Source organism: Papio anubis, chromosome 6 (genome assembly GCF_008728515.1).
Source record: "Papio anubis isolate 15944 chromosome 6, Panubis1.0, whole genome shotgun sequence".
Classification (NCBI taxonomy): Eukaryota; Metazoa; Chordata; class Mammalia; order Primates; family Cercopithecidae; genus Papio; species Papio anubis.
The window spans coordinates 134,037,815-135,191,247 of record NC_044981.1 but is presented as its reverse complement, the minus strand read 5'-3'; the positions used below and the strand labels follow the sequence as shown (position 1 = coordinate 135,191,247).

Genomic DNA, 1,153,433 nt, shown 5'->3' with positions numbered 1-1,153,433 from the left:
AGGATACAAAATCAATGTGCAAAAATCACAAGCATTCCTATACACCAATAACAGACAGAGAGCCAAATCATGAGTGAACTCGCATTCACAATTGCTACAAAGAGAAAAAAATACCTAGGATTCCAACTTACAAGGGATGTGAAGGACCTCTTCAAGGAGAACTACAAACCACTGCTCAACGAAATAAAAGAGGACACAAACAAATGGAAGAACATACTGTGCTCCTGGATAGGAAGAATCAATATTGTGAAAATGGCCATACTGCCCAAGGTAATTTATAGATTCAGTGCTATCCTCATCAAGCTACCAATGACTTTCTTCACAGAATTGGAGAAAACTACTTTAAAGCTCATATGGAACCAAAAAAGAGCCCAAGACAATCCTAAGTCAAAAGAACAAAGCTGGAGGCATCACGCTACCTGACTTCAAAGTATACTACAAGGCTACAGTAACCAAAGCAGCATGGTACTGGTACCAGAACAGATATATAGATCAGGGAAACAGAACAGAGACCTCAGAAATAACACCACACATCTGCAACTATCTGATCTTTGACAAACCTGACAAAAACAAGAAATGGGGAAAGGATTCCCTATTTAATAAATGGTGCTGGGAAAACTGGCTAGCCGTATGTAGAAAGCTGAAACTGGATGCCTTTCTTACCCCATATACATAAATTAACTTAAGATGGATTAAAGACTTAAATGTGAGAGCTAACACGATAAAAACCCTGAAGAAAACCTAGGCAATACCATTCAGCACATAGGCATGGGCAAGGACTTCATGACTAAAACACCAAAAGCAATAGCAACAAAAGCCAAAATAGACAAGTGGGATCTAATTAAACTAAAGAGCTTCCGCACAACAAAATAAACTATCATCAGAGTGAACAGGCAACCTGCAGAATGGGAGAAAAGTTTTGCAATCTACCCATCTGACAAAGGGCTAATATCCAGAATGTATAAGGAATTTAAACAAATGTACAAGAAACAAACAAACAATGCCATCAAAAAGTGAGCAAAGGATATGAACTGACACCTTCTCAAAAGAAAACCTTTATGCAGCCAACAGACATATGAAAAAATGCTTATCATCACTGGTCATCAGAGAAATGCAAATCAAAACCACAATAAGGTATCGTCTCACACCAGTTAGAACTGTAGTCATTAAAAAGTCAGGAAACAACAGATGCTGGAGAGGATGTGGAAAAATAGGAAAGCTTTTGCACTATTGGTGGGAGTGTAAATTAGTTCAACCATTGTGGAAGAAATGTGGCCATTCTTCAAAGATCTAGAACTAGAAATACCATTTGACCCAGTGATCCCATTACTCGGTACATACCCAAATGATTATAAATCATGCTAGTATAAAGACACATGCACATGTATGTTCATGGTGGCATGATTCACAAGAGCAAATACTTGGAACCAATCCAAATGTCCATCAATTAAGAAAATATGGCACATATACACCATGGAATACTATGCAGTCATAAGAAAGGATGAGTTCATGTCCTTTGCAGGGATGTGGATGAAGCTGGAAACCATCATTCTAAGTAAACTATCCCAAGGAAAGAAAACCAAACACCGGATGTATTCACTCATAGGTGGGAGTTGAACAATGAGAATGCGTGGACACAGGGTGGGGAACATCACACACCAGGGCCTGTCGGGAGTTAAGGGGATAGAGGAGAGAGAGCATAGGAGAAATACCTAATATAAATGATGAGTTGATGGGTGCAGCAAACCAACATGGCACATTTATACGTATGTAACAAGCCTGTACATTGTGCACATGTATCCTAGAAATTAAAGTATAATAAAATAAATAAATAAAAACAGTTCTGCTACAAAAAAAAAAAAAAAGAAAGAAAGAAAGAAAATGAGACAATCAGTGTAGTGACAGAAGATTCTTTAGGAATATAAGTAATATCAAAACAATTATTGGTTTCTGCTTATACTGGACAAAGGCAGTCTATCAAAGTGATGGCTTAGATTGTGGGTGGGATGATTGAAACTCTCTCTTTACCCTAATGAAAAGGCCATCATTTTGGGACTGGCAGAGAGGACAGCTGGAGGTTGCATGGCACCCAGAAGGTTGTGGAGCCAAGAGTGATGGCTGATTTTCTACCTATGACTTTTACCTGACAGAGAGAAAAATCTTCTATCTTGTTTAAAACATTGTTATTTTGAATCCCTCTTAACAAACAACTAAACCAGTTTCCTCACTAATGTGTAATATATTCTGAAAGCACTAATATCCTTACTTTAAAAATCTATGTTTCATAGCTGACTAGGAAAACTGCTGAGCTCCTGACACACTCCACATGAAATATGTCAAGGGAATTCTAATGTTTTGAGTGTATCACAGTGTTTACCCAGTAACCTCCTATATATGAATTCAATTTCTCAGATATCTCAATCTAAAAGAAAGGGTTAGATAATGCTCTTATACTTTGAATCAAGAAAATAAATTTTCTGTTAATTCAGAAGTATATTTAAATCAGAATTTATATGAAGAGTTATCTGTTCTTTAGTTTAGCATTGATTTGGTGATACTAACCAGTTAAATTACATGAGATAAAACATTGGAATAAAACTGGAAGGAAGAGGTTAGGTTATCATTATTAATCCGTGATATGATTGTATGTATGGGATATCCAAGAAAAACAAATTAAAACTATCTCACCAACAAAGAAAATACAAGTAAATTATTTAGACTAAATCACTATGGAGAAATGAACACTTCCCCTATATAACATTAATGACCTATTAGGAAATATTAAGATAAAATGGAATTAAGCTTATAATACTAACACAAAAGTTAAAATATTGAGGAATAAACCTAAACAGAATATAAAAGTCAAAAATTACAACAAGCTCTTGATAGGGAGATATCATCAAAATATTACCACTCCCAGGAGTATATAAAATGTAATGAAGTCTCCATAAGTATACCAATGGAATTTTTTAGAGCATGATTTTTTTCAAGCAGATTTTACATTTTGTCTGGAAAAACAAGTAAGAATAGGAAAACTCTGAAGATGAAGGAAATGAGAAGTCTGATCTAACCTATTTTAAAGCATATTATAAAGCCTCACTATTTTCTGTGATGTGGTATTAGGAAAGAATACAAGTAGTAAAATAGAAGAAAACATTCAGGGGAAAAATCCAAATACATATGAACATTTAGTGCAATATGTAGGACTATTTCTTCTTAGTTTTCTTTGGAATCTCTATAAAAAAAATGGAAACATAACAGCTTAAATGTAAACTAAGATAATTAAGTTATCACAAATGTCAAAACTCAAAACACCAACACTGCATGTATTTCTGAATAGTTACTTAGGGTCATAAAGAAATAAATTAGAATTTCCAAAGCAATCTTTAAAAGAATAATTTAAAATAATTCACATGTCATACTCACTGTGGTATGATTTCTACCTACTTATCCTAATCTCTACCATCCCCTTCTTTCTTGGTAATCTCATTCTGAAGTTTTTAACATGCGTATGAAAGCCTGCAATAAAGATTATATTATTAAATTTAGTTTGCAGGTAACCAAGGTTACGATCTAAATGCTGTCCAATAAAATGTAAGCATAAGTCTTGGCTGGAAGCTTCTGAAACCTCCTTGGAAGGAACTCTTTGCTCTTCTTTGCTCCTTTTTTCTCCTTGTTCATTAGAAAGAAAACATTGTATGGAGAAATCCAACTGGTCCTATCTTGGATCATGAGTTGGCAAAAATAAATGTATCAGAGCAGCAAAATAGAAGTAACCTGAGCCCAAGAAATTTCTAGAGCTATGGACTGCCTACTTGGGAACTTATTTTAGTAATAGAAGATTCTATTTTGTTTAAAACAATATTTTTCAAACTCCTTTTAGCTGGTGAACCTTTTCCTAATTGATAAACAGGTCAAGTCACTGAACTTCATCGTGTTTCATTTTTTTCAAAGAAAAAGACACACGCACACACACACAGAGAGAGAGAGAGAGAGAGAGAGAGAGATATAAAGAGAGATAGAGAGAATGCATACTATGTTATGATTTTTTAATGTAGGCACAATTCTCTTTTCATTTCAAGTCGAATGTTGTTTGGGTTGAAGAGGATGGTGTTTGTATGTTTGGGACACAATATTAGATGCTTTACAAATAATTAATCTACTTTATGAAATGGACAATTATTGCTCTTGTTTATATAGGTAATGAAATTGAGGCTTATTGGGGGTATATTGATCAAAGCCAAACAACCAGTGAGTGGTAAAACCTGGTTTTGATTTTAGATACTTGATGTGGATGACAGTGCTTTCACTATGTACTTCACCACGTTCCAGAATGACAATGTGATCATATATTAGTCACAATTAACTAGACTGTTTATATTGAATTGTAAAAATCTGAGCATGTTTGTAGGCTTAAAGGAAAGAGGCAGGAGAAAAAGAGAGACTGAGGATGCACCAGTTTGTGATCAAGAGCCCTGAGATAACGAGCTACATCTCTTCCTCGAGGAGGAAGAAGGCAGAGGTGCTCTCTTGTGCCTTGGTGGTGGATGGGGACCAAATGAGGGTGCTTCCTTCTGATACTCTCTGTGTCTCCAGGTAGTTGGAATTGAAGGCATCTGATAAATGTGAGACAAACATGAGTGATTGAGATTGAAGAAAGACTGGAGCATTTACTGTAGACAATGCAAAAGGATGCTTATTCAAGGAACAGGGACCCAGGTAAGCAGAGGAGGGGAGCTGCTTTTGTGGTCAATGTCCTCTTTGTTCAAGCAATAGGTCTTTTAATGCATGTCTACACTCACAAACTCTTTATTTATCTTGAATTAATTGCCCAGTCAGAAAACATTTTTTCCCATTCAGTCTTTTGATCATACTTGTCCAAATTTACCACAACTATTTACTGAGTTTGATAGTCTTCATATGAAATTAAAGAATGAGTAGAGCCCAGAGAGCCTAAATTTATAGTGATTAATATTTTCACTTGCCAGAGGCCTGAAAGCATATCTTGTTTCAAGTAGATGTGTACTGGGAATTTCCTGGCTGAAGCTAATTGACGTCTATGAGTTAGGTTTGCATTCCTTAGCAATGTGCTCTGGTATTTCATTACTTTGACTTTCCTAGTGCTTTACCAGCTTTATGAATGATGGATGAGCATTCCTTTAAAGTCTTAACTAGCTTGTGTGTCCTCAACCTAACATTTTGTATCAATGGATACTTCAGCTTCTCCTTGATGGCGGGATTGATCATCACAACTCTTTTCTGACAGTTGACCTAGGAGCACAGAACGCAAAGAATAATTGATAGAAGGCATATAATTACAACCTAGACAGCCAACACTATTCTACAGAAGAAAGAGAAACAGGTAGGTCCAAGAATAATCCATGCCTAGGAGGAACCAGAAATGGTAGGCATAGATACATAGAAAAAGAGCCAACTAAAGAATTTTAGACGAAAAATAAGCATGTAGTTCAAAGGACAGTGGTCAGCTGAAAAATGATAAAGTGTATACAGTAAGTTACAAATCTTGGAAATATTATGTAAACTATTTGGAAAAGAAGTCAGAATCTTCCAAGAATCTGATAATGCAGAATAAGATAGCAGTTCAAAATTAGTTAAGCTCTTCAGATATACCAATATCAGAAACCTAAGGGACATTTATTGACTATTGATTACAGGATGACTTAATTGTTAGATAAACTTCTCCACCTGTGAGAATCATATTCTGAATTTCCTGTCTGAATGGGAAACAGATCTAGTACATGATTAATATTTGATCTGCAAGTAGATAGGTTTGTATGCTTCTGATATCAAACTTTGATATCAAACTTTGATGCGTGTGTATCTGCATCCAAACTACAGCCTTGATTTAGAAAAATTTCTGGCTCTCTTAATACTTTGTACTTTCCCAGATTTAATGTATTCAATTCACTTGCTTGAGGAATAAGTTAATTATACTTGCAGAATTCTTCATTTTACCCAGTCCTTTAATTTAAATAGTGAAAAAATGATCTTTGATAGCCCACTTCTAATTTTTAACTTTTATATAATGCTTTGATGTACTTGATTCTGTATTTTTCAGGAATTTCCTACTGAGACAATTTACCACCTTCAGAGTATAGACTTGTCTTCTATTAATCTATAGAGGAAAGCTATGCATCCCTCCAATAAACTATGAATATGTCCAAAAAGTGTTTTCAGGTAGAGCACTGTGATTATTTTAGATGACTGGAATGCACTAAAACATGAATTCCTCTGTATTGAATATTTAAAAACCCACTTAGAGGTGCTGTCTATGGCCTTTGTATATTTTCAATATCTGTGACTGTAAGCTATAATTTAGGTCCCTTAATTTCCAGCAATATTTGTACCGGGTACCCTTCAATGATTCTGACCAATGATTAACTTGTACAGTTAACTACTTATTGTGAATGTTGAGATGAGAAACAAATTATATCTCACCTCATAATTGCAAATTCTTTAACTCAAGCCTGATTAATTTGTAATGTGAATGTGTGAAGAAAAATTCCTTGTCAGGTGTCAAAACAAATATTTTAAGAATAAACTTATTTTTGGACAAGCAACCAAAATAATTATACACAATAATCTAAGGAATGGATAAGATTAACAACTACATATATTGTAATTTTATTCTGACATCTATTCTCAACATCATATTAGTTATACTTAGGTATTTGTAATTAAAAAGTTATCAATATTATAGACATGTCTGTGTACAAGCAGATGAGGATGCACACCTTTACTATACAAAAAACATGGAGCAAACATTGATGCTGGAATATCAAGGTTCAGTGACATGTAAGAAAATGTATCTCAAGTGTGAGATTAATTGTGCATTTCTCTCTGTCAGTTTCAGCTGTCGAATTTGGATGTGAATGATTTCTACAGTATTTCAGAAAATAACTTTTTCTTTTATTAATAAAGTATATTTGCAAAAATTTTCACTAAGGAATCTTCATAAGTATGGTAACCATCTATTCTGTCATCTTTTATCTTTGGAAATGAAGATCATAGCTTTGATTGATTAGTCTTCAAAAGGTTTGGCTCATGATTAACTATATTCTTAAATTGTATTACACAAGACTGATGTCAATTTTGCTAGTTGGAACATGAGATCACTTTTAAAATTCATTAAGGGTTTACTCTATTTTCCAGTTTATATCCTATTACAACCAGTAATTTTAGAGCTGCTGTCTATGGCCTACAGAAGAGCACTATTAATATTAATTTCTCCCTTTCAAGCTTATCTTTTCATCTTTTTTTTTATTACTCTTCTTTTCTACTTTTTCCCTTTATTCCTTCCTACAATTAATGACACATCCTCTTAGCCTACTACCCCTGGAAAGAAGCCCTTCAGCCGTTCAGTCTAACCTTTCCAGAAGGTATATTCACAAAGCCTGGTTGAAAATTCAGGCTTTACATCTGTGTTAGTCTGAATTCTTCAGAGAAAGAGAAGTCAGTAACTCTCACATGGAGAGCAAAAATTCCTAAATTTTTCTTTTTCAGAACATTTCTGACCTTAAGAAAAAGAGTATCTTAGGCAAAGTTGACATTCTGAAGCCTGCCTAAAAGAAGACGTGTGCTCATAAAGTGTATTCTAGATAGAGATTAAGTGGGTGATATGAAATCTCATATCATATTAAACCTGGATCAAATAATTTAACTACTTTTTTCAGAGATGTTACCCCAGTCCACAAATCTAAGAAAGGAGATAGGAGTTCAGAAGCAAACTAGATTGACTACCAGTGGAAAGTTTTTATCATTTGAATTACTGATAGGCACACTCTTAGAGCTTCAGATAGAGCCTCTTTAATGAATGGTCTCTTATTCCTGGAACACTAAATACTTGCCAGAAAAGTGTTAAAGAATGTCAAGGGAATTCTGCATAGGTCAGTAGAAAGTTTCTGGAGTGATACTAGGTGAGTTTTGAAATAACACCATTATTTATAACTGGGGATTCTATTTTATGCTTCCCTTTGATTTTTTTTACATAGTCTCTGGTGAGCTATCCTGGCCAATAAATCTGGAAATGATATAGTAGGTATAATAGGTTAGTGAATTTCAGCCTAGGGTACAATGTGGCCTTTGAATTCTTTTGCTTCATGTCTTGTTTGGACTCCTTTTAGAGCTTTCTGGGACTACACTTCCCAGCGATAGTCCTGGGGAAATGGGTTCAAGAAGATAGAAGCATAATGACCCTGATTGATCTTAGTCTCCTCCTCCAAGGATGCAATTCAAAGCCTCATTAAAATTAAGTAGAATTTTTAAGTCTCATGATTAAGTGAAAAACAAATAACGTTGTATTAGAATTATATAGTTATTATATTTATAGATGTTCACAATGTGTATTTATAAAATTATTTTCACAATGTATATTTATAAAAATATTCTATGTAGAAAATAGTTATTAGAGTAAAGCCACTTTTCCTTTTGATATTTCTCTATTGACTCATAAAGTATAAATATCCCCTTTTCTGAAGAGCAGCTTCTACTAGTCTCGCTAATTAGAGGTTTTCAATACCATCTTCACATTAGAATAATCTGAGGGACTTTAAAAACGTATTTTGCCTAGGCCTGACCAGAGACATTCATATCAATTTTTTCAAAAGCAGGGCCCTAGAAGCTGTATTTTAAAAAGAGCCCTTGATGCCACATTTGAGAATCACTGCTCAAAAGTGCTCACTCTTCCTCAAAAGAAGAGGAGTGACTTTTAGCGCTTTCCAAACTTTAAAGTGCATCACCTGGTGATCTTGTTAGAAAGGAAGACTCCAATACGGTGGATCTGGGGTAGGTCTTGGGATTCCGAATTTCTAGCCAATTCCCAGGTAATGTTGATGCTCTTGATCCTGGATTACCTTGCTGCTTTGAGTAAAAAGGACTTAACAGGTGAGATTAAAGTCGTGTGTACAAAAGTGAGATTTCAACTCTCTTTATTTCTTTCTTAGCTGGTAGTCTTCTTCTGAGGACATATATGTTTTCCTCTACGGTATAAGTGTCCTACTTTTTTTTTTTTTTTTTTTCCCTGAGACAGAGTCTCACTCTGTCTCCCAGGCTGGAGTGCAGTGGCACAATCTTGGCTCACTGCAACCTCCGCCTCCCGGGTTCAAGCGATTCTCCTGCCTCAGCCTCCTGAGTAGCTGGGATTGCAGGCATATACCACCACACCCGGCTAATTTTTATGTTTTTAGTAGAGACAGGGTTTCACCATGTTGGCCAGGCTGGTCTTGAAAGCCTGACCTCGTGATCCTCCCAACTCGGCCTCCCAAAGTGCTGGGATTACAGGCGTGAGCCACTGCACCCGGTCATAACTGTCCTACCTCTTTAGGGGAAGGCATGCTGTTGAACAGATGTGCCTATGATTGGCAGGAGAGGTAATCTTATGCACAGGTGAAGTATTCTTCATGTGTTTATCAATGAGTTTATAACACAGTGAGAGTTGTGAGCAGTGGTGGCATATTTGGACTTCCAAAGATCATACCAAAAACTTGAGTTTAATAGTTAAGCGTTTATTATAAAATACTATTAGTAAGAATGGCATGGTGCATTTCATGTATTAGTGTTCTGGTAAAAATCATTTGTCATTCTTCCCACAACCCACCGCATCCCAATCATATTTCACTTTCCTGATACTTCTTATCTTTTTTTTTTTTGTCTTCTACATACAGTTTGATTTTTTAGGATTTCTTGGTTTACACCAAGGGAATCATACATTCATGAAGCCAAACTATCCCTGTAAATCAGCTTCAAATTTATCTGCAAAGACTTAAGGGATAAAAGACTCAATTGTAAGAATAGCATTAGGTTAGTGAAACAAGAATATATACAATACCAGAATAGAACATGTATCGATATTTTTATGATGACAGTATCAATGATATTGGCTTCTTTGGTAGAATGACTATTATTTTATGAAAAACATAGAATAACTAGTGAATTCACTCTGATGTTAACCACAAGCAAAGGAATAACATACACTTACATTATCATTTGACCATTTTCATTTATTTCTCACCTTTTAGCTATATCAAATCGTGACTCCAAAATTTTCTGATAACCAATCTCTTCTCGCTCCAACTATATTTTCTCACTAGTTTGTACTGTTAAAGAAATCAATTTTCTGAGAAAGACTGTGTTATGACAAAATCCTTTCATTCACTTAATTATATTGCTTCATATTAAATCTCGGAGTTCAGCTCAATGGGCTAGGAGATGTACATTTCTTTGAAGCTGATCCTGGGATTACTTTGGCTGAGTTGGCTCCAAACCAGCATCAGTCTCAGGCAGGGAGCTGCCTACCCACCTCAGTAAGACAAGGGTCGTAAAAACATAGAAGGCTCTGAGATTCTGTAGAATAAAAATTATAATTGATGTCAGAGTTATTTTTGGAATACATAAGTACCCTGGAAAAAAAGACAGGTTTTTGTCCAAGTTTATATCAAATATAGGCAATATCTTTTGGGGATTTGTCTCATATTGGAATGACTTTCTAGGCCTGTGCAGTGGCTCACGCCTATAATCCCAGCACTTTGGGAGGCCGAGGTGGACAGATCACCTGAGGTTCGAGACCAGCCTAACCAAATGGCGAAACCGTGTCTCTACTAAAAATACAAAAATTAGCCAGGCGTTGTGGCCATGCCTGTGATCCCAGCTACTCCTCAGGAGACTGAGGAATGAGAATCACTTGAACCTGGGAGGTAGAGGTTGCAGTGAACGTAGATTGTGCCACTGCACTCCAACTTGGGTGACAGAGTGAGACTCTGTCTCAAAAAAAAAAAAAAAAAAAAAGAATATGTATGGAATTTTAATATCTTTAGCAGGAAATTCTTATTTCCCTTAATCTTGGAAATCTATAAAACATTGTAATAATGAAACTACAAATAATTTAATCATTATATGATCTGAATATTTTTATGAGCTAAGATTAGCTATTTCAACCTCAAAGTGCCATAGTACTGTAATTTATTTTCTAGCCAAGGTTTTCAGTATAAGAAATAAAACACTACATTTAGAAATGTTATGTATAATGAAAAGTACATCCTAAGAATTTTGTGAATTCTTAAATCTCTGTGTGTTTTTAGCAGAAATGTATGAATGCAAAATTTTCTGCTTTACTTTTTCGTTGTTTGGATTCAAAATCATTGGTAACAAAGAATCTATAGCATAATGAATATGTTTGTTTAGTTCAACAACTAGTTATTGGATACTTACTTTGGCCAGTATTTATAAATAAAACATAAAAGAACTCATGGTCAACTGGCTGTTACAGACAAGTAATAAGATAATCTTGATACAATATGGGGGTATTATGATATTACAGGGGAAGAATATATAAGGTAACAGAGGTATTAGAGAGGATTCTTGTAAAAAAAAAAACTGGCAAGAAAGAAGTTTAGAGAATGATAAATAGAAATCATTACATAAGAAGTAAATTTCAGATGTAGGTATCATCCAAAAAGGAAGAGAAAAAAATGTAAGATGCCTTGAAAGTGGAGGATAATAAAGATGGGTTGCTGGATGAAAGTCAAAGGCAATACTTTATGTCATAGATTTCACTTTATTATGCATACCCTAGAAACTAGCCTTAAAACGGCTTTAAATTCTAGAGACTTTTCAAGCTATCAACATTGTAGGAAATGGACTATGTTGAAAGGGAGCAGAGTGGCTAGTGAGGTGAGAGGTATTCTGAGAGATATGAAACACTACAGGTAGAGAAGAGAGGAGGAATATGAAAAAGAATTTACAGTAAAATTGGCAGTCCTGGATTTGTCAAATGAGAGAATAAAGATAAGGAGTACAGGGTTTCTGCCAAGTTTTTTGGCTTAGAAGTCTGGATTACTCAGATCAACACTACATATGAAACCAGGAAAATTACAAGCGAAAGAGGAAAATGAGCATGGAACAAGTGTGCTTTGAAATAATTCACTTCACTTTGGACATATGGGGTGTGATATATTCCGCAGACACCTAAATGGAGGTGTCCAGTAGGCTATGTGATCTAGAGCTCCACAAATGAATCACAGATTAAGTTACATATTTGGGAATCAATGAAATAGAGATGGTAACTAAAGCCATGAGAAAGAAATTGATCATTTAGCTAAAGAATGTTGGAGTGACAACAGCAGAAACCTGGTTCCTTGGGAATGGACCCTGAATAATGTCACCACTTAAGAGGAAGACAAATAGGAGCACATAAAAAGAATGTTAAGAAGTAATGGTCAGGTAGGTACAAGAAAAAGGAAATAGAGTATGACAATGGCTAAGGTAAAAAAGAATATCATGAAAAATGAGTATCATGAATTTATTCACAGTGAAACCTTTTTTAGAGGAATTAAGAAATGACTAAAAAACGATCCATTGGATTTTTTAAGAAACACTGGAGATTTTATGTGAGCAATGTCATCAAAGTGGTAGGATTCTGTGAATTAAGGAGTATAGGAAAAATGAATGAAGAAAACTACTGTAGATTTTACTATTATTACTAATTTTAGCATGGCTGGAGTTAGTGAAAGTATGGAAAAAATAGAAAGATTACTAGAAAAAATATATAAGAAGGGGAGGATTTTAGATAAGGAAGACATTTATACATCCTTGTACATTCAGACCTAGAGAAAGTGAAGATGAAAGAGTTAGATAAATATAGGAGACAGGAAAGAGTAATAGATGAATCAAGATCCTACACCGGTCTAAGGCAATAGAAAGATAACAACTTAGATACAAATGTTAGCTTTAAGGAATAGGCTGTTTTTTATCCTTAAGCAAGAGCAAATTATGGGAGATCATGGAAATTATACCATAGATGGAAAAGTGAAATATTTATGTATTCATTGAATAAATATTTATTGAACATGTGCTATATGTTAGGATTATGCTAGGTAACACTGAACTTTAGCAGTAAACAGGCTAACCACCATCCCTATTTTGGTCCAATTTATAGACTACTGTATACAAACGAATAACTAATTTCTATTATGAGACTTATGAAGGACAAGTGTTTCACCAAGGGAGCACCTAATGGTAACATGTGTTGGAGTCCCTGATAACACTCCTTGGCCACCTTGAAGACCAAAAGGGAAGAAACTACATGGCTTATCTAAGAACAATTTCCTACAATACAGGGTTTAGAAAATTTATGTATGATTCATTTCGGATGAATAGAGAAACAAGGTTGTTTTTGAGTATGAGGACAGGAACTGAGTAAGATACTTGAAGAAGGTAACAAAGATATGAAATAATTTTGAGAGATATTAGAAGAAAAGCAATGAAAATTATACTATTGAGAGGCACCTTGAAAATAGAAATTAAGATTTATGACGACACCAACTATAACTTTGTGCTATATTCTCTGGTAACTTATTGCTACTGGTATTTAGAGGTGGAAATATTTTGTAGAAATATTTTATAATAAAAAGCTGTAGGTTAATTTCACTGAAAAGTTAACATGCAATAAAGTGAAAAATACTGGTGGAAGTTTAATTCAAGGTCCAGAGTAGATAATAAAGAAAATGACACCACGAAAGCTTCCTAGATAGGTAATTAAGATTCAAAAGGCCTTGATGAGACTGAGGAGCAAGTTTATCAATGCAGAAATGAGACATGAAGAAAAAGGGCTGTCTAGAGAGGGGTTTTAGCATAGGGATTCATTAACAGAATTTTACTCTGAGATTTTCAAACAAGTAAGAATCTCTAAATTTAAAATGTTTTATTTGTGAAACTAGAATTGCAATTTGGGGCATACACAGAGACTGGCTGGTCTTTGGTATGCCCAAAGAAAAAGACAAGATTGAAGGTTTCACACAAAGGAGACATGTCACATATTGATTTGTAGTAAAGTTCATCGGCACTAGCTAAGTTTTGAGGAGCTGACAGTGGGTGGATAAAACTAGTCTTAGAGTCACAGAAGGTTGTTTCAGTAGCCGTCGGACAAAACTGATTTTAGGTTACAGCAGGCAGTTTCAAAAGCCAGGCTTGCAGAGAATTACATTCTTGAATCAATGTTATATACACTGAGTGCTTTTTTCCCTGGCCTCATGGCTATGATTAAATTGGGTATGCCAAAAAAGACCCAATTCGTATAATCAATTTTTATAGGGTATATATAGTTTCCAACATATCAGTAATATTGAGAACAGTTTATACACAGTGGTAGGCACTGAATACACACACACACACACACACACACACATATATGTATGGCATATATATGTGTGTATATATGTATATATAACCTGTGAATGGATAGCAACCTTGTTGGTAAAAGTGGGAAGCTGTCCAAATTAGCAAGCACATCTCTCTGGAGGGGAATATTTCTTCTTGCTTTAAATGTTTCCAGTTTTATTGAAGTGTAGTTGACAGAAATGATAAATATTTAAGGTGTACAAAATCACTATTTGATATGTGTTTATGTTGTGAAATACTTAGTTCAATGAAACTAATTATTATATCTATCACCTCACATAGTAATCATTTTCTCTTTTATTTCTTTGGTTTTTAATTAGTTTTTAAAATCACCATATATATTTACATTAAAACATCATGTTAGCACAGGTAAATACATACAATTTTATCTGTCAATTTAAAATTTCCAATTCACCTTTGAGGCAGGCTACTACTTTTTTTAAGGAAAATATTTAAATTGTACCTTTTAGTTACTTAAATATCAAACCTGGAACATACACATTGCTCTTCAGAAAACAACGGAGTTACTAACCTTCATGTGGAAGTTGTTTTGTTCTATGACTTTAAATCCTGAATCCATTTGTACCAAGCGTGTTTGAGGCAACATTTTTGTGTGTATGTTTTGTTTTGGTTTGCTAGTAGGGGATGAGACAGAGAGTAGGAGAGTAGAGTGATATCTTCTGGAGATGTAATGTTCAGTAAAAACAATACTTATGGTGGCTTTAACACCACTCTTCCTAGCATACGAAAGGGACTTGGTGGACTTGGGAACTGGATATGATATGTTAAGAGAAGAGTTAGCTAATTAACTTAGAGACAATACAGGGATTTCCTTCCAAGTAATCAGCAAGCAACTTTATTCCTAGAAAGATGATAAAGCCATAGGCAAATGGACTCTGCCCATTACTAAACTGATGAAGCATCATGATTATCACCAACTCTGTGCCAAGGCAAGGGTATTTGTTTCCTTCTGCTGCTGTAACAAATTATGACAAACCTAGTGACTTAAAATGCACAAATGTATTATCTTATAGTTCCAGACTTAGAAGTTTAAACACTGCTCTCACTGGGCTAAATTCAAGATGTCAGCAGACTGATTCCTTCTGCAGGTTCTGAAGGGATAATCTGTTTCCTTGTCTTTTACAATTTATAGAGATCACCTGACTTCCTTAGTTTGGGACCCTTCTTCATGCCACCCTAATCTCTGCTTCTGCCATCACAACAACTAGTATTGACTTTAATCCTTCCACATTCCTCTTATGAGGACTCTTGTGATTACATTGGGTCTACCTAGATAATTTAGAATAATTTTTCTATCTCAAGATTGTTAATTTATTACATCTGCTGAATACCTTATGTTATCAAAGTAATATATCTTCAGATTCTGGGTATTAGGATGTTGTATTTGGTGGTTAGAGGTGTCATAACAAAGTACCATAAACTGAGTGGTTTAAACAATGGAAATTTATTATTTCATTTTTCTGAAGCTTGAAGTCCAAGATCGAAGTCTTGGCAGGATTGGTTCTTTCTGGGAGTTGTGAGGAAGGTTCTCTTCCATGCCTCTCCCACGACCTGGTGGTTTGCTGACAATCCTTCACACTCCTTGGCTGGTAGAAACATCACTCAATCTTTGCCTTCATCTTCATGTGGCATTCTCCTTGGATGTGTGTTGTGTCTGTTCCAAATTTCCTTTATATAAAAAGACACCAGTTATATTGATTTACGGCACACCTTAATGACTTCACTGTAAAATATTTAAAAAATTTAATTGACACAATCATGCATGGTACATATTTATGGGGTACATAGTGATATTTCTATACATATAATGTATACTGATCACATTTATCATTTCTGTGCCCTGGTAATATTCAATATCTTTCTTTCCACTATTTAAAACTATATAATGTACTGTTGTTAACTATAGTCATTCTACAGTGTTATAGAACACTAGATCTTGACCTCAAGTGGCCTCTGAAAGTGCTGGAATTATAGGCCTGAGCCACCACACCCAGTCTATCTAGCTGTAATTTTTTGTCCTTTAACAAATCTTTTTCTATCCATTCCTTCCTTCTACCCATTAGATCCTCTAGTATACCCTATTTTACTTTTTGCTTTGATGGAATCAAGTACTTTTCAGCTTCCATATATAAATGAGATCATCTGGTGTTAACTTTCTATTCCTGGCTCATTTCACTTAGTATAATATCCTCCAGTTACATTCATGTTGTTGTGAGTGACAACATTTTATTCTTTTTTTTATGGCAGAATAGTATTCCATCATGTATATGTACCACATTTTGTATATCTGTTGGCTTATTGTGGAACACCTAGGTTGAGTTCATATCTTGGTTATAGCGAATATATCTCTAGTAAACGTGGGGGTGCAAATGTCTCTTTGATATACTGATTTTCCTTCCTTTAGATAAATGCCCAGTAAAGGGATTGATGGATCATGTGCTAGTTCTATTTGTATCTTTTTGTGGAACATTCATACCCTTCTCCCTAGTGACTATACTATTTTACATTACCACCCACAGTGTAAGCTTTCTCTTCATCCCCCCCAGAATTTATTTTTTTATCTCCTTGATAATGGCCAATTGGAACTGGGGTGAAATTGTACCTCATTGTGGTTTTGATTTTCATTTCCCTGATGATGAGTGACGTTGAGAATTTTTTATATATTTCTTGGCCATATGTATGTCTTCTTTTAAGAAATGTCTTTTCAAATCATTTGCCCATTTTAGATCAATTTTTATTTTTGCTATTGAGATGTTTGAGTTTTTGTATATTCTGAATATTAACCTTCTGTTGGATGACTAGTTTGCAAATATTTCCTTCCACTCATCAGGTTGTTTTTTTTACTTTGTTGGTTGTTTCCTTTGCTGTGCAGAAATTTTTTAGTTTGGTATAATCTTATCAGTTTTTCTTGGTTTTGTTGTCTCTGTTTTCGAGGTATTATTCACAAAATATTTTCTGAGATTAATGTATTGAGGCATTTCCTCTATATTATTGTTTTCTTCTAGTAGTGTTATAGTTTAGGATTTTACATTGATCAGTTTTCTTTGATCAATTTTGAGTTGAATTTTGTATAAGGCAAGAGATGGGGTCTAGTTTAATTCCTCTGTGTAGGATAATTTCTTGGTTCCCTATTCTGTTACACTGATCTTTGTGCCTCTTTTTGTACCAATATCATGTATGCTGTTTTGGTATTGTAGGTTTGTCGTATGTGCTGAAGTTGGTGGTGTGATGCCTCCAGCTTTGTTCTTTTTGCTTGGGATTGTTTTGGCTATTTAGGGCCTTTTGTGGTTCCATATGAATTTTATGGTTTTGGTTTTTTTTTCTATTTCTGTGAAGGATGTCACTGGTATTATGATAGGGGTGCATTAAATTGCTTTGTGAAGCTTTGTCATTTAAACAATATTAATTAATTCAATCCATGAGTTGTCCATGAGATGACTTTGTATTTGTTTGTATCCTCTTGAATTTCCTTTATCAGTGTTTTGTAGTTTTCTTTGTAGATATCTTTCAGTTTCTTGGTTAAATTTAATTCTAGATATTTTTTGTATCTTTTGTAAACGAATTGGCTTCTTGATTTCTTTTTTCAGCTAGTTCATTGTTTGTGTATAGAAATACAACTTGTTTTTGTATGTTGATTTTGTATCCTGTAACTTTACTGAATTTATTAGTTCTAAGAGTTTTTTTGATAAAGTCTTTACATTTTTCTCTATATAAGATCATGTTGTCAACAAACTGTGAGAATTTAACTTCCTCCTTTACAATTTGGATGCATTTTCTTTCTTTCTTTTTTGTAAGTTCTCTGGTTAGGACATTAAGTGGTGTTGAATAACAGTGGGAAGAGTGGACCTTCTTGTCTTGTTCAAGTTCTTAGAGAATAGGCTTTCTGCATTCTGTGTGATGTTAGCTGTGGATTTGTCATATACATCACTTAAAATGTTGAACTATGTTTCTTTTGTGCCTAGTTTGGTAAGGGTTTTTATCATGAAGAGATACTGAATTTTATGAAATGCTTTTTCTGTATCTAATGAGATAATCATATGGTTTTTTCCTTCATTCTATTGATGCGATGTATATTTATTGATTTGCATATGTTGAACCATCTTTGCATTCCTGGAATAAATCCCACTTGATCATGTTGTATCATCTTTTTGATGTGATGTTAGATGACTTTATCTTCATTACCTCTTTAAAGACCTTATCTTCATTTAAAGTCACAGTCTCAGGTACAGGGAATAAGAATTTCAATGTGTGAATTTAGGGGCTGGACAGAATCCAAACTCTGCCAGATGGCATTATTGAATTTTGGGGTTTTATACATTGTTATTTTTGCCAACCATTACCTTTTAATTTCAGCCATTATGGACATATCTTTTAATCTCGTCTTCTGGTTATATTTCTGATCTTATTGTTGATAATGCTAAGTATATTTGGCCAATGGTTTTATTATTTTATTTTAATTATTATTTTTGTAAAGACACTATCTCCAAAAAAAGTCACACTCTGAAGCACTGAGGGTTAAGATCTTAAAATATGAATTTTGAAGGGGATAATTCAACCCATAACAGATGTGAACATGTTTTGGAGGTCATTCTTCAGCTTACCACAGGATAAGCTCACATGGTAAAAGAACTTACTGACATTATAATTGCAATAGAATCTTTGATAGTTAAAGGACAGTGGCCAAATGTGTTGGAGAATCTGACTACAAGACTGCATTTTAGGGAACACTAGGGATGATTTAAATTTCATAAAATGTACCATTTTCCAATGATGCAAATGCCAGTGTAATGATACATTTGCCAGTATAACTACTGCTCCCTCATTTCCAAAGTACCTTATGTTTGAAAGGAACTTATATAACCTGTGGTAGCAGAAACACATTGTTCTGACCCAGAACTGGCATGTGTTGTCCCCATGAGCAACAAATGTGTGTTTCCCAATGACACAAAAGTAGCTATGTTGGTGAAAGTGTGTTTCTTAGTGGCTAGGGTATCAGTATACTCTTAGGCCGAATGAAAACAGAGTTTACTAAGCAGTAGTCTCAGGTGACTACCTTCTTAAGAGGAAACATATGGTATATTTGGAAAAAGTACGTTTTTGTGAAACATATAGGAAAATAGTATGATAATATTAACTGATACATGGTGTAATATAATAATTATATTAATTTGTCTGCTACTGCTATATGGTATAAAATAGAATTTATAATTTTACAAAATTAAACATGTAAAGACAAATAGATATTTTGGGAAAACAACCTAAAATAGCCAAACTGGCATAACAACAATAGACTAAGTAGAGAAAGAAGTAGACTTACTCTGGAAAAGTTAGATATGCAGTGTCTTTAACAGCACATTGAAAAAGGGCAATTAACCAGGGGTAATGGGCTCAAAAGAATAATTCAACTGGTAAACACATATAAGAATACTTATAAATGCTATGTTCATGCTCAATGGATTGTTTTAAGAAAATTTAAATTTCTTTTTGAATAATATAGATTTTCACAGCTGACAGTTACAGTAAGTCTGCTTTTGTGCCCCAAAGATTGTAGAGGTTGCTTTACTAGAATTATAATAATATGCCTGAGGAATATGTTGCAAGGGGGTATTAAAATATGATTAACAATAATATTAGACTATGATAATAAAATATAATCTCCCAGAAAATTTTGGAGAATCCTTTAATTCGAGTTGCAATGTTTGAGAGATCAAAAAGATAATATGTAAGATAAATGTGAGATTGAGAACTCTGTGATATACCATCTGTTGATTCACGTTTCAGGGATCTGGCAGGAATTCTTGACATACTTTCAGGCAAAGCCACAGAAAATTGCATGCTTTTTAGTATTTTTCAAAGTTATCTTCAATCATTCAATAAATACTTATAAAATGGCTTCTTATGCCAAGGACTGTGAGTCATCCTGTTGCTGTAGAGAAGTAATTGAGATTATGTTCTCAATATCCTTTCTCAGATAGATATGAGACTAAAGAATTTGCCCTGAAGCAATTTTGAAACTCTCACATTCTGATTCATTGTTTTTCCCAGCAAAAAGAATTACAAAGAGGCATAAGAATGTGAGTTTTTACCTACATTAAAAGGTTAAAAAAATTGTTTTGAAGGTTTAAGCAGGTTTTGAAACATTAATTGTAAAGAAAATTCTCTGTGTAAACATATTGGCTAAATAAAGGTAAAGGGGTATCATCCAGTTTTTCTGTAAACTGGACATTAAAATGAAAGCACAATGGGTTTTTTGTAAAGCACTAACCTGTTCTTTAACAAAAATTATAAAGGGTTAAAAAGAGTCTATAAAAATCTTACCTTATGGTCAGACGTTAATATTGGTTAAATATGTCTATAAGGTTTAATTAAAATTGAGTTTAACATTAATAGCACACTAATATGAAGGTGAAATTTAGTTTATCTGGCATAAAATCTTACAGGAAGCATTGTCAAATATAAAAGTGTTTGGTTTCTTTGGTCTAAAAACTAATAAAACTAAGTGCTAAAGAGAATTCAGAAGGAAAATGGATATTGCCTGACCAGACAGAAATGTTATCTAAACCCCGTATGTGGGAAATCTTGTTCCAACTGCATCAAGGGACCCACTGGGGACCCCAAGGCATGTGTGATGCAGTCCTCAGAGTTTATGGGTACATAAGAACTTATACCCTTGCCAAACAGGTTACTGACAGTTGCTTAGTAAAAGATTACCCCTTGGGGGAAGGAGTCCAGGCTTAAGGCCATTCCAAAGTATCCAGAGATAATTCTGCTGTGCATCCATCTGGTCCTTGACTTTTTTTATTGGTAATTTTAAAATTACCATCTCAATCTTGCTTTTTGTTATTGGTCTGTTCAGGGTACCTAATACTTCCTGATTTAAGCTAGGAGGGTTGTATGTTTCCAGGAATTTATCCATCTCCTCTAGGTTTTCTACTTTATGTATGTAAAGTTGTTTGTAAGTAGCCTTGATTGATCTTTTGTATTTCACTGGTGTCAGCTGTAATATCTCCTGTTTCATTTCTTAGTGAGGTAATTTGGATTTTCTCTCTTCTTTGCTTGGTTAATCTTGCTAATAGTCTGTCAATTTTATTTATCTTTTCAAAGAACAAGTTTTGGTTTCATTTATCTTTTGTATTTTTTCGTTGTCATTGTTCAATTCCATTTAGTTCTGCTCTGATCTTGGTTATTTCCTTTCTTCCACTGGGTTTGGGTTTGGTTTGTTCTTGTTTCTCTAGTTCCTTGAGGTGTGAACTTAGATTGTCTCTTTGTGCTTTTTCAGACTTTTGGATGTAGGCATTTACAGCTATGAGCTTTCTTCTTAGCACCACCTAGCTATATCCCAGAGGTTTTGACTGTGTCATTATTGTCATTCAATTCAAAGAATATTTAAATTTTCATCGTGATTTCATTTTTGACCCAGTGCTCCATGTATTTGCATGATTTTGAAGTTTCCTTTTGATTTTGAATTTTATTCCACTGTGGTCTGAGAGAATGCTTGATATAATTTCAATTTTCTTAAATTTCTTGAGGCTCGTTTTATGGCCTATTGTATGGTCTATCTTGGAGAAAGTTCCATGCACTGCTGAATAGAATGTGTATTCTGTGGTTGTTGGATGAAATGTTCAGTATATATCTGTTAAGTCCATTTGTTTGAAGGTATAGTTTAAATCCATTGTTTCTTTGTTAACTTTCTGTCTTGAAGACCTGTCTAGGGCTCTCAGTGGAGTATTGAAGTCCCCCACTATTATTGTGTTGCTGTCTATCTCATTTCTTAGATCTATTAGTTTTTTTTTTTTTTTTTTAATTTGAGAGCTCCAGTATTAGGTGCATATATGTTTAGGATTGTGATACTTTCCTGTTGGACAAGGCCTTTTACCAATATATAATGTCCCTCTTTGTCTCTTTTAACCACTCTTGCTTTAAAGTTTGGTTTGTCTGTTATAAGAATAGCTACCCCTGTTCGCTTTTGGTGTCCATTGGCATGAAATGCCTTTTTCCACCCCTTTACTTTAAGTTAATATGAGTCCTTATGTGTTAGGTGAGTCTCCTGAAGACAGAAGATAGTTGGTTGGTGAGTTCTTATCCATTCTGCTTTTCTATATCTTTTAAGTGGACCATTTAGGCCATTTACATTCAGTGTTAGTATTGAAATGTGAGGTATCATTGTATTCATCATGCTTTTTGTTGCCTGTGTACTTTGTTTTGTGTTTTTGTTTCACTTTTTAACTTGTATTTTTGTTTTATAGGTCCTGTGTGATATATGCTTTAAAGCAGTTTTGTTTTCATGTGTTTCCAGTATTTGTTTCAATGCTTAGAGCTCCTTTTAGCAGTTCTTGTAGTGGTGGCTTGGTAATGATGAATTCTCTCAACATTTGTTTGTCTGTAAATGACTGTATCATTCCTTCATATATGATGCTTAATTTTGCTGGATACACAATTCTTGACTGATAGTTGTTTTGAGAAGGTTGAAGATAGGGCCCCTATCCCTTCTAGCTTGTAGGGTTTCTGCTGAGAAATCCGCTGTTAATATGATAGGTTTTCCTTTGAGGGTTACCTGGTGCTTCTATCTGACAGCACTTAAGATTCTTTCCTTCATCTTATCTTTGGATAACCTGATGAAAATGTGACTAGGGGAAGATCTTTTTGTGATGAATATCCCAGGTGTTCTTTGTGCTTCTTGTATTTGCATGTCTAGGTCTCTAGCAAGGGTGGGGAAGTTTTCCTTGATTATTCCCTCGAATACGTTTTCCAAGCTTTTAGAATTGTCTTCTTCCTCAGGAACGTGGATTACTCTTAGTTTCGGTCATTTAACATAATCCCAGACTGCTTGGAGGCTTTGTTCATATGTTGTTGTTATTTTTTCTTTGTCTTTGTTGGATTGAGTTAATTTAAAAACCTTGTTTTTGAATTAACTCTGAATTTCTCTCTTCAATTTGTTCAATTCTATTGCTGAGACTTTCCAGAACATTTAGCATTTCTAAAAGTGTGTCCATAGTTTCCTGTATTCTTGATTGTTTTTTCTTTAAGCTATCTATTTCCTTGAATATTTCTCCCATCACTTCTTGTGTCTTTTTTTGGATTTCCTTGCATTGGGCTTTGCCTTTCTCTGGTCCCTCCCTGATTAGCTTAATAACTAACCTCCTGAATTATTTTTCAGGTAAATCAGGGATTTCTTCTTGGTTTGGATCCATTGCTGGTGAACTAGTGTGATTTTGAGGGGTGTTGAAGACTCTTGTTTTGTCATATTACCAGGGGTGGTTTTCTTGTTCCTTCTCATTTGGGTAGGCTCTGTCAGAGGGAAGGTCTAGGGTTGAAGGGTGTTGTTCAGACTTTTTTGTACCACAGGGTGTCCCCTTGATGTAGTACTCTTCCCCTTTTTCTGTGGATGTGACTTCCTGTGAGCTGAACTGCAGTGATTGCTGTCTCTTCTAGGTCTAGCCATCCAGCTTGTCTACTTAGCTTTGGGCTGGTACTGGGGGGTTGTCTGCACAGAGTTCTGTGATGTGAACCATCTGTGTGTCTTTCAGCCATGGATACCAGTGCCTGTTCTGGTGGAGGTGGCAGAGCATGCAATGGACTCTGTGAGGGTCTTTAGATTTGGTGGTTTATTTTTCTATTTCTGTACTGGTTGGCCTCCTGTGAGGAGGTGGTACATTCCAGAAAGAATCAGCTATAGTAATGTGGTGAGGGACCAGTGGTGGGTGGAGTCCTAGAACTTCCAAGATTATGTGCCCTTTGTCTTCTGCTACCAGGGTGTGTAGGGAAGGACTATCAGGTGGAGCCAGGACTACGTGTGTCTAAGCTCAGACTCTTCTTGGGCGGGTCTTGCTGTGGCTGTTCTAGGGGATGGGGGTGAGATTCCCTGGTCACCGGAGTTGTGTCCTAGAAGGATTACGGCTGCTTCTGCTGAGTCATGCAGATTGTCAGGGAAGTGGAGGAAAGCTGGCAGTCACAGGCCTCACCCAGCTCCCATGCAAACTGAAAGGCCTGTCTCATTCCCATGGTGCCCACCGCAATGGCCCCAAGTCTGTTTTCAGGCAGAGGGTGAGATGGGCTTGAAATTTTGCCAAAGAATTTCTGCCTCCCAGCTGCAAAAGAAAAGGGCTTTAGTTCTTCCCTTGCCTGTGAAGTCTGTAAGACAGATTTGCACCCTCCTGTGCGTTCTGGCCAGGAGGCTTCTTGCCCTGTTCAAATTGTTACAAAGCTCAGCTAGAGAATTTTTTCTCCCTGTGGAGGTTTCCTCCCTGCTCCTCTGGCCACCCTCCTGATGGATCCCTGTGGTGCCAGACAGGAATGGGCTGCTTGGGGACCGAGCAAGCTCCCCGGATATTTCTGCTGCTTCCTCTACCCTTGTATTTCACTCAGCTCAGCTCTGTAACTTGACTCAGTTGCCAGTAAAGTCAGAAACTTCTCCCTCAAATAGACCTTCAGCTTCTCTAGTGGGTGTATGTGTTCGGGAGACGAGGATCTCCCTTTCCCATTTCTGCAGTTGGGGCACTCTCGGTATTTAGGGTGTCTCCTGGGTCCTGCAGGAGCAGTGCACTTTCTTCAGAGAGTCTGTGAGTCCTCTCAGGATTGCTGGTTTGTTCTTGCAGTCAATCTGGACCTACAATTCACATTGCAAGCCTCTGCATGCTGCTCTGTCTGGAGCTGCAATGCTGCAATCTAGTCCTGCCTCCCATCTGCCATGATCCTGAAATTGCCTCCCCAATGTTGAGTTTTTTATAAACAATATGTTAACTGTTCATTTAACTCAATGAATACTTTTATTATTTTGTGAAAGCAATCTCCCTGCTAACATTAAATAGAAAAATAAAGAAACAGAAGGAAGGAAAGAGCAGAGAAGAAGAAAAAAAACAGTTTTTCTAGGGAAAAAATTAAAATATAGAACAAAATGTTTTCTATGTCTTCTTTGCTGGCTTGGCAATCTAGTAATAGAGTAAAAAGAGAACTAGCATTTTTTTTTTTTAACCTTTGTTTGCTGTCTAGGTACTTTTAAGGTATTATTTAATGTAATTTCACAGTAATTCTATAAGATATACATTATCATAACTACTTTAAAGAATATAAAAATGCAGAACTATGTGGTGCTTACACAGGGATATAAATTGTGTCTGTGCCTGAAATGCAGTATTGCAAACATCATAATTCAAAGAGCATTATGTATAGTGCACAGAAGGGTCTTGCCCTACAGTGAGTATTTGATTAACAAATCTTGGAAATGAAGGTTGACAATTTAAAATCATTTTAATTTTACTGCCTCCCATTAATAATATACATATGCATTATAATAAATACACATATATAATATTCACATATATATGTGTGTATATACACATATGTGTATGTATGTGTGTACATATATGTATATATATGTGTGTGTATATATATACACATGCACACACACACACAAATACCGAGCACTCAAAATTATAAAATTTACCTTGTCTACCATCCAATTAAAAATTTTCTATGTGGCAAGATAGTAAAATCTGATCCATATTAGAAAATCAATCAATCAACAAAAGACAACACAGAAATGAAAAATATGTTAGAATTAGCAGACAAGGACAGTGAAACATTTATAAAGACAATCTAGGTGTTCAATAAGTCAGAATGGACATGGTTGATTTTCTAAGGATGAAAAATAAAACTGTAGATGTAAAAAGTACAGTGCACTAACTGTAAAATGCTTAAAACAACATGGACAAAAGATTAGACATTGCAAAAATATGAATGAATTTGAAGACATAATCATAGAATGAAACACAGACAGAAGAAATCTTAAAGCTCTGAAATGATCTCCTTTGACTTCATGCCCCACATCCAGGGCATGCTGATGCAAAGGCTGGGGTCCTGAGGCCTTGGGAAGTTCTACCCAGGTGGCGGTGCAGGTTTCAGCCCCTGAGGCTGTCCTCATGGGTTGGCATTGATTGCCTGCAGCTTTTCCAGGTGCATGGTGCAAGCTATTGGTGGATCTACCATTCTGGCGTCTGGAGGATGGTGGCCCTCTTCTCACAGTTCCACTAGGCAGTGGCACAGTGGGGACTCTGTGTAGGGCCTCCAGCCCCACATTTAACTTCTGCACTGCCCTAGAAGGTTCTCCATGATGGTTTTGCCCCTGCAGCAGACTTTGGCCTGGATATCCAGGCATTTCCATACATCCTCTGAAATCTAGGCAGAAGATCCCAAAGCTCAATTCTTCTCTTCTGTGAACCCACATGAAAGCTATCAAGGCTTGGGCCTTGTGCCCTCTGAAGCAATGGCTGGAGCTGTACTTTAGCCCGTTTAAGCCAAGGCTGGAGCTAGAGTGGCTGGGATGCAGGGCACCAAGTCCTAAGGCTGCATAGAACAGTGGGGCTCTGGGCCTGGTCCAGGAAATGGTTTTTCCCTCCTAGGCCTTTGGGCCAGTGATGAGAGGGGCTACCCTGAAAATCTCTGGCTTTCTCTGGATACATTTTCCCCATTTTCATAGTGATTAATGTTCAGCTCCATTCCCAATGCAAATTTATGCAGCTGGCTTGAATGTCACCCTGGAAAATGCCTTTTTTTTTTTTCTTCCTCTTTTCTACCACATGTTCAGGGTGCAATTTTCCAAACTTTTATGCTGTGCTTCCCTTTTATACCTAAATTCTAATTTCAAATCATCTCTCTCAAGTTCAAAGTTCCACAGATCTGTAGGGCAGGGGCAAAATGATGCCAGTGTCTTTGCTAAAGCATAGAAAGAGTGATCTTTGCTCCAGTTTCCAATAAGTTCTTTTTTTTTTTTTTTTTTTTTGAGACAGAGTCTCACACTATCGCCCAGGTTGGAGTGCAGTGGCGTGATCTTGGCTCACTGGAGCTCTACCTCCCGGGTTCATGCCATTCTCCTGCCTCAGCCTCCCAAGTAGCTGGGACTACAGGTGCCAGCCACCACACCCGGCTAATCTTTTGTATTTTTAGTAGAGATGAGGTTTCACCATCTTAGCCAGGATGGTCTCGATTTCCTGATCTCGTGATCCGCCTGCCTCAGCCTCCCGAAGTGCTGAGATTACAGGCATGAGCCACCGCGCCTGGCCTCCAATAAGTTCTTTATCTCCATCTGAGAGTGTGTCAGCCTAGATTTCATTTCCCATATCACTATCTGAATTTTGGTCAAAATCTTTAATAAATCTCTAGGAAGTTCCAAACTTTCCCACATCTTCCCGTCTTCTTCTGATCCCTCCAAACAGTTACAACCTCTGCCCACTACTCATTCCAAAGTTGCTTGTACATTTTCAAGTAACTTTATAGCAGTGCCCCACTTTCTGCGGTACCAATGTACTGTATTAGTTCATTTTCATACTGCTATAAAGAAATACCCGAGACTGGGTAATTTATAAAGGAAAGAAGCTTAATTGACTTACAGTTCTGCATGACTGGGGATGCCTCAGGAAACTTACAATTATGGTGGAAGTGAAAGGAGGCACACCTTACAGGGCAGCAGGTGAGAGCATGAGCTAAGGAGGAACTGCCAAACATTTACACAACCAGTAGATCTCATGAGAATTCACTCACTATCATGAGAACAGCATAGGGCAAAACACCCCCATGATCAAATCACCTCTCCGTAGGTCCCTTGCTTGACGTGTGGGGATTACAATTTGAGAAGAGATTTGGGTGGGAACACAGAACCAAACCAGGCTTGGAAGAAACCTCTCCAGAGAATCACTGATCTCTAAGATTTTGGTTGAGGTCTAAAGTGTACTTTGCTGTACGACTCCTTGTTTTGGAGTTTTACTTACTTTCAATGAAAGGAAAGCAAGATTTTCCTGCATCCATAAAGATGCAAGGCAGGTAACTATTTTCCTTCTTTTCTTTTTTTTTTCTTTTCTTTTCTTTTTTTTTTTATTATTATTGAGACAGAGTCTCGCTCTGTCACCCAGGCTGGAGTGTACTGGTGTGGTCTCGGCTCACTGCCAACCTCTGTCCTCTGGGTTCAAGAAATTCTCATGCCTCAGCCTCCCCAGTAGCTGGGATTACAGGTGCCCACCACCGCACTCAGCTAATTTATTGTATTTTTAGTAGAGACGGGGTTTCACCATGTTAGCCAGGCTGTTCTTGAACTCTTGACCTCAGGTGATCCACCCGCCTTGGCCTCCCAAAGTGCTGGGATTACAGGTAGGAGCCACTGTGCCTGGCCGGCAGGTAACTCTTTCAGGGAGTTTGAGCTCACTTCCAACAGGGAAGATGAATTTGAGTTTTTTCCTGCTTCTAGGATGGTAGAGAGGAATCTTCAGCCTGAGACCCATCCCTGGGTAAGTAACTGAATTGGGGTTTGTCTTGGCTAAAGTTAAGATTAACAACCAGCTGGTCTTAATTTCTCCTTACCATTAGAGCACTCAGTAATCGTATAAGTTGTGCCATCATTTGTTTTCCTTACCTTTGTTGTTGATGTTTGTTTGTTTGTGTTTTTGTTGTTGTTTTGTTTTTTTCTCATTGGGTTTGATCAACTCTATCCACCTTGATCAAATATGAAGGAATGTTCCAAATTTGGGGGGAACAATGCCTCTGAAGTGGCTACATTCCCCCCCCCACACACACAAAATTAATTAATTAAGAAAAAAAAAAGGTGGTGTGGTTGGGAGAGAAAAATGTCCAGCAAAAGGAACATAAAAGAAAAGAGTTTTGATTTTGGCTACTTAAGGGGCTTTATTTACATAAAAAGGCCACCTTTTTGGTGACCAGGCCAAACTGAAACAGTAGCAGCTGTCACCCCACACTGCAATTCAATAACTAAGAGTTCTACTTTCTTTTTTTCTATGACAGCTTAGGTTTGGTTCCTAAATCAAGCCCTTTATAGTTTGATACTTGGTACTCCTGAAATAGCAGCAATTTGTTCTAGCTGAAATATGGCAGTGAAATTTAAAAAGTTTTTTTAAAGGAGCTCAATGGCTAAAAGTCAGTTTAATTAGACATTAACATCCCAGATGTGCTGTATATGCATGCATGTTTGTGTGTTTGTATTTAAAAGACCTTCATGGTTTTGTTTGTTTGTTTTTTCTCCTAGGAACTTGTTGGGTTGTTTGTTTGTTTGTTTGTTTTTGTAAAAGTTATTTTCTCTCAGTTGACTGAATTCTGTTTTCTTCATTTATTTCTCTTATCTCTCCTTTCTCTTATACCCTCTACTGAATGAGGGACCTAAAATAGTTTATAATAGCCTGGGATTCCTTAAACTAAATGGAGAAGTTGCCACCCTCCCTTAGGCAGAGAAACCTGTTTTTCCTTATGTAACCCCAAGAGTGTAAACAGACAAGTTCATATCAGCTCTTAAACTGCTTGCTTTTGTGTTGCGTTACCTGATTTATTGACTAAAATAGTTATTTCCACAGAGACTACTCTTAGGTTTCTAAGGAAGGGTGTAGTTTAAACACTTAGAAATGTCTTTGTCTTTGTTTAAAAATGTTTTTAAGTGCCCTGTGAAAGCATCATGTGGCCTAGCCTCATAAAAATTCTCCCCTTTTGGAGACTGAGGACCCAGTGTGTTTTCTTCCCAGAGCTCGGAAATCCAGTTAAAAAATAGGTAGTCCCTATCTAAATAATATTGGTGTCCTCATATGATCCTATGATAGATTTTTATAATTTTATGTTTGATTTGGCATCCATCTTTAATCTCCCTCTAGCACCACCAGATTTTTTTTCTCTATATAACTTGAGATGTAAATTTTGTATCTGATTTTTCATATAAGGGTTGTTTCCTTCAATATGCAGATTTAGGACTATTTAGCTGACAACTGCCAGGGTGATGAAACAGGTTATTAAGAGTTTGCAAGTCTAAGATAGGAAAAAAAGAGGTCTCAGGAATCTATAAGATGTACTTTTATCAGTTTGCCTAATATGTCTATGTATTTATGTATTGTATACACAGTGTTTCACTACAAAAAATGTATAAAAGAGCTCTAATTAATTGGCTTAAAGTCAAATAAAAGAACTTACATCAAATACCTTATCAGGAAAAAGAAAAGACTAGTGAAATGCTTTTTCAAGTTTATGTGACTTAAGTAAAATCTTTAATATATGAACTGGCTTTAAAAATATTGGTAAAGTATAATAATATTAGAAATGTCTTAATAATTGCCAGCATATGCTTTTGTTTGAATTTATTGGTCAAGCAATTTCATACTTATCCCTGCCAAATACTATAAGGTGTCAAAATTTAGCATAGGGGTTACAAAACTATAAAATCAGCCCAAAACAGGATGATCTTCGCTTGTGTAATCTTTAATAAGTAATACATTGATATTTCTATAATGAAAATAGCTAAATCTTGAATTATTTAGTAAAATTGCCATAACTTCTATTCTTGTGACTTTAGGCAGTCTAGTCCACAGCCAATAAGGAGGTTTGTTTTGGAAAAAGGACTGTTAACCCCTTTTAATAAAGGGGGCTTTTAAAAAAGCTTTGAATTAGACAAAAGCTGTTCACTTTTTTATAATGGACACTAAAAGAATATTTTCCTACAATATATTTTTATTGGAAAAAAACAAATAAAATATCTATTATTAAATTTAATATAACTTTAATCTAAATTATAACAAGTTTATCTATAAGTATTGATCACATTGCATTTACCTCATTATTTAATTTTAGTCATTTACCTAGATTATCTATGAAAAGTGCAATAGCATCATTTAAAGTTACCCCCTTTCAAGCACTCCATAGGTTTTATGGGAACTCTAGTAGCCAGAGATTATGTAAAATGGAAATAATATGGTTTTTGTGTGCCTTTATATTAGGGAAAAGTGCCTTAAGGTTGACCTGCAAACTATAGAGTTCTTAAGTTCTCTTTTTCTCCATTTTTATTTCCTTCCTGCTTTAAATCAGCTCTTATTTTTCTATTAAGATTAAAAACCACTGTTTGAATTCAACAGGTTCTTTTTGCAAGATGATAAGTTTGTATTTATCTCATGGCTAAAATTCTAAAGTAAAAGCTATAGGATCTTTGTGTGTACGTGTATATGTATTTAAAATGCCTCTATAATTTCTATAATTTACTATTTAATTGGCAATTGAATCCATTTTACTTTCCTCTAGCACATCAAACTTTTTCTCTCTGTACCTTATGATGTAAATTCTGCTATTTTATTTTTACCTGAGTTGTTTCCCTTAATATGCAAATTTAAGGCTATTTATCTGACCCTGTGTAGGGTCATAAAACAGGTTATCAAGAATTTGAAAGTCTAAGATAGAAAAAAAGGTCTTTATGAATCTATAAGTTGTACTTCTATTGGCATGCCTAATACATCTATGAATTTATGTGTAATGTATACAAGGTTTCACTACTAAAAATATATAAAATAGGTCTAGTTAATTTGCTTACAGAAAAATAAAAGCATTTGAATAGAATACTTTCTAACAAAAAGTAAAGTCAAATTCATTTTCAGGTTTACATAACTTAACTAAAATCTTTGATAAATAGACTAGCTTTAAAATTATTGGTAGAGTAAAATAATATTAGCAAAAATGCTTAAAGTAAAATAATTTTGACTGAGAAGGAATTTTATGTGGTAAATTTAGTCCTAGAATAAAATGACTGATTCTTTAAGAAAGAGGGATATTGAGGAAAAAACAGAAAGTCCAAGCATATCATGAATGGACTGTGTAAGTCACCATAAAAGGATTTGTAAAAACACACAACAATGAAAAAACTTTTATATGATCAAGTTGTGTATAATTAGAGGGAAATTATAATGTTCTTTTTAGAGATTGAGCTTGATGTAAAAAATACACTTACACACTAAAATATTTATTAGAACAATAAAATTTTCTTAGGGATTGATTTGCTTTTAATAAATTATAAGAGATTTTAATTTATTTAACCCAAAGTTTAACTTTCATTGCATCTTGCCATTTTCGATTTCTCTCCCCTTTTAAAAGGCATGAAATAGTAACACTCTTCCTAAACTCATTTTCAGTTCATATAAGTTTTTTCCTTGAATTCTGTCTGTTGTGGCCTGGTGCTAACGATGTTTTCTTAAAGGTCTAAAGGAAACATTATCTTTCAACATAATATTTTGTACAGTGCAGAAGGTCTTTCCTTTTGCCTTTTTGTAACTGGCCTAAGAGATTTTATGTTTTATCAAAACAAACCCTATGCCATTATTATTAAGTTTTTTTTTGCTTAGCAAAAAACTGAGATTAAAAAAATATTTTTAATTAAGGTTACTAACATCTTTGAAAGGAAGATAAATCTTAGGGCCCCAATATCACTAAGTTAAAGGGAAAAGTCAACCTGGGAACTGCTTAGGGCAAATCTGCCTCCCATTTTATTCTAAGTTACCCATCTGCTCACTAATATAAATGCGTATCTGATTGTTGCCTGTGGAAAGGCTAATCAGAAACTCAGAAGAATGCAACCGTTTGTCTATTATGTACCTATGACATTGAAGGCTCCTCCCCACTTTGAGTTGTCCTGCCTTTGCTTTGAGTTGTCCTGTCTTTTCTGGCCCAAACCAATGTTCATCTTACATATATTGATTGATGTTTCATGTCTCCCTAAAACATAAAATTCAAACTGTTCTCTGACCACCTTGGACACTTGTTGTCAGGGCCTCCTGAGGCTGTGTCATGGGTACATGTCATCAACTTTGAGAAAATTAACTTTCTAAATCAACTGAAAACAGTCTTTGACTTTCAAGGTTCACATTTTGGCAACCATGAAGGGATTCTGAGTGAAGGAACTCCTGACCTTAAACAAATCTCCTATCAGTGCTTGGTAGCAGCATGAAATAACTTTATGGCTCAAACCAATAGGATGATTTGCTGAGTACTGGGAGCCCTGCCTCCAGAGAATCTCTGATCTCCCAAAATTTTGTCAAGATCTAAAGTTTATTTTACTGTACAACTTTCTTTTTGGAGTTTTACTTGATATCAACAGGGAGGGTAAGATTTTCTGTTTCCATTACAATGGAAGGTAGGTACCAAATTTATGGAGTTTGAGCACACTCCCAGTAGGGAAGATGAGTTCAAATTTTCCTTTTCCTGTTTCTAGGATAGTGGAAAGCAGTTTTCAGCCTGAGACCCAACACTTTATAAGAGGCTGAATTGAGGTTTTGTCTTGGCTAAAGTTTAACAAACAGCTGGTCTTAATTTCTTCTTACCATGACAGTGCTCAATGATCATATTGTTGGAGGTTTTTTGTTGTTGTTTGGTCCCATCTTTCTGACATCTGATTTAACGAACGCTGCTTGACTTGATGAAATCCAGGGACAAATTCCAAATTGTGAGTAAAAAACACTCTCTATTTTGGCTAAAATTCCTCAAAGCTGCAAGGGGGAAAAAAACCCACTGCCCCCTCACCTCCAAAAAATCTGTGTGCTTGATTTCTGTGTTTGCCTCTTATCTTTAAAAAAAGGTTCCTTCATTTACTTTTCTTCCACTCTATACCTCCTTCTCCCTTTTCATCTCCAGTACAAAAAAAAATCTAGAGAATGCTTCTAATGACTTGAATCCCTTTAAAGTATGCAGAAAAAATGTGCCATTCACCTTTCTTAGGGTGTTCTGTTTTCTTTGTGTAGTTTTGAGATTAATGGGCAGATTCCTCTGAGGTCTAAAGCTCTGTTTTCCTGTATTGTATGACCTGACCTCTTTGGCTTTGGAGGTAACAAAAATGACATTGTTCTGTGAGAGGATTTGAATTTGGCATGTACAAAGATGGATGAGTGCTACAAAGTGTGGAGCACCGTTTATAGGAAGTGATCTTAACTGTTTTTTTTTTTCTACTAGAAAGATGTTGTTTAAGGATCCTAATTCTAGTTCAGAGATTCATTCTATATAGGGTTTTTTTATTGCCTTTTTTTCCCCAAAATTAATCTTGATTTGGCTTGTCTGAGGAACTGAACTGTTGTTTTCATAGGTAAATGAGAGACTGAGTTTTCTCAGCTTGAAGAAAATGAGAATTTGTTCATCCCAGTATAAAAGTATCCCTTGGTGACCAGGGACCTCATGGGAGTGTCTGGGAAGTTGAACACACATAGCATGCAGTGACCCTTCCTGTTGTGGACCTACAGGAAATCCACAACAAAAATTAATTTTAAAAAAGACTCATCCAGAAAATGTATATAAGAGCTGGTCACTCAGTATTTTGAGACCTCTCAGAGGTTGCAGACCTCTGGAGAGAGAAACTAAGACTTGTACGAGGGTGGAAATGACTGAGTGGTAACACACTGTGGAGTCCTGACAACAAGCAGGACACGTTGATCCATTACACAAAAACCCTAGGCTGCAGGTCAGTTCCTACTTCTAAGAAAAAAAAAAGTGGGGAAAAAAAGTGGGAATGAGGAGAAAACAAGGAGAATGACCTCCTTTCAAGCACCCTGTAGGTTTTATGGACAACTACTTGCCAGAGTTTATGTAAAATGGAAGTAATGTAGTCTTTGTGCACATATACATTAAGGAAAAAAAAACCCTAAGGTCAACCTGCAAACCATAGAGTTCCTAAGTTCTCTATTTCTCAATTTTTCTTTTCTGCCTGCTTTAAATCAGCTGTTATATTTCCATTAAGATTAAAATCCAGATGAGGTGCATGGCTTATGCCTGTAATCCCAGTACTTTGGGAGGCCAATGTGGGTGGACTATTTGAGGTCAATTCAAGACTAGCCTGATCAACATGGTGAAACCCTGTTTCTACTAAAAATACATAAATTAGCTGGGCGTGGTGGTGGTCACCTTCAGTCCTAGCTACTCAGAAGGCTGAGGCATGAGAATCGCTTGAACCCAGGAGGCAGAGGTTGCAGTGAGCTGAGATTGTGTCACTGCACTCTAGCCTGGGTGACAGAGTGAGACTCTGTTTCAAAAAAAAAAAAAAAACCAAGATTAAAAACTACCTTTTTGATCTAACAGGTTCTTTTTTCAAGCTGATGAATTTGTATTTATCTCATGGCTAAAATTCTGAAGTAAAAGCTATAGAATCTTTTTGTGTGTGTATACACGAGTGCTTATATATATTTACAAGGACTGTATACTTTCTATAACAGTCCTTTCCCAAAATAAACTTCCTTACTGCCTGTGGACTAAACTGCCTAAAGTCATAGGTTAGAAGTTATGGTAATTTTAGTATATAATTCAATATGAAGCTATTTTCATTAAACCAATATAAATGTCTTATTCATTAAAGATTACACAAGCAAAGGTCATTCTGTTTTGGCCTGGGTTTATAGTTGTGTAACCCCTATGCCAAATTTGACACTTTGTAGTATTTGGCAGTGATAAGTATGAAATTTCTTGATCAATAAATGCAAGGAAAAACGTAGGCTGGCAGTTCTTAAGACATAACTAATATTATACTTTGCCAATAATTTTAAAGCTAGCTTAGATATTAAATATTTTACTTAAGTCACATAAACTGAAAAAAGTATCTGACTAGTCCATTCTTTTTCCCTGATAAAGTTTTGACTCAAGCATTTATGTTTTCTTAAGCCAATTAATTAGAGCTGGTTTATATATTTTTAGTATTTAAACCTCGTGTACACAACATATAAATACATGGATGTAGTAGACATGCCAATAGAAGTACATCTTATAGATTCACAAATAACTTTTTTTTCTTACCTTAGACCTTCAAATTCTTGATAACCTGTTTTACTACCCCACACAGTGGTCAGCTAAATAGCCTTAAATTTGATATTAAAAAAATAACTCAGGTGAAAATCAAATAGCAAAATTTACATCATAAGGTATGGAGAGAAAATATCTGTTATGCTAGATGGAAAGTAAAATGAATTTAATTGTCAATTACATATAATTATTTAAAGGTTACATATAAATCAATGTAAAAAAAGATGTAAAGAAAGTTATAGCAATAGAGATTTTTTATTTTAAGAAAGCTTAAAGGGAAATAATTTTATATGAGAAAGAATATTGTATGGTAGATTTATTTCCAGATTAAAGTGACTGGTTGTTTAAGAAAGAGGGGTGTTCACGAAAAATGAGTAAGTCAGGGTACATGTGCACAGTGTGCAGGTTTGTTACATAGGTATACATGTGCCATCTTGGTTTGCTGCACCCATCAACCCATCATTTACATTAGGTATTTCTCCTAATGCTATCCCTCCCTCAGCCCCCCACCTCCCTACAGGCCCCGGTGTGTGATGTTCTTCACCTTACGTCCAAGTGTTCTCATTGTTCAGTTCCCACCTATGACTGAGAACATGCAGTGTTTGGTTTTCTGTCCTTGTGATAGTTTGCTGAGAATGATGGTTTCCACCTTTATCCATGTCCCTGCAGAAGACATGAACTCATCCTTTTTTATGACTACATAGTAATTCATGGTGTACATGTGCCACATTTTCTTAATTCAGTCTATCATTGATGGACATTTGAGTTGGTTCCAAGTCTTTGCTATTGTGAATAGTGCCACAATAAACATATGTGTGCATATGCCTTTATAGTAGCATGATTTATAATCCTGTGTGTATATACTTAGTCATGGGATCAGTGGGTCGAATGGTATTCTTAGTTCTAGATCCTTGAGGAATTGCCACACTGTCTTCCACAATGGTTGAACTAGTTTACACTCCCATCAACAGTGTAAAAGTGTTCCTATTTCCCCACATCCTCTCCAGGATCTGTTGTTTCCTGACTTTTTAATTATCACCATTCTAACAAGCCTGAGATGGTATCTCACTGTGGTTTTGATTTGCATTTCTCTGATGGCCAGTGATGATGAGCATTTTTTCATGTGTCTGTTGGCTACATAAATATTTTCTTTTGAGAAGCATCTGTTCCTATCCTTTGCCCACTTTTTGTTTGATTTTTTCTTGTAAATTTGTTTAACTTCCTTGTAGATTCTGGATATTAGCCCTTTGCCAGATGAGTAGATTGTGAAAATTTTCTCCCATTCTGTAGGTTGCCTCTTCACTCTGATGGTAATTTCTTTTGCTGTGCAGAATCTCATTAGTTTAATTAGATCCCATTTGTCAACTTTGGCTTTTGTTGCTGTTGCTTTTGGTGTTTTAGACACAAATTCCTTGCCAATGCCTATGTCCTGAATGGTATTACCTAGGTTTTCTTCTAGGGTTTTTATAGTATTAGGTCTAACATTTCAGTCTCTAGACCATCTTGAATTAATTTTCATACAAGAGGTAAGAAAAGGATCCAGTTTCAGCTTTCTACTTATGGCTAGCCAATTTTCCCAGCACCATTTATTAAATAGGGAATCCTTTCCCCATTTCTTGTTTTTGTCAGGTTTGTCAAAGTTCAGATGGTTGTAGATGTGTGGTATTATTACTGAGAACTCTGTTCTGTTCCATTGGTCTATATCTCTGTTTTGGTACCAGTACCATGCTGTTTTGGTTACTGTAGCCTTGTAGTATACTTTGAAGTCAGGTAGCATGATGCCTCTAGCTTTGTTCTTTTGACTTAGGATTGTCTTGGCAATGCGGGCTCTTTTTTGGTTCCATATGAACTTTAAAGCAGTTTTTTCCAATTCTATGAAGAAAGTCATTGGTAGCTTGATGGGGATGGCATTGACTCTATAAATTAGCTTGGGCAGTATGGCCATTTTCACGATATTGATTCTTCTTGTCCATGAGCATGGTATGTTCTTCCATTTCTTTGTGTCCTCTTTTATTTCACTGAGCAATGGTTTGTAGTTCTCCTTGAAGAGGTCCTTTACATCCCTCGTAAGTTGGATTCCTAGGTATTTTGTTATCTTTAAAGCTATTGTGAATGAAAGTTCAGTCATGATTTGGCTCTCTGTTTGTCTGTTACTGGTGTATAAGAATGCTTGTGACTTTTGCACATTAATTTTGTATCCTGAGACTTTGCTGAAGTTTCTTATCAGCTTAATGAGATTTTGGGCTGAGATGATGGGGTTTTCTAAATATACAATCATGTCATCTGCAAAAAAGGAACATTTGACTTCTTCGTCTCCTAACTGAATACCTTTATTTCTTTCTCTTGCCTGATTACCCTAGCCAGAACTTCCAACACTATGTTGAATAGGAGTGGTGAGAGAGGGCATCCCTGTCTTGTGCCAGTTTTCAAAGGGAATGCTTCCAGTTTTTGCCCATTCAGTATAATATTGGCTGTGGGTTTGTCATAAATAGCTCTTATTATTTTGAGATACGTTCCATCAATACGAAATTTATTGAGAGTTTTTAGCATGAAGGGCTGTTGAATTTTGTCAAAGGCCTTTTCTGCATCTATTGAGATAGTCATGTGGTTTTTGTCTTTGGTTCTGTTTATATGCTGGATTACATTTATTGATTTGCATATGTTGAACCAGCCTTGCATCCCAGGGATGAAGTTCACTTGATCATGGTGGATAAGCTTTTGGATGTGCTGCTGGATTCGGTTTGCCAGTATTTTATTGAAGATTTTTGCATCGATGTTCATCAGGGATATTGGTCTAAAATTCCCTTTTTTGTGTGTGTGTCTCTGCCAGGTTTTGGTATCAGGATGATGGCCTCATAAAATGAGTTAGGGAGGATTTCCTCTTTTTCTATTGATTGGAATAGTTTCAGGAGGAATGGTACCAGCTCCTCCTTGTATCTCTGGTAGAATTCAGCTGTGAATCCATCTGGTCCTGGACTTTTTTTGGTTGGCAGGCTATTAATTATTGCCTCAATTTCAGAGCCTGTTATTGGTCTATTCAGGTATTCAACTTCTTCCTAGTTTAGTCTTGGGATATTGTAAGTTTCCAGGAAATTCTCCATTTCTTCTAGGTTTTCTAGTTTATTTGCATAGAGATGTTTACAGTATTCTCTGATGGTAGTTTGTATTTCTGTGGGGTCAGTGGTGATATCCCCTTTATCATTTTTAATTGCGTCGATTTGATTCTTCTCTCTTTTCTTCTTTATTAGTCTTGCTAGTGGTCTCTCAATTTTGTTGATCTTTTCAAAAAACCAACTCCTGAATTCATTGATCTTTTGGAGGGTTTTTAAAATCTCTATCTCCTTCAGTTCTGCTCTGATCTTAGTTATTTCTTGCCTTCTGCTAGCTTTTGAATGTGTTTGCTCTTGCTTCTCTAGTTCTTTTAATTGTGATGTTAGGGTGTCAATTTTAGATCTTTCCAGCTTTCTCTTGTGGACATTTAGTGCTATAAATTTCCCTCTACACACTACTTTAAATGTGTCCCAGAGATTCTGGTATGTTGTATCTTTGTTCTCATTGGTTTCAAAGAACATCTTTATTTCTGCCTTCATTTCGTTATGTACCCAGTAGTCATTCAGGAGCCGGTGGTTCAGTTTCCATGTAGTTGAGTGGTTTTGATTGTGTTTCTTAGTCCTGAGTTCTAGTTTGATTGCACTGTGGTCTGACAGACAGTTTGTTATAATTTCTGTTCTTTTATTTTTGCTGAGTAGTGCTTTAGTTCCAACTATGTGGTCAATTTTGGAATAAGTGTGATGTGGTGCTGAGAAGAATGTATATTCTGTTGATTTGGGGTGGAGAGTTCTGTAGATGTCTATTAGGTTCGCTTGGTGCAGAGTTGAGTTCAATTCCTGGATATCCTTGTTAACTTTCTGTCTCATTGATCTGTGTAATGTTGACAGTGGGGTGTTGAAGTCTCCCATTATTATTGTATGGGAGTCTAAGTCTCTTTTTAAGTCTCTAAGGACTTACTTTATGAATCTGGGTGCTCCTATATTGGGTGCATATATATTTAGGATAGTTAGCTCTTCCTGTTGAATTGATCCCTTTACCATTATGTTATAGCCTTCTTTGTCTCTTTGGATCTTTGATGGTTTCAAGTCTGTTTTATTAGAGACTAGGATTGCAACCCCTGCTTTTTTTTGTTCTCTATTTGCTTGGTAGAGCTTCCTCCATCTGTTTATTTTGAACCTATGTGTGTCTCTGCACGTGAGGTGCGTCTCCTGAATACAACAAACTGATGGGTCTTAACTCTTTATCCAATTTGCCAGTCTGTGTCTTTTAATTGGACCATTTAGTCCATTTATATTTAAGGTTAATATTGTTATGTGTGATTTAGTCCTGTCATTGTGATATTAGCTGGTTATTTTGCTCGTTAGTTGATGCAGTTTTTTCCTAGTATCGATGATCTTTACATTTTGGCATGTTTTTGCAATGGCTGGTACCAGTTGTTCCTTTCCATGTTTAGCGCTTCCTTCAGGGTCTCTTGTAGGGCAGGCCTGGTGATGACAAAATCTCTAAGCATTTGCTTGTCTGTAAAGGATTTTATTTCTCCTTCACTTATGAAACTTAGTTTGGCTGGATATGACATTCTGGGTTTAAAATTCTTTTCTTTAAGAATGTTGAATATTGGCCCCCACTCTCTTCTGGCTTGGAGAGTTTCTGCCGAGAGATCTGCTGTTAGTCTGATGGGCTTCCCTTTGTGTGTAACCTGACCTTTCTCTCTGGCTGCCCTTAACATTTTTTCCTTCATTTCAACTTTGGTGAATCTGACAATTGTGTGTCTTGGAGTTGCTCTTCTCGAAGAATATCTTTGTGGCGTTCTCTGTATTTCCTGAATTTGAATGTTGGCCTGCCTTACTAGGTTGGGGAAGTTCTCCTGGATGATATCCTTAAGAGTGTTTTCCAACTTGGTTCTATTTTCCCCCTAACTTTCAGGCACACCAATCAGACATAGATTTGGTCTTTTCACATAATCCTATATTTCTTGGAGGCTTTGTTCATTTGTTTTTCCTCTTTTTTCTCTAGACTTCTCTTCTCGCTTTGTTTCATTATTTGATCTTCATTCATTGATACTCTTTCTTCCAGTTGATTGAGTCAGTTACTGTAGCTTGTGCATTTGTCATGTATTTCTCATGTCATGGTTTGTATCTCTGTCAGTTCGTTTATAGTCTTCTCTGCATTGATTATTCTAGTTATCCATTCTTCCATTATTTTTTCAAGATTTTAAGTTTCTTTGCACTGGTTACGTAGTTCCTCCTTTAGTTCTGAGAAGTTTGATGGACTGAAGCCTTCTTCTCTCAACTCATCAAAGTCATTCGCCGCCCAGCTTTGATCCATTGCTGGTGATGAGCTGTGACCTTTGGAGGGGAAATGTGCTGTGAATTTTTTAATTTCCAGCTTTTCTGCCCTGCTTTTTTCCCATCTTTGTGGTTTTATCTGCCTTTGGTCTTTGATGACGGTGATGAACTGAATGGGTTTTGGTGTGGGTGTCCTTTCTCTTTGTTAGTTTTCCTTCTAACAGTCAGCACCCTCAGCTGTAGGTCTGTTGGAGATTGCTTGAGGTCCACTCCAGACCCTGTTTGCCTGGGTATCAGCGGCAGGGGCTGCAAAAGATAGAATATTGCTGAACAGCGAGTGTTGCTGTCTGATTCTTGCTCTGGAAACTTCGTCTCAGGGTGTACCCCACCATGTGAGGTGTGAGGTGTCGGCCTGCACCTAGTGGGGGATGTTTCCCAGTTAGGCTACTCAGGGGTCAGGGACCCACTTGAGCAAGCAGTCTGTCTGTTCTCAGATCTCAACCTCTGTGCTGGGAGATCCACTGTTCTCTTCAAAGCTGTCAGACAGGGTCATTTACCTCTGTCAAGTTTTCTGTTGCTTTTTGTTTAGCTATGCCCTGTCCCCAGAGATGGAGTCTTCTTAAACACTTTTATACATGAATTACAAATTTTACAATCTCGCTGGTATAATATATTTATTTAAACTATAATAAAAATGCATTAAAATGACACTGGCCAGAAATTTGTGATGCCATCTTATTTTTTCTAAATGCTTATCTTATCAAAGATAATTTGTAAACATTAAAAAATACACAGAAGTGTAATTTTTAAATGTATATCATTACCAATTTTACCTGGAAAATCACACTCAATAAAAGTGTGCTTCTTGGGAACTATTTTTCATCAAAGAGAAAATAATATATAAAATTAATTATGTCTGATATAATAGGATTTCCAAATGACCATATCAGCTCTGTCTTCTCTTGGCTACAAATGACCAAAATGCCAAAGTCTTCCCCAACTAAGCATTCTGGTGTTAAAATCATTCAAATATTCTTGAGGAAATACTTCTGCACCAATATTGTTGGGCTCTAACATGTAAGAGACTGTTGGAGGAAAATGAAAGCATTTAGTAGAGCACCTCACATACTATTAGTGATGAAATAATTTTCGGTGATTTAGTAAACAACGTTGATAGTAAAAATTGTGATTGAAAATGTATCCTAAAACTCAATGGTAAAATTCACACATACCCAAATAACCCATTCTCTATTTGGTAAAATTATCTTAATAGAAAGTCTCACCACCTCAACACTATATAATATACAATTAATTATATACCCTATTCCAGAAATAAAAAGAAAACATTATAGTTGGATGGTTTTTGTGGTAACAAAAAAGAAACTATGCATAGAATATTAAAAAAATCAGTGTTTCTTATTCTGAATAAGCCAGAGAAATGTGATAATCTTCTTATTAAGGTATCTTTAAATAACCAATAACACTCAAACCTGAGCTGCATGACACAAGCCAGAAGCTCAATTTGCTTTTTCCAATTCTATGTTCATAGAAAAAAATTGGCTTTTGCAGTAGATTTCTTTACAAGCACAAAATGCCCTGTCCAGAAGACATGAGTGTACAGCCACATTGACTTCTCTATAGTAAATAAATAATTTGTTCTCTGTTTAAAATTAGGTGGCATTTTTATGTTTGTTTGTTTTTTGACTTCTCAATGTGAACCAGTTGCTCAAGTTCTATCAATACTGTGCACAAAAACACAACCATTTGTCATAAAGAATACCAGATCCTGGACATGATGAATTAGCTGGAAAGTCCTTGGTTGAGGAACTGGCAAATTTACCTCTATTGCATTGCCTTTTAAATGCCTCCACTTGCTTAATAATACTGTTTCAATAATTGAGCCAACATGTATTGATTGCTTATTATAAGATAGGTAGGCACTGTGTCAGATAACATAAAAATGAAAAATACATAGTACTACTAAGTGTGTTACCAAAACACCAGGGGTTTGGTCTAGGTCCTGCTGCTTACCGCACAGAAAGCTAATCACTGAGACACTGAGATGACAAATATTGCCAAAGAAGAACTCTTTAATCAGGTGCTGCAGCCAAGGAGATAGGAGCTGAGTCTCAAATCCATCTCCCTGACTGACTAAAACAAGGGGTTTATATGGCATGGAAGAAATGTAACAATGTGTAATAAAACTAGAACTATGGAGGGGCAAAAGGCATCTGGTGCTGTGATTTGGTGAGCTTCAGTTCTTTAATACTTTTTTTTTTTTGAGAGGCCTGAAGGTCTTTTCCTGAGGAAGGAACTCAGATAAAATAAATACAAGTTTCAAGCTTCAACAGCAGAAGGGTTAATGTCTATGTTTATCCAAAAGAACAGTCTATGGGAGTATTTGGTTGGTTTCAAGTAAAGCTCTATCCAGTTTAAGAAACTAAAATATAAGTGAACATGGCTTATGTGATAAATGCTTCCATGCAGGTGAATACAGGATAGTCTGGTAACACAATAAGAGTAGTAGGGGAGGAAAGTAAAGTAGCATTTTCCAGTTCAGATCCCACATAGGCTTGCAGAGAAGGGATGTTCTCTTAGAGTTCTGCTCTTCCATAGGATGAGACACCACTGATATTTAGTGTGGGGGTTAAGGTGAAAGATCCAGAGATACACAAAGAAGTCAGACAAATAAAATTGTCACATATTCATGTTCACCTAAGCACTCATGCAGGTGCAAATAGGTAATTATCTGAGTCTTATTTTTAATTCCATTAAACTAAAATTATCTTTTATACTTTTAATATTCATTTGATTTTGTATAAGTAACAATATGAGGTAATTTAAGGGAAGATCATTACAATGTTTTGTTGGATAATGAGTTTTTATCATTTTGGAAAAAAGATATCCCCAGTAGAAAAGCCATTGATGGCATTTTTAACTCCAGTAAAAGCATACTTTGTATATGATTTTCAGTAAAAGTATGCTTATATGATTCTGCATTTGCAGCTGTTAATAGTTATGTGACCTTATTTATTAGGCATAAATATGTCTTATCATGTCTTGGCCTGTGTGGTTGTGCTTCAGCAATAACATGTTAAAAATACACATTACATTTTGTTTCTGTTTTGATTTCTTTTCCATGTTTCCATTAAATGATTTTATTAATTTATTTTAAATTGTTATGTAGGTAGCTTATAAGAATTTTACTTCATGATAAAAGTAACTGTAATTTTTTTTTACTTATAGGGTCAAGAATACATGTGTGGGTTTGTTATTGGTAAACTGTGTGTCATGGGGTTTGGTGTGCAGATTATTTCACCATCCATGTAATAAACTTAGTACCAGATAGGTAGTTTTCCAATTCTCACCCTCACCCCTCATGCAACCTCAAGTAGCCCTTAGTGTCTGTTTTTCCCTTCTCTGTGCCCATGTGTACTCAGTGTTAGGCTCCCACTTATAAGTAAGAACATGCAGTATCTGCTTTTCTGTTCGTGTGTTAGTTCGCTTGGCCTGTAGCTCCATTCATGTTCCTGCAAAGAACATGATCTTGTTCTTTGTTATGGCTGTGTGGTATTCCATGGGGTAATAGACCACAATTTTTCAATGCAGTCTACTGTTGATAGCCATTTAGGTTAATTCCATGTCTTTGTTACTGTGAATAGAGTTTTGATGAACACATATGTGCATGTGTCTTTATGGCAGAATGATTTCTCTCTTTTGGGTATATATCCAATAATGTGATTGCTAAGTTGAATGGTAATTCTATTTTAAGTTCTTTGAGAAGTCACCACATCAGTTTACACAATGGCTGAAGTAATTTACATTCCCACCAGCAGTGTATAAGTATTCCATTTTCTCTGCAAACTCACCAACATCTGTCATTTTTTGACTTTGTTGATAGTCATTCTGACTGGGTGAGATGGTTTCTCACTGTGGTTTTGAGTCGCATTTCTCTAATGATTTTTGATGCTGAACACTTTCTTCGTATGCTTGTTAGCTGTGTGTAGCGTTCTTTTGAGAAGTGTCTGTTCATATCTTTTTTAATGGGGTTGTTGTTTTTTTGATTGTTAATTTGTTTAAGTTCCTAATAGATTCTGGATATCAGAACTTTGTTGGATGCATAGTTTGCAAATATTTTCTCCCATTCTATACATTGTACATTTACTCTGTTGATAGTTTCTTTTGCTGTGCAGAAACTCTTCAGTTGAATTAGGTCCCATTTGTCAATTTTTTTTTGTTGCAATTGCTTTTGGCAGTGGCATCATGAAATATTTGCCAGATCTTATGTCCAGAATGGTATATCCTAGGATATTTTCCAGGGTTCTTATAGTTTTGGGTTTCACATTTAATTTTTAAATTCATCTCGAGTTGATTTTTGTATATAGTGTAAGAGAGGGGTCCAGTTTCAATCTTCTGCATATGGCTAGCCAGTTTTCATTTACTGAATCATTAGCATCATTTATTGAATAGTGAGTCCTTTCCAAATTGCTTGTTTTTGTCTACTTTGTTGAAGATCAGATGATTGTAGGGGTGCAACAATATTTCTGGGCTCTCTACTTTGTTCCTTTGGCCTATGTGTCTGTTTTTGTACCAGTACCTTGCTGTTTTGGTTACTGTAACCTTGTAGTATAGTTTGAAGTCAGGTAATGTAATGCCTCTAGATTTGTTCATTTTGCTGAGGATTGTCATGGATATTTGAGCTCTTTTTCAGTTCCAGTGATTTTTAAATAGTTCATTCTAATTTTGTGAAGAATGTCATTGGTAGTTTGATAGTAATAGCATTTAATATGTAAATTGCTTCGGGTAGTATGGGCATTTTAATAATATTGATTCTTCCTATCCATAACATTGGAATATTTATATATATATTTTTTTCGTCTTTGATTTCTTTCGGCAGTGTTTTGTAATTCTCATTCTAGAGACCTTTCACTTCCCTGGTTATCGGTATTCCTAGGTATTTTATCCTTCCATGGCTATTGTGAATGGGATTGTGATCTTGATTCGGCTCTCAGCTTGGATGTTGTTGGTGTATAGGATTGCTACTGATTGTCATACATTTATTTTGTATCCCAAAAGTTTGCTAAAGTTAAATAGAAGCGGTACTATGTTAAATAGAAATGGTGAGACTGGACTTCCTGGTATTGTTCTAGTTCTCAAGGGGAATGCAGCCAGCTTTTGTCCATTCAGTATGATGGTGATAGGTTTATCATAGATGGCTCTTATTATTTTGAAGAATATTTCTTCAATGCTTAGTTTGTTGAAGGTTTTTAATATGAAGGAATATGGAATTGTATTAAAAACCTTTTCTGCATTCTTGACCAAGTCATTTTTTTTTGTTTGTTTGTTTTTTGTTTTGGTTCTATTTCTGTGACGTATCACATTTATTGATTGGTGTATGTTGAACCAACTTTGTTTCCCAGGGATAAAGGCTACTTGATCATTGTGGATTTTTTTACAGGCTGCTGGATTTGGTTTGCTAGTATTTTGTTGGGGTTTTTGCATCTATGTTCATCAATAATATTTGCCTGAAGTTTTCTGCTTTTGTTGTGTCTCTGTCAGGTTTTGCCGTCAGGATGATGCTAGCTTTATAGAATAAGTTACAGAGGAATTCTTCCCCCTCAATTTTTTCAAATAATTTCAGTAGGAATGATAGCAGCTCTTCTTTGTATAACTGATATAATTCAGCTGTGAATCTTTCTGGTTCTGGGGATTTTTTTTTTTTATTGCTTTTGGTTGGCAGGCTATTTATTATTAATTCAATTTCAGATCCCTGAAAATACCAATATCATTATTAGTCTTTTTGGGGATTTAATTTCTTCCTGGTTCCATCTTGGGAGGTTGTATGCTTCCAGGAATGTATCTATTTCTTTTAGGTTTTTTAGCTTATGTGCATAGAGTTGTTCCTAGTTGCCTCTGATGGATTTTTGTATTTCTGTGGGGTGAGTAGTAACATCTCCTTTGTCATTTCTGACTGTGTTTATTTGGATCTTCTCTCTTATTTTCTTTATTAGTCTAGCTATTAATCTATCTTATTAATTCTTTCAGAAAACCAACTCGTGGATTCATTGATCTTTTGTGTGGTTTTATTGTTTCTCAATGTCCTTCAATTCAGCTCTGACTTTGATTATTTCTTGTCTTCTGTTAGCTTTGGCATTGGTATGCTCTTGTTTCTCTAGTTCCTCTAGTTGTGATGTTAGGTTGTTGATTTGAGATCTTTTTAACCTTTGATATGAATGTTTAGTGCTATACATTTATCTCTTAATACCACTTTAGCTGTGTTACAGAGATTCTTATATGTTGTATCTTTGTTCTTATTTTTCCAAAATATCTCTTAATTTGTGCCTTAATTTCATTATTCACCCAGAAATCATTCAGGAGCAGGTTGTTTAGTTTCCATGTAACTGTATGACTTTGAGCAATTTTCTTATTATTGATCTCTATTTTACTGTGCTGTGGACCAAGAGTGTGGTTGGTATGATTTTAGTTTTTTGAATTTGCTGATGCTGAGGATTGTTTTGAGTTTGATTATGTGGTCAATTTTAGAGTATGATCCATGTGCAGATGAGAAGAATGTATATTCTGTTGTTTTGAGATGGAGAGTTCCATAGATAATTGTTAGGCCCATTTGGTCAAGTGTTGAGTTCCTAAATATCTTTGTTAGTTTTCTGCCCCAATGATCTGTCTAACATTCTCAAAGAGTTGTTGAAGTCTTCCACTATTATTGTGTATTTATCTAAGTCTCTTCATTGGTATGTAAGAACTCGCTTTATGAATCTGGGTGATCTTGTGTTGGGGGCATATATATTCAGGATAATGCGTATTTTCATTGAAGTGAACCATTTACCATTATGTAATGCCCTTCCTTGTCTTTTTTTATCTTTGCTGGTTTAAAGTCTGTTTTGTCTGAAATTAAAATAGCAATCCCTGTTTTTTTCTGATTTCTATTTGCTGGGTAGATTTCTCTTCATCTGTTTACATTGAGTACCTTCATTACTACTGCCCTGGTGAGCAGTAGCCCTGGGTGGGGTTCCTGCTTCCTCCTCTGTCAGCCCAGCATCTGTATCCTCTCTCCATCCACTCTTGGTGCCTTCTCTCCAAAAATTTGCTTGAATTGTGCCAGTCTTCCCGATGTCCCAGTCCCTCAGTGGGAGACGTAACTACTGGCTGCATCTAGTTGGCCATCTTGCCTCCCTTCACATTCCTAAAACTATTTGTTTTTACAAGAGACTTTTGTGTTGGTCAGAGGGTGGGACACTTGGGGAGGGATAATATTTGGAGAAATACCTAATGTAGGTGACGGGTTGATGGGTGCAGCAAACCACCATCTAACAAACCTGCACGTTCTGCACACGTATCCCAGAACTTAAAGTATAATTTTAAAAAAGAGACTTTTGTTTAATAGTGTTCACAACTATGTAATAAACAAACAAATTTGTAGGTCTAGGAAAGAGTTAGTACCTTTAGGGCAACTGAGAATTTATAAAATTTGATTGTAGAAAGGAAGTGGGAGTCAGATTACCAAGAGCTTTGTTACCAAGGAAAGAAAATTTCATTCTAATTCCATTTATCCTTCAGACCTGCTTTCTCCTGTGTCTGTCTCAATAATGATTTGAGATCTGGCTAGTTTAATTGAGTTCTTATTGCCAAACTTACGTTATCCTAGGATTTGTAACCTAATAGGTTCATATTTAAAGCAACTACACCTTTTGATTTGGAAGTATACTTCCAAAATATTACTTATGGTAAATATTTTATAAGACGCAGATTTTTATATAAGTAATTAGAAATTTTGGTTTGGGGGTACATCATCTGTTAAGTAGTTTGCTGCTTACTTTTTTTTTTTTTTTACCATTTGTTTTGTTTTCACTTTCTTTCATCTAAATATAAAAAATAATGATGTGAGTGTTTTTTGTTTTGCCCTAGATTGTTCTGTATTTGTTTTTCAACATATTAGCTGTCCATGGGAAAAAGATAGAAGCAGAGCCATGATAAGCAAATGACAAAGTTAAAACTATATATTTATGCTAACAAGGCCTAAATTGGGAAAATATCTGGTTTTCCAAAATGGACACAAGGGACTCTAGAAAAATAATGAAACACATTCAACAATAACAGTCAGCTGATGATGAGTTCAAAATAATCTCTCTAAAATCTGTCTATTTTATTCTAAATGTTTTTGAAAGGAAACCCTTTTCTATTTGCTCTTTATCTTCATAAGCAGTTTACACTCCTATTTTTTATGGTACTTTTCTTTGTCTCTCAAGAATTTATCTTATCCTCAAGATTTTATTAATAGTCATACAATTACAAATGTATAATTCAGGTCCAGAGAGGATGAATTTGAACCCTTCTCTAGAGCCAGGTTGACTGCTATAATTATTTTTCTAAACCTCAAAAAATGCAAACAGAAATTTGATTCAGAGTTCAGGAATGTGTTACATCCTTAGTTGTTCTAGATAACTTAGACAACCTAACAATCAACAGGTTCACTTAATCATGAGCTCCTCAGACAGGAGAACATGAATAAAATCAGGAGGCTAGAAAAGGGTAGGAAAAGATTAAAATATTTCTACTGTTTATAAATTTTTATGGCCTGGAGGAGGCAAAAATAAAATGGCAAATAACTGAAGGGTACTAATGAAATTTGGCATATGGAGGGATGAAATGATGCAATAAACGCAATACAAAGTCCTCTCCCATAAAACAAAAATAATTTTTCTACACACTCTGTGAGTTGCAAAAGAATACCTACTGGACATGCATAGTTTTTTAAAAAACCTGTATATGTATATATAATACTTTTGCATGTTAAATATGCAGTTAACCCTTGAAAAACATGGGTTTGAATGGAGTGGACTTACTTATATGATGATTTTTTTCATCCAAAGGTAATTGAAAATACATTATTCACAGAATGTGAATCTTCATATATGGAAGATCAGCTTTTTGTATACACAGATTTAACTGGTCAGACTGTGGGATTTGAGTAAGCATGGAGTTTGGTATATATGGGGGGTCCTGGAACCAATTCACCAAGCATACTGAAAGATTATTTTATTATTTAATTTTCTGTAAGTATAATTACCATCTACTTCAAAGAAAATTTCTGTATAATTTTGTTTAAAATTCTATTGTTTTTCATTATTTTGATAAATAATATCACCAAAGAAATGCTGTCCACATTATTTCTATTGGTAAGAAATAAGAATTTGTTAGAATTTATTTATAATTTTCAGTCATGGGATTTGACTTACAAGTGCAAGTATCTGCCTTAATATCATTTTTAAATTGTTGTGCCAAGCATTTTATGCATTGAAATACATATTTTATTATCAATTTTTTTCTTTTGGTTTATAGTTCCTGTTTCTGTTTCATTGAATTTGTTTATAAACTTATATGTGAAGATAGAATACATTATCTACAAAAATCACTAAAGGTTTTTTAAATTCTGATAAAGCATTTATCATAAAAGGAGAGCATGAAGAGTAACCAAGAAGTGACAACAGAAAGTCAGTGGAATAAAATATCCTGGGATCACTCAAACACAGAGATGTACAATTAACAACTATTAAAAGACAAGAATGGCATTCTGAATTCACTGTAACTTGGAGGAGAACACCCCTGGGCCCACAGAGTCAAGAAAAGCTGTGACCTCAAGAGGAAATGGTCATTTTAGACTCTGCCACTCCCTCCCTTAGAGCAGCAAAATACCACTCACAGAGAATTTTCTGAACCCAGGATTCCAAGGTGGGAGGAGGGAATTGGAGGTGAAAGTCTGGTCTCCTCCCCCTTGCTCTGGCAGTCTTCACAGAAAGCCCACTTTGGCCCTGTCCCATGGAAGAGCTGAACCACTTGGAGTAAAAATGAGACAAGGAATAGGATGCTGATCACAGTGACCATCCCACAGATCATGGTGGCTACTCTGTGCTCCAATTAGTGGAGCTGTCATGCAGAGGAGACTGGTCATGCCATAGCACTGTTAGGGCATTATCCATGGGAAGGCTTAAGTCTCTGGCCAGATTCCCCAATTAGCTCAGGTGCTCCTATGGAGCCTTTTCCTGACCAAGAAACATTTAAAATGTTACAATTAAGCTCTGGTGCTTGCTTAAGTCTTTCTCAGACCCAGAAACCACTGCAGCTTTGTGTTTAAGTTGCAATGCAGCAATTAACTTGTGGTGTGAACTGTACATTCTCCCCAGAACAGGCCAACAACAGGCCAGCAATTAAATTCTGATATTAAGTATTAAACGTCTAACACTCAAAGAACACCTGCAAAAGCTGAAGAGGTGGCCATGTCCTCAAATGCATAGATACCAATGTAAGGACACAGGATTGTGAAAAATCAGAAAAATGACACCACCAAAAGAAATCAATAAAGCTCCAGCAACCAACCCCCCAAAATTAAAGGTGACAAGATATATTGAGACAAGAAAATGAGAAATTGACAAAGAAATAAAAACAATTTTAAAAAACAAATATAAACCTCAGAAATAAATAATACAATAACTGTACTGAAAATGTAATATAAAGCTTCAAAAAAACAGACTTGATCAAACAGAACAAAGAATCAGTGAGGTCAAAGACAGAACATATGAAATTATTTAATCAAAGGAGCAAAAAGAATTTTAAAAAGTGAAGCAGGCTTATGGGACTTATTGGACACCATCAAGCAAACTAACCTTCACATAGTAAGAGTTCCCAAAAGATACAAGAAAGAAAAAGGCCTATAAAGCATATTTGAGAAGAAAAAACAGCTGAAAATTCTCAAATCTGGAAGAAGATGACAGCATCCAGGTACAAGATGCTCAGAAGTCACCAACAAAACTCAACCCAAAGAGAAATTCCCCAAGGCACATCATAATAAAATTATTAAAAATCAGAGACAAAAAAGAATACTGAAAGTGGCAAGAAAAAAGAAACATATTATATTCAACAGAGAACCAATGGAGTTTTCAGCAGATTTCTCAGCATAAATCCTCAGGGCCAGGAGAGAGTGGGACGATACATTCACAGTGCTGAAGGAAAATATTGCAAACTAAAATTGCACACTAAAATACCATGCCCAGCAAAGCTATTCTTCAAACACAAAGGAGAGATAAAGATATTTTCAGGCAAACAAATTTGAGGGAATTGATCAAAACCAGATCTGTCTTATAAGAAATCTCAAAAGGAGTTCCTCAGTTTGAAAGAAAAGGGTGCTAATATATAACAAGAAAACATCTGAAGGTCTAAAACTCACTAGTAAAAGTATAAGGACAAATTCAAATATTCTAATACTGAATTTGTGGTATGTAAACCACGTATGTCTTTAGTATGAAAACTAACAAAAAACTATTAATAACAATAATAACTGCAATTCATTAAGGGATAGGAAATATAAAATGATGATGAGATCTCAAAAAGTCAAAATGAGGGGGAGAAATGATGTTGAAGTGTAGAGTTTGTTTTTGTTTCTTTTCTTTTCTTGCAACTAAAGATGTCATTCAGCTTAAAATAACCTGTTCTAACTATAAGATGATTTTTGTAAGCCTCATGATAACAACAAAGCAAAAACCTAAAATAGATACACTAAAAATAAATAGCACAGAATCAAAGCATACTACTAGAGAAAATCACTTAACCACAAAGGAAAACTGTAAGAGAAGGAAAAAGGAAGGAAGGATCTACAAAACATCCAGAAAACAATTAACAAAATGACAGTAGGAAGTCCTTACTTATCAACAATAACTTTGAATGTAAACATATCAAAGTTAAAGTCTCCAATGAAAAGACATAAAGTGGTTGAATTGATTTAAAAGAAAAGACCCAACTATAGGCTCATTTACCTATAAAGACATGAATTGTGTTGACATCTCTCCTCTTTGTAAGGAGATTAGCTGTATTGGATTAAGGACTAATTGTGCTCCAGTGTGATCTCATCTTAACTAATTACATCTGCAAAGACTTCATTTCCAAATACAGTCACATTCAGAGGTATTAGGGACTAGGATTTCAAAGTATAAAATTTTGGGGGGTGCACACGATTCAACCCAAAACAATTGCTCTATCAGTTTGCATTCCTGCTGCTATGTATGAGAGTTCCAGATCTTCCACATCCTTGTTAACATTTGATATTGTCAATATTTTAGCCATTCTAACAGGTGTGCAGTGGTAGTCATAGTTTGTAGATACATTTTCTTAATGGAAAACTGAGATTTTCTGTGTAGACAGTCAGGTTGTCTGTGATTTCTGTTTCTCTGTAGGTCTTTTCACTACTGTATTCTGATTATAGGAGGAAACCATTCAGTCTTTCAACAGTAAGTATAATGTTAACTGTAGGGTTTTTATAATGCCTTCTAATCAAGTTGACAAAGTTTCCTTCTATTCCTAGTTTGCTGAAAGTTTCTACGTGATAAATAGAGTTTGCACTCATAAAATAGGTTGGTAAATGTTGGTAAATGTTTGCCTGTTTTCTGTTTTCTGAAAGAGATGTATAGCATTTTTGAGTTTTTCTTTCTATTTTTCATACGGATAATTTCTTTGCTCTTTCTTCAGTCAATTCCATTCTGCTATTAAGTTTATTCTTCAAGTATGTTACTTCTATCACTATATATATCCATTTTATAATTTCAATTTATATATTTTATTTTTATTTGTTAAAAATGTTCATGATTATGCATTTGAGCAATTTTAAAATAGCTGCTTTAATGTCCCTGTCAGATAATTCCAATATCTGTATCATCTGATTGTAGGCATCTGTTGATTGTATTTTCCCATCAAAGTTGACATTTTCATCTCCCTTTATATATATATTTTCTATTGTATCCTAGATATTTTGATTATTATGTTATAAGACTCTGGGTTTTACTTAAATCCTATGGAAAATGTTGATATTTTTGGTTTCGCGGCAATCTACTTGTTAAAACAAAAGTTCAGGCTGCAAATTTCTGCCCATCTTCTATAGGCTACAGTTACTAATTTAGTTCAGTTTCAGAGTTTTTGCAGTGGCTCAGTACTATTTGGAATTGTCCCTTGTGTACACTACTCAGTTGTCAGTCTGGGGCCTATATAAGAACCTATTCATTAGTTCAGTTCTCCAAAGTGTTTGGTATGCTAACTAGAACCAGATTCATGCATATGCAGGTTGAAGTCAGCCCAGAAGTTTATAAACAACTTTATGAGTGTTCTTTCTGAGTTCTCATTCCTTATAGCATCTCATTCCATAAAATAAAGTCCTGCTCTGGGCATGGCAGCACTGTTGATTTTATAAATTTGGAACAAGTAAATGGAATAATAAACAAAAACAGATTGGCTAACATCAGGTTACTTCAGGTTGCTTTTAAGGGTTAAAGCAAAGAGGACTTCTTAATTACACTGGCTTAGGTCAACTAGGCCCTTTCTAATTGGTTGTTGCAAATATGCTAATTTCAGGAAAGTATTATTTAGTATTCCATGACTAGGTTAACTTAAAACAGAGAGTGAGAACAAGTGGGTCTAGAATCTGATTCCATAAAAGGGACCAGTAGTGCAATTTGAGCAAACGATTTTGTTAGGAATGTTGCTAAAGTGAGCTGATGGGCGGACTAAAGGATCTCTTACATAATTTGGGTTTAGCATGAGAGATCCAACACTCCCTCAAGTTACCCACAGAAGCTACTAATTGTGAGATTCTAATGACAGTATTATACTTCCCTGCAAAAGAGGGAAACATAAGAAAGTCAAAAAATTAAGAAGGGTAAGAGTCTCATGATGATGAGTTTTATTCTTATGTCTTGGGAAAAGTCGTCCACAACTTGAAGTTGTCAACTTCTCATCCTGTTTGCAGTATGAAGGTCTCTGGTTATGGCATTTCACATTTCAGTGAACTCTCAAGGCACAAAGTTGCCCCTAGAAATTTATGTTGATTGGTCAGGCTCCAGATTATGGGGCTTCAAGAGCAGAACTGTTCTTGTCATTAGTGGAAGCCAGATATTGCAGGGAACAAGAAAAGTTTGAGGATCCAGTCCAATCTACAGGTAGATGATAAAAACTCAAAAACAGCTGGGCTTGGTGGCTCACGCCTGCCATCCCAGCACTTTGGGAGTCTGAGATGAGCAGATCACCTGAGCTCAGGAGTTTAAGACCAGCCTGGCCAACATGGCAACACTCCATCTCTACTAAAAATACAAAAACTAGCTGGGTGTGGTGGTGGGCACCTGTAATCCCAGCTACTCGGGGAGCTGAAGTAAGCAAATCGCTCGAATCCAGGAGGTGGAGGTTGCAGTGAGCTGAGATGGCACCACTCTACTCCAGCCTGGGCAACAGAGTGAGACTCCTTCTCAAAACAAACAAACAAACAAACAAACAAACACACAATGAATAGAGCTATAATCCAATAACAAGTATACTGTAGTGTTTTTCTGAAACATAATTTTTATCTCTACAGTCACCCCAATTTCTACCTAAGTTAATCAAAGTAAGACTAATTTGTTTACAAAAATAAATTTACTCTTATCATACTTTTCCTGATTATATAAGCACAGCAAAAATAGTGATTGACAATATAGGCCCCTTTTTCACGTTGAAAATTTCTAATATGACTACGAAGCAAATCCTTATTTTTCTTTAAAACTTATTTTAGGTTTAGGGGCACATGCTATATAAGTAAACTTGTGTCACAGGGGTTTGTTGTACAGATTATTTCATGAGCCAGGTATTAAGCCTAGTACCCAACAGTTACTTTTTCTGCTCCTCTCCCTCCTCCCACCTTCCACCCTCAAGTAGACCCCAGGGTCTGTTTTTCCCTTCTTTGTGTTCATGAGTTCTCATCATTCAGCTCCTACTTATAAGTGAGAATGTGTGTTGTTTGGTATCCTATTCCTGTGTTAACTTGCTAAAGATAATAGCCTCCCACTTCATCTATGCTCCTTCAAAACATGATCTTGTTCTTTTTTATGGCTGTGTAGTATTCCGTGGGGTATATGTACCACATTTTCTTTATCCAATCTGTCATTGATGGACATTTAAGTTGATTCCACGTCTTTGCAATTGTGAATAGTACTGCAGTGAGCATTCACGTGCATGTGCCTTTATGGTAGAATGATTTATATTCCTCTGGGTATATACCCAGTAAAGGGATTACTGGGTTTAATGGTAGTTCTGCTTGTAGCTCTTTGAAGAATCACATTCTCCTTTCCACAATGGTTGGAATTTACACTCCCATCATCAGTATGTAAGTGTTTCCTTCTCTCCACAACCTCACCAGCATCTGTTATTTTATGACTTTCTAATAATAGCCATTCTGACTGGTGTGAGATGGCATCTCACTGTGGCTTTGATTTGCATTTCTCTAATTCTCAGTGATATTGAGCTGTTTTTCATAAGCTTGTCAGCCACGTGTATGTCTTATTTTGAGAAATGTCTGTTCATGTCCTTTGCTCACTTTTTAATGGGGTTGCTTTTCTTGTAAATTCGATTACGGTTCTTATAAATGCCGGATATTAAACCTTTGTCAGATGCATAGTTTGCAAATATTTTATCCCATTTTGTAGATTAGCTGTTTACTCTCTTAATCATTTCTTTTGTTGTGTAGAAGCTCTTAAGTTTAATTAGATCCCATTTGTCAATTTTTGGTTTTGTTAAGACTGTTTTCAGTGCCTTTGTCATAAAATCTTTGCCCATTCCTATGTCCAGGATGGTATTGCCTTGGTTGTCTTCCAAGATTTTTATAATTTTGGGTTTTACATTTAAGTCTTTAATCCATCTTGATTTGATATTGTATATGGTTTAAGGAAGGGATACAGCTGTATGTTACCAATGTGCTATAGATAACTTAAGAGAAAAAAATTAAAAGTTTTCTTAGTTCAGGAAAATAAAACATTAAAGCAAAGAATCTCCAAAATTTTGAATAGAAAGTCAAAAAACATTATCCTCAGCAGAATTAAACATCATGCAATTCTTGTTTTGCTTGATCTTGTTATAGCTGTTGCATGAAGCCATTAGGTTTTTCATTAGAGTTTTAAAAATTCTTACCCAGTCCAATGATAAGATCACAAAGTTATCAGCAGAAATCTGTATTTCAGAGTACCTGTCAGAGTCTTTTTCATGAATATCCTTGAAGATAAGGCAATTTTGAACTGTAGCTGATTACAAACACTTTCAGAGAAGAATCAAAGTAAAACAATTAACTGTCTGTGAATGACAAGAGTTAAATTGCCCATTGTTAAAAAATCTGATGGCAGCTGATTATAATAATAATGTAATTACAAGAAGATTTGGTTATTTTTGTGACATAGCTATATTTTAGACTTGGATGTTACTACCTTTTAGGATGTAAAGAAAAAGAGATTGAGTGAAGTTAGAAGTATTTTTTTAACTTAAATATTACAAATGTTAACTTTCTATATTCTCCAACTTAACTGAACCTTAGAATTGAATTCTATATTGTGTTTAGAAAACACTGGTGAGAAAAAGGGAGAAGCAAGCTTTTGAGAAACGCAACTGCTTGGATTTATATACTAGACAACTAGCAACATCTAGTGGTCATGCTCATGATCAATCCCTGTCTTCACTTTCATTGTTGCTTGGAATTAACTTGCATTACAAGACTTGGCAGATATTTTGAATTAAGTAAAATCCACATGTGAAAAATAACAAAAAACTTAAACTAAGCATCAGTTTCAATGTATATGTGTTGTAAACATATAACACATAATATAGTGTTGTTTATAATTGTGTTCAGTTTCTGATAGAATTTAATACATTGAATAAAACTTATCTAAGAGAGTGTTCAGCTGCTTTATTTGTCTTAAGAAGGGTTGTGATCTTGCCACATTCAGGGGACTGGACTTAATTTTACCAATTTTAATACTAAATGTTCAGTTGATATTTTGGAACTCTTATGGAGAACTGTACTATTTTAACTTATAATATTGGCATGGATTTTGAACCATTATTTATTTTATTCATCTGTTTGAAATTGAGTTATAAGCACAATAGTTTTGCCTCCTTGAAAGCACATGACAGTGAGGTTTATACATATGTTTAAAAAATGATAATAGGTAATAATTACTTGGTGGCAAAAGAAAGGTAGCCAGGAGTTTTTATGATTCTCATGACCAATCTGCAAATAAATAATCAAAAGTTGAATACAGATTAAAAACTGTCAGGAAATGGGTGATTTCTACTAACATAATTCAAATGCTCTAAAAATTATTTATTTCACATACTAATAGTATGTTATATGGATGTTGAAAACACAAGGACTGTAAACGAAAAGGCAGGAGCGGAAATGGAAGAAAGAGACCAATGATGTTTATGCACCTTTCAAGTGCCAGGCACTGGGTTGTGCTTCATGTGCATCCATCATTATCCTTCATCTGCATGACAATTCTAGAGGCAGGCGTCTTTGTCCCCCATCTTATAGATAAAGGAATGGAGTCCTACTCCTGTTATCACACAAGAAGTAAGTGAGAACGGTAAATTTGAATTTGACCAAATCTGACTACAAAATTGATGTTCTCAGAGTTTATCAACTCATCATATACACAAAATCTATAGTCTGGGAAAAAAGTTTTTAATAGAGTGTCAGCATTTTTTTAGTCTCGATATTGTTTTGCAAGTCTTGAAAAAAAAGCACATAACTTCAGTGTAAAGCAGTGAACAATGTGTCATCCTCAAATATGCCTAATTGGTATATTGATTATTTTGAGTTAAAAACATTAGAGAAATAATTTCAGAAAGGCTGAGCTGATTTTTCTCTTTCTGCCTGCAGCAAATGATAGATTCCTCGGGAAGGGGTACTTTCTCCATATCAGGGTGGGAAAATAGCCCTTATCACCAGAGACTTGAAATTGAAGACTACAGTGAACCTAAATAACCGTAATTAATGAAGTAATCCTCATCCTTCACCTGTTTTACACTTTCCTATGTATTTCCTAGTCACTCCCCTAGAAAATTTTGCCACAGTAGCCAGATTTTCTTTGTCCTATCATTTCTTCTCAAATTTATCACTCTATGTCTACAAAGTATCAAGGCATCTTGCTTTGGCCACTTCTTTTGACTTCCCTCTCTTGTGAAGAACCCCATGTGCATGAATACTAATAACATTTGTATACCTTTCTCTTATCAACCTTCCTGGTATCAATCTGGTTTCTGCATCCAGCTGAAGAACCCATTAAGAGTTAAAAGGGGGGTTGGAGGTGACCTCTGGCTCCCTACAAGTGTCATCTGTTATCTTGAAAGATGCTCCACTGGTCAAGCATGACTCTTACGTGTCAGTGAACAAAACTTTTCATTTTAAACATTTATTCAACTATTTTCTCAGGTACTTGTAGGACTGGAGAACTAAACAGGTGGACATTGCTTTCATGGATCTTATGGTCTAGTTGGGAAAGATATAACAGGTTTCAAAGGTAATACAACTGTGCTAAACATGAAAGGAGCAAATACACAATGCTTGGAAAGTTTTGAAACCTCCACAATTAAAGATAAGGCTTAAGATACAAATCTAAGTTCGAAGTGGTATTACAAATTAAACATATATAGCATTAGAGATGTACTCATTCAAAAATCATAGATTGTGCACCTACTATGAGGCACTGTTGATACCAAACAGATGATACAAATAGCCTAAACACCAATAACTCAGTAAAAACATATGCAAACCATTATTCAGAATACTGAAGACACATTAGTGTATAATATATACTATAGTGGTAGAGGAGAAGAAGGAATGATGGTGTCTGCTTTGATGTAACTTGCAGAGTTTACAAAGGAGATGTTCAAACTCTGTCGTTTACTATCTATATTAAGGTGGAACAAAAGACAATGACAGAGGAGTCCACATAAAGGCAAGAAACAGATGGAGAGAAGTAGATGAATTTGAGAGATATTTAAAGGCAATAATACATTAAGGGTAGTAACTTATCATGATGATAGAATAATACATCCTCCCCAAATAGGTAAGATGAGAAGAAGTTGTTGACTGTGTCTGGCATACTAATTGATCTAAACTGACACATTCCCTTTCCTTGAAGCCTTCTCAGATGGTCAATAATTATGCATTTCCTATTTTGGCAATACTATTTAATATAGTTATAACATTATTCCCTAGTTCTTTCTGAAAGTGTATTTGTTGTCAACAAGTTAAAATATATACACCTCCATACTTTAGGCCCACAACAAGAAAGGGCACTTTTATACTTTTTGATACATAAGCTCACACACACACACACACACACACACATAGGCGCGCACACACACACACACACTTAATAAATGAGAACATACTACTCGCAACTCCACTGTCCCTCATTTATCCATCTGTCTCATGTTTGTGTGTCTGATAGTACCACATATTAATCGTTATTTAGGTTGTTTGCAATTCTGCACTATTTAAAACAGGGCCCATCTGTGTTTATTTTTCATGCCCTAATTTGTGATGATAGCCTAGAGTAAATTCCTGAAAATGAAATGGCTGAGTTAAAAGATAAATAATTTTTAATTGATATTGTCAGACTGCACTCAACAATTTTGTTTTACTTTATATTCTCACCAAAAAATACATTAAGTTCTTGTTTCTGCACACCCACACTCAGTTTAGGAAAGCTTTAAATCTGTGCTTCTATGATAGACAAAATATGGTACTTAAATGTCAATTTGATTAACTTTTATATTTTAACTATAATATTTTAAAACTTGACCATGTAGTTTAAATTTTAACCATCATTCATATATATGTATGCCGATATATCTGCATATCTACATCATGTAGCTTACAATACAGAGGAAGAATTGTCATACTCCTTTCTAAGTTTGTAGCAGCTGCCAACATTGTATCTTCCAATGATGTGAAGTATCTTAGAGAGTTTCTTTCAAGTGAAGTATTTGTGCTGTTACCACCTGCTCTTTAACATCTTTGTCCTTTTTGTCAGAACCACTTTCCTTATGCATGTCATTAAGTGGGACCTTCACTAAGTTCCTCGGGCTGTGTAATTAGAGTCTCTCAATGGCAGCCATTTTCCCATAACTCCATTCATGTTTGATTCACATTTCACTGCTGGTGTTATAACTTTTTTTTTTTGCTGCACTTTTATGTATGTTGACTTCTTTGATTCCCTCTTTGGATGATTCACTTTTATAAAATGTCAGGCGGGTTTATCAGTAGGAGACCAGGAAGCAACACAACAAAATGCTTTGCTCTCTGTGGGAACTGAATTACAGATGTGCAGTGAACAATCAGTAACAAACTTTAAAAGAAGTGACATCATTGGCCACTGGTCACAATGTATCCATGTTATTTACATAAGGATTTGCAGTCTGAAGAGCCAGCAGCAACATTTGTACTTTACTCCGTTACTCAGTTAATATACTGTGAAAACTAAAATTTGAACTGTGTTGTTGGGGAATTATTATTATTTGGTATTATTTAACTAAACCATGGTAATTGAAATCTGTACATATTGGAGCTGTGCAAGGCAAGGACTATCTGTACACACATACATACGTGTGTGTATTTATTTCAATATCATATGTACGTATACTTTGTATTAATTTATTAGTGCTGCCATAACAAAGTACACATACTGAATGGCTTAAACAACAGAAATTTATTTTCTCACAGTTCTGGAGACAAGAAGTTGAAATCAAGGTGTTGGCAGAGATGGTTTCTTTGAGGCCTTTCTTTTTGCTTCGTGGATGACCATCTTCTCCCTCTGTCTTCGCATGGATTTTCCTCTGTGTGCACATATTCCCATGACCAAATTTCCTCTTCTTATAAAGACACTAATCGTATTGGATTGTAGCCCTCCATATAACCTCACTTTGACTACCTCTTTAAAGGACGTTTCTCCAAATACAGTCACATTCTAAAGTACTGGAGTTTAGCACTTTAACCTGTTGATTTTGGATGGCCACAATTCAACACAAAACCCTCCAACTTTCATGTCCTCTTCACATGCAAAATATGAGTTCTTTCCCAATAGCTCAAAATATTTAACCCATTCCAGTATCGAATCCAAGTCTAAAATTCATCTAAAGATCATCTAAATCAGGCATAGTGAGACTCAAGGTATGATTATCCTCAGGCAAAATTCCTCTCCAGCCTGAAACTATAGAACTGCAAAAGTTGTCAACTTACTAAATGCAATGGTAGGGCTGACATACAATAAACATCCCATTTCCAAAAGGGATAAATCAGAAAGAAGAAAGGGGTCAGAGGTCCCAGGCCAGTCTAAAACCTACCAGGGCAAATTCCAGTATATTTTAAGGCTCAAGAATAATCCCTTTTGTCTCAATTCTTTGTCTTCAGGACCCACTGGGGAGGTGACCCTGCCTTCCAGGACCACTGGGGTGGGCTGTTTTGCTCCCTTGGCCCTGGATAATGGCAGCCTAGCCTGCTGAAACCAAGGAGGTGGCCCCACCCTCTGAAACTGGGGAAGAGACCTCCCTGCCATCCAGACCTGAGACTCTGAGCCCATAATAATAGTGGCAGTACCACTTTTGGAGTCATTTTTCTCTTTTCTCGAAAAATAACACAGATTTTTGGCTTGATACCCCAACTGGTTCATCCTATGGAATTTCAGAATTCTGATGGCTTTCCTTCACTCTCCCCCATCACAGTCCCTTTTATTCCAAGCTGGCAGTTTTTCTGCTGATATAAAATTCTCAAAAATAACTTTGTTGACTTCATAGGGATCCAAGCCATCAGACAAGAGCGCCCTCCACAGATCTTTTCTGGATGATCACATCTGTATTCTTGGCTTCTGCTGAGATCATTGATTCAATCCATGAGTCACATTCATAATTTCTTTATGAAATGAATGACCAGTCACACCCTTGTCTTCTGTTCAGAACGAGTTTTCTCATTTTTTGGCCATATGAATAAACTGATAATTTTCTAAATCTCAAGTTCTGACTCCTTTATTCTTAATGATCCTTTGATATATCTCTCTTCTCTTGTATTTTACTATAAGCATCAAAAAGAAACCTGGCCACACTTTCAAAAGTTTGCTTAGAAATCACCTCAGCTAAATCCCTGGGTTAATAATCACTTACATGTTGTACCTTCCATAAAACACTAGAGCACAATTCAGTCATGTTCTTTGCCACTCTATAATAGGTATTGCCTTTGCTCCAGTGTCCAAAACATATTTCTCATTTCCATCTAAGGTTTCACAGTAGCACTTTTTAAATTTTGTTTTTTGTCTTTTGTTTTTTGTTTTGTTTGTTTGTTTGTTTGTTTTTTGAGACAGAGTCTTGCTGTGTTGCCCAGGCTGGGGTACAGTGGTGTGATCTCAGCTCACTGCAACTTCTACCACTGCAAATTCTCCTGCCTCAAACTCCCGAGTAGCTGGGATTACAGGCATGCACCACTATGCCCAGCTAATTTTTGTATTTTTAGTAGAGACGGGATTTTGCCTTGTTGGTCAGGCTGGTCTTGAACTCTTGACCTCAAGAGAACCACCCACCTCGGCCTCTTAAAGTGCTGGGATTACAGGCGTGAGCCACTGCACCCGGCCCCACAGTAGCACTTTTAATGTCTATATTTCCACCAACAGTTTCTTCAAGGCAAGCTAAACTTTTTCTAACATGGCCTCATCAGTCTTCCAGCCTCTATTCGTTACCTATTTCCAAAGCCACTTCCACATTTATAGTTATTTTTACAGTTGGTATCCCACTCCCAGTATCCAAATCTGTATTAGATTGCTAGGGCTATCATAACAAAAAATAAATACCATTTACTGGAGGGTTAAATAATAGAAATTTATTTTCTCAGAGTTCTGGAGGCAAGGAGTCTGAGATCACAGTGTCAGCAAAGTTTTGTGATTTGTTTTGTTTTGTTCTGGTTTTTATTTTTTATTTTTAAGGCTGCCCTCCACAGACTGTAGATAGCTTTCTCTCTGTCTTTACATAGTCTTTCCTCTGTACATGTGTACGTCTAATGTCCAAATTTCCTCTTCTTATAAAGACTCCAATCTATTGGATTGGGCCCATCTGACCCTTTTTACCCTAATTACATCTATCCCAAATACAGTCACATTCTGAGGCACTGTGTGTGAAGGCTTCAGTGTATGATTTTTGGGGAGGCACAATTCAAATCAAAATATATGATAACACATACACATGTACATGTATACATATACTACTATAAAATTGGTGTCTACAGCCTGGAACCCTCTCCTGACTCATATATGCAATTGTGTGAGGGCTAAAAGGGGTACAAAAATTAATGTGCCCAAAACTGAGCCTCCGAGAATCATTCCCAAATCAGCACTTTCTGCACTATTCCTTATTATGGTCAATGGTAACTCCATTTGAATGGGCCAAAATTCTTCAGGTCATCCTTGACTCCTCTCTATTTCCCACAACTATATCCATGCTTTCCACAAATTCTAATAGCTCTACCTTTCCAAAATATGTACAAAATTTGATTCTCATTCTTACCACCTGGATTCCAGCAACTGTCATCTCTGGAGGACTGCTGCATTAGCCCACTTACTGATAACACTGCTTCTGCTCTTCCTCACATATATTGTACTCTCAAACAATAGGCATAACAGTTCTAGGGAAATAAGAAATCATCACTTTCTCAAAACCCTCCAGTGACTCCCATCTCATTCAATGAAAAGCTAAATTCCTTAATGTTACCTCCAAGGCTCTATATTTTCTGGTTTTCTTACTTTTCTTACTTCTTTCCCTAGCTATTCTCCAATTCAAGAACCCCTTGGTTACATTGAACATGTCATGTATGTTTTGACCTCAAGTCTTTTGCACTTGTTAATCTCAATGTCTTGGTGCTGTCTCTCCAGATGTTCATATGACCAGTGTGATCACTTCCTCAGGATTTTACTGAAATTTCCTTCTCCTTGAGGCTTTTACTGCATATCTGATTAGCACTGCCACTTCTAGAACCCCTTCCCTGTATTAATGTTTCTCCTTAAAAATTATCAATATCCATTCTACTATATATTCTATTTGTTTATTTTATAAGTTATCAAGAAACAGTAGATTTAAAACTAACTTTGTCAAAATCAAGTTAATCTTCCATGTTTAGTATCCTGGGCTTATGTATGTTTGGTGGAATGCTATTATCTGACCTTTTACAATTTAAATTAATGTTGCTTTTAAAACAAACAAATATGTGCTATCGCTTAAAGTTTTATAAAGAATTAAGAGTAACTGAATGACAGCTAAATTTCTCATGTATTTATTGACTGCCTGTTAGGTTCAAAGTTCTGTACTACATGCAGACATATCAAAATTTCTTATATCTTTGGATCACGAATGTCAGGGTCTTTCAGCTCCTGGTCAGAAAAAATACTACCATGTCAGAGTGAGGAATTCTTAGTATGACGTGGTGCTGGGGAGTACCAGTAGCTTCAGTTCAAAAATTCATTGCTCTGGGTCCCAACACACCGCTTCTTTTCCTAACACTTTAATTATCCACATTTTGCTCTGCTATTCCAAAAGTGTAGTCTCTAAGAATAACCTGAACACGCCAGGTTCTCTCCCTCCACAAATTCTGAGTGCATGATTTAACATAAAAACAATTCAAATAAGAGGTTTTTGTCTTTCTACATTTTGAAAAGCCCTTTCAGATACAGTTTTAAATACGTAATTGAAATGCAGCATTTTCTTGAGTATTCAATACATTTCTTGGATTTTTTTTTCGTAACTGCAGGAATACCATAAATAAAAATGCTCAGTTCCTGAAGCAGTTCTTTAAGCACAGCAAACACGAGTCAAATAGCTTTCACTCCAGCTTTATAAAAGGCAATGCCACCACCATAAGTTTCTCAATAATTCCTATCACCTTTAAGCATGTTCATGTATTAATCTCAATATATTTTAATAGCATGCACACGGTCTCTAAAAACCCTTTCCTGGGGTTTACTGTTGGCTTTTTATTCCCCCAGATCTTTTAAAAATCTTAGCCTATACATGACTTAGAGCATGTTTTCAACAAGTTATACGAAAATCTCCTTTTGTGCTCCACATTGACAGAGCCTGTCTGAATCCGGAGAAGGCAATCACATTCTGTTATGTTGTCAGCATGAGAGGCAAAAGCTCCAAAGTACTAAGTTCCTAGAGCTGTAAATCCATTGTGCTTCATGTTATAAATAAAGAAATTGCCCTGTGACAAAAAAAAAAAAAATTAATGTTGCTCTATACAACTTGCCAATTAATGATTTTGCTTTCATAATCAGTAATGACAGAGATTTTGTGAGATAATTATAAATTTCTGAGAAAATTTAAAAATAGCCATTCAACTTAATTGAATCATTTATGCTTGTTATTGATAACTTGATCTTATGAAATTTTTAATGATAGTCTTTGACAACTGCTGTGAATAGGCAAAATCTTTTAAAATAATGTTCAGGTGATTTTTAAACAATGTTTATGTTTTTAAAACTTTTAATATTGATATGGAAAATAGAGTACACCACCTGACTAACCAGACTTTTGTAACATTAGTTCATATAATTTTGAACTACATTATGGACAAGATAAGAATGTTGGTCCATACAGCTGTGAGGTCAAGGCCAGGTTTGCTATCTTTTAGGAAGAATGTAAGGACAATAGGAGAATATTCCCTCTTTTCTTAATATCCATTGTTTCAGAGGCCATATTAAAATTTTAGTATATTACCCAAGTCTATAAGGAAGGTTACTCTTTCTGGCTGAAAAAAATAGGTGTTTTCCCCTCCTGTTATAATGTCCGTCCTTAATTCAATTGACTATGAACAAGCAAGAGCACATTCACTCAGATGAAACAATCATACAGGGCCTATTCTCCTGTTGTGGGTATGGTCTGACATATCTCCCAGAAGCTACATACTACATATTGACTCAAAAGATACAACAAAATTCCTAATGGGTAAAGCTCCCTACCCAGGCCCAGAAAATAGAAAGAAATTTTTCTACTAAGTTATTAATTTGGAAATTTATTTCTTCATTTTGTGAGTTCCTAAATTATATGGCTTAAAATATCATGCCAGATAATTTTAAAAGTATTATGACTAGTTGCTATACTGTTAATTTTTCACTTTTATCTGAAGAATTAATTAAAATTTAAGGAGATAATTTTAGAGTCTAAAAATTCCACAACCTTAAGTTTTGCAGATGATACTTTAAAAAAAAAAAAAGGCCAAAGTTTGGTACAAACCTAGTATCTCCACTCTCTTCATATTTCTAGGATATTCCTTCCTTATTATAATCCAATAAAAAGAGTTAGACTTCTTATCTCACAGGATCAATAGGAAATCTAGTCTCTTTCAAGGTCTCTCTCCCCAAGTCTTTGGGAGGAGGGGTTGTCCTAAAAAGTGCCTGTGTGATCCACAGATTTATCTAATTTATTTCTCATCATAGTAAATCTGTCTACTACTTCATATCTTTTACTGGTCACATTTTGTAGTGTCATAACCAACTTTTTTGGCTGTGTGTTGTTGCTATGGTTGTATAACTTCTCACCAAGTGTGGGCCACTCTTCTTCCATACATTATTTAATTAAGTGACATCTCAGATGTAATATTTCAAAACACTTCATTGAACATTTTTGACAAAAGTAAATAATTAAAAGCTAGGGGGAAAAGTACATTGTACTTACTAGATGATGTGGCTCCTGAATTTCACAGGATATGTCCTTCCACTAAACATTCCCTACTCTCTTCACTCTTCTTAAGTCTAAAAAGTCTAAAAAGTTGCAAGAATTAGTCCACATGGCTAGAAAAGACATTGATAGAACAGAGATAGCAGAAATAGACTGAAATGTACATGATTAATTGGATTTCAAACAACTTGCAAAAGCCATTCAATAGAAAAAAGAAGTCTGTTTAACAAATAGTGGTGGAAAACTTAAGTATCTATTTGGGGAAAAAAGGAAGGAAGAAATAAAGGCAGGAAAGAAGGAGAAAAAAAGCATCTTTACAACCATCCCTCCTCATATCATATATAAATATTAACTCAAACAGATCACATACCTAAATGTAAAATCTAAAAATTCTAGAAGAATATACAGTAGAAACTCTTCATGACTTGTGTTAGGCAAATATTTTTTTAAATATGACACACAAACATGATCCATAAAATAAAATTATAAATCAAACCTCATTAAAATTAAGAACTGTGTTTTAACAGACTATTTTAAGAAAATGAAAAGATAAAACACAGATCAAGTAAAAATATTTGCAAATCACATTTCTGATGAAGAACTTGTATTTAATATTTACATACATGTTTATGACTCAAGTTTCAATCATAGTAAAAATGAAAACCTATTCTAAATGAGAATTATTTAGACAAAGTTAATTATTTTCATGTAATGGGAGAAGGAAAACATTAGAGTAGGCTTCCTCTAATAGTGTGCTATTTAGTCTAACTAGCCTATGAGCACTATAAATAAATATTTTTGCTAGTATTTCACTACTAATCTCTAACTTAGAAATAAGAACACTTCGTGTATCTTTCCATGAATTGGAAATATTCAGCCCAGCTTGAGGTTTCCTCAGAATGCACAAAAGCAAAAAAAAAATTTAATGTCAGGGTTATGTCTAAAAAAGTACAAATATCATATATATTAAGTACTTCAAGTACTTGATAACACGGACTAAAGAGTTCAGATTTTACTTTGAATACTACAGAAGATAAGAAATTGACATACAATGTAGAAAGCATTTATTTTTAACAAAATGATTTGGGACATTTCAAGGAACATGCTGAAGAAAATGTACCTCTTATCTTTTATTAGCACGTGAGATAAATATAAGAAAATATTTATGAGATCATCCCAATGGAAAAATGCATTCTAGCAAGATAGTAGAGCTAAAGTATGTGCCTAACAACATTACATTTGATGAAATAAACTGCACACAGGGGATTCTAATATGTATTTTATGGGAAGTTTGCTGAATATCTGCATTCTTTGTCGGCCAGATCAAATAGCAATGTTTCCCTTATTTCATTTTTTCCTCCATTTGTTTTTGTATATATAAAATATTTATATGTACAAAACATATACTACATATACAATAAGAAATATAACACTGTGAATACACTTTAAGTCCCTTAGGCTCTCATCCCTAATCTCTCCTCAACCTTTACCCCAGGGGTAAGTACTGTTCTGAAACTTGTGCTTACCATTCTGTTGCCTTATTACACATAGGCAGTGAAGTGCGTAATTCTACAGTGCAAACCTTCATTAATTTAAACCTATGTATATTTCAATGTAACCATAACACAGATTAATATATGGAACATTCTCAGCCCTCCGGAGACCTCTTGTGTGCCTCTCCAGCCAGTCTTAACCAAACCAAATGCAAACATCATACTTCTTTCTATTACTATAAAGCACTGTTGTCTTTTCTTAATATTTATATAAACAGAATCATACAGTAAAAACTATTTTGTGTCTAATTTTGATGATTCCTGTGGTAAATACTATTTTGTGTCTAATTTTGATGATTCATACAGTAAATACTATTTTGTGTCTAATTTCGATGACTCTGGTTTGTAAAAACATCCATGCTGTTGCATTTTTGTATAGTTTATCTTTTTTCATTGCTACATCAGTTTCCATTGCATGGTTACCCTACAATGTGTTTGCCTATTCTACTACTCCTGTGCACGGGTTGTTTCCAGTTTGAAACTACTTTGAATAAAGTCATTAGGAACATCATTGTACATGTCTTATTGGTAGCTAAATTAGTTTACATTTAGTTTTGTTGGATTTACACAAATAGGAATTCTGGGTCATAGGGTAGGTGTATGTTTAGCTTTAGGAGACAGTGCCAAACAGTTTTCCAAATAGATCTGTCAATTTAAACTCCTACCAGTAACATGTGAGAGTTCTGGCTGCTCCACATTTTCTTCAAAACTTGTTCTTTTCATTTTTTGAAAAAACTTTTAGCCATCTGGTAGGTTTATAATGATATATCTTGTTGTAGTTTTAATTTGCATTTGCCTAAAGATTGCTGTGATTTTGAGCAGATTTTTATGTTCATTATCCTTTCGAATATCCTCTTTTATGAAGTACCTGCTTAAGTTCTTTACCCTTTCTTAAAATTAGCTTGTCTGCATTTTACTTAATGATTTGAAGGAGGCTTTTATACATTCTGGATACCATTTTTTTATTGGACATATATATTGCAAATATCTTCCAGTCTGTAATTATTTTTTAATATCCTACTCATTACTGATTCTCAGATTTTTTTTTTCTGGACTTATTTTCTTTGAGTATACTCTTTAGATATCCTTTTACCAAGAATTCAATTGACTGTAAGCCCCCTGTTTTTGTTTATCTGTAAGAAATATGTTATTCTTATTTTTGAAAATATTTTAACTGGGCTAACAGTTCTCACTGGAGAGTTTTTTCCCTTGGCATCCCATCTTCCAACTGTTGTACTAGGCTTGGAAAAGTCAACTGTTTGTCCAATTGATGTCCCAGTTCTATTTTATATCCTCCTTCTGAAATTTCACTATGAGTTGTAAGGAAATTACTTCTTTATTTTTCTTGAAATACGCTGCTGTATTTCCTAAATCTGAAGTTTTGTATTATTTATTATTCCTGGAAAGTTCTCAGACATCATCTCTTTGAATATTACTTCACTTCTGCCTTGCATCACTCTCTGAATTTCTTGTGCTCTCACTCTAATTAAGTAAATATTCTGCCTTCTTAAACTCTTCTCAGTGTTTTTTAACACCTCTTTTCCACTGTCCTGTCTTTCCTTGCTGCATTCTGGGTAATTAATTAAAGTCTACCATCTCAACAACTTTCTCTTCTGTTGTGCCTAACCTGCATTTTTTTTTCTTTTTTTAGTTGTCATAATCATCATTGTATTTGTCTATTTTCACGCTGCTGATAAAGACATACCCAAGACTGGGCAATTTACAAAAGAAAGTGGTTTATTGGATTTACAGTTCTATGTGGCAGGGGAGACTTCACAATCATGGCAGAAGGAGAAAGGCACATCTCACATGGTGGCAGAGAAGAGAAGAGAGTTTGCGCAAGGGAACTCCACTTTTTAAAACCATCGGATATTGTGAGACTTATTCACTCTCATGAGAACAGCACGGGAAAGACCTGCCCCTATGATTCAACACACACAACACATGGGAATTCAAGATGAGATTTGGGTAGGGACAAATCTCCCTCACACAACACATGGGAATTCAAGATGAGATTTGGGTAGGGGCACAGCCAAACCATATTTATTATTTCTAGTATTTTATTTTTATTTTGTAATCTTGCAAAACCAAGACCATTAGAATGAGTTTTAATTTCATATTGTCAGTCAAAGATACAAGAAACAATAAGTACACCAAGCACTAAGTTTACTTAGCTTTAATAAAGGGTATGAAGCAGATAGCAAGTACTATGTGGGGCAAGAAAATCCTGGAGGGCTCGGACACTAAGCTGCAGCTTCCGATGTGCCCAACCATTGCACTGTTCTCAAGAAATGACAAGAATATGTTGAATGAGGGTCACATCAGCAAACACAAGCCACAGGGACTAGGGTCCCATAGCTTAAGTACCTTGCTAGTCACCTAAAAGGGTATGTATCTAGCTCCCATTCTTTAGTAACACCTTGGTCCATTAATAATAGAACAAACTAAACATTGCAAAAATTCAAGATGCTGCCATATGGATAAAAATTTTAGGATTCCCTTGAGCTAAGGAAGCTAGGATATCTCCTCAGACAAAGAACAGGTTCTGGCACTATCTTCATTTGTTCTGGGCCGCTATAACAAAATACCTTAGACTGGTTAATTTATAAAGAATAGAAATTTATTGCTCACCATTCTGTAGGCTAAGAAGTCTAAGATCAAGGTACCAGAAGATTTGAGGTCTGGTGAGGGCTTGCCTTGTTTCAAAGATGGCACCTCTTGCTGCATCCTTACATGGCAGAGGGGAGCAAGGACACTCCCTTCAGCTTCTTTCGTAAGAGAACAAATCCCATTCCTGAGAGTAGAACCATCATGACATAATTACTTCTTAAAAGACCCATCTTTTAATATTATCACACTGGGTATTGGTTTCCAACATATGAATTTTGGAAGACACCAACATTTAGACCATAGCATGTCCTTTACACCTCTTTCCACTAAGAAAGCATTTAGTAAGTCTTTGGGGGTTGGATAGGCAGTACATACCACACTTGAGTATGCTGCTCTGAATCATGTATGAGATGATGCAAATGACTGACAGTTTTGTATGTGGCCCAGAGGAAGGAGGGGTGATACAGCAGGTCAAGTCTGTGGTTACAGCAGACTTGCATCTCTGCCATATTATTTGAAAGATCTGTGGTACTGTGGGTATCTAGATATATAGCTGATGAGTATCTAATAGATATAGTGTATAAAATCGCTGGCAAGCTCTAATAGGAGAATTACTGTGCAATCCTTGGAACACGGCCATGACATTTTATCACAGACCTATACAACATTTGAAAAGCCGCTGTCACCATGCTACTTTACCAAATAGGAGACTGATATATGACAATAGAACATTGTATAATCATATCACTGAAACTGCCCTCTTGGGCTGGTTGCTCTCAGACAGAGGAATTCATAAGATTAAGTAAACCCAGCAGCAGCACTTTGCAAGACAGAAGCAGCACATACAGGACTGGGGTGAAGCAGGTCCAGATGATACAAATGAGACGTGCCAATGAGTGACTGATGAGACCCTCAAATCACTCATCCACATTGTTGTACCTGCACTTTTTATTCAGCTTACCCTTCCAGAGCTCAGGGTGTGGTTCTCTGTAAACAACTAATAAAATGAAGTGGATTCGTTCATGGATGGGTCAACTTGGTGTATTAGCAGAGGCCCAAATGGATTACTGTTGCACTAGAGCCCTACTTAGGAGTGGGTCTGAAAGACAATGGTGAAGTGAAATCCTCCCAGTGGACAGAGTTGCATGCATCTGGTTGTCCACATTGTGTGTCAACAGAAAACGGCCTGCAATCAGGATAAACATAAACTCCTTGGGAAGTGGCTTTAATAGCAAATGGCTTAGCTGATTAGTTCAATACTTGGATACAGATAGAGCTAAATATGGTGGATAAAAATATCTGAAGAAGAGGATGACTATGAAAATTGGGAAAAGGTGTGAAAATTTTGTATAGCAAATTAGTGTTCAACAGAGAGCATCTGTACTATAAAATCAATTAGATAGGTTAACTCAATCAGTAAATATCAACTAGCCTCTGTCCTTAGTCACCCTGGTACTTGCACAATGGATTCATGAGTGGAGTAACCATGATGGCACATATTACTGTAAGTCCTGGGCCAACAGCATGAACTGTTTCTCACAAAGGCTGACCTAGTTACTGTTACTGTTGAAGTTTCAACTTGCCTTCCACAAATACCAATGGTGTTTGTCCCTCTCCCTGATAAGTTACCATCCTTTGAAGAGACAACCTAGTCAGTTGGTAAGAATTTTATTACATTGAATCTCTTTCACCCAAGAAGAATCTATGCTTTCTCATAACTAAAATTGAAACATACTCCAAGTGTCAGTTTACTTTTCCTTTTCACAGTGCCTCAGCCAGCACTGCCACAGAGGGGTCACAGGATTTCTGTTCTCCCAACATGATACCCTGTGTAATATCATCTCAGATCAAGTGACACAATTTGTCACAAGGGAGACACAACGGTGGGATATACCTTTGGGACTCATTTGTCCTGTAGTATGGTACAGAATTTGGAACCTGCTGGCCTCTTGGATTGGAACAAATTTTTGAAGGTTCAGCAGAGGGATCAGCACAGTAGTATAATCCATGCTCTGGGGTACCCTTAGGATCAGGCTGGAAAGATTAGGTTGGAGTTCTTATGAAACCATGTATTTATCTAGATCATTCTCCTATCCTGGTTCTGCTTCTTCCACTTCCATACAGATTTCTCCTAAAAACACTCCAATAAACCACTGAACGAGTATCTTCCCCCTTAACCTGTGCTTCTAGGGAACCTGAGCTAAGATAATAAGGACTAGATAGGTATTTGTCATGGTACATAAGAGTGGAAGTGGGAAAGGAAGAAAACTCAAAGAAGAAAAGATGCAAAACTCCAAAACTAAAATTCCTTGATCTAACATTTTATATATAATTTAGAACATATACGTATTATAAAATAATAACAGATAAATGTATTGAGGACTTACTTTTTGCCAGACAAAGCTCTAAGCACTTTACATATATTCATTCATCAAATTATCACAACAACTCTACAATGTAGATTCTATTTTAGTCCTATTTTATATATATGTAGGAATTTGAAGCAGAAGGAGGCTCACACCCCTACCCAAGGCAACCCAGTAAACAGGGAATAAGTATTCAGACCTGGGCAGTCTGGCCCGAGTTTTCACATTCCTAACTTTAATCAGTTCATTCAGCAAACATATACTGAGTGCCAGATATATGCAGATACTATTCTAAGTGCCTGGGTGTAGTGCAGAAACCAACAAGAAATCTTGCCTTCAGGGGGTTTACAGTCTAGTGTAAAGGAGACAGAAAAGAAATAAGATATGTAAAAGACATTACTTGTTAGACAGAATAAACTATTATGGAGAAAATTAAGGCAGGGAAGGAGATAGAAAGACTAATAAGAGTTGAGACTGGAGTTTGAGATAGGGTGGCCAGAGCAGGCCACACTGAGAAGATAATATGTGGATAAAGCCTGAAGCAAGTAAGGGAGTGACCTCTGTGGAGAGGAGAGCAAACTATGTTCCAGGCAGGGAGAACAGCAAATGCAAAGGCCTCAGGGTAGGACTAGCCCTGGCACGGTTGATAAATAATGGTGTATTAGTCCATTCTCACACTGCTAATAAAGACATACCCAAGATTGGGTTATTTATAAAGGAAATAGGTTTAATTGACTCACAGTTCAGAATGGCTGGGGAGGCCTCAGAAAATTTATAATCATGGCAGAAGGGGAAGCAAACACATCCTTCTTCACATGGTGGCAGCAAGAAGTGCCAAGCAAAAGTGGAAAAAGCCTTTATAAAAGCCATCAGATCTCATGAGAACTCACTCACTATCAGGAGAACAGCATGGGGGAAACTGCCCCCATGACTCAATTACCTTCCACCGGGTCCCTCCCATGACATGTGGGGATTATGAGAACTACAATTCAAGACGAGATTTAGATGGGGACACAGCCAAATCACATCAAATGGGAAGATCAGTATGACTTGAGCAAAATGAATAGGAAGAGTCCAGAGAGAGAATGGGAATAGATTGGGTACACCTTTGTGGATCATTTTAGGAATTTTGGCTTTTAGTCTGAATGAGGTAGGACATGACTGTGGTGTGTAATAATAGCATATATTTTAATGAGATCATTCTGGTTCTCACAATCAGAATAGATTGATAGGTAGGAAGGGCAGGAACGGGAAGAATTGTTACAGGATTTTTGCAATAATCCAACAGAGATGACTGAGTTTGGACCACAGCAGTAGAAGTAGAAACAGTCAGAAGTTTTACAATTGTGGAAATATTTTCATGGTAAAATCAAAAGAATACTTTTATTCTATTGGATTTCATTTTTAGTATTCCAGCCTACCGGGGTTATAATTAGATCCTAATTCTGACTTCCCCCAGCGTTTTACACATTTTTTTCCTTTTAGAGGCAACTTGAACCAAGAACCATTGGATAAACACCTAAAATTCTCATTACATGTTGACTCTGATCTTAAAACAAACAGTTTTTATATTAAAATCCCGGACGCAAGAGTTGAACTAGCCTATCTCAACAATCACATTTTCCTCTTTCCATTTCTCACTCCTTTCTGACAGCCTTTTCCAAAATTGCTTGGCTGATTCAATTAGGAAGAAGCCAGTATTAACAATTCGTAGTCTTGGCCCCTGTCTATGCAACTTGACCATGCTGTGAAATTTGGTCATTATGATTGAGCTCAGCACTGTAAGTCCATAGGGGATGGAGAGGGCAGGAAGGAAATCTCTCTCCTCCTGGCTTTTTTTTTTTTTTTTTTTTAAGCACAAGCAATCCCCTCCTTAGTGAACAATTTATTTCAATTCTAGTTAAAGACTATTTTAACCTAATCGTTACAGGAAGATAGTTATCCTAGAGTTAAACATAGAAGAGAACACATACAAATAAAAATTAGGAAATTTATTTTCAACCTTCCCAAATCTCCAATAAGTGAGCATGAAGTTTATTACACTTTTCAATATCAAGACAACTGGAAACGCAGTATGTGAAAGGACTTATATTTAGAAATGTTATATATAATTTCCATTAGAAAGCCCTTGATAATTTACGGCCAAAGGAAGATATGCATTCTCTTAATTTTCTAATCAAAGAATGGTACCTATCAAAAGTACAAATTTAATCATTCTCATATTCCAAATGAAAATATTAATTATTCACTATTACTTGAAAGATAACAAATTATATGAGTCTAAAATTACCTAAGGTGCAGTTTGCCAAGGTTGTCGGGTTAAGATTTGCTGTGGCCTTCAATAACCAAATGTGGGGCTTAGAAAAGTTTCTGCTCTAATCTGCACAAACAGGCAAAATAAATAAAAGTAAAACTATCCCATAAAAGTTTAGACATTGTAGATAAGAAATGATATTACCACAATCAAATCACTAAGCAATATTTAGGACATTAGAAATCAGGATTAATTGTCACTTAGAAAAAAAGTAAGGTAAAGTGAGCTTAATCAGAATATAAACATTGAAAAAACTCTAACTGTAATTTTTTTTGTTCAAAAGCTGACTCACAATTTATTGTCTTCAGAAACACTTTGGTACAAAATCAACAAATTTCTCTAAGTAACATAAAATAATTATGAGATAGGATGTTAGCTAACAGATTTTGTACAGAGTATGATCTATGGATGAAGTTTAAGTGTTACTATTAAGTTCCTGTGTAACATTAACCAGATAGCCTGTCTCTTCATTTTGTTAAAGGAAAAATAATATTGCTCCTGTATACTTAATACATAATAAGATAAATTATCAAAATGTGAGAGCTCTTAAAGTAATTTTCATAGATGATGCAACTATAAGAGCATCATTCTAATGTACACTAATTAAGAATCACTTTGGTTTATTGTCAGCCAAATTTATTATATCTCATTACAATTTTATTGCCTTTTTCTTTACATCAAATATTATGATTAACTAGATAATTTTCCTACAATCCTAAGAAACATTCATCTAAAGAATTGTGTGGTACACAGTACATAAAATACTAAGGCATCTTCTCAGAAATCCGGTGAAATTTCAGTCATGAACTTGTTGTTGGGTCATAGAAGAGGTTATGGAAAACTCCTATGACTCTCAATGGCTTTGGCTGTTTAAATTCAAACATATTTATTACAAAGTGTATTTTGTAAATACACTGTGAATGTGAAGTCAAACTCCCTTTCACCCTTGATAGGTAGGGATCCCAGTTCCAAGGGATTTGGATAAGAAACCTGGACATTTTAAATCACTCAGATATAATTATTTTTCTGTAAGTTAGTCTTGTTAGGAATGATAATAGCACTAAAAAAATGGCAAAACAAATTCTGGGAAAAAAAGAAAATATTTGGTGAGCTTTTATCCTATTTCAGACTGGTTTTACTCAGAACCTGAAATACAAAATTATTTCTCAATTACTTAGTTGTTGGTAGTAGAAATAAGAACCTGAAAAAAATGTGCACGTTAAATAAATATGTCCTAAAGAACAACAAAACAATACATACAGATTTAGACACAACAGAATAGACTATACGAATTTTATATCTTAGGTTTCTCTAAGTTTTATCTGTTAAAAGTTTTAAGGTTGTTCTCTGCTTTGCAGCGATGAGTCAAGTTTCTTCTGGAGTCCATTGGGGAATATTTGTTTTTCAGCTAGAAGGCTAGCTTCTTTTTTCCCTCCAACATTTATGTTTGTGGCCTAAGTGGCTTCTGTCACATCTTGTTATTTTTGATGTTTTTCATTCTTGAATGTTTCTATAAATAAAAAAAAGAAGCATTTATCAGAAATATGTATTGAAAATAACCAGAAAGGAAACTGCCTGCTTTCAAATACTGTTGACACTCACATGCATGTATGGTTTTTGAGAAATGGTTGGAAGCAAAGCAGAAAGAGTCTACAAAATAAAATGAAAACAAAACAAACAAACAACAACAACAACAACAACAAAAACAGAAAAAGTAAGCTCTTCACTCTTCAGAAACAAGATAGATACTTGTATGAGGTAGGAGATAATAGCTTAGATGTATAAAGTGTTTTTCCATGGACAAAATGCTTTTCTTTGCCTTTCAGTTCATCCTTATAACAACTCTATCATATGGGTAATGTAAGGTAGAAAACTGAGACCTCAGTGAAGTTGAGACCTCCCCAGCAATCACACAGCTAGTAAGAAGATGAAGCTGATTATGTCTAAAAATGTCTGTTTCCAGACTCAACAGTCTTTGGCTGTGGCACTGTGCCTACAGAATAGAATACAAGTATAGTGGAGTTCTAAGAACTACAGAGGAGGAAAAGGGTGCCTAATAATTGTTAAACTGAAGAAAAATCAACAGGCTTCCAGCATAAGTTGTACTATCTAAAGTTCCTAGTTAACATATACACAGACCTGGCATTTAACACAAAATCATGTCAGGCTCTCAAATAAAGCAAGCTACGCTATGAATAGGAATTGTGCTTGTCTTCCAGTAAGACACTTTATTCCTTTTTACTATGGCTTTATGGAGCATGATGGATGGGTGATTAAAAGAAGCCCTAAAAGTAAGCACTACAAGTGGTCAAGAGGAAGAGAAAACCAGAAATCTCTGCGACCCTCCCCTGCCTCTATTGTACTAGAGGTTAGTTAAGTGCTAGCTGCCCGGACCTGGAGAGAAAGTCTCTGGTCTTTGTTGGTCTTCCTTCTGAGCACTCAATAGCCTATAATTGCCTCCCTCCCTGCCTTCCCTCCCTCCTTCTTTCCTTCCATTTGTTTTCCTTCCCTTCTTCCCCTCTCCCATTTCCCCTCACTTTCTTCTTTTTTTCTTCCTGCTTCCTCTCTTCTTTTCTTCTTTGAATTATTTTTCTGTCACACTAGCTGTATAACCTAAAGTAATTTACCCAACCTTTATATGTCTCATTTTCTCATTTTTTTAAGGAGAAGGAGAAGGGGGATAATAATGCCCATTGAATGGAATAGTTGCAAAGATAGAATATGTCAATAAATGTAAAAAGACTAAAATTATCTCACCATCTCTTAGTGATTTTCATGATGTGTGTGAAACACAGAAGCAAAATATGCAGTTTCGTGGCTCCTGAGGAGGTCACAGACTAATTGAGAAAGAAGAAAGGTAATGTCAAAGGAGAAGGAAGAGGAATTTCTCCACATACCGTGTTAATTCCCCTAATAGTCTGAATTTACTTTCGTCTGTCAACATTCCCATCAGTACTAACTGGGACTGGAGCTGGAGTGGTCAGTGGGTTGATGCAGAAGAGAACATGGAGTGCATGCTCTCCTAGATTTCCTTCCCTCTCCTCATGATCCACTGTCCTCAACGGCTGCCTTTACATTTTTAGATCTTTCTTATATGACAAACAGTAATAAAACCACACACTGTAGAATATACATTTTAGATATAAGAACACAAGATTTTTAGGCAGTATGCCCAGATTTAATTCCCAATTCTATCATTTACTATCTTTGTGACTTTATCTATAAAAAGGAATAACAGCAATATTTCTTCCTTACAGTGCTGCTTTTCTTAGGGAGCAGGGGGATGGGATGAAGGAAAATGCAGTAAATGAATTGTAGTACAGAGAACTGGAATCTGAAGACCTAGGTCTGATTCCTGCGTCTACAACTTAACTGGCTGTGTGTCTTGAGGACTCTCTGAATTCCATTTCCTTATCAGTGAATACGTTTTCATTATAATAACTGAATCAGCCGGGCGCGGTGGCTCACGCCTGTAATCCCAGCACTTTGGGAGGCCAAGGCGGGTGGATCACCAGGTCAAGAGATCGAGACCATCCTGGTTAACACTGTGAAACCCCGTCTCTACTAAAAAAAAAAAAATACAAAAAATTAGCCGGGCGAGGTGGCGGGCGCCTGTAGTCCCAGCCACTCAGGAGGCTGAGGCAGGAGAATGGCGTGAACCCGGGAGGCGGAGCTTGCAGTGAGCCGAGATCGCGCCACTGCACTCCAGCCTGGGCGACAGAGAGAGACTCCGTCTCAAAAAAAATAAAAAAAAATAAGAAAATAACTGAATCATAGAGAATTGAGGAAATATCAAATTAAATAATGAGCTTGCAAGTGCTTTGTAAACTGTAAAGTGCTACAGAAATATTACTTGCCATTGCCATCTCAGAGTCACATAAAACTATTATAAGCATGCAGTTTGAAAGTTCAATCTGTCATCTTGACAGTTATTAGTCTAACTTTCCCTTGTCAATAAGCGGATTTAAGATAGTACACAGTTAAGCAGAAAAATGGGAGTTGAGGTAATTAAAATAATTAGATTATTTCCAAATAAAAGACTGGGATTTAAACAATCTTAGTTTTAGAAGGGACCTTAGAGGTCAGCTCACCCTGCCTGATCTAAACCCAATCTTTACCCAGTGCAGTGGTCCTCTAAATTACATCTATGCTCTGGTGGCAAGCTCTAGTTGACAGAGCAGGAGATTCCACATTGAATAGAAATTGTTTCTTCCATACTAACTTTCAAGAAATCTCAAAATGTGCAATAACTGTTTTTTTTTTTTCTGACAATAATTTAGGTTTTAAAATCCAAAGCGATTTAAAGTCTTTATCTTTTTGGCATTCATCACCCATTCCTTTTGGAAATGTCACAAGTTCAATAAGGAGGTGATGATTCTCATGTTGAAATGAATATTCACTGAACCAGTTACTCAGTTGATCAGACTAACTGAGGTATTTGGAATCATGTAGACAAGTTTCCTTGTAGATCAAGTAAAGTATTTCATTCATAGACGAGTAGACATAGAATGGAGTTTCATTTTGCTTTTCTCTCTCAAAAATACAGGCTAAAGAAGTGTCCTTCAATGGTCAGAATTATATCTTTTTAAGAATAACCTACAAAATAAAGTTATAAGCATAAAATTACATGGGTAATTATAGGAATAAGAAGGTTAAAGTGAAAGAAAATTTCAATTTCCTCATACTTTGGAGGAATCAAGCTGAAGTATGTTTAAAAGTAATTTACATTCTCTTATAAACCTGATGTTTCCTAAAGTGTTAGTTTGAAGGAAAGATATTCCCTTTTCACTTTTCTTTTGGGGAACTTTGAGTGCCAGTCCCCTGAAATTGCTCAATGTGATGGTGAACACTCAAACCTGCCATGAACCATCTTTCTCTTTTAGGATTCAACTTGATTGTGGTTTTTTGGAGAATCTTCTGAAGAGTTTCAACTGGATTTTCATTCATGTTTTCATATTTGTACCCATAATTAACTCCCCTTTCCTTAGTATCTTTTGTAATCAAATTGTGGGCTGAGACTGAACAAACAATACAAGTTAATAGCTGCTTTATTTCCCCTCTCATTTGAAGTGATTGAGTATTGCATCTTGTTTCAGAGATAAGTCTTCTATTTGTACTCCTGGCAACTGTTTTTGAATACAGAAAATGTTTGATAGAATCCACACATAATCTGTCAAACACAAGATAGGAGTCTGGGGTTCATTTCTGTATTCAAGAAATACTTACTGTGAACCTCTTATGAGCCAGACACTTTTCTGTAACCTGAGGATAGAGCAAACTGATAAAAACCCCTGCCTTCGTAGTGACCTTATGTGGAGTAGGTGACCAATAACCAAAATAAAAAGGACACTGCAAAACATGTTAGAGAGCATAAAGGAGGCAGATAGTGCCAGACAGGAGGGTTATAGTTTTAAAATAAGGTGATCGCCAAGAAGGTAACCGTTGAATAAAGACCTAAAGGAAGCGAATCTGAAAGCCACATGGATCTCTGGGGAAAGATTATGCCATTTAGATAAAATAGTCTGTGACAGCCTGGAGGATGGAGCTCTCCTAGGGTTTTTGAGAAACAGCTATGAGGCCAACATATCCAGAGTAGTGAGAAAGGAGAAGTAGAGAGGCCACTGGAAGACATTGAGGAGAGGAGTTACACAATCTGACTTAAGATTATTATACTTACTCTGGCTGTTGTGTTGGGAATGGACACTATGGGCACGTGCAGGAGCAAATAGACTAGTTAGAAAACAAGTGCAAGAATCCGGATGAGAGACAGTGGTTGATAGCAGCAGATAGTTTAGACTTGGTTGGTAGTATTAGCCATGGGAAAAAAAAAAAAAAATGGGCGTATTCTAGATGTTGTTTGAAGATAAAGCCAACCAGGCTTTCTGGTAGAGTGGGCGTGATAAGTGAGAAGAAGTGAAGGTTGTTCACAATTCTTCTAGTGCATTATTTTTCAAAATGTGATCCATAGAACCCCTACAGCAGACTCACCTGAGATACACTGAAATACATCCCCGTGGTATACCTGAATCAGACTTTTTCTCTAAAGGGCCAGACAGTAAATATCTGTTACCATTACTTGACCGTGCTGATAGAGCACTAATGCAGTCATACACAATGTTTAAATAAATGTAGATGTGTTCCAATAAAACTTTATTCATAGACATTAAAATTTGAATTTTATAAAATTTTTACATGTCAAAAATATTATTTTTAAATATTCTTTAACATTTGAAAATGAAAAATTAAACATTCCTGGCTCCCCAGCCATAAAAATCGGGCAATGGGACCCATTAATATTTTATCCATAGGCCATGATGCTTTTCCAACTCTGCTCTAGAGAATAGATCCCAAGAATATACATTTTTAGCATACACATTAAGCGATATTTTAAAACACAAGAAATTCCGTGTAAGATAAGTATTTTTATTCTAATTTTAAAGATAAGAAAACAAAATCACAAGCAAATGTGACATTCTTTGAATTAGAGCTTAGTCTTGGGTCTGTCTCATTACAAAACTTGCACTCTCTACCATCCCCCAGCCCCTCGTGGAATATTTTCCCAGGGGTTAATATTTCTGTTCAACCATAGATGGAGCACAGAGTAGAGTAAAAAGAAAACAAAAAGATTGCTTTGCCTAGAGAACTGTTTTTCCCTCTCAATATGGTACACGGTTTTGTTTTATAATTAGCATTCTGCTGATGAGATCTCCCATTGGTGAAGGCTTACGAGTAAGATTTCCATGAAAAGCAAGCACTGCAGGAAATAAATTAATCTCTAGGGAAGAAGAGGGGCGAGGTTGTCAGTGCTCACACAACTTCCTAATAGGAAATGATATTTCAGAATTGTTCAAAGAATGAAATGGCTATGGGTTGTCCTTGCAGCACATTCTTAAACATTTAAATCGTCTGAGAAGAGGGAGATAGGTTGCTATAAAATGAAGAGCAATCTTATAACATTTTTCTTTAGGGTGTCAGTATTTCCAAACTAAAATAGCCTTATCTAGAAATGTAAAATAAATTCTACTAATATAATTATTTTGTTTATATTATTAAATATCTGCATTGATGTTAAATATAAAGATGAAGGGACAGATTTTTAAATCATTGGTTGAAAATCATACAATATTTTAAATAACAGATTTTCTAGACTTTGGAATAAAAGTAATTTTTGCACTTAGAACACTACTTAGAATAAACCTGAATCTGAGGTGTTTCTTCTTTAAAATTAAGAGACAACAATGTGTTTTATGATCTAAACTACCTACCTCTTGATCCCATATAATCAGCCTTTCAATTAAGGTCTTTAATATAGAACCCCCAACTTGTCTAATCCTCAAAATGGTCCCGATAGGAAACTACTTATGTTTTATTTTCCATGATACAAATAAGATCTGAAGTTTATGTTAAGCATTTATGTTAAACTAAAGCTACAGAATCATTCTTTATTCTCTAGCTTTGACCTTGGCCTAAGTGGAGAGCTTTCCCAGGGAGTTTGTTTTTTTCTGACCTGTTTAAATTTCCAAATTAAGTAAGATCTTAGATGTGGTGAATTACCTGTATGTGAGTCTCAGAGATAAGACCATTTGAGTCCAACAATTTCAATGCTCTAACTCAGAGTAAGCCATAGAATCACAGGCTTTTAGAACTGATAGGGCATACAGATTATCTAGTATACCCACTATCTTGATGGAGAAAGTCAAGCTCAGAGAAATGAAATGGCTTCTGAAAGGCTAAGAATCCAGGTTGTGGTAGAACTGGGACTCAAACTTGGAGTGCCTGGGTTTCATTTTGTAGCCCAGGGTTTGTCTTACTACCTGACTAGTCTAATTTATGAAGGACAAACAGTAGCACAGATTTAGTCTAAAGTTGTAGGGAAAATTCAAAGACCACAGTCGAAGTTACAAAAGGAAGAAAATCGCATTGGAAAATATGGATCAGGAGAGTGTAACATTTGCTTATTAGAAAACATTTATGTTTATGTAGGACAAAAACAAATAAGCATATTTAAAAGGTCATCCTTCCTGGCAATGATTTGAGTTTCTAGAGAGACATAAGGAGGAAAAAGGAAAATGGCCCCTTGTTTAGCCCGGAAGATAACCGGAAGCAATGGCAGCAATTAATGAGTGACCCACATAATAATCAGATCCTCCTCAGAACTGAATAATCATCCTCTTGTACCAAATGGCTGTGCCCTTGGCTGAAAAAAGCCACATTGCCCATAACCACAGACTCTCCTCAGGGACAGCTGCATCCAATGATTGTTTGATGCAGGGGGTATAAAAGTCTGTCCCCACCCGCTAATTCAGGACAACCCTGAAGAACCATGCCAACTCCAGAGCTCCCTATGGGATCAGTTGAGGTCTTTGTTGTGACTATATCATGATTCAATTTTTCCCTCTGCCCAAATCTGCTTCTGGGACCCTGCCTCAAGTGCTGTTCCTGAGAGCACTTCCCAACCAACTTTCCACATGTAAATCAGCCCAGGGAACTGGATACAGCAAATAGTACAATGAAAACATTTCCACTTAACACACTAAAAATAGACCTTAAGCTGAATAAACATTGAAGCCCTATGCTCCTCCTCCGCTATTGCTGCTGAAGTAAGATGGGGAAAGAGTCCATTAGGGAGAATCAGGGAATCCATGTCTCTACACAATTGGAGTGTTTCTTTTACTGTGAGGAATCAGTGACATTATCAAAGAGGGTTTCTCATCCCCTCCAATGTTCATAGAATTCACAAAGGCCATAACATCTCCAAGAGCATACTGTTCTCAAAGGCAAAAAATGCAGACAGAAACTCAGAGACTAAAAGATCCATAACATGAAGTGGCCACAGCCAGCAATTTACAGAGCATATCGTAGGAAAACAAAGTTTTCCTTAGCAATCAATTTGTAAAGATTCAGTAGTTAATTATTATAGCTTGACTTCATTGTAGTTTACTATGTACTATACTTTTACCTATTTGATCTAATATAATCTTCAAAAAAAAAAAAAAAAAAAAAAAAGCCCATGGTATAGCACTACTAGTAACTCAATTTTACAAATAAAGGAATAGTCTTAAATAACAAATTGCTCATGGTACATAGCTACCTAATAGGGAAACCAAAATGTTAACCCAGAAATCTCAGTTCAGCCTCTAAAGGTCTGTGCTCATTCTATCACTTAATCATCCTACTTTCAGATAACATATTTTAGTAATTTATGGATAAAATAACATGTAGAATTAATAGTAATGTTCTTAAAATAAGGCATGGGCATCACCAAGCAACCAGAGTGAATCAAGGACCCACAGAACAAGGTTATCTAGAATCTGGTGAAATGTTTTCATCAATTTCTTAGTGAAGATGTCAGTGGCTGGCAGAACTGCTCCTAAGTGAGGATTTACTGTACTCTTGGCTGGAATAGAGTCTTATTACACAATTCATGTTCAGTCATTCACAGTAAAATTTTAGTTGTTGACATTGAATACCAAGATAAATAATTTCCTTAGTACAATTATTAGATACATATTTGAAAAAGCTCCACCCCATTTAACTGAAAGAATTAGGTCTGGGTATCCCAAAAGAGCAACACTAGAAAAGCAAAGGAGCACCCCTATCTTAATTAGGCCTTTTTTTTTTTTTTTTTAAGTCTGTGATATGCTACAAAGTCTCTGCAACTGTTACTCTCATCAAAGATAATTTAGGAAATGACTGACTTATGTCTAAGCATTAGAAAGAGGAGAAAGCTCAGAAAAGGCCTAATCTACCCATCCTGAACTCAAAGAAGGCTACTACATATTCCATGAGCTATCCATGTGAAGTATGGTAAATGTTGAGTATGGCTCCAATGAGTCTTTTTTTTTTTTGGAAATGAAGAACATATACTATATGATATAAGATAAAAATAAAGTTTGAAAAATTATATTTTTGCTCTACTCTACTTTTGTATTTTTATATATAGAATTATCACACAATTATAATCCATAAGGAAGAAAGACTGTAATTATTGCATTTACAAATGGGAAAGCAAATAAAAATATTGCCAAGATGTTCATACTGGGTAATTTCTAAATAAATGGATGTTAAAATCAAATTTATCTAGGAAAGGAGATTCCATTTTACTCTCTTGAATGAAGTTAGGGAGTCCCACTTGCCTTGAACCACTGCTTTAATTCCAGGTCATTTTTGTCCCTAAAATCATCACTTACAAGTAATACGTTCAAAGTTGGTGCTTCTCTGGTCTGTAACATACGCTGTACTACTCACTCAGGGCACAAAGCTGGGACTACTGCTGTACCATCCCAGAAAGATTCACATACAAGAGATTAGATAACGTTTCCCTCTGATTGAAACAAAAACTTTGATCTCAGGAATTGTGTTATCTGGTACTCTTTAAAATCCACAATCTTAAAGAAAAAAAAAAAACGGGTTCCAATGAATTAATAATGGCTTGAGACTCAATGTGCTGCAGCAATTTTCACTGCCGTGGTTGTTTCTTTTATAGTCACGCTTGATTAGTATTAGAAATGTGGAGGAATTGCAATATGCATGGTTTTCAAAGCCCTTTACAGAATTTCATTTTTCTCACTAGGAGAGAGTCAATGAAAAGGTAATAAGAAAAGCTCTCTGGGACGTTTTTATAGGAGTGTCAGAAGCCAGTAAGCTAACTACATGAAAGAACCCAGATCGTGCAGACAGCGTTTGGAGCAGAAACACTTCAGAGACTTTATATCTAGTATTTTGACTTTTACATGTCCTTGGAGAAGAAAGCGTGCTAGCTACAAAACCAAATAAGGATGAGAAAGGAGGAAACCGTATGCTTAAGAATAATTACAGTTTCAATTTTCATAGGAAATACATGTGAAGTTTCAAAGATAAAGTGTAATAGAAATTGAGGGGGTTTGGTGTGTCTAAAATATTGGCAAGAAACAAACTTCTTATTTCCCTTGCTAGCTCATCCCAAATTTCCGCCATATGGAAGTTAGTCTGGGTAGCTTAATTGAATGCTATCAACTCCTCCACAAGTCCATTTGCTTTTGTTTTGCACTCAGTGGAGATGAAAAATATCAGATCACAATCCCTATAAACTGAACCATCATAATTCAAGCTTGCATTCAATGACTTATCTGACACTTCTTTAAATTTAAAACATCCCAATTATTTTAACCTCTTTTCAAGACAGTAATTCTTCTTGTTCATTGTTCTAGCAAAAATATCAAAATATTATTATCAAAAAAAGTACAAGCAATCTTAAAATATTTCATTGGCCATGAAAGCCATAAAGGAGGTGAAAAATCTAATAATGGAAAACAATAAACATGACTATTATTATTGTGAGTGTTCAACATCATGCTTCACATAAAACTTCATTTCAATGTGATCTGCAGAGCAGGGTGATTACTTTGGCTGAGTCATATATTCCAAACAAAATAACAGTAAGAATCTGTCCATTGCACCTTTGTCATGTGGACAGTCAAACTACCATGGTTTAACTGACCTATAGTCACATCAGTACCTGCTACTGCCGTGGCCCCACGGTTGCTCCTCTCTTTCTCTTCATCCACCAAATCATTCTGACTACCAACCGGTACTTTCGAATCCAGGCCAGCTTGATTTGGGTGAAGTTTCTTGGTTATGTCTACGTGATGACGCTGAAATGACACAAGTCAGAGTGACTGATTTCACAAGTAAATTGTCAGTCCAAAATAAATGCTTTGCAGAAATATGAAAGATTTATCACATGGCAATTCATTTCTGTATGTCTGAAACAGAACATTTGACATGTCGAAGCAAGTTACAAATTATATGTTCATCAAGATATTTTGGAAATCAAGGTGTACAATTTTTGAAGCAATCTAAGTAACTAGAATAAGAAATAATTTTTGGCATAGAAAACCATCTTCAAAGACCATTTGTGTATATTACTTTCTTCTTGTGAAGCTTTTAAAATATTTTTCATTTAGAACATTTTTATTTAGTTTTTATTCTTATAGTTAACTAACCCAGCACTTCATTATATATTACATAATTTCATATTATATGATCAAAAGCAGATTTCATTTATGTATCATCATACTCTTTATATAAAACAAATCATAACATCTACTATAACCCACATTTTTTATCAGCATTATGCAAATTTGACAAAGCTCCTCTAGTCAATTTCAGAGTAATAATTCATCATAACAATGAATTATTAAGGCACGGCATCAATGGTCCCCATAACTCATCTCACATGTAAGAGATGTCACAGCATTTGACATTATACTGACACACTGTATGCTTCAAAAGAATCATCAGATGGGAACAAAAAGTGAAAACTTCAATTGGAAATTAAACTTCCAGCACTTAATTAATTCATACCCAAGTCCAGATTGGAAGTTTATCAATTTGAATAAGATTACAGAATATGTGAAGATTCTTAGAGTCAATATTATCTTGTCAATTATGGCCATTCAGACTAGCCATGTTGGCTCACTAAAGGATAGTATAATGGACACTTTTCCTGCAAAGTTTCTCCTATAGACCGTATATTGCATGAAATTCATTGAAAGCTTGATTTTATAAAATCAGCCGCTCTTAAAGCTTGAGAAAGGCCAATAAGGAAATTAGGCTTTAGAATGATTAAGTAATTCACTTGAGTTAACAAAATGAACAGTGCTGAGCCTTATGATATGAATCCTGAACCTCGGACAGTGTTCTTCATGATTGATTTCTTGAGATTTTTAATGCAGTGGACTGGATGCCCAGGTAGCCCTCACTCTTCACTCCTCTCTATATCCATGTCCTTTCTACAGAATTTTGCAGTGCCCTCCTATTCTGACTTTTGGCCTATTAATGTGGCTTCTTCTGGCCCAACAGGATATTGACATAGAGGCTTGAAAGAGGCTTGCACAATTGTTTTTGCTCATTCCTTAACTTCCACTATGCCATGAGACTATGCCTAGACTAGCTGGCCACAGATTGAACATGAGATGGAGAGTTAGGTCACCCCAGTTGTCCAAGCTGAAGCAAACAACAGCCAGGGGAGCCCCAGACATTTGGGCGAAACCAGTCTAGATTATCTGAGACCAGCTCAAGTCAGCTGAATTCCACAGCTTCATGAGCAAAATGAATGTGATTTTGGTCGTATGCCATTATGTTTTTCTGGTGGTTATGCAGCATTGTATGCTGATAGACAACTGGTACATTCAACCACCATCTATCTATAGTATCCCAGATAATGGATGTGGTGTGAGAATACAAACATAACATGACATTCTCTCAGACTCCAAATTATTAAAACACAATTTCTTACATTGTTTATGCAGATAATTAAAATAGAGTGTGGTAAGTCATTTGCAGATATTTCTCAAATTCCTTTTCTAATGGCAAAGGAAGGGATCCTAGCGATACTACAAAAGACAGCTCACAAGATCAGTTTGGATGTTGGTATTGACTAGAACTAAACCATCCTGCTTGTTTATTTTTAGCTCCTCCACAGCCCACAGAAACATAAGTCCATCACTGTAATTTTTAAAATTTATTGTCAGGCCTCTATTATCACTTAGTTTTTGGAAAGAAGCAGATTTCAGTATCCAACTACTTTCCTGATTCTGAATTAGACACCTTTGAAAAGGTTATTATTATTTCAAGTTATGACATGAGTATTAAATCATAGTTTCTCAGAACTGAGCAATGCAATAGATTAAAGAAGGAATAAGCTTCATGTTTGTTCATACCAAATTCAATTGAAAATATTAAAACATTGAGGGAAAGTTAAGAATTCATGCAAGTTATGTATATTCTAATATATTCCAGACTGAAAATAAAAGAAATGCTGAGCTTATTTACTCATGAAAGGATTTTTGTGAAAGCCTGAGAGAGAAAACAACCCCTTGATCAGAATAGGTTCTGAATTGTAAAGGTCCTGTGCTTCCTGGTGCAAACCTCTGGCAGACTGGACATTTTATAAAGATATTAGTGTTTCAGTAATTAAGAGCCTCATTTTCCTGGAAACAGTTCCCACAGTGGAGTCTCTTCTTAAGTAAGCCCTGTCAGATTTTCCGACTTCTCTTTTACGTTACATAGTATAGCCAAGCTGCTGTTCCCAGGTCCTAATGTAAAGGGAGATAGGTGTCTCTTAAGTTATTGACCCTGCCACACTCCCTCTTCCTTGTTTACTTAGCCCCTCCATCTAGTTCCCTGGGTCTGCACATTATACCCTGGCATCTCTTTTCTGCTACAATAAAATTCCTACAGTGTTTCATTCTTAATTACCCAACTGCCCTCCACTAACCCTCAATTCTCTCTTCCCTCTCCCCTTTCCTATCTCTCAAATTCTTCCACCGTGCCTTGATAACTTTGCTTCATGGTTTGCAAACTTCACTACATATTCAACTTCTTTTCTGAACATTGTCTCTACCTTCTTACCCTGACTAAAATCTCATTCTTCTTTGAAGACACCACTTCCTCTGTGAATGATACCGGCTGCTTATTCTTCCTCATCCCCGTTACCCTTAAGTGGAGGATCCCCTTCCCTGAGTGTTGTCCATTGCACCTTACCTCCTTGCAAATGTGCCTGCTGCTTTGATATTCCTGGCGTCTAGCTATGCGCCATCTCTCTTCTTGTTGGTATCATCTATCTACTAATCTCTGTGCATCTTTCAAAAGAAGTCTTTGGCACCTGGACTGTTGTCCAGCATCTGATGTAGCCTCAGCATCGCCATGATCTTGGACAATATCCACATCTACATAAACATTCTATCTTATTCATCCCTGGATCTCCTTATTACAAATGAACTTCTCATTCTTTCTAACTCATGCTTTCAGTCCCAAGATCACATTTGAAGTCTATCATCAGCTGAAATGTTTCCACCTCCAATATTAAGTATGTTCCTCTTTCACTTCTTCTCCTATCCTCAAGTTTATTCCCTCCACTCCATCCAAATCACCTTCTCCACGACTGCTTTTTCCACAATTTCTGCCAAGGCTATTCGTGGACTTCACTGGCATCTGAGATCCACTAATCCCTTTACTTTCTCTATATCCATCACCCCCTTGCTCTTTTTCCTTTCTTCTCTACCCAGCATCCATTTCTGTTCAGAAACTTCAATCTGGCCAATAACCGGCCAGACTTCAACTTGTTTTACCTCTCAGCAGCATCTGACATGTCTGGTCACCTCCTTCTTTTGGCTTCTGATGTTCCTCCTACCACTCTGAGTGCTTATTCTTAGTCTCCTTTGCTGGAGTATCCTTCTTAACCAAACATTGAGTGTCAAGAGGTCTCAAGGTTCTGTTATTCTCCCAGTTTTCTTTTTACCATTCCTAGATAATTTCAGCAATCATGTGGCTTGACCTACCACCTGTACATTTATGACTCCAGTGGGGAGGTAGAGATTTATGAAATGAGATGAGGTGTAGAGAGGCAGGAGCTTGTATGCCTTAGTAAGCACTCTGGACTCTAATTCTAACATCCTTTCAGGTCCACAATCTCATCACACTTCCTTCCTGTCTGAAGGCTTGGCTATTCTGTTTGCCTAGGACATTCTTAGTAAAATTTCCCCCTTAATATTATGAAGGCTTGGGTTCCTGCAAGTATCACTCACTGTATAAACCTTAGCCAGTGCCCTATTTTCTAGTCTTTGTGCACCTTGTACTTCTACTGTAATGCAATTTTTATAATTACAATCAAATAATAGCTGTTTTCATGTTTAATGTCTATCCCCCTGGCTAAAATAAAACTCCCTGGAAGTAAAAACTATGCATGCCCTGTTCACTGTCCCGAGCTCTTATCTCAGGGTTTTAAATATAGTAGGCATTAAATAACTACACATTAAATAAATAGGCAAATTCATGAATAAAACATGACTTAATTTTTATGACTTTTTCTTTAGCCAGTTATCAATAGCCACTGTATAGTCTCACTCCCATGCATAAGCAAGTTTGTGTATATCATCACTCCTAACAGTACTGCTTATCATTATGTGTTGGTAGATAAAATGCAATTACATTTTACCTTGTTTTATCTATAAAAAACACATATTCCAAATCCTGTGCTTTTAAATAAACTCATTGCTGAAATCATGCAGAACTATATACAGTATTCCATATAGCTCTGAATCAAATTACATTGGTCAACCATCTATGGAAGTTATAAATCTGAGAATTGTTATGTTAGAGAAAGTGAAAATTGAGAACTAAGTATGTAAACACAGCAGCCTCTATTACCCTAGGTGTGTGAATGTGGTCTAACAACAACTGGAGAAATAAAACCCTCTGTCAGGTCCTGCTTCTGCGATGTCAAGTCTTCAACCTGAAGGTTGGGTCCAGAGGAAAATGAGAAAATTAAAATGTCTGCAAAGAATGGAGAGGAACATAGATAAATTTGAACTGCCATGCATCAGGCCTCTGTGACCACGCTGTAGTTGTACTTCAAAAATAAGGTTCTGTTTATTCTATGTAATTTCCATTTAACTTGTTATTCGAAATGAATCATTACAATCCTGTCTGCTAATTTGAAATGACTATTAAATTATTTTTATGTATTTCTTGGCTTGTAGTTTGCACGTTGTTTTTAATATTCCTGCTAAAGGTAATGATGCAATTATAAGGTACTGAATATTTGTCTCACAAAGAAAGGAACAAATAAATATTACCAAAAAGTTAACCAAGATGTCCACGAAAAAAAAAATGGAAAGAGCTCTTCAAATCTTTCATCTCATAACTAAGGCCATGCCGTTGAGTAAAATCATACTTTGTCAATTTATTGAGATTCCTAGTTCATGATTGTATTTATTTGTACCCCTTCTCCCCAAGGGCAAATGGTCATGTTTTTCCTTAGAGAGGTACAAAGGACCTGTCTTCACCAGGGACTGTACATCACTCATATTTAAAGCAACATGAAGTATCCTAGATAAAGTACTTTACTTTTTACTTTGTAAAAAAATCAATCCTCTGCTGACTATAAAAAGCAACCTCCCTCTCTGCTTATATAAACACTGCTACTTTCCACTGCCTGTACTTTTTCACTTCAGAAAGTACATTTAAGTGAAGAAATTTCAAGTGATATTTGAGAAGAAATCTCTCATTAACTAACTTTCTTCCAGAGAATTAAATTCTACTTAAAATAAGAACAATGGCAATAATTCAGAGACTATACATAAATAAAAGAGAATATAGGTTTGCTGGGGATATGCAAATGATCATTCTATAAAAGCATTCTGTATGTAATCTGTCTCCTACTGTGTATGTGTGTGTGTCTGTGTATGTATGTCTCTATGTGTGTTCTCTTCTGTTTATTACCTAGTTGAATCACCATAAATAATTTAGAAGATAATTAAGTGTTTTATATAAAAACTAATTAATTTCTCATTGTGTATTATAAAGGTCCATAATATAACAGAGACAATTTTTTTTTTAAAAAAAAGCAAGAATATAAACTGAAAAATAATCTAAAACTGACCATCTGACCTGACTGTCTGACCATATAGACAGTCATCTCTTTTGGGCAATATTCTGAGGTTTCCTACAATGATTCATATATACTCAAACTGCCCTTTCTGCACAGAATGTCTTCTTTACACCAATTCAGAGATCCTTCTGAGCTTGTTCAACCCTATCCCAAAGACATGCTATCTTTTGACCCTTTCCTGTCCCTTGCAACCTTATGTTGTTTACAGAGGGTTTGCTCAATCCTGTGTTTGGCAGGCCTTGGTTCATCAGCTCATCAGAAGCTCATTTCCCCTTTTCTGCTCCTCCTGGAGCTTTAGACTGCGACCTTCCCAGGTGAGATTCCTTGCTGACATCACTTACCCTCCTTGGCTAGTGATCCTCCTCCCTGGACCCTTCACACCTTCTTATTCAAATGTGACCTTGCTGGCTAAGTCTGGGCTGGCAGTTGATCAGGAACTTCACCAGCAGTCACAGGTGTTTGCATGTGGCTTGATGCTAAGACATCCTTGGGCCCAATAGTGGTTAACAAGAAGAACAGACTCTTCCTTCTGTGCTTATTCCAAGTACCTCCAGAAAGTCAGACATTTGATAGAGTTGGTATCTACCCTGACCTTTTCTTGGGTTGGAGGACAGACAGTAAGCCTACGGAAAAGAAAGATGCCTGAATCTATTTCCCTAGTTGCTCTAATAAGAGAAGACAGCACCCCATCTGAATCCTACAAAGACCTCTTCTTCTTGGACTGGCTGGGACCAGACCCAAGAAAAACCATCCTTGCTGTAACTGATTAGAAGTCGTCTCACATATCATACATCAAATATCTTACTGTATCCTCTGGGAAAGAAGTTCCTCATTACTCTTAAGATTATTTTATACTTCACTTTCAAAATATGTTTCAAGACTATATCAAGCATTAAAGTAAGAGATTAACAGTACTCATATGTCAGATATAGATTTCACTTGCATCATCCTCTATTTTCCCTGATGAAAACTGGGATCTAGGTAATTTGATATCTAGAAGTCCCACCATCTTGGTTTACGTTGATTTAATCACCCTCTTGGAAAAAATCAAATCCTAGTTCATGGATGCGGGAAGAACTCAATATAATCACATACTTTGATTGAAATGAGTTGAAGTATTTTCATCTACAATACTTAGGTGGAGAACCTCTTCACATACTTCCATCAAGCTCAAATCAATGTGCTTCTTGCTACTCTAACATTCTGTGAATTTAGCCAAAGATGAAATGAAGATTTGAAGCAAGGCTTAGCCAACACTTCTTACTTTAAAATGAGATCTGAGTAGACAGCTAATCTGTACAATTATTATTCTTAAGGAGATAAACAAAAATTCCTTCTACCCTCAAAGAGGTTAGCTTTGTCACTCCAGATATTGGACAATCATGCAAAAGAATTTGCTATTTTAGAGACTCTGTGGCAAGTCCCTCCTCTTCAAATTGCCAAAGTTGGCTTACTCAAAATGCTGATGTAATGCACCCTGGAGCAGCTCTTTGTGTAGTGATAAATCTTCTTCCTTATTTTGTCTTCCTGAAAATTTGGAAGTAATTAATTTGCATGATTATTGTCATAACTTTCAAAGCTCCTTTTTTAACGGGAAATCATAACTCTTAGAGTCTGTGAGTGTAATCTGTGGCCAAAGGGCAGGAAGATTAATCTTATTTTAAATTATGAAAATAGAAATTACAGTGGAATCAACGATGTGACACATTTTTTGTTAGATGAGATTTTGGTGAAATTAGTTTTGAATTAGTGGACATATGAATAGCATTTGAACAGTGTCCAGCAGGGTGACAGTTGCTGCAGATGGCAGATGGAAACTGTGGTATACTTTATAATAGGTCTGTCTGTATCTAGGAAAATTATTCTCAATTCATTTCTTAAAAATTACCTTTGAAATCATCTTAGCCTTCTGGGTATTAAAATGCAGGTTTTCACATGAGTCTTTAAAAGGTATATGTCCTGGCAATCTGATTTAAAACATTGTTGTATTATTATTTGAGCTAGAAATGATTTTGATGAATATGACTCATCTCACTATTTCTTCAAGCCTTCAAATTACTGTATATAAACTATTGAATGGCATTCTTGCTACCAAAGTGTTGCTAAAATACAAAGTGCATGTGCTGTTGTGAATAGGTGCCCTGTATAGGATGTGGTCCTTGGAGCCTGCTTTCTATCTCCTCAGCTCAACTTAAGCCTGGCAACATTTCTTTGAAATCTCTTCCCATAAAGGCTGCTCTTCCGACCTCCTCTAATTCACAAGCCCTATTTCTGATTCCCCTTTTAAGGCATTGTCTGGCACCACCACCCAACACTTTTTTGAAATTTCTATAGATTCCAGGCATGGCCCTTCATCTTCAGGATCCTTCTCCATTTTGTTCAGAATGGCTCATGTTTTCCTCTTTGCTCTCCCTCTCCAAACATGACATCAACAGACCTTAATGTTTGCACCACTGTTGAACTTCCTTTTAGTCTTTTTTAGACTCTTGTAAGTACATTCAGAACATGGACCTCATTGTTCATCAGAATATCTCCATCCTCACGATCTTGGATTCTAACACTCTCCTCTGTGCTCTCACTTGCTGCTACTAACACTGCTCTTCCGTCTTGGTCTTATTTTCTTTTTTCTGGCGTTGTTTTAGCTTTATTTTTCATCAAAGCAATACATTCACGTTGTAATCAATCAAACAGTGCAGAAGAGTTAGAAGGGAAAGCAAAAGCCTCCTATCCCAACATTTCCAATCCCTCAAAGCAACTTCTTTCTTATTTCTGCTTTTTAGTTTTGCTGGAGTCTACATCTGTAACATTTACTTTACACATTGTAACTTATCAGCTTAAATTACTAACTTTCAAATATTAACATAAAAGATAAAGATTTAGTTAATTTATACCAATTCATTCCCTTTCCATTGTTGTATGATCATTCATTCATTCAGCAAGTATATAATGAGCAACAACTATGCAAAGGTTTTGGGGATATAGTACTAAGAAAGAAGAGGCAAAGAATTCCCTGCCCTCCTTGTGTTTACATCCTGTGTATGTGAGTTCTGATTTGGGGTGAGGTGGCAGGGAGGAAGAGCCAATAACAAATACATCAGGAAAGTATATAGAATGAGTTCAATGGGAAAAAATGAAACAGAGAAGTGGATAGACAATGTAGAGTAGGGCAACAAGGTTGCAATTTTAGATAGCTTGACATTTGAGCAAAGATTTGAATGAGAGCTTTCATTATATTTGAGCAAAGATCTGAATTTAAAATATTTTTTCATTTGATTACATTTGTATCTTCAAATACCCTTGAACCCCCTATCACTCTTTCATTTATTTTTACCTATTGACTTCTTCCTTGATTCACTGTTTCCCTACCCAAGGGGCTTTAAAACCTTCATATTAAAAACTTTCTTACTGTGACTATCAGATATCACATCCTCAATTTCCATTCTACCCCCTTTGCCAATTTCTTCTCTCTCTCTCTCTCTTTCTCTCGCACTCATACCCAGAGGTAGCAAGCTCATTGCTGGTTTAAAAGAAAAAAAAACTTGAAATTTTCTATTTGTTTCTGACATGCATTCATGTTACCTGGTGACATGTGGGTTCTCAGTGTTGCTCAGTTTTTTGGAGGATCTCTGCTCCCTTCCTTTCGAGAGGTCTGTGGAAGATATTTCAAGCCTTTTTCTCTTCTATCAAAGTTCACAATGGAAATTCGGCATTCCTCATTTTAGAATGTTACTCAATCATTTAATTCGCTGATATGGTGGCCATCTGAAATCAATGCCCCTAGCTCTCCTTCTCTTTCCTTAGAAACAACACTTATTTCTTCTGTTTCTTACTGACTCACAAAATGTCCAGTCCTTTTTCCAACGTGCATGCCTTCTCCTCAGATTATGACCCTTTCTCTTCCCCTCTTCCCGTGACATACTTAATCAATCATTCTTCCAACCTCTCATGTATTTTCTGACTCTCCTCCTCCATTGCCTCATTCATTTTTCTGCCAAGCTTTAACAAGAGCAATCCGCTTACTGCTCCTTTTGTTCCCTCTCACTCACTTATCTGGGTATTTACAGAATAGAATCTGGTTTCTGTTCCTACGACTTGACCAACAATACTTTCACCAACCATTTTCTAGTCATAAGTCATAAATGCCAAAGTGCCTTTTCAGACCTTGTGGTTCCTAAGTTTTCTACTGCATATAACTCTGTTAACCAACTCACCGTTTTTTAAAGACATTCTCCCCTCAGCCTCCAGTATTCCATCTCCAGGATCCTTACACACTCATCTCTTTACTACCTTTTCTCTTCCCTAACAACTTCTAAATTAGTGTCTCTAAACCATTCTGATTGCATGTTATTAATAAAAATTTTAAGTGTAAAACATAAATATGATACATGTATATAAAGTTATACACATGTATTTAACATATGTAGTTGTATACATTTGCTGTACTAATATAGTATGTGTATTATAAAACAAACTCTAAGTAGAAATTTCAGAGAGGTAAAGTTGAAATAAAATATTTTGTTTAATGCAAATTTTTAAAAAAATATTTAAGGCAAAATTTTATTTCATTTACTAATAATATATTGAGAAAACAATGGAATGGTTTTAATACTTTTTAAAATTTTGATTTAACACTTTATGATACAGCGATTCAATTGTTTGCTTTATAATTAAGTTCATTTGTGTACTGAGTTATCATGGCTGTCACTACTGAAAATGAAGTGCTACAAAGCCATGTGGATCCAAGCAGGAAAAGTATATTGTTAATCACTCTAAGTCATGGTGAATATGTTTCAAAATTATCTACCAATTGTGCAAATATTTGTTAAAAATGGCTAATAAAGTTTTATCCACCTTGATGTCAAATTATTTTTAAACAATAAACTGGTTGAGCATGGTGGCTTATGTCTGTAATCCCTGCATTTTGGGAGGTTGAGGCAGGAGAATTACTTCAGGCTAGGAGTTTGAGACAAGACTGAGCAATATAGTGAGGACCTGTTTCTAATAAATAAATAAAAAGCCAGGAGTGGCGGTAGGTGACTGAAGTCCCAGCTACTCAGGAAGCTGAGGCCGGAGGATGGCTTTAGTCCAGGAGGTCAAGGCTATAGTGAGCTATGATTGTGCCACTGCACTCCAGGTCTGGGCAACAGAGAGAGACCCTGTCTCTATAGGAAAGAAAAAAGAAAAGAGAGAAAGAGAGAAAAAAAAGAAAAAAGAAAAGGAAAGAAAGAAAACAAAAGGAAGGAAAGAAGAAAGGGAGGGAGGGAGGGAGAGAAGAAAGAGAAAGAAAGAACGAACGAACGAAAGAAAGAACGAACGAAAGAAAGAAAGAAAAAAAAGAAAGAGATGAAGAGGAAGAAGAGGAAGGGAGGGAGGAAGGAAGGAAGGAAGGAAGGAAGGAAGGAAGGAAGGAAGGAAGGAAGGAAGGAAGGAAGGAAGGAAAGAAGGAAGGAAGATTTGAGATAATATATTTAATCATTTAATATTTTTATTATTGAGTTTAAAATCCACTGCAATTCTTTGGAAGATTGTATCAAAGATTAGAAAATTTCCTTCCATGTTTTTAAAGTTTACAATATGACAGGCTTTACAGGTTGCACATCGTTTTCAGCAGTGACAGCATATAACATCAAAAATATTCCCAAACAATCAATTTTCAAAATATTCTCCATAGAATGATTCTTTTATTAAAGTTACATTTTTATCTTTTAACTAAAGGGCCAGCTCAAGTGTGTACGTGTGTGTTCCTGGCACTTATCCTGGATGAGGTAGGCAAATTTGAATGCTCACCATTTTGTAAAATAAAACTTAATACTAATACGTCCTTAATTTTGTAAAAAGTGTTCTTTCATGAGATTATTGGCAAGTTTTTAGATGATGCAAAACAATGCCATAGTCATTCCCCTTCTCACAGAATATCATGAGGGTTCTACCATATTTTTAAACCTTTGCTTCTATAAATTAAACATATTTAGTACATCCGGCAGAATTTGGTAAACCACTGGTTATAATTTCTTTGCTGCAATAACATGTCTATAATGACACTGGGGATTTCATATGTGAATTTATTTCTCCAGGCTTTTTCATAAACACTTTAAAAATTCTGGACAATGCAGCTACTGTATCAGTGGTTGTACTTACTCAACTTATCCATAAAGAAATGCTTTCACTAAAGAAGTCATTAAGGGATAGAATAATGGATTCTCCAATGCATAAGAAATACTTCTTTGTGTATTTCATTATTGAAACACAATCATGTAAATATAATAAACAGATATGTCAGGGAAAAAAACAGAATTCTCATGCAACTTACAGAAAAATCTCCCTTAACTGGGTCATTTGTTCATACAAACTCTAATAACAGCTAACATTTATTTTGTGCTAAGTGTCAGGCATTATTCTAAACTGTTACGTGTATTAGCGTATTGAAATCTTCAGCATTTTTTTTCCTAAGCATTTGTCAAGGGCATTTTCAAAAAAAAAAAAAAAAAAAAAAAAAGGTTCTAATTTGTCACCATATTGTTTCTTTGTGTGATTTTCCCCATATTTAGGAAGAACCAATGTACTTCCATAATATGTAGCTTTTTCTTTATTGGTACTTTTTTTTCTTTTTTCTTTTTCTTTTTTTTTTTTTTTTTTTTGAGATGGAGTCTCGCTCTGTCACCCAGGCTGGAGTGCAGTGGCACGATCTTGGCTCACTACCACCTCCACCTCCCAGGTTCAAGCGATTCTCCTGCCTCAGGTTCCCAACTAGCTGGGATTACAGGTGCATGTCACCATGCCCGGCTAATTTTTTGTATTTTTTTTTTTTTAAGTAGAGATGGGGCTTCACCCTGTTAGCCAGGAGGGTCTCAATCTCCTGACCTCATGATTCACCCACCTCGGCCTCCTAAAGTGCTGGGATTACAAGCGTGAGCCACCTTGCCTGGCCATTTTTTTTTCTTTAAACTCATAAGAGTTAATATTAATTTTGGCGAATCTTAAATGTTATGCAGTATTGGGTTGAGTATACCATAATTTTATACAGTGCTGAAAAACTATAGGCAAGCATCTTCCAATACCTGTTTTCTGAGTTTTAAAAAGTATATTGTTAATCATTATGGTTTCATTTTCCCAGTGGCTAATATCACATAACATGGCGAAGTTTTTTGTCACTATCAGTGTTTATAAAAGTTCATTTCAATCATTTTTATGATTTCAATTTTTTGGCTTACATCTTGATGGGTATGGTTCGTTCATCTGCTTTTTATACCTCCTAATACTAGAAGTGTGAAAACTGTCAGGTTTTTTTAAACGATTCTCTTTAGCTCATAAGTACAATATTTTATTTACAATAGTATATAATACTTTCATGAAATGCACAAATAATAAGGACACAGCTCAATAACTTGATATAAATTGAATGTTCCATGTAACCATTACACAGATCTGGAAATAGAATATTAATAATCCCAGCAGCTCCTTCAAACCTCAACCTAGTCACATTTCCAGTGCTTTTCCCCCAAAGCTAATCCTTATCCTGACACCTAGTATCATAGTTTAATTTTCTCCCCTGTTTGGGAACTTTATATGCTTTGAATCATATAACATATTCTTTGGTGTCTGGTTTCCTTCTTTAGATTCATAGCATCATTCCATTGTATGGATAAACCAAAATGCATTTGCTTACTCTACTACTGAAGAATATTTGAGTAATTTCCAAGTATTAGTTGTTACAAATAATGCTGTTGTGAATATTCCTGTTCATGTCTTTTTGTGCACATGTCACACATTTCTATTGGGTGCACATATGAATATGTTGCTGTAGACAGGTCAGTGCTGGGTCACATGACAGTTTTAGTAGAGCCTGCAGACAGTTTCCCAGAGTAATACACTCTCTACATGGGTATGTGAAGTAGCAGTTTCTCCATATTCTTGCTAAGACTTGGTACTCTCAATCTATTTAACCATTCTAGTGGATTTGCTGGTGTTCGTGTTATCTCCACATTGGTTTGATTTGCATTTCCCAGATGAATGGTGAGATTAAATAACTTTTCAATGTTGTATTGCTCATTGGAAATACTTATTGTGAAATGCCTACTTTGTGAAGTCACTATTTGAGTTTTTGCCCACTTTGTCTATTGTGCTATTTGTATTTTTATATTGACTGATAACATGTCTTTATATATTCTGAATACAAAACCTTTTTGGTATCCCTTATCTATTTTGCAAATAGCTTCTCCTGCTTTGTAGCTTGCATTTTCACTTCATTAATGTTGTCTCTAGTAATCTTTAATCTGCAGGTTGTTTTCAGTAATTCTAAAAATTGCTTGTCCATCTTGTGAGATTTGGTTTCGTTTAAACTAGTTAATACAATGTTCAAAGAACTTAACCACGTTCCTTGAATCTGCAGCCTAACAATTCCCTGACATCAAGGGTGCCACTGTGCACCCGTAGGTGGGGGTTCCAGCCTCAGAGACACTCAGTCTCTGGAAACTAAAAACAAGATCCAGTGGCTACCACTGCCCATTAACTTTGAGTTAACAATGATTATAAACAACTACCAGCTTTACGAGAAAGAAAGAAACAACCAGACTTTAACTCCTGATGAAAGTACATCACACTGTCTACGGAGTAATCTTCCTAAAGTATCAAATCTGAATCTATCAAGCCTCAAGATTTAACTGTCAATTCTCAGGAAAATAAGGCAGAAGAACGTTTTGGGAGGAAGCCCACTCACAGACAAAACAATCCAAGAATATACAATGTCTAGAAAAGACTATGTCTAGTATATATGACACGTAGTAAACAGAAAAGAAACTGATATATAAGAAAATCCTGTAAAGTGTAAGGAATCTAGTAACAGGAGATGTTTGGAAAACAACAAAGGACATTAAAATATCACCAGTTGATTCCAGTTTCTGCGTGAGTGGCTATATGTAACTGGCAAAAAGAAAATCATTTCTACTTCTCTTCACTTGCATCCATAGGAATATACTCTGCAACACTCATGCTGTGGCAAACTCTACAAAACAAATCGTTTCTCCAACAAATTGAGAAAAAATAGGAGGAAACTTATAGATTAAAGAAGATTTTAAAAGATCAACAATTGCAACGTATGCACCTTATGTAGATCCTGATTGAAACTGTAAGAAAACATTTATGAGACAACCACACAAATTTGAATCTTTACTTGGTAAGTTTTCAGGTGTGACACTATATTGTTTTAAAGAATCCTTACATTTTAGAGTTATCTACTGAAGAATTTGCTGATTAAATTATGTGAAATGGTATCTGTTTTGTTTTATCTTGTTTTGCTTTTTCCGAAAAATCCAGCCAGGGTGAAGAATGAGGAATATGGATGAAGTAAAATTGATCTTGAGTTAATGGTTGATGAAGTCAGGTAATGGGTATCTGGAGGTTTATTATGCTATTCTCCTGCTTTTTGTGTATTCTTGGAATTTTTTGTAAGACAATGTTTGGTCTAAGGCTTGAAATCAAGACAATAATTTGCTTGTGTATGACGTAAGGGCGCATGTGGCTCATGCCTGTAATCCTAGTACTTTGGGAGACCAAGGCAGGCAGATCACAAGACCAGGAGATCAAGATCATCCTGGCTAACACAGTGAAAACCTGTCTCTACTAAAAATACAAAATTTAGCTAGGTGTGGTGGCACGCGCCTGTAGTCCCAGCTACTCAGGAGGCTGAGGCAGGAGTATCGCTTGAACCTGAGAGGCGGAGGTTGCAGTGAGCCAAGATCATGTCACTGCATTCCAGCCTGGGTGACAGAGCAAGACTCTGTCTCAAAAAAAAAAAAAAAAAAAAAAAAAAATATATATATATATATACACACACACACACACACACACAACACACACACAAAACACACATACACCACACACACACACACACACACTTATACTGGAGTTCAGGAATTAAGATATTGTTTCTTAAATAATCTCTCCCTTCTAAAGTCAAAATTGAAGATCATTACTAGATTAGGATGGTATTGTCAGATCTATAGTCTCAGCAGATGAGAATTTTAGAGACTTGAAGCTATAGTTCAGACATTATTGCAAGGAATAGACAAGGACTAAGGTCCCAATCTAACAACAAAACTGAGCAAATGAATGTGGGGCCTTTAACCTTTGTAACTTGCTCTCAGAAACATCTTGATAATTAAATACTAAATCTGTTACAAATAAGGGTGTGTGTGTGTGTGTGTGTGTGTGTGTGTGTGTGTGTTGAGAGAAAAGAAAGCATTAGTCTGTATCCTTTGTAGCAACTTCAGCTTTCCTGAACTTCATACTATATCTGAAGGGAGCAATGACTTTCAGTGAAAGGATAATCCATAGTTAGCAAATGATTTGGATACACATGATTTTTATTTAATAGTGATTGCATATTGGGGTTATATGTTTGGGATTTGTAGCCTTTAATTAGAGAATACATGGTGTTTTCAAAGTCAACATTGTGGATCATGAGAGGAACTTGGAAGAACAACTTCTGAATCAGCTGACACTGCCATCTAGAAGCCCGGGTACAATAGACCAGGAACAATCTGCCATGTATGTTTACAACTTCAGAAAGCCCTGGAATGACAGTTGCCAGGGCAGTTCTTCTGAATTTGCGGGTCAGCATTAGGGGGTGATGCATTTGTTTCACACATGGTCAACTCTGTGCCACTTGCTACAAGATACTGGAACAGGTATATTTATTTATTTAATGATGATCAATGATTCTGCCAAGGAACATCAGGGAAATCAGCTAGTATATGCTCTTCTTGAGAATTTTCAGCTCCAAATCCTAAAAGCATTCATGAAACTACATAAATTATTTTTGTTAAGCAAATCATCATAAGTAAATCCAGTCATATGAACCTGGAAGGATTTGCCGACGGGCACTAACACTGACCATGTGTTTCAGCGTGGCCACATTTACCATCCATCATGGATTTTGTGCTTGGTGAATTATAGGGAGTGACAGAGAGAAGGATGTTTGGCCCAGTTGTCTTTTTTACCTATATCTGAAATTCTCACTTAGTCAAGAACAAAACATTTAGACATTTCATTTCTCTTTTGGGGTTTTAGTGATACATGTTTAGAATTGCATATTGAGAGAAAATTCTTTTTATTATATATAATTTATAAATTCAGTAGAGAGACAAATTTACACTGAGAAAATATTTTATATGAAGTATAGTTGTCTCTCTCTCACACAGACAAACACAAACACATATATAGCATCTGCAACTCTTGCAGAAAATGTTTCAACCCACTCCCACATTCACTTTGAAGGGAGTGAAATTTAGTAAAATAGGGAATAAAATTGATGATAGGGGATATTTAAGAGATGAGAATTTATTGATATGGTTTTCTAACACCCAGATCTAGCCCCCAGATCACATAAGCACTTTAAGTACGTTAAAATCGCTATGCAAGTATGTGATCTAGCATTATCATTTGCCAAGGTGATACCCAGCTCACAGAGGAACTATAAATCTATCAAGTACAAGAGGATTAAACAATATCCTCAAATGCAAATCAAATTAGAGTCTAGGCTAAAGACTCATCATTTTCAGACCTATGTTTGGATTACTTTCGTTATTTGCCATTTAATTAATTTCTCCATATTCTTCTATCCCCTAATGTAGTCTGAGTTGTGTATCATATTGCCCTTTTCATAACAAGAGGGATTAACCCAGTTTTTGAAAACTATGATATAAGTAAAGAAAAACCAAATGATCCAAAAAAAAGAAAGAAAAATATTTGTCAGCCTCTCCTTGACATGGCATAGAAAAGATAAAATAACAAAAAATAGATAAAACTTCTAAAACAATAATAACTATTATTTATGGGTTAAAATGTTGTTCATTTGATGCCTGTAGTGTTTGGTTTAAATTTTCATTTCACTCTTGCCTTTGAAGTTAGGCTGTAAACAAATACCTTAACAAAGCAACCAGGAGGTTGTGACTTCTGTTTTGGTAGTAATTTTAAATTCCCACCAGATGGCAGTCTTCCCTGGCTCTTGGCAACTACCTTTCAGAGTGTAGCTATTCCTCGCTGAGGAAGCAGTGTCATATCTGTGCAGTGAGTTTGAATATGGGAAATCTGCCAGGAATCCATGGCTCTAGGATTAAATGTCTCTCATTTGAAAAGAGACTTCCATGGGCAGAGGTTTTTATTTTTTCAAGTCATACATATACCTTCAGGACAAAGGCTATTTACATAAACTCCAGGCTTAAGTTGAGCCTCTCAAGATCACAGTTGGCATCTTTTCTTGATGTTCAGGACTCCAAGAGACTGGTAAATGCACTAGTGAATGTTTCAGAGTATTGTGCTTCTTAAAGCAGAGCCAAGTAAGTATTCAAATGCCACCCATATCTCAAGTATTCTCATCTAATCTTAGCTCCTGGAATATTTACTTAAAACATTTTCATTTTCTTGGCAAAGAGCTATGTAAATACATTTAATTTTACCTTTCTTAATACATATTTCCCTGAGATCTTGCCTAATGTGTTAGATTCGAGGATTTTACTCACTAACTACATGGGCACAAATATATCATAAACTAATTCAAGTTTTTCTCTCGGCCTTAGCGCCATTTTTCTGGAAACCTCTGCACCATGAGAGCCAAGTGGAGGAAGAAGCGAATGCGCAGGCTGAAGCGCAAAAGAAGAAAGATGAGGCAGAGGTCCAAGTAAACCGCTAGCTTGTTGCATCGTAGAGGCCACAGGAGCAGAAACATGGAATGCCAGGCGCTGGGGATGCTGGTACAAGTTGTGGGACTGCATGCTACTGTCTAGAGCTTGTCTCAATGGATCTAGAACTTCATCGCCCTCTGATCACCGATCACCTCTGAGACCCACCTTGCTCATAAACAAAACTGTCCATGTTGGTCCTCTGCCCTGGACTTGTGACATTCTGGACTATTTCTGTGTTTATTTGTGGCCGAGTGTAACAACCCTAAAATAAATCACCTCTTCCGCTCTTTAAAAAAAAAAAAAAAACTAATTCGAGAATAAATGTCTTATCACAATGATCATTGACATTTGGATTCAGAAGTCATAAGCAACTGAGAATTAATCAACTCTCTTTACTGTTAGAGAGAACCTTAATGTGTTTTTTGAGTTACTTATTTGTAATATGTACTTCTAACAAATTCATACCCCTGACATGGATTAGTACTAGTGGATGGTGTTTTCAAGACAGGAATTCACACAATCTTAGATACTGTTTATACTTTATACAAGGTGCTTGTGCAGGGAAAAGGGTGGGGCTTTAGGGAAAGAGAATTCAAGGAAGGGCATGATGGTGACTCTGGGAGATACATCTGAGGTGAACCTCTATCCTTCTTACCTTGGTTTTGCTCTACTTACAACTAATAGAAACATAAGCTATTGAACAAAGCTACGGGTAAATCCTACTCTGTTCTAAGGTCTCACTCCCTTCACTCCCACTCAATAATATAGTATACTGTAATTCTAGAGGATATAAGCCATTTTAATATGCATAATATAAAGCAAGAATTCAGCATAAATTTAGGTAAAAAATGCTCATTACCTAGAACTAAATTCACTGTGATCCACAGAGAATCAGATTGTAATCCAATTGCCAAATAATGTAGCATACATGGATACAATCATGCATAGAAAATTTTCTATGGCTGGAGATTTTGAGGCCAAATTATTTAGGTAAACAAAGCAACATGGAAAGGCCTTAGTATGGTTTAGGGCAGTTGAAACTGAGAAAGTTCTATCTTATTTCAATAGCAAAGAGTTATAGGGTTTTTCATATACAATTAGAGTTGTCAATTTAACTTCTTTAACTCTTCTATAACTCCAATTCTATTGCCCACACTGTAAATTCCAGACTACTACCTATGACCTTGACAATTATTGTGCAACCACATTTCACACCTCCCTTTCTACGCTTTGCTTTGTAATTCCCTAAGTAAGCCCTGACTTTGCTTATTTTCAAGTCTGTCCTGCTAGATCCTGTGCTCTTGGAAGTCTTTCTACTTGTTCAACTTGGAAATTTCCATTGAGCCCTTGATACATATGTGGTGAATTAATTAGTTAAGTAACTCATTAAAGGTTTTCTAAGAAATTTCTGTAGAATTTCAAAATACTTGGAAAAAAATACATACACACATATATATATGTGTGTGTGTATATATACATATATTCATATTGATATGAACTGCTATGTTCACAGCTGATAATTCCAAGCTAATTTCTTGGTAAGTCCTGTGTATTATATTAATTTCCCAGGGCTGTTATAGCCAATTACCACAAATAGGGTGGCCTAATTAAAAATATATATATTCTCTAACAGTTCTGGAGGTCGGAAGTTTGGTATTCCTTTGCTAATGGCTGTACCATTGCAACCCCTGTCTTCATCTTCACATTGGCTTTTCTGTGCTTGTGTGTGTCTAACCTCCCTCATCCTCTCTCATAAGAACACTGTGATGGCATTTTACAGTCCACCCACCACTCCATGACAAACACCCCTTCTCAAGATCCTTAATCACATGTTTTACCATATAAGAGAATAATCAAGAAGAGTTAAAAGAGAAGCGTTTGGGAACTAGGTCAGAAGGTGAATAAGAAGTCCAAGATAAAAAATGAATTTCAATTCCAAGGAATAAAAGAGTTAAGAGAGAGACAGAGAGCAAGAGTGAACAAATTATGGGGGAAAAAATAAGAAATTATTTCCAGGCTGGGCGCGGTGGCTCACGCCTGTAATTTCAGCACTTTGGGAGGCCAAGGCAGGTGGATCACGAGGTCAGGAGATTGAGACCATCCTGGCTAAAGTAGACCATCTCTACTAAAAATACAAAAAAAAAAATTAGCTGGGCGCCGTGGTGGGCACCTGTAGTCCCAGCTACCCGGGAGGCTGAGGCAGGAGAATGGCGTGAACCCGGGAGGTGGAGCTTGTAGTGAGCCGAGATTGTGCCACCAAACCCCAGCCTGGGCGACAGAGCAAGACTCTGTCTCAAAAAAAAAAAAAAAAAAAAAAAAAAAAAAAGAAAAGAAAAAAAAAGAAAAAAGAAGAAAATAAATTATTTCCAGCTGCCTTTGAGGGCTCAGAATAAATGAAGAACCAACCAGTTGGGAGGAGGAGGTGATCATGTGAAACACAGGTGGCCTAGGTCGCCTATTTAATGCTGTTACCCTAACAAATCGTGGCAAGCATGTCACTTAAATGAGATTTGGTATGAATCAGCAATTTGCTACTTTTCTGATATTCCAGGACTCTAAGGTTCCATTATATGAATAGTCAAAACACAGAGTGGTTCTTAATAACATTAACTGCAGGGCTGACATTCGCTGGTGTGCACTGTTGCACAGCAGACATGCATCCATTCTCAATAACACGGGCTCTGATTGGCCAGTGCCCATGTCAATTTTCTCCAGAATCAGCTCCGGCTGTACCCATGGGCATGTAAGGACAGGGTTGGAAAAGAGCCATTGGAGAAGAGAGACCTGGACCTTGAGGTGGAAATAATTCTCCCCTGATTCCTCCAGGGAAATAAGTAGGAAATTAATTAGAGCAGTGGCAACAGGAACCTAATTGATTTTTTTTTTTTTTTCCTGCTTTGTAGGTCTTTTCTGGGCAGGTGGGAACAAAGGACATTTAAAATCATTTAAAATCCATGTGAAATTAAGTGCTGGAAACTCAAACACCTTCAGAACCCATGAGGCAGGACTCATGATAGAGAATGGAGAAAAAGTAAGGATCATATTTGTGACTGATTCTACAGCTGCAGTTACCAGTTTGTGACCCCTGGTAGATAGCCTCTAGTGGATTTGAATGTTGCTAAAAAAAAAAAAAAAAATTTATTGGATGTAAAATTCAAACTGTTCATAGTCATATCCCAGTGATTATTTTAAGAATGCAACAAATGTGATTTAATCAAACTCAACTGCATAGTCAGTCCAACTGGTTCTCCTGCAAGTGGTTCTTAACTGGCCTGAAACTTCCCAATGTCATCAAAAGGGGTGACCATATATAAGTCCAGGCTTGTTTTGCTGACCTGCTTTGGATGGCATGAGAACATAAATAATGGCCATTTTTTTCTTTAGCTATCTGAAAATAAAGCTAGTATGTGCCTACAAATGGCTGTGGAGAAGAAGAGAATTTATATATTGAAGCAATCTGTGATGAACATAGCATTATATCTCCAGAGAGCATTTATGAGTTACTAGAACTCCACTATTTAAACTATAAACCACTTACTACTATCTTTTCTTTTCTTAAGTAAAAATAAATAAAAATTTAGGGGACACTTTGTGACATATATTTTTTATATTACTAGCAAGTGCTCAAAAATTCAAAAAGCATTTTAAAAATTTTGTTTTTCTAACAATGTTTGAAAATATTTCCACTTCTTTCTTACCCTCCATCGTATGCAGAGAAACGTTTGCACATTTGCTTCCCCACACCTGAAAAGTACTTAAATTTTATAGATAACATCTATTAGAACCCAGTAAAACCCTACAAATACTGTAGCTCTGTGGGAAATTCTGTTTTAAATCTGCAAACATAGTATCCAACTTTACTATTTCTCAGCAAACATGTGGTTTATAGGCACAGAAGTAGCAAAAGCTAGCAGTTCACAACCCATGAGTTATAAACCTATGAGTAAGCTTACCATTTCTTTTAAACTTGCTGTTAAGTTTTCTGGTGCATTTTCAATACCTTTTAAGGGTCAAATAATGGTGTGTACATCATTTAAAATTAAATAATTATTTTTATTTTTCTTGATATCTTTTCTGATCTTGAAAATAGCTGATAGAACAGCATTGTTTGATGTTGCTTATCAAATTTTATTTGCAGTATTATAGACTTAGAATCATAGAAGGAGGAAAAATTCTCTAGATATATTATATCACAAACTCCATAACAAAATAAAGATGCAAAAATAAACTGAAGAAGGAGAATAAACCAACTAAGGTATATGACAACTTCAGAATGAATTATTAAGGTTTGAAGCACACAAAAATCCAGACGAACAGCAGAAAGTGTTCAACTAGGTATTTAGAAACTTTGATTTCTTCAGTTCTCTAAGTAATCTGTGGAAGTCATTTATGGTTACACTGCCTTTCAGTTAATCCTTTGCTGCACCAGCTCATTCTCTTAACGGGGATCGAATTAATTTCTTAATCTGCAATATAAGAGTAACAGCTACTGGCTGGCCAAAATAATGGGTCAAGGTTACATGAGGCTGCTCAGGCTAGATATAAAAGAAGGAACCATTAAAATCCATTAGGGGACAGTTGGTCCCAAGCAACTGGCAGTAGCCAAAATGATAAAAGATGTTGCTGCAGAACAAGTGGAGACAATTTAAACATGTTCTAGGCGGGACAGTCAAGAGGATCACATGAAATACAGGGAGAGTGGGCAAGGAGGATATGAGCCATTGTGGAAAACAGTATGAAGGTCTGTCAAGAAATTTAACACAGAATCACCAGGCTGAGCATGGTGGCTCACACCGGTAATCCCAGCAATTTGAGAGGTTGAGGTAGGCGGATCACCTGATGTCTGGCCAACATGGTGAAACCCTGTCTCTATCAAAAAATGCAAAAAAATTAGCAGGGCATGGTGGTGTGTGCCTGTAGTCCCAGCTACTTGGGAGGCTGAGGCAAGAGAATCACTTGAACCCAGGAGGCAGAGGTTGCAGTGAGCCAAGATCATGCCACTGTACTCCAGCCTGAGTGACAGAGCGAGACTCTATTTCAAAACAAACAAACAAACAAAGATAGAATCACCAAATGATGCAGTAACTCTGCTTCTGCTTATGTATTAAAAAAAAAAAAAAAAAAAAAAAAAAAAAAAAAAAACCTGAAAGCAGAGACTCTAACAGATATTTGTAACTAATGTTCACAGTAGTATTATTCACAACAGCTAAAATGGAGAAGCAACCCAAATGACCATCCATGGATGAATGGATAAACAAAATATTTTACATAGATACAATGGAATATTATTCACACTTAAAAAGGAAGGTAATTCTAGCACATGCTACAACATGAATGAACCCTAAAGACATTAGAGTAAGTGAAATACACCAGACACAAAAGGTCAAAGATTGTTATGATGTCCCTTACATGAGATACTAGAGTAGTCAAATTCATAGAGATGGAAGTAGAATGGTGGTTGTCAGGGGCTGCGGGTGGGGGAGAAATAAAAAGTTATTATTTAAGGGGTACAGATTTTAGTTTGGGAAGATAAAAATGTTCTGGAGATGGAGATGGTGGTGATGGTTCCATAACAATGTGAATGTCCTTAATACACTGAAACTGTACACATTTAAACATTGTTAAAATGGTAAAAAATTGTGTTATGTATATTTTACCATGAATAAAAAAGAATATGAAGATTATTTCTTCTTGGATTTTGAAAAAAATAATTTATTAAAAGACCGACATATAGAAGAAGAAATTATTTTAGAAATAGTATATAGCACGTAAAAGGTGATTCATTAAAGGAAAATGAGAGAGAAAATGGGTTATTCTCCTGAGGAGGGCAAGCAAGCTAATAAGTAGTGGGTCCAAGGAACACTAAAAGGCAAAAACATCACTAGGTGACTGCCTTCTTCTGGTTAAAATAATGATATCTCAGATCCAGTGATGGTTTTGTATTAGAGTCCCTTATTTTATCACTTGACTGCTACTCTTCTGGGCATAAATCATGCCGGATATGAAGCCTAAGCCTAGGAAAATGCCATCACCCTCAATTTGTCTCCCACCCAAAGCCAAGTTAAATGAAAATGTTGACTTGACATTTAGAAATGTATAGATGTGAATGAAATAAATGAAGGGAAAAAGCTCATTTAGAAATATGACTGGTGTTTAAGGGGAGTAAGAGAATGAGGTCTCTAGAAAAAGAGTAAGACAGAATGGTGATGTTCAGAGAATACACCATTCAGTCCTTAAATGTAATGGGAGTATAAAAGGTTCCTTAGGATAGAGTCTCTTAAGGAAAATGTACCAGTGTTTTTTTAGTTGCTATGGTATTAGCTTTGCAGGCAGATGCTGAATTCAGACAAAATTGTAGACATCTTATTGTGCCCCAGGCTGCTTCGCATATGTGTGATGATGAAAAGGATGACGATTAAAACAAATCATTTTACAAATCTTATCCCAAATTCCTCAGGTATACAATGCATCATAAATGCAAATCCTTTATTTAGAATTATTTCTGTTGAATACAATACATAAATAGTAAAAAGCAAGCCTGTTTTTCTACATTTTTCTAGTCATTTCTATATTATCACTACAGGTATTTCCTTAGGTTAAAGAGCAACTCACTAGATTTACTTTGAACAATAAAATATATTATCTTTTAAAATGTTTTTGGTCCAGAAAAAGTAGATAGTAAAGACAAAAACTGAAATCTGGAAATGACTTTTATTAAATATTAAAATTGACCAACTTTTCAACATCTCATATCAGGTACAAGGATCAGTGTTGACCCTAGGACAGACTGTTTATTGAGTGCACCAGGAAATTATTCTCCAACGAGTTGCAGCAACTTCTAGTGTCTTTATTGGGTTTACCAGAATCTGGTCATTTTGTCCAGGATGTTAAAGAGGGGTTTACTTTTTGGAAATTTTTGGTGGAAACAACATGTGTCTTTTATAGTCTCTTCTTGATCATTTTGTCTCTGTCAATTCCTCAGTCTCTCTTAATATTCTTATGTTACCCCCAGGCTCTTCATGATGCATCACCTTCAAGAAATGTACAATTGAAAAGAATGACAGTGAAGACTAACAGTGGACATCTGCACTTCCATGTTCATTGCAGCATTATTCACAATAGTCACATTGGGGGACAATCCATATATCCATCGACAGATGAATTAAGAAAGAAAATGTGATATATTCGTACAGTGAAATATTATTCAGCCTTTAAAAAGAAGCAAGTCGTATCATTTGTGACAACATGGATGGACCTGGAAGGGCATCATGCTTAATGAAATAAGTCAGTCACAGAAGGACAAATACTGCATGATTCCACTTACATGAGGTATCTAAAATGGTCAAACTTGTGAAAACAGGAAAAAGAATACTGATTGCAAGGGGATAAGAGGAGACATAAGGTGTTCTTGTTCAATTGATATAAAGTTACAGTCATAGTAGATGGGTAAGTTCTAGACATATGCTGTACAACATAGTGCCTATGGTTAACAATACAATGCTGTGCATTTACAGATTTAAAAGGGTAGATCTCATGTCAAGTGCTTTTAACCCACATGCACACACACGCACACACATGCACACATGCACATAATCAAAAAGATGCATGGAGACTTTTGGAGGTGAATAATATGTTTCTCACCTTGATTGAGGTATAATTACAATATCATGGGTGTTTATTTATCTAACCAGGCTCGTCAAATTATATATATTAAATATATACAGTTTGATTGTATATCAATTATGCCTCAAAAAAGCTGCCAAAAGAAAAAAGAAATGAAACAATGGAACTTATGTCAACATGGCTCCTGAGCTTAGAAATATTTAAATAATACTCTCTTTAATGCCACAAAACAATCAGCCATGCTGATACAAATCTAACTTTGAGGAGCTTAAATTATTTTCCAACACTCACGGAAAGCATTTTGAAAATGTGCCTCAAAGACTTTAATAGGACTGAACCCTTGACCAATAATTCTACTTGCGGAAAATATGCCTAAGTAACTAATCTTAAATTTAAAATGACTTATAGAGAAAAATTAGAAACAATCATTCAATTGACAACCAAAATACCCAAGTAATGCAGAATAACTAGGGAAATTGTGGTGAATTCATAAGGTAGATATTTAAAGTCATCAAAAAAGATGACATATGATGTTTATAAATATCTTTATGCTATGATTTTACATGTAAATATCTTTATGCTAAAATTTTACATGTAAAAAGCAAATAACAGTATGGGTATGGCTGTACAATGTACCTGTACTACTATATCAAACTACAAGTACTGGTCTGTTGCTATCAACATAATATATTAGTATGATGCCCTGTGGGTGAATTTGGGGTCCAGTTCTATTTCAACATATTCAACTATGTTCTCTTTAGGGCAATGGAAAAAAATTAGTGAGACTACAGGTTATTTCCTGACAGAAACATGAGTTAAATAACATCCACACCAGTTCAATCTTCTGTTGTTAGTCTTTATTTTTGTTTTTGTTTTAGTTCTATAGTTGTGGAACATAGATAATTAGCTAATTGCTATAGGTGTGCAAAAATTTGGTTACTCCACAGAACATGTACACTCAAAAAAGACCTGCTTGGTTTCTATTAAGGTGAGAATCTTACCTGTGAATTCTCTTGCATTGAAGAATTTAACACATTATGTTTAAAGGGAAAAGTTTTTAACTTATTGTTTAAACCTATTCTCCTTGATTTATAAATATGAGTACAATTCTCAAAGATTATTCATACTATTAGAATAAGCTTTAGAGGCATAAAATATTTGATATTAATATGCATGTTTAGAACATTGAAACTATTTGTTTCCAACTCAGTTTATACCCAGCTATTTCTCCATTTCTTCCCAAGTATTTCTTTGACTTGTTCTACTTTCAAGAAATAATTATGTATTAAATATCACTAAGTTTGAAAGAAAACACAAAATATTAAGGGCTTAATGAAGATATTCTATTTCTGTTTCACAGAAAAATACAATAGAGGAAGGTTGTCCAGGGTAGGCTACAAGGGATGCTGTGAAAGACAGTATTTACGCTAGAAGCCATATCCTAAAAATCAGGTATTCTATACTACTAAGGAGGAAGCAAAGAACAATTAGGAAACTATTAGCAATCTGCCACACAGACACTGCTTTTCACTATATTCCTATAGTATCTAGCACAGTGCTTTGCACTAAATAAGTGCACAAGAAATATTTAATTAATATTACCTTTAAAATTTAATTCAACTGAGTTAAGATTATTCAATCACAAATTTGGTAATATGATCTAGTTATTTATATTAACTAACAAATCAAAGATGACTGTACATTGTTATTGTTTTTAATACTAAAAAATTAAATTAGACACAATAAAAGACCGAGACTGATTATATATATTAAATATATTATAGATATATTATAGATTTACTATACATATATTTTATTATATATTGTAGAAATCTATAATTATATTATATATAATTATATATAGCTATTTATAATTAGATATCTATTATATCTGCATATTATATGCATACTATAGCTATCTATATGTTAGCGGTATATAATTATAAATATCTATATATCTATATATAATATATAGATACAATTATAGATACATAATATATATTATAGATGTAGATATAAATTATAGATATATTTACAGCATATCTAGGCAAATATATTATGCCTAGACAATGTTAAATTTATATTAAAATAATTGAAAAGAGTGAATTACAAATCAGATTGAGCAGAGGGAAAGAAACTGAAAGAAGATTCATCAAAATTACTAAGGTAATTAACCATCTGTTGAATTACAGGGAAGTTTATGTTCATGTTTGTTTATCCCTTTTAAAAAAATCTTTTCCCATGATAATCATTTTTGCACAAAAGACTACTCATATGATAAAGTTATTTTTAAAAATATATTGGGATAATATGTAATGTTAGCATCAAAAGAAGACAGCGTTCATAATTCACGCTAAATATTATTCACAGGCCAGCCAAAGGATACTTAACTGACATAATAAATCTGTATCTTACTTTCATTTATTATGTGTGTTTCCCTGATTTTCTCCCATTCTCTTTTAGACATTTCTTTTTTTCTGAACATCCTTACAACACACACATACACTTTTACACAAAAAGCAAGTTAACTGTAAATGAAGAAAGGAATAAAAAGAATAAACTTCCAAGGAAATCATAACAACTGTTGAAAATGAAAATGGTCTCAAAAAATGTTACATGTTATGAAGATAGCACATACAAGACAACACTCAATTTTTCCACTTTGTTTTTTGCAATTAGTAATGATGCTGAAGTAGAGCTAATGGCTGGCAGATCTGCTGCTGTTAGGACAATAGCTTGCCTCTGTTAGGTGGGTTACATCCATTTGGGTTTATTCACTTGAGGAATGCCATTTTCTGTTGCTATAACAGTACCTGAGACTGAATAATTTAGAAAGGAGAGAGTTTTATTCTGGCTTATGGTTCAGGAGTCTGGGAAGTCTAAAAATGAGGGGCTGCATCTGGTCAGCTTCTGGTGATGGTTTCATGCTGTGGCAAAACATGGAGAAGAAGTGAAAAGGGGGAAGTGGGCACGTGTAAAAAGGGGCAAAATACCAGGGGTAGTCTCACTTTCTAACAACCCACTCTCACAGTAACTAATCCAGTCCCATGACAGCAAGAACTCACTCACTCTTAAGAAAATTAACCCAGTCCTGCAAGAGCAGTGTTAATTCCTCTTAATGACCTAATCACCTCTTAAAGTCTCCACCTCCTAATATCATCACACCAGAGATGAAATTTCCAACACATGAATATTGGAGGAGACAGTCAAACAATAACAAAGGCTCTGCTTTACCAACACACATACTCAAGATCTGATAGCCAAACTGAGGTGTCATGGATACTGCAGCAAAATGGGAATAAAAAACCAAGACTTTAAAGTTTTTAATCTCAGTTCTGTTACCACTACTACAAAACCTTGAGAAAGTTACAATCTCTCAGAAACTCAATTTCCAGATTAACCTATAATAATATAATTATATACTATTTAGATGCTTTATTGAGTTAAAATCTGATATCCACACTTCAAATTATTTAATAGTGAAAGCAGCCCTGGATGTAAGCACCCATCTCAGTCCCACTCTGAACTTTTATTGATATTAGATTAGACAGTGTGTCAGGAATTCACAGTATATCTATAAATGAGGGAGTGGGATAAGACAAACTTAAGTAGGATAAGGTTCCATTCAGTTTAACTTCCCACAATTCTTCATGTATGGCCTCTATAACAATTTTGTATGCCAGAACATTGCCTTTGGCAAAAATCTCATAGTAAAACTTGACCCAGCCATGAGGATATTATGCCTTTTGGATCTAGAGCTCTTTGTATGGTGAAAGCTATTTTTCTTTTATTTTAAAAAGCCTCTTATTGTTATGGCTGTAGCCTTCAGAGTATAACTTCCTTTGTATACATTTTTCAAAGCTGACAAGAGCATAAAGATATGTGGTGATTAACTGAATGTAAGCAAAGCAACTGAGCTCAATGTTTATTAAAACTCCAGGATTGATGTTTTCTATGTCGAGTTAGTGGGGAAGGAAAGTCTTCATGAAACCAGATATGCAGTGTTGTACATCAGCAGCTTATTTTGAAAGAACATTTGGAGCAGAGAGGAATGGTCATATCTATTTTTTAAAATGTTCTATCGCATTTTCATTTCTCCCTTACCATTTTTGCTGTGTGTGCTATATGCCTTCATAGGATGTGGCATCCCTAATGTAACAGTAAACTTACAGGTAAGTCAGAAATAGATGCTATGACAGGGCCAGTGACTTTTTAAAGAATTTGTGAAAGGTGGTGAAGACCCCAATTAAATAATCTTATTCTACAAGACCCTGACAAAGCATTACTGGATCATAGGGTTAAGTGTTTCTGAACCCTACTAGATTGAAGATGAAGTTTAAGCCATAAAACAGGCCTTATACTCTGGACATATAGCTGAACTGAAAGTTTATTAGAGCAAAATACATCATACAGAATTACTGCTAGCTCCATTGACCACAAAAACACCACGTCATGAGTTTTATAGAATATAGGAGTAGATTTGGAGTTTTGAGTAGAACAAGGTATTAATAGGCAGGCACTTTGTTTAATCTTTTCTCAGGCATTAATGAAAAGTCATTCCTAACCACTGCTCATTTCTGTATAGAATGGGGATACTGCATCCTAGATCAATTAGAAAGGCTTATCAGACATGCTTTAACAGTTAATGTTAATGGATTCATTACAATCATTGTTATTATGGAGGTATTATCACACCTCTGTCCAGATCTCAATCAACTAAGTTTATTGGACCAAGGTTGTAATGAGAAGGCTATCCTTACAGAAGTGAGAAAAATTACTGATATTTCTACTCTAATTAATAACATATTCTGGTCATCTGTGGCTGAGAAAAGATATTTTCCCTTGAGTGCAAAAAAAAAAAAACAAAAAAAAAACAAAAAACAAGAAAATGATATGGCTTGTATTTCATTTTATTGAGTCAGGCATGTTTTCTTTCTTTTTTTTTTTTTTTTAATAGTCTTGGCCTATAAGTAAAGTGTCCCCTCATATAGACATTACAAGCACTGATTTTATTTATTTTTATACATACCTCATATAATATTTTATAAGATCAATTTGAAAAAGAAAAAAGAAAACACAAACCAACTTACTAATTATAGGCACAGTTTAATTCATGCCTGATCATAAATTTGAAGCCAGGAAGTCAATGCATTATCAATACAAGAGCTATTATTTTAGTAAAGCTATGTATTTGGATTTCCATAACAGTGGCACAAAACATAGTCAAACTAGATCTTTTTATCTGGTTTAAGACAGGAAAAATCTGCTTATTCTAACATTGACTACATAGTTGCTGATGCAATTTTAAGTTAATAAAATTTATGAGAACATTAAACTAGAATAAAGAAGCTGCTTAAACAAGAGAAAATCCTTGTGACATATAAAAGAACATTCATAAGACCATCAGTGGATTTCTTAGCAGAAACCCTACAGGCCAGGAGAATAAGATTACATATTCAAAGTGCTGAAAAAATTGTTAGCCAAGAATACTTCACCAGGCAAAGCTGCCCTTCAGGAAAAAAGGAAATACTTTCCCAGGCAAACAAAGTTGAAAGATCTTATTATCTCTCGAGCTTACAAGACGTACTGGAGGGAAGTATTCGAGGTGAAATGAAAGAATGCTAATTAGCAACATGAAAAGATGACAGTATGAAACTCACTGGTAAAGGTAAGGGTATAGTCAAGTCTAAAATACTTATGTTACAGTGGAGGTACATAAATAACTTTTAACTCTTGTATAAAAGTTAAAAAACAAAAGGATTGAAAGTAACTATAGCTATAATAAATTGTTAATAGAAACACAGAATGAAAGTCATAAACAGTGATACCAGCAACAAAATGTGTGTCAGGGCAAGAAGTAAAATTGTAGAGGTTTTCTTTGTGATCATAGTTCATTGTTATCAGCTTAAAATAGACTGTTATAACTACAAGATCTTTTATGTAAGTCTCACAGTAATAACAAAGAAAAACCTTTAGCAGATGCAAAAAAAATAAAGAGAAAGGAAGGAAAGCATCTCACTATAAAAATAATCACAAAGAAAGACAGATGAAAGGAACAGAAGAACTCACTTCAGCTTTAAGGACAAAGCGTAGTAATCAAAGAAAGATATTCCTTGCAAACAGTAACCAAAAGAATGTAGAAGTGGTGGCAATACTTTATATGAGACAAATTAGACTTCAGGTCAAAAATTATCACAGGAGACAAAGAAGACCATCAATAAAAATAAAAGTGTAAATTTATTGAGAGATTATAACAATTGTAAATATATATGCACCCAACATCTGAGCACCTAACTATATAAAACAAATACTAACAGAACTGAAGGGCTAAATACACAGCAATACACTAATGGTAGGGGACTCCAATACTACACCTTCAACAATGAATTTATTATCCAGCCAGAAAATCAATAAGAGAATAGTGAACTGAAACAACTATAGACCAAAAGGATCTAACAGTAATATTCAGAACCTTCCATCCAACAGCAGCAGAATGTGTATTTTTCACAATCATACATGTATCATTCTCCAAAACAGGTCATATCCTAGACCACAAAACAAGTCATAATAAATTTAAGAAGACTGACATCATATCAGGTATCTTTTTAAATCACAATGGTATGAAATTAGAAACAAGAAGAAAATTAAATGCACCACTATTGAATCACCAATAGGTAAGAAAATAAATTAAAAGGGATATCAAAACGTGTCTTGGGACAAACAAAAATGAAAATATAACATATCCAAACTTATAGGATGCAGCAAAAGTCGTTCTAAAAGGAAAAGTTACCACAGTAAATACCTATATTAAAAAAAGAGAGAAAGATTTGAGTATACAACCTAAATTTATACCTTGAGGAACCAGAAAAGAAGAATAAGATAAGCCCAAAATTAACAGAGGGGAGGAAATGAATTAGAACAGAAATAAATAAAATAGAGACTAAAAAAGTAGGAAAGAGTAATGAAGCTAAGAGGTTTTTTTGTTTTTGTTTTAGAAAAATAGTCAAAATTAGCAAACCTTTAGCTAGAGTAACTAAGAAAAAAGAAGACTCAAATAAAAATAAATATAAATTAAAGAGAGAGCATTACAAGTGATACCACAGAAATACAAAAGATCACAATGGACTATGATGAACAAATATACACCAACATATTGGTAAACCAAGAAGAAAGATTTATTCCTAGAAACAGCGAATGTATGGTTGCCCTCCTAGAAACATACAAACTACCAAGACCCAATCATGAAGAAAATAGAAAACTTGAGCCAACCAATTACGAGTAAGAACATTGAATTAGTAATCAAAACCTCTCAACAAAGAAAAGTCTAGGACCTGATGGCTTTACTGGTGAATTCTACCAAACATTTAAAGAAAAATTAACACCAATTTTTCCCAAACTCTTCTAAAAAATTAAAGAGGAATAAATATTTTCAAACTTATTTTACAAGACCAGTATTACTCTGTTACCAAAGTCAGACAAGGACCCAAAAAATAGAAAAGCACAGGCCAATATACCTGATAAATGCAAAATTCTCAACAAAATATTAGCAAACTGAATTCAATAACATTTTTAAAATCCTTCACTATGAGCAAGATTTTCCCCTGGAATGCAAGGATGGTTCAACATATGCAAATCAATAAATATGATATACCACATGAATGGAATGATGATTAACAATCACATAATCATCTCCATAGATTCAGAAAAGCATTTGCCAAAATCTAACTTCCCATCATGATAAAAAAAAAAAAACTAATTTATTAGGTGTAAAAGCAACATACCTCAATATAATACAGATCACATATGACAAGCCCACAGCCAACATCTGAGATACTCAAGGGTAAAAAGCTGAAAGCTTTTCTTCTAAGATCAAGAGCAGGGACTGTAAAGACTCCAGTAAAACATTGTTAGAAATAGTAAAAAAGTTCAGTAAATATGTGGATACAAAATCAACATACGAAAATCAGTCTCATTTCTATACACTAGCAATGAACTTTCTGAAATAGAAATTAATAAAACAATTCCTCTTACAATAGCACCAAAAATAATAAAAATACTTAAGAATAAAATTAATCAAGTATGTGAAAGATCTGTACACTAAAATCTATAAAGCATTATTGAAATAAATTGATGAAGACAAAAATAAATTAAAAGATGTCTACATTCATGTATTAGAAGAAATAGAAGAAAGTTGTCACAGAAATAGAAAAAAAAGCAATCCTAAAATTTATATGGAAGCACAAATGACCCTGAATAGCTAAATCAATCTTGAAAAAGAAAAACAAAGCTGTTAACAAAACATCTTAACATACATGTTTTGGAATATAATAGAATATAGACTATAATAGAATGTTGATTGCCAGGGGCTGATGGGAGGGTGAAGTGGGGAGGCAATGGTCAAAGGGTACAAAGGTTCATTTTGCAAGTTATGTTCTGAAGGTCTACTGTACAGCATAGTGTCTATAGCTAACAACACTGTATTCTTATACTTAAAAATTTCTAAAAGGATAGATCTTATAATAATAATAACAACAATAAATGATGATGATGATGATTATGATAATAATAATAAAGAGGCCAGAAGGAACTTTGGGAAGTGACAAATATATATCTATGGCCTTAATGGTGGTGATGGTTTTATGGTTTTATACTTATCCTCAACTCATTGAGTTGTATACATTGAATATGTGCAGATTTTTACATGTCAATCATACCTCGATAAATTGTTATCTCAAAAAAGTTGCTTAATATTTATCTCACGTTTTAAGTGCTTTGAAAAACATATGGTATACAAGTAGTCACAACTTACAAAAGGGTTGCATTTCTACATTTGGATAAAGGGCTTTTGGAGAATTTTTCTACAAAGCATTCTCAACCCAGCCTCTTCCACAACAGTTGCTTTAATGTAACTGAGTTTTAATACAAATATTATTTTCAAACTAACTCATATTTAGTACATAATCCTCATGGTAAAATTGTGAAATGTGTATACAGTTGAAACTCAGGCTGCTGTGGCCTGATGCTGCTGTGATGGACCCAGATTCTTACTCTCTCACCACTCTGCCATTCTTGGCATGCCAGTTTTGTCCATTGGTCAATTCCTCTCATCGTCACAAAACTGCTACCAGAAACAACTGAGCAAAATGCTTCTTTGTTCATATACACTGGAACACAGGGAAACTCTCTTTCGATGAAATAATACAATTTTCTCCATTCGGTCTCACAGGGCAAACTTGGATCATGTGCTCATCTTCAAACTAATAATAGTTGTTCAGGAATTGCCTTAAATTAATGAGAAAATAACCCTAAGAGTCATGATAGAGGTATAAAAAAGAGGAGTTTATATAAGGAAAAAGAGGGACAGCAAATGTATTCTGGGTATCAGACTACAAAGAGATTTGGGGAGAGCAATGGAGACAATAAAAACAGATGAGCAAAGCGTGAATGGTAGCAATGGTTCAAATTAGTTAACTGTCTATAAATTACCTGTTGATCATTTAATGGATATTCATAATATTCACACAGAATATGTATGGAAGGTGGAATTTCTAGAAATTATTGCAACTCATTGGAGAACCTTCCCAAGAAATCAGGCAAGAATTAGCATAAAGCTCTGTCACATTCATTCATTCTTTTTTTTTTGTTTTAAACCCTCCTTTAAAAACTATTTGGCATCTCATTATTAGGGTAAATTCTTTAAATAAAAATCTTGGTCTGCTGTATGCAAGACATCCTTTTTTGAAAACTGCCAGCATCTACAGAAACACGTGTTCCAAAATAATATAATGCTCTTGCACTATATCTAGCTTTAGTGTCATTATCATCGATTAGATTTGAAGACAAAATTGGTGGCTACACCCCTTTTTGGTATTGAATCCCTAAATTTAAAAAATACTTAAATACTTTTAAATTAGAAGTTCTTGTTGGGGACTGGTTAGTTTGGCTTCCCAACCTAAAGAAGCTTTGGATTTCTACTGAGAAAACAACAGAAAAGTCAATGAACAAGAATTGTGAAGCTTCCAATAAAATGCTTAACGTTTCACATTTTGATCCAAAATATACATTTTTTTAAATTACCCTACAGAATGCTTGAAGTAACCATCTGGCATATCAAGGCATCATTTTTAAAGATTCTTTTTAGTTTGCTATCGACTTACTATAAGTTTTAATTCAGTGTTTTATAAACATTTTGCACAATTAAAGTAACAGTAGAAAATAGCAACATTCTCATTCTCCATACTTTAGCAATTAATATTCAACCCTAATCCATTCAAGCACAAAAGAGGATCCATGTAATCTAAGTGTGTCATTAAGCAATCTTTTTGTTTTCATAAAAAAAGGTTTATCATCATGGTCTTTAAAAAATTAGGAATTACAGTTGAGCGCAGTGGCTCACACTTGTAATATCAGCACTTTGGGAGGCGGGCAGATCACTTGAGGTCAGGAGTTCAAGACCAGCCTGGCCAAAATTGTGAAACCCTGTCTCTACTAAAAATACAAAAATTAGCCTGGCATGGTGGTGCATGGCTGTAGTCCTAGCTACTCAGGAAACTGAGAAAGAAGAATTGCTTGAACCCGGGAGGTGGAAATGGCAGTTAGCTGAGAGCACACCACTGCACTCCAGCCTGGGCCACAGAGTGAGACTCCATCTAAAAAAAACAAAAACAAAAACAAAAACAAACAAACAAAAAAAACCCAGAAATTTTATTGTAGCACTGTTTAATTTTCTAAAAATCTACATGTAGAAGTATTGGTATGCAAGTAAGTACTCATTATATTACAAGTATAATTATACAAGGCTGTAGGATAAAAAAAGGTAGAACACAAACATCTCCTTAATCTGTAGATCAATGCCACAAATGCAACTATGAAATCACGGGTCAATTTTACTATACCTAATGTCATTTCTAATCAATTTCACTTTTTTTGCAGCAGCACAAAAGATGGAAACAATAGTTTGTATGATAGTCTCTAACAGAATGCTTCCATGACCAAATTCAGTTTTATTCAAGGTGGCTGTATACCTGTTTCCTCTAATGGCTACTTTTGATAAGATAATAATAAACATAAAGTGATGAAAATGATCAATGTAAAAAACCATTACAGAAACCATTTTGGCACTTTGAACTGAAGCTTTTGTTTCTTTCCTCTAAGTCCTCTGTCACTCAACTGCATCATCTATTACTTTTCACTAATTATTAGCTGTTTACAAATATGACAGCTACTGTACTTAGCTGAAGAAATACAGCCTAGAGAGATTACGTCTTTCTAGCATTTTAATATGCAGGTCAAATTAATTCCAAAAGTGAGTTTCATCAGAGTAGTTCATTGCTTAGCTTTTACGAGGCTGCAGTAATGTCAATTTGAACTCCAAAATGCAACTAGTTTGCCATCCAATTATTTATATCCTAATAAAAAAATGCTACCACAATTAATCTGGGATTTTTTTTCCGATCAATGGGCAACTTATGACTTTTCAATTTATGTATTTTCTCATTAGAACGTTTCTGTCAATTTGTGATTTTGTGGCAACAATAATAAATTAGTATCGTACATTAAAAAATCTCCTTATTTTAGAAAAAAAGTAGAAAAGCAAAAATATCTGCACTTCTGGTAAAAAAAAAAACAATTCTTTTATTCCATAATAAAGTTTTTCAATAGAACTTTCTCTGGTGATAAAAATGTTCTATATCTGTGTTCTCCATTACGCTAGCCACATGTGGTCATTAAACTCTTTAAATGTGACTAGGTCAAATAAGTAAATAAAATTTTAATTTTTGCTAATTTAAATTTTAAAAGCCCCGGGTGGCTCGTGGCGATATTAGTCATAATCTACAGTGTATTATGCCACGGATTTCTGCAAGTATTGTTGAAGTACTGACAATATATCTAAGCCATGGATAATATACAAATTTTTTCTTGAATAGACAAAAATGTACTTAAAATGTGATAATCTCTAGAGATACTAATATATTTAAGTACTTTATATGTAAAAAGAATTTAATTCACTCATGCATAGATAAATGGCAGATAGCTATAGATGTAGAAATATATTTACAAATATAAGTATGTAAGTGAAAGTGATATATGTAAAATATGTCATTTTTTTTTTTTTTTGAGACAATGTCTCTCTCTGTCACCCAGGATGGAGTGCAGTGGCTCTATCTCAGCTCACTGCAAGCTCCGCCTCCCAGGTTCACACCATTCTCCTGCCTCAGCTTCCCGACTAGCTGGGACTACAGGCGCCCGCCACCACGCCCGGCTAATTTTTTGTATTTTTTAGTAGTGACAGGGTTTCACCGTGTTAGCCAGGATGGTCTCAATCTCCTGACCTCATGATCCGCCTGCCTTGGCCTCCCAAAGTGCTGGGAGTACGGGCATGAGCCACCGTGCCCGGCCCATATGTCACATTTTATTGGCCAAGTCAAGTCATATAGACAAGTCTGATATCAGTATAGCTAAGAATATTATCTTCAGGAATTACCTGGTAGAGAGTGATCAGGTAATAAAGGGCAGTAAATATTTAGACAATAATTATTCTCTATAGATTGATAGGTACATACATACATACATAGATAAATTACATTCATCTACAAATATATATGTGTATATATACACACACATAGATATATACTATATATAAATACACATATATGTATATAACAGTATATATGTTTATATACTTATACATGTTCATAACAAAAGAGATTTGAACTGGTTAACAATTATACATAAAATTAACAGATTACAAAAATAAAGAATTAAGAATAAAATAAAAATAAGATGTAATTTAAAAGGAGGGAGCATACAAATAACAAATCATAAGATCTTTTACAGTTGATAGAGTTGGACTGTAAATTGGAGTCTGAACTTCCTAGTATCCCAAAAGAGGAAATATATAATCAATTTCCACACTTACATTAATCATAACTCACAAATAGACCAATTTCTTAGAGAAATATGGCTTAACTGGAAGAATTTATGAAAATACCTTGTAATAATGAAAAACTCATTCCTTAACAATTACCTTATAATAAATATATATTATATATGTAACATATGTTACATATGTATTAAATATATTATAAATATTTAATACTACAGTAAAAGAATAGCCCTAATGCCTCATAGGTGCCCAATGCCTATTTCTTGAATGAAATATATCTTGAATGAAAAAAAGAAAGGCAAAACGTCAAATTCCTATAGCAGAAAGATAAAAAAGTGATTTAATGTAAGCTAAAGGTGTAACCTTAAAGCTGAAAAAAGTAAAAGATCTTTTACAAGAAGGCAACTATATAAATATGTGTATGCCTATCAAGATTTCTAATTGTGTGAATTTAATACAAAAATGTTTAGAGTATATAGAAGAATGAATGAACTATAGGTGATACAGGTAATCACTCATGAAAGAAAGAATTATTGGATCATTTTGTGAAAAAGAATCTGTTTCTTTATTGGGCAAGTAACATAATCAGAATTATAATAAAAGTTTACAAGACTTTTGAATCCAAAATTGTGTAATTTAAGCCAGATACTTAGGTAATTGGTGCAGTATTATGTATAATTTATGAACTTACAAAATAATTAACCCACAAAAGAACTCAATGCTAGACATGTCAAGAAGTATGGAAAGAATTATACTACAAGACAGTCATATTAGGTATTCTATTTTGAAATGGCTGTGTATTACATACAGAAATTTGTTGTATTTTCAGAACTCAAGAAGAGTTCCTTTATTTTAATTAGTAAAGAGGAGGAGTTTGTTATTTAAGCATAAATTTATACAGGGAAATGAAGTAATACTTTTAAATAAAGAGGCTTGATTATAAGAAAATTTCATATACTAAACTTTTAGAACACAGCACAATGCTCTCAAAAATGTTAAGCAAATTAATCAAAGAATAGCACAGGTAAATTTTGAGGTTTGCTCGGTCCATAGTCACAAATATGTAGGCTGATGACACCAAAATCTACATCCCTAACTGTAACCTCTTCCCTAATCACTGGACTCATATAAATTGAATATATTCAACTACCCTCCAAGGGGTGAAACTGGGTGTTCAAAGGGTATGAACGTTTAATTTCAAATTTAATATTTCCAAAACTTAATTATTCACTTCTCCTCAAACATATTTCCATACCAGTCTTCCCCATCATAGTAAGTGGAAAATTTGTTCTTCCAGCTACACATGTTAATAACCTTGGAGTCAACCTTAACACTTTATCTCACATATGTTCATCACTGAATTATGTTGACTCTGTCTTCAAACACATCCAGCATGTAACCACATCTCATCACATCTATCCCTACATCCCTTGTCCAAGTCACCACTCCCTCTTCACAGCATTATTTAAAAGGTATTTTGTATGTTGTTTCTCTTCCTTCCCTCCCTTACTCTCTCCCTTTCCCTTCCTTCCTTCCTTCCTTCTTTCCTTCCTTCCTTCCTTCCCTCCCTCCTTCCCTCCCTCCTTCCCCTTCCTTCCTTCCTTCCTTCCTTCCTTCCAATCTCTTCATAATCTGTTGTTCATAAGGTAACCAAAGGGATGATTTTGAAATGTAAATTAGATTATGTAGCTTCCCAACTGAAAACCCTATGATTTTTTACAGTATCAAGTCTTTTGTCTAAGTTTCTCATTCGAGTCAATATTTATGTATAGTGTAAGCTAAATATCGAATCTCTCTCTCTTTTTTTTTTTTTTTTTTTTTTTTGCAGATGGCTTTCTAGTTTTCTCAACACTATTTTTTGAACAGATAATTCTTCCTTATTATGTATTCTTGTCATCCTTATCAAAGATATATTGACCATATATGTGTAGATTTACTTTTGGGCTTTGTATTCTGTTCCATGGGACTATATGTCTGCCTTTATAACAGTACCATACTGTTTCAATTATTGTAGTTTTGTAATATATTTTGAAATCAGGAAATATGGTGCCTCCAGCTTTATTATTTCTCAATAGTGATTTGCCTATTCATGGCCTTCATGGTTTCAAATGACTTTGAGAATTATTTTTTCTATTTCTGTACAAACTCCCATTGAAATTTTGATAGGTATTACATTAAATCTATATTTCATTTTTGGTAGTATGAATATTTTAACAATTTAAAATCTTCCAAGCTCAGCATAGTGGCTCTGTCTGTAATCCCAGCACTCTAGGAGGCTTGGGTGGGAGGATTACTTGAGGCTAGGAGTTCAAGAACAGCCAAGGAAACATAGCAATACTCTATTGCTACAAAAAATTAAAAACCAGCCAGGCATGGTGGTGCATCCCTATAGTCCTAGGTACTCTAGCGGCTGAGGCCCGGAGGATCGTTTGGACCCAGGAGTTAAAGGTTGCAGTGAGCTATGATCATGCCACTGCACTCCATCCTGTGTAACAGAGTGAGACCCTGTCTCTTAAAAGAGAGGGAGAAAAAAAAAAAAAGAAAGAAAATTCTTCTAGACATAAATGTAAGACCTGAGGTTGTAAAACTCCTAGAATAAAACATATTAGAAAAGCTTATTGACATTGGTCTTAGCAATTATTTCATGTATATGACACCAAAAGTACAGGCGACGAAAACAAAAATAAATGGGTCTACATCAAACTAAAAAAGCTTCTGCACAACAAAGGAAACAATTGACAAAATAATAAGATGAACTATGGAATGAGAGAAAATGTTTGCAAATCATAAACCTGATAAGGGTTAATATAAAAAAACTGATTAAAAATGGACTAAGGACTTAAGGAGACATTTCTCCCAATAAAACATACTAGGAAATGCAAATTATAACCACAATGAGATAACACCTCACACCTGTCAGGATGGTTATTACCAAAAAAATCAAAAGACAAGTGTTGGGAAGGATGTGAAGAAAAGGGAACACTAGAACACTCTTGGTGGAAATGTAAAGGTACAGCTGAGACAGGCAAGCTGGCAGGCTTCCGGTTTTGACGTGGTTTAGAGAAAAAGAAAAAATGCCTCTCAAGCTATAGCTGACCTAAGTTCCAGTCAATCATCAAATAAAGACCCAAGAAGCTATTCACTACAGGTTTCTGCTTTAGGGGGCTGGGGACTTCCCTTGGGTTCCACATGTGCCGATAGACTTGAACTTCAACTCACAGTTACCCCTTCCTCATTTTAATGCTGAAAATCATGCCCAGGGGTGGAGATTTAAAATGCCTATGTTCCATGCAATGTATTAAGAAGTACATAAGGCCACTGAACAAGCACTAGAGAAAACCCTGCTATATAGGACCTGATGAAACTGTTCCCTATAGAAAGGATCTATAAAACTAGCGCACATACTACTCTCAGGGAGCAGCCCACTCTTTTCTTTTTGCAGTGCTGACTTCCTTGTGCACAAGTGAAATAAATCTTTCTCTTTGCTGCTATGTCTGGTGACGTCTCTTCATTTCTATACTGGGAGATTACAAGAACCCAAGGTGCCAACAGCACAGCCATTATGGAAAACAGTATGGAGACTCTCAAAAATTAAAAATAGAATACCATATGATCCAGCAATCCTACTTGAGTTTTTTATCCAAAAGAACTGAAATCAGTATCTCAAATTGATAGAAGCACTTCCATATTCGTTGCAGTTGTAATCACAATAATCAAGATGTGGAAACACCCTAAATGTCTACTGATAAATGAATGGATAAAGAAAAGAAAATGTACTCTCTACATACAAGGGGATACTATTCAGATATTTTTTAAAAAGAAGGAAATTCTGCAATATGTGACAACATGTATGAATTGGGAGACATTATGCTAACTGAAATATGCCAGTTACAGAAAGATAAATATATCATGATTCTATTATATGACATATCTAAAACTAGGCAAATTCATAGAATTCAAGAATGGAATGGTGGTTGTCAGGTGGGAAGACAGTGAATTGAGGAGTGACGTATTAAGTTTCAGTCAAGGAAGATGAATAAGCCCTAAAGATATTCTATACAATATTGTACCTATATTCAACAATATTATATGGTACTGGCAAAAATTTGTTACAATGATAGATCTCATGTCTTCTTACCAGAACTGAAACAATAACAACAACAACAAAAAAAACGAATCCTCTATTGGCATCCTGTCTTACTCAGAAAAGAAATCTAAAGCGCTTATCATTCCTTATGCATTCTGGCTCTCTGCCAACTCTCAGATTAAAATATACTACCACTCATATCTATTCCAGCCATGACAAGAAACTTATTACATCAAGGCCTTTGCATTGTCAGTCCCCTCCACCTGGAAAGGTTCTTCTCTCAGAAGTAGACATGATTGTCTTGCTCACTTCATTCCCTGGCCACTCTAATTGATTAAAATAACTGTCACCATCCCCATTATTTCCTCTACTCAAACTAAACTGTTTTCAATACTCATAATGCACTGAAAACTATAATTAGCCTATGGAATTGGCATTGACTTTGCTTTAATTTCTCATTTCTATCATCTCCCCTGCATTACCTGTTGTTGTTGCCATTGTTCTAAGTATTTCTAGGCTACGTACACAGAAGTAATACATTCAGTGTTGTCTACCAAGTTACTAAATGTCATAAAAATCAAAGAAAGATTTAATCAGCTGTTTATCTGCACTGAAAAAAAGGTAGATAATTGGAGACCCATACAACCATCATATAAATATGAAATAATTGGATTGGGGAAATGAAAGGAAAGACAAATGGAATGCTTTTAAGTATTTCTTTTGGAAAATTCATCCCAACCAGGGTTTATTCTCTTACCTAGTAACTCGAGACCTAAGAGTTTAAGAAAGGAAAGAATGTGTCTGGTTTCCATGAGTAACTTGTACAGGGAAAGTCAATTTAGAAAGGAAAGGGAAAGCATTATATTTTAATTTAGGTGCACTTACCAATGAATTCTCTACATGATTAAAATAGTCTTGATCTTCACTATGCATTTATAGCGCTTTATAACTTACAGAATGCTTTTGTGTACATTATCTCATTGAATCATCAAAAATCAAGATTTGTATGGCGGCTATGACTGGATCAACTAACTAACATCATCCTAAACAAAAGTTAATTTTGAATACTCCAAAGAATTGATGGCTGTTTGAGACAGGTGTTTCTGCCCAACTCTAGACTTCTGTATAATAAAGTAGGTTATAATTAGAAACGATTTAAGACAAAAACAAACCAAAAAAAAGGTCTTTGTCCTAGCTTTGCTACTCTCCTTACTTATCATGATCCATGAAAAAAGTTACCTTATCCACTTGCAAATGATTGAAAATACATAACTAGAGATAATTTTCTTTACTGTAAACTTCATTTTCTCTTCATATGAATCTACACTGTCCAGGTAGCTATTGAATTATTGAAATGTGGGTAGTCTGAACTGAGATGCGTACAATATATGTACTAGATTTTCAAAATGTAAAAGGGTAAATTTTGTCTAATAATTTTACATTGATTACATGTAAGTCAATGAAACTGATGATATTTTGTAAATATCATGCTAAAGTATATCACTCAAATAAGTTTTTCCCTGTTTCTTTTTGCTTTTTTGATAGAGTTACTAGGAAAATTTTAATTACATATATGACTCAAAATTGTGGCTCACAATATATTATTATTTAATAGATCATTCAGAGAGGGCATATAACTTACAGATTCCTAAAATCTGGTTTAATTAGATGTAATTGAGGGAGGAACAAATGAGAGTATCATGAGATTTATCCCAAGTTTAGAAAGAAAGACACAGGAAATTGTGCAAGATATTTTGTATCAGAAAGTCGGTAATAGAAGGCTTTATGATTGGTAATATTTACTTAGTGTTTACTAGGTATCTGGCATTTCACATACTTTATCCCATTTAATACTTATAAAACCCCTATGAGATAGAGACTAAATAAGGTGAAACCCATTTTCTGTATTTTTTTCCACAGTCGTTTGTCAACATTTAGCCTCTCTTTCTCTCCATTTGGTTGAAGTCTATAATCTTGAGTGTTTTTTTTTTTAACTCTAGTAACTTCCATTTAATTTTGATATAGAATTAATACTAAAGAAATACTAAAACATTAAAAAGGAAAAGTGGCTATGAAATGCACATCTGCAGCAGACTGCTGTAATCAATAAGAATAAAATATAAAATAAAATGTTTCTTAAGTTTATACAGAGATATCACAGCCACAGAGAAGGCCTAAATGGGACACTAGGCCACAAACATGTCTCCTTATCCACTCCTTGACTATTTCAGGCCTTATTTTCTAAAATAATGCAGTTGGTAATAACACTGATCCAAGACAGGTGTTGCATGCTGGCATTACCCTAAAACAGCGGTAATCATTTGATAATTAGGCTGTGGCTCAAGAACAGTTTGTGTATTGTACTCCCATTACTTTTCCCTATCTATCATTAGATTTTGGAGTATCTTTATTTTCTTATCTATTACTTAAAATATCTAGAAGTTATTTTAACTCTGCTTTTCCTGAAGATTAATATAAATGTTGTTACATGTTTTGCTCTCTCTCTCTTTTTCCACATTATCATGAAATTAGACCCCTCCGCCCGCCCCAATTGCAATAGGAGTTTATGCTTCATTTTGTTCTGACATCTTCATTTGTATGGGCCACCACCAGGGAAACCTCATTAACTGTGAATTTGAAAGCTTCATATAAACTACAAGTGTCTCATAAATCTAATCTTGTTACAGGAGACCCTTATATTCTCCAGAGATACCTCTTGAGACTTTCAAGAATTCTCAAAGTCAAGAACACTATCATAGCACATAATTTCTTTCTTAAAAATTCAGTAATGCAGAATAAAAAATGTATAAGAGGTCTCCTCAGACTCTCAATGGTTCTAAAAACACAAAGCCAAAATTGTGTATAAAGTTATTTGAGAGACAAGAATTGTTACTTTCTTCCACCTCTTTAATGCTCACCAACTTTATTGGTTGACTATTGTCTAGGAAGTATTTCACAATGCGACAAAGTTTTCATCATGTCATGGATGTAGCTGTATGGAAGATGATAAAGAGAAAACAATAAAAGCCCAAATTGGGATGAATTTAAACTAGAAAAAATGGATGAGGAAGCTGACACCAGTCCACTGGCTGTGAAGCAGAGATTCAATTTCAGTTGTGGTAAATTATGAATTATTACAAGGTATTACAAATGAAGATTTTTTGTAAACAATGAAAAGAAGTTTGTAATGCCAAATGTAAGGAGCTACTACCCAAGCTATTTAATCAAAATTGAATTGCCTGAGTATACAGTCATGTGCCACATTACATTTCAAAGAATCACATATACAATGGTGATTCCATAAGATTATAATACTATATTTTTAATGTGCCTTTTTATGTTTAGATAAGTTTAGATACACAATACTTACCACTGTGTTACAATTGCCTCCAGTATTCAGTACAATAACATAATGTACAGGTTTGTAGCTTAGAAGCAATAGGTTATGCCATATAGCCTAGATGTGTAGTAGGCTATACGATCTTAAGTTTGCTTAAGTGCACTCTATAATATTTACACAATGAAACTGCCTAATGATGCATTTCTCAGAACATATCATAGTCAATAATTGGTGCATAGATGTATTTGAATGCTAGTTGATCAATACAACATTCCTTGGAAAAATGTTCAATTATTCTTAAATTTTTATTGATACTCAACCTAGAGCAAGACTTTATCGAGTGGCTAGTGACTACTGTAGAAGCAAACAGATCAAAATTTAGCACCCCAAATTCAAAGTGTTTGCTTGAAATTGCGGTCTAGTGGGCAGAACAAGATGGCCGAATAGGAACAGCTCCAGTCTCCAGCTCCCAGTGCGAGCGACACAGAAGACAGGTGATTTCTGCATTTTCAACTGAGGTACTGGGTTCATCTCACTAGGGAGTGCTGGACAATCGTTGCTGGTCAGATGCTGCAGCCTGACCAGTGAGAGCTGAAGCAGGGCAAGGCATTGCCTCACCTGGGAAGTGCAAAGGGGAAGGGAATCCCTTTTCCTAGCCAGGGGAACTGAGACACACAACACCTGGAAAATTGGGTAACTCCCACCCAATATTGCGCTTTACCAAGAGTCTTAGCAAATGGGCACACCAGGAGATTATATCTCACACCTGGCCGGGAGGGTCCCATGCCCACGGAGCCTCCCTCATTGCTAGCACAGCAGCCTGCAATCTAAGGGCAAGGTGGCAGCAAGGCTGGGGGAGGGGCACCCGCCATTGCTGAGGCTTAAGCAGGTAAACAAAGCCACTGGGAAGCTCGAACTGGATGGAGCTCACAGCAGCTCAAGAAGGCCTGCCTGTCTCTGCAGGCTCACCTCAGGGGACAGGGCACGAAACTAAGCAGCAGCAGCAGCAGCAGCAGCAGAAAGCAAGCTGAAGGCAGCACGAGCGACGACTCCTGACAGCTTTGGGGAAAGCAGTGGATCTCTTAACCTGCGGAGGTTTGAGATCTGAAACGGATGTGGAGCAGCTACGCCGAGTGGTCCCTTGACTGGTAGCTACTGGAGACATCCCCCACTAGGGGCAGACCAGCACCCCACACTTGCACGGTGGGAGTACACCTGAGAGGAAGCTTCCAAAGCAAGAATCAGACAGGTACCTTTCGCTGTTCCATGAAATATTCCTATCTTCTGCAGCCTCTGCTTGCCCAGCCCCTTGACAAACAGGGTCTAGGTGGACCTCAAGCAATCTCAACAGACCTACCAGCTGAGGGTCCTGACTGTTAAGAGAAAACTACAGCAAACAGGAGGACACCTACACCAAAAGCCCCATCAGTGCGTCACCATCATCCAAAGACCAGAGGCCGGTTGAGCCACAAAAGATACAGAGGAAAAAGCAGGGCCAGAAAGCTGGAAATTCAAAAGCTAGGCATCTCTCACTTGCAAAGGAATGCAATGAGCAACAGATCAAAGCTTCGACAGGAGAATTGGTAGGCAGACAGAGAGAGAGAGCACGATCCATCAAGCTGCCAAACTGGAGAAATTACATTTTGGCGAAAACTAAAAATCTTGAAAAAAGTGGAAAATTGATAACTAGAATAATTAATGCAGAGAAGGCCATAAGCAGACGGCAGGGATGAAGTGACGCAGAAATCATTGGCAAATGCAAGCTTCAGTAACCAGGCTGGAGTCATAGCTGGAGAAGAGTATGTATCGAAGTAGTGAGGATCAAATGAATGAAATGAAGCTGAGAGAAACTGAAAAGAAAAATAGAACAAAGCCTGCAGGAAGTATGGGATTATATAAAAGACCAAATCTATATGTCTGATTAGGGTGCCTGAAGTGAAATGGAGACAAGTTGGAAAGCATAGGATATCATCCAAGACTTCTAACCATTAGGGCAGATAGCAATTCAAAATTCAGGCCACAAGTACCACGAGATACTCCCCTTCAAGAGGCAACTACAGAACTGCAGTGTCAGATTCACAAGAAGAGGTTGAAATGGAGGAAAATGCAAGGGCAGCCAGAGAAAGGTCAGGTTGCACCCCGAGGAAGTCAATGGACTAAAAGCAGATCTCTTGTGAAACTCTACAAGCCAGAGGTGACCAATATTCAACATTCTTAAAGAAAAAGGTACAGGCGGAGAATTTCATATCAACCAGGCTAGGTTTCTGAAGGGAAAATAAAATCCTTTACAAGATAACCAAATGCTTAGAGATTTGTCTACTTCCAGGCCTGCCTTAAAAGAGACCTGAAGGGAAGCGCTCAACATGGAAAGAGACAACCCATTGACGTGCAAGCGTGCCCAAAATCTTAAAGACCAGTATTCAGGGGCTAGGAAGAGGCATCATATAAACCTAAAATATAAGTTGTATCCATAATGGCAGAGTTCAGTTCACACCTGCTCGATGTAGTATAAATGGACTAAATAGTCAATTAGAGGAAAGCACAGACTGTAAAACTGGATAAAAGAGTCAAGACCATCAGTTTGCTGTATTCAGGAGACCCATCTCCTGCACTTAGAGACATATATAGGCTCAAAATAATGTCAAAGGGATGGAGGAGGAGAAGATCTAACAAACAAATGGAGAACAAAAAGCCAGGGCTTACAGTACAGATCTCTGATAAAACAAACTTTAAAACTAATGAGATCGAAAAGAGACAAGAAGGCCATTTACATGGCTAGTAAAGGGATCAATTCAACAGGAAGAGCTGGCTATGTAATATATATGCACACCCAATACAGGAGCACCAGATTCATAAAGCAAGTCCTTGAGAGACTTACAAAGGGAACTTAGGCACCCCATGCAGCCGTTGGGAGACTAACCTCCTGTCAACAGTAGACAGATCCAGCAGGGCAGAAGGTGTGGGATATCCAGGAATTGAACTCCATCTCTGTAGAAAGCAGGCCTGTGGGCATGCAGGGCTCTCAGTCAACAGAATATACATTGCTTCTCAGCACCATCTTTTGCATTTAAAAATTTGGCCTGCTGAGCAGGAGTCGGCACTCCTCAGCAAATGTAAGAACAGAAGTGGCAGGACTGTCTCTCGGACACGGTGCAGTAAACTACAGAACTCAGGACACAGAAACTCGACAGCTCAACTTCGTGAAACTGAACAACCTACTATACTCCTATGAAAGACCAATACTGGGTACATAAATGAGAGAATAAAGATATTCTTTGAAACTAATGAGAACAAAGATGCAACATGCCAGAATCTCTGGGACATTTGTGTGTGAGGGAAATTTAGCAGCACTTCAGTACTAAAGAGAAGCTGGAAAGATCAAAGGGTGACTGCTCTGGCAATGCGATTAAAAGACTAGAAACAAGAGCAAACACATTCAAAGCTGGCAGAGGGCGAAATACTTGAAGATCAGAGGCAGAACTGAAGGAGATAGATAGAGACACAAAAACCCTCCAGGTAAGTGGTGGGTGGTTTTTAGAAAAAAGATCAACAAATTGATAGACCACTATAAGACTGTCGAGAAAAGAAAAAGGAAGAATGGCTCGTCTGGCCAAAATAGTAGGGATAATACCACCAGCCCCTGAGAGGCCCTAAACTACCATCAAGAGAATGCTACTCGGCATCCTCCTAACAAAGTAAGCTGATCTGATGGATGTTTCTGGACGCCCACCTCTCAAGACTAAACCAGGGCTGAGTCCTGAACAGAATAATAGGCTTTTTTTCTGGTGGTGGCAATAATTAACCAGCCTACCAACCAAAAGTCCAGGACAGATAGTTCCCACAGCCTAGATTCACCCAGAGAGTACAAAGTGGGAGCTGGTACCATTCCTTCTGAAACTATTCGATAAAATAGAAAAAGGGAATCCTCCCTAACTCATTTTATGAAGAGGCCAACATCATCCTGATACAAAAGCCTTGCAGAGACACAGCAAGAGAATTTTAAGCCAATATCCCTATTAGACATCAATGCAAAAATCCTCAATAATAAAATGCCTGGCAAAGGCTAGATCCAACCAGGACATCAAAAGCTTATCACCATGATCAAGTGGGCTTCATCCCACAGGATGCAGAACAGTTCAACATACATGATATTGGCGTAATCCCAGCATATAAACCAGTTGAACGAAACCGCAGTTTTGTCTCAATAGATGGAAAGGCCTTTGACAAAATTCAAGCAGTGTAGCTAATGCTGAGGAGTTACACGTGAAATTTAGGTAATTAGGACATATTTCCAAATCCTTAAAGGGCTATTTACTTGACAGAGCCCACAGCCAATATCCTTTGAGATGGGCAAAGGCTGGGAAAAATTCCATAGAAACTGGCTGGGGATGCCCTCTCTGCCTCCTATTACAAAGCGTGGTGGGACACTGGCTAAGGACATTGAGCCAAGAGAGAAATCAGGGAATTCCAGTTAGGAAAGAGAGTCAGTTGTCCCACATATTTGCTGATTGACATGATTATATATTTGAAAACCCCATTGTCACCATTTAAAATCTCAGTGATAAGAGCTTCCCAGCAAAGTCTCAGGATACAAAATCAGTATTACCAAAATCGCAGCATTCTTGTACAGTAACAGACAGTAAATCATGAATGAACTACATTTCCACGGCTACTTCAAAGGGAATAAAATACCTAGGAATCCAGCTGACAGGGATGTAAAGGACTCTTTAGGAGGCACACAGGCTATAGTGAAATAAAAGAGGACACAAACGAAATGGAAGAACATGGGTATATGGATAGGAAGAATCAATATTAGAGAAAATGGCCATACTACCCAAGGTAATATATGGATTAATACCATCTCCATCAGCTTCTAATGGAGTCTCTTGGGGGTGAACTGCCAGGGTTCATGGACAAAGGGGACTGCATTTGAGATGATACAGGTCGGAACAGGCTGGGCATGTGCCACCTGGGCACAGACTATACCGAGGGCCACAGTGGCAGGCTTGCTGTTGCCCAGGCAGGGCCACCAGACAGTGGACAGGAGCAGGTCTCAGTGTGCATCACGGTGTCTCTGATGTGTGCAGGAAAACAGCAGGAAGGTTCCCTATTTAATAAATGGTACTAGAGGCCAGTGTCCCTTATGTAGAACCACTAGAGCTGGGATCAGCACCCTTATGCCCTTATGAAGAATTAATTCGAGATGGATTCGAGGGAAGCACATCAATGGACCCTATTCCATAAGAGCCTAGAGAAAACCTAGGTGGCCACCACATTCAAGGACACTACTAGAATTATAGGCAAGGACTGTCAAACACAAAAGCAAGAGCAAACAAAATAAGGTGTGAAGCTGGATCAATTAAACTAAAGAAATACACAACAAAAAAAGAAACTACATCAAAGCGTGAACAAACAGCCTAAGAGAAAGGGAGAAAATTTTTACTTGTCTCTCTCTGTCCGGCTTGAGGCTGTATCCAGTCTCTAAAAGAATCAAACAAATTGCAAAAGAAAACAACTTTATCAAGAAGTGGGCAAAGGATATGGAGGAACGGACTATCAAGAGAACGTACACAATATGAACACATGAAAAAGTACTCATCACTGGCCATCGGAGAATAAGTCAAAAACCTAATGAGATGCCATCTACAGAAGTTAGAATAAAAATAATTAAAGTCGAAATATGAGGTGCAGGAGAGAGATGTGGAAATAAGGGAATTTTTTGCTGTTCCCGGTGGGACAAACCTAGTTCATATTAAGCGGGCTTGGTGTGGCGTTCTGGGATCTAGGAGCTTCTGGAGGAGGAAATTTCCCTTGTGACTGATCATTTCATTGCAAATTTTATTACAGGGGTTATAAATCATATACTATAAGGAGCACATGCTGCATCGAACAGACTGCAGCCTCTATTCTGTCCTTGAGGCTTGAGTCAGCCCAGTATCAGGTAGACTAGATTAAGAAAGATGGCTGCAAGCACCCTTAGGGCCACTGTCAGCTCCCTTAAAGGATGGGATTTGTATGGTCGCTGTTGGGAATGGATGCAACCTGGAGGCAATCATTATAAGCAACCCTATTGCCGGAACAGAAGCCAAAACCTGCTGTTCTCATGGGGTGAGGAACTAGACAAATGAAGGTCCTTGGACTGGGAGAACATCACCAGGAGCCTATCATGGGGGAGGGAGGGATCGTTGCTGGGAGTTATACTTGATGTAAACATGGTGAGGTGTTGGTTGGCGAGGTTAATTAGGTTTATTTTCAACCGCCAGCACCGTGTACGTATGGCCTACTTTATTATGCACATTTCCCTAGAACTTAAAGTATATAATAATAGTAATAAAGATATAAAGGGTCGATAAACTTCGTTGGTAAAACAGCAGCTTCGGCGATGTTTTTGAAATAAACGGTCAGAGTGTTAAAGTGCTTGGAATAAAACTAAATGTATAACGATAAAAAAAGAAATTAAGGGTCATCATTATAAACCGCGGTGGCCAGGCCTGATTCTAACTCGACTTTCAGAGTATTCATTCGGTGGTCGCTACGGCCTACGAGTCTTACTCATGCAATAGCGTTGCATGTATCCTTTTAATGCACATACGAAATCCAAAGTGAATTCGACGTCGCCTTGCATCTGTTTGGTCGAACGCCCGGCCAGTTTTGTTTGTTTTGTTTTGTTTGATTTGTTTATTCCATGTACTTCCGAGTTTACATGGGGTACATGCGCAACGTACCGGTTTTATTGCTCCTTCGCGTACGCGTATTCTTGCCGTTATCGGCGCCGATGTCGTTTACGTCGGGTGCTTGGCTCTGACCGTCCTCCTATACCGCCAGTAGGCCCGGTGTGTGATGTTCCCCTTCCTGGAGTCCAAGTGATCTCATTGTTCAGTTCCACCCATATGGTGAGAACATCTTTGATTGTTCTGAACCATATTCCTTGTGATGGTTTTGCTAAGAATGATGGTTTTCCAGCGCATCCATGTCTAAAGGGGCCTTAAACTCATCCACATGGCATAGTATTCCATGATTATATATACATTTTCTTGTCAATGTATGCAGGTGGACATTAGGTTGATTCCAGTCTTCTTCGATGGACGGTGCGTAAACATCTCACGATGTGCATGTCTTTATAAGCGGCGCCATTTATCGTCTTTGAACATGTCCCCGGTAAGTAAGGTTGGCTGAGACCATATGAGGTGCATTCAATTCCCAAATCAAAGGGGAGGAGGAGGAGGAGGGAGGAGGAGGAGGGAGGAGGAGGAGGAGGGAGGGAGGAGGAGGGAGGAGGAGGGAGGAGGGAGGGAGGAGGGAGCCACTGGCTGCTGTGAATTTTGAGCAGATTTGAAATCCCCTAGCAGTGCCAAAGTGAGCTCTTCTCCCATGCCTTTGTTGTTTTACAACTTTTAATGAAGTGGCAGGTCTAGCTGGTGTGAGATGAAGTATCTCATTATGGTGCATTTCCCTGCTGGAAGCCGGTGGAAGTGATGGTGGGAAATTTTCATATGCATTACCGCGTGAGGCCATCGCTGCGCAGGAAATGTCACATTTCATCATGCCCCGCTTTTGGGCCGGGATTTGTTTGTTTTCACGCCGGGAATTTGGTGCGGGTTCGCGCACCGTGGTTGCCGAGATATTAGCCCCTGTCGAATGATGGAGTGACCAGGTGCACCTCTGGCCGGATTTCGCCCTCATTCCGCTCTGGTGGTGAGTTTCTTTTTGCTCGGCTGCGGAAGCTCGCTTTAGTTCAATGAGATCCATTTATCAATTTAAGCTTTTTGCTGGGTGCTTTTGGTGTTTTACGAGCAGCCAGAGATCTTTACCCATCCCTATCCCTGAATGTCATTACTACACAGGGTTTCTCAGGGATTTTATGGTAATGGGTCTGGCACATTGAATCTACATCCATCTTGAATTAATTTTTCATATAAGGGTAAGGAAAAGATCAGTTCAAAAGCTTTCTACCACCATAGCTAGCCAATTTTCCCAGCTGTTTATTAAATGGGGAATCGCTTTTCCCCATTTCTTGTTTTCTCAGGATTTTGTCAAGATCGATGGCATATAGATGTGTGGTATTATTTCACGAGGACTCTACTCCTACATTTCATTCCCAGTCTCCTGTTTTTGATACCATTGCTTCTGTTTTAAATTTGCTATATATATAGTAGCAGTTTAAGAATCAGAGTATATAATTGCCTCAGCTTTGTTCGCTTTAACAGGTTATGCTTGAAATCTGGGCTCACGGTTCCATATGAACTTTTAAAAGCGGTTTTTCTTCCTGTGAAGAACTCGTGGCCAGGTGGAGTTGGCGTTGAATCTGCAAGTTGCGCCGGGGCGGTGTAATGTGCATTTTCACGATATTAGTTCTTCATTATGCCGCATGGAGCATAGGTATGTTCTTCCATTTTGTTTGTTATTCTCCTTTGATTTCTGACAGTGGTTTTGCCAGTTCTTTCCTCAGCAGAAGAGGTCCTTTACATCGCATGGTTTAGTTTACCAGAGTATTTGATTCTGCTTTGACTTAATTGTGAATGGAAGTTCATTCGCAGATTTGGCTCTCTGTTTGTCTGTACTGGTGTATAAAGATGGCGTTTTTTATTCATTTTTGTATCCTGAGGACTTTTGCTGGAAGTTGCTTATCGGCAAGGATTTTAGGCCAGGACAGTAGGTTTCTAAATGCTGATGTGGCTAATGTACGAGCAGGACAAATTCGGCTAACCTAACTTTTCCTAACCCGAATCCCCAGTTTCTTTCCTCTTGCCCTAAGCGTTATACCCTAATAGAACCTTTCGCCGTTGAATGGGGTGATGAGAGAGGGCATCCCTCATTGCGGTTTCAGGGGTGCCAGATTTTTGCCGTTCGTGTGATGTTGGCCGGGTTGTGTAGTATGTATTTTGGTGGGTTCATTCATTGCCGATTTATTGAAGCGTTTAGCATGAAGGGCTATTGAGTTTTGTAAAGGCGCGCTTCATCTATTGAATGTCCGTATGGACAGCAATGTTTCTGTTTGGGATTATATTTTATTGGTTCACAGATGTTGAACCAGCCTTGCATCAGGATGAAGCCCACTTGATCATAGTGGATAAGCTTTGGTGGTGAGCAGTCCGGTTTGCCCAGTATTATTTTATTGAGGATTTTTTGCATCTGAGTGTCAAATAGGGATATTGTTCAAGTTCTCACTTTGACATGTCTCACTGGGAGGCTTTGAGTATCAGGATGATGTGCAGCTCTATAGGCTGGACAGGGAAGTTACTCTTTTGTGGAGTTTGAATGGTTTAGGAAAGTCCGGTATGGCTCCTCCCTTATGCATAATTGGGAATTCAGCTGTGAGTCCCATCTAGTCCCCTGGACTTTTTTGGATTTAGTAGGCTAGCTGTTATTACCTCAATTTTCAGAACCTACTATTAGTTGTTAAAGGTTCAGCTTTGCTTACCTGGTTTAGTCTTGGGAAGAGTGTAAATTATTAAATTGTCCGTTTCTTCGGTTTTTCAGTTGTTGCGTAGAATTATTTCAAATGTTCTCTAGGTGGTAGTTTGTATTTTATTTCTACTGTAGAATTGGGTGGTGATGTCATATGAACAATTCAGCGTCGATTTGAGTTCCTTCTCCTTTTTCTTCTTTATTAGTCTTGCTAATTGGTCTATCTGGCGATTTTGTTTGGGTCTTTTCAAAACCAACTCCACCGGTTCCATTGGGTTGTTTGGAGGAGTTTTGTATTCTATCCTTCGTTCCTGCTCTGATCTTAAAATTGATTTCTTACCTTCACTAGCTTTCGAATGTGTTTATCTTGCTTCTCTAGTTCTTTCAATTGCGTCATTTAGGTGTGATTTTTGATCTTTTCTGCTTTCCTGTATGGGCGTTTAGAATTTATGAGTTTTCCTCTTCCACTTTGCTTTGATCGCTTGTTACAGAGATTCTGGTATATTGTATCTTTGTTCTAAATTGGGACACCAAGATCACCTGTTTCCTGCCTTCAATTTGAATTTAGCAACTTGGTAGTCGTTGGAGACAGGTTATTTCAGTTTCCATATGATTGTGGTTTGGTCAGTTTCAACCATTCTCACCAGTTCTAGTTTAGATTCTGCACTGTGGTCTGACGAACGTTTGTTATAAATTCTGTTAGCATACATTTGCTGAGAATTCTTTAAATTTAATTATATATAGTCCAATTTTGGAGTAATGCGATCTTCAATTTGAAAAGAATATGTCATTCACCATTGATTTAGTTGGAGTTCGATATTTAGTTGCTACTTGCTTTGGGAGGTTGGTTCAGTTCTGGATGTCTTGTTGACTTCTGTCTTGTTGATCTGTCTAGTAGTGGCGGTGGTGTTTAGTCTCCGTGTGGCGGAATTCGAGATCTCTCCAGCCGGGTCTCAGGACTTTGCCAGTCCGGGTGGTGCAGGTGCATTTCAGGATAGTTAAGCCTCTTCTTGTTGAGATTGATCCCTTCCTCCCATTCATGTAGGCGGCCTTCTTCATCTCTTTTTTACCACAGAGATCTTTGATGGTTTAGTCCGTTTTATCAGAGGACAGCTAGGATTGCAGCTTCTTTTTGTTCTCCATTTGGCACGATACCGTCTTCCTCCATCCCTTTATTTTGAGGCTATACCGTATCCTCCGTCATGAGATAGATCTCTCCTGAATACAGCAGACTTTGATACGGGTCTTGGCTCTTTATCAGTTTTGCCGTCTGTGTCCTTTTCCGTTGAACGTAAAGATAAATTTTGTTCGGGATTAAGATTGTTATGTAGTAATGAGCTTGGTCTGCCGTGCCGATATTAACTGGATTTATTTTTTGCTTTCGTTAGTTGATGCAGTTTACCTCTTCCCTATGGCTCAAATTAATTTTGTTTGTGTTTTACCAATGGCTGTTACCGGTTGTTCCCTTTCCATGTTAGGTGCTTCCCTTCAGGGGAGTCTCACTTGTAAAGGCAATTTCATCCGGCGGCATCGCCGAGGTTTCTTTCCTTCACTTATGGAGAACTTGGTTTGGCTGGATAGCAAATTCTGCGGTTTCAAGACTACTTTCTTTTAAAATCGTGAATATTATTATCCTCATTTAGGCTGGGGTTTCAGGGTCGCTGTGATCTGATGGGCTTCCGATGACTTGACCTTTCTTGGCTGCTTTCCAGATTTTTCCTTCAGTTTCCGGCTTTGGTGAATCACCATGAAGTGTCAGCAGGTTAACTCTCGAGGGCGTTTCTGCCATTTTCCTGGTTGAATCGTGGCCTGCCCTACTGGGTTGGGGAGTTCTCCTGGATGATATCCCGCAGAGTGTTTTCAACTTAGTTTGCGTTTTTCCCCAACGCCAGGCACCCCAATCAGGACGTTTGGTGCTTACATAAATCCATACTTCTTTTAGGTTTTTGTTGCCATTTCTTTTTTTCTTCTTTTTCTTTTGGTTTCTCTTCTCGCTTCATTTCATTGTTTGGTCCTCAATCGCTGATACTCTTTCTTCCAGTTGATGAATTAGGTTACACTGAAGCTTAATGCATTTGTCCACATATTTCTCGTGTGTGGTTTTATGCTGTTGGTTATGACCAACCTACTCTGCATTAAGTATTCTAGCAGATCAATTCTTCCGCTTTTTAAGATTTTTTAGAACTGCAAAGCAGTCGTAATTCCTCCAGCCCCAGCTCCTAGAGATTTTGGTGGATGAGGCCTTTACTTCTCTCACATCGTCAAGTGTTCCCTCGTCCCGAGCACGTCCGTTTGGCACGGTGAATGCGGCGGCAGCTCAGCAACTGCCGGGGAGATGGGCTCTTATTTTTTGAATTTCAGCTTTTCTGCCACCCCATCTTTGGTTTTGTATCTGCCTCTGGTCTTTGATATTGATGAATTTGTTGATGTACTGATGAGGAGGTTTTAGTGTGATGTCGCTGTTGCGAGGGTTTTCTTCATTCAGGACCCTCAGGCTGCTTAGGTCTGTTGGAATTGCTTGAGGTCCACTCCAGGGCCTGCCTGGAGTATCAGCAGCAGAGGCGCAGAAGGCAGAATGTTGCAGGCTGTGAGTGTACCTGTCGTTGTAGCAGAAGCTTCCTCTCAGGGTGTGGCCTCACTAGGAGTGTAGGGTGTCAGACTGCCCCTAGTGGGGGATGTCTCCCAGTTAGGCTACTCAGGGTCAGGGACATGGGCAGGCAGTCACAATGTCCCCTTCTCAGATCTCAGCCTCCGTGTTGGGAGATCCACTGCTCTCTTCAAAGGCATGGGCAGGTGTTTGCATCTGCAGAGGTTTCTGCTGCTTGTTGTTGTTGTTGGGCTGCATGAAAGCTGTTCTCCCTGTCCCCAGAGGTGGGTCCTGGTTGATGCAGAGAATGCTGGTCTTCTGTGTACTTTGGCTCTGGGAGTTGGAGACTGGAGGTGTTCCTATTCGGCCATCTTGCTCCGCCGCCCCCCAACAGTTTTGTTGAATGAAACATGAAGCATGAACTATTAAGTAGCATTTGAAAATCTTTGTTTTTTAAGCATGTTTAATTTGGTGATACTTTTGATACAAATAATGATTTATTAGAGTTAACCTCCTTTGTATTCTGCTTCTATACAACATAATTTTCTTCCTCAGGTAAGTAAAAATGTAAAATACAGTCACACATCACTGAATGACAGGAATACACTCCGAGAAATGCATTGTTAGTCAATTTTGTCATTGTGCAAGCACCACAGAGTGTACTTAGAGAAACACTGATGGTACAGCTTACTACACACCTTCGTTATATGGGATAGCCTATTGTTCCTGGGCTACAAACCTGTATGTATAGTATGTTCCTGTACTGAATACTGTAGGCAGTGGTAACACAATGGTAAGTATTTTTGTATCTAAACATATATAAACATAGAAAATATACAGTAAAAATATGATATAAAACATTAAAAATTGTACATCAATATAAGGCACTTACTATGAATGAAACTTGAAGGACTAGAAGTTGCTTTGCATGAGTCAGTGAGTGAATAGTGTGAGTGACTATGAAGGCCTAGGACATTACCATATTCTACTGTAGGCTTTATAAACACTGTAAACTTTGGCTATATTCAGTGTATTAAAAAATTTTCTTTCTTCAATAATAAATTAAACTTAGCTTACTGTAAAATTATTATTCTATAAATGTTTTAAGTTTTTGACTCTTGTTAATAACATAACTTAAAATACACTGTACAGACGTACAAAAATATTTTCTTTTTTTTTTTTTTTGACACGGAGTCTCACTTTGTCACCCAGGCTGGAGTGCAGTGGCACGATCTCGACTCACTGCAACCTCCACCTCCCAGGTTCAAGTGATTCTCCTGCCTCAACCTCCCAAGTAGCTGGGATTACAAGTGTGCACCACCACATCCGACTAATTTTTTGTATTTTAGTGAAGACATAGTTTCACCACTTTGGCCCGGCTGGTCTCAAACTCCTGACCTCAAGTGATCTGCCGGTCTTGGTCTCCCAAAGTACTGGGATTACAGACGTGAGCCACCATACCAGGCCAAATATATTCTTTATATCCTTGTTCTATAAGCTTTTTTTTCAATGTTTAAAATTTTTATTTTTACTTTTACTATTTAACTAAGGCACAAGAGCACACACAAACGTAGGCCTACACAGGGTCGTGGTCATCAGCATCACTGTCTTCTACCTCTACATCTTGTCATACTGGAAGGTCTTCAAGGGTAGTACAAATGAAGCTGTCAACTCCTTTGGTAACAATGCCTTTGTCTGGAATACTTCCAAAAGGACCTACCTGAGACTGTTTGACAGTTAACATTTTTTAATAAGTAGAAGGAATACACTCTAGAATAATGTGTATTCTAGAATTATAAACCAGTGATATTGTCATTTATTATCAAGTTTTATATACTGTACATACTTGTATGTACATACTTTTATACAACCACCAATGCAGTAGGTTTATTTACACCAGCACCACCACAAACAAAGTAATGTGTTGCACTACAAAGTTATGACAGCTACAACCTCACTAGGTGATACAAGTTTTTCAGCGTCATTATAATCTTATGAGACCATGAATATATGTGGTCCATAGTTGATCTAAAGTCCTTATGGGGCATGTTGACTATTTGTTCAGTGGGTCTGATACAATCTTTCGTGAGTAGCTATTGATGATTTCTGATAGAGACCCTCCAAAATATTCATTAATACATGTTCCCCTTTCTTCTTACAATCACTTTCTCTGAACTATACACCCACATGCACACAAACACACAATTTACTCTACTTCTGAGCCTATTTAATAATTTTAAATTCATACAGATTATCAATTAATGCACAATGCAATACTTCTTTAATTGAAGAAGTGTACTTTCAGAGTAAAATGAATATTAACTAACCTTATTTGTATTTCAGGGATTCAGCTTTCCTCCCTTCTAACTAACTGAAATGCCACGCTGTGTTTCTGGATTCGTTAACAACTCCAAGCACATTTCCCTCCCCTTGCCTCTGTCAACCCTGCAAGCTGTTCCTTCTGACTTCAAAGTGTAAATATTTTTGCTTCATCATCAGTTTTCTAGTCTGAAGGGAGAGTTGGCTTACCTAAAAAGAAACCATATTTTGCAACAAAAACAATAGAATAGAGATGCTAATCAATGCCTCCTTTTAAAATATGTATGCCTTTCCCTCCAAAAATAAAAAGGAAAGTTTCTTTTATAAAAGAATAAAGGCAACATGTGAAACAGACCTTCAAATATTATTAATTATATTTTTGAAATTCAAGTTATTGAAATCAGACAGTGCAATTAGCTGAATTACTTATGCATTCAGACAGTTATTTAGATCAGGTATTTAATATTTTCCAAAAATTAAAATGTTTGTAAACAGAAGTTCCCAAGTTCCTCTCATCATTTGTACAGTTACCTCGATGTAGCTGGATGATGTATGCAAAAGTATCACCTTTTAAATATTAGCTTTGCTTTCTATTAACAGGTTCTAATCCTTTTGGCATCCCTGTTCTTAGCTCTCAGTGCACATAATCAATCTTTCTTGTTTATCCTGAAGATCAACACTGAAGATCTTACAACCTGAGAAAACATAATGTTGAGCTTAATCTAAAATGCAAATGTTGCAGCGTTTCAAACACATCACCAAAAGACAATGTTCATTTCCTATTTACTTTGCAAACTTCCTTTGCTAGCTGGCTGTCTGGATTCTGGTTAACTTTAGACTCTGCAGGAATATGAAACATTAATTATACTTGGGTCCATTTTTTTGATTTCTTAAATCCACACTTCAAATGAAAGACGTGAAGAAGAAAGAAACAGACTACAATCAAACATTTTTAGGATGCCATTTAATTGGGTAAGTCATTTGAATTGGTTCTCCTTGGCTTTCTTCATATTGTTCTAGTCAGTCATCAAAGGAATTGCTTTAAACTTCTCAGATTGTTGTATTTATTGTGAACAAATGATAATAGACCAGTTTTGTTGTTGTTGTTGTTGTTGTTGTTTTTAGTATCTTGCTTGGCAGTGTATGAAGTATTGTCCTACAGTATGTTCTTTGCTTTTTCCCAGGAACTTACTAAATACATTTCATCCCTCATTTTACAAGTGAGGAGAGAGTGGCAGAGATGAAGCAACATGCTAAAAGTCACAAAGCTTAAGCAGTCAGGCACTTTCTCTACAGCCATTCATGCTTGTTGTTCTGTCTTATGAAAGTTTTATTTCTGCTCCATTAGACAAAGGCCCTTAAAAATTACCTTTATATTCTTTTCTTTTTAAAAAAAAAAAAATATATATATATATATATAATTATGCTTTAAGTTCTAGGGTACACGTGCACAACGTGCAGATTTGTTACATATGTATACATGTGCCATGGTGTTTTGCTGCACTCATTAACCTGTCATTTACATTAGGTATTTTTCCTAATGCTATCCCTCCCCCATCCCCCCACCCCACGACAGGCCCTGGTGTGTGATGTTCCCCGCCTTGTGTCCAAAGGTTCTCATTGTTCAATTCCCACCTATGAGTGAGAACATGCGGTGTTTGGTTTTCTGTCCTTGCGATAGTTTGCTCAGAATGATGGTTTCCAGCTCCATCCATGTCCCTACAAAGAACGTTAACTCATCCATTTTTACAGCCACAAAGTATTCCATGTTGTATATGTGCCACATTTTCTTAATCCAGTCTATCATTGATGGACATTTGTGTTGGTCTCAAGTCTTTGCTATTGTGAATAGTGCTACATTAAACATATGTGTGCATGTGTCTTTATAGCAGCATGATTTACAATCCTTTGGGTATACACGCAGTAATGGGATCACTGAATCAAATGGTATTTCTGGTTCTCGATCCTTGAGGAATCGCCACACTGTCTTCCACAATGGTTGAACTAGTTTATACTCAACAAACAGTGTAAAAAGCATTCCTATTTCTCCACATCCTCTCCAGCACCTGTTGTTTCCTGACATTTTAATGATCACCATTCTAACTGGTGTGAGATGGTATCTCACTGTGGTTTTGATTTGCAGTCTCTGATGACCAGTGATGATGAGCATTTTTTCATGTGTCTGTTGGCTACATAAATGTCTTTTTTTGGAAAGTATCTGTTCATATCCTTTGCCCACTTTTTGATGGGATTGTTTGATTTTTTCTTGTAAATTTGTTTGAGTTCTTTGTAGATTCTGGATATTAGCCCTTTGTCAGATGGGTAGATTGCAAAAATTTTCTCCCTTTCTGTAGGTTGCCTGTTCACTCTAATGATAGCTTATTTTGCTCTGCAGAAGCTCTTTAGTTTAATTAGATCCCACTTGTCAACTCTGGCTTTTGTGCCATTGCTTTTGGTATTTTACTCATGAAGTCCTTGCCCATGCCTATGTCCTGAATGGTGTTTCCCAGGTTTTCTTCTAGGGTTTTTATGGTTTTAGGTCTAACATTTAAGTCTCTAATCCATCTTGAATTAATTTTCGTATAAGGTGTAAGGAAGGGATCCAGTTTCAGCTTTCTACATATGGCTAGCCAGTTTTCCCAGCGCCATTTATTAAATAGGGAATCCTTTCCCCATTTCTTGTTTTAGTCAGGTTTGTCAAAGATCAGGGCAATCAGGCAAGAGAAAGAAACAAAGGGTATTCAATTAGGAAAAGAGGAAGTCAAATTGTACCTGTTTGCAGATGGCATTATTGTATATTTAAAATACCCCATCATTTCAGCCCAAAATCTCTTTAAGCTGATAAGCAACTTCAGCAAAGTCTCAGGATACAAAATCAATGTGCAAAAATCACAAGCATTCTTCTACACCAATAACAGACAAACAGAGAGCCAAATCATGAGTGAACTCCCATTCACAATTGCTACAAAGAGAATAAAATACCTAGGAATCCAACTTACAAGGGATGTGAAGGGCCTCTTCAAGGAAAACTACAAACCACTGCTCAACAAAATAAGAGGACACAAACAAATGGAAGAACATTCCATGCTCATGGATAGGAAGAATCAATATCATGAAAACGGCCATACTGTCCAAGGTAATTTATAGATTCAATGCCATCCCCATCAAGCTACCAACGACTTTCTCCACAGAATTGGAAAAAACTAAAGTTCATATGGAACAAAAAAAGAGCCTGAGTTGCCAAGACAATCCTAAGCAAAAAGAACAAAGCTGGAGGCATCACTCTACCTGACATCAAAGTATACTACAAGGCTACAGTAACCAAAACAGCTTGATACTTGTACCAAAACAGAGATATAGACCAATGGAACAGAACAGAGGCCTCAAAAATAACACCACACATCTACAACATTCTGATCTTTGAAAAATTATCTTTATATTCTATAGCAAATACCAATGTCAAGTTGGAAGTTAGAACTGTGAAAACAATTAATTAAAATTCACTTAAGCATTGATTGTTTAAAACCAACGATGGAATTATTTCAAGTTACACCGTGAAATTTCCCCCATCTTTTTACTTCTCCATAATTACAAAGTTAGTATATGTATAGCTCTTACTCCGCTATATCTTCCTCTTCCTTCCCCAAGGGTTACTGCAATCAGTATGGTACATGTGCATCACCCCATATACATGTATCATAAGGCATATATGATCATATGGAAATGTATGATTTAGTTTTATGTTTTTAAAAAAATGGAAGAAGACTGCATTTTGTTTTGCAACTTGCTTTTTTATTTAATAATATATCTTGGGCACCTTTATTTCAGTATATGTAAATCTGTCTTTGCCACAACCTCTAAAATGCTTTATAATATTGATTTTTCTGATTTATTTAATCATCCTCCTATTAATAGAGATCTAGATTGCTTCCATGTGCTCATTATGTTAGGTAGCACAACAATGATTATTCTCATGAGTGCACATATGTTTGTTTTTTTAATAAGACAGATAATGTTAAGTGGAATTGCTAGGTCAAAAAGTACACAAACAAGGTACAAGACAATTTTTTCTCACACTCTCTGCTTGATTAAAAAATTTTTTTCATTTTTGTCCCTGGTGAATTAAAATGTCTTACTTTAAATTTTGAATATTCTTGAATTTTATGAGATTAGGTAGGGCTTTGTGTATTTATTGGTCAGATTTCTATAAATTTTCCATTTGTTGTATATTTCTCCTCAACATACGATGGGGAAACAGGATCATTTGTCCACTTTTCAGAATCTTCATCTGTTCACCAAGAATGTTTAAGGAAAATTTCTAGTATCTGAGCTAAAAAAAGCATTTCCTTTCAAGTTTAATTGCTTAAAAATCAAGGTCTTGGTGTTATCCTCTAGGAAGAATTTGGATGTGATGCTTCATTTTGGTACAGCCAGAATCACTCATATATCTTCTTGTTTCTGTCTTGCCAAGGACTACACACACACTCAACCTATTTAATAGGTATGCTTGCAAACAGATTCTAATTCTGATGGCTCTTCCCTTAAAAGAAAAGTAATACCTTTCAAATCTGATATTATTATGATGTTTATACTCCCAGAGAAGTCTGAAAATGTAAGAAATTCTGGTGGATAATTTAGAGGTTTATTCTTCTCATTTTGAGGGCGTTTGCGGGGGCAGCTCAGTCTTGAAATAATTCTTACTCTATAGAAAGTTAACGTTTGTTTATTAGACTTCTCTTGGCTCTGCCAGTCATGACCTACTTAGCATAAAAATGAAGTTATGTTAAATCAACTTGATAGCACTGGATAAGTTCCAGAATGCAATGTCTGTATGCATACAAAGATATGCTGACTCAAACTAAGTACCTAAAGCTTCTAAGTAACTTTTTGCATGATTTTGAGGATAGAAAAATAATTAAGAAGCAAGAGATAATCCCAAGATTTTGCTGATAAGAGAATAGAATTATGCCCTGGAATGTACTTCCTTTGGGAGTAAGACAAAGAATGTAGCTCTTTATAATAGTCTCATATAATTAAACTGATATGGAAGCATTGAGACCTATCAGAAAGTTTTTAGAGTACCAGCTTATTAAAGAATCACTCTTTTTGATCATCACAAAGACTCCAGATATATTTCAGCATGGCTAATATGCCAAATTTTAATGCTGGAAACTTCCAAAAGAAGAATTTACATTTTTAGAGAGTATTTGAATCTTTTTATCCAATTTTCACCATTAAAATTAGAACACTGTTAAAAATGTTTAGAAATCTTAAAAATGCTTTATGTATTTTAAAAATTATCTGTTTTCCTATGACTGATAAACCACTACATATCTAAACTTCCGCTGAAGGATTTTAAAAATATATTTTCATGACAACAAGAAGATTGTGGATATTTTCATCACATATGTGACATCTGGTATCTTCTTTCTTGCCAAGATCTATAAATGGCTTAAACTATCACTTAACTTTGAAAAAAGCAACCTGAATAAAGAAGCCAAAAAACCTAAAGAATAATAATCAATATAACAACAACTGTACGAAACTCTACTATTGGTGGCTACCGATAATAAATTTATGTCAGAGAAAAAAATTTAAGGTTAGCTAAAATTCAAAGTGAGAAAATCAAAATTAGCAAATTTACTCATTTGTATTTAGCATAATCTTATGGTCTCATACAGTTAATGGCTTATATTAGGGGCCCGGTTATCTATTGCTGAATAAAAAATCACCACAAAACTTAGTAGCTTAAAAATACATCATTTTATTATCTCCACTATTCTGTGAATCAACTAGGCCCAGCTCCATGTGATGCCAACTGGTTCTGCTATATCCAAGATGGCTCACTACACGCCTGGCACTTTGGTGAAGAAAGCTGAGTATCTCAGCTCAGCTGTTGGGGTGCTGTGACAACTGCATCTCCAAATCGACTCTCCAACAAAATAGCCAACATTTTTACATGGTGGCATGGAACTATCCTGAAAAGCAAAGCAGAACCTACAAGGCCTTCTTAATGTTTTAATTTTTATTATTATTATTTTTTGAGACAGAGTCTCACTCTCTCGCCCAGGCTGGAGTGCAGTGGTGCACCAGGTTCATGTCATTCTCCTGCCTCAGCCTCCCAAGTAGCTGGGACTACAGGCGCCCACCACACCTGGCTAATTTTTTGTGGTTTTAGTAGAGACAGGGTTTCACCATGTTAGCCAGGATGGTCTCGATCTCCTGACCTCGTAATCCACCCATCTTGGCCTCCCAAAGTGCTGAGATTACAGGTGTCAGCCACTGCGCCAAGCCAGAATCTGCCAGGTCTTCTTATGGCTTACACCAGAAACTGGTCCAGAGACACTTGTACTACATCTAATTGCTTAAAGCAAATCACAAAGATAGCACATATGTACTATGGTAGAACTTAGACCAGGAGAGCTGGTCCACTGGGGTCATTTTGGGAGAGTAGCTATCACACTTAGTCCTCTGGCCAAGGATGATGCGTTTTCTTCTCACTTTCAAAATACACTTACCAATCTCCCTAAACCCCCAAAGTCTCATCACCATCATACACTTTAAGTTCAGAATCTCATCATGTAAATCAAGTCAAGCTGCTGTATTTAGCAACTGGCTTCTAAAGCAAATAGAATGAGGCTAGTAGGGTGAGGGTGGAACTTCCTCTTGATCAGAAGACCATGAAATAAGGAAACCAACTATACGCCCCCACATTTCCACCTTACAATGAGGAGACATGATCAAGAGAACCACAATACATACCATCACTTAAAAAGAGGCAGGACAATCTGAGTGACATTGCGGTCACTGGGATGAGAAAATTCTGAGATCCAGTAAGAACGAGCTACCATTTCACCTTGCTCAGGAGGCAGGGCATATGTTGATTAGAATCCATATATGTTTCCTGGGGTGGTTCTTCTTGACTCCTGGCCGCACACCATGAACTCTTTAATGACACATGTTTGCAGCTGCATAATATTCTTAGCCTGCTTCCTGCCCATAGGGAGTTGGAGACACAAAATCGTTTTTATGTTTTGAGCAGTGTCTGTTCCTTTCAGTCCAAGCTACTAAAATTCCTTTTAAAATATGTGGGCTTGTTGTGTACAAATTATAATCAAATTCATTAGACAACAGTGGCATCCACCTATTTCTCTGAATGGAGTCTTCCTCTATTTGGGGTTACTTGTGAAGACCCTCACAGCAGAAGGGGTCAAAGAGTCTTGTCCTTAAAATTCTTAGAAGCAATTTTTACTGAGGAAAATGAGACACTCTTCCACAATTTCCTGAAATCTCAATCAAATTACAACCATAGCTTTGGTTTGATTGTGAGCCTGAGGCCACAGATTTTACTGGCAGCACCCTGGGTTTGACCTCATTCCCTGAATGTTTTCCCATCACCCCCAAAAATTATTTCATGCCTTTTTTTGCAGTTAATGATCCCCACCCCTGGCAACAAATGATCTGTTTTGCCTTTCTATAATTTAATATAAATGAAATGACACAGTATTTACTCTTTAATATCTGGCTTCTTTGGCTAAGCATAATGCTTTTCAGAGTCATTTATGCTTTTTTTGTAAAATGGTTGGTCAAACCTTTCTCTCTATTTTTAATCATTTGTCTTATTGTCAAGCTGTCAAGGGTTTTTTTAGTGTATTACAAATACAAGCACTTTGCCAGATATATGTATCTCTAACATTTTCTCTCAGATTGGCACCTTTGTTTTCATTTTCAATAGAATATTGTGTTTTTCAATTGGTTTAAATTATTTTCTAATTTTCCTTGTGATTTTTGTCTTTGACCCATGTATTCTTTAAAAGTGTATTGAACAAATGCCAAATAATGGGGGATTTTTCTGTATAACTTTCTGTTATTTATTTCTAATCAATTCATTCGTCAATGAGTGTACCTCCATAATTTGTCTACGCTTCTAAATTTGTCAAGACTTTTTTTATGCTCCAGGATATATTCTGTGGTAGGCAACTTTTAAGATAATCCACCCATAATCACTGGCTCCTGCATCCAGGTCCTTGTGTAACCCCTGACTTCGATCGTAGGCGGATTTAGCGACTAGCTTCTAGGAAATAGAATAAGGCAGATGTGATGAAATCTCACCTCTGAAATTAGGTTATAAAATGACTACAGTTTCTGTCTTAGATACTGTTTCTTGGACCTCTCATTCTGGCGGGAAGCCAGCTGTCATTTTGAGAGACAGTTCTGGCAGAGGCTCATGTGACTGACCCTGGATCAGAGAATCTGGGGTCTGCCCCAAGGCAGATGAATTACCTTGAAAGCAGAACCCCTCCGAGTCAGCAATTTTGATGAACGTAGCCCCAGCTGACACATTGACTGCAGTAGCACCATAAAAGACCCATAGCCAGAACCACCGAGCTAAGCTGCTCCCAGATTCTGGACTCAGAACCTGTGCCATAATGAATGTTTGTTGTTTATACTTATTAAGTTTCGGTAAAATTTGTTATGCAACAATAGATAACTAACATAGATATTGGTTATACCTCTTGGTGAATGTTCTGTTACTTGTAAGGAATGTGTTTTTTTCATTCTTTTTGAGTGCAGTGTTCCGTAAAATCAATTAGGTCAATTCAGATGAGAGTTTGTTCAATTATTCTATATGCTAACTTCTTTTTTCTTACTTTCTTTTTCTGTTAATTACTGTCAGAGGAATGTTGAAATTTTCAACTGTAATTGTGAATTTCCCTGTTTTTTTTTACATTAATAGGTTTTTATTTCATATATTTTAATATTCTCTTATTAGTTGCATGCATATATAAGAAATGTGATATCTTCTTGATAAATTGATCATCATTGTTATAAAATTTCCACCTTTATATCTGGTAATATTCCTTGCCCTAAAGTCCATTTTATATAGCCTCTCCAGCTTTCTTTTGAATAATATTACAATTATATATATATATTTTCCCATTCTTTTACTTTTAACCTTTCTGCATTTTTATATTTGCAATACATTTTCTGTAGACAGCATATAGTTGAATACTTTTTATTTACATTGAAAATTTCTGCTTTTAAATTGGAGTACTTACCCATTTACATTAAAGTGGTTATTGATGTGTTTGAGTTTAAATTTAACACCTTGGGTATTTTTTACGTTTGTTTCATTTTTACTTTTCTGTTGATTTCCTGCCTTACATTAATTGCAAATATTTTCAGATTTTGTTTTATCTATACAACTAACTTATTAGCTTTACCTCATTTATCTACTTTTGGAGGTTGCTTTAGGTTTATAATATTGATTTGTAATTTGTGGCAGAGATGTTTCAAATAATATTATGCTACTTTGATATATAGGCCATTCTTCATAATAATACCTGAGACATTACATTCAGGAAAGCACATTTTTCAATGAAAATATCCAGGGCTGAAAATATAAGACAGAGAAAACGTTTGTCATATGACTACATAGCCTAATAAGGACTAAGTCTTTATTCAAACAATTATATTGTTAATTAAAAAGACAATTTTGGCTATCTGGGAATAGCATGCTAATTACTCTTTTAGACTATGAAAACTGTTTTTAGTGCTGGACTGAGAGCTGGAAAGAAAGGGCTGCTTACCAGATAATGGACAAACACCACTGTGCTCCATTACCTTTACATTCTTCCAGGCTTCCATATTTAATTAAGAATTATTTATATGATTAAATAACCAATAAGAGTGGTTATTTATTATTTTTAAAACACCATTTGGGTTCTCTGAATAGAATGATTTGCTAAAGATTGCTTTTTCAGCTTAGAGTACATGTGGAAAGGCCACAGACATCCAGAGTTCTATAATTGTTTCCAGAGGAGTGACTAGGTTCCCCAATATATGAATCACAAGAATCTACTCTTTGCGCAATCAAGAGTGTAGGAGTGCTGTTCTACTTACTATTATAAAGGCTGGAACTTGACAAATGTACAAATGCAAAAACACTACAGGGTTGGTTTCCAGAATTTGGTTAATTGAGGATATACCTGAGTGTAGAAATCTCAATGCAGTCTCAGTGCTGAAGGAATTTTTGAGCAAATGCTGGAGGAATTACTCAGTGAAGAAATAATTATACGTATGTGTATGTATATTTCAAAACCAATGCTCAGAAGTAGCAAATCAGTCAGTACTATCTAACAAACAGAAGCAAATATAAAAAGAAAGATGCCTTCTGACAATCTTCCCTATAGCACAGAATATAGGAAATGAATTTGGAACTGAATTGGATTTTTTAAATGAGCCAGTTTTCCTCGTTCTCAATGGTAGATTTATATATAATCAACGAACATCTGTTTCCATTCTTTTACTATCAACATGTGTGTTTATAATTAAAATACATTATCTGTAGACAACATGTAGTTGGGTCTTAATTCCTTTTATTCAGTCTAACAATTTCTGCCTTTTATTGAAGTGCTTACCCATTTACATTTAATGTGATTATAGACGCCACCTCTTTCAGGGAATCTACTTATTGGATACACTCGAACATTTCTCATGTTTAACTCTTTTAAATTTGCCAGCCCATTTGGAGCAGGCAGACATCCTAAGGTTTACCATAACAGTGATCTTTTTTTGTCATATATAAGCCATGTGTTCATTAAAAGGAAGTTCCCAGGGCATAATGTTTCATTTTCCTTATGTGTGTAGTTTTGTATTTTATTTTTAGTAAGTTATATATGCCAGTACTTCATCCAGTTCGACTATATTGAAGAGTTTATTAAAGTTTAGTCCTAAAAGTCATTCAAGTGGAATTTTTTTTTTTTTTTTTTTTTTGCTAAAAATGTTGAAGTAATTGGAGAATAAAGAAATAATACCTATTGGGTTGCTTGAACCCAAGTTTTCATTTTATGATGCTAATTTTATTATACTGCACAGAAGCAGATTCATCTAATTCAGGAGCAACTTCATATGTTATATCTGCAGGATGTACATACTGAGTTATTATAACATTCTCTGTCTCCTGAGAAACATAGGCAAAGATCCCATGAAGGAAAATTTCTGCAGAAGACTGAAACTACAGACTGTCTACATGTGATGATCAGTCAATCTGGTCAAAAACATAGTTATTGAGCACGTTCAGGGTTCAACATATTCCTCTAAGTGGCTGATCTCACTTACTTTTGACTTTATCATCTTTCAGACGGAGTTAAAAGCCTTCTCCCTGACTGATCCTTTCTTAGGCATTAAGCAATGATAAGCTGTATCTTTAGAGTTTAACTTCAGATACATTCCCTTTAACATCACACCCTTCTCAGATCTGTAGTGACTTAATGTCAAGTTTGAATTTATGCATTATTTTCCAGAGACAGAGACATACAAGTAGCTTTTTCAAGTCAATATTGGAGAAGAGATAATTAGATTAACATAGTCTTCTGGATTTTCCAATCATATATATAGGGTTAATCATCACTCATTACTTCACTCATTTTATTTTGCTCATTCATTTACCAAACAAAATTTTAAGCCACTGAAAAATATACTATATTGCACAGAATAAAATACTCTCCCTGAATTGAAGAGCTCCAATGAAAAGTAGTATTTCTAATGTGGTGTAGTAAGTGCTATAATATTGGTATGAATTGAAGCTCAAAATTCATTTTTATCAAAAATAGTGGAGCTTATCAATCTGCAAATCAAATGAGTTAAAGCTGTGAAATATAGGAAAAATTTCATAACCTCTCTGGCCTTTAGTTGCTCCACCAGTAAGAGACATTTAGAAGAGATCACCTGTAAAGCTTAATGTACTAATTATACTGTTTTATATAGCTTCAATTTTCCTAATAGTTCAAAAATTTCTGTTTCATAAAGAACAGCTCTAAAGGGATATTTACTCCATAACTTTTCTATCAAAAATTTATCTCCCCTGCATATTCTTGTTAATTTTCTGTCTTGTAGATCTGTCTAATATTGACAGTGGGGTGTTAAAGTCTCCCAATATTATTGTGTGGGAGTCTAAGTCTCTTTGTAGGTCTCTGAGAACTTGCTTTATGAATCTGGGTGCTCCTGTATTGGGTGCATATATATTTAGGATAGTAGCTCTTTTTGTTGCATTGATTGCTTTACCATTAAGTAATGCCTTTCTTTGTCTTTTTTGATCTTTGTTGGTTTAAATTCTGTTTTATCAGAGATTATGATAGCAGCCCCTGCTTCTTTTTTTTTTTTCTTTCTCTTTGTTAGGTAAATATTCCGCCTTCCCTTTATTTTGAGCCTATCTGTGTCTTTGCAAGTGAGATGGGTCTCCTGAATACAGCACACCGATGGGTCTTGACTCTACCCAATTGGCCAGTCTGTGTCTTTTAATTGCGGCATTTAGCCCATTTATATTTAAGATTAATATTGTTATGTGCAAATTTCATCCTGTAATTATGATGCTAGCTGGTTATTTTGCCCATTAGTTGATGCAGTTTCTTCACAGTGTCAACGGTCTTTACAATTTGGTATGTTTTTGCAGTGGCTGGTACCAGTTTTTCCTTCCCATATTTAGTACTTCTGTCAGGAGCTCTTGTAAGGCAAGCCTGGTGGTGACAAAATCTCTCAGCATTTGCTTGTCTGTAAAGGATTTTATTTCTCAATCACTTATGAAGCCTAGTTTGGCTGGATGTGAAATTATGGGTTGAAAATTATTTTCTTTAAGAATGTTGAATATTGACCCCCACTCTCCTCTGGCTTGTAGGGTTTCTGCAGAGAAATCCACTGTTAGTCTGATGGGCTTCTCTTTATGGGTAATCCAACCTTTCTTTCTGGTTGCCCTTAACATTTTTTTCTTCATTTCAACCTTGGTGAGTCTGGCAATTATGTGTCTTGGGGTTGCTCTTCTCAAGGACTATCTTTGTGGTGTTCTCTGTATTTCCTGAATTTGAATGTTGGCCTATCTTGCTTGGTTAGGGAAGTTCTCCTGAATAATGTCCTGAAGAGTGTTTTCCAACTTGGTTCCCTTCTCCCCATCACTTTCAGATACACCAATCAAATGTAGGTTTGGTCTTTTCACATAGTCCCATATTTCTTGGAGGTTTTGTTTGGTCCCTTTCATTCTTTTTCTCTAATCTTATCTTCATGATTTATTTCATTAAGTTAATCTTCAATATCTGATATCCTTACTTCTGCTTGATTGATTCAGTTATTGATACTTGTGTATGCTTCACAAAGTTCTCGTGCTGTGTTTTTCAGCTCTATTAGGTCATCATGTTCTTCTCTAAACTGGTTATTCTAGTTAGCAATCCATCTTACCTTTTTTCAAGGTTCTTAGCTTCCTTGCATTGGGTCAGAACACACTCCTTTAGCGCAGAAGAGTTTATTACCCACCTTCTGAAGCCTAGTTCTGTCAATTTGTCAAACTCATTATCCGTCCAGTTTTGTTCCCTTGCTGGTGAGGAATTGTGATCCTTTCGAGAAGAGGTGTTCTGGTTTTTGGAATTTTCCGCCTTTTTGTGCTGATTTCTCCCCATCTTTGTGGATTTATTTACTTTTGGTCTTTGATGTTGATGACCTTTGGATGGGGTTTCTGTGTCTGGATGTCCTTTTTGTTGATGTTGATGCTATGCCTTTCTGTTTGTTACTTGTCCTTCTAACAGTCAGGCCCCTCTGCTGCAGCTCTGCTAGAGTTTGTTGGAGGTCCCCTCTAGACCCTGTTTGCCTAGGTATCACCAGTAGAGGCTTCAGAACAGCAAAGATTGCTGCCTATTCTTCCTCTGGAAGCTTCGTCCCAGAGGGGCACCAGCCGGATGCCAACTGGAGCTCTCCTGTATGAGGTGTCTGTCGACCCCTCCTGGGAGCTGTTTCCAAGTCAGGTGGCACCAGGATCAGGGACCCACTTGAGGAGGCAGTCTGTCCCTTAGTAGAGCTCAAGAGATGTGTTGGGAGATCTGCTACTCTCTTCAGAGCCAGCAGGCAGGAACGTTTAAGTCTGCTGAAGCTCTGCCAAGAGAGAAAGAATCTAGAAAGGCAGTCTGGATACAGCAGCTTTGCCAAGCTGCAGTGGGCTCCACCCAATTCGAACTTCCCTGTGGCTTTGTTTAACTGTGAGGGGAACATTGCCACTAAAGCCTTAGTAATGGCGGACACCCTTCCCCACACCAAGCACAAGCGTCCCAAGTCAACTTTAGACTGCTGTGCTGGTAGCAAGAATTTCAAGTCAGTGGATATTAGCTTGTTGGGCTCCATGAGGGTGGAATCCGCTGAGCTAGACCACTTGGCTTCCTGGCTTCAGCCTTCATTCCAGGGGAGCGAACAGTTCTGTCTCACTGGCATTCCAGGTGCCACTGGGGTATGAAAAAAAATTCCTGCAGCTAGCTTAGTGTCTGCCCAAATGGCTGCCCAGTTTTGTGCTTGAAACCCAGGGCCCTAGTGGTGTAGGCACCTAAGGGAATAGTCTGGTCTGTGGGTTGCGAAGACCATGGGAAAAGCATAGTATCTGGGCTGGAATGTATCATTCCTCATGACACAGTCCCTCACAGCTTCCCTTGGCTATAGGAAGGAGTTCCCTGACCCCTTGTGCTTCCCTGGTGAGGCGATGCCACACCTTTCTTTGGCTTGCCCTCCATGGGCTGCACCCACTGTCTAACCAGTCTCAATGAGATGAGCAGGTACCTCAGTTGGAAATGCAGAAATCACCCACCTTCTGCGTTGATTTCCTTGGGAGCTGCACACTTGAGCTGTTCCTATATAGCCATACTACACCTCCTCTTCCATGCTCATGGATAGGAAGAATCAATATCGTACAAATGGCCATACTGCCCAAAGTGATTTATAGACCCAATGCTACTCTCATCAAGCTACCATGGACTTTCTTCACAGAATTAGAAAAAACTACTTTAAATTTCATATGGAACCAAAAAAGAGCCTGCATAGCCAAAACAATCCTAAGCAAAAAGAACAAAGCTGGAGGTATGATGCTACCTGACTTCAAAGTGTAGTACAAGGCTACAGTAACCAAAAGAGCATGGTACTAGGACCAAAACAAATATATAGACCAATGGAACAGAACAGAGGCCTCAGAAATAATGCCACACATCTGCAACCATCTGATCTTTGACAAAGCTTACAAAAATAAGCAATGGGGAATAACCTATTTAATAAACCTATTTAATAAATGGTGTTGGGAAAATTGGCTAGCCATATGCAGAAAATTGAAACTGGACCCCTTCCTTACACTTTATACAAAAATTAACTCAAGATGGATTACAGACTTAAACATAAGACCTAAAACCATAAAAACACTAGAAGAAAAGCTAGGCATTACCATTGAGGAAATAAGCATGGACAAAGACTTCATGACTAAAATACCAAAAGCAATGGCAACAAAAGCCAAAATTGACAAATGGGATCTAATTAAACTAAAGAGCTTCTGCAGAGCAAAAGAAACTATCATTAGAGTGAGAAGTTAACCTACAGAATGGGAGAAAATTGTTGCAATCTATCCATCTGACAAAGGGCTAATATCCAGAATCTACAAGGAACTTAAACAAATTTACAAGAAAAATCAAACAACCCCATCAAGAAGTGGGCACAGGATATGAACAGACACTTCTCAAAAGAAGACATTTATGCGGCCACAAAAACATATGAATAAAAGCTCATCATCACTGGTCATTAGAGAAATGCAAATCAAAACCACAATGAGATACCATCTCATGCCAGTTAGAATGGCAATTATTAAAAAGTGAGGAAACAGCAGATGCTGCAGAGGATGTGGAGAAATAGGAACACTGTTACATAGTTGTTGAGAATGTAAATTAGTTCAACCATTGTGGAAGACAGTGTGGCGATTCCTCAAGGATCTAGAACCTGAAATACAATCCCATTACTGGGTATATACCCAAAGGATTATAAATCATTCTGCTATAAAGACACATACACATGTATGTTTATTGAAGCACTATTCACAACAACAAAGACTTGGAACCAACCCAAATGCCCATCGATGGTAGACTGGATAAAGAAAATGTGGCACATATACACCGTGGAATACTATGCAGCCATACAAAAGGATGAGTTCATGTCCTTTGCAGGGACATGGATGAAGCTGGAAACCATCATTCTCAGCAAACTAATACAGGAAAAGAAAACCAAACACCGCATATTGTCACTCATAAGTGGGAGCTGAACAATGAGGACACATGGACACAGGGAGGGGAACATCATACACCGGGGCCTGTTTTGGGGTGGAGGGCTAGGGGAGGGATAGCATTAAGAGAATACCTACTGTAGATGATGGGCTGACAGGTGCAGCAGACCACCACAGCACGTGTATACTTATGTAACAAACCTGCATGTTCTGCAGATGTATCCCAGAACTTAAAGTATATGTAAAAAAAAGTTTATCTCCCCAAAATCCATTTCCCTTTCTTCCAGCAAAGTCCAGGCTCTCATTTAGGCTATATCCCTCTTGCTTCTCAGTCCACCTGAACTTAATGAAATACACACCTATCTCCAGAGCAGAATGTGTAATCTTGACTGGTCCATCAGCACCTTAAATTCTCTCACACACACACAATTCAGGGATTCATCCATGACCCAAAACAGGCCAATCAGGGGAACAAAACTCAGTTCTGTGGCTTCTGTTTGAGTCACTGCTGAAGCAGAAATGTTTCTTTTGTTTTTTAATGTCATGGCTCTGAAGATACTGAGTACTGTAATGGAACTGTGAATGGAACTACCCAGATGAGGTAGAGCTGAGATGGAGTCTGTGATGAGCTCTTTAATCCAGCACTTCTGAAAGAGCTCAACCCCTGGACTTCTCAGATTATATGTACACATATGTACCTTTTTAAAAATCCTAGGCCTGTTTGAGAGGATATTTCTATCTCTAACAACTGAAAGAGATCTAACTTTCATAAGGTTTATCTATACAGTCATTCTAATTCCAAATCTTCAGATAGCAAAGGCAGTCACTCTGTCTGTCTATCTATCTGTCTATCTATCTACCTACCTACTTACCTACCTACTTATCTATATATATCTACCTGTCTGTCATCTATTTATCTACCTACCTACCTATCATCTATCTACCTATCTATTATCTACCTACCTAACCTATTCTCTACCTACCTAGCTATTATCTATGCATCTATCTATCTATCCATCCATATCCATCCATATCTCTATCTATCTATCTATCTATCTATCTACCTACCTACCTACCTATCATCTATCTAATTATCATCTATCTACCTGTCATCTATCTATCTGTCTATCTTTATATCTATCTGATATCCATGGTATACAGGAACAATTGCATAAAATTGAATTGAAATTTTGGTCCTTAAGAAAGAATACTTTCTCCAGATTGATACATTTAACTAGAGAGTTTTGCATGGAGTATATTTCTCTTCTTTAGACCTTATTTGGTTTAATCTTTACCATATAAAAGGATTATAAAAATATAATCATTAAAATATCTCAGTTCACTTTTAAAGTTAAAGAACAACTCGTGAACCAGGTTAGCCATCTTTTCCTGCTTATTCAAAAGTCAGAGTCTTAAGAATATTACAAATATAGACCAAAAAACCTAAGAATATCTTTAAGGAAGTGACTCATTATATGAGTACCATGCTTAATGTTATCAAAAAAAATATTAATATCCTTTAGAAGAGAGGGCAAAAAACTACTTATTTCTCATAATTAACTATTGTTAAATATTTTGAATTGGCCATTGTAACTACATATTATACCAATTTATGAAATTCTCATTTTCTTTTTCTGACAGGCTCAAGTTTGCTGATATTTAAGGCACTGAAAGAACCTCATCTTCTCATATGTACTCTCTTTTAGTATGAGATCGTTTTAGGAAGAAGCTTTATTTATTATTAAAAGCTTAAATATTTTATAAAACATTAATGATTTTGATAGCTCTAAGTATTTAATAAGATATTTTGCACTATTTGCACCCTGGGACAATCCTCTCAAAAAGTGAAATTTTATAAACCACATGGATAAAAGTACATAAATAAATGTGGCATTCTTATTTTTCTCAGGTAACAGAAAACAAAATTACCCTGTTCGAGCCTACATATTTGAACAGTAAGTAAAATCATAATATCTTCAACAGCTTGGCCATCTGCTATTGTTCCAAAAAGCTTGAGGGAATATTCTGTGTAATGGAATGTAAAACATTATCAACTGCTATGGTCTGAAATGCTGTGGAATAGAATCTGTAAAACTTTGTAACCAGATAAACCAATTCAAAAAAATAAAAAGTGAATATAAAACCAAAATTTGGGGGAAATAAAGGGTAGGTTTGTTTATATCTAAACTTAAGTATTTAAAATGAATATACTGATACTGACAGCCAGTGTTGTTTGAATATTCATTATGTACCCGGTACTATTCTAAGTGCTTTTCTTGAATGAGCTTTCTTAAGCCTCAAACAATTCTCTGAGGCACGTTACTATGCTTGTTTTATGAATTAGAAAATTGAGAAAAAGGGAGATTAAATAATTTGCCCAAGATCAACCGTTAGAAATGGCAGGCTAAGGACTTCTGACAATCTATTTCAGCATAAAAGCAATGACCACTAGCAAAATTTGTCAGAATCAACTTGTGCAGAACTCTAGAAATTAACTAAAAAGAAATCTTTTTTAAAGAAAAGTGACTAAATCTTGATAAGAATGTGAGCTTTGTGATGTTTTGAATTGTCCTATAGCAATTCTTCTTAGCTCCATGACAGCCTTGAAAACCAGCAGCCTTATAATCACAGTAGCTGTGAGAAAAAACAACTTTGCAACCAGCAAAGAGGGGACACTGGGTTTGGAGCTCCTCAAAAAAACTTGATTCCAAGAGCATTGCCACTATGTTAACTGTTAGGAATCTCCCCGAAAAAGCACCCTTTCTAGGACTTGTCTTTACTTGAGCTGACTCCATACTGTCCCCAGGAAAAGCCATATCAAAGAATGAGCAGCAATTATTAACCATTGCATCTTCCAGAGGCTGTGATATAATTGTGGCAAACAAGAATATAAGTTATTTTTTCATGTCCAAAATTTTCCCAACTTTCCTGTTTATCTTTGTCTTTTTCCAAAACCCTTGCCTGCACATGTGCATGCACACGCGCGCGTGCACACACACACACACATACACAAACACATGCACACACAACCTTCTTCCTTTAGCCGGAAAACTTGCATAGATCTACTCATGCACATAAAAGGCATCAGAGATCACTAGTCCACTAGGTCTGCCAAGATGAATCTAGTTTGCTCCTAGCTGACACCCTGCTGCACCCATGTCACCATGTTCTTTGCATGACATCACCTTATCTTGATATGTTTCAAAGAAATTCAAACCTACCACTGCCACCAAGGAAATGCTTCTCTCTCTCTATCTCAACTGTCCTGCAAGTATGTGTGTGTAAAGAACTCTTTACTGTACACATATTATTACTGTGATCTGTTTTTTGAATATATCATAGAGAACACATGATATACAGAATATTTTGACAATGGATACCATAAAATGATTCTCATTTCTCATCATTACAAACATCAGCATGGCATGAGGTTAATAAAGGAATGACATCTGTATTATCTAAAATTAAGTCTAAATACCAACTCTACAAGCTAAAAGTCAGCCTGCTACAGTGATAGATAGGTAGATAGGTAGACAGATAGATGATAGATAGATAGATAGATAGATAGATAGATAGATAGATAGATAGATAATATTCTGGCAATAAACACAAAGTCTCTAGATTAGAAAACAGGTGAATATTCACAGAGCATCTTAGCACTGAGGAAGCTACGACAGCCTAATGTTATCCTGCACAAAAAGAGTAAGCATACCACCATGGACCCACAAAACTATGACACTTGGAGTTTGGCTGGCACATTGACCCGTCCTCTCCTCAGGTGAGGGAGAGTCCTTTATTCTGAGATGTTAGCAAATGTTGACAGGAGAGATGTCTCTAAACCTCTCTGAAGTAACCTACTATCTCTATCTTCCAAGACATATTTGCTATTCAACCATACTTTAACCAAGTTTGCCAGTGGTCTTTCTTCAAAAAGATTGGACTATGTGGTAATCTGAAAGTATTCATGGAAAATTGCCTCTCAATAATCAGATCCAGGGGTTGACACCAGCCTAGTGACTTTTCCTGATTTATTCTACAGCTTTTGGTTATTGAATAATGGAAGGTTAAAGGACTAACACAAAGAAAGCTTCCCATCCCACAGGAAAAAATTAAAATGCTTTATTTCCCAATATTGACATTTTCATTAAACAAATCATAATTATTACCTTAATTCAAACTACCAGAATTTTTGAGGGTATTCAATTCCTGACAGTAAGAGGATACTCAATTATATTTTCAGATTATAGTACTCTAATTGAAAACAAGTTATTTTAACATTTTAGTCCCACATATTTTCTTGAAAATGCACAACAAAAATGATCGCATCAGCAGAAATTATTTCTTTTATCATTAAAGAGGCAATACATTATTATAGTGTATAAATTCTACTCAGACAAGGCTATTTCACTTAATCCTCACTAACCCCTCCCTATTCTCTAAGAAGACAAAATATTACAGAAATACAATTAACTTATTTACCTTAATATAGTAAAAACATACTGTAATCTCTGGGACACAGCTAAAGTAGTGTTTAGAGGGAAATTTATAGTACTAAATGCCCATAGGAGAAACATGAAAGATGTAAAATCGACACCATAATATCACAATTAAAAGAACTAGAGAAGCACGAGCAAACAAGTTCAAAAGCTAGCATAAGACAAGAAATAACTAAGATCAGAGCAGAGTTGAAGGAGATAGAGACATGAAAAACCCTTAAAAAAATCAATGAATCCAGGAGCTGATTTTTTGAAAAAGATTAACAGGATAGACCACTAGCCAGACTAATAAACAAGAAAATAGAGAAGAATCAAATAGACACAATAAAAAATGATAAAAGGGATATCTCCACTCATCCCATAAAAATATAAACTACCATCAGAGAATACTATAAGCACCTCCATGGAAATAAACTAGAAAATCTAGAAGAAATGGATAAATTCCTGTACACATACACCCTCCCAAGACTAAACCAGGAAGAAGATGAATCCCTGAATAGACCAATAACAGGTTCTGAAATAAGGCAGTAATTAATAGCCTAGCAACCAAAAAAAAAAAAAAAAAAAAAAAAAAAAAAAGGCCAGCACCAGACAGATTCACAGCTGAATTTTACTAGAGGTACAAAGAGGAGCTGGTACCATTCTTTCTGAAACTATTCCAAACAATAGAAAAAGAAGGACTCCTTCCTAACTCATTTTAAGAGACCAACATCATCCTGATACCAAAACCTGTCAGAGACACAACAAAAAAAGAAAATTTTAGGCTAATATTCCTGATGAACATCGATGCAAAAATCCTCAATAAAATACTGGCAAACTGAATCCAGTAGCACATCGAAAACCTTATCCACCACAATCAAGTCGGCTTCATCCCTGGGATGCAAGGCTGGTTCAACATACGCAAATCAATAAATGTAATCCATCGCATAAATGGAACCAATGACAAAAACTACACGATTATCTCAGCAGATGTAAAAAAGGCCTTTGATATAATTCAATGCAACTTCATGCTAAAAACTCTCAATAAACGAGGTATTGATGGAACATATCTCAAAATCATAAGAGCTATTTATGACAAACCCAGAGCCAATATCATACTGAATGGGCAAAAGCTAGAAGCATTCCCTTTGAAAACCAGTACAAGACAAGGATGCCCTCTCTCACCACTCCTGTTCAATATAGTATTGGAAGTTCTGGCCAGGGCAATCAGGCAAGAGAAAGAAATAAAGCGTATTCAAAAAGGAAGAGAGGAAGTCAGAAGGTCTCTGACTGCAGATGACATGACTGTATATTTAGAAAATCCCATCATCTCAGCCCAAAGTCTCTTTAAGCTCATAAGCAACTTCAGCAAAGTCTCAGGATACAAAATCAATGTGCAAAAATCATAAGCATTCCTATATACCAATTATAGACAGATAGAGAGTCAAATCATGAATGAACTCCCATTCAAAATTGCTACAAAGAGAATAAAATACCTAGGAATAAAACCTGCAAGTGATGTGAAAGACCTCTTCAAGAACTACAACCCACTGTTCAAGGAAATGAGAGGACACAAACAAATGGAAAAGCATTCCATGCTCCTGGATAGGAAGACTCAATATCATGAAAATGGCCATACTGTCCAAAGTAATTTATAGATTCAATGCTACCCCGATCAAGCTACCATTAACTTTCTTCACAGAATTAGAAAAAAAACTACTTTAAATTTTGTAGAACCAAAAAAGAGCCCATTTAGCCCCGATCAAGCTACCATTAACTTTCTTCACAGAATTAGAAAAAAAACTACTTTAAATTTTGTAGAACCAAAAAAGAGCCCATTTAGCCAAGACAATACTAACCAAAAATAACAAAGCTAGAGGCATCACACTATCTGACTTCAAAGTATACTACAGGGCTACAATAACCAAAACAGGATGGTACTAGGACCAAAACAGATTATACAGACCAATGGAACAGAACAGAGGCCTATAGGGAAAGGATTACCTATTTAATAAATGGTGTCGAGAAAACTGGCTAGCCATATGCAGCAACTGAAACTTGACCCCTTCCTTATACTTTATACAAAAATTAACTCAAGATGGATTAAAGACTTAAATGTAAGACCTAAAACTATAAAAACCCTAGAGGAAAACCTAGGCAATACCATTGAGGACATAGGCATGGACAAAGACTTCATGACTAAAACACTAAAAGCAATGGCAACAAAAGCCAAAATTGACAAATGGGATCTAATTAAACTAAAGAGCTTTTGCACAGCAAAAGACACTATCATTAGAGTGAACAGGCAACCTACAGAATGGGAGAAAATTGTTGCAATCTATCCATCTGGCAAAGAGCTAATATCCAGAATCTACAAGGAACTTAAACAAATTGACAAGAAAAAAACAACCCCATCAAAAAACGGGTAAAGGATACAAACAGATACTTCCAAAAGAAGACATGAGGCCAACAAACATATGAAAAAAAGCTCATCATCACTGGTCATTAGAGAAATGCAAATCAAAACCACAATGAGATACCATTTCATGCCAGTTAGAATGGTGATCATTAAAAAGTCAGGAAACAACAGATGCTGGAGAGAATGTGGGGAAATAGGAACACTTTTACACTGCTGATGGGAGTGTAAATTAGTTCAACCATTGTGGAAGACAGTGTGGCGATTCCTCAAGGATCCAGAAATACCATTTGACCCAGCAATCCCATTACTGGGTATATACCCAAAGGATTATAAATCATTCTACTATAAAGGCACATGCACATGTATGTTTATTGCAGCACTGTTCGCAATAGCAAAGACTTGGAACTAACCCAAATGCCCATCAACGATAGACTGGATAAAGAAAATGTGGCACATATACATGGTGGAACACTATGCAGCCATAAAAAAAGGATTAATTAATGTGCTTTGTAGGGCCATGGATGAAGCTGGAAACTATCATTCTCAGCAAACTAACTCTGCATGTTCTTACTCATAAGTGGGAGTTGAGCAAAGAGAACACATGGACACAGGGAGGGGAACATCACACACTGGGACCTGTTGTGGGGTGGGGAGGTAGGGGATGGACAGCATCAGGAGAAATACGTAATGTAGATGACGGGTTGATGGGTGCAGCAAACCACCATGGCAGGTGTATACCTATGTAACAAACCTGTACATTCTGCACATGTATCCCAGAACTTAAAGTACAATGAAAATATATACATACATGTTCAAGTAAATTTCAAAATCAAAACAAAATGGCCTGAATATTTAGATCACATTGTAGGAACAAAGCTTCAGTATCCCAACCAACACGGATCTTAATCCTTTAGGACCCTCTTGGAGCCACAGTGATGCTTTTAAAATATAAATCATATCCTGTCACATTTACGCCCCAAGTCCTTTGATGGTTTTCCATATGTATCTAGAAAAAAATCAGAGTCTTTTCCGTGTCCTATAGTATCCTACATGGCTTACCTGTCCTGGGTAACAATTGGTGTTTTTGATGGTTTTGTTTTGTTACATCTACATATTCCAACCAACTGAAAGATCATTTGATAAACAATTGAGTACAATTAGCATGCAGCTTAGAAGTCTTAAAGCTTTTTAGCTTTGCACTGAAACTGGATGAATTCTATATATAATTCAAATGTTTTCACTGGGAGATTTTTCAAGTGTGAAAATGTGTTATCTTGTTCAACACTAGACAAAGACTATTTAAGGATAGACTTAAAGACTATCTTCAAAATCCTTTGAAGATAGTCAGGCATGCATGAGCAAGGTAAAGACGTGCTTTATTGAGCAACAGAATAGCTCGGAGGAGACCCACAGTGGTTATCTCCTCTCCATAGGCAGATCATCCCAACGTCTGTTCAGCTCTCAGCAGAAAGGAGACCCATAGTGGGTAGCTCCTTTCCGCAGGCTGATTGCCCATTGTCCACTCAGCTCTCAGCAGAGAGGAGACCCACAATAGGTATTTCCTTTCTGCAGGCAGGTCATCCCATCATCTGCCCAAGTTTGGCTGAGTCCAAGGTTTTTATGGGCTTAAGAGGGGCAAAAGTAGGTGCTGATTGGCCCATGAGCAGTCATGGGAGGCCCCAGAGAAATCTCTGTTAAGTTCTCACTCTGTGGCAACCCTCCCGCAGGGTTCAGCAAATCCCTGGCCTGAAGGTGGGGCTTTACTGGGGACCCATTCCTTTCTGCCCAGGAGCCTGTTTGCATCCTACCACCATTAACCTGCTGTCCGTGGTGCCTATGGCACTCTGGCTGTTTGTGCCAAGGGGTGCCTGCAGGACTGCACCGAGCCATCCTTAGTCCCCACTTCACCCTCCCTCCCATGCTTGTGGGCACCCAAAATCTGGAGGGGGCCAAGGTGATAGGGGGCTGGTGTTTCAGTGCTGCCCCTAGCATGCACACACCTGGCTGGGTCATGACAGTGCCCAGGCTTGGCCACAACTTTGCTCTGAAATTGGAGTGGGCACTGGGAGTGGGGAGAGGCCAGGCAGCGACAGCAGGCACTTTCCAGCCTGCAGGGGCAAGGGTGTTTCCTGGGGCCCTGAGAGTGCAGAGTTGCCTGGGTCCACAGCTGGCTGCTCTGCTACAGCTGCGCCTGGGAGGGCAGGGCTCCAGCCCCTCCAACTTGGAAGGGGGCATGGCTTTCACCTGTTCCCAGCTCCCACCAGTTTTATAGAGCACTCAGCCCTGGCTGTGCCTCCCCCATTGTAGCCAGTGTCATGGCAGCGGCCACTCCAGGTGGACCGCTGCTGCCATCAGTATTGCTCTGTCAATGACAGAAACAATAAACATAGTGTTCACATAAGGAACAAAAGCAGAGTGAAGTTGAAAAAGACACTCTTAAACAGCTTTTACAGTAGGCATCATGGGACCATAAGTACCCGTGTTCTGTTGGCAGGAGACCAGAGAGACAGGATGGCCATGACACTGTAAACCTTGGAATCTTGGGCGAGTTTCCTCGCTATAAAAATGATGATAATGATACCTATCTCACAGGTTATGTTACATGGGTCAAATAAGAAATACATAAAACCACTATGTTTTATTATTATAGTTTCTGGGAAAGACATGATTTTAAAATTTTGTAATATAGTTTACCAATAACTTGATGTTAGGAAAATTCTGAGAATCATCATTTTGGATTGTGTTTCTGGCCTTCAAAATGCTCCTTATTTTTAACCATTCCCTGAAAAACTCATGTTGCCAATCAAATCTGAATTACTGCCTGCCTATACAGGCTACTCTCCCTAAAACCGATTACCTTTTAACCATGATTCGAGATTTAGTTTTCATAATAGGAAATAACAGTTTTGCAGCATGGTCTGACGGGGCTTTAAAGAACAGCTTCAATCAGGCTGACATGTGCTTTTACTAACCATATTTCCTATAGCTGCACAGACAATGAGAAAGCACTTCTGTGAGCAGAACCAATTATAAGTGAACAGGTACACTTTTTCCCAAGCCTGCTCATGATGTCAAATGCTTGATTAGAAAAGTGTTGTGCTTTTAGCTAAATGAGGGTAGATTTCTTTCCATTTACAAAAATAAGCCATTTCCGCCTTTCATTCCACAGCCTCTCAACATCTAAATTTTCATTTCTCAATGGCAAATAGAGTCACAAATGTAACCCCTTGAGATAGGGGAAACAGTATTGTGATATTTGTTTGAAAACAAATTGAGTTAGTTTCAGGAAGGAATAGCCTGCACTATTGCACAAAATCAAAAGCATTGTGTGATCCTGGAGAGAACAGGGACAAGCTACACGCAGACAATGAGTCCCCGTTGGGGAAACATTGGGATGGATTTGGCAGCCATGAAGAGGAATCTCAACAAGAGTGACAAACAAGGGAAAACTTTAAGATCACATGGATTAAAAAGCTGGTGGGGAACCTCCATGTGCATATCTAATAGAATAACACAACCACAGTAAATCAGGTTTTGGAAATGCAGGACTAAAGTGGAGGAGTTGTGATTCTGAACAGAGGCAGTTCCTGGGAAAATCCTCCCAGAGAAGGTAAGAAAAGATGAAAACAGGAACCAAGTTTCTACTATATGCAGGATTAAGAAGCAAAAGCAGGCCCCATTAAATCAAGCATTACAGATAAGGCTCCTATTTGGGTGCCAAGGACAAAGAAACTTACAGGGAATGTCACCAAGAAGACTACCATTCCCCAAAATACCACAGGCTCACTTGGGGTCCTTCCTGTTTCTTGTCTTTAAAAATTTTCAGCTATGAAAAAGCAACCTGTTGATATTTCAAGGATCTCAACTGAAATTTTTTGTTTAAAATGTATTATTCAACTTTTAACTGGCCAGTGCATAAGTACAGAATCACAGATTGGTAGAATATTTAGCTAGAAGAAATAGTACTGATCATTTACTCTAAACTCATTTTATAAGCAAGGACACTAAGATTATCCCAGACCACAGAGCAAACTATTTACAGAGCCAGGACGAGAACTGTATTCTCCAAATTTCCAGATAAAGTTGTTGGCTTTCCCACTATAGTTATCTAATTCCAGATTAAACTTTCAACGTTTTCCCCCCAAAAAGGTATCACATTTAAAGCCCAAAAGAGGATAATTCTGTTAATAACAGGACCCAGGTAGAAATAAGCTAAATTTTAAGTCAGAGTTGGAGAAGTTATAAAATGAAGATTACTTAAGGAGAATAAGAGGGAAAATGCAACCAGAAAGAAACACTTTTGGCTTTGCACTCAAAGCAGATGTAGAATTAACCATTTCTTATTATCTCCATTGCTATCCTCCTAGCCCATGGCAGTATCAACATGGCAATGTCCTTCTAACTGGTCTTTCTGTTTCCATTCTTGCTCCACTAGTGCCTAACCTCAACACAAAAGCCAAGATGAGCCCTCTAAGATGTAAGTCAGTTTCTGTCATTTCTCCACTCAATTCTCCTAATTGTTTCATCTTTCATGAACAATTAAGCCAAGATTACTACAACAACCTCAAGACCTAAACAATCTGCTTCCCCAATTTCCTCTCTGGTGTCATCTCCTTTGATCCATTTCAGTCACAACATTTCAGCCTTCTGACCTGCTGGCTGAATCATTTTTATTTAATACAGGGTCTTAGTATGTTGTCCATGCTGGTCTTCTACTTCAGCACCCTGAGTAGCTGGGACTGTGCCACTATGCCTGGCTCTGCCTGTCTTGAACACATTAGACACAGTCCTGCCTTAATGTGTTTATTATCTCTTTCCTCTGTCTGGAACATTTCCTCTCACTATGCATATTTCATCTTACCCATTCATGTCTTTGTACAAATGTCATCTTCTCAGTAAGGTACACCTTGACATTCTTTCAGAAATTATTCTACACCCCTCAAACTCTTAGTCCTTCTCCTTTTGCTCTATTTTTATAGTACTCTTAATGCTCTAACATTTACCTGATCATTTACCTGTATCATTTACTTCCAAGTAAAGGTAAACATTAAGAGGAGTATCAAACCATTTACTGAGGAGTTTTGTTACTGATGACAATGTAACACAAAAAAACAGTATGTAAAATATAATAAACAACAGATATTTGCAGGAAGAAAGACTTGACTGAAAGCAGATTCTCATCATGTTATAATACATAATATTTGGTTTTATTCAGATGTGAGAATATAAATTCTGTACCATAGACAGTTCCACAGCATTGAAAGTTCCTAATGCTCAAGAAAATGACCTGATATCTCCAACATGCATTTATAGATATGTCACAAGTATACCAGAAATTGTTAGAAAACATACACATGGCTTTCTATTTAGATTTAGCTAAATAGAATACAAAACCATTTGCAAAGATGGGAAAACCAAATATCATAAAAGTTCAAATTCTCCCAAATTAATATGCTTAATATAATTTCAATCAAATATCTCACCAGATTTTTTTAGAAGTTAATAAAGTGTTTTACAGGCTCATTTGAAAGAACAGGAAGCTGAGAATCTAAGTAATTACTGATAAAAAAGATTAATACCAAGGAGAAGAAGAAAAAAATTAAGTAAGTTGGTGCAAAAGTAATTGCAGTTCTTGACATTGAAATTGCTTTTGCGCCAACCTAATACATATGCATATTAGGATGTACTAGAAAGTCCTACATTGTAAGTAACTGATATCGGTTTAGGACAATTAGGTAAATCAAAGGCACAGAGTAAAAAGTTGAGAAACTGCTTCCAGAAAAGACAGGTAAAGAATTGTTGTTGTTGTTTTTTTTTTTTTAATTCTTTTTTTTTTAAATTTATTTATTATTATTATACTGTAAGTTGTAGGGTACATGTGCATAACGTGCAGGTTTGTTACATATGTATACTTGTGCCTTGTTGGTGTGCTGCACCCATCAACTCGTCATTTACATCAGGTATAACTCCCAATGCAATCCTTCCCCCCTCCCCCTCCCCCCTCCCCATGATAGGCCCCAGTGTGTGATGTGGTACTGGGGAAATATATTAACCATTTGTGAAAACAGTTTGATCCTCACCTCATACGATATGCAAAATAAACTTTTTCACAGATAAAAAGTTAAAGAAGAAAATAAAAATTTAGAATACATTATAGTGGATCTGATTTCAAGGCAAGTAAAGCTTTCTAAGATTAGAAGTATAGAACTAAATATGAGAATGAGCATTTCAATGCATTTGTTTTATTAGTATTATCATCATTATTAAACAAAAAACCAATGTGGGTTGATCCTGGGTGGAAAAGCATTGATTTTGTGAGATGAAAAACCTTGAAGAAGGTTAAGGATTAGAGTTAAGGGCCATCAGTCATTAGGGATTAGAACTTCTACTTCCTGTTCCTAGCTATTATCACCAAACCTTCACCAAATTTATGTTCACCTACAAGTGCATTTTTAGTGGTTCCTTAAAAAATAAAAAGGACAAATTTAATTGACAGTTTGAGGTACTAAAGACCAGAGCAACCTTACGCAGTTGGAATGCCTGTATTGAAATGATCACAGGTGACTGAAAACTAGAGAAGAGTAAACAGCAAGAAAGCAAATGAGACAAAAAGAGAAAACATAAAGATCCTACATAACTTTTTGGAAATAATAGAAGAAGCATTGCCAAAATTATATGAAAGCTTATTTGATTTTATTTAGACACTAAAGCAAAATTTGACATTCAAAGAATGACTGGAGATAACTGCATCGCATATACATACACATAAACACTAATATATATAGATACACATAAATACATGGGTATATATAGTATATACCCATGTTTGGTGTGCAGAACACATATGCATGCATACTCATCAGCAACTTATTGAGTAAGCTGAACTTGATAATGTATATACAAAAGCCACCTTGATTCTTACTCTTTTATATCCCTTCAAATCTCTGTGAACTAGTGTTTATTCTAACTCTGCATAAAATCATGGGGAAATCCCATAGTCTTTAGTGAGCACATGGTTCATAAAAATCCACTTGACTCCAGCTCAGTTTAGCATGCTAACAAAGCTCAGAATCCTTCTCTAAGTCAAGACATCTTCCTGCTGTAGCTTAATCTCACTTGAGATTTTTAAGTCTACAGAAGAGAAGCAAGTATGTTTGGCTGCTTAATGATGCGCTCTCTTCAACTCCTGCATCCACGCACTAACTTTTCTTTTTTGATTTCTCTAGCTTAGGGCCTTGGGAGAAAGTGGAATAAGAAGAAAGGATACACACTCTTGAATCACTAACATCTTTGTAATGTTGAAACAGCAGGAGTCAAAACCTAACCCTTTTATTCATAGGCCACTTCTTCAGATTAATGGGAAACCATCCCATTGGGAACCACACAAGTTTCTTTGACTAAGGCTAAGAATGTACCACTACCACCTTCAGTGCTTCTATTTCAGGAAATATATCCACTAGTCAAGGTCCCTTTCCATCTCTCAAGTTCACACCTTGTCTTCGGAGAACCCACACCTTCATTCTGCTATTGACAGAAGTGCAGTTTTCTTTCAATATAACTTACCCCAGGCAAAAGGAAGCTCTAGTCACAGCCTCTCACCCTTATATTTTGCAGATATGGGTCAACGGCCAGCTCCTATTTTCTTCCAACTCCCACAGCCCATTGTCAAGACCTCCAAATGGATCACTTGAAGATCCCATCACATAACTTGAAGTGAGGGAGAGGAACCCAACTTCTCTAACCCATAATGCCAGGGACTAAAAATTCACACGATATGGTTAACAACCATCTGTCAAACAATCTTCTCTCTCCATTTTGCTAACTTCTCAATGTTTCTCTTATTTGACCTGAGGTGAAAGAAAAGCCCTAGCACTTAAAGAACACTCACTCCTTGCTTCCAAGATGGGAAACTAGCTAATACTGCTGGCATCGATTATAGGACCTTCACCTTCCAAGTCCTGCATACACAATTCTGCAGCTCACTTTAAAATGTGGGGATTCACAGGCCTGCATTTTTGTTCTCAGGCTTTGGGTTCTCAGGCTTTGGGCTCCCAGGATGAAGAGTCAATGAAACAATCTGTTATACTACACACATGTGTACATATGGAAATGTGTTCATATGTCACTTTATCACAGACACAGATGAATACAGAATCATGCACATATGTGTGTCTGAGTATATATGTGTATGAATAATGGAAATATAATATTGATAGTACAAAATATTAATAAGATGAAATTGCTCCTGATTTTATTTTCTTCTTTCATTTTTTTCTCTTTTCTAAAATAGCATGCCTTACTCTTAAAACCACAAAAGTGTATATTTATATACAAACATATAACAGTGGATCTTATTTTAAAGTTATGATATTAGTTTAAAAAAAATAAAAGATCTCTGGAAATGACTAAGTAGTTAAGAAACAGACTTTTATATAAAGAAGTTTTTTATGTGATTAAAAAAGCATCCGAAAATTGAGAAGAATCATTTAATAAGTGATATTGAGATATTTTGGAATCACTTTCATAAATACCAGATGAGTTCAACAGTGTATAATGGTACACACATATACATACATGCTCTATATGAATGTGTATGTGTGTGTATATATATACACAAACACATATATATGTGTATATATGCATGTGTATGCCTATGGTCTGCATATGTATATATATGTGTGTGTGTGTGCATATATAGATAAATTATTTGAAAACCAGAAATAAATATATGTGATGCACATGTTATTCACTGGAATGAAGATAAGTTTAAAAGCAATTTAGAAGCAAGCACGAGTGAAAAGGTGCACAAAAATTTAATACTTCCATGTGACTAAGTGGAAAAGATCAAGTTTTCTGGAAATATCCCAAAATGTGACAAATTTTCAGACTCTTTTTAATATATGTCCTGTGAAAGAATTGAATTGGAAAAAAATAAAAGAAATTATAACGTTATCTCTTCTTCCTACAAACATTTACTGAGTGACTGCTACGTACCAGAAACTTTACAAAACACCGAGGAAGGAAATGCAAATACAGCCATGTGCTTCATGAAAACATTTCCATCAAGGACAGATTACATATACAACTATGGTTCCATAAGGTTATAAAGAAGCTGAAAAATTCCTATATTAATGATGTCATAGCTGTCATAATGTTGTCATGTAACTAACGCATTACTTACTGTTTTGTAGTAATGCTGGTGTAAACGAACCTACTGTACTGCCAGTCATATAAAAGTATAGCACATACAAGTATGTATAATATTTGATCATGATAATAAATGACCGTTATTGGTTTATGTATTTACTCTACTATACTTTTTAATCACATGTAAGTGTACTTCTACTTATTGGAAAAAAAAAAAGTTAACTGTAAAACAGCCTCAGGCAGGTCCTTGAGAATGTCTTCCAGAAGAAGGCATTGTTATCACAGGAGACAGTGTCATGGTGATTTTGCCCCTGAAGACCTTCCAGTGGGACAAGGTATGGAGGTGGAAGACAGTGATATTGATGATCTTGACCCTGTGTAGGCTTAGGCTAATGTGTGTGCGTTTGTGTCTTAGTTTTAGCCTAAAAAGCAAAAAATTAAAAAACAACCTTAAAATAGAAAAAAGTTTATAGAATTAAAAAAAGAAAAATTATTTTTATTTATATCTGTGCAAGGGTTTGTTTTAAGCTAAGTGTTATCAAAAGCATCAAAACAAAAAGTTTAAAAAATTAAAAAGTTTATAAAGTAAAAATGTTACAGTAAACAAAGGTCAAGTTATTATTGAAGAAAGAACAAGTTTTTTATAAATTGAGTGTAGGCTAAGAGTATAGTATTTATAAAGTCTTCAGTAGCATACAGTAATGTCCTCGGCCTTCACCTTCACTCACCACTCACTCACTGACTCACTCAGAGCAAATTCCAGTCCTGCAAGCTCCATTCATGATAAGTGCCCTATACAGGTGTGTATTTTTACTGTATGTTTTCTATTTTTAGATACACAAGTACTACTATTGTGTTACAATTGCCTATAATTGTACCATGTAACACTATTTAGTGTAGGAACATGCTGTACAGGTTTGTAGCCTATAAGCCACATGCTATGCCTTATAGCCTGGGTGTAGTGCAGGTTATACTATCGAGGTTTTTGTAAGTACACTACATTCTATAATGTTCAAATAACACCTAAAGATGCATATCTCTGAGGTATTCCCATCGTTAAGCAATGTGTGACTGTTTTGAATAGCCCACTATAACATTTTATAGTAAGAGCTATGGTAGTAATTCGTAAGGCCTGGAATGAAAACCTACATTAAGAACACCAAAATCAGACTTGCAAGCCGTGGGTTGAGAGGCAGATGAACACCTGGGAAATTTTCTAGAACAAGTAACAACAAAGAGTGGTCTAAATAAAGGATGGTTTTGAATTCTAGCTCGCACTCTGAGTAGTAGTTCTCTTTCCTCAGATCTTTCATGAACTAAAATCACACATTTAAAATAAGATTCATAATTACTCTCTGAGCTTGAGTGTTCATGTCTTGGGAATATTAATAACACTCATAGGGATATGGAAAGAATTGAATGAGAATTATTTAGTTACTTAAATATTAGTGAGCCCTCAATAAATGGTTATTTAAAGAAGTAACAAAATTTCAATTGAAAAATTAAGGACTCAGAAGAGAATAAAATATTTGCAGGCTGCAAATGTTTAATATAGCCAAATACTAAATGTATAAACGTGAGGCAAGGTATGGAGGCAGAAAAGCTTGAGAATTAAATAATAGATGGATGATAAACTATTGAAAAGAAAGCCACAACAGGTTCTCAGCAAGAGAGATACATGGTAAGATTTTCTTTTTAGAATAATCAAATTGTCTGTAATGTGGATAATAAATTTAAGAGTGGTGATCAAAAACAAAAAGACTAGTTAAGAGATGGTCTCAAAAATCCAGACAAGAAATCATGAAGATCTGAAGTAAGTAGGTATATATATTCAAGTGATATCAAAGAAATGGAATCTACAGGATTTGATGATTGACAAATGGAAACAGGAACAAAAAAGGAAGGATTGTTCCTAAATATTTGGTTTAGGCAAGTCAATAGATGGTGGTGGCATTTGGAAAGATAAGAAATAAGAGAAGGAAGATTACCATTCCATTGTTAATCTTTTTTGTTTGTTTGTTTTTTGTTTTCTTTTTCTTTCTTTTTTCTTTTTTTTGGACTGTGTAATAGTTCTTATATTGTTCAATAGTACCCAGTTTCCCTCTACTTTCAGGCTTAAGGGAAGGTTACACTTTCACACTCGAGCATAGACATGGACTCTGAATTTCTCTGGCCAATTAAATAAGTGCAATTGATAGAGACAGAGATCTCACATTTGTGCATTATTAGTAGTTTGTGATTCTCCACCGTCCTTTACCCATACCATGATAACAAGTCAATTCCGGAAGAAGGAGCTAATTGAGGACGATGTATTTCAGAAAATTTTTCTTTGACAAGTTACAGATCCATGAAATCTTAAGTGACCAATTTAGTCATAATGATGTCCATAATTTTTATTAGGGGAAAAAAAGCATCAATTAGCCATGACTTGAATTTTGATTCTAAAGTCACAAATCTTCTTCATAGTACTGAGTCCCTTAAAATGTTCATTATTTATATCTGAAAAGCAATGGTACATTGCATATGGTCTTGGAAAGTTATCCATTGTTGATGAGCTTTGTCTCACCTGTAAAATTGGGATAATAATAATTATGGAATTAATTTCACTAGTTTTGTATGAGGACTAAATGAGCTGATGCATATAGAAAACAGAATAGTGACTGATTCATTGTTAGCACTCAGCTAATAAAGCCCTCTGGTTCTTACCAGAGGGTTAAGAACCTCTGGTTCTTAAATTTTTTAGTGTATTTCCTTTGTTCCTTATATTTTGGACTTTCTCAGAAAAAAAAATTCCATCTTCTTCTCTCATGGGCCACCCACTCTAGCTTCATCTCACCTTCTCAAAGAACATTATTTATCACATATTTGTTGACACTTGAATCATCGTCCTTAGTTTAGCTTTCTTTCCTAAAGTACAGACCCATGGTAAACATCCTACTAGGCATCTCAGCTCAGAAATTTCAAACTAAACTAAACTGTAACCTTGCTTCTGTAAAACCATCTGTGATGGGTAATACTGAGTGTTAACTTGATTGGATTGAAGGATACAAAGTGTTGATTTTGGGTGTGTCTGTGAGGGTGCTGCCAAAGGAGATTAACATTGGAGTCAGTGGGCTGGGAAAGGCATACACACCCTTAATCTAGGTGGCACAATTTAATCAGCTTAGAGCGCAGCAGAATACAAGGAGGCAGAAAAATGGGAAAGGGGAGACTGACCTAGCCTCTGAGCCTACATCTTTCTCCTGTGCTGGATACTTCCTGCCCTTTGAACATCAGACTCCAAGTTCTTCAGTTTTTGGAATTGGACTGGCTCTCCTTGCTCCTCAGCCTGAAGATGGCCTATTGTGGGACTTACATTCCATTAGTTCTGTCCCTCTAAAGAACTCTGGCTAATACAGATTTTGGTACCAGGAGTGGTTCTAGGGGAAGAGGAACAGAATATTAAGGATGGAGTTCTTCCATTGGTTTTGGGGTTTCAGGAGTTGACTGCATAATATGATTAGATCCAAAAATGCTAAGGACTCTACTTCTAACAGTGTGGAGAACACTGATAGTCCTTGGCATGAACTGTTTCGAGAGTTATGCAAAATAAATGCATTTGACATTCCTGATACACACTCATGAGAGGCAAAGAGTTTAGTGACTCTGTGCATAATACCTTTGACCACATGTGGAGAACCAAGGAACCTTTGACCATATGTAGAGAATATAATGAAGCTCCTTGGTTGCTCCTCAGTTCAGTGAGCAAAGTGACTAATGAAATCTAAGATTCTATCTCCTGGCCTCAGAAGTACATGCTAAGCCTCAAATCTGCTAACATTGCCCTGAGTCTCCTGTACAGAAAGAGCTGAAATTGTGGAAAACCAGACACAAGATCTTGTCATGTGAGTGGCTGACCTGCAACGAAAAGTACATGCACAGCCTTGCCAGGAGTCTACTGTTAAAGTGAGGGCATTGATTGGAAAAGAATGGGACCCTGCAACTTGGAATAAGGACAAGTGGGAGGACCCTGAAAAAGCTGGAGACACTGAGTTTGTAAACTCTCATGAATCTTTTTTGCTTTTTTGCCAGGAGAAATAGCTTCCCCATCCCCAGTAGTGACAATATCCCCTCCTCCACCCATGCTGCCATGAGCCTTTCCACCTTTGTCTAAGAAGACAAACCCTGCGCTGCCTGAGGCAACAGTGATGCCCTCCCCTGAGGCAATTGCCAGGCAAGATAATGTTGATTCTCCTCAGAAGCCACGCCCAACACCTCCGTTTGCTTCCAGACCTATAACGAGACTAAATTACCAGCGGACCCTAGAGGTGAAGTTGAGAGTGTGACCCATGAGGAGGTGCACTACACTTGAAAAGAAGTGCTTGAGCTCTCTAATTTATATAAGCAGAAATCTGGAGAACAGGCATGGGAATGGATATTAAGGGTGTGGGATAACTGTGGAAGGACATAGAATTGGATAAGGCATAATTTGTTGATTTGGGCCCACTAAGTAGGAACTCTGCATTTAATGTTCCAGCTCGGGGAGTTAAAAAAAGGTTCTAATAGTTTATTTGCTTGGTTAGCTGAAATATAGATTAAAAGATAGCCCACTGTGAGCAAGTTGGAAATGCCTGATCTCCCTTGGTTTAATGTAAAGGAAAGGATCAAAAGGCCTAGGGAGATTGGGATGGTGGAGTAGATTGGTCACTTGAGAACTACTCATCCCAGCTGGGAGAGTCCAGAAGATATACTCTTGACCAATGCCTTGCAAAATAGATTTATGAGGGCAGCACCTGCATATTTGAAGAGCCCTGTAATTGTTCTTCTCTGTATGTCAGATCTAATGGGGGAACCACAGTCACTCAACTACAAAATTTAAATATAGTGGGAATAATTGGATCCTGAGGTGGTAGGGGCCAAGAGGCAGCACTCAATCATCAAAGGAAAGGTGAGTGTAGCATTATGCTGGCATAATGGACAGCAGAGGCAAAGAGACAATCAGAATAGTCAGACTTGTATAGAGCACTGGCATGGCTAATCACAGTGTTCCTAGAAGTGAAATTGATAGGAAGCCTACTGCATTCCTACTTAAATTATACAAACAGAAAATTTATAGGTCGAATGGGAAAAAGACTAACTTGAATTATAAAAAATGGAGAATCACAGCCCCTCAATAAATTTCCAGACTTGAGCCAGTTTACAGAGCCAGAACCCCTTGAATGAAAGGGAGGTAGGATCCCTTGAGGAAGGACCCTACTACATTACTGACAATTTATGCAGTGAATTTTTCTCCCATCCTTCCCCAAGGAGACCTCTAGCCTTTAACCTGGGTAACTGTGCATTGTGGAAAGGGAAATGTTCTGTCCCTCTAGAGAACCCTGAATAATACGCTATTCTTCTACCTATGTTCTGTGTTTTTTATTTTAATGAATTTTCTGAATGTGTTTTAATCAATTTCACCACCAGCCATTCTGATGCTTATGTTAGAAATCTGGATACTTTCCTTATCTCATACCTTTTTATTTTCTACCATTTATCAACCATACATCCTACACCTACCGTATGCTAACATTTTCTTGCATATGGGTCTTCCATTCAGAGGCAGGCATCCTCTCTCTTATCTTATTGTTTTAGTTTCCTAACTTATCTCTCTGCCTCTGTTTGAATTGATTATCTGTGCTATAATTAGAGTATTTTAATAGCTGCATTCAGGTATGATTGATAATTTTAAGTGTATAATGCAATGATTTTAATACATCTATAGATCTGTGCAACCATTACCATAATCCAGTTTTAAAACCTTTTCATCACCCAAAAGACATTCCTCATGTCTGTTTGTCGTTAAGTAAGCAGTGTTATGCCTACTTATCTCTCTAGGAAAACACTGATCTGTTTTCTGTCTATACTAACTACCTCAGTATTTTACTGTAATTACATAGTTCTAGTTTTCCTCTATGTAACCACCATCACTGGATGTAAAACTAGAACCCTATAATTGCAGTAAAATAAAAATTTTCTAAATTTTTCTTTGCTTATTATGAAAGTGTTCATTATTCTGTACTCCTGAACACATTAACCCTTTATTAACTTTTTCCTGTTATACATCCCTGTCTACCTTAATGAAGAGAAGACTTCATATTCTCTCTGGATCTTATATTATCACCTACTCAATATGGTATTCAAATGAATAGTCCTAAGTTCTACTCCTGTTCTTAGTTCTACTTGCTGAAGCTTATTTCAGCTAAATCCTGAATTGTTACTAAAGAGTTTTTGTGATGCCAAAGTTCATCAGCTAAAATTGTAATGTCTCTTAGAGAGTTCAAGATATTCTCAACTTTCTTCTCATCACTGGATCAGGAAAGAAAAGTCCTAAGCATGATAAGCCTACATTCAAAAGAATAGCATGTCAGTAGGAAGTCTCTTTCCTTACTTGATCATTTTCCCTGACCTTTGATCTCTTCCAAAGGTATAGTCAAACTGCTAGAGAACAGACATAGTGATACAGCTAGTATCCCCCAGGAGCTGAACTCTCCTTAAAAAAAATGACATTTACACATATTTAAGCAGATTTTAACAGGAAAATATGACACCATTTCTGGTTGCTTTCCTTAATGAATCCATATACATAAATAATTCTACTGATGGCCATTTTATACACATAAAATAAGAAATTTGTGAGTGTGGATAGGAATTTTAAAAGTAGGCATAGATAGAAACGAGACCAAAGACTGAGCTCAAAGGCACTTGAACATTAAGAGTTAACGGAGATTGGAGAAGAGCCACCAAAAAAGACGAGAGAAAAATACAACCACTGCAGTATAAAAATATCAGGAAGGCATAATATTCCAGAATTCTATGAAAGGATTTTAAAAAGTAGGTAGTGTTCAACTGTGCCACATACTACCTAGTATTCATATAATATGAGGACTGAGGATTGACCATAAAATCTGGCAACCTGAGTATCATCGGTAACCATGACACACCTTATATACTCCTCAGCCTAAATTACCTTATCTGCAAAATAGAGATAATCACAGCATCCATCTCATGGAGGAATATGGAAGATTAAATAAGAGATTAATCCATGTAAACACCTGGTATAGTGCCAGCTCAGTAATGAGCAGCTGGTGTTTTTATTGCAGAAGATTGAGATCAGTCTGGATCACAGACCTTCAGATATTTTATTATTGAACACAGGATGTCTGACAACCTTGTGAGAATTTGGTTGGAGCAGAGTCTAGTATGACTGGAAAATACAGAAATGATTTTACCTCAGGAGAAAAGCCGAAACCAGAACCAATGAAGAGAACAATAGCTTGGATAGGGTAGTTCTCAGCCTTGGATAACAATTGAGAAAACACATCTTACATGACTTTGTGTTTTATCCTATTTCACAACTGATAATTGCACACTTTTAAGACATTAATTACATTTTTTAAAAGCATTTGATAACAACAACAAACTTTTATTAAGGACGAATGGTATGTAAAGTTTAGTGATCTGAATGAGCATAAAGTCACAAGTCAGAATAATATTTGTATCTTTTCAGCTATACTAAAATAACAAGCATTTATTCGTTTTGTATATTGTATGACTTCATAATTTTATAATCAGTCCTTTTCAATTTTGTGTGTGCCTTCATAAATAACAGTGGATTTATTATACATTTCTTGTGGTCTTTAATGTAAAATTTGATTCTTGTTTGGCTAATTTTGTAGTCAATCGCCTTCTGATTTTACAGAATTCCCTCTTATTTTGTTCTCATCAGATCTAAAATCATCTGTGTAATTGGCTCATGGTAAATATCTCAAAGGAGAGCATTGGAGATATTTTAGCCTCTTACAAAGAGGCTAAAAGCAATTTGTCCTATTAGAAGTGTATCTTAATTAAGTATTGCTTAGAAAGTTTCTAAGACATCATGATTATATTGAAGTTAGATTCTGGACAAAGTACATGAAAAAGTTTAGGGCTATAAAATGTTTGCTGAGAGTTCTTCCTTAAATAATGCATGCACAAATATTTTCTTTGTCTATGAATTTTTAGAGTATCTATGGGCCCTCTGGTCTCTTAAACTTAAAGTTCATTTTCACTTTCCACTCTCTTCTATTTCTAAGACAAATTTTTTTCTTCTTATGTTTTTTTACTTTTCAAAATTTGGAAAAAAATACTGATTTTTGGAAGCCTATTTTTATGCATTCTTCCATAGCCATCTTGTGCTCATTTTCTGTCCTAATATTTATCCAGCAAAATTTGGTTTGGGAAGCAAACCTAAAATATATTTGCTGATGTAGGTCTGATATCAATGAAAACATCACCAAAGATTAAAAGTAATGGTTAGCTTGCAAGAAACTGGGGAGTTGTAGCAAAACTTATTTGCTCAAATATATAGCTTATGTCTTATCAATTTATTTTTAGGCAAGGCTTTTATTCTAAAATAAATTCACAACTGACAAATATAGTAATGGAAAATTCAGATAAATCTGTTTCAAAACTGCGTAGCCAACTGGAACTTATCTCCTCCACTTTTCTTCAACTGCTCTTTTGATTTTTTTTAAAAGAAAAACTGAAGGTAATAAGCTCAAAGAAAGGAACATAAATATCTAGTGAGCCCACACTCAACTTAGTGATTACAGGCAGTAAAATTTCTATAGAGATTATAGGAAGTTGGCAATTCAAATGCCCTCACTTAATACATACTATGTAATGAACTGATCATTTTTTCTGTTATTGCTACCATTTCAAAAAGGAATTTCCATGTAGTGGGCATTTAAGTAAGTGAAAACTATTCTAATTTTCTTAAAGGCCAGAAATCTAATGCAAAGTAATTTAGTCCAAATTTTGCTCAAGCCTTTTGCTAATCTATTGAGAAAATAAATTTTATAAATTCAAATTTTTTTCCTGCTAAAAAAGTAATGTTCAGTAACACTGAAAATATGACATCACATATTTGGTGGTATTTTTGTTCCTGACACTATAGGTAAGGAGTGGGGGAACAGTATTAACTAATGTTTTTCATCATTGCCCCCAGGTGAGAACATTTTCAGTTGTTAGAAAGTTCAGAGAGGGCAAAAATGTTAGTTTATTCAAATATTTCCCATTGGAAGTGTACTTCAATTATGCCATAACGAAAATCATGTTCTTTAGCCATAAATCATCCAGAGAAAATCAGTATTTTATTATTAGTCTGATGACTTGTTTATTGTTTCTTGAAATTTCCCTAAAATCAGGTGATATTTGCAAATATTTTAGTTTAACCAATTCTTTTTCATTTAAAACTCAATTATACCAATTCAGCTATCCAGATGGAAGTATCAACACACTACATGTCACGACCAGAGCAAAACTAAAATTCAGATCACTCCTCTCCCATTCCAGAGGCACAAAAAAGCTTATAAATATTCTGCATATGCCATTGGGCACAGATATGTACCTTCGAGGTTTCAGCTGTAACTCAAGTTTGCCTAACTTTCAACCCAGCACTTTATTCATTCTTTGCCCTCTTCTCCCGTCTTTTTCACTTCCTTAGTTGTCTGTTTATAGCCCATGCCATTTACTAGACAACAGACCTCAGGCCACTCAAAAATCATGATTTATTAACTGTACATGTCTCGCCTTAAGGAAAGCTCAAATAGCTACTAAAAAAATGCTAAAATTGGCTGGGTGCAGTGGCTCATGCCTGTAAGCCCAGCACTTTGGAAGGCCCAGGTGGGCAGATCACAAGGTCAGGAGTTCAAGACCTGCCTGGCCAAGATGGTGAAACCCCATCTCTACTAAAATTACAAAAATTACCTGGACATGGTGGCAGGTACCTGTAATCCCAGCTACTTGGGAGGCTGAGGCAGAGAATTGTTTACACCTGGGAGGCAGAGGTTGCAGTGAGCCAAGATCGCAGCATTGCACTCCAGCCTGGGCAACAGAGTGAGACTTTAAATAAAAAAAAAAAAAAAAAAAAAAGCTAAAATTGTATCTCATAGTCAAAATTTGTCAATTTTTAAAGGAAGTTCAAAAGTTTCCTGTATTTTTCCTATTTTCAGATTCAAAAACCCAATATTTAAATATGTCCATATTCCATCTTCATTGTGTTGGGTCTTTGAAAAACGTTATAACAGTAATTTACCCTATTCAGAGGGAAATCAGAATTACAGCTTCTATGTTACACGAAAAGGACCTACCATGAGTAGAAAGGTGGGAGTGTTCAGAAGCTCAGTGTCAGCTACAAATTCAAACACTCTTAATGTATTTATACTACATCAGGTTAACAAAAACAAAAACAAGTCACATCGTTTGTGACCAAACCCTGTTGATAACAAACAAGTGGGTATAATACTGCTCTCTAATGATCTAGATTTAGTCCAGTAACGTGGGTTTCTCTAACATATTTCAGCCACTGTAACTGTCACACCACATCAGAAGTGACAATTTAGCACCAGCAGCAGCTGCTGAAGTGTTCTCTCTGCACTCCCCAGGAACCACTGCTTTCCTTCTGCCTTTTTCAGCCCTCACTCTAATTCTAGTGCAGGATATTTTTCTGCTCATTTCACAGTACCTTGCCATTACTGCCTCCCTTGCTCTTTGTCTTAATGTCTCCTATGGGTGTTCTTGTCCGACAGAAATCTAGAAATTCAGGCAGCAAAGCGGACACTTGGGCATTAAATGGCCAAACAGAGTTAGTGAAATACAAGATTTCTGGTCCCAGCTGCAGTCTCTGAAGACTTGGACTCTCTCATCTTTCAACCAAAGGTTTGTTTTTCTGTCTGGTTATAGGCCCTTTCATCAGAATACAGAAGTTACATTTCTCCTATGTGGCACTCAGAAGTCATAGCTATATATATCCATGACAGGCAAAACCCCAGTGAGTATATGTTCTTCTAAACTATCTGAAACCACTTCTAACATAGAAACCAACCTTCAAGGAAGGAGAATCTACCTGACAACATTTCTATTTAGAACACAATTTCAGGTCCAGCTTCATTTATTTAGTCATTTTATAATGTTGTTTCCATCGGATTAAAAATTCAGATGCACAGATCCTAATGACATTATTTCCGCATTATGTCAAAAACCTAAAGGAAATGTTAAGGATTCCCCTGGCCTATTCCCACTCCTTTGTTTAGATCCCATACATTATTCTTATAAACAGTTAACTAGCACATTTAAAGAACAACTATATTATTATTTCACGTAAAACCTCATAGGTCTTGAAATAGGCTGTAATCCTGTTTGTAACCATCCCCCCACTCTTGTCCCTGCCCAAACTGAATTATAATTCTAAAGTTTCTACACCAATCTACTTTTTTTTTCCTTTTAGGTATTGCTAAAGCTGGAGAACTGTTGCCAATCTTACTTTGGAAAATAATTCTATTTCTCCTAGTTTCTGTAAACTGTCCTCATGTATTCTTAATTTTCAAACATTTTAGATGAGCTTGTAGTGTTCATAACCAACAACAGATACCTGCTGTAGGTTAATTTGGCTAATGCAGAGTGAATTTTAGATTCTTTCTCTTAGACTGCCCATACATCTGTCTGTTACTTAACAATGCAAGAAATGATTTAGCAAAGTTAATGATCCATTGGGAAGGCAAAAGTAAATTCATATAATGAAGCATCTAGGACTCTTCTCTGTGCATGTAAAACAGCATTTTAATGAGCTAAATGAGTTTGAATATTTAAACTCTGAATAACCCTTACTATTTGTTATCCAAATTTAAAGCAATATTTCATATGTAATCCATAATCTTAGAGGCTGGTTTTCAATGGCTGCTTTCTACCTATGAAGTATAAAAAATGTTCCTCAAAAACACACATGATAGAACAGGCTTAATGTAAATATCAGAAGAAACATAAAAGGAATATATGAAAGGATGACTTTGTGAGAATAAGAAATAGTACTAATATTACTATTTTTGGAGTAGATTATGGAGAAACTAAGAGAGCTTCTGTTTACATTCTATAAACAATGTACTAAACAGATTCCTGCCTTCATGGTGAAAAATAATTGCTGAAAATAAGGAGGTCAGTAGGTCTAAATACAGGTAGATTATAGCATCCTCTGACATTTTAAAGTGATTTCAGAGAAAATATAATGTTTTATCTATCACATTAGAATTAAAGGAACTATTCATAAACAAAGAATTGTAGACTCTTCTCAACTGTCTGATAAATTCTCAACCAGAGCAGGGATTCCCTGACAACATCACTGACATGATTTTCTATCTTCTGCTATAAACATTTTTGGGAGAAGAAATGTGTTCCAACATATTCCACCAAATTTGTCCTTCCTTTAACTTTCATCCAGTGTTGAAGATGTTGTAATGGAATATAAGTCTGCACTCTGCCACAAAGCAACTATTTAAATGTATAAAATAACTAATATCATCTAGTATCAAGTCTTCCAATTTTAGATTATCACTCAATGTCTTCAACTATTCATCAATGAAAATGGCTCCAGAACATCTTAACATCTTTAATGGCTCTTTACAAACTCCAGTTAATAGTCTCTAGAGTGAGACTCAGAATTGGAACACCAAGAATCCATGTGGGGTCTGACCAGTAAAAAATAGTTAGGAATTATTAAGTATCTGGAATCCTACATGTACGGGTTTAGTCAAAGATTGCATTCACTTCAGTTTAGTAGTCTAGGCATAATGTTGCTCTGTGAGTTTCTCTCTTAATAAAACACTTAGATCATTTTCATCTAATGTCTGGTAAATAACAATTTTTTAAAATTTTAACCTTTTATTTTTCCTATGAGTGCTTTTTTTGTGATTTGGTATTTTTTCTTAATCCTTTCTTTCTGATGGTAGTGGACATCTATTATTTGTATCTCCATGTCTTCACATCCTGCAATTCTATATTGCTAGATACTAGAGGCAACCACACCTCATTCTCCTCCCAACTGCTATGGTTTAAATTGTTTTATTTCCTCCAAAATTCACATGCTGAAAACTTAATCACCAACACAACATTGTTGGAAGGTGTGTCCTAATGAGATGTGTTTTTATTATGTGGGCAGAGCCCTCATTAATGGATTAATGCTGCTAAGAAAAGGGCTTGTGGAAAGGGTTCCCCCACTTTTGCTATGTGACAACACAACATTCCTTCTCTCCCGTCAATGCAACAATAAGAAGCCATCTTGGAACCAGAGACAGAGCCTACTGGCATTTTGATCTTGGACTTTCCAGCCTCCAGAACTCCAAAACAATAAATGGCTGTTCTTTATGAATTACGGAGTCTGTGGTATTATGTTGTAATAGCACAAACAGATACCCTCCAATCATGCCTCTAGTTGGAGTAAGTAATAAATTGGTTGAGTCAGGAGATGGCATTAATCCAACCAAGGCCCTTTCGATTTTAAATTTTGAGCCAAAGAGATTATCTTCTTCTCTAGAGATGAAACAATGAGATGTGAGATGCAGGAACTCTTAGCAGTAGGCTGGAAAAAAAACCCTGAAACAGTTAGCCTGGAAAAAGAAAGCCAATATGTAACGAAAAGTAAAAACAACTTAGGCCGTTTTCAAGATTCCGGTTCCAACTATTCCTGAAGCTTAGCTATACCCTTAGGTTGTCCATGGGTACATGAGCTAATAAATTCATTTAAAGAAAAAAAAAAACACAACAACAAAAAAAAAACAAAAACACTTTTCCAGCAAAACAAGTAGTGACTTGCATACACATTTTACTGTCTATGGTTTTTAAGTATTCCTCTTTCTCAACTTGATGTCTTGTATTATCTTTCTATTGTTACTATAATAAATTATCATCAACTTAGTGGCTTAAATAATACAAATTTATTATTTTACAGTTCTATAGGTTAGTAGCTGATGTGGGTCCCACTAGCTAAAACCAGTGTTGTCAACTGCACTCCTTCCTGGAGACTCTGGAAAAGAATCTGATTCCTTGTCTTCTCTGGCTTCTAGAGGCCATTTGTGTTCCTTAGTTCATGATTCCCTTCCTCCATCTTCAAATTCAGTAATGTTGGATCTCTGACCATTCTTATGTAGTTACATGTCCCTCTAACCCTGATCTTACTTGGAAAGGTTGTTGTAAGAACTCTCGTGATTAAATTGGACCCACCTGGATAATCCAGAATAATCTCATCTCGATGTCCTTAATTTTAAGCACATATGCAAAGTCTCTTTTGCCACGCAAAGTAACATATTCATAGGTTCTGGGAATTTAGGTATATAAATATTTAAGTGAGGGGGGAATTATTCTGCCTGCCACTAAGAAACAAAGATGACATTTCATTTCTCATTATTCAGTTCAGTAATAAAAATATGTTAAATAGGAGAAGCCAAAGATACCTTTCAAAATAATAACAACACGTTAATCAACATTATTTGGAAACCATTGTATTATATATCAAATGTCTCTTTCAAAATTGTTTTTCTGGGAAGAAAATTTCTGCTGGTTTTATCTTTTTCTAAAGATGCTTTTGGAGATCCTTACTGGATTTCCCCAGCTATCATCAGAATGCAATCTCTGAGATGTAGAAATAAAAGTATTTCCATATCCATGTACTTGAAGCCTAAGGCTGCTATTATTTCTAAGCATAGAGAGTGAACACAGCATCTCTTTGTTTTACTAATTGCTTTGTTTCCCTAAGCTGCAAGTACAACATCTGCCAGACCAGAATGCACTCCTTCCACACACCAAAGAACCACGGCTGGATAAACGACCTACACATCATGGTGTAAGGGCAAGCGCTTTGCAGGCAGCCAGAAGGCAGTTTTCAAGAGGCAAAGACTTCAAGTGGAAATGAAGCTGAATCACCCTCCAAAATCTTTAGAGTGGTTATGGAGTTGTTGATTCTGTAATGAATTCATAGTGTCTGCAATTTTATTGATTTTGTTTTTCAATAGAACTGTTAAAGATTACGATTCTAAGATAAGCAGAATGTGGGCAGATGCTCACAATCTCACTCACTGTTCTGCCAAGATATTTTTACATCTTTCTGCACATAAAACAAAATGAAGACATGTGCTATAGATGCATGCTACCAGTAATCCCCCATCCCCATAAGAAGGGAGTTTACTCTATGTTAATATCCTAGATGAGGTATTAAATTTTACTTAGAAAAAAATTAACAGAACTTCTAAAATAAAAGGGGTTTGCTTCCAAGGCAGTTTATGAAATATTCTTAATTACCCAAACCCATTGAAAAGGCAATTTGGGTCATCATTTCCAAATGTCATCTCTGTTATTTCCACTTCAGTATTAAACTTCATGCCACATCAGAATATAAAATGCTGCAACAGCTTACGCACTGTTGATGTTCATTCATCTACTGCACATCAGAAAAGCTCATTGCAAATATGGCATGAAAGAAAGAAAAGTAAGCAAAACACACTCAGAAAAGACTTGAAACAAACTGCCTCAAGGAACACACTCCAGAGGAAAGATTGCAAAACCATAGCCTTACCTTGGGAGACTTGGGCAGGTCCACCTTCCTTTCTTCTGCTAAGGTTAGCAGGGTTAACTTTGTTTCCTCTACTGAAGGGTGTTTGGGAGGGCGAGGTGGGGGGTGTGAGGCTGAGCTTTCATATCTCCGCATCATGTAATACTGCTCTTCAGTGATCTCTTCTACCAGAGTCCTGACTAGAAATGGTCCTGCATCCCTAGAGAAATTACTAACTAACTGAACAGTCATATTCAAGCGACCCACAGGAATTTCCCAGCACTCCGTGGGGTTGGCAAAGTCACTTATGAGTAGGTAAGAGTCTGTGATGTCTTCCTCCAACTGCAGTCCTGGTGTGGCAGCCAACACATCCTCTTCAATGGAAAGATCCCTGACAGACACCTTCACATTGAAGGGCAAGCGGAACTGTTTACAGAGCTCAGAAATCGGGTACTGTTTCTTATCATGAATCACCTCTACAAAACCTCCTTCCATGTACAAAGGGAGCAGTGCTGCCTCATAGGACTTTTTGAGGATTTTTTCACAGGCCAGAACATTCACTACTTTTTTTATTCCCTCACAGAGGACTTCAGTTGTCTCTGAGTGATGCACCAGAAACTGGTCCCCAACAGATACAGATGACAGCTTGTTATGAGGGGAATGAAAGGCTTTGGTGGCCACCACGTGAAGAGGCTCCTTTTCACTCTTAGCGATCTCTAGGTCATAGGCCGTTGGGAACTCCCTCGGTCGCCGCTTGAACTTGCCTTTATAACTAGTGGGGATCAAGAAGTGTCTTTTAGGAAAATTGCTTCTAATTTCTGAAGCTAAGATTCTTGATGCCTGGTACTTTTTGTGGATCACAATTGTTTTCCCAGGCTGTAAAATGCTTTGGGGCAGGTGATTTCCTTGAGGTGCTTCTATGACTTCAGTTACTATGGGGAACTCTTTACTGGTCATTTCAAAAAGATCTTCTGTTGATAACAGCTGAAGAAACCAGTTAGCATCATAAGAATCAGTGATGTCTTTGACTTCGACATCTAGACTGGGGAGGATGCGGACTATATCCTTTCGAACTGAAAAGAAAAAAAAAATCACTATGGTATTTTGTACTTCAAAATGTTTGCTGCAAGATACTCTCCTGATGCCATAAATAAACTTATTTTACAAAATAAAGAACTCAGATGATCATCATATATCATTTCTTATGTGTGATTTTCCTTTTTTCAAATTTTAAGATGAAAGAGATTGAATATAAAACCAACACTCATAAGCCCATACTCAGTTTAAGAAGTGGACATTAGCCAGTACCTTGGAGCTCTAGGGAACTTCCTCAGAATCACATCCTCACTTCTACTGACGTACAATCACTCTCCTGATTCTCATGCTAAATATTCCTGTGTTTATATTTATACTTTTATCATTCATAACATACATGAATATAGCTATGTGTGTGAATATGTATGTAAATGTGTTCATAAATTTTATACGAAGGTTTATAAATTATTAGGTCATTTTAAGTCACATTCTTGAGGGCCAGACTTTATATATCAAATTATCATAGAAGAAAGTTTTGACCCAAAACATACATTCTTTATACCAAATCTTATCCTGTGAGATGAAACAATATTGCAAAATCATGAGATACAAGCTACTTGAGATTAATATGTGAAAATAAATACCAAGATGCAGTATTTTTCCAATGTCAAAATTATTTCTTTCTCCACTGGTGTTATATTATACCTACCTAGCAAAGGAGTGGTGCAGAGTGGGTCACAATCAGAGTAGCCATTCAGGAGCCCTAGGTATGCTGGTGGGTGCTCAGCAACGTATTAATTGCCTCATGCGCCACTGGGGTTAATGGATATCTGTATTTTTTCCAACTACCCACTGTCTCATGAGTCTTCCTTTGAGACTGCAGAGATGCTTAGAATATTGTCCTGCATTTATTTACCTGTTCCTCATACACTACCCAACATAGTATCATTATAAATGGTCCTGAATAAACGTACGTATTGGCCAGGAACTGTATCTCATTCCTATAATTCCAGCATTTTGGGAGGCTCAGGTGAGAGGACTGCTTCAGCCCAGGAGTTCAAGGCTAGCCTGGGCAATATAGTGAGACCTTGTCTCTGTACAAAAATTAGAAAAAAATTAGCTGAACCTGGTGGCATGTCCCAGCTACTCAGGAGACTGAGGTGGGAATATCACTTGACCCTGAGAAGCAAAGGTTGCAGTGAGTCATGATCACACCCACTGCATTTCAGCTTGGGTGACAAAGTGAGACCCTGTCTCAAAACATAAAAATAAAAAAAAAATAAAGTTATGTGTTAATATTAGCAGGGTATTATAATAGTCTATATTTTCTTGATAACTTACTAACATAAATTTTACAGCATTTTCATGATATGGCATTGATTTTCAATATCTCCAGCCACCCTTCTGTCATTTTTTTCTTCCTTCCATGCTTTTGAAAATGAACAATTTGGAAGATTTGGAAGACAGAATATCCTCTTATAAAACATTACATATATATTACTTTTTATATTATTAACTGCATCAAAAAACCTGTGTGATTTATGTAATATTATTTATATACCCTGTGTAATTATAGAGTTTCTGAAGATGCAGCAATGAAAAAGTATTATCTTCTTGTAAAAAAACAAAAAATCAGTGGTTGCCTATAGGCTGAAGGTCTGCAAAATTGCAAAGATTTTTAATTTTTAGAAAAAAAAGGAGGGTTTAAAGAGCACTTCTTACATTAATAAGTTATTTTATAAAGTTTAGCACACACTAACTTTTGACATTATACCTACTGGCTTCTCTGAACCTCAAGGTAAGTTTAGAAACTAAAATTCTGGTGGTTTGACTCAAAATGAGCTAGGTTTAAGAATCCTAGAGCTAGCTCTAGATAGGCTCATGCTATTCCTCAAGTCTAGGGAACAGCTAGAGATTAGTAGAATAGATGCCATCAAGGACTTCCTAAGAACTCAGAACATCAGTTTCAATGCAGGCTAGATCCCAGTCTTTCTTTGTACATGGTGGGTGCTGTGGGCTAGGAATAGCTTTAATGCATTGGAGGACGGCATTGCTGCTGGAGAAAGTCTATGGGCCATGTTATCTAAACTCTTAATTTTTTTTGTATTCAATTACTGACCTATCTTCAGTACTTTTGTGCCTAAATCCACTGAAATAATGTTAGCCTATCTTATTTTACTTAAGCTCTCAGCAGCATTTGACAAAGTAGATTAGACTCCCTCCTCTTTGATACATTTTTCTCACTTACTTTCCTCTTATCTCACTTGTGATTCCTCTCAGTTTTGCTGGTTCCTTCTCCCTATACACCACCCACCCCTCACACACACCTTTTAGAGTGTCTTGGTTCTCTTTTTCCCTCTATCTACACTCACGCCTACTCTGATCTTAAATGGTCTCATGTCTTTAAATATCATCTTTATGCTGATGACTACCCAAAGTATAGCTCTAGCCAAAACATCTTCCTGAATGCTGTATGTCTACTTCAGATCTCCACTTGGACATCTAATAGATGTCTCAAAATTAACATGCTTAAACTGAAATCTAATCTTCCCCCAAAACCTAAGCTACATGCTGTCTTCCCAAACTCAGCTATTGGAAACTCTTTTCTTTCAGTGCAGTCCATAAATCTCAGGGACATCCTTAGCTTTTCTCTTTCTTAACACCTGACATCTCTTACATCAGGACTATCCTGATCTGAGCCACATTATCTCTTGCCTGGCTTGTTGCAATGGCTTTCTAACCAGTATCCTTGCAGTCAAATCTCAATAGGGAAGCTAAATATTATTTTTAGATGCTAAATAAATTATGTCTGTCTTCTGTTTATAAGCCTACAGTGTCACTCCTTTCACTCAATATAAAAACCAAAGTCTTTACTTGGCCCCTGGCACCACGTGGGTCTCATCTGCTACTCCTTTGTCTCACTCTAACTCCCCACTGTCTCCCGGACCTCCTCATTGTCAGTCAGATCTTTGCACAGCCAGTTTCCTCTGCCTGTTACATTCTTCAGCCAGATATGTTCACAGCCAACTTCTCTTTTTCTTCAAGACTGCTTAAATATCATCTTGGCAGTGAGATCTACTCTAAATGCTCTATTTAAAATTGCAAGCTTCTCTTCCATTTGCCCTTTTCTGTTTCTCTCTTTCATATCACCCTTCACCTTCTATCATTCCATATCACTTGCTTATTTATATTATGATCATTTTCTAGTGTTTGTTTCCCTAAACTGAAACATATGCCTTCCCAGAGGCAGTAGTCTTTCATTGTTTTCTTCATCAATGTCTAGAATGTCTAGAATGGCTCCTGGCACATAGTAGATACTCAATAAATGAATTAATGAATAAAAAATAATTGCCAGAACAAAGTACATGAGTGAGTACTAAAGGAAGCAAATCATTAAATAAATTCTATATAAAATTTCACTGTAGAAAAAAAGTTTTCAATGTTAAAATTCCTGCTACTATTCATAGCAGCTATTGTATATTTTATTTAAGACATGTCTCTTAAGGTTACAGTTTAACTTAATCAATGGCCTGTTCAATGCAGTAAATACTTGGTTTTTTTTTTTGTTTTTTTGTTTTTTTGTTTTTTGAGACGGAGTCTCGCTCTGTCGCCCAGGCTGGAGTGCAGTGGCCGGATCTCAGCTCACTGCAAGCTCTGCCTCCCGGGTTTACGCCATTCTCCTGCCTCAGCCTCCCAAGTAGCTGGGACTACAGGCGCCCGCCACCTCGCCCGGCTAGTTTTTTTTTTGTATATTTTTAGTAGAGACGGGGTTTCACCGGGTTAGCCAGGATGGTCTCGATCTCCTGACTTCGTGATCCGCCCGTCTCGGCCTCCCAAAGTGCTGGGATTACAGGCTTGAGCCACCGCGCCCGGCCAATACTTGTTTTTAATGTCTTCAATACAATAGAGAGATTGAAGTATAAATAGATGAGCAAAGTAAAATACTTTCATCCAAGTTTTTTTAATTAAAAAGATTAGGCAAAATCATGATGTATATGCCTAAAGAGAAGATTCAGTACAAGGAAATAGCACAAGCAGTGAAAATCAACAACTCTTCTTAGATTCACCAGAGAATTGAGGTCACAGGGCAAACCACAACCCCAAAAACTAGACAGGTAGGCGAATACAAACAGTCATAGCTCACTGGGGGCAAAAACCACTGCTGGAGCCAGCACCTGGAAGAATACAAGGGTAACTGGGGACCAAGAGTAGAATCGTTTAAGAGATAAAACTCCCAGGGTCGGGAGAGCATGTTTAGGAGGACCTCCCACACTTTTCTGAGTCTTACTTTCAGGGGCCCATCCAGGTTCTCGGGATGAAGATGAAAAAAATTTCCTTGTGCTTCTGGCAGGGTGAGAGAAGAAGCAACCATTCTGAAATATATCCAGAGCATTCTGTTCTCCTTTAAAAATGCCTGTCCTCAAGGAAAACTATTTTAGCACAGCCCAACCAACTTGTGCTTTACCAGATCCTAACTGTTATGGGGGAAGGGAATTACCCAACCAAACCACCTCTAATATTCTATGTAGGGAAAAAGCAATACCCAACTCCAACCTCCTCTGTACTTCCACATAAAGGAAGGGAAATACCCAACTCAAGCCTCCACTAGCCATTCTGTCTCTCCCAAAGCGTACAAAAAAGCTGAGAAACATTTGTGAAGGTCACAGCCTAGAGACACAGGCTCACTAATAACTGAAACCTAATCATAAAATTATAGAAATCCCCCCTCCATACCATAGGACCACATCAACAGTGCTACTGTATAATAACAGGAAACTACAACTCAAAGAATGGCATTTAAGACTGTATCTAAGAAGGAGTCTCTAGAGACTAAAATCAACAGGGCAGACAAAAGCAAGAGCACTACACGACAATGTAGTCTCTGACACCTACCTTTATAGTAAACTATAAACACAGCCTAACTTCTAGATAGATAAACAGAAAATATCACATTAAAAGACAATTTATCAGTTTCTTTTAACTGAAACATCATGTCTGGCTTTCAAAAAAAAAAAAATCTGCAACATATATTATAAGGCAAAAAAGCACACTCTGAAGAGACAAATCAAGCATCAAAGCCAGATTCAGATATAGCACATATTTGGGAATTATCAAACCAGGAACTTAAAATTTAATAATAACGCTAAGGAGTATAATGGAAAAAGGGGACAACATGCAGGGAAAGATGGGTGATGTAAGCAGAGAAATGGAAACTCTAGGGGAAAACCGAAAGGCAATGACAGAAATTGAAGACACAAGGCCAGGCACGGTGGCTCACGCCTGTAATCCCAGGACTTTGGGAGGCTGAGGCAGGCGGATCACGAAGTCAGGAGATCGAGACCATCCTGGCTAACACAGTGAAACCCTGTCTCTACTAAAAATACAAAAAATTAACCTGGCATGGAGGCATGTGCCTGTAGTTCCAGGTGCTACAAAGGCTGAGGCAGGAGAATCGCCTGAACCCGGGAGGCAGAGGTTGGAGTGATGTGAGATCATGCCACTGCACTCTAGCCTGGGTGGCACAGCGAGACTCTGTCGAATGAAAGAAAGGAGAAGAGAGAGAGAGAGAGAGAGAGAGAAAGAGAAAGAAAGAAATTAAAAACACAGAAACAGAAATAAAGTCTTTAGTGGGTTTCTAATTATACTGGACACTGCTGAGGAAAGAATCAATGGGCTTGAATATATGTCAATTAAAAACTTCCCAAACCAAAAAGAAAGAGAAACGAAAAAAAAACCAGAACATAATATAATACCCAAGAAATGTGAGACAACTGCAGAAGATGTAACATGTATGTCCTGGGTATACCAGAAGGAGGATACAGTGGTCATGAAACAGAAGAAATATTTGCAGTAACCAGACTTAGAATTTTCCAAAATTAATGCAGTTTCAAAACACTGAGCAGGATAAATACCAAAAAAAAAAAAAAAAAAAATCCACATTGAGTAGTATCATAATCAGACTTCATCAAATCAAAGACAAAGCAAAAACTTGAACCAGAGGGGTAAAAACACCTTACCAACAGAGGAAAAAGGAAGAGATTTACAATGGGCTTTTCTTTGGAAACCATGTAAGCAAGAAGAGAATAGAGGGACAAATTTAAAGAGTTGGAAAAAACTCACCAACCTAGAATTCTGTATCCAGTGAAATCATCCTTCAAAAGTAAAGGAGAAATAAAGACTTACTAATATGAGTAACAATTCAGGGGATTTGTCACCAGTTCACCTGCCTTGTAAGATGAAGAATTTTTAATTCTTCAGAGAAAAGAAAAATGATAAAGGTCAGAAATTCAGACATACACACAGAAAGGACGAGTGCTGGAGAAGAAATAATTGAAGGCAAAATAAAATGTTTTATTTTTCTTATTCTTAATTGATCTAACAGAAAGCAGTCTGTTAAAAATAATAATTGTAGCAATAGTTTGGATGATTATAGCTCATAGATAAGTGAAATGAATGACAGTACTGTTTTAAGAGACAGGAAGGAGGAATGAGGAATACTTTCATATAAGGTAACTGCAGTACTCATGAAGTTATTTGTGTTATTTGAAAGTGACATATATTAGTTGTAAATATATATTACAAACTCTAGGGTAACAACTAAAAATGTTTTTTACAGTATAATTTATATGCTAAGAGAAAAGAGAAAGTGGAATCATATAAAAGCCTCAATTAAAACTATAGTAGGCAGGCAAAGAAGGGGAAAAATAGCACATTTAATTTGAGGATGAGGATAAAGACATTTTATGAAAGGCATGGCCACAACACGAGACTTTAAGAATGAAAAGAAATTACAGGCTAAGATAGAATAGGAGAGGGTATAATCCAGATGGCAAGGACACCATGATCAATGATAAGAAGGGAACTTGAGAATTGTTAGTAATTAACAAGATATCCAGCATCTCAGGATTTTAAATTAGAGCACAGGGACTGGACAGGAGACTCACTGAAAGAAACACCATGAAAATGAATTGACACTTTGAATGCCAGGCTGAGGAATGTATAACTACTTCAGGAGGAAATCCAAAATATTTCAGATCAAGAAAGATGAAATTACAATTAGCAATTTGGCAGATTATCTGATAAATCAATGGGAGGGGAGACTGAAACCAGGGAGTCTACCTTTCTTTCTATACTAAGTGCCATGAATCCCATAGACATACAATTTACTGGCAACTCAGTCAGCCTCATTACTTTTGCATGAACTTTGAATTTTTATATTATTCTCTCATGTCTGTTAAAACAAAATGAAACCTTTATTATATACTGTTCTGTTGATTTTTGCATATGTTTTAAGTTTTCCATAGTCAAAAGTTAAAATAAAAACTCATTATTTGCTTAAGGTTACCTAGAATTTGGCAATGACATCCTCAAGTTTTTAAACTGAAATAGGTTTCATTAATTTTTATGGCAAATATTATATCTACAAATCTCTCCTAGAGAAAGATAAAGACACCAACACTTATAGTGTTGCTCTCTTATAAAACAAAAAGTTGCATGTTTTTACAGAAATATTATGAAATATAAGACAGGAAAAACAATTAGAATCTTTTACAGATTTATAAAATTTTAGATTACCATTGCTTATGTTGTGGTATATATAGCTCTAATCGTGTGTGTGTGTGTGTCCGTGTGCGTGTGTGTGAGAGAGACAGAGAGAATTTTTTTAAAGAAGCATTTGTTATTTTGCAATTGGGAAAATGGAATTTTCTCCCCCCAAAAAGACCAAACAGTACAAGCTAAATTAGAAAATGTCATTTTCCAAAAAAGTTCTTTTTGACTCTAAAATGATAGATAAGAAGGCAACACCTGAGAGCATGAGAATGAGAAACATTCCTGGAGGTTTATATTACAAGTTTTTCTGTTCCAAACTAAACCGAAGTGAAAACGTTTTGTACTTATCAAACTTTAGTTTAGACTTCCCAGAATTTCTTCCTGAGTGAACATGAATTATCCTTGCTGGGTATGTTTTCTTGCTATCCAAAGCAAGCTCCTGTGAAAAACAATTTCCATTCCATTTTTTTCTGAAAGGGTAACAGGTTACTTCTGTTATGTTGCTGAGTAGTTTCACTAAGTTCTTTCCAGAAAAGTCCCTTCACAGGGTGAATGCTAATCATAATGTGGTGCTTTTCTATATTCCCCACTGTAACAACCCTCTTAACTAAGTTTGAATTTCGGGGATGCCACTAAAATTGACTTTAAAGAGAAAATAAAGAGTTACCCTTAAACTTGGTTGGTGATGGGCAACATATGTTTCCTTGGATATTTAATATTCAATTCTAGAATACTCTTGGTCTCAACTCACGAAGTGAGAACCAAACCTTTGCGATTGGACCTAAATTAGTACAGGGATGGAAATCCGCTGAGACACTCTTATTCAAGACTTGAAGACAAGATGATTGTTTCTACATATTTTTCTCCAAAGAAATTTTATAAATCCTAGCGCTACAGTTTCTCCCAACTTCTAGTTCCTCCTATATCATTATTTAATGATAATAACCTGTATATTTGTTAGACATTTTTACTGTCTAATCTTTGTCATTTACTTTCTGAGACTACAGTTGTTTTTCTCAAAAGTATGAACTTCATCTTCATCTCTCATCCACTCAATGAACTGTTTAGTTACATATTTGCATTGCATTCCAATCTTTATTATAGGGCAATTATTAGGTTTACTAATAATTTCTGAGCTCTGCCTTGTTCCAGACTTTTAAATTAAAATTTGCTTTACAGTTCATTCATTTGATCTCAATTTTCTTTATGGATATTCTGTGAATTAATTTTTTAAATTTATTTAACTTCATTTCAACTTAAGAGAAGCTATACTATGAATTTCTATTTTCTTACCTGGTTCTCCTCTGGTTCATCTGTTGTCCATATTTCTAAACAAAGAGAGCCTTTTGAATGGTTCTGTAACTTTTGTATTAGAAAAAATTATCATAAACCTCACTGAGAAATTGAGAGTTATTTAAAATGAATACACTTGCATTTTATATGAGTTTATTCGTAACACTACTTTGCCTTTTACATTTTAATTTAGTCCATAAAATCTAAGAAAAGCAAATAAACACTTTTTTAGATACTTTTAACATGTATTCCATTGATGTTTGTAATGGTTAGTTTTACGTATCAACTTGATTAGGCTATATTACCTAGTTATTTAATCAAACACTAACCTAGGTGAGGCTGTGAAGGTATTTCGTACATTCAGCTGTCATCTACACTCAGTTGACTTTAAAGGATGTTACCCTCCATGATTCAGGTGGGCCCTGACTAATCAGTTGGAGGTCTTAAGAGCAAAAACTGAGATTTCCCAGAGAAAAGGAAATTCTGCCTCAAGACTGCAGCATTAACTCATGCCTGAGTTTTGAGCCTCTGCAGCTTGTCCTACAGGTTTAGATCTTATCAACTCCCATACTCGCATGAACCAATTCCTTAAAATAAATAACACTGTATATATTAATGTATAATTAGGTATATTTAGCACACATATATATTCTGTTTCTCTGGAAAATCCTAATAAGGCATTAATAGTTAGTAATGTAAAAATAAATATATACCTAATACAAAATAGGTACCTTTCTCTGCTTGCTGCATGATATTTCTATTAGCAATAAGACTGCACCCTAAAGGAACAAAATGAAATGGGAGCTGACTAGAGTATCCACTGGTTCTAAATATCACATCATAGTATTTTCATGGACACATTATGAAAAGCATCACTAACAAAAATTGAACCTGTTATACAAATATAGATGATATAAACTTTGGTACCATGAAGTTCATATTTTCCTTAGCTAGTGAACCCATAAACATGTCATCATAATAAATCAAATCTGGATATGGTTAGTGAGAAAACCCCCTTGTTACCTAAAGAGGAGCTTTGTACTGTGAAACATAAATATACATGCATAAACAATGTGTTAGTCTCTTAATTCATTCTTTCATTCACTTGATTTACTGAATGCTTATGGAACATTTGCTCTATCTCAAGCACTGAGAAAATACAAATACATACATAAGAAATTAATGTGATATTTTTATAAATTACTGAAAATGGCATTTTACTAAATATATTAAATTTATAAATTATACTTGTTATCATTTAGCAGGAGTAGCAATCAGTCCTTTGAGAGATTATAATAGATCCAGGCAAAACTCTGGGCTAGAACTAATTTAATTAGGTAGTGAGATTTATGGCTAAAATTATACCTTTTCAATCCTTTCTCCCATCAAATTTACCACAGGGGTAAAAAGTCAAAAAAGGAAGTTTTTTTTAAAAAAAGTTCAATGAATCTAAAAGATATGTGTAATCCTTAATCTAAATGAAGACAGAAATCAGAGGGAAGAATGATAAATGACTTGACAGAAAAGAAAAAGAAATGCCTATGCACCTGAGGAGGCAAAATCCAAAGAAAAGTGAACCATTGTTGTCCCATGAGACCTCCAAAGACAGAATTTGGAGACATAAGGCTCCTGGAAAGCAAAGTGAAGCCAGGGGCCTAAAAACACAGGGATTATTCAGATGTCTGAAAAATGGTTAAACCCAGGTCTCCACTCTACTTTAGGGAAGATAGGTGACCACCCCTTCCACCTCTCTCTCTGCAGTAAAAAGTATATACAGGATCTCAGAACCTCAGAAACCAGACATAGGTGAGCAGGAGGGAAGCGTGGGACTGAAAGTGAAGTAGTTAATTATAAATCTGTAAGTGGGAGTGGTGAGATTGTTAGCTCCGTCCCCACTTAGCTCCAAGTCTCATAATCCCCAGACGACACCACAAAGATTCTTCTCAGGTGAAACTGAACTCAAAAAGGAAAGACTCACAAAACCTAAATTTGAGGACCGCTGCAGTGAAAAAGCTGGCATGATAATATCTAAAATTCATAAACATAGAGCTTATATAGAAACAGTGCCTTACTTGTACATTTTTGTTTCAACTGACCCCTGTAAATATGAACACATGACAAGAAATCACAAAGCATTTGATAAAAACATTTAACAAGAAACGATACACCAAAACTTTAAAAAAAAAAGGGGGGGAGGGGCAAAAGGAGGGAGATAAAATGCAGTGAACTATTGAAAACTTAAAAAAACTATCTAAAATATTTTTAGTAGAGATGGGGTTTCACCGTGTTAGCCAGGATAGTCTCGATTTCCCGACCTCGTGATCCGCCTGCCTCGGCCTCCCAAAGTGCTGGGATTATAGGCGTGAGTCACCGGGTGGCGGGCGCCTGTAGTCCCAGTTACTTGGGGGGCTGAGGCAGGAAAATGGCGTGAACCTGGGAGGCGGAGCTTGCAGTGAGCCGAGATCGCGCCACTGCACTCCAGCCTGAGCTACAGAGGGAGACTCCGTACAAAAAAAAAAAAAAATTATCTAAAATATTCTCAGAGAGATAAAATGTTGTATTTTAAAAACAAGAACAGAGTAAAATATGTACAATGATGTAAGAAATAACTCTTGGAAATTAAAATTATAACTCTTGGAAATTAAAAATATAACTAAAATTAAAAATTCATTAAAACAGTTGGAAATGTAGTTAAGAAAATTTTCCCTGAAGATAAACAAAAGACAAAAAGATATAAAATAGAAAAAGAAAAAAGGCCCTAGAAGATCGGTATGGGAATTTCAGCATGAGATTTGAAATTAAAGACAGAGAGAAGAGAAAATATAATTGAGCGGACATTATGAGAGAAATTATTCCAGACATAAAGCACCTAAATATTCAGATTGAAAACTGTCATCACAAAGAAAGAACAGACCCACCAGAAGTCACATTACTGTGAAACTTCAGAATACCACATATAATCTCTCCAAGACGATATGGGATAGTGGAAGATAAGGGAGTAAAGTTTTCAAAATTCTGAGGCGAATTTATTTTCAACCTGGAATTCTGTAAGTAGCCAAACTATCAGTCTTATATGTGTATAGAATATTTTTCAAACATTCAGGCTTTCTAAATACTTGATATTCCATGCACCGTTCTCAGGAAGCAAGTGAAGGTTGGTCTCCATCAAAATTGGAAGAAAGTCAAGAAGGAGTTCGTTATTTGATTTCAGAAACAGTTAGTCAACAGAAACACAAGTCAACAGTCAATCACCAGGATGATTTTAAATGGAATTCCCAGGACAGCACCTGTGCAGTTGGTCTCAAGAATAAGCAATTCCAATTGGAACATGAGAATGAAGAGTTACAAAGGAATACATTCAGGAAAACTAATAGAAAAGGTAGCCTTCCTGACAGTTTGGGCTCTTTGGAAAATTACACTGAGTGGCCTTTTTTGATAGAGTTGAAGAATGCTCTAAGACTTAGGATAAAATTGAAGAAAATCAAGCAAAGAAAACGATAAGGTCATCATCACAGAAAAACAGTGATGGAGAAATGGAATTATACTCATTATACGCCACTTGGTTGAGCAGTGAATTGTCACAATAATGAAAATATTAATGTTTAGCCATAACTTGTACTGAAAATATACGGAAGGGGAAGTAAGAATATAAGAGAATTAAGTCTTCATTGTCATATGTGAAAGTCAATAGTTACTATCTTAAAGTTGATGACTTGAAAAAGAGCAATATTCCTTTATTATTTAGAAGTGTGCCAGAAAGTAGAGGAAAAATATTTAAAGGCACTACCTGAGAGGAACAGAATATGAGGAAAATTTGGCCCTCGTGTCAAGGGCACAAAGTTTTGCTGATAACGTTGTTATAATTCCTTTTACTGTTTGACTTTTTCGACTTTGATAAACATTAAAATTATTTTAAAAAATTAAATGAGAGAAAGAAGAAGTCTTAGTATTCTAAAGACCAAAGTGTTATTTTTCTGCTATTCACGTGTCACTGATTATACAATATGTAGACACAACCTTTCTGATACCACTTTTCACTTGTGTGATTTCAGCCCTCTGCTCCTAAAATGAATTAACTTTTTTCATATCTGGGCTAAAACCATTCCCCCCAAATTTGACAGGTATTGAGGTTTTTCCATAAAAGAAAGTTATACAACTCTGAAATTTTCACTTAGGGAAGAAATAATTATCAATCTATATGTCAAAACACGACACTATTTTAAAAGTTTTAATGGTCAAGACCTCTCTCTTTCAGAGGCAAATTTAAATAGCTCACTCAATTTTTCCATTTGCAAATATTATGTATTCCATTTAATATGCTAATATGAATTTCATCTTCCTGAGAAAGGCACAATACACATCGTGAAGTGACTTATATAAGACTAGTAGTTTGAAGTTTGCACTGTTATGTGTATCTATTTTCCGAAGAAGGATAATTTTTTCTAAATCATTAAATGTGTGATGAGGGTTAGGGAGTTTCAGATCTATAACAGATTTTGGCCAAGTTTCCAGAAACAAACACTTTATTTAAACAGTTTTTTTTTTAATGAAACTCAAAATTTCACATTAATAATAAAAAACTAGCAATAAGAGTAGAATATCTTATATTTTCTCTTATCTCTACATACTTGTTATGTTCTCTTTTCAGCAAATCAGTATTTCATGGCTCCCTGTAGTTCTCACTATTTTTCATCTTGCTCTTTCCCCTAAGGTTTCTGTAAAACTTCGAATTCCCTGCTCACACCTACTCTTTTTCTTGTCACTTTGGAAAGGAAGCATTCTAGCCAAGAAGGGTTTGGACTGACACTCAAGGCCTGTGGAAAGCAATTTAGTAACATTCCTTGACCTCAAGGAAAGTTTGAATCTTCAAGTTAAGAAAGAATCATGTAAAACAAAACCACAATGGATTCAAAACATGGTCTATATTTTATATTCAGGGCAAAAATGCCTACAACAATAAAAACATTTTAAATTAGGTATTTGTGATAAGACACCCATCCTCTATTTCCAGGAAATATTCTGCAGTCAATACACATGCAATCCAGTCTCATGCAGTTTTTGTGCTGAAATTGCTATACAATAAGAACTAATGTTTAAAATAATCCCTATGAAATTAAATATCCAGTATAATTAAAATGAGAATTTAGTTTAAATAGTGTTAAATAATGGGAATTAGACTAAAACAATTTGTAAACAGTATTATTTCAACCAAGGGCTTTCTTCTGGGTCTTAGTTAGCATAAATTCACAGTTAAGTCCTACCTAAACAAATACGTTAATATCCCCTGATCTTCTGATGATGACATTCAATAGACTGCACTTCCATCCAGTGCATCAAGACAAGAAGCTGGGAAGAAGTTTGGCGTCTTTCTCCTTCCAACAGACCTTCACATTTTGCTCATTGTACTTCTTAAATACCCATAAAGCCCAACTATGATTCTCTGTCTTTCCCACTGTTGTCTCTGTTGTATAAATTTCCTGTACCCTGGCACTCAACTGGCCTCACTACTCTCCTGTTCTTGTCTTTCCCTGCTTAAAGCCTTTTACTGATTTGCCCTTATGACACATTTTAGCCTCTTAGTATATACTTCAAGACCCTCCATGATTGATTCCACTCCCCATTGCATGTGTTCATATTTGTTTCAACCTGCCCTCTCTGTTTTTTTCTCACACCAGCTACACTAGTGCTCCCATCCCTTTCTCATCTGCTGCCCCCATACCACTGCTTGTCCACTTAATGACAAGGTTGGAATTCTCCAACCTTGTCCCCTTCTTCTTTGCCTGATTACCTCCTATGCATCTTTTGAGCCTTCATTTAAATGCCATTTCTGCAGAGTAGGCTTTCTTGCTTCCTAATTTAATAAATGTTGTAATCACTTTATCCATGTGCTGCTTAGGTTGTAGGTTTACCCTCATTTGTAACTATGCAATAGGCAGGAGATGCCAATAGTTTTAGAAAGTAACACATTTTAAAATGGGAAAACACTGTTATTGATAAAAATCAAAGAAATCTCAATTACTCATCTCAACTGCACATTTAGGGATCGCTAACAGAACATTAATGTGGGGTCTACAATTTGCCGTTGCCTCAATTTTTTGTAATACTGAAAATACTCATTTTTAGCATTCATTAAGTGGAATTCCTTGCCTATACCTTCAGTTCAACTTGAATTGATTAATTTCTGATTAAATATTTGTTTGTGACAGAATTTAGGAACAATTCTAATACTTGCCAAAAGATTCATATTGATTTTTCAATAATTGTATGTGGCCAACAGTATTAATGAGTCCAGAGAAAAATATATTTTTTAAAAGATACCTAAGGAGGACATTTTGAACAAATGTTTTTACATACTGTTTTTTGTTCTCAAGTGTATAGTATAATAGTACCTTAATAAAACCTTAATTTCTCTCTCAACACTACTTTAAAAGGTAGGCAAAAGAGTATCACCATTTTCTTTGCATAAACAGGGAGTCTAAATGGTGCGCTGAAAACCAACACCTATTACGTTACTGACCCAGAATTAGAATCTAGGACTCCAAGTTCAGAACTCTTTATTATCCATCCTACTCATGTGTCATAATCCTGAAAACTCAAGGTATTAACACCTTTGAAGTAACAATGCTCTCTCCAGATATTCCTATTTCAAAATGCAAATAATTCTATGAAGATTGCATATTAAAACACGCTGGGCCGGGTGTGGTGGCTCACACCTGTAATCCCAGCACTTTGGGAGGCTGAGGTGGGTCAATCACAAGGTCAAGAGATCGAGACCATCCTGGTTAACATGGTGAAACCCCATCTCTACTAAAAATACAAAAAAATTAGCTGAACGTGGTGGCGGCACCTGTAGTCCCAGCTACTTGGGAGGCTGAGGCAGGAGAATCATTGCACTCCAGCCTGGCAACAAAGCGAGACTCTGTCACAAAAAAAAAAAAAAAAAAACCACCATGCCTATATGTGAATTAATTTATCATATCATTTTCCCTCAAGACAGAGAAGCTCTGGGATAGTAGAGATTTATAGTCAATAATGGATGGATGGAACAAAAAAAAAAGACTGTCAGAAAAATAGAAGTAAGGGATGCATTAAGGAAACTTTCCATATTTACTCTTTTGTTGACCACCTCCATACAAGAAAGCCTCATTCTCACTAAATATGTTCTATCTTTTAAAAGTAGCTCTTTTCTAGTCATATTTAACTGACAGTACCAAAAATAAATTAGTAGTTTGATCTGTCTGTTCCTGATAGTTATAGCACCTCACATGTGAATAGTACCGTACAATTTACAATATACTTGTATATTCATTATTCAATTTGATCCTTGGAATGGATATATGGTTTGCTTATTGGTCGATGAGGAATCTAACTCTCAGAGGCTTAATAGTTGAAATAAAGACAGACTCTCATTTTTCAGCCTTTAAAACCTTACTTTCCCAAACTCCACAATGTTCATGCTCATAGAACACCATTCTCAGTGGATACTCACATTTCATCACACCTTGAATTTCATAAACAGGCTTGAGAATCAGGGTACCATAAAAGTCTTTAGGAAACGGATTCGTTGAGTCCCACTTATTTGAAAAATCTGTAAGTTTTACAGTTCTTGTTCTGTTCTTAGGAATCTTCCATTCAACAATCTCCTTTAAAGTATAAATACGTTCATCTTCACATTCGTAGAATTTTCCTTCTTGTGACAAAGGCAAATTAAATGAGTGATTTTGATGATTCCTTACTACTGTACAGCTTACCATTATTTCTCCATCAATCTCTTCAACTGAGTTGAGCATGATTTGCTCACCCTGCTCTATGATGAAGTTCTCTAGTTTTATATCCTTCTGATGATAGAAGCAAGGATGCCCTAGTCTACTTGGTCCAATATGAATGGTCCTTGTGATTTCTTCCATAGTAAGGTACGGAGTTTTATCAGCCATGATCTTAAAAAGACCTAAGAACAGAATTATGTGAATTAAAAAGAGACTTCTTACAATGAAAATTCTCACAAGAAAATCGCAATGAGAGAGTTATAACACAAATACTGTGTACATTTTTAAAGTGATACCTTTTTAAAGATAAAAGATGCTTGTTTTTATCCAGAGTTCTTCTAGGTAAAATTATAAAGTATTGCTTTTAGATCACTAGATCATTAGACCAGACAATACAAATGGAGATAAGGGGAAAATACCTTGAAATAGAAAAGACCCTATTCTTGGAAATGGGAAATCTGGATGACACTGGCTCTGTTCCAACTACTTTGTGATCTCAAGCAAGACATCTTACTTCTCAGTCATATTTTAAATTTTTTATTTTTAAAATGAGAAGATTGGATTTGGTCAGCTTTTTTATGAATATATGCTCTAGACACACTAAAATTAAAAGATATTCCCAAAGGGATGGATTTGTAGTCATATTAATGATTTAAAAACTATATATCTGGGCCTGTAATCCCAGCACTTTGGGAGGCTGAGGTGAGAGGATCACTTGAGGCCAGGAGTTTGAGACCAACCTCGGCAACATGGCAAATCCCCATCTCTACAAAAAATACAAAAATTAGCTGGGCATAGTGGCATGCACCTTTAGTCCCAGTTACTTGGGAGGCTGAGGTGAGAGGATTGGTTGAGCTCGGGAGGTAGAGGTTGTAGGGAGCCACGATCACTCCACTGCACTCCAGCCTAGGCAACAGAGTGAGACTCTGTCTCTCAAAAAATAAAATAAAATAAAATAAAATAAAGCTATATAACTTGGACTAGATAGATAGCAGTGATGGTTGCACAATATTCCAAATGTACTTAAAGCCACTAAACTGTACACTTTAAAATGGTAAAGTTCATGTTATGTGTATTTTACCACAATGAAAAGTATCTGCACAGGTCCAAATAATGTAAGACTTCTTAGAAACTTTAAATACACTGTGACTCTCAAGAGAAGAATATGAGATGCAGAATTTCCCGAATTTCTTTGATTATAAAACCCTTGTGGAAAACACACATTAATAAATCACAACATACTACATCACATAACCCTCCTTGAAAACACCAGGTTCTGTAGTTGTTCTGGACTGACTGCTCTTGACTATATTTCAATTGTTCTTCTCATTTTCTCTCATTACTTCTCTAATTTTTCCATTAGAAAATTGCACTATTTTCACTATTTCATTGATCTCTATTTCACCAATTTCAGTATTTAAAATGTTATCTCTATCAGGATAACCAACTACTACAATAAAATTTTACTGCTTAAGATACAGCTTTTTGTATAATGTATGTCTAAGTGGTTCCATTTGATTTATTTTATTTTTATTTTATGGGCACATCTGCTTTGTATCACTTTCAGAAATGCATTTATTGAATAGATTTTAATAAATTCCAGAGAAAATGAGAACAAAGCAGAAATTAGTTAATTGCTTTCTTAACCAAAAGTAATTAAGAATATTGTATACTAGCATGCTCTAAGAAGATAGTATATTTTTAAAAACTTAGTAAAATTATATAGCTTCAAAAAATCTTTTATTATTTCATCAACAAGTGTATTCCAATGAAATTCATCTATATATCAAATCATTTTTAGCCAGATTATAGTGTCATTTTTGTATATTTTTGGTTACTGTTCAAAGATTATTTTAATCCGTTATTTTTGAAGTCGTTTTTACTCATACAAACAAAAGGAATTTTGGTGATTTTTAGACATAAACTTCCTGAAAAACTGTGACTGATGGAATCTTGGCAGGAATGAGCAAGGTAGCAAATGCAACCTATCCTAAAAACTTAGAAATGGAACAGTGTTCATTCACTGCATGGTATGCTTGACTGAAGTAAGGGAAAGACACATTTACTTTGAAGGAATTTCTCATTTTATTACATCTTGTATCAGGGAGAATTCAATAAAATCGTGCTCTTGAATTCACCACAGTAAATGAATTTGTGTGTGTGTCTGTGCCTGAGTGTGTTTAATCTCATTTGTCTGTGTGTGAAGATTTATTTCTAAGAGTCCACAATCATCATCAGGGTATAGAAAATTCAGCAGTTTTTGTGAAATAAGTTTTAAAAAAATACTTACCTAAAATCTCATAAAGGATAGAGACACATAGTTTTATTTTTATCCTAGCTGTATCGATGACATAAGTCACAGAGAATTAATTTGGCGTCATCTTTCTTGGGGAATAGAGCTCACCTAAGGTAATAACACACCTAAAATATTATGAAGTAGGAAAAGACTAAAACCCTAAGGGCCACCATTATTTCAGTTAATCACGCTATTCAGAGCTGTCTTGCTGGATGTTTCTATTGCAAGAAAAATGTGTCTGTGAATCTGTGTGCTTTTCCTTAAAAGATGATGAAGTACACAGTTTAGCATATTAAAGTGGCACAATATAGGAAAAATATTTGATTAACTTATCTCTTCATATACTGTTGCAGCCAATCCAAGTAATTCTTTTTAATAACAGCCATTGAAAGCCATAAAACTAGGGCATGTTGTTGTTGTTGTCTTAATATGATGCCATATTGGAACTTCAGTTTCACAATGAAGAAAGTTAAATAAAAAGTTAAATAAAAAGCACCATTGGGACTTATTAGATCTAAATGTGACCCATTTTTTTCCATTTTTTTTCTCAAAGTGTACAATAGTTTTATACTGGGAAAAATATGCTTTGTTATTCTTCCAAATAAAGACAAGACACATTCTAAGAGTTAAGTAATCAAGTTATTAAAATAAGCCAACATGCAACCTTTATAAAACAAGTTAACAGATGAAAATAGATGTCTATTTCCACCTTGGATTGTCAAATCTCTCTCTCTCTCTCTCTTTTTTTTTTTTTTTTTTTTTTGTTGTTGTTGTTGTTGTTGAGATGGAGTCTTGCTCTGTCTCCCAGGCTAGAGTGCAATGGCACGATCTCAGCTCACTGCAACCTCCACCTCCCGGGTTCAAGCGATTCTTCTGCCTCAGCCTCCCGAGTAGTTGGGATTACAGGTGTGCACCACCATACCCAGTTAATTTTTGTATTTTTAATAGAGGCAGGGTTTAGCCATGTTGGCCAGGCTGGTCTTGAACTCCTGACCTCAGGTAATCTGCCCACCTCAGCCTCCCAAAGTGCTGGGATTACAGGTGTGAGCCACTGCACCTGGCCTGTTAGTTCTTAAAAGGAATTTTATTGTTATTTTTGAATTAGGAGACATTGCTCTTAAAAAACATGTAACTTAACTAACAAAATCATGGGAAATGCAATAGATTGAGCGGTTAAAAATTAATTAATAAATGAAGGTAGTCTTTCAAGTCTTTTCCTTGAATCTTAGGTTTTGAGGGAGTTTATATTTTTAACCCATTCTTAATGATTTGCAGTTGTTATTAACAGTAATTACAACAATTGAAATTTGTTTAGAAATTTACAAGTTTGAAAACTTTTTCTTATGCATCATTTATCCTTACAATAATCTTTTGAGGACAATGAAAGAAATATTATTACTATAGGGGGATATGAAAATAGCTGCAATTTTTACAACTGGTAGTCATAGCTCTGGAATCTCAATCTGAACTTTGACATCCAAGTTTTGCATCCTGCCACAAGCCAGGCTTGCCTCCCTGTTGCATGTATGACTTACAAGGACATTGCTCATGAGAAGAACATGTTTATAGGTCTTACCAGCCAGCCCTCTCTTTACATGGATCAGCCTTCCCCAGATGCCACAGTGTGAGAAGAACAATAATGATCTCCTCGTCCTACTGTGAAGGCTTTGATGGGTTATTTCATGCACACCATTTCAATCTAAAGATGAATAGAGATACTTGAGCTAGAACTTCTAATGGAAACACTGGATTTGGGATAATCTTGAAAAAGATACATTTGTAGAATATACCAACCTAAAAATTGTCTTGGGAATGTAACACAATGATAGAAAAGCCACAGAAACATGTGAAATGAGAATTATATATGACAAATATATAATAACAAGGATGTTCAGGTCGGTATATTCCACAAATCCATCAAAGCAAAACGTTCAAAACCCTCAAAGTATTGGAATATAAAATAACAATGTCTGAACTGAGAAGAGTCTCCAGATTTTGGTGTCAATTATAGATCATTGAACATCATCAGCTAATGAGTGACTACAACTGTTTTCATAGAAGAGTCTTCAAGAACAGAAATAAGCAGTGTGGGGGAAGTCAAAGTTTGTGATAAAGAAATGATACACAGTAACTTAACTGAGTATTTGGGAGGGCAGAACATATGTCAAACATGGTGATGAAGTTTCTTAAAATGTTGAGGGAAACTAAGTGAAACTATAGAATGCTTATATTCACATGTCTTTACATTAATAACTGATTTGGGGCCAGGCGTGGTGGGTCTCACCTGTAATCCCAGCACTTTGGGAGACCAAGGGGGGCAAATAATTTCAGGTCAAGAGTTCAAGGCCAGCCTGGCCAACATGGTGAAACCCCGTCTCCACTAAAAATACCAAAAAAAAAAAAAAATAGCTGGGTGTTGTGGTGCGTGCCTGTAGTCCCAGCTGCTAGGGAGGCTGAGGCAGGAGAATTGCTTGAACCTAGGAGACAAAGGTTGCTGTGAGCTGAGATCATGTCACTGCACTCCAGCCTGGGCAACAGAGTGAGACTCCATCTCAAAATAAGAATAGTAATAATGATAATAATTGAATTAAAACTATCTGCAATAGCTATTAATAGGTTTTCAGATTTATTTTACCTGCAGAGGTAAAAGAATATATCGTAAAATCTTTCAATTCATTTTTACCTCTTTGGTTCAACCATTGCATGGGGAAAACAAACAAATTTTCCTAGTAACATTTAAACTCCTTAAAAGGAATGACTGCAAAACCTAACACATTTGGGATGCTTAACAAATAACACATTAATAATGTTAGCTCTTAAGATCAAATGATATAATCTGATATCTAGGCCTAAAGCTTTATTATAATCATAGCTTATTAATAAATGTGCCACACATCATGCACACACTTGTTCATGTTAAAACTTCCTCTCTCCCAGGCAGAGAGAGTAATAGACCTAGGATGAGGAGAGAGAATGTGAGAAATTGTTATTTTCATAACCTTGCTGGCAACACAGCTCCCTGGATGCTCATTAGTTCTGCAGAGCACTGCTCCTCGGGTTTTGAGAAGACACATAGAGGTATGAGGGCTAGAAAGAAACTCCACAGACCTTAGGCACCCCCAAACCTCTCACAAAGCATTGTTAAGAAGATTTTCAGAATACCACATATTTGCTGTTTCTAGCCCTAGGTGATTTTAGGTAGTAGAATTTTCAGGATTCCTGGCCCTAGGTGCTTTTGGGCAGTGTAGAACTTTCAGGATAAAGGAACATAACTAGAGTGGGGTGGTTAAGATTATGGCTTTCCAATTCCTATTAGCCTGGGTTTTAATTCTGGCCTCAGTCCCTTCCTTCATGTGTAAATTTTAGAATTCAAAGTCTCATGGCTACAATTTCCTTTTTCATAAAATGAGAAAAATTCTATCACTTACCACATAAGGTCATTGTGGTGATTAAATAAGCTAATACAGGTAACATGATTAGATAGTACTTAACACCTAGTAAGCACCAAATGATTAAAAACACAGTGCTTATTAAATCTCCTCATTTGCCTTTACTCTTGGATTCTAAGCCATTGTAGGATGGTTATAAGGTCAGAAAAATTAGTACCTATGGAAGTTCAATGCCAACGAGGACAAATGAGATATTCTAGTCTGGATCAAAATCGAGATAACAAAATATATGGAATCTACAGCTCAGCATCTGGCACAGATTGAGCAAAAATTTCCAGCAATGATAATTTTCACAGATTTCACCAGCATGTTTGAATATGGAAATGAGCTTCAGGTGACCACTTTAGGTGGACTGCCTTTGGAGAAATATTTCCAGGTTGCTTTGAGGAGCTTGTCTGACCCCATGCTTTGATAAATTACTTAGGATTTAACCATCATAATTTTATGCCCATAATGAGCAGATTATAGGGAGAATAAAAGATGTAAGCACATTTTAAATGCAAATATTATGCTGCTTGTTGTTATTCACAAAGTATACATTATACACAGTTACTGAAGTTCCCTTGAACAAAGGAAACAGCAAAATGCCAAGGCATTTTTGAAAATGTGTTTTATCCATGACTCTGAAAGGTAGCTGAAGCCAACTAAGGGAGTACTATACCCTCCCTCTATTTTAATGATCTTAATTTTGTTAATGGAATGTTAGTAGAAAGAGTTTGGGAGCCATGTGGAGCTGATTGTGTTGTTCAGTATTGATGTTGCCTGCAAATTAAATGTACCTAAGTAGCCACCTGTTTATGCTCATGATTATGTAAAGCCCCATATGTTTCTCTCTCTACACATGGGAGGTAAATATTGAAAAAATTATTCTGGTGTGAAGGGTGAAAACAGCAGCAATTCTTCTATAACTGTCAACATATGCTGTGGTGTTTCCTTGTAACATTGTGCTTTGTCTGACATATTTGCTGATTTTTACCATGCAGTGTTCAAAAAATCTGTTACCCATGGTTATAAAAACAATTAAAAATCAGTTTACATTAAATTCAAATTAGGAAAAGGTATAATTTCCCGATGTAACCATAAGTATTAAATGAACATCAGGGCTTAGGATTTAAATAGATTTTGATTTGCACAATAAAGAAAACTGAATTTTTGTTATTCTAAATTCACCAGCATAATAAGAAGGAACATTTTCTCTCTAAGCACATTACTTTGGTTCCATATTACTAGGCAATAAAAACTAATTTCAATAGCATGAATTTGAAAATCCCACCTAAAATCGGCAGTGTGCTCCTGAACTGGCTAACCCACCACTATCCCAGTGGATTCGACTTGGAAAGGAGCTCACTGGCCCCTGACAGTCCTCTCTGGAAGCTTTGACCTGGTACCTGGTCCGCAGGAACTCCTGAATAGCTCTGAGATGAATTTCTTCAGAGCACTGGGGGATCTCGTGCGGGTAACTCCTATGGAACTGCCTCAAAACTATTCAGAGATCGGCCCGGACAGTCGCTTCTAGGAAAAATCATAGCGTTTGGAGCTGCTATTGTTGATCATGTTAGACACTGAAGATAAACAAATTGGGGTTTTCCAAGGTTTGTGTTTGATTAAGAGGGGTTTAAATGCTGGCTGTCTAGCAGCCCTGGACATGGCCGTCCCTGACTTTCCAGTATAAAGTATACACAAAAAGACACCAAAAATGATAGAAAATGATGAAAACTTACCACATCATCAAAAACTAAGAATAATAGACCAACTACTGCAAAATGCCAGAAGGAAGTTACTTCCTAATAAGGAGAATAGAGCTGCAATGAGAAAATTCAAGGCCTACCCATGCTGAGGCTCATGAAAAGAGGAGCTCCTCCAAATTTTTAAAAGATTATAATAATGAGAAAAACAATGTTAACACTGTTATTGTGTTATGTGCCATGGTCTGTAGTAAGCTAATCTCCTCATTTAATTTATTTGATCCTCTGAAGAATTTTGTGAGGTAAATACTATTAATGTTTTCCCTACTTTATAAATGAGAAAATTGTTAAATCAAAGCACCGAAACACACCAAGGAACCCAGCCCAAATTTTTATTTGTGTGTTTGTGTTTCTCTGTGTGTATGTGTGTGTAGTATGTGTATATATGTATGCATATATTTACATATATTCTGAAAAAAATTTAACAAATTTAAAATAAAATTAAAATCACTCATTCTCACTGGACTGAAACAGCTGCTTTTAAAATTCTGACCTTTTTAACTTGATATATATAGAGAGAGAGATAAAAATGTTTTAAACAATGTCAAAAACTTTACTATAGACACTTCATTTGAATCTTACTTGTCTCATTTAATACTGAACCCCAAATAAACCCCATGCTTTAGAATATTTTTCACAAATATAGTTGTTAATAGATGAATATGTTGTAAGGAATGTATCATAATTTACCCGATTCCTCACTGTTGGGCATATAAGTTGATTCTATTGTTTTACTATTACAAATAATTCTAAAATGATTATTTCTTTGTAGTTAATTCTGACAAGTTGAAGCACTGAGTTAAAGCTTTAGACATTATAAAGGCTCTTTTCTCAGCAGAGTACTGGTTCCAGGATGGCAGAACCAAGACTAAGTGTACCTGTGTCATTAATCATTATTTCTGTACATACTTAAGATGTAGATGGAATTCAAAATATATTACATGTATTTTCAAAGAAGCTACTCAATCTATTATCAAATTTATTTTCAGGAAGGATACACTCCTCAGTTAGGTTTAAGAGTGACCCTTTGATAATATTTTTCCCAACTTCATTATTGCAAAAGCTTAGCTAGCTATATAGGTGGAAAAGTTGTTATTGTGTTAGTACAAACTGATTTCTACATAATTATAAACCATCTGAATTTCTTCTAAGCTTTGTCCATTTTCCTATTAGTGTTCTACCAGAATTTTTATTGATTTTTGTTTTTCATTTTAGTGACATTTAGTCTTAAAAATTGAGTTATTTTCCTTCGCTATTAAACATTTCTTCCTTTACGACAGAAAATTTCATTTTATGTATTCAAATATATTGTTACTTTATGGTTTTATATTTGCAACTTGAAAGTTGTTTCAAATATAGACATAAGATAGTTTTCCTCAAAATTTAATGTTTTCATCTATTTCAAATTTCTTTTGCTATCTGGTATAATGTTGATGATCCAATTTGATCTACTGTTGGTTACATTATTAACTGTACCAAAACAATGTAATAAATAATTCTTCCTTTAAACCCAACTGTGTGGTAAAAACTTTATCAAACAGAAAATAATACTCTACATTAAAGTCTGTTTCTGGGCTATAAACAAATGCTTAAGTGCATGGTACTGGAGTCAAATTAAAAACATTGCTATGACACTTCTATAACTACTAGTACAACTGTTGTTAAAGTAATTTATTAATGCGGTTTTTGATTTTCTTAACCAACATATAGTACCATTTATTTTAACTTTCTATCAGGCATTAATGTTGGCAGGACAAGTACTCCCTCATTATCTTATTTTTAAAATATTTGCTTGAATATCTTCACTTGTTTATTCGCCCAAGTGATTTTTACAATTACTCTCTCAAGAGGCAACATAATAATAATGATGATTATAATATGGAAAGTTTATTCTGCAATATGTTGAATATAAATTAATTCACATGCAGTTGATATATTTATAATATTCAGTTTTCTGATTCAAGCACATAAGTCTGTTTATTTTTAATAAATAAACTTGCATAATACTTTTTAAATAAATAAATGAGTTAAAGTTATAAAATATGTTACCCCTATATATTCTAAGTGCTTATAAATGGAAAATTATAACTATATGTATTCTTATAAGGAAGAATATATTCCTTTACGTACCTACAGTTGTTTTACGTATTTGTTCATCAAGTCATCTTACCAAGTTTCAATATTTTGTCTCATTTGATACTCTGTTTTCCTGGGTAATGTTACTATTTGCAAATAATTATTATCACCTCTTCTTTTAAATTTTCAATTTGTTTGAGGGAGAGTCTTGCTTTCACCCAGGCTGGAGTGTAGTGGTGGAGTCATAGATCACTGCAGCCTCAAACTCCTGGGTTCATGCCATCCTCCCACCTAAGCCTTTCAAAGAGCTGGGATTACAGGCATGAGCCACTATGCCCAACCAATTAACAACTCATTTCTAAAAGTTTTTAAATTCATTCATTTCTGGCCATATTTACTTACAATTCTAGAAAGAAGTTACATAGGTCAAAACAAACACCTTTATAAGAACAACTCTTCCCTTTCATCACTCACCTAAGCACTGCACATCTTGGTTCCCCTACCTGACTACAGGGCATCGTTGACAGTGTGACCCTCTGCTAGGTCTGTCAGGCCCTGTCATTTTAAAGGATGCTGAAGATTTAAAATTTCATTTTTCCAAAAAAATGGAGACAGGGATACTAAAGGCCATTGAATTGTATATTTTAAACAGGTGAATGTTGTTATGTGGAAATTGTTATAATGCTATTAACTCAAAAAAATGAGATGGGAAACACAAACAATTAAGTCACACCCTCAAAAAAGTAGTTAGATTGGCCCTCTCGAAAGTTCCTGGTTGGAATGCAAATTAGCAGAGCCTTTATGAAATGTGATTGACAATATGTATCAGATCTTTAAAAGCATTTTTCCTTCTATGTATATAAGATTATTGTAATAGTCAGAAATGCAGACAAAGTTTTAGTTTAAAAGGCTGTTCATCACAGTACAAATTGTATAAACGGCCATGTTCAGGATGGATTGAATAAATTACAGAATATGCATATGAGGGACTATTATCTAGAAAATAAAAATTATGCTTTGAAGAATATTTAATGACACAGGCAAGTCCTCAGAATAAGATTCTTTTCCCCATTATACTAAAAAGTGTCTATATGTATGCACGTGTACAATGCACTGGAAAACAACAGAAATAAATGTATCTAACAGTACTGCTGGATGACTCTGGTGATGATATTATAGTGAGTTTTATATACTTCCCTGCATTTTCTCCCATTTTCTAATTGTCTACAAGATGCACGTGTTACTCGTAAAACAGAAAAACAAATACATCTTATAGCTTTAGAACTTGGGTTCTTTATCTTCACACAAAATCCTGCACATGAATGTTTATAGCAGCCTTATTCATAATTGCCAAAGCTTGGAAGTAATCACGATGTCCTTCAGTAGGTGAATGGATAAACTGTGTCATATCCAGACAATGAAATATTACTTGACGCTAAAAAGAAATGACTTATTACATCATGAAAAGCCATGTAAGAACCTTAAATACATATTAGTAAGTGAAAGAAATCAATCTTTAAAGGCTACATACTATATGATTCCAACTATATGATGCTCTGAAAAAGGCAAAATATGGAGACAGGAAAAGCATCAGTAGTTACCAGGGGTTTGAGAAGAGAGGGGAATGAGTAGGCAAAGCACAAAGGATTTTTAGGGTGGGTTCTATCAAAGTAGATACGTGTCATTCTACGTTTATCAAAACCCATCGAATGTACACCACCAAAAGTGAACCCAAATATAAAACTTTGATATGTCAATGAAGGTTCACACTTGCAACAAGTGTACCACTCTAGTGTTGCGTGTTGGTGGTGGGGGAGGCTGCCATGCATGGTGTGTTGGGGGTCAGGAAGTACAGGGAAACTCTGCTTACATTCCAATGGCAGAAACTCTAAATATCCAAAATATGACTGCGTATAGTTATAGAAATGTGCTCTACCAATGTTCAGTTAAGATGCAAGAAACAGAAGATCCAATTGTTTAAGGGCAATCTGGTTCCTCTCATGAGAGTCCTTCCCTGCTGGTACAGTTACGGTAACATCATAAAAAGCTTTTAGAATTGTGCCTGTAAGAAAGAGGGATGGTAAGGACCAGGAGAGATGAGACAGATTTTAGAAGATGGAAATAAAACATTAATACAAGGAAAACTTATAGGACAGCACCAGCTGTGGAACAGTCTCCTTTAAAATGATCTTTCTGACAGAATTCTGATCTGATATTAAAATGCACATAGGTGGGTAACAGAATAATTTTAACCTAGAACTGCAAAATCTGTTTGTCTTTTGGCTAATACATATGGTAGTTATCCAAAGACCAAGGATGCAGAGAAATAATCTGATCATATACTAAAAAGCAAGATAAAAAATATTAGGCCAAGAAACAGATCTTAAAATTACTTTAAAAACCTGAACTTCTTTTGCACACTGATTAATTCATTTTCTTGCATAGTTTATACAAAATACCCCTTTTGTCAAGGAAAAGATGTTGTAAGGTAGACACAGCTGAGTTTACTTTGCTTAAGTGAGCACAGTGGGAAATAGGTACCTTGAGGGAACTTGACCCAGAAAATTTGGAAAAACAGCCCCTGATTCCTTGGATAGTGAATTATCTAAAAGGCAGGGAGCTTTATTTAGAGCTGCTCTGAGTCATGTTTTATCATAACATCCAGATGGAAAAACAGTAGCAACTTCTGACTTACATTCCCTGCTTCTTTTAACAAAAGTCCCTAAAAAACAGAAGATTGAAAGGTTATTTAGAGCTAGCAAATGTATGTTTTTTTAACATAATAATTTTCCTATCAGGTCCTTTGAAACTTATGTTTTAGTCAAATAAAAAAATCAGCTACAGTCATAAAATAGTTAAGGATGAAAGATTGATCATTTCAATAGTAGATGAAAATACAATGAATGATGATTCAATGTAATACATATTTTCTGTTAATGCAGTATATAATTCTCCAAATGAAACAATGGTCATTGTTAACATGTTACAATTAACCATGTTAATATATTACATATTACCTGGGCATAAGGAACAGACTTTATAAATTTTAGCCATTTATCCTTAATTAATTTCTTACAGAAACAATTCTATTAATTCAATTTCTGTCATAAGTTATTTTAATACTTTTCTGAATTTTTCACATGTATAATAAAGGTATTTTTTTTTTAAGTCTTACGGCTTAAGGGATATAGTCATGTTGGAAGAGAATTCTCCGTGGCATTTCTATACGCCTCGGGAGCTAGAGGAGCAGATTTCTTTTCAACTAGTATAAAAATGAAAGAGACTGTCTCCCTCCCCAGAGACATTCTAGGATAGTAAAGTCTTTCTCCTCGCCTCAAAGGAATTATTTTACATTCCAGGGTAATAAATATAATTTTTCATGGAGGGCAAAGGTTGGTAGTTTGCCAGCAACCCCTTGTATGTTTGGGGCTTGTAAGTTCAGGGTTCCCCAATTACATGTTCAGCAATCCCCTGTGTCACCTTGGGGGTCTTGGGGGTCAAAGACAACCTCTGAGACATGAAGCTTATGCTGCCTTCTGTGCACCTCGGGCTCACTGTCTCCTTAGTGGTGTAATTCGTGGAAGAGTGGTATTAGTCTAGTAGCTGCCTAGCTGCTTAAGAGTTTCTTGACAACTTGATAGATAAAATCCTTGTATCTGGTAGAAATTAATTTAAGTAGGAAGCATGGCCCAAAGCTTGTTTTTAATACATGGTTTAAATCCATGAAACATATGAAAGAAATTTTATATTTAGTGAATTTAGTAAATTTTCTAACATTCATCTAAAAATTTCTGTATCCTCTTGTTCTAGCAGTGATATTAATTCAAATCTTTTTAACATTACAATGCTACTATATACAGCAGAAAAATTCCTTATCATGGCGTTGATGTTGATTGACAAAAATATCACCTCTTTTGTTTCTATGATTAAGCAAGAAGTGCTTCAGAACACAAACTTGGACCTATACATACTGTTCAGATCTGTTATTTCCAATAGAGTACCGTTAATGTAGCCATTGTGCTGAGTATTTGAAATGTGGCTACTTGAATTAGGACAGTCTAAATTGAGATGTACTATAAGTGGAAAATATATATTAGATTTTAAAGGGTTAGCATGAAAAGAATATAAAATATCTCATTTTTATATGAATAAGTTGTTGAAACTATAATATCCTAGATACACATTTTTAAATAAAACATATTAAATTTAATGCCACCTTTCTTTTTTAACTTTTAAAGATATCAGTGCTAGGTAGCCTCCGAGATGGTGCCCAGTTATTTCTCCCTCCTGGTAGTCACACCCTTGTTCAGTCCCCTCCCAGACTGTGCTAGCATTGAACTGTCTGATCAAAAGAGTATAGTAGAAGTGATGGTATGTCACTTGTGAGATTAGGCCATAGAAGACTGGTTTCAGTCTTGGGCTTGCTCTCACTCTTAGAACACTAAGTCAGTGAGAACCGTATGGAGAGGACCATGTGGTAAAAACTGAAGCCTCCGAGAACAGTCATGTGAATGAACTTGGAAATGGATCTTCAAATCACAGTCAAGTTTTCAGAGACTCCATTCCCTGCCTACAGCTTCACTACAACTTCATGAAAGACCCTGAGGCAGAACTATAGCATCTAAAGCACTCCCGATTCCTCACCCTCATAAATTTTGTGAGATAATAAACGTTCATTGTTTTAAGTTTCTGAATTTAGACACAACTTACTATGAACATATATATAAGTAGTAAATGTGGATATTGAACATTTAAAATCACATATGAGGTTCATATTATATTTTTATTAGACAGTGCTAGGGCAGACTCAGCATAACCACTTGCTATGTGATTTTGGGCAAATAACTTGGTGATTCTGTTTTCTCATCTGTAAAGTCTGAATTCAATTAGTATTTATATATACATAAAAGTGTTTAGAAAAGTTTTATATGTAAAAGTATTAAGGACAATGTCTGGCACATCATTTATATCTTCATTTGAGTGTGTATTATGGACAGGATAGGATAAAGGGTAGTAGAGGATGTTCCATCTCAAGTATTTCTTCATGTCTGCTACCTCCTGAAACAAAATTCCTACACAGCAACAAAATTCATAGAGTATGGTCTAAATATTAAAACAGAAAAATGTCTTTATCTGGCCTTGTAATTTTAAGGGTGGTTTTATAGATGCAACTACAGTCTTCCTTGACCAAATCATTTAGAGACAAAGTGAACTTGCTCTTTGGGGGAAAAAAAAAAAAAATCCGTGCTCATCATAAAAATAGTATTGAAACACTCTCAGGCTATTTCTCATAACTAAGAGAATACATGTATTATTCATGCTTCATAACACTCTGAAAGGGGGACAAGTCTTTCCAGGAGGTAATCCAGAAATTTGGAACTTCACTGTAAACCACACATGACATGATTTACCAATCTATGCAGGTAATGCAATCAACTACCGAATAGGATATATTTTTGTTGTTTTTGGCCAGATTGGCATGTTTTCCAGCTCATAAAATGAACAGCTAGAAGGGCTGTTTTCTAAAAGAACAAGTTGTGCTTCTAAAACAGTATGTTTTGTTTCGTTCATTACTGAAATGATTGCTTATTATTTCTTTTAAAATATTTGAACATTTTTGAGGTGACAAAAGAGACATATGGAAATAAAATATTAATATAGGATGCAACCAGTGGTGTATATATTTGGAGTGTAGTTCCCCATTCGCATTTTAGTAAAAAAAAAAAAAAAAGGCTCCAGTTTGTCCCCTAAAAGGGTGCTTGTCAAACTCTGAAAACCTTTACCTTCTTGACTTTTTCTCGAGCTTTCATTTGCTGAAACTGCATCTACAAAGCTATGTTTATTGGTCAAAGGCTGGGTATCTTTCCTCAGTAGATTTTCTTTTTTTACAAAGAAGTAATTCTGTGCACTCTTGCCAAAGTATTTTCATCTTCAATACTTTTAAATTATCATAAAATTGAGGATATATGAGTTTATGTACTTTAATACAGAAGAGCAGGTCAATCTTTTTCAAAACTCTAAAAACTAACCCAAGAATTGGAGCAATCTGGGAAGCATTTATTGAAGAAAAATGGCTGAATCTTGGTAAGAACAGCAAAGTTTGTGGCACTTTAACTTGTATTCTCATTCTCTCCTCCCCCACACTCAGGGCCACAGTAACCTTGAAAACTAACAACCTATAATCATGAAAAAATCATCATCCTGACAGTCACAGGAGAAAACAGTAAGAGGCTGAAGTATCTTCAAAGCTCAATCCCAGAGAATTTTTATTATTCGACATATCTGGTGGCTCTCTGGAAGATCATACTTGCATTGTTGTCTCTTTGATCTCAGTTTGAACTCATTATTGGGGAAAGGCTTTTCCTCAGAGCAGTTGCCAAAAATAATAAAAGAAAATTGTTTAACTTTTGTGGCTACCTGCACTGGTGGGGAAAAAAAATAATAGGCTAACCCAAAAGCTTAAAAAGAAAATCTGGGAAATGAGATGTCCATAAGGACATTGAAAATTTCCAACATACTCCTAAGAAGTCACATCAGTAATTTTAAACACATGCCCAGGACTGTTTGCATACTCAAGAAAGACCCACGCAAGCCCTTACCTCTCAATTCTGGCTGACTGCAGCTCTTCCTGAGCCCAAATTCAAGGCTAAGCTAGAATTTTCAATTGCCTGACTGAATGCTGACAGAATGGTCCCAAATGAACAACAGAGTTCTTCAACACATACTGAAAACATTGTTTCAATTGTGTAAGTTAATCTCTGTTCAGACATTAGTTGTCCACTAAGCTAACTAAGCAGGGACTTCTGTGGCCACACATGATGGAGAATGCAGACTTTACAGATTTAGTTAAGAAAATTCACTAAACAAACAACTACTAATAGCAACAAGTCCTGGGAAAAGGAAACAATTTGATTATACAATTGCCACATTATATCATTTAAAATATCCAGTTTCAAACAAAAATTATGAGAATGCAAAGGAACAAGAAAGTATGACCTGTACACAGTGGGGGAGGGCAAGTAATCAATAGAAGCTGTCCCTGCAGAGCGAGATTCACCAAGAAAAGAAGAGAGAAGATTTAAATAAGCTGAATTAGAAATGAAATTGGAGATATTACAACCGATACCACATAAATACAAAAGATCATTCAAAGCTACTATGAACACCTTTACATGCACGAACTAGACAAATCCAGAGGAATTGGATAAATACCTGGAAATATACAATCCTCTTAGATTAAATCACAAAGAAATAGAAACCCTGAGCAGATCAATAACAAGCAGTGAGATTGAACCTGTAATTTAAAAATTGCCAACCCAAAAAAGTCCAGGGCCAGAGAGATTCACAGCTGAATTCTACCAGATGTTCCAAGAAGAATTACAACCGATCCTACTGAAACTACTCCAAAAAAAATAGAGAAAGATGGAATCCTCCCTAAGCATTCTATGAAATCAGTATCACCCCAACATCAAAACCAGGAAAGGCCATAACAAAAAAAGAAAACTATAGATAAAAATCCCTGAATATAGATGCAAAAATTCTCAACTAAATATTAGCTAACCAAATCTAATAGCATATCAAAAAGATAATACATCATTATCATGTGGGTTTCATCCCAGGGATACAGAGATAGTTTAACATACAAAAGTAAACAAATGTGACACATCACATAGACAGAATTAAAAACATAAATCACATAATCGTCTCAATAGATGTGGAAAAAGCATTTGATAAAATTCAGCATCCCTTTATGATAAAAACCCTCAATAAAATAGGCATAGAAGGGACTTAACTGAATATAATAAAAGCCGTATATGACAAACTCACAGCCAACATCACACTGAATGGGGAAAAGTTGAAAGTACTCCCACTGAGAACTGGAACAAGACAAGGTTGCCAACTTTCACCACTTCTCTTTAACATAGTACTGGAAGTCCTAGCCAGAACAATTAGACAAGAGAAAGAAATAAAGGGCATCCAAATTGGAAAAGAGGAAGGCAAACTGTTGCTATTTGCCAATGATATGATTGCACATCCAGAAAAACCTAAAGACTCATCCAAAAAGCTCTTAGATCTGATAAACAAATTTAGCAAAGTCTCAGGTTACAAAATTAATGTATACAAGTCAGTAGCACTGCTTTATACCATCAATGACCAAGCTGAGAATCAAACCAAGAGCTCCATCCCTTTACAATGGCTGCAAAAGAAACCAAAACAAAAACAAAAACCAACCTTACATTTTAACCAAGGAGGTGAAAGAACTGTACAAGGAAAACTAAAACACACTGTTAAAAGAAATCATAGATAACACAAACAAATGGAAACACAGCCCATGTTCACAGATGGGAAGAGTCAATATTGTGAAAATGACCAAACTGCCCAAAGGAATCTACAGATTCAATGCAATTCCCAACAAAATACTAGTATCGTTCTTCACAGAACTAGAAAAAGCAATCCTAAAATTAATATGGAACCCAAAAAGAGCCCACATAGCCAAAGCAATACTAACCAAAAATAACAAATATGGAGGCATCACATTACTCAATTTCAAATTATACTACAAGACTATAGTCACCAAAACAACATGGTACTTGTATGAAAATATGCACATAGACCAATGGAACAGAATACAGAATCCAAAAATAAAGCCACTCACAGTCAGGTGATCATCAACAAAGCATACAAAAACATAAGTTAGGGAAAGGACACCCTATTCAATAAATGGTGCTGGAAATACTGGCAATCCATATGTATGAGAATGAAACTGGATCCCCATTTCTCACATTATACAAAAATCAACTCAAGATGGATCAAAGATTTAAATCTAAGATCTGGAACCATAAAAATTCTAGAAGATAACATCAGAAAAATTCTTCTGGACATGAGCGTAGGCAAAGAATTCATGACTAAGACACCAAAAGAAAATGCCACAAAAATAAATAAATGGGACCAAATTAAACTGAAGAACTTCCACACAGCAAAAGAAATAAGCAGCAGAGTAAACAGACAACCCCCAGAGTGGGAGAAAATATTTGCAAACTATGCATCCAACCAAGGACTAATATCTAGAATCTACAAGGAACTCAAACAAATAAGCAAGAAGTAAACTAATAACCCCTCCAAAAAGTAGGCAAATGACATGAATAGACATTTCTCAAAAGACAATAGACATGTGAACAACAAACATATGAAAATGCCCAACATAACTAATAATCAAGGAAATGCAAATTAAAACCACAATGAAATACCACCTTACTCCTGAAAGAAAGGCCCTAATTAAAAAATTTTAAAAAATGATAGATTTGGGCATAAATCTAGTGAAAAGGGAACACTTTTACACTGCTGGTGAGAATGTAAATTAGTACAATCACTGTGGATAATAGTATGGAGATTCCTTAAAGAACTAAAAGTAGAACAATCCAGCAATTCCATTACTGCGTATCTACTCAAAGGAAGAAAGTCATTATATGAAAAAGACACATGCATACACATGCTTATAACAGCACAATTCACAATTGCAAAGATATGGAACTGACCTAACTGTCCATCAACCAACAAGTGGATTTAAAAATGTAGTATATACCCACCATGGAATACTACTCATCCTTAAAAAGAAATGAAATAATGTCTTTTGCAGCAACTTGGATGGAGTTGGATGCAATTAGTCTAACTGCAATAACTCAGGAATGAAAAACCAAATATCATATGTTCTCACTTATAAGTAGGAGCTAAGCTACGAGGACACAAAGGCATAAGAGTGATAAATGAACTTTGGGGACTTAGCAGGGAAGGTTGGGAGGGGGTGAAGGATTAAAAGACTACATATTGGGTACAGTGTTCACTGCTTTGTTGATGGGTGCACTAAAATCTCAGAAGTCACCACTAAAGAACTTCTCCATGTTATCAAAAACTACTTGTACCCCCAAATCTATGGAAATAATAATAATAATAATAACATAAACCATCTCTAAGGAAGCCCAGATATCAGACTTACTAGAGAAAAAAACTTAAATTAGCTATTTTAAATATATGCAAAGAACTAAAGAAAATCACGTCTACATAACTAGAACAAAAGTATGAGAATAATGTCTTACCAAATAGTTAATCTAAATCAAATGTGAAGAAAATTCAATTGAGATTATACCTTCAGAGGCAGAGGAAAAAAGTATAAAGAAAAGAACAGAGTCTCAAAGACCTATGGATCACCATAAAGCATAAGAATATATGAATAATAGGATTCCTAAAAGGCGAGAGGAGAGAGAGTGGTATAGAAAGAATATATAAAAAAAACTAATGACAAAAATTTTCAAAATTTGATGAAAAACAATCTACACGTTCAAGAAACTTAATATACTTCAAGTAGACTAAACCCAGAGATTCATGCCTAGACCACATGATGATCAAATGGTTGAAAATCAAAGACAGCCTTGGAATCAACCCAAATGCCCACCAATGATAGACTGAATAAAGAAAATGTGGTACATACATACCATGGAATACTATGCAGTCATAAAAATTAACAAGATCACTTTGCAGGGTCATAGATAGAGCTGGAAGCCATTATCCTTAACAAACTAACACAGGAACAGAAAACCAAACACCAGATGTTCTCGCTTATAAGTGGGAACCGAGCAATGAGACCACATGGACACAGAGAGGGCAGCAACACACACTGGGGCCTTTTGGGGGTATTGGGGGTATTGGGGGTATTGGCGGAGGAAAAACATCAGGATAAATAGCTAATGCATGTTGGGCTTAATACCTAGGTGATGGGTTGATAGATGCAGCAAACTGCCATGGAACATGTTTACCTATGTAACAAACCTACATGTCCCGCACATGTATACTAGAACTTAAAAAAAAAAAAAATTAAATTTTAAAAAAAGGAAAACAAAAATCAAATGCAAATGAAAAACTCTGAATATAGCAAAATAGAAACCATTCATCATGTACAAGATATCCTCAATAAGATTAAAAGCTAATTTTTACTCAGAAACTATGGAGGCCAAAAGCAGTAGGATGAGATATTTAGAATGCTGAAAGAAAAAGCCTATCAACCAAGAATTCTCTATTCAAGAAAACTGTGCTCTAAAACTTAAGGAGAAATTAAGAAATTTCTAGATAAATAAAAACTGAGAAAGTGTGACACTGTCAAACCTTCCCTACAAGAAATAGTAAAGCAAATCATTCAGGCTGAAATAAAAGGACACAAGACAGAACTCTCTTCCATATGAAGAAATAAAGAGTATTAATAAAGATAACTACAGAGGTAAATATAAAAGACAGTTTAAATACATAGTCTTGTTTGAAAATCTTTCGTCCTACCTGATTTAAAATTGCATAAATAACAATTACAAATCTATGTTTATGGGCACAACACATCTGTCAATAGAACAAAAACTTAGAGAACAGTAAAGAGAAATACGTGAATCCACTATTGTAACTGGAGACTTTAACATCCTGTTATAGACATGAAAAGATCCAGCAGGCAGAAAAACTAAGGGTACAGTTGAACTCAACAGAAACACCAATGAACTGGATATAATGGACATCTATAGATGACATCATCCATCCAACCACACCAGATTACACTTTCTTCTCAGGCTCACCTGGATATTCACCAAGATAGACCACATTCTAAGCCATAAAACACATTTATAGTTGGAAATTTTAAACAACATACTTCTCAATAAACCATTGATTAAAGACAAAATCTCAAGAGGAATGTTTTTTATTTATTTATTTATTTATTTATTTATTTTTTTTTAAATTTATTTATTATTATTATACTTTTAAGTTGTAGGGTACATGTCCATAGCGATGCAGGTTTGTTACATATGTATACTTGTGCCATGTTGGTCTGCTGCACCCATCAGCTTTCGTCATTTACATCAGGTATAACTCCCAATGCAATCCCTCCCCCTCCCCACCTCCCCGTGGGCCCGGTGTGTGATGTTCCCCTTCCTGGAGTCAGTGATCTCGTGTTCAGTTCCCACCTATGAGTGAGAACATGCGATTGTTTGGTTTTCTGTTCTTGTGATGGATTTTGCTAAGAATGATGGTTTCCAGCTGCATCCATGTCCCTACAAAGGGCCTTGACTCATCACCTTTTTTGGCTGCATAGTATTCCATGGTGTATATGTGCCACATTTTCTTAATCAATCTGTCACTGATGGACATTTGGGTTGATTCAAGTCTTTGCTATTGTGAATGGTGCATAATAAACATGTCGTGTGCATGTGTCTTTATAGCAGCATAATTTTTAATCCATACAGGTATATACCCAGTATTAATGGGATGGCTGGGTCATATAATTTTTTATCTAGTTCACAGAATCTTGGGAATGCAGCCATGTACTGTTTTCATAATGGTTGAACCTGGTTTTACAATCCACCAACAGTATAAAAGTGTTCCTATTTCATCCTCTCCAGCACCACTGTTGTTTTCCTGACTTTTTGAATGATATGCATTCTAACTGGTGTGAGATGGTATCTGTTAATGGTTTTTTGATTTGCATTTCTCCTGATAGCCAGTGATGGTGACATTTTTTCATATGTCTGTTGGCTGTATGAATGTCTTCTTTTAGAAATGTGTACATCCATTTTGCCACTTTTGGTGGGTTTGTTTGTTTTTTCTTGTAAATTTGTTTTGAGTTCTTTGTAGGTTCTGGATATTAGCCCTTTGTCAGATGAGTAGATTGCAAAGGTACATACATTCTGTAGGTTGCCTGTTACTCTGATGGTAGTTTCTTTTGCTGCTATTGCAGGCTCTTTAGTTTAATGAGGATCCCATTGTCAATTTAGCTGCTGCCGTTGCTTTTTGGTGTTTTGGAACATAGAAGTCTTTGCCCACATGCCTATGTCCTGAATGGTACTACCTAGGTTTTCCTCTAGGATTTTTAATAATTGTCAGTTAACATTTAAGTCTCTAATCCATCTTAGATTAATTTTCATTATAAGGAGTAAGGAAAGGATCAGTTTCAGCTTTCTACTTATGCGTATGAATTTTCCACAGCACCATTTATTAAATAGGGAATCCTTTCCCCATTTCTTGTTTTCTCAGGTTTGTCAAGATCAAGATGGCTGTAGATGTGTGATATTTCCTGAGGGACTCTGTTCTGTTCCCATTGGTCTATATCTCTGTTTGGTACCAGTACCATGCTGTTTTAGTTACTGTAGCGTTTGAAGTCAGGTAAGCGTGATATGGCACGTGCGCGACTTGGGATTGTCTTGGAGATCACGGGCTCTTTTGGTTCCATATGAGCTTTAAAGCAGTTTTCCAATTCTGTGAAGAAACTCATTGGTAGCTTGATGGGGATGGCATTTGAATCTATAAAATTACCTTGGGCAGTATGTTGTTTCCGCGATAATGATTCTTCTGTCCATGAGCGTAGACGCGTTCCATTTGTTTGTGTCCTCTTGTTTCGCGACGGTGGTTTGTAGTTCTCCTTGAAGGGTCCTTTACATCCGCATAAGTTGGATTCCTAGGTATTTTATTCTCTTTGAAGCAATTTGTAGATGGAAGTTCATTCATGATTTGGCTCTGTGTTTGTCTGTATTAGTGTGAATGCTTGTGATTTTGCACATTAATTTGTATCCTGGGGCTTGCTGAAGTTGCTTATCAGCTTAGGAGATTTTGGGCTGAGACAATGGGGTTTTCTAAATATACAATCATGTCATCTGCAAACAGGGACAATTTGACTTCTTCTTTTCCTAACTGAATGTTTTAAACTCGCTGAGAATAAAAATATACCATCAAAATGTGTGGAAAACAGAGAAGGCTGTGCTTAGAGGGAAATCTATAGCATCAAATGTATATACTAGAAAAGAAAAAAATATGTAAAAATCAATAATCTAAACTTCCACCTTAAGAAACTTGAAAAACAAGAGCAAATTACATCCTAAGTAAGCAGAAAAAATAAAAATAAAAATTAGAGCAGTAATAATGCAACTGAAAGCAGCGAACCAACAAAGAAAATCAACAAAACTTCAAGCTGTTTATTTGAAAAGATCAATAAAATAGATGTGCTTCTTGCCAGGCTAACTAAGCTAAAAGGAGCGTAGACACAAATTTTTAAATCAAAAATGAAAAGGGGCATCATTACAAATCCAGTGGACATTAAAAGGATAATAAAGGAATACCAGGGGCAACTCTATGCCCGCAAGTTTGATAACCTGTATGAAATAAGCCAACTCCTCAAAAGATACAATCTGCTAAAACTCACACAAGAAGAAATACACAATTTGAATAGGACTATTCCTATTAAATAAATTGAATTAATAATTAATAACCTCCCACAACAAAACACACCAGGCCTATATGGATTCACTGGTAAATTCTAACAAATATTTAGGGAAGAAATTACACACATTTTTACAATGTCTTCTGGAAAATATTAACAGAGGGAATAGTCCCTAACTCATTCTATGAGGCCAGCATTATTCTAATACCAAAACCAGGCACATGTGTTATAAGAAAACATCTCTCATTAACATAAATGGAAAAACTCTCAACCAAGTAGTATCAAATCAAAGCCAAGGATACATAGAAAAAATTATACACCACAGTTAAGTGGGTTTTATCCATATTTGTGTAAGGATGGCTTAACATTCAAAAATTAATTAATGTAATTCATCACATCAACAGGCAAAAGAAAAAATAATCACCCGATCATATCAATATATGCACAAAAATTATTTGACAAAATTCAACATGCATTCATGATTTTAAAAAAACCTCTCAGCAAATTAGAAATAAAAGTTTCCTCAATTTGATAAATAATATCTTTAAAAAATATCATATAGTTGACATCTTACTTCATGTTGAGAAGTTAGAACTTTTCAGCTAAGATCAGGAGCAAAGCTAGCATGGCACCTCTTACCACTCCTTTTTAATATTGTACTAGAAGTCCTAACAAATGGAATAAGACAAGAAAAGGAAATAAAAGGGATATTGATTGGGAAGGATAAAATAAAATTGTCTTTGTTCACAGGTAAAATGATTGTCTATGTAGAAAATCTAAAAAAAATCATAAAAAGCCTCCTAGAAGTAATAAGTAATTATAGCAAAGTTACACTTGGAATAAATGATAAATTAAAGCAAGTTTACAAGACATAAGTTTGATACAAAAGTCATTTTCCTATATGCCAGCAATAAACAAGAAAATTTGAAATTTAAAATGCAATACTGCCGGGCATCATGATTCACGCCTATAATCCCAACACTTTGGGAGGCCAAGGCGGGTGGATCACGAAGTCAGGAGTTCGAGATCAGCCTGGCCAACATGGTGAAACCTCATCTTTACTAAACATACAAAAATTAGTTGGTTGTGGTGGCAGGCACTGGTAGTCCCAGCTACTCAGGAGGCTGAGGCAGGAGAATTACTTGAACCCAGGAGGTGGAGGTTGCAGTGAACGAGATTGCAGCACTGCATTCCAGCCTGGGCAACAGAGCGAGGCTCTGTCTCAAAAAAGAAAAAAACAACAATACCATTTACATTATCATCCTCCCCAATAAAATACTTAGATATAAATCTAGCAAAATATGTACAAGTTCAACATGAGGAAGACTGTAACATTCTGATGAGAAACATCGAAAACTGAAATAATGAAGAGATATTTTATGTTCATCCATAGAAAGACTCAACATTGTCAAGATGTCAGTTATTCCAAACTAGATCTATAGATTAAATACAATCTCAATAAAAATCCCAGCAAATTATTTTGTGGATATTAACTAATTCTCTAATTTATATGGAGATGCAAAAGCCACAGAATAGCCAACACCATTTTGAAGGAGAAAAACAAGTTTAAAGGACTGGCACTACCTGATGTCAAGACTTACTACTAAGCAACAGTGATCAAGGCAGTGTGGTATTGGTGAAAGAATAAACAAATAGATCAATGCAACAGAATGGAGAGCCCAGGAGTAGTCTCATGCAAATATGGTTAACTGGTTTATGACAAAGGAAAAGGAAATACAATAGAAGTAAAGATACTCCTTTGAACAGAAGATGCTAGAACAAGTGGATGCCCATATGCAAAGAAATGCATCCAGGCACATACCTTATGCCCTTAATTAAAATTAACTCAAAATGAATCACAGTCCTAAATGTAAAATGCAGAATTCTTAGACAATAACATAGGAGAAAACTTAGCTAACCTTGGATTTAGTGGTGACTTTTAGATTCAACACCAAAGGCACAATCCATGAAAGAAAGAATTGATAACCTAGACTTCATTAAAACTAAAAACTTCTCTGCTAATGATACTCTCAAAAGCATGAGAAGACAAGCCACAGAATGGGAGAAAATATTTGCAAGAGGCAAATCTGATAAAGACTGTTACCCAAAATATGCAAAGAATTATTGAAACATAACAAGAAAAACAAGAACCCAATTAAAAAAAAAAAAAAAAAAAAAAAAAAAGAAAAAAGAACAAAAAAAAAAAAAAAAAAAAAAAAAAGGAGCAAAAGACTTGAACACCAAAGATGTACTGATAGCAAACAAGCATATGAAAAGCACATCCTGAATACATGCCATCAGGGCATTGCAAATTAAAACAATGATATACCATAAGTGTCTCCTTATAAAATGTCCAAAATCCAAAATATTGACAAAGTCAAATAGTGGTGAGGATGTGGAACAAAATAAACTCTCATTTATTTTTGGGGGGGATGCAAAATAGTACAGCTACTTTGGAATACAATTTGGCAGTTTCTTTAAACTAAACATACTCTTACTATACAGTCCAGCAATCACACTCCTTGGTATTTACCCAAAGGAGTTCAAAACATAACCTACCTTAAATGTGCTCAGAACACTTACATTAGCCTGCAGTTAGTAAAAGCAAAATTCAAAATTTGATGTATGCTTTCTATGGAATGCATATTGCTTTTGCATCATTGTAAACTTGAAAAAATATAATCATGTCATCATAAGTCGGGGACTATCTGTAGTTTGAAAGTAAAAGAATAAAAGATGAGAGACCTTGCAAATATTAACTGGAAGAAAACTGGAGTGACTGTATTAATACCAGACAAAATAGACTTTAAAACAAAAATTGCTGCTAGAGTCAAAAGATATTATATAATGGTAAAAGGATCACTCTATCAAGAAGAGATAACAATTACAAATACATATACCCCTACCATCAGAGCCCCCAAATACATGAAGCAAAAGCTGACAGAATTGAAGGGAAAATAAACAATTTAACAATAGTAGATGGAAACGTCAACACTTCACTTTCAATAACGACTAAAACTAGATAGAAGATACACAAAGAAATAGAAGACTTGAACAACACACATAAACCAACAGACATCTGTAGAACACTTACCCAACAAAAAAGAATATACTTTCTTCTCGAGTGAATACAGAACATTCTCTAGATCATATATTAGTCTAAAAAAAAAAGTCTCACTAAATTTAAAAGGACTGAGTCATACAAAATATGTCATCTGACCATAACACAATAAAATTAGAAATCAGTATCAAAAGGAAATTTGGGAAATTCACAAATAAGGAAGAATGTTTTAAAATACTATTTGACTTTTTAAGTTGAAAATCTAATTGGGAACTTAAATAGTTTTAAATATAGCATAAATAAAGATATGCAGCTATTAAAATTTTTGAATAACATTAGTGTCCTTGATTTCTATCTTTCTCACTAGTGCCGATGTAGAAGAATTATCCCTGTATCTGGGATCCCTTTCGTCATTATCTAGGAGCTCTCTTTGAAAAAAGAAACTATACCCTAATCAGTGCCAATCATTTTACCCTCCCATTTTCACCCTATTCTTTTCAATAAAATTGTTTTATAAACATCATTTTCAAATTGTTACTTAATAGATGCAAGATTATCATGCCAATTGGAAGTTCAAAAGAATATTCTAAATGGCAACTCCCCAAGTTAAACTGTTAGCCAAAAACTAAGTGTTTGCACCATTCTAATAAGAAAAAACTTTCTACCAAAAGATTCTAGTCATTTTAACTTACTATTTATTATGTTCATCTTTTTCTAAATACCTTGGGGATTATTGCAATAAATAAGATTCAGATTCTGCCCGCAGCAACCTTGTGATCTATTAGACAAATGGTGGTAGTCAGACAAGTACACAAATAACCTCAATTACATGCAAAATGTGACAAATGCAATGATTAAGGCACGAAAGACTATAGTGATTTAAAAAGGGAATTGTTACATCTAATTAGAGTACTTAAGAGAAGCATCTTATAAAGTAATGGTTCTCAACACTGGCTGCTCATTAGTATCACACTGGGAGCTTTAAGAAACCTTGATGACCAGACTTTGCCACAGAGCAAACAAATCAGAATATCTCATGTAAGTGGCCTGAACATCAGAATTTTTTAAAGCTCCCTGGGTAATTCTAATGTGCAGCCAAATTTGAGAATCATTGTTATAAAAGACAAGTAAGAAAGACATAGAATTGAACAACGTGTAAAGTTTCACTTGAAAGGGAACTGGATACTAGAGCACTTGAAAAAATCCTCACTTCAATATAACTAATATATTTTCATTCTTCCAACTACAGCTCAATTAAAACATCCCTAAAAAGCTTTTCCTGACTCCTCCAATGATAGTCATAATATCTTAAAAATGGTAATAAAAGCTGACACTTTTTAATGCACCTTGCAGTATGTCACGTACCATTCTAAGCACTAAATATATTTCAATACGTAGCCCTCCCAATAATGCTAGGAGATAGATAGTATTATTATTCCCATTTTACATGAAAGGAAGGTAAATAACTTGTCAAAGTTATCCAGCTAAGAAGTAGCAGAGCTGGGATTCAAGTACAATGGCTCCAGAATCCCCGTTCTGAAACACAACCAACTATAGTCTGATATTCCTTTTCAAGCCCCACAAAGGACACAGTATACTTCCATCACACCATGAAACATATTATATTGTAAAGGTTTGTGAGATTTTTCTCTTCTACTAGTCATTCATTCATTCATCCAGTTAACAATTACTGAGCACACACTCAATTGTGCCAAAAATTGTGCTTGGTTTTTGAATCAGAAATACAAAATCACATGTTCATATTTCATGTCAAGGAGTTTTAGTCTAGAGCAGAGTTCAGCAAACTACAGTTGATGAGTCAAATCCTGCTTGCCACTTGTTTTTGTAAATAGAGATTTATTGAGCCATAGCTATGCTCATTGGTTTATGTATTATCCAGAGCTGCTTTCGTGCTACAACATAAATAGCATAGTGAAATAGGTGTGACAGAGACCCTCTGGCCACAAAGCCTAAAAGATTTACTATCTGGCTCTTTATAGAAAAAGTTTGCCAACTCCTAGTGTAAAAAATATGACAAATGAGGAAGTCATCAATGACTATCCAATGAGGTGTATGCTATGAGGCCCAAGATACTGTGGGAACATAAAAGAGAAATCTAGATTAGGTTAGAGGGTCAGCAAAAGTCTTCTAGATGGCATGATACTTGAGTTAGTTTTGGAAGGCTGAGTAGAGTCAATTAGATAAAAAAAAACCAGGGAGACTTTTCAGTAATATTACATAGGCAAGGTCAACGGTGATCCAAGAAGCCAGAGTAATGACAGTAAGAATAGCAAACAGGGTGGATATGCTTAAATTATATTACTTAGTTCTACAGAATTTATGAAAATATATCTTTGATTTCTTGGTTCTCATTATTTAGCACAACTAGCGGTGTGTATAGAGTTGGAACTCACTAAATGTTTGTTAACCAAAAAGATTACTTCTTAAGTACAAGATAAACATCTTTCACTTTAAAAAAGGAGAAAATAGTTGCCTCCCATTTGTTCTTAAAATGATCAAACTATAACAATTCTGGATTTTTTTTCACCCATTGTCCTAGAGTGAAAAAAAGACCATTTTTTTCTCGTTTTCAGTTGTGTATATATACATCATATTAACGATATAGTTGTACAAATGATAAGTGGTTGCAATACACTGTACCTGGAAAATTCATAGGCAGTTCAAATGGCTGTAGAGACTCACAACCTTCCATCTGCTCACAAATTTCAGCTATGATCTTCTTAATTTTGAGACCAGTAATTTTAATCACTTCTCCTGTTGAAAAACAGCATTCATTTCCAAACATTTCATAAATAGAGCCTAAAAGGAAAGAAAAGTTAAAACAGCTTTTTAAAAAGAAAACAGTGAAAAACAAAGTAGACTCAAAAGCTTAATATAAAGTGTTTTAATTCAGTTCCTGTCTTAGCTACCTACTAAACAGGAATTTAATCAAGCTTGACAAAATGGACAGCATAGACCAGAAAAATATTAGATTTTCACTTTTTCCACTGGGCCAAGTATAAATAATCTTATTTTCTTTATTTTTGTAAATTGAATTTATGGTTTCCTCAGCACCCTTAGCTCATCTTACCATGGTCAAACTACAAACATATCTCCCACTACTGAGATTTATGATCTGTTTTTGCTGGGTCACAAAATTAAGCTTACATGACTCAACAATGATCTAAGTAACAACTGCAAACAAGGTTGTCATACAATTGGATATGAAAAGACAGAGGGTTGCACACTAGGGCTTCATATTAACAGGATCATATTTATTTATTAGATCTGGTTCTCTTCATTAGCATGAAAGTAAAACTTTTTGCCCATATTTATCTGTTGGTTTTTGACAAGCTAGAAACCATTCTGAATATCTTTATGGCGATAGGGGGCAGACCAACCCAGATAAACTGAAAAGCTTCATTTTAGGATTTCAGTCTTCTTCTTGACAAAATTTTTATCATAGGTGCTACAGCTAAGTTTTCATTCACTTATTTTCCTTTAATATTCCCTGACGGAAGGACAGTGAGTAGTAAAATAACCAGCAGATGAGCAACAGGCAAGAGCAGAGGCAAAAATTCTGGATAATCTACCCCCAGTGAAAAGGAAACAACCTAAAAATGACATCTCTGGCATATTATTGCTTTACAATTCAACACTAAACTTAAGGCTGGTATATAGAGCTGTGAGCTTTTATATATATCAATTGTTCCTGACCTCCAAGATGGTTTGCATTGCCTTTGCCATACTAAATGTAAAGTATATGAGCACAGCATTTTAGGTTTGCTAATTTGTTTTCTGAATTTTTCTGTATTGAACCACCTCCTCATAGAATTGTTCCTGATATACAGCATGCACCTCAAATGTTTTTATGGCATTAATGGTTGTCAGAAAAGTCATTAAGCCTGACATCCAATGTAGCTCTAAGCAACAACTCTGAGGTCATACCAGAGTCCTAGTAGGTGACAGGGCACACTCAAATTAGAATAATTTCAGGAGGTTTATCATAGGGACCATCTTTAAAAAGGTGGCACAGACAGTTCTAAGCAACCAAAGAAAACAAATGTCCTGACCTCAGTCTTCTCCAAAGGCATCCCATTAACCAAATTCTGCCAGAAGCCAGAGGACAAGCGAGCTGCTAATGTCCCCACAGAAGTCAGTCTCCCAGGCAGAGTGGGTATGAAAATCCAGCACACCCACATTACTGTCCATATCTTAGCAAGAAGCACTTTTGCAGACAAGAAGAATACATCTAAAGAATACATCTTAAAGATAATCTATCCATTCCTCAAGCTTTGAGTACATATTTCCATAACCCTCTCCTTGTCTCATACTATTCCCTTAACTACACATGTGCTCATAGTTTCATTAACTTTAATACATAGTGTTATCAGCAGGCTCAAGTCCTTTGTGGAACAAATTGAGATATTAAAAATACTAATAAATCCACAGTAACATTTTCCTCCAATTGACTCTGAATGGTTATTTGCTATGATCCTCATTTGGCAATTAATCACATACTAACATTTTATATCTTTAGTATTATCTCAGCCTGTACTTAACTTTTTATGTTTGTTTTTATGACTCCCAATTCAATTTTAAACTTCATGAGATGAAATATCACATTACATTCTTGTATGACTACAACACATCAACTTCCCCTCTTCATTCATTCAGCAAACTTTGATTTAAAAAAAAAAAAAAAAAAACCTACTATGTTGTTTATTGGCAAAAGGAATCAGAGATAAAAATTGCTTCCCCCCAGAAGCATTGTCTTGAAGGGAAAGAACAATTAAGGAGACAATTGCGACAGATTATGAGAAAGGTGTAATAAAGGAAATACAGGGCATTGTGGGAGTATACTGAAGGCATTTAATCATGCAATTACATGAAAAAGAGATTAAAGAAGGATTCATGGAGGAGATGGAGGCAGATTTGAGTTTTAAAGGAAGAGTCAGAGGACACCAGGACAGGCAGAGGAAATAGTATTTGAAAAGGTACTGACGTGTGAAAGAGCCTGATACATTCTGGAAACTTCAAGTACTTTGTTATGTCTAAAATGTAAAGTAAGAAAGAGGAAGTGGTAAAAACAGAGACTAGAGAAGTAGAGGGAGTCCAGATGGTTCAGAGCATTCATTATTGATTCATTATCAATAAATAAAAAAGCAATTCAAAGTCTGAAGCAACCTCAAAGTCAGATAATCTACATTTCCAGTTATCATGGTCCAAGAACACATTTAAAGACAGGTCATTTGTACTCTAAGTGTTTGCTATACAAACCTTGGTCCACTGCATCACCTGAGAGCTTGTTAGAATCTTAGACCCCAGACCTGCTGAATCAGAACCTGTGTTTTTAACAAGATCCCTAGATGATTTATAAGTACATTAAGGTTTGCAAACGTTGGCCTAGGCAACAAATGGATAACAAAATAGTCTCTGTTTTGAAATTGTTGCAAAACTAACAGAGAGGGGAGAATGTGTTAAGCAGAGAAAACACTGGGCGTCATTGAGTTACAGGATGTTATAAGTGGAGAGAGGGAAAGGGAAGGATTTTAAGTAAAGGAGCAAGAAGTAAAATTTTTCTTTGTCACATTAAATGGAACATAATTTAACCTAGCCCATCTCAGCTGAAGTCTGTCGGGCTTAATTTCAGTGCAATGGTTATCTAATTGTAAATGTAATGTATATCAAATTGGCTGAGTTGGAATGTCATCTTTCTTTTAAAGGTTCAATTGTAATTCAAAATAAAAAGATAAATTTGTGTGAGATTTCATACCAATTCACATGGAACAGAAGCCAGAGAATTCTATAAAAACAAATTTCATGAGTCTTGGTCACCACAAGAAAAGCTTTTGACTCTGCAGGTCTTTTTCCAAGCAAGTCTTTCCTTTTGGAAGAAAAAAGGTCACTTATTTCAGTCACATAAGGAAAAGAACATCTTGTAAATGCTAATCTTTTATAATTTCTCTTTAATATTTTGTGACTTCCAATTTTCTTCAACCAAGAAAGCTGTTAACTCATTTTTAATAAAGAAAGTGTTCAGAGACATCCGGCACTAGAAAGTTGTGTCTATGAGAGGTGACAGGGACATATAGCAAAGCTCAAGTCCCTAAAACTGGAAATCTTATACTTTGTTAACACTAATATAATGTGTCTTAAAATATATTTTTTCCTTCATGATAAATTAAAATGGTGAGTTTAAAAATAGCCAACTTTCATTATCTCAAAGCAAACACATAATATGTGTAATTGCTTTTAAAAAATTGCTGAGATGTGTTTCTGAAATATATCTGTGTATATATAGACATACATATTAAAATGGCTTTCATTTCATTTTAACCATAAAACATGTATTTTGAATATGCAAATCTCAAATCTATTAAATCTTTACAGACTGATTCTTTCCAAGTCAGAGCATATGTATTCAGGATAATGCCAAACATCAGAGAAAGCTGGAACAAAGCAGCCTGTTTTCAGTGATCAAACATTGCCCCTGAAGGCTGTAATGAAAGAGCCATGTGCCTTTGAAATCACCTTTTCTGTAATGCTACTTTGCTCAATAAAAACGACACATTAATATCCTTTTATGAGCTCATCCCTTGTTTGACAATCCATATAAGCAATGTTGTGATCACATCAGAGCAGCCAAAACAATTGGTTCAATAGATTTTCTTCCATCTTCCCTCCAAAGTTAAAAATGTATGACAGTCAGCAAAGAGGAAACTACATTGGATGTTTCTCCCCTTTACTCAAATGCATTCTCCCTCCACTACTGCCTGCCCTCCCACCCCCTGCCACTATACCAGGCCACCCATCCCTTTACATCCTCATCAACTTTTCAAAGTCCAACCAATTCCAAAGTTTCAGCCCATATTCATCATTTTCTTCAAAGCCTTCCATGATTCCTACACGTAAGTAAGAATTAATTCTGTCCTCTGTGCTCTGATAGCACTTCATGCATATCTCCATTATAGCCGTTATGTGATAATTATCACTGCTACAATTAGAGTGTTATGTATATTTTGGAATTATTATGATTTCCTAGAGAAGAGACATTATCTTACCTATATGTATACCTTCCCCACAGCTAGTAAAACAGTTTTTATCACTTATTAGATCATTAGTGAATGTTGTTATAATTTTGTTTCACTGTAAAATGACAATTTTTGTGAATATAATAGTGGTCCTTCTACATAAGCAGTTTAAAGCATGGTCAAGTCAAAGGTTTTTGAATGAGTTATATCTTTATTTGGTATGTTTGATATCTAATATACAAGCAAAGTATAAACAAGCTGGCCACATTGTGAATTCCCTAGACAAGGAGTAATGAGGGTAGTGGTTCTATAATATGAATCTCTACTTGTTAAGTTTGCATAAAGAGGGAGCTCATGTGATCATCTGAGATATGTTTTTATAAGTTAGGAAATTATAACTGCAAAGTATGGCTGATAGTGTCTGACAGAACCATATCCAGTGGGGTTGCCGGTGGAGATGCATCGTTGCTCATTATAAATAGATGTGATTATTTTTTGCTTCAAGATAGCACAAATTATCAAGAAGGAGCATCCCTCTAAAGGAAATGTTTAAGTGTAAAACTATTTTATTGGCAATTGTGTACCTAGACATGGAAGTTGATATGACATTGCGACCATTATAGTGATAAATTCAGTTTTCCAAATGAACCTCTAGATAAGCAGCCACAGGAATTAAGTTCAAAAGAGGCCATGGTTGCAATAGACATTTATGTGGCCAGTCTTCCATAAAGAGATGGTCTGCATTTTCTGTAAGGCAGAGACAATGTCATTCCCACTCTATGAAGAATGCGTCTAAAAATAAGTGAGCATGATATTTTAATGCAATGTACATATAAGTAGACATGAAAAAGCAAGCTTTCAGCTTTACTAAGGGTGGATTCTTCTAGTTGGACACTAGATATACCACTAAGAGGTACATCTGAGTAATGCTAGGGAATGATCCTTCCAGGCCATAGAGATTCTCTCATCCCCAAAACATCAGTATTAAGATGGCAAAACATTGGGATTACATAATAAGAAAAGTTATGGCTGTGCTAAGAACTAAGGTAAAATCTCTCTAACCTCTAAGAATACAGGATTTTTCTTGTGAATTGGGGGTTTAAGTATTATCCAGGAAGTCAAACCTAAAGACTGAAATATGCAAAAGACTATAGTAAATGTCGGTGAGTCTTACTTAAAACATCTCAACACGGGGAAGCAATAAAAGTTCCTACAAATTGGAAATGCTGGGGCTTGAGAGCCAAAAATAAATAAATAAATAAATAAATAAATAAAATCAGATTAAAATAGTACTAGGGTCAAAACCCAGAAAAGCACAACATTTCAATCACTCTGAGTGATGTGCAAGAAATTCAAATGACTAAGTTTCAGTGATAGAAGAATAATAAATCACTGTTTCATGCACTAGCTAAAAATGTGTTTGTTTAATGGCAAATTTATTAATTTAATAGATTAAATAAAACTGTACTAAGAGGGCTTACAAGTGGTTGTCATGATAGAAGTCATCATTGTGGCTCATTGAGTCAATATTATCAGAGCAAAGGGATTTGAGGGTATGTGTATGAAATAAATATCCCTCCTGTGTATTCACAAAACATTTGTCTATGATTGTGGAACAAATCAGTGATTGTACATCTTCTGACACTATTATTGATCAAATATTTCCCATATTTCACCCAAATTTTAAGCCTCAAAATGACATAAATAATATCATAATTTTATATATAAACAGTATTGCATTGGGAGTTGGCTTATTGTTTTAGGAAGGACTTGGTTTCAAGTACATTTTATACACATCAACATCTCTGCCTACATTTTATATCTTAAGTGTTAAATAAATTTAATATAGACATCTATAGTCATTTAAAATTATAAACTTCTTCTGTATTTCCATTTAATGAATACAAATGTACTGATTGCATTGATTACACAGGGACCCTAATGGGGTATAGTGTGTTCGCACAATACATACAAAATAAAGCTTCATGCTATTATATATTTCCCTAACTTTGTTAGCATTAATTAAACACTCCATTAACTATTCTGCTTGCAAATTTTAGTTTAGAAATTGAGAATAAAGACTGGGCACAGTGGTTCACACCTGTAAGCCCAGCACTTTGGGAGGCCGAGGTGGGTGGATCACCTGAGTTTAGGAGTTCAAGACCAGCCTAGTCAATGTGGCGAAACCTATCTCTACTAAAAATACAAAAATTAGCTGGGCATGGTGGACTCCAGCCTGGGCAACAGAGCCAAAAAAAAAAAAAAAAAAAAAAAGAATTTACTTCCTAGGAGATTTCACCTGCTTATGGCTTTAGAACTGAGCTGTGTAGGTCCAGCAACTCAAAGCATCCATGGTCAATTAGGATCAGCATTAACTCATACAACTCAGAAGAATATAAGGTAGAAATCAGAATGCCAGTCCAATAACTTGCAATTAGAATTATTACTGTCCAATTGATTAAAATTCCTGTGTCTTTTAGCTAGGACACTCAGGCTGCTGTGTCATTGAGATAGATGAGTTAATAACACTGATTAAGACTTTATGTATTAGGTTATAACTTTCCTTTTTCAGGATATTGAAATTTACTCTAACTTTCTAACTCGTTGAGACTACATCCTTATTTCCTGCCTTGACTGTGGTCATATGTTTGCACTTAACTCCTTCTGGAAGCGTTTCCAAAACTATCTGTGGTGAAGACCTAATTCATTTTCCTTTTCTGATCCATCATGAATTAGTACTTTGATAAAATGCAATAAAATGAGTTATAAAAATAAAATTAAATAATGCAAAATATAAGCACAATTTCAATGAATGACCTCCAAAATTTATTTAAAAATTTAAGCCTTTACTGTTTCTCTTTTCTTTTCCTTTCCTTTCCTTTCCTTTCCTTTCCTTTCCTTTCCTTTCCTTTCCTTTCCTTTCCTTTCCTTTCCTTTCCTTTCCTTTCCTTTCCTTTCCTTCTTTAGAGTCTTACTCTATCATGCAGGCTGGAGTGCAGTGGTACAATCTCAGCTCACTGCAACCTTCACCTCCTGGGTTCCAGTGATTCTCCTGCCTCAGCCTCCCAGGTAGCTGGGATTACAGGCGCTCACCATCATGCCCAGATAATTTTTGTATTTTCAGTAGAGACAGGGTTTCACCATGTTGGCCAGGCTAGTCTTGAACTCCTGACTTCAAGTGATCCACCCACCTCGGCCTCCCAAAGTGCTAGGATTACAGGTGTCAACCACCCTGCCCAGCCCCAGGAGATGAATTCTATGCCTTCTACCTAAATAACAGGCCAAGTAGTCTCCATGAGAGAGACAGCAAATATGTGCAGTATATTCTACCATTTGTCCCTCCCATCACTAATCATCCAAGGTATATTTTGAGCTGACTCTAGATATGACCTAATAATCCTCAACATCAAGTTCTAGGTGACTATCCATCAGTTGAAGATGGCATGCCAGGTATTAATTATGCACAGCCCAGTCCTGCACTATGACTCATCTTGCTTTCTTTAAGCCCCTTGGCTAATATTTTTAAAGACTTTAATCCTCAAATTGGGCTAATTTACTCCCAAAGGCTTGGTCTAATGAAATCTGGCAGAAGAATACAGAACTCTTCATTCAATCATTTATTCCAGGTCAGTTGTCTGAATTGAGGCATAAAACTCTAACTTGATAATAATCATAGTTGTATACAACCCAATGGCAGTTGTAGAATGAGTTTAAATTTCATTTACATTTCTGAGTGCTAGCAGCTTTAATGATCTCGCGAATCATTGCATCTCAGACAGGAAAATTTAAATATTCTTTTATCCTGTTAATGTATTATGATAACTGAGTCCCTATACAGTATCTGTACCAGGCAGGTGTCCAGATTTTATCTGAACATCTTCAGTGATGGAATTCCATTATTTTAAGGTGATCTGCTTTACTTTTGAGCAGCTCTTACTGTTAAAAATTTCTTCATTTTATTAACCTTTATCTGTGCTTATCTGGGATATACACACTCAAACAGGTTTTTAGCCTTTGAAATCATACAGAAAACAATTATCTTAACTCTTCTACGTAGAAGCCTTAACATATTTGAAGACAGCTGTTCTTTCTAACAAACAAAGCCGTCAAACAATTGGAGTATATTCAGGGCCACTGCTTACTGCATAGGTTGCCCATTATTAAACTGCTTGAACCACAACTTACATGGATGTGAATGGCATCCTTGGAGTTGTGGAGCATGGAATCCTACTTCTCAAAAATATATGTACTTAAGTGTTCCAGGAAAGACTAAATAGTAGTACTCAGAGATGTCCAAAGGAAGTTTCCTGCCAGAAAACTAAAAATATTTGTGTGAGGAAAAACCAGCCATTTCATACTAGCAACATTTGACTTTGCCAACCAATGGTCAAAGTAATACCTACAGTAGAAAAAGTACAAATGTCTTAAAGCTGAGCAGCAAATGTAGGGAAATAATACCTCATCGATAGCTAGATTCTTCCCCTGTGTCCCTTCTACCATTAAAGCCAAGACATAAGGATTATTTCCCCAGGGAAGAAAGGAAGTTTTAGTCATTGTTTAGCTCTGAGATTCAAAGACATTTTGAATACTTAGGGAGATAATTGTCTTGACAAGATAGGCTTTATTAAAATTGAACAATATTTTTCACAATTGTCAAAATCTTTTCACATGAATATAAGAGTCAAATAATGAAAGATGATCTATAGTAGATCATAGACCAAGGGGGGCACAGTGCATGACATAAAGGAATTTATCACCCTGCTGAAAAAAATTTGGGATTTTTTTTTAGTACAAAGAGAAAAAATAAAGAATACTATGTTTTATTTCCAAAATCTACTCTTTGTGCCAGATCAGAAAAAAAAAGACTTTTAAAATCAAAGCTTTTGATTTACAAGAGCTGTTTCTTATTGAGAGAAGTAAAAGTCAGGTCTTGAGGAAGGTCATAGAATTTATGCTTTGCAGTTAGTTTGAAAGGGAATAAAAGAATCTTAGACTATCTTCTGGGAGAGTACCAGGGAAGCAGAGAGGTGATTTCAATTGAGAGGCATCTTGGAGAAGATGAGCTGGGTCTGATTTGAAGACATCATGTGCAAAAGTCCAGAGATTTCTATAAATACCCTACTCAGCATCCCCTGTGATCAGATTCAGGAAGCTGTCACTGTGGATTTTGACAAATTACCATCCTAACAAATACTAAATCAACCTGAAGAAACAAGATCAGTGTCTCAGCCTCTCAGTTCTGTTTGTTGAAGGCCTCCATCAACACTTACTTGAACGTCCAGCAAATTTATGTTTATCCATATGTATCATGTACATATAGATGTCTGCATATATGGATGTCTGCATATCATATGGATGTCTGCATATACACTCTCAGGTTAATGATTGATTAGGACTCATAGAAGTCAGAAAAGCTGTTATACTCATGGTTACAATTTATTCAGAGAAAGAACACAGATTAAAATGAGCCAATGGAAAAGGTGCATGGGGCAGAGCCCAAGAAAAACCAGGCACAGGTTTCCAATTGTCCTCTCCAGGTGGAGTCACATGCACAGAGCATCATTCTCCCAGCAATGATGAGTGACAACATCTACAAACAGTTGCTAACAAGGAAAGTTTACCTGATCCTTGGAGTCCTGGGATTTTACTGGAGGTCGATCACAGAAGCATGGAGTGCACACACAACTGACCTTAACTACTAAATATGCAGCACTCCCTCAGAAGTGAAACTCAAACAGTGTGGCCAAGGACCTCAGGTGAAAACCAAAACAAACAAAACTAAAAAAACCAGATATTCATCAAAAATCACCTTGTTAGTATGAGCTATCCATGCTAACAGATGTTAGAGTGGTCAAACGTCCAAAGTATACAAAACACTCATCGTGCAGGATGATCCAAAGGTTTATAAGGTATCTCTAAGGAGCCAGTCAAGACCAGTCCTTTCTTTGGAATGTACATAAAGTTTGAACACCCAAAGCCTGCTGAGTTAACCCTTTACTAAATACCATGTTTCAAGACTTTGTTAAAGCTTTTCAGGAAAAAAGTTGTCCAAGACTTGAAAAGTACAAAAAAGATTACTACATATCCTCTCAGTGCAGAGCTAGATATTGTCCAGCAGACCTTTTTGGGAATTATCTGATTCTACAGAGGTATACAGCTTGTACTGTCTTGTAGAAAATTGATAGAAATGTAAATTATTCTTATCCATAGTAACATAAATGATTATTTTCCACTGCAATAAAATGATTTTTTTTCCAGTAAATATGTAATTGATCTATGCCTTGTAGAAAAGATACACGAACGTTCCATGTTTAAGATTGATAATCAGGTTTGACTATACTGTAATTCATTTTGGCATTTCTGATTTTATTTTTGCTTGTGTGTATGTGTGTTTGAACTGGATTTAACATCTCACTGATTCCCTCATTTAATGAGTTAAAATTATTTGCACATTCATTTTACGTTTATTTGGCAGTGAGGTTTTTAATTAAGTGAAAAAATTTTATCAGTCTCATATTAGTTGCACAGCATTTGAATGTTCTTTTCAATAAGTTTAGTTATTTGTAACAGAGTGGGATCCTTGAGTCCCAGAAATGCATTGATAATATAAGGAAAATCTCCAATATTTACATTTGAGTGGAAATGCAGTGATGTAACTCACACTCCTGTTATTTGTAGAATATTGTACTTGACTTATACTTTAGATTTTCTTCCTCATATCTTTTTTAGCTCTGCTTTTTCTTCCCTAGTTTTCTGATTTATTGAAGATTCTTTAATTGAAAGAATAAAGATAGATTAATAATTTAGCTTGTTTTTAAAAATACATTAAATTTTACCATATTCATTTATAAAGTGCACTATTCACTATAAGCTACCTACACATAGTGTCTATAGTTTTATTCAATAACTAAAAATTCTAAAACAAATAGTGATGAACATAATTTTATAGTTATGTTACTTAGTTTATTTTTGCAGTCAAATTTTCTCTTTGAATGTTTTTCTTAGCAGATCAAGTGGAAAACAGATAGAATTTCATTATCATTTACTTTGAAGAAAGACAAATATTTTAAAATGTTTTACTCAAAAGAGTCACTGAGAAATTTTAAAATAAGTAAATTCTAAAGATTCTAAAAAATTAAATTGCCCTTTGGTGGATGAGCTCTCTCTCCCCATATTTCTGTACGTTTGAAACCAATGCATAAAGTTTCATAACAAATTGAACTGAGAGATATAATATTTAAAAATACTCAATACTCCCTCTTAATTGAACAATTTTTATCATCTATGGAGGATCTAATATCATCCAGTTAAGAGCACAAAACCAGATAATCAAAAGATACACACACAAAGAAATAACCTATAAAAGCCAAAAGATCCCTTTTCTTGAGAAACTTACATTCTAGGTAGCTGGAGAAAGAAGACACGCACAAATATATGAAGAACAAAAACAAATAAGCTAGTAGACACTAATGTCAGGCACAAAGAGCTTTGGCTAAGGCTACTAAGATTTTTATGTTTATTTTATGTATTTATTTATTTTTTTTTTACTTTTGATAGAACTCAGTAGCCAAGAAAGAAAAAAAAGTTTTCTGTGCTATAGAAAAGGAGATATAGGTACTCTTTTCTAAAGACTGTTCCTTTCTTTCTTCTAGAGGGAAAATCCTAAAGATTTATAGGAAAGGAACATCCTATACAACAACAGAAAACCTGTTAAACAACAACCATTCTACTCTACCCAAACATCACAGGAAAAAAAAAGAGAAAAACATTGTCTCTATGCTCACCCACACCAATAAGGGCTGAATAGAGAAGTGAGGCTTCGCTCTTTGACAGGCTGTAACAAGGCACTCCCCCATTTTTTCTTGGGTGGTGTCAGAAAAGGCAGAGTAGAGAGCTGGGTCTTACATCTTTTCAAGGCAATAACAGTTCCTCAACCACTGTCAGGGAAACCAGGAGGAGAGCCTGGACTTTCACTCCCACTCAGAAGCACTGATACATCCTTTCTCCTTCCCACTGAGGTGATGTCAGAGGATGTCTACTGAAAAATCAGGGCCTTGTGCCCAGCACAATCAGCAGCTTCCCTACCGCATGATGTAAGGGGTGGCCAAGTGCCGAGTAATAAGGCAATGCTCGTACCCCTCCCAACATGAGTCGTGTCAATGAAGCCATAGTGGGGGGTCAGCACTCCCACTCCACATAATAATGAGGATCCTGTCTTCCTAAGGTGTCACAGAGCTGAAGGAGAAACCTGGGATTTCTACCCCACTTGGCAATAATAAGACACTGCTTCCTGCTGTAAGAGTGTCAAAGAAACAAAAAACAGAGAACAAACAGAAAATTAAAAATAAAACAGGAGATGTAAGCATTGCCATATCAATAGTTACATTAAATGTACACAACTTAAATCCTTTTTTTAAAAAATAGAGATTGGTAGAATGAATTAAAAAACATAACCCAAAGACATACTATGACTCGCTCCAAATGAAATAGGCAGATTGAAAGAAGATGGATGGAAAATGAATATCATGTGAATATCTATCAACAGAAAGCAGAAGCAGCAATATTAATACCAAAAAAAGTAAAATTTAGAAAAAATGAAATTACTAGAGACAAAGAAAAACATTACATAATGATAAAAGTGTCAATCTACCAGGAAGATAAAGAATCCCAAATACATATACACCAACCAAAGAACAGGGCTGAAAAATATGTAAAAGAGAAACTGTTCTAACTAAAAGGAGAAATAGACAAATCCACAATTACAGTGGGATCCTTCAACACTCCTCTTTCAATAATTGATAGAAAAACTAGACAGATTACCTGTAAGGATATAGAAGAACTCCACAACATCATCAAACAAGAGAATCAAATCTTCATTTATAGAACAGTTTACCTAACAACAGTAAAATACACATTGGTTTCAAATACCCACAATAACATATACTGAGATATCCTGTGCCATAAAACAAATCTCAACAAATTTAAAAAATTTAAAATAATTGAACCATAATATTCTATGACCACAATGAATTAAACTAAAAATCAGTAACAGAAAGATACCAAGAAATTCCCCAAACACTTGAAAACTAAACACAACACCTTCAAATAATCCATGAGGGAAAAAGAAACTTTAAGAAAAAAAAAATTTATATATGCATATAATGCATATTTATATCTATATGCATATACATACACATACATATATTTATATACACACACTGAACTTAATAAAAATGAAAATACAACATATCAAAATTGTGGGAAATAGCTAAGGCAGTACTGAGAGGATAATTTTTAGCACTGAATAGTTATATTGGAAAAGAGCAATAGCCTCAAATGAGCAATCTAAGCTCATAATTCAAGAATATGGAAAAAGAAACAGAAAAAAAAATAAAATCAATGAAGCAAAGAGAAGATTCTTTGAAAATATCAATAAAATTGACAAAACACTAGCAATTCTGAAAAAGAAAAAAATGAGAAAAGACACAAGTTATCAATAAGAGAGTATCACTACAAAACCTTCAGACATCAAAAATGTAATAAGGGAATCAACTTTACCACATCATTTGACAATTTAGTTGAAATAAACCAGTTCCTCAAAAAAAAAAAAAAAACCAACAAAATATACTACCTCTCATCCAGTATGAAATAGATAACTTGTTCAGTCCAATAACTATTAAGGAAATTTAATTCATATTATAAAACTCCCAAAAAAGAAATCTCCAGGCCCTGACTGTTTCAGTGGAGACAATCGGCCAAATTTCTAAGGAAATATTTTCAACAATTCTAGATGGGAGAATACTCACCAATTTAGCTAATGAAGCTAGTATTGCCATTATACCCAAACCAGACAGACAGCACTCATCAAAAAGAAAAAGAAAAAAAAAAATCCTATAAACCAATTCATTAATATCGACAAAAATTCTTCAGAGAAATTTAGTAAATTCAATCTAGCAATATATAAAAAGAATTATACACCATGACCAAGTATGGTTAATGCCAGGAATACAAGGCTTGCTCAATATCAACAAAGCAATCAATGTAATCTACTATATTAACAGGCTAAAAAAAGTGTGGTGGGGGAGCACAAATGATAATTTCAGTTGATGCAGAAAAATCATTAGACAAAATTTTACACCTATTTATTTAAAAAACAAAACTCTCACGCCAGGAGTGGTGACTCATGCCTGTAATCCCAGCACTTTGGGAGACTGAAGCGGGTGGATCGCTTGAAGCCAGGAGTCTGAGACCAGCCTTGCCAACATGGTGAAACTCCATCTCTACTAAAAAGACAAAAATTAGCCAGACACGGTGGCAGACACCTGTAATCCCAGTTACTTGGGAGGCTGAGGCAGGAAAACCCAGGAGACGGAGCTTGCAGTGAGCCGAGTTTGCGCTACTGCACTCCAGCCTGGGTGACAGAGTGAGAATTTGAAAAAAAAAAAAAAAAAAAAAAAAAAAACTCTCAGAAAAACTAGGAGTACAGAGAAATTGCTCTAATTGGTAACAAGAATCTATAAAACAGACAAATAAAACAAAAACAAAAACCTTATCGATAAAATTATACTTGGTGGTCAAAACCTGAATGTTTTCTCCCTAAGATCAGAAACAAGTCCAGGCTATCTGCTCTACCCATTCTTACGCAAACAGTCCTAGAAATTTTAGCCAGTGCAATCAAGCAAGAAAATAAAATAAAAGTCATACACCTTGGAAAGGAAAAAATAAAACAGTCCCTATTTCCAAATGACATAATTATCTACACAGAAAATCCGAAGGAATCTAAAAACAACAAACACTATTAGAACAATTAAGTGAGTTCACCAAAGTTGTAGGATACTAGAATAACATTCAAAAATCAGTTTTATTTCTAAAACTAGCTATGAACATGTGGACAATGAAATTCAAAATAAAATATTTGTGATTGCTCAAAAAATGAAATACTTAGTCGTGGATGTAATAAAACATGTACAGAACTTGTATGCTGAAAACTAAAAAAATGTTGATGTGAGAAATTAACGATCTTAACAAATGGAGAGACATACTGTTTTCATTCATTGAAAGTCTCAACAATGTAAATATGTCAATTTTCCTCAAATTGATATACAGGTTAATACAATTATTATCAACATTTTTGTAAATTTTTTGTAAATGTAGATGAGATCATTCTGAATTGAATATGGAAAGACAAAGGAACTAGACAATTAAAACAATTTTGTAAAAGAAAAATAAAGGAGGTAGGAATTCAACTACCCAAGTCAAGACTTATATTTAACTATAGTAATCAGAACTGTATAGTTAGTGGCAGAGAATAGATACACGTATTAAGGGAACAAAATGTACTCCCCCAAAAACAGCACCACAGAAATAAGCCCATCTGATTTTTGACAAAGTTACAAAAGCAATTCAAAAGCAAGCTTTTTAAAGAACAACAACAAAGTGGTGGAAAAACTGGATATCCATAAAATTAAAATAACCTAGTACAGGTTACCCTTAAACAATGTATGGAGTTAAGGGCCCTGGCCTTGTGCAGTCAAAAATCCATGTTACAACGTTTGACTTTCCCAAAACTTAACTACTAATAGGCTACTGGAAGCATTCCCAGTAATGTAAAGTCAATTAACACATATTTTGTATGTTACATGTATTACATAAGGCATTTTTACAATAAAATAAGCTAGCAAAAAGAAAATGTCACTAAGAAAATCATAAGGAATAGAAAATGCATTCATAATATTGCATTTATTGATATCATAAGTTTACATCTTTTGTTTATAACATCTGTCTGAAATGGTGGGCAGCCACGACTGCAGACCTCAATCTATGGTACATATCAAGGAGTTCAACTTTTTCTTTCAATGTTACGACTTTTCTCTACTTTTTGGGAGTACCAATAGCATCACTAATAGCACTTTGTAGGTGTCATGCTGTTTTTCAAGGTTTACGGTATAGCACTATGATGGAACGTACACGAGAATGAGCTCAATTTTTACTGCAATTCACAATTTGTAAGAGAGAATGAGTACTCAAAAGGAGATGATTAGAGTGACAGGGTGTTTTAATCGGACACTTCCAACGCTTGAGCTCACCACAACAGCAACAGAACAGGGCTACAAAGTTATTATGGTAGAACAATATTACTATAGTTAATTTTATGTAGTTGTGATTTAACACTGCATCTGTTACATGTGTTTACCTTTGTCTCAACTGTGACTAGCACCATATATGGTCTGTAAAGGCATGTGCAAGTTGTGAAAAACTGTTATCTTTTTATAATAGATTTGTGTGTATTTTATGGTAGTATATGATAAAATAAATTAGTAGCTACATATATTGTATGGATTCATGACATACCTAATTTTCTTAGTTTTTTATCTTAGGTATTTCCAGGCTACGTGGTTTGTGAGTTCTTTTCGAATTGTTTCAAATCTCCAGAAAAATCTCCTATATATATATATTTTTAAATCTGCATATAAATGGACCCACGAATTTCAAACCTCTTTGTTCAAGAGTTAAGTGTACTGAACTTCACATTATACACACACAAATATTGACTCAAAATGGATTATGAACTTAAATTTGAAAGGAGTTAAGAAGAAGGTGGGAAAGTGGGAAAGAAGTAGATATGGCTATAAAAAAGCAACGAGTGATGCGATGATATAAATATTGTGTCTCTTGACTGTAACAATGTCAATATCCTAGTCATAATATCGTATTATAGTTTTGTAAGACCTTACCATTGAGGGAAGTTGAGTAAAGCAGGGGTCCGCAACCCCTGGGCCACAGACTGGTGCTGGCCGCGCAGCAGGAGGTGAGCAGCTAAAGAGCCAGCAAAGCTGAGCTTCACCTTTTGTCGGATCAGTAGGCATTAGATTCTCTTAGGAGCAGAAACCCTGTTGTGAACTGTGCATGCAAGGGATCTAGGTTGTGTACTCCTTATGAGAATCTAATCATCTGATGATAAACATAGTGTGTACTTGAAACATCCCAAAAACCTCTGCCCCTGCAATCCACGGAAAATTTGTCTTCCATGAAACCAGTCCCGGGTGCCAAAAAATTTGGGAACCACTGGAGTCATGAATACATGGGATCTCTTTGTATTATTTCTTACAGCTGCATATGAATCTGCATTCATCTCAAAATAAAGAATTTATTTTATTTGTTTAAATTAAATAGATGTGTGTATGTGTGCAACTTTTGACACTAGTGATAGAGAAAGTCTTAGTCAAACACAGAAGCATGAGCATATAAGGTGAAGTAGTAGAAGAAGCCTCAGCACAATGTAGAAACCCCAAAACTGCAGAAAGCCATTAGGGAAGTCAACACAGCAGCAAGAGAGGCAAATAGGTTTTATTGATATTGGAAATGTGAGCCTCTTCCCACCTTGAGACTTCTAGAGGGACTCCACAATGGAACTGTCCAGTAAAACTTTCTGCAATGTTGGAAATATAATCTGAGCTGCCCAATACTGCAGCTAATAGCCACATGAGGCTCTTGAGCACTTAAATGTAACTAATGTAATGGAGGAACTCAAGTTTTAAATGCATTTGCTTTCACTTAATTTAAACTTAAACAACCACATATGACTAGCGACTACTGTAGTGAACAGCCCAGTGCTATGAAAAGATAAAAAACAAAAATGAGAGCTGCAGTTTTGCAATTGGTAGACTGTTTCAGAGCTTTGGTAATTTGGTCATCTATGTGTCATGTGTCACCTTGATTGTCCTCTCATGCCAATGAAGTTAGCAACAAACAAATCGAAGTATAATCCTCTACATAGTTGACATGTGATTTTAGCTAAATGAGGTCAGTCTGGATGTTTGCCTATTAATATTGATAGAAAGGGCATTCCAGAAGGTAAAAATACCACTTTTAAGATTTGTACAAATTAATGTGCTAAAATATCATTTGACATCCAATGTTTTCCTACATGATCTGATTACAAAATAAAAATTCAGTGGTTGGAGAAAACCCAAGAAGAATATATTGGAAATGCAGGCAACACAGCATTATTGTTGTAAGAAATTTTTCCTGAGTTGTCACAGAGTACAAGAGACACTAGAGGCAATGAGATGTATTACAGAGTGAACCAGGCATGCACAGTGTCTAAATAAGATGACAGCTGCAAATATCAAAATGATCCACCACCAGGCACTGGTGAATTTCAAGTGAAAAAAATTAGATCAAACTGACTTCCAGATCGAGGTGCTGGGGTATTAGGAGAATGATAGGGCACTAAGAATCATTGATGCAGAAAAATAGGGAAGGAAGCAAAGAGTTCAGTTCTTGATATATTGTTTCTTATATCAAATGGTCATTCTTAAGCAGAGATGGTCCTGTCTAGTTCCTTTTCAACAATTGTTTGCATACAGACTGCCTTGGAATCAATTGGAGAAAGTTTTAAAATACGGATTCTTGGGTTATCTTCCAAAATTCTCAACCAGATTCTCCATGGGGAAACCCACGAATATGTAATATTTTAAAGTTCCTTTGTAAATTGCGAAGTTTGGTTAGGTTTGCAAATATTGTAGCACATTAAGCAGGTAAAGGAGTCAGGAGACAACATAAATCAACTTGGAATAGCATATGGATTTAGGACTTAGTTAAAGCTATAGTGTGAAAACAAAACTAAATGAAAGCAATTAACTATGGCTAGATCTGCCTCCACTCACATCGACAATAGAGCATCTTGGACATATGTGGAAATAAATATTTAAGATTATTATAATATCCTTATAATTTACTTAAAACACTTCAGCTAGATAATGAGATACATTCAGGCATATCTCAGAGATATTGCAGATTTGGTTCTAGACCACTGCAATAAATGAGTATTACAATAAGGCAAGTCACACAGATTTTTTTGGTTTCTCAGTGCATATAAAAGTTATATTTACAGTATACTGTAGTCTATTAAGTATCCAGTAGAATTGTGTCTAAAAAATAATGTATATACCTTAATTTGAAAACAATGTATTGCTAAAAACTGCTAACAATTTCTAACAATCCTCTGAGTCTTCAGAGAGTAATAATCTTTTTGCTGATAGAGGGTCTTGCCTTAATGTTGAGGGCCTTGATCTGAATTAGGATTTGGCTAAGAGAATGCTGTGACTGATGTGATCTTCTATTCATACCACTAAAACTTTCTTCATATCAGCAATAAGGCTGTTTTTCTTTCTTATCATTCATGTATTCACTGGAGTAGTACCTTTAATTTCCTTCAAGAACTTTTCCTTTACAATAACAGCATGGCTAACTGCTTAGCACAAAAAGCCCTGCCTTCAGCCTAGATTGGCTTTTGACGTTCCTTCCACACTAAGCTTAATCATTTCTAGCTTTTGATTGAAAGTGAGAGAGTATGACTCTTCCTTTCACTTGAACATTTAAGAGGCCAGCTTAGGGTTATTAATTTGCCTAATTTTTATATTGTTGTGTCTCAGGGAATAGGCAGACACAAGGAGAGCAAGAGATGGGGAACAAATGGCTGGTCGAGGGAGCAGTCAGACACACAACATTTATTAAGTTTGCCATCTTATATGCTCATGGCTTGTGGTGCCCCAAAACAATAACAATATGAATATCAAAGATCATTGATTACAGATCATTACAACAAATATAATAATGATAAAGTTTGAAATATTGCAAGAATTACCAAAATGTGACACAGAGACACAAAAGGAGAACACATTGTTGGAAAAATGGTGCCAGTAGAATTGCTTAATACAGGTTTGCCACAATCCTTCAACTTGTTTATATATATTTGTGAAGCACAAAAAAGTGAAGTATGCCTGTATGTATCTGTTCAAGAGTTTTAACCACAGGGAAAGGATCAGGAAAATGCTAGTTCACATCTGAGATACACCAATCAGAAATAAAATCCAGGGTGGCTAGACAACATGCAAAGACTAATCAGAGTTCCATGCTCTTAAAACAACTAGTGCAGATATCACATGCTTTTGTTTCCTATTAATACAGGCTTTGTTAATTAGAATAATGGTTTTTAGTAAGGCTGCTTCATGGGTGAAATCAATGGTGTTCAAAATGTGTTCATTAGTTGCAAATATAACACAGGCATTCCTGTTCTTGCAAAGAGGTGTAAGAATCTTGTGAATCCAACATGGGCCCTATGTGCTACAGTTTCAGCTCAGCAGCTGATTCAAAACAGTTTCCTTACCTGATTCTAACTAGAAGGGTGACTGAATCCTGCTGCTGAAACACAGTCGCAGAAGTCTCTTATGAACTTTTTAGGCAAGGTACTGTCAGAGAGCTTCAAAAGACAGCTGGGACTATATCAAGCTGACACATGGCCATATAGCTGTTATTAAGTCTATTTGCAAAAAAGAAAAAAATGCTTTTTACATTTGACAAAATTTGATGTTAGGCATTTTTTTTTTTTTTTTTTTGGTTTCAAAAAAACCAAAGCCTTCAAGTTTATGGGATAAGAGACTGATAGCTATCATCTACTTTCAAGAACTGAAGGCTATCGGTATCGACCAAAAATAACCAAATTAGGGTGAATGACAAAATTGATTCTGGTCAATTTGCACCAAAAGTCATTTTCTCCAGAAAGTCTGGCATGAATTTTTTTCTAGTGACTCTTAATAAATAAGATGAGATTAATACTTCTCAATAAATTACTTTAATAAATGGAAATTTCTGAATACTACTGAGCAGCAAGCCTGTGGTTTTATAAAAACATGATGATTTTGGAACAATTCTGCTTTGTCTTTCAAAGGGATCTGAATTAGAAAAGCAACTAGCATGAAGCCCAGCAGTAAAAATACAATGCTGTAGGTCACTTGTCAGATGAATGGCATCTATCAGTAGTTAATCTGCACTGTCAGGTTTTTAATGAATTGCTTCTTTTTCCCAGTCAGAAGAAGAGAACATTCTGAACAGCAGAAATTAAAAATTGTATTCTTGTTTATATCTTTGTGAATTAAAATACTCATTTAAACGTAAAGCCTCTGTTACAATAAGAAGTAATTTGCTACATGTCAACTTAGGAAAAAAAATCTTTTTCAAAAGAATACTATTTCTAATGCACAGAGGAAAATGTTCTCTGAGGTATATTACATAAAAATTTAGGTGACCTAATTATTGTTGACAGAAACAATATCAATTCAGGAACGACTCTCTAACCTGTTGAGCATAGGTTAACAAAGAGCATATCTTAAAATGCCTTTATATCTCTTATGTCTAACTCTACAATGGAGGCTTGGACTTTTTGAGAGTTAGGGCCATGATGATTGTGTGGTCTTTATTGCTCCAAATTCAGCATCCTGACAGGTATTAGGTAGCCACTCAAAGAGTGTCAGCTGGATCAATGAATATTCTTGGACACTCATTTACTCAGTGATTATCTGTTTCCTCAGATTGAAGTATCATGAAGAAAGATAATTGTCGATCCTGTTAATATGAAAAGAAAGTTTTAATCTTCTCTTTATTGATAATGGCTGAATGGAATAATTTTCTAAAAATGTGTGTAAATGCCTTTGTAAAATGAGATTAGTTTCAGTGATCTAGAATGCTGTGTCGCTCTGAAAAAAAAAAAAAAAAAAACAGATTTACTAGAAATGTAGAACATTACTTTTTTAAAAAATGAGCAAATTATTCACGGGCAGGGTGTAGAGAAAGAAAGAAAAAGAAAACGAAGACAGTGCAGTTGGGGAAGAAGGGTGGAGAAGTTGCTTCTGGTCTTCCGCCAGCTGGAGATGCTGGACTGGATCCTAACCCGAGGTCTCACTGAGCTAGTCTTCAACTATTTACAACCCGGCCTTGCCTAGGCCACTTCTACAGTTTGGTATTTTCCCATTAACCCTCCTCGGGCACCTGACTTCCTCCCAGCTGCGGAGCCCACCATTAACCCCCATTAACCCTCTTCCTGCACCTGACTTCCTCCCACCTGCGGAGCCCACCCTGCCCAGACTCCTCCACCCGGTGTAGCCCAGTCACGCGGGTCACAGCCACCTAGTTTTCCTCAATTTTTAAGGCATGCAATGCAGGTACAGTTGATCTGCCATTTTTAGGTACCATCTCTATTATCCTCTTAATTTTATTATGTGTCTTTTCTCTGAATGAAAAATTTGATGGCTGGGAGTTTTATTTTATATGTTCCCCTTTTCCATGTATCATGTTTCACCACAGCACACAGCAGGTACTCAAAGTAAATCTGCGTCAGAATACGTTAAAATTATCCATTCTCATTTGTCTAAAGTAAAAAGGAGGACGGAAGGGAGGGAGAAAAGGAGGGCAAGACTGTATCTGATCTAAGATTAGTTCAGATTACCATTATTTAAAAATTCCATAAACTCTTTGAGGAAGCCAAATAGATGCTGATTTTTATGTAAAATACTGGAACAAATACATACGCTGTGTTTAGGTAGAAGGGTTAGGACAACTGTCAGTAATTTTAAAAATCAAGGTGGTTTCTGCTCATGAACGGTTATTTCTGAACTCACATGATTTGATTTCAGGAGTCCCGAGGGAAAAAAAAAAAAATACTTTTCTGAATATGTTTTAAGCTTTTCCTGATGCCAAAAGACAAGTTTCTTTTTTTAAAAAAAAAAAAAAAAAAAAAAAGCACTTGGTCTGTGGTTAGAAGATTAGAATTCACACATAGCTGATGGGGCAGGTGTTCTTTCCTTAACTGACATAAATGCTGAATCACTAAAACCAACCCTTCTAATATAGGCAAAAACCCTCTGGAGTCCTATTTATTTTTTGTAAGAACCAGGAAATCAGAGAGCTAATCTGTTTATATAGAGTAGTTGAAAATTGCCTCCCATAAAAACTTGTTCTAGTAAGTTATTTTTAAAAATAATAACAAAATGTATTTTTAAATAATGACTGACCATTTCCATGTAAAAAGTTTTATTTCCCGTGAAAAAGTATTTCATCTAAAGACATTTCATTTCACAACTTTTCTTAAAATTTTGGTTTTAAAAAATGCAATGATTCCAAGTACTTATTGAGCGTGAAACAAATTAGATGTTCCAACTAAAATGTAAAGTTTTTAAATTCAAGAGCTTAAATATTGCATCAAAGCAGACATTTCTAAACCCCAGATTTTATCATCTTTTTTTTGCACGCTAACTTGAAGTCATTTTCTTTCCCATCTCAACACTTATTCACTAGTCATTTAGCAATGCCTAACAAAATCTACCAGTATCATAATATAGAAAACCATAAAACTACGAATCTTAAAGCAAGTCTTGCTTTTGATTTCTCTTTAGTAAATGTTTTAATGTTAAATAATTGACCAATAATTTGTACTTGTTAAAAATGAACCAAAATTTTCATTTCACAGCATTTGAAAGTCTAGCAGAAAATAAAAAATAAAATTTTACTTAATCTTTTCCTCATTATTTGTTTATACTTACAAAATGAAGGATGCACATATATAATCTATATTTATAGGATTACAGGAGAAAACATTTTCCAGTACTCCAATTTGTAGCTTTGTATTGCATGGTCAAAGTTGGTGCTTAACAACAAAGAACTTAGGTATCTTTAAGTATGAACACTCTATTATAAATGTACGTCATATACTCCATTGTACAAAAATGTTCACATTTTGGCACATCTTCACTTAAGTAAATAACACAAAAAGTATTTTCCTCTACAGCTTTTGAAAATAATACAACTGGAATTGCTTTTATCTAAGCTTATTTGCTTGTTTGCTTGTTTTTAAAGCACCTGTTTTAGGGCTTTTCTCTACAATAAGGCCTGCTTAAGCTTAAGCTAAATTTTAGGGAGAAATGTGTTCCATTCAAGCACATACACAAAAATGCACTAAACTTTTAAACTTCAAATTTACATTCTTAAACTTCACATTTTTTATTTTTATTTTTAAAATACAATGTCCACACTAAAAGGTTAACTTTTTATTGACTTCTAGTATATATTGCTTGAAGGGATTCCAGTACACAAGTTATACAATAGCTGAAGTGTCCTCTTATACAGCAAAAAAAGTGGTCTCAAAGTTTTTAAAGGAAAAAAGTCCCTTGAAACAAGATTATCTTTTTAAGTATGTAGCTAAAATTACTATTTTTGCATGTAACTGAAATTGAACATTTAAGGTTTCCAAATTCTATTCTGACAGTCATTTTAGTGTCCAACCATACGAAATTGACACAAATAGAGCAAATTTAAAATTATTTAATAAAGTGTTGTAAGTTTCAGGATATAATAAATTTTATGTACTTTACAAGCTTAGATATAAAAAGTTTACAGTTTCCAACATGTGTGAGTTTAGGTCGTCCTGCCTATCTTAAACAAGTAAAAAAAAAATTCTACTTTAGAAATGTAATGTTTGTCTTCAATGAATCTTTACAAATACTAGCTCATGTAGAAAAATACTGGTGCTCTCTTTTCATTTAGTTGAAATTAATTTTTTAAATATGATAGACCAGATTTCATTAGACTCTATATAATTTCATTCCACTTGAATCTATATGAAACAATATCAATGTTGTAAATTTTAAGAAGTTTTTAAAAAAGCTTTTGTTTTGTCTAAGTATTTAAAACCTGTGAAATATGAATACATGCGAGTAGAATATAATACTGTGATTTTCAAATTTGCCGTGATTTTACTACAGCATCACTGCTTGGTTTAATTGAGCCCGAAAACATTAAATTCATTTAGCCATAAAATAAGTATATGAGCATTAAAGTAGGCATGATTTTTGCTGCATAAACTCTCAGATGCATCAGATCCATAAAAGTCATGTTCATATAATTCATAATTCACTAAGTATCATTATTCAATATACTTATTCAATCAGTTGTAGAGTTAATTCCTCAATGTCATATTTATCAAATTGCAGTTAGTAATGTTATTAAAAGACAAGACAAATGTAGTTACTACTAGTTATTTCTTATGCGTGTTTACTTCAGCAACTAAATTTGTGTAGCCGAATTGCCATCAATAAATTGTCCTAAAATATCTTAGAAAACATTTTTGGTTCTATGATGATAGCATTTCCTATAGGATTTCTCATTCAAACTCTTCAGTAGAGCAGAGCAATAATGAACTTTACTGTAAGTTTTATCCCTATGGCAGAGGTAGGTGATATGAAAAACAGGAGACCCTAAAAAAATGCAAATAATAATAATCTCACAAGAGATCTTCAAGGGCTAAATATATTTATAAACATATAAATTAACTAACTTAAATAAGAGTAAATATATATGTATACATATATATATGAACACTAAATTTACATGCAGACAAACATATACATTATTTAATTACATATGTTGCATTATATAGATTCACATATTTATGTATAGGCATACACATATAAAATATATATACAGGCACTCCCATACTTGGTTTGACTTACCAATTTTTTGACTTTATGATGATTTGAAAGTAGTACATATTCAGTAGAAACCATACTTCAAGTACCCAATAGAACCATTCTGTTTTTCATTTTCAGTACAGTATCAATGCGTTACATGAGATATTCAACTTTTTATTATAAAATAAGGTTTGTGCTCAATTATTTTGCCCAACTGTAAGCTAATATGAGGGTTCTGAGCACATTTAAGGTAGGCTAGGCTAAGTTATAATGTTTAGTAGGTTAGGTGTGTTCAATGCAGGTTTGATTTATGATATTTTCAGTTTACAATATTTTCAGTTTACCGTTACAGGACGTAACACCATCATAAATTGAGGAGCATCTGTGTTATATATATATATATATATAAAATATGTGCTTACACACCCAAATGTATATTAACAAAGACAATGGCACACTGCCTGGCCCATAGTAAGCCTTCAATATATACAGCTTTAATTATCATTAATACCTTACTACAAATCACCTGCTAAAACCAAACATTTATTCCTGACATTCTCTCTATCTGGTGCTCTCTGCCATTTCTTTTCATCAACAAACTACCCTACTCTCTGCTGCCTCTCTTCCAACACAGAGACCGATTGTTTGGTTTGTTCGTTTTGCGTTACAGGCTGCACTTTATCCACACCTCCCATGTCAGTGTTCTTTGGGACCCAAGTATTTCTTCTGATGTGGCACATGGACAATGGGACAATTCGTAAAGTCACAAGACTTCTTTCACTCATTTACAAATCCACAATGTCAGCCCTGACAACTCTACATTCCTTTTACTTTAGATGAGCATTTTCAGCTAAGGTTCATTTGCATGTGAATGTCATATAAAGGCCTCAAACTCATTGGAATACAACTGAATTATGCACCCCCTCTTTTAGTTACTCTTTCAATTAATGTTTTTATCATCTGCCATACTACTAGTCTAGACTCTTCAACTCCCCCTCTTGCTCACTGCCTTTCATAAACTGTCAAGTTCAGAATATTCTACCCAAAGGGAACATGGTTTCTGTCTCCACAGCTGCTATTAACTCCTTGCTATCATCTCTTTCTCATACCCTTCTAGTAAACGTCTACTACAGTGGATGTCTAACATACTCATCTGAGATGATTTTTTGCCTTGTGCTGCCATAACAAAATACCATAGACTAGGTAGTTTAAATAACAGGAATTTATTTTCTCATAATTTTGGAGACCAGAAGTCCAAGATCAAGGTTCTCATTGGTTCAGTTTCTGGTGAGGCCTCTCTTCTTGGCATGCATACTGGCTGCCTTCTGTCTGTGCTCACGTGACCTCACATGGCTTTTCCTCATTGGCTGTGTGTGTGTGTCTGTGTGTGTGTGCACATGCATGTGTGCATGTTTACAGAGAACTTTCTGTGTCTCTTCTTATAAGGACACTAATCCTATCAGATCAGGGCCTCACCTGTGTTACCTCCTTTAACCTAATCATTTCCTTAGAGACCCCATCTCCTAATGTAGTCACACTAGGGTTTCAACATATAAATTGGAGTGGAAGAGAATACATTCAGTCTGTAACATATATTATAGAAATAATGTATTTTTGTAGTTGCCCATTGATTAAAAATTCAAAATCCTCATTATTATTCAAGGGCCATTTAAAATATGACCATAAATGACCTGATTTTCTACTATTCCCTGAGAAGTTTTTGAACCCCCTTTTGAACTTTAAAACTTGCATAACCTTCTAAACAATTTTCTCTCATTCTGAAAGTTTCTTAGTTACCAGGTTATCTTCTATTTGGGCTTCAAGTCCTAGCAAAATTATCACCACTTCTTGTTAAGCTTTCTCTGACTTTTCTGAGTGGTGAGTTATACTCTCCCCAGTGTTCTCAAACAGTTTATGACAGAGCACCTTTCACATTGTATTATTAATACTGATAAAAAATAAAAAACAACTATCTACTTTCATTAGTCATTGGAATTTTTAAGGGTAAAGATCTTGCTTTATTCATTTTCTAGAAGAAATTAAAGAGGGAAAGAAGAAGAAAGAAAAGAAGGAGGAAACGAAGGGAGACAAACAGTATTAGGGAATAATTTCCAAGATTTTAACATTTTTTTTGCAGAAACAAGAAATAGTTAACGTTTAATACATGCAAAATACAGTACTTAAAAATCTTAACTCTGAAGAGGGAAATGACAACTTCTTGGCATTCACAAATTGTTACAAGAAACACTTTGGAGTATCATACTTTTGGGCTGAGTTAAACACAACTATGCTTTGACTTTTACAAATGTGTGTATGGCTTCATCAACATTTTTCTTTTTAATAAACAGTAAAAATAAGTGGCTTATGCTCTCTAAATTCATAGTTAAGAAAAGAGTTCTACCACTGGATTAGGTGGTTTTGGCTGATTTACTTTGGTATCTACAGCTTCCCCATTGAACATTACAGTGTCCAAAAGAGCCATATGTGCTTCTCCAACATTTCGTCTCTCATATCATTTCTGATCACTCTCCCCCTCCTTCCAGGCTCATTGGTTTCTCACTTTTCCTATAACATCCCAACACCTTCCTACCATAAGGTTTTGCTAAAGATGTTTCCCTCAACTTGAAACACCATCCACCCAGATATTTCTTTAGTTAACTCCGTCACTTCTCCCAATTAGAGATAGCCTTTTCTTCCTGAGTCATTCCCAGCATGCTTTGTAAATGGATTCATAGTTGGGTTAGTTTTTCCATCAGTTGGATTTACAGATGAAGAAAATTCAGGCTAACTCAAAATGGATTATAGACCCAAAGATAAGAGATAAAACGCTCTCAAAATAAAACCATGTAGCAAAGGGTTAACTCCATGGACTTGGAGTACTCAACCCCCATATATTCCAAAGAAAGAATTAGCTCTTGACAGTCCTTGGAGCATAAAAGTGTTTTTGTGTATCTGGAACATTGAGCCACACCGGAAAGTTTATGCTAACCACGTGACTTCTGATAAATTCCTGTTTTTGTTCACTTGGGGTTCTGGACCACACTGTATAAGTCTGACCTTTGTAGGGGCTGAAGACCGAGTAGCTGAGGTCAGTCCCGTGGGCACTCCATGTTTATGAGACTTTCCACACAAAAATCCTTGGACATGAAAGTACAGATGAAGTTCTCTGGTTGGAACTACTTTGTAGATGTTGTCATGCATCATCATTAAGAGAATTAAGCACTGTCCATATGTCTCCACTGGGAGAGGATAACTGACAGCTCATGTTTGGTTTCTCCTGAACTCTGCCCTATACTGCCGTTTTCCTTTGTTGACTATCTTTTCCCTGTAATAAACCATAACCATGAGTGTAATAGCTTATGTAGTTCGAGTCCTTCTAGAGAGTTAGTGAGGGTCATCTTGGGCACCCCCAACAGAAAAACAGAGGAGAAAAGTTTTGTGCTCTTAGGTTAGGTAATGTGATACCAAAATCATGCCCCCCAACCCCCCCAAAAATAAATTGGATTTCATCAAAATGTAAAACTTTTTGCTTCAAAAGGCAACATAAACAAAATGAAACCACAAGCCACCAAGGAAAGAAAATAAGTGCAAATTGTATATCTAATATATTTGCAAATCAGATATCCAGAATACAAAAAGAATTCTTATAACTCAATAAAAGGAAGACAATGCAATTAAAAATGGGTGAATGATTTGAAGAGACATTTGATCAAAGACGACAAATAAACTGCTAATAAGCATAAGAAAAAGTGCTCAACATTAGTTGTCATTAAGGAAATACAAATTAAAACTACAATGAGATACCACTGGCTGTAAAAGGAGAAAATACCAAGTCTTAGTGTGGATATTGAGAAACTGAGATCCTTATACATTAATAGTAGAAATGTAAAATGACATATTATTCATAATACTTCCAATCATGAAACAATCTGAGTGTCCATCAACTGGTGTTAGATAAACAAAATGTGGTATATCCAAACAATAAAATACTCTTTACCAATAAAAAGGAACAAAATACTGATGTATGATACAATATAGATGAACCACAAACACATACTAAGTGAGAGAAGCCAGATTTAAAAAAAACCTGCATATTGTATGACTTACTTTATATGAAATGTCTATAGAAGGCAAATTTATAGAAAGAAAGCAGATCAGTGGTTGCCTGGAGATGGAAATGCCCATAGAGATTAATGGCAAAGAACCCAGGCTAATTCTTTAAGATGATGAAAATGATCTTAAATTGATGATGATTATACAACTCTATCAATTTACTTAAAACCATTCAGTTGTATACTTATAGTGGTTGAATTTTGTGGTATATAAATTATACCTCGATAAAACTGTAAGAAAAATCTAATAAGAAAATACATAAAAACATGCTATACATAACTTACACGTAAGAAAGAGCCAGGTGCTTCAGTACAGAAGAAAATGAAGACCAGAATATAGAAGACAGGGAATCCAGGGAAAGGGGATTAGAAAAATTGCAAGAATAAAGAGGTAGCTGGGGTAAACCTCATAGAGAAGGGAGTTAGTCAAGTCAATATCCTGAAGAAGAATTTTCCAGATGAAGAGTGTGAACAAAGCTTTAAGGCAGGAGAATATCTCCAAATTTGAGGAACAGTGAAGTGGCTAGTGTGGCTAGGAGGAGAAGCAGATTAATAAGCAACAAACTCAGATAAATAATGCAACATAGAGACAATGTAGAGCCTTATTACCCATATAAGGTTTTTATTTTGAGAAAAAATAGAGGGTTTTTAACAGAGGAGTGACACAATCTGACATCCATGACTATAGATGCTATGTTGAGAATAGATTTTAGACATGAAAGAAAGAAGAGCATTTAGGAGATTTTGATAATCCTAGCAGTAAATTATGATGGCTTGAACTAAGGGGATAAATGGAAGTTGTGGGAAATGATGAGGTTCCCTATAAAGCACAGGGAAAAGGGATTTGGGCATCAATTTTCTTTTCTTGAGAGTTAATTCATATTTTTATAAAAATTACAAGAGAATACATCAAAATGTTAACCATATTTCTCTCTGTTAGGTGGCATTATGGGTAATTTTGCATTTTTGCATTTATAAAATTACCAACCATGCACATGTGTTTTTCTAAAGCAAAAAAAAAAAAAAATTAATATCCAACTCATCAAAAAAGTTCATAATGCAAACCAATTTTGTTTTTTGCCAAATTTTTAAATCAACACCAAAATGGGTGCATGTACAAAGTCAACAGTGGTAAATGGTAATGTTTGCAATATGAAGAGTAGTTAAAGAAGCAACAGATGCTTCCTGAATAGAGTGATAAAATCACTTTCTTATGAACATGTGGTAGCATTATTACCCAAGTAACTTCCCTGACATTATATGACTCTCTTTAAAATATGCTTAGTTTCTAATTTTTTGAAATTGATAATAACTTCAGTTCCAGTCATAATAAAAATAGTTTATTGTATCAGTGAGAGAAGTGTAGCTTATATTAAGATAACAACCTCAAAATCTTAGAGATTAAACAATAAAGTGTATTTCTTATTTCACTACATGTCCAATACAGGTGGGTGAGGACATGATCTCTGCTAATTGCAGTCACTTAGCAACACAGGCTATTGAAGATTTCATTTTGACATAGTCTACCATGATGAAATATATTTAATTATGAACTGGTTCTTAAAGCATCTGTGCCAAATTATGCATATTATTTTTGTTCTCAGTACATTCACCAGTACAAGTCATGTGATCATGTGACCACAAAAGGGTTGGGAAGTACAAGCATACCATGTACTCAAAAGAGGTGGAAAAGTGGAATCGATGAACACCATTTTTTTCCTCAAATTTGTTCTTTGGTTATAAACTGCTCGCTTAAAGAACTGAAGAGGACAAGATAGCACAAGTCAATTTATCTGTGACATAGGTCATATATAATTACCCAGAGTTTTAATCTGAGAGGGACTCATGATAGCAATTGTGTTAGCTCCTTGCAGGGATCTCTAAATTGGGCCACATATTCCATAGAGTATTACAAGATGTGAGGTTAAAGTAGAAAATATTAGAACTTCGTATTCATTTCTACATAAAAGAAATAAGAAAACTAAACTATACTAATATTTAACAGAAAGATTTACTATTACTTAATTTCAAAGTTGCTAGTATTTGATATTAAAAATCCTAATTTATCTTTGCATCAGATAGTCATATGACATGTATGGTAAGTCACATACTGAGACAGATTGGGAATTTCAAAAAATGAGTTAAAAGAAATGTTTTATTTCACTCATTTACTTTCAATATACTACAACATAATGCAGTTGAAGTTAAGTTGATTTAAGAATTGTTATAACCTAATTTTATCTATACTCACTCTCACAAAATAGACATAACGTCACAAGATGCCAACACAGATATTTGAGAATTGAAGATTGCAGGCCCTATCAAGAAGAAAATGACAGAGTGACACGTCTTCTATTAGCACAGTCTTGTTGTTATCTGTGTCCAATTGCTATCTAACGAAACTGCCAAAATCAGATTTAGGAAGATTATTTCATAACATGAAATTTATAAAGATAATTTCACATATAGAGTGATAGCCACAAATATTAATGAAAAACCTGCTCTATGAGTAGATTACATATAATGTATATTGGACCTTGATGAGGTATCTTCAATAGCTGTCATTCAAAACAAAAACTAAAATAAATTAATTAGAACCATTTGAATCACTGTGTCACAAGCTAATCAGCCTTTTCCAAAACAATATTCAGCAATAAAAATATGTAACATTTTCAATAATATGACTTCCACTAAAGATAGATTAATGGTTAATATGTTTTATTCTCATTCATGTATGGCAGCTAAAAATATTGATCTCATGGAGGGAAGAGAGTAGAATGGTGGTTACCAAAGGCTAGAAAACATAGAGAGGAGAAGGGGGTGAAGTGAGGTTGGTTAATGGATACAAAAATACAGTTAGATAGAAGGAATGAAGCCTAGTGTTCAGTAGCACAGTAGGGTGACTATAGTGAATAATAACTTATTGTCTATTTCAAAATAACAGTAAGAAAAAATTTGGAATACTCCCAACACAAAGAAATGATCAATGTTTAAGGTGAACGGTATCCTAACTATCCTAATTTGATCACATTGTATGCATGAATCAAAATATTAAGTGTACCCCATAAATATGTACAATTATTATATATTAATTTTAAAACTAGTTAATTGTTACAACAGAGTTAATAGCTTTTGTGAGAAAAACAGTGTATATTATTAACAAAAATTAAAATTGTATAAGATATTATCAATTTTATCTTTTTTATAATTGTATTACTATGTATGCTTTGGAACGAATATGAATATCAATAGAGAAATACACATATGGAAAGCTGCATCCTCTTTTTTTAAATTGATGAGGTTTTTGATCAAATAAAGTCCTGATCAATTAAGTAATGGATGGGGCATTCCAACCACAAGCATCCTCTGTGCCCAAACCGGATTTTTAATTGCCTAACTTGAAATATCCACTTAGCTGAGTAATATATATTTATATTTAATATGTCCAAAACAGAACTTTTGTTTTTCTCACTAAAACCTCATCTTCCCCTGGTCTTCATGACTCTTTCAAATACACAAACATTTACCCAGTGGTTAAAGTCAAAATCTTGAATTCATCCTTTAGTCTTTTTATGTTCTCACCTCAATTTCAAATCCATTGGAAAATCCTGACATTTCAGCCGGGCGCGGTGGCTCACACCTGTAATCCCAGCAGTTTGGGAGGCCAAGGTAGATAGATCCCTCCAGGTTAGGAGTTCAAGACCAGCCTGATCAATATAGTGAAACCCCGTCCCTACTAAAAATACAAAATAATAATTAGCCAGGCCTAGTGGCGGGCACCTGTAGTCCCAGCTAGTCGCAAGGCTGAGACAGGAGAATTGCTTGAATCCGGGAGGCAGAGGTTGCAGTGAGCTGAGATTGCGCCACTACACTCCAGCCTGTGTGATAGACAGACTCCATCTTAAAAAGAAAAAAAAAAAAAAGAAAAGAAAAAGAAAGTTCTGACATTTCTACCTCCAAAGCATCTCTTGAGCTGTTCCTTTCTCTTCACACTAAATCAAGGCACCATCACCTCTCCTCTAGATTATTGCAGTCTCCTAATATGTCATTCCACTTTTGCCTACCTATTGCCTGTTCTCCCCAAAGTAGCCAATGATCTTCCTCAAATGGCAAACAGGTCTTGTCAGGCTGCTGCCTCAAACTGGTCATTACCATCTCATAAAACCCAAACTCCTTGAAATGCTCTTGCCCACTCCTTAAACTTCTTCTCATATGATCTTCTCCCTGCTTTATACATGCTCAAGGTACAGGGATATGTTTTCTCTTCCTCAAACAGACGAAGCTCCTTTTAGTCCCCAGAGGTCTGCACTGTCTGTTTACTCTGGAACACTCCAGAACCTAGATCTTTCCTTGGCTGATTCCTTCTCAATATTCAAGTCTCTGCTCCAAAATCATTTCTTCAGAGTGGCCTTCCCTGACCACATTATCTTACGGGTCCTACCTGTTTCCCAGCCCCACTGTGCACCACATTCAGTGTTACTCTAGCCTTCAAGGCCTACAAGGTCTGGGCCTGCCCACACCTCAGTCTTTCTCCTACCAGCCTTCCCCCAAGTCCTTGCCTTCAGCACCACTTGGCTGCTCCTTGTTTCTTATTCAGACAAAGCAAGCTCTTCAGTAGTTTGCACTTGTTCTGTCCTCAGCAGGGAATTCTTCCAGATGTGGGCAAGGTTTATTTTCTCAGTTTATTCAGGTCCCTGCTCAAATTTCATCTCATCAGAGATAATCTGCCCTGGTCACCCTATCAAAAGATCACCTTTCACCTCACCTTACTTTACTCTCCAGTCGGTGCTTCATGACACTTGTATATATTCTAAATCTATCATCGGTTTGTCATTTGTCCCATTCACTAGAATATAAGCTCCAAGAGGGGAGGGCTTTACTTTTTTTCCCAACTATAATTCTAGACCCTTGACAATGCCTGATATTGCATTATTAGAATGTATGTAAGCTATTCCATTCTAGGCTTGCTTAATGTTTTTCTATAAAACATGCTTCTATGAGCATTGTAATATAATCATTATTTTGCTTTTTGTAATTATATTTAAAATTAATTTCTAAAGGTTGGATGTTTATAAACATTTTTCTCTGTAGATACATATTACCCAGTTGCAACCTAGAAAGTCTGTAACTGTTTACACTTTACCAAGTGTGCCTTGGCTCCTTTTCACACATTCATGCCTACAATGACTTTTGTGAATCTTTTAATACCTGTGACCTGAAAAAGAAATAATGATTTATTGTTTCATTGCATTTTTGATAGCAAATTTGAATTTTTTAATATTAGTGTGTTATGTGAACTACCTTTTACATCTTTATATTCACTTTTGTTTATTGTTAGTAATTCCTTATACATTTAGGATATTTATAGTCTGTCTGCTCTATATTACGTAAATATTCCCCTAGTGTAGAGTTAGTCTTTCTTCCACATTTATGTATTTTGGGTTGTTTTTTTTTTTTTTGGAATAAGGAAGTTTTTTATTTTATAAATTTAATTTTTTCACTTTTTAAAGTTTCAGTTTCACATTTTTATGTGGTTTCTTTAATTGGTTTCATTGTTATTGTTTTACTTTTTACTATTTTTCTTCATATTTAATTTATGTTGGTGTATGCAGCAGTAGACAAATTCAAATCAGTTTTGTTTTAATTTTTGAAATAATTACCCAGTTTCTTTACAATATGCCAGCATTAAGGTAATAATAATAATAGTTACGATTTACTGGAAGATTACTCTGGGCCAGTCATTTTGCTAAATTCTTTATATACCATGGTTCAATTAATCTTCACATCCTACCTCAGGGTTATGATAAAACCCATTTTTGGTAACAGAGGACAAATGTTCAATGTTTTAAGTTGACCATGGAATCACCTCTCATTTATAACTTATCCAGGAGGCAGAGTCCTGAGTTTATAACCCACAATTCTGTGCTTCACATCAATAGGGCATAAATGCTTAACATCAATAGTGCTCTTAAAATAATAAATGCTTGAGCAACATGTTCTTGAGAAGAACATTCTCCCTATTACCACCGTGGTTGTCAATGGGGAGTATTCAATCCAATACCAGAGAACCTCACATGATTTGACATCAGCCTTTTTCAAATTCCCTCAAACCTCCCATCCCCCAAAATGTGTCACAGAGTCACCATCACCACAGGATGGTTGGAACCTGGCTCCATTGCGTGAACTGACACAAAAGGCAGAAAGAGGACAAATAATATGTTTCTTTGCACATAAAACAAAAAATAAAACCCCAAAATATTGGAAACAAATGCTTAGAAAATGATATACCAAAAGATAGTTGAAGTAGTAACGTTGTCTAACAAAATAGAACCTAAAGAAAAAAAAATCATCAAGGAAAAAGGATGATAATGTAGTAAAAAGATGTAACTCTCTAACACATGGAACAACTGAACCTCAAAAAAAATCTGATGAAATAAAAGACAGAAATGAAGAGTGAACTAGATAGATGTACAACTGATAAAGTAAATGACAGACTAAGCATATGAAAACTAAGCAGGGAGAGAAATGATCTGAACAAAACAAATAAAAACTCAAGCTATTTGGCATATAAAGAGGGGTGTTATACCAAAAAACAAATCATACTATTTTTGAGCACACAGGAAGTATTTCCAAAGTAGAACATGTTTCATACCACAAAGTAAAGGAAACCACAATCAATTCCAAAGAAAGACTATCCATCTCCAACAAAATACAATAAAATTATTAATTAAAAGCAAAAGGATAGCAAACAAAATCTTATCTGATCACTAAATAAGCAAAATTCATAGCTATTGGATTTTAAAAAAATACATTATAATTAGAACTGAGGAATAATGAAAATGCTACATGGCAAAATTTATAGGAAACAGTTTAAAAATACTTAGAGAAAAATTATAGATGTAAACATACTTATCAAGAGGCAAACAAGGTATTAAACATGGCTGCCGATTCAACATAGGAGGCTGGAAAAGGAGCAAGAGAGAAAACAAACAAACAAGAAAACAAATGAGACTGAATCAGAAATAATAAAAGATACAAGACATAGAGAGTATTAACAAAACCAAATTCTGGCTTCTTTCCAAAAATATTCCATGTTTAGTAGGTCATCCAGGAGCACTCTAACAAATTTTTAAGAAGATTGTTAAACTTATTTTTAGAAAATTATCTCAGAAAATAGAAATTACAAAATTTATGTAACTCATTTTTGGAAGCTAATATTATCTTAAAATCTAAAATGAATAAGTCTATGGGCTCATTTTAATTATGATTAAATGTAAAAATCCTAAATATAATGTCAAATTCCTACATTGTATTTCAAAAAGTATATGGTTTTTGAAAATATATATATTTATATGAAAATATATGGATATTCATATATTATATATTTATATGAAAATATATATTCAAATATATATTTATATGAAAATATATATTTATATGAATATATATTCATATATTATACATTTATATGAATATATATTTATACATTATATATTTATATGAATATATATATTTATATGAAAGGATCCTCCAACATTTGAAAAATCTTTCAAGTTAACTCACATAAACACACTAAAGAAAGTAAATCACATTATTATCTTAATCAATGATGGAATAGCATTGATTAAGTTCAATACCTATTTATTATGAAAACACCTAGAAAGCAAAGAATAGTTGGGAACTTCCTTAATTGAGTAAAGGTTAAACACCAAAATTTAGTACATAATATATTAACAAGAAACTTTAGATGATTTTCTTTATGACTAGGAAAAAGACAAAGATTTCCACTATTGCTTGATATAATACTGAAGGCTCTAGTCTATAATAAAAAGGTAAGAAAAAACATTTGTGGTATGAAAGAGACACAACTTGATGTTTCTGATATTAATATCTATTTAAGAAAACCAGTGGAAAAAAATATAGACTGATAGAATTAACAAGGGAATTTATAAATATTACGAATCATATTGAACTGCACTTCTTCATTTTAGTGACAACCAATGGGAAAACAGACAAAATATGATCTTAATATAGTAATATATATACACACATGATATAAGTATGTGTGTGTGCATTCTAGGAACTAGCCTAGCATACATAAGAACTCTATAGAGACAATTTTTTAAACTGTGATAAATTACGTAGAAGATATTTTATTCTCTTTTTTAAATAAGAGATAAACTATGCTCATGGACGAAAATACTTTACTATTAAAAAATTGAAGTGATAATTAAAAACATTTCTATATTAGAAATCTCAGCTCAGGAGGCTTTCATTGAAAATTCTGCTAAATATTTAAATAAGAAATAACACCAAAGTTACATAAAATCTTTAGGAAAATAACAAAACACTAACCAAGAAGTTCCATAAGTTCAACTAACTTGATAATAAAGCCTGGCTAGGATATTACAAAAAAATCAAACCTATAAGCCAATATCATTCCCTAAAAGAGATACAAACATTCTAACAACAGCAACAACAACAAAAAAAATAGTAAGCCAAATTCAGTGAAATATGACCCAATTGGTTGTATTCCACAATTAAAAGCTTGTTTAACACTTTTTTAATGTAAAAAATCCATGTGATTATCATAAAAGTTACAAAGACAATATTTGATAAATGTCAAACATATATTCAAGTTTTTAAAACCTGTTAGAAAACTAGAACTAATGTAACCTAAAACAAACATATTTAATGGCAAATTACTGAAAATTGCTCTCAGTGGTCATGAATGAAATACAGAGATCTTTTTTTTATCATTACCTCTATTCAGTATTATACTAGAAGCAAAATCCATCAGTATTCACAGACAACACAAATGTACACATAATATATCCAAAATAAGTTAAAGATATATTCTTAAAATTCGATAAGTACAACAAAGAGAAAATGAATGATTTTAAAGATATCATTTAAAATGGCATGAAAAAATCAAATTACTAAGAATAAATCTGAAAAAAATACAAGATCTGCACAAAAATTATAAAATGTTATCGACAGAAATGAAATAGCCTTAAATAACTAGAAAGCTGTGCCAGATTAGTGGGGCAGAAGACTTAATTTAAAATGATGCCAATTTTCTCCAAACCAATGAACAGCTAATCAAAATTCCAGGAGGACTTTTGAGGAAGTTGATAACTTAATTTTAAAATGTATGTGAAAATTCAAAGTGCCAAACTTAAAAGGGAATAATAAATCAGGAGAACTTATTCTAAAGTAGTAGTTATCAAATTTGACTGTGGGTTATAATCATCAGGAAGATTTTCAAAAACCTGATGGTGATGCCTTACCTTTTACACAATTAAATCTTTATCTCTTGAGGAGAAACCTAGGCATTTATATTTTAAAATCAATCCAGGTATTTTTAATGCAAAACCAAGTTTCAGAACCATGGCTCTGTAGCATATTATTATATACAATCTAATAGAAAATATATATTAGATATTGCATATTCACATTACTTAAGACAGGAAAAAATTGATGTAAGGATAGCAGTAGATGAATAGAACAGCATAAAAGGGAAAAGACCCAGTCGTGTACGGACACTATTTCTGAGTAAGTTTAACAGAGTAAGATGATAGAAAAAAGGCAGCTTTTCAATAAATATCACTGCACCAATTGACTCTATTGAAGAGAAAAATAAATATTGCTCTCAACTTCAAACCATATACAAAAACATAAACCCAGGTAGACTGCAGATCTAAAGGTGAGGGTAAGCAATAGGATTTCTAGAAGATAATAGATATTTTCATGAACTCAGGGTAAAGAAAAAAATTGTTGACAACACAGAAAAAGGAAAATACAAATTGACTACACTAACACTAAAGTGGAAAACTTTCATCCATTAAAAGACACAATTTTGAAAATAAAAGATGAAGCTATAGACTCAGAAAGTAATTTGCAACACAGAAAACTGACAAAGATTGAGCGTCCCAAATATATATACACATAAACTTCATCAAATCAATAACAAAAATGTATAAAATTCAACAGAAAAATGAGCAAGAGATATAAACCACCTCTGCAAAAAAGAGTATCTCCAAAAATCCGAGAAATATATGAAAAGGTGCTCAATCTTATTAGTCATCTGGGAGACGAAAACTAAAACCATAAGCTACCACTATACTCTTGCCAGAATGACTAAAATTAAGAAGACGGATAACGTCGTGTTACTAAGCATATGAGTTCATTGGAACACACATATACCGCTTGTAGGAAAGTAAATTGGATTACTTAAGAAACTTGTTTTTCATTACCTTCCAAGGCTGAATGTACACATACAATATGACATAGCAATCCCACTTACTTTTATGCCCTATTTAATACATATACATGTAGGCACACATGTACAAGAATTTTCATGACAAAATTACTGGAAACTCCAAGCCAGAAATAATCCAAATGCCTATGAGCAGTAGAATTAATATATAAACTGTAGTATATTCATCCAACGGAATAACATACATACTGAAAATGAATGAACTATATAAAACAGCATGGATTAGTTTCACAAATACAATGTTAAATAGATATACCAACCAGAAAAGAATACATACTGTAATTTTCCATTTGACAAAAGTCATGATGATGGTTACCCTTGAGGGAGATAGTAGATAGTGACTGAGAAAGAGCACAGGATAGGGCTTCTGGAATACTTTGAATTTTCTATTTCTGGACCAGGGTGGTGGTTACATGAATGTGTTTACATTGTGAGAATGATCAAGGTATTTACTTTTTTTCCCCTCTTAATTGAAGTACAACATAGTAGTAAAATAATAAGGTATGAAGAAGACAGTCTGGACACACAGAAGGACATACTATGTTTTTCTCAAAACAACATAAAACGTCAATTCCTTCCAACTTAATCTACCAAATCAATAAATCCAATAAAGATCTCATTTAGATTTCTTACAGAAACAATTGATTTAATAAAAAACTTATTTACAAAGTCATGAGATGTTATTTCACTTCAGTTAAAACGGCTTTTATCAAAAAGATAAAAAATAATGGATGTTGGAGAGGATGTGGAGAAAAGGGAACATTTATACCCGATGTTGGGAATGTAAATCAGTACAGTCACTATGAGAAACAGTGTGAAGTTTTCACAAAAAAAAAAAAAAAAAAAAAAAAAAAAAAAAAATAGAACTACACACAACTCAATAATCCCACTGCTGGGTATATTTCTAAAAGAAAAGACATCAGTATATTAAAGAGACATCTGTATTCACATGTTTTCACAATAGCCAAAATATGAAATCAACTGAAATGTCCATCAACAGATGAATAGACAAAGAAAATGTGGAATATTATTCAGCCATAAAAAAGAAGGAAATCCTCTCATTTGCAGCAACATGGATAGAAGGACATTAGGTTAAGTGAAATAAGCCAGGCACGGAAAGACAAATATCACATGTTCTCATTCATTTGTGGGAGCTAAAAACAAACAAACAAACAAAAAAACTGCTGTCATGGAGACAGAGAGTAGAATGATGGCTACCAAGTGCTGGGAAGGGTAGTGGGAGGGGGATAGAGATGGGTTGGTTGATTAATGGGAACAAAAACACAGTTAAAAGGAATAAGATCTTGTGTTTGGTAGTACAATAAGGTGACTATAGCTAAAAATAATTTACTATATATTTTAAAATAACTAGAGTAGTAGAATTGGAATGTTCCTAACATGAAGAAATGGTAAATGTTTGAGGTGATGAGTAATATCCCCATTACTCTGACTTGATCATTATACACTGTATCAAAATATCACATGTATCCCATAAAAATGTATATATATTATGTATCTATAAAAACATTTTTAAAGTCTATGAATATCTAAGCCAATTTAGGAAAAAAGGATTGAAAACAGGGATTGGTCTATACATCATTTCTATATTAACACGTATTCCAAGGCCATAGTTACAAAAATAGTGTGTTTGGGGGCAATTAAGAAAAAAATACACTAAAGGAATAGAAGAGATATTTTAGAGACAGACTGATACACAGGTGAACATATAATATGATTTAAAGGAGGCAACAAAAATCGATGGCGGAAAGATTGTCAGCTTAGCAAATGGTACCTGGAAATCAGGTGAACTGTATAAAGAAAACTAAAATTTGATCCCCGTACAATTCATAGGTGTCCTCCAAATAGACTGAAAACTAAATGCAAAATACAAAATTGTAAAGTTGATAAAAACAATATAGGAAAATATCTTTTTAAAGTAGACGTAAAGAAAGACTTTTTAAATAAAGCCTAAAAAACACAAACCATGAGACAAAAAATGATTTGGGGCTGGCTTAGAAATAGAGACACTGAAAATATGATTACACATGGCAAAACATAGTCTGATTCCAAAAATCAACTTACAAATTAGTTAAATAAAACTGTATGCTAAGCTGGTAACAGCCCATATCAATTCATCACCTGCAAGTATATGTGTGTGTGTGTGTGTGTATATGTGTGTGTGTGTGTGTGTGTGTGTGTGTGTATTTAAACTGGAGCTGACATGTTAATCTTTCTTTTACTTTGCAACATAATATGTAATACATTATTTTGTCTATGAACAGGAAAGGCCTGCCTACCAAAACTATTTTCCTGGTAGTTTTGTCTTGATCTGATCCTACAATTACTTCAATTGTACCACTCTTGAGGCCAGAAATACACCTACAAATTATTCATTGTATTCTGTGTATTCAAACTAACCATGTAAAGATTTGGGTTGTATATTGGAGATTTTAATGTTCTTTTACCTGAATTAACATAGTAAGTTACACCAAAACTCACTATCTTATTCAATAAGTTAATTGAACTCTGAGTTTTCAACATCAATTTTTTAAAAATTATCTTGTAGCAATAATTTCTATACCTTCAAATTAAAATGTTCATTATTTAAGGAATTTGGAGTTAGGCCACTACAGAGTGAGAAAAACATTGGTATAAGCAACATTTAGAAGCTAAAAGTTTGGGAAATACTTCTTCTGAAACACTGTGCCTTTGATAGTTGCTTTTGTTTTAGCAAGCTCAATTTTATTTTTTATATTGTAGAAACATAAATATTGATAACTAAATTTATTATTCTTGATTACAACCAATTTCAAAGCAAACGCAGAAATAGTTCACCATTCAAGGCCTACAGAAAGCTCAAGAAGCTTCACTCAGTTTCTTATTTCTGTCTATCCCACAGTCCTGTCTAGTTTCTCCCCTCTCCAACACCATTGGCTTTTGACCATTCATTGGTCAGTTCATTACTTTCTCTCTTTTGTGATCACCTTTCCTTTACCAGAACTCAACATATTTGCTGTTAAAACTCCCCCCCTCCAATTTTCAAGAGTGTATACTTTACAAGAATGTTCTAGCCAGTAAAGGTATTGAAGAGTGCTTACCTTCAAAATAGATGCCTGCCTGGATTTCTAGAACCCTGGGTAGGGTCCTGGGGTCAAGAGAGTGGACGAATTCTTCCAGTGATAATGCCATTGCTATGCCTTGGGTAGTTTGTAGACCTGGTGCTCACAGAAACTTGTGGCTTCTGGGTGACACTTGTCTGCAATTACAGCCCCTGCTCACCATTTCTTCCTCAGGCAGGCAGGAATGTCACACTACAGCCAGCGTGGGGTGGAGTAGCTCTATATAGGGAGGACAGTGAGGAGGGAGGGAGGAGGCAGGAGACAAAAAATGTTACAGCTCTTTTTGTTCACATTGTGGCTTCATTTCCTTCTGACATTGAAGTTGAACAGGATGGGGGTGGGGTGAACAGACACTGCCCAAAAAATGAGACGTGCTAAGTAACTCATTCTGTCCGTTGTTAATCCAGGTGCGCATCTACTATGGCAGCAAAACTGAGGTCAGAGTTACTTGTGACTTGCCCACCAACAAAGAACAGGAACATAGGACTAAAGTCTAATCTTAAAAATGGCACCATGTGAATTCATTATCTCTCTAGTTCATTTCTAAAGCTTGGCTTTGTGCCTTATTTGCATACTGTCGGTGCCTTTACATTAAAATTGGTAATAAAAGTGCTTTGTGTCAGCTCTTTTTAGAATTCTGATAGTATACTCTGGAGAGAGTATCGAAACCACTTTTTATTCTTCCACATTAAAAATTTTGCTGAATCTTAAAGGAGGGTAGGGTAGGGATAGAATATGCAAAGTGATACAGTAAGTTAACAAAGTATGTTAAAATGAGTTTTCTAATCTCTACACTATAGTAGAAAGTATTAAAATTACTTGTCAGGAAACCTGAGTTTTCTGGGTTTAGTTCTGCTTTTGATTTACAGGCTAACTTCAGCCTTGTCTTCTCTGATTTTCATTTGTTTTATTTACTAAATGGAAATGAAGTAGAAGAGTCCAATCCATTTTGTAATTTCTTCCAAGTTCACAATTCCACAATTCTGATCTTGTTGAAATTTAGGAGGAGAAATTAGCAGCATCAAAGGAAGCAGGAGAAACCTCATGAACATCGATCTCTTCAAAATCCTGTTCCTCTCTATTTTTTGCATGTAACTGAAACAATATTTAGAATATGTACAATTAAAGGTGGTAGTTCCTAAGTCTCTTTAAGGTAAAGTCAAAGAATATTGGTTGAGGCTGGGTACAGTGGTTCATACCTGTAGTCTCAGCACTTTAGGAGGCTGAGGTAGGAGAATTGCTTGAGCCCAAGAGTTCAAAACCAGCCTGGGCAACATAGCGAGACTTTGTCTCTATGAAAAAATTTAAAAAATTAGCCAGGCATGGTGGCACATGCCTGTAGTCCTAGCTGTGAGGAGGATGAGGAAGGAGGATCACTTGAACCCAGGAGTTTGAGGCTACAGTGAGCTGTAAACATGCCACTATATTCCAGGCTAAATGACAGAGCAAGACCCTATCTCAAAAAAAAAAAAAAAGAATACTGGTTGGTATGTATACACTTGAAAGATGTCAGGAAGCTACACATTCTCTTTAGTAACTAAACTCCAGGCTCTTGTCTATAAACTGTTTTGGCCTTAGGCTGCAGAGAGCATAGCCAGATACAGAGGGTCAGGGGACATCTCAGTTCTACCATGGCCATCATGTAAATGACCTAGAAAGATAAATACTGCCTAGTTTTGATATGGAGCTTATAAAGCTGTTTCAACTCTTCATAATCCTATTTGACATTTTCAATAATCTGTCCAGTTTTATTTCTTTCTTTATAAAAGTAGAATGTACGATTGACCACATCAACAGGCTTACTATCGTTAGATTCAAATTCCTCACTTGCAACCTTTTTGTCCAAAAATTTCCTACCCTTGATCTGTCTGCCTTCCATACCCCTCCCCACAGTTTACAGCCTAGTAGTGTATTTCATGTGGATGAATATATGAAAGAGGCTTCTGTGGACTGCTCCTTAAAAATCATGAATCTGTTAGAATTGATACCACAATAAATTTCATTTGATATCTAATGCAAGCTGGATTTCACTTTTTTTTTTTAATATTCCCAAGTCAAATTTCTATCCTACTAGCCAAACAGCCATTTCGTATCAGCAATCTCTTACAATTACCTAGGCTCCATCTGCTTCTGCTCTCGCAACAGATGACACTCCCTCTGTGATAATCATCTTCTTTGTATTCTCGATCTTAATTAATGACATTACTATTCTCTTAGTTTCCCAATCCGGAAGGCTTAGAATCATGTGAGATGCCATTTTTTTTCTCTACCCGTTAAGTCCATCAGGTCCTATAGATGACAATACTCAGTACCACTCACTCTGTCTTTGCTCTATATCCCCACTGCTACTGCTTTAGACCAGATCGTAATCACTTCTGACACTCAGGCAAAAAAATCCTGATTTGAGCAGCCAAGACAAGGTTGACAAAGAAGAGCAATGAGAAGGTACTTGAAGCATCAGGTAGTAAAATGAATTATTGAAGTTCCGTCATTAGAACAGCACATTATAGGTATAATAATAGATTAATGAGAATTCAAAAAAAAAAAAAAACCAGACTGTATATAATAATTTACTATTTGAAAAAGGTAAAATTCCAACGCAGTGGGGAAGAATGTTTTCTTCAACAAAAGGTTGTTAAATAATTGGGGGAAAATTTTTTCCTAACTTTCCATGCAGCAAAATTAAAGTTAGATAAATTTTAAAATTAAATTTAAATAAAAATAAACCAGAGGGGAAAAATAGGAAAATGGCTGGAAAAGGGTAAGAAAATAACTATTTTTGAGTACTAATTGAAGTCTTCAAGGAAAAAACTAATAATATATTTGAAAACTAACTTATGAAATACTCCTGTAAATAAAAAAGGAGTTTGAACAAAATAGAAAAAAAAGCATATACTTCAAATAAACAACGGTTTAGGTGTGTAAAGGTCACTTATTAGTCAATATGCAAAATAAAAATATTCAAAGACTTCTACTTCTGGCTATGAGCTTGTATCTGACCACGTTTCCTACTAAAGGCACCTGGAAGAGCTGTATACTTTTTTAAAAAGCTGTTTTAAGAAACAAGAGAGCTGTCAGGGTGCAGAACATGAGAGGCCAAGATCCTGTAAAGCAGAGCAGAACCATTAGAGGAACTCCATATTCTGCACTTCTTTTCCCTCAAGGCTTTTATGAGTTAGTAATTGGCACCGAGAGAGTCTGAGAAGCAGAGCAAAAACTGGTGGCTCAGGAGGAGAGAACCTGAGTTGAGTTTTTGGCAGTTTCACACAGCAAAAGAGACCAAAATAAATTGGACTTTGGGACTTAGCAAGTCCTCCAGGCAAAGTCAGAGAAATGTGTTGCTTAGCACCACTTTTCCCCTTAAAAAATTTTTGCCCATTGAAAGCACTACAGGGTTGATTGTGTGAGACACAAACAAGAGCATGATTGGTATGAAGTTGAAGAAGCCAAGGAATGCTTTCAGCAGTCTTGCAGAACTGGGAAGCCAGGGCCAGCCAAGGAGGGAACAGTATAAGTAGGAGAATGCTTATGTTCTCCATTGGGGCTCCTGAAGGCTGCTTCCTAAGAGAAAGGGTTGCCTATAAATAGAACAAGCTTTACAAAAACTGAAGCTTAGACTAAAATTAGCTCAATCCCTCATTGGATTAAAGTGGTCTGCCCCTATTCTCACTGCCAGATAGAAGCAAATGTAAATCCTCCTGTTGAAGAAAAGCAGCCAGAACTTCTATAATATTTAAAAATACAACATCTATAATTAAGTATGAAATGAATAGAAATGCCAAAAGATAGGACAAAGAAAGACAGAGAGAAGGGAGACCACAGAGACAAACTCATGGGGTGATTCTGATATTGGAATTATTAGTCCTGCAATTTAAGATACTTTTGATAAACATGTTCAAAACTAGAAGACAAGAAAGAGAAAAGAACTGCCATCTATAAAAAGTATCAGATGAAAATTCTAGAGTTAAAAAATACAGTAACTGAAATTAAAAATTCAATAATTGGTTTTAACAGCAAAAGGGACATACAGTAAGAGAGGATTGTTGAACTGGAAACGGGAGCATAGGAAAGACCTGCTCTCTCTCTCTCTCTCTTTCTCTCTCTCTCTCTCTCCAGAGAGATATTTCAGCCATAGTGGAAAGATCTTACATGTAAACTGAGTCCCAACATGAGAGGAGAAATAATAGTGGGAGAAGAAATATTTTAAGATATAATTGCTGAAGATCTTCCAAAGCTGAAAAGGCATCAATCCGCAGATTCAAGACCTGCCAACACCACCAAGGAGGATAAATGCAAAAGAAGGCACACTAAGGAACATCATACTAAAAACGTTAAAAAGCCAAAGTCAAAGAGAATATCTTAAATGCACTCTGAAGAAAAGAAATCATCACTTTCAAAGGATCACCAATAAGATGATAGCTGACTTACTAACAAAAACCAATAAGGGTAGAAAACAGTGGAATAGCATCATTAAAATGCTGAAAGAAAACAACTACCAACTCGATATTCTAAATCCAGAGGAGCATGAAAGCAACAGCAAAATAAAGACATTTTCAGACAAACAAAAACTAAGAAAATTCATCACCAGTAAACTCTCACTAAAAGCGATGCTATAAAGGGTGTTCTTCACGCGAAAGTAAAATGATCTCAGATAGAAAGTCAAGACCACAGGAAGGAATGAAGAGGGTGAATATGTCCATGAATTGAATATATTGAGTTCCCAAAACAATAATTAATGGCTTGTGGAGTTCGGATATATTTGCACTATATATAATTCATGCAATATATTGTAAAACATAGCAGTAGTGCAAAAGCAAAACTGATAATGAAGTTAAAATGTTCTAAAGCACTAGACTTCTAGAGAAATTGCAAAAGTACTGTTTAATACCAGAGTTAAATGAATAAAAACACATGTAATTTCTAGGAAAGCCACTAAAATGTAGTAAATGGATGATAAAATTAATCCAAAAAAGACGAGAAAGAAAAGAAAAAGAACCTCAAAATTGCTAGCAGATAGTATGATGGTATACATAAACTCAACTATACTCTTAAAATAATTGAAATGAAATAAATATACAAATAAAAAGTAAATAGTTTAATAGTTCAAGTAATAAACTAATGTTGGCAGATAACATTTAAACACATAAATTTACTTAAAATATACAATTTAATTACAGGTTTATAGAAAGTCTAAAGATGAAAAATGGGAAAATATATACCATAAAACATTAAGTAAAAGAAAGCTCGTGAAACTACATCAATATTAGATAAATTAGATTTAAAGAAAAGGATTATAAAAGATAATAAGGTTATTTGTTTAATAATGAAAAGCTGACCAATTCTTGAAGAAAATTTACAGCTTTAAATAATATAGCTTCAAAATATCTAAAGCAAAATTAACCAAATGAATGGAATCAGAGTAAAAAACAACCTGACAGAAAAAGCAAATATTTAATTCATAAAATTCATACTGTTAATAGTGCAATATTTAGTCACTCATATGTACTACAAACTGTTGTGATCTATCTTGAAATCAATTTGATGTAGCAATTTCACATTTAGATATAATCAGATACACACAAAGATTTATTTATACCATGAACTGAAGCATTTATTACTTTAATGACCAAAAAAAGGAGGAGAAAAGAAAAGAAAATGCATTTCACATTACCCTAATAATTCAAACAGGGAAGTTCCTATTGAAAAAAAAATCTTGTCCTCACACCAGGCTTGCTACAACTTAATGCACCTTCTTAAAATTTCTGCTAAAGAATAGAGATGGACTTGACTATCAAATGATGATTAAGTTATGGTTAGCATCATTAGTGCCAATGATTTCTATCCCAAGAGAAGTATTGTTGAAAGTATTGCTCAAAGCAAACTTTACATAAGATACCAATTCCTTTGCTAAATTATCTATAGCTGCTTTCCTAAAAAGTAAGCAGAACTGGCTGAATGTCAAAAAAAAAAAAAAAAAAAAAAGAAATCACAAGCAGAGAAATAAACTTCAACAGTAGAGGCTTAAAACTGTATTATAATATCTGAGTGTAATGTAATATTTCTCTGAGTAAAGAATAAACCCTTATCTCCAAGTAGATAGTATCAGAAAAAAAAAAGAAAAAGAAAGAAGAAGAAACGTTAGAGGTTATTCTAACGGGTATCTAAATCACTCATTCTCTGAAACTTTCTTTTCATTGTTTATTTCTAAAGAAGAAAAAAATAGGCTTATAGGAATCATTCCTGTGATTTTGGATTAACCAAAATGTGCCATTTATTGGTTCATCATTGAAAGGTTTACAGCATTTCTACCTACAGAATAAACTTGTTCTGGGCAAACATACAATATCATTAGGGCATTAGGCTCGGCTTTGTTTTTGCATGAGCAACATTTTGGGGAGATCCTGCTGTTGTGTGACACCTGGCAGCTCAAGATTTGTATCTCATAAATTCAAGTGTAATGGAAGAGACTACTTTCTCCTAGTCATACTGGGAAAAGTCCCAGGATAAGCTCTGATTGATCCAACTTGGCTCACAGGTATATGTCTCAGCCAATCATCATGACTAGAAAATGAAATACACTAATTTGCCATAATTTCAGGTTCATAGGCTCTACTTTGGATTTTATTAGGCAGTTATCTCAGCTAAATCACAAAAAGAGTTGGAAGAGGAAATATCTCAAAGAAAATAAGTGAGCTAATTACCCCAAAGAGAAGGAAAGGGTGTGTGATTAACGAAATCATAGTACACCCACCATCAATGTTCCCAATGCCATAAATGGCTTCCATTTGAAATACCTTGATCACTATTCTCTTCTGTCTCCAACCATCTGTACATTCTTCTTTTTTTTTGACATGGAATCTTGCTCTGGTGCCACATCCAGCTAATTTTTTTATATTTTTAGTAAAGACAGGGTTTCATTCTTAATTTATAAGAATGAATATGAATGATTTTCATAACCTTGAAAAAAATAAAATCCTACAATAACACAACAGTTTGTTTTGTCAAAATGCAACAGCCTATGAGTGTGTTCATTCATCACCACCTGGTTTTCAAAGAAGCTCCTGCCTCCCAGCACTTTTAGTTTCCTTTTGAATGAAACTCAATATAGGATTCATGTTTCTTCCCATGTCAGTTTATTTTTCTGATCATCCTTTTGTCTAAATTAATGTTTAATTGTTCTTTCAGTAAACCACTGAACTCTTCCTCTACACTTGTCATTATACAAGGCCCTGAGAATATAAATAAGCCCTTAGAGGCATTACATTTTAGCCGACCATGCCCACAAGTTAAGAATCACAATCCAATGTATACTGTTCAGGAACTTCAAGAATTAGGAAGCAGTCTCCCCAGGAAGAGTGTTCCTCAGATGAATCTTAAAGGGTAAAAAGCAGTCAGGTAGATGAGCCTGCTCACCATGAGAAGACTTTACTCAAATGAGTGGATCTGTGTATTTTTTACACTAGGTTCTGCCTATTGCTTGGTGCCACGGAACAGGAGCACAGGTTGAAATATCTTGCAAAGTGCAATGTGAATGTTGGTGTTACCGTATGAATTCTGCCCTGACATTTTCCCTTGCTGTAGGACTCAACCTTTCCTCAGAACCATGAAATAAAAAATGAATCCCTTATATTCATAAGAGATTTTCTAGTTTTTCTCTTTAAATGGTGGAGGTCCTGTGATATAACTCTAACATTTTCCTCTGACTTTTATACAGCATTTGTGAAAAACTTAACTGCAATATGCCTGTAGTAAGGGTATGCCCACTTTAACAGCTCTTTTCTCTCTTTTTTTTTTTTTTTTCAAGTTTGTTATCTCTTATAACCGAGAGAAACTTAAAGATGTCATTTGCGTTTTGATGTGATAACATTTTAGAACCTCACAGAAACAATTCAGTCCTGCATTATTAAAAATAGAGTTTAAAATATTTAAAATAGTTATCTATTATAAATTAAGCACTGATAAGTTGCCAAATGTTTACAAAAAAATCAAGTTTTCCTTTTAGATTTCAGATCTAAAAATTAAATAATATATTAAGTATATATTATAAAAATAAAATATTAAAATATACATTAAATACAAATTATCTAGTTTAGTAAATTCAACTTAGGATATGTATTTCTTTAATCATTTAGTTTATTGGGCAACAGACCATTTGCTTAACCTGACAAATGTATACATGAAACTGTGAGTTATAAATAACTTTTTTTCACCTGGTGCCACTAGACTGAGTCAGGGAAGTTACTAGGTGATATGGTTTGATTCTGTGTCCCCACCTAAATCTCACCTTGAACTGTAATAATACCCACATATCAAAGGTGGGACCAGGTAGAGACAGTTGAATCATGGGGGCAGTTTCATCATGCTGTTCTCGTGATAGTGAGTGAGTTCTCACGAGATCTGATGGTTTTATAAGGGGCTTCCCCCTTCACTTGGCACTCATTCTCCTTCCTGCTGCCATGTGAAGAAAGACATGTTTGCTTTGCCTTCCACCATGATTGTAAGTTTCCCAAGGCTTCCTCAGTCCTGCAGAACTGTGAGTCAATTAAACCTCTTTCCTTTATAAATTACCCAGTCTTGGGTATCCTTATAGTGGCATGAGAGCAGACTAATGCACTAGGTAATCAAAGCTTTGTAATATTAATGACATATTTAACTGTCCCAGTCAAATGGATTATGGGGAAAAGTTACAGAGATGACAACAAAAACAAACACACAAACATTAAACAACAACTACACACACAAGGGAGAATGGTGATGGATGCAGGTTGGTCAGGATTCTTATTTCCAAGGTGTTTTAAAAACCTGAAGAATCTACTTTGTTCACTTGATAGGTCAGCAATACATGGTTGAGGACATTTTGTTTCTCAAAAGTTCTCCTCTTTTACAAACTAAGATAAAGATACACAATTTGCCTAAGATAATTTTCAAAGTTGGAAAAGTCATAGATCCAGTAACAGAAAAATCTGAGCAGGGACTATTACACTTACCCACAAAATTTAATATCTTGAGAAACTCTCAGTAAAAAAACAAAAACAAAAAAACTCAAAGGTATTGGAAAGGTAACAACAGAAGAGATTTATAGATTCACTTTATAGAAAAATAATAGCTTTAGCTTTCATTACTTTCTAGTGCATCTAATTTCCTTTTTTAAATATATAAACTAGCTAAGACTAAATTAAGTAAAAGGCTTGTTATAGATAATGATTTTTTTATAAAGAATTATAGTCATAGTTCTGACTACCTTCTCAGTGTCTCTGTTTTCCAATTAAACTCTGAGAGCCTTGCAATAAGCCTCATCATTTTGTAAGCTCATTGTCTTAGAAGATGTATTTATTTCATTCTTAGGAATTACATATTTATCCTCAAGAATTTGTTATTAGGGAAGAAAATTCTTGCTATAAACAGTTACAATCTTATTACGTAGGTATTGTTTTCTGATAGCACATATTCAAAAGTAATTGAATATTTTTATCCATTCCCACAATGTTATTTGCAGAATAAAGCTGTCTGAATAGAGCAAGGAATTGGAGAATCTGTTTCTACTATCACCATGCCTTAGGGAAGATAATTAGATGACTGTACATTTGAAATGGAGTTTATAAAATACAGCAACCATAATTTTTTAAGATAATTATTTAATTTGAGAATAGGTTATAGAATCATAAAAAAGTTGTAGAGATAGTACAGAGATTTCCTGTATACCCATACAAACAACTGTCGCCTTTGTTTTAACACTTTAGATTATGATGATGCATTTGTCACAACATAGAAGCCAACATTGAGATATTATTATTAGCTAAACTTCATACTTCACTAAAATTTTATTAGTTTTTTGCTAATGTCATTTTTCCTTTTTAGGATCCCATTCAGTATATCCCATTGCCTTTGGCCATTATGTCTCCCTAGGCTCTTGGGAGCTGTGGCAGTTTCTCAAACATTCCTTGTTTCTGATGACCTTCACAATTTGAGGGATACTGGTCAGGCATTTTGTAGAATGTGCCTCAATTTCAGTTTGTCTGATGTTTTTCTCATGGTTCACCTTGGGTTATGGGTTTGGGGAGGAAGACCACAGAGGTAAATTACAGTTCTCATTCTGTCATATCAAAGTTATAGACTCTCAACATAATTTATTACTGATAATGTTAACGTTATCTGACTAAGTTAGTGTTTACCAAGTTTCTCCACAGTGTTTTTACCTTTCCCCTCTTTTCACACTGTTCTCCATGAAAGCAAGTCATTAAGTGTAGCCTACACTTAAAGGGTAGGAGCTTACACTGTAGCTCCTTGAGGGAGGAATATCTACATAAATAATTTGGAGAATTTTACAGGAGATTTTTCTGTCTTCTCCTTCATTTATGTATTTATTTAATCATGATTTTATTTATATCAGCATGGGTTCATGGATATATATTTTATACTTTAAGTTATAATCTAACACAACTTTTAAAACTTATTTTGTGCTCAAATTGTTTCAGCTTTGATCACTGTATACACATATAAAATATTTCTACATGTCTTCGTCTGTATTTGTATAAAAATGTAAACATAAGTTCACACTGATATTGCCTACTCTTATCCAATACTTCATGGTTCATTCTAGCCTTCCTCCTTTGCTTATTTCTATCCTTCCACTCCAGTTGTGGGGTTTGGGAACCTCTGCCTACATTTCAAAGGATGTATGGAAATGCCTGGATGTTCAGGCAGAAGTTAACCGTGGAGGCAGAAGCCTTATGGAGAACCTTTGCTAGGGCAATGTAGAAGGCAAATGTGGGGTCGGAGCCCCCACACAGAGTTCCCACTGGGGCACTGCCTAGTGGAATTATAAGAAGGGGGCCATCGTCCTTCAGACCCCAGAATGGTAGATCCACCGATAGCTTGCACCACACACCTGGAAAAGCCACAGACACTCAATGGTAGCTGGTGAAAGCAGCCAGAAGATGGGCAGTACCCTGCAAAGCCAAGGGGCAGAGCTACCCAAAGCTATAGGAACCCACCTCTTGCGTCAGCATGACCTGGATGTGAGACATGGTGTCAAAGGAAATCATTTTGGAACTTTAAGGTTTAATGACTGCCTTATTGGATTTCAGACTTGCATGAGGTCTGTAACCCCTTTGTTTTGGCCAATTTCTCCCATTTAAAATAGGTGTATTTACCCAATGTTTCTACTCCCATTGTTTCTAGGAAGTAACTAAATTGCTTTAGATTTTACAGGCTCATAAGTGGAGGGAACTTGTCTTGTTTCAGATGAGGCTGAAATTGCCATTGCAAAATTGTAACTGAGACAGTGAAAGAGATTTCACCAACTCTATCTTGCTTCTAACCTCCAAGCTGTCATTGTTCATTCCTGGGAATAGGCTGAGTTAACTTTGGGAGGAACTTTTGGAAGTCAATCTGCATCTTACTCAAGTTCTGAGTCACATACATAGGCTGAGATAATTGAAGAGCTGTGTAAGTTACCTTGTTATTTCCAAGCTTCCATATTATCTTAGACCCAGGGATGCCTTGTATCCAGAATTGGTCTGAGAAGTGCCACCAGAAACCCAAACCTGTCTTTGAGAATTCTCAAACCTCTTAATCTGGAATATGACCTACTTCTATGGCCTAACTTAAATTATTAATACACATAATACACAACTGAAAAAAGTTTTAATGTGTTAAGCAAATATAAGAGGAAAATCTATAATCTTCCTGTAAATATGACAGATTTTATATACCTGTTTGTATTTTATAATAGTGCCTGTAGGCCAAATGCTGTTTGTTTTGCCGTACAAAGTCCAACTGCTTTAATGTTGAAGTTAAAACCTCCAGATCTTAGTCTGAATTCCAATGCTTCTATCATGAATCTTCTTGTCTAAGCAAAGTGGATGACTTGCTCTTCCAGATCTGTATCCCTAATGCAGTGAGAAAAGATTGTTATTAATTACTTTTCTCAGGGGTCTGACTAGGATATTTTTCCATGCCTGAATGATATCAGTGGCCAAGTGAATGTAACGCTCTGCTGGCCAGATTAGGTCACAGGACCATTATGACATTGGACATGAAATGCTTAGACACAGAGCGGCGCATCAAGTAATTCCTCATAAAAGGGGAAATAGATACTGGATGGAAAAAAAAAGTCTCTTATACTCATCGTTTAAGTTCTAGTTCCTTTACCTACATGAAGCCTTTTCTAATCTTTATTTTCAAAATTCTCTCTTCTTTTTCAGAGTTTCCATTTGCTGAATGTTTATTATGTGTCCATTTGCACGCTTTATCCTCAGTTCCTGAATTCTACATTTAGGTGAAGGAGATTTGGGTCTACTTCGGTTGGATGCACTCAATAGCTCCAAATACCTTCACCAGCACTATGCTAACAAATGTGGGGGGTTTTTTTGTTTTTTTTTAAACAACAACAACAACAACAACAACAAAAAAAAACAACAAATGAATGGCCTTCACATATTTGTTGTATTTAATTGAATAATGTGAAACCAAACCAGGTTAAATTCTACCTACATTCTTACCTTCTCCTCCCCAAGATGACAGAATAGAATCATGACCAGACCTGGACACAGGCCAGTGCTAGAGTGTTTGTCTCACTGAGAGATTTCTCTGTTGAAGTAAACTGTAAATTCAGGCTTTTAATCACCACAGCATTATTTAATCTGTATTTGAAGTAAATATCGACCTCATAAATAAGCTGAATATTTTTCTCCTGTGTAACATTTTATAGTTCATGCATTAGAATTCAATCACAAGTACTGTATTTCAGAATACCAGTATTGATTGGTAATGATGATCAAGGACTGTGTGTTTGCTAGAACTTAATCGGAAGAAAATATTGCTCCTAAACTCCTTAGCAAACAGCGCATAAAATGGTGGAGGCCAAGTCTTATACAGGTTGAAAATTTATCTGATATGCTTGGGACAAAAAGTGTTTCAGATTCTTTTCAGATTTGGGAATATTTCCATATACATAATAAAATATCTTGGGGATGGGGTCCAAGTTTAAAAACAAAGTTTATTTGTGTTTTATAGACACCTTACACATATAACCTGAATGTAATTTTATACAATATTTTTATTTTTATTATTTATTTATTTATTTATTTATTTTTTTGAGACGGAGTCTGGCTCTGTCGCCCAGGCTGGAGTGCAGTGGCCGGATCTCAGCTCACTGCAAGCTCCGCCTCCCGGGTTCACGCCATTCTCCCGCCTCAGCCTCCCGAGTAGCTGGGACCACAGGCGCCCGCCACCTCGCCCGGCTAATTTTTTGTATTTTTTAGTAGAGACGGGGTTTCACCGTGTTAGCCAGCATGGTCTCGATCTCCTGACCTCGTGATCCGCCTGTCTCGGCCTCCCAAAGTGCTGGGATTACAGGCTTGAGCCACCGCGCCCGGCCTACAATATTTTTAATAATTTTGTGCATGAAACAAAGTTTTGACTGAGTTTTGACTGCAGCATGAGGCTAGACGTGTAATTTTCCACTGTTTTATCATGTTGATGCTCAAAAAGTTTCAGATTTTGGAGCATTTTGGATTTTTGGATTTCCAGATCAGAAATGCTCAACCTGTATAGCTCTCCTGGAAAGGCATGTCTATGAAGATACTAAGAAAAACATAGATTTTTTTTCTTGCCACTTTGTAAATTCCTAAGGGATGAATTCATTATGAAACATAGTCATGTGTCACTTAACGAAGAGATATGTTCTGAGAAATGCAGCCTCAGGTAATTTCATTGTTGTGTGAATCACAGAGTGTGCTTACACAAACCTAGGTGTGTACTTTTACTACACACCTAGGCCATCAGGTACAGCCTATTGCTCCTAGGCTACAAACCTGTATAGTGCGTTACTGTCTGAATGCTGTAGGCAACTGTAACACAGTGGTATTTGTGTGTCTAGACATATCAAAACATAGAAAAAAGCACAGTATAAACATGGTATTATAATCTTAAGGGACTACCATCACATATGTAGTCCGTTGTTGACCAAAACATTAATATAAGGAATGAAAGGAACTTTCAAATGTATGTAAATTCCATTTGCCTCCTTTGTTCCCACTTTATAGTAAAGTTACATACTTTTCTACAGTAGAGCCAGGAGGTAACTATATAATCTTCATAAAGTTCTCTTTTGTTTGAAACAAAGTAATATTACAGATAAAGTGCCAAGTAAAATATTTTATGTGTACATGCTATGGTTATCACAAGAGTAATCGAATAGAAACACACTTTGACCTGATTTTACATATTACTAGTGAATCTGAAAAGCTGCTAATTATTGATATTGAACCTTTTTTAGAATCAAGTTTATATAATTTTAATCTTATACAGACTGAGGTCCCATTGTAACTGTTCTTCATTGATGACCCTTTTTGTCCTATTTTTAGTAAATTTACTTTTAAAAGAACCACAGAAAACACTTTTGAAGCTTTTACTGGGGTGTGGAAGGAGGTTTATCATACTTCCCCTTTGGAAAAAAACAAAATTGAAAACAGATATAAAAGCAAAACGATTACAGTATAGTATCATTTTGTTGTTGTTTGTTTGTTTGGGTACAACTACGCTAAAGGACATACATGTAATCATGGGCTAAAGACCATATGTGTAATCATGGGCTAAAATTGGAGCTTCCAACCACTATCCCCTAAGTCTGTGGCTTGGTATGGACAGCAGAAAGAGATGAAGTTCCAGATTCTACACTTAGGAACATTCACAGACTTCACAGGCCTTTTTTGGGCCTATTGCTATTGGGCCCTGATTTGGTCATGCTTACTAGGTAAAGGCAGGGCAAATAAAGATGATGGGCTCTATACTCTGCTTGGGGCAGGAGGGAGTTAGGGGTGGGGAGAGAGAGGGTCAGAGAGAAAGAGAGGAGAGAGAGAGAGAAAAAGAGAGAGAGAGAGAGAGAGAGAGACTTGAGCTACACATAAACCTTTATAGCAATTGTGCCAGAAAAGAAACTTCTCAGGTAGAAGCACACGAGAAAACAGAATGAGCAGCTGGGTGCAGTGGCTCATGCCTGTAATCCCAGCCCTTTGGGAGGCCAAGGTGGGTGGATTACCTGAGGTCAGGAGTTCACGACCAGCCTGGCCAACATGGTGAAACCCCATCTCTACTAAAAATACAAAAACTAGCCGGGCGTGGTGGCACATGCCTGTAATCCCAGCTACTCAGGAGGCTGAGGCAGGAGAATTGTTTGAACCTAGGAGGCAGAGGTTGCAGTGAGCTGAGATTGTGCCACTGCACTCCAGCCTGGGTGACAGAGCAATACACCATCTCAAAAGTAATAATAAAAGAAAAAAGAATGAGCAAATTTGGTTTTTCCCCTTAAAACTAGATGTCAGAACTTTCTATTTTTTGGGTAATGCAAGTCTACCCAAAGTTATACAATTAGCCCTATATTTGTTTAACTAAAAATATGATTTTATGTTATGAAATCTAGAGAGTTAGAAAAAATTTAATTTTTTTATATTATAATTAAATACCTCTATAAAAATTAAACCTAGAGAATGAGTTAGAAATAATTATGTAGATATGTATATATATGCATATATACACATATATATTTATAATAAAATACTTATATTGAAAACAATTATGGTTATATTACAATAAAAAATCACTGCCTACCCAGTCCCCACCACTGTCCTCCATCAAACCCCAATTTCTGTTTGTGGTTCCTCGTGTCATGGCAGAGAGGCAACTGGAATTCTGCCTGGGATAAGGTGAAGACGATTAATGGTACCTTCCTATCTCAACCTCTGTTCACTGCAGTGGTTGATACAGAGGTCCTTCCGCCTGGCTTAAGAGGGGTGTGATCAAAGCTAGAACTGTATCCTCTCTGTGGGAAACTTAAATATTGAGTACAGTAAGACAAAGAGAGTAAGAAAAATGAAATGGATAGAATTTATTCATTTCAGTGGCTGACAATGATCAGACAAAATAGTGAATTACTGCTTGCTGTGCTGTTAGATTCTAAATTTCATACTTCCACATTCTGGCAGAGCCAGTGAACTCTCTAATATCCATAAAATAAATTTCCTTTTGCTTAAGCCAGAGTCGGTTTCCGTTGCTCGCAGCCAAGGACCTCAAATAATGTACTACCGGGGAATTATTTCTTATTGCTTTGAGTCATAGGACAAGCTATTAGGCTGGTTCAAAAGTTATTGTAGTTTTTAAAACACATTAACAGTAATGGCAAAACCGCAATTACTTTTGCACCAACCTAATAGAAACTATTATATTAATGGACAGTACACTTAGGCTCACGTCCACTGAGAAGCATCAGAAACCTCAAGACAAGGACTAGAATCAAAGAGTTTGCTTCTGCAAAAGCATTGATGTTAAAATTCAGTATATAGGGTCTAGAAAAAGAGAATGGAGAAAAACAAACCAAAAAAGTTTTTAAGAGTTGTATTTCCACAGAAAACTAACCTTGACAAAGTACTAGATTTTCAGTTGCTAAGGTCTTCCCAAGTCTCACAAACTATAAGAGAAAGATTATAAAATGGGTTGGTCTTCAACACTATCTGAGATGTAGGTGGAAGTCAAAGAGAGCAGAATGGAGTCAGTCCCCCAGTTACATTTTGGGTCTGTAGGCAGGCAATAAGTGCTTCTAGTACCAACTTCTATATCAGTTAGGATCCTTTGGTTGCAAGCAACATAAACCAACAATAATTAAAGAAATATGGGGAATTTATTGGAAGAATAAGATATACAGAATTGATAGGATGCTGAAAACAGGACAGGAACCAGGGCAGTAGAATCTGGAATGTGTGAGTACTGAACCTAGTCTTCCACATTAACCCCAAAATCAGCAGTGAGAAGTGCTTCCCTGTGTCAAAGTTTCTCTTTATGACCTTTGTTTTAGGTACTTTTAATCTATCTGCCCAGCTCCTAGTCTATGAGAATTCTCCTTCTCTTGGAGTAATCAGCAGGGATGTCCCTTTCAGCCACATTTATATCATCTGATCACTTTCAAGACCATGGTTAGTTGAATAGAGACCAACACCTGAAACAAGCTGGGCCAATCACATTCTCTTTCCCAGGAATTTAGAATTTGAACTAAAAGATATACTGGAAATCATCAATTGTGTCATTAAAGATAAAACTAGCCACAAATTCCTGCTTCTGAGGAAGCTGCTACTTTCCCTGACTTCCTCATTCTAAGAGTCTAGTGGTTCAGCATTTCCTTGGATTCCATGAGATATTATAATAGGTTTCTAATGCATTTCTCCTTTCTACTACTTACATTTGCATGTGTCAGCTTATTTCACTCTTACTTGAGAGACCCCTAATCAATACACTAGTGAAAGTCCTCATTGCAAGGATAAGTATTGATTTTTGAGAATCATGTACAATTAAAGTAAATTTGGAAGCCATTTTTCTTTAGGTATATTCTTGGATAGGTCCTAATCCCAGCATAGAGAGTGGCCCGTTAATAACTAAACACTGAAGGCTCCAAGGCACAGACTTGCAACATTAAAAATAAACAAACCCAGGTATAACGCATGCCTGCAATTAGCATTCTAATCCTAAAGAAAGATAATTTAAGGATTATCAACTTGACCCTGCCGGTAACTAATATTTTTCAGAGAAATTTTCTTCTAGACTAGGTCTTTACAACTGACCATTTAAAGCAAGAAAACCCTGAGAGTATATACATAATTAGTGATAACCGTGGCCCATAAAATCTTATGCAAGAGGTATTATCCCACAAAGAGCTGTACCTTTGATCAGAGAGGCTGAAGTTAATGATCATTATCTGCGTAAGAGCATTGGAGCATCCCAGGTGTTTTCCTCCTCTCCTGTAGAAAATAAGGAATCCAGGAAGAGCCTCTCACCCCCACCCACCAGCCAAAGAGACTGATGTAAATATAAGTCTCGTAAATGTAAGTATAAACCTTGAGTCTGCAGAACACTTTATTTGTGAACCTGTTGTGTCTACAAAGTGGGTGGAGCTTCTAAATTTTGATGTGGTTAAACCCATATTGTACCAGATTCAGTATTTCCTGCTGTGCTAGCTGGAAATAACAGCAACCAATTCCAGTTAGATTAACCGAAAGATTAAAATTATTACAAAGAGCTTCTGCACAGCAAAAGAAACTATCATCAGAGTAAACAGGCAACCTACAGAATGGGAGAAAATTTTGGCAATCTACTCATCAGACAAAGGGCTAATGTCCAGAACCTACAAAGAACTCAAACAAATTTACAAGAAAAAAACAAACAACCCCATCAAAAAGTGGGCAAAGGATGTGAACAGGCACTTCTCAAAATAAGACATTCATACAGCCAACAAACACATGAAAAAATGCTCATCATCACTGGCCATCAGAGAAATGCAAATCAAAACCACAATGAGATACCATCTCACACCAGTTAGAATGGCAATCATTAAAAAGTCAGGAAACAACAGGTGCTGGAGAGGATGTGGAGAAATAGGAACACTTTTACACTGTTGGTGGGATTGTAAACTAGTTCAACCATTATGGAAAACAGTATGGCGATTCCTCAAGGATCTAGAACTAGAAGTACCATATGACCCAGTCATCCCATTACTGGGTATATACCCAAAGGATTATAAATCATGCTGCTATAAAGACACATGCACACGTATGTTTATTGCGGCACTATTCACAATAGCAAAGACTTGGAATCAACCCAAATGTCCATCAGTGACAGACTGGATTAAGAAAATGTGGCACATATGCACCATGGAACACTATGCAGCCATAAAAAAGGATGAGTTTGTGTCCTTTGTAGGGACATGGATGCAGCTGGAAACCATCATTCTTAGCAAACTGTCGCAAGAACAGAAAACCAAACACCGCATGTTCTCACTCATAGGTGGGAACTGAACAATGAGATCACTTGGATTCGGGAAGGGGAACATCACACACCGGGGCCTATCACGGGGAGGGGGGAGGGGGGAGGGATTGCATTAGGAGTTATACCTGATGTAAATGACGAGTTGATGGGTGCTGACGAGTTGATGAGTGCAGCACACCAACATGGCACAAGTATACATATGTAACAAACCTGCATATTATGCATATGTACCCTAGAACTTAAAGTATAATAATAATTTAAAAAAAGATTATCAGACAATTAAAAAAAAAGAGTTCAGAATAGGTTAAAGGCAAGTATGCTGTTGTGGATCAGGTAAAAACTGGAACCACAAATTGAAAGCCTTCTGGAACTTGAAGTATGCTGTCTCCATCTTTCTTTTTTGTTTTCTCTGTGTGTCATGAAAGAGCCTAAGTAGCTCACCCACGTTCACTTAACTAGCTTGTAATAGAGCTGAAACTGAAATCCAAACCTTTGGACTTTAGTGTTGAGCAATTTCTACTTTCCTTTACTCTCCACCTTGGGGGGCAACTATATAAAATCAGCTATGCAAATCTAACTCCTTCCATGTTTTACTAAATGGTAAATTGCTCCAAATAAATAGGTACTAAATAAGGTTGATGAGTAGCTGCACGAAAGCTCACCAATTCCATTATCCCTCCTATCTGCTTGTTTTACAACATGATATGTTGTAGTAGGTAGAGTCCTAGACGATGAAGCCATATAGTCCCAGCTCTGCACCTCACTAGGCAGAGCTTCAGCAAGTCATTTAAACTCTCCAAGTCAGAATATTGTGCTAAGATAAATAAAGCAGGCACAGAAAAGCAAATACTGCATGATCTCATTCATATGTGGAATCTAGAAAAGTTGCTTTCAGAATTAGAGGGTAGAAGATGCTTCCCAGAGTTATGGGTGGCTAAAAGGCAGCAGGGATGGGGTTGGTCAAAAGATATATAATTACAGTTAAGTAGGAGGAATATTTTAAAATGTGTCCAGAATAGGCAAATTTATAGAGGTAAGAAGTAGATAAGTGATTGCCTGGGGTGAGTGTGTAGGATGGGGTAGGGAGAAGAGGATAGATGGGGAGGGAGGGATCACTACTAATGGTTATGGTGTTTCTTTTTCCTGTGATGAAAATGTTCTCAAATTGATCATGGTGATGCTTGCACAGCTCTGCGAACCTAAGAAGAATCATTGATTATACACTTTAGATGGATGAATTGTGTGATACATTAATTATGTCTCAATAAAGCTGTTTTTCAAAAGAATAAAACAATACTAATAAATTCTCCAAGTCTTGGCTTTCTCATCTTTAAAAAAAAAAAAGATAGTAATTGTTTGTCCCCCAGGGGAGATGCAATTTACGAATGAAAATTTACAAATGCTTGTGAATGCTGTGAGAGTTAAATGAGATAGCATACATCCAAAGTGCACCAGTCCATGGTAAACCTTTGCAGGGTAGTAGCTATCAGTATCACTATTCTCATGTCAGTCCTCTAAACAACTCTGCCATCCCATCTCCAGTTCAAAACACATACACTACAGCTTTGAGGATTCTCAAAGCAGGGATCTTTATATTGATAAAAACAATCTTTTAGTGTTTTTGTGGAGGACGAGGTGAGGTAAACAGACAAATTGACATTCATTTTGCCTTAATCCAAGTGTCAAAGTCTGGCTTCCCAAAGAGAACGGCCAGTATTCTAGGGGCAGCTGTCAAATCTTCCCAATTTACACAGATGCAACAGCACCTGCTGAATTAACCTATGGCATTTACCAAAGCCAACCCCTGCCAAAAACAAATCTCTCTCCTCCTGGTATACTGAATAAGAGACAGGGATGCATTAAACATTTACGAAGACACTTCAAGAGAGTCTCAGGTAACAAGAACTGTTCTGAGATTGATTTGCCACGCTTTGAGTGCACAGAAGACAGAGGGAGACACACAGGGAATGTTCCTGAGACTTTTTCTTTTCAATCATCCTCCTCTGTGACTTCCACCCTATAATTTATTTTTAAAGAGGCATCATAGTTTTCTGGGTGCCATAACAAAATCTAAAATAAATGTTTTCACCGAGATAAGCACTATTAAAAGGAAAGGATACTGAATTCATTTGAATACATTTGCGGAAGATTGATTTTCCCAAGGGAATGTACCTATCCTATTTCTTTAATTATTCTTGAAGTTTTGCCTATCAACTGACAATTTCTTACAGAAAGGAAGCAAAACAGCCTGGCTTTCCTGACAGCAAATAATTATAATAATACTAGAATAAAAACCGGTTTGTCACTTTCCTTATCTCTTCTAATGTCTGAGTTACTGGGAGTCAGAAATGTAATAACCCCATCCCAGTAACACAGTTATTCAGAATATGTTAAATTGAAAGGTAAATTCAAAGTCAAATTTCTCTAGTTTTTGAAGATCAGTATACTCATTCCTAACTACAAGCACCCAGTATGATTAGTTATACAACATTAGAGAAAATGTGGTCATATTCACTTTATTTTTTCAACTGATCATCACTTGATTAGAGAGAAGCCTGTTTTGTTTCATACGACTTAGTCTCAGCAACAAAACTGTTTACTTAAGCATAGGAAGGCCAACCTTTGTACTCAAAGAGAACTGAGAAGTTTAAACAGCCCATGATCTTCATTGTTTTGGCTTCTGCTGTAAAGCGTCACTGTGAAAAATTGGTCCTGATCCCAGCAATCGATGCTTTCCCACTGCATAGGGATGGCCTGGCGTTATCGTGCCATTGTGGCTGCTAAGGGCAGGGTTCCTTATCAATGCATAATGGCCAGAACAAGCCCTCCCAAACCCTGCACTAAGGGCAGGCCCCCAGTCCCAAATCGTTTCCCCATCTTATTCCAGTTCCTCTATGGGAGCTGTGGTTTCTTTCTGTGGTTGAATATGGTTCAGCTCTTCCTGAACCTGGTCCTCCCCCAAAATAATTAACTGTTGGAGAGTGGTGGTCGTTGGACAACATTGTGAATATAAAATACCACTGAATTGTACATTTAAATGGGAAATGTTATGCTATCTATATTTTACTACAGAAATTATCTCTGATGTGTATTCCCAGGTAGCAGAGAGGTTGTCTTCTCAGAGGACCCTGAGCTGCCCTTTTCAGCAGCTCCACCACCTCTGTATCTTTGCATGCTAACAAAGACTTTTTTTTTTTTTGAGACGGAGTCTTGCTCTGTCGCCCAGGCTGAAGTGCAGTGGCGCGATCTTGGCTCACTGCATAGGAAGGCCATAGGAAGCATAGGAACCTCCACCTCCCAGGTTCAGGCAACTCTCCAGCCCAGCCTCCCAAGTAGCTGAGATTATAGGTATGCGTCAACACGCCCAGCTAAGTTTTGTATTTTTAGTAGGTACAGGGTTTTGACATGTTGGCCAGGCTTGTCTTGAACTCCTGACCTTAGGTGATCCGCCCGCCTCAGCCTCCCAAAGTGCCAGGATTACAGGCACGAGCCACCATGCCTGGCCAACAAAGACTTCTTGTGCTAATCACAGATGTACCAAATGAAATTGTCCCTTTATGCCCTTTCCCTTCTCCGTCAAGGGATGAAATATAATTTTCCTCTCCTTGAATCTATGTAGACTTATGACACACTTGACATCAATCAAATGTAGCAGATATGATGCTAGACAACTTCTGAGGCTCAATGATTACAAGCAATTAATTCATCTTCTTTCTCACTTGCTTGAACTCCCACATTGGATCTCTGAACTGCAATTGCAGCAGTTCAACTGCCCTGCAGTCACCACGCTGCAAGAAAGCCCAGACTAAAGCACACAAGGAGACCAATAGAGAAACACTAAGACTGCATGAAGAGCCAGAGAGAGGTGCAGCCCTCTGTTCCACCTTCTGTCGCCGTCTAACTGCAACTTATGAAACCCACAGCTAGAACTACATAGTCAAATTCTTCCCCAGTTCCAGAGTGGCTGAAACCACGAGGTAATAAAATAATTATTATCGTTTTTGATGCATAAATTGTTATGTAGATATAGATAACTGGAACTGAATGTGGAGTGCCATAATATATATCAGAAATATGTGACTTTGGGTTTGGGATCAGACAAAAGCTGGAAGAACCCTGTGAACTATTAACAAAAGCCTAAAGGGCCTGGAGAAAAACTTAACGGAATTTTAAAAGGTCTCAAGGAGGCTGTCAATCAAAACCCGGAGGAAAGTGAGAACATTATCAGAAGGTTAAGGAAAAGATATCCTTTCATGCAGTGACCGAAACCGAAGCACAACTGTCATCTGAGGTAACATGGAAAATAAAAAATGTATGTAATGAACTGAGTGATCTATCTAAGGAGATTTCCAGGCAATGTTGAGATGGCTGCCTAGTTTCTTCCAGCCACTTATAATAAAATGAAGAGAAAGACATGAACTAAAAAACAAATTATTCAGAGTTTGAATTGAAATTTGAGTAATTTGCAAAGATCCCAAAAGTAGTCTCTTCAGCTCACAAAAGTTTCCAAAATAAGAATGTGTCTCAGGCCAAAGATCAAATCCAAAATGTGACTATGAGATTATCAGAAAGAGTTAAGGCGTACCCTCAAGACACTTTTCAGACAGACAAAAAGGATCTAAAGGGCCTTAAGGGTATGCCTCATGGATCTTTTCAATTAAACAAAAGAGTTTCTAAGAATCATAAAAGCATTGCCCCTCAGCAGCCTCACAGGTAAACCCAAAACAGAAAAGGGTGTATCTGAAAGAGATATGTGGGTATGGCTTTTGTCAAATGAGGTAAATCGTAAATTAATGCACAAAAAACCTACACAATTTTAAGAATTGTATTAGAGAAAATTCAAAATTAAAAGAGGTCATTGGACTCTGAAACTTCTAAAGGCAGAAAGCAGGAAGAGAAAACTAATCAACAGCAAACACAAGAGACTTTAATTAGAAGAGGAAAGATGACTCCAAAGATAGAAAACAGGAGCCTAGGGAGAGGACCAAGCCACATAGAGAACAACTCACAGGAGGTAGAAATAAAATCTAGTCAAAGAGCTATAATTGTGTGTCTGGCTAGATTCCAGAATTGCCACAGATCTGTGACAGTTGTGTGCCTCCCTTTTGCCCCCTTTTTGAGTGGGAGTGTCCATTGCAGCTCTTGTACACCTGTTCCACCACTGTACATTGGGTCTACGTGGGGAAGAGAAGACCTCTCTTTGGCTCATTTGTTTTCAGGCGGAGAGCAGTATTTAAGGGACCAAATCCAAACACCTGACAACCTTTAATTGCCAGTGGACCTGATTTAAATGAAGAGATCCTGACCTTTGAACCGAAGCCTGATGCTGTAATGGGATGAGAATTTTGGCAGGTCTTGGGAGGGAGGATGAGTGTATTTTGCATGTAGGAGAGATGTAAATAGAGGTCAGAGGTCACTCTGTGGCAGACTATATTTCCAAAGATGACTGCAAGGATATATTTCATTCTATTTGCTCTTATACAATCCTACCACTCTTCCATCAAGAGGGGAGGTCTGATGTCTCTTCTTGTGAATCTAGGTGGGCTTGTGACTCACAAACTCACTTAAAATCAATAGAATGATGTAGAAATGTCATTGAGTGACTTCTGACACTACACTCAGTGTATTACTACACTCAGAACCTTGTAGTAATACAACGTTTTTAGCTTCAATCCTGTTCATTGAAGCCATAAACTCTTCTATGAAGCAGGTTGACTATACTTGGGTTGCCATACGGGGAGGAAGTCCAAACTAGCCCACACAGAGAGATCACATGGAGAATTCCTAAGGCCTTATGGAAAGAGAGAGAGAGAGAGAGCTAGTTGGTCTCAACTGCTTTAGCTCCAGCCACCATTTGACCGCATACAACTACATGAAAGACCCTGAGCCAGGACATACCCTTCAAGGCCTTCATGAATATCTGTCCCACAGAAACAATGTGATATAATAAAGTAGTAGTTGAAAGACACACTTTTTGGTAGCAACAGATACCCGACTACCTAGCCTTCTTTATCTCAATAACATTACCCACCAAGTTTTTTTCTTACTCCACATGCAAAGCATTAGAAAATACAGCCCATTCAACTTCTAAAACATAAACTGAAGCCCAATAGTTCTCATTTTCTTTCCTACTTCCTTAGTCCACATCACTATGATCTTTTCTCTGGCAAACTCCTATCTATTCCCCCAGCTTCCATGCTTGCCTCCATAAAATCTATTCTTCATACAGTCCACAGAGTAATCATTTAGAATGTAAATTATGTCACTTATCTTGCTGCCTAAAACTTTCTAATTTTTTGCCTTGCAGTTGAAATAAAATCTTAATTCTTTTTCATGGTCTAAAGTTGTTACATGATCTGGCTCTGAGTCACACTGTAACCCCAACTCATCTGGTTCTCTTCCTTGTTCACGCTTATCTAGCTTTATTCAACTAGTTTCTGTTTTTTGAATCAGCCAAATGCTTCCCTAGCTTGGGGGTTTTCATTAATTTTCCCTTTGGAATGGAAATGTCTTCATGTAGATTCTCCTGTTGTTGACTTCTCCTTATCATTCAGTACTAAATTCAAAGGGTATCTTCTTAAAAAGACCTTCTCTGACCACTCTTTAACGCCATCTGCTCATATCTCACATCCACCTCAGTCACTGTTTCATTACTGCATTTTGTTTTCTTCGTAGTATGCATGACAATTTGAAATTATTAATTTGTTCACTTCATTTTTGGTCTCCTCCTAAATTGGATTATATGTGTCATGAAAGAAGATTTTCTCTTCTACATGCCACTTAGAATATTGCCTAACATATAGCTGAGACACATTATTTGTTAAGTGAAGGAAGGAGTGAATGTTATTCCCATGACCTCCATTCTTTTAGAGTAACTGTAGCAGACACTGCTAATTGGCTGACCCTAAACCAATTAAGAAAATCTTACTTCCTGCCTATTTCTCAACGATTGCTCTGCAGGTAGCCACATGACCCAACTCTAGACAATGTGAGGTAAGTGGATAATATCACATGCAATTCTTAGAAAACGTTTTTAAAGATAAAATTTCTGTGACAAAAACTTTCTAGTTTTTCACTCCTTGTTCTTGACAAGAATAAGTAACGTAAGACCAGGAAATGGAACAACCATCCTGCAGCCATAAATACACACTCACACACTAAGGATGGCAAAAAGGAATAATGATACAAAACAACCCTCACTGAAGGGAGCAAATGTGTTGACTTAAATAACTTTGGAAATGAGTGGATTCTGTAAGACTAAAAGCAAAAGGAACTGCATATAAGCACTGTACTCTTGAAGGTCAAGTTGTTTCTCATAGAGGTATTGCTTAACAAATCTGTTATTGTTACACATGTACACTGGTATTGAACAATTAAGTAAATAGATGGCAGATGGTAGGAACCCGGTTTCTCAATGTTAGAGTAGGAAGCTAGAGATAAGCAAGGGGAGAAAACTATAATGCTTCATGTGGTAATATCCTTATGGACTCATGTTTAGCTTAATATATGCAGATATACATAAAAATATTTATAAATGTGTTTGGGCATATGGGATGCTATATATGCATATATATTTTTTTGCCCTGACATCTGAAAAGGCCTACAAGCAAGAACACCCCAATAACAATGAGCACATATAGGACTCAGATCTTGATTACACCATTCTCCAAAAGAACAAGGGTTCCTTGGAGAAATGGTTGTTTTTAGAACTAGGATAAAAAATGTACAAGAAACCGGGAGTATTCTGTAATGCCAGAAAGGAAATATTTGAAAAAACAAATAAAACAAAGCACACACAAACATTGATTGGGTATGTGAACAGGACATAGGACCCAACTGAAAGAGTGTCAGTGGCCAAATCTGGAAAAATTTGGGCAAAAACTTAATAACGTAGTATTAGATTATAACCCTACATGCAAAATATTCATGAGTCCATACTAATATAAAGAAATAACTGAATAAATAAATGAGGGAAAATAGACAAATATCCTAGGCAGGAGAATTTCAAATATTTTACATAGATATTGACTCCTTCAAGGAGATGGACCATAATTCCTCAGACTTTACATGTGACATGTGCATAATGACTTCCTTCCAAAGAGTACAGTATGGAAAGGTGGGAAAAGTTTAGCTTTCCAGTTGAGAAGCTTAGCAAACACTACCTTAATCAGGTAATCAAAGTCAACATCAAAAAGTGATAAGTCACGTGGATAGCATGTACCCTCAATATTGACACAGGATTTTTCTTGGCCACTTTCCCTTCTGCAGACCTCCAGCCAGCAACACCTCTGCCCAGGCCCTCCTCGGACCCAGTTTCATTGCTGGAGACGCCTGGTCTACTCAGGTCACTGGGCTGCACCTGGCTTGCACTCTAGTGCAAATCCCGTGGCCACTGTAACTGCACACTCATCCTCCTGCATTTGACTGGTCCCAAGTTCTTGTCCGGTGTCTAAGAAGAATAAGGTTACACTAACAATTAAAGGGTGAGGAAGATGGAGAATAGTTTTATTGAGGACCAAAATAGCTCTCAGTAGAGAGAGGACATGAGGGTGGCCCCAACCCGAAGTTGGGTGGTCTCACTCTCCTTGTGCCTGGGCCAGGGCTTTTGTGGGCTCAGATGGGAAGTGTATGCTGATTGGTTTGTGAGTATGCAAAAAAGGCTAAAGCAAAGGTGTCATTCAAAAGTAGCCATGACAGTGTAAAAAACTAATTAGGGGAAAGTAGATACATATAAAATAAGTGAAGGGTGAAGATCAATCAGAGGAAAGCAAGCTGAATGGGAAGAGAGGCTCTCAATCTGGTCTGTGGATTTGACTCATGGCTTGACTTTCAGGCTTTAAACTGTCTTCAGCTTGAAGGTCAAGGTTCACTGGGGACCCACCCCTATCTGCCTACACATTTGTCTGCCTCCTGCCATATGATGTGAATAGCACTTTACCTCTGTAGTCTTCCTCCCAAAATTCCATAACTCCAGTCTAATAACAAGAAGAACATCAAACAAATCAGCTTTGTATATTGAGGAACAATCTACAAAATTCCTGACCAGTGCTCCTCAAAACTTTCAAGATCATCAAAAATAAGGTAAATCTAAGAAAGCATAACAAAGTAAGTAAAATATGGTATCCTGGAACTCTAATAGGACATTAGGAAACAACTAAGATAATCTGAATAAAAAATAATAATGTATCAATATTTTTGTTAGTTGTGACAAATGTGCACACTAACATAATACATTAACAACAGGAGGAATTGGATGTGAAGTATATGAGCATCCTCTGTACTATCTTTGCAATTTTTCTGCAAAACTAAATCTATTCTAAAATTAAAAATGTATTTAATAGAAAAGCAATTATGGAAGGAACGTGGTCCTATTGATATCATAGAGTTGCTATACCAGTTGCATCATGTGAATTCCTATGTTGTTAAATTATTTTGATATAATATTCTAATTCTCCCTATCAGAGCAAAGCAATGATAAATGAATATACTGAGTCTCAGAGGTGTGAGAAGAGAATGGCAGGATTGCAAAAAAGGAAGAGGCATAGAAAAGACTAAGTTTATTCAGAAGTAAGGCCATTGTCTCATTTACCCAGATTCTAATATGATAATTATGAGAGCAGGTATGCTTTTTTTTAAACTGAAGGAAGTAGTCACTTTCCACAGTTAAAGAAAAACTCTAATTGTTGTGTGTTGTATTATTAAACATGATATGAAAAAACATGAAGATTAGAATCTAGAGATATTTGGAGGTAGCAAATGGGGTTTGCTGAATTATTCTTGTTTGTCAAGCTTAAAGCCCTTACTATCTGCAGGGCAAAAGGAGGTGATGAATCCTGCTGTTTGTTTGTCTTTGAGATACTATGCATCTCTAAACAGGAGCTACAGAGGCCCAGTTCGTGTGTCGATGTCTCATGAGTCTCCCCAGAAAGGGTCTAGGCTCCTCTCGCTAACTGTTTGGGTGGTTCAGCCAAGGTCAAGAATGCCACATTCAAATCATCACTTAAAGAAGCAAAGAAATGGGCTTAAGTTAGAAACAAAATACCTCTATCTGAAGGGAAGTATAATCAGTAAAGGAGAAACACAATAAGATCAGAAGTAGAAAAGCAGAATGTGGTAACCAAGTGAAGCTCGAGGTAACCCCAGCAGTGAGGGTGTGGTGAAGCAGAGGGATCATGATTTTTGTTTCCGGGCAAGTAAGGAAGAACACCCAAAACCAGACCCCTGCAAAGAGTTAGTATCTGTTTGCTTTCGGTTATACTTCACCTTCTAGAAGCCTGTGAAGATCATCCCCACATCATCCCCATAAGATTTTAAAGGGGTGGCTATGGAGGGGCAATTGTGGTACAAAACTTTGATACCCTAGGAATGGAAGGGGTTCTAGAGACAAACTTTGTATTTTACTTCCTTTCTCAGAAAGCCCCATGGTTCATGTCATAAATTATAATCTTGGCATTATATATTTAATTGTAATTTCTTCCTCGGCCTATGTAAAGTTCAATCTGAAACAATTTCAGAGTGTTTCATTTTAATGACTGAAATGTGTATTCAATTCCTATAAAAATCCAAAGCTCCATTCCAAATGTAGTTGACATTCTCCAGCACATCATTTAAATTTCTCTTAGTAATTTTGTGCCTTCTGTGAGACAGTGATATTACATTGCCTCAAGGCATTTTGCATATTTTGTTGATTTTAACATTTAAAGTCCTGGTGGTTTCTATACTCTCATTATGCCCCTGTTCATGTCCCAAATTTCCCTCCACTCCTCACTAGGAAGCAGTGAGAAGGTTTAAATAATTTGTGTGATTTTTAAAAAGTAATTTCTCTGGGATGGGGACAAGTGAGAGTCTGAGACGGAAGCATTGATGAAGATATCAGAATTCAGGGAAACTTGTTCTGGTTATGATGGCTAAGAGGAAAAATAATGGGATCATTCTACCTATGATGTAGATGTCCTAAAAATAAAATGGAAGCCGAGGACTGCAATCACTTTCAGCATTTAGGGAAAGGAAAAAATTAAAAATTAATTTACACTTTTCAAAGGTAAACCCTGTTGAATGGAGAATAAATATTTGGATGACAACAGCTAACAAGAATATGCTAATTTGGCCCAAAGGCAGTGCCAAGAGCCATTATGTCTATCAAATTTTTCTAGAGAGCTCTTTTCCAATGTATTAGTCTGAAAAGCGAGGCCCTAGCTCATGTCTGCTTATTACTTACATATATTTTATATTATAATATCTAGACTATGACTATAGTTATCTGGTCTATAATATGTAACATATATATAGCATATCTGGTCTATAATATGTAGACTATGTTTCTAAATAGTATGTAGAGGGAGACATTATGAGTGGGTTCAAATCCTATCCCATCTTCAATGAATAAAATATTTATCTAACTTAAGAAGTCATAGTGAGAATGAAATGGATAATACATTTACACTACTTAAGATGCAGTGTTAAATAAATGTTAGTCATTATTATCATCATTAATGATTATTACCACTGACCAGTAGAAGTCATACAGTTCAGGAAACATGCTGGTCATTTTTATATATTATTAATAAGCCATTTCAACCACCATCAAGTGTAATCGTTACCATTTGTATAAAAAAAAAATGAGCTTCAGAGACAGTTAAATTACTTTTCCATTGCCACCTGGCAAATAACTGATAAAGTCAGATTTAACTCATATCTGGTTCATTCCAAACCTCATTCCTTTTCTACTGTGTCATTGCTGCTTCAAAAACAATACAATTTAACATAAACAGAAAATAGCACACACATTCACCTTATTAGGGTGGGCAAATTTGGTAAGTAAAAATAAAAATTGTTGTCTGGGTTCCGTGGCTCATGCCTGTAATCTAGCACTTTGGGAGGCCAAGGCAGGTGGATCACTTGAGGTCAGGAGTTCAACACCAACCAGGGCAACTGGGTGAAACCCCATTTCTATTAAAAATACAAAACTTAGCTGGGTGTGGTGGTGCATGCCTGTAGGTGCAGTTACTTGGGAAGCTGAGGCAGGAGAATGGCTTGAACCCAGGAGGCAGAGGTTGCAGTGAGCCGAGATCATGCCATTGCACTCCAGTCTGGGCACCAGAGTGAGACTGTCTCAAAAACAAAATAAAATAAAGTAAAATAAAAATTGTTCATTGTTTATATGAAATTCAAATTTAACTAGATATCTTGTATTTATTTGGCAACTCTACATCTCAAAATTTTTTTAGCTATTAAACCTAGATGCATTTTTGCGAACTATTGAAAATCAAGGATCTCACTTTTTGGTATGTATGTCTTCATTTGTTAGATGAAATTTAGTTAAGGAAGGGATCTTGTTCTTTATTAGACATCTCCCACCCACAGACTCACAGACTAATACCCAGACAGATCAAAAGTGCTCCTTGGAGACTCTGCTTTATTCACGTTTGTGTCTCCCAACACTATATATAACACACAGGGGCACTCAAAAAATGCCCATGGAATGAAAACAACCGCCAAGTGTTCTTAGGAGTACTTGAGCAGGGAAGATTTGTGTGGCAAGAAAACATTTAACACATGGTGTGTGCAGCAAATATGAAGCAACAAGAGCTTTGTGTAGCTCTTTGGTAACTTAAAAATTAACACTCTTCTTTCTTCTACAACCAGAATAAACTTCAAATTCATCTATCCAAGCTCCATGTAATTATGTTTACTACTATTTTATTGAGTTACAGCTCAAAACAGAGAGCAGAGACTGATACTATTATATCTGGAATGTTAAATACTATGAATTGGTTCAAAATTCTATTGTAGCAGAAATCATCATCAACATCACCATCACCACCATCATCATCATCCCTGTCATCATCATCATCACCATCATCATCATCATCATCATTATCATGTTACATCTAGTTGCTCACTGCATCATCTTTTGAATTTCATTCAGTGAGAAAATTATAAAATAAGAAAAACTTTTGGAAAAGGCAAAGGAAGCCCTGCTTAAGGTTTTGTCACAGGGAAGGGCAATCGAGTCTCTAAAATAAAATAATCACAAGAAACAGAAGCAGTGGTTTAGCCTGGAGGAAAAGAAAATAGTTTTTGATCTGTGAACTGGAAAAACTGGAACAAGAGCTGACCAAGAACAGACTCGCATTCTGGGAGAGTAAATGCACCTAAAGAGCTCACAGCCCTGGCCAGTTTTTGCATGGAGTTCTTTGACAGACTGTCTCTGGAGGGGTGGACTTATCTCTTCTCATGATGCTGGAAATATCTGCACTAGCAGCCATCAGAATAGCAGAAATTGGTTAATCCAACCACTCTCTGAACTTGACCATCAGTAATGGTAATTATTTACTATGAGCAATTCTTCTGCCTTCTATGATCTTACACAATTTACTTAACATCTCTGTGTCCCCATTTTCTCATCTGTAAAATGGGGTTAATAATGATTCCTATGTCATGTCTGTTGTACAAGCTAAGGCACTCAAATGCTCACTGTTACTATCACCTATTTTTCACTGTACACCACATATTATGCAATGACAGTGCGTTAGTATTATAATTTAAAAAATGCTTTAGCCTTTTGAGTCTAAAACAGTTTTGGCCTTGGAACTTCCCTGATTCCATACTGAGGAAGTTGGAGGGCATTTCTCTTTTTGAAGACCCATCTCTCCTGGGATGTAGGAGGAAAGCCTTCCCTCTGTTTCTGATACCAGTTCTCAGGCCTAGTGATCTAAAAAGTGCCAGAGCGCCTCAGAAACTGACAATGTGGTAGGTACAGGTCATTCCCCAACTTCAGAATATGCACTTGGGTCTAAGTATCAGCTCTGAGATCTGGGGGTGCACAGGATGGCTACACACAAAGATTCCTGGGCACATAAAGAGAGTTCTTGGCAAGGGTAGGCACCTGTTAATCATTAAGCTTTAATCACATCCCCATGTGTGACAGATACTCCTCACCCAATGATGCAGGCACAGAAAAATAAATAGTAGCATTAAATATTTGTTCCATAAGGAGCAGAGGTACTTTTTTTATGAAGGGCAAAAAGAGGAGCATTGCCAGGGTCAAGAGAGGGGAACAATTTTCCTATGGACCACTAATAATGAATGTCTCCTGTATGTAACATTTTGATCAAGTAAAAAAGGACAAAACCCCTACAAGTTCTTTTGCAGTATCAGATCCTTTTTTTTTTTCTTACATTGTGAAACCTATAGATTATTTTATGTTTTAGCATAGTATGTTTTAAATTTTCAGCAACTTCTAATTATGGTTAGAGACAGAAATTTAATAATAGAATAGCAATGTGTGACATTTGATATTTTTAAGAGATATAGAAGATATCTTTACCCTTTGAGTACATTTTATTTGTTTAAATTCCAAAGTATTTGGAAAAATGTAAAACTAGAAAAACAAAAAGTATCCTATATCTGTTCATTATTTCCTTCCTCCTGATGAGTCATCTTGTTTTCATTTTGCTGACTCACTATTTCTATGAGTGTTGTGATCCTAAGGCAACTAACTCTCATGGTTTTTGGGTTTGGCTTTTTTTTTTTTTTTTTTTTTTTTTACCCCACAGCCTCCTGGTTAAAGCACATTTACAGCTGTTTATTTTCTTCTTTTCCCCCATCAGCTTTCAACACAAATACAGTAGTTACAATTCATAAAATTACAGTGTGCTCTGCTCTTTTCAACACCTTCAGAAATACATTTAGTGATATGCTTGTGGATGGCAAAACAATGTCAAAGCATTTATCCATCTGCCTTTCTACTAAATTGTAGATGGACTCAGAGTGTTTGATATATACTGTAGATCATAAGTGAGGTTCTCAACTCTTCTGAGAATGGGTTATACCAAAAGCTACAAGTATGAATTCATCATACTTTATTTAGACTGGGAAATATATACATCTTGGAATACCTTAATTCTATATTGATTCTACTTTAGAGGAAGTATAATCTTTGGAGATTATTATGGTTAGAATTTTCTCTCTAAAAAACAAAGCAAACAAGATCATAGTAACCTCTTTCTTTCAGAAAAGCCATTGTAAGTTTTCCTAGGAATAAATAAATAAAAGCTCATCAAATAAGACTTCCGTGTTCACTTCTGTCACATACACAAGCTGTGTGATAGCTCAGCTTAGGGCAGACCAGTTCTTCCACTGAGAACAACTACAATCATCTGCATTAAATAAATAAGTAACATATTTTTTGAAGGCTCTGGAGAACTGCTAAGACACATAGAATCTGAGATACTGGAAAGAAAGACAACAGATATTTCCTTCAGGGCATTTGCCAAATTTTAGAGCACAATGAGAGGCCAACTGGGAGGAGGCAGAGAACCTAAAACACTTTTGAAAATATCAAAGTGCAGAGAGACAAAATTTGGAGTTCAGGACTGCCCATAACTAACACTTACAATTAACAGATAGGTTTTTAATTGTGTTAACTGCTTTTTCCACATCACAATGGCTAAACTGAAAAAGACACAACACTGAGTATTGGTGAGTGCGCAGGTGACTGAAACTCACATGCTGCTCAGGGGTGTTTGAAGTATTACAGCCACTTTGCAATTCTGTTTGGCCCTCATTATTTACTAATGGCCAGCATGTATATACCACTCCTAGGTATATACTCAGTATAACCCTTAGCAGAAACAACTACACACGCTTATGAAAAGACCTGTATTCTAGTGCATAGCAATACTATTCTTAATAGACAAAAAACTAAAAACGATCCAAATGTTCATCACAATAGAATGGACAAATTACATTGTATTTATCCAATGAAATCCTATGCAGTAATGAGGAGGAATGAACTATTTCAAGATGCAACAGTACAGGTTACTTTCACCAACATTATGTTGATTGAAAGAAGCCAACAAAAAGGAATTTCTCCTATTTGATTTTATTTATATAAAGCTCAAAACAGGCAAAAGTAAGCTATGCTGTTAGAAATTAGGATAATAGTTAACTTGGAGAGGGTAATGACTAGAAGTGGTCGTGAATGAAGTTCTGGGATGTTGCAAACATTCTACTTTTTCATCACATTGCTCGTTACACGGTTTTTTGTTTTTTGTTTTTTTCATGAAATTTATTGAGGTATACATTTACGATTTCTGAATATCTATATGTAAACTATACTTTAAGTAATAATTACTTTACAACTAAGATCTTGCCCCTATAGTTTAATGGGTTTTACCTCCAGAAACCTTATTGGGTTTCTACAGTGAAGAGCCAAAAAGTATTCCATCCTGGTTCTGATATGGGGAGGAAAAAATGTAGCCATTAGAAATAAACATAGGGGCCGGGTGCAGTGGCTCACACCTGTAATCTCAGCACTTTGGGAGGCCGAGGTGGGCGGATCATGAGGTCAGGAGGTCGAGACCATCCTGGCTAACACGGTGAAACCCCATCTCTACTAAAAATACAAAAAGTTAGCCGGGCGTGGTGGAGGCTGAGGCAGGAGAATGGCGTGAACCTGGGAGGCGGAGGTTGCAGTGAGCCGAGATCGCGCCACTGCACTGCAGCCTGGGAAACATAGCGAGACTCTGTCTCAAAAAACATTAAAAAAATTTAAAAATACACTTAGGCTATTCTTTTTAACAAAGACATACTCCCCACCAAGGGAAAAGACTTTACCAGAGCCTTATCCCAGCTAAGAGAAAGGGAATTCATCTGACTCTAGCTCCTTCTAGTCTTCCTGTTCCACGTCAGTGGAAAAGAAGAAAGCCAAGAAACATTTGCGAAGGTCAAAGCCCAGGGACACAGTTTGAAAAACTGAGATTTAATCGTAAGATTATAGTCCACCTCCCCTCGCTCACACCTTACTGCCACACCAACAGAACTTCGGTATAGTCACAACAGATAACAGCAGACAGAGCTGCAATGTGCAGCTTCTGTCTGAGGAAGAGCTCTTAGGGAGGCTCAGAAACAACAGAAATATGAAAACAAGGACACGGGAGGAATCTAAAGGTGTGGCACCTATAACTAGAGCAAACATTAAACACAGCTCAACTCCTAGCCAGATTAACAGAGAGTCTCACATTAAAGTCCTATTTCCCTCAGTTTCTATTACGTCATATTTGACTTTCAACAAAATATCACAAAGCATGCTAAGAAGCATGAAAATTATGTTATGTATTGTTATGTTATGTGTTAAGTTATGTATATAGTATAAACCATCTCCTGAAACAGTGAATTAATTTACCCAACTTAAGATAAGTTTTCTTCATTGGGTATAAGGCTTAGTTACCTGTTTGACTTATAAATAGTACTTAACTTTTGGAGGCTGTACTACTGAATTTAATGAATATGTTTTCTGCTGATGTGCTGAATAATATTCTGTACCTCCCATCTCTGCACAAATGTCACCTCATCAGTGAGTTATTCCATCACTTAAAATAGCAGCACTTCTCCAAACTTTTGACTCACGCTCCCTGCTTTACTTTTCTCCGTAGCCTGTGTCTTTGTTTGATATATCATATTCTAACATTATGGTTTATTAATTGACTCTCTCCTCTAAAATGTAAGCTTCACGGAACTCTCTCTTTAAATTCATTACTCCTCCCAAAGTTCTTACAACAGTTAGTTTTGTAAATCTGTGTTAACTAGATGAATTAATATATATGTATATTTATCAAAGTTATGTTTGGATATACGATATTATATAATGGTAGCTAACATTGAATTCTTACTGTGTTGTAAAACTGTGCTGAAAAACTATAGGTTTTGCATGGATTACTTTGTTTAAGCTTCAAAACAACTGTAGGGACTACTAGTGTTCCTTTTTTAAAAAATGAGAAAGTTAAAGAAAAAGGTTAAATTATCCAATGTCCTCTACAGATAAACTGGACCTTTCTTGGTTTCTCATAATTATGGCTAAATTTCCAATACAATTATCAAAGTTATAACTATAAATGATAGGAACCCACTCATTCTCAAGCAAGGCCAATATACACATCTCTGTAAAACTTTTTGGAAAGTGTATCAGTCTTACCATCTTTATTAGTCCGTTTCCACACTGCTGACAAAGACATACCTGGGACTGGGAAGTTTACAAAAGAAAGAGTGTCAATGGACTTACAGTTCAACGTGACTGGGGAGGCCTCATGATCACGGTGGAAGGCAAGGAGGAGCAAAAGTCACGTCTTACATGGATGGAAACAGGCAAAGAGAGAGAGCTTGTGCAGGGAAACTCCCCTTTTTAAAACTATCAGATCTCGTGAGACTCATCACTATCACAAGAACAGCATGGAAAAGACTTGACCCCATGATTCAATTACCTCCCACCTGGCCCCTCCCATAACAAGTGAGAATTCAAGATGAGATTTGGGTGGGGACACAGCCAAACCATATCACCGTCATCAGACCATCACCTAAATCCAAAGTATATAAAGGGAAGCTAGGAATTTGGGCAGTAAAGTGCTGTGTTGTCTTTTCAGGTAGTCATTAGTAGATTGGTAAAGGTGACTGTGGCTTTTGCCTTTTCCCATCTTCCCTATTCCTTCCCCCAATCCCCTTCCAAGAGTCATGCTGCCCAAGAGAACAATCCAGAGATGACCCATCTGTCTCCTATACTTGCTGAGCTTCAGAAACTCGCAGACAAGCTCTGGCTCACTGCACTAAGATGAAGTGCACTGAGAGAATTCTCAGTAGCTTCACTGGTATCCTGTGAAGCTTGGGAGCATGCATGACCATAGAATGAGACATCTGCCTTGTACTGCATAATGCTGGAGTTAAACTGATAGCTGAAGCGGCCCCTGATGGCAGAACTTGAAGACAGGGAGCCATACTTGGCTACCACTTTCAACAATTTGCCATGACAGAGCCAGGGTTAATCCATTTTGAAGGCCTCTGTTTATTAAGGTGGACTGCTGGGTCAATGGAAGGTCAGCAGGTAGAGACCATGGGAAAAACTCACAGGTGCTGGATCTGAGTTAGGCATGACCAGAAGTCAGTCAGAGAAGAAATCATCAATATCAGAAAACTGTGCTGTGTAGAAGTCCCCACAAGTCCTCCAAGGATCTAAATGTGATACAAGCTGGCATCTGGATGTCTGCCCCAAAGCAGGCATCGACAGTCTATTGGATGTTGGTAGCCAAAGGAAAATAAAAAAGCAAGACCAAAGAAGTAAAAGTAAATAAAACATTTACACGCTTGTTTCTAATCTCTTCTCTCCATTGTGCTGCTTCAGATTTCCTTTAAGTCAGGTAGGAAGGAGGGAAGATAAATGAATGAGTCCTCCACCGGTGCAAGGCCACAAGCCCCACAGTCAGCATGAGGTGGGATAGAGAAGATAGTTGCTTTTAACTAAATTAATATTTAAATCATGTTTTTGCAGTCTCTTCTGAAAGGTATACAGCTCTTTTAAAAAATTCTTTTAATTGAAAGTTATCAGAAATCCAAGCTGTTTGGTCCAGATATTATATAATCAAGGGATGAAGAAGGCAAGATCAAAACAAACATGTTAAAAGCAAGCAGAAAATTTTTCTCACTTTTACCCTAAGATTAAATCACTCTATAAACAAGTTATAATGATGATGTTAATACTATATAGACTTTAATGCATTATGCAATAAATAATTACAAAGGAATATAAAATAATCCTCATGATCTTTAAAAACACCAAGATATTGCAAAATCTGAGCTGGGAAGTCCAGTTTTCTAGCTTGATACCAAGGGTCTAGATTTCTGGTGTCAGTCCTGGCACAAATGAACTATTTTGGACACAGACTCCACACTTAATCTCAATTTTATATCTGCTTCAATAGTTATATGTGAAATCCGAAATATACAGTAAAGAACAACTTAGCAGAGAAGACGCAGTTAATATCATATGTATCTGCTAAGAGACCATAAGATTACCAAGATTGTATATGAAGGTACAGTGAAACATCTCCATAAATACAAAATAATGACCACTATCATTGACAGAGTTATGCCAGTCTAGTAAAAAAATATTGTGTTTAACTTTTTAATTCTCACAACAAACTCATGAGGTAGGTTCATCATTAATCCTATTTTACAGAAGAGGAAACTGAGGAAGGAAGAGATTAAGAAAATTATCAGCTAGTAGGTGGCAGACAGGATTTAGTCTATGCTTCCTCTTATATTTATGTAAATGAGATGTCTTAAGTGGCAAAACAAAACTAGCCCAAATTCTTCAAAAGTTGAGATGAAATTATAAGAGAGTTACTCCCTTGTGTTACCGTAAGAGCCCAAGACTCCCAATGCCAGAGGTGTCAGTTTTGAAAAATTTCCTCTGCCCAAAGTTGATTATAACATTATTATAAAATTCTCAATGCCTGTCTCTTCTGGGTTTTCAAACACAGTATGGTGGGCAGGGATTCCTTTAAAGTCAAATTTAGCTGCAGGGAAAATATTAATCATTAAAGTTGGACTGGCCCCAAAGGTTTGGTGTTTCTGTTCTTTTATCTTTACACTTACTTCTAGTAATACCAATTTTACAAGAATACATGTTTCTGCGTATTTTTCTTATCTAAAACCTTGAATATACATTGTGTCATGTTTTTGATGATTACTTTAGTAACACACCAATTGATATAAATGTTAAGTGTTCAGAACTAATGCATTAGTTCCCTAAGCTGCTAGGACAGCTAGTGCCAATGGCTCCCAGTTGAGTTTATCTCTAGGAATTGTCCTTGGTTGAAAGAAGTTGCCTCAGTCAAGATTAAGACAGTTCCTTGAAGGCTGCTTGAATTTAATGAGTAGTCAGAGTTGTGGTACAAAGATCTTGATCCCCTGACTCAACAGAGACAATCACGAAGGGATATCCCAGTTACAGGAAGCTCCACAGGATTGGTTGAAGCCTCTGGTGCAATTCATTGCAGTTCAATTTTATCTTCTGCCCAATCTTGCCTCCCTCATCCCTTACTTGTGTTAGTCTCTAGTAAATGCACTGAAAATAAATCTGCACTTAAATCCCAGAGTCGTGGAGTCTGTTTTCTGGGGAATCCAACATAAGAGAGTTGGTTCTGGGAATGTTCATAGGAAGCAAACCCCATAAATGTGATTTTAGAGCTAGATTCACTGTGGGTCATATGGTAATAAGGATACCATAACTGGAGGTAGATGAAGCACTCACAGCCCCTGGCACATATTTTCAGTACAATTAAAACTTATACCAGTGATGAAAGGGGATGAGATACTTGTGAAATGTAATGCACTGGCAGGTGTAATAGCTTAGGATTTTTAGATGTTTGGGGGAAGTAATAATTATAAGAATGATAGGATCAGACAGTTTCTGATGAGACAAATGACATATTGGAAAAACAGTGGAAAGATGAAGGTGATTAATCGCCAACAGAGGGTAAAATGGTAAAGTCCAAGAGTTTCCTTGATATCACATAGAGGATCTCATTTCCATCAGCTACAGAGTAGAAAAGGCTGAGCACGAGACCCAGGAATTAATTATAAGAGAACCTACTCCAAAGTAGGTTGCATTCTCAACCCTGTCAGGTCTGATATGCCAAGGTCAGAGCACTGATTGAGAAACAGGAGGACCCTGAAACTTGGAATGTGAAATCCTGGGACAATATACTAAAGGATCCTGAATTTCAGTAATTCTCTGAACCCATAGAAGGCAGAAATGTCTCACTTCTCACCCTTAATAACCATCACTCTCCCCGTATTTTGAAGACAATGCATAGATTTTTAATTGAAAGCCCAGTTTCTCTACTCAAGATATAGCACCACTTATTCTACTGACTGCTAGAAAATAACTGGGATTGGGTTATAACCCAAGCCATAATCCCTAGCCATAACTAGGCCAGGAAAGTGCAAGGCCTTCTAAAGGAAGAAAGTCATTATATACCAAAGGTACCAAAGGACCTAGGCAACATGTATGGGTTGTAGTTGGGAGATTACATATGAGCCTGAATCTTGACAGTGCTATAACAAGAGGGATGGAATGCAAAACTGGGCAAGGACACATTTATCATATGGGATCACTCTCCAACATAAGATTTAATACACTGGCAGGAACCCTGGAAGATGGTACTGTTATACTGCTAGACTGGCCCTAGGATGCTTGGATGCTTGGAAAAAGTGATGACTCACACTAAGTGAAATGGAAACTGTCAGAATGAATGGTGAATGAAAGAATTAAAGAGCTGAAAAGTACCATGTTAGAGTTCATAGTCTACCCTGATAGTAAGTCACAATTCACTACTCAGTTTCCAGACCTGAGCTAGTTCTTAGGTCTGAAACCACTGACTGAAGGAGAGACTGATTGACCATAAGAAAGGAACCTGCAGCACCATGGCAGGTATATAGATAATAGTTTCCCTGGTCCCTCTCCAAAAGGAACCACTACCATTTACTCAAGTACCTGTACATCAGAAAAATGAGAATACTCAAAATAATTAGAGGACTGTAGGAAGTATCCACATTCCCTACCCTCACCAGATTGATGGATATGGGTGTTAAGTGTAGTCCTGTCCCGGATCCAACTCACAGTGAGATCACTTATTCCATGGACACATCCTGTAGTCATTTCTCTAGTCTCCAAATGTCTGATTCAATGGATATTTTGGTGGCTGGAAAAAGCTCCACATTGGTTTCTTGATCTGTGAGATGAGAACTATGTGTAGTGGGGGAAATCAAGGGGATTTCTCTGAAACTTCCTCACAAGAGAGTAAGTCAAGACTAATGTTGCCCAACTCAATGAGCGTACTAAAACGCATTAAATTATGCAGTTTAAATAGGTGAATAGTATGATATGTTAATTATATCTCATTAAAATGTTGAAAATTGCAATTTGGGGAAATGGCATACAGTAATGTTACCTTTAGACACCTAGAAGATGCACCTTATCATATCTCTATTTCATTTACCAATCTGGCACCTAGAGAAACCAGATGTATCCTCTAGGTAACAGTGGTTACTGCAAACTCAATTAAGTAGCAACCTCAATTAAAATTGGCATTTCAGATATATTATCTTTACTAGCACAAATTAACATGGACTTGGGAACATGGTATATAGCCATTGACCTAGCAAATTTGTTATTTTCATGTCTATCAGGGAAGAGGACCTAAAGTAGTTCATATTCACTTGAGATAAGCAATAGCATATATTTGTGATCTTGCCCTAGAGCTGCAGTATTTCTGACACTCTGTTGTAATATAGCTGGAAGCAACCTGCACATTTGGACATTTCAAAAAAAAAAAAAAATTTGTTCAATTCAATTTAATGAAAAAATACTAATTAGACCTGATGAACAAGAAATGGCAAATACATTGCAGGCTTTGATAAGAAACAATCACTTCTGATGGCAGCAGAGAAACTCTACAAAGATTCAGTGACATGCCACATCAGTAAAGATTTTAAGAGTTTAAGAGGCAGGCCAGGCGCAGTGGCTCATGCCTGTAATCCCAGCAATTTGAGAGGCCAAGGCAGGTGGATTATGAGGTCAAGAGATAGAGACCATCCTGGCCAACGTGGTGAAACCCCGTCTCTACTAATAATACAAAAATTAGCCAGATGTGGTGGCTGGTGCCTGTATTCCCAGCTACTCAGGAGGCTGATCAGGCAGGAGAATCACTTGAACCTGGGAGGTGGAGGTTGCAATGAGCCAAGATTGGGCCACTGTACTCCAGCCTGGCGACAGAGCCAGACGCCGTCTCAAAGAAAAAAAGAGGCAGGGATTGGTTGGAATCCTGTCATGACCATCACTTTGAAGAAAAAGAAAAAAGAGTTTAGTAGTAGGTCAGACTGAGACATACAAATATAAAGAACAAAGAACTGTCCAAATTAGAGAACTAAGAATTGCATTTTGAGCCGCTAAAGTAGAAGGACGTGTAATGCCTAGCAGAACTCTCCCAATTCTGGAGGCAATATATATGCCATGCTTGGGAAAACTATATCATCCCGTTTACCAATGAGGAAGGTTGCTGACTTTAAATGGGGTCCAGAGCAGGAAAGGGCACTGCAATAGTTCCAAGCTGCAGTGCATACAAGCATTCCTGCTGCTTGGGCCCTGCGATCTGGCAGATGCTCTTATATTAAAGTTATCTGTGGTGGGAAAGATGCCATATGGCATTTAGGGTACCTCCAAATAGAAGAGTAACAGTATGGGTTCTGGAGCAATTCCGTATTGTCTGATGTTTAGATGATTGAGCATCGTTCTAAAAATAGATGGTGGTTTTTGACTGGGTCTTGGTAGAAATGGAGCACCTGAACCTGGATGCACAGTGACAGAGCTACCCACCTTGAGTTGGGTTATTTCAGACCCACCAAGTCATAGAGTCAAGCAGACCTAGCAGTAATCTATCCATTGTAAAATGAAATTGGTATCACTTGGAGCGAGCAATAGTAGTGAAGTCAACTGCACAATCAGATAGTTCAGAAATCTGTGCCATCCAAAACTGTTGCACCAGTACCCTTCTCTCATTAAACAGCTATAGTAAATGAAAAGTCTCTTATGGCCAGCTGACACAGGAGGCAGAGGGCCAAGCAAAGTTCATAAATTGGTTGGTTCAGCACATGAGTGCACGTTGACAATAGACTGCTCTTCTACTGCAGGCCAGCTTAGTGGCAGCCTTGAAAGACAGTGGCTAGAGGAAATTATAGCACTCAGTAAAGTTTTGGGCAGTGCCTCTGGTCATGTACTTCGCATGAAAATATAAGTAGCCATATATGCATGGATTCAAGGATAATGACCAGTGGCTGGGATCTCTGTTTGAGGCCTTGGAATGAAAAAAATTGTAAGATTGCAGACAAGGAGATTTGGGGAATATATCTGTGGGTAGAATTATCAGAGAAAGCGTAGAGTGTGACAATCCTTATATTGTGTATTAATGCTAGAGGATGTCCAGTGAAACCAAGTGGACAGAATTATATAGCTAATTGATGGTTACACAGCTTTTGTTCTTAGCCACTGCTAAATGGCTGGGGTGACAGCCACTGACAGGTGGTTGCAAATTGAGTACACTGGATTTCATCTGTGCTGGAATAACCAGTGATTTATGCTGATTGGAATCAACAGTTATTCTGGATATGGGTTACCTTTTCTGCTTGAGGGGCTTTAACCAGTACCATTCTCCAAAGGTTTATAGAGTTTTGATCCACCAATATGGATCCCACATAACAGTAAATAAAACCAAAGGAACCATTTCAAAGCAAAGGAAGTTCATCAGTAAGCTCATGGTCATGGGATTCACTGGTCCTCTTACCTTCTATACTACCCAGAAACCACCAGCTTAATGGAGTGATAGAGTAACTTATTAAAAGTACAGATGCAACACCAGTTTGGTTGTACAAACGAAGCATCAGCTTGGATAATAGGGAACTATCTTTCATGTTGTGACACTTAACACATTGATATTCATTATATTGTGTTGTGCTCCCAATATGTAAATACACTGCAACAGGAACCAAGGGGTGGAAGTAAGAGTGGCCTCAATGATATCAAGCGGAGTGACTTACTTGGAAGTTTGCATTCTGTACCTTTAACTCTAGGCTCTTTTGGCTTTAGAGATTTAGGAACACTCCCTCCCACCAAAGGACACAGTGAGAGTCCCATTAAATATTAAGTCAAAGTTGACCTCAGGTCACTTTAGTCTCTTTATACCTAGAGCTTGGTGGGGAAAGAATGGTGTCAACATCCTTGCAGGTATAATTGATCCTGATCTTCAGGGGGAGACAAGGCTGACGGTATACAATCCGGGCAGGGAAGGATTCACTGGGCATCCAAGTGATGCACTGGGGTATCTGTTGGTGCCCACTATTAACAGGAAATACTCAAGTAGAGCAGCCGTGCTTGAGAAATACATGGGGATTAGGAGCTCTCACTCCTCGTGGATGAAGGTCTGCATCACTCAACCACAGGAGCCGTCAAGACAAGCAGAGGAGCTAGTTAAGGGTGAAGCAAATTTAAAATGATAAATATCCTTGAAATTAGCCACAGCACTGGAGTTTGTAGTTTGTACTGTTAATCTTCCTCTTGTATATTTCCCTGGGGGTAGAGACCAACCATAATCTTGTAGGAGCTACCTCCAGACAGGGTGAATTCACTACATTATATGAAGTAAAAGGATCCAGAGACACACAGGAGTGAACTCTAGTGAATACTATAGCATTATACCCAGAACTTTCTTTAAGGCCATGCACCCATCACTCAGCTGCCAGAATTGTTGACTATTGACCACACTTAGCTGAACGCCCCTCCAGATATCACCTATGGTTTGTGGAAGCTTCCTCACTTAAGGTTCTGTCCTTTGCCTCTGGGTAGCCCTGCAGCCAATGACCAGTTCATGGAGCGATACAAAGGCCTGGCCTCTGCCCCAGTGGCGGCAACCCTGAAGAGGCATCCAAGCCCTGTTAGAACTGCCTGGTGATTAAACTCCTTCTGCTCAATCCCGCTTCCCTCAACCGGCATATGTGTAGTTCTCAGGAACATTACCCAATACACCGCCTGCATGCTAATCTCTGTTTCCGGGTCTCTTTTTGGGGAAACTAACCTGCAATATTCACCAAGTCTGCTAGAATAATACTTCCTTTTTTTCTTACCTAGTCATTATAAGTGTATACGTGATGTTATTCTTTCTCGGACAATAAATAGTACTTTTAAACTCATATTTAAATGATTCTTTGATGTCTCCTGAAGGCCTGGTGTCAAATTCCACTGAGCCTTCTTTCCTTTGCCTTTTTCCTAAGATTGCCAGACCTGGGTACCTGCAGGCACAGCTGAGGAGACTTGGCATTTTCTCATCTACTGTTCAAAAGTGCCATGATCTAGTTCCTCTATTGCTACAGTAATGGCATAAAGACAAACCTTGCGATGGCCCCTTTTAATATGAAACAACTCAGTTTTTACTTCACCAAAGCCACCAATTTCCTGTACTTTTAAGCCTTTGTCTCACTTCAAGAACCACAAAACACAATCATTAACAAACGCCAACAGTATTTCTCAACCTTAATTCAAATTTGATGTTTCAGTTTAAGTTCTACCAGAGAAAAACGTCTCCAGAAAAGTGCCCTTTTTGGTTGCCTGGATAACTTTTCATTGACAACAAAATAAAATCCAAACTCCTGTCAATGTTAGGTCCTTTGTGCTTTGTTTTTAAAGGAATCCCCACGCCGATCCTGCTAAACGGATTTGTATACAATTTCTATCTTGTGCCTTTTTTGTAGTACTCTCCTCTCTCACAACTCTTCCACCCATTAGTCAAGCCCCGTCTCTCATATCATCTGTGATGAAGTTTTGTGTGACCAACAGAGAGAAAAACAGAGTGGTGGGCCCCCGTTGCTTATGGGAGAAAGACCATAATCCCTCCTACAGCTTGGAAGGTCCTGTATGGGACAGCTTCTCTGTCTAGCTCCAGCTTTCTCTGGCACGTTGCTTTCTGAGTTTCAGTCCCATTCACATTTTTCTCTTTGTAGAACCGACGTTCTTCCTGCCAAAGCGTTATTTGCATGCCTTTCCTCATACTTCTAACATTGCTTCTGTCCTGGAAGCGCTAGTCTTTTGCAAGAGCTTCCTCATATTCTTTCAGATCTAATATCAGTTTTCACTTCCTCAGGGGAACTTTACCTTATTTCCCAGAATAGGTAAGAATTCCATTATGTGCTCTCACAGAACACACAGTTCTTCTTATAGCTGTAGCTACGTACTAGTTACCCTGTATTTCTTATTTAGTGCTTTTCTTATTGACTTAGTCAAGGTTTGGGTAGAAAATCAGAAATAGGCACTTTAGGCCAGTCATGGTGGCTCACACCTGTAATCCCAGCACTTTAGGAGGCCGAGGCAGGTGGATCGCTTGAACCCAGGAGTGTGAGGCCAACCTGGGCAACATGGCGAAACCCCATCTCTACAAATAATACAAAAAATTAGTGGGGCATGGTGGCCTGCGCCTGTGGTCCCAGTTACTCAGGAGGCTGAGGTGGGAGGATTGTTTGAGCACAGGAGGTCGATGCTGTAGTGAGCCATGTTCATGCCACTGCACTCCAGCCTGGACAACAGAGTGAGACCATATCTCAAAAATAAATAAATAAATAAATAAGACACACCCACTTTAGGCCGGGCGTGGTGGCTCACGCCTGTAATCCCAGCACTTTGGGAGGCCAAGGCGGGTGGATCATGAGGCCAGGAGATTGAGACCATTCTGGCCAACATGGGAAAACCCCGTCTCTACTGAAATACAAAAAATTAACTGGACGTGGTGGCATGGGTCAGTAGTCCCAGCTACTCAGGAGGCTGAGGCAGGGGAATTGCTTGAACCCAGGAAGTGGAGGTTGCAGTGAGCCGAGATCACGTTACTGCACTCTAGCTTGGCAACAGAGCAAGACTCCATCTCAAAAACAGAACAAAACAAAAAAAGACATAGCCACTTTAGATATGTCGAGGAGGAAGGGACTAAATATAGGAATGTGAGGCTTACACAAGACTTTGGAAGGCGGGAAGAGCAAAGCCTGGGAGGAAACTGATATTAGAATTCAGGAGCCCATAAAGTGCAGGAGTCACTTGTGATCTGGGCTGAACTTCTGTGGTGAATTTGCAAGCTAATACCTAGAAGCTGCTGGCAAAACCTCCTATGAGCCATCTGCCAAAGCCCATGCAGTTCTCTTACACGCCATAGGAGATAACTACCTTCTGCTTCTTTTCTCCCTTCTAAATCTCTTGCAATCCCCTCTCATTACCAGAATCTAATCTGCTGGTAAGCATTTTAGGCAATGTAGTTCGGAGGCTTCAAGAACAGATTTGACAAACATTTCTATAAAAAGCCAGATAGTCAATATTTTAGGCTTTAGCTATTGTAGTATAGAAAGCAACCAAAAAAAAATTTGAGTTTTGGATAATGATTACACATTACAAACTCCTATTTTTCATTTGATTCTTCCCCAAAATCATTTTTTTTTTTTTTTGAGACGGAGTCTTGCTCTGATACCCAGGCTGGAGTGCAGTGGCATGATCTCGGCTTACTGCAACCTCCACCTCTCAGGCTCAAGCAATTCTCAGCCTCCTGAATAGCTAAGATTACAGGTGCCTGCCATCATGCCTAGCTATTTTTTTGTACTTTCAGTAGAGACAGGGTTTCACCATGTTGGCCAGATAGGTCTTGAACTCCTGATCTCAGGCAATCCACCTGCCTTGGCCTCCCAAAGTACTGGGATTACAGGTGTGAGCTACCACGCCTGGCCCTGCTAAACCATTTTAAAATGTAAACATTATTCTTAACTTTTGAGCAGGACAAACAGGTGGCAGGTTAGATTTGGCCCATGGGGAGTTATTTACCAACCACTGGTCTAGACCCTGCAAAACAAGAAGGGTGGAAGTGGTACTGACATGTCGCTCATCTTGTAGCTAACAAAACTACAATTGTTTTAGCATCTCAGCGATGTCATAGATATGAGTTCAGGAAGAGAAGGTGAAGAGCAGGAGCAGATGCTAGAGAATTCTGAGCTACCAATCTTGAAATTTCCTTGTGGTTTCTTGACCTTCTTAGACTCAGTCTTATATTAATATATATCAATTACATTTAATCATGAAAAACTGCTGCACACATCCCACTTTATAATTCTGTGGGTCAGATAGCACTCAGTTCTTGATGGTAGCTCTGTTCCTATAGTCACTGGTGTTCCATATCATAGTCAGCTGCTCCTTTTCTACCATGGCCAAGTAGCAAATTAAAAGCAGCCTTACTAATAGAGGATAGTAGTTTGCAAAAGAGGAATTAGCCTTATTCTAAAACCTCAGGGGTCTACATTGTGATGTCATTGTTGCTGGCAACAGATTTTATCCCTTTCTGCCACAAATACTTCAAGTACAATTCACTCTTCTAGGTCACAGGTCTAAGTGATGGGTCAGCTTGCGCAGAAGCCTGGACCTGCTGCATAACCCCACCTTGCTCTAAATATCCCTTGGAACAGGTTACCTGGTGTAGTATACCCAAATATGGAATTTGTTGTGTCCCAATTTCAATGAAACATACTGAATGCTAGAGCTCTTTCTTCTGTGGGTTGTGCAAAGTGAGACAACTTGTCCCTCATTTGAAAAGGAATATTCTGTCATTTTCACAGCATTGTCACACTAGAAACCTCATATGCTCACAAGTCTATGAAATTTCACATGGTTTGTCTCCCTTCCCTGGTCATGTGTTTGTCTTCCTAAGGCATCAGGTTGTTAGTTTCTTCCTGATGACATGGTAAAATTAATATGCTCCAACATGGTATTCTATTGGATATTGAGACAATCAAGATCCCTCTAGACCAAATTACGTGCCTGCAACAATGAGGTAAGGAGCTTCCACCAGAATATAAATCAATGCACTACTCCTTCATCAAAAAAATCTTTGTAAGAAAAAAATTGTCAGCTGAGCCAGTGTGCTTAGTGGTATAGTTCACATTCTGGTGCAAACTTCCTAATTCATTGGGGACAAATAAGAAACATGGACCAGAAACCAGTTCACAGATGACACTTTAAGGATCACTGCTCTAGTCTAGACCTCAACATGACAGAGATCAGATATTGTCTTGATAAAAGACAGCAAAGCTATACTGCTGACCCTCTGGGCAAAGGTGAGATGTTCTGGGTTATATTTGCTGATGGAAACTAAAAAGAAAGCATTTGCTAGGTCGGTAGGTTCACATTGCATGCCAGAGGCTGATGTGTTTTAGTAAAGGTACCAGCCATTTCTTGCCTCAGATTTCCAGGTTTCAATTTCCCCAGGGCAAAAAGTCTGTCTATGCAACTCATCCAATATATAAGTGACTCAACTCCATATACGATTTGATGAACTGTGTTTTAGGGGAACTTCTGGAACCAATTACAGTATAAGTCAAGAGTTCAGCAGGAAATTGATGGCATACTCAAATAGTTAATTGAGGGATATGTTTTTTTTTTTTTTAAAAAGACCATTTACAGTAGTACTAGAAAGGCTGGGGCACCAATAAGGGTTGGTAAAACAACCAGGAAGTAACAAAAGCTATAAGCTATTATCATCCCTGGGCCTGAATGGAGACAAGAATAAAGCAGTGTTACTGGAACCTAGAAAGCTGAGGCTATGTAGCAAATGACTGACTCCCAGGACATTGGTAGAGGAATTGCAGCCATTATAAAAAAAAATATGGACCAGTATGAAGAATGTACCATGTCTCTTTCCCCCCACCAGTTGATCTTTTGTTGGTGCCTTGCCTTGGCCAAACCAACTCCTCTAAGGCAGAGAGCAAGGGACCCCAGGTGATGCAGATCCAAGAAGTTAGCCTCTTATGACAGAAAGCAAAGTAGAGAAGGGCAGAGACTGATGCTTACAAGGCAAATAGAGAATTCATCCATAAGAGAAAGTTTTGATAAAACAGGTTATATCGCTACAATCAAATATTATACATTAATTTTTAAAATGAACTAGATTTCCAATGTAAATAAATCTCAAAAACATATTAAGAGAAAAACAGCAAGCAGCATCAGGATACCCACAGTCTAACATTTATATAACATTTACAATCCAATAAAACCATATTTTATGGATATTTAAATATGGAGGAAAAAGATATTCTTGCAGCTGGGAATGCGGTTCTGTATACATTAGTGTTATGGGTTGAATATGTCTGAAAATATCCCCATTCTATTCTCACAACTTGAATAATTTGGCTGGGTGTGTTTTATATTGCTGTATTTTGTGGGTTGGGCTGTGTCCTCCAAAAATATAAGTTGTCTGAATCCTCAATACCTTAGAAGGTGACCTTATTTGGAAATAGAGTCATTCCATATACTATTAGTTAAGTTAAAACAAGGTGATACTATGTATGACTTATGTCAGTATCCAGTATGACTAATATCATAAGAGGAGAAGAGACATTGGGAGAACAGCATGTAAAGATGGGAGCAGAGATTGGAGTGACGTGGCTACAAGCCAGGAATGCCAAGGATTGGAAGCTAGGAAGAGGCAAGGAAAGATTCTTCCCCTACAGGTTTCGGAGGGAAAATGGCCTTGCCAATGCCTTGATTTCAAACTTCTAGCCTCTAAGAACTGAAAAAATAAATTTCTGTTGTTTTAAGCCACGTACTCTGGAATACGTTGTAATGGCAGTGCTGGAAGTCTAGTAAACTTTCAGGACTCTTAACGCAAGATGAGTGACATGCTTCGAGGCTATCTGGCTCTGATGGGTACAGATGGATGACTCAGTCCATCTTGATCTTTCAGTCAAGGGCATCTATTTCTTTCCTGGCTGGTGTGCTTCAGGCCCCAGCTGTGCAGACGCAGTTTGGCTCTATTCTCTCCCATCTTCTCTGGCACCCCCTAGGTCACACAGTTTCAGCCCCTGCTCACTGCTATGGCTTTCTCCATTTTTCTTTTTGGAAAAGCCTCTCTATTTCTGATTTATGAGATTTATCTTTCTAGTTTTCACAGTGGGCTCTATATTTATAAAATATGTTTGTGTGTTGCTATCATTTATGAGTTTGGACTGGAATGGAAGAAGATTTTGTTTATGTTCAATCCGTGATATTGAACTGGATACATGCCATAGTCTCCTTAGGCCCAGATTTATTTTTTGTTTCTCATGGTCCTGAGTCAATTTACTTACTACAGAACTCATTGAATTCAGAAATACTATAAATGAAGTGCCAAAGTACTTAGGGGAATGAGCTATCCAGTGTACTCAAAGGATAATCCTGGAAAGTTCCCAGGAGCCGATGCCTTGGGGTTTCATTTATTTGTCTGATTTTTTAGAAGTAGAAACACTGTATGATGTAGTAGGGAAAACACAGGAGAAGAAGGAAGCCTGGATTCTAGGCCTGGCTTAAATTATATCTAATAAACATTTATTGAAACTTTGCAATGCAATGCAAATGCAATACCATTTGCAATGCAATAAATTAAGCTCTGGATTATGCAGTGTGAGGATGTAGAGAATGGAAGACAGTGATGAATAATATATTCAAAATCCTGTCTTTGGCTTGCAAAGCTCCGGGCACTGTGGACCACTTTCACTGACCTCATGTACTGCTGTCAGTGTGCACCAGCCTTACTAGCCACTTGCTCTTTCTTGTACACATCCAACCTATTCCTATTTTAGGGCTGTGGATTGAAAGGATCCTTTCCCTTATTCTTTTTGGAGATCCAGGTTACTTGTCGAAACATCACCCTTTTTGAAATCACTCTGCTTAGCACATACCACTATCCAACACTTGTCTTGTTTATTTGATGTATATATTTTGTTGGTCTTTCTGCTTTCCTTCTCTGGTTTTATTTCCATGGGCATTGTTTTAGACAGCACAAGATTTTGATTTAAACACTGTTTCATATTCCTTTTCCTTTGCATACTTCTGTTAGGTTGATGCAAACATAATGAGGTTTTTGCATTGTTGGAATTTGCCATTTGATACTGGAATACATTCTTAAATAAATGTGGTTATGCCATATATCATTTTAATGGGTATTTCTGGCTTTATGTGCTTTTTTTGCTAATGACTTGTTACTTGCTGTTTATTTTAGACTATGTAAATGATGTTAGACAAAAAGCAAATTTGAGCGATTTTCTTATTCGGGTTCAATACCGGTCATAAAGCAGCAGAGACAACTTGCAGCATCCACAACGTATTTGGTTCAGGCACTGCTAATGAACGTACAGTGCAGTGGGGGTTCAAGAAGTTTTGCCAAGGAGAAGAGAGCCTTGAAGGTGAGGAGTGTAGTAGCTGGCCGTTGGAAGTTGACATCCACCAATTGGGAGAAATCACTGAAGCAGATCCTTTTACGACTACATGGGAAGTTGCTGAATAACTCAATATTGGCCATTCTACAGTCGTTTGGCATTTGAAGCAAATTGGAAAGGTGAAAAAGCTTAATAAGTGGGTGCCTCATGAGCTGAGTGAAAAAAAGAAAATCATCATTTTGAAGTGTCATCTTCTCTTAAAAAATCATCGTTTTGAAGTGTCATCTTCTCGTATTCTATGCAACAACAATGAACCATTTCTTGATTGGATTGTGACATGTGATAAAAAGTGGATTGTACGTGACAACCGGAGAAGCCCAGCTCAGTGGTTGGACCAAAAAGAAACTCCAAAACTTCTTGCACCAAAAAAAGGTCATGGGCACTGTTTGGTGGCCTGCTGCCAATCTGATCCACTATAGCTTTTGGAGTCCCAGCAAAACCATTACATCTGAGAAGTATGCTCAGCAAATCAATTAGATGCACCGAAAACTGCAATGCCTGCAGTTGGCATTGGTCAACAGAAAGGGCCAAATTCTCACGACAATGCCCGACTGCACGTTACACAACCAGTGCTTCCAAAGTTGAATGAATTGGGCTATGAAGTTTTGCCTCATCTGCCGTATTCACCTGACCTTTGCCAACTGACTACCTCTTCTTCAAATATCTCAACAACATCATGCAGGGAAAACACTTCCACAACCAACAGGATGCAGAAAATGCTTTACACTACAAATTTTTACACTACAGGAATAAACAAACTTATCGTTGGCAAAAATGTGTTGATTATAATGGTTCTGATTTTGACTAATAAAGATGTATTTGAGCCTGGTTTAAAATTCATGGTCCAAAACCACAATTACTTTTGCACTAACTTAATACCCCAACAGTAAGAAAAGGACTATATGCAAAAGGGTACTTTTTCCATTTGAAAAAGAGATTATGGACTCAGGGATTAAAGGTTACATAATATTTTTTTCTCTAGATTCAATACATGGGATTTGTTTATTTGGATCATCTACTATTGGAGGGTGGTCCAAAAATTTTGTGATTTTATATTGGATATCGTTGGATGATCTGGTAGGTCATAAATGTTGTAGGGCATATCTTTGGAAACATGTTAGAAGCGTGTATCCGAACATACACACACTTGTGCACGTGTATCCCTGGCCTCCTAGAAATGGTGGCTTCCTGAATCCAGATTGGTCCCTCACATGGCTGTGCCTGTGCTTCCTGGCCCTGTTAGACTGGATCAGTGATACAGGCAGCTGAAACAAGGAATGAAAGTAGAAGAGGTTATTCTCAATATTGCAACCAATGAAGCAATCACAGTTTTCTGCTTTCCATCTTTGACATTTTGGCTTTATTGATCTTGGAATTTTATTTCTCAGAGGACCTAATAATGGTTTCATTGAGCTGGAAGTTGACCCTGCTGCCTGGGCTTCAAGGCTCCTTTTGAGTTAAACAATAGACATGGGAGTGGACAGGGCTGTCGGGTTTTTGTACTGATTGGGTGATTGATACTAATTGTCAAGTATATGGTTCCTGGGGCCAGGATGACTGTTTAGAATTTAAGGGCTTTTCTGGAGCACCTCTGTTGTGGCTTGAATGGTGCTCCCCACCCCCTACCCCGAAAAGGTATGGCTATCTAGACTTGTGAATGTAATATTATTTGGAAAAGGAGTTTTTTATGTTTTTGTTTTGTTTTGTTTTGTTTTTCACTTTTAATTAAGGTAAGGATCTTGAAATGAGATCATCCTGAATAACCAGGGTGAGCCCTAAATCTGATGACAGGTGTCCTTGAAGAAGACATGGATCAGAAGAGGAGAAATGCAGAGAAGTAGTCCATGAGAAGCTGGAGGCAGAGATTAGAGTTATATGTCTACAAGTCAAGAATGTTAAAGATCCTAGGAATGTCCAAGGCCACCGGCAGCCAAAAAGTCTTGGAGAGAAACATGGGACAGATTTTCCCTAGGAGCTTCAAAAAGGAATCAACTATGCCAATACCGTGATGTCTGATTTCTGGCCTCCAGAACTGTGAGAGGATAAAGTTTCATTGTTTGAAGCCACCAAGTTTGTGGTAACTTGTTATAGTAACCACAGGAAACTGAAGACACGTCTCTGTATTTTCATGTCCAGCACTAATGGTTAACAGGATATAAAAGCAGCCCAATAAAAGCAGTTCTAGATGCTTCAGATATTAAGATTTGGGTTACCCCCACCCTCACGTGCTAGTTGAGGGCAATGGGGCAATGGGCCTGTATCCCATAAAAGGGAAACCATAAATACTAACCATGGGTTCATGGCCCATTACAGAAATGAGGATTATAGGAGCTATGTGTATTTCTTTCATTGTTTGTAGTGTATATTTTTATATATATTAATTATATTTTTTTCTGCTTTCGCTTCCTCTTGTATTAGTTTTCCATGCAATGTAATGAATTACCACAGACTCAAAGACTTAAAAAACAATATACATATATGATCTCACAGTTTCTGCGGATAGGAAGTCTAGGCATGCCTTAACTGGGTCCTCTGCAAAGCTGTAATCTGTGTGCTTTCCTGTCCAGATCTTGGAAATTCAAAAGTGTTTTCTCCTCTTCTGTTTTCTTGGAAAAGATTGTGTAGAATTAGTGCTAATTCTTTACATGTTTATTAGAAATTTCCAATGAAACAGTCTAAGCTCAGGTATTTCTTTTTTGAGATTTGTAAATGATAAACTCAATTTCTTTAATGGTACTGCTTTTATTGGGTTGCTTTTATTTTATATATTTTCCAGAATATCAGTTTTATCTTAGTTGAGTTTTAACAGTTAGCAGTGTTTCAGAAATTTGCCCATTTTTTTGGTAAATTGTCCAATTTGTTAATATAAAGTTTTTTTTTTTCAGTATTCTCTTTTTTTAAATTTCAACTTTTATTTTAGATACAGTAGGTATATGTGCAGGTTTATTAAGTGGGAATATTATGTGGTGCTGAAGTTTGGAGTACAGCTCCTGTCACCCCAAAAGTGAGCATAGTACCTGATAGTTTTGTAATGCCCTGCCCATTCTATAGTACTCCACAGTGTCTATTGTTCTCATATTTATGTCCATGTGTACTCTATGTTTAGCTCCCATTTATGAGTGAGAACATGTGGTATTTGGTCTTCTGTTCCTGCATTAATTTACTTAGAATTATGGCCTTCAGCTCCATTCATGTTGCTGCAAAGGACATAATTTCATCCTTTTTTTTATGGCTGCATGGTATTCCATCGTGTGTATCTACCACATTTTCTTTATCCAAGCTATCATTGATGGACCCCTCGGTTGATTTCATGTCTTTGCTATTGTGAACAGCATATGGATGAACATACAAGTGCATGTGTCTTTTTGGCAGAATGATTTATTCTCTTTTGGGTATAATGGGATTGCTGTAATGGGATTGCTGACTCAACTATCTTTTTTTTTTTTCTTTTTGAGATGGAGTCTCGTTCTGTTGCCCAGGCTGGAGTGCAGTGTCGCGATCTCGGCTCACTGCAAGCTGCGCTGCCTCGCAGGTTCACGCCATTTTCCTGCTTCAGCTTCCCCAGAAGCTGGGACTACAGGCGTCCGCCACTACGCCCGGCTAATTTTTTTTTGTATTTTTAGTAGAGACGGGGTTTCACCATGTTAGCCAGGATGGTCTCGATCTCTTGACCTCGTGATCCGCCTGCCTCGGCCTCCCAAAGTGCTGAGATTACAGGCGTGAGCCACTGCGCCCGACCTCAACTATCTTTTTAATGTGTGCAGTATCTGTAATGATGTTCTGTTTCAATCTTGATACTTATTTTTTCATTTTAATTTTTGTCTGTCTTGTTAGAGATTTATCAATTTCATCAATATTTTTGGAATATTTTTTTATTGATATTCTTTAATGTTTTATTATTTTCATTGCCATTGATTTCTGCTCTTATCTTTATTATTTCCTTCCTTCTGTTTGCTTTTGTTTTCCTTCTTTTTGTGTTTTCTTGAGATAGGTTCTTAGGTAATTGATTTGAGAGCTTCCATCATTTCAAACGTAAGCATTTAATGCTATAAATTTCCTGCTCAGGACTACTTCAGCTGTCTCTCAGAAATTTTGATACTTACAGTTCTTCCAGTTCTGTCCTTAAAAAGTTTTCTTTGAAACTTTTTCCTTAACTCATGAATTACTTAGGAGAGTATAGCTTAATTACCATGTATTTAGAGACTTTCCTACTGTCTTTCTGTTATTTAATTCTAGTTTGATACCTTTACGGCCAAAGACCATACTCTATAGAATTATTTTAAAAATATTTTGTTGGGGTTTATGTTATGGTCCATGATATAATTTATCTTGTTAAATGTTCCATAGGAACTTGAATAAAGTGTATTTTGCTGTTGCTGAGTATTCTATATTTCATCAATTAGATCTGGTGATTGATTGTACTGTAGACTTCTGTATTTTAATTGATTTTCTGTCTAGTAATTCTACCAGTTGCAGAAAGCAGGCATTTGAAGTTTCCAACTATAATTGTAGATTTCTCTAATTTCCTCTCTATCAGTTTTTGATTCATTTGGGGACTCGGTGTTTTGGTGTGTATAGTTAGCACCATTGTGTCTTCCTTGTGGATTGATCCTTTTCTCATTAATCACCCTCTACGTTTGTAGTAATGTTATTTTTGCATGAGTCTACTTTAACAGATGTTACTATAGTCACTCATGATTTTTTAAATTCACTGTTTGCATGGTGTACACCATTTTCCTTCCCTTTACTCTCAAACTACCCATTTCATTGAATATGAACTGAGATTCTTGTACATATTATATAGGTGGGTCATGTTCTTTGTAGTTGGCTTTTATCCAGTCTGTCAAATTATATGTTTTATTGGCTTTTAAAGGAAAATTAAAGTAATTATTGATACTTTAACAATTGTCATTTATTTGTTTTCTGTTTATTTTCTCTGGTTCTTATTCATCTGTTTCTCTTTCCTTACCTTCCTGTGGGTTATGTGAACATTTAGGGGATTCCGTCTTGATTCATTTATAGTGCATTTGAGCATATTTTTTCATATACTTTTGTCAGTGTTTTTTTGTTTTTGATGATTATACTGTAACATGTGATGTATTACAATCTAGTGGTATCAATATTTTACCATGTCCAATGAAGTATAAAAACCTTACTTCTACTTAGATGTCTTTCCTTTCCCACTTTTAACTATCATTTTATTGAGTCTCAGATGGTGTTGGAATTTTTTTGTTTCAATCATCAAAAATGACCTATGAGATAAATAAATGTAAATAATGTTTTTGTAGGTACCCATAATTCTACTATCCATTGTTCTTTCTCCTTTCCTGATACTTGAAAACTCCTTCTTCTATCATTTACTTCCTGTTTGAAGAACTTCTTCAGCAAATCTTCAAGGGAAAGTCTCCTGGCAACAAGGTAACATAAGCCAATAGCCTGCAAAGCTTAAACTATTTATTAGATGGCTCTCTTTAGATAGACATATGACTTCACCAGGTTTTAATTTCTTAACCTTAACAACAAGGGCATGGAATTAGATAATTTCTAAATACCCTCTGATGTTCTACAATGTCATGAGAAAAAAAGCCAATCCTCTAATTTCTTATGAGAAAATGAGATTCTTTTTCCTCAATGACCACATTTGATCACAGGCAATAAAAAACTTGACATTGAAAAATAAGTAATTAATGAATACATACTCACTTTATCATTCCAAGAATATAACATGAAGGTGAAGAGAAATCAATTTCGGTCTGCTGACTGTGCTTCAGGTAATTAGATTTATAGAACTAGAGTTCAGGTTCCCATTGTGAGCTGGCAAGAGCCCACACTGCTTTACACCTGCCATGGAAGTCAGCAGGCATCATCACAATCTGGAAATGCGATGCTTCTACAGATGCTATTCTGCACTTGTGACTAAAATGGTTCTGGCCATCCCACGGCTCACAGAACAACTGCTCCCCTTTTGAGTTCTCAGTATTATTATTTCCAGAAGAATTATCTCCTACTCATCATTTTGGGGAGTGCTTACTAGGTAAAATGTGTGAATTATTTTCTGAAATACGCTTTTCTGAGGTTAGTCCAGGTACAAAGAAGCAGAAAGAGAAGCTGATCTTGTTTTTGTTGTTGTTTTGTTTTTATCTTAGGAGTCAAGATTCATCTACATGCATTTTTAAAACAGAAAAATAAGTGAGGAAACGAAGCAAATAGGAAAAAAGAACATGTATGGAAAACAGTTATGATAGCTATTTTAAGACAGCTAAAACTCATATTTCTTTTAAATGTTTTAAAAAGGTCAAAACAGTAAAACCAGTTATTCCATGACGGAGCTCACAGACTGGGAGCATGAAGCTCTTACACAACCACAGCAAGTGTAGCCTTCAGACAGGGTTTGTTTGTTCTACACAGAATTGGACCAGAGGTTTGTTTTCATCTATATTTCTAAACTTAATTGGTTACCAACATTCGAGAACTTTCTAAATTAATCTAAACATTTTGATTTCTACATTCTCTTGGGAACTGGGCCATGCTTGGGTCCATATCCCTGTGCAGCAAAGGCTGCTGGAAGGTAGTGCTGGTGCAGGTGTTCAATGTGCTTTTGAGTCCCAGTGGGGGAAGCCCTCCCCACATTGCTCCCTTTTGTCCCCATGTCAAACAGCAGGTACCATTTACCATCACTCACATTTTTTGTGTTTCTTACAGTACAGCTGAATGTGGCAGAATATCTAGTATCCATTTAGTGGGAAAATGCAAGAGTAATCAATAGGAACATGTGTTTTAATAAAACCAGGAGGCAGAATATTTTGTAGAGATGAAAAATATTCCTATTAGGAAACACACAAGCTAAGGACGTCCATTGTAATAATATGACCTAAGTGACCATTCTTAAATATACATGGCCCACTTCCCGCACTCACTGTCCCTGCTGGTCTTGCAGGCATGAATTTCCCACTGCTTTCTCAACAAATAGTAGGTGAATGCCATGACATCCATATTTTTCTCTACTTTCTCAGTTACATTTTGTCTCCTCAACCATGCAGTATCGTCTAAATGCATGGCCTTTGCCTATCTGTACATTCTAATTTCTATTTAAGAAAAGAGGCCAGGCATGGTGGCTCACGCCTGTAATCCCAGCACTTTGGGAGGCCAAGGCGGGCGGATCATGAGGTCAGGAGTTTGAGACCAGGCTGGCCAACAAGGTGAAACCCCGTCTCTACTAAAAATACAAAAATTAGCCAGGCATGGTGGTGTTCACCTGTAATCCCAGCTACTTGGGAGGCTGAGGCAGGAGAATCACTTGAACTCAGGAGGCAGAGGTTGCAGGGAGCCAAGATCATGCCACTGCACTCCAGCCTGGGAGATGGAGTGAGACTTCATCTCAAGAAATAAAATGAAATAAAATAAAATAAATATAAAAACAAAATAAGAAGTCATTGGTGACTCAATTTAGATATTCCTGTTCTTCATATTCTATATGTGAATAGACTGCATAGATTACATCTAAATACCAAGGGTTTGATTCTTATGGCCTAAGTGCTACATATTCCTGACTGAATCAAGACTAATATAACCTAAAAGACGAATCAAATCTGCCCAAAAAACATGAGGTGGAAGGCATTTTATGACAGATAATATCTCATGATGATGGACTTGCCAATCGTATTAAATGATTGACAATACTTAACATCTAACACAGAAAATTGAGTGCTGATTTATTCGGATGTAGTTGATTAGTTTCAACATAGTCTTAACATTAAAGAGGGAGCTTTCAGATATTCCATAGTGACCTATGTTTTCTTCCGTGGTTTAGAAACTCTCTATTGGTGTCTTTCTGGATTTGGTAACAACAGGGTCTCTGTGTTGTTCGTTATCTTCCAGGTTAGCCTTTCAATTCACTTTGGAGGAAGCTGGAAGTTCAGAAGTGTCATATATATCTACCACATTTCCATTGATTTTTGGAGAATTTATATTCCAAAAGCCACTTATAGCTTACTTAAAGTAGATCCCAAGACAGAGCTTTTCCTTTTAGTTTCAGAGAGATATAATAATACTCAAATACTCTGCAGACTGCTTGAATAGACAGGAGGTGTGAACAAATTCAGATATGTCTTTTACTCCAAACCTCCCTAACCTGTGAGACTATGAAATAATATGTAAGTAGAAATGATTAAGGGAGGCACAGCCGGTTGCCTTCTATCTTCACTTAGTGTTGAATGAAATGGCACACAAGACTCTACATTAAATAGGGGTGCTTACTAAAACACTGAAATAAGTCTAGGAAGGATGTGGAGTCTCTGCCTATGGAAACATTTTATAGGGTAAATATTACATATTATACCCAGGATATGTGATGGATTATTGATTTCTGGCTATTTTGTTATTATAAAGAACGCTTGCCAAAGTGCACAGAAATTAAATATAAATGCTCAATTGTCACTCCCCTATGAAAGTTAGGCAAATCTCTGGGCATGGTGGCTCATGCCTGTAATCCCAGCACTTTGGGAGGTTGAGGCGGGTGGATCCCCTGATGTCAGGAGTTCGAGACCAGCCTGGCCAACATGGCAAACCCCCGTCTCCGCTAAAAATACAAAAATTAGTGGGGCGTGGTAGCAGGTGCCTGTAATCCCGGCTACTTGGGAGGCTGGGGCAGGAGAATCACCTGAACATGGGAGGTTGAGGTTGCAGTGAGCCAAGATTGCACCATTGCACTCCATCCTGGGCGACAAGAGCAAAACTTCATCTCAAAAAAAAAAAAAAAAAAAAGGCAAATGTCAAAAGTGGTCTTCCAAAGCTAGTAGACTACCCATCTCATATTTTCAGTTGAGCTACAACCAGCCGCTGCTCTTCTGCATTTTAGTATTTACTGGTATCTATTAAATTCAGATGCCAAGAACTTCTTCTTTTACACCACTTTCTGGGAACAGAGTAGATATGAGAAGGAACAGCTGTTGGTGTCTGAATTCCAAGTTTACGACATGTATGCCTGGAACTCAAGAGATTCTTGTGGTAAGATGAAGACTGAATGAGCACATCAGCACATCAGTGTGGAGATAAACAGGTGGCCTCTCCATGTCCAGGCAAAAAATATCTCCCGTTTTGTTTATCTTTAAATGTGAGATCATTTGGCTGCAACACAGCAACACCTTTATCTAAAGACTCTGATGGTTAATACTGAGTGTCAACTTGATTGGATTGAAGGATACAAAGTATTAATCCTGGGTGTGTCTGTGAGGGTGTTACCAAAAGAGATTAACATTTGAGTCAGTGGGCTGGGGAAGGCAGATCCACCCTTAACCTGGTGGGGACAATCTAATCAGCTACCAGCAAATATAAAGCAGGCAGAAAAACGTGAAAAGACAAGACTGGCCTAACCTCCCAGTCTACATCTTTATCCTGTGCTGGATGCTTCCTGCCCTTGAACATCGGACTCCAAGTTCTTCTGTTTTGAGACTCAGACTGGCTCTTCTGCTCCTCAAGCTTGCAGTCTATTGTGGGACCTTGTGATCATGTAAGCTTATATTTAATAAACTCCTTTATATATTTATCCTATTAGTTGTGTCTCTCTAGAGAACCCTAATACAGACTCCAAAGCCTAAGTATTAGAAAAGGCTAGGAGACAGCTCTAAGAGAGCTAACACTTATTTTCAAGAATGGTTTTAAAACTCAAAAATTCCCAGTTGCTGGTGTGTGTGTCTCTGGCCCAAACACTTCCAACATTTCCTTAGTAATAATTATAGATGGGGGTCTCTAAAATTAAATGACATGACAGTCATTTAAGGAATAACTAAAGTAGGACTAGGAAGCCCTAAACTATGAAAAGCATGTAGAGCTCTGCCAGTGGAAGGGGACCCCATCCCCAGCCAGCACCAGGACATCTGCCCAGAGGGACACAGCCAGGGGTGTCGGAGAACATAGTTATGCACAAGACTATTTACAGAGCCCCTTAGGGGTATAAGATATGAACTTTTGAATATGAGTTTTGAGAGCAACAGGCAACCCCTCTCCCACTGTCTCCTGATAAAGCGGCTTCTGTGGTGCCCAAACAATAGCAAGCATGATATTTCAACTTCCTGTTACAAAGAAAGAGAACTCTTGTTCTTTGAATTTCAGAGGCCGCATAGACCTCTGAGCTTTGTGGACAGTTGTGCTCATGATAATTCTGCTGGTGTGTGGTGCAATCATGAGTAGAAATGAAGTCAGGGTCACACAGTGAAACAGAATCTTCTATAGGATAACATAATAAACATTACTGGGTGTAAAAAAAAAAATCTTGGGCGAGTTTGTGGATTTTTTTGTTCAATGTCTCCATGTTTAAATGAAAATCAGCTTTCCTAGGAAAAGGTTGCTTTACCTGAATTGTTTTAAAAGTCACACATTTTCTTTTTTTTTTGTCTATCTTTGTGACAGTTGGGAAACAATGTGTTTAGCAGTAAAGACATAGCTGTTAAGTAAGAATGAATCTGTTGACAAATCATGTACCTTCTCATTAGCTTCCATTTCATCATCTGTAAAATAGGGATGATAAGTACCATTTGTCAAGTTGGTTATAAGAAAAAAGTAAGATGTGTATTACATAAATGGATAGTGACATACATAAATGGAAAATGTGTGTTACATACATGGATAAATATAGAAACAAACAAACAAAAAATGATGTCAATCTCCCTGCCTTTTCCACCTCCAGCTACTGGACATTTTGGCATTCAATTAAGAAAATAAAAATAAAAGAAACTAGAGGTTGGAAATTAGTTTTACTTTGAGTAGAGTTTTTGTGGCCTATTCGTATCAACGAGTGTAGGAATAAGCTACTCATTTAGTAGTGAATGCATGAACATTAAGAGGCAAAAATGATGTGCAAACAATAACTGTTATAATTATAAAAACTTTATTTCATTCTTACTTTAATTAAATCTTTATAAGCACCATGTCATGAGCTGGCAATCTAGAAAGAGGACACTGGAATGCTTTAGTCAATTACAAACTGCAAGCTGATGACGTGAAGTTACGGCTACATGGAGCATGTGAACAAGACCACATTTAGAAATGTTCACTTAAGAATCCCATGACAATGCGCAAAACAGGAATCTGGCATTGATTTGTTCACACTTTTTATAGTCAGAATCCAAAGCTTGTGCATGTAAACATCAAGAGAAACATTTTATCACCCTAACAGTTTACAGTTTGCTAAAATTTGACCCTGAAAGCATATATGTTGCCATCTTGTTTTCCTGACCAGTGCTGGGCCACAGGCTGAAAAAATCAATTCCTTTAAAATTTAAACGATGCTTAAAGCCTGTGTTCAACATTGTGTAAGTTGTCAGCAAGGCCTTTTAATGTGTACATTTCTCATGTATGATCACCAAACCATTATTTACCTAATGAAATTGTGAAAAACTATACATTTTCAGTAAAATGTTTTAATTTGGTCCTATATTAAAAGACCCAATTGCCAAGGGATTTTACACAAATTTAATTCACAAGCATGTACACAAGAGAATCACTATAAAGAACATTGCTTCCTGGTTTATGAATAAAAAGTTTATCCTCTACTTACACTAAAACATACAAAAAATAATCTACAAAAATCGTTTACAATTGATTTTAGCTAAAGAAAAAGCTTTCTTCAGGAAAAAAAAGATGATTGTGTGGTGGTAGTATTTTAGCCATCAAAAAAGGAATGTAAGTAACCAATAAATATAATGTGCTTTCTCCATATAGACATATTTACACTTGAGTCTTTGGCTTATGTTATTTTCTAAAAAGAACTTTAAATGATCCAGCCATCATTGCACATTAAAAGAAAATAAGCCAGTTATATATATTTATATATTTATATAGAGATCTGCTACACTGGAAACATATAAAAAATGAACTTTACTATGAATTTGCACAGCTTTTCTTTTCTTCTTCCTTTTGAGATTCATCAGCTTTCATTTTAGAAAGGGAGAAAAACGCCACGTAGAAAGTATGAACTCATGCAACATATGGTAGCTGTTCTACTGAAACCATGAGAAAAAAGGTGGCATGTTCACTGTACAAACACCAATAAGTTCTCATTTCAATCTGGTTCTTATTAAATATAATTTATGTGGCATGAAATGTTGATGCTTTAATATAGTAATAAAAACTAATTCAGTCCTTTTTATTAAGATACACAACTTCATAAGAAAAATACTTTTACCTCTCAAATGTAAAAGTCTCCCACCCCCCACATTAAAATCTTTCTGCACAAGTGTAACAGGTACAACAGTTGCTGGCTCAATAGATGAACAGGTTTCTTCATAGATGCACGTTAAAGAGTCTCACCCAACTAAGATGATTCCAGGTACTCCAAAGCTACATCATAGCAGAAACGGTATTGCTCCTGAAAGATGTCAAAACACAGTGAGAACAGTTAAGAAAGAGACTAACATTAAATAACAGTTACCAAATGAAACTTGACAACCAATTTAGATAACTCAAGGATTACAATTTATTTTTTCTATATATGAGATTAATATCTAGGCATACATATTTTATACTTGAGTCTAATGATCCATTTAAGAAAAAGGAAATTTATATTAAAAAGACATTTTATCTTAGACTCATATTTTCCATCAATTTTTTAAATGTCTAAAATTTTTTATCTGATTATAATAGTAATACTTGATCATTACAGAACAATTCTGTACAAATCTAAAGAATATACAAATTCTGAACAAATATAAAGAATGAGAAAAAGAGTTATAATTCTATCATCAGAAGAAATTGTTAAAATATCACCTTAGTTTGCCTCAGTTCTTTTTGTGCATGGTTGAAATAATTATCTTAGAATAAATATAACTATGTATACTTCAAAATATAATTTTAAATGTAACTTTTAAAATTTAACACTGTTGCAATTCTTTTTCCACGTTATTTAACATCTTTTAATACCACATAAAAATCAAACATATGTATTGTTTGACTATTAAGTTGCTTTTCTTATTTTCTCTATTTTATAATGCTATAGTGATCAACTGCAAATGTTTTTCTCCATATATTTCCGATGATTTCCTTGAGAAAAAAAGAGTCAGCCATTTTAAACAGCCATTTATGCAATTTCAAATTCTTAATTTTTGACACTGTTTTTGTCCATCAGAGTATTTAAGCAAATTTTTCAAGAATGGTTAGTGGTCCTTAAATTTTGAGCCTACTTATACCTGAACATTTATTTCTGCTGCCTTTATATGTTTAAGACAACATATTGGCAATAACATTTTAGAGTTAAAACAGCCTTTCCTCTAAGCCCATCTATGGACTTGCTCCATAATAAGAATTTAGAAAAATTCAGAGACTATATAATAAACTATTACTTATAATATGCAATTCATTTAAAAATTCCCAACTCAGTTCATTCAAGTGGGAAAAAATTCAGGCTGGATAACAGTCTAAAAGGCATATTATTTTGGAAGAGAAGTTCCAGGTGTCTCCAGCAATAAACTAGGGTAATAAAACTTTCCTTAAGAGGTCTTTATCATTCCAACACTATTTACCAAGTAGGTATGATTCAAATTCACCTACCACTGTGGCGAGTGCATTCAAGGAACCAAAATGTGCCTAGAAATAGTTATGTCTCTTTAAGCAGTTTCCAGCAATTTTGCCTACACTCTAAATCTCCTCACCAAACTTGTCAGCTCAGCTCCATAGCCCACTAAACTAATCATCAACACTGATTAAACACAAATCAGAGGGCGAGTGTTCAGGATTCATGAGACACAAATGTAAAGGAAAACAGTAACTTTTTGGAAGGCTCCAGAATGGCAGAGTTTAACCATAGATTTTTACATTTTTATTAAAAAAGGGTGGGAAGTCAGTTAAATTTGAAGGTAAAAGTTGAATTCTGAAGTCAGAAGTGATCCCACTGATGACTTTAAGACTTGATCTGAAAAATGGAGGCAGTTTACATCAAGAAATCTTCAAACTGCAAAGAGTTTAAAGACACAACCACTATTCATTCAGTTGCTAAGACAATCTGAGAGTTCCCCCTCAAAAATCTCTCCGATTCATCCCCCTTTCTCATCTCCACAGCCAGCACCCCAATCAAAATCAATGTAATCTTGTGTAGACAGCTGCAACAACCCAGGGAAATGAGGCGGTGTTGAGAAGGAGTTTGAGGGCACCTGTAGAAAGGGTGGAAGTCTAGTACCTCTTGCAAAAGTGAAACAGTATAAACCTAAGCCTTCAGATTTTGTCTCAGGAAGTAACACAACTCTTGTGTGAGCAATCCACGAGCAGGAAGTGGTGAAATACTTTAAAGGTTTATTGAATTGCTCATTCTAGTTATCTGATCATCTTGATAAATGTAGGGCAAGCAACAATGATGCCTTGGTTTTTCTGGTTTACTTCTCTGTGAGCATACACTACACAGCTGCTCCCAACCTGATCCCATCATGCACATACATACGTGTAACCCACAGATACCTCTCGTTAGAAGTAAAATGTGTTAGATAAGTGTTGCTTTCTTTCTTACTCTGCATACAGCTTCACCTAGATGAACTGTCACACACACACACCCCTATCAGCTCTTATTTTGTAAGCTATGTTCCGACTTCATGAGCCTTGACAAGCTCAAGTAGCATGATATGAACTGCCCTCTACAGTTGGTAAAAGCTGAAAACTTAATAATGATAGTTTAACCATTTATAATTTGATCAGAAAATGAATAATTATAGATATTGACAAAACTAAATTTCAGTTGCCCTTTAAAAATACTGGCTGTCTAAGGTACTTATGAAATCTATATCCCTTAGACATACAGCCTTAATACAGGATTTATTCTTACAGGACCATTTACCAAAGTTTACTGCAGCAAATATTTTTTGGCTATAACAGAAAAAAAAAATCCTACAAATTTCCAAATGAAATGAAAATAGTTTCACTTATGTGATATGTGATTAAGTGTCTGTGGGTAGAGGGGCGTGCTCAGCAATCTATTAATTAGGCAGGAAAGTCCCCACAACGTCTCATTTTCACATCTGATTCCCTATGTGTGTATGAAGTCAAATCAATAAGTAGGTATATGACTAACTAATCTCTAAGATGCCTTCCAAGTCTAAGATGCTGTGACTCACCGGGGCTTCCACCATGTTTGGCTTGCTGTTCCTTAGCGTCTTTACCGCATGGAAAACATCGACAACGTTTTGCCGTTTCACCATTTCAACAACGATGCCTATCGCACAGAACATGCCACTTCGCCCGCCACCATTTCTGAAAGCAAAGAAAGCACAAGCATTTTAGATAGCAGCACCAAGTGACCACAGGTCACACTATCAATATGTTTGAGAAAATAAGACATTGTAGTTTTAATTGTTTTCCATTTGTGTCTTAATTTTGCTTTATATGTGTACGAGGCAGAGAGGAGGAAACTTGAGGATGAAATTAGATCAGTAACTTATACTTAGGAATATGCTATAGACATAGATTGCTGCATTCTAGACTTTGAGATTCTGATATATTTGTAAACTGTGTAAATCTGAAGTTGTTAAGAGTGGTGTTCCAAAGAGTTTAAATAATATAACTACATAATAATCAATATTTAGAAAATATACAAAATAAACTTAGTAGTTAATTATAGACTCATGAGACAGGAAGACTGTTTAAAAATAACATCTATGGGAGGTCCATAAGATGCAAGTCGGATAGTCTTCAATATTGAAAATGAGAAAATAAGCACCAAGGCCCTATGAATGACGGGCTGCACTGCCCTACTCACAGGCAGTGGATAATCGTCCGGCCTTCCCCTTCCTCGCATTCCTCCTGCCACTTTTCCACCTGCAGTATCAGTTTCAAGAATGACCTTTTGGATCCAGGCACTTCTCGATGAGAAGCCCATCCTAGGTACTGAAACTGTTGCACCATCAGATAACCTTCCTGTGGCTGTAGAGGGAAAAGTGTTTTTATGTAAATAAGCTGGGACTACAATTTTTACAAAAAAGTAAAAGGTGCATACAATTTACAATACAAATAGCATCTACACTGGATTGAGTCTAGCTGATATAAATCCTCAATTTGTACATGCTACTACAAAAACATTAAAAGTGATAATAGCAGGAAACATGGCAATCATCCTTTATACCTGTTGCTCCCTCACACTATGTATCCAGTAATTCATTACTATGATAACATTTCCTAAATAACTTTCAGATTCGTTGCTTTCTCTTTATCACCACTGACATCAATACACTACCAGTCACAGGCTCTGATAATTACCTCCTAGTAGAGCTCCCTGAATAAACTTTGATCTCCTTCCAGTCCATTCTTACTATAGGCATCATGATTATTTTGAACTGCAAATACAATCTTGTCATATCCTGCTTTAATGACTTTCAAATGATCTTAGCATAAAATCCAAATTGTTGTCATGTCTTAAAACAACTGATGTGATCTGGCTCCACCCCCTTCTTCAATTTTCTGTTGGTCTTCTTTTAATCCATTTATCAAGTCACTTCTTGCCTTGGGGACTTTGGATATACTGTACCCTTTGCCTTGAATACTTCTTTCTTGCTTGCTCCTCTCAATCCCAAATAGAACGACCAACTTGTCCCAGGTTGGCCTGGGATTTCTCTGGTCTTAGCACTGAAGCCTGTGTGTCTTGGGAAAGCTCCTGCCCTGGACAAACCAGGATGGTGGGTTACTTCGACCCCCAAGTAATTTCTATTGATTCATTAAATTTTGGCTTAAATACTCTCTCAAAGAGGTCATCTCTGATCACACAGTTATGTCGGATCGCTCAGTTAAACACTCTATATTCTTTACTCTTTCGCTGTAAAATGCATCACTTTTATACAAAAAGGATTATACAATTTTCATGTAATGCTTTTCTTCCCGAAAAAAATAAAGATTCCTTAAGTACACGGAAATCTTTTTTTCCTACACTCTGTATCAGTAGAACTTTGCATAATACTTCCCCAAAAGTAGTATTGTTGAAAGAATGAATCAAAACCTTAAACCTTGAAATAAAAATATTGGGAAGAACAAGTAATATATGAGTAAATCATATCAGATTGCCAAGGACCCATGAATCTTTTGGTAGCTGACAAGCCCTACTTGGTACTCTACAAACTTCTTGTTGGTACATATTAAATATTTGATGCAGTGCAATATATTAAATATACTAAATGCTGACAGTGAGAACAGAAAAAAAAATCATGTACTAATAAGGACCAGAATACCAAATACAGAGGCAGTTCAATAAGTGAGCAAACAAATAAATAAATATGCTGACAAAAATATAACATTTCAGTTCCTGTTCCCAGAATATATTTCACATAAACCGCTCAATTAACAGACAAGCCTTACTGTCTTCAGCAGTTCTGTTTTTTTCAACTAAAATATTACTAGAACCATAATGTAACAGATGTGCAGACATAATGAGATTCCATTTAAATTAACATCTAAGATATGCATGAATATTATGAAATGATTTAAGTTACCCTTTTTTCCTCCACTGAAATGAGCAATAGGAGTCAATATGATTCCATTCCCTGCTCACAGTTATATACATATAGACTTATTAACCAGACACACACGTAGTCATTTTGATATGAGAGACACTGAAACATGACAATCCTAATCACACACTTAAAATAATACACACCCACAGAGCTGGTGCTTTAAAAAACAGAGTAATCTTTCTCTCTAAAAAGAGCTTAATTCCATGAAAGTTATTAATATTTTCTTTTCCAATTCTTTTTTTTTTTTTTTTGAGATGAAGTCTTGCTCTGTCGCCAGGCTGGAATACAGTGGCATGATCTCGGCTCACTGCAACCTCTACCTCCTGGGTTCAAATGATTCTGCTGCCCTAGCCTCCAGAGTAGCTGGGACTACAGGCACGCACCATCACGCCCAGCTAATTTTTGTATTTTTAGTAGAGACGGGGTTTCACCACATTGGCCGGGCTGGTCTTGAACTCCTGACCTTGTGATCTGCTCGCCTTGGCCTCCCAAAGTGCTGGCATTACAGGCGTGAGTCACTGCACCCGGCCTTTATTAGCACTTTTTTTTTTGAAGATCCTCCCCACCCAGATTTAATTTGTCATGTAGTGGAAAGCAGACGAGGAGTGAGGGAAAGATGATACAATTACTACTTTGCTGCTGGGAAAAGGCATGGCGGTAGCAGCACTGATTCTACCTTTAGATCTGCGTAGAGCCAGAGGTTGGGACATTTAGGGAGATGAAACTGCAGGTAGGAGAATCAATAATGAACTTGGAACAGTGACATGGAACCCTTCTACAATGGTTGATCCAACATGTCTCTTTCCTCCTGCAGTACGTCTTCTCTGTCATTATCGTTTTTGCAATGTTCTCATTTTTCTTATCACATGCCATTTCTGGGCTGGATGTCAATACTAATAAAACACGCAGTCATCCTTAAGATAAGTCTACATACACTCAGAGGCCAGGCCTAGGCTATCCAACTTGACTGAGCCAGTGCATCTGTATTTCCAGAGGGAATATGTTACTCTAGTGACTGACCAAAAAACCTAGCTTCCAGCATTTCTGCTTTCTTATGTTTTTATTCGAGTACTAAGGCATAAGATGGTTGCTAGCTTTGAGGTGGAAGATATAGTGCTTATTAATTCTAGTCTCCCTGTTATCTGAATAAAATCATACCACATCTTAGTTATGATCAACCTATTCTAGATCAGCTCAAAGGATCCAATAGTGACTCACTCTTGTTAGATTGCATATCCTAAAAATCCGGTTGATCACATCACAATCCATTGAACAAGACATGCATTCCACTTGGATGGGGCCATATCGTAGCATCCCTTCCTCTGGCCAGTACTGAGGGCAGCCCTGAATGATGAATGTTTTGAAAGACAAAAAAAAAAGCATTATTTTTTCTAATTAGGATAGTATAAAGCAGATTTTAGCATTTCATTACTACTCTATTAAGTTGTATGTAAGTACACAAAAGCAACCCATAGCCATTAACCTGGGACAAGTCGACTTCGTTTAACATCACAATGGAGGTACAGCCATAATCATACACTAATCTCCAGAAGTCTTTCACAGTGTTTGGCAGAGGGTATTGTGTGACGATGAAAGCAGCTGGTTGCCTGTAGCTCTGTGAAGAAACAAGGTAGACAGAGAAACATAAGAACTTAAAATGTATGATCAGTTGTACAAACAGATACAATACACTTCAATGTAGGACCAGTATGATGTAATAGCTTCACATGCAGAGGGAGCCAGAGTGATGCTTCAGCCATGAATAAAGAGATTCAGACCACTGGAATGAACTGAACTTGTACGGTAATGAATCAATTTGGTGGAAGACTTCAATGCCTCCAAAGCAATTTAAGTCAATACCTGAATTTTTGCTTTACTGAAAGATGTAAATACAGGACAAACACAAAAGAAGAAACTAAAGAGCTTCTGAGGTTAACATCCTCTGTAAGGTACCTGTTGGGCTATTTCAATTTTCTAAACGCAATCAGTCTTTGAGAGGCTGAAGGCAAAGTAAGAACAAAACCCCTGGTATGTCTATCAATCATCTGGGTATGTGGATAGTATGTGTGCGTGCAAGTAAAATCACTCCAAATAAGAAAAATAGCTCAAACACTTGTGCTTTTACATTATGTGGACACTACCAGGATATTCTGCACATCTCGCAGGCAATCCACCTTCCACAGCTTCCTGGGCATTTCTAACATATATCAAAGGTCATAATGACAGTTTCAACCATTTAAGATACTGAAGCACCAAAGAGTAACAACAATATACTTACTGTTCCCATATAAGCAGGGAGATAGCTCCTTGTTTACCAAGTGCTCCTTGATTAGAACACAATATATTTTCTGTTTCCAAAGGGAGAAGTAGTAAAAACAATATTTATCTGACCTGGACAATGTCATTTGATTAAACTAATTATTTGAATTAAACTAATTATGCAATAGTAATAGTAATAATTAGTAGATTATAGAGTTCCCTAATGCTGACAAAAAATTTCAATGATCTTATAGCTCATTTGTATCACATTACTATTTAAGTGCTTCAAGAATCTTAACATCAGAACAGGAACTGGTTCTTGGACTTCACTGATGCTACCACCATTTGGGAAATGCTGCTAACCATGGCATTCAGCACTGGCTGAAGACTGCAGGATAAATCTGAGTAGATGACAATAATAATTTACCTGGCTACTTCCAAATGACCTTAAAACCTTATGAAGTTACACATGCAGCTGGGATGAGGGTCTCCTAAGAAAGGTATGAAGGTTCATGAGTGATATTTTTTGGCTCTGTGTCCCCATCCAAATCTCACCTAGAATTGTAATAAACCCCACGTGTCAAGGGCAGGAACAGGTGGAGATAATTGAATCATGGGGGGCAGTTTCCCCTATGCTATTCTCCAGATAGTGAATGAGTTCTCATGAGATCTGATGGTTTTGTAAGGGACTTCCCCCTTTGCTTGGCACTTCTTCCCCTTCCTGCCACCACGAGAAGAAGGACGGGTTTGCTTCCCGTTCTGCCATACTTGCAGGGTTCCTGAGGTCTCCCCAGCCCTGTGGAACTGTGAGTCAATGAAACCTCTTTCCTTTATAAATTACCCAGTCTCAAGTATGCTTTTATTAGCAGTGTGAGAATGAACTAATACAATGAGAAAAGTTAAGAAAAAGTAAGCTCTCTTTCCAATCAAATGTCTGCTCCACGGAAAGGTAAGTCTAAAAAGTAGACCGATGAGCCACAGGGGAGGGGACATGCATGAGGAGGAGCTGAAAAGAGAGAAGACGACCGAAAATTTCCTTTTCTTTTTCTCTCTAAATGCAGGAACATATGTAAGGCTTTGAAATTACAGAATCCTTGGCCTTACCTCCTAATCCCTCATAGGCCTGGCAAAAAGGTATCACACTAATGATGGGAATAAAGGGTAGGGAGAAAGAGGAAGTGTTGAACAATAAACCCTATTCTTGTAAATCAAACCAGCTTTACTTCTCCGAAGGTACAGCTGGGCTTCTCTGAAGGTTCATTTGCACCACTAAATCCCTAGAACATCTTTAATTATGAAATGTCTTTTTTGAATCACAGGGGATTAACCAGACAGTAAGAGCAGGTGGATTACAAGGTTCAACCTTCATACAGAAAAGAAGACAAGCTTGGACAAGAAAGCAAGAAAAAAATAAAAAATAAAAATTAGCTGGGCATGGTGGCATGCACCTATAGTTCTAGCTACTTTGTAGGCTGAGGAGAGAGGATCACTTGAGCCCAGGAGATTGAGGCTGCAGTCAGCTGTGATCATGCATGACACTCCAGCCTGTGCTACAGAGTGAGACCTTGTCTCAAAAAGAACAAAAACAAAGAAAAGGAGACAATCTGGAAATTGAGAAAAATTTGATAAAGAGGCCAATGGCAAAAAATTCAAAGGCATTAATGCTTTTCTAAATATTATTATTTTCTCCTTTTCTTGTTCAGACATCCTTTTTTTCATTCCATATTTAGATGCAGAAATGAAAAAGTATTGTATGCCATCTCTGTATTTAGTATATTTGCCTTTCCAGACACCTAATATAAAAATAAAAGGTATAATTAGGATTTAATGTGATTTCAGTGGGTGTGATTAATGGCCAGGCAAGACTCTGATCACAGCAAGGATGACAGCTTTTCACAGGCAAGAGCAATCACAACAAGGATGAGAGCCTGCCTTTAGACTATTCCACTTTGCGGCACCAAAAAGAGGAAAGTAACTGGTGAAGACTGCTCATAGAAATAGAATTTGGGCTTAATAGGAACAACAACTTAGAAAGCCTGATTATAGTCAGAAAGAAATGAACCGTGGCTTCTAATTTCTCCTTGCTATTGTTTCATAGGAGAAAGGGCAAAAGCTAGAAATGAAGGCAGTAAACTGTTTAAAAAGATTCTAAACCTTGATAGCTTTCTTGCTTCTTTCTAAGGTAATCAAAGTAAAGTGGCCAAAGTCATAATTTAAAACTTTCTTTCCTTGAGAGGCCGAGGTGGGCGGATCATGAGGTCAGGAGTTCGAGAGCAGCCTAGACAATATGATGAAACCTCCTCTCTACTAAAAATACAAAAAAGGCCGGGTGCGGTGGCTTACGCCTGTAATCCCAACACTTCGGGAGGCCGAGGCAGGTGGATCACCTGAGGTCAGGAGTTCAAGACCAGTCTCACCAATATGGTGAAACCCCGTCTCTACCATATGCAAAAAATTAGCCAGGTGTGGTGGTGCATGCCTGTAGTCCCAACTACTTAGGAGGGAAAGGCAGGAGAATAGCTTGAACATGGGAAGCGGAGGTTGCAGTGAGCAGTGATCGTGCCATTGCACTCTAACCTGGGCAACAAGAGTGAAACTCTGTCTCAAAAACAACAACAAACAAAAAAAATTAGCCAGGTGTGGTGGCACACTCCTGTAGTCCAAGTTACTCAAGAGTCTGAGGCAGGAGAATTGCTTGAACCTGGGAGGCGGAGGTTGCAGTGAGCTGAGATCATGCCACTGCACTCCAGCCTGGGTGACAGAGTGAGACTCTCTCAAAAACAACAACAACAACAACATAAAAAACTAAAACAAAAAACTTTCTTTCCATATTTTTTTTGTCTATGGGCTACAACACTCTGCAGTTTAAGATTTTGAATGGGGCAAGATCGTTCTTTCATTATGATGGATGTGTTAACCTAATACCATCCATCTCTTCTCTAGTTACTTATAATAGTCTTTATTGATTAATGGCCAACAAATTAATTGTAAATTACTGAAACATTAAATGTCAAAAATAAAAATTTCCCAAATTAACACAATTTTTGTACGATTTGGCATGCTGTGATTTAAAACATTCATTTCTAATTATATTCAAAATAGATAAGGCATGATTTTCTTTTCTGAAAATAATTAAGATGACATTTATAATCTGCAGTATTTACTATATGAATATAATAACTGACAATTAAGCTCCAAATCTACAATAAGGCTATAAAAATGACAGTTCTTAAGAATCCCTATAGGGAAAATCTAAAATCATTTTCCAAAAAAATATATTTCAATAAAAGTTTCCACTTCTCCTTTTTAGGTTATTTTAATTTCCTCGAAAAGAAAACTAGCCAGTGTTCAGTTGCATTATGTAGCTTTTCACACAGCACTCTACACTAACAAAGAGGGCAGTCTCTTACGTCCATAAGAGCAGCATTGATGTAGTTACTGCTCTCCCCATCAATTGTAATTAAAAAAGGCAGACATCTGTCAGGTGGCAGCATGTCCATGAAACGATTCTTGTCATGGTTCCTTGGCAGGCACGCTATACTGCAGTCTTCAGCTTGTAGTCGAGGGGTGACTGAATTCAGAGTCTAAAAAGAAAAGAGAACCCAGGTTAAAAGATAGTGTGACCCATTTAGCAGTGTAACACAGATCCATCAGGCTTTTAGAAGGCCAAGTAGAAAGTTAAGGATTTGTGCAAGGCAATGGCATTTGCTACTATGACAGGCTGATAGACTTTGTAGTTAAAGCTAATGAAGCCTGAGAAGTGACAAAGAAACAAGACACACATTGTTCTGTGCTCCGCTTCTTAAAAGGAAAAGGGATGCTAAACAACACTGCTACCTTCAAAATGCATTGCCTTAACCAAAGAAAACACAATTGGGAAGTCCATGATGATGATGATCCTTCATCACAGTGGGAAACGGTATCATTTGTAGTAACATCTGGGCTTGCCATATTTGAAGATAAGCTATGGTATGTTGGAAAGAGCACTGGACCAACAATCAAATAATTTGGTTTCTGCTCTTGATTTTATTTTCACCCACCTTCAGACATGTTTTAAGGGCAGTGAAAACATTTAGGGCTGTTTTGAAATAGTATTTACTGCAAACTTCATTATTTATTATTATTATTATTATTAAGACAGGGTCTTGCTCTATTGCCCAGGTTGGTGTGCAGTGGTGATATCTTAGCTCACCACAGCCTTCCAGGGTGAAGTAATCTTCCAGAGTCAAGCAATCTTCCCATCTCAACCTCCTGAGTAGCTGGGACTACAGGCATGCACCACTATGCCCAGCTATTTTTTGTACTCTTTGTAGAGATGAGCTTTTGCCATGTTGGCCAGGCTGGTCTTGAACTGCTGACCTCAAGATCCGCCTGCCTTGGCTTCCCAAAGTGCTGGTATTATAGGTGTGAGCCGTCACTGAACCCAGACTCAGTAGTAATTAATGTGCTTGATCTCATCACACTGTGAGTGACCAGGTCAAAATCTGTATGGCTGCATGAAAAAAGGCTATAAATACACACAAATCACCACTAATTTTGATTTTTTTTTTTTCTTTTGAGACAGAGTCTCGCTCTGTCACTGATGCTAGAGTGCAGTGATGTGATCTCGGCTCACCGCAAGCTCTGCCTCCTGGGTTCATGCCATTCTCCTGCCTCAGCCTCCCAAGTAGCTGGGACTACAGGCGCCCGCCACCACGCCCGGCTACTTTTTTTTGTATTTTTAGTAGAGATGGGGTTTCACTGTGTTAGCCAGGATGGTCTCGATCGCCTGACCTCCTGATCCACCCGCCTCGGCCTCCCAAAGTGCTGAGATTACAGGCGTGAGCCACGTTGCCTGCCCTAATTTTGACTTTTATAATACCTTTCCCCTTTGCTCTTCCCTAAGTCTGAACTTATTTGTCACTTTGGATATAGTAGATACAAATTCATTAATAGAAAAATGACTATATAATATGTATAATGAAAGAGATATGTATTGTATTTAAAACAGGATCAAAGGGACTTGAAAGACCTTCTTTAAAAGGATTCCTAGTGCCCAGAACAAATTGTAGTAAGTCATAAAAGAGGTTTTAGAAACAGTTAATACCTGAAATTCATCCTTGAGATGTGAAGAGTTAGTCTGGGAGTCTATTCTAATCATATCAAAATATGCAGCTTTAAATTCACAGACAGGTATGGCAGTTTCTCCACATAAGCAGGCTTCTAAAATGGCATCATGAATAAAAATGTACTGTTCCTACCAAAAGAATGAAAAAGAAAATTTTGTACTAGTTTTAGTATCACTTCTCTGTCATCGAAGTTAGGGAATACAGAAAATTTTCTTTATGTGTAAATATGAATTAAAACACCAATATTTTTCTATATGACTGAGCTAATATTGATTACATATGAAAAACATCTACTCTTTCGGTTGAGTAGAGTACATATGAGAGACATCTACTCTTTGTTTGCAAAAAAAGAAAAAAAAAAAGTCCATACAGGTAAATCTACATACCTCTGTCTGGACCATATTAATACGTCGAGATCTTAAGGCTTTGACACAATTGTAGATATCAACAACACCCTCTCTTTCAGCCATGTCCAGCATGATGTCAATCACAATGTAGCAGCCAGTTCGTCCAGCACCAGCACTGAAAAAAATTAACAAATTGCAAGATGCATGTTAGTCTTCATAACCTTAAAGAAGGACCTTTTCCACTGTCAGATAGGTAGAATCAAATTGATTTAACAAAGTGCAAGGCATAGCACTTGTCCATGCTGTGTAAAAGCTTGTGAATGTACAAATAACTTCATGCAGAGTATCTGCTTTGGTATAAACTAAAGATTGGAACAAAAGTTCGAAATTATTTTCAAATTGAAAATAACGTTATTTAAATTCCATACCTCTCTCACAATTTTCATTTTATGTAAATTTAACACACATAATTTCAAGTTCATAGAATTGATCAAGTGGCAGATTCATGCTTCAGAATTTAACTCCAGATTGAATATTTTTAGATTCATCTAGCTGTGTGTCCTCTGGCAACAATGTGAGAATGTTGGCTCACTCACTGTGTTCGCCTCTTGTAAATACCGAGGCAAAAGAAAATTAATTCCCAAACCTTTAAATGGGAAATCTGAGGAGCCATGATTCACAGGAAATGCAAATGGTGGGGATGGGCAAGAGAATGACGGTTACATAAAGAGAGGAGAGTAACAGTATAAAGACTATTTGAATCATGATCTGAAGAGAAAGGAAAATGAATTATTAAGTGTAGAATATGATTCCCAGCAAGTCACAAGGCTAGCCACTATCTTACTATACTTAATTCTAAGGTATTTTTAAAAATTATATTTTATTCTTGAATTGGCAAACAATAATGTACATATTCTTCGGTACATAGTGATATTTCAATACATATAATGTATAGTGATCAGAAAAGGGTGATGGGCATATGAATCCTCTCAAACATGTATCATATGTGTTGTGAACATTCAGTATCCTCCTTCTAGCTCTCTCCAACTAAACATTATCATTTACCGGACTTATCCTACAGTGGTATAGAACACTAAAATGTATTCCTCTATCTTACTGTATTTTGTATCCTTTAATCATAATATAGTGTGATTATTTTGCCCCTGGGGAATGTTTCTCCAATTTTATATATAGAAGTCAATGGAGAAAACAAAATAAAGATTTTTTTGAGGGAGTGGGGAATTCACTTTGTAGTCCAGAGATACTTCAGTGTAAGTGGAAAATGACACTTCTGTTTCAAGAGAGTATCTGAGACTCTTAGAGCACTTCTGAAGCAAGCAATTCATAAGAAAGTAAACCTCTCTGATAAATCAAGAAATCCTTAAATTGAAAACCCATTTATCTCATTTTCTAAGTGCTTAGATAGGCTAGTAACATTATTTCATTGTTATCCAGATTTGGTCACTTCTCTTAAACTCACTGTTCTTTTAGAAATTTAAGCAAAAGATATTGTGGCTATCTCTATTTATTTTTGTCCCCTACCATCTTCTCAATCACTGTTCCCAGAGTTAGAGACAGGAATGTAATTTAAGAGTACATCAGATTTCATGAGGAGGATTGAAAGGAAGATTATTTTTTTGTTTTCAGGGTACATAGTATCTGATCCTATGGGATGTTTTACCTTTACTTCATTCTCGCTTTTTTTCCCCTCTTTTACACACGGTTATTTAAACCCTGACTAGGTTGGATTTTCAGATAGCAAAAAATAATTAGGTACAACCTATTATGTAGCTTGGAGGGAAGAGCATTTGAGAATGGTATGCAGCATCATTTAGGAAACGCTTTTCAGATTCAGTACTTATTTTTCTGGTCACACCTCAAAATGAGGCCATGTAATTTGCTTTTAGTATCTATAAATGCTTGTTTTAAGAGAAGTTTCTAATCAGAAGAAAGTCTGGATATAATGTTCGTGTTTTTTGGCACATATTTGCTGAATCTCACTGATGTAGTTTTCAAGGTCCTCTAATGTGAAGTCTTTAGTTTTTTTTTTTTTAAATAGCTGTTTTGCAGCACAAATCCTTGCAATTTAGGCCATTTAGTAACTCTGTATGTCTGAAATTTAGTTTTAAAAGCTGGAATTCTATTGGGAATTTTCTAGATTGGCAAGAAATGTCTATTTCAACCTAGCATTCTATACGATATGGGATTTGCAAAAGTGATAAAAACAAAAAACACAGATGTTGCCACTAAAAGGCAGAGTTTCTATACTTTAAATTGTGGATAACACTACACACATTAGGATGAATATATGTATTTCTTAAATTCCTGTTTTATAGACTACTTACAGACAACTTTTATTTTATTGCTGTTTTACTTTATCTATAATACAAGCAAGCTGGAACTTTGTAAGCACACATTAGCTTTTGTGCTCAAAAGCCTTGTCTTGACACTCTAAAATAAGCTGATTGCATAAAGTCAACACCATTTGGACCACCACTCACCTGCAATGTACAACGATGGGGCCCGCACTGGGAGGGTTGGATAACTTGACTCGCCGGATAAAGGAAAGCAGCCCTGTAGCATGGTAGGGCACTCCATGGTCAGGCCAGCCCGTGAAATGGAACTGTTTAACTTCACGGATTTCATTGTAGCCCCTCTGTGCAAAGATGGAAATAAATGTTTTCAAAAGACATTTTAATGGCCAAAATAAAGCCATTAAACACAATTGTGGGTACAGACCCAACTGACAATGATAACAATAAAAACTTTACCAAAGATTATGCCTTTTCTTAAAATTAAAAAAAAAAAAAAAAAGTGAAGGCCTAACATGGACTAGGAGCTTACCTTTATTGTCAGACAACTGCCAAAGAAAGAAAATTAGAAGTCTTGCTCAGTTCTAAAAGTCTAGGTAAATTTTATTTACTTTGACAGCTTGTTTCTGCTGGAAATGACAACACATTAAATTATTAGGGGAAAAGAAGGAAATGGGAAAGCTAAAATGCAGCCCTATTGACCCAACGCATTGAGTTCTCAAGTGGTGTATAAAAGCAACTTTCCAGCTTCTCACCTCACAAAGAGATTTTAATGCCTTGCTTATCCATGTTGAAAATGGTTTTGAAGCATAGCATGTAGGGATTTTCCAGGACAGTGCTGCTCTAGATTGGCTTGTGAAAATATACAGGCAGCTAAACTGTTCTTTGGGCAAACTATTTTTCTTAGCTCTGTGAAATAATTCAGCACAGTATTATAGTAACACAAATACAAAATGAAAGAAGTGAAGCATCTGCTGTTGTGCTGCTCTCCCATTGGGTTGATTTAAGAGAATGCTACATAAATGCACATTTCAAAGCTTTCTCCTTCCTTTGTGTTAGGAGAAGGCTGTAGATTGAGGTAGCACAGCTTGGAAGGTATAGATTAAATACTGCAGAATTTATTTTTAAGAACTCACATTTGTAGCAAAAGGAAACAAAATCCCACTCTAATCTATATAATTCAAATTCTATTGTGAACTATCTGTAAACTCTCAGTCTCACTTGTTCAATCAGAAAAGGTAGACATATTACATGGAATAAACAAAATTGAGGAAAAGTTTATCTTTAGATTCAATCTTATACAGACCAGTATCACCAAAACCTTGGAAGTTAGTGATCATTTCTTAAAGGTTTTCTTAATTCCAATTCCTAGCACAATGCCCTACACAAAGCAGGGATGAACAAACAATTGTAACAATCACAATGATAAGCATCACCATGGAATCACCCCAATGGAAAATCACCTTTTGCTACTTTTCAACTCTAGTGAAGAAGGTCAAAAATTGTTTCAAGGCCTGATTTTAGGTATTACTTGACTCCTTCTATATTAATTCTTTTATTAGAGTTGCTGGATGGGCCTTGCTCCCTTTATCTTTCTATTACATTTATAGGATTTGCTCTTTTTAGTACATTTTCATATGTCAGCGCCTATTTCCCTAATGTTTTTTTTTTAATTTTTCTGAGTGATTTTCAAATATATGGTTAAACCCCCGCCCCCTTTTCTTGTTCTAAATAATAAGAAAACAAAATCCAATGATTTTCCAAATAGGATTGCATTATATCCATACAGTGTTATTAATATCAACTACTCCTATATTCTGGAACACGGTGCATGTCTGCACTCATTCACATATTATGTGTATCCATAAGTATACGGTTGTGTTTTTATTCAACCAGGAACTGTATCATTCTTATTAAATATATTCTGAGATAGTTTGGCACTTTTTATTTTTAAAGATTATTTAGTAATATTTTCTTATTTCTGCTTATTGCTAATATAAAGATAAGCTATAACTTATGACTATTTATGCAGATTTAATCATTTAAATAAACGTTTATACATCCCATTTAAAAATATTATCTGTAGTTTTCTTGGTATAAATCCTTTCATCTTAAAATAATTTGTCTTTTCTAGTAGTTACACAGTTTATTCCTTTTGCTGCCTTATTTCATTTGCTAAAACTTCCAAAAACGTTTAATATTAACGACACTGATTATCCACATAACATTCTTGATTGTAGAAGTAGTAATATAATCTTTATACTAGTTTTTTATGATAAACGAATAGTCTTTAGTTCTTCATTCCTTAACATGGTTGCTACTAGGTATTGTTGAATCACCTTTACCATGGTTTAGGATGTCTCTTAACTTCCCTAATTAGAGTATTACTATAAATATTTTGAAAATAAAATTAAATGCATTTATCTATTAATAAAGTCATTCAGTTTTGGTCCTTTAATGTACTGACATAATAAAATATCCTGTTAGATTTCCCACTACAGTTGCAATCTTCTTGCATTCTTAGGGAAAAAACAATAGCTCATGTAGTGATATTTTCTTAATTCACTCCTAGATCCGAATTTTCAGTATTTTATTTTGAATGTTTTCATGTTCTTGAATGAAACTGGTCTGCAATGTGTGTGTGCATGGGGAAGAGAGAGAAGAAAGAGATTGTGAAAGAGAGAATGAGTGCTCCAGGGAATGCTATCGTTATCGGATTCTGTTATCACCATTATGCTAACCTTCTTTTTTTTTTTTTTTTTCTTTTTTTGGAGACAGTGTCTCCCTCTGTTGCCCAGGCTGGAGAGCAGTGGCGCCATCTTGGCTCACTGCAACCTCTGCCTTCTGGGCTCGGATGATTCTGTTGCCTAGGATTCCAAGTACGTTATGCTAACTTTTAAAACATAGACATAGACATTAGCTATTCCTTAAAGGATGAAGGAACTTTAACTTTAAAATCACAGTGCAATTTTAATGATAAAGTTTAACAATCATTCTATTTTCTTTTACCATCTATTTGTGCTTCTAACTCTTCATGATCTAATTTTTGAGAATTAGCATTTGCTAGAAAATCAGTGTCCTAGACTAAAAGTTATATTTTTAGGTTTATACATAATATTTTCTATAGCTTTTCTAATAGCAGGTATAACGGCTATGTCCCTCTGTGTTTCCTAATATTGCGTATTTTGTTTTCATTGTACCTCATTTAGAATTGATAGTGGTTTAATTACTTTATTGATCTTTTCAATAAACAAGCTTTTTATTTATTTTTTCTCATTTGTTTCTTTTTTATATTTAATTTTTCCTTTGTTCTATTCTACTTTTCCTGATTTTTCAATGTTACAACTTTTCACGTGATTTCAGAGCACATTTCAAAACAGAAATCACTTACGGGTGTAAATTTTTCTTACAGAATAATGAGGTAAATTTTGATGTAAAACTGTTGATCTATACAATGTAATTGTAGTTTTGAGGAAATCATTCAAGGATTATTCAGAAGAGGATTTGGTAACTTCTAATAGGCTAATTTCTGGGGTCATTGGTCAGTGGTTTGTTATTGCTTTCTCTTGGATTTTGGAAATATCTCAACTTTTTGTTACGTCTTCAGATTTTCCTTATTACTAAGATCATCATTGATTTTCATAAGACTTGTATGAACTTAAGAGACTGTATATTCTACATCTTCTTTTTAATAATATGATCTAGTTATTCATTAAATCAAGCTTAATGGTTCTCTGTGAAATCTCCCATATCAATTGCTTATTTTATTCTACTTGATTTATCTAAGAAATTTTCATACATATTTTATAGTTACAATAATCATGATTATGTTGTTCTGTATAATGCTAGTTTCAACTTAATATTTTGCCTAATTTTTTCGTGTTGGTAGGATAACTCACAAATATTTTTATAAAATACTATTCAACTATTTCTCTATTGTTGGCCATTTATGGTTATCTATAGGTTTGAAATGCTATAAATGAATTCATTATATTTTAAATAAACTCCTTAGGAAAGATTCATGAAAGTTAACTTCTCAAAGGACATAAATATTTTAAAGCTCTGGAGATACATTGTTTTATTGATTTAAAGAAGGTTTGTAGCAATTTAACTATGATCAGTAATGTATAAAAATATGTTTCAACACATTCTAACACTCAATGAGGATTATTTTTTAAAGTTCTAGCTGATTTGAAAGGACAAAATGGTATATCAGTACACTAGGTTAAACATTTTTAATAGGCATGTTAACAATTGTGTTTCTTCAGAGATTCTAGTGTTTTTTTCTTCTACCGGTATTAACATTATAAATTAAGGACATTAATAAATAATCACCAGGTTCTTTTGTGTGTATGTACCTTTGATAAAATTTTGTGCCACAGGTAATTTCACAGTTTTATGTGGTCAAATCTACCAAGCTTTACCACAAAATGTATTTCACTGTTACTATATTCCACTTCAGTCTACTACACCAGCCACCTCACATTATTCTTTGCAATGTAACACTTGGAGTGATCCTTTTAGAAATAAAAATCAGACCATGTTATCCCTGGGCTCACAAACCCTACAATGGCAGCCTAACTCAGTTTTAGTATGAACTAAAATCATCATGGCCTACAAAGCACCACTTATCCAATTTTGTGATTTCTCTGCCTTCATTTTGTATTCCTTTCCCCTTCACTTATGGATCTCTGAACATCTTGGCCTGCTGACTGTCTGGCATTCTAACATCTTTACACATGCCTCCAGGCTTCTGAAATGACTCTCCCTTCTGTCAGAAACATTACTGCCCTGGACATAACCTGTCACTCCCTCACTTACTTCAGGTCTCTACTCATATTACATCCTTAACAATGAGTTCTTCTTTGATCATCCTTTCAAAATTGTAAACCATTTCTTCCCCCTGCCTCAATAATATTCCCTACTTCCTTTCCTAACATTATTTTTCTCTATAGCACTTGTCATGATGTATATTAGTTGATTTATTTATTTTTATTGCTGTCTTAATTCAATCGGCTATAAGATCGACAAGAGGAGATTTTAACATGTGTCCCAAGATTTAGAAACATGTCTGGCACATAGTAAACTCTTAAATAAACATTTGTGGAATGAATACATGAATGAATGGATTTTATAGCATCACGAAAACAGAACTTGACAAAGGTTTTAAGAGAAAAAGCAGTTTTGATATAACTTTTTAAAATAGAATTTTAGAGTACTTACCCTTTCCAGGGTGAATGTCCTAACTACATATTCAGCAAGTGGTTCCATTTCTACACAAGTTACTTTGAAGTCACCATAAACTTCAGTATCATCAGGCCAATATTTATAGCATTTAACCTAAGTGACAAAAAGAATACATAGATAGACCTGAATATATACTACTAATTAGCCAAGGTGATTTAATTCCAGCAATAACTCTTTAGGTCACAATTAAAACTCAGTTAAAAATCTATAAATGAGAAAAAAAAAACTATTATACTATAAACAGAGTTCATATAGTCTCACAAAAAATATACAAGCCTGATAATGCAATTAGATTCTAGTACAAAATTAAAGCTTATATTGTTACTCAATGAGAAATCAAATAATTTCTCAGCCATTCAAGGTCTATTTAGAGGTACTCAATTAAAATGCTGTGCCTATAATTTTTTTAAACAATTGGATGATATTCTATTTTGAGTATCTTATATGCTGCCTCTCAACTAGATTCATTTTTATGACAAAAAAATTCTTTTTATTCCTCTTACCCGGCCAACCTCAACTAAATTTGTAACCATCACAATGCAAGCAGATTGTTCTTGCCAAATCATCCTCCAGAAATCATATACTGTTTCATGAACGGGACCTATGAAGAAATTAATTAGAATATTATGTTATCAAAGGAATTTTGTAGTTAGTAAGAAGTTTAGTAAGATAAGAAACAGAGTAAATGAAATAATTCCAAAAAAAATGTCCAGCGCAAAATGTCACTGAAAATACTTAAATCCAGTTCATATCTAAATTCTCACAACAGGCAAAACCATAGGCATATGTAAGTTTTTTTTTTCTTCTTCTTTTTTTTTTTTTTTAATTTGCCCTCTATACTTCCCAATTTAGAAGACACTATCACTAGTTTCTTGGGTATTTATATCGGTCACTAAGTCATTTTAACACATCTTCAAATATATGTAAAAACTAGAACTCTTATACCACCATCAACCAGACGGCATATATTACCAATTAAATAAGTGCCCACTATTTATAAATAGTACATGTTTAGGGATCAATAAAAAACATATCCTTACACGTAAGGACATACTCTAATCTTATCATTATATAATCTCCAAACTGCAAAAGCATGTGCTGGGCTATTCTCTACTGAATACCATAAAACTGAATATTGTTCACACTATGGTTGATCTTTCTAACTTTAAAGAGTATACAACTGAACTCAATTACTCCAAACATATGTGAAAACATAGAAAAATGACCCTTGTCAAATGAGTAAACCTAGCTTTTGTTTTACTTTCCTTTTATATAAAATAGATGTACAGGTTTCTCTTCTGAGGGCCAGTAGTCAATTTAGAGAGATAACTACAGATGCTTTTTGTTTGTTTGGATACTTTTACTCCCCAGTGTACCACTATAACCAGATCTCTCTACTTTCTTATTATTTTCCATGAAGAATTAACTTGACTAAATTCCATCTCTTTGTTTTGTCTTAGTCTTGACTTGTCAAAAAATTGCTCAGTATAATAGCTCATTATAACAATATTGGTCTTGGGTACTATTAACAAACTTGCTGCAAGAAGACAGGCCTCTTATATGAGACTTCTTTTTCCTTTTCTCAAAAATGAGTAATTCCTCTGGCTGGCACTATGGACTAGTGCTCTGACCTATCTGTATAACAAGGATCAAATCATAATAACCACTACCAGCTTTTCTTTTACTTTTAATTAAAAGTAAATCAAGCTTGAATTTATATAAGCTTTACACACATAACAAATTTGTACTGTACAAAAGAGTAAGGAGCAGTGTTAATCAGAAGGGCTGATTTTTTTGTTACTAAGATAAAATTTAAAAAAATAAAAACCACTATATAGATGAATAAGCAAGTTTTTTTTTCTATAACATTTAACAAGGCAAAGTTTTACCTTGGGTTGCAATGTAATGACTTGGTCTCTGGTAGCCCTAAAATAGGAGAACAAATTAGTTATCATTTTACATCAATATCAGAAATAAATGAATGAAGGCATAAAAAGATGAAGACAACCACCTGTTAAGATTAAGTTATAATAAAAAGTCCAGAAATGAGTAGTGAACACATAGTTCACTTCTCAAACCTATGTTATCTGAAAGGTAAACATAAAACAAAAATTAAATATTTTAAAGGCTCTGATTGGAATATATATTGTATAATTTATTTTTGTTTGCCATGGAATATAACCTCATAGATTTTGTTTGGTTTCACTAAAATGTTTATGCCTTCATGTAAATGTTTAGTCATTCATTCCTGGTAAAATAGTGTTTAAAAATATTAATTCTCATTTTATCATCCAAAAGTACAACACACTGCATTACAAATGGACGAGGACATATTAGAACCATAAAAAAATAACAGAACATTCCAATGTTAGAGCTGGACAATGCATGTGTGCATCCAATCAAAGTCCTGCTGAGATTTTTAGAGAATATTCCTTTTCAATAATACATTCAGGGATATGCAAAAACTATTTTGTGCGTGCTCACAATGTTAATTTACACACACATAATTATAGGTACACACACATATATATATATAGGGAAAGAAGAGTTTTTAAAAATGCATCTTATCTTGAGTAAAAATTTAGTATTTTTTTTCAGTGTGCTAAAAGTTCTGTTGAGGAGGAATAGATTGTTAGTCGCTCTCAATTGGTTTGAATACCAACAGAGCATAAGTTGCAAAAATGTTGATGATATGATCCTAAGTTCTGAATTTGTTGCATATTTACAAATGAGCCTTAGTGAAAGTCTGTGGTACAATTTGTCCACTTATTGGTGTGGGCAACTCAATACACATATAAATACATGTGAACTGAGATCTCCAACCTAAAATTTAATAGCAGGAGTATGACGTTGCAAATTTGGAAGATTTCAACTTTTTAATATACCACAATGTTTTATGGAAAATAGCACAATGTTTTATGGAAAAATTTTTCCAAGCTTTATATGTATTTGCAGTTCTTAAAAAAATACCAATTGCCGAAGTATATACTTATATCTTTTACATATAATGAACTAATGGGAGAGGGAAAATTATGAAATTGTATAGAAATAGACCAAAATACACTGGGGTCTTAACAGAAAGACTGGATAACAAGTCTTATTTAAAATACAGTCCTACAGTATGAACCATGAAATAGTTTTATAACAAGGCTCCAGTGTAAATGTCCTGGCAGAAAACCCAGGTTAAAGTAAATAGGTAAGAACAATTACAAATTTTTCATAGAACTGTTGATTATTTTATTCTAAAAATTAGACCATTAGCTTAGTTTTACATAATGACATGTTTGATAAATTTAATGAATAAGAGTAAGATTATGATCAGAAATTGAACCCATATACTCATATACTATGCTTTATAAAATATATTAATTCAACTAAATACATACAATTCATAACATAAACTCTAAAATGTGAACTTAATAAATGTAAAGAAAATTATTTCCTATTTATGGAAATTAGAAAATGTTGGGTCCTAGGTTTCATATCTTTTATGTCTATAAAAGTATACATATGCTGCCATACTTAACACCCCCACCTTTTGTTTTATAATTACACATATTATGAATCAATTTAATTACAGCACACCTAGATTTTAATTGTAAAAAGAAAAAAGTTGAAGTTTAATGAGTGCTAGGCATTGGGCAAAATGCTCAACATGCATGACTTCATTTAATTCTCGCAACAAAGTGATGAGGTTAGTACTATTATTATTATCCCCACTGCAAAGATAAGGAAACTGAGGTACAGAGAGAGAAGTAACATTCCCAAGCTCTCCAGTGTGATTATGAACCAGGTGGTATCACAAAGAGCCTGTCCTCCTTATAGGTAATGTAATATATTGCCCTTTAAGAATGTTTTATATTTTGTTTGATAATTACTTCCTTTAAATAAAGAATTTGCATGTAGATATATATGCAATCAAAATTTAACAGTGAAATATATGATAGAAGCAAACTTTTTCATTTTGGTGATTTGATATATATGTGTGATATGTGTATTTTACAATTGAAATTTAGTAATTATTTTGCCTGAGTAATTTTCTTACTTTAGAAGCCAATACAACACATCACAAAATAGTCTCCCTACTCATTTTAACATCAGAAGTCAAATGTAAAAAGTAAAATTTCAGTCACACTAATACACATCATACTATCCAGCTTCTCACATATGTTTAGGGAAGGGTAAGAATAAAAGCCAGAAACAGAAATCATCAACAAATAAAACTCGAGTACATAATAAATTGTCAAAGCTAAAAATGGTCCTGTTTTTCTACACAAGAAAAGGGAAGGAGGTAAAATAGATCTTTACGCATGTGAAAGAATTACAAAAAAACGAACAGAGATACATTGTATGAAGCTAATTAGGTGAAGCATGCAGAAATAACTAGTAGTAAGAGAGCATTAGTAATAACTGTAATTAAGAACGTTTGTATTTATAATAGGGTGCTGTTATTTACATATAGTGGTACTTACATCCCTGTACAGCCAAATCTACAGCCCAAACCAAAGTCAGGTGTGAAAGAAAGCACAACAACGTCAGTAAGTACTAGGACGTAGAACAAGGAAAAGTGTACAGTTTGTACTTTTAAATTTTAAAAAGCTAGCAATCGCTTTATAGGTAATGGGCAAAAAGGTTCATATATATAAGTCAATAAAGTAGACATACTTAACTATAAAAATACTTACATCAATATAGTTGGCATTAATATAATCTGAGGAAGGATCATCCTCTACAGGTTGCAAAATTACTCTGGAGTGATCATCTAAAAATTTTAAATAATAAATATAAGCTGTTAAATTTTCTCCCTGTTCTGAGGCAATGTCATTGGTTGAGACCAAAGAATTCAGTGGTTGCCCATAGTCTATCCATAGTATATTACTACCAAATCAGTCCTTTGAAGAAGTATAAGAACTTTAGTGAGCCTTGCTATTACATTTATAATACTCTGTGACTCAAGCTTCACTGACTTGAACCTTCATAGTTAGTGTTTAGGATACATGAAATTGTCTGGTAAGTAATCATTTGAGTCATATAATTGTCCACATAACTGAACTAGACTTAACTTCTAATTTTGCTTCTTAGTCATGACTTTAAATGGGTTGGATCCTTTTCTTCTGCACTTTACAGCAAATGAGCTACAGAATTAAAAAGTGAATTTTGAATTCCTGCTCTCAGTTTCTTACTCCCTGAAAATCAAGGTTAGATTTTGAGCTATTCATAAGATACTTTAAAATAATTTAAATTCAGAATAGAGTGGTCTAGGTAAATCAGCAGCTAGTTACAAGTTAAACTACCTGCTACTTTCCTTACTGATCTGTGGTTTTGTCTGATAATGACTTTATTATCCCGTGTATATCTTGAGGACTTACTCAGGAGGAAGTCCCTAATGATAAATAATACCGAACAACTGGAGTTTAGATAGTGCCTCCAAGTAAGAATTAAAGGCATGTGGAAAGAATAACACCCCAATCTTGAATATGTTTGATGGGGGTGTTAAAACAGTTTATAACTGAAAGTATCTTATTTTTTTCATTATCCTGATAGTCTTAGCTGTTCAGTAACACCCTATGCATTTATGTACAAACATGAAATCAAACAGCAAGTTATCTCCACAGGGTGAAGTAGCTGAGTCAATTTGATTAATGAGGATGATGACAATTTCAGAATCACTGCTAATAGCCAATGTTGTTTTTGTTTGTTGTTGTTTTTTGAGATGGAGTCTTGCTTTGTCGCCCAGGCTGGAGTGCAGTAACAATCTCTGTTCATTGCAACCTCCATCTCCTGGGTTCAAGCAATTCTATTTCCTAAGCATCCTGAGTAGCTAGGATTACAGGCACGTGCCACCAAGCTGGGTAATTTTGTATTTTTAGCAGAAATAGGGTTTTGCCATGTTGGCCAGGTTGGTCTCAAACTCCTGACCTCAGGTGATATGTCCGCCTTGGCCTCCCAAAGTGCTGGGATTGCAGGCGTGAGCCCCTGAGCCTGACTGTAAATGCTGTCTTAATATGAAATAGATTACTTCATAAACAGACACACCACTCTCTGGGATTTTTATTAAGGTTTAAAACCATATAAGCATATAATATTTACATTCACCAAGAATTGTATGGGAACTTACATGCTATAATGTTTCCATATCGGTTTTTTGCTCTATTTTGATCTTTTTTAGCTACATCCCAAGATGCTGACTGTCCTTCAAAAAAGCTCTGGAAAAACAAAATGAATAAGCAGACTGAATTTAATTCCTTTTTAAAAATCAGGTTATCTGTTCGGAAGCCCCAAATAGTAAAAACCACTTTCTCAGAGAGGAAAGGAATCCCACAGTAGTAAACAAGTTTCATTCTCAGACCTCAAAGCCGCTTTGTTGGATTCATACTTGTTCATCTTAAATTGGATTGAGGTCAAATTAAAGACAAAATAATAACTTTAGAGAAAAAAAAATGGACCTTGAAAGTATTTTAAATTTAAGATCACTATAACGAGAGGTAGAAGTAGAAAAGTAGCATTCTTTTCAAAACGTATTGAATGATAATGCATCAAAACTGCAAAAAAACTTTTAATGAGTATCTTTCAAATGTGCATCATTTAGCATTTATAACAGTAGAAAGAAAACCTGCTTCCCTCCATAATTATTCATTAAATTGTGTGCAATACATCACATTTGAGTTTCTTTGAAGATCATGAAAAGGACTGAGTCTTTACAACAAAGGACCATATAAAAATTAAAATAGAGTCCTCTTTTTCAAGAATCTGGGAACAGATGAATTTGTTGACTAGTTTAATTACCACACACAGCAATTTAAAATGGGTGTAAATTTCATTTTGCAAAAGAACTTAAACTTTGCTCAACACAGGAAATGGGGTCTTCAAAGGGCCAATGGTCTTTGAAGCAAGGTACACAGGAATACACATGAAATGAACAAAAAGAACCAGCTCTGACAGAATAGTCTAATTCCTTGTACTTATTTTGTTACCATGGCATAGTGTTTCTGGCATATATCTAAAATCAACTTTCAAAATTCAGAGATAATTAACACTCCTAATTTAAGGTATTCAAGTAATCCATAGATAAAATATGGAGTTTAAAAGATTCTTCATGAAATTGGATGTGTTTTGGATGGTCTTTTCAAAGCCAAATATTACTTGGATTCTTTCACTTTAAATGTGTGCGTACTGTGATGTGTTCATGGGGAGTGGGCTGGCTTCCTTCCATGCCCCAGATTGGTATTTCTCAGTAAGTGAAGAGTGGCAAAGGAACTATTTCCCTTTTGCTATATTACATTAGTTGGAATGTTTGGTTTTAAATCACTGCCTTTGTAAGATAAGTCCTGGTATTTTGGTTTGAGTAGGAAGGGGAAATAAGGTTGGAAGAAATATTTCCCACTGCCTTCTTTCAGCTTCTCAGTGTTGTTTACCAGATTTGCAGTGCTCTATTTTTTTCTCAGCCACCCTCAACCAATAATCCATAAAATTAAACTGAGAGTGGCAAGTAGTACATTTAGAGCACAAAGCTTCATTTGATTTCTCAATCATAAGGTCAACAAACGAAGAGGCAGAGAAGTACCTGCTACTTGATTCATTCAAATGATAGAATCTGTAATGGAACAATGGGAACCAAAGTGTATTGCTACTTGATTTTTGCATGAGAAGATACACAAAGTATTTTTTAATACCATAGTAAAATAAATTATGGAATCCAACATTAAAGATTCTTGTAATAAATTTAGACTCAGATATATCTCCGAGAAGTGCTTTTTCCCCATTCCCTTCCCATTCCCATGATAAACACTAGATTAGAGAGCCTACAGAGCAATCCCCTCCTTGTTGTGTTAAAGACGGGAAAAAAGTTTAAATTCCACTGAGTATCCTAGTTAAAAATCAAATTCAACACAGTATCGAAACTTATTCACCTCATATTCCTCTTTGAACCCATAGCTGTCTGATGTCTTCATGAGATTAATGTGTTGCAGTAAATCAGCTACCCTGATGGCTGGATGCAGCTGTCCTGTCTGGTAAGGGGATTCCGTCCCCTCACAGAGGTAGCGAGGTACGTCTAGAAGGCGACTGGACTCTGCTGTAGCACTGTGGTTCTCATCTGGCATTTTTCAGATTTCAGAAGTTAAAAAAGAAACAAAGTTATCTTGTTTAATATATATATCTATGCAATGAGGATTTTAAGACCTTAAGATCTTTTTGATAATAAGAGGAATTCTGGGAAAGAAATATCATACATATAGGCCTAGGCAGTATCCCCAAAGACAAAACTCAAGGTTTGAGGTGAGAGTATATTATGTGTGGATCAGCAAGAAAACAGATCCTGTGAGATGCAGGGAGACATCTGATAGACCTTCTTTTAAAAGCTTAAGTGGGAAATTTTGCTGAGTTCTTTTTCTTGTATCTGCAGTCATAGCAGTATAGAGTGGGACCAGAGGACCCAGCTGTCAAGTGGAGGGGTATTTTCATGGTCGATTAAGTTGACCAAACTCCTTCCCACCCATATCCCAACCTCCCTCAGAGACACCCGATCTAGGTAGCCCATCCCCAAAGGGCTGCTCTTCTTGTTCTTGTGGCCCTATTCTCTGAGGCTTCTTACCATAGCACACTCTGCACTAGGAAACATGAGCATTCCACATGATCACCCCCTGATGCCACTCTGTCTGCTAGCCAGACGACACGTGCAATTATATTCAACCTCTGCCACCTTGACTTATTACTATTATTGTTTTTATTGCAAATATATTCTGAGTCTCCTGGCCACGCTGTGAGAGAAAGCAGGGTGTGCTTCTGGAGCAAAATGTGGGTTCCTCCCCGGAAGTCTTTTCTGGCCCCTCCAGGTTGAGTTACAATGCTCCTTCTTTATGTTCCCATGACCTCTTATTCATTTTTACATGTCATTTCACTTAATCTATATTTTGATCATTTATTTACTTGGCTATTTTCCTCACTAAATTCCAAACACAGAGTACAGAGACAGAATATTTTTCTTTCTATTCCTAGTGCCTGATGCATAAGTCACTCAATAAACATTCCAATGAATGAATTAAAAAGTCAACTGAATCCCTGACCACCCACAATTAAGTGTAAGTCCCTTCCCAATTGTGTCATTAGCTTTAAAAGAAAAGAAACTTTAAATTCTTTTTCTGTCATAAGAAAAGAACAAGAACATTTTTGCCTATGAAGAATAAACAGTATTTTAATGACCAAAGTACTAAACATTACAATGAGAAGCATGCTCATATTTATCACATTTAAACTTACCAATTAAAAAAAAAAAAAAAACAAATGTTTTAAGGGATGTTACTTTGAAAAGCATTATACCGTCATACTCATTAACAGAAGAGAAAATACACTCTTAGGGGAACTTTTTTTTTTTTTTTAACGATAATGCATACTGTAGAGAACGATATTTAATTAACAGATAAACATATTTCAAGTGCTAGTACATTTGCCTGTTCTATCACCAACTCTACAAATAGGATATGGCAAAAAATGAATTGTTGTCCCCATGATAAACATTTTTTCTTCCTGGAGAAGGGAAAAACAAAAAAAAAGAACCCTACAATCAGATTTGTGTGCCTCTGTAATTTAGCTTGATTGCATTTATCTTTACTCCCTCTTATTAAGCTGAATGCTTATTTTTTGCATTCATTCCTAAAAATACCACATTGAATCAAAAAATCCCTGATAGATTCTGTTGTGACCTAACCACCTAAGTGAATTCATGTCTTTTACTCAGATTTTTCCCACCCCTCTACACAAAAACATTGGCTAATAAACATGATTCATGAGTTTCCTATTCTCAATATGAGACCGAAGTCAATGGATCTACTTCTATTAAAATATTACAATCAACAGACCGACATAAAGAATAAATACATCTCCCCAGAAAAATTAAATTCAGAAGCAACTGATTTGGGCACTGCTGCAGAATATACAGTTAAGGATAAAAAGTAAAGAGAACAGATAACGTCAGAGAGGCAAAATGCAATCACTCAAGCTGGAGGAAGGTAGCCAGGGCTCAGTGGAGCAGCCCCAGAGCTCACTTTTACCTGCTGGAGTAGCAGAATATTTACAATTGAAAAAGGCTTAGTGAGAAACACAGAATTCACCCATATTCCAAATCTTACAGATGATTGTGTCCTAATATAAAATAGACAGTGCCTTTTGTTTTGCATTAAACTTTAATACAGTAGTACAATGAGCAGTAAGGTCTTTAAAATCATCACATATGCATTATTAATCTCAATACATTTCCACCTCATTAAACCACCTAATAATGTGACTAGTAGTGATGGTACATGTACTAATCATTATCCTTATTATACATTTAAGAATAATAACTTGAAATACATCCTTGATTGAAAGGTTTTCTAGAGTTCTTTGCAATACACTTACCTGTTATAGGAACTTAAACCCAATGAAGCAGTAAAACACAAAAAACAAAAATATTAGTCAATATGAAAAGTTTCTAAGCCCTTTTAAATCAGTAAGCATTAGCATTAAACAATATTTGAAGTGATTTCAGAAACTGCATTATAAATACAAAAACGATTGGATGCAAAACTCTAAAGACCACAATCCTAAGAATGATGAAAAATACAACATATCATTTCTACATCTAATATGATTAATGAGATAGTTAGCTTTTCAAGAATGCCAATATATTTTTAAAACCAGCTTGACTTTCAAAATTAAATAAAATGTATAATGAATGTTTATATAACTAGACTTCATGACTCTATTGTGTTAAATCTGACTTTCCTTAAACATGAAAATCCTTTTTCACAGGAAAAATTATTATAATAATTATTTATAGTTTATAAAACTCATACACATGATCTAATTTTCTCTTTATAATAAAATCCTGCGAAAAAGGTATGGTAGGAATTATTATACTGTTTTACAGATGGGAAAACAAAGATGTAGGTATTTTTATGAGTTCATATTGTAAATCTACAGGAGGAATGAGACTTGGACTTTACATATGTGTAGAAAATTATTGTAATGAAACTTAGCATTGAAGCAACTAATTTTTTCCAATTAGTTATCAATATTTTTAATTGAAATTTATTAACTTTATACTGACAGCATTCTACAGTGCTTAGCAGAAGATGACATTTTCGGAGGCATCTGATGTCTCCTTAATGATCCCCAGTGATCATCATTTATGGCTCCTCCCTGTGTGATCAGATCACTCCCTGGGGCAAATCCCCAGTTCACTTCTTAACCATTATTGGTGGACATCAAAGGGAGAGTGCAAGTAGAGATGAAGAACATTGACTTTTCAGATTATTTAAGAATATATATCCTTCATAGTAATTATAAAGTTATAATTTTAAATATTTATTTTAGTGAATGAGAGGTATATTCTACCTGAGTTAGTTGTGTTGTTCCAAAATATTTTAAAAATTCAATTTAACATTGATTGTATGGATAACAAAAATACAAGCATAAAATATGAGTTAAAGTTTTATGTTCACAAGAAATATTAAATAACAAACATGACATTTGGGAATTTACAAGATATATTTATCTGATAATTTCCCTATTTCTTTGGTTAAAGCTTAACTAGAAACACTGGTAAAATTGATATGGAACCTGTGAACATATAGGCAAGCTGGTTACTAATCATTGGTGTATAATTAGTCAAGGAATAGGGTACAAAGTGGAATGAAACCTATTCCATTCTTAAATATATAGGTAGATTTAAAAAATAATATAATTTTACATCTGTAAAAGCCTTAATTGTCATTAGCAATAGCAGTTGTATTAGATGTTATACAGTGGTAACCCAAGTAGCTTGTTCTAAATTTCTTGAAAGGTAACACTACTTATCAGATAAAGTTCATGTAGAATGTCAAACCCCACATCAAGATTTTAGCAATTTTACCTACATTATAATAGTCTTAATAAAGACAAAAGCTAAAGCAAATGCACATAATCCTAATGTTCACTTGTAAATTTGTTCTTTTGTGGTTATAAATTAGGAGGATTTAGAAACATTCCTTTCCATTAGGTAGACTTTTACATATAAACTAGTTATTCAAGCAACACTGGACCCTGAGATGTATGCATTTGGCTTCATTCTGCTAATTTTGACATGTTAATATGAGTTATACATTAAGGGCCATTGTACTACTGCTCCAAATCTAACAATCAAGAATTAAAGAATACATTAAATAGCATGCTTTGCTAATTTGAAATCCACTAGATCTGATATTGAGTTGAACACAGTTGCTCTCTTTGATAATACTATGGCTATTTTCAAAATCAAGCTGCCTCCTGCACTGTAAATAATCTGTATGTGGGCAAACCCATGCAAGGAGGTGTCATCCATGCAATGAAAAGATGATAAAGATTTAGGGCCTCACCTAACACAGCAGTCGGTACAAGTGGATCATTGGGCACTGCAGGAAAACAAAGCTCATGAAGGAATATATTGCTCTAAAATTGTTTTTTAAAATCTTTTTTCTTTAAAATAGATTTATGCTTTTTTAAGAAATATAATCATTAAATTTTCTCAGATTACTGTATTCTGCAAATGTAAAATTTTCTCTCCCAGCTTGCGTTATATCTAAACATCAAGAGAGGTGTATCTATAATTATAGTTCAGAACTCTGTTTAATTTAAAAAGCCAGAAGATCCAACCTGACATTACAAAAATTAAGGAAAAAAAAAAAAACATGTATTTTAGATCTATCAAGTGTAAGGTATTTAAAGAAATAATTATCTCATATTCATTCCAAATAATTTTTTTTCAGTTAGCTGTGGGAAATAGATTTAATCCTTTCTCTAAGTTCGTAGTGGATATTTATAGTTACACTGCGGAATTCAAACTTTCAAATAAGGTCCTAACATAGGCAATAGATAGACAAGTTTGGGAAGCATGAATGCTTTCAAACCCTTAAGTGATTAAGTATTAAATGAAGTAGTTAAGGAGATGATACATCTTTATTTTCAGCAAAACTTACTTTCAACAGTAATAGTATTTTACGTTTTTCTCCATCATTTATCTATAGTGAAATAAAAATAGATCTGAAAGGCCCTTTCATGATTATAACTAAATTCCAAAATGACTCATGTACAGCATTCCTAACTACTAATTTGGTATACATATATACATAGAAAATGATGGGCTTCATTTTAGATCCAATAGTTACCGAAAAATTTCACCAAGCTGAACAATTCAGAAAAAAAACCTTCCCTCTCTGAAAAGACATACAAGCATACAACCTACAAATACTTTGTTTTCAATCTTACTACTACATATGTTCATAGTTTGTATAGGAGATAATACTTCTATTGTTTCTTTGCTTATACCCATGTTTTCCAAATTGGGGTGTGCATATCTCTGAGATCTGAGCCAAATGTCATAAGGCCCAAGTTATACAAGGCCAGTATACTCAAGAGATATACCTGATTTGCCTGCTTCAAGCATCAATTTTACTAGAGGATTTGAAGAAACAAAGTTAGGCAATTTCACTTAAACTTAATTAACTTAAACAGATGCACTATAGAACAGAATATAACATTCATATGAAATTTGAAAATAAACAGTAATATTGATTCTGGGGTAATTATTAAAGTCATCTGCTTTTAAACGGTACTTCAGTGGAAATATTTTAAAAGCCTTGCCTTCATAGACCAACATTAGGAATTTTCAAGACAGATGGATGGATGAATTTCACTGTTCCTTGCAAATCCCCCAATTCAAGTATACTTTTGGACTTCACAGCAGATACTTAAGAGCATGTAGACTAACGTTTCCCTGAGTTAACTTTTCAGTATTGCAATTCTCCAGGAGTCTACAATATACTACTTTAATGGCATGATTTTACCTATGTCAATAATTCCCAGAATTACCGTTTCCTCTTATTTCAAAAGAGACTTTCATCTTACACAAAGGAAGATGCAAATGGAAAAAGAATTACAAATTCTGACATGAACTAACTTTTTGTAGGCAATCATGTATTTTCACTTAAAGCAATGACATGTGCTATGGACTGAGTGGAATATGTTTGGAATATCTCTTGTGATACAGTAATAAAATTCATAGAGTTTGAAGTTAAACTAAATCCAGTATCAATCCTCATGAGAACCCTTCTTGTAAATTCCATAATATCCTCCATCTCTTTCTCTTCTTTCTAGCTGCTTCTCCCCTCACTTCCTTACTCTCTCTCATTATTCAAAAGGTAATGTGCAGAATTCAAAGTGAACTTAATGAGCCGTAACATCATTTATTAAAACTTTAATGAAAAACTTACATCTTGGACTAAAGTTATGTTGGTCCATGAAGGTGATGGAAAGAGGATCTTCTGCATGTAGAGTGCTCTGATCAGCATAACTTCGATCCATTGCATTCACCATGTGAGTCATCTCCTGCCGGGTATTCCCCATGGCATCCTTGCGTTTTTTAGCAAGTTTGCTGCCAAGGCAAATGCAAAACGGAATCCTTAGTGTTTGAGGCTTGAAGGAGAGTTAACACCAGCAATAAGTAGTTCAGGTGAGCCCGAGGATAATGTTACAAACATGGTTTAGAAACCCCAAGCACTGGTCAAAATTTCAGGAATTAAGTTTGACATTCAAACAATTATATTTGTTCCTTGCTATAAAAGTATTTTTGTAAGATGCATATTTCAATATTCAAGCTGTCAACCCAAATCTCTCATCATTTCCTATATTTTATTCTCTTAAATATCATAAAATATAATTATATTTATTAAAAGCAAAATAAATACCTCCTTACTAGAGTAATTCAATAAATATTTAAGCTAAAGCCAAGTTTTGATATTCCTCCTGGGTAATTAATTCTTTTGATCAACTTTTAGTTCCTTTTAGAAATAACACGACTAACTTTTCAAATCTGTTTTACTGTAGCCACCAAATTAAAACAAAGACATGTCCCATTCTTCATTCTCTGTGCTATTATTAAAAATGCGATATGTAGCATTAATATATTTAGCAATATATTTACAGCATTAATCAGAAGCTAATCTGAAGACTTTTAGAATAAACCACTGCTAGAAAATTTCAAGTACACATGAATATATGGGATTAAATAATATACTGTGTAAGAAAAGTACTGAGAAAAGTTTTAAAAAATGGTATGGAAAGATACGCAAATTATCATCTTGGAATATTCACATGGTCAAATATTAAAAATGTGTTTTCTAATTAGAACCACATGACATACTATCAACTAACTACAGCAATGCTTTATAAATGCAGAAAGGCATATGATTTAAGAGATTGGCTAATAACAGCATTAGAATTACGAACTACTCAAATATTGGCATGTTCATCTTACATGTCATGGATGTAAAATATATTTTAGTTCTTTGTGAATGTTACACATGAAACATCCAAGAAAAAGGGCTATTAAAGGCACATAAAATATTTAAATCACACTAACAAGAAAATTTATATATAAATAAAGGTACTCTAAAAGCCTGTAATAGGCAAATTGTGTTACTAAGTTTATGGCAGCAATTTATATTGCCTTGGAAATATTCTTTAGTTGTTTTAAGAACACCAGTCCTCCACTAGATTATAAGCTAAGCCATTTTCTTCTGATCCTCATATTAATATCCAAACCAGAGTAAATGTACTACAAATACTACAAAGGCTCATTTAATAGACTGAGTTTATGTATAAAGGTTTCTCCTTTAAAACATAAATCTAGCAATTGGAGGACTGTTCCAGTGTAGGATATTTTTCTCTGAGAATTATAGTACTTGACCTCAGGGCAGTACATACACAACACACATGATACGTGTACACAGCAAATCTGACACTATGTTGTTTAAGATTGTCATAAGCTAAGATTTGAGGATGGAGATGGCTATTTTAGAAATAATAAATAACGATAATCACAGAATCACAGTGTTGGTAATAAGAAAACAACGACAAAGTATAACAAGAACTATCACCACCACCAATATAACTACCACTACACCATCACCACCATCATTTATTAGCAACATTTGCGCTATACATTCAAAGAGCTATTAATCTTTTTCTAGGTTTGAGGGTAAAAATCCTTTATGAATATGTAGGTTTCAGACAGGTAATATAAATGAGTGCTGCTGTCAGTGGCAAGATACCGTAAGGAAGGGTAATGAAGAACCGGAAAGCAGTTTAGGGGCAACTTGCCTAAGTGACTACTGGTATTTGATCCCAGTGTTGAACTTCTGGCTTATTTATTTATTTATTTTTTAAGACAAGTCATGATGAATCTGATTGTTGATGTTAATTTTCTTGATTTTTTCGAGTGGTTTTATTTTTTGAAACAGTGTATGGGCCACATGAAACATCATAAGGTCACATTTAGCCTATGGATTTTCACTTTCCAAACTTCCCGCTAGGCCATCATACAGGATGTTTGTTCTTTAACCTGCAACATTTTTTTGACTGTAATATCTGGCTAACTCCTATCTGTTCTGTCTCAGTGTAACAGACACTTCATCAGGGAGGTTTTGCATGACTGACTCTAAAACAGCCTTTCTCAAGTTAGGCTAGGTATTTTCTATACTACCACATTCTTCCCCTGTAATGAGTGTTATTGATTGAAAAGTGCGAATATCTTTCAATTGTTTTCCCCACTATGTGCTCCACAAAGAGAAGGATGATCTGCATAGCCTTGGCACTTGACTCTGTGTCTGGCATGTAACAGGCTTCAGTAAATACTTGTTGAATTGATGAATTAGGCCTGTTATATACTTGGCACTTTTCATTTGTTAACTCAATTCTCAGATCAATCTGCTGAAAAAGGCACAAGGATTCTAATTGTATAGATAAGTTCAATGAGGCTCAGGGGAGTTAAATAACTTGCCCAAGGTTATTTATCTAATAAGCAATGAAGAATGACTTGGTTCTAAAGCCTGAGCTCTTACACTGTATCTGGTTGCTTACACTTTTTAAATTGCCACATTGCAAAGTGGCACTACTTACTCTAGCAGTTGAACACTAGTTAATATACACCACTACTTACTCTAGCAGTTGAACACTAGTTAATATACACCACTACTTACTCTAGCAGTTGAACACTAGTTGTTATAAATTTCAGCAAAATATATAGAAAAAATATTTTGCCATTTGTAAATTTTAAAACAGCAAAAATTGCCTTAGGAAATAACTTCCAATCTTTGTTTCTAGGATAAGAATAAATTCATTTCTCAAAAAATATGAGAGACTGAATTGAATAAAAATAGCACTGAAATAAAAAACAAACTGACATTTAGATTCAAAATAATGTTAAAATTTTGAAGATGGGCAGTTCAAAGTCAATAGAAAAGACAAATTTAAACCCTGAGGCTTTACTTTAAAATATGTGTAATTTATATGTATTTCATGATTGGAGAGAAACAAGAAGTAATGAATTTGTTAAATACATGACAGGTTTAAATTTTCATGCAATGAAGGACTTTAACTTCTCAGATTCACAAACCTAGATTAGTTGACAAATTATGGGGGAATATAACCTTTGTTAATATCTGCCAGCCATGAATTATCAGCTTGGTTTTTATACCTTAATCCTCACAACAACCCTGTGAGGTAGGCTTTCATTCAGGCTCTTCTAAAACAAAGAAAAATTAACATCAGTGTTAAGTGTTTTGATCAAAAACAGATAGTTACTATGACAATGCCAATGAATATTAGCTCAAAGATCACATCTGGTTTTCTTTTAAGCTCTACTCTGATTTTTATTTATTTTTATCTTTAAACACCCCTCTAATCCAGATAAGCATCACTAGGTATGGTTAAGCAGCCTTTAAAAGCATATCTCTGTGATAATCTCTGTAGTTATGATTAAAATTGCCAGTAACCCTATATACTACAATAATATTAGTATAACCTGTTACATTGTCTGGAACACAGAAATGTTGTCTATCCATCAAAAAAGGGAATCCCATTTTAACATCAGAGCTGCATCAATGCTTAATGTTAAGCTATTGACAGTCTCATAATGAAATACTTATTGATTCCAGTATGTTTGATGCTTTGTCTCCTCCTGAGCAACTAGCATATATAATGTGCACTTCAGAACAGTTAAGCAATTCATTTTGCAACTACTTTGAGTTTGACAGATGTGCAAATGACTTTCATTATAAAAGCAGCCAACAGCATAAACTTCTGCAGGTGGATGTATGGGTGGGCCATAAAGGGGGAAAGTGCTCCATCATTGTATGAAACGGTACAGTTGATTATCTCTGGCTTCATCAAACATAATTTAACAAGGATATTATGATTCATCACAATAAGTTAGGAGCACTGTTAGTGTACAGCTGCTTGGTTTAGCAGATTTTAGGAAGCAAAACTTTTATAATATTTAAAATGTTGGCAGAACTGTGTTATAGTCATGGAGAATGGAGACTGTTACAAAGGTTTTGTTGTAAAGCTAGCTTAAATTTACCTAGTGATTTAAATGCTGTGGGATATGTGCCCCAAACATACTTAATTTCAATCTTTAAACCTTGAAAGGTGGTGGATCAAATACTGGTCAAGCAAAGTCCAAGAATGCCTTGCTGTAATGTTCCCTTGATTTGGATGAAAAACTACTCCAGCATATTAGGTGATAAGCTGAAAATGACTCAGGAAATAGAATGGACCATCTTCTCCATCCTTATCCAAATGAACAAACCATGCTTGAGTCTCGGAAGAGCTACAGACTTTGGAAGAGAAAAGGAACAATGTGGTGCCTATATCTGTTCCTAGTTTCTAGTTGACAAAGGTTTTTTTTGGCTCTAGTTTTAGGAAACATTTGTCCTACTTAAGTTACAATAAACTCATTTTTTTTCCTCTAAAAATAATTTTTATTTCTTTGTTGCTGCAACACCATGATTTTTCTACTATTTTTTTCTTTAACAAAAGCTCAGTGATTGCCTTAATGGCCCGACCAAAGATGTTCTGAAGTTATAACCCATCCTGGATTCCTAGAAATACAGAGAGAGATGTTATCACATGCAGACCTGAACTAATTTGCATCCTATGAAGGCATTTTGAGTGTTCCATAAATACACCACTTGGCTCATTTTGTCAGACATAACGATGCTACATAAAGATAGTGATTTGTGAGTTACAACCACTATCTCTTCTTTACAAGATGAGTGAAGTGTCATATTGCTAAGATAAGGTACAGGTTTAACTTTAGTAAATAAATGATGTTTTGGCTCTAGACTAAAGCTACTTATGGAAAATTATAAATAAATTAAAAGTAGCTGGACAAACAGAAATACAATATCCCTTTTTAAAAAGATTGGCAAAATAGGTAATAAAGTTTATAGTTTTAGAGTCTGAAAAAACTTTTTTTTAAATGTCACCAAAATTGCAAACATTCTGTTTTGTTTTTGAAAAGGGATACTGCATCCTTAACACATGTAAAGTTGTACATCACCCATTTTCTACTTACAGGTAGTAGGAGTAAGAATAGTAGCTCCTCCTGGCAAGCAAATCACAGACAGTGGAAAAAGAGAAGCAATGGTGAATGAAAAGCGTGACTCTGTCACATTCAATAAAGCAGAAAAATGTGCGTTAAAAAATAAAAGAAAATAAAATAAAATTCATGTTTTTTTTGCTTTGCATTTCAATTTGCTCATGCATTGTTAGATTGTTTTTTTGCCATGCAATTAAACAGACAGATATGCAATTAAAAATAAAATTTAAAATACATAATTTGGAAAAAATAACATGCTGATATTTCTTATTGCCAAAAAATTGAAAAATTAAATGGATTGTGTATTTTCAACATGCAGTTAAGCATAATATCCATTACCATCTAAATATGTGACAGATGGAACAGCTGTGCATAGAACTTGTGTACTATATAGATTATTTTTCTTTAGATACAAAACATAAAGATTTATCATATTAATATATCATATATACAGAATAATACCTAAATTTCTACAAACAAGTTATTATATCTTAATGGTACATAGGTATATACATATGTTATGTGAATATACATATATACCATATACTATATATACACAAAGATACTTCTACAGTAGATGCATGTGAACATAATATACACAAACATTTACTGTATTGAAACATAATTTCAAATTTATGTCTGAGTTATTAATGTGTTCATGCTGTGCATGTAAAATATAATACACAACCAATGAAAAATGGCATACATTTGGAAATAATTGAATAGCGATTAAATTAAAAAAATGACATTGCGTTTTGAAAGATGCAATATCCCTTTTCTTAGCCTAAAAACTTACTTTATATATATCCTTAGCTGTAAAACTTTACTCAATTGAATTACACACCATCCTTTTGCAAAACAACCAAAAAGACATGGAACTGTTTTCCCCACAAGAAATATATCTACATATATTCATCCCAGTGAGGGATAAAGTCAAACTTAACACTAGCCCACTAAAATGTAGATAAGAGACTAAAGTAACTTGTTTTTCCATTATTTTTATTATAAATTTATATATTAAAAGGGAAACATTTTATATTAATAGTTTTAAGCTATACTTGATGATAATATCCAATGCAATGCTGCTATATCTATACTTTTTTATATGTATGATAAACATACTTGTAATTAAAGCATACATGTTACATGTGTGACACTGTACATATGAGTAAAAGTCATTACAAAGTTGCTTTGGTAAGTAAGAAATTCAAGTAATGTAGATATAAAAACTATATATTAGAAGGTAACATATCTAAATAATGAAACCTGATCTCTCTATAAAAGTGTAGGTTTTCCTGGATATAAAGGTGATGGTGAGGAACAGAAGCAAAAGCCCTAGCATACTTTCTATCAAAAGACAATCAAAGCATAATTACGAAAGCTCAAATGTTAAATATTTTAATAGAGAGGCTCATTAACTTAACCATTTAATATATGAACCAGAAAATCAAGTTGTCATATTATACAATTTTAGAGAGCTGTCAGAGCATTTTACCTTCCCCCAAAATCTTGCTTAGTGATGGTTTTAGTATACTTTAGGAAGTTTATTTTTCAATTTTTTTTTTTCATTATTGCTAAATCAGAGGCCTGGATAGGGAGGTTTATCAAGACAAATGAATGCTTTCAAATAAAACTGAATAGTTTAGCCCAATTCTAACTGAATATGAGGACATAATTAGAAGTCACTTTCATGTTTATATCCAATCTGAAGAACATTGTTAAGCAACGTTTAGTTAAATTTGCTCTCTAAACTGTTTACTTAAGTCTCCAAATACAAATTTAAACTAAACAGAGACATAAGGTCTGAAGGTTACATTTGGTGATTTTTATTGATCTTTACTGGCAAATTTTTATTGCTAAAATACTTAAAACTTTTGCCTCACATATGATGTATTTTCCAACCACAGAGGGAGACAACAGCAAGAGAAAGCACTATTTGGGGAAAGCACGTATGTAGCTAATTTAACACAAAACACTATAATGCATACCTAATGTTTCTAATGCAGATGTGTCTTCTCCAACATATATATCTCCAGGGGATAATCGTAAAGAGGCAATATATTAAAATAAACTCTGATGGAATCATTAAAACATGTAGTATGAGTCTTATCTATAATGTTAATGCTTTATTTCAAGTATAAAATAACTATAATAGTAAACTGGATAATTTAATGTAATATAAGCAACATCATTTATTATATTTTTCAATAGAATTCATTGATTACAACCACTTCTATACACCAAACTATTTTAGGACTGTACTTTTGCTTATAAAGATTTTTTTAGTCTTTCCAAATTGTAGCATTATCCCAAATACACAATGGGAAAGATTAGAGTGCTATATTAGTTTCCAAGACAATGCCTTACAGATTTATGACATTTTATATAATGTAAAACAGCTGAAATTACAAAAACTGTGTACTTTGAAAGGCTTTTCATCAGGAATATACTTTGGTCTCCAGAGCAAAGCTCAGTTTAAATTCCAGTAGGTCTTAATATCTTCAAGTAATTCCAGAAGATGGTGATATTGGTTGATATAGTATAAAAAATTAATGTTCAATTAAAACAATTTACTATTTTAAAAGGCTAAAATTTTTAGTCAATGAATATTTAATGTACAATTTTACTAAATAATGTTTATATTCTTCTCATATCTTATTTGTAGCCAAGATGTAGAAAAATACATTAAAAGAGCACAAAATAATTCCTAGACCACAGCCCAAGTATCACAATAAATCCATATTTTGCCACTGTTAATAATAACACTTCAAATACAAGATAGATTATCTCAAGTACCTTTGCATTTGAGAAATTTAAATTCAGATACTAATTTCTAGATCAACTTAACAAAAAGCATATGTTTTATATCCAGAATTAAATTACGAATAACCAAATAAGAATTTATTAGACAGCATGTCCAATAGACTCAGGTGCTGACAACATTGTTAAAATTAAAAGTTTCTTCTTGTTGTTTGTTCTAATTTAAAGGATCTTGAAAAAAACAGATTTTTAAAACCAGTGACATAAATGGTAAGTGAGCAGGACCGGACAATATTAGGCCTTACCTCTTTTTTACAATTAATATGACAACTAGGAGAAGGAGGATGAACACCAAAATTCCAGCACTAATTCCTGCTATTTTCACCACTCTGTCTGTCTGCTTGGCGGGATCTGGGATCACTTCTGGTTCTTCTGTTGCTGCTGCTAAATGAATAAAAAAAAATCAGTTACTGAAAGAAGCTAACAATCACAGAAAAAAAATTATTCCCAGTAATCACCCCCAATAAACACAACTTGTTTACTGTATATTAATAAAAATAATTTCACAATGTAAATACAGAAGCATGCTAAAATACAATATGAGATTTAGGGTCGAGGTAAGGAAATCTTTCTGACAAGAGGTTTTGTTAATACAAAAAATAAAACAAACCTCCAAAATAAATATCAAAGAGAATGATGAACTAGTTTTCCCCAAGTGTCCTTGAAAGTCAAAACATAAGGTTTTCTAGCAACTAGTACATTGGAAAGAAATGGGGTCAGATTTAGAGGTTTATCAGTCAATTCAGCAAATGCTTCTTGACTCAAAGGCCTGGTGGTATGCTTGGAGCTTTAAGGCAGTATTAATGACACTTGTCTGGGACAGAAGGGTTAGGTTTAATAAATGTCTAGTGTAACTGCTAGAAGCATGAGTTTATGAATTAATATATATAATTTGAGATGAATAGTTGAGTTGGCACAAGAGAAGAATAGGCAAAGAAAAACAGACACATCAAGGAATATTTCAAATTATTTTATTAAATAAAACCCAGATAATAAACTTGGGAAACAACTTGGAGAAGATGATTATTTTTAAAAACTTCTTTGTATGCCCTAACTTCCTTTCTTCCTCAAAACCATCTGACTACTCATCATACACACAATCAATTAAAATTATAAACTTTAACTCCTTTACAAGCCCCAGTAACTCTCTGAGGACATTTTCCTTTTACCTCATTTACCTTGAAAATTGACAAGGAAAGTATTACTACCTACACTTTATCGATAAAGAAACTGAGGCTTAGAAAGATAAGGATAGTTTATAAATTGCTCAAGAGCAAAGAAAAAATCTAATATATCTTCTGTCTTTTAACACACAGTTTCTCAATGTTTCCAGATTCATGGCTCCTACTGCTAAAAATTGGTGTAACAAGAGTCCAGGTGATTTGCAGGATTAGAAACATTTGGGAAACTGCCTTGAAGCACCCAGCACAGCGCCTTACACTTGGAGTCAAGAGATGGCGTCCACATGAACAGACACACAAAGAAATCTCTAAACCTAACCTCGTATCTTTCCAATGGACAATTTGTTAACTAGCTCTTAAAAATGAACCATTTGTCTACATTCTGATCCTTTCTTCTTTACCTTCTCCTCTTGGCTTCTCTACACTCCCCCAACCCATAGTTCTATACATCCAAGTATCTGCTCCACTTTTCCCACCAGCCACAGATTCTGCCAAAAGGAGACTGTTGAGGTTAACTATTAATTTCTCAAAGTAAGAAATCTAACAGAATAAATAGATCTAATGTAAATATTGTTATATAAAATGGTAATTTAAAGCTAAACCGGTGAGAAAGACATAGTTCAAATAAAAGCATCAGAACTGTTAACTTTGTAAAACAATTCACTATAACTGTCTTAATTTATCTTATTTCAATTGCATGAAAACTTCTCCATAGACTAGATTTGGTAACTATTATTCTCAAGCTGAAAAAGCAACCCTTTGGCTGGTATATTTTGGGAAACTAAGGAAGATTCCCTTTCTGACTTGACACTTTCCATATATTCTGGCTGTAGGGAATTTCTAACCTCATAATTATGAACAGAGGTACTTCAAGGCTTTCAAATTATTTTATGGTTCAGTTTACCAAAACATGTAGTAAATATGTTAGAGATCTTTTCCTTTCCAGGGCAACTTTAGAAATAAATACATATATCTATATCTCTATATATGTAGCTATTGAAAACAGGTGGAATATGTTACAAAGTTGAATGAAAAAACCTAAAAGGAACATAGTCATTGCTTGTAACTCTTAAATTACATTGGTTTGGCAGAGATACTACTTCAAATAGGAAGAGAAACAGAATGTTTGATGTAGAAATCCCTAGAAAAAAAGTCTTAGTCCATGCAACAAATCATCATTATTCACTAATCAAAGACTACTTTCTTCAGGTTCTGTGAGACACTTGGCTTTCAGGGGCTAATGATAATGATCCCTTAGTGATTTTCCGACATATCTGAGTTATAGAATCAAATGTTTCTGAAAATTCTCTGGAAGAGCAGTTCTTGCTTAATGAGGTCAGCATTTTTCATAACAGTTAAAATAAAATACATGCTATTATGGTACAATTTTCTAAATACATTATACTATGAGTGGCATATGCTACATTTTACAAAAATCTTCAGAGATGCTTCTTCCCCACCAGAAGCAGAAAATGTATATGGGTACAAATATAATATATGCAATTATGTAGGTGCAAATATAAACTATCATCATGAAGTAAGAACAGCAGCTTTAATACTACTACCTAGATTTAGTAATAAAATAACAAAACTGACATGAGGGTGATGGGTCAAACAATTTCAAAGTAAGGGGAAGAAGAAATTTTTAAGGTCTTACAAGTAATACAGATAGGTTAATGAATTCATGTAAACATATTTCCAGAAATAAAAAGCCAAATCTGAAAGTAACTTTTTTAACATAGATACTAAAACGCTTGCAAGTGTACCAAGAGTACAAAGCATTGAGACTTTCATAATCTATTATGCAAATCAGAGATATTACTTTAAAGTCATAGTCTATAGGTCTTTGTTAAAGACCGGACTTCAATTCACATTTACCATGTGGTTAATGAAGGAAAAAAAGCCCATTAAGTTATTTATTTGAGTTGGGTAAGGCTGCCTGTCTGTCATGATGACAATTCTTGTGCCAAGAGTTGTTCACTAATCTTCAACATAATTATTAAACTGAAGTATAGAAGTCTAATCAAATTCTCCAAGTACATGTGATTTGGTGGTTGTTTTCCTTAATTGTGAGTTCTCCTCAAAGTCTTTAGCGGTGGCATTTATTATTATCATTACTATTACTACCATGAACAGTAGTTTTCACTAAATATGTCTGTATAGATTTATTAGTTTGGATATTTTAATCACATGTATCTTTTAAAGTTTTTGGCCTGCTATAATCGGGTAACATAAATATCCTATTTAAAATCATTCAAGCTTAGAAGATTCATTAAAGGAAATACAACCAGTAGCCCCTAAGTGAGCATTTTCCATTTTCTTCAAAGAGAGCAAAAAGCTATTAATAGTGGTGGGGCCCCTGATTTCTGTTTGTAACTTATGCACATACACAAAGACAATGTGGAGCACCTTTTTCACGTTTTCCTTGACCATAAATCTTTACCTTTTTTTAATCTGTCACAGAACATATAAGGAATCCCCAGGGTTCAGAAGCCAAGAGCAGCCTAATTCTTCGTACAGTGAGAAAAAAAACTAAGGCACAATTTTATTTTCATTGAACAAATTTCTAGAATGCATTTTGGGGGGCAAAAATAGCTAAAGTGACTTCATCAATTGTGTCCTTGCTCCCAGTACTTAAAAATGAAATAGCTTTAAAGTCACACAAATTTACCTTAAAAATTATAACTATTTTAATAGCTGTGATTAGACAAATTCATTCTTCTACTTTCATAATGGACATTAGAGATAGAAGCCTCTAAGTACAATGTATTAAGTAATCTTATGGTGTCTTCGGATATATTATTGTCACTCAAATTCTGCAAATACTCCTGGTATTTCATTAGTGCTTTCTTCCTTTCTCAGTTATAGATCTGAGAAACTGTTCCCACTCATGTCCCAATCATTCTTTAAAATCCTACCAGCAGGCTATGTCCCCATCCACACCAAACCACCACAACCAATGTTTCTAATGACTTGCTAGTTTCTGAATTCAATGTGTACTTTTCTATTCTTATTTTATGTGACCTCTTAATAGCATGTGACATTCCTGTCTACTCCCTCTTTCATGGAATACCCTTTTTCTGGGACTTCCATGAACTTGGGTACCTCCTAGTTTTCTTGGACTCTAGTCTCTCCTCTCCAGATTTTTGTTTGCTCATCCCTTAAAAATAGGTGCCCCTTTGAGTTCCTCAGGGACCTATGCCTCTTGACACTGTGTTCCATACTTTTTGGCTTGGTGATCTTATCCATTTTCGTCTCTTTAGTTACCGTCCTGATACCTAATCACTCTCTAATCGATGTATCTCTGACTGAAAGTTGCAACCCAAATTCCTGACCCAAGGTGTCATGTGATTAATATGTCTTCAGGTCAATGTATGACAGTCACCTTAAGCACACCATGTCCAACCTGAACTCATAATCTTATCTCATGCCAGTTTTTTTTCAAGTGTATCCACTTTCAGTAAATGGCAAAACTATTCATACAGTTCTTCAAGCCAGAAATGTATGCATCATTCTTGAATCCTCCACTTTGCTTATCTCTAGGATTAACATTTATCATTCAAATTGGGATGTTTTTGAAGGAAAAAAAAAACTGGAATTATCTTGGGCAAACTGGAATGCACAGTCACTTTCTTACACAATTAGTTACAAAATTACTACTTCCTAAATATTCTTTGTCTTCACTTTTCCCATCCCCACTGCTACTACCTTCACTCAGATCAGTATCATCTCTCAGCCAGATCACACAGCAGCCACCTATGTTTAATCTCTGAATACACTGTTTGCCTATTCCACCTCAAAACCCACATTGTAGCACAAGTATTTTCTAGGATTTCAACTGTATCATATCACTGCACTGATTAGAGTCCTCCAATAGCTTCCCATTGCTGTTAAGGTAAAGCCCATGAAAGCAGAAACCATATTTATTTTTCTCACCATTGAATTTCTAGTAGGACCTAAAAAGAAGCAATACAACAGAAAATATTAGTTGAATAAATGAAAGAATGCCAGTAAGCCTGCCTAAGGTAGGTTGTATTGGCATATAGAAAATCAGTTATCTCCTTAAAAAACACAAGGATGTCTCTGATCAGACAAATCTCTTACTGTTGTGGATATTAACATAAGGTGAACTTGACACAAACATTTTTGAGTTGTCTCTGGAAATTTCAAGGCCCTTTGTTACATTCCTTTATAGAGCTAACCGTTTCCACCATCTGTCACCACCTATCACCAAACCAATGTGCAAGAAAAGTCCAGTGTCACTGAAAGCACAAGGATTGGATCAGCAAGACCCTGTTTTGATTCTTATCTCGTTCTCTTATCTGTTGTGTGACAATGAGCAAGTGAGAATCTTTTAGAGTGAATGCCTTCATCTATAAAATAAAATTAATAACATTACCCATCTTGTGTAGCTTTTAGGAATATCAAGTAACATAATGGTGTGAAAGGTTTCTGTAAACTAAAACACATGGGATAGTAGAAATAGGAGTAGATGCTGCTGCTCTAGGTAGAGATAACCTAGATGTCAGTTCTTTGGGTCTATTATATAGAAATGAAAAACTATGAATAGGAAAAATGAAATTATCGAAAAACAGCTTTTAAAAAAATCTTAGCTCCCTATTATATAAATATACAATGACAGGTTGTGTAAAGCACGTGTTATTTATATCACAGGCTGCCACAGTGGAAGCCTAAACCTTATGGGCATCTTGAAGTATGTATTATTTAACTCAATGATCCTTTTAAGTAATCTGGCTTCCTCATCGCATGTGATCTTATGAAACTTGCCCAGTATTAGATCACTGACTAAAACAGGGTCTACCAGAGATTTTATTGGTGAGAAAAGAGAGCAGCTAAATGCCGTGTGCTTTAACAGTAAATTGGAAAATAATTTATTCTCCTTTAATAATGATATGGATGCGACCCAAATATTTCCGATGTGGAAAATAGTGCAAAAGTCTATGAAGACTTTAAACAACTAAGAAATAAAATTACAGATTAATATTGAAGATATTGGAAATTAATTTTACACTGCTAAAGGCATCTTCTAGTCTTAAGAGTCTCTAAATTAGTTTTGGTTTTAAAAACACAGCTCAAAATGCTATATAAAATTCTGAAGTGACAGAAATATGTTTTAAGAAAGCAATAAAATAAGTACGTTTTAGGAATGTATATAATGGTAAAAAACATGTAAAATATTATTGTTTCATAGTAATGAAGAAGAAATATTTTAATGTGCATATTAATTTTTCATGAAGTTTCCCATTAAATTCATTCAATTAGGTAAAATACAGCGTTAGTGTACTGTCTTACTTCTTAAACACAGTTGATTCTATCTCCTTAGTTCTCTCTGAAACTGGTTCTGAATTCTCCACCCCACCTTCGACTACCTTCAGGACCCAATATTGTTTTTTCACTAGTCCTCCTGCTTCCCATGTTGACTACCTCAGATTTGTCCTATATATTGCTAGTTGGATGAGTTTTCTAAAATGTAAATGTGAAGAAATGACTACATTGCTTTACATTCAAGAGGAAAAGGCAAAAGTTATGACACATAAGGCCTTTCACAAGCAGGCTCCAATCAACATTTTCAACCTCGTCTTCTGAGACACTTCCATTCATATACTCTTATCATTAAAATCCTTCCACCATTTCTCAAATACTGTTTACTCCATTTTAGGAGTCGGCAAACTATGGTCCTTGGGTTGTATCCAGCTCATTTTGATGAAACAAAGATTGTAAATATTAAGCTTTACAAGATAATACACCAAACTGTTACCAATTTATATACCCACCAGCATTGTATGCCAACCCCATTTAAATTATATCTTACCACAGTAGTGTATGCCAACCCCATTTAAATTATATTAAATTATATCTTACCACTTTGTATTCTCAGCCTTCTTGATTTTCTACTTGAGCAGTAGAAAATGATATGTAATACATATTTGATTACTACTAAAATGACTTTTTGAGATACTTGAAATATCTCTACCTGTTTTTTTTCTCTGAAATGTTCAGTATATAGCTTTGACTGAAATTTGTATTACAAATATCTTCTCCTATCAGACGGCATAAGGGATGAAAACCATCTTTTCCTTTCAAGACGTTAAGAGTTCATGGCTAGGACCTCTATTACAAAAGACAGATTAAGAAGAGAAAAATACAAATTTATTAATATAAGTTTTACAAGATATGGTAGACTTCATAAGGAAATGAAGAACTAATGCAACAGTTAAACCCGAGTGTTTTTCTAGTAGGTTTGATGAAGGTTGACGTTATAAAGGACGATGACAGGGTAAAGAGTATGAGCTAGTACAGTAAACCGCAGAAAACTTAGCAAGGCCTGTTTGTTCAGATTCTTCTCTGTGTCCCTTATCTTTGGAAAGAAGGGTGCTTTTTTTTTTTTTTTTTTTTTTCCTGTAGTTATAAGGAGGACACTTCTCATATGAGGGTCTTATGATCTGTTTCAAGGGAACGTCAGAGAGATCTTCCTGTTTCTGTCACTTTTTCAAATTTTTTTCAGGTTAAAATATTCAGTATGCTAAGATGCCATATTTTGGGGTAATGTGTCCTGAAAGCCATCAGTTGCTTTTCTTCCCACTTTACTTATGGTATGAATAACAGTTATTAATTTTAATGAAGTCAAATATATCAATCTTTTTTATGGTTAGGGTCTATTCTTTAAGAAGTCCCCTTCAAACCTGAGTTTTCAAAAAATCCTCTTTTTTATTTGAAAGTTTTAAAAGAGTCCAAGATGTATAGTAGAAAGCTGTTTCAGGTCCTCCTCCCTCCCTACATACATATCCAGTTACCTGTGCATAACTTTTGAATTGATCCAATGATCTACACAGCCACTTCTGTCCTATATCAAAATTACATAAGTATATGAGTCATTTTCTGGATTTTCCATTATATTCTTAGAGGAAATAAACTATTCTGTGCTGAAGTACATGATTTCAATTACTATAGTTCTGTAATATATTGTATATATGATGGAGATATCCCCAGGCCTAGTTCTCTTCTTCTTGAGCATCTTAGCCCTTTTTTCTGTTTTGTTCTGGGTAACTTCTTCAGATTTAAACTCTAGCTAATAAATTCTCTCTTCATTTTGCCCAATCTGCTATTAAGTCTATCCAAAGAGTTATTTTTAAATTTGAACAATTATGCTTTCCCTTCCTACAAGTTCCATTTGGTTCTTGTTAAGCAGTTCTGTGTTTAGTTATTCCTGGTAGCACCTTGTTAATCTTTATGATTTGCACTTTATTTCTTTAGAGGTTTTGTACAAGGCTATTTGTATTTGACAATCTCAATACCTGCAGTTTTTTTGAGGATTTACATCTGTTGTTTCTGCTAACTCTCACAGTGAGTTACTTTCAAGAATGCTTGGTGACCTTTGATTGTGAGTTAATTGCTTTATGTTAGTCTGTGGGAACCCTGCAGGCCTAAATTGATCATGCTTTCATCTCAAAGATAATTTACATCTCCTACCAGTAGCCATGAGGTGTCCCATACCTCAGACCAACTCTGCCAGCTCCATATGGGAGTCCCAGGCTGGGCAACACTCTTACTATCAGTCTGAAGATAAAAGTCTCAAGGGCAATATAGTTTTAGCATCCCCCTTCAGGGATTACCAACCTCTCTTTCTGCCTGTTGCTCACTGTTTTCAGCTCTCTCTCTCTCCTTCTCTCTCTCTTTCTCTCTCTCTCTCTCTGTCTCTCTACATATATATATATACTACTGCTCAAGTGACAAAAATCAAGAAGGCTGAGAATACAAAGTGGTAAGATATAATTTAAATGAGGTTGGCGCATATATATATAATATATATAATTATATATATATATATAATATATATATAAACATAATATATATATATTTTCTCTCTCTCTCTCTATATATATATATATATGAGAGAGAGAGAGAGAGGGAGAGAGCAGAATAGTGGGTCCTGAGATATCTCCACCAGCCACTGTAAGTCCAGTAATGTATCCAAAGATGTGTCCTATCCAGGGTAGGACTGTTCTGCTGAGGTCCTCTGAGAACTTAATTTGCCAGACTTCCAAAATGGGAAGACGGATCATGGGCTTTTATGTTCTTTAGTTTTCCTAACACCTTTCCCTTAACTACCCTCTCACCTCTAAACACCAGTCAATTATTTTCCCGTAACCCAAATAAAAATTGTATTGCAAGTATTTCTCAGCAAGTCTACAACTCACACTAAGTCTGGAGCAAATCGAGGGCAAAGATATAATCTCATTCATGTCTTTATGGCTAATGATTTTTACATAATTACCAATATATTATTAACTTTTAATATGTATTTGTCCAATGAGTAGGTAAAATATGAAAAATGCTCATAATTTGTCAAGGTATGTTACTTATATAAGAGCATCTATCAACTATAATATACTGTTTAAAGTTTAAAAATTTTTTTGAAACAAATACATTAATGCTAGGGTTAACTGAACTAATTTATAAAATCTACAGCATTCTTTAAGAGAAAAATTCTGCTCTTCGTAGCATCAATTGGTAAAGAGCTTCAATCATCTCTGGAAAAACACTAATAGTGAACATTCTCGTCAGGTGGCCTTAAATTTTTTTTTGATAAAATAAAACCATCAATCAGAGTTTGAATTCCAGCTTTGTCACAAGTTGACCTTAGGTAAGTTAGCCACTGCTCCTCACTTTTCTTATTGGTAAAATGGAGATTGAGTCTACCTTCTAGATTGACTCAAAGATTAAATGTACTGAAACATGTAAAGTGCTAAGGACAATATCTGGTAGTTTCTAAAGTCTCAGTAAGTATTAGGGAATGTATAAACAGATTCGGATAAAGTTCTCTTTCTAAATCTGGATTTCTGCACCATAAATATTATAGCATCACAGAAGCAGCATTAGATGGAGGGAAGTGTACTTTCTAAAAATACAGAGACAAGAATCTGTTATTATTTATCATTTAATAGGTATTTGTTGAATATCTGATGGGTATAAAACACTGTACTAGGCCAAAAAACCAGAAAGATGAACAAGTGTTCTTACTTTAGAGATTGTATAAACTAGAAGAACATGGTAATTACTCAAATGACTGTACTTATTAGCAGAATACTGCAATACATACCATGGCTACTAGTATTACAGAAGAGGCACAGATAAGGCTAATCCATAGGGGGATGAATTTGTATCTGATTTGTTGACATCCTAAGACATTTCTTAGAACCATTCAACAAAAAAGTCCAACTGTGGTTTTCAAATAAAGAAAGACAAACTCAGGAGAGGGATGTGGTTTTTTCATAACTCTAGCATTAACTTCTGACACAATTAAAAATACAGCCCATGCTTCCTGACTCCCATCTGGCACTTTCACTTGGGAGAAATGTGATTAGCTACCTATATTAGGAGTAATTTTTAACACTGCCTTTTCAAAACACGGGGGTGAAGTAGAGGATACAATAGAGGTGTCAACCTCAACTACTACCTAAGAAAAAGAAAGGAAAGGTTGGGGAGATATAAATACACATAAATTGGCAGTCAGTCACATCAAATCCTTTTGGGGAGAAATAAAAGCAGACTTAAATGGATAGACGAATGAATGGAATCTGGGAGGGTTCTCAGAGGAAGCCTTAGAAGCAAAAAGAAAAAAAAAATAAATGTTCCATGCCCCATCTTAAACCCACAAAGAAAACATTTACTTTTTTTGTTTCCTTCCTTTCGTTAATTAAATAAATTATTTGGTGTCCCTGGCATGTGCCTGGCACACTTCTAGGGTTTAAAGAATCATCGCTGAACAAAACAGAGAATATTTCCACTCTTGTGCAGTTTACATGTCTGTGTTGTCTAGTAAATGACAGAAAAGTAAACAAGGATCACCTGATAGTGAGGAGTTCTATACTGAGGATTAAAATAGAAGGATAAGGTAGAGTGCCTTGGTGACTGTGTTAGATTTGGAGCTGAGAGAAGACCTTTCTGAAGAAGACGTGGAGGTAGGTGGTGTGTGTTTTTTGTTTTTTTACTAAGTTGAGGAACTGTATCATCTCAAAAGCAAAAATGCTTTAAGTGCCTTGTCTATGTAGTAGGTGCTAAAGGGAGTTCAGTGATTATGGAGTTGTTTAATTGACAAATAAGAATTTTTTGCCCACCTGAAATAACAAAAGTCAGAGAATAACAATAGGATGAAAATAAAATTTTATTTGGGGAAGTAAAAAAGAAATACCTTGGAAAATAATGAGCTGGTTCACATTTATGCCAAACGTAAAGGAAGGAAAGGAGTGTAAATCACAAGAAACTACACCTCTACATACTGATTATTACATGTGTGACATCCAAGTAGTAATGGCCTATTAAGAGTAAAACAAGCTGAGCTGAACATTAATGGGAATTAAGAGAAAAAAGTTCAAACAGTGCGGAATTATATATCTAAACATAGTGTTTATAGGAAAGTAGGCTACGGAACAACTAAACCTGACCCAAAGTGAAATTGTTCTGAAATGATAAATGTGGATATATGGAGATGTTAGGGGAAAAAAGCTTCATAATAATGTCAGTGATATTTTTTCCCTTCCACAAACTACAGGACCAGAAAAGTCTCTTCTTTAGGGAAAAATCTAAAATATTAAAATCCAGGCACTGTATGTAATTAAAAGGCAAATGCACTTGACATTTTTGTTGGCACAAACTCAGAATGCCAGATCTGGGCCAGTCATCCAAACATGCCATTCAAAGCACAAACAGGAACAAAATCACATTTGAATATTAGAGAAAGAAATAGAAAGCAAATAAAACCTTTACTAGTGCTCAAATTATAAGAATGTGATGTGATCTAAAATAGCAAAGATGGTCTACTTTTTAACCTATTCCCACTGATCTTATTTACAAAATGAAGGGTTAAGACTAGCTGTTTTTTGGGATGCTTTTAGTTATGAATTCCATTTTCATTTTGAGCAGGTCATTTTCCACCAAGGCTTCGATAATTCATTAATCTGGCATATCTCAGGAAAACATACAACATGGTTTAAATCACATTAATAGAGGTTGCACTGCAATTTTCAGAGGTGTTTATTTACTAAATTAGAGACTGCCTTAATATTAAACAGATGAACCAGATTTAAAAAAATGATTTTAGTTGAGCTCTAGCTTTTCCAAGATAATTTAGTATAAAGTCTAAATTATTAATAAATATTTTAGAGTTTGAGATTGGTTTTTAATCCTAAAATGTTTTTTGGCCTTGAGTGAATGAAAAGATGGGAGCCTTATTTTTAAATGATTCTTGGTTGTCTAAAATTATCTAATAACTACATTTCACAATTTCTAATTCTCAAAGTATCTAACAAACGCTTACATCCAAAATACTTCAATGGGCTGTAGGTTGTCCAATTCTAGATAATCAACCTTTTTATACGCAACATCTTCCCCTTGTCTAAATTGGACCCTTTTAATAAGAAAGTTTCATCTCTTCCACAAAGCCTTTTCCAGCCCTCAATCCCCCAAGGGTCTTCGGAATTTCTATGCACTTGTTGGCTGTATTTCTCATTTGAACTCTAAATCACAGCCTAATAGAGGTAGGCTGGAGTTTTAGAAGGAGCAAGGCTTTCTGAAGTCACCATTCACCAATGTATAGACTTGGGGAAGTTACATAACTTGAATATCAGTTTCTTTGTCTATAAAATGGAGTAGTAATATTCTTTCATATATATTCTAAGGATTATATGAGATCATGTTGAAGAAAGCTTATAAAGGTTTGTTTCCTTTGTGTTTTCCATTTATTTCCTCTCGGAGGGTACATACCAGCACCTATCTTGACTCTCTAGCAAAGAGTAAGAATTCAGAAAATATTTAATCCCCAAATCCCTCGCTTACATTAGAGATTGGACCACCAACATTCTGTACGCCACTGTTTGGAAAACAGAGTTTTACAACGTAAATGCAAATTGGCTTTTGCCTGCTATTTCAAAAGCTAGAGTAGTTGGTATAAATTAGTTCTCAGAAGAAATTAAGTGCCTGTTAGTGGCACAGTTGGATCTCTCATCCTTCTTTCTTTTTTATGGCTGCTTCAGATTCTCCTGTGACCACTTCATAAAACACTGTGTGTGTTGGTAGCGTGGCTGGAAGGTGGGGGGACAGAGTGGTGCTTGTTTTGTCTTTTTGCCATGAAAACTTTTGTTCCCCTACATTTCTTCTCTTAAAATCTAATACTCAGCAACCTTTAAGCAAGTGACTTCATTTTTCTTTGACTTTTAGTGTATTTACTTTTTCGATTATTTTCAAATGCACTGAATCCAAGTGGTTCACATATTCCACGTAGAGTTTTGAATTCCTAAAAGCCAGTTTCTATGCACCTCACTCCAGATGAATCCAACTACTGTCAATGACCCCTAGCTTACGGAGTAAAGGAAAAATCTTCATTGATTTTGAAGAGATCACTGAGGCACTGTCCTCCAGTATTGCCAGAGCACACAGCTGCCTGGGGCTCCTCAGTATTTCCTGGAACACCTAACCCACCTGGATGATCCGAGTTATTCCTCTTCCATCTGCCTCACTCTGAGTTTGCTCTTTCCATGGATATCACTGAAATTATATTTTATGAACATATTTCTTTTACAATCTGCCCCCAATATGTTTTCACAATTTGGGAGACTAGAGAGCTAAGATATTTAAAGGAAAATTGTGTTCTCTATCAAGTTTACACATACTTAGTAGGTTAAGATACTGCAGCCTGGCTCACCTCAGCTACTTGGGATCACTGCATGAACCAAAATGCTCAGATACAGAGATTAAAAACCTAAATTACAAAATCCCATCCTCACCGCATTTTCTGATTTAAAAATATTGAACACTTCTTTGACCTGTAGTGAACTCAGCAGTGGAGCTGGAGCAGCCAAGAAAAATGGGGCAAAAGAAGAGCCAACCCAAAGGCTAAAATCTGTAAAACCAAGTATAATTTGAGAAACAGGATCCATAAAGCTATCCAATAAATTGTTTATAACATCACATGTGACTATTAATAGTTTTCCCCAAATCTTAGCTGAAGAGTGATTTCTAATTTTCTTGAAATTAGAAACTTCAAGCTGAAGTTACAAGAATCAGGTGAAATGACAGACCTTACTCTGTTTTTCTTATTAGTTTTTTGCAAGATAATAATTCCTTCAGATTTGCAAGCATAAAGATTAGTCTTCTAGGCAACATGCCTCAGAAATAATAAAAGTTTCTGCTCATTCGGCACAGCTGAGTGAAAAGACCCAGTTCTGGGCAAGAGCAAAATGGGTGCCTAGCCATATTCGTGTTACAATTTAGGAATGGAAAGAAGGCAAAGCACCTCTATCTGAGATCAGTGGTCACCAGTCTGTTGGGAATTTGGGTGGCCTAAATGAGATGCGGTAACCAACACTCTTTTTTAGAGGGCAGCAGACCTTAAATACCACTCCTCTGTTTTTTTGATGTAAAATCCTGTTCTACGCATAACTCACTTCTGACCTTCAATTCACAACTCCTTAAAGTCAAATTTTCTTCATCAAACCTCTCTGGATGCTACACTGGCAGTGTCAGCCCCTCCTAATTTTTTCAACTCTCCTTTTGCCCTGGAGCTGGTGTTGCCTGGTTTTTCTTCTTAATGTTCAGATTCTCTTCACCACTTAATTTGCCCCCAGCATGTTCTTTATTTTGGTATAGTTTCCCAATAAAACTCTACTGGGAAGTATTCTTTTAAACAATATGATTAAAACAAAAAAACAAACAATCATTTCTCACCTAGCCTATTTTAAAACGGGACTATTCGATCCCTTATTTTATTTTATTTTTTTGAGACAGGGTCTCACTCTGTCTCCCGGGCTAGAGTTCAGTGAAATTATCTTGGCTCGGTGCAGCCTCACCCTCCTGGGCTCAAGCGATCCTCCCAGCTCAGCTGATGGAGTAGCTGGGACTATAGGGACATTCCGCTATGCCTGGCTAATGTTTTCTTTCTCTTTCTCTTTCTTTTCTTTTCATTATTTTTCTTTTTTCTTTCTTTCTTCTTTTTTTTTTTTGGTAGAGATGAGGTTTCTCCATGTTGTCCAGGTTGGTCTTGAACTCCTGGGTTCAAGCAATCCACCTGCCTTGACCTCCCCAAGTGCTGGGATTACAGGCGTCAGTCACCACACCCAGCCAATCTCTTATTTTTAACTCAAATAGAGACATCTCTAGGGCAATCAGATAATTCACAAATTTTAATCTCTGTTCACTCATACTATTTTTCTTTCCCAAACAGGTATTTAACATACCCGCACAATTCAAAGCTACTTAAATATTCCAAGTCATCACAGTAACTCAATCCTTTAAGCACATAACATTTCAATCCAGATGAACACACTAAAATAATTTAGAAACAGACTAAAATAATTCCTTGTAAGAGCTTTGTAAACATCTGGAGAAATCTTATTCTATCATACCACAATGTACTTTAATAACTAAGTCTATTCTAAGCACATGGCCACAACTACTTGCACTGTAACAGATGATGTTCTCAATATAAGATTATGTTGCAATGGCATCAACAAACCATGATCTTACGAATCAATTATCTTATTTACCAGGACCATTTTTAAGGAAAATAAAAAATTACTGGTTGCCTATTACATGTTTACATTTAAGATAAATGTAAATTTAGCACTAAGCATGAAAATTAGTAATTTGATATTTTCTTAGAGTACAAAACCAGACCTATGGCCAGGCGCAGTGGTTCATGCTTGTAATCCCAGTACTTTGAGAGGCTGAGGTGGGCAGATCACTTGAGGTCAGAATTTAAAGACCAGCCTGGCCAACCCCCATTTCTACTAAAAATACAAAAAAATTAGCTGGGCATGGTGGCAGGCACCTATAATCCCAGCTACCTGGGAGGCTGAGACAGAAGAATTGCAATCTCGCAGGAGGCGGAGGTTGCAGTGAGCCGACATCGTGCCACTGCACACCAGCCTGGGCAACAAACCAAGATTCCATCTCAACAACAACAACAACAACAACAACAACAAAAACAAACTAGGCCTATATTTTAATCACTGATAATTCCTAGAATTTATCATTAGATTTTTCAGGATCAGCAATACAGTTTTGCAATTTATTAACATGTGCCAAAAGAATGAATATGAGAGAATAGAATGTAAATTGTAATGTTTACCTTTTCAACTAAGATCACACACTACTAGTTTAATTTGCAGTACAAGAAGTGTGTCTTTGACATATGTGGAATAAATTCTACAAAGCTGAAAGAATTTGCCAGTCCTTTTAAATTAAGATTATCTCAAGCTATTTCCAAATCCTCAACAAAGTGAAACATGGCTTTTGCATTCTGCATGTTGGAATGCAGCTGACAACAAAGATTTGCATAAGACACTCTACTTTCTCTCTATGAGGCCAAGTTTTGTATTCCTTCATTAGTTTGTATGAATTCATATTCCAAAGTCTCTGGTTCAGACAGATTGTTTTCTCTAACTTTTGTTATATCAAGATTTTTTAGGCTGAACCTGAAAGGAGACAACACATTCTTATACGTCTTTTGCAAAATTGTCCTACCTTATAGAGGAGGAATAAGTAAACACATTTAAATCAAGATGAAAATCAATGGTTTGTAGATTAGAAAACCCTGGTTCTATCTAGCTCTAATAAGATCAAATGCTGACTAAACAACTGCATGTAAGAGAAAAAGTCATAAAATAATTTTCTATGTCTGTATTAGTTTCTCATGGCCACTGCAGAAAACTGCCACAACTTGATGGCTAAAAACCACACACATTTATTCTCTTACAGTTCTGGGAACTAGAGGGGCCCAAAGCAGTATCACTGGGCCAAAATCAAGGTGTCAGTAGGGTTACTCTTGCCGCTGAGACTCTAGAAGAGAACTCATTCCTTGCCTTTTCCAGTTACCAGTGCTGCTGGCATTCCTTGACTTGGGGTTACATGACTCCAGTCTCTGCCTCCGTGGTCACACTGATTTCTCCTCCTGTGTGTGTCAAATCTTCCTCTGCTTTGCTCTTGTAAGGATACATGGAACTGGATTTAGGGCACACACTGTTAATCCAGTATAATCTACCTCATCAAGATCCTTTACTTAATCACATTTGCAAAGACCACTTTTCCCTAAAAGGTAACATTTACAGCTTATTGGGATTAGGACATGGTATCTTCCAGTAGCCATTATTCAGCCTACTAAAATCCATATGCTTTCCAATGTATTTTTAAACAGAATTTTTCAAGGTATAGGTTTTAAAAATTAAGAGAATCCCAAGAGATCTGAATGGTAAGAGAGACAGAGGCCTAAGTGATGATAGTGAGGGGGACTGAACAAAATAAGACAAAGATGATCATCTGCCATATTTGACAGATGTTGGTAGACAACATCTTCTCTTCATGTTCCCTTGTTTGTTATTTGTTTTTACTGCTATCAGAACCTCTTACAATTCTCTACTCACTCATGTAAACACTAGCTGCAGAAGGCCTGGCAACTTGGTTCAAACATTACTTTTCTCCTATTTGTATATGTGTAAAGTGGTCTTTCCCTTACATTAAGTTAAAAAAAAAATACAGTTGTGATAGCTACTTCCTAATGGCCAAAGGGTTGCATTTGAAAGAGGGATGAAAATCACTCCAGGTACCAAGAAAAAGTACTGTGTGATCTGGGAGAAGTTATCTGCTTCTTTTGAGACCAACTTTTCTCACCTTTACACTGAAATAACTAAATTCTGTTCTCTAGGCTTGCTCTGAAGTTTACTGAATACACATTTAAAGTACCTAGAAGTATTTGGCATATAGCAGGAACTTAATATACAATTACTGGTATTGCTATTAGGGATTAAGAAAGTACTAGCATGTAACATATTATATATTTGACAAGATTACATCATCTTGAAAATATATAAGAAGCATTCTTTTTGTATAGTACTTTAAGGAGGCTATTATTCATTTTATATCATTTTCCTTCTCACTGTGATACATAGAATATATCATACCGAAATTGTGGTTGACCCAACACTCCCAATCAGAGTCCTATTTTACTCACTCTGTATTTCTTAATCCATTTAATAAATATTACTAAATCCACTTCTTGTGCTAGATGCTGAGGGAGGTGTGTGACACAGCCTGTAGTCTAGAAGGAGAGGTAGACATTAAACAAATAATTAACTCCAGTCAATTTCAGTGCTATATATGAAAAAGACAATTCACTATTTTTTATGACTTGACTTATAGCTCACAGTGCCCAGAAAACTGGGATTCTTGATAGACCGAACCACACATCTCCTAATTAGCAACAATCACTAGTTTGGCCCCATAATGTACATAGCTAACGCACACTTTCACTGGCCAGAGAAGAAAATACCTATCACCATATTATGATCAAAGTATTTTTTAATTCCTCATTATTTCTTAGTGCATTCAGCAATTCCTTTAAAAGCAGACTCTACTAGCATGTTTCCCACTGAACAGAATTGTTTGTCCATTTAACAAAAAGGTATTTATTGCCTGGGAATTCATTAGTTCATTATTTGAAGAAATATGTATATTGGGCAAGAATGTAAGTCAGGCAGTTAGTTATCACATGAAAATGCATAAAACAGTACCCACATTCAAAGAGTTCAAAGAGTCCTTCAGGAAATCAGGTGCCTAAAAGTCAAACTGACCCTTTAAAAAAAAAAAAGTTCATAGCTTCCTCTGTTAAATGAATGATCATTTCAGAGTTTTGTAAATGCCAAACTCTTTTAATATATTATTTCAATTAGCTTTCACAAGCACCTATGAGGCTTGCTGTATTTTTATTTATTTGTTTATTTTGAGACAGAGTCTCGCTCTGTCACCGAGGCTGTGGTGCAGTGGAGCAATCTCAGGTTACTGCAACCTTCTCCTGGGTTCAAGCAATTCTCCTACCTCAGCCACCCAAGTAGCTGGGACTACAGGTGTGTGCCACCATGCCTGGCTAATTTTTGATTTCAATAGAGATGGAGTTTCACCCTGTTGGCCAAGCTCGTGTTGTACTCCTGGCCTCAAGTGATCTACCCACCTTGGCCTCCCAGAGTGCTGGGATTACAGGCATGAGCCAATGCACCCAGCTGTATCTTCTTTTACAGATGAGGACACTGACAGGTTGGTATCACCCCTTTCCTAGTCTATATTGCAGCCATTCCCTTATTGAAGTTTCTGACTCCAAGTCCTACTCATCCTAATCTACCTGCAGCTTTTAAGGTGTCATTTTTCTAAAACTTCGATATGTTCCTATCATTGTTCTGCTTAATAGCCTACAAAGATTTCAGAGAAAATGAAAATGAGGAATGTAAATTATAGTGCACACACTATTTATAATAATATTTAGCCACTTAAAATTAAAACACATAAAAATGTGGGTAAAGCTCATGGTAAAATAGTAACTACAAATAATTACAAGTCACAATCATTGCAATAATGAGAAATATTTAAGTAAGCACTTGATAAAAGGAAAAGCAAAAGTGATAACAGTTGTTTAGAATATTGTTTCAGAACACCTTTTAAGGTTACTATCCTGTTTTAATTTTTAAAATAGAAGAGAAAGTGCATTAGCACTGTTGATAGCTGCCACCCTGCTCTCAAGATAAAGTCAATCTTGAGTTTTACAGCCCTTTCTCATATCTGTATCCACATACATTTTAGCCTAATTTCTTACTAACTCCTCAATATATTCTTGAACACTGCATTAATTTTCATGTCTAACTGCACACCTCTGCCCATGCTGTTACCAGTGTGGATATGGTCTCCAGTTCTTCTATCCATTTAAATGTCACTTTGTATGGAATTCTATTTCATGTTTAGGCACACTGCATGAAGTTATTACTTCATCTATCAGGTTCTTTCACTATTCACAACTTCTTGAGAGTATAGAACATATCCTACATATTTTTAATATTTTCTCAATGTCTAGCCTAGGCAGAGAGTAAGTGTGCAACAAAATTATGTTGATTTAATATTCATATTTTTCATAAGTGAAAACAATGTTTTTTGTTTGATATGATGCTTTGATGGTTTCTGATGTAAGGTTACGATGTTAAACGGACTCCATTTTTACATGACCATAATTCTACTCCCCAATTCTGCCATGTTCCTAAGTCTTTAGTGAGCTAAGAATTCAGATTCATGGTAAGGTTAGAATTGTGCTGGACTGCTTGTGACTTCAACTATCCATCATCCATGATCAGCTCTTGGTCAACGGATATAGTTTGGATGTTTGTCCCCTCCAAATCTCATGTTGAGATGTATTCCACGATGCTGGAGATGGGACTTGGTGGGAGGTTTTTGGTTTTGGGGGTTGGCTCTCTCATGAAGGCCTTGGTGCCATCCTCACAGTAATGAGTGTTCTTGTGAGATCTGGTTGTTTAAAGAGTGGGGACCTTCCCCCTCCTGTCTCCCTCTCTTGCCATGTGATACATGGCTCCCCTTCACCTTCTGCCATGATTGTAAGCTCCCTGAGGTCCTCACCAAAAGCAGATGCCAGCACTACACTTCCTCACAGCCTGCAGAACCATGAGCCATTTGAACCTCTTTTCTTTATAAATTACCCAGTCTCTGACTGGGTGCAGCAGCTCACCCCTGTAATCCCAGTACTCTGGGAGGCCGAGGCAGGTGGATCACTTGAGGTCAGGAGTTCAAGACCAGCTTGGCTAACAAGGTGAAACCCGATCTCTACTAAAAACACAAAAATTAGCTGGGCGTGGTGGCGGGCACCTGTAATCCCAGCTAGTGGGGAGGCGAGGCAGAAGAATCACTTGAACCTAAGAGGCAGAGGTTGTAGTTCCACTACACTCCAGCCTGGGTGACAGAGTGAGATTCCATCTCAAAATAATAATAATAATAATAATTATTATCCAGCCTCACATATTGCTTTATAGCAATGCAAGGACCAACTAACACACCAAATGAAAGCCAAATTTCCTACTTTGCTTACTCTTCAAAATACTTGTAAAGGATCATGATCCAGATGTGCTGGAGACTGAAGATGAAAGATAAAAGAAGGAAGAATCTATTCTCAAAAAATTCTCATGTGTTAGGTTAGGTTTCCTAGAAGCAGAGCCTGAGACAAGGATTTGGATGCACATGATTTATTAAGGAAGTGTTGTCAGGTGAAAAGGAGAGAGGAAAGTAGGGTAGGAAAGGGAAAGCAGCTAAGTGAGAATGTGGTATTAGTGTAAGTCTAACTTCAGCCTGATGTCATGGGGAGCTCTAGAGCATGAATTGCCCCAGAGTTGACCTAATCATGAAGTGAGGGCCTTGGCCTTTTGTATTCTCCATGTCAGTTAGTCATCAGATATGAGCTGATAGTGTTGGGAGGTGCGCGCATAAGGTTTGGGCAAAGTAAATGTTTTTCAGCCACAAGCGATTCTGAAGAGAAGTGGGGGCTATGAGCCATTAGCAGCTAACACTGACGGAAACTGGGGGTTTTACAGACTTGGTAAAAGGGATCTGGACAGGGCACCAAAGGTGACTAAAGTCACAGGAAAGCACAACCTCTAAGTGACAACATAAACATCTCTTTAAAAAAATATAAAGTGGCAAGGAAAGAGGCATTTTGAAGGGTAAAAATCACAAGATTTGTAACTTAACCAGCAGTGCTTCTAGCTCAATCAGCAGTTGCTCATATTTATCTGTACATCTTGACATTATCTGTAGATGGTCCTTAAAACCTGATTCTTCCCTTAGCTGTGTCCTGTAAGATACGGATATTTCTTAGTTCCTGTTTCTAGCTGTGCATCTTGAAATTGCTTTCTTGGATTATTTTAATCTTATCAAAGCCTTTATATGCGTGACTCTGACAGAAAAAGGAGGCCTTCTTCATTTCCACAGAACAAGCCCTACCTGGCTGATCAGATTGCAGCTGGATTATTCTTTTAAAAGCAGTTGATTCTCTGTATAAAGCTTGTGCACATCAGGCTTGCTTTTTTGCCCCCAAGTCAGAAATCAAGTTCAAGAAGAATTTCAAGCTGACATAAAAATAATTCTCCTCAAAAGCCTAAAATGTCATTCTCTACAGCCTATACTAAACTTTTCACATGGAAGTGGTTATGCACATCTGAATATTGCATGATTGAACCATAGCATTCATTTTTTCCCCAACAAATATTTATTAGACACTTACTACATTCAAAAAAATACACTAAATGACATGATAGACAAAATGATTAAATCAAATGAAACATCATATCTGTGAAACTTTTATTAGCAGTAGAAATTTTTTAAAAAAAGATACACATAGGAACCTGATATATGAAACACTGAGAGCACAGACACAGTAGCTGAAAAAGAAATAAGACACCCCAGCCTTGAATGCTCTGACTTCATTTCGCCTCATATTCTTGAAAATCACTCATTCAAGTGTATTTATAGTTTGGGCAACCTAGAATTGAACAGGTGATTTGGCTAAGGGTACACAACTGCTTTGTAGAACCTAGGTCATCCGACACCAAGCTTGGTACATTTTCATTCAAACTGCAGCTAAAGATATATTTCCCATCCTCTGGCACTTCACACTCTGTTTGAAAAGAAAATAAATGTTCAATAATGATACAAATTGTGTGACACTAATGCTATATAAATGCTGCAGAGTGATTTACATAAGACTGGGAAATGTGAAATGAATCATTCACAGAAGAAACTGATGAAGTAATTTCAATGTCTACATAAAATTTCTCAGTGTTCCATGTAAGAACAGACTAGGGTAATTATCTTTTGTTGTTATTGTTGGGGAGGAAAGTAACTAATGAGTAAATGACAAATAACTAAACTCCAAATCCATTTTTTAAAATTAACTATGCTCCTTTCCCCTAACAACCCAAATACCTCCAAATATTTCTACAGTCAAAACTGCTTGAGCTGGACTTTATTTATCCCCCTTCTTTAGCTTTCAATTTGTAGATCTTGAACTAATTTAGAACAGTTTAAAGAACACTAAAATTTAAGTGACAAAGACAAAGAGATGCATTGCCTTCTATACTCTTTCCCTGTAAGAAAAACACTGGAACGGTCCAGTGACCTGTCTGAGTCAGCATCCTCAATCTCATGTCCTGTCTTTCCTACACCCTCACCCGGTGTCAGGGTCCTCCGGCTGTCATAAGCTCCGAAGCTGCAAGTGTCACAGGTTTCAGTGGACCAGTGTAGTCGCAGTCACAACAGCAAGGACTTCCTGTGGAAGGCCGGTACTATTTGAACAGTTCAAGTGCTTCTGGTTTGCTGTGTCTGCTCTGATCTCAAAAATCTATCTGATTTTGACCTGCGACCTATCTCTAATGTCCAGCTTCTTGTACAATGCAGACTCCTGAGGCATCCTCCGGCTGCCGCCTCTCACCTTCAGATGCCCTCAGAGCCCTGCCTCCTGACTTAATCTTCCCTTCCAATCACTGCTGGTTGGTTTCCACCTTACCCTCTTGCTGCTGGGCTCTGTGCTGTATTTTTCAGCCCCTTTGTCGTTTTCTTCTTTCTGGCGTCTGGTTCTGTGTGAAGAATCATGCTGCCTGCACTAGTTTTGCCAGTTACACGATCCAGATTGACAACAGGAGATGGGTTATTCTGTCAAAGGATTGTAAAGGCCACAGCTCTAATAGCTTCAGCTTGACACACTTCTAGGAGTGTGTCTAAACTCTGATTTTAGATAATCCAGGAAATTTTAAATCAAATATATGAGTCAGTATTTATTATGTGTTAACAGCCTGATTGTAACTAGATATATAAAGTCAAGTAAACATTGCATATGAACAGTCAACTTAACCGTAAGGGTGAAAAATTCCCCTCTTTAAGAAGGATGAAAAGATGCAGTAATTCCAGCTTCCAAGGATGAAAGGCCTCCAAGGTTTTGTAGATTCTACATTTTAAAAAATATTTTAGATCAATAACATGAAGAAAGGAGTCAGTAGCACCTGTCACAGACATAGACATGGTTACTGAAGCAATATCAGCTTAGTGCATATTATATCATATGTTACTGCGGGAACATCAGCCACGTGAAGAAGAAAAGCACCCTCAGGACAACACTGCCTGGACCAGACCCCAGATCTTATTTTCTTGAATGACAGATACTTTTTAAAAATCATTTTTGGTAACCCAGAGGTATACTCCAAGCCAGTTCTAAATTATGTAATCTTCCCAGGAAGAAAGCAGCTGTTTTTATGTCTGAATAGCTGATAGGAAGGTAGGTGAAGGGCTCTTTGGGAATTTGATAGGGATAGATGTGGGAAATCTAGGAGAACATGCTTCTAGTATTTCTAATTTTTTTTTCTAGTTGGTTATACTCCCTGAGTAATAACTTGGAAAAAGCATTACTGATTTTGGAATATAAGAGTGGCACAAATGACAGATCTAAGTTTTTTTTTTTTTTTTTTTTTTTTTTTTTTTTTTGAGACAGAGTCTTACTCTGTTGCCCAGTCTAGAGTGCAGTGGCGCAATCTCTGCTCACTGCAAGCTCTGCCTCCTGGGTTCACACCATTCTCCTGCCCCAGCCTCCCATATAGCCGGGACTACAGGAGCCCCCCACCGCCCCTGGCTAATTTTTTGTATTTTCAGTAGAAATGGGGTTTCACTGTGTTAGCCAGGATGGTCTTGATCTCCTGACCTCATGATCCATCCACGTGACAGTGGATTTTGTTAGGGAATATCAGGAGATACTGAGGTATAAAGGATACATCTTGGCAGAAAGTGAAAGTTGTTGAAGTCAGATTTAGAGCATGAAAATTCAGCTGACAAATCTATCATTCCAAAGAGTTTAGCACTATATTCAAACTTCATGAGATCATAACTATCTTCACAGTTTTCACTGCCAGATTTCTGAGGATTTTAGAACAGCATATGTCTGCTATTACTGCATTCAAATAAATTTTTGTTTTACTGACACATGGATTTGGAAGTCAAATGAAATGGTGGCTTTACATTTAATGAAAGCTTTTGTGTTTAAAATGTAAAACTGGCATAGCTGAGCACAGTGGCGCATGCCTGTGATCCCAGCACTTTGAGGGGCCAAGATGAGAGGATTGCTTGAGCCCAGGAGTTTGAGACCAGCCTGGGCTAAGTGGAGAGATCTAGTTTCTACAAAAAATAAAATTATTTAATTAGCTGAGTGTGGTGGCTTGTGTCTGTGGTTCCAGCTACCTGAGAGATCGAGGGGGGAGGATTGCTTGAGCCCAGGTGGAAGCTGTAGTGAGCTATAACAGTGCCACTGCACTCTAGCCTGGGTAACAGAATGAGACCTTGTCTCAAGAAAAAAAAAAAAAACAAACAGGGGATAAAAGATGAATTTCACAAGTCGGGAATAGTTTAGTACTGGTTTACAACACTGGGTTTGATTAGAGTCCTCTGAGTGCCAAAGAGGATGTAGACACCTCAGGTATCACTCATATTTCTATTCTTTATATCTTCATATGAAAAGATACACTTCTGTACACTTAGGACCATCTTCTTGAATCCAAGCTGGTCCTCCAGTACAAGCTGTGTCTGTTGTCATTAACTGTGTAGACTAAACCATTCTCAAACTTACATTATTATGTTTTTTATACAAAGGGCAGTACATTCTTTTCACCAGAAACATCTACGTGCACAGTTAGAGGGATTAAAGTCTACATGCCTCTCACTATAGAAAAAGGCAGCTAACGCAGCCCAATCAACTTCTCCCTTGGGTTTTCAGAAATAAAGCAACAACATAATGGAAAAACTATAAGATGTATTCAAATCGATGACCAATTTTTGATTAGTAGCATTTCAACCATCACAAGGTTTAATGCAACTTCCCTTTGCTAAGGAAAAAGAATCTGTAAAATATTCTTTGAAGAAATATACTTTCATCTTTAACAAGCTGTATTCATTCACACATTTATATCTTCATGCAGTCAGTACAAAATTATTAAATATACACAGTGCTGTAAAACTTTTGGTTTAGGGAATGATACAGGGGAAAGAAAAATCAAAAGCAAGCACTCCAAGGTTGTAAACCTATAGTCCCTTTAGATTTATTAAGTAGGCCATCAAAGAAAAAATAAGACTGTTAAAGTTTTATAATTTACAACTTCTCTTTGGAGAATGTAGTAGTTGTATGGGACAGTCGTTTTGGTTTGTTTTGTTGTTAATTTGAAGAAGAAGTGGGCCGGGCGCGGTGGCTCAAGCCTGTAATCCCAGCACTTTGGGAGGCCGAGACGGGTGGATCACGAGGTCAGGAGATCGAGACCATCCTGGCTAACACGGTGAAACCCCGTCTCTACTAAGAAATACAAAAAAAGCTAGCCGGGCGAGGGCGGGCGCCTGTAGACCCCCCTACTCGGGAGGCTCAGGCCGGAGAATGGCGTGAACCCGGGAGGCGGAGCTTGCAGTGAGCGGAGACCGGCCACTGCACTCCAGCCGGGGGAACAGGGGGAGACCCCGTCTCAAAAAAAAAAAAAAAAAAGAAGAAGTGTTAGGAGGCAATCAGAAGTAGGTGTTCAAGATTTGATGATTGAAACAACAAATGGTGTTATGTGAAATATGTAAGTCCTCAGTAAATACTTGTGGATTGAGTGAAATGTTTAAACTGAAAAGTGAAAAATCTGTTAAAGATACACATTTAAGTCATATTAAATGTTTCGCAGCAATGTCAGAAAACATATTATCAAGGAGAAAGATGAAAGTGAGACAGACATGAAAATTTGCAAGCTACTTAGTTTACATCCATTTATGCTGGTTAAAGAAAATTTAGGGAGTGGTCGTTTTCTGATGTTTAAAATGTTTTTCTATTCAAAAGATGTTGCGTGTTAAAAACAATTATACTGGCTGGGCATGGTGGCTCATGCCTGACAGCACTTTGACAGGCCAAGGTGGGCAGATCACCTGAGGTCAGGAGTTCAAGATCAGCCTGGCCAATATGTTGAAACCCCGGCTCTACAAAAAGTACAAAATTATCTAGGCGTGGTAGTGTGTGCCTGTAATCCCAGCTACCGGGGAGGCTGAGGTGGGAGAATCACTTGAAACTAGGAGGCAGGGGTTGCAGTGAGTAGAGAATGCACTATTGCACTCCAGCCTGGGCGACCAGAGCAAAACTCCATCTCAAAAATAAAATATAAAATAAAATAAAAAATTACATTAATACTCTTTTTATCAAAACAATACTGAATCCTTCATTGCTTACTGCCAATGTCATCTGGACACAAAACGACAACATGGTAATGATACAACATGAGGCAAGTTGGGATTTCATGTTATGATCTGCCACTTGAAGATATACTCATAAAAATATATCATATTCCCAAGTGTGGACATATCTATGTTCTATTTTAGGAAACAGAAAAAATATTCCAAGTTTCTATGTGCTCATGGAAGACTGAGGGCAAAATCTTCTTCAGAGCTACCAGGGACAGATGTTACAAATAAGAAGAGATATGGAAGGTAAAGTTCTATAGCAATGGTTCTCAGTATAGCAGATAGTGCCTTCTGGAGTCATGTAGGAAATGTGTAGGAACACGTAGGTCTCCCAATTAGAGTAAGTCTCTATAATGTTTATTGGGAAAGAGCAGGGCTGATAGACATCCTGAGATCTGCAGGACAGTCTGCATAATTAGGAGTTTCATTCTGTGATTCTCAGAATAGCAGCAAACATCAGAGTATTCTTTATATCTTCTAACGTGGTTGTGTTCAGTAGTTTAGGCAATAAGCATATATTTTATTTCCTTTGACTCTTTTTAATATTAAAAGTTAGGTAAATTTGGTTATCTTTTGAAATGATGTATGTTGGTAAATGGAATGCAAAGGATTTTTGCTTTTTCATAGTACAGAGGGTCTTACAAACAGTTGTTGTATTTGGGATCTGATAGGGTTGGGAAACCTCTGTTCCCAACCTCAAAATATGAGATATTTCATATAATATAAGCATGCCTCAAAGTATGAGAAAGAGACACAGGCAACCAAAGCCTCTCCCACGTCTGTGAGAGAATGAGCCCAATAAACTACTGAGTTTTATATGGTTTCATACTTCACTGTGGCTATGTCATCTTCATGGGAGCAGCTACACCCAGGAGATGTTTTAGAAACCAAATTTGGTCTTACGGATGAGATACAACCGAATTATAAGATGGTTGCTAGCAACAGAGTTGTACAGAGAATAGTAACTATGTAGGCAAGAAAAGATAACAACAACAATGAAATAATTTTAAGAGAAAGAGTGAAAATTACTAGCCATGAGTAAGAGAGAAGATAACCTTCATCAATGGAAAAGGCAAAAAAAAGGAACATAGAAAAGTACTAGGATGTGAGTGCCCTAAAATTAATACACGTATCTTACTCATATTTCTATTCTTCAGTCTCTCTATGTTTAATAACATTGCAAGTATTTAATAAACTAAAATACTGAAATAAATGTAGAAAATAAAGAGTTGGTAAAATATAGATACATCAAAAATTCTAAAGGAACCTACCACTCACTCATCCTTGATCATTTTGAAAATAAATGAACCGATTTCTTTCCATCTCCTCTCTAACTCGTTTTTATTTATTTATTTTTTTATTTATTTATTTTTTTGAGATGGAGTCTCGCTCTGTCGCCCAGGCTGGAGTGCAGTGGCCGGATCTCAGCTCACTGCAAGCTCTGCCTCCCGGGTTCACGCCATTCTCCTGCCTCAGCCTCCCGAGTAGCTGGGATTACTGGCACGCACCACCATGCCCAGCTAATTTTTGTATCTTTAGTACAGACAGAGTTTCACCACCTTGGCCAGAATGCTCTCGAACTCCTGAACTCAGGTGATCTGACTGCCTTGGCCTCCCAAAGTACTGGGACCCCACACCCAGCCCTCCTTAACTCATTCTTTTAGTTGTGCTTGAGTGCAAATCTTGTTCACTGTGCTGCCACCTCCCTCGCCTTTCTCCTTTGGGTTAATCAGATTTTTCTGCCTCTTCTCAGTCAACAGGACTATATACTTGATCTCTAGACTTAGGCCTCTGTCATTGATAGACTCTCTTTTAGAGAAACAAGAGACATTATATACTAAGTCATTTAAGTCATCCCAGATTAAGACTGAATTAATTTAAGTCCCAGGGGGAATTTAAAACTGGATTCTCCTCTCCTGAGATTCCTCTACTTCCTGCAGAAAAGTTAATTTAGGTCATTTTGTGATACCCTGCATGATGGGCAACTGTGCCCGTGAAAGAAACCAAACAAAAGCATGATGCAAATACGGAGCAAGTCAGTCCTCTGAGAGAGTTACCCAATTGAGCTCTCTTGGAGCCTCCTAGAACATCTGCCTATCAAGATTTAAGAATGCATATCTTAAAATAATATTTACAAAATCAGATTTGGAGTTTATTATTCACTTAACATCAAGACATTTGGGAAATGACTCTAGCATTATTAGAATTTTACTATGTATTTATTTCAATGAAGTCTTGATTAGCAAAAGAAAAATGGAGCAAAACCCAGTCAGATTTGGAATATCTGTAGAAAACCTCTTAGCATCATGTCAGTAAATAAATTTCGTGCTCATGACAACAGATCAGGGAGCTGTACACATTACTGGTTATTTGGTTTAATCTAAAACTGAATTCTTCTAAAACTAAAAAAAGGAAGTAATCCTGAGTTGAGCAATGTATAACATTCTTCTGTTTGTCTCTGTAATAAACTTCTTAGACAGTTGTATATATCATAGTGAAATTTAACATTATTTTTTAAAGATTTTTAAAACAATTATTATATTGAGGGTAAAACTTAATTTTTTCACTTTAAAAATTTTTGTGCGGTTTTAACACTGATTTTCAAAACCATGTGTTATTTATCAACAAACAGAATATAGAGCTTAGATGTTTCACAGCAATGTGAGAAACACGCATCATATTGAACACTGAAAAAGACTTTTCTATCAAAACATCTGGTAAGCAGAAGTACAGCTGAACTTAACTGGTAATATGCATATTTATCTAACTTGTTTTTCTAACTTGGTTATATATCTTGGAAGAGATGTGGCGATTTTTTTTTCCAGGAGAAATTTAAAATACTAATGTACTTTATATACATTTTTTATGATTATAATGACATTTGTCTTACTGTCATTCAAAGCATTATGCAAATTTTAAAAACAGCAACTTTAAGTTAACATTTTTTAAAAAATTTATCTTAGCAGTGAATTTAAAAATATTCTTCACATTTGCCTCTACCAACTAGCTTATCTAATGAATCTCAATTTATCTGTATGGCTACTCATGCTTTCTTCCACTTTGATTATTTTGACATACTTTACTTTTATTAAGAGTAAAAAAGTACAGTTCTTATAACTTCTAGAGATACCGCTCCACTCAATGACAATGTCTGAAGAAATCTGAAATCAGAGACTGTCAGTGATTACAAAAAAGCCTATCTTAAATCAAGATGATTTAGAATCTACTGTAGCTCAGGAAATGCGACAGAACCACTATGCACTTAAAGACATTCCAAAGCAAACTAAAGTATTTCCAGGCTTTTCTTAAGGAGCAACTATCAATAAAAAAAACTTTAAATGTTTGATTTTTTTCATTTTTCAAAGTGCAACAAAATGCACCACACAAGTTGAATAGTTAACTGTGTTTGTCTCTTAATTCTTCATACAACAATTTTATGACTGTCTCTTCATTCTTCATGCAACAATTTTACAATAGGCAGTGTTATCATTAACTGAATAATGTTACGATGAAACATCACAAAATGTTAATCATATCTGCCCATCACATAAGCAAAACTTTTAAAGATTGGCAGTAATTAGTAGTGATAAGGATATGGAGAAATAAGTATTCTAACATATTGTTTGGAATGTAAATGTGCATAATTATTTTGAGGCTGTAATTATTTACAATATATACATATCATATAACCTGACAATATTGCTTCTAGAAATTTATCCCATAACAGAGAATGTAAAGATCTTAGCCAAGGATATTTATTGCATCATTGAATGTAATCCCAAGAAATTTGAATAAACTAAATATTCATCAACATAAGAAGGATTAAACATACACTCATGCTATGGAATGCTCATAATTTCATACTTGAAAATAAGTTAAAGACACTATTTTAAGTTCAAAAATGCAAGCTTCAGACCACTATTTTAGGATGATAACAATTTTAAAAACAGTGTATTTTTCTATATTCAGGTAGATGTAGAAATATAGATAGGGTCTACGACCATAAATAAGTCTGAAAAGAGATGCCCACATTAAGTAAATATATAATGAATGCCAACTGAAATTACAAACAGAAAAGTTTCTATTTAAAACACAACATTGGATTAGTGATTTGTTTTATAAAACTGGAATCAAAACAGCCTAGATACATTTTGGATAATCATATACTTGTTTAAAGGAAGTGTTAGTAAATTCTAAGTTATAGGGAATCTATAACTTGGACTGTATATATTCTACCCAAACGAAAAGTGAAGCAACTTCTTCCAAAGAACATATCTTGGCAGAGCTGGGGAACTGTCACAAGAAGGGTCACAGCTCATGATTTAACAAAGATGTGGCCAATGTCTATTTTTATCCCAAACCTGCTCTGCGTAGTAACTGCATACAGGTGGGATGCCTTCCCTCCTACGACCCTCTTATTTGGAGCACAATATCTGATTTAGTGCCTTACAGACAGGAAGCACATAATACTTTCTGAATGCATGACCAAGTGTCCCAATATTTAGCAGCTGGTGGAAGAGTTAGGTGTAGGAAATTAAGCAACTAACAAAGATATATTCAAGGGATTGCTGTTGTTACCATGATGATGTGAACTCTAAATTTAAAAAAAGCAAATTAATAAGGTGGTTGTTGTTATTACCATTGCTAAGAAGTGTTGTGCTGGCAAAGTCAAGAGAAAATTGCCTCAATTAGATAAGGCGAAATTTTAGCTACATACTTCTTAGGAACTTTAATTTTTATCCTCTGTTTTCCTTCTCTTTACTAACATTTTATTTGCTCTAGTCTTTAGACATTGCTAGACCACCAACAATGAGTCACATTTACTTCACACTGTCTCCACAGTGGCTGAACTTGTCAGAAAAATGATAGCTGCATAATACAAAGCAGTCTTTTTTTTTTTTAAATAAAAGAGTCGAAACCAAGATGATGGTCATCAGGGTGAACAGAGGAAAGATTTACTAGGACACTGAAACTATCCCTACCTTAGAAGCATAGCCCAGTTGGGTTTTCACCTGGGAAATAGCAGCAAATAGCAGGAGGTATACAAGAACTGGGAATTATCCTCAAACAAAGGGCAAGATTGGAATTGTAAGAGGCACAGATGCAAAGCCAGGTGCTGTAAATAACAGCTGCAGTCAGCAATTACAACATTGTCTGAATTGAAAATATGGAAGGCACACCTGCACACATGAACATCGCTCAGGAAGAGTAACATTGTTAACTAAAAGATAATCTGTATTTGTCCATAAGGGTTAGTAATACTCATACTGTAAACCTCTTACTGCCATTACTAACGATATACAAAATGTGATGAGGATCACTTTGTCACCTCTACCATCATATTTGCAAGCACCTGAATCTCTACATTTTGTTAAACAATGAAGAATATAGAGTGTCTATATAAACCAAGCCGAAATGATAACCTCTTTACCAGTTAATACAGAATGAGCTCTTGAATACTGAACAGGAAATACAAGAACTGGAGCAAGATTCCAAAATTAGAAGCTCAGTTGAGATCTGTGTCAAAAACAGTAGGTGACAAATCTAGAACTATGCAGATGTTTGGAGTAAAATTCATTTTCTCTGCCTGCAAACTAAAAACACAATAAACTAAACATGTGTTCCAGTATGTGGCATTTTTTATAACCCATTTTTACAAAATTTAAGATATTTTTATTTTAAAATGAATTAAAATTTATCCATGATTTTTGTAACTTCAATAGGAGTTACATAATTTTTTTGAGAAAACTGATCACACAAAAATTAATTTTCTAATCTAAAAGTTTTAAACACATAAAACAAACTCAAAGAATATAATATTCTATCTTTCACTCCCATCAATCACACATGGTGGTCACCATTCATTCAAGAAAGATCCAATTAACTTTCTACTCTAATGCATTTATTAAATCAGATAGATAATCTTTGAAGTAATCCACATTTCATTAAAAACTGAATAGAATTCATAATTTCAGTCACTAAACTGATAGAGGATAAAGAATACTTTGTCTATTATATGGCAATAATCATAAACCAATGCTCTATAACACTCTGCAAATGTGCTTCAGTGAGGCCAAACTGGATTTTAATACTTTTTCCTGCAACTGGATAAATATAGAAAAAAGAGAGGCAGAAATCATGTCACCATAATATTGCAATAAAACTAATGTAATCCTTTTCATATAGAGATTCAGTATACAGGCCTGTTTTTAATTGCTAAGGATAGAAATACTTAAGACTTTTCTGTAGCATTTGCCTGCTTCATAATCAAAGTGAAGGTTGAACTGCCACTACATAAAGATAGTATCAACAAATTATATATAATATATATGTGTGTATATATGTGTGTGTATATGTGTGAATGTGTATGTGTATATATACAGTTTTATATGTCTATAGTTTTATAAAAGTGGGTATATATGTAATACACATTTGTGTATTAATGTCTGTGTGTATATAGCTATATATATAGTTTTATAAAAGTATGTATATGTAATATACATTTGTGTGTGTGTCTGGAAAGTTTACACCTTCAACATTGCTTGGAAATCGCCTTACCTCATATACAAATTCATAATTTATAAATTTGGCTTTCCCCAGAACTGCACAATTCAGCTAAATTTCTGCCACCTAACAAGAATACCCTCTCCTCAGGTTTCAATATGTTCTTTATTTTCTTCTGCATCTTTGCCACACAGACTTTAACATTCATATTTCTAACATTCTGTTGAAGGCAACCTAGGCTGTGTATCATGTGCCTCAAAATTTTTCCAAGCTTCTGCCCACTGTCTGATTCCAAAGTCATTTTCATGTTTTTAGATATCAATTACAGTAAGACCACATTTGCAGGTGCCAGAATTTGTATTCATTAGGCATAAGTGCTATGACAAGTTACAGCAAATTTATGGGTTAAAACAACACAAATTCATCATTTTATATATCTGAGAGATACATAAAGAGAAGTCGTAAATGAGTCTTATGGGACTAAAATCAAGGTGTTGGCAGGGCTTTGTTTTTCTACAGACTCAAGGGAGAAAATCTGTTGTCTTGATTTTTCCACTTTCTAGAAGCTGCCTGCATTCCTTGGCTTATGGCCCCAATCTTCTTCAAAGCAGGTCATTCCCACTTTTGCTTCTGTCATCACATCTCTTCTCTGCTGTTGATTCTGCTACCTCACATGTATCAGCACTCTTGTGATTACACTCATTCTACCTGGAAAATGCAGAATAACTTTTCCATCTCAAGATCCTTAACTTAATCACAACTGGGAATTCTCTTTTTCCATGGAACTTAACATCTTTACAGCATCTGAGGATTAGATGTAGACATCTTTGTGGTAGGACATTATTTAGCCTATCACAGAAGCCCCAACCAAGAATTATCATTATTACAAATAACTTATCTATTTGATACAATATGATTCTGTAGAAATGTTAACTGGCTTAGTTTTGATTGACAGCATTAAAATAAAGGTTGTGATGGAGGATAATCTCATCAAGTATTTTGCCATCTTTGCTCTGACATAAATGTATATGAAGATCTTACATGGGTAGTAGTTATTTCTGTTTCATTAGTCACTCAATGCAACATTCCTAGAATTAAAGGCAATAAGTAATTCAGACTTTACCGTTGATATTATTTGAACAAAACTCTAAATTATAAAATTCTCCCTAATAAACAAATGACATCCTCAGTTCGATGCTATCAGTATACTCTATCAAATAAAAATATCTGGCTTGTTCTTTAATCACATTAGAGAAATTATTATGATAGACCTCTGGTACTTAGATACTCATATTACTCTTGATACGAAAATAGAGGTTGAACATATATGAGTTTTAACTGATGATTCTACATGGACAATGTGAAATAAATGTAGTGCACTGAAAAAAGTACAGGGAATTGATTTCTGTTCCTATACTTTCAACTGTCTGTCCTGCCTCAGAAATCAAATCATCAATAAACATCAGTCTTCTCATCCATAGCAAGAGGGCATTGACTTAGGTCAGGGAATCCAAACTTTTAGTATGAAATCATTTTGAAAAATAAATACTAAATGGAGTATAACTATTTTATTAATAAGTTTATAAGTTTAAACTTACTTATGACCAATGCCATTTGCATTTCCTACTATAAAGCCAATCAGTGAAAAGAAGTGTTCTAAATTTGAAACCAAGGGTTAAGAAAGATGCTTGCATAGGGTTAAAAATAACACATTTTGTTGCTTGAGGGGGCAAAAAAAGAGAACGATAGCTGTGATATTATAGAAACTATTTAATATTTGATTTGGTTGCATGTTATCAATATATGGAATCTAAATATATTACATACTATCATCTTAGTAACTGACATTGTAGTTTCAAGTTATATGTATAACAGAGTGAGAAGAAAAAAAAACTTTTTTTTTTTTTTTTTTTTTTTTTACATCTGTTTAGGAATAAAGAAACTTTATGGCAAAATTTAAGGGAACATATTTGTTAGTATTCTGTATATGACACATTTGTATATTTAAGCATTGTTTTTAATTTTAAAAATAGTTTATTACAAAAGTAGGGCAAATGCTCTTGAAGTCCATGAAACGCCTGCAAAAGACACTAGGAAAATATTTGGAATATATAATGCTAAGTAACTCAAATTTGAAAATTCAATAATTCTATTTTCTAATGACTATTGATTTTGATACTATATCAAATCCAACATTTTCAATCCTCATCCTATCCATGAAAGAACTCATAGATTTCAACTTACTTAGATTTCAAACAGCTTATTTTTTGCACAATGTCACAAAACCAAATGAAATAGCAAACGCATCCACTGAGTCGTACATGAGAAAAACCTATCATTCTTCATTTTACTTTCCTTCCTACATTACATTTAATCTATCAACAAGTACTATGTATCTGTATCTAAAAGTATTAAATACGCCCATTTCTCTCTCACGCCACTGCCACTCCCTTAGTCCTAGCCACCATTGTAGTAGTATGTGCTCTAAATACACTCTGACGAGCTTACAATCTCTTCTCCGTGGAGTATCCAGAGTGATCCTTAAAAGCACAAATCAAATCATGATTCCCTGTTTATATGCTCCAGTGGCTCTCCTTCACACTTAAAATATAAGTTCTCTATCATGGTTTACCAGGCCTTCATGATCCTCTTTATTCCTTGAATATCCAAAGTTTGTTCCTATATCAAGTCCTTTGCATCTGCTGTTCCTTCTCCTTGGTAAGCTCTTCTGGCAACTTATATGACAGGCTAATTTTTTTTTTTTTTTTTCTCATTTAAGTCTCAGCTGAAACATCAACTCAGTGAAGATTTATCTGAAATCCTTTCAAAATTAGTTTTACTCAGGAAACTCACTAAAAATCACATTATACTGCTCTTTTTTTCTTCACTGAATTATGTATCAAAATTTCAAAACTATCTTGATTACTTAATTTGTATTTGTGGGTGTGTGGGCGTGTGTGTGTGTGTGTGTGTATACATATATATGTAGTTGGTTTCCCCATCTGAAATATAGGCTCCTCGAAGCGATACGTCTTGTTTACCATTTTAATGCTGTCATCTAGAATCGTGTCTGGTACACAGGGAGTGTTTAAAAATTTTTGTTGAATAAATGAATAAATTTGTTGGGGGAAATCCTCATACAGCCTGTTTGTTAAAACCTTTCTGCCTCTGCTTATGCCCAGTCCCAGTTGAAAGTTCAACTGACCTCGTAAGATGTAGATGAGATTTAATGACTTCCCAGAAATTTTCCACAAGTCATCATCGCTGTTCTTGAAAACTTCCTATCTCTTTAGTAGACTACTTACATATAGTATACATACTTATATTACATACACACATTTTTGAGTTGTTTTTTTTTTCTAGACTAGTTTTTTTTCAGATCTATTTATATGTCATGAGTTGGACCATGAGCTTCCTGAAGTCATGGGCTTCTATATCATTTCTTTCCTCTATTTACAGTAATCACACTACTCTTTATCCAGTAGGTAGAGGCAAGGTAAAAAATCAACTACTTTTTAAATCTATTTTTCTCACAAAAAAGGTGAAAATTAATATAAGATGTAATGAAATTAAGAACTCAGGCAAAAGGTTTCTTTCTGTATTTTGTCCATTCTAAGAGGGTATGGGGGTGCAGAAGCAAAAGCAAAGGCAGAACTTCTTTCTATTCATAAACATTTTCTCTTTTTCTGTATTAGATTAAAAGAAAAATGATCACTCCACATTGTTTCTAAATTATGTCAATAAAATTAAAACATAGCAGAAAAAAACACTGATACATCTTCAGGGCACTGAAAAGAATAATTATGAATTATTGTAGTAAATAATATTCTGAATAACAATATTAATTAATTAAGCCAGTCCAAAGAGATGAATACATATCTTAAATATCAGGCACAGACAATTATAAGGAGGTTGATACCTTCATGAACTTTACAGTCCATCCAGACAGTTCTTCATTTCAGTAAGAAATTCCTGAATAATTAACAATTTGACCACTCATCAGCCTTTGAATCCATTGTGGCAATACAACATTTTTATTCTACTCCAGTTTTTCAAAGGCAAAGAGAGAATTTAGCCTTGCAAACAGGTTGAAAAAAATCTATTAGCTATTAGCTTTTTAGTACCTTTATATTTAAACAAAAAAGAATTTATAATGATAAGGATGTTGACAGAAAAGCAGGAAATATTAGTGCCTAACAAAAGTCAGTTCTAATTCATGAACATTGATTTAAATGTCATTAAAATTGTACTTTTTCCTGGCTTGGCTTTGCTTAGATATGCTTTCATTTCCCTCAGGCTGTAGTCTATTACTAATATACTTTTCTGTAATTTCCTCCCTTCTGAGTTCAAGAAAAGAAAAACTTTAAATCAGATTAATTTTTGACAACTTGTGCATAGATCCAACAGGCAGGAAGAATGATACACACTTGTTCCCTTGCAGGAGAAAAGTGTGTGATTGTCAGCAAGAGTGCTCAGGCACTCAGAGGAAAAACTACAAAATTCTGCTCATTGATTACAAGTTTTCAGAAGGGCTAGCAGCTTTTCCCAAGCTAATTCCACCCTAGGGACCAAGAAAAGCCACACACCTGCCCAAAGTTTCTGAATGGCTAGGCTAACCTACCACAGTTAATCCTAACTTCCATCCCTTTTAAAAAAAAGAGGTAAAAAAGTGTCTGAAAATTTATTGTTAATGCTTTCCTATTTCCTTCAACATGCAGTAGTCTAAAAATAAAGCATCTTAGTACAATTTAAGAAATTAAGACTAGGATTTCAGACCCTGAAGCCCATTTAAATACGTATTATTATTACTTTTTAACCCTTGCTTTTAAACCGCCCTCCACTTTTGTAAATTCTGTGAAGGATGAAACACAGCAGTACAATTTAAGAGTGGAGATTGTGGAGTTTCTCAAGTTCACCAGTGGTGACTATGATGGGAATGAATTCAGTCAAACAATTTCTAAACACACGGAGTACAACCAAATGGAGCTTCCACAGTTTTACTGTAACTTCTTGACAGATAAACTGTTCTTTTTCTTCTCAGGTTTGTTATTTTTGAATGTCTGTCACTTATAAAAGCATTTCATCCATCTGCACAGAGAAAAGGGCACCAGTGAAAGATTTGACAGAAGCAGCATCAGACAAAATTAAGATTATGAAGAAAATGCTTTTGAAAAAACAAATTCTTCATCAAGTAATTAGTGAATAGACCACAAAAGAAAGAAGAATGGATAAATTAGACAAAACATGATCAGTGCTGGTATGTCTTATGTATTTGGATAAAATCTTCCATGTACTACTACTCTTTTGTAACAAGTGATTTTTTTCTTAATATTGGAATACATGTTTAAAATGCAAGCTAGCACTGAAGTCAAAGATTTTTAGAGGGAGTGAGGAAGGACTTATCATCATTGCTTACCATAAGTAATATTCTGAATAAATAATAATCTGACTTAGACAGTCCCAGGATATAAATATACAAAACGAAGAGGTAAACTCCAGACTATATGAATCTTTAGTAATTATACATCAACTTTAGGTTTATCAAATGAATGAATAAACTGATATTAAATGAAAAATGAATGCACACATGTATGCCTTAGCTTTTGGAATTTTTTCTTTCCATGCCTTCTAGGGGTACTGTCTGTGTTACTGATTTCCAGCTATATCTGGTGCCAGTGAGGATAAGTTCTACCAAAGTACCTATGGCAAGGCAGCCAAAGTGTTTCTGGTATTCTAGACTGACGCCAAGAAGGAGATTCACTATTTAAAAAATATCATGGTAATGATTAGGTTACAAGAACTGTAAGTGCTTTCTTGATATCATTTGTGAAATACCTGAATCTTTACACTTCATATTGGAAACGAGCCACTATTTTTACTAAAATTCCTAATATCAGTTCAGACATTATATGCTGCAAATAACAGATTACCTACTAGCAGTGATTTCCATAATGATTTTTTTTTTTTTTAAATACAGATATATAAAGTTAAGGAAGTCCAGCAATGGAGATCTCAGAACTTCATGGTTGTTAGGGCTCTGAGTTGGCTAATTTGTTTAGACAATTTGGCTCAACTTTCTGAACACCATATCCTGATAAACAATGCCCCTAGGTAAAAAGGATAAGTTAGGGGCTGTCCTTACCACCTCTCTGTTTATAAATTAGGAAGCAAAACATTTCTTTGAAGGCTTACATTCTAAGAAGATGTAGCCTTAGATCTCTCATGCCAAGACTGGATTACATCTACAACGCTAAACCCATCACTGGCAGTGGGTGAATGGGACTTGCTTAGACCAGCTGTTGACCTGACCAGCAGTGTTGGGGTAAACTTGTTAGAAATGCAAATGGGCCTCTTCACAGGCCCAGTGATTTAGAAACTGTGGAGCTGAGGCCCAGCAATCTGCTTAACAAGCCCCCAAGTGATTCTGACTTAAGCTTAACTTTAAGAAGAGCTGATTTAGAACATTCTAGCTCATATCCTGGGTTTGACCCACCTTCTCTGAGCAGATAAGGAAAAATTCTCCTCAAGGTTCTGCGTATGTTCCCTCTGCCTCCAGTGTTCCTCCCCCACATGGGTGATGCCCTCATTCCCTTCAGGCAAACACTATGCTTTTTCATATCAGGGACTTGAGCATCCCTGATTTTGGTATCCTCAAGGTCCCAGAACCAGTTCTCTTTGGATACTAAGGAATGACTGTACTTACTTGTTTGTGTTTGGTCTACTTCCTTCAACTAGAATTTCAATTCCATAAGAGCAAAGGCTTTACTCTACTTATTCACTTTTCTATCCCCAGGGCCTACAACATTGTCTGGTATACTATAGACATAAAATAAATATCTGCTATAGAAATATTGATATCCAAATGAAATAAGAAATTTAAAAAAGGCTCATGAATAGACAAGCAACATTATTAAATTTTTAAAAAGCATCTTTCACCATAAACACTATGTTCAAATAAATTTACCTATATTAGAAGTTTTGCCATTCTATCAGATTTCATAGCTTTTATCTATGGAAATGTCAGGTTTTTTAAGAAATAGATTTGACTAACATACAAACTTCTTCCAAAAGTAAATGCTAAGTAACAAGGTTTGTTCTAAAAAATCCAGAAATTCACAGGATGGAGAAATTAGGTACAACCAAAGTAGTTTCGAAATGTAAACTACTTACATAAACAGATTACAAGTCTTGCAATTTCCCATACCGTTGGTTTTGTTTCTTAGTTTTAGTCTAAGTATTATTCAGCATCTTGATTTCTTATCAATGCCCGCTTGCTTTACTTTAAGAATAATTTTATGTAAATAAGTACATGTGCCCACAAATAACTATTTATATATTGAGAAAATTTTAAATGACATAATATGCTAAATATTATCACACAATATAAAATAAAAATTCAACCGAAATGCCTCTTTTGTTAGTCTAATATGGATAAAGCGTATTTCTAGTGACATACTTTTGAAGATCCTTTAAGTAAATTTTAATATAATTTATATATTTGCATGATTCAGCACATTTAAATCCAGCCACAAAAATGTTACTTGTTAAGATCGTTTGCTTAAGAAAAAAATAATTGCAGTATAAATTCTTGATGGCATCATGCAAAAAATCCTTAGCTGCTAATTTACAAATAATTGTGTGTGTGCATGAGTGTGTAATGAATTAGGGCACCATATAAATTACATATACAAAGATAGGCTGGGTACGGTGGCTCACGCCTGTAATCCCAGCACTTTGGGAGGCCAAAGCGGGTGGGTCACCTGAGGTCGGGAGTTCAAGACCAGTCTGACCAACATGGAGAAACCCCATCTCTACTAAAAATACAAAATTAGCCGGGAATCGTGGCGCATGCCTGTAATCCCAGCTACTTCAGAGGCTGAGGCAGGAGAATCGCTTGAACCCGGGAGGCGGAGGTTGCGCTGAGCTGAGAACATGCCATTGCACTCCAGCCTGGGCAACAAGAGTGAAACTCCATCTCAAGAAAAAAAAAAAAAGATAGAGCAAATCAACATCAAACAATCTCAAACAGTATTTTTTCAGTAGAGAGAACTGAACCTAAAGACAATGAGCATGCAAGTTGCACAATGATCCTGTCTCATTGTACAAGTGACTCTCTAGTGTTGCTCCATGTTCTTAATGTATCACAAACACTTTTCCTGAGACTTCTCCTCCTTTTTGCGTTCAAATATACAGCTAACCAAATTCCCTTTCACATGTTAAAACAATCCTGGTTTTGAACAGACTATGTTATAAATGGAAAGCCTTTCTTGATTTTTAGTACAATTTAGATAAGCCCTTCTACTCCATTCTTGAAGCATATCTTCTCAGTGACTTCTTGCCTAAAAGAATAACAGGCAGAACCACTTGTCTCAACTGCAATGAACATAACTCCCAAAATATCTCTTCTCTTGCATCAAAATATGTAACCACATGACTATTTATTTTAAACATTATGATACTGATTATTTAATTAACATGCTTCTTTAATAGTCAAGCCAATGTCTTTATTCTCTTTATGTACTGGCTGCCACCAGAGATACAAATTTCAAGAAGGCAGGAAACAAACTATTACACAAAGCATTTTTAATTTTTAATTTAATTTTTTTATAGAAATGGGTCTTGCTATATTGCCCACGCTGGTCTTGAACTCCTGGGCTCAAGCAATCCTCCTGCCTCCACCTCCCAAAGTGTTGGGATTACAGGCATGAGTCACGGCATACAGCCTATACTGGGAATTTTTTAGAATGATTCTCACATGCTCAAAATTTTCAAAATGATGTTATTTCAGGATGTATGCTAATTGTTCTTAGATTTAAATTCTTTCACATTGTCCTTCAAGAATTTTCGAACTTTTAAACACTTCGTGGTCTCTTGTTCCACATCTGATACTTGTATTCTCTGCACAGGACCTCATTTAATTTGTTTAAATGGATCATCCAATACACTTCTCAATTTTTTCTGTTGGTGTCACTTGTCCATTTGCCCTCACAGGTTCAATAATTCCCAATTGTTTTAAAAGGTATGTTTCTGCATTCGTCCAATTCTATCACTGCTTACTTCGTCTAGAAAGTTATTCTTTCTTACATATATTCAATAATTTTTGCTCCATTGGTAGGTTTCCTCTGATAAATAAAATATGCTCAAGTCTCTACCATATAATTCTTTTCTAAATTAAAGAATCTCCTTTCTATCAGTAATGCATTTCTGGAAAGGAAAGTCTCCCCAACCACTTTATTTTCTCAGCTCCTATTCACGCTAAAGTCTTGCTTCTATCCGCTATCTTTTCGCCCAGTCACTCTAATTGAATGCTCCCTTTTCTAAACTCAACCATAGACATCACAATTTGCAAACCCAGTTGCCTCTTCTCATCCTATTTTATTTGAGCTTTCTATGCTGCTTAAAACTATTAACTACCGTTTATAAGCCTCTTCTTGGGAATATCTTCCTTTCCTCAGTGTTGTGACAAGGCACTCCACTGTTTATGCACCTTTCAATCCGGTCACTTCTATTCTAGCTTCTCTCCTACCTCATTTTCTTCCTCCTACTGTCTCAACATAGGTGTCCTCCAAGGAGCTCTCCTCGTCTTTCTATATTATCTTGTTTATATGTTTTTACTACTCCCAAAGCTCCTAGTCTGAGTTCTCTAGTTCCAGACATTGTCCAAACTTTTATTTCTGTTTTTCTAATTGCATTTATCTTAGCTGTTTTTTGGTACTCTACACTTGGCTTTTCCAAAATGGAATAAATGATTTTTTCTTTTAAATCTCAGCCCTTGTTTCTAGTCTTTTCTGTCTCTGTGACGGACATCACATCTTCCTAGTGTGGTTGGTTCAGGACAGAAGTTCAGCATCTTATTTAAGTCTTCAGCTTCCTTGTTCCAACAGATACACACTGAGACATGTTAACTTGTACTCCACCATCACCTCCTCCATAGCCTTATTTCTTATTTTTTAACGAAATCACTCATCTCCTCTCCATATTTTAGTGCAACAGCTTTAAAATTCCAACTTTTTGTTGGAAAAACTCACAAACTTACAGAAAATTTGCAAATACACTACTTTTTATTTTCACTTTACTAAACACGAAGAGTAAGTTACTGCGCTGATGCCTCCATTATCCTGAATACTTTAGTATTTCTCATAAACAAAAACATTTTCCTACAGAGCACAAAATGATGTTCGAACTTAAGAAAAATTACTCTCTAAACTTCAGATCCTATTCAAATTTTGCAACTGTCTTAATGATGTCCTTTGTATCTAAATGATCTAATCAGAATCACGTGTTATATTTAGTTACTATATCTCTTTGGTCCCACTCAGCCTTCACAGTTCAGCCTTCCCTTCACTTTTGAGGCTTTACATTTTTGAAAATTATAGCTCAGTTATGTTGTAGAATGTCCTAAATTTGGATTTGTCTGTTTTTTTAATGTTTAGATTAAGGATATGCATCTTTGCCCTGAATATCACAAAAGTGATGCTGTACTTTTCTTGCATCCTAGTGGGAAACCACAATTAGTTTCCCAACATGGATACTGTTCACCTTCATCATTTGGTCAAAGCATCTGCTAGGCTCTTCCAATGTGAGGTTAATCTGTTCCCTTTTATAAATATTAAGTTTTTGGGAGCTACTTTGAAACTATGTAAATACCTGGTTTCTCATCCATCTTTCTCTATATATTTATTTATATCAGTAAGAACTTGTGCTTTCCTGTTTTATTCAGTGTTATAATCAATCACAATCTTCATTTTGATTCTCAAGTAATAGGCCTCTGGTTCAGCCAACGAGGGGGCACCTTGAGGTTGGCAATTGTGTCCCCTTGATATGCCCTCATTTTTTTTTTAGCGCTTTATGGGAAAAAAAAATAATCTAGTTTTATGTTGTACTTTTCTTGTTCCAGTCCTGGAATGAGCCGTTTATCCAAAGAGCCCCAGTTACTTTTATTGGATAATGGTATTCAGACACCAAAATCTGGATGTTAGGCATATTTACCACCAATATGTTGTTGCTCCCAGGCTCTCTCAGTGGACTATGTGTATGGAACACACACAAACACACATAGACACCTATACACACAGTTTCACCTGTGTTTTTTGTTGAACATTCTCCCTCCCACCCCTGCCCTGCCACACACATAATCTCTGCCATCTCTGCTTTCACCTCCTTCCCTGTGTGGCTGTGCTCCTCACTGCATGCAGACTCAGGCACCCTGCACATGACCAACCTCTGCCTGGAAGTTCACACACCTAGACCGAGAAGGCTCTGATATGCTGCATGGGCCACCCTCTTGCGTGGTCACCCTCTTAACCTCCCGCAGAGTCTGCCTCCCCACCCCCAAGCTTTTCATCTTGTTTGGACTCTGACACCTCACACCATGCCATGTGTCCCCGACAGGTCCCCTTTTCACTCCACTTGGGCTCTCATTTCCCAAGGTGGATTGCCTAGTGTGTTGATATTTCACTCGCCCTAGTTGGGCTCCAAAACCCCAGCAGTTCACCTCCACACGTGGACACTCTTCTCCCTGCTCAAGCTCTTACTTCCCACACGGGGTCGTGCCACCCACCGTCCCCATGAAGACAAGCTTCTGAATCTGATTGATTTCTGAGATGCCACACGAGGCTGATACTTTGTGAGACTGCCTCCTCCATCCAGCTCAGGCTCTGACAAGGTCTGTGGGGCCACTGCTGCTTCTCCCCTCTCCCACTGGTGTGGGTCCTACCATGCTCTGACCCACCACAATAGTTATGAGATGAATTCTCAAGGGAAAAAGAGAAGAAAAGAGAAAAGGCTGAGAAAAAAGAGCTACACCAGGCTTTCAGTTTGTTTCTTTACCTCTACTATTTCACTGCATCAATCTAACATATATGCCATTGAGATTTTTTTAACCCAAAATGTTACATATAGCTGGGATTAAACTGCTTTCACTTCAAAAGCTTTCAGTCATTTACTGTTGCCTTTGCAATGCAATTTGAATTCAAGGTGCTGTCCAATATGAACATAAACTTTCCAGCTTTTATTTCCCTGCATTGATATGAATGAGACAGAAAACTTTTATTCTTTAGATGTAAAGCATGTTTTCTAGTCCTATAGCTTTTGTTCTACCTAATTACTGCTCATTGGATTATCTTCCCTTTCATTTCCATCTGTCAAAATAACGTCCATCTTGGAAAGTAAGATTTAATGTTACTTCCTCCATAAAATTCTTCTCTTAGCTTCTCCATCAAAAGCAATTATGAATAATAGTAATAATAGCAATGAGTTGTATTAAAAATGTCTCACATGTTCTTTACTAGAAATTTCACGTCTATTATTCCTGCTCTTTTGTTAGTTCTGAAAATTAATAATTTTCAACTCCAATTTTATTTTATATACAATAACAAAACATCAGCACAGAGAGTTCAGATGACTTGTTCAAATCTTAACAGTCAATAAATAGCAGAGGGGGGATTTGAATCTAGATTCTAGTCTGAATCCAAGGCTAATGCTATTTTCAGTGGGACACAAGCATTGCTCACTACACTTTTCCAGGCACTTTGTCTTTTTCATTTTGAACATAGCACATTTGCCTCATACTTTACTTGTTTCGCATATTACTTAAAAGAATAAAAGCTCCTTGAGGACAGGTTCATTCATGTTTAATTTCATATCCCTACCATCAGAGAGCCTTGACCATGGAAAACCCTTAGCACAGAGAAGAATGAACCATGGACTAGGGGGTCAGGAGGACCAGCCTATAATCCTGCTTTGCCACAGGTCACAGGGATATGAAATGATACTTTAAATAGACACTTAACTTCCCTGATCCTAGGATTCTATGTTTCTAAAAGGCTGTGGTGGTAAGACTGTATGACTTTTATCTCTATCCAAATTAAATCCCTGAGTTGTTTGATTTAATAAATAATAACTTTAAACATAAGAGAGTAAAAAAAAAAATCCTATCACATCCATCTTTATCTTTCCATATATTTAAAAGTTTTTTGGCACTTTCAATTTTAATAAACTATTTCATTAAAAGTAAAATTTGATCATTATCTTTAGAGAACTGAAAGGGTACAAAGTTTATTTTGACAAAGAACAATTTGAATTCACTTTTTCCGGTAAACAGCCCTGAAAGCACTTTCTATAGGACTCAAAGAATAAGAAAAACATACTAAAATAATAGCAACTATTAAAAAGGGGTATTTTAACCTGAAAATGATCTACAATTAATATATATAAATGAACTGGCCCTGTGATACTTGGTTTCATATTTATAATTTAAATATGGCTTAAGTAATGGGTATAGAGTTGGATATATTTTTTCTATTGGATTATAACCGTTCATGAATTTGGGGTTACTAAATTCCTTAGCAGTGTCCTTTTCCATTTATACATGGTTTTTTTTCCTATCTCCTCTTCATTTTCGTAACGTCTTTGTATTTGCCATGATTGTTGCCTAAACATTTCCTGCATTTTTGTTTTTTGCTTTGTTTTGTTTTGTTTTTAGAGACAGGGTCTTGCTCTGTTGCCCAAGCTGGAGTGCAGTGGAGTGATCATGGCTCACTGCTGCCTCAAACTCCCGGGCTCAAGTGATCATCCTGCTTCAGCCTCCCAAGTAGTTGTGACTATAGGTGTGTGCCACCATGCCCGGCTAATTTTAAACGTTATTTTGTAGAGATTGGGTCTCACTGTGTTGCACAGGTTGATCTCAAACTCCTGGCCTGAAGGGATCTCTTGCCTCAGCTTCCCAAAGCACTGGGATTACAGGCATGAGCCACCACATCTGGCCATGCTTAAAGTGTCTTTAAAGTTTTTCTGGCTCCTTTACCAGAAGTGTCCATTATTCAGGACACAAGCCCCCCGCCTTTTTTTTTTTTTAAATCTTGGAATTAGACTTGTGTAAGCCCCAGCAATGTGGTCTTTCTTTTCCTTTCTTCTCTTTTTCTTCATTTAGACTGTCACTAATAGTGAGCATAATACTGCAGTTTTGGAACGACCAGTGGATGCCTCTGTGATGTTTCCACTTTGTTTTTCCCTCCCTCTTTCCTCTTTAATTTCTCTGGTTTCCCAGCTTTTTTTCAGCACATAGCTCATGGTTAAGGAGTAGTCAATGAGAAGGGCCTAAGGTCAGGTTTTCAAGGGGCCTAAGGTCAGATTTCTACACTTCCTTAAAATTCTGTTCAATGCTATATCTACTTACCACCACAATTCACAGACTTTATGTCATCATGTATTTTTATTCCTTAATCTTTGTTGTTTTCTTTATCCATACCTGAACATACCTGAAATACGTTTTTTTTTTTGTTTTTTTTGTTTTTTTTTTTTTTGAGATGGAGTCTCACACTATTGCCTGGGCTGGAGTGTAGTGGCACAATCTTGGCTCAATGCAACTTCTGTCTCCTGGGTTCAAGTGATTCTCCTGTCTCTGCCTCATAAGTAGCTGGGATTACAGGTGCCCACTACCACACCCAGCTAATTTTTTGTATTTTTAGTAGAGACGGGGTTTCACTATGTTGGCCAGGCTGGTCTCGAACTCCTGACCTTGTGATCCGCCCGCCTCGGCCTCCCAAAGTCCTGGGATTACAGGTGTGAGCCATGGCACCTGGCCAGAAATATGCTTTTAAATACCTGTTCTTATTTACTCAAGTAAGAGTTTGAAAACCTGAACTGCATACATATTGGGTGTAGAAAGATAGTAAAATTATGAATGGATAAACATAATTTTTAGGATTGTTCAGCAAATAATGAATGAATCAAGGTATTATATAAGCTGGTATACAATCTGAACGGCAAATGACTAAATGAGCTGTCATTTTTTAGAAGGTTCTAAAGATTGTTTTCAAGAAATCCTATTCAGAAGTGTTCAAATAAAGTAGGCCCATATTCTCTACTTAGAGAAAGATTTGGGGGAGATACAGGCTATGGGTGACTTTATCCTATGTTATAACTCTTTATCTAAAGGAGGTCCTTAAATCATCACTCAGATTTCTCTCTTAGTGTCAATAATTAATTTTCTAATTATTTTTCATACATCCAAATTTTCTACTTCCTTAATTATATGTATAATTTTTGGGATTTTCTCTAATTTCTTCAAATATTCTTTTAACTAGCCCTTGAGACGCTTGATATAGATATTGTACAGAAAAGAGTTAACGTAGCAGGACTAAGACCGAAATTCTTGGAAAGGGCTGCTTGCAAAGTTGACCTTGGCCTGATGTCCGGGAACTCGGATTTGGGAGGGTTCCCATCATTCCCTGAGAAGAGTGGTTCATTGTGCCTAAATTGTGCCTTATGCTAAAAGTCTAGTTTCCTTCTGGGAGTAGGGAATCTTGGCAGATGCTAGCAGGAAGGGGTTCATGTGACTAGTCCCCACTAAAAACCTTAGGAACTGAGTCTCTAATAAGCTTCCTTGATAGACAACATTTCACATGTGCTGTCCCAATTCCGTCCTGGAGAAATTAAGCATGTCGTGTATGATTCCATAGGAAGAGGCTTCCTCTGAACTTTGTCCATGTGACTTCTCCCTGTCCTTATTCTGCTTTGTATCCTTTCCCTGTAATAAGTCATAGCCATGAGAACAGGACAACTCACAGGATGACCGAGTCCTCCTTGTGAATCACCAAATCTGAGGGTAGTCTCGGGAACCCCTGAGACAGATGCCTTTCTAGATAATATAATATTTAAATCATAATACATCTATATAGTTACTGCATATACCTTTTAACTTTTATTAGTTATTTTATCTCTTTTTTACAAATTAAACAATACAGTTTATATTCTTTGTTGTCTGGCTTTCACTCAAATAATGTTTGTTATACTTACATATATTATTTTGTGTAGTCATAGTTTGTATTCTTTGCTTTAGAGCATGGCATTATGTGAATATACCCAACTTACTTATCTTGTCTACTAATGGTTGTTGCTGGGCTGTTTCTAGTTTGTTGCTTTTATAAATAGTGCTGCTATAAATTTTGTACTACATGTTTTTGGGTGTATTGACATACATATTTCTTTGGTGAGTATCCCAGGAATGGAATTGTTAGGACATAGGTTAGTTTACTTTCAGTCCGTTTTGCTAGACAGTTTTCCAAAGTGGTTGTACAAATTTATACCCCCACCAGCAGGATGGTATGATATTTCCAGTTATTTTACATCCTTCTTAAGGCTTGGTATTTTCTACAATTTTTGATTTTACTAATTTTAGTATAGGTGTACTGGAATCACATTGTGGTTCCAATTTGTATTTTCTTGTTGAACACCATCTCATAGGTTAATTGATCATTTTGTATTTCCTTTTCTCTTAAGTGTCTGCTCAAGTGTTTTCTCCATTTTCTACTGGGTTGTCTCTTGTCTCGCACTAGTTTTAATACTTTTTCAATACGTTTTTGATATGCCCTATTTCAGATATATTTATTATAAGTATATTTTCTCCTCTGTAAATTCTGTTTTACTCTCACAATGGTATCTTTAGACAAGAAAGAGGTCTTAAGTAGAATTTATCATTTATTCCTTTTGTTCAGCATATTTCTGTCTTCTATCTAAGAAATCTTTGCCTATTATGTTTTTAAAAAAATTGTTGAAATTTTTATTTTTTTTTTTTGGTGGAGGATGCAGGCATCAATCTTTGCCTGTTGTAACATCATAAAAGATGTTCTCCTATATTCTTCTAAAGGCTATATTGTTATAACTCTTACATGTAGCTGTATATTTTTTATATAGTGTGAGTTAGGGGTCAAGATATAATGTCTTCCATAAAGATATGGAAAAAGTACCATTTATTGAAAAGAGTATCCTTTCCCCTCTTCCCTACAGTTTTACCTTTGCCATAAAAAATGGTGAACGTGTGTGTGTGCATCTATTACTGGAGTTTCTCTTTCACTGGTCAGAATTTTTATTCCTATGCTATTACTACACTGTCTTAATTACTATAACTTTATCATAGGCCTTGATAACATCCAGGAACTGTATTTAGATTTAAGAGTAGCCTTGCATATTCTTATTCCTTTGCATTTTCATATTGTCTTTAGAATCAGATTGTCAATTTTTTTTTAACAAAATTGGGATTTTGAATGCTTTAAATCTACACATTAATGTAGGAGAACTGACATTTTGCCAATATTGAATCTTCTAATCCATGAACAGGGTGTGTCTTCCCATTAATTTAGGTATTGTTTAATTTCTCTCAATAAGGTTTTGTAGTGTTCAGTGCAGAGGTGTAACCTATCTTTCACCAGACATATTCCTACTCTAATTTTTAAAGATATATTATAAATGGCATCATCTTAAAATACTGTTTTGTTGCTGCTTCGCTACTGATTTTTGAATATTGATGATATAACCACCCACCTTAGTGAATTTTTCTTCTGAAATGGATTATAAATTATTTCCTTTAGGTTGTACCAATTTATGTTTTTCCAGTCTCTTCTAAGTATGTGATTACAGCATTATAAATTAGGTTAGAAACTCTATCCTTTCCACAGTTAACAGTGACAGTCTGATCAGTTTATGAATGAATGTCATCACTTCTCTCCTGTAGACGTGGCCATAAATGTAAGGTACCTGCAACAGGCTTCTCAGGAAAGAGAGGGTAATAGGTCAGAAATCTCATAAAACAGTTTAATTTCTATAATAGCAAAATGCTTGAATCATCTTCAGGTCAGTTCTATTTTTTTCCATTTCTCTCTTTATCCTAGCATCCCAGTTACTATCATTCTGTCAAAAATAATTAGACTAATAATATTTCATATGCAAACAATAATAGTTTGCTACTTTTAAAGCAAAGAAATATTTAACTTCCATCTAACTTGGGGTTGGGATGAAAATAGTGATCATGAACCTTTGAAGGTCCTCATCTCATACATTTTCTGTTTCGGTGACTTGGCTATTTCTCTAAGAACATGGTGGAGAAGAGTCTACTTATACTAGCAATGAGAGCAGAAAGAGAAGTTCCAGGGTCCAACTTGAAGTGAATTAAGATGAAACCAGTCAGACACAGTGTATTCCAGATATACAGTAGTAATGGGCGGACTGTCACCAACTTTGAGAATTCAAAATGTTGGCCAGGCGCGGTGGCTCACTCCTGTAATCCCAGCACTTTGGGAGGCTTGTGAGGCAGTTCCATGAGGTCAGAGGTCAGACCATCCTGGCTTCTAACACGGTGAAACCCTGTCTCAACTAAAAATGGGATACATTAGTGCAGAGGTGGCCTTTTTTTCCTGTAGTCCCAGCTACTGGGAGGCTGAGGCAGGAGAATATAGAAACCTGGGAGGCGGAGGCACGAGGCAGGCTGAGGATCACCAGCCACCACACTCCCAGCCTATAGGCGGCATTGAACTCCATCTCAAAAAAAAAAAAAAAAGAAAAAAAGAATTCAAAATGTTGGGAAAAGATGAATGTTGAAAATTGTATGTGTTACTCCTTTTAAATTTCTAGTTCTGATCTTCGCTTGAGAACTATAAAGTATTCCAGATAATAGCCTTAGATTGTAAAATTTAAAGACATCCACAATGCAAGTCAGGGTTCCTCATTAGCAAAACATGGTACATTCTTATGCTACTTAGTTACCTTCCATCCTTATGACTACTTTTAATTTATGGTAATCTTCTCTCACATCATAATATTCCTGCATCCCAATTTAAATAAAGTAATAATAGCTAGATTCCCTTTGGACTCTATTTGTTATTTAAAGTCAGGGTTGAATGAAGGACCGTGGAGCTCGCGACCACGACGGTACATGGTGCGAAGACTTCATGGACAACACCAGTTCCCCCACTTTCATAATTTCTCACGCCTGTCTTGCTTTCCATCTCTTTAATCCTGTTACCCATCTTCATAAGCTGAGATGTGTCGTCACCTCAAATTTTCCTATGATAATTGGTAACTATAAAATTGATTGTAAGCGTGTGTTTGAGACAGCCATGAAATCAGTGCTGAGAAAGAACAATGATGAGCAGATTTTTTGAGGGAACAAGGGAAACCTGCTTCCTGCAGGTCTGACTGCCTGGGGTGGGAAAATGATGCAGCACTGCTGTTGGAGACAGCCTATAAATGGATGTGCAAGTAGGGAAGACATCACTAAATTCTTTTCCTAGCAAGGATTAATGCTCTGGGAAAGGCATGCATTCCTAGGGGGAGGTCTATAAACGGCCGCTCTGGGAGTGTTTGTCCTATGCAGTTGAGATAAGGACTGAAATATGCCCTGATCTCCTGCAGTACCCTCAGGCTTACTAGGATGGGGTAAAACCCTGCCCTGGTAAATTTGACGTCAGACCAGTTCCCTGCTCTTGAACCCTATTTTCTGTTGTCTAAGATGTTTATCAAGACAATAGGTGCACCGCTGAACACAGACACTTATCAGTAATTCTGCTTCTGCCCTTTGTCTTGTGATCTTTGCTTTTGCCCCTTGCCTTGTGATCTTTGTTGGACCCTTATCAGGAGTTTGAGATTTTGCCCTTAGAAGCATGCGATCTTTGTTCTCCTTTTTGTCCTTTGAAGCATGTGATCTTGTGACCTACTCCCTGTTCTTGCACTCTCTCCCCTTTTGAAATCCTTAATAAAACTTGCTGGCTTTAAGGCTCAGGTGGGCAACATGGTCCTATCAATATGTGATGTCACCCTGGAGGCCCAGCTGTAAAATTCCTCTCTTTGTATTCTTTCTCTCTTTTGTTTTTTGAGATGGAGTCTCGCTCTATAGCCCAGGCTGGAGTGCAGCTGTGCGATCTCAGCTCACTGCAAGCTTCGCCTCCCGGGTTCACGCCATTCTGCCTCAGCCTCCCAAGTAGCTGGGACTATAGGCACCCCCCACCATGCCCAGCTAATTTTTTTGTCTTTTTAGTAGAGATGGGGTTTCACTGGGTTAGCCAGGATGGTCTCAATCTCCTGATCTCATGATCCACCTGCCTCAGCCTCCCAAAGTGCTGAGATTACAGGTGTGAGCCACCATGTCCAGTCTGTACTCTTTCTCTTTATTTCTCAGCTAGCCAACACTTATGGGAAATAGAAAGAACCTACATTGAAATATTAGGGGCGGGTTCCCCTGATACTCTGTGCTCTAATACATCAACTCATTCATTCTGGTTAACTCACTTGAAAAGGTCCTTCACACTGAAATGTGAGTACCAGGAAAGCAAAGAAGCTATAGAATATAGTCATAAGAATAGCAGTGATTACAATGAAAAGACAATTTGAGCTAAACTGTCTTCCTATCACAGAATTCAGCAGAAGAAAACTCATTTGAATAAAACCGATATAGACACAGACTAGGACTCAATTTCATTTAATTCACATTAGTTTATAGAAAATATTTTTAACTGCTTTGTTACTAAAATAAAGTCTTAGCTTTGGCAAAAGTATTCTATATTAGAATATGACATATATATCACAATATAAATTCACAGTTAAAGAAATAAAAACAACTCTAGTTAGTTAATAAATTTGTCTTAACTCACATATAAACACTTTTCATAATTGCAGACAGTACTGTAACTTGTTTGATTAAACATGAAAGCTGAAGCATCTACCTTACATTTTGTTCAAATTCAATTATCAACTCAACAAATATTTATTGTATCTAATACGACTCTCACTCTGTACTTGTCCCTGGCATATAGTGATGTATACATACGTATATATAGAGAGAGTTTCAAACTTGACTAAATAAGCATTTTCTTTTTGTTTTAGTAAAATGTTTTATTTTCTATAAAGATGATACGAATATGTAACAATGAACTCTGGTTTCTCCATATAAAATACAACTTTTTCTAAATAAAGGGGTTAGAAAAACAATTTCCAGAGAAAGACAGAGTGAGCAAGAGAGACACACATTTCGTTCAAGGTACTTTGTCCCAGACTACATTTGGAATGTTTATAACTATTCATTTTAAGTTTTCAAAAAAATGAGAAAAAAGCAACAGACTATTGCATATGGCCTGAACAGAAAATTTGTGTGGTAAAAGGTCACACTGCAAACTGGAATGTCTTATGGAGGGACACCAGAACTAAGTTCTTTTCAGCAAAACTGATCTAAATACAAAGAATATTAGGAAAGGAAGGTTCCAGCTCTTCAGTATGCACAACTGACACTGGAAAGAGGGTCAGGGCAGGGCAGGAGAGGGTCTGACTGTAGGACAGGTAGAACACAAGACTTGCCCGTAGGAGTCATCCAGGATGAAGAAAGGTCCTTTCTACGCCCTTTCCATTCAGCCCAGGGATTCCTGGGCAGGGTTGTCCTTCTCATTGAAAGTGGCTTATGTACTGAAAATGCACCTTGTCCCATAGAAGGAAACTTTCACCGAAGCTAGCAAGGGGAGCCTTTCAAACTCCAGACTCCCCTATAATATACTCAGTGCTGTTTCTAACTCTGGTCATGCAATTTTTAATGTTTAATTCATTTTTTAACACTGAGAAATACCTTACCTATCTACTTACATATCCACACACAAATTTATAAGAGTAAAGTGCACACATTTTAAACATACAGTTCAACAGATTTTTACCTACATATGCACCTGTGAAATACTGAATCTTTCTTTCACCAGAAGGTTCTTTCATGCCTCTTCCCAGTCATATGATTATGCTATTTTGACTCTTAAATGTGTCTTGAAAATGCCCTGTCAGAAAACTTTTTATTTTCATATTGAAAAATTTCACACCAAAGCTGACCATACTTGCATGTTAGTTTAAAATGTAGTCAGGCAATAAGTTGATGCTACTTTAATAAATGCAGTAGTTTTCCATTTTCATTTCATTTCATTTCTTTTTGTTTGTTTGTTTTCTTTTGAGACAGAGTCTCACACTGTCACCCAGACTGGAGGGCAATGGTGCAATCATAGCTCACTGAAGCCTCAAACTCCTAGGCTGAAGCAATCCTCCCATCTTCCAAGTAGCTGGAGCTACAGGTGCATGTCACCATGCCTGGCTAATTTTTTTTTTTTTTTAGTTTTTGTAGAAACAGGGATGGCTTTTCATATGTGGAAAAAATGCTAACTGTTCAGAGAAGAAAATATATTAGATCTGGTCAGAAACATTAAAAAACAAACCAACAAAAAAACCCTTAGTTTCTCCCCTGTTCTCGCAATCTCAGTCATGAACATTTAGTTTTGTTTTTATACATATTTCATTCATAACTGTCTAACCTAAATTATGTCCCTCTTAAGTATAAAATTATTAGTATAATGATAAGATAGTTAACACATGTACTATTTATAATATGCTAAGCACTATTTAAGCACTTCATATATATTTTATTTTATTATTTTAGAGACAGGGTCTCACTCTGTCACCCAGGTTGGAGTACAGTGGCACGGTCATAGCTCACCACACACTGAAACTTCTGGGCTTAAGCGATGCTCCCGCTGCAGCCTTCCAAGTACCTGGGACCACAGGCGAGCTCCAGCAAGCCCGGCTAGTATTTATTTTATTTTATTTTCAGTAGAAACAGGGTCTTGCTATGTTGCCCACGCTGGTATCAAACTCTTGGCCTCAAGCTATCCTCCCACTTTGGTGTTGCAAAGTGCCAGGAGCCACCGTGTCTGGCCTATATATGTTATTTTAATCCTCACAACAATAAGAAGGTGTAGGTACTCTAATATTTAATTTTTGGAATGAAGGTTTACATCATTTTCTCAATACTAAAAAACTCCTAAGGGACACAGTCAATATTTGAAATCAGATAGTACAAGGCCAGAGTCCTTTCTCTTACTCAGTACATCACACTGCATTACTGAGACCCAGAAGTGTAGTAGAACTAGATTATTAGACAAATAATGAACTATGTTTTTTACCACTTCAAAGTTTCTGGCAATTATTTTATGCCACATGGTAAGACGTTTCCAGGATCTCAATCCTCCTGTAGTTTAAATATCATGTGGTATTTGTCATTTTTTAAATTTGTATTGAGAGAGAGAAAAGAACACAGACATCTCAGGCAAGAGCAAATAATGAAATAACTGAATAAAAAAGTTATGTTAGGATAATATATAGCTATCATTTCTCAGTTACAGAAACATAGCATGACATGTCTAAAGAACTTCAGAGGTCAATGTGGGACCCTTTTACAATTTTGGTTCTACTTTAAATCTGGAAAAACACAGGTGATATAGACCTAAATGCCTTTTTCTATTATCTTTCAAAAATTTCAACTCTCGTTCCTAATCCATAAGCTAAAGTAAAATCCTTATACATCATAAGTATCTGTGTATATTCTCTTTAATAATTGCTTTTAAAAATAAAACTATCAAAAGGAATCTTCATATGTGAATTGAAAAAAGTATATATTTTCTCTTCCACAAAGCTTCTTTATTACTCACAAGAGTTAAGGAGAAAGTCTTTCTTTATTGCCTTACAAATCAGGAGTAAAGCACAAATGCTGATTGAGCAGACTGATGATTAGATGGAGAAAAATAATGAAAGGAAAGTTGCCAGTACAAACAGAATATTGCCATTCATTTTTACCCCAAATGAATCAACTACTGGTCACAAATGTGGATGTGCTACTAATTCCGGCAACAAACACCCAAAGAACCAACCCTCTGAGGAGGCCCACGTCTGCATGCAGACAACTTTTTCATGTTTCTCTTGCTAGAACACACCAAGTAGCAATTTCTCCTTTGTTGGCATAATCAGGTAACTCTTAAATGAAGAATCAAAAACACAGAGAATGCAGGAGACTTTCCCCGACTTGGAACTCTAAATACTCATTCAAAGATGCAAATGTTTTCTCTTGTCAAAGAAACTAAACAGCTAAGTCATAATATGCCTGGTCAGGAGGAATTGCCCTGACTATTAGCTAGCCATCACAGATCTGATTTCTCACAGTAAGTTTCAAAAAAAAGTAAATGATCTTCAATCTAACTGCACTATTGATGAAGATATGGACCAGTCTCTATCCCTATAATCTTATATAAGCATGAATTAGCTTGGTTTTACATTTGATTGCCTACGATGGAAAGTAATAGAGGTTTTTAAACAAGTGACTTGCTATTTTCATCTGCTATTCCTGACCTTTTCCTAAGATATTGGTTGATCAGCAGCACAAGACCATTCAGACACTAAATGGCAGAAATAAGTCCTTCTAAGGTTTTCTAGATCTTTCCTATTATCATAACAAGATTCCTTCAGTCAAGTACTAGAGGATGGGAAGTAGCACGCCAATACTTGTTAAAGACACCCAAGTGAGTCACAGAACTAACTGTAATAGAAATGCCATATTTAATTAGCCCTGAAGCAGGGAACAAAGTCCTTCCATTTTAGAAAGGTGGTGAGTGTAGTTAAAACAAGCAAAAAACGCAAACCTCTTACCTTTTGTAGCAATGCGTACACACTGGGTTTTAGTTTCCTGATAGAGGAAAAATGAAAAAAAAAAAGAGTCAATGTATAGATAATGTTTCCTGTTTCATAAACTATAATTATTATAAAGATCCATCTGGGGTCATAAAAAGGGATTATAAACAACAGAATTTTAATATTAAGAAAACTTTTAAAAATATGCCTCCCTAGGGATACTTAAAAATATAAAATAAGAACTTTGAAAAATATTTTAGTTTCTATAGAGATGTAAATATCTGTTTTTGCCTCGCAATGAAACAGGTTAGTTTGTGACAAGTAGTATAGCATTCTATTTTCATATACAGTACTTTGTAAACTATCAGAAAGAAAAATGTATTTGCAAAAGTAATAAAAATCAGGTCCAAATATAAATTTAATTTTCATCTGAGAACTGTAGACTCAGACCAAAGCTGAACATTATATACTTTCATTTGGATCTCAGCATGACTAAAGAGCTAAATGATAGCAGTTAGAAAGATTATCAAAACATTGCATCATAGTTGCGGTGTAATTTATCTCTTCTTTCTTCCTTTTAATTTAGCTATTAGGAGTTAAACGTTTCTCAGCATAGAAAATTTTCCTCCTCTTGCTAGACAGAGCGGATATACAAAGTAGAAGCAGTAGGAAAGGACAAGAAAAAATGTCATTATTATTTTTAATGCTGTAGGGTGACAGTAGGAGACACATGTCCCCACCAGCTACTTTTGGCCCCACTCTTCCTCCTTTAGGACTTAGTTGAGTCAGTGTACATCCTTGAATATACAAGAGGTGAGAAAAGGTAACGAAGCCAGTAAACAAAACAGAGGTGATCTGTTTGCAAGATGCATTTATAACTCCATCTTGAGTAGTTCTATATGTTGATAATTTATAAAAGAGTTTACAATTTCCACTTAAGCATTTTTTAAAATTATTTTTAAATTAAAATAAAGCAGTGATGGGGGAGTTAGTAATTAAAAATAAAATTTTGCACTTCTATTACTTGTGGCCTGAGACCTTCATGGTAACCTACAAGAGATTATTTCACATTCCCATAAAGGCCCAAAAGGATTTTTCATTTCCTAAAAGCAATTGCTGTTAACTTTCTGTTGGCATTACCAATCTCTGTTGGTAGAAGCCACATCAACTTTAAAACTCTTTGCTGCTGGACTCGGTGGCTTACGCCTGTAATCCCAGCACTTTGGGAGGCCGAGGCAGGTGGATCACAGGTCAGGAGGTCGAGACCATCCTGGTTAACATGGTGAAACCCCATCTCTACTAAAAATACAAGAAAAGTAGCCGGTCGTGATGGCGGGCGCCTGTAGTCCCAGCCCCTCGGGAGGCTGAAGCAGGAGAATGGTGAGAACCTGGGAGGCAGCTGCAGTCAGCTGAGATCGCACCACTGTACTCCAGCCTCGGCGACAGAGTCAGACTCCGTCTCAAAAAAAAAAAAAAAACTATTTGCCAAGATAACTGTGAAATATATTGTTGCTATTCTGTACTTTGACTAAACCACAATGTAGATATATTAACAATTGGAAGAGAAAATTCATATCAAGAAGCTTTTAAAGAATGCAGACATTCATTAACACTCCTCTGGTATAACAGACCAAATAACCAAAGTTAATTTGGAAGCTCTCTAAAGATGAAAACCCTCAGACAAAACTATACTTCCTGCTCAATGCTACATTATACCCAGAATAGACTAATAACTTCCGTAGTGTTCTGTTTTTAGAGCAGCTCAGTTGTAACAGTGGTATGGAATGATGCGTGGGCAGGAAGTGGACACTGGACTACTCTCTAAAGACCCCTGTTCTTTAGAGGTAAACCAGAAGAGGAGAAGAGTATCTTCAACCGTGAGCAGCCTCTGACTTTGGAGAACATCTTAGAAGATGCTGTGACCTTTTTCTTTGCTACCTACAAGCCAACCATATAGGCAAGCAAACAACAAAGCTTTCATTCAAAAGCAGTTAATCAATACCCAAAGCTCTCACGGCCCCTGCATAAATGCAAACGGATTGTTATGTCTTCCAATTAAACTCTTCCAAGATATAATATACTGATGCAATTGTATATCATGTAGCACTCCCAGGTGCTCACCTTAGGGACTCAATTACATAAACCCAGCAGTTTCCTATATGCCTTCAAGTCCATTAAAATGTCATCATTCTATTGGATTTTGAATTGTGAATATTTCTATCCTCAACATTTGTTTTCCCTCTACTTCTGTCTGCCAATAAATAAATAAATAAATAAATAAATAAATAAATAACAGTAAGTTTTAGGAAAGAAAATTTTCCAAAGAGAACAGCATGAGGTATGAAAGGCCAGGTTGTTTTCTCACATACGGAACTGCTGGTCATTTCTAACGTCCTGTTGTGTTTTCCTCTTCAATATTCATTTGGGATCAGCGGCAGTGTTCAAAAACAACTGTGTCCAAAATGGGAAAAGGAGGGGCAACCAGGGAAACAGAGAGAAGCCTTCTGTAATGGCTCAGCAGCCAGTCATCGCCAGGCTGCCTTTTGTTTAGGTTCCGTCAGATATACCACAGGCGCCCTATTACTTTGTAATCAGATGATTGTTACTTGTTATTTACTATTTGGCTTGAAAACCCTGAAAAAGTTTATAAGGTTTTATTAGCCTGCTGTGGAACACGCATTCTGTTTATCCTGCAGTAAATTTAATCTCTTGAAGTGTGCCACCACTGAGCAAGGAAGACAGAACAATGCCGGATCGTTACTGGGGCTGGAGTCCCGGCAGCAGCACATCCACCTTTTCAAATCATTTTACTCTCAATTGCTATTGTGGGCTTTCCTGAGGAAGCCTCCAGTAGAAGCAGTTACTAGGAAACAGGAACCCTGTGAAATGGAACTGGCCTGCGTCCTCAGCCCTACAGGAGGCCCCAAACTGTGCATACTGTGGAGAACAAAACCCCCTACATGCAAATTTTCTTTTTCTTTCTTTCTTTTTTTTTCTTGACAGATGCTACTGAGTATTTATAAAATTTGACTTCAGCTTTTCTTCAAAGCAGGGAAAAAGCAAATCCTGGAGGAAGCTCACCTTCTCCACACTGCTCATTGCCTGGAAATAGATGTTGTATCCTTTGCGTGGAGCCAAAGGAGGGTTCCAAAAGCCTTGGTAGGTCCGATTGTCACCCACAGTGAATGGGGCAGGCTCAGGCAGGTTTCCTGGGGGAAGTTCTGCAGCAAAGTAATAGGGTGCACCCCCACTCATGGCATTTTGGTATGTGACAGGAACCTGGTAGCATTCCATGGCTCCTGCTTCTCTCTTGGTTCGGTGTGGGTGCAGTTCTTCCACAACAATCTGATAAGCACTTTGGGGAAAAGAAAAAAAAACGATAACACATCAACACATATATACACACATATTTAGAGATTTGAGATACTAAGTTTTTTTTTTTTTTTTTTTTTAAAGGAACAAGGGGTTTAAGGGGTTGACTATTAACAGACAACATTTCAAAGTATTTAAAGTCAGTCTTAACCTGCTACACTCTTTTCAGCTATTTCGCAATAAAATAAAGAATTCACATAGATGCTGCTGTCCCTAACATCACCGTAGTTACAAAGAAACTGATAAAAATAAGAACAATCACCTTAGGACTTTCAACATTTTTAAATGTTGAGGAATGAGCCACCCTAATAAGGATTCTGACATTAACCAGAGACACATCATAGATTCAGTTCTTTGTCTGATATTTTTAAATGTTTAAAGTTAACATTTTCCCTTGAAATGAGAGTACAGAAAGTCCAGCTCCAAGGTCTAACAGAATGACTGCCTCAGGGCGGTGCTAGAAGCACCCATTTGTGGTTGTCACAGCCATAGAGACAGAATGTACTGACAGGCTTCTCCACCTCTTGACCTTGCCATGGCATCTACATTGGCTCAGAGCTATGTAGATCTAAAATACAAGTGACATGCGGCAATACGGGCACAGATGGACAGAAATCTGTCCTCACAACCGAAATAGACCGCCTCCTTCTTCTGGAGTTGTTAATAATAAAATGTTACAAATTGTAGAAACAGATGGCATTTGGCCTATTAAAGCTCTAACCTAAACCTTCTGATATCTTTAAGTCTTAAAACTTTTCTATAATTGCAATTACTTTACAGAGGAGAGAGAAAACAAAACAAAACAAAACAAAACAAAAACACAACAACAACAACAACCAAAAGGCAAATTTAAAATAAAGATCCCCCTGATCTCTACCAATATTTTTTAACAACTCTGAAACTGGTATATTAATAATATTCTTTTTTAGTAGAAAATTCTTTAGGTTAAAATTTTTTCAGGTAAAATATTACCATGAAAGTTGACATAATTATATTTTATATATTATAAATATATTTTAAAATGTTTTAAAATTCCTAAAATTCTGGAAAAGTATATGTGGTATCTCATGTAAGTTGAACATAAATTGTATGTAGGGCTGCATATTGATATTCAGTGGATCTCCAGGAGGAATAGAATATATTCTTTAAAAGATTTCCATGAAAAAGAAAGAGGTGGGTAGGTAGAGGGGAGTGGGAAGGAGAGGGGAATGGAGAAATATTTATATATATATATATATATAGAGAGAGAGATACACTGAACATGTGTCTATGAAAATTAAAACAGTTTAGACTCTGGTATAAAATTCTAATTCAATATAAACTCTTATACCTACAAATAAAAGATCTTCATAGATTAAACAAAAGGACATCAAAAGAAAGAGTTAAATCATAATTTAATTGATAAAGATTTTCTTTTCTTCCTAATTATTCAAGCTCCCATTTTCCATTAAAATATTGCTAATAAATCAGTAGGTTGGTATCCATCTCGTTTCCTATAAAAAGTGAACAGAACTTGTATTAGTGTCAGAAATTCAGATTTGAGCAAGCAAGGCAGAAGTCTATGTTATTTCAAATTATATGTGCTGCATCATTCCCTATACCTCTGCCAAGTTGGGTTGCTAAGCTTCTAAGTATGCTACTGACAAGATGCATGGTCTCTGAGGCATCCATGGAGCAGGCACTTGTCAATTTTAAGATATAGAAAATACATAAGCATAGCCCTGGAGAAAGAAGAGAATGATCATAGCTGACATATGCTATGTTTTATTTTAAATTTATAATTCATATTTGTATATTATACATTTGCCTGTCCTGTGGATGTATCCACATATGCATATAAACTGCCTCATACATGCTCTCCAAACAAATGTAACCTTATATTCTTGCCCTAAAGAATAATAATGATAATTACCTATCCTTGTTAATCATTAATCTAATCCTTAAAAATAGACTCCTCATTAATTATCCCATACCTTTAGAAAAAAAAACACAGAAAATCTAGTGAATGTTCAATCTTAACTAATTCTATTACATTGACAGAGATTCTACATAACAAATTAAGGATACTTCATGCAAGACAGCTTGTCTATTCAGATCTATAAGGAGCAAAGTAAACTGCCAGTGTTGGAGAAGAGTGAAGGAAGAAACGGTGCAATAGGTTCCTTGGGAAAGAGCCTTAAGTATGGTGCCATAGAAAATAAAGATCAACGCCTTGGGTTGAACTTTCAGATTTGGCCCTATTCTCAATGAAATGAAAGATAAATTATTTCAGTTTTATAAGTTCTAAAATACAAGTGACATGCTTGTTTCATAAAGAATAAATTAAGAAAACGATTTCCACATATATACAAATATAAATTACAGTGCAATGCACTTTAATCTTATGTATCTTTTCTCTACCAATATTATGCATTTATTTTTTGAATGGTCATTACGGAAATGAAGTATTATATTTTTGTTACTATTGAAACTGAAGCAGAGAAATTGAGCTCCATTAAAACTTAAACCAGGAGCCTCACTTTGTTCATTCTCTACTTTATACTATAGTGTTACCAACTGAATATTTGTGCCCCATTCCCCCAGAATTCATGTTAAAACCCTAGTTCTCAAAGTGATAGTATTTGGAGATGGGGCCTTTGGAAAATAATTAGATTTAGAAGAGGGACCCTCATCAAGAACCAGATCCGAGAGCACCTAGATCTTGGACTTCCCAGCCTCCAGAACTCTGAGAAATATTTCTTGTTTAAGCCACCTAATACTTTGTAATAGCAGCCTCAGCAGATTAAGACATATACATACAAAAAGACTTCTGAGAATTGGCTTCCAAGCATACTTTCTAAAACATTCTTTGCATGATGAGTGACATTAGATGGAAAGCTAGTTGGAGATAACCTGATCATCCCACTCTACCTCTTCCACTCTACCACCACCTATACCAGGAGGAACGTCTTCATGATATAACATTCACCTCAGTTTCTAGATATTTTTTAACCTCAGATATGTTTAACTCCAAAAGCTGATACAATAGCCATTACATTTTCACATGTTATACTTACTCAAATGCCCATTATCCTATTTGAAACTACACTTGAATATATGGTTTCAAATAGGATAATAGGTATTTAAGTGTTTGTGAAATGAATATAATGCTTTTGCCTTTTCTGTTGATACTTTTGCTTAGGACATTTCCAATATATTTTTTTTCTTTCTTCATGAAAGTACATTTTTCACCTGAAAAATCCTGAACATTATTTGAAGAGTAAGAATTTTCTCAATTACCTTTCTTCCTGTGACATTGTATCCATTAATTCATTTTCATTCAACAATTATATATTTAATAGTTATCACGCAGGCTCTGAGGACAGAGAGGTTAAAAAAAAAAACAAAAAAATCTGGCTTTCACGGACCTTATATTCACTTTTATTTATTGAAATTTCTAGTGTTCTACCATTTTTAGAATGCTTTCTGCCCCTCTCAAGTTTGATACAGTTTAAAACAACAACAAAACTAAAATATATACTTTCTTTTAAACTCTGTCCACTTACGAACCTGTGACTGTCCATGGTAAGCTTTTAAAATGACTGAGACAGCTACCCAGAAGTAGATCTTCAGAGTCTTTTAAAGTCATCTCTCATACTCTCTTTTGCTATTATACCCAAACCAAACTAAAATTGTACTACTTTTCTATAACATCACCCAGAAATAGCCCTTTCAGTTTAAAATCTTGATACACACCTGTCTGCTGTACTGCTATCTTTCTGTTCTGGACCTCCTCATCATGCTACCTTTTCAGGATACTGAAAATATGAAAAGTACCTTTCCTTGTACCAGTATCCCTCAAAATCCTCTATTGGCATTTTACTGTCCTTAGTTGAGCTCAGTCTTTAGTAGGTGTCTTTCTGAATGCATCACTTTGTGTATCTATTTCTACCTTTTTTCATGCCCATTGAAGAGGCATTTTTATAACTCATACAGAGATCAATTGTAATCATGGTGAATCTTTAAGAAGTATTTACATTTAGTGAAAAACAGCTATAAAAATAACAAAAAGTCACAATAGTCCATGTTTAAAAGAAACTATCTTTACTTCATTGTTCAATCTGAGAGGTTGTTCTCTAATCACATTTCCAATTTTTAAATCTGTTTCTGTCCTTGTTATTTTCTTATTTATCAATACAAATTTATTCAAAGACAGAAATAAGAAATGAGAAATCGCATTAGAAGTGAGTTGACTAATTACATGAAATGGGCTTGTGCTTCTTCATTCTTCTGGTTGTCTAATTACCTAATGGTACTAAACTCTAGCTAGATCTAAATATTATGTGAGCTCAGTACTTTAGTAATTAAAAATATTCCAAAGTCATCGTAATATTTTTAATCACTCTATGCATAGTTCATATATTCCCCATTCCTTTTAATAAACTTCAAAAATATTTCTGTTAAATTTAAATTATGTTAAATCAATATATGGGTTCATGAATCTTCATTCAATACACAAAATATGACTTCCTTATTTTTTTTAAATTAAAATGACGTATTTTACTACATTAAATGGATGTTTCTCAACTTATGATGGGGTTATGTCCCAATAAACCCATTACGAGTTGAAAATATTGTAAATTGAAATGCATATAATACACCTAACCTACTGAACATCATAGCTTAGCCTAGCCTACCTTAAATGTGCTCAGAACATTTACATTACCTTACAGTTGGCAAAATCATCTAATACAAAACCTGTTTTATAATAAAGTGTTTGATATCTCATGTATTACATATCACTAGCCCAGTATAATATCAACATTCAAAATTTGAAGTACATTCAAATTTCAATGGTTTTGCATCATCATTTTAAAGAAAAATCATAGATTGAACCATCAAAAGTTGAGGATCATTTGTAATCTAATTTGATTAAACATTGGTATGTAGTCTTTTTTTTTTTTTTTTTTTTTTTTTTAGAGAGGCCAAATAATGACTTCTCATCATATAATTTCCCCTTAGTTGTAAGACTAAGAAAGAAAATGGATAAGGGGATTTTGCTGTTAACTCAAAAAGAGACTATGTAATACATACGGTAGACAGTATTCTTAATTTAATGCTTACAAAGTATGAGGCTGAACCCCAAATTACCTATAATGGCCTGCCATAGATTTTTTTAAAAACCCATTACTAAGTAAATACTCTGTGAACATGGTTATAGTTTTAGCTTGCACAACCTCTTGGTGATAGCAAAATAACAAGTTATACAGTGGTATATAAACAACCTCAAATTTAATCTAAAATGTCTTCTTAAGGCTTTAGGAGAAATTATCTAGCTCCAGTATTTTACTTTTTCTCTTACAAACAATCTTCTCAATGTCCCAAAGCTATGGTTGCTTCTACTGCCAAGATTTTAGTGCCCCAGGGGGTAAAGATTTAACTGTCATCCCTGATTGTCTTTCCAATCCCTGTTTTTTACCTTTACACACCTGAAACACATAAGTCACTTCTCTCATGACTAATCTCCCTGTAAAAGGAACTAACAGTTACCAAATAAACACAGCTCAAAATCCCGGCATTAACTTTAATAATTCCTATCTTTAACCAAGTTCTATCTCCCTGTAATTTTTCTTAATAATGCCTTTTAATATACTATTTCTCTCTTTCATAAGTCAAACTGTACTTTTTACACTGGGGTTGATAAATTACCACATTCCTTACCTTATATCTCCATTCTTGTTTTATCTCTTGATATTTATTTTCCATTTGAAGCTGGTATGACCATTGTTACCCAAATATACTAAACATACAGTCAAGAATTTCTAACTTTCTTGTCTAGTTTTTCTACTTCTGCCATGAAGCCTTCTTGAACTATCTCATTCCTCAGTACTCTGTCTTCTAAAGACAATGGAGTAATTTTTGAAGTGAGGATGATTGAAGGGTGACATGGGGGTAGAAGTCATAATCACATGTATGCATGTTTAATCTTGTTCCTAACACAATGACAACAATTATAATGAAAAAGATCCATTGATCAGAACCATAAATGGTATTCTCAAAAACTCTGGGGTGGAAAAAACAAAAGGCCTAGCATTGCCGTCTTATAATATTTATTGCTTATGTGATACATCAGTATGTGAATGTGGCACATTACAAGTACCAACATGGTACATTACAAATATGTTTGATATTATACTGTTATAAATAGTTTTTTAGGTATATGTCTTTTCTTTAGCAGATTATAAGCTTACTACATAATGTAGCTGTTACATTTTTAGCTCCAGTTCATTCGTTCACCAAATATTTACTGAGTATCTGTTACATGTCATGCATTATTTTAAGTACTGAGGTTAAAATAATGAAGATAGTAGTGAAAGTCTCTGTTCTCATGAAGTTTACATGCTAGTGGGGAGATACAAATAAAAAATTAAATTCAGAAAACCAACACATATCAAGAAGGGATAAGTGCTCTAAAGAAAGATACATCAGGCTAAAGGAAAGAGGAAATGATGGGAATGCAGAGTGCTACTTTATATGGGTTGGTCAAGAAATCCCTATGTGATAAAGTATCCATTGGGCAGAAATCTGAAGAAAGAAAATATTTATACTACGTGGGTACATGTATTATCTCTTCCTGCATAACATATTACTATAAAATTCTGTAGCTCAAAGCAATGAACATTTATTCTCTCACAGCTTCAGTGGGTCAGGAATTCAAGAGTTGCTAAGCTAGGATGGGTCTGGCCCAGGGCTTCTCATAAGGTCATAAGCAAGCTGTGGGTTGGGACTATGGAATTCTAGAGACAGGAAAGAAGATTTAACAAGAAGGGCATACTTACTCCTATTTTTGGTTAGAAAAATTCTAACGATTCTACCTACTATGATTCTAGAGAATAAACATAAAATTAAAATAACATCTATTTGATGTAAGGACCATATGACCTTTATGCCCATAAAAGAGGGCAAAAAGATTATTTCAATCTTTGGTTAAATTTCAAGATGGTTTTATTTGGAATTCAAGTAAGCTCTAGGTTAGGATAGTGGTTAGGAAAATCAGAACTATTTGATATATTTAAATGTATGTAATGAAACAGACTATTCTGCAGGTGGATGAGGATGGCCCCAAATTTTAAAGCTATGTGACCCAAGGAAGACATACAACCCTAACATACATTTGTCTGTTAAGCTGTCAGTGAACTTAGAATATCAGACAATTTCTTTTCCTAATTTAACTGTGGAAAAAATGGTGGTTTTGACTTTATTTCATGACTATATTTTAATTATCAAACTAAATAGTGCTTAATGTTATGAAATGCAAATTAGATGTTCTCCATAAATCAAAGTAACCCTAGAATGGGTAGCTTCCTGCAGCTCAAAATGGGTAGCGTTTCTATTTGGAAAATGCTGAAATACAATACATATTCATTTATTAACTTTACAATGAACAACCTCAACACAGAGAAACTGTGTTTTTACAATATGCTGTTGTTATTTTCATTCTTTGAAAACACAGCTACATTGAGTCAATCTTTTAATAAATGGGACGTTCTATGCATTATAATTTGTAATTATATTTCCCCAGGTTAGAATTTTAATTCATTTTTGAACAAACCTTTTAGAAAAAAAGAAAAAGAATTATGTATTCTAGGGAATTGATTCTAAATGTAGACAATATTCATTTTGAATACAGTGATGATTGTCAAGTGATGACAGTTGTAAGGATAGATCTCAAAAAGTTGGTAAGGAGATTCAAAGTTCTACTTAAGTCAGGCAACAATGTTCAGTTTTTAGAAGGATTATAAAATCAAAAATTAATTTCGTCAAAGAACCATACTTGCCAGCACTGCATTGCACATGTTCTACATTAGCATAGGGAGGCAGTAATGGGTAACAGAAGGACAACGTGGTTGGTGAAACTTAGTGCTGCATTTTGCAGAATGGGATTTTTCACTGTGGTCATTACTTCTTATGTAAACACCATGATCTCTTAGAGATTAAAACTTGGTGAAAATATTGGTGAGGTAGACAAAATTTACGAAATAACCCCTCTTTTCATAGAGACCATTACTTTTTTTGATTTGGGTAGCAATACTAAAGTATTTGTTACCACTTAATAACCTCAAAAAACAAAACCTTGAATTCTGAGATGTCTTTTTGCTCTGCTATCACTTCAAATATAAAAGCTACCATCTTCTCTCACCTAAAGTCTCCACTTAAACTCTCTTCCCACAAAGTTTTTCACATTCTACTGATCTGAAACCTTATGTAGGAGGCACAGCCTTTCCTGCATTTCCATTGCTACTTTCTTGATACGGCCCATTAGCACTTCTCACAGGGACTACTCCAGGCTTCTGGATTATCCCCAGTCCATTCTCTATGTTTCTATCAGAGTGGGCTTTCTAAAAATGTAAAACTGTCCATGGTCATTTCTGCTTACGGTCCTTCTGTGCCTAACTTCAGTTTTGGAGCTGGCACTAAACAGCCTCTCCCTTTGCTCCCTGTTCACCTCTCCAGCTTCAGCTGCTGTCAATTCTCCCACAGACCCTTCACTCTCAATGACCTAAGCTATTTGCAATTCATAAATGCATCAAGTGACCCTTGGCCATGCTCATTTCTTCCTCTCCTCACAAATTCAGCTCTAGCACCACATTTTCTAGCTCCTATGATTGCACTTACCATACATCATTGTTACCAGTCATTAATTTAGGAGTCTACCACTCACATGGTTGCACATACTATTTGCTGTAAGATTTCTATTTCAAGTATGCAGCTCAGCTCCTGGCACATATAGAATGCTATTAAATCAACAAATTTATAGAAACCATTGCCGATTTCAGCTTTCCTAATAAAACTAACTCTGTATACCAAGATTTCCTAGTTGCTATGTCAGAGGATTGTAGAACTGGAGTTTGTTTGATATTAGGAAGACCAAGCAGAAGGAATACATATTTCCACTGGAGGTAGGATGAATAGATGGTGAAATGCAAAATGGCAGAGGCTAGTAATGCTATAATTAGGGAAGGAAAGTATTTAGGTTCTATGACAGCCAGTAAGCTAACTCCTGGATGCTCTCAGAAGATTTAGTTGGGTAATATGTAGTTCTGGTTTATTTGGGAAGGCAACAGGGGTGGCAGGGGGAAGGGTCACAGAGTAGAATAGCATCGAGCATTAGCGGAGAAGAAATTTTGATAGACTGACATAAATAAAGAAAAAATTGACTGGAAAGTAAAATTGCTTCAAGTACACTTGAAGTGAGTGATGGGAATCCAATCAAAGATTTGAGATACCAGACCATAAATTCAATGGTAGGAAAATTGATTATATCAAATTGAATCCTCATTTTCAAAAAATTAAGGCACTGGATTAGATAAGCCTCACGATAAGGTTACAGTTGCTGATAGGGAGACTGAAAGTAGGAATGTGGTCAGAGGAAAGGAAGACAGCACTACCTGACTGAAGGATTCAGAGGGTAAAGGAGGCAGGGCTCATCTGAAGTCAGATTACTTGACTAGACCTGTCTGGTCCCATCACCTGGCACCCACCTGTGGGTGAACTGGGCAAGTCATTACAAAAACTAAAGATGGACTTGGTGGGATTAGCATATCAGTTAGAAAGCAGATTTTATTTTCCTGGTGGTAAAATTCACTTCAAAAAAATCTGTTGTTTGTTTATATATGATTAAATTACTACTTCTTGTAATATTCCAGGATTTAAATTTATTTTTCTGAGCACTAATCTCCAACAATGTATAATTTGAAGTTCTCAGCCACTGGCTCATTTCCAGAAAATTTCAAAAATCTTACCAACAAATACAAAGAGGAGTGTTTCTAATTGGTCATTAGAAATTATATAAAGGTAATAAAGTAAAAGACTTTAAATTTACAAACATGTATCGATAACATATTGAGTTCACTAAATTCTTGAACATGAGCTATGAGCAAAGGATTTACAAGGCTGCAGTCACATCTGATAGTCTATGACAAACCTGGGCAAAGATTCTGTGTTTTGCTGTGGTCATTTTATTTTTGATTTACAATACCTTGCACAGTGACTGGCATAATAAATGATCATCAATGTTTGTGAAAAAAATTGATTAAATGAATAAATAGTTAATGTAAGTTACACTATATCGTACAGTTATGCAAAAATAATAAAAAATATGCTGTGTTTGCAACTTAAGCAAAACAAAGTTGAATTCACCCAAATATCTAACTTTTAAAAGATAAATGCAAATAGCTGGTAGCTGATTTAAGCACCAGTAACAGAATTGAACACCTAAAAAGTAAATTTTGTCCCAGGTAAGAACATGTGAATGACCCTGATTACTTGTCAATAGAAAAAGATAAGTGCAGGCATTTTCTCTTTCTACTTTGGATCAGCAATCAGATTCACTCACAGATCACTGATTCATGAACAGCACTATATACTTACTTTGAATTTTCAAGTAGCCAGTGTTTCATAAGTGTTTATATTACAAGTACACCCTCAGCCATCTCTTTTTCTCTGGTATAGTGTTCTCATGATTTTTAGCCAGATAAGACTCAAGAGTTTCCTTTATGACTTGTATTATTTTATCAATACATTATTTCAAACTAAGAAAAAATATTTATTCATTTCCAGCGACATAGGATTGTTTTTAGTTATTTGAATGGCTAATATGTGCTCATGAAGTCAAATGTATACCTTTTACACAAAGAACAAAGATTAGTTTTATTTTCAAGTGAATGTGCAAATGACTTGATATAAACCAATTATGAAGTGCCTACATGAATTTCTGTGCCTTTATTTATTTCTCATTAGAAGTTTGATAATGAAATGTCCACAAAATCACATGTTTCTAATGGAAACTTGTTTAAGTTTTGGATATTCATCTAATCACAAATGTGCAGAAATTAAAATGGTTGAAACAATTTGACTCAGTTCCTAAAAAGCACATGGCTCACAATTCTCTGAAAGATGGGGATGTTAGATAGTATGAGTCTTTACTGTTGAAAAGATAAAGAAAATGGCAAACTGAACATTCAGTTTACTATGGAATGCTTGATAAGGAACAATTCAGGAATTAAAAGGTCCCATAGGCTTCATGTGTTATATCTATTTTGCTTTTATTTCCTCAAAGCTTCTTATTTTTCAGTCATTCATATGAAATTATTCATAACTGATTTACTGCATTGGACAGGAGTTATTTTCTCATCCTATTTCTGACAAATATCTTCAAAGCTCTTACAACACAGATACCAAGAGAGGAAGTGAAATGAAATGGGACTAGACGGGGGAAAAAGGGCAATGCTCTTAAGTCAAACTGCACAGAGAGGTGAATGGTTCAGTGCATGAATATCTCAAAAATGCCCTTAGAATTTTGCTCTTAACTACAGGTCTATCAGCAGGCTTTGTCCAAATGAAAAACTAACAAACCAAAGCAAACCAAACTAAACTAAACAAAAATAAAACTTTCTGACAGAAATTCTCCAGTGAATGTCTCTTAGAAATGAGCCACTTTATTAGCTGCTCAGCAACCTTGAGAAAACATTTCTCCCCCTGGCTCCTTTTTCTTTAACTCTTACAGAAAAAGAAAAATCCCTCCCCGCCCCACCCAGTTTCTTATATCTCAGTTTCAGTTACCTGTGTTTCAATTACCTACAGTCAAACTCATCCAAAGATAGGTAAGTACAATAAGATATTTTGAGAGAGAGAGAACACAATCACCTAACTTTTATTATATAGTTGTTTTATTTTATTATTATTGGTTGTTGTGAATCTCTTATTGTGTCGAATTTATAAATTAAATTTTATCACAGGTTTGCACATATAGAAGAAAACATAGTACAGTCTGTATAGGGTTTGTTATTTTCTCTGGTTTTAGGCATACTTGGGCATCTTGCGATGTATATACCTGTGGATAAGGCAGAACTATTGCAGTTTTCTCCTCTTACCTGATAGGAGCACCTTTGGCTTGTGCTGGTCTCAACAATACAGTTATTGTGGTGGCAGTTTCATTGAGAGAGGCATCAACTCCTTCATAGTCAGGTAAAGTTGGAGCTGATGAGTGATGAAGAGACAAAAAAAGGTTCAATTAATTTACAGTAATATATTATAGGTCAGAATGAAGAGACGATCTTAAGTTAGGAAAAAAAAAAAAATTCACCTAATTATATATAATGTATCTTGTTTTATAGCGTAACATCTCCAAATAAATTTCAACTCTGGGAACTTAAAACATCAAAAGGTAGAAAATCAAGATTTGTTGTGGAAATTTAAATAATAATCTGGCAATTTATGACACACATTCCAAACATTTTGTGAAGATGCTCTCCTTTTAGTTTCCTGAGACCTTCAAGTGAGTAATGATGGGAGGGAGGGAAGGTAGTAACCGAGAAGACTCGGCAGCAGTGATTATGGAGTCACATAATGGAGATCAGGAGCTATGAACAGCAGGAGCTGAGGTCAAGGGCTGCCTGGTGAAACAGTGTCATTTATGATCTTATAGTGTAGAAAGACCCAGTATTCTTATCCTAATGTTTTTCACAACTCTGGTCACAAGAGAAATATATCAAGAAGGGTGGTGAATGAGAATGGAAATCTCAGTTTTTGTTCATCGGAGATATTAGGTGCCAGATTCTTGAAAAGAATAAATTTATAAATTTTTACAATATTTGATAATGCTTAATTGGGGACTGGGATCTTGAGGGGGAGAGTTACTTCAAATAGCTTTGGATGGCTTCCATGTAGAAAGCTGTTTAAGGAGTATATACTCAATGAAATGTATGCATTATCTCTATCCATTCATTGAACATTTACTGAATACATACTATGTGCCAAGTTTTATGAGAAATGCTATGAATATAAAGACAAAGCATGTCTCTGATATTTATAGAATTAAAAGTAGGAATTCACATTTTATGAAAAGAGTCTTAAAACCAAAAAATTACAGCAAAATGTTAGGGGCCAAAAGTGGAAGACCATTTGCCAAAACAGTGGTTCTCAAACTTGTAAGATCAGAAGCACCTAGAGGGCTTCCTAACACACAGATTATAGCCCGTCTCTCCTAGAGTTTCTGATTCAGTATTTCTGGGGAGGGACCTGACAATGTTTGTTTATAGACACTTCTCAGGTGATGTTGATGATGATGGTCTGGGGGTGGGGGGTAGGGGGTCACACTTTTTACATTAGTATTGGCAGTGGGATGATGAAACCAGAAGGCTCAGGGTGTCTAATGATGTTTAAGCCAAATATTAAAAAGAAGGGTAAAAACTCATCAGGAAGAGAAAGGATGAACTAAAATTCTGAGAGAGGAAACAGAATAGCTGAAGATAACAAAATATGAAAGGGCATGGTATGTTTAAACAGCTATAAGCTGTTGGCTGTGCTGGGAACTTTGGGTTCATGGGGAGAAGTGGAGGATGGGAGGAGTCATGCAAAGAAGGACCCTGAATGCCAACACCGAGTGGATCATTAGACTTCGTCCCGCTGATTATAAGATACAAGACTGTGAAAATATTTAAGAAGGAAATATCTGTGGATTAAAGATAGATATAGAAATACAGTGAAGATGGATACGTCTGAAGGTAGGGATACCACTTAGAAAGATATTTCAATAATCTGTTTAAAATACTGTCCAGAAGGAAGAAAAGGAGCAGTGACATTAGAAAGAGATTGATTATTATCTGACAGCTTTTTTAGGAAGCAAAACCAACAAATATTAATTTAATACATGCACAATATGTAGTATGTATGTGTGTATATATGTGTATGTGAATGTATGTGTGTATATCAATAATTCCCCCAACCACTATGCCTCCAATAACTTGATTTCACTGTCATTTAAATTACTTTTTTTAAAATACTGAGCAATGTAATTACTGGACTCAGGGAATAAATTTAACAATAAATTATCTGAAACGTTCAAGTAATGCTGAGAATCACACTAACCATAAATTTTATTAATCTTAATGTGATTAATAATTGTTCTCAACATAACGTGATTGCAACCAAGTTTTTAAAGTACAATCAAGTACTTATTGCACTTAGGTTAATACAAGTGAAACTGAAGTTGAATAATTAAATGAAAAAACTAGATGGATGTTCTGGTCCTTTTTATAAACTTTATGTTCAACACAAACACAGTATCTGAGTCTTGAGAGACATACATATACACACACAAACACATTCATGGTTCTCAAAAATTTACATTTATTCTCAGTTTTATAAGTTTATGCAAATTTTGTAGCTGTCTCTCTTGAAAGATCTTACTCAATTATAGCACTACTGCTAATTCCAGAGGGTAGAAAACCTATCTCAGTACATCGTAACATCACCAAGTCCTATTTTCTGGTAAAGTGATTCAATACACACTTTAAATTCATGATTTGTAATTGTTCTCAGGAAAGAAAATTGCAATTTTAAAACATTATTATTTTATAATATAATGGATGATATTTTAAATGTTTTTTATTGGAATATTAAGATAAACAAAATGTTCTTCCAAGGAATTATAACTCATAATGGAATAGCTAATTTTATTCATGATATAAATTTTTAAAGTTTGTATTATATTCAACACATCTGCAAATAACATTTTAGACTCAAAATAATTTGGAAAGTACATGTCTTCTTTTTGATGCAAATGGTATAGATTTAAAAATTTAAAGACATATTTTATGGGTATTAATGATGTATCATTAATATTTGCCATGTAGAACTATAATAAAAATGAACATAAATGAACAAAAAAAATTTACAAAGTCAAAAATTTGTGCTTTTCTACATTGTGTGGCTAACCTTTAAATAGTTTATTTTTCAATTTTAACTCTTCAGTTACATATACAATATGTATTTTAGTAATCTTAAATAAGAAAAAACATTATATAAGCTTTAGTAGATTTAGGCCATATTACAAAGCTAATTCCTTGCAAGAATTTAATCAGGTTTAACTGATGATCGGACTGAAGGAGAAATAAGCTCTGTAAACAATCTAGTCAAATACAAACTATGCAACTGTGAATACAATAGAATGTAAAGTTTAATTTGTTTATCAACCTAAAATTCTCCTGTATGTTCCCATTCTGAAACTTACATGTATTTATGTAAGATTTCTAAGTGTGAAAGAAAAGCCCATATTTGTTTAAAATTATCATAGTGTCAGGGAAAATGAAACAGAAACAAGGTATATAGTACTATAATGCTAGAGAAAGGATCTTCTACCATTTCTTTGATAACATTCATTTAGAGTAAAGGTCTGACACCATAATAATTATCAACTCCTCAAAAGTATCATAAGATCTATTAGGATTTATAATGAATTTTAAAAGATTTTTAATACAGATTTAGCATAATTTTTTTAAGACCACTGTCAATCAAAAGTGACTATTTCAGATGCGTTTTGGTTTGGACACATAATTCATATTCAAATAATTCTTTCCAGTGCTTTAAATTATGCATAACTATATTAAAGGTTTGACAAGCAAGATGGACTACACTTGGTTTGTATGTGATTCTCCAGGATGTGCCATTACAAACCAATGCCATAATCAATCCTATTTGTAATTTATTCATTTGCATACCTGAGATATTGGTGGTGACATTGATGGCTGTGGCTGGTCCAAAGCCTTTCACTGTGCTGGCTCTTATGAAAAACTGGTACGTGGTTCCAGGGTGGAGATGCATAAAGACATGATGTGTACTGTTCCATAAATTTGATACAGTCTGGGGAGGTCCAGCCACTGGAACTGCAGGATCAAACGATCTTATACTGCTATAGCTGATCTGTTTTAAGAAATACATGTATTACCGATCTGGTATCCATCATAAGAAATTGTAAATAAACTCTTTATAAATAAGGCAGTATGCAAGGGCATCCATGTGGAGTCAATGGTAATTTTTTCTTTTCTTTCTCATGTTGATATTGTTATTTCTGTCATGCTGAAGTTCTATCTATATATCAATCAATCGTCTACCTATCTACAGATACACCTGGAGTTATATCTGACCAAACCAATATACAACTATTTTCTTCCACCAAAAAAAAACCACAATAAGTTATGCGTACATAAAAAATCTTATAGTTATATACTTGAATGCATATGAAACACAGAAAGTGTTCAACAAATTTTTATTATTAATACATTCTATACTTTGTTCAAGTTATATAACAAATTTCATGTAAACAGTACTCAAATATGCGAACACAGTTGCAAAATATAACATTGCACTAGTGATTCTCATTTCCATAATTCACTCTGTAGCCATTAGAAATTTAAGCATTTATGCTCTAATCAACGCTATGTAGGAACGGAACTACATATTTGTGTAATTTAAATGATTCTTTCATTTCTTCTTTTTTAGTTTCTCATATTTGAAAAGATAATGATTTATATTCACAGCTGAAATGAAGCTCTGGAAAAGTCAGCTTTAATATCTATTTTGCTTTTTGGAGATTATTCCTTACTTTGAAACAAGTGAAAATCAATGGCTTCTCCTAAATCACAGTATGATAGGAGTTTCTTAATTTTATAAAAAGGAAAATGAGGGTTTTTTAATATGTGATTATTTATTACTATAACCATCATATCTGATAATGACTATCCTGCTTCCCTCAATCAACAAAACAGCAACAAAAAACATGCATTTTTTAAGAATTTGAAAATTCTAGATGCCATACAAAATATTTATTTATTTTGATGCTTAATTTTGGAATCAAAGAATTTGTAAATTAAAACAAAGGAGAATAATGATTTTAATCCCCTAATCCTCATTTACGTCTTTTCCATATTTCCCTCTAGCTTTTCCTTTCTTTCTCCCTTTTATTCCTTCAATTCACATTTCAATTAACTTCCTTGTTCTCCCAATACCTCATATTGAGTGATGATTCCATTTGGATCCAAAGGTTCTTTCCAGTTCAAGAAGATCTTATTTTCAAAGGATGTTCCTTGAAGAGATTTTACCGGTACGGGGCCAGGCACTACAAAACACATGAATTTTTTGTTATGAAAATGCTTACATGAGAAACAGAAAAAGTAAATCAAATAAGCTAGATAAACAGGATTAAAAATAATTATAAAGAAAAATAAATTAAAATGTGTCCTTAGAAACAAACTATATGACTAGTTCTCTGATTTTACTTTGATATATGGGAATTTAAAGCAAATCTATAAGGTTCTGATGCAGAAAATGTAGAAATGCAAAGTTATTTTTATTCAAAAGAATATTCTATCACCTTAGAGAGCTGCATAAATTATGTAGTCTAATTTTCTCTGTTGTATACCTCTAATGACATGAAGATCTTATTTGTAATTTGTTTCAAGAACAGAGCTGTATTTCCCTGAAAGATTTTTTTGAAAATTATGTGAATGCCCCAAAGAATCTCCATAAACAAAGTTGATAAAATAAAAAACTATGATAAAATTAGCACTCTTTGGTCTGGAAAGCCGAATCACATAGCAATGAATTGAAATGTCCATTAATAGCCAACCTTACTTTTATAGCTATACTTATTAAATGTTCTGCAATTTTAAAAAGGCAGTGTTGATTATTACCATATTTAAAGCGTTATTACAGATTGATAGGTTCAAATGTCACTGCTTTATCCTTTTAAAGGAAACTCACTTTTTCAAAGCTAAGAATTAACTAGTTTATGTCAGACTTGTTTAGAACTCAACAATCTGCACAACTACTTTTGAAGTGTCCCCAGCTATGACCATATTTGCAGAACCTTCGCTTCAGTCCTTATTTGCAAATGTCATATAACTGGCCATACCCAACGGCAACACTGAATGATGCACCAGCATCTATTGACAAAATACCAGATAAAAAATTCTTTGTTATCATGTTGTTTTCTTTTATATATTTTATTTAAATACTTAGCTGCTATTTATTCACATGAATATCCCATTTCTAGTTCTGATGTTTTAAAATATATACTGTCTATCCTACTTGGCTCAAAAATGTGTTTCTTTTTGAAAATGTCAACTGAATGTTGGGCAAGCAAAGCATACTTTTTAATTAATATTTTCTCTTAATCTAACGTTTCAGTGAACATCACACATGACATTATCTAGAAATGTGGTTTCAAAGTATATAGCAATTTTGTGAGGATTGAAATAAATTAAAAATCACTGGATCAAGGGAAATACATTGCATTGTGGCTACGAGCATCAAGAAATTCTGAATGATATATCATGAGAGCAGGATTTATTTCAATCTACAAGGAGACTATGAATGATATTATGACCTCTGAGACAGGCAACATAATTTGATACATTGAGGAAAGGAACCCACAGTAAACAGAAAAGATGCCAGCACTAAACTTCAGAGGATATGTTCAAGCCATTGTCAGCTGAAGGCTCAGAAGTTAACAGAAGGTGGCATCCGTTCCCTCCCTGTTCCACAGTATCAGCAAGGCTGTGCTGCTGATCCAGGCAGAGGGTCAGTGAGAGCCCCTCTGCACATCTGTGGCTACTGCTAAGGCTGCCATGGGTATTGGTTTGTCTTGCAGGAGTACCTGTTGTTTCCATTATATGCAAATGACATACACTTATGATTATATTGAAGGAAAAGATATTTCTTCATCCTTACATATCTCTCACAGAAGGTGGCTAATGGAGGGAAAAAGGAGTAAAATATCCAATTAATGAGTAAATGTTGATTTGATGGCATTGTAATTATAATAACTGCCTATGTTTAACTAACACAATTTAGCCTACAAATACTATAAAATGGCATGGATTTATTTTACTGAACAATGTTCAATAATAGGGATGGTTTAAAATATTTGTATAATTCTGCATTGAAAAAGGGGTAGAATTGGAAAGTATCTTCCCTAGAAGTTTTGTATTTCTATGCTCTTACACTTTTTCTGTTTTGACAATAGAATTCACTACAAGTACCTATAGGTTGCATTTGTAAGAGAAAAGTTTCTGGGAAAGTTGTGGACAAGAGAGTGTCATACTACTTGTTGTGTACTTGGATGAGCATAGTAGATGAGAGAAGGAACTACACTTAGATGAACAAAAAAACACACATAAACAGGTGAGGTGAGGTGTGAGCACAAACAAATTAGATTCAGTAACTTTCTACATTTGAAGGAAGACCATGTGTACAATTATAGACAGAAAATGTCTGTCTGTAGCTATGATTTGTGTAAATACTATATGAAGTTACTAAAACCATTATCATGGCAGTCTACTGATTGCAGGGAATGTCACTTCACATTTCCACATCAACAACTTTTAATGGAAACAGAATGCTGACTTTTGTTTCCCTGCCTGAGAGATTTATGACAGCTGTTTCAGCTACTTTTTTTGGAAGTCTTTTATGATATAACTCTCAAAATGGAAAAATGAGGGGGAAATAAAATATGGGTGGGGCAAGATTATATTAGATAAGCATTATAGCCTTTAACATGTAATAAATATACGTTTAAAAATAGCTTTGTAGTCTCAAAAAAATGTCCCCAAACCAGGCTTTTCTGCTGAGCTAACTTCATAATATTGATTTTTATGAATGCTGAAATAAAAAATGAAAACAAAAACTTGTACAGAAAATTCTGTTCATGCATTAAAAAATGTATGCAATAAATTAAATATAAATTCTACCTTAGGGCTCTGGTGGGAAATGGTTCTAGTTTTGCTCTCATGATTTATGGATGTCCCTAGAATTCTTTTTATAAAATTATGTCCTCTTATTAGTTGGTTGATAATTTATTCTATTTCTATGTATATAGGGCAGTAATAATTTAGTAACATTGACTTAATCAGATCATCATAATCCATCGATCTTTGCAACAACAGATTATGATTTAGGTTTTCTTTCCCCGCTCAGGAACATTAAGACACGTCAAGTCAACTATTCTATGTAGAAAGTGAAGCTCACGCGCTGATTCGAAGACGGAGTTACTTGCAAATACTTCATGGAAGAGTTTACATATCAATCATTAAATATTGTATACAAAACAAAAAGAAAACATTACGCTCATAGTAGAAGGGACTAGTTTGTGACAATACTATGAAATAACAATATGAAACTTAATATCATTAAAACTGGTAAAAAATTCTTCAAATCAGAGATTAAAATAAAACTAGGATTGAAAATGATATTAAAATTAGAATTCAAAATATTTTGAAAAATAGTTAATGCCATTGCATTTTTACAAAACTATTTCAGATAAAATAAATAGTACAGTCATGAGTTTGATCAATGTAGGGCAAAATTTAAAATTCCAAAGCAACTCATTCCGTGATTATTAGTCTAGTCATATGCATACTGAAAAATGCATTTAAAAATTTAATGCAATATGCAAAAGATTATATAAGCCTGGCTGCATTCTTTTGTTTGTGGGAAAGAAGGGCAAACTAACAAACCATATCAAAAAATACCATCAAAATGAATTGTATTACTAGAGAGTGACTGGCTAAAGCAGCACAAAACTATGTAACTGAGTCTACCATTACCAATTAGGACATGCTTTTTTTTTAAGGGTAGGCAATAAAACAAGTGAACATACTTTACTAACTGAAAACATGGACTACAAAGTGCCTAGTGTGACAGAGACCTTGTAACATTTATCTCATTTTAAAAGAAAAGATAGAGATTTTTTGGAGCTTTCGAAACTACTTAGACTTCTCATTTTTATCATGTGCCTATGAAACAATTACCCCTAACCATTCTTTCTTGCATAAATACACATTGAGTTGTGTCCGTGTGGCAGGGGTAAGATACAAGGATGTTTGTGTGTTTATAAATTAGGAAAGGGGTGTTGTTTAAATGCTGTTGCTGCTTCAATTAGGTGCCAGTTCAAACATGATGTCTAAAGTAATTATGTTTGGTTACCTCAAACATGACAAAAGTACATTCATCATAAGTAAGTCTTAGGTTTATTCTCAGAAATTTTAGGAACATGAGTAACTCCATTTATAATTTCCGAACTATATTGTTTCCTTCAAATTTTGAGCTAAATGTTGTTAAAGGGCTCTCACTTCTCTTATTGCAACAAAAACAGCAAGGCAAATGAAATGATGGTAATTTCCACTTTCAGAGTGGGAGAGTTTGAAATTATAAGTATTTGTAGAAACTATAGCATAATAACCTATTTTATGGAAAGCTAAAAAGACACACCTGATCTAAAATTCAGAACTTGAGGGACCTTGGGAATACGTGGTTATAAAATACATCCTGTTTTATGAAACCCAAATAAAAATGTAGTCCAGCCGGACACGTTGGCTCACGCCTGTAATCCCAGCACTTTGGGAGACCGAGGCGGGTGGATCTCTTGAGGTCGGGAGTTCAAGACCAGCCTGGCCAAGATGGTGAAACCCCATCTCTACTAAAAATACAAAAGTTAACTGGGCATGGTGGCGGGTGCCTGTAATCCCAGTTACTTGGGAGGCTGAAGCTGGAGAATTGCTTGAACCTGGGAGGTGGAGACTGCAGTGAGCCTAGTCAAGTCACTGCACTCTAGCCTGGGGGACAGAGTGAGACTATCTCCCAAAAACAAAAACAAACAAACAAACAACAACAAATATATATATATATATAGATATATATATATATATATATATATATATCTATATATATATATATATCTCCCTAATGTCAAGCTACTTAAGGAGAAGTTTAGAGTTTAGAAGGGGGTGGAACCTCAGATATCACTTAAAGCCCTTCATTTAAAGATGAGAACCGACACCTAATTTAGCTTTTCCTTAGTTTACCATATGGCACACTTTTATTTCTACATGCCTTAATTCTTAAAAGGAAATTTTGAAAGGAAATAGCTTACATCTAAAGAGTGACTTATTGTTATTATTAGATTATCATTTGCAGAATTTCTATATGTTTTTGCTAAATTAGGAAATATATTCTCATTCAAATTATAATATACTGTAGTGCTATAACAGGTATGTGAACATTGAAATACTAATATAAATATTTGCTCATATTTATTTATTAAGAAGTAACACACAGAAATTAGACAAAGTACAGTTTAGTTACTTGGATGGCAAGAAGATATATAAAGAACAGCCTGCTAATGTCTAATAAAGGCCATTATATTAGACTTACAGATATGAACTGTTGCTTTCTTTTATATTTATACTCACATAAAACCATCTAAAATGAATAGAAAGGGTAAACAGTATAAACAGTGTTTTCTTTTTCTTTTTTCTTTTTTTCTTTGAGATGGAGTTTTGCTCTTGTTGCCCAGGCTGGAGTGCAATGGTGCAATCTCAGCTCTCTGCAACCTCTGCCCCCGGGTTCAAGTGATTCTCCTGCCTTGGCCTCCTGAGTAGCTGGGATTGCAGGCACCCACCACCACACCCAGTAATTTTTTGTATTTTTAGTAGAGACGAGGTTCCTTCATGTTGGCCAGGCTGGTCTTGAACTCTTGACCTCAGGTGATTCACCTGCCTCGGCCTCCCAAAGTGCTTGGATTACAGGTGTGAGCCACTACGCCCAGCCCAACAGTGTTGTTTTCAAATATGAGAAAAATAAAAACAGCTACTATTGGTTTATAAAATACAAAAACCTTAAGTTTTTTAGCAAGTGCATTTTACCAATAGGCAATTGATATAGTGCCATGGATAGTAAAAGTTATTTTTGAACATTTGATTTAAAAAAACTCCTTCATTTAAGTTTTTACTGTAGTTGCCACTTCTGTATAAGAAGAGAGGACGACAGAAGTACATTTCATTGAGTATTTGGATGCTTGTCTGAAGAATATTAGGTTTTGTAAAAGGCAATTTTTTTCCAAAGTTGACCTCATTAATAACATTTACATGATTTCAGAAACCAATTCAGTATTGGGCAATCTTAGGTAAATCGTAAGCAATCACATCATTCTTGTTAGAGAATTCCCCCCTTTTAAACAGCAAAGTATGTGCATACCATCTTCATCAGTTTGAATAATTGTCTCTTCACTCTCCTTCCTTCCCTCTGGATTGGTTAGGATCATCTTGAGGCTGACATTTGTATAAGGTGGCAGATGGTTCACAACATGCTGAGGGGCTTTGGGGTCCATGTCCAAACAGTCTGCCTTGCTCTCGTTGTGACCACGGAAGTAATGGTAGCAGATAGTGACATTAAAAGTGTGGCAACGCGTAATGTTGTAACCCAAGGATTCCCAGTCCACAGCAATCCGTCTTGCCTGTATTTCAGCAATCTTTAATGTCTTTGGGGTTCGCATAGGTTCTGAAAAATAAATCAAAGTTGCAGACAGCTGTCAATTATATCATGAATAATCTTGGAAAAGTAAAACACCAAGTATAATATAGCACATGCAAATCTACAAAATGTGAAAGTCATGTTTGATTTTCACTTGCTTTATTTATTCATGATCCTATTCTTGAAGGTTTCAATCAGGGATTAAGATTTAACAACAGGAAAAGAAAAGAAATATAAAACGTCAACAACCCACAGTACTCAAGAACTTGTCAGAAAAATAAAAACCTGAAAATGTAGCCACCATGCCTTTATAGTTGTTTCTGTTGTTACTACACAATTCTCTGCCTTTCTTTTGTCTTTATTGAGCAAGTGAATTAGCTAATATATCAAAATGGATAAGAGTCAACACATTCTACTTTGTGATTTATCATGTCACTAAGCTATGCTGTATACTAATTATTCTAATTGTAGCAATAATATACCACCATTTACAAGAAATGACACACATATTAATTAACATTAATTATTTCCATAGTGATGTTATTCATCAAAGCAAAAAACAATGGAGAAAAATTACAAGAACATATGTAGATATTCACATTGTCTTCTTTCCTTATTGATCTCTTTCTTTTTCTAGAAAATATTCAGGTCTGACAATGCATTCACTGTCACCCAAACCAAACTGGGAGGTGAATTTTCCATTCAGCTGGAAAATACTGGCAGAACTGAACACTCCAAAGACTAGAATCCATCCTTCACTGCTTCCCAAGTGTATTCTTTCCTCATTCAAGACTAATTTTAATCATCTAACTTAATGAACATAATTACTCTATGAAAGTCATGGCCATGGCAACATCTACACAGTAAAGAAACTAATGCATAACAAAAACTTTAATTCATTGATTTAACAAAAGGAAAAAAGTCAAGGCATTTCCGATGCCTCTCTTAACTCATTAAAGATAGTCAAATTCTTGCTAAATGGAAATCAGTAGGGAAAATAACAAAAAAAGTCTGACTTGGGGGCTTTTATAAATTTTTGTTTTTGAGATTAAAATCACAGTTCTGTAAAAATAATCAGCATGCTACACAGATGGCAAGCCCAAACTGGGATTCTAGTTCAATGTATTTAATGTGCAATCTGAAATGAACTCTGGTGGCCATTTAATTTAAAATCGTAGATTACAAAAATCTACATATATGCAAATTAATCTTTGGTAGAATCTAATGCTTAGGTTTTAAATGTTATTTGCCAGTCTTATGACTATTCACAGTATCCAGCCTCCCAACTTTACCACTTTCATTTCAGACATTACCTGAAATTTCATTTCAGACGTTTCCACAGCCTGGAAGAAAGACGTGGCTTTCTAATTATTTTAAAAATCGTTTTATATGTTTAGCTCTATGCTAAGATTTTCCCCACAAGACACAGGAGTAAAGTGATGATACTTTCAATTTAGTCTAGTTAGACTGAAAACACAGTCTTTGCTATGACTGCCCACCAGCTAACCAGGCAATGAGAACTAGGATCACCCTAAATTTCCCAGATAAACTGACATCTTGCTCCTCCTAGGCAGCAACTAGATACTATTTAGTAGCGATGGCCAGATTCAGCCATACCTTGTTGTAAAATTATACAGAATGAGAAAGTAAGATTTCCCATGAAAATACCCAGAGTATATGAACAAATAATGCCTATACAGCAATGAGAGAAAACACCACTAATTTTTAATCCCCTAGTTTTTTAATTTTTTATTTTTTTAGGTCTAGCACTTATACACTTGTTTTAACACATCCCTCATTTTAAATCTGACATTTTCCCCTTTTATAAATTTCTCTGTTTCTAAGTCATCACTCTCTCTCGTCAGTTCTTTTTATTTTGTCTATTTAGTCTGCACTTACTCTGCATTTTAATACCATTTTGAAAGCATACCTAGACATCTTACATACTGTAAAGAAGACAGAGTAGCTCTGCATCCTCAATTCTTACATATCTAAGAGTCAGCAAATGATTTATTTATTGTGTGCTATGCAGAAAATGCATAGGATTTACTTTAAGTGAGAATTTTATTTTGGTGTCTTTAAATGCTGCTTACTTTGGCACTCATTTTATTAAAAACTCATTTAAAATCGGGATAGAGTAGCTTTATTAGTCCTACACGATGTATATAAAGCACAATCATAATTTCAGTGACCAATACTTTATTAACTGATATAGAAAAACAAAGAGTTGTGGAAAGAAATAGCTTTCTAAGAAGTGACAAAGTCAATATGTTATTTGAAATTGACATTTTTTCCCGCAGTTTGAATGTATGCTTTAAAGGGCCCTGTTGTTGATAAAATAGTGACTTAGACATAATTCTGCACTCACTTTAGGATAGTTTTCAGAAACATATACACAACCAAAGTAAACACACACAAACACAGACTGAAAATCAAAACTTGATTGTTTTGAGCTGTGTGGAATTAATAACTCAGAGGGAGTTATTGAATAACTGTATTTTTTTCTTAATTGGCATGCACCTTAAATTTTTTCAGTTTTTATTGTGTTGGAAACTTCTCAGGGTTTTGTGTATACATACACACATATAAATATACACATATGCAGAACATACATGTATATCTCTATGTGTGTGTATACACATACATATGAAATGTGTATACCACACAAACTTCTCTGAATACTATTTACTTAGACATGGGTTGATAACTATATGCATATGCATTTTTATATTAGAATATTTATAAACAGCAGTGACTTGAGATGGTTCTAGTACTATAAAATCCATTCAAAGAAATTTTTCTCAAAGAATCCAACAATAAAATTGCCTAAATTATTGACCTTAATCCATTATTTCTCATGCTTAACCAACAACTGCATTGTATTTCTGAGGTATAAATACATAAATAAAAATTTAACATTTAAAATCAAAATAATTACTTGAATTGCCATAGAATAACTGAAAGCAAAAAGATATTGTTTGGAAACCACTGATATTTACGAGCTGGCCATAAGGGCTAATATAAGTATTATATAACTTCAAGATATGACCTAGCAGGATCAGTCACTCATAGAGGTACTAGAGTAAATCGTATTTATAACAAATAAAAAACCATAATGGTGGTGAAACAATGGAGAACACAGTCATAAATTCATTATCTGTCAATTGTTTTGGAATATGCTACATGTTCTTCCTCCTCCTCAATTTTTTGACTTTCTTTTTTCAAATCTTTATTGGGGACTCCACATATTGTAATTTTATATATTTCTTTTTTTAAAATTAATTAATTATTATTATTATTATTATTATTATTATTTTGCATTTCTAGTAAAAACAAAGAACTGGAAAAGGCTGTAGGACAAAATTTTATCTAAAACTTGGAAAGAAACAAAGCAATGCTGGGCGTGGTGGCTCACCCCATAATGCTAGCACTTTGGGAGGCCGAGGTGGGCAGATGGCCTGAGCTCAGGAGTTCGAGACCACCCTGAGCAACATGGTGAAACCTCGTCTCTACTAAAAATACAAAAAATTAGCCAGGTATGGTGGTGCATGCCTGTAGTCCTGGTTACTCGGGAGGCTGGGGCATAAGAATCACTTGAACCCTGGAGGCAGAGTTTGCAGTGAGCCGAGATCACACCACTGCACTCCAGCCTGGGTGACAGAGCAAGAGACTCCTTCTCAAAAAAAAAAAAAAAAAAAAAGGAAAAAAGAACACAGTAATAGAGTGATCTTCATGCAATGAGTGGTTACATTTAAATGTTTAGATCAAGTCATCCGTCTATAAGGAAACATGAGACTTTATTAGTATATACAGTGTACTAACCTAAGTATTAAGTATTCTGGAAGGTACTAAAGTAAATAAAGCACAATATTAGACCTCAAGGAGCTTCCATTTGTTTATTAAAATAAGCTAAGGAAAAAAAAGATAAACAGTGTATTTATAAGTGGCATATAAGTAGAATAAAATGCTGTAGGAATTCAAGAGGGATAAATAACTTCCACCTTTCAAATGGAGTAGACATTTGTGTTAGGTCTCAATGGATAGAAGCAAGATCTTTAGACCTCATTTGGCTAAATAATACAAAAAATGGAAGAAACGAGATGAATAACAATGTAGAACACAGTTGGAGAAAATTTGTAATCCCACTTGGTTGCTGTACAAGTATCATATAGGAGATAATGCAGGAAAGGTTGGTTGGGAAAAGAAGGGGTAAACTTTGGATGTCATGGTAAGAGGCGAACTTAGCTAACAGACCATGAGAAGTCACTAGGGCTTCTGAGCAGGAAGTTAACATAGTAAAATAACATTAACAAGATAAATTTGGAAGCTGTGTCAACTGTGGAGACATTGAATGTAGAGAAATCAAAAGAATGTGATGTGTTAGCAGAGAGACTGGGGCTAAGCAAGGAGGTGGACAGCAGGAACACTCAGGATAGGGGCTATTGATGTGGAAGGACAACTGAAAAACTTGGTGCTTACTTGGATTTGAGTTATATGAATGGATACAATATAGCTAATGTGTTCATACCAAATGACAAAGAAAATTAAGGTTCTCTTAAATGAACAGAGAAAGTTCAAGAAGAGACACAGATTGGGGGGTAAAATGATCCAACAATTTCTTACTGCTTATTTATTACTTTCTGTTGGCCAAAAAGTATACTAGAAACTAAGGAGGCAAAGATCAATTTGACAATGTCCCTGACTGGGAAGCAAGGCATACAAGCAATACTTGAACTGATACATGTGTTTTAGATAATTTGGAGAGCATTAAAAAGAGAAAGAGGTCTAAGTGGAGGCATCAGTTCACCTAAGTCAGGAGTTAGGGTACTCCTATCCTTTCAGAGATAAGAGGAAGAACAAGAGAGAAGGTAACAGATAAGGATAGGGCGAGCGAAAAGAGAGAAGAAAAAGGAGAGGGCAGAGGAGAAATGGAGAGAAGAGGATGCTCTGAAAGAGAGGGAGAAAGAAGGAAACAGAACAGATAAAGAGATGAGCATGTGCTAGTGAGCATGACAGGGGGCAGGTGAGCTTGAAGGGAAGGTGGTGGTAAGCACATATGTTACAAATTCATTCACAACAGAGACCAAAGAGAATTGCATAAAATCTAGTGTCTGCCCCCATTTTTTCAGGGAAAAAAAAAAAAAAAAAGAATTGGAATGAAGGTAAGTTGACTTTTCTAAAAAGACCCACTAAGTCAAAAGCAGAGGTGAGTACCAGAAACCAGATCTCACCACACAAAATATTAAGTGTTTGAGGTGATGGATAAGTAGCTTGACTTTGCTATTCCTGTTGTATTCGTAAATTTTAACACACTTTGTATCCCATACATTTACACATTTATAAATTGTCAACTTATAACTTTATTTTTTATTTATTTATTTATTTTTGAGATGGAGTCTCGCTCTGTCGCCCAGGCTGGAGTGCAGTGGCCGGATCTCGGCTCACTGAAAGCTCCGCCTCCTGGGTTTACGCCATTCTCCTGCCTCAGCCTCCTGAGTAGCTGGGCCCGCCACCTTGCCTGGCTAGTTTTTTTGTATTTTTTAGTAAAGACGGGGTTTCACCGTGTTAGCCAGGATGGTCTCGATCTTCTGACCTCGTGATCCGCCCGTCTCAGCCTCCCAAAGTGCTGGGATTACAGGCTTGAGCCACCGCGCCCGGCCTGACTTATAACTTTAAAATAGAAACATCATGATGTCACTTTTTCAGGTCATTCTACATTTCATTTTTTGAAATTTGTGTTCAGTGTACTCAAGTTTGTCTAACCTGCCTCATTTTGTTGTTATTGTTCTGTTCTGTTTTGCTATAGGCTTTTGGCAGCCTGAAGCCATGGTTTTTAGTTTCTATTTCTAGTGATAAGTGGAAAAGAGGGAAGAGGAAGGGGTTTATTGGCCCAACCAGAAACAGAAACTAAGAACTCATGACATGATTGTTTATTTCCCTTGGACACCCCATCAATCATGGAGTGAAGACTGGGTAAAAGCTATGACACAGGACTGAGCAGAGGAATTAAGAAGGCTGAAGGTCCTGTGTGTTTTCATATACTTGAAGAACAAAATCAGGGGCTAGGGGGAGTGCAGATAGGACATTAAGAAGCTGGTAAAAGGACTGGAACTAGAAGTAAAATCCAGTGCTCTTCCCATTATACTCTTTAGCTGATGAATCTTGACTTATTTTATTATGTGCTCTTATCTACAAACAAAAGGCATAAGGCTCTCTTCCAAGGAAAACAGTCAACTATTAAATTAAAAATACATATATTCAATAGGAACTGTCAACATTACCTGGTTTTCTTTATCTTCCCTGTCAAATGTTGATCAGCAAGGTTTACTAACCTTTCCCACTTCGTTTTCACCTTTTATTATCCAACTATTTCTTAATTGTTACAGTGAGAAAGGCTATAGGAAATCAAGATGAAATATAAAGAAATGGCAGAAAATTTATATATTGAGTCTTTGACCAGTATTACATAATTAGCAAGTAAATAAAGAAGTAACATATCACTGCCCTCACTTAAATTCTTAATAGATCAAGTATGGTATTTATGCCTGTAATAATTTATGTGTTAAATGTTTAACTCAACTTGATAGGCTAAAATGAAGAACTACCTAATAATTCTCTAAAGGTTAATAAAAGTAAAGACAACATGAAGAAACAGAACTTGTTGACTTTGAGTCACCTCTCAAGAGCAAGATGATTTAATACATGGCTCTAGATAACAGATAAAAGGGAATTTAATTTTGTTTTTGGCACGTGCTAAACAACTCAGGACATGTCAGGTCAATATCCCTGTCCTTTTGTAGCGATAATTTCTAGTTATTCTGAAAGAGTTGTGAAAACAAAAGCTTTAGCATCTGTAAGAGAATGGAAGGCAGGGATCATATTTTCCTAGAATCAGTTTTTAATGATAAAACTTATTATGCAGCTGTCAGTCAGAGAAAAATAGAAGATGTCCCAAAGCTCAAGCCAAGGAAAAAAAAAAGAGAAAGATCTTGTCAAAGATGTACACAAACTAAGAACGCTGAAGCATGACAGGAGCTTCGTGCTCCTGGCTGCCTTTTCATCAGAAATCTTAGAAGCTGACTGCAAAATACAACTTTCATTCCATTTATCAAAACAAATACAAGAAAAGTGAATTTTCTGACTGCCAGAGAAAATATTTGTTAGTGTAGATAAAAAAGAATTGAGATGAAATTTCTGGACAAAGGTGAAATTTAAAAAAAGTGAAAATAAAAGCAAAGAAAACAGTGCTGCACCTTGGGGAAGGAAAACTTAAGGTCTTCAAAAGACAATGTGTTTTACTCTTACCTTTAGGTGCTTTGCAATTTTTATTCTTTTCCTCATGGTAAGGGTTGAGGATAATCAAGGTTTTACATTTCACATCTTTTCAATGTTACAGCAACATTAGTCTTGCCAAAAAGATTTCATCTCTGCTCCCATGGGTCAAATTGAGTTAATGATAAGTCGGTGAGATGACTTGATTAGTACTGTAACATGAGGGAGCCTCAGGTCCAGGAATAATCACAAGCCAACTGTCAGCTTTTTAGGCTTTCTGGCTGTGTTGCTGAAATGACATGCTTGGACTCGAGGGATATAAAGCGACAGAGGGTGGATGGCTCACTCAGCTTTCCTGCAGAATCACAGTAATATTTACCCAGTGCCATCAGAACTACACTAAGCACATCATCAATTTAAAACAAAACAGGACATCACCACTGCTCTCAACACTCTTACTGAAGTTTATCAGATAATTCTAATAAAATTAACACTTGGATTCTCTCTGCATTAATGCCAAGGAAATTGTTTGATTTTAAAGGACAGTATTACCCAAGTGACAAGGAAAAAAAGGAAAAGATAATTCTTTTACCAATAGACAGATAAATTCCACTAAATATCTTATCATCAGACCTAATTCCCAAAATGAGGGTTACTGAAAATTTGGAGACCCTTTTATGTTTTTCACTTAACATTTTTTGGTAATGTTATTAGACTGTGGAAAAATATGTAACTACAACCACTTTGATTCATCTCTGATATTGCACATAACATTCATATGTTATTTAAATAAATCTTAAAAATAGGTTTGGAGAAAATATAAAATAAAAAATATATTTTCTTAGTTTATAGAAGAAAATAAGAAGAGAATAATCTACTTCTGTAAGATCAAGCTTTATTTTTCACAAATTTTTTAGCAACAGTATAAATCATAGACATAAAAAGATAGAGTGATTTGTGTACAACCCTAAAAAAATGTAATATGGAAAACACTGCTTCATAATACACAGTGTAAAAAGTAAGGTGACTTTAGAGGAGCTGTACATAGCAATGACAAAATTCTAAGAGGGATTTTCAATGCTTCCTTTATCCCTAAAAAAACATAAATTTACCTATCTCATAGGTTATTCTGAAAAATGAGGTAATATTTTGCATGCCAAATATAGTGGTTGATCCATAGTATATGGTTGGAAATTTTTATTTTCCAAACAATAAAGCGGGTAATTTCAATATGTTTCAAACTTAAAAGCTAATGAAAATGAAACCTAAAAACCCAGTTCTCTGTGGCAGTTGAAATAACTCCAATTATTAATTTCTTCTTGTAGTCACACTGTTTGCCATGTGACTTTGCAACTGCTCACACCAAATGGGGTCTGCTTCCCCATGCTTTGATTTTGGCCTTGCTGTGTGACTTATTTTGGTAAGCAGAATAAGACAAAAGTGTGGGTGTGCTAGCTGTCAGCCTATATCTCAAAAAGTCCCCTGTTCTCCTGCTTGCTCATACCTCTTCTAGAATATGAGATACATGTGGAACAGAGTCAAGTTGCCCGAGTCGTACCAGCATAAGTCAACCTATATCAGCCAATAGCCAGTCCATCAGTGGATACGTAAGCCAGTCAAGATCATCAGAGGCTACTAGCCAACCATCCCATAAGTATAATTAATACATGCGTGCTCTGTGCCACTGATAATAGTTTGTGGTTAGTTGTTACTCAGCATTTTAATACAGGCATTATTTCTAATATCTTTATTTGGTAAATTACCTTAATATTTATGTGAAGATTCTATCAGTGGTATCTACAATAAAACAGTACAGTAATTTAAGAATTGCATTTCTCTACTAATGTGTTGTGCTCAACTTAAATAGTATCCTGTTTTTAATAATATAAAACACTTATTACGTGCTTAAATGTCCCAGATACCATGGTAGTATGGTATATGCCTTAAAACGACTTTTAATGAATATATTTTTGTCTTTGTTTGCTGTATGCTCTTTGAGGAGGGTTTAATTTCCTCACTATGCTCCCACAGAGAATAATAAACTAAATATTGGAATAATAATAATCCTATAAATAATAAGACATATCAATACTTTATTACAAACTGTAGTAGGTTACCAGTAACTTACTCTTCCAGCACTACAACATAACATTTATTAAATTTTTAAATTTTTTACGTCAATATGATTTTGTAGGTATACATAAGAGAATCTGTAATATAATTGGAATTTCTTCACTCTTGAATAGGACAGAATACATATATATATATCTCCAAATCCCTCTAATACTGCTGAGGTACAGAAATAGTACATGTTTTTTTCAACTACATAATTCCCTTGTAAATATTTTATATCTCCCCTTGAATTGGTCAGTCAATTCAGTCTAGGAAAATCATCATGAAGTATATTAGTTAATAAAATGCTAAGAGGGCCCAGTTTTAAGTGAGACTATCTTGTGACATGGAGCTCCTCTCCTCGCCCCCAAATAAACCATTAAAATTACATTATAATGATATTCCAAGTATGTACTTCTCATTTTGTTCCTAAGATTATGATTTTAATATGTCAACTTAGGTCCTTCTTTCCTTCTAGAAACTTATTAAAAAGACTGATTTGCTTTTGATTACACATCTGGAAGATAAAGAGGACAACTGTAAATTATAACAGAAACAGGATATAGTATACAAAAGTCAGCATGACTATGGATACACACTTTTACACCTCATTTGATTTTATAAAATGTAAGTGGTAACATGCTTGCTTCAGGGAATAGAAAGGCAGATAAGGACTGCAGGGTTGATGATTATTTGTCCATTTCCTTTTCTGAAGTCACCATTTATTCTATGCCTTCATGCATGATTAACAGCTTGTGGATCCTTCACCTATAATCAATAGTTGTGAAGTCTTATATTAGGTTTAGAGATTAGACAGCCTTGATTATAAATTTTATTGATTTGTACAGCTTAGCTGCAGAAATCCCTGTACATTTTTCAGAGATTAAATTAAAAGGAGATATATGGCCTGCACATACTAGAAATGTTAGTGTGATTATAAGGTGTGACCTCTTTATACTCATTCCTCTAGATGAATAAAACCTATCTAGTGCACTAAAACATGAATCAGCATGTCAACAAGCATCAAGCTGAGATAGTAAACACAGTGAAAATGTGACAAAAAGAATTACAAAACTGCAAATAAACCTGCCTTAGACTATAATTAATACAGGCGACTTGCAAGGATTAATTGCTTCAGCTCATTTGTAAATTAGGAAATTGACAGAGATAAGAATAATGAACTCCTTAACTTCTACCTGGAAAATCTGAGCACATATTAAAATGGAAGATTCATGATCTTTTTTGAGATAATGGAATGAAGACAAATTTTTTTTAATTACTAGAATAAATATGGTCATTTGAAAGTTAGCAAATAACTTAGGGACTATTTACAATCATAGCAAACTCAGCCTTATGAATATTCTCACTTTAAAAGCTATTATAGTACTGCTATATATTTTATGTCCAGTAATTTTAAGGTCTGAGGTTGTCCAGAAAAATTTTAATAAACATTTTAATAAACATCCATACACTGAAACATTAGAGGAGCCTAATATTTTCCAGTGTCAAAATCTCACCTTTCCCTTTTCATGTTTGTAATTTTTTGAACATTAGTTGACCTTTGTTCCTTATGAAATCTCTTTCATTATTCTAATTGATTATATGTCAGAGCTGAATAACTCCTATATATGATGACATATAAAATATAAATAAATAAAAGGAAATTCCTCTTGATATATACCTAAATAATTCGTTTCTTTACTTTTGAAAAGGTATTCAAAAATAAATGTTAGAGCATGGACTGGCTCAAGCCAGTCTATAGAATTAGTCAAATGTTCCAGTGTGTTTTATACTGGCCTTAAAAGAAAATAAAATACCCTTAAATTATAAAAGTAAACAAGCAATTTATGTATCAAATACTTTATACAAGGTATTTAATGAAGATATTTTCTATTAAAATGTACTACTGTCTTCAAAGGGTTCCATTCCACAGGAAATCATAAAATGTTAACAACACATAGAAATGACAGCCTAGAAGACTGGTTTCCTTTGTTTCCATAAATATGTCCTGGTAGGACTACATTTTGAAGTGTTATGTAGAAGGTTCTAATCTGTATAAATATTCACAGAAGAACAGTAAACAAAGATGGAAGTGTGTAAAAGTGTAAAAGAACTGGGGATTATTTCATGTTTGTTCTATGAATATACATAGTATTCACATTTTTTTCTATATCCAAATCTATATTACCAGTTCCAACCTAGCTCTTGAATTCTGGCTCTCAATTTCAAACTGCCTGTGGATTTCCATCTGGATGCTAGCATACTGTTTAAAACAAGATTCATCATCATCTTTCACAAGCACCTCATTCTAAGCTTCCTGCTTCTATTAAGGATGTTAGTTTCCAGACTAAAACCTTAAAGACACCATTGGCTCCTCTATTTCCCACATAGTCCCTCATCTGTTACCAAATCTACTTAATACATCCTTTAATAGAATAACTGGCAATTCTATGTCTTTTTCTTTAATTCAGGTCCTAACTTTCTCTCACCTGAACTATTAGGAAATCTTGCTACTATCAATATTTGTAGTGTATTCTTCATCTAGACCTTTGAAAGTACAGTTCTAATAACCTGTGCACATCCAAACAATTGTTACAGATTTCCCACGATGAACAAAATACCGTAAAGTTCCTTTGCCCTAGAGCCCAAAGATCTTCTAACACACAGCACCACTTTATCTCATGTATTCTCCCAGTGCCCTGCACTCCTGCCAATGTATTCATCTGCTACCAAACTAACGTAGCACTGTCCAACATATACCATTATCTATTTCATTCCATCTAATAGGAATACATTCCCCACTATTGATCTCCCTATTGAAAGACTTCAGTGTCCAGCTAGAATATACTATTCTTTCAGTGAAAGCTTGGTCAGGAAGTCTGACAAAGTAACAATGTGATAAACAATGTTTTAATCTGTACCTCTATTAAAGCATTTAATGCATCATGTCTTCCATTCATTTGGGTGTTTGGGTCTCCTATATTAACAGGTATGCCCTATCTAGAGATAAATGGTTTATGTAAACTGAATCTTGAAGAAATAGAGCTCAGTAAATGTTAAAATAAGCAGCTAATATGCTTGCAATATACAGCAGATTTTAAAAAATAGAACAAACTCCAAGATCAGTTGCCTAGTAGCCATATAATGTCAAGAACAAGTATCTTTATCAAATAATTAGCAAGAAATTACAGAGACCAGATCATTTGCTTAGGATTCAAAGACGAATAAGACATGACTCCTTTTCTTATGTAACTCCCTATGTGATAAAAGTGAAGGCTCACAGGCAGGTAAATTGTATTTTTATGTAATAAAGTCAAGACACTATTGGAAAAAAGAAGTAAATAAAAATTTAAAAGACAGGAAAAACAGGGCGTTTCCCCACAGGAGTTACCAATCAGCTCTTTTCCAAAACATGACTACATGTTTTCATTGTAAAGTGAGGGGGTATGAAGGACCTTCAGAAATAATAAGGTTGCAGAAAATCCTCCCGGCCATTTTAGACAGGAAAGAACTTCTATTCAAATTGCCATATTTCTCTACTACTATATTCATTCATTCCAGGTGGAAGAAAGTGTGCATGGGGAAGGAAAATACTTTTTAATGTTAACCTCCAGCTAAACCTCTTCCTGAACTCCAGACTCATGTATTTGATTACCTACCAAATATTTCAACTTATTTGTCTAATGAGTATCTCAAACAAAATCTCTAAATCCCAGCTAATGTGATTCCATAGCATGTTCCCTGGCCAGGCTTTCCTATCTGAGTAAAATCACTCCAGTTTTTCAGTTCAAAAACCTGAGAATCATCCAAAGGCCTTCCCTCATCTTGATATAGAAAAGAGGCAGGGAAATACTGGGTAGAAGAGGGCAGTTCCCCAGCAAAGGCCCCACCCTCAGGCCTGGAAACATGTGGCCCTAAATGTTAACAGGTATTCCTGGTTTTGCACCGAAATGTTGCCTTTTGGCCTGCCCTGCCCCCCTATCCTGTTCCCATATTAACCCCAAACCCCAGGTTCCTTGAGCAGATGAGCAGATGAACAGATGAGCAGAAGAACAGAGGAACAGTAGAGTGGAGCAGCAGAGAAGGAGAGAAGACAAGGAGTGTCTGAACATTGAGGAGTTTGGCTGTGGAAGGCTGGAGTGGAGATCAGCCATGAAACAGCCAAACTCCAGGGGACGATCATCTTCCCACTCCATCCCCTTTTCAGCTCCCCATACATCCCACTGAGAGCCACTACCACTCAATAAAACCCCCTCATTCACCATACTTCAAGTCCTTGTGTGACCTGATTCTTCCTGGACACCAGACAAACACCCGGGTATCAAGAAGGCACTGAGCTGGTTAACACTTAAGCTGTCTGCAGATGGCAGAGCTAAAGGAGCATAGTAACATACCCACTGGGGCTTCAGGAGTCACAGGCACACACCCCTAGCTGCTACTGTGGGGCTGGAGCCCAAAAGTGCTCGCCCTGGTTCCTGCACCTCCCCATCTGCACGTTCCCCCTCCTGTAAGGGGTTTCAGCTGAACAGCTGAGCCACACCCCTGTTGCACATCCTGCAATAGGGGTCAGAGAGCTCTCCCATTTCAATCTGACACATCACATCCATTTCATCAGTCAATTCTTTTTTTCCCCTTTGCATCATGTTTAGATTACAATCTGTCCACTTGATCATGACTTCCACCAATGCTATTTATTTCATTTTAGCCATTATCACCTGGGGCTGCAATCAGTGAAACTCTCCATACCATATCAAATGAACCCTGCTTCCTCTTTGACCTGTCTTCCCACAATTTTTTTACAGGGATCCTGAAAAAGCCCCCAGTGACTTCCCATCTGAATCGCAGTAAGAGTGGAAGGCTAGGTCCTGCAGATTGTTTCTCCCCACCCCATCTCACCTTCACTGACCTCATCACCTACTACTCAGCCTTGTTTGCTCCATTCAAACATGCCAGCTATGCTTCTTGCCCCAAGTAGGACCTTTGCACATGCTTTTCTCTCTGCCTAGAATGTTACTCTACCAGATATTCATGTGTCTCCTTTCCTCGCCTCCTGTAGGGCTTTATTCAAATGTCATCTTCTTAATGAAGCTTTCCTCGATATCCATTTACTTCTTCATTTTTCTCCCAAGCACTTATCTCCATCTAAAATCATTTATATTTTACTTACCTTCATTATATTCTGTCTTTATTTTTCTTGTTTCTTTTCGAGACAGAGTCTTGCTCTGTCGCCCAGGATAGAGTGCAGTGGCGCGATCTCAGCTCACTGCAAACTCCGCCTCCCAGGTTCACGCCATTCTCCTGCCTCAGCCTCCCGAGTAGCTGGGACTACAGGCATCCACCACCTCACCCGGGTAATTTTTTGTATTTTTAGTAAAGATGGGGTTTCACCATGTTAACCAGGATGGTCTCGATCTCCTGACCTCGTGATCCGCCTGCCTTGGCCGCCCGAAGTGCTGGGATTACATGTGTGAGCCACCACGCCAGGCCTATATTCTGTCTTTCCACACTAAAATACTTGGTACAAAACCATTGCTCAATATATATTTGGGCTGATAAATAACTGACTGAATAAATAGAACAGATCATTGTATATTCTTCAGTTAGTAAGTTCCTGGCGTATAAGTGACCTATACGTTTTTATTGATTGAAGGTTACTTTTTGGTAACAGAAAAGCCATCAAAAAAAGCTTATGTCTCAATGTCATTATAAAATGAGATTTAAACAACTGACCAGGGTAATGCTCTAGAAAAAGCCTTAACATGTTTTAATGTTAAAGAAGCAAAGTAAAAATATTAATTAGAATAACAAAAATGTCAAATTACTTGGTGAGATCAACTGAGAGAAGAGGAAAAGGTCATCGAAAAACTTTGAAATTTTTCAAAGGTGAAAAATATTGGACAGAAGAAAGTTTACACATAAAGATGAAAATTTGAAGAGTACTTAAAACATTTTATTTATCATGAATATTAGACTAGTTTAATGATATTCGTTTTTAACTGCCTTTTATTGTTTCTTGATCTTTCAAATACTTTTCTTGTTTTCTCAACTAGAGAGCAAGTTTCTCCAGAGCAAGACACATATTTATTACCTCACTTATTTCTTATTCAGTGCTAAGCGTAGAGTAAGAAAGCAATGAATATATTAACTTTAAACAATTTTACCCTAAAGGAGGTGTTATGAAATCTAAGGGCTTTGAGCATAAAATATCAAAATAAACCTCATGAAGACTGAGAAAGAAAATTCTTGAAGTCAATGGATGTTACTTTCATAGCATAGGAAGAACAGATCTTTGGTGTCTTAGATTACTTGATATTCCCATTTAAAAATCAGATGCCCTGCATAAATTAAGTTTAATTCATAAACAACTGATTTTGTTTCAGGTTACACTGTAGAACAGATGCTGCCATTAAATGCACATTAAACATCTTTTTCATTCACACGGAGACCTAAGGAGTTAGTTCTTTAGAGCCTGAGTCATTACTATTTACCTTGAGTTTAATGTCACTTAAGTTCTATCATTCCGGAGATCAAGTCCCATTGTACACTGCTTTTAATTTTACCAACCTGATTATGATAATAGCCCAGAACAAGTTTCACAAGAGTATTTCCTGGCTTCTATGTGTTTTCCTCCATTGCTGAAAAGGTCATACATGTTTATGAAATGCCTTAGTGAGTAGGCTGTGGAATCAGACTACAGGTAACTTAGTGCAAGTTACTTAACATCCAGACATCCTTCCCAAATCTATGAAATGAGAAAAACAAAAACCAAAAAACTAGTGTCTACCTTATAGAGTTGAATTAAGGATAAAATAAGATGCTACAATGCAGAGTACATAGAAAATTATCCGTCAAACTTTATGAATAAAATGTGGTTATTAACTTTATTGTAGTTGTATATTAGTGGTCTACAGCATTATCACTTATAAGAATAAAACCCTGGAGAGTTTTGGGAAGAATTGTTTAGTTTTTCGTTGTTGTTTCTTTTTCTTTCTCCAAACCCAATTAAGTGTCTGGATGTTTATCCATCTTCTATTCCCTCTGTAGAAAATAAAAGCATAGAGTTTTAATTTTCAAAATGTCAAGCTAAATAATTTTGGGAAAAAAGCATGATTTCTGGATTACTTTGCCCATTTTCAGGTGGTTGAAAAAATGTGTGTGTAAGGTGGTAGGAAAAACATCTAACTTGAAAAAAAAAACAAAACACTAAAATCTAACAGAAATCTGACATATAGAAAACCATACAAAAGAATAGACAATGCTGCTAAACACAAAGCTTTTCCTCTAAACCAAATCCCTTGGGCCTACCCACTCATTTTCATACATGAATGCAAACTGTCTTTTTATCTACAAGTGAAATTTTCAATATATCATTAAACATTAGTACTGAATATTTCAATAATTCTTTTGAATGTAAAACTATAGGGAGAATTGTTTTAAAAATTTAGTTGCTTATTTATCTTCAATATAAATGAGAGCTCAAGAACATTTCTAGCACCCAAATGTCATGATCAAACTGTAGCTGTTTATAACATTCCAATATACTTTAATTCTTTCTTGGAATATTTTAGTATTTTTTTGTAAAGGTAAATAAAAAAGAATTTGGTAAGTATAAATGATCTGAGGGTCTAATAGAGGTACTTTACTATAAATTCTTCAAAACTGGGTTTAAAGACATATCCATATGGCTAATTTTTGGATTGTTTTGAAATTGTAATGATTTGTCTTAAATACAGGACAACATAGCTAGACATTTACTAATACATTCTGATAAATAACCCAAATTAAGCAGTCCATGTAATTATACTTCAACGACTGAGGTTACTCATAATTCGTTAGTACATATGTTTATCTCATATAGTATTATATCATATATAAGTATATAAATTGTCTGTTTTTAGAAAAATTTTATGGCATAAATGGAGGGCCTTAAGAAAATCATGAAAATGTAATACTCAGCAATTACAGTATGACAGTTTCATCTCTTTTCCTTTTCTTCTTTTACATGCTTTGAGAATACATTTTTGTATACATTTTCTAAGGAAAACTGTAATTCAATTCTCTGACTCACCAAGGAATAATGTATAGCAGAAATACATATTTTAAAAATATTTTTAAACACTTCCCCTAAAGCAGAAGAATGTATTAATTCCTCTAGCCCAAAGCTGTAAAATGTAAAAAGTGATGGAGAAATAAATTGTGTTTCTTCAAGATCTTTAAAATTATTTGTATATGAGTAAAACAATATAATTTTAAGTAGAAGAATGATCAGTTATTTCATCAAAGTTAAAATAAAGAAAAAGTGCTTGTATATCAATTTGTCTTAAGTTACATACACACTATTTCATCAAACTTCTTTTAAAAATGTAACAAAAATATCTGTATTAAATCATAATACTTGTGATACTTTGAGAGATGAGGATTTTCAGGTGTCTCCAATAGAAAACCTGATTCTCTCAGTGTGTATCTGCATCACTGGACAAGGATTCACATGGAGAGGCATAATTGAGATGGCACCTCCTGATGAGCAGGACAGCAGTCCCCTACATGGGGACATGCCAAGGACTGTGTCACGAGAGGCCTCTATTTTCTCCTTGACATAATCATATTTCTTTTCATTTGTCAACCATCTCATCATTGCAATTTGCTTTTAATTTTACATGGATCAGAAAGTGATCTCTCAACCATTTGATTATGTCCCAGGTCATGCCAAAAACAAACCAAATCCGTAAATAGCAAACACACACACACACACACACACACACACACACACAAAATTTTACTCAGAATTAGTTATTTCTAAAGCACATTCTTTAAGTGCCAACATTGTTTTAGTGTCCGTATTGACTTTTTAAAAATCATACTAAGTTTAGTGTTTCCCTCATATGAAGCTAAAATAACAAGCTAATACAGTTATTTTAATGAATAAAAAATAGGTAAGACATTGTCAATAAAAATGCAATAAAATAACAAAAGAAGAAAAAAATTGACTTTTGATTATACCTAGTGCAGAAAAAGAGAGTAGAGGCAACAAGGTACGTACTATGTGCCATGGAAAACGCTTTATATATATATATTATTTCATTTAATTCCCATAAGAATTCTAAATGGCAGATTTCCCTTGCTAAATTTTACAAAAGAGGAAATTGAGTAACTTACTGATAGGGGATTGAATAATTTCTTGATAGTACCTTTGGTGAGGTACCTTGCCATAACCTGTCCTCACCTGGCCAGAATTCAAATTCAATTCTGACAGATGCAAAAACAATATTCTCTTTAACACTGTACAGAGTTTACATTTAAAAATCTGGAAAATGTAAGTAATGATATATGAAGAATTTTCCAGTGTCTTCATCTGCTTGGGCTTACATAAACTATCGTAGTCTGGGTGGTTTTCAGAGCAGAAATGTATATCTCACAGTTCTGGAGGCTGGGAATCTGAGATTGGGGTGATAGCAAGGCGGGTTCTGGTGAGGTACCTCTTCCAGGTTACAGTCAGCTACCTTCTATTTTTATCCTTACATGACAGAAAATGAGCTAGTTCACATCTCTTTCTCTGAGAAGGACACTAATATCACAGGTGCTGCATCCTTATACTACATTTAAACCTAATTGCTTCCCCAAACCCTGACCTCCAAATGCCATCTCAATGGGGTAGAGGGTTTCAACATATGGATTTTGGGAGAACATAAACATTTACCTCATAATACACAGAACAGAATTATAATTTCCAAAAATATTTCAAATAACAACTACTATGTGTCAATGATTATATTTAATTTATATTGTTAAAACAATAGCTTTTAAAACAATACTAGAGTAACAAAATACAAATGAACAGCCTAATCAGCCTTCTAAATGAGCCCCATGCTTGCCATACTTGCCCTTTTACACGTTTCAAAAGTTTGAAGTGTAAGATTAATTATGATTTTCAATGTAACCCACATACATTATTAATAACTGTTACATTATTAATGGCTCACACCTGCCACAAGGATTGTTCTGGTCCAGTTGTCTTATCTATCTTATTTTTAAGTTGTATTCATTATTTACATACACTAAATGTCTTTTTAAACTTATTACTCTTTTCTTGCTATATGACAATTTAAAAAGGTATCAGTGTCTCAGAATTGGTTCATCAGAGACTAACAATGGTAATGAACATAAGCTAGCTCCTTACTATAACGACAGAGTCAAGTGTCAAAATATAATGTGAATCTCTTTGTGCTACAACAAGCAGCGATAGACAGGAAAGGAAGCACAACTTAAATACTTGAAAACTTGGATTTTCTTATACTGGTGATCCATTCATACCTGCAGCTCAGTGAACTGTTTGTAATAAAATATTTTGAAATAATGGGTTAAATCTATTGACTTTTTCACCATTTTCAAAACAAGCCCAGTAACCTCTGTAGTAAAGCAAACAACTGTTTATAGAACAAGAACAAAAAATTTTCCATGATATAATGGATAATTTTAGTCCCCCAAAATGAGAAAGGATGAAAAACAGAGACTTCAATTGATTCTCTCATAAGTAAAGCAAGTGTATACACTATATAGATAGATAGATAGATAGATAGATAGATAGATAGATAGATAGATAGATATTTTTTTTTTTTTGGAGAGACAGGGTCTTGCGCTGTTGCCCTAGCTGGAAAGCAGTGGCTCAATCACAGCTCACCTTAATCTAGAACTACTGGGCTTGAACAATCCTCCTGCTTCAGCCTCCTGAGTATCTAATACTACAGGCATGCATCGCCATGCCAATTTTGTTTTTATTTTATTTTTTCAGGCAACTTATTTTTATTTTTTTGTGGAGACAGGGCTTCACTATATTGTTCAGACTGGTCTTAAACTTCTGGCCTCGAGCAATCCTCCCATCTTGGCCTCCCAAAATGCTAGGATTACAGGTGTGAGCCACCATGCCCAACCTATCAACACTACTTTTGAGTTGGCCCCTGAGAAAATTAATGATAAGCATTTATTTCAGCACTTACTTTGAATCACACTGAAGAGAAATTTAGTAAAGAGAATGGAAAAAAATAAGTAAAAATATGTAAAAACTGCATGCATGGCTAGTACATATGATAGAGTTTCTTTAAGTGAATATTATAACTTTCTTGGATGGAAACACATTAAAAAGAAAAATGAGGTATTGAATCATTAGGACTTTTTATGTGAATATGAGATCTCAGTATTTGATTTTAGGATGGAGAGAACATAATTTAGTAAATTATGATGAATTCTTACTGGCTCAGCAAAGGGAACACACTTCTGAAAACTGTGGTACACTAAAAGCATGTGACAGAGGAAACATAAATCTGAGTATCACAGGTTCAGATGTCTGGAAGAGCTCTTGACAGGTTATCTGGGCTGGCAATTGCCCTGCCTTGGCAAGTTCATTTTCAAAACAGCAGACAAAAATGCTTGTGTGTACTTACAAAATATCTCCAGGGGAAGAGGAATCATAATCCTCCTTAATAATTCACTAAGCTTTCCTAACATGGAAGCTAAATATAGTTTAGCACATAGAGTTCAGAGGCCATATTCTTTTGCTTTCACTTCGTTGGTGAATTAGAATAGCCTGATTAACTGGGTAAATGCAGTTTGATTTCTTACAGGCAACTCAAACTCATGTCAGCAACTGAAGTCATCTTTCCTATCTCTTTTTCCAAAGGATTCTTCCTTCTACAGTCACCTACTCACTCAAACCTGAAAGTCATCCTGCATATGCTAGTTGTTCCCCTCTCCCAAACATTTACATCAAATAAAACACCAAATCTTGCCATTTGTTACTCTGAAATCATCCATCCTCACAATTCTGAGATCTCATGAAGAGGAATGAAATAGCCTCCTAACTAATCTCTTCACCTCCAGTTCTATCAGCCTTCCCTTTGTTTCTAATTACACCAGAAAATACTTAGCATATTAGTTACATAAAGCTGGACACAAAATGTATCTATGGTATTGTGCCAAGTAACTATATACAGATAGAATACACATATGTACACAGACAGAAGAAAAAACCTTGAAAGAATTATACCAGTGTTAACAGTGTTAGCTGTTGCTTTGTGCACATACATAATTTCTAGTATTATAAATTACATAAATATATATAAGTAATTATATATATATATATAAAATAACATATATATAGTCAGCTCTCAATATCTGCAGGTTCTGCATCTACAGATTCAACCAACCATGGATTGAAAACATTTGGAACAAAATTTAAAAAATACAAATAAAAATACAGTATAACAACTATTTACATAGCATTTACATTTTATAAGTATTATAAATAATCTAGACAAAATTTAAAGTATATAGGAAGATATGTTCAGGTTATATGAAAATATTACATCATTTTGTGTAACAGACTTGAGCATCTGCAGATTTTGTTATCCATGGGGGTCCTAGAACGAATTCCTTGTGTATATTGAAAGACAGTTATAAATATAAATACCAATTCTCCTGCCTTGGCAAGATGATTTTCAAATCTCAGTAAACAAGTGCTTCTGTGTACTTAAAAAATACCTCACAGGGAAGAAGTCACAGTCCTCTAAGTACATACAAACTATACACACATGCACACATGTATACATAAGTGCACACACACATATATAACAGAATGTATCTTTATGGTGTCCAACAGTGTTTGAGTAAAATTGTGATTAATGTTATTAAAGAAAACTGTAAGAAACTATGACGACATATAACAAGAAAATCTTTATTGATAATAAGGCATCAAGAAAGGCTTCCTTGAAGAAAGATCATTTGAGTTGCATTTTGAAGTCTGAGAGGCAGGAGTTGATTACTTAGAGGTTTGTGGGGTGTGTTCCAGGTTGTATTAGTGCTTTTCCACACAGCTATAAAGAACTACTTGAGGCTGGGTAGTTTACGAAGAAAAAAGGTCTAATTGACTCATAATTCTGCATAGGTGGTAAGGCCTCAGGAAACTGACAATTATGGCGGAAGGGAAAGAGGAGTCAAGGCATGTCTTACATGGCAGCAGGAGAGAGCAAGTGAGGGGGGAAGTGCCACAATTTAAAACCATCAGCTCGGCTGGGCGTGGTAGCTCATGCCTATAATCCCAGCACTTTCAGAGGCCGAGGTGGGTGGATGACCTAAGGTCAGGAGTTCAAAACCAGCCTAGCCAACATGGTGAAATCCTGTTTCTAGTAAAAATACAAAACAATTAGCCAGGCATGTTGGCTGTTGGCATGCACTTGTAATCCCAGCTACTTGGAAGGATGAGGCAGGACAATCACTTGAACCCGGCAGGAGGTGGAGGTTGCAATGTGCCAAGGTCACGCCACAGAACTCCAGCCTGGGTGACTAAGACTCAGTCTCAAAGGAAAAAAAAAATAGCTCTAGCGAGAACTCACTCACTATGACAAAAACAGCCTAGGGGAAACCACCCCCATGAACCAATCACCTCCCACCAGGTCCCTCCCTCGACATGTGAGGATTACGATTCAAGATGAGATTTGGGTGGGGACACAGAGCAAAACATATCATAGGTATATAGCTCAGAGTAAAGACCCAGAGGCAGAGCAGACCCAGAGGGGCCACTGAAATAAAGGCATGCCAGGAGCAAAAAGAAAGGCAGGTACAAGTAGCATTTATGTCAACTTGTGCCACATATGTAAGTATCACAGACTTTGTTTATCTTCAGTCATTCCTCTGTTTATACATGTGTCTTAATCTGTGATTAAAAAAAAGTAAACCAAAACACAGTCCTGCAGAATGATATTCCTAAAATGCAATCCCATTATGTCACTTCTCTACTCTCTGTCACATTCAAGATAATGTCAATCATCCCAGGACGTATACCAAGCACTCAGCATTCTGGCCAACTTCCAGCTACTGGACTGCACCTGCACCATACCCTACAATCATACAGGTCTCCAGCCAGCCTGAACAGCTCAGCGTCCCTGACTGGACACAGTCATTTAGTCTTGGTTTCTAAGTCAAACACACTTGTCCCCTAGGATCCTCTGGCTCAAACATGTAGGACATTCAGAACCAAGGTCCCACTTCCTGTAGCAAGCGTTCTAGGAAATGTACCTTCTATAGTCACATATAAAATTGGAAGTGCTCACCCTTTCTCCACTTTCCCACATGTCTCCTTGGTACAACTGAAACACACACTTAGGTAAAAATGTACAGAATGCCAAAAACATACAGACAGGTATACAGCTACAAGAGTAATGATTTTATTTTAAAAAGCTGATCATAAAAATAAAATTAGGAAGCACCTGGTATATAATAAAAGCCATATACGAGTAATTAAGAGAGTGAAGAGATAAATTTCACACTAAAGTTTTATAGATGCTTTTTACCATCAATAAAATGGGAATGCTAATCCCTATATTATAAGCTTTCAAGGTTAAAATGAGTATGACTTAGAATAACAGATATAAAAGAGATTTCAAAAAGTAACGTATGATACACAGTTTATTATTAGTCTATAACTTATAATTAAAATCTGAATGTTAATGTTCACATAGTATTATAGTGAACAAGTCTTATTTTAAGATAGTCAGATACAGATGGGAAATAAGTGAATTTCCTATTAAATACATCCTTCTTTTACTCTCCCATATTTAATGCATACGAGTCACTAACTTGAAAATGTGTTTCTTATCTGCAAAATCAACACACAGAGTGGTATACAGTCACAAGTAAACACCTCTTCACTTCACCCTGAATCCTCACTAAAGCCCTCCTCAACATTCCTCCCCAAAACGAATCACAGACTATTGCTAATATATGTGAAAATCACAGCTTGTCTCAATCATTTATCACATTTTACAAGATTTCTTCTACTTCTGTTACACTTGATGCTCCTAATTGTATCTTCTATACTTGATGGTCTAATCTGTCTTTTATTTACAATATCAGTTACTGGTCAGGGATGGATTAAGGTTAACAGGGACACAGTATTATCTAAATTTAGATTTACGACGTACAACCTCTTTGAAATGAATTTTCTATGCTTCTTATCTTTTTTTAATTTAGAATTAATTAGTTTTATCTATACTTAATCTTTGAAATGTAGTACAGATATAATCTGACCCTTATCTGAAATATCAGGCCATTTGATTTATTCTTGGATTATGAAAAGGTCATGCTACAGATACATGTGAATGTACTGATAACTATATATCTCTGGAAAAATCAGATGTCTTCACAAAATCTTTTAAACAGATAAGATGTGTCACAACCAAAGAGGGACAGATAAGAATTGGCAGATAAGATATGGTGCAACCAAAGAAGCAAGAATCCAAAGCTTGGGTAAAAATAATTTATTCTTTCTAAGACTGCAAAGGAAATCCACATCCCTATACCTATACCAACAATCAACTGTATGGTGCAATGGATAAGAGAAGAGTTGTGGAATTTGTCGGATTCCAATCTGGATCCACGAATAAACCAGGTGAACATTGGCAAGATATGTCATCTTTCCAAGCCTCAATTCATTTGTCTGTAAAATGCAGCTAGAGAAAAGATCTTGTGTTGAGCAATCATTTATGAAGAGATAAAATTCTCATTACTGAACCCTAATTTCAAAATATTCCCATTAATATATAAACTAATTAATGGGAATAGCAAAGCTATGTTGATGAACAAAGATATGCCAATTCCAGATTTATGGATTACAGCATTCAATATCCCCTAAAGCTCCTCTAAGAAGAAATAAGTTCTGTAAAATCCATTTTGAAAACCATTTTCCTATGTTAGTGTTAGAGAGATTATAATTTGGAGAGCTAACCAACATATATTCAATAACAATGGGGCAAATCAAATTGATTAGGTAATGCTTCCACAAGGAGTATAACATTTACAATTGCATGACATAAACTTTAGAAGAATCTCAAATTAGTAAGTTTGAATCCATTGGCAACAGAAATAGTTGTTCCCCTAATACAACATTTTATAATCTGCTATATTTAAATGCTAGAGTTTTCTGTATTTTTTAGTTTGCAGCTTAATTCATTTTTATCAATTAAGATTTACACAGCTTTTGTTTTATGCAATCTAGTTTTCAGAATATAAATATTCATTTTATTTATTTATTTATTTATTTATTTGACAGAGTCCTACTCTGTCGCTCAGGCTGGAGTGCAAGTGGCATGATCTCAGCTCACTACAACCTCTGCCTTCTGGGTTCAAGTGATTCTCCTGCCTCAGCCTCCCGAGTAGCTGGGATTACAGGCGCCCACCACCATGCCCAGCTAATTTTTGCATTTTTAGCAGAGATGGGGTTCTGCCATGTTGGTCAGGCTGGTCTCGAACTCCTGAGGTCGATCCACCCACATTGGCCAAAGTGTTGGGATTATAGGCTTCAGCCACCGCACTCGGCCCATATTATGTTAAAAATTCTTGTATTTTATAATTTATTTATTTGTGACAGGGTAATACGATCCAAGAACCAATAAATGCACAAACTCAACAAGAAGTCATCCGCATTATGGAAGACACAAGAAATCCACTCATTATCCAAAGATTATTTGATTATGAAATGCTCATAGGCAAACAACAAAAATACCAATACATAATAGTCATAGTGACCTATGATTCAAAACTTCATTTGCTCTTCTATCCATCAGAGTTTTTGGTAAAGGGATCTATAGCATGATTTGCACCTAATGGGAACAAAGCTAGGTCACCGTGGACTTACACGGTGGTGTGTCTGTGTTGCACAAATACCCTGGCACCTGCCTTAGCCATTCAGTCCCAATTTTGGAAGAAACTACGCATGCATATAGTTTTTCTCTAATATGGCCACTTCCGCTTGACAAATACAGGACATAGAATTCAGAAAAGCAGGAAGAATGCTGAGTTTTACACCACTTTTTATATTAACAGTAAAGCTAAAGAAGTTTTCCCTTATCAATTTCCTTTGAACTATGCACAAGGAAAGCCACATGTTTGGAAAGGACTGTTGTGAGTTTGATGTTTATAATGACCTCTGAACTTAAAAAAAATATGGTTTTTCTTTTAGCCATGTTCTTAATCTATCTTTGTTATTGGTATGAGAGACAAAATGATGACATCAGCAAAATATCTCGTTTGTCTTCTGACTCATTAATAGATTTCATGCTACCAGTATTAAAATTCATCCTGAGAAGACCCCCAACATTAACCTTTTTCCACTTGAGAAATCTGCCACATATTCCTCAGCTGCTTCCTATTTATTCTATTGTCTTAATCTGAGAAGAACGTTTTCCTCTTAATCCTTGGTTATCGGCTTTCCTTAGCTTTATCTTGTAAAAACCTGTTTCGGAAGTTCTGAACACTGGAAGTCTGAACTGCAATAGAATTTTCTTTCCCATAGAACATCTGCCAATTGACTTCATTTAATGGATTTCTCTCAAGTGAGGTTATATTTAGTCTTGAAAAGAACAGTCAGAAACATTATTTAAATACTCTAATAGCATAAATCAGCTGTTTCTAAAAAGCCAGGTGACTATATTAAGTGACATGCGGAAATTTAAATTTCACCTATTGGCTAGACTAACATAATTAAACGAAATCTAAGCTAAAGTATATTCACAGGGTCTTGAATCTCTTCAGTAATAAAAACATACTTAAAAAACTTAAATGTAACTAAACAACAAACAACACAAGCCATGGAAGTGTTAAAAAAACAAACAAACAAACAAACAACCAAAAAAAAAAAACCCTTACATTCCTTTGATTCCTGTTTCTTTACATTAAATTTCAAAGATCAAAATGAATTGTTTTAGATATTGTTACTTATGCCTTAACTTTACTCTCCAATGAAGAATGCAAACATCTCCTAAAATATAAAAGGTTTTGAATATTAACCTTCTTGCTAAAATATATTTCACAAACTACTTTAGGTATAATGAAAAATTCAAAACTATGTAATAGAAACTTGAAAATATTTTCTCAAAGGATTTATTTGTAATAGAGCTGCTGACTTTGACAGTTATTTCCAGGAGTAAGCTAAAACTGTGTCTGATAAAATAATAGCTAAAAAAATAAATTTACTCAAGGACCAAATTGACTTTATCGCAAAAGAGAAAGATTTCTGTTTTATATAGTTTTCTCCTTCCACATTAACTCCAGGATATCATGATGAGATTAAGTGTAACAGTAAACCAGTAACTGCAATGCTTATGAGAACAGCTTCTAAAATATTTATGCTAGATATTCTGCATTTTCAAATGAACCAATGGGCATATTTTAAAAATTAAGTTTGGATGTATTCAGCAACAGCTATATACCAGGCAATTATTTAGGTGCTTTATGTGTCATTTTCTTTGGTTCCTACAACAATCACACAAAATAGTTCCTATCCTCTTTGTATTAAAAATAAGGTTAGATATTTTTTCCAGTCTCAGTGTTTCAGGAAGAAGTCTGATTCTTCAGTATTCCTTTGTAATCCAATGACATCTGAAAAAAAGTTAACTGAAATAAACATTGTTAACTAATTTTCCTGTAACTTTTCAATTTGATAATATTTTGTCATTATATAATTTTAAACTTAATCCTACTTTTAAGCATGACTAATATTAATTTTTTGCATGTCAATTCTAGTTTTTCCTATGCAAATCTATTCTTATAGACATGGTTAGAATTGATACTATATTACTAACATTAATTTTGATGTTTCAAATAATATGTAAAAATTTTTTCTTAAAGGTATTCTATGTAGAAGGACAACTTTTTTCTTTTCTTTAACAATTCCCACCTCAGAAACTTCTGAATGTTTCCAATCTAAAATGAGAGTATCATGAAACATAAATCTTTATCTCAATTTGAGGCTCTTTATTTATTTTGAATATAGTAATCCCACTACTGGAAATCTATCAAAAAGACAATGCATACACACTGCCATGTGGCAATTTGTGACACACATTAAATGGTAAGGAATTACCAAACTCATAAGCCAGAAACCAGGGAAGATTAAAAGTGTTTGCTGATGGTTGTATTTTATGTATGTATTGTTTATGGAAAAATTTCTTTACTTATTGAATATTAATCATGATAAAGGCAGAAAAGCATAATATTCTTAACTGCACAAGAAAAAGAAGAAAATGAAACATCAAGTTTGTTGGAGAATATCTCAAAGAAGTTAAAACTTACATTCCAGTTTACATTTTTTTAAGAAAGTATTTTAACATGTACTTAATTTCAATTATTTTAGGGAATATAATGCTAAAGGAAAATGATGGCATATTTCACTAAAATGACATTTCTACTACTAAAAACCTAACTTTTCATTACAGGGGAAAAGAGGACTATAGCACAATAAACATGTTTCCCCATAACAATCCGCTTATGTGTATTATCTTTTATTTCCTTCAGAATTGGAAGAGAAAAAAAAAATTTAGAAAATAGTTATTTGAAATATATTTTTATTAATCAATCAAAATATTTATTGAGTAATAACTACTATTCAGCAATAAATAAGGTATTTGAGAAGAGGCATGCTTGTTTTCAAGAACTTTACAAAATAGTTGTAAAACTATTACTATGTAAAACAATAAAATCAAAAACTTTGAAAACATAACTTAAAAAAATAAAGGTAACATACATAAGCCTTAAATTATAGTGCTGTGCATAGCTCAAATTCAGAGATTTAGAGATGACTCCAATGTAGAATAGAAGGGAGGAAATTTACAGTTTTAATCAGACAATATCATTCCCAGTAGGGACTGAGAGTCATTTAACATTTCCCTGGACAGATAGCTGCAAGTGATACAAATGTTAAACGGAAGTAACAAATATTTACTGTTCACAGTAGGAAATAAACACCTGATAAAATAAAATGACAACACCTGAATGACATAATTTGTGTATGTGTGTGGGTGGCTATCTAGGTTTTCAAATATTTCTGGTCAAATGATTGAAACATTATAAACAGTAACATTAAAATTATATTTATCTTCATTCTAGTATAATAATCTAAAGGCTATAAAGAAACATAAGTACAAATTTATCTGCACAGAAAACTTTTTGTTTTTGAAAAAAGCATGGTAATACTCTTTTGCATATGAAACTAAGGTAATTTAAAGAAACTCAAAGGAGTAAGTCATAACAGCTGCTTCCTTCTCCCTAAATGATTGCCTTTTTGGACTTCGCACCTTCCAAATGTTGAGTGAATTTTAAATGTCTTTTAATGTGCGGGTTTTTTTTTTTTTTTTTTCTCATCCCAGCAATCAACTTGAAGATTACACCACACCTGCTCTCCTGTTTAAGTTTTACTTTTTCTGAACTTAGCACTATACTCCATAAACTGAATTTAGCTTTCTGATTCTTGTCTAAAAAATGAGTCAATAGAAGTTTTACTAATTTGTGACCATAAGTCATTTAACTGTGTTTCTCTAGTGTTCAGAGATGTCTCATTCCATAAAGGGCAGTTAACACCTGTAAGGTAATTATATCTACCAAATGCTGTTGGCCAGGAATATGAACATATAATTGTTGCTGCCATCTGTTAATTGTTCTATTTGAATCACTTACTTCATCATATATATTTACCTGACATCTACATATTTTTAATAGCCTCTAGAAATGCTACATCTGCTTGTAGCAGAGTTTGTAAGTTTTTACATTATTAAGAAGGAATTTTTAAGTCTTTGGGGGAAGACACAAGTTAAATGAATAAAATAGCACATCTGTGCATGTATAGCGGTGGGGTAGAGTTTGGGGTTATGCTACTGAGGAGGAAGCCTGAATAAGAAAGTAACCATTTTCAGAGAGAAACATTTAATAGAGAAGATAAGAGTATATTAGAAGATAGCTGGATAACAAAAGTGGAATCTTACCTGAAATCCTAAAAATTAAAAAGGCACTATTGAGTTCTATCATAAGAACCCCTCAGCAAAAGAGACTGACAAAACTTCATACCAAAAGCTGAAAAATCTCTTTCATGACTCTAAACCTTCAAGTAGAATCCTCAGTTTCCACAGAAGGATTCTGAATTTCTGCAAATGTTTGATATACATTTTATTTGCAGTTTTAATGACAATAAATGCTGTTAACACTGGGAGGAAATTTACCAGCTGTATGACTTTAGGCTAGTTTGTTCACTATTCAGTGCTTTGGTTTTATCACCTACAAATGAAGGATAACTGCAGTATGAAAATTAAAAGAGAATATACATAGAGCATGCTTATCAGTGAATACCATATAGTAAGAGTTCAAAAATTACTACCTATTATTATAATCATTTTAAGAAAATTCTAACACTATTATTATTCTAACACCAATAATACACTCAATTGCACTGTAGATTATTTTTCTGCAGGCTTCTTTTGCCCAGTTTATGCAGAGTTGAACACTTTATAGATATGGCATTGTGTGAGTGGGTGGAATAGTGGGTCCCGAAACAGATGTCGACACCTGGAACTTCAGAATGGGACTTTATTTGGAATAAGGCTCTTTGCAGAGGTAATTAAGGATCTTAAGATAAGATCATACTAGATTTGGATGGGCCCTAAATTCAATGATGAACATCCTTTTAAGAATCTGAAAAGGAGAAAACAGAAATACAGGAAAGATGAACATGAGAAGATGAAAGTAGAGATTAGAGTGATGCATCTGGAAGCCCAAAAATGCCCAGGAAAGCCAGGAGTCACCAGAGGCTGAAAAAGGCAAGGAAGCATTGTCCCTGGAACCTTTAGAGAGAGCATGGCACTGCAGACACATTGATTTTTGAGCTTCTGGTCTCTAGAACTGTGAGAGAACAAGCTTAGGTTATTTCAATTCACTCAGTTTGTGGTACTTTGATAAACAGTTGTAGGAAACTAATACACAGCTTAGGAGGAAATTTGTAGTTTTTTTTTTTTTTTTTTTTTTTAAGGTCAGGCCTGCATGTACACTCCAATAACATTGCTCAAGGAAGAACATTACTTTCGTAAAAATAAATTTTTAGAATAGTCACACATTTACAGGAAATTTCCAAAAATAGTACAAAGTTCCCATATATCCATACAGCATTTCCTCTTACTAGCATTTTACATTAACATGGTACCTTTGTCAAAATTAATGAACCAATATTGGTACATCATTACTAACTAAACTCCTCATTTTATTCAGACTTATATAGATTTACTTAGTTTTTACTTAATGTCCTTCTTCTGTTCCAGGTTCCCAACCAAGAAAATTAATTACATCGTATCTCCTTCATCTTCTCAGTTCTGTGAGTTTCCCAGACTTTCCATGTTTATAAGACCTTAACAGTTTTGATAAGAAATAGTCATTAGGTATTCTGCAGAATGTCCCTCTATTGGAATTTGTCTGAATTTTTTTCGTGATTATAAACTGAGTCTATGAATTTTGGGGAGAGAAACCAGAGAGGTAAAGTGCCATTTTCATCATACCACAGCAAGAGCATATACTAACAACATACCTTATCACTGTGGATGCTGACCTTCATTACCTGGCTGAATTAGTCCTTCAGAGCCCACCCAGATAGTTTCAAATAACCCCTTCATTAAAACTTTTCTTCCCCCCTTGAGACAGAGTATCACTCTGTCGCCCAGGCTGAAGTTCAATGGTGCCATCTCGGCTCACTGCAACCTCCGCCTCCCAGGTTCAAGCGATTCTCCTGTCTCAGCTTCCTGAGTAGTTAATTTTTGTATTTTTAGTAGAGACAGGGTTTCGCCACGTTAACCAGGCTGGTCTCAAACACCTGACCTACTTCAGGTGATCCACCCACGCATGGCCTCCCAAAGTGCTGGGATTACAGGCGTGAGCCACCACGTCAGGTCTTCTTCATTAATTCTTAATCACATCTGTCCTTAGTCCTTAATCATATAAACATATCCATCTAACACATTAGATATTACATAAGGTGATATTCACACTTCTGCCATGTAACATAATCACATTATCTAGGAATTAGGATGTGGACATATCCTTTTGGGGGGTCATCAGTCAATCCACTACACCACAATTACAGTATCATTGTTTCATGGTCCTTAAAAATCCCTCGGTGCCTCACCTATTCAAACCTCTTCTCCTCCACAAACCTCAGGCAACCACTGATCCCTTTACCTTCTGGGATGGTTATTATTTTTTTTTTCTGTCAACTTAAAAGTTTAAAAGTTGTTTGTGGATGATACTAACATTTAAAATATGCTTAAGTAATCATTTTGCCCTCCATAATGTGGATAGGCCTTATCCAATCAGCTGGAGACCTGAATAGAACAAAAAGACCAGCCTCCTGCAACAAAAAGAAATTCTCCAGCAGACTGCCTTCAGATTTTATCTGCAACTTTTGCCCTTAAAAATTCATTTGCAACACTGGCTCCTCCATGAGTCATGAGCCTGCTGGCCTTTGAACTGAAACTGCACCATCAGCTCTCCTGGGTCTCCAGGTTGCCAGCCTTCTAACTAGAGCCACCATTGACTCCCCTGGTTCTCAAACCTGCTAAACTGCAGATTTTGGATTTACCAGCAGACATAATTTCATGAGCCGCTTTCTATAATTAATCCCTTTCCACAAATAGAAACATTCTATTGTTTCAATTTTTCTGTACAATCCTAACTCACACATTGTCTCTATAGTTTTACCATTTAAAAAATGTCATATGATTCTTCAGACTTGGTGATATAGCTTGAATTTGTGTCCCCACTCAAATCTCATGTTAAACGGTAATCCTCAATGTTGGAGGCGGGACCTGGTGGGAGGGGACTGGATCATGGTGGTGGTTTCTCAGGAATAGTTTAGCACCATAACCTGTGATATTGTCATGATAGTAAGTTCTCATGAGATCTGGTTGTTTAAATGTATATAGCACCTTCCCCTAACCTGCTCCTGCCGTGTAAGACACCTGCTTCCCCTTTGCCTTCTGCCATGATTGGAACCTTCCTGAAGCCTCCCCCAAAGCAGAAGTCACTATACTTCCAGTACAGCCCGTGGAACTGTGAGCCAGTTAAACCATTTTTCGTTATAAATTACCCAGTCTCGAGTACTTCTTTATAGCAATGCAAAAACAGACGAATACACTTGCCTTTGGGTTTTTGTTTTTTTTTTTTTTTGAGGTGAAGTCTCACTCTGTCCTCTAGGCTGGAGTGCAGTGGCTCAATCTTGGCTCACTGCAACCTCCGTCTCCCGGGTTCAAGCGATTCTTCTGCCTCGTCCTCCTGTGATCACTCGGATGCACCACCATCCCAGGCTAACTTTTCTATTTTTAGTAGAGATGGGGTTTCAACATGTTGGCCAGACTGGTCTCGAACGCCTGACCTTGTGATCCACCCACTTCGGCCTCCCAAAGTGCTGGGATTACAAGCGTGAGCCAATGTGCCTGTCCGCATTTGGGGTTTTAATAAATAGTTACATAATTTGAATCATACAATATTTAGTGTTTTCAGACTGACTCCTTTCACTGAGCCACATATATTTAAGACTCAACCATGCTTATGTATAGCGTGATAGCTCATTTCTTTTTTTCCTATTTTAAGGCCTTTTTTTTTTCACTTTAAGTTCTGGGATACATGTGCAGAACATGCAGGTTTGTTACATAGGTATACACGTGCCATGGCGGTTGGCTGCACCCATCAACTCGTCATCTAGGTTTTAAGTCCCACATGCATGAGGTATTTGTCCTAGTGCTCTCCCTCCCGTTGCCCCCCAACCCTCCAATAGGCCCCGGCATGTGATGTTCCCCTCCCTATGTCCATGTGTTTTCATTGTTCACATATGAGTGAGACAAGCAACAGCTCATTTCTTTTTATTCCTTTTTATTACTGAATAGTATTCCACTGTGTGCATATACCACCATTTCTGTCTTCATTTGCCTACCAAAGGGCGTTTGGGTTGCTTCCAGTTTTTGGTGATTTTGTATAAAGCTGCTTATACATATTTGTATGCAGGTTTTTCTGCAGAAATAAGTGCTTTTGTTTCTGGTTTTCTTAATATGGAGTCTCCCTCTGTGGCCTAGGTTAGAGTGCAGTGGCATGATAATGGCTCACTGTAGCCTCGACCACCCAGGTTCAAGCGATTCTCCCACCTCAGCCTCCCAAGTAGCTGGAATCACATGTGTGCAGCTCCACACTTGGCTAATTAAAAAAAAAAAATCTGGAGAGTCAGTGTCTCATCATATTGCCCAAGCTGGTCTCAAACTTCTGGGCTCAAGCAATGCTCCCATCTTGGCCTCCCAAAGTGCTGAGGTTACATGGGTGACCCGTGGCACTCGGCCCAGAAATAAGATTTTGAATCAATTAGGTAAGAATGTGATTGCTAGATAGTATCTTAAGACTACGTTTAATTTTGTAAGAAATGTCAAAGTAACTGTACGAACTTGCATTGCCACTAGCAATAAATGAAAATTCCTGTTTGTGTCACATCCATGTTAGCAACTGGTACTTTCATTTTTTTTTTTTTTTTGGTGGATATTCGTCATTCTAATAGGTTTAGAGTGGTATGATGTTTTGCTAATTTGCAATGTTGAAAAGACACTACCTTCTTCATTGGATCATCTTTATGTCTTTGTCACAGAGCAGTAAACTATAGTTGTATGCGTCTATTCTGGGTTTTCTGATACATTTCATTGGTCTATATGTCTAGTATTTCTCCAATACCACATTATCCTAACTACTGTAGTCTAACAGTTATTCCTGAAATTGGCTAGTTGTAGTATTCCAACTTATTGTTTTCCTTCTTCAGTACTACTATGTTGGTTATTATAGGTCTTTTGCCTTTCTATATAAACTTTAGAATCGGTTTATTGATTATCTACAAAATAGACACTGGGACTTAGACTGAGATTTTGTTGAATCTAAGATGAAGTTAGGAAGAACTTATGTCTTAACAACATTGAATCTTCTATTCCATGAACACAGAATATCTCTTCTTCATTTATTTAAGTGTGTTCTTATTTCTTTCATCAATGTTTTATAGTTTTCCCCATACAGACTGGATATGTACTATATTAGCTTTATACCTAAACAACTACAACAGGGATGCAATGTCTTGGCCTGCTTATGACCTAGGATTTTATGTAGACGAACAAGCTCACTTTCTTGATGCAAGGTCACAATGTTACCTGTAGGGAAAGTGTTGTTGATGAAACTAGAACTTGCATTTCAGACTCAGCATGCAAACTAAAGGAAAAATGGCTGTTTACAAACTCTGAATGTCTGAGCAGAATATTGAAATATCTGAGATTACTTCAAAATATTATCTTTTAATAATGATTGGCATACTCCATCTAAATTAAACTCTTTGCCTGGTAAGCATGGTAAGCAGCAGTTAAATTTTCTTAATGACTCAGCATTAAAATAATTTCCAATTATTCCTCTTTCAAGCCTGTGGATCAGCTTACTAAGAGACTGTCCTGTGATTTCAAAATAAACTATTAATATACCCTGTTAAAATTATGTGTATTATTTATACTAAGGATTTTCCAGACACCATGAAACCAAAACAAAATGTAGAAATTAATGAGAAGTTGAGGCCAATATATGATGGCTGCTGTCATCTAAAACCAATGAGATTTAGTTTTTGCTTTTATCAAAATACTCTTTCACTTATTGGCTTATAAGGAAATTTTATAAACTTTTAAGATAATTATATATTTATAAAGTATTTATTCAACTTTCATACTAATTTCATTTTTTAAAGCAGCTTTCAATGTTAAAGAATCAGTAATGTAATACATGAGGATCAAAATCTATAGTTTGCATAGCAGGTCAGACAAGGTGATCTCGAGTTATCTTTCCATCTTCTTCTTTAGAATTTCACCCCACCCTCCAGCTCACTGCTTATACAAGCACAGGCACTGTGGTTCAGCTTAGAAGATCCTCCTCTTTTTCCTCCTTGGTTTACCAAAACCACTCCTATCCAAATTGCCCTTCAAATGCACACAAGCACAGCATCAATTCTCTTCCCTTGATTCCCAGAATACTTTGGGTGAACATCATTTTGGCACCTCATGGTGAATTCATTGCGAGCAAAATCTGCAAAATACTGTGCTTCTAAAAGAAAGTACTTGTGTATTCAGAGGAGAAAGGAGAAACCACAAGAAAACTTTGCTGAACCTCTTCTGGATTCTAAACAGTTAAGGCAGAAATAACAATAAGATGCTAGAAGAAAGAATACAGAATTCCAACAACATTTTAAGATACAGTAAATACTTTTGAAAGGATTTTTCTGTTACAGATGAAGAAATCAAGCTATACACTCAACTCTCCAGAGGCAGTCATTCTTTTCTAATGCTAGAGTTACTTGATGGGAAGGATACTTTTGTATGTTCACAAGCTAATATGAAGTACCAAAAAGATGTATTTGAAATAGATGATAAATGAGTGCTGCACAGAAATGACATGAGCCAATACTTCAATGTACTGCAACAAGAATTCTTTCTATCAAAGATGTTACTAGTGCCCATTTTGAAAAGTAAGGCCAAAAGGGGCTTATTGATTTCATCAGGACATATTTCCACTAATTGCACATACTGCTTATGTGAACCATGATTTGTACAGATAGGGATCTTGACGTATTCTAGGTCTTCTTTCTTGCTTTGAATATTATACAATTTGCCTTGACTTATCAATTACCTGTTTAAGTTGGCTTGTAATTCTGACTACATGTATTTATTTCTTTTCAGTCTGACTATTACATACTTAAACTCAATAATCTCCTCAATTGATTTTTCTGTACCTCTCAGAATAAGCCATCTATCTCATCACTGCTATTCAAGAAAGAGGTAATATTCACCAATGTTTTTCATGTGTGGTGCATGTTTTCATTAATAATGTGACTTGTCTAAAAAATAAAACTATGTCTTGCTTTATTACATCAGATTCTACTGTTATTCCATGATAGTGCTAGACTTTTTTTTTTTTTTTTTTATCAGATCACCAATTAGCTTTGATCACCAGGAATTAAGTATTCACCTAAATTTCATTGATGTTCTTAGGTTCTTTCTGTTACATTCGTATTAGAAACATATTGCACAGTACCTTCAACAACAACAACAAAATACTCAGTAAACGTCTGCTAAATAGAACTGAAGAGAATAAGAAATGCCATCACTTTTCTGAGATATGGGAGGCAAGCAAAAGTGAGATGATATATCACTCCTAATAAAAACAGTGTATACACACAAATGTATAAACACAATGGCATATGCAACACATTTACAAGTTGAACATCATTACCTTCAGAACGATCTCAAACTAATAGTATTTAGAAAAAAATTAAGGTATTGTATTTTATTAAGCATGTCCCTACTCCCATTTTGTATATACTTTATTGTCATTTCACAGCTAGATATGTCATCATGTCAGTTAAGAACATTAATCTTGTTTAGGCTGAAAGGAAAAAATGCCATCCAAGGAAAGCAATGAAGCATTTCTCTATATCTTTTATGTTTAAAGGCTTTCTGAGTGCCATCAGATAATGTCACATTCAGACAATCATCTTGCCAGTTCTGAATGTACTACTCTGCTTGTATTGCTTGGCAAAAAGATATAAGAATACAGTTAGAGTTACGATATGGTATATTTTCTCTAAGTTATAGAATGATTTCTGATAACAATATTGCAGACATTAAATAATTGCTTAAGTCTAAAAAGTAAGGCATCTTGATGTGGAATGTAATTTGTTCTAATTATTCTGGTTATAATTTTTCTATCTCATATTTTAAAGTTTCATTTCCTTACATGGCTAGAATATCAAATATATTTCTGCAAATATTATATTTTCTCAAAGGATAGGCCCTCAATAATACATCTTGCAATGAACAGAAAGCCTGTCGTTCTTCAAATCAAGAATACGAGACATACTTTGTTGCCAGGGCATATATGAAAGTCCTAAAAACATACGCCAGTGTTTCATCTCAGTGAATGAGCCCACTGAGTTACAAGCTAGAAACCTAGAAGCCTTGCTCACCTAACCCTATATTCCTCTCTCACCGAGTCCAACAATTTTTTCCCTTTATTTTTGAATATGTACAATCCTCTATCTATATATTAATCCAAGGTAGTGAGATAAAAATAGGTATTATGGAGTAAAAGGGTTTTATTTAGGAAATGCTGGTTAAACAAATAAATCCTGATCACCGTAAGACTTGTGAGCCTTGAACATGTTTTATTGTAAATCTTCAAGGCACATTTTGAACATTCATTTGGCAATCACATTAAACACTCAGGGACTATTTGTCCAAAAAATGGAATCGTTTTGGAATAGAAATGGAGAGATTTCACCTCTGATTTAGATACCCAAGGCTCTGAAAACAGACACATTAAGGAATAAGGAAGTACCGATATAAAAAAAGTTGAACAACTGAGTTATAGTCTAAGGAATTTGGTCTGAATGCTGCAAAGTTCTGGGCTAGTGCCTCCTCTCTAGAATTATATAATTTATTGTTGCATGAATGAGTAATGTTTGTCTTGTGTCTTATACTTTCCATCCATTTCATATCCTTATGGATTTACGCATGTCTACTTTTTGCTTTACTTCTCAGACGCCTTGTGCACCATTTTCTTTCTCTTTTCCATTTTACGGAGAGAGAATTGAAAGGGGTGTGGTACATTGAAAAGAAAAATCAATTCCCAAGAAGCAGGAAAAAGCATAGCTGAAATAAAGGACTACAGATTGTGCAGGGAAAGAGCTTTGAGCATTCTATTCATGCCATGGCTTTCTTTCAAAGTCACTGGAAGATAAAGAAGCAATTGTGACTTTGGAAATCTTCCAAATACAAGCTGTGTGTTGCTTGAAAAACTACTTCTCTGGTAGCAAAACATGAGAGGGGTGGGGAGGGCTACAAAAACCATGCCTGACTCAATAAAAATCTATGGGAAGCCACATCAGATGAGCGACCACTATGAATGCTCTAGTCTGCATCTACTTGGGGTGGTGGTGGTGGTCGGGGATGGCAAGTGCATATTTGGAAACAGGTAGCCTATTAACTACTTTTCAACAGTAAGATTAGTTCTTTCCTATTTCCAGGCATCTGAGCATCTCAGCATATAACAAAAATTCATCTCCCACTGCAGTTCTGGCTGAAAATCTTCCAGTGTCCCTCTGACCAGAAATAAAATTAGGACGCCTGCAGAACAATATGCCCTCCTTCAAGTACAGTTGTATCATTGTGCTTGTTTTAAATTAACAAGGCTCAGTTTTAAAAGGGGTATCTCCAAACCACCATCTCTCTGTTTATAAGAAAGCATGAATAACTTTTCAAAGATTGTTTTTTTCACTGTTTCTTTAATGTCAAATTAGAGCCAATGAATGCTGTGATAATGTTTTGTAACATAAATTGGAAGCTGAAAAATGAGTCATCACTTTTTTGTTATTGTTCTTGGCTCTGATCTCTTTAAGAAAAACATCATACTAGTTAATAATTTGTTTATAAATTATTTAAACAATAGTCCCATTGATGCACAAAAACTATGTCTTTAAAGGTCAAATCATTTTTTTTCCAGACAAATAATTACAAACTGCTTTGCTCCTAAAATTTTCACATTTGTACTTAGAGCTATGAAATAAAATGCTCAGTAAAATGAAATAAAATAAAATGAAATAAAAGCACACTGAAATACTATATAACACAAATGGTCAAATAGTTACAGGCTGCGCGTTTTAAAAATGAAAACTAGTGCCATCAGTAATAGTCTCTTCCTTTGATTCTCCCTTTCCCCAACCGGGGCCCACACTAGAGAACAGTAGTCATGTTGGGCTGTACTGTAAATCTTTCCTGTATTACACAAATGACACCACTACTGTGTGAAGAAAACATAAGCTGCATTAGTTAAATTTATGGCATACTTGACTTTCATTTAGCATGTGAATATCATACTCAAAATATCCTCCACAAACTATTCCCACCACATACAACCTGTGTTCTACATATGCTACTGCAAGTCTAATAGATAAAACGGCAAAAACTAATGGATATGACAAGCCATCTTTCATGTCCTTTTATAATGCCCTGTTGCCATGTAAAATACAAAATTGTCCTGATTTTTTTTCCATCAGCCCCATTTAAACATCTAGGTGTCAACATCTTCCATTCTAGTAAGAGAGCAACTTTCTACAGAAAGACACTCAAAAATTACTGATACTGACTCACATGAACACCTCAACTATAAAAAGAAGTAGAACTGCTACATTTCTAACAAAAACTCATTAGTCAAAAATTCCACCAGAAAAAAGATACATGCATGCTGACAATTTCTGCTCAGGGTATTTATAGAGAAAGAGATAAATAACATCTATTTAAAATTGTATGTTGAAAAACAAACAGAACTTTGACATGTAATTTATACTTTGATTTTTTTCTTGTGTTATGCTATATAATAATATTAGTCTAGACAAGATGAATAGAATGATGTAACTTATAAGATATAATCCTGACAATGGATCTCTAAGATTTATTCCAGCTTTAAAATTTGTATCAGTTTGATATCTAAAGTAAATATCAAAACGAACACATCTTCATATACGACATATATAAATGATGAAATAAATTTGAGAATATAAGGAATCTTGGTATTTCTCATTTTTATGGACAAAATTTTAAAAGTGTACAGATATTTTAGATTTCATTTTTTACCTTGAAACATGCATAAGAAATGGTTACATTCAACTTAAGTTTACATGTTAATCATTTATGATCAAAATTACATCTGAGCTAATATTTTTAAATTTTTTGGAAGATAAGAAATATGACTTATGTTTTGGTAAAACACATTTCACAAAGCCAAAATTAAAATTGGGTTTTTTTGTGTGGTAGAAAACAGAAAAGCTACAAGCAAGTAAAAACCAAAAATACTTTCATAACTATCTGAATGAAATAATAACTAAAGAAAGACTTTTTTCTCTCTCTTTCTGAGAAGGGGTCTTGCTATGTTGCTCAGGCTGGTCTTGAACTCCTGGACTCAAATGATCTTCTCATCTTGCTTTCCAAAGTGCTAGGATTACAGGCATCAGCCACCACACCTACCCTAAAGAAAGATTTTAAACAACAACAAGAAATACATTGATGTTGTGGGCCCTCAAATATTTATGCCAACTCCTTATCTTTTATTTCCCCCAAATTTATAAGAACAATATAAAATTCCAACATTTTAAGATTAAAATTCTGCCCCTTGCAACCAAAGTGACAAAACAGTTTTGACAACCTATGAGATTTTTTTCTTTTAATTGGCCCTAAGTGGGTCTAATAATACTGTTATTGCAATATCAAATAAATATATTTACCAATAATTAGCAATAGAGGAAATATTTGTGAGGAAGGATATATTTCTATTTCCATAGTCAAATGCATCTACATAATACAAAACAAACATACTTGTATATTTATAGCTTTTCTTAGGACATGCATATATTTAAAAATTATTCGTTTGCTTGAACTGCTCCTTGGTCTGTCTTATCTCTTGTCTCAGAGCCTGTATTTTTTGAATTCTACTGATGATATAAAAATGATCTTTTCTAGAGAGATTTGTTAAACATCTTGTTCTACTCTGCTTTGTGATAACTGTATTTTTCAAAACTTAAATTTCAGAACATTTTATAGTCACCTGTGATAGTTAGTTTTATGTGTCAACTTGACTAGGCCATGGTGACCAGGGTTTGGTCAAACATTAGACTAGGTGTGCAATGAAGGTATTTCATAGATGTGATTAACACTTAAGCAGAGCCAGGCACAGTGGCTCATCATGTCTGTAATCCCAGCACTTAGGGAGGCTAAGGCAGGCCGACCACTTGAACTCAGGGGTTCAAGACCAGCCTGGGCAATATGACAAAATCCCATCCCTACAAAATATATCACCATTAGCCAGGCACAGTGGTGCACACCTATAGTCGCAGCTATTCAAGAGGCTGAAGTAGGTGAGCCCAAGAGGTTGAGGCTGCAGTGAGCTGTGACTATACCACTGCACTCCAGCCTGGGTGACAAAGTAAGACCCTATCTTAAAACCAACCAACAAATAAACAAATCAACCACTTAATCAGTAGACTTTGAGTTAACAGATTCCCCTCCATAACATGGGTGAACCTCATCCAATAAGTTGAAGGCCTTAAGAGAAAAGACAAGGTCCCCAGTAGAGGAAGAAATCTGCCTCTAGACTGCCTTCAGACTCAAGTTTGCAACATCCACTATTGTAAGAATTTCTGGCACGCCCTGCAGATTTCAGATTTACCAGCTTTCACAATCTTGTGAACCAATTTAAAATTAATCATTCAATCACACACACACACACACGCACACACACATACATCCCTCCTAATAATTTAGTTCTATTTCTCTGGAGGACCCTAATATATCACCATATTTTGTTTTCTTCTCTGTTAATCTCAGATAAGGCAAGGTCTAACCATGATTGATGTGTGTTCACAAAAAAAATAGTGAATATGTGGGGGGTTTCCTTTTTTCCACTCTCACTGTTCCTTGAACTACTGTTGAACTCTGTTTCTTGACCAGCTGGAGGACTGGCTGAAGGAGAGGGCTGGACCCAAGAGCAGGGGTGCTCTTCCCTGTTGGTTTGGTAAAGCCACTGTGTCATGATCCACCTTTCACTTTGGCTCCCTTAGATATAAGGAGTTGCTGTGTCTAAGCAACTTTATGCTGCCTGTACAACAGAAATGCCTGTTCACTGTTGGCTTGTTATCACAGGTACATGAAACTTGGGGATTCCCAGAACTGTTTTTCATTATGGTTGGGATTCAGCCTAGGGAGTGAGCCTGAAAGGTGTATAGCCAGGCTGCTCCATTGCATTCTCATGCACTTTGCTCCATTCACTCTGTTTTAGAAACAAGGCCTTCTTAGCTAAATCCTGCACTACGATATCCCTGTGTCCTCTGAGCCTCAAAGTGCTGCTAATTCCAAATGCTGTTGATTTATAACAGTGAAACTAAGACTATGAGATGTGCACTGGATTTACCCTGAGTGCCACAATCACGTTTACATTTAGAGGTTGGGCTATTGTAATCAAGTACTCAAAAAAAAAAAAAAAAAAAAAAAAAAAAAAAAAACAGCATCTGGTAGAGTTTTAAGAAGTCATCTGATATACCAATGAATATGATGTTACGAGCTGAACTATGTCTCCCCAAAATTCATATGTTGAAGCCGTAACCTAACTCCTAGTACCTCTGAATGTGACTTCATTTGGAGATATTAAAGTTAAATGAGGATTTGAGGGTGGGGTCCTATTCCAATATTGCTAGTGTCCCATAAGAAGAGAAAGAGATATCTGGGATGTGAATACGCTTAGCAAAGAACGCTGTGAGGACACAGTGATAAAGTGGCCATCTGCAAGCCAAGGAGAGAGGCCTAAGAGGAACCATACAGACTTCCAGCCTCCAGAACTATGGTGTTTAAGCCACCCAGTTTGTACTATTTTGTTATGGCATCCTGGGTAGACAAATACATATGACATCAAAAAATGAAGAAATAAAACATCTAAGAAAAGCATTACATACAGGGATTAAGGTGCTTCCTTGAGCTGCACTATCTACTGATCAAACACACATCCCATCTAAGTTTTTGTGATCTAGGATCAGAATGTGTAAGGGAAGATGCACAATTCACTTAATAAAATGGCATCCTTAGGCTCTTACTTTTGATTCAAGTATTTTTTTATGAAGTTGCATAAGGGTATATTTCCTCAACTTTAGCTTTTTAAAAAATGCCTTTTTGTTGCCTTCTCATGTGAAGACTTATTTAATGTGGTATAAAATTCCTGGCTAGGTATCTGACTGCAAAACACTGTAGATGCAGTTGTATTTTCTTTAGGATTTTACTGTGGTAGCATAATTCTGAAGTATTTGTATTTTTTAAAAACCCCTATATTATTTCTTTCTGTTTCTGTATTTCTAGATAAGGGTGGAGCTATACTGAACTTGGGTGATAGTCAACAAAGAAAATGCATTCTTTGCTCTTTGCCCCACTTCATATGCCCTTCTGTGATGTCTGAATCCATTGCTCAGAGCTGGATGGCTAGTCCTCGTACATGGTTTCTATCCAAACCCCAGAATCTATCCTCTAGGGATCATCCACAGTTCTAAAGTGGACCTTACTGTTCTCCAGTAGTCCAGTGCACTAATGTTCAGAACTGCTGGAATGCGTACAAAACTAGATACTGCTGCATAAACCACTACCTAGCCTCTTCCTATATGTTTTGTTTGTAGGGTTCCACTTGTGAGAGCTATGCTCTGCAGGGGACAAAATATAACCATGTTCTCTCCTCCCTATTTATCATTTAATTACTTTCTGAATACATATGAAAACAGATAGGTACTTGCAGAAGGGGTTTGCTTTGAAAAGTAAAATTTATACAATATATGAGTAGCTTCCAGTTCCCAGTTTAAATAAACCTTTTATTTTGAGCCATGCAGCATTTTACAGCATTTTAGGGCAAACTTAGTTCTATTTCCAAAAGCGTACATCGGTAAGCTATCAATTGCACTTGAAAATCTAGTTCCATCAATGGAGTGGGAGACAAGCATGTAGAATAAAATGATAATAGTAACGTACAGGTGGTGGGTATGCAAGTGTCCACTACAAGATTATCTTAATTGCTATAGTTTTGAAATTTTATGTAACTAAATGTAGGAAAACAATTTCAGAATTCCTCCCAAATTCTGGCAGTAAGCCGACAATCAGTCTATATTTTCCATACTATGAACAGATACTTCTTTGTGTGTCTTTATAGTCAATTTACTGGAAATTTTTGGAAGGCTGTGTCCAGGGCTGCTATCCAGACACCACTTAAAATAGAAATCTCAGTACACCTTTGCAGCAATACATAGTTATTTACTGAACCCAAACAGCATCCAAGATAGTCTTTTAGAAGTAATGGGAGGCTCATAATCTAATAAAGAATAGCCAAAGTAATTATACTAAATGTTCCCACCAGCTAAAATAATATAGTAATACAAAATTTAGTAGGTCATATGAAACATTCCAAGCAGTAAAGGTAGAGCTTATATAGCTGTTATGAATTATTTCAAATAATAGCAAGTATTAATAAAAATAAATAAATGAAGATCATCCCACAAAACAGGTATATCCCACATCAAGTATTTTTCTTGCCCATTTGAAATATAAACACCTGGCACATATTTAGAAAGATACAGATATTTGATTTATAAAACATACAGCTTTATAAAACCAAAGGCTTATTATTATCAAGGGAGGATGTGTATTTGGACCTGTGCCAAATGACATTTCCTTAAAAGAGGTAATATATACCTGGTCCCCAAATTAAAGATGGAAATAATCCACATGTTCTTGTTTAGACATTATGAAACAAAAGAGATATTGAACATGTATTTTCACTATAAATACTGGAGAATTGTCAGAATAATTTCATGATGTCTAGTAGAGATGTTTTTCTGGCCAGCCCCAGATGAATATAAAGTAGTTATACAAACCATATTAAGTTACAAATCTGATTATTTCTCTTTTTAATTATTTCCTGCCTCACAACAGGAAAACACAGATGTGCAACCTGGCTTACTGAGCAGTGATCAACAAGGATGGGGTAATTCTCATGAACTCTGATTTATGTGTGTGACAATTCCATAATTTTATTCCTTATTCAAGAAGGTTCAATGTTTCTGCTACACCTTAAAGATTATTGTCCTATGGACTTATCTAAATCTTCCTCTGAAATTCTCCTTGGTGTGTTCACCATATTGATTTTTTAGTCTTATTTTTTTTTAAAAAAAAAACAGCTCTGATTTTTCTGATCTCTTCTTCAATTAAGTTAAATCACCCTCACTTGTCTTTATTTCTATCTCATTTGCCAATCAATTTCACTTTTTTATTCAAAAACTATTTCTATCAATCATCTGGGACTTCAAGCAACTAGGTGTCCTGTCTTTATAGCATCAGCAATACTGAGCCTTTCACAACCTCTGTTTAGTTTTCAGAGTGGCCGCATAATAGGATATGAAGAGTCTTCTATTTGGGAAACTTAATGGACATGTTCTATAATCACTTGAGTGCTCTCTCAGCAGACAGTACTCCCCACTATACAAGTCACATGGGAAATACAAAGAAAAATCACGAGGCCTACGCACCCCCTAGAGGGGTGAATAAAATGAGGTATGGTGTATAGGCAATTAAGGAATACACACAGTGGAATCTATCAGTGAAAGTTCAGAGAAGGGGGGAACAATGTGAGCTAAAGCATCCTGGAGAAAAATAGCATGAGGTCAGAGGACAGTGAGGAATGAAAGAGAATGTGTCTAGCAGGAGTTTATGATCTGGTCAGAAAACAATGGGAGGTAAAATTAGATGGACAGAGGACAACAACATTATGGAGAATCTTAAACACTGGATGAAGAATTTGAACTTCCTGCAAGCAGTGGTAAACCTCTGCAGGTTTAGAGTATGGGAATCAAGAATGTTAAAAACAGTATGTAAAAAGTAGCTGCAATAGTCCATTTGTGAAGTGATGAGAGCCCAATAGCTAAAAGCTATCTCAGACATTTTAAGAATAAAATGTCACACACACAAAGTCACTAATATAAAATGAGTGAAATTTCATGAAACTATAGTTTAAAGGGCTCCTCTCTTCTTTTTGCTTAAAGGTACCCTACTGAGAACCTAGATACAAAAACAGGTTTTAACACGAACAAAGAAGTGTGAAACTTTGAGGAAGTTCTTTTGAATGATCAGGGTTCCTTTTAATTAGAGTCAATGAAGTCAATAAATCTCTTCTCTCCTTTTCCCTTTTCTCACCATCAATGTCTGCCTCTCTTTAACACTAATCTGAATGTACAAACATATCTAAATCCAGGTTGTCCTTCATTGCCAGTTTTTGATGAGTTCTCTGGACTTCAGAATCAACATCCAGGAGCTCTGAGTAAACCACGCAGTACTGAAGAGTCCATGAGAATAGACTCTATTCTACTTCTCCAAATCTAAACAGTGTCAGATACTAATAACTTGGTTTCAATTCTATACTTAACAGTGCCAAAGTTTTGCTTTTACTTCGCTAGCAACATTTTTTTAAATCCAAATCACTGGCATTGATTAATTAAAAAGAAAATTGAGACACCAGAAAGCAGGGTGCCAACAAATGCTGGGAACACTGTTGGACTACTCAGACGCTGTCATCCAATCTCCTCCTTTGCAATGGAGAAAGATGTTTGCCCATCTCCAGTATAAAATGCTATTGCACCCCTATCTTGCATCCAGATACACAAGTTGCAACATTGTTTCCAGACTCCTTAGCACTCACATTGTTTAGAATTCATTCTATACCTGGCAACCTATATGGATAACATTTATGACAGCTAAACATGTTATTTTACATTTCTCTGAAGAATAACCCTAAGCCTAAGGCATTATTTACAGTCAGATCAACAAATTGAGGAGAATATATTTAAAATCCTATAGGGGTAAAAGAGAATTTGTACAAGTGGCCTTTGAAAATTAAAGAATATATAAACAATAATTTTTACCTTTACTCTGAAGCATTACCTTTAAAATAAATACCTCAAAGTATGCTTTTTTAGTAGTCAAATATCTCATAATAAATGTCAGGAACTTGTCTACAACGCCTCCACTTTACCAGGCCCATCCCTAGTTTGAATTGCTGTTATAGTGACTTTAGTTCCCTTATTCTTGCAACAAAATTGATTTGAATACATTAACCACTGATTTATACATAGGTAATTCCCAAACAATTTATAGAAAAATATTTTTTTCAAGAAAGGGTGAATTATTTGAGCTATTGGATTTATGCTCAGAATTATCGTCATCATCATTGCCGTCATCAGGATGCCCATTTTATAGATAAACATTTTCAGAAGAAAAGGCCAGATCAAAATAAAGAAGGTAGATATATGCAGTTGACTTTTCAGACTTAATTTTTCCTCAGTTTTCACACTAGACAATACTTTTAAATTCACACAACGGCCTAGTTTTCATTTTAGATAAATTGTTTTATATTGGCAGGATATCCCTTATCCTTAATATCCTTAATATCCCTTAAATGTGGAAGACTAGTTATCCAAAGATGGAGGACTACAGTATTTTGCTTTTACCCAAAAGCAGAAGACTTTGTTCAGTACCACGTATAAGGAAGAATTATTTCTATGGCTTCAAGACTATCTCTATGTCTCTCTTTTCTTCTGGTAAACCTAATAACTTGTACCTTTATACATAATGAATTTTGATTACCTATTAAACACAACTTGATTTCTTCATTGGTGAGAAAAATTTATGCACAGCAAGAGTTGATTCTTGATGGAACTGAAGTACAAAGGAAGATCTAGATTATTTTATTTTACTTGATATTTTATTAAAGTGTTCAGAATTATTGTACTGTAAATGAAACCTTGTAAATGTATAACTAAAAATTTATTCTGTTATAGTAATACAAATTTCCTTAAAGGTCAGGGGAACCGTCTTGACCAAGAAACATAAAATTTCAGTACAAATTATTGACAAATAATAATATCTTTTAACAAACATTGGAAAAAATATATATTATAGATTAACGCGGAACAAATTGTTATATCCCTACCTTCATAAAAGTTACAAAGAACACTGTGAAATAAGCTCTTCTAAAAGACATAAATATGTGAGGAGATTTTAGAATACTTTAGTCATTCACATATAACTTGGAAAGAAAAATAAAAGCATAAACAAAACAAAACAAAACTCCTCACCTAAAATCCTGTTGAGATTTGGAGTATGGAGTCCTCCAACAGCAAAAGGAATATAAAAAAATATTGATCTGAGTGCAAACCTGAGGAATAGCATTTTGACTATCTTTTAAACAGCTTCACTATATGTTAAAGCAACTGTTTTGAGCAGCTAGAGATGTATTAACTCAATTTTGATAGCAAAAGCATTTTATATTTATTTGCTTTGTTCATAGAATTGTTCCATTTCATCTTGAGCTTGGGTTTCTCAAACTGCCCTTTTGACCCGCTGGGATGAATTTAGCAATGTGTTCAATCCTCACATCATATAGAAGCCAGAAGAATATTTAAATTATTTTCTGGTTTTGCTTTCAATTTTATAAGACTGTTCGTTTTTAAAGAGCAGATGGTACAATATATTGCCCCATCTAAATTAAGATAAATCTTTCTTCCTTCCAAACATCAAATTATTTCTGATAATCAACAACCAACTCTCCTCTCTTACTCCGTAAACACATATTATACTTTAATGTAAATGTGTATTTAGTTATATATTATCATTATGTGCATATATGTATATATACTTTATATATGCATATATATGTATATATACACAGACCACATAGATACAATACAGCCATTGTAAATGACAATCTATGACCTTGCTTTTTCTAGTTATCACCCTAGAACCAGAGAGCAGAATTCTTTCAGAACAAAGTATAAACAAGCAACACAAATTTATTCATTTTTACTTTAAAATTCAAACTGAGAGGCCTGCAAAGAAACTGATAAGCTGTCTTGTAGAGTATAAAGTCTACCACAGGCCGTAAGATTTTGCACAGATAGATTAAGTGTGATGAAGCAAAGGGAATACATATCATCTAGGATGAAGAAATCCATCATAGCTTTCAGCTAGACAAGTCAAACATTGGAAGTACCCTATAGCCTTCCATTGGAAGTTAAGAAAATAACTGAAAGTGTGTGTGTGTGTGTGCGTGTGTGTGTATAAAATATATATATTTTATATATAAAGATTAATTTTAATAAGGAATGATTGTCCTTCTAGTCATGCAATATCTTATCATCTAAGTATCCTGGTGTCATGTATATAAAATGCATTTCTACACACAAAAGAAAACTTTGGTACTATCACATATAGGGCATGCTATATTTTAAACCAAAATCAAGTAGAGACAATTTGGTACATTGCTTCTTCACATAATTTCAAATTATTGTAATATAACTAAGATATTTATGGTATTTGATCTAAAATATTGACTTATTTCTCAAATACTTTTCAAAATTCATCCATGTTAAAGGAACTGAAATATTCAACAGTTTGTCTAAAGTTGATTGGTCCTGAGACTTATTACACTTCTCCCCTTTCTCTTCTATAATGTAGATCTCTCCATAAATGCCTTCTTTTCACCTTCCAGGCAGAAGAGAGGTTAAAGGCAACAGCAAGAGATTGACACTGAACTGCAAGATAGCAGACACTAATATAATAACTCAGCAAATCCCCACCCTTTCCATTCTCCCAGTACTTTGACTCATCTCCACATATTCCTCTCCAAATAAGTTCACCTCTCAACATATACAGAAAAGGAAGGGAACTATACATTCACTTAAGAAAAAGACTTGATGAAAACCTTTGTAATTATCTGATTTGAAATGCTAAATATCATAATACATGAATGTTTTATTTCAAGTGGTAACTGATTTCATCTAAAACATGGTACTATAATAATGCTACTCTGACCTACATAAGTCTGAAAATGAGGCTTCCTATTAGTGTTTTAGAATATTACCACAATGAGATGACTTCTTTTCCATCCCCGTCATTACCAATAATTGCACCATTTCCAAACACCAATTTGGGCATTCCTCTCACAGAGTTATTGCCCTTACCTTCCAGTTCATGGACTCTAGTGCTCCCATTCAGGGATTCACTGGCCTCATTGGCACTTCTAGTCCGCTGGTCTTTCATTGGCCATCCCCTGCCCTCACTTCACTCTTTACCCAGCTTAGATTCCAAGTGAATCAATCTAATCACATCCTTTCATAAGCTCTCAGCTATTTTTTCCCCTCTTAATATTTTGCTGGAGAAACCCAAATCTGAGTTAAATCTTATCCTCTGCTTACGCTGCACTTGTAATAAAACAGCTGAAAGTGGCTGGATTTCACAACAACGACAAGAGTATAATGACTAGTTCACATTCAATTTTTGACTACACCCGAGTAGTCAATTTTTGACTAGACCGAGGTGGGTGCTCCTCACAGTCAAGAACTCTACTTCCTTGAACTATTTACTCTATTTTATATCTCCCCTCTTCTTATTTTTCATCCCATTTTCACTCTTAGCAGCCCAGCTTGATTCTTTTTGCATTCAGAAGAGAATATCCTCACTGTCTCACCACAGCTAAGTGAACTAAGGTCTTCTCTCTCCTAACTCACCCAGGTGGCCCTCTTCTCTTCCTCAAACATGATGCTTCTCAGATTCTCTATAGTGAAGGACAAGCCCCCTCCCTAAATTGAGTGTGAGCCTAAACTTTTGAAAAATACAATAACAATAACTTACCAAATAATGAAATAAAAAAGAAATGCAACTCGTATCAATTGCCAGTTCAATGTATACAAATATTACATTAAATTGCTTTAAATCTTTTTGTGTATTTGTAATAAATGATCAACATGGTGAGCACACTTCGAGTAACCCTGCCCTACTTCATCAAATATTGCCTACGGCAGGTCTAAGGCATGTTGTTTACTCTGCTGGAACATTCCTTCCACAGAGTCACATGGCTTGTTTCTTATCTTTTTCACTTCAGTAATCCCCTAAGAGAGGACTGATCTTTCTGACCACCTTATCGTCTTTCTCAAAATAAGATCTTGCCATCATTTTCCATTTCCTCACCTAGCACTATTTTTCTCAATAGCACTTAAAATTCACATGGCATTCTTATATAATTATTGTGTAGGGCTTGTTCTCCAATATAAATTCTATGAAGACAAGGACTTTGTTTACTACTGAGTTCTCAGGATTTAAATTATACTTGCTGCAAAGTAGGTATTTAATAGTGCTGAATAAATGCATATATTGCACCAAAAATATAACCAAAGATAACTAGAATGTCATTATCACAGGTTTCTGGAGAACTGCAAAAGGTTTCTATGGTTTCATAAATATCCATGTGTGGATTTTGTCACAATAACATATGTTCAATGCTTCTCTACCATGTGTCCCAAAATTAGGGCGAAAATCAACAACAACTCTCTCTCAGGAAGGGCAATACTGTGGTGGTAGGGGCTACATTTTAACCATCATATATGCTGTGTAAAATAAAGTTGACTTCCCAACAGCTGCACAATAACAAGATTTTTCAATTGTTTAAGGCGCTTAGGGGAAAATCAATCGGAATAAGCTTTTAGACAGAAGAAACTCCTAATGAAATGAAGGCATGAACAATTAAAAGGCACTGCTTTTCAAGAAAGCTACAGGTGAATTTGTAATATTACTGTTCCTTAAAAATTTGTTAAGGGGGTAGTTCTTATGTTCCTATCACACACACACACACACACACACACGTAATAATAATAATAATAATAATAAATGGTGAGGGAAAACTTGTGGAGTTGATGGAAAGATTTATGGTACAGATTGTGGCGATGGGTACATGAGTATATTCTTATGTCCAAACTCATAAAGTTGTATATATTAAAAATATACAGCTATTACATGTCAGTCTTGCCTCAATAACGCGGTTTAATAAAAACATTAATGCTCCTTCATTTACAAAGGGACCTGAGTTTATTTTAATTTAGTTCAAAACTGAATTACTGTGTACTCCCCCATTAAAAAATAAATATATATATAGGTGAAATTCAGAATATGAAGAAAAAAAATTGAAGAAATAATTGAGTTCTTATTCTTGAGATTTAAAACACCGGAATGCAAAATGTATTGTTTTGAGGAATTAAAAATGATCAAAAAAGATTACTTTTATTAAAAAAAATTAACCATAAGCTTTTTCAGATTATATTTATGCCTTGAATATTTTCTATTCCATTAGGCATAGTGTGTATTCTATTATCTTACAACATACATATCTTACAGTTAGCATATTAAGAAGTCATTTCTATCTTAAAAAATGATTTTTAACTATCTCATTGAAAGTTATTAACTGATTTTTATCAAATTAGTATAATGTGGGCACCCATTACTTCATGTTCCCAGCACTCCAAGACTCTGCTTAGAGAACAACAGCCGTATTCTGGAAAATGCTTCTTCCTCCATTGGTCTGATGGCAGCTCCATCTTTCTCTGTACAAATGCAATCTTACCTATAGCTGGGTCAGGTGTGGTACCCCAGCCTGCTAAGTGGGGTTGAAGGGTCTAGAAGTAGCCCTTTCCCTAGATCAGCCAAATCAGGGCCTTTCAGCAGATCCAGGGTTAGTGGTTCAATCCCTTTCTGACAGTGGCACTGCAGGATGGGAGAGAAAAAGGCTAGTGACACTGATATTTGGCTAGAAAGGGGCATGAAGGAATATTTTTTGGGGTAATGAAAATGTTCTGTATTTACAAAAACTCATTTATATACTAACAAGATCAATTTTACTCTATATATTTCAATAAACCTGATTTTAAAATTCAAAACTCCAATGTACTTCTTTAAATAATTTGTTGCTTGTTGGTATTGTATTTTACCATACTCTGTGTGTGTGTGTCTGTGTGTGTGTGTGTGAGTGTGTGTGTGTGTGTTTTGAGATACAGTTGCTAGGCTGGAGTGCTGTGGCATGACCTCGGCTCACTGCAACCTCTGCTTCCTGGGTTCAAGTGATTCTCCTGCCTCAGCCTCCCGAATAGCTCGGATTACAGGCACATGCCACCACGCCCAGATAATTTTTGTAGTTTTAGTAGAGATGGGGTTTCACCATGTTGGCCAGGATGGTCTCAATCTCCTGACCTCGTGATCTGCCCACCTCAGCCTCCCAAAGGGCCAGGATTACAGGCGTGAGCCACCATGCCCAGCCTACATACTGTTTTAAAACTGTATAAACACACACACACACACCAATTTGGTAAAACATTCTTGTTTGCATTCTAATCTCCAAATATCACATAAGACACCATGTCAAGGTACAAAATTAATAATTTAAAATCATTCTGTGGAGCAGTGTATAATACTCAACAATTTCACATCCTGTTTGCAAAATCTACAAGTATCATATAATTGTTTCACTTAGGAACATGTTTTAATACAAATGAATAGCCTGTAAAACAGGCACTAGAAAACTAAAGTGGGAACGTTTCTCTTATTCCAATCTAATTAGCTCATTCTTCTACCTCAGTTTGCTCTCCTGTTATCTTCTGAGATATTGTCTTTGTATAAAATGAATATTGCATTCATTTCTAACTGTGTTCTAAGTAGTAAATGTTATTAGTTACCATATATAAATGCATGTTGTATAGTATGTGAAATTTATACAGAGATTATATGAACAGATATTGGAAACATTTATGAATACAGATGACAATATTTAGAAATGCTTAAATATTCTGGTAAAATAATAATCTGCTTAAAGCTAAATAGCTACAATAACTTTTTACAGAGTTTTTTTAGTTGGAATTACAAGAAACTAGTAGCATTTTATGGTTTCAGAAAAGCCATTCATCATCTTTGGTAGTAAATAGCAAAACTTTAATTCTCCTTTCAGGAGAGACAGTCAGATATTCATATTCAAACTCATTCATCAGTGTCTCTCTACCATGGATGTAGCTATTTCCAAATATTTATACATTTTTTACCCTTAAATTATAAAATAAAAAAATTTAATATCATTAAAATAAGAATCAAACTGAATAAATAAAATGAATCCAATAAGTAAATCTCAATAATTTTCAATACTCATACAGAGACTTCTTCCTATCAGCAGCATATCATTAATGTGAGGGTTGGCCGCAGATTGCTGCAAATGTTTTTAAAACTCTATCATACAAGTACATGTGAGGATATCCTGGCTCAACAATAGATCATATGAAAACAACACAGGATAAAACAATAAAAACTGAAGCGAGGAACAAAATAAAATATCTGATGGACCAAAAATGATTAACATAAGTTTACAAGTGTCTCCTTTCCTTCTCTCCAACCAATAAAGCAAAGGCTTTTCTGCCTGCTCTATTTTCTCCCCTGTTTCAGTAATCTTCAAATGTACAGATTCTTTGTTATTGTGGAGAAGGTTAAAAGGTAAATTTGTATGATAGTAATGTGATGGAGAAAAAAAAAAAACACAAAAGAATTTGAGTTGACTGCTAAACTTGAGCTAAGATAGGGCTGGCAAGAATGTAATCTTAGTGAACAGAAAATGGGAGGTGAAAAGCAATCATAGTCCATATTTGGTTGAACCACAGCATGTGAAGTTCACTTGTCCATATCATATTTTAAGAGGGGCACTGATGAATTTATTTGAACGATGAGTATGTGCTGAGCCATCATGGTAGAAGAAGCAGGGTTTTGGTATTTAGTACCAGAAGGATGAGGAGAATACATTTTACTTAAGTAGGTAGATGCTGCCTAAAAATAAAAAGGGTTGCTTTGTGAGGTAGAGAATTCCTGATTATTGGAATTTTAAAATATTCATTGAAAAATGTCTTCAGCATATATTACGTAAAATGCTATGCAAAGCATTATGAAATTCCAGATAGTAATAATATATACTTCTTCCCTCAAAGAATGTCTACTAAAGCGTGAATTTGGAAGGTATGAGTAATTGCTGTGTTGGGATTACCGTAGAAGGTGATCCTCTTTTGACAGGGAAAGGACAGAAACGTTCCTCTATAATACTTTCCAATTCAAATGGTTAATGTTGATCATTAGCATTTTATTATTCCTTTCCTGAAGAGACCTGAATATTCTTTAACAGGTTACAGATACACTATTAGCATTTCTTCAATATACCAATCAGAGCAGAAACCAAGGATTGGCTGATTGTCCAAAAAGAATACATTAGCCTTTCTTTTCTTACCTTTGCAAACTTTTAAAACATTTTAGAGTTATCAAAACATAAAAATAAAAAAAAAGTTCTGCTTAAAAATGATGTGTCCAGCTACAATGATGTACTTAGTAAAAACAATCACTAGTGTATAGAAAATTTATCTGCATGTTCATTAGCTTTGGAGGAATGAAACTTGGTTTACTCTACGATCATATTATGTCTTTCCAAGGAAAGAACAAAGCCAAGGTTTGGGAAAATGACAGAATTTAATTACTTGTTTCCATGATTTCAAGCGGAATTCATCGACCATATCTGACATAAATGACTGATACGTTTTCATCAAAGAGAATCATGAACCAAATCAGTCTGCTTGATATAAAGGTGTAGACTGTCACTGAATAAGAAAATCTTTATGAGAACACTTGGACACAGGGTTGGGGAACATCAGACACTGGGGCCTGTTGTGGGGTGGGGGGAGAGGGGAGGGATAGCATTAGGAGATATACCTAATGTAAATGACCAGTTAACAGGTGCAGCACACCAACATGGCACATGTATACATATGTAACAAATCTGCACGCTGTGTACATGTACCCTACAACTTAAAGTATAATAATAATAATAATAAAATATGGCATATCATGGTTAATGAAACAATAATAATAATATTGATAATAATTCCAAAACAGAATAAATATACTAAACCTGAAATGTACTAAAATGGTGCTTTAGATTTGTCTAACTTAATTAATATTTTAACTTTTGAATAGTTGTTATATTGCAGTCACATTGTAATGTTGCAAACATGCAGTAGATAGCTTTGGAATTAGATAGGCATATAGTCCAGTTCTAATCTAGTAGTCACTGTGTGACACCTAATCTTGCTAAGGTTATTTCTTCATTTATTTTAAATGGGCTTAATAATACATACATCACAGGGTAGTTGTGAGAATTAAAATAGATAAGGTCTGCATGCAGAGTATTTGGTAAAGAACGTAGTACTTGGTAAGGTCTCAATAAATTGAAGCTGTATATAATGTTTGTAATATAATTAATTTGATATATAGATGCCCATTCATATTGCTCTCATCACTTCTCTCTTCCTCCTTGTTCCTGCCAAACTAAATCAGCACTGTATCTGTGTGCATGTAAATGATAGGAAAGAGGCAGTCATTGCTGAAGGCCTTTAGAACTGAGATTACTTCCAACTAACTGTAGATGTTCACTATGGGGAATAGTGTTCCGGGAATTATAACATGCCAGGATTTCATTACAATTACGGAATCTTCCTCAATAACCCTAAGTGAATCTTATTCTACTGGAAGATGAAACAGACATAATGTCTGCTCATGAGATGGAAGCACAATGTAGTCTTAAGACATTCATTAGTATCAATTTGGGTTAAAATGAATGCCAGAAGTTTAGTGGATTTGGCTGTGATTTTAGCCATGATCAATATAGCAGTAAGCCAAAGAGTCAAAACTCCAGGGGTAAGAGTGGGGGTGGGGTAACAGATCTATAATTACTGCACTGGGCTTAGTGTTGCTTTTTAAAGCTTTTAATATCACATAAAATTATTTTTGATTTTATTCCTTTTGACTTACACAAATTCATAGTAGGCAATAGGCCAAATAAATGAACAGTTCCAACAAAACTGGATTCAAGAGAGGAACGATATAACTCTTCCATTGTTTATGAAGCAAACAAGTAAAACCTAATAACTGGTATATGTCCTACATTCTAGCCTCATCGGACCCTGAAGGGCCCACACTTTGAACTCACTGTTCCCTCACTCAGGAATATACCACCTTTTCCCTCTCCGGCCTTCCCTGCTCATCTTTCTAGAGGCATTCCAAATGTTACACCTTCTGTCAAGACTTCTCTGCTTCCTTGACACTTTCAAACAGCTGACTGCTACTCATGCTTTGAAAATGTACCCTGTTATAACATTATATAAACATCTGTTTATCTCTTTCCTCCTGGATATCGCATTTTCGTTGAGGAGTCCCAATTGTCTAAGTATAAATTACTGAAGAAGGGAAGGGCAACGCTATGAAAAACACAGATTTAATGTCAAATCCTGGCTCTAGCTACAGAATTGGGGAAATTTATTTAAACTTTCTGTGTTTACTCATCATTATAGGAGGATGAAAACGTTCATTTTGGGTTTTAGGTTTTTATAAAAGATTAGTTATAAAGTATGTAAGGTGATTAGCATGCATAGTATTTGGCAAAGACAATTATGGCTTAAAATGTCAGTTATTATTACTATTGACAATAACTGAAATATAGCATATCATGTTACAAGGGGATTGTAGGACAAAAACAAAATATTAAAGGAATATAAGGTAAAAAAGTAATTTTGATTGAGATGTCAGGCTGTGAAGCCTTACCGAATTCAACAAATGTCTGTTAAATTGACTTGAATTTCTAGATCTGTTGCAAATTAAACCAGAATTTCAAGATAAATAAAAAATTTAAAAATTCAAAATAGGGAGGAGGAGTATTTTTTACCCCATTTTATGGATTTCAGCTTTCCTTTTGTCCATGTGCAATGTACTTGAAACTATATCAAAAAATTCTACATGATTGCTCTATCAGATTTTATTTTATGAATGTATACAGCCACAAAAAATTAAGCCAAGGCTAGCAGAGAAAGGGAAAGAAAAATTAAGGCATTCTTAAAGATAGTCCTTAATCCTAATCTATATAGCTTTAAACATCTCTTTGGTAGATGATTACTAAATATGAGGAGATATAAATGCTAAAAAAGCCCATACACAGTTAAACATACAACTGCAAGAAGTAGTAGGAAAGACCATAAATTCTTCATAGATGAAAACTGTAGATTAGATAGTTCTTTAAAAAAAAAAAAAAAAAAAAAAAAAGGCACACACGCACACATAAATACACGCCTATTTGTCAGAAGGTAGCATAAAAATAAGTAACATTCAAATAAATTAGATTCTATAAATCTATGCTTCTTGTACATTACACAAAGGCTTCTACTGTAGAGAAGGTGGTACCTAAGAAAAATTAGATCTGCCTACTAGAAGGTTATCACAAACTTCTAAAAAAGAAGTTTGAATGGAGTGATCAAGGAAACAGAATAACAGATGATTAATGAGTAAATACTATAGACTAGGAAAGAACGATAAAAAGGCAATTCTTTGAAACTTTTATTAATGAAGGAAAAATAAAATAGAGTATAATCAGGGAAAACTGGGGTCAAAGGTTTTTTTTTTTTTTTTTTTTTTCTCCTTGACGAGATTTAAGAATATGAATATTTGTGGCTGCTTTAATGAAGAGAAATACTAAGATGAATTGTTTGATGGAAAAGGTCCCTGCAGAGACCAGAGCACCAAAGATTAAGGAGGCCTAGGAAGGGGCTATTATCTCTGAAAAGGCACAGGATGTAAGTGCCACAGAGTCAGGAAGAAGGTAGAAGGGAAGACATTCTAAAAAATGTTTTGTTGAGGAAAGAAACAGTAATCGTGGAGTTGACATTAAATGCCTTTGATTTTTCTCACTAAAATCAAAGGAAAGATTTGTAGCTGAGAGTTAAGAGAGCGGTTAGATGTTTTACAGAATGGGGAATTGTCAGAGCCACCAGCTCTCAGAAGTAAGAAGTGGAAAGAGATGAGTCAAAGGACTGATGGTAAACTAGATGTCTACTAGAACCAATCAGCACAGTGACAGGACTTCAGGTCACATTGATTGTGGGATTTATTCAATGAAGTCTGACAAAAGGAGGGATATCAGCAGAGAGGTGCCCTAGCTGGAGTGAGTACACTGGTGAAATACTCCAAGAACAGATCCTGACAGGATGGGGAGGAGAAAACCTTAGAGAGACTGAGGAATTGGGTTTTACAGTGAGGCTGGGTAGGAAAAAAAAAAAAATCAGTGTAGTGAAGAGGAAGAGTTTGAATTGGTAAGTTTAATGCTAGAAATCAAAGGGTCTGAACAGTTCATGGGTGCTCATGAAAACAGAAAAACAAGAAAATGGGTTATCTATTTGGCTACTTAAGTTCCCTAAGACGGTGATAAAGTGAAAAGTAATGGGAAAAAACAGACCCACGTGGCAAAAGAGTGATTAAAAATAAGTAAGGTCTGCTTACAGTGGATAGATCGTGATAGAGGAAGTATTAAAATAATAATAGCATTTATATGATGTGAATCACAAAGGTGGAGCAACTTGCAGAAGAAGAGTGACAGAATTATCAGGGAACATCATCTAAGTCTAGAGGCAGTACCTGGTGACCTGCCTGGAATGGTCTGGAACTCAAACATCTGTAGGACTGACTCTGTAACACCTCTTTTTTTAAATTACAGAATTCAGTTTAACTAGAATTTGTCACGTATCTTCCATCTCTCTACAACTGAGAGCCATGAGGAAAATGATCCAGAACCTAGGACGATTTTTGCCTCCGAGGTGAACAAGAATGTGTTTGGGAAGAAAAATAAACTATGTGAAGAACTTAGTGGATTAACAAGACAAAATAGAAATAACTGATGTGTATGATATGTGAAATCAAAATCAAAGAAAGACCAACACATGAGAAAAACCAGGATTTCACTAAGTTAGAATGATAATGGTAAAAAATGGCAAGATAATGAAGACTGACTAAAAAAAAAAAAAAAAGCAGACAATTTCCTCAGTAAGGTATAGCACATGTGCTGCAGTCTCTGGGACATGGTTGAGAAAGTTATTAATACATAGTATAAGAAAAGTAATTTAATCTATTTAATCATGTTCATCATTCTCCAGCATGTGGGTTTTCCTATTAGTTAAGGCATATTACATATATGCTATCAAAAGAAAAAAAAAGTGTTTTCCAGAATTTGATTTAAATTACTTGGGTGTAAAAGTGTACTTTCAGGAGGTGTCTGGTCTTTTCAAATTACAATTAGCATTACATTTTTCACGGCAGCTCTACAGTTTGAAATCCGTCTTTCAAGTGAACAATGAATGTAAGTAAATATACTGTCCTCCCCTTCAAGAATCAGCTAGTTTATAAAGAATTTATAAAGGCATTATAACACTGTTCTGACAGACAATGACAACGTTTTCGATACAATACCTGCAAAATAAAAAGCATGAAATTTGGCAAGACTTTGTTAATCATTTCGTTTTATGGAAATTTATTCATTCAATATTCCCAAGACAAAATAGCCTTTTCCCCTGAAATATTAAAACAGCTAAAAAAGCTTTTATACTATCCAGTATAAAGGTATAGGTCGGACCTCCATTTATCAAAATATGCTTCACTCTCCATGGTCCCAAGAAAAAAGAAAAACTCCACAAATATTATCAATAATAATGATGGAAGCTTAGGAATTCAGAAGCATGTATTCTTTAGCTAAGAACAGATTTATGATTAGAGCAGGCCATGATTGTGATAGAAGAATTAAAGAAGAAGGATAGAAAAAGCGAAGACAGGTTTATTTCCTAAGACTTAATATTAAGAGTTGTTAATTGTTATGAATAATGTAGTGATCTCAGTTGCATGTCACATCTTATCTAGGTATTTGTTAATAAATAATTGATGTATATTAATAATTAAAATTGAGAATTTGTATATTGACAAAAGAGAAAATCCAATTCATAATGAAGGTATAACAAATATGAATCTCTATTGAAGCATACAGCATCCAAATGTCAATAGTAAAAAATATTAGGAAAAATATTGAGCAAAATTCAGTTTTATTGATGTCAACCGTTAGTATCTCTAAAATAATCACTGCAACCTAAAATGATCTCGCTGACTTTAATAATAAAATGACAAAGAAGGTTTACTGATGGTAAAAAACCAAAATATCATGGTAAACAATGATATTTTAGATAAGAATTTCTTCTTTAATAGTCTCTATATCTTTGTAAACAACACAAAATATCAACATGAACCTGGTTAGTGAGGTTTAAAATTTTTCAAAAACGTACAAATGACACTACCTCATTTTTTGATCACATGTAATACAATAATCAAAACCAATGGGAGATTTTTTTTTAATTGTTCACCTAAGGAATTACTTCAGCAAAGAGGAAATAAAATGCAATTAGAGATAATTTCAAAAATAATGAAAATGATAACCCAATTTCCAGCTGTTATAAATTCACATAATTTGTTAATTGCATAGTGATTCAAGATGAAAATACAGGTAGAGGTACCAAGTTATATTCCATTTTTATGTTTATTTTGGAAAATGTTAAACATACAGAAAAGTAGATAGAAGAATGTAACAAACCCACATGTACCTAGATTCATTAAATATATTAGTTGATTTGTTCAAATTTGGATCTGAATAATGTCCATACATTGCATTTTAGTTGATAAGCCTTTTAAGTCTCTTTTAATCTGTAAGTCCTTTCTCTCCTCCCCCATTCTCACACAGCACGAGTATTAAAGAAGCATGAGTATTAGTATTAGAGTATTAGTACATCCTAGTAATATTTATACATTATATAATAGAGATTCCTACATTCTAGATTTCTTTGCTTAGTATTATTTACACATCTCTCAGTGCCCAGAATATCCTGTAAACTGGTGGTTATACTAGAAGTTTGATAAGATTCAGGATTGAATATTTTTGGCAAAAATATTTCATAGGTGTTGTATACTTCTACCAGGAGGCTCACAATGTTCAGTGCTCCCTTTTTTGGAATATTAACAACCATTAATGATCACCTAAATCTATTTTATTAAGTTTTGCTTAGTGGAAATATTATAATTCTACCATTTTGTCTTTATTCATTAGTTGGAATAATTCGGAGCCTTCACTCTTCAGCTATTTAGTTATCTTGAGTTATGGTTAATTTAGGAAAGGCAGGTTAAATATTTCTTTCTCTATAGGTTTCAGAATATGTTGGTTTCCTACTATCTTCCAAAGATTATCAGTGATATCAATTTTATACTCTATAGGTTGGTGCAATTGTGGGTTTTGCCATTAAGTTCAATGAATGTACCAACCTAATATTTTGCACCAACCTAATATTAAGAATTTTAAAACATATTTTTATGTGATTCAATCCATTACAGTTTCTTCCTTTGCTTCAACCTTTTTATTTTACCTTAGACTGGCTAGGGGTAGTAATTTCAGGCTGGCTCCTCAATTCATGTGACAGAACTTTAGTAAGCTTTGAAACGTTCCTTATGTTCTAGTGTTATGAGATGTTTCAAGCTCCAGTATATACCTGGTTCGATGTGCTATCAGTCATTGCTCCAAAGAGTCACAAAAGTTTGGATAAATTAAAAAGTGCAAGATCAGTAATAAAAATATTGAGAAGCATTCCTAACTACTGTGGTGGACACCAGTAAACATAATTCTGCTGTCCACCTATCCATTCCAGGGTACAAATATCAAGTGTAAGAAACACAAGTTCTGTACTGATGTGGCAACTATTGTAAGTTTTTTACAACTTAAATTTTATAGTATTGACTATTTTTTTCTCATGATTTACCGTGTTTGTATTTCACTATCTATGTATTCTTCTTTAATCTATACATCATAAAGTTGATATTCCCAATATAAGCTAATATTTTATAAATTAGAACTGAAATTAAAAAAACAAACAAAAAAAAACCATGGAATTTCTTAAATATCCAGCCAAATACAAGCTTTGATAATAATCTGTAGAATAAAAAACGTACTACATACTGGCTATTCATTCGTTCTCACATTGCTGTAAAGAACTACCTGAGACTACCTGAACTATCTAATCAAGAAAAGAGTGTAATGGACTCACAGTTGCGTAGGTTTAGCAGGAAGCATGGCTTGGAGGCCTCAGGAAACTTATAATCATGGTAGAAAGTGAAGGGGAAGCAAGCACATCTTACCATGGTGGAGCAGGAGTGAGAGAGAGCGAAGGTGGAAGTGCCATGCACTTACAAGCAACCAGATATTCTGAGAACTTACTATCACAAGAACAGCAATGGGGAAGTCCACCCCCATGATTCAATCGACTCCCACTAGGCCCTTCCTCCCACGTGGGGATTACAATTCACAACGAGCTTTCGGTGAGGACATACAGCCAAACCATGTCACACTGGCGACAAAAAGATAAGAGTAATATATAATAGTTATTTAAGAAAATAACCTTTATTTAAAGAAATTATATAAATGTATAGAATTTTTGGGATCCACTTCTAAATAGTTCTAAATGCTTATTTATACATGTGTCTGTATGTATATAAACATGCATGTCTGTCCTACAGGCAGTGTAGCATTCATGTTTAAGAACACAAATTGTAAAGTCAGACTGTCTGAATCATTTTAATAACTGTGTGACCCAAAAGAAGTTACCTAACTCCTTTTTCTTTGGGGTTCTATAACTTTAAAATGGGTATAATAATAACATATCACAAATGAGTTAACACAGGCCCATCATGATTTGTCGGACATCAGGAATAAAAGCTCTGAAGACCAAAAATTTATTTAAATTCTGAACTGTGATGAGGCACTTTATAGTATTTAATAATCCCTCTTGCTTTTGCTTCAGGGAAAGTAATGTGTCTGATCACAGGAAGCTGTTCTAGACTCCACTAGAGAATTAATAAGCTTTCATGTCTGAGCATAGGCTATTGATTTTCATAAAATGTCTTTAAACACTACTGTATCCTTTTAATACTTGCTTCTACTTTTTTCTTAAATGGGAAAGATACTTCAAGAATCTCAAGATTCTCTCATTTCTTAAAACATATAAATGATTTTTATTATCTTTTGTTAATATATATCAATATTATGAAGCACATCACAGTTGACTAAATAAACCACAAATCTATAAAGAATAACATTTCTCTAACTACTAAAGTGACTTGATATTTGTTTTGGATTATTATGGATTATTATACAGCTTGTGAATGGTTAAAAACATTCCAGAGTCATTTAAATTTCTGATTTTATTTCTTTTCCAAGTGTGTTAAATATAAGTACTCAAGAAAAATAATATGTAAAGTATCTATAAGGAAATGACAACTTTTTAAGTGAATGGCTTCTCTCTCTAGTTCCTACTGACTAAGCTGTATGTACTCTGGAAAGGAAAGAAGACACACATTTAATAGAGGAGGGCCAAGAGCCCTGGAAGAAAGTCTGAATGCTTGCTTCATCCACAATACACAGACACTTCAAAATAAAATAAATCACTGAAGAGTTAATTTCTGTAGGTCTACATAAACTTCTGGTTTCTGTTTCCTATTTTTCATTTTTTTCCTTCATATAAAAACCACATGAAGCATTACTGCTGCCAAATACATGATCCATTAAGTCACTCAAACCATAGCTGCACAGTGGCCACTTCACATTTCCTTTCAAAACCTTTATCAAATAGTTAATAGTTACAGCTTTTTAAAAAATCTTCATTTGAATAGGAAGCTTAATTCCTCTACTCCTATATTCAGTATCATTCTTTTCTACATGTACCTGGAAAATGTGATGGTTGACATAGACTCCCTCACAGGTAATAATTTTTGAAGTTCTTACCTCCTCAAGACAAACACAGATCAAAATCATTTTAGGGCTCAAAAACCCTTCCCTTAATTAATTGACTATATAGAAATTATTTTAATTTCTGAACATATATTGGGTAGTCATTGAAATCAAAATTAGTTTTGAGTGACAAGAGACACTATAGAAATGTCTCTTTTATATCTGAAGGGTTGCAAAAGTCAGTATAGAACAACAAAAAAACTTCATGAAAAAAAAAAAACTGGAACCATTATAGAAAAAAAGAAATTATAAAACCTAAATGATCAATTTCTTCTATATGAATAATTCAATATTAGGTGTAATTCCAAAAGGATATAGCAAGTTTCAAGATTCAATTTATCATGTTTTGATACAAAGAAGTAAATCAGAGTCCCATACTAGGAACTTTCTACAAACTACATATAAAAGCGCCAAGTGATTTTCATCATCTTCTGGTTTCTTTCCCAATAGAAGAACCTATCAATTGCCAGTTTCCTACTCCTGGGTTGTAAGCTCATTTTATACTTAAAGTATGAAAGTTGTGGAAAACCCATTATTTGAATATTTTAAAAAGAATCATAATCAAATATGGTTTTGAAGGAAATTACAGAATGAAAATCAAAGTCTAAAGTGCCAATTTGCAACTCTTGTATTTTAAAAAAATAAAGATGGACGTAAAAACTTGTACATGATCTTTCGAAGTCTGCTGGTGCTGGCACCAATGAAGTCTATTTCTTCCTGATAGCCTCCTTATGAACCTACTCTAAAGACATGAAGATAAATGTAAGCCATCAATCACTTCCATGGCAATAGATTGTGATGTCAAAACAGAGAGCAATACAGATTTATTGTAAGATGGGATACATTTGGATAAACAAAAAATTTAGCAGAAGATCTAAAATCAGGTAAAATGGGCAGGATTATGTTTACTTACATCCTGAGGTTTTTTTAGTAGCACAAATTATATATTATTATAAAAGAATTAAACTTCATTTATATCTTGGTATCTACATACTTCTTCAAAATTATTCTTATTTCAGGCCATTGGATAGCTCATGTAACTTAAAAAGAGGACAATTACTATTGATATTTTAATATTCTTCATACTTTTAGCAAATTAACATTTCATATTAAGTAAAAGAATTGTATACTTATGCAATCAAAAAGGTAGAGTAATAGTGATACACTACATTCATTCTAAATGGGAGCAATATCAGTACCAAGGGGGTAACTGATGCTTAAAGGGGACAAAAAAATATTACTCTTTTTACACACATACATAAACAGATACACAGCATATTTGTGGTATAAAAATTTCATCAGAAGAAATTAGGAAACAAATTCTAAAATGGCTGGTATGGATGATAATGAACGAAAGTTTGAAAAACACAAGATACACTCCCATTACCTGAGAAAAGAGGACTACAAGATGATACAAAGTGGATGAACAACAAAGTGATGGAAATTTTGCCCTAAGAGACAAAGAGTTTGTACTCTAACACTGAGGAGGTAGGTCAGAAGGAAAAAGTTTGGTAAAAAAATTTAAGTTACAGCAACTCTTTTCATTAGCCATGTGCTTGGCCACATTACTTAACTATCCTTAATCTTGCTTTCCTAAATCTGTAATGGATATAACCAAACCGAAGCTCATCAGGTTGTTGACCTGAATGCAATAATGGAAGTGAATCCTTAGCACAGTGCACTGAAAATAATATGTTAGAAATAAGTATTAATATGTATTTTAATATAAATTTATATTGACAAATAAAAACATTAAGGCTAATCTTCCAAAGCCTAAAACATGTTAGAAGATTAACTTAATACTAAAATAAACTGAATATAAAATAGGATCCTTTAACACTTTAGTGCCAAATTTCAAGAATAGGATATTGAATAAAGCTGTGGAACCTCTATTTTTATAAAATTTTAGGTAAGTACACCTCCTTCTGCTCAAGATGATTTACACATTTATAAGCCTTAAAGAGAGGGGCTAGACCAGATGGTCTTTTATTCTCTTCCACCTCTATTATTTTAAAACCTCAAATAATTTCAGTTAAACAAATAAGTTCACTCAAAATCATATAATAGAAAAGATAAAACTTCTTAGCCCATGTTTAAGAACAAAATGGCTTATATTTTGAAACAATTTGTTTTGCATGTGAATTTAGTCAAAAATAACAAATGATAACTGCATTCATAATTAACAGTTCCGTGGCTTTCTTGAATATAAATCAGAAAGAAACAATATTTGATTAATGCATTACTGAAAGTTTCATGTTCTAGTAGCCCTATGTGAATTGTCAGTGTGTATTCCACAGCTCGTTATGATTTATCTTCATCACCCACAGGCCAAAATTACCAGACTCCAATTACTTTGCTTCCTAGATTCAAGAAAGAGAGAGAGAAAAATTATGTCAGTCCTACCACAGGAGATGGTTTAAAATGCCTGAGGTAAAGAAAGTAATCTACTGTTCTCTGACATTCACTGCCTGAAAGTCATTCACATTAACAACCATTCAAACTTGTTTAGTGCAAGCCAATTGCTTCTATTTCCCTCTTGTCAGTTACATTAGCTCCAATTCAAATTTAACTCTTATAAAATTAAAAAAAAAAAAAAACTCTCTCAAAGCCAGACAAGGGTATATGTGGGTCCTGACACAATATAATGCTTCTGAATTTACCAACTTTAATAAGATAAATTTCAAAGTTTGATTTTCCAAAAGAACACTGTACTCTTATATGCTCATATTTGTTCTCTTTTCTAACCCTCATAAACTTGGGTGTAATGAATGGGCAAATAAACATATTTGTCAATTTAAAACAAAAAAAAATACAAATTATCATTTATACTATGGACAGCATTAGGAGAAAATAAACCAAACATCCCTAATTTCAACCAAGACTATGTCATTACTTATGATTATGAGGTAGAGATCAAGTTACATTTCAAACTGCATAATATAATCTAATATTCTTTCACTAAGAACTATTAAACTCATATAACAGACCATTAACTTCCAGACAATTTCGAGCTTACAAGGTTAACATCAGCACTACAAAAAGGAAATGGGGATGACATTTAAATAACAGTAAGTGCCAATATACCATTATACAACCTAATGAGGATACTAGTTTTGATGTTTATCTATTATGTTGAACTATAAGACTTACATTTTACAAGCAGATGAACTTTTTTATATTCAAGACATACATCTTACATGTGTGACTAAAAATATATGATATATAATACAGCTACCAGTGAACTGAATCTTACATTTTTTTAAAATCTAAATTTACTCCATTTTATCTTGTTTTGTCCTCTGTGTCTTTGAGTGTGTTTATACGTTTGTGCATGAAAGAGAAAAAGAGAGGACACTGAGCTCTTTTTGGGCCTTCCCATGTCTGTATGTGTTGGGAAAGCCAGAATGTGGGTACAGCTCATACACTCCCTAAAACTGTCTTAACACTTTTCATATATACAGAAAGAGTCTGAGGTGAAAGCAATAAATCCAAATGTATTTAGAAATAATTGATTGTCAAATCCTTGCTGAAGGCTGTATTTCAACTTAAGAATGGGCCACATACTTCATGTGCTCAATTAACGAAAGAAAGAGTAGACATACTTAGTTAAATCTATTAGGGAGAGGTCCATTAATCGTGAACTTTGAGTAGTAAAACAAATTGCAGGAAGCCACAAATACTGATAAGCTCTGTACAGAATCTTGCTTAGAGATAGTAATCAAATCCTCTGAAAAGAGCAATGTGGACATCAACACTGACAGGCTTTTGTGCCTTCTGTTTTTCTGTTTTTCTATGTGATTAGCACAATTCTAGGTGCTACTTATTACTTGAACACTGTGCCAGTTGTTACTCTTAAATTATTAAGATCAAAACGAAACCTAACTTTTTATTTATTTATTATGTTTAATATGTTAATGTTTTTATATAATACTTAATGTTAATATGTTTAATATTCATTATTAATATAAATAACATTATGCTTAATATGTTTCTATTTATTAGAATAAAATACTTTTTTCCTAACAAGAAATATTTGTAAATGCAGTTATCATTCTACCTTTACTTCATTGTGATGTTTCAACTGTTTTTGGACTGGGATGGGCTTAAATGAGTTAACAATTTTTCATTTTCCCCCTTCTGTTGGATAGATTTATTCTATAAAAAAACAAATGCATGATTAAACGGCTTGGTAGAAAAATATTTTGCAATTTCCCTTATAACTTTATGCACGATGGCAGATAAAATGCTGAAATGTTGTCACATCTGGAATAGAATAAAGGTTAATAACAAGCTGAATTAGCTTACTTCTTAGGGCAACGGTTTTATATTTTTTATACCATGGATCCCTTTGGCAGTCTACTGAAGCTTAGTCTCTTCGTGAGAATAAGGTTAAAAAATGCTTAAAATAAAATGCAGAGAATTCCAACAGAAACTATAATGCATAACTATTTTACTTTACCAATGCATTAAATAGAGGAAAGTCTAATAAATATTGTAATTTTAAAGTAGTGAACAATAAATCATATTCCAAGCTATCTGAAACATCTGTAATGTGACATAAAAATATCTGCAATGTTTGTTGGAGATGAAGTCATTGTTGCTACTAACACTACTATAGTTTGTGGACTATTCGCGATTAAAGGAAATGCTAAATTAGAGAGTAGTGAAATGGGATATATTTTACTTTCTTGTACAAGTTCTCCTGTGGCCTACATACAATTCATGGAAATGCATGTTAAGAATTCTCATTTTAGAGAATTATTTTCCAGTCCTCTCTATCATCTTCCTTCGACACACTCAAATCCCTCACTCCTTCTCATTTTCTTCTAGAAGATACCTCATCACCAACTCTAATTATGCATCTCCAATTAATGGCTAAATGGAAACTATTACATAGCAAGTATTGTGTTTACACATAAATATCTATACAAAGATAAAGATATTTGAAAAGGAACATGAACGATGAATCAGAGATATAGGTAACACAAAGACAATCGTTCAAGTTCAGAAGTACAGTTTAGTTCACTATAGAGAAAACATGTCTACTGTTCATGAATAAAGTATGACCCTATAATCCTAGTTCTTAAAAGTTATGACCCTCTGCTCATTTTCAGATGCTTTATTAATAAAATAAAATTTTCACCTACTGGTCGTATAGGGTTATTAATTGAGCTTTTGTATATGACATTACTATTAAATTGTCCAGTTCTATTATGATTTACTTTGGTAAAACTTTAACCTCCGGCCGGGCGCGGTGGCTCAAGCCTGTAATCCCAGCACTTTGGGAAGCCGAGACGGGCGGATCACGAGGTCAGGAGATCAAGACCATTCTGGCTAACATGGTGAAACCTCGTCTCTACCAAAAACACAAAAATCAGCCAGGCGCGGTGGCGGGCGCCTGTAGTCCCAGCTACTCGGGAGGCTGACGCAGGAGAATGGCGTGAACCCGGGAGGCGGAGCTTGCAGTGAGTGGAGATCCCGCCACTGCACTCCAGCCTGGGCGACAGAGCGAGACTCCATCTCAGAAAAAACAAAACAAAACAAAACAAAAAAAACTTTAACCCTCCAACACCTCTAACTTATGACAAAGAACTAAACAATATGAGTTTGCTTCAATACTAGTAACACAAGATTAATATCTTCATCTTTAAAAAGGTTTTAAAAAACACAGAACTAAATCTTAAATTAATTTCTCCTTTTCAATCTTTAGCTGGCATAAACTGGTTTGCCAAAGTACATATAGCCAGTACTGCTTTAAAATGCACAAAATTAAAATACAGGTTGGGGGGAAGATTAAAAACATTTAACAAATTATTGGAGGGTAGAAGAAAGGCCAGAGGAAAAGAACATTTGAAAAATGGCAGAAAATATACATTATATGGAATGTAATATACATTAGAATATATGTATATATTGGCATGAAATTCGCTGGGAAAAAAAAAAAAAACAGGGAAATATTCAAATATTTTCCACATTTTCAAACACATTTCAGAAAATAAAAGCTATCTAAATTATCACAATGGAAGTACAAAGACCTCATTGACTAAAGTGGTCTCCCCATATTATAAGAAACGTCACAGTCCTTCATACAAATTTCACAGTTGAAAGTTTACATGTTTGCATAAAATTATATCTCCTGTGAATTCTATGTGTGCAAATTATGCTAAAACTACTATCAAATCACCCAAGACTTTGGCCTACTGCATTGAAAAAACTTAAATCAAGGGAGAAACAAAAGAAATGACAGAAACACATGTGATGGGAAAGTTTTCCCTAATCCACGGTAATTATTTCAGTTTTACCTTAAGTTTCCAATTTTGTTACATAAAAAAGAAATAATTTTTATTAGGAAGTAGTACATATAAAGTATATTATGTACATTAATTTTATCCAACCATTAATTCTTCCCCTTTTTCCTCTTTACATACAGTATGCACACAGGAAGAGATGTATGAATTTCTCCAAAAGTTAATAATGTTTTCTTTTTACATGATCGAGGTTTTGGTTATTTTCCTTTACTTTTTATATGGGGAGGAGGAAAATCATTCTATCCTATGATGAGATCTCAGTCTTTTGGTAAACCTGAGTCCCTGGTTAACTCCCATGGAAGTTAACCATGGCTTTGCATTATTCCTATATAAATATGTAATAGGTATTTATATGAACCAAAAGGTGTACACAATTAGGAAAGTAAAATTATGGAGCTGTTCATAACATGATTTTTTCCTACAAATTTTCAAATATGTCTCTGCCTGAATAAATCTGTAAATTTATCATACTCAAGCATTTATGAAAAATTAATGAAACTAATGCCAAATCTATATTCTTTGTAATAGTTTATATCACAGAACAACTGTAGTTCAATAGTTAAGTGAAAGATTATATAAAAGTAAAACATACATGTAAAAAACATTTAAAACTAAAAATAGCATTGGACATTTATCAAAATTCTGCATGACAGAAGAATTTCTAGATTTAGCTCTCAGTTACAAGAGTATTTCTTCTAGATACATGTAAGGATAAAGTTACTATAATTCTGACCGGTAAGTCTTCCCCTTGGCTCTAGTATTAACTGTTCATAGGAGACACAGCTTTTAGAAAGTCAATTTGCTTGTAGCCTTAAGACAAAATAATTTGGTAACACCAAAGAGCAAAGAGATCTTCACGAGGATTGCCTGAAGGTTATGCATTACAGACATTCCCCTAGATAGGCTCCATTTTATCCTTGAACCAAGCAAAATCCCCACAGACATTTTTTTCCCCCTTATCCTTAGAATTAAGACAAGGTATGTTTTTCTGATTTATTAATATTTTATCCCCTTAAAAATGTTTATTCTGTAATAACAGCATGGATTTTGGACTCAGATTTCCCAGCTCAACCAGCTAATAGCTGTGTGATCTCAGGAAAGGCACTTAACTTTTTTGAGATTCTGTTTCTGCAAATGTAAAATATAACAGCATCAAGACTTCTCAGGGTCTTTGCAATAACTAAATAAGATAATCGTATCAAATGCTGGACAAAGTTTTTAGAATGTTATGAGTGACTGGTAAGCATTAGCTGCTATATTATAAATAATAAATATGGTAGTAATTGATACAGATTTTGCTTTTATTACTAGTAAATTTAGCATCAAATCTATGGTGCCTTCTAATAACATAAGACTCTCCTCTAGTAACAAAACTCTAAAAACATAAATTTTTATTTACTCTCATTATCCCCCAAGTTCATTTATTTTACATTTTACCTTTAGTATCACTTTTTTCCCCAAATTACTTATCAACTTAGTATTCTTCTGTTAAATCCTTTTGTGTTTTAGTAAATAGCTTAGAATTACTCTTGAAATTAGGAAGGATGTAAATTACACACATATTCCTATGTAAATATGTAAATAAAATAAAGGCTAGTTGAATAACATTTTATTTTCTATAAAATTAACATTGATATTATGTTTTCTTTTACTTGGGGTTCCTAGAGTTATCAATATCATTTGGAAAGTATTAGGAATAAAGTATAGCACTTGTGGAAAAATATTCAACTTCCCTCAAAATGATTAAAAATGATAGAAACAAAAAAAAACTTCCTCAAAATCGGTCCGATATTTTACTTGAAACACAGTCTGCGCTATGACTTATACAGAAATATAAATGAAAAACTCACATGAACAGAAAAAAATATTTTAACTGGTTGATGAGAAAGCAAAATGACAGAAATATGTACACAGCCAGAAAAAAAAAAATCCAATTTTAATAGTTAAGATGACATTAACACAGTGTTTGCTGGCAAGCACTCTAAACAAACAAAATAAATCTTAACATACAAATTTAAATTAAAAATAATCTCAGAAGTTAAAAAAGTTAATTGCATTAATATTTGCCATGCAGAATATCCGTAATGACTTATATCTAAATTGAACAAAAAGAATATATAAAATTGTTTTCTCATGCATTATTCTAGTTCTTTTCATCTGAGATATATTGGGATCGACTTTGTAAAATGTCAATTTTAGTATTTCCATATTACTTCCCTCCATTAATAGGGTTAAATTGCAGTTTGAATTACTTGGTTGCTGCTCCTGAGTAATACAGTTCATATAACTAGGTGGATTATAGCAAAATTTCCTATAAAAATAATTCCTAGATAATTTTAAGTTAAACTGCATACCAGGCAGTCCAACTGCAGTAAGGTTCCCTATCATTGCTCTAGTAGGGTAAGATTTTACAGTTGAACAGACATTTAATGAACTTGATTCTTGTAATTACAACATGTTGTGTTTATTAGTAATAGGTCTATCACACAACTGATGACTCACCTTCTTAATATTACTTCTACTTATATGCCTTCCTCAAATTCAATTTAGGACCAATTTTACCTCCCACACCTGACCTAGTAGCATTTTATTAACTATTAAGTAAAAACTTGTAAAAACTTTTACTGTTACCAAAAACCTACTTTTAAATAAAAATTTAACTCAGTTCTAGTCTGAGGTAAAAACGTTTTCAGTTTTGAGAAACTTTAAAAATCTTATTTAAAACATTATCCTAAAAGCTGAGCAAAATAAGAGTAGTACTCAGAAGTTAAAATCTCCAGACGAAGTCACTGGAATGAAAATGCGTCTGGATGAACAGCAAATGCCAGAAAATGTGTTCTTCTCACAAACTCTTAGGAAGTAAATCTTGTGACATCTCCCAAATAATCAGCAGCTCAATTTAATTCTTTCAAGCATTTTGATTGAAATGAAAGTGAAAAAAGATTTTGCTCAAAATATAAACAGCCGTAAGTGTTGGTGAGGTGGTAGAGAAAAGGGATCCTTGTTCTCTTTTGCAGGTAGAAATGTAAATTCATACAACCGTTATAAAAACAGGATGAAGGTGCTACAAAAAACGAAAAGTATAACTATCATATGACTCAGCAATTGGCACCTTGTGGAGATATCTGTACTCCCTTGTTCACTACAGCAGAGGTCCCCAAACCCCTAGTGACAGACTGGTACTGGTCCACGGCCTGTTAGAAACTGGGCTGCACAGCAGGAGGTGAGCGGCAGGCAAGGGAGAATCACCACCTCCTGCCAGGTAAGTGGTGGCCTTAGATTCTCATTGGAGCGCAAACATCATTGTGAACTGTGCACAATGTTTTAAATCGGTTGTGTGCTCCTTATGAGAACCTAACGCCTGATGATCTGAGGTAGCAGCGTTGCGCCCTGAAACCATCCCCCACCACCTCCTCAGTCCATGGAAATACTGTCTTCCATGAAACCGATCCCTGGTGCCAATAAGGTTGGGGACCGCTGCACTATAGCACTATTCCCAATAGCCAAGATATGAAAACAAGCTAAATGTCCATCAATGGGTAATTGGATAAAGAAATTGTGACATATATCTATACAATTCTTCCCTAAAAAGGGCAATCCTGCCATTTGTGACATCGTGGGTAAAGCTGGAGGACACTATGCTACGTGAAATAAGCCAGACACAGGCAGAAAATACTGTGACCTCACTTAAATGTGGAATCTTTTTTTCTTAAAGTCACATAAATAGAAACAGAGAGTAGGGAGGGGGAGAAAGTCTGGAGAAATCTGTTACAGGCTATACATCTGCAGTTAGGTAGAAACATTAAGTGGAGAGACAAAAATGTACAGCATGAAGACTATAGTTAATAATATCCTATTGTAAACTGAAAGCACTGCAAAAGGAGATTTCAAGTACTCTGACACCCCAAAAAAGGATAACTACTGAAGGTGATCTATCTAAATTTGCTTGACTATAGTAATTATTTTAGCATCTACATGTATATCAAAACACATTGTATATTTTAACATATACAATAAAAAAAACAGCCCCAAGCCTAAGTTAGAAAAACCTATCTTTAAAAGAAAAAAACAAAGAAAGCTTAAGTAAGCCATGTGTTAGTTAAATTCATGCTTATTGCTATAGATCAATCTCTTTCTTTCTGCAAATTTTCTCTTTCAAAAGTATTTATTTTTACTGATGAAATGACTTTAAATAAAGTTAATAAATGAGAAAATTATCCATACAATTATTTCCTGATCTCAACAATTATCACATTAGGGTATTTTTTATCATTATTTCACCATACCTTGATTCTCTCATTTAACATTGTATTATGTTCATTATTGGATTAAGACATTATACAAATAACTTCAATGGCTAAAAAATGCTTAATGCATAGACAAAACAGAACTTATGAAACCATCTCATTATTCTTAAGCATTTAATTTCTTTCCAATTCCCACTTAAACATGTTATTTTCAAAAGCGTGTGTGTGTGTGTGTGTGTGTGTGTGTGTGTATTATTTTAAGGCCACTATTACAATGGAGACAAATAATATATATAATTTTATGATAAACACCAGGCACTTTCCAGAACAATATGGGATAATACATTTTACTTTTTATTTGAAAAACAAAATAAATTAATGGTGACAAAACAAATGTTGAAATCTTAGTGAATGAATATCTTCAAATTATAGTAGGCATCTTCCTTTTGTGTTTTTTTTTACTGAAATTTTATTTAAATTAGACTTTGAGTAAGTTTTAATAATGGCAATATGATTTCTTAAATTATTAGTTGGACTATCATATGTAAAATTTTAATTTTGAATAACACAAAGCCTAATAAGAAACTTCATGCAACAAATACCACAAAATAGACCAAGGCAGATCCTGAATACTGCCTGTACGAGCCTGAGTGTTGGAGTTGAGTTAAACTCCCCTGCAGGCCAGAAATAAGTGACTGAGAAGATATCTACATCTTTGTCTCTACATCTACGTTTAATTTATATCTATCCATTTCTGCATTGATAAGTCTATTTCTATGTTTTTACTCAGCAAAGCCTACTTTGCTAGGAAAGAATGATTAAAACAACAACAAGAACAACAAAAAAACTCATGACATGGGTAATTCCTTTATAACCTTATTTGAGGGACTTAAAAAAACCTATTGATTTGAACCTTCACTTTCTAAAGGTAGTATTTCCTAAATCAATCACTTTATTTAAAATGCAAACAGATCTTACCTGGCATATTATTTACTTGAGAAATGACCTCTTTCTTAGGAGTGCCATTTTGGGAGCTAGCACTGAGAATTCACGGTCATCTCTTAAATTAACAATGTTGTTACCTTTCATTTTTTTCCATAATAGATGCACATGTTGTCACTAAAGAAGAAGAAATTAAAACAATTCCTCCCAAACCACACAGAATTGCAGAGAACATTTAAGGAGTACAAAATTTATCACTAAAATAATAAAAGTAAAAAGGTAGAATGTTTATATTTCATATCAATTGACAGATTATGAATGACTTTAAAGTGCTAGGGTTATAGATATTGCAAACTAGCATTTTTAGACATAAGTCCTAGTAAGAAAGAGAAAAAAAAACTGTTAACACTTAGATTGTGCAGTGATGCATATGGATACACATGCAAATACACAGTTGAGAAAATAATAAAAGAAGTAAATTATCATTTCCAGGAAAAGCTTCCTTCAGTTTCACCATAAGACATTTCTCCCATATAATGTATAACGATGTACATTACAAAGGAAGTAGGGTGAATCTAAACTCAGGGAAAGAATGAGGTCTGGGGGGAGTAGAGAGAAGAGTGAGAAATGGAAAGAAGAAACACTTCAAGTAAAATTTTACTTTCTTCAATACAGTGGATCCAAAGTCATTTCAGCCAGCATGTCACAACCTACTTATACATCAACTAGGTTTGAGTGACAAAAATTCGCCAAGCCAGAAATGATGCAGTATTTGTCAAAAAGATTGAACTGCACTTTCATATTAGTACAAAAACCCGACAGTGCATGATTATTGCCACAAGCATGAGGTTGTTTAGGGGATAATGCGAGCACCTTAACAGTGGGTAGTAATGGAAAATGTCTAACTCTCTTTCTCCCCTTTCAAGGCAGGCACTTGTAATATGCCTTGTTATTCTGCCAAATCATTTCTCACTCTATACTCTTTAAATGCCACCTGTCCAAGCCGAGAATATATTTTTAACTAAGGACATATACAATATTCCTCACTAAAAACCACAATACAACAAATGCGTTACTAGTCCCGTGAAAATTAAACTACTATGTACTGTTTGTAATAAAGGAGGAGCTCTGTTTTGCTGTTGTGCTGCACGAAGTAGACATTGATTTCTCTATTATTTAGAGACTTCTGATGATTTGTATATTAAAGGGCTATAAGTATGCCCTATTGTTTTATAGAAGAATATTTTTAATTCTGGATGAATTTCTTCATTAGATCAATTCTTGATGTTAAATTTAAGATAAAGGTAACATTAACCCCATTTTAACTTTATTGTTACAAGTATATGTATACAGGTTTCTGTCAAAAATATGTTTCTAAAAGCTTAGAATTCCAAATTTGACTCTCTTAGAGCCAATTTTGTAATTGAGGCACTTCTAACTCATCTTCTTAAAAAATAAGGGACTGATCAACTAACTCTGGAGTATGTTTCGAAAATCTTTTCACTACACAACTAATAGCTGATTTGACTAGGCAGAGTTTTAAAAATGGGCTTACTGATTATTTACAAAACTATAATTATAAAAATGTTATAACTGAGATAAAAAGAAATCAGCTAAAAAAGTAGAAATCAAATTAACCTACCCAGGTTAATTAGCATCATACGCAAAGGCTGAACAACTTAGGGAATGAATCACTAACACTTCTCCCTACCTTTGTTTTAATAATAGGCAGTTGTACAGTCATCTTCTTAAGATGATATTTGTACTGCTGTTCTTAATAAAACAACTGTCTTGCTGACCTACTTTTTAGTTTATAGCAACATTCCAGTAAAATCTGAAAGGATAGAAACATCTATTTTCTTCTCTTCACTGAAAGGGAGATAGGTGCTTTATCTCCTCTGTGCTACTGAAAATCCTTGGAAAGTCTAAATATTTAAGTTCACCCTACAGAGGCTTTTTACTCGAGGGTTTAAAAAATCAGGGTAATTATTTTTGCTCATTACTAAAGCACTCACATGTAGAACTTGATAAAGAAAGTTTAAAAATAAGTTGTTCTAATTGGATGTTGTAGTACAATATCAAGATAATACTGATATGTAGATATATCTAGTATGTGTGTGTGTGTATATATATATACACATATTACAGATATATGTATATCTATATATATACTATATATGTATATGATGTGCACATATATATGCACACATGTACATGTAAGTATGTGACATGTACATACATATGTATACATATATTCTATATCTAGTATAGATACACACACACACACATGCACACACACACACTACATGCATATCAACATATTCCAAAGAATGGGCACACCAGCACTGCTAATCATGGGGCCATATGCTCAGGTCCTTCTCCTGTCATCCTATGGAGACACCTGAAGAGTGCATACACAGCATATGAGCACCAGGAACCATTAGGGTGAGGGACAACGAGAAGTAAGAGAGCAACAAAGGGAAGAATATAGAAATGTGCTCAACACACATTAGTTTACTTCCAAGTATGCCTGGGATTGGATGATGAAAACCAACAGTAAACTACATTTGATTCTGCCCTTAACATAATGCTCTGAGCTACCCATTCTGGGGAACAATTAAAATGCAGCTACAGAAATCACAATTCAACAAACCGATCACTCTTCATAAATCACATATTGAACAAATTTAAATACTTGTGAACACAAAACAATCTGCCACATATTTTTAAGTTGTCTCTGGGTCAAATCATTACCAGTTTCTGCCCTTGAGCAGGGAGGCTTGAGTAATCAGAATAGTTCATGCAATAAGATACTAACATATACAATGCAATTTTTCCTACAAGATTATAATTTCTAAAAATGTGGTTGAAAGAAACTTACTTCAATTTCCAATTCAAGGAAATTATAGTATACTCACGACTCTCACAAGAGGAATTAAATCATGATGACACTTAAATCTGTATATCCTGCTCTCTGCCCTCTCTATGAACCATAAACCCAGAAAAATAACTGCCTAACCCAATGCCCCGTTTCTAAAAATAAGCACAGAGATTTTCCTTCTAAAACTTTCCCCAATGTTTGAGCCCTTCAAGTTAAAACCTGTCACTATATCTTAATGTTCCAAGCCAGAATTCACGTCCAATACGTCACCAAATTCTACTGATACCTATCAAATCTCTTTCAACACCTGTCTCCTCATTGGAATTCATATCTCCTCTGCTTCAGTTCAAGCACTGATCAATTTTTGCTTAGACTGAAGTGGCAGCCTTCTAATCTCTCTGAAATCTCCTTTCAGTCCTTTTCTTAAACTATCACTAGAGAAATCTTTATAAAACACAAATTATTCTAAGCATTCCAATAAAAATTCAAACAATTCATTATTTTAAAAATGTATTCCCTTACATAGAATATTTTAATGTATTATTTAAGAATTAAGATGAACTGATAGATGAATAAAAAGATGTAAAGGTAGATAAACATGTGATATAGCACATACCGCAAAGGTAAATTATAGTGGTGGACATCTGAGTGTTCACCGTATAATTCCTTCAGATTTCTGCATGTTTGTAGTTTTTAAAATATTAGAGAAAACATATATTTAATGAAATGACTTTTAATGTAGTAATGGCCAATATTTACTATGGACTTCTTATGTGTCATACATTGTGCTAAGTAAGCACTCTGCAGTAGTCATCTCCACCGACGTAAAGGAAAAATGTTTAATATTGTAAACATGTTTGTGGCTATCCAGAAATAAGAGGGAGTGGGAGGGAAAAGAAACCCTCATTTGTAGCACTTAAAATTTCAGTGCTGTAATGTTGTCACTATGGTAAAAACTAGGAAGAGGTGAGAATTAGAGGATCATTATATGGTATTTCCAACGTACAGATAAAATAAACAAAAATAACCCAAGAATAGAAATAATGTTGTAATATATTAAAATAACTAGGAGGTTTAAGTGCATGTTCCTTTGTTTAAAATATACTTGTAAATATATATAATTTATTTCAAAATAATCATTTTAAAACCAGCTGGCAAAATTCCTGTAAATTTAATGAATTCATTGTAAGTTTTAGTACATGCCCAACTAGCTCAAAAATATCAAATTGGGCAGGATCAGTTATTGATTTTTATTTTATAGATGAAGAAGTGAAACATTAGATTAAATTATTTGTACATTAGTAAGGATTACAGCGAGATTTGAACCTAGACTTTACTGGCTCTCAAACCTTAAAATAACCAATTTTACTGATTGGCTGCTTGATGAAATTATACTCATATTTTAGAGATGTTTTGTGCACTCATAGAGCCTAAAAGCACATCTATTATACAGCTTATTGGTTTAATTATTAACTTGCATGTCTACCTTCTAGCCTTTCTGGGCAGCTCAACACAGAAATGCATTCAGGCAGCCTCAGTTTGCATTTATGAGTTTACATTAGTGCCGGCCACATAGCAAGTACTCAGTACTTGTGAGCTACTGTAATCATATTCTCTAGACTTTGAGTAGCTACAGAACAGAGTTTTCATCTTAGAATATCCAGTAATTTAGACAGAGTCTGGAATACAGGAGATACTCATGTAAAAGAAAAGTTGAAAATTGCAATACAAATGATAGTCTTGGTTTTTCTCATACAATAGCTGTTTGATATTGATCAAATCACTTCCCTATTGAGACTAAATGCCCAGAATGATGATTAATAAAGGAGTTGGACTTGATTAATTATAAAGCACTTTCTTGCACTAAAACCATATGACTGACTTTGATGTCAGTAAAGCGCATTGATACAATACTTTCAAAAAGTAGTTAAACAGTATTTGTCAAGAACTTTTCAGTTACGTGGAAAAAAGGTACATTCACGATCTTCACGCAGCGTTTTCAATGGCCAATCGTGAGAGTTAGTTCAAACTTTCAGTGACATAAGAATGGTTATATACATTCAGATATATATGTACATATCCAACAGAATATTAAGCAGTCATTTAAAGTGATGGTGATAATGTCCTGTAGAAACACAGGAAATGTGTTTGCATGATGGCAATTACAATAAGCAGAATATAAAACTGTATATACTTTGTACTTCACAACTAAAATACTCTCAGGCACAGAGAAAAATAATAGTGCATTGATAAAAATGACAATAGTTTTGTAAACATTCTAAAATAATGAGTTTTTTTCTAAATTCTAGTTGTAACATTTGATGTATTATTTTAATATATACATAATTTATAAAAATAATTTGGGTACATAAACTCTGTGCAGTCTTTACAGAATATGGGACTTCCAGCAAGGGCCCTCCAAAGAAATCAAGCTTACGGATAGCTAGTTCACCCATGTCACATTTTCTCCACCTAAACAGAATGGAGTTGGCTGTTGTAGAAAGAAAACCCTAAATCAGTATCTGCCCCCTACCCCAAATAAAAGCACAACATCCAAACATGCATAATGCACACACATGCATGAAATGCAAAATTTGCTGAGGAGAGAGATGGAGAATCAGGAAGGAGGGCTCTGGAACAATGACTCTGCTTTAATATTCTTCACTAATATAATTTTTAAGGTGGTATCTAAATTTTTAAAATTACTCTTAAAAGGAGAGTGTGTGCAGATATATATATATATATATATATATATATATATATATATATATGCATGCATATGTGTGTATATTCCTTGTATTAGCAAAAGGTATTATAAGTTCATGTGTAACGAAAATATGATTTTCAGTAAATTTTGGGTAGGTTGAATAACAAGACAGAATATAGCAACTGCTTAAAATAATTTAACCAACAGGTAATAATACACTGTTTTCTGATTGCTTATTATGATTTTGTTGTAGTGAGGGACTATGTAGAAGTGGGAAATAATAACATAGCCAAAGAACGAAAGATGAGTTCTTTAAACTCCACTTCACTGAGATGGTTTGGCTGAGACAATTAAAATGGACATCACTCAATGATTTCTAGGCCATATCATATGTAGTGACGGCTGAATTTGCACAGATCTTGCTTAGGGTGACATAAACGGCATGAATTTCTGCCCTTTGAAGTTCATTTTTTACTGGGTTCACAAAGTCTACTATAAATTAGAAGACATGGGATTAGAATTCACTCATTTTCTCTTTCCTTTGAATATGTTTTTTTCCTTCTGCAGTTTACTTTCAGGTTGGTGGAAAGGAAAGAGGATTGAAGAGTTATCCTCTGGTGATTATTAGCTATGATAAGGCCATATCTTGCAGGAAGACAATGAAGACCAGAAAGTAAGATCCTAAGCTGATGATTCCATGTAGGTACGAGTCAAATTAAAAGATGAAAATAATGAGATTCATCCATATGTCATTTTTTTTTCCATCAATAAATGGCACAGAATGACCAATACTCCCCCAAAATGCTAATTATACCTAGGATGGGTATGGATAAGTGAGACCAAAAAATAAATACGAAGCTGTCCTCCTCCCCCAACAACCGCTACCAAGAAAATATGACTGCATTTTATTTCTGTCAGAACCTGATTTAGAGATTTCTTTCGTATTTCAAAGCAAAGAAAACAAATCACAATTCAACAAAAGATATGAATTAGGAGTGAAAATTGAAGACAGCAGTAAATTCTCTAGGTAAGGAGAAAGAAAATCAAGAGCAAGTCTATACCTCATAGTGACCCCAATGGCACCATCAAAGAAAAGTCTCAAATCACAGGCTGGATCTCTTGAACCTGTCTTTGTGACTAACACATCCCTTACAGTTTGATGCCTGGATCTACATCTTTAAAATTCTATCTAGGTCATTGTCTTCATCATATCCTCCTGGTGTTATCATCATTTAAGATATTATAAATACACCATTTTACTTTTAAAGCCATTTCTACTTCCTGATATCAAAAAAAACCTACGACTTGAGGGGAAAGAACATTTCACGAGACTGATGCTGTTATTCAAATCATTTCTACCTGAAGATTTATTGTGGTTATACAAAATTCAATAAAAACAAATGAAGCCAATAAAAAGAGTGCTTAATGATACAGTTGACAGACTCAGCATGTGGTACAGTACTATGAATAAATAAATACGGTGTCATTAACACTGGTTACCAACTGCTTTTTACCAAAAAGTCAGTCAGATGACACAATTTTAAGCTGAAAATAACCCAACTCTATTAGTAAAGATAATTACATTGCTACTGATGATACCACTTACAAGGAAATGTGCCATGAATTGGAATGTATGACTAACTGTACAACCTACTCCTGAGGTAAAACCCAAAAGGTACTGGGAAAGGCTATTTCCTGTTTGTTCAACTTTCATGACTCTTATGCTGGGAACTCCTAACATAATAGACCATTAGCAGAATGTACAGGTGTTGATTACCTTATAAGTCAGTCTGTCTGTCTCTGTCTCTCAATTTCCATATAAATTTAGAATAACATTTTTATACTCCCATGAACCCCAGAAGTTTTAAAAAAACACAAACAACTTTGATGATTTAAATTAGAATATGAACTATATCTTTCATTTTAATACCTCCATCTGTCCATATAGATTTCCTACTTGTGAGTAGAAGGAAAAGGGGGAAGGCAAACCATCCTTATGGTGACTACTGCCTGGACATTGTTTCATGCATTATTTCACAAGTAAGGAATTATGGATAAGGCCATGGCTTTGTTCAATGGAAACATTAAACCAACTTTGTTTAGAAAAATTAATAGTGCTTGGGAAAAATTATTTTTGGTCAGAAATTATCTCTCTATTCTTTGGATTACTGTTATATTTTTATTGTATCATTTATTGTATTTTTGTTATGTTTTTATTATTATACTTTAAGTTCTAGGGTACATGTGCACAACGTGCAGGTTTGTTACATATGTATACTTGTGCCATGTTGGTGTGCTGTACCCATCAACTCGTCAGCACCCATGAACTCGTCATTTACATCAGGTATAACTCCCAATGTAATCCTTCCCCCCTCCCCCTCCCCATAATAGGCCCCCAGGTGTGATGTTCTCCTTTGCAAGTCCAAGTGATCTCATTGTTCAGTTCCCACCTATGAGTGAGAACATGCGGTGTTTGGTTTTCTGTTCTTGTGATAGTTTGCTGCTGAGAATGATGGTTTCCAGCTGCATCCATGTCCCTACAAAGGACACAAACTCATCCTTTTTTATGGCTGCATAGTATTCCATGGTGTATATGTGCCACATTTTCTTAATCCAGTCTGTCACTGATTCCAAGTCTTTGCTATTATGAACAGTGCTGCAATAAACATATGTGTGCATGTGTCTTTATAGCAGCATGATTTATAATCCTTTGGGTATATACCCAGTAATGGGATGGATGGGTCAAATGGTACTTCCAGTTCTAGATCCTTGAGGAATCACCACACTGTTTTCCACAATGGTTGAACTAGTTTACAATCCCACCAACAGTGTAAAAGTGTTCCTATTTCTCCACATCCTCTCTAGCACCTGTTGTTTCCTGACTTTTTAATGATTGCCATTCTAACTGGTGTGAGATGGTATCTCATTGTGGTTTTGACTTGCATTTCTCTGATGGCCAGTGATGACAAGCATTTTTTCATGTGTTTGTTGGCTGTATGCATCTCTTCTTTTGGGAAATGTCTGTTCATATCCTTTGCCCACTTTTTGATGGGGTTGTTTGTTTTTTTCTTGTAAATTTGTTTGAGTTCTTTGTAGGTTCTGGATATTAGCCCTTTGTCAGATGAGTAGATTGTAAAAATTTTCTCCCATTCTGTAGGTTGCCTGTTCACTCTGATGGTAGTTTCTTTTGCTGTGCAGAAGTTCTTTAGTTTAATTAGACCCCATTTGTCAATTTTGGCTTTTGTTGCCATTGCTTTTGGTGTTTTAGACATGAAGTCCTTGCCCATGCCTATGTCCTGAATGGTATTACCTAGGTTTTCTTCTAGGATTTTTATGTTATTAGGTCTAACATTTAAGTCTCTAATCCATCTTGAATTAATTTTCGTATAAGGAGTAAGGAAAGGATCCAGTTTCAGCTTTCTACTTATGGTTAGCCAATTTTCCCGGCACCATTTATTAAATAGGGAATCCTTTCCCCATTTCTTGTTTTTCTCAGGTTTGTCAAAGATCACTGCTCAGTGAAATAAAAGAGGACACAAACAAATGGAAGAACATTCCATGCTCATTGATAGGAAGAATCAGTACCGTGAAAATGGCCATACTGCCCAAGGTAATTTATAGATTCAATGCCATCCCCATCAAGCTACCAATGAGTTTCTTCACAGAATTGGAAAAAACTGCTTTAAAGTTCATATGGAACCCAAAAAGACCCTGCATTGCCAAGGAAATCTTAAGTCAAAAGAACAAAGCTGGAGGCATCACGCTACCTGACCTCAAACTATACTACAAGGCTACAGTAACCAAAACAGCATGGTACTGGTACCAAAACAGAGATATAGACCAATGGAACAGAACAGAGTCCTCAGAAATAATACCACACATCTACAGCCATCTGATCTTTTGCTGTGGTTATAACACTAGCCTGTCAATTCCTTAAGAGTAGGAATGTTGTCTTCTCAATGTTTTATCTTCGGCAGTCCTGTGTGTGGCAATGTGTACAACTTGGGCCCTCACTAAAATTTGTGAAATAATTAAACATCCCATCTGATACACAGTAGCTCTTGAAGTTATCTCCAATCTCTCATGATTTTCCCTTCCAATCTAATGTATTATACCATTTTTTCATGTGTATTAATATTGCACAATTCACATATTTGAAAAAGTAATTCAAACAATGAAGTAATTCACTTATCACATATCTTTAAAATCCCCTTATAAAAGTACCTTCCTGATTATTATGAATAATATTTTCTAGAAATTTATGGATTTCCTGTTTCTGATTTGAAATGAAAAAGATGCTATGGAGTAGACTACAACTATATTTATATATATGTAAGCATGTTTTCATGAACTCTCTGCTTCTAGTCCTTTCTTAACTTCCAGAGATGGGATGATCCTTTTACAAACAAATCTAGTAATGTCAGTCTGTATCATACAAACAACTAGGCAACAGGTGGATTATGTTATACTTAGCTGCAGCTCACCTGCCACCCTCAGTTCTACCACAAGCACAGAGTTAGCCAGTAATCCACCTGTCCATCTATTTTCAGAAACCCAAAAATATCACCAGTGTTTACTAGGAGGTAAAAACATGTAGTTTGCTCTCATTTTATTCATTTCACTTTGCATTTACTCTTTTTATAGATCTGGTCCCTAGTGACTCTTAGGAGCTTAAGTATGAGACATTGGTTGTATAACTTTGAAGACCTATTAATTAACACAGTACTGTTAACAAAGAAAGAAGCCAACAGAAGTTCTTTTCTGAATAAATATTTTTCAAACAGAAATATTCTCTACAGAATCTAAACACCAAAAATTAGGTTATTACTCACAAAAAAGAAATCTAAAATGGGATTTTATTCTTAGATTCCTAAGAAAATTGAAGAACTGCTTCCATTACTTTTCCTAGGGCTTTTTACCTTTAGTTTTTTTTTATTTCAATAATAATAATAGCATTGCCTTTTAAATTTCTTGCTCATAAACAATAAAAAGCCATATAAAGATCATATATAAGCAGTTCATACTTTTCAAAAAAATTTAAAGCAAGCATTGATATAAGCCAACAATTTAAATCAAATAGTAAGTCATCCTTATATTGTGAAACCGAACCAATTCTTCGAAGAGTTGTTTATTTTGTTTTAACCTCTAGGCTGAGTGTTAACGGTTACTAGTCTTTGTGATTGATAACTATCTTAAACCACAGCAAAAATCAATATATGGTACTGTTTTGCTGATGGTGCTATGGACTAAAAGCTAAAATTTAACTTCTCACTTTGTGGTTTCTGATATATGCCTGAGTATTATTTTGTTTTGTTTTTCCTTCCATTTTGGATTTAGGACAAGAAAAAAATGCATTTTTAGTAAATGCTTACTTTTAAAATAAGACACTCTCCTTTTCACTGCTTCATATATCTAAATGCTTCATTGAAAATTGCCAAGAGCATTGAACTTCAATATAAGAGTAGAGAGTAGTTTTCCCAACTGCGTAAATGTATTATGTTCTGGACACTCTGAACTCTTGACCTTCCCTATGAGAGAGATGCTGCTAAAATGTCAGTTAATCATAAAGCAGTTCCACAATGGGTTACCCAGAAGCAGAAGGCAATTTAAAAGAGCAATTTTAACATGCAATTGCCAAAGCATGCAACACAGACAATTTCTGATGATGGCATATTTTATTTCCATTTAATAAGAGAAAGAGATACAGTATTTGCCTAGCTTCTATACCAGATGGTATACCCAGAGGAAATAGACACACCAAAAAAAAGCAAGCATACTTTCTCTGATTGTTCATTGGAGTTTTTGAATTACTTCCCTTTTAAGACAGCTTTGCATTTATACCCTTTTAAAAATTTCTGAAGTGCCTGAAGAAACATTATGTGAACAATAGTATGGGTCAGGGTATAAAGTAACAGTGAAATGATCATATCTCTCAGGTTCCTAGAGAAGCATGAGGTAGGCCTCAGTGGCTTCAGCCTTCGGAGGCTGTAATTACCACCTCTCCTAAGTCAGAGACCCTGAAGCAACTAATTGCAGTTACCAAATGATTATAATGCACTTTGGAAGGGAAAAAAAAATAGCTTTGGTAACCAGACAGGATATTTTCAGAAAAGGATAAAATAATACACTTCTATAGTTTAACTGTTTAAAGTACTGAAAACACAGCATATGTTTGAGAGTTAAGCACTAATCAATTGGGCTTTCAATAAATTTGAAGTTGCAAATATTAACCTATGTTTTCTCAGAGAATAAGTTAGCCACGCAGACTCCATTTTTTAAAATGTACATCTCTTCCAGATCTTACTTGTTGTGCTGTTATTTACTCATGCTATACTATTATAAGAGGGAGGAAATTACCTATGATAGGAATAAGAGGAATAAGTATTAAGGCCATTAAAGTCTGAGAAAAGGAGTTGAGGCCCATCTGTCTGATATTGGACAAGTCAATGTTTTGTTTTTGTTTCCTGGGTCTTAAATTTACCAACTAAAAAGTGAGAAAATAATATATCTAACTCACAGGATTGGTGTGAAAATAAAATATGATAGATTCAATTCATATGTTGATTCTACAGTAGCATTAATCAATACTTAGCCACAAAAAAAAATCTACATTTTCATTTGAAAATGTAAAATTTATTAATATAAATAAGGAAAACCTTTGTATTGACTTGCTGGAAAATTATGTATTGACAGATTTCCCTCAGATAAACACTTACTCTTATCAGAAATAAAAGGTCAATGCCTCAAATACCTTAAAATGGAATTTTAAAAACAGTAAATTGTAAGTAATTTACTTGTTGATTGGTACTTATTTTTAAAGCCACCTAGTCTAATATGCTGAGACTATTAAAATAGCTGCTTCAAAATAATCAACATTTATTCAGTCAGATGATATTAATGGCAAATTCTACAGCTGTAACATGGAATAGTCCCAGTCCTAATTAAAAAAGAATGGTTTATAAATCTAGTATTCAGTTCCTCTTATAGCACCAGTATTTAGGCATGCAGAATTTAACAGAATTAGACAGTAACTTCCTCCAAAGGTTATGTTTGGAGTCTCAGAGGTATTTCCCAAGATTACAAAGCATTTAAAATTTCTGCAATCTGTAGTAAAATTCAGTTAATATCACAGTTAACATAAACTGTGTTCTATTTGTTGATATGAGCTTCTGGGCTGAGGCCAATAGTGGTACTGGTAATTTCAAGTCTGGGGGACCCGAAAATTGGGGAAAGAGAAATGGATCTTAAAGAAGGGAAGTAGATGGACATACATCATAATGCTAACTATCATTGACTTTTTACTTAATTATACTATATACCTCAATTATGTTCCATGTCTCCTTTTTATAGACTGTTTAAAAATTAATACAACATATACTTACATAAGTTTATCTTTCTTTTCTAATAATAGAGCAAGATTAGTAGACATTCCTGATGAAATAGTAACCATGGTTCCTCTCAAATTTGCAGAAAAATCTAGTCTATAAGTACTTCCCTCCCCCAAAATCTTGCAGACATACCTTATGAGGACATTAATTAGCTATAGTAAACATGTGTGATAAAGACTCATTACATGTGAAAGATAGTTTTAAAAACAAACTTAATACCATTGGGAGTAAAACTACAAGTGACTGAGCCTGAAAGCATTTTATGTCACAAAGAATACACAAATTAAATGTTTCTCAGAAAAGGAATCAGATAAAAAGACTAGTATAATTCCAAAATATCAAGGCATTTATAAGTTAGAAAGCAGCTATGGGCCAGGCACGGTAGCTCACAGCTGTATTTCCAGCACTTTGGGAGGCCGAGGTGGGTGGATCACTGTAGATGAGGAGTTCGAGACCAGCCTGGCCAACATGGTGAAACCCATCCCTACAAAAATACAAAAATTAGTCGGGCATGGTAGCGCGTATCTGTAAACCCAGCTTCTCGGGAAGCTGAGAGAAGAGAATTGCTTCAATGCGGGAGGCAGAGGCTGCAGTGAGCCAAGATCGCGCCACTGCACTCTAGCCTGGACAACAGAGTGAGACAAGAAAGCAGCTATGAGTGTAAGTTAATTATCCTCTATCGCCTCTCACATAGATAAGGCTATTCTCAGAATAAACTACTTCAAAGCACTTTATAGTAATATTTTTACTTAAACAGTCTAACGTCCACTCAGAACATAAGCATAGGGATAAATCAATATTCATTAACATGTTTTATCCACTTAACACGGTAAGCCAGTTATAAAACACAACATTATTTACATGCAATCTCCATGGCTTTCACATCTGGAACCAATTTCAAATAATTCCTAAGTTAAACAAAAGTTACATTATATTAACAATACACTGTGTGGTAATGCTAATTTTTTAAAGATCTATTTTGACAAAAATAAAAAATAAAGCAGGTGAAATACTTAGAAGAAAGCAGTTTGGGCAAAGGAAGTCAAGAGGGAAACCAATGGAACACCAAATTGTCAACATTGTTACAATTTATATATACATTATAAATTTATATATATGTAGAAAAGTATAATTTTATTAGAAAACATATGTATGCAATATTTTTAGTAAAATTGACTCCATAATTCAATTTTGCATATTAGCATGGGATATTAATTTTGGAATAGAGAGTGAACTACGTTTTAGTTTCCAAATTGCTTCCTCTTTAAATGATTTCTCTGAGTAGTTGAGATTATGGAGTCAACTTGCCTCTCCCTTGGAAAGTTTACCTTCTATCATAGAAACAATTTGTCACATGACCTCGATTGAAAGGACATAGCCATACAGAATATTTGAAAAGCAAATTGTGAGATTTAGGCTGACCCATGGAGATTTACCCAACATCTTCTATCTTAAGCTCCTTTTCAACCACCAGATAAATGTATACAGCAATCAGCAAATTATTGGACTCTCTATCATCTAAGTCTCAGGCTAACAGTTGAGAAGTTACATTTCCTATTAGTGAATATCTTTCAGCAAGAGCTTTTGATATATAAGTATTATTCTGGATTAAATAATTTTTATTCTTTAATACACCAGGTAACCGAATGGATTTTGCTTGGATTGTAGCTCAGTACCCCGGTGGGTAGCCCAACGATACTGTCAATGATAAACAGATGCTCAAGAAACAAAAGACAAAATACACACTACACTAAAACTGTACTCAAGTAACTTAGATATTTAAACTCTTGGCTTTTAATTCATAGCTAACAATTCCTCCCATTATAACATGGTAAAGAACCAGGATGTGTGGTTATATATAATTTTTCATTTTTATTTTTTGTGTTTTCTCCATATGCTATTATTTTCACTACTCAGTTTTAGTCATGAGGAAGGCAATAGAAAGGCTTAAAATGTAAGGAAAATCTCTCTGTGTTCTGCAGCCGGGTGTCAAGCTCCCGAGGTTGTCCTCAACAACAGAACATTCTGAAGAAAACAGTTATCTCACCGAGGCATCGTCCAGACTAACTTTTCTTATCCATATTATAAGAAGTGGCCTTTACACTGACTATAACAAAATTACTGAGGGATAGAATTTCCACATGATAAAAAAAGTATTCGGTATTTGCTTGAACTAAATTGATCTTTTCTCCTAATAATACTTTCAATTACAGCTATCAGAGATTTTTGGACTGAATATGTAGCAGGCTCACCAAAATTACCATGCCAATAAAAGACTCTAGATTCATAATAATCATGGATTGATAATAGAGAAGCACTCCCATGTTCTCAAATCAGTCAAATTATGACATAATGAAGGTGATGATTTACCTAATTCATTGGAACTCTTACTAGTGTGACTATATCATATATCAAATAAGGAGAACCTTCAATACTGCATGTATTAATGTGTCTTATGCTAGATTCCTTCACAGGTTAGAAAGGCCTGCTACTCAGTCTTACCTGCACATTTTGTTCTGGTGATTAGTGGAGGTCCTGGGAGCCCCGTTCCACCTTCACCAGGTCTTGTAAGTAGAACTCGGATCTCATATTCGGTATCTGGATCTAAATGCCATAATTTGTAAGTTGGAGCATTGACTGCATGGGTTTCTGTCCAGGATCCTGATGTCATTCGGTACTCTACTTCTTTTAGGATGATAGGACCATCGCCAATGATCGAATTGGCATTTAGTTGGATCAGCAAATATGTAGGCCCAACACCAAGCAGCTGAGGAGGAGCAATGGGTCTTGGTGGTTCTAGGAGAGATGAGTGTGCACTTCAATTAGTAAGATTTAAAATAATCACAGATATATTAATGTCTAATAAGGCTTAAATGCTTAATAGATCATTTATTAGAAATGCATACTAAATACTTAAAAGAAAACTAGAATGTGCATGATGTGACAATTGTACTTTTATAGAACAAATAAGTTTGCAGGTACATATGACCATTTTAACATAATTTTTCTTTTATTGAAAACACATTTTTTTTTTCAGGAGATAAACTTGTAAAGGCACAGTATACAAAGGAAATAAAAATAAAATATTTAGATATGGATAGCTCTAATTAGCTTCTAAGAGAGTAGAGTTGATCTTTCACAATTTATTTCATTCATGAACTATGACCAAGAGGTATTTTTCTGTTTGCTTTCCTTGCTACTTCTTCACAGTTTCTACAGATGAGTAAAGGAAGAAAGAATAGCATAACTGAACTCAGAAACTGATGCCGGGTGCTAACTTGTTTCCACAAACCTGTCTCACAGTATGACAAACTTAAATTTACACCTAGGCACAATCACAAATCACTAAACATCAGTGGCTTTTGGGAGCAGCATAAGATAAGGCAATTCACCAACTATTAAACTCAAATGTCAAAGGCACACAATAATTTAATTTTTGATATCTTAAGATATTTTGCTTGAAAGAAACTTTGGAAAACATTACTTCAATGTTTGCATTTACAGAAATTATTAATGACATATTAAGGCACGTTTTTTCTTTCATTAGAACAATGTCACTGAAATGAGACACTGAACTTTATGAGACACTGAACTTTATGAAGGACTCAACAGCTATAGCTCTGTTCGTATGGTCTTTCCAAAAGGAGTAATAAGTCAAGAAGTTCTCTGAATTCATGGAACACTTCTCACTTTTCTTGGGAAAGTCAAAAGACCTAAAGAAAGTGTTAATCTTAATAAAGTAGTAATTCCTCAAAAATTGATTTAAACGTTTTTTTTAAGAGTTGGAGCAAAACACATAAAGTAAAACTATTAAACACAATCACAAAATGCTCCCTCATCCCAACCCACTCCAGGTATGGGGTGGACTGAAGAAGGCACAAATAGAGGGAAATCATGAGCACATAATCAATATCTTTCTAGTCGGATTTTTTATTTAAGTGGCAATGCATTGCATGAAAAAAATATAATGCAAACAAGGCCTGTAGACAGGTTTAACCTTCATATGCCATTTTAAATAAAACAAGAATGTTCAGGTGCAGACCAGGATTTTCTTGTTAAACCTGACTGTATAAAAGTATAGTTTTCTAGCTTAAAAGCCTCTGACTTACAAACAACCTTAAAATTAGGAATAAGATTACCTGGTCTGTACTGCTACACAGGCTAAAGTAATTTTCAAGAAGATTCTTTCAAAATTCATATGGACAAACGTTAATTGAGTAGCTATTAATTGTTAGGCTGTCCTACACATTGGGAATCCATATAACATTGTAGGGGAGACACTGTAAAAAGAAATCAATGAATTCATTATTTTAAACTGAAATTTATATAGAAAAAAAGACTGCTAAATCACGAATGTGATATCAATACTTTTCTGTCCAAAATCACTTGAAGGACATAAGTTACTCCTCACAAGTATTCATGGCTCATTATGGCAATAACTTTTAAACTAATTATTGGTAGAACCACATGATCTTGGGATTCACTGTGCTGATGTTTAAAACAAAAACAAAACTGAGATCAAAGATGATAACATATGCTATATGAAGTGCAAACATTTATAATTTCTATAGAAAAGTGGTTAACACATGATTTATAAACTTTAACTACAACATCCATTCCTGATAGTTTGCAAATTGTTTAAACAATATGTAGTCAAAATTGCATAGCAGGTGAACTCTTTCCATTTTCACAACTGAATTCAATGGAGAAGTTATTCACAAAAGAAAAAAGTTTGAATGAAATAAACAGTTTAGAATTTTCATTTATGAACTACAGAAAGACAGAACTAGACATTTCATACCATGAAATTTTACCAGCTGCTCTAAGAACTTTTATACTCAGAGTTTTAAAAAGTTTTCATAGACAGGGAGAAAGTTGATGTATTCTCAAACCCTAAACTAAAATGAAACTGAATCGAGAAATGAACATAATAGAAAAAAAAGTAAATGTCTTCCGAGATTACCTAAATGCTGCACATATTTTAAGAAGCAGTCTGTATTTTGTGAATAAACTGAGTTGCCTCATATGTGCAATGTTTGTTTTCATTCCAGATGGCACATATACTAACTAATTTAAGTAGGAAAGAATGCTAAATTTACGGCTCACTAGGGTTCTACCCCAGTGTAGGGGTAGAATAAACAGGAACAATGTGCCAAGTGAATTATACATAACAAAACATGGTTAATCATAAATTTATAGATATTCCGAAACCTGAACTTATGTGTGTATATCAAATGTTGAATCTCACCAATCAAAACTCTGCACACTATTGCTATGGAAAATAAGGAGAAAACCTAAGAGGAGAGCAGAAGATGAGAGAGGAAGGAAAGAAAAAATAGCCATACCACAACATAAGAAACAAGTGAAAGAAAGAAGAGAAATAAGTGAAAAAGTAAAGCATAACATTAATTCCAACATTTCTATTTTTAGGGAAGTGACATATAAAAGAAAACAAAAATTTGTAGTCTGGAAACCTAATTAGAAAAAATGCTTACATATTAATAGTGGTGTAATCTTAAATATATTATTTAACTTCATATTATAATTTCCTCATTCGTGCACTAGGCATTATTTGAAGAATTTTTAAAGACTCAACTCCTAAATACAACAACAAGCCCTGTGTGATGCTAGGTTGCTTTGTTCTGTTTTGCCATATAGCATATACATTTTAACACTGAAAATAAATATTCAACACTAGTGTTGTTTGTACATGAAGAAATGAGTTTGATGTAATCAGTCAAGACTTGGTCAGAAGGGTAGTAGTTCACTCTGGCCAGTTTTCCATCTTACTTGCCATGGTCAGGCCAAAAATGGGGGCAATCCAGCAATCAAAGCAATTGCTCATTGGAAATGTGGCAATGTTAAGAGAGACTTAAAAGCATATATATTGATTAACAGCATGATTTTCAGATGTAAAATCTAGCATTAATGAGGTTAATATACCATTACATATTAAATTTTTATGTTGGAGGTAAAAAGTAGTTTTATATTAGCATATGTATTTTGTTTTCAGGCCCTTGAGAACAATGGGGCTTATTTATAAAATCTCTATTCATTTCCATAAATTATGCATGAATTTTAATCAGTTCACAAATGAACAAGTAATTGTTCTGCAGCAATATTAATATTCTTCATAACTTAATACACAACCAGACCCAGAGGTGTGGTGCGAATAAATCCCAGTTGTACAGGAGGTATCAACTGAAGCATGCAATCCCCAAACTATAAGATAAACTTTGCCAATGTTACCAATTAACTGTCAATTAATGACTTACATTCATTATTCTAGAACTGAACCTATTATAAAACCCCAATTATATATTCAAATTGCTTTATTTGTTTTTATTTCAAATAATTTTTAAAAGTGTCTTGAAATCAAGCAAATCATTATGAAAGAATATTCCCATTCCGTTATTCCTAATATAATGCTATTTTACAAACACATGTGTCACTTACCAAAATTCAGTTAATTAATAAAATGCAGAATAAGAAATAGAAGCTACAAATCCAGAAAAAGTCAGCACAAAGTAAATGTGAAGGCAAAAAACACTTCTACATTTAGCTTCTCAATTAGATAAATTAAATACCTCTCAATCCTACCTCCTTCCTAAGGGTTTTATTTGTCAATGGGGCCTTGACATAAAGTATCCTAGGATCAGTCCTACCACTATAGAAGGAGGCAATGATATTACATTATTCTCCGATGACTGCTGCAACAAATTACTACAGACTTGGTGACTTAAAACAACAGAAATTCTCTCCAAGTCCGGGAAGCCAGAAATCTGAAATCAGTACCACTTGATCAAAATCAAGCTGTCAGAAGGCCATACTTCCTACAAAGGCTCTAGGAAAAAATCAGTTGATTGAGTCTTCTAACTTCTGGTGGAAGCTGGTATTCCTGTCTTGTGGCCACATCCCTCCAAATTCCTTTCATTTGTTCACATTGCCTTCTCCTCTCCTGTCTGTAGTCAAATCTCCCTCTGCCTTCCATATGGATATGGATGCTTGTGATTGCAGTTAGGGCCCATACGTATAATCCAGGATCTTCTCACAATTTCAACATCCTTAACTTAATCACATCTGCAAACATCATTTTTCCATATAAGGAACATTCACAGGTTCCAAGGATTAGAATCTACTTGGGGGGCATTTTTCAGCCTACCACAGACATGGACTATGATCTCATCCTTCCTCCTGCCAGATATTTCAACTCCACTTTTTTGCCAGTTTGGTAGAAAGCTTGTGAGCAGAAAATACTTCACCTATGAAAGTTTCTGAGCTGGGTCCAGAGTAGCAGATTATTTAAAAGTTAATAATGTATCTATATCTTTTTTTTTTTTTTTTTTTTTTTTTGAGACGGCTCATCTGTTATCCAGGCTGGAGTGCAATGGAGAAGTCTCGGCTCACTGCAACCTCCGCTTCCTGGGTTCAAGCTATTCTCCTATTCTCCTGCCCCAGCCTCCCAAATAGCCAGGACTATAGGTGCACACCACCACACCTGGCTAGTTTTTGTATTTTTTAGTAGAGATGGGGTTTCACTATATTGGCCAGGTTGGTCTCAAACTCCTGACCTTGTGATCCGCCCACCTTGGCCTCCCAAAGTGCTGGGATTACAGGTGTGAGCCACCACACCCGGCCCATATTTTTCTTTTAACTATTTATTGTAAAAGGGAATAACAGAGATGATGAAAATTATGTTTTACAGGAGTCCATTGCTCCATTAACACATTCAACACTAGAATATTTGCCTTGGAGATGGAATATTTTTTATTTGCTACCATTTGTTTACTTAAATGAAAGAATCACTCTGAAGTCAATTTTACTCTGTTTCTTTATAATTTACCTCACTAAAATTTTTATCCAGTTCTGCTTCCTGTTAGACAACGAATTCACAATGCTTCTCATTGTTTAGTTTTCTTTCCCACTACCTACTGGAAGTGCAAGAAAATGGACAGGAGGGAGGTTAAGGGGAGGAAGAATGACATCATTGGTCCATCTAATTCAGGCATTTATCAGCTACACTACAATAATTTTTAAATGATTTTAATTTATGTCAACAAGTTGGTAACACAATTTAATAAATTCTTGAGCATTTCAAGAAACTTAATATCACTGATGAATAGAAAGATGACCTTTGCTCCCATAACAAACGGAAAGCAGGTTATTCATATTTAGAAGCAATTTATTTGAACATTAAATATCATCTGTACAATAACACAATTTAATTTTTCCTTAGATGTTAAAATAAGAAGCGTACATTTGAAAATTTTTAGATTTAATAAGGTTTCTCCTACCATGCCAGTTTAAAAACTGCAACCCAGATATATTTATGAGAATTCTTTCATGATTTCACACTGTTATTTTTCTGATACTTCAAATTCTCAATCCTCACAAGTTCCTTAGGACTCAAACAACTCATCATAAATTTAGCTCATATTTTAGCTCACAATGTAGTCAGCAAATTCTATACATTTTTTAATATAAACAACTATTAAGTTTTATTTACATATTTGTACAGTAATAGAATTTAATTTTGTTTTATTATATTAAAATCTATTTTTTAAACCATCAATTCAAGTGATAGATACTTTTTTTTTTTTTTTTTTTTTTTGACAGAGTCTTAGTCTGTTTTCCAGGTTGGAGTGCAGTGGTGTGATCTTGGCTCACCACAACTTTGGCCTCCCAGGGTCAAGCAATTCTCCTACCTCAGTCTCCTAAGTGGCTGGGATTACAGGTACATGCCACCATGCCCAGCTAATTTTTGTATTTTTAGTAGAGATGGGGTTTTACCATGTTGGTCAGGCTGGTCTCAAACTCCTGACCTCAGGTGATCTGCCCACCTCGGCCTCCCAAAGTGCTGGGATTACAGTTGTGAGCCACCAGGCCCGGCCTGGAGACCTTTTTCCAATCATATTACTTAGGTGGCTCATAAGCTTGTACTGGTCAAATAAAGTTAATGCTAAGACACCACAAAGTTTGGATGTTGGCTGACCTGAGGCCCCTATGCCAGCACCTATGTTGGTATCAATCAGAAGGAGCTACCACTATGTATTACGATCTCTATGAAAATTAGATAGATGTCTGCATATAGCTATGAAGAACTAAGGAAAGAGTGTGTACTGTGCCTCACTACCTATGCTTACAATATTTCACACACGAATAACTTCTGAGAACCATCAAATAAGCACATATGATTTCACAATGGTAAGTAGGTAGAAAACTTTAGATAAAAGGGGAAAAAAGATTTACAAATAATAAAGTGTCCATTTAATGGGATATTATATATGTTTGTTTATACTATATTTTTATTACTATTAATTATAATTAGCTAAACAGAGTTTCTTCATTCTCTCCCAGTGGCTCCCTACTGGGGGCAATTGTTCAAAAGCCAGGCATAGAAAGACAAATACTGCATGATCTCACTTATATGTGAAATCTAAAAAACTTGAACTCATAAAAGCAGAGAGTAGAATGGTGGTTACCATGGGGACTGGGGCGGGGCAGGGCGGGGAGTTTCTAGGGAAATGGAGAAACATTCAAAGCGTACGGAATTTGTTCAGACAAATAAATTTTGGAAATCTACTATAACTATAGTATAGGTAACTATAATTAATAATAATGTATTGTATACTTCAACATTTCTACGAGAGTAGCTATTAAATATTCTCACCACAAATAAATGGTGAGATGATAAATATATGTTAATTAGCTCGATAATTATTTCAAATTGCATACATATACCAAAAGACCACATTGTACAGCTTAAATATATTCAATTTTATTTGTTAATTGTAACTTACTAAATCTGAAGCAAAAAAAAAAAAATTCTCTAGTCCAAAACAATAATAGGTTCCTCTTGAACAGTTCAACAGTATAGAAAATAATTTTAACAATGTTGAAAATAATAAATTCACCACTTATCCCTACCTAAATCTACATCACTTATATTTCCATTTCTCAAAAGGGCAATGGAGCAGCATATTGAGGAGAGTGCAAGCTCTGTGGCTGTGGAAGTGATCATTTATTAATATGGACTTGACTGTGGCCAGGCAAACACATGTAAATTGGCATGTGAGTACATGAATTGTTCATAGGCAAGTGAACTGATAACAATATTTTTGGAAAATAATTTATATATCAGGAAATAAATATGTGTAAAGTAATAACACTTTGAGAAATTTATCATAAGGAGATACTTTCAGTCTTTGATTAAAAGTAAAGTAAAAACATGATCAAAATAATCAATGATGGGAAAATGGGAGGTAAATCATGATGTAACTTCTCAACAGAACACAAGTTATAAATATCATTAGTTTTCACTTTTAAAAGTAAAAAGTATATCCTTGAAAAAACAAAATCAGCAACCACCAAAAACAGAAGAAAATATACCAAAAAGTTAATAGCAGTGACCAGGGAACTCCAGGACCATGAGTGACGGCTTTTTCTTTTATCCTTGTTTTTCAATACAATTTATGTGCCCATAAAACATTCTCATCATTACATTCCCAGTGTTTCTTGTAGCACCTGACAAAGTTCAATACTATTATTATAAAATGAATGACTGCCTTAACAATGCCCCCAAATACCCAGGCCACTGTAAGAAAAACTTATCACCTGGGAGCAGTGGCTCATGCCTGTAATGCTAGCATTTTACGAGGCTGAAGGGGGGCAAAATTGCTTGAGCCCAGGAGTTTGAGACCAGCCTGGGCAACATCGTGAAAACCCATCTTCACAAAAAATACAGAAATTAACCAGGTGTGCTGGCAGCTGTGGTCCCAGCTACTCGAGAGGCTGAGATGTAAAGATCACCTGAGCCTGGGAAAGTTGAGGTTGCAGTGAGTCAGGCTCATGCTATTGCACTCCAGCGTGGGCAACAGAGTGAGACCCTATATCAGAAAAGGAGAAGAGAAGAGAAGAGGAGAGGAGAGAAGAGGAGAGGAGAGGGGAGGGGGGGGGAGGGGGGGGGGGGAGGGGGGAGGGGGGGAAGGGAAGAAGGAGGGAGGAAGGGAGAAGGGGGGAAGGAGGAATGAGTGAAGGAAGGAAGGGAAAAACCTACGTAAATTCTACCTATTCCACATTTTAAAACGTACAATTCAGTGTAAGAATCGACACTTGGAGAACACAATACCAAAACTTTATTTATGTACTTATTTAATTTTCAGGTGTTAACATTAAGCCCTTAAAAAGTAAGATTTAACACCTCACACTTTGAACCATGTAGCAAGCCAAATGCCCTGACACTGATACATAGCGCCTACAAATTGTTACTGTTTAATTAAATGAATTAGTTGACTGGAACAAAAGAAGACATTCTAAGCAACTGCTTAGTGACCAAGTGGAATCAAATGATTTACCCAGCTTGTTTAAAAAAAAAAAAAAAAAAAAGGCACAGCTACAATTCTAGCATTAATTTTTTTTTTGCCTTTTCAACAAATCACATCAATTAAAATGTTTTAAGTATTTTCCATGTGAAGTAAACACTCCAATTTATGTATTTAAAACTAATTTGAATATACAAGATCCATAATAAATTGTATATAATTGGACTAATACATGTGTGTGTGTATATGTGTCCGTGTGCGTGTGTGTCCCTTGAACAAAAATTTAATTCAGGGTAAGAGAAAATTCTGATGCTAAATATGCTGCTCTTCATATTCAACAATGATTTTCTCTCTCAAGTCCCTGTGTGATATGTATCCAGTTTTTGAAATGCAAGATCTGTAGAATTACAGTATTTAATGTCTATGACATGGCTTTTTCCTGCTCCCTAAAGTGCTGAAGTAAGAAGAATCATTTCGGCAATGAAACTGCAAATTTTGCATACTGAATTTTATATCCTATGCATTACCATGGCGTTTTATTCACCTTGATTTGAAAACATTGCTGCAATAACTTTATTACCTGCTTGAAATAAAAAGGCACAGCTGCAGCACACTGTTTTAGATGTCAGCAGAAACTAAAACAAGGTTAGGTTCATATTTAGGGTGGATGAAAAGGTGATGGAATTTTAAAAAGTGAAGTTTATCTGTCCGTTAGCTCATAATCAAACTATAGTGAAACTAAAAAATTGTGTCTCATTTTGTCCAAAACTACTCTCTTCTTCATTAATATCCATGTAGTGAATTGGTTTAAAATTATAAATTATTGCAATAATTTTAACAACTTTACAAAAGCCTCTCTCAGTACTACAGTCAACATGGTGGCAAACCATGATATGATGAAAGTTATGAATCCCTATGAATGAGTCATAAGCTAATAAATACAGAGATTTTTCTCTTGGCCATTTAATACCTCATTTCAGCTTTGTCAGAGCTCAAACTGTTCATAGTATTTCAAGAAAAGAACATCCAGTTGATTCCAGGAATAACAATCAAGTCAGCAATAAAACTAGGAAAGCCTTTAACTCTGTTCAGGTCACTGAAGTCTAGGGCCATAAACAGGTGATGTCCTCACCATATCATCAGTCACCTTAAACAGTTAAAAGTGACTCTTTAAAAAATTGCGTGTTAAGAGTTAAAGGTGACTCTTCAAAAAAAAAAAAAAAAAAAAAGGTGACACATTTAAAAAATATGCTTGGAGAAAGGAAGGGAACTGTGTTTGTCAATGGCAATATATGTCCCAGTTACTTGTTGAATGTGCCTAGATTATATAGTACTGGCTATTATTCCATTCTAGATTATAGGCAAAAGGGTTTAGAGTACAATAACACTATTTACATTCATTTTATGTTAATACATATTAAGACACAATGGCTGAATCCAGTAAACAAGGAGATACCAATTAAAAAAAAATTCTACTGCAAAAATCTCTATAATGAGAATATAATCTCTACTTATAGATGTGTGTGTGTAGTATACATATATACAGACCTACACATATGTAAATATATGTGACATGTATATATAATGAAAAAAATTATTAAAACTATCTTGAATCTTCCACATCTAGAATATAAATACATTTATAAAATGTCATCAGCCTAAATTCCAAATTTTAAGAAATTTTAAAACTACATAATTAGAAGATTTTTGTGACACTTAGTTATAATCAAACATAATCTAAGTTTGCCAACTTGCTCCCCAGGTCTAAACACTCCATTGTGTTGTCTTTGTAACATACAATGTACAAGCATATGTTCATTATAAATACACACTTTGTAATCATTTCAAGTCAATACCAAATAATGAAGTCAATATTAAGTACATGAAACCAACAATTGATGACCATTTTAAAATGTAATGACTCAGACCTGCAGTAAAACAGGACACACTACTTGCATCCTCCACTCAATGACCCTGGTTTCCGGTCAGGTAAAATGCAAGACTTTATTTACCCTAAGTTAATCAGGGGAATTATTATTTACCTATTATTTCTACATGTCTATGTGGGGTACAGAGTCACAATGACTTGTCCAGGCACATCCCTGTACATACTACTAATATATTTACTTTTTCATGAAAAAGGAATTGTGATGACATAGTAAAACTAATGGAACAAGACTTCAGTCAATATAAAATTCCACTAGATAACAAGATTGATATATGTACTACTAACTCCAGAGAAGTCATAATTATAAGCCTCTCTTTCGATCAAAAAATCATAAATCTTCAGAGACTTTAAGATCTTCATAGCAAAGAAAATTTGTCATTAGCTTATATAGATCCAACTAAGTTTTATAACATAAAAATTCCCAATATATATTTACTCAGGGACATCAAATTATATAAATTAGCAATTGTCAAAAATAGCCTCAATTTTGGAATTAAACAAAAAACAACCATGTGTCTTATTGGATTAAATTAAGAGAGAGAGAACTTTTCAGGAGAAATGAGTTCATTACGGGGAGTCACTGACTTTAGGTAAGCTATCCTGGTGGCAATGACATAAAAACATCAGGTAGACGTGACCTGGGAACCAGAGGACAGGTTATTATGTACTTCCAATAAGTCTTTCAACTAAGAAAGGCAGGTTTTCATGGGTAATTGGAGAGTATATAGACTTAATGATGGGGGAAAAAAAGAGAATGCAGTAAAAGCAGATCTATCAATACGGTTACTATAAAGACTTCTGAAAAATTATTTTAATCATGTAATTCCATTAGCATTCCTTTAGGGACCAAAAATACCTGTCCTCAATAGTCAAAGTGCTATCAAAATCACCACACCTAGTTTTATAAATAGATGGAAGCTGAAAGTAGGCAATAATTACAGACTCATCTGACAAAATAACAAGTTAATAATATTTTTAAGATGCTTAAGCATGTAAATAGTTACCTGTTCAAAGACATTTTATACCAGTGTGTCAGCTGAGCCAGCAAAAGACCTTTTATTTCAACTCCCCTTGAACACACTCACTTTCACACCTTCATAATATCTAAGTAAGCCATATCATCCAAAATATGAAATACTGGAAGGCAGCCTAGTTCTATAATCCATCTTGCACAGCAAGAGAAAGCTTCTAGACTAGTAAAAGAGTTTCTAGAGCACGAGTAATGCAATTACACAGCTAGGGAGTTGGGATCTTCTTTCACAGCTACTCTTCCTAAGTAGCAAGAGAGCTTCCTAGTCTACTTTGATGAATACCATGTCTCTAAAAAATAAGGACATAAAATGGCTACCAATCCAGACTATTCACATATTCTTTTCTGTGAATTTCAAATTCCCTATCCTTTTCCACACTCAGCCAGATCAGCTGAAAGTTTGCTGGAGGAAAGAACCATAAGACATAAAATGGCACTAATATTTTCATAGATATTGAAGATTCTTGAAAATATTATCTCAATCAATGGGTGTAAGATGAATAAAGAATTGAGAAAGGAAGGCTACTATTTTAAATATTGTGGAAAAAGAAGGTACCATGTTTCTTTGGTATGAAATTTTGTAAAATGATGCACTAATGTAAGTTGATAGCTGAGAGCTCTTCATATTGTAACTGAAGGGTATCAATTCCTGCTCCAGTGCCATATAATTACATTTTTAAATCTATCTCTCTCTCTCTCTTTTTTTTTTTTTTTTTTTAAAAAAACTTACTTTAAGTTCGGGATACATGTGCAGAACTTGCAGGTTTGTTACATAGGTATACATGTTCCATGGTGGTTTGCTGCACCTAGCAACCTGTCATTTGGGTTTTAAGCCCCTCATGCATTAGCTATCTTTAAATGTCCATGTCCAGGTTTTAAATTAAAAGTCTGACATTGAACAAATGTCAAGACACTAAACTTGGAAATTAATCAGAGAAGTATACCAGATGTATCATTACTATACGACATAATAATTTCCTTAAACTATAAAGGCACTAATTTGTACCTGAATATTTTAAAATCTACTTTCAAAAGTTATTTTATTTTAATGTATAAATGCAAACTATGTGAAACAGAGATATAAATGTACTCGTTGTATATTTTCTTCTTTATAAAACCAATGTCAATTATGTGAGGAAAAAGATCAACGGTTAAGACTGTGCTCTCTAAACCAAGGTGTCCCCTAAGTGATATTCAAATTACAGTCAGAACCCCTGGGGAGGGGGGACAATCAAACTATACTAGATAGATTTTGTGACTATTACAATAGATAGCAAAAAGAACATGAAATTAAGGCACAAAATAACATTAGTTACTGCAGTGGTCTGAAAATGCGCTACAAATTCGCTGATAGCACTCGCATAGAGAGGCTGGATCCCCTTCAATCCAGAAAGACCTCATGCCTGCTCAGCAAGTAGAGCTTAGAGGAAGTGATGTAATGAGACCACTGAGGCTAGTCAAAAAAAAAAAAAGTAACTTTCCCTTTGTTCACTGGAACCTAGAACACTTGTTCTAGGTGCCACCATTTCCAATTTTCAATTAGCCAGTGGCATTATCCCAACTCAAGTGCCAGACTTGTGCCCGACGATTATAGCCTCCAGGAGTTTAAATTACCTTTAGCTGTTCAATTTGAGACTTCTCAGCTCGGGACCCAAATATATTAGAGTGATATATACATATCAGCCAAATTTACAGCCCACAGAAGCTATGAGCATTATACAATGGTTATTGTTTTATGCCACTAAGTTTTATGTTGTTTTATCATGCAATAGGTGATAAATGCAATTCTATGTCTTATTAAGCTACCTAAAGGTAAACTTCCAAGAAAGATGCAAACTTCCTAAAATAAAATGCACTGCCCTTTCATGATCTGCCCCCTGCTCATCTGTCCAACCTCATATGTTACCACTCTTCAAGTCCAATTATATGTTCACATTTAACAACTTGTGTTTTCCATGGGAAACTCTTCTCTTAAAATCATCCCACCTTGAGTTGAACAATGAGAACACATGGACACAGGGAGGGGAACATCACACACCGGGCCCTGTTGGGGAGGCTAGGGGGCTAGGGGAGGGATTGCATTAGGAGAAATAACTAATGTAGGTGATGGGTTGATGGGTGCAGCAAACCACCATGGCACGTGTATACCTATGTAACAAACCTGCACATTCTGCACAAGTACCCCAGAACTTAAAGTATAATAATAATAATAATAATAATAAAATCCCACCTTTACCCTATACTTCCTAGGGTATCTTTTTGCCATTTATACACTTAGCAAAATTATCTATCTTCAAATCTCAGTTCAGTTATTACTGCCTCTGAAAACCTTTCTTACCACACTCTCTTCAGCCTGAAATAAATGCACTTTTTCTGGTAAGAGATTTACCTATATTTTTTGCCTCTTTCTTTACTTACTGACTTTCTTGAGGCAAGGACTGTAAATTGTTTCCCTTTGAATTACATTTATGTCTTGAGTACAATCAATATTTGTTGAATGAATGCATTTATGAACAAATAAAAGAATTAACATAAGAAGATAATTAGAAATGGAAGAAAGCAGGATAATGTCAACTGTTGGTGAAGATGTGAAACTTTATGTTTGCAAGGTGGAGTATAAATTGTATGAGAAATTAAGAAATTTTTTTTGCCAGTACCTCCTTGAGCTGAAAATCAGCATACTCTATGACCTAGCAATTCCGCTTTGAGGTACATGCTACCCCAAAATGAGCCTGTCTGTTCCTGAAAAGTCATATACTAGTATATTAATATACTGCTATTGTAAGTAGCTCAAGGTGAAAAAGAACCAAATGTCTATCATCAGAAAAATGAATAAATTGTGGCATAGTCACACAACAGATTTCATAACAATGATGTTCTATGATGCATAGCTACATGCAGCAATATGGATTTCACAAACTTAATGATAAATAAGAGAAACCAGATAAGAGTATAAACTATTCATATGTAAGATGACATATACTGTGATGTGACTTATGTCACGTTATAAGGCATCAAGTAACAGTGGTTACTGCTGGGTGACTAGAGGTTATTAACTAGAATGGAATGAGGTAGCACTTCTGGGGTGCTGGTAATATTCAACTAGCTATACATTTATCAGAGCATCTATATATTATGAGATATACACTTTTCCTATATGCCTAACAATACACTCAAAGAATGCGAAGGAAGGTCTTTAATATCTTGATATTATTTGTACTCTGATTGCATTGCCACTGTTAGTTCAGAGAAAAATTCTGAACTCATCTAATAACATCTCTCTAGGTAAGGTAAGCAAATGTAGAAATGGAGCTACTCCACAAATGAGTCATTTGACAAGGAGACTTAGCTCATGATTTGACTTTTATCATGAAGGGATATTTAGATTACATCCCTACTTAAGATACAAAAATAGAGCAAACTTGCTCCACAGCATACATTTAAAGGTTTCTAGGCCAAGTAGCGGGCTCACATCTATAATTACAGCAATTTGAGAGTCTGAGGCAGGAGGATCACTTAAGGCCAGGCATTCAAGACCAGCCTGGGCAACATAGCAAGTCTCCTGGCTCTATGAAATATAAAGATAAAAATAGCCAGTGTGGTGGTGCTCAGCTACAGCCTTAGCTACTTGGGAGGCTGAGGTGAGACTGCTTGTATCTGGGAGGCTGAGGCTGTAGTGAACCAGTCTGGGTGACGGAGAGAGACCCTGTCTCGAAAATAAAATAAAATAAAATAAAATAAATAAATAAATAAAAGTTTTCTAATCCTATTTTATCAGTCTGAAAATGAGAATTCAATAGAGTGGTCTGAAAGAAGGAAAGGAAAGGAAAGGAGAGGAGAGGAGAGGAGAGGAGAGGAAACAGGAGAGGGGACAGGGGAGATGGGAGACAGGAGAAGGGAGAGGGAAGAGGAAAGAGGGAAGAGGGAAAGGGGAAAGGGGAAAAGGGAAAGGGAAATGGGAAAAGGGAAAGCGGAAAGGGGAAAGGGGAAAGGAAAGGAAAGGGAAAAAGAAAAGAACAGAAATAAGAAAGACAGAGTCCAAAATTTTCTTTGTACTTAATCGAAGACGATTGGGACATTAAAAAAACCTACCTTACTGAGCCTACCCTGGAAGGTGTTTTTAATTTTCATATTAAATTAAAAATAAGTGCTTATGGACTTTCTTTGATTACTAAGCACTATGACTTTAAAACAGGACATGCTATTAAATTCTATGTAATTTATTTTTTCTACAAACAGGGGAGTGCAGAAACTCAAAGAATCTCATGATATTATTAAAGATATTGAAAATACTTCCAAAAGTTTCTTAGATCTACAAAGGCAATTCATAATTCTTGACCTAAAACCCAAGAAAAATGTTCAGGGAAGAGGGGAAGAAACATGCAGGAGGAATAGCAGAATAATTTCTTAACTTTTCATAAACCACACTTATTCCAGGTTCTGCCTAGATTCTAACAAAGGCATGCTGAAATCAAGGTTGAGAGCACATCCATGCACATGTGAGTGTGCATGAGTGTGTGCATGTTTACAGTAGCATATCAGAATCTAAAAAAAGGACATGTGTGGTAGTGCTAGTTTCAAACATAAACTACACTTGATTTAGAAAGGAACACACATCTCCTGCTCCTGTATTGAGAATCTGCTATAAAATGATAGGTTTGGCCAGGCGTGATGGCTCATTCCTGTAATCTCTGCACTTTGGGAGGCTGAGATGGGAGGATCGCCTGAAGCCAGGATTTCACGAACAGCCTGGGAAACATAGTGAGACCCCATCCCTATTAAAATATATATATTTTTTACTAAATTAAAGTTTAAAAGTTAAAAATATAAAATAAAATGGTAGGTAATAACTATCATGGTACTTGTCAGGGCAGGAATCAGTTAAAAATAGCAGCCAAGCAACTTAAAGTAAATGCATTGTTTCTAAAGAGACAAGATAATGATCTCAGTAACACAGCAGTAAGAATCATTGAAATTTAAGGTGTAAATCTCATAAATCTGTTTCTTACTCATATTTATGTAAAACTTGCTTCAAGTAGCAAGATTATTATTAATAAAATTAATAATAATCTTATTAGTTGGAATATCACTACCAATGAGTATGGAAAGTGAAGAAATTGATCCATATAGGCCCTGGAAAATGGACAAATAAAAGCAGATGCCATCTGTGGCACTCAAGGAGAGGAATGAAGGCAGAGAGTGAATTCAGCACCTTCCACTGAAATATCCAGGTTCTCACACTGGGACTGACTAGGCAAACAACTCGACCCACGGAGAACGAAGAAAAGCAGGGTGGGACTATGGCCCACTTGTGGGAGACATGGAGCCAAAGGAAACCCCACTCCCAGCCAGGGGAAGCGGTGAGGAATTATGTAACCCTGCCCGGGAAACCATGCTTCTCCCGTAAATATTTGCAACCTGAGGATCAGGAAATGCTCTTGTAAGTTCAGGCTACTAGGGCCTTAGGTCCAATACACAGAGCTGTGTGATGTCCCAGCAGAGCAGTCACTTAAGTACACACAGAGACTTAGGAGTTTCGTATACTCTGGTCCCAGGATTCCCAGCAAAGTGGGAGAGGGTTCCTACATACTCCTAGGAGAGGGGCTGAATCCAGCGAGACAAGTAGTGTTGTTCTGCAGGCCCCACTTCCAGGGTACTTCACAAGTTAAGACCAACTGGCTTGGGAATTCCAGCCAGACAGTGGTGACAGGCTGGAGTCCACCTAAGAAGAACGGAGTTCCTCAGGGAAGGGGTGGTTGCCATCTCTGTGGTTCAATCAACTCAAAAATTCAATTTGAAATTGAATCCCTAGATAGACCAATAACAAATTCTGAAACTGGGGCAGTAATAAATAACCTACCAACCAAAAAAAAAAGCCCAGGATCAGATGGATTCACAGCTGAATTCTAACAGAGGTACAAAGAAGAGCTGGTACCATTTCTATGGAAACTAATCCAAAAAATGGAAAAGGAAAGATTCTTCCCCACTTCGTTCTATAAGGCCAGCATCATCCTAATACCAAAACTTGACAGAGATACAACAGACAAAATAAAACTTCAGGCCAACATCCTTAATGAACATCGATGCAAAAATCCTCAACAAAATACTGTTAAACCGAGTCCAGCAGCATATTCAAAAACTTATCCACCATGATCAAGTTGGCTTCTTCCCTGGGCTGCAAGGTTGGTTCAATATACACAAATAAATAAATGTGATTCATCCCATAAACAGAACTAAAGACAAAAACAAACAAACAAAAAAAACCATGATTATCTCAATAGATGCAGAAAAGGACTTCAATGGAATTCAACATCTCTTCATGTTAAAAATTCTCAATAAACTAATGGAAAAGACTTCAAAAGAGTAAGAGCCATATATGACAAACTCACAGCCAATATCGGCAATATCATGCTGATTGGGCAAAAGCTGGAAGCATTCTCTTTGAAAACCAGTACAAGACAAGGTCGCTATCTCTCACCACTCCTATTCAACATAGTATTTATGTTGACCAGGGTAATCAGGCAAGAGAAAGAAATAAATAGTATTTGAATAGGATGAGAGGAAGTCAAATTATCTTTATTTGCAGATGACATGATCCAATACCTAGAAAATCCCATCGTCTCAGCCTGAAAGCTTCTTAAGCTGATAAGCAATTTCAGAAAAGTCTCAGGATAATCAATGTGAAAAAAACTGCTAGCATTCCTATACCCCAACAACAGGCAAGAATAGAGCCAAATTCTGAGTAAACTCCCATTCACAACTGCTACAAAGAGAATAAAATGCCTAGAAATACAGCTAACAAGGGAAGTGAAGGACCTCTTCAAGGAAAACTACGAACCACTGCTCCAAGAAATCAGAGAGGACACAAACAAATGGGAAACATTCCATGCTTATGGACAGGAAGAATCAATGTCATGAAAATGGCCACACTACCTAAAGTAATTTACAGATTCAACAGAATTCCCATTAGACTACCACTGATATTCTTCACAAAATTAGAAAAAAAAAAACTATTTTAAAATTCATATGGAACCAAAAAAGATCCTAAATAGCCAAGACAATCCAAACAAAATGAACAAAGCAGGAGGCATCATACTACCCAACTTCTAGCTATGCTATAAGGCTGCAGTAACCAAAACAGCATGGTATTGATGCAAGAACAAACACATAGACCAGTGGAACAGAACAGAGAATTCAAAAATAAGACTATCCACCTACAACCATCTGATCTTTGAAAAACCTGAAAAAACAAGCAATGGGAAGAGGATTCCCTATTTAATAAATGGTGCTGGGAGAACTGGCTAGCCAAATGCAGAAAACTGAAACTGGACCCCTTCCTTACATCATATATAAAAATTAACTTAAGATGGTTAAAGTCTTAAATGTAAAACTGAAAACTGTAAAAAGCCTAGAAGGAAATCTAGGCAATACCATTCAGGACATAGGCATGGACAAAGATTTCATGATGAAGACACCAAAAGAAATCTCAACAAAAGCAAAAATTGACAAATGGGATCTAACGAAAGAGCTTCTGCACAGCAAAAGAAATTATCATCAAAGTGAACTAACAACTTACAAAATGGGAGAAACTTTTTGCAATCTATCCTTCTGACAAAGGTCTAATATCCATAGTCTATAAGGAACTTCAGCAAATTTACAAGAAGAAAACAACCCCATTAAAAAGTAGGCAAAGGACATGAACAGACATTACTCAAAAGAAGACACATATGCAGACAACAAACATAAAAAAAAAAAAAAAGGTCAACATCACTGATCATTAGAGTAATGTAAATCAAAACCACAAAGAGATGCCATCTCACATCAGTCAGAATGGTAATTATCAAAAAGTCAAAAACAACAGATGCTGGCAAGGTTATAGAGAAAAAGGAATGCTTATAAACTGCTGGAATGTAAATTAGCTTAACTCTTGTGGAAGACATTGTGGCAATTCCTCAGAGACCCAGAGGCAGAAATACCATTTGACCCAGAAATCCCTCTACTGGGTATAAACCCAAAAGAAGGGAATCATTCTTTTGTAAAGATACATGCATGTGTGTGTTCATTGCAGCACTATTCACAATAGCAAAGACATGCAATCAACCTAGATGCCCATAAATGACCCACTGGATAAAGAAAATGTGGTACATATACACCATGGAATACTATGCAACCAAACAAATGAATTAGATCATGTCCTTTGCAGGGACATGGAGAGACTTGGAAGCGATTATCCTCAGCAAACTAATGCAAGAACAGAAAACCAAACACCACATTCCTCACTTAAAAGTGAGAGCTGAATAATGAGAACACATGGATACATGGAGGGGAACAACACACACTGGGGCCTGTTGGATGGAGGCATGCAGGGGAGGGAGACCATCAGGAAGAATAGCTAATGAATTCTGGGCTCAATACCTAGGTGATGGGACAATCTGTGCAGCAAACCACCATGGTACACATTTATGTATGTAACAACTTGCACATCCTGCACATGCACCCCTGAACTTAAAAGTTGAAGAAAAACAGAAGGAAAGAAACTGAAGAAATTTCAAGCAAAGGCCAGGCGTGGTGGCTCACGCCTGTAATCCCAGCATTCTGGGAGGCCAAGACGGGTGGATCACCTGAGGTCAGGAGTTTGAGACCAGCAGTGGCCAACATTGTGAAACCCCACCTCTACTAAAAATACAAAAATATTAGCCGGGAGCGGTGGGGGGCACCTGTAATCCCAGCTACTTGAGAGGCAGAGGCAGGAGAGTTGCTTGAACCTGGGAGGCGGAGGTTGCAGTGAGCTGAGATTGTGCCACTGCACTCCAGACTGGGCAACAGAGTGAGACTCTGTCACAGAAAAAAAAAAAAAAAAAAAAAAGGAAAGAAAGAAAGAAAGAAATTTCAAGTTAAAAAATATAAGAGGGGGGGAAAATGTCCCTAGGGACATGCCCTGCTTGTTGACATATTTCATTCAAAAGAAAAATCACATTTCCAGATAGCTTCTCATTTTCCATATACTCATTAGTAACTGAATCTGGAATAGACTTTCTTAGTTAGAAATATGAAAACATAAACAGAAGCTTTATTTGCTTCTTGGACCCTCATGAAAAGAGCCTGGTGGAGAAAAAAGAAATTATGTTATAATTTTAAAACTAGATATTACCATAGTTACATATGGCACTATAACACCCTAAAGAGTGTGTATCTTAGTCATTTTATTAGCAATAAATCCAATAATTAACGCATGATGATCCTCAAATATGGTAATCAAATCAATGAATATATAGGGTTTTTATGTCTATGATAAAATAATATTATTTAAAGTGACTTAGAGGGAAGGTAAAGAGAAAAAGATCTGGTGATATTTAAAACAAACTCTTTTTATTTTGGTATATCAGAAACACATTATAAGAATCAAAGAGAACACACACATTCAGCAAGAGGGCACACTTCCATCACCTAGCAGAAAGATACATGCTGGTAATAATAAAAGGTGTTCATTTAAAAAAAAAAAAAAAAAAATTCAGAATGTCTTACACTGTTCCTAAGCCATTCAGTCAAGGCATTGGTAACAACAAAGCACTTTACTCTCCACATAAAAAAGAATTATCAGTATTAATTGTTAAAACTCTCTGTAGATAAACTAGATACTTAAAAATATTTAGGCAGATAAGGCAAGAAAATAGAAAATTTAAGTGTTAAAGATTACTCTTTAAAAAGAATTATGATACTTTTTTTTTTGTGTGATCATCTCAAAAGTAGCTTCATATAACACCATAGGCTCAAAATGATGAAAGGTCACTGATGTATTGCCAACTCATTTTTATGAGATAAATTCAATTATAATTGCTGTGACTATTCCAGCCACAATGTAGACATAGAATCCAATTATCCATTTCATTTTCATTTATACCTCATGGGCTAGATCATTTATCATGTTTCATGATAATGATCAGAAGACACATGGAAAGTGATTTCTGGAGGTAACAAATTACCTTCCATATTAGCATAGCTTACAAGTTCCTGTCAACAACTACTATGCATAAATATGAGGTAATTAAATTTACAATGTGCAGGAGTGTTTGATATGCTACTTGCTTCCTTCACAGCCGCCAAAAATCTAGGTTGCTAAGTGCAGCAAACCCCTTTGGTTGCAAATCAGGAATCATTATACCCCAGAACCCCAACAGGTAGATGGTGTGCTCGGGCTCAAGGTGCTGAGATGCATCTTTCATCATCTGGTATTATTACTTCTTGCCACAAAACCATCCATCATTACTGCTGAGACAGCTTGAAATGATTGTCCTGGACTCTCACATTACTGCTTCTTGAACTCTGTCTCATCCATCTTTTGCATCATACCTGATTCACAGCTAAGTCCCCTCTCCCTGCTACAAAACCAAGTGTGAATCTATATTGCCTTTCACCTACAGTGCTTCTCTAATAATAATTGACTTCTCTTTATTATGGAGCTACTGTTCAGAAAAGACTATCCATGACTGCTGATGCTGATGGCTGATTTTTAAAAAAACCCGATGTACAGAATTCCAATAGTTGTAGGAAAATGCACTCTTTTACCTGCAAGTTAGGCTTCAGAATTTCATTAGTATTTCTATTCGAATATTTGTCGATAAACCTCAGCAACACAAACATAGACAAAGACAGACACAGAAGCCTCTGAGTGTACAGATATACACTAAAAAGATAGCCTGTACCATATATACAAAAGCAGTGTTTCAATCTGAAAATTATTAGAGTTTCAAAAATGTTTCACAGTAAAATTCAAAACTTTAAAGTATCTAATATGTTGAAATTATAAAATATGTTTAATAGTGACACAATGCAAACAAAAAAGGGATTTAAAGTTAGATACAAGAATATAAGTGAAAACTTCCTTTTAAAATAAGTATCTTACCCACCCATTTTTTCCCCTTTTCACTGATGCTAAAAGAAGCTTGAAAATGATACCAGTAACACAGTGGTTGGTATCCCATAAACTATCCAAGACTAAAGGTTTTAATTCAGCTCCATCTGAATGCTGTTATAAAAGTTTAATAAATCAAAATGATCAAAATGTTCTCAGTGGCAGATTGGGATTCAGTTTCCAATTCAAAATCTCTTTAATATATGGCTTCTCTGACATCTCGCATTTCTACCATCTATGTTGAATTCCAAACACCCTGCTTTATATCATTACCATGCATCAACCAGTCTGGTCATGGTAACTACTTTTTAGCAATCCTGCACAGTACACAGAAATGTCAAATTGAGTGGGCATTTTAACATAGGAAGATTATGTCAGGTGTGGACTCTTTATCTACCCTTAAGTAAATATTTTCAAACCACCCACTATAGTGAATGACATTCTTTGAGAACGAGAAATGCTGTTAGCCAAAAGTCCTACCCCCCCCCCAAAAAAAATATATAGATATAGATATAGATATAGACATAGATATATAGATATTCCCTCTCCCAACCCTTTAAAACATTAAGGTAAGAAAGAGACAGGTCTAGGAGCATTATTATCAGGGGCAATAAAATTCTGAAGAGCAGAGAAAGTAGAGAAGCTTTTAGAGAGTTCACTTTATTTCTATGAAGCAAAAAGTTTTATAAAGAACAGGAAAAATATTTCTACTTAACAGACAACCACAAATATAGTCAGGAATCTACATGAAGTAGTGGGGGAAATATTTACACATGATATATCTTACATGTGTTTTTATATGCAGATAATGTCAGCAATAAAAAAAGACATCATATTAAACTCTGTCTGGTTTCTCTTTCTAAATTCTCCATTTAGTTAAAAACCTCTGCTTTCATCCAAAGTTTAACAACATGAAAAATTCCAATAGTATAAGCTAAAGGCTATGAAATTGAAGCTTAGGAAATACAAATGATTTCTATACACTAGGCACCTATTATTCATTTCATCATGTATTGAGTCTTTACTTAATGCCCTGTGATTAGTTTAACACTTACTCACATTCCTGAAGATTTTAAAACTGGATATGTTCCTAGCACCCCAATCAAAAGTTTACAATTAAACTTATCATCTATGCTCTCAAATGACATCTTCTACAAGGCTTCCAATCTCTGACCATAATACCATATTTTATCCAATATCCCAAACAAAAATCTAGAAGTCTCCTTTGACTCCTCCTCCTACTGTCATTCCACAATGCTTTACCAACATTGCTGCCTCATCTCTCATCCTTGACTCATTCTTTCTACCATAACCCTACCCTACCCTAGGAACATTTATCATCTAAAGCTTTTAAAATTGTAAGAGCCCCCTTAACTTACTCCCTAAAAATGCACCATTTTCCAAATCATCTGCTATCCTGGTTTTCTGAGACAGATAACATGTGAGTAACCTACTTCAAAACTCCTAAAGCTTCCCAAATTAAATACACAATCCATTTATATTTCTTAGTCTGGCACTCAAATTGTTCCACAGCAAGGGCTCAAAGTACAATTTCAGGATTATCTCAGATGTTTTCACTGGAAAACATTGTGTTATGGTCAAAATTTACTGCTAAGTCCACAAGACCATGCTTTCCAGTGCCAGTCCCTCTGCTCAGAATGCCTTTACCTATCTTCCACCATCCAAATGCTACCCACCCATCAAGGGTCAGTTGGAACTTCTTCTCCTCCTCAGCACATTCCCTGACCATTAGAAAGCAGCCACGTAGCTGCCCTCCTCATTCTACACATTAAATTCATGTCATTCATATGGCACTTTATACCTCACTATTTTTGTTTCTTTGAGAATAAATATTTGATGAGATCTGCTAGACCTCGATCATGGTATTGGCTACAGAGATCCAATCATGAGCGTGCAAAAGGAAAGGGTCCCTAAGTACATCAGTCTCATGGAGGAGGCAGATGTTATGGATGCAGTTATACTTTGAAGGAGCAGAGCAATTAGAAAAAGCCAAGACCCTAAGGCACGAGAGATCATGGTATGTTCAAGCAAGTGAAAGAAAACCAGTGTTGCTACAGTTTGGTAAGCAAAGGAGAGTCTTATGAAGGACTGAAGCAGGTGAGCACAGCTAAAAGCCTATGAGCAAGCAGGGCCTTGGAGCTGTGATGAGGCATCTGGAATTTATACCGCATAAACAGGAAGCTGCCAGTGCCAGGGGGAGCATATTCTGACTTACTGTGTCATACAGTCACTCTGGCTTCTGTGTGAAGACTGCCTTGGAGGAGGTAAGTGTTCATGGAGGGAGATCAATAAGGAGGTTTTTATACAAGTACACGAAAGAGAAGATGATGACAGAGACAAGTGGTGGCAGTGAGAATAAAGAAAAGTGCTGGGCACTCGAAAGCAATGCAATAAAATAGGAATAAAGGAATCTATTTATATACATATTACAAACCAATTTCAGACATACAGATTTCTATTCACTGCATTTCCAACAGCACAAAAATCTTTGAGACCACTGTCTTGTTCTTCATATACTTACTGATAGTAGGCATTACATAAAGATCTTTCAAAAACTTTGACCTAAATAACTCTGGAGGAAAAAAAAAAAAGGGTAAAATAAAATCAATGAATTCCCTTCTGTACTAGAAAATAATTGCCATTTGGCCTTTAGGTATTTTGGGGGGCGGAAATGAGAAGAAAGCTGAAAGGAATAAGAATGTAAAAGCATGCATCTATTCAAGAAAAAACAGGCGAGGGTGGAAAGAGCAGGAAGTGTAAAGCCCAGAGACAGAAGTATACTTGGAAGAGCCAGCTTTGCCTGCTGTGGATCAAGGAAGGAGGTGAGTGACAAAGAACAAATTTGGAGTGGCAGCCAGGGGATATTTCATTTAAGGCCACTTAGAACAAGAAAGGATTGTGATTTTTTTTTTTTTTTTTTTTTTCCCTTAATGTGAAGGGAAACTACTGGAGGAGGTAGCATAGCAACATGAGAGTAGCCATGGTACCTCCATATGTATAAGAAAGACTAATGAAAATCCAGGGGCAATCAGCAATATGTAAATAATCAGGTGGGTAAAATTTCTTCCTAACGAAGGTACAAATAATTACGCATTTGTTATTTCATTGTTTAACACAAGGACAGATTCTGTGTCATCATAGCTAAATCTATGACTCCAAATCAAGCAACAATAAAGAAAAACAACAAAATATTTTCTCAGTTTAGGGCTCAGCAGAAACTGGAGAGAAAAGAAAGTTAGATGCTTATAATTAAAATAAATTATATCCTAAAGTGTAAAAGTCACCGTGTTTACATACCTTGTAAGAGATGAGAACACATCTATAGGCCATAATTTCTCTAAAAACAAACATCAGAGTTAAGGTAAAGCCTGTACAAGAAGAGATTGTTGTACATTTATGTGTTGAGGAAAGCCGCCATATTTTCTGCCATATTATTTAATTTCTGTCCCGCTGTCTGTCCCCAAATTCTCACTTTTAATACTGAAATGTTACAGTATTTCACTTTTTTTTCCTAAAAGTTAATAATAATGAACTAAACACAATCCATGCTGAGGAGTAACAAAGATTATTTATCTGTATTCATTTGTGTTGACCTTATACTTGGTTTTAATTGTCAGATTAAATATTTCCTAGAAAGAGGGAAAATATCATTTATCTTAACACAGATGGGAAAGGAGGCAATTTCTGTGGTACTATCAAAAACTTGGAACAAGCCAGTTTTGATCGACACATTAATAAATAATTACATATTATTTGCTTTCTTTGTAAGGCTTCTACACAACATTTTATGCATTTTTGTTTGTTTTCTGTGTATTTCCTTGTTTATATTCTTAGAAACATTTTAATTCTTAGTAACAGTTTAATTCTTAGTTCCTAATCATGCTTTACTGGTCAGCAGAATGTACATTAGCTAGCTTTTTAAAAGATGGACTGCTTAAGTGGCAAATAATTTATGCTAACTGCAAAGCTAAACACAAAAACTCACCTGTAAGTCATATACTGGTAGGGAACTCTGCTACTAATGACACTCTTGAAGATGAAGTGGAGGGGAGAGTGGGAGAGACTCAAGAACTCGAACTAATGAAGTAATGTCCTACTACAACACTTCTATTGCCATCCTTACACATTATACCACTAAACACTCTGATTTATCTCTCTGCCCTCACTGATTGATTCCAATTTGTCAACTATAGAGCTTCTGTTCAATCAACATTCTATAAGACTGTCCCAGTGTAACTTTTATTAAGCCAAATTGGTGCTTAATAAGGGGTTTCAATGAAATAGTTGTATTTCATTGAAGTTAGAAAACAGGTAGACTATTTTTTATTTGTTAGGAAACATTTTTTATTCTTACAGAGTTTAGAATGTGATCAAAACCTAAGTCAAAATTCTGTGCCATGATACTCAATAATTCTACATTTCCTATAGAATTAATTCAATTATGAGATTCTTTTTTTTTTTTTTTTTTTTTTGAGACGGAGTCTCACTCTGTTGCCCAGGCTGGAGTGCAGTGGCCAGATCTCGGCTCACTGCAAGCTCCGCCTCCCGGGTTTACGCCATTCTCCTGCCTCAGCCTCCCGAGTAGCTGGGACTACAGGCGCCCGCCACCTCGCCCGGCTAGTTTTTTGTATTTTTTAGTAGAGACGGGGTTTCACCATGTTAGCCAGGATGGTCTCGATCTCCTGACCTCATGATCCACCCGTCTCGGCCTCCCAAAGTGCTGGGATTACAGGCTTGAGCCACCGCGCCCGGCCAAATTATGAGATTCTTAAGCACTGAGACTATGTATGTGATTTATTTGGCATTTGTGTTTATTGAATACTAACATAGTAACACACACTTGCCTGTTACCTCATTAAGAACTCAATAAAGGCTGCTAGCTGATTTTTCAATGAAGTTGCAAATAAACCCAGAAAGACTAAAAAATCTTAGTTCGAATGGACACTGTTGCTTTATCTTTGGTTTGGGGTGAGAGAAAAAAAAATGATTAACAGGTAGGGGAATATAAACTACGAAGACACTCAGTCCATGTAGTAGGTAAAAGTCCGTTGGTACACAGAAATGTGCCCAAATTACATTTATCACAAACTCCAAGAGAAAAGAATTGAAACTTAGAAAACGTGTACAGGCCTACTGTCAGCAGTCTGAAATAAAATTCCCTTGAGTTCAATAGAAATAATTATTAACTATGCAAATGATTCTGCTTCCTCCTTGATCCTTTTCAAATTCTTAAGATGAAAGCTCCATCAAAAGCAAACTCCCCGAAGATTTACTCCAAAGAGCAGTGACCAGTACCCTACTCACTCAACACACGAATTGCCTAGGAAAATAAACTGAGAAACCTTTATGGAAAGAACTCTCATCTCATTTTTATTTTAAAAACAAACTGAAAGAAAAATAAATAAAATGAAAAAAATCACTCTGACAAAAACAACTGCTGCACTTTACCATCCTTATAGAGTAGCTATAAGGAAACTCAGAAAAGGAGAAAATTAATAGAAAAAAGTATTTGGCATAATGGTGTACAGAAATGGATCAAAAAGAGTTTCAGTAATAATATGAAGTCACAGTGAATATTCATATTAGATTTAAAAACCATAATTTTTCTACTATTCTTAAATAAACATAGATACTATCATTGTTTAATGCTTTTCAGCTTTGAAAATGTACGTCTTAATGGACTACATGAACAATTCAAATGAGTATCCAGTTTCTGGTTGCACCACAATATACTATCTGAAATAAGAACATCTAGCACTCTTTTGCTCATTTAGAATTTAAATATGTACCAGACATCCTGAACACTGAATCACCTGAATTATAAGTAGGTACTATGAATGAGAGGAGACTCCAAATGTTTCTTTTATCATACTCAAGGGAAGCAAAGTAAAATTTTTAAATAGATTTGGAGACTCTTCCAAATTGGACACATTTGGTATCCACTGGCTGCACAGGCTTTTTAAAAAATATTTAGGGGTTTGGGGGTGGGGGAAAAATTAGTATGTGATTCAGTGTGTTCTGAAATGTTCATTATATTTCATTTTTTAGGAAAACATAGCCGTTTAAATTACATCCTCCAAGATAACTCCAAACTTCCTGTCAAGATGACCGGTTTTCACAATAGAAGAAAAGGGATCTCAAGTCACCATTAAGGAAAAGGATCTTTGTAAGAATTCATGAGCCTGAAAGCTGTGCTAGGAAAACTAGTTAAAAACCAATACTGCATGATATTAAACAGCTTGCTGAAGGTCTCAAGCTAGAAATTCCATGGCCTTTAGCCACCAACTAGCGAAAGTATTCATAAAGTATTTTCCAATTCCCAAATGACCTGGCTTCTTACATAAAAACACCAAAAAAAAAAAATGGATTTAATTCTATGTGCAAAAGGATTCGAGTACTGGAATAGAATACTGGTCAGATCAATATTATTTTTCAAGTTAAAAAATATTTACACTAAACTGAAAAGTCACCCTTAATAGTCCACTTGAGAAAGGAAAGAGTCTGGTTTAGATACTACAAAAAGCAACTGTCATCATCACTTCCTTTATGCCAGCAAACTTGACTCCATCTGTAGGTGAGAAAAAATATCTGGTTCATCGCTCATCCCCTACATATGCCAGGGTCAGTCCCACTCCTCTGGTTTCAACTAAACAATTTTATTTGTTGATTTTGAGAAAAGTACTGAATTTCTTCATGTAAATACTGTGCTAGGTGCTGAAGCAAACAAAGATGAACTAGACAGGCTCTGATAGGACATAATCTACAATTACAGTAAAAGCAGAATCTGAAAAGTTCTAATAGGTTTTGACTGCTTTCCTTCTCCATATGCATAGTAAATAACTGATATAAAGCAAGTGATTCTATGAACAGTTCACCATTGACCAAATAAGCTATGATCCTACTGATTACCTATGATTCATACTGTTACTTGACTTAGTATGGTAACACCCTTCTCCAATAGTGCAATATTCCAAACTCTGTATGTCCTTCAAGATTAAGTTGTACCTTCTCTTGACATTATTTCCTCAGTCACTATCTTATCTGAATGAAATAAAGAACTATCTCTGAGTAACACTGTTTATGCTCTGGAGTCTTGTGTACAAAAGCTGTCTACTGGACATACTAGTTGTTTATCCAATAACCAGTGATGTGTTATTTGCTTTTCTGTTTGTTTGTTTTTTTGATAGTTGTGGTAGGTACTGCCCTCTTTACCCCTAAATGGATAAGACCAAGGAAGCATGTAGTCATATTTCTCTCCTATCACTAGGAGGTGGGCCTGGCTTAGGATAGAAGCCAAAATCTTAGACTACAAAGTGAAGAATTGGAAAGAACGTAGATCTTTAATGACTTGATCAACAAACCCCAAAGCCTATCCTGCATTACCCAGTCACAAAAGTTAGTAAATATTCTTATGCATAAGCTAGTTTATATTGTCTTATAACGGAAAGTAGTGACATCTGTCTGAGTTTCTTATGATGTTAAACACCAACTCTGAATAAGATTGGGTAAATACCCTGAGTAAGGTTAGGTAATGTGATTGATACTAATCCCCATTTATAGCGGTCACTATTATTCATTAGGAACAGACTAAAATACTAACTAAATACTTTTGTATCCAGAGCATTTTGATAATGACTAGTAATTGACACTACAATTTAAAGCTCAAGCCATTAACCATGACAAACCAAAAACTGTGCTTTCAAACTGAAGTACTTAAAATGTAATTGTAGTTTCACAGGTAAAAATGATAGATATAAAAATATAACAAACAATTTGGAATAGAAATTGAGTGTGAGGTGTGGCAATCAGAGAATTTTATAGAAGTTTACTTAGGTCAGCTGGTTCGAGATGTAAGTGGGTCTTCGATTTAGACAGATGGAAATGGACAGAGGAGATCACAACTGAAGTGAGGAACGGCAAAATATTTTGTAGCATAATTAGACTACAAAGTTGGTGCTTTCAGTTTGAAGCTTGTACACATGACTTCAACTTGTATTTCAAATTTTTTACACTTCAAGTTTGTAAAGCACTGAGCAAAAATATCTGCTCTTCATCTCATCTCTATAAAAACTTCTTAGTCAATAAAGATTGGTCTCCATAAGCTGAAGACATTATCATTATTCAAAATGATCAGGAAGCAATGCTAAAATCATAACAAAGTAAATTCTGTTTCTCCGTACTTTTTTTAATTCCTCTGGCTGTGGGAAAACATAGATCAATACTCTTCAGCATGAAAATTTTGCAGTGAAATTTTCATTTGTAACAAACAGCAACAAAAAAAGCCTTAAGCGTGCCCTGTCACTTTCAGTTTAGGAGAAAATGCACTAATAAACTCTTACCCTTGGGTCATCTTTGACAACAGGCAATACCATGCCAGCTCTTATTAAAGACTATTCATATCACTGCCCCAAAAATTTCCTTTAAAATTACCATCTTTTGTATCCATGTAACAGGATGTCAGCTTTAAAAGTGCCAATGAGAGATAGGACCTGTCAGCACAGTTAATTCTCAGCACTGTTTCAACACCAGGACAGCTGACCCCCGAGGGTATGTTTTTGGTAGTAATATTTATTTGGTGGTTATCTCTACAAACAAGAAAACTTATTCCTCTGTATTGGTTTTCAAATAAAACAGCAAGCAAAGTATCACCTGTAAGTATTAAATATAGAACAACCTAAAATGTGTTGAAAGAAAAATAAAATTGCCAGAACTAACAAAATATATTTCTAAAATGATAGCAGACTCTGGATAACAAATTCAAAATGCCATCATCTTTAAACTCAACCTTTCCAACATAAAAATCACAAAACTTATGGCAGGACTGTCTTTAAAAAAAGGAAAAATAAGGCTGGGTGCAGTGGCTCATGCCTGTAATCCCAGCACTTTGGGAGGCTGAGACAGGTGGATCACAAGGTCAGGAGTTCAAGACCAGTCTGGCTAACATGGAGAAACCCCCTGTCTACTAAAAATATAAAAATTAGCTGGGTGCGGTGGCACCCGTAGTCTCAGCTACATGGGAGGTTGAGGCACGATAATTGCTTGAACCCAGGAGGCAGAGGTGGCAGTAAGCCGAGATTGCACCACCGCACTCCAGCCTGGGTGACAGTGAGATTCTGTCTCAAAAGAAAAAAAGAAAAGAAAAGAAAAAAAAAAAAAGAAAAATAGGTCAAATTTTTCAATGAAATTTAAGGATCCTCTTTTTTATAAATTTTATTGAAATAATTATTAATTTAACAAGTAATACTGCTGGAACAGCATTGTAACATAGTTGTCTCCAGGTAAAGAAAACCAGGCTTTGATAAAATAATAAAATCTACTTATCAATTAAGATAAACAAAAGAGATCTAGTAATGACAAAATGATTCTCTTTTAAAACGAACAGGCAGAAAATGTTTGCACGAAGGAAGGAACTATACATATAAGGGGAGCACTTGAATAAAAGCATCAACAGGTCTTCTACAATCTTTTGAGAAATACATCAGGAGTGACTTTTCTGGAAAAAAATGTATAGATAACTATATAGAACATATATAACTATGTATTATACATAACTTATTCAACAGCATTCTAGGTACACTATTTAGGTGCCATCTCCTTCACTGGTTGCAAATTGTGAATGCATATATGGTAAAGAAGATCCAGTGAGCATGATAATTCAGTAGCACACCCACACTCCTGTATCCATAGCATATTAATCACCCTGAAGATTACCCAAGGACACCTTCAGGCTTTCAAACTTAGGCTCAGGTGAGAGAGATGCTGGAATGGGACTTGACAAAGATGCATGTGTGAACATGTGATAAATTGTTTCTCTGCCTAAACACGGGAGTCAAATACTATCACATTTTCTTAATTGAAGCTGTGATCTCATGAACTTGTACAGGTGATATGAGCTGACTATGGAGACATCAGAGAAGTTACACTGAAAATAGTCATATTTAATCTATAAAGTTTAAAAAAAAATGAGCCATAGAGTCTTCCAAGACAGAAGTTTACAAGAGGTTGATAGCACTATCCAATAATGTTAAAACTGTAGTGGAAAAGAATGAGCTCACCACTAAGAATCAAGAAACAATGGGTTCTATTCTGGCTGTCAATCATTAGATTTAATTTGCTCTGGGTAAATTATCATAAAGTCTGAATTTCAAATTTCTTTTCATTAAAAATATCAAAGGTTAAAGTATTAAAAACAAGACAATATTGAATAATATATGTAAAAGATATTTGATGCCAAGCATTATAAAATATATTGACTATAATATGGACATATCTCCTATTTTCCTTCCAGCCCATAGGCCTCGGCACGTGCTGTGCTCTCTGCTTGCTGGTGTTTCTTTCTCTTGCCCCTGACCCAACATCCATACTCCTAACTGGGCAGTTTTCTCTGAACCTTCAGATCCTTACTCAAAGAAAACCCACTTGCAAATGCCTTCCATGATATGTTTACAGTCTCAGCCCCAGTTTAGATATTTTTGCTAAGGTCTCTCACACTTCTCCTTGAAGAGACTTAAACAGGTTACGATTATTTTCATTTGTGTTAATATTGATTGATGCTTGACATCCTACTCAACGGAGCTGCTTTACCTCTAGATTTTCATATGGCTGAAGTCTCCATTTTTTTTTAAGCTTTCAGCTCAGTTGTTGCCTTCTCAGAGTGGCTTTCCAGAACGCCTTAACTAAAATATCAATTTCCATCCTTTTGTGTCTCTTTTTCCTTCACAGCACATACTGTGACTTGATAACTATGTTTTCAACACCTGTCTATATAGTCTGCCTAACGTAACTCAATATGATGCTCCATGTGGGTAGGGACGTTGTATTACATTTACAATCGTATCTCTAATATCTACAACCTAGAACAGTGCTTAAAATATAAGAGGGACTCTATACATCTTAAATGAACGTAGTATGTGTTTTGTACTTGTATTTTTCCAGTATTCACTACAAATATGTACTGATATGTCATAATCCCTGACATTCTTCTAGTAACTTTAGTATCCAAGAATATTAGTGAGGACTGTTTGGTAGTTCTAACTTTCTAAGATTCCATAAGAGACGTGCATCAGTGAAAATTCACTATTGGATTTTAATACCAATAAAATTTGTAGGACTACATGGAAATAGAAACCTGGACCTTGACATCATTGCCACAATGCTTCGAAGAAAGGTAGTATCCGCAGAACTGTTTTAAATAGAAAGAACTAGATCTAAAGTTAAAATACAAACGAGGTGATGACAATGTGGAATAAGGTATGTGATATATTTAGTCCACTTAGAGCATTATAAAATAGATTTCTTTTAATGCCAAACACTTATTAGAAACTTCAAAAATTTTACAAACTACAGTCTTAATTTTACCTTCACACATTGTGAGAAATTTTATGATGACATATTTTTATAGTAACTTGACATCAGAAACACTATGGTTTAAAAATCAATCAAAATATCTACAGAGTTGCTTTTGTTCTAATAAAGTCATGCAATTTTGTAAATTGAAAACAATTTTACCTTACCTCTCACAATAAGTTGAGCAAAATTGGACACACCGGAACCTCGTTCTGACTGAGTTACACAGCGATACAAATCCTGGTCAGTTTTTGTCACTTCTTGCAATCTGAAGGAAGCGGCAAACCTTCTATGATTGATGTTTTTAGTCTGGGCTACTGGTATATCTTCTCCATTTCGTCTCTGCAAACAGAAACCAATCTTTAAAAACAGGTTGTTACCCTTTTCATAAATCTATAAAGCATCTTAGCAAGGAATATCTGTGATAAATTATTCTTGTTGCAAAAGATCCACAAATTTTTTCCACTGTCATTCAATCTGGAAAAGGATGTAAGTAAATAGTGGTATCCTCTAAAGCAGTGATTCTCAACCTTTTTGGCATAAAGGACCAGTTTCCTGGAAGACAATTTTTTTATGGAACAGTGAGGAGATGATTTTGGGATGAAACTGTTCCACCTCAAATCATCAAGCATTGGATTCCCACAAGGCGCTCACAACCTAGATCCCTTGCATTCACAGTTCACAGTAGAGTTCGCGCTCCTATGAGAATCTAATGCCACAGGTGATCTGATAGGAGGCAGAGCTCAGGTGGCAATGCTTGTGCACCCACTGCTCACCTCCTGCTATGTGGCCCTGTTCCTGACAGGCCACAGACCAGTACTAGTTTGCAGCCCGGAGGTTGGAGACCCCTGCTTCAAAAGGTGTAGGGTTGACACTATGGTAGTAATCTCAGTTCTCCATAAATTGCTACTATACCCGAGTAAATGAATTAACAGGAGAGTTAATAGGTCCCAGGCAAATGATTCATTGCCCCCATGCTCTCAGAGTAATATATACAAGCTTCTTTTAGCCCTTAAGCTGTACTGCCTGTGCTGTAGTATGTTTGTCCCCACCAGAAAAGGAAGAGCATTGCCTGTGCATCTCTGTATTCCAAATGTGTAGCATGTGCTGGCCACAGATAATAAACTAATGATGAATAATTTAGAGTCAAACCAAAATCTGTACTCTTTGCAAACAACTCTCTCTTTGGCATGAATGACAGCCAATTTATACATTTTGGAGAATTAGTCAAAAGAGCCTAAACTTTAAAAGTATACCTGTCAAATTTCAAAATGAAATATTGGAAACCATATTTATGATATCAGCATATCCCAGACAAGAGTAATAAGCATAAACTAATAGGAAATGACCAAAAAAAATTCAACTATAAAAAATTTGTAACTTCTATATGTTCAAAGACATCATATATAAAGGGGAAAAAAACAAGTCACAAATGGTGATAAGTTATTTGTAAAGGAAATGCCCATCAAGAAATAAATGTCCAGAATATGTAAAGATCTTCTATAGTACAATTAGAAAAAAAAGATAACTCAATCAAAAAATGAATAGGGTATAAAAAAGAGAAAATGTGTATGTCTAACAACCATGAAATGAGACTGTCAATCTAAATTTTAAAACTTCTATATGACAAAGACAGCAAAAAAGACAAAGAAAACCCCTAACCCTGAGAAAGAATTGGTCATGATCCACAACCTCGTTTCTTGTTGGTGAAATGCTAACTACCCCTGATATCTTTCATACTACTTGAAATATTTCATAGGGCTGTATACGGGAAACAAAAATGGTAACATTCCTGTTGGAAGTGTAAACTGCTAGAGTGATTTTAGAAAATGATTTGTTACTATCTAGTAAAGTTGAGGATGCATAAACCTCAGGACCCGGCAATTCTACTTTTAGGTTTCCACAAGTGAACCACCAGTGTATATGGGATCAAGGAGATATGTACAAGATGTTGAACTCTAAATTATCTGTGATTGTGAAATATGGAAAATATCCAAATATTTCTGAGTAGCAAATAAACTGAATTTTATTCATTCAATAAACTATGATGGGACAGTTAAACTAGGCAAAGAAAACCCAGCAATGAATTGGTAAAATTTGGAACTGTTAGTTCTCCAACAAGAAACATGAAATGGCATTTTGTAGTATTTGTCCATTTCTGTGGTGTAAATATTCCAGTTTATCAGTGTGATATCATTCAAAGTTCCTGAAAACTTAACAAATTTCTGGTATTCATTGGTTCCAGCATTCCACTGATTAGTACTACATGTATGCATGTTTACATGTTAATTAAAAAATTCCTTAAGAATAAGATGACATGAGACAAGAATATAAACTGTTAATTTCTATTAAATTACAATGGTGGTACATTAATGGCCATTTTATTGTTTTCTGTGATTTTTTGTACATTTGAAAATATTTATATTTTTAAAGTAAATAATAAAGAGGATACTCTATTGTTTTAATAATTTTCTAAATCCTAAATACACTATACCTTTAAATACTCTTCTCCATATCTTAAATCATGCATATGCACATTATATAGTAAATACATATATGTTTCTGCATATGCATACAAAAATACCTAAGGACATCAAATCCAAATTAGGATTTTGCTATTTTTTATTCATTGCTTTTGTTAATTTTTCTCTGCTTACCAACCTATTTCATGATTTTTGCAGCAAGAACCCTGCTCATTCCTTTGGATAATAAGGAACTGGAAAAGCAGCTTATATTCAAAAGCTCTTCAATATAAATCCATAAAATCAGCCTAAACTCTTTCCCTACAAACCACATACACCAAAAAAAAAAAAAAAAAAAAAAAAAAAATCATTATACATGCAAACCTCAGACTGCATTTTTTTTTCAATTAGCACATCATTTTCATACAATCTTCCTAATTGGAAGGCCCACCATGACTCCCTGCTCCTTACTTTTGTTATACAACCTCATCTGGGCTTCCTCTAGCTTATCTTACCAGGTGTGTTCTCAAACTGTCTCCTTGCTTCCTGCCATATGTATTTCTCAGTTCTTCTGCAAGACTAGCCAATTCCCACTGCCTGTACTGACTTCCAAATTCTCTTGCACATGTCCACACCCACTCAAGTCTTTTCACACTATGCCTTTCAAAACCTTTCTCTTGTGAAGAGATTCTGAGTATCTTTAATGTTTCCTTCTCAATAATCATTATTCCATCTTTTCACCGCAATTGGCGTTCCTCTCACACTTCTATCTCAAAGGAGGGTACATTTTATAGTACCGTACACCTTCTTTCAGGGAGAGCCACCATTTTCCTGGTTCCTAACTTGAAGACAACTCTTCCACTTTCCCACTCAACTAACTCTCACCTTTTGGAATTCCCAGCATGCCCACATATCATTCCCATCACTGGGAATATTCACAGACTAAATTATCCTCCCTAACCCAGTCTTGTGAATATTCCCATTGATCCTCAAACTTACTTTGGCCTCAGTGATCCCCAACAGCCTCCTTTACCACCTTACAACATCCAAGTTCCTGTTCTGTGAGAGTTTCCTCTCGAAACACAACAGCCTGTGCAATTCAGTCTCTCACTCCGTCAATCCTCTACATTAGCAGTGAGACCTTATTTTGTGACCCTTTACTTTACAGCAGCCATTTCAAAGAGACATTCTCTAGTCTGAAAGGGTTCCAGATTCTTTCAACTTTCTATTGTGTATGCATTGCCAATATTGAATTTGCACTATCTTATCAACTATTCTAAAACTACTGACATTTGCAGAAACTGGTCATTTGTTCTTAGGGAAAATGTCTGTGTTATCCAAAAATGGAGATTAAAAACTTGCACACATTCCTACTTGATTTCCATAGTGACCTGATCTATGGTATCTAGCTCCTTCCCCTCTGCCCCAAGTTCACATTCCATCAGCTCATATATACTCTTCCCTTTCTACTCCTGCTGACAGGGTCGTGGATACTGCCTCAAAAACTGTATAAAAGATTATAAAAACTTATTAACTGGCTTTTCTATCTTAAATCTTTTCTACTATGATATATTTATAAATGTCTTTTCATCTGTTTGTATACTGAAATCATTCTGAAGGTAGAGTTTCATGTCATATATATATATATATATATATATATATATATTCCTCCATAAAATTTAATATATATTATCTTTATTTAGTGGGTGGCTCAAGTACTTTGTTAAAATGAATTAAATTCACTGAACATTTTAGAGACAAGAGTCACATAAATCCTCCTTAGGCTTTTATAAGTTACAATAAAATACATATTAATCATCAATCCAAATTAATAATAAAGGGAGGTTACAAAAATATTGAATTTCAAGGACACCAAGAGATCACTGACACCAAGTTATTTCAGAAGTAATTAATTATACCACAACTCAGAGAGGCTGCGGGGTATACTTAAGCTCATCCAGTCAAGATATCACCAAGTTGATATACTACATGATGTTTATATGTGTATATTAATATACTAATATAACTATAAATACATATGCTTATATAGGATGTATATTATACAACTAATGAGTACAAAAGACTTATGTAATATTTATTTCTTGAAATAAAATAAAATTAACAGAGTCATAATACTCAGGTTTATCTTCAATAGTCATTTAATAAGCACCTCCATGTACCTTATATTATGTCAGCTGTTACTGGTTCTGTGGCTTCTCTTTCTTATGAACTTTTGTGATACAGTCATATCCAATTAAAGTTAAGATTAGAAATGTGATGCTTAGCCTGTTAGCGGGACTAAAACTCAAAACTAGGTTTGATGACCTAAAATCCAGCAGACTTTCCTCTAAACTAAACCAAAGCTGTTATGTTCATTTTGATTACAGTTCCTGTCCAACAAATTGATTATTTGGTGTGGAGGTTTAATCAAGGCATTGCTCCAATGGGCTAATATAATCTATATTAGACATTGCTTTCTTTACTTGGCTTCCAATAATTCATTAGAGCTAAACGTAACAATTTAAAACATGTACATTCTAGAAGTCAAAAATAACTTTTCCTTTTAAAATCCAAAATAATAGGTCTTTTCCTGATTACACACCATCAACTTATCAGAGTAGGCAGTGCTAGTGAAGGACAATGTAAGAAGTAATGGTAAATTTTCTCTTATGAAGCAATGTTTGCATATAGTTCTCTGCCTCTGTTAGGTTTTTCAGTTATAGGCTCTTTATTCTGCTTTGAGTTTTTATATATGATTTCTCCATTGCAAATATATATCCAACTCTGAGAAGTACTGAAAAATGAATCACACAAATACATGATCTAAGGGATTATAACGTAGCACTACTTTTTTTCCCTACTTCCCACCCTGCCCCCCAAATCATCTCAGGCTTCTGTATTTATTTTTTCTCCAATACAAGTTGCTGGATAAAACTTGTCACTCACCAAGTAACCCTGGGCAAGTCACTGTAATCCTCAATGTTATCACTCCTCTCCTCAACTACAGTAAGCTTCACCATGCACAGTGCATGCAGTGTTCATTTGACAAGTTCCATTCCTAGTGGAATATAGTGGTAATAATGGTTGATTCTCCAACATCTATTTCAACCAGCCAGGGTATTAGCCAAACACCTTGCCATGTGGTCTACAGAACAGTAGCATCAGCATCAACTGGCAGATTGTTACAAATGCAGAGTCAAGAGATCACTTTAGATATACTGTATCAAAATCTGCATTTTAACAAGATCCCTAGGTTATGCATCAAGATGTTACACGTGGAAACACACTGGGCCATCAACACTAGGTTAACGTGAGTCTTCTTTCCATTAATAGTGACATGTTTTAAAAATGGGGTGTGCGTCCATATTCTGGCCAAGGAGATATAATAAGAATTCAACAGCCCTTCATGCTAAAAACGCTCAATAAATTGATTATTGATGGGCGTGCCTCAAAATAAGGCTATTTATGACAAACCCACAGCCAATATCATACTGAATGGGCAAAAGCTGGAAAAATTCCTTTGAAAACTGGCACAAGACAGGGATGCCCTCTCCCACCACTCCCCATTCAACATAATTTGGAAGTTCTGGCTAGGGCAATTAGGCAAGAGAAAATCAAAGGGTATTCAGTTAGGAAAAGAAGAATTCAAATTGTCCCTCTTTTGCAGATGACATGATTGTAGCATTTAGAAAACCCCACTGTCTCAGCCCAAAATCTCCTTAAGCTGATAAGCAACTTCAGCAAAGTCTCAGGATACAAAATTAATGTGCAAAAATCACAAGCATTCTTATACACCAATGTGGAACAGTACATTTGATGCTGCATTCACAATTGCTTCAAAGAGAATAAAATACCTAGGAATCCAACTTACAGGGATGTAAGGACCTCTTCAAAGGAGACTACAAACCACTGCTCAATTAGAAATAAAAGAGGACACAAACAAATGGAGGACCTCCATGCTCATGGATAGGAAGAATCATATAAATTGAAAATGGCCATACTGCCCAAGGTAATTTATAGATTCAATGCCATCCCCATCAAGCTGCAAAAGGAGTTTCTTCACAGAATTGGAAAAACTGCTTTAAAGTTCATATGGAACCAAAAAATTACATCTCCAAGACAATCCTAAGTCAAAAGAACAAAGCTGGAGGCATCCGCCTACTGACTTCAAACTATACAAGACTACAGTAACAAAACAGCATGGTACTGGTACTGCCAACAGAGATATAGACCAATGGAACAGAACAGAGTCCTCAGAAATAATACCACATTTACAGCCATCTGATCTTTGACAAACCTGAGAGAGAAACAAGAAATGGGAAAAGTTCCCTATTTAATAAATGGTGCTGGGAAAATTGGCTAGCCATAAGTAGAAAGCTGAAACTGGATCCTTTCCTTGCCATATACGAAAATTAATTCAAGATGGATTAGAGACTTAAATGTTAGACCTAATGCATAACCACAAAACCCTGAAAGAGGAAAACCCTAGGTAGTACCATTCAGGACATAGGCATGGGCAAGACTTCATGTCTAAAACACCAAAAGCAACTGACACAATACAAAAGAAACTACCATCAAGAGTGAACAGAGGCAGCCACCTGGAATGGGAGAAAATTTTGCCAATCTACTCAATCTGACAAAGGGCTAATATCCAGAACCTACAAAGAACTCAAACAAATTTACAAGAAAAAACAAACAACCCCATCAAAAATTAGGCAAAGGATATGAACAGACATTTCTCAAAGAAGGCATTCATACAGCCAACAGACACATGAAAAATGCTCATCATCACTGGCCATCAGAGAAGTGCAAATCAAAACCACAATGGAATACCATCTCACACCAGTTAGAATAGCAATCATTAAAAGTCAGAAACAACAGCTGCTGGAGAGGATGTGGAGAAATAGAACACTTTTACACTGTTAGTGCGATTGTAAACTAGTTCAACCATTATGGAAAACAGTATGGCGATTCCTCAAGGATCTGAGCTAGATGTACCATATGACCCAGCCATCCCATTACTGAGGATATACTTAAAAGGATTTATAAATCATGCTGCTATAAGGACACCACGCACCGTATATGTTCATTGCGGCACTATTCACAATAACAGGCTTGGAATCAACCCAAATGTCCATCAGTGACAGACTGGATTAAAGAAAATGTGGCACATATACACCATGGAATACCATGCAGCCATAAAAAAGGATGAGTTTGTGTCGCTTTGTAGGGACATGGATGCAGCTGGGGAAACCATCATTCTTAGCAAACTATCACAAGAACAAGAAAACCAAACACCGCATGTTCTCACTCATAGGTGGGAGTGGTGCAATGAGATCACTTGGACTTGGGAAGAGACATCACACACACCAGGGCCTATCATGGAAGTGAGAGGGGAGAGGTTGCATTAGGTACCTGATGTAAATGTGAGAGTTGATGATGGATTTTGTGGGATTGAGTAAAATTCTGGCTGTATAACATGGCAGTATACATATGTAATAAACCTGCAGATTATGCACATGTACCCTGGGAACTTAAAGTATAATAATAATAAAAAAAATTTTAAAAAAAGAAAAGAAAATATAAATTAAATATGTATCTGTACATTGGGAAAAAAAAAAGAATTGGTCAAGTTATCCTAAAAAGGTTTCCTCACTTCTAAGGAGACATACAAGGAAATGGATTCCCTTTGCTTTTGCTTACTGTCATGCCTAAACCTGGAAGAGCTGACTTATCACCATGGGGCAGTCCAGTGTAAGGGATATGCTGACACACTTAGGATGGCATATCAGTTAGAGAGACAGAGGAAGTTATTGATTAGATCTCTGAAATGACACCAACAATTATTACAGCCCATTTCTCTTTGGACTTTTTGCTAAATGAAATAATACATTTGGTTTTCTATTACTTTCAGCTTGAAAGTATCCTAAAAGAAATATGGTATAATTAAAATATGCTACACTTTACTTCAGAGTCTCTTTTCAAAGTTTGAGAAATAAAATTAATCCAGTTTCATTTCAGACCAAAAAGAGCCACACTGACAATACATGCCAAGATTATTTCAAGCCTACTGACTTGAAAATAATCAAATTACATTTATTTATATGTTTATTTCTTCGTTGACTTTCCTGGGAACATAATGATATATGATTCTCTCATCTTCTTAAAATTGTAAGACTTAGAAAGAACCTATTTTCTTATGTTTGGTATTTAGGTCCCCGTTGAACAGCATCAAGAAGACCGCATATGAGTTGTCAAAATTAATTCCAAAGTAAATTTGCACAACTATGACCAAGTGAGGCTGACATGAAATTTACAATATTCCAGCCAAATTAATCCCAAGGACCTGAGAGTTCCTTACTGGAGTTTGTCTGCTCTATAAGATTTGTATGAAATTTTTTCAGTCTCACAGGATGATAAAGATATTATCATCATCACAGTCACCATTATTGAAGAACAAAATAATTCTATAATTCTAGAAACATGAAATAATTTTGAAGACAATTTAAAAACATGAAAGGATTTCATAGAAAACTTAAAATAATTTAAAAATTTCTAAAATTAAAAATACTATGTTATTATTTTGAGAGAAGCACTTATTCTTATTTATGGTCATAGAAATTATTATACTTATTTCAGTAGAGTAAGTAAATAGTGTTCTCCTAGAAAAAAAATACAGTGAAATGACAATAATAACATCAAAGTACTGACTTTCTGGCAATGGAAGGATGGAAGAAGGTAAATGGTATTTGACAGAGATAGAAAGAGGTGGTGAATATTATAATTCTGAAATAAAGCAGGGTAAAAATATGCTGGAGATAGCAAATACTAGAATCAGAATTATTAATCAAGTATAACAAAAAGTAAAGTCAGCCATTAAACAAGAAAAGGAATTTCACCCTAAGAAGCATGGGTATCTTTGCAATAGGGAGAAAAGGTGACCAATAAGAGGAGCCACAAAGAGAGAGCACGTGTAAGTTGACAGAACCATGTCTGCTGGGGATGATACCCAGGTTCTAGCCCTGAAGCAACTGTTTGTGAGCTGAATAATTTCTCATTACTTCTCAAATTTCTACCTTTTCATCTAACATTGGAGATATGTATTTGTACCTGCTTATTCAACAGTGACAATGAGAATACTTTATGAGATTACTGTGTAAAAGTATTCATAGCAAATACTGATAATCACAATTTATGAAGATGATAATCCAAACAATATCTAAGCAAATAATCTGTTTGATAACTGTGTCAGTCTTCTGATGTGTGAACTTGCCTATGCTACAATCTCCAGCTATTTCATTAAACACCAAACTAGGTGACCCTGTGAAGGCATTTTGTGGATGGACTTAAAATCCAAAATCTAGTAAATTAGATTATCCTAGATAATCTGAGTGGACTGGATTAAATCAGTTAAAAGGCTTTAAGACCAGAGGGGAAGCTTCTCTGAAGTAGAAGAAATTCTACTAATGAACAACACCTTCAATCTGAGCACGCATGTTTTAGCCTGCCCTCCCCAAGGGTTTGCCCTACAGACTACAGACTTGCCTGGCCAATCTGCACAAGCACATAAACCAATTCTGTGCAGTAAATCTCTTCAACTTTGTAAATAAAATCCTACTATATACAATCTTATAATTATGTAGATATACACACACACACACACACACACACATATATATATATATTTTTCAATACAATCATATCTATCTCCTACTGGTGTTCTGCTTTACTTTCTTGAAGCCTGAGGGATAGAGATGATTTTAGGACCAGAAGAGAATCCGATTTTTATGGATGAATTTTCTGATTTGGTTCTGATTCTGGGTTTACTGAAATTTATTTTTCAATCTGATTAGATTTAAAGGTACTTATAACCTTTCTTGCCAGTGGCAAAGAAGACACTACTAGTCCATGACATGATGTAGCAGTAGAGGCATGTAAAATATCACTATTAGATATATTCCTAATCAAGTATCTATAGAAGGCAACGTTTTGGTAACCATGTATTTGCTACCTTAGAACATTTTAGTCAAACAAAGAAACATAATGGGATTGGCTGGTTGCTTCACACTGCACTGTAGAAAGCAGAAATGTGAAGCATATGAGTCCACAACTATAAAACCATGCAATTCACAGTGAGAGGGAAGGCGAGTGAAGCCAGAAGACAAATGCAATGAAACCATCAGATTTGAGGGATTCTGGGAAGCTGATGGCAGTAGCGTAGTTTTTAAATCTTTCTGAACCTGTCACATAAAAACAGACAGACTAACAAGAGAGTGTGGAAATAGAAGGACTAAACAAAAGTGGGAAATCCCAGAAATCCCAAAAGGCAAGCTGCCATATTTTAAAACATAACTCAAAGCAACAGAGGAGGGAAATCTATAAAATCAGCTAAAGTTTCCTGAACTCCACCTCATTTTAAAACTTCAGGAAAACTTATTTCACATAAAAATGAATAACTTAAAAGTATCAAGATCAAACCCACATAAAGATTTTATAAGATTAAAAGAAAATAAGGAACAGAGTATGATCCTTAGTGTCCATGAAAGTCAGTCAGAAAAATATGTCCACAAACCAGATCAAAACCACAACATAATATTTCAAGATAAGCTAAAACATATTAAGGAAATGATTCATGAGATGAAACAATATTAATTTAAACAATAAAACTCAGAAATGAAATGACAATTCAGGACAATTAGAAATTAAAGAAATATCATTTCAAAATAATATGAAATAAAAACCAATGTATAATTATGATATATTCTAAATCCACCTTCCCTTGTGTCACTGACAACCAAGAATATCGGTATGGAAATAAAATGTATTTGAAAAGTTGTAATAGGATAAACATTCAGTAAAAAACTTTAGGCTTCAACTTGAAATATCCCTATGAACTCATTAGGTATTTTATCATTAAATATATGTGTATATATTTTTTAGCTCTATTCACTGAAAAGATCTAGAAATGAGTATCCCTCAGAACCCACATCATGATCTTGAAATATGATTTCTTACTAAAACTAAACGGGGCATCACTGAAAAATGACTGATCCCACATCCAGAGGAATATTTGAAACATCTCACAGTACCAGGTACCAAGGAAGCTCTCAAAGCCTACTATAATCATATCAAAAAGAATCAGGAGCAAATTTGGAGAGGTGCCCACTAAGCAAAGATGGGACAATTTAAGATTTAGTAGAAATAATAATTGCAACAAATTAAACTCCATTAAATATGTTTAAATCCATGAGTTTATAATGATATTAGAAGAAAAAAATAAGTCATATTTGCAGGATAACAGGGAACCAACTCATATTAAAAACTAATAAATATTGCAAAGATTAGAGAATGTATTTACCCTTTCCTTAATGAATTGTGTTACTGGGTAACCAAATAGTAGATTAGGGGGAGTATGTATCTTTTCAGCAACTAAACAAATACAAAAGAAATAAACAACAAAAAAAGATAAACTATCACAATTTTCTACCCCCAGGAATAAATATGGGCATTAATCATCAGAGACTGCCAAGATCACAAAAAGAAAGATGACACATTTTGTTCCTCCTGTTATTATACCAAGCACCACCTATGACATTGCCAAAGGATCAAACTTGACCCTGGATCTGGCTGCCAATTTGCAGGAAATAGAGAGGAAAGAGGGACATGTGGAACTGAAGAGGGCATTAGTATGCAATCAGCAAAATATGGACAGGGGAAGCTAGAAGTCAAACATCTTAGGCTCAACAGATAAATTGTGAGGAAAGGAATAAAGGACAAACCTACAGATTAAAAGCGAGACTTAAAAAGATGTCTATTTTTAAAAATTGATAAGACTAGGGTGTCTAGGGATGCATACATAGCTGCAAAAACCTGCAAGGGTTAAAATTCATAAGAGTGGTTATTTGTGGAGGCAGGGAGACAGCTCTGTTATGCCTGGCACAGAGCACATGGAAGGTGCCTCTGGGATGGCTGGCAAGCTCTCTTTCTTGTCCTGTGTGATGTTTACCCGATAGTGAGTCATAATAGTTTTTATTTTTGTGTGGTTTGCTATACCTCTGTTTTATTTTACAATAAAATAACTTTGTAAATTTTAGATCTTTCTAGCAGACTACTTTTCATAAAGAAGAAACCAGACCTGCCAATGCTCCATGTTGTAATACTGATCCCAGGTGCTCAACGGGAAAGTTATAAAGTGCTAGACATGACACACCTAGAAACACACTGAAGGGGCAGTTGTACAAACAGTAAGTGAGCATATTGTTCTTGCACAGAAAGAGAAGTAAATTATTTCTAGATATCGATAAAAAGCAATCCCTGAACTTCCATGACTGCCAGGCTTGTATAGTCCTGTTCCGAGAACAGATAAGGAAGGTAAAGAATAGTATACACATTATTCATTTATGATCAATTATGTAATCTGTAGACATTAAATTCAGAGTTTATAAATTATTAAAGAAGGAAAAGAAAGCTTTATATCTGCAAGGCATTGATCTCTTTATGGTTGAAAGCCACACAAAATTAACCAAAATGACCTCAGGAGTATTTAATAATTCTAAAAATTAAATATGATTAAACTTTCTGATGCTCATCATTACATATCCAAAATGCCAGAAAGTAGAAGGAAAACCTTATAATCCATGATATGAGATCGGTGACTTTATCTCAAGACCTATAAGCAGAATTCTTTATATAAAGCTATGCAGAAAGAAGAGAATGCCGTGAATTAGACTATACCAATGGCCCAAGGAAAAGCAGGACTGCCAAGAGTGTTGGCCCTTAGCTACCAAAGAGAACATGATCTCTTAAGTGGATCAGAATTAACTGTAAACCAGTATATACATGGCAAAATCACTACTGCTTAAACAAAAGATAAGCAGAGAAAATTAGAATTAAATAGCAAGTTAGTACTCATCTGTCAGTTAAAGTTTAGACCAGGTGACAAGAAACTAGGAAAGCACAAGGGACATGGTTTGCACTCCTCACACTCCTGTCTTGTGAGCCAGAAGTTACAGAAGCAGCCAAGGCTGAAGGCACCAACAGTTTTCCCATAGACTAATTCTCCTCAATGACATCTGGGCCACTCAGAGGTTTAAGTTGGTCACAAGCTTCAAATTGTCTTGGTAAACTTTTATTAAAGCTAGAAAGAGTCAAAAGGAATTGAAATGTCTCCTCATTTTTCACTCCTACTGAGGATCACTTACATGAAATTATGAAGGTAGAAAAAGGTAAAAAGTAAAACAACCTGGTTCTAATAGACAAAAGAGCTCCAAAAATAGAAACTGAGAAAACAAACTTATTGACTATCTTTTAAAAATAAACTCTTAAGAAAATGTACAAAGCTGTCTTTATTATTTCACTCTCACATCTTCCCAAATTCTATAAAATTGTGCAAACCAGGCCCCAAACCGTTTTGTTTCTCAATTTGTCCTCCCCTTTCCTACTCATGGATTTTCCAGTCCCACTGAAACTGTCCAGAATCAGGCCCTCATTCCCTGATGACTGTACTGAGAAAAGAAGCCTCTTCCTCTTCCAGCAGTCTCCAGCACAGTCTAGTATCAACTTCTCCACAAACTCTGCTTAGCTCCACTCCTCATGGTGAACCTTCCACTTCAGTAAGATCCTTCTCCTTCAGTTCCTATCCCACGTCCCCACATATACATACGGTGTTCTTTCTGCCTTCTGAATCTGCAGTAGTAACCATGCCCACCTTTGCTTATTCAAGTCTTATGTACACTTCGAAGTTTCAATCAAGTCTTCTCTAATGATTTCACCAAACACTCCAGTCTGCATTGCTCATGCTCATCTCTGAAATAGTACAGTTCTTAGATTCTATACAGACTTCCCATATGCAGTCACAGAATTACGTGTCAGGGCCAAAAGTATCTTAAAAAGTAGTTAGCCTCAGGCTTGCATGTCTTCTACATCTCTAGCATGTGCTTATCCAGATTATGCTTGGATATTTGGACTAATTGTAATTTTACTACCTCCTGGAGCAGCTCATTGTAGCTTTCAACAGCCCTACAATTACAAAGTTCTCCCTTATAATCAGCTTACAGCTCTCACCATAAGCTTCAAATCATGTCATTATTATACTTCAGGATCTATAAAGAGCAAATTAAATCCATTTGTATATTCCTTATATTACAAGGTAGTAAGTCACTTACGTAGTCTTCTACAAATCTCAAGACATATTTGTGCCATGTGCCTTTAGCAATTCTGACATCATTCTTCAAGTTCACTCACTCTCTTTGTAATTATATGCTACCTTTTGTTATTTTAATATTTTAGAAGTGTGTCAGCCATTATTAAAGTCTTTTACCTAGAAAATGTCAGAACTTTGACCACGTCCAGACATTAGAGCAACTTTTACTGTATTGTATTGCATTGCTTTTTCTTTATGCATGTTACCTAGTGTGAGCTGATCACATATTATGTATTTAATCAAGCTGATTTTAAAAACCTCCTCTCAAATTAGTTTCCAAAGAATTTCCCACTGTAAACTGCAGTTCCTAAGCATGCAGTAATTTCTTCAGGAAGCTTACCTTCATTATAATAAATGGAAAATTATCCATTTTTTTCCTAAAATAAATAGTGTCAGGATAGTAAAATCTCTTGCAGAAATTAAATATGCTACAAACATCTGAGCCTGCCAAATGGCAATATAAATAAGCACAGAAAAATGCTACAGCATGGGGGCATCAGAAAGAGCACTGTGAGCCATAACTACTTGGCCTCTGAAAGGGTGTAGTGCTATGTTGTCATCAGCTAAAGTTTCTGTGCTTCCCAATTAACTCAATTGTTTAGAAATCATGCTTTAGATTCCCACGACTATGTCATGATGTTTGCATGGAGTACAGGAACAAGGCTTCGGCATTTCCCTGAACAGGTAACACACTATGTGGTCAGAAGTTTTAGACCAACCACTTTCACTGCTCTTTCACTGACAACGGTTGGTACCGTAGGGGGTCAGCCTCTCTCTAGTTGTTTTTGAGAGCAATTTGCATCTCATTTTACTGATTTCACTCTCCAATTAGTACTCTCAAGCTATTGCTTAAATTATGTGTTGCTCCATAAGGAATGACATTTCCTTTGGCTGAGCAACTAGCTGTATCACACTATTCTAGCAATGATGAGCCTCACCAAGGGCGAAGCGGCGGCTGACTCTCCTGTTTTGGCAGGCCCACGGAGGAGGCACAGTGCCAGCACCTGCGGCGATTACTGACAGATTGGCCCAGTTGCCACAGCTTTGATGGCAATCTGCATAGGATTACCAGTCACACATTAAACAGCCTCATTTCAATTCACCAAAACAAATGGTGCCACCAAATCTACCCACACAATTCCCTACTTTCAATAACTCCACTGTTGAATTTCTCTGCCCAATTCAATGATGCATGCCTGCCAAGTGCTGTAATGATGGATGGGGTCATTAGTATTTTAGTTTCTACACTGAACCTGAAGCCAAAGCATATGGTCTGACAGATGTTGCAGCAATAGGCTCTATTTGATTTACCATGTAGGTGTCTACTTATACTGGACCTTCATGACAGAATACTAATACAAAACTTTCAGTCCAACCCCAGTTACAACCCTTTCATATCCTCAAGTTATAAGGTGTTCTTAAAGCAGAAACTCAGAACATGTTTATTTCAAGTTAGACTAATGATTACAAATTACCATTGAACCTAATCAAATCACTTGAAATAGACAAGACGGACAAAAACGCAAGTAATGCCTGTAGGCTATTACCATCTATGGCTTGATTAGCACTGCCAGTAAGTTTGTTATTTGATAAAATGTGTCACTTATTCACTTTTTTCTCATTTGTGTCTTAATCAGGTAAAAATTATATATATAGAGAGAGAGAGAGAGTAAATTGGACAGATCTTAATCTTTGACAAATGTATGTACACTCATAGACCAAGACCCCAGTCAATATATATGACATTAATATTACCCTAGAGAATTTCCCCCTGCCCACATCCAATCAATCCTTATTCACCACAGGCAACAGGTGTTCTGATTTCTATCACCACAGGTTAGTTTTGTTTCTTCTGAAACTTCATGTAAATGAAATCATAAAGTATATAAGCTTTTGGTGTCTATCCTCTTTCCAAAACCTAATGTTGCTGAGATCCATTCACGCTGTTGCATTATCAGCAGTTCATTCTTTTATTGCTAAGCAGTATTTCATTGTTTGAATGAGACACAAATTATCTATTATCCTGTTCATGGACATTTAGTTTTTTTCTAATTATCAGTTATTATTAATAAAGCTGTCACAGGCTTCCTTGTACAAGTCTTTTTGTGGGCACCTGTCTTAATTTCTCTTGGGTAAATACTTAGGTATGGAACTGCTACACCATATGTTCATTTGTTGCCTATATATTTGCTTTTTCCTGCAATCACTTTATCCAGTGTTCATAACAGTAAGAGTTACAATCTAGTGTTCAGTAGCACCATAGGGTGACTGTAGTAAACAATTTATCATATATTTCAAAATAAAGAGTGGAATTGGACTGTTCTTAACACAAAGAAATAATAAATACTTGAGGTTATGGATACCCCAGTTACCCTAATTGGATCATTACACATTGTATGCTTGTTCCAAAAATATAACATGTACCCCATAAATATGTACAACTACTATGTATTGATAATTTGATATTAAAAATTAAAAATAATTCAAAAATATTAAAAATATTCATATATTGAAATAGTTGAATATTTTTGAAAAGTTTTGAATTTTAAATATTTTCAATAAATATTGAAAATAATTCAAAAATAAATTCAAATTGTAAAAATAAATAACCAACATTTCTAGCCTATAAAAGTGTACAATCTAATTTTTATTTTTCCTGTAAGAAAATTATTTGACATGTCTCAGGAATATAACCAGATGCTTTCATTATTTCATTCCAATGTAAATGACATGTTATAATTTCACTTTTGATTTTATTTCCCATAAGGAGAGCTTTATCATAGCTTCAAGTTATGAATCACAAATTCCATATCATTGAAAGTTTCTCAGAAATACAGAAATTCTTCCTTATCCAAGGTCGCACTTTGAGCAGTTGCAGTTACCTTCTGTCAATCTCAGTCTGAAATATTAAATGAAAAATTCCAGAAATAAACCATTCATAGGTTTTAAATTGCACTCCACTCTGAGTAGCGTGATGAAATCTTGTGCCTTCCCTCACTTGTCAGTCATCGACATTGCGTGTTTCTGATATCCCAACCATAAAAATCATGGCTCGATGATCCAGGATAGCCCCAAGCAAACCTCCTTCTGACATATTGACAGAAGGTCAATAGTAGCCTAATGCTACATCACACTTTCTATATCATTCACCTCACTTATTCTCATTATGTGAGTTATTTTATCATTTTACTTCGTCCTAAGAAGGGTGAGTAAAGTACAAAGATAGATGCTGAGAGAGATCACATTCATATAACTTTAATTACAGTATATCATTATAATTGCTCTATTTTATTATTGTTGTTATGTGTATAATTTATTAATTAAACTTGATCATATGTATACGTAGGAAAACAGTATATGTGGGGTTTGGTACTATGTGCGGTTTCAGGCATCCATTGGGCTTTTTGGAATGTATCCCCCAAGGATAGGAGAGCACTACTATAAAATTAAAATGGCTTAGTTCTACAACTAAGATTTCAAAAATGTCTGTTCATGTGGAAAAAATTTACAAATCATTAACCAAAAAATATTATGTTTATATCAAGAATACATGCAACTTCACTGAGCTCTCAATTGAAAAATAATCTGGAAATTCTCTAAGGGCGACTAAAGATTTTATTCTAAATTTCTTTTAGTGCATAAATGTACTGTATAACATACATTTAAAAACTACGTTCCAGAAAACCTCATGATTTCACCATATTTTTAGTCTACTGACATTCAGATTTATAAAAACATTTGATGTTGTTTTATGTATCATTACTTCATTTAGCATGTACAAGAAGGTTGATCTGGTTTATGTAGTTTGTCATGGTTTCCTACATATCTACAAATACAGAAAACCTACTTCAAATACTCTATAATTGTATAATCCAATTCTTACAAGAAAGATCATTTCCTATAGACATTTTCAGAACCACCATAATGTGCATTATGAAATTATCCTAGATTAATTCAGGCCACTCATCGTTTGCATTTTCCCCTGCATTTTTCAATTTACTCAATTTATATATCGTTTTAGACAACAATGACTGATATATTAATTATAACCTAGAAGGAATACACAAGATAAATTATTGAGTTTTTCCATAATAAATTATTTTAAATATCAAATATGATCCAGTATTACATTCTGTACACCTTTCACAAAGTTATAGTGTATCATTTTTCCTTTTAAATAGAAAATTGGTTGTTTTTCTAGTCTTTGCTACTTTAGCCCATATTTAGACAACATTTTGCCAATTGAAGCTCAATACTACATAATGTAAGTTATTTGGAGGACATACAAAGTTGATTGCCATTTGGTATTTTACCTGACCATGGCAGGTATAACAACTGCTGTATTATTCCATTACCTCTGTGATAGACGGCAATGACCTTTCATTGAGTGTTTCAAGTACATTCATTCTCAGTACTAGCAGCAGATATTTTGAGCATTTGTTCTCACAATGATACTTAATTTAAGGTACCATTTTTCCCCATGCAAAACGAATAACAAGACTTTTTCATTCTTCCACACAAAAAGGTTATCAAGGTCATGTTTCAAGCCACCAAAAATAACCTAAACACCTAGTTTAGCATCTTACAGCTGGAAGGGATTTTAGTGTCTATTCAGAATCTCCTTTTATAAATAAGCAAATTGAGTCCCAGAACACATAAATGAAATCTCTAAGGCCACTGCAATTAACAGGGTTAAAAGGTTTAGGAGGGTTAGAGTTAAAGTTAGAATTGAGAACTGGGCTTCCTGAACTCTAGGCTGTTATTCTACATGAAATGAAAATAATCTGACATCTGTTTGCATGAGTTAGCTGGTAGATTCACTTTGGAACCAGAATTCTTCCTGCTTTATTATGTTTTTTACTTTCAGCAAAAGGTGGGCAAGTTTTTTAAGTCACTGCCACCTTCTAACTGATTGATATATAATGATCAATCTTATCTGGTTCATTTTCACATAATTTCATAGTAAAAGTTTTTATTTAATTTGAAAACACCTTAAGTAAGTAATTGATAGATTTCAATATTTCTTGTACATTGAGAAGAGTGATGTAAAAGAATAAGTTAAGGTAATTGATGCGGTATTACTGAAAAAGGTAAAATAGCTTTTGAATAAATTAAGGTGAATATGTACACTACTGAAGAACGAGGCAATGTCCATGTCAAAGTGGAAGAGAAATACACAAATTCACCGTTCTGTAGCAAACACCCAAAAAAAAAAAAAGAAAAGAAAAAAGAAAAAAAGAGAGGTGAGGAGGTGAGGTAGGGGAGAAAGCAACATAGAAGTCTCATAGAATATTTTACCTCTCATCTTTGTTAGAAAAAATGGCAGGAGGAAAATTTTTTTAAAACCATCATGAAATGGACTATCTACAAAATAGAAAGCAAACAAACAAAAAAAAATGAGCAGTGTTTGGACTACCACCCACTCGGACCAGCAGGGTCCAGAAAGTCTTTGTTGCCACAAGGCAGCTGGTGACTGAGGATACAAAACCCTTTTCATTTCAATGTCACATTAAATCCTGAGGCATAAACCAAGGGCAGACCTACAGAGCCTCTAGTCTCCAAGAAAAGACCATATAGCTCACAACTAAAGCCAAATGCCAGCTAATGTTCCCATCTAAATGAAAAAATCACTAGCAAAACAATTAGATCATATATCTAAAATCATTCTTAAACTATTATTTAGGCATAGAGAGAGAAATAAGAAAACTGACTTGATATTTAGTTGATAAGACAGGTTGCACATCATATAATACGCTTTCCAGGAAAAATTATCCTATTTTTCAATCTCTGTAGGAGAAATTACCATAATCACAGAAAAAAAGGACTCTCATTTCCTTTTCATATTTGGACACAAAATATGGTATCCTGATATCTGAAAATCAAATAAGTTATAAAAGTATTAATAATTAGATTAATATGAAGTACACCTGTTGTAACCTCCAATTGGAATGCTGTAAGAACTTGATGAAATAACACACATATAACACCCAGCACAATATCAGACACTATAAGGTATTATTTCAATATTCATTTATTATAACCTTCATTAAAACCACCCGCAAACTAATAATTATCCCCAACACTACCTTCACCTATCTAAAGGATATAGTAAAATAAATCATGATGTCTATGTTAAATAAACTAAGCTCATCTTATCAGGATTTTTTTTTTTTTTTTTTTTTTTGGTCTCTATTGGCATTCCCATGAATTTAAAATTCACAACTAATTAAATCATTTTCCTCATTCTGATGCAGAGAACCTAAAAAATAATAATAGAGGTGCTCAGAGAATATTATTACTTACATATCATCTAGCGCAAATATTTAGCTCAATAGCCATCTCTTTTAGGCCCAGTTTCCTGGCTTTAGAGCTGCTCTCAGCTCTTTCCAGCCCCCAGTACTCTAGCACTGACAAGTAGACTTTCTATAAATTCCCTGAAGGCAAGGCATATTTCTTAGTCTCTAGTTCTCTCTGATTCTTTTAAATCTGCTTATATGCACCATTTGCAGTTCCCCCAACATGTGTGTTAAATCATAATTAAACACAAATATATTAAGGACTTAATATGTGCAAGGCAAATGTCTTCACCTCAGATCTGGGATTAACCTTCAAACTCAAAAATTTAATTGGCTCTCTTCCAATTCATATTTCCTGAAGTATTCCCAAGGGTTTCTTAAAATACTTTAAAAAATTTATCAGAGTATGACAGTTCCTACTTAACTCTTATGAATTCGGTTTTAAAAATATTATTAAATAACAAAATATCTCATTCTTATTCATATTTCAAACGGATCTAGAGTTTCTTTGCAGTTTGAATATAACAGAGAGAATTATTACGTTTCAGTAGATACTAACAAAAATACTTATTATTTTCCTGTGTATTTTATTTCAGAAAAGGAAATCTCTAACATGAATTAAACTCATGCAGACAGCCTGTCCCACTACATGCGTGCACGCGCACGCGCACACACACGCACACACTCAAAAGGAAGAGACCACAAACAGTCCTGTTGTAATTTTTTTAAAACATAAAGTATACTCTTTAGCTCAGCTGCCAACTTGGCCTTACCTGGAGCCATAACTTGTTATGCACAGCATCTCTCCCTGTGGCAATGCACTGAAATGTAGCGTTTTGCCCTGCATTCACCTCTACATCCCCGAGACGGAGGAAATGAGGAGATTTATCTGTGAAGGGAGGAAAAAAAAATGTATTTGTTTTCACATGAAGAAAACATGCCATGTTACTTTTCTGCAGCTGAATATTATCGCTAGTGTTTTTACTTTTGGTCAAGACTAACATCAGAAAGAAGAAAACTGAGGGGCTTTTTTGTGCCAGAAGATACCATTTCCTCTGTGACTCTCATGGTTCTGTTTTTCTCAGGAGTTCTGTTACTTACTGTTCCATAATTGCTGGAGTATTGCTCTTTACAGAGTGAGCACTCAACAACTGCTGCTGAACTGCTGCCATGGCATGTTGCATACGGATGGTAATAAAACAGTTACAAGCTTACAAGTCAAAGCAACCAAAAGAGATCAAATTGACATGAAATCAGAGCCTAATATAAAGATATAATGAAAAAACATAATGATTTCTAAACTACTGACAGTTACACGGCCATTGAACTTATTAGGCTACATTTTAAGCAGTTAGATCTTTATAAAAAAAAATCAGTAGTTATAACCCTCTAGCATTTCAAAGAACAAGGGAATATTTTTGTCTCTTGCAAATAGAAACTGGTAAGCTTATTCATACTATTCCATTATAACCATAGTATATGAATCCAAAATAAATATCCATATTAGACTAACAAAAATCATGACTGCAGTCAAAATATAAGTGAGATTTATGACCATCAAGTATTCTCTGAAACTACCTTTTAAAACTGAAGCCTTATCCATGTTTCCCATTGAAAGGAAATGTATATAAACAGCAAAAGCTAATGCTCATGAGTAAAAAGAAAAGCTCATGGAGGACCATATCACCCTAAAACTGCTGTTGTGCTCAAATAACAATTTTCTACATACTTATGAAAGCCTTTCCTTAACACCTATCATTCAAGAAGTGAAAAATAAACAGTAGATAAAAACACAGTTCTCTTAAACTACAGATTGAAAGAACTTAGTAAACCCACCTGAACTCTAAGTGAGATGATTTTGTTCTCTTTTTTCTTAGAATTTACCAACCACCATTGTTCTCTTTTTTCTTACCAACCACCACATGGTATATATAATCTGACGCTTACTGGCTACATCTTTCTCTAGTGCCTTACCTCTCAGGAAGAGATTTAAAATAAGGAATTCTTGAGTTAGAACATGAGCTAAAGCAGCAGTTCTCAATTTACGAACTCTAGACCAGCAACATCAGCTGCACTGGAATCAGAAATGCAAATTGTCAGGCCCCACCCCAGACCTATTGAATCAGAACCAGGGGAAGAGCCAAGCAATCTGTGATTTACCACAGCTGTAGGTGATTCTGAAGCACACTAGAGTCTGACAAGCACTCAGCAGGAGCACAGGCCTTGGCCCTCACAAGGGGCCCCTGCCTGCTGCTGACAATGTGTTAGAGATGCTTCTCAGAGAGGACTGCTGAACAGATAATCCAGAATTCACGGGCCCTATAAAATGCTGCTGTTGGGAAATACAAGCAAAGACTGAATTTATGCCAGCTGTTTTTTGTCTGGCTCTATTGAATGCAGGCAGTAATTGTTTTTCATGGAATGTGATGTAAACACAAATTTAGGTACACCATCTGAAGGCCAACCAATGTGCATCTAAGGGCATAACAAAACTGTGTATTGATAAACCGAGTTTCTTGTTTCGTTTGCTTTCTTTTTTTCTTTTTTTGACACGGAGTCTAGCTCTGGTTGCCCAGGCTGGAGTGCAGTGGTGCAATCTCAGCTCACTGCAACCTCCACCTCCCAGGTTCAAGTGATTGCCCTGCCTCAGCCTCCTGAGCAGCTGGGATTATAGGTGCACACCACCATGCCTGGCTAATTTGTTTTTATTTTTGGTAGAGATGGGGTTTCACCATTTTGGCCAGACTGGTCTCAAACTCCCGACCTCATGAGTTAGCCAGGTATTTATTATAACAGAGGAAAAAAAAGTAGTCCTAAATTTGGAATAAGATGAACTAACTATTTCTCTTAATTTGAACCCAGCCCTCAACTTAGCAGATCAAATAGCTTCACGAGGCTTCTTTATGTTTTCCTTTCTGTTGAACTGATTTGTTATTCTTCTCTGTTTTCCTAGACAATTTAATAGTGCCAAAAAAATGAACAAGTCCTCCTGACAGCTGCCTTTGCATGTATATTTTGTTCTCAGTAATGAAATAATTTAAAAGAATCTCCTACTATGTATATAATTAGTTACAAGTCTGAAAAATATTTGATTCAAAAACTCTAGAAATATATCAGTTTTCTTTTAAAACTCAATAGAAGGCTAGGATTAACAACAACAAGAGAGACAGCAATAACCAAGTGATACACAAACAGTCGTCACTGCCAATATAAGGCAAGTGTTGAAAGGACATAGAAAAATACAATTCTTAATCACAACCTACCACAAGGATAACTCAGTACTTGGATGTCATCAATGGCAATATAACCACTTCTCCCTCCTGAGACTTCAGCTTCAAATATTACCTGTCAAAAAGAAACAGAAAAGATTTACAACAATCATTTTCAAAGAATGTCTACAGTGGAGGGGAATAGCTAAATATATGCAAAAGTGAATCTAATTTTTGTTCAGTAAGAATTAAAAATGTGACCTTTTAATGTAAGTAATTTCCTAAATCTTGTATACGTAAACAAATCAAAAAACAAAATTTGAAGAACAATTACATTACAGAGGTTAAACAGCTTACATTTTTTAAGTAGCTATTATCAAGTATTGTTATATTTCCTGAAGAGGAAATATATAGGAACAGAATGACTAGGCAGACATAGAAAATCTCTTTAAAAGTAAACTTTTGCCTATTGACTTTCTCCATTTTTGTTGTTTACTTAACATACATGGAGTACCTACTATGTGCTAAGCAGTATGCAAACCACTGAACACATTAATAAAATAATCTGAGTTTTAAATGGCTGAAGTTTCAAGGAAACTTGATACAGAAAGGGAAACAAAACGAGGGAGAAAATAATGAAGTATGTTTAGAACATTTCAAATTTGATTTGCCTATGATACACACAGGGGAAAATGCTTAAGTAATAACTAGATAGATAGATTTGGAAGAGAAGATTATCAGTGTAAAATAAAGGTATAAATTTCAAAGTTATCTGATGAAGGATATCAGTTAACTCCATGAAAGGGAATAAGCTACTGATTTGAAAGTTAAAGTGATTGGTGAGTAAGATGGCATAAGAAGATAAATAAGAGAAGAAAACTACTGGAAATGAAAGGTCAAGACTGAAAAGGCCACCAACAGATATAAAGTCAACATCGAATGGTTAAGAAAGGAAGGGTGGTACCAGGAGGTGTCAAGCAGGTCAACACTCCTAATAAAAGGATTAGAAAAGGCCAGGCATATTACAATAACAATAATTTAAAGATTTCAGATATGTGTGTAAACAATGGCATCCAGATGCACACACATTTTAGGAGGTGAGAGCCTCTCTGATGTTATCTAATAATCTCCAGCCATTTTATTCTTTCCCATGGGAGTATCTGCCAATTCTGAGATCAGGCTATGGTTCTAGCTTAGTACAGCCTGAAAATCTCTATTAAGAAGTGGTGAAAACCTATAGTAGGAGGAGGTGAAAACCATGAAAGCTTGGTGCAGTTGTGCAGAAATAGAACAGCAACTTGAAAATTTGGGAGGCTGACTTTTCCAAAAAGACATAGGTAAAGGCAAATAATATCTAATATAAGAAAGAGGTCAAGAGAAACCGAAACTAAGAAGCATCACTTGGGGTTAGCTCTTAGGTATTCTCTGGTAAACTCTGCCAAGACATTTTTACTGTGGTGGTGGAGGAGAACCTTGATTAACTGGGCTGATAATAAGTAACATTTGTCAAGCACTTACTATATAAAGTAGACTGTCCCAAGCTATACACAATCACACACATACATACACATAAATTGATTTAATCCTCATTACAATCATATGAGGTAGGTATTATTTTCATGATCATTTTAAAGAAAAGTAATTGAACCAAGGCATAAAAGCTAACAAGTGGTGAAGCCGGGAATGGCCCGAGCTATCCTGCCTCTAGGTTGTTTTTGAAAACTTTACTACATTGCCTCTCAAGAAAAAGAAGACACAGAGTATTTCATTTAAGTAGACTTTAGAGTTTAAATTTCCTTTAAATGTCTAAAATGTTAAGTAAATTTTAAAATCAAAAAATGAATTTCATTTTAACTAGCACACTGACTAGACATTATATTGACAAGACAGCAGTATGGTTCCATTAAACCCTTTCCAGTCTCACACCATACTCTTACAACCACCCCAAAGTCAGTAACAATGAGACAAGGTAAGCCGCCGGAATGGATGGCTCATCTCCCCTCCAACTGTCCCAATCATAAACCACCTGTGTTACTTCTTTTCCACTCCAAGCTTGCCCTTTGTGACAATTGATGTTTTACTGGAATAAAATGAAAGTGAGATGGAGGATGGGGTCTTTGTGGTAAGCAGAATGCTTCATGATGGAAGGATGGCTATCTATGAACATGGGAGGGTGCACAATATGCGTATGCATATGATTTATATTTTACATAAATGTATTTGGTGGGAACGTAATTCCTATGTCATTTTCTAAATACTGGAACAAGAGCTTAGCAAGAAATGAGGATAGGATCAAAGACTTTAAATAATGTATAACTTGAGACATACTCTGGTATAGACCACTTTCTCAGGAGTGAAAAAAACCTGTATTATACTCCAAGCCCTCCTGTTTACAGATTCTTAAGGATTCACATAAATTTGAGATTTGAAACTTTTAGAGCTAAGTCTTAGCCCCATAATGTGAATATAATACAGCTTTCAAAAAAACTTTTCTAAGGATTAAATAATAGCATACGGAAAGGTGCTATCTAAACTAAAAAGTGTGATTGTCAACAGTGTTAATACCTGAAGTCTGTATAAATGTATCTTAGGAAAATAAGTTTTATTTGTTTGATTAGTGGTTTAAGCAAAGAGAAGTTACAGAAAAAAAAGTTTTTAAAAATCATTTTTGAAAAAAATTACATTCTAATAATAAATACACATCATTGTTGGTTATTTCAGTTTTGTTGTCAGTATTCATTAAATTATTTTAACTTCTAGGTCTATCTTAGCTTCACTTTCTTGAATTGTTGTACTTTAATCTCGTACTTTAAACAAGATTACTACACCCCTGAGAAAAAGTTTCGTATGTGTTCATTTAAATTGAGCTTTATTCAGGACAATAAATTGAGGCCTTGATTTTAAAGGAGGCAAAATTGGTTCTTTATTAAAAAAAAAAAAAAAAAAAAGTTTCTCTTCTTAGTGACCTCATTTTCCCTGCTAAACGTTGTCTTTGCCTCATTAACGAGAGCTAGAAGAAATTTCTAAGATCAGATTCCTTTACTGCTAAAGATCTAATCAGCTTTATCACTTCAACAGAGCCCTCAACTTGTAGGGCTCTTCTGTCCAGTCAGGGGAAACAAATCTCAATAGCTTAATTACGCAAAGCGAGCTTGGGCTAATGCTCAGGTCAGATCTAATACTTGATGTCAAGTAGTCAACCAGGCTTCCCAGAAGAAGAGAGCAATGAAAGCCACACCAGATGTCAACTTTAAACCAACCAGGAGGCCAGCCTGGGAGCAGAATGAACGGGCTCTGCTTTCCAAGCCGTTTTTACTTCACTCCATTACCTGAAACACTGAAGGTGATGATTCTAATCAAATTTTTGCTACTCCAGCAACAGTCCTGGATTATTAACTAAATAAGAGAAATAAAGTTGAATTACACTTGGGGGAGATGGGAAATCCTAAAGAACAAGGACAACTTTTTCCTCTAGCAAACTGAATGATTCCAGAAGTGTCTCCTATAATGGAAAGCTGAACTGGGTGTCCAGAAGCCTGGGGTCTGGTTGTTGGTCTACTAACACATGTAACCCAAGCAAGTTATTAATAACTTGGGTCTGGCCGGGCGCGGTGGCTCAAGCCTGTAATCCCAGCACTTTGGGAGGCCGAGACGGGCGGATCACGAGGTCACAAGATCAAGACCATCCTGGCTAACACGGTGAAACCCCGTCTCTACTAAAAAATACAAAAAACTAGCCGGGCGAGGTGGTGGGCGCCTGTAGTCCCAGCTACTCGGGAGGCTGAGGCAGGAGAATGGCGTGAACCTGGGAGGCGGAGCTTGCAGTGAGCTGAGATCCTGCCACTGCACTCCAGCCTGGGCGACAGAGCGAGACTCTGTCTCAAAAAAAATAAAAAATAAAAATAACTTGGGTCTTTGTAGTCTCATCTTGACAACACTGCCTTTCCCTACATCACAGGTTTCTTGTGAAGACTGAATGGTATATGTGAAATGATTAAATAATACATGAAATATGTAATATAAGATATTACAGATACTAGAAAAATCTGAAAAAAAAATTCCCCTTAATATTCTTCCAATCTATCATAGTGTTAAGGGCCCAGGCTCCAAAGTCAGATACATATTTGATTCATCTTTTTTTTTTTTTTTTTTTTTAATGAGACAGACTCTTCGTCTGTCACCTAGGCTGGAGTGCAGTAGCATGATCTGGGCTCACTCTAACCTCTGCTTCCCAGGTTCAAACAATTCTTAGCCTCCCCAGTAGTTGGAATTATAGGCACATGCCACCATGCCTGGCTAATTTTTGTATTTTTGTAGAGACAGTGTTTCAACATGTTGGCTAGGCTGGTCTCGAACTCCTAGCCTCAAGTGATCTGCCTGCCTCAGCCTCTCAAAGTGCTGGGATTACAGGCATGAGCCACCACACCCAGCCTAGCTCATACCCTTTAACTGTAACTTTAGCTTATGTAAAATGTAAACCTCAATTTCCTCTTCTATAAAGGAAATTTTATAGGGAAGATTAAATGAGTTAATGCACATAAAACATTTAGCACATCTCCTCACACACAGTAAGCATCCTATGTTAAGGGGCACCACTGTTATGAGCAGAAAATAGCCATAAAAGATACATGTACTAAAATCATATTTCTTCCATTCCCTTCTCCCTCCAATAAAAACCTAACCCCCCCAATCCCAGTTTGGAAACACACAAATAAACTAGCATTTGATTCCTATAAATCTCCTTAAATTCCTGTTTTTTATTTTAATATTTAAACATTAAATTTTGCTAACATCCAAAATAAATCACATATCTGCCTTCAAGGAAAAAATGTGCCCAAATCAAAACCTGTTTCTAAATATCGATGCCCAAATTTCATTAACAAATAAAATACGCATCTGTAACACACACAAAGATAGAATAACACTACAGATCCAACCCTATGAGTACCAGTAAAGCACATGCATCTGCATCTCTCATAACAAGGTGCGACCTCTAATTTAGGAACTGTAGTTAACTTTTTGTCCTCAAAGCTCAAATACTGTCTATCAAAAAGTAGACATTCAACAAATGATAACAGGACTATATACGTGTGTGTATGTGTGTGTACATATATATGTGTATGTGTATACACATTACATAGATATGCATATATATAAAACATCATTACATATAATTGAATTCTACCATGTGAAACTTAAACATTGTAGTTCCACAAGATGTATCCTCAGTCTTTTTCTCTCTTTGCCCTATACTTTCAACTCTGACAAGACTGAGGAAGATGAGGCTACAATGAGGACAGAGGGAAATGAAAAAATACATATTTAAGTATGTAGAACTACAAAAGGAAAATGGAAGTACATGGCATCACAAAAGCTAATAAAAGCGTATCTAAAGGAGAAGAGATGTCAGGAACCCAATGCTGGTCAAATACTACATAAAATGGTTATTGAAAATGCACCTTATTTGTGCCATTGAGATCAGAAGTGCCCAAGGAAAGAGCAGTCTGTATGAAGAATAGAAGTGGAAACCATACTGGGCAATGAAGAACACGGTGAAGGCACAGAGACAGCAAGGTTAAGAATGCTGATAGGAAGTTTGTCTGAACGGATAAAGATAAATTTGACTAAGGATAGAAGAAGATATAGGATCAAGGAAAGGTTAGGTTTTTTTTAAAATTTTTCTTATTACTCTTAAGGTAAGAAACACTTAAACATGTTTAGATATTGATGAGGATAATTCAATTTGGTAGTGAATATTTGCATATATACATGAAAGAAGTGATAACTGTTAGTGTGAAGCAGGATAAAATCCAAATTACAGGCTATAAGAGGGGCTCTCTCTGCCTTTTTTATAGTAAGAGGAAATGAGAAGATGCATAAAAATGTAATTTCTAGGACTGGTAGCTAAGGAAGTTTCCATTATATGGCTACAATTTTCTTAGCTATAAGTAATGGACTGGTGAAAAGAAGGAGTGGTTGAAGTCCGGAGAAAATTGAAAGGAGTTGAAATACAGAGTAGAAGAACAAAGAGAACTGAACAGAAAAATATAGTAGTAGAATTTCCAGTTATATTTGAACCCAATTGAAATTGATAACCCTGAATTTCTAGTGATCAAAATCTATCAGGTGGTGTGATTTTTAAAAAAAACAGTATTTTTTTTTTTTTAATTTAAGCCCAGAAAAAGTGGATAGAATAAAAGTCAGTAAAGAGTTTATGGAAACAGCAATTGTATAACAAAAGTTATCACAATGAAATCAAATTTTGATTTCATTTGATGATAAGCAAGTTAAGTTGATGAACTAGCTAAAGACAGATGGTTTGATGGATTGGAGCTCTCCATGAAGTTACTGGATGATCTAAGCAAAATGAGTATAGCAGAAGAAGAAAGGTTTATGCTTGGGAAGTATGATACATATGAATAAAGTTAGAACAGTTGTGCAATATTACAACATCCGTGTAACCAGAGTAGTAAACAGAGGGGTGACCTTTGGAAGTGGTGAGGTGAAAAAACTATCCAGGTGCTTTCCACACATATACTGATGTTGTCAGTAGGATGATGAGCCTCGAAAGTGGAGATAGCAACTCTAAATTATGCTGGTACCCAAGTTCATGATGAGTAGACAAAATGATTTCAGGTCCAGTGGAAGCTAATAATAAGGATGATGATGTGGTTGAAAGTGAAAAAAAAAAAAAAAAACACACAACTAAAAGGTGCAAAGACATTTCCTACATTATATGGTTTGGCTGCGCCCCCTACCCAAATCTCATCTTGCATTGTAGCTCCTATAATTCCCACATGTTGTGGGAGGGATCTGGTGGGAGATCATTGAATCATGAAGGCGGTTTCCCCCATCCTGTTCTCATGGTAGTGAACAAGTCTCACGAGATCTGATGGTTTTCAGAAGATTTGAGGTTTCTGCTTTTGCTTGATTCTCATTCTCTCTTGCCAAGGCACATAAGAAGTGCCTTTCACCTTCCACGATGATTGTGAGGCCTTTAGCTACGTGGAACTATGAATTTATTAAACCTATTTTTCTTCCCAGTCTCAAGTATGTTTTTATCAGCAGCATGAAAATGGACTAATACACCACCCATTGACCTAAGTTACTTGGGAATTAATATCTTCTCTCTTAGAGAACATTTGGGAAAAAGTGTCTGTAGGCTATAGCCATGAACAGATCATGATTATAATTACATGATTAACTCTAAGTAAACATTTGATGTTTATCTCCTTTACTAAAATATAAACTCATTGAGGGCAATGGCTTGTCATGTTCCTCACAACATCATTGAACCATGTGAATCCTGTTGAGAGTCAGGGCTCAAAGAGTCCCAATATGTCACAGAAAACAATAGATGGATTAACTATTTTGCCTGAAAGGGAAATATGGGAATAGACATTTAGCTCATTTTTACTGAACTCACAAAATTGTGTTGAAATAATACAATGACACTCCTTTGAGAAAGTTCTAGATAATTTTCCCAAACTATATTAGAAACCATGAAAACACAAACCTCCCTTGAGCAGCTAAATAATGCTCTAAGGCATAAATTTCTGCTGATAGGCCCCAGAAGATTTTCCATAGAGTAAGTCCAGTAGCTACATGAAAACTTAAAATTCTAGAATCTAGTTACTTTTCAAATGTGAATATTCTATTTTCATTCATACATAAAGATCAATATACACATAACTGACAGGTGATACCAAAAGTGCAATGTACAACTAGCAGTTACTGTCACTCACTGTAGCTCCTCTCATAGACACTGTCAATTTGGAATTGTGGTTTCTCAACTAAGAATCAGCAGAAAATATGAGAGAAAAGGAGCTTCTCTTCGTCAGACCCCTGCAAGTCAGGCTGGTTTGCCTATTGACTCATGTAATAGTCCACTTCTAAGAGTCTAAAGTGTGAAAAGGCCTTTAGTCAAGGCCTTCAGACCCTGAAACTGCTGAATTCTTATCAACCTTTTCCTATCGGTTGTTTACTTGTTTATTTAGTTCCCGAAGGAGATATATACCTGCAATCACAAAAAGATACATAGATAAAATATGTAAGCAAGGGAAATACGTGTATACTCTTTGAGTTTAGAGGTGCTAAAGTCAACTATTTGACTATTTGTAAACTCTTTGATTTTAGAGTTACTTGAGAAAGTAATGAGGGGGTTCTAATTATATGCCAACTAAATATGGAAGGCAATTAAGACATATAATCAAGTCCAAATTGATTCTTCATCTAACCCCTATGAAATTTCAGATTTTAGCTATCCTTAGCACTTCTATGACTCAGATGCATAATTTTCCTTAAGATGTCCTGAGATTAAAAATGGCTGGATCCTTAGAAAGATTAGTCCTATCAAGACTTCACATAAGGATTTTACTGTCTACAGGGAGTAATTAGGGCTCCAGAGATTCTAGAAACCAACAGTCTCTTACCTGAATACATACAGGCCTTTTGCATAGTTACAACATCTGCCACTCAGGAGGAGCTACTGTACAGGTTTAAATATTCTTTCACTTTCATATATATATACACACACACACATATACACATGTCCACATACTTCTATGTATCCATATTTCAATGTAATTAATATTACAGTCACAAATTAATTTTAGAATGCTAACACTGTAATGTTACCAGGTATTCTTTAATAAAACATCAATGTATCCAATTACAAGGGCTTTGATTACAAAAATATCCTGAGGTTTAGCATTACCAGTTGCCTACATGATGAGAAGGACTACCACATTATCTAATAGGGATGACATCAGGTATAACCACAGTGCAGTGGCTTGAAAAGCAGCTGCAGCACCACCCAACTGCAACCCTTTCAAGAATGATATTGCGTTTTGCCTAATAAACAACAGAACATCAGTCAAAGCACATGGCACTGTCCAGGTAACTGTAAAAAGTCAGGACCACAGATCGAAAGGAGAAAATAAAACCTAAGAGACTTCATACCAAAGTAGGCTGTGTAAAAGAAAAGCCCAAAGAAGGAGATTTTCAGAAGGTTCCATACTGAAATGAATATGCAAGCATAGTACATTCCTATGTTTCAAATTAGCCCAGGGGGTTGACTATCCCTAATGTAATCACTAAAAGTATCTAGAAGATCTAAATAAATGAATGAACAATAATCATTTCAGAGCATATGCTAGAATGTTGAAGTTATAATAATAGTCCACTAGTTATTTAAATTAATTCTGCATTCCTGAAATCTTGCACTTGTAAATGATTATCAACGGTGTTTTTAATTAGAATAGATGTTGATGCAGGTTTATATGTATCAAAAACACATGACTTCTTAGTCTTAAAGTGACTAAGACAGACTTCTCACACCTGAAAACAAACCCAAAACCTGAACTGAGAATGAATAACTTTAACAATATAAACCCACAAAAAGTTCTTGTGTTCTCTGCACATTATCTGTAATATTAAAATGGCTCTGGGGTAGAAGGGATTATATACTTGCTTTCTCAAAAAGGTTTTGATATAGACCCTCAAGGTAAGACAGAGACACACACACACGTACACCCAGTCAATACAGTGCACACCAGAGTTCCCAGCAGCAGAGCCCCAACTCTGAGCCACAGATCTCAACTCAGGTCCCAGTTCTGATCTCAAGAGGTCATTGCAAGGATTAAAACACATTACACACAAATTAGGAGGTTTCTCATAAATGTCAGCCCCTTTCCTGACCTTTGCCAGAAACTGATTCAACATAGATATACCTTTTAGCTCTTCTGTGCTATAAAAACAGCACCACAAACTCACTACCTTGCTCATTCCTAACGTCTGACATCCCTATCACTAAAGCCCCTTTCCATGACTCCTTTTCCAGTTCAATTCAGGGCGTACGTGTGGTGAAGCTGCCAGAGACTAGAGACCACAGTATAAGGTATGCCAACCTCCTGCTCTTTTTGAGGCTTCCCAATTCCAATATAGGCAGACAGACAGGCAGAGCATAATAATACATTCCAAATGCCTTAAATATGAAACTCAGAAATAAAAAATTGAAATAGGACCCACTATTCATGGCTCAGTCTAATTTACGTTAGAATATGAGTTTAGCAAAAAGAGAGGAAAAACCAAAAAGGCAATTAGAAGAGGAAAATGAAAGTTTACTGAAATAATTCAAGATCTAAAAATGCCCTTAAACACATTTTTCATCCTATGGATCTGTCCTTAGATACATAAGCAAGCAACTTACACCATAAAAGATCTGGTATAAAACTGAAAGTGGGGAAGCAAAGAGCAGCAGAAAATTCATCAGCAAAATGTCATTTCTGTATCTTTACTATCATAGCTCCACCATCTGGGTTATATTTTATAGTTAGTTGTCTGGGACAAAAATAAAAGATGACTGGTTAAGGTTTCTATTTCTATCAACATGACACTGAATTACAGTACTATTTTTCCTTGCTTCCAGAGATGTGCCATTTGTCTTCCTACAATCCACAAGCAGAACCTTTTAAATTTTAGCACCAACAGTCCAATCTTACATAGAGCACAAGTACATCACTTCACCTGCACAACTATATCTGAAAAAAAATGCTTTCAAACTAACAGAGTAAGTCTGTTCTTAACAAATTTAAATGACTCTCAAGAGCTTTAATTTATACTTATGAAACTCAAGAAAATTAAAATTAGTAGTTCAGCCTACATGTACCATCATACTAAATATCTATTAACATACGAAATCTGATGACACTATGCATTTACAAAGAAAAGCAACCTTTTAGTAAACCAGATGATTAATTTTGTGTGAAGAGATAAGATAAATGGATGTGTCTACATCCAGGCAAAGTTCAGCCAGATGCTAAACTTGAGTTTTCACATCACAAATTCAAATATATTAATAAGTAATTATTTTGTTTAAACCTCTTGTAGTAAGAGAACTCTCTACTTACATAATATTGATTCAGGAATTAAGTAATTTCAAAAGTACCATGAACTTTCCCTACTGAAAAAAAACAGTTATGGTTGGAGGGGAGAGGGGAAAGGTTTTGACATAAAGTTTGTAAGATTAACTATTTTGCATACTCTTAGTTGAATTTAGGGATAGAAAACCTGTGAACTTTTATTTTCTGTTTTACTTTACAAGACAAATAGTCAAGAACAGTGATATCTTTAGCTATATAACATTTAAATAGTACAAATATAATTACATATTATTATATAGTTTATCATGTTAATGCTTTTAGCTAGTAAAAGCATAGCTGAAATTGAAAAACATTTATGAACAGATGTTACAAACAATACATTTGACGGTCAGGTTCAACAGGAGAAAATAATGGGGAACTTTAGAAGATACCCCAGAACAACTAAAAATAATGGGTGCATACACACAACTATGCATATATATATATATTTGTCTTTCTTTTTTAAAACATATATTTAAGATGAAGACACCAAAAGTATATCATTCACTTAATTCTTTGCAGAAGATGAACTCAAATTTTTGCCAATATGCTTAAGAAAATATTCATGTGTCATGAATCAGCAAAAGATGAAGTTTGTAAGACTTTAAGAATCTTCCTAAAAATTGTAAGGCAAAATATTTTCATCTAGAATACTCAGAGATTATTCAGAAGTTAGTCAAAAAAAGAAAGAAATGACGTCCTTTTGATATCACAAACTTTTTGAAGAATACCTATAACCTCTCTGGGTGTCCAGCAATCAGTAAAAATGGGCTGAAGCAGAGAATTTAAGAAATACGAGGGAGAAATAAATCCTTGGAACTTTTTGTACAATTACAAAGGCTTGAAACTATACTTTTAAAATAGGCCTGATTCATAGACCAATTTTGTTACCCATATAAAACAATGTAAGTGGAATAAAATTAGGGTTTTGTTTTGTTTTTCTTGAGACGGAGTCTCGCTTTATCGCCGAGGCTGGAGTGCAGTGGCGCGATCTCAGCGCACTGCAACCTCCAACTCCCGGGTTCAAGTGATTCTCCTGCCTCAGTCTCCTGAGTAGCTGGGATTACAGGCGCAGGCCACCACACCCCGCCAATTTTTGTATTTTTAGTAGAGACGGAGTTTCACCTTGTTGGGCAGAATGGGCTCCATCTCCTGACCTCGTGATCCGCCCTCCTCGGCCTCCCAAAGTGCTGAGATTACAGGCGTGAGCCACCGCGCCCGGCCCTAAATCAGATTTTAAGGATTGATGGAGAGAGAGAAACTCATCTTCATTGAGAACACAATATGGGAGATGGTGAAAAAGACGAGGGAAAGCATTAATTTTATTGGCAGTATTTAGTCATAAGAGAGGGAAAGCACTAGACATTATAATGACCAAGTGCCTACTTTAATAGTGTATAGAATAAACACTAACCTAAAATGATTTAGGAGGACTGAAAGAGCCACTGAAATGATTTTAGATGTTGTCTATGAAAACAGAAGGCCTTTGCCAAAGACATCAGGAGATATTTAACCTGTTTAACCTTTGTACTGACTCCACATATTGGCATTAAAGTATGAACAAATTATCAAGATGCTGAAGGCTGAAAAATACTGCTAAGACAGATCAGGTCACAAGTTATCAAAACATGGTCCTGGCACCAACAGCATCAACAAAACCTGGAAACTTCTTAAAAACTCTGTGGGTGGGACCCACTGATCCATGTTTTCACAGCTCCTACAGGGGATACTGATGCAGGCTAAAATGTGAAAACCACTCATCTAGGCTGATCTCCAAACTGAGCTAAAAGTTACATGACAGTTTCAATCCTATAGGTTTGTCTTCCTTCAGAACATTTTCCTTTTCAAGAAAAAAAAAAAAAAAAAATCCGTAAGTACATTCTTAGGTTTTCTTTAGCAGATACCCAGCTAAAACAAAAGTATAAGCCTGTATAAAATACCAATTTTAAAAAATTTGAACAATTAGCCATGTGTTTATTCAACAAAAAGAAATTTATGGAGTGTCTAATATTTGCTGGACTAACATCTGACAGAAAGAAATACCTAATTTTTGGTCCCTGTCCTCAAGAGAGTCACAATGTGGCAGCAGAGATAAGCATGGTAGGAAATAACTATGGCACAGTTATTTCTGATAAAGCAGAGTTAGAACACTAAGAGAGTTCAGGGGAGAGAGAAAATTAATCCACCTGGGAAAATAGCAAGACTTCAGAGAAAGCGACCTTTGAAACATCTTTCATTCACCCAGCACTTAGTGAGCACACACTAAATATTCTAGCCACTAGGGATACAAAGATGGATAAAAGGCAGAGCCACACCTTTTAGAAGGTAAACATCTATGACATATGTAGAGCAGTAATGTAGAACAAGACAAAGAGTAGGCAAACTATTTTCTTTTTCTTTTTCTTTTTTTTTTGTTGAGACAGTCTCGTTCTGTCGCCAGGCTGGTGTGCAGTGGTGATCTTGGCTCACTGCAACCTCCGACTCCCGGGTTCAAGCGATTCTCCTGCTTCAGCCTCCGGAGTAGTTGGGATTACAGGCGCCCGCCACCACGCCCGGCTAATTTTTGTATTTTTAGTAGAGACGGGGTTTCACCATGTTGGCCGGATGGTCTCGATCTCCTGACGTCATGATCCGCCCGCCTCAGCCTCCCAAAGTGCTGGGATTAGGGGTGTGAGCAACCGCGCCCAGCCCTAGGCAAACTATTTTCTATCTGGGAAAGCAGATGATGATTTAAAAAAACAAAAATAAAAAAAATTAAAAAGATTCCAAGCAGTTACTGTAAAAAAAAAAAAAAAAAAAAAAAAGAGGGCATTACAGACCAAATAAGGTGTATTTGCAAAAGATTGACAAGAGGAAACATAATGAACTATTGGCACAAGCAATTTTATAGAACATCTAGTTAGGAAGAACAGAACAGAAGATATAAAACCTGGGAGATGGCATGGCTCATGCCTGTAATCCCAGCATTCTGGGAGGCCCAGGCAGGGGGATCACCTGAGGTCAGGAGTTTGAGACCAGACTGACCAACAAGGAGAAACCCTGTCTCTACGAAACATACAAAATTAGCCAGGCGTGGTGGCACATGCCTGTAATCCCAGCTACTACGGAGGCTGAGACAGGAGAATTGCTTGAACCTGGGAGGTGGAGGCTATGGACAGCCCAGATTGCTCCATTGCACTCTAGCCTGGGAGACAGAGGGAACCTCCATCAAAGACAAAAAAAAAAAAAAACAATAAACACCTGGGAGATAGGAAGCTGGGACCTTATCTTGCATGGACTTCTATGCCACAAAAAGAAGTCTGCCTTTTTTTTTTGGAAGGTGTTGTAATGCCTTTAAAGGGTTTTACATGAGGGATAACGTGACTTGCACCTTAAAAAGGTTAGTGTGGGAACAACAACCAGATCCAAGAATTGGAATCTCATCAGAAAGACCTAAACATGTAATAGTATACCTAAATATGCTTGGATATTAGTCAACCAATCAAGAAATATTTATTGCATACCTACTTGTACAATAATGTGGAAAGATTTAGATTGAAGTGCTATATTAACATACATATTTATGCAGAGATCAAACACATTATATATTCAGGAAAACAAATGTGTGTATGTAATTTTTTAATCCAAAATACAACAACAAAACAACAAGTGTTTAAAATAAATAAAAGTCTCAGAAAGGCTTCACTTAAATTTAATTTCAGACTTAAAATAATGTCATAAACATTTTCTTCACTCTAAGACTTATAAGTGAAATGATGTCATAAAATGCCAACTTTTCACCCCTTTCAATTTAAGCTACATTCAGTTTTCACAGATAGGAGAGTGATGGAAATTCATTTTTAATTTTCTCTATATTGTGTGTCACACAAAAAAAAGCAAACATGATTTACTCAACTAATCTCATTTAAAGTTCCAGTTCTCAAAAATATGAAGGTTCTCTGATTTGTAAATAGACATAAACTTTATTGTCATGGCTCATAATAAATCCAGGGAGAAAGAAAAATGGCCAGAATATATTTCATTCAGAAATCAATTAGGACCACTGAGAATTATTTAAATGTGATAATTTGAGGAGATGCACATGGGGAGGAAAGTGTCTGGAAATAAAATCATTTTCTTTATACATAAACTAAATTTTATGCTTTTTAAGAAATAAGGCGTTTAAGAAAATCACCATTCTGTTTGTCCCTATATTCTTCTATAAGAAAATAGTAGTTATGTGAAATTCCTTAAAATTTCTATAATAAAGACCAAAATATAATGTTAAATCAAGGTATTAAAACATCCATTTCAGTATGTTAAAAAGATAAAAATATGTTACATACTCACTGATATGACAGAGTAATCATGCATGGTTTAACCGGCTAATATCTCTCCCTTACCTATTCCTGAAGTGCTCATGCTAACACTAGAGATAACTGACCAGAAAAATCCAAGGCACTGAGAAAATGAAATAAAGGAAACAAATATGGAATAAAAATGTTAGTTTCACTGTGTACTTTTTTCATTGTGTATGTACTTTTTCATTAGATAACTATTTCTCAAGCACCTGATATGTACAAGAGATGAACAACATAAAACAAAGTTGATGCCTTCATGGAGAACAGGCTAGTATGGAAGAAAGACACTACACAAGCATATGGAACAGTGACCAAAATGCTAAGGCAAGTAGGTAAAGGAGTTAACGAACAGACAGGTAGAGACGGGGTAATTAGGTCAGCCTCTGAGAAGGTAAAGTATGAGTAGAGACCAGAATGGGAAGATGGAGGGAATGCCATTCCAGGCGGAGAGAATGATAGGCACAAAGACTTTGAGACACGAACGATCTTGGAGCATTCCAGAATCAGAAAGCTGAATGAGGGAGGCAGAGAGCAGAAGACAATTTAATGTGGAGCTAGTCAACAATCGGATTTAGATTTTGCTGACTCCATTGAGAAGCCAGTGGAGGATTTGGGGTAGAGTTCCTAATTTCCTGATATCTGACACGTGTTTTTAAAAGATCAGTCTGCTGTGAGAAGAGCCTCAGAGAGGTAACAAGGGAAGCTGGCAGAAGTATGGGGAAGTCCATCTTTGAGGTGAGAGACTGGGAAAGCAAGGATTTTTAGCAGTGCTTCCCAGATGCTTTTATATTATGAAAAACAAACAGGAAATGACAACATCTGTGTGTCACTTTAAAGTAAATGGGCAATTGTTTATAGCTCCAGGCTCCACCCTATAAGCTGTAATACCTGTAATACCACTGCCAGGGAACACCAGTAGGCCACGGCTCAAAATCACTAAACTAAGAGTGAGAAGTGGTCAGAGTGGGACAGGTTGCTTAAAAATAGAATATGAAGAGAAAAGCTCTTCACAATATTCCAATTAAAGAAACCAAAACATTATGTATTATGAGTTCATTGAATACCAAGTTTAACATGCACATGCACATACATACATGCACATGTATGTCCCACCCATCAAAATATTAGGAGTCATCTCTAGAAAGCAAAGAGTGTGAGATTATGGATTACTTTCACTTTCTGGGTATTTCTCCATTGATTTCATTACTTATAGTAAGTTTGCACTGGTTTAGTAACAGTAATAGAGACAGGCAAATAATTTCAAGTATGTTTTAGAAGTATAATTCAGTGTGTGTTCAATTTTCATTCTTTTATGTGAAAATCATAAATCTCTAGGAAAGGACCATAAAAATTCTAAGTATACTACTTTTCTAGCAGTTGAAGATATAACTTAAAACATTCTTTCCTTTTCATTTAAAGAAAGCTAAAAGGAAACTAAAAAAAAATGTGACTTCCTTCTGTAACATAAGAACCCTTCCACACAATTGCTTTCATTTTCCAGTCCATAACATATGTAAAGCAAATGTACAACATGGTTGTAATTTCATAGGAAAGGCCTTAAACTACATAGACCCAATTAACAGTAGTCATCTTGGGGGAGAAATTGGATGGAATGGGTGAAATGAGTTTCACTTTTCATTTTACTGATGTCTGAAATTTGAATATTTATAAGTATTTATCGAAACATAATTGTATAATTTAGAAAATCTTTTTTTAGACTTAGAGAGTATATTATTCTCTGGATTACACTTCTGATGACATGGCTTCGTAAAATATATAATTTTTAATTTTATTGTTTAAAAGATTGGATTTTATTCTAAATGTAATAGAACCGGCTTATAGCAGAGGAGTGACATAATCTGAATTAAGATCTGAGAAGTGGTTTGTGGGAGAGCAAGATCCAGAAGCAGAGACAATATTAAGGAGACCACTGCAGTTGTTGAAGGAAATGATCATTGCTACCCACAATATCTAGCATAGTAAATGGTGTGTAAGTAAGCCTCCTATAAAGAGGTGTTCAGGTAAGAAAGTTAGGAAGACAGGCCAGCCATCCGGAAGGCTGGGATGGAGATTACCACTTTTCCAATTGAAGCTGGAGAAGCGGAACATTTTTCTTGAAGATGCTTGTATAATGTCCATTTATGAAAGTAGTTTCCTAATCTCCTAATAAATTAATGACTCACATAACCACTACCACAACAAATTTGGAAGCAGGTACAACAAAAATTATTTCAAAACAAACTTAGTTCTCAGTTCAACTCCAGTATTAAAGCATGTGGTCACAGAACTTTCATGTACATTAGAAGATGCTGCAAAAATATATGAAGTTGTAGTAAGTTACTTTAAAGACACCTTAAAAATACTGCTTTAGTAAGCTTAACATTTAATGATATAGTTGTTCTCTAAGATCTGAAAATAAAAATTTTAATTGCAAAACTGATTTGCATTTTCTTAGTTTTTCCATCTCTTTTTAGGTAGACGCTGAGGTCTCTACTTAGTGTTTCACCCTGAGCTTATATAGCAATCGTTTCTTTTTTACCCCTCTTGATCTGTCAATCTGTCAAGCCTCTAAACTTCATTTTCTATTTTATCCATCCAAATTTAAATTCCATGTTGTCTTTATTTATTTTATATTCCAACCTCAGTGCTCCAAATAAAACTTTCAAAAAAGAAAAACCCTTCAATTTTTATTCAAACAGATGATTCATTTTTGTATTTCTTTTGGTTCATATGATTAAAGACGTAAAAGAAGAAATCAATACTCATACAGATTTTCCAATAGTTATATGGAGTTAAAATTTGAGAATAATGTTCCAGAGGGCAAAAAATGTTAAAAAACACTATAACAAAAAACAGCAAATTTAACAAGCTAGCATTTAAGGTATTTTATTACATAATATAGGTGAAACACTACGTTGTACATTGACAGGTATATTTTACTACAATTTCTTTATGAAACCCATTGTCTCCAACTTTGAATTAGCAACATGTTTTTAACACGGTAAAAACTGGCTAGATGTCTATAGTTATTAAAGGGGAAGTACTGTGTGCAGAGCTTCTGTCTAGAGCAAAACTGTCCAACAAAATTGTCTGCCACAATAAAAATGTTCTGTATCTGTCTATATGGTAGCCACTAACCAGCCACCTGCAAGCATCAAGCACTTAAAATGTGGGTAGTGCAAGTGAATAAATATATTTTTCATTTAAATTTAAATTTAAATAATTGCATCTGGCTAGTGGCTAGCTCATTGAACAGCAGAACTTTTAAATATGAATTTTGACCAATTTGGGCAATAGCTTTTGGAGATATATTAACAGTTAAATCAAAAGCAAAAAGAAGTAACGGTAGGTCAAGCAAATTTCCATATAAGACATAAATTCCACAAGAATCGAGAATGCAGGCTCTACTCTTAAGCACAGCGCCAAGTTGGGCCCTTACATGGTGGGCTAATTATTCCGTTGCACCAACACGCAAGAATGACATGATTACACTTAGAATCCAATACCAGGAGTTACTCAGCCTGAGAAAACTCTCTCCACATGTGCAAATGACAAAACTGATCAAGTGTGCTTTATGTGGATCAAGCAATGCTGTATGGCTTGCTATTACAGTCAAATATTACTTTCCAGGTTTGGATTCATCCCAATTTTATGGATGACAAATTAAGCCACATAATGAAAAGTTATACTGCTACTCAAAACTGTTGATACATCAATTGTATGTAGTTTCCAACCTGTTTTCTCCCTAGATTCAAAATGTGAGACAGCCTCAACATTAAATTATTAAAACAAATACGTTCACAGAAGTGAAATATATTATGAACTATACTCTCTTTAAAAAAAAGATGTTTTGTCTCAAGAGAATCACATTGAGAAACTTAAGATGTAATCACTGATCATCAATATCTGTTATCTTATCCTAAATTTTTGGCCTTTTCTTTTTGTTTTCTAGAAACACTAAAACAACACTAACTTCCCAAAGAAAAGGACAGAGTGTTTACTTACTTTATCTTTCATATAGGTAAACCCTAAACTAGACCCAACTACAGAGCTATAGAGGGGGCAAGGTAAAGAAGGAGGGAGAGGGAGAGAATGACAGACATTGTCTCCAAAACCAACTAAACTCTCAGTTGCTTTGGAAAATCACTTTAGGACTAGAGACTTAGACATCAGGAATTCCTACCTTTCTGTTTAATGTGATGCATTCATATGAAAAGTCTATTTTGTGAAATAAATTTTGTAAATGAAATACTCTTCCAGTCTTTTTATAATACAAATTTAAATGATACTTCTTCTTTTTTTTTTCTCCCAAGAATTTTTAAGTGGGACCAAAACCAATGACTAAATAAATAAATAAATAAATAAATAAATAAAAGTGCTTTACATTCTAGATAATTCATAAAAAACTGGGCCAATCTTCCTTGAGTGTTTGCTGGGAGGTGGCAGACCTAGGCCTACCACAATCCTTCACCTTCATATACCCAGCAATCTGAACTGAGCCCTGAGGACTAGGCAGAGAAGTCCAGTACTGATAGTGATGAGCTTCCTTGCCTCAATGAAGGAAGGGAAGCGAGTGCTTACCCCACAGGAACATTCCCTGGGTCAAACACAAGGAAGATTCCAGAAGAAATCAGTCAAGACTGGGGTGCCTATGAGAAGAGGAGGCTGGCAACTGACTTCTGGATAAATATTTCATGAGAGAGTTCTTAGGAGGACTTGGTAGAAAGTCCTAAGAAAGAAGAAGCAATTTCTTTCTCATTATAGAGACTATTAATGAGGGAACACTTGCTATTGTAGCCTGAGCAGTAGAACGAGAAGAGACCAGAATACAGCAAGCCCAGTGGTCTGCTGGTAAATGTTCAACAAATGGCGGAGAAAGATAGATCATGGTTTGTGGAACTTGTTGACTTCCAAGGTAGAAATGATCTCACCATGGCCAATTTCAGGCTACTAGCATGAAGTTAAAGAATGTGGAGTAGGGAGAGATGTGCAGTAGCACACCATTATACAGTATTATCTACCATAAAAATACAGCAGATATAAAGCAATATCAAGAGCACAGGTAATAATAAAATGCAGCAAAATAATAAGAAAGTGATGTTTTAAATGTTTAGTACATTTTCTAAAACAATTTGTTGGATTAATCACTTACATAATATAATTAGTAATTACTGTTTTAACAACAAGATCATAATTTCCTAAAAATGTAACAGTTAACACTTGAGAGTCAGTACAAGCCTCTCTTGCACACCACTGGTGTGCCTGATAAGTGGGTGGGAGTTTCTCTGCTGTCATGAGGACACAGAAGAGGTTCTCCTGTCTTCACATGAAAGAGCACCTTGTGAAGGTGGCACTGGGACTCTAAGGATTTCCTAGGCAGCATCAAAGTTAGAGACCACCACTAATGGAAAGGCCAGAGTAGTGAATCACTTTGCTCTGGAAGAAGCACAGCTGTTTCTTTCCAAGGAGGTCCTTGAGGATAGAGGAGGATGGTATGAAGCAGACTACCAAACCAAGCAAACTATCCTGCTAACAACAAGAAAAAAACCATACCCATTAGTGGAGATTTGCAGCAAAACTAAAACATTACAAAAGAAGAAAAGTCAGGAAGATCAGGGGTCCTCCCCACATCTGATGTAGGTCCAGTTAAGGAAGAAGATACCTGCCTCCCTTATGTCTATTCCAAACTCAGGAGTGATATTATTTGGGGTATTGTACTAAGCACCCACTGCTAACAAGGAAATTAAAAATAAGCAAAGATAAGTTTTTCTTTAAAGAAAAACAGTCCACTATTTTAAATATTGATATCAGATAAACAGTGATACAAATATTGATATCAGATAAACTGCTATTTCTATGTAGGCATTTCCCATCATAGATTTACAGCAAATGCAAAGAACTGTACTTTGGATAGATCTTTATAGCTTACAAAATATTTTTTTTTTATTTTTATTATGTTTTTAGAGATAGGGTCTTGCTATGTTGTCCAGGCTGGAGTGCAGTGGCTATTCACAGGCATGATCATAGTGCACTACAAACTTAAGCTCCTGGGCTCAAGCAATCTTCCCACTTTGGTGAATAACTGGGACTATAGGCATGCACCACCATACCTGGCTCACAGAGTATATTCATGAACATTATTTCATTTGATCCCCATAAAACACTTGCTAGGTGGTTTGGCTGTGTCCCCACCCAAATCTCATCTTCAGTTGTAACTCCACAATTCCCATGTGTCCTGGGAGGAACTTGATAGGAGGTCATTGAATCATAGGGGGCAGGTATTACCCGTGCTGTTCTTGTGATGGCAAATAAGTCTCACGAGATCTGATGATTTTAAAAACGGGAATTTCCCTGCACAAGCTCTCTCTTTGTCTGCTGCCATCCATGTAAGATGTGACTTGCTCCTCCTTGCCTTCAGCCATGATTGTGAGATTTCCCCAGCCAACTGGAACTGTAAGTCCATTAAAGCATTTTCTTTTAAAAATTGCCCAGTCTCAGGTGTCTTTACCAGCAGTGTGAAAACTAACACAGGTGTGTAGAACAGCTTTTAATAGTCACATCTTATAGATACTAAAAATGAAGCTGAGAGAAACGAAGTGACAAGCTCACTTAAAAGCCAAACTTTGAATACACTCAAAGATCTACACAATTATCTAATACACCTTGTCCTACTCTGTATATCATTTTATCACCGCAAAAACTAAATGATTTAGGACTGATTTTATTACATACAGTCTACTAAGATGAATAACTAATTTTTAAAACTTAGACTCAACTTTCAATGTAAAGAAAATTTATTATAAATATAAATAACTTTTTAATTAGTCATTTATTAACAAACACATAGATAATAGTGATCATGTACTAGAAACTCTTCCAACTGCTTTAAAATATTAATTCATTTGGTTCTTGTAACAACCCTGTGAGGTAGCGGCCAATACTACTGATGAAGACATAGAAACAAAGACAGGTAAGTATCTCTCCCAAGGTCACACAGCTATTCAGTGGCAGCACCAGATTCTAACCCAGATAGTCTGGTGCCACAGTTCTTGCACTTTGCTTACTATGCAGGGTCATATATAAGTTAACTCATCAAATGGAATTATCTTTCAAAATTGTGTTCTGAACTACAAATTTAAATTTGAATGTACTTAAATTTCTAAGGTGGTACAAAATTTAATTCCTTTTTAGGGCATTTTAGAGACATAAAAAATTTGAAAATTCATACATGCTATGGTCTAAATATCTGTGTCCCTCCAAAACTCTTACATTAAAATTTGAATCCCCAAAGTGATGGTATTAGGAAGTGAGGTTTCTGGGAGGCGATCGGGTCATGAGGGCTCCACCTTTGTGAATGGGATTAGTGCCCTTATTCATGAGAGACCCTTGCCTCTTCTGCACTGTGAGAACACAGTGAGAAGGCACTGTCTATGAACAAGAAAATGGACCCTCATTAGACACCAAGTCTGTTGGTGCCTTGATTTTGGACTCCTCATCCTCCAGGACAATGAGAAATCAATTTCTGTTGTTTACAAGCCATCCTGTTGATGGCATTTTGTTAGAGCTGAATGAAGTGACTAAGCTAGCACACACATTTTCTTGCAGAAAGGACAGCAGTAGGTTGTGGATACAGAACAAGAATCAAACAAGGCTAAAACTACTAGAAGAGCAAAAGGTCCTGAGGCTGGGAAAGGACACAGAAGTAAGTGCTCTTGCTTGAATTTTTGACAATATCACTAAATGCTTCACAGTGGCACATAGCAAATGCCTACCAAATGTATGTTTCCCTTCACTTTCCAGTGGTCTGGCAGTGACTGGGGACCCAGACAGATGAGGCTCAGTATACCAATGTGGAAAAGTCTGAAAAGCACTGGATTACGCAGTTTTAAAAGAATAAGGTTGCATGCAATTAGATGAGGAACACTGAATTTAGAGGTCAAGCCTGAGTTTGAATCTTGATTATGCTATTTACTCTCTCCAGACCACAATTCCTTCTTCTATGAATTTTCATCCTTGGACCACAAAATCTAAGGTCTTTCCTAGAATAGAATCACAAGACTATAACACCAACAGTGGAAGGCAACACGTCCAAAAGTGCAGGATACTGAATACACATCTAAGCACACACAATGCCAAAGGGAAGAATCCAAGTAAAGCTCACAGCGAGTCAGAATTTAAAAAAAAACTGGTGCTGAACCAGCTCTCAACTCAGAAGCTTTTGTGTGCTTCCTGAAAACAATGTTTCCAAGCTAGCCTAACCAACGGGGCTTGTGCATGGAAGTAAACGTCCAAAACTGACGTGGGGTGTGAAGGAGGCATATAACAAAGATTAATTTCTGAAAAACAAAAATTCTGAACAATCTGAGTGAAAATTATATCTCACTTTATTCTAGAAATCATCAACAACTGTAAGGAAACTTGTTTATTATGATATTGAACATTATATTCATCTCATAAAAATATGAAATCACATAGCTAATTCAATGTTAATTTGATATTTAAGTTTTTCACAAATAAGCAGAAACAAAAAGGCTCATATATTAATGCTGATTTGTTATTTTCCTGGGTGTGCATCAGTGATGAGTCAGTATAAAGTAAATGGAAAAAAGGATAAAGTCTGTGATTTATCTACCTGCCATAAATGCATCTTTGAACAGGCAAAAATGTAACTCATTTTTTCAATCAATTTACCAAGAAGAGAAATCACTAGATGAGTCAACAAAATATGAATTATTTTATGTCCTCTCTTTTAGTTCTTCTATCTTATTTCTTCTATCTCATTTATTATTTCACCAAAACCTATTGACTGCTGTATCATTTAAAATCTATGTATCCCATGGGGGGAAATATCTCTCTTTTATTTTTGTATCTTATATCCATAATAAAAATAGAGAATAAAAACACATGGACACATATATGTAAAATATACTAACCCAAAATAGCCCCAATTATGTAACTTGATAAACATGATATTATCTTCTAACATGATTAAAATTGACTTTGTAAAGGAAGCCTGGGTTCTTTACTTAGTTTATCATTCATCCTTGACCAACCTGGACTAAGACCCAGGTTCTCCACTTAATGTATAAGTCTAAGAACATTGCTTCAGCCTCCCACAGACCCTCTTCATTCTCTGAAACATAGGGCTATTCAGAGGGAGTCATGCGGTAACAAGCGATCTATTCTACCATGGAGTAGTCATTCAATCAATTCTTATCTATTAAGTCCCTGTTATGAAGGTCATATCTTTAGTAAGGGTTCCTACACATGACAGCTCTCAGCAAAGACTTTCAGTCTATTGAAAAGAAACACTTATACTGACCTAGCTAAAGAAATTTGAGTTTCTCCTATTATTCCAAGAATTTAGAAGCAAAGCCTGGGTGTACTTATTCCTACTTCTTATGCAAAGCTATTAATAACCACCTCTATTCAACCATCCACCCAACACACATACTCCAACAAAATTTAAGTACACAATGGCAAACATGAAAATGAAAAAACAAACTACTACTATTTATTGAGCACTTATCCGTCAGACATTGCCTTACACACTTTTGAACAAAGTTGAGTCCCAGAAACAATAAATAAGCTGTGCAAGGAAAGAGATGGCAAGCGATTGCGCTGAGATTTTATTCTAACTGGATTTGATCCTAAAGCCAATGCTCTTTAAAACTGTGTAACTCCTTCTCCAATATTTGGCTATTACCAATAATTCCCAAAAAACTGCCTCAAAAAAGTTTATATTGAGTAATTTACTAAACAAGCCACAAGACACCACAGTTCTTGTTCAAAAAACAATTATTGTAATTAATACAGTTCATAATACAATATATAGTATATATGTTGTAAATATATAATATAACATTGTATATGTATAACAACATATATAATCCCTTGTCTCTGATCCTGGAACTGTGGCTACTTAACAGTCCTTGAAATATTGAATACAATGTTAATTATTAGCTTAAATATTCTACAAATAGTAAAAACCTACAAACACATGAATGTACATCAAAATTATAAGCAGGAGCAGAATATGAGTTTAAATTGGAGACCTAGAAAAAGGAGATCTGATAAGATTTATCAGGAAAGGCTTGAACAAAAGAGTTCAAGATAAATCTCTTTTCACTATTACATCAACTACTGGAGCGAAGAGACCATTCTTATTTTCTAGTGATTATAAGAAAATGCACATTTCAGCTAAAATATATACTGAACCATCATAAAACTACCAGTATCGTATTTTAGCACACAAGAAAATTTATAATATTCCTCTCCCAGACTAAGACAATGGGGAGGAATGGGACAGTGGTGGTGGGGAAGGCTGAAATGGAAGCATTCAGTTATTATGAAATAATCATTATGTCAAATGAATAGATACATTTACCTGAACCTTTCCCATTCTTATGCCCTAGAGGTGTGTGATTATCTTATAATCATTGCTGTTTCCCAGAGAAACACATTTTGCTTCATGATACAATTTTTTAAAAGTGAAAAACGTATTACCAGAGGTGCTTGTTAAATTGATGGTGATGACTTAAATTAACCCACATTTGTCACTAAACTCCAAGGGTCATCAATTATTGAGCACAAAAAGACATATTTTCTACGTGAGAGGAAACATAAAATGCAGAAAAAGTGAGAGAACCATTCTTTAAACTTTATATGAAAGAAGACAGAGCCATTACAAATGCTTATGATTTTAGCCTTTCTTGGGAATGGGGTCCATATTCAGAAAGACAAAGCATCAAAGACAGACGAAAAATGTAAAATGGTTTACTTATATTTCTCCAACTGCCTTGTCAACAAAAAGTCATTATTCTGTAATAATCATTGTGCCCCAGTGAACAGTAAAATTACTTTTAACAATTCATTTGTTTTATAATCTCTAAAATATAATAGCTCTAGTAAAATTACTGTACTATCACCTGATCACCTACCTCTAAATCAGTCCTTTATCTGGAGTACTAAGTCCCCTTTAAATATAGCCATCTAAAGTAAAATACTTTCAATATATTGAATCTATTCTTACCATTTTACTCTTTGCTAGCTATATATTCTCTTAAGATAAACTAAGATAACTAAAGTGTTTCTTGATGAGTTTACCAACAAACACAGAGGATTTAAATATTCAATTGAGAGACACTTTTCAAGCTTTTTTCTTACCTTGGTAGGAAACCAGAAACTGTATGGTTAACATTCCCAAAGGGAATAATTATTAGTCTTACCATTGGCTTTCCACGAATAAATTGTAAATATGAACTCTTAATGAAGATGACTTGTGACTGTTCATCTATTATATGATTTTATTCAATCATTTCCTGTACTATTACTCCCATCGAAAGAAATGATCCAGGTGAAATAATATGCAATAAGCTATCACTCTGATGTCACATACAGAAGGGGAGATCACATAAATCAATAATATCCTTGTCAAGTAAAAATCAGGAGAGAACAATCTGGTAATAAGTGTCTCATATCTCACATGTTAAGGGTTAATTAGTTCTAGCAAAGTCCCAGAGAGCAGGAATTTATTCTCTTCAATAAAATAAAGGCAGTTTAATGAAACGGTTTCTAAAATTCAGTTCTAAAACTCCAGAGTTTACCAATCTTATGTAAAAAGAGAATTAGCATCTATATGTCCTGCAAAAATATAACTATTTCATTCATTATATTTATTAACGCTTCTATTATTAGAATAGGGATTAAATTGCCTAATTGCACGCCAAAAAGCACAAGTAAATGCTGTAAATCTGTCAGTGAAAAACATGAAGAAATACTAAGTTTTCAAAATTACATTTATAAGAAAAGTTATAGGATATTTTAAGTAATAATACTAATAATTAAACAGGTAAATATTGGTGAAACAAAAAACAACACATAGCATAAATCAAGAATACCTAAGTACTTAAATTGTGATAAGAGTTTAAGGGGCAATTCTTAATTTTAGCACCAAATTTTACGCCCAATACTGTGCAAGGCAGTGTGTAGAAGGCAGGACAGAGTAGAATACATGGATCCTGTCATCAAGAGAAGATAAATTCTGTTAGAAAGCATCTGTAATGTGTCAGGCACTGCTGCAGGGCAATGGGTTACAAAGCTAAAATAAAGACAATCCCAGCAGTCAAAAAGCCAGAGACTAGGTAGAATAAAGGTAGCTACAAGAGGACATCATATGGTCTATGACAGAGATATCTACATAAATCTGCTGAAACACAGAGGAGAGACTGTCAGGTGAAGCTGGAGAGGCCCAAAAGAGGGTGGCAACTTAACTAACAGGATGGGCAAAAAATAATAATAAAATTTAAAAAGGTATAATTAGAGAGACTTTAAAATCAGGCAAAGATTTTGATTCTCCAAAGTCAGCTAAAGTGTTTAAAGAAAATGCATTTAACGTCAGCTTGCAGGGTGCCCTACATTTGGATGTTGATGAAAAGGGAGGGCACTTAATTGGGAGAATGGCGTATAGAAATCCATATGCTGGTGGAAATAGAGACGGTTACTGGATATGAAACACATTACAAAGACAATGTAATTCATCAACTGATTTTAATATGAAAAAAAGGAGGAGAGAGAGATTGTGATGAAAGGTGAGTCAATTCCAACTACAAAGTTTCCAGCTAATTCCAACAAAAATGTTTCCTAAAATCACTGGTTAGTCTGTAAAAGGTATTATAGTCTCCAAAAGCAACTCCTCTTATATAACACGCTGCAGTTTTTCTATGGAGAAAAACAAAATCAATTTAGCATTTTCTGTGACTGCAAGAAAGGCTTCAAACCAAGTAAATTCACTTTCCTTTCTGCTGATTGTACCTGCTACTCGATTATCTTTATCCCATAATAGGCAGTTCTAGCTTTTGGGCTAAGATCATTTCCTGGAAACCACTTCATAAAACAAGATAGCTGTAAAAGGGATTGTACTTTCTCATAGTTATGTTATAATTTTGGTGGAGTTTTTGACATCAATAAATTACAACAATATCAACCATGTATTATTAAAATAAAAGAAAAATGCAAATATGTAGTCAGCATAAATATAATCATTTTGAGCAGTAAGATTATATTCTAAGTCCTCTCTTAGGATTTTCAAACTGAGGAAACCTTAGAAAGTATCTAAAATGGATAGACACATTTTCCGGGATGAGAAAAGTGACACATATAGCTTAAATAGCATTCCAAATGTTTCATTAAATTAGAGACAAATAAAAATTTAACTGAGTTCTACTAGTTCAAAGGTCAAGGTATTTTACAATTTATTATACTTCAACCCCTAACATTACAAAGGCACATACAGTGACCATAAATAATTAGTACACATTGAATATAAAAGGAGAGTCAATGTATTACAAAGTAAGCATATTCCATTAAAACTGCAATTCTACCATATTCAATTCCAAGCATTTTCCATATACAACACAGATACTAGCAATGTAAGAAACATCCATTACATATGTGTCTTTAGAGAATGTACAATACGCAGCACCCAGTAGTCTTAACTTTTAGAATGTATTTTTGCAAATTTTTCAGATAGTACACATTTCTTCAAAATGCTATTCAGAAAATTTTAATTTATTTCTCAGCTAAAACCATCCCAGGAATCATTCGGTTTAAATATACCAAGAATATCACTTGGTTATGGAGAAATCTGTGTATCAATCAGGCATTAAGAGACCAAGATTCTAACTCTTGCTTTGTTATTTAGCTGCATATATGCTATATAAAAGGAGAGGGCAGAACTGGATAGCTAAGGTCTTAAAAAAAAAAATCTTAAAAAGCTGTGACTCTGACTACTTCAACTGTCCACTTTGGGCAAGTAAGATTTGTTTTATTTAGGTCCTTAACATCAAGAGTAGCCTTGAAGGTATTAAAAAAAAAAAAAGGGGGTAGACAAAAGGCTATGTGTGTTCTGTCATCTACTGAGGGAAGGGATAGAGGCTGCAACCGTTTGCCTTCATAAGACCAGGAGAAATACAAACCTCAAAAAAGTCTTCTGGAGTCAATCCAAGGTAACTGAGATGGCTGGCAGAGGACCAGGTGCTGAAGGAGCCACAGCAGTTGCCAAGTCAAAAGCAAAGGAAACATGGTACCTGACGACTCCAGAATCAGAGCAGTGATTACCAGTTAAGTGCTTTAAACTCTGACAGGGATGGAGAGGGGACCGACCAGGTGTCCATTGTAGACATGGTCCTCCTTGGTTCTTAAATCAAGATGAAAGCACTGCAGGGAGGTTGAAAGCAGATGATTTTATTCACCCCATCCTGTTATCAGCTTTATAAGAGCTGTAGCTGGAAAATGGCTGATAAAACCCATGTACTAATCTCCCCTGCTATTCTTTGATCTGGTTTTCTGGCAGAAGCAGCTATTAAGTACTCAAAAAAAGAAAGGTCTGATCAGGTGCAAATCCCGACTGGCAGCCTGGCCTAACCTCGGAAGACCCCCTTCTCAATCAAAGTTTACAGCATTCACAAAACACTAGCAGCACACTGCTGTTCTCAACTTTGAAGGAGTCATTAGTCAGACTTGGCAAATTGTGATTATAGTATCTTTGGTTCTCCTCCAAGACTATAGATGCATAATCTCTGGCCAATTCTTCTGCTTGTGCCTTTAGCACATTTGACTGGTTTATTTACTTTACTTTGAAGAGTTGGAACAAGTACATTTAAAATCAACATTGAACTGAAAGGTTTAATGTGTAGTTTATCAAGAAAATTAAAAGAATTATCATATGAATAGTACTTGTTATTATAGTAATAATTCAATTTCCTAAAGCAAGGATCTTAGTGTTAACTATAATGAAGCTTTGCATAAGTGATTGTAACAGATTTATCCACACATGCATTAGTCATTAAAATATAGGTTAAAACCAATACAATCATCTGATCTTTGACAAACCTGACACAAACAAGAAACGGGGAAATGATTCCCTATTGAATAAATGGAGCTGGGAAAACTGGCTAGTCACATGTAGAAAGCTGAAACTGGATCCCTTCCTTACACCTTATACAAAAATTAATTCAAGATGGATTAAAGACTTAAATGTTAGACCGAAAACCATAAAAAACCCTAGAAGAAAACCTAGGCAATAGCATTCAGGCCATAGGCATGAGCAAGGACTTTATAACTAAAACACCAAAAGCAACGGCAACAAAAGCCAAAATTGACAAATGGGGTCTAATTAAACTAAAGAGCTTCTGCACAGCAAAAGAAACTACCATCACAGTGAACAGGCAACCTACAGAATGGGAGAAAATTTTGGCAATCTACTCATCTGACAAAGGGCTAATATCTAGAACCTAGAAAGAACTCAAACAAATTTACAAGAAAAATACAAACAACCCCATCAAAAAGTGGGCAAAGGATATGAACAGACACTTCTCAAAAGAAGACATTTATGCAGCCAACAGACACATGAAAAAATGCTTATCATCACTGGCCATCAGAGAAATGCAAATCAAAACCACAGTGAGATACCATCTCACACCAGTTAGAATGGCAATCATTAAAAAGTCAGGAAACAACAGGTGCTGGAGAGGATGTGGAGAAACAGGAACAATTTTGCACTGTTGGTGGGACTATAAACTAGTTCAACCATTGTGGAAAACAGTGTGGTGATTCCTCAACGATCTAGAACTAGAAATACCATTTGACCCATCCATCCCATTACTGGGTATATACCCAAAGGATTATAAATCATGCTGCTATAAAGACACATGCACACATATGTTTATTGCAGCACTGTTCATAATAGCAAAGACTTGGAATCAGTGACAGACTGGATTAAGAAAATGTGGCACATATACACCATGGAATACTATACAGTCATAAAAAGGATGAGTTCATGTCCTTTGTAGGGACATGGATGAAGCTAGAAACCATCATTCTGAGCAAACTATTGCAAGGACAGAAAACCAAACACCACATGTTCTCACTCACAGGTGGGAACTGAACAATGGAACACTTGGACACAGGGTGGGGAACATCACACATCGGGGCCTGTCATGGGGTGGGGGGAGGGGGGAGGGAGAGCATTAGGAGAAATACCTAATGTAAATGACAAGTTAATAGGTGCAGCACACCAACATGGCACATGTATGCATATGTAACAAACCTGTACATTGTGCACACGTACTCTAGAACTTAAAGTATAATAAAAAAAAGAAAAAAAATAGATGGACTTTATTTTGTATAACTATCAACTGTTTACAGAAAGCAGTAATATTTAATCTTTGCGAAGTCCTATACCCATTCTATGAAAAGCATCTATCCTTCTTCCTATGTAAAACTGAGTTGACAAGACTTTGAAGCTCAAAACTAAACAACCTACTGAGATCCACTGTCCCCACATTATGAACCCGAATCTCTAAAACTCCATCAGACATACAGTCTAAGATGCAACATCTTCTACTACAATCACCTGAAGATTGAACTCCATACCAAAACATGTCTAAGTGTCCTGGGCCAAGAGTCCCTCCATTTCAGATTCAGGAATGAAATTTCTAGGGTCATCTCCATTGAGTATGCTCATGGACTTCCTAATAAGAAACATTCCAGTAAAGGACATACGGAAAATTAGTCAATACATAAGTCGTAATTTATCACTGTAGTGTCTCAAAAGCACCTGAATAGTGTGAATTTTACATGCTTTCTCCTCACTGTCAAAATCAGTTGTTCAGCAAGCAAAATAAAAACTCTTATAAAAAGTTATACTCTCCCTTTTCACCAAATACATACATATAGGGATAAGCAATGTACCTTTATATTATTAATGAATATATTTCATTGAATTTATTAATATGGTAAGGGTGAAAACAACAGAGTCTACTAGATTAACTAAATGATCAAGACTCTTTTATGCAAGGTACAGATTTTTCCTCTTCAAAATATTTAAATTATACCTTTACAATATGATTAAAATGAATATTCGCTAATAGAATAGCAAGTCTAAATAATGATCCACCACTTCAAAGAAACAATAGGTTTTAAAATTATAACCCTAAATTGTTGTTTTGTGGTTACTGCCTCAAATTTCCTGGAAGAACTGCATTCCTGCAACACAGAATACAGGGTTTACTTGCACTGCCTAGAATTTTCCCTGACAAATTAAATTCCATTTTCCAGCACTTAAAAACCCTCACATTCTCTAAAATTCAGAAAACTACAACTATAAACCAGTGTTTTCGTAAGTCTATTATGGACCTATGAAAACAAGTTAGTAATTATTGAAAACATACTGTGAAAATACTGTTGAGGGCATTTTAAAATTTACTATGCGTCTCATAATAAACTACTTTCTGGGATCTACAATTTCACGAATTAAATTTAAAATTACATCACAGCTCCTTGAGCAGATGATCTACAGAAGCAATCATCAGCATTTACACCCAGATTTAAAAACTGAGGTTGTTCCATTGATCACTATATAAATAAACTTAAAAGCATTTTTTCTCTGTATCCAAACAAATGGTTTAGAAATGCCTCCAAAAAGTGACAAGTATGTTGTCTCAATATTAAATTTGTATGCCAGATTACAGGAGAGTATAAACTGAAATGGCGAAAATCTGGCTAAAATTAATATCTGTTTGAACCATTTTAGATTATCAAGAAAAAATTCAAAAGACAAATTTCTGGCCTCAGCTAACCAAAAAAAAACAATATAAATTAAAATGGACTTTTTGGTGCTGATGAGTTCTGATAACTAAAATCATCAATAGAATCCTGTTTGAAAACACCTTATAATACTATAACTCAATTATAGGATAAGCAAGTTATGTTCCTGTTTCCAAAGAGAAGAAAAAATAAATCTGTGCAATTGCAATATACCAAACGCTAGAATGAACACTTACCATGCATATTTCCTTATACTTCACTAGCACTGTACAATGCACACTTTCATTTTAATCATAACAAAACACTTATGATGTAAGTATCATCCCTATTTTACAGATGAAGAAACAAAGCTACAGTTATTGACTCACAAGCTTAGAGGAAATGACAGAGAACAAGGATTTGAACTCAAAGGATTCTGACTCAAGCTCTTATGTTGTACACAATGCTGCAAGTATTACTTCTCTATGTTTGCTTACCTTTTTCTATGTGAAGCTGAGTGTTCAGAGCCCTGATATGTTAATCTATTTACATTTATTTGTTTGGCTGTGTTTTTGTTTATTTATCTATTTATAACCAGCAGGCAAATTCCATAATATTACATGGAAAGAGTAAAAGAAAGAGTTCAAGGGCCTGTGGCAAGATTTTCATTTAAGAGTTCAAGAGCCTGTGACAAGATTGTCATTTGGGGTCTATTTGGCTCTAAAGAAAAAAGAGCTAATCAATTGCTAACTGATTAGTTTAGTTTTAATAATGGTTACAGTAATGTTTAGTTTAGTTTTAATAATGGTTACAGTAATGAGAGGTTAAAGGGGTCAAAACACTGAACCAGGTGTTAAAGTTCTTAATGGTAGTATTTGAGAATATACATTAGGCTACTTAACTCTGAACTTATACAGGGGATAAATATGGTTCCACTGAGTAGGGGTTCTAATACTTGTTTGAACGTTCTAAAATTAGTTGGTTGTTTTCACTCATAAAATGAGAAGGCTGGACAAAATACTTTCTAAGGTCCCTTTCAGTATTAATATTTCATAAAACTAAAAGGCAAATTACTTGATGAATTATGTCTGACTCGTAAGGTTCTTTCAAAATTTAATGTCTTATTTTTCTTTGCCACATGATATAGTTTTTGCCTTTTGTTTTTTGGCAAGTCATAACACAATCACACCTTTTAAATGGGGGCAATATATAAACCATGCCTACTTTATAGAATTTTCACATCAGTATGATGATATATGTAAACTTTAAAAAAAAATTTAAGTATGCACATAAGAGAACATTAACTAATTAAATATTAAGTGATTGCCTATTAAAATCATGTTAAAATAGGATGTCTATAAATGCCAATTTACTAAATTATTCAGTAACAAGAGCTTAAGATTCTACTTGAGGCAACATATATAAAGTTTTGTGGTATCTGTAAATAATTTAAATACAAATTTCTTTACTTGTCTACTAATAGCATTTACCAGACCACTTTATTTAAGAAAGCAGAAATACTGTCTTTGACCACAGAACAGAAGTTCAAAAATATCACTTTTTTCTCATTATCCTTTTCTACTACAGATGCTTTGTATTTGTTTATTTAGATTCTGCCTCCATTCTAGAAAACATTAAAGGAAGCTGAAAGGATATATTAACCACAAGAAAATTCTAGAAGTGTAAAACTGGACAGAAAGAAGAAAGAAAAAATGGGAATAAAGCCATCAATTAGAGCCAGAAATAAAGCTCAAATATGTTTACCATAAACATTTATATACTTCTTATTAGAGAGCCATAAACTGGCTCTAAACTTTCTGGCAATGAATGCAGCAAGCAGCTCCCAGTGTAATGTGATTCAGTAAAACAATTCCATTGGGAGGTAAACCGATGTCTTCCTTGTGCCAGTCTCTGCAGATCTGGCTTGATTTGGGGATAGATTTTTAGATAATGAAGAAACATAGAAGGAGCTGCATATCTTTCAAATAATCTTCCCCAAATATTATTTCTCTAAGCTGTGGGCACCAATGAGTGCAAGACTATTTCCTGAAAAAGTATACAGCATAAAATTACTCATCAGTGGCATTTAAATTTTTTCCATGTGTCTCAACAAACCCTAAATTTTAAGAAACTGTGTATATGAGATATATATACTCTTTCAAAAATTGAGAATTTGATCTTGAAAAAGACTTGACCATGTCCCAAAGGGCCTCCCCACTTTGTAGCATGCAATACCACAGGAGCACTAGCTTGGAAAAGTTTTTCTAAATCTCTAACTGAAAGACAATGAGTGACCTCTAACTGAAGAATCTACTCCTTATAGCTTGGCACCACAATGTCAGTTTGAAAAAAAAAAAAAAAAAAAAAAAAGTCTCACTAATGTGAAAACAGTTGTCTACTCAAGTTAATATAGAAAGTAATTCAACAAAACACACATTGAACGTTTAACTTGGAGCTAAGCTTATAAAAACTACCTATTAAGTATAAACCAAGGTAATTTGCAGAATGGGTCTTTTAAATAAAAGTCAGTCATAGTACAATGAACCAAATAAAATAATATTACTTGTACAAGTAGTTGTCAATTCAAGCCGCTGTTAGATTGAGATAAAATACGAAACTGTCATAAGAAAATGATTGTCTTTTGTCCTCTATTAGGGAACAGGCATGCAAGAGCTCTGTCAAAACACTGAGATTAAGTTAAAGAGAAGAGAGATCAGAAAATAATCATATGTTACTCTAATGCAATATGTGACCTATTCTCTCAAAACAATATTCCTGCTGACCTGACTCTAGAAACAGTAATACAGAGGCAGATTCTGAAAGGAGATCAATACCTGGGGTGGGAAGTCCATGTTGAGTTTTGGTCTCCTGACCAAAGAAGTGAAGGTTGGGGAAAGGACACATATTAATTTATGTGAAGTTAGACTAACATTTTAACATGATTTATGAATCGACCTCAGCAAAAGGCTTAGGTTTGAATTAATAGCTGTCTTGAATTAATTCCAGTCTTCTAGCCCAAACAAATAATATTCTAAAGTATGGAGAAAATTTGCAGAAGTACCTGGCCCATCCGAGGTACTTAAAACTGTTTGTTGAATGAGGGGCTGAATTACCTAATTTACTATTTGCTAATACTGACAAAAATGGGCATGATATGAGAACATGAGAACAAATACAGCCCCAATATTTTTTAAATGGAATAAATTGAGTTTGTTTAAAAAGAAAAAGCCTACAAATCAGTGTTTCTAAATTATCGGTGAAATTCTATTGACAATTTAAATGAATACTTTCTGGCTCTTTTCCCAAAAATGCTAGTAGTACCATAGTAATAGATAAAAGAAACAATGCAAGTCATTTGTTGTTGTTGTTGTTGTTGTTTTCTGAGACGGAGTCTCACACTGTAGCCCAGGTTGGAGTACACTGACGCGATCCCAGCTTCCTGCAACCTCCGCTTCCTGGGTTCATGAAATTTTCCTGCCTCAGTCTCCTGAGTAGCTGGCATTACAAGTGTGCACCACCACACCCAGCTAATTTTTTGTATTTTTAGTAGAGACAGGATTTCACTATATTGGCCAGACTAGTCTTGAACTCCTGACCTTGTGATCTGCCCACCTTGGCCTCCCAAAGTGCTGGGATTACAGGAGTGAGCCACTGCACCCAGCCAGGTCTTAATATGTCTACATTTCAATAAAGCATTTGAAAGAATCTCTTGCCCTCCACTTATGGGCAAGGTGTAGAAATGAGAACTGGATAATAACAAAGTAATGTCACTTTATGACTAGTCTAACCTCTATGCTGGAAAAGAATTGACTAATGCATTGTTATCAACTAGGAAGATGCCATCCTGCACAAGTCCCACTGGGCTTGGTCTTTAGATTTAGTCTACTTACTATTTAATATTATTATCAAACACTTGAAAGAAAACATAACTAATACTTCTCAAACACACAAGACTATAAAAAACGTCTAATGCACTGGCTGAAAAACTTAGTATAAAAAATTCTTAACAGGCTATGATAATGAGATACATCCAATAAGATAAAATGTATTAGAGACAATGTTCAAGTTCGGTTCAAATACCAAACTCCTCATTTCTGAAGTCAGTGCTCTTGTTCCACTCCAACACATGCAGACATCAAGAGAGAGATGACTTTTAATCAATAAAAACAGTCCAGGATGGGGTCCTAAACAAAGAAGCCAGGGATGGGGGTAGAACCCAGACTGGTTTGATCTGGTATTTAGTTCACAAATTGCTGTGTGTTTAGCTTTCCTACTCAGTCATTAATCACTCTGAGTTATAGCCTAAGCACTTATATAGAAGCTCAGAGTGTGAGCCATTAGAAGTTGACTGTAACAGAGTTGAACTCATACAAATCCCTGGAGGGACAAGTCCCCTAAATTTCTACTGAGGGTAAATTTAAAAAAAAAAAAAAAAAAAAAAAAAAAATGCCTGGAAAAATTGTTTACCATGTATGTCTGTTCTATGAATGTGTTATAGCTTGATTCTAATTAACAACAACAAAAAATTAACATAGGTTAGCCCCTAGATTAAGAGAAGTTTAAAAAAATATTGATTTGTGATGTTTAAGAAAATGGGAAAACAACAGGCACTCCAGCATTAGATACCTTTAATTAAAAACAAAGTAACGGGACTCATTCCCCAATGAACCGCTTTCCTCAGCTAACTGCAGAATTGCTTATCAGGTAAATCTGTTATGGCAACAGCCACTTCAACAGGGATCAATGAAGTTGGAAGCCAAGTAGACATATACTCCAGACGTTAACCAAAGAGCCATTCTTTTTTCCCTTTTTTAACTTGAAGCCACTGGAAGAAAACACTCTTACCAAATGCCTTTTGAAGCATTATTTCAGAAAGTTAGGCATAATGGGGAATGCAAAAAATGCATCCCCAAAATGAAGATTAAAATATTATCTATTTTAATTTTGACAAAAACAGCCACACAATTTTTACTACATGTTTACCTCTAAAATTTTAATGTAATGAGTGGAAGAACGTATTTGTGGATCAAAGCTAATGCCTTTATTATTAACAACTTATCACATTCCATCCCAAGCCATTTCCCATCTCAATGACAGCATATTTATAAACATTAGTTACCATCAGCCTGGAAAAGCCCATCATCAGGCAGTAAAGTCTTTGTTAATCACTGACTTACTGGAACAGACCCATTGAGCATGCATGTATGTATATGAGTTGTGTTAAGAGTTTTTGATGTTTTCCTTTATTAGCATCAATTTTTTAAATTCATGCATGTTGAATAATATCAACAGAAACAAAATTAACCTCTTCCCCATCTCCTAAATCTGAAAACACAGCTTGAGTTAAACTACTCTATTTCCTTATCAAATTTAATATCTCCTCCTCCAGCTCTCAACTCAAAACTCCAGGACAGCATTTAGCAAGCTTCTTGGTAACCAGGTATCCTATGCCAGAGTCTCCTCTGGACCTGGCAAAGTTAGGGACAGAGTTTTGCATATTCATCCCTGGAGGCTGGCACTCAACACAATAATGAGGTCCTAGTAGCTTCTCAATGTCAGTGAATAAATTTTAAAAGATTGTTCCTATATGATCTCAGTAGTCAGAAAATTATCACCATCCTTCTCCTCCTTGTGACCATCCTGTCAGGAAATTTTATCCAAGAAAATACTATTATCTAATAAAGCAGAAGCTTAAAAAGTAACTTGTGGCGTCATGATGCTTTCAGAAAGCAACTTAACAATACAGCCCATTGGCCATACTTTCTGAGTTCAAAAGGCAACTTTGGGAAGTTTATGGAAATAATATAAAATGTGTTTTAAAGATATAAGTAAAATTTAAGAGAAAAAACATGGAATAATTAGGAGAATAACTTGGTCAACTATAATAATTTCTTATGCATATGTTCCAGGCTTTGAAAATTATGATCACAAAAACCATATCAAAATAAGGTAGGAAAGCATTATTTAATTAAAACATTTAAATTTCCAAACAGAATATGTTAGAGTACACACAGTATGTGAAACATATACTTAGAAAAATCTGGAAAACGCTAATAAATTAACTGTAGTTAGATGTTTGGGACTTCAAATATTTTTAAAGTCTATTTTTATACTTTTGTAGCATATTCTTTGAGTAATTGTTTTCAAAAAATATTTTCCTAATTAATCAAATCAAACTTTTTAGGAAAAAAAATCTAGGTGATAGTGATTTCTTATCTTGACCCTTTAAGAGGATTATAGGAGGAAAAAGAAATCTGGATTTGCAAACATTGGGTCATATTATAGCACAAAGCAGCAACTATTTCTCTACATCAGTACAGAAAGGCAGTTTGATATCCTGCTGACCCCCGTAACATGATCCACTCTGCTGAACCCTGCAGAGCTGGTCAGGAATCAAAGGGCAGGCCAAGGCCAAGTAGGCAAGGCCAGTATCAGAGAACAAGGCCAGCCAGATGTGGACTTCTCCAAATAAAGTGAAGGCAGGAGGTGCTGATTGAGCTTTAGGGTCTAATGGTAAAGAAAACGATCTTTAGGTTTCACTTATCCAAAAATGACTTGTATCTTACGCGTGTTTTATGAAGAATATAATTATCCTTCCCCCACTCCTTTTTCTCCCCTCAAATATTCCTTCCAAATGAATGTGAAAGGGGCAAAGGCTGAAGAAATAGGGTTCAGGAGTCAAACAGGAAGCCTCTGAGGTTAAGTTGATAAGTTAGTTTTCCCTTTGTTTCACTTTTATCACCCTATTCTCCATCTTAGAAACCTCCAAGAACACCCCTATGCCTAGAATCAGGGACTACATATATATTTTGTTACTTTCCACAAATCCTTCCCTGGAAGCAGCACTCTACCTTGGTGATTAGAGAACTTCCTATCTTCCTGGAGGCCCTGTGCCTACTAATGAATACCCCCTATCTCTGCACTTACCGTCTCACCAATTCCAAACCCAAATTCTCTCTTGGAATCCTAATAGAAGGCAGAGAGGTGCAGGCCAGTGGCCATATACTATACACAAACTCAAGTTTCTTTCAATTTCCAAGAATCCCTATCAGAATTAATCTGCTATCTTTGAGTATTTAGCTGAAATTGGAGTCCATGAGCAGCTGCAGTTTTCAACATGTTCAATAGCTAAAAGAAATGAACGGGAAGGTAAAGAGAGAAAGGCAACACGGACTCATTTGGTGAGGAAAAAAAAAGGGAAGTGATAGCATAAGATTAGCAAAGAACTGATTCTCAAGCTTTTCTTTTCTGCTGCCTGGTTTATTTGTGTTTTTCCCCAGTGAATCCATATGCTACAGTGGGGGAAACACTACTAAAGCCTCTTAGGACTATACATGGCTGTCGACTGAACAGAGTGAAGCTCCCTCCCTAAGGGAGACAACTCTTCAGGGTATTTGCTTTTGTAGAAAAGGTAATGCAGCTAATCCACACCAAACTCTGCTAAAGCATAAAATACCTGACTAGGTTTCCACAAATATTATCAGTGTATAAACATAAAAATACTAATTATATAAGTCAATTAAGCTATTATATACATGTAGATGAGTCACACACAAGCCAAAGGAGCTTGCTGTAATTTTTAAATAATGCTATCAAGAATCTGAGTTTGTCACTTGCTGAAATCCCAGAAGTTCAGTAGGTCATTGCTCCCTGTCACTCCCCAAGAGGCAAGATAATGAAAACAAGGTATCCAACACAGGTTTAATGTGCAGATCTGTAATAATTCTTTAAACACCAGAAGTTGATAAAACCTGCTTTACAATTGCAATTTTATTCTACAGGCATGTTCACATTTTTTGCCAAGAGATTTGGTTTACATCAATCTCTACAAATTTATGTATTCAGTGTATAAACATTTTAACATAATAATAATCCTTTATCATAATAGAGAGGCAGCATGGTCTAGTGAATTGTGTGCTGAATACCCTATCCAACCCTATCTACCTCATAGGGATTCTGTAAAGATTAATTAGTAGATACCTCCAGAAAGCACTGTGAGCTTTTTTGCAAAAACAGTGTACAAACATCACTTATTTATCATACCACAACTTGTGAAATAAAGAAAGAGGCAATAATATAGCTATAAGTGTAAAAAAAAGGAATGGTAGTTGGGATGAAAATGAATGGGACAGCTGCAGAAAGAGATTAGAGGGCAGAATAAGTGTAAAAAATATGAACGTATGAGTCCTACGTAGAATACAGGAAAGGGTGGTGCTTTCCCGCAGCTGTATTGCAACAAAACACCCCCACCACAAAGGGTTAAAACAGGTCATGTTTTCCGGCAGCAAAGTGTCCTGATTTCTCCAGGAAGGTGAGGACAGGAAGAACCCAGCCTGTGTTTGACTTGTGCTCACCGCCAAGGCTCCCTCCTTACCTGCCCTGCCTACAGAGTCCTTGGTGCACGCTTGTCCTTCACAGACCATTTCCTCCAAGGGTGCCCCAATCAATTTAGAAAATGACAAGGTGACACAGAAACAAAAAGCAGAAGCTCTGAAATACAGCCCATTCTAGTCAACAAACAAGACTCAGAAATATATATTAACCAAGGAGCAAAAGTGATTTACGAGAGCTCAAAATACAATTAGTACATTTTGATTTATGAGAAGAATGTCTCAGTTATAAAGCCACATATAAGGTAATTCTTCCTTCTCATATCTCAGAAGTAATAATGCTGGGGGAGAGGGCTTTTTAAAAAGCATGCACTTCTATATGTAAATCATTACCACTATAAATTCCTAAACATTGTCTGGTAAATTAAATAAGTTGCAATGTCCCAATCTATAAAATATAACCATTCCTAAACTGTCATTTTCAGATACAAGTATATAGACTGAAAAATAATATAAATAGAAGCAATGTACATATTCACACTAAAATTAAAATCACGAGCATTTATTATATCAAGAAAATAGGTTTAATAGTTAGAGATAATTAAACTGCCCTTGAAAGAAGCCACAAAGCAGCAATTTAGTCAAAGATCCACTCAATTTGTAGTATGGTGTCACCAGTTTCTAAGACTATTTCTGGTATCTATCCTTCATTTTTCTTTTGCATTGTATTTCACCTTTAGGCCATTAGCTCACTATACCTAGACTACCACAATGACCCACTCACAAGTCTGCCTGACTCCATGTGGCCTACATATGGCAAAAAATTAAATTTCCCTGAAGCAAGACTCTGAAGGTATTCATTGCAAGTTAAAATTTGAGGTTCTCTCTGTTTCTCTCTCTCTTTTTCAAAAACTGGATACAGCTCAAACTTATTAGTCTGGCATTCACCACAATCTGGCTCCATTCAGCCTCTTATGTTCTCAATTTCTGTTCCAAAACAAAGCCCAACTCCTACTTAATTTGGACTCCTGTAATTCACAAAAAACGCCCATCTCTCAAATCCCAAAGCACCTTTTAAAGCCAATGTCTGTGACTATGATGTCTCTCTCCTGCTGTCACCATGGTAAATACTAACAATTCGAATGCCTTTCATCCTGGTCATCTTTTCCACATTATGTAGATTTGATTTCCACTTCCATGCTCAGCACCCTGGCCCCACCCACCCTTCACAATCAGGGCACATGTCCCGAACTAATCACATGATACTTTTCACATACTGATTTATTTATAGATACTGACCCATGTGTGTTTGTTCTGAGAGGACAGAAATTCTCTCTTCTACAACTTGGTCTCATATGGTACCCCGCTTCAAATGTTCACTCAATGAAAAGTGTCCAGTGCAAGAATGAATGTTTCTACTTTGCAACAAAACTCCTAAAGGTTATTCTCTATTTCAATAGAGTTTGAAAAGACAAAAACAAGATGACCTCCTTTTTAAAATCTGCATGATATTTACAGAAAAGATGTACTTATAGGACATTTTTTAAAGTATATGATGTTTTATAATTATTGTTCATAATGCATACAAAGTAGGTCAGAAGCATCACCTTCCCTGTAAAGCTTAGGAAACTAGAGTGCAAATTTCTGTAGGGCTCTACTATACAATTATTTAATAAAAGTTTTTGCCATTCTTACTATGCTTGACTGGGAAGTATGTGGGATCTGTTGTCAACTTTAAAAAATTTAATTTGTTTCTGGTATTAAAGAACTGCCACCAATTAAAACAGTATAGAGAAGTTCATGAAATATCTTAAGTCCCAAGTTATGGGCTAGGCATTGTGTTACAGGAAAAGAATATAAAGTTGAATGAAACAAATGGAAACCTTATTATTTCTCAGTTTACATATCAATACTCTCCTATACACACAAAATATACTAAGAGGAATACTGTTGTTTTCATACCCAAATTTCACAGGAACAGATAAAAACTGACTTTTGCTATCCCTGTACAAATGTTGTAGCAAATTCTAATGATCTCAGGCCACACTGGTCATGATCTGAAAATCTGAGCCAGTTATATTGAAATGTCACAGGAGGCCGGGCATGGTGCTTTGCGCCTATAATTCCAGTACTTTGGGAGGCCAAGGAGGGCAGATCACCTGAGGTCAGGAGTTTGAGACCAGCCTGGCCAACATGGTGAAACCCTGTCTCTACTAAAAATACAAAAATTAGCCAGGTACGGTGGCCAGCACCTGTAATCCCAGCTACTTGGGAGGCTGAGACAGGAGAATCACTTGAACCTGGGAGGAGGAGGTTGCAGTGAACTGAGATTGCACCACCGCACTCCAGTATGGGTGACAGAGCAAGACTCTGTCTAAAAAAAAAAAAAAAAGTAGGGTGTAGTGGCTCACGCCTGTAATCCCAGCACTTTGGGAGGCCAAGGTAAGTGGATCACGAGTTCAGGAGTTGGAGACCAGCCTCACCAATATAGTGAAATCCCATCTTTACTAAAAATACAAAAATAGCTGAGCATGGTGGCATGCGCCTGTTGTCCCAGCTGCTCAGGAGGCTGAGACAGGAGAACTGCTTGAACACGGGAGGCAGAAGTTGCAGTGAGCCAAGATCGTGACACTGCGCTCCAGCCTGGGCAACAGAGTAAGATGCGGTCTCAAAAAAATTCTCCAAAAAAAAAAAAGAAAGAAAGAAAGAAACGTCACAGGAAAGTTAGAAATATTGAGGTCATTTTTATGACCTTAATCCTTAATCCGAGGCACCAGAAAGTTCTACTTAATCTTATGACTCCTTTCCCTGCCCTGTTCCAACCCTGATCGACATGCCCTCTGGAAGATCCTACTGTTGTTAAATCCTTCTCTATACGGGACTCAGAGTCACCTACTTTTAAAAGCTGTTGTCTCTCTAAACCAAACTCAGGTTGAAGACTGGGCTCCTGCCCTGCCTCTATTATGTACCTTCCCTCCCGACAGCAGCGAGTGGCGACCCTGTCTTTTTTCTCTTACTGCTTTTAAAATTTTCTCCTTACATCAGTATTCAGCCACTCTATTAGGTGATGTCATGGTGTTGTTTTCTTTACATTTACTCTGCTTGGAGTTCATTGTGCTCTTCGATCTGTGCATTTATAGTTTTCATCAAATTTAGAAAATATTTGGCCATGACTTTTCCAAATATTTTTGTTCTCCTTCCCTTTTGCTGTGAAGCCCAATTACACGTCAGACTATTTGATACTGCCCCACAGAGCACTGAGATTATATGAATCTTTTTTTCACATTTTTTTTCTGTTTGAGTTTCATTTTCAATAATTTCTACTGCTATGACTTGTATAGGAACTACCTCCAGAAGTTCCATTTGGTTCATTTGTGTACCTTCCATTTCTCTCCTTATTATGTTCATATTTTCCTCTCTCCTGAGCACAAGGCACATATTTTTAATAGCTGTTTAACACCTTTGCTAATCTAGTCACTGTCACCTTTCGCAGGTATGTTTCCATTGATTGTTTCCCACTACTAGTTACAGTTCATGTTATTCTGCTTCTTTGCATGCATATTTTATATTGTTTGATGCTATATATTGTTGTATTCCTTTAAGGAATAACAAGTTTTTGAGGGGTGCACACTGTTACGTATAAATTACTGTAATTCTCACAAAGATTAATTTAAAGCTTTGTTAGTGTGGCCTTCGGAGTAAAGCCAATTTGGTCCCACTAATAAGGCAATATCTTTTTGAACACTCTATCCAATACTTTGTGAAGGTTTTCTAGCCTGGCTGGTGGGAATGCCAACTAGTTCCCAGATCTGGGTGAATTTTGAGAATTGTTTGTCCTACTGCTTTTCAGTGAATTTCTATCCTGCCTCTTAAAGTTTTACTTGATATATATTCCAATTTGAAATGACCCCTCTGTTAATCTCTGGAGGTCTTTCTTTCTGTGCATCTTCTTTCTCTCCAGCTCCCTGCCCTACAACATCTCACTGCGTCAACCTCCCCAGCCCTGATCTCAGTCTCATTCCGTCAAGTGAAAGTGCTAGATCCTATTTAGGTTCCTTTCCCTCTGTCAGGCCCAGATACTACCAAGAGCCTGTAAATTGGGACAAACATAGGGGGCACCTCATTTGTTTCTCATCTATCAGGAATAGCAGTATTGTGTTTCCTGAAGACCAGTGTCCGAAAACTCTTGCTCAGAAAGACAACTGCAGCAGTTAATCTTTCATGAGCAAAAGAAGAGTTTCTCCCAAGCACGATAATCCAAAACCTCCTTTCACTCTCTGCTCTTTCACCTCAGAGGGACTTCCAAACTTTTATCTACCTTCAACCCCACAGTTGATCATCTAAATTCCTCTCTTACCTGTAAACTCAACATAACAAACCACAACATAGCCACTTTCTTGTTTCAAACTTTATCAAGACAAACCATCAAAAGCAGACACCATTGCCCTTAACTTCTTTTCACCAAGCTAAAAACTTCTGTGAATCCTCTCTATTGTTACTTCCTTTCCGTCATTCTTGGACGATGAGCTGACATTAGTTGTTCATGGCCAACTCTATGCATTTGACTATTTGCTTTTCCTGGATCTCATTCCATCTGTCATCAATTTCTTCTGTCTCTTTAACATCCCCTTTCTATTTACTCCTTTCCATTAGCCTTTTATAAATATGCTCAAGAAGTTTCTTCCATTTTTTAAAAAGCCTTCTGATCATGATTATCCTGTGGCTACTGTCCAAACATTCTCTTCTTATTCAAATTTCTACTCCCTACCTACTTTCTAGTTTTTATCATCTCCAACTGACTTGTCATCCCACTGAGATATGGCTTCTTCACTCAAATCTCTACTTGAGGCTTTCTCCAGTAGACTTTGTCAGTATTTGGAGAGCTAGCAGCCAAAAAAAAAAACAACAACAACAACAAAAAAAACAAAGATATGCTTAACTACATGTGAAGAAAGCCAAATTAACCCCATTATTTCTATAGCACTGGTTCTCAAACTGTGGTCACAGACCAAAGGCATCAGTATCCACTGATGACATATACTGATGACTTGTTAGAAATGCAAATTCTCGGGTCCTTCCTCAGCCCTGTCGAGTCAGAAACCCTTGGTATGGGACACAGAGATTTCAGTTTACCAAGTACTCAGAATACCTCCTCAGACGTGGGAAACGCTGGTGTAGAGATTCGGGGAACAGGAGTCAGTTCTCTACAACAGAGAACTGGTGCTGCTTAAGGATTCTACATATTAGCAATTTAATTTTTTAAGCTCTCAAAATTTCTAACTTATTTAAACTTATACTCTGTATGTTTATTAATGTAAAAGCAACATACTGAATGAAACTCTTAATCATTGAAAAATATCTGAAGATTGATTTTTAAAACAGAGGATAACTATAAGCCGAAAACTAAGAGTGTAATAGGAAAAGCAATGCAGGAAACAACATCAGATAATACTTACTGAATTCTGCCTGTATGCCAGGCATTAAACAAGGCATTTACCTTTACCTTTTTTTTTTTTGCTGTTAATCTTCAGAAAAGTCTCACTTTATAAATAAGGAAACAAATTAAAAGATAAGTGCAGTAGACACAATGGCTTCCTGAAAAATGCTTACATATGAATCTCCAGAATGTGGGAATGCTGTTACATGGCAAAGAGGAATTAAGGTTACCAATCAGGTGACCTTGAAATGTGACAATAATCTTGGATTGCCCAAGTGGGTCCAATGTAATCATTAGAGTCTTTAAAAGTAAAAGAGAAAAAATGAGACTCAGAAGCAATGCAACTAGAGAAGAGGTCAGAGGGATTCAATGGGAGAAGGGCTCAAACCTACTGTTGTTGGTCTTGAAGACAGAAGGTGGGTAGATGGCCTTCTGAGGCTGGAAAAGGCAAGATTCTTTCCTGGAGCCTCTAAAAGGGAGCACATTCCTGCCAACACCTTGGTTTTATTCCAATGAAACCCATGTCAGACTACTGACCTAGAACTGAAAGAGTATAAATGTGGTAATTTTAAACTACTAAGTTTTTGGCAATTTGTTATGGGATAAATTAGAAAACTAATACTGTAAGTTATGTGTCCAAGATCACAATACTAGTAAGGAACTGAGCTATAATTTGAACTCATTCAAAATCCCTATTCTTTCATTGGGCCATGTTGTTTTGCAATCAATACCCATTGATACCAAATAATTTAGCAGCTGTTACAGAGCAGTGATATTTCTCCCACTGCCGTGGTTATAATAAGCAATCTCTTCAGGAGTACTATACCCTTTCTCAACTGGGATCGCCTCCATCAGCTCTTTACCTGCATCAAGCTTGCAGATGCAAGCTTATGTTGTGTTTGTTTGGCATGGTGTTTTAACACAATATACTCTCAATTTCTCTTGCTCTGCCATTTTGTGTGTTCTCACAGTTGTCTCTGTTCACATATTTATGCTACAGTGTGGCCCTGGCAGGCATTTGTTTTTAACTACTCTTGTTGTTGAAAAAGGCCAAACTTCTCTTACCATAACTTTTAACTGCTTCAACTACTTGAAGAAAAACCTATGGTTTTAGAAGTTAGCGCCAATGCAATATATCATGAAAGAGAAATAAAATATGCCACTGTTAGAAATGAAAAGATAAATATGGCATTCTTTGCAGAAGGTATCATCGGCTACCAATAAAAAACTTTAAAAAACTATTTTAATTAAATAAATCCATAGGTATCAATAAGATAGATTACTATATATTACATGGACTTGTAAAAAGCAATTGAGGATACCCAAAGAAAAATTATTTTGCTCATAGAAAAATAAAACAAATATCAGTAATAAGTTTTAGATAATTCTGTATTGCTAACTTCCTGATTATATTCCACACATTTCTCATGGAAATTATGCCATATATTGTAAACATAAATCTTCTCATAGTATTTATTTAGAAAAATCCAAATGCATTTTTTAAAAAGACTTTGAAGAATACTGACCTAGATGAAGAACAGAATATTTTTAAAATATATTAAATAACAATCCCGTTGCTATTCTAATTGCAATTTTATCAAAACTAAAAATTAATATGTGAATAAATTAGAGCTTAACGTATTTTCCCTTTGGAAATACTGGTTTCTATTTCCGATACTATTTTACATTTATTTTCCCCAGGCACGAAACACAAAGAAATATAACTTCCAGATCATTTCTCACAACTCGGTGGATTTCTATGTGTTATTTTCTCTGTCATGACCTTCCTCCTCTTGTCCTAAAAACAGGATGCAGTCCATAGGGCATCTGTGCTATAAATTCTTCCTTTGCCAGTCACAGGTAATAGATAATCCTATTCTGTGTTAACTAGTACATTGACATATATCCATTATAGTATTTGAATTTTAATGTAATTATTTGTTGACTAATTATTTTTAATTATTTGCACCCCATACAAGACAGAAGCTAGACAAGGGCAACAGCTGTGGGCAATTTATATTTTTATTCCAGCACCTAAATGAACGCTTATCTTGCAAACAGAACTTCAATAACCTTTGTTAAAGAAAGAAAAGTGCCTTGGTGGTCAAAGAATACCCAAATAGTGAGATGGTTTGGGGTTCAACAGTCAAATGGTGTTTATTAGCTTTGTGACCCCAGTTAAGAAAATTTCACCATGACTTTTAGCTTTTTTCTTCATAAAATGAACATATTTCACTTCATCCAATTGTTATGAAAGTCAAAGTAGATAATGCAAAACATATATCAGTACAGAATAAGTGGACGTAGCCACCATTTTGTCATAGTTCATTTTATGCTGCTATAACAAAATACCTGAGACTGGGTAATTTAAAACAAATTTATTTCTAGCAGGTTTGGTTATCTGGTCAAGGCTGCTCTCTGCTTCCAAGATGTTGACTTGTTGCTGCATTCTCAGAGAGGAGAAATGCTGTGTTTTCATGTGGTGAATGGCAAAACAAAACAACACAAAACAACCCAAAACCCCACAAGCCAACACCTTTTATAAGGGCTTTAAACCTATTTGTGTAGGCAGGTGCCCTCATGACTTAATCTTCTCTTAAATGTCCTCCCTCTTAATACTATCACATTGGCAACACCAAAATTTTGGAAAGGATACATTCAAACCACAGCAATAATGATCCTCTACTGCAAACCTCCATAAACATTTACTCCGTTATTGTTTAACTGGACTGGGATTTATAAGACCTTACCAGAAATACCAAACATCACTTACCAGTCTATCTCATGAAGTAAGTAAAACACGTAATAAAATTTTAGAGAACGCAAAGCTTAGACCTATTCCAAACCAATATGCCCAATTAACATACTTTTCCAGGAATTATCTGAATTACAGGTTCTTAGGTTTATTATAATTAAATAACAATACCAATAAAGCTATCTGAGGAAAAGAGGTACAATTCATTTCAATCTTGTTTTGCAACTCTCTAGTACAGACAACTCAGGTGCAAAAAGCACAAAAGAGACACACAATCATATCATAGACTCATTTCCTTGCACATCCATTGTGATCAGATGGAAACCTGCTTGATATCCCTGGGATGGAGCCTTTGTGCTTATAGCTATAGATGATTCTTTTTTCTTTTAATCTTTGCTTTTTTTATGCTTCCCTGTCTCCATCATATTACATATTTTTCTACAAGGACAATTAAAAATGTTTATGTTTGATATATTAGTAAACTAAGTATATTATTTAAGTGTACACTGTGATTATGGTTTATTTGAGTGAATTTGATCATATAAACAAATATTCTTAAAAAGAAGAAATCAATGTGTGCTCTGCCTTCTATGAGCAGATTATTTTGTTATTCCTAACCCTGGTGCCAAGAATCAGTCTTTCTAAGGTGGCCAGTATTGATAAAATCACAGCCTTTCCTCCAAACAGTTTTCTACTCCCTATTTCTCTTGGAGTGATGCATAAAGGAGTCCTTCTTTTTTCTTTCTCCAGTGTACCCTAAAGTAGAAATGCTATTTGATGTCGATTTCTCTTCTGTCACCTGAATTACCAAGCTGGTATTCTTTAGAGTCCTCTTGGGTTTCACAGACTCTAGCAACTTGTTTCCATTTATAATTAGTGAATTCTGGAAATGTTTGCCTGCATTTTGCATACTAAATTTTTATTAAGTTAATTTACCACATTACAGTTTCAAGACAAGATGCAAACTTTACTGCACTTCATCTCTATCATTTTGGTAGACAGAGGGTATATCTGATAATAACTAAAAATATATCTGCAGTAACCAACAAAAGTTTAAGATTTACCTAAATTTCACATTGGCTAAAAAGGCAATTTTTGCTTTTTTATCCACTATAATGACTTAAGGCATGCTAAGTGCAAAGTTTTCATAATATGTGTATAATATACATTCTACTTCTGCTTTATCACAAATTCAAATAAGTTTTATTAAATAACTTATGAATGTAGACATAATGATAAGTTTGTAAATATGAGTAAAGAACAGAGGGCTGACCAACTCAAAAAGAAACCATAGACTTTTAGGAACAAAGCCAGAGTAATTAAAAAATACATATGGTTAGAATTACAGTATGAAAAAGGAAACAGATAAACATATCTGTTTCCACATAAACAGATACATAATTGTACGTGTGATTCCATTATACGGTTTGGAAATCCTTAAGTCAGTAATATGTGATTCTCTTTCAAAATTTAACTATATGATTAACTTACATTTGAAATACAAACTATGCAATAAACTATGTGTCAACATACGAATACTTTCAAACTATTGTCCTTCAAATTTAAAATAATTTTTTTAAAAACTTGATAGTATTGGCTCTTCTAACTGTTAAAAAGAAAAAAAAAAGCTTCCTTAGATAAGGAAGAGATCACTGAGAAAATTAATGTGTAAAACATTATTAATGTGACTAACCATCGTTTGTATAAAACAGGAAGGTTTCTTCAAAGACGCCTAAGTTACAGGATAAACTAGAGTATCAAGTAGATTTTACGTAGGAAGGGAAGATTGGAAAAGGAAGAATTGATATTTTTATATTTAAATACACTCAGATATATGTTAAATATAATATATAATCAGAACAAATTTCTAAGATTCAGTATGCTGGGACTAAGTTCATTGCTTGGACTCAACTTCTGTAAGGTTAATTCAGAGAAAACCTTTTGACTTTCTTTCTTCAAAATCAATGAATTACTATAAGATGGGGCAAGATAAGCTAAGATAGACAAGAAGTTCCAGAAAGCTCACGTCAGGGCAGTGCTCAGTCTGCATCAGGTAGGCTCTGCATCATCTGTGAATTAAAGTTTGGTAGCATGCATTGTCTCAGGTTCCATCCTATATTGATGAAATCAGAGTATCTGGAAGTGATGCCTAGGCATGTGAGTTTTAACACGTCTCCTGGGCAATCTATGCATAGTAAAGCTTGAGAAGCATTGTTCTAGGACAACTGCGGTTGACAAACTTTTTCCTTAAAAGCCTAATAGAAAATAGTTACGGCTTTTCAGGCCATACGCTCTCTGTCACAAGTACCGAGTTCTGTCATTGTAGCCCGACAGCACCACAAACAACACAACCAATAGGCAAAGGACTGAGGACGGCTATGTGCGAATAAAACCTCATTTATGAACACCAAAATTAAATTTCATATAATTTTAATGGGTCATAAAGTATGATTCTTCTCTTTCCTATCCCTCCAACCACTTTATAGTGTAAAAACCATTATTGGGTCATGAGATAGGAACAAGCCACAAGACAGATTTGACTTGCTGGTGGTAATCTGCCAACCTTTATTACAGGATATGGAAAAACTATAGGCTGGAAATGGACTACAAGTATTTCTCAGGTGAGTACAAAGCAAGATTCTTTTTTAACTGGTACTAAGAAGGAAAAGGAGGATGGATTTTTTTATATAGTAATTAAAAAGTAACACTAAGTAGTAAAAGCAATGATCTACTCACACCTGGCCAAAGAAATGTGTAAAAGATGCAGCAATGTCATTTAAGTGGGGAAAATTGAGCCTTGATTGGTACAAAATAAGTAAAGCAGCAAACACAAATCTGATCAGGGTTGATACTTTTTGGTTCTTGCTTCTCATTCTCATTTATAGTCAGGAGATCCAAACCCTAAACTCTAATCCAGTTCAGTAACCTTAGGCAAGTTAGTTTTCCACATCTACATATTACAGTGATTATTTTAAATAAACCTTGATTCTCCAAAATTAAATTTTTAAGATTCTGGAAACAGGACATATGCAGAGCTAATACACCTTAAACTTCAGGACACTGTAAAGTCACATAGCAATTCTATTCATGGCCAGTAGGCTACACGGTAACTGTATAGTTTACTGTTGCAAAGGCTAAGAAAGAAAAGTTTAGACTTACATCCTTACAGAATGTGCTCTAAAGAACATAAAAAATGATTAACATCACTGAAATCAAGTTCCTAGCAAGTCTTTCTACTCAAAAGCTTCCAATGACTCTCCATGGCCTCTGAGTCAAGGACAAGTCCTTCGAAGCAAAACAAGTTTCTAAGTGACCTGGCTCAATTCCCTCCCTGACTTAACCTCTTTCTCCTCTTTCTCCTCTCCCCTTCTTGCTCCCATCTAGCCACAGTGATTCCTTGCAACCCATGGACAGGCATGCTTCCACCCCAGGGCCTTTGCCCTGGCTCTTCTAGTAGATATCTATTCAGAATACACCCTCGTCTTCTTTATATCTTTGCTCAAGAATCAACTCAATGAAGCCCACTCAGACTACTCAATTTAAAATCACAATCGGTTCTTACCTCCCAGATTTCAACATACACCCCCCACCCCCACCACACTGCTCTATCTTCTTTTCCACAGCTGTACTACCATCTAGTCTTACTTACAATGTTAACTGCTCTTGGTTTGTAACCACCTTCCCCAACAGAAGAGCTTTTTCAGAGTCAAGACTTGTTTCTTTGATCCATTGTTACATTTTAAGTACTGAAAATAGTGCCTGGCATGAAGAAGACACTTGAAAAATATTTCTTGAATAAACAAGTGAAAGTTTTCCTTAATGGAGGGTGGATATCACTATTTCTATTTTTAATAAAGCCACAAAAATATAGCAATTTGTCCAACTGTAAAAAAATTTCAGTATTTCTTTTAATAAAATTCATTTTTTCCCAAAATAATGTTTTTACTCATACATTATCTATTTTAAATCTTAAAATCAGAAATTTTATTTTGTTTGCTCAAATGCTTAAACCAAAATGATATTTTTTCAATATTCTCTTAACTTTTTTAAAAAAATAATAGGTAAAAGTAAGTATCACATTGGAGTGTCGGTAAATTTTGCATTGCACTTGTTACTTTCTTGAAAATATAAGATAACATGTAAGAAGCTGAGATAACTGTTAAGCACGTGCATTAATATTAATCACTAACATGTGATTTCACACTATGATCTAATCAATTTTTTAAAGTACATTAAAATTTCAGGCATATAGTATCTTCATTATTAAAATAACATTAATTTACTTACATTATAAAAAGAGTCTTTTTTCCTTTTCAGAAGAAAGCAATTCTATAAATGCACATCTAATTATCACATATACTAAATGAATATATGGTTTTAATTCATCTGACTATACACACTGTTTGAGTTTACTTTAGAGTTGGAGATCATCATTGCTGATATATTATTTGATAACTAGACTGCCTTTCTTCCATGCTGGAAGATTATGTTACTTTACTTTTCCTTTTAGGATGAGGATATTACCTCAGTGATTTACGTTCTGGATCTATACAAGCAAAAATAAAATGATTTACATTGTCTTGCCTGCTTTAGGTAGATTATTTTGTAGCACATTCAAAAACTGGCCTTCTGTTAAGAATAGCATATAATACAGATAACTTTATTGTAAGCTCCTGATACTAAATTACAAATAAAGAAACAAAAAAGCTAACCAAAGACAAACCAGAAAAGCTCATCATAAAAAGCCAGGAAAGGGGCTGGGTGAGGTGGCTCACGCCTGTAATCCCAACACTTTGGGAGGTCAGAGTGGGTGGATCATGAGGTCAGGAGATCGAGACCATACTGGCTAACATGGTGAAATCCCGTCTGTACTAAAAATACAAAAACAAAATTAGCTAAGCGTGCTGGCAGGCACCCAGTCCCAGGCTGAGGCATGAGAATGGCATGAACCCAGGAGGTGGAGCTTGCAGTGAGCCGCTGCACTCCAGCCTGGGCAACAGAGGGAGACTCCTTCTCAAAGAAGAAAAAAAAAAAGCCAGGAAAGAAACAGAATATCATGTGCGTCAGAACTAGCTATACTTCCTTTGCTCTGTTTATTTACCCAAAACATGCATTTGGAAGAAGTTAAAACCAGTCTTCTAGGCTAAAGTCAATAAATCTTTTAAATTTTAACTTCTTTGAGATTTCTGTAGGATTTGTCAGTCTTACCTATTCCTTTCTTGAAACATTCTCTTCCTTTGAATTTCCTGTCACTCAATATTGTGGTTTGTACTTAACTCGTTATATCTTGCTTCTCTGGCCCCTTTTGAAGGCTCAATTTTCTGGCTCTTCTATAGATTATCATAAATGTTGGTATTCATGAGCCCTTTTCATACTCTATTTATTCTTCCTAGGCAATACTAGCTCCTTCTCACTTCTATCAGTATCTTTATGCTAATGGCTCCTTAGTTGAGATCTTTCTCCTAACCCTTAAGACATTCAAACTTTGAGTCAATGGCACATGGCTGGCCCATAGTCACCTAAACCAGCATCTTCAACCTCACAACTCACAGTGTACACACACACACATACACACACACAAAACACACACATACATAATCTGTCTCCTCTCAAATAACTCATGTATCAATGAATGACATCATTATTCACTACACTTGTACAATTAGAAAACAAGACAACATCTCTTCCTTCCTTCCCTAAACTCACACACCAATAACTTTCTACTCCTATCAGTTCCATCTCCAAGCCATTTCTGAAATCAATTGACTTCACTCAGTCTACATCACCAGTATTTCAGGTCTTCCATCCCCATCTCTGACCTATAGTCTCTAAATCAGCAGGTTAACTCCAGCTCTGTCTATTGTCTCCCATTCCTAACTACAGCTTCCAAAACTGGTCGTCCTTTTTGTTCCACTAAACTCTACCCCTTAGACTCTCTGGGAAGTTTTCCTATGAATCCATAGTACTGGCATTTCTTGAAGGAGTTGAGGTCTCTGTCAGTCTTTGAGAAGCCCTTAGGGAGTGAAAGCGGCCCTATAGGTGAGAAGCAAGACAGAGAATAAACACTTGGAGATCATATCCCTTAGTGTATTAGTCCTACTATATTTCTTATCAGTTCTCTTCCATTCTACTGCCTAGGTTACATTTGTAATGAAATGATTTCCTATGGGTTGATGCTGTTCAATATTAGTGCATGGTATTCTGTTATAAATCATACATTCTCTAAGTAGATAGGACTCTTTGCTACCTCAATATCTTAAAATAATACCTGCTACAGTTGATTATCTTAAGCTACAAGACTTGTTAAAGCTGTGGAATGAAGATTTGTTGCTTAATTTTATTCCATTAAAATAAGTTGTACAAGCAAATTTCTATTTTTAAAATGAAAAGTTTTTCTTTAAAACACTTAGACTATTTTTTACACAGAATTTAAAGAACCTACAATTTTCACAACGATTGCAGTTCCAAGGGCTGATTATCTTAATTACAACACTCATTTAACAATTATTTGAAGTCTAGATACCTGTTGAAACAACAGAAGAGTTTACCTTATTAAGACAAAAGCAATACTGCAGTCAGACTGAAACACAATCACGGAAGAAGATGGTTGTGCCACAGCCCCACGACTTAAGCAATTTTGGAGCCCATGACTTATGCAATTTTGGAGCATTAACATTATTCTAAATGTGCTTCATATTTTGCCTGTGGTTTACCTAAAAAGACCAAGACAGCCACACCAGCGCCTTCTGTTCTTCACTGTTAAGCTGGGGTGACATAAGACCTCTTTCCACATAGTCTTGCCAAGCAAAACCTAGGTATACTAGTTAGAAGGAGAAACACAACTTCTTTATGAGAGAAAGTATTTTAGAATAACTCACAAATCAACAAGTTTTCTTTCATTAATGTCACCACTGAAGGTGGTAGCATTTAACATCAGGGAGGCCCAACTTTACCAACTATATTTTAGCTTAAATAACTACCCATGTTTCATTATATCATAAAGAACAAGTAATTTCAATGGATGTAAATGATAAATATATGCAAAACACCCCTTTGGTTGGACTTTAGGAGAAAAAGTTATTTGTAAATGCATAAAACATTTAAGTTTTTTTGAAAGTAGTTGAATGGAAAGGCTCACTAAGAACCCTTTCTGTGTGTGATACACACAGAATCAATTGGCTTCTTAGGAGTCTCTAAAATCAGGTTGTTAGAGAAAATAATCATTAAAACCCTTCAGATTAAAACATATATAACTCTACTAATTGCTAAGTTTAATAACCAGTATTACCTGCTTAAAGAAATGCAACTGTGCACAAAGAAAAGCATCTCCAGATTTATTTGTTCAAGATAATTCAGAAGAATGCTAAATTCCCAAGGAGTTCATTTTCACATACTATCAGCATATGCTCCCTAGTCCTGCTAGGAAGACAGTAACAGACTGATAAAACCTAGAAGAGAAAAGAGACAAAAAACTTTTTTTTAAAAAATAAAACAAAACTTGTGAGAAACAAGGCACTCCAACTCACCATGGCAGTTTAAGAAACAGATTATAGGCCAGGCGCGGTGGTTCACGTCTGTGATCCCAGCACTTTGGGAGGCCAAGGTGGGTGGATCAAGAAGTCAGGAGATCCAGACCATCCTGGCTAACATGGTGAAACCCATCTCCACTAAAAAAAAATACAAAAAGTTAGCCTGGCGCGGTGGTGGGCGCCTGTGGTCCCAGCTACTCAGAAGGCTGAGGCAGGAGAATGGCATGAACCCGGGAGGCGGAGCTTGAAGTGAGCGGAGATCGCATCACTGTGCTCCAGCCTGGGCGACAGAGCGAGACTCCATCTCAAAAAAAAAAACAAAAAAAAAGAAGAAGAAGAAGAAGAAAAGAAATAGATTATATACCAGCATGCTGCTCAAAAAGCATTGGCAAATGGCAATTCTCTGTCATGCCTATTTTGTTACTTCCATATTTCTTAAATAATTTTTTTCTAAAGATAAAAATAGCTCTTTATTCTACCCAAGTATTCTTTCCTTGAATGCTATAAAGATGACCTAAACAGTAAGTTTGAAAAAGAAGACAAGAAAGAGTCGATATGCTTTTTACTAGATTTTTGAAGAATTCCCTTTTCAAAGTCATCATTTCATTGGTTTATCACTGTCATTTTAGTGCAGACCAATTAATATCTGAAATAACATTGACTAATGGAAGTGGCTTTAACCAGATTTTTCTCCTTCCTTTATTTTTCTTCTTTACATGAATCACCAAATAATATTGGATTCTCCTTCTACATCATTAGTAGCTTAGAGGATTTAAAGTTTCCTTTTTTCTACAAAGAGTCCATAAACACACCAGGCTTGAATAGTTAGTCTAGGTACTTTGACTTGCCTTGTTTATATAAAATGGAAATGTAAGAAAACAAGTCTATTAGAACCTAAATGTATTATTGCTATGGTAGCATTACTTTTCTCTGGCTGAGAAAGTCAAGAAACATACAAAAAGAAACGAAATCAAGAAAACCTATAGAAATGAAACATTTATAGTTAACATCTAAAAAACAAGTAATTTAGGAAAGACAGGCTCTCCAAGCAGGTTGAAAATTGGATCTTTCAGAAAGATATAGAATCTGTCAATTATGCTAAGCAAAACTCAAATGTTTCATTTCTGCCATAATAAAATTAATAGCATATTTTAAACTCTGACTACACAAATGAATTGTTATTAAAAGAATTCGCCCAGAAGAACCCAAATACAATTTCATTGAGTAAGACCAGTATCCTTCTACTAATCAATCCCTCAGTATTTATTAGTTATCTGTTATGTACTAGGTATTATGATGGATGCTATAGAGTATGTATTAGTTTGTTCTCACCCTGCTATGAAGAAATACCCAAGACTGGGTAATTTATAATCACGGCAGAAGGCGAAGGGGAAGCAGGTGTCTTCTTCACAGGGCGGCAGAACAAAGTGAAGGGAGAAGCCTCTTACAAAACCATCAGATCTCCTGAGAACTCACTCACTCTCACAAGAACAGCGTGGGGGAAACCATCCCCATGATTCAATTATCTTCGCCTATTCCGCCCTTGGCATGTGGAGATTATGGGGACTACAATTCAAGACGAGAATTGGGTGGTGACACAGAGCCTAACCATATCAGGCAATAAAGGACAATATAAGAATCTGTACCTTTATTTCACCAAAAACATTCAAGAAGGTTATAACTCAACGAATCATGAATGCCAAAAGAATGATAGAATGGATTGGATTTCCATTTGCCAGGAAATAGAGCAATGGATACATTGGAATAAGCTAGTAAGTGAAAACAAAAACAGATAATTTAAGAGAAACTAAGATAAAGATAATTTAAAGAGAAACTAAGAAGACAGATGTTATAAAACAAAACTGGGGCTAGACAAGAAACAGAGAGAGCCTTAGGGATTAGCCACTTTATCATGACAAAGAGGAGTTAATAATGTTATTTTCATTTGAGAGAATCAGCCAGGTGTGGTGGCTCATGCATGTAACCCCAACACTTTGGGAGGCTGAAGCAAGAGTATCACTTGAAGCCAGGAGTTCAAAGCCAGCCTGGTCAACATAGGCACACCTCATCTCTGCAAAAATATTTTAAAAATTAGCCGTGTGTGGTGGCATGTGCCTGTAGTCCCAGACACTTGGGGGGCTGACGAAGGAAGGATCACTTGAGCTCAGGAGTTGGAGACTGCAGTGAGCTATGGCTGCACCACTGCATTCCAGCCAGGGCAACAGAGTGATACTTTGTCTCAAAAGAAAAAAAATTAAAAGAATCAAAGTTTTACTTCAGAAAAATTAATACTAATATGGTGTCAGTTATACATGATCTGTGTGGGGAAAACAGACGTGCAAGAAGTATACTTGAAACACTTCAGAGGTCTGAGGTTCAGGTCACATGGCATGAAATAGGGTGGTAGTAGGAATAAAAAACTATCAGATAAAAACTCATTTCAACAGACATGTTTAAAGAATCTGGATGCCAGTTAGATGTAAGGGGAGTAAGAAAGTGTGAGAAATTGGTTCTATTTTAGATATGATGAGTTTAAGGTGATGTACATCAACATGGAAATTTCTAGCAGGCAGATAGAGGGCTCAGAGCTCAGAAGAAAAAATATATATATATACACATATATACATATATATACACACACCCACACATGCACACATAGACACACACATACAAGACAGAGACAAAGGGAGACAAAGAAAAAGACACAGAAAAAATGTATATGCATGATTCCAACACTAAGGAAGAGTATCATAAAAGACCCTACTTTAGGCTATACATCAAATCAAACCCAAAGTCATCAAATATTTAAATTTGAAAGGCAAATCATAAAATTTTTAGAAGAAATATAGAATAAAATAAACTCAGTGTTAGGAAGGGCTTCTTAACAAAGTCACTTTTTTTGTATTTGTAAAGTAAAAACAAATCAATAAAATCATCAACATTAAAATTAAGGCTTTTCGTCCAAAGAACTATAAGAAAGTGAAAAAATAAGCCCAAGCTAAGACGAGCATGTATTATTGTCAAATGATTACTATCTAGACTAGAAAAGAAGGCTTCCAAATTGATAAGAAACAGATAAACCAATAGATAACTGAGCAAAAGACATAAATGAAAATCTGACAGGAGTAGAAACACAAACAATAAATATTTGAAAACATGCTCAACCTCAATGACAGTCAGAAAAAATTCAAATTTGGACCACAATATTATCCTTACCTAATAGGAAAAACAATCTGAAAATGTGCAAATAAATACCAAGGGTTACTCAGCATACGCATCAATAGAAATGCATAGTGCCAACTGGAATGCCAATTGTTCAATCATTTTGGCAAACAACTTAGAGTCAACTTATCAAGTTGAATACATAAACCACATGACTTAGCAATATCACTACTTAGCAATATCATACACATGTACGTGAATGCTCATAACAATATTTTTTAAAATATTACCACTAGAAAACCAGGAAACAACCCAAATATCCATAGACAAATGACTGAATAATCAATTTTAGCTTATTCAAAAACAGAATGCTATACAACACTGAAAAAAATGATTACCACTACATAAAAATCCTGGATGTTGACTGGGAAAAAAAATCGAGTAGCCAAAAAAATATACAAATCATGATATCATTTATAAAGCATTTGTTAATTGTATAAAACAAAATATTTGTTTAAAGTAAATTAAAGAAAAAAGAAACAAAATGATGAACAAAAAATTCAAAATACTACATTCCTTGGTATAGAAGGAAAGTTTTAATGGAGAGAAACTTTTAGGAAATTCTGGTGAGATTAAGTTGATTTCCATAAAACATACATATATTATTATTCTTTATATTTCCTGATTAGTCATGTATTATAAAATATTTCACCAAAAATAAATATTAATAAAAGAAAACTGAATACATGAACTGCCTGCATTCAGAGGAAAGTTTTTTAAAAAGGAGAAAAAAGAGAAAATGATCAAAAAAGTTTACCAAAAAATAAAGGGTAGTGCAGGCTTTTAGATCTAAGGAAAGAAGGAGAGTCCAATAATCTCAAACATTACATGGAAGACAAGGGGAATAAAGACTTGGGAAAAGTCAGAGATACCTCATCAGAAGACAGAAATTTTCAGGTGTGTGAAAGGAATAGCAACCAAGTTACAAGACAATAATTGGAAATGAACTAGAAGCGTTAAGTAAAAACCACCCTACGAAGTCTAGCTATGAAGAACACATGTCCAGAAAGACAGGACAAAGTTTTTCACTGTCCTTCTGGACATCAATTCTTCATAAGTTTCATAAACTTTCAACAAGTTTTGCAGCTGAATGAAACCTTTACATATTTGCAGAGAGACAGGTAGGAATCAGTGGACACATGGTGTACACTGGAGTAGGCCTGGAGAAAAGAATCAAAGATGCAGGAGAAGGCAGATCATTGTTAAGGTTACATGCCACTTTTAAATAAATAATATTGTAAATGATAGGGTTGCTATTCTCTACATTAAATGCCTCACCACTCAATAGTCAAGCCAATAGGTTATCAATTACAACCCTGCTAGAGAACAACTTCTTAGTTCAAAGATTTAACATTTCTCATTCTTTTTTCACTTACCACACAGTCTAATCCAACTGAGCATTCACTAGACCTTTTTAAAAACTGAGACCAACTAAAGGACATGGTACAGGCATCACCTCTCCTACTCTCCAATTCTCTTAACCTCTGGTGCAAGAACAAAATCTTTTCCTAATAGGGACATGGTTCCTCTTGGAAGAGGAGTGGGAAGTGAAAGTTAGGGTGTAAATGGGATTTCCTGGAACAAAGCTGAAGGCAGAGAGGGGTGGGAGAGCCTAGAGTCCAGGAGTAATCAAAAATCAATGCAGATCATCTAGACTGTAGGGAAGCATTAGAGACCAGACACAGGAGTCCTGGTCTGCAACCACGGTTCGGACCCTACACAAGGCAATGGCCATGCTGAAATGTGGTAGCTGCTACATAAAGCAGCTTGCTGACCTCCCCTCGCTGGAGTTACTGCCGCCGAAGTCTGTTACATCAGCAGCTGAAATAACTTCACATCAGCCTCTTTGTTTTATATTACAGAAGGAGAGAACCTTAAAAACACTTAAGAATTAAATAATGATGTGTGGCCAGGTTGTAATAAGAAGTACAAATGCCACTCTAATTCATATTTTCCAAACCATTCTCTCTGAGTTAAAATATTCAGGTTTTTAAATTTCTCCTTCTCATGGTTAATAAATTAACACCATTTTTATAGAAAATTTCCAATTCTCCTTGGTACCAGTTCACTCCCTCCCAACAATATGATCACAAATAATGGTTTAAATAATCTCCCTAATCCACTCTCTTTCTAGTAGAGGTAATAAGATTGAAAAATAATATGAAAAGTTCCAGTCTCGGTGCCTACAAAAAAAATGCCATCCATTTGTATGAAGGCTAATCAGAAATGCAAAGGTACTGGACAATGAGCAGCTTTTCTCTTATATCTTTCTTTTAGAAGCTTAGTGAGCTACTCTGTCTTCACCCAACAAGCACATGCTTTATTCAGTTAGTTACAGATGACCAAGTTTTGACTTAGATAACAGGGGAAGTAGATTGTGCCCTCTTTCTCTCTGATTTCTGGTCACTCCATAAGATAGCTGATAGACATACACGGTCTCAACGAGTGTAGAGATGATTTGTTAAGGAGGATTTATTAGCTGAGGTGAGAGGATTGTTTCTGCAACATGAGCTCTCTCTGAACTAGAGTGAGACCCAAGGCTGAAACTCAATACAGGGCATAACCTCTTGACAAGGGTAGTCCACTAAATTTCAGTTAGCAGAGTGATAACTAAGAAGCAGAGGATAACGTTGCCTTCTGTATCCTTTGCCTGATGTTTTTCCAAAAAAAAAGAACTCTGAACAAGGAAGATCCAGAAACAAACTCATTTAAAAATGCTGTACCTTACACAACTCAGGCCCATAACTAAATAACTCAACTGGCTCCAAATTGGGAAGCAAATGGCAATAAAAAAGCAGAAAGGACCTTTTGCTGCACTGTGAAGGCAGCCCACTGACAATTCTCAGAGGCAAGCGGCACCGCAAAAAGGAACTCTCAACATGAACAAGGAGCTTCCTGCTGCCAATCAATGGGGTACTCTTGGCTGTACGCTGAGTGAATGCCATTTATTAACTGGGCTGCATTAAAACCAGCAGGTCCATTTGTGAACAGCAACCCACTTTATTTTCCAGGAGATCTTGGGGGAGTAGCATGCCCTTCTATGGCACAATGAATCTTACTTGGCATACTGGACATAGAACTTGTCCGACTTGGAACCACTTGGTACTTAAAGCAAATAAAGGATTAGAACATCCAGGTGTAGGAGATTAAGGACTTAACAGGCAGATGGAGGAGAAGAGCATAATCTGGACATCCTTCAGCCTTTATTGTAAGGGAAAGTTCCCCCGGGATCCCAGCAGAAAGAACAAAACTTGAACAAAATTTAGCAATTCTGTTGACAAAATAATCTTTGAACAGACTTTTAAAAAACATTAGTTTGTATGCCAAAAACCTGATTACCTTTCATAACAAAATAAATAATTCTCTACCCAAGAGAAAGGGAACTAAGTAACAAAAATATGACTTGCCCTCCACAGGTCATCATCTAAAAATGTGAACAGTGCAACTTCATGGGTCTAGTTCGTACAGAGAGGGTTTGAATTGTGCAGTGCGCGGATGTCCAGTAAATGCTGTGTTATGGGCCCCCTTTGATCTGCTAAATTCAGTCATCAGATTGACTTATAAAAATCATCACTGTCACCACATTGTTCTGCTGATTAGCGTCTTCTGAGTGGTCCAAGCACCGAGGAGTCAGACAAATCTCCCACCCCAGATTTGGAAACTTCTCAACAAGGTACAACTTATTCAGCATACCCCTTCCCTCCTCATTTCAAGACCCTCCATGCGGGCCAGAGAGAGCAGTATGGCTGTCCCCTTACACAGTATGATCGTTCTCATTTCTGACTGCCTGAGACTGCTATCTAAGCCTTATAATTGGGAAACCTCAAGTGCCTTTTACTCCTGCCTTTACACACCCACCATTTTTATGCCCACTACGGTAGCTCAATTTTGTAAGAGACAGGGTCTTGCTATGTTGCCCAGGCTGATTAGAACTCCTGGGTTCAAGCAATCCTCCTGCCTCAGCCTCTCGAGTACCAGATCAATTTTTATCGGATCCCAGAGCCCACATGTTTCTTCCTTCTTGGAGCTCCCTTATTAGTACTGTTTTCTCTGCAATATTAATATTTTAATCCTTTTCCTTCCCATCTAAGGGTCATGACCAACACTCCTATCACAAAAAAACAGGTTAACAGGAGGAAAACATAACAAATTTATTTGATCATAGTTTACATAACACAGGAGCCTTCAGAAGGAAAACCCAAAAATATGGCAAAAAATCAGTTTTTATGCTTAGTTTCAATGTTGTATGGACACTCATGTAGAAATATGATTTCACATGAAGAGTAGGATCTAATCAATGCTAGTAGACTGAGGTGGGGAAACCCAGCAAGGCCTGTCCACATTCTTCTTGGCCACTTTGTGCAGCATTTCTTCCTTCTGGGTACAGGGCAGAACCCTTTCTAGGATTTGGGTCTTTTGACCTACATGCAAACAAGATAGGTCAGATAATTTCTTCGTGGCCAGTTATTTCACAGAAAGGCAGGTGAAAGTTAGAGCAATTGTGTTCAGGGGTTATGGCTGGCTTTGAAGAAAAAGAGAGGTTCTGGTTTCTATGCCCTGCCATGGGGAAGAGGTTCCTGTAGAAGCCAACTATAGTTTCAGTGGCTAGCCTTGGGGGAGTAGAAGTGAGAGACAGGAGGGAAGGAGAAGGTCAGAGAGAAACTTTTATTTCTGAAACTGCTCTGGAGGCTTTCATTTTGGAGATTGTTTTCTGAGCCCCAACAACTCTTTGGACATTTAATGAAACAAAATACAAGGCTGCCAATGTGGATGTTTTATCTCTCTCTGAAGACTTTCTTCCCCTCGTTGTTTAATTATGGCATTTTCAAATATTAGGAGTTAGTGATAATAGTATAACCAAGTCTTATTTAACCATCATTTTCCATTAAAAATTATCGATGTATGGGCAATTGTCTTAGTGGATTTTATATTCCCTAAGGAAAAGTATAAAATTGTTTTCATACTTTTTTGCTGGTTTTGTCCCCAAACCCAGACTAGTGCTAAGCGTATAGTAAAAACTCAGCACGTGGTTGTGGAAATGAATTGAACTTCAGTTCACCAAAGTTCTGAGCATTCCATGAAGTATTCAGCTACATTCAATCAAATCTTGGATACACAACCCATGAAACCATTCAGTGTTCTTAAAGAAACATTAACAAATAATATGAAAGAATAAGTCCCCTGAGAAAGTGTATGGATATAAAATAATTCTAACTTTACTCTTATACCATCATTGAATACTTAATCAGCAAGCCAATTTTCTTTTGACACCAAGACTGGAAAATCATCATCAATATACAGCCTGGCACAGGAGAGAGGGACTAGAATTTCACAGGAGAGAGGAAAGCTAGCTCTATTCTCACTAGAAACATGACCTTAAGCAAGTCACTTATCCTCTCTCAGCCCTTATTTCTAAAATAAAAATAGTTGTACTTTTCCCAGTGACCCCACAGTGCTATTGTGAGAATGATTTTTTTAAATTTATACAATTGCTTTCTGAAATGCAAAGCACCTAACTGTCTTTTTGCCTTTATGGGACACCCAGACCTTTTTAAAAGAGGGCCTATAATACTATTGGAGGAAAAATACCTGAAATACATATAACAAGCAAAATGTCTAATGAGCAACGCAGGCCACACACATCCAAGGAGAAGGGAGTGACCACTGAGTGTGGAGGTGTTAAGCAAAGACTACATGGTAGAAGTGGACATAAAGTTGGGTCTTAAAGGACAAACAGAACTTGGACAAGGGAAAGGAAGAAACAAAGCCATTTCAGGACATATATACATTACATCCCACAAAAAAAAAGAATGGTAGAAAGATTGGAGTAGTTGTCTGACACTAAATGATGAAGGACCTCAAACAAAGGCTGAGTGTTTTGACTTTAAAAGAAACACTGGCAAAATCTGAGGAGCTCGATATCAGCAAATTAGCATCCCCCAACAAGTAATTGACTTATAATAGATTTTAAGGTGAGAGAAAATAGGAAATTACCGTTATCAAGACCAGACACAATCAGAGGTGGAAGCAGAGTAAACAGTAAAAAAAGACTAAAGAAAAATATAAATGGGAAGCACGTACAAGATAAGACTAAGAATGAGTAAATAGGGTCCCTTGATAAAAATTATCTGAAAGCATTAGGATTCTTTCCTCAGATTGCAAAGCTCTACATAACTGGAATCTGCCCATCTCATCTTGAAACAGGTAACCTTTGACCTCTGTACCAATCTCTGTCCCTCTGCAATGCCAATTTCCTTCCATATTTAGGTCCTTGGTTTTTTTCTGTCTCTGACGTGTTTCCCCTGATCTCTGCATGCCTAGTTCGTTTTTCTCATTCAGATCTCCAGGTGACAGTTCTTTCTAGACCACCTGGTCTAATGCAGTTTCTAAGACTTCTGCTCTCATATTTTTTTAATTTTAATTATTTCTTTAACACTTACTGTATTCTAATCTTTTTCTCATTTATTTATCCAGATTTTCTCCCCCACGAGCTCTGACCCCTAGAGTAGAATTCCTGGGACTATAGGATCCTTGAGACTTATTCAGCATTGTCCAACCCCAGCACCCAGAAGGGTGCCTGGCATGGATTAGGTTGCTCAATATCCACTCACCAAATGGATAAAATAAATAAGTCAGTACAGCAGTCCTTCAGAGAGAAAGTGTTTCTGTTTTATTCAGATCTAATTGGGTCCTGTGCCTTCTTTAGGCTGGGAATTCCTCTTCCCTTAAATGCTGTGAGTGATTCCCAAATCTTTTCAATTCTGTCTCTTTTCTACTTAACTAGGTCTAGTTGGTGTCTGTAATTTTTAAATAAGAGCTTTAAATAGACAACTTTGTGAACCTAATAAATCACAGTAGACTAGCTATCATCCCATATTGCAGGGACTGAAACTCAAGAAGTCCCACAACATAGTCACTCAATGAGCAAGGAGGCCTTGACAGAATGGACATGAACACGTGACAATGGATAGTAAACACAGGTCACATGACAACTAATCGAAACCTTTACCCAATATACAAAATGGCCTCTACGTTTTTCTCCAACACCATTAAAAAAAAAAAGCAAAAAGAAAAGGAGAGCTTCTACTTCTAATTCTCACACATCATGTCACAATGTCTAATATATGTACCAGAAAAACAATTATTTGGTTATCTTTATTGTCCTGCTTACAATGGGTCTCACTCCATACCCACAAGACACAGAAAGAGGGGACTAAATGAAAGAAAAAACAAACAAACAAACAAACAACCAAAAACAAAACACAGAAATTCATCTTGGTGTTTATGGAGCTAAACTGACTTCATCTCTTTGTAAGTCTTATATTACTAAAGTTTACAACCAAACCAAAAGTGTCTTTTAACAAATATAAGCCCAGAGAACCACGCTGTTTTTAATTATTATATTTGTGATGTTGTTGCAAAATGTCAGGATCTAAAGCTTTTTAAGCTTGCACCAAACTTTGTCTCTAGGTTCTAGAAATGTTTTGCTCTTTATTACTTTATTGAATTATTACTTGGTATAAATTTGACTATAGACCTTATTTTTAAACATAAAATGAGAATTGATTTACTGCTTCCAGAGGACTGAGAAGAATGATTTTTTTAACAGATCATTCAAAGAATATTAAGAATCTAATTCTCATAAGGGAATTCCAGTGGTGTGTGCAATGACTATTTATAATTAAATGCAGAAATAACATGTAGTAGCTAGTTTTATAATGACAGTTTTAAGAACACCTTTTGAAAATCAAGACAGCTAAAATTAACTATAAATTGTCCACTAGATTATAGAAGTAAAATTTAGTGTCCAAAGTTTGTTTTCCTTCATATTCTAACCCTACTAACAACAGAATAGATTCTATGTAATATTATGTAAAGAATAATAAAATTGAAAAGACTACAAATGTCTGACATTTGCTGTACATTTCCTTCTTCCCACATTCTCTCAAATTAAAAATGTATTTATTTTCCAAGAATTGAAACTGAAATCACCACAGCACAAAAGTTTTTAGATAAAATGTTTTTAAGTAAAAAACATATTCATTTTTGTTTTTCCCTTATAACACCAATATTTTGTTCACATATTATATATAGACTAAAGTGAAGAAAAATCAGTCTTTGAAATGAAAATGGACAAAGAGTTCACCCAGAAATTTAAGTTGTTCAAAAACTGGAAAGCCCTAAAACTAGACCAATTCCAATTAACTATCAAAGTCAGCAGACAACATAATTGAAGAAAAAATTAATTTTAAATTGTTATCTATTTGTCATGTATTATATGAAATGGTATAGCATTGTCAGAAACAGCATTTAAACTGATTAGAAGGAAACGTTTCTCACATTTATCTGCCTGATCAATTTATGCTAAATAATTAATAAAGAAGTATGCAAAACAAGAAATCAGAAATGTATTTTTTCAGATTCAGCAAACCGAAGTGAGTGCTAGTTGAGTACATAAGCAAAGAACTGGCATCTCTTCCACTGCTCCTTTTAGCATTTGCCTTCCTCATTCCCCTTAGATAAGACAAACTCCTAAGTAAGAAAAAAATCATGCATTGAACAAACAATGCTTATTTCTCCTGACCGCTCATTATTTTTCAGTTACTAAAAGGGAATTGAACTAATTTATGGAAATGTTTCTCAAAAGAAACAATGAAAGGTACTGTGGCAGCTCCCACCACCCTATATAAAAGCAGTATGACTGAGCAGAATAAAAAGAGGCTTATTACATATTTACAGTAATTGTTCTGTTAACTATCAGGACTCTTTTGTTCATCAGTTAAAATTTATTTACACAACCATAAGTTTCATCAATGAATCAACAATAACCATTTAAGGTCAAAGTAGAGCAGACATTTTGTAATAAAAGCAAATCACCATCAGGAACCAGAGACCAGTCACCTTCACAGGGTTCTAAGTTTTAAGAAAATAATAACTACAATAATATGAGGGCCTTCTCAACCCATTTGGGGTACTCTATTTGCAACAAAGAGAATTGTGATCAAATAAAAGGTATTTTGTCAGTGTAAAAATAAGCCACAATGACCATGTTAGGTAAATCCTGTTGCCGTAACTAAAATAAGTCTATCTAGTTGTGGCTAACTTCAGAAGTCACTGATATAGCTAAAGACCAAACTCATAAAAATCATACTATTTTACTAAAGACAAAAAATGAGAAATAATATTGCTGCACCACTAAATAAGCACAACTTCAACTGTGCATGAAGGTAAGAAACATTTACTTAGCACACGATCAAATATTAATACAAATAAAAGATGACAAACACGAAAGTTTCCAGCCTAGTATCCCACACACAGTAGATACCCAATAGATCATCTTTCCTTCCTTGCTTTCTAGCCCCTTTGGTCAGTGATCCACTGTCTTACCGACCTATTTACATTTTCAAGTATGTAAGTGTGTCTTCTCTCTCCAACTACATTGAAAAATAAAAATTGCTTCATTCATTGATAGATACATATTTTTTTAATTCTACCATATGTCTTACATGTGCTACCCACAAACAGTATGTGCTGACAGGTAGTATTGCTCGAAAGCTTAAGACACAACATGAAGTATAACATTGCTTTTGGCTGTGCAGGAGAATATTCATCTAAAAATTCTTTGAATAATAGTTTTATTATTATTATTATTATTATTATTATTACTTTGAGAATAGGACCCAGGCTCCTTGAAAGCCTTCTTCTGTCACCCTCAGTTTGTCAGCTATTTCCTTCCTCACAGTTACAAAATGACCACAATGGCACCAAGAGCCATGTTCTCATACAACAGCACTCTCTTTAGGATCAGGGAGTAACATCATTCCCAGAAGTTTCCTGGCAGAATTTCTTTCCTAACTAATGGACCTGAACTGTGTCACATATAGTCATCCTTACCTACAAAGAAGCTGGGAAAGCAAGTAAGCTGATTGGAACTCCTGCCACTATGAAAGAAAGCGAGGAGAATGACTAATAAATAGACAACAAACAATATCCGCAACACTGCTATACAAGATCATGAGCAGAGTCACTTACAATGCTTATGCAGGAAGTTACCTCTATATGATATATCCAGAGAAAAAAAAATCCTGCTGCTTGCCTTTCTAAAGTGGGTCTCTATATGGATGAATGCAGATCAGCAAAAAAATTGGAAGAGTTCTGAGAGCTATGGCAGAGGAGGGACATCCCCTCTTTTTACTTTTTGCATGGATGGTTTTTACTCTTTGCATGGATGGTTCATGAGTATGTTCTTCTTACATAGGCTACTGCGCCTGAAGATCAATCTTTTAGAGGTTTTTTATTCAAGTAAAAATGGTCACTTGGTTTAACCTCAATCTTTTCAGATCCAAAGCCAGTAGAATCTCTGGAGTATAACAATCTTTCTACTGCCAAAATATCAATATAATATACATTAATATAACCCTTTTAAAAGGAGACAAAAACAGAAAATCTCATGCCTGTCAATTCTTACTTTTTTTTCAAACCGATGGAAAAATGTTAAGAAGAAAATGCATCGCAAAAGTTGTGTTTGTTTCTCCATGTATTGGGGGAGAAAAAGGCACTTTCTGCTATATTATCACATTCTAATTTCTGGCCAAACCCCTGTAGTTTTCATCACGCATCATTTTTGTGATTAATGATGTGCACCCAGTTAATGGAAAACAGCAGATTAGGTTTCCACTAATAGTTTTGCAAGTTACATACGTCTGCCTGCCTCATTTAGTAACAACCTCACTGTTCAGTAAGAAAGTATGGATTTAATCCCAAAGCAGAACTTAGTTTTATGAATACAAGACAGGTCAGACTTCCAGAGTGGAGAAAATTATGCTTTTAGAGGTATGCTGATCTTCAGCTGAAATTTAACATGGAGATGACACCTAAGGATTTGCGGGGTTTTCCCTATTTACTTCTATTTAGCAATCAATATACGAATCTACAGTACTTATTTGTGGCCTATAAAATACATAGAATAGCATCTTTCAACCATAGCAACTAAAACAAATGTAATACGATAATTTCTATAATTAGTATACTAAGCTGAAAAGACATCGATTGTTCTGAAAACATAGGTGAAAAACAGTTTGTTCCTTATATGTTAGTGGATCACTGCGATGATTATGTCAAAAAGCAAAATTTACATTTGCTGGTTCTAAGTGATTGTAATTTACAAAAAAAAAAAAAAATACACAGTACAGTGGAAAGCATCTAGGAATAGAGGAATTGACAGAAAAGAATTCTAGTCTCATTTCCACTTCAAATTACTTTAGAAACTAAACTATCTTTTGTTTTTGCTCTCCCCACTACATTTTATATTTACCTCTCTCATGCCATTTAACCATCGCTATGGTATTTCAAGTTATATCTATGTATATCTCACATTTCCCATCTGGACTAGCCTCCTTAAGAGCAGAGTAAACATCTGATTTACATTTTTATCTTCTACAGTGCAAAGCTAGACTGCAAACTTCATGAGAAAAGGGACTTGCTTGTGTACCCCCAAGAGTTAGCATGATGTGACCTCACAGTATGTGTCTAATAGTAGATGTTACAATAAATAAAAAACTTGAAAAGAATGCCGTGCTTTCAAAATAAAAGAAAATGGGGATACTCTTTAAGAACCACACTAAGCTAATTAATACCAACAAGTTAGGGAATGATCCAAAAATTTCAAAAGAAGAAACTAAACAAAAAATACAAATGGACAATGACTAGCAAATTTGTTAAGCAGATCAAGATTATATCACTACTGTGACAAAAAGGAAAAACTAAACTAAATGTGTCAATGACTCCCAACACTTACTACAATTTCAAATTACTTTGCCTTTGTGATTTTCTGTGCAAAGTCTTCACCCTGTGTACATTGATCCTTCCTCATCAATCTTCAAGAGAAGATTCAAATATCAAACCTCCATCAAATTTTTGTTTCTTCCTTGATTCTCCTGGACAGAAGAATAATCTCTCTATTCTTTAAACTTCCAAAACGGTTTATCTATGCTTCTCTACTAAAATATAGCACTTATTTTTTTTTTGTTTCCACAGCACCATGCAATCAAGGCTAAGAACAAAATAAAATGACTACAGCTTACAAAAATAAAGAACATAAAGCAATAATAACAGTGACCTTTGAAAGCTATTCTTTTTTTAACTAGGTATTTTTAACCTATATTACTTAATATATCACATACTTCAATATCATGAAGTTTAGCTGGTAGAGTGTCTAAGCAAGCAGTACTTCAGAATTTGCATTTTGTCATAATTTTCTCCCAATCTTAATAATAAATATGCCTTTTAGTTATTGAGAAATTTATTGAGGCAAGTCCTAGAATTGATAAAGCAAAGAAAAATTTACAACTGAACATATCCCTCTGCGAAAATGTTGTCAAGGCAAAGAATGCCCTTGACTTGCTAAAAGATGGCTGGAATGAAAAACACAATCTGCTATTCGACAGAGCCAGTATTCTCACCCATTCCTGAGTTGGAAAAGCCTTGAAGAAGAACAATTATTTTACGAACAGATCTCCATAAATCATGATGAAAACAAAGTTAAAGTATGAAATACTAAATAATGAAATCCAATGGATCAATTCATGGTTAAGTCTGTCCACATTCTGAAGTTAATTCATTTGGGCAAGTCTAATAAGATGTTCAACACATGAAGTTAGTTGTTTCACAGGGGTCACAGCTAAATTGTTTTATGGTCAAGGCAGTCAGATGGTTTTGTTTCTTCACTAAGGATAACATTATTTTATTTAATATGTTTTTACTTAAAAATTTAACAAAAATTATATGAAATATTTCTGAAAATTTATCCAGCTATTTGAACTGGCTTAATAAGAGAGAAAAGGAACTTCAAACGGTAAGTTTGTCCCCAAAAAGCAAGTCTGACACATACCTCTGTATACATAGGAGGTGGTTCCTTTCTTACACAAGAATAGAAATCAAGCCTCCAAATTTCCCTGATGGAATCTCAAAACTGGCCTCCAATATCTGGTATTTAAAGCAGTTGAGTTTCTCTTTAAATATAGAGACGTCAGCACCTAAAACACCCATCAAAAAATTCTACTATGTTTTGCCAGCAAACCAGTACTTACCAAACACTTGACAGGATTTGACTTTGAAAGCTATCAAAATGTATGGGAGATTTAATGTTTTTCATGTTACTTTCCAAGAGCAAAAAAAGCACATAAATATAGTTTATGTTATGTTGGTTGTTTTCTAATAACTAATGTACAGGTACAACTAATAATCTAAATGATTAAATTGATGAAAACATCAATCAAGTAATTTACTGAGCACTAAGCACATGAATAAAAAGTACTCTGTTGTTTGCTCTCATTGATTAAGCTTTGCAGGTTAAGGAAAAATATGTGAGAGCAAAATAATCACTTAAGAAATAATCTATGGCTCAAATTTTAATCTGCAACAATGAGACATTTACCCATAGCTTCCATGTATTTATTTAGTCATCATTTTCTCTGACAAAACATCTCCAAAATGATGTCACTGGGAAGGCTGAAACTCACCCAGGCACTTTTTGCACTTCTTGCTTAAATACACCACAAGCACATATAATGAAGGGGGTTTTGTCATGCAAAATGAGACTGAACAAAGAATTATTAATCCTGTTCAAAGTACTGTAACTTAACAGTAGAATTAACACCACAGTAATCTGTGCCATAAGAAAATGTTATTAACATCAGTGATTCAAAGATAGATCTTTAACAACTTAGAAAAAATAACTACATGTATGTTATTTCTTAGTTAACAGGAAAGAGAAATATATCATAGATATATTACTTGCTGGATTTATCAACAGTTACTTCTATGTTGTTATTGTTGTTGTTTTAAAGTACAACTGACAGTCTGATTCCTTAAAGAACTATCTACACAGGAAACAAGTTGTGAACAGGGTTGAATACAGGCAATCTGACTTCAAAACCCACATTTTTAATGAGTCTGCTAGATTAATTTTTATTGGGGGTTTTAATTTGTTTTGTGGAAGCTGACTCTATTGATAATTTTATTCTGCTGAATCAGAACTTCTTTCTAGTGCTATGTTAAGCTCCTATGACAGATTCTCATGAAATCAGTATAATGACAATGCATTGTGAGAGTGACCTGGTGATGACAGCCATCAACCCACTTTTGTCAGAGTTGAGCCCACTGATCTTGCAACAAGTGCTCTAGCATTCGTTTTACACACTCCCATCCACCTACCTACCATATCATATATGCAGCCCTCCTGGGGCTGTGGACCCTGAAAAAGCAGATGGCTCTCCCAGACTGAAGAGAAACATCCTTATGCTCCGGAATAACAGAATCAACTAGTACCTAATGAAAATCCATTGAAAACTCAATAAACAGATAACCTTGAACTGAAAATCTTACCTGTGGAACCATGCCTACAATGTAGGAGGCTTTTAATAAAACAGAAAACTCAACTCAAAATAAAGCAATTAAAGCAAAGCATTTCTTTTTTCCCCTTCAAGAATAAAGACAAACCTCACTTAAAGAAATAATTCATTTTTAAAAGGCAGAAATAAAACTATTAGTTTATATACTGCTTGCTGACCATCATAAAATATACTTTTACATAAATGTATTCTCATTAGGCTTTATAATAAGCTACAAATAAACAAGTCCTTTAAAAGTTTAAGGTCTAACACCAGATTGACCTTTTAAAGAAATAACAGTATCCAGGGACTGAATCTCATAGTAGGATTACTGAACAAACTCTCCAAACTAGTAAATGAACCTTTTTTCGTTAAGAGTATATAAACTCAGTCACAGAAACATAAAGTAGGTACTGACACTATTGATCATCTGATTTAATCATAATTCAATGAATCATTTCTGAAATAAACATCCAAGGTTTTGTGAATAACTCATCCTTTTTGGCTTATATTTACGTGTCATTTAATTGACAAAATTTAATTCATTATTCAATTAATTAATCAAAATTAAAATAATTAATGAAAATGCCTCCCCCTTAACATAGTTCATGAAACTCTATATCACATTTATTTCCCAAATGTTACTTTCAAAAAGTCAGTAAATCAGTCCAGTCTGAAGATTACAATAAACTCAAAAAGGCTATTTCTTCCTGAACAAAGCTATAGAAAAGAATCTGTCAATAACTAGCTCTTTGTCAAACCACCAACAAATTCTGGATCTAAACTTGATTTTTTTAACATGTAGAAATATTTTCCCTAGTTTAAAGGTTTTGTGCCAATGTCTCCAAACACTTCCTCATCAACAGGGTGGGGAAGAAAGAGAAGCAATCTCTCATTACCATGGGATGCATATTTATATCTGTGTATGACACTTCCCCAACAATGGGGGTGGGGAAGGCAAGAGGGAACTCTCTCATGACCATGAGATGCATATTTACATTGATGTATTACACATATAGTGAGATCTGATGACATCAAAACATACACCAGAAAAGTACAGATGATTACCTGATATTCATTGGGCCAAAAGGTGCTCACTGCTAGCTCAGCCCGAAGCCAATCTCTACCCGTGAATCCAGTCACATTCCAAATTGGATTGGCAAGAGGTCCTTTATTCACCCTAACTAATATGTTCAAAGTGCCAGGATTCAGTCCTTTCTGGCTATATAATAGGTAACTGAAATCAATGCAGTGAGTGTCGTTCTCCTTCATTGTAGGCAGCTGAAGTCTGGCCTTTTCTCCAGGGTCGTGATCTGAAGAGTCCACTATCATATAGGACCCTGAAATGACATTACAAATAATAATGCTAAAGAGATATATAAGCAAAGGGAACATATAACAACAAAAATAAGCCAATCCATTCTGAACATTAAATTTAACTTAAAAAGACTGTTTTCCAGAACACAGCCATAGAAATATATCAATCAAGTAGATGAACTGAATTCCTACCAGGTAACAGACAGCATTCAAAGTACAAATTATGTATTAATTCATTTAGTCTCCACAACAACCTGTTGTTATCCTATTTTACAAATTAGGAAATTGAGGCACAGTTAGTAACACTCAAAGCTGGGTTCAAATCCAGATCTCACTCTAAATCTCTGGTATTACTGGACACAAGTCTTTTAATATAATATATATATTATATATATATATACACACACACACAACATATACACACACATACACAAAAGTGATACTTTATTGACCTGGTTTACATAGAGGGTACACCTTTATTTTTCATTATCCAGAATATTATTGCAGGGAGATGTGCTTAGAGTGCAGATAATGGAACCATTTCTAATTTCATATTGGAAGATCATCATTTATACAAGTTATGGGATCACTTGTAACATACTAATTTTGAACCTCAGTTCAGGGAATGAGGACACTTTGTAGTGTCAGTATGAGGGCTAAAGTTAAAAATGCATAGAGCTGGCCGTGCGCAGTGGCGCACGCCTGTAATCCCAGCACTTTTGGAGGCCGAGGCGGGCGGATCACGAGGTCAGGAGATCGAGACCATCCTCCTGGCTAACACGGTGAAACCCCGTCTCTACCAAAAATACAAAAAATTAGCCGGGCGTGGTGGTGCGCGCCTGTAGTCCCAGCTACTCAGAGGCTGAGGCAGGAGAATGGCGTGAACCCGGGAGGCGGAATTTGCAGTGAGCCGGGATCGCGCCACTGCACTCCAGCCTGGGCGACAAAGCAAGACTCCGTCTCAAAAAAAAAAAAAAAATTCCCTAGAGCTGAGGATCAGGACCTAGTAGATTTCCCCATTTGGAGTCTCACCAACTAAGGTGTCAGCTAATCACCACTACTATTGGCCCCAGTTCTGTAATAGTCCCTACACTCTTGTAGGGCTACAAGAAACCCAGTTGAAAATCACCAATCTACTCCATTGCCTTTGACTTAGTAAGTGTTCATTGGTTATCTATCATGTGGAGGCACAGGACATAAAGAGTCCCACTCTCATAGCTCACATACAGACTTTCCATTGCAGGCAAAGGCCACATAGGGACTAAGTACAAAAATGAGACTGGAACACCAGGCTGCTGCTTTTAGTCCCAGAAAACTCTCCAGTAAAACAACCAATTGTTCTCATGTCATTGTGGATTTTAACAAAGACACATATCACAAAAATGCAAATATGCCTATTTATCACACAGAAGATGGAACACAAATTTCACTGTAAAATATCCTTTTTCTTTGCTAGCGTGTAATTTTAACCAAAATCTATCAGATGTAGTGTTACAGAACTCAGTGTTACAAGAGTTGCACTTGACCTTCTCTTCCTGACAACATGCAAAATCAATCTTCTGTATTCCCTCCCCAAAATTTGTACCCATGACACATTAAACACTCGATAACTACTAGTCTAACTTGTTCAATTAAACCTCAACAACAGATGCAAATCATGGCAGAGAGGATGGTGTCAACTACTTGACAAGCTGAATTTCAAATGTGACCAATTGCCACTGAGTAGCAGGTACCCTCTGGTTGAGAGCTTTTGGGAAGATTTCTGTAACACTTTAGTATAATCGAAGTACAGAATAAACAGATCATAGTGATAGTGGCTGATATTATTATTCACTTCTTTTTCCTAGTTATCCTCTTCTCTTGTAAGCTAGGATTCTTTTTGTTTCTCTTTCTTTCTCTCTGAGTCTCACAGATGGCACATTAATAGAATAAATTGTCCGTGTATATTTTGGAGAAATTATGTCTTTATTTTTAAACAGAACATCCTGGATCCCAACCCAATTTATAGAAGCAGGATGTTTCTAGTCCTTATTATATTCACATTCTGAAGTCAATGGTTGATTTAGCAAGATGTCTTTCAGATTCACCACTGCATAGCAGACCAATTATTCCTTTTAACGAGGACCAGCCCTGAGATCTTGGATAAGTTACTTAGTGTTTGTTATTGGGCCTTAGCATCTTCACAAACCTGTAGCCTATTTCCCCACTACTACAACAGTCTTTCCACACCCACCCCCCCGCCCCACCCCGCCCAATGCAATATTATGGCAGTAGTGCATTTAAATTTATTTTTAGAGGTCTGTATCAATTATGGCTTCTGAATGTCAACTTTAAAGTAGTAATCTCTAAATGATTTACTGGCTTTCTAATAGTCATTTTCTCCTGTTATAAAATAAACTGTCGTGTAAAAATATGCTTTGTGTCACATTTTAATTATATAGCATAATATTTACTATAAAGACCATTCAGGAATTTTCAGTCAGTTGTACTCTTAAGCTACAATAATTATTTTTCTTATTAAGGAAACAGGATAGGCAAAGTATATTCACTTGCAGGCATTGTCAATTTGATCATTAGGAATACAAAAGTCACAAAATAAAAGCTTTGTGAATAGTCTACACTATTTCAACATTTCAAGCAAGTTAAATAATAAAGAAAAATAGTGTTGCTAATTCATTTCTATAGAATGTTTCTGCTAAATGGCCCTCTTTCAATAATGCCTGACTACTGCCACATTCTCTGAGTGCTCTGGAATAATAATGCATTTATTGCACAGCTCCAGAAAGGAAGAATCAAGTACTAGCACCAAAAAGCCGTCTAAATCCTTCTGCCTACTGCCTTGATATAATGGCAATTTGTCCAGTAGGCACTAGGGAGGGAGCTGCCTGTCTGACCCAGTATTCCCTTCCATCATCCCAAACACAGAAGATACTGTGCTATTCTTATCAACATCTAAAAATTACTTCTGTAGTCTCCCAGAATAACTGGCTCCCAATCCTTACACTTGGGAAATTATACAATATGTACTTCCCTCATACTTTATGTTATAATTTAAACTTATTGACGACTGTTCTGTTACCAGCTAACTAATTCCTCAGATTTCTAACAAGAGTTTAGTTATCTCAAGGCTTAATAAAACATCTATGTTCCCACACATACAATGTAGTAGCTTTTAATTAAAACTTCTTTAAAGTGGCCTTACGAATATTCCTTACGGTCTCTTGAGCAACAGAGTTCTCAAATATGTCATTCAAGACAGAGAAAACTGTATATGCTTTTTATTTGTTTGTTTTAAATGCAACCTTTGTAGAGAGCAATTTGACATCAAAGACCTTTAAGAGATATTCATGAATAAACCACCAAAAGCAATTGCAACAAAAGCCAAAATTGACAAACGGTATCTAATTAAACCAAAGAGGTTCTGCACTGCAAAACAAACTATCATCAGAATGAACAGGCAACCTACAGAATGGGAAAAAATGTTTACAATCTATCCATTTGACAAGAGGCTAATATTCAGAATCTACAAGGAACTTAAACAAATTTACAAGAAAAAAAACCCATTAAAAAGTGGGTGAAAGATATGAACAGACACTTTTCAAAAGAAGACATTTATGCGGCCAACAAACATATGAAAAAAAAGCTCATCATCACTGGTCATTAGAGAAATGCAAATCAAAACCACAATGAGATACCATCTCACACCAGTTAGAATGGCAATCATTAAAAAGTCAGGAAAAAACAGATGCTGGAGAGGACGTGGAGTAATAGGAATGTTTTTACACTGTAGGTGGGAGTGTAAATTAGTTCGACCATTGTCGAAGACAGTGTGGCGATTCCTCAAGGATCTAGAACTACAAATACCATTTGACCCAGCAATCCCATTACTACGTATATACCCAAAGGATTATAAATCATTTTACTATAAAGACACAGACACACGTATGTTTACTGCAGCACTATTCACAATAGCAAAGACTTGGAACCAACCCAAATGCCCATCAATGATAGCCTGGATAAAGAAAACGTAGCACATATACACCATGGAAAACTATGCAGCCATAAAAAAGAATGAGTTCACATCCTTTCCAGGGACATGCATGGAGCTGGAAACCATAGTTCTCAGCAAACTATCACAAGAACAGAAAACAAAACACCACATTTTCTCACTCATAAGTGGGAGTTGAACAATGAGACCATATGGCACAGGGAGGGGAACAGCACACACCAGGGCCTGTTGGGGAGCAGGGGGAGGGATAGCATTACAAGAAACACCTAATGCAGCAAACCACCGTGGCACATGTATACTTATGTAACAAAACTGCAGGTTCTGTATATGTATCTCAGAACTTAAAATATATTTAAAAAAAGAAAAAAAGAGAGATATATGCCTTCTGGTCTGGGAATTCCATGTCTACAAATGTATATTAAACCATCAGGTATGTGTAAAAGATACAGGTTTAAAATATGCCTAACTCATTACACTATTTAAAATGGAGAAAAATTAAGTATTCTTAATATTCAATAATCAGTAATTTGCAAAATTATTGCAAACCAATTTAATGGACAACAATGCAGTCATTAAGAATTATATTATTTTAAAACAGTTTATGGAACATATTTACAATGTGTTAAGTAAAATATGCAGGTTGTAAAATATTAAACCCACTTATGAAAAATACATATTTAAGTTAAATAAATACATCCGTGTAAATGTGTGTATATTCGCATATGCACACACATAAACTTGTACATATGACTAGAAAAATATATAGCAAAATCTTAATGGTATATTATCTGGTGGGCTGTAATTGTCTTCTAGGTTTTCAAATAAGTTTTTGCATATGTACAGTTTCTGAGAGTTCTATAATGAATAGGCATTAGATTTGCACTTTTTTATTAAAACAGACTACATGAATACTATTGTACAAGAGGAAAATCAAATGAATAATGATAAATACTTAGTAAATAAACACAGGTGGGTATTTTTAGTCTTTTAAAAATAAATCCTATTTGTATCCTACAGATTAACAGCATCTTGGCATTCAAAAAACACAATACAAAAATTGAGTACTTCTTATTCCAATTCACTAAAAAATAGAAAGGGAGAGAAGACTTAAAACAAATGGCAGTTTTTACTAAAAAGAATGGCCAAGGAAAATAATATAATCTTCTATCTAGATGAATATATAATGCCCTATGGATTTTATATATTAGTGATTTTTTATCTTTAAGCTACACTTCTATGAATAAGGTATTTATATGGGAAATTCGATTAATAGTAAAGAAAATAATTAATTATAAATAGATTTCCATACTGTCTTCTAAAACTCTTTTAAATATGTATGTGTTGGTATACTTTAGTACACTAACATAATATTTGTATTGTCAGTTATTATTCAAAATCTGTTGAATGTGCCCTATAAACTAAAAGAAAAATTTCAGCTTCTCTGCTTAGTATTCACAACTTTCCATGATCTTATCCCAAAGTAACTTTGGTCATTTTACCTCCCACTTCTCTTCACAAACCACCTTCTCCAGTCCGACAGACCCCTCACTATTTTCTCCACACATCGTGCCAGTTTTCTTTCCTCGAACTGTCTCACAGTTTCTAAATGTCTAATTCTGGCCCCCAATTATACACTGCTTTTGTGCCAGTTTTAAATGATTTATATGGATATCATTTGTCAACCTCAGAAGGGTAATTATGTTCTCTTAGAAAGCATCTGACTTATTCAGAGTCCAATCAGAAGAGAGAAGCCACACAGTAAATTTAACAGTGAAAATGTAATATAAAGAATTACTACCTGTAAGAAGGTAGAAACTTTAAAGTTGTGAAGAAAACCTTAAAGAATAATCAAAGTACCCAAGAAAGAAACCAATGTAGACAGCGGAGGTTGCTGAGAATCAGATTTCCTTAAAGAAGTTGGAGTTGCAGCTCACGGAATGATAAAGTCTGCTGGGTCACTCAGGCCAGAGCCGGTCCTGCTCTAGGGAAGCAAGGGAAACAGGACACATTCTCCCTGCAGCAGAGTGGCATGAGGCCTGGGGTATGTGTGTGCCACAGCAAGGCGGTCACCAGGCCAGGTCTGGTGCTACAAGCTCACTGAGGGACTATGTCTGCTACATGCACACAGCTCTGCCCACCGTGCAGTACCACCAAGAAAAAACAACCCTAGGATCACAATTCAACCAAGAATAGATGTTTCTTCTTTCTTAAGTGTCTCTCCAGTGCCCTCTACTGACAAAGCTTAACACTGCGCCAGTTGTAAAGCAGAACCGCTTTACAGGGTCAAGTGCTGCTATCACAGAGCAGGTAATGAAGGATAAATTTTAAGCTCCAGGGCAATAAATTGATAACTGGCACCCTACCTAACAAGGGCTTTGCATACAATAGAAGTCTAATAAACACTTGTTACTTGATTAGTTAGATTACCAGTTGAAAGAGGAGGCAAAGACACTGAAAGAGGAGGCAAAGACATGAACAATTGAGACAGCAGTAGCTCTAACTATATGTGAGATATATAACCAGAAAATGTCAAAACAACAACAAAAAGAAAAACAAATGAAACTAGTTTATGCTGCTTTCAAACATTAAGATTTAATGAAAAAGTATAATGTTTGGAAGTACATATTTAATGTATTTGTCAGAGCCACACTGGTATACATAAGAAATCTTCTATTAAACAAACGTTCTCAAATGTTTTAGTCTCAAGGCCCCTTTATACTTGTGATATTAAGGATATCAAGCAGCTTTTGTTTCTGAGTTATATCAATATTGACCATATTAGAAATTAAAATGGAAAAAATTCAAAAATAATAATTTGTTTAAGATTAGCAATGATCTCATAATTTACTATCATATTTTCATGAAAAATAACCATTTCCCAAAATAAACAAAAAAAGATAGCAAGAAGATAAGCATTGTTTTACTTTTTACAAATCTCTTTAGTGTCTGTCTCAATAGAACACAATTAGATTCTCATTTTTACTTAATCCTTCAATCTGTTGTAGTATCATGCATCATGTAACCTCTGGGAAATTCTTCTATTCATTCATGAGACAATAAAAGAGAAAAAAGGAAAACTGTATCTCAGTGTTATTGATAAGCAATTTTGACCTCATGGATCACCTGAAAGAGTATGAGGGTCTACAGAGATCTTTGGATCACATGTAGAGAACCCTATATTTTAATATACATAAACCTTTTTATCACTCTGCTCTAATGAGAACATTATGTTGAGTCTATTTCACTCACTCAGTCTCTGCAGGGTATAAAGATGTACTCTATAAAATCAGTTAGAAAACAAAATCCTTCACCGGAGTGTTGGATGCCTGAAGAATGAAGATGAAAAAAGCTGAGAGATATATATATCTCTCAGGAGATTTATTATAAGGAATAGGCTCATATGATTGTGGAAGCTGAGAAGTCCAGTCTCAGGACAGGAAAGCTGATGGTATAATTCCAATCCGAGCCCAAAGGCCTGAGAAACAGGAGAGTCAATGGTATAAATTCCAGTTCAAGTCCAAGTCTGAGTCCAATAACCAGGAGAGCCTATGGTGTAAGTTCCAATCTGAGTCCAAGCCCAAAGGCAGGAGACTGATATCCCAGCTTGTAGACAGTCAGACACGGGGGAATTCTTACTCCTTATTCAACTCAGTACTTCAAGCGATTGGATGAGGCCCACCCACATTGGGGAGGGCTATCTGCTTTACTCAGTGTACCTTTCAAATGTTAATCACATCCAGAAACATACACACACACACACACACACACACACACACACACCCCTAGAAATAATGTTTAAGCTAATATCGCTGAGTCTAACTGACACATAAATCAACCATCACAAAGGGCTTTCTTCCACTCTAGTCTGCCACCATCAGAGAATCAGATTGTTACGTATGAGCAGAAGAGTACAGAGGACTAAGTAATATTCTATCCTCATAAGAAAAGTATTTTTATGTGTTCTGAAGACCATTTTGAATAGCTACCAAAGCACCAACGCACTGTGCAAAACAGCTAGCTCTTGGCATTGAGTGAGATTTTCCCAGTAGTAACAAAGAACATGCCAGAAACTGTTGGTGTAAAAAAACTAAAGACATTATACAATAATGTTGCTTCATGCCCAGACAGCTTAAGAAGCAATAATCAGGATCTCTAAGTAGAAAGAAGAGTGACAAGTGAAATCATTATTTGGGTCTCAGCCCATCTGGGATATTTTTTTTTTCTGTTATAAAATTAATGTCTCTAAGTACTTCTGTTACTATTACCTTTGTGCTGAAGGCAATGCCATTACCCTCCTTTTCATATCTTTCATCTTTTCATTTCTTTTTTCAAGCCTCTTCTCCCACCACCATTTTTTTTTCATCTGATTAAGTGGCAACAAATATAACCAATTATTAAAACTAAGGACTCAGTAATCAAACTAGGAATCAGTTTGATTTTTCCCCTCTTTTAATTAACTAGCAAGTCTCATTGTTTCTACTTCCTAGCTCTCTCCTCAATCCATTCATGTCTCTTCATAATCACTAGTTTTACTAAACTCCTGTTACCTCTCAGGAGGACAAATAGAATGGAATCCTAGCAAGTTTTATGATTTCCACACTACTAGCCCTACAATCGTTTCTGAAAGGCAGCCAGGTTAATTTTTTTAAATCTTTCTCATCGTCATATTGCATTGAGAATAAGATCCAAACTCTAGCCCCATCCCTCAGCTTCAATATGATCTAGTGCCTGCCTTCCTCTCCAACATTATTTCTTACACCTCTCTTCCCTTACATAAGATGTTCCAGATACAATGGGCTTTTTCTTTTTTAAAAAAAAAAAAACACCTAAGCTTATGCTTGTCTCAGTCTCCATGCACTGGACCTTCCTCTGTTTGAAATGTTCTGTCCTCAGCTGGCTGATTTTCATCATTCATCTATTGGTGAAGCATTCCTAGGTCGGTTAAATAAAGTAGTTCCTTCCAAGCTTCTTTCTAACATATCACTTTTTATTATATCCTTTATAGCACTTGCCACTTACTGAATTTATTTGTTTACTTAATTGAAAAACTCCATGAAAAGTTGGGATTTCATGTATGTTGTTCATCCAAAAATCTAGAACAAGGTCTGGAGTTTTCAGTTTGAAGTTGAATGTTTTATAAAAAAAGTCGGACAACTATCTATTTGTGTTTCCTGTGCTGCATTCCCATAGCACTTACATAATGCTCTTTTATGTACAAAATATACCATATCTGTCTGTGCATTCCCAGAACCCTAGTACAAGCTTTTTAAGATTAGAAACCTCTTTGGCCTCGCCAGCCCCTAACAGAGGGGCTGTGTAATCTGTAAACTCGGCAAGCTCCACTGAAGGTAAGCAAAAAATTTTTTTTAAGTATTTTTTATTCAAAGATAGTTAAAGAGAAAAAAAAAAGGTAAAATTTGAAATGATAATAAGCAAAGCTCTCAATCTTAAGAATAACCCTAAAATATTCCATTAATTTGGTTAAACAGACATCAGTGTCATCACTTTTTGTACAGTCTATTTTTAATTCTTCAAGCTTTTACATTCTATTATTTCTTAAGATGGATGTTTCTCTTCTAATGAAGTCTATCCCCTACATCATATAATTCATTTCTAAGACAGTATGAGGCAAATATTACGAAATGTCAGAAAAAGAAAAAGTAAACTTTCCCCCCAAACTCCAAAACAAATGAACTGAATTTGCATCTTCGTAGGAGTCTACTTTCAACAACTTTAGTTTCCTTAAAATGTCCCTCCCATTGCCTTGTAAAAATATAAACCTGTTTCCTTCACAGTCCGAAGGATAAAATTTCTCTTGATCTCTGAAGAAGTGCTTTGTATTTGTTCTAGGTAGCCAGCTTACATTTGAACACAGAAAAAATATATGGATTTCAGATAATAGCTTCTAAAAACCTTCAGGCAACACAGAAAAACTAAAATGAAAGTTTCAGTAGAAAGTAGCACATTTCTCCTTCTTAGGAAGTGGATGTCCTCATGGAATTTACCCGCTACACATTAAGATTTAGAAACTTGGCCAAGCATTGTTCTATAGTTTAATCCCCTTCCCCTACTACATCTTAGAGAGACAAAAAGCAAGTACTTGGCCATTACTTTGACAAAGAAAATTGCCAGTTTCATCTTTATGACACAGGAAACCTATGTCATAAATTGTTAAAAGGATTAGTGCCATCTGTTTCCTATTTCAAAGTGGCTAATTTTATAATAGGTTTTGAGTTCCTTTCCAGCACCTTCCAGTACTCCAGTTTTCCCTACTTCCTACACATCTATTTACTTGTCTATCCTGGGCAAATAATTTAGCCTCTCTCTGTCTTGTTTCCTCATCTTGAAGTGCCCACCCCACTGAGGTCCAGTGTGCAGACTAAACAAGACTGCCTCCATGATGTGCCAAGGCACACTGACAAGAGGAATAGATGGGTCCTCAATACTTGTTCCTTTAGACATATTCATTCCTTCCTCCAACAAACAGTAAAGAAAATAAAACTAGAAAATGTATGAAGAGAACACTTTCAAAGTTTAAAAACGAGATGACAATGTTAAAGGATGGTACTTTTAAAAACTTCCAACTTAATGGCACTTAACCTTCATAAGCTTTCTTAACCCTTCCCTTCACAACTCTACCTATCCCTTTCATTCCAATGTGAGTCAGTCCTCTTTCTCAGTCCTATCCTTCCTATTCCTCTCTAACCCTCCCTCTCTCACTTTTTCTTTGAAATCTGAAGTAAATTTAAAGTATTGTTGCCTCAACGCCCACTCCCAGAAACACATACACTTACTTCACCAACAATTTTAAAGGACTCATAGATCTAAGTTTAAGAACTCTTGTTTCAAGATTTCTCCAAATTCTGAAATTATGGCACTCTCCTAACAGCTATCCAACCTGCATAACTTTTATGTTACATGGTAGTGAAAAGTTTTGAGAAGCAGTTGTTAAAATGAAAAGCAACTTAAGAGAAAATAATCAGAGTAACATGACCCCAAAAGGCAATAAAGTCTTTGTCCTGTGGCCAATTTTGTAATCATCACTCACCTTTTAAAAATACCCAAGATTGAAATGAACAATTAAAGGTAAGAGAATGTAGAGTGGCCTGTGGCCTCTAGAAACTGCCTGAAGACTAAAAATCATGCTAACAATTCCCACCTGGTCTGGATACACTTCAACACTGTTAAACATTGAAGACCAGAACTGAAGGTCTAAAGAGAATGAGGGCACAACACGTCTATGATTTCCACATAAATGAATATTATCAAAGTCAAAACATTCTACTAAGTAGTCGCATTATGTCTGAATGTACCAAATTTTTATTTTTTGTTTCCCAGTGCATATTAAAGTTATGTTTACACAATACAATAGTCTATTAAGTGTGCAATAGCATGTCTAAAAAAAAGTATATAAGGTATATAAAATATATATCTTAATTTTAGAATAGTTTATTGCTAAAAAAAAAATACTAAAAATCATCTGAGCCTTCAGCAAGTCGTTATCTTTTTGCTACTAGAGGGTCTTGCCTCAATGCTGAGGACCGTGCTCTGGATTAGGCTTTGGCTTAAGGGAATGCTGTGGCTGGTTTAATCTTCTATCCAGACTACTGAAACTTTATCCATGTCAGCAATAAGGCTGTTACACTTTCTTATCATCTGGGTGTTCACTGGAGTAGCACTTCCAATTTCCTTCAATAACTTTTCCTTTGCATTCGAATCTTGGCTAACAGGCACAAGAGGCCCAGCTACCGGCCTGTCTCAGCTTTGATATACCTTCCTCACTAACATTTATCATTTTTAGCTTTTGATTTAAAGTGAGAGACCTGCGGCCGGGCACGATGGCTCATGCCTGTAACCCCAGCACTTTGGGAGGCCGAGGCGGGTGGATCACAAAGTCAGGAGATCTAGACCATCCTGGCTAGCATGGTGAAACCCCATCGCTAATAAAAATAGAAAAATTAGCCGGGCCTGGTGGTGGGTGCCTGTAGTCCCAGCTACTTGGGAGTCTGAGTCAGGAGAACAGCGTGAACCTGGGAGGTGGAGCTTGCAGTCAGCCTGGGTGACAGAGCCAGACTCCGTCTCAAAAAAAAAAAAAAAAGTGAGAGACCTGCAGTTATTCCGTTAAGTTGATCATTGACAGGCCACTGTAGGGTTATTAATTTGCTTAATTTCAATATTGTTGTGTCTCAGAGAACAGGGAGGGCTGAGGAGAGGAAGAAAGACAGGAACAGCCGTAGGTGGAACAGTCAGAATACATACAACATTTATCAGTTAAGCTCACCATCTTATACAGGAGCTGGTCGTGGTGCATGAAAAAATTACAACAGTAATATCAAAGATCACTGATCACAGATCACCATAACAGATACAATAATACTAATAAAGTATGTAATATTGTGAGAATTACCAAAATGTTACATTTTGTTACACAAAATGAAATACTGTGAGAATTACCAAAATGTTCAATTTGTGAAACATGCAATATCTGCAAAGTATAATGATGCAAAGCTCAATAAAACAATGTATGCCTGTAGTTGTACTGATGATGTAAGTTTCCTTCCAACTCAACTAGTCTATTATTCTGAAAGTTCCCACCTTTCAGACAACTATAACCTAGAAGAACTAAAGTACTTTTAGTACAAGAAGTACATGAAGAACAACTAGACCTTACTGTGATTCAAAACTAATAACAATTGTAACTATTCAATTTTATAACTGTAACAATGGTCACTGCTCCTAAGTAAGTAAATGGCAAGTAATGATCAATTAGAGAAGAATTCAGATTGAACAAAGTTTTTCAACTCAGTTCTCAGGAACAAGGATAATCAGGTCACAGGGGCAGTTCAACTGGCCACCAAAGAAGTTTCTTCCTTTATTAAACTTTAAGTCCACTAAAGTTCTTAATTATAATAAAAGACACTCCATGAAATATTCAAAAGGAAGGAAAAATATAATCTCCCCCATTATCCAAATGAAAGCAGATACCTGTTTATTAAATGGTTAAGGCCGGGCACGGTGGCTCACGCCTGTAATCCCAGCATTTTGGGAGGCTGAGGGGGGGGCTGTTCACGAGGTCAGGAGTTCAAGACCATCCTGGCCAACACGGTGAAATCCTGTCTCTACTAAAAATACAAAACTTAGCTGGGCATGGTGGCGGGCACCGGTAATCCTAGCTACCTGGGAGGCTGAGGTAGGAGAATCGCTTGAACCCGGGAGGCAGAGGTTGCAGTGAGCCAAGGCCACGCCATGCACTTCAGCCTGGGAGACAGAGTGAGACACTGTCTCAAAAACAAACAAACAAACAAACAAACAAAAGAATGGTTAAGAATGCAGGTTCTGAAGTCAGAGGCCTAAATTAACAGCCACATTCTGTCCCTTTCCACCACATCTCCTCTCTACCATTTTACTGATGAAAATGGGAGGCTTGGAACAGATAAATGTCGAGATATAATGAAAGCACTGTTTGAGAGGATTGTTGTGAGGATTACAGAAGTGGGAACTGTCAAAGGAAAAACATCTTTTCATTTTTTTATTTACAAAGTAGTATCACCTAAACCAAAAATCGGTCTGCTTGTTTGAAACAGTTCTGCCTTAGAGGTTCTAAGACGAGAAAAGGAAAATAAAAGCAAAAGGGAATGATAACAACAACAACAACAACAAAAAGGAGAGACTGAGCATAGCAAAATGAAGAAAAGAGCTCAAGTAGTAGAAGGAAAAAGAGATGAAATAAGTGCTTACACTTTAAAATGTTAAGTTCTGGGAAGATAAGAGAAAAAAGGGGAGAACAGGGCGGTAGAGAAAACAGGGTTATTTTATTTTCCATCTCACCAGTAGCTTCACAAACCATACAAATATAATAAAAGAAACTGAGGTCCTAGGATATAAAAAAGTAAAAGCGAATGGTGTCATCTCCTCAAATTTTGAGACTGGTGCTTTTGGTCACAAGATAATCTCCTATACCTCAAGGTTTTAGTATAAAATACATATTTAAAGAAAAAAAAAAAAACAAAACCTGAAACCCTTGTAAAGTCCCCTGAATCTACATTAACTTAAATCAGCTTTAATGAATTATTTACTGGTCCCCAATAATTGAGCAAAGTATAATATTAAATCATATCTCAGGTCTCTGGGATAAGCTATTCTACTTCCAGTGCTAGCAATGCAGTTATTATTTTGAAAAACAAAATTTAAAAAATAGCCAAAACACACCTGGTCAATTTTGAAATGCCACATTGAACAACGGTGAGGAAAGGAAGAGCACGCAAATACTTCTATGATTATTGCACACAAGTAATTCAACTTCATCTTAGCAAATACAATCACCCGAAGATATTCCTTCAACAAAACATTCCTTTTAAACATAATCAGAAAAGCTGCAGGATGCAAGTGACCTCCATTCCAACAGTGTTTTTGTTTTGTTTTGTTTTGTTTTGTTTGCCCTGAGAGCAACTGAGAATTGTACTTTAATGTTTTCATAAATGCTAACTTAAGGCTCAATGGGTAAACACAAACATTGAGAAATTGTAGAGTTTTAGTTCCCACACTAATTTTTTAAAGCTTCCCTCTGGGGTGTACTGTAGAAACTAAAATAAAAAACAACTTCAGCCAAAACAAGTAACAGTTAGATCTCAGACCAACAATCAAGCACAGGTGTCCTTCCCCCACCCCAAGGCGCTGGGAAAATGGGAGGTAATTTTTCTCTTACAGGAGGGAAGAAGAAACTTTCAATAGTGTCAAAAATTTCACTGTCACATCGTTCAATCTATTATTGAGATATACTTTCAGGTTTTCATTAACATTTATAAGCTAAATGGATGCAACTCAAGTACACAGACAGGATCAAATTTCTCTCCCTTGAGAATAACCATGAGCAAGAATATATCTCAAACATTTTCTTCTTCTAACTACAATATTATCAAGTATCTCCCTAAGAACTGTTTATGTAACTAAACAAATAAACAAAAACTTCTTTTGCTTTACAGTGATCCTACAAGCAGCGATTAAACTCTGCAAATACTATGAACTAGTAGTGCTTGCTTCAGTGATGGTGACACACATTCACCAGTAACAACACAATTCTATTGGTTGAAGCAATTAACTGCATGCTCAAGCACAGGTAAGAACCACACATTCCATCTGATGCTCAAAAATCCTCACAAACTTGGTCCATAAAAACCATGCCATGCTAACTTACCATGAACCACCAGCATGAACTCATAGCTCATAACAGTTCATGGTTCATAATAATAAGAAAATAAGCATTTTTGCCTGGTTTGCCCCTCCGTCTTGCAAAGCTTGTATTCTCTTTTCTCCCCTAAGAACCTTTATTTCTACTTTCTTCATAAGCTCTTATGTCCAATTATACAACTTTTTAGTTAATTAACAAACTTTACATTTCCCACTTTGTATTTGTTAGAATGTGTAGAATTTTCCAAGCTCAGCAGTAAACTTCTTAAAGGCTATTACCTCTTATTAGGCCTTTCTGTGTAGTGATCTACAGAAAGCTGATACTCCATCAATGGAAGTGTTGATGGTGACTTACTGGCATATAAATCATTAAAAGAATAGCTTAAGACAGTAAAAATATTTAATTCAACCAATCCTCCAGTGAGAAAGCTACTGAATATGTAAAGTGCTAAACATTGTACAGGAAAATGTGAAGTGGAAAAGGGTTAAGTAACCTGCTCAGATCTCAATTTGAATCTAACATTAAACTTATCTTCCTTAGCTCCTATACTGTGTCACCTATCAAAGTGAACAAGTAGTTCATTGGCAAAAGGATTGTTTAAATCGCATAGAAAACCCATGAGGATGAATCTGAAGTACTCTAACAGATACCATTTCAGTACTTTTCCTTCATGGGGCTTCTTCTGCACGGATGCGGCATCACACGAGTAATCAAAGCATCAACAAAGTGTGTGTCAAATAAAACTATGATGACCTCTACACAAGACAGTCTGGCTATGAAATCATATAATGGGGAGATATGACCTCATCAGGAAGGTGAGAAAGTCTCTCTGAAACAGTGATGTCTGAGCTGTGACCTGAAGAATGAAAGAGAGTTATTAGGAAGATCATTTCAGACAGAATAAACCACTTGTGCAAAAGACCTAGAAGAGGGCCAAGTATAAGAGACTGAAAGTTTGGCTGCAGAGGAGAAAATGGGGAAGATGACGATAGAGATGAAAGAAGTAAACAGACCAAGCAGGACTTGCAGGCAATGATAAACAGTTTTGTCTTTATCTTAAAAGTTATAGTTAAACACAGAAAAGAATGAGATGAAGGTTGCTATCACAAGTCAGATTTTCATTTTGGCAAATTACTCTGGCCACAATGTATAAAACAGATGAGTGATAGGATGGTGAGCAAAGTAGGTATGGGAGACCAGGAAGATAGTAGCTGTGGCAGTCAATAGAGGAAAAATGTTTTTAAATTTAGTAATAAATGATGGAGGTGATGTGAAGCAGTCAATCAAGACCTATATAGGAGGTAAGAACAGCAAAATTGGTGATGCATAGGATATACAAGAGACAGGTATCCAGAATGTACAACTATATTTCTGGTTACTACAACCAAATAAATAGTGTGCCATTCCCTGAGCCATGGTACATTGGATGAAGATCAAGTCTGGGAGAAAGATCAGTTCAAGTTCTTCAATGTAAACAGCAGAATCCACTGTATCACTTTCAACAAAAACAACCAAAAAAAAAAAGTATTAAAGAACCTTAGGAAGCCCAAATAATAACCCAAGTATATCCCAACCCCCCCACCAGCACTCAGGTTGGGTCCTGTGCTTTGCCGTCCCTGGAAGTCTATGCTTCCCCTCTCTGCAGAATGAAATCTTTATGATGCCTCCTCCTACTAAATAGCTTCCTAATCAATGTTCTTATAGGTATTCTGAATTGTGATTTGGTCACCTATTGATATCCTAGTTAAAGATGGCTGAAAAGGTGAGCTTTTTACTTCTTTCTGGGGCCATAAAAACTCGTAAGGCAAGAGATTCACCAAATATAGGAAAAACTGCCATGAACAAAAATAACAAATACACTCTAATGAAGGGAGGAATTAATTTTGTTGAGACATCCCAGCAAAGATGCTACAAAAGTATTTGTAAATCATCTACAGATGCATTTACGCATATAAATCCCATAATGCTATTATGTTTTTTGCTTTTGACATTTTCAAAAAAAAATCTTAAATATTTTATAAATAAAATATAACACAGTAAATTTACTTTATCAAAATAATGCTGCTCTGTATTTTATTATGGAGCATGGAATGTAGCAATCTGATTACAAACCTTTTTTCACTAAAATGCTACAGAGGACAAGGGAAATGAAATTCATCCTAAACTTCTAACTTACACAGCTAACTTTTACAATCATAAATTTTCCTATTTTTTACCAAAATGTTATTTCAATAGTGATTAACAATTTGGGTGACTTCCAGGAACCCACAACAGAATCTATCAGCAGTTAAATTAAAGCCATTTAATCTTGCACTAACAAGCCCGTGTGACTAATTCAGGTATCTGAAGCATGTTCACCTCTCGACCCTCACTAAACACATCTTGAATCTGAGTAGCCACCTACTAATGTATTTTTCCCAAATATAAGACCAAAATTCCCCTTTGAGTGTATTATATATTTATCTGGATCAGCATTCAATTTAAAAGACAATGTGTTTGGGGGAAGAAAAACTGACAAGCTGACATATGTGTCTGGAGAGGCAAAATTGGAACTAATTGTGATTGAAACACAATCATAATTTTCCTCTCCACAGTAGCTTTGGCAAAAATTGCTTCCTGGAACACAGAAAAAAAAAAATCCTTCTGTACCTAAGAAAATGAACATAAGTAAATAAATGAGAATCTAACAAGTAAGTTCATGGTGACAAATTGCTGCAGATAAACTTTCTGCCAGGCGGATTCCAGAAACAGCTTGACCCTAAGGACTTATTGACACTTAGAAAAGGTCCCACAAGGGACATCAATAATACCATAGGACATCTGATTCTTCTTTTATAGGTAGCAGCAGTTCCACAACCAAGTTTTTTAGGGCTAGTAAGGGAGGTAGTTTTGGCCACTGTTCTAGTTGCCCAGAATCAATATTTGGACTAAAATCCAAAGGTCAAAATTACTACCGTCACCCCATCCCATCCAAAATAAAACCAGTAAAAGAGAGTGGTGGTGAAAGAGGGGCAAGCTGCTAAGGAGCTAAGCATAAAGAAGATGCAGAAGTCTGAGGAATCTGATTCTTAGACAAACTTAAAAGATTTATTGAAAACTTCAAGAAGCATTGGATTTTAGGAGGCTGGCTAAAACAGCCTCCTACAATAAGTCACTTCGTGTAAGTGTAAACTACTTCTTGGATCTCTATCAAATTTTTGAAAATAGCTAAGAGTTCATTGGTCCAAACTCTCAGAATATAACCATATGGCCCATAGCATAAACATGGCAACCAGACAGGGCGTCAAGACTTTCTCCGTTGATGAACATTTCTTTCAGACACCAGTCTCAGTAAACTGATTTCCTTATGGAATCCCCCCATTCTAGCAGACCCAGCAACTGGGTAAGCATTATTAGTTTTACCTTAACAACCTCTAAATGTACAAGAAAGCGTGCTCTGTTAATTCCCTATGGGCTTTCAGGAAAGAGTTTAGAGTTTAAGGGTAAACTCCTGATTCAGTGTTTCTCAAACATGAGTAAAATCCCAAGCTTTGAAAAAGAAAACTTTCTCACAGACTGCAGTGTTAAGTTGAACTTTGCACAGATAAATATCTGAGTATTAACATACCATAAGTTTACTCATACAAAAAATGTATAAAATCAATACAGTTTAAATTAGCATCCTTTGTTATTTAATATAAAGTGATGTTTTGTGGAACCAAAAATGCAAATAGATTTAAGAGTAGAAAATAGGTACTTCTTTGTTTTATATTTTACATTTCACTTTTAGGTTTGATTCTTTTGGTTTTAATCATAATGAAACATCATTTGAGTTAATGTCATCATAATTTTTGTTATTTTTCTTTAATACTAATTTTTAGCCACTGATTCATGCTTTTGATAGACTAATAAATTTAATAGTACATTCTAAAATAATAGGAAAAGTTTAAATCTGCTTAATAAAAACAGTTCTCTGTATATTTACTATATTTGTTAGTAAACTTTTCCAAGTTAATATGTACAAAATCAGGAACTGCACAATATCTGTGCTTTAAAAAAGTCAATATGATGTCAACTGGTATTTCACAGCTTATTATAAATTTTGCATGCTTATGGTATGTGTTAACTGCCACATGGTTGGTTTTTTTTTTTTCTATATGTACTCTGAAATGTGATACAATTCGTCCTTTCACTTAGAAAATGTAATGTAAACACAAATGCAAATAATGCCTCTGAAGTATTTCTCAATGATTAAGAAATGATTACCTTAAGTATATGTATGTTAATTTTAGACTCATAAAGTAAAAATATGTAACTTTTTTAAAAAGCTTCATATAACTCAGATAATTCTGCATTCACACTGTAGTTTGAAAAGCACTGCCTTCACTCACTTAGTAGTAGACTCAAAGAGAATTTGTCACATACAATACCAATAACTGTATTAAGAAAAGAGTAAGTCCAAATTACTTTATTAAGTATTAATAACTGTATTAAGAAAAGATTAAGAAAAGAGTAAGTCCAAAAGGCACATTGGAATAAAAGTATGTCTATACAGGCCTAAATTAATTTTTGTGAAAGAAAATCCATAACTTTCTTTAATTTTTCTGGAGAAAAACATTTTTTCAAAAAGATGCTTCAAGGGATTCACCTCCTTAAAACATGTAAAGAATCATCACTTTATTTTCTATGCCTTTCTCTTTACCTGCAGCTTTACAACTTGATGCTAGGAAAGGCTTTCCTTCCCTTAAAATAGTAAAGTGAAAATTAAATAACTAATTATATGATTCCTTTTCAAGATGATTACCAGGAAGCATAGTATCTCATTTAAGTTCACCTAGAACAGCAACGTAGGACTTACTGCCTGGAGAATATAGGTTTATTTGTCATGGACTTGATTTTATAATTATATTTGCATTCCTACAGCTCAAGAGTCATTTTTCCTTATTTCTCTTTGCTATGCGGCCAATTATCTTTGCGATAAGTAACTTCGAATTATTTGCATAACAATGGGAGGCATAAGAAGGTATATACGGCCGGGTATCATGGCTCACGCCTGTAATCCCAGCACTTTAGGAGGCCGAGGCTGGTGGATCACCTGAGGTCAGGAGTTCGAGACCAGCCTGGACAATGTGGTGAAACTCCGTCTCTACTAAAAATACAAAAATTAGCTGGGCATGGTGGCACACGCTGGAAATCCCAGCTATTCAGGAGGCTGAGGCAGACAAATCATCTGAGCCCGGGAGGCAGAGGTTGCAGTGAGCCAAGATCTTACCACTGCACCGAAGCCTGGGTGACAGAGTGACACTCCATCTCAAAAAAGAGGAGAGGAGAGGAGGGGGGGGAGGGGAGGGGAGGAGAGATATAGATCCCAGGTTTCAGCACCAAAAAAAATTTATTTTTAAGTTCTAGAAATTAAATAATAATAATTAACATGAAGGTAGCTTCTACTTGTTACAAAGACCAAGGTTTCTGTAAGTGCCTACTCTACCTAACCAAAGCCCCGAAAGCCAATTATACATAAAATTGTGAATAGAGTTGGTCAATTGTAATTGCCTGCTAAGCCAGATCCAAGGAAGATTAAAGCCAGGTACTGGTTATTTATCTCAGTATTGAAGTATTTAAACTAAACACAGTTATGACCAAAAAAAAAGGCTCATTATGTAGTCATACCTCCATCCCGTCACCACCCTGAATAGCTGTGTGCTGGCTCTCTAATACGTGTTCATAAATTACATAAAAATGTATTGTTAATTGATTCCCACTTTTAGAACAAAATAGAAAATCTATATTGTGAACAAAATTAAAAGGGTAGAGCCAAGGGAAAAAGTATTATAAATTCAAAAGAAATATCTACAAATTATTTTTTTTAAAAAAAAGAACAGTTTTAAGTCATGCATAGTAGCACACAACTGTAGTCTCAGCTACTTAACAGCCTGAGGCAGGAGGATCACTTGAGCCCAGGAGTTTGAATCCAGCCTAGGCAACATAGCAAGGCCTCATTTCTAGAAAACAATTTAAAAATTAAAGAACAGGCTTATTACAGAAAATTTTCAAAGAAGAAACTTTTTTGGGTGGGGTGGGTAGAGACTGTCTGAATTAAATATTTCTTTCTGAAAAAGTATAGCTACCAAAAACTGTATTAGTTAACATTTTCATTGGTGAAAATTCACAAACGTTTCTTTTAGAATCAAGAATGTACAAAAGATGTCTACTATCTTTTTATTTAATGTTGTTCTGGATATCGTAATGTAGTAAGACAGATGATATATATATGTCTATATGAAAATAAAAAAGAATCAGCTGTGCATGGTGGCTCACACCTGTAATCCCAGCACTTTGGGAGGCCAAGGCAGGTGGATCACCCGAGGTCACGAGTTCAAGATCAGCCTGGCCAACATGGTGAGACTCTGTCTCTACTAAAAATACAAAAATTAGCTGGGTGTGGCAGCGGGCACCTGTAATACCAGCTACTCTGGAAGCTGAGGCAGGAGAATCGCTTGAACCCAGAAGGCAGAAGTTGCAGTGAGCCAAGATCGCACCATTGTACTCCAGCCTGGCCAACAAGAGTGAAACTCCATTTCAAAGAGAAGGAAAAGAAAAAAGAATCAATAGATAGTTTGCTATCATTAATAAGAGTATCATAAGGCTTTCTAGCATTTAAAGACAAAAATTAAGAACTAGAAGATTAATAAATTTAAATAAAAAATTATTCATAAAGGTTAACTCTATAGCACAAAGTTCTATTAACAAACTCCATTCGAATGAGGAATTTAAATAGAAAGTCAGCTGTTAAATGCTTTATCCAAAAACATTTCATAAATTATGTGAACCAGAGTTGTTTGCATTTTTAGCTGCTTGACAAAATATACAAAGCCAAAGTCCTTATATCTCCCAAGTCCAGCTGAAATAAACAGGACAGATCTTAAGCTAAGAAACATCTGCAATTTTGTATGTTTTTCTAAGCCTATAGCTAAGAGAATGAACTCTGGGGTCAGATCAACCTTGGTTCAGATCCTGGTACCATAACTTATAAGTTAAGTGATTTTCATAACACTTCCCTGTTTATAGACTTGGGCTCTTTATTTGTAAAAGAGAGATAATACTATCTGCCTTATAGGAATGTTGGGGCCATACATAGAACATGTTTATTCCATCAAGTATTCCAAACATTTGATAGAATGTGCTTTGGCTTCTAATATCTCAGCAATACTCCCTTGGTCTTCTCACCCAAAACGAAGCTAAACTTCCTCACATGGATTCTCTATTCTCAATGGGTAAATGGCTATATCCTGATCAACAGCACCAAGGTGAATATGTTTCTTATGCCATCCTCTCACCATCCACCTAATACTGCTCCCACTCTCAGAAACCCTCCCATCACCATTCAGTCAATGAAATCATACTCATCTTTCAAAGGTCAACTCAAGTCACATCAGGATTCTTATACTGAATTCGCTAACAATTGGAGATCTGTGTTTATCAAAATAGTGTAAAACATAAGATGATACCCTAAAATGTAGGCTGTCTGCAGCCTGATTCAACAAAATTAGACTATGATTATTCAGTCTTTTATCCACCCTCTCCAATCACTCCTCATGGTTTTTTTTTTTAAAGGTCTCCCTCTGTTGTCCTGGCAGATCATGGTGATCATGGCTGACTGCAGCCTTGACCTCCCAGGTTCAGTTGATCCTCCCAACTCAGTCTCCCAAGTAGCTGGGACTACAGGCATGCACTATCATACTGACAAACTTTTTTGTATTTTTGGAAAAGATGGGGTTTTGACATTTGCCCAGGCTGGTCTGGAACTCCCAAGCTAAAGTCATCTGCCTGCCTCAGCCTCCCAAAGTGCTGAGATTACAGGCATGAGCCACTGTGCCTGGCCTACCCCTCACTTCTAAAGAGGACTTTTATCTGCACTGCTCAGCTTTTGTTGGTACCTCTGTAGAAAGAAGAAAAAACGGTGGGAATTTTTTTTTAATTAATCTAGAAAAAACAACTTGATTATATGATAAAAGCCAAAAAGTTACTTGGGGAACAGAAGAAAATTATCCTGAATGTAGGAGAATAGGGGGAAAAAGTAGGTCTCAATAAAAGCCAAGCGAGTTTTTTTTTTTTTTTTTTTTTTTGGTGGAGATGCACAAAATCAGAGTAACTACCATGTGATGTAGAACTCTGAGAAGTCAGAGTTTTTTTAAGCAAGTTTTTCCACTTATTATATATCATACTTATATTCAAATATAAATTCATAGATACATGCATTCATACACATACATCTGAGGGAGTCTTCAGTGAATGCTATTTTAAGCACTTTTTAATATGGAATATATATGCTTTTTTTGATATGACACCAAAGGGAATTACACATTTAGATGCAGGCAAAAAGATGCACTTTTGTTCCCACTACATATATTAAACAAAATCTCTGAGAGTGGCATAATGTAAGTATCAAATAAACAGTAGCTGCTCTCATCCTGTCATCTGTTTAATTATTCTGAGTATGTTCACGATCTCCTCAAGAAGACAAGTCATCTTGCTGATGGCAATACCCTGTACTACTTCAAACCACAGCATCTAGCATTGTACTAAAGACAGGGTCAGGGATCAATAAGTATTGGCTAATTGAATCACTGACATTTGAGAAAATCCCAACATCTGAGACACAAATAATTAAGTTATGATGTGAAGCTTAGCTTCAAGAGAAGCAAGAATATTTTCCGATTTATTTCTCCTCCAGTGCAGCCCAGAATTCCTCTTCAGTACATAACTCAGGCTGGAGAGATAATATACGTGCTAATCACCATACAAGGAGAATATATACTACATGCATTTGTATCCCTTCTCACTGATACATCTTGTTCCCCATTAAGGTGTTTAATGAAACCTTGCCTGTTATACCAAATGCTGTGAGATAATGAATCTAAATGTATAAGACTTATTTCCATTAGAATTAAATATGTCCAATCCTCAAAATAGAAGCACTCAATCTTCTTTAACTACAAAGGAAAGTGGTAGGTGTTTTTTCTTAATACCTCTTGTATCCATTTTTTTAAGTTATATTTTAAAAGGTATATATTTCAGGCTGTAAATGTCTTATTTATCTTGCAAGAAAGAAACTCCTTTCACCTTAGTATAGAGTTGCTTTCTGAAAAAAAATTTCCAATGAATAACAATCAGAAGCAGGAAAGAAAAGAAGGATACATGGATATTATATTACTGATGTCTTCCCTGCCATGCTCTGAGTGGCCACAATCTCACAGAATTCTATGATTTTTAGTGACCTGGGAGATCATTTGATTGTGCCATACATTTTATAGATTAAAAATCTGAAAAGCACAGAATGTAAGTGACATGTAGAAAAAAATATTAATATTAAAGAAAGGAAATTTCAAGAAGGAAACAGATAAAGACGAAAATTGAGAAGCAGTCTTTTATTTTTGTGTGATCTTAAGTAATCCTGTCATTTTTAAAAGATGAAGTTTTCAGCCAATTTTCTATAGTATAATAAAACTTTACTAACAGTCTGATATAAATCCCCAATCTAAAATATTTTATACATTACATGAAATAGAATTACTTTATTTTTTAGTTGCCTAACAAATTAATCCAGTGAAAGTTCTATTTCTCTCAGTAAACAGACAGATCTCAAAGAAAGATAAAACATTTACACAGCTTGTAAATGTTCCCTTCAATACAAACGGAGTAAGACCAAACCAGTTTAATTACTGGACCCTTCCTTGTCAAATGTGCACTCTTGAACAAGTTGTTTCCCCGTTCTGAAAGAAAGCCCCTTCATCTGTCAAACAGAGATAATACAGCCTGCCTCACAGGATTACCATCAGGAATATATTGGAAAACATCAGCAAAGCACTAAACATAAGACTTGACACATAGGAAGTCTATAACAAATGACAATCTCATGCTTGCCATCCCTATAAAAACAGGAAAGGAATGAAAACATAATTCACATGCAACAAAAGTCTGATCTTAAGTGACAATACTTTAACTGATTAAAATGCTAAAAACACTAAGATTTGCCTGTTTACTAAGAGACATGGAATCTGCATTGTATTGCCAGCAAAAGAAAAGGAAAACCATTCTATTTCATATTAATTTATAAAATGTTTTGGATTGAGATCCTACATCAGTAAATAAACCTCTTAATAAATGAATAATATGTTATCTCACTAGAAACAATAATACAAATTTATATTTTAACCTTGATCTCTGACTGCAAAAGAAACCTGTATGATTCACCAGCAAGCTTGATGGGATCAGAGGGAACACGGGGAAGAGGTGAGAAGAGGGGCCTTGGAAACATGCTAACTCAGGGAACTTCTATACCCTTGGGACTGTGAGAATATTATCATAGGACTATTTATATCTTCTCTCTTATCATATGGCATCACACAAATCCTGCTAATTCAGGCAATGAAAGAATTGACTAAATTAATTGCAGGATCCTAGGGTCCTCTAAACTTGCAGAAACTGGAGATGAATTTACAGTGAAGAAGGGTCAATGTGCTATGTTGATTTTTTTTCATTTGTTTGTTTATATGTTTTTAAGAAGCAGGAAAGTCATACCTATACCAGGGACCTTTATGTTTTTCATTTAAACTGTAGAAGTCCCCATGTGAGTGTGTGTATGAGGGGAAGGGGACAGTAGTAGATAAATACAAGGTAAAGCAATCTAATATCTCAGATATTTTTAAAGCTCACTTACTGTTCTTTTCCTTGTGTAAAATATGGTTTTAAAAGAGAGAAATACATTAATATCCAACCCATTACAAATTGAGCTACTAAGTTAAATTATCTGGAAATAAACTTTTTAAGAAATCTAAAAATTTCCTACATTTTATATATTTATAACACTCCAATCTCTACATTGTAATTAAAATTTTAAAATACAACCATCATAATATTCCATAAAATAGCAACATCAATATGTTGATTTTTTTGTTCATAAAGTTTATTCTAAGTTCTTGAAATCTTGCTTTATCAGAAATACAATACCTATGGGAATCAGATTATGTCAATTACCTCAAGGATATGATAAAAAAATGTTAAGATATGGCTTTCAAGTATAGATTATTGCAGCTTTGACACAACACATATACTTTTATAAAAAGCTGTAGAGAATAATAATATTCAAAAGTCATTAATGCATTATTATTATAGAAACATGAAATGAGGCTACATTATTTCCAAGTATGTACTTATTTATGTAAAACACAAATAAATTTCCCAATTAATCAATTCAGTATATGAAAGAATGCAATATTAAGGAACAAATCTGATTAAGCAAAGCCCCAAAATGTAAAATTCTGCCAAAAATGAGCTATTTTAGTCAAATCTGGATGGAGACTACTAGATGAAGTTTTGAATTCAATATCTACCATCTCTAGGCCAATAAAAAATGTCTTTCACTTGCAAATATAATGGTTGTTAGATATATTAAAATAATTTCTTTTCATTATAAGAGCATATCAAAAACCCTTCCCTAAATCTTTAAAACATATTTGCACTTAAAAACTAAGTTTATTGTATTTTATTCATAGTGAATACTAAAGCCATAAGTTTACAAAAAAAATTTCTGTAAGAATGACAATCCAAGTTTCCTTTTGTAAACTGAAATATTTTAATTTGTTAACAAACATATGATCGATTTTTATTTTTCCCTATTTCCATTGTTTGAGAAGTTTTACTGGAAATATAATCCAATATAATGGTCAAATTGAAGAGAATTACTTTTCAGTTACTTTTTAAGTATTTTTAGCTATTTCTTTAATAAGATATGTATGAAAACTTGAAAGCTCTATGACAATTTGTTTAACTTCTAAATTGGAGGTGGAGTAAATCAAACTTCCTGTTGAACACTGATAAGCAAAATAATCACTAATTTGGCTACCGATGAATAAAAATATGTAGGCACCACAGCATAGAAATGATTGCATCCTAATTAAATAAGAAAGCAAATAAAAATTCACCTATCTAAGAATGTTAGTAATTGCTAAGGGCTTTTGCAAACAGAGATTTCCATACTATACTTGTCCTCCCTTATTCCACATAAGAAGGTAATTACCGGAAAAGAAAGAAATGAAGGTAAAATCATGAAAAGAAGTATGAATAAGGCATAAGACAAAATTCCCAAGAGAATCCTAAAGAACTCAAATCTGAAGTCCAGAAACATGAACAACACTTCACTGTCAACCTACAGCAATGGAAAATAAAATACAGCAAACCTAAAATCATGGAGTGTTACTATTCCTCACCTCTTCTGCATATTCATTTAATCAAGTGTAAGCAGGAAATAAAACACTGAAATATATTTGCCCATAAATATTCCCTAGTAGATTTTTTTTCAAGAACTAAATCTCCCTGGATAGTGGTTTATAATTGAACGTACAATTGCAGATGAATGAGAGATTATATCAACAGGAAAACACAGAAATTCATTGTAGTTTAATGCTTTCATGATCTCTGTCTTCTCTTTTCTTTTATTGTACCAAATATAAATAACTGAGCAAATGAAATGTGAGGTGAGACATGCCCACTGCAACATTTTAGGTAAAGAGCTGCTGCTGCCTTACCACCTTAGTTAAAAATAAGCCAGCATATCCTCAGAAGCTGATTCTGTTATAGGGGAGAGAAAGACAGAAGTATATTCATACTGTTCAAAAAAAAAAAAAAGAATAAAAAATAATTATCATGGGCTTTATTTGTAAAATATATGAAAAATTTTGATGAAAAGAAGTGCTGTTGAAAGGGCATAGCCATTAGAGTCTATTTATTCTGTTTTACTTGGGTAATAAGGAAATTTTAAGCATTTAAAATCTACTTAAGCATTGAGATTTGGGCAAGGTTGCCAACTGTGGAAACTCTTTAATGATTATAGAAGACTCATGGGTCAGGTGACCACATAAATCTTCCTCCAAAGCAAAACACAGAGTTTTGCACAGAGAAATAGGGCACTATTAATAAATATTCCCAGGCTACAGGTATGAACCATTACTATCTCAGGAAAATTAGCACATATGGGCATTCCACCCACTAGTTTTAGAACGTGGAGCAGCACTGAGAGGCAATCCGTACTAAGAAAACTATGTACTAAGTCCATGTCTATGGACTGATACATGCATTCACTTGATGGGGATGGCAGAATGAGAGAAATAAAAACTCCAAGTAACAGGATGGGAGCCAGAAATAACAGGCCAGAAAAAGGAGTTGGAGGATCAAAGACACTAGATTTTTACAGGGCACCCATGGGCTAGCTCACAGCAAGGCAGAAGGTATAAGGTAGCAATCAGGGTCAGATATGAAAGTGTTCTTAATTTTAAAGGTTTCAGTGTTTTGTAAGAAGCAATCAGCAGGTATTATATATGTTGGAGTGCAAAAGTAGAAGAAGTAGAGGAAGGTAATTTTGTTAAAATTGAAGGACAGGAGACTTATCAACAGCATCAAATGCCCTTAAAGGAAAAGGGAAAAGAAAACAGAGGGTAGAGTGTACAGTGTACAGAAAGGTATTCATCAATCCAACGACCACTGATAGAATCCAGTAATGCGTATGCTAGATCAAGGCCTCCAAACAGATAGATGAAAGGTGCAATCTGCCCCCAGATACGTTTTGTCTGACCTACACAGTGCTTTGTAAATATTTAAGCCAATGTTTTTTAAAGAAAAATTCAACATAACAATTGGCATTTCTAGTTACTCTAGAATAACTTCCAGTAATGCAAACACTGGGCCTATACTTCCATGAGGCCAAAATATGTGGGATTTGAACACACTTTAATATTTACTCTTAAAATGAAAAATTATCACTAAGCAAGCTTATATTACCTGTTAGCTAGTAGATCTTTAAATGTGCAAACCATATTAACTTCTTTAGAGCAAGTAAATGAGTCTATCTCCAGTTTAATGTCACACTCTTAGTCCTCTAACCTAAAAGAAGCTGAGCAAAAAAAAAAAAAAAAAAAAACCACAGTGATGAAAGTTTACTTCAACTCCTCTTCAATTTCTAAGTAACTCTACAAACAAGTATGTCTGATACTTTGCTAGGTGCTGAACCATAACAGTGAGACAAAGCCTGAAATTAGCCAGGAATCTAAAAGAGACAGCCCTAAGTCTATAAACGAAACATGACTCATTCAGTCTTGGAGTTCTAACTTCTACCACCTTCTACTCTGCAGTGCAAGGGCCTGATGAATGAGATTTTAAACCTAATCTTGGCACTTTAAGTAAATAAAAGATGGCATTACTGTGTCAAAATAAGTGGTGGTGATATAAATACAGGAGAAGGACATCTGCAAATCCACATCAACAGTATTCTTATTTTATAGAGGCAGGGAGGTTAGTGTGTATTATGTGGTAGAAAATGAACTGCGAATTTAAACAGGACATGTTAAGACAAAAAGAAGAGAGAGAAAATCATCACTATAATTCCTTAAATATCTGAAGGAATATTTGATAGATAACTGAAAAGGTTAAAGAACTTCAGCTTCAAAAATAAAGAAAAAATATCCTAAAGTATAGATCATCAGCTTCTCACGTAATTTTCACAAGTAAATTGATTAAATGAATGTTCTTGGTAGTTCCTTTTCTCACCTAGTTCTTACTAAAAATGTACCCCAGAGTTTAAAATTCCCCTTCTTGAAATTAGAATTTACCAGTCTGAACTCCCAAAACCCTAAGGGCAAAAACTTTCAAACATTTTGTTCATGGAGAATCTTTTCAAAAATGAAATTGTGCAATGAAACTTACATGAAACAAATAAAAGCTAAATGTGATAGCTGAAATGACAAAGGGTCTCCTTGCAGTCCACTCTAGCCTGCCAGGAACATGGTAGTAGGGGTTTAGAGGGATGGGGTCAAGGTCTGGTTGGATGTTGAAAGAGGGAATCAGATTTCTGGAGTCCAGGTCATCCATCTCAATTTTCTTCAATGTAGCTCAACTCCAGTTAGTTTTACATTTTTGTATTGGGCCTTCTGATTAGTATATAATCATTTGAAATATTCTATTAGTAGGCCTGGCGTGGTGGCTCAATTCTTTAATCCTAGCACTTTGGGAGGCCGAGGCAGGTGGATCACGAGGTCAGGAGTTCGAGACCAGTCTGGTCAATATGGTGAAACCTGTCTCTACTAAAAATACAAAAATTAGCCGGGCATGGTGGCGCACGCCTGTAATCCCAGCCACTAAGGGGCTGGGGCAGGATAATCACTTGAACCCAGGAGGCGAAGGTTGCAGTGAGCAGAGATCGCGCCACTGCACTCCAGCCTGGGCGACAGGCGAGATTCCGTCTCAAAAAAAAAAAAAAAGAAAGAAAAAGAAACATTCCATTAGTAAAAATAACAGAAACTCTAAAACAAACATAAACACTAAAACAACTTTAAATGTAAAACACTACCATAACATATTAAGTGCTTTAGTTGCACTATCCTATAATTTATTTTCCATTCTGCAGCGAGAGGGATCACTGTACAGTCCCGATTTGATTGCCACTTCCTTGGCCCTAGTATAAAGATAAGGTATTTAACATAGATTATGTCTTTATGACTTGCCCCTCCTATCTTCAAAGCTTATCTACTGACCTTCTTGGTCTATGCTGCAGCCATACTGAACTTTTTTATTTCCTCTAAAGTGCCACGTACTCTCATTCCTCCAAGTCTTTGCACATGCAGTTCCCTCTGCATGGAGGACCACCCTCCCGTCTGTCTCTGCCTGGACAACTCTTACTCATATACAGATCCCAACTGAGACATCAAATTCTCAAAGGCTATGAGTTTCCACAGCAGTACCCCCTAACAAAGCATATATAACATCTTATAATGACTGCAAACAGTCTTCACTTCGCTCAGTAGTGTAGGAATATGAAAATGATATGCCAGTTGAAACTGTGCAAATAAATCTTTGTAATAAGCAATAAAATAAGATTGTTCAATGTCCTTTGAAAATTTTTGTCAAAACACTAAAAAAACTGTCATTTTTTACAAATGTATGCAGAAATGAGGTAAACAATGAAACTCAGTTATTTACCATACTGAAATACACAACATTAAAAATATTGAAAACCATCAATAAAAGAATATTCAATACTTAAAAAAAAACTATTTATTTAGCAAATGCAGACATTTCACTAAAGAAATTTCACAGTTGTTTAGCAAGCACATGGAAACATATTTGATATTATTAGTCATTAGAGAAATGCAAACTAAAATTTCAATGGGATCACTAAACAACTATTGGAACAGCTAAAAAAAAACACAGTGCTAGCACCAAATGCTGGTGAAGATGCCGAGAATATGGATTACTCATACATTGCTGATGGAAATATAAAATGGTACAGCCACTAGGAAAAACAGCTTGACAGTATTTTATGAAACTAAAGATGTATTTACCATGCTAGATAGCAACTGTACTCTTGTACATTTATTGCAAAGAAATAAAAATATTTGTTCACACAAAAACATGTAGACGAGTGTTTTAATAGCTTTATTTGTAATAGCCAAAAAGGAAACAACAATGTCCCTCAATGAGAAAAGAGTTAAACAAATAATTGCATACAGTAGAATACTATTCAGCAGAATAAAGGAACTATTAATATGTGTAACAACTTCCACGGATCCTAAGGGAATCATCTAGATTGAAAAAAGTGAACCCAAAAGGTACATAGTACATACATTCAGTATATATACATACATCTACACGCATATATATTCCATTTATATAACAATCTTAAATTGCGACATTAGAGAAGTAATGATGAGTGGTTCTGAAGGAACAAGGGGAGGGGGCTGTGTCTACGAAAAGATAGCCCAAGGGATCCTTGGGGTGACAAAAAAAATTCTATTATATATCTTGATCATGGTGGTAGTTACTATGAATCTACACATGATAAAACTGGAAATAATATACATACACATGTGACTGCATATAAAACTGATAAATTCTGAATAAGGTCATATTTTATCAATACCAATTTCCAAGTTGTGATAATGTACTACAGTTAATGTAAAATATAAAATATTTGAGGGAAAATGGATAAAGGTGCACAAAAACTCACTGTATTCTTTCTTATAACTGCATGTGAATTTATAATTATCTCAGAAATAAAAATTGAATTTAAAAATTAAGAGTAATTTGAATAATGCTACCCTTGTTTTCTTGGTTAAATTTACCATAAGGAAGCTAGCATATATTTTATGCCTCAGAAAATTGTCATATTCCTTACTAAGTTGTAATAAGCCTCTAGCATTTAATCCTTTACATGTTTAATGTTGTGAAATATCTCCACAGGTTAATTTGAATATTTTACTAGTGCTGCTTCTTCTGGGACATCTTTTTCCTTTTTGTCACAACCACTTTCCTTCTTTATGTGAATAAGTTCACCTTAACTAGGTTTCTCTGGCCACATACATACAGTCTCTTGAATGGCAGGATAGTCAACATTTCCTTAGTCAGCAAACTCTTCTGTAAGTCCATTTAGGTTGGATTCAAATTTTACCTCCAAAGTTATCACTTGTGTTTCTTTGTTTCACTTTCATCTTTGTCAACCAATTCCTTTGTAAATTACCCATATTTATAAAATTTCATGTAAGCTTACCACTGAGAGACAGAGGCAACACAAGTAAATGGTTGTTGTCTGCACCTGACCCGAACAACAAATGAGCAGTGACCACTCACTAACAGATTGCAGGAAGTTATGCGATTAGTAGCTGATCATGATGTGCATCTGTTATTTATGTAGTGATTTTTTGACCTAAGAATAAGGTTAGTCCTTCATGCAATTATTCACAGTTAACATATCATGGTAACTAAAAGTTGGACTGTGTTGTTAGGGGACTGGTATGACTCAATGAAACAGCACAAGTGAAGAACACATGTGTGTCCTTATTTCATATACTTACTAGTATATGATCTCTTGATTTTCTGGGGGATCATATATTGGTACATATCAACATTCACAGGAAAAAGTTCTTCCTCCTACCCTCCCTATTTCCTCCTATGTAAATAACTAGAGAGACTTTGATGAGTGTTTGTGATATATTTGCACTCTCATAACCAGGCATGGTGGCTCATGCCTGCAATCCCAGCACTTCGGGAAGCTGAGGCGGGCAGATCACGAGGTCAGGAGATCGAGACCATCCTGGCTAACTCGGTGAAACCCTGTCTCTACTAAAAATACAAAAAGTTAGCTGGGCGTGTTGGTGGGCGCCTGTAGTCCCAGCTACGCAGGAGGCTGAGGCAGGAGAACAGTGTGAACCTGGGAGGCAGAGCTTGCAGATAGTCAAGATGGCGCCACTGCACTCCAGCCTGAGCGACAGAGAGAGACTGTCTCAAAATAAACAAATAAATAAATATAAAAATAAGCCTGAAAAGAACACAATCACACTGGTATTAATAATCATGTTAATACTGAACTCTAGTGAAAAAATACTACACAAAGAAATGCTAGAGTTTAAAATCATTCCATGATTATCTATGGTTAATAACAAAAGAACAGCAAACAAACAAAAAACTCTCCAGAAATAATTTCACTTATACATGGTGTGGTTTGTTTTATGTTTTTTATTTTATTCTTCTTTACTCAGCAATTTCCATGCTAAAATTCTGGCTTTCACTCCTTGAACAGATACCTACAGATATCAGGATAAGCCATCTCAAAATTGTACTGCAGAGTGGCAAAAAATGTTATGGTAAAAGAATGTTATCTCAGAATGTAAAATCTGCAAAAAATGCCCATTTAATTACTATGCTCATTGATTAAATCCAGAAACTGCTTCAGTTTATTAGAAGGGAATTGCATGTGAAATGTAAAAAGACCTGTTCTCCTTACTTTGCTTTTAGTGTCCAAATATTTCATATATGGGAAGATCTGTATCATTTTATAACATTTGATACATATACTTAACAAGGGTAACATGCATTCCTTACAGAAAATACAAAAAAAGGAAAAATACCATAAGAAAATTAAAAGCATTCATAATCACATCACCCAGAGATAAAATGTTTATATTTTAACATATTTATTTTTTCTATATATGGAAATACTCTTTTCCCCACAAACAAAATTGTATTCCTAAAATACTCATTCTTATAAATTGCATTTCTTTACAAAACACATTCTAAATTTGTTGTATTTTTATTCATGTATCTTTAACCACCTACCATAAGCATCCATATAACTGGCAATAAGAATGGCTAACATGATTAGAAAGAGTAAGGCAAAGTGCTAAGCATTTTATAAGTATTAACTCATCCAATTCTTATGACAATATGAGGGCACTAGTATTATTCCTGTTCTACATGGACTATGAAGACTACAAATATAAACTAACTTGCTTAAGATTACACAGCTAATACATGATGAAGCTCACATTCAAGCCTAGGCCACTTTCATCTAGACTAACTTTTAATCACACATGCTTTCAGCCTCCAATGGTCAGCCCTTATCTGTTTAAGGTCACACTGAACTAATTACATGCAAATTATAGCATGTTTTTAAAGGAAATTATTTCATCAGCAAATATTTTACAGAAATCAGCACTCATCTAGTAAAAATTTTAATGAATGTTAACACTTTACTGGAGAGTTACAATTATATTCGCAGAAACAAAAAGCTGGTTTCCCTTATGGTAACAGCTAACTCTAAAATTCTTAAGGGTATATTGACTTCATTGTTTTACAGCACTTAAACATTCTTTAAATGTGGTTCACAATCCAAATATTCTGATGTGAAGATGAAAGTTTTCTTACACCTACATGCAGAACAACTGAGTTCAGTAATTATGCAATGTCCAAAAGTGAGAATAAAGGGTGAAGCTGCCTAGCAAACCATTTTATCAAAGATTACCAAAAAATAAATTTCTACCCATGCTATCTAAATTATTTGAAATTTAAAATAGTAGAATAAAAATACTTAAGATTTGACATTAAGTCAGTCCTTTAATTTCCTTTTCCTTCCTTATGCAGAGAAAAAAATGTTTTTTGTGCCTTTAACACACATTCAATACATATTTGTAGAGGGCCTATTGTGTGTAAAATAGCCTCTCTTTACTGAATAATAATAATATACACACACATGCATGTGGGTATATGTGCATGTATCATAGACACTGTAAAATTCTAGAAACTGGGGAACGAAGAAGAAGATTCAAGTAAATTTTTAAAAAAATATTATTTACCAAAGTTCCCAATTTTTCTACACATAAACATACTTTCTACTAGAATTTCACAATTTAAGAATGCTGCTGAGTGCAGTTTTCCTTTAGTCATCCTTCTCTAAAATTGTTAAAAACCAGTGAGACAACTAAAAGGCAAATAGCTTTGGGGAAAGTAAGTAAATGGAAAATCAGTCTATACACAATATATTTAACTTAAGCCAAAAAGAGACACGTCTAGGTCCCAGGTGTTACTTGTCCTGTTTAAGGCTAACCCTTCTGTCTATTTGCAAGGTTTCATTTCCTTTTATCTTCTTCCAATCCCTCTCCCCACATCAATTATCCCCCTCCTCTCCTGTTTCTTTACTCTACCCCCTTGACTAATCTGGCCCCTGCATAGAATCTCCTCCACCTTAACAACAACAGCAACAACAAAAATTCAAGTCCAGGTCTACTCTTTCTCTCTTCTTTAATTAAGCTTATTGAAGGTATAATCAATGGACTTCCTCATTTGCATGGCAAGTTCACATCACTGCAACTTTATTCTTGCCCCTTTCGACAGCTGAAACTAGTTTCGCCAAAGTCACCAGTGAGCCCTTAATTAATGAATCTATCAGATATTTTTCATTTCTCATCCTACTGTATCTTTCCAAAGCAACGAGAACTATTGGCAATTCTTCTGCCTTCTTGAAATCCTCCCCCATGCCCTTCACAAAACAACTATTGTTCTTTTTCCTGTTACTTCTCTGATGATCCTCTTCAACTTCCTTATGAACGTCTCTTCCTTTGTCCATCCTTCAAGTAATGGCTTTCATTTAGGTTTCTTTTCTTTCTCATATCATAAATTGCAATGTTTCATGGACCATTTTTCACACCCCATGCTTCAGCCATCAATTCATTCTGATGATGCATAAATTTACATTTCTACTTCAGATCACTTTCCAAACTAGTATGAAAAACGGGGGTCTGGAACTATTTTATTCATTCTACGTCACTGAGACAACCAGGATCAGAGTTGAAATTGTAAGCCATGCCCCTGAGTCCACTTTTAGTCCTATGCTTTTTCTAACATAGCATATAGCTTCTCTAGTTCTACAATTGTAGCAATGCTGTTTCAAAGAAGTAGTAGAAGAAATATAAACTCCAAAACTTTACACAAAGGCAGAACTCCATGGTGGAGCTGGGGCTTGAATACTGGGGAAGCTTAAGAGAGGTAGAAAAGAGAATTTCTAGACACAATTTAAGAATGAGGATGGAGGCTGGAAGTCCATTAAGATGAGACAGAGCACAGGGATCCATCCTTCCTAAACTAAGAAACAGAGAAAGTTTTTCTCTTTCACCTTTTCTTTTGCCTGTATTTTCAATTACCTAGTGAAACAATGACATTTAGCTACTATTATGCTTATTTTAAATCTGGGTTTCAAGCCAGCTCACTCGGTAGGTATATCTCGGGAACTGTTTAATCAGCCATGGATCAGAGTTCAGATTTTAATAGTTTCATATGATATCACAATATTAAGCACAGGGAAGAAACAAATACAGAGATCATAGACCTCTGATTACCAACTGCCTTTTACAAGTTGTATAACATGATGTAGGAAATAGTCACTTTCCTGAGAGGGCAAGAAAGGCAGGAGCAGGAGAGAGACATGGGAAGGAGACCTACATTTTAGGCCTAGGCGGGGACCCCAGATCCCAGACATCTAGCTCCACTATAAGTCTTAAGGATTTAGCATTTCTGGCCACTGTCACTGTACACGCTGTTCCCAGCCTCAGTCTATTTATATTTATAGACTAGTTAGCTCTTTGTAGCCAGAAGAAATCAACACCACCCAAATAATTATAAATATTCATAGTCAAGAGCAACTGTCTTTGTTTTTCAAAATGATAGAAATATGAAAGCTACAGTGTTTCCATTCCTAGCACTATTACTTTTATCAATGCATCCTTTCTAGAAACTTGACACAGCTTCACCTTTGTAAATAGATAACATGCTGTTGTATTTTAACAGTAAGTGGTAGTGATGCTATATAGACATTATATCATTCAATCACCCCTTTTGCCATCCCTACTCACACAGCAAATTTCCATGAAAAACATTAGCATCTACCCAGGATAGGCCCACTCAACAAAGTTGTATCAATGACAATTTTACTTCAGATCTGTGAGTTTATCCCAAACTTAAATTCGATATATTTTTATAACTTTAATACTAAAATACATCAAAATTGGCTACCTCCTTCACAAGTTAGAGAGGTCAGAACAGCCAAATGAAATTCAAAACAATTATGATAAACCAGAGACCCAATTCCATTTGACTTATAATAACCACAATTTACTATAATGGTCCTTGGCCCTGAAGGAGAGGGCATATTCAGGCCAGGCTGCACAATCCCATTCAGACACCATCAGTGGTGAGGGGTGGCAGTGCTCCTGCACTCCCTTCTGCATACAGACCCTTGCTTTCAGTTCACCATGGGCCATGGGGTTTGTGGCAGTTGAAGAGTTCAATATCTGCTATCTATTCAGAGTAACCCAACAGTGTGCAGCTGAATGAAAACACTGCTCCAACCACAGTGAAATTTTAATAGATGGGGTCATGCATCCCAAAGTTTCAGACACAGTACAATAAGAGGAAAAACATGAAAAGGAGAACCTTGAGCAGAGCTCTGAGTATTTTCCAAATACTAGGAGGTTTTGTCTACCAAAAATTCTCACTGGACAGTATAGTACAATAACTTAATAATGCAGTGCCATCTTCAGTAGCAGAATACCTAGAAGAGAGATGTCTTTCTAAGTCTGCCGTTTCAAAGCAAATAATTATCTTGATAAATCATGCAACCCTTGCTCAGCTGAATGACAAAAATATCCAGTGTATTATCTCAGCACACGGATTGGTAGAAAGATAATAGGAAATGAAAGGGTTGTTTCAATTTTTAAGTATCTGCAGGCAGCAGCTGGAAAGCAGCAATATATTTCAGTTAGGAAGAGCAGCTCCTAAAATTATAATAGACTGCTCAGATTTGAAGGCAGAAGGAGAAAAGTAGGGAGAATGATATATATGGTGATAACAGCTTTTACTTATGTGATACTTATTGCTCCCGGTTTCTATCATGACAGCCAGTTAAATAGGATGTATACTGTAGATAATACCTTATTTGCCCTTGCTTTCACTAAGATACAGACTCCTCCAGGATACTGGCACTCAAATGTAGCATAGGATCTCTGAAGGGCAACCATATAACCCAATGGTTGACTGTTGTAAAGGATAACTTCCGCCAGGCTCGGTGGCTCACACCTGTAATCCCAGCACTTTGGGGGCTGAAGCGGGTGGATCACCTGAGGTTAGAAGTGCAAGACAAGCCTGGCCAACATGGCAAAACCCAGTCTGGGATTACAGGCATGAGCCACCGCATCCAGCCAAGGCAGTATTTTCTATCTTTTAGTATAACATAAAGTTATTCTCTGTATAGTGGTATACTTCCATTTTCCCTAAAGTTTGACAACATTTAATAGTAATCCAAAAATGAAAATTATCTTTTTGTTTTTGTAGTTCAATAAAAAGGTGCACGGACAGATGAAGTGGCTCACGCCTGTAATCCCAGCACTTTGGGAGGCCAAGGCAGGTGGATCACCTGAGATCAGGAGTTCGAGACCAGCCTGACCAATATGATGAAACCCCGTCTCTACTAAAAATACAAAAATTAGCCAGGTGTGGTGGCGGGCGCCTGTAATCCCAGCTGCTTGGGAGGTTGGGACAGGAGAATCGCTTGAACCCGGGAGGCAGAGGTTGCTGTGAGCCGAGATCACGCCATTGCACTCCAGCCTGGGCAACAAGAGCGAAACTCCATCTCATAGAATAGAATAGAATAGAATAGAATAGAATAGAATAGAATAGAATAGAATAGAATAGAATAGAATAGAATAGAATCGGTAACACATCTGTGAAAGAGCGTTTGCCTACTAGCTCAATTAATAAGTGAATAATTAGCCATAAGGTGCATGGCAATAATTCAGTAGCTTGCTCAGGTGGGATTATCCTTTGGTCTAGAGTCAAAGGAATGCTGGTCTTTTTCACAGGCATTTTCCACTGCATTAGTTCAATTCACTGCTTCTTGAGTGGTGCAAGTTAGGAGGCCTTCATCAATTAACATCTATTTCAAAATAAAAACTAGTTCTCTTTATAGGCAATTTTATATTTGTTGTTGCTCAGAGTTGAATTTTATCAAGCTTTTGTAACAGAAAAAAGCACTTAAGACATCCCATGATCTTTTGAGAATGACAGTGCTTAAGAGATCATTTCATAAATTCACAACATTCTAACAAAAATGTATCAAAGTTTAAGAAACTTTAACTCCCCCTATTTCCCAGGACCTGTTCACTGTAAGTGAGAAAAACAAGTAACAACTGACCTAATATTTATAAGGCCAGAGTACTAAAACCTTGATACATTATCATTTCACTTAATCCTCATTTAATCTCTGTATTTCAGATGAGACGCTAACGTTCTTAAAATCATGGGCCAGTACGGAGCACAGATTTCCAACACTTTTCCCCACTGAACACCATCTCTTTGAAATTTCATCAGCTGGAGCCAAAAAAGCAGTCACAAAACATTGAGATGTGATGACAGCTGCTATTATATAATGTCAAGGTAAATCACTAATTAGCATTTGAGAATCATATAAAGAGTATTAACCTAATAAGTATGGTGAATATGAAGCCAGTAATTCACCTCCAAACCCATTCTTCCATGTCTTCTACTTTCCTTAGCAGAATTCCTAGACTAATTCTGCAAAATGTTCATAATCCAGGACCCAATATGTGACTCCCTTCATGTTGATATGCGCATCAATTAAACTTTTATATGCTTTTAAATAAACATTGATGAAATTAATAGTTAGGAAACTAAAAAGGGCAAGGTGACAATGTTATTCCACACCCTGTACAACCAAAACTAGCCTTAGTTTGTTTTCAACATTGCACTACTAGCATTAAAATTCCTTTTAGTTTCAGTTAGGTAAATACTACCAAACAGAGCTCCTAAGTAACATGAAATAACCTGTGTCATAATTCAGAAATAATATAATTTCAATTACATTATATTTCATTGTTTTGAAATACTGAAAATGGAATATAGGTCTCCTACTGCCCCATTATAGCTTTCTTACACTTAAGAATTCACAGCAAATTAAGAATCATTAACTACTTGAAATAAATATGTCTAAGTATTGACTATCTAAATGTATAAGGACTAGCTTTCCAGCCATTTAGAACATTTCATATTTAGCACAATTTGTGGGGATTCCAGAAATTACTGCAACCATTCAATTTACAAACTCTATACTTGGGTAGTCCCTGGGCAAAACCATACATATAAAACAACTATCACAGGAAAGAAAAATATTCACCTATGAGAGAATCTGTTCTCCTCATTTTCAGTTTATGCCTATGAATAGTTACCTGTTTTCTTCAGTGTAACTAAACTTCCCTTTCTATATTTAAAAAACAAACAGTATTCAGTTACTTTTTGTTACTTTGTTTATAATTTTTCATAGCACAGGTGTGACTCTAGGCAAGCACACGGGACGATCCTTTAAATGATAAAATGTATAAATTTCAGTTAATACAAATAAATGCATATATGTCATGAGTTGCTTAATGATGAGGATAGCTTCTAAGAATGTCACTGTAGTTGTGTAGTTGTGTAAATATCATAGGGTGTTAATTACATAAACATCATAGAGTGTTATTCACACAAACCTATACAATAGGCATAGTCTATTACATATGATATAGTCTCCTACAATATAAACCTGTACAGCATAGTGCTATACTGAATACTGTAGGCAGCTGCATCACAATGGTATTTTTAGATCTAAATAGATCTAAAAATAGAAAAGGTACTATAAAAATATTGTAGTATAATCTTACGGGATTGTATATATGCAGTCTATCATTGACCAAAACATCATTATGTGGCACATGACTACATTTAAATAATATATTTTAAAAGTTCTTTAGTTCATCTAAATAAAGGCATTTTTGTCAATCAAATGTTGTGCAAATAGCACATTCCACAGTTTCCAGCTTATTCTTACCCAATCATATACTATCTCAACAAGTTAACAGAGTATGATACAAACCAGATTTGCACTGATATAAATTTATCTTTCATATCTTACAGCACAAAAAGGAACACTTTATGTATTAGGCCATTCTTGCATTATTATAAAGAAATACCTGAATCTGGGTAATTTATAAAGAAAAGGGGTTCAACTGGTTCACAGTTCTGCAAGCAATACTGGAAGCATGGTGCTGAGCATGTCTGCTGGGCTTCCGGGGAGGCCTCAGAGAGCTTTTACTTATGGGAGAAAGTAACGGGGGAGCAGGCATTTTATATGGTGAAAGTGGGAGCAAGAGAGGAAGGAGGAAGGTGCTACATATTTTTAAACTCTCTCACAATTGTGAGGACAGCACCAAGGGAATTGTATGAAACCCTTCATGAGAGATCTGTCTCCATGAACAATCACCTCCCACCCAGCCCCCATCACCAAGACTGGGGAATATTATTCAACATGAGGTTTGGCAGGGATATATATTCAAATTATATCAATTTGTGTACTCAATTTATCTTTAAATCTATGACACACAGACATAATAAGATCATTTTAAGTATATACTATTCTGTAGAGGATTTCAAAACAAGGAAAAGTGAATTCTAAATACAACCCTTGATTCCTCATTTACCAACAAATAGAATTATTGGCTGTCCAGCTTTTTGCTAAAGCACAAAAGAAATTCTAGTTTTTACCTTTAAAAAGACAGATGAGGGACCCCTGAATTTCCAGTTTGCTGAAATGAAATTTGAATGTTAGATTAAAATTTGAAAAGGGTTCATATAAAATAAAATAGCATTGGTGAATGGAGGCATAGATCACCTTTAATAAATTGCAAAGAGAAAAAAGTACAGAATATAAATATAAATATGTGTAAATTTTCTCAACGAAGAGAGCCTGGTACAAATACGTTCCCCGAAAGAGAGATGTCTATGTGCCAATGACACAGTATAAATTAGAATTTGATGCATTTTTGACTATTATGAAATAGGTCCTCATGAACTGAAGTTCTACCAAAACAAAGAAGCCAAAGTAGGAAGAAAAAGAATCGTTGCAAATACAGTAATGTAAGTCATATTGGCTTTAATTATCTTAACTCTATAAACTTAAAATGGTAGAAAGAGGTAGGAAACCCTCTTTTGCAACATTTATTTTGTGTTACACATGATGATGTACTCGTCTGCTGCCCACATTTCTCATCCTGCTTGCAGTTAGATGGTATAATGTCACTTGTGACCATGAGCTGTGACATGTGTTACTTCCTTATATAAGGCTTCGGAACACCCACGAAGGTTCTCCAGTCACTGTCTTTTCTTGCCACTAATATAAAGTTCTGTGTTCCAAATGGTGCAACCACAAAATGTAGAGCCTCAGTCAGCATGAGTTTGTGGGTAACTACACAGTACACATCCCCCAATGACTTGATATGCACATAACATAAATAATAAATTGTCATTGTCCCTGAATGCCGCGGTTAATTAGGAACTACAATATAATTTAACCTAAGTTGACTTGAATACCTTTCAAAATCAAAGAGTTGGTCCTATCAACGGTCTATTCTAAACTACTCGATAAAACAGTACCTGCTTCCATTCACATTGCATGTCTGGAAACCTCCTTCACACTCCTATGTCTTGGCTCATAAATTGCAGTCTCACTGGAAACAGACATAAACATCATTTCTGTTTCATCTGGGAATCAGTTTGCTGATCACTCATTTCTATCTACTAGGTTTACCACTAATGACAAATCAAATCATGGCAAAGTAAAAACATTCTCAAAACAACTCAAACAGTTTTTTAAAACCCATCAAAAAGGAAGGCCCTCCTTTGTAAATCTATTTGGAGAAATTTTCTGTGTGTTTACTTTCAGGCCCAGAATTTAGATTTATAGCACTCTCTTTTTACTTGTTGCTTTTGACAGAAGACGCTCTTCTAAATGGCATTTCTATACGTACATCCACAGTTAGTCACCATATCAGTCGATGCTACATTTCAAAAGTAGAAGGAATAGATATTTTACTGTCTCATTTTTTTATAGCTGAGAGAACCAAAACCATACAGTTAGTAATTAGCACAGCCAAAACCTGAACTTTTGGGTGTTATTATTAAAATTCTGTTACATAGCCATTTATCCAAAAAAAAAAGACCATACTCAAATTTTATAATTCAATTTTTATAAAATTATATTACCCAACATGAAAACTTTTTTTTACCCTGTAATATATAACAAACTTCTAACGAAATTGTGATTCTGAGTCTTGATGAGTTTCTTCAAGGCATAATTTTTCTTATACATTCTCAACTTTAAGTTTCAAATTTTAATATATTTCTTAAAAGCAAATGGCATTCGAACAATTATGTTTTCTATCCTGTCCCATTATGGGGGACATATGATCCCTACCTAAACTTGCCAGTTAGTTACAGAAGTTTGCATTACATTTACTGAATAATTTTTATATATAAAAACATATACTTAGAAACATATAATTGATCTGAAATCTGATTGCAAACACTTCAGTTTATTGTCCTAAATATCTCCCAAGTCTTGCTAAGCTATTGGTAACATTCACAAAGGAAAGCAGAGGCCTTAATGAGGCATTAAGTAAGCTTTATTAACAGTAATGATCATTGACTACTTCCAAACAAATTAAATGGACAAACAAACAAATAAATAAATAAATAACCTCCTCCTAAGCAGCAATGTTTGGGTATTTTAAAGTATATGGATAATTATTAATCTCACCTAGGATTTCACATATATAAACACAGCCTAAACTTGTACATTTTTAAGAAAAATATAGTAATGAATAGTCACAACACCCTTTCTCCTGCACACTGGTTTTCCTAGTAGGGTAACTCAAAGGCCCACGAAGTGTTTAATATTGTGAATCAAGTTTTTAAAACTTTCCTTTTCCTGTCATCTTGTCTATCTAAATCTGAGCTTATTAAACAGTGCTGCTATAAACAGTGCTGTAATATAATCAACGACTTCATCTTTTCCCAGTTATAGTATGAGTTTGATAAGCTATATTTCTGTATTATTCATAGTAAATTTAAGAATAGGTTTGTAAAGTAGACTATATCTGCATATATCTGCATTAGATATATTTTGAAAATGGCAAAGAATGTCTAATGAGCACTGTGATTCAAACTCTTCTAATTTCTTGGAAGTGTCCTACAGAATCTAGCACAATATACAACACAAAGTAGATGTGAATAAACACTTGTAAACTTGTAAACATCATAGGCCAAATTCAGGCTCTTGTTAGGGGTACTGTCTGTATATTCAATTTTCCTAGCAATCATATGTATATCTTTATAGACATAAACAATCAAAGTCATTTGATCAGTTTAAAAGTCATTTCTGAGTTTAAAGTTTAAGTGTCTGAAATGTCATTTGAGATTTGATATCATTTGAATAAGAGATAAGAGAAAGAAAGGCTGAGGTAATATTTAACTGAAAAGAAATGAAGTGGTATAATAAAAATACCTCCAGAGAATAAAAAATTAGATTATAAAAGGCCTTCCAAAGTCTTTTATAATTGATATGAAGTGGAGGTGGGATTATTTTTTTCTAGTCAAGTGAACATTCATACTAACATGCCATAAGTTCCTCAATCTTATACGCCCACCAGCCATGGTGTTCATAGCTTCAGCTAATGATAGCATTTTCAACTGGATTTATGAGTTTGTCACATAATTTGTTATCAATATCAGCCTTGCCTTTGAACTTTTAGAACACAGAGAACAGGTACCTCTCCTGGCTGAAGAGTTGAATGGTTTCCAAGCCAAAGATCTTATGCAATGTTTAAGTTAAATCAGTAACAAGGAAACCCTGATAAGACTGGTTTAAAACCTAATCAGGTTTGATATCCAAATGCTAAGGTATTCTTGACTATGCTCATTAAATGCTCCCAGAAGTGCTATGGATGTAATACTTGTGACACAGTCTCAAGCAACACAGACTCATGTTTTACTAATCTCTTAATCTTTCTGCAAACATTAGGTGACAACTGAGCCAGATTTCCTCTAAGTTCAGATAAGTCACAGGGAATGAATTATTTTAGTAGAAGACAGAGAAGCCTTTCCATAGAATATTCCTGAGGAATTAGCCCTGACCATTAGGAAAACTTGTCAGTAAAGGGTCACACAAAGAAGCTCAAGGTAAACACAAACATGAAGCGAGCCTTAGATACTTTTGGGAGTACTATGCCACTCTAACTAGCTCTTTAGGTACTAAATTGTAGGTGTTAGATGATACTTTTGGAAAACAGCAAAATAGAAAACTTGGATAGCTTAAGGAAAAACACTGTAGTTATCCAAGAAAGTTTCAACTAATACAACAGATTTAATTAAAACCTTTAAACCCTAAATGAAAGAATGTACACAAACATGTTTCACATCTCTTCTGTTGTAGTATGTTAAAGTTTTAATAATTTCTCTAATTTTCAATTTTAAGTATTAAATAAAAATTGTGGCTCTTCGTGTACTAACAAAAAACATCTCCATTTACTAACCATCTATTTCTATCAAGTACCGGACTAAAAGGGTTACACATCTCAAACATGCAAAAGACCACTACAAAGTGGATATCACAGTATCCATTTTATGGCTGAGTAAAGAAACACTTAATATTAAGGTAATTTATCCACCTCGGGATAGAGTTGAGAAATGAATCAAGTCTATGATCCCAGAGACTGTAACAACAATGCCTTACGTATTTACAGCATTAATACACAATGAGGATGTAGAGGCATGTCAAGTGTGCATTGAACATATATAAAACCAACTGCGTGGGTTCATGAAACAGAAAAGAGAGTGAATTAGAATCACAGTAACAGTTTGCCTGCTTTTAGATTTAATTAGCATGCAAGTCAGATTGCAAACACAGATCTACTATTCCCTTCATCGTATTACTTCCCTCCCACCTCTCACAGTATTCACTTCTTTGGATTCAGAGGATGACTCTGGTGTTAGAAGATAGATGTCTTCATAGAAATAGGCTCCCAACACCAAGCACACTTCTCATTTGATGCTCAGCAGTCCCAGTGCTGCAGGGGAGCAAGCTGGGTTGGACCTACTACATTATATTACCTTGGTCTCTATGTGCCACCTTCTTTAAGGATGTAAACTCCATAAGGGAAGAATATTTTACTACTCTTTTGACTTCTCTAACCCCTATGCCTGGTATATGGTAGGCCCTTAATAAATATCTGTTGATGCATGGTTAATTTAAATGTAGTTCTACTATATTCTGCATGCTAGTTTTCCAACATAGACAATTGGCGATCCTGAATTATCCAGGACTCCATCCCAAACCCTCCCCATTTAATTCTAACTAGTTTGTCAGCACTTACTTAAGGAGATATTTCCAATATCACAGGATTCTAGAATCCAAGGAATATGTAAAACTAGCCATTAGAATACCTACTTGGGCCCAAAGTAGTAGAAGCCTCAAAACCAACTATTGACAAATTCAGTGACTTAACCTAATGTATCCAATATTATCCAACCTGACATAACCTGGAGCACTTTTAAAAACATCAATACCCTGGCCCTCATTTAAATTTAAGTGGTCTCAGGACGGGCCTCGCACAGTTTGCTTTTTTAGCTTCCAAAATGATCTAAACCGTCAAGTTTGATCACCTCTGACCTTTGACTAATCTCCTAGTCAAGTGTTGGCAGAAGGCCAACATTACAATAAAAGACAATATTAAGTATGGCAATAGAGAGCATTTCTCCTTCTAAATTGTTTCATATATAAATCAAACCACTAACTTGGGCCTCATTAATACTAGGTGCCTACATCAAACACAGGTTTCTTAGCACATAATAGCAGTACCGAAATGGAAACCATTAACTATTATAAAAATTACACAGTAATATCCTACTTGAGAGTTTGAGAGAGCCTTCGGGAAAAAAATATTCTCACTTTAATGATTTACAATGTTAGTTCAATTTTATAAAGCAATTAAATGAAGCAAATCCAGTACTTAATTTTTGAAATTTGACTCTCTAATGTGCATATATACCCTTCCCATGGTCACAATAAAAAATAAGGCAAAATGCACAGATGTCCTCTCATTCCAAAACTGCTGAGTTTATTTTGTAAGTCACTGGATTTAAATCTACAGGTGTCAGAAAATTAACAGGTACCAATTTCACTGAAATATAGACATGAAAAGCAAAGGTTCATACACAGGGACAACAGAAAGCAGAAACTAAATTTAAAGAATAAATTTAGAGTGACAGAGAGCAGAGAATATAAACTGAAGAAGGAACTGAGATGAAAAGAAAGGGATAGAGCCATGATCAGCATTCACTCTATTTAAACAAACAAAACAAAATCAATTCATGTAAGAGGAATTCTAATAAAAGGAGAGATGTCTTAACAATAAACTACTCTGTTAAAAAAGAAAAAAACGTCAAAGTGCAGACAAATCTGTGACAAGGCCAATGACCAAGATCCTGCTTTTTACCGGTCGCTTCCTCTGACTACTTGGAGCTTCCTTTGAATAATCCTAATTTTCCCCCAATGAAGCTTTATCATTCCTGTCAACTCACTTCCATTTATTTTTAACACAAAATAAATGCTACTAACTCAAGATTGCAACTAACTGGAATGAGGAGTATCTGAGTCAGAAATTATTTTCCTTTAACTCTTTAGGACCACAAAACCTAGAGTGAGGGGTGATCCATGACAATTGTCAACTTAACTCCAAGTAGCTATGTGTTGTCCCCCAAGCAAGTACTGCTACCTCTCTGCAACTAAGTTTCCATGTCTGTAAAGTAAGGCATTTGGACTAGGTTTCTACAGTACTCTCTAGTTCCAAAGTACAATACACTTATAGACTACAATAATGGTCCTTAAAATTCAGGCACCAGGAAGTCTTTCCATTATTCAGAGTCTATAGAAGAATAAAACTCTTCACTCTTTAAAAAAAAAAAAAAAACACACACAGCAATAACAACAAAATCACTCAAGAGCTAAACTACATAGTTGACTTAATTCACGCTCTTTTAAAGATTCTTGGCTTTGCATGCAATGTAAATTCTACCATCACTTCACAAGTCAAGTTTCCTGCCTTTAAAACATATACTACACATTTTACCAAGGGAAAGAAGTTATCCTGAAAGTACATTTATATACTGATATTTCCCCATTACTGTCCCACCACTCTTTCCTTGAAGTTTTACTGAATCATTTCCCACTTCTATATTCCTGAAGAAAAGGTGGGCAGTTTTGAGAAGTGCAGTAATGATTATAGAGAGTGAGCTCTTTTCCAAAGTACAGTTTAACTTTGAAGAGCTTTGAAGAGAAAATGAAAATATTCCATATGTAAATAACATTTAAAGGCAGGGAACCCTAGGTAAAACCTCAGATGTAAGAACAATATAGATAGATATTTTACAAAAACAATATAGACATTTTACAAGACATTAGAAATATATCAGACCCCGGTCTGATAAACAGGAGTTTAATTTAGTCTTTTACCTGGTAAAACAAAATACTGCATGTGAAAACTGACTATTCTTTATTCTTAAATTCCTGACATACAAAAGAATATGTAAAGAAATTTAGCTGTATTCCATGTTCAAAGAATTATATTTAGTAGGTTAAATGTCAATATATTTATAGAAATTACTGTCTTCTGAACTCACATGTATTGAGAAGCTGGATTATGAAAGTTGAACAATTTTTAAAAAGCTTTAGAAATTTATTTAGTTTATATCCTTTCTCTCATATTTTAGTAAATGCTCTCATGGCATATGCCACAAAGATGTGGATGCCATGTTTCTGAAGAATATTCTATAGCTATGCTTGTGAGGAAATCTGTTCCAGAACTGAGCACTTTATTCTAATGATGGGAGGTAAGAGGACAGTAGCAAACAGAAGTTCCTTTCTTCTAAAGCTGACAGTCTTGTAAGAGAAACCTTCAAACATTGAAACCATTCAAAACTTGAAACCATTCAAAATATGTATGGTCTAAAGAAACATTTGTTAATTTTTTTTATTTTTTATTTATTTTTTTTTTTTTGAGACGAGTCTCGCTCTGTCGCCCAGGCTGGAGTGCGGTGGCGCCATCTCGGCTCACTGCAAGCTCCGCCCCCCGGGTTCACGCCATTCTCCTGCCTCAGCCTCCCGAGTAGCTGGGACTACAGGCGCCCGCCACCACACCCGGCTAATTTTTTATATTTTTAGTGGAGACAGGGTTTCACCGTGTTAGCCAGGATGGTCTCGCTCTCCTGACCTCGTGATCTGCCTGCCTCGGCCTCCCAAAGTGCTGAGATTACAGGCGTGAGCCATCACACCCGGCCACATTTGTTAATTTTTTACGATGTAGAAGATTAAGAGCAAAGTTTTAATGGACAGGATACAATAATGAGCAAGAAATGAAAGCTGCATTTCAGAGGCTTAGAGTCTACAGAAAGGACATACCATTTGTTCCCTTGCACATAACAGAATCAAAATAAATATTTTTAAAACAAGTATTAAAACAAAAAGCGGTTCGACAATAACAGCTTGTGTTCATACTGTAGTGCTTGCCTTCCACCCACAGAGCTTAATATACTAAATTATAAACATCATCATCCACCAGGGCATCCCTGTTATTGATGTAGCTGGAAAGTATTATTCATTCCTTACCCAAATGAGGAAAAGATTTTGGAAGGTTAAATTACTTGCTCACAGCTACAGAATAAACAGTAAAATAGGGAATAGAACTAGGGTTCCCTAAGCTATAGCCCCTGATATATATTTTTTCATTTCCTAAATAAAATATTTCTCCTTTATAGGCCTTTAGGGTCTCAAGTATTTTTTCATAGTAATATTATTCATGGAGCAGTGCCTTTTTAACATCAAGATAATTCATCATATCATGTTAGCATTTTTAATGGGCATTACTTTTCTCATAAAAAATTTTCTACCAGTAAAACTGTTAGATTTTAAATTCAAGATTATCACACAATAATTCAAATTTTTATATAAAAGTCCTATCAAAAATCATCAATTATAAATTTGTTTTAGACTTTTGTTATTACCATTCTTTAAAGTCAATTCACCTCACAAAAAAGCACGCTTAGCTTATTACTTCGAAGATTAAAAGATTCCCTTCATGATTTATTACCAAAATTCATCATTAAAGTCAAATCTGTTTGCCTTGCAAATAATTTTAAATATTTGGTTCCAAGCAATAGCACCAACACTCCTAAAGACAAATCATGTTTTCCCTTTTTGTCCTTTGTTAACATCAGCAATAAGTTTACCATGTCTTGTGGCTATTGTTTCACTATAATTGAATTCTTAGAAGATGTCATTTGCCTCAAAACATTTCAAGAGAACAATATGAACAACTCAATTACAATCAGACAACTCAGTGAAATGAAACTGAATACACAGAAATACTAGGATTTGTCTAAGAATTATACCATGCCTTCCCACGTTCTTCCACTCTCACCACCCAATCAGCAAAAAAACTCAAAAAACACTTGCTTTGTCTTCGATTCTTTCCCTTTACAATTAGTATACTGTCAATTCATTTTATTAGTTACATCTGTTTCATCCGTGTGGCCTCTATCTGTACCATAATGTGAAGTTAGTAGAAAACAAACGGCTACTTCAGTATCAATCAAATGAAATAACACTTTTACTGCCAAGCATTTCTAACTCAAATTGATAGCTTGTTAGCATATGTTATTAGCATATGTTAATTTTACATATTCTCATAAAAGGTTTTAATGCAATCTAGATTTAGTATTTTGACTACAGTTCCAATGTTGTCATTATGGTTTTGATCTATAGTTCTACTATCAGTTACTATTAAAACCTGGAACACTTCAAAATCCATTACAATCTGCTGCTGTCATTCTCACACTTCATCAGCATATTTCAACTGTAGTTCATACCTTGGTTAAACAGCCTCCTTCCTTCCAACCGTGGTTGTAGAGTCAACTCTAAGATACTGAAAGCACCCTAACTACTAACTCACCAAACCAACCACCATCTTTATCTTTCCTGAAAAACAAATAAATGTATTAATCTCAAGAAAGCAAGGCCAAAGGCAGCCAGGCACCATGAGGCACACCTGTAGTTCCAGCTACTGAGGGCAGGGGAGGCGGGAGGATTGCTTGAACCTGGGAGGTCGAGGCTGCAGTGATCCAAGATTGTGTCACTGCACACCAGCCCTAGTGGCAGAGTAAGACCCCGTCTCAAAAAAAAAAGAGAGAAACAGAGAGAAAAGCCACTCCAGACTTCATTCTTCATCACCAATTTCTCAACTTTTTAATTACTCTGCTTAAGCTATAAATTCAATGGCATTTTACTACAAGAAAAGCTGCTTAGAGATTTAGGAGCTCTGAGGTACACAACAGCATGAAATGAACATTTGCCTAGTTGACCCATATTTGTCCATTATTTTGGTCCTTTCCAGTTAGTCCTTTTTCTCTCATATCAACTTAGTGATTTCCCTAGCTATAAGCCCAAAATCTCGTTCTATTTCCAAGTTCTGACTATAAGACTTTTATTTTAAATTGTCAAATAGTGCTTTTCAGAAATAGGTCTGCTAGCAGTTGCCTATAGCATAACAAAGGAATGGACCTCAAAAGCATGGCACAAGAATACCAGGAAATGGTGATAAAAATAAATTAGAAGTGAAGAAGTAGAATTGAGGAAGAATCTGTAGAAAGGAAATGTTTTTTAATGTTTTGGGTGTGGTAATTAAAATCATGTTCATCCACAAGAACACTCAGGAACAAAAGAATCAAGTCAAAAATTAGGATTCAGTTTATTCCAACATTCAATGTATCAGAAAAACCAAAGATAAAGTGACAGAGGTACATTAGGCACATTGTATACATTGTTCATTTAATCTTCAAGAAGAATTTCCAAAGAGTTGAAAAGCAAGCCAGAAACCTAAGGGTAAATAAGGTCAATACCTGTAGTTGGTCTTTCCTATTAATACTTGATTTTAGGTTGTTGAGGATAGATAATGATAAGGACAGTTATTTTTTCATTATGTTGTATTTTAAGTGCCCACACCTGATACTCTTACAGGCATGAATAACTGGTATAAATGGCTACTCCATAGTACATGGACAAGAACCCTACCTAGCTCTCAGAAAAATGTCTAACTTTTTGGCACATCACAAACACATTTCTGGTAAGTCAGTGTCCTGAGTTTTTTCATTCTGCCCTGCCACATTTTGAAGAGAAAAATGGAATGAGGAAATGAACAGAACAGAGTACTCTGGTATATATGAGTATGTGTGTGTATATGTGAATGTACCATACACTGTAATACTGGGAACTAATGAGGGAGGTAATTAAAAAAAGAAAAAAACATGGTGACCTAAGACTGGAAACATTCCAATATATATTTTTTAGTTAGCATTTCCCAGTAAAAGCACAAAGTCTATGTGGCACATGTAAGGTCCTATCAAAGATACTGTGCTAAAACTGCTAACCAACCAATTAGATTTATTCCTAGTGGTCACATACTCTTTTTAGAATTTTTCTATATACTATTTAAATACAATTGCAAGGTTTAGTCCTTGGACTTGATTCTTTGCAAAGCTGTGTTAGTTCACATTTTGATGTGCAGCACACAGATACCAATTAGGCACAGATGCATATGAAATAATCTACAAACAAAATCAGGATAACCTATTGCAACACAAAGTGCTACAAGTGGTAGACACAAAGCACACACACTGCCTTGGCTTCCATTACGTTGATGTTTATCATTAGTTGTACATTAAAATTAACCAGGGGACTTTAAATACTAGCCCTAACTCAAACCAAACATACAAACGTTTCTGGGGGTGTGGCATTAGTCCATTATAAAGAATGTCCGGTTTTTCTAAAAAGCAGTCAGCTTCGAGAACAAGTGTTTCATAACTGTCTTACAACATTGCCTCAAAGTTGCTTGAAATTATCTGTTCTTCTAGGCCTAGTATTCTGATTTTTCATTATGCTAATAATAACAGATAACATTGCAAAGTGCTAAAGGTAACTATACGATCAATATGTATCTATGCACAGTAGTCCAGAATGCAGGCTTCTCTATCATTCATTCACCCTTGCGGTAGTGATCACTCCAAATTTCTGTTTATGACACAAATCTTTGCCTGCCTATGAGTACCCTTTAGTCTCAGTACTAGCAGTAGTTATTATCCTGAGCAACAAAATTGTTTCTATTAATATTTTATTATCTTTTATCTTACATTGCAATTAATTATATTCTATTTTTCTTACTACATAAAACAAGAAAGGGGAAAAAGGCCTCAGAAATACAGATGTAGCCCCCATCCTCTGATTTTCCAGTCGCTTTCCAGTATGCATTTTAATATTAATCTCACATCTTGTTTGTTAATTTTCCTTCTTTCACTGATAAAGATAGAAAGGTAGACAGATGTTTAATCATTCTACTCTTAAGTTCACCTGAATCATTCTCAAAATTTATTGATATATTTGCCAATATAGTTCATATTCCTTTTATGGCACAGTCCATTACTGCTTAGTTTCCTTTGTATATTTCTCTAAATCTTTGAACTCTAAACAGTGGAGTAATATGCATGTGTCAGTCCTTGCAACTCTTCTGCTCTCTATTTGTACCTATACCATTGTGATCTCATCCAGTCTCATGGTTTCAAACACCATCTATACAATAAAGACTCCCAAGTGTGCATCCCAAGCATGGTCCTCTCCCCTAATAATCAGACATGCATATCAATTAAGTATTTCAAACTTAACATCTCTAAAACCTAACTCCTGTTCTTCCCAAACATCTGCCCCTCTCACATTCATCCCCATGTCAGTTCATGACTATTATGTCCTTCCAAGTGCTCAGGCTAAAACAATATTTACTCATCCATGACTCCTGTCTTTCTCTCATATCAGAAATCCAATCCATCAGCAAATTCAATTTACCCTAATACTTAATAACCATCTCTGATTATATCCTGGCCCCAAGTTATAATCTTCTCTGACTTGGATTATCACAACTGCCTAATAGCTGGTTTACCTGATTCCATCCTTGCCCCATCCCAATGTCTACTCTCCACATCCTGCACTCAGTATAACCCTGTCAAGATAAAATCGTGTCACTCCATTTAGAACCTTGTGAAGTCCCGATAATAGCCATATACAATCAGTCCCCTACTTCCAAATAGTCCCCCAAAGTCTCAGCTAATTTCAGCATTAACTCAAAAGTCCAAAAGACTCATCTGAGACAAGGGAAGTCCCTTCCACCTATAAGCCTGTAAAATCAAAAGGAAGTTAGTTACTTCCTAGATACAATGGGAGTACAGGCATTGGGTAAATGCAACCTTTCAAATAGGAGAAATTGGCCAAAACAAAGAGACTACAGGACCCATGAAAGTCCAAAATCCAGCAGGGTAGTCAAATCTTAAAATTGCAAAACGAGCTCCTTTGACTGCATGTCTCATATCCAGGTCATGTTGATGGAAGCTATGGGTTCCCATGGTCTTGGGCAGTTCCACCTCTGTGGCTTTACAAGCTACAGCCCCACTCTTGGCTGTTTTCATGGGCTGGCATTGAGTATCTGTGGCTTTTCCAGCCACACAATGCAAGCTGTCAGTGGATCTACCATTATGGGGTCTGAAAGACAGTGGCCCTCTTCTCACAGCTCCACTAGGTGGTGCCCCAGTAGGGACTCATTGTGGGGGCGCCAACCTCACATTTCCCTTCCACACTTCCCTAGCAGAGGTTCCCCATGAGGGCCTCGCCCCTTCAGCAAACTTCTTCCTGGGTATCCAGGCATTTCCATACATCCTCTGTGGTCATCTAGCCAGAGGTCCCAAACTTTAATTCTTGACTTCCATGTACCTGCAGGCTCAACACCACGTGGAAGCTGCCAAGGTCTGCGGTTTCCACCCTCTAAAGCAACAGCCAGAGCTACACCTTAGCCCCTTTCAGCCATGGCTGGCACGACTGAAACACAGGGTACCAGGTCCCCAGGCTGCACAGAGCAGGGGAACCCTGGGTCTGACTCACAAAACCATCTTGTTCTCCTAGCCCTCTGAGCCTGTGATGGGAGGGGCTGTCATGAAGACATCTAATATACCCTGAGACATTTTCTCCATTGTCTTGGTGATTAACATTCGGCTTCTCATTACCTATGCAAATTTCTGCAGCAGGCTTGAATTTCTCCTCAGAAAATGGGATTTTCTTTTCTATCATATTGTCAGGCTGCAAATTTTCCAAACTTTTATGCTCTGTTTCCCTTTTTAAATGGAATGCCTTTAACAGCACCCATGTCACTCTCGAATGCTTTGCTGCTCAGAAATTTCTTTCACCAAATAACCTAAATCACCTCTCTCAAGTTCAAAGTTCCACAAATATCTAGGGCAGGGGCATAATGCCACCAGTCTTTTGCTAATACATGACAAGAGTCAACTTTGCTCCAATTCCCAACAAGTTCCTCATCTCCATCTGAGACCAACTCAGTCTGGATTTCATTGTCAATATCATTATCAGCATTTTGGTCAAAGCCATTCAACATGTCTCTAGGGAGTTCCACACATTCCCACATTTTCCTGTCTTCTTTTGAACCCTCTAAACTATCCCAACCTCTGCCTGTTACCCAGTTCCAAAGCATTTCCAAATCGGGTATCTATTCAGCAGCACGCCACTCCTGGTACCAATTTACTGTATTAGTCCATTTTCACGCTGCTAATAAAGATGTAACGTACCTGAGATTGGGTAATTTATGCAGGAAAAAGGGTTTAATGGACTTACAGTTCCATGTAGCTGGGGAGGCCTCACAATTATGGTGGAAGGCAAGGAAGAGCAAGTCACATCTTACATAGATGGCAGCAATCAAAGAGAGCTTATGCAGGGAAACTCTCCCTTTTTTAAAACCATCAGATCTCATAAGACCCATTCACTATCACAAGAATAGCATGTGAAAGACCAACCCCTTGATTCAATCATCTCCCACCAGGTCCCTCCCACAACACATGAAAATTATGGAAGCTACAAGATGAGATTTGGGTGGGGACACAGAGCCAAACCATATCATGTGCCATTAAACATATATTTGCTAAATGAATATATGACTGACTTGTAAGTAATAGATAACTGGAAATGCCTAAATCTTCTACATCATAGTACTTTGATTTGTATTTCAAAATCATATTCAGCAACTTGAGAAAAGTTAAAAGGGATATGAAAGTGATCAACTTCATTAAAGCAAGAAGCAACCAAAAAAAAAAAAAACAAAAAACCAGAATCAAAGTTTACTAGATAAAGAAAATGTTCTTAACTACAAAATAAATGAAAAAAACATGTCCTAATTAACATGGAAGGTCAACTAAAATGAGAACTACATGTAATTTTCATTCACTCTACAGACTTTAATCAACTTCAGAACTGTTACAAGCATATAAATTAGGTTGAATTTTAAACACATTAAAATTCTTTCTTTCTTAATGTTGAAAAAGAGCACATGTTTCTTTGCTCTGCTTAACTCCAAATAGTCAAGCATTATATTTCAGAAGTAATCTGTGATTGATCACGGTTTGCTTTGTAGGCTGTGTTTCACATATCTTCACAAAAATAGAATGAATTTAACCACAAATATTAAGGTGAAAGTTATATTTCAATAAATATAAACCATAAGTTACTTTCATCTCTAATGTAATTAAGAAGTTATTACATTTATGAACTAGAAAACAAATATAATCAAGTAAAACATAAGTTAGGCCTGCTATCTGGTCATGATTTCATATATAAATATACACAGACACACACAGAGATATACATACAAACAACAACGCACACAAACATAGACTTAGAGGTAACAAAAAATGACATCAAAAGATTGATGTTGATTTTCTCTTGGTTATGAGACATGTATAATTTTCATGTTTTCTAATTCATTTTCACTTCATTCATATACATGTACAAATGTTAAAATAAAAAATAAGCATGAAAAATCTTTCCACTGAAAATACAAATAGTCTTGAGAAAAACACCTTTCAGGAATCTGACTATAAATATTAGATTCTAAAATGATTACTGCGAATGTATATGCATAATCTTTCAAAGAAGTCCAAATAATACTATGTGAAATATGCCATGTAATTGAAAATATATACGTATCTCATTTTTGGATAAATTTTACAGGCAGAATTTTGTCACTTCCTGCTTTCATCTATTTTCTTCTTATAAATGCTGTTTTTACAAGTATGCATAAATATCTTCTACTTTTATCTCCACTTCAATATAATTGTTACCCTATGCAAAGTTCAAGTAAGATTGAAAATAACAAAATGAGTTACTTGCTATGGTTAAAATGACCTTAGAGATTAAACTTTAAGAAGCTATTTTAATTACTGAATGTCCACCACAGTAAAGTACTATTCAAGACAAAGAAAGAAAGAAAGAAAGGAAAGAAAGAAAAGAAAGAAAGAAAGAAAGAAAGAAAGAAAGAAAGAAAGAAAGAAAGAAAGAGAGAGAAAAGAAAAGAGAAAGAGAAGGGGAAGGGAAGGGGAAGGGAAGGGGAAGGGAAGGGGAAGGGAAGGGGAAGGGAAGAAGGGAAAGGAAAGGAAAGGAAATATGGAGGGGAGGGAGGGGGAGGGAGGGGAGGGGAGGGAGGGAGGGAAGGGAAGGGCGGGGAAGGGAAGGGAAGGGAAGGGAAGGGAAGGGAAGGGGAAGGGAATTTAATGATGGTGCATGGAAATGGACAAGAATGAAATGGAAGGATAAATGGAAACCGGAAAGGAATGGAGGAAGATTTATTTGCTCATACTCCAGTTTACCTGGTTCTTCCTTTCTCCTCTATCTCTATACTCTGCCATTACTACCTATAGTCATGGGATAAAATATTATGAATCGAATAAATGTTATATGATGCACTGCCATGAACCATGTGATTGAGTCTCATTCTTTGAAGTGCTGACTAGTAAAATGACATGGAATAATTAAAGATCCAAGTATCAACCCATTTACATTACCAACACAGTACTCTTGTTACTTCATGGGATTATAAAAACATACTTTAACTGTTTTCAAAGTTTGTTCACAATCATGTATTATTTTGGTCCTTACAACTACTTTCTGGGAAAAGAAGGACAAATAGGAAAGTCTTGATTTTACCTTTAAGAAAGAGAGGGCAATCTGTCCACATCATGTGGTGTAAGTGCTAGAGTCTAGAGCCTGAGTCTTGCAAAATAAGAAGTTCTTTGGTAGAAATGCCTCAGTTGCCTTATTTTACTTCATAAGGTATTGAAGAAAAGGAACAAAATTTTATATTCCCCAAAATATCAAATCCTTTACAAGTTGTACATACTCTCAGACTTATGAAATATTTGGTAAGTCACATGTTCCTTTCTAACACTAGTTGGCTAGACAGAGGGAAAAAGCCTCGATCTTCCAGGGCATTCACTTTAGGAATGGACGGCAAACTCTCTCAGTGTTTATTTTGTTATTTAATAATATTTGCTATCTAATATTTTGTTGTTTAATAATATTTGTGTGCTCATTGGTTTGTTTTTACTTATGGCTTTATTTGTAATAATCAACATTAAGTTGCAGGAAATGAGAGACACAATACTCAAAGTAATTTACCTAAGCATTCCCATGGACAATAGGTAAGTATATGGAAGAAAAAGGATGAAGGGGATTTTCCAAATCCTGTTCAGCCTGGATGTAAACCCTAGCAAATGGGCTTTCATCCCAATAGTATAGCAAGTGGGACATAAAACAGATGTGTTTATCAATAACAGGAAAAACCTACAGATGTTAGTCTTAGGAGAGAAAAAAATTCACACTGTAATTCTTTGAGAATAAAGAATTTTAAATCCTTTAAACTCTAGATACAGTTAACTCTCCTTGAAAGGATGAAAATAAAACTAAAAGGGTGCAGAGGAGACTGTAGAAAAAAAGTATCATCTTTGATTGCATCAGCACAAGATACTAGACTAGGAGATGAGCAAAGTGGGAGTTTTGTTTCCCTTTATAAATGTAACCCCCTACCCCCTCTACAGTGCCTTAGGGACCTGTTCAGTGTTGTACTCTATAGAATTGTGCTACTATTCTGTGTGATTATTCTGATATTCTGTGTCTAATATATGTATGTGTGTGTATTTGTAGATGGTTGTGTATAGGAAGGTACGTGATTTTCCAAGCATATATTATTTCCAAGCATAATATTCCAAGTATACACACACACACACACACACACACACACACACACACACATACAATATTACAATTTTAAAGGGTTTATACACTCTCTAAACACATCTCTGGAGCTGCAGGTTTAAAAGAATCTGCATTTGACATACAAAGTAACTGAAAACACATTAATTATCATACTATGTAAAAGAGACCTACAAAGAGCAGAGAGTCTTCTCTCATTCTTCAGAAGAGGTAACCAAGGCTTAGGTAAGACAGCCAACCTAATCAGGTTTCTCATTTTAGAATAAGAATTCACAGCTAACAATCTGGGCACAGCCCAAACATCTGAAAACAGGTTAAAAAACTACTCAAATACGTAGAATCCAAGTAAGTATCTTTACAAGTTCTACTGTAAGACATAAAACCAAAATCTGTTTGTGCAATAGAATATCCAGATTTTTAAAAATATGAGAAACTCTATCAGACAGTTTGAGACCTATTTTTTTTCCAAATCTAGATATTTGCTGGTGCTTGCTTGTGCTTTTGCAGTGTGAGATACTTCTAACCATTTTTCCAGTGTCTCAGCTTTAAATGTTGTTGCATAACTTCTTCCTCTGCCTTATGACACCATAGACTGCAGCTGCTGTCAACATTAACTAAAATTCTAAGTAAAAGGTTGTATTTCATTAGCAAATTTTTTAATTAGAATGATCACAAAGCAATTCAATAACCCACATGGAATAACTACATAAAAACAGTCTTAAGACTTGAGAAATAATAAACCTTTTCCCAAACTATTTCCATACTTCATTGCTATATCTTTGTTGTAAAAATCATTTCTAGATACCATTATGGGTTAGAGTGCAAAGCAACTGTACTTAGTGAGCAATCATGTAACAAAGGTAATTTTCAGAATTGGATATAAAATAATTCCTAATGAGCTACTGAAAAATTGTGATGAGAAAATGCAATTTATTCCTCGCTTTAAAAAAAAAGTGAAAGGAATTCAAATCAATTTCTTTTTTTTTTTTTTTTTTTGAGACGGAGTCTCGCTCTGCCGCCCAGGCTGGAGTGCAGTGGCCAGATCTCAGCTCACTGCAAGCTCCGCCTCCCGGGTTCACGCCATTCTCCTGCCTCAGCCTCCCGAGTAGCTGGGACTACAGGCGCCCGCCATCTCGCCCGGCTAGTTTTTTGTATTTTTTAGTAGAGACGGGGTTTCACCGTGTTCGCCAGGATGGTCTTGATCTCCTGACCTCGTGATCCACCCGTCTCGGCCTCCCAAAGTGCTGGGATTACAGGCTTGAGCCACCGCGCCCGGCCTCAATTTCTTATAGATTAATGAGATTACTAACCAGCCATGTCACCTTGGGCCAGAGGGAAGGAGGCAAATAGTATTTTTCACCATCAGCTACATCCCAGATACTACCAGATGCTGCACACTGTATTTCATTTCACTGGTACAACAACATTTACAGAGAGAGAGAGAGAACTGTCATTATTCATAATTTACTGATGGGAAAATGGAAGCTCAGAAAGGTTATATGTCATGACCAAATCTCGAGCAATAAAACCCAGATTTAAATCCAGGTTACCCAGGTTCCCGTGTCCGTTTGCCTATTTCCACACTATTCTTTATTTGTAAAATGAAAGTTTAGTCTAGAGATAATCTCTGGGGTCTCTTTCAGATTTAACAGAAATTAATTTCAGACCAGGCATGGTGGCTCATGCCTGTAATCTCAGAACTTTGGGAGGCTGATGTGGATCACTTGAGCCCAGGAGTTTAAGACGAGGTTCAGCAACATGGCAAAACCCCATCTCCACAAAAAATGCAAGAATTAGCCAGGTGTGGTGGCATGCACCTGTAGTCCCACCTGCTAGGAAGGCTGAGGTAGGAGGATTGCCATGACTATGACACTGCACTCAAGCCTGGGCAACAGAGCAACACCCTATCTCAAAAAAAAAAAAAAAAAAAAAGAAAAGGAAAGAAAAGAAAACATCAATTTCAGTAATGTTAAAAGTATTATAATGGTGCTAGTACCAAAATGGTTTATATGATATGCTGAGTTTGGAGATTTTGTGTGTAAAAATACTTGGAAAATTGAGCACAAAGAACTACAACTTCTATTATAGAATACTATCTTTTCAACTATATATAATCACGTCCTTTTAAATTTTTTTAAAAATGGACAGTAAATATTTTAAAAAGCAGCATAAAGAAAACCTATATGAACATTATCTTTTTTTTTTTTTTCTTTTTTTTTTAAACAGAGTCTTGCTCTGTCACCCAGGCTGGAGCGCAGTGGCGTGATCTCAGCTAACTGCAACCTCTGTCTCCCGGGTTCAAGAGATTCTCCTGCCTCAGTCTCTCAAGTAGCTGGGATTACAGGTGCACACCAACATGCCTGGCTAATGTTTTTGTTTGTTTTGGGGGTTTTTTTGTATTTTTAGTGAGATGGGGTTTTACTATGTTGGCCAGTCTGGTCTCAAACTCCTAGCCTCAAGTGATCTTCCTGCCTCTGCCTCCCAAAGTGCTGGGATTACAGGTGTTAGCCACCACACCCAGGCAAATATTATAAATTGTTTTTACTGACCATCCATTTCTCTTTATTTCTTCCACTCTAATGATTTCTTGGGACCTATAGGTGTCCACTTCCTAAACATAGATGTAGAGTATTTGAAATTTCAAAACAACTTTTGTACCACTGCTACTGGTTCAGTAAAAAAGAAAAAAAAAAAACTGCTCAGCCTGCAAAAATAAGATAGTAACATAAATGCCATCCTATTTTTTAAAGGGTTTATATAAATTTTATTACTAGGGAGAAACTTAGACTTTATGATAAGGAATGTGACATACGGTAACAGCTCTTCCCACTGGCTTTTCTTCATTGACTTTAATTTTCAGTCAAAGAGAACAGAAGAAATAGTCACCACTACTAAGCTAAGAAGATTCTGTTTCTTGGTTCCAATGGCAATGAATATGCCTGAATAATCCAGTTTAAAAAAATCAAAATCAATGCCTATTACATAAAGCAAGATGTTCTTGTCACAATAACATCCTTAATAGCAAAGTTTAACTCTAAGACCTAACATGAAAAATATAATCTTCCAATACTGGGGCAAAGATCCAAACTTCGAAATATTTCATGTAACATGCAGGAAAAAAACATAAACATCAACAGTAGAATATTATTATAGTGTTATACAGGGCTGGAATTAAACCCACTCAGTCAATCCTCTTGATCAGATTCATCCCATTCATTCATCTACATTAAAAAGCTTCAAAAGGCCATTTTGCAATAGTATAGTACATTAAGAGCAGTTAAATTCAAATCATTTTCTAAAATATTCCTTTTTCCTTCATGTAAATTTATCATTCCATTTATGTATTCATTCAAAAATAACTTGAGTTCCAACATAGTTAAGATATGCTTTCAAGAAGAACGTTGAGAAAAGCATGTTTATATTTTTAAGCTTTTGAGCTATTCATAAAACAGTTATTTATCATAGGTCCATGTGCCAAACACAGTGCTAAACTGCACAACACTGAATGGTGGTATTGTTTCACCTTATTCTTAATTTTAAGCATCAATTTCTTAATTCTATTGTCAAGAACAGTGTTGCTTCATGAACAATAGCATACCTTTTAACATTGTTTTAAGTATCATTGTTTGTAGCCACAAAAGTAATAAGTCAAAATCATTAGTAGATTACATTCAGAAAAAATATTGACAGTTTAAACACATTTTTATTTTCTATAAAATGTTAAGTTAAATTATATCTTAGCCCTATATAAAGTAATATACTAGAAACATGAGAAAAATTAAATACCCAACTGTTTTATACAGTTACTATTGAATTTACTTCTTAAACTTTTCAGAAGGATAATATTTTTGTTGCTTTGGATGCTAATTTAGGAAATAAATTCCTACCCTTTTAGGCTTGTTCATTACCAACAATTAAATCAAAACCACAATTTCACATTAACTTTTCCCTTCCTAATAAATATTCCTTCTCATTCAAGATTCACTTTGACAACTGGTTGAAGGTGGACTTCTAGTTGATATGTTCCATACGCACAATAGCCTAAAAAATGTTGCCCTTGTCCATATTTTCATCAATAAAAACCTTTTCTTGGTTTACAAACCAAATTTAATGGAGATACTTCTCAACATGTAAGTTAATAGAGATACATCTCAATACAAAGATTTTTGGACAATATTTCTATTTTTTTCCTGAGAAATTATTTTTACTTATGACTCAAAAACTCTATATAACATGTAAATCAGGGGTGTCCAACCTTTTGGCTGCCCTAGGCCACACTGGTGTTTGGCCACATTCAAAACTATCCTGGGCCACATGTGGCTGGTGGGCCATGGGTTGAATAAGCTTGATGTAAATTAAACTACCAGTGGAAAGAGTTTGTTGTGAGTTACATTCAAATACAACAGTTAGTAAAACATCAGAATAGTATAGGTATTTTGAAAAGCATAGAGTGACTACAAATGGAATGTGTGCAGAACATAATGAATTTAAAGAAATGCATTGAATACAAGGCAATCATGAAACACATTGTTTGGTGACCAGAAAAAAATTTTTTTTTTATTTTTTTAAAGCTTTCACCGTCAAATAGTATATTAATGCCAGACTGGAATTAGGTTTTCTCTCTGTTAAAATAACAAATTGATCTTAGTATTTTCAGTGTCTTCTTAAAAAGAGGCCACAAAAAATTATTCCTAATCTTCTGTTTAATCTGAGGAAAGATTGGGTATCTCTCCAGGATATTATTATACACATTAAGTTGATTTTATTACAGTTTTGATGATTAAAAACAAAGACAACTTTATTTCTTGGAAGAGCTGAGTTTCCTTATCATTGTGTTACCTTCTATTTTATTTTTAAATATTAAAATTAATTACTATATTAATATAATTAATATTATCATAAACAATAATTTTAAAATACTGGTATTATTCCTTATTTTTAGGCACCTGTCTTAATCAAGTGACCAATCTCCTGTGATAACTCTTCTGATTCTTCCTTGCATGATAAAACAATAAATTCAGAAAAAATAAAAATTTCAAGAAGTCTTTTCTTCTAATCTGCCTCTGTGATTTCCTATAGGTCTTTGGACAACCACAGGGATTCATTTGCTTGCCTTATAAGATTAGGAACAATAAAAATAATTAAATTTGTTTGTTATGTTCCATATTTTTTAATTAGCTCAACACCATTATAAGGCTTGCATAAAAAAAGCGCTTCAAATCAGAGAAGTTCAACTTTCTGTGAATTAATTTTTTTCAGGTAATATAGAATCTTTGTCCGAAATAATTCAATTTACAGGAAGAACATGGCAAGCTGTTAATACAATCACTGTCCATATATTGTTACTTTCGGAGGAGCTGTTAACCAAATACTTATTAAATAGTAAGTTATACCCTGATAGAGAATTTTTCTCTTTTCTAGTGTGATATGGTTGATTACCATAATAAATTAATCACAATCATTCAGTCATTCAGCAGGTGGTTTCTGCATTTCCTCCCATACTTGCCTGAAGGCTCTGCTATCAACTATAGGCTCCACAAATTAAGTCCTTGAATACTGGCCTCAATAGAAAGTACTAGATCAGGTACTTCTAACTTTGATGTCTTCAAGGACCAGCCTCAAGGGTATAAGCTTCAGAGCTGACATCACCTACACATCAGCCAGAATATACCAGGTTACTTAGCCAGAATTTCTGGGATTGATGACTTCATGAAATAAACTGTAATCCCCAAATTCAAGAAATAAATAATTAGTTAAATATAACTTAATGAACTCATGAGGTGAATCAATTTTGGATTATTTGGGAGATTTTCAGTATATTTTTAATGTTCTGTGTTTTTGATTGGTATGTATAATAATAAAGCTTTTCATTTATCTTGATTTAACTTTAATCCTTGACTTAATAAAAGTTCTTTAATTGATATCCGCTTCTAATTACATCTAAGATATTCAGTAATACATTTTTTCTACTTTTCTTTCAATGGCAGTTAACTGGATAAATAACTAAGAAGAGGCCTTTTTTTAAAACAGAACATAGTTTGACAAATCAACTGTACAAATTGATTAAGAACTTTTTTACTAAAACACATATGATAAGCTCACCAAAGAGACAAAGGCTGTATATTTCATATGTGGAACCAGTCAATACCTATAGAGCCCTCCCAGTAACTGGGTCTGTTACCTAGTCTACCTAGTCTGAGTTTATAGGGTCCCAGCCTGAGAGGACATGGTCAATCCCTGGCAAGCCAGGAAGCTCAGCTGATTTGGGAGACATAAAAGAGGAAGGAATTCACCCACATTTATAAATACTTCAAGGGAAATATTCCTAAAGGAGATGGCTATTTTGAATTGGTTCCTAAGCTTCTGAAAAGAAGAAGAAACCAAGATTTGTTTTTTAAAATACTCTGAAGTAATAAAGGCTACTGAAAACACAATTCTAGATTTCTAATGAAATCTTCAAATAGATGTTAATTTTCCACTCTTACTAATTGTTTAATAATGCATGGCACTGGATATTTCAATCCTACTACAAGGTTTATGTCAATAAACACTTCTTGCTGCACCTATCTAAAGGAAACAGGCTGGGTGCAGTTGCTCATGCCTGTAATCCCAGCACGTTGGGAGGCCGAGGCAGCCAGAGCATATGACATCAGGAGTTTGAGACCAGACTGGCCAACATGGTGAAACTCCATCTCTACTAAAAATACAAAAATCAGCTGAGCATGGTGGTGCATGCCTGTAATCCCAGCGACTCAGGTGGCTGAGGCAGGAGAATCATTTGAACCCGGGAGCCAAATGTTGCAGTGAGGCAAGATCGCACCACTGCATTCTAGCCTGGGTGACAAAGCGAGATTCTGTCTCAATAAATAAATAAATAAATAAGATAAAAACTAAAGGAGATGACTTTTTTGTTGTTTTTAACAAGAATCATCCTTGGATAATATTTATGATCCTAAGGCAGAAGTTTTAAGAAAAAACGTTCAAAACCTGGGACCCAGCACAAGAATGACTATATATCCTTCACCAAAGGATTAGCTAATATTTAAAAGTATGTCACTTCATCGGAGTCACTAATTACCACTGATGAAGATATTTTACAACTCTGTGAAAAAAGACTTAACTTGTAGAACATTTATAGCAACACAAATGATACATTATAATAATGCAAACAAATTTTGTCTAGTACAGAGGGAAATGATTTGTCTGTTAGTAAAGATAGCCTCATGGTTTCATTTTGATTGTCTTATTGGACATTTAGTATAAAATTTAGGAATCTTATTCCACCATTTTTTCTTTCACTGATTATGTTTCCCTTATTCCTATAATCTTTTGAACCAGTTGTACTAGCCTGCTGGTTACCCCAATAATAAATTAATCTCTCTTTAGCATATATTCATTCACATACACACTGTATAACACTTGACTCTTTTTTAGTTTTGGAGTTTTTTAAAATAAAGTATGTTCCCATATTTATTCCATGTCATAAAAATCATAAGGAAAACAAGAGAGAATGAAAAATTCTTGTGAGTAACAATGGCAGGTTAGAAAGGTAAGGTAAGCTTACTAGGGGTAGGAAGATTTTCTGCTTTTCATGGTACAGATGCAGTAAATGTGTGAAATTAAGGGAAACCTGATGCTAGGCTGAACAACGCATTAGAGCAGGGCTGTCCTATCCTTTGGCTTCCCTGGGCCACCCTGGAAGGAGAAGAATACACTAACACTAACGACAGCTGATGAGCTTACCAAAAAAAAAAGGCAAAAAATCTCATAATGTTTGAAGAAAGTTTACAAATTTGTGTTGGGCCATATGCGAAGCCATCCTGGGCAGCATGTGGCCCACGAGTTAGACAAGCTTGCGCATTAGAGAATACAATGTTGTTTTAATAAATGCTTTACTTGTGCGTTCTTCTAAATCCCACAGCTTTGAAATTCTGCCTACAGATCTATACTACCATATCTGTATCAAAGAGTATCCCAGAAACATTTTTTGTGTTTATTTATTGATAGGTATAAGACATAAGGAGGAGACAACTAAGAACCTCTTTTTCTTCAGGATACTGTTGTGTCTGAATTTTGTACCTGGAATAGCTGTAGATTTTAGACCTTTAAAGGGAAATAGCCTGAGGTAAAAAAGATGACCTACTGGAATGGAGAAGCAAAGAGAGAAGAAAAAATTTGAATTGTTGATGAAATCACTGAGCCACTGAATAAGCCAACTCTGGACCTTTTGTTATGTGAAAGTAGCCTTCTTTACAGTTGAAACACATTTCTAGTTGTGCTTCCCATTACTTGCACTGGAAAAAGCATAAGAGATACAACTTCTGCCACCCCTTCAAGTCAGTCCTGATTCTTTTTGCTGCAGTCTCTAAAGAAGGATCTCTACATATACTTGTTTTATAAAGTTCAAAGGTTAAATCCTTATCCTAGATCTCTACATATCTGGATTCCTAGCCTTGCCTTTCCCAAGACATAAAACCTTTGGCAATTTACTTAAGCTCACCTGACTTCAGTTCCTTCATCTACAGAATGATGTGAATACATATTCCAAAGGCATTTGGGGAGAATTAAGTGAAATGACATATTTTAAATGCTTGGGATTACACAGAAGGAGTCAGAGAAACATTTTTTAAGTATCCAATAAGTCTGACCTAACATGGATAAAAATCACACCCTCAAAACATAACTTTTGAATACTGAAATTTGCCACCCTACTTTCCTATTTAATCTCCAACTCTTAAATAACTGAGGTGGGAGGAACATACAGAAATACATAACCAGCCTGATGAAGTTTGTAAAACTGTCCTATTTAATTTTATTCTCATAAACCTAGAAAAAGCAAGCCAGCGTCTTTTCAATCAGCATTGCTAGGTGGAGATTTCATGATGCTGTGAGCATTTCTAACTTGTCATATGCTCTAAATTTAGAAGATGTGCACTTTTCATTGAAAAATATATCTCAGCCAATAATTTCCTCTTTGGGGAGGGAGTAGAGGTCTTTAAAACATACTATAGTACTCTTGGCAGGAACTAGGTTGGAAAACTAACATTCTTCCAAGATTTTAAAGCATCTTTTATATGTAATGATAATCTAATATATAATCATAACTCCATATTTTCACATTAACTATATAATTAATATTATATATATATATTTAATAATTCCTAGTTACTTACCTTCTCTTGGTTTTTTGGTTTTTTGTTTTTTTTTTTTTCTTGGTGTATGTATGTGTGTGTGTGTGTGTGTGTGTGTGTGTGTGTGTGTATGTATTTCCCTGGCATTCTTCTTGTGTTTGAAAGATAATAAGCTTTTAAACTGAGATAGTACCTAGCTATCTTGAGTCAAGTTTATTTTTGGAGAGGAGAAGTATAAGGTCATAACTGTTATTTTCGGTCACACTGCTACCAAGGAAAAGTAATTTTGAGTCTTTGGACTATCTATTGATTTTAAGGTATATGTTAAAGGTGACTATATAGTCTTTGAAATTGCTGTGTATTCTTATCTTAATTCATCTAGGAGGTTGGACATTTTCTAGCACTGACACCTATATTATTATTTTTTCTTTTTTTTAATTCTAGGCTGTTATTTTCTCCTGATATATATTAGGACGTATCTAACTTAGATGCATTATGTGCCTGAAATATCAAGAAAAAATTCCAGTCTCAGCATGCCATTTCTGTCCACTGTAATTTAGACATTTTTCATGTTGCATTTATGTCTGCTAGGGTAATAGTCCTTACATTAAAAACCAGCCTTCGTTAAGTGGCTCACCCTTCAAGTAGTCCATTACAGCCTTTCATTCTCTCACCTTGCACTGCTTCCAACTCCCACTGTTTTTAATAAGCAACTCAAATGTGGCAAACTATCTTCTCTGTGCAGAGGGCAAAAGCATCAATAGCCAGATGATAACATGGTTTGGAAGAGCACATCAAAATAAGCCCATAATTCTCATCCTAAAATACCTCACTGCAAACAAAGACTTAAAATTATTTTCAAACCCTAGACTTTAGTCTGATTCCTTTCGTCCACGATTTTTTCTTTTACCATACATGCTCTAATGAGACAGCAGATAATATGTGTGTTTCTAAAGGTTTGCTTAAACAGACATGCAGCAAGTGTTTATCAAATAACTAAAAATAACATACAGGTAAACCAAAGGAAGGGCAAAGCGTCTCCCCAAGGGATGAGAATATCATAGAGAAAATCCTGAAGTTTGGCAGCAATTCCAAACAACAGCAAGTCTCAGATTCCATTTCCCACAAAGGGTAAGAAACAGTCATTTAAAACTTTCAAATTGTGGAAAGAAATATTTTACATGAAGTGGTAGAAGATCATTCTGGATTAAATGAAATAAATTATATAGCTCATTATATAGTGGATTTAAATAAATGCCCATGCCCAAGTCAAGGAAATTTGTCAACTCAACTACAATGATGAAGCACGGTGGTACTGGAACAAGCATAACTTTTATATTAGACAGACAGATCTAAGTTCCAATTCTGTCCCTAGGTGACAATTATTCTATCACTCTCTGCCATGTTTTGTCTCTGTAGATATGCTGTTAAGATACTCACTCCACTACAATTTTATAAGGCTCTTGTGAGGATTAAAAGAGACATGTCAAGTCCCTAGTATAGTAAAACTCAGTAAGGGACTAGTAAGTGGTAGCTAATAGTAGTAAGTACTTTAAGCTCAGAGATGCTTATCTAAAAGTGCTTGAGTTTGCAACATCATTGTTTTCAAACTGCCCTTTGGAGCCATATGTCTCTAGGCGTTTTTCAGAGAAGCCACCTTGATGGAGCCGGGGTGGTACAGAGAAAGGGGTAGATGGTGAGTATGTAGGGGACTATAAAACAAGTAAGTTCCAGGACCATTCATTCCTTGTGATTGATTTTAAATATTAAAGCGGTGGAAAATATTATTTTTTTAAAAAAAGAATTCTATTACTTAAAAAAAAATCTGAAATCATTGAATGATGCATAACCTTCCAGCTTTAAACCTCTGCAGTTTTCAGGCTCCTTAGAATCTAACACCTATATCCAGTACTTTTGGAGGTTTTCCCATCTGTGTTAATGGCCTCATGTTAAGCCCTTCCTCCCCCCACTACCACCAAATCTCTCAGTTCCCCTTAGGACAACTGCACATGTTCACAGACACACTCTCTTTGGTTGTGTTAACAGACAATGCTAAGTAGATGACAAAAAGAAAGTAAACCAACATTTTGGCCTGATTTTCTCAATCTTCTAATACAAAACTAGCCATAATATTGCAAGTCAATATTCGGTGCCAATACTACTGCACAGAACTTTATTCTACCACTCTCTGCCACGTTTTCTCTCTGGCAGATACACTGTCAAATAATTCTGTTAATTCAGCTGTGTGAGATTTTTGGCTGTTATAACTTTGTAAAAAACATATGCTTTTTCATTAATCATCTATAATGGAGGATAAAAATATTAGTCACAGTGATCCACTACTTTTGGTAACTGATCACTGTTCCCAGAGAGAAAGAAAGCATAAGTTAACATAAGAACTTCCTTGAAATTTCTTCTCAGATGTATTAAAATGTGTTACATGGCATATATAACATTGTTTTAACAAATTATTACTAAATTAAATTATTACTAAATCTTCTATAAAACTAAGAGACTAATATAATTACTTAGAAAACTTAGCTGAAATAATGTTACCTATACCTTTTATTGTAGGAATCAAATTATGGACACCAATGTCTTATTTAATTTTCACTTAATCACACTATCAGAAGAAAGCCAGGTACAAAATCATGTGACTCATGCATGCTCCCCACTGAATAAAAAAGCGCACTAAATCTCTCCAAATAAATAATTGAAGAATGGTACTGGAATTATCTGTTTTATAATCCCCTACATTCTCACCCCTACCCCTTTCTCTATACCACCCTGGCTCATCAGGGTGGCTTCTCCGAAAAACACTTAGAGACATATGGCCCTAACCTACTGAATCAGAACTCACTCAGTTTCATAAGGGAGGAGGAATGATTCCTTACTTCAATCTTCAGAGTAATTTAATGACAAAGGGCTTTCATTTTTTACTATATATATAGTGTGTGTGCATTTTAAATAAAGAACCCTGTACAATTATTTTCATTGTTATCGGTGAAAACACTAGACTGAAAGTAGGATACAATTCAGTCACAATTTTAAATACTATCAAATAGAGACTCTAAACTAAAATTCAATTAGCCATTTTACAAAAACCTGTTAAAAATAAAAAGCAGTTGTAATTACAGTCAAAGATAAATGTATTGAGATGTCAATCACAATCCCTACTCTCAGATCTAGGACAGAACATATAGTAAAATGGTCAAATATGTTTGCTTCATGAGGTCATAAGCATAAAAAATATTGACAAACAAGGTCAAGAATGCATATGTCTTTGAGATCAAAGAACGATTTCTAGTTCCACGCAACAGCTCTTATTCTCTATGGGTTCTGAAAATACATATACAATAGATTTTTGAGGAACAAAAGATCGGGATTTGGCAGGCAAAAGTCAAAAACAAAAAGAGAGAAAGAAATATGAAAAGAGTACACAAAAAGACAAAAAAAAAAGTTAATTTTTGGTAGAATTAATAACATTTAAGTGTATCCAAAATAGATAGGTAATATTCATAAAGACAAATGTCAAAGCTTAATAATTTTATGTGAAGGTCTAATTACATAAAAATCTCAACTCAATATAATGTTTGGTAAATGGGGTATTTTTTAATTCAATTAATTTTCTAACAAGAGGAGCTTGTTTAATTCTTGACAAAAATATTTTAAAACTTACATTACAGAAGTTGACATTTTTGTCTAAGAAAAATTAAATGGTTTTTTTTTTTTTGAGAAATAAAAGACAAAAAAAATAGCCTATGTTCATAAGGGGTTTTTTTTGTTTTTTTTTTAAAGACAGTCTTTCTCTGTCACCCAGGCTTGATCTCGGCTCACGGCAACCTCCACCTCTCAGGTTCAAGCAATTCTCCTGCCTCAGCCTCCTGAGTAGCTGGGATTATAGGCGCTGTCACCACATCTGGCTAATTTTTGTATTTTAAGTAGAGATGGGGTTTCACCATGTTGCTCAAACTTGTCTCAAACTCCTGACCTCGTGATCCACCCACCTTGGTATCTCAAAGTGCTGGGATTAGAGGCATGAGCCACCATGCCTGGCCGTTCATAAGGACCTTACAGTCTAATGGACAGAAGGACATGTAAGAAATACACTATAAAAATAGCTACAATTTAAGTAGTACATAGTACAGTGGGCCGCATATTCTGATATGAGGATAGAAGAAATAGACTTTCAAGCCAGTCAGGAAGATCTTCACAAAGCTAGTAGAACGTGAGTAGACACAGTAAGAATGGGTAAGAGATTGATGAATGGATAAGTAGACACAGAAATATTTCAGCAGAGGGAAGAGAACACAAGGCCCATACAAAGATATCAACGAACACAATGTTTTTTTAGTAGCGAGGAGAGAATCCAGTATGGTAAGAAAACAAGAAGTTTGGACCCATTTGAGGATTTCTATTTTATATCTTTTGTTCTAATCCATGACATTTTATTTATTATTTTAGTTTCCCAGGCTTGTGTGCACTGGTTTTATTTATTTTTTCTCAATTTACATTGACATATCAGATAGATACATAAAGAAAAGTACACAACTCATCATTGCACAGCTCAATGACTTTTTACAGATTTCACCACACCTCAAACTGTAAAATGCCATCCAGATGAAGAAATAGAATATCACCAGCATCTGGACGACTCCTTCATGCCACCTGACAAGCACTAACTATCATTACCCATTACTTCAAGTAAATAATATGCTGATTTCTAACATCATTGATTAGTTTTGCCTGTTTCTGAAACTTACATAATTTATATAAATGTAAACAATATATACTCTCTTGCATCTGGTTTCTTTCCGTCAAGATTGTGTTTGTGAAATTCATTCATATTATTGTATAAAGCAATGGTTCTTTCATTTATTTGCAGTACAATATTCCACCTTATGAATATGCCATCATTTATTTATACATTGCACTGCTAACAGACATTTAGGTTGTTTTCAGCTTGGAACTATTATGAATGCTGATGCTATCAACATTTTTGCACATGTCTTTTGGGGAACATGTATACTTAGTCCTGCTGGGCTTACACCCAAGAATGGATTTGTTGGTCATAAGGTAGTACAGATTTATGCTCCAACAGTGGTATCAGAGGGTTTTACTTACTCTACATTCTTACCAACATTTGGAATTAAAATTTTCACTTTTCCACTGATTGTACAGTAGTTTCTCACTGTGTTTTAAATATGTATTTCCTTGATGACTGAGTTAAGTAGGTGCCCATAGTTTCATATGATTTGGGGATATTAGAACTGTCTTACGAAGTACCTATTCTTTTGTATGCTATTTTTTATTCTATTTGGCAGACCTTTCAGTCATCATCATTGTAATCTGACCAAACTAGTATGTGGGACTGTGTAGTAAGTAGTAAGTAGGAACTGCTGCAGAACATTTTAAGCAATGATTGATGGTACTGTATCTCTTCATGAATAGAAACAATTTTCTTTTTGTCTATTATTCTCTACTATCCATCTTCAACCTTCTTTCATTCTATTTATTCATCCTGTCTTTTTTCACTCACTCTTGGCTTTTAGTCCAAAAAGGTCAATAAACAGAAGCCAGTTAACAGCACCAAGTATCACACAGTTCAATAACAAGTTAGGTTTGGAGAGCCAGCTTTTATAGAGTTGCCAAACATTTGGGGGTTTTTTGTTTGTTTTGTTTTTGTGTGTGTTTTTAAAGTACATAAAGAAAATAAGCATGCTTGCTAATTTATATGACAATAAAAAGATCATAACATTTTAGTATGATAAATCTAAATGTCTCCTTTATGCCAATTTATGAGCAAGGAATGTTCAGTCAGCACTTTAAAGGAATATCAGAAGGAAAATGAAAACAATAGCATCTATTATAAAAAGAGATGATTAAAAGAAGAATATACATGAGTGCTTTCTCTCACCTCTCTGAAGACTAAACACAGTTTCATTCGGCAAAGTGGCCGTGACCTTTTTCCCTCCTCTGCATGATTAATTACTTAATGTACTATTAATTGGAAGATATGGCTGAATTTCAAATGCTTTCATTTTCTGTGCATATCATCCTGTACTGTAACCACCGATTAAGCTGTTCATCAAAGGTGAGCCAACAAGGTCATCTGAGCAGTAATTCTTCAACTATTCATTACCCACCATCAATGGTAATTAGCAATGGTAACATTTCCATAAATCAACATCTTTCTTATTATTCTATGATGATAAACATTCAAAATGTGTGCATCCCAGCCCACCCCCTTTAATTTTATATGAAAAGTTCAGTCTAAATATACCACAGAGAAAATGCAGGTAAAAAATTACAGTAGTTTAATTAAAATGCACCAGGAAAATAAGGTTACATACCTTTGAAAGAAAAAATACAAATCTATGCACAAAATTAAATGAGTCTGCTGACAAAGTAGGGGTCAAATATAAGAAGCAAAGAGTGTCAACCACACAGTTCCAATTTTCCCTCTGCAAAGGAAATTATGGCTCAGTTCAGCCTCAAAAATAACCATTTGCCTACTCAGTCACAGAAGGTGACAATTCAGAGTAAAAAGCAAATTTAATTCTTTCTACTATAAAAGTACACATCATGGGGGAGCCAATAAACATTTTTTCAAGGAAATATTTACCATATTCATTTACAAACCAATAATTACATTTAGAAATGTAACTTTTAGGTTTTGTTTTATTTGCTTTGCATGATTGTGATAAATTGTTTATTGTTGATGTTTTCACGTTTTGTTTTTTTAAATCATATTAATCAGCAAGTTCAGGGACGCTGCTGATAGAATTTTCACTCTTCAATAACCAGAACTGACATTTTCACTTCTAATGGCTATGTTTAAAATTGTCACATCTAAAATTCACACTCAAGAAGGACTTACTCATTTTGTAGAAAAATTAATTCTAAACCATTTTTAATCATAATAAAAATACTAAAATACACTCTGAAACCTAAATTACTAGTACTAAGTAATCAGCACATTATATTATATATTATAATAGCATAATGATATATATTATATATATGTGACTATATATAATACATAATTATGTACCATGTACTATTCTTGTTTCTTTCTAAATATTGGAAGGAAAAGAGTTTGTTCTCTTTGATGTTGTATTTTTAAATTCCTGTTTATATTTTCAATGTTACAATTTAATGTTATTGCTAAGCAGATATGCATAGAACTTGGAATTTGCTCCAGATTAACATGTAGAATTGAAAAGCACAACTATTAGTCTAATATTGTATGAAATGGTATGTAAATATTGACATCCTATGTTAATTGTGTGTTTTTCCTAAGTAAGATGAAACACACTGCACACTGGCTTAAACAATTATAAATTATATTATCTCACAAAACCCAAAATCAAAGGATATAACAAAGTAAGGTAAAAAACGAAAAGATGCTGGGCGCGGTGGCTGACGCTTGTAATCCCAACAGTTTGGGAGGCCGAGGCGGACAGATCACAAGGTCAGGAGTTTGAGACCAGCCTGACCAACATGGTGAAACCCCGTCTCTACTAAAAATACAAAAATTAGCTGGGCGTGGTGGTGCATACCTGCAGTCCCAGCTACTCAGGAAGCTGAGGCAGGGGAATCGCTTGAACCTGGGAGGCAGACGTTGCAGTGAGCTGCGATCAGGCCACTGCACTCCAGCCTGGGTGACAGAGTGAGACTCCATCTCAAAACACAAACAAACAAACAAAAAGAACAGATTTTTCCCCTATTTCTCTACAATTCCCACATAAAAGATCTCCATTAGACACTTTTGTCTCCATGCTGCCTCCCCTCAGAATCACTGGCATGCTCATGACCACTAGGAGAAAGACACAACCTCTCTCCCTACAATGTAATAAAATTCTTTCCCTTTAGTCTGATTGGATCCAACCTGTATAATTTAATTGAATAACGATGAAAAGAGCTGATCCCACATTTAAGATTTTTTTGGAAAGGATTTTTTTTTGTTTATTCTGCTTTTTTATTTTTTGATTTTTGGTTTGTAACTTGGGTTTTTATTAAATAGAAAAAAAACCACTAATACTTATCTTTTTTTTTTTCAAAGACAGAAATAACAAAGGTATAGTGAGGATTCTTGAGGAATACAGAATTATAGAAAGTTATTAAGGGAAAGGCAGAGAATACTTTAAGGCTCTTAGATGTGATCCAGTAGCATAGCAGTTTAGCTTATTATAACCATTAAATTATTGTTGTTACACCTAAAATAAGAAAATCCTAGACACTGCAAAACTGTTCCCCTAACATTGACTAAACAGAGTGACTCTCACCTTGAGGCATCTCGGGTGGTAGATAATGAGGCTCTTGAGCACTAACATGCACCCACTCAAAGTCATCATACAGATCCTGGTGGTAATCACAGGCCCCTGGACCATCATCAAAAGTACAGCCACCTAGGAGAAAAGAGGACTACTGTTACATTCTACACAGATTTTCCAAACATAATGAAAGCTCCGGAGAAGGAAATGTTATATTGATATATACAGTATGTTACTCAATCTTGATTTTGAATCATTAAAAATAATAGAAGATACATGCATAAGTCAGGCTTTCTTGAAATATACAAAGTGTTATTGGTAGAGGGTCTTCACTGCAACTTGCCCAGGTCCTTGGCGTCTTGAACAAAGAATTGGACAAAACCCACAACAAAGCAAGGAAAGAATGAAGTAACGAAAGCAGACATTTACTGAAAATGAAAATACACTCCACAGTGTGGGAGTGCACGAGCAGCGGCTCAAGGGCCCGGATACGGAATCTTCTGGGGTCCAAATACCTCCCTAGAGGCTTCCGATTGGCGACTTGGTGTTCACCTCATATAAATGAAGTGGTGGCCCACAATCAACACTGTACAGTACTTTCTGCAACCAATCAGAGGTACTTTCAGTTTTCCATCACCACTCAGAAAAGGAGGAAGTTTGCAAAGGGAAACTGGAAAGTTGGGGTTTTCCTTTCTATTTAGTTCTAGGACGTCAGGTGAATCAGCCTTAGGTTCCCTGCCTCCAGACCCTATTCTCCTGCCTCACAAACCACCTAGAGCCTAAATCATTTTTAATAACTTTAGCGGTGAGAAGCAGAGGAAGAACAAGAGTGAAAGTTGTCTTCCTCTACAATGCAAATTCAAAAAGGTGAAATAACTTAAGTTTTACCAACATCTTTGCTTTAAAAGAACTATTTGAAATCTCATAATAGCCAATGAAACATAAAGCTTTTTAGGGTCTAAAGTGCTTGAGGTCTGTGATATCTTCCATGCTTTATTTAGATTACTTTCATACACAATTATGATTTAAAAGGTAGGGGGTGACTCAAGCATAAAACCAATCAGATTAGCCTATAATCACTTTCACCGCTCCTACTTTATTTAATAACTTAGTCTTTTTAAATGGGGGTAGCATTTCCCCTTTGCATCAGTCATGGTTTTTCTGACTTAATTTTCAGGGGTAATTGTATTGCAAAAGTAGAAGGATTATTTTTGCTTCTTAGCTGATGTGTACAGGCACACACGACTCAACATATTTAGTTTATTCAAATCATGAAAATAAGAACTGGCCTATATGTCTCATCTTGAAAGAAAATGCATTAGAACTAATGAAAATCCAGCAGTGGGTTTAATGAGAAAAACCAATAACCTGTCTCCTTTCAAATAGCTTATTTGTTTAGTTTCCATGGGGATCTCTGCGAAGAAACTCAGTGAATTCTCTGACCAAGCAACAGACTAAGGAGTAGTAAACCCCAATGCTGTAAATTCTTCCCTGTAAAAAAAGGAATTTACTTTCCTCATCAAAAGTTTGGTAATCTGAGTATGAGTGAAAGTTACACCCCTCACCAACGGCAGAGAGGGGTGAGTGTCACAGGCAAAGCAGGAAACATCAGAGATGTCATGTTGGCACTATAAGCTCTAAAATCTTTTCCAAAAGGAGAATATGTTGAGCGTATTCTTGAATCACTCTTATGACTACAGAAATCCTATAAAACAACCCAACTCGAGAACTCAAAAGCTTAATATTGTCTTTTAAATATGCTTAAAATAGACTTTTTATAAATGCTCTCATTAAAAAAGATGTACTTTTTAATTTAATCAATGAAAATAGGTTGCTAGGAAATGTATCTTCACATAGCAAGGGGAATGTTTTTCTCAAAATATAATTTGCTATCAAACTCTAAAATAATTTACTGCTTTGTAACATAGGCCTTCAGGGCCCCCATTACCCTTTATAATAGTGAGTGCCCTTTGTATATAAATTTAAACTACCAGCGGGACCCATATTGACTCATTTGAAAGACAAATGGCCTTAATTGCTCTCCTTCATAGCCACTGTTAATTTTAGACTACAGGATTCTGATTAGCAATAACAACTAGGAGTAGCCATACAAAATAAGTGGGTCAACCCTTGCTATTTGTTGTACATCCCTTCCCTATCTGAAATTTGTGAAAGGAGTCTTGAAAATTATTACTGGTCTACTTGACTTGAGTAACAAGAAAACTTTCAAAATAATTTTTAATATCTAATTTACAACAAGGTATAATCCAAGCGGTGTAAAATATAGCATACTAATAAATCTTTTGCAAATCTTTTTGTAAATAATTTTGTATTTCAAGGTTAAGGGCAAATACAGTATACTGCAGTAGATGATAGGAAATACAAAAATAATAATACTAGACTGATAAATGAGACAAACTATGGGAGACATATATATTAAAATAAATACAATTTGTTATGTAGGATAATAATATGATGAAAATTCCAAAGAACACAAAAGAATTGGCTACCCACACTAGGGTTGCTTAGGGAAGGTTTCATTGAGTTACTTGTAGTGAATATGAGGAAGGATATACCAAACAGAGGCAACCCAGAATGGAAATGGGATTAAAAGTAGAGGAAAAGCAAGAGCAGCAGCATATAAGTCTAAGGGAACATCATATGTTGTGAAATCTCAAATAATTCTGTATAATGAGCATCCAGAATATGTAGGAAACTAGGAAGAAACAAGTAAATACGAAAAATTTTAGATGTCAGCAAAAGGAGTTTAGAGTTTGTTCTACAGCTGTATTAAAATCTTTAAAAGATTTTATCAAAGAGTATGAGGCAATTCAAGCCACATTTAAAAACAAAATGGTAATAACCCATGTAGAGTTAAAAGAGGAATGGAGGGAAACAGAGGAAAATAATTTGTTTCAACCTTGTAACAAAGAACAGCACATAACATATCCTGAACTAATTCAAACATATACAGTTCCTATTGACCATTTAGGACTCACTAGAAAGGTCTAAACACCAAGTCCTCTATTATACATAGTCCTCGATACACATTCTTGAGTTCAAGACATCTTTATGTATAGTATTACATAAATCTATTTAAAAGAGAAATGTCATAGGAAGGTCCTAATTCATAAATTAAAACATACCTTATGAATTTAAAGTTTCACTGAGCTGGATGGTAGATGGCAGAACAGAAAGAGGTAATACCAAATTGGTGTTCAAGAAATTTAGTTAGGCAGAGGGAAAGAAAAATGAGCACGGAAATGTTCCATTTTCTGCTGTTGCATTTGCTATTGGTGATAAGGCTACAATGAGTAGTTGCAAATCATGCCAGAGAAATGGTGACCACAGTTCCTTGACCTTTGGAGGAAAATTACTTCTGAAGAGCATGTCACAGATTGCGAATTCCTCTACTCCAATCAATCAACTAAGGGACAGATCTATCACCAAAATGGTCTGCTTCTGTGATAGCAAGCCACTTAAGGGGTTGGCAACCTGTTCATCTGAAAATAAAAATCAAGCTGATTTGAACTTGCCAGAATTTCATTTTATTCCTAAACTGCTCAGTGAAAAATGTGGTACTAAGTAGTATTAGACACCAAAAAGATTAAACATAAAAAGTAAAGAAAAGTAAGTACCCCGGCCCCAAAACTATATTGCCTAAACATCTGGCATTTAGATTCTTGAGTGCTTATTTAAAGAGAAGGTAAAAGTTCTGTGAGAGAACACGGAACTAGAGACATTTTCTGCAGAATCAGGAAAAAAATGAATACTAAATTTAAGTCCTTTCTGAAGTCAAACTTTTCAATAAAACCTGGGTTCAACTTAATTTAAACGAAGTTGAACTGAAGAAAAATGAAAAGTCAGTAGATCACTGGAGAGCTGTGAAGGACATTCTTTTAAAAGATTGTCTAGGATCTTCCACATTTTCCCCTTCATGGCACCTCTAGATTCTTAATTTTCTGACTGAGTACAGTAGCAAGAAACAAAGTAGAATTATCTTTCATGGTTCTTTACTGTTTGTAAAGAACAAGCTTTATTTAGCTGAAGATACAGAGCATTTTCTTAAATTTTTGGAATATATGTAGTTTTTTCAAGTAGACAGAAAGCCCAAAACAAAATATGTTGGAAAATACAATATCCCCTTAGTAAAGTTGCTTGATGATCCTCAAAAATGGACAAATTAACCTTCTCCAATAGTGAATTAAGCTGTGATACATAACTTTGCTCATGTAAGTGATTATCAACTTGGAATGATCTTTCTTCCATTTAGGACACAGAGAAAGATTAATTACATGTCACATTAGGACACATGCAATACTGAGTTAAACTAACTTTGTCATGTATTTATGCTAATCAGAAACCATCATATAAATTTGTCGGTATGATCTCCAAAATTCATTACAAAAAAGCCAAGATATTTCACAAAAATTTTAAAAGAATGAAAATCACTAAATATCTTAAATGCAGTTCTATTGATAATCTGGGTAATATAGTTTATTCCCAGAAAAACACCTTACAGAAGTACAGAAATTAGTGGGTTTTGTTTTTGTCTTTGTTTTTGAGACAGAGTCTCGCTCTGTCACCAGGCTGGAGTGCAGAGGCACAATCTGGACTGGCTGCAACCTCCGCCTTCCAGGTTTAAGTGATTCTCCTGCCTGAGCTTCCCGAGTAGCTGGGACTCATGCCACCATGCCCATTATTTTTGTATTTTTAGTAGAGACAGGGTTTCACCATGTTGGTTAGGATGGTCTCAATCTCTTGACCTCATGATTCGCCCGTCTCGGCCTCCCAATATGCTGGGATTACAGGCGTGAGCCACTGCGCCCAGCCAGAAATTAATAGTCTTAAATAAAGTTCATCTTTCCTCTGAAATATATTGGCATATCTGAATAGTTTTTTTTTTTTTTTTCCTTTTAACTCTACACTTCTGGGAATACTGAAGGTACAAAACAAAAACTGGCATACCAAGATAAATATTTAGGTACTTTATACCTGCTGTAATGACAAGCAACAGTTTTGTTTTCCAATTTAAGTACTGAAATTAAAACAGGAACAATTCCAAGTCGATACAAATAACAAATGGTTTTAAGGGCATATTTATGAGTCACTGGTCATAACACATTGCTCTGGTTCATTACCAAAGAGGATCTACTAGAAGAAAACAGAAAATTTATGAATAGGAGTTCTTTAAATAATAATCACTTGAGATCCTGAAAGTATCCTTTGCCCTGCTTGTAGTTAATGAGGGTGTGAAAATATTATTTAGGTCTAACTCCTTCATTAAGGAAAAAGAACTAGAGACACATTTCAGGAAATCCAGACCCATTATTTATTGATAGGTAGAAATAGCTCTTAATGATGACAGAACTCACTTCAAACACAATTGTTAATTATCTAATTGTTCATCCCTAGAGTTCCATCTCTAGCCAAGAATATATATGTTTATATAATCCAAGATTATTTAGCTAGTAAGACTTCTATTCAAATTGTATATTATTTGAAGCAGATGCTCAACTCCAACTAAATAATCTTCACTGAACTAACCAGAGTGTAATAACAAGTTCAATTCCACCCCCTTCATCTTTACAGAGAAACAACATTAAAATTCCTTATATCTCTATTAATAAGGCTGAAAGAATTTTAAGTATGGGCCATACATCATCCACGCAAGTGATAGAAGAGAGACAATATAGCTAAACGCAGCCTGGAGTAATGGCTAAATACATACATAGCTTTCATATTTTACTTCTTTGAGCTTCAATTTCCTCCCCAGTACAATCAAAATAATAACAGTTATAGCACAGTGGTGTTAGATTAGTCATAATGCATGTCAAACTCTTAACACCCAACACAGTTTTTTTTTTGGTTAAAAAAGCATCCTTATTTTTTCATGTTTTATTCTTCCCAGTTTATTCTGTATATGCTATACAGATGCACACAGTTAACAGCTAAGCCCTTAACAAAAAGAGAAATATGGTTTCCATCTAATATACACAGAAAGACTAAAGATAGTTTATATAAAGCAATATTACCATATTGCTAAAATCAGTTTTACCTGAACACTCATCATATATACTTTCAAACAGTCAGTAAATACCTTCCTTTAGCATAGGAATCAGCAAACTTCATGTACAAAAAGCAAGGTAGTAAATATTTCCAGTTTTGTGGGCCATGCCATTTTTGTCATAACTACAAAACTCTTGTCATCATATCAAGAAGCCACAAAGAATACCTAACAAATGGGCATAGCTATGGCTGTACTTGATTAAAATTCTATTCACAAAACAGGCCACATTCTGAATTTGGCCCAAAGTTCACCAACCCCTGGTTTAGATCACTGTGATCTTAAACCGTAGGCAGAATATAGTCTGCTTAAAAGCTTACAACCAAGAACCTTTAACTTCTGCATCACCTCCATATTTTCTTTCTCACATGTTAAGAGTAGTGGTGAGCCACACACAGCCAAGTAACTGAACCAGAAATGGAGAATGATAGTGCTACATCTGAAACCAAATCAGTTGTCTGGCTGGCAAGCAGTATGAGTAATAAAGTGAAATTAGAAAAAGTGAGAACTAGAGACACTTTCAAGGGCCTCCAGTCCAAATGCTTCCAGCTTGTAAGACCACAATAGGAAATACCTCATGCCCTAGCATATACATGTATACATGCATGCGAGTTATCTCCTACTATGCTTCACTAGTTCAGTGCTCTTTCTATAAATGAAATAAAATGAAGAATAGTTAGGTAAATCAAGGAAGCAGCTATTAAAAGGAAAAAGGTCAGCAGTCCTTTGTTTTAAATACAGGTAACCACACATCCATTGTAGCAGGGGATCCCGAAGTGTGATCAATCCAAATATTACCTAATTTTTAGGTCTCAGGTACAAGTTGGAATTCAAAAATAAGCCTCTGAGACCTGGGCAGCTTTGCCAGTATGTATGTGACTTCATCCAACCTCATTATGGAGCTAATGGGTAATTAATTACATGCCAAATACCCATAGAAATGATTTCACAAATGAAAAGAGTTTTTGAAAATGTAAAAGGAACATGTTAGTGAAAAGTACCCCAAAGCAGAAAAAATAAAACTTGCCAAGAGTCACAGAGCAAGAAAGTACCAGAGCCACGGGCTGAACTTAGGCACTATGGGTTCTTTACTCTTAAACACTACATTAAGTGTCTCCTAAAAGTGAGGCAGGATTAGCCATTTTTAGAATTATCCAGTACAGTTGCCTCCAATGGGCACAACCTCAAGAGAAGATATTCCCCATTCCACCCATTTGGTATCATGTTGGTGCTGCATCCTATGAGAATAAAAATGTGGTAAATTTTGAACCATATAACACGTCAACGTCTCTCAGACATCTCTGATATCACAAACAGGAAAGGGTCTTTATTGGAAAAAGCTATAAAAGTCTAGCTAATTAAAATTTTTACAAATAATTGTATTTAAATAGGGTGACTTAAGGCTGAAAATTTATATGATCATTAACACTGTCCTATCACTCTTGCTTGGGAACCTTCACTTTTCACCTCACCTCCCCCTAAAACATGTATAAACCAGTGAATTTTCTATCTTTAAAAACATTAAAAGCAATTTTGTTCTGACTATTTTTGCAGCAGCCCTTGCACAAACTGTAGGATAATAAACCAGGTGTTTTCCCAAAGATCATTAGTGAGTATATTTACCCAAGTTTCTTTTCCTACTTTTTATACTTTTAACTATTCCAGCAAAAGGTCTTTTTCGCTTAGTGTTAGATACACAATAGAGAAACTCATTGAACAAAGTAATAGAGACTAAATGTAGTGAAAAATAAAATTCTCAACTGAAGCCATATTTACATTTTGGTAAAATTGGAAACCACCCAAGCTCACATTTAAACATATCTTTGTTTTGTTTTGTTTCTCCTGGAGAGATTATTGATTACTGGTGGGCTCCACTTCACCCATATGAGACACACACTAGCTTATTTCAGTAGTTGCTCCTGACTTAGCTCAAGCATGATGGGAGATAGATCATTTTTCTTTTATGAAGGGATGTAAAACAGAATTCCATGACCCAATCTCCTAGAGGAAGGGCAAAGGCCTGCTTTGAGGGGTTGAATTTAAAGTTTTACTTCAGACTGGCAAAGGAAATTTAAATATACTCACCTACATTTTAAGGAGGTCAACAATTAAGTTTTGTAGGACTTTGAAGTACACTTCAAGAAAATAGATAACCAATTAATTTATGTAAATAATTAAAATGCATCTTGAAAGTTTTAAAAAAAGAACACTTTTTTAAAGAGGCTCACTTGAGCCCAGAGTTGGAGACTATCCTGGGCAACATAGGGAGACCCCACCTCTACAAAAAATAAATAAAAAAAAATTAGCCAAGCATGGTGGAGCGTGACTGTAGCCTCAGCTATCGGGACACTGATTACTGGAGCCTGGGAGGGTGAGGCCGTAGTAAGCCATGATCACACCACTGCACTCCAGGCTGGGTGACAGAGTGAGACCCAATCTCAAAAATAATAATTCCATATATATATATATATATATATAACTTTATCTTCCCATATTTTTCATTAATATAAAACCCCTTGCGTATCAAAATGTTTCTAGACTAGGTTAACATAGAAGGTGTATGGGCCAGTGTTTGGGTTTTTCAAACTTCTTAAAACACAATTCTTAAGAGTAAAGAATGATGGTTTTTTTCTGCCATTTTCTTCAGTTAGAATAGATAATTGGATATCATCCTCATTACAACCAGTATATTAACTATTGCTACTGGATGCATTAACCAGTTATTCTCATTCTAAGCATAATTTAATGTCAGTTTAGCCTTCTGTCTGGTCCAGAACAAACAAGCCACTCACACAAACATAAGCAAATCATTTTGTTAATGTTGACTGACATCAGAACCCTGGATGTAGAGGACCTTTGCTCCCTTTCTCATAAAGACAGTACTCTGGGCTTTAAAGGGAGTTTTAGTGAAACTTTTAAGATAATCTTTAAAAGTGCCAACTTCTGACCAAATCAAGGCTGAAACCTGAATCACAGTAACTCTCCTCAAATTTCCTCCGTCAGGAGAGTGCATATAGTTACCATTTAGTGGAATCACCACATAAAGATTTCTCAAGCAGCAAAAACCACTGCTTTGCACAGACATTTAAGTGACATGTAAGTCAATGGCCATTCTAACCCAACGAAGACAGTGTTAAAGGGGGGAATAGTGAATAAAATTTTATATTGGATCTCACCAAGATTCAGGTTTGTGTGTGTTTTCATTTTTTCATTTCTATACCAACAAAGAAACTATTTGGACTGACCTTCTGATTTCTATTTCCAACTACTACTTAGAAACGTGTGCCAATTAATTTGAAAATTTCTCCACAATATCCTATGATATTAGAAGCTAAGTGTTATGCACACTTAAGTCATCATTAGTTAGTATCTTAGTTAGGAAAACATCTAGATCAAGCTTGTCCAACTCACAGGCAACAATTTAATGGAGATAAGAAGTTAACCTTCTTTTGCTTCAAACTCTAGTATATCAGAAGTTCGTGGTTCCTAAGAACAGTATGTATGAAAAGATCTCCAGACTTGAAATATCCTGATCTCATCAGAGTTAGATGACTGGGGCCAGGCACAGTGGCTCACACCAGTAATCCCAGCACTTTAGGAAGACAGAGGGGTTAGATTGCTTGAGCCTAAGAGTTCAAGACCAGCCTGGGCAACAAAGCAAGACCCCCACGTCTACAACAATTTTTAAAAATTAGCCAGGAGGAGTGGCATACACCTGTAGTCCCAGCTACTTGGGAGGCTGAGGCGGGAAGATCTCTTGAGCCCAGCAATTTGAGACCGCAGTCAGCTATTGCGCCACTGTACTCCAGCCTGATTGACAGAGCAAGACCAAGTCAAAAGAAAAGAAAAGAAAAGAAGAAGAAGAAAAAATGATTCACTGAAGTATTATAAAACTCTTTCATTCAACTTCTTTTAATTTTCCCTCCAGCCCTTGCTCCAAAACATAATGACCAAGTTTAAATCTATCAAATTGTAAAGTTTATTGAAAAAGGTGAACACGGTCCTTCAGAAGAAAATCTAAAAAGCAAGAAGTTTTTAAATTTCAAGTATGGGGGAGGAAAGCTGGCAAATAAGATTTGCATAATAGATTAAAAGCACTAGCAGTACGAAGATAGCATTTGAAGTCTGGTATCTTCTCTGCAGTATTATAGCTTTCATGACTCACTTCTCATCTCAAGTCACACCTTATATTTTGAAATATTCAAGTCACTAAAAATAGATAAAATAAATTATTACAATGTGTTTCTGACAAGGACATCCTGGCCAGTAATTATTAAAAATAAAACTGCCCGGCCGGGTGCAGTGGCTCATGCCTATAATCCCAGCATCTTGGGAGACCGAGGCAGGTGGATCACCTGAGGTCAGGAGTTCGAGACCAGCCTGGCCAACATGGTGAAACCCCATCTCTACTAAAAATACAAGAATTAGCTGGGCATGGTGGCAAGTGCCTGTAATCTCAGCTACTCAGGAGGCTGAGGTAGGAGAATAGCTTGAACCCAGGAGGCGGAGGTTGCAGTGAACGGAGATCATGCCATTGCACTCCAGCCTGGGTGACCGAGTGAGACTGTCTCAAAAAAAAAAAACAAAACAAAAAAAAAAAAAAAAAAAAAACAACAAAAAAAACACTACCCCTAATTAAGGTTCCAATAAACTTAGGAAAAAAATCTCTCAACTTCACTATTCGAGTAAGGGCAAATTGCAATGAAAATGAAGAGTTTGTCCATATCATTTGCAAAAAAGCAAAGGATTGATAATATGTAGTATTGATCATAGAGGAGATAACAACAGAAGGACAACTGGTACTTTCTTTGTTTAAGGGCAACTTGGTTTCATTTAGCAAAGTTGTTAATATGTTTGCCCTATAATCCAGCACTTTCACTTCTACCCTACATAAATGTTGGCATATGTTTAGTCCTGAGTCCTATAGACACAAGCTAAGGCTATCAACACTGAGAGAAACAAAAGCAAAATGTCTATCGGTCTTTTTAATGAACCCAATGGCTAGAGGGAAAAATTGAAAGAACAGACTTAAAGGGCACTAAGAGCAAAATGGCTTGCAAATATACCCTCAAACTTTGGACTAATGAATAACAGTAAGATATCATAATAATTCGTGTGGAGAATCTGAATATTCAACATTATCAATTGATTAAGACAAAGCATATTTTAAGAAATAACATAGGATCTGGCAATTATCTGGCCAAACTGCTGACAGAATAAAAAGATCCAAAGATGTTACAGAGGTAAAGAGATGTTGAATCAGTGACGAAAATGGAAAGAAGAAAGTGCCATGGGAGATCTGTGACATAAAAGTATCCCTTCCTAGCCATGAACTATTTCAGCTAGCAATTTAGTGGATTAAGAAAATAAACACAGGGAAACTACTTATGGGAAGTAACATTTTATGATAAGCTATCCAAGATAAGATTGATTACACCAATAGCCTTTTAAGTCAGCCAACAATAAACTTATCTAAAAAATGGCTATAAGTATAACTTCCTAGTATTCTCCTGACATCTAATTACATAATTTAGCTCCTTTTCACTTATCATTTCAGTAACTGCAGGCCTTCTCTGAAGATAAAATCAGAATGCAAAATAGAGTACGTGTAATCGAGGTAGACACATCATAAGTATTTCTGATGCTGCTTTATCTGGAAGGGATGGGTTTATAACTTTGCCAGATGATGTAAATATATATTTTTTCATTACGAAATGTTTGAACTATGACTGTGACTACCTAGCTACTATTACTCATAACATTATTTAATTCAATATTTTTACTCATAGCCTGACATTAGTAAAATAAAATCTGTTCCTAGAAATAGCATTTTCAATTAGTGGCCTACAATACAATCAACTTGTAAAGTCACATGTTGATATGGTTTGGCTGTGTCCCCACCCAAATCTCATCTTGAATTCTCAGGTGTTGTGGGAGGGAGCCGATGGCAGGTAATTGAATCATAGGGGCAGGATTTTCCCATGCTGTTGTAGTGATACTGAGTAAGTCTCATGAGATCTGGTCGTTATTAAAAGGGAGCGTTTTCCTGCACAAGTTCTTTTTGCCCCCTGCCATTCCACGTAAGATGTGACTTGCTCCTCCTTGCCTTACGCCATGATTATGAGGCCTCCCCCAGCCATGTGGAACTGTAAGTCCATTAAACATCTTTCTTTTGTAAATTGCCCAGTCTCAGGTATGTCTTTATCAGCAGCGTGAAAATACACTAATACACATGTTAAATGTACTAAGAAAAATAAGAAAATACCATCCAGGGTCAAGTCCTTTCCTAACCCCTCCTTTTAGCCCTCACCATTATGATTAATTTTAGTCTACAATTTGGTTATTACCATAGATTTTACTCAGATCGAGAAGGTACACGGAGGAAGTCACGCTGGAGGAAGTAAGACATGAAAATCATGTATAGAGCAAGCAATTAGCTGACATTCCAAGTAATTGTATTTGTCTAAGATTCTTTCATGAAATGCATTTGGGTTATTATTCAACAGCTTTTAACCTCCAACCAGTGAAAGACTGCTGTATCTAGAAGGAAATGTGTGCACCCTCTCCCTGCTGTGATCAGGTCAACAAGTAAATGTACCCCCAAAACGAGCATCATCCATTTATAGGATTCTGCAGTTCACCCTCAGTTCCCTTTAGTAATCTATAAAAGGGATTGACTATGTTTCATATGAAGATTTGTTTTTCATATATTCTGAGCATATTGTAAAAGAGACAAAAACTACTTTTTGCTGGGAAGATATTGGCAATAACATAGCCATATTTTCAAGAAATATTATTTCTACCAAAACATTAAAAATCGCTAAGAATGATTTGTCATGTGGCCTTGCATCGGGCTGTGGTAACCTCCACAACAGGCAGTCCTAAATTGGAGTATTTGTGATTTCTTTAAAGACCCTAACAGCGCAATGAGTGAAAGTCTACTGAATCTGACTCAGCGGCATTAATTGCATCTCCAAGGGTGAAGTGAGAACTGTGTGAGTCGAAGAAAACTTTATAGTACTATAAAATACGGGTGTAGAAGTCACAGGGGAGGGGAACTGCAGGGTAAGTGAGGGTGAGAGCTGACTTCCTGCCCAGTCACTAACTTGGCTGAGGCTGGGCCTTCAGTGGCAAAACTTCCTTATCAGCCTTAAGTTTGCTTGTTTATTTTCTTTTTGAGACAGGGTCTTGCTCTGTAGCCCAGACTGAAGTGCAGTGACACAATCTGGCTCACTGCAGCCTCAACCTCTGGAGCTCAAGTGATCCTCCTGCCTCAGACTCCTGAGTAGCTGGGACTACAGGTGGATGCCACGACACCTGGCTAATTTTTGTATTTTTTGTAGAGATAGGGTGCTGCCATGCTGCCCAGACTAGTCTCGAACTTCTGAGCTCATGCAATCCACCCACCTCAGCCTCTCAAAGTACTGGGATTACAGGCATGAATCACCAAGCTCGGCCTACCAGCCTTAAGTTTATAATCATAATCACAACCACACCAAATGAACAGACTCTTCTTCTTAAGCATTTCGGACACAAAGTTAAGCTCTCCAAAAACTCAGGGTGCCAGCCATATTGTATTTTTTCTAAATCTCAATGTTACCTGGAATAAGAGTTAGATGTAAACTAGTCAACATTACTATCTACATTAATACAGAAAATATCAACACACACAGAAAATAGAAACATCTTTTCCCACAGAGAAAGTAGGTGGGGACTTAACATTTTTCACTCCTAAATTGAGAGCAGTTTTACTTCAGTCCTATGATCAAATCTATTCTCTACATATTGACAGCTTCGAGCAGCTATAAGTAGCAGCAAATTACAATACGTGCCATTTGGAATGCAGTTTTACAATTACAATCTTTAGCTGCACTACAATTTACAAAACTCAGAAAGCTTTATGGATCTCAAAGGGGATTAATGAAAATATTTGGTCAAAACACAAATGAAGTGTAAAACCAACAGTTATTTTTAAAATACAAAAAGTATTTAACACAGTTCACAGCACATAGTAAGTACTAAGTAAACAATAGGGCTTTTTAAATTTATTTAAAAGATCACATATATTCCCAAAAACCAGAAGCAGTAAGTGCTAATATTTTGGTTTCTATTTATTTCTAGCCTTTCCCACATTATACTTTCTTATTGTTTATTGATGATATTTGGAAAAGTCACCTCTTTTTGAAAATTTGCAGTCTCTAATCATTTTGCTAATGATCTAAATCTAGTAATTTTACAATTGATGCTACTGGGCCTTCTAAGTATAAATTCATAATGTCTAAATAATACTGTTTGTTTTCCTCTGTATATGTGTAAAATTACTTAAACCCATAAAAATTTCTAAAACAATATTAGTAATGGTGATATGGAGCAGATCTTAATTTATTAGTGCTCTTCCTATGAGACGGAGTGTTAATTTGTTGGTAAATTAATATCTCTTTCCAACCATCTTCAATGCTACTTCCTATACAGGATATTCAGCAGCCATTGATGGCAGAGTGGTGACATGCCAGGCAATGTTCTAAGCAATGTAAACAATTCATTTAATCCCCACACCTTAGTAGGGGGTACATTAATATGAAACGATGTATTTAATCCCCACAACAACCGAAAAAGTTGGGCATTATTATCATTCCCATTTTATTGATGAGGAAACTAACGTAGAGAGAACTTGAGTAATTTGTTTAAGGTCTCATTGCTAGTAAGGCACCAAGCCAAAGTTCAAACCCAAGCAAAGCTGGCATTTCCAAACTTCTTTTCAGATGCATGGAAATATGTACTGTGAGGGGAAGAGAAACATCAAACTTCAGGAGAAAGTCAACAAGTAGGCCAGGTATTACCAAGTCAAAAATGCAAACTAGAATGGTAGGCCAGCAGCCTCATATCATAAGCCAGAAAACACTGGCATTCCTGCAATACAGGAAAGATCTCTGGAGAAAGAAGATACATTTTTGTACAAACTATGGCCAATGATAAGAGTTCTCTAAGGAAAGGCAGATTTCAAGCTTTAGACACTCCACATAATAGAGTAATGGCTTCCTGTTGGCCTAGGAATCTCACAGGCTTCTCAACCCAGTGAATTTTAAGTAAGCTGTTGGCACCAATTCTCTTTCACTCCTTTCTCCCTATTTCTTCCCTTCACGAGCGGGAGGGACGCATGGTCTCATTTTAGCAGCTGTGACTCAGCTGTCTACTCTACATGCCCACACTAGGAATTTGGACAACCCTTTAGAGATGCCATTTACAAGTGAGAAACTGTTGGGAGAACAAGGATGCGTGCCTCTTTCAGTTAGCATCTCTTTTGTGTAATAAATATTTTTAACCTAGTTTATTTCAGCATCTACAACCCATATATTTCCTCAGGAAGGGCATTTAGTTTACTAGAACCAGCTATTTGAGAATGGTATCTGTATTTAAGCCCGCCTACATATCCCTAAAGCAGGACAAGGCAATGATATTCTAAACTGTCTCCTGTAGAGTTCAAAGCAATCCCACAAAAGAAGAGAAAGGAAATATCAAGGGTATCTGTCAAGTGTTTGTCTGCATGGAGTACTGCACAGACCACTGCAGAAGAGAACATTCACTGGTCCCCTTCTTTCATGAATTCCATCCTAGTTTTCAAGGAAAACGCGGAGTTCTACTTATTCTAAATGATCATTTATTTTAATTTAAAAAAAAAAAAATGTGAGGAGTTGCGAAAGATTCCCAAGCCCACTTAGTACAATTCTCCACCCAGTATAGGAATGTCCTCTAGCGTCTCAAGACAGATGGCCTCTCTGCATCTGCCTGGATATTTTTCATACTCTTCATCTTCAGAAAGGGCAGGACTTCTCTGATATCAATGGTATTCCTCCGCGGTGTCTTTGAAATCACTGGACTATTCAGATGGAATGGCACAGCACGTTTGAGAAATTAGATCTTTCCAAAGGCTACACCCTATTGAATGTAACATAACCACTAGAAATCAGAACTGAAAATGACTTTAAGAATCACTTAAGCACAGGTCACCACAACCTAGGTCAGTTTAGTAAGAAGTCCACGGGTGTATGTATGTGATGCTTACCTAGAATGATCATTTTATGAGGATTACCTTCCTATACTGATCCAACTTTTCAAAACATGGTTTTATTTCTGTTGCCTTTTTCTTACTCAAACCAATGTCTACTTCTAAATTTTCTTTCTTTACTACTTAATTGACCTTAATAACCCTATTTAAAAAAAGACTAACAGTAGTTAATACATCACTAAAAGAAAAGAGAAACTATAGTACTGGGATTCTGATAGCTCATGGGTCACAACTGGGAGAAAAATAAAAGTAGATTCATTCAGTCCTTAAGAAGGACTGAATAGAGTAACAAATTCCATGTGATACTCCCCAAATTCTAAGGCAAGATCCTATTCATTCTAAATATACTTATAATAGTAAATAAATAGATATAGAAAAAGTCCGCATTTCCTCCAACTCCTAGTATTAAAGTTTCAGAACCAGAAGGAATGTCAAGATTTTACCTGAATCAGCTCCCTATCTCCAGGTAGGAAAGGTATCACAGCCTCCTTTCACACCCCAGACTCTCTAAGGTGAACTGACTTTCTCAGACTCATAGTAAATGAGTGTCTCCATCGCGGGACCCCTTCTTCCTAGCGCGGCAGTTCTTTCCCTGTTGCACACCATACCACCCTGCAATGTTTAATTATTCAAATTCCCTCTGTCAACCGATTTGATTTTTTAAACATTTTTTGCTAGTATGCACAAATGAAATAACCTCAGAGTGAAAAAAAATTGTGTATCATTCACCTAATTTTTTTAAAAAATGAGTCAAATAGGTGAGAAGTTGGATTGCCTTGCCACTCCTTATTTGTAAAACCTTATCTTCTGGAGACTTGTTCTTTTATTGTTCTGTCCAGTTGATCTAATGTAACAATGCCATTTCTAAGCTTTACTAAGTGTGATACACAGAATATGTGAAACCAAACGCTTGTTTCATAAAGTAACCTAAACAGTTTTATTAAGTCACATATTATGTGTTCAGACTGTAGGTGGTACTTTCACTTAATATTTATAAATGTTTCATTTAAGTTATATATTATTTAATATTTATGAATATTAATTTCCATTTTTTCACTTGATATAAAACATTAACATTTTATTTAATATAAACATTCAATTTCATTTAATATTTACAAACAAGGTCAATGAAAAAGTTCTCATTTTACACCTCAGAAAACTGCTTTAAAGAACAGTTCAGTGATTTGGCCAAGGTCAGATAGCTATTAATTGGTGAACTGAAACGTGTTATCTGATTCCAAAACTTGTGTACTTTTCAAACAAAAGTAACAGGGGTTTTGATGACATCGCAGAATGAAGAAATGGCAGGGACTCTTCAGAAGCATAAGTCTAGATTAGGGAAGTATTACAAAATCAGGTAATCTTGTTGGGTTTTTTTTTGATAAAATTTCTTTAATTCACACTCACTTGCTCATATGATTCAAGGTTTGGCACAATCTGGCAGAAAACACAGTCAAGAGCTATTGTCTACAGATCACTGTACAAAGCTCCTCCCAACTATCTCAGAATTCTCCAATGGCAAGGCTTCTTGTGAAAATTGAAAGAAAAAAAGGTTTTTCTCTAGGAATCTTAGTTTTTAATCTTGAGAAAAATCTGGATGAGGAAGCATATAAAATATAACTTGTTCTTAATGTCCAAGGCCACAAAACCATTGCCACAATTAAGAATGCTTGTTCTTTTAATGAATAAGTTAGCTATTATTTTTTAAAAACACAAAAGAACCGTCTTCCTATTTTCAGTGGTGAAAAACATGCCATTTGAGATATGCAGTGAGAAAAAGAAAACACACACATTATTCTCACAAATCACTTCCACCAAGCCCTCTGGCAGAGATGACTCTTGAGAATAATGTCCATTTGTTAAGTTCTCCTCTCTTCAGAGAGAACAGGCTGGAGCCACTGAGCAGCACCTGAACCCAAGAGGCAGCAGATGAGCCTTGTTGAAGATAATGGCATGATAAACAAACCCTAATCCAACCAGAGTTATGATTGCAATAATATTAAATCCCTCTATAAAAGATTCTTGATGTTTATTCACTCAATCACAGTAATCTGTTTGAAACCAGCAGGGTCCATGACACATAGGAAGGCTTAAATAAATTACTATTCAAAATAACTGAAAATAAAAACAAAAAATCCATTCCTATATATATGATAAAAATGGTGGTTGTGCAAAATTTTTGATGGTTGAGATTAAATGTTTGGGGCTGATAATATATTTGTAGGTGACATCAGAGCTCACTAAATCTAGTTAAGGGAGATAATTTAATTCAATAAACATTTAGCGAAGTATCAATACTGCACTCAATTTGGGGAACACAGAGATGAAAAGTGGCTGTCCTAAACAGGACTAGAGAAATAGAAGTAAATAATTACAGTATGAGAAATATATGCCATGTGTACAGGCAGCAATAGGATACATGGTTAATAAGCACTTATACTTGGGTGGATGGTCAACAAAGACTTCACAGAAGACCTGACATATTAACTAATTTTTGCAAGAAGAATGGCGACCACCACACACACACACATATACAAAAAAAAGTATAAAAGCAGCATGATTAACGATTAATGCAGCATTAACTTTGTTGATGAGCAGGATCAAGTTGAAGAGTGGAATACTAAGATAAGAACTGGAGAGGTAAACAACACTCAATAACAACTGGCTTTTATACCATGCTGAGTATCCTGGATTGCCTTGTAGTGAGGTACATCAGTGAGATTCTTGTTTTAACACATTAAAAATAGTATACAGGATAGATTGTAGAAGGCCATCCACAGGGACAAAGACAAAATTTAAAGATGTGATAGCAATAGTCTGGGTAAGAGTTGTTAAAGAGCTAAACTAACTCAGGTTTAAAACCAGATCTACTGTTGGTGTTGTGCTATACACATAAAACATATAATAATTATATATAATAAAATTATATAGATATAATAATTATATAATTATATAGGTAATATCGCTATATTATTATAATTACCTCAGATAATTATCTATATAATTTTATGTGTATACATATACTGTAAAGTAGGACATTTTATCTAAAATCTATATTTTCCCCTTTTTTTGTATACTACTCTTACATGCCATGGAAAGTAATTCCTTTTTTTTCTTGGGCTAACATTTACATTTTCAAAACAATCTCATTAGTTTTAACAAGTGGTCAAGTATTAAAGACACACGGTATGTGTGAGGAATAAGAGAGCCAAGAAGTTAAAAGACCAGGACAAGATAAGCCACTACGTAAGTCATGCCTAGGAAGACAATAGAGCACTAACTGTAATTTCAGAATTGCCCTATGGATCATAATATTCTCACTGCAACCTTTCCCAAAAATAGACCATTAAATATCAGAACCTCCAAAGAGAAGTTTATACACTATTTGTACATAGAAAAAATATAATGGCTAATAATGCAAATTCAAAAGCAATCATGTTAGAATGGAAAGCATGGGAGTCATTTAATAATGTCAACAGGTACAGATCACTTTAATACAAGAAAACTAATGTGTTGGCATGTCATTAAAGGTTCTTTCTGGGCCTATCACTATTATAAATCATTCTGACTTCACTAACATGTAATAATTAGGCAATAAAGCTGGGCCTTCCATTTCGATTTGCTTAATAACAAGAAAATGTCTTTGATCATCATGGTATTGTTGTCACTCAGTACCTCTTCCTTAATTTTCTCATTGCTAATAATATTGCCAGGAACTCAGAGTTTGCTTTTCCTCCCTGAGAAACAAGCAGAATTCCACAGGGAATCTTACTTACATGGTATGGGAAGAAAAAGGAACGTGGTCCTTTTCATGTCTAATTCCCAGATACATTCTCGGCAACCACTTTGTGTGTGTTCCTCTCACACTCTTGACATTCTGGGCAATGTATCACATTACTTCCCACCCATATACAGAGAGATGAAAGAGAAAGTAAAAATGCCTAGGTGCAAGTGAATTTATTTGTTTTTAAATCATTTTTAGATGCAAAGATGGATGCTAACATTCTATTAGACACTGTATCTCATCAAAAAGTTTATATGTATTTTTACCAATGCTAGGCTTTATGAATTCCATTTATCATAAAGGTCTAACCATCTAAAATCCATTAGGTTTAATTAGTAACACAATCACAGTTCCTTCGAACCACCCCACCCCCCGCACTCCTCTCCTCAAAATTCCAAATACTCCAAATAAAATGTTACCTTTAGGAAAAATGTGGTTTGAACTAGAGGTCCCAGTCCTCATTGCAAACTTGTTCTGCATGTCCTAAAGCAGAGGTCCCCAATCCCCAGGTCACAGAGCAGTACAGGTCTGTGGCCTGTTAGGAACCGGGCTGCACAGCAAGAGGTGAGCACTGGCTGAATGAACATTACTGCCTGGACTCTGCCTCGTGTGTCAGATCAGCTGAGGCATTAGATTCTGAGAAAAGTGTGAAGCCTACTATGAAGTGCACATGTGAGGGATCTAGGTTGCGAGCTCCTTATGAGAATCTAACTAATGCCTGATGACCTGAGGTGGAACGATGTCCTCCCCAAACCAGCTCCCCAACCACTCACCCTCTTCCAGGGAAAAACTATCTTCCACGAAGCCAGTTCCTGGCTCCAGAAAGGTTGTGGACCACTATCCTAAAGCATCTACTATAAGCATATGTCCACTGTATCCAGATCCTGAGCCTCCTCCTCAGCACCAGAACACTACTAAAAGCAGCAAGGGGGAAACTGAGGAACAAATCACACCTCCACCAAATTTTAAACGTTGCTTACGTGTCTCTGAACTTATCTCAACCACCTTCTTGTCTACATCATTCTTTTTTTCCATCCCTATTTTTGATGCCTATCCCTGCTCAGAAATACTTCACTGTAATGATCCCCTCTAGCTCTGTAAAGCATTGAAAATGTATAAGATCTACTATGTTGTGAGTTTAGACCATTACCTTTCCAAACTTTTTTCGAGTGTATTCAGCCTACCTTGCACTTTGTTTAAAATGTATTACCTGTTCTCCCCCAAAAAGGAATGGGAACATTGTCTTTGGCTATAAAGTGTGTCGAGAAAAATAGTCATCCCAAATAACTGAATCAAATTGAAAGAAAAAATATAAATTGTCTCAATGAGGTTAAAATTATTGGAATGATCCTTTTCTCTATGCATAGGGAAATTAATCAATAAAATAAACCCAAAGCTCTAAACTGAATTATTTGCACAATTTTGCCTGAAATTCTTGCAAGCAGAAAACTAAAATATCTATTTTTCCTTTTTTAATCTGTGACTCAACTGTTGGTTTTCAACCAATAAGTGTTTAATTACTACCCACTAAATCCCAGACCTTACTTTAGGTATATGGAACATGCTTTGATGAATGAGACTTTACCAGTGCCCTCAGAATGCTTAGAGCTCCCTGGAGAAGCCTGGGCATAGAAATAAATAATGACAACCCAAGCAACTCGATGTAATTACTAACACAACAGAAAGTACAAGCCAAGTGATGTGAGCATTTAGAGAGCAGCAGGAATTTTACATTTGCCATTTACGGTCAGGAAGAACTTATGAAAATGACAGTACTAAGAATAAACATACAAGATTTTGTCAACTAAAGCTGAAGAAGGACATTCTAGTGGTGGGGACAGTATAGACAAAAAGCCACACAGTGTATCTGGAGAACAGTGTAACATGAAGCTTAGATTTGAATCAAAAAACAGTGGCAGAGATAAAGATAGAAATTAAGCAGTTATTCTCAGTATAATCAATTTCAACTCTGGATAAAATGACAAAATTTAATTTTGGTATTTGGAGGAGACCTTCTGTGCCCCGGTAAAATAGCCTACTTGATATTTATATGTTATGGTTTGCCAGCATGTCTTAAACATCAATATCATCTTTCCTATATTAGCTTCTAGTTGCTTATAAAAAACATAATCTTTCTTTTCCATATTGTTTAAAATCAACATTGATCAAATCTGACAGGTATATTTTTCCTAATGTCATTTATAAACAAGTAAAAATTCACTGTATTTTTAGTACATCAATTGGTAAAGAAATGTATTAGAATATTTTATCTTAAAATTATAAAGCAATACAATTTTGAGGGAAAAACTCTTACCACATGGAATAAAATTGGAAAATACAATTTGGGAGTTTATGAGTTTGGAAAGATGGGAGCAAAAAGGGATATGAAAATAAAATAGGGCTGGTTGCCAAAAGCAGTCCCATAAATATTTTTAAGAACATTGGTATTTGTGGCAGAAGATATTAGTCAGTCTCTTTTCCTAAAAGTGAGAATAAGAGAATAGGGAGATTTTTTAAGTGTTTATTATTTGTTTATTTTCCTTTTTTTCAATCTAATGGTAATACTCCTCTGACAAAGATTCAAAACTCGTTAAATATAAGAACAAGATTTTTCACAAATCATTCAAGATGACTCTTCATGAGTATTCACTTTTCCAGAATTAGAATTCATTTCCGGAAGGAAGGACTCAGTAACTCCCCAAGAGAGCACCTCTCCACTTCCCACCTTACACAATATACCCAAAATGTACTGCTCTTCTCTTTTACCCAGAATTACAAGGATCAGCATACAAATGGCAGAGAAGAGTTAATTATAAATGATGGAATTAGCATGAAATAATATTTCTTCGAGTTCCACAATCAATCTAAAAGAAGCTAAAATTGTGTTCTTAAAATCCTTCTGGTGTTAAAAGCGTTTGAGTTTTGTTAATGTTTTGGTTCGGCTCATAAGAACACGTTACTCTAATAAACTAACAATTCATGATTCATGAGGCTAGGCCCATTCAAGTAAGAAACACACACTGCTAAACAACATACAAAGGCTCATCCACCTAAGAGCCCTGGCCAGCAACCAGGAGCCAACAGAGCTGCTTTGTATTTCTTCAGGGAGATCCCTCTGCCTACAACTGTATTTTTGTGTTGTGTATTTTCAAACTGTGTTGTTGAAAGGTTATGTTTAATTTTTCATGATGCGTTATTTTTCCTCATGCACACATTTTTAGTATGTTATTTCAGGTATGAATTTAATATTTTAGTTTCTGCATGTGTGCACATGCATGGGTATGTGTAAATTGATTTCGCTATCTTTAATCAGTAAAAACTCACTCTCACCCACCTTCTCCCAACAAATATAACTCTACTGTGAAAAGCTGAATCACTAGGAAACTCAATGGTCATACTACCGCATGGAGAAAAAGAAGAAAACAATGAAGCCAACACACAAAGAGAAATAGGGAAGTGAGATGAAGATATCATTGAGGTCTGTGTCCCATTTCTAGTTGTTCCAGAGGTCAGCCTGCATTCCTGAGCTCTCCATGGCTTCTTGTTTATTATTCACTTCATCTTTGGACTTCATTAGATTCCCATGTACCTTTCCAATATACTCCTTTTTCCCTTCCAAATAGTCTGATCTTTGTTTATAATCAAAAGATTCACATTATTGGTTCCATTTGTTACAGCATGGGAGAATGCTTTTTTCCCAAAGAACTCAAAATAGTTTTCAACATTTCATGGATATATATTAAAAAATGAGCATTTCTGATGTTTAGAAATATTAAACAATAGAAGAGGTTGAAATGTCTAACGTAATAACCTGGTCAGTCATCGGTACTGAGCTAACACTAAAATTTTCAAAATGACTCTTCTTCGCTCCCTAATCTATGTGGTTCAAACACAAAATGGGCATACAGTCATCTTAAAACAGGTTCAGCTATCTCTAGCAATTATAAACTCTGTCCACGAATAAACTTTTTCTAAGCACCTCAAATCAAATGAATATATCTGCCTGACAAAAATTTGGGAAGTCCAGCATCTCTGATTTAAAAAAGAAGAAACTATTTATAATTTTAGTCTCTCGTTCTTAGTGCAGGATCTGACCACTGGTTAGTAATGCAACAACTGTGATTAACAATGAAGAAAAACTATTTTGAGTTTTCTCATGACCTAGCCACATTAACAATCTAAAAATAAAAAAGGAAAAGTTCCTAAAAGCTTGACCTTCTATTAAGTGACTAAACTTCATCAAGCCATCACAAGCAGATTTCTAGGACGTTTTTTGAGAAGAAGAAAATAGGATCATTAGTTTAGTGACAGTAACATTTTTGCAGGTATACAAACAATGTATATGTCAGAACAAAAGAATTTTATACTGAATATGCTTTATGGTTTTTTATAGTATTTTGTTGAATCTATATTTGTTTTGGGGAGTTTTGTTTTAGGTTTTATGTGTGTGTATGAGTGTGTGTTCTCGATTTTAAAACTATTTCTTGAGTTCTTTAGACCATAAGAACATAATGTATAATAGTAAACACATATTTCAATTTATCTGAATCTTTTTTAAGAAGTAACATAGATTGGCCAGGTGCAGTGGCTCACGCCTGTAGTCCCAGCACTTTGGGAGGCAGAGGCGGACGGATCAGGAGGTCAGGAGCTCGAGACCAACCTGACCAAGACAGTGAAACCCCATCTCTACTAAAAATACAATACTTAGCCAGGAGTGGTAGCACCTGCCTGTAATCCCAGCTACTCGTGAGACTGAGGCAGGAGAATCACTTGAACCCAGGAGGCGGAGGCAGCAGTGAGCCAAGATCACGCCACTGCACTCCAGCCTGGGTGACAGAGCGAAAGTCTGTTTCGAAAAAGAAATGAATAATATAAAATAAATAAAAAATTAAAAAATAACATAGATTAATTGACTCTTAAGAGAACTATAGCAAATAATGTGTGGTGCAAAAAAAAAAAAAAAAGGTTTATTATGGCTGGGTGCGGTAGCTTACACCTATAAACCCAGCACTTTGGGAGACCAAGGCAGGAGGATTGCTTGAGGCCAGGAGTTCAAGACCAGCCTGGTCAACACAGAGAGACACCTAGTCCCTACATAAAGTAAAAAAAGAAAGAAAAAAAAAAAGGCAGGCATGCTGGCAGGTGCCTGCAGTCCCAGCTACTTGGGAGGCTGAGGTGGGAGGATCACATGAGCCCTGGAGTTCAAGGCTGCAGTGAGCTATGATCACAACACTACACTCCAGACTGGGTGACAGAGTGAGACCCTGTCTCTTAAAACATTAAAAATAAATAAAAATTTTAAAGGTTAATTTTTATAGCTACAGACAAAGATATAGTGCAGAGAAAGAATATTGGTTGTGGAAAAGTCATTTTGAGACAGGAAGTTCAGGCTCGCTTAACTGGTCAAGTTACTATCTGGAAGATGAAGGCTGAAGCCCACAACTCTCAAGAAAGTAGCATTTTGCTTAAAATTACACTATTCACAGCTGTATAAAATCAGGCTAATAAGAAAATAAGTGAGATGTGGAAGTTCAGAAGGATTCCTTCTCTTTTACTGACAGGTCAAAAAGCCTATGAAGAACAGCAAAAGTCATGAGGGAATTCTGGTTCTGATGTTCATTCACCCTTTTCCTCTGATCCAAATCAGCATCTCATTTGGCCCAAAAGGTGGAGGATACTCTTGTGGTGTCACTTCTCTTCCAGAAAAGAGAACAGCTGTTAGAAACTGCTAAGCCCCAAGTCACTCTCAGACTATTGTATTGCTTTACCTCAAAAACATCCTTAACAACAGTATTTCAGTAAATCTGACTTTATGCACCATTAAGAATGAAGGACGCTGACAATTAAACAGTGACTAATGCTAAGAAACTTCTTGATTTTAGATATGTTAAAATGTGAAAAAAAATGCATTTAAGAATCTAAAAACCATGTATCAGTCACATACAACTAACATCAAAGAACTGCCAGTTATCCTCCTTTCCTTTTCTTTTTTTTTTCTTTTTTTCTTTCTTTTTATTTCCATAGGTTTTTGGGGAACAGGTGGTATTTGGTTACATGAATAAATTCTTTAGTGGTGATTTCTGAGATTTTGATGCAGCCATCACCTAAGCAGTGTACACTGTGCCCAATGTGTAGTCTTTTTAAAAAAAATTATTTATTTATTTATTTATTTATTTATTTATTTATTTATTTGAGACAGAGTCTTCCTCTGTCACCGGGCTGGAGTGTAGTGGCACGATCTCGGCTCATTGCAACCTCCACGTCTTGGGTTCAAGCGATTCTCCTGTCTCAAGTCCCGAGCAGCTGGGACTACAGGCATGCGTCACCACGCACAGCTAATTTTTTGTATTTTTAGTACAGACGTGGTTTCACCATGTTAGCCAGGATGGTCTCGATCTCCTGACCTGGTGATCCGTCTGCCTCAGTCTCCCAAAGTGCTGGGATTACAGGCGTGAACCACAGTGCCTGGACCTAATGTGTAGTCTTTTATCCCTCGCGACCCCCTACCCTTTTCCGCGAGTCCCCAAAGGCTAATGTATCATTCTTCTGCCTTTGCATCCTCATAGCTTAGCTCCCACATAAGAATGAGAACATATGATGTTTGGTTTTCCATTCCTGAGTTACTTCACTTAGAATAATAGTCTCCAATTCCATCTACTCCTTTCCTTTCATAACTTTCTTTCTACTACTACCACAACTATCCCAGGTTAGACCAACATTACCTCAAGCCTAGTCTACTAAAAAAGACTTACGATTGGATGCATCCCTACAAATCTCCTCCAAGTCTCTGATCCATCCCATCTCACACAGTCTCCAGATTAACCCTCCTTAAAAAGCACACCAGTTCATGGCTCATCCACATCTCTGGGAAGCTTTCATGAGAAAGCTTCCATAGATCCACCCACTGACTCTTCACTCTGACGTTCAGGCACTCTACCACCTTGACTCCATCCACCTTTACAGGCTAACATTTCGCAATAAGCATCGGCAATAAATTGTTTCATAGCATTTTTATGTATTTTGCTTAAAAAGAGGGTTTCATAATTAACTAAACTAGCATAAATAACATTAAATACATTTTCTTACTAGAAGACTGTTCAGAATCTTTAATCTGTAATGTTTGAAAACTTTCCAGGAGGCAGATATAGTACCCAATGTTTCCAAAACTAGTATCACCATAGAAACCTCTGTGTGCATGTTATCTCTTGGGACTAGTATTCTTGGTGAAATAAACTATGACTTTCTGCTTCCCACAATTATTCTTCTGATTTCTTCCCATAATTACTCCTCTGATTTCTAGTCCTTGCACATTCAAGTCACTTGTTGAGGATGCCTTTCCCTCATGTGCCTCCAATTCATATCAGTATTTATTAACTTCACTTTTTTTCTAGGCCTAGTTCAAATATCAGTTCATTTTAAAGGCTCCCCTTGAGGTCTGCCACTGGAAGTAACATCTCCCAGAGAACACTGATTCTATTTTTCTTTCATTATCTAATACTTTCTACTGTTCTATTAAAGCTATTTTTACAGTATTTTATTCAATCCCTATAATCCCTTTGAAAGCATCATCTGGACCTTATCATTTTATTCTTCTCAGCACCCAACAGAAAAATTCAAATATAGCTTAATCCTTATAACTTCTTCTAACTCTCTTAGGACCGCTTCACAAACCAAGCTCCTTCAAATGCTGTTTGCTTTGAAAACAATGAATGAAATCTTTAAAATCTTTAAAATCATACAGGAACAAGATGTAACATTTTCAATGAAAAACATTGTATTTCTAACATTTTACTGAACATCTTGCCACTCATCTTGTCATTTGTAATTAAAATGGCTTTTCTCTAACCCATGTTTTGGTGGGAAAAGTGAAACAAAAACATTTGTTTCTGCATAAGGTCGACTTATAAAGGTTTTTTTCTTGATTTGCCTGAAATTAAATATATAATGTCCCTACTCAAGTAAAAACTATCAAGGAACACTTTTTCAAAAAACTGTTAAGACTTAAGATTTCAGGGCCTTGACTTTTCCTGGTACTCCTCAATTTCAGTCTTTCGATAATGGAATCTTCCACACAACCAACACTGCAACTGGTGACGCATAAGTTCTCTTTTCAAAACATAACACACGAATAAGTTGAAAGATTATGATCTTCCTTTAATGTAGTTCCCCATCATGTGTTCCAATGTGCATTAGTACTGAATAGGCACATGTTAAAGGTGTAGAGCTAGCATTGATTTATTAATAGTAACAGTAATAGCTAACACTCGGTGCCACTCTATGCGCCAGAGAGTGCTTATGTGCTTTGTGTGCATTATCTCTTTTAACCCTCACAACAACTCTTTAAAGAAAGCACCATAATTACCTCCACAAATAAGAATACTTTAAGAGGTGTTATGTAATTTAGCCAAGTTCACACAGCCAGTAATGATAGTTCCAAGATTTTAACTGAGGCAGTCTGACTCCAGATCCCAAACTCTAAGCCACACCACTCCCTTGCCTGCCTTCTATTTAGGAACACAGGAAATACTGTGCAGTTACATTCATGGCTGAAGAGTCATTCCTATCAACCCTATCACTAAGCACACTTCTTTGTGCCATTGCTGACAAACAGAAGATATGTCACAACATCAGAAAGCAATAATGTCTGTGCTCCTTCCCAGACAAATGAAGTATGTCCTCCTGGAGAAAGACAATGTAACATATGAACATTATTTTTATTTTTTTATGATTTAATTAATCCATTCATTAAATACATTTAAATACATTTAATGAATGGATTAATTACTTCTGTATTCCTCAAAGTAAAGCTAGATATCGTCTTCAGTTCCTGGATGACTGCCACACCAGAAGTAGTCCCTTCTCCTTAAGCCCTCCCTCCATGTAACCTCCACACAGCCACGACCAGCCACGACCAACCACGACCATCAGCAAGACAATATAAAACAAAACGTTTGGACCAGGCACGGTGGCTCACGCCTGTAATCCCAGCACTATGGGAGGCTGAGACGGGCAGATCACGAGGTCAGGAGATCGAGACCATCCTGGCCAACATGGTGAAACCCCATCTCTACCAAAAAATACAAAAAATTAGCTTGGCGTGGTGGTGTGCGCTTGGTAGTCCCAGTTACTCGGGAGGCTGAGGCAGGGGAATCACTTGAACCCGGAGGGCAGAGATTGCAGTGAGCCAAGATCACGCCACTTCACTCCAGCCTGGTGACAGAGAGAGACTCCGTCTCAAAAAAATAAAATAAAATAACACAAAAAAACAAACAAACAAAAAAACATGTGGCATCATCCTTTCCATGCACAGTGAAATAAGAAATCATATGAGAATCTGTGGACACTGTGAAATGACAAGTCTGCTTCCTAAGAATTCAATGGAGTTATTCACTCAGGGATAAGACCGAGTCCATTCTTCAACTGAAGAATTAGCTGCTCAGAATTATAGCAGGATTCCATGGCTAAGCATTGTACCCCAGCTTAGGAGAAAGCAATTATAGCAATCTAAAGATGCGTATCATTAGTAGACTAGTAAGGTCTAAAGCCTATCGTTATCTATTCTTTCAACTTGTTCAATAAATATATAGTAAATGTAGACACTGTTCTAAGTATACTGAGTTCAGCAAAAACAATGAAATGTTCATGGAGTCTATGTTCCACAAGCAATGGCAGTTAGATCTAGGAATGTCATACAGAGTGCTAGAGGGGAGGAGGAACTGGGATGACTGGAAGAAATATGTCAATGTGAAGATCTGTGGTAAACAGTCATTCCAGACAAACTAACAGCAAGTACAAGTTACACCAACAAGTTAACTAACCTACAAACAACTGAATACTCAGAATGAATTTCAATTATCTATCCTGACTAGAGTTCAGAGGGTCCCCAACCTATGATGGGTTGACTTGCAATTTTTCTACTTAACAATGGTGCAAAAGTGATATATATTCAGTATAAACTGTCCTTAGAGTACTCATACAGCCATCATACAGCCATCCTGCTTTTCACTTTCAATACAGTATTCAATACATTGCATGAGATATTCAACACTTTATTATAAAATAGGCTTTGTGTCAGATGACTTTGCCCAACTGTAAGCTAATGTAAATGTTCTCAGCATATTTAACGTGGATTAAGCTAGATTGTAATTTTCATTATGTTAGGTGTATTAAATGTATTTCAACTTACAATATTTTTCATTTATGACAGGTTTATCGAGATGTAATCCCTTCATAAATCAAGAAGGATCTGCACATTTGTTAAGAAAATTTAAGACCTTAAATCCAACCTATGCTATTAGCAAACTAGGGTAAGTCACTTAGCTCCTGTGCATGTTAATTTCATTATCCTTAAAAGGAGGGACAGGAACATATGACCCTAAGGTACCTTCCAACTGGAAATCCTTAGAATTCTATGGTCATGAAGTCTGAACTTCAAGTTGCTTTTCCAAAGTAGCTAATTAATGTATACTTCCATCCTTATAGCCTTGCCCTACCTCCCTGGTGACAGAGCTGACAGGGGCTATGTCAAAGATGTGCGCAAGAAAGAATTCAAGCTATGGTCCACCAGGTGATAAGCCTATAACCTTCAGGTGACTAATACATTATTCCAAGCAACTGAGCTAATAGCCAATAAAAAAACCTTCTTGGTTTTTTTATAAAAATAAAGATTCATACTTCCTGGTCTTGTCCTATTAATTAGACTACAATAAAACAAAGGTAATAGTCCCACTTCCAAAGTTATAGCAAAGTAAAATCTGACAACTAAAAACTTCACCATCATCTATCTTTTTACAATGCATTCCATTGCATTCCAGTGGCAAGACATGGGAGTAGAGAAATGTTGTAAAGGGGCATTTATGTTTAAAAAAGAAAATTCTAGAGGCTATTCTAGAAGTTTGCCTTAGTGACTCAGAATGTAAACTTACTCTATTCAGTGAGGCGTGCATTATTAATTAGATAATTTCTACCTTGAGAGACTTACAATAAAGATCAAATAGACTGAGAACATCAACCATAATGAGATATATTTGTATAATCATCAATGTAATATAAAGTTAATTTTAAACTATAGGCATTTTATCATTTTTGAATTCGCTTATTCGGCATGAAATTTTATTTATAAAAGATCAGAATGAAAATTTCAGCAGTTTGTAAGAGATTTTAGGTGGAATTGTGATGATGAAATGGTTCCTTGTGGGAATAATAGAATCACCTTGATGGATGAATATTGAATGAGTATGCTTATATAATATGAGGAATTTAAGGGAAGAAACTTAGTTTTGAAAATTGTACACTCCACCAAGTCACTTACCAATGAGTTAAGAAAGAAATGGCTCTAAAACCATAGAAATTCAAAATCTCAGGAAGCAACTTAATACAGCTTTGACAGGAGACAGATGCGGAGAAAGCCTAATTCTGTACTTTTTAGTTCCTTAGTTTCCTCAACCGTAAATAGAAATAGTGTCTCCTTTCTCCAAAGATTATTTAAAAGATTATGTGGGCATTGAATTATAAAGTAACTAATTAAGATACTAACAAATTTTATGAAATCAGTAGATCATAGTTGTCCTCCTAAGTCATCTTTTGAAGTCTTTGACTTTACTTGATTGAACAAGCATTTATCAAGTGTTCATTCTATATCAGAGAATATATTAAGTATCAATGATACAATGAGACTAAAATATAATACCTACCTTTAATAATAGCAGAAAAGACAGAGAGGACATGATAACTAATGAAGCAGCTTATGCGCTGGCATGAGAGTGTATAAAACACACATACAGAAATTTAATTCTGCTTTAAAAAAATAATGAACAAGAAAAGTCACAAAAGGGTGACTTTAAGATTTGATGTTGAAATATAAGCAGGAATTTGTCCTAGCAAAAAACAAGCCACATAAGGAAAAATGACACATTAATTCAGGAAAATTTGGATTAGGAAGCCTACTGTGTGCTAGATTCTGAACTGGCACCACGCACCCCCAGGCAGAAACCTGGAGACGTGAACATACCTGGTGTCTTCCAAAAAGAAAAAGCACATCCCACACACAAACATTTAGAGAAATCTTTATTAGTCAACGTGTGTTTTTAAAATTTTATTTCTTTTTTTTTTTTTTTTTTTTTTTTGAGATGGAGTCTTGCTGTGTCACCCAGGCTGGAGTGCAATGGTATGATCTCGGCTCACTGCAACCTCCGTCTCTCAGGTTCAAGCAATTGTCCTGCCTCAGCCTCCTGAGTACTAGGATTACGGGCACCCACCATCATGCATGGCTAATTTTTGTATTTTTAGTAGAGACAGGGTATCACCATGTTGGCCAATCTGGTCTCCAACTCCTGACCTCAAGTGATTCACTCGCCTCGGCCTCCTAAAGATATGGAATTACAAGCATGAGCCACCATGCTCGGCCAAATATTCTTAATTATTTGCAAATGTGCAGACTTTGTATTGTGTTGGGAATGTTTTCCAGGGTTCTTCATAAATTTTAAATAAATATGCAGCCTTAAAAATACACGCATCCATGATAAATAAAATATATTTTGAAAAAGAATACAAAATATCTTTGTAAGCTAAGCAGTCTGAAAATGTCTTTTTTAATAAATAAAACACTAGATTCCAATCTCTCCAGCTCAACTGGTGGTCATAGCTGATGATGTAAGAATGAAATCAACTTAATATATACATATATATATAAAAACTATATATGTGTATACTATATATATGTACATATATGTGTAAACTATATATATATATATATATAGTTTACAATTTAGCAGATGTCACCAATAATGTCAAGAGCATATCAAGAGAAATGAAATGCCATTTTAGTTAGGGCTAGCCTCATCATGAACTGAAAATGCCCAAGATATGGTCATGTTAAACTATCAAAAATCCTACCATTTGCTGGATCTAATTGTTTGTTTTTCTTTCTTCCTTTCTTAATGAAGCAATGGTCTTTTACAAAACCTCCTCTAAGTGCATCCAACACAATAAAAGCTCAACATGAGATCTCCTTTTCAAACATAAGTACCTAAAACTGAAACTGTTTCCAAATGTAAAGCCAAGAGAGAATCCAAATGAATAACAGTTTGGCTACTAGGCAGAGCTTTGTGGCAGGCTGACATTTTCATGGAAAATGTACTGTTCTCCACCTCCAACTCTTTTAGACATAGTGGAAAGATGTAATATTATTTATGTTTTTACTCCACTGCAAAAAGGAAGAAAGGAAGGAAAGAAGAGGAGGGAAAAAAGGGAGGGAAGATAGGAGGAGAAAAAGCACAGTTGAAAACACAGCTCCTTAGAGTTTTCTAATACAATTTGTTAAAATTGTCATAAACCATTGTGATCACCAACTACTATTTTCAAAGGATTTTGTTTTAAATGCTCAAAACAGAAAATCAAAAACCCCAGTGAAACATAGACACTGCTCCTCATTTACAAAATAGGTAGACTGTGATAACTTCTTATTGTACGAATACTCGGATATATTTTGAATAGATTCCATTTTCAAGTTTAAAAACCTGATATAAATTAAATCTTTTAGGAATTACTACCACAATATATAAATTAAACTGCACCTTTGGTGTCTTTGCAAATGCAATACTGTAATAATAGAGAGAAGTTCCTAGGAGACAATGGCTAAACAAATGTACATTTTTCTTATTATAAAACTCTGTCCATTTATAGTTATGTAGTAATGAGCCTTGACAATTTAACATGCTTTATATAAAATTGTAGAATCATTTAAGCCCATTACAAACCATTAAGATTATCAGCTCTGATGTGAATCATACAAAAATATGCCTATGTCCCTGTTTCAGTCCCAAGATAAAACTATTTTAAGTGAGTCATCAATTCCAGATTTTCAAAGTCAAAATATCCTCACAAAGGGTTCAGCTGAGTCTTTTGAACACAGGTATGAAGTACAAAATGAATCTAAACCAATGTTACCCCTACCATACAGGTATGTTGTGTTCACAAATACATACACGCACACACACACACCCCTCTAACTCAATGTAGTTTATTCCATTTTATTTTTACATTTTTATTATTAATTTTTATTCAGTAGTTTTATTATATTAAATTTTATTTCTTTAATCCAGGTATACTCATTTAAGTGTCTTATGATTTTGCAGCTATAGTTTATTTTACCCTGATTTTAATATTATTTTAAATATTTCATCCTTTATTCTTTATTATTCAATTTCCATTGTATTTCCTTGAACTATTTGTATTAATACATAATGTTGGTACATATTTATGTGGTACATGTGATATTCAGATACATGTATACAACATGTATTGATCAAATCAAAGTATTTAAGATATTTATCTACTCAAATATTTATCATTATTTGTGCTAGGAACACTTCAAATCTTCTAGCTATTTTGAAATATACAATACATTGTTGTTAACTATAGTCACCCTACTGTGCTATCAAACACGAGAACGTGTTCCTTCTATCTAACTGTATGTTTGTACCGATCAACCAACCTCTCTTCATCCACTCTCCCCGCCCCCCAACCCACACACACCCTTCCCAGCCTCTGGTAATTAACATTCTACTCTCTACTTCCATGAGATCAACTTTGGAAACTCCCACATGTGATATTGTTTTTCTGTGCCTGGCATATTTTACTTACCACAGTGAACTCCATGTCTATCCATTCTGTTGCAAATGACAGGATTTCATTCTTTTTATTCCAGGGCATTTCTAAGAGGTTTTTTGTGCTTTGTTTCCTTGTTTGTTTGTTTCTGAGGCAGGGTTTTGCTCTGTCACCCAGGCTAGACTGCAGTGGCTCAATCTCAGATTTCAGCACCTTGCAACCTCTGCCTCCCAGGCTCAAGTGATCCTCCCACCTCAGCCTCCCGAGTAGCTGGGATCACAGGTGCACACCACCATACCCGGTTAATTTTTTTAATTTTTGATAGAGACAGGGTTTCGTCATGTTGCCCAGGCTGGTCTCGAACCCATGAGCTCAGACAATCCTCCTGCCTCAGCCTCCCAAAGTGCTGGGATTACAGGAGTGAGCTACCATGCCCAGCCTCTAAGAGTTTTTTTTAACAGACATTTATAAGTAACTTTTACTTATAGATACTAAGAAGATATTTGAGCACAGGAGAGAAAGTCATAGGTACACAGTCCAAAAGCCATAAAGAAAAGATGGAAAGAAATCTTTGAATGATTTTATATCAAATCACCCCAAATCCCAAGTCAGAGATCTCTTAGGCTAATATGGGATAAGATACTTTATCCTAAAACCATCATTAGGCAACAGTGGCTGACAAACCCATCTTGTTTCTATTTAGACAACAGTCTAGGAACTACATGGATAAAATTACTCCTATCGCAGGAGGATAACAAACTAGCCTCCAAAACAGCCCAGGTGAATGGAAACAAAAAGATTATCTTGTCTCTGGGACAATTCACAATGTCTCTGATGAGGCAGGTAGATATACAAACAATATGATCTCTGAGTACAATTGTATAATTGTGGACTTTTCTCCTGAGCAAGCCAGCCATAGACAGACAAGAAGGCATATGGGACTTTCCTAAATGATCTTTCTACTCCGTTTCAAAATGACTCATAATACAAATAACTGAATACTTCTGAACCTCCCTTTCAACGTTTTTGGAAAGATACACAACACACAGGGCAACTGAATATAGCTGTGAATAATAGCAGAGCAGATCCCAACACTAAATAGCCATATGACTTGGAACAAACTGCTTACCCTTCTGAAATCTCAGTTTATTTACTCACTATATGACTCAGTCATAGAATTCGCCTCATATATTATTGTTGAAGTATTAAATGAGACCACAAATGTGGAGTGTGTCCGGCACTCAAAGAACTCAATAAATATAATTAATTTTTTAAAACATCTTAAGCATCAAAATTAAAGTACTGGAATCTTTTTTATGCTGGTCCATTCCAGAATAAACTCGAATAAATAGAATTATTTCACTTCAGGAAAGGAATTTAGCTGGGTACAGTGGCTCATGCCAGCACTTTGAAAGGCCAAGGTGGGAGGATCACTTGAGGCTAGGAGTTCAACACCAGCCTTGGCAAAATAGCAAGGCTATTTTGTCAGCCACTGTTCCCTGCCTCTACAAAAAAATAAGAAAAAAAAAATAGTTGAGCATGGTGGTACATGCCAGTAGTCCCCACTACTCAGGAGGCTGAGGTGGGAGGAACACTTGAACCTAGGAGGTCAAGGTTGCAAGCAGGCAAGCAGACAGAGGAAGAAAGGAAGGAAGGAAGGAAGGAAGGGAGGGAGGGAGGGAGGGAGGGAGCCTGGCTTAAATGTTCCTCATATGTGAGCCTCCCCAGTCTGCTCTCTTTATAACAAAAATCAAGAAAATGCTATGTTGGATATGCTCCCAAATAGGTTCTACAATTTTTTAAAACAATTTCAAACTTCATGATTTTCAAAATCTTAGTTTGCAATGGACATCCTGACACGGTCTAAAACTGTAAGTCAAACGAATGTGTAATTAAACAGCTCCCCCTAAACTAGTTGATCTTTTGGGGATGAAAAAAATAATGTGGAATTACTTTTTTAATTTAAAAAAGAAACTTTTTTCTTGATATGGAATTCATCTCAACATAACTAGCCAGTGGTTTAAATCTGAATTTACTACAGCACCCAGGAAGAGGCTGGGCATACACCAAGAGTTGCACAGAACAATGTGGGTCAGCTGATGAAAGGAGAAGAAAATGATAGTTTTCTATCTTTCTGGTGTATGGTTTTAAAGCAGTTCCTTATCTGTTACTTGAAAGAAAAATGCTAACCCAAAGAACTGTTAGAGACTTCTCTTAAGGGACCAGTCACAAAGAGATGATGAATAAAGGGCGGGAGAGCAAGGCATGACTATAACAGCTTTGCCCCTGGGTGAAGCTGGACAAAACTTTTCAGAAAAGCCCCAACTCAGAAATTATAATGAAAGTAAGTTGTTGTGTGCTTTCTAGTCATCAAAGGTGTCCTAATAAAAAAATGAGTTCTCAAATAAACCACACTAGAAATAAACATTTTGGCATTATAACAGGCATAGTTTAATTAAAGAATTCAACTAATTGACCAAATTATTCAGTCAACTGGCCAAAATGAGAATGAGGAAAAAATATATATATATATATATGTATTATATATATCTTTTTATATATATGTATTATATGTATATCTTTATATATATGTATTATATATATATATCTTTTTATATATATATATATATAGCGCAACAATTTTACCTCTTAAAAGTCTGTGAGCATCCCAGGTAAAGCAACAAAAGATATGAAAAAAATCAATCCCTTTTTTCAATCAAAAAAGATAATTTGTTGCTGTTTGGGTCTCAACCAACATTTTTCCAAAGCACTGTTTTAAAATCTCAAGGCAGCCCCCAAAAGACTGGTAAGTAGTTTAAATTTCATTTTAAATTGCAGTTTTAAATTTTTGTATTAAGATTGGAAAATAATTAACTATACTAGCAATTAAAACTATACTAACAAGTAAAATAATCCAACTGAAGGAAACTTTTACAATACATTTCACCTACTGGAGCTTAAAGAAAATCAGATTTGAAAGTTTTGTGGAGGAGGAATATTCAGAGACACATATAGTTTCTAAAGACTTTTGACATTGTCGCTTACTTTAGAAATTGGTGTAAAGCTACTTTCTCTAAAACAACTTTTCTTTTCCATGCTTTGAGTATATACTGACACTAATTTCATCAATTTAGATTATTTATGGGACTTAAATTAAAAGGTGCAGTGGCAGCTAAATAATAAGAGCTAACAATCACTGTTGAGTGATTTTTTTTTTCTAAACTGATATGCTGAGAACTTCACATGCATTATTTTATTTTAGCCTCCCATTTTATAGGAAACAAAGGCACAGAGTACCAGGTAACTTGCCAAGATCACCAGATAGGAAAGGGATTAAAACCCAGGCAGTATTTGTCCTTCTGTGACTGATATGATTTTGCTTTGAATTATCTAAATAGTCAAACTCATAGGAACAGAAAATGGAATGGTGGCTGCCAGTGTCCGAAGAGAGGGGAAACAAGAGCTGCTGTTCAATGGGTATAAAGCCTCAGTTACGCAGGATGAATAAGGCCCAGAGATCTGCTGTACAACGTTGTGCCTATAGTTAACGATACTGTATTGTACACTTAGAAATTGTTTAAGAGGGAAATCTTGTGTTTTTAATTTATGATGGTTAAGTGTTCCTACTATCAGAGGCATCCTAACTAGAGTGACTCCATCTTGAATAAAGATGGGAAAAAGTCAAATCTGCTGGGTTACATTCCCTGGGGTTCAGCACTCTTGGTCACAAGATATTCATGGTTGAGGGACTGAGTTAATAGTGTTAACTAACTGTATAAGACCCAGAACTTATGGAAATGCCCTAGTACTTTAAGAACAAAAACCATTCTTAGTTTGAGAATAGGTTTTGCTTTAAAGATAAGAGTAACATAAGAAAGTAACAATACTAATAGTCTGCCACAAGCTAATCACAAACCATCATAAAAGAGTACATAAAAACCTATCTACATAAGCAAACACTGTATTTGAAATGGGGGTGTGCCTCCTCTTGCATTCTGAGGACACCCTACTCTGCAATTAAGTAGTCTCTAATAAACTATGTTACCTTCACTATACTATACTGTGCCACTCGCCGTGAATTCTTGAGAGATCCAAGAACCCACTTTTGGAGTCTGGGATATGAACACTTTTCCAGTGACATTACCACAATAAATAAAAATAAATTACATAATTAAATATATTTTTAAACAAACAGGTGGACTTCAAAGCCTTAGTCATTATTTAGGCCATAATTAAGCTGACCCAAAGCAAGAGGAGAGTATAGAATAAAGATATTCTTGCTAGAAAGATAGAATGAGACAAAACTAAATGAGTAGCAGGCAGAGAAATAATGAAGGCACACCCAAAATAAAAGCATGGGCAGGGCTGATGAAGGGTGTACTGAGGTATAGCATAGCAAATGGACCACGAGGAGCGTGAATACATGGAACTTGAAACAGCTCCCACCTTAGGCCAGAAGCTGTCACAATTCCCAGGTCAGGGTTCAAGAGGACAACAGTCATGCCTCGCATACGCAGGAGAGATCACTTCCAGGATCCCAGCTTATACCCAAATCCGCACATACTAAAGTCCCACAGTCAGCCCTGAAGAACCTGAACATCCGAAAAGTTGCTTCTCCCCATATACAGGTTTCCCATCCCAGGAGACTGCAATTTCAATCACCATTTGCATGAAAAAATATCTGCATATAAACGGCCCTATGCAGTTCAAGCCCGTGTTGTTCAAGGGTCGACTGTGCATACATTGGGGCTGACTCAGTCAAACCCACCTAACATCACAGAGGTTTCTGAAAGAGAGTCTTGTCGGTAGGTGACCTCCACTGACATCTCTACCTCTGCCAAGGAGTAAAGGAATAAATGAAGATTCTGCATGCCACTTTTGAATGGATGCCAACCCTTGGCTCTTCATTCTACCTACTCTTATACACACAGTAACACTCTAAACCATAATAATTCTACTGTAAGTTTCTTCTTTGAAATGGCAATCGCCAGTAGGGAATTCTGTAAGAAGAATCTACTTTATCACTGCCAGAGCACACAGAATTTTGAATTAAGGAAACAGCTGGCTGCTTGCCACAGGCAGGAAATGGAGAAGAGAGAGCCAGTCAGCATTCATCTCTCTTCTTCTGTCCAACTAACTACTTCTAGCTCTCTTCATCTGCCTTCATCTTACCTCTTTTGATTTGGGGATCGAATCAAAGAGCTGTTATGCACCTCAGATGCAATGGAGTATCAACTTACAAAAAGATACAAACAGTGAACTAGAGCTGCCCCAGGTGCCAAGTTAGGCTGAGAAAAGCCTAAAGACAAAGGAGTTCAGGCTGCAAGACTGAAACCTGAACACACTGCCGAATACAGTACCACTAAAGCTCTTACTGATCAGCTGCTTCTGAATTAATCACCAAATAATGGTCAGCATTTACAGAGAGCTCCTAGTATTCCTGGTACAAAAAAGATACTTCCAATATCTGCATGAACTCTGGGAACTAGTTTTGCTTTCCCATTGAAACAGAAGTTTAGAGAAAAAAAAAAAAATGACCACATAATTATTCAGTGATGGATCAGTATTCTAATCAGAACTCCAAACTTAGGTTCTTTCCATTACACAGTGGAATAATACCAAGGAAACACTGAGATTTGCTTAGAAAGTACTTTGGAGTGATCAAAGAATTGCTTTTAAAAAATGGAAAAATTCCCTAGAAGATCAGGATTCCACTAAATGTTCATAAGTTCTTTATTAGATGGGAATCAAACATTTAGGAGCAAAATTGATTGAACAGTTATACATTTCCCCTTCCCCTTCCTGCTTCACATATTTTACAACGAAATTACTAAAGGGGTTGGGGGGATATGAATGAGCACAGTAGATAACACCTGTATCCAAAAAGACGACAAATAATACAATGAGTGCACAAACTTTGATTCACCATTGAATCCCCAGTCAAGAACAGAGTCTGGCCAATATATTTTTTATATAAAATAATTCATTAAGAAAAATGGAAAACTATTTCCACTAGTGTAATTTGAAACAATAATCCTTAGTACATAGAACTAATTCAAGCATGAAAAAATTACAGTAGGTTTCAGATAATAGAATCTCCTTCAAAATGCTTTATTCATGATTTCTGCTATGGTTTTAGATTTCAAAATCTGTGCTTTGGGGAAAAACTATCATGAAAACAGGCCAAACACCAAGGAGTAAAGCCTACCAATTACTATGAATGACAATCCGTGACCCTGAGGATAATTATACGCTGTCCCTAATTAGTCTTCCAAAAGTTTGAGAAGTGAAAATGCAGTTGCAAATAGATAGATGGACTTCTAAACATCTGAATGGTTCCCAGAGTAGATAATTAAATATATTTGGTCTTTAATGGACCTCAACCATGTGCTATTTCCAAGCTATTATTTTACATTCACATTCTGATTGTGATTTACATTCTGAATCACACTAGAAGCAGAAGAATAGATAAGAAAGAAGAATATCCCATCCTATTTTTTCCTTTTCTTTGAGTTAGCTGCCTGTAGAAAATATTCAAAGTACCACTGAGCCTTGAACAACAGAGCTGGAATTGCACAGGTCCAAATATGTAGATTTTTTTTTTCAACCAAACCAGAGAGAAAATACAGTATTTGTGAGACTCAAAACCTGCATATCCAGAGGGCCAACTGTTCATATATATGGATATCATGGGACCAGCTGTAGAACTTGAGTATACATGGATTTTGGTATAGGCAAAGGGGTTCTGGAACAAATCCTCATATTTACCCGGAGACAACTATGGTGTAAATTAGCCTTTGGCATCCTTTCACCTCCATTGTCTTGCGAAGCTGCTGCTACTTAATTTCTTGTCTCTCAAGGGTTCCAAACTGTCTTCATGGTAGGTTATGGACGAGAGCTTGCCTCACCTAAGGATTCAATGCTCTGCAATTGGTTAGATCCTCTTTCTTTCTCAATCAAAAGTCTTTCTGCCTGATTTCAGATGAGTGTTAGAAAGGAAACACTGTAATTAACTCATGCTAAAGTATGATTTTTAAATCTAATTTTTAAAATATATTTGTCTGTTTCAAAAAATTGTTTTAACATACTAAATGCAATATAGTGAAATTTTCCCATTCTGCAAGGAACTGCTGCCGTTAGTATCCTGTGAATCCATCCTAAATTTCTATGTATATCTGTAAGCATGTACGTATGTACACAAGCAAGTAGAAATATATGTCATTTCTCTCCTTCTTAATAGAAGGTAGTACATTATATGTGCTGTCAGACATCTTTATTTTTTATCTTTAATAAAATGCCTTGACCTTTCATGTCAGTATATAAAGAAAGAACTGCCTCATTATTTTAAATTTTTTAACAGCTGGAGAGTATTCCACTGTATAAATGGACTACAATTGATTTAAGTAGTTCCATGCTGATGGACATTTAGTGGCTTTTCAATCTTTTACTATTTAAAAAAAAAAAAAACACTGCAATGAACATCTTGTACATAGACATTTTGAATAAATTCCCAGGGAAGGTGTTGTTAGATACACCCATCTGTATTTGATGGATGGTGCTAAATTACCCCCTACATTGTGTGTTCCAACTTACACACCAAACAATAGCATATAAGAATTACTGTTTCCAAAACCTATACTAATAAAGACCTACATCAAATTTCTGGATATTTGCCAATCTTAGAGGTGAAAAAACGATATTTCTTATTATTCTAATTTGCATTTCTTTGTTATAAGGATTATTAAGCCTCATTTTAAAAATCTGCTTAAAGGTTTATATTTCCTTTTCTGTAAATGGTTCATATCTTACCAACAGTATGAATTTTGGGTAGCCACTTAAACTTCTGCAAAGCATTCCATGTTTTCTAAGGAGACTTAATCACCCAAATTAGTCTGTAAATAGCGCTATTTGAAAAAACATGATGTGAAATGAAAACTTTGGGCAGTTGTGGGGAGAACATTCTACTAGGCAAAAGTAACCAATAAAGAGATAGTTTAGCCTGGTCTAAATGTCTTTGAAATGCTCTTTTATTAATCAAAAAAAAAAAAAAATCCCCAAAGATTAGAAAATTAAAACAATTGGCAAACAGCATTGGTTTTCATGTCAAGGACCAGGGCCCGCCCTCAAGGCCCCTCTCCCCTAGGCCTGACATTAAGGCCCTTCATTCTTTCCCAGCTAGTCTCTCCTCTAAATAGTGCAGACAAAGGCTAATAAACATAAGCTTGGGAGTCAGATCTATCTTCCATGAAACTAGCAAAAGTATAACACAGTCCGCAAACAAGGATTCACAAGATTCACTTCTAAGAGTCAACCACAAGATTAGCAATTTAAGAGGATATATAAAGAATGGTTTACACATGAAAGAGAGCTAGACAGCTGGTTTTGGTCACCACTGCAGTAATAACAAAAGATTAGGAAAGCACAAATGGTCTGCACTCTCATTCTAAAGAGAAGCCATCAGAAAAGAAAGCCTAGAAAAACGGTTCAGAAGAGACCACAGGGGACACCAACACTCAGTAGCTACAAGCCCAACATGTAAATAACAAGCAAAACTAAATCTCCAGAGACCTCTGACTTCCAAACTCAGACCGACCTAGGAGTCATCAAAAGTCAGATCTCAGGCGTTAACTCCATATTTGAATAAATATCAGAAAAGACAAGTAAAGACGAATACTGGTAGACATGTCTTCAAAACACTTCATAATGTTCTTTACAAAATTCTGAATAGAGCTGTACATTTGTTTAAAGTTTAAATATGCAAAAGAGTTCTGGAATGAAGTAAAGCTGGTAGACTTTCCTCTCTGAATTCCCTCCACTCTGTCAGGTTAAATCCTTCTAGCTTTGGGACCAGTCATCTCATTTTTCAATACATTGCCTACCTCCTTTTGTAGCTCCCTCTTTCATCATTTTATCTCTGTCCTCCTCCTTTTCCTTCAATGGTGGTGGGATCAGCATTGATTAGAGATCTATGGTCCAACTTCTAACCTCCCCCTAGACCCCATACTCACCTCAGGTAAACTACATTTCAAATAGGTAAACATTTGCATGTAATGAAATAAAGCTTCAAAACAAGTCCATGGCCCTCCCACCTACAACTATATGGCCACCCATAAGCCCTCCTATGTAGGAAACTGGCCACCAGTGCCCATAAAATATACCTAATTATTTCTGGCCCTGTATACTTGTACTCTACCAAACACCTATCTCGTTTCTCCCACACAGTGGTGAGTTTCCAAAGAATAAAAGTGTGTCCTCATACATAACGAAAAGTATCTTCAAACTAAACTTGTACAAAAATGGTAGTACAATCTGTACTATGCAGCCTCTACTATGTCCTGAGCAGAACAACTGAGGACAGTCAGAGGCATATAAAGGGTTAAGGAAAAAAGTCTAATTCATTCACCGATGGACCCTTGCATCTTCATGGCTGTAATTAACATAGCCAGTACATTAATACAGTATCAGCTAAAGAATAATCAGGAAACTTAATGACTAATTGAGAAGAAAAACTAAGATTTATTGTAAAAGGAATTTGATTTTGTATAGCATTGATGAAGCACAAACATATGTGCACTTTTACCAGAACTGTAAAGTTCAGAACGTTAGTAATTGGTTACCATCTTAAAATAAAGCTGACAAATCACGTTAAAATAACATGATAACACAGTACACTTCAGAAAGATAAAAAAAAATAAGATTAATTATTTAAAATGGTAGCAGACAGGAACATTGAGGTCATTCTGAAAAACATAATTTTCTTGGAATTTCACAAGGTTATCAGTACACCGTCTATAAATATGCTCAGTCTAAATCAGTAATAAGCAACACAGTTTACTGAAATACACAAGTCTTTATGATTCTATCTGCAAGGTACCTGGAGGAGGGAGAGGTAAGAAGGAGATGAGGGAAGAGGGGTGAGGAAGTGAATGGAGAAAAGAAAAGAAGGAGGAAATAATGGATGCAGAGACTAGAAAAATAGAGGAGGAAAGAAGAGAGGAAAGGGGAAAGAGGAAGAGGAACGAAGTGGGAAAAGAAAAGTAAAATTATCATAATTATAATCCAAAGATACAAGTTGTCTGGAGCCTGGATTTGAGGGAACACTAAATTAGGGAGCAAGTATAGTCATCTAAGTGGCATAGACTAAAACGGAGAGGTTGGGGTGAAATGCAATAAAGTAGAAAGATCTGTTATTAAACTAAATATAGCTTAATACTTGAAGGTGAGGCAGAGAGAGAGAAGGAATTATGACTCCCAGGTTTCTAATATCAATCACTAACTGAGTCAAAGCTGGCAGGGAAGGCTGGAGGAAGAAAATACAGATTTGTACAGGAATGTAATGATTTCAATTTGCTATGCCTGGGAAATAAGCAAATGGAGATATGGAATGAGTGAAAGGTTCTGGGGCTTGACAGAGACATTCTCCTAGACCAGATTTTTTTTTTATTTTTTGAGACAGAGTCTCACTCTGTTGCCCAAGCTGGAGTGCAATGGCACGGTCTTGGCTCACTGCAACCTCCGCCTCCCAGGTTCAAGCAATTCTCCTGCCTCAGACTCACGAGTAGCTGGGACTACAGGCGCGTGCCACCACACCTGGCTAATTTTTGTATTTTTAGTAGATATGGGGTTTCACCATTGGCCAGGCTGTTCTTGAACTCCGGACCTTGTGATCCACTCACCTCGGCCTCCCAAAGTGCTGGGATTACAGGAGTGAGCCACCGCTCCCGGCCTTCCTAGACCAGAATTTATTCAGGCTCTTCTAAGCCCGTTTCTCAACTAGACCCCAAGTATGCCAGACTTGAATAGCCCAATGTTAGCAAAATCCTGCCTATCAGTTTAGTGAGAGTCCTCCAACCTATTATATATCTAATCAAATTCCTCATTCCCCCCACTCCCAACCCCAGGTGATTTCTCATCACTCTGGCTTGCCTTTAGCAAGAATCCTGTTAGGTCTGTCGAACCAGAATCCCCTTTTTCCTCTGAGATTTCCTCTTAGTAATTTTCCATTCATTAACCCCAACCCTGATTCTGTGGCTATAAATCCCCACTTGTCCGTGCTGTATTCAGAAGTAAGCCCACTTATATGCTGAGCTCTCTTTCCCTCTATTGCAATAGTTCCTGAATAAAATCTGTTTTTTATTGCTTTAACTACTGTCCAGCTCTGGTTTTCTTTAACAGGCTCAAAGAGAGCTCAGGACTGGAGTAATAAATTTAGAGTAACAAATGAGTTTCTAGATGGTAAGTAAGAGATAATGACTTCCCAGGTTGAGCCCAGCAGAGTGTCCAGAAAGGTAGAAGAAAAAACAGAAATGAAATTACGAAGAAAAGGGAAGTAGCTTCCTAAGGAGCTTGTTGCCAAAAGAGTATTTATCGTCCGTTCAAAGAACAATAGATCTTCCTCCAAAGCCAGGATTTTCACGCACCACTTACATGAGCAGGTGAAATTATTGAGGGAAAAGGTAAGAATTTGAATCTCAACTCTTCATGTATAAAATATTTCATTGGACTGCTAGAAAAATTAATGTACATATATTCCACATTTATATACAATATCATAAATATACTTACATATAAAGTATGTGTGTATAGTATACATATAATTCCTGGCACACACTGATGCTCAAAAAAATGAGAGCTCCTTGCTATGACAGAATAAAAGGGCCAGGTGCAGTAGCTCAGGCACGTAATCCCAGCATTTTGGTTGGAGGAAAGCTTGAGCCCAGGAGTTAGAGACCAGCTGGGCAAAATAGCAAGAACCCATCTCTTCTATTTGATATATATGTGTGTGTATGTGCATATATAAAATATATATATTTATATATAAAATAGAGGGGAATTTATATATATAAAATAGTAGAGATGGGTTCTTGCTGTTTTATATATATATAAATAGTATAAATACTATATATAATAGTATATTATGTAAATACTATATAATAGTATTTATTCTCATCCTTTCTTACATATATATGAAAGTGTATATATAATACACTTACATATGAAGTATATGTGTATAATATGCTTATATAGCTGCTTCGTGACTTTTCAGCTTTAGGCATCATCTATTGTATTAGTCCCTTTTGACACTGCTCTAAAGAGCTTCCCTGAGACTTGGTAATTTATATAAAGTATATATATACTTACACATAAAGTATATATGCATATATATACTTACATATATATATAAAAGGATGAGAATAAAAATGCATTAAATGCATGTAGTTCTAATTATAGTATACATTTTTCTTCCTAACATTTAACCAACTTTTAGAAGCAAAGCAATGGTAATTATATATTTGATTTTTTTTTAATGTTTTGAGTTTTCTTGTTTTGCCTTAGGAATGAATACTGATATTTACATTATCATTATAGCTGTATGACCAGATAAACCATATTAACAATAAGACTGCTTACTGTCATTGATGGAGTGCACCAACTAATGACTATTGGATGGGTAATAAACTGCTCACGACGCTGAATTCTTTTGTCTGTTTTCTTATGTTTTTGAAACTGAGCAACAGTTAACCTCGATAGAGTTGCTAGAAAATTCCATGTGTATAAAGGCCTAACATGTTCCATCTTGTACAGGTTAAAACTGGGCCAGTTTTCTTCACTTAGAATCCTACACTGGCCTCCCACCAAAAGGCATGTTAATTGCAGAATTAGATCCAAGAGAAAAAAAAAAAAAATCTACCATTCTCTAAGTAATGGTGATGAACTCACCTATGACTTTGCAACCTGCACATCTCACTAATGTTCTGAGATGTCTGACTGGATAAGCGATTTCCAGATAAACAAGAGAAAGGGTAAAACCTCTTTCAGAAAACTCCCTCAATTAGCAATCACCTTCATTTAGCAGCAGCACCTCTACCATGCCAGCTGCAGGGGGAATTAATTAAATTTAATAGAAGCCACGGGGGAAGTAATTAAATTTAATAGAAGTCATGGATTCCAAATGAAGATAAACTGTATTTGTAATCAGACCTACTGTGTCACTTACTCCCAGGTCTGTAAAAGCATGAGCCAAGCACTGTACAAACCACTTTCCACAAAAACACCAAGTTTCTGGATCACTTTCTCATTCTCACTTCAAAATGTAGAATAACTGATATGGCATGCTATGGAAAGCATTCCTAATTTTTAAAAAATTCTTTTTGCAAAATAAAAAATATGTGACACTGTTACATGTCAATTATGTGTAAACGAGCAGATCTGAATAGCACAGAAGCCGTAGCACAGACAAGAAGTAATGAGAGGTTGGCATGTTTGCTTTGGGAAGGAAAACTAGCAGCCCATTCATCTAAATGCAGTTATGTTTCAATTTAACTAAATTACAAGGTTTGAAATTAGCAATGCTTCAAGCGCTCTGGGCTACCGCTCCCACCAGAACACTTCATCTTTAATACCTGCTCCAGCTTGCAAATAAAACTAAGGAAAACAGTAGGGGAAAAATGCTCAAAACAGCTTTTTAACAAAGGTCTTTTCTAACAAGTGTAATCTTGTGCTTTTTTACCCCTCAGAATATCTAAAGCTTAAATAAGACGAAGCTAAGGAACACTTTTTTTTTTCCCAAAACTATACATTATATTCTGCACAGTTACTTAAATATTTACCCTATTCATCATACTAAAGTGTAAGCTTCTTAAGGACAAGGATGATTCCAGTTTCAAGTTTCTTATTTCTAAAATACTTAGCACGGTGCTTTGCACATGGTGTGGGGGTTAGAAAATGTTTATTATCCCACTCTAATGAAAAAAAGATAGCCTCACTCTCTATGAAATCATTACCAACACTAAAAGCAGCTCCTCGTTTGAATAAGCAAGCTGTTATCTTGGTTGGTAGTGAAGAGCCCTGCAAGAATGCCAAGATTTCTACCTGACCTGTGAAATAAGAAAAATCATATTTTGGAGTTATTTTGAGGATTAAATGATATGCAGTTTATTAAAGTACTTCAAGCGAAAATAATAATAGCTAACATATAACAAGTCTCTACCATATGTCAGGCACCATGCTAAGCACTTTACATAGATCATCTCATTAAATGCTCACAACACCACTAGGAGTTGGCTACTTTTTTTATCTCTAATTTACAGTAGAAGAAAGTAAGATTTAGAAATGTTACATGACTGATCTAGAGACCTACTAAATAATTAGTGGTCGGACCCAATAGCTAATGAGCGGTGAGATCTGACCCATGCTTAATCTATTATGAGTGATTAAAGTAGGGGGAAAGCTGTGGCCATTTTTCAGTGTGCAGATTCAAAATCATACCTTTTGTTTGTTTGTTTTTTTAGATGGAATCTCACTCTGTCACCCAGGCTGGAGTGCAATGGTGTGATCTTGGCTCACTACAACCTCCGCCTCCCAGGTTCAAGCAATTCTCCTGCCTCAGCCTCCTGAGTAGCTGGGACTACAGGCATGCGTCACCAAGCCCAGGTAATTTTTGTATTTTTAGTAGAGATGGGGTTTCACCATATTGGTCAGGCTGGTCTCAAACACCTGACCTTGTGATCCACCTGCCCTGGCCTCCCAAAGTGCTGGGATTACAGGCATGAGCCACCGCACCTGGCCCATGCCTCCTGAAGATAAGAAATGCCTGTAGCCCAAAAGCAAAGGCCTCTTTTTATTTGGAAATATTGGGGCCAAATAAACATAATAAAATACTTCATGACTCAGAAATAGCCTTTATGTTGTGGCAAACGCAAATGTCTTGTTCACATGGCCAGTCACCAGCCATGTTAGGTGCCCCCTTTATGCATTTCACCTCTAACGCATGTACACGCTATACGGACTCTCCCAGTACATGATGGCCCACTATTCATGCCAGCGTCCCTAGGGCCTGCCACGTTACAGATGCTATAGATACTTCACAAATGCTTCTGAACTAAATAAAGAACTATTCATTTTTTATAACCTTGGTTCTGGAGTTCTGGAGAGATAATAAATGATGGCTACTTATAATTATTAACTCATCTGAGTTTATAATTCCAACTGTTTAGCTGTTCTGCCAAGAATGTTTGGTCTTTTCATTTCACATCCTCTCTCAAGCTGAACTGTAACCAAGTTCCCCTATACATATTCCTATTATAGAACTCATAACATTTTTCTGCCCACTCACATCCTCCTCTGCTAAACTATAAAGATCTTACCTTATTCCTCTTTTATCCTCAGCACTCAGCACAAAGCATGCCACATATTAGGCACTAAATAATTACTGGAAATAATTTATGCACAAGGCTTTGTATTAATAAGATGCTGGCTCCTTGCCAACAGGAATCAAAGATTTTCTAATCTGGGATGAGATAGAGACAAGAAATTATGAATACCATTTACAACTTAAACTCTAATCACGGACCAAGCACAAAAAGTACTAGCCAAGCAGAGCATTTAAGAGCGGTTACCTAACAAAATATTTTGTCTTCTCTAAGTGGCAAAGATGAAATCAGCTTCTTATGTGTTACTGTCCAATGCCAGGCCAGGTTTTTTGTTTGTTTGTTTGTCTGTTATTTTTTTTGTTTTTGTTTTTTTGAGATGGAGTCTTGCTTTGTCACCCAGGCTAGAGCACAATGGCGCGATCTCGGCTCCCTGCAACTTCCACCTCCTGGGTTCAAGCAATTCTCCTGCCTCAGCCTCCTGAGTAGCTGGGATTACAAGTACCCACCACTACACCTGGCTAATTTTTTTTCAGTAGAGACGGGGTTTCACCATGTTGGTCAGACTGGTCTCGAACTCCTGACCTCATGATCCGCCCACCTCGGTCTCCGAAACTGCTGGGATGACAGGCGTGAGCCACCGTGCCCGGCCCACCAGTTTTATAAAATGTGTTTAAATGTTTGCACTAAAGTGATTTTTTAAACACAAGCAAACACACATGCATCTGGAAAGGGCTTCACAAATCTCATACTGTATACCACTGAAAAACAGTCTTATTTAAAACTCTTTTAACATTTTCTTCCTTCATCTATATCACTTGATATTATTTAAAATAGCTCAATACCTATACTCATGTATGATTTTATGAGAATTTACTATTTTGCTCACTCATGGTGTCTGATATCAATCTCTATAACCATTCTTAACACACCTAGAAGGGCACTTTTTTTTCAGGGCTCTACCTCATTCTTAAATGTTGCTTTTTTCTCCAAATGGAAACCTGGATAAAAAAACGAAGAGGAAAATACAACAGTAGAAAGTCCCAGCAGAAATTCTAAGAAAATAATCTCATCTCTGCTCTCTAGGTAAAAACAATGATGTTTTTTTCCTAAGGTGCACTTTTTTTAAATTGACTATTAACCAAGGGTAGGAATAAATATTTAATACTTGCATGTGAATTAGGTGCTATGTTAACTCAGTAACTGAAAAGTCTAACACATTCACACTTAGGCTATTTTTGCCCAAATGCTTACTTTGTGAGATAAAACTATAGTAGCACAAAAATCAGACAGAGAACTCTGTAAGCTGGCTTGGTGCGGTGGCTCATGCCTGTAATTCCAGCACTTTGGGAGGCCGAGGCAGAAGAATTACTTGAGGCCAGGAGTTTGAGACCAGCCTGGCCAACATGGTAAAGGCCCATCTTTACCAAAAATGAAAAAAAAAAAAAAAAGTAGTCGGGCATAGTGGCACACTATGAATAGCTGTCATTTCAGTTATTCAGGAGGCTGAGGCACCAGAATCACTTGAACCCCGGCTTGGGGCGGAGGCAGAGGTTGCAGTGAGCTAAGATCACGCCATTTCACTCCAGCCTGGGTAACAAAGCAAGACTCTGTCTCAACAACAACAACAACAAAAATAAATAAATAACTGTATAAGCAGAGAAATGATATTAATACTTTGACAGTGGAGAGAAATATGCCACCTGCTTAAACCATATTTGTGTCTAAGGATGTGCACACAGTTATGACGATAAACAAGATCACTATTAAGAAATTCACTGTGAGGCATTATTGTACTTAATTTACTTGAAAATTAAAAACAAATTATCCTCTTCTCTATAATAGCAATTTAATTTTTCAAAGCTGTTAATGAATCAATTAAACAAAACCACTTGTTCTAATGCATGGAAGAAATTCTACTCTTAGAAATATATACCAAAGAGTTTTTTTTACACACAAGTATAATTGCTTTATCGTACACAATAACCTCCCCTGCCCTAAACCAAGGATACTCAAAGTGAGGGTTTCTCAGGGCCCTTCTAGGGGTCTGTGAGGTCAAAACTATTTCCATGTCATATTAAAACACTATTTACCTTTTCCACTGATGGTGCAATGAAACTCTTGGTGGGTAAAACTGTTGATTCCTTTAGCAAGAATCAAGACAAGGGCAACAAATTTTACTGGCAGTCATTTTACTCTTCACTGACATGCAATCATAGTAAATAGAATGCAGTTTCACTTGACAACATCTTTGATAAACCTGTAAAATCAATTTTTAAAATCACAATCATTGTGTATGTCATTTTAATATTCTGTATGATGAAGGAAAATATACATAAAGCATTTCTGTTGCATATCAAAATAAGATGGGTTGGTTATCTCAAGGAAAGCACTTAAGAGACTGAGATATGAGCTGAACTAGCCACTCTTTTCATGACACACCATTTTTACTTGACTGATTCACTGAAGACAAACTCTTCCCAAGTGGTCATGACCAACATTTATGAGAAAAGGAGTAAGCCTGTCACCACAAGAAAAATAACTGACAATGTCTGTTGCCAATGATAAAATTTGAGCTTTTAAGCCAAAAACGATATACTAAAAAATTTAATCCACCACCCTGAGCTTGACAGCTTTCCAACTCTCAAACTGCTTTGATATTAAAAATCTGATTGTTTGATACATAACGAAATATGCCAATGTGGGGAACATCTAAATAACTTAGTGACTTGATATTTTCCAATTGACCAATACATGATGTTACCAAATCATGCATAGGCAAAAGATCCATCCAAACTACAAAAAACACCAATGTATTTTAACAAAACAGTACAAATTGCTCACTGACAAAGTTTTAGAGTCTGATTCAAACTCTTAAGAAATTATAATCTGCAGAGTTTTGGTATAGCATCAAAGAAGAATATACACAATTATTTGAAAAGTCTATAAAACACACCTCCTTTATCCAACCACATATCTGTGTAGGGTGAGCTTTTTTTTTAATACATTCAAACAAAACAAAATATTACGAGGTTGAATGCAGCGGAGATACAAAAATTTAGTCTTCTAATAAGGTAGAAATTGAAGACTTGCAAAATATGTTTTAAAAAAAGCCTTCTCAGCAAATTTTTTGTTTGTTGCTTATTTTGGAAATGTAGGGGTTTTATTTCCTGTAAAAATTCATTCTATGCTAATATGTAATGGATATTTAATTATTCGTTTTCTAATCTCTCAGTTTTAATTTCTTATATGGTAAATATTGATAGACATAATCCACATAAACAGAAGTTATTTTAGACTGTCAGTAATAATTTTAGGAGCATAAATGGGTACTTGGACCAAAAAGTTTGGAAACCACCAAACTAAGTCTAACTGTCTACATTACAGCATGGTTTTCAATAGAATTTTTACCACGATACTCTAATAAGATGAAAATATGCTTTTCATATATACACATAAAGAGAACCTACCAAATGCCAAGCACCATGTTTATTCTTCATGATGCAAGATATATATACTTTATTTTTGCCCTCAAGTTGCTTATAGTCTTGTAAAAATATATGATAGTCATTCTAGAACTATTTGAGGACAGGTCACGTGGCAGCTTGAGCCCTCTCCTAAAGTCTCCAGCACTGTTCTACCTGTTCAAATGCTTCTTACAGTTCCAGTGCCACCATTCATCTCTGCTCATCTTAGTTCATGTGTTTTCATTTTGGTCCCCTTTCACTTTCTCTGTATTTCCCAATTCGCATATAAAAGGTCACCCTCCCCTGTAACTAAACATGGCCATCCATCTGAGTCCTCTCTTCTTTTCACTTAAAATATACACAAGTCCATTTGGTACTTTTTCCCCAGTTAATAAATTGCTGGTTATTGACTGTGTCTTCACTTCCAAAGAGGATTTTAGGGATGCATTACATTCTCTTTATAAGCTTTTAATTATCAAATATTTTGATATGGTAAAATTATATACCTATACAACCTAAGCTTCAATCGCTGGGGAAAATAATCCAAGCTTACTTTTCTTAAATTCACATTCTACAAGTATAATGAGGCAAATCATGCAAGACACAGCAAGGAATTTTATTGAGTGTTCATTTCCAAATAATGAGCAACACCTATTGAAAAATCACAGCAAAATTCCGAACTGATCATGATTAGTTAACACCTTACTCCTTCACTGTCCAACACCAGGGAGGAACTGAAAAATGAAAACAAGCACACTATAGAGATATGACCATGTTTTCATATCGAGGTAATTAATTGGGTCGTATTGTATAAAATTTGTGTTGTTATTGCTATATAGGTCTCCTGTTTTGGATGGAAAACAACCTTAAACTGGCTTCTGGAGATGGCTACTCTCCAAACACTCTTAATTCCTATGAACTCTTCCTCTGCCTAGTCAGCATAATGTGATTAAGAATAAAGATCTACATAGTCAGAGGAACTTTGGTTCCAAGTTCACTGTGTCACATTGAGCACTCAATTTCCTTAAGCCTATTTCCTCAGAGTTAATAACAGCTAACCTGCAGATTTAGTGATTAAATGCTATCATGAAGGTACGTAAATAGCATTGTGTCCATCACCTTATAACCATTTTGAAAATGCTAGCTATATTGGTCTAATCAAAATACCACTACTGTAGGCAACTGTATATACTTACATTTTCCTACGGCAGAATCTGAATATTATAAACAGTCATTTCATTTCTTTATCTCAGAATGGAAATAGACAAATCTACAGAGGGTATGGGATTAGACATGTGAAATATCCCACTCTGAGAAGAGCAGAGAATTGGGACTCACTGCATAGGCTCTGGATCTCCCAACCCCTGCACCCCTTAGCTCCAACCCCTGCACCCCTTAGCCCCAACCCCTGCACCCCTTAGCTCCAACCCAACCCTTTGCTGGACCCATAACTTTAGACGAGTAGATAAATTTTAGCTTCTGTAGCATGAGGAATTAAATTACCTATCTCATGAGGTGTTATGAGGGTAAATAAGCTAACGATTATAAAGGGCCAAGCTCAAAGCCTGGCACAAAATAAATCCTGAACAAATGTTAACATTATTTTTTGGTTGCTTTGGAGTGTTTCTTCTACAATTCATTTACCTTAGTTTGTAGATGAACAAATATTAGGAAGCACCTCCCAAAACACTCCTACAGAAATGCTTCGAAAGAAATCCATATACTCTAATAAAGTTTGGCAAGAGGATATATAATGTGGCAAAAAACAAAATAGCCACGCTGTAAATGTGCTTTTATAAGAAGTAATAAAACTTTGGAATTTGGGATGTATCCAAGCTCTATATTGGTGCTATTCTACCCAAGCTGCATGTAAGAATCACATGGAGAAACTGAAAACTATGATGCATGCAAGGCACCAACTTAGTATGCTGAAAACTGATACATAAGGAAGAAAATTGTTCCACCTTGCCAGTATAAACTGTGGTTCCAGGTAACCAAATAGCCCTGGCAGGTAAAGCAAAGTTCTTATACAGAAAATAATTCCAGATACTCTATGGATAAGGAAGAATAAGACAAAGACACAAAACACAGTAATACATGGATATATAATAAGAAAATCCCCATTTTGCAACCCTTCATGGAATAAAGCAACAGCAACGGTCTTCAATGAAGGGCAAAACCTTTAGTTTAAAGAGACCCCAGAGAGCTCCCTTGCCCCTTCAGCCATGTGAGGACATAGCCAGAAGGCAGCTTCTATGAACCACAAAAAGGGCCCTCACCAGACATCAAATCTACTGGCACCTTGACCTTGGATCTCCCAGCCTCCAGAACTGTGAGAAATACATTTCTGTTGTTGATCAGTTACCCAGCCTATGGTATTCTGTTATAGCAGCCTGAGCAGACTAAGACAGTTCAGATGCTGCTAAGCAAACTTTGATGAAAATTTAAAAAGAGTTATCTAAATAGCAAAGATTTGTGATGTAATAATGAAACATCCCAAATGCACAGGCTTTAGGCCAGGCTAATGCTAACCAGCCATCTTTTTGCTTTATCAATACTTTATTTAAAAACATTTGTTATTTATTTGTATTGTGATACGATTTACATACCATAAAATTCATCATTTTCAAGTGTACAATGCAGTGGATTTTAGTGGATTTATAAGGTTATACAATCATCATTACTGTCTAACTCCAGAACATTTTCATCACCCCAAAAAGAAACCCCATACCTGTAAGGAGTCACTAATTATCCTTTAAAGAGATATACCTAATAAAAAATGTTATATTTACTAATATAGTTATCTCAGCACTGTTCTTTTTTGTAGATCCGTATTTCCACCTGGTATCATTTACCTTCTGCCTGAAGGAAACCCTTGACTATTTCTTGAAATGTGGGTCTGTTCATGGCAAGTTTACTCAGCTATGTTGCTTTACTTTTTGAAAGCTATATTAACTTGATATAGAATTATATAACCAGCCGTCTGGTCCTGAAGAAATTACTTTACTGTTCTCGTTTTACTCCAAATTGACTAATCTGAAAAATAAGGTTTCCTGTGGGGACTAAATGTAGGGCTATACATAAAAGCCTTTTGCAAAGAGTCAATCTCTAAGTAGAAAATATTAAATATTTTAAAAGGTAATTAACAGCATATAAAACTATTCTAAGTAACCCAGAAGTTTAGTTTTTCTAGATCCTAAATGATGTTAATTATGTATCACAAAAATAATAAAACTTATTTTATATAAAATTATTATGTGATTCGGACTGTCAGTTAATTCAAACAGGTGTTGCCCGTAAGTCATCTAAATTAGCAAGTTTTTACTGCAATGCTATTAAGTTGCACAGAAAAAAAAAAAAATTAAACATATCCAAAATGGGCACATTTGCTGATCTGAAATCTCGTTAAAAATTCTTATCATTAAATACACTCATTTTCTTCTTAGTCTCATGTTAATTCTCTGCTTTCCTGACCTTGAAAGCAGGTATACTGCAGGTAGAAAACTACCATTCCCACTTAGGGGCTACAGTGAGATATGCTCTGAATTTGGAAAGACGCTCCCCTTTTAATACTAAAAGCAGTTAAAATTAAAGCATAAGCAGCATATCCTACTTCAAAAATGATCTATCAATCTATGTATGAGCCCAGTAGCAAGTGACCTGACTCCAGAATCAGATTCAAATCCCAGCTCCTCTACTTATTTCAGAGAGTGATTTGAAGCAAGTTAGTGCACATTTCTCTACCTCTCCTTCCCTCTTGTTTTAATAGGGAGACCAACAGTCATAAATAAATTTATAATATTCACACTCTAATGTCTTAAGTAATAATTAATGGGAGGGTGAAGATATACAAGTCATTTTAGAAGAGGAAAGGACATAATTTTTGGTGGTATTTGTCCAGCACAGTTAAGAGTTAGAAAACACTTTCCTCCCAGAGATGGCTATCAGGTACCTGGATAGAAAAAATGTCCAGAGACAATTTGTTCAGCAACCACAACACTTTTGAACACGTAATTTAGGAACACCTAATTCCAGGACTGGTTCATCTAAGAGCCATATAATCTACAATGTGATCCCCCAGAGTGAAATCAGTCATCAAAAGAAGTTAATAGACAGAATCAGGGAATTATCACCAATAATTCATGATAAGTCAGTCTCTTTTCAGTTTGTTTTATCATGAATCAGGCTCCTCAAAACAGATAAATCAAAATGTTAACCCTGCAAAATTCAAGATCCAGCAGTGGAATGGGGTGACATCATCGATACTCTAAAAATCTGCCCTGACAAACTCTTGTTATGAGATCATAACTATTTTTCAACAAACAAACAAAGTACCCACTATGTGCCAGGCACTATAAGTATAACAAAGACACACTTTCTGTCTTCATATTCTAACCAGGGAGGCAGAAGCCCAAATGCACTTGAATATGAGACCAGCCATATGACAAGTTACACACCAAGGGTTACAGAACAAAAAAGTATCAGAAATATTTGTAGATTCAACAAAGTTTGTTAGTAGGAATCAAATTTAATTGTTTACCCTGAGTAATAAAAAACGAGTAAAACCATATCAGGAGTAACTAATAAAATACTAGATACTCTTCAATGCAGCAAAAATGACATAAAAAAAGGAAGGCAAAGTACCAAAACACTCTGAAGTTATGCAGTCCCTCAAGTATGGAAGATAAGATAATTATAATTATCATATTCTAAACAAAAGACACAGAGATTACATAATTTAAGGTTGAGGTACCATACACTTTTATTCATATACATTACTTAACTAAAAGTATGATAGTTCTGAACTTGGACTATGGACAACTGCCTGGGTCTTTCCGGTTTTTAAGCAAACATTAGATCAGATTCAAAGTTTTACTTGCAACTGTCACAGAGAAAGCAAATGTCCTTCATTGTCTTTTTACATATAGAAAGAGAGAAGATCATTCATTTATTCACTTCATGTGTGGTTTTATAATTTCCTCTTTAAAGGTAAGTCTAAATTTGAAAAATACATTTCCCAAAATGTTTCTGTTTCCCTTTCTTAAAGACTTGTGTTTCAATAACAACTCCCAACCCACCCCTGTAATCCAAATCCTATTTGGTCCTGCAGTGAAGTCAAATGTAGGATCCTGACATCAATTTGTTGCCATGGAAATAATTGAGATGTCAATGTTTCTGCATTATGACTGTACCATAGGAGCAGATGGGCTGACAAGGGAGAAAATCTGCAAATATCTCTCTAATAATTAGCCAAAATATGAGGTAATATTCAAAATTTACATTACTATAAAAATCTGAGTCATATCTATCTAAATAGCACAGAATATAACCAATTTCAACTTCCAAATTTACTATGGAAAACAGTTTCAAAGTATACAAACAGGAAGGTTTACCGTATTCTTTTATTCACTTGATTATGTTTTCTTGCTTGTTGCATCACTTTTTGTGCTGCATAAAAATCTATAACCAAGTTCAGAATAAATCAGATTTGACAAAAGCAAACCTCATTCCACATAGAGAAGTAGGTAACAATATTGAATAAGTTGAATAGACAGACACACTTAGTCCATCAACTCCTTTCTCTGTCTTACTAAAAATATTTCCCTTATGAAGAATACTGGAGTTGGCTAAGTAATCATATAGCTAATCACTTGCAATACATTTTTGCCAGGTCCTATATTCGCCATTGTGCTTATGAATTTGTCCCAGAAAACTGACTACTTGAATACAAAGACCAAATTCTTTTCTGCATCCTCCACAATACTTAGCCACGTCTCCCAGACTAAGCTGAATTAATAGTCATTTATGCATTCACATACAGATAATTTTTTTCCTAAAAATGACAAGAGTTTACTTAGATAAAAGTAGGTCTGGAGATTATATATATGTTCACGTATGCAGAGATATGTGATTAAATCATGAAAACTGTCACTCGCCTGATCTTCATAAGGTACTGTCATTTGGAACCTCTTATTCTACCCCCTACAGTGTGCCCTTTTAATCCAAACACGAAAACATTGTTCTTCCCCATTGCAGGCTAATTACGCCATCTGTTTAGACACAGTACTATTAATGTTAACTCCTTAACATTTCCACATGTACTGCCCTCAAACACCTTATACTGTCAAATGTACAAATAGTAGAGAAGGAAAGAAAATCAGTCTCCCGATTTGTACTCTCAACTTTCTCTACTGAGTCAACACTATGGTCTCCATAGGGACTTGAACATTCAGAAAATTTCTCTCCATCTCTTACTTTAGTGGTACAAACCGTCAAGATGGATAGTAAGAACAAAATCGATCTCCCCACCCACCTCCATCCAAACTAAAAATCAGGAAATACAAAAATGTTTGGGGCAAAAAAAGGAAACAGGGCCAGTACACACAGAGCAGATAAAGAGTCAATCATCTGACAGGGATTGCTTATTCTTAAGATTAAGCCAGCTGGTTTATTCACTTTATTATAATATAAGTTAATTAAAAAAATGACACTCTCCTTACAAATATGAGTATGCAGCCCTAAATCCAGAATATATGGAAGACAACTCTACATTAAAAGATTTAAAATATAATCTCAGAACCACACATTTGTATAATATGACTTGAAATAAATGTCTACCACATTTAATTGCTTATAATAAGAAACCATGCCATTTGAAGCAGATTTTAAGTGTCCCTTTTATGTGCACGCATGTGCAAATGCACACGCACGCGCACACACACTCAAAATGGCAACTGTGTGGTGAACCATATATTAATTTGATTGTAGAAATCACTACACAATGTATACATGCATTAAATCATGACGTTGTACACCTTGACTATATGCAATTTGTATTGGTCAATTAAAATTCAATAAAGCTAGAGGAATAAAAAAAAAACCATACCATTTGAGAGAACAACAGAGCATTTTTCAGTGTATTTGTTTGCTTATGTACGTGAAAGAAATCCATTATGCTCTTCTCCTTATTCTTCTCCTTATACTCATCTCTGTCACCAGTGAAAAGTCACTCACACAAAACAATTAACATTTCTCATGGCCATTCAAATATTCTTTCTATTATTAAAGCTCACAGAATTTTGGAAATACATGCATTGACACTAAAATTATATACACAGTTTAAAAGTCATCCTCATGGCTTGAAAATTGGAACGCTTAAATATGAGTACTATAGGTTGAAAGTATCTGGAATCTATTGCAAAGGAAGAAAAAGATTAATGGTAAGTGTGTTGGGAATCTTTGGTAGATTCCTCATTTGGAAAATGAGTAGGATAAATTTCATTATCTCTATGTTCCTTCAAGTTTTAATATCCAATAAATCAAAAACATCTTCTTATACTTATATGATCACACTAAATTAATATACCGGGCTTCTATAATGGTCAGGGCATGGTACCAAAACTTGGCAAAGTTCATTATAGCCCACAGCTTTTATGCCCACTGCTTACAATGGGACAAAAGAAAAAAGGAAGACAAGCAAGAAACCCACAACCACCAGGGCCCCTTTTTCCACCTCACCAAGTTTCACCTTGAAAGCCATTCTCCCACCACCTGGATCTCTGTGGATCACCTGTGAATTCTGAAGTGATGGCTTTGACAGCTCTGTACCCCAAGTTGCTACTAAAACACAGACACCCACAGCAACCACAAATGTAGTCATTTGAACCAGTGAAACAGCACAGGCCAGAAGTCTGGCCCTGTCCTCTGTAGACTGCAAGAAGATGCTCACAGTCTGTTGCTATCATTCTTTACATTCCTTCAAGTAATAAACCTTCATGGGATGCCAGTTCTAATAAACAAGGCAATCATGGTACTTATCTATCAGGATAATAACATTACAATGAAGATAACAGTTGTCTATAATTAACAGGAAAAAATTCAAAGAGGTTGTATTAGTCTGTTCTTGCATTACTATAAAGAAATACCTGAAACTGGGTAATTTATAAAGAAAAGAAGTTTAACTGGCTCAGGATTCCACAAGCTTAGTAGAAAGGAAACATAGTAGCATCTGCCTCTGGGGAGGGCTCAGGGAGTTTTCAATCATGCAGAAGACAAAAAGGGAACTCAGCATCTCACATGGCAGGAGCAGGAGCAAGAGAAAGAGTGGGGGAGGTAGCACACAATTTTAACAATCAGATCTCATGAGAACTCTACCAGGAGAACAGCATTAGGGGGATGGTGCTAAACCATTCATGAGAAAACTCCCCCATGATCCAATCACTGCCCACCAGGCCCCACCTCCAGCACTGGGGATTACATTTGAACAAGAGATTTGGGTGGGGACATCAATCCAAATCATATCAATAGTGGAGAGTCATAATACATTATTGATTATAGATTCATTGCATGTCCCAGGTGTGGTCTGAAAATCATCAAGAAGGCCCTTTTCCAGCCGGGCATGGGGACTCACACCTGCAATCCTAGCATTTGGAAGGTCAAGGTGGGAGGATTGCTTGAGCTCAGGAAGTGGAGATCAGCCTAGCAACACAGTGAGATCTCATCTCTACTAAAAATAAAAATAAAAAATTAGCAGGGCATGGTGGTGCATGCCTGAAGTCCCAGCTATTCAAGAGGCTGAGGTGGGAGGATCACTTCAGCCCAGGAGGTTGAGGCTGCAGTGAGTGAGCAGCTGTGATGATACCACTGCACTCCAGCCTAGGTGACAAAGTGAGACCTGTCTTTAAAAAAAAAAAAAAAGGAAAGAATGTCCTTTTCTTTCCAAAAGAAGTAATCATTAAAGACAAATAGAGTTGCCAGTTTGGGGGTGTTCCTTCCCTATTAAGTCACTAACGTAAGTCAAGTGTCTACAAAATTCTTTACTTTGGAGAATCAAAGCACACCTAATTTAATGGAGACACAACTGCTGTCCCAGTGTAGCTGATGGAGCAGGTGAAAGCAAAAGGCTTCTCCCCATTTTAAGACATTAAACTTCTGTAAGAAACTTTCACTTCTCCACTATTTGCTTAGTTAAGGTCAAGCTGATTGAAGTTTATATTAGTTTTACATTGGTTTATTTATATATTTATTTTGAAGGTTAAAATTAGCCATCTCAAAATGAAGGACAGATATAAAATAATGAACACTTAGAAGTGTAAATATAAAAGCAATATTAACTTAAGATACTCCAGTTTACAGCCATCTTTAAGGAAGAATAGTAGAAGAAAAAAATGAAGCTGGAAAGAAATTATTTTTTAAAATACTCCTTTACATTCACCTCTTTTCATTTCTTAAAATGGATCAATTTAATCAAAGTGTTTCTCTTCAGCACACCAACCCCTGTATTGTCAAGATTTGTTAGGAAAAAAATACATATTTATATACTTGTAGTATAGATATGTATAACCACCTTGTGAAAAATGTTTTATCTTTTGTAATTTGCGTGTGTGTGTGTCTGTGTGAAATCCAGATGTCCTAATGAAAAGCCATGATTCATCAGATGTTGGAACATCACTGAGGAATAAAGGAATAACCTAAAGCTATAAAATGCATTAAAAGGACACTTAAATACATTTGCCTAACAAGCACCCTTGGGGGAAAAATTGCATTGAAATAAATTTTGCACACACACCAATTTGAAAAGGAATTAAGTGCTTACAAAAGTTTCAGCACACATTGACCTATTTTTTTCATTTTTTTAAGATGAAAGCACCTGGCCACTATTGACATTAGCAAAAACATACACTTAAATTCTAGGAAAGTTAAATTGATTTTAATAAAGGATAAGGCAAATTTGTTTTAACTGCTATTAAGATATAATTCACATACCACAAAATTCATCCTTTTAAAACGTACAATTCAGAGCCTTTTAACATATTCAGAGTTGTACAACAATTACCACTCTCTGATTTTACATTTCTCTCTCCTAAAAGAAACCTAGTGCCTACTAGCAGTCATTTCTCACTTCCTCTTCCCTGCTCTCCTAGGCAACCACTTCCCAGCTCTACAGATTTACCTGTTCTAGACATTTCATATGTAACTGGAATTATATAGAATAAGGTCTATTTTGACTTGTTTATTTTGGTATGTTTGTGATTGCATTTATCAGTGCATCATTGATGAATAATATCACATCTAACATTTTCATATTACATCTATCGTTTTTGAAGACAATTTTCAGAAGATTTATTGGTATTTTTTTTCTTTTCTTTGTTTTTTAAGAGACAGGGTCTTGCGATGGTGCCCAGGCTATACTCCAGCTCCTGCGCTCAAGCAATGCTCCTGCCTCAGCCTCCCAAGTAGCCAAGGCTACAGGTGTGAGCCACTGTGCTTGACTAGATTTGTCAGTCTTCTAATTTCAGGCCCCCATGAAAATATTTTTTGAGCAGAAGAGAATAGGCAAAAAGGTGTCCTAAGAGAGTTAGTAGAAAAAAAATCAATAAAGACTCTAGCATTCTCCAATAAAAATATAATTAAATCTACATAATTTTAAATTTGCTAGTAAGTTGTATTTTAGAAAGGAAAAATCATGTGTAATTAATGTTAATACTTATGTAATCTAATATAGCCAAAATATTATCTTCAATATGTAAGTAATATAAAAATTAATGAGATAGTAACACTCCTTTGTTCTTATACCCATGATGTAACTTAACATTTATTACAGATCTCAATTCGGACTACCCATATTTTAATGGCTCTAAATAGATCTACATCAGAGAAAGATGAGAAAGGTTAGAAAGGATGAGGAACATGAAGTGAAAACAGAGTAGAATATGGAAGACTATTAGGGAAAAAAAAAATAGGCAAATTAATTAATTAATTTATTTATTTATTTATTTATTTAAGATGGAGTTTTGCTCTTGTTGCCCAGGCTGGAGTGTAATAGCATGATCTCGGCTCACTATAACCTCTACCTCCTGGGTTCAAGTGATTCTCCTGCCTCAGCCTCCCAAGTAGCTGAGATTACAGGCACCTACCACCACACTCAGCTAATTTTTGTATTTTTAGTAGAGACAGGGTTTCACCATGTCGGCCAGGCTGGTCTTGAACTCCTGACCTTAGGTGATCTGCCCACCTTGGCCTCCTAAAGTGCTGGGATTACAGACATGGGAGCCACTGTGTCCAGCCAAAAATAGGTAAATTTTAATTTCTACATTAAATATGTTTTAGTCCCACATCTAGCTGCACTGAAAACACCTATCACACCGTGCATGACACTTGGAAAATTAATTAATTGGGTTATTAAGAGGACTATAAAAAAGGAACAATATATGCCTGTCCTCAATAAACATATCATCACAAAAGGTAAAACATTTAAAAAACTATACATTAGAAAGTGATGCCCCCTATATGACAAATGCAGATAAAGTGTGGAAGAAAAGTTTCAGAATTTATTCACAACTAGAAAAGTCAAGCACTGCCCTTCCAAGTTTGTCCTATATTCTCTCTGCTTGTTTATACTATCCATCATCTCTCTTACAACAGTTAAAATTAAGTCTGTTTGATGCTAGTGTTTGGATCACATGGCAGCCTACAATGTGCTATTCCCAGGGTTAATAACCAGTTTAGAACTGGGGGTCTCTGCTTACACATGTTGAATGCCTGTGATGTACATTCACTTCTTCAAACCACAAAGGCTTCAATTTACCTGTGAAATGCACCTTGATGCCACATCTATCCAATGTTTACCAACCATTCAAGGCCCCCTATCAGCATTTAGCTCTATAACATTGGTATTTTATATTAAGTAGTTTTATATAAAACAAATTCATACTTTAAAGATATGCACCTTTCTAGGTAACATAAAATTAATATAGCTATTAGAAAGTGAGAAATTGAAGTATTTTATTCAAATTTTATTTAGTTTCTGCAAAATAACTCAGCCTTCTCCATAAAAGTCAATCTTTACTTTTTTTTTTTTTTTTGAGACAGAGTTTCACTCTTGTCACCCAGGCTGGAGGGCAGTGGTGCAATCTTGGCTCTCTGAAACCTCCACCTCCAGGGTTCAAGCAATTCTACTGCCTCAGCCTCCCCAGTAGCTGTGATTACAGGCGCCTGCCACCACACCTGGCTAATTTTTGTATTTTTTTTAGGAGAGACAGGTTTCACCATGTTGACCAGGCTGGTCTTGAACTCCTGACCTCAGGCAATCTGCCTGCCTCAGCGTCCCAAAATGCCAGGATTACAGGCGTGAGTCACCACACCCGGCCAACTTTACTTTTAAATAAATGATTCCTCCATGAATTACATGACAAACTTTTAGATAAACTAAATTATGCCTGGAATGCAAAGCACCTACTCACCATTGCATAATATTTTAGGCAATGAGCCAAATTATAAAAAATACACAAAAAAAATCTCTTTATATAGCTAAACAGTTGCTTCAACTGTGAAGTCAAGTAAAAAGTCATAAATTCAACTATTAAGTCAAACAGGCAGCCTAGTCTCTAGATGGAAAGAAAATATGAAGTCATAAACTAGATGAAAGCTGGCACAGAAGGCAAAGTAAATTACTTAAGGTCCCTAGGACTTTTGGGTAAGAAAAGAGTGCATTAACAACCCAAAATATCCATTTGTATGATCTGCCTTAGGAGATATAAAAGGAAGGAAAAAGTTAATTTGGAAAAAATCAACAAAGTAGATCTCTGAAATCTGCTGTGCTAATAGAACACTACATCAAAAGTCATAAATTAAGAATTTTAACATGTTATTATGTATTTCACCAGGAGCCCTCTAAAGGCTTTATTTTAGTTTAAAAAAAAATACAACAGATGGTCACACAACAGCTCCAGCAACATTCCCCAGTGAGTACCTGCAACACCAGCATAACCAACTCTTCCAACTTGTGACAAAGGAGAAAATTCGAGCTGGAACACCAATGTTATTTTTTTTTAATTTAGAAGAAAATAAGATCACTGAGTTTAAAAAAAAAAAAAAAAGACAATAACAACACAACAAAAACACTGCAGGTCTACAGGAGTGGGAATAACAGAGGTCACAAAGGCTATGGATGGAAAGATTAAAGACAATTTGTTCTCTCTCTCTTGGGTTTGTTTTTTGCTCTGAAAAAAGGTTTGGGATTTTGCCAAGGACAACCCTACACTACTCTGAGGTATTCAAAGTCCTCATGCAATGCAAATATGTTCTACAATAAAGCAGTCAAATAAAATGTATAATTTCCAACAAGAGCAGTTTGGTAAGTTAAACCAATTGAGGGTAAAGGCAAGGCTGAAATGAACGTGGGACCCAGGGAAAGGCAGTGAAGATACAGAAAAGCTTTATGTAAAAAAAGTCTTCACATACTAAGTCATGAAATAAAATGAAAATTTTAAAAGATCACGAAGAATTTTAATTAAACAAGTTGCGTTTTTTCAACAATTTCAGGGTAAAAATAATTGTAAAACTTTGATATTAATTTTGCAATTCCGTATTTTAAATTCAAATTCCTTTTGTTACCACTATAAGGATATAAATAGCTCAATTTCAAACAATGTAATCTCTGGAAAGACAATTCTTATTATAAAATATTTGGGAATTCCTTAGGGTTCTAAGTACAACCAAATCTATTCATATACCATGTTTAAAAAAATGTAAAAATTATGGAAACCAATCAATAAGTTCCGAAGGTGTAGTTTGTTTCCAGGCACTAGTTCACTATTAACAATTGTCAGGGCCCACTTTGTCACTTGTCCAGAACAAAATGAAAATGCAAGCCTTTTATTCAAACACCAGGAAAAATAATTCCTTTATCTTTCTTCCCAGGTGTCTCTCTCAACTTGTCACATTATTTTTTATTTGTTATTGAATGACAAGCTCTCTTGGGCATGGGACTGACTATCCATGAGGTGATTATAGACCCTCACAGGTACCTGGGGCCCTGTATCATAATTCAGTAAACACTTACCAAACTCAACCATCCCCACACCTGTGCCCAAGCTTCCACTAGGAGCAGAGGGTAGATAGTCCCTGGGAAGGGTGGGGGCAGCAGAATAGGTAGCCAAGAACCCACCCCAGGAAGGCAAGAGGCATGGGAGACAGACCATATGTGAGCAGAGGGTCCAAGCCTCAAGCTCATGGCCCATTGTCTCATGGGGCTTCATTTATAAAACCAAAATCAAAGATAAAATTAATAAAAATTTCAAGACAGCAATAACAGGATATTAAACCCCAAGTGTGGACCCTCTTCTGAATTTGGGATCCTGTGTCACTGCACTGGTTGCCTGCCTATGAAGCAAGTCCTGACAGTTGTTACTCAGACTAAGGGAAAAAATTACTAAATTTTTTTTCCTGAATGTTTTCTTGTAGTAACTACTGTCAGTTTACTTGGCTGAATCTGTCTTCATAGTATGTACTGCCAAGTCTTTGTCAATGCCACAATTATAGATAAAGAAATCTAATAGAAGAAAAAACACACTGGATATACAATATTTTACCTGTTAATTCATGTGTCAGACAATCCATACTAAGTGCAAAGCAAATTAGTTCTGAAGCTTAAAGAAGACAATAGCATAGGCAAGAATGTCAAAGATGAATATTCTAACAAATAGATTTTCTTAATCTAGAAAATAAAGCAATTACAGTTGAAGCACTTCCTATGCATAATGTACAAGAGCCTCCTACAGGCACAGGGTAACAATTGTGAGTAGACGCATTTCAGGTCTTTGAAATGGCAGAGTCTAGAAACACAAGACAATTAGGCTCCTAATAAAATAGAAAGGGAGATAGTAGGCATGGCCAGATATTTAGACATTTAAAAATAAATTAGTTTAATTTGGGATGAGAAAAACTGATTTTGTGAGTACTCATTTTACAATATACAATATTGCATACAATATACAATATGGCTCATTTTAATTGAATATACAATGAAAATGAATCAACAGAAAAGGCAGAGTATGCTTCAAAGCAATGCACAGAATATTTTTCATCTAAGGTATTTAATATACCCAAATTTTTTTTTTTTTTTTTTTTTTTGAGACGGAGTCTCGCTCTGTCGCCCAGGCTGGAGTGCAGTGGCCGGATCTCAGCTCACTGCAAGCTCCGCCTCCCGGGTTCCCGCCATTCTCCTGCCTCAGCCTCCCGAGTAGCTGGGACTACAGGCGCCCACAACCGCACCCGGCTAATTTTTTTTTTGTATTTTTAGTAGAGACGAGGTTTCACCGTGGTCTCGATCTCCTGACCTTGTGATCCGCCCGCCTCGGCCTCCCAAAGTGCTGGGATTACAGGCGTGAGCCACCGCGCCAGGCCAATATACCCAAATTTTAAATGAAATGTAAGAGAATAATAATACACAAATGAATAAACCCTTAAAAAATATCAGAGACTGAAGTTGAGAATCAACTAAAACTGAATGATACTAAAAATAACAAAAGAAGCTTTTGCTATTATATTTTGGACACGAGGATTAAAGAAAATTATGCTTATATCAGGGCAGACAGTAAACTGCATTTTGTTGGTTTGTTTGAGGCAGAGCCTCACTCTGTCTTCCAGGCTCTGCAGTGGTACAGTCACAGCTCACTGCAGAGCCTTGACATCCCAGGGTGATCCTTCCACCTCAGTCTCCCAAGTAGCTGTGACTACAGGTGAGCACCACCGCGCCTGGCTAATTTTTTTGTGTTTTTTGTATAGACGGGATTCTGCCACGTTGCCCAGGCTGATCTCAAACTTCTTGCCTCAGCCTCCCAAAGTGCTAAAATTATAAGCAGGAGCCACTGAACTGGCCCAGTACAGTGTTAACAGTGGCAAATCCTATTTTGCTAATGTCACTCAGTTTGATATTGAGAGGGTAAGATAAATACCACATACAAAAAGAAGAAAGTAAACCCTGCATATAGATGAGAATTCTAGAAAACAGCAAATGTTCACTTCCAGTAAGTTTAGATATCAGCTCCCAGAAGAATTACATCCCATCCGTAAGAAAACTTACAGATCTGTGTCATTGGAGCCAATTTGTCTAAGGTCACTGATGACTTTCATATCACCAACGCGATGCATGTTTTCAGTCCTCACTCTTCTTGATATTTCAGCAAAATTCAATACCGGTGATCACTTACTTCTCCTCACATTCTTGGCTTCCATTATGTAAACCCACTAGTTTCTTCCAACCTTTCTGGCCACTCATAGGTTTCCTTTGCAAATTCATAGTCCTCTCATTGGCCATTAAATGTTGAAATTTTTCCTTAGTATCAATAGCTTCAATTACAAGCAAATGTAACTGTCCCATTAAAATTCTTAGAAGTCCATAATCTAGACATAATCCTTTGCCCTCTACACCTATATATCCAACTACCTAATTGATTTCTTGACTTGTGTGTCACTATAAACTCCATGAGGTTAAGGACCACAGTTGCTTATATTCAGTATCCTACATCTAACATCTAGCATGATGCATGGCAATTAGTGGACACACAAATTCTTATCAAATAAATAAATAAAGACTATTCTGATTAGAGAAATCTTAGTTGACGATGGAGAGGGCAACACTTCAACTGCTGATTGAGCCATCAATACAAACTAATTTGAGGCTCACATTTTGTAGGAATATTAACAGGCTGATATGCATATGTTACTAAACATGTACGCATATACACACACAATCTTAGACAAAATTTCAGTCTGGCAGCATCACACAAATCCTGAATTTCAAGTATTTAGTTAACTAAACTCTTCAATGGAACTTTATTAGGGCCTTCATTTAAGAGTCTGAAAATACAATACAATAACATTTCTTACCAGTAATGTTTATTTTCAAGCAACTTGCCTCTGTTTAGACTGATTTTTTTTTTCTGTTCTCAAGTTTATACTACTGTTAAATATTATCTTTGATATAAATTTTCATGAGTAGAAAACTTTTTCTAAAATAGATTTGCAAAAAAGAATTTCCCACCAAAACCTCCAGCAATTCCATGACTTCTGTGGACAGCACCCAAAGTTTGCCTCCTTGTTGGTAATTCATTTTTATACATGTCCACCCACCCAAGAAGCAAATTTCTATTGGTTCTGTTTTATTTTCTCCTAAATTAAGTCTAACCTAACTAGTATTTGGCACTTTGCTTTAGTCAGAGATTTCTCTAACCCTTTGACAAATTCCAATGTTTCTATTTCAACCAGAAATAATTTCCTGAAATCTCTGTACCAAATGAAAAACACTGCCCCAAGCCAGGGAAATTCAATATGCACATTAAACACCTTTTCAAAAAAAAAAACTTAGTGTATTCTGTTTCACCAACATAGGGTAAGTTTCTTTTCCACAGAAGTTCCCACCGATAAAGAAATCTCACAACTTTTTGAAACAAAGTATTTAGTTGATAGCAATGATAAATGTACTCTTCACATTTGTAGGAAAAAAAGATCACTATATCCATGGCCAGATGAGCAAAAACAAACCAGTATCTAACCTTGAAGAAACAGAAATGACTACTATAAGGAAGTGCTTTCCTCCATTTATTTTATCTAGCTAGAAAGCATATATTAAGCCATCTATCAAGAAACAAAAGGTTATCTTGTGTACTTAGCTGTAGATGTATGCCAAGGGAAGCTGCTGTTACAAATTAATAAAGTAAGAATGCACACAAACAGAGCGTGCTTGATGCACTCAGCTTCCAATAACCTAAAAATACCTCCAAAATAATATATATTCCAACACAGAGATCCATTTCAAATCCAATGAAACAAAATGCTGGCCATTTCCTATATTATTGTTATTTACTAACACCCTGGAGTAGCTTTAAAGAGATATTCTAGCAAGAGTGTTGAGGATAGGAGAAGAAACAGAAGAGCAAAACGATCAAGTTAACTTGATACCTATGCCTCCAAACAAATAAGACTTTGGCTGCTTCAAGTCATATTTTTATTTTAATGTGAATATTTAGATTAGACTTGTGGTAGGCTGAATAATGCCCCCCACACACAAGTATCTATATCCTAATCACTGGGACTTTGAATAAGTTAGGTTATATGGCAAAGGGGAATTAAGGTTGACAATCAGCTAACGTTGAGATGGGGAGAGTGTCCTGGATTACCAAGGTGGACACAATACAATCACAAGTGTCTTTAAATGTGGAAGAGGGGGGCAGAAAAGAAAAGAGATGATGGTGTGGGCTTTAAAGAGAGAGAAAAAGGGTCATGAGCCAAGAAAGACAGGTGACTTCTAGAAACCAGAAAAGGCAAGGAAATGAATCTTCCCCTAGAGACTCCAGAAGGAACCTAGCCCTGCAGACCTTTTTATGGGCTCAGTGAGACTCACCTGACTTCTGAGCTCCAGAAATGTAACAGAATAAATTTGTGTTGCTTTAAGCTACTAACTTTGTTGCAATTTGTTGCAGCAGCCATAGAAAACTAGTATAATACATACTTCAACAACTAACAAAACAACAAACTGACAACAATGAAAACATTATACATCCTGTTATTCCTAAGCAGAATAACAAACTAACCATCTTATATAACTTGTAGTTGGGGAAGGGGAACTCATGGTTTATTTCAGACCCCATTAAAACAATTAGCTATTCATCCTTGGGTATCAGTTTTCATAAATATATATACACATATGAATACATATATTCATAAATATATATATAGATATATATATGAGTTTATTGGAATGTTCTAAGGTTTTCTAGAATTCTCAAGTGTTTTTGCATCCTGAATGCTAATTATGAAGTGTTGTTTGAGCTTTGACTTTTTCTATGAAATTGTTTTCTTAACCTCTAATGAGCTTTTTTTTTTTAAAAAAAAAAAAAAAAGTAGTCATGTTAAAATCCATCCAATGTAAGTTCACAAAACTATTCATAATAACCTAGTGCCTTTCACTTTAGGTCTCTAACAAAGTCTCTGCTTTACTACAGCACTTCTGTCGTCTTTCAAAAACACTTAAGTTCAAGTAAGAGAACTTGGTGTTGAAAGTTAGAGAACGTTTCAGTTAATACCTGCCTGCAGCTTTTTTCTATTTCAGAAGAGGGAAGACCAAAAAAGAAATCAATATTGTGCAGAATTTTTCTTTTAAGTAAGTCTTAACATACAGATTTTACAGGTTCAATGAGGCATTATCTAGATGAAGAAACAATATATCTCTTTTTTTTATGGCTAAGAAGCCTTTCCTGTAAACTATTACAAGTCTGTGATATACAGCTTAACATCTACAGTTAAAAAGAAAGAGTGAGTCACCAAACCGAAAATAAACCAGACAAGGAACGTTAAAATCACATTACATTAAGAGCTGGGTTGCCTTCTATAAGTTAGAGAATCAAAATATTCTTAGAATATACGATAATGCCTTCAATAAATATCACTGAAAGATATAATTTAAAAGTAAATTTTATGCAACAATGTTCTCTGGGCTTTAAATGAATTTAATATTCCTGGGAGTAAATGACAGTCATGGCCAATAGTTGAAAACAGTCAGAAAATATATATATTCAACATTTTCCCAACCACTGTTATAAATATGCCCCATGTCAAGGTATTTTACAGGGCATCCAGTTTTCTGATATAAGTACTGTGAGATTCTTTTTACATTTAGTCGACAAAATAAAATTTTACTTTTCAAGACATTTGGAAGTAGAAACTGAGGCAGGAAATGAATGGGGGGAAAGTGAATAGGCAGAAGATTCTAGCTATTAGGGAAGATGAGAATGAAAGGCTAAACAATCCTGTTCCAGAAAAAAATCTAATAAGGATAGAAACTTTCCAGGAAGAGTTTGGGGCAATAGAGATGGACAGGGATATTACCGAGGAGAAAAGAGAAGTCTTAAAGGAAAGCAATTATAAAGTAATGAAAAATTTAAATCAGAAATGCATTCACTAGATACAAAACAACCTTTAAAAAAAAACCCACAACAAAAGCAGGTCAATCAATAAAGAGAATGTGTCCTGGCTGTGAAATGGACCAGGCAAATGGACTCACTGATAAAATACATTCCTTTTTATTTTTAATCACAAACTAGTGGCCCAACAGGTATATGTGGAGTGTGTATGAGGTTAACACTGGGTATTTTCATACTGTATTTCCGGCTGGGTTTCAAATGAGTTGAATATCGTCATGCCAAGTATGGTTTCTCTTCAATTATTTTAACTGAGCTAATGTATAACAAGAACATAGCAGAAGCAAATAAGTCTGTGTGCCAGCTTATGAGCAGGTGATAAAACATAGCCAAAGAAATAAGAAGACTGAAAAAAGGCAGTTGCAGAAACAAAAGAGAGAGAGAGGAGAGGGGGAGGAGGAGAGGCTGGAGAATGGGGAGATGAAGGACACAGTTCAATAGGGCAAAGTAGAAGTTGACAGCAACACAGCCACACCTTGCCGTCTCTCCAAGGCTGCTTCTTCCCTCCAGAGAGGATAAAGCCAAGCGAAATCAGGTGATTCTGCTGAACTTTTGCTTCTAATCTGTTCTTTGTTTCTCTGAGGTTTTCTCCTCATGAACTCTGTGTTTTATTTGAACAGTGCCGCAGAAGCCTGGTTGTGCTGCTTCTGTTTATTCACATGGTTCGTGATGTCACAGGTGGGTGCACCCGAGCTAAATGCGGCACGTGGGTGTGTGCACTTGTGTGTTGCTTGTTTGTTTTGTTTTTTGACACCCCCCCCAATGTAGTTTAAGGAACTCCCTGAATTTTTGACACCCCCCTCATTTAGTTTAGGGAACTCCCTGAATTTGTTATCTTTTTATTTTGCAATAATTTCAAACTTACAGAAAAGTTGCAAGAATAACACAAAGAATTCCTGAATATCCCTTACCCAAGTTCACCAATTTTCAACATCTTCTATTATGTATTTCCCATCTTTACATCTATTTACCATTTATTACATATAATTCTACATATTTTCAAAACAACTTGAGAGTGGTTGCATACAACTTGCTCTTTAACTCCCAATAATTCAATAATATGTATTTCCAAACTGTAACAATATTCTCTTACATAATCACAATATTGATATTAAATTAAGAAAACTTAACATTGATACACTACAATTATACAATCCAGAGTTTGGTAAACCTGTGAAGCAAATCTAGTCTGCCACCTGATTTTATCTATTCAGTTTTACTGGGACAAAATCATGCCCCTTCTTTACTGCATTATTTGTGGCAACAGTGTGAACAACAGCAGAACTGAGTAATTGTTGCATGAGACAACAGTATTTCCTGCAAATTCCAAAACATTTATTTGTTATTTTATTTTAAAATTTTTCAGACACCTGATATAATTCACAGTCCATATTCAACTGCCAATTTTCTCAATAATGACCTTCTTAAGTATAATTTCCAGTCTAGGATTCAACCCAGGATCCTGAATGGCATTTAGTTGCAACTCACATCTCTAAATCTCCTTTAATGCAAAACAGTTCTTCAGCCTTTGTTGTGTTTCATGATACTGCCATCTTCAAGAATATAGGCCAGGCATTTTTTTAGACAATTTCTCTATTTGGATTTGTCTGATATTTCCTCATGATGAGATTCAGGTAATGCATTTTGTCGGAATGCTACAAAAGTGGTTTTGTGTTCTTACAGCATCCTACCTGAAGGCACATGATATCTGCCTGCCTCCCCTCAGTGATATTAATTTTGACACTCAGTTTTTCCACTATGTGGTTACCATTTCTTTTGGCTTGCAATTAATAAAATGTCTGTAGGGAGGTGCTTTAAGACCATGCAAATATCCTGCTCTCTGTCAAATTTCTACTACCTCCAATTTAATATCCAATGATGACTCTTTTCCAAATCAATGTTTACTATAATGGATGCTAAGTGGTAATTTTCCTAATTCATTTTTATGATCAGAAATCAGATGTTCAGAAATATTAAATGACTCACCTCCCAGTTATTTTTCAAGGATCCTTTAGAGAACTTGAGAACTTTCAAAACTCTTAATTTCCATGATCTTAGCCTCTCAGAGTACAAAATGCCTGAACAAATGTTCTCAAGACTCAGATAACCAGAATCTCCTGCTCATCAGCATACAAAACCTATCTTGTAAAGCTACTACTGTGTTAAAAAGCTACATTTTTGAAACTCCATTGTTTTCATTCTAGAATGAGCATCAATTTCTATAATACAAAGTAGAAAACAAACATTAAAGACAAAGTAAAACAAAAACAAAACCTGACATATTTTGTACAATCTGAATTTTTAGTCTGATCATGAATCACTCCTTTCCATTTAACCTAAGAGGGCCACAGATCATCATGCAATAACCACTGTCTTAGGCTCAAGAAATAATAAAACAAGGTGTAGGGACTGATAACTAAATTATTTGCAAGATCACTGCCAGTGTTTTGCTAGGTAACACTAAACCATATTCAATTATACCCTTGAGTCTCCTAATTCAAAGGGAGAGCAGGATGGTGGGGAAAAAAAAAAACCCTGAAAGTCATGTTGTAAGAGAAACATGAATGGTTATTTAAAGCAGAGGTGACATCATGGGACATGATAGCTGTCATCAAATAGAAGAAGGGTTCTCATATGAAAGAAACATTAGAAACTGACTTAAGACATTCACAAGAGTTTGAACTGTGTCCTAGAAAACACTACATTCTTCAATGGAAAAAAAAAATGATCTTCCTAACTCACCTGATCCTAGGAGAAAAAACAATGACCTCAGAAAATAAAATAAATGCTTAGAACAATCTGTGGACTGAATAAATGGCAAGGAGTTGGCAAAATAAGGCTATATAAGTATCTGTATACTCCTTTTCTCAAATCAAACTTAACTTCAAGAAATAAAGTTTTCAATGCCTCTGTTCATCAAAATATAAGTTTTTTGAACTTCTGCAACTGAAGACTCACAACTGCCTCAGGCAGAAGCAAGAAGAGAAATAACTTCATACCAATGCTCACTGTCATTATCTTTTTCTCTGCAGCAAAACGTATGCCCCAAACTGACAACAACACAAGGGCAGGAAAAGATGCTGCTAAAAGGAAAAGATCACGTATGAGTGTTGCGAATACATCTAAAAACACCCAATGTCTCAACTGAAACCGAAGCCATATAATGTAATAAATAGCTTAAGAACCATTAGTACTTGTACCAACTCAGGAGATAAGAACTACTGCCTTTCAGCATTAAGTTTATACCATAAAATTTGAAACAATCTCCTTTACACAATGTGGCAAGGTAGGCCACATTCATTGGTATAGGATGATATAAAATGGGCCCATCCTCTCTTGGTTCACTTTTGAATTTCAAACCCTGCCTTTATGGGAAGCTAAGAAATTAGAAGCATCATTACACAGCGTTTACACACAGGGCATCTACCATCAGACTGCTTGGGCCAAATCCTGGCCCTGTTATTATCAGCTATGTGACCTTGGGCCAGGTACTTATTTTCTCTGTATTTGTTTCCTCATGTGTAAAATGGTGATAATAAAGGTAAGTACCTTATTTAGTTGCTGTGAAGATTATACAATATAATATTTTTAAAGAGTGCCTTGCACATAGAAAATATTTAAGAGGCAAAGCTACTTTCTATTGGCAATAGGGAGGCAGTGAACATTTAAGACAAGACTCCCATGATTAGATTTTTATTTCAGATCAATCACTTTGAGAGAACAGTGAAAGATAGATTGGTTAGAGGAGGTTATTTGTGCAACCAAAGCAGAAGACAGGAGACTACTGCCACCGTCTAGGAATGACACTCTGAAGATCTTAACTACAGCAGTACTGGAAAATGCAGGAGGCGCAGGTACGAGAGATTTTAAAGAGACAGTGCAAGATTTGATGTAAGGAAGGTAGGAAGAACCAAGGTCAACCAGCAAGTATCAGGCTTAGGGAACTAAAACTCTGCAAAATTCATAAGAAACAATCTTGGGCACAAATAATACAACTGCTTTTAAGTATGCTGAGATTGAGGTACTCCTGGGCATCACTGTGGGTTATGGTCTTAAATAAATCTGAAGCACAGGCTGGGCTGAAGCACAAGGGACTGGGCTGGGATGTTTATTTGAGAGCCATCATTTCACTAATGAGAAAAATATGTTAAGTTTATTTTGGAGAAAAAAACAGATGACACTTCCTTAAAAAAGACAATATATGGCCATATCCATTATACATGATGTTCAGTGTCAAGTATTTGTGCAGTATTTAATACTAACACTAAAATCCTTCTATCGATAACATTCTACTAAGTCTTCAAACTCAGCACTTAGAATTTTTTTTTCTTAAAAAAACATTTAGAAAGGATATCTTACCAAAACAAGTTTTGCATTATAGGTAAGTCATCATGTCATTCTGTAATTCTCCAAAGAGGACATTCACAGTACAGATTTACTTCGGCTGCCCAAGAACTACACCCTCACCCCATGAGGTAGTCTTCGTGTTTACAGCACTTTTCCTCTCATATCAAGAGCCCATCTCCATCATTTTCACTGGAGTCATATAATCAGACCCTCAACAATATCTTGGGACACACACACAAATGGTAACTCTGGATGAAGACAGATATGTTAATTGATTTGACTGTGGTAATCATTAGACATGTATATGTATATCAAATCATCATATTAGTACCTTGAATATATATTCTTTTTATTTGTTGGTTAAATATTTAAGAAAACAAAGAAAACATCTTGGGTAGCATCTTGCTCATGATATGTTCAGAATGTCTTGTGTGCTGGAAACGATCCTTGTTGTCTGAGGTCAACCAATCCAAAAATATGTAAGCAGTATGAATGATCAACTAAGCATGAATCTTTAGAAAGAATATGTATAAACAATACACTGGAGAATCATAAAGTCATTTTAATAAAGCAGGCTTAGTTCAGTAAGTGTATACCATATATATATATATATATTTAGTTTTATTTCAACACTCTTTTTACAGTGGCTGAGTGGTGTTTTAAAATTCTTTAGTCTCATTCATAGTCAAGAAAACAATTTCATTTTGGTTTGATTCAGCAAACACATTCATAGTTTTCAGGTTCAGCACATATTTAAGTCCTGGAAATCTGCAAATAATTAGTGGGGAACTTAGGATATGTGATATTAAGATCTAGATGATGACTAATTTCAGCAAGTATGGGTACTTTCTAAATTGCTTTTCTAAAAGAAAAAATCAATCTTGAGAGTGAAAAAGAATAAAATCTTACTAGGATGTTACCACAGTTTGTAAAATAAAAGGGCTTCCATGTGTTTTCCAAGCACTTAATAAAGAGGCAATAAAAAGTTAAAACGTGATTTCCAAATTTTATGAAGAAGTCAGAGCAATCATGAAAGCCAAGAAGGATAAAAATGTTTACCCAGTTTGATGTGAAATTACCCTGAACTAAATTTTAGAAAAAGTAACAAATTTATGGTAAATAAAGCAAGCTAATTTTTCCATTTCCGGAAGCCAACAAAGTCTATTAAAGAAAATATACACAGTTACACTTAGTAACTAGCAGATGTATTATAGCTAGGCAAGAGATCTTGAAGAAAGGTAACATTGTTTTCATGGTTGCTCAACATTTACCACAAAGCTGCAATTTCTTTTCTGTACCCTATAAATTAAGTTCAAAAGCTAAACTTCAAGAAGAATAACCTCCATGTTTCAACTAATAGTATTTAAAAGCACCAAAGAAAAGACGACTACTTAGTTCATTCAAAAAGACTAAGAAATGAAAAACTGTGTAACATGTAGCTGATATTTGTGATTTTAAAAAATGTAGAGAGAAAATGTTCAAATATACAATTTAAACACTGACAATTTTTTTCATTAGTAAAAAACCAACCTAATTTTAAAAAGATCATAATTAAAAGCCATCTTTTTTCATAGGACAGAAAGAAGAAACAGTGTTCAATTCTGAGGCATTTGGGGATAATTTAACAACTCCTCCTCCAGCCATCATTCTCCATATGCCATTGCTACTGCCACCAAAATGAAGAGGCTTAGGATAGGAACTGCACAATAAGTGTAAAGATACAATTTAAGTATCACCTTACTTAGCGCAAATGTGTGGAACGTCATTTAAACTCATTGAAAGAGAGGGTGTGGTATTCTTGCCTACTTGGGAATTAATTAATTCAGGCAATCTTTGGAGATAGCGTTCTGATATCTACCATTCAGTGGGGGAAATAAGTAGAACAAAGATCAAAGAGTTAAAAATTGATGTGATTTTGCTTACGGCTCATGGACTCCTTCATGCCTTACTTACATGCTCCTTCCTAACTCTTGTTTTCTGATAGAATACCAGCAAATACATGAGATCTTCCTTTTTTGCCTTCTCACTGGATTCGTTCTGGACCCATCACCGTGCCTAAGTATTGGTGGCTGCAAAGGGTTGCAGCTGACCACACCTCAAGTACTGCTTGGCACTTTTAATTGATGTGCTAGTTCTGGAACTGCTCTAACCTTCTTTGGTCTTCTCTCCACACTGGAGAGTGCAATACAGATATTCAGGTAACCCTAACATGACCATCATGCTGACAAATGCAAACAAAACAATGTTACAAAACAAGACCACGGACAGAGGCCATTTTGGAGTTGTATGATACTCTGCCACTCTCAGAAAGAGATGATTTCAAATACATGTGAGTTTTGGGGGTTTTCTGTTTGTTTTTTAGCAAAAGTATAGATGACCATGCCTTGGGTGTTTGCTAATCAGCAGAACATTTTCAGTTACTTTCCTTTTCACTTGCCCATATCAGAGAAAAGCAGTATTATGGATACAAAAATAAAATTGGTAAGACAACATTAAAGTTTTGCTAATTTACAGGCAAATAAAGAAGCGTCTCCAGATGTAGGTTAAGATATATTGCTAGAAAATAAAATTCCTAAGATACAAAGTTCCTTATAGTACTTCCTCTTCCTGGACTCACAGGTGAGTTGAGCAATCAGCTCCATACCAACTTCACCTTAGCCATCCAGCTGGCTGAGTCTTCCTCACCCAGTGCACCCGGGCTCCCACTCCTCCCTAGAGAGCTACAAAGTAAGCCAAATGTTCTCAGCAGGCAGGGCAATAGATTTGAAGCTGGAATAAAGCCTCAGCAAACACTGACTCTACTAGACTGTAGCTGGTATTGTTCTAGTTGAAAAAAGGGTGCTTAATGACTAGCCCAGAAAACTTCTTGTCCTGCCACAGTGTTTATAGTGTGTTCAATGGCCCAGTTCACTAGGGCTTTACTTCCCCAGCATCAATAAAACTGTATGATTCTGGTACAAAGTTATTGCAACTAATTCAATGTCTCAGAAGGAAAAAAAAAAAAAACTGCATTTTATTTCTGAAATGACTGTGACACTAAAAATTAGGGGGAGGGGAACCCAGTAATTTTGGCCATCCTCATGCAGATCACTGTGAGTCTTGCTATAAGCCTGTATGAACTAAACGTAGTTATAAAATTCCATGTTGACTCAATCCCAGTCAATGTCCAAATTCCACTGTAACAAAATCCATCTTAATTCACACATAGTGTTTTCAGACGGTGGTGATGACACCAAGCTGGCACAGGGCCTCTTTGCAGTAAACAGGTTGGGAAGGGGTACATTTTTTATCGCAATAGGAGTATTAAGGAGGAGGTTTCACACATAGGTTTTCTCTCTCTGCCTTCCTAAGAGAGATGCTTCACTTGGATAGATGGTAAAGCAGTATAGGTAGGATTTGAAAGAGAAATAATTAGAGGGGATAGTTAATGGCTCGTTGAAAGCAGAATTAAAAGGGGAGAAAAGCATTTCTTTTCTCACAGCAAACAAATTAAGTTTCTTGAATTTTACTTAACACTATTTTCCTACTTGCTAGAATGTCTAACTTCTGGTTTTTGGTTAAAATAAGGACTCCATTCTTATAATCTTCATTTCCTCCACAAAATTATTTCTTTCACTTCAATATTCAAGAAATAGCTCAAAGCTCAAGGCAGTTGCCCAGAATCCACTTACTATATCTCATAACCAAACTCAGTGGCTTTCTCAACCTCTCAGATACCCTTTGCCTTTCCCATTTCTCTGTTTGCCCTTGACTTCCAACTTCACACATGTTGGCTCTGAATTACACGAAAGCGTTGCCCCCACTACCACTCCAATACCACACCTTATGCCAATATTCTTTTTTCTGATTCCTTCCTCAGTGAGCTCATTGATCTCATTCACTTTCTGTTCTAATGACAGCCTGACTGTGGCTGAAACCCAGGAGTCATCACCAGGCCTGACCTCTCTCATTCCCCTTTCACACTTGTTCTTCCAGATGCCTGCAGGACATCTCACTCACATGTCAACTAAACTTGGACATGTGAAAACCTGAGCTCTTCTTCCCCCAACAATAAGCAAGTGTTCTGAAACTCCCTAGTGTTACTTTTGTCCTCCCAAACCCCTAGGCTCATAAATTTAAAGTTATTTGTGACTCTCTCTTCTTTATCAACATTCACCCTAACAAACTACCATTTCCACCTCCACCATATCTCCCTGCTCTATCCATTCCTCCTCAATTTTAGATGTGGTTCCGCTCATGTCATTATTCCCTCACATATGAATTAGTTAGTCCCTAGCTCACCCACACACCTTCAGTTTCTTCTCAGTACTGAATTAACAGAATAACCTCACACAACAGGTAAGGCATCTTACAGAGCAGTTTAACACCCTCATTTTCCTGATGAAAAGCTAAGACTCAAAAAGGTGAATTAAATTCCACAAGTTCACATACATAGTTGGACGTGAAGCCAGGGCTACAAAACCCAGGGTTCATGACTTCCAGTCCAGTGTTCTGCCCATTTTATCAGAATGCTTCCAATACCACATCAGTCACCCACGGCCAAGGCCCACTCTGAGTCTTCACACATCACAGGGAAACAAACCTAAAATCTTCCACTGTACTATTCAAGCCATTAAAAATACTTTCACTGCTTCTCCAGATTCACTTCTCATTACTCAGTGCTATAATCCCTCTTCCCTAAGTCATTCTCTGTCACGCTCTTACCAACATAACTTCACCCAACTACTAGATTGATACACACACCATCCCCTGGACAGTCCTCTACTTTTATACATATTACAGCCCAGAGAACAAGCTGTAAGACCCATAAAGAGCCAAACAGGTTTGCATTTTCAATTCTCATTTCAGAGAGAGAAAAAAATAAAAGCTCAAATTACCCCTTATCTTTTGAAGGAATTTTGAAAATGTATTTTCTTCATTCATACAAAGTCCTTAATTTTATTCAGCTGTAAACATGAAATACATAGCCAATTATGTAGGTTCAACTGTTAACTGGCCACTTACCTTACCTCATTGCCAAGATTTAGAATATGAAATTTTAGATCTTTTTTCATATTTGCTATGTTGCATACCAAATCCTCTGCATCTTAATTGCTTTACATTGATGGATGTTTACAATTTGCAAAACTCCCCAAGAGACTAACCAATGCAGATTTTGAGATGATGAACTAAGATGAGATAAATGAACGGAAACTCACTCTTTAAGTGACCAACTAATTGATCATTTTCCTATTATAATGATGTCTGTTTCCCCATGCAATACTGTAACACTGTATTGCAGGGATTGTGGTATCAATACCTCCTAATTCATTAAGAATCCCTTCCACATCTTTTTCTCCTCCAGTTATAAATCTACCTCCCTCTTTCTTGACCTGATTCAGTATCATTCCTCAGTTGCCTTGGAGATATTCTGATTTAAAATATTATAATTATAATATTGTTAACTTGTTGATAGGTAGTCTTCATCCTCTACCAAGAATTTTCATGAATATACATTTTAAGAGTATCCAACAAGACTTACATACTTCAAAGAATTGGGTCTTCGAGTTATTTTATCTTTTCCAGGACTATATAGATAGCATTTTGCAGAAAACAAGCACACTACAAAGGCTTGCTAACTAAATGAAGGGGGGTTCTAAAATGAACTGTTTGGCTACTGTACATTTTCTTCTCAGAACTGAATTTTGTTCTAACCAAATATGCTAACCTAAAAGTAAATAAATAAGAACTAATGAATGAATCCTGCTTGCATGGATTTCAGGCAGTAACACAAATTAGCAATTTACACTGTTTCTTTTTTGTCGTTTGTTTTTAGGACTTGCCCTTAGCAGTTCAAACAAGAACACTGACTGTGCTGGCCCTAATGAGACCTAGAACTGTGCTGAATGATGTTGGAAAACATTTCCCAGATCTTTTAAGACGTGAAGTACAAGTGAAATAGACAGGGCTGTAATATCCCCCCAAGCCTAAAGTGAATTTGGAAATATATCTCAGAGTTGCATCTCTGTTTACATTTTCTCATAGTTCATATGGCACTGTAATATATTTGTTCTTAGTCACAAGATATTGCTTAAGCTACTCTGAAATGGGAGCGGCCTTAAAGAAAACCCTGCCTGTGAATGAGATGTGGTCATGAGACATGGGAGGAAAAGGAGGTGGAGAAAGAAAAGCAGGACAAGAAACAGAGACCTGTTTAAAATAAAATGTATACACCAGAAGAGGTGAATAGAAACACACTTTAAGAAACAGACTCAATGGAAAGGCTAAAAGTAAAGTAGCAATGTGGACATCTTAGATAGTGAGCAGTTAACTCAAAGTAATAACAGCCAAATCACAGAAAAGTGCCTCAAAAGCCACCCATGTGCCACTTCAGTTCATTGGTCAGTGAACAGTTTCTGCTACTGATGAACACACACCAACCAAAAAAGCAAGGTGCTAGAAAATACAGAGAATTCCCTCTTCTACTGTTTGCAATCAACAAGACACCAATTGTTCTTGGTTGAATGGCTTATTCTGGGAATTCTTCTGACAGGAGGGATCAGATAGCATCTGTCTCTTACAAGCAAAGGCATTAAACCAATGAAGAGTTCTCATTATTCCAGACAACAACAAATGAAGTCAGAGCACGGAACCAGGTGGTATCCTGCTCATAAAACCACTTGATGCATCAACATTGTCCTTTTTTCTTAGCTGGGCCAACTAAGGGCTAACTTCCTTAGCTGCATGATTCTTAATGAAATAAAATTATACCAATCTGAATGTCTCTTAAATATTTAGACATAAGTGCTCAACAGTGTAGTAATGCCACCAACACCGGGCCCAGCAATTTATCTATTTATTTTCAAAAGTTTGAGCAAAGTAGTACCTTATTACATTATCAAGGCCGAAAAAGTCATATTTTTTCTACAACTTTTTTATCCAACAAATTCATTTATATCTTGTTTCCACCACTCCAAATGTTTAAAAGCAAAAAAGCAGCATGTCTTTCATTAAAATAATGTAATTCAATAACATAATTCTGATTTTACTTCCTATGAGAAGTATTTTTTTTCAAGCAACTTGCTTTATCCTATTAATTCATTTACATCTGCTACTTTGTGTTTAAAAGCAAAAAGCAGCACGTTTCTTATAAAAATAATTTAACTGAAAAATAATATTAATTTTGATTTTTCATTTCCTTTTCATCTTCTTCTCCCTCTGATATTATAAATTTGCAAAGGTTAAGTGTAGTAATATTGAAGCTGACTTATGTATTCAGAAGGTGAACAAGGGAAGGTACAAAACATAGTAATGGAACTCTAATGTGACTAAAGGAACTCACACATTTCCCTAATCTCAGATCACAGACATTACACAATGCATTCAATGTCATTTTGCACCCAATCATGGCTATCCCTTGATATGAAGAACCAACCTGTCCTAAATAAAATCTCTGCACTCCCTCATCAGATTGTCAGTGCCTGCAACTAGTTTAGAATTATACTATAATTAAACTGAAACTCTAATTAAAAGTACTGGGCTAACGTGATATGAAATGTTCACAGCCCAATTATGTCTACTTGCCATTGTCCTCTGGTGTGTATAGATGATATCTTTTTATAAAAATAATGGAACACAGATTTAGTAATGACATCCTGGGCAGGATGTCCTAATAATTTCCAGGGTCAGTCATTTCCTTTCCAAAGTATTTTCCCCTCTTCGTGGTTCTGTTATGCATCCCTGGTTTCCCTTAAGTCCTCAGAAACATATCCTAGCTACTGACCAAAGTGCCCTTCAAATATAATTAACTGATAAATCCTAGACACCATACTATGGTTACCATGTTTATCAAATAAAACAAACAAAAATCCCCCTTTTTTTCTCATTTGGTGTTAATGGACTTATTCATCACCGTTGGTCCTAAATTATGCTGAAGACAGACTAAAGTACAGTGATCTTTTCGCAAACCTATGTTTTCTCAAAAATAGTAGGTTTCAGTACCACTAACCCTTCTTTTTACTTCCTTCTCTAGAAGCCTTAATGATAAATGCTTAGCAAGACTTTAAACTCCTAACAGTAAAATTACAACTATTTTGAAAACATAATGCTTGCTACAGGTTAATTTCAATCCTGTTTGTAATCTTAATTTTTAAAGTAAATTATTAACCTTCAATAAATTTCTACTACAGGCTTTATAGTAGTTTCAACAAATTTGAATAAGTCTGAGTTTGTGATGCTAATTTCATTGTTGTTGAGCCAGTTATCAAGTGATAATACTTACATATATTTGTTCCCATGGTTACAAGTAAACTCGGGAAGAAACTATTTCCTAACTAATCTTTTATAAAGTAAACTTTTAAAACACAAATAAGTCACTTGAAATTTTGTTAATGCTTTATTTTAAAATATTGAATTATACTGCTGAAATACAAAATGAGGCAATGGAAAATTGCACCAATTTATATTTTTTCTGCTAATAGTGTCCTCGAAAATAAATTTAATTAGCATAGTTTGTTCAAATCAAATCACATTTTTAAACTCAATAGTTTCCTTTCCTTTCAGAAAATGCAAATCAAATCCACAACTCTAACTACTATAATTTTAATTTGCTTCAAAACACATACAAACATCATAAAAATTAAATTTTCATTTTAACAAGCAGACAGTCTTAACAGGAGGCACATGAGATCAAATGCATTAGACTGAGGTCTCTGAACCCACAATGAAAAGGAAGAATGAGGTCCATATATGAAACGTAAATTATATGAAGTTTTAATGCTACCCGCAAATAAATACAAGCTATATAATTACAATTCAACTGTATGATTAGGAAAATTATCAGAAATACCTAGTTGTCTCTAAAAATGTTAACCTATGACTTTGTGGCAATCAACCCATAATCACTTTTAAAATCACTTAAGTAATGACATTCTAAATTTAGAACAATTGGTTATATTAGTACACATCACAAATTTATCATCAGGTTCTAAGCAAGTAACCAGCTATTGTGCTATTTAGTCTTCATGTAGTTCTGCTGCCATCAGATTTTCAACCATTTCTTTCACTGGGAAGAAAACAGAGTGAATGGAAAAATTTCCTGGCATCCCATACCAATGTAACCTTATATAGATCTATATCATTAAAATGTTCTACTTAGTAAATCATTCATTGAAAATGCATGCGCGCGCACGCACACACACACACACACACACACAGATCATGCCTAATACCTAACAATCACTGTTACTACAAAGGCAAGTTCCCAGTCATGAAGAGACACAGAGATAAGTTGCTGTCCCCATGAGGAATGCTAGTGAATGAAGGAAGAGCCCGTGGAAGAGCGATGGAGTAGCTCTTCTAAAGACCAAGATTGAAGGTAATCACCACCAAAGAAAGGATTTCAAAGCAGAAGAGGGATGTTGACAAGGTCCAAGAATAAACAGAATGGTGCTTCTGCTGGAAATATGTTATTAAGTAATAAATCAATAATAATCAGACAAGCAATGTCTGATTCTATGAAAAATACTTGTAGAAACAAAGAATAATCAGCAGTCTTTCTTGATAAATACACTTTTCAAAATCTACATACCATCTTTTCATTTTTATGACAAAGTCTGAAGACAAGCTATCCTCATTTTGACCAAGAAGCAAACAATTGTTTAATTAATGCCACTTAAGTAGTGACTGACAGAGTTTACATTTGTGTTCAATTTTATTTGAATTCTAAAATGTATGTTCATTAAATAGTTTCATCTTTTCTCAATAATCCAGCTGTTAGAAATTAACCCACAGAATACTACTAAAAATGCACAAAATTCTGTTATTGTTTAAATAATAATAATAATAATAAAAAGGGGTGACAGCTTTTTAGTTAAATTAGTTCAAAAAACTAATAAAAAGGGGGTGCTTGTCTGATTATTATTAATTTATTACCTAATAACATAGTTTCAGCAGAAGCACCATTCTGTTTATTCTTGGACCTTGTCAACATCCCTCTTCTGCTTGGAAATCCCAAGTATTTATTAGTAACATGGGTGGAGTGGGAAACTATGACACTATTAATATATTATACAGACTTTTTATGACAAACATGAAGAAAAAGTTTAGGGGAAAAAATCACGTTACTTCAAAAAGGCAGAAAACAAAATTATATCTATACTGTTTATAATTATTGAAATAATTTATTAATATGGCCAGGCAAGGTGGTTCATGCCTGTAATCCCAGCACTTTGAGAGGCCAAGACTGAAGGATTGCTTGAGCTCACGAGTTCAAGACCAGCCTGGGCAACATGGTGAAACCCTGTCTACAAAAAAATACAAAAATTAGCCAGGCGTGGAGGCATGTGCCTGTAGCATCCAGCTACTGCGGAGGCTGAGGTGGAGGTGGCAGTGAACTGAGATCGTGCCACTGCACTCCAGCCTGAGTGACAGAGCCAGATCCTGTCGAAAGAAAGAGAGAGAGAGAGAGAGAGAGAGAGAGAGAGAGAGAGAGAGGAGAAAGAAAGAAAAAGAAAGAAAGAAAGAAAGAAAGAAAGAAAGAAAGAAAGAAAGAGAGAGAGAGACAGACAGAGAGGGAAGGAAGGAAAGAAGGAAGGAAGGAAGGAAGGAAAAAAAGAGGAAGGAAGGGAGGAAGGGAAGGAGGGAGGGAGGGAGGATTTGTGAATGTGAACACAGAAAAAATCTTTAATTGACATAGAGATCACTTTGGTTGTGACAGAAATTCAACTCAAACTAGCTCAGAAAAAAGAAAAAATGTATTTTGTGGAATCAAAGGAACTGTTGAATAATCAAACTGTAGGATACACAAGAAAGAAGCTAGCTCTCAACAACAACTGAACCAGGGAATTTTAACATGACAGAGCACTCCAGTTCCTCTCTCTAATTCGCTTATACTGCTTGCTTCACATGGCAGGAAAGCTGCATGCCCACTCACATTTTAAATTTTGCAATGTTCACTACGTGGGAGAGGATGGCTTTCTGAAGTAGCACTCATATTTTCCTGATGTAGCTCAGGAACCCACCTCCTGGATAAAGGAAGGCAGGACAATTTGACTCAAAGTCCCTCCAAGACTGTGTTGGGCTTCAGAAAATGACACAGAAGTATGGCACTGTAGTACACTGGGAAACTGGGAAGGCCTCAAAAACAGCCTCAGAAACAAAGCCTTGTTCTGACTTTCTGCTACCCTTCTGTCTCTTATCCCTCTATCTGATACCCCTGAAACAAGTCATAGAAAACAAAATTTGTTTTCCCCAAGGCAACTCCTTTCCTCCAAAACAGGCCATAAAACCCAGAAAGGTCACCCTCTCCCTCCTCCATCCTTCCCTAAAGAGCCTCATTCCAGGGGGGGAGTCCTGCAGCATACCCAAGAGGAAGCAATACCACAGAAAGGCCAAGAAGAATGAACAGACAGGTGTTCACAAAAGGGAATGATCTAATAGTAACAGAGTGATGGGGGAGTGTGCATTCTTCATCAATCCTAAGCATAAAAATAGAGTTTTCCCTGGGTCTTTGGGTCTTCATTTCATAAGACTCCCAGGTCACATAAAACTTGATTTAATAAATTTGTTATGCTTTTCTCTTGTTAACCTGCCTTTTGTAACAGGAGCGGTCGGATGAGACCCTTATCACCAGTAAGAAAAGGTATCAAACCTTTCTGCCCCCAAAACTGCATTCAATGAGGTATAGATTCCTGTATTACTCAGGGTTCTCTAGAGGGACAGAACTAATAGGATAGTTGTATACTTGAAGGGGAGTTTACTAAGGAGCATTCATTCACACAGTCACAAGATGAAGTTCCACAACAGGCCATCTACAAGCTGAGAGGCAAGGAAGCTAGTCCAAGTCCCAAAACCTCAAGAGTAAGGAAGCTGAGAGTGCAGCCTGTAGTCTGTGGCCACAGGTCTGAGAGCCCCTGGCAAATCACTGGTGTAGGTCCAGGAGTCCAAAAGCTGAAGAACTTGGAGTCTGATGTTCAAGGACAGGAAGCATCCAGCACAGGAGAAAGATGAAGGCCAGAAAATTCAGCAAGTCTGCTAATTCCATTCTAGCTGCACTGGCAGCTGGTTAGATGGTGTCCACCCAGATATAGGGTCTGCTTCTCCCAATCCACTGACTCAAATGTTAATATGCTTTGGCAACGCCCTCAAAGATACATATTGAAGAATACTTTGTATCCTTCAATCCAATCAAGTTGCCACTGGATATTAACCATCACAATTCCCAAAGCAAAATCTGGATGCTGTTATCAGAATGGAGAGTAGATACCGGGCATTCACAAGCCAGATGCCTACTTCCTAGGAGCCAATAGAATACGCTGTTTCTAACATAAACAACAGCAGATAATTTTCTTTGAAATAAGGGTTCCACCTCACCTTTCTTGTTGAATATGCTGGATAATGACACACTAAAACTGCTTACTGGGGCGCTCACAGCAAAACCTCCATATTTATGATTAGTTTTGCCAATAAGCCCGTATTTAGCATTTCTGGCAGTAAGTAGTAAAGGTATATGGTTCAAGAAGAAAAGCGTCATACATAAGTTGGCATAATGGTACTGAAGTTTTGCAATAAATAAATTTAAATGTCATTTAATTCTTTGAAACATAAAGGGAATTATTAAAAGTAAATTTCAACTGTGAAGAAAATGCAATAAATATTTTTTCAGCTTGTACCAATAAATAGAGTCTTTTAAAAGTAGGATAAGTTTACTCAAAAAAGGAAAAAAAAAAAACAAAACTACAAAGCCACTGATCTCTAATGGGAAAGAAAAAATCTCTACTGTATATTAAAATAATCTCTTTTCCTCATAATTTACATTTCTTTATTTTTACCATTAATAGGAGAAAAAAACATACTTAAAAAATAATTAATTAATAATTCATGTCATTCTCTAGTACACTTTCCACAAATCATAAACTTCTGAAAACATTGCCACAGCAACCAATATTAGTGCCATAAGTTGAGGAGTGTACCTTCAGGTATTGAATAAAGTAATATATAAAAAGAAATATTTTATTTTGAATATGGAACACATTTTTACTGATATGCAGAAATAGATAACAAATTGGTTTCATGATGGAGAAAAACTGCATAAATTGTTCCAAAGGCAGTTTATGTTTATTTTCACAGTTAAGAGTAAAGCTCAATGCATTCTCCTGTTTCTTCTTATCCTGGTAAGAGTCATGCAAGCAGAGCAGATAATGGGTTGATCCATGAGCTGGAACAAACTTCACTTGGAAATGATGCATATGCTCAGGCCTGAATCATAATAACTAAAGTGATGGTAATGTGGTTTCAGAAATTAAACAATACTTGTCATATAACTCTCTCAGTCATATAAAATTCAGGAAAATATAAAATCAATACAATCTAATTTTATTCTTTTCATGTGTGCCCATGTATCTGCATTAAATTACACTATATGAAAGGCACATGGCCACATACACATTGTCTCTTCTTCATTTAATTACCTCATTAAAAGGAGGATCAGGAAAAGAGTCCATGTATTCATTGTAAGTTTTGTTTTCCTATACAACTGACACAATTTTAAATTTGTAGGAAATGTTTCATGAGCTCAGAAATAAACTTTTTATAATTTCCCAGGTCAACCCCAATGTAGATATGTATACAGTATAATCCATTCTGCATTTGCATTTTCAGGAAGGCTTCCCACACTTACCCTCAATGGTCATTGTATTGCATTTTTACGTCTGTATCATTTCTTCGGGTATGCTGAAGCTTAACTGTTTACCAAAAAAGCACTACTACATTTTAAAGACTATTTTAAAACACGTAACATACTAAACATATTTAAGTAATTAAAAAGTGCTCAATTCATCAGACCAATCATAGGTGTTAACATGGTCACTTTAACTCAAACAACTGCTCTTCTCTCCTCTTTCCTTCTCCCTGTTCTTTCACCAAAAAAAAAAAAAAAAAATCTTTTCCAAAAGATGACAGTCAAGAACAGACTACAAAAGCATTCTTCAACTGAATCGATGAGACTAAAGCTGGGGAAAAAAATGAAGCTGAGTTTTGCTGTTATTTGAAAAGTTAATTCATGACAAGAAAAATGTTAACAGTGTTTGCTGACCCTACTCATTCTGAGCCATGAAATTGCTCAAGCCAGGGCAAACTGCCAACCATGACAAGAGTAAAGGATTCTGCAGATGCATCATTCCTACACAGTATAGCCCAAGGTGAACAGTCCATGAGTATTATACACTAGAACGCAGAGAGCTGGGTACAGAAAATAAGTGGAGGAAAAATGCCAGAGGCAGTATATGGTCATACCACCCAGGCCCCAATACTGGGAAGTTCTATCTTCATGAGAAGCAGCACAGCATGGTGATTAACAGCATTGATTCCATAATCACACTCCCCACGTGTGAATCCTAATCTGTCATTTTCTAGCCGTGTGACCTTGGGCCAGTCGCTCAACCTCTCTGTACCTTCATTTTCCCACATAGTAAAATGTGTATGTATTAGTATACTAGGGCCAACATAGCAAAATACCACAGACTTGAAGGCTTAAATAATTAATTAATTTTCCCATAGTTCCAGAGGCTGGAAGTCCAAGATCAAGATACCAACAAGGCTGGTTTCTTCTGAGGACTCTCCTTGATTTCTGGATAGCCACCTTCTGCTCTTCTGTCTTTATTTCTGTGAACACACATTCTTGGAGTCTCTTCCTCTTTCTATAAGGACATCGGTCATAGTAGATTAGGGCCCACTTTTATGTCATCATTTAACCTTAATGATCTCTTTAAAGGCCCTCTCTCCAAATACAATCACACTGGGGGTTACGGCTTCAACATATGAATTTTGGGGAATACAATTCAATGTATAACAAACAGTATAAAACAATAATAGCTACGTCATATGACTGTGGTGATGATTGGATGTATTAATATACATCAAGTGCCTGGCACATGGGAAGTTCTATATAAATGCTTACTATTAGGCTATGCTCCATTAAATTTACATGTCTAACAAGTATCCACAAATCACAGCATCAGGTGGATGAAAACAGACATTTGCAGTCTGTCTTTAAGATTTCTTGTATTGGAACAGTGATATCTTTAGGGAAAATGAAGGACACATCTTGCTGATAACATCTATCTCGATTCAAAACCTGGGTGGTTAATATAGAAGTGTTAGTGGTTCCTAACCAGGAGCAAAACCAATAGATAGCTTTGATTTTCTCACATTCTCTGTGGGACACAAAGGCTTTTTGTGTCTCAGGATTATGTGCTGATAAAGAATGCGGAAAGAATGTTTATGAGGAAGCAGACAAAAGCAGCCTGGCTCCCGCGTATCCACACTTGGCAGCTGTAATGCAGTTTCGGCTACACCAATAATTTCCAATTATTTTTACCTGCGGCCAATTCTCGAGCTAGAAGACTGTGATGAGAACGTAAGATTAATTTAGACAGGCTCAGGTACTCATGTGAACACCAAAATCTGCCACTAAAACAAACATCAGGCTTACATTAATCTATCATTTTTTTTCCCTTGTTACCTTTTCAATCGCCCTTCATGATCCCGGTCAGGGTTCTGTGTGCGTGATAGATGGAGAATGGAATGGCGGACGGCAGCAGAACAACAGCACCAAAAGTTACCGACCACAAGCACAGACACTAAAAACGAAAGCTGCTTGGTAACTAACAGGCTAATCTTCAAGGCAGGAAGAATACTTGGCAATGAAAGCTCCCCTGGGAACTGATTCACTACTGTTCACATTTGCTTAAATGAATTTAACATAATCTTCTAATTGTGGAAGTCTGATCCTACCACTCCCCTGCCTATCTGCCTAAAACCCTTCCACATCATCAGGTTGCCTCCAAGATAAAGTCATCATTCCCTTGCATCACACCCAGGGGTTTCGTGATCTAGCCCCAACAAATTGCCACATTCATCTCTATTACAGAATCTTCAAAGACACCAGTAGCAGTTCCTAGTGCTTTACTTCTGGGCCCTTCACATGCTGCCCTCTCTACCAAGAAAACCCTCCTCATTGGCTCTGATAACTGCTGTATGTCTTTGGTCTCAATGCTGATATACCTTCCTAGGCAAATCCCATCCATCCACCCCCAAATGAGTAGTTTACCTCTTCAGCATGTTCCCAGAATACCCCAAATCTAACACTATTATGGGATTTATCATACTGTTACACTGTACATATTTAAGCGATTGCCTACTGAAAATTTTCAATAGAACCTTGTAGCCTAACCATCCAAAAATGAAAATTCCAATATATTATGGTGGTTGAGATCAAGTACCAGACAGACCTGAGTTTGAACTCATGTGGGGCCTAAAGAAGCTGGAACATGGAGACAATAATATTTATTTTACGGCATTTTTGAAAGATTTAATAAGTAAATACACTTGCCACAGCAGCTGGCATGAGGACAAGTTCATAGCCGTTATTTTCATGCTCAGTATCTAATTCATCCCCTACTACTCTATTGAATATAACCCACTCTTCAAGTTGGACTGTTTGGCCCAAAAATAGTCTTAAGTTTTCTCTTCAGCTGAAGTGCCCCATCTCCCAATCTTTGCATATGGAAACCCTTGCCTTCCAAAAACCCCCTGCTAGTGTCACACGTTCCACCTAGCCTTTCCGAGCCTAGACCTGCTTTCTCCCTTCTCTTGGGCAGCCCCCTCATACTTTTTGGAGAGGGCAGGAGAGACTGATGTTTGCTAATTTTTGTGGCAACCCATACCCCGTCTTTTCCCCCAATCCAGAGTGTAGTGTCCCACATGCCACCCAAATGTAAGTATTTCAGAAGCTGGAATATGTACTTTTATTGCTCTCTAACAATATCTAGCACGTGGTAGGCACTCAACAATAGATGTTAAATGAATGAATGAGCTGGCTGTTTCTATTACAAAAGAAAGTCAGCATTCACCTCCTTTACTTTTTCCCAAGAGCAAATTCTACTGACCAAAATTCACTGAAAACTGGAAATTAAAACCGCAATTTTTAAAAATTTATCACATACGAATGTCTCAAGCCCACTTAGAAGTACCCCCTGCCCCCTACACACATACGCGCACACACACACATACACATACACACACACACATACACACACATACACATGCACACACATACACATACACACAAACACACACAGAGAAACAACTATACTTACACTGTGGCCAATTCATTGAACACTGTGGTCAATTCATAGATGTCAAAAAAAATCTACCAGCAAGAGAGTTTAGAAATCACCAAATGCAAATGATTTATTTTAACCACGTGGTAACCAAGCACAATGGGTGACTTGGTGTCATCAAGGCACTTTTCCTCCATCTCTTCATCTGGAAACTCCAAAGGTAACTGTCCCCTCATCTATGATGCTTTATCCAACTTCTCCAGATACAGTCAGTAACTCTGTCATCTGTGTTCTCTAAGCACTTCATTCCTATGTGAGTTATAACATTTATCAACATGTCCATTTCTCCAAACAGACTGAAGCTCCTAGAGAGCAAAACCTAAGCAAAGTGTAACATAGTGCCTGGTACACACTAGTGGTTTACCACATTGGTTAGCGTTAAATAGATAAAGAGTAGTTACTAGAACAGGTGTCTGTGGAAGTCTGAGGCAGGAGGATCACTTAAGCCCAGGAGTTTGAGGCTGCAGTGAGCCATGACCTCAACTGTGAATAGCCACTGCACTCTAGCCTGGGCAATGTAGCAAGACCATTTATCTTAAAAAAAAAAAAAAAAAAAGTGTAGTTACTTGAACCTGCTAATTGATAAATTTGCTTTAGTTTCTATAAGATCACGTGTTATGCTGACGTTCACCATAACCATTTTTTAAGGATATAATGTTTTAGCTAAATTAGGTTTTAAATTTAAAAGATAAAAGAAGCTACATTCTAGTAAATTTTGATAATAATTTTCCTACAAAATATATCCCTGAAATTAGTATACTATACTTCAAATAAGATGTAGGAAGCTTTGTGATTGGCCAGACTTGCAGTGTGTAAATAGGGAACAACTTTGAAACTGCTGCCCAACAGCTGGAGAACTCAGCAGGAGCACTGAAGTAAAAAAACACTTCTATTTCCCCAGGGGCAAAAGGCTACAGCCAAACACAATAGTACAACCAAAACAACAAAAGGAGAAAAAGTGTTTACAGGATTTATCTTGACTCTTTGGGAAGGAAAATAAAATATTACAAGACTTCAATGGAAGTGGCACCACGCCGTCATGCAATCCAAAAGCATTTTAAAATCTGCCCATGATGTTTTCTCTAGTAAACATTTCCAAAAGAGACTGAAACTTGATTTATGTGCGTGAAAGAGAATTAAAGTATACCTCCCTACATTTTACGACTCACATTAAAACTGTCATAACGCCCTGAAAGTATAGGGGAGAAAGTAAGAGCTGAATTGCTATTTTTCTGACATTAGTAAGCAGTCACACTCTAAAGCCTTTGGATTCTCACACACACACAAAAAAAAATCTCAGTTCTCAACTCTCAGGTATGTGTTCATTTTCTAAGACAAACCATTAAAGAAAATATAACAATTTCTAAAATATTTCTTCCTTATACATCAACGCTGTGCAATTCAAAACAAACTATCTGTGTGGGTGAGTGTGTGTATCTATCCATTCATACACAGTCTAAAGAAGAGAAAGTGAATAGGCAAAGAACTTCAAAAACAGCAAAGCTTATCACTCAAGGAAGTTAAAGGAGAATCAATATAGAAAGGTGCCTGGGGTAAGGACCCAGTTGTTTAGAACTGAATTTTAAATGACTACATTTTAAACAAATGCATATGTACATAGACACATACCGTAAATGGTAATATAAAGAGAAGTAATTTTGGGGAAAAGATAAAAGAATGTATAGCCATGTTGCCTAAAAAAGGAATTACGTAAACTGTAAGGAAAAGGTAATACACAAATTTGTTTTTAAATCCTCGTGGAGGCAAGGGCCTAAAATAAAATGTTCCTTAAATGTTACATTTCAAACCAAATACTCAGGCAGCATCTCTCATCCTTCCCTCTCACTAAGTCCCCACAAATCTACCAGCAAGCTCCATCACTCCCACCTTCAAAATACCTTTACCTGGACACTTCTCTCACCCTACAATCACTTAGACTGCAACAATGTCCTCCTAACTGGTTTCACCAAAATCCACGTGACCCCTCCAAACCCTTTATATCACACTATGCTAAGGGCAATACTTACAAAATGAAAATTTGATCATGTCTTTTCCTTAAAGTCGTCACCATTATTTATAAGGTCCTGCATGTTCTGGCTTTTACCTGAAGCCTTGGCCACTCCCACCAGACTCTCCTTCACAGCCTCTTCCCCAGCCATGGTGGGTGGGCTTCTCTCAGTTGCTGCAATGCACTGCATTCTCTCCAGTCTCCACACAGGTGGGACTCTTTGCTTGTATCTCCTGCCAAGCTTTCCTAATGTCAAAATTCCTATGCACTCCTTGGGTAAGACACATTCTTCTAAAACCCCTATTTTTTTTTCTGGACTTTCCAAACTTAGGATTACATATTGACAAGTATATGTTTCACATCCATCTACCCTAGACTGTAAAAGTCCAGGAAGAAAAGTCCACAATGAAAAGGACTATGACCTCAATCCCTAAGGCATGCCACAGTGAAGTTGCTCAATATCCAGCTGAAGACTGACAGTGTCCTTCAAAATCTCAAGGAAGAAAAGTAAACTTGATGAGGAAGTCCACCTTAGATTTCAGCAACGTGATTATCAGAAAAAACATTTTCCTAAATCTTAAGGTAGAAAAGTAGAGCGGAATGGGGCTAGTCCTAAAACCCAGTCCAGTACTAAAGTAGAGAATAGAGAATATTAATTATAAAATTCCTCCTCTGATTATTATATACTATATCTAAGGAATTTGTCATATACTTTGTAACCCTATGGTTCCTCACAGAATGCTGTAAATATGGTTAGCATTTAATGAATATTTGATGAACAACCATTTTTAAGATAAAATATTAAACCAAAGTGAAGTGACAACTTTAAGACCTTGAAATGTGAGATCAGGTCCAGATGTTGTCCTTACATGGTCCTGTCCTGAACGATCAGAAAGACAGTCATGTTTGAAATCATATAATTTCTTTCAGCTTGATCATTAGTAACAACATATGCAGCTTTTAAAATTATTAGCATCCTGTAAGATTTATTATCTTCTAAACAAATATTGTATAAGCCAACTCTAACTGCTTCTTGGTTTATGAAAAGCAAAAGTGTTACAAAGCTATAATAAACTAATGATGTTATAAATAAACTAATGATGTATATAATAAACTAATGTGACATTTTCAGGCGTGGCTTTTAGAATTAGTCTCATAATACAATTATTTATAAACCAAGAAGAATATAATTTTTCTCACAAAATCTTACTCAAAATATAATTGTGCTTGGCATTACATAAACCAAAGAAGGCCAAGTGGTTCTGGAATCAGTAAAACATTACAGGTAACAAACATAAAGTTACTTATAAAATAAATAACATCCAAAAAGTACACCATAATAACTCTAAGCCAAAACCCTCCCACATGCACAACAGTATGTGATTAATCACTTATAAAATTGCCTTATGTCAGCTGTCAGAATTGAAGATGGCTATATGCTATACTACCAGCAAGTATTCACATTAGAGGGAAAAAGTAAACATGTATGATCCAGTCAGTAGCAGAACACTAATTTCAACATTAATCATTTTATGATCCCAGGAAGAGGAGGAAATAAGTAACATTAAGCTCACTTTTAAACTATTTTTAATTTAATTATGCCTGGCTATATATACTTTAAAAATAACCATTTTACACTGAGCTTGGTGGTTCACACTTAATATACCAGCTACTCTGGAGGCTGAGTCAGGACGATCCCTTGAGCCCAGGAGTTTGAGACCAGCCTGGGCAACATAGGAAGACTCTGTCTTTAATAATAATAATAATAATAATAATAATTTGAACACAAACTAGACTGAAAATAGGTTGCTCTAAATACTTGAGATTTTTATCTTGGTTTGAAATGAGTAAATAGAAAATGTCAAATTTCAATCAGATAAACATTAAAATGAGAGGGTCACCCATTTAAACACCTTGGCTTCCTTGTTTTGATTGAATTCGTCCTATTTCCCCTCTTTTAAAATTTCTTACTCCGTCATTCTTATACCTTCTCTCCCATTATTACACATCCCAGTATTAATACATCCCTATTTTGATGAGCTCTGTCCTCTTAATTTGGATCCAAATTTTAAGTAATTATCACCTATCAAAAAGGTTTTTTTTTTTTCCTTTCTATTAGATGTAGCTAACAAATAAACAGTAAAATCTCAGTAACTGGAGGTGGAGTGAGAAGACTAAAAATCACTTTAAAATCTGAATTGCAGAACATTTTAAAATAACATGTTGTGTATATTATGAAGTATTTTTAACAATAAGTAGTTTTAACAACATGTTGACTAAAATACGTCCTAAAGGATTTTTCTCAAGAGTAGATTTAGATATTTTGCTATTAGCATACTGTTTATGTCTGAATTGTAAAAAAAATAATAATAATTTTCTTAGGAGCTGTAAATAAATCCCCTGAAACTGTAGTCATCCCGCTTCCTTAACCCTCTTTTTCTGTCAACAATGTTAAAAAGACAAATCATAGCCTAGCTTCCATTACAAGCACTCTCCCATCCAAACTATGGATAGTTTGCACTTTCAAAACAGAGTCCTTCCCATCCTGGGCTCCTGGATACTGAGGGGACTTTTCAGGCCTGCCTCTCATTGATACAGCCCAGAGAATCTACATTTGAAATATTTATTTAAGAAACCTCATCACTGGGAAGAATACTGGCTTTTCTTGCCCACTTAAACGAACCAGCTCCCTCCAACCCATGGGGGAGACATTTACACAGTTCAATAAACAGCACTTGGCAAAGAGCCCTTCCTCTACTTTATTTGCATCCCAATGTCCTCCTCTGCTTTTAGCAAGATGAGGCTAAGGGAATGCTGGAGAACAGTGGCATCAATGCTCCTCTGTCCAGATAACTGTCTGATCCTCTAAAGGTTGAGAAATATATCTAAGTATGACAATGTGCATAACTCAAAGTTCTCAGGATATATACTGAATTACAAGGTTATGCCACACTGATACATAAAATGCAAAATATATATTTTTATAATTATATTCTGGCATTAGGCCACAGAATAAATATGGAATAAAATCATATTATCTTGACCAAAAACTCAGCTGGATGCCCACACATAGATAGATAAATAGAATGAATGGCAGAGAGAGAGAAGACAGGCAGCAGACAGGTACTCTGCTAGCTATTTTCAATTACTGAAATAGCTCTACTCACAAGTTTTACAGTTGATTGGAGGTTTTGTGTATCTTTTTTGTTCCTTTGTTGTTGTTGTTTTTAAGTCTTGGATATATTTTTATTCGTCAAAATTATTTCGATGTTCCATTGAGTATCACCATGGGTATTTCAACATAAATTTTAAATCAAGTTTTATTTACGTGGTATTATTTTGTTTTAAAATCAATATGCAGCTTTATTTGAAGACAAATGTGAATAATGAGTTCATACAGGTATGTCCAAAGTACATTTGCCTTCCATTGTTTTTGTCAAGAGTAACACCAAAATAGGAAAAGTAAATATAAAAAATAAAAAATAAAAAAACCTTAGCTTCATTCACAACATCTTGTCATAAAGAAGAAACAAAAGACTATGTAAAAAGTACTCAACAGGACTGATCTCTACACATGAAACACTGAATTGTAAATCTTCAGGTTCGAAAAATATTTTAAAAGACAATCCAGTCTTCTCAAGTCAAACCTGGTAGTCAATTAGTATTTGAAGAGCCAAAGAGCAAGGCATTACAATCATAGTAACTTACATATGTGTAGCTCAATTTGGAAAAGAATATCCAACATAAATTACCCAGTTGGATTCTCACAACCCTGTGAACATCTACAAATTATACATGAATTGAGGATAAGGGAACAGGCAATACAAGTTAAATTACTCATTTACCAAATTACGCAAACTCTGTGCTCTTTGCACTGTACCAGGAAATGCCACGACATAATAGTTAAGAGAATAAACTTGGTGCTTATAAAGTTGTGTGAATAGGATTTATAGTGAACACTGTATGAAACAAGTATAGTAGCTTTCCCACATTTTTGGGTGGACCCACAATTAGAAATTCTCTTTGCGTTGTGACTCAGTACACCGACACATAAAGATATATAAATCTATTCCATTAAAACCAAAGTTTCATGAAACAATACTTTTCTCTTCCTCTAGGAAATGTATGATTATCTTTTTTATTGTTTTTGTTATATTATATTCTATTTCATGGTTGGTCTGTTTTTTTCCTTAAGCTGGTTGCTACTTACTGAATTGAATTCAGTACTCACCAAATGGGTGGTTACATACAATTTGAAAATAATGAGCTGATACTTAGCTCAATGCTAGGACCAGTAAACACTAAAATGTTAGTTATTGAAAATAATTTTTAAAGTTATGTCCCTATAGGTTGGTGGACTCAAAACATTCAAAAGGGATACAATGTTTACCTCTGAAATACTCAGGCAAAACATGTAAACAGCCTAGAGAAACATATACCAATGGCTTCAGTGTCTGATGCAGAGGCAGGTAAAATCCTGATGCTCATGTATTGTTGTCATTATGTCATCAGGCTGCAGTGAAGGAGTGGCTAAATATAGTGAGAAATGAACTAAAAATCTTTATCAGGCCCTGCTGAATAAACAGAATGTTGAAATACAGAGTAAAACAAATTAGAAGTTGTCTGTCAAAAACAGATGCTCTAAAATGGGTCATCCTCGTTAATATAATCATGTGATTAACTGAAAATTTGGGGGGGATATTGAGGGGGGAGTCTCATTTCAATCATTGTGGCCACTACTGGTAAGCTTTCCAACCTTATGAATTACAATTTACCTAGCATAATTACATCTTTGATTATGCTTAGCTAATTCAGCCATCACTCTGAATATCAATTAATTGTTAAAGTATTATAGGCATAAAGGTAAGAGATTGAGTTTAACATCTACTGACCCCAGGTCATACAGTAGAGACTGATTTTTAAAAATAAGTCCCTGAGAGTTTATATGAACACATGTCTTTTTCCTATTATATAACCATTTAAGTGCAGAAAACAAAGCTTCCAAACAACTTAGTACTACACCTTTATTAATTCTGAATATGATTTGTCTCTATGTCTTCTCCCACTCAGTTTCCTCAAGGAGAAGGACTATACTAACTGAGAAGAGTTAAAAATCTACATATTGTTTTGCACAGTCTGGGAAATATTTGTTGTGAAATCTATACCCTGTTGCCTGAGATAAGTGCAGTGGCATAATCTTGACTACTGCAACCTCCGCCTCTTGGGCTCAAGCGATCCTCCTGCCTCAGCCTCCCACGTAGGCTGGGACTACAGGTGCGTGCCACCACACCCAGCTAATTTTTTATTTTTCGTAGAGACAGGGTTTCACCACATTGGCCAGGCTGGTCTCAAACTCCTGACCTCAAATGATCCACCTGCCTCAGCCCTCCAAAGTGCTGGGATTACAGGCGTGAGCCACCGGGCCCAGTCTGAAATCTATGTTTAAACTGTAAAGTTTGGAATGCTTCCAAATTCTTGAAATTGTTCATATATAAGGCAAAGTAAATTTTTTTCCAACTACAAGATAAAAGATTTTATATAAGATATACAAAGAGAAATCATACGGAGAAAATCCATTTTCCCAAAATAAGTAATAAGTCACTTGGGGACTGTCAGCACTTTGTCATATATTACTAAACTCAAATCACACACGCACAAACACACACACACACCCTTCCCATTAAAAGGGAAAAAAATACATATACAACATATTCACAACCTGCCAATTTCAAGAATTTTTTTACAATATACCTTAACATGTGAGTATCTTAGTTTTAGACACTAGGTTTTTTGTGGGCAGAGCCTAACAAAGCATGTGGAGCACAGGAATTTCCATTTAGCGCTACATTAATCTTACATGACATTTTTTGGAACATGAAATATTTTTGTCCTACATAAACAAATATTATAAGAGCGTATATTAAAACAACATTCCACTTTTCTAACACTGATAGAGATTAAATAATGAAAGAATTTTAAAATTTAAGGGAAATAATCAAAAGTAACTTTAGCTAATAAATAGTAATAACTGCTTACAAGTAACTGATAATTTAGTAGAAAATAATGATAAAAGACGATTAAATCAAAAGCTCAAATGCAGTATTAAGAGAAAAAACATGCTTTATATTTAATAATGTGTATTTTGTAGATGTTAACAATTTCACATACATACACCCAGAATAAAATTCCATCAAAGTGGCAATGTATATCAGAATTGGATGAAAATCTACCTACTTTTACTGACATGTTGATTCTTCCAATATTTCTGAATAACTTAAATATTGGGTGCTTTTGTGAGCCACAAGAGGTTTGTTAGTACAAAGATTATGTAGTAACTTACAAGCAACATTTGCTGAAAACGCACTACCTACTGTGTAGTATTTGGGAAATATGGTGTTTAGCATGAAAAATGTCCATAATTCAGAGACATTGAAAAGTTTATCTTTTACATAGTCCTAGCAGTGCTTAAGTTAACAGGCCTTAAAGAGAGCTTGAATAGTCATATCAATACCTGAGACCAAGGAGAGTCAATCCTGTACAGTGGGGAAATTTGAGTTAAACAGAAAAACAGTCTTCTTCTTGGGGACTTATTCCTGAGATTAAGCTCCACAGTGGATGCACCAAAGCCTTCTGACATCAACATTTTGTATCAATGAACCTAAAGTTTCTTGATAACCAAACCCCCACCAGGAATTTCAAAATGGACTAGGTTTTCTTACACTAAACTGTTCAATTAGGAATGTGTTACAGAAAGATCCCATAATTAAAGAGGATTATCTCACTGGATTCCTCACACCCATATCCCAAATTATAAGGCATGGAGTAGTGGGCTGAAACCAGCCTATACCAGCTCCTGAAAGTCAGTTGCTAAAATGTTCAGGAATTTTGTGGGTCAGTTATTAGTCACAACTGTTATTTAAAATTAAATTGTATAAACTTACATTTAAATGAATTATATTAAAAATAGAGGTAATAAATCAAAACTTATCTCTTTCTAATTATATTACTATTAATTATATTTGCAGGATATTTACTTCTCTTGTATCCGTATGGTGGAGATACTAAATAAGAGTGTGTTACTATGCATCTCTTCCTAATTTTGTGTTCAGTGATGTCACATTGGTCCTTTGAATTCAGCCATGGTGGCAGTATTTATACCATGGAAACCGACAAGTGCTAAAACCTGAACTTTGGCCAGGCATGGTGGTTCACGCCTGTAATCCCAGCACTTTGGGAGGCTGAGGCAGGCAGATCATGAGGTCAGGAGTTCGAGACTAGCCTGGCCAACATGGTGAAACCCCATCTCTACTAAAAATACAAAAATTAGCTGGGCATAATGGCACATGCCTGTAATCCCAACTACTCAGGAGGCTGAGGCAGGAGAATCACTTGAAGCCAGGAGGCAGAGGTTGCGATGAACTGAGATCGCGCCACTGCACTCCAGCCTGGGTGACAGAGCAAGACTCCATCTCAAAACAAACAAACAAAAACCTGAACTTTTTGGCTTCAGAGCGGATTATTAAACATTACCACCATGACCATTACTTCCTCATTTTCCCAAGTACGTTTTGTGCCCATTCATAAGGATTTTGCCAATTGATGGCCTGATGGTACTTTTTGTACCTCCAACTCTTAATTATATCTTACTTATTTCTAGATCTTCTAAATAGTCTGTAAGGTCATTAAGCGCAGGGACTTAGTCAACTACATCATTTTGCCCTCTGTGCTATACACACTGCCTGGCACAATGAGCATGCATTTACTATTTGATTAACTTAACCAAACTAACATGAAAGAAATCAGATAAACTCTGTCATACATATTTTGTTGAATGAAGAGACCACTAGCTCACCAGCCTAACTTTATGTATTTTTTTTTTTACAGACAAGGTCTTTCTCCGTTGCGCAAGCTAGAGTGCAGTACCCAATCATCACTCACTGCAGCCTTTAACTACTGAGCTCAAGCAATCCTCCAGCCTCAGCATCCAAAATAGCTGGGACTACAAGCATGCACCACTATGCCTGGTTATTATTATTTTTTTGTGCGTGTAGAGACAAGGGCTTGCTATTTTTGCCTACCAGACTAACTTTATTAGGGATAGTAATCAATCCTATAAATGCACAAATCAATGGTTCCTGCCCCAATAAGGTGTTGCCAACAAGACCATATTAACAACTCAGACTGATATCACTTGTTTTAACAAGCTTTGAAGAATATTATATTTGACATTCTGTCATAAATGCCAAAGTGTACAGAATAGATATATCCTTTTTGTCATTGCTCACATAAAAGACAACATGTGATGCAACTGTAATGCCAATAAATCAGGTGACAAGAACAATAAGAGTCTTGACCTAAAAGGACACCTCTTATTCTTTCAAAGCATTAGCCTCTGGAAAGGTAAATGCTGATATGACATCCTGCCCCTTCTCTGTTCCCTACCCTTTACTTGACTACATTTGAAAGCAACAGGAAAAACTCTTAACAAAATTATATGCTTTTCTAAAATGTGTTGGCAACTGGAAGCAGCCTGTAGTATAACTGTCAATGAGCAAGGAGCAAGGATTGAGTACTTTCAGCCAATGGTGTGCCAAACTGTGAACAAACTGTGGAGTCCAGGAAAGATCTCAAGTGGATACTTCAGTGAACAGTAAGTAACTGAGAAATTCAAAGGATTGCCCTACAGACTCCTGAACCTAAATTAAAGGTAAAAATAACAGCCCTCAAAGCAATTAGCAGGCTTCACCTGGGATCTGTATTCCTGGTAAGAATTAGCTGGGAAAGGGCACAATGTACTTTGCAAAATCTGAAATGTTGCCTAAGGAGTAAGCAATCAGAGCACCTGGGTTCTTCTGGCGATCTCGGCGCTCACCTTTCCTGGTTGTGGGTTTGTCCAATACCCTAGTGCAAATAGATTGAAAGTCAGAGCCTGAATCACACTGGTTAAAATTTATGGCTTCTCATGTACATTATCATATTTAAGCATACCACTATCTAGTGTTTTCATTATATAGATCTCCCATTCTCAGTTACTCATTTTCTGATTCAGTATCCTTTAGGTATTATTGTGATGAACATATGCAGCAGCCTGCTTTCCAAATAATAAGTGAGCCATGATTCTGGGGTCCAGGACAAGCATGTATATATCCCTATTTTTAGAACTGTTTCATATTTAAATTTAGATGTGCCATAGAATTTGTGAAGTTTTGTTAATGCTCCTTTTATTAAGACTGAATCTGGTCAACCAGTACACCAAAATGGTAACAACTTAAGAAGTTTACTTTTTTTTTATTTTTTTTGCGATGGAGTCTCACTCTGTCACCAGGCTGGAGTGCAGTGGCGCAATGTCGGCTTACTGCAACTTCTGCCTCCCAGGTTCAAGCGATTCTCCTGCCTCAGCCTCCTGAGTAGCTGGGACTACAGGTGTGCGCCACCACGCCCAACTAAATTTTGTACTTTTAGTAGAGACGGGGTTTCACCATGTTGGTCAGATGGTCTAGATTTCCTGGCCTCATGATCCACCCACCTCAGCCTCCCAAAGTTCTGGGATTACAGGCCTAAGAAATTTAATTTTTAAATGAAGATGAGTAGCCGGGCGGTGGTTCACGTCTATAATCCCAACACTTTGGGAGGCCAAGGCAGGCTGATCACTTAAGGTCGGGAGCTCAAGACCTGCCTGACCAACAGGAAGAAACTCCATCTCTACTAAAAATACAAAATTAGCCATGCGTGGTGGCACACGCCGGCAATCCCAGAACTTTGGGAGGCTACTCGGGAGGCTGAGGCAGGAGAATCACTTGAACCTGGGAGGCGGAGATTGCAATAAACCGAGATCATGCCATTGCACTCCAGCCAGGGCAACAACAGCGAAACTTTGTCTCAAAAAAGATAAACGAATACACAAAATAAAAAATAACTGAAGATGAGTTTATGAAGATAGTTGCTGCCACCACAATCACAAAGAAGACCTAGGTTAGTAGGAGCATCCAGTCAGAACACAAAGTTGCAAATACTGTAAGGACATTGGAAGGACATTATCTCAGTGAGATTCCAGCCTGCAGTGCAAAGAGCTTCTCTGGTAAGAAAGTTAACAGGGGTTTCTAATATCTGGACTGCACAAGTGTTACACAAGGAAAAGAGAAGTTTGTGTCAATTAAAGCTAGAAAAGATAGTGTTAAAAAGTTGGAAAAATAAAAGAAATCTAAAGCTTGAGTCAAACATAAAATCCTTCTCAAAGTTTGGAAAGGCTTTCCTCTGTGTTGACAGGCCAAGGAGCAATTCTGCAAATGAGCGAATAATTGTCAAAACTTTAGCCAGACCTTTCCACCACATGTGCCAGGACTAAGTGGCTTTACTCAGAGGATAGCAGCTTGAAAAAGTCTCGGGGTTCAAATAGATTTGAAACTACCTCATTGCTTTGTGAACTAAGGAAAATTAAGCAGCTAGACAACCTTCAAAAAGAAAAATGTTATATAGAATTCATAAACACATGTTCTAAAGGCCAGCGCATTTGTTTAGCATATGTGTCAAATGCAAACAGAAGCAATGCTGATACTCCTTCCTCATTCTATAACCATTGGGGAAACAATATACCAACATTCTTAGGCATTAAAGAGATCCCTCTTATCTTGTTGATTCATTCTAATTATCTCATTCTAAATCTGAGTGCTACTCCCAGATAGGACATAATACTTACTGGGATGGGCACTGCTTGGAGTGGCAGAGGTTTCATTCCTCCACTTTCTGGTCAATTCTTATTTTAACCTTATTTCCAATTTAGAATTTTCATATTTTATCATCTGAGATTAAATCGTTCTAGAAGGTAAGAAATTTTTTGTAGGTCAAAAACTTCCCACCCCCCTCAACCTACCTAGAGAATTTTAAATGCATTTTCCAAAGATGTTGGGTAGGTTTTTATACATGGCGAGAATCTGATCTCTACAAAAAAATTTTAAAAAATTAGCCAGGTATGGTGGCGCACGCCTGTGGTCCCAGCTACTCTGAAGGCTGAGGCAAGAGGACTGCTTGAGCCCAGGAGGTTGAGGCCGCAGAGAGCTATGTTCATACCACTGCATCCCAGCCTGGATGACAGAGTAAAAGAATAAATTTGCCTCTTGTTTTCACAAACACTGGATTATATTCTATAAAGTGATGCTTGTGGTCTTTGCTATCAGCATATTGAGCAGATTTACTTCAGGCTTCCTATTATCTATCCTCTGGTAGTTTTATTTTAAAGTAAAAGATAATGTAGTTAGATATTTTAAAAGATAACAGCATGAGATTAGATATTCTGCAAACATTGGCAATTTCATTAACAATAATAATAACTAAAATGGACAAATTGTGTTAGTGTGTCAGGCACTCATTTAAGCACTGTAACTCAATATTTCTCAAAACTTCTATCTGGAATGGGTACTTTCCCATTTTGAAGATGTGGAAACTGAAGGAAAGTGGTTAGATCATGTAGTAATAACATGTTGGAACGTATATTCTCACTCAAGCGGTCAAGTTCCAATGTCCGCATTCTTAAACACTATGCTCTATACTATGTGTGGAGATCAGTATTTGATAAGTATTCTTTTACTTAAACATAAAATGGGCATAAAATATCAGTGACTTAACTAACACAAAATAGTTTTTTAAATTTCTATATTTGAACCTTGGGTATATGTAATTTGGTAATTTTAATTTGGCTTAGAAAAAATTTACACTTCTCCAAAATTGCTTTTTTCTCCTTAATTCACACACTAGAGACCATGTGGGACTCCTTTAAGACTGAAGTTCAAAATCCCCATTTCCTGGTAAGACCATGAGTGTATTTAAATAACTACTGTTGTCCCCTTCATAATGGATGACCAAAAAGTGCCTTATGGGATGCAGATGCCAGGGCAATTAGGTGATGGTCATAGCCCACCCTCATTCCTGGCTTGATAGGACTCTGCCAGCCACTGGCCTCCCTCTCTTGTTGCTGCCTACTACACAGGGCAATGGGCTACAGAAGCAATAGCAGAGAGAGGGCTGATCAAAGTCCAGGCAACAGAGGCAGTTCATAAGCAGCTGCAGGTCAGAGCAAATAGGATTCTGCAGCCAAACAACCAAGGATTCTGCACGTGAATGTTCAGGTTGTAAATGCACACTGACATACGCTGTAGTCTAAGAGGCTGTCCACCAATCTTCCCGATCCTGCTTCCAGAGGGAGAGTTAGTGACAGCAAACCTTCAGAAAACAAATGTGCTCTCGCCTCTGCTTGACTTTGTTTACATTTCGGATTACTCAACTTTCGGGAAATTCCACTTGGTGGAATTTTACTATCATTGTGGCAATGTTTTTGTAATTCTTTTTCGGTAGGCTTTTACTTGTTCGAGTAGTTTCAAGACCATGGAAAGACTACAGATGGACTGGAATTATCCTAGGCAAGTTCTGAAGTGAATCAGCAAACTGAGACAGACAGAGCTTTGATACTTGCCACATCTCAGGAGTATGGTCAGTTACAAAATATATGGTCAGTTACCAAAAAAGCCCCACACTTCATTTGTGGATCACTAGAAGTGGGGAGCGATGCAAATATTACCACGCCTTAAAAGTCATTAACATTACAAATGCTTCACAGGCACTGGGACAAGTTACTGCTGGCTTACTTGCCAGCACACTCAAAACCTGGCACAGCATGGGCACGTGGTAAGGTGTTCAAAGATACATGAAGTGAAAGAATAAATCAAAGAATATAAACCTCATCAGAATCATGTGCAGAACAGCTCTGATGACAAGAGCATGTTCTAGCTCATCATGAAAAATTTTAAAAGGAAAAAAGTATACACACAGCTTTCTATATATGATATATATAAGTACTTAAAACACATTTACATTCTTTAACAACTTATTTTATAATCACATAATCTATATTGAATATCTGGAGGAAATACAAATACAGTAGACCCCCTTACCCAAAGTTTCACTTTCTGTGGTTTCAGCTGCCCTTGGTCAACTGTGGTCCAAAAATATTAAATGAAAAATTTCAGGCAGGGCTCTGTGGTTCACACCTGTAATCCCAGCACTTTGGGAGGCTGAGGTGGGCAGGTCACCTTAGGTCAGGAGTTCAAGATCAGCCTGGCCAACATGGCAAAACCCCATCTCTACTAAAAACACAAAAATTAGCCAGGAATGGTGGAGGTGGGTGCCTGTAATCCCAGCTACTTGGGAGGCTGAGGCAGGAGAATCACTTGAACCCAGGAGGCAAAGGTTGCAGTGAGCCAATATCATGCCACTGCACTCCAGCCTGAGCAATAAAAGCGAAACTCCGTCTAAAGAAAACAAAAAAATTTCAGACATAAATAACTTTTAAATTACACATCATTCTGAGTAGCGTGATGAAATCACATGCTGTCTCACTCCATCCTACCCGGGACGTGAATCATCCCTTTGTCTAATGTGTCCATATTGTACAGGCCACTTACCTGTTAGTCACTCAGTAGCCATTTCCACTGTCAATTGAAACAACATAGTATAGTATATATAAGGGTGGGTTCTATATGAGTTTCAGACATCTACTGGTCACCTTGGAATGTATTCCCCCAGAGATATGGGAGAGCTACTGAACTACTTGGTAGCATTAAAGTTTATTTATACATACATAGGAAGTACATATATGTGAAAAAAGTTGGGGGGGGGAGACTGCACTTTTTGATACATGATTGCAAAATCACCCATTATTCACAAGAACCATGCTCACTCTTCTTTATTATACCACTTTCCCAAACATTGAGAGGCAATGTATCACTTAAACATGCAAATATATGAAGCATTTATTGTTTTCATTTCCATTCTTCAGCATATACACTTTTTGTGCCTTCGGCAATACTTTCCTTATCGTCAAAGTTTCTATTCCTAACAAAATTTACATTTTTATGGTAGTTTACAAATATAAAACTACTTTCACATATATTATTCATTTTCACCTTAAAAGTGTCTGGTTCAGTAGACCAGACAAGACATTAAAGTCATTCTTCATTGTAATATTCTCATTTTGGTGATAAAGAAATGAGGGATCAAGCAGAAAGGACTGCTCCCAAATCTCAGAAAGTGACAGAGCTTAAGACTGGAACACAAGTCATCCTGTAGCAAGGCCAACGTTCTGGGCATTCAACAGCCTCCTGCATAGATCTCCAAAGGCTCTGGCTCTGAAGTAGGTTGCTGCCAGCTCCTTCACCTCAATCATATATTTCCTGAGCATTTAAGTGTTGGTTTAGATAAAGGGGCATAATGAGTCAACACTAGATAGCAATCTGCTCCAACCGACCAGGTGGTTAGGGCAAATTATTACAAACTTCATCATTTAGGACTGACAGTCATCACATAAGGACATAAATAAGACAGAAAAAGAGTCATAAGTTATTATAATAAGTTATTTATGATAATAGACAAAAGTGTATGAAAACAAGCCTCCAGTGACAGAGGGAAGCACGATGAAGTCAGTAAACCTTCCTTCTCAATCACTGCCTTCACCCCTATGTGCCAGGCCAACTGCCCTGGCCACTGAAGGGCCATTATGGACCTTTAAAGTGCCTGGGGACTATCCCCTGGCCTCAACTGGCACAGCCATGGTCCTCAGTCAAATCCACTAGCACTAACATGTGATTAAAACAGCCTGGGTAAATCTCTCATTAGGAGAGGAGGTAGCTAGGCAAACAGCTGCTACCTCTCTATATTTTATTCATTACTTAGTACCCCAAGATATTTCTTAGAGCAACTCTTCCTAATAATCCCATGTTGCTCAAATATACATAATAAAGTTAGGCAGCAGAGGTTAGAAGATCAAAATTAAAAATAAAATCACCATCATCTCTTGAGCTTTTCAAAAATAGTAGAGTTAGTAGGTTTTGTCTGTGTCAATATCATTTACCATAGCTTACTTTACCCTTTGCTTTCTATTAAAAATAAATAAATGCATACAAGCAAACACCTATACATGCATACATGTATAAATTCTGTCATGACATCTGAAAACCAAGCAGTTATCCAAGATGGTCTCCGCATTCACAGACATATTATCACCTTATATTCAGATTACTATTCAAATCCAATCATTAAGTCAGGTTTATATTTGGAATATTGTTTCAGAAATTTGGAATACAAACCAAAATTTTTTAATCTTAAATGAGAATTATCTATATAGATTACTCTTAAGGAAAATTATATGTGTATATATATATAGAGAGAGAGAGAGAAAGAATACATTGGTATATGATGTATATATATAGTAAGAACACTAACCTATATATGAAAATCTTTAATTTGAGCTCAAGTTCTTCCTACCTGTGTGACTTTGGGCAAGTTATGTCAAATGAAAAGGTCATTAATTTCTAAGGTCTTTTTTAACACCAAATTCTACGAATTTTTAACGTTAGACTAATTCAATACTGAGGAAAGGAAAATAAAATAACAGAAATAATATAAATTCATGCTTTAAAGTAGTCCTTAAAAGGAAAGCCAACAAATACTCTCAGATTAAAAACAGGTGATCTGTAAATGTATACAAGCCTGCCAGACACAAATTGCCTCTTTCCTCTCTTTCTCTTCCACTCTTTCCCACTTAGAGATCAACTAGTAGTCCACAACAGGGAACCATCTGATCCCACTGTCTCTTCCCCATCATCTCCCACCTTCTTTCTTCCCCATCAGAAAGTTTATAAACCCTTGGCTAAGCCAATCAACCACTAACTTCCCCTCAGTCAGAGCCTTAGATTAAATGGTTGGATACATGATCTACTGGATTCAATCACTGTAAACCTTAGAGTCTTATCAGTTGCAACCAGCAGATAATTCACATTTCCTTAAGGGACTTGAACCTGGGATCTTGTTGGGTGGGAGCTGCCACAGTCATCATTCCTCTATATGTAGCCTAAAAAGCTCCTGGAATACCCTAGAACTAAACTGAACAGGCAGAGAAACATCATGTCTCTGGAATTACGTGAACTTCTAAATCAAGCTCCACCTGAATTGTAGTTAGGAGAGACAAATTCACCTTTTGTTGCAACCAGTCTGGGTTACATTTTCTGCCAAGATGCAACCAAAGAAATGTCTAATCTTTTAACATTTGTGTACATTCATTAACGAATCTTGACTCTACCAGTGACTCATATAGCCACTTGGGACAAGTTATTACTTAACCCCTCTAGGCCTTAGTTTGTAAAATGGAGATGATCCTCATCTTAAAGGATATTGTGAGGATTTAAAATTATGTAAAACACTGATCACAGGCCCTAGCAGGTCATGGGATCTCAGTAAATGGCAGCTCATATTGTTATTTTTGCAATTGCTTTGGGAAAAGCTCTCTTCTCCAACATGTAAGAAAATAAATGAACCTAATTATTGCTCATAAGAATAAAAGCAGGATTAGTAAAAAAGACAAGTTCTAGAATTTGGAGTAAAATTAGAAAAAGTAAGTGTAAAACTCTTGAAGATATATGAAAGTGCCCTCTCAGAGTTTCTCCATCACTACTTCTCCTCTAACAGTGATCAGTCTCCTATTAAACCTCTTTCTTTAAACATCAGTGTCTAAATTAAGTACATACGGAAATCATACTGATTTACAGTTAATTAATTCAATAAATTATATATTTTAAATTTAAGACAATATAGGTTAGGCAGACTTTTATTTACAGTATCAAAAATGTAGAGAATGTTGCTATTATCCCAAACTCCAGCTTCTGATCTCATGATACAGCCAACCATAATGGGTGAATATTAATTTTACTTCGTGTTTTTTATTAGTCTCTGCCATAACCATGTCATTATGCCAGTATTTTCTGAACCAGTAGTGAATGGAAAAAAAATCTAGCAGTTGTGATTTAATCAGAGACATCACTGTTGAAACAGTTAGCACAAGTAGACACATTTAGAATAGTAAATGGATAACAAAAAACACTTATAGGCTCATTAATAAGAAGGCAATTAGGTCTTCTGGGAAAATTCATTTTCTAAAAGAATGCTAAAGCAAGCTATAAAATGCAAGTAAAATTGTGTTTTGACATGAATAGTGTACACTGTCTATTACATCATAATTTTTCTCTTGAGAAAACTGACAAGAATTTGTTCTTAAATATGAGCACAAAAGATAATAAAAAGAACACCAGTTATATTTAATGCATTCTACCTACTAACTCCCATTCATTAAATTTGACTGTCCTATAAATGAGCTCCTTATTACAAAGATCTTAAATTATACTTAGATGAAAAAGAGAATTATAAAGCAAGAGACTGTTACTAGTAATATCAGAGGGAATAGTATTTCCTGTATCAACATAACATTATGCTAAAAATGATTTGCATATAGCATGTTTGGTTCCTTAAAGAGTATGTTTATCTTTAAATATTCTTATACAAAATATTCATAACCAAAACTAGTCTTATTTTTAGTCTCTTATGAAAATTTTTTTTTCAAAATCGTCTGAGCATTCTTTAAAAAAACTTCTATAGTACTGTTGTTTTGATGTGTCTGGAATGTTAAATAATACTCAAGCAAATACTGATCAGAAATATAACTCCGGGGGCCGGGCATAGTGGTTCACACCTGTAATCCCGGCACTTTGGAAGGCTGAAATAGGAATATCACTTCAGCTCAGGAGTTCATCATCAGTCTGAGCAACATGGTAAAACACCATCTCTACTAAAACTACAAAAATTAGCTGGGCATGGTGGCGCACCTGTAATCCCAACTACTTGGAAGACTGTGGCAGGAGAATCTCTTGAACCCAGAAGGCAGAAGTTGCAGTGAGCCAAGATCGTTCCACTGCACTCTAGCTTGGGTGACAGGACGACACTCCATCTCCATAAAAACAAAAGAAAAGAAAGAGACAAAGAAAGGAAAAAGAAATATAAAATCCAAGGAAATGTATTACAGGTTATAATTAATCCTTTTGCAATCCTCTTGAAATTCTACAGTAAAGTGCATGTGACAATCTTTATAAGCTGAGTTTTCTCTGTCCTAGAGCAGTGTTTCTCAGAATTAAATCTTCCATCAAATCACCTGGGGATTTAATTAAAATGCAGATTCTGATTCAGTAAATCTGGGGTGGCTCTGATAGATGATCACAGATCATCACAAGTTTCCAGATGATGCTAATTATATTGGTCCATGAATCACAAAATCCCAGGACACCTTGCAGCGAAGAATACAATGACCATGAAGCAATCAGGCATCAATCCCTGGGTGGGTAGTGAGGACCCTAGAAAGCCTTCCTCTCTACTCTTGAATTTACTGAATGACCTAAGAAAAATCACATCAAGGAACTGTTGCCAGTCTGCCACTTAAGCAGCTGCTAGGTCACCTCCACTGTCCAACAAGGATTAGGGGAATTTCTGTGGCTGGTCAGCTGCAGCCTTGAACAACATTTGGAGAATCGGCCTATGAGCAGCTGGTTAAGGAACAGGCTGCACTGGGAAGGGTTTATATATATAGACACCAATCTGGAGAAAGATTTATTATTTTATCCTTAAAATATAACAGTATAGTATAGTATACAGTATAGATTATATACAGCTTATTTTCCTCTTGTTTCTACATCTATGAAATAAAGTAATGATCTATTGTCACTACTCTTTCCAAAAACGTAAGTATGAAGTTTTGATACCATCTCTAGATGCCCTTACCTTCCTTCTAACCTAAATGTTTCTACAGCTAAATCCTAGCATTGTTAAGAGGTGTGTGTGTGTGTGTGTGTGTATGTATTCACACACGGGACTACATACTTACATCTTTCACATTTCCCAACAAAATAAATACAAACAATAACTCCACTACACACTATTTTATTTGGCCTTGTTTCTGAATTCCCCTTATTAAAACAATTCCTAGAATGACACCTGTTGGATGATTCAGCCAGCATTGCCCTGTTCATCATTTTCATTATCAGAGCTCAATAATCATATTAAGTGGAAACACGGATTATTCCATTTAGGACAACTTAATTTGATCCTAAAACAACTGTTAAGTGACAAAATAAGCCACTTGTAATTTTTATGGATTATCAACACACAAAGGAGAATGCCAAAAAAATTCAACCAGAGTTAAGTGGGGAAATGGCAATGTTCCACGAGAGGATCAATGTGATCTTTAGATCCCGGGCCCAGTGTTTTCCAGAACCTCAACAATCTAAAAAAAAACCTCACAAAACTAAGTTTTAAAATTACATACACTTAGTTTTCATTATTAAAATATTAAATACAGATCAAAAGAATTCCCACAAGAATACAAAAGGAAAATAAACATACTTCCCGCAACAGAATCTTCATGAAACTTTAAAAACCTTTTATGTGAAACTACATTTCTTTAGGAGTATTTTCACAAAACACATTTGCACTAATGTGGAGTGTGAAGTTTATAGACTATTCAGAGTTCACAATGACGTCAAACATCATAACATTTTTTAAGTTTTCCAAAGCATAGTTGTATGTAACTCATCTCACTTATCTCAAAATATCAAGCAATATGGTTCTGAAATTGTCTATCCCCATTTATAAAAGGGAACTCAAAGACTTTCAGAGACAGCAACAAATGAACGTTCTGTGACATTAAAAGATTAGTTTATGGATACGCACATTTGCTTTTTGCTTCAATTGAAATAAAAATTAGCCTGATTAATGTATTATTCACTTACTTTGTTATCAAATACTATTTTAAGACCTATCATGAATTGGTGTCTTGTGCTTTTTTTTTAGTACTATGACAAACAGCATGAGTTTTGATTAAAAAAACAAGTCATGTTCAAAAGCAATTACATCTTTTTAGGCAAAAAGAAACACCATTTGATAAAGGAACACAGACCAGATACATATGATCAAAGCATAAAGACTGAGAGGAATACACAGAGGGAAATTTTTACATTGACAGAACTAGAAATAAATGTGTTTGGGCAAAGGCAAAGGCTGATTTCAATAAACAAGCCAAAAATAGGACTATTTTTCCTCTTCTGAAAATTAAGTAAAAGATCAAAGACACATACACACACATACTCTCACACACACACACACACACACAGAATCCCTGTGTTCTTTGTTTTGTCCTTAAGAAACTCTCTTGATACTTCCTGCTCTCAATCTTCCAGCATCTCTCTTCCTGCCCTCCATGAAAAGCAAGTAGGGGAAATGGGAGCAGCATAGATCCCTATTTAGCATGATTTACACTGTTTTTAATACCAGTTTGAGTAGACCTGGTACACTGCACTTTAAAAATACTAGTAGCCAACACACTTTTTCTATATGGAATCATATCACATGAATTAAATATTCCTTTAAAGGCCAGAAAAACCTGTAACAAACCATCATTGCTAGAAATATGAGAGTTGGTGGGAATGCTGGCATTAGCTTTGGTTAGTGGATGAGTCATATTTCCAGTTCTTAAGGACATGTACAGCACTAAAATATATTTGGCAAAACCAAAAGGGCTGTGATCTTGTGTATATGTATGTGGGGCTCTGTTTTTGCTAGAGAAGAGTAGGAGGGAGTGTGGGAGGGGGCAGAGTGGCAGAGCGGTTGATTTATTTTTCAAATTCACATTTATGAACACAAAGAGAGAGCTGTCAGCAGTACACATGCCAATGTCCAAACAGCAGCCAGACTCGCCTCTTTCCATCTGGGTAGGCCAGACACAAAACTACATCTCGCGATCTAGGAAAATCAAGAGTCAGATACAAGGGGACTAGAGAGAGAAAAAACAGTTCTGGAAATGTCCAGCTACATGTGATTGCTAGTGATTAGAATGTGGAGTTTTAATGAATTGAAGGACTGAGGGATATTTAGCCAATCCAAACCGAAAAAACTAACAGGCAAACCTTAAAGCAAGCTGGCTCCAATATATCTTCTGAGCAGGTAAAAAGTATAAGAGAAATTAATTTCACATAAAGAGACAACAAGGAGTCAGCTATTGCTCAGGTGCTGCTTAGATGAGTTACAGGGTCCTAAGCATCAGGTGAGTGCACATCAACAGGGTGACATGTCAGGAACTATAGACAAAGCAGGATCTCGAGCTGTATTTCCAGGCTCCTATCATACAAGAGAGACAATGGTCCCTCTCTAGGTCATTGATAAGACTGCATCTAAAAAGCTACATATTATTCTCAACACAGAGTTGAAAAGCTGAACCAACAGCTAAAGAAACCGACTAAAAATATTTTTTTTCTGTAGTTAGAAACACTAGGAATGTTAATAGTGACTCTTCCACGGGTCTAACTCAAGTAAGGATTTTATACAAGGTAAGTTAAAAAAAAAAATTAAGAATAATCGATCATTGTGCTGACAAAATTATGGTCTGGCCAATCTAGTATGTTTACGTTTAACAATAATTATGTTTAACAACAATTAAAATGAACGACTGGCTGAGTGAAAACACACAGACACGTGCGCGCGCACACACACACAAATCCTGAACAGCCTGCACTTACTGGAGAGAGAATTTGGAAGCAGTAAAAAGCCGAAATTAAAGCACTTAATGATGATTACACCCCAGATAGCTGCACAATGCTTTGTGATTTACAGTGCTAGTTCCCATAAATTACTTCATTTAAACATAAAAACCATGTGGAAAGGTCAGGTCGGGTATTATTATCCCCATTTTACAGATAAGAAAGCTGAGTTTCCAAATCACCTTACCTGCATCTGGTTTCGTCAGTCATTTAAGTCCTATAGAAAACTTTCTTACATTATGATATCAAGATATCATAGCTATACAACCCAGTGAATAAACTTTAATACTTCTTTATTCTTCTATGCCTCGGTTTCCTCAGATATGACATGGGGGTCATTTTAAGTGAGAGATGAAACTGAAAGAATATATGAGTTGAGATTTACAGAAAGTTCTGGTTTTAAAGAGGCTCACAGTGCAGCAGTTTTACACTTTAACTGCAAAAGCTAAGAAAAAAGTCACAATAATGAAAACACTCTTGCATTTTTGGTTTAAACAAAGAAAACTGAGTAAGTATATGACACATGTCATATACTTTCAATGCTCAGCCTTTCAAAATTTGCTTTTGAAGCTTACTACATTAGGGACCACATGATATCAGAAAGTAAACTGATTTCAATGAATATGATTTGAAAGACATACTTAAGATATTTTTAAATTCTCAACATGAATTTGTCTTGAACTTTTAAAGTGTATTTATTTAAATTTCTCAAAAGGAATAGAAGTTCACTATTTAAAGTAACATATAAGAAAAAACAGAAAAATAGAATACACCTCCAATCTCCAATACATCTCTAATCTATGTCTGCAACAAATCTGACTGCCATAGAATTTTATGACAAAAAAAAATCAAATGATTTATGATAGCCAGAAAAAAGGAAGTATTAACAAAACAAACTTATAATTTGTGAAGAAAGGCAAATCCGCAATCTGACTTTAAACTCTGGGAATAAAAGACATTCATTTCTGGGCATACATTCCTAACGGGCAAAATCTTGAGATGCAATCGTGTGATTACTATACTTTTCAGGAATGCACATTATATTAATTAAATATACAACATAATGTCAAATGTTATGCTTGTCACTAAAGAAAAGCCAGGCATATTTAGTTAAAGTACTTAGAACTAGATATCTAAGAACACAATTGTTTATTGTACATTCTAAACTCCAGGTATCAGAAAAGCTCATTTGCACATTCAGCTGGAGGAAACGTAATATTTACTTGTTAATTAAAGGGCAAATAACATTTAAAAAGAGAAAAAGAAAAGTTTCTTTACTGCTGAAAATATATCCATCAGCTGTGGCGACATTAATAGTTGCAACTCTTGAATACATGTAAGTTTAATCATGCAACTGGTAGAGTTCAAACTTTCAATTAACAAACTACAAGCCTTTTCAAGCGTAGGCTCTCGGTGCAGTGACAAATACTGTTCAGAAATCAATACTCACTCCAACTTGCCTGCATATAATGAGTTACATCAAGCACGGTTTCAATACTAACGGGCATTATATGTCAGAGATGCATGCAGTAATGCTTACTCCAGAAAGAATTCAATTAAATCATCGGATCATTCTTTGCACAGAGCTGTTATCCTCTGCGTACATCACCTATATACAGGGCTTTTCCTCTGCATGCTGCCATTTCATAATCTCTGCCTGAATGTACGACACATGCTGCCACCTGAATCTGTTGTTTAACTCCCTTTACAGAGTTCTAAAGGGGGCGGGGATAAGAGGGAAATGGAAGAGAAATAAACGATTACTCCAGAAAACAACAATTTGAGTTTATTTCCAGGAAACAGGGCAGCCACAACAACGTGAGAGACTGTCAGGTACAAAGTAAGTTCTTTGCGTCCTGCGGCTTCAGCCAGGAGCGCGGCTGTCGCTTTTCCCGTCTTCTCCATCACCCTCTGGCCACCTCTGCGTCTCCATCTGCACCGCGAACCCCAGCAGCGGATGCGCTCGCCAGCCAAGCTAAGCTGGGTAGGTTGGCCAGAAAAGTTGTCAGGACAGGTGGGAGGTAGACAAGTGCTCGGGAGCCCGCTCCCCAGCGTCCACCTGGTGAAACTTCAGAGCCCCCAGAGGAGAGAACGAAAGAAGCAACCAACCTACATGAAGGATAACAAAACTGGAGGGGAACAGAGGGCGGGACCGGGAGTGCCGGGGTTCACGTACTTCTTTGAGCGGCTTGACTGAGAAAGCCCACGGCTACTGCGAGACGCTCCACATGTCTCCTTTTGGGTTCCCCCGGCGGAAGGCAGTCATTTACAGTCCGCTTCCAGCCCCAGGCCGGATCCGGGGGGCGCGGGGCCAGCCTGCCGGTGGTTTTGCCCGAGGAGCGGGCTCCCAAGCGCGAGTCAGGCTCCCTCCGCCGGGCGCCCAGACCTCGATCCCCATGAACGCTCGGAGTGGGTCCTTAGAACCGCATTTCAACACATCTTACAGGGTTCCGCGAACACACACACAGAACATGCTCCAGGCAGTGCCCAAGCGCACAGGGCAAGCCCAGGAGCAACCCAGCGCTGGGGGAGGAGAAATGGGACTCGGGGAGGGACGGGGAAGTAGTTAGACAATAGTCCGGGGAGGTTATTCCCGGGACAAAAAGCACCTGGCAAAGCGCGCCGAGGTCAGTCCCTTCGAATCTCCACATTTCTGACAATGGCTTCCCGGGGAATTTGTTTAAACACCCAAGTGGCAGACAGCAACAAGCCCGCAGCACAAGCAACAGAGCGCCGTCACCGGAGTCGTAACTACTTTTTCTTTCTCTCTTCCCCACTAGCCCGGCGCAGGCCACGCGAGATGCCGAAGCCAGCAGGTCCCCACAGTCTCCGGCTCGACCGTGCCAGCGTGCGCCCCGAGCGAGCTTCGGCGAGGAACAATGGGTGCCCCACGTCCCACCTGGCACCAACTCTGGGGACAGCCCTCCTTGTACCCTGTATGCCCCACCCCCGACGGACCGCAAGAGCTCCCCACGATCCTTGCCCCAGTCCTGGCGGGGACCTGGCTCACCCCTCGTGAGCCCAGGACTCCGGGCGTTAGTCGGGGACGCCCCCCGGCCACTCACCTGCGGAGAACTGGCCGTGGGCCGACCCCAGAAGAGGCCAAGGGGAGAGGAACAAGAGCGCCACAAAAGCAGGCAGCGCCGCCGCCGCCGTATCCATGCCGAGTTTGGGAGAAGTTTCAAGCAGCTTTGCAAAGAGCTGCCGGGGGGATCGCCGCGAAATCCACGACGGAGGCGCGGGCCGGGCCTCGCGGGCTGAGGACCGGGAGAGGACAGCCGCCCGCCCGCACTTTTTCCTTCTTCGCGGTCGCTAAACTACCTCTGGGGCGAAAGCGTCGCCAGCGTCGCCGGCCGGCCGCGGCGGTAGCTCTCCATGCTCGGCGGAGGCTGCTCCTGTTAGTCAAGAGTTACTTTGCTCGGGGAGGGACGGGGGCGGAGCCGGGGGTGACGTCGTCCCGCGGGCTCCGGGCGCTTCTGAGGAATGCGGGCTCGGGCGCGGCGCCGCCGCCGCCTCCTGCCGGAGAGACGCGCGCCAGCGCCGGCCGCGCGCCCCGCGCCGCCTTTGTTCGCTGCCTGGGCCCGGCCGCCAGCAGCCGCTCGCGGGGTGGTGGGGGGGATGCGGGCGGGAAAGGGGACCCGGCGCAGCTCGCTGCCCTGTTCCAGAAATCAGAGTTTGAGAGGCGAGAGTTCGGTAAGCCGTGCGGCCAGACGACCGACGACACGCGCAGAGAAACCCCTGCCGTCCGAGGAGAGGCGTCCTGGGGTTGCGTCCCCAAGGTGGAGGTCCCCCCGAGCGGTTGCCGATAGAAAGGGGAGTGTGGAAGTGCCCTGAGGAAACACCCGCCCGCCTTGAAAACTCCCCTTTCCTTATTCTTGTAATAAGGAATAAGACACCCCACCCCCATCGAAAACTTGTCCCTTATTCATAGAATAAATAAAACTTGAACCAGAATAAACAATCGGTAACTTTCCAGCGTGAACGGCTGGCGTGTCTCCTTTCTGGTTTATTTGTCATTTGCCAAGTATTTGGATTTACTCTGCTTCACTGACTTTGCTTGTTGTTCTGAAACCTTCCGGCCCCTTTCCACTTCTCACCTAAGAACTGCATCAGGGCTTATTATCCCTTCCCTGCACCTAGGTCTGGTGAGGTAGGAAAAGGTGTGTGTGTGTGTGTGTTTGTGTGTGGTTTTAGTATTATTATTATTTATATCTAGTAGCTAGTTAAGGCATAAGTATTTAACAAAAGGACTTTTACACTGACCATGAAAACAGCTTCTTTGAAATGATTCATCTGGCAGAAAATAATGCTATATTATGACAGTAAAATATTTCACAGTTAACTACTTCAGCAGCTTGAAGTGGTTTCGCCATATGCCACCCTGCCTTATTTTCTGTGGTAAGACTGTATGGTACATACTTTATTCATTTTGGTGAAATATCACAAAAAAATAGGTATGGTCACAATTGAATAACATAATAACTTTGATTCAGAATTCTTATGTGTTATGTACAATTACTAAAACAAGTCTGTTGATTGACATCTGTCAGTTTCTCAAACATCTTAGCCTTTGTAAATCAAGACAATGTGAAATTCATTTTAATATAACATTCACATAATTTACCAAGCCCCATATTCTTTTAATCAAATATATGCTATTAATGAGCAGACTTATGACAGAGCCTGTGGAAATAAAAACGTAATAAATATACACACAAATATATACATGTATACATACATATTATACACACATACATTCAGGCAGAAGAGACTTTTAAAAATTCTGTGAGAGTAGTAGCCTGCCCTTTAGCACACTGACTAGCCCAACACTTGTCAATTGAGTTCAACACAGTTAAGTTCATCCTTCCTTAGGGTACAATGTAGATGTTTTTTTTAACTCATTAACCTATACCTTTCAGCACACCATCACCATTCCATTTCTTTAATTAGAGAACATTCCTAGATCCCAGGTAACAAAAAACTGAGGGACATGTTTTTCTTTTTGAGGACAGTAGAACTTCCTAAAATTTAGCAGCAATTTGCCCCAGTAAAAAAAAAACAAAATCCTACCGTCTATATACTAATTCATCTGTTCTACTCTTGTGAGAAATGTAAAAGAAGTTCATGACGTGGTAATTTGTTTCTTTAAACACACAAACAAAAAACTTCTTTAAAGATTTTCACACAGTGCCAGGACAAAGTACACACAATTCTTACCTTGCCCATTTTGGGGGACAGCTGATAGAAGATTCATTTCTTGAAACTTTATTACTTTCTCTATCATGGAAGTAATAATAATAGCAGGTAATGTTTAGAAAGTTCTTCAAATGTTCTAGGCTCTAGTCTTAGGATATACAATGTCACATTGAGACATCAAGATTTTCAGTGTTTCACTGAGTTCAGACAACAATTCTGAAGACTTTGGTACAATTAGTATTCCCATTCGACAAATAAGGAAACAAGGTTATAGATTAAGTAAACTTACCCAAAGACATATACTTAAGTGAGAAGTGGGGGAGGCAATGCAAAGAGAAGAAAGGAAATTCTCAAAAGAAATCAGCAAACCAACACAGACGCTTTCTCACTAAAAATCAAAAGAATGCAATAAAACTTTTAGGTGAGTACATTATTCCTTCTGTGCCTAACTAATGCTGCCAGTATGGATTGAAATCGCTTGAGTAGAAACCTTGTGGGTCTTCTACATAGCTAAGTGCTTGGCAAATATTAGGAATCAGTAGATTTTTGCTTATTTGAAAGAATAAATGAATACATGAATCAATAGAAGTATAAATTTGGTTAAACTTTTAGAAAAAAAAGTCAGCCTGCATTAAAAATCACTAAAATCTTCATATTCTTTATTCTAGAAGCTATTGCAAGTAAATAATCCAAAATATGAAAAATGTTATTTACAGTAAGATTTTTATCATTTACAAAAAAGTGGAGAATATAAATATTCTACAATAGACATTCATAAGCATTATATAGTAGAATATCTCATAGCCACTAGAAATGAAAGTTATGACAAAAGAGTAAATTGCAAGATGGAAAAATGATTATGATCAAATGTTGGGTAAAATAATCAGAAGACATTACAGTTTCAGTTTAGAAAGATAAAAAAGTTCTGGAGAGGGCCGGTGGTAATGGTTGCCTAACAACGTGAATGGACTCAATGCCACCAAACTATATACTCAAAAATTGGTAAAATGATAAAGTTTATGCCATGTATATTTTATGACAATAAACAAAAGCAGAAGACAAAAGTCTGTGTACTATGACCAAGAAAAAAAGAATGCTGAAAAAATTTCAAAACATAGCATTAATATAATTAGCAATAGATGTAGTATAGTAAAATGTTATGGCAGCTCTTCTCTATTTTCTTCTTGTTTTGGCATATGGTTACAGTATTCCTTTTGACAGGGGACAGCTTTGTGTTCTGATTGCAGATCTACCACACACAAACTCCAATCATAACCTTAGATCTGCGTTTGGCGAGTGTTTTCTGAAGAATCCCAGTTCTATCAGATTTAAATAAGTATAATTCAAAAATACAGCCTCAAGATTAAATTAGCTTGGAGAACTCTGGACTGAGCAAAGTTTAACAGATTTCTTCAATATAGCAAGCTTCTTTATTGTAGGATCTTTCCCATGGTTTCCAATATGGTATTGTGCATTATAAGTCTATTGGGGAAGGAAAAGAATGCATTGTTTCTCAGTTTTGGACCACAGAACCCTTTAATAGAGGAGTAGGTCTCAGGACCAGGGTTCCAGGGAACAGAATTTTGGAACATTGCCTTACACAACATTTAGTACCACCGTATCTTAATTTCCTTCATGTGAAAATGAAGTAATAATATTTTTAGAGGATTAAATGAGATATATATATATATATATATTTGTACAGCTGCAGATTTGCTTGTAAGTATAGGCATCAGGCCAGGCACGGTGGCTCACAACTGTAATCCCAGCACTTTGGGAGGCTGAGGTGGGTGGATCACGAGGTCAGAGCATCAAAACCATCCTGGCCAACATGGTGAAACCCCGTCTCTACTAAAAATACAAAAATTAACTGGGCGTGGTGGCACACACCTGTAGTCCCAGCTACTCAGGAGGCTGAGGCAGGAGAATCACTTGAACCCAGGAGATGGAGGTTGCAGTGAGCTGAGATCGTGCCACTGCACTCCAGCCTGGCAACAGAGTGAGACTCCATTTCAAAAAAAAAAAAAAAAAAAGTATAGACATGAAAGGGCCTGGTTGATAACAGCTGCTAAATGTTATTTTCCTTGTTCACTGAAGGACTACGCACAAACTTGCATTGAGCGGAAGCAAGGTTTTTATATTTACCCAGTGGCAGATCATGAGTGTACACACAGCAGGTATTTATAAGCAATTAGATAATATTCTCAGCTTATTAATAATAACTAATTGCTTATATTATGCTTTTTAGTTTGTAAAGCATATTCACCCACATGAATATGATAGATCATAATCTATCCTCACTCCAACTCTGTGAAGGAGGCAAGACAGGTATGATTAATTTCACTTAACTGAGGAGGAAAACCAAAGCTTAAAGCGATTAAAATACTTGCCCAAGGTTATGCTGCTGGCTACTAGCAGGACTGTAACTCTGACCTGGGTCTTCAGATTCTAAATCTCATTTTCTTCCCATTCCTATGTACCTAATTCTTATCTCTAAAAATTTTTATTTGAGTCAGGTGTCAAAATCCTCAAGCCAATTCTTCTTGCAGAGCCTCTTGACCTGGTAGGTAGAAATAAGCTTCTATTTTCTCTTTGAAAGAAGAAAAACACACCTATAAGCACTTTCTTACAGGAAACTTCTTGCATGGGTGCGTGTGTTACCAAAAGAATCCCCGGGGACAAGAGGGACAGGGAATTTCTGACAATAAAGCCCATGAATGGAGCAGGGACTTCCAGAGTGGAAAAATGTGCTTGTCATACCCTTAAAAGCTATCACCTTGGATGGGCATTGTAACCTTGGACTGTAGAACAAAGCCTGACTCCTCCCTGGAGTTGCACTGTGACCTGTCCGGTTAGCTAGGCTCTTAGACCTTGACAACAGAGTATGCAGGAAAAAGAGGAATAGTGATGCCATTTGCCTGCATTTCTCAGGAAATTCTCCTCTCTATATGGTCTTAGGTAATTTCTGATCAGATGGAAAGACATACACTGTATTCACAACCAGAGTTATTTTGCAAGTCCCTTGAACCCTGAAAATATCCATAACTGAGGATTAGTTCAGAAACACTAGTCAAGAAAATGCATGCTCCAAAGGTTTTATCAAGGGAAGCAGAAAATGTGAGCAGCTTGAGAGCTCAGTATTGCCAATTTGGAAGAGCAATTTGCCTACAGCTGGATATAATTAACAAGCATGGGTCAAAAAGGAAGCCAATCATAAAAGTGTGAATTGGATTGAGGTGGAGGGAAGGGACGGTGACAGTCACTTCCAGAGCTGGTAGGTTCCCACTGGTGAGTCTCTCCCCGTTTTCAAAAAACCTAGTCTAATGATGTTAATAGAAGAATAAACTCTGAGGGAAAAAATGCCTGGTCTTCACAGTAACCCAGTATGTGTTTGACAAATTATTTTTTCTAGGACAATAAATGGTGCCTTATTCTCCCTTTATACTAGTTAGTATTTTCTAGGCCTACCAAAATGTATTATGTTTTTCATAGCTCACTATAGGTAAAGAGGTATAAAGGTACTGGCTATATAGCCTCCCATTGAATCCTGTTCTAATTCTTTTGCTCTAAATGCATAAATTATCATAGGGAATTTTTGTTGTTGTTATTTTGGTAAAAACCAGGAAAGAGGATAACTTAAAACTAATTAAATACATCATGCATTCAATAATAAATACATCTTGTGGGGTTAAGAGCTCATATGCAAAGTTGCAGCCTGATGAGAATTAACACAGCTGAATAATAAATTCTCTAATGATTATGCTCCTTTCCTCCTCCCACCTACTTCTGAGTGGGGCTGGGGGGCTGGCTTCACATATGGAACCCTGTGGATCTTGCCATCTTTCTTCTCTGCTTATTGTGGTCTTGAGACAGAAAGAAATAGAAGTCTGAACACAAGATGTGGTGCTTCCAAAGCTTTGGAGATTTTTCTAATCCTCCAAATGTTCTCCAATAAAATCCTCCCTTTATACTGCGGATGCTGCCACAGCATTCATAACCAGGGGAAGTCTGACAAGAAAATGAACCATTAAAACCTACACACAAACATAGGGGCTCATTTCCATGCTGAAGTCATCTCTAACCAAAGCCAAAAATTCATTTCGTCATTTGCAAGCGTTTATTAAGTGCACAACACAGTGCTAGTTACTCTGTGGGGGATACAGGAGAATTAGTAGTTTACATCTGAGTTTAACAGGCAAAAATAAAAAAATAAAAATAAGAGACAACAAACCACTTGAGGGAAGAGGAAGATGAATAAATAAATAAATAAATAAATAAATAAATAAATAAATATGTATATATGTATGTATATGTATGTATGTATATGCGTGTGTGCATATATATGTACCCTAAATGTGAAGGAGTAGAAAACAAAGCATTAAGTCATGGTGAAGTGCAACTGAAGGAAGAAACTTTGGGATATGGCTAGTTTTGAGCTAGATTTGAAAGAAAGTGATAGTTGTTGCAGGCAGGAGAAAAAAAAAAAAAAGGCCTGAGGGTTAAACCGCTTTGTGAAGCTTGAACTTCTTCCTTAAACAGGCTTTCTGGGAAGTAGCTGGCTGTTAGTATCTGACCAAGGTGTGCCTCTCATTGACTGAACACTTGTCCATCCTAGGGATGAATTCTCAATTTTATTGATAATTTTTTTTAATCACCTAAGAAGCCTTATTGGAAGATGCATAAAGTACACAACAGATTTCTCATAACATCAGTTTATAAGCATTTAAAGCTTCGCAACTGTCTAAATAAGCCCAGAGAAGAGTTCATTAAGAAATAGCTGCACGAGCACAGTGGAGTATTAAAATCACATGCAGTTTCTTTGGGGCCATAATGAAACAGTCAATTAACTTTTTTACTTGTTGACAACTACAGCTGATATAAACTAATGGTCCACTGATCTGAGCAGAAAGTCAAAGAACAACAAGTTAAACCAGTCTGGGAAAAGAATCAGAGGCTGAATTGGTCAAAACATAGTTTTATTTCAGTTTCCACCTGATGTATAATAGCCACTTAACTATTTTGTATACACCTTAGAGAAGCTTGGTGAACAATGTGAATATACATAATAAATAATATTAGCTAATATTTAAAAATACTTTCCAGGGGGTGGTAGGCAGAATTATAACATTCCCCACCTCCACTACCAAAAAGATATCGGTGATGTAATCCCTGGAAGCTGTGAATATGTCACATCACAGGCCAAAGAAACTTTGCAGATGTTATCAAGTTAAGGATCTCACAATTGCAATATTTTCCTGTACTATTTGCATGAGTTCAGTGTAATCCACAAGAGTCCTTACAAGAGGGAGGCAACAGAGTTGGAGTTAGAGAGAGAAGATGTAAGGATAGAAGAGAGGAAATGCTACACTGCTTATTTGGAAAATGGAGAAGGGGGCCATAAGCCAGGGAATACAAGTGTTTTTCACAAGGTGGATAAGTCAAGAGAATGGATTCTCCCCTAGAGCCTCCGGATGGAACACAGCCCTGCTGACTCCTTGACTGTAGTCTAGCGAAATCCATTTCTGACTTCTGACCTCCAGAACTGAAAGACAATAAATTTGTGTAGTTTTAAGCTACTAAATTTGCAGTAATTTGTTACAATAGCAATCCAAAGCTAATATGTATTATGGATCACCTCATTTGATCCTTAAAATGTTATAACCACTTTATAGATGTGAAAACTGTTGCTCAAATAGGTTAAGCAGTTTGCTTAAGTAAATGATGGAGCTAAACTATAAATCCAGGTACTCTGACTCCAGAGTCTGTACCCTTAAAAAATACACTGTTTCCAAAAACACTAATTTAGAATGGTTAGAATATATTGTATTACTCCACAAAGGTAAACTGTGATAGCAAATTTATAAAAACCATATTGAATATATTTTCAGTCCTCTCTGTATTCACAGTGAAAACAATTCTTAACATTCTATTACAGTTCCTTTGCTATGAATGCTAGCAATCATATATTAGTTTGACATTATATTACTTCATCAGAGGAAGACATAAACTAGGAGATAACCTTTGTCAGTAGGTACCTTGATGATTAATCATCATTTACATTTGGTATTTTTCCTGTCATAACTCTCATTATGATGTCTTCTACAGATTATAAGCTGTTAGAAAGCTGAGACTGTATTTCCTCTATGTTCTACAAGGACCACAACCCATGTCATCCCATGTGCATGTTTGCATGTGTAGGTCATAATGAGTCTGTCGGTCATTAATGCGAGGATCATTGCCTCTTTAAGAATCAAACTTTTGTTTCATTGGTTCCTGGACTGTCATTCTAATGTCATGGAAGTTAAGGATTCTGTATTGTTTATCATTATATCCCTGCCCATAAAACAGTGGTCATATAGTTGTTCAATTAAATGTAGTTGAGAAATGAATGCATGAGCAGACTTTCTAAAGTAGCTTTGGAGAAGTCTGGCAGGAGAAGATGTTGAATTTTAAGAAAATGAAGGAAGAAATCCCTTGAAAGAAGGCTTAAGAATGACTGAACAGAGAAAGAAAATCTTAATTTCTATGGCCATTTGAATAGTTTAAAAGTATCGTTCTGATTCAAGATGCTGAAGTCCATCTTTTCCTTTATTCTATTTCTAATATTTTTCTTGTTTATGACTCTAATACTGATCAAGAATGCAGACTTACTGGTTTCCTTCTTTTTGTATTCTTCCTTCTGTCTGAATAGGAAATATTATCATTTATGCATAACAAACAGCCGTTAACATCATTCATTTACATCTAAAGATATTGAAGACTTATTTTCATAAATCATTGTGTGATACTCAGAACTCAGTACCTGCTGGAGGATTGAGAGCTTTGTGTCTAAATCCACGGCATCAGGGGCTGGGCACGGTGGCTTATGCCTGTAATCCCAGCACTTTGAGAGGCCAAGCTGGGCAGATTGCTGGAGCCCAGGAGTTTGAGACCAGCCTGGGAAACACAGCAAAACCCTATCTCTATCAAAATAAATAAATAAATAGAAATACGAAAACTAGCCAGGCATGGCTATAGTTCCAGCTACTTGGGAGGCCGAGGTGGGAAGATTACTTGAGCCAGAGAGGTAGAGACTACAGTGAGCCAAGATCGCACCATGGCACTACAGCCTGGGTGGCACAGTGAGAGAGATCCTGTCTCCATAATAAATAAATAAATACATGACAAATAAATCCAAGGCATCCAGGATAAAGTGAGATTGCATACTAAAACAGTTTAGGGTGGTGTAAGTCATCTTAGATCTCAGAGTATTTGAGGTTTCCCCTTTCCTAGACAGCTTCAAGAAGGGAAAGCTAAGTTCACATCTCTTATTCACTATGCTGTCTTTCAACGTAAAATACCTTAGTAAACAAATCAGGATCAGATTGATGGCCCTAGGATTCAGTTACTGGTTATACACTCTTATTTCAGGGTGGTTTGACTAAGATATGGCTCCTGCCAGCCTGCCCCACACAACCTTATTTCTTCATTTATTTGGTAAATATTCACTATGTGCCTCATAGGTGCCAGGTACTATTCTAGATACTGCTTATATAACCGGGCGCCATGTAGACAAAAATATTTGCCCACAGTTACATTCTAGTGGAGGGAGACAGACAATAAACAAACAAGTAAAGCCTATAAATGGTCTAGAAAGAATAATTGCTATTGTTATAATAAATATTGCAATATCTGAAAAATATCAGCAAAAAGAGGGATTTTTATTGTATTTGCTCCCAAACCAAGATTAGATTCAATGTAACAATGTTATCAAAAGTAACATTTTAACTCAGTATAAGAAAAGAATGTGTTATTCATACATTAAAAAAATTTTTTTCGGCCGGGCGCCGTGGCTCACGCCTGTAATCCCAGCACTTTGGGAGGCCGAGGCAGGTGGATCACGGGCCAGGAGATCGAGACCATCCTGGCTAACACAGTGAAACCCCGTCTCTACTAAAAATACAAAACAAATAAGCCGGGCGTGGTGGCGGGTGCCTGTAGTCCCAGCTACTCGGGAGGCTGAGGCAGGAGAACGGTGTGAACCTAGGAGTGAGAGCTTGCAATGAGCGGAGACTGCGTCACTGCACTCCAGCCTAGGCAACAGAGCTAGACTCCATCTCAAAAAAAAAAAAAAAACAACAACAACAACTCTCTCTCTCTCTCTCTCTCTCTCTCTCTCTCTCTCTCTCTTCAAAATCCTGGGTGTTTATATTTTATAAATTATAGTGTAGCTATCTGAGTTTCCTTTTTCACTTTGGCTGTTAGGAAACTGAGATCTAAATTTGTAGTCACAGTAATTGTGCACGACTTACTGGTCTGCATTGTTATATACTGAACTTCCAATGGTATTATCTTACTATTCTACCCTCGTTTTTCTTTCGCTTTAATTTCTCTATTTATTTGTATTGTAATGTATTGATTTCATTTTTGTTAACCAAGAACTAAGTCTACAGACCAATAATGAAAACTATCCCAAGTAAACAGGTACTTCAGGTTTTTGTTTTGAAACGGAGTTTGGCTCTGTCGCCCAGGCTGCAGTGCAGTGGCGCGATGGCTCGCTGCAACCTCTGCCTCACGAATTCAAGCAATTCTCCTAGTCAGCCTCCGGAGTAGTTGGGACTATAGGTGCCCACCACCACGCCCAGCTAATTTTTTGTATTTTTAGTAGAGACGGGGTTTCACCATGTTGGCCAGGCTGTTCTCGAACTCCTGACATTGTGATTCACCCGCCTCGGCTTCCCAAAGTGCTGGGATTACGGGCTTAAGTCACCAAGCCCGGCTGGTACTTCAGTTTTATACATTCACAGAATGAATCAAGAGATTCTGCCTTCCTACTTCTTAAATCTTTTTGGCTGAAAAATGCCAGGTCACAGGAGGGTAGGGTGTCTTATCCAAGATTTCAGAGGGAATCCTTAAGCATGGCTTATTAACTACCTGTTAAACAAGTGTCGAATTAACAACTTAGGGTGAAATGGGAGCAAGAGTGTTTTCTGCATTTTGAAGGCTATTGGTTAAAATGTAATCAAAGGTTATTCATCTCTAAATCATAAAATGAAACTAGCTTTTAAGTTTCTCTCAGTTCTATGTGACATTCTGCCATTTATCTTTGAGTTTTGATAAGAGAAAGAGTTTAGAATGACCAACTGGGTTCTCCAAATTTTTACCAAAACTGTGAATAAGAATAAATGTAGGCACAGAATCTATAAATCATAGCACATGGACATGCTTGAGGAGACTAGGTATGCCATCAGAAATGTCTTTAAATTATTGTAGCATACTCCTGCATTTAAAAGATATTAATTATGTGATTTAAATCCAAAGGTATGATTTTTCAAAGAAAAATGATATCTGAGTTGGTGGTAAGTGACAAGACCCATCACAGAGATATTTTGTCCAGTAGCAACCCAGCTGTTGATCAGTTTACTAAAGAGCCCAAGGGGCAGATTAATTATTTAGCAGTGGAATAAATTGAAAAGTTGGCCCTAACGACTTCAATACAAATTGAAACACCAGATTCTGCAAAACTCTCGGCAATAATCACAGAAAATGTGAGTGAATTTGAAACCAGGTTTTGCAAATGGTCTGACATCATCATCTCCTTTTCTTTTCTCTTAACCCTCAACCTCCCATAATCCAGCTCATCCCATTACCCACTTTCCCCCTACCCCCACGTCCACTAACATTGTGCTAACCCATACCTTTCTAGTATGGCAATTCCTCTCTGCATCTGCCATCCCTTCCATCCTATTTATAATGCTCTATATTGGGCAATGCCTGTACCCCCCATACCAAGATAGCATGCAGGATATCATCCTCCAAAAGCATAAGTTACCATCTAATGGTGAGTACAGCAAACAGGGAGAATGCTATGTAAAAAATAAATAAATAAATAAAAATAAGAATAAATGCAAAAATGATAGGCACAATGGAGGTACAAACAACCTGCTGTGAAAACACAGATGAAGAGGCAATTAATTCCTGTCATTTTCTAGCAAGAGTGGGTGACAAATATCTTCACTCTGCTTATTCCCCTCCCATCTGTTTCTCTCACTTCTAATGGGGACAATTTGGGATCTGGGTTGTCAGTTTCTGCTACTGAAATGTGAAACTGGAGGATGAAATTTATTCTGATGTCAACCACAGAAGCTGCTGTATTTAACTTAATATAGTGAAGGAGCAGTTTAGTGACCAATTCTCTATAAGACACAACCATCCTACATCCCTGTTGTCAGTTACTGCTTTAGGACTCCAATAAGAATTGTTTTCAGCCAGGTTTTCTGATTTCTCCCTCTCTCCTCCAACTTCCCAATCCCTTCCCAGAATTGCCCAGTGTTCTCCTTCTGCTAACTCACTAGTTTCTTGTACCAGGCTATTCTAGCTGCCTTATACTTTGAGGATAGACCCGTCTGTGTACCAAGATGGCCTGTTTGCCTATGTATTATGAGTTTAGAGGCACTCTCCAGAGTTGCTTTGCCTAAGATGCCAACATTTTATGTGTCTTAGACATCCAAATGACCCCGTGAGGACAAAGCAGAAGGTCCATCAGTCATTTACATCTCAGTTAAAATTATTTCATCATATCATTTTGCTTTAAATAACTAGCAGAGATGAGCTACCCTGGGGAGGCTAATTCACTCTTCAGCCACTATCTACTTAGCATCCTGTTATATGTTAACTTGTTTCTAAAATGAATAAGACTTGTCTGACTCATATGCCGGTTGGGGGAAGAAATACAATTGTAATTTTAATAAGTGATAATTGCATGGAGGAACCGCCAACACTGCCCTGGGCATTGGGTAAAGGCTTAAAAGAGGACCAAAGATTTTAGGTAAATCTTGAAGTGTAATTTGGAGTTGGCCAGAGCAAGGGAAGCAGGGAAAAATAACTAGAATTATGAACACGCTGAAATGGAAAGAGTTTGAGTGAGAGCTGAGGTAGAGATTTCAAGCAACCAAGAATAGTATAAGACATTATGGATAGCAGAGAAGAGGTAGATTTAGTATTTGGAAGAAAATTTTAAAGAGAGAATGGGATATGGGAGAATTGTAAGACGGACTATAACATTTCAAATTTTTGCCTTTAAGAACTTGTTTTAAGAGGCAAGGTAAGGCAGTTAGGATCAGATTAGTAGGATAAATCTGATGGAATTAGAGTATGAATAATGAAACTGACAATGCATGAATTGTCAACATTCCTTTTAATCAATTCCTTCTCCCAGTCCCTCAGGTCTGTATTTGTTACACATAAACACATTGAAAAGCACAGGAGTCCTGGTTCTATCATTAACTAACTGCTCACAGGTATCCTAAACACCCAGCAATCCAATTTGCATATTTCACAGGAAAGCGCCAGAAAAGATGATCCTTAAGATCTCTTTTAGTTCTAAAGACTATTACTATTTTTGTATCTTGGAAGCATTGCAGTGTGTATTGTACTTTCTAAGTAGACACTATCTCCTCCTACTAGAAGCCTAAGCAGTACCAGAGCATTGACATTAAAAAACTCAGGGTTTTTTTATTGGAAATTTTTAAAATAACTCTTTTTCTTATTATAAAAATAATACATGTTCATTAGAAAAATTAGAAAATAAAATTGTAAAACATCACAACTCCTACCCACTCAGACACAACCGCGGTTAATACTTGGTATATAACCTTACTAAGAAGATTATTATTTCATGTAAGATTGTATTAAATAATGGCAAATTACTCTCTACTAGAAAAAGGTTGTTTGTTTGCTTATTATAGAGCCAAGTAATTTTCACACAAATAGCTATTGAAGATTTCATGGGGTTCAACGAATCTAGGCAGATTTCTTTCTCCCTACAAAGTCAATCAACACACATTAAGTAAAAATGAATAGAATTGCAACTCAGTATAAATGTCTTCCCTGTGGCTTCAGATTTATGCCTCCTAAGGCCCTTTCAAATAACACACTCAAACATTAATAGGAGGGGAATTATGGAGTATGTACAAGGCACTGTACAAGGTACTTTCTATGTGCTGACTTGAACCTCATAATAATACTCTAGAGCAGGTTTTTTGATCCCGGTTTTACAGATAAGATTCAGTGGCTTAGAGAGGTTAATTGACTTTATTACAACTACATTACTAGTAAAGATCTCAACCAAGATTTGACCACAAAACTGCCTGGTGCCAAATCTCATGTGTTTACCACTATACCAGCATTCACTGAACTGTTTTCCAAATAATACTAGTATCGAGTGATACATTGTTCCATGAAAAAAAAGAGTCCATTGTCAACTATGTTTGGGAAACATAACATTGCAGGACAGAAATATGTTTTCTCAGTTTAACATTTATTTCTTATTTGACAGTGAAAATTCCTTTTTTTCCTAGAAGCATGAAGTTGGTTATGAAGGACTTGAAAATCTTCCCCACTTCCCACCAACAATACAGAGATAATGAAAAAATACAGCATCACTTGAGTAAGATCTTTTACAGATTCGACTCCATGGCTTGGAGTTATTGTGGCCTGAAAGGAAGGATCTGGAGACCAAAATAAAGTTACTGTTTACCTTTAATTCAAGGGTGATTACAGGTTGCTGAGCCAGATGTAAATCTGTAAAAATGTCTCACAGGGCAATATTTTTCCTAACTGAATGAGCTTCAGACTCCTTGTCCGTAAAATAGGGTGAATGATGTTAATACATAATTAATATTAATTATGGGAGAAAGGTACCAGATTGCAGGAGGATCTTAACTGCTTTAAATTCCAAGACAAGAAGTGTTGACTTGGCTGTTACACAACAGGAAGTCATCAAACTTGTCTCAAATAGGTTAGTTTTAAGAAAATTAGTGTGATGGCAGTGTGTAGAAGAGATCAGAGGAGGTTACTATATTCTGTACCTGCAATTTGGGGAGTCTGACATTACACCAACTGCCTTCCTCCACTTCAGTGCGGGCTGTAGCCACTGACCAGTAGATCACCACTTTTTATTTCAGGATACTCAATTATTGTTTGTCACAAGAATTTAATTCATTGGCTCAAAGCTCACCTCCTCAAGTTTCACTTTACTGTGCCAGAGAACTTAAAATTTGATAATGTTATGACTACAATTTTCAGTTGTTTCCTAAAGGGGAAGATAAAATTGTCTAGACCAGGAAACTTGAAGTGAGTATCGTTAGAGGCAGCAGTATCTTTAGAGGCAGCAAGACCTGTCAATATGAAAGAGCTGGAGGAGAAAGAAAGTTGGTCTTGGCTTTTGGACCCTTTTCCAAAACTCTGGGAAAGCCCTAACAATGTATTGTATGATCATGTACTTTTGGTAAAATTTGCAAATAAAGATATTGTACCTGCAAAAAGACTTTGTCTCTTTCCTCATTAACTTCTCCTGTGCCATATTTAGGTATAAGAATAGTGGTGGGCATTTTTGGTATTTAATTAATAAGATGAGGTGGGACTGTAGTGAGATTTGTATAAACAGTAGTTCTCAACTGAGGGTGATTTTGCCCCCTGGGAGACATTTAGCAATGTCTGGAGAAATTTTGGGGTATCACAACCAGGGCAGTGGTCAGGAGAGCTACTCGCTTTTATTGGGTAGAGGACAGGGAGGCTGCAAAACATCCTGGAATTCACAGAATGACTCCTTTTCAACAAAGAATTCTCTGGCCTCAAAGGTCCGTAGTTTCAGGTTGAGAAACCTCAGTTTAATGGAAAGAATTTTAATGGTTTGCAATTTTAGGTACACTTAAGTTTCTGGTTGTCTGGATACAGAAATGTTTACCAGAAATACTCTGTGCTGAGTTACCCAATGTCATGATCTGAAGATAGAAGACCAGAGATTGTATCATTATATGCACGCGCTCTACAGTAATTAGCACTAGAGGTCTAAAGGTGATGGAGAAAGGTTTGAAATGAGCCAGGACCTAGTCAGTGTTTTTCCAAACATTAAACATGTGAAATTAAAGGGAAGATGACTACTCTTCCCTTTATAGAAGTCCTCTTCTGTCAGGAAAATGCAGCAGGTACAATTATAAATGAACCACATTTTTTTCTCTTTTTTGAGATGGGAACTATGCAAAATAGAATGTATAGAACTCTTGCGATGATAGGGTACAAATCTATAGCAGTACATTGAACACCATACGTGTCTGTTTTTAAAGTTACATATTTTATGCATGCCAACAATATAGAGGAGTCTTGGTGTGATATTACTGAAAATGGATTGTGAAGCTGCAAGAAAGTTTTCTAAACTATCATTTGTTTAAAACATATTTTGATCTCTCAGGCTAGAAGACAGACTGAATTATCTTTCTTTTGCTGCTATAGAAAATACAGGATTTTCATATAATAAAGTGACCAACGGTATGCAACCAAAAACGCCATCGAAAAAGTATTAAAGAGGTATATTAGGCAATGAATTAATTTAAAAATTATATTATTCTTGATTTTTTGTGATGTTCATTTTGTCAGCTTTAAAAAATGTTTAATTTATTGTCATTTCTTTTATGAATTTAAATACTATTAATCTCATTTTGAATTTGTAACTTTAACTTCTTTTTCTTAAAAAGGATCCACAAATTTGTATAAATTTCAGACCTCACAGAACCTGGATATTCTCCTATATATACATTTTATTTTGAAATGAAATATTGAATTGAGATTTTCTTTATTTCTTTAAAGACAATGTTTGTTTCCTGCTCATGGCTCACTTCAAAAAGCAGCCCCACTGAGAAATCCATTTTTTCTCTCTTCTGCCCTGTCTTTCTAGGACTAAAATATTCTCTTCCATTTCCCTTACTTATTGGAAAATGAAGAGGCAAGAAAAAAAATCCTATTACCTCTGTGAAGCCTGCTGCCCTAAAGTCACAAACATAATTTATGGATTCTAGCCATGCTTGCATTCCTTGCCATGCCAATAAAGTTTATTGAAATGGGAATCAGAATTTAAAAGCTTAAACCGAAAGAACCAGTCCAGGAATTGGAAAAATATATGTATGTAGCTTATACCCAAATCAGAACATTGTTCCACCTCCAGCCAGACTGTAATGCAAGTTAGCAAAAAGTAGTCTGTTTGATTTTTAAGCCAATCTAATCATGTTAACATTGAAGAAAATTTTCATTTTGATTTAATATTTTATGACCTAAGACTTGTCATTCCATATTAGAATTAGGGTCCAAGAAGAAGAGCACTTTCTGCCTTATGGTTCAGAGTTCTGGGACTCTAAGATTTAGAGAGAACATGACAAAAAATATCTACGGTGAGGCTAAAATTACTAGTCAGGGTGAACATTATAAAAATGTAAGTAAAAATGAATTTAAAAGTGATATGAGTACATTGAATGGGTTGAAACGTAAAATCCCACAGAGAAGTATTTGAGGATTGCTGCAGGAAATCTACATTAAAGTCCATTATTTCATGCAGAGAGAATCTTACTGAAATTATAAAGTACTCCTATGGCAAAAAGGAAAGAACAACCCACAGCTTTACAGCAGCAGTCAGAGTAACAGCAGACATCTCAAAATAAATCCCTCACACTTTCTGAGGAATAGCTCCTGCTAATCAAATGTCCCAAAACATCTGGGCACTACTTGCAGTTGCCTGAACATTCTGGTCAAAGAGACAGAAATATAGGTTGCAATAGGGCATAATAATATTTCAGAGATTCTGCTTCCTAAGCATTTCCAACTTCATTCAGTCTCAGAAAGCCCAAGACTAACAGGGAGACAGAAAGATGATGGGCATCAAGAACCCCAGATTGCAGATTCGGTTATATTTAAAGCTAAAATCCACTTAGAAGACTGGTTGTGTGTAGATAATCGCACAGATGAAGTGTTTGAGCTCCTCATTCAACTGCCTATACTCCGTACAGCTCTGGAATAGTCAGATAGGCTTCTTGTCTGAAACTTTTAGGGAGTATCTGTATACTTTGAGCTTTTAGTGGAAAATTTAGTTGAGAATTCTACCAACGCCTAAGAAAAATATCTAGATGACTCTACACCCTTAATATTTTACAGAATAAAGAAAAAAGAAAGCAGTTTGATACAAAGAAAAAGCTACCAATCCAGAGACAGAGAAACAGTGCATGACTGTAACTTGGCTACATTTCTTAAACTTATCTGCAAAATATTTAAGAGGACATATCTGAGGAATGGTGATGAAGATTAAATAATAGTATGTGAAACAACTTCACATGGGGCCTGGAACAGAGTGGTTTTATTGTTGCTGTGGTTTTAATAGTACTCCTTCCTTTTTAAATTTTTTTTTCCTTGAGACAGGGTTTCGCTCTTGTTGCCCAGGCTGGAGTGCAATGGCACGATCTCGGCTCACCACAACCTCCGCCTCCCAGGTTCAAGCAACTCTCCTTGCCTCACCCTCCTAGGAAGCTGGGACCACAGGCATGCGCCACCACACCCAGCTAATTTCGTATTTTTAGTAGAGACGGGGTTTCTCCATGTTGGTTAGGCTGGTCTTGAACTCCTGACCTCAGGTGATCCACCCGCCTACGCCTCCAAAAGTGCTGGGCCTACAGGTGTGAGCCACTGAGCCCGGCTCCTCTCTTCCTTTCTCCACCCCAACTATTAATACTTAGGTAATGATGCTTGAGAGAAAGCTGTTTGTCTACTACATTTTGAAGTTAATCATAATTATTTTGTTTCTTCATATGGGTAAATATTTTGAAGTTTGAGGGAAAGAATGTTAACAAAACGAAGAGAAAGATCTGCATTAGATGATTCACAGGATATCATGAGTTCTTATTTGCTGAGAAGTAGGAATAGGAACGCAACATTCTAAAAATACCTTACTTTTACAAATACCCCATCTCTGGCTCACTGCAACCTCTGCCTCCCGGGTTCACGCAATTCTTAGGCCTCAGCCACCCGAATAGCTGGGATTACAGGCCTGCGCCAGCAGGCCCAGCTAATTTTTGTATTTTTAGTAGAGACTGGGTTTTACCATGTTGGCCAGGCTGGTCTCAAACTCCTGACCTCAAGTGATCCACCCTCTTCGACCTCTCAAAGTGCTGGGATTACAGGTGTAAGGCACCATGCCTGGACACTCAAACTACTTTGTGTACCGAGTATTTCTTTTTTATCAATTTTTTTTAGTTACATATGAAAACCATGCTAAAATTAAGTCAAACTATTGAAAAAATAGGTGCATATTTTAATTTAAGGGAAACTTGGGCTAACAATTTCTACCATCACACATAGAAATGTCTAGTACATTGGCCGGGTGTGGAGGCTCACACCTGTAATCCCAGCATTTGGGGAGGCTGAGGCGGGCGGATCACCAGGTCAGGAGATGGAGCCATCTTGGCTAACATGGTGAAACCCCGTCTCTACTAAAAATACAAAAAATTAGCTGGGCGTGGTGGCAGGCACCTGTAGTCCCAGCTACTCGGGAGGCTGAGGCAGGAGAATGGCGTGAACCTGGGAAGCGGAGCTTGCAGTGAGTGAAGATTGCACCACTGCACTCCAGCCTGGCCGACAGCGTGAGATTACGTCTCAAAAAGAAAAAAAAAAAAAGAAAACCAATCCAAATGTCCATCAATGACAGACTGGATTAAGAAAATGTGGCATATATACACCATAGAATACTATGCAGCCATGAAAAAGGATGAGTTCATGACCTTTGTAGAGACATGGATGCATCTGGAAACCATCATTCTCAGCAAACTATGGCAAAAACAGAAAACCAAACACCGCATGCTCTCACTCATAGGTGGGAACTGAACAATGAGAACACTTGGACATAGGAACGGGAACATCACACATCTGGTCCTGTTGTGGGGTCAGGGGAGCAGGGAGGGATAGCATTAGGAGATATACCTAATGTAAATGACGAGTTAATGGGTGCAGCACACCAACATGGCACATGTATACATATGTAACAAACCTGCACGTGGTGCACATGTACCCTAGAACTTAAAGTATAAGAAAAAAAAAAAAGGGAAAGAAAAAAAAGAAATGTCTAGTACATTATTCATCAGAATGAAAAACACTTGGATTTCTTTCTTATTTATTTTATTAACAAGTTTCTGACGGATGTACTAATGTACTAAGTTTTAGACATACAAGATTTCAGTATTATAGTCTTATCTGTAAGGTTGTCCTACACAGACCCTAATCACAGCATCAAAAAGAGGTTCCAATGTAAAAGAAACATAGTAAGGTATCTTAAATATAGTGTAGCAAGTATACATAAAAGTATTCTTAAATATACTATCTGAAATGTTATATTACATTTCTTGCAATTCTGCCTAACACACCACCATTTATAATTCTTGAAAGGTTTTCTGTAAAAATAGCAGCACTGGTAGACAGACACTAATTCATCTATATTCTTTGTTGTCTGGTTCCCCTTCAAACCACTAACTAGGCCAGCTGTTATTTGATTATAATTGTTAGTTTAAAATGCACAAAGTAACCAGGAATGGTGGCATATGCCTGTAGTCTCAACTACTTGTGAGACTGAAACAGGGGGATTATTTGAGCCCAGGAGTTTGATGCCAGCCTGGGCAACATAGTCAGACCATGTCTCTAAAAAATAAATAATAATAAATAATAAAATATACAAAATATGCACATTGGTTTCATAAATCCATGGCTACACTTTTCAGAAACTACAGGGCCATTCTGGAAAAACCCTGGAAAAACAAAATTGAAACATGATAGTGAAACTCTTAGCTGTAATTTTATATTATTAGAACTTTTAAAGTTAAAGGAATCTGTGAAAATACATGCATTTTCAAAAAAGGTTTAAACTTCTCCAGCTTTATGTTATGACTTTCTTCTCTTTTTAAGGTGTTAAAATTATAGGTTCACAAAGCCTTATCTGCAAATCTGAAATCCAGAATGATGTGAATACTAGAAGTTTTTCTGAAACTCATTTGATGGCAAACCTGCCATGGCTAAATAGTAGGTTATTTCTAATCTCTTATTTTGCACAGTTATGGGTAATCCTACATTTCCATGCAAAAATTAACATGTCTTTCATCATGGTGGATATATATAATCTATAGTATGTGTACTACAACACTGTTTTAAAATTCTAAAAGTTCTTAACTTTGATACACATCTAGACCGATGGAGTTCAGGAGAGATTGTAGACTTGGATTTCCTTTAGAATTGCTCTTGTTTCAACTCAACTTTTTTTCTTTATTTCTATTTTTAAAGATTCAGTAATTTGAATTTCATTAAAGGTCAGCTGTGCTTAGAAATTGATCAGGAGTTAATAATTCAGGACATCTTGTGAATTATTACAAGTAGAATTGAAGTTATTTCTGTTAGAGAGGAGGGGCAAACACCAGAGAGCAAACAGGAGTATCCATTTGAAAAGATACGATTCCTTATTACTGAAGGAAACAGAATGCTAAATGTATGAGTTTTATTTTATCAACACTTCTCAAACAGCAGATGCCTGTCACTGTATAAGAACTGCTAAAAGTCCTGTGATTTTCTACCATAATCCAGCTGTTTTTAAAGTTTTTGATAGATGGCCCTTACTGCTCTGCCACCCTGCTCTTTGAATCATGTAATTGTTTACTGTCCTGGTCCATTTAACTCCTATTTAGGACCATACCTCATACATATCTAGAGCATTTATATTTCCTTTCTTTGATCATAAAAGAAAACATTTTATATTTTCTACGTATAGGATTTCAGAAGTCAGGTTATTACTACAATAAAGTACGTTTTTTGATCTATATTAGAGCTTTCCTTCCTCCCTCCCTCCCTCCCTCTATCCCTCCCTCCCTTCCTTCGTTCCTTCCTTCCTTCCTTCCTCTCACCTTCTTTCCCTCCCTCCTTCCCTTTCATTCTCCCTTCCTTCCTTCAAATGAATATTATCTTTAAGGAACTTAGATGCATATGGAGCCCTTCTCTTGAAATACAATGCTTTTTTCCCACATGGTAGTTAAACGTACATAAATATTGCCCTATTTAAAACAGTTGTAATGAACTTTTATCTTTATTATGGAAATGCAATAAGAATAGCTGTGTATCAAGTGATAATATGATTATATCAATTAAGCAAATGGAGATCATGTGTTAATGACATTTGGTATGGATGGAAAAAATACGAATTTGAAAGAGAACTTTTCTATCTTGGTATAATCTCCAAATTAACTCAGAGAAATGATAAAATATTGCTCAATAAACTGCACAAATTTAAAGTTAGCAATTTCAGAAATGTTGACATATGTATACACCTGTGAAAACATCAACACAATCAAGATCATGAACATACTTATCACCCCCAAAAGTTTCTTCAAAATTCTGTCAACCCTTTCTCCCATCCCTCCTGGTTGTTTTCCACATCTTGTCCCCAGGCAGCTACTGATCTGCTTTCTGTCACTATAGAATATTTGCTTTTTCTAGAATTTTAAATAAATGGAATCATACACTGTATACTTCTGTTTTTTTACTGACTTCATTTGGTATAATCATTTTGAGATCCATCCATGCATTGAGTGCACTGGGAATTTATTTCTTTGTGATGCTGGGTGGTATTACATTGTATGGATATGCCACAATTTCTTTATCCATGTACTTATTCATGAATCAGTTAGGGTTTATTCCAGTTTTTGATATTACAAATAAAACTACTGTGAACATTTCTATATAAGGACATATGTTTGAGTAAATATCTTGGAGTAGAATAGATGTATCATATGGTAGGTGTATATTTAACTTTCCAAGAACTTGCCACACTGCTTTTCAAAGCAGTTAGACCATTTTACATTCCCATGAGTAGTCTATGAAACTTCCAGTTAGTCTACATCTTCAACAACACTTGGTATGGTCAGCCTTTTAGTTGGGGACATTCAAATAAGTATATAGTAGTATCTAATTATAGTTTTTATTTATGTTTTTCTAATGACTAATGATGTGTGGATCTTTTTATGTGATGGTTTTTCATCTATATATCTTTTTGGAGATATGACTATTCAAATTTTATACCCATTCCTTAAAAATACATTTTATTTTTTAGAATAGTTTTAGACTTACAGAAAAACTGAAAATATAGTACAAAGAGTTTTCATATATCCTGTACCTAGCTTCCTTTAACATCTTACATTACTATGGTACCTTTGTTCTAATTAATGAAGCAATATTGATATTTTATCATTAGTTAAAATCTATACTCTATTCATATTTATTTAGTTTTTACCTGATTTTCTATATTGTTTTCAGGATCCCATCTAGGATACCATATTATACTTAGTTGTTTCTCCATAGGCTCCCCTTGTCTGTAACAACTTCTCAGACTCTGTTTTTGATGTTCATGGCCCTAGCAAGTTTTGAGAAGTACAGATCAGGTGGTTTGTAGAATGATTCTGTAATTGAGTTTGTTTGGTATTTTTCTGATAGTTATACTGGGATTACAGTTGTTTGGGAGGAAGAGCACAATGACAAAGTTCCATTTGCATCATATCATATTAAGAATTTATACTATCTATTTGACTTATCACTGTCAATACGAACCTTGATCACTCAAATAAGGTAGGATTTGTCAAGTTTGTCCACTGTAAAGTTACCCTTCTCTTTTTTTATTTCCATAATGTTCTTCTTGAAAATAAGTCACTGTGTGCATCCCACACCTAATGAATGGGAAGTTATGCTCACCGTCCCTGAGGGTGAAGTAATTACATACATTATTTGGAATTCTTCTGCCCAGGAGAGTTATCATCTCTTTCCCTCTATTGTTTATTTGATCATTTATTCATATCAATAGAAACTGATAGACAAAATTTTATTTTACACTCTGGATTGTATTTCTGTAAATAATCTAAGTTGTTGTTGTTGTTAATGCTCAAATTGATCCAGCTTTGACTAGTGGGAGCTCTTTCAGTTGGTTCCTGTATTTCTTTGACACAATTCCATCAATAAAGGATTGTATTTTGTTTTTGAGCACCTCCTTGCTTTCTTTCATAAAAGATGTTCCAGCCTTATTTTGCTTATATCTATTTTTAACATGGTTGTTTTTTCCTTATTTATGAGATTTGATGACTCTTTATAAATTGTGTATAGAAGCCCTTTATTAAGTATATAATATGCATATATTTTCTTGAAGTCTTTGGTTTTTCTTTTCATTCTCTTAACAGTGCCATTTGAAGAACAGAAGTTTTTAATTTGATAAACTCCCATTTTTAATTTTTTTGTTTTGCTTTATGGATGGTACTTTCAGTGTTGAATCTGAGAAATCTTTGTCTAACCCATTGTCACAAATTTTCTACCATGTCTTGTTAGAATTTTTATAATTTTAAGTTTTATATTTAGGCCCGTGATTTTCTTTTCATATATGGAATAAGGTGTGGATTGAGGTTAACTTATAATATTACATGGTTATCCAATTTTTTCAACACCATTTGATGAAGAGAGTACAGTAATACCCCCTTATCCACACTTTTGTTTTCTGAGGTTTAAGTTACCCACGGTAAACCAAGTTCCAAAAAGACGTGAGTATGGTATAATAGGATATTTTGAGAGAAACAGATAGAGACCACATTCACATAAATTTCATTACAGTATATTGTTATAATTGTTCTATGTTGTTATTCATTTTTGTTGTTAATTTCTTACTCTGCCTAGTTTATAAATTAAAACTTCATTGTAGGTATATATATATGTATGTGTGTGTGTGTGTGTGTGTGTATATATATATATATGAAAAACCAGTATACATCTGGTTTGGCACTATCCATGGATTTAGGCATCCACTTGGAGTCTTGAAATGTATCTCCTGTGGAAAAAGGGGGACTAGTGTATGCTTTCTCCAGTAAATTCCTTCGGCATGTTTGCCAAAACACAATTGGTTATATCTATGTGTATTTATTTGCAGACTGTATTTTCTTCCTTTGATCTATTTTTCTATCTTTATCTCACTGTCTTGATTATCATATCTTTATATTATCTGGAAATCAGGTGATATAATTCACCCAACTTTGTTCTTCTTTCTCAAAATTGTTTTGACTATTCCAGGTTCTGTGAATTTCCAGATAAATTTTAGAATCAATTTGTCAATTTCTACAAAGTGAAGATTGTTGTACCTTTTATTAGAATTGCAATGAATCTATATCTAGATGTGGTGAGTATTGACATCTTAATAATGTTAAGCTTCTGATCCATGAACATAGTATATCTTTTCATTTGTTTAGGTCTCTAATTTCACTCAGCAATATTTTGAAGTTTTCAGTGTACAGCTCTTGCATGACTTTTGTCAAATTTATTCCTTTTTCTTTTTTATATTTCATCCTATTGTACATGGTATTTTACAACTTCAACTTTTGATTGTTCATTATCAGCATGTAGAAAAACAATTGTTTATGTACATTGAGCTTGTATACTAAATACTTGTTAATCTAATTTATTAGTTCTAGTAATTTTTAGAATAAATTTCAAAATATTTCTTCTATATGACCAAATCACCTGAGTATACAGATAATTGTACTTTTTCCTTTCCACTCTGGATGCCTTTAATTTTTTTGTGCATTACTGTGCTAACTAAAACTTTCGGTATAATGTCGAAGAGTAGCAATGAGAAGAAATATCATAGCCTTGTTTCTGATCTTAGGGAGAAAGAATTCTGTCTTTCTCCATTTAGTGTAGTGTTATCATTTTGTATTTTAATCTGAAAGCATTCAATCTTTTACTTTAAGTAGCTGTAGGTTAATTGTACATTGTGGCCCTCATTAGATGATTTTTCTCTTTTTGGGGGTGAGGAACAGAGTCTCTTTATGTTGCCCAGGCTAGTCTCAAACTCCTGGGCTCAAGCGATCCTCCTGCCTTAACCTCTCAAGTAGCTGGGACCACAGGCCTGTATTACTGCCCCCAGTAAAAATTTTCCTGCTATTTCAAGTTAATTGAGAGGTTTTGTCAGGAATGGATGTTGGATTTTGGCAAATGCTGTTTTTGTATTTATTGAGATGTTCACAGAGTTTTTCATTTTTAGTCTGTTAATATAGTGAATTATGTTAATTTATTTACATGTTACTGATTTCAATTTCACTAATATTCATTAAGAATTATTTTATCTATGTCTCTCATAAATATTTATCGGGCTTTGTTATTTACATAGTATTGTTAAAATAGAATGACTTGGAAAGTATTCCTTCTTCAATTTTCTAGGAGATTCTGTGGACATTTGATTTTGTTTCTTCACTTTTGTGAAGAAGGTTCAAAGGTACATGTACAGAATATATGTACAAAGGTAAGGATACATGTACAAAGGTAAGTTCAAAGGTACATGTACAGGATATACGGGTTTGTTACATAGGTAAATGTGTGCCATGGTGGTTTGCTGCATAGATTATCCCATCACTTAGGTATTAAGTCCACCATCTATTAGCTATTCTTCTGACAATTAATATTATGTCTTCATTAAAGGTTTGATGGAATTCACCAGTGAAGCCATCAAGGACTTGTGCTTTCTTTGTCAGAAAGTTTTTGACTATACATTTAATTTTTAAAGTAGACCTAGATGACTCAAGAACATGAGTCAAATCTGATCAGGACAAACTCAAACAAATTCAGACAAAGCCACATCAGTGTCAAATATAGGAGAACTAAAGAAAAAGAAAAATTTTTGAAGGCTTAACCATAGGGAAAAAAATTCAAACAAGAGTAGATTTATCTTCAGAAACCATGAAAACCACAGGAAGTAGCACAACATTTTTCAAGTGTTAAAGAAAAGAATTGTCGATCAGAAATTCTGTACTCAGCAAAAATATCCTTCAAGGATAAAGTGGAAACAAAGTCATGCTCAGGTAAAGAAAAACTAAGAATTTTTTTTCCAGGAGACTTATGCCCAAATAATGGCTAACGGAACTTTCCTAACAGGAAGGAAATGAGAAATGACAAATCTCAAAATATCAGCAAGGAAGAAAGAACAACATACAGAGAATGTTTAATTGTAATAATTTTTCTTCTCTTGAGTTTTTAAATTGTGTTTGACAGTTGAAGCAATAATTATTATACTGCCTGATGTGGTTCTAAATTTATGTAGAGAAAATATTTAAGACAGTATATTATAAATGGGTGAAGGGTTGTTAAGAGAGGTAAAGTTTCTACCCTTCACTCAATCAAATAAAATATCAACACTAGTAAGCAGTGATAAGTTATGGATATATAATGTGATACCTAGCATGGTCACTAAGGAAAATGTATAAAGAAATACACTGAAAAATATCATACATAAATCAAAATAGATGTTTTAAAAATGTTCAAGTTATCTACAGAAATAGGAAAAGAAAACAGAGAAATGAAAAAGAGAGACAACAAACAGAAAACAAAAACTAAAATGGCAGAGTTAAACTCTATTATATTGATAATTACATGAAATTTAAGTTATATACACACACAGTTAGAGGACAGATATTGACAGAATACATAAAAAGATATGGCCTAACTATACTGTCTACAAGAAACTCATTTCAAATACAATGATATAGGTGGGTTGAAAAAAAAAGATAGAAAAAAGATACCATATAAATCAATTTGTTAAAAAGCAAGAGTAGCTGTATTAACATCAGATAGACTTCAGAGCAAAGAAAGTTACTAGAGATGGAGGAGGACATTATGTAATGATAAAATGGTCAATCCACCAAAAGACACAGGAATCTTAATGCTACTGGAGTGAGCTGCAAAATATGTGAAGCAAATACTCATAGAACTGAAATGATATACATAACCATAATCAAATTTGGAGTTTTTGACCCCCTCTATCAATAACTTATAGAAAAACTAGATGAGATTTGGAAAAACTCGACAACACACCCAATCAGTAAGATCAAATTGAGATTTATAGGTCATTCTACCCAACAACAGCAGAATATACACTTTTTACAAATGCCACAAAACATATACCAAAATATGCCATATCCTGGGTCATAAAACAAATCTCAACAAATTAAAAATAATTGAAATCATATACAGTATGTTCTCTGACAAAAATCAACTCAAACTAGAAACTGATTACAAAAGAGATTATAAGAAAACATTCAAAAACTTGAAACTAAACGACACACATTCTAAATAATTCATGAGTTAAAGAAGTCTCATGGGAAATAAAAAATACATTGAACTGAATGAAAATGAAAAACAGCATTTGAAAATGTGTGGGGCACAGGTAAATCAGTAGTAAGAGGAAAATTTATAGCAATAAATGCTTATGTGAGTACAGCCTGCCCTTCATATTAATGGGTTCCAAATCTATGGAGTCAACCAACCTTGGATCCAAACTATTTGTGGCAGAAGAAAAGGATGGTTGTATCTGTACTGAACATGTACAGACCTTTTTTTTCTTGTCATTATTTCCTAAACAATACAGTATAACATTAACATAGCATTTACATTATATTTTGTATTGTCAGTAATCTATAAATGATTTAAAGGATTTGGGAGAATGTGCATGTTAATGCAAATACTATACCATTTTATAAAAGGGACTGGAGTATCTGTGGATTTGGGTATCTGCAGGGGGTCCTGGAAACAATCCCCCATGGATACTTAGTGATGATGGTATTAGAAAAAAGAGGCCGGGTGTGGTGGCTCACACCTGTAATCCCAGCACTTTGGGAGGCCAAGGTGGGCAGATCATGAGGTCAGGAGATTGAGACCATCCTGGCTAACATGGCGAAACCCCGACTCTACTAAAACTACAAAAAATTAGACGGGCGTGGTAGTCCCACTACTTGGGAGGCTGAGGCAGGAGAATGGTGTGAACCCAGGAGGCAGAGGTTGCAGTGAGCCAAGATCGTGCCACTGCACTCCAGCCTGGGCAACAGAGCGAGACTCTGTCTCAAAAAAAAAAAAAAAAAAAAAAAGAAAGAAAAGAAAAAACCTCAAATTAACAATCTAAACTTCTACCTCAAGAACCTAGAAAAACAAGAAAAAATATGCTCAAAGCAAGCAAAAGGAAGGAAATAAGAAAAAATAAAAAATAATAATGAAAAGAACATAAGCCAATGAAATTAAAAACACAAGAATAAAAAAAAATAAGTGCAGAAAAATCTAGTTCTTTGAAGAGAGCAATCCATTTGACAATATTTACAGGCTAAAGAAGAAATACCATGCAATTTTATCAACTGATACAGTAAATATTTAACAACATTCAACACCTATTCATTATGAAAAGTGTCTGGAAAGTTAGCGTACAAGGGAACATCTTCAAATTGATAAAAAGACACCCACAGAAAACCTATAACAAACATCATGTTTAATGGGTGAAAAACTGAATGCTTTTCTCCTAAAATTAGCAACAAGGCAATTATGTCTGCTCTCACCATTGCTATTGAATATGGTGCTGGAAGTTCTAGCCAGGTCAATACATTAAGAAAAGGAAATTTAAGGGCCTGGCGCGGTGGCTCAACTCCTGTAATCCCAGCACTTTGGGAGGCCGAGGCAAGTGGATCTCGAGGTCAGGAGATCCAGACCATCCTGGCTAACAAGGGGAAACCCCGTCTCTACTAAAAATACAAAAAAATTAGCCAGGCGTGGTGAAGGGCGCGTGTAGTCCCAGCTACTCAGAAAGCTGAGGCAGGAGAATGGCGTGAACCCGGGAGGCAGAGTTCGCAGTGAGACGAGATCGCGTCACTGCACTCATACAAATAAAAGATAAATAAATAAATGTTTTAATATTAGCGATGCTATGATGTTCTACATAAAATGATGACTATGTGGACACCGAAATTAGAAATCCATTATTTACAATCACTAAAAATATTAGGTATAAACATAACAAAACATGTACAGGACTTGTATGCCAAAAACTACAAAATGAAGAGAAGAAATTTTAAAAGTTCTAAATAAATGGAGAGATATAATGTGTTCATGGATTGAGAGTCTTAACACAGAATAGACATTAATTCTGCCAAACCAATGTTCTAATACAACACAATTCTTGTCAAAATCCTATCTTATCAAGATTTGCTTTTAAAGACAAGATTATTCTAAATTCATATCGAAAGGCAAAGAAGTTAAAACAATTTTTTAAAAAAAGAATGAAATGGGAGAAATCTCTTTTTCCCAATTTCAAGATATATATAACTAAATTAATTGAGACTGTGTAGTGTTAGTGGAGGGATAGACACATGCATCAATAGCATAGAATTGAGAATTCATGGATAGCCTAACAAGTATGGCCAAATGATTTTTTACAAAAATGCAAAAACAATTAAATGAAGGAAGGATAGTCTTTTTCACAAATGTTACTAGAGCATCGTCAAAAAAAAGTTTGTCAGCTTCTTGAAAAACTATATACACTTATCATATATCCTAGTAATTGCACTCCTGGGCATTTATCCCAAAGAAATGAAAGTTACGTGCACATAGAACCTGTACATGATTGTTTATAGCAGCTTTGTTTGTAATAACTGCAAACTGGAAACAGCCACAATGTCTCTCAATAGTTGAATGGTTAAACACACTGTGGTATGTCCATTCCACAGAATATTCCTCAGAAATAAAAACGAATGAACCATAGATGCATATGACACCCCAGATGAGTCCCAGAAGTATTATGCTGAGTTTAAAGAACCAAACTCAAAGGTCACATAGCATATGGTCCCATTTATCTAACATTCTCAAAATGAAGAATTACAGAAGTAAACAGTAAATTAATGGTTACGAAGGCCTAAGGATGGTGAGGAGAAGGGAGTGAGTGTGACTATTAAGAGATAGCAGGAGGGAAGTCTTTAAAGTGAAGAAGTAGTTCTGTATATTGATTAAATGATAATTACATGAATCTACATATACAATAAAATGGCATAGACATGTACACACACTTTACACCAATGTCAAGTTCCTAGTCGATATTGTACTACCGTTGTGTTAGAAGTAACCACTGAGGAAATTGTGTGAACCTGCACGGGATCTGTCTGTACTCTCTTTGCAACTTCCTGTGAATCCATAATTATTTCAAAATTTAAAAAGTTTTTAAAAGATAGAGACAGTAAGTTTAATTCTACTATTTGTCATGTTCACAGGAGTATAGGCTTGTTGAATTTTCTTCTTACAAGGTTTGTAGGTTTTAACCTCCTGAGTTTGAAAATTATTTTCACTGAGACCAAAAGTGAAAATATAAGTAAACATTTACATAGAACATAGGAAAAAAATACATTTTAAGCCCAATGAGGAAGTGCTAAATTATCTAATAAATGATATTGAAAATGGGCTATATTAAAAAGTAAAATATATATAAAGAGCAAATTTAAAAAGCATCAAATTATAACATTATTGGGAGGAATATAAGAAAATATTTGATATAGTGTTGGTGTGGAAAATTGCTATTTTTTTTTCCATTAAGCAGTACCCACAAGGAAAACAACTTCAGCCATTTGATGGACAAATTTGAATACCAAAAAATTAGTTGTCCAAACAGCAATAAACCAGCTAGTTTGCCAATATCGAAGTTCAGAAAATAAACAACAGATTGGAGAATAAGATGAATAACTCATATTTCAGAGAATACAAGGTACTAAAAACAGAGGCTGGAGTCAAACCAACTGGGTTCAGATCCCACCTGTGCCACTTTATTGCTTATTAGGCTTTGGATGATTGATATAAAGACTCTGCCTCAATTCTTGTTCTAAAAAACTGATAGTAAGAATACTTTTGTAGGACAATGTAGGAGTTAGTTTTTGATACTAGGATTTTTATTATGAAGGATATACCAAGTATACCCATTATAGAATTCTCAAATCTATTGGAAATCTATTGGAAAGATGACTAAGCCACTTGTAAAAAGGGACAAAGAGCATTTAAAAAGCAAATCGGGGGTAAGAAATACAAATAATAAAAACAAAAAATGCCTCATGTCATTAATAATCTACAAAATTAATATTTGCGAAATAAAATATTTTTCAACTCTTGAAAGACAAACGTTTTAAATAATTACAAATATCCAAAATTGAAGAGGGCACGGGAAAAAACAGGCATTACCATATGCTCCTGGTGAGAGGGTAAATGATCAAACGTTGTGTTTTGTTCTCTGTGTTAAATGTTGGAGGTTTTTCCTCAGATGTGTTGAGATTTAATGCTGGTGTTCTTGGACACTGGCAATGGAACAATTGGTGGTTAGTGAGGTGGGAGTTAGAACTATTCAACGTTTAGCCTTTCACTTAATTGATTTCATTTTTCATCCAATGCCTTCATTTCAATGACCAAACCTAAGGTTTTCTGCTGCCATGGAGGCAGTAATCTGAGTGCCAGCGGGTTCCATGGCATACCGTCGACTGCACCAGTACTGCAGACCTCAATGTTCCTAGTCTTTCTGGGATTTGGAAGGGTGAATCAGGTAGCTCCTTTTTAGTATTCTCCTTTGTAGGTCTTAGATTTCATCTTGCTCTGACAATTTGATTACCACTCTTCCATCTACTTTTCACATCTCTTGCCAGATAACTACCAGTAGTTCTAAGAAAATGTTAAAATTTGTTCAAATCTCTTGTCCACTGTTATCTTCTCTCTAATTCTCTTGTCCTTGCACTTTTATTCTTTATTAACATTATTTTCTATTACTTCCATTTCTAGGGGGAGTGGAAGTAAATGGAAGATTTCAATCTACTATGCTTGAGTGAAACCTGTTTCCTAAAATTACCGTAAGGAATATGATTTAATTTAAAACTTTAAAAAGTTATTTTAATATGAATGCTGACTTTGACAGATAAGACAAGCTCTCTCTATGTATTTTTATGATCCTATAATTAGTCCTGAATAAAACACAGAGTAAATTGATTGCTTTATAATGCCCACATCCCATATATTCAACAGAGCTCTACCAAGTGTGATATTTTTACAGTTCTCTTTCTGGTTATAGGTTTGATTCTTAATGTGCTGAACTGTTGCTTATATTTGGTGCACGCAGGATGTCTGTAGAGTACTTGCACATTGAGGAACTGTCAGCACCTTGGGAAAGAAATCTTCAGGGCTAGATTCAGGGGATGTTTGTTTAGTTTGTATTTTTTAAAGTCCAAATTATGGAGGTATGTATGAAATAAATAACTTATTAACCAAATTAGAAATGTAAAAGCCAGGAGCAGTGGCTCATGCCTGTAATCCCAGTTGTTTGGAAGGCCAAGGTAGGAGAATCACTTGAGCCAAGACTGCCAGGCTGCTGTGAGCTGTGATAACGCCACTGCAGTTCAGCCTGCGTGAGAGAGTGAGACCTTGTTTCAAAAAGAAAGAAAAAGAAAGAAAGAGAAAGAGAGAGAGAAGATGAAATAAAGGAAAGAAAGAAAGAAAGAAAGAAAGAGAAAGAAAGAAAGAAAGAGAAAGAAAGAAAGAAAGAGAAAACAGAAAAGAAATGTAAAAAAGCAGGTAACTATTAGTAGTTCTAAGAAAATGTTAATTATAATAATAATTGTTTTGAAAAGTCTCCGATCTATGTATGATGTTGCTGATTTGTTAGCTTTCACAGAGCCTGAGTTGCATTACTTTGTTTCCTACAAAATTTAAAAAGAGAAATTAAGTGGAACTACTGTCATCTGAGGTGTAAATGCCTACCTTATATATGTATTTGTCCGTTTTTATCTCTTCATGGACTATAATACAGGAATTTCAATGAAAACCTTGATCTTTTCTGCTCTATAATTGATTTCATTTCTATTAAAAGAGAAAGGCACAGATAATAGATAGAATGAAAGCATGCAATCTATGTTATGTCAGTAAATCCTTGATTTCTATTAAAACCTCACCTAAACTTGCAATTCCTTTGGCAGAGCACGTAGGAAGGCCTTTCTCCAGCTGCTGTTTTTGCTGATGAGATGTCAAGTGTCTTTACAGATATGTCTTCAAAGAGAGTGAGAGAAGGACAAGAGATAGAGAGAAAGAAAGAGAGTGAGAGAAAAGAGAAAGATATGGGAATGCAATTACAGAAACTCTGCTTTTAAAAGAAGTGGTTCAGAAAAAGTGAGTGATTTTATACTTACTAGATCACCATATAAGGATGATTTTAAGTGATGTTCATTAGCAATGAAGGATAATTTTATCTGATTTTAAAAGATTAGTTTATGTCTAATAAATAATGGGTGAAATATCCATCATCTGCCTATGTGGTACATTATCCTGTCATAATTTTTTCATTAAAAAAACTTCGCAATTTTAAAGTTTGTACATTCTTTACATTTATCAGGAATTCAATTTATTTTTACACATCAACACTCTTGAGCTATACTCTGCAGACATGTTGAATATAGAGGCACTTAATATGCACATATTATTTATTTTCAGGTATGTTTCATTTTTATATGTAATAAAGTAACAAGGGAGTAAAGTAGTGTTATAAATTTAAATTCTATAGTTTGAAACATAAATTTCAAAAATTTCCCATTTTCAATTATAAAAATCCAAATAAGTTTCATTACTCCTGCTTCTCATACTACCCACCTTTCAAAGAACTTTCTCCTTATATACAAGGAGTACTGGTTTGCACCAACATTCATATTCATGCACATATTATTAGCATTAATAGTCCTTGATAAGGATTAGACATAAAAACTTCTAACTTCAAACTTGGGATTTTGGAAGTATTTATTGTTTGTTTATTCCTATATTCTCTAGGAGTTTACAATCAGAGTTATAACTTAGTATAGTTATGGCACAATAAATAAAAATCTTAACAAATAGTAAAACAAAATAACAATGTTCCCCATTACTGGTTTTCTCTCTTCTCTTCCTTTTCTGTCTTTCTCTCCCTCTTCTCTTCCTCCCATCTTCCTTCTCCTTCTCTTCTTTTTCTTTCTGTAATAGTAAACACAGCAAATGGAGTTCACAGCTATTTGAGATTGGACGATCTTTCTTATTCATCACTTTCTAAGTTAGATTATACATCTGTTCTTCAAAGCATCAAATTGTTACAAAACTGTGTATAAAAAATAAAACTGCCTCTGAGGCTGAGTGATACATTTTTAGTGTTCTTGAATAAAGGTGTAAATTGAAATGGAATAAAAGAAGCAAGAACAAATAGGGTAAGAATTAAAAACACTTTATCTTTGTTCTTTCATTTCCTTTACTACGGAGCACAATCAATACTTTACAACAGGGTTAATACACTGCCTTCAAACATGTTATTATTCTTACACAAGAGCACAATAATTTATTAGTTATGCTGTCTGCAATCTTCCAAAGTGACAGAACCGAGTGGGCGTGCTGATCACAAGCAATTCTTGGTGCCCTCTGTTGGAGTATTTTCAGTGTACACCAACAACAGTAACAAGCACAATACAGCTGCAGGTCATTTTAATGGTGGGAGTTCTAACTTTAATTAACACAATTAACGGAAGCAAATAAAAGAGAGATTTACCCTTTCTGCTCATTGGTTATTGAATATTCAGATCTTACATCTGCTCTCCATTCAAGGGAAATCTGAGTTACATTACTTTGTTTCAAAGCAGTGTTAATTCATTTGAAGATAGTAACTCAACTAACTCCCAGATATTTTAGCAGAGTTCGATGCAACTTTTTCTAAGTAACATTCATATATGGGTTGTTGTGTTTCGAAAAATATATTTAAAATAAAAGTGAATTGTTTGAGCAACATATAAGACCTCATTACTAAAGCATGTATTTCAACTTGTGTTTTACAGATGAAAGCAGAATACGCTTTCTCTCTGATGATTATTATTACCATTATTACCAAAGTGACTAATATTAAAAAGCATTATAAGTACAGCAACTGAAATCAAATGCTGTGAATTCAACATCAACGGTGTACATAACATCATATTAGATAATTCATCACTGTGATTTCAAATGAAATAAAAACGAAAGAAATTTGTTATGAGTTGAATTGTGTCACCAAAAAGAATATGTTGAAGTCCTAACCTTGATACCTACTAATGTGACCTTATTTAGAAATAGGATCTTTGCAGATGTAATCAAGTTAAGGGGAGGTTGCATTGGATGTGAGGAGTCCCTGATCCCAATGCTAGAGTCCTTATAAGGATAAAAAACAGAGACACAGAGACATAGGAATAAGGCTATGAGAAGACAGAAACAGATATTAGAGTTATTTTACCACAAGCCCAGGAAACTGAAGGATAGCCAACTACAACCAGAATCTAGGAAGGGGCAAGAAAGGACCCTCCCCTAGAGCCTTCAGAGGGAGCATGGCACTGCTGACTTCTTGATTTTAGACTTCCAGCCTCCAGAGCTATGAGACAATGAATTTCTGTTGTTTTAAGCCACAAAATTCGTGGTATTCGTTATGAAATAACTAGAAAACTAGTAAAGTATCCTCTGGTCAAGTGAGATTATTCTTACCCAAGAAAGATTCTGTTATGTATTAAGGTCCTTAGAGCCCTAATACTACACAGTTTGGCTGGGCGTGCAGGCAATGCTGAGAGAACAGTCTGTTTTAGAAGAGACATATCAACTACTTTTGTATAAGATTCAAGAGGATAATTACCCAGCACTCAATTATTAAAGTTAATAAATGGTACTACAATAAAAGGGTTCATTCCGACTTTCCTCAAATACTGAGGTTCAGAAAAGACAAATTGCAACATGTGCATCATCATTGATATGGTTTGTGTGTCCCCTTCAAATCTCTTATTGAAATATGATCTCCATTGTTGGAGATGGGCCTAGCGGGAGGTTTTAGGGTTTTGGGGGCAGATCCCTCATGAATGGCTTGGTGTCCTCCCTTCGGTAATGAGTTCAGGTGAGAGCTGGTTGTATGGTATTTCTCTTGCTCCCTCTCTTCCCATGTGACACATCTGCTTCCCCTTGGCCTTCAACCATGAGTAAAAGCTTTCTGGGCCTCACCAGAAGCCAGGCAGATGCTGGTGCCATGCTTGCACAACCTGCAGAACCATAAGCCAAATAAACCTCTTCTCTTTATAAATTATCCAGTCTTAGATATTCCTTGGCAATGCAAACAGACTAACACGATCACCTTATCAACTACTTAGTACAGCTGGTGTTCTCTTTTAAAAGCATTCTTTGAGAAATTATCAAAGCAGAGAATCATCAAATATAAAACAGACCACTGAGTGAAAGCTTCACATAATTTTAGGGCTGGAGATCTTAGTACCAATCCTGTTAACTTATTAACCCGCTTGGCCTTTTTCCCTAGTGGTTGCTCTTTTGCATTCTCACCCCAGCCTATTACAATCCAGAATCAGCTTGCAATGTTATCACATCGGTGCAAAAGTAGTCGCGGTTTTGTCATTACTTTTAATGGCAAAAACCACAATTACTTTTGCGGTAACCTACTTGTAACTACTAGGAATTCCCTAATATTGAGAGAGCAAAACATAGATGATCCAGAGAGGATCATGGATTAGACCAAGAGAATAGGGAAAGAAGATAGAAACAGAACCTTACAATTAAAAGATGGTACACTACTTCAAGGAGAGGGAATCAACATTGGAAAAAAAGCAGGAGAAAGAAAGAATCAGAAGCAGTGTCCTGGAAAAATAGGAGAGATTGAAACTATATTAGTAGTAGAAAAAAAAAATCAACCTAAACTGCATTTGAGAGCAATATTTTAGAATAATATATAGGATTATAACTTCACAAATATCTTTAAGAAAGTGATCATTTAATTCCAAACAATTTAATAATTATGTATATGTAATTTATTTTTTAAAATCAGATGTGTTATTGGAGAGGTATAAAATAGAGGAGAATCAATGTTTAGAGGTCACAACACTATTTGAAATCAGTGTTTTACATATACTTGTCAAATCTCAGGATTTGTAGGTTGACTATGTTGTTTCTCTTTAGATGTTGTTAGGAGGAGCTTCTGTGACACTTAACTCAAGGGTGTTTATAAAATATTCTAATCAATTTCACAAACTATTATCTGAATTTTGTGTATGTGCCGTGTGTGTGTGTATGCATGTGTGTGATAGTATCCACCGATAAGCAATACGGCACCTTTTTTTGCAGAAAGCCTTATTTGCTCAAATAATGTTCACACTCAATTACTCATGTGATGGGAACAAGCTTATCTGCCATTGTGAACAGATAAGAGGCACAAAGTATGCAAGAGGAGAACGGAGTGGAAGAAATATTTTACAGTTTCTGCTGTCAGTAGTTATTTTAAAACAACATAAACATTATTATTACAATACCATTTCATCTCTGTTTGCTTTTCTACCACTGAGGCTGTTTTCCCCTTTGTTCCAATTATTTTCCATTTTCTACATTTTGACAGTTAACTAAACCCTCAAAATAATTTAGTTTCTAAAATGCTGTTAGCCTGGAAAATGTATATTCTCTGTACCCACATTGATCTATTCTACCTCATCGCCCTCTTTTAGTCATTTTTTTCCTATTTCCTAGAAAACTGTCCATCATGTCAGAATTCTTCCAGCTGTGTATAATTCCATAAGGTAAGGGCAGATGCCTTAATTTTATGATAAACAAATCAGAAATGTGGGGTGATGAGGGATGAGAAATCTTAGATTTAATTAAAATCTCCTCAAATTACTCTACATTATAGGGATATAAAATATTCCTTTGGAAGGGCATGGCATATATTATATTTTTTTCTTTTCTTTTTTTTTTTTTAATTTATTTATTATTATTATACTTTAAGTTGTAGGGTACATGTGCATAACATGCAGGTTTGTTACATATGTATACTTGTGCCATGTTGGTCTGCTGCACCCATCAACTCGTCATTTACATCAGGTATAACTCCCAATGCAATCCCTCCCCTCTCCCCCCTCCCCATGATAGGCCCCGGTGTGTGATGTTCCCCTTCCTGAGTCCAAGTGATCTCATTGTTCAGTTCCCACCTATGAGTGAGAACATGCGGTGTTTGGTTTTCTGTTCTTGTGACAGTTTGCTAAGAATGATGGTTTCCAGCTGCATCCATGTCCCTACAAAGGACGCAAACTCATCCTTTTTTATGGCTGCATAGTATTCCATGGTGTATATGTGCCACATTTTCTTAATCCAATCTGTCACTGATGGACATTTGGGTTGATTCCAAGTCTTTGCTATTGTGAATAGTGCCGCAATAAACATACGTGTGCATGTGTCTTTATAGCAGTATAATTTATAATCCTTTGGGTATATCCCCAGTAATGGGATGGCTGGGTCATATGGTACATCTAGTTCTAGATCCTTGAGGAATCGCCATACTGTTTTCCATAATGGTTGAACTAGTTTACAATCCCACCAACAGTGTGAAAGTGTTCCTATTTCTCCACATCCTCTCCAGCACCTGTTGTTTCCTGACTTTTGAATGATCGCCATTCTAACTGGTGTGAGATGGTATCTCATTGTGGTTTTGATTTGCATTTCTCTGATGGCCAGTGATGATGAGCATTTTTTCATATGTCTGTTGGCTGTATGAATGTCTTCTTTTGAGAAATGTCTGTTCATATCCTTTGCCCACTTTTTGATGGGGTTGTTTGTTTTTTTCTTGTAAATTTGTTTGAGTTCTTTGTAGGTTCTGGATATTAGCCCTTTGTCAGATGAGTAGATTGCAAAAATTTTCTCCCATTCTGTAGGTTGCCTGTTCACTCTGATGGTAGTTTCTTTTGCTGCCGTTGCTTTTGGTGTTTTAGACATGAAGTCTTTGCCCATGCCTATGTCCTGAATGGTACTACCTAGGTTTTCCTCTAGGGTTTTTATGGTATTAGGTCTAACATTTAAGTCTCTAATCTATCTTGAATTAATTTTCGTATAAGGAGTAAGGAAAGGATCCAGTTTCAGCTTTCTACTTATGGCTAGCCAATTTTCCCAGCACCATTTATTAAATAGGGAATCCTTTCCCCATTTCTTGTTTTTCTCAGGTTTGTCAAAAATCAGATGGCTGTAGATGTGTGGTATTATTTCTGAGGACTCTGTTCTGTTCCATTGGTCTATATCTCTGTTTTGGTACCAGTACCATGCTGTTTTGGTTACTGTAGCCTTGTAGTATAGTTTGAAGTCAGGTAGCGTGATGCCTCCAGCTTTGTTCTTTTGACTTAGGATTGTCTTGGAGATGCGGGCTCTTTTTTGGTTCCATATGAACTTTAAAGCAGTTTTTTCCAATTCTGTGAAGAAAGTCATTGGTAGCTTGATGGGGATGGCATTGAATCTATAAATTACCTTGGGCAGTATGGCCATTTTCACGATATTGATTCTTCCTATCCATGAGCATGGTATGTTCTTCCATTTGTTTGTGTCCTCTTTTATTTCACTGAGCAGTGGTTTGTAGTTCTCCTTGAAGAGGTCCTTTACATCCCTTGTAAGTTGGATTCCTAGGTATTTTATTCTCTTTGAAGCAATTGTGAATGGAAGTTCATTCATGATTTGGCTCTGTGTTTGTCTGTTATTGGTGTATAAGAATGCTTGTGATTTTTGCACATTAATTTTGTATCCTGAGACTTTGCTGAAGTTGCTTATCAGCTTAAGGAGATTTTGGGCTGAGACAATGGGGTTTTCTAAATATACAATCATGTCATCTGCAAACAGGGACAATTTGACTTCTTCTTTTCCTAACTGAATACCCCTGATTTCTTTCTCTTGCCTAATTGCCCTAGCCAGAACTTCCAACACTATGTTGAATAGGAGTGGTGAGAGAGGGCATCCCTGTCTTGTGCCGGTTTTCAAAGGGAATTTTTCCAGTTTTTGCCCATTCAGTATATGATATTGGCTGTGGGTTTGTCATAAATAGCTCTTATTATTTTGAGGTACGTTCCATCAATACCGAATTTATTGAGCGTTTTTAGCATGAAGGGCTGTTGAATTTTGTCAAAAGCCTTTTCTGCATCGATTGAGATAATCATGTGGTTCTTGTCTTTGGTTCTGTTTATATGCTGGATTATGTTGATTGATTTGCGAATGTTGAACCAGCCTTGCATCCCAGGGATGAAGCCCACTTGATCATGGTGGATAAGCTTTTTGATGTGTTGTTGAATCCGGTTTGCCAGTATTTTATTGAGGATTTTTGCATCGATGTTCATCAGGGATATTGGTCTAAAATTCTCTTTTTTTGTTGTGTCTCTGCCAGGCTTTGGTATCAGGATGATGTTGGCCTCATAAAATGAGTTAGGGAGGATTCCCTCTTTTTCTATTGATTGGAATAGTTTCAGAAGGAATGGTACCAACTCCTCCTTGTACCTCTGGTAGAATTCAGCTGTGAATCCATCTGGTCCTGGACTTTTTTGGTTGGTAGGCTATTAATTATTGCCTCAATTTCAGAGCCTACTATTGGTCTATTCAGGGATTCAACTTCTTCCTGGTTTAGTCTTGGAAGAGTGTAAGTGTCCAGGAAATTATCCATTTCTTCTAGGTTTTCCAGTTTATTTGCGTAGAGGTGTTTATAGTATTCTCTGATGGTAGTTTGTATTTCTGTGGGGTCGGTGGTGATATCCCCTTTATCATTTTTAATTGCGTCGATTTGATTCTTCTCTCTTTTCTTCTTTATTAGTTTTGCTAGTGGTCTGTCAATTTTGTTGATCTTTTCAAAAAACCAACTCCTGGATTCATTGATTTTTTGGAGGGTTTTTTGTGTCTCTATCTCCTTCAGTTCTGCTCTGATCTTAGTTATTTCTTGCCTTCTGCTAGCTTTGGAATGTGTTTGCTCTTGCTTCTCTAGTTCTTTTAATTGCGATGTTAGAGTGTCAATTTTTGATCTTTCCTGCTTTCTCTTGTGGGCATTTAGTGCTATAAATTTCCCTCTGCACACTGCTTTAAATGTGTCCCAGAGATTCTGGTATGTTGTATCTTTGTTCTCATTGGTTTCAAAGAACATCTTTATTTCTGCCTTCATTTCGTTATGTACCCAGTAGTCATTCAGGAGTAGGTTGTTCAGTTTCCATGTAGTTGAGCGGTTTTGATTGAGTTTCTTAGTCCTGAGTTCTAGTTTGATTGCACTGTGGTCTGAGAGACAGTTTGTTATAATTTCTGTTCTTGTACATTTGCTGAGGAGTGCTTTACTTCCAATTATATGGTCAATTTTGGAGTAAGTACGATGTGGTGCTGAGAAGAATGTATATTCTGTTGATTTGGGGTGGAGAGTTCTATAGATGTCTATTAGGTCTGCTTGCTGCAGAGATGAGTTCAATTCCTGGACATCCTTGTTAACTTTCTGTCTCGTTGATCTGTCTAATGTTGACAGTGGAGTGTTGAAGTCTCCCATTATTATTGTATGGGAGTCTAAGTCTCTTTGTAAGTCTCTAAGGACTTGCTTTATGAATCTGGGTGCTCCTGTATTGGGTGCATATATATTTAGGAGAGTTAGCTCTTCCTGTTGAATTGATCCCTTGACCATTATGTAATGGCCTTCTTTGTCTCTTTTGATCTTTGATGGTTTAAAGTCTGTTTTATCAGAGACTAGGATTGCAACCCCTGCTTTTTTTTGTTCTCCATTTGCTTGGTAAATCTTCCTCCATCCCTTTATTTTGAGCCTATGTATGTCTCTGCGTGTGAGATGGGTCTCCTGAATACAGCAGACTGATGGGTCTTGACTCTTTATCCAGTTTGCCAGTCTGTGTCTTTTAATTGGAGCATTTAGTCCATTTACATTTAAGGTTAAGATTGTTATGTGTGAACTTGATCCTGCCATTATGATATTAACTGGTTATTTTGCTCGTTAGTTGATGCAGTTTCTTCCTAGCCTTGATGGTCTTTACATTTTGGCATGTTTTTGCAATGGCTGGTACCGGTTGTTCCTTTCCATGTTGAGTGCTTCCTTCAGGGTCTCTTGTAAGGCAGGCCTAGTGGTGACAAAATCTCTAAGCATTTGCTTATCTGTAAAGGATTTTATTTCTCCTTCACTTATGAAACTTAGTTTGGCTGGATATGAAATTCTGGGTTTAAAATTCTTTTCTTTAAGAATGTTGAATATTGGCCCCCACTCTCTTCTGGCTTGGAGAGTTTCTGCCGAGAGATCTGCTGTGAGTCTGATGGGCTTCCCTTTGTGGGTAACCCGACCTTTCTCTCTGGCTGCCCTTAAGATTTTTTCCTTCATTTCAACTTTGGTGAATCTGGCAATTATGTGTCTTGGAGTTGCTCTTCTCGAGGAGTATCTTTGTGGCATTCTCTGTATTTCCTGGATTTGAATGTTGGCCTGCCCTACTAGGTTGGGGAAGTTCTCCTGGATGATATCCTGAAGAGTGTTTTCCAACTTGGTTCCATTTTCCCCCTCACTTTCAGGCACCCCAATCAGACGTAGATTTGGTCTTTTTACATAATCCCATACTTCTTGCAGGCTTTGTTCATTTCTTTTTCTTCTTTTTTCTTTAGGTTTCTCTTCTCGCTTCATTTCATTCATTTGATCCTCAATCGCTGATACTCTTTCTTCCAGTTGATCGAGTCGGTTACTGAAGCTTGTGCATTTGTCACGTATTTCTCGTGTCATGGTTTTCATCTCTTTCATTTTGTTTATGACCTTCTCTGCATTAATTACTCTAGCCGTCAATTCTTCCACTTTTTTTTCAAGATTTTTAGTTTCTTTGCGCTGGGTACGTAATTCCTCCTTTAGCTCTGAGAAATTTGATGGACTGAAGCCTTCTTCTCTCATCTCGTCAAAGTCATTCTCCGTCCAGCTTTGATCCGTTGCTGGCGATGAGCTGCGCTCCTTTGCCGGGGGAGATGTGCTCTTATTTTTTGAATTTCCAACTTTTCTGCCCTGCTTTTTCCCCATCTTTGTGGTTTTATCTGCCTCTGGTCTTTGATGATGGTGATGTACTGATGGGGTTTTGGTGTAGGTGTCCTTCCTGTTTGATAGTTTTCCTTCTAACAGTCAGGACCCTCAGCTGTAGGTCTGTTGGAGATTGCTTGAGGTCCACTCCAGACCCTGTTTGCCTGGGTATCAGCAGCAGAGGCTGCAGAAGATAGAATATTTCTGAACAGCGAGTGTACCTGTCTGATTCTTGCTTTGGAAGCTTCCTCTCAGGGGTGTACTCCACCCTGTGAGGTGTGGGGTGTCAGACTGCCCCTAGTGGGGGATGTCTCCCAGTTAGGCTACTCAGGGGTCAGGGACCCACTTGAGCAGGCAGTCTGTCCGTTCTCAGATCTCAGCCTCCGTGTTGGGAGATCCACTGCTCTCTTCAAAGCTGTCAGACAGAGTCGTTTGCGTCTGCAGAGGTTTCTGCTGCTTTGTTGTTGTTGTTGTTGTTGTTGTGTAGCTGTGCCCTGTCCCCAGAGGTGGAGTCTACAGAGACAGGCAGGTTTCCTTGGGCTGCTGTGAGCTCCACCCAGTTGGAGCTTCCCAGCAGCTTTGTTTACCTACTTAAGCCTCAGCAATGGCGGGCGCCCCTCCCCCAGCCTCACTGCTGCCTTGCCGGTAGATCACAGACTGCTGTGCTAGCAATGAGGGAGGCTCCGTGGGCGTGGGACCCTCCCGGCCAGGTGTGGGACATGATCTCCTGGTGTGCCTGTTTGCTTAAAGCGCAATATTGGGGTGGGAGTTACCCGATTTTCCAGGTGTTGTGTGTCTCAGTTCCCCTGGCTAGGAAAAGGGATTCCCTTCCCCCTTGCGCTTCCCAGGTGAGGCGATGCCTCGCCCTGCTTCAGCTCTCGCTGGTCGGGCTGCAGCAGCTGACCAGCACCGATCGTCCTGCACTCCCCAGTGAGATGAACCCAGTACCTCAGTTGAAAATGCAGAAATCACCGGTCTTCTGTGTCGCTGGCTGGCGCTGGGAGTTGGAGACTGGAGCTGTTCCTATTCGGCCATCTTGCTCCGCCCCCTTTTTTTTTTTTTTTTGAGACAGGGTCTCACTCTGCTGTAGTGGCACGATCACAGCTCACTGCAGCCTCAGCCTCCTCAGCTGAAATGATCCTCCTAACTCAGCCTCCCAAGTAACTGGGACTGCAGGCACATGACACCATGGCTGGCTAATTTTTTTTCTTTATTTTTTGTAGAGATGGGGTTTTGCCATGTTGCCAGGCCGGTCTTGAAATCCTGGGCTCCAGTGATCCACCTGCCTTGGCCTCCCAGACTGCTGGGATTACAGGTCCGAGCTACCACACTCTATTTTTTTTTTTTTTTTTTTTAAAGATAGGCATGAAAGGGGCTGGCCAAGGCCAGCATCTTTGACATTGTTAAATCCTTTCAGCTGCTTTTTTGAACACCAGTACTTGATGCATTTGTCTAGTTTCTAAAAGGGTTTGAACAACTATTTTCTGTTTAAATGCAAAACATATTAATCTCTTGTCAACTAATATTTTAATGGAGATTATCTATGAAGATCACTCCAAGTGCAAGCATTGGGGAAAAGAGATAGAGCTCTTAGAATGCAGTGAACCTGGGAGGTTAGAGGGCCTCAAAGGGAAGGAAGGTGAGGTGGGTGGTGCTAAGGTCAAACTGCCACATTTTGATGACCCTGCCAAGCAAATGTGCTGGAAATGTCCCATTATCCAACTCTTTGCCACAGTTTCCTTAATATTAATGTTTATTTCCCACCTGTAGTTTTTTCCATCTGATTTGTGAGCACAGGCAGAGGTTCCCCTGTTTCATGTCAGGGTCAGGTACTTTTGTTCTGACACTGCTGAAAGCCTATATTCGTTCTGGACTCAGATATATTAAATAAATTTGCTAATTGGAAATGCGATATGAAAACGTGTCATAAGGATTTGTGTCCTCCTTTTGAGTTTTGTTGTACTTTGAATTCTCTAAGTGATTCATTTTATTTTTCTGAGTTCAGTTACCATTTCTCTAGCACACCACCTATTCCGTTGCCTCCCTCAATAACTTCTACAGAAAAACATTAATTTTACTAACATCTCTTTGGTTACTTATTTTCTTTTCACTAATTTTTTTATGTTTATTTTTTTTTCTTTTCCTCAGTAAGCCCATATTCGTTACATCCTTCTACCAGGTGTTCAAATTACCACCAATCAAGACCAGCCTTCTGCTCATTCTTGTTTCTCTCTCTCTCTCTCTCTCTCTCTCTCTTTTTTTTTCAAGCTGCCTATAGTCCTCTCTGCTTTTCTTTCTAAACTACACCCAGTCTTCGCCCTTGGCTCTCAGTGATTGTTAAGAGTTTCCTCTTCTTTGCTCTGATATCTATCACCTCCTTGTCTTTAATTTACTTGACTGTTTTCTTTTTTTTTCCTAATCCACTAATCTCTCATTCTCCAATGATTTTTGTTATCTCAAACTGTTACATTTACTCAAATCATTTCTACATTATTCTACAATATGAAGAAATATCCTTTATATCTAAAATCCTTCAAACTCTTTTGCCACATCCTAAGCTTTCCTTTAAATATACATATTATTGATTTTGGTAATTAACAATGTATATGTGCACCTATTGTTTGTTTTTTGTTTTTGAGACGGGATCTCACTCTGTCATGAAGGTTGGAGTTTTGTGGCACCATCAAAAATCACTGTGGCCTCCAATCTTGGAGCTCAAGCGATCTTCCTAACTCAGCCTCCCAAGTAGCTGGGACTATAGGCATGACGCACTCTGCCCAGCAGTGCCTGTTTTTAAAGCATGATCATTCTAAAGAGAATTGGCAAAATCTACATCTGTAAAGTGTACAATTAGGAAAACAACTTAAAATTGTTATAAATATACAACACATACTGCTCATTCAATAACAGCTAACAACAGACTCATTGTTGAAACTGCAAGTGTTGAGGATTTTAGTAGCTTGATTATGTGAATGAGATAAAGCCTTGTTTATGTATACAAATTGAGCAGGTAATTATTAATGTTTTATTATATATGTGAGTGTGCTCCTGTGTAATGTAAAAACAGAGGCATGCTCACGCCTGTAATCCCAGCTCTTTCGGAGGTGGAGGTGGGCGGATCAGGGGGTCAGGAGATCCAGACCATCCTGGCTAACACGGTGAAACCCCATCTCTACTAAAAATACAAAAAATTAGCTGGGCGTGGTGGCGGGCGCCTGTAGTTCCAGCTACTCGGGAGGCTGAGGCAGAGAATGGCATTAACCCAGGAGGCGGAGCTTGCAATGAGCTGAGAATGCACCCCTGCACTCCAGTCTGGGCGGCAGAGTGAGACTCCGTCTCAAAACAGAACAAAACAAAACAAAAAAACAAACAACAACAACAAAAAAGACAAAGACATGTTCGAGAAACTATGAATACCTTGTACAAAGAATTTAGTAGCTTTATATTTGAACTTCTTGTATTACTGTGCCTTCTTTCTGCTTAAAGGAATTATTGCCTAAGTCAGTGATTATCTGGGCAACAGAATTAATGTTCTAGCTAGAGCATTGCACTATTTCACAGGGATCTATTGATTTTTTTTTTAAAAAATTTCTCATCTGTCCTGTTCTCATTATTCTACTATTATTACTTTAGATTGGGCCTTATTTAACAATTAACTAAATAATTATATTTGCCCCCAAATGGTATTCCTGCCACCTACATTCTCTCTCTCTTTCTCTTTCTCTCCACTCATCACCTGTCTACCCATATATTTATTGTCTACTATTTTCCATGTTTCTCATTAATTTCTGGTAATAGTAGACTGATACCAAATGTTGCCTCCCTTAAGAAACTGATAGCCTAGTCCCATTTACTACTGTTCAATAGAACCTTGCATCTTTCTTCTTTAAAAATCTTTAACATCTTTCAGTGGCTTTTAGAAAAGGGTTCACATTTATCAGAGCTTTTGACACTCTTTACATTTTGACACAATGTATTATTATTATTTAGGGGAAGGGCAGGAACCAGGGCTGATTAATTTCCTACAGTGTGCAGGGCAGTTCTATATAACAAAATATTTGTCCCACATTTTGGATGACTTTCAAATGCCCCACAAAATTTTCAAAGACATGAAAATCTCAACTGAACTCAGAGCTCAACTCTGTTTTTTATAATGTACAAAGCTTTGATTTTATTTATTTTTTGGAAACGTTTTAATATGCACTGATTTTGATGCTAATTTCAACCCAAGTAAGTCCTCACTCAACTGCTAGATCCATCTTCTATTTTTAAACTTTAGGAAGTAGAATAGGTCAGTGAAGAGCATTGTGATAAAAACCCAGGGTATTCCCACACTATTGCCCTCTCAACAATTTTTTAGGATGTGAGTGTGTGTGTGAAGGTGACTTTTGCTTGGATAGGACGCCACCCCATAAAACAGAGAATAAAATAGAAAGAGTACAGTTGGAGTCCTGTTCCTGCTCTTCTTACCCCCATTATCTTGTGACAAACAGTGCCTGCTCCAAATCCCCACTCAGAATTTTTAACCCAGTATCTCAGGAGTAAATTCTGGGCACTAAAGGGGTTCTTTCCTTCTGAGGAGCTACGAAAAACAGATAGAGACAATCTGACCTCAAGCACGTGTGTCTCTGCCCCTCATTCTCCAAATTCTTGGGACAGTGTTACTCAATCTTATTGCACAGTGAAATTATCAGTGGAACTTTAAGAAATGCTAATGCCTAGGTCTCATTCTAACGGCTTCTGATTTAATTGCTTTAGGGTGTGGCCTAGTGATTCTGAAGTGGTTCTCTCACAACCTAGGAATAGGGAATTATAATCTAAGGTGTATGTCCTCCAAATGCTGATTCTATTTAGGGCAGTAAAGAGTGGAAAGTGAAGGCTTGACCTGCGATTTTGGGGGTGGAGAAGAAAAAGGATATTTTGGTATTTCTGGCTCTTCATTTTAAGAGTCATCAATCCCCTACTTGCACTGTCAGACACATTGGGCTGACACATTTGAAAATACACATTGCCTAACAGTGTGGCTGATACTCCTAGAGAAGCAGTTTCTAAATTTTATAGCCCATTGGGATCACTTGGCATCTTTAACAAACACTGATTCCTGGCTCCTACTCCTAGACATGCTGATTTAATTTCTATGGAGTGGGATCTGGCTTTAGGATTTTAAGAAAGTTGTGCAGCTTATTCTAATGAGCAGCAAAGCTTGGGACCCAGTCCCGGTGAAAAAGAGCTTGTAGAACAATACAACAGGACATTTAAGGAGCACAGCTATTTCTAAACAATATTCTGCATTACAGCTATCCATATAGCAGAAATAGTAAGACAGATTGTGAATTTAAAACTAAGAGAGATATTTGAAAGATTACAAAAAAGGAGTGAATAGCCAAATTCATACCATATATACATATAAAGGTTTCCAGGTCAGAAGACCAACAAAGAATCTAAAGTAAGACAGACATTAGGTTTTTCAACAGTAAATACTATACGCAAGAAGATAATGAAGGGATATTTTATAAGTTCTGAAGGAAAATAATTTAAAATATAGAATTTCCTATCAAGCCAAATTGTCTTCAAAGATGTCAGCATAATAAAAATATTCGGAAGCATGGAAAGCCTTAACAGGTTTGCCATGCGGAGACTCACATAGACAACAGTTTTGGATAAAGTTAGAGGAAAGGAAAATTCAAGAGATGCTGCAAAAGATATTTGAATAAAAGGTGATTGAATAGATTGGCAAAGTTTGTTCTTGTCTTGGCCCTTTATTTAAAGTCAAATAAAAAGAGGAAAAATATTAATAATAATCCAGAATTAAAAGTCTAGGAAAAAAAGTCATGGAGATTTTTGTGGAGAACTAAGGAACTTAAGAATTTGCCAATTTCTTGCCTTAATAGGGAGTAACTTTTTTTTTTTTTTAGGAGAAAGCATTAAAAAGAGATAGAAAAAGTAAACATAACCAAAAAATAAGTTAAGGTTGGAGAAACATGTCCAAATATACCAGTAATAATGATTAATGTAAATAGACTAGATTTGCTATTGTAAAGTTCATTATTGAAAAACTGAGTATTAACAAAAGCCAGATACGTATTGTTTAAAAAGTATGTGGACTTCACTTGTGCCCAACATGGAGCAGTAGAAACAGATTTACCCTTATATCTGAAACAACTGAAAAACCGGATAAATATAGGAAAGAACAGTTTTCAAGGCATTGGCATCAAACAACACAGAACCGTGATCCCTGGTAGACAGGAAACAAATGAGGTGAGACCTCTGATTTTCCTCAAGAGAATTTCCAGGCCATCAGAAGGGGAAACGCAAATGGAGACCAGTGGACTTCCTGAGTGAAGGAGATGAAGCTAAGAATCCAGGAAGAGGAATGCAGCTAAGGTTAACATGGCAACTCAAGCACCAAAGGAGAGATAGCCACACACAGATAAAACTGGACAACTACAGAAAAATTGCCCTTTAATATTCAGCAAATTACCGATCAGTGCATGTATTTGAAGAAAAAAATCTCAATCATAATTGAGGGATCAATTATCAACTACCCAAAATGATGAAAGGGAACAGGACTCAGCACTCACCCAGAATGGGGGGAAGTGCTTGTTCCCCACGAGGCAGGCTGGTAAACCACACAATTCACAGGGCTTTGGGTAAGGGATCTTGTCTTGGCAGTGGGGAATAATTAACCCTAGACCAAACATGGTGCTGTTCTTGCTTAATAAGTCTTAAAAACAGGACACCAAATGGTCAAACTGTTTCAAGTAACTTAATTGCATCTCAGAAAAAGCTCATGATACTTTCAGAATACAAAATATTCAACATCCAACAAGGTGCAATTAACAACTCCTGGCATCTAATAGCGTGAACCCGGGAGGCGGAACTTGCAGTGAGCCAAGATCGCGCCACTGCACTCCAGCCTGGGCAACAGAGTGAGACTCCACTTCAAAAAAAAAAAATCAGTTCATCAAAATTGATCAATCAGAACTGATAAACCAATCAGAATGGATAAAGATGTAGTAATTACCAGACAAGAATATTAAAATACTTAAACTCTACATGCTAAAAATAGCAGAAGATTGAACATGATATTAAGAGAATTGGAAGATGTAAGAGAACCAAATGGAACTTTTAGGGATGAAAACTACAGTGTCAGAGATGAAAAACACACTAAGTGGTATTAACAGCAGACCAAGCACTGAAGAAAAAACCAAAAGTTTAGGAATTTATAGGCTTAGCAATATAAATTATCCAAAATGAAAGAAGTAGAAAAAAAAGACTTAAAAAGAAAATGAACCATGTGCTAGTTAGCTCTGAGACAATTTCAAGTTTTCTAATGCACATGTAATTGTAGTCTCTGAAGGAGCAGGAGCAGAGAAATGGTTGAAGAAATAATGGCCAAAAATTTCCCAAATCTGATGAAAGCTGTAAACCCACAAGCTCAAAGAAAAGCAATGAACTTGAAGTATAAGAGACATAAACTGGCAGGGCACAGTGGCTCACACCTGCAATTCCAGTACTTTGGGAGGACGAGGAGGGTGGATCATTTGAGGTCAGGAGTTTGAGACCAGCCTCACAAACACGGTGAAACCTCATCTCTACTAAAATACAAAAATTAGCAGGGACTGGTGGCAGCTGTAATCCCTGCTACTCGGAAGGCTGAGGCAGGAGAATTCCTCGAACCCGGGAGGTGGAGGTTGCAGTGAGCCAACATCGTGCCACTGCACTCGAGCCTGGATGACAGAGTAAGACTCTATCTCAAAAAAAAAAAAAAAAAAAAGGCATAAACCTACGTATAATCAACTTGCTTAAAGTAAGTGATAAAGAGAAAATCTTAAAAGAAATCAGAGCAAAAAAAAATAGATATTACAACTGAGAAACAAAGATAAGGATGCTAGGAGACTTTGCATTGGCAAATCTGAGAGGATAGTAGAGTAGCATCTCTAAAGAATTATGGGAAAAAACAAACGTGTGCACCAGGTGTTCTATGATTATCAATAATATATTTCAAAAATAATGTGAAAATACAGATTTTTCAGATTATCTAGGCACAAGAATGAAGAAAACCACAAATAACACTGTAGGTACCTATAAAATAAGTTTTCTTCTCATCAAAATTTCTTCAAAAGATAATTGATGGTTTAAAAAGTTATACAATGCTTTTGGGGGATTTATAACTTAGCCATAATTAAAATGCATGTCATCAATTGCATAAAGGTGGAGAGGGAACACATGGAGATATAAGAGCATAAGAGTGTTATATGTGAAGTGGTAAAATATTGCTGGAAGTAGGCTGTAATAAGATAGAAAAAGGCTCAGCTAAAACATAATAACAATCAAAGTTTAGACATAATGTCGATTAAGAAAAGCAGGTGTAGGTATGTTGGGACCAGATAAAATAACATTGAATCATTAGAGATAGAGAGGAGCACTCCACAATGATATAGGCTTTTAAAACATGCTTATACTTAATGCAATAGTTTACAATTATATGAAGCAAAAGTCTATAAAAATGCTATAGAAATAAACTGATAAATCCAACATCAAAATGAGAAATTTTAATACACCCCTTTAATTTTTAGTTGGTCAAAGTGAAGAAAATAAAAGCCAGTATATAAAAGAGATGCAAATAAACTCAACAGAGTTGACTTAATCAACACGCATAGAATTCTGCATACCACAATTGCATAATACACATTGTTCTATTGAAGACCCAGAAAGCATATAATAGGCCCTTAAAAAGCCATGCTCTTTCACAAGACAATTAAGTTAGAACTTGGTAACAAAAACAATATATTACTAGAAATTAAGAACATTTCAAGAATTTTCTAGGCTTGTAGCTTCAGTGCAAATAAAGCATGTTTTGTTTCAAATTTTATAAAGAGTGTTTCACCATTTTGGAAAATGACATCACAATGTCACATTAACTATGTTAACAGTACGTGAATTAAGGTGAGGCAAGTGAGGCAACAAAGTGCAAAATTCAAGGAATCAACCACCTGTGGAATCATGTAAATACCTCTTTACATATTTTTGTCCCAGGAGCTTCCTTCCTAGGTTTACCCTAGTTCTGGCGCTGGTATTTGAGTCATCTCAACAAGTCACTTGGTTGGTCTACATTTGTAGCTGTTACATATAAATATATTAAATAGGAGATTTGTGGCTCATTTTTAACAGATTTAGAATATCATTAAATTAACAGTGAAACAGCAAGGTCAGGGATGCTATTACATCTCACTAGTAAAGTTAACCTTAAAAATATTTCATATTTTTTAACTTATGCATTTTTTATTTATTCTGGAATCCATTGATAAATTAATCTGCTGTGCACAGAGCACAGTGAAATTATTTCTATAATTTGGGGTTGACAATCTTCTTCAAACTGACTCAGATAAATGTCCTGGAGGATAATTTTACAATTTCTCTATAGATTCTTATTTTATAGGTGGGCTGTTTGTGTATTTTATATTTCCTCTTAATTCGTCCTTTATTCCCCATCTTCATTAGATATACTTCAAGATTTAAGCACCAAAGCCTAATATATGCTTTGACATATAGTAGGCTTTCCAGAGATGAGCTGTGCCTTCTGTCATGATACGTTACTGTCTCATTCCATGCAGTGATGTAAGGAAATATTTTGACTTTATAAAGCTCAGCTCATTTGTGAGGGTATTATATTTTCTTTTCCTCCCTTATGTTAATTTGTCATTTGTCTTGACTTATCATCCGTACTTCAATTAAGGTTATGTCCCTCTTTCTTTTCTCATAGAATTAATACTAGTCTGTTTTACTTATTGCATCAATTTTTTTTTTTATTGCTGCTGTAACAAATCTTCACAAACTTGGCTTAAAACAACACACATTTATTACCTGATAGTTCTACAGGTTAGAAGTCCAACACAGGTCTCACTGGGCTAAAATCAAGGTTTGGACAGGACACTGTTCCTTTCCAGAGGCTCTAGGGATGCATCTGTTTCCTGTGTTTCCTCTAGAGGCTGCCAGCATTCCTTAATGCGTGGCCTCCTCCATCCACAAAGCCAGCAAAGGTGAGCCGTCCCCCTCTCTCATCTGCAGCACTCTCACCTGGCTTCTCTCTCCACGTTTTTCTTTCTCTGGCTCTGAGTCTTTCTTCAACTTTTAATGACCCTCATGATTACATGGAGCCCACCCAGACAATCCAGAAGAATCTTTCTTTTTAAGGTCAGCCAATTAATAATCTTAATTCCACCTGTGCAACCTTAAATTATCTTTACCAGGTAACGTAATATATTCACATGTTCCAAGGATTAGAGTGTGGATATTTTTTGGTAGGGGCATTATTCAGCCTATAATATATTTTTTCTAACACCAGTTGTTGTTCTAGTGTTCATGCCCATGTTTGCTGTTTCATTTTCCTAGGCTTCTACAAAATGAGTTCACCTCACTTGTCACAAATTATATCTTATTCATTTCCTGTAGGCACATGCATTTGAAACTTTTTTACATCTTCTGGTGTACACAAGTCCTTACATGATGAAATGTAAATTATTTTAAATTATTTTCCTGTTACGGCTCTAAAATTGTATAGTTAGGGCATCCTCCCTCCCTCCTTTCCTCCTTCCTTGCTTCCTTTCTTGAAATTATGTGTGTTGGTAGGTTGCATTAATCATCCGTTTTATCTCAGGGTCATAAAAGGAGTGTAACAAAATAAGTATAATAAAAAAGGAGTGTTGGATATGTTATGACTGAGAGGCCCCTTAGTAGAAGCCGAAAGTTGACTCCTTGGACTATAAGAGAAGCCTCTTCAAGGAAAATCAAAGTACTCTGTCCATAAAGAACTGTGCAAACACTGCCTACCCCCACCTCCAAATACTTTGGATATTCAGGCAGACCCAGAGCTACTGTCAGTGGAAATATTGACCTTAGTATGTCATTTAATTATCTGAGTTCTATCAAGAACCTTGTAGACCTGTGAGTAGAATATGAAATAGAGCTTACCCCCCATAGTTTGATAAGAGCTCCACAGAACAACAGTGGAAAATTAAGCAAATTCCTGGACAATTTCAATAAAAATGGTCTATTTTAAAAGTTTTGCTAAATAAAAATTAAAAATTTGTGTTAACTTTATTTTGGTTACTAAATGATAATGAGCATACCTTTTCAAAATTAAAATAAAATTTACATTCTTCTTGTGACACTTTTAATTTCTGCTTAGATGATTTATAATGGAATTCATCACCAAAAGATTCTTTAATTATATGATGGTAGTTTACATATAAATTAAAAGTTTTTGGCTGGGCACAGTGGCTCATGCCTATAATCCTAGCACTTTGGGAGGCCGAGGTGGTTGAATCATTTGAGGTCAGGAGTTTGAGATCGGCCTGGCCAATATGATGAAACCCCGCCTCTACTAAAAATACAAAAATTAATGGATGTGGTGGCACGTGCCTATAGTCCCAGCTACTTGGAGGGAGACTGAGGCAGGAGGATCACTTGAGCCTGGGAGGTGGAGGCTGCAGTGAGCTGATATCGCACCACTACACTCCAACCTGGGTGACAGAGGGAGACTGTTTCTCAAAAAAAAAAAAGAAAGTTTTAGGTTTAATTTTTTTTTTAATTCTCTACATTTTCCAATGGAGTAATTATATCCCTGAGTCAAATATGAGCCTCCATCAGATTTCTTGGCTCTCTTCCTAAAGACAATAGAGCAACTCATTACTCTGCTTCAGAATTTTTCTCCCAACCTTTACACTTCTCTAGCTATGTAGCGATGGGAGGAAAAGTGGTGGTAGGATGGAGTTGGGCACAAATGCTTATTCCTTTCATGACTGTTTTATAGTTGCTTCCTTGCAGGCACATGCTACAGAAAGAAGACACTACAGGATTCAGAAAGAGTTAAATAAAGATAATTTATGGAAATCTTATCCCTTAAATATCTTCAGGGAGAAGTATCCTCAGCAATTTCTTCTTTCTATAGGCAAATCATGGCTGGGTAGGTGGTGGTCTTCTGCTTCCAAGAAACTGGCAATCAATAACTCAAGTTGCCTCACTTCCCATATACAAGTCCCAGCAAGAACCTAGATGGATTCACTCATGCACTTCATCCTCCTGCCCTCTTCCTGGTTTAGGCAATAATAATCATAGATTGCTATTGTCAATTCTTTTTTGTTAGACATAATGCTTTTTAACGTTATTTCATCTAATGCTCACAGAATCTCTATGTGGTTAGAAATACTATAACTTTACAAATGAAAGAACACAAAATAATTGAGGGATGTAAATAACTCTCTCGAGATAATGCAGTAAACAAAGGGTGATATCATTTGGCTGTGTCCCAACCCAAATCTCATCTTGAATTGTAGCTCCCTTAATTCCACATGTTGTGGGAGGGACCTGGTAGGAGATAATTAGATCATGGGGGTGGTTTCCCTATACTGTTCTTGTGGTAGTGAATAAGTCTTAGGAGACCTGATTGTTTTATAGGGGTTTTCCTGTTTTGCTTGGCTCTTATTTTCTCTCTTGTCTGCTGCCATGTAAAACGTGCCTTTCACCTTTGGCCATGACTGTGAGGTCTTTCCAGCCATGTGGAACTGTGAGTCCATTAAGCCTCTTTTTCTTTATAAATCACCCTGTCTCGGGTATGCCTTTATCAGCAGTGTGAAAATGGACTAATATAAATGGCAAGGCCCATAAATGAACTCTATTCTGTTTAACACTAGTGCATATCGTTCATTCATTCAACAAAATAATTCAGTCACTTAATATGTGTCAAGCAGTGAGGTAGGTATTGAAAAGGCAACGATTAACAAGACAGAAGATATGTTTCTCTTGGGAGGTTAAATTTTACTGAAGGAAATAGAGGGAAGCAAGGAAATAAATTAAGTAGTTACAATATGTAATAATTTTGATGAAGAAATCACATAGGGATCCCCAGGAGGGCAGAAAGATATTTCAAGCAGAAAGTTCAAGGAAGGTCTCTCTGAGTAATGACCTTTTAAGCTAAGTCTTTAGGGAGACAAAGGGTGTGGCCAGGAGAGGGTGGTGGGGGCAGAAAGAGCATTCCAGAGATGCACACCAGCCAGTGTGGAGGATGACTCACATGCAGTTTGGTGAAGACTGAAGGGGTCATAAAAGTAAAGCATTTTTTTGGAGTGCAATTTGGCAATAAGCATCCACATTTTAAGTACATTTAAATTTTCTTTGGGTGCAGCAATTTATTTTCTTTATTATTATTATTATTATTATTATAATACTTGAAGTTCTAGGGTACATGTGCATAATGTGCAGGTTTGTTACATATGTATACTTGTGCCATGTTGGTGTGCTGCACCCATCAACTCGTCAGCACAGCAATTTATTTTCATGTGGGCTTTAAAATAAGTGTTGCATATGTAAACTAAGCCACACAATCAGGTGGACATTACCCTTTCCTAAGGGGCAGGAAGACATGGGATCTCAGGTTTTTCTTGCTGTTTTCTTTTTTTAATCTTTCCTTCGTCTTCTTATTTTAATCTTCTGGGCTATAAGTTAGAATGCTCCTTTTACACTTTTTTTTTTCCTACCCTGCAGGCAGTCACCTGACAGGGAGCTTTCCTGGAATAGTAATAGGAAAATCATGCACAGCAAAGCTGACACACCACATGCCGAGCTGTACTGAAGGCACAATCATAACTTTTAATAACAAAAGTTCATTTTGGAAAATGATGTCTTTCCAGCTGTCCTAACAGATATTAATGTCAAATGCTCCCTTGGGACAGGACGGTGGAGAGAAGTCACCCCAGTTCCAGAGGGGCATGCCCTTGGTGCAGAACCTCAGAGCACTAACATAATGTAGTAGTAAGATTGCAGCGACACCAGTAAAACCTGCTCTGTAGGACTGCACTAGGCTACATTTTTTTATTTGTGCTTTTGTTTTCCTGTAAATCACTTTTGAGTTTCTGTTTCTCAAGTCTGGAAGCAGCAGGCATGTAATTTCGGCAGAACTTTTCCCAGTCATAATCTAGTGGTTATTGTTTATTTAGAACGTGGAGGTGAGTTATAATAAAGAGACTGGCCCTGTGGGTTAACACTGGGCACATTTCTATTTACAGTCCTACCAGTTCTTCACATTCTAGGCAAAATGAAAGGTTAAGCCAGTTATCCAGATAGTTCAGGCCAAAAGGTAAACACAAAGAGAGGATGGTTTAGCGCTGCCTACCTCCTGCTTGTGCTACTGAGGTAACAACCACAGGGTTCTGCTTTGGTTTGGCAATGGAAATCTGAGTTCTCCTGGCTATGACTTGTGTTAGGAATGTAGACTCTGTCCAGCTCAGTAGGCTGTGACAGAAAATACATGAGGTTAACTTGAGCATAGAGATAGACATGATCCAATTCCCAGTTCAAAACTTACCTCCATTGCCTCGTTTCTTTTCCTTTTGTATGCTCTTACATCTCTAGTGAAGTTTGAAGTCAATTTATTTAGTTCTATTAAAAATTCTCCAGATTCAGTTCATGTGGTCATTTTGGGTAGACTGTGACATATATTTGCATGGATTTGATCTCCCTCCCTCCCTTCTTTCCCACCTTCCTTGCTCCCTTATTTCTTTTCTTCCTTTCTTCTTCCCTTCCCTCATCACTTCCTTCCTTTCTTCCGCATTTATTTAATGTCTATAACCAGAAACCATGCTACATATTCAAGAAACAAAGTCAAACAAAGCATATGGTTATTTTCTAATAAACTCACAGTGTAGTTGTTGGGGAAAAAGAAAAGTAAATGAAAAGTTATAATATTTTGGTTAAAATGTTCACTGGAAGCTACTGGAAAAGAATTCATGAATACAACTTGGTTGTTTTTAGTTTTACAGGAAGTGAACCTGATATACAAGTATTGGTGGTCTAGAAATACAGATGAACTGGATAAAATAATTTTGAAAAAGAGGTTTAATCTTTCTCACTGAAAGTCCATTACAATATGGAGAATATTTATTTCTTCTTTGAATTGTATACATTTCCTAACATATAATAGATGCTTAACTAAAATGTTTGAAAGAAAGGAGACGTAATTGTCACAAGTTTAAAAAGTAATGATTTGGCTGGGCACAGCGGCTCATGCCTGTAATCTCAGCACTTTGGGAGGCTAAGATGGGAGGATCACTTGAGCCTAGGAATTTGAGACCAGCCTGGGCAACGTAGTGAGACCTTGTGTCTACAAAAAATAAAAGAATAAAAACAAAAAGTACCCAGGCACAGTGGCTCATTCCTGTAGTCACAGATACTCAGGAAACTGAGGCAGGAGGATTGCTCTAGCCTCGGAATTGGAGGCTGTGGTAAGCTATGGTCATGCCACTGTAATCCAGCCTGGGCAACAGAGCAAGGTCCAATCTTTAAAAAAAAAAAAAGGCCGGGCGTGGTGGCTCAAGCCTGTAATCCCAGCACTTTGGGAGGCCGAGACGGGCGGATCACGAGGTCAGGAGATCGAGACCATCCTGGCTAACCCGGTGAAACCCCGTCTCCACTAAAAAAAAAATACAAAAAAAAAAACTAGCCGGGCGAGGTGGCGGGCACCTGTAGTCCCAGCTACTCGGGAGGCTGAGGCAGGAGAATGGCGTGAACCTGGGAAGCGGAGCTTGCAGTGAGCTGAGATCCGGCCACTGCACTCGAGCCTGGGTGACAGAGCGAGACTCCGTCTCAAAAAAAAAAAAAAAAAAAGAAAAGAAAAGAAAAGAAATGATTCTTTTTTGCAGGGAGTATTTAGAAAACATTTTATGCCATGCTTTTCTGTATTAATAATGACAAAACTGAATATAATTTACCTTTTCTTTGAGAATTCAATAATTAGTATGAACAATGATTACTTAAGTGAACTTTAGGTGTTGAGGCAGAGGAAGATGTAGGGTATAGGGCCAGTGGGTAGCAACATGAGCAAGCGCATCACATATTCTTTCTTGAGATGATCTCATTTGCTGAATGCTTGCTTCTAGTTTATTTTCATTGGTTAGTTTCCTGTCTCACATATGTGTAAGAAAACCAATGTATTACTTGGCCCCTAGGGAAGTGTATTATGTCTATTCTTTCCCAATGTAAATCATGGAATAAAAATCCACAGCCTTCTCTCAAATTATTTTCTTGCCCTCCAGAAAAATTCCTCTCTCCTTGTCAGTTGATTTCTCAGTAACATTCAGATCATTATCCCTTTTTCCAACCTGTCACTATTAACATATCAACTTCAATATATTTTCTATATATTTACACTATCATTTATTGAACAAATATTCATTGAATATCTGCTTTGTATCAGACATTGTTCTAAGAATTAAAGGTGCATCAATAAGCAAAAGTCTGAATCCCTAACTTCACAGAGTTTATAATACAGTACATATAACTGAAGTGTCTCTCTATCAAGAATTTGTGTTACTGTAATTGAGAGGGTTCTTTCTCTCTCTCTCTCCCTCTCTCTGTTTCTCTCTTTCTCTCTTCCTCTCTGTCCTTCCCTCTTTCTCTCTCTTTCTTTCTTTATCTTTATTTCTCTCTCTCTCTCTCTCTTTCTCTCTCTCTCTTTTTATGGAGTTTTGCTCTTGTCACCCAGGTTGGAGTCCAATGGCACCATCTTGGTTCACTGCAACCTCCACCTCTCGGGCTCAAGTCATTCTCTTGCCTCGACCTCCTGAGTAACTGGGATTACAGGTGCCTGCCACCATGTCCAGCTAATTTTTGTATTTTTAGTAGAGACATGGTTTCACCATGTTGGTCAGGCCGGTCTTGAATTCCTGATCTCAGGTGATCCACCTGCCTTGGCCTCTCAAAGTGCTGGGATTACAGGCATGAGCCACCGTGCCTGGCCCCAGGGCTTTTTCAAAGCGTATTTCATAATAACAAGAATGACTATTCATTCAGGATTTTATAAGATTTTACAGCTGACAATGCTCTTTTAGAGAATACAATTTTGTTGGAATTTCACAGTAACTTGTAAGATACATAAGATAGGCGTTATTATTGTTTTTTTGTAGTGTGCAGATGCAGAACATGGGTTTAGACAGAGTAAATTACTTCTCTAGATCCCACTGGTGTAAGTAGCAGAGCTAATGCTTGAGTTTAGAATATTCAAAAATTCCAAAACTACCTTAGTACTTTTAAATTTGGAAAGTATTTTTATATTTATTATTTTATTTGTTCTTCAAAATGATCTGTGTGGTGATTACTGATTCCTCTCTAATCTTCATACCTGATGATGTAGAATTGTTGCATTATCTGCCCAGATTTATCTAGTTGGTAAATCCAACTGAAAATCCAACTATGTTCATTAGAAAAATCAACTGTGGGTGCTGAACACAAATATTTTCTTTAATCTTTCTCTATTCTTATAGGTGAATGGAATTTTAAAAATTTATTGTAAATATAATAAAGATTTTTTAATGCTTTAGAAATTAATTTCCCATGAAGTTAATTTTTCTCATAACATTATATATTCTAAATAATACCCAGGTATACTGTTTGAACAATGAGGTGGCAGTGGCAGGCAGTAAAATCATAAAACTATTACCTGACCCATTCTGCTTTTCAGAGTATTTTCTACAATTTTCTTAAGTCAACCCGTCATTCAGACAAGGTTTTAAAAAGTACATTTCAGCCTCCAAAATAAGGTTAAAACAACTAGAAAAACAAAACAAAACAGAGCTCTAGCACCCCTCCATTAATACATACCTTGTAAATATAGAGCTGGAAATGTACATTATTTTTGACAGATAGAGCTTTCAATAGTGAGGGTTTTATTACATAAAAGACAGCAGGAATGGTATATGCGAAAGCTGTTAAGGTCTCCCTTTTCTTAAACTCAGCAGTTTGTGATTATTACTATTTGGCAAGCAGGAGTAAATTGGACCACAATTTCAACAGCCTCGTAGAAGTATTCCAGGAGACAGTGCTGATAAATGAGTCCTAGAATGCCATATAATTTTCCTGCAGCTTCATTGTTTGATGACTTACTTTTCATGGACACACTCTGCCCTCAGGTTTCATGTCCTGCTGCCAAATGTGAAAGCTGTTTGTCAGAAATCAACGGGCTCAAGTGGCCTATCAAAAGCTTCTGCCTTTTTGTTAATAGGAAACACTTTGTATAGGAATCTGCTTTCTAGAGAACTCATTGCTATTCCTTTTGTATATACCTGAACCTTGTCCCAGCTATTATTATGGTTTTCTTTGCCAGGGGATTCTCAGTGAAGGGTGCTCTGCTCAGTACTGCTTGGGATACTCTCAAGATGACAACTCCTCCAATACAGGAATGACTGCAAAGCTCCTATGGCCAATAGGATTCAGAGTGTCTTCTTCCACCAAAAGCCTGACCTAAATATAGCCTAAATGTAGCTTTTTGTATTTTGTTCTAGGGGGTCATTGAGGTAGTTAGGGTAAGGGACAGATAGGAAATTTTCATATATTGTGAATGTATTATGTAGCAGGCACTGAGGTGCTTTCCGCATGCTATCTTTTTTAATTGTCACACAAAAACTCTCTATAAATTATATATTATCCCCATTTTGCAGATGAGCAATCTGCTACTCAAGAAAGATAATATTTGCTGAAAGGCAAATAACAGAGATGGGGTTTCAAATTCAGTTTTATCTCACTCCCAAGATCATGCTCTTTCTACTTAGCATTTGGTTAACCAGGTTTAATTTGCACTGAGACCAAATGACAGCGAAAGAGTTTCTCTTCTGGTAGGCAAACTGACAAATCAAATCTATGTTTTTGAAAAGTCTTTTACTTCCCATGACTCTGCTTTTTGTTTGTTTTCTATTGGTGAGAATAGAGCACATTCAGTCAAAAGTAACTCTGGTTAAGGTGGGATTTTGAAAGTTGGGAGGAAGTTAAGTGTCTGACTAGTTTTGTCCACTCTTTGTCCCAAATCTCCATTGTGATAGGTAGGATATGCTCAGTCCAGGTGTCTGTGTGTGATAATAGGTTAGAAAGATTCTTGTACTTGAGGCTTTATGAAGTTGACCAAAAGACATTAAGAATAACTAACTGGGCTGGGCGTGGTGGCTCACACCTATAATCCTGGTACTTTCAGGGGTCAAGGCAGGCAGATCACTTGAGGCCAGGAGTTTGAGACCAGCCTGGCTAACATGAAGAAACCCTGTCTCTACTAAAAAATACAAAAGTTAATCAGGCGTGGTGGCATACACCTATATTCCCAGCTACTCAGGAGGCTGAGGCATGAGAATCACTTGAACCTGGGAGGTGGAGATTGTAGTGAGCCGAGATTGTACCACAGCACTCCAGCCTGGGTAACAGAGTGAGGCTCCATCTTAAAAAAAAAAAAAAAAAAGAATGACTAACTGCACTTAGGAATAGAGACTACATTCATTCTCTGTATAGATACTAGAGGTCTTACTAGGGGGTTATGGGATTAGTTTTCATATGTAATTGTTCTAAATGCTTTGCAGCCTCACAGTTTTGAGTCTTTTGATCCCTTTGGTGGCTTATCCAGGCTTTACTACCTGGAACTGCTGATACTTGGTTTCAGAACTCTTATTAGCAAGATCTTGGTTAGTCCTTGCATCTACAAATAGCTAAAGTTCACTTTAAGTAGAAAGCTTATCAATAGATTTCTATGGAGACTGTGGATCCCTCCAATATGCTTGTCGCTTGATTTATTTATTAGCTCTCATCTCTTCTTGGCTTTATCTCTGCCTTTTTAAGTAGGAGTTTGTTTTCTCTTTGTTTTGTTTTTGGTTAAAGCAACAGAGAACCCAACTCAAATTGGCTTAAAAAGTGAAAATGATTAAAGTTTTCGTGGTATTACCGGCTTCAGCTTTTGATCAATGAAGAATCTGGCTCTACGTCCCTGCTATTCTTTTGGCTCTGGTTTTGCAGTTGTAGCTTTGCCCTAAGTCTGGCTTGTTCTATGGTTATAAAACGGCTGCCAGCAACTTCTGAAGTGACCTGTTTCTCCATTCAGGTTTATAGAAAAGAAAGAGAGAATTGCTACTCAAGCCATTGAATTGAAGTTCTAAATATTTCTCTGAAGGAATCAATCATGGATGCTTGGGGTAAATGAGATTAACCTGATTTATTCTAATCAAGGTGCACCCTTGGAAGAGGTCAACGCTTCCAACAAATACACAGTTTCTATACAATGAACAGTGACAAAGACTTGTTTGGAGGTAATCAAAGTGCCCACCACATTTCACTGATCCTAAATATTAAATTTGTCTTTATTTTTTTGTTGTCTGTTTTACTACTAGCAATGGAGCAGAGAAAGTTGGAGGAAGGTTATTGGGATCATTTTGAAGAGAAAATCACATTCTCATTGGTAACCATGATGAAAACTTATTTTCTTGCTTGTGTGAGTCTGAGACAGTGTCATAAACTGCTTTCAGCAGTAGTTAGTATGGTCTAACCAAGTGGTTCTCAATCAGTTCTAATCAGTGGCTCCTTCTCCCAGGCCAGCAGCATCAGCATCTCCTGGAAATGTTTAGAAATGCAAATATTGAAACAGAAACTCTGGGGATGGGGAAAATCTGTGTTTTAATGAACACTGCCATTGATTCTGATCATGCTGAAGTTTAGAAACCACTGGTCTGATGCTTATTTGCACTATTATACTGTAGTTTACATATGGGTTTGACTGGCCCATTTACTTTCATTTACTTACTATTTGAGATTTTGTCTGGTCAAACAACTGAGCCTCAGATAAATTATTTTCTTACTATATTCTGGTAAATACCAATAAAACTTTGAATACAACCAACATAAGACAGTCAGTTCTGCTCTAATGATTTTTAAAATGGGAATCTGTTTCAATGCAATTAATATATTAGGAAACAAATTTAGCGTAAGGCAAAATTTGCATTTATTTGTGCACTACTTCATCTGCTCGACCAACCAGGTGAATGCAAGAAACCATTCACAGTTGAACTGAGTCTCATAAGAACACACAACATACACACACACCTCACAAGGACAATCAGTGGCCCAGCCCATGCACATCTACTATTACAACTTCTTGTCCATTTCCACCGCTTCACTATTATTAATACAAGCTGCAACTCTTCCACAAACAAACTTCAGGTGGTTTTCAAGATAAAGTGCCATATTTCTTGCAGTATTTATGTATTTTTTAATCATTTAATGAATGTAAAACTATGCTAACATGTATTAGCTCCTTCTTTCTATAAACGTTCCACTGACAAATGTTTTGAGTATTATCCTCCAAGGCCTATGATTTTTATTGCGTTCTTTTGCATTGCACAGAGATTTTTAGCAAACCCTATGTTGCGCTAAAGCAGAATTGAGGCTAATTTGAGCAAAACTTAGCAGCTTATAACTGTTACAATCCTTATATCAGGGCAAACTTTTCATTTGATAATCACAATTATTTTGTTTCCTCTTAAGTAGCACACACACAAACACACACACACAAATCTAAGGTGTTCACTATCACAGAATAATACCCTTTAGAATGTTTACTAGTTTTCATATTGATATATTTTGTTTGACTCTGTCATTCTGGGCTTTAAGTACTAAAATATATTAGTCTTTTTCAGAAAACATCCCAAGAAAAAAGTTAAATTCCTACCTAGTTTCCTCTCTCTTTGATAACCTATTGTCATAGTAATATACAAATACCTGAAAATTGCCCAGATTATTATTTTCTTCTTGGAACACAGATTTGTTGGTAAGTGCCAAAGGATTTTTACAAAAACATGAGAAGTTGGGCATCACGGTAAAATTTAAAAGGAAAGGTTGTTTATTATTAGTATCATCATTGCTATTACTGTTTCCTTGAGTATATATTTCTTTGTCTTATCTGTCCTTTTCCAAAAGATTTTTGTTCTTATATTTTTAGTTAGCTCTTTAAAGAAATCAAGAAATGCTTGTTGATTATAGTCATCCTTACTGTATAAAGGGGGAGAAGTTCTTTGGTAATTAGCTGTGTATGTGTACTGTTCATGTACAGAAAGAACTCTTGTATTTCCTTATTTTTTAGTATATTCTCCATTCCATCACACCTCTTTTTCCAATGATGGAGTGCGAAGAAAGTGTAATCTCTGGAGTAATTACAGTTCAGTGAGGAAATGATATCACCTGATGCCCCTATGAAGCATTTAGCAATCAAAGGTGAGTTGTCCAAAATGCATTTACCCTGAACAGGAATACAATGAAACTACTAAGTTTTATCTTTATAATGATTCGTTGCTTATTATTTTGTTGCTTGCATATGTTCTGTTTCCCACATCAGTACTGTCTTAGATTATGATCTGTCTTGACCTAGACTCTGTTTTCTACATTGCTCTGTGCAATTAAATGCTTTGTGATCATGATAAAAAGCATCATGATAACTGTTAGACTAGAGGTTTCCATACAAAGCTGTATCCCATGGAGAGCAGCTACTGGCACTGAACAATGGCTAGAGACACTCTACATAGGGAAGGGGCTGACAATTATTCAGTTTACATCAATCACTTGTGCATATATCTCAATAGAGAACACCAGGCTAGTTTGTGTGTGTGTGTGTGTGTGTGTGTAACTCACTGCTTACTCTATAACAGAGAGAATACCAATTAAATTGGGCCATACAGGAAGATCAATTAATATATTTATTAACTGAGGGCCTTTTGATGGCCTTGCTGATCTCCTATGGTTTAATCTTTAAATCTATAGTGTTTATTAGATTCATTGCAGACTCTCAGTACATTGTAAGGCATTTGCACCTATAAATGCATTTTAAAATATCAAATTTTAAATTTTGTAGCACTAAAATGTGTCAGACAATATTCTGAATTAACTTGCATTATTTGCTTAGTGTCTGATAAATCACTAGACAAAGTGTCCTACATAATCAACAAAATACTCTTCCAAAATTAAACTAAAAGTATTTGTTAAGATGTGGCCGGGCGCGGTGGCTCACGCCTGTAATCCCAGCACTTTGGGAGGCCGAGACGGGCGGATCACGAGGTCAGGAGATCGAGGCCATCCTGGCTAACACGGTGAAACCCCATCTCTACTAAAAATACAAAAAGTTAGCTGGGCATGTTGGCGGGCGCCTGTAGTCCCAGCTACTCAGGAGGCTGAGGCAGGAGAATGGCGTGAACCCGGGAGGCAGAGCTTGCAGTGAGCCGAGATCGCGCCACTGCACTGCAGGTTGGGCAACAGAGCGAGACTCCGTCTCAAAGAAAAAAAAAAAAAAAGATGTGAACTTCTTCTTCTTCTTCTTCTTCTTTTTTTTTTTTTTTAAAAAAAAAAAAAAAAAAAGAACACTACTGCGCAAATCAAGCCAGTGAGCCCCAGTCAGTTGACAGAAATATATATTTCGGACTCCTTCTCTAAATCTTTTATAAAAACACCTGAAGAATAAGAATAGTCATTTGCTTTCTTATTTTCAAAAGATCTGTTCCCCCAACTAAGTTTTTAATCTTCTACTTGTTACCAAATATCAACTGGACTTTAAAAGGAGAGGAGGAAAAAACAGACACCAATGTTTCATTTGTGAATGTAAACTTTGGTTTTTTGGTTTTCTTTTCTTTTTTTTTTTTTTTGAGGCAGGGTCTCCCTCTGTCACCTAAGCCGGAGTGCAGTGGAACGATCTCAGCTCACTCACTGCAACCTTCACCTCCCAGCTCAAGTCATCCTCCCACCTCAACCTCCCAAGTAATTGGGACTACAGGTGCAGCCACCACACCTGGCTAGATCTTTTCTATTTTTAGTAGAGAGAGGGTCCAAGTTGCCCAGGCTGGTCTCTTAACTCCTGGGCTCAAGTGATCCACCCACCTCAGCCTCTCAAAGTGCTGGGATTACACATTGCACTTGGCTAAACTTCTGAAATTAATGAAGTGCTCCTAAATCCTTGATGAATGAACATCTTGAATGGCAAATTAAGTTTCAAGTGACATATAAGTCAACAAGTATTTCTAAGTTTCTAAAATAAATTTCCGAATTCGAAGTTATTCTTTCTTTGCTTTGCTTTTCTTTTTCTTTTCCTTTTTTTTTTTTTTTTTTTTTTTGCCGGTCTGTTTTTAATCATGGTAGGGCCTCACACACACATTCAGGGTTCAGATCTTGTTGTAAGCTGCGATGTCCACACTCTGCACATGCTCCTCAAACTTGGTGATCTCCTCCTCCAGCAAGTCTGTCCCCACCTTGTCCTCCACCACACACTGAATATGCAGCTTCCGGATACCGTAGCCCAAGGGCACCAGCTTGGAGGCCCGGCTCACCAGGCCATCCAGCTTGAATGGAGCGCACACATGCCTCCACCTGGGTCATGTCCGTCTCATCGTCCCAACGCTTGATGTCCAGCAGGATGGAGGACTTGGCCACCCGCGAGGGATTCTTTGCCTTCTTGGTGTACTGCCGCAGCCGCTCCTCCCACAGCCGCCTTGCCTCTTTGTCTTCCTCCTTATTGTCGCTGCCAACAGATCAATGTCATCATTCTCGTTATCCTCTGCTGCCTGGCCTGGGGTGTAGTGGGGGCCGGGGAGAGCTCCACTTGGTGCATGGGAGACATGTGCTGGGTCTGCGGGGCTGTGGACCGTGGCCGGGCGAGCTCTTCTGTCTTCTCCAGCACGTTCAGCCGGGCCTCCAGCTTGCAGATGGCCCTCTGCAGCTCCTGCACCACGCCGCACAGGCTCTGGTTCTCCACTTTCAGGCTGGCGATCTGAAGGAAGAGCTCGCTGTGGTCTCCACTGGAGCCGCCGGAGGCCCTGAGGCCGAGCTCTGGCGGGAGGTGCTGGCCACAGGCCCATTCATCTGCTCTAGAATTTCCTTTCTGCATCTTCATATTTGAATTTGTCGAGCCAGATCTTCTCATGTACTAGGAAGTTTGTAGCTATTTTTCTGACTCCAACCAACGATGCGGCTACCAGAGATGAGGAATCGGTGGACACGGGACGCCTAAGGGCGAAGTTACTCTTTCATAACGTGCAAAACCCGTAAATCTTCAACAGAAAGTACCTTTTTTATCGAAAAGAAAATCCTGCAGTTTGAAAATAAAAGTTTGTATTTCAGAGAGTTGGTGAGGAAATAATCCATTAAAGACTGCTTTTATAAACATAAACTGCTGGGAATAAAGTAAGATTTTGAAAAGACAATGAAAACATTCTGACGTCTCAACAGGAGTTAGCCTGATGAATCCATCTCATACCAGAAGTCTTTGTTTTCTATTTCTGGCTCCTTCAGGAGCTCAAGGTTTGACCTTGGACAGGTCATTTCATCTCTCAGAGCCTTGTTTCTCTTATGTCAAAGGAAGAGGCTTGCCTGTAAAATCTTTAAAGTTCTTCTGTTTCTAAAATATAAAATTATCATTCAGATACTCGTGGTATAGTATTTAAAAATTCTTTAAATGTGTACGGAAAAATGTTTTGAATATTTTTCTATATACTGAGCTGCTATGTTGAGAAATTTCAGAGGTATCACTTCAGTGTACTGTTGCTCTGATGACCAGCTATTACTGGAAAGGGCTACTGTTTCTTCCTTAAAACTTGTGTATTCCCCTCAGATACTGATGGAGGAAAAAGTACATGAATCTTTATAGTAAAAGACAGACAATTAGATATAATTGATCTTAATAGATCTGTATATAATATGGACCATTATCTACATATCATTTGTTAAATTTAATGCGCTCTAGCACTCAGCTAAACTAATTGTATTGTGTATGTATATATCTTAAGCACAGTTGATTTCATAGATCAGCACCCCTGGGCTAGGCAGGAAAAGGTCAAAGCTCTTAAACCAGTCCACCAAACTATGTTAACTAAAAGCCTCAGAACTAGTAGTATTTCTCGTTAGTCTTTCAGCTGCAGGGTAGAGAAAGAAAGTGAAATCACAAGGCAAGTATTTTTCTACAGCAGTTTGATTTAGCAAATGTTGAACAAATAAAACATTAACTAAATAAAATATTGCACATATATATATATATATATATATATATAGTGTTTATTTTCATGCTGTCTGACATCCTGACAACTAAAGGGAAAATAATGTAGAAGTAGGCGAACTTTGTGTCTCTGAGTTTCCTGGGCCTGAAATAATTGGCAGGGTGAATCTGAAATGCAGACACAGAAAGTCACCCTTGTTTTGATGCCCTTTTTTTTTTTTTTTTCCTTTTCATGTTTATATTTTGGTGCATTTCCCTCCAATATCAAGTATTACCTTGGTACTAAAAAAATCAAGAAGGGAAAATGCAGGCAGGAAAACGAGGAGAATCAGCTTGTTACTTCTCTCCCATGTATGATTGGGCTCATGTGATTGGTGCATTAGACTTTGTAGTGTCATTTCACTCCTTTCTCTGTAGACATCAATACTAACAAATGAACTGCAAAAATCCTAAAGTGTGAGGATGAACACTAATTATTTATGTATGCACATCATTTGTATGGATTTCTAACTATTGATCTTCAGGTAAATGTCTAGACAGAAGTAGATTTACATATAGGTAGTTGTGCTATACTTTTACATTTATAGTAATTAATATCTAGAAAAGCAAGAAGGAAAAGACAAAATATCACTATTATTATTTTGCCTACTTGCCTCTGCAAAAACGAAGAAATAAAAGAATTGCCTTCTATCTACCTGAGACAGACATTTAAACTATAGTGAATTCAGAATCTTTAGGCATTCTCCTCAAAGTTTCTTTCAGTGAAAATTGATATGAATCAAAAATTTATGTTAAAAAAAAAGTCTGGGCCAATGCTCCTAGCAGAGTTATCTGAATGACTTGCTAGGTCGAGCCATCGGTCAACTATTCTCCTCTAGATTGTAGGATTAGTATATCAGGCCAGATTCTTATCCTGTGCAATGTGGAGCACAGTTATTTTTGGAATCTGAGAGATCGTATGATTTGACGCTCCTAAAGGAGACCTTCTAAGACTTTACTTCCAAAAAACGGAGTGGATATTATAGTAAAATATAATTCCTATACTAAAATACAGCTGTAAAAACCAAAATGCAGTTTGAATACATTTAGAGGGAGTCTTCAGTGCTTTGTCCATTAGATAAAAAGATTGCAAATTAAAAGTACTCAAAAATTGCAGTTGACATTCAGAAACTCATTAGCTTCATTCTTTTCCAAAATCACCATAGCAATTAGTCTAAACTTTAATTGGTCAAAATTATTCATCATTAAAACACTGATTTCTAAAAGACTATTTTGTTTTCCCTCTGTCTTGGACTTACATTTTTTAGGAATTTAAATCTTTCTCTACCAGTTTCTGAAATGATTAAGCACATTTGCATGTTATGTGTCTAGAGAAGATATTCCTTCCCTTGAACTCTCTCATTCTGGCCTCTTCTGCTTGGTCAACTGTCTGTGGAAATTCTGTGCTGATCATCTATAGATTACATGCTAATCTATATTTCCTAAGAAAAATAAGAAAAATATGTACATAGGGTTCAGTTTATATTTAGAAATCTCAGGATCTTTGGTCAATTCTTACTCCATTTTCATGATAATCCCTACATTTTTATCTCAATTTAACTTATCCCGTTTAAGATGTTGCTTCCTTATTAAAATATTTATCACCTTAAAATTATCCACTACTATTTAATATATACAAGCTTTTATATTCCTTCCTTCCTTCCTTCCTTCCTTCCTTTCTTCCTTCCTTCCTTCCTTCATACGTGCAGCCAATCAGTCATTTGTTCATTCAGTATCTTCCAGTGCCAGCACTGTGCTAGAAACATGGAATAAAAAGAGGAAAGAGTATGTTCTATGATCTAAAAATGCTCACAAAGATCGGGTAAACAAATAAGTGCATTTAATTGTTAAGAGAACAAAGACCAGGACATGCTGGAGGCCCAGTGGAAGGTAGGAATTTTCCTATCTGGGAGGCAGGTGGTGAACCAGAAGGCTTATAGGTGCAGATGATGCTTGAACTGAATGTTCACAGGTGCTTTTTGCCAGATAGTCTAACAGATTAAGATGCTTTCTCTACAGAGGGAGAACCAGAGTGCCGGAAACTGAAGGATGAATTCGGAGAAAATGACAAGTAGTGCAGTCTGGCTAAAGCAGAAAGGCATATCAGTGAGGCAGGGACCAGTTAATGGATAATAACAAGACAGAGAGTTTGGATTTCAGATCACAAAATATGGTCAGGGGAAGAATCAGCAAAGTTAAGCAAGAACAATAATATGACATATATTTTTTCATTTAGACAGAATGCACTGAATATTTAAAGAAATAGAAATAAAACATTTCAGAATCTACTTTTTGCTTCTCATTGACAAAGTCTTCACTAAGATGGAATAAAAATGGAAGCATGAAACAGAGAGAGAGAAACTGTGTTTCTGCATGGGATGACAAGAAGGGTAGTGAGGCTCACCCAAGTACAGTAATGTTTACAACTAATTGATCACAACCAGTTACAGATTTCTTTGTTCTTTTTCTACCCCTATTGCTTCACTTGACTAGCCTTAGAAATGAAAAAAAGAAAAGAAAAAGGGTAGATTACAGAGTTCAGGATCTGTGTTTCGGTCCCCATATTTCCAGTCCTTTTCACCAATGCTTAGTAAATATGTGGTTAAATAAAAAATTGTATTCAATTAATTAATTATTAGTATTATTATTTTTTGAGACAGAGTTTCACTCTTGTTGCCCAGGCTGGAGTGCAGTAGTACAATCTCAGCTCACTGCAACCTCCGCTTCCCGGGTTCAAGCGATTCTCCTGCCTCGGCCTCCCAAGCAGCTGGGATTACAGGCAACTGCCACTATGCCCAGCTAATTTTTTGTATTTTTAGTAGAGACAGGGCTTCGCCATGTTGCCCAGGCTGGTCTTGAACTCCTGACCTCAGATGATACTCTCGCCTCGGCCTCCCAAAGTGCTGGGATTACAGGTGTGATCCATCATGCCTGGCCCTTAATTAACTTTTTTTGAAAGCTATGTGACAGTGACCAAAACTATATGATTGAGGAAATATTTGTAGAAATGATATATATGACAACAATAGCAAAAAGGACAGGGGCAAATAAACAGAAGTCTTATTTTTCAAAATTCTTGCACTTTATTAGAAGCATTATAAAATTAACTGTAAGTAGATTGTGGTACTTAATAATAAATGTTGTAAACCCTACGGCATACACTAAAAAAATGTAAAAAATGTGTATTTAAAATGCCAACAGAGGAATTCAAAGGAATATTTTATAACAACATCAGTTAACCCAAAAGAAGACAGAAAATAAGGAAGGCAGGAACAAAAATACAGGTGAGACAAACAGAAAAGAAATAGCAAGTTATAGTTGGGTCTTGATTTTTAAAATCTGGGCTAAGAATTTCCATCTTTTAATGGGGAGAAGTAATCTATTTATAACAAATATAGTTATTAATTAAGTTGGGCTTAAGCCATATTAAAATATATAGATTTTCAGTCTGGATAAAAATGTATGGCCCCATTATATCCTGTCTACAAGAGAAAAACTTTTTGTTAAGAAAATACAGATTGATTGAAAGAAAATAATGGAAAAAATTATAGCATGCATTCAATAAACTTAGGCAATATGGGGTGCCTATTTTAATACCAGAAAAAAACAGACTTCAACGCAAAGAGTATTATCAGATATAAAGAAAAATATTCCATAATAATAAACTGCTGATTCATTAAGGAAGTATAACAATTATATATGTGGGAAGGTGGAGCAAGATGGCAGAATAGAAGGCTCTAACGATTGTCCCGCTATCCTGCAATGACACCAAATTAACACCTATCTACACAGAAAAAAAAATCTTCAGAAGAATCAAAAATCAGGTGAGCAACTCAGTACCTGGTTTTAACTTTATTGCTGAAAGAGACACTGAAGAAATAGAAAAAACAGTCCTGAATCCCAATGCCTTCCTCCCTACCCACAGAAACTGGCAGTGTGGTGTGGGGAGCATCTCTCAGTGCTGAGGGAGGAGAATACAGCAATTGTGAGGCATTGAACTCATTGCCGTTCTGTTAGAGCAGAAAGGAATATCACATCAAACTTAGCTGATGTCCATCCACAAAGGGAGCATTTAAACCAGCCCCAGCCAGAGGGGAATTGCTGATCCCAACAGTTGAAACCTGAGTTCCTGCAAACCTTGACACCAAGGGCTACAATGCTCTACATCTCCAAATAAACTTGAAAGGCAGTCTAGGCAACTTTTAGGCAAGTCCTAGTGCTGAACTAGGCCCAGAACAGTGGACTGGGTGGGTGCTGTACATACTGAGACACCAGCTGGGGCAGGGCTGCACAGGGTAGAGTAATGCTAGCACTCCCTGAGCCAGACACCACCAGCTCTCCCTTAACCCTAGGTTGTACAAGTCTCTCCAAAAGAGACCCCTTTCTTCCACTTGAAGGAGAGGAGAGGACAGAGCGGGGAGGATTTTGTCTTGCAATGTGGATATCAGTTCAGCCACAGCAGGATAGAGCAATGGCCAGAGTCAAGAGGCCCTTGTTCTAGGCCCTAGGTCCCAGACATTTCTAGACATACCTTGGGCCAAAAGGGAACCCACCGCCTTAAAGGAGAGGACCCAGTCCTGGCAGTATTCATTACTCGCTAACTGAAGAGCCTTTGAGCCCTGAATGACCATTAGTGATACACAGGTACTATGTCTTGGGCCTTGGGTGAGTCTCTGAGACTTTCTGACTTCAGGTGAAACTCATCATCTTACTAGCTTGGATGGCTATGGGTCAAAACTCGTGCTTGAGAAAAGCAGAGGGAAAAGTAAAGTCTTGCACCTTAGGTACAAGCACTGCCACAGGGGGGTAGAGCACCAAATGGTCTCTTGGGATCCCTGATTCCAGCACTTGACTCTTGGATGGCATTTCTGGACCTTCCCTGGACCACAGAGGAGCTCACTGCCCTGAAGGGTAAGTCCCAGGCAAGGTAGCATTCACCACAAGCTGACTTAGAGCCCTTGGGCTTTAAGGGAACGTTGGAGATAGTCTGTCAGTACTGCTTGTGGCCTGGGGTGGTGGTGGCTATGGGGTGAAGCTCCTCTGCCTTTGGAAAGGGGAGAAAGTATGGGAAGGACTGCATCTTGTGGTTTGAGTACCAGCTCTGCCACAGTACAATAGAACACCAGGCAGACTTCTAAGATTTTTGACTCTAGTCCCTGAACTACCAGACTGCAACTCTGGACCCACGTGGGGCCTAGGGGACCTTGCCACCCTGAAGAAAAGGACACAGGCCTGGTTGGCTTTGCCACTGGCTGATTGTGTAGCCCCAGGGCGTCGAGTGAACATAGGCAGTAGCCAGGGAGTGGTTACAGTAGGCCTTGGGCGAGGCCCAGTGCTGTGCTAACTTCAGGTCTCACCCAGTGCAGTCACAGTAGTGGTGGCCGCAGAGGTGCTTGTGTTACTCCAACTTTAGGTGGCTTGGACATAGAGACTATGTTTGTTTGGTAGAAATTAAGGAAAGAGAACAAGAGCCTCTGCCTGGTAATCCAGAGAATGCTCCTGGATCTTGTCCAAGACCATCAAGGCAGTACTTCTATGAGTCTGCAAGAACCACAGTGTTACTGGGCTTGAGGTAACTCCTAAATCAGATACAGCTTAGATCATAAAACCTAAGCCCTTTGAAATATCTGGAAAGCCTTCCCAAGAAGGACAGGTACAAATATTCCCAGACAGTGAAGACTACAATAAATACTGAGTTCTTCAATGCCCAGACACCAAAGAACATCTGACAGCATCAACGCTATCCAGGAAAATATGACCTCACCAAATGAACTAAATAAAGCACCAGGGACCAATCCTGGAGAAACAGAGAGATGTGACCTTTCAGACAGAGCATTCAAAATAGCTGGACTGAGGAAATTAAAAAGAGATTCACAAAAAGACAGAGAAGGAATTCAGACAAATTCTATCAGATAAATTTAACAAAGAGAATGAAATAATTTAAAATAATCAAGCGGAAATTCTGAAGCTGAAAAATGCAGTTGGCATACTGAAGAATACATCAAAGTCTCTTAATAGCAGATGTCATCAAGCAGAAGAAAGAATTAGTGAGCTTGAAGACAGGCTATTAAAAAATAAACAGTCAGAGGACATAAAAGAAAAAAGAATAAAAAACAATGAAGCATGCTTACAGAATTTAGAAAATAGCTTCAAAAGGATAAATCTAAGAGTTATTGGCCTTAAAGACAGGGTAGAGAAAGAGGTAGGGGTAGAAGTTTTATTCAAAGGAATAATTACAGAGAGTTCCCAAACCTAGAAAAATATATAAATATTCAAGTACATGAAGCTTATAGAACACCAAGCAGATTTAATCCAAAGACTACTTCAAGGCATTTAATAATGAAACTCTCAATGGTCAAGGGGAAAGAAAGAATCCTAAAAGCAGCAAGAAAAAAAGAAACAAATAACATATGATGGAGCTCCAATAAGTCTGGCAGCAGACTTTTCAGCGGAAATTTTGCAGTCCAGGAGAGAGTGGTGTGCCATATTTAAAGTGCTGAAGGAAAACAACTTGTACCCTAGAATACTATATCTGGTGAAGATGTCCTTCAAACATGAAGGAGAAATAAATACTTTCTCAGACAAACAAAACCCGAGGGATTTCATCAGTACCAGACTTGTCCTACAAGAAGGGCTAAAAGGAGTACTTCAATCGAAAGAAAAAGACATCAGTGATCAATAAGTAATCACCTGAAGGTATAAAACTCACTGGTATTAATAAGTATATAGAAAAACAGAATTTTACAACACTGTAACTGTGGTGTGTAAGCTACTCTCATCCTAAGTAAAAAGACTCAATGAAGAACCAATCAAAAATAATAACTATGGCAACTTCCCAAGACATAGTCAATACAATAATATATAAATAGAAACAACAAAAGGTTTAAAAATGGGGTGGGCAATGAAGTTAAGGCATAGATTTTTTATTTGTTTTCTTTTTCCTTGTTTCTTTGTTTATGCAAATGGTGTTAAGTTGTTATCAGCTTAAAATAATGGGTTGTAAGATAGCGTTTGCAAGCTTCATGGTTACCTCAAGTCAAAAAACATACAATGGAGACACAAAAAATAAAAAGCAAGAAACTAAATCATAACACCAAAGAAAATCACCTTCACTAAAGGAAGATGGGAAGGAATGAAAGAAGGAAGAGAAGATCACAAAACAACCAGAAAACAATTAACAAAATGGCAGGAGTAGGTCCTTACTTTTCAATAATAACATTGAATGTAAATGGACTTAATTCTCCAATCAAAAGACATAGACTGGCTGAATGGAAGGAACAAGACCCATTGGTCTTTTGCTACAAGAAACACACATCACCTATAAAAAATTGACTCAAAATAAAGGGATGGAAAAAGATATTCCATGTTGATGGAAACCATAAAAAAGTAGGAGTCATTATACATACATCAAACAAAATAGATTTCAAGACCAAAACTTTGAGAAGAGACAAAGAAGATCACTATATAATGATAAAGGGGTCAATTCAGCAAAAAATGTAATAATTTTAAATATATATGCAATGAACACTGGAGCACCCAGATTTATAAGGTAAGTGCTAGAGCTAAAGAGAGATATAGAATCCAATATAATAATAGCTGGAGACTTCAACACCCCACTTTCAGCATTGGACATATCTTCCAGACAGAAAATCAACAAAGAAACATCAGACTTAATCTGCACTATAGACCAAATGTATCTAGTGGATATTTATAGAACATGTAATCCAATGGCTGCAGAATACACATTCTTTTCCTCAGCACATGGATTATTCTCAAGGATAGACCATGTGTTACATCACAAAATAAGTCTTAAAATATTTAAAAAATTGAAATAATATCAAGTATCTTCTGTGACCATAATGGAACAAAACTAGAAATTAATAACAAGAAGAATTTTGGAAACTATACTAATACAAGGAAATTAAGCAATATGCTGCTGAATGACCAGTGGGGTCAATAAAGAAATTAAGAAGGAAATTTAAAAATGTCTTGAAATGAATTATAATAGGAACACAACATACCATAATCTATGAGACACAGCAAAAGCAATACTAAGAGGCAAGTTTATTGTTATAAGTGCCTACATCAAAAAAGAGGGAAAGCTTCAGAAAACAATCTAATAAGGCATCCTAAAGAACTACAGAAGCAACAACAAACCAAACCCAAAATGAGTAGAAAAAAAGAAATAATAAAGATCAGAGCAGAAATAAATGAAATTGAAGTGAAAAAAATACAAAACATCAATGAAACAAGAAGTTGGTTTTTTAAAAAGTTAAAATTGGCAAGCCTTTAGTCAGACTAAGTAAAAAAGGACAGAGGATCCAAATAAATAAAATCAGTATTGGAAAAGAAGACATTACAACTGATACTCCAGAAATTCAAAGGACCATTAGTGGTTACAATGAGCAACTATATGCCCATAAATTTAAAAATTAAAAGAAATGGACAAATTCCTGGACACATTCAACCTAGCAAGATTGAACAATGAAGAAATCCAAAACCTGAACAGACCAATAACAAATAATGAAATTAAAGCTGTAATAAAAATTCTCCCAGTAAAGAGAAGCCTCAGACCTGATGGCTTCATTACTGAATTCTATCAAACATTTAAAGAACTAATACCAATTCTACTCATACTCTTATTAATATTCTGAAAAATATAGGAGGAGGGACCACTTCCAAACTCATTCTACAAGGTCAGTGGTTACCCTGAGACCAAAATCCGACAAAAACACATTAAAAAAAAGAAAACTACAGGTCCATATGTCTGATAAATATTGATACAAAAATCTTCAACAAAATACTAGCAAACAGAATTCAACAATACATAAGAAAGATCATTCATCATGTCCAAGTGAGATTTATCCCTGAGATACAAGAATGGTTCAACATATGCAAACCAATCAATGTGATACATCATATCAACAAAATGAAGGAGAAAAACCATATGATCATTTCAATTAATGCTGAAAAAACATTTAATAAAATTAAACACCACCACATGATAAAAACTCTTAAGAAAACCTGGGGATGGAAGGAACATACGTCAACATAATAAAGCCATATACATCAGACCCACAGCTAGTATCATACTGAATGGGGAAAAACTGAAAATCTTTCCCCTAAGATCTAGAACACGACAAGGATGCCCGCTGTCACCACTGTTACTCAACATAGTATTGGAAGTCCTAGCTAGAGCAATCAGACAAGAGAAAGACATAAAGGTCATCCAAATAGGAAAAGAAGAAGTCAAATTATTCTTGTTTGACATTATATAATCTTATATTTGGAAAAATCTACAGACTCCACAAGAAAACTGTTAAAACTGATAAGCTAATTCAGTGATATTGCAGGATATAAAATCAACATACAAAAATGAATAGCATTTCCATATACCAATAGTGAACAATGTGAAAAAGAAATAAAAATGCAACCCCATTTGCAATAGCTACACATACAATTAAATACGTAGGAGTTAACTGAAGAAGTGAAATAGCTCTGTAAACTATAAAACACTGATAAAAGAAATTGAAGAGGACACAAAAAATGGAAAAATATTTCACATTCGTGGATTAGAAGAATGAATATTGTTAAAATGGCCACACTCTCCAAATCAATCTACAGATTAAATGCAATACCTATCAAAATACCAATGATATTCTTTACAGAAATAGAAAAAAAATCCTAAAATTTATATGGAACCACAGAACATGCAGAATAGCCAACTCTATCCTAAGCAAAAAGAATAAAACTGGAGGAATCACATTACCTGACTTCAAATTATACTATAGAGCTATAGTAATCAAAACAGCATGGTGCTGGCATAAGAACAGATGCATAAACCAATGGAACAGAATAGAGAACCCAGAAACAAACCCACACACCTACAGTGAACTCATTTTTGACAAAAGTGTCAATAACTTACCCTGAGGAAAGGACAGTGTCTTCAATAAATGGTGCTGGGAAAGCTGGATCTTTACAGGCAGAAAATTGAAACTAGACCTCTATCTCTCACCACATATAAAAATCAAGTCAAAATGGATTAAACACTTAAATTTAAGACCTCAAACTCTGAAAGTACTACAGGAAAACTTTGGGGAAAATCTCCAGGACATTGGTTTAGGCAAAAATGTCTTTACCGATACCCCAGAAGCATAGGTAACCAAAGCAAAACGAGACAAATGGAATGACATCAAGTTAGAAAACTTTCACACAGCTAAGCATACAATCAAGAAAGTGAAGAAACAACCCACGGAATGAGAGAAACTATTTGCACACTTCCCATCTGACAAAGGATTAACAACCAGAATATATAAGGAGCTCAAGCAACTCTACAGGAAAAAAATCTAATAATCCGATTAAAAAAAAAATGGGCAAAAGATTTGTACAGATGTTTCTCAAAAGAAGACATACCAATGGCAAACAGGCGTATAAAAAAAATGCTCAACATCATTGATCATCAGAGAAATGCAAATCAAAACTGCAGTGAGACATCATCTCACCCCAGTTAAAATGGCTTTTATCCAAAAGACAGGCAATAATGAATGCTGGCAACGATGTAGAGAAAAGGGAACCCTTGTACACCATTAGTGGGAATGTAAATTAGTCCAACCACTATAGAGAACAGTTTGGAGGTGCCTCAAAAAAATGTATATATATTGAGCTACCATATCATCTGGCAATCCCACTGCTGAGTACATAGCCAAAATAAAGGATATCAGTATACCAAAGATATTTACACTCCTATGTTTATTGCAGCACTGTTTACAATAGGTAAGATTTGGAAGCAACCTAAGTGTCCATCAACAAGGAATGGATAAAGAAAATGTGGTACATATATACATCAGAGTACTACTATTCAGCCATAAAAAGAATGAGATTCAGTCATTTGTAACAACATGGATAGAACTAGAGATAATTAGGTTAAGTGAAATAAACCAGGCACAGAAAGACAGACATCACATGTTTTCACTAATTTATGGGATATAAAAATCAAAACAATTGAACTTATTAACATAGAGAGTAGAAGAATGGTTACCAGAGGCTGGAATGAGTGGCGCGAGGCTGGGAAGGGAGGTGGGGATGAATAATGGGTATAAAAATTGTTGTTAGAATGAATAAGACGTCCTATTTGATAGCACAACAGGGTGATTATAGCCCATACTAACTTAGTTGTGCATTTTAAAATAAAAACAGTATAATTGGATTATTTGTAAATCAAAGGATCAATGCTTGAGGGGATGGATTACCCATTGTCCATGATGCGCTTATTTCACATTGCATGCCTGTATCAAAACATCTCATGTACTCCATAAATATATACACCTACTATGTCCCCACTAAATTTTTTAAAAAATTAAAACCAATTATATGTGTGTATGTACTAATAACAGAGCTTCAAATTCAATGAAAAAAAAAACCCAAAATTTGACAGAACCAAAAATAGAAATAGGCAATTCCAATAATTATATCACTTTTCTCTCATGGATGTGGAACAACCAGGCAAAGAAAACAGTAACTGTATGGAATATCAAAACAAAAATATCAGATACTTTCGTCTAACTAACATCAACAGAATACATCCAACAACTGCAGAATATACGTTCTTTTTAAGTGAACATAGAACGTTCACCAACGTAGTTGATGTGCTAAACATGTCTAAATAAATTTTAAAACCTTGCAGTATTGCTGACTATAATCTCTAGCCACAATGGATGTAAATTAGAAAAAAATACATTGTCTAGGAAAGTCTGGAATATTTGAAAATTAAATAACCAACTCTAAATAATATTAATATATGGGTCAAAGGTGAAATCAGAAGAAATATTAAAAAACATTTTGAAGTGAATGATAATGAAAGTATAATATATAAGAATTTGAGAAATGGAATGGCAAATTCATTCTTTCATGAGGAAGTAACTAACATAGAATTTCCCCCTTTCTGTAAATAATTAGAAAACTGGACCAAATATGTAAAACAATTATTTTTAAAGATTGGCCTATAGATAACAAAGGACTATTATTTGCTTAACAAATGTGTTAAGCCCTACTAGCCAGAGGAAAAACAGGTATGTAAGGATGATCACAGATTTATCTTCATAGTTCAACAGCGACTATGTGTTGTCTGCATGAGATACACTCTTAATGTAATGATCCAGAAATACTTAAAAATAAAAGAATTGGAATATATGTACCATGCATTTAAAAACTATTATGATATACTAAGAAGGCTACAGCACCATTTCTGTGGTATTCCTGCCAAAGGTATGTATCTTGAATCTAATCATGGGGAAACATCAGACAATCCAAGGTGAGCGAAACCCCACTAAATGACTGACCTGTCTTCTACAATAGTGTCAAGGTTATAAAAGTCAAGGAAAAGTCAAAGAAGTTGTTCCAGATGAAGAAAACTAAAGAGACCTGCAAGGGGTGATTCTGAACTGGAGCTTTTAAATATAAGTCTTGTTGGAACAACTGGTCAAACTTGAATAGGATTCAAAGAGGTGGCCTAAAGAGTTAAAAGAGTTAAGTGATAGTATTGCATCAGTGTTGATCTTCTGGTTTTGATGGCTACATTTTATTACTGTAAAAGAATGTTAAATGTCTTTGTTCATAGGAAATACACACTAAAGTAGTCAGGTATTGAGGCTTTAGGTTGATAATTTATTCTCGGATAGTTCAGGAAAAAATTCTTTCTGCTGTTTGTGCAACTTTTGAGTACGTTGGAAAATTTTTATACAAAAATCAACTTCAAAATTGACCATGTAAATGAATACCATTGAAATACCATTGAAATTCTCAGTAGTAACATTAGATGCTAGAGATTGTGGAGTAATGCCTTCAAAATTCTAGGGGCAACTGCTGTTCATCACTGAAGCATACCCTGATCACCTTTCAATCAAGCCTGAGGGTACAACAGCAACATTTTCAGATATATGAGAACTCAGAGTACCCATTCCCTCTATCAGACACTGGAGAATCAACCTTATGCAAAAGAGGCAATAAAAAATGCATCCAGTAGTGGAAAGAAACATTAAAATGACAGTGCTCTGTTGGCCTAAGAGTTAAAAAGAGGGGTCAAAGAGTAGCAAAATGGGAGAGTGTGCAGAGATATATCTGGAAATTGGTATTTTCCAATGTAGATATTTTAAAATAGGTGCATTCATTCCTTTAATGACGATTAAAAATTATATTTAATATGAATTTAAAGAAGTGAGTGGGGAAATGAAGATGGCAAGTAAAGGCTATTTTTTTTTTTAACAGCAAAATAAAGGAGAAAGCAGAGAAAGTAGTTAAAAAGGAATCTATGTTGAGAGACTGTTTTTCCTGCTAAATTAAGGGAAATAAGCACGGTAGTGTGATCTGAAGGAAAGCCAGAAACTGGGTGACCAAATAAAATGCACTAGAAAGAGTGCTTTTTCACTGAGGCTGGTAGAAAGGAGGTGATGTACCATGTAGATAGAAATAATTTGTAGTCTAGTGTGCTACAGAGAGCCTCACTTTTCTTTATACAAAGGCATATTCTAAGAAAAAAATAGGGCATAGATGGATAAAGAGGATTGCAAAGCTTTGCAAAAAGTTGAAATAACATCCGTGCCTCATAGTTGAGGGAGCTAAAAGAGGAACACATAGAAGAATTGCCCAGCAGCATGGATGGTCCTGCTGAGGAGGTGAACATGAATTTTTAACAGCATTAGCCATGCATTTGTATAGTGTTTTTTAAAGTTTTTATTCGAATGTTTTTGGCAGCCTGGGTGTAGCTACTAAATTTGGATTTGGGATTTGCCCAGTCTTGCAAACAAGTAATAACCCAGGGTATGGCATAAACTAAAAAGAAAAAGAAGAGAAACTATGCAAGTATGTCAGGCAGAATTCAATTGGAGGTCAAAATTTGCTGAAATAGCAGGTAGAGTGGGATTAAAGGAGCAAAAAGTGGGGATTCTGTGAAGTTGTGGTCCATGAAAGAATGAGAGGAGGAGGGGGAGAAATTCAGAATTGAAACTGACTACTCCAAAGACTCGCTGGTGAAAAAATCTGCCAATAAAAAATCAAGCATCCTTGTATACAAAGAAGAAAATCAAAGAGAGATGCCTAGGGACCTTCAGTTCTTTTCAGGAAGTTAAGCTGGCCTAGAGCTTCTTGCTGAGCATCCTTGCATTCATGGGGATGACATTTCTGGGACAAAGCAAACTTCCACCACATCAAACTACCTATGGATGATAAACTAACTACGATGAAGCTGGCCTTTTCCAGGTTTCTACCTTGGCACCAGTTTAATACTTGAGTCCTTTGTACCAAGGTTGTTTTTTATTTATGTTTTTTATTTCCTCTGCATTTCAGTGATAGTTGTCTTGGCACACAGTCCCAGCTGCAGACAGCTTTTATTTGTAGGTTTCCCTATTCAGAAAAAATAGTCCCATTTAGGGATTTCACTGTCATTCTGAGCTTTCCACTGAGCTACGACTCTGCAGCTTTCTTTAAATTCAAGTCACTGGGGAGGGCTTTTGAAATGCTCAAAAAACGAGACAACATTTTGTACAAAGGGGAAAAAGCAACCAAAAAGATATTCCAGAACCAAGTAGATACCACGAAAAAGAATGGAAAAGAGAAGACAGTGACAGGAACCAAAAGGGCAAAAGACAACACGTCGAATCTGTAATAAGCCAGCCAGAAGCCCCAAGGACAAGGGCAGTAACCTGCAGATAGAGGTTTGCACGTAGGGAAAGAAATTCTTACTTCGTAAGAATTCCCAAAAGTACCACCCAAGTTACTAGAGGTGACAAAAATACTTCCTCTTTTTAAGATAAGGAAGTTATTTTGGGACCACATTTTTAGTGAACTGGTTAGTTTTAGAGAGCTCTTCCAGAAACTCATTGAGGTATAGATTTTCAAAGTAGTTAAGTACATTGTTTGAGTAAAATAACATTATGTTCAACCTAACTTACAAAAGGAATAGTATAATTAAATAGACTTGTACCTGGAACTGAAAATATACTTAGTTAAGCATTGCCATATTTTATAAAGGATGTTAGAATCCCTTTTCCCTGTATTTAGCAATCCTAGCTGTGATGCAGGATAGATTAATAGATAAGCCACAAAGTAATTGTAATCAAACATAAAGGTACAATTTAGGAAATGGGTAATGTACCTATAGATGCCTAATCCAATATATACTTCATATGATGCCCAAATATGCCACATTTTTGGTCTGTTAGAGGAGCATGAAACAAGTGATGGTCAGGAAATGATTCAGACAGCAAGTCCTAAGGCAGTTAGTTGCAAAGCAGTAGAAGGAAAGTCCTAGAAAGCAAGTCCTAAGGCAGTTGCAAAGCTGTAGAAGGAAAGTCCTAGAAAGCTTTAATGTTTTGGGCTTGCAAATGGGTCTCTTTGTCCTCAAAATGTTTTAAGAATAATTTTTCAGTCATCATTTTGTAAAAACCAACGGCATTTTCATTGAAAATATTTTGGCCTCTTGAGGTGGACTTGCAAAAAATACTGCAACAGCACTTTTGTATCCCCACTAACCATTTTGATGCTGTATCATCTCCTGCCCTCACCCACTGATTCACTCCTGGTTACTGCCCTGTGTTCTTAGCATATATGGTACCCTGCCATGGCTCATTCATTTTCAGCAAGGGGACAAGGAACTCAATAACTAGCAGCACAAGAGCAAGTTGCCTCAGGCCAGGGTTCAGACCCAGCTATAGGTCTCGCCTTGTCTCCTCTCCACTTTCTCCATTTCTTTGGCTCTCCTGACAATTTCTCATAGCTTCCCTGTTTGAGCACACATTTTGCTTTTCCCCTTGCATTTCTATTGATCATCCAGAAGCTGTTTACTAGGGCCTCTACAACTCCCAGCTTGCAATATTTATGTCCATTCTCTTGATATCTGTGTGTATCCATTTCCCTGACATTTTAAAATGTGTTTCTCCTCAGTTTTAGCTCTTCTCCTGATTACTACTTTGCCCTGTCCCTAGATATCCTGCCATAATTAATGTTGAATGAAATAATCTAATCAACCAAGACTCGAAATTCATACAGACTTTGAAATGGGAACAAAATCTTACATTTTTTCTAGTGTGTCCTCATAGATTTGACTCTCACCCTTTGTACAGGGGCATCAGTGGCATTAAGTGACAAATTACTTCTGAGAGTTGTAGGATAATTCTGTATCAAGCTCTCCACTCAGATCCAATGAGTCACTAGTTCCTACTTATGAACGGGTATTAACTTGCTTCATTTGCAAACCCCAGCAAGAATTTTGGTCACAAGCCACAGTACCATAAGAACTGGCTTTGGAATAAGTTAGGTTTTGGTTCCTATGCCAGCTCTTCCATGTCATAACTTTGATCAGGATAACAATAATAACAATATTTTTTTCTCCCAAGACTTACCATACAGTTTGGTACATAGAAAGTACTTAACTACTATAATGAGGCATAAAAATGTTTAATTAATCACCGAGATTTAAACTGACTTTTAGAGACACCTTCTTAGCAGGTACCCAGTTCCCCAAAGTTTCTCATATCCATGGCACTCACTATAACCTTAGCAAAGGTTATCAGGATCTTCTGTTGACTGTGCTCTTCTCTCTGTACTTTTGGCCTCTTGCAAACACTGTCCCTCCCAACAGTCCACGCTGACAGTTTCAAGCTGGTGTGATCGCGTCTGTCTAGTCAGATGCTAACTTTCAGCTTCCCAGAGGTATGTCTCTCAAAGTTGATCAGCTGACCTGAGGAACCATTTGGAACGATTCCTTCCTTCAATATCTCTGGCCGAGTTATGCATACCTCCTCATCAAAGACAAATAGAAAACAAGGTCAGTACGAAAGTGGTGCTTGCCTATCTCACTGTCTGTACCTTTTCCTATTATAACTAGCCTCATAATCTTTAGGTTAGAATGACTTGCACAAACCTGTTCCTAGAGTCCCTTCCTTGTCCCTTGTGGCACTTTGCCACTTGTGATTGCAACTGGTGGTTTTAAGCATGTCTCCACTTCAAAACTCCACGCTTTATGAAAAGCAAGAAGATGTATGTACTGTTCGACTATTGTTATATTCCCAGTTTCTAGACCAGGGGTTGGCATTATCACATAGCGGTTAAGAGCTTGTGATCTGGAGCCAGGCTGCTTGGTTCAGCTTACAACTCCACTCCATACTATTTACGTGAATTTAGGTAAGCTACTGAAATTACTCCTACTTCAGTTTACTTTCCTAAAAAATAGATATTTTCATAATAGTGTTTACCTCTTAGGAGAGATTAAATAAGTTAATATGCGTAAGCACTTGGGATAGTGTTTGGCACAGAGCAAATAACTATTAAAATAGGTGCTCAGTAAATATTTGCTGGATTAACAAATGCCAGAGTAGGTCCAGTCATCAGCATTCTGCAGACATTATTTAATCAACCCGAATAGTCCAGCTGCTTTAGAGTCTCTTGATTTTTTTTTCATGATTTTTTTTTTTTTTCATTTACTGCCTCTTAGGCTTTATTGCATTTGTGTCAAATCCGCTTGTCTAAACATTTAAAAAAGCAAAACAGTGTTACATAGTTTTAAAAACCATTATAATTTCAGTATATGAGTTTCTAAAACTTCATGTACAAGTGCTTAATTGTCTCATTTGAGGTTTTACATTGCTGATGAAATCCACTCATTTAAGAGGTAGGTAGTAACGCAGTGTGTGGGGTGTAAAGTAAGATGCTACGGGTATGTGTGTGTGTAGGTATGTTTGTGTATATGTGTGCCTGTGTATAGTTTTATGTGTGTGTGTTAGGGGTAGAGCTGGCTATGCCAAAGGTGAATAAGATAAAGTTCCTGCTCTACGGAATCTTGAAATTTAATAGAAGACATAACCATGCAAACAACTAACTAAATCACAAGGCACAATCCTCTGCCAGCCTATGAGTATCTGCATCCTGCTCTGGGAAAGTGTAATAATCTCTTTTTGTGTCTGCAATTGTACCCAGGCTGGCATCTGAATTAGATTGTAGGCTCCTAACATTTCACTTTATCAGTTCGTACAATGCCCCACATCTCTGTGAGCTAAAATAAAATGTTGCTATTAGCACAATGTGAAAAGAATGGTTTTTTTCCCTGAAAGGAAAAAAGTAGTGCCATGAAGCTATAGAATAGGCACGTCTCTCAGTAAAACGAGTTTCCCTAAAAGGATTTCCTAAGGAACATCTTAAGGTATTAAACAAACAAACAAATAAGACAACTGAGTAGAATTTAAGTCTGTGTCTTTCCCTTATTCTCTAGTCCTGGTTCTTTTGACGTACAGTGAAACATTTTTGGGGTTATTTATTTCCACCCCCACTCTGTCGTAATATTAAGAGAATTCTCAGAGGGGAGAGTATAGAAGTCTGTCAGCAGCAGACTCTATTCTGGCAGGAAGATTATCCTATAAAAAAAGGAAGAAATGGATTTCCTCTCCTTGTAGTTCAATATTTTCTTCCTCTACACATTGGTTAAATTCTTCCATCCTATTTCCTTGAAAATGTCAGGGTTGGGCTGCCCCAGTCTCAGACAACTCTCTTCATTATGATTATCAGTGTTAATGCCATGTCATTAATCCTCATGAGTATATGGAGGCCTCACACTGAATGAATGGGGAAGGTCACCATGGAAACATTTGTCTCCATAGATGACTCACGGCAACCCCCATAACTGCTGAACCACATCCCGTCTCCCAAATGCACTGGATGAGGACACAAATTTGGCATTTCCTATAGGACCATATTATTTTTTAAAGCTATTAAAAATCTATGCCAGGGAAGCATTCTTCAGACTCATGGTAATAATACTCTTTGCAATGTGTTTAAGTGGGTGATGCTATGCAATTAGTTGTTAACACCTTTTAATAAATGCACACAGTAAACATTACCTGTGGTTTTTCAGCTCCCGGTTTCTTTGCAGTGCTGTCATCTCTGGAGACAGGCACTGGCAGAGAGAAAAGTGCCCATGTAGAAAATAAGCAAAACACCTGCATTCTCACATTTCAGAAATGATCCTCCTTAGGGGTTAGTGTGGTCTATCAACCTGCATCACAGTGAAGTGGAGGGGAATAAAATGGTCTTTGCTGGATTTATTTTTTTTGGCTGCCTCAATGAAAAAATCAAGCAAGATAACTCATGTAGAAAAATTACATTTGAGGACTGCAGACTTCTCACTTAGCCTTATCATGGAACGGCAGTATATCAACATTTCCTAGATGGAAAATTAGGTCTATGGTGGGAGCTATCAGGCTTAAGTAAAATCACATGAGAACTACTGTGTATACATATACCAGTCACCTCAGCACAGCTACGCTGAGCAATCTTTCTAGGGTTGCTATGTTCAGAGTTGGCCGTAACTATACACACCCTAAGCCCAGCTGGAAAAGCAAACAAGGGAGTGAAAAAGGAACAGACTATTTCCCAGGCTGTACACATTTGCTGAATCTTCACAGAGGCAGGTTGTCATTTCTTGTTTATTTTTTGAATCCTAGATGGAAACCTTGAACTTGAGTGATAATAATAGTAGACATTTGCTAACTGTACATATATTAGCTCTTTTGTGTCTGTAAATGATCATATAATTCGGGTAGTATTCTTTACTTTATTTGACAGATTAAGAGACTGAGGCATGGAAAGATTAAGTGATGTTACCATGGTCACGTAGCTCTTAAATAGCTGAGGCGAGACATGAACCCAGGAATCTGGCATCCAGAGTTTTTTTCCTTTAACTTTAAGCCATGTGTTTACCTCTTGTAGAGTCATATTTATTCCTTTTCTCTCCTCTTCTTTCCTCCTCTCTTTCTCTCCCTCTCTCTTTCTTACCATTTTTCTACTACTCTTTCACACCTGCCCCCAATCTTTCCCCTCAAGCCCACACCCACTTCCCACTTCTCTCCTCTCTCTTCTCTCTCTCCCTCTCTATTACTGGAAGTGATGGGCCCCATCTGGGTCCACCAGCTAGCTCCAGACAGGAGATTTTGGCCTCTCCCAAACTAAATCCTACTTGTAAAGCAGGAAAAGCTACTCCCTGCTTCCAGATCTCCCCTTCTCACTGACCCTCCCTTGTCCCTCTGTCACCTTCCTTTTTTTGCATAGGATTCCAGTTCTCTTGTACTCTTTTCCCACAGTTTTCTCGGGAAAGAATGGGTTTTCTTAAAGTCATCTGATATGGTGTGGCTCTATGTCTCCACCCAAATCTCATCTTCAATTGTAATCACCACGTGTTGAGGGAGAGAGTTGATTTGATCATGGGGGTGGTTTTCCCCACGCTGTTCTTGCGATAGTAAGTGAGTTCTCATGAGATCTGGTGGTTTTATAAGGCAGTTTCCCTGCTCCAGCTTGCTTCTCTCTCCTACCACCGTGTGAAGAAGGTCCTTGCTCCTCCTTGTCTTCCGCCACCATTGTAAGTTTCCCGAGGCCTTCCCCAGCCATGTGGAACTGTGAGTCAACACAAATCTCTTTTGTTTATAAATTACCCAGTCTCAGGTAGTAGCTTTACAGCAGTGTGAGAATGGACTAATGCATTATCATATAGTAAATTCAGTCTCATCATTTACATTAAATGTAAATGAACTCTTTATGAACATTTGCTTTTTAAAAAATTTTTGTTATTGAAGTACAGTTTACCATATAAATGGTGTCGTGGACTGAACTCTGTCCCAAAATTCATACGCTGAAGCCTTACCTCACAATGTGACTGTATTTGGATATAGGGCCTTTAAAAAGATAATTAAAGTTAATTAAGGCCTATAGGGTGAGACCTTAATCCAAGATGACTTATACCCTTATAAGAGAAGGAAGTGACACAGGGATATGTATAAATAAAGGCCATGTGAGGACACAGTGAGAAGGTAATCAGAGACCTCAGGACAAACCAAACCTGTTGATATGTTGACCTTGGAATTACAGCTTCCAGAATTGTGAGAAAATTAATTTGTTGTTGAAGCTTCCTAATCTGTGACATTTTGTTATTGCAATACTAGTAGGTAAATACATATGGGGAAATACACAAAAATACACAAATCTTAAGTATACAGCTTGATGGGTTTCTACATATTTATAAACCCATGAAATCACTCCAGATCAAGAAATAAAACCTCTCTCCTGCCCCTTCCCACTCACGTTAGCAGTCTGTGCCCATATTTTCAGATCTGTTTCCCTGCAGAGAGGGTTCACTTAGGCCCTTCTCTCTCATGTGGAAGAGCTTTTCTTCTGCAAGTGCTCCTGTGCCTGGGTCTGGATATGAGAGTCAATTTTGGGAGTCAGGGTTGGCAGGGCCATTTGGTCAAAGAGCTAACGCAACATTTTCCAAGCTGTTTTCACAAGTAATAAAGATGACATTATAATCTTCATCTGATTTCTGCATCGATTTCCCAATTGTTTCTGAACTAGGGAGGGGAAAAGGGTATAATTATCTCCTTGATACCTAACATCTTGTTGGTTGACTGTGTTCAAGTTTGGAATTTAAAAATAACCTATTTTTATTATAAAATATTTCAAACATTCAAAAATACCTATGCTAATATAATGAACTACCACCTGATTTCAATAAATAAAGATGATTTACTATATTTGCCTTTGAAAAACATTTTAATTTAAACTAGTAAATCAGAGTTTCTTCTAATAGTCTTGAAATCTAAAGGCTTTGGGTCTTTTGAACAAATAATGAATGCCTCTAACAATCAAATAAAAAGCACAACATGACACAAAGCTCTCATAATTGTCAATTCTACTTTTTATCTAATGCACTTTCTATCATGTTGCATGCCATCTGCTAACTAATGAAATGCCCTAAGGCTCAAATTGATAGATGTAAAAATCTCCCAATTGTACATAAAATAGAATTTGATATGTGATTGGGGATTCCAAGCTGATTTGGATTAGATCTTTGATAGAGTAGAGACAACTGAAAGTTTAAGCAAATTTGGGGTTGTCCTACATCACTAATATCATCCTCTGGGCAGGAATGGGTCTTGGGATCCATTTACTTTCTCTTCTCTCCTATATATATATAGGAAGAGCACCTGGTGGACCACGCCTTGATGATCAGGCAGCTACACCAAATGGTTACAGAAAATATGAATAGGTTTGAGAGGGGAAGGGCATCATAAATTCTTCAAAGAATTGCTATATGGGTAGAGGTGACAAAGCTATTACTGGTGAAGAGTCACCACAGAAAGTCCTGTGTCCTGAATGAAAATGCTCAAAAAATGAGAAAATCGGAACTTCAAAGATAGGCATAAACAAATGGAAGCATATTTCAAGAGAACCAGGCAGAGCATCAAATTCAAGCCAGGGTTAGTTATTGTTTTGGAGGAATTATCTAATTTAGGGCAGTGAATGTGAACAGCTATGAATGATTTTGAACATAAAGAACTCATTGACTTCGTGTGCTCACTCCAGAGATCTAAACAGCATGTTCGAAAAACAAATGGCCAAGGAGGGAGACAGGGAGTGAGAGAGGGAGGCAGGGAGAGAGGGAGGGAGGGAGGGAGGGAGATTAAGTACTGAAAGTGGTGTGAGCCCTACATTAGGTTGAGAAGAAACAGGATGTAATAAGAAACAAGTTAATGGGAACATGTTTTGATTTGCTTGTGTAATTCTTTTAATTCTTTAGAATTATCAATATGAATGATAAACCACATGCATCCAGTAATAAAAAATCCCGGTCTACAGCTGCTTAGGAAACTCAAAACCCATTCTGGTGTTTAAGTGAGATACTTCTGTCAGCATTCCACAGTAGTTTTGCAAGGATTTACACTGGGGTCACACCCCTAGTCTCGATCCAGCCCTCATATCCACCTACTCTTAGGAGAAGGAGAAAGTTACCTGATTGGTGGATTTAGGATTAGTTAGATACAATCAATGCAGCCCATTCCTCTCTTTTTCTTGAGTCTGTGTGCTGGGAGAAGGGATGTATTGTATGCTGTTTACCCTTTGATACGGACCCTGCTACAGTGTGGTGGGTCTGCCGCTTTCTCGCTGTACTTATGGACAGAAGGGAAGGGGAAAATTTGTTCATTTCAGAGGTGAAGTCTTAACAAGTTCACGCTGCCAGTGTCTAAGTCATAGTCTCCAATCACTTTTGTTAGTAATAAAAGTGTATTTTGTTAGTAATATACCTTTTGTCACTTTTGTTAGTAATAAAGGTATATTTTGATGTTATCCCAAAGTTGAACATGGAGGAAAGATTGTTTTTCAACAATGCTTTCAGCAGTATTGGGCTCTATTTCCTAAATGACTGGATAGAATTAAAATAAATTTGTAATGATGTACTAACATAAATAAATGAAGTATCAGTAATGAATATATGAATTAAGACAGAGCATGTAGCCTTGAACAAGCTGGGGGACAGAATATAAGGTCTTACATAATAATCATATTAGTGGCTAATATTTATTAAGTGTTTATTCTGTCCAATTAATTTTGGTACTATTGTGAGCCCCATTTTTTGTGAGTCCCAATATTGTGAGATGACAGTCAAAAAGATGTGGAGAATGGATTCATAATCAAGGGCTTGATCTCAGAGTGGGTTCTCTTAACTTAGAATATACTGGAAATTTATTAAGATAAATTTGTCTCTGAACTTCCTTGAAAACAGAACTTTTGTTATCAGTGCTAATAATTCTTTCCTTTTTCCTTTTTATATTGAGATATATTACCAGGAGAAAAAAAATTATCTATTAGGACATCCTGCAAAAGTATACTCCAAAAAGTTTCCCGCAATTTATCCTGCCAGTAAGGGGACATAAGTATGCACATTTTAATCCACCTTGGATTAAAACGTATTTAAATTAAAATGTATTTAAAAATAGGCTGTTGTCACTTTTTATATTTAATTTCAGTCAGGATAGACTATGGTCATCCACAGTATCAAGCAGCCTCAGAACTTCATTGGCTTAAAACAACTTGGATGTATACCTTGCTCAAGCTACATATTTTTTTGCAAGCTAGATGGGTGCTCTGTTCTGTATCATCCTTTCTCTGGAATCCCACGCAGGAGAGCTGTATAAGGTTTTGCATCTGCTATTCAATGTTCTTTTCCAGAAGTAAAAAATATCACTTAGTTCACAATCCCATTAGTCATAACAAGTCATCTGGCTTCACCCACTTACAAGTTGCCTGGAAGAGCAAATCCACCATGTACCAAAAAGGAAGAAAGCTAGACAACACTTTGTGATCAGCACTAGGATTGCTACATGATTTTACAAGTTTTATAGCTGAAAAATGGCAACTAGCCTTATTTGGCATTTACATTACACGAGAGGTTATGCAATTATTTTCTCTTTTGTGAATTGTTTGTACATGCCCTTTTGTGTCTGACATATTAAAATGGGTATGTTGGCGGTGTCCGGTAGAAAAGTTGGTGGAGGAATTTAAGTTGTTCTCAAGTAATCAACAAGGGTTATCCACTTTTTCTCCCTGCCCCTTACCCGCTGCTGTCTCCCTTATCCCTTGGAACTAAAGTTCTATATAGGAAAATATTCTGGAGGGTGGTGGTTACCTCATCTGTAACACACTATAAGCAACGTGTCTTAGAATGGTTTCCATGGGGGCATTGATCATTTGGTGTTTCCTAACCTGTGATTGATTCATAAGTTTATCAATATCTCATGTCCGGCTACTTCAGGTACTCAAAGATACCTATTTTTCCAAGGTGTATTTCTTAGGCATCTCTTAATTTGAAGTGACATAATTCCAATCTGAACTCATTAAAAAAAAACAAAATGGTGTGTCCTCAAATAAAAGTTACAGGGGTTTCCTAGGTTTAGGCATGGCTGGATATGTGAAGTCAAGTAATAACATCAAAACTTATTCATTTATCACTAAGACCAAACTGGGAAGTTATGTGAGTCTTTACTTGCTCATGTATGTATTGGGGATAATTATTATTTTTCTGCTGTACTTGTTGTGAGGATTCTTTCATTAATTCATGCAAAACTTTTTTTTTTTTTTTCCTTGAGATGGAATTTCACTCTTGTTGCCCAGGCTGGAGTGCAGTGGTGCAATCTCAGCTCACTGCAACCTCTGCCTCCCGTGTTCAAGCGATTCTCCTGCTTCAGCATCCCAAGTAGCTGGAATTACAGGCATACGCCACCATGCCCAGCTAATGTTTTGTATTTAGTAGAGACGGGGTTTCACCATGTTGGTTAGGCTAGTCTGGAACTCCTGACCTCAGGTGATCCACCTGCCTCAGCCTCCCAAAGTGTAGGGATTACAGGTGTGAGCTACTGCACCCGGCACATGCAAAAGTTTTAATACAATGCCTGACATAGTAATAGTAATAGAAGATAACTGCCTACTATTGTTCTTACTACATATACTATTACTATTTATTCTTACGTATGGATGGTTCAATACACTGAAATGATCTAATTGCATCTGTCATTTGGAGATTTGAATTTAGCTTAATTATTATCTTTAGACTTTATTATTGACATATAGATGAAGGTGATGGGTATGAAAGATTTGAAATATGTTTTTCAAATATGTCCTAAAACAAATTTCAGGAAGAGACTAGAAACTGGACTTGCCAGATTCCACATATCTCAATGCTGAGTGTGTGGAATTTTTTTATTTTTTTATTTTTTTTAAATTTGAGATGGAGACTCGCTCTGTCACCAGGCTGGAGTGCAATGGCGCAATCTTGGCTCACTGCAACCTCTGTCTCCAGGGTTCAAGCGATTCTCCTGCCTCAGCCTCCTGAGTAGCTGGGACTAGAGGTGCACGCCACCACACCCAGCTGATTTTTGTATTTTTAGTAGAGATGGGTTTCACCATGTTGCCCAGGATAGTCTCAATCTCCTGACCTCGTGATCCATGTGCCTTGGCCTCCCAAAGTGCTGGGATTACAGGCGTGAGCCACCGCGCCCAGCCTGAGTGTGTAGAATTTGACGTACCTGTGTGGTAACAAAATGGATATATCCAGTTTATAGCTGGAACTCTGATTCTGTACAGAGGTCATGACAGAGGTCAGGATAATAAACATTAATTGAAGAGTCATTTGTTTATGTCAGAGATTTGTTATGTAGTATACAATATATCCATGATGTTATGCAAAAATGGATTGTGTATTTTTTCCCTCCTAAATAGATCTTAATAAATGGGCTACTTTAACATATTACATAAAAATAAAAAATTGAGTTTTAAAGAATAAATTTGCTTGACACAACAAATATCAAAGGGAACTGAGGAGTAGCTACTTTGGCCAGGATTCCAATTCTTCATTCAGTATGTGTGCATACCTATTCCCCATTTGTTTGGGTCACTTGCTTCCCCTCTGGAGGAATCTGAGCACTGAGTCTGCTTAAGGGTAATAGAGTCCTTGACAAAGTTCCTGCTAAGGCCAGAGGTGTGAGGTTGCCATCTGGAAACAGAACAACAGGTGGCCAATTATGGAAGTGGGGAGAAGAGCCATCCAAAGAAACTGAGAAGAATCAGTAAGAACAGTAGGAGAGAGCAATTTCACCCAAGTCAAAGTAGGAGATAGTGTTATCTTTTTATTTATATTATTATTTTTTAATTTTAGAGATGAAATTTTGTCCTGTTGACCAGCTGGAGTGCAGTGGTGGGATCACAGCTCACTGCAGTTGCAATCTCCTGGGCTCAAGCAATACTCCTGCTTCAGTCTCGCTAGCAGCTGGGACTATAGGTGCTCACCACCGTGCCTGGTTAATTTTTTAAGTCTCAAAGAATGATCAGTGCCATATTCCCAGATAAATCTAATAGACTTAGTGAAAATAATCTATGAATTTCATCAATTAAAATATAATGACATACAATGAAAGCAGTTTCACTCTTGTGATAGGGCAGAAATGTACGATAGAGGAGGTGAGGATGTCTTTTTAAAATATTTTTTTTAATTTTTAAGTCTTTTGTTTAATGGAATGACAACTAAACGAAGTTTTAAGAAGGGTTGCTTTTTTAAGTTATAGAATTAGAAAATGTTTTATTGCCCAACTGGGAAGAAGTTCAAACATGAGATGCTACAAATAGAATGGGGACACAGAAACAACTGATGGAGCCCGATTCCAGTGGAGATTGATTCAGCAAATTGTAATCACACCTATGTATGTGAATTTTAAGACTTGCTGGTCTTAAGGTGAATGTTCCATAAGTTTTTGGAGCTCAAATCTTTTACAATTAATTTCATTCACTAATTGATCCTACCCAGCCTCAGAATTCTATTCTTGTATCCCCTCTCCTAGCTACCTACTCTCTGAAATAACTATGAAAGTCATTTTGTACGTCTCTCTTTTCTTCTGATCTTTCCTGCCACCTCCCATCCAATCAGACACAAAGTCCTACAGATTCTTTTTTAAAAATACATAGAGAGAGTCTTCACCTTTTTTTTTTTTTTTCTTAAAAACAAGATTCTCTTTTTTTGTGATCTCCATTAAACCGGAAGCTCCTTGGAAATGACACTTATTCTTATTAATATTTTCCCTCATTTCAAACCCTTAAAATGTATGTAACATAGTATTCAGTAAGTTTTGTGGAGTTGAGCTAAATGATCCTGTTTCAAGTTTCACGACCTACCACCCTTGAATTTTACATTCCAGCCATACTAAACAACCAACTCTCCCAGCGATACTCCAGACTGTTCTTTTGTCATTGTACGTGTTTCCTTGTCTTTTCACACTCTCTTACTTCTGCCTGAAATGCTCTGATATGCATTGTTCACCTGGAAAACGGACCTTATCTTTCAAGAGCTAGAAGAATTTATGCCCCCGTGAAATTTCCCTTTGTTTCTCTACTTTTGTGCAGACTGTGCTGCAGAATACCAAACACATTTCTTCTCCTTTCTGGCACAGAGCAAAACATTTCCCAATCTCATTTGTTGTTTGAAACGGCGACAGAAGGTGAATGGAAACAATGTGTACACTCTCAGGCTTGGAGGGTAAATTCCTCCCAGTTGTGATTTTCCCTGTTGTTTTCCACATTCAGGTGGCTGATCTAAAGAACCCTCTCAAGGAGGTCTCAGGAACCACATGTTGAAGAGGGTAGAGCTGTTAGAGAAAGCAGCCCAGGCCCCCTGAGTCTCCTTAGAAGAGAGCTGCTCAACCAGTAACTCCTGCATAGGACCATTGTGAGAGTGGGAAATAAACCTTTATTGTGTTAAACCACGGATTTCAGAATTTATTTATTATAGCCGCTCACGTAATCTTAACTAATGCAGCTCTCATTGCATGTTGTATGCACCTCTATGCAGCTCTCAATGCGTCTTGTATGCACCTCTATCATAATTTATTATATTAGATTGTAATAATCTGCTGATATGGCTATTTCTCCACCAGACTATGCCTGTTCCATAGACTTTGTGTATATCAATATTCCCAGTATCCGCTACAAAATATGTGTTTTACAAACATTAACCCTAAATTCTATGAGTGTGCCACAATTTAATCTCTTATCTTTTTCTCAAGTTTGTTTATTTCTGGGAAATGTTTTCCAATTATTTTATTGTGATAAAATACATATAACATAAAATTTACCATCATAACCATTTTTTAAGTGTACAGTTTAGTGGTATTAAGTATATCCATAATCTTACGCAACTATCACCACCATTCATCTCTATAAATCTTCTCATCTTGTAAAACTGAAACTCGATACTCATGAAACAATTACCTATTGCCTCCTCTCCCAGCCCCTGGGAACTGCTATTCTACTTTCTGTCTCTATGATTTTGCCTACTCTAATTAGCTCATGTAAGTGGAATCATACGGTATATGTATTATTGTGACTGGTTTACTTCATCTAGCATAACACCTTCAAAGTTCATCCATGTCATAGCATATATCAATATTTCCTTTTTAAATTTTTCTTTAAATGTTTTTAGAGATGAGGTCTCACTGTGTTGCCTAGGGTGACCTTGAACTTCTGGGCTCAAGCAGTCTTCCCACCTCAGCCTCCCTAGGAGTTGTGACTATAGGCATGTATCACATTTTGCTTTTCCATTCATCCCATTGGTGAACACTTGAGTTACTTCTATGTTTTAGCTATTGTGAATAATGTTATTGTAACATGGGTGTATAAATATCTCTTCAAGATTCTGTTTTCAATTCTTTGGGGTATATACTAAGAATTGGAAATTCTGGATCATATGGTAATTCTATTTTTAATTTTTGAGGACTCACCATACTGTTTTCCACAGTGTCTATAACATTTTGCATTCCAGCAACAGTGCAGAAGAGTTTCAATGACTCCACATTCTTGTCAACATATTTTCTAGGTTTTTAAAAAAGTTTTCCTGTAATCTCAGCACTTTGAGAGGCCGAGGCGAGTGGATCACGAGGTCAGTCATTCAAGACCAGCCTGGCCAACATAGTGAAACCCTGTTTCTACTAAAAATACAAAAAAAAAAGGCCGGGCGCGGTGGCTCAAGCCTGTAATCCCAGCACTTTGGGAGGCCGAGATCGGGCGGATCACGAGAACAGAGATCGAGACCATCCTGGCTAAACATATGGTGAAACCCCGTCTCTACTAAAAAATACAAAAACTAGCCGGGCGCTGTGGCGGCTTCAGTCCCAGCTACTCGAGGCTGAGGCAGGGGAGAATGGCTGAACCCGGGAGGCTGGAGCTGGCGAGCAGAGATCCGCCACTGCACTCCAGCCTGGGCGGCAGAGCGAGACCCGCCTCAAAAAAAAAAAAAAAAAAAAAAAAAAAAAAAAAAAGCTGGCTGTGGTGGAGGGGCCTGTAATCCCAGCTACTTGGGAGTCTTAGGCAGGAGAATCTCTTGAACCTGGGAGGCGGAAGTTGCAGTGAGCCTGACTGCTACTGCACTGCAGCCCGGCGAGCAAGCGAAAGACTGGCCTCAAAAAAAAAAAAAATTTTGTAGTATCCCTCTTAACAAGTGTGGGGTGATAGCTCAATGCAAGTTTTGGTTTGTATTTCCTTAATGATTAGTGATGTTGAACACTTTTCATGTACTTATTGGCCATTTATATATCTTCTTTAGAGTAGTTTCTACTCATGTCCTTTGCCTACTTTTAAATCAAATTGTTCATTTTTCATTGTTGAGTTTTAGGAGTTCTCTATATATTAATATCTTATCAGATATATGATTTGTAAATATTTTATTCTGCAGGTTGCCTTTTTACTATGCTGATATTGTCTTTAAAAATGTATATTAAAAAATTCTACCCAGCTTAATATATTATTGACAAATAAAAGTTACATATATATATTTGTGGTAGGCAACATATTTTGATATATGCATACAGTATGAAATGATTAAATCATGTTAATTGACAAATCAATTGCCTCACTTAATTATTCACAAATTTTTTTCCATTCCATAAAATTCAATTTGTCTGTTTTTTGGTTTGTAGCCTGTGTCCTTAAAATCATATCCAAGAAATCACTGCCAAATCCAATGTCATAAAGCTTTTGCCATATGTTTTTTCTTAAGAGTTTTACAGTTTCTTAAGATTTTAAATGTAGATCTTTGATCCATTTAAATAAATTTTTGTATATGGTGTTAGACAAGGGTCCAACTTCATTATTTTGCATGTGGATATCCAGTTTTCCCAGCACCAGTTGTTGCAAAGACTCTTTTCCTCATTGAATCGTCTTAGCTCTCTTGCGAAAATCATTTACCATATATATGAGGATTTATTTCTGAATTATCTATTCTATTCCATTGGTCCATATCGTCCATTGGTCTATAACTATGTTTATGACAGTACTACACTGTTTTGATTACTGTAGCTTTGTGGTAAGTTTTAAAGTGAGGAACTGTGACTCCTCCAGATTTGTTCCTTTTTCAAGACTGTTCTGGCTATTCAGGGAACTTTGATATTCCATATGAATTTTAGGATGAATTTTTCTATTTCCATAAAGAGTATCATCAGGATTTTGATAGGATTGTATTGAATCTGTAGATCACTTTGGGTAGTATTGCTATCCTAAAAATATTTTCGTCTTCTCTGTAAACATAGGATGAGTTTCTATTTTTTATGTCTTTAATTTCTTTCAGCAATATTTTATAGTTTTTCTTGTACATGTCTTTCATCTCCTTGGTTAATTCCTATGTATTTTATTTTCATTCAGAAATATTTATTAGGTGCCCACTTTGTTACCCATATTATCCCAAGGAGTTATTACAAAATGATGAGCAAGACAGACAAGGGCTCATGGGGCTTCCTCATGCATGTTTTTTGGTATCACCAATTTACCTCCTGTGGCCTGTAGCAAATGTATTGTGTAATTCTAGTCCATGAGCTTAGTATATTTATTTTCAGGTACTCACTCAGCTGTACTTGTTTAAAAAAAAAGCCTGAAACTTGATAAGTTTGTATGGATATTAAGAGTAAATCAACTATTCCATACGTGTAAAGTACATTTTATTCTCCCTGTAAAACTCTCAATGTTTTTCTTCAAAATATGCTTTATGATGTATATACTAACTTATTTTAAGATAGTTGGGAAAATGAAGGGCCCATAATTAAAAAGAGATGGAACATTTGACACATTATGCAGCTGCCTGTTTTTATTCTTGTCACCTTGTCTGTTTTTCAGGTTTTTAAAAATATTATAAATGCCCACACATGTACACATACTCACTTAATTTCTTCTTAATCTGTGATCTTCCAGGTTTCTATTATATAGATTAATCCATGTATATTTGCTAGTCTTTTTAAATTAAAGTCAATGACAAAAGGACCATCATGTGGACAACCACTGGGAAATGTTTCATTCACTCTTGTAAGTTACTTGTTTCCAGTGCAAATGTTTAAAAGAAAGTCTTTTTATTTATTCAAAAGTTGAAGGTTTTTTTTTTTTTTTTAAATCATTTTCTCTTTAGCACTGGAAACTGTCAGGAAAAACAGTATATAATATATCCCTAATAACTATTTCAGAAATAAATGTATCATTGTTTATAATAATTGGATACAGTATATAAATGTTGTTTTGTAAAGTCTGAATTCTACTATTAACTGAACAAAATATAAACCAGGAAATTAACATAAAAGAAATATCCACATTCACCTGTTCCTCTCCTCTCTCAACATTCTGCTTTTCCTTTGCTCTGTAGGGTAACCATGGTGAGAAAGATGTTGACGACTTGGATGGAGAACAGGTACAAAAATTTCTCATTCTACGTTCCTCCTCTACTAGTTTGGCATTTACACATGTCATGATTAATCTAGAAATGTAAATATGCATATTTAATGTTTAAAGTTTATCTACGTTTGTTCTTATCCCAAATATACAAGAACCTTAGAAACCTAACTTGAATCAACCTCTCCCATATTACATTTCTTTCCATCTTATTTTTGTTAAATCTATCACTTAGACATTGTTATTATTATTGTTTTATATAGTCAATGCTTATTTAGCTCTACCATCACATTTCTTCCATTTTCTGGAAGAGTTCAAGAAGGGTTAGTATTAGTTCTTTAAATGTTTGGTAGAATTCACTGAGGAAGCCATCAGGTCCATGACTTTTCTTCAGGATATTTTTTGATTATTGATTCAATCTTCTTACCAATTTTAAGTCTATTCATATTTTCTATTTCTTCAGGATTTCGTTTTGCAGTTTTTGTGTTTCTGGAATTCTTTTATGTTTTATATAGGCTACCTGGTTGTTGGCATACACTTGTTCTTAGTACTGTTTTATAATTTTTTGTTTTTTTGAGATGGAGCCTTGCTCTGTTGCCCAGGCTGGAGTGCAGTGGTGTGATCTTGGCTCACTGCAATTTCTGCCTCCTGGGTTCAAGCGATTATTCTGTTTCAGCCTCATGAATAGCTGGGATTGCAGGCATAGGCTACCATGCCTGGTTAATTTTTGTATTTTTAGTAGAGACAGGGTTTCACCATTTTGGCCAGGTTGGTCTTAAACTCCTGACCTCAACTGACCTGCCTGCCTTGGCCTCCCAAAGTGCTGGGATTACAGGCATGAGTCACCTGACCCAGCCAATTATAATTCTTTTTATTTATGTGGAATCATCTCCACTTTCATTTTTGATTTTATTAATTAAAATTTTTCTCTTTTTTCTTAGTTCATCTAGTTAAAATTTCATCAATTTTGCTGATCTTGAGGAATCAACTTTTGGTTTTATTGACTTTTCTCTATTATTTTTCTATTCTCTATTTTATCTTCGCTCTAATCTTTATTTCCTTCTTTCTGCAAGTTTTGAGTTTGGTTCTTCTTTTTCTAGTTCCTTAAGGTATAAAATGAGGTAGTTGATTTGAGAACTTTTTTGTTTTTAACATTAGGTGTTTACAGCTATAGTTTTTTTCCTTTAGTACCACTTTTGCTGTGTACCATAAGTTTTGGTATAATGTAGTTTCATTTTCATTTGTCTCTAATTATTTTCTAATTTCTTTTGTGATTTCTTTGATCCATTGGTTGTGGAAGACTGTGCTGTATGATCCTTTTGTAGTTCACAAGCCTGATGATTGGGTTTCATGTACTTGGATGAGATGCACCTCCTTCAAACCTGGTGTTACAACATAGGCACATTATTTGTCTGACATGAAAAAAAGGAAAAAGGCGTGTGCTGTGCAGTTTCTACAAATTTGTGAAGTTTCTAGTTTTACTTGTGTTATTGAGTTCTAATTTCATCCTGTTGTGGTCAGAGAAGACAATTTGCATAATATTTATCTTTTATAATCTATCAAGAATTTGTGACTTAACATACTGTATCCGGAGTTGGTTCCTCCCAGTTGGGTTTGTGGTCTAGCTGACTTCAAGAATGGAGCTGCGGACCTTCGCAGTGAGTGTTACAGCTCTTAAAGATGGCACGGACCCAGAGTGAACAGCAGTAAGATTTATTGTGAAGAGCAAAAGAACAAGGCTTTCATAGCATGGCCGGGGACCTGAGCAGGTTGCCGCTGCTGACGGGGGTGCTGAACTTTTATTCCCTTATTTGTCCCTGCCCATATCTGGCTGATTAGTCCATTTTACACAGTGCTGATTGGTCTACTTTACAGAGTGCTGATTGGCCCACTTTACAGAGTGCTGATTGGTCCACTTTACAGAGCGCTGACTGGTCCATTTTACAATGTGCTGATTGGTTCATTTTACAAACCTCTAGCTACAGAACGCTGATTGGTATGTTTTTACAGAGCACTGATTGGTGCATTTTACTAACCTCTAGCTAGCTACAGAGCGCTGATTGGTACATTTTTACAGAGCACTGATTGGTGCATTTTACAAACCCCTTGTAAGACAGAAAAGTTCTCCAAGTCCCCACTGGAACCAGGAAGTGCAGCTGACTTCACCTCTCCATGTGATATGTCTTGGAAAATATTCCATGTGTACTTGAGAAAAATGTGTATGCTGTTGATGTTGGGTAATGCTCTGTATATGTCTGTTAGATCTAGTTGGTTTGTGTTGTCTTTTATTTCCTTTCTTATCTTCTGTCTGATTGGTGTCTTCATTATTGAGAGAGGAGTACTGAAATCTTTGTTATTGTAGAACTGTATTTCTCCCTTCATTTATGTCAGATTTTGCCTTATATGTTTTGATGGTCAGTTATTAGATGCATGAATGTTTATAGTTTTTATATCTTCTTGCTGTATTGAACATTTTAATTTATAATGTCCTTCTTTATGTCTTTTTCATTTTCTGAATTTAAAGTATATCTTGTCTGATATTGGTATAGCCACTGCTGCTTTCTTTTGGTTACTATTTGCATGGAATAGCTTTTTCTTTTTCTTTTCTTTTTTTTAAATAAACACACTTTTTTTTGTTTTCGTTTTATTTTTAGAGATAGAATCTCTCTGTTGTCCAGTCTGGAATGCTGTGGTGCAATCTCAGCTCACTGCAACCTCTGCCTCTCAGGTTCAAGCAATTCTCATGGCTCAGTCTCCAGAGAAGTTGGGACTACAGGTGCACACCACCATCCCTGGCTTTTTTTTTTGTATTTTAGTAGAGACAGGGTTTTACCATGTTGCCCAGGCTGCTCTTGAACTCCTGACCTCAGGTAATCTGCCCACCTCCTCCCAAAGTGCTAAGATTATAGGTGTGAACCACTGCATCCAGCCAGAATAGCTTTTTCTATCATTCCATCTTTTTTTTTTTTTTTTGAGACGGAGTTTTGCTCTTGTTGCCCAGGCTGGGGTGCAATGGCTCAATCTTGGCTCACTGCAACCTCCTCCTCCCAGGTTCAAGTAATTCTCCTGCCTCAGCCTCCTGAGTAGCTGAGATTACAGGCATGCCCCACCACCCCAGCTAATTTTTTATAGTTTTAGTAAAGACAGGGTTTCACCATGTTGGCCGGCTGGTCTCAAACTCCTGACCTCAGGTGATCCACCTGCCTCAGCCTCCAAAAGTGCTGGGATTACAAGCACGAGCCACCATGCCTGGTCTATCATTCCATCTTTTCACTTTCCATCTGTTTGTATTTTTAAATCTAAAATGAGTCTATTGTAGACAGCATTTAGTTGGATCATGTATTTTTAAATCTATTCTGCCAATATGTAATTCTTGGGTGGAGAGTTTTACTCCACATTTATTTAAAGTAATTACTGATAAGGAGAGACTTACTTCTGTCAGTTTGCTATTTGTTTTCTATATGCCTTATACTTTATTATTCCTCAGTTCCTGCATTATTGTCATCTTTTGTGTTTACTTGATTTTTTGTAGGAAAGTGTTTATATTTATTTCTCATTTCCTTGTATATATTCTGTAGGTTTTTTTTATGGTTGTCATGAGGATTACATTTAACATCTTGAAGTAATACTCTAATTTAAATTTGTACCAGCTTAACTTTAATACTATACAAAAAGTTTACTCTGTTATAGCTGCATCCCCACTTATTTCAGCAGCTGATGTCATAAAATTACATCTTTATATATTATGCATCCCAAAACATAAACTCATAGTTCTTTTAAATACATTAGTCTTTTAAATTATATAGAAGATGAAATGTGAAGTTACCAACCAAAGTTACAATAATTAGGTTTCTGAGTAATAATTTTTTAAATGTATTTTTCTCTTAAATCATGTAGAAAACAAAAAGTGGAGTTGTAAATCATTATTACAATAATATTTGATTTTATGATTGCACAGGTATTTACCTTTACTGAGATGGTTATTTTTTCATATGTCTTTGAATTACTGTACTGAGTCCTTTCATTTCACGCTGCAGGCTTCCTTTGAGCATTTCTTTTGGGGCAGCTCTAGTGGTAATGAACTCCCTCAGTTTTTTAATTTGGGAATATCTTTTTTTTTTTTTTTTTTTTTTTTTTTTGAGGCAAGATCTTGGCCTGTCACTCAGGCTGGAGTGCAGTGGCACAACTGTAGCTCACTGTAGCCTCCAACTCCTGGGCTCAAGTAATCCTCCCATTTCAGCCTCCCAAGTAGCCAGGACTACAGGCATGCACCACCATTCCCAGCTAATCTTTTTTAATTACTATTTTCTGTAAGGATGAGGTCTCACCATGTTTCCCATGTTGGTTTTGAATGCTTGGCCTAAGCAATCCTCCTGCTTCAGGCTCCCAGAGTGCCAGGATTACAGGTGTGAATCACTATGCCCAGCCATATGGGAATATGTCTTAGTTTTTCATTTTAGAAGGATAGTTTGGCAAGAGATAGAATTTTTGGTTAGTAATTTTTTTGGGGGGTTGTTTGTTTGTTTGTTTTGCACTTGGAATATATTGGCCCCATGGCTTTTGGCCTCCAAAGTTTCTAATGAGAAATCTGCTTATGATCTTATTGAAAATCTTTTGTATGTAGTGAGTCTGTCTTTGTTCAATCAAAGGTTTGATTATAATGTATCTCAGTGTGGGTCTCCTTGAGTTCATCATATTTGGATTTTCTTGAGTTTCTTGGATGTTTATATTCATGTCTTTCATCCAGTGTCAGAAGTTTTTCAGCCATTATTTTTCCAAATATTCTCTCTACCCCTTTCTCTCTTCTCCTTCTAAAACTTCCACAGTGTGTATGTTGGTCTGCTTGATGATATGCTACAGGTCCCTTAGGCTCTGTTCACTTTTCTTCAATATTTTTTTCTTTCTGTTCCTTAAACTCAATAATTTCCATTGTCTTATCTTCAAGTGTCACTGATTCTTTTGCCTGTTCAAAACTGCCTTTGACTCTCTCTAGGGAATTGTTTTTTTCAGTTAGAGTACTTACCATCTCCAGAATTTATTTTTGGTTTCTTTTTAGGTTTTGATATCTTTATATTTCTATTTTGTTCATTTATCATTTTCTTGATTTTTATTTTTTACATCTTCCTTTAGTTTTTAAAATATATTTAAGGCAATTGTTTTAAAGACTTTGTCTAGTGGATCTTCCATCTGTGTTACTCAGGGACAATTTTGGTTGATTTATTTATTTTTTCCTTTGAGCCATAGTTTCCATTTCTTTGAATGCCCTGTGATTTTTTTTTGTTGAAAATTTGCATATTTGAACCTAATAAAGTGGTAACTCTAGAAGCCAGATTCTCCTCCCTTTCCCTGTGTTTGCTGTTTCTTGGTTACATTTCATTGTTTATTGATTTTTTTTTTTTTTTTTTTGAGTGTTCTAAGCTATCTCTGTGTCAAGGATCAGAATGAGATGTATACTTAAGGTCTTCTCAGGTATTTTCTGAGTCTGTGCCTTCCCATGGGCTTGTGTGGTGATAAAAGAAAAACTTCAGCTGAATTACATTTGAAGGAGTTTAATTGAGCAATGAATATTTTGCAAATTGGGAGCTCCCAGAATTGCAGCAGATTCACAGAGACTCCAGCACAGCCATGTAGTGGAAGAAGATTTATAGACAAAAAAAAAAAGGGAAATGACCTACAGAAATTGGCGGTGAGGTACAGAAACAGCTGGATTGGTTACAGGTTGGTGTTTGCCTTATTTGAACACAGTTTGAACACTTAGCAGTCTATGAGTGGTTGAACTATGGCCGCTGGGATTGCCCAAGACAGTTATTGTTACAGCTGCATACTCTTAAATTAGGTTTTCAATCTTGTGTGACTATTAAGCTAGGTTACAGGTCATCCACAAGGACTCAAGTATAGAAGTACGGAGTCCTTCTCAGGCCATATTTAGTTTGCTTTAACAGTGACCACTTTCTAATTTTCCTCACATATACAGCTGCTTTTGAATGTCCAAGACTTTAATGTCTGGCTCCCAGAAAGGCAAAAAGAAAAAAATTAAGGGGAGAGGGAAGAGGCAGTGGCTCTTAAAATTCCCTGGAAGTCAATTCATTTGGGGGTAGAAGGGAGTAGCAGCAATGTGAGAAGGTACAAAACAATAGCTGCCTGCTTCTTTGCACCTCCGAGATAAAAAACAACAATCAGTAATCAAAGCTCAGATCTTGATATTTGGAGGACAGAGTTCTTTTTGTCACACTGATTTCCACGAGCTGCATTCTAGTTGCCCCAGGAACATGTGCATTGCTACCTACCAAGGAACTGGGTGTGGGGGATGGGGAGCTCCTCCTTTGCAAACTAAAGTTGACAAAAGTAATAGCAATTCACTAAACAAGCCTTCCTTTGGAAGGTGCAAGCCTTCAATAGGATCCACAGTTCCAAAATAGTTACATCAGATAAATTCTGTCAGTACAATTGTAGTAGGCAGATAGATTTTAGGTAGGCAGATAGATTTTAGGTAGGGAGATAGATTTCTGGTTCTTCCTACTCTGCCATCCCATCTTCTAAAATTACGCCTCATATTATTATCATTATTACTATTATTATTACTTATATTTGAGACAAAGTCTCACTCTGTTGCCCAGGCTGGAGTGCAGTGATGCAATCTTGGATCATCACAGCCTTGATCTCCTGGGCTCAGGTGATTCTCCCACCTCAGCCTCCCAAGTAGCAGGGACCACAGGCATGAACCACTATGCCTGGTTAATTTTTATATTTTTTGTAGAGGCAGAGTTTCACCATGTTGCCCAGGCTGGTCTCAAACTCCTGGGCTCAAGAGATCTGCCTGACTTGGCCTCTCAAATTGCTTGGATTACAGACATAAGTCACTGTGCCCAGCCCTAAATTTATTTTTTAAATAGAAGATTCACAAAAAAATTGACCTCACGATTATAGGTAACTAGATTTTTTGCACATGAAATTATCTTATTAGAAAGTATATTAGGTATAAGCAGTCATATTTTTACCCAGAACCACAAGCAGTTCTTTCCATTCAGAGTAAAGAGTGATATTGGGCATATTTCCAAATTCAAATGTCATTCTAAAATATATTTGTATTTTTATCGGTGCCAAGTGCAATGGTAGTTTGTGCAAATTAGTGCTCACAGTAGGAGAGTTTTAGTACTATTGAATAATAACAGTGTAATTTGAAAGGTAATTTCATTATGGCAAGCTTCCTGGGAAAAACAAGTGGCCTGCCTTATAAATTTGGACTCATTGTTAGAAATTACAAGTTCAGTGAATAATAAATACAGTAGTCACTGGGCCTTTAGAAGTGAAGTTTTAAATTGGTAATAAAAAGAGCTAGTCTCATAGAATTCCTTTTATACTTGTTTCTTTTTCCCGAAGTTATCAAACCTTGCTTTGGATGTAAGAATGAGTTGTGAAGGCAGCAAAAGGGCAACTGTTCTCTGTTCTTCATGCCAAAAATAATCACTCATTTAGTTTTTTCTAAACATTTTCTTTGTTCCAAAGTAAGTAAGATTTTCAAGCTACTTTAATTACAATGAATGATTGTTAAAATCATAGAGAACAAAAAATGTTACTGTTATTCAGGATTAGTAGGACGCTCAAAAACTTCATCAGTTAAATATTATTAATACAAGGTAAGAGCCTAATAAAAATAGAACAGTTTTATACATGTTAAATAGTTAAAAAATACATCAATGGTTACAATACATTTGACAATTTACTTTGAAATAGTCTACAGTTTGCTCGTGAAAATGAGAGTTGGAAGGATTGCAGCTTGTGAGTTACTATGTAGTAGTGAAAGGAGGGTTGTCAAAATCTGCAGTCTTTTTGCAGCCTTAAAACCTGGAACATGTTTGTTTTCCCTTTGAGATGCAGTTCCTTGGAAGCATATGTTTATAATAGATACCTATGTCATAAATATTTAAAATTTGATCCAATACATAGCCTTGTTATTCAATTAACTTCCGTATCCCTTCTGGAAATCTGTGACTTTCTCTTCTACACTCAAAGCTTTACTGATATGAAGGCTTTAGGAGTTGTAGTGGTGTTTGAAACCACCAAACCACCCTCTAGTAGCACTGAAAGGAGAAAATTATGCAGGATTTGGTGATAACGGTCTTTGTATAGAGATAGTGCTTTCTCTTTGATTAAGTTTTCTCTTTGATTGTGAGAAAGGTTGTTTTTGATCATTGCACTATTTGGTCTTCATATGCTCAACAATATTTCAATTTCTTGTATTTCTTTCGTCCTTGTTCTTATTGATTTCACAGCACTTGAAGTCATTCAAGACATAGCCATGTATTTTTGCAGAGTTGTGTCTGATGGTCCACCATGTGGATTCCTTTATGCTTGTTGCTCTGGAGATAATACATATTCCCTCCTTTCTTTCAAAACACTTTAGTTCAAGATGATCTTCAATATCATCAATACCTAAAGATTTTCTTTTACATGCATGGCTTGCTGGTTTTGAACACAGATGCTTAGATACGTTTGAGAGATTAATTAAAATAGTGTGTTTTTTGTATTGAAAAGTTCATGAGTTCAAAAGTATGGAAAAACAATGTAGGCTAACACATGCTGTGGACTGAGGTAACTGGTAGATGGCTCAGGTCTGAGCGTGTATATGTTTTGTGTACTAATTCCCGTATGGCTCCATCTAACCATGCAGTTTTCTGCCTTTATCTAGTGTTTCTTAAGTGGTAATGATTCATAAGGAGATACAAAATTTATTTTATGCTGAAATCATTCCTTCATACGTCAATCATGTTGGAAATTCATGTTTTAAAACAAGTGCTATAGCAGAAATGACTGTGATAAAAAAGTTTAAAAAGGAATAAAAACTTATGTCTGTCATTATAGTAAGTGTTAATTGACTGAAATCTCACTTTACAAGACCATCAGATTGAAGTAAAAAAGCACAACTATGTACTGCCTTTACAGGAAATACATAATAACAAGAGATGAGCAGAGCTATATGCCAAATGGAAACAAAATAAAGCAAGCATGGTATTATAAATATCAGAGAGGCTGAAATTTAATGATAATAGCAATAATCAGGATAAAGAAAGACATTATATAATAAAATTACTATTAATGAAAGAGATACACTTTTATAAACTTTTATGCACCAAATATAGCAACTAAGCATGTAAACTAAAATATATTAGCAATTAAATTAAAATCTATTTAATATAGTGAAACTTTAGAATACCACTTTAAATTTCAACTTTGTCCAGTAGAAAAAAAATTGTAAGAGATGCTTTAAATAAAACAATATTAGACACACACATATATAACACACATACATACATGAATATGAACATAAATATAACATTTTATAGCCCTTAAGTAAAGAAAATATAGCTTAGTCCTAGATTTTAACATATAGGTAAAAAAATAAACATTAGAAGAATCTTAGAGTTTATCAATCACTTGATACACTATGATAAAGGTTTTATTTTAGAAATGAATGGTGGTTCATTATCAGGAAGTTTGTCACCAGAATGTTTTTTCATCAGCTTTTAAGTTTTGTGGTACATATGCAGGATGTACAGGTTTGTTACCTAGGTAAACGTTTGCCATGGTGGTTTGCTGCACCTATTAACCCATCACCTAGGTATTAAGCCCAGCATCCATTAGCTTCCTGGTGCTCTCCCTGTCCCTACTCCCCAACAGGCCTCATTGAGTGTTGTTTCCCCACCATGTGTCCATGTGTTCTCATCGTTCAGCTCCCACTGATAAGTGAGAACATGCGATGTGATCTTCAACAAACCTGACAAAAACAAGTGATGGGGAACAGATTACCTATTTAATAAATGGTGCTGGGAGAACTGGTTAGCCATATGCAAAAAATTGAAAGTAGACACCTTTCTTACACCTTATACAAAAAGTAAGATGGAATGAAGACTTAAATATAAAACCCAAAACTATAAAAACCCCAGAAGAAAATCGAGTCACCAGAATTTATCACAAAATTTAATATTAAACTTAAAGAGAATAATCATGTGGTCATAACAGCAGATGATGAAAATGACATTTTAAAAATGTATCAGGAATTTCTAATAAAACTTGAATTAGAAAAAACAAAAAGACCATTTACCAAAAATACAGCTGAACTTTTTTTCTTTTTTAAGTGTTGAAATACTAAAAATACTTAAAATTAATTGAGGGTATAGTTTCCAAATGAAAAATGGACAAAGGACATGAATGGGCAATTCACAGGACAGCAAACCCAAAAGGGCAACAAATATATAAAATGATGTGCAAATAGGCCTGATGCAGGGCTTATCCCTGTAATCTCAGCACTTTGGGAAGCTGAGGTGGGCAGATCACTTGAGGTCAAGAGTTTGAGACCAGCCTGGCCAACATGGCAAAACCCCATCTCTACTAAAAATACAACAGTTAGCTAGACGTGGTGGTGCATGCCTGTAATCCCAGCTACATAGGAGGCCGAAGGAGGAGAATAACTTGAGCCCAGGAGGCAGATGTTTCAGTGAGCAGAGATCACACCACTGCACTCCAGCCTGGGTGACACAGCAAGACTCTGTCTCTAAATGAATGAATGAATGAATGAATGAAGGAATGAATGTGCAAACTCACTGGGATTCAGGGTAGAGTGAATCTGGGAGGCAGAAGTTGCAGTGAACTGAGATCACACCACTGCATGCCAGTCTGGGTGACAGAATGAAACTCCATTTCTAAATAAATAAACAAACAAATAATTAATTAATTAAATGATACACAAACTCACTGGGAGTCAGGGAAATATGAATTAAATTGAAAATGACATGTTATTATGCACTTAATTAGACTGGCCAAAATAATAAAATACCCATATCTTCCTACTATTTGTGGTGGCGTAGAGAAAAGTATTTCCAAATATTGCTGGTGGATATATGAGTTATTATATTTTTTTGGACAGAACATTTAGCAGTAAATATTAAAATAAAATTTTTTTAAGCCCTCATATACCCTTTGATCCAGAAATCCCAAACCAGGTATTTAGGCTATAGAGTTAAAGCACCAGTATGTGAGTATTAGTATATATGGATGTTTAATAATTTAATAATGATTGCTCATACTAGCAAAAAATGGAGGAAAATGAATATCCATTGTAATGGTTAACTTATGGTACCTGCCTATAATGAATTATTTTGCAGCTATTAAAACTTGTCACTGTTTGCTGATGATATGATTGTATACCTAGAAAACCCTAAAAACTCATCCAGAAAGCTCCTAGATCTGATAAATGAATTCAGTAATGTTTCAGGATACAAAATCAAAGTACACAAATCAGTAGCACTGCTATACACCACAAATGACCAAGCTGAGAATCAAATCAATAACTCAATCCCTTTTACAACAGCTGCAAAAAAAAAAAAAAAGGGAATACTTAGGAATATACTTCACCAAGCAGGTGAAAGATCTCAAGGAAAACTACAAAACACTGCTGAAAAAAATCACAGATGACACAAACAAATGGAAACACATCCCATGCTCATGGATGGGCAGAATCAATATTGTGAAAATGACTATATTACCAAAAGCAATCACAGATTTAATGTAATTCCCATCAAAATACCATCATCATTCTTCACATAACTAGAAAAAACAATTCTAAAATTCATATGGATCCAAAAAAGAGCCTGCATAGCCAAAGCAATACTAAGCAAAAAGAACAAATCTGGAGGCATCACATTACCCAACTTCAAACTATACTACAAGGCTACAGTTAACAAAACAGCATTGGTATAATAGGCACGTAGATCAATGGAACAGAATAGAGAACCCAGAAATAGAGCCAAATAGTTAGAACCAACTGATCTTTGAAAAAGCATACAAAATCATAAAGTGGGGAAAGGACACCCTATTCAATAAATGATGCTAGGTTAACTGGCAAGCCACATGTAGGAGAATGAAACTGGATCCTCATCTCTCACCTTATACAAAAAGTCAACTCAAGATGGATCAAAGGCTTAAATCTAAGACCTGAAACCATAAAAATTTTAGAAGATAATATCAGAAAAACTCTTCTAGACATTGGCTTAAGCAAAGAATTCATGACTAAGAACCCAAAAGCAAATGCAACAAACCGAAAAATAAATGGGAACTAATTAAAAGAAAAGGCTTCTGCACAGCAAAAGAAATAATCAGCAGAGTAAATAGACAACCCACAGAGTGGGAGAAAATGTTCACAAACTGTATATCTAACAAAAGACTAATAAACAAGTGTATATAAGATTTTATTTTTATGTTGTAAATAATTGTAAAAGTATACATTTTTGCATGTATATGCTGAAATATGGTGGAATAGTTACTACATTTTTAAAATGTTGGAATATATTAAATATGGGGAGGAAAAATCAAATAAATATTATAATGTGGGGTGGGGGAGCAGTGGAATCAAGAATAGAGAAAAACAAGCAAGTGATAACAGACTGCAAAAAAAAAAACAAAATGTTTGGGAGGCCTAGGCAGGCACATCACTTGAGCCAGGAGTTTGAGACCAGCCTGGGAAAGATGGCAAAGCTCCATCTTTACAAAAAATACAAAAATTAGCAGGGCGTGGTGGTATGAGCCTGTAGAACCCCGCTACTTGGGAGGCTGAAGTAGTAGTAATGTTTCTTGAACACAGAAGGTGGAGGTTGCAGTAAGCTGAGATCATGCCACTGCACTCCAGCCTAGGTGACAGAGTGAGACACTGTCTTGAAACAAAAAACAAAATGTCTAACATATAGTGGTCTCATTTATGCATTTATGTAAATTAGTATTCTGCTAGTCTTATGCTTTTTAGAAGAGAAAAACTGATATTTAATAATAGGCTTAATTATAAATCCAAAAAAAGTCCTATTAATGAACAACCTTAATCTACCAAAATATGAGTTCAAAAAATGTACAATTATATGGAAAATTTGGATTTTAAAATGGTGTATTTTGTCTAGGCTACTCTTGTATCCTGCAGACCAGAGAGGGCATAGGCAAGATGCTGACCTTACCTTGTCTAGGAAATAGTAGTGATGGCTGGAGGGTTACCAATTTCAAAATGAAGCAGCAAGATTATATTTAAATGGGGGGTCTCAACTGGGCACTCATGCCTGTAATCCCAGCACTTTGGAAGGCTGAAGCAGGCGGATCACCTGAGGTCAGGAGTTCAAGACCAGTCAGGCCAACATGGTGAAACCTCGTCTCTACTAAAAATACAAAAACTTAGCCAGGCATGGTGGCGTGCACCTGTAATCCCAGCTACTCAGGAGGCTGAGGCAGGAGATTGGCTTCAACGTGGGAGGCAGAGGTTGCAGTGAGCTGAGATTGTGCCACCGCACTCCAACCTGGGCAACAGAGTAAGACTCTGTCTCAAAAAAAAAAAAAAAAAAAAAATGGGGGGTCTCATTACTCTGCTTTGCTTTCTCCATTGACCATTGGAACCAATTGCTTTGAAGGTTATGGCAGGTAGCCACCTATGTGTAGGAATATGAACAATACCTACCTAACTGAAGGTGTCAATTTTTAAGTTTACCAAAAAATTCTGATGCCCATGTTTTCATTCCAGAGATTCTGATTGAATTGGTATAAGAGGTGTGGCTGGTTTTCTGAGGCAGAGAGAGTGAGAAATTTACCCTCTCAGGTTTGTTCAGCTAGAATTATAATTCATTTCAAATCTATCTAAAATGTTTGTCATTACAAACGGTTCCACGTTGTGCTTAGTAACCAGATGAAACAAGAGCAAACAAGGGCTGCATTATTTAATTCTCATCTATTAGTAAACTAGGACAAAATAGAGTAATTAAGTAATTATTATCTCAAAGGCACTGAGAGTAGGGAAAAAAGGAATGTCATCAAGTGAATATACATGAGGTGAGAGACAGACTAGTATAGAAAAAATGAATCTCCCTTGACAGTACATTGGAATCACCCGGGGAACTTCAAAAAATACTGATCCCCACCCCCACCTACCGCTCAAATTCTGATGCAAGTTGTCCTGGGCATAGTGATTTTAAAAGTTACCCATGACATTCTCTTATGTAGTCAGAGCTGAAAACCAATAACCTAAAAGGAAATGGGATGAAAAAAGTAATTCGTGTAGAGGTTCAAAGACCCTTTAAGATGGATGTCATTCATTCATTTATTTATTCTGTTCAGGTATTCACTTTAGTCATTCTTTTCATTACATTCAATTAATCCAATATTTATGAAGTACACATTTCGTATTTGTCACTGAATTAGAGTCCCCACATCACCACTTGATAGCTAAAATGCAAATTTGTTTTTACTAATTTATTTGTGACTGGAAGGCCTCTCATTCTGACTCTGGCTCTATTAGAAAAGGAATGGTTTGTCCTCTTTTCAGGCTCTCTCTTTCTCCTCTCAGCATAACCCTCCTCCTCCCATCCTCCTCCCTCCCAGCTTCCTCCTCTTTCTTTTCTTTCAACAACAACAACAACAACAACTGGCACAACAACAACAACAACAACAACAACTGCTCCTCTCTCCTCTCTTGACTCATACCCGCCATTATTTCCTTCTTTTCATTCCTTCGGCTTCCTTCATTATTCCTTCCTTCTAACAACAACAACAACAACAACAATAACAACAACAACAACATATATCTTTCTTCTCTTCATTATTTCATTATTCCTTCCTTCCTTCCTTCCTTCAACAATAACAACTTTCTTTCAACAACAACAACAACAACAACAACAACAACAACAACAACCATTTCAGCTTCGGCCCTTCCTTCTTCTTCCTTCGCTATTCCTTCAGCTATTTCGACTATTCCAACCATTCCTTCCTTCCTTCTTTCTGTCTTTCAGCTATAACAACATTAGCTCCATTTCCTTCTTCCTGGTCTTTCGGGAGGACCGGGCTGGGATCAGACTCCACCAAATGCAGAGTGGGTCCACAGGCCTCCCAAAGTGCTGGGATTACAGGTGTGAGCCACCACCCCAGGCCTAGGGATTTTTAAAAAATGAAATCTCACTCAATATTCAGGATTATTTATATTTTTACAATAATAAAATTTATTTTATTTTAGAAAATAAAATTTTTCCTTCCTTCCTTCCTTCCTTCTTTCCTTCCTTCCTTCCTTCCTTCCTTCCTTCCTTCCTTCCTTCCTTCCTTCCTTCTTTCCTTCTTTCCTTCCTTCCTTCTTTCCTTCCTTCATTTGGTTTTAGTAAAGTGGGAAGATTAGGGGATTGAGAAAGAGCCTAGGAAATTCATTTGGTTTCTACTGTGTTAGCTACGGATTTACATTTCACAGGTAGAATCTCATAAATCTGTGTCAGAGGCATTATTCACTCCAGTTTACAAATAAAGATTCTGAGACTAAAAATCATTAAGTAACTTGCAATAAGTAAAGCCACTTATTGCAAAACTAGGATGTAAACTGCAAAGTTACTTCCCCCAACACTTTTCCTTCCAGTTTTTTTAAAGTCAAAAGAGAGTATAGCCATGTCCCCCTGCAAATCGTATATGTATACATGTATTTGAGGAAGTTGTTCTGGCAGTGTTGTTTCTTTGAAATTTCTTCTTGTATCTTTAAAACCCACTTGAATTTTTATTCACCTCCTATATGATGATTACAATGCAAAAATTGGCTTTAATTTGTCATTAGGAAAAAATAATCTATTTCTGCCTCAAGGGATGCAATTGCATTGAGTTTATCAATTTCAGAAAATCGTGTTGACTAAAGAGAACTGACTCAATGTATAAGGCTCAGCATCTAGGAAATTGCTCTGTTCTGGCTTGTAATCAGTGAATTTCATAGATCTGGGAATACAAATGGAAACAGCTCCCTTTCTCCATGCTTCTGGGTCTCTGACAAGTCTTGCTGAAAAGAAACCCTCAAATGCTGCCTGAATTGAAAAGGCCTCCACATCCACTGACCAGTCTCGCTTAATTCAACTGATGCTGACCTTTTTTATCCCCCGCTAATGGTATAATTCTCATCTCATGAATCAAGAATCTCAAGGACAAGGCAGGTGGATTACTTGAAGACAGGAGTTTGAGACCAGTCTGGCCAACATGGCGAAACCCCATCTCTACTGAAAATACAAAAATTAGCAGAGCATGATGGCGCATGCCTGTAATCCCAGCTACTGGGGAGACTGAGGCAGGAGAATCACTTGAATACAGGAGGTGGAGATTGTAGTGAGCCAAGATTGCACCACTGAATTCTGGCTGAGGAAATAGAGTGAGACTCTATCTCAAAATAATAACAATCATCATCACCATCATCGTCATCATCATCTCAGGTGACTCATAGTCCCTATTAGTAACTCTCTTCATCCAGTTGAAATTTTATTTTATTTTATTTTTTGGTGGTGATTCTGTGTCTATTTCAAACACTCACTTGGCAGCACTTTGTATTCCTGCAGTTATTTATTCAACTCTTGTAAGTATCTGTTTAGTTTACATATTTTCTGCTGGTATAAGCTCTAAGGTAGAAACTTAGTCTATCTTTCTAACTAACTCATCTTCCACACCTAGCATTTTGCCTGGTACTATAAATATTGGGCTTTTAGTATTTGTTGAATGATTGCAGCATAGGACTTTCACAGATAATTTACTCCTAAAATATGCTTTTGACATGTCAAGCTTCACTGACCTTGAAGAAAGCCTGAAGTAATTTTTAGTTTAATTGATTTTGTCTTTTTATTGTATTGTTCTATTCGTGATTTCTTTTCAGTTGCAAAACATTCTGAAAAAGTTTTGAGAGTTTTGTTTGAAATGTTGCTATAAGAATGGCTGTCCAGGGAATTTTTTTTTTCTTTTTTCTTTTTTTTTTTAATTTTTGGGGCAGAGTCTGTTGTCCAGGCTGGAGTGCAGTGCTACTTGGCTCACTGCAACCTCCACCTCCTGGGTTCAAGCAATTTTCCTGCCTAAGTCTCCTGAGTAGCTGGGACTACAGGCATGCACCACCATGCCCATCTAATTTTTGTATTTTTTAGTAGAGATACGAGGTTTCACCATATTGACCAGGCTGGTCTCAAACTCCTGACTTCATGATCCACAGGCCTCCCAAAGTGCTGGGATTACAGGTGTGAGCCACCACCCCAGGCCTAGGGATTTTTTTAAAAAACGACATCTCACTCAATATTCAGGATTACTTATATTTTTACAATAATAAAATTTAAAATATAAATAAGCATCAAAATTCACCAACATGTTTAGTATTGATAGTTTATGTTACCACCAGTTTCACAAGTTTAGGTTAAGAAAATATCATTTGGTTGTTTCTTCTGTCAAGATCATTTCAGGGACATCTGAAGAGTAACTGACTCCATAATATTAGATTTCTAAGCATTTCCATTGTCTTGTATGTTATTACTGGTTTCAAGTCTATTTTCAAATTACTGGTTTTTAAATCCCACTCAATATTGCCAGTTGAACATGTAACTTAAAACTTATTTCCCTTCATAAGGTATATGAAAGATAACAAATTTGCTTACCTATCTACTGTTATTGAAATTTCCGGCTGGGCACGGTGGCTCATGCCTGTAATCCCAGCACTTTGGGAGGCTGAGGCGGGTGGATCATGAGGTCAGGAGATCGAGACCATCCTGGCTAACACAGTGAAACCCCATCTCTTACTAAAAATGCAAAAAAATTAGCCAGGAGTGGTGGCGGGCACCTGTGGTCTCAGCTACTCAGGAGGCAGGAGAATGGCGTGAACCCGGGAGGCGGAGCTTGCAGTGAGCCGAGATCGCGCCACTGCACTCCAGCCTGGGCGACAGAGCAAGACTCCATCTCAAAAAAAAAAAAAAAATTTCATGTAATTTTTGGGGAGTTCACGATATTGGTAATTAGATTAGTCTCAAACTTGCCCTGAGCATATCTAGTATTGAGATATATGCAACTACTATATTTCATTCATCGTATTATTTTATGTGTATTCTTTATCAATCACCTGTCAAATTAGGTAATTTTATTACACACACAGGTATCTATATCATTTTTAGTGACACAGGACAATTATATATCATTTCATATTATCCTCACACTGTCAGAGAAGATATTTGTTGTTCCTTAAAAAATAAAACAAAGAGTAGAAAGCAACTGAGAATATTGAGATTCAGTCTTGCCGAAGGTCACATATGCTCACAGGAGCTGGAACCAGTCACGGATCTGCTCTTCGTCTGGTGCTGTCTACTCTGATTTTCAAAATAGTGGCTCCTGTTCACTCTCTCCTATTTTAATTTCAGAGTTCTGGCAGAATGGAAGGAATGTAAAGAAAATGGTTCACTGCTTACTCTGGTATACACTTTATCTTGTAAGAATTTATGGTAGGTGGTGTTGGGGAACAGTGCCTGCATGGCAATTCTTGCAGCATCTCTGCTGCTATATATCATCCCGTTTTCTTATTTGCCACATTGTAAATCAGCTTTGCAAATAGCCACTCATACAGGGATATAACACTTTAGGCTGGATAGTACAGTACTTTCCAATCTTATAGATATTTTAGGAAGCTGTATCTGCTGAATATGCCACATTTCTTATCACTGTCATCTCAAAACCATAATTAATATTAACCGACAAATGATGATCAAGGTAATAGTCTCAAAACTCTTTGGCAAACAGACCATGCTATTGCAGCACAGCTTTGTTAGGCAGGATGTATATAGGTAATTAATACTTTTAGGATATCTAAATAGCTATTCTGTGGGGTTGAGGTAGAAAACCTTTACCAAGAGAGTGGCAATTAAAAAAAAATGATGCAGTACAGCAAGATGCCGCTGAAAAAATAATCTTTGCAGAAAGCAGAACAGGCATAAAGTACATATTTGGAGCTCCTTTCAAGAAAAGTTTTAAGCTGATCCAACTGAGTATAAAGTGGAGCTGCATGCTCAGGGTAAGGCTCTGCAGAAAGCATTGACCGGGTGTGTGTTTATGGTTTTCAAAGCCAGAACTAGCTACTGTGCTGGTGGCTTTTATAGCATCTGGTGGGTAGGAACCAGCATGAGTCATCCAGGGAGCACTAGACTAGCCGGGGCACCCCAGTACCCGCTAAAGAGCTGACCTAGCCTCTTGCCTGGGGCTGAGAAGCTGCATTCGGTCTAGATCAAGGTCCTAGGGAGGAACTATGCAGATGGTTTGATCTGAAATACTTGAACTGGCACAACGTCAAGTAGGCCAGACAGGTAGGGCAGAGGCAGGCATAGCAAGAGCACCATGAACTGGTGACTTAGTAGTTGCGTGGCCTCAGTTCTTTTTGGCTAAGGGCTGCTCTGTTGTTCTTTGCCTTTTCTGCTTCCCTGTGGGATAGAATTTGCAGGTCTAAGAGGTTCAAAAAGTTGAGAAAAGCCCTGTTACCTGGAAAAAATATAATATTCTTAGTTCCCTAGGAAAAGTCTTCTGATTCTGAATTAGAACTTGTTATTGACCTTTGTCCTCACTGGTAAAATCATTCCCTGGTGTTAGAAAAAGTGAAATTTGTGCTAGGAAAAGAGGAGAGTCTTAAAGCCAAGGATGCATCTGTCCTTAAGCAGTAAAATCCTAACCCGAGCAAATCCATGAAATCTGCAGCTCTCCTTACTTTGCCCTTGACTCTGTCAGCTCGTTTACTTAAAAAGGCAATGTGGGGCAGACTGATAAGATGGGTTCCCCAGAGTATATCCACCGCCTCTTCAACCTGGCTGCGGGTTGACAGTTTATATAACACTAACTCTGAATATGTGGAACTGACAGTTGTCAAATTAATATTTATACAGAATTTGCTCCATTTGTGAAACCAGTCAGGCTCAAGTTTTAAACAATGGACACTGGTTTTACACTTTCTGATGCTTTAAATACCATCCTAGTATAACTGAACCTTACCTTGGCATAGAATTGTGGTAGGATAAGCGCTGGGCTACTTTTAGTGCACAGTCATTAAGTACCTCTCACGAGATAACTTTATTATTATCCCTCAAGGGAACTATGGGCTTTTAAAAACTATTCTTCTTTTTCTCTCCTGTTGAGTTCCAGTCACAAATTCTCACAGAGAAGAGGCTTAACTAAAATTTCATTTTCCCCATAAGTTTTGTACAACTCTGTTAGAGCTTCAGCATTTGGAATAGGCCCCAAAACTGCCTTTAATCCATTCACTGACCAAAAGTTTCTCTTCTCTGCATTTACAAAATGAACAATAAACTAATGATGTCATTTCTGCCAGAAACTGCATGAGCTGAAAATATACACGTTTAAAAAAACATTTTAGATACATCTGAGCAGTGTTGTCACCATTTGTAAACATCACGGAAGACAATTATTCTCATAACAGGTCTCAATGATAGTGAAATGGTCAGAGCCAGCATACCTGAAAGTTATGAAGATGTTTGAGAAACAAGGTTTTAGTCAATGGCATCTACTGAAAGATTTCTGAGTGTGGAAGTATATGCAACTAAGAGGAATTAAGAAAGGTAATGTAATAAAATGAGGAAGAGAATCCTTTCTCACTTCCCCACCAGACATTTTTATCATTTTATATGTTTTTCCCTTATGTAGCGCTTGGTAAATTTAGAATTATATATATGTAAGTGAGTCTTTGAAGAATGCCTTATTTCCCCCAAATAAACTATGAGATCCACAAGGGCAAGATCATTACCCATTTTCCTCATCTTGAATCCCCCATATACTGTGTATGATGCATGGAGCCTGCAAAAGGTGAGTATTCAATTTATTTTTATGAAAGAATAAATGAATTAAAGAATGAATGAGTCTAGTAGATAGAGGCTTAGACAGTTGAGGAAATAAGTCCAAAGATGCCACAGAGAGTCAAAAGAGTTGACAGTGAATAATAGACTAAAGGTTTTATGCTCTGTGCCCTGATTTATATAGCCTGTTGGGTACCAACGGCCCCGAGTGCCCAGGTATTGACCATGACCAGCAAGCATTGTGAGACCTGAAGGTGACTCTTTTCTCTGATTGTGTTGGTAGCAGCAAGCTGTTATCTTACTCTGGATTCTGATTACATACTATGTATACAGTATTATGTAACAGGCCAGGTGAGCATTAAACAAAGGCTGTTTTCATTTCTTAAACTTCCTATGCAATTCTTTAGCATAAGGATGATACACAATCTGGCAGAAAGTCAAGTGTTTTAAAAATATTTTTGGGATGGTCATTAAGATATCATTGTTGTAATTCCTTAAAATTTATGGTAACTTTTAATTGTATGTTCAATAGGAACAAATCCAAGCTGACCTATCGAACTGGTTGGTTGTGTAATTAATACACATAATAAAGACATTAAAGGACCATCTTAGCTAATAATAGCAAGCTTATCTTCCTTAAGTGGGCTATTTTTTTCCAAACAATTTGCAACATAATTTATTTAGGCTAGTTTATGTTCACCAAATTTCTTTACGTACTGTCTACTAGAAGCAATTTATCTTTTCTTCATAGGCTTATAAATTTGAGTTTTAAAGCCAATTAAAGAAAGAAAATAACCAAATTAACTCTGCTAATTTATTTAACTAAGAACTTTTACAGAATAAAAAATACATGGAATTTTATGTCTTACTTTGTCTTTAATGACTTTCCTTTTAGTACATTAGACTTCAATGCCCCATTATATAATTTTTAGAATTGAGTTAATAATTTAACTAATACATCCATATTTATCTTCTGTATATAATAGATATGTTATAAGCTATAAGCTCCTCTAAACAATATCAAATATGAAATGTTCAACACAAACCTGTATTAAAGAATTTGTTTTTACTTCTTATTTGGTAAAACATTAAAAAGTCTCAATAGTTTTAGAAAACATTTATTCAAATACCAGGCTAGATGTTGAGGATATAGTGATGAAAATGTAATCTTAAGTTCACTGTGTATTGGGAATATAGATAAGGAATCCAAGGGTTTCATTACAGTGTGATGAGTAATATAACAGAGGAATTCACACAATATTTAAAGATGAGAGCAGAGAATAGAGGCATATTTTTTAACCTAGAAATTGACTTTGTTGTCAAAGAAGATTTTCTATAGGCAACTAAACTTAATGGGTTTCTTGAAGGAAAAGAAGGTATCAGCACACACACACACGAGAGAGGGAGACAGAGAGAGAGGTAGTACTTTGGGTATTTCAAGTATGTGCAAAGCATGTGCAAAGACATTATGGCATCAAATAGCAATGTCTCACTTTTAATTCTGTACTAAACCTAAAGGTTTAATAACCATTGATGGAAAGTTGGGGGAGGTAAACAGGAGATAGATCATGAAGACACCTGTAAAACATGCTAAACAAATGGCTCTTTATTCTAAGAATAATGTGGATCCACTAACAACTTTTACACAGAATAGCCCTTTTTTCTTTTAGACCACAGGCTGTCCTTCAATATATATAAAAATAATATGTCTTCCTTTAAAAATTTTTGAAGTACAAAATAATCATTTTTAAGGCTAAAACAATTATAATCTTTGATAAGATTTTCTGAATTACTCTGTCATATGATTTAATTAAAGAAGTCTCCTTTCTTTCACCCTACCCCTTCCCCAACCCTTAGGTGGGATTATTATATTATTTCCTTGCAGTCACTCAGTTGAGAATAACAGATTTAGGATCAGTGTGGAATGTGGATAAAGAAATCTCAGAATGAACTGGGGAGATCTGTTAGCAGGCTATCGGGTATTGCAGGTAAGAGTGATGTGTGCCTGTGCTGACATAGCAGTGGTAGGAACTGAGAGAATAGGATTGGTATGAGAGATACTATGGAGGTTGCATCAGTGAGACTTGGTGGTAGATTGAATGGGGGATGGAGAGACAGAATGGTTGAAGTTGACTGCCCAGTTTCTGGCTCAGCCTATTGGGTGGATGGTGACACATATCACAGTATTTTGAAGGAGTATAGAAAAGAGGTAGAAAAGATGGTGAGTTCAGTTCAGTTCTATTGACTTAGAGATAAATAATGTGTAATAGGCATATGGAGATATGGGTTGGAGCTCAGAAGAGATATCTGCTAAGCAGTTATGAATTTGAAACTCATTACTGAACAGATAGTTCAAGTTACAGGTTTGGCCATGATGTTCCAGGACAGAGAGTTTACTGGAATCAGAAGAGTACAAATCAGGAAACTTTGGCGAAAACTCCCATATTTAAAAGGAGAAAGAGGAAGATAAAACCTGAAAAAAACTGACAAAGAGCAACCATTGACATAGGAATTAAACCAAGACAGCAAAATCTTGGAAGATGCTAGAAGAAATAATCATAATGTCAAAAGTGACGGAGAGGTCAAGTAAGACGCGGATCTACAAGTATCCATTCAATTTGGAGTTACTTTTTTTTAACTCCAAAGACACAGGCACACACATTTGGCAGCCAGATTACCTCATTTGTAAAAATTCAGGTGGCATTTTAATAATTTCATTAAGCAAAATAATTTCTCTAGAAGAGATAAAACCAAGCCAAACCAAAAAATACTAATAGCATAAAAGCATTTCCTTTACTTATCTGTATAAATGTAATAAGACACTTTAGTCTTTTGGTTGAAGAGAAAGGAGAGGGAGAGGGAGCATTTTATTTATGGCATTAACATCCTTATTATTTAAGTCAATTATAGATTTTAGTAAATCCATATATTCAAAATGACAAAATGTGCCCCTCTTATCTATTTCTCTTTTTTTCATGGCAGTATTTGTATTTCTTTTTATAAATTTAAATAATAATTCTGAATGTCATTTTCTAGAATCGCATTAGCAATTCTAGATTCATAATATAAGATTATAATGTGAAATTTAATACCATATTAATGCTTTTGGAAGAAGGTAAGAGATAACATAGCTTAAAAAGTAAACAATTATAGCATCCTTTATGCAGAGGGGCTATAGGTTTCGGGTAATTAGTAAATTTAAAAGCATCAAGGAAGATTTGTTCCCAGAGTGAGGTTTTTCTCTCTGATGCAGGTTTTCCAGTTTGATCCTTAAACATGGGAAGAAACATACATGAAGTTTGAATCTGGAGGCAAGACAGGAAAGAGAAGGGAAATACAGAGACTTACCAGTGTTATTTAACAGTGTTGTGAACAACAGGCCAACTTCTATTTCAAAGTAAAGTGATCACAAAAGCTCAAAATAGCCTTGGGCAGTACAGGAGAGCAGAGAAAGCACTGAACTGGATGCCAAGATGAAATCGATGAGAGAGAACCGTTGAAAAATTGTCAGCAAGAGTTACATTTTGGGCCTAGGCAAGAATGTGATGGTTCCAAAGGGCTACCCACTCTCTGAAACAGGATTGTATGAATTATATTTCCTAAATATATAGCACCTGCAGTGTGGATGGCTAGGAATTTTGGAGAAGTTAAATTGGTTGCTTATTTCATTGCACGTCAATGCAAACATTTTTCGATGAATAGAATATGTCTACAATTAACAAAAGAAAGTTCCAGAAAATGTAGCACTCCCTAAGCCAGAGTCTTCTTGGTGAATAAGTAGATATGTTCTTATATCCTTGATCAGCAAAACCCAAAGGACAGAGACAGGACTGATGAAGATTTCTATTCTCTCAATAAGTTTAGCAGAACTGACTGGAGTCATCTGCCTTAGAACATCCACAGAGCAACGATGTCTGTGTATCTCAGTAGATCTCGGATGTCCTCTAATTCAGATTGTGAGGGATGGAAGAACTTTTGTCTATTTAGAGTCAGAGGACACTCTAGACACTCTAGACAGTTATGTGTACAAAAAACATTCCAGAAATCCCCCAGGGTGCCATGTCTAGAAATAGTAATTTCTTTGATTATTGATTTAAAAATGTCTCAGTCTGGAAACCAATTAGAATTTTTACCTAAATATTTCAATAATCTAGCATTGTGTGTCTGATTTAAGACACCTTTGAAAATCACTGCAAGGTTGGGTGTGATAGTTTACGCCTGGAATCCCAGCACTTTGGGAGACTGAGGCAGGTGGATCACTTGAGCCCAGGAGTTCCAGACCAGCCTGGGCAACATGGTGAGACCCTCATCTCTACAAAAAATACAAAACTTAGCTGGGTATGGTGGCGGGGCCTCTGATCCCACCTTCTTGGGAGGCTGAGACACTCAGGCATCTCCCAGGATCTCTTGAGCCTGGGATGTCGAGGCTTCAGTGAGCCATATTTGCGCCCTTGCACACTCCAGCCTAGGTGACAGAGTGAGACACTGTAAAAAAAGGAAAAGAAGAAAATCACTATATATATATCCACATGAGTATATGGACATGGACACACACAAGATTTGGAAATTTGATTCTGGACATGACTTGGAAATATGAGATTAAACTCTGCTGTGGAAAATGTTCAAGTCCTGATATTGATGTCTATACCATAATTTCCATCTTGCTAAATGTGAGAATTTTTTAAAGAACTATATAAAAGTTGCTTGGAAAAGCAGTATACTTCTCTAGAAAGATGATTAACCAAATGCTAACCAGACATTATCAATGAGGAATAGGTGATTGTTCACATTTCTGTGATCTTTCGAAACATGATAGGAATAGTTAACTATTCCATAAAATGTGTTTTCCATTTTATATATGTGAGGGTTGCTGGAAACAAATGAAACACGAAAGTACCAAATTCTCTCCTTGGAATGAATCAATTTTCCACCAGAGCCACTAAGGCAATTCCTTAGCTCCTGGTTGTCAAACCCTGCCTTCAGAGAGTGACACCTATCTTTCTGAAGTCCAACTCCTACCCCTCGTGTTCAAAAATATTCACTGACTGCATATTAATTAGCAAATAACCCTCCCTCCAGCTCTCCCTGACAAAAATCAGACTCATTTTCAGATTCTTTCCAAAATGTCATCTCCTTCCTGAAACCTTTTCTGAATCTTTTCAACCAAATATACTCTCTCCTTCCTCTGACCTCACAAACTATCTCACTCTTCACTTTGTGACATTTATTTGTTTAATTTGTTCATTTGCCACACTATTTTGTAACTTCCTTGAAGGCAGAGTTTCTTCTTCGGGTTTGTATTCTCTATCTCATTAGATCAATATTAGATAGGTAGGTAGATAGATAGACAGATTGATAGATTGATACAGAGCGAGAGAGATAGAGATAAGTAGATAACTCATGTTCAAATAACTTGTTTTTAGTGGAATTAACTTACAGAGAAGAAAAGCAGGCAAACATAAAAGGATTCTGAAAGATAGAAGATACTTTGGCCAAAAACATATTTATCAGCAGCATACTAATGAGCTTAAACTTGGAGGCATTATGCCAACCCAAATACAAACTAGTTCTTTTTTTTGTCAACACATTTTCACTATTGTCACGATAGCTTATTTATCATATTTTTCTTTTGACTCACTTGCCTCCAATTATTGGGTCCTAGAATGATCATGTTCCTGCTGGACAGAGCAAGACACGTTTAGAAGTTTGCTTATGGAGATCAAAGTTGTTACAATTTCAAGGTCATCTTATCCTTGCACTTTAAATCTACTATTTAGTTCATCTTAATCTTTAGCTTTTGTCTACTTCCAACCTCTGAAAGTAATTTTGCTTCTCATTTTGAACTCCATCCCTGTGTGGAGTTTCATATGGCTCTTGGCTGTCCCAGTCCTGCCTCTCAATGACTCACAACCCTGGCATGATCTTTAGTAAGATTCTTCTTAGTTGTTTTTTGTTTGTTTGGTTGGTTGGTCGGTTTTTTGTTTGTTTGTTCGTTCGTTTATTAAAGGGCAAGGTGGGTAGGGAAATGGCACAGAAGAACATACATCTGGTTGTTTTTCAGGGTGCTTACGTTTATGTGATTATCATCAGGTAGCTCTTGCTCTTTACATGATTTGAAGTCTTGTCAGGGACACTTCTGCTTCGGCAATGATTTCTATAGGAAAGTGAATCCCATAACATTCAAACTTGTGTTTTTTATCTTCTTGATTACTAGTTAGCTCTAACTTCCAATATCCACAAGTAAAACTTCAGTGTCAAATTAAAAGTCTTTAATTGATTACTTTAAATTCGAAGGGCATGCATACTTACTTCCATGGAATTGCAAGATCAAAGGGGATGAAATGCCTGAAAGCAGTACTGTGGCCCTCAAATCCTCTGATATTAACTGCTCTTAAGGATATGGGGAAATGGGATATTTTGGGATGGTCTGTATCATAGCTCTTAGGAAATAAAAAATAAGAATGGAATAGAAGCTTCAAAATACATTAGGAATAATGTAATTACACATTTAAAAACTTAGATATGTGTGAAAATAATGTTTTTAATGAATTATTTGAATAAGTAAAATAAATTTAATTTTGAAATACTTCTATTTTTTTGTGAATTATTTCTTCCATGATGATTTTGAGGGTCTATCATCAAACCAGTACAAATATTTCATAAATAATATCTGCCTCTTTTCTAACCGATTGAGTAATTTGTTGCACAATAAGCCACTTCATATCCTTCTGCAAGAAAAACATTAGCTGTGAATAGTAAAGTCATTACACAATGAATTAGGACACAACTGAAATTTGCTTTAAATATTTATTTAGAGGAGGGAACACCACACTTCCACTTAAGGAAAAGAAGTGTTTTTACAGTCCAGAGGTCTTTTGCTTCTTTTACACCTATTATGCCATGAATGCATAGGAGACAGGTTCCAGCAGCTCAGGCTTCTTTCCACTGATTCTCACAAAATGTGCTTCTCTGGGTGGGACAGGCTGGTGCGTCAGTTGAACCCAGGAACCTCTCTCTTGGCTTCCTTCTTTTTCTGACCATTTTCCTTTATGTGTTTTAGGAAACTGTCTCAGCACTTACGGTGCTTAATATGCTCAATACGCACATGAACTCCCTTGGCAAGAATCTTGCCCTTAACTTGTTTACAATGATGCCAGCAGCATGCTGGGTAACATCGTAGACTCTTCCAATTTTGCCATGGTAGCACTTGTGGGGCATTCCTTTTTGAACAGGACTCATTCCCTTGATGTCTACAGTAACACCTTTCTTAAGTTTGCATGTACAGGGCCAAATGAACAACTCCCTGTTTTCCAAAAAGCCTAGAGAACATCTATCAGTGCCTGTCCTCTTTCCCTGTGTGTTCATCATTGTGGTGAATTACTGAAAGATGATGGAATTACTGAAAGATGGTGGTTCTGGCTGAAAGGCTAATTTTTTAATTTAAAAATTTCTAATGATTCTACTTTTATAATTTCTAATTAATTTCTAAAAATCATGTATAGTATTAAGTAAATTTCACTTTTCAGAAATGTTCTAAATTTGTTTTTTCTAAACATGCTAATACCACAATTTCAGATTCAGATTGATTCTGTTTAGTAAGCCATTTATAATTTGCTTGTAGTTCCTGGTAATAGTATGAGAAGGCAACTTCTTCTTATTTATTTATCCAAATTTGCAGTACTATTCAATTCATACAGTATTTACTCATATCCCATTTTAGCTTTGGTTAATTTCTCTTTGGAGAAATATGGGAGACAATGGAATCTCACTTTGGAAAAGAAAAAGAGAAACTAATTCTTATTCAGTATCTATTACATACCAACCACTGTGTCAGATACTTTAATCTCACAACTATCCTTTGAGGTTGCCAAATTTTTGTGCATTTTTATTTTTTTTTCTTTTTTTTATTTTATTTTACTTTTTACTTTAGTATTATTATTATTATACTTTAAGTTCTAGGGTACATGTGCATAACGTGCAGGTTTGTTACATATGTATACTTGTGCCATGTTGCTGTGCTGCACCCATCAACTCGTCAGCACCCAACAACTCGTCATTTACATCAGGTATAACTCCCAATGCAATCCCTCCCCCCTCCCTCCTCCCCATGATAGGCCCCGGTGTGTGATGTCCCCCTTCTCGAGTCCAAGTGATCTCATTGTTCAGTTCCCACCTGTGAGTGAGAACATGCAGTGTTTGGTTTTCTGTTCTTGTGATAGTTTGCTAAGAATGATGGTTTCCAGCTGCATCCATGTCCCTGCAAAGGACACAAACTCATCCTTTTTTATGGCTGCATAGTATTCCATGGTGTATATGTGCCACATTTTCTTAATCCACTGATGGACATTTGGGTTGATTCCAAGTCTTTGCTATTGTGAATAGTGCCGCAATGAACATACGTGTGCATGTGTCTTTATAGCAGTAAACTAGTTCAATCATTATGGAAAGCAGTATGGCGATTCCTCAAGGATCTAGAACTAGATGTACCATATGACCCAGCCATCCCATTACTGGGGATATACCCAAAGGATTATAAATCATGCTGCTATTTTTGTGCATTTTTATATGGTTGAAGAAATAAAGTATCAAGAAGTAACTAAGTTGCAAATAACCTAAATGACTCAAAGTTTATGGATTGAGTAAATTGTAGTACATTCATGTGTTACAATGCAAAAAAGGTAATGAAAGATTAGCAATTATGTTATTATTTGATATCATAAAATGTCTACTTGATATTGCCAAATTTAAAAAAGAGTACACACAACCATTTATATGTATGTATATGGGTGTGTATACACACACATCTATTCTTTAAAAAATAAACTAAAGACATACATACAACACAATACTCACAGAATCACATAAAATCAAAAAAACACATTAAAACAGAGAAACCTGGTAAAAGTTGTTTTAGCACTTATATCAGGGTAGTGAGTTACAGATGATTTTCATTCTTCTGTTTATTTACTCTAAATTTCTGACAATGAGTATATCTCAGCTTTATATTTTTAAAAAGCAATGTATCAATCATTTAAAAAATACATATTCCAATGTTACACAATTATAAACATTAGAGCTCAGTTTTGAAATACAAGGTTATATTCTTTCCTCCATGATCAAAGATAGACTACTCAGGCCTAAAGAAAAACACTCAGACACTTGCATGTGGGAAGTGGGGGGCAGGGAGAGAAAGAGAGAGGGGAGAAAGAGTCAGACACACACACACACACACACACACACACACATACACACACACAGAGGGACATAGAGAAAAGAGCTTGCATTTGGCTGTTCTTCACATTAGGCTACCTTCACTCTAATTACTGATTGTACAGTTGCAAAAGTCCTTCCCCATTACATATAAGGATATTTTTGAGTTCTACTGGTTGCTATTGCAAAGCTATGAAGATCTTCATAATTACCTTCAGGCAGTTAAAAAGTTAGAGATCCAGAGAGGTCTAGGCATAGATTCTTTTGAAATAGCTGGTCCAGCTGAAATTGTTAGGAGGTTAATATTCAGTACAAAGGAATTTGGCTCTTCCTGTTTAAATCGCAAATTTAACCAACGCTTAGGTTAGAAGGTTCCAAACCAAATCAATTGTATATAGAGAAGAACCGAGAAAAAAAAAAAAAAAGAATCAATTTAAACAGCAGAGTAGGTATAGTAATTGGGCCTATAGATCACAGACCCAACTAGTAAGATTGTATTACTAAGCCAAAATCATCACTGAAAGAAAATAAAGCCAGGTGACTAAGTCAAGGTCTGGTATGACAGTGGTCATGAGTCAGCACAAATAATCTTGGCACAAAAGTTTCAGGACAGGCTGTCCAAAAGCAGCTGAGTGGAAGACTCAAGTAAGGTTTTGTGTGTTGTGTGTTACTCTGATCTTCCTCCCTCACTTACTTCCTTGTTTTCTCTTTCCCTCCTTCTTCCTCTTCCTCCCTCCCTCCCTTCCTTCCCTTCCTTAACTTCCTTCTCTCATTTTCCTTCTTTTACAAAAATAATCTCTACTGCATACATTGTTTGAAGCACTTATAATGATGAATAAGATGTGTCTCCTGCCTAAACAGAGTTTACAGAATATGTGTGTTGAGATCACAGGTTAATATTTGTGTTTACTTATTATATCTTGAGTACTCATTTGCAGTGTTTTACTTGTTCACAATCTAACATATGGATTTAATGCTGAACACACGGCTCATGCTGTAGAAAAGTTATGGGCCTTTGGACAGAAACCCTACTCCTGACCTTCAAACTGAAATGGATGTCCTAATTGATGTAATGTGTATAGCTAACGATGTTATACAGTAGAACTCATTTGTAATAGCGGTATTGAGAGACTTGGCTAATGGCCACATGTAGACTTAGTGATAAAATGAGAGAAATTCATGATGAAACTTTAAGAGAACATGATTTTTCTTCCAGTATAACTGAATCCTTGCTATTATAAGAAATATTAGGGTGAAATTTAATAGAATTACACAAAACATATTGAACTACTGTTGGAATAGTATGGAATGTGGTATCAAAATCATGCTTCAATAGAATATAAGTTTAGGCTTGAAATATGTTATATTTCAAGTTGAACTTCATGACAGCTGAATAAGGGATATGATATTGCCTTTTAATGAGCTAATTTCTTCCCAATTTTAAGAGTGACCAAAGGTCAGCCCTTTTGGATTGCACAGCACACACTTGTAAGAAACCGTTATAAATCATCCTCATGTTCAAGTGCAAGGCAACTCTAACACAAGCCCATGTATTAAATCAAAAGTGCCTTTCAAAATATGAGAGAGAGAAGCAAATGTTCACAGTAACAGTATGATAAAGGTTTTATGAAATAGAAAATTAACCTTGGTAGTTTCTCAGTGGACAAGGCTTAGATAAAATAAAAAAGTTATTCCTTTGGTATGCTTAGAGGATACCAAACCATGTAGAACAATTTGCATTTTAATGTAAATGTTGTGCCGTCTGTTTATTTCTGAGTGTCAGTCCTTCTGCTTTATCCCCATTATTTTCAAAACTGTAAACTACATACAGCATGGCTCTAATGAATCAGGTTGACAGGGATTGCTAATGCATTGGAACATTTCTGAATGTTCATTCCAGAGAAATATGAATTTAGCAAGTGCCATATCTGAAACCAGTACATAACCTGGGGGTGGATAGTTGGTATTGGTGGGTGGTCAGAATTTGACACCCATCCTCAGTCTTCAAAAGGGATTCAGAGAAGTGTTTCTAATAAGATTGAACTTAAAAGGATATGACAATGGGAATACCAATTGGTTTAATCCTTTTGAATGGCAAATTATTATTAAGAATTAGCTAGCATTAATTTAGTATTTTCTATATGTCAGGAACTATATTAATTTATTTATATATAATTTAATAACTAAATTATTTTATGTGTAAAATATTTAAATTTTTAAAATTATAATTTTAAAATTATTTATAATACAAGTCTTAAAATTATTAATGCGGTTGGGCGCGGTGGCTCACACCTGTAATCCCAGAACTTTGGGAGGCCAAGATGGGCGGATCATGAGGTCAGGAGATTGAGACCATCCTGGCTAACACAGTGAAACCCCCATCTCCACGAAAAATACAAAAAATTAGCTGGGCGTGGTGGCGGGCACCTGTAGTCTCAGCTACTCGGGAGACTGAGGCAGGAGAATGGTGTGAACCTGGGAGGTGGAGCTGGAAGTGAGTCAAGATCGTACCACTGCACTCTAGTCTGGGTGACAGAGTAAGATTCTGTCTCAAAAAAAAAAAAAAGTATTAATGGTCTTGACCTAGTATTTCTATATCTGGGAACTTAGAGTAATAATTAATGGCCCATATAAAGAATTATGCACTAAAATGTTTGCCTCAGCATTATTTACATAGCATAAAGTCTGAAACAAATGTCCAACAGTGAAGAATGCTTAGGTAAAGTTACATAAAGGATATTATACAGTCACTGAAATCATGTTTGCAGTGAATACTTAATGGGAAGATGATCTCCATGCAATGTTAAGAGAAAAACAAAGTAGCACGCAAAATAGTATATATAAAATACTTAAAAATATAATAAATTATAAACTTCAGAACTTTTATAAAAAGACTTAGAGGAGATACAGCAAAATATCAATTGTGGTTATATCTGAGTAATAGGAATTATGAATAATTTTAGTTTTTAAAATTTATTTCTGTACTTTCCAAGTTTTTTACAAAAAGTTTACATCAAGTATATAATTTGAAAAATAAGCTTAAATATTTTCTGGCTGAAAAGGATTCCTGGCTTCTCTACAGGCAGATTCCCTTCACACAGCGTCCTGTCCAACTTCCTTGTCAGTGGGACCGCTGCTCATGTGAATATTTCTTTGTGCTAGTTTTTGGATCTCCAGGCTAGAGCAGTTTTCTTCTGGGCTTTGGAGCATTTTGTTTCCTACCTCTTAGTAATCCACCACCAACAGTTGACTACTGGTTTTGGTGTCCACCCTTTTATGAAGCCATCCTCAGGTTGAGGTGGTTAAACCATTCCATTCCACCATTAGTTGCTCGCTGCCACACTGGCTGGCTTCATGCTTTAGTGAAGCTAGTAAAACCTCAAGGGATGTATCAAGTATCCCAAAAGGTACTTAAAATTTTGGGATGACCAGGGGGCATATCTAGCCATCTTCAGCTCTCAGAAACTTGGCTACACCTCTCTACCAATAAGCCTGTTTATACTGAGGACTTTCATGACAAAATGGATTACAAGAATGTTTTCATGCAAGTCCCTAGGACTCCTGGGTAAATTAAGGGTATGGGACTTTGAGATTAAAAGTCAGTTACTCTCAGAGACCTTGGAGCGTTAGAGATACTCAAGAAGTATCTGATGAAGGAAAGAATACTAGGGGTGACAAAGGTAGTCTTTAATATAATATTTTTACTAATCAAAAGAATAAATATTATTTTTCAGAGAATAGACAGGAGGCGGGAAAGACATATGAAGGAAGCAGGGAAATCATTCAGAGGCAGGGAAAATTGATGGAACATGTGCCCTGTTTTGGGACAGATATTCAGGGTTAATAAGGAAAATTAAGAGAATAGTTTAGTGTGATATGATATCAATGGACATGTAGATAACCGATATCAGTCCTTTAACAAAGGAAATTGCAAATTGTTTTTTCAAGATTTTCAAAGAGGTACAATTTTTATTGCCTCGACCTTCTGTGGCTGATTGTCATAGGTGAACAATGGCTGCCCCAAAATATCAAGTCTAAATTGTTGGAACTTGTAAATGTTATCTTCTTTGAAAAAAAGGTCTTTGCAGGTATGACCAAGTTAAGGATTTTGAAATGAATAGATTCTCCTTGGATGACCAAGGTGAGCCTTAAATACCATCAAAAGTGTCCTCAAAAAATAGAGGCCGAGGGAGATTCCACACTGACACATGGAGGAGACAAACAGAAGAGGAGTGGGCAATGTGACCATGCAGACAAAAATTGGGGTGATGGCCACAAAACAAGAAATACTTGGAGTTGTCCAAAGGTGGAAGAAGCAAGAGCAGATACTTCCCTGGATCCTTTGGAGAGACTGTAGTCCTGCTGATGCCTTCAGAGCAGTGAGGGAACACATTCCTGTTGTTTTCGGCTAGCAAATCTGGGGTAATTTGTTATGGCAGCCCTAGAAAACACACACAGTGAATAAAATAACTCTTGTGTGGGAGAACAGCCTCATTCTGATTGGTTAGGGAGGAAAGTGATTGCCAGTAGTGTACCTGTAAGATGGTGGAAGGTGAAATCAGCTGTAAAGCATAGGAAGGCAGTGGTGGTAAGTGTCTGGGAATACGGTGGTCACAATAGCATCTGCTATTGTAGGAGCACTGGGGAGTGAAGGGGGGAGAAGAAGAGTGGAAGGGTCACTTTCCTGAGGGCCCTAATCCCTCTTTTAGTTGACACATCAGACCTAGCCATCCGGATGAGATGAAATTGTTCCATTTACAAGACTGAGTGGGAACTGGAGTCAGGATACTCTGTGGGGTTATTTATCCAAATCCATGCCCAGTGCATCGCTGGAAAAAGAGGTTTATGCCATAATTTATTAAGATGGAAACCAAAAGAAGGAAAGTTGCCAAATTAATTCTTGGGGGCTTGAAGAACAGTTGTTTGTAAAGAAATGGTTTAAATTACAGTTTAAAAAAAACCAAAAATCCCTGCTGCTTCAAAACTCAAACTAGACCACCTCCACAAGCATTCTTTCCTCAAAGCTCCCTTGTAGATACCAGACCTAGTAAATTTACATTTGACAGACAAATAGGAAACTTTTTCATGTTACACAAAGGCAACATTATAATCTAGCTGTCAGGCCTTAGCTCCATTGATGCACTGAGATGTGGGCCAGATGAAGATCATTCAGGGAATCTAGCTCCAGCGAGAGTTTCAGGGAGCCCTCCCTCAGTTAGTTGAAATCCCAAACGCTTATCACAAAAGCAAGAGAAACTTGATAATGACCTGGCAGTGGTGGCCAGACTTATTCTTCCTAGAACAAGAAAGTGATATTCAGAGATTGACATACCCTTAAAACGATCAAAAGAGAAAAGCAAGCATTTTCTTTTTAGAGGTTCAAGTCATGCTGAGTTTGGTCAGATAGTGTGAGGGGCCCAGTCGAGTCACTTGTGAGAGTATATAACATAAAGTTGGCAAACAAAGGAAAAGAGTGAAAAGAAAGAGGTATTTATTCACTAAAAGGACCAATGAAACTGATCCCCTCTAAGTGTAAAAGAAGGAGTAGAGATTACTGCACCTGTTGTTCAAAATATGTAGACAGATGATTATTTCTAGAGGACGCTTAGTATATATTTACCATGGTATGCACCAAAGGCAACAGAATTTTGTTATGTCACTTACCATAAAATAATAGAATAAAAAAATCAATATTGATGTTTCTGTTTTAAAAAGTAATACATGTTCGTTATTTAAAAAACTAAACAAGAGCTGTAATAAAAGTGTACAGTATGGAGGGCGACATTCTCAGAACTATCCACCTCTTGGTGTTAGCCACAATGAACTGTTTGGTGTACAAAATCACAGAAATAACGGCTGATAAATGTGTAGATGCCATCTAATCCAATTCCCTTATTTCATAGTGGAGGAAGATGAGGCACAAACAGGGCTACAAGGCTATTGAGTTATTGAAGATTGTTCAGTTAGTTAGAAAACAGTGCTGGTTTGCTCTTATATTACCTACAGATACAGATAATTTTATTCACCTGTTTTTTTTGTTTTGTTTTGTTTTTTTCTGTTGAGCTATCAGGGAAACACATCCTAGATATTCAGAACCCCCTACTAGGTTGACTAAAACAAAGCAAGGAAAGAAATTTTAAAAATAGCAGAGGGCGTCTAAAGACAGCTGCTTGGGGTAAGCAAATGAACAGGTGTTTATGATTGAATTATTAGCCTCAATAAATTGAAAAAAACACCGTTCCTTTTTCAAACTTGAGGTAAAAACACAATAACAATAGAGTATTTATTACTCTCCAGAACTTTCTTTGTTGAATACAGGAGTATATTTTTAGCTTTTTCTCTAGGAAATCAGTTTCCAGTTTCTGAATCATTATGGCTAGTTTTTATATGCTTCCAATCTAGCCTTTGCATCACTCCTGCAAGCTGCTTGTTTTGTGGCAAATAATATCAAACAACTTTTTATTTTTTTCAGAGATATCCAGAATTTCACCAAATGCTGATTTTTTTCTTCTAAAAGAGTCCTTGTGAAAATCCCTTACTTATTTCTGTCTAATAAAACCACATTTAATATTTACTTTCTCCAGGGAAGACTGTTTCAGTACTATGAAAATCTCAGAAGAGCAACTAGAGTCATTAAACCTACTCTTAATCTGTCCTAATGCCATTTCTCTCTTAAATGCGTCTCCATTTTTTTCGGAATCGTATGCCTCTTAGTTTTTCAAAGCAGTGACTAGGTTGAGCAGAGAAAGGGCCAGTACAGCATTTGTTCTCCCCATACTGTTGAGCATAGTCATCAAAATGTCCTAAGATATGTGTATGAATAATCATCTAAGAATATGTGTATATTCTGTATTCATATAGAACACATTTATATATGTACATGTTCTCTGATACATACAGGGTTCTTGATTTTTGAATAGGAAAGGGACTTGGACTTTGAGACCTATAGATTTGGGATCAAATGTCAACTTCTACTTCATGGCTATGTGATCTTAGAAAAGTCATTTAGCTTCTGAAATTTAGTTTCGTCACTTACAAAATAAGGATAATAATGACTATCTTAAGGTGACGTTACAGGAATTATATGTGGTAGTGATATAAAAGGTCTGTTTGATAAATGCCCGACATATCATTGTCAACCAATGGCAATTATTATTTTCTCATATAATCACATAAATTTTCAAAACACTAAACCATACTGACTGAAAATATTCAGCATTTGCACTTTCTGTCCTCTAGAAAATGCTACTTCTTTGAGATCATTTGCAAATTGTAGCTTTGTTCAGTCTTTCTCAAACTTAGACATTCTCCCCTGCTCCATCTTTGACAGCTATAGCTGCTCTGCTATTATCACTTTCTGGCTCCTCTTGTTCATGCATCATTTCAGATTGGATGGTAACATGCTCTGGAACCACTTCAGGTATTCTGCCCTCTGTGCAATTGCCTTAGAATCAACTTCTCCCACAATTGGTTGTCACTGGTTACATTTTTATCAGTTAACCAAAATGCTTAGTTGAGCATAGATTAGGTTGTCATGCCTCTGGAGAGCCTGCAGTTCAGAACTTTTTTACTGGACACTTTCTCTTGTCACTGCTAAGAGGAACATGTCAACAGTGAAACTTATCTGGAAGCTGAATATGAAGTAACTGATAGATTTAGGTGTCACATTATATAGTAGACAGTAGTGTTGCTTGATAGAACATCGTTTGACTCTATGCCAAAAGGCACACTGGGTTCACTATAGCTGTCTAACTCTTTCCATATCAGTATGTCATTTCAAAGCTTGCTAAAAATGTAGCAAGAAGCCAGGATTATTTTTAGTTGGAAAAGCTTCGTTTACTTCTTACAAGGTAAATAGATCTTTAATAACTTCTTTAATTTAGTCTTGTTTTTAACACATGAAATGGGAATAAATATTCAGTGATTTGAATGATGGATTCTCTGTAACAATGAAATATTTAAATGCTCTTACTAGGAGCAGTAATCGACCATAACGTTTCTTTTTGACACTCATAAGTATTTTCTGTTAAGTGGGAGTAATGTTTTTAAAACTAAACATAAAATCATAAACATAGAGCATTTTCAATTTGAACTTTTTATACTTAGAAGTGAGCCTTTATTCAGAAGGCTCATAGAAGTATTTTCCTTAATTTTTATATGCATAAGGATCTCTTCTAAATTAACATCAATTTTATGATTAATTTTGAAACAGAAACCTAATTTTTAGTCACTGGCATGAAATGTTTCTTGGAACAGCAAAGAGAAATTTATTTTTATTTCTTACTAACTCAGTCATCATTTAATGCCATCTGATATTAAATGCCATATTTTCAACAATCTAAAATGAATAATTTATAAAATGTTTTAATTATATTGTTATGATATTAAATATGGTAGGCTGTGTATAGTAACACAAGCTCACCAATAATGAATTTGCTGAGATTAACTGTGAAATCTGGTTGAGAGATATGCCTGTGGAGGATTATCCTCCCTTGAGAGTAAGAACCATGAAGGTGGTTCTTTCATTTGACTAAAGCTTTGAGCTCATGCTCATGTGGTAGGCTACTTTTCCTCTATTTCTTATCAAAAAAATGTGTAGCCAGAGGAAAATAGTATTTTCAAATATTTCTTATAGTAAATTAAGACAATAGTTATCATTTGGATGTTTGTTCTCTGCAAATATCATGTTGAAATTTAATTCCTAGTGTGGCAATGTTGGGAGGTGGGGCCTCGGGGAGATGTTTGGGTCATGGGGCACATTCTGCATGAACAGATTAATGTTCTCTCTTGGTGCTGAGTGAGGTTTCACCTTATTATTTCGCATAAGAGCTGGTTGTTAAAAAGAGCTTAGCACCTCCTCCTTCTTTGTCTTGGTTCTTCTCTGTACACGTGATCTCTGCACACTCTGGCTTTCCTTCACCTTCCAACTAGTGGAAGTAGCCTGAGGCCCTCACCAGATGCTCAATCTTGAATCTTCCAGTTCCAGTCAGCAAAACTATGGACTAAATAAATTTCTTTTCATTATAAATTACCCAGTCTCAGCTATTTCTTTAGAATAGCACTAAGCAAAGTTAAGCCAATAGCTCTTGTATTTCCCATATCTGCAGTGCTTGAGATAGATCATTATGTAGCAAAAATTCCTGATCTTTGACTTCATCAGAACTGATGGAGGTATATTTTGTTGCTGTTATTGCTGTTGTTTATTTTTTTCCTTTTAAATTGTCTAAAGGACTATTTATCAGTCAGTTTTTGGCCATTTCAAACTTGTGGTATTTTCCTGTATGGGTAGGTTTTAGTCAGGAAACCAGAAGCCACTCTGGATATTCAGATAGGAAAGGTTCGATACAGTAATTGTAGGTATAATCATTGCTAGGGCTGCAGAGCGAAGGTCAGGAAAGTCTCCCTGTTGATTCAGTAGACCTACAGAGCATTCTCAAAAGTTCATCCGGAAGCTGCTGTGAATCTTAAGAATCAACATTCCTGTTGCCTGAGGTACTCAAAGTGGCTGATTTGAAAGCTGTCATGCATAGAAGCTCATGCCTGCATGTGCATATTTCCTTAATTGTTGATAGAAAATAATGCTTTTTTCTTCTTTGATACCTTTACTACAAGCTTGCTTGTCATTTGCAGACTAATCTGTAGCCATCCAGTTAAATGGGTTCCGGGGAAGGGAGTTTCGGGTTTCTCTTTGTTGAAGCAGACAAAATGATAAAACAGGCACAGTAATGATGTCAAGTTGAAGACAAATCTGGCATAGCCATGTTTTGTCAACCTAGCATTTGTATATACTCTTCTACCTACATTCTAACTTCAAAAACAGCATCCAACTTCATGCTTCCACATGATATGATGTAACTATGTCTTATCCAGCCATATATACATATACATATATGTATACACTCTCTCCCTACATGGGTAGACACAAAGTTCTATAAATCACTGTATGCTATTTTTGGGTGATGTTCCTTCTTTTTCTAACTCAGTTCCAATTCTCCTTTGGTATCTCTTAACTTATAGTCCAAATTATAAGGTAAATCTCTATTAATACATTTTGCATTAGATAAAAGATGAGGATGGTGGCAAAAAATCTGGCTAATATATGCAACTATGTCTATCATAAATCAGAAAAGGAAATAGACTTAGCTTTCACATGCTTCATTTCTACAAGTGAATAAGAGGCCATAATTGGTCTTTACAATTTCGCTCTCTCTCTATCCATTTGATTTGCTCTCAGTGGGCGCCTTATCTGGTCATGGTTCTTTACTCCATGGGATGATGGGAAACCTCATTTTTGAAGGGCTAGAGCCACTAGTTGCCTTGCTTTTTTGGGTTGCTCTACTCCTTTGCTAACCTTTTATACTAGATATACAAGTACTGAGGGGCAATCTAGAGAATCCTTTGAATCCTCTTTGCCTTTATTATGCAGCAGCAACTCTATTTCTCCTTGACAATCAATATTATTCACTCCAGTTAGTACAGCCAGCCCTTCTTTGACTGTTGCCTTAGTGGCATGAAGAATTCAAAGTGATAGTTTAAATTTCACATTCAGTAGAATCATTGTTAGGTCCACTAGTGTAAGCATTCATTTTTTAGAAATTAAGTCCTCTAAACCTGCAGAGTCAAAAACTGATAAAGAGAAGTGATATAGTTTGGATCTGTATACCCACCCAAATCTCATCTTGAATTGTAATCTCCAGGTGTCGAAGGAGGGACCTGGTGGGAGGTGATTGGATCATGGGGATGGATCCCCCATGCTGTTCCTATGAAAGTGAATGAGTCCTCACAAAAGCTGATGGTTATAAAAGTGTTTGGCAGTTCCCCACCCCCCACCATTCTCTCTCTCCTGTTATCATGTAAGAGGTGCCTTACATCCCCTTTGCCTTCTGCCGTAATTGTAAGTTTCCTGAGGCCTCCCCAGCCATGTGGAACTGTGAGTCAATTAAACCTCTTTCCTTTATAAATTACGCTGTCTCAAGTTGTATCTTTGGAGCAGTGTGAAAATGGACTAATATAAAAACCAAAGCTTTTGTGGGTCTTTAAGAATAACAGAGAGAGGAACCACTCCCGTTCCCACTTCTTGGCTCCTTTATCCATGTCTTCTGGCCTTGGGAAAAGACAGTGTCATGTTGTCATATTTTTTGCTAGTTCAGAACATATATGAAATCTTTCAGGACAGCACATAGCCAAACAAGGTATTATTACTTAGCCAGCACTCAAAATGGGTTTTTAATAGCGTATTCCACTATTATGTCAGACAGGCCAATTTGAGGTGATGTGGTACATGGTAAGACCAATAAATTCTACAGATGTGAACATTTCCCTCATTCTTTGCTGGTCAATGTGTTCTTTGGCCAGAAGCAAAGTTATGTGGGTATCATTAAACAGAATCAGGTATTCCATTACTCTGTGGATACTGGTACTTTACAAAAGCAGAGCAGACAGGGATGGCACATTCATATCTACTGTGTTTATTCAGGTAAAACATGCTGCTCTTTCTTCCATGATGGAAATGGTCAACATGGCTAGTAGATCCCCTCAATAATAGTGCCACAAAAGGAAATCAGCATCAAACTCAGCTGACAAAATACTAGGTTTTTAGCAACTATGATAGCTAAAATAGTCTTATTGAAGAGAAGACCCCACTTTTGAGCCCATGCGTAGTCTCTATCACTGACACTTTAACCATTTTATTTATGAGCCAATTGGTCAAGCTCAAATGGCTGGGAAGAGGGTGGCTAATATTCATAGGAAGCATTCTCTCTATTTTATTATTGGGAAAATGCCTTGCAGTTGAAGCCTGTTTGTGAGCAATTACTTGGGGCACAAAAAATTTCAAACTCTTACCATTCCCAGAGGTTTATCACTTCTTACTCAGACCTTTGTGTTATCAATCCGGTATTTTTTTTTTTTTTTTCCGAAATCCAGAGAAATGAGAAAACTACTTTCCATTGTCCAGTGTAGATAGGACATCTATTTTCCAAAAAAGAAAAAAAAGTGAATGCAGTTCTGCCCACTAGAAAGATTTCTTTTCTCCCCTATCCTTAAAGGCCGTTATGTAGTGGGACTGAAAGCTACATGGTACAAGACTGTTGTGTGGACATATCTACAAACCAGGACTGATTCGTTTTATCTCAGTCACTTGATCATGAACTCCTCCTGAGGTCCCAAATGTGGTATGTGGTATAGTTGTCAATGCAAGCTTTTGATGCCAAAAGTTCAAATTTTGCCATCAGTTCAAATTCTTCCCCATATCTCATGTTTCTACTCTGGCTGGTATGAAGGGGAACTAATGCCAAACTTATGTGAGCTTGCTGAATTTTTCTCTATAATGCAACACACCTGTGTTTTCAGAACTAATTGAGCTCAGTTGCACATACGCCACTTAAGTCTGATAATGGAATGCTGCTATACACTCTAAAAAATTAAATCAATCTTATTGAGATTTAATTTATATACCAAAATGCATTCATTTGAAGTGTATAATTTGATGAGCTTTGGCAGTTGTACTCCCTGCATGACCTTCACAAAACCCAATATGTAGAACATTTCCTTCATTCAAAAATTACTCTGTGCCTCTTTGCAGTCAGTACCTGCACTTATTCCTGGCCCCAAATAAATACTGATCGATTTTTGTCACTATAGATTGGTTTTGCCTATTCTGGATTTTTATATAAGTGGAATCATGCAGTATATAGTCTTTCATGCCCGGTTTTATTTCACTATATAATGTTTCTGAAATTCATCCATGCTGTTGCATATATCAATAATTAGCTCTTTTTCACTGCTGAGTAGTATCCCATTGTTTGAATATATCACAATTTGTTTACTCATCACCGTGTTGGATGTACTTGTACAAGTTCTTTCTGTAAACAAGTATTACTAATTTTCTTGGGTAAATAAGAATGAAATGACTGGTTCGAATGTTCTGTTCATGTTTCACTTTATAGGGGACACACAAAATGTTTTCCAAATGGTGGTTGATTATTCCCACCAGCATTATAGTAGGGTTCTCACTGTTTCACATTTCTGTCAATATTTTGTATTGTCAGTCTTTTAACTTTAGCAATTTCTAACGGGCATTTGGTGGACTTAATTTTGATTTTTCTGTTGATTAATGATATTTCATATGCTTATTAGCAATTGATATATCTTTCCATGTGATGCATGAGTTCAACTCTCTGTCCATTTAAAATTTTATTGTTTTTCTTATGATTGAGTGGTAAGAGGTCTTTATATATTCTGGAAACTAATCCTTTGTCAGAAATGTGTACTGTAAATGTACAAGACTTTAGCTTGCCTTTTTATTTTTGTAAAAGTGTCTTTCAAAGGGCAGTCATTTTAAATCTTGATGGAGTACAAGCATCAGTTTTTCTTTTATGTTCATGCTTTCTATGTAGTATGTAAAAATAACACACAAAACAATATAAATAGCATACCAAGGTCACAAATATTTTCTACTATATTTTATTCTAGAAGTTTTACAGTTTTTCACACAGGGCTATGATTTAAGTTAATTTTTATGTATGATTTGAATTAAGCATTAAAGCTTATTTTTACTTTGTTATTTTTATCTCTGGTTAGAGTTAGGTCTTCTTCATATCATCCATGTCTCTATTTAAAATGCTTAATATTTCCTCTAGGTTCTTGAACACCTGGATGTAGTTGTAATAACTGTTTTAATGTCCTTGTTTTTACATTCTATCATCTTCATAATTTCTGGGTCAGTTTTGATTTAATTTTTTCTCTTCGTTATGAGTCTTATTTTCCTGGTTTTTTGTTTGTATGGCAGGCTTTGTGAAATTTACCGCATTGACTGATGGATATTTTTGTATTACTATAAATGTTGTTGAGCTTTGTTCTGGGACATAGTTAAGTTACTCGGAAACAGATGGGTTCTTTCAGGTCTTGAATTTAATCTTTGTTAGGTGGGATTAGAGCAGCTAATTTTGTCATGCTACTGAAGAAAAGCCATTATGCATATACTACACAGTGCCCCATTTTCCACTCTGACTAGTGGGTAGAGAAACTATTCTTGCCCCTGTGCAAACTCTGTAAATTTTCTCCTCTAATCCTTTTGGGTTGTTCTTTTTCCATCCTCAGAGAGTTTCCTCACAGAAATGCCCTGATTAATACTCAGACAAAGCCTTGAGGGAAGGAGGATCCTGTGAAGATTTCTGAATCTCTGTGTAACTTTCCCCTCTCTGGTACCCTGACCAGCAAAATGTAGCCTTCTCCAAAGAGACCTGAGCAGTTTGTCAGGAATTAGAGTATACTGGCACCTGCGTGGTGTTAGCCAGGGAAATGAAATGTTTTGTGGTGATGTCAATCAATTTTAAGGCATCATTTCCTCATTGTCAGACATATCCCTCACATAGACAAGGAAGCTCATGTCAGCTGACTAGACATCCTCTCTCCAGGATAATGGTGGAGACTCCCTATGAATCTAGCCCTCTTGATCTCCTTTTCCTTTTGTTGCATGCCAACATGCCCTTGCTTGATAAACCCTCTTTCTTTTGTGATAACTTTGTAGCTCTCTCAGTCCCAGTGACATTACAATCTTTGCTAATTAGTCATCTCACTGGGGTTTCCAAAACTCTTTATTCACAAATACTGATAGTCCTATAAATCATTCTTATATATGAGTAATTCAGTAATTATGTGTTGATTTTTACCAGTTTTATCTTCAAAGATCAATTTCATTGTAAATGTTGTGACTATAATTACTGTGAATTAAGAATTTTTGAACATATTCCTATTTCAAACAAAATCTTTGCTAGGACCTTCTATCTTATTTGTATGAGCTCCTTTATAATCTAGATTTTTGTGTATCATTTATTTGTTAGTATTTTCTAGTTTGATCTTGTCCTTATTTTAGTTCTATTTCATTGTCTATAGAATTAAAATAATTTTTTTCATGGTGGATTGGTCGGCGAGGGAAGACGGCGGCAAACAGGGTCTTGCTCTTTTACCCAGGCTGGAGGGCAGTGGCTCAATCATAGCTTGCTGTAACATCAAACTCCTGGGCTCAAGAGAGTCTCCTAGCTCAGCCTCCCAAGTAGCTGGGACTCTACACATGCACTATGACTGGCTAATTTAAAAAATTATTTTGTAGAAGTGGAATCTTTCTATGTTGCCCAGGCTGGAACAGAATTAAAATTCTAATATAGTAAAAAACGTTTATTGTTTCTTCTCTTTCTTTAATGCATATGAATAAATTAATATTTAATCTAGAGACGTGAAAAACATTAAATTCTATTTTCTGGTAGATTTTTGAATATCTATTTTATTTTTGTAGACATATTAGAGTGCTGTTCCATCTCTCATATTTTTCTCCTTCCTGACTCTCCCCTCATCACTTGGCTAACCCATAACAGCATGGGGGTGGGTCCATAATAGCCCTGTTGGCACAATCTGATTCTTCCTCTTTGATGATAGTTTATTTTAACCCAGGGACCATCTGAATCAAGATGGCCCAATTAGCATTATTTTCCTGGGACTTTAAATTGGGGCTGTAAAATTTAAATTGAAAACAAAGAGAATCACTTGAATGAATAAGATGTAATCTTACGACACCATAGAAGAGATATCTTAAGTTACCACATCACTGGGTGTTCAGAGAAAGAGGGGAATAAATGAACTTAATGCTCAGTAAGAAGCAGAAGTGAGAGGAGAAAGGGAATTTTCTGAGATTTTTATGTCTTCTGTTCCTTAGTTCCAGTGTTTCTCTAAAGCTAGCCTGCATTTCTGTTCTTGGTCATTAATAAAATGTACTTATATCTTTATAATAAATTCTCTCTTTCACTTAATTTAGCTAAGTTTATAGTACTTCTAATTCAGAAGTTTTAACTAATAAAGAATTCAAGTTTTTTCCTTTTTTGTAGCAAGTTTGGTGTAAGCTGTCAGATGGAGTATCCAACATTCACCCTAAGAGTAGGAACTAGATAAATTACATACCATCTTCTGGGCAGCATATGAAGGCAGTTCACAAAAGAAAGAGGCTGAGGTCAAGGCAGAAGCTAGTTATGTATATTTCTATCAATTCTTATAATTTCTAAGACAAAAGAGATTAAGCTTAAGCTAGGTTAGAAAACCATGTGAGAGACTGGTTAAGTATCAACACTAGACCTGGAGAAGGGGCAGACGCAAAATGGAAGAGTAATAAGAGAAGACTGAAAGTTACACTTAGTAAAATTAGATAATCCATACAGAGTCAATCTAGAAAGAGTCTCATGGTTAATAAGTTTAGTTAATCCTTTATTTTTTTCATTTAGCAGCTGTATAGGCAAAGGGTACTGGACAAAACTAGGATATACAGCAGAAACCAAGGCAGACACAGACCTTCCATCATGGAGCTCACATTCTTGTGGGTTGGAGAAGGAAGGTATTAAATAATTAAGTATACATTTATTCATTCATTATTACTGTAATGAGTACTGTTAAAGGAGAACCATTAAAGTTTAAGCTGAAGGAACTTGACCAGGTCTGGGTGACAAGGAATGATTCTTTAAGAAAGTGAAATAAAGTATCTTTGCATGTATTTTCTAGGCCAGATGTTTAAAGGAGTAGACTTGTTCCAGTGGGCATGTGGATTTAACAACAACAACAACAAACAAAACACTTTATAATTACTTGTAACAAAAATTGGCAGATATGCAAAAGTGTATGGATTTAAATTTCTGTGTTTTTTTATGCCTTTGACATTAATTTTCTTCTTGAAATAGGTGTTAGTCTTGTGACTTAAAATGCAGAGGATAATACACATTGTCTAGCTTTGTCAGAGGGATGCAGTGAATGCAAAGAATTATCTTGCCTAAGAAATCTAACATTCTAAATGGAAAGGCTTTAAATATCAAATAAACCCGATGCTACTTTATTTGATACCTCCTTACACCATTTCATTTAGGGTTTTCTTTTTTCTGCCTCCTAACTCACATGCTCAGACTTTTCTCTGAACCTTCAGGCACTGAGAAGGAAAAGAGAACAAGGAAACTAGAAAATTTTAAGCATGAGCTATGTACCAGGTCCAACAGGAGATGCTTGGCCATTTTGGGCTGCATCTTTAGCATTAGAAATCCATTCTTCTCCTCAATGATCTCTTTATGGAATTCTCCAACAGAACAGAGCTTTCTCACTAAGGCCAGGGACCTCTGGAGTTATTGTGTGGATTTCAGGGGGTCAGTGAAAACTTGGAAAATGTATATATTATCCTATATTTCTACATTTCTATAATTTATAATCAGATTTAATTGTTCTTATAAATTTTTATTTGTAAAAAAATATGTTTAGCTTAATGAACAAGACATGTAGAGTTTATTTTGTTATTACTTGCTATTACTGCACTATTTAGAAAAGGACCTTGTAAATGTCAGTTTTTTTCCTATCATGCATAGTTTTAAAATGTTAAGATTATTAGAGTAAATAATATTGTTTAACTACTCAGTATGTTGTAGGCAGAATAATGGCCAACAAAGATATTTACCTCCTCATCCCTGAATCTGTGAAGATGTTGTGTTGGCATAACCTCATGGCAAGGGAGTGTGAGGTTGTAGGTGGAATTAAGGTTGCTGATCAATTGACCTCAGAATAAGAATATTTTCCCGTATTATTGAGATGGGTGTAATGTAACCACAAAGGCCTTTAAATATAGAAGAGGAAGGCAGAAGGACTGGAGTCAGAGTTGTTCAATGTGAGAAAGACTTGCCCGTCTGGCTTTGAAGATGTTAGGAGACCACAAGCAGGTGTTCTCTAGCAGCAAGCAAAGGCAAGAAAACAGATTCTCCTCTGAAGCTTTGAGTAAAGGATACAGAAAACACCTTGATTTTAGTCTAGTGGGACCTATTTTGAACTTCTTATCTCTGAAATTATAAGGTAACAAATCTATTTTGTTTTAAGCCACTGAATCTGAAGTGACAACAAGAAGCTTACTAATATTATCATGTAGGAACATTAGATTACTTTTATTGCCCACACATTGTGGGCCAGGTAAATAATTAAGTACTTTACGTACATATATTTTTTAGTTCTATCTGACTCCAGGATGCACAGTCTTAACCACTGTGCTATACAACCTCTTTTACAAATTAATAATTCAATGAATGATTGAAATACGGAGCATCAAGTCCGTACTCATTTGGAACACATATGAAGTACTCAGCAAATGCTTACAAGTCCTTTTCTGAAGAGTGGCTTTTTGGCCCATAGGAATATTCAGGAAGGCAGAGTTATTCTACCTCCCTGGATAGAGGCATCATGGCTGGAGCAACTTTGAGCTTAGCACATTCTATTTGAGCTGTTCATTACATTCATCATTTTAGATATACTCAAGCCTTTGAGAGTTTATTTCTTATAATTCTGAAAATACGAAGATATATGAACCTCCTAGTACACCCTGGTGAATTATCTTAATCAGGGTGTTTCCCTCAAGGTATTCCAAACAGACATTTTTTATAATATGAGAAAGTGAAAGCATATTGAACCTAAGGCCAAGTTATAGATTCCCTAAAGGTAAGCATCATATAAAACAACCGATCCATTTTTTTTCTTCACCTTTCCAAACTTGTTTTTCCCCATTTGCTTGAAATGTTTTCTCTCTTGCTCTGTAAGTATGTTTTGTGTAGTGCCTGATTCTCCCTATGGTATTTGCTTTCCATTAACTTCCTATTGATTTTCGGTTATGTGAACACAGTACTGCAGGAACATAAACTGCAAACACCAGACTTAAAGAAGTCTGAACTCAACTGTTTTATCTTGGTGACAGAGTACTACAACATGAATATTACCTGTGGCCTCTTTTAAAAAATGTATTCAAAGGCAGTTGTGACAAGTAGGGTCAAGTCTGAGTAATGATGTGTATAAATTACAGTGGGAAAATATCTGGCGTCTCAGGATGAAGGATGTTCAAGTTGAAAGGACAGGTTGGAACAGATAAAGATGAGTTTTTGAAAATATGGCATTACAGAAGGTGAAGCAAAGTGTAAGTCATTGTAAAAAGAAAGGTGCCAAAAATGAGAAAAGTGAGGAGGAGTGGGAAGGAAGAAACACACAGCAAGTGGATGTGACACCCAAAAAGGAATACCGTTTTTGAAACAAGTGAAATTTAAAGTTATCTTAAATTAATCTGATTGATGATCTCTCTCACATTTAAACGCATTCATGTTTTTATTGTTTTGCTTTATAATAAGCTCATCCAACCGGCAGCGCACAAACCACATACAGCCCAGGACGGCTTTGAATGCGGCCCAACACAAATTTTTAAACCTTCTTAAAACGTTATGAGTTTTGCCAAAAGCAACTGCAACAAAACACAGAATTGACAAATGAGATCTAATTAAACTAAACAGATTCAGCACAGCAAAAGAAACTATCATCAGAGTGAACAGGCAACCTACAGAATGGGAGAAAATTTTTGCAATCTACCCATCTGACGAAGTTCTAATACCCAGAATTTACAAGTCAGGAAACAATAGATGCTGGCGAGGCAATGGAGAAATAGGAACGCTTTTACACCGTTGGTGGGAATGCAAATTAGTTTAACCATTGTGGAAGACAGAATGGCGATTCCTCAAGGATCCAGATCCAGAAATACCATTTGACTCAGCAATCCCATCACTGGGTATATACCCAAAATACCAAAATAGTATTCTACTATAAGGACATGTGCATACGTATGTTTATTGCAGCGCTATTTACAGTAGCACAGACATGGAACCAACCCAAATGCCCATCAATGATAGACTGGATAAAGAAAATGTGGTACATATGCACCATGGAATACTATGCAGCCATAAAAGGAAATGAGATCATGTCCTTTGCAGCGACATAGATGAAGCTGGAAGCCATCATCTTCAGCAAACTAACACAAGAAGGGAAAACCAAACACTGCATGTTCTAACTCATAAGTGGGAGTTCAACACTGAGAACACATGGACACAGAGAGGGGAACAACACACACCAGGGCCTGTTGCGGGGTGGGGAGGTGAGAGGAGAGAACTTAGAGGATGGGTTAGTAGGTGCAGCCAATCACCAAGGCACATGTATACCTATGTAACAAACCCACATGTTCTGCACGTGTACCCTGTTTTTTGTTTTTTGTTTTTTTTAAGAAGAAATTTTAAAAAATTATGGGGTTTTTTTGTGATTTTTTAATTTTTTGTTTTTTTGGCTCATCAGCTATCATTAGTGTTAGCATATTTTATGTGTGACCCAAGACAGTTCTTCTTCCATCGTGACCCAGGGAAGCCAAAAGACTGATACCCCTGCTTTATAATCTCAAACACAGTAGCACACTTTGAAGATCAGAGAGAAAACACCTAACTTCATCAGTCTTGGTTATGTCACCTGTAAGATAGAGATAATAAATATTAATTCAGAGAGTTACTGAATGGCTTATGTGTAAGTAGAGAAACTAGTAAAGGGCCCGTGTAGCTTATATGTATTTTTAGAGGTGATAAAAATAACCAATAACCACATTTATAATATATTGAAGTTAATTGAAATGAAAAACGATAAATTAACAGAAAAGATTAGTTCAACTCAATAAAATGAGTTGAACTAATCAAGCAAAAAACTTAATTTCTTTCAATTATTTTATAGACTTTGACTGAAGTCCACAGTGCTGATTAAATTCACATCTCTATTAAGAGGCATCAATTGTATAGAAGAAATAGACAAGCCAAGGAGATTGATGGCAGAAATAGGATTACTTTAAGTTAGTGTTCTATGAAAACAATCTTAAAATATTGAAGTGAGATTCCTTTATATTATAATCTCATGTTTCACAAATTTGTGAGTGTATGATTGTACTGGGCTAAGATTGACATTGAACATTTTTTCTGTTTTCTATATCAAATCAATAACAAGCAATTTTATAGAATTTCAAGATTGTATTCCTCTTTCATGAGTATTTTTAGAAATGGAACTATGTTATAAATATAAGAAAATTATGTCACATTACTGAAAAATGTTTACATAAAAGACCTGAATTTCATGAAGAACCTTAAACAATGTTCATCTCCATAAACATAATGTCTGCTCTGAAACTTCTTTCTTATTAGAGCCAGGAAATAAAGAAAGGTGTATTTTTGGAGGAAAGATAAATTGCCTGTGATATCTTAGATTTATGCCTTTTTTTCTTATATGTCTTTTATACTAATGAGAATTTTCTATTTATCTTTTATGAATTGATTGTTTGAAACACTATTTTGTTATTTTTACCATATTTTGTTTGGGGCATTTGATACTCTTAAGCAAGAAGTTTAGTTACTGAATATTTTATATTGATCTAGTTTCTTTTCTTTCCATCATTAAGTTATTTTTTATTTTTTTATTTTTTTGAGATGGAGTTTCACTCTTCTTGCCCAGGCTGGAGTGCAATGGCACGATCTCAGCTCACCTCAACCTTCACCTCCTGGATTCAAACGATTCTCCTGCCTCAGCCTCCCGAGTAGCTGGGATAACAGGCATGAGCCACCATGCCCGGCTAATTTTGTATTTTTAGTAGAGACGAGGTTTCTTCATGTTGGCCAGGCTGGTCTTGAACTCCTGACCTCAGGTGATGCACCCGCCTCAGCTTTCCAAAGTGCTGAGATTTCAGGTGTGAGCTTCAAGTACAGGAAATAACGCTCAGTTGGGACTGAGTTGGACTGAGTGGGTTTATGATTAACTGTGGTCTGCCTGAAACAGAAAAAGTGCTGTCTGTAGCAAATGTATCTTGAAGGACTGATGGCTACACCTCCTGTTGCTCTGTTCCTATTCTTACACTAGTTTCATAAGTATCTATAAGATAAATAGAAAACTCTCATTAGTATAAATCATATATAAGTTCCATTTCTAAATAAACAAATTATTTAAAAAGAGGAAATTTTTTTTTATTTGTTTGCTTGTTTGTTTGTTTTTAATTGAGTGCCTATTTTCCCAGTCTTACCCTCTTCCAGGAATGTACTCCTAGTTGTGAAAAACACTGGCTTTTGATAGGTTACTTGATATTGCTATAGTATTGACATCTCCATCTAGACCATGGTTCAGTATAGTAGGACATTATTTTTTCTGACTGGTGAAGAGAAAGTCTAGGTTTTCAAGCATCTTGGAAGACAATGGATATGCTACCACCTGTGGTAGTCCTGTTATTTGATCAGGGCTTAGTTAGATCTTTTTAAAGGAGCTTTCCTTAAGAATTCGCACTCTCTCTTTTTTTTTTTTTTAATTATACTTTAAGTTCTAGGGTACATGTGGACAATGTGCAGGTTTGTTGCATATGTATACATGTGCCATGTTGGTGTGCTGCACCCATTAACTCGTCATTTACATTAAGTATATCTCCTAATGCTATCCCTCCCCCCTACCCCCTCCCCACAATAGGACCCAGTGTGTGATACTCCCCTTCCTGTGTCCAAGTGATCTCATTGTTCAATTCACACCAATGAGTGAGAACATGCAGTATTTGGTTTTCTGTTCTTGCGATAGTTTGCTGAGAATGATGGTTTCCAGTTACACCCATGTCCCTACAAAGGACACGAACTGATCCTTTTTATGGCTACATAGTATTCCATGGTATATATGTGCCACATTTTCTTAATCCAGTCCGTCACTGATGGACATTTGGGTTGATTCCAAGTCTTTGCTATTGTGAATAGTGCTGCAATAAACATACATGTGCATGTGTCTTTATAGCAGCATGACTTGTAATCCTTTGGGTATATCCCCACTAATGGGATGGCTGGGTCAAATGGTATTTCTAGTTCTAGATCCTTGAGGTATCGCCACACTGTTTTCCACAATGGTTGAACTAGTTTACAGTCCCACCAACAGTGTAGAAGTGTTCCTATTTCTCCACATCCTCTCCAGCATCTGTTGTTTCCTGATTTTTTAATGATTGCCATTCTAACTGGTGTGAGATGGTATCTCATTGTGGTTTTGATTTGCATTTCTCTGATGGCCAGTGATGATGAGCATTTTTTCATGTGTCTGTTGGCTGTATGAATGTCTTATTTTGAGAAGTGCCTGTTCACATCCTTTGCCCACTTTTTGATGGGATTGTTTGTTTTTTTCTTGTAAATTTGATTGAGTTCTTTATAGGTTCTGGATATTAGCCCTTTGTCAGATGAGTAGATTGCAAAATTTTTCTCCCATTCTGTAGGTTGCCTGTTCACTCTGATGGTAGTTTCTTTTGCTGTGCAGAAGTTCTTTAGTTTAATTAGATCCCATTTGTCAATTTTGGCTTTTGTTACCATTGCTTTTGGTGTTTTAGACATGAAGTCTTTGCCCATGCCTATGTCCTGAATGGTAATACCTAGGTTTTCTTCTAGGGTTTTTATGGTTTTATGTCTAACATTTAAGTCTCTAATCCATCTTGAATTAATTTTCGTATAAGGAGTAAGGAAAGGATCCAGTTTCAGCTTTCTACTTATGGCTAGCCAATTTTCCCAGCACCATTTATGAAATAGGGAATCCTTTCCCCATTTCTTGTTTTTCTCAGGTTTGTCAAAGATCAGATGGCTGTAGATGTGTGGTATTATTTCCGAGGACTCTGTTCTGTTCCATTGGTCTATATCTCTGTTTTGGTACCAGTACCATGCTGTTTTGGTTACTGTAGCCTTGTAGTATAGTTTGTAGTCAGGTAGCGTGATGCCTTCAGCTTTGTTCTTTTGACTTAGGATTGTCTTGGCAATGCGGGCTCTTTTTTGGTTCCATATGAACTTTAAAGCAGTTTTTTCCAATTCTGTGAAGAAAGTCATTGTTAGCTTAATGGGGATGGCATTGAATCTATAAATTACCTTAGGCAGTACGGCCATTTTCACAATATTGATTCTTCCTATCCGTAAGCATGGTATGTTCTTCCATTTGTTTGATCAAGTGGGCTTCATCCCTGGAATGCAAGGCTGGTTCAACATATGCAAATCAATAAACGTAATCCAGCATATAAACCGAAACAAAGACAAAAACCACATGATTATCTCAATAGATGCAGAAAAGACCTTTGACAAAATTCAACAGCCCTTCATGCTAGAAACTCTCAATAAATTTGGTATTGATGGAACATATCTCAAAATCATAAGAGCTATTTATGACAAACCCACAGCCAATATCATACTGAATGGGCAAAAACTGGAAGCATTCCCTTTGAAAACTGGCACAAGACAGGGATGCCCTCTCTCACCACTCCTATTCAACACAGTGTTGAAAGTTCTGGCTAGGGCAATCAGGCAAGAGAAAGAAATAAAGGGTATTCAGTTAGGAAAAGAAGAAGTCAAATTGTCCCTGTTTGCAAATGACATGATTTATATTTAGAAAACCCCGTTGTCTCAGCCCCAAATCTCCTTAAGCTGATAAGCAACTTCAGCAAAGTCTCAGGACACAAAATCAATGTGCAAAAATCACAAGCATTCTTATACACCAGTAACAGACAAACAGAGAGCCAAATCATGAAGGAAGTCCCATTCACAATAGCTTCAAAGAGAATAAAATACCTAGGAATCCAACTTACAAGGGGATGTAAAGGACCTCTTCAAGGAGAACTACAAACCACTGCTCAATGAAATAAAAGAGGACACAAACAAATGGAAGAATTGTCTCTCTTAATACAGCTTCTCGTGATGACTGGTTCACCTTCCGTGATACCATTACATCAGAGGAGAGCCTGGAAGAAGTGGGGTGGATTTTGTGTGCATGTGTGTGTATGTAAGCAGTGCATGATTCTTATTGGCTTATTTCCTCATAATTCAGCTAAAGGAAAATGTATGGTGATGTTGATCTAACTAGCATTTATTTATCTACCGTATGTTTCCAAGAAATCAAATATTCTCTTGAGTTCCCTTTATCAAAGTAAATTTTAAATCATCCTAATTTAGAGCAAAAACATAGTTACTTTTCAAAATTGCAATTCCATGAATTTTAGCTTCATTTTCCAAGATGAGAAAAACAATAGAGGAAAATTCCCACTTTCAACCTAACTCAGTTATCAACAGAACATTCAAGGCTGGATCTCCAAACCAACATTGAAGAAATATCCCCTACACTGGGAAAATACTCCTGGTCCTGTCTTTACTTCATACTGCATTATTCTCAGATTGGAAAAGTATATAAGTATGGCAATTGAATCTACTCCCTTCCCCACATATCCCTCCCTTTGTAGTGAGGTCAAACTTGGCTCTTTCACTGTGTTCATAGTGTCAGCATTTTGTGTTAGAAATTTACGATGGGTGTGGGGCATTTACAATGCATTCAACATTTTTTTTCAATGCCTTGTATGTGGAAGTATGGTGACATGTGCAGCCAGCACTGAGTAAAAGTTTTAATGGGAGGGGAAACTAGTGTAAGAATAGGAACAGAGCAACAGGAGGTGTGGCCGTCAGTCCTTCAAGATACATTTGCTACAGATAGCACTTTTTCTGTTTCAGGCAGACCACAGTTAATCTTAAGTTAGAAGAAGGAAGCAGAGCTGATGAAATATATATATATTATATATATATACACATACATATTCTATATATATACATATATATATATGGAGAAAGTTAAGTTGAATGTTGCAGAGTTAACACTCAATAAGTATTTGGAATGTTAGCAGTACAATCTTTATTAGCAGCTACAAAAATCAGACTACATAGTTTTTTGATAACAAGATGACCAATTCAAGGTGACACAGAGGCTTGTGCTTGGAGAAGAATGTCTTGTAGACTATTGACCTACAGGGCAGAATTTCCCTTAGTACATTCATCACTGTTCAGGTCTAACTTGCATCCTTTTAAGTACGGACACCTGACCCATCACACCAGCAAAAGCAGATCAGATCAATCTCAAGCAATGAACTTGCACCGACCAAACACACAGGAAATGCATATAAAAGTAGATTCCTCAAGGCCACATCTGACCAGAGTATTCATTATTTGTTACAGAAGACTCTGGAAAGTGTTGAATGGCTATCTTATCATTGTTTTTTCCTCCCCATCTGAAGCTGCAGACACCATTTGAAAAGTGGCTACATCCCAGCCTATGATTGTTCTCAGGTGGCATTTTTGTTCTTTTATTTTCTAAATCTTGATAGGTACCTCACTGTTATTCACTCGCAATATCCAAATCTTGATGGGTACCTCACATATATCACTCGCAATATTTATATCATATACTAGTAATTGAATGTGGGTTCCATATTCTACATTCATTTGCTAGAAAAATGATTGAGATTTTACTGTATGCCAAGCACTGGAGTAATCTGTTAATTAGTTAATTCATTTATTAGTTTCTTTAAGATATACTGTATTTACTATGTATTGGGGACTATGTTAGAAGCTTGAAATATCACGGTGAACATGCTTGACAGTGGCTACTTTCAAAGTATCTACAGAATAATTGAGAAATCAAGTGAACAATCACAATACTTCTGATAGGAGATAACACAGAGGAGGTACTAGGTTTTTTTTTTGTTTTTTTTTTTTAAGAACAATATATACATATAGTGGCTTTTGTATTGTAAAATTTAGTGGCAATGTAATTTGTAAAACAAGGGAACCCAAGTGGATAAAGTAGGAAATCAAAATATTAGCTAGTAGTAAAATAATTAAATGGCATTCTCTGGTCTGGAAATTTTGCCAAGTCTTTTCAAATGAAAAAAGAAAAAAGCAAAAACAAAAAAAACATACCTTGGTTTGTTTCGTAACAAGTCAAAAGGAAAACCACGATGCAACAACAATGCAAGCAACAGAAAATCTTTAAATAATGACACTGAAATTATCTTATAACTTTAATAAGTAAAAGTAGAAATGCAGAAATAAACAGAAGTTTGGCAGAAAGAACAGATAGAAAAATTTCAAACCTCAGGAGAAAAAGAAAGTCGAGATCTTCATGAAACAAAGCTTTAAAAGAGAAGAGTTAATGTTAGAAAACCACACAAAACTCTAAAAGCTTAGAATATTCAGATCCCTAAAGAAATAAGGAGAGCATCGCATAGATTTTATGGGGCATTTTATTTTCACAATAGTTGACACTGAAAGTAATTTTTTTTTTTTCCCAAAGAGAATGTGCCATATAACAACTAGTAAAATAGCAAAAACAACAGGCAAAATTGGATAAAATACTCTGTTTTCTAGCAGTCCAGGAGTTTACCCTGTAATTTGTCTTTTAGTTTTTAACTTAGCCCATCCCTGACTGTCTCATATAACAATTGGTTTGTAGATGATCCCATCATTGAGTAGTTTGGCTGTCTCTGAATCATAGGCCAGGTACGGCATTCAAACTTACGTAAAAACATTACTCTTTTGGTTCTTAAAAAATATTTTGTGAAGGAGATGCCACAAGCTTTCCCTTAGAAGCCCTGTGGAAATCATCTAACTGCTGGGCTATTATTAGACACATTATCAAAGATTCTGCTTTTTTGCAAGTCTCTTCTTAATACAGTACTAGCACATGATGACAACAGCCCATGTTATTATCATGTCATTCTAGTACTTTAATAGGTCCCTGGGAGGAGGAGAATTAGTTTATTCCTTTGAGATTATATATAGATTTTCTTTCTTAATTTTTATCTACAGTGTAAACTTATACCTAGATCATGTATTTTATTTCTTTTGTATTTCACATAGCACTCCCTTTGCCTTTAGTCAAGGTTTAGAAGAGACAATGAGGAAAGATAATTTAAAGGGTAGTAGAAATAAGTTGAATTTGAGATTTGAGATGTATATGAAAGGGCTTGGAGAAGTAGTTGCTGAAGTAAGAGGCAAAGCTGGGACTTTGTCTTTGGAGCAGGCTTTTTGGACATGTAGAACAGTGTCTTTGCCAGAGAACATTCTGGACCAGGAAAACTGGGAACATTCATCTAGATTAGTACAGGACTTTGAACATAGTTGTGACTACCTGACTTGTAAATTGGAATATCTGTATTTTTCTGCTGTCCTTAGTTAGTTAACTTTGTATTTTAAAAATACTCATCTGAATATATCTGCTACTTTTGCCCACCCAGAACCCACTATCTTTTCTTCAGTGCGACACTGTTCCCTCCCCACCTTTTTTGGAAAGGGATGTTGTTCCAGCTTTTAGGGCTTTTGTTTTGGAAAGGCAGACCACCAACCTAGATCCAGATGTAGCTGTGGTCCAGGCCCACCCAGTGACCTTATTCGATTTCCATACCTACAAAGCATGGTTGAGAGGAGGAAAAAATCCACACTTTTCAGAGGCAATCCTAGGTTTGAACTTTTGAAAAGGAGGAGCTCTTTCCACTGTGGTTTTTGAAGGTAAAGGGCTGCCTGGAGCTGCCAGTAGCCATCTTGCCACTCCCTGGGCTAAGCCTGACTGAATAAAGTCCACATAGAAGAAAGCAGACCTGAGGGAAAGAAAGGGACCAAATCCCTACTGATCTCACTTGACACACTCGCTCTACTGCCTTCTGAACATTTCTTGAGCCTATAGATTACCCTACCTCCCTTATTTCCCATAAGTCACCATGACTTGCATTTTTCTGTTACAACCAAATTAGTCCTAGGAAAAAAATGTTTGTTTTGCTTCCACACCCACCAGGGGGCTTGGAAGCATCTATATTTCAAAGCTGAGAATTCTTCACAGAATCCAGTTCCCTTCTGTCTTGTTTTACCTTCTGAGGAGAGGACCACGAAGGCAGCGTCAGACACATTACACAAATAGCGGCCGTGTTTCATCTCTTTTGTGCAGATAGTTTAATAATAAATACCTCATGCCCTTATTAGGGAACAAAATAGTTTTATTTTATATAGAAATTTCCTCTGTAGTGAATAGCAGTGAAACACTAATATTTATTAAAGAGAAATCATCACTAATAGCCTTTGTGGAGCCCAAGGGGACGTAAGAAAAAAAGGAACAAATGGCACCTCTACTGTATAAGCGGCCTAAGTGGAATCTTAATATAGAATTTGTTACTTTGTAGTCTTCTTTTTTTTTTTTTTAATCTAGCAAGACTGGTGTTACAGAGGATCACGGACGTTAGTAACTTGTTCTTGATAACCTTTGGAGAGTTGGATAAAGGAAAGAAACTGCCCCCAGTGAAAAGGGATGATCTGCAATATCTGAAGAATTATTTCCGTGGAAGACAATGTTATTATGAGATACTGGAATATTATGACTATTTTGGCAGCTTAAAGAAAAATAAATTCATAATACTGGATATTAATTATATTCAGTGATATACATAATTTATAATACTAGGATAGAAAAAATCTTTATTAATTATCAAGTAGTTACATCATTTTTTCCTTCTCACTTCTTAGCATGAAGGCCATTTATGTACTGGCAGAGGAAATGTCAGGTTGAGAAGGCTCTAAGTCGTTTGACAGTAGGGAAAGAGTTGGGTTTTCAACTTGGAACCAAATTTTATTTTATTATTTTTTGAAAATTTTATATATATATATATATTACTTAAAATGAAAAATTGCACAAATCATAAGTGGACAGCTTGATACATTCTCACCAAGAGAACACATCAATGTAATGAACACCCAAATTAAGAAACACTGCATGATTAGCTCCCCAAAATCCTCCATTCGGCTACTGTCTAGCCAATTCCCTACCAAGGGGAACTGCCACACTGACTTCTAACACTGTAAATTAGTCAGTGGCAGAGATTTTGAAAGGCAGTATGTCCTTGAGATGTGAGGGAAATTCCACTGATGATTTTAAAGCTAAAACTATATGAATATCTTTAGCAACAAAACCTACTTTCCTCCAGACCACATAGGAACCCGCCCATGCCTGTCATATTTCCTCTGGAGCATTTTAAGGTTAAGTTTTAGATCTTGTAGTCTGGTGATATAGTATGTTTTGACATAACATGGAGTAAGGATGCCATGGGGGTGCCCAGCTCATGTAGGGGGTGCCCGGCTGGTCTGTGATAGTCACTGGGAGAAAGGGTTAAGGGGAGGGCAGCCATGTCCTTTCCTTCTCCCTCTTATCCTGCACTGTTTATTCTTTAAATAAGTGAAAAGGGAAAGAAAGAAAAGTGTCATTTAAAGGGTTCCAATTTATGTCTCCGACTTTATTCTGAAGCCCTGCTTAATCTTTCTTGATTCTACCCTAAGGAGTGCAAATCTCTTTTGGCCGATTCACTTCCCTTCGAGGAACCAAAAGTGAACACAAGCAAATAGGCTAAAAGATAGCCCAAGAGCACTGGTCAACCTGTGCCCTGTGTGGTTGGATCAAGTAGAGGGAAAACATGATTTGCTTTAAAAGAATAATGGTCATTGCAATGTCCTGCTTCTGTTCTGGGATTCAGAATGTAATATTCTGCATCCAGTTAAAGTAATCTCTTGGCCATTTACCACAGTTAACAGTAATTAACAGAACCTACTGAAAATGCAGATGCACCCTCTTCAAACTAGTAAATGTTACTCATCATTCTGGGATATTGAGAGAGATTTGACTTCCAGAAGCATGGAGAAATGATTTGGTTTAAAACTAGAAACTCTGGATTATACAAACACTCATGGCACTAAGCAAATTCAGAATTAAAAGAATATGCCTTCAGAGAGACAAATGCCATAGGATCTCTCTCATATGTGAAATTTAGAAAAGCCAGACTCATAGAAGTAGAGATTAGAATGGTGGTTACCAGAAACTGAGGGTGGTGATGGTGGGTGGAGAAAGGGGAGATGTTGGTTAATGGATATATCCATTTAGTTTCAGTTAGGCAGTAGGCGTAAGTTCTGGTGATCTATTGCACAGCACAGTGACTGTAGTTAATAGTAATGTATTGTATATTTCAAAATTGCTAAAAGAGAGGATTTTAAATGTTCCTACCACAAGAAATGATAAATATTTGAGGTGATGGATATGCTAATTAGCCTATCAGATCATTCCATCATGTATACATGTATCGAAACAACCTTATACCTCACAAATAGATACACTTATTGTGTCAGTTAAAAAAAAAATGTTAAAAAAAATTTTGAAGAATTTGCCTTAAAAAATATTTTGTTCTTTTCATTAAATAATAATCTTAGTAACACTGACAGTGAGAATCGATAAATTTAGCAATTTCCAGAGCAGTCATTTTAATTGGATTTATAAGGGATATTATAGTGGACAAAACCGTCAGGATATTTTATGTAGTAGTGTCATGGTTTATTATACAGAATTCATCTAAAGTACACATGCAACACATCACATTATCTTCTTACAAACCTTGCAATAAGCAATTATTGAGAAGAGTTGAGAGAATGATTTTCTGAGTTTAACAAAGAAGACCTTACATCTAGAAGCTTGCAGTCTTCTTAAAGATAGAGATTCTGAGTTGGTTTTGGCTCAGCGTCACCCTTGCCTGAAATAGTATGTGGAAAGCCACAATAATGGGAATGAGCATAGTGTATCTGGGGGAGGAGTAGACAAGTCAGTCCAGCTGAATGCTATGTATGTACGTATGTGTTTGTGTGTTTATATACCAAATGTAAAATAAAGTACAAGTCATAAAATTGGACATGTTATGGATAGTTTTGTATTGTCATAAACACATTTACACTCAATAAATGTGGAATGAATAAATCAAAGGACAAAAAGCTTTGAACACCTAATGGAAGCTGAAGGTGTTCGTCTTGAAGGTAACTAGAAGATGAAAGTTATTTCTCTCTTTGTGGCCAGAAAGGCTAGAATTCCTTTTATAGACAGAGCAAAGTTGCAAGTTTTCAGACAGATGGGAATTGAAACAACTTTTATCTTTAAAGACAAAATCCCACCTAGCATTGTACATGTTTAAATTTATGTGAAGTTGCCCACAGGCAGTGGAATGAGTTAATCAAATGATAAAGAAATGTCAAAACATCTTATACTTGTATATAAACCTGGTGGTTCAGGATCCTATAAAGTACAACCAATCCATCTGTCCCAAAGCCTAACACCACTTTTTTTGGTGACATTAAATGCTTTAAATTATGTCAGCAAGATTTGTGGCAATGCCAAATGCTAGAGTGAGCAATATCAAATGCTAGAGTGATCAAACCCAAATATTATTGTATATGATTACGTGTGTGTATGTATGTAAATATATGACAAAATGCTATACAAATCTATACACACTTTATGTAAGTACTATACACACACACACACGTAATTACTAAGTTTAAAAAATTCCACGTGATGAAATTTTCTTTTAAACTTTAAAAAATATTAGCTCATTAGACTTCTTTTTTTTTTTTTTTTTTTTGAGACCGAGTCTTGCTGTGTCACCCAGGCTGGAGTGCAGTGGTGTGATCTCGGCTCACTGTAGTCTCTGCCTCCCAGGTTCAAGAAATTCTCCTGCCTCAGCCTCCCAAGTAGCTAGGATTACAGGCTAATTTTTGTATTTTTAGTAGACACAGGGTTTCACCACGTTGGCCAGGCTGGTCTCAAACCCCTGACCTCAAGTGATCCACCCCCCTCGGCCTCCCAAAATGCTAGGATTACAGGCATAAGCCACTGCACCCGGCCAGCTCATTAGACTTCCTGATAGGATTTCAAATTTTATGTCTTGTCCGAAGTCAGATCTATAACTTTAAAAATATAAACTAGTTATTTTTATTTGTTTTCATTATTTTTTCTGATTTTTTAAGTAATTAGTTCTACAAAATGGTCTACTTGGCTGTGCTTATGTGTATAGCTGATGTCAGCATATTAATAGCCAGATGTAGATGACATATCTTGATCTCTGGTCTCATCTCTCTACTGTTACCATCAACACTGTTACCAAGCATGAGCTGGGCAATGCAAGGCAATTATTTTCTGACCCTTGCAGTTTGCATAATTTGGTTATCCCCTAGATACAATCTCTATAAATAGTGTTTGTTGGGTTCTGGAAACTAGAGTGGACAGATGGCATGGAGGACATAATCACCAACCTTACCCAAGCATGTAACAGATCTGAGTATATAAAGAAAGCTTGGGTATTTCTTGTAGTCAGCATGATATTTTGCTCATAAATTTCCAACATAATGTAAATTTTGAAACAAAAAGGTAAGGAAAATAAAGCTTTAGGACTGTTTTCAGCCTGCTATTTTTGAGGAACAAGTGACAGAGTCTGGTCATCATTCCATTCTGCATCTTTGGATTATTTTAATGGATTATGTCCCAGATGGATATTAGCGTGTTGGTAGGGCATGGGCAGCTAAATGGTCAAAATTTTTAAAAAGCAACAGCTACTGGACTGGCTTGAACTGTTTCCTTAAAATGGCAGATTAGTTTTACCAGTGGTGTTTTTAATACAGCTTCACAGCAAAGCAGATTTGTGTAATTTGGCCACCTGCTATAAACATCAATTTTAATCAATCACATATATCTTTGCCAATATAGTTTATCAGTGGTAAATGTTTAAAGATTTTGAAATAAATTTTATGATAAAATTAAGCAGCCATCTGGAATTGTAATATAGGTTTTTCTCTAAATGGTTTGCAAGTCATAAATTTTAAACACTATATATAGAGAATACACACAGTAAGTGTACATTCATTTTGTACTTGTTTACAATATTGTTTTTGAGGACATTTCATTGTGAATAATACAGAAAATTTACCTTCTGCACAGGACCTATCAAGAGTCTCGGGCAGAAAGACGTTTGAGCTCTGCTGATCTAGACCTGTGTGCTTAGATAATGAGTCCAGCTATTCTTGCCAGAACGGCTTGGCAATTATGATTCAATCTCTGTAGCTTTTCAGTCAGTGTGAAATTATTGCAAAAACCAAAATCTGCTTTCTGATACATTTATTTCAAGTGATATTGCTTTAATAATGTACCCCCAATCCAAGTACACTTTACAAGAAAAATGTTGTATTTAGCCTGCATATGCAAGTTGCATATCCTCCCCATTAGAATAGTAACTTTCCAAATTGTTTAGGAAAGATACCTCCAAAGAATTTGCATAATTATTATATTGCGATCTGGATTTGTGAAATCAAAGGTCTTGGATATCTAAATTAGTAGGAATATCTGCACACAACCCCTCAATCCACTGATTACATGGCTTACTTTAGGTTTTCTTTGTTTAGGCTTATTTTGGAATAATTTATTTATTCATTACCAGTAGTAGAGAATGTGGAGGTTGGTTTTTATCTCCTCTGTTTTATCCCCCTTTTTATTCTTCTTTTATTGTTCATTTTAACATGCCACCTGTGGGGTTTTCTCCTTGACCTAACTAGTATTCTTCTGGCTAAGACCATATTTTATTAGTTTTATGGCTTGTCTTGCCTTTATTCAAAATCACAGGTCTAGAAAAAGACTGGATACAAATGTAAAATGTAAAGAAGAACAAAAATACACTTTAAAAAAGACTTAGGATTGCCAATATAAAGTCCATTATTAGCATTCATAAAATAAACTATTTTAGATCCAATAAGGATGAAATGCTCTACCTTTAATTTCTGTGACAGTATTAAAAATACTGTGTATGGGATATATCCTACTTTATAGGAATTAACTTTGAGCATGCAAATAAAACAGGAATCATATAACCAGTCTTATGTATTTAAGATTTAATCTAAAGTCAAAATATTTTATATATTTGATGTGTATCCTTAGGTTATCACTTTATGTAGATAGATGTGGAAGTCTTTAATACTTAACAAAACACATATAATAGGCTGGGTACTTACCTATATCATCTGATATAAAACTCCTGTGAGGTAACTAGGGCTGACTCTAGATAACAAACTCTCATCAATATACTGCAGTATGTCTCACGTAAGCTATATTTGTGGCACAACTTGATGTGTGGTGTAATAGTCATAGTTATGAATAAGCATATATTTGGATAATACAGGAGGATGCAACTCACTCTTCCTAGAATAGTAATGATTTCACAGAGAAACTAATATTCATACTGGGACACAAGGAATGCATAGGATTTTATCTAGTCCAATTTAATTCTTGTACAACAAAAGTTGGAAAGAGAAAATGTCATTGACTTTGGAAAGTAGGAACTCTTGCTATGAAAGTTGGAGGTGAAGAGTATTCCAACAAAAAGAATAGTATGAAATGATATAGTCAGTTAAGGGAAAGCCAAGAAATTGAAGTTCATAAGATTGGGAAGGTAAACAAGATGGTGAAGAAGTAGAGTAAGGGGTTTCGAACTCATCTAAGGTCAGGTTATCAAGGGCATTATTGCCAAGATAAGGAATAATTCTGCAGGCATGGAGAGCTAGCCAGTATTTTAAAGCAATAAGACTGACATCAATTTATGAGCTTTTATAAAAAGATTATCAAGTTATACTGTGGAGGTTGTACCAAAGAGGAACAGATTGATAGCAGTGCCAATTATACAGAAATGATACTGATCTATTTTTTTTCTTTTTAGCAGAAAAGGAAGCCATGAGTTTTTCTAGGAAGAGCTCTCTTATATGTAACTAATTAGCATTGGTTTTACTGCTAGATTACAATAAAATATATAAAGATTAGACAACATTGTTTATAATTAATTTTTTGCATTTTTTATTTTCGACAAGACAGTTTATCATCAATAGTTTATATAATGATTTGAATACATCTTCATCCTTTTTTCTTCATACTTTTTAAAATAATGTTTTTCATATGTTCAAGTTACTATTCATCCATGTGGTTGACAGAGGTCCATGAGGTTGATAAATGAACTCCATTGTAACCAAAACAACTATTTTTAAAAATAAATATGTCTCCTTTACCAAGAGTTTGAAGACATCTAAAAGCAAAAGCAGTTGATCTGTTTTACCTTCCTTACCTGACACTTCCTGCAAAGAAAACACAATGTAAATTGTTAGAAAAAGATTCAAAAGGTAGCTGACTGAAAAGAAAAGGTGGAAAAAGTGCATAAACGAGCAACACAACAAAAGACAATTTAATTCTTGTACAACGAAAGTTGAAAAGACAAAATGTCATCGACTTTGGAAAGTAGTAACTCTTGCTATGAGGATTATTATTAATGTTATATATAATGCCTTTATTATTTATTCTGTTATGTTTATGTTGTTCAAAATCTCTACTGTGATAGATTATGAAACAGAGAATATTCTTGTGCCTGGAATTGTTTGTCCATGTCAAATATTGTTTGATGATTTTGACTTGATTTGACAAGTCAGGTCAATCAAAACAATCAAGGCTCTATGCCATATTTAGTCTCATTATACTGTCAAAATTTAGATATTTTGTAATAGTAAAGCATATTAATTGTTTGCTGCAAGAAGTTCAGGGTCCTTAGCTGTCCTTCTAGCATGGAAAATATTGTTCATTTTAGCGAATATGTAAAGGAATAGTTGGATTAACTTTTGAGCAAAGCAATTTATTTCCTTACTTAATGCAAGACTAGTACTAATGATTCTTGTAACAATTGTCATAAAGATGATTCATATTTTTCTATGTGGCTTTATAAATGCACCATCTAGCATAAGATAGAAGATTCTAGTTTAATTGCTAACATTTATCTTTTTGGGTCTCATTTTCCCCCTGGAGTAACATTTCTAGAAATGATAAAAAAAATCATTACTTAAAAGATTGGGCCTTAAAATTGGAATTCAAAGTTATTAGACAAAAATTTCTGTGGGGGTGGAAAGTGCATGTATTATCCTAAGTTATATATTATTTTGGCTGTTAAGCCATAGATATAATTAAGGGGTTAATTGTTATAATTGTCTTTGGAGGTCAAAGTTTAGATTGAATGAGCAATTGAAACTTGCTATGTTTTAAATGTAAGAAAAATAGAAATTTGCTTTACAGTTAATCTTTTAAATAAGACCTTACAGGAGAGTTCTTTTCTGTCATTCTCCCTCTCTTGTCCTCTGCCTTGTCCAATCTCCATTACTTCCTTTTTGCCTCTTTTCCCTCCACAAATATTTATTGATAGATTACTGAATGAGTATAAATTGTATTAATGCAGTGACAAATACATTGCTGTACAAACAAATAGAAAACTTTCTTAGAGTAAAACACTGTTAAGGTTAGTTTTGAGCAACATTTGAAGAAGGAAAGGGCTGCAGTGTTGGAGGGAAGACATCAAGAGTGGGCAGTAACTACATCAGGATAAAATTGACCATTTAGGAGCAAGTCCAAAAGTCCAGTTAGGTAGAAGGAGTCTTAGAGGCACGGTAGCACTAGAGGGCAAGAAGTCATGTTCAAGCTAGCAGAGGGGGAAGTTCTATTAGACGATGACTCAAGTAAGGAAATAATAAACAAACTACAGTTCTAGCAGGCCCTCATGAGGGAAAATTGCATGATACAGAAAGGGGCATTGGCAATGAGAAGGGAGGCACAAGCAGTGCTGGACTATCAAAGAGGATAGATTCATTTTAAGAGAAACCAAGTCACTTTGGCTTCAACAGTGAACATTGGTTGGTCCATAGTGTGGATCGACAAACAGGGTGAACCTTTGCCAAAAATATTAATTTAAATTGTTTGGTTAGCTGCTACTGTTGTTGTTTTGAGGGGAGATTATAGCTATCATGCAATCAAAACAGTATCTAACGAGGACAATTTCAGAGAGCATAGTGATTAAGAGTATGTACTTTGGAGTCAGATTGCCTGAATTCAAATCCTAGTTTCACTATTTACAAACTTTGTGACTTTGGGCAAATTATTTAACCTCTTTGTACCTCAGTGTTCTTATATTTAAAATGGGGAGAATAATAGCACATACCTCAAAAGATGCCCATAAACATTAATTGAAATATTTGTAAAGTGCTTAGAATAATACCTGACCAATAGTAAATGGTTGTTAAGTGTATATGTGTGTGTGTGTGTGTATATATATGTATATATCTGTGTGTGTGTGTGTGTAATAAAGGCTGTATGTTGAGTAGCTCATGACAGAAATGGTAAAGACTATCATTTTAGGGAACAAAAGACAAATGTATAATAATGTTTGAACTTGAAGTAAAGCTTGCAGTATGTAAAGGATGGAGTGGATCTAGAGTTTATTTCTTCTAGTTTTACAAGGCCGATCTATCATGATCTTGCCCAAACATGCTAAATTAGCCTAGATGTATTGTTAGCTCAGCCAGGTAAGTATTAAAAGGATCTAGTTTCAAATTCCTGCTTTAGGGAACAAGGACTGTTGAGACTCCAAACCACTCTAGAGTTAGTAAAACTGGACCAAGCTTCTCTTTCTAGGAGTCTTGAGAATATTCAGGGTTAGAAATCTCGGTGCTTCTGAGAACACCATACCACATAATCTACATAAATCCAGACTCCAAAGAAACATGTCAAACACAAGACCTGAAAGGATTTTAGAGCTGGTTCAGAGGCTGTTACCTGTATTTTGCTCATTCATGAATTGTTGGCACTTGTGGTTTGCAAAATGTTTTGTGGGTGGCACCTGGGACTTTTTGACATTTGGAAGTCTCATTTAATATTTGAGTCTCTGATGCAGTCATTTGGAGAGTTCTAAAAATATGAAGATATTTTGCAGAAATTTTAGGATGATGCAGATTAAGAAATGGTTGATTGTCCTGTTGAGAGGTTGATTCAGATTTTCTGTTATTCTAGAGGGAGAGTTCTATTGATGACAAAAATGTAAATTTCTTTCTATGTCACTTTTTCAGTCTATGGGGAGAAGCAAAGGATTATTCTTTACAGTATGTTTTCTAATGATTTGTCCAAACTAATTTTGTATTCCAGAATCACATACTGCTCTTGCGTTTTTCTCCCCACATTTCCCTTCAGTGGATTATTTATACTTTTAACAAAATGATGAATGGTCATTGTATATTCAAAATGTGTTTACTTCCTCTGGAGAATCTGAGTGAAGCAAGTACATTCTTGCAGAAGAATCCTAATGTGGTTACCTGCTCCTTTGAAATTGGTTTTATCTTTGATTCTGAGAATTATCTACAAATTGAATGCTGTATATTAAAAAGCTACAATATTTCATATTTTTAATAGCAGAGATAAAATTGTAGAAACAAGTTATAATAGAGAAAGGATTTTAGTTTCTTCTGGAGAACAGTATTTCATAACATAAAATAAATCCACTTAGGGATTTATAGAATATTTTCTCTACATATTACTGTGAAACTTTTAAGACATAATTTTTTTTCTCCTTCCTGGAAATCCTTTCTCTCTCCTCTCTGTGGCCCTTCTCTATCCCCCACCCCATTATTGTACTTTGGCACTTAAGCATCTAACTACAGTTTTGACCTAACAGATACATCTGTTTGTTTCCGTATAGTAATATATGTTTATTTTAGAGAAGAAAAAATAAGATGAAGTAAAAATATACAGCAACTGAGGCACAAAATTTTGCGATGACTTGCTTCATTTTCCCCTTCCTAATTAATCAAAGTACTATCAAATGTTCTGCTTAAATTTCTCAAATTAGAATATAGGAAATATCTTTCAGATATTTTTTTAAAATGTAATTATATACATAAGCATAAGTAATAGCACAGAATGTTGCATAAGCTGAAAATGTATATAAACTTAGCTGTCATTGATCATACTGAAAATTATTTCTAAGCTAGACTTCAATAAACTACAGATTTTCAAGATTTTTAGAATTGTAAGCTCTGATCAAGGCACTGTGTTACTTACATGGGGATGTATGTATGTGCATGACCTGGTCCATACTTTCCAGAAATTTATAATTTAGTTGAAGAGAAAGGAAGTAGACACCATGAAGATACAATCTATCTGTGAGTGGCATAGATTTTGCTATAGCTCAGAAGAATAAAGGCATTTTTTTCATTTCAATAGTTTTTGGGGAAAAAGTGGTAGTTTATTACATAGATAAGTTCTTTAGTGGTGATTTCTGAGATTTTGGTGCACCCATCACCTGAGCAGTATACACTGTACCCAATGTGTAATCTTTTATCCCTCATCCCCTGCCACTCTTCCCCGAGTCCCCAAAGTCCATGGTATTATTCTTGTGATGCCATTGCATTCTCATAGCTTAGCTCCCACTTATAAGTGAGAACATAGGATGTCTGGTTTTCCATTCCTGAGTTACTTCACTTAGAATAATGGTCTCCAACTCCATCCTGGCTGCTGCAAATGTCATTATTTTGTTCGTTTTTATGGCCGAGTAGTATTCCATGATACATACACACACACACCACACACACACGCGCACACACACACACACACACACACACACCACATTTTCTTTATCCACTTGTTGATTGATGGGCATTTGGGCTGGTTCCATATTTTTGGAACTACAAATTGTACTGCTTTAAACATGCATGTGCAAGTGTCTTTTTCATATAATGGCTTATTTTCCTCTGGGCAATACCCAGTATTGAGATTTCTGGATCAAATGGTAGACTTAGTTCTTTAAGGAATCTTCATACTGTTTTCCATAGTGGCTTACTAGTTTACATTTGACCAGCAGTGTAAAAGTGATCTCTTTTCTCCACATCCAAGCCAACATCTATTTTTTTTTTTTAATTATGGCCAATTTTTGAATGAGTAAGTTGGTATCTCATTGTGGTTTGAATTTTCATTTCCCAGATAATTAGTGATGTGGACCATGACCTATTTTGGGTGCAAGTTTGGCTTTGGGAAGTGCTTTGGAGCTTCTTCTGAATCCAACCACTGAGCTGATCATCGAAAGTCGTATAAAATCCACTTCTCACTGCATGTCACAATTCAATCTAGAAATGGTTTGTTGTTTTTGTGTTGAATAAGAGAATATGACACTTCCAAATGACTTTTTTTTTTTTTTAATTTTCAGTCAGCTCATGAGGCACTCACTTATTGAGCTTTTTCACCTTTCCAATTTGCTTCAAATGTCAAACAACCATAGAATGGTCAATGTTGAGTTCTTCTGCAACTTCTTGTGTAGTTGTAGGAGGATCAGCTTCAATGATGGCTCTCAATTAGTCATTGTCGACTTCTGATGGCTGGCCACTATGCTTCACATCTTCAACACTCTCACCTCCTTTGCAAAACTTCTTGAATCGCCACTGCACAGTATGTTCATTAGCAGTTCCTGGGCCAAATGCGTTATTGATGTTGTGAGTTGTCTCCGCTGCTTTATGACCCATTTTGAACTCAAATAAGAAAATCGCCCAAATTTGCATTTGGCTAACATCATTTCCATAGTCTAAAATAAATATAAAATAAACAGCAAGTAAGTCATCAGCAAAACAACATAAAGCAAGAAATGCACATTAAAATGATATACGGCATAACAACACTTATTTAAGAATGTATTTTAATATCAAACAGCAAATTTCAACAATGCAAAAACTGCAATTACGTTTGCACCAACCTGATAACTGTGAAATATACTTTGCTTTAGGCTGCTTCTGTCACTGAAGCTGACTAGTTACAATCTTACTAGGCACTGAGAATTGAAAGGACGGTGCCACAGTTGACACAGATCACCAGTCCTACACTATTCAAAATTTTACATTAAAAAATATTTATTACCCCGTCTCTACTAAAAAATACAAAATCTAGCCGGGCGAGCTGGCAGGCGCCTGTAGCCCCAGCTACTAGGGAGGCTGAGGCAGGAGAATGGCGTAAATCCAGGAGGCGGAGCTTGCCGTGAGCTGAGATCCAGCCACTGCACGCCAGCCTGGGCGACAGACAATATATATATATATATATATATATAGAGAGAGAGAGAGAGAGAGAGAGAGAGAGAACTTTTCATATTCAAGGGACTGTAAAAGACAATGGAAATAATTTTCTAGAAGAGTAAAAAACAGATTTGTCTCCAAAAATTTCACCATCCACATATGGAAACAATTAGGCTAAAAAGTCAAAACAAACAAATCAAAGCTTTAATGAAACATGGTTAAAGGAGCTCAGAAAAAAGGGTGTCTAATTCTGTTTTGGGGTATATGGTAAGCCATGACCAGAGGAGTAAATCTCAGGATAAGTCCTAAAGATAGACCAGGTAGGAAAGCGTATTTCAGGCAGAGGAAACTGTATAGGCAGATACACCAAAGTGACGTAAAGTAGAGAATCCTAAGGAAATTGCAGACTAAATAGTACAGTGCTGATGGAGTTGTCAAAGCCATGACCCCAGAGTGTGGCAAAGGGCAGCTCATGAAATGTCTTGCACATTAGCCCGAGGTAACGTGTTTTGAAGTGCAGTCCTTCGAGTCCTGTAATGTTAAAAGAAATAATGCTGTCATAATTCCTAAACATATTATGCCAAGATATAACACAAATCTATGAAGTGTTGTGAAACAGGATGGTGCAGTCTAATGCGAAACAAGTGGTCATTTTTCAGGATGAATCTAGATTCCCTGGGGTGAAGGAGAGTCAGAGTGTAAATAGATACAGAATGTTTAATGAGCTTTGAAAGACAATCTTTATTGAGTCAGAATGTAAAAGAGTCACAAAATGAATAACACAAATGTATTAATTTATCTAATAAATATTTATTAACTGCCTTTAATGTATCCCTGTGGGAGATGAGAGTCTTACTCTTGAGAATTTTGTAACATACCGCAAACATCAAGATCTTCGAGTCTGGAGAACCAAAGTAATAGAATTGGCTGGACGATGTTGTGGCTACTTCCTGCCCTCCAAGTGTCTTGAGTTAATAATATTGCTGATCTGGAAAGAGTAGGAAGGTTAATGAACAACTGCATTTCTTAATGTTCTTGTATGTGTTTCTTTTGAGAACTGAATGTTAGCCTATTTATAAGACATGCCACAAAGTGATCTAGTAGGAACTCTTTAAGCTCATGCTACAAACTTGGGGTTGTGAATTAAGCAAATAAGTTGGTATTTTTAGTAGGTAATGAAAGGAGGAAAGTTGTGGATGAGTAGAACAAAAAGATAGGTTTAACAATCATAACACACAAAGTCGTTTGGTGGTCTATATCCAAACTTTCATTGATTTTGTTCATGTTTTGTCCTAGAATCTTGAGAATTGGGAGAATCTAGTCTCTTCCCCAACCTCAGAGGTGAAGCTTGATTAGTCCAGGCCAGTTATGGTAATTCCATACCATTGTCAAGTGACTCATTCTGTTATGGAAATAGGATGACAGAATTTTGGCAAATAAGATATGAGGGAAAATCAGTTGGGTAGCCTCTGAGACAGTTTTAGCTATTCTTATTTAGGATAGAAAGATGAGAAAATGCCCTGTTCTGGCTTTTCAGTATTACTGTGTGAGGATGTAATATTTGAAGCTGTTGCAGCCATCTTGCTATCATGAAGGGCCAGAGGACATAGTTCTACTTTGTGATGAAGGCAGTATGGAAGGGATGAAAAGGACAGGAGTTATTTTTTGTATAATGGACTGAAGAATTAACCAGCTAACCATTCTTGCCCTGCCACAGCTCTAAACTCTTACATAACATAGAAAACGTATTTACAAAAGCCAATTTTGTTTCAATTGCTTTTCTGTTCCTTGCAGCTGAAAGCATTCTTGTGGAGGAATGTGCTTCTTCTATCCTCTTATTTTCAGTATCTGGAAGCCTGTAAATTAAACAAACAACAACAAAAAAGGCAAACCTACAGGAGGAAGGGCATATATTTCTTTTCTTCTTAAAATTTTATTGAAGTATGATTGACATACAAAAAATCTGTACATATTTAATGTACAAAACTTTATGATTTTGAAGATAAGCATACATCCATGAAGCCAGCACCACCGTCTATGCCTTAAACGTATTCGTTACCTACAAGAGTTTAAAACTTTATTGAAGTATGACTGACATACAAAAAATCTGTGCATATTTAATGTACACAACTTTATGATTTTGAAGATAATATACATCCATGAAGCCAGCACCACTGTCTATGCCATAAACTATTCATTACCTACGAGTTTAATCCTGACTTCTTATCTATTATTCTTATCTCATATGATACCAAAAAGAGAAAATAATTTTAAAATATCACCACAAAGAAGCATCAAAACACAAAGATAACATGAGATGGAGAGAGGAACACAATAACTGCAAAACATTCAGAAAAACAGTTAACAAAATGGCAATAGTAAGTTGTTACCTATCAATAATTACTTTAAATGCAAGTGGATTAAACTCACCAATAAAAAGACACAGAGTGGCAGAATGGGTTAAAAAATAAAACCAGAATCGAACTATACACGGTCTCCTTTCTCTTTTCCGTATCTGCTGTAAGTTTTTTCTTTGTGATTACAATGAGGCTTGCATAAAACTCTTTGTTACTGTAACAGTCCATTTTGATTAATGACAACTTCAACTGCATAAAAAAACTATACTTGCACTCCCCTGCCTCACTTTATTTTATTAACGTCAGAATTAACTTATTTTTATATTATGTATTCATTATCCAACTTGCTGTAGTTATCGTTTCTCTGAATGTTTTGCCTTTTAAGCTCTATGTTAGGGTTAAGAGTGATTTATGTACCCTCATTACTATTTTACATTATTCTGTATTTGTGTATATATTTACCTTTACCATTGAGAGTTATGCTTTTATATGTTTTCATATTACTGTTTAGTGTTCTTTAATCTCAATTTGAAGAACTCCTTTCAGCACTTCTTACATGACAGGTCTAATAGTGATAAACTCCTTAGTTTTGGTTTCTCTGGGAAAGCCTTTATGTCCTGTTCATTATTAGAGGAATTAGAGGAAAGATTTTCCAGATATATTATTATTGGTTAGCAGTTTCTTTTTTCAGCACTTTGAATATATTATCCTATTCTCTCCTAGCCTGGAAAGTTTCTGCTGAAAAATTCATTAATAGTTTCACAGGGATCCTTCCTATGTGATGAGTCACATTTTTCTTACAGCTTTTAAAATTCTCTCTTTGACTTTTAGCAATTTAGTGATAATGTGTCTTACTGTAGACCTCTTTATTCTTTAAGTTCCACCTGGGGTTTTGGGGGCTTCATAAATCTGGATGTTCATTTTCCTTTTCAGATTTGGGAAATTTTTACCCATTATTTCTTTAAGTAAGGATTTTGCCTCTTTCTCTTTTATTTATTTTTTTTCCTGAGGCACCCATAAGGTAAATATTTATTTGCAGGATGGTGTTCTATAAGTCCTGTAGGCTTTCTTCACTCTTTTTCATTTTTTATCTTTTCATTCCTCTGAGTAGATAATTTTAAATGACTTGTATTTGAACTAATAAATTCATTTTTCTACATGATAGTCTGCTGTTGAAATTATACAAATTTTGAATTCAATTATTTTCTTTGGTGGTAGAATTTCTGTTTGGTTCTCTTTTATGATTTCTGTCTCTTTGAGGAACTTCTTGTTTTGCTCCTCTATCATTTTCCTGATTTGTTTATTTGTCTATCTGTGTTTGCTTGTGGCTCATTGAGCTTAAGATGATTATTTTGAATTCTTATCAGGCAGTTCATAGATCTCCATTTCTTTACAGTTGGTTACTGCCATTTTGTTTTGTTCCTTTGGTGGTGTCGTGTTTCCCTGATTCTTTGTGAATTTTAGGCCTTGTCTTCATGTCTATGCATTTGAAAACATCATTTTTCCAGTCTTTACACACTAATCAGTCCAGTCAGAGATTCTGGGTGAGCTGGTTGGTCAGGTGGGGGCAGGACTGCTATTGATATCTTTGGGAAGGTAGCCTGTAACCTGGGTTTCTGGGAGCAGGCCTGGCTATGGTTTCCACTGGAGTAGGTCTGGTTTTGGGGTCATGATAAAGTCTAATATACACTTTCCTCTTCCTTTCTTCCACAGGTGAACTCCTGGGCCAGTAAGATCTCTTTGGGCACTTGATTAAGTGAGCTAGGGAAATACTGATGTGGAAGTGAAACCATCCTTTCTACTCTGCTTATTGTACCTTTTCTAATTTCTGTGCTCTATTTGTGTGTTGCAGCCTTTCACCTGGATTCCAGAGTTCTTATCAAGATGTTTTGTCCGTCGATGTTTGTTAAATTCATTTCTGTGGGATGACGAGGGCTGGAACCATCTATTCCACCATATTGCCGATCTCATTTCCCCATATGTTGCTTTATTGATATTAATATTTTATATGCTTGAGGCCTCAGAAAAAGAAGTGAAAACCCCAAAAGGCAGTTGGACCCAGAGGCCTATATACCACTTTAATGAAGGGCAATACATTGCAGAGAAGAAATCAGCAATAAAAAAAGGGATTTGGGCTCCTAGGGACTGTAAATTGTGAAAATGTGACTAGTATAGTAGATAAAGCCTGTTTAGTATGGTTTGTCACACAGATAGGAGTTGTTTACCTCTTCCAGGTACAGGAGAGGAGAACACCTTTGAAAATGGAAACTTATGTCACTTTTACAAAGGAAAATTTATCCTGTGATTTTAGGCAGAAAGTTGACACCAGAGAATTCTTCCTGCTGCTTCTCAATTTCCTTCAGCTCAAAATGATCCTTATGCCAATATGGAATATTTTTGGGGTGGCATATTCTGCTCCTCTTCAGCATCCTTCCTGGTACGTGAATTACCCAACTCTTGTGTTCTCAGAAGTTGGGCTTGAGCCTTTTGTTCAGGCTTATGGGTACATTTTGTACTCTCTAGGAGCTAAAGCAGATGGGAAGGTAGTTTTTAGCTAAGATATTTTTACAAATCATAATTTTTATGTCTATAGTAAAACCAAATTTTAAGCATCATTACAGCAAATCTGAAGTGGATAAATGAGTTGAGAATTTTTTTTAAAATTAAAATGGTTTTAAGAAATTGACATGTAGGTTCTAAGCTAAGATTTAATAGCTAACAATTAAGTCATCTTCCTTATTTTTATGACTGCTGAGAGCAAAAACACAAAGACCTAAAGCAAGTAATTGAAATAAAAAATGATGGATTGGGCCGGCAGCTATTCTTTAGATATAAAAATAAACACAGTCTGTCTGGAATTTAAAGGGAGTTGGTGATCCTTAACCCTTCCTTCAGATAGACATGTAAGAAATACAAAGTTTAACCCTTAATAAATAAAGCTTGGGAGTAAGGAAATTCAGAAATTTGAATCATATGACCAATAAAAGGTCTCTCTTTATGTCACTATTGATATCATTTGTGTAGGGGTTTGAATGGCATTTAAGAACCTCTTGGTTATATGAAATTGAATTTCAGTGAAACTAGGCTGTTATTTTGTGAAGTATCTGACTTAGCATTTTTTAAGGAAGATATCATTTTAATTAGTGTATTTTAAGGTCGAGTGGATAGTTTTACTCTTCTTAAGTAATGATTTTCTTCACAAACTTCAGTTCTGTGTCATATATTACTGACCTTTACAATGTCTCTGAGTTACTGCTGTTTTCCGTTCTTAAATTGGGAGAACTTTATTCCTGATTGAGAAGCAAGAACTGAAAATGTCACTTTTCCCTTTGAGGTGTGGAGGAAATCTTTTGGAAATGTTCAGTCTCTAGTTTCATAATGTGTAACTTATACTTGTATAGAATGTTAGGTCAATTTTTTTTTTAATCAGTGGCATTTCTCACATTCAGGTGTAAGGGCTTGACGCTCATGTAGATACAGGAAGTGAAACACAAAAAGTCTCCACTTGTTTTAGGGAATTCAGTACCCAGACGAGAGCAATTACAGGCAATATTATGTTGGCAAGAAATGTCAGAGTTCAAATGGCCAGTCTGAGTGTTCACTTTTTCCTTTACTTGCTCAGTAATCATGGCTTTAGAAGGTTCTCTTTTTAAGAAAAGCTGTGACCTCACCTGAATTGAAAGGTGGAAGCAATATTTCTTATCGTGTGTGGCATGGCCTCTGGTCAAGTGAAAATTATTCACTCACTTGGAAAATGTCTTTGGTATAGGAAATGATGTCCTGAAATTCATTAAGGGTTTACCATGTGGTTGGATTGTCTATAAGAAGTGATCACAGAACTTCAAACATCATTCCATTAATAACAGCTTCCTAGGCTGCGGGGAGAAGAACTTCATTTTCTCAAATATTTATTGAATACCACTACAGGACATGGGCCTGTACTAGGTTATTGATGTTTCTAGATAAGAAGTTTCCTTAACTATCTATAGTTTCCTTAACTGTACCTCAACTATATCACCTGTAGCTTATTACGTGTAGATATCTCTGCATGTATGATCTATTTTCTTCTACTACTACAGACTAGTAGATAACAGAGTTTGCAATTCTACCAAAAGAACCTATAGTCCCAGCTACTCAGGAGGCTGAGGGGGGAGAATCTCTTGAACCCGGGAGGCAGAGCTTGGCTGAGATCGCACTACTGCACTCAAGCCTGGCAACAGAGCAAGACTCCGTTTCAAAAAAAAAACTCGTTTTGGGTTCCAATCGCTTTCCTTAGGGAATTATTCCCCTCAAGCTCCAAAGAGAGTGGACAGAAATATCTTATCTCTCCAATGAGTAATTATGACTTTTCTTTAAGTCTACTACTACTGTAGTCTACTACTACAGACTAGTGGAAGGAAATAGATCATACATGCAGAGATACCTACACGTAATGAGCTGCAGGTGATATAGTTGAGGTACAATTAGATGTGGGTAATACAGTTGAGGTAGTTATAGCTGAGGTGCAAGGGACAAAAGTTAAACACTATGTGATTAAAAGAAAATCATCCATCATCTGAACAACAACTATTCATTGACCATCTCTAATGTGCCATGGATCATGCTTTGTACAGGTGTTATGATGGTGAACAAAATAGACTTTTGGCGTTTATTCTTGAATGGTAATGTATTAATTAAAAGGTCTCATTAATGTTTAATTACAAACTAGATTAACTATTGTGGTTGAAGTGGACAGCTGGGTCGGGGTGGAGTATATCAAGGATAGAGAATTTCAGTTCTGTATATTATTAATTAACTGGGAACCAGGAGGTATGTTCTATACTTAGATTTAGTTGTGTAGCCTTTTGTGCTTCAATTTCGTCATCTTCAAAAGCAGGAAGAGCTATATTCATCTTTTCTCACAAAGCAAATTAACATAAATGAAGGAGCCTTGGAAGATGGAAAGCATTATACAAATGTAAGTTGTATAGAGTTTTATGGTAATTGCTAAAAATACTGAGGCAGAGATAATCCTTTGTAGACAGAGGTTTTGGTTAACTTGTAAGAATAGAGTTAGTAGAATGCTAGATGCAGAAAACAGATTTCAGTGATTTCAGGAGAAAATCAGAGGGAAGGAAGAAACGCGAGGTGGGGCCAGAAGTGGAAGTCTTCAATTCCTTTAGAAAAGGCACATGCAGATAGGCGCGGTGGCTCACGCCTGTAATCCAAGCACTTTGGGAGGCCGAAGTGGGTGGATCACAAAGTCAAGAGATCGAGACCATCCTGGCCAACATGGTGAAGCCCTGTCTCTAGTAAAAATACAAAAATTAGCTGGGCGTGGTGGTGGGTCCCTGCAATCCCAGCTACTCAGGAGGCTGAGGCAGGAGAATCACTTGAACCCGGGAGGTGGATGTTGCAGTGAGCCAAGATCACACTACTGCACCCCAGCCTGGCAACAGAGCAAGACTCCGTCTCAAAAAGAAAAAAGCTTTGGGTTCCGATCTGTTTCCTTAGGGAGAAATTATTCCCCTCAAGCTCTCTTTCTAAGAGAGTGACCAGAAATGTCTTATCTCTCCAGTGGGTAATTGTAAGCTAAATAGGCAGAAAATTCCCTAAGGACGTATGCCTGGGGTATTGTAGGTTTAGGTCATACCTGAAAGGGTTGCTCTCCTTCTTCCTTTTTGAGAGTACTATGTACTGTTATCTATTCCTTTCATTTTTTTTTTCTGAATATTTTCCTAACTTATTTCATCCACATGTTGTTCTACAGGTAAACCTTAAAGATTACATTCTGTTGACCTTGTGCTTTCTTCAGTCTAACTCCTTGGCACACTGAAACCACATTTGATATTGAATGTTTTACATAATCTATTTCAGGAAGTAAAAAAAAAACCTAGAGCTCCCTCTTATTTTCCTTTATGTTAAATAATCACCCTCTCTGACATTGTAGCTTTTTAAGGAACACATCCTACAGAATTGATAGGTTCTTTTGGTAGAATTGCCAACTGTGATATTTATTTCGTGCCTGTACATCATTCTCAGCAGGTCAAAAATCATTGTATTATGAACATCTAAATTGGTTCTTTAATATATTTTTGTTAGCAGCAGCACATCTCCTGAAAAGCAACACTTAAGTCGATTCTGCGGACATAAGGATGATTTGGCATTGACATCTGTCAGCCTGTTAATTACTAAGGAAGATTTGGCTGAATTAATTTGTTTCCTGGTTAGCTCCTTTTCTCCTGCTCCATTATGTCCTTTACTATGTTGCAACCTTGGACAAATTAAAGATACATTCCAAGATATAAGAAGAATTTTCATCAAATGTATGAAAATCAAGTACATAAACATACATGAGAAATTCAGTTTCCAAAACATAGGACATCTTTGTGCAGAAGGACAGCTTTTTGAAGCTTTCTGTAGAGGAACACCTCCAGTTCTATAACATTTCTTCAGACATTTAATGATAGTTTCCCCCGTGCCAGGCACTGTCTGTAAGGTGAGAGCTCAGGCTGGGAAGAGGGGTGGGAGTGGGGTGAATGGGTAGGGGGTGGGGACAAGGAAATAAACATAAGTGCACATGCACAACAAAAAGGCCCTCTCGGGCCTTTAATTTTGTATCACCTGCCTGTATTTCTATTCAGACATGAAAAATTTTTGAAACAAATTTGAAGGGGGAGTGGTCCTTCACCAACTAAGGCAGGTGATTTTCTCCTTTGTACTTGCAACCGTCTTTTCTGTAGTTCATGCTGTGCTCTCACTCTATGTGCTTGTTTCCCATCTGAGATAACCCTGCCCCTTTTCTGTTTTCATGACCATTATTCAGTGGAAAATTGGAATAAAGTAAAACAGGACAAGCCTGAATTACTTTGAGCTCTTTGTTATATCTCGTCATTTTTTTGGTCTCTTTTCTCCACTACATTTAAAACAAAAAATAACCTTTGTCCATGCTTTTACCTCACTTCTAGATATGTTTTTTTTTTAACCTTTTCTTTGTTCTCTTTTGTACTTGCTTTCTTAGTTAACATTACAAGTTTTCTGTTTTTTTCTAAAGCTAATTTTAAAAGGAGGCCTATAGTATTTGTGTAAAGTTTTTCATTCTTCCAGTCATCCCATTTTCTATATGACTTTAATTTGTTATCTGCCAGAACAACTAGAATAGATATCTCTGTTATTTCTGCACAGATGACAGAGTGAACAAGACTTTGTCCTTATAATTTCCATCAACAAAACCAAACCAAACCACTTACTGTATATGTATTGCCATTTGTGTTTAAGTGCTGAAAATGGACTTGGAGACTTATCTCAGCACTATCACTTATGTACTCGAACTCTTCTTTATTTGGGTAGGGAATCCTTCTTGTGACTTCCTTCAGGGTGTGGACACACTGAAAGATTAATTATTCACATATCAGCTGGAAAAAAAGTGAGATGACAAGTGTTGACATTTGCATTTCTGAAAGAGGCACATTGTTACATCAGAAAAAGGATAATACCAATTAGGATTTTATATGTATTATTTCATTTTCACAATTACAATGTTAGAGGAAAGCTTAAAAGTAAAGGTTTTTGTGAAAATGATCAGATGATAAATCTTGATACCTATGTAAGAGATGAAAGGACCACAATTTTTTAGAAGATGAAAAATGAAAAAAAAAAAGAAAAAGAAACTTAATTTGGCATTGTTAGAAATTCTATACTGGGAGTGGAAAAACATGAAATAAAGGAAAAATAGCTTTAATTAACTCCAAATTCCTTCTTTGGAAGTGCTGTGTGTAATCTCCATAATATAATGCTGGTATACATTTCCCCCAACTCTATTAAAACCATCATCATCATTGTCATCTTCATCAACATGATCATCGTCATTGAACACACACTCCATACAAAATAAGATGTTATGTGTTTGTATTATAAGCAGAGATTAGACGATAACTCTACTCACAAGGATGCTATAACTAGTAGTGTAGATGGTAGATGTGCACAACAGTGAAGGAATGTTTGATGGTATCTAAGTTGTGTAGTCATTAGTGTAGATGGTAGGTGTGCACAACAATGAAGGAATGTTTGATGGTATCTAAGTTGTGTAGTACTTGAAGAGTTTCCCCTAATTTTTCTTTTTTCTTTTTTTTTTTTTTTTTTTTTTTTTGAAACAGGGTCTTAGTCTGTACCCAGGCTGGAGTGCAGTGGCACAATCATGGCTCACTGGAACCTCCTCAACCTCCTGGGCTCAAGCAATCCCTCAACCTCAACCTTCCTAGTAGCTAGGACTATAGGCATGCACCACCACACCAGCTCATTTTTTTATTTTTTAATTTTTTGCAGAAACATAGTCTCACTCTGTTGCCCAGGCTGGTCTCAAACTCCAGGGCTCAAGCAATCCTCTGTCCTCAACCTCCCAAAGTGCTGGGACTACAGGTATGAGCCACTGTGCCTGACCAGAATTTTTCTTGAATGTGATATTCTCCTTCATTCTATTATACATAATTTCTCTAATCTTCATAATTTAGTTATCATTGAATTTCAGTCTATCTGATTCATATAAATAAAACCTGTCATTCCAAACATGATTTTTCCTGTTTACAAAACTAATCTAATATGAACTGTATTTGATTCACTAGAGAATTCAGTATAGTGATGCCTCAAGTTATTGATACCTGCATTAATCAGGGTAACTAAGGCTTACTATGGAACAAGTAATGCTGTAAATCTCATGGGCTTAACATAAAGTCTGATGTAGGTTTGGGTGGGGGCTTTCATAGGGGGCTTACCTCTAAGCAATGACAAAAGTATGTAGGCTTTTTTCAATTTTGTGGCTCTGCCATCTTTAAGTCCATCACTTCCTGCCTCAGCTATAGAAGAGAGAAAGAATGAACTGTCAAATGAGACTTTTAGGACTATATCACATGTGGCTTCAACTTAACAGCAAGGATAGCCTGGGAAATGTCATCTTCCTGTGTACCTTCCCAAAAATAAAATGGGTTTGTGAATACATAGCATTTTCTTTATTATACTACAGAATATCCAAGTAGTGATTGGATATTCTATAGTGTAATAAAGAAATTGGGAAATTAGGAGTTCGGGCTGAATGATAAATCTAGCCTCTGAAGACAATGACAAAGATATATAGTTGATTAGTTGGATATTAGATAATAAAACCCATTGCCTAAAGAAAGAGCATAGCAAATGATTAAAAATAGGATTTAAAGAATGGTTTTTACAATGAGAGATAACGATAGAAGCTTGTTGTGGTGTGGACTTGTAGTTACCTCTTAATTTCCATTTTTTTTCTTCCTTTGTAATAAAACTCTGATTTTTTTGCCTAGCTAAAAGACTGTTGTATACCCTTCTTTATAGTAGGGTATAACCCCATGACTAATTTCACATATAAAAATGGAAAGTGGGTGCACATTAAAGAGTAGGTAGGTGGTCAATATACTTTTTCTGTCTCAATCCTCCCAACCTGCCCTCTTTCCCTTTATTTCTCCAAAATAACATGTTTGTTGTTTAATAGAGATGACATTGTCCTAATCTGAGGCTTAAGATTCCTGTACCTCTTAAGTCACACTTTGCCAAAGTTTTATTCAATCACTGAAGGCTCAATTTGCCTCTGAAAGAAAAAATAAAAGAGCAAGCGAAATATTTCTGACTGTGAGTGTTCTTATATTGGCATCTTAGTGTGAACTTAGGGGATATGTTAGCATTGACTGTTTTCTGTATCACCTTAGGTATATTTTGTCTTTCCCATCTTGACTTCACTTACCCACTCAGTCTGACTAATGTCCTAGTAGTGGCAAGCATGTAGATGTCTAAAAACGTAGAAATTGTAAGAAAGAGGCTGTTTCAGGGCAGCCTGAAAGTGCCTGAAGTGGCTGTTGCATGGGGGCAAACCATCTCTCTCTCCTGCCAGAGGCTGGTGACCTTGGTGATGGTCTCTAGTCAAAAGCAATCCCATTAGTGGAAAAAAAAAAAAAAAACCCAACACTGACAGTGACTGATTCCAAATATTCTCCTGTCTGCTACTATAGAATCTCCTAGTGTTTCCCATCTTGTCAATTCCTTTCCTTCACCTTTTTTACACTGAGTGAACAACTTTTATTTAGGTACTAAACCAGTTCTTTTATCACCGTTCACCCTGCTTCCTTCCTTTCTTAAATGCTTCCTGCTGTGTAACCCTCTGCAGCTAGTGATAAATTAGTTTATGTTTATGTTTTCTTAAGAAGTGAAACTGTTGTAAATTGACCTGTTATATAGAAGTACATACTCCTCAGTAGAAGGCAACTTATGATTGTAGAAACTGGGTGTTTGGTGAGAAGTTGCTACTTAACTGACCAATTAGGAAAAGGGGCACAGAAATGATTGAGACCCTCAAGGAGATACAGATTCATTTAAGTTGAGCGTACTGCTGCAGACATCATTTTGAATATCTGTATTACGAGTAAGTGGTGGAAATTCAAAGACAAGTCCATACTTTGTGAAAGTAAGAGGACAAGAAATTTGTTTCCCTAAATCTGTGAGCATACCCTATAATTCATCAGAAACAGCAAATTCACAAACACAAAATTGACAGAAATATGTAAAACTTTTCCAACAGTTTACTTCTGAATACATTAGAAAATGTGACAGAACATAGTAAATTTCTTGTCATTTTATTTCCCAAGGGAAGTGCTAAGTTTCTAAATCCTAGAATATCATCAAATTATATTTTAAACTTTATTTCTTTTTGAGCTAGAATTTTAAAAGATTACATGGTTTTTTTGGAGAATATGTTCATCCAGTTACTAATAATGATGCTGAAGGAATGGAAATGTAATTTCTAGAAATCACTTACCACTTTTTAAAGTTTTATAGTTTGTGAACTGGAATACTGAAGATTGAAGTATGATTTAATATTTGGTGGAAACAGGAGAGTTTATTATTTGTAGCTCTGATGTTAGAAATTACTTGAGGTTTCTGTTACCAAACTTCACAAAATATATTTCATAAAAATGATTCTTAACTCAGGTTATACATTTTTAAAAAATTATTCTGAAAGGAATTAGATATTTGACATTGTAGCTGACCTAAATAAATTGGAGAAAGTTCTTAAACAATTATCTTTCATTTTCCCATCAATAAATGGAGCAATAATAATGCCTAATTATTTATTGCACAGGAGTCTTGCAATAATTAATTAAAGCTTTAAAGTACTTTGAAGATGAAAACAATTTTATAGGCCTCATTATTAAAGGTAATTTTTTTATGGTAAATAATAACCAGCCAAAGTCCTTCATTTGGTCTTTTAAACTTGTTTTTAAACACTCTATTCGGATCCATGTGTTAATTTAAAAAGTTAAAAACAACACTTAGGAAACAGATATGAAATTCTGCTTTCAATCTTGATGCTTCACTTGTGAAATCGTGGGTAAGTTTTTTTTCTGAATTTAGTTTTTTTCGTGTTTATACACCTCTCTCAAATACCACTGAGTGAGCAAATATTGCTCCCAGCTCATTATTACAAAAAGGGGTTTGCCATGTTAAAGCTACTAAGATTTTTATTTTTCTGAAGCGCTTTACTTAATGCAAAGACAGTGTCATCTCTGATAACAATTCTGCATATGGAAAACACAAGATTATTCATCCATTTAAACATTTATTTAGCAAATGCTACAGCTTACAAAAGACATACCCCTTGGTAAATTGGAAAATATAGTAATATGTCACTTGCATAAATTTTTATCCAATGAAAGAATCAAGTAATTAAATTCAAGGTGGAAAGTGATTGGTGTAATATAGGTCAAAAGTCAGAATGGCAAAGACTGAAACATTACAAAGAGAGGCATCAAATGTGCTTTTGGGAAGCACTCAATTTTTGTGTAGGTGATATCCTAGATGTACCTTATATTTAATAGGAAAGAAGGCAGTAGTGGTATTCTAGAACAGTGATTCTCAACAAGGGCAATAGTCCCCATCCCCCATTCCTGGGACATTTATCAATTTCTGGAAATATTTTTGGTTGTCACAACTACGGAAGTGCTACTTGCATCTAGTGGGAACCTACTAAACATCCTATGAAACACAGGACAGCCCGCCACAACAGAGAATTATCCAGCCCTAAATATCAACAAGACTGAGCTTGAGGAAGTCTACTCTTGTGGGAAAACACAGAACTATCAAGGCACCAGATGGAGAAAGTACAGGATGTATATCAGGAATAGCTAGGAAGAAGTAGACTTTGAAGGTAACGTTGAGAATGCTTTAGGATAGCCTTGATTATTAGATTAGACTATAGAGCTGACTCATTGAATCACTCATGCACTGTGAGTCATTCAATAAACATTTATATCTCAGGCAATGAGGACAGAGAGATAGAAGATACAGATCCTGCTGTAAAGTTTACAATTTAGTTGGAGACAGTCAGATAAACCTCCCACTGTGTGAACAAAGTGATATCTGTCAAACACCAATTCTACTGTGTCTTTATAAAGAGTTCAATTAAAAATAAATTTTGGAAAGAGTATGCACTACATACTTCTCCACACCTTGGAACTATATACAATCTTGTTTTGTGTATCAGTTTGCCTTTATTTCAGCCAGCATTTCTTTTGGCAGTGTACTTTTAATTTCCTTTTTTATAACAACTATTAGCAAGCCATGATGTATTGGATAGCTCCCCTTCCAGACTCACTCTGGACCCTTCTCCGTGCTCTTCCAGGCTCAAGATACTGATCTTCGGAAACTTTATGCTGAGTGTCCCTGTGTTTGGTTGTTGATTGTGTTTGGCCCAACAGGGACATTTACAGGAGATGAGAGGGTGAGAGGAGAGAGGGGTTGGGACATTTGGTCCCTCAACTCCCTCCTCCAAATAGCCAGGTCACCGCAGACTTGTTGCATCCCTCCACTGAAAGCCACACTCCTTTCAGATGCTCTTTCTTATAGAGCTAACCTGTCTGGGTCCTTATCTCTCTTATCTCTGGGTCCTTATCCCTCTCCTTATCTCTTCTATCTAAAGCTGGCAATGCTCCTCATCTGTTGTGAGCTGTATACTGCTGCACGATCCCTCTTTGGGAAACTTCCTACACATTTGCAAAAATCCTTTATTAAGCACTCCTCAAGGTGCCAGTCTATGATTCTCATTGTTATGTATGGGGAATATGACTTGGGAAATGCTTGTATAGTAGTTGCTTATAAAAAGAGTTCTGCATAGGAAGGAGTCCGAAAAGTTGAAATTTCATATTATGACTCATGCACATCTATTGAAGAATGTATCTGTTAGCTTATAAATTCCTGCATGTATGTATGTATCTGTATGTATGTATTTATTTTGAGATGGAGTCTTGCTCTGTTGTCCAGGCTGGAGTGCAGTGGCGCAATCTCAGCTCAGTGCAACCTCCACCTCCCAGCTTCAGGCAATTCTCCTGCCTCAGCCTCCTGAGTAGCTGGGCTTATAGGCACCTGCCACCACACCCGGCTAATTTTTTTGTGTATGTGTACTTAGCAGAGACAGGGTTTCATCATGTTGTCCGGGCTGATCTCAAACTCCTGACTTCAAGTGATCCACCTGCCTTGGCCTCCCAAAGTGCTGGGATTACAGGAGTGAGCCACCACGCTCAGCCTCATTAATTTATTTTTAAATGTGGTTTAGCTGTTCCGCAGGACCATTCTGATGTTCTCTATGTAATTCCATTTTTGCTATATTTGGTTTCAGTGAAAATTTAAGGTTTTGAAAAAGTGAAGTGACTCAAAAAGAGCCATGCTTTATTCTGGTAGATGGATTTCAAAGGAGGGAAGAAGGCATGAAGCAAGGAGACAAACCCAGATGTACATTTAATACTGGGTAATTAGTACTTTATTCATTATGTTTTCTTTTATTTTAGAATTCTAGTGAACTGATGACAATACTTTTAAAAAGCATGATAATGATTTGAGGAGTTAGCAATGGCAGGGAAAGCATGAATGGAAAACGATTGTACTATTACAGTGACAATGCCTGGAAACTCATTGAGTCTGACAGTGTAGAAAGATGATGTGAGATAGGCAGGGAAAGACAGTAGTAAAAATCCAAAATTTAATGTAGAGAAACAACCTTGTCTGTGGCCATTCCACTCTGAACACGCTGATACTGTCTGATCTCAGGGGCTAAGCACGGTCCAGCTTGGTTATTATTTGGATGGGAAGAAACATCTTCCTCCCCAAGTCCTTTTTAGTTACTGATTATATCTGTTACTTTTATGAATGTTAAGAGTCTACATGGAGATTAGATTAACATGCAGGGGTATGACAACCTTCTAATGGAGAAGGTAACTTCTGGTATTTATACACTGGAGAAAAGGTGATTCTTACAAGAAATGAACTGCAGATGCAGACCTGAATAGACTGAAGCAATAACTCTATTTCCCTCTTTTGATCTTTGAAGTATCTATATCAAAAAAATCTTCTTGGTGGTGGGGATATACCACATGGAGATGGGCCAAAGACTACAAAGAGAGACTTAGGTAAAATCTTGTCTTTGTATGAGGATTCTACTTGAATTCAATAGGCCTCTGTCCCTAAAGAAAAAAAAAAAAACCATATATATATATATTTAAGTAAAGGTATACATTTTGGGGTTTTATTTGGTTGTGGTTGTTCAGTTACATTAATTTATCCTTACTGAGCACCATATATGCCAATCACTGTTATCCATTCTAGGAATGCACAAATGAATAAAATATGGTCCCTGTCTTTTCTTTTATATTTTCTGTGAACTTTCTACTTGCGTCACAATGGTGCAATGGGAAAAGAAGAAATGGATAATGTATTCAACTTTTGATCAAAGAAAGACCCCCTCCTAGTTAGCATGGTGGTAGCAGGGATAATCTGTAAGGAACCCTAAATCCAGTGTGAACCTCTGAAGAAAGTGAGGATGGTTAGAGTAATCTAGCCCTGCCTCCACATCAGGACATACTTTCCATAACCAGCCTGGGAGTTCCATTTTTTTTTTTTTTTCGCATTAAAGAGGGTAGCATTTCCTTTTAGTTAATGCTGAGATTCCCCCCAGAAAGGTTATGATAATTGTAGTGTAACAAAGTTAATATCAGGTTAATGTCCACTTTAATGGGAGAATTTCAAAAACTATTATTTTCAGTTTTAATGATATCTTTTTGCTTAATGAAATGTCTATTATTCACATAGTTTTTGTTAGCAATCAACACCAACAAAAATATTTGATGAACCCAGATAAATATTTAAGAAACTTGTATGCTATAACACTTCATTTTTAAAGATATGTATTTTGTCATCTCCAAGTTTTCTTTTTATAATTGCTATTCCAACCCTTCTTCCCCTCAATTTACCAGCATCACTAAGTGCCCACCTTATTATCCAGTAGTTTATGTATTCTCTCATATTTTAAAAAGCTTTCTTGAGGTATAATTTATATATTATAAAATGCACCCATTTTAAGTATACAGTTCAATGAAATTTAGTAAATTTTTATAATTGTGCAACCATCACCACAATCCAGTTATACAACATTTCAGTTACCAAGAAGTTTCCCTCATGCGCCTTTGCAGTTAATTCCTGCTCCCACTGCAGCCCTAACAATAGCCACTAATTTTTCTGTCTCTATAATTTTGCCTTTTCTAGAAATTTTGTATAAAAGGAACCATACAGTATGCAGTCTTTTGTGTCTAATTATATTTGTATGTTTTTGAACTATTAACTTGCCACATGTATTAGTACTTTGTTCCTTTTATTGATGAGTAGCATTCCATGTTTGGACATATTTTGTTCAGTCATCAGTTGATTGATATTTGGATTGTTTTTAATATTTGCCTATTATGAATTGTTCTGAACAAGCAATTATGAATAATGATTTCTCACACACAAGTGTTATGTAAACATATGTTTTTATTTCTCTTGGGTAGATACCTAGGAATAAAATTTCTGGGTTATATGATAAGCATATTCTTAACTTTTAAAGAAACTACGAAGCTACTACTTTTCCAATGTGTACGTACCATTGTGCATTGCCACCAGCAATGAAAAAGAGTTTGTTTTTCTACACTCTTACCAACACTTGATATTGTCAGTTGTTTTGATTATAATCACTCTAGTTGGTGTGTTGTGGTGTCATCTTGTGGTTCAATACCCATTTTCCCAATAGTTACTTATGTTGAACATATTTTTATATGCTTTTGCATATCTTTTCCAATGAAATATCCATGTCTTTTGCTCATTTTTAAATTGGGTTATTGTCCTCTTGGATTGTAAAAGTTCTTTTTAAATTCCGAATACAAGCCATTTCCTAGATATGATTGGCATGTATTTTGTCCCATCCTGAGGCTTGTTTTTTCTTTTGCTTGTGTAAACATATGTATCCACAAACATAAACAATGTAGGAGTTTTGTTTTGTCTTTTTTATTTTATTAAAATGGAACTGACTCAATATACTTTTCAGCATCTTGATTTTCTAATTCAACATTACTTCATAGAAATTCATCCATAATTCATATCATTATTTTTAATGGCTGCATACTCTTTCATGGTATGCATTCCCCCATTGATGAGCATTCAATTTGTTTCTAGGTTTATTCCACACCCCCAACAGCCAGTAAAACAATAACCACATTTGTTCCCATTTATAGATCCTTTATGGGTGCTTTTTATTTCTACAGTTTCAAGCCCAGGAGTAAAATTTTTGGCTCAAAGGCTTATATGGTTTTATTTTGATTTATGTTACCAGATTGCTTTCTGAAATGTATGTGATAATTCACTTTTCTCTCAAATGTGTGGGCATCCTTTCTCCCATATCCACGTTAAGTCAGGGAGCTATCCATTTTCAAAGGTTTGCCTTTAAGAAGGTAGAATGTGACTGGGCATTTGCATTCCTATCATGACTAGCAAATTTGGGCATTTTCTTTTTTTTTTTTTTTTTTTTTTTTTTGAGATGGAGTCTGGCTCTGTCGCCCAGATTGGAGTGCAGTGGCCGGATCTCAGCTCACTGCAAGCTCCGCCTCCCAGGTTTACGCCATTCTCCTGCCTCAGCCTTCCAAGTAGCTGGGACTACAGGCGCCCGCCACCTCGCCCGGCTAGTTTTTTGTATTTTTTAGTAGAGACGGGGTTTCACCATGTTAGCCAGGATGGTCTCGATCTCCTGACCTCGTGATCCGCCCGTCTCGGCCTCCCAAAGTGCTGGGATTACAGGCTTGAGCCACCGCGCCCGGCCCTTATTTGGGCATTTTCATATGTTTGCTAGTTGACTGAATTTGCTCAATTGTTAACTTCAATTTAACCCTTTATAAATTTTTCCTTTGGGTGTTTTGTCTATTTTTTCAGAATATAAATATATTTGGAGTTATATATTTGGGTTGGGTTTTATCATTTGAATTGCAAATATTTCTTCCGGTTGTATTGTTTGACCATTGGTTTTGCTTTGATCTCCCTTACTACAAGAATTTTTAAATTTTATGATTCCTAGTCTTGAAATATTTGTAATATCATTACTATATATTTTCTAATTCTTTAAGGTGGGTACTAAATTCCTTTATGTTTGTCTTTCTCCTTTAATAAAGAAGTAGTGTCCTGGAAGTGATAACATCCCAATGTCAAACACCTAGAGTCCAGATCTGGGTTTCTGAAGGTCATTTCTAAAAAGAACCAAGAGTCCTTGGAGAAATGGCTGATTGCAGGTTGTGGCCAAGAAAAAACAATCAAATCTGAATTATTTTCTGGCGTTAGAAACAAGGAAGTACTCAGAGCCTAATGGAGGGAGTCATGTTAAAACGACTCAGAAATCACCTTGAAGGAGCCACTGCTGGTCTAATCTGGAAAAATTTGAACATCAAAAATAGAGAATAAATAACAGTCAAATTGAGGATCACAAAACATTCGAATAAACAAACAAACAAATAAATGAGTCAACAGAGATATTCCAAAAAAATGAGAGACTAATAAATGTAGGGAAAACATGTCTATTTAATAATCACTATTGCAGCTCCAGTATAACATTTGATTAGGCAAGAACAGGGACAGAGGCTAGAACTTTTGGCCATTAGATTGTTGGGGAACAGGGTAGTCTCACAAGGGTACAATGTTTGATAAGGTTTGGCTGTGTGCCCACCCAAATCTCCTCTTGAATTGTAATTCCATGTGTTGTGGGAGGGACTGGATGGGGGTAATTGAATCATGGGGGCGGTTTCCCCCATGCTGTTCTTGCGATAGTGAGTGAGTTCTCATGAGATCTGATGGTTTTATAAGCATCTTGCATTTCCCCTGCTATCATTTATTCTCTCTCCTGCTGCCCTATGAAAAGGTGCCTTCCACCATGATTATAAGTTTCCTTAGGCCTGTCCAGCCATGTGGAACCGTGAGTCAATTAAACTTCTATTATTGATAAATTACCCAGTCTCAGGTATTTCGTCGTAGTAGCATGAGAACAGGCTAATGCAGTAAATTGGCACCACAGAGAGTGATGTGCTGCTATAATGATACTTGAAAATGTGGAAGTGGTTTTGGAACTGAGTAGCAGGCAGAGGTTGAAACAGTTGGGAGAACTCAGGAAAAGAAAGGAAAATACGGGAAAGTTCGGAACTTCCTGGAGACTTGGAGGGCTCAGAAGATAGGAATATGTGGGAAAATTAGGAACTTCTTAGAGACTTGTTGAATGGCTTTGACCAAAGTGCTGATAGTGATATGGACAATGAAGACCAGGCTGAGGTGGTCTCAGACGGAGATGAGGAACTTATTAGGAACTGGAGCAAAGGTCATTCTTGCTATGCTTTAGCAAAGACACTGACAACATTCTACCCCTGCCCTAGAAATCTGTGGAACATTGAACTTGAGAGAGATGATTTAGGGTATCCGATGGAAGGAATTTCTAAGCAGCAAAGCATTCAAGAAGAAGCAGAGCTTAAATGTTTGGAAAATTTGCAGCCTAATGATGCAATAGAAAAGAAAAACCAATTTTCTGGGAATTCAAGCCTGCTGCAGAAATTTTCATAAGTAACAAGGAACCAAATGTTAATCACCAAGACAATGAGGAAAATGTCACCAGGGCATGTCGGAGATCTTCACAGCAGCCCCTTGCTTCACAGACCCAGAGACCTAAGAGAGAAAAAGGGTTTTGTGGGCCAGGTCCAAGCGCCCCCTGCCCCGCCCCCCGGCAGCCTTGGGACATGGTGCCCTGTAACCCAGCTGTGTCAGTTCCAGCCGTGGCTAAAAGGAACCAAGGTACAGCTTGGGCCAGTTCTTCAGGGGTATACAAGCCCCAGGACTTGGCAGCTTACTTGTGGGCCTGCGGGTGCACAGAAGTCAAGAATTGAGGCTTGGGAATCACCACCTAGATTTCAGAGGATGTACAGAAAACCCTGGATGTGCAGGCAGAGGTGTGCTGTAAGGGCAGAGCCCTCATGGAGAACCTCTGTTAGGACAATGTGAAAGGGAAATGTGGGGTTGGAGCCTCCACACAGAGTCCCCACTGGGGCACTGCCTAGTGGAGCTGTGAGAACTGGAACACCATTCTCCAGACCCTACAATGGTAGATTTACTGGCAGCTTGCACCATGTGCCTGGAAAAGTCACAGACACTCAATGCCAGCCTGTGAAAGCAGCCAGGAGGGGGTGGTACCCTACTAAACCACAGGGGCAGAGCTGCCTAAGGCCGTGGGAACTCATCTCTTGCATCAGCATGACCTGGATATGAGACATGGAGTCAAAGGAGATCATTTTGGAACTTTAAGGCTTAATGACTGTCCTACTGATTTCAGACTTGCATAGGGCCTGTAGCCCTTTGGTTTTAGCCAATTTCTCCCATTTGGAATGGATATATTTACCCAGTGGCTCTACCCCATTTTATCTAGGATGTAACTGATTTTCTTTTTATTTTACAGGCTCATAGGTGGAAGGGATTTGCCTTATCTCAGATGAGACTTTGAACTTGGACTTTTGGGTTAATGCTAGAACAAGTTAAAACTTTGGGGGACCTTTGGGAAGGCTTGATTGTGTTTTAAAACATGAGGACGTGAGATTTGGGAGGGGCCAGAGGTGGAATGATATGGTTTAGGTGTGTTCTTACCCAAATCTCATCTTGAATTATAATCCCATGTGTCATGGGAGGGACCCAGCGGGAGGTAATTGAATCATGGGGTTGGCTTCCTGCATGCTATTCTCATAAGAGTGAGTGAGTTCTCACGAGATCTAATGGTTTTATAAGTGTCTGGCATTTCCCCTGCTGGCATTCTCTCTCTCCTGCCATCCTGTGAAGAGGTACCTTCCTCCATGATTTAAGTTTCCTGAGGCCTCTCCAGCCACGCAGAAGTACGAGTCAATTAAACCATTTTTCTTTATAAATTACTCAGTCTCAGGTATTTCTTCATAGCAGTATGGGAACAGACTAATATAGTGTTACTTCATAAATTGCTTACTAATTGGAAAGGGGAAAATGTATTAATACCTTTAAGATAGAAAGATCTGACAACCAAGTAGACAAACTTAACATTGCTAATAATAGGACAACCTGATATTTTGTTTCTCCTCTGCTAGGCAATATAAAGTACATAAATCATTACCAACAAACTATGCTTGCCAAAAATGTTTATTCTAAATAAAGCATCTACCCAACTTCTCATTTATGTAATAAGTATAGGAATTAGAGGAACAAATGAAGTAGCACCATTATGCATCAATCAGACAAATCCATGATTTGGGACATTCTCTAAATCAACTAATTTGGCTCTTTTAGAAAGTGAAAGTCAAGAAAAAATAAAAATGTAAGAGGCTTGGCATGGCGGCTCACACCTGTAATCCCAACACTTAGGGAGGCAGAGGTGGGCGGATCACTTAAGACCAGTTTCAGACCAACCTGGGCAACATAAGTGAGAACTCATTCTCTTAAACAACAACAACAACAACAAACTCCTGCCAGCAGAAGTGTGCTATTAAAAAAAAAAAAAAAAAAAGGAAAGAGAGAACTATCTAGATTAAAAATGATTTCAGAGAAATAATCTTTATTGCAATATGAGAATATTTCTTTGGATACTGAAGTTGTTTTCAAGATATAAATTTATTTAGATGAAAATTGAGGAAACTTTAATACGGACTGAATTAGATGACATGAAATTATTATTAATTTTTAACAATTTTGATAATGATACTGTACTTATGTAGAAGCTTGTCCTTATTAGGATATGTGTGCTGAATGTAGGCTTTAATTGCTGCAAAAGTCTTCCTCACATAAAGTCAAAACTTTTTAGGTACTACCTATTCATCTTCATTCTGCCATCTGGAATTAAAAGCATCAGCTGATACTGTCATTGTCTTCTTTGTATTAGTAAAATAATTAAAATGTATATATACAAGACAGAGAATTACAAAATTTGTGTATCGATACTATTATATTAATTTTATGCTAATATAGTATATGCCTTTTTAGATGTTTACTACCTGCTAACAGATATGTTTAGGTAGAAATGATGTATATAGCTATTTCCCACCATTTAGATGCCATGAAGTTGCAGTGATTAAATAAATATTTGGTAAACTGGAATAACCTATTTTAAAGTGTTCTTTAAAAGGTACACATAGGCCGGGTGCAGTGGCTCACGCCTGTAATCCCAGCACTTTGGGAGGCCGAGACGGGCGGATCACGAGGTCAGGAGAGCGAGACCATCCTGGCTAACACGGTGAAACCCCGTTTCTACTAAAAATACAAAAAATTAGCCTGGTGCGGTGGCGGGCGCCTATAGTCCCAGCTACACGGGAGACTGAGGCAGGAGAATGGCGTGAACCCGGGAGGTGGAGCTTGCAGTGAGCCGAGATTGCACCACTGCACTCCAGCCTGGGCGACAGAGCGAGACTCCGTCTCAAAAACAAAAACAAAAACAACAACAACAACAAAAAATTAGCCGGGCATGTTGGCGGGCCCCTGTAGTCCCAGCTACTTGGGAGGCTGAGGCAGGAGAATGACGTGAACCCAGGAGGCAGAGCTTGCAGTGAGCCAAGACCGCACTACTGCCCTCCAGCCTGGGCAACAGAACAAGACTCCATCAAAAAAAAAAAAAAAAAAAAAAAAGTATGTTTGTATACGTATGTGCACAGACACATAGATATTTGTGTATCTTCTTAAAGATTATATTTTATATGACTATTATATATTATGTGATATATTATTATACAACAATATATTCTATAAAACTATTTTTCTTCAATTTATTACAATATTATTTTCATGTAATCCCAGCACTTTGGAAAGCTGAGGTGGAAGGATTGCTTGAGCTCAGGAGTTTGAGAACAGCCTGGGCAACATAGTGAGAGCCCATCTCATAAAAATTAAAAACATGTATATATTATTTTCAGTTTTATACTTGACAGGCTTTACAAGAATTTCAAGGAGGTATAAAAATAATGCAAATTGTCTGGAAGAACTCGTCCTCTCCTCTCCTTAGTCTACCCTGCTACTGGGAAAAAGATTAGCTGATGGTGAGTGGTGAGTCACCATCACTCCATGTTCCTGAATGTTAAAAGCCACTCACACATGTGACTTCTATCTTTACAACACATGAAGTAGGAGAGGCCAGAATTCTGCTTCCAGCTAACTGGGAGAGGTAGTCTGTTCCCAAAGACTTAAAATATCCTCAGGTCAGGAGTTTCAAGGTCTACACTTAGAGGGAAGAACCAGGAAGTCCATAAAGTCATAGGTTTCAACCGCATCCTTCAATTTAGTATTTCTAACAACAACACTGGTATTTTGATATCCATCTCTTTAATACCTGCTTCTATTTCCAACTTGTTTAGTACTTCAAGAGGGAGATAAGGTTTAATTTAGTGCCTTCCCCAAGCCCAGCATTTAGGGATGCAGAGATATTATGTATTTTAAGCATGTGCTGTAGTAGCCAATTGGAATCCAGAATGTTGTTGTTTATTTTCATTTTAATTTGACTACAGAATTGTTTATTTTAGGTCCTTTGATCCAATGCTAATTTAAATCATTTTCAATAGAACATTGTTTCTTTCCCTTCATGCGTTGAAACTCTAAATAATAAAAGATACCATCATTTACTTCAAAGTCCATATTCTCCAGGCATTATTTTTGAGCTTCACATAGGCTTAGAAGAAAAACTGATGAATAGTAGTGATGTGATGGTTGTGGAAGCAGTTGCATAGCTTAGATAGCTCAGGTTTTAAATCTCAGCTTTGCCTTATATTAACTGTGTGAACAGGTTAAAATGACTTTCATCTCTCTACACCTGTTTCCTTATATGTAAAATAAGAATAACAAAAGAGTAGCTGGGAAGATTAGTGAGCTAAGACATGCACAGTGATTACCATGTCTCCTGCCATATACACCTCAAAAATTTAGCTCTTATTATACTTGTTTGGTTCATAGCAGGTGAAGTATTAGGTAGAAAAACTGGGAATTCATTCCTTTCTTGATTAGAGTGAATGACAATCCATTTGCCGAAAGCTGGAGAGAGACCTCTCCAGAAATAGAAAGAGGCAATGGCTCTGGAGAATTAAGAACTGACGGGAACTATGCTCCACAAAAGATAAGGAAATCAAAATGCCAAGAACAATATTTTGAGAAGAAGGGAAAACGAAAGAACAGAAAAATTATCAGTTATATGTGTGTGTGGGGGGGAATCTGAAAGGAAAAATCTCGAAGAAAGGGGGACTAAAGCAGTATAAAGCTGATTATTCTATACTGATCCACCCATCAATGTACTAATTAAGCAGTAAGCAGAAGAAGGTTGCAGGATGGAAGTATGGATTCTTCCTGACCGTTCTTTACACAGTAGATGATTTCTCTACTTAATGACAAGAGAAATAAGCAATTGGAAAATGTCACTTAGCTAGCATGTCCAACTCCATCTTCTTTGACTTTCCTGGTGGTTGCATGTGTGAGGTTACATATTTTATTCTAAGATGCCGGGTTGACCACATAGAATTAAGACATGGGAGGTGCGATTTGTAATAATTTTTTTTTTTTTTTGATGGAGTCTCGCTCTGTCACCAGGCTGGAGTGCGAATTAGGCGCTGATGTGCAAAGCTCCCTTCCGGAGTTCCGCCATTCTCCTGCCTCCAGTCTGCGGGCGGACGCTGATTTTCCTGCACGCAATGTTTTCATGTATTTTTAAGTGAGGCGGGGTTTCACCGTGTTAGCCAGGATGGTGGATCTCCTGACCTCCTGATCCGCCTGTTCCAGTGCTGGGATTACCAGGCGTGAACCACCGTGCTGGCCTGAGTTTCCGTATTTCTTAATTCTTTTGTTTGGTATTTTGCAGATTTGGGGAGAAAAAATTGGTGAGAAAACAGGTGACCATTAACATAGAAGGTTAAACCGCTGCTATTAAAAGAATTCAGCTTGCACCTGAACCTCAAGCACTCAGATATAGTCTGTTGTTTCATAGCATGTTCATTTAACAGTATTTAAAAGTCTCTAAGCTTGACAGTTCACTTCGACAAAATACACCTGAGCAATGACGCTTTGTTTTAAAATGCATGAAGTAGTTTGAAATTGACAATATGAGTTTACAAACAAATAAAAAATTTTGCAAAGATTTATTTATTTATTTACGTATCATAGTGTGCTTTTGAATTAGACATTTCTTAGACTAACATGCTTATTTTCAGAGGGATTACAGTTACGTGGACAGCATTCATTTATTGATATTACACAGTTAGGGTCATTTAACAGAAAGTTCAAGCACTTAGCAGTGTTTTGAATTTTCTTTATATACAACCAGTGCTTAGAGATATGTATGAGAAATATAAAGTAAATGACAAAATAGAATGCTGTATGGCGAACAATTTGATGAAAATATAATTGATTCAGAGATTTTTGTTGAACAAATGAAACCAATGATTTTTTTCCCCCTCAGAAACTAATTGCATTTCTTTCTTATTTCCTTGGAGACACATGTGGAATAAAATGTAATAAATACTGTACTTGTGTGTTTACTTCCCAGAATGTTCTCTTCAGAAAAAGTAATGATACCCTTTCATTGACATCATCCAAGTGATAATATACTTTTGTTTCTGTCATTGGAGTAATAATAACCTTTCAACCACATCACTGCACAGTGCTTCTTTCTTTTATTGTACATAATGCATAAAAATAAAGAGGGTATATTATTTCTTAAGGAAATAGGTTGTTATTTAAATAAATCCCAGGCATCAGAAAACTACAGTTCTTGCTGGTGTGTACTAAAATTTCTATAGATACTTATAACTTTGTATAGAAATTTAATTTTAATATTCTTTTAATTGTCACATCATACTTAACTGCAGATATCTGCTATTTCACATCTCAAAAATATGACTTAAAACCAGTTATAGTTGTTTATACCCCAATGATAAGGGATTAGAATATTTTTTTTTTCCAAATACTTTTTAGGCTAAGTTTCAAAGTCTGATTTGTATAAAATATTACTAGCATATAAATAGTTTGTTAATAAAACATCCAAGCTTATGCTGATAGGTGAATTTGGTAGAATTTAATAAAGGCTAACACTACTCATAGTGAGAATTTAACCTTTTTCTCTCAGAATACATTATTCATTTAAATGAACTCACAGGTTTAATGTGAAACATTTGATATATATTTAATACGATCCTTTACAATTGTTTCCTAGCATAATAAATTCAATATGGTGTGAAACAAATTACAATTGTTTCCTAGCATAATAAATTGAATATGGTGTGACTTTGTTTTTTTACTTAGTATCTCAAGTTTGAAGAATATAAGTTCTTTATGTTTTTGCTTAAGTTTGATTTACTTTATCATTAATCATAATAGTAGGATTTGCGCTACATGATGGAAATCTAAACAGTGTTACTTGGCATAATAAGAAAAGTGAACTACATATTGAATGTTTAAAATGAAGAACTAATCTTAAACTAATCAGATTGTTTCATGATGCAGACAGCAATCTCAGGAAATAGGCTTAGTGGAATTTTCTGACAATTAAGTATAAAATTTTACATGCTTTAAGTAAATATTTCTAAAATAAGTGTCTATTTCTGGTCTCATTCCATGCTCCAAAGAGTTTCATCTGAGCTTAACAATGTTGGTTTGAAGGCATGCTTGTAAATAGAGGGCAGAGATGTTACCTCTATTTCCAGATTTCTACTATTGCAAACAGTCTCTAAGTTAAAGCCAAAGTTGTCTATTTTATTGGAACAAGGAAAGCCTGATTAAAGCTTTTTTCAGAATACATATTCACTCAGCAGAGCAAGAAAACAACTTCAAGACTGACATAGCTGTTCTAAAAGTCATCTTTTGGTTTTATTGTTGGAAAGAGGGATTGTTCATCAAATCACTGATAATAAGAGTGCTTAGATAACACTGTTACTTAGTTGGTGTTACTTAGCATGCCAAATCTCTTTCTGTACATATTAAAAGTGATAAGTTGTTTTCAGCTAAGACTGTCTAATAATTTTTTTTTCTGGTAAGATCTTTATTGAGATATAATTCACAAACCATACAATTCACCCATTGAAATTGTACAGTTCAATGGTTTTTACTATATTCACAGTTAACGCAATCATCACTGCAATCAATTTTAGAACATTTTCATCACTCCAAGAAGAAATCTCATATCTATTAGCAATCACTCCTCATTTCCTTCTAACCACCCCTCAGCCAACCTCTCAGCTCTAGGCAACCACTAATTTACTTTCTGTCTGTATATATTTGGCTATTGTAGACATTTAATATAATTGAAATTATATAGTATGTGGTCTTTTGTGACTAGTTTCTTTCACTTGTCATAGTGTTTTCAAAGCTCATCCATGTTGTAGTATATATCAGTAGTATTTCAATGCGTTTTATTGACAAGTGATATTCCATCATATGTATATACCACATTTTATTTAACTCTTCATCAGCTAAGGACATTTGGGTTGTTTTCACTCTTTGGCAATTATGAATAATGTCACTATGAACATTTGTGTACACATTTTTGAGTGGATATATGTTTTCACTTCTCTTTGATATATGCCAAGGAGTGGAATTGCTGGATTATATAGTAACTCTATGATTACTCCTTTGAGGAACTGCTGGACTGTTTTGTAAAGAGATTGTGCCATTTTTCATTCCCATGAGTGGTATATGGGGATTCCACTTTCTACATGTCGTCACCAACACTTGTTATTATCTGTCTTTTTTTTATTATGGCCATACTGATGGGGGTGAAGTAGTATTTCACTGTGGTATTATGGAAGTAGTATTTCATTGCCTTACCTTTCCTTAATGATGTTGACATTCATCTTTCAGTGCTTTATTGGCTGTTTGAATATCTTCTAAGATAAATGTCTATTCAGATTCTTTGCCTATCTAAAAAATGTGTTGTCTTTTTATTGTTATAATAAGAGATCTTTATATATTATTTTATCAATTTTGCTTTGCAATTAATAAATTCAATTTATAAATTCAATTAATAAATTCAATTGTTAGCAAAATTATTAAAACAATTAATAAATTCAATTGTTAGCAATTAATAAATTCAATTGTTAGCAAAATTATTAAAACAATAAATTATAATTTTTTGTCCACCTGAAATAGGGAAACTAATTTGACTCAACTTTTCTTTCAATTGTTGTGGAGTCCGGTTGACTACCAAATTTTGTGAATCTTAGTATTTTACCCAGTAAAAAGCTTATTAAATAACAGGATGTACTGATTAGAGGTTACTTTCAAGAAATTAAATATTTTTTTTTGTCTTCAGAAGGAGTTCTCCTTTTGGAAAGATACTATATGAATAAAGAAGTAAATTTTTATGTACATTTTTTTTAAGTGCATCTCAGTTTTTTTTTAAAGGAACATTTGAATTTTAGCATTTGAGCAGCTATCTTTCCTTCTTTCAAAATTTTCTCATTATCCTTTCCCTGTGCATATTATTATTTATAGGCTGCAAATGAGACCTAAAAGAACATAAATAGTTTTCTATTTCAACAGAAACAATCACCTCCACATCTCACTTTCATATCTTTAAATAAGATAAAAGTAAAAGTCATGGTTGCCCCCTTGGTTTTGCTAGTCTGAACCATTATCCAAGCACACTGTGGTAGAGATATAATAAGCCTGCTTTGCATAGAAGATCAGTTAGGAATAACCAAGGCTTGGGGAAGAAATCAGTTGCCACTAAAATGTCAAAGTATCAAGTATTTCTGCATGTGTAACTAGAGGAAATGGAGAAGACAGCAGTGCTTCTGATGAGGCCCAAGGTCTCTGGCATTTGAAAGAAAGGTGACAGCTGTTGATGGTCACTTTCTTTGGGTCTCTTTCCTTGGGTCAGGATTGTACATGAAAGTCGCTTTAGATACATTGGCCAGAAAGAATGTGTGTAGCCTAACACAAATGTGACCTTCTTTTTATGAAAGGAAGAAATTCTTGGGAGATATAACTGAAAATTATCATCCCAATTTACAAACTCACTGGACAATATGAATTTCTCTTAGGGCTCCTGGTGTATTTCTGTCAGATAATAAGTCTTTGCCATGAAAACAAAAATGAAATGGACTGTAAAACTGAACAGGCTGGGCTCAGTTATAGATCTGATTGTTTGGCTATATGCAGGGAACCAGCATTTAAAATATAATTCCAACTTTAATCTGAAATAAAGCAAAGTCTGAATGTATGGCATAGCTTAATGATAAAATAAGCTCATAAATGTCTATAAATGCATTTATAAATATATGAAAAGATTTTTAAAGTAGATAGAATTCTTTGTCACAAATACAGGTATGATTCTAAATATCATCAAGCTTCTGCTAACAAAAAGATGCAAATGAAAGTCATGATCCAAAAGCTGGGCGTAGTAATAATTCTGGTATCTGGTTTGAGTTTTAGTTCCTTTCGTAGCTGTCAGCAAAATCATCCCCTGAACTTCTCACTCTTATGCCTACCCGTCTTTATTTTAACTCATAGACAAGCAGTTGGAATTTTACTATTTAACAGCCAAGCCCTGCGGCAGGATAATAAGTAACAGTCCACTAACATGAATGCAGAGAAAAGCATATGTTAGGCCAGGAGGGATGAAAATTGTCCACAAAGAAGAAAAAAAAAATAGAAAAAGCAAATAAGACAGAAAGAAAAAGATAAATAAAACCTTAAGGGCCAGAATTTTCTGTTTACAAATATGCTCTCCTTTAGCCTAGGTTTTACAAGTGGGTGACTGCATTTTGTAGTCTTAGTAAATCATGCTGCTTAACCATGCATTTTAAGCTATTAAATTAAGTTACCAACAGCCAATCCCCCAAAACTTATATGCATGAAAAGACATAAAAATATAATAAAACAATAAAGAAAATTTCCTATTTAAAATTTAATGCTGATATGATTAAAAACATATATCAACAGCTTAAAGGCAATCAGACTTCATAATCAAGGAGTAGGCGTGTTATAATAAAAACAAGCTCTAGTTTCATTTCTGGTGCAGTTTAATTTATTATTATTTTTTAAAAAGCTGAAAATGGTAGGAGGTGATTCATTTGTTTGGATTGAGGACTACATCTGGTTCAGAGTTAATAGTCATCTAAAAGTAAAGTATCATTTGAGAAGGCTTAGGGGTATGCCCGAAGTTTTAACTTTTACATCATTTGCTAATGTGCTAGCTATCTGGAAGCTATTAAATTAGAATATTTGATTTTGCTGAGATTAAAAAGAAATATTAGACTCATAGTTAATTTTTTGTGTAGAAAGCTTCCATTATATTCTGCAAAATTTTAAACATCCAATGTAACAGCCTGGTTTTGTTTTTTATGCTTTAGGAAATGTTCTTCAATTTGCCATATAGGAAATTAAAAAGTATAACATTTGAAGTAGGTTAATGTTCTGAGCTTATGTTTTACAAAGCTTTGAATATTAAAACTCTTCATGGTTTAAATAATTTCATGGTTAATATTTGTTCTGTATAAATTCACTGGTTTCCTCTACTACGACACGTTAAATTCCAGAGAACCTATATCTGAAGAAGAATTAGTTGTAACAAAAGTATTTCTTTTTTATCTTTCTCTAATGGGAAGATCCATATAGTATAGGAAATTGTGAGAATACTAATGAATTACTCAGAAATAAACTAAAACTGTGAAAAAAGTCAGGAAGTTAGAGTTGAGAGAATGTCAAGATCACCAATGGATTTAGACTCAATTGTGTATTAGGCACATTTAAGTCTACGTACATCGTTGGTCATTTATAAGTTTTTAGACTGCAATTTTTAATATTTGGTTTTCTCTTCATTTTCCTTTCCTAAAATTATTTCCTCTTCTTTCTTTTCATTTTTTCCTTTATTCTTTGTTTCCCAGGGAAATTATTTTCTAGCACAGCAAGACGTGATTTGCTTGCTGAGGAGCAATTGCACGCTGAGGAGGATTTTAAGATGCTGATGTTTTTCTATTTAGTTTTGCAGGCTCAGGGCACACATGTATGAGTGTGTGGAGTGTGTGTACATATCAAAGAAGTTTTTATTCTAAGACAGTTTTGAATATAAGTTTGAATTTATTACCTTTCTCTTTTGCCTAGTATGTTATACAAATTCTACACAGTTTTAGAGCCAAATTACAGCAATCAGTTCACAATCCCTGAGATCATATTCTTTTCTCAAAATTTCTTATTTATTTGAAATGACTATATTGACTTATTTTAACTGAAATATAGTCACAAACAGATCCTCTTGTAATACTTTTCTCAAGGTTCCAGCTGAGAAACTGCAAATATGAAAATACAACTAACTTCTTCAACTGCTTATTAAATATCATCTTTGGTTACAGTTCAAGATCAACTTCTTTGGGACAGGCAACTTTCTACTTATGTATGAGATTTTTAAAAATATTACTGGCCGGGCGCGGTGGCTCAAGCCTGTAATCCCAGCACTTTGGGAGGCCGAGACGGGCGGATCACAAGGTCAGGAGATCGAGACCATCCTGGCTAACCCGGTGAAACCCCGTCTCTACTAAAATATACAGAAAACTAGCCGGGCGAGGTGGCGGGCGCCTGTAGTCCCAGCTATTCTGGAGGCTGAGGCAGGAGAATGGCGTGAACCCGGGAGGCGGAGCTTGCAGTGAGCTGAGATCCGGCCACTGCACTCCAGCCTGGGCGACAGAGCGAGACTCCGTCTCAAAAAAAAAAAAAAAAAAAAACAAAATAAAAATATTACTTATGATTGTTTTGGTGTATGAAGGATCCTGTCACCGAGGTAGTAAGCATAGTATCCAGCCAAAGCTCAGCAACATGCAAATTACCCATGTAACAAACCTACACATGTACCCTCAGAACCTAAAAGTCAAAAAATAAAAACACGTATTTCAGTAACTTATTCTTTTAAAAAAAAATGACTGTTTTTAAATTTTGGAAATAATTTTCCACTGCAACAGCATTAAAAGAATGGGACTTGGTCCAAGAATAACCCCTAAACTGGTTGTTTATCTCATAATAAAGCTGAATTGTGGAAATCTAGAATCTAACTTCAATACATTGTTTTCAGGGGAAAAAAATGGTTGGGAATACTCTTAATTTATTGATTTTTCTAATTTATCAGAATTTTGCTCTCCATGTGCAATCCAATTCTTACCTCTGGATGCATGACTTCATAGGGAAAAAAAAATGTTCATTTCTGGCTCGCCACAATTTCATGCTCATTTTAACTGAGCCCTTATCAGTGCCCTTCTGTTTTAATTTATCTGTTGCTGGTTCTCTAACAAAATATCCAAAGAAGTAGCTGCCATGGATTTTTTATCTTTCCAATTCCATATTCCCTTCCTTCTCAACTTCCATTTCTATTCCTCATCAAATGATTATTCTCTCTGTTGATTTGAAAAGATTTAGGGCACTTTCCCTCCTCCGCAGCTTGTCAACTTGTGGTTTCCTTTGATTTCAGAGAAAGAGATGATTCTACTATAAAACCAACCTATCTCTCTGTCCTTGACCCAGCTTTCCCTGTTTCATAAGAGATATTATTTATATAGATATTCTTTTCTAGTCTTTACATACACATTTGTTCCTTCATCCCCCTCTGGCTACTGTCCTCTTTCCTCTTTTCCTTTAGTGAAAAATATCTTCCATGTCCCTTGCATCTCTATCACCCTGGATGTAAGTCCATTTAATTGTTTTCTCTTTGTTCCCTTTCTATGAGAATTCTCAAGATCAACTTTGTATCAGCTCTAGCAGCCACATATTCACTCAGTCTGGTTAATTCCTTAGTGCACTTCACAACTTAAAACTGCTTTTTCCTTGACTTCTGGGAAAGTACATTATATTGCCCCACAATACTCAGATTCTTCTCTTCCTACCACCTAAATGCCCAATCTTTTTCATATATTCTTTTTCACTCCTCTGTGTGTTTTCTCTACTAAATATGAAATCTCAGCAATCTCATCTACCCCATTATTGCGACTCTCCCTTCTATGTGAAAAAGCACAAAATAATAATCATTTCCCATTTTCAAAGAGCTTTTCCTTGGATACTTATATTTAATCTTTAATAAGAATTTATGAGGTAGATATACCCATTACACAGACTACCAAATTCACATTTTCAGTTTCCTACTAATTTGGTCATTCTCCATAAGTCAACAAGACATTTACTGCACTTAGGCATTCACTATGGTGTAGTACCATATCAAAAATTAAGTCTATGGTCTTTTTATGCCCCGTCCAGTGTCCCTTCTCAACTTTCCTATTGGGATTAAATTGGCCAGGCTACTGGCCAAGTCTGTTAGTTCAAAGTCTTAAGAGTAAACTTCATTTCAAACAGTAGAGGCTTCCAATGGGATGAACTTGGATTATTAACTATTGGTGACCCTCCCCATCGTCAACTCATCCTTTAGAAGCCCACTCAAATGCCACCTCCTTCGAGAGTCACCAGCTTATCCCAGTGTTCCCAGAAACATTTTCACAACTCTGTTCCTGTGGCACGTTTTGTCCCCATCCTGATATTGCTAAATAGTGTGGCTGTCAGAGCTCCGGTTCTTGGGTCAGACAGGCTTGTGCTCCAGTTTTTGTGCTGTCACTTACGAGGTGGATGACTTGTTGCAAGTCACCTTTTTAAAGCTTCATTTTTCCATATTGGTACACAGTGTTCATGATCATAATGCCTAGTTTGTGAGATGTTTAAAAAGATTACATCAGATAATCATATGCAGAACTGGAACACACTAAGTGCTCAAAAAATTGTCAGCTAACTCAGTTTCCAAAACGTAATATTCTGAACACATGCAGAACCTGACTTTTAAGATCCAGTTCCTGGTTTTGTGCCCGAGGCTTTACAATGCTGTGATGCTGTGATCTGGTCATGACTCAGAATACTTTGATTATCTCTGCTATACAATGGGATGAATTATAATTTAAATAAGTATTTGTAGGGCTGGACGCAGTGGCTCTTGCCTGTAATCCCAGCACTTTGGGAGGCTGAGGCGGGTGGATCACTTAAGGTCAGGAATTCGAGACCAGCCTGGCCAACGTGGTGAAACCCTGTCTCTACTGAAAATGCAAAATTAAGCTGGGCATGGTGGTGGGTACCTGTAATCCCAGCCACTCAGGAGGCTGAGGCAGGAGAATCACTTGAACCCAGGAGGCGGAGATTGCAGTGACCCAAGACCGTACCATTGCACTCCAGTCTGGGTGACACAACGGGACTCCATCTAAAAAAAAAAAAAAAAAAAAATTTGTGGGATAGATGAGAAAAATTTCTACAAAGATGTTCACAAACTATAAGATTCTTGCTAAATTGTAAGCAATGATTAAAATCAAGCATCTGAACAGCAGAATCTGGTTTTGTACATCTTTGCATTTTGTATGTTACATGAGCAAAAACAGAGTGGCTTATATTAAAAACATTTAGTTATTTGTTGATTGAATTTACTTTGATGTCAATCCTCCGTTTCTTACATATATGCACTTTCCAAATCCTATTGACCAAAAAAAAAAAAAAAAAAAAATCTCATCTTCATTACTTTACCCCGTAACCCAAAGCCACTCCTCTAATCAGACCCCAACTCCCTTTAAGAATAACTGTAAGTGTCTCCTACTTGGCCCCATACGTCCAGCTTTTAACTCTATTAATCCATTTGTTACAATGATATACAATAAATAATCTTCTGTAAACACTCATTTGACCATGCCCTTCCCTTGTTTAAGAACTTGCAATGACTTGCTTTTTCCTAGCACAGCAAAGCTAAATTTCTCCCTTGAATTTTAAAATCCTCCATCTGTTTCTACTCTTCCTATGCAATATTATTTTCCATTATTCCTTAACAAGCTTCCACTGTCCTACTGAGACAGGTATATTTTTTGTCTCTAGTAAACTAGGCCCTGAAGATAAAAATTTGCATAAAATATTCAGTAGCATGTTCCTTATTTTGCTCTCACCTTCTATGCTTTTACACATGCTATTTATGTCTCCTGGAATGCCTTCTTCTTTCCCATCATCTGACATACAGTTACCTAAACTCCATGACCCAATAAATATTTTTTCTCCCCTGTCAACTATTTCTTCATGAATCTCCTCCTACTCTTAATGTTGTTACATAGTCTCTAAAAATAATCTAAAATAGATGATTTAGTCATGTGGAGTAAGATTCAGAAGGTATCCCAGGCCATGTAGTTAAAGTCTCTTAACTTCAGCAATGCGCCTCCCAGATTCCCTCCTTCTCCCACAGATGTTCTATATGTAAACAAAATATTACATATATTCTTCCCTTATCTCTCTTTCTCCCCTCTTTTTAGTGCAAATGATGGAGGGAGTAACAAAGCTGTCCCTAAAGAGATCACATTTAAGCAGAAACCTGAAAGAAATGATTGAGCGCCGGGCGCGGTGGCTCAAGCCTGTAATCCCAGCACTTTGGGAGGCTGAGACGGGCGGATCACAAGGTCAGGAGATCGAGACCATCCTGGCTAACACGGTGAAACCCCGTCTCTACTAAAAAATACAAAAAACTAGCCGGGCGAGGTGGCGGGCGCCTGTGGTCCCAGCTACTCCGGAGGCTGAGGCAGGAGAATGGCGTAAACCCGGGAGGCGGAGCTTGCAGTGAGCTGAGATCCGGCCACTGCACTCCAGCCTGGGCGACAGAGCCAGACTCAGTCTCAAAAAAAAAAAACAAAAAAAAAAAAACAAGAAATGATTGAGCATGTCAGGTAAGGATCAGGGGAAAGAAGATTCCAGGCAAAGTAAACAGTAATTGCCAAGTCCTTCAGATGGCAGCAAGCTTGTACTCCAGGGAGAATAAGCTGGACTGCGTTGTCTGAATGGAGGGTAAGGAGGAGATTGTGGCACAGGAGGATGGGAAGGTAGGAGGGATCAAACCAAGGAGAGTAAACTAACCCATGGGAAGTTTGGAATTTATTCTAAAGTTGATGAAAATCTATTATAGAGTTTTGTGGCGAGCATGCTGTGAAATATTCATATTCTAAAATGACCGTGTGGATGCTCTGTTGGGATTTTTCAATAGGCAAATATAAATAAGCAGGAAAGATATTTATGGATCTTAGAAAAAGATTAAAAACCTCCATTAAAAAACTATAAAAACACTTTTCTAAACTGCCTGTGATATTTCAAATCAATTGCAATTACAAATTACTTAGAAATTAATGACATTAAGATTACTATATATTAAAACCCATAGAATATAAACATAGTGGTACTTGGTGGGAGGACATTCATAACAGGAGATGTATGTTTTTTCTTAATGTTGAAGGTAAGTAACTAAAAAGCAACCAATCAAAAGTATAAGGATTAACAAAGTAAGGTAAAATAATTTGGTAGAAAGGATGAAACAAACTATAAACAGGAATTAAATATAAATACAATTAAAATTGGCAAATTTGAAGAAGAAAAAGAGAAGATGCATGAATGCCTATTGTGCGTAACTCTCGTGAGGGTGGTTCAGCTCAAAATTCCACCTTTTCTGGGACTGGTTTCTAATGTATAGCAACTGATGCTTGGTAGCCCAATGTATGATTTGTAGTCCTATCCAAGTAACTGTGATTCATAGAGGAAGGATTAGTGAACTCACCTCAACCCGGTGGTCTAGTTTGGGCTAGATTTTCCTGGAAATTTGACATTTAAAATTGTTAAGAAAAAGAGAGTGGTTAGAGCATACAGCAGTGGTCATTTGGGGATGTGCCTCCGCTGATATGTGTAGTAGGCACTCCAAATGTTACTTGCATTCATAGATATTTTAGAAAGCTTGTCCAACCTGCAGCCCATGGGCCATCTGTGGCCCTGGATGGCTTTGAATGTGGTCCAACACAAATTCATAAACTTTCTTAAAACATTATGAGATGATTTTGTGATCTTTTTTTTTAAAGCTCATCAGCTATCGTTAATGTATGTTTTGTGTGGCCCAAGACGATTCTTCTGATTTGGCCCAGGGAAGTCGAAAGATCAGACACCTCTGCCAGGGAGGTTCTATATTCACATTATTCATACGTACATTAGCCTAAAATCTATCTGTTTGAAAAGAGTTCAATTTTTAAAAATTATACTTTTCTCCCATTCATTTTCATAGTAACCTTTTCCTTCTTTACAAGAGAGAGGTATATGTGTCCATCAGTATTCTTGAGTATTACAATGGTGCTTTGTATTAGTGTGTAAAACTTACCAGACTGCCAAACAATGGACAAATAGAAATATCGATGTTGGTGCTGAGAAAGTGAATGCCTAATGACTGGGTGACAAATCCTCTTGCAAATCAGAGGATTTCTTTTTCACTGAATTAAATAAAATTTAAAGAGAACCTAATAGAATTTCTATTGATTAATCTTTAAAAATATTTTTTGAAGAAATATCACTAAGTAATTTTTGTTATATACCCAATAATGAATTCAAAGAACTGAATACCATGGCTATATCAAAACTCCCTCTAGGACCTATTGTTACTTTGTGTGAACAAGCTTTCTTAGCACTTGCATCTATGACAATGAAAATAGGGATTATATGGATGCTGAACTCTATTTCAATTGACAATAGTAACATTCATCGATGAATATGTGAATTAATAGAAAAAATAAGTGAGAAATCAGTAAAGCTTCAGTTCCATCTATTTCATTAAGAAATACATTTTCAATTAAAGTTTACATTTTCATGATTGAAAATCATCAACATTTGCAAATTTATTAAGTCACCTGCATACAACTAATAATTATAGAAATAATTTAGTCCAGAAAAAAGTAATTCAATACTTAGAAACTTATAATCAAAGGAAATTAAACTTTAAGTTTATATAATTTTCTTTTTCTTTTTTCTTTTTTCTTTTTTTTTTTTTTTTTTTTTTTGTAGTGTCTCTCTCTTTCCCCCCCGCTGGAGTGCAGTGATGTTATCTTGGCTCACTGCAAGCTCCGCTTCCCGGGTTCACGCCATTCTCCTGCCTCAGCCTCCCGAGTAGCTGGGACTACAGGTGCCCACCACCATGCCCAGCTAATTTTTTGTATTTTTAGTAGAGACAGGGTTTCACCGTGTTGGCCAGGATGGTCTCGATCTCCTGACCTCGTGATCTGCCCGCCTCAGCCTCCCAAAGTGCAGGGATTACAGGCGTGAGCCACCGTGCCCGGCCAAGATTATATAATTTTCTTGTAAAAATATGTTAAAAGATAATAGAAGATACCCAAACATAAAAAATATATATTATCTTAGTATAAAGTTTTATGGGGCAAGTGAAAGATAAATAAAAAGAAAAGAATTATGTAAAATTTTTACTTACAAAGAAAAGACTTTTTAAAAATGGATTGTAGTGGGTGTCAAATTATTATGGTATTTAGATTCCAACTACATACAATTTAAAGTGACATGACAGTTTTATTTTTAACGTTACATATTTGCAATAAGAAGAAAGGTATCTTTTGTAACTTCCTGTATTTATAACGAAAATTTTAGTTCCCAACCTAAAAATTCATATACAGATGTATAAGAAAATGTCTGGAGACTTATTCTAGAGAGAAGACCTCCCCCTGAAACTTGTGCTGCAGAGGTCTTACAAAAGAACTTCTTTCTTTCACAAAGTAAAGAGTTAGATTTGCAATTGAAAGAACCTAAAGAATCGCCAGCTTTTTGTTGGTATGAGTTAAGAACACAGGCTTTGAGTTGGAACTCTTCTTAGGCCACTTGTTCTCTGTCTGATATCAGATAAGCAATATAATGATTTACCACTCAATTTCCTCATCTGAAAAATGGGAAAAAATGTAGTACCTATCTCAAAAGGAGATTATGAGAGTTAAATTAATACAGTGCCTGACATAGAGATCCAAAATAGTAGTATTGTTATTACGATAAAGAAATGGACTCTAAAAATACGAACAGCAGAGAAAACGTTAGAATATTTTAAACAAATGTTTGACAAAATAACTGGAAAACTGGATTACTGAATTTGCCTTTAAGAAAACACAGATTTTGACTCATCTAAAGAAGAAAACCTGAATAGAGCAACAATTATAGAAGAAGCCAGCACCTAAGAAAGATACCAGGAATAGATGATTTTATAACCAGGCTCTTCTGAACCTTTAGAAAAGAGAAAATTCTTAAGTTTTTAATAACTGGTTCTGAAAACAAAACAGGATGGAAATCTTATTTCTATATTGACACTAGCAAACCACTGATAAGCTAAACCTCTCCCAGAAAGGAATCATTCATATATACACACACACTCATGACACATCTTACTTATAAAATATGATTTCTTTTTTTTTTTTTTTTTTTTTTTTTTTTTTTTTTTTTTTTTTTTTTTTTGAGGCGGGTGTGGCTCTGTAAGCCCAGGCTGGAGTGCAGTGGCGGATGGCTCACTGCAAGCTCCGCCCACCCAGGTTCACGCCATTCTCCTGCCTCAGCCTCCCGAGTAGCTGGGACTACAGGCGCCAGCCACTCGCCCGGCTAGTTTTTTTGTATTTTTTAGTAGAGAGCCCGAGGGGTTTCACCGTGTTAGCCAGGATGGTGCTGATCTCCTGACCAGCGTGATCCGCCCGCCTCAGCCTCCCAAAGTGCTGGGATTACAGGCTTGAGCCACCGGGCCCGGCTAAAATATGATTTCAAAATCAAAGTTTTCTTCAAGAATATAGCCATGCTTATGCATTAGAGAAACTATTGTGATAATGGGATAGAAAAATAGAAGCCACAACAAAACACCACATCACCTACTTATATGAAGAGTCACTGACCTGAGAAATAGAGACATATAGGATATTCTAGATGGGGAAACTCAGTATTTTACAGCTAGTAATTGTCCTTAAATTAATCTATATATTGAATGTGATTCAAACAAAATTTTCAATAGAATCTTGAATCTCGATTTTATCTGAATCAATGTTTGCAAAGAAATGGGCACTCTCAGTCATGCTTGTTGGGAGTGGTGTTTCCTGCATTGGAGGGGGGCTAGTATGGCATTATATATGTAGCTGCATAATATACATATTCTTTGATTCAGCTGTGAGACACATGTTTATTAATTGGCGAGTGTATTAGTAATGGAAGAAAGCAAGTTGAAAAACTGTTTAATTTTATATTGCTAAAAATCTTTATATATATATATTTAGGCATATTTACACATATGGATAAAAGTCTCTCAAAAGATGCACATCTAAATGTTAATGGATGAGGCATTAAAAACTCTTTACTAATTCATACAGTGCTATAATGTTAGTTTTTTGAACAACAAGAACACAACATTTTCATAATTAAAATAAAAAGTCAAGTCTTGGGAGGGATCATAAGGTTGGCAGTGGCTATTGGAAAAACCACATGTCACTTAGCTTGGAATTGCAGTCAAAGAGACATAGACTGATGGAGAGATGTCAGGCTCAGAAAAAGCATTTCCTTATAGCCTCTTTATTTGGTAATTAGTGGCAGATCTGCTTTAGAAACCAGATTCACTCTAATTTCAGCTAAACTACACTATCTCTTTTGCAGTTGAATGTTTAGACTTAAGAATAAGTCCTCACATTCATCTCATTTAATGCTGCCTTTAAATTACCCTATTCTCTTAACCTAATCCAGATGGCTTGGGAATTTTGGTTAAACAAAACAACATAGTCTCTTCCTAGTTTTAGGTCACATTACAGATTTATCTAAGTTATTGCTTAAATATTTTCATTGTATAGAACAAAGGATAGGCTATCAGTCTGAGTTTTTGTATCGAAAGTCTCCTTGTTTTAAGGATATGGATGTTAAAAGAAAGGTAGACTGTCACAAAACTGTGCTGTCAGTCACCCGTCCTTGGGATGTTCCCATGTTCCTATCTTTCCTTTTGTTGCTTTGCCTTCCAGTCGCATCTTCCACTCTGAACCCACCCGGAAGCATTAGACTTGCATCCTTCCCCAGCTTGTCCCCATGTGGCTGAACCTACTTTCCCTGTACAGCCTTTAAATATGGTCTTTATCCTTTTCAAAATGCTTGCTCTCTCTCAGTCTCTTTCATCTATCTATCTATCTATCTATCTATCTATCTATCTATCTATCCATCCATCCATCTATCCATCCATCCATCCATCTACCTCCCCACCTATCAATCATCTACCTATCATCTCTCATCTCTCTCTCTCCCCCGCCACTGTCTGTCTGTCTCTTTTATCTACCCATTTATTCAGTATAGGCAGCTGTTCTTGATTTTCACATGGATATGATGAATATGCTTACACTTTTATTTAAACAGCTTTATGTGTTACCTCTCCCAGGAGAGTCTAAATTTGAAAGGAAAATTTGACCTTGAAGTTTTCCATAGATATATTTCAAATAGAAGAATAAGTCTCTGTGAACCCGAAGGACTTTGGAAAGAAGCTTAAAGCACTCCAGCAAATACTAAATGTCTCTATTTAGTATACATACTAAATACTAAATATCTTTGGATCCCCATGTTTTGTCTGTATAATTCAAGCATTGCTGAATTATACTTCATAATATGTTTATTTTAATATAAAATTGTGGTTTCAACTATGAAATAAAATGAACCATTATTTCACCAAATCTTTAATATGGTGAATTCTTCAACAAGGTGTCTTCTGTTATACCATCACTCCTCATGCTTTCTTGCGTATCACGTCACCAGAGCACAGTATTTACTACTTAACTTTTGCATGCATTTGCGCTGGAAGAGTGTTTGTCTGAGTAGGGTATTATCTTGTGGTATTATTTGGTAAAGAGAGTTTGCCTTCCCAACATTTGTCAGGGACCTGCTATGCTTACTTGTAGGAGTTACATGTAAAGAAAAACGTAATGTGTACGTAAGTTCCTTGCTGAGATTTCCATGCACTTTGAAAGCTGAATTTCTAAGAGGCCATTTCAGTGTCTTATGAAATTACCCACTGGAAGGAATGGATGCAACTTTTAAAAGAAACAGAGGTTCCCAGAGAGTGCTAATGCTCTGCTAGAATGAGCATCAGTAGGCAGGTAAATCAGTCATACAAAATTAAATTATGTGTGCACCTATTAAAGATTACCTTCCTGCTAAATAAATGAAAATTTTTATGATAGACATATTGCTTGTAATTGAAAGTCCTTGTTTGCAGGGGTGCAATGACAACAGGAACTCAAGGGAACCTGCTTGAATGAATTCTTTTTATAAAAAATATTGAAAATACACATTAAAAAGAGGTATTTTACTTTCTTCCAAATGTTTAAATCAGAAACACAACAGAGTAAAATAAATCTCTTAGTGCTAAATAATCTTAGAGAGTAAAATCTTGTTTTTTGTTAATAAAAATAACATTCTTTCAGAGCATTATTTTAAATAATTTAGCAAGTGTGATCTAAATAGTTTATGGTTACAAGGTACATAACAGATATTTACCAGGAACCATTCATATGAAACAAAAAGGGGTGCCTTTGCTGATAAAGGTGAGGAGGCCACTACAAGATAAAGTCAGAGGATACAGGAGAAAAATAAATAGAAAAATGTACTTGGAACCACATTCAGGGAATTTGGTAAGGCTTGGAGGGTTTAAATGACTAACAAATGTTTGCTGGTAGAACTGGCGCTTAGAAAGCATAAGATACCAACTGTAAAGATCTCACCAAGCAAAAGGCTCTCTTTTCGTGAAAGCAGTAAAACAGTGAGAAAATGAATTCAGATCCTAAGAACTAACCGTGTTGTATGGGTGATGGATGATGTGTCTTCAGTCATTGTTAATAGAAACTTTCTATTGTTCTTTCAAATTCTACCTACCATATTATATTGGCAATTTCATCGCCATGTTCCAATTCCTTCTCATCCTTAATTCCCTCATCATTCTGTACTGTTTCTTCTCATGTCCGTACAAGTACAAGGAAGTGGCAGAGCTGTCCTCAGCACAAACTTTGCCTAAGCGTCTCTCATGCCACTTTGGCACCTCAGACTCAAAAGGGGAGCAGGAAACATCTAATTTTTGCTTAGCTCTGTGCTGGTGCCAAGCCAGCTTCAGTCAGGCGACTAAGTAAATAATGGCAATGAAACTTATTAGGAAAGAACGTCAGGGCTTTCCTACATATTATATATGTTTTTTTCTCCAGGAAGAATTTCCCTTCAAATGTAAGATTTCCCTGTCCCAGCATATGCGCTTTTTGCCAAAATCTCCTCTTGTTGAGTGACAATGAGTTCAAATGATGCAGTAAGTCACTTTTGACCTCTCATTTCATTTTGTCACAAGTGACAGGTGTTTAGGCTGAACTATTTTCCTGCTTCTGCAGGACTAATGACCTTGAGCTCGTGAAGGTAAATTTTTTGAGGCAAAAACTAGTAAAGAAGTACATAATTCTCTCAAGATTTCCATGCTGCGGCTTGAGTATAAATTGTCATCTTCAGTACAATGTGGAGTTAATGTTTAGCCTTTATTTTTTTTCCTTGACTAGTTTTCTCTTTGCTCACTCAAGCAAATCTTGTGCCTTTTCCTTTTATGTTATTCGTTTTCGATTTGTACACTTTCCATGAGTGAAGGGGAGTTTATGTGGGAGGAATTGTTGTCATTTGAAAGATTCTTTTAAAGCATTTGAATAATATCTTAAATAATAGCGATTTATGTGTCTAAAAGCAATTAAGGTAAATAAATTCAGTATTTTGACTTTTTAAAATAATGCATGTTATTGAATTCTTCCCCATATTGTTGAAACTTTGCATGAATTTGGTTTCAAAGGCCAACGCTAGGGGTCACCCTTCCTTATTGTAAAGTTTTAGTCATTGTCCAGAGCCCACTGACAACCCATTATCTCCGACGAAAGTGAGGAATTTTGTAAAGAAAAGCAAAAGACTTTCGGCTCTAAGGGTGCTAGTAATGTTGCTTTTTGTCCTTGCCCTGTCGTGAAGCCCAAATTTGTAACAAAATTTTATGAATGAGGAAATGATGTTGAGCTTTTGGGGGGGAAAATATTCTGAGAATAAAAATTTATTCAGCTTGAAGTGGGACTAAAAATAATAAGCATTTTAGGGTATTATTTATAGGGTATTATTTGAAACCATTAAGTTTAAAAATGCATTTTTTAATTTAATAATCTATATTATAGACATACTGAGTTTGCTTAAGAAAATAGTACAAATGTCTTCATAAAATGAGATGGGAGGACTTAACGATTATGCATATCAGATTATGGGCTTATAAAAGTTAGCTGAGAATGAAATTTTAGATAAAAGGTGTATGCTGAAATATATAATGTTTGTTCATGCTTTGTTTGGTGTGTGTGTGTCTGGTTGAAAGAATATTTCCATCTATAATGATGTAAAGAATTTACATAGTAGAAATCGCTAGTTCATCATTTGCTCTGAAGTTCAGTTTTGAAGATAAGTTTAATAATTTTATCAGGAAGCTTGTGTCTCACTCTGTCCCTATTTCTTCTTAGCTGGATTATTTCACACATAATGTGGTTCTAAAAGAGATCACAATTCTCTCCAACAGTCTTGAATTGTTTTTGCTTTCACTTAAAAACTGTTACCTCTGCCCTTACACTTTTTCCTTGTTTTAAAAGTGTTTCCATTGATTTTTCATTTCATTCATCCAGATCATAAAGATAATAATCTCAGTTATGAAGTGTTTATTATGTGCTAAGCACAAAGTCTTCACATCTTCATTTTAGAGATGAAGAAACTGAGGCACAGTGGTGTAAATGGAATGCCAGAAGCAGGATCTGAACTGGGGCTGCCAGACACCAGAATATATGAATACTTTCCTAAACTGTAGGTTGTGCTGAATTGGCTACCCAACCACAAAATTGCCTGTCAGTTACACAGCATACATGCGTAAGTGCCCCAAGAGCACCTAAACATGAGGTGGGAAATGCACAATTACCAGGAATTTTCTGAAGATACTGATGTAATTTCAAATGAATGATTCTAACAGTGGCATTTTGGACACAGCAGTGGGATCAGTAGAGTGCCTATCTGAAAAAAGTGGGGATCACCCAACATCCTCAATTTTCCCACAAAGGAAGCACATCAACGAGCAGAGCCAACAGCCTTTGTAGCAATAATTGGGTAACCCCCTCCTTGGGGACAGTGACGTTTGAGTGTGTTGGGAAGACAGGGAATGGTTAAATAGGATATAATGACATGTAATTGGTTCTTTAGGCTGATTTGCCCCCGGTCTATAGCTTTCCCCAAATTCAGAGGAACAACAAATTTCTCCTTCCTCTGTGCACCTTAGCAATTTGTATATATGTTATTACTGTAATTTGCTCATTACCTCATAATTATGTCTTTGGTTTCCTGCACCTAATCTATATGCTCACGGAAGTTGAGACTATGTCTGGTTCTTTGTGGCATTGCCAACATATATCACAGTGTCAAACATACGAGAAACAGAAAAACAGTTGTGAATAAATGAATTCATAATTTTAAGAGACTCCTTGCCATATTTTGCAATATGAGATTAAAATGTTGCACAACACCATTAAGACGAGGATTGGAGCTGGGTGTACAGGGATGCTATGCTGGACAGATGCAGCAAGTTACAAGTGATTCAGAGAGAGAAAGAGGGAAGTGAAGGGAGGGAAAGGAAGGGAAGGGGAGGGGAGGGAGGGGAGGGGAGGAGGAGGAAAAAGGGAAGGAAAATGATGAAGCTCACCTCATACCTGGACCGAGGTAGCTTTTCTGCGTCAGTTCCCAGGTGGTAGTCTGTATATTGCACTGGAAAGGTTAAAATAATCCTTTGCCAAACTGAGTTTGGTATAGGCAATTAAGTCTCTGCTTCATTGTCAGCATTGACAGAAACTCTATTTGGGGGCTGAGGAAACATCCTCTTGTCATCTAGATGCCTGATGAGACATCTGTCACTCTGCATCCATACCTGCTGCTCCTGTTTACACCTCATCAGTCTAGTTATAAAATCTGCCAATTTCCCATGTTTGCCCACGACATTTTTACTCACACTTGATTTTTTTGGAGTTGAGAAACCCTCTTTGAAATTTAAGAAGTCATGGGGAAGACTTAAATCATGGAGATACAAGAAGTCATGGATTTAAGAAATCACAAGCCCACCTCTGTATTGGCTTTGTTCTGTGCACTTAACTCATCACATCTCTCTCATCTTTTCTCTGAGCAAATCCTTCTCCTGGCCTCAGGTAGGTAGCCTTGGCACTAACAAGTGGAGGGAAGGGAAGAAATGAGCAAGAAAGTTCTTACTTGACTGATGCTTTCAGGAGCTGGCATTGAGCTCTCTGGGTCTTGATCTTGCTTTGAAATACCTTTTTCCTCTTAAAGCACTTTTGGGGTTCCTTACAGACTCTCCCGCTTCCACCTCATGTTGTAGATGACCTCACACCTGTAGTTCTCTTGAGAGGGAAAGTTTCTTCCCCACCTTTAAATTTAGACATGCATTACTCTTTAAATGGTTTCTTCAAAGACCTCTGCTTGGTTTTGAGATCAAGAAAAAAGAACTCCTAATTCTATTTCCCTTGTAGAGGAGAAGCACAACACACAAACTCGCCAAAAATTCTCTACTAAATTCCTCCAAGACTTTTATATACTCAGTGGGTGAGGCGTTAAAGACTCCCCCAAAGCCAGATCACGTCATCATTTTCTGCAAATTTCACAGGTAGTGTTGTACCTGATTTTAATATGTAATCTTAAGGCTTTGGCTGAAAATTGAGATGAAAATGACTCTTAACGTTCTGTTAATCAAGTTATAACTCGGGCCAATACACTGAAAAAGAACACAAACTCCTTGCAGTTAGAATATTTGCCTCGTGTCACAGAGCCGGTCAATGGGAGATCTACTTTTAAAAAATAAAATAAAATTATGGTTAAAATATGCATAACATAAAATTTACCATTTTAACCATTTTTAGGTGCATAAATCAGTGGCATAAAGTACATTCACATTGTTGTGCATTGAATCTACTTTAAACCAAAGTCTTTCTTCTTCTAGGCTGTGAGCACATTGTGTGACATCAGTGATTTTTATTCTGTGCTTTGTGGCACTCTGGGCTTCATGAGAGGTGACCACCAGGCTCTTCATACTCTGTTATTTCTCCAAGTGTTCTCTTCAACTCGAGCATCTTCTCTATGATTAATGAGGTTTCTTACATAAATATTTCACTTTTAAGCTGGGCACAGTGGCAGCTAGCAGTCCCAGCACAGTGCTGGTGGTCCCAGCTACGAGGGAGGCTGAGGCAGCAGAATCACTTGAGTCCAGGAGTTCGAGACCAATGTGGGCAATATTTATTGAGACTCTGCCTCAATAATATGAACAAATAAATAAACAATTTAAAAACACTCTCTACTTTTTTCTCCAGTCCCTCTTTTAAACCCAAGCATCTCCTCTATGATTAATGGGGTTTCTTACATAAATATTTCACTTTTACATTCTACTCAAAATAAATGTTGAAAAACATCTGCACAGTATCTGTCCTCAAGGACCAATTGCTCTATTCCACTAGTCTTTGCCCAATTCTGTTAGAGTTTTCCTCGTGTTTCTTTCAACTCCTGAGATAATAAAAACAAAACAAACAAACAAACAAAAACCCCAAACCAAACAAAACAAAATCCTCTGAGCTATTTGTAAGAATAAACCTAAGTAATATCAATTTACAAAGTCCAATCCCTAAATCTTATCCCTCCTGAAAGTTTAACCATGTCTTCGTCTCATAATTAAGTAACCCAGGTACTGATTCTGTGTTTCCTGCTCTGGCCTGGAGCATCACTCATTAATCTGTATGATATTTGTAAATACATAAGTAAGGAATTAACCATAAAAGAAAAATGGATGCATTTACCATGCAAATGGGAAATGTTATTTCAAAAAACAATGTAACCCATATGAAATCCAAGTGACAAACTCAAAACATGTTTTCACATCTATGTCAGAGCTGGTGAATTCTTGTTTGTAACACTTGATACTTTTGCTCACCCACTAATATTTCTCCGATTTGAGCTAGCTTCCCGGGATTTCTCATCCTCAGAAGAGTTGCTCCTCCCCTACTTTGTCAGTGTGATTATCTCAGTGCTTTCAGTCTCTGTGAGTAAAATGATCAAAATGAAAATATAAAAATAAGTATTTTTTCTAGTCTTTGAACAGCAAAGATGATTCTTACCATGAAAAATTCATAGGAGCCATAAGGAAAGAGTCAGATTTGGCTGCATGGACATTTAAACAAAATTTATAGTAGACAATGAGATGAGACAAATATTTGTAACATTTACTGACATAATACAAATATTTTTGAAAAATTGGAATAATTCCATAAAAATGAGAAAAAGACAGTATATAAACAATTGTTGGGATATACTGATGGTAGAAAATATACAAAAGCTAAACTTCGTAATAAGTAGATGTGAAGAAAAATAAGTTACCCTCTTCTTTGCTCTTCAGACTAGTGACGATCAGAAGATGTGATAACCATCAGTATGACAAGTTTGAATGAACCAGTACTTTTTAATACACTGTTGATGGGAGGCTAAACTGGTGCAAAATTTCTGGAGGATTAGGCAATATAGTTTCATTCACTCACAAATATTCTGTGTCTGCAATGTGTCAAGTATTATACTATTCCAGACACTGGGGTTAAAACACGAAACATGATTGACAAAAGTCTCTGGCCTCATGGGATTTCATTGTATTAAAACTTGGTGTACAAACCCTTTGACCCAATAATAGCACTTCCAGAAATTTATCTTACAGAATAGCTTGCAAAAGTGCACAGAGGTTTATGTAAAATGATATTGATTGTAGCATTGTTAGTCATGTGAAAAATTAGGAACAAGCTGAACTTCATCAATACAGGACTGATTGAATAAATTATGGTATTCATTGTTTAAAAAAGTTTCTGTAGCTATTAAAATAGCTTAGGTAGATTTAGGTACATGGGTTTACGCATAAAAATATTTACCTCTGTAGACATATTGCACTGAAGAAAATCTGGCAAAACCATCTGACCAAAACTGGTTTCCTCTGGAGGTAAAATTATGGCAGACTTTCATTTCTTTGTGCATTTTAGAGTGGTGTAATCCTGTTTTCCAAAGAGCTTTTGTTGTTTGTACAATTAAAATTTTAAAAATTACCATCTTATTTCTATTAATTAAAAATGCAAATTAAAACAATATAAGATATCATTGTTGTCTCTCAAATTGGTTTAAAAAAGAAGAAAAAGAAAGAACTGTATTGGCAAAGATGTAGAGAAATAGACATCAATATATGGATGTTCTATTGACACCACATTTCTAGGGGACAGTAATTTAGCAGGGACTAGCTCACGGCATTAGGCAATACTGCTCCCTAGAGGTCATTATCATTCTCTGGTCATGCTTTCAGACATCCCAGGGACTTAGAAATAGATGCCTAGCGAGGATTCTAGGCTTAAACGTCCAGGCATGGGGATGTGGCTTTACTACTCAGTAAACCAGCAAGCGGTTCATCTTCAATCCTGCCTTTGTCAACTGAGAAAGAGGTCAGTGATATGAAAGGAGAGACGTGTGTCATCAGAAACCCAATGCTTGTGAAAGAGCAAAGTCTTGGAAAAGGAAGAAGTTTCTTGTTGGCTAACAAATGGAAGAAAACACCAGTATTCAGTGTTCCAGAAGAAGGCAGGGCCTGGTTCTGTGGGAAAGAGCAGGAAGACTGAAAGATCAGAGGACAATTCAGCAGGGGGACTACAGAACTGTTCATATCTCCCCGTACTCCTCCTGCCCACTACTTATATGAGGAACAGTTGGGAGAGTAACACTAGAAAACACCAAACCCCCACATTTGTATTATCACACTGCAATACACTCATTTGGATTTACCAGCAGGGAGGCCAGTGATAAAGATACACATACCAAGGCCAAAAAGCATATCTGTTCACCTAACAATTTCACTGCTAGGAATTTGTCCTAAGGAAAAATACTTGCCATGACCATGGTTTATGCACAAGAACGGTTATTGCAAATAGCAGAAATAATCTAAAGTCCAATCATAAGGGATTACTGAAATATATTTATACCATTATCATGTGATTGCATACAAGGGAGCCTTAAAAATACTCTTGAACAATACTTATTGTCAAGGGAAAATATTAAAACAATTCAAGTAAAAAATGAGACTGTAAAGCATATATCTCCAATGTTGTAAGAATCTAAAATAGAGGAATATATTCATATGATTAAGGGTATATGTACCAAAATGTTAACAGTGGTTATTCTGGATAGATGGGATTTATTTTTATGAGTGACATTTTCTTATTTATTCTCTTGCTCACTTCTAAAAAAAAAAAAAAAATTTTTTTTGAGAAGTCTTGCTCTGTCGCCCAGAATGGAGTACAGCAGCGCAGGATCTCAGGTCACTACAACCTCTGTCTCCTGAGTTCAAGCGATTCTCCTGCCTCAGGCTCCTGAGTAGCTGGGATTACAGGTGCCCATCACCACACCAGCTAATTTTTGTATTTTTAATAGAGACAGGGTTTTACCATGTTGACCAGGCTTGTCTTGAACTTCTGACCTCAGGTGATCTACCACCTCGGTCTCCCAAAGTGCTGGGATTACAGACGTGAGCCACTATGCCCAGCCCACTTCTAAAAATTTTTAATAAACATGTCCCTTTTATAGTTAGAAAATATTTAATCCAGAGAAGTATCCCTGCTTGAATTTTAGGTATAATTCAGATTATTACTCTTACGTAATTATTCTCAGAATAGTTATTTACTGGCTTAATTTTAGAGTCAGTGATTTTAGGTAACCTAATATGTGTCTTTAAGATTGTCCCCTTATTATTTAATCACAGAGAACATAATGATATATATATATAATATGGCTAAAAAATTGTTTTTTTAAAACTAAGAATGATATATATGAGTCGGAGACATAAATTCCTCTACAAAGTAGCGTTAATATCACTATTCCATAGGCTCTTTTTGAGAAGTAAATGAAATTAATTCATGCACAAAGCCTCATGAAGTGTCATTCTCATAGTAGTCTTTATTTATTACCTATTAGCAGTGCAGCATGTCTATTATGTTACTGTTTCTTCTTTGCTTTCACCCATCATGCATGCTTTGCAGAGATTCGTATATATTCAGTGTACTTCTAGTTGGTTGGATAGATATTGGTGAGCAACATGTTCACCATTCAGCAATTTTTTTTTTTTTTTTGAGACGGTCTCACTCTGATGCCCAGGCTGGAGTGCAGTGGCATGATCTTGGCTCACTGCAACCTCTACCTCCTGGGTTCAAGTGATTCTCATGCCTCAGTCTCCTTAGTAACTGTGATTACAGGTGCCCGCCACCACACCCAGCTAATTTTTGTATTTTTATTGGAGACGGGGTTTCACCATGTTGATCAGGCTGGTCTCAAACTCCTGACCTCAGGTAATCCACCTGCCTCAGTATCCCAAAGTGCTGGGATTACAGGCATGAGCCACCACACCCAGCCCAAACAATTTTTATTCCCCCACCTTGCTGAGAAAAATCCTGAAATCTTCAATGATGAGATAGATGAAATCTGTTACTAAAGTTCATATGGCTCCACACTATTAAATGCTGTTTGGCTTGCATTTGTCCTCATTTTCATCAGTAGTTGAAGGAAAGTGCCATCCTCTTGGCAAAATATTACAAGATCTATTGATTTTTATTATTGTGTAAGCTTGTTTCTTGACATTATCAAATTTTGCTCGAATGTATCAACTAAGTAGAAAGCAATTTTTAATGGCTCTGCATTATACTCACAAGTATACTGTGGATAACACTGGAAAATGGATCAACTAAGGAAAAGATGAGCAAATATAACAGGCACAAATGATGACTTTACATTTATAGTAAAAGTTTCTCACACCCATACCTAAACCCAGGAAATTCAGAGGAAGGCTGGTCTTTAACTGTGAAGCATTTCATTTAACATTTCAATATTGCAATATTTCTAAATAAACATCATGTAAGATTCCTATGAATTGCTCTGTGACATCTTACTACCCAGAACTGAGTTGAAAGTAAAAAGGATCTCTGAAGTCATTGAGATATACAATTTTAGTTTGAAAAATGATTTTTGCATTTATTTTTGCAGTTTTTCTACATCAAAGAAAACTATTGATTAAGCAAACCACACTTATTACAACAACACAAATGTGCAACTTTAAATGGATGTATTAAAATGCAAAACACATACCCTCATATAATTATATAATTACTAGGCTATTAAACCATAGGTAAGAAACACATAATTTCAGTGGAATAGTACTAACAGAAAACTTTGTCGTGGGAATTAGAATGATCAACTTTTCAGAGTCTGAATTATTTATTAACAAGGAAAAATTATCAAATGGCTCTTTGCTCTTCTCATGTTTATAGGGCCATGATGTAAAAAAGAAGCAATATTTAAAGTGTCAAAAGAAGTAGCAAGCTCGTGTATACTAAGAATTCAGGATTTTTAACTCTCGTAATTTATGATCTAGTAACTTTTAAAAATAAAGGAGGACAGGAAGATGTACTCCTGACTTGTGAACCTCAAGTTATTAAACTATCCAAGTAGTGTTAGTCTCTGTTCAGAGGCAATACATTAAACTTGCTTATGATTTGTTACGCACATTTATGCTGCTGACTGGAACTAGTATGGTTATCTCTGGAAATTTCAAGTTTTTACTGGAAATTCAGAAAAATAAAATAATAACTAATTGTTCTCAATCATATTATATAGGTTTGCTACTACTTCCAAAAATAAGGTAGGTAAAATACCCTAATTGACCCTCTCGAATAAACTAATAACAGTTTTTAAAATATTTAAACAACTTGAAACATATTAGCTGGCAGAAAGGAAAGAAATTTTAAAAGAATAAGCACAAAATGAAAATAGAAACTGTAGAGGTAAGAAAGAACCAAAGCTTGCTTTCACTCTGGAAGACATGGAGTGCAGGGAATAAGAGATAAAGCCTAGAACCTTTGCAGGATCGATAGTCTTACAGCAGACACTTCCACAAAGCTCAGATTCTAGTGTAAAGATTTAAGAATGAAGATTAAAGAACCCACAATGCTGAAGGGGACAGCAAGGAAATTTTCCTGTATCAACTTTTGTTCTGGGATGAAGGGAAAAAAGAATATAAGAATTTATGTCCATAAACCAACCCTTAAGTAAGCTTGAGGTCTAAATTCCCACTGAGTTGTTCTAAAACACTTAAATGGGGAATTTAGCTTATACTTGTCCAGGGTTGGTAATGCCTTCAGAAAAAATTTGCAAAAGCAAACTCAATTTCTCTCTGGTGAAATACAACTTCAAATATGCTCTCAAGAATTCACTCATATCAGATTTTCAGCTATACGAGTACAGGTTAAAAAACAACAACTCTCTCTCTTATAACACACACACACATACACACACACACACACACACACACACACGGAAATAAATAAGAGGCCGTATGAGAGAGCCAGATGAAACAGTAGACTTCACAATGAGATTAAACACTTTAGACCTTGTTACAAATGCATCTGAAGTTATTGAGGATAACTAAAAATGTGCATACTAACAGAGTACAATTTTCAAACAAGTAGAAGGAAAAATGTGATCAAGAAAACCCAACTCCAATCTCAAAAATACAAGAAATGAGTAAAAGTGAAAAAGAAACAGGAAAACAAAAAACTCAGGTCAATAACAAGTACATATAAAGTTGGTATAAATAAATCCAAACACAGCAGTAGTCACAATGTAATAAATGGGTGAGTCTCTCAAGTGTATCATTTCCAAACTAACAGTAGAATGTAATGAAGAAACAAGACTCTAATCCAAAAGAAGACAAAAATTAGTTAAAGCAAAATGAAACAGAAAATATAAACAGAAAACAATAAAAATACATAAGAAGGTGGCACAAATAAATCCAAATGCAACTGTAATTGAAATAAATATAAATGGTTGAACTAGTTTCTAATTAACAAAAAATTATCAGATTAGAATAAAAAAACTTGCTTCTCATACAAGATAAACTTCATATTACAAAAACATAAAAGTAAAAGGATGAGAAAAACATAGACTAAAAATATATTAAATCAAAAAAAGCGATGTTATTATAAGACAACATAGACTTTTAAAGCAAAAGGCATTATTAGATATAAAAAGTACTAAACTGGCTGTAAAAATGATTGAAATGATAGGGGAACAAATCCACTCTTTTAGAAGAAGATTTAAAAATACAACTCTCCAGGAAATGATAGTTCAAGGAGACAAAATAAAAAGTGAAGATACAGAGCATTGATATGTCTGATCAAATAGACAGAATGATGCTCCAAAGGCATCCTAATGGACTCTGCTTGGATGGACTCGGTATGAGATAGTTCATCATTCACCACTGATCTGCATTACCTTTGTTATATATGTTTTCCATAAGTATGTAGATCTATCTCTAAGCTATCCTCTGTTTATAGCTGCATTGAAATAATAGCGACATAATTGTTAAATTTTTTTAAATAAAAACAGTGGTAGGACAGTATTTTCAACAGCCATGAGGCATGACACTTGTAAGCAGAATATAGCTGAATGAATGTATATGCATATATATTTTTTCATTACTTTATGTATTTGACATGTAAATATAATCTTTTCGTTTATTTCAACATTAGCATAATTAAATAATGATCATTTAAAATTCAATTCTATAATTTTTAGTATTTGTCTTGCACCACAAAATAATAAAAATCTTTGCATGATTTTCCCATAGAACAATCTACAACATGTCCATATCTTGTTATTTTAGTTAAGAATTTTGATTTCCCTACTTTTAAAATACAAAATTAGTATTTATACAGTGTAGTTAATTTACTAGGTAATTTAATCAAATTTACTGCTCTTTTGTTTTCATTTCTTGTGATAATTTTATGCATCAGCTAGACTGCTTTAAGGGATGCATATGACTGGTAAAACATTATTTCTGGATAAGGGTGTTTCCTGAAGAGGTTAGCATTTGAATCACTGGAGTAAATAAGGGAGATCTACACTCAATAAGGTGGGTGGGCATCATCTAATCTGTTAAGGGCCAATTAAATAGAACAAAAAGGAGAAGGAAATGCAAACCCTGGCTTTCTCCTGCAGCTAGGACATTCCCTTTCCCTTGGACATTGAAGCTTCTGGTTTCCTTAGAATTCCACTGGGACATACAAACCACTTTCCTGCGAACTCCACCATCTTTGGCCTCAAACTGGGAGTTAAACCATCAGCTCCCCTGGTTCTCAGGTCTTTGGACTTGGACTGCATTACACCACTGGCTTTCCTGGTTCTCCAGCTTACAGATAGCACATAATGGGACATCCTGATCTCCATAATCATGTGAGCCTATTTGCATAATAAATTTCCTCTTATATATATGTGTGTGTATGCATATATATACATATATATGTTCTGTTGCATAGATATATATACACATATGTATATCTGTGTCATATATTCATGCATGTATGTTTATATACATATATATATATATATAGGTAAAATAGACTGTTGGTTTTGTTTATCTGATAACCCTAATATTCTGACTTACCACCTTTTCACTATTCCTTTGATATAGTTCATGGATAAATTTTCTTTTGGAGAATAACTACTGGGTAAAAGATTTTAGATGTTACATGTCAGAAAACATTTCTATTTTGCCTTCACTCTTGAATAACATTTTAGTTAAGTATAAATTCTATGTTGATAGTTTTCTTTTTCTCCCTTCCGTCTTTCCTTGAATATAATTATTCTGTATAATTTTGAAGTACATTGTTGCAGATGAGAAGTCTACCTTCTATCTCACTGTCATTTGTATATAATTTTTTGTTTGGCTCTGGTAGATTTTAGGATTGTCACTTTTTCCTTGATGTTCTTGTGGGGACAGAATGGTGCAATACCTTTCCTTGCCCATCAGAAGGATCATAGCCCACACTCCTATGACAAAAGATAGGTTAACAAGAGCATAACAAATTTATTTAATCAACATTTTACATGACACAGCAGCCTTCAGGAATGCAAAGCTCAAAAGGCCCAGGAAAAACCGTTTTTATGCTTAGGCTCAATGAAGAATAGACAACCATCTAGAAATGTAACTGGAAAAAGGTATGATCTAGTGATAGCAGAGCGAGGGGAAAAGTTCACCAAGGCCTGTCTGTTCAGTTTCTTGTTGGCCTCTCTGTGTAGCATTTCTTCCTCCTGGGTATATTGCAGGACTCCTCTGGAATGAGAGTTTTATGACCTATTATCAGACAAGGTAGGTCAGAGAACATTTTTATGGCCCGCTTCTACAGAAGAAGGTGGGAGAAGGTTATAGTAATGTTTCTAGATTTTATGGTTTGCTTTGGAGGAGAAGGGTTCTAGTTTCTATGACTCGCTTTGGTAAAGAGAAACTGGTTTCTATGATTCGCTTTAGGGGAAAGGGAGGGACAGGAGACAGGAGACAGTAGAAAGTCAGAGAGAGACTTGGCTGCTTCTGAGGCCCTCCAAGGCCCTCCAGTCTCCTTAAGTTCAGAGTACGCAGCAGGCTAAAGTGCCACACTATGGAGTATTATTTTCTCAGCCCCAGTACTTAAGTGTCAGCCCACTGTGTATATGTATGGAGTTTGCCAACAAATCAGAATACAGTAGTCCCCTCTTATCTGCAGGGAATACGTCCCAAGACCCCCTGTGGATGCCTGAATGGCACAGAGTATCAAAGAACCCCATATATATTATGATTTTTCCTATCAAACATTTCTACAAAAAAGTTTAATTCATAAGTTAGCCACAGTAAGAGATTACCAGCAATAACTAACAATGAAATAAAACAATTATAACAATCTTCAGAATGGCACACAATCTTGTTGGGGTCCGCGTGTTTCCTAAACAAAGGAATGAACACACAAGACAAGACAAACATGGCGGCTGCCTCGAATGGCACGCTCCACTTTATTTTATATAGTCGTTTGTGGAATGTTGCCAAGTCACAAGACACATTGTTGTTTTTCTGACCTTTCCCTGACTTTCTGGATTTTCAAGATGTTTACATATAAACAGGCCCCCAACGCCCTGCTTCGTTTGCAAGAGCAGGACTTATTGGGAACGCCCTGCTTCGTTTGCAAGAGCAGGACTTGTCCGAACGCCCTGCTTCGTTTGTGAGAGCAGGATTTATGGGGAACACCCTGTTTGTGAGCACGTAGTCCTCTACAAATTTAATATGTAATTTTTTATTTCTGTAATTTTCCATTTAAAGTTTTTGAACTGCAGTTGACTAGCAGTAAGTGAAACCACAGATTGGGAAACCATGGAAAATTCTGGAGCATTCTCAAGCAGTTATCGCTTCAATATTCTATCTCTACCAGTCTTTCCCATTAAGGAAGAGTTTTAGCCTTTCAACCTACCTTCTATACTTCTCAATTACATTTCTATGTTTATTCTAGCTTCTCTGAACTGTATGCAAGATGAGTTCCATCCTTATGTCATCTCCCTAGTCATTCTGTAGTAGTTACCATTTTTATATTAATCATATGTATTGAATTTTATTTTAATGGTATAGCATGACGAGCTGCAGACAAAACCCCTCAGACACCAAGTTAAAGGAAGGGGTTTATTCGGCTGGGGGTGTCCACAAGACTCCTGTCTCAAGAGCCCAGCCCCCTGAGTGAGCAATTCCTGTCCCTTTTAAGGGCTCACAACTCTGAGGGGGTGCACGTGAGAGGGTCATGATTGATTGAGCAAGGAGGGGGTACGTGACTGGGGGCTGCATGCACCGGTAATTAGATTGGAACAAAACAAGATAGGGATATTCACAGTGCATTTCTATACAATGTCTGTAATCTACAGATAACAGAACCGATTAGATCAGGGGTCGATCTTTAACTACCAGGCCCAGGGTACAGCGCCGGGCTGTCTGCCTGTAGACTTCATTTCTGCCTTTTAGTTTTTACTTCTTCATTCTTTGGAGGCAGAACTTGGGCATAAGATGATATGAGGGGTGGTCTCCTCCCTTAATGGCATTGTTTTTTATTTTCAGGATGTTTAAACGATCTTTCTATATTCTCGATAGATTTTTTAAGATTCTCTATTTTTTTTCTTTTCTTCTCTTCTCTTTTCTTTCTTTCTTTTTTTTTCCCAGACAGGATCTCACTCTGTCACCCAGGCTTCAATGCAGTGATGCGATCATGACTCAGTGCAGCCTTGACCTCCCGGGCTTAGGTGATTCTCCTACCTAAACTCCTGGGTAGCTGGGACGATAGTTATGGGCCACCACACTAGCTAATTTTTTGTACTTTTGGTAGAGATGGGGTTTTGCCATGTTGCCTAGGCTGGTCCTGAACTCCTGGCCTCAAGCCATCTACCCGCCTCAAGCCATCTACCCACCTCAGCCTCACAAAGTGCTGAAATTACAGGCATGAACTACCATGCCTGGCCTGGATTTCTAAATTTTATAATTTGTTAAATTTAAAGCAACCTATACCTCCTTTTTCCCTTGAAAATCTTCAACATATTTATTTAAAAATCCTTGTCCCAATTTTTTTACAAGTTTAAATTAATTGGAATGAATTTACATTTTAATTGTTGACTTTTCTTAGCTGTGTTTTGATATTATGTTTTTATGTGTTTTCTAATTTTCACTGTTTCTCTTTCTCTCTCTTTCCCTCCCTCCCTCGCTTCCTCCCCTACTTCCTCCCACCCTAACCAGCAGTCTGAATTTGCTTCTGGCTAGCCCTCTGATTCTTCAGTTGAGAACCAGGTCAGGAAATGTTAGATAAATTCATAAACCCAGTGATTGGTATAGTTTAGCTTCTTGTCATAATTCTTGTATATTTTTTGTCTATTTTCTTTTTTTTTTTTTTTACTGGAGACGGGGTTTCACCGTGTTAGCCATGATGGTCTTGATCTCCTGACCTCGTGATCTGCCCACCTCAGCCTCCCCTGAAACATCAGTGTCTTACAATGTTTTGCATTTATATTCCATTTCTGGTCAATGGAGATACTTACTTTGGATTTGAGTTTGGCTATGCAATTTTGTTTCTCTATATCTGCTGGTATCATGGAGACGGGTTTATCAAAGGGTGTATGAATGCTTTGTACTATTTTGACCTGGATATCAATTTATTCATCTTACTATTCGGTTTTTCATCATCCTTTTCTGCCTTGACCCATATTTTGTCTTCTTGACATTGTGATAATTTTTGAAAGTTTGCCACAGGTCTTTAAGCTTCTTTTTAATTTGTTTAGCGTCTGGCTATTGAATTGCAAGTCTTTGCCACCCTTCCAGGTGTACTTCTATTATTCTTGTAGCTGCAATTGCACTGTTTCTTGGTCCTCTGCATTATACTCTGTGCCGTAGCCCATTCTTCTCTTACACTCTTCTGTTATGTTCTGCATTTTTTTCTCAAATGCACTGGAGGGGAGAAAAAAAATAACATCTTTTCCTTACCTACTGGTAGGTTAATGACTGAGGCACCTGTAATAAAAGCCAGATTAATGAGAAAAGCATACAAATTTATTTACTGTTTTACATGACACGGGAGCCTTCAGAAATGACCTGAAGAAACAGGGAAACCTGTGTATTTTTTAACTCAGATATTTAATGCTCAGGCTTGATGAAGAATGTACGGTTGTAGGGAAGTATGATTGGACAAAGTGGGTATGATTTAATAATAATAAACTGGGAGGAATTTAGCAAGGCCTGTTTGTTCTGATTCTTCTTTGTGTCCCTATGTCTTCAGAGGTAAGTGTGGAGTCCTAATTAGGGAAAAGGAGTCAGACTGGCAGGAGCAGGAAAAAGCAGAAAGAAAAAGAAGATATGCTCTAAGTTGTTTTTCATGGTCCAGAACACACAGCCCTCCTGCACAAATAATTCATAATCTTCCTGTACCCAAATATTGCCAAACCCTCGGCCGAAATAAAAATTTAAGTTAGCTCACTACAACCTTGGCGTTATCAGTATTGCACAAAACCCTCTTCAGCCCACAGCACAAGCACCATCCTACGAAGTCCTCAGCAAGCCTTTGTTTCCCTGCAGTCAGTTCCTATCTTGCTGACTTGCCCATTACACCCTTGCAACATATTTCCATACTTCTAATAAGTCTGCTGTTCTTTACGTACAACTGTTTTAGTAAATTCTTTTTACTGCCTGTGTGACACTGGCCCCAGATAGTCGTGACCTGTGACAATAAGGATGTTCTTTTCTTCTGGGTATGAAGAGGGCACCCCGGAATGAGGGCCTATGACCTACTTCAAAGAAAGATCAAGAATTATTTTATGGCCTGCTTCAGAGGAAAATGTTGGGAGAAAATCAGAGAGACTGTCCTGCTTCTGCTGTTTTCTTAAATGCCACAGTGCCATATTTTTGGGGTAGTGTGTGTCCTGAGCTCCATCAGTACCATTTTTCTTCTATTGACCCCTTAAACACAGATATTATTTTTAAAACTGTCAATTCTAGCCATCTGACAAAAAAGTTCTTGAATTTATAGGATGCGCTCTCGCTATATGTGACCAGATCTCATCTTGGTGGTTGTAACTTTCACAGATGTCTTTGGTGCCTCATCCATATCCTGTTGGCATTCACTCTAAAGGATTGCTTTTTGCAAATACATGGCTCTTCCACTTAGGGCACTCTTCCATTTAGGGAATTTTATGTTTGTATTAGTTTGCTTAGGCCGCATACAATACAAATCAGAAGTTCTGGAGGTGTAATACCTCCAAAACAAGTCACCAGAAATTTTGGAGAAGATGTGATGTATAATTGTTACAGGTTGCTTGCTTCTCATTTGGGATAAGTCTGATGCATGTTTTGCACTGTCTCCTGGAGTTCATTAGTGGTACTTAGTTCCAGTTGCCCTCAGTGGTAGCTTACTTGTAATGCAGCTTCTATTGATTTTATTTTTTTCCCTTTTTTTCTCTATTCTTCTGTAGACACTTACCTCGATCACTGAAAAAACAAATTACTTACATTCTAACCTTTTTCACTGGGTTTGCCTCTGGGAAAATTCAAACTCAGATACAAGTCAGTCTCATCTGCCTACTGTATTTAGTGTTTATCCATTTCTATTTGGTCTCACAACGTATTGTGGCTATCTCTTCTGAATGTTTTTAATTTGCTCTCTGTATACCTCTCCTTTATCTATGTGCTGAACTATTCATGTATCCTTTAAGAGAAGTCCTTTTATTGATATGGACAGGAGGCAGGAAAATACTGGGTAGAAGTGGGTGGTTCCCTGGCAAAGGCCCCACCCTCAAGCCTGGAAACCCATGGGCGTAAATAGGAATAGGCATTCCTGTTTTGGTGCTGAAATGGTGCCTTTTTCCAAGACCACTTGGCCCGCCACACCCCTATCCTGTGCCCATATAAACCCCAAGCTCCACTAGCAGAGCAGCACAGTGGAGTGGCAGAGGAAAAGAGAAGAGGAGTGTCAACGCCAAGAGGAATTTGGCTGGGGACTGTGGGAGAAGAGCTTGGCCACAGGACAGCTGAACTCCAGGGGAAGATCATCTTCCCACTCCATCCCCTTTCTGGCTCCCCATCCATCCTGCTGAGAGCCACCTCTAGCACTCAATAAAATCCCCGTATTCACCATCCTTCAAGTCCATGTGACCTGTTTCTTCCTGGATGCCGGACAAGGACCCTGGTACCAAGAGGGCAGGATGTAAAAGGCTGTCACCCTGACTCTCCCCTGAGCTGGTTAACACTTAGCCATCTGCAAATGGCAACTGCTAAAAGGGCATTAATCGTAACACACTCCTAGATGCTACCGTGGGGCTGGAGCCCAAAAGCGCTTGCCCAGGTGCCTGCCCGTCTGCATGCTCCTCCTCCTGTAAGGGAGCAAATGAGCCATGCCCCTGTTTCAAGTCCCATGAAGGGATCAGGGAACTCTCATGTTTCATTATTTTTGCAACATGTGCTAAGATTCTAGCAACATCCTTAGAAAAATTCTCCCATATTCACTCCTACGGTCTCTTCCTTTTGGTCTTCCTTGTCTCTCTTTGGAAACATGAGCTGCTTTAAAAAACTGCTATATTCATAGTATAGTTTTCACAACCAGGCACAGTTTAGAGCAGGCATAGGCAAGACTTTATCATCCACATAGATACTATGAGTTGTTTCATTTTGTAGCAACAAAGGTGTGATTGCACAGTACATCCATAGGAAGCTATACCTGTTTGTTGACTTAAGAATTTAAAAGAGGGGAGTGATAGATGGTATGGTTTAAAGCTCGGTTTACAAATATCAGATGTGATGGCATCTTATAGTACTACTTCTTTTCTTTCTACTTTTTTAGTATAAAATAATATTTAATAATACTTTATTTGGATAAAATACTTAATACTATATAGTAGATACTTAATAATACTTTTATTTGAATAAAATAATTATCTAATGGGTAAAATGGTTAATCTGTGTAAATGTATTCTGGATACATAATTATCTTTTATAATGCTACAACTAGCAAGAACTTTCTTGTTTCGTATTTTTCTTCTTCTCGTATTTTTCCTCTTTTCATTTTTTCAGCAGGGAAGTCACATTGATTTCTGCTATAGAAAGAAGGCTAGAAACAGCTGCAAACTGCTCTATGGGGCAATTTAGTATCAAAAATCAGCTAGCAGAATAGATAACATTCAGAGACAAAACACCACCAGGCAAATTCAAGAGCATTTAGACCCAATTTACGTTTAATCTCTCCCCAGTTGATAATAGGCAAATATTGATAGTGGATACTAAAATCTACAAAGCAAAAAAGAATGATTTTCTTGGCTATTGAAAAAAGCCACTAGAGTCAGTTGTTTCTTTTCATCTGCCAGTTGCTTCTCCTTTTTATGTCTTTGGATTGGCTTATTGTTTCAAGCTTTGTTCCTCACTTAGAGGCAATTTACACAGAAAAGAGGTTTTCATTTGCATATTCTGCTGAGGAACTCAAAGCATGTTTCCTTGGAAACTTTGGTTGTCTGAAACAATTATTTACATAAACAATGTTTTTTATCAGGCTAATGTTTCTAAAGAAAGAAGAATATTAATAGTTTGCCCCAAATAAAGCATAAATTAAGACTAACATATTTTATCCTGAGATTCATTAAGATTAGCAAAATTTAATTATTTTGTTGTAGGACTCTTACTTTAGTTCAGCTAAAATCAGGGGTCCTTATCACATGGCCATAAAAAATTAGGCTAGCAGAAAATTTTGAAGGGTAAGGAGGGGAAGGTTTATGGGGTGAAAAGGAAAAGAGAGAAGCAGGGACTCTCTGCAAGGCCTGAGTCCCTGAAGCAGGGACTCTCTGCAAGGCCTGAGTCCCTGCTAGTGTGCTTCTAGCCTCGCAGCTGGAATCCCAGGTTCCACCCAGGAAGAGGAGGGGCCAGGCTCCTCCCTGCTGCAAATAGCATGAACTTCTGTGTTTCTACTCTAGTGTGCACTCTTCCCAGTGTACAGGCTGGTTGGAGTTTCTTTGGGGATCCCTTCCCACCTGGCTGTCTCACGATCATCAACAATTTGAAATAATCACCAAAACTTTCATAACATGTATTAAGTTACATGTTCTATACATTATACAACAGTATCACCTCCTACCTAATTTAGGACCGGTAGGTGGAAAGTTAACTGAAATAGTTGTCTAAAGTGTTATATCAGAAAAAACCAAAAAGATAGATACTGTTAAAGAAAAAATATTTCTGTCACTTGTTAAAGATGGTAATGCAGACTTTATTCAAAGGGGGCCATAGAAATAGGTATAGGAATGCCTGCAATGGGATTGCAGCTGGGGAGAGGGAGTGGACTCAACTCCAACTGGGACAATACCATAATTCATGCCAAATTTTAATTTTAAAATTTATTTCCAAAATAAACACAATAGTGAAGATGTAAAAAATATATCTATATATATAAAGACAATATATGTATATGTACATCACGCATATATTCTATCTTTTAAAATAGGAATTCCTAAGTGAATAATACTTTTATGCTTTCTCTTACATTAGCAAATTATTTGAAATGGGGAGACTAACATTCGGAAATGTTATCAGATGTGTCTTATAATTTTCCTCTTTTCTCTAAGTGCCAGTTCTGTTCAGAAGTTGAAAAACAAATCAGGTATCACCCACCTATTTAACATTGTTGTCAGAATTCTTCAACTCCACATATCGCTGATCCCCAGCTCTTTGACTCCCAATTATGACAAGGTATCTAGTGTTTTCTTTTTCAGTTTCTTATCCTAATCTCTAGCTCCATTTTTGTAGCTTATTTTCTTTCCCAAAATGAAAAGTTATGTTATAACTAATTTATTGCCTTTCTACTCACATATACTTATATTAAAAATTTGGGCATTGTAAGAAATGACGTAATAGTAGAAAAGATAGATTTGGAACTTATTAAACCGAGTACAAGAACAGGGAGTGGATGCACCATTGTTGAAAAATCCAGCTTATCTTCCCAGAAAGAAATCAAAATGTCTTGAATGTCTTCTACATCAGCCTGAGCTTGGCAGCCTATATATTACTGATAGTTGATAAATATGTATTGAAAGTTTCAAAATTATAGATTGAAATTGGCAAGCTTATTTATTCTGGCAAAACCAACATTCACTTTACTAGAATTTAGGCAATCATCTCAGCTCTTCATGGACAACATAATCTCAAAATTATGACAGAAATGAAGGAAAAAATCATCATTAAATATTCCCAATTCTCAGTTTGGTTCCATGTACTTAGAAGTTCTTCATGTTTTATTTAAATGAATTTTCATTGTCAAATTAAATACCACTCACAAATTTTTCTCTCCAGCCAGATCTTTTCTCTGAATATCAGGTTTCTATATCTGTTTGCAGTTAGTGACTCCCAAACTCAGTTCCCAATCTTTCCCCCCACACCCTCTCACACGTCCCAAAATCTGTAAAAGCCATCTTCATCTCAATTAATAGCACAAATCCTTCCAAGTGCTTTGGCCGAGAACTTGGGTTCATCATTGACTCCTCTTTTTCTCTCTAATCCTGTATCTAGTCATCAAGGAATGGTGTTTTCTGTAATTTCAAAGTATGTATAGCATCTTAACCACTTCTCTGTCTGAATCGCCATCTATAGACTAGAAGATTGCAACAGACTTCTATCTGTTCCTCCTAGACTTTTATTTTTTTATTTATTTATTTTTTTTTTTTTTGAGACGGAGTCTTGCTCTGTCGCCCAGGCTAGAGTGCAGTGGCGCAATCTCGGCTCACTGCAAGCTCCGCCTCCCGGGTTCACGCCATTCTCCTGTCTCAGCCTCCCGAGTAGCTGGGACTACAGGTGCCCGCCACTGCGCCCGGCTAATTTTTTCTATTTTTAGTAGAGACGGGGTTTCACCATGGTCTCGATCTCCTGACCTTGTGATCCACCCGCCTCGGCCTCCCAAAGTGCTGGGATTACAGGCGTGAGCCACCGCGCCCGGCCCCTCCTAGACTTTTAAATGATCTTCTTACCCCTCACCTTGCTCCTTTACAATTTATTCACATTAAACCAACCAAGTGAACTTTTTAAAATGTAATTTTCATGTCATTTCTCTGATAAAATTCTCCATTGGTGCCTCATTTCAATTTAAAAGCTGAAGTTCTCACAATGGCCTATAAGCCCCTTCATGACCTGGTTTACTGTTACCTGTCTTACACAGGAGTACTGATCAAGATCTACCAGGGGAAGGGGCCCTAGTGAACACAGCCTGATGTCAGGGGAAAGCCCTGAGGAGATCTTTGACTCCCAATTATGAGTACGAAAAAGTACAAACTAGGAGTTTGTACTCATAGGAATGAGTACTCATAGGAATTGTACTCATAGGAATGAGTACAAACTAAAGGAGCCTCAACAAAACAGCAATCCAGACTTGACTTAGCTGAGTCCCTGATTATATTATGAGGATAGCTATGCCTCTCGATTTCATTTGTCAAGCAGCAATTGGTGGGGAAAACTTATCTGGAAGAAGTCAATATTGTTTGGAGTCACCACAACTTTTCACACACAATTTGTGTGTTTCATTAAATACCACTAGACATGTTAAGCGATAGGATAATATGATCAGAAATACAAAGAAAATGCCAGACCATATAGCAAATCCACAGGGTGATTCTGTTATTAGAGTTAGCAGATAGAAACATTAACATAGCTGTAATTAATGCATTAAAGAATTTAGAAAAATGGGAAAAAGATGAAAAGTTAGAGAAGTTGTTATCAAATTACAAATTGTAAAGCAAATTGATACTCAAGGCTCAAATTAAGCCCTATAGAAATTTAAAAACAGTAGAGGATAGGATTCAATAGAAAATCTGAGGCCTGAATGCTCAAAAGAGAAAGGACATTAGAGACATATGAAACACATGGATATGATCAGGAGTTCCAGGAAAAAGTAAAAAGTGTAGCAGAAGTAATATTTGAATGGATCATAGCCAGGATTTTTTTTAACAACTGATAAAGGACTCAAGAGAAAGACTCAGAGAAGGACTGTGCTAGAAAACATCCAGCATAACAAATACAAATAAATCATACGCAGGCATATAATAGCAAAACTCTGAAAACCAAAGTCTAATAGAAAATCTTAAAAGCAGGAAAAGTGAAAAAGACACTTCACCTTCAAAGTCTGACAGGTAAATACTCAGCAGAAATTATGGAAGCCATTTATTAAAAAGTCAAAAAATAATAGATGCTAGCAAGGTTGTGGCAAAAAGCAAATGCTTAATGCTTATATGCTACTGGTGGTAGTATACATTAGTTCAGCCATTGTGAAAAGCTGTGTGGCAATTCCTCAAGGAACTCAGAACAAAATTATTTGACCCCGCAATCTGTTATTGGGTATATACCCAAAAGACTATAAATTGTTCTAACATAAAGACACATCCATGCGTATATTCATCTCAGCACTATTCACAATAACAAAGACATGAAATCAAACTAAATGCCCCTCAATGGTAGATGGATAAAGAAGATATGGTACATATATAATATAGAATACTATGCAGCCATAAAAAGGAACAAGATCATGTCATTTATGGCAACATAGATAGAGCTGGAAGCCATTATCCTAAGCAAATTAACACAGGAACACAAAACCAAATGCCACATGTTCTCACTTACAAGTGAGAGCTGAACACTGAATACACGTGGACACAAGAGAACAACAGAGACTAGGGCCTGCTTGTGGGTAAAGGGTGGAAATAGGGAGAGGATCAAAAAACCACCTATAGGGTACTATGCTTATTACCTGGCTGATGAAATAATCTGTACACCAAACTCAGGTGACATAAAATTTACCCATAACACAAATCAACACATGTACCCTTGAACGTAAAATGAAAGTTAAAAAATACATACATAAAACAAAATCATGATGGAAGCCAGAAATCAATAGGATGACACCTTAAAAATGCTAGAGAAAAATTGCCTACCTGAATTCTACATCAAGCAAATAACCCTTCAAAATGTAGACAAAATAATTAATAACATTTTCAGAAAAATAAAGAATGAGAAGTCACCACCAGCAGATCTGAATGAACAGAAACACTTAGGAAATTCCTCAGGCAGAAGTAAAATAATTTGAGATAGAAACATGTAAATTCAAGAGGTAAAGATAAATATGTGGATAAATCCAATCACATACTATTTTTAAAACAACAATAATAGTAATTATTTGTAGTTCTTAAAATATGTGAAAAATTAAAATATACAACAATACAAAATATCATAGGGGGCTAATAACAAATTTATACTACCATATCGACATTCTGATTTTTTCTAACCTTTCCTCTAGAGCTATAGGCTGAATGACTTTCAGCGTATTGATGTTGACAGTTTTACCAAATCTTTTGCCATTGCCTAATAGAGTCTTTCGTATTTTCCATTTCTGTTATCAATTTCTTCATTGTCTGATCACTAAGCCACTGTGACACATTCAAGGCATTTTTCAAAGGATGTATCCCACTTCAAATTACCAATATCTATATTAGTTAAGATGATATCAGAAGCTATAAAATTTAGGCCAGTGTGGTGGCTCACACTTACAATTCCAGCACTCTGGGAGGCTGAGGCAGGTGGATCACCTGAGGTCAGGAGTTTGAGATTAGCTTGGCCAACATGGCAAAACCTTGTCTCTAATAAAAATACAGAAATTAGTCAGGCATGGTGGCACGCCCCTGTAATCCCAGCTACTTGGGAGGCTGAGACAGGAGAATTGGTTGAACCCAGGAGGCGGAGGTTGCAGCGAGCCACGATTGTGCCTCTGCTCTCCAGCCTGGGTGACAGAGTGAGACTCTGCCAAAGAAAAAAAAGAAAGAAAGAAAGAAAAGTTATAAAATTTAGAAAGAAAGCAAAATTTTTTTCCTTTTGGTGAGTTTATATAAGTAGAGTTTTTTTCTTTTCTGCTCAAGTAATAGTCTAATATAGGTGTTCTTGGTTGATAAGTAGCCTTGTATCCAGTGATTCAAGACCTTAAGCTCTTTCCATTCTGTATCTTCAATATCCTTTAGGACCTTGAAGTCCTCTGCATTTATCTGGCAGGTCAGAAAAGAGTGAGAATAAACCAGAGCTGTTGTTTCTCAGCCTGAAGTGGCATCCATCTCTTTTACTCACAAAGGATTGGAATTATAGACTTTGCATAGACAGCTGCTTCCCAATAGAAATGCTTACATTCCTGAGAGAAATCATGAATTTTTGTTGACCAGTTAATCAATTCTGTCACTAAAGGTTTTTTGAATGAATAAAATAATCTGATGGTTTTAAAATTTGTAAACAAAGCTTACTTCCTATCATAATAACCTTATAATGCATTCTTAATTAAATCAACTTGACAAGGTATCTATGGTACAGGGAGGGAAATGTCCTGTATTTTGTGCTATTATGTAAAATATTTCCATTAGATTACTCATCTGGGAGTACATACCACTAAAATAAGAAGCATGAGTTGAAAAATCAATGATACAGCCACAATTATATATTTTGAAAAAATAGATGCATTTTACTTGAGATAGTTTGTATTTTAATCTGTCTACAATGAATTTAACTTAATTAGTTAAAGACATTAGAAATTAAGGTATTAGTGAGAGTGTTTTATTTTACTAAGTTTCATAAATGATTATTGTTGTTTATGACAGTTGTTTGAAATGACCTCCCTTAACTGCTCCTTTTTCCCTTTGCATTTATATATTTGCTCTTTTGTATGTGGAACTTAAGTCTATAAGGCACTGGGTTTATTCACTTAAGTTCCTGTTCAAAAGGAACTTTTCGGTACTTTAATTTTGCCTTCAACAGCAATGAGTCCTGAAGTCATACAAACTTTAAAGATTTAGGTTAGTCTTTTGAAACTCATTTCTCTTAAACATGGATGGGGTATGAAGCAAATAAAAATGTTCATATGTAAAGCAATTGTGCTGAACTACTTAATTTCTCAAAATCACTTCTCTCTCTGCTTTAACAGTGGGAAAAACAAATGATAATTATGGTCCTCAAATTTGTGACCTAAACCCATACCTCCAAGGGATAGAGATGATTATTTTGCCAATATAAATTCAAACTCACAGACGATTGCATACATTAGAAACACACTGTAGTATCAAGCAATTGATTGGAAAACAAATTTTGTGAAATATGATGATATAACACATGAAAATATGCCTATAATAGTAAATCTAAATTAAATATATACCCTTGATTATTCATATTAGCCATTTAATATAGATGCTACTATTGTGTTTTAACTTACAAGTAGCAACATTTAAAACAATTACATTCATCCATTTGAAGCTTAGCATCAGATGAGGTGGCCATTTAGAAACTGCTCAATCTGATAGACTAAGCTTATGCCTTTGATTAGTTTGCTGAGCCCCTTTAGAGTTAATGAAAACATCTTACCAATTGTCTACTTTTTGAAATTTTTATTAAATAAGAGGTGAAACATTGTGCCTATGAAGTGCAGGATTAGTCACTCAAGTTGAGTTCCTATTCAAAAGGCACCTTCCAATATGACCCAGTAAAAACACCGCTAAAACATTTTAAATATCATATGAAATGCTAATTAGATCTAGTCAAATATATATTAAATTTTTGTTACAATTCATTTTGTCCTTGGTTATTATTGAATGAGGTAGATGCAGTTTTTAGCTTGGTAGCAAATGAATTATTTTCTTTTTTTTTTTTTTTTTGAGACGGAGTCTCGCGCTGTGTCACCCAGGCTGGAGTGCAGTGGCGCGATCTTGGCTCACTGCAAGCTCCGCCTCCCAGGTTCAGGCCATTCTCCTGCCTCAGCCTCCGAGTAGCTGGGACTACAGGCGCCCGCCACCACGCCCGGCTAGTTTTTTGTATTTTTAGTAGAGACGGGGTTTCACCATGTTAGCCAGGATGGTCTCGATCTCCTGACCTCGTGATCCGCCCGCCTCGGCCTCCCAAAGTGCTGGGATTACAGGCTTGAGCCACCGCGCCCGGCCATGAATTATTTTCAACTTTACAATAATCATTAAAACTGCAAATAATCTATTGATTTTCCTTTTGTTTGATACAGGTTTTAGATTTAGATTTAACAATGGAGATTTTCAATACACAAAGTAAATGAAGACCGACCTTTGAGGTATTTAGTTTGCCTTCAGGGCCAACACTAGAAAAATTAACATATACATTTTATTGCCAGAATCAAGAAAACTTTGGTCATTGCAAAGATTATAAATTACTTGAGAGCAACAATTATGTGTTAGATAATTTTATAGTCTGCAGCTGTGCCAAAGGAAGTGAGGTGGGAAGCAAGGGACATAGAGGCAGAGGAAAGGCAAGGAGAATCCCATGCCATCAGAACCAGGGAAGTAAGTAAGAAATTGCCTTGTGGTGGCCTCTCACAACATCAGTCACCTCAGTTAACATAGACTATCTTTCTGTTTTTTTTTTTTTTTTTTTTTTTTTGGACGGGGGCTTGCTCTGCCGCCCCGGCTGGAGTGCAGTGGCCGGATCTCGCCCACCTAAAGCTCCGCCTCCCGGGTTCACGCCATTCTCCTGCCTCAGCCTCCCGAGTAGTTGGGACTACAGGCGCCCGCCACCGCGCCCGGCTAGTTTTTTGTATTTTTTAGTAGAGACAGGGTTTCACCGTATTCGCCAGGATGGTCTCGATCTTCTGACCTCGTGATCCGCCCGTCTCGGCCTCCCAAAGTGCTGGGATTACAGGCTTGAGCCACCGCGCCCGGCCTCTGTTTGTTAATTCTCAGAAAAATTTAGTAGTTTTCATTGTGTAGGACTGTCATATCTTATCTTGAATTTCTTCTCAAGTATTTTGCGTTCTTCAGTGCTAATATAAGTGTTTTTTAATTGTCTTTTCACAATTGCTTCTTGCTAATATAGAGAAATAGGATATATTTTTTATATTGACTTTGTAGACTGTGACTTTGCTAAATTTATTTATTCATTCTAGTATCTTGTTTTGTAGATTCCAGCAAAATTTTGAGTCGAAGTATTGAGAATGGGCATCTTTGCTTTGTTTCACAGCTTAGGTGTAAGGCTTTCATATTTTACTTAAGTAACTATAGGTTTATTGTAGATTTCTTTCTCCAGGTTGAAGAATTTCTATTGTATTCCTAGTCGCTGAAAATTAAAAAACTTTTTTTCAGATATTTTAGTTTTGATTTCTAGATTCTCATTTGTTTATTTTTCTGAAAGGTATCTATTTTTCTTCTGAAACTCCATTTATCTTCATTCATTATATCCATCTTTTTTGCAAAATCCGTTAGCATATTTATGATACTTATTTCTTTTTTTTTTTTTGAGGCGGAGTCTCCCTCTGTCGCCCAGGCTGGAGTGCAGTGGCCGGATCTCAGCCCACTGCAAGCTCCGCCTCCCAGGTTTACGCCATTCTCCTGCCTCAGCCTCCCGAGTAGCTGGGACTACAGGCGCCCGCCACCTCGCCCGGCTAGATTTTTTTTTGTATTTTTTAGTAGAGACGAGGTTTCACCGTGTTAGCCAGGATGGTCTTGATCTCCTGACCTTGTGATCCGCCCATCTCGGCCTCCCAAAGTGCTGGGATTACAGGCTTGAGCCACCGCGCCCGGCCTTATGATACTTATTTCAATGTAATACTTCCTAATTAAAGAATCTGGATGATCTGTGAGTTTGTCTCTATTGACTTTCATTCTTGAGTATTTATCACATTTTCCTGTTTCTTAATATATCTCATACTTTCTATCTAACTCTAAACAGAGTGTTTGTATCTCATAGTGGGCAGGCCTAGTGGCTAGGGTAAGGGGCTCATCATTCAAATTCCACTGGGGTCATATTGAGTTGCTTTGGGCTACAGCTTTTAATAGTTTTGTTCTACCATTGAATTCCTTTCTAGCAGGATTCTGGAAGCTTTGCACCCCAAAATGCGTAAGACTGCATAAATTTGGTTCCATACCTTTATTTTACTGACACTTCTCTCCTCAAAGTTCAGGAAGTTGTGGGAGAAATTGTCAGGCACATTGATTAGTTTTTGCATCTAGGACTCTTCCAAATTTCAGTCCTCTTTGCCAGTCCACACAGATTCTAGTTAGGCTGGTTTCTCCTCATTCCTGCAAAGTCTTTCAATCTATGACAGGTCACTTGCTGCCCACCAGTACATAGGCAAGATACGTACCCCTAGGCATGGAAGCTGTCTTGACTTGCTTCTCCTTCATGTAAGGTTCATTTCTTGCTGAGATTTAGCTCCTCAAGGCTTCCAGGCATCCATACCTGTTGATCCTCTGTAGAATATCATGTACAGTCATGCACTGCATAGCCATGTTTTGGTCAACAATGGATAGCATATACAATGATGGTCCCATAAGATTATAATGGATCTGAAAATTTTCTCCTATTACCTGGTAACACAGTAACTATCATAACATCATAGTGCAACACGTCACTTACATGTTTGTGGTGATGGTGGTGTAAACAAACCTATTGTGCTGCTAGTCATATACAAGTATATTGTATACAATTATGTATAGTACATAACACTTGATAAAGATAATAAACAATGATGTTACAGATATATGTATTTACTATACTATAGTTTTTATCATTATTTTTAAAGTGTATATCTTCTACTTATATAAAAAAAGGTAACTGTAAAACAGCCTCAGGCAGGTCCTTCAGGAGGTCTTATAGAAGAAGGCATTGTTATCCTAGGAGATGACAGCTCCATGCGTGTTATGGTCCTCGAAAACCTTCCTGTGGCACAGATGTGGAAGCAGAAGACAGTGATATTGATCCTGACCCTGTGTAGGCCTAGGCTAATGTGTATGTTTGGGTCTTAGTTTTCAACAAAATCTTTAAAAAATAAAAATAAAAAAACTTTAGCGACAGAGCAAGACTCCGTCTCAAAAAAAAAAAAACTGTAAATCCAATAAAGTTTATAGAATAAACACAGAATACATTTTTATTTATAAAAAGGATAAAAAGGATAGCTGAATTTTTGTGCACCTGTTCAATGCGTTTCTGTTTTAAGCTAATTGTTACTTCAAAACAGTCAAAAAGTTTAAAAATTAAAAATTTTATGAAGTAAAAATGTTATTGAAGAGAATTTTTTTTTTTATAAATTAGTGTAGCCTAAGTGTACAGTGTTTATAAGTCTATAGCAGTAGAGTACAGTAATATCCTAGGCCTTCACATTCACTCATCACTCACGCACTGATTTACCCAGAGCAATTTCCGGTCTTGCAAGCTCCATTTAAGGTAATTGCCCTATATAGGTGTACCATTTTTTATCTTTTCTATTGTATTTTTACTGTAACATTTCCATGTTTCAGTATGTTTAGATATACAAGTACTTATTGTGTTACAATAGCCTACGGTATTCAGTACAGTAACATGCTGTACAGGTTGTATAGCTTTGTAGTCTAGGAGCAAAAGTCTATACCTTTTTATATATACCTTTTATATAGTCTACATATGTAGTAGACTATATCATCTAAGTTTGCACAGCAGTAAAATCACCTAACGGTGCATTTCTCAGAACAGCTCTCTGTTTTTAAGGGACATATGTCTGTATATGTTTATTATTTATTATTTTTTGGTGGATATATTTTTAAATCTGCATCCTACTCAAAAGCAGAAATTATTTCAGCCATCTTATATTGTGCCTTCTGTTTGTGGAGATAGAATTATCTCTACTGTCTGTGTTCACCGACAGACCAATTTCTTTCCTACCATCCTTTTATTAAGGGTACGGCCATCCCTGAGTGCGGCTACAAGTAGGTCCAAGATTTTGTCTCTTAGTTTCTATCTGCACTTTAAAATACAAACCATTAGTTCATTGAAGTCAATAAATCGTTCATGAAGAGTGATGATTAGGTTTTAGTGTACCACACAGGTTATTAGTGCTTTGTTTCTATTCTCTATTCTGTCACTCACCCTTTTAGCAACTCATGGGGGAGTTCCCCCATCCCCAATGCGCTAAACTATACCTATGAAAGCTTGTTTTCTAGATTTTATTCAGCATTTCTAGGGGTTCCGTGGTTGGACAATATCTACTGTGCCATATTGACAGAAAACAGAAGTCCCTTCTTATGCCTCCATGTAACTTTTAACCTTTCCATCACACAATCTGGAAATACTGTTTTTCTTCTTCTGAAACCCTTCAGAATTTTTCAGTTCCCCCTTAATGACACTTATCGTGTTCTCTGTTATGTCATTACTAGTTTGCATGCATGTCCTAGATGTACTATAAGAATGTAAGTTTAATAACGAAATAATTTTCTTATATTCTTTATATCTTTAGGGCCAGGTGTAATACATTGCAATATACTATGCACTCAGTGGAATAACTGATGTATGGAGAGCATAATAATGTCAATGAATTTCTCCAGACAAAAAGCAAAACATTTCCGTGACCCAGGTAAAATTCTGCAGTTTTGATCCCTTTAGCTGTAGAAACAGACAAGAAAAAAATCCAAAGACAAGAAGACAATGGTGCTTTTCTCAAGTCAATTACAGCAAAGTTATATTGCCTTCATTATATAGTTGCCAGATTTAGCAAATAATTATAATAATATAAATCTTCCCATTAAATTTGAATTTCAAATAAACAATGAATTTTTAAATATATAAGTATGTCTCAAATCGCCATATTTGTTGTTTATCTGGAATTCAAATTTAAATAGATGTCCTGTATTTTATCTGGTAACCCCATTCACATTACAAGTAGGATGCTCAGAATCTAAACTTCAGGTTTAGACTCCTTGGACTGTATCCTATACCCCAAATATCTCTCTCAATGCCACTTCTCTCATTATCAGGAGAACCCACTCACGATGTTTAACGTGGGTTCTTTTCTATTTCCGAAGTGTCTTCGCTGGGTTGAGAAATAAAGCGAAAGAGCACAAGAGAGAGAAATTTAAAGCTGGGTGTCCGGGGAAGACATCACATGTCGCAGGATCGGTGATGTTCCCCCAGCCGTAAAACCAGCAAGTTTTTATTAGCGATTTTCAAAAGGGGAGGGAGTGCACGAATAGGGTGTGGGTCACAGAGATCACATACTTCACAAGGTAATAAAATATCACAAAGCAAATGGAGGCAGGGTGAGATCACAGGACCACCGGACGAAGTGAAATTAAAATTGCTAATGAAGTTTCGGGCATGCATTGTTATTGATAACATCTTATCAGGAAACAGGGTTTGAGAGCAGATAACCTGTCTGACCACAGTTTATTAGGTGGATATTTTCCTCCACCTAATAAGCCTGGCAGCGCTACAGGA

General features: G+C 35.8%; 3 protein-coding genes, 2 long non-coding RNA genes, 1 other non-coding gene and 1 pseudogene across 32 annotated transcripts; 4 read left to right on the top strand and 3 right to left on the bottom strand.

The window, feature by feature from the left end:
* Positions 1 to 63,819: 63,819 nt before the first annotated feature.
* On the bottom strand, positions 63,820 to 304,651 carry THEMIS (thymocyte selection associated). Of its 10 annotated transcripts, XR_002521777.2 has the most exons (10): positions 286,721 to 287,104; positions 243,557 to 243,715; positions 213,750 to 214,208; positions 196,406 to 197,454; positions 88,032 to 88,167; positions 79,292 to 79,371; positions 76,511 to 78,044; positions 71,876 to 72,038; positions 67,689 to 67,774; positions 63,820 to 66,216 (listed from the first exon to the last, which is right to left on the bottom strand). XR_002521777.2 is itself a non-coding variant. In XM_021937898.2 (7 exons), the coding sequence occupies exons 1-6, from the start codon at positions 286,809 to 286,811 to the stop codon at positions 79,298 to 79,300; spliced, it is 1,968 nt and encodes a 655-aa protein (XP_021793590.1). In that variant the 5' UTR covers positions 286,812 to 287,104; the 3' UTR covers positions 76,054 to 78,044; positions 79,292 to 79,297. The 10 variants fall into 10 exon arrangements, 8 of the variants coding, with proteins under 8 accessions (XP_021793590.1, XP_021793591.1, XP_009204396.2 ...); XR_002521778.2 differs by lacking the exon at positions 71,876 to 72,038; XM_021937898.2 differs by lacking the exons at positions 63,820 to 66,216; positions 67,689 to 67,774; positions 71,876 to 72,038 and having other exon boundaries at positions 76,054 to 78,044.
* On the top strand, positions 106,534 to 106,938 carry LOC116275364 (60S ribosomal protein L41). Its single transcript, XM_031667453.1, has one exon. It carries the CDS (start codon positions 106,571 to 106,573, stop codon positions 106,646 to 106,648), a length of 78 nt encoding a protein of 25 aa, XP_031523313.1. The 5' UTR covers positions 106,534 to 106,570; the 3' UTR covers positions 106,649 to 106,938.
* A 45,423-nt stretch (positions 304,652 to 350,074) lies between the features above and the next one.
* Positions 350,075 to 903,714, bottom strand: PTPRK (protein tyrosine phosphatase receptor type K). Of its 18 annotated transcripts, none has more exons than XM_017958332.2 (35): positions 903,257 to 903,714; positions 782,332 to 782,454; positions 705,030 to 705,301; positions 629,505 to 629,586; positions 627,015 to 627,130; positions 605,449 to 605,623; positions 571,206 to 571,499; positions 478,501 to 478,803; positions 472,476 to 472,585; positions 471,189 to 471,390; positions 467,562 to 467,667; positions 455,359 to 455,632; positions 452,296 to 452,332; positions 394,453 to 394,591; positions 393,376 to 393,417; positions 391,364 to 391,393; positions 386,220 to 386,380; positions 384,327 to 384,362; positions 382,351 to 382,362; positions 379,866 to 380,050; positions 378,074 to 378,161; positions 376,641 to 376,717; positions 376,428 to 376,445; positions 373,845 to 373,881; positions 372,459 to 372,556; positions 371,932 to 372,048; positions 366,898 to 367,052; positions 364,436 to 364,571; positions 364,028 to 364,177; positions 362,352 to 362,525; positions 358,166 to 358,297; positions 357,901 to 358,026; positions 354,942 to 355,105; positions 354,301 to 354,436; positions 350,075 to 351,572 (listed from the first exon to the last, which is right to left on the bottom strand). In XM_017958332.2, exons 1-35 carry the CDS (start codon positions 903,351 to 903,353, stop codon positions 351,519 to 351,521), a joined length of 4,458 nt encoding a protein of 1,485 aa, XP_017813821.1. In that variant the 5' UTR covers positions 903,354 to 903,714; the 3' UTR covers positions 350,075 to 351,518. The 18 variants fall into 18 exon arrangements, with proteins under 18 accessions (XP_017813821.1, XP_009204386.2, XP_009204387.2 ...); XM_009206122.4 differs by lacking the exon at positions 903,257 to 903,714 and adding an exon at positions 875,066 to 877,216; XM_009206123.4 differs by lacking the exon at positions 903,257 to 903,714 and adding an exon at positions 855,695 to 866,662 and having other exon boundaries at positions 394,453 to 394,588.
* Positions 578,230 to 601,007, top strand: LOC103884041. The gene is made up of 4 exons (XR_646487.4): positions 578,230 to 578,302; positions 578,668 to 578,774; positions 596,589 to 596,757; positions 599,984 to 601,007. It is a non-coding gene; the product is annotated as an uncharacterized LOC103884041 (long non-coding RNA).
* A 67,171-nt stretch (positions 903,715 to 970,885) lies between the features above and the next one.
* LOC101010457 lies at positions 970,886 to 975,347 on the bottom strand (annotated as a pseudogene).
* Positions 975,348 to 989,328: 13,981 nt separating this feature from the next.
* On the top strand, positions 989,329 to 1,153,216 carry LOC116275363. The gene is made up of 3 exons (XR_004184408.1): positions 989,329 to 989,603; positions 1,004,820 to 1,004,864; positions 1,152,457 to 1,153,216. It is a non-coding gene; the product is annotated as an uncharacterized LOC116275363 (long non-coding RNA).
* LOC116275605 lies at positions 1,006,159 to 1,006,263 on the top strand. The gene has a single exon (XR_004184720.1). It is a non-coding gene; the product is annotated as a small nucleolar RNA U13 (small nucleolar RNA).
* Positions 1,153,217 to 1,153,433: the final 217 nt, after the last annotated feature.

What these genes read in the sequence shown, in the direction of transcription:
- LOC116275364 (XM_031667453.1), top strand. Translation starts at nt 106,571, where the DNA reads ATGAGAGCCAAGTGGAGGAAGAAGCGAATGCGCAGGCTGAAGCGCAAA.
- THEMIS (XM_009206133.4), bottom strand. Translation starts at nt 286,811, where the DNA reads ATGGCATTATCACTGGAAGAATTCGTCCACTCTCTTGACCCCAGGACC. An exon ending in GGCAGGCATCTATTTTGAAG is followed by an intron (nt 243,716 to 286,720) that starts GTAAGCACTCTT and finishes CTTTCCTTTTAG; the next exon opens with GCTCTATTTATGAAATGTTT. An exon ending in ACTGCCTATGAATTTTCCAG is followed by an intron (nt 214,209 to 243,556) that starts GTACAGTGTATT and finishes TTCTGTTCTTAG; the next exon opens with GTCTTTTTAAGATCATGGCT.
- PTPRK (XM_017958330.3), bottom strand. Translation starts at nt 855,815, where the DNA reads ATGAGGAGAAAACCTCAGAGAAACAAAGAACAGATTAGAAGCAAAAGT. An exon ending in ATCTCAAGGATGAATTTCAG is followed by an intron (nt 362,526 to 364,027) that starts GTATTAACTGTT and finishes TTTTCTTTTTAG; the next exon opens with ACTCTGAATTCAGTCACCCC. An exon ending in ACGAAGTCGACTTGTCCCAG is followed by an intron (nt 358,027 to 358,165) that starts GTTAATGGCTAT and finishes TTCATCATTCAG; the next exon opens with GGCTGCCCTCAGTACTGGCC.